Source organism: Rhinolophus sinicus, linkage group LG03 (assembly GCF_036562045.2).
Source record: "Rhinolophus sinicus isolate RSC01 linkage group LG03, ASM3656204v1, whole genome shotgun sequence".
In the NCBI taxonomy this organism is placed as follows: Eukaryota; Metazoa; Chordata; class Mammalia; order Chiroptera; family Rhinolophidae; genus Rhinolophus; species Rhinolophus sinicus.
In genome coordinates, this window is record NC_133753.1 from 53,782,885 (window position 1) to 54,906,368 (window position 1,123,484).

General features: G+C 36.5%; 4 protein-coding genes, 1 long non-coding RNA gene, 1 other non-coding gene and 1 pseudogene across 9 annotated transcripts; 4 read left to right on the plus strand and 3 right to left on the minus strand.

Annotated features, from left to right (window-relative positions):
* The first annotated feature begins 9,949 nt into the window (after positions 1–9,949).
* Positions 9,950–10,894, plus strand: LOC109455485 (cyclin-G1; annotated as a pseudogene).
* Positions 10,895–26,491: 15,597 nt separating this feature from the next.
* Positions 26,492–26,621, minus strand: LOC141570919 (small nucleolar RNA SNORA25). The gene has a single exon (XR_012495361.1). It is a non-coding gene; the product is annotated as a small nucleolar RNA SNORA25 (small nucleolar RNA).
* Positions 26,622–53,074: 26,453 nt separating this feature from the next.
* LOC109455481 (histone H2A-Bbd type 1) lies at positions 53,075–53,431 on the minus strand. Its single transcript, XM_019747065.2, has one exon. The coding sequence runs from the start codon at positions 53,429–53,431 to the stop codon at positions 53,075–53,077; it is 357 nt and encodes a 118-aa protein (XP_019602624.2).
* Positions 53,432–152,458: 99,027 nt separating this feature from the next.
* Positions 152,459–656,810, minus strand: UNC13C (unc-13 homolog C). 3 transcript variants are annotated; one of them, XM_074327725.1, is made up of 33 exons: positions 655,932–656,810; positions 624,797–628,041; positions 522,025–522,047; positions 521,375–521,439; positions 458,708–458,786; positions 456,504–456,575; positions 445,380–445,599; positions 434,174–434,401; positions 433,050–433,191; positions 404,589–404,758; positions 401,718–401,833; positions 399,413–399,576; positions 381,808–381,964; positions 373,308–373,376; positions 370,919–371,008; positions 365,371–365,499; positions 333,198–333,331; positions 310,006–310,091; positions 262,568–262,694; positions 257,744–257,840; positions 256,924–257,067; positions 247,830–247,907; positions 243,368–243,445; positions 242,774–242,803; positions 229,350–229,438; positions 223,392–223,541; positions 218,730–218,853; positions 216,122–216,178; positions 211,312–211,392; positions 198,032–198,179; positions 158,924–159,016; positions 157,289–157,448; positions 152,459–154,236 (listed from the first exon to the last, which is right to left on the minus strand). In XM_074327725.1, exons 2-33 carry the CDS (start codon positions 627,783–627,785, stop codon positions 153,951–153,953), a joined length of 6,675 nt encoding a protein of 2,224 aa, XP_074183826.1. In that variant the 5' UTR covers positions 627,786–628,041; positions 655,932–656,810; the 3' UTR covers positions 152,459–153,950. The 3 variants fall into 3 exon arrangements, with proteins under 3 accessions (XP_074183826.1, XP_074183825.1, XP_074183827.1); XM_074327724.1 differs by having other exon boundaries at positions 655,893–656,810; XM_074327726.1 differs by lacking the exon at positions 242,774–242,803 and having other exon boundaries at positions 655,893–656,809.
* Positions 650,744–761,502, plus strand: LOC109455492 (uncharacterized). Of its 2 annotated transcripts, none has more exons than XR_012494749.1 (6): positions 650,744–650,877; positions 664,820–664,905; positions 732,793–732,892; positions 756,945–757,331; positions 759,749–759,901; positions 761,167–761,502. It is a non-coding gene; the product is annotated as an uncharacterized LOC109455492 (long non-coding RNA). The 2 variants fall into 2 exon arrangements; XR_012494750.1 differs by having other exon boundaries at positions 732,800–732,892.
* A 34,502-nt stretch (positions 761,503–796,004) lies between these two features.
* WDR72 (WD repeat domain 72) lies at positions 796,005–916,747 on the plus strand. Its single transcript, XM_074327727.1, has 16 exons — positions 796,005–796,267; positions 824,384–824,548; positions 831,062–831,168; positions 837,634–837,712; positions 838,840–839,014; positions 839,685–839,761; positions 840,834–840,953; positions 841,918–842,063; positions 842,445–842,541; positions 847,222–847,363; positions 849,158–849,403; positions 851,903–852,123; positions 854,810–855,005; positions 876,377–876,579; positions 913,170–913,987; positions 916,615–916,747. Exons 2-16 carry the CDS (start codon positions 824,396–824,398, stop codon positions 916,730–916,732), a joined length of 2,898 nt encoding a protein of 965 aa, XP_074183828.1. The 5' UTR covers positions 796,005–796,267; positions 824,384–824,395; the 3' UTR covers positions 916,733–916,747.
* An 8,583-nt stretch (positions 916,748–925,330) lies between these two features.
* On the plus strand, positions 925,331–1,001,409 carry LOC141570585 (WD repeat-containing protein 72-like). Its single transcript, XM_074327728.1, has 3 exons — positions 925,331–925,532; positions 993,271–993,375; positions 999,054–1,001,409. Exons 1-3 carry the CDS (start codon positions 925,385–925,387, stop codon positions 999,107–999,109), a joined length of 309 nt encoding a protein of 102 aa, XP_074183829.1. The 5' UTR covers positions 925,331–925,384; the 3' UTR covers positions 999,110–1,001,409.
* Positions 1,001,410–1,123,484: the final 122,075 nt, after the last annotated feature.

Consider the following 1,123,484-nt stretch of genomic DNA (forward strand, 5'->3'; position numbering starts at 1 on the left):
TTCCCAATCAACTATCTTTTGTCAAAAACCAAGTGACCATATGTGGGTGACTCCCTTTCTGGACTCTCTATTCTGTTTCATTGGTGCAAATGTTTTCTGCAACAATCCTATATTGTCTTGATTACTGTAGCTTTGTAGTAAGTTTTGAAATCAGAGAATATTACACTTCAACTTTGTTCTTTTTTAAAAAAAATGTTGTCTTGGGGAAGAATTGATATCTTAACTACGGTATATTTCCCCATTTATCTAGTTCTTCATTAACTTATTTTAATAATATTTTGTAGTTTTCATTGTAGAGGTCTTGCACATATTTTGTTAATATATAGTTAATTGCTATTCTGAATTTCCCCTCCTCTGTTCTTCCTTTTTCATACTATTATAAAAGGTATTTAAAAATTTTTTTCCCTACTCATCACAGCTACCATATAGAAACACAATAGATTTTTGGTTATTGATCTTGAGTCCTGACCTCTTACTAAATTCTTATATTCTAGTATTTTGTTTGCATAGATTCCTTAGTATTTTATATGTATATGATCATGTCATCAGCAAAAACTATAATTTATTTCTTCCTTTCCAATCTGTTTGAGTACCTATCATCTATCACATTTGCTTTGTTACACTGTCTAGACCTCCAACACAATGTTAAATAGATGTAGTGAGTGGATATCATTGTTTTACTCTTAGAAGAAAGTGTCCTGTGTTTTGCCATTAAGTATGACGTTAGCTGTAGATTTTTTTTGTAGATGCCCTTATTAGAATGAAAATTTCATTCTTAGTTTGTTGAACTTTTTTCTATCATGAATGAGTGTTAAATTTTGTCAAATCTTTTCTGCAATGATAAAGAAATTATTTTCTCACTTAAGCTATTAAAACTGTAAATTACATTAATTGGTTTAACATTTGAAAATATAATATTATTAGTATAAAGCCTACCTGGCCATAAATTGTTATGTTTTAACATATTGTTTGATATTATTTGCTAATTTGTTAAGGAATTTTGCATCTATATTCATGAAAGATATAAATATTTTTTCTTGATAATGTGTTTGACTAGTATTGTATTAAGGTAATGATGGCCTCATAAAATGAGGTGTTCTCTCATTCTCAGTACTTTGTAAGAATTTCTTTGGTAGAATTTGCCAGTGAAACCATCTGGCTTTGTGTTGGACATTTTTTTGGTCTGAAGGGAAGGAAGGTTTTTAATTATGAATTCAATTTCTTCAGTAGATATAGGGCAATTCAAGTTTTCAAGTTGTATACATATATAAACACACACTGTATATGTATATATACATATGTATATTTGCTTGTGATGGTCCACAGGTCACTGAGTCTCCATTATTTTTTCAGACTTATTTTTCTCTGTGCCTCCTTTTGGATAATTTCTATGGATATATTTTCAAATTTACTAATATTTTCTTCTTCAGTCTTTAATATGTTGGTATTCTAATCTGGCAAAAGTTCATTTCAAGAATTGTAATTTTCATCTCTAAAAGTTCAGTTTGGGTCCTTTGTGTATCTTCCATTTCTTACCATGTTTGTTTTCCTCTTAATCCTTGATCACCTTTCTTTTACATATACCCACAGTAATTTATACTTCCCTTTCTATAGTATCTAGTACAATTTAATTACTCTATTTAAAAACCTTGTATTTATTCATTGTTAGTTTCATGAGGCGAGTGACCAAGTCTGTCTTGTTCACCAAGATACCCTCAGAATTTAACAGTATCTAGCACAGAGTAAATTCAGAAAATATGAAATCAAATAATTAGTGAATGAATGGCTTTAAAGAAGTCTGATTTTCTGTTCCTCAAATTCTAATCTCACTCACATGGAAACTTTAACTATGGCATAAAGCTGCCAGAAAATCTGAGAAACAAGGACCAGATTCATCTTAATGATTAGAGTGAAAAATTATTTCTTAACAGCTGGGGTAGAAATTGATACTCTTGGGGAAAAGGTTAGCAGAAACAGAGCTACAAGTGGAAGACAAATCTTCTCACTTAGTAAGTAACTGGAATCTAGTGAGAGTGTAGGGAAAAGGAGAAAGACAGAACACAACCAAGAAAGACTTCTGTAGTTTGGAGCTTGAACTACAAAATAGGCCAAGGGACTTTATAAGAACAAAGATGGCTAATACAGATTTTTAAAGATGTTCAGTTCGTTACAATATAAATCCCATTTGTTATTCACACGGAAAATATATGCCTAAGTGATGCATGCATATATTCTGTGTGTGTGTGTGTGTCTGAGAGGAGATATGAATGAAAATTAGTATTAATCAATTGAAGGAATTGAGTTCCATGTCTAGCAAGTGCTCTTGGGAACAGGGATAACGTACATGGGAGAGCAAGACAATTCATAAACTACTTGAGTGATAAATTGGGGCCAGAGACAATAAGAATATAAGCTCTTCCTGCCTTCCTAGGAGTTCTCAGAAATACTGTGAGGTCATAAGACTTTCTACTGATATCAAAGTGGGAGCTTATGCCAATCTTACCTAGATTTTTAAGCGGCCTAGTAACTAAAGGCAACATCTGAGTTATACATAATAGTTATTATTAATTGGGAACTTATGCTACATATCAGGTTAAGTGCTTTATAAATATGTTATGTTTTAATTCTCTTAAAACCCCTATGAGGAAAACACTGTTAAAACCCAGTGTTAGTGATGAACAGATGCAGCTTAGGGTATTGTCACTTATTTGAGACCACACAACTCGATAAGAGGATATTAGTAGGAAATATTCTGGCAGGTCAATCAAAGACAGGCGATTGAAGCAGTAGAGAAAAGAGGGTAAATACAAAACTACAATTCCTTTTTCTGGGGAAAGGCCCACTAATGGGGATGATTTGACAATCCAATTATTTTAATTTTTAAATATATTCATAGAAGAGTCCCAAGGCTGCTATTATTTCATTGCACCTCCTTGCTCCAGATGCAGCTATCTCAGTGAGGCTGATGGTATGGGAGCTAAGAGAACAGATACTGGAGTTAGAATCCTAGATTTGAATCTGACTCTGACACGTATGGGTATGTAAACTTGTCCTGGCTATTTAACTTCTGAGCTTCAGTTTCCTTGTCTCTAATGTAGAGGACACTCATTAATACTGAGATTGGCTCTTATGAAGATTAAATGAAACAATGAGTATAAAGAGCTTAGCACTGAGCCTAGCACATAGTCAGCACTTAATATCTTACAGTTGTTATATCTCCACTATTGTTTTCCTACTTGATTGAGGGATAAAAAAGATTGGTAAGAGAACAATACTTATTCAGGACCTGCAGTGAGTCAGGCATCCTTTTACATAATTTGTGTACACTATTTAATTTTGCATTCACAGAATCCCTGTGCTCTGCTCTCTATAAATGACACTGTGCAGTGGAAAAAACTTGAGGTTAAAGGAGTGGTAAAGCGACTTATCCAAAATGACGTATCAATGTCAGGTTGACTATGAACACAATTTTCAGATGAGAAAACTAAGGCTGATAGAAGTGAAATGCATTTGTATTCATATACTCATTTAACAAAGATGTGTTGAATGTACATTGATGCCAGAAGTTCTCTAACTTCAAAGCTTATCATACCCCGCCATTACATACTAGTTTCTCTAAACTGTGTCCGCATTTGAGTGCAGTAAGTCTGAGCACTTTAGGGAGATTAGTGGAGGCCTGAAAAGGAGTCTATTTGAATGAGATATACACGAAATCTTTATGTCTGAAGGAAGAGGGATTTTTTTTGGGAGACATACTTAAGGGGACAATATGCTATCTGTTCCCAAGTCTAGCTCAGGTTGGATCCCAAGGGTGAGACCACTTCCTGAATGAAGGTACTTCAGCCCCCAGTTGACAAAGCACAACCCAGAGTAGAGGAGATGGACCTACTTGCTATACCCATGTATGGAGCACAGGAAAATTTAGATGGAAAGATCACTAAAGAGAATACCGACTAGCTTTATACCTACTTTAACAGGATTCTCATTTTCCTGGAGAATATTGGCAGCTATGGCATTGATGCTGCATTGCACTTCAGGGTTTTTCGTGGGCATTGAGCTTTAAGAGGAGAGGGGCAAGAACCTGGTGAGATTGCAGGAAATCTTGTTTACCAAGCTACAAGGAGCCAGCTCCAGGCAGCATGCCCAAGTGTGTGAGAGGGTAGCTTGGTTGGTGTAATGACCACTGTGGTCAATGCCCTGATAGCATTTCCACCTCTTCCTAATGGGATTTGGAGAATTATTCTCAGATCTAGCGGTGGGCTTGACTGGCCTAAAAGTATTTTCATCCCTTTTGTCAATGATTCAGTCAGGAAAGGACATGTAACTTAATGAGATGCAAAGAAAAATATGTTGAGGCTTCTGGGAAAGTTGTCTTCTTCAGAGAGCCTGAAGGGAAATTGGTTTTTCTTCCCCCATGTATAAATGAGGAACCGATAGCCCCAACTTGTTACTGACTTATAACTACAAGGAGAACTAGAATTAAGATAAACCTGTGCCTGGCAGTGGAGACAAAGCATATAGGTCCAGGATGATGTAGCTGAAATGGTAGATCAACCAGGTGGAAACTGTTCTACTTCTCCTGTTTTGAAAAAAGTTTTTTTACTTGTGTAAGCTGATTTAAGTTGTCTTTTTATTTCAGCTGAAAGCATCCTGATTTAGATAATTCAATCTGACAAAGATTTTCCAATTTTGTTTTTTGCAATTTAGGTATTAGCCAGCTTGTGGTTAACAAATGGGCCTTGGAATAGGAAAAATAGCTAAAATATTTCTACTAAATTAATAGAAGGGCTATGCTTAAAGATATCTTATTTGAGATGGAAGTAAAAGAGAAAACTATTCTTAGAATTAAGACTGGATGCCGAAGCGATAACAATTAACTTAATGCCTTAATGAATTTTGAGACTTGGTTATTTATGGAAAATGAGGGATAGAATTTGGAGGATTTTAGAAGGATTGTAAATGTTCTAATAGCTACTATTTGAAATGGGAAAGGAATCAGTGAAAGATCAGTGCTGAGAAGCACTGAGAACCCAGCTGAGGATGGAGGTCATAAATTTATAATGGAGATAATCAATTTCTGTATAAAGTTCTCTCCAGCAGGACTGTCCAAGTGAGAAACAGAAGTTGAAGGAGAGTAAAAGGATAGTAGGAGTTCTCCATAGATGGGGATTGGAAGAGCAGGTGTAGTGGAAGGACAAAGGCCAAGAGAATTAAAGTTTCTAAAAAATATGATAAGTATCACTCTTTTTAAGAATAACTAACATTCTTTGGCATTTTAACTTTCAACAAAAATTTGAAAAATGTAATCTCACTTGATTGTAACAATGATATTGTGAGGCAGGTTACTAATTTTAGTTTACTGATGAAGAATTGGAGATTTGGACATCAAATCAATCACTCATTCATTTAACTCATTTTTTAAACTCTTCTTAAAAAAATGTGTCCATTGTATGCCAGATTCTACTTTGGGCACTAAAAATTCAGACATGAGGGACATGGAACAGGCCCTCAAAGTGCTCACTCTTTGCTGGGAATACAGACAATATAGTAAAACAAAAACAAAAACAATATAGAAAAAGCCATGACTGGATTTATGGAAACACAAAAAAGGTCCCCGCACCCATGCTATGGAGGGAGAAAAGTTTTACTGGGGTTGGTAACATGTGAGTGGGATTCCAATGAAGAGTGTGAGTTGGCTAGGTAAAGGAAGGGCCAGGGAAAGGGGATTCAATCAGAGGGAGCAGCAGGTATAAAGTTATGGACTTGTAAGAGAAGGATGCATTCTAGCAACCGTAACAGTTCTGTGACTGGAGAGCACACTGGGAGTTAAGTCTGGAAATGTAGGAAGGATCTGGATCACAGTCATATTGAGGAGTTTAGATATTGTCCTAAAGATACCTGGGTTCCTCTGAAAGAGTTTAACAAGAGTGTTTGGTCGTATTTGGTGGCAGTGCAGAAGATGAAGTGTAGGTATTATATACGAGATAGAGAAATCAGGTATGAGATCATTGTGTCTGGTAAGAAATGAATGAGGTTTAGAAGACAGGAAGACTATGAGAGTCATTAAAAAAGAACTGACTGAATTTCATGGTTAAGTGTAGGTAGTAAGAGAGGGAGGAATGTAGTATGACTTTGGAATTATTCGGTGAAGCATAGTGCTTACAAGTCAGGTTATAGGAGGAACTTAGGGACTGATAATTCTTTGCATGCTCTTTCCATGATACCACATTGATACCTGAAAGGTGTCGTCACGGTGTGGCTCCCCAAAGAAGCAATGCTGATGTAATTAAAAGTGGAGTAAAGAACCAACTTTTGTAAAGTCGAATTTTATAAAGAAAGACATAGTGTTATTAACCCATCTGATCAGGCAAGACCTCAGTCCCTGCAAAGTCGTCTTGAAACTTTTGTGAATTCCTCTCAAAACAGCCTGTCAGCAATAATACTGCGGAGACCTTGTATTCTTGTTTCAGCGTCCTTGTGTCTCTTACCCTCTAATCCATATGAAGGAGTTTCAGTATTGTCTGCGCTGGCACATAAGGACACTAGTGTCTGTCCCCAGGGTGCTTTCTTCTGGTGTCCTTAGAGCCACTGTCTTTTGCAGGTGGTGGAGGTAGGGTCTCAATGAAGATAGTTATGTTCTCTGTCTCACTTTGTCATGTGGCCCCTGAGCAGCAACCCCACTAGTGCCAGTAACTCACATAGTCCCTTCAGCCGCTAGTCCTAAGCCCTTTTCTTCTTGATATGTAAAACCAGTCTCAAGGGCTGGATGGGGAGTGTCTCCCCTTCCTGGACTGTGCTAATTTTCCAAATTAGACAAAAGCCCCAAACAGAGAAACTTTAAGCATATAATAGCATGCAAAGAGGTCCCAGAGGTCTCTAAGTCTCCATTAGTTTTACGAAAACTTGGGTCATGTTTGACTCCCCTGAGACATCCTGCTGTATTTCGTTTTCCTTTTTTATCTCCAATCACTACCCCTTCATGTTTCCATCATTTGTGTCTTCTCCTTTAGAATATACTTTTGTATTGAGAGTTGTTATTACCTGAGGGGACATGCCTTCTCCACGGCAGATTCCCGGGGAAGGGAAGAGCATTCTTTATATTAGTTTCATCCGAATCCTCTGGAAATCACTCTGTAAAGATGTTCTCACTATCTTTTGCCTCTTGGGCATCTGGTATGAAGCCGTAGCTGGTTTTCTAGCATATCTTCTTTCTTCATTTTCTGTAACTTTGCTATATTATTCTCAGTATGTCCAACTCATTTTTAGTCCCTAGAGTATTTGTGCTGTAAGGAACACTGGAGAGAGCTCTCTATCCACCTCTCCTCTCTAGTCCCCGTCCGTGTATAGATAACCGAGTCCCAGATAGGGCTCCTTGGTGTCAGAACCAGGCTGGTTTGGACTTGCCTGATCCCTATTCCCGTGTACTTCCCAGGCGCAAGAATGGGGGAATATGGATCAAACTGATACTCACAATAGCCCGGTGAGTAAGGGACTTGTGAATTCCTATCACACGTGAGAAAATGGAAACTCAGACATCTCCAAGTTCATAAAGTCAATTGTCAGTGGAGCACTTTTGAATCCATCTTCTTTAGAGTGGTTCCCTCTGACTTTATGAAAATTTGAGAAACTGTGATTTTAAATTAAACTCGTAACCTGAGGTCCACATTATCTAAACGTGTTGACAGATATACCACATATAACCACATTTTTTTTTTTTTTTTTAACCAATGTGTTTCCTGAAATCTGGAGATTTTTTTCTTTGAATTTGCTTTAAAAGAAATGAACTGTTAATTTATCAAGCCTCAAAAATGCTATTGGAGAAAAACTTTAATAAAAAATCCGTCAACTTGGCAGGAGGATTTTATTTCTGAAAGCTCACCTGTCTTTGCTGGATGAACTTGGAGGCTAAAGACAGTGAAAATATTTAAAGTTTATCATTTGCATTTTCTCTCTAAAGATGGGAAGTTTTGTCTGATTCGGTCTGGTTATATCTTTTATGATGGGCTGATTGACAAGCCTACTTAAAGTAAGAATTTTTATAGTTTTTCATTTTTGAGGGAAATTAGATCTGTTTTTCAGAGTGTGGGAATGTGTGAACCTTTCCATCATCCTCCCGTGTGGTTAGAAAATCCAACCAGTAGAAGGATGCTGCAAATTTAATCCTTTCAAATGAGAAGGAGAATCTTTGACTTTGTGTAAACACTGGGTTGCAGTAGAACTGACCTCTTCCCTATGCCACTAGCTAGATGGGTGTCCTTGGTTAAACCTGAGGCTCTCGGGGCCTCTGTTTTCTGTTCTCAGAAACTGGATAATCTCTGAGGTCCCTTCCAGCTGTAGGATATTAAGTTCCTTGACTTTCTGTGGTGTCACCTGACTGTAAACTTAGAGTAGAAGGTCTGTCTTGTCTAGTCAGGAACTGCATACTGTTTCCCTGAAAATAAGACCTAGCCGGACCATCAGCTCTAATGCATCTTTTGGAGCAAAAATTATATTATACTAAAATAAGACTGGATCTTATATAATATGATATGATATAATATAACGTAATACCAGGTCTTATATTAATTTTTGCTCCAAAAAACGCATTAGAGCTGATGGTCCGGTTAGGTCTTATTTTCAGGGAAACGTGGTAGTTGCTATAAAGAATAAATAAGATAATGGATATGAAAGCTCTTTGAAAAACAAAAATCATGAATCAAATGATAGGTATATAATTATTATTTAAGTACCCAGGCTATTTTTCATTTTCTTCCTAAGCAGCTAGCTGCTTAAGTAATAGACTCTTTTCTAAGAAGACTTGATATGAGATGTGCTTTTCTTTTCTTTTGGAAAGAAAAGGATTGCAAGGGGTCGTATTCTAAATAAAGTCTCTAAAACTCTGAATTTTTATTTAAAAAATTGATACAGATTACAAAATGCACAGAAATGAGTCCCACCTCCCATCCAGGGGTTCGGTGTGTTCTGTGTGGCAGGATTCAGCTGCTGGGCTTATAGTCTCATTGAACCAGACATATTCTGGGCTTCTGAAAGGAACAAAGAAATAATTGTGTGGGGAGAGAGGCCCAGGGTGTGTGTGAGAAGACAAGTTTTAATCAAATTTACAGTAGAAGGAACTATAGAGTTCATCTGGTCAAAGGTTCATAAAATCAAATGCCTTTGGGGTTAAGTGGGTTACATTAGTGAGTCAAGTGGGGCAGTGAGGGACTATGTTGCACTGATGGGGGCAGCTGCAGCTCACCTCCAACTCACTGATACCATGCTGGGAATGTGGGACCCTGTCAATGGTACTTGAAGAAAGCTGAAAATCTGGAGTTTTGGGGTGAACTCTTTTGATTTCTAAATGTTGGAGAATATGCTTCAAACGAGGACAAAATCTAGTCTGTGGACGACTGATGTTAGGTCTCTGATCTAGACCAAACCCTATCACTTGAAGTAATATTTTTATTCTTTTATCCACTATCTATATATTGAGTACTTATTATGTGTTTAGAAACTTTCCTAGTTCTAGGGATACAAAGATGAGTAGAGCCCAGTTCTGGGGGAGTCATTCATACAAGCGAGCGTAACCATATAATATGGGGGGTACTACAATAGAGGTGTGTCCAAGGTAAAGTAGGAGAGGACACGTGAATATAATCCATTGTATTAAGTGTCCTGTACCTCTCACCACAATTTGGATTAGTTTACTTTTTAAAATGTACCTTTGCTAATACTTATGCCAGAGGTATGAAAATTCAACATGGATCCCTTCGACTCCAAGCAGACCCAGAGGAGGGCAGTGTTGCCTGGTTAGTACTGTGGAGACCTGCACGCAGGACAGCTCTCCTTCCCTGGGCTTCTCCCCTCTTGCCCACGAATTCCTTTGCCTCTCCAATTGGAAATCCTGGGCTGAGGTGAGAGCAGGCTTAGGGACAGTGATTACTGCTGAAGAGCCACATTCGTGATCAAGATGGTAGAGGTACTGACAACAACTGACTCTTAGAAACTGCTATACCAGCTGAATGCCCCATTGGAACAGGAGTGGAAATGTCAGCCAAAGTTCTACGGCTTGAAACTAATTGAATCTGCACATGATAATGGCCTCAGGATGTCTGCAAGGCTAAGGGACTTTGAAGAAAAAGATCGTAGTATAACTCAGTCGGTTCTTTGGCTTTGACATTGAGACATGTTCTATAGGTGTGAATTTTCTTGTTCAAAATGAAGGTACAGTCCAAACACTTTGGGTGTGTTGGACTTAACTATCTCTACTTGGCTATAAATTCTATAGAATAGGAAAGGAACGTCCCACTGGCAACTGACTTGATCCGAATAAGCCAGTATAGGTTCATAGTTTCACACATGATGAGAATGGAAAAGATTGTGTTGAAGAAGGTGTGTTGTCAAGTCAAAGTTATTAGATTGGTGCAAAAGTGATTGCAGCTTAACAGGTTAAAAATAATTGCAAAAACCACAATTCCTTTTGCACCGACCTAATACTATTGCCTTTCAATTTCTGCAACTCTATTCACTTATTAAAGAGAACTTGCCATTTGAAAAGAGGAAGAGCCTTAATTTTGCAAGACTAGAGGCCCAATGTACGGCATGCTGCTGCAGGATCATATTTTGTAAAGCAAAGCCTTCTGTGTTGGCATTGTCTGTCATTGCATTGGAGATCCAAGCACAGAAGTGTGTAGAGTTAACAGAAGGAGCACGATGTGTTTGGAAACATTCCAAGATAAATGCAGCCATTTGACCTGGCAAGAACTCGTATCCAAGTGTTTAACTGAATATTCATCAAACAAGTGTCCCAAACCAGAAGTTGAAAAGGATTGTTTCAGGCCATAATGCACAGCGATTGAAGAATAGTTACTACAAAATAACCCACCTTGCCACCATTCCTGAAACGGTCTCTTAATTGGATTATTACAGCAGCAACAAACTCTTCTATGAAGTCTTTCTCCATGATCCTGAACTATAGTTTCCATAATGTTATCATGGATTTAAGCTTTGAAACCTCAAAACATCACAACTAGATTAGCATTGATGCTCTCAGATTTGGGAATACTGCCTAATTAACATTATGCTATCATGGAATTATGCTTAAATTTGAATTTATCTGTGAGGCATACAAACAAACGGAGAGCATAAATATGAAATGTTAATGACAAGTCTGGGAGGGTAAACAGTGAATCTTCATTTCTGATGTTGATCCAACTTTCGATATTGAGTCAATATATGATTTTTAGGTGGTATTAAAAATGATAACCTACTTTAAATTTTAATTTTAAATTATGAGGTTTACATCAAAACCAACATTACACAAATGCACTTTTAAGGAAAAACAAGGGTCACTTTCTAGGCAATGAGAATGGTTTCTTGGCACCTGTAATGCAAGTCATAGTTAATTCAGAGATGTAGACTTGATTGCTACATGGGATTTACATTTAAATTTGAGAGTATTTTATATAAAGCAAAACTACACACCTAGCAATTTTGGCATATTAAGTTATATTTAATATTTTTACCAGAAAGCAGGTGATATTCATATCCCTGATAAAGTTTTTATACAAAATCTGCTTCAATATAGTTTCATCAAGAAAATTAGTTTTCATTGTATTAGTAGCTCGAAATAAATTAACATCACTCTGAAAACTTGCTGATTTAACGCTCCAGAAGTTTTTACTAAGGACTGCTTTTATAAAACTGCCATTGTTTCTAATTTAGAATTTTGTTTAAAATGAAGAGACTATACTTTCATGAACTGCCCCTAGTATGCCAACAGAAAGTCTCAAGAAAAGTAAATAAGCATCTTTGTAATCATGAGGTGGCTGAGGTAGTGTACAGGATTTTTTATTAAGTCAGTGAATATACGGAGACCTGCAGTGTTAACAGTGCTGTAAACAGTTACTCAGTGCAATGTGTAGACAGAGTCCATCCAGGATGGCTGTACCCAATTCGGCATCCTGTTATGGGTAAATGTGCACTGTAAAATAAACCAAAGAACCCCAGTGTATCTTATACTTTGTAAACCATGTGTTGTAGATAACTTTTCAGTTTTTCCAAAAAGATGACATATTTCAATATTTTGATTACATTGCTATTAATTTTGAGTTGGCAGACGTAATCTAACCAACTACTGTCATGGTTTGGAACTAAGGGACACACATTTCAATAAAATTACTGAAATGCAAAAAAAAAAAAAAAAAAAAAAATACAACAAGGCTACTTTGAAGAAGCACTCCTTAATTTCATCAGGTATGATTATGATTAAATGAAAGATAACTTTCCTTCTGCTTGGAAAAAAATTATTTTATGTATTGAAAAATAATGTAGGTGAGAACCCCAGAGCACCAGTAATCATAAGCTTTGGGAAAGAATTTATCAACTCATAATACATAATTAATGCTTGTGAAATACTTTACATTTTAAAAGGTGCTTTTTAGTTTTTAAATAGCAGCGATGAATAGTCATAATTGAGAAGTATTTGAAAACACTGGTACCTGAGCTGGTGGGTGGTCCCAGCTGAGCTACATATGGATGAACATGTCTACTGTTGTTTCAAGGAATATGCAAGAGAGAATTTTTCTTTTGACTGAATCAGAAAGGGGGAACTGTGTTTCTCAACTTCTGGGGGGATGACCATAGAGGGACTAAAATGATCAACCCCATAAACCTTTTATCTCTTATATCTTTGGTTCATCAGAGAGAGCTAGTCCAAGGAAATCCAGTAGGACTCAAGCCATTTTTCTTCTTTATTGAACAACATTTGACATGTAACATTGTGTAAATTTAAGGTATACATTGCATTGGAGATCCATGTTGATTGGACACATTTATATACTATAATATGATTGCCATTGTGATAATTAACACTTTTATCACATCACATAATTTTTTTTCTAGTGGTTGGAATAATTAAGATGTAGTCCCTTAGCAAGTTTGATGATTGTCATGCAATATTATAATTCATTATACTATGCATTAGATCTTCAAGCTATTTTCTTGAATGGACATTGGCTGGTGGGGCCTGGGCAGTTTGTACAAGTCTATCAGAAAACAAAGCGTGACAGTAGGGTAAAGAGGGCAGATTTTTCCAGTCTCTTCTTGGAATGTTGCATTTTGCAACTTGAGAAGTGATGCTGTTGGGGATGTGGAGTGGACAGCATGTTTGCAGACATTGGCATTCTTTGGGGATAAAGACCATCAGGCAGTGGAAGCCTAAAGTACTGCCATGAAGTGTATTGAGCAAAGGACATCCGTTGTGGGAGAGCGGGAGAGAAAAGTCATGGCAGCTGCTTAAGGGTAAATGTAGTTGTTAGACCAGCCTGTGTATGTCAATCACCCACAGGCACTTCCGAAATACTGGGAGCCAACAAGGGGGATATTTTTAGATTGCAGATACTCTTCATAATCAGATGAGGGCAAGGGTAGGAAATTGGGTTTGTAGTTGTTAGTATCACTTAATTTGTATTCATAATGGTATGTGGGCTAGGGACATTTAGATTACGTTAAATTTCTAGAGTATATTCACTTTTTGTTCACAGCATTGCTATACCAACACGGAGCACAGGAAGTTTTTGTACCTGCTATGAAAGACGACATGATTTCCAGATCCTATACTTTTCCCCTTGGTTCAGAGAGCAGAAACTCCCTACTCCATGTGGTTGTAATTTTTAAATAGCAGCGACGAATAGTTTGACACATCATTTGGAAAATCAGACTATGTGCATAACATGGATGCACTAGGGTGCTATCTTCTTAGGTAAGATTTTAGTATACTCTTCAGAATCACTTGAGAAATTGTCATGGGCCTGTGAACATTTGATAGTGGCAAGTTGGCACCATCTGGATATCACAAGATGCTGTGGGGTGAGTCCAGAATTATGCAGTTATGGTTAATACAGAAACTGTTGACAGGTGGTTGCTTGACAAAGATTTATGAAAGCTAGTAAATGTTGGAACATTTACCTTGTAGGAATAGAAGTTATTTGGCCATTTCTTCCCCCATGGGAAAATGGGGAAATAAGCAAAATATAGATCTCCAGTCTATCTTCAAATATGTCCCTGATTCAGAGGTATCGCATCAGTTGTTCCCCTTGCCTGCATTCTAGTCTGCTGTTCCTATCTCATATTTTTCTTATGTACATTCTTATATGTTTCTTTTCCTTCTTCTGATGGGTATCAGAACATGTCATAAAGGTGGCCCTGAATCTTTCCTGTTTTGCTCACCACTTCACCACTGTATTCCTGTCGTAAGGTGAAACTTTGGCAGGTGGTAGGCACTCAAAAATATTTATTGGAAAGTGAATAATTTTGGTACACTGGCAATATTTTAATAGAAAACTTGGTAAACAAAAGTCATGTTAGGTTATGATTTTTCTTTTTATTTAGAAACACTATTTTGAACTAATTTTAGAAAAGTTATGAAAATTCTATAGAGAATTCCCATAAAACATTAGCCCATCTTCCCCTATTTTAACATCTTACACAAACTTATAGTACAATTATTGAAACCAGTAATATCAATGTAATACCGATACCAGTGTAACATTACTAACTAATCAATCTACATACCTTATTCAAATTGCATCAGTTTTCTTATAATGACCTACATTGGTCCAGGAGCTAATCTGGAATCCCACATTACTTTTAGTTATTAGGTCTCCTTAGTTTACAACCTGTGGCAATTCCTCAGGCTTTTTTTCGTCTTTTTTTGATCTTGATACATTTGACAAGTACTGACTAGTTTTTTAGAGAATGGTCCCCATGATGTCTTGTTATGATTGGATTGAGGTTATATATATTTGGCAAAAATACCACAGAAGTGATGTTGTGATGTTTCACGCATCATTTTAGGGGGTATAAGATGTTGATCAATCCCGTTACTGTGATGCCAACTTTGAGCACTTGGTTAAGGAGACGTGTGCAAGTATCTTGACTGTAGAGTTACTGTTTCTTTCTCTGTAAAAATAGAAGTATGAAAATCCATCATAAGCATGATAATAAGTATCATATAAATGTAAGCTGGGAGTTTCTTTGAGACTGCAAATATACTGTTACTCATCACACTTTTGCCTAATTTAACAGCCATTGGTGGTTCTCACCTCTTTATTACTGTAGTGTTTGCTTAATGGTGATTTTTTCTATCATTCCTTCAACATGCAGTGATCAGAATTCCTCTATAAGGAATTGCTGCACCTTCTCCCCCATTTATTTATCTTTTCAGTTATTTATTTATGTCAGTATGGATTCATGGATATTTATTTTAAGTGGGATATAATCAAATATTATCTTTCTTTTATTGCTCTGATTGTCCCAGATTTTGTCATTCAGAGCTCCTTCACGGTGGCTCCCATTTCCCATCATTGTGGTCCATCAGTTTTTGAGCACTCCCTGACTTTCTGGCTTCACAAGATATTTCAGGATCATTTTGTATTTTGTCAGCCTCAGATCTAGAGTCAATCATTTCCCCAAGGAATCCTGATTCCTTTTTTTGGCAAATGGTGTTTAGAATCCATGATCTTGGCTATAAATTTACTCACTGCTTCTAGGGTTTTCTGCATTCTAGGCCCTGAGGAACCATACATACAATATATGTATGAATAATAACACATGCACATACATACATCCATACTTATTTCTGTATCTAGCTTATTGATCTGTTTTTATTAGTTTCAGGTGTACAAAGCAATGAACTGGTTAGGCATTTACACCCCTCACCAAGTGACAGCCCTTCTCAACCTACTACCCCTCTGACATCATATATAGCTGTTACAATACAATTGGCTATATTTTCTATGCTGTACTCCACATCCTATGACTATATATATATGATATATATATATGATATATATATGATATATATGTGTGCATATATATATATATATATATGAAATTATAGTTGACATTCAATATTATTCTACTATTCCAGTTGACATTCAATATTTTTCCATTTTACTTCAGCTTCAGGTGTATAGTGCAATGGTCAGGCATCTACACAGTCTAGGAAGTGATCATTTGGGGTGCTATTAAATTGATAAACTAATTTAGGGAGAAATGACATCTATGAATGGTGTCATCATTTCTAGTAATAGGTTAATTTCCTTCCATTTGTTCAACTTTGTTTTTGTGTATTTAACAATTATCCTTATATAGGTTTTGTATATCTATTAAGTATGCACATTTACTAAGCATGTAGTCTTTGTCCCTATTGTAAATGGAGTTTCTCTGCTATTATGTCTTCCAGCTTTACTGCCCATGTGTTGTGAAGGCCAAAATGCCTTCCTCTTCTGGAGGTGGTTTTAGATTGCCCACAGGTCCTTTTGCTAGTGTCCTCTTCTGCACTCCCAGCAGTTTTTCTCAACCTGCCCTTGTTTGCCACAAAGTCTCAAGGTGAAGCAAAAGTGGGGCAGGATGATTAGAAATTGTGTCCTAGATTTGGAGATTTTTCTCTTTTCTGTTATTTTGAAGTATCTGCTTGCGTGTCCTTAAATTAAGCTGAGTGTGTGGGCTTCTGTAGATAAAGTTTACTGTTCTTGTTCTGCATTGTTTTATGGAGGAAATACTGAGACACAGGTAGCTAGGTGGTTGTCGTCATCTTTGGCTACCTGGAAATCCTATGTTGAATTTTTAATTTTTGAAAAGTTTGAGTCTCAGTCTTGGCAGGATTGTAGTTTATTTCAGTTTATACTTGTGTTTTCTAAGTGTTTCTTTTCTTGCTTTTCCTCTCCTCTATGTAGGCAGAGTAAAATATAAATAGATTAGAACTTAAGCTTGAAAATTTAGAGGCTGACAGAGGCAAAGAACAAGAATAAGGTCTGAAGAGTTGTAGGAGAATAAGAGGTTTGGAGAAAACTGAGAAGAATATGGAAATATAAGTTCAGAGCAGGAGAAAAAGCTTAAGTGAGATTGATAGGGAAGAGGAGGAAAGCAAGGAGGGAAGAGGGCAAGCTGACTTGCTGTGCCCCTTACCTGTCGTCCTTGGGCCTCAGCATGCAGGGCTGTGTCCCCATCTGGTGTGGGGTTGCCTCACTCCCACTCCCTTCACTCAAAGCCGGGCTCTACCTTCGTGCAGATGAAGTCCTTTTGGATCTTTGCCAATGGACTTTATCCATTTTCATGGAGGGAAAACTGTTTTCCTAACAGATGCTCTGAAAATCCTAGGTATATACTTGTCTGCATCTTTTCATGTGCACTGGTGGCACTTATAGGGTGAGAAGTGCCACCATCTTAGTCCCTAGAATCTCCTCTTCTCTTTTGTTGAACCGTGTGTATTTGAGGCTTTGCTTCAATGGCTACTGGTACTTTACTACCCATTCTTATGCTCTTCACTCTCACCTCGGCATTATTTCATTTGCGTTAACTTGTTAATAATTAATGGGCTCTTATAAATGAACCTAATAAATATCAGTCTCTGTGCTAGCAGTCATGATGAACATAGAAAAGAATTTTGTATAGTTAATACCCTCAGATTTAGTATGAGACAAAGCATAACCATAAAAAATATAGTATAAGGCAGTAAGGACAGAAAAAAGCCTTGACCGTCTTTTCTGTGTTTGTTTTATGCCCAACTTGTGGAAGGGGAGAATGGAGATGGCTTTGGGGAAGATGTATCATCATTCCTATCCCCCTCCCCCCTCCTCCACTTAGTCTTCTTGCTTTAGAAGATTCTCTCCCCGTCTCTAATCTGACCATTGCCCGGCAGTGTCTTTGTTCTTTATCCCAGGTTTCCCTGACCACAGAAACAGGGAAATGGCCTGTCACCATCATTCAAGCCCATTAGTTTCTCACTGAACTCCGTTTGCTCCATCTGGCTGTCTAGAACTATTCTTTCATTCATGCTGGGGGTGGGGATGTTGGAACTGTCAGCCCTGAGCAGGATATTTAACAACTGTTGACCCTTCTGGATGGTGAACCAGTGTATTAGAGACTGAAGGAATCTCGTGAGACAAAAGATATCACCCTTTGCGTCATTTCAAAAAACAGTTTCAGGTAGATTCTCCTAAAGGATGTGACTTGGACCTGAGGCTAAGGTGAGCTCTTGTTCTACATTTTTCACCCCTAAATTTAGACCTTGGGGGCAGTCCTGGGGAAGATTAACCACAACGTGTGAGCTCCAAGCATACTCTTCTAGCCTCATAAATAGAGGTTTGAAGTGTAAGTCTCATTACACTTACAGGACAAGAGAGAAAGTAGACTTGCTATCAAAATGGTAAGACCCAAAAGCACCTTATTTTGTTACCATCCCCTCAACCGACATTGTTCTTTGCAATGTTGGCCTTGATTGGGAAGTAGGCTATAGAAAGGAGGACCCACATAGAAACACAAGGACAGTGGAATATGACTCCCAGCCTAATGGAGCCCACGTTAACCTGTATTTCATGCCTATGCACAGCGCTGCCTCTGTGTGTCTCTGTCAGATAAAACCATGGCTGAAGCTGTACCTGTTAACCTTTCATCCTGGGCTGATATGGAAACTTTCTTTTTATTTTTTGTAACTCAGATAATAGCACTTTTCAATAGTTTACCTGGCAAAAAATTATGGACCAGTCCATGTCTAGCTTAATTAGGAAGCTAGCATGTATGTGTAAATTTTTCTCCCCACACAGTGGTTTAGAATGTTAATGGAATTTCAGAGGGGAAGAAGCAGAAACCACACCCACTTTTAAGATAACATATCTCTGGAGGCATCTCATGGACTTCGATGAAATTGTGTAAAGTTCCATCTGCCTGATCTCATGCCTTATGTCCTATGGAATGAGGGATGAGGGCAAGCAGTCATAATTTCTCATGTTTATGGAGTCATTTCTGGACTACAGTCCTCTCTGCTTCTTAGCCCACAAGTGGGACTTTTAGGTGTCTCACATAAATGTTTATTCTTTCCAACACTATCTCGAATTCTTTCTGAATTTCAGTTTTCTCTGTTTTCATGATTCTCTGGTGTCTTCTTCTCACAACCTCTTCAGTGACCTTAGTCTTCACTTTCTGACTTAATTTCTTCTTTTCTTCATTCTTGAAACTTTTCTTCTTCACACTTGAGCATGGAATCCAGTCTTTAGACCCTTTGAGTACTTTTGGCTTTTGCTAGGTGTTAAAGAGGGATTTCCTCTTCCTTTATAAATTACCTATGATCTCTATTTACCACTACAATGAGCATTAATGTTTTTCCAAAGTCCAGTTCACAAAAGAAATGAATGTTTCTTCAATTAGCACACTCCCTACAGAATATTTACTCTGGTATTCATGTGCTAAAGTGACATTCACCTTCTTATCATAATGCTTTTATTATGAAATGCCCCTGCTTTAACTGAGAACGCTCTTGTCTAACATTTTGAACTTTCTAAGACAATTGGCATAGCCCCTCAATAGACTTTACTTCCTGAAATTTCTTCCTTGTTTGAAGATGCATGTGCTTAGGTCATCTCAGCTTGTGAACTACCACAACCAAGAATATTTTTTCAAACACAAAGTTTTAATTAAAACGAAAAAGAGAAATTCTTCTCAATCTTTTGGAAATCCCTATAGTTTTGATAGGATGTATATCACCAGCAAGCATGCAGTGAACTCCACTTGATGGTGATAATCATGACTCAAAAGAATTGAATGATTCATTCAAAATAAAATAACTACAAACCATTTTCTGTAGATTATCTGGGAAAGCAGTGTTGCCAGAGACTGAGACTCATCCTTAGATCATTTTCCTGGAAAACCTATCATACTCTATTGTTCCAAGGTATTTGTGCAGTGTACAATGCTTTCACCAGAACCTTTGAAATATATAAGGCTTCAAGAGGTTTAAATTAATGTATTGAATGCCTAGGCTATATGAGCACAAATTTCTAGCTCATTTGGGAATAGTTTGAGTGACGGTAAAACATTAAACAGCTTTCAGTGTATGATTAATTCTATCCTTCTATGCAAATAAAGATAATAGAAATGTTCCATAAGATAAATGTGAGGCAAAAGGAATGTGTTTTTACTCCTCAATGAAAAACAGCGATGTTGCATGAGTAGTAATGAAAACAGGTATCTTGAGTTCTAACTCTTGGTGCAAGGATCCTTTATATATTTTATACCAAATAGAGTTTTATAATGTGTTGTGAAAGGTAAAATGGCAGGATGTCTTTTTTCCCATTGGAAGTTTGAAAGGTTTATGGTTCCAGTCCATTAAGCAAAATTAAGTAGGAAGAAAACAGTTTTCTGATGGTATTTTTCAGTAAGATAGTCAGTAAAACAATAGTGTGCATGAGCAAGCAAACAAAAGTTTGTCAATCTAGACTCACCATTTAGATGAGGAACCAAAAAAGGAACCAGAAACAAATAGAAGTACAAACAAAAAACATACAGCCTTTTGAAAGATCTTTGCTGTTATTACTATAACATATAACAGTCAGCAAGACATAGCAGAGAAAACACAGGACCAGTTACAGCTTTCAAATGAATTTGGATAAGTCATCTAACATCTCTGGGAGTATCTCTTCAAGTATTCCCAGTTCACTGCGTTCTCTCTTTTAGGAATTCTGACTAGTTGTAGTCTTTCTCATTCTGTCCGCCATTGTCTCTGATGTTTCTTTCATTCTTTCTATCTCTATCTCTCTGTGCTGCATTCTAGGCAATTTCTTCAGTTGTGTGCACCGCAGAGACAAGTGCTGGCTCATGGATTATTTGTCCATGAGATAAACACAAAAAAAACCAGAGTAAGGAGTTGGAGAGTTTTATGGCCATTGAACATTGTTGTGACATTACTACTGTTATTGTTTTAAATAAAAGTATCAGCCTCCAGTAGTTTGCAAATTTAAAAAGTGCTACTTCACCAGAGTTTGACATACACAGCTGCTTGTACATACATACACATTTGTGTGTATTTTTCCTGAACTGTCATGGTGATTATTGTCTTCAGGAAAAGATTGAGATATTGGATCTTCTTTGTGTTTATATCAGTTATTTTCTCTATTTTTAACTCTTCCTGGTCATTTTTGCTTATTTTTCTCATCTCTCTCGTCCTGTTTTTAATCATGTCTGCTCGGCCTTACGTTGTTTCCAATGTGATAGTCATCTTGATAATGGTTTTTAGTTTTCCCGCCCACATTATTTTCCTTTCTTCTCAAGTTTCTGTCTTTATCACTTATTTCCATAGCTTTTATGCATCTTTTGAGCTATTGTTAAGGTGGCAATTATTTCAATACTTTTAATTCAGTTGCTATGTTTGTTGACTTTTATTTTCTCTGTGGCAATATTTTTGTTATAATTTTTCTTCATTTCGTATTCTTTACTCCCAACATTAAAAAAAAGTTGTGACTTGCTTGTATAGCTCCAGTGAATTCTTTGTCACTTACTACTCATTTTTGAATGAGGTGAATTCTTTCTGCACTATTTGTGGGAGGTTCATGTTAGAAAAGAACCAGAATTATGTTTTAGGCTGGCCACCAGAAGGCTTCTGGTTCACAAAGTTTCTCATAATATACCGTGTGTATGTAAGTCAGTTCTTTTGGCCTTCTCCCTGGTCGTCAACAATTGGAAGCTGTGGGGTCTGGCAGACATTGCACAGACCAGGTCCTTATTAAACTCCAGATATTGTTGGTTTTGCCTTTTGGGTGTGCCACCTACTTGGAGACTTCATGTCTGCCAGCTTTCTCTGATATTGCAGCCTTTGATGTCCTCTCAGCACCTTTTTTTGTACGCTTGTTAGACCTTAGGTCATTTGGTAGCTCTTTCATATATTTTGTTGTTTGAGGGTGACTTACCTAGTTTCATTAAAGATTTCCTTCATTTGTTTCTTGTTAATACTTATTTTTAGGTGAGTTTTGAAAGGAAATTGCCTCTAATTTTGCAGTTAGAATCTGATAGTTTATTTTCTTTTAATGTGATTTTTATGATACATTAGATAAATAGAAAAAGATTCATTTTGTAAAAATTTAGAATACGCCATATTTAAAATTAAAAAAATTTTTTTTTTCAGTTACCATTGACATTCAATATTAGTTTCAGGTGTACAGCATAGTGGTTAGACATTCATATAACTTACAAAGTGGTACTCTGGAAAAGTCTAGTACCCACCTGGCACCACATAGTTATTACAATATTACTGATTGTATTCTCTATGTTGTATTTTACATCCCCATGACTATTTTGTGAATGCCAATTTATACTTCTTAATCCCTTCACCTTTTTCATCCAACCACCAACACCCGCCCACCTGGCAACCATCAGTTTGTACTCTGTATCTATGAGCTTGTTTCTGTTTTGTTTGTTGACTTTGTTTAGATTCCACATACAGAGGGTGCCAAAAAAAATGTATACCCATTTTAAGAAGGGAAAACTGTATTAAAATTGTAATATTCAATATATACCGATACAAAAGATGAGTACAAATCACCTTTGACTTCTGCAATTAGAAGAGGTGCTCAGAGTGGTTACCATCAGTTTCCAGACACTTGTGTTATAGTGAACTACTGCTTGAGCAACGTTGACCAAAGTGTCCACTTGTATATCTTTTTTTGGCATGCCTGGTATAAGTGAAATCATGGTATTTGTCTTTGTCTGACTTATTTTACTTAGCATAATACCTTCTAGGTCCATCCATGTTGTCGCAAATGGTAAGATTTCATTCTTTTTAAGGCTGAGTAATATTCCATTATATATATGTACCACTTCTTCTTTTTCCATTCATCTATTTACTCATGGACACGTAGGTTGCTTCTTGGTTATTGTAAATAATGCTTCAATGAACATAGGAATACATATATCTTTTCTAATTAATCTTTTGTATTTCTTCAGATAAATACCTAAGAGTTGGATTGCTGGGTCATATGGTAGTTCTATTTTTAATTTTTTGAGGAGCCTCCATATTGTTTTCTGTACTGGCTACATGGATTTGCAACCCCACTAACAGTGCATGAGGGTTCCCTTTTTTCCACATCCTCGCCAGCACTAATTGTTGATTTGTTGGTGATAGCCATTGTGATTTTAATTTGCATTTCTTTAATGATTAGTGATGTTGAACATCTTATCATATGTCTATTAGCCATCTGTATGTCCTCTTTGGAGAAATATCTATTCAGGTCATTTGCCCATTTTTTAATTGGATTGTTTGTTTTTTTGGTGTTGTATGTGTTTTTCTTTATTTTTTATAAATTTTGGATATTAATCCCTTATCAAATATATGATTGGCAAATATCTTCTCCTATTCAGTAGGATATCATTTTGTTTTGTTGATGGTTTCCTTTGCTGTACAAAACCGTTTTGGTGTAGCCCCTTTTGTTTATTTTTTTCTTTTGTTTCCCTTGCCTGAGGAGATATATCCAAAAATATATTACTAAGAGCAATATCAAAGAGTTTACTGCCTTGTGTTTTCTTCTGGGAGCTTTATGATTTCAGGTGTTACATTTAAGTCTGTAATTCATTTTGAGTTTATTCTTGTGTAGGGTGAAAGAAAGTGGTTTATTTTTATTTTATTTTTTTTTTTGCATGTGTCTGTCCATTTTTCCCAGCACCATTTATTGAAGAGACTATCTTTATCCCATTGTATTTTTCTCCCCTTTGTCATAGATTAATTGACCATATACGCATGGGTTGATTTCTGGGCACTCTATTTGTTTCATTGATCTATGTGTCTGTTTTTCTGCCAGTATCATATTGTTTTGATTGCTATAGCCTTGTAGTATAGTTTTATATCAGATAGCATGATACTTCCAACTTTGTTCTTCTTTTTCAAGATTCCTTTGGTTATTCAAAATCTTTTGTGGTCCACATAAATTTTAGGATTATTTGTTCTAGTTCTGTGAAAAATGCCATTGGTATTTTGATAGGGAATCCATTGAACATATAGATTGCTTTGGGTAAAATGGACATTTAAACGATGAGCACAGTAAATGTTTTTATTCATTTGTATATTCTTCATTTTCTTTCTTCAGTGTCTTATAATTTTTTGAGTACAGGTCTTTTAATTCCTTGGTTAAATTTATTCCTAAGTTTCTTTGTTTGTTTGTTTGTTTTTTGGATGTAAATGGAATTGTAGTCTTAATTTTTCTTTCTGATAGTTTGTTATTGGTATATAAAAAGGCAACCAATTTCTGAATACTAATTTTGTATCCTGCTACTTTACTGAATTCATTTATCAGTTCTAATAGGTTTTTGGTGGAATCTTTAGGTTTCCCTATAAATAGCATATGCCATCGACAAGTAATGACAGTTTTACTTCTTCCTGTCCAATTTGGATGCCTTTTATTGTTTTTCTTGTTTGATTGATGTGGCTAGGTATTCCAATACTGTGTTGAATGTAAGTGGTGAAAATGGACATCCTTGTCTTGTTTCTGATCTTAAGAAATATGCTTTTTAGCTTTTCACCATTGAGTATGATGTTAGCTGTGGGTACACCAAATTTATTAATACCCCAGTTGTATAACAAAACACACTTATTGGCTCTTTATTGTTATTTTTGATAACTATGTCTAGGTAGGAGCAATTTCTCTATCACCTTTTCTGGGGTACTTCATTTCCTAGTCAACTAGAAGAGTGTGCCATTTACATTAATAAAAGAATTGTATAAGCCAGAGAGATGAAAGCTAAGAAGCAAACAATTTGATTAGCTTGACTTTCTCACCACTATTGTTTTTCAATGTATTGAGTAACAAAGTTCTGTCAGTCTTTTATTAAATATTTTAATATATTTCCTACATCTATCAAAATCCTACTTGTGCTCCAGGCATTATGTTAACTAAGGCCTATGAAAATCATAAAGGAATGACTACTTTTGTTGTTACCTACTTGGCAACTGGCATAATTATGATGACCTGTGAGACTTGTCAGATTAGAAAATATGGGGTGCATAAGGATTCTCTATGACGCATGACAAGTTTCTGTGATACCAGATTTTGATACCACAGAGTTGGATGACTAGGTATTTGACCCTTATATGAATACTGTGTCTCACCAAAAGGCTAGATTCAGATTCCCAGACATTTGTTGGGTGTTTGCTATATACCTGAAGTTTTCACATCAATAACCTTATTTAATCCATATAGTAACTTGCAAGATAAATACTGTTACTCTCATTTTTCAAATAAGAAAAATGAAAGTCAGAGAAGTCGTATGGTTGTCACAGTTACACAGGCCAATTCTTGGCAGGGCTGGGCCTGAACCTAAATTTTTAGACTTCTATTCCATGGCTCCTTCCAGTCTCTCATCCTGCTTCTGGGTGCCTAGTTTCCTGCTATATGACTCTTACACCAAATGTACTCTCTTAGTTCAGTTTCCATTAATTTTACATTAAACTTTAACTTTCTGACTCTCAGCTGTTGTCTGATCCCTAGTGATGTCGGAAACCTCAACAACTTGCTGAAGTTAAGTGATTGAACCTCTTCTGAAGAGGCTATATGGGGTTGGGAAATGACACTTTTCCACTGTTCAATCTTGATGTGCCTGAGGCTGCCTAGATTATTCTTCCATCAGTCCGTTAATATTTTGGGCACTGTGCATGACCAAAGAAAGTTTTGAGGCAGTGAGGACAGTTTAAAGACATAAATGTGAGGCTATCACATTTTGAACAGGTAGCATGCAGGACCAAAAGAATGGCAACTCGACAGAGGGGCAGATGTATAATTATATGATTCTTAATAATAAAGCCCAAGGAAGAAGACTCAGTTGAAGAAAAAAACACACAAGTGATAAAGCTTTTTCTCTTTTTTCCCCCCTCTAGTTTTAGAATCTCAGAGGTGACTTTTAATCGTGCTTATAAGGAAGATAGTCTTTTCATACTTTCTTACTGTTCGTTAGCTTATGTGACTTGATACAAAGGGCTGAAGGACAATGTAGGGGTGTTAAATGTAGTGATAGACCTCTGCTTTTCCTCCAAAATCCTCTAGAGGGCTCACTGCCTCACCATGTTTACCTTTCAGGAGTCATCAGTGTTTGGGGAGCATGTTTGACTATGTGGGGCAGTTGTGGGTACAGACAAGAAAGGCACATTGCGCTGGTGATTACATTGCACTACACCCTCTTCAATTCAGATAGGTCTGTCTGTGCAGAGGAAACCAAATTCTTCTCCCACTGCACTTTGAGTAAGGGCTCTAAGAGCTTGGAGGTTTTTTGTTTGTTTGTTTTTGTTTATTGAGATCTAAGAGTTACTAACAAGGAGATATGTTTATAAACATAAACCCATGACCTTCATATAAGCTCTCCAAGGCAAAAAAAAAAGGAAGTTAAGGAAGAAAACAGAGGGGACTTCAGGAGCTGACCTGACTACACCAAAGTTTTCTAAGCACCCTGGATACCAGGGTCAAGTTTTGTATTGAACCAGACACACTACTTGTTTTATTCTTTGCTTTCCCTCTGTCACAGGAAGCCCTTAACCTAGGATTTTTAAGGCCACTAAGCTGCTTTTAGAATATTCCTTCTATGGGACGAGGGTCATATATATATATATATTATTTTTTTGATTAAACTTTGAGTTACTTATTGACTTTCCATATCACCAGTCATGGATTATTATGAGTGAGCTGTCATGATTATGATTGGCTACGTCTCCTCAGGAACACACAGCACTATTGAGTGACCATGGCATTCTGTGGAGAACTTCAGTCTTAGGTCACTGGTGTTAAGAGCTCCCGGTTTCACATTCCTGCAAGTCCTCTTTGAAATGACTTTCATTTATATTTAATTGAAGCTTGTATATTGCTATTGGTAAAAACCTTGAATTTGTATGCAAGATGCTAATAAAACAGAGGTGACAAAGTGTCCATTTCCTGGCACCCTCAAGTTCTTCAGACTGCTGAGATCACTCTTTCCTGAAAATTTGAGTCCAGTGGCCCAAGTTCCTATTCTACATGTTGTAGGAAATCCAGCTTCCTCCCCAAGATACACAAGGACGTGTAGGGGGTTTGTTTCTCCTGAACACCTTTTGCTCTGGTCTCCTCCATCCAGGGAATCCTTGGTCTCAATATGTTTCTTGTTTCTGTGACTGCTGTTCTCTTTCTGCAACTGTCGTGGTCATGTTGAACATTGTGTCTATTCCTTCATTTCCTGACAATACCACAATAAGGCGATCATGTGTGGCTAACCTTTAATGAAACTTTGGGGAATGGGATCACTGGTGAATGCACAATACCAATTAATGCATAATCAGATAATATGCTATTGTCTGATTAATAGACAACAAGTTAAAATTGAATATTAGATATTGTCCTAAACCTTCATTGATCACTCCTCTCTGAGGAAGGGAGCACTCAGCTATCTTAGGTCCTGAAGCTACACATCATCTTCTATCTCTTTTTCTCTTGAGACCCTCTTCCTCACCTCTTAAGCTGCCAGCACACTACCCTGAGTTGTTGTTATTCTCTTGTTTAGAGATATTTAGGTCTTTACCTCTTTCTCTCTAAACCACATCCCAGGTTTGCTTTTGTGTATTCAAAAATTACTTCAGCTGCTCTGTTTACCCTTATTAATGTAAAACTTGGATATTAAAACTATTCTTTAATATGTCCCAGAGCTCAACCATTCTCAACCAGACAGGGTATATCTGAGGGATTGGTGTGTGTAACTATCACTTATTGAATGTCTCGGCATTTCCATTTAATCTTCTTTTTCATTGTGAAATAAAATATACTAAAAGTACACAAAATTTAAATGCACTCTAATGAAATATTATAATGTAAGCATCTATATAATCTTTATAAAGTAAGCACCTATGTTTCGTGCAGCTACGTCTTGTGTATTTTCTGACTCTAGTATTCCAATATGTGAACATACCACAATTTATTCATTGTATTAATTTGTGTATCATAATTAATAAGGCTGAAGGAATTATTAACATGTTTCCTGGAATACATATACATTAAATTTTGTTTTTGCATATAGTTCAGAGTAAAATTGCTGTTCATCCAATTTAGTCTTCTCAATATCTTTGCAAGGTGGATAGGAAATGAGGAAGATATTGTTAAAATGCAGAATCTGACTCAGTAAGTCTGGAGTGGACCTGAGATTCTGTATTTGTATAACGATCACAGGTGATGCTGATGGTACCTGTCAACAGACCACTCTTCGTGTAGGAAAGATTAACACAATATCATTACATAAATTAAACATAAGTCATCAGTGATACTCATTTTTTGGAATCCATATGTTATGGTTAGCTTTGTGTCAACTTGGCTATCGTACCCAGTTGTTTGGTCAAACACAAGTCTAGATGTTTCTGTGAAGGTATTTGTGGATGTGAGTGACACAATCAGTTAACTGGAGATAAAGCAGGTTACCCTCCATAATGTGGATGGACCACATCCAATCAATTGAAGGCCAGGGGGCAAAGATTGAGGTTTCCTGAAGAAGAAGCAATTCTTCCTTAAGACTGAAATATAAAAATCCTGCCTGAGCTTCCAGTATGTAGATTTTGGAGTCAAGACTACAACATCAACTCTTACCTGAATTTCCAACCTGCAGGCTTGCCTGATCTCATTCTTGCCACCCTTCACAATTGCTTGAGTCAATCCTATAAAATCATTGTCATTGTCTGTCTATCTATCATCTATCTATCTATCTATCTATCTATCTATCTATCTATCTATCTATCTATCATCTAATCTATCTCCTTCTACTGGTTCTGATCTCCTAAAGAACCTGGACTAATGTAACATACAAACACAAAGAAGAACAGTAAAACAAAATGCAGTGGTTGCCTGTGGGGCAAAAGAAAAGAAATGGGAATGTGATGAGAGGAGACAGGAAAATAGAGGCTTTGCATGGGTCAGTGATGAAAATGTACCGTGAACTGGGAGTCATTAAGACAAGCTCTACACCTGGAGGCTTAACAAAAAAGAGGGTCAATAGTGAACATGTCCTCAGAAGCAAAAGGGGATTGGACCTAAAGCACAGGCAGAAGATTGGCTTTAGGTAAAAGGGAGGCTCATCTGCTCTAATAGGAGGGAGAATAGGATAGATGATGCTGCACTTTACTCCCGTGGCTCCCGTTTTTGTAGTTTCTGTAAGATGGATGTCGGAAGCCCATATTGTTTGGAGACCTGAATTGCATAAAGAGGGGTAGAGAGCCTTTGGTGGCCACTGTGCAGTTCTAGATGACATTATAAGCAGGTAATAGCTAACAGAAGGAAAGGAGTCTGGATACAAAAGGCAACTGATGTTCTATTATGACTTGAGGTAAAACACATAAGGAGAATACAAGGCGATGCAGAAGGGGAGGCTACACATTAGTTAATGAAGGAGTGGGGCTTGGAAAGAACCATTATTTAGCTAACTGGTATTTATGCGGTTGTCCTAGAACCAAAACCTCTCTTATTAGGGACAAAGAACATTATAGTAAAGTATTTTTGATGTAAAGGTAAGTATACATGTCAGCTTTCCCCTAATTGAGCTAGGCAGTTTTATCCACATTTTACAGATGAAGAGATTTCCTAGTTTTATAGAGCCAGTGGCAAAACTAGTATTTGACTCTTAGTTCATAATGCCAAGACTTGTTAATGGGTTTGAACTCTTAAGTTCCGCAGACCCAGATTCAAATCTTTGGCCCTGCCCCTTACTAGGAATGTTCTTGAACAATCTGTCTATGCTTTAGTCCCTTTATCTATAACATTGGAATGGAAATAGTTCTTTCCTCATAAAAATTGAGAATTAAATTAATTAACCCAGGTAAACTGCTTTGCTTTGCTTAGCAGAATGCCTAGCACACACAAACTGCTTAATGCGTGTTATTTACTAATACTAGCTGTTAGAAACAGTGATCCCAATATTAGGAGACACAGAAATTCATTTTTCCACGTATGACCCATTGTGTTCTTGCCTATTTTTCTGGTGACTAATGGCAAGCCTTCTTCGTTCAGTGAGACAAGTGACCTATGATAGTTAAGAACAAAGCTCTTGTTTTGAATCCTTCGGTACTTGACCTCTTACAAAATAAAAAGATAAGAATCATTCCATATTTTCTATCCCTCAAGGTTTCAGTTAAAAATATTTCCATCAAGCAAAGCAGTATTACATGATGAATAATGCATTATGCCGTTTTAGAGACAAGAAAGATGCAAAGGACCAAAGGCATATATTTTGCTACTCAAAATAGTTACCTGATATGTAGAAGGAATATCTAATTTTGACCTCAATCTATATTTTTCCTCTGTTATGTTTATGGATACTTTTATCTGAATCAGGCTTTTAACATTATTTTTGTATAATTGCATAAATAGAAATATGTCACCCTCCTCCCTGTTTTTTTTTCTCTGCTAAGTGTATGTATTAAATCATTGAATTCTTGGTCTCCATTGAAGGTGGTTTTCATATGTGTTATGTGTTGAATTGTGCACTTCTTTCCCCAATTCATATGTTGAACTCCCAAGATCTGGTACCAGCAGCAACAGCTGCTGCTTCTTTCAGGTGTGGCCTGCTAGAAAACTTCAGGTTATTTGGTGCTGGGAAAGTGACTGGGCCACTGACATTTCAATATCACCTGACTTCTGAGGACAGAGGACAGAAACAGAGGTAGGCAGGACACGATAACTCAGGTTATTTGCCTTTGTTTTTTCTGTGTTTTTTTTTTTCCCCCCTCTGCTGTGGGAACCCCAGAGTAGGCTGGAAACAAAATGGCCTGGAGTGGCTTGAGAAGTGTTTCTGGAGAGACGCTACTATTAGGTGGTGAAAAAGTAATTGCAGTAAAAATGTGGCCTTATTTGGAGATAGTCTTTTCTCTCTTTATGGTGGTGATAAGTATGTTCATTACATTGACTGTGGTGATGGTATCACAGGTGTATGCATATGTTAAACTCGTCACACTGTATATATTACACATGTGCAGTTTTTATTGTATATTAATTATATCTCAGAACTGTTAAAATAACTGTAAATTTAAAATCAAAACAAAAACATCAGAGCAGAACTTAAGTATCCTATGTGAATTACAGCGAAGTCTTTGCCAGCTCAGTAGTTAGCATGAAGGACTGTCGGGTGTGTTTTAGCCACGGTAAGTCCAGGGCTTGAATTTCTTTTGAACGACTTTTCCTTTGGAAAAACATTAGGCAGGGCTTGATGACATTTCATGAAATTCCTCAGCAATTTACAAAACCAGAGAAGATAGGAATAATCTCTGATGGTGTAAAGAACAGTGTAAGAATTTAAATGCATAATCAATTTCTGGAGAGATACACAGGTACCTGGTAACAGCAGTTCCTCAGGGGACGGTGACTGAAACTTGCAGATGTTGGACCCAGGATATAGTGTCTTTATAGAGACAGTGAATTAAAATGGCATCATTAGGATAGAGTTATCCAATATGGCAGATGTCCTTATAGAAAGGAGAAATTTAGAGACAGATACACATGCAGGGAGAACACCAGGTGAAGATGAAACCAGAGATAAGGGTGATGTGTCTACAAGCCAAGAAATGCCAAGATTTCCAGCAAAGCGCCAGAAGCTAGGGGAGAAGCATGGAACAGATTTCCCCTCACAGCAGTGTTGTGAAGGAATCAACTCTTCTGACACCTTGACCTGGGACTTTTACCGTCTAGAACTGTGAGACAATCAACCAATTTCTGTTGTTTAAGCTCCACCCAATACATGGTACTTTGTTACAGTAGTCCTAACAAACATCCTGTGTGCAGTGATCTGGGAGGTGGCATCTTTAACAGAAGGTTCAGACTTGTTTTTATGTTCCAGCTTTGCCGTACACTAGCTGTGCTACCTTAACTTCAAAAAGTATCTTTCTTACATTGTTATTGGCCTGACCAACAGTCATTCTTCACACCCACTCGTCATCTTCTTTGCTGGCAGAAATTATACTAGAGCCTGAGAATCCTGATACTTGCTTTCTCAGCCTCCTTTACTGTCTGAGGGACATAAGGAAAAGTTAGCTGAGGGAGACTTTCTTTCCTTTTAAAATGAGAAGCATGGGATGAAACAGCTTTCTTCTTCCTTTTTTATTTCTTTGGGGGTCAAAGGACATTTGTATAACGCATGAAATGCTTGAAACTGGCCATCATCTTATCACATGAGGCTAACGGCCAACACACTGAAGATGGCAGGACAGAAAGATGGGAAGCTGACATTGCAGAAACAGTGAACCAACTCTGGACACACCTCGCCCCAGACTTCCTGGCTTTTCCAGGCTCAGTGTTAATTGCCTTGCATGTGTTAACCTTTTGCATCCTCACAACAATCCTAGAGTGAAGGTACCATTATTTTTCCTATTTTAAAATGGAGGAAGCTGAAGCAAAAAGCACTTTAAGCAAATTGCCCTAAATTCTGCATATATGTATTTAACAGTAGAGCAAAGATTTGAAAACCATCATTCTGTCTTCTGAAACGGCACTCTTCACCACCACACCAAAAATGTATAAAGCACTCTCAGTTATGCAGGGCTGAAAGCACCATCATGGACAGCCCCCCTCTAATATGAGAACAAGAGCCCTGCACAGATTTGTTGTGAGGGTTAGTGAGATAATAGGCTAAATGCCTGCTGAAATACCTTGTGCACAGTAGGTGCTCCATAAATATTCTAATTGCTTTCCATCCAGGAAGCAAGTTGTATAGATTGGAGGAACTCCCAATACTCCCCCCCTCCTTTAGAACACTGGGCCCAGTACTGGAGCCTGGCCCTGGGTGGGAATTCCACTTTCAAAAGTGGCTGTTGGAGTATGGAATTGGGACAGCAACAGCTGCTGCTTCTTTCAGGTGTGGCCTGCTAGAAAGCTTCAGGTTATTTGGTGCTGGGAAAGTGACTGGGACACTAACATCTCAATATCACCTGACTTCTGAGGACAGAAGCAGAAGTAGGCGGGACGCGATAACTCAGGGAATTGGCCTTTGATTTTTTTTTTTTTTTTTTCCCCCTCTGCTGTGGGAGCCCCAGAGTAGGCTGGAAACAAAATGGCCTGGAGTGGCTTGAGAAGTGTTTCTGGAGAGACGCTACTATTAGGTGGTGCAAAAGTAATTGCGGTTTAAAAGGCTAAAAATAATTGCAAAAACCGCAATTACTTTTGCACCAACCTAATAATAAAAGGAGCCCGGAGAGGCACGAGGCGCCCTGTTCTTGGATTCTGGAATTCATCCATTAAGAACTACTAATTTTAATGCCACACATGTTGCTGAGATCCACAGTTAGTATGAAAAAGAATGCACAGAGAGGTCTTGACCCTCACACAACTCGGGAAATATGAAACCCTTTCCATGTGCATCATTCTGGTCCCAGTGTGAGCTGGGATGTGGAACAAAGCCAAGTCTTATGAAGACTGAAAGGGACATTACATCCAGTGGCTGTCACTCCTGCATGGTGGGGATCTTGCTCGGAATAAGAAATTCATGTCTTATATACTATATACTGACACCATGGGAATCATTCTGATAAATGTAACTTCGCTCTCTTATGTGCCAAAACTTTCAGGAAGGGATTTGAACCCTTTTTTTTTGTCATCCCATTCATATCACCTCCTAACCAGGAACAACTTTCTCTTCCTGTCATAGACTAGGTTTTGTTTTTGTTTCACTATTACTGTATCCTGGGGAACAGCTGAAACCCATGACTGATAGCAACTTACCTAACCCTATTAGAATGGTTTAAACATTTCCTCGACAAACAAAAGTCTTTTTCTAAGGGATATTAATATAATAGCTACTCAAGTACATATTTAAACATCGACTGTCACAATGCTTTTCTGCTTTTTCAAATAGGATGAGAAAAACCCTAGTTGTTTAGTCTTGGACATTTATGTGAATGGAGGTGATTACCCTTGCGGTAATTCTCTCAGCACTTCCAGGACTATTGATGTAAGTGGCTCTGTATAAAAGGATCACAGATAAATAGGCTTTATGAATTCTAGCAACTTTTCTAACCTTAGTCCTTGATTTATCTTACACATTTAGCCTCTTTTCCTTTTACTATCCGGCCTTTGTTCTGCTGTGAAGCAGAAAACCAGGAAACAATAAGAACAATAATAGCTAGTTGCAATCAAAGAGGTGCCAGTTCTGTGCTAAGCACTTTATCTGCACTATCACACAACAACCCTGAGATAGATGTTCTCATTCTATTTTTTTTTTTTCCCCAGAGGATGAAAGGAAGCCATAGAGAATGAAGTAGCTCCCTCCAAACAAGCTGACACAATGAGTAAGTGGAGAAGTCAGGATTGAAACTCAAAGGTGTCTGACTCTGGAACTCATCATTTTCACTGCTATACTGTACTGCTTAAATTGTGCATGAAGTGAGAGTAACAGTTTTTTGGGGAGGGTTAGGTGGTTTCCTACAAAGTACATTTATTTTAGTCTATGGAATTTGTGACATTTATATTATCCATCCAAAAAGACTGTTAACTCATTTATTGGCTCTAAGGTTTGGGGTATTGGTGTGGGTCGAGGATCAGGGAAGATTTCCTTGAGAATGTGGTACTGTGGTGACTTTGGGACTGATACTTGAGTTTCACTATTGTCATTTATTATACATTCATCCACTAAGCACTTACCATGTGATCAATACTAATAGATGTGAAAGCTTAATAGTGTCAGATGATTTAGTGATTGTCTTTAAGACTTCTTCAACCTCGCTACCCTGTTATAGAATATTCTGTCTTACTCAAGAAAGGTCATATAGGAGAATGAAGATAGGGTATAATCAAGAAGAAGGTTAAGAATGGGAAATAGGGCTACTCAGGACTGGGGATAAAAAGAGATTAAAAGGTTGAGTCACAGAAAATTATGACATTGAAGAGAAAAATTAAAGAAAATGAAAATAAGTGAAAACGTATACCATGTTCATGACACATATACCATATACCATACCATAATATAGTTAAAATGTCCATACTTCCTAAAGCAATATATACATTCAACACAATCCCTATCAAAATCCTAATGGCATTTTTCACAGAACTAGAACAAATAAACCTAAAATGTATATGGAACTATAAAAGACCTCGAATAGCCACAGCAATCCTGAGAAATAAGAACAAAACTGGAGATATCACGCTACCTGATATCAAACTATACTACAAGGCCATAGTAATCAAAACAGCATGGTATTGTTATAAAAATGGATGCATAGATAAATGGAACAGAATGGAAAGCCCAGAAATAAACCTATGCCTATATGGTCACTGAATCTATGACAAGAAAGCAAAAATTTACATTGGGATAAAAACAGTCTATTTAATAAATGGTGCTGTGAAAACTGGACCACCTTCTTATGCCATATATAAGAATAAACTCAAACTGGATTAAAGACTAAATGTAAGACCTGAAACCATAAAACCCTAGAAGAAAATATAGGAAGTAAACTCTCAGACATTACCTGTAGTAATATTTTTACTGATATATCTTCTTGGGCAAGGGAAACAAAAGGAAAATAAACAAATGGGACTACATCAAACTAAAATGTTTTTGCACGGCAGAAGGAAACTATCAACAAAACAAAGACATCCTACTAAATCGAAGAAGATATTTGCCAATGATACATCTGATAAAATTTATTAAAAAACTCATATAACTCAACACCAAAAACCAGACAATCAGATTAAAAAATGGGCAGAGGACCTGAATAGACATTTCTCCAAAGAAGACATACAAATGGCCAATAGACATGAAAAGATGCCCGTCGTCACTAAGCATCAGAGAAATGCAAATAAAAACCACAATGAGATACCACCTCACTCCTGTCAGAATGGCCATCATCAATAAATCAGCAAAAAAACAAGTGTTGACGAGGATATGGAAAAAAGGGAACTCATGTGCTTAACTCTTGTGCTGTAATTTGGTGGGGTTGCAAATTGGTGTAGCCACTGTAGAAAACGTATGAAGGGTCCTCAAAAAATTAAAAATAGAGTTACCTTATGACCCAGCAATTCATCTTTTTGGTATTTATCCAAAGAAATCCAAAACACTAATTTGAAAAAAATATATGCACCCCTATGTTTACTGCAACGCTATTTACAATAGCCAAGATATGGAAACAAGCAAAATGTCTATCAATAGATGATTGGATAAAGAAATTGTGGTACATTTATACAATGGAACATTATTCTGCCATAAAAAGAACGAAATCTTACTATTTGCAACAATATGGATAAACCTAGAGGATATGATACTCACTGAAATAAGTCAGACTGAGAAAGAAAAATACCATATGATTTCACTTATATGTGCAATCTAACGAACAGAATAAACAAAAAAAAAAACCACAGAAATAGACTCATAGATGCAGAGAACAAACTGATGGTTGCTAGGTGGGAGGGGGTTTGGGGATGAGTGAGAAAGTTGAAAGGATTAAGAAGTACAAATTGGTAGTCACAAAATAGTTATGGGGAAGTAAAATACAGTATGGGGACTATAATCAATAATGTTGTAAAAACTATGGTGGAAGATGGGTACTAGTCTTATTGGGGGGATCACTTCATAAATTAAATAAATGTCTAACTATTGTGCTGTACATCTGACACTAATATAAAATAATATTGAATGTCATATATATATATATATATGTATATATATATATATATATATATATATATATATATATTCATTCACAGGATATAAAGTACAGCATAGGGAATATAGTCAATGGTATGATAATAGCTATGTACGGTGTCAGATGAGTAGTAGACTTGGGGTTATCACTTTGTGAGGTATGTAAATGTCTAGTCATTATGGTGTTCTGTACACCTAAACTAATAATAAAAAATCTGTAGCTAAAAAAACTAAAGGTTGAGTAGTAGAAGTAAGGCTTGAGTCAAGAGTTTTGTTTAGAACAAGAGAAGTAAGGCTTGAGTCAAAACTGTTGTTAGGAATCTAGAAAGATGATGGTTGCTTCTAATTAAAATTCAATAAAGAAGAGATCTAAATACTGACTTCATTCATTTATTCTTTTATTCATGGGCCAGATTTGATGTTAGAGATCATGGAATCAGATTCCTTGTTTTTGAAAGGCTCGTTGTTTTTGAAAAAAATGGAGTAAGTCAATTTTTATATAATGCAATAAGCTAAAAGACATATTAGAGGAATGAACATGGATTTGAGAGTAGAATTAGGGAATCAGTCCAGAAATGTTTTGTAAATGAAATTAGACATAAGCTGGGATGTTAAATAGGAGATTGCTGGGCACTGAGGGGGTAGAATAACAGAATCAGATAAATGTTTCTATCTGGTACATGTGGAAATAGTTTGTGTTTGTTCTTTTTACATTTTGTTTGATAATTTGTAGAAATTACTTTTAGTTACAAAAGTAATACAAAACTATTATGTCATTGTAAAAATTTTAACTGAAATAGATAAAATCAGCATTCTCTTTTTACCAACCCCCCCTCCCAGATCCTCTCAATCTCAGTTTTTTCCTCAGCATGAACCACTGCTGTCAGTGTCATCGGTATCTTTTTTATATTTATTTTAAAGCATAGAAAAACAAATATTGTTTTCTACATTAAAATACAAATAGAATCACAACATATGGATTGTTCTGCAATTTACTTTTTTAAACCTCAATTTTATGTCCTAGATCTAATTTTTTTAAATACTGCATATTGTGAGTATGTAGAATGTGGGTACAATAATTTAACCATTCCCCTATGAATGGATATTTATTTTTTTCTTTAGTCATTACAAAGAATACTGAAATAATTTTTTTTGCAAATGTGTGCAAGCATATAGAAAACAGAGTGGCATTTCTGGGTCAAAATGAGTGCACATTTAAAATACTAATAGATATTGACAAACTGCTTTCCAAAATGTTACCTCAACAACAAAAAAAATGAGACTACTTATTTCTCCACATCTTTGCCAGGACTCTATATTATCAATCTGTATTATTAATTTGTTTTTGATAAAGTGATGGACAAAATCAGAATTTTTATGTTAATTTCCCTATGGATTAGTGATATTGAGCATATTTTCACATTTTTATTGGTCATTTGGATTGTTTTGAGTTTCCTGTTCTCATTTTGTTCACATTTTTAATATTTGGTTATTATCTTTATTAATTTGCATGGTTTTAGAAAATATGTACACTCATGGATAGAAATAGTTTATTATCTATGGTGCGAAAGTTTTCTCCCAATCTATCACTTCTTTTAACTTTGTTTATGGTAGATTTTGAAATATTCAATTTTTAATTTTTATGTATAATAGTAAAATACATTGGTATCTTCCATTATGGCTCTTGTATTCTTGGATATGTTTAAGAAATTTTTCTCTTCCCTCACTGATATGACCATCTTCTTCATTGCAACAGTGAGCTGGAAATTAATATGGATAGTTCAACCCATTTTTAAAGCTGTAGAATTGTGATGAATTCCTATTAGCACTTATAAAAATAAAACAGAATGTGAAGAAAAAAGACATAAAGAGACTTTAACAACTGTATATTATCCATCTGTTTCTAAGCACTAATTAAATTTTTTTTAGTGAGTTGAGTTGATGAATCTCAATGTTGATTTGACCTAATTTTAAACACTCGTTGAATAAAAGAGAATTCCAGAGAGATGCTAAAGCATTTAATATTATTTTCAGTATTAGTGGCTGTGAGCTCTGTTCTTTTAGGTGCTAGTATTCAACTGCCTGGCTTTCTGTTTGTATCGATCAGTGACAAAGATAATTTCCAGATTTTCTAGGAGAGGTTTGCTTTCCAACTTCAGGTGTCAATGCTGAATTGGCTCTCAACCCTTACTGAAAGATACTTAGCCACAGGATATAAAGTAAATAACATTTCCCACACCATCCTCTCACTGTGAGTGGGAACAAAACATAACTAGATTCTAGTTAAAGTTTTTAAAAATGAATTCAAAGAATGTGTCCTTTAGGAAAAAGTCCCCATTCTTAGATACATATAAAGCAATTGTAAAATCCTAAAAATATCACTTAGTAGTGGACTTAAAACTGAAGCATGTTGACTTCTTGGAGAGAGAGATCAGTGAGAAATAAGAAGTAATTAGCATAATATAGCATGGGGATGATACAAGAATCTGTCTCTGGCAGAACATCTCAGTAGCCCAAGGCAATACACTGATTGGAAAACTGGGCATTGGTTGGGCAGACATTGGCATGAGGAAGATCCAATATGTAAGTGAGCTCAGCAGTGGTAGAAGTATGTCATGATATTAACATGGATCACCTCCCCTCTGATGAAAGGATCCAAAACTGTATTTGGGGTATGAGGAGCATGTAACAAACCTTCAGTAGGGCGTTGACAAATGGCAGAGTCTTCGAGTTCCAACCAAGTAGGCTGGAGTTCAGGGCTGGACTTTGATCCCATCAGAGGAATTGAAGAGCTAGTTGGAGAATAAAGGCAGAGGATAATTTCTATTAACTGGACTAATATATAGTTTTCAGCTCATTCACTGTTTATTCATTTAGTAAATATTTCCTGAGCATCTACTATATCACAGGCATTGGGAAGAGCAGTGAAAATAAGACAAAAATCTCTGTCTCTGTGGAGCTTGGATTCTACTAGAGGAGGCCATACAATAAATAAGTAAAATATAGTCTGTGTTACATGATGCTGTGGAGCAAAATGGGGATAGGTGCCAGTGTTGCAATTTTAAACAGAGTGGCTTAAGAGTCTTTCTGAGAAAGTAGCACTTGAGCAAGTGTCTGAAGGAAGTAAAGGAGTGAGGCACCCATCCTACCAGGGAAGAGGACTTCAGACAGGCAAATATAAAGGCTTCTGAGGTGAGCGAGTGCTTGGTGTATCAGTGAGGATTCAACCAGAGAAGCAGAACCAGTGTGAGAGAGATTTCCTTATTACAAAGATTTGATTGGCTTATGTGATTATGGGGGTTGGCTAAGCAAGTCCAAAACTGTAGAACAGTTAGGAAGGGAAGAGTGTGAATATGTTGGAAGTCCATGGACATAGGTCCAAAGCTATTGTGCACAGCTGGAATTTCTCTTAAATCCTTCTAACTGATTAAATTGGGCCCACCTGATGATCCGGGATAACTTTCCGTACTTAAAGTCAAATGGTTAGCGGTTTTAATTACACTTGCAAAATCCCTTCACAGCAGCACCTAAATTAGTGTTTGAATAAGTAGAGACTGTAGTCTCATCAAGTTGATACATCACGACGGCCATCACAGCAGGTTCAAAGAACAGCAAGGGGTCAATATGATTAGAGGGATGTGAGCATCTGGAAGGGCCAGAAGATGAATCAGAGGTAATAAGGGAGCCATTGTAAGGACTTTGAAACTTGCTCTGAGAGGGATGGAAACCATTGGAGAGCTGTTGGCAGGGAGAGAGAGGATCTGACTAATATTTTAAAAGGATCACTCTGGCACTGTACAGGGGAATAGACAGAGGAGGGCAACATAATGTAACTAGAGGCGATGTGGTGCTGGGCATCTTCAAGAAATGCTATGCACATATTTAGTGATAATGTGTTGTTTTCACAGCCTCACTGGACCATATCCTAGGCTTAACCAGGAAACATTGTGCATTGACCAGGTTATAAGAACTGTAATAGGCACTAGGGATCCCAAACTGATCAAGACAAAGCAATGTATAGCCTTTTGTTTCTCAAGAGTGGTGCCATTTACAATGAGCTTTCTTATTAGTCAGGCACCAAAGGGACTAAAATGTTAGTGATGTTGAATGCATGGTGTGTGGTGGGGTCCAGGTCTTCCTGTACCCTGTCCCTCCTGTGCAGGCTCCTGAGATACATGGTACAGGGGACACTCCAGCCTAGGCATGGATTTTGTCATCTTGATTTCCTGACTTCTTCATTATCCTTTGGGTTAAGCTGAAACAACCACCACCACCATCACCACAAAAATCCAAAGAAACAAGGACCTGACAAAAAACTAGAATGACATAACGAAGTGTGGTGACATGCCACCTGTTGTTGACCCTTAGCACCATGCCTGCTCCTTTTATGGTCACCTCCCTCAGTGTTGCCTGGGAACTACCTTTGCCAGCGTGGTAAAAAGAGATCCTTGTGTGATGTTTGCAAGACAGGAGGGTGGTGGCTAGTCTTCCTCTCGCTGTGGTGGATGCACACCAGTGAGGGTACCAGCAGTGGTGTGGCCCTGGCTTCCTTGGGCTCCATGACTCACTGTCCGTCTCCAATTTTGGCGCAGCAGGCAATTGTGCTTTAGTTGCAGCTTCTTGCAGTTTCTCAGTTTCTGGATAGAGAGACCTTATCCTCCTAACTTAGTTGCCTTCAGCTCTTCTGAAAATTTACCAATGACTTATTTCACCGTGTTATTAAATCGCGTTCCATTGGAAATATGATAGCCGTCACTGACTCAAAGGTCTTTTCTGCCTCTCCTGCGGCCTGGAGAAGGCGCCAATCTGCAAACTCCTTCCTTCCCTTCCTCAGCTGCCAACGCTGGTTCTTCTACTCTCCAAAGATAAATGGTCTGCAACAGAAGACCACCTCTGTCCAAAATGAAGGAAAGGAAGGGTTGCTAGGAACCTTAGGTGAGGGCAGAAGGTGGTGGGAGAAACGGAGCAAGAGACTTGAGAGTGGAAGAGGAAAGGGAAAATAAAGCCAACCCTTTTAAACTTTGCATTTCTTAAATCCCTTAAACACTTCCTATCCTCAAAGCTTGCGATTTAAAAGTGAGTGGAAGGAAAGAGGAGCGAGTGAGTTGTCTCCTTTATCTATGGCTACACTTTACTTCCTCCTGAACTCTCCCAGACTCAGTGTGTTTTCATCCCTCTTCAGTCTATTCAGTTTTCTTTAGGGGGGATGGTGGGGAAACACACAATATTTCATTTATCCAATATCCTTAGTAACACTTATATATGCGTTAGTTCATATAATTATCTCATATGCTAGGTTTTATTATGTTTTATATTAAATATAAAGAAAACTATTAAAGAAAAATAAAGTTGGGGAAACTTGAGATCTCGCATGGATTCACATAGCTAACAAAAGACAACTTAAGATTTGATCCCAGATACAAGACTCCTAAGTACAGGCTTCTTTCTGTCAAGACAGGGTTGTTTCCCTGGTGGAAAGAAACTTGGATTTGGAAATGGGGCCATGAGTAAATTAGAAGGAGTTCTAGTATATTTTCTTACACTTTATGCCTTAGGAAGAGTAGCATAAACAGTGTTCCTGGGGTGCCCTGCTGAAAGTCCTTTGTCTATAGAATTAAAATAATTGGAAAATTTAAAAAACGAAAATAAAAGATTAAAAACTGTTGTATTTAATTCTGAAACTTGGCTTCAAATTAGCTTACAGGAACCATTATCAATATGGTTTTATGTGTTTACTTAATTCAAGCAATTAAGGCAGCAAAGTAAAATTAATATTGCTTTACACCGTCTTCATTTAGTGATAACGGTTAATGTGCAATTAAATTCCTCCTACTCTTCCTTGCTCGCTAGAATTTTTTGGATTTCAGTAAGTTGTTTATAAATACATTTAACATTGCTTCAAATAATATGCAACTCAGATGTTTACAAAATACAGTCTATTTTGTTTAACTGTACAAAGACTTATTTTGTGGTTGTTCTTTATTTTTTATTTAATTTTATTAGGGAATATTGGGGAACAGTGGGTTTCTCCAGGGCTCATCAGCTCCAAGTCGTTGTCCTTCAATCTAGTTGTGGAGGGCGCAGCTCAGCTCCAAGTCCCGTTGCCATTTTCAATCTTTAGCTGCAGGGGACGCAGCCCACCATCCCATGCGGGAATTGAACCGGCAACCTTGTTGAGAGCTCATGCTCTAACCATCTGAGCCATGAGGCCACCCCTCCAGAAGCTCAACTTCCCCTTGCTCATTGTCTTCAATCTAGTTGTGGAGGGCGCAGCTCACTGGCCCATGTGGGAATCGAACCTGCAACCCTGTTGTTCAGAGCTCGCGCTCTAACCAATTGAGCCATTTGGCGGCCCCAATTTTGTGGCTGTTCTTGATCAGTCTCCTATGTCCACCCTGACCACAGATACAAAAGCAGTTTTGATGTTTGACATGGAAAAGGCTTTAGAGATTGATTTTAATTTCCTTGTTATAGTTATTTCTCAATTTTATTTTTCTTAAAAACAAACCTGAAATCCTTTGAGTATTTATTCTTATTGTATCCTGGGCACTGTTCTAAGGATTTGACCTGGATAAACTCATTCAAACCTCACAGCAATCCTTTGAGGTGGGAGTAGTCATTATTCCCACTTTGCAGATGAGGAAACAGGCACAAAGAGATTAAATGACTTACCTAAGGTCACACATTCAGTACGGAGCAGACCTAGGATTCCCCTCTCAGGCACTTTGACATGAGAGCCTGTGCTTCTAACTGCTGCTCAGAGAGCCTCTATGTTCAGGGCTGTGTTGCCTCAACACTGCCCAGGACGACCTCATGCTTGAATCGAGGTCTCTCATTTTTCCTACTCTTCTGAAAGAATAGGACTTGTGAGTCTCTTAGCTTTCTGTCCTTCTCTTAAAGTTTCCTTACAGAAATTCCACTTGTGCCTTCTTTTCTATTCCTAATTCCTAATTCCTAATTTATTCTCCCTCCCTCCCCCTATAACTCTCTCTATCAGTTTCTTACAGAATTGATGCTTGGGTCTTATACACTATGAATGGAATTCTATTTCGTGAAAAGTCTTAGAGGTAAAGCCTTTGTATTGAAGAACTCAATTATAAGAGACATTCAAAATTAGAGAGCAATTACTGCTGCCATGATTTTTTTATCACTCAGACGTAATGCCAAGAGAACTCTTTCCCTCAAAATACTTAATTTTAAAGTACATATAAACAGCTTTTTATCTAGTTATAAAAATAACATGTGACTGCATGTTATTTTAAAATAACATACGAATATGACTGTATTGTGGAAATTCAGGCAATGCTTAAAAGTATAAAGATTGTTAAAATCACCCCACATTCCTAACCCCCAAAGATAATCACTGTTAGCATCTGCGGATGGAATCACTGGAAGTACTAATGATGACTGACCCAGCAGCCTCCCTTGAATGTGTACTTCCAGTGATAGGGAAACTATATCGCAGGGTAGCCCACACTCTAGGTGAAGAGCTTTAGTAGTTAGAATTCTCTCTTTGGAAGACAGATGGAAATACTTGGCAGGCATGCATCCATTCTTGTTCCCGCATCTTGGCAGACATCACTAATTGATCATGGTGCTTTATCACTGAGCCTCTAGGCAGACACTACCAAGCCTTATCGATGACATTCAAGATAAAACCTCTTTGCCATCCTTGTTCTATGTTGACACTGGGCCATTAATCTGTTTTGAGGACTTTTGTTCAATTTTCTGTTGATATCTAAGGGTTCTGGGAAATTACTTCTAGGGCTACAACGAGCTTTGTATCTTGTTACAGGAATGGAGCGTGACTTGAAGGCTTTTATAGCATCACCTAGATTTTTATCTTTCTTTTCTTTTCTGTCTTTTGATAACATTGAGACCCAACAATTAACAAGACATCTTTGTAAGATGAAAGGCTGTTTCACATTCAGCTGTAACTTATCCAATGCTCACACAGTTTGTGCCTCTATGAGATCTACTGCAGGTCTGTACAGTGCGGGGAAAGCTGGGTCCTGCTCCCAAATTTGACACTGAAGCCTTGTGAATACAGAATTCTGCAATGATAGGTGCCCACTACAATGCAACTGAGTCCCTTGCTAAGGTGAGCAGCTGGTGTGCCCTTTGCTCTGTGTCGTGTTTACTTGAAGAAGTTCTCTTTCTTGCTTATAAAAGAAAAGTTAAAGAACTGACAGCTCCAAGACTGTGGGTATGCCTCCTTGGGGCATATCACCCCAAAAGAGTATTTGCAGAAGTAAGACCAAGGAGGGGTGGAGAAGTTGGTGTCATCTCTGATTTTCTCTTTCTCTCACTCCCCACATCCAACCCAATAACAAATCCAGTTCAATCTGCCTGCGAAATTCATCCTGGTTCTGAGCACTTCTCATCAGCCTCTGATTGCCTCTGTTGATAGCTTGGCTTCTCTACTTGCTAGCTGTGTAAGCTTGGGCAAGTTCTTTAGCCTCTTTCTGCCTTGCTTGTCTCTAAAGCAGAAGTAATAAAGCACTAACCTCACAGGGTTGCATGAGGATTAAATGAGTTTAAGACAAGTACTAAAAAGTAGCTGGTATATAGCGTTATTATTTCTATAACCCTAGTTCAAACTACCATCATTTCTTGCCTTTATTAGTAGCCTTCATTTTCCACTCTTCCCCCCCTCGCCCTGGAGTAGTCACACCTGCCTTGAATATTCTAAGTATTCTCTCACCTCAGGATATTTGCACATGCCATTCTCTCTTCTCAGAATTACTTTCCCCAAATCTTTGCATATTTACTCCCTCACTTTATTCATATTTCTGCTCAAACGTTATCTTTTCAAAGTGGCCTTCCTTGGTCATTGAAACTGAAATAGCCCCTACCTTTCCTTGTTTTATTTTTCTCTATGGCATTTGTCACTACCTGGCATTGCATTGTATTTATTTGTTTTGTTTTTCCCATTGGAATAAGAGCTCTGTGAGAGCAGGGACTTTACCTATTTTGTTCATTGCTGTTATATTGCCTGGATTTCCAGAGCAGACTCTTCAAGTTTATTAGTGACATGATTTTTCATGCTTTTACAAATGTACAGATCATAAAGTATCCGTGTTACAAGGGACCTCAGGGATGAACGAGCTTAATACTCTGGTTTTCAGAAAAGCAACCTGGGGTCCAGAGAGGTGAAATGTCTTTCAGTTCACACAATGACTTGAGCTGAGTTTGGATGAGGATGTAGTTCTCCATAATGTATTGAGGACACTGACTGAGCATCACAAATACCCTGCCTATATGACGTCTCAGCTTCTGTAATCAGCAGCTCAGGGTATGGGCTTGCCCAGAGAGCGTCCTGATCTTTAGTCATCAGTGAGGATTGTGTGAGCATTGCCCAGCTTTACACAACTCCTTAAGTGCCTGCTCTGTCACCTTTCCTGTGGGATTTCTTGAGGCTCACTGGTCCGTATTTTCTGTTTACAGATAAACTCCCGATCAGATGGATCTGACTCATACTTTCCTCTTCAGTTTCTCTATTGCTTTGGTGACACCCCAAATTCCCACTTCCCTATTATTCTGATTCCTGACTAGGCCCAGCCCTTGGAATCTCCCCCCACCTTCATCCAGGACTCTGTTCCTTAGTGCGCTGTTTCTAGCCAACTTATCCCCAAAATGCAGGTAGGACCCAGGCTATCTCCTAAGTGTGCCCAGCACTGTGCTAAATGCTGGTAGAGACCGGAAACTTGATCACAGCTTTTGATCAGTTGCCTAAGGAAAAAAGGCAACATTTTTAGCATGGATTACAAGGTCCTTTTTCATGACTTGGGTCTGTACCTCAAATCAACAAGTCATGGTGTTCCCTGAAAAAAATGACTGTCCCTCCAATTCCAATCACACAGATTACATTCTAGTCTTTCCCGTTTCCATACTTGTTACTTCCTCTTTCAACATTAAGAAACTTAGCTCCTCTTACAAATTCATTTTGTAAAACACTTTTGATTTTGAAATAAAGTTAGATATGCAGGATAGTTGCACAGATAGTAAAGAAGAGAGTTCCTATATACTTCTCACTCAGTTTCCCCTAACGTTATCATCTTGATTAACCACGTTAGGTTTGTCAGAAGTAAAATAAATAAATAAATAAATAAATAAATAAATAAATAAATAAATAAATAAATAAAAATGGGTATGTTAATACTAACTTAGCTCCAGATTTCCTTCATATTTTACTACTTTTCCATTGATGTCCTTTTTTCTGTTCTAAGATCCAATCCAGGATACTGCCTGGCATTTAGCCCTCACTATTTTAAAACTACTGTGCAAATAGTGTTGGTTCTGCAGCCAGAAGGTGAGGTGTGGGCCTGTTTTCTGTGCCCTTTGACATATAAATTCAAATCTGTGGCCTCTCCGAATAAAACTGAGTTTTGATCTCAGTTTGAAGTAGAGATATTTAGAGATGTCAAGACACAGCACAAAGAAGTCAATGTGAAACAGGCACTTTTCTTTTCCACCAGTAATAAAACTTAAAGATCACAATATTTTTTCCGCCACAAGAACATGAACAATGTGAATGGTGGCTTTATTATCACTGAGTGTTTTCTTGGGCACATTTTTGAGTCAATTCATGTTTTAAAATTCCAGGCCCAGAAAAAGTGAGGTTGGCTAAGATTGGCAAAGAGAACTCAGCTCCCAGTAGATTGTGGTCGACCCTTTCCCCTGAAATGAGCCAGGCATAGTGCTGAAGATTTTTATACATATTATCTTAATAGTGTAAAACATGTATAGGTGATACTATCCTCATTTTTGGACACGAGGAAATTTAGCCTTCAAGTATTTAAAGTTTCTCAACATGACATAGCAGGCCAGCATCAGGGAGGAGAAGCGTCAAACCCAGATTTCCTCAATTCCAAAGCTGCGTTCCTTCCCACTGTGTCACTTTGCCACTCCCCACCATGGGGTCTGTGAGAGCCACATGTGTATATGTGAGTTTACTTGGAACTCTCAAAGTCAAATACAAAATTAGGATAGTTATGGCAAGTGTTAACAATTTTTAAATTTGTTCTAAAACCTTCTTAGATCCTTGCATGTGTGAACTTATATGTTAGTGAACCACAATTAGGTGTCACACTTTGAAGAGGTTTTGAGCAGACACTTTGTCCTAAAATATAAACTTTGTTATCTCATGCGTAAGCACAACAGAGAGCCTCTATTTTTATATATTGTAGATGTCTAGAAACTTCTGCTAAAAATTAAATAACAGGCTTAATAGAAAAGGATTTATGTTCCTAGAATACTAAAAATATGAATACCCCTACTGGTATTTTGACTTTTAGACATCATGTTAGAGAATGTGTTACAGCAATTTTGTTTAATATCTTTAAGTTTATTCTCTTTCTTGCCAGTGAGGGCACAAATAATTGCTTAAATCTGTTGAGCCTCCAGTTGAGGATAAAGATACTTGGCTTCCAGTATATAGGAACATACTTCTTTATCCAATTTATATGCTGCCTATTATCTTCAGAAGGATACCTAACCTCTTTGGCCCTAATTTATTCATCAGTAAAATGGGATATAATAATCATACCTACTTGATAGGGTTGCTATGATGATTCGGTACAGAAAATTTGTAAAGCTTCTTTTTTTTTTTTTTTAAATTTTTATTGGGGAATATTGGGGAACAGTGTTTTTTTCCAGGACCCATCAGCTCCAAGTCAAGTCGTTTTCAATCTTGTTGAGGAGGGTGCAGCTCACTGGCTCATGTGGGAATCGAAGCGGCAATGTTGGTGTTATGAGCGCTGCACTCTAACCAACTGAGCCAACCGGCTGCCCCTGTAAAGCTTCTGGAATAGTGTTTGGTGTATAGTAAGCACTACGTAAATCATTTGTTAAACATTTCGATAAGACTAGCGCTCCATTATAGCGACACCAGTGGTAATAACCTTCATCGATTTCTCACTACATGCCATATTCCACCTAAGTACAATGGAGGAAAGTAACTTGTCTCAGTTGTACAAACAGCTCGTGCTACCGTAGAGCTAGGAGTCACATCAAGGCTTGGAATCTGAAGCCTCCTCTCCCTCTTTGTAAAACTGCTACTTTGCTGAAAGATGAAACAATTTAACATGCTTCTTCTACTTTGCTCATCTCTTCCTCAAAATGTTTGTCATGCTACTTTCCTTTCCACCTCTGAGCTCCTTCTCTCGTCTCAGAGATGGTGTATCCCCTTTTCTTTCTACCGTGAACTAGTTTTCATTGTGGATAATCCCCTCTTTGGGGACTCTGCGTTGCTAATTTCTCATTGGATCTCCAGCCAGTGTCTTTTCACCTGCTCCTTCACCATCTTCCCCATGTTTAGTCTCATCCTCACCTCCTGAGTCCAGCATGGCATAGGATTCCTGTTCTAATCCTAGGTCTGCCCCTGGCTGTGTTCATTTAGATACACAGGTTCAAAAGTTCTCAAATCCCCTGCATAGACAGCAAAAGACAACTCCTAGTCTACAATTCATTTATTGTGCAGAATAATTTAACTTATTGTCAAATCTCTCACATCTGAACTCTGCCTAAAGGTGGTGGCCTCATCGTTCATAACCAAGCAGTTGTCTTCCTAACTGGTTGGAACTATAACCATCGTATCATTGACTCTTCTTCCCTTCCTACACATTTTGAGGACACAACGAGAATGACTTAGTGCATCAGGGTGCATATCAGAACATTATTCGATTTATAAGGCTATAAAGAAATGCGTTCTATCTTGTTTAAACTAGCATTTCCTGAATGTATTTGTGCACTGATGCTTTTTTTGGCATTAAATGAATATAGTATTAATTATGGTTATTTAGACAAAAAGAACCAATAGGCAGTGGTGGTGGTGGGGCAGGAGGCAGAGTGCCAGAGGGAGATATTTTAAGGCATTGGCTCCCACAATTGTGGAGGCTGGCAAGTCCAAACTCTACAGGGCAGGCTGGCAGGGGAAGAGCCCCTGCTGCAGTTTGAGTCCAAAGACAGTGTGCTTGGAGAATTCCTTCTTCCTCAGGACAGGTCTGACTTTTTTTATTAAAGTCTTCACCTGATTGGATGAGACCTACCCGCATTATAGAGGATAATCTGCTTTACAAAGTCTACTGATTTAAATGTTAATATCATCTTAAAAAAAAAAACCTTCACAGAAATATCTAGAATGATGTTTGACTAAATATCTGGGTACCATGAGCTAGCCAAATTGATGCATAATATTAACTCAAAACCAATTAACCCAAAACTTAAGCCAAAGCTAATTAAACCCAAACTGGTATTTTATGGACAGCATATTTCAGAAATATAGACCAACAGGCCTTTAATCCTAGGCTAAGTGGATTGGGACTTTATTCTGTAGGTGAAAAAGAGTTGTAAGTTTTGATTAGAGCTGTGACATGTACTTTGGGAAGACTGTTCCCAAAGTGTCTGTATTTAAGATGGACTGGAGAAAGAAGAGACAAGGTAGGAAGAGAAAAATAGGAGTCTATTTAATGATTTAGGCAAGATGTATAATATTGTGGGATAAGTAGGGGAGTGACAGCAGAAGTGGGGAAGGCAGAGTGACTTGCAAAAATATTGGAGGTTGCCACTAAGAGGTTGGATCAAATAACTAGATTTGGAAGCTGGAGAAGGGAAAATTCAGTTAAAATGCTAAGGCTTTAAGCATTGGTAACTGAGACGATAGCAGTGACATTGAAAGAAGCAGGAATATTAGAGGAAGAGCAGACTTCATAGGTGTTGGTGGGCCCTCATAGCTGGATAAATAAAAAACCGTCTGGCTTCTTAATAGATTAATATATGCTTGATAGTTTATAAAGACAATTGAGAGTTGGGATTAATAACATCATGGGAATTCCATGAGAAGAGTACAGCTATGCATATCATTTGATTATTGTGTCAGGCCAAACTGAGTGTGTGTGTGTGTGTGTTTTCTTCCTAGAGTTGAAGAATAGAATAGTAGAAATTGTCCAGAAAACCAAATGCTCTGCTGCTATCAGCTTTGTGCTCAAACGTGATAAATACTGACGAGTGGACATTTACAAAACCAACTCAGGTTCTCAGTTATCAGGTAGGGCTACCTAATTCATCACAGTAAACATTTATGAGTCTGGGAAAATTAGGGTCAAGAGGCTTGTCAGGATTTGATAAAGGAAGCCACTGGCCCATGGTAATAACAGTTCTATTTTTCTTTTCAATTCGTTTCGCCTCCATTTGTTTTCCTTCTTTGTGGCAATGAGTAAATCCCCAAGCTTGGCTTAAACCACTGGCTGCAACACAGATACTATTTTCTACACTGTTTTCTGTTATTTTATTTTTGTAAGGTGTCTTTGACCAATTGAAAACCCTCCTCGCAAGTTTGCACAAAGAAACTCTACCAACCCTGGAGCCCTAAGATGAGGGTGGGAATGTTATTTACATAAGCCTGTTGCTGTCAGTGTGCATGGGTTGAAGGAAGTCAGGAAAACACAAGTTAGAGTTAAAAGAGGGCATCTAGGCTATTCCCCTCATGCCACAGATGAGCAAGCAGAGGTCAGGAGAAGTGAAAAGACAGTGTCTAGGGTAAAGGCGGGGCTTGGAGCGGGAAGCATGTTGTCTGACTTCCAGGCCAAGCATCTTTCACTGTGCCATGATCTAAGTACCTGGCGTTGTGCTAGAACTTAGGGAGGAAGCAACAGATGTCCAGGCATGATATTTGCCCTTAGAAGTATTTGTTTGAATAAAAATAAGTTCTGTAACATAATAAAATGTACTGGCCCTCATAATACTTCACAAATTGGGAAAGTTTTAGGTTCATTTCTGACAGATCATCTCAGTCTGAATTTTTCCAACAGACTTACAAAACATTATGACCATTGGAAAATGCTTTTCTTATTAAATTCCTAGATTAGGGGTAGGGATAGGACTACTATTACTTGTCTAGCAAAAAAACAAATTGCCACATTGTCCTGTACTTTTCCCAGTTTACCACATAAATGCCAGCACATGTTATGACCTCTGTGCTGCCTGGGATATATCCAGAGAAGAATTAGATTAGTTAGTGTATTGACATCCCCTATGAGCTGTGGCATAGTTTTTGACTCTAGGGAGTGTTTACAGTTGTTGACTTCTGTTGACACCTGTTGTTGAGCTGCAGACTTGTCTATAAAATTTCGCCGACAATTCATGGTTCTTGCATCAGGACAATGCACCAGCTCACAGGGCACTGTCTGTGAGGGATATTTTAGCCATTAAACAAATAAGTGTATTGGAAAACCCTCCCAACTCACCTGATCTGCCCCAACCCCCATGACTTCTTTCTTTACCTGAAAATAAAGGAAATATTGAAAGGAAGACATTCTGATGACATTCAGGACATCAAGGGTAATACGACAGCAGCTCTGATGGCCATCCCAGAAAAAGAGTTCCAAAATTGCTTTGAAGGGTAGACTAGGTGCTGGCATTGGTGCATAGCTTCCCAAGGGGTGCACTTTGAAGGTGACTGTCGTGATATTCAGCAATGAGGTATGTAGCACTATTTCTAGGATGAGTTCATGAACTTAATTGTCCAAACTCGTTTGTGTGTGACCTAGCAGAAAGCAAAGCAAATCTCAACCTATTTAGGTGGGGAAAATATACACAAAAAACCCTTTCATTAGTTATGGTTGGGATTTAAAATGGGAATTATTTTCATTGGAAAATATGTTGAAGGATTAAAAATGTATGACAGAGGAGTAATTTTTTTGTAAGAGCCCACTATGCATATATGTGCATGAATAGATTATATAAAATGTAAAAGTGGAAAGATGCTGGATTCTTGGCCAAGTGTAGCAGGGAAGCCAAAGCCAGAATTGATGGGGGAGGGACTAGGTTTGATGTCTCCTGGGAAGGATGAAAAACAAGGTCTTAGAAGCCAAGAACTGATATGTCATGGCACAGATTAACAGGGCAGTGTAGGCTCTGCAACCAGGGTTAGCAAGACCAAGAGCAAGTCTAGGCTGGACAGGTGAATAGGATATGTATGGCTTTCTCTCCATGGTTGAGGACGATTTAAGGTGGGGTATTAACGGTGCCAAGCTGACTGCAATTGTGAGATCCAGAATTGTTGGGTTTGAGTTCTAGCTCTACTATGTATAATTTTTGTGACTTAAATTTATAATAAATTTATAATAAATACAATTCATAGAAAAATATCAATTTCTCTGAAACTCAGTATCCTCATTTTTAAAACGAATATCATGATGCTGTTCTGTGTTGTCAATAGAATTAAACGAGATTATGTAAAGTCCTTTGTGTTTAGCAACAGACTTTATGAATGAAAGTTATATTTCACTTGTTATACAGTAAAGGTGAAAGGCCTTTTTAGGTTATATGTGGCCATTCCATTCCAATAAAACTATTGTAAAATAATTATGAATTTTATATATTTCTATTACAAGGTGAGAAAGTGGCACGAGAGGCTGATTCCTTTTCTAAAGTAACCAGAAACTAGTTTCCAAATTTTGAAGACCCGCACTTCTCTTACCGTTTACTCGCTAAATCAGGACGACATAATGACAATTTTTTTTTTTTTTTTTTTGAGTTTAAACACTTTAATAGCAAGTGCTGACAGTGGCAGGCCTCCCTCACCTATGGGTAATTTGGGGGACTAGATGAAGCTGTTGATGAGGTCTCACCAGGCTCTGGGACTCAGGAGTCACCACTACTTCCTGAATGGGGGCATCCCATCAATCTGAGGGTTGGTGTCATCCTCAAAGATGTGGCTGAGGTGGTTGCTGTCCATTACCGTCTGCACATGTTCTGGGGTGATGAGCGTCTTTCGGTGGTTGTAGGCCTCCTTGCCCGCCAGGTCCAGGATGTTGGCCGTCAGGTACTCCATAACGCCAGCGAGGAAAACAGGTGTGCTCCAGCTCAGGCGCTGGAAATAGCGATCTTCTCTATCTTCTCGCAGGAGGCGGTCCACGCGGCTAACCGGGAACTGCAGCTCGGCTCTTGTGGAGCGGGAGAGGGAGTGCTTCTTAGGCCTATGAGAGTGTTGGCGTCTTCTTTTCCCAGACATTGTGTTTTTGGGTGTTGCCCAGATCGGCCCAGCTGGATTGTCCGGCTCGGCTGGGCCTCTCAAGATACCAGTGCTTATCCCTGCTCACTGTATCCCTGTGGTCCAGCCTCTCATTGGTCAAGGAGATGCCTTTGTGACAGCTCAGACTTTGTGATGTCATTGGTGACCACTCGGCCCTGATCAGAACTGGCCTAGACATGTCTGTGATGTGAACCTGATCTCCCTGCTAACCTATTTGTTTCCTCTATCACATTGTAATAAAACCATATTTGCTTCCATTTGCACATTTAAATATCCCTTTTATTATTAAAATTTTTAACTTAAAAAAAAGTGTATCACTCATATTCTTCCCTCTTTTTTTAAAAAATTAGTTTCAGGTGTATAAAACAACATAATGATTAGACATTTACACCCCTCACAGAGTGATAACCACAGTCTTCTACCCATCTGACATCATATATAACTATTATAATACCATTGACAATATTCCCTATGCTGTACTTCATATCTCGTGACTGTATATATTGTGACTACTAATTTGTGCTTTCTAATCCCTTCATCTTCTCCCGAATCATGCAAGCTCCCTCCCCTCTGGCAACCATCAGTTTTTTTTCTCTGTATCTATGAGTCTATTTCTGTTTTGTTTCCTCCTTTATTCTGTTCTTTAAAACCACATATAAGTGAAATCATATGGTATTTGTCTTTCTCAGTCTGACTTAATTCAGTGAGCATAATATCTTCCAGGTCCATCCATATTGTTGCAAATGGTAAGATTTTACTTTTTCTTTCTTTTTTTTTTAAGGCTCAGTAATACTCTACTGTATATATGTACCACTTGTTTATCCAATTGTCTATTGATGGGCATTTTGGTTGTTTCCATATCTTGGCTGTTGTGAATAGTTCTGTAGTAAGCATAGAGGAGCAGATATCTTTTTGAATTTGTGTTTTGTATTTCTTTGGATAAATACCCAGGAGTGGAATTGCTGGGTCATAAGGTAGTTCTAGTTTTAATTTTTTGAGGAACCTCTATTCTGTCATCCATAGCGGCTGCACCAATTTGCAATCTAATAGTACACGAGTGTTCCCTTTTCTCCACATCCTTACCAACACTTGTTGTTTGTTGATTTATTGATGATGACCATTCTGACAGGAGTGAGGTGGTATCTCATTGTGGTTTTTGTTTGCATTTCTCTGATGCTTAGTGACGTTGAGCATGTTTTCATGTCTCTTGGCCATCTTGGTCCTCTTTGGAGAAATGTCTATTCATGTCCACTGCCCAGTTTTCAACTGGATTCTTTGTTTTTTTTTTTTTTTTTTTTTTTTTTTTTGGTGTTAAGCTGTATGAGTTTTTATAAATTTTGGGTATTAATTAATCCCTTATTAGATGTATCATTGGCAAATATCTTCTCTCATTCAGTAGGATGTTTTTTATTTTGTTGATGATTTCCTTTGCCATGCAACAACATTTTAGTTTGATGTAGTTCCATTTGTTTATTTTTTTCTTTTGTGTCCCTTGCCCAAGGAGCTATATCAGTAAAAATTTTACTCAGAGTAATGTCTGACAGTTTACTTCCTATATTTTCTTCTAGGAGTTTTATGGTTTCAGGCCTTACATTTAAGTCTTTAATCCATTTTGAGTTTATTCTTGTATATGGCATAAGAAGGTGGTTCAATTTTACTTTTTTTTTTTGCATGTATCTGTCCAGTTTTCCCAGCACCATTAATTAAATAGACTATCTTTACCCCAGTGTAAATTCTTGCGTTTTTGTCATAGATTAAATGACCATATAGGCATGGATTTATTTCTGCTCTCTTTATTCTGTTCTATTAATCTCTGTGTCTGTTTTTATGCCAATACCATGCTGTTTTGATTACTATAGACTTGTAGTATAATTTAATATTAGGTAGTGTGATACCTCCAGCTTTGTTCTTCTTTCTCAGGATTGCCGTGGTTATTTGGATCTTTTATGGTTCCATATAAATTTTAGGATTATTTGTTCTAGTTCTGTGAAAAATACCATTGGTATTTTGGTAGGGATTGCATTAAATCTACATATTACTTTAGGTAGTATGGATATTTTATTTATATTAATTCTTCCTATCCATGAGCATGGTATATGTTTCCATTTATTTTTATTTTCTTTAATTTCTCTCTTCAATGTCTTATAATTTTCTGAATGCAGGTCTTTTACTTTTTTGGTTAAATGTATGTCTAAATATTTTATTTTTTTTGATGCAATTGTAAATGGGACTATTTTCTTAATTTCTATTTCTGATAGTTCATTGTTGTATAAAAATGCAACTAGCTTCTGAATATTAATTTTATATTCTGCTAGTTTACTAAATTCATTTATCAGTTCTAATAGTTTTTTTGGTGGAATCTTTTGTGTTCTCTATATATAGTATCATGCCATTGGCAAATAATGACAATTTTATTTCCTCCTTTCCAATTTGGATGTCTTTTATTTCTTTTTCTTGTGTGATTGCTGTGGCTAGAACTTCCAGTTCTATGTTGAAGAAAAGTGGTGAAAGTCGACATCCTTCTCTTGTTCCTGATCTTAAGAGGAATGCTTTGCGTTTTTCCATTGAGTGTGATGTTAGCTGTGGGTTTGTCATATATGGTCTTTATTATATTGAGATATGTTCCCTCTATTCCCACTTTGCTGAGAGTTTTTATCATAACTGGATGCTGGATTTTGTTAAATGCTTTTATTTGCATCTATTGATATGACCATATCATTTTCATTTTTCATTTTTTTATGTGGAGCATCACATTAATTGATTTATGGATATTGAACCAACCTTGCATACCAGGAATGTATCCCACTTAATGATGGTGTATGATCTTTTTAACGCATTACTGAATTTGGTTTGCTAATATTTTGTTGAGGATTTCTGTATCTATGTTCATTAGAGGTATCGGCCTGTAGTTTTCTTTTTTTGTAATGTTTTGCCTGGTTTTGGTTCAGGCTAATGGGGGCCTTGTAAAATGAGCTTGGGAGCCTCCCCCTCTTCTGGAGTTTTTGGACTAGTTCGAGGAGAATAGGTGCTAATTCTTTTTTTTTTAATGTTTAGTAAAATTCACCTGTGAAGCCATCTGGTCCAGGACTTTTGTTTGTTGGGAGCTTGTTGATTATTGATTCAATTTCATTGTTAGTAACCCGTCTGTTCAGATTTTCTGTTTCTTTTGGATTCAGCCTTGGAATATTGTATGTTTCTAAGAATTTATCCATTTCTTCCAGCTTGCCTACTTTGTTGGCATATAGTTGCTCATAGTATTTTCTTAAATTTTTTTTTGTATTTCTGTGGTGTCTCTGATCACTTCTCTTTCATTTCTGATTTTATTTATTTGGGTCTTATTTTCTTATCCACTTATCTACCCTATATATTTTGATTGGAACATTTAATCCACTTACACTTAAAGTGGTTATTGATAGGTACAATAGTTATTGCCATTTTATTATTTGTATTTTTGGTCTTTGTTACTTTGTTTTCTCCTTTCTTCTCTTATAGAAGTCCTTTTAACATTTCCTGTAATACTGGCTTTGTGATAATACATTCCTTTAGCTTATTCTTATCTGGGAAGCTATCACTCCTTCCATTTTAAATGATAGCCTTGCTGGGTAGAGCAGTTATAGGCCCTTGCTTTTTTTTTTTTTTTTTTATCACTGATATTTCCTGCCACTCCTTTCTGGCCTACAAAGTTATCTGTAGAAAAATCAGCTGAAAGTCTTATGGGAGCTCTCTTGTGAGTAACTAGTTGTCTTTCTCTTGTTGCTTTTAGGACTCTCTCTTCGTCTTTAACCTTTTCCACTTTAACTATGATGCGTCAGTGTGGACCTGTTTGGGTTTATTTTGTTTGGGACTCTCTCTGCTTCCTGGGCTTGTATGTCTATTTCTTTTACCAGGTTAGGGAAGTTTTCAGTCATTATTTCTTGAAATAGGTTCTTGATTACTTGCTCCCTGTCTTCTCCTTCTGGTACTCCAATGATGCGAATGTTATGCTTGATGTTGTCCCACAGGTCCCTTAAACTATCTTCATTGTTTTTTATTCTTTTTTCTCTTTGTTATTCCAATTGGGTATATTCTGCTACTTTGTCTTTTAAACTGCTGATTTGATCCTTTGCTTCTTCTAATCTGCTGATGATTCCTTCTAGTGTGTTCTTCATTTTTATTGTATTCTTTATTTCCAATATTTTGTTTTTGTTTCTATGTCCTTCTTTATGCTTGCTATCTCTTTGTTGAAATTCTCACTAACTTCCTTAAACATTCTTACAATCAGTGTTATAAAATGTCTCTGATAGGCTGGTTTCCTCCATTTCATTTATTTCTATTTCTGGATATTTCTCTTGTTCTTTTATTTGGGACATGTTTCTTTGTTTCCTCATTCTTGCTGTTACTCTGTTTGCTTCTATGTATTAGGTAAATCTCCTATGTTTCTCAGTCTTTGCTTGGTGGCCTTATGCAGTATGTGTCCTGTGTCGTCCAATTGTGCAGTCTCTCTTATCTCCTATGTGTGTGTTCCAGGAGTGTTGTGTGTGTTCTCCTGTTGTAGTTGAGGCTTGATTGCAACTGGCACTTCAGTGGGTGGGATTGACTCCCAGGCTAACTAACTGTGAGGCTTGGCTATTCCCACAGTGTATAAGCTGCTCTGTGAGGGCTGACCCCTCAGAGGAGGCTTTGCCCCCATGGGCTTTTTTGTCCATGCTGAGACTCCCCTTTGGGTGTGTTGCTTGTGGGGCTAGCCAGGTAGTGCTCTGAAGCTGGCCTCTGGTGTGTTTTTTCTGGTGTATCTTGGGAGAGGCTCCCATGCAGGCCAATTTCAGCCTTGCCCATTACTGGTCACAGCTACCTGGTAGGAGTCACAAATCTGTATGTGCTTGGCTGCTGCCTGTGCTGGACCTGGAGGCATGTAGGAGTTACTTTGCTGTGAACTGAGGCTGGCTGCCACCAATAGTGGGCCTGAGGCAGTTTAGCAAAAGGCCCAGGGACCCCTAGGCCTGTTGCCACCCTCCAGTTGCCCGTAAGGCCCAGCCATTGAAAGAGGCTCCTTAGGTGCATGTGTGAGGTTGGTTGACCTGGTGTTGAGACTACCCTTGGCGATGAGGCACTAGCTGGGTGAGGTGGAGTTCAAGGGAGTCACAAGATGTGACCAGTTGTTTTCACAAAGTTAATGCACATTCAGTTCTGATGCCAGTGCCCAGCCTGTGACCACTTTGCACAGCACTCCCCAAAACACTGACGCCTGCCACCACTCACCTCGGGGCAATGCCTGGTCTGTGACCACTTCAAGCAATGCCCTTAGAACATTGGAGCCAGCCACCGCCTCAGGCACTCGAACTCCCAAGAACTGCCCCAGAGTGGTTGCGGTGCAGTTTTTGGGTCACTGTCCACCACCAAAATCTCCCCAGGCTGCAGCGGATTGTCTTCTGCTTTAAAAGGCCTCTGTGGCTTGTGGTGGGGCTGGCCACCCAGGTGCCCTGAGTGCCCCTGTTAGTACAGCTATAGGTTGGCAGGGTGGGGTTCCAGGGAGCTAAGGGGTGTAGCTGGTGGTTTCTACAAAGTCAATGCACTCTCAGCTCCCACCGGTCTGGGCCCATGACCACCCCACAGAAAATCCCTGAGAACACCATGGCCCACTGCCATCCATCTCAGGCCTGCAGGTTCTCAAGAGCTGCCCAAGAGACACTGCATTGTAGGCCTTGGGTTACTACCCGCCAGCAAATATTTCTGGGCCACTGCAGGTCCTCCAACAACTTCAAACAGGCTTCTGAGCCTGTGGGGCATCGGGTAGCAGCCCAGTAGTTGTTTCCTGGGCAATGTAGCACAAATTGTGTGGAGGGGTGGAGACTCAAGGCATCACCAAGGCACTATGCATATGCAGATTGCACCAGCCCAACGCAGTCCCAGCCTTGGCCCTTTGGGGAGGGCTTAACACTGAAAAGATGGCATTTTGCTGTAGGCCACACATGTGCCAGGCTCCATACAGGGACAGCAATGGCTCCTGTCCCTCCAACTCCTGTGCTGAAGCCACACAACTCTGTCCTTCCCTGCACATCTCTGGGCCTCCAGAGCTGCCGCTCCTCCACCAGAGACCAGATGAATGCTCAGAAGCAAGTGAGTCTGTGTGCTGGCTCTACAAAAGGGCATCTGGATTTTTGGCTGCCTTCTGCCACGGAAGACAGATCCTCACTGATTTTCACTGCCAGATGGTGTGGGACCTCCTCTTCCTGGCACAGGACCCTGGACTGAGGAGCCTAATATGGGGCTGGTACCCCTCCTTCTTCTACACCACGGAGGTGTCCCTTCCAGCATTCAACCACGTGGGTTTGGGGTCAGCTCGTTTTGCATCTCTGCCCTTCCTACCAGTCTTGATGTGGCTTTTTCTTTATCCTTAGTTATAGGGGTTCTGTCCAGCTAGTCTTCAGTGGATTCTTGAGGCTGATTGTTCTGTAATTTATTTGTAATTTGGCATGGTCCTGGGATGTAGCAAGCGTAGAATTTACCTAATCCACCATGTTGGACCGCTCCTATAATGACAATTTAAAAGTCAGAATTCATGTATTACTTTAGTGCAGAAATAATTATCATACCCCCTAAAACATCAGTAGTAACTATCATCTATGCATTTTTTTATAGACTCATTTGGGAAATGTCATGGTTTATCAGAGACACATAAATCAGTTTGCTAGATTTAATTCAATTTTTAAATGTCACCTGGAGATGAGAAAATAATATTGAGTCAGTTTGTGTGTGTGTGTGTGTGTGTGTGTGTGTGTATGTGTGTGTGTGATTAAATAAAAGCAGGTAGAGAAAGCAACGAAAAGTTGAGAAAAAAATTACTTGAGCTAGGAATAGATATTGCTGGGTATAAGAACTTGCAAACTTTTAAAAAATGTAGGCTTCCCTTTCTTTTTATACACGTAAGCAATGACAGTTTTTAACTACTGTTCTTTTCCATAAATGTTTCCAGTGTTCTGATGTCCTTCTATTGATGTGCAATCTTTCCCTTGCCACATATTGAAATCCTGCTGGATCAGCCAGGATAGGGTAAAATATGCTGCAGTCATCAACAGTTTCCAAGTTTCGGTGGTTTACAACAACAAAGGTTTATCTCTCCAGTGGTATCACAGGGCCATCCATTGTTCTTACCCAGTCAGCAGGAGCCCCTCGGCTGCAGATTGGGTTTGGGGTCTGCACAGGGCCTGGACTTGGCAAACTCAGTCCTGACAGGAAGAAAATGTTGGCAAATGAGGTTAGCAAACATGGGCTGCTAGTGAGAGCAATGAAAATGGGGAGGAAAAATTGCTATCTGTGGCCTTGGGAAATTTTCTCTTAGTGAGTTGATGGCCTTTGGTAGTGGCTTAAGGGAGCAGCAAGAGAGTAAAAGAGAGGCCTCAGTGGACATCACTCTGGTATGTGACAGCTGATAGAGTGGTCTCCATGTGGATATCTGCAGGTGTCCCAACCACAACGGGGAAAGAGCCAAGGCAAGCAGAACACATATTTCCACTTCCCTTCATGGCAAAGCAAGCCACACAGACATTTCTGAATTCAAAAGGGCAGGGATATGTATAATTCTCCCCCAGTGAGGAAAATTGTGAAGAATTATAATTGTGAACAATACTCTGATCTAAACTTGAGGTATTTTCTCAAGTGGCATTGAATTCATGAAATAGTTCCTGGGCCTCAATGAAAGGTTCCTTCTGTAGACACCTGTAGTATTTTCTCCCCCTTTTCATGGCAAATGTCATTTTTCATCTTATAGCTACTTGTGAATGTCTTATATTTCTCCTACTAGGCGGTAGGTGAAATATTGGTGGGTATAGATTATACCTTTTTCATTGACCTATGTCTATTAATAGACATTGTACTTAGTGTTTAATCTTCTTAGTGAACTAATGAGTAGGGGTAAGAAAATAGTCTTTTGTGTTTCTACACATGTATAAGAGAAGGCATCTTAGGTCAGTCACTCTCAGGTGTTCTGAATTGGCTAAGAGGGCAGTTTTAACAAAAATGGAACAAAATCTGTCCCTCACTCCATAAGCTTTTAATTCTAATATATATTAAAATACATATATAATATAGTGATATAACTGACAAATGAAATTGTAATATATTTAAAATATACAAAGTGATAATTTGATGTATGTATACATTGTGAAAGGATTTTCACCATCCAGTTAATTAACACTTTACATAGTTACTTTTCTTGTTACTGTTCTCTTAAAAAATTACAATTATGCAATACAGTGTTATCAACTATAGTCATGCTGTACCTTATATCCTCAGAACTTATACATTTTATAACTGAAAGTTTGTACCCTTACAAACTTCTCCCCATTTCCTCACCACCCAGCCCCTGGCAACCACCATTCTACTGTTTCTATGAGCCCAACTTTTTTTTGTTTGTTTGTTTCTTTTTAAGATTCCATATAAAAGTGATACTATGCAGTATTTGTCTATCTCTGTGTGGCTTATATCATTTAGCATAATGCCCACCAGATTCACCCATGTTATTGCAAATGGCAGGATCTCCTTATTTTTAAACTGAATGATATTTCAGGGTATTTATGTGCCATACTTTATCCATTCATCCATCTACAGACACTTAAGTTGTTTCTGTACCTTGGCTATGGTGAATAATGCTGAAATGAACACGGTAGTACAGAAATCTCTTTGAGTTAGTGATTTCATTACCTTTGGATATATTCCTGGGAGTTGAATTGTTGAATCATATAGTACTTCCATTTTTAATTACTCAAGGAAACTCCATACTGTTTTTCAGTGTCTGTACCAGTTTACATTCCCACAAACAGTATACAAGGGTTCCCTTTTCTCCACATCATTGCCAGCATATGTTATTTCTTGTCTTTTTGATAATAGACAACCTAACAGATGTGAAGTGAAATCTCACTGTGGTTTTGATTTGCATTTCCCTGATGAGTAGTGGTGTTGTGCATCTTTTCAAGTACCTATTGATCATTTGTATGTCATCTTTTGAGCTATGTATGCTCAGTTCCTTTGCCCATTGTTAAATTGGGCTGTTTGTTTTTTTGCCTTTGAGTTGTATGAATGCCTTGTATATTTTTGATATTAACCCCTTATTGGATGTGGTTTGCAAATATTATTATATCTCCCATCCATAAGTTGCCCTTTTATTTTGTTTATGGTTTCCTTTCCTATGCAGAAGCTTTTTAGTTTGATGTAGTTCCACCTGCTTATTTTTGTTTTTTGTTGTCTTTGCTTTTAGTGTGAACTTCAAAAAATCATTGCAAAGACTGTTGTCAAGGAGCTTATCCCCTGTTTTCTTCTAGGAGTGTTATGGTTTCAGATCTTACATTAAAGTCCTCATTCTATTTCAAGTTGATTTTTGTGTGGTGTAAGATAGAGGTCCAATTTTATTCTGTATATGGATATCCAGTTTTCCCATTACCAGTTATTAAAGAGACTGTCCTATCCCCATTGTGTATTTTTTGGTGTCCTTATCAAAAAGTGATTGACCATACAGCACAAATTTATTCCTGGGCTCTCAATTCTGTCCTATAGATCTATGCCTTTTTTTTTTTTTCTGCCAGTGTCACACAGTTTTGATTACTCTAGCTTTGTAATATAGTTTGAAATCAGAAAGTGTGGTGGCTCCAACTTTCCTCTTTTTGCTCAAGATTGCTTTGGCTATTTGGGGTCTTATGTTAGTCCATACAAATTTTAGGATTATTTTTTCTATGTCTGAGAAATGCCATTGGCATTTTGATAGGGATTGCATTGACACTGTAGATTGCTTTGGGTCATGTGGATGTCTTAACAATATTTAGTCTTCCAATCCACGAACACAGGAGTATTTTCATTTATTTGTGCCGTATTCAGTTTCTTTCACCAACACCTAATAGTTTTTTAATGTATAACTCTTTCACCTCCCTGGTTAAATTGATTCCTAAATATTTCATTCTTTTTGATGCTATTGTAAGTGGGATTGTTTTCTTAAACTGTCTTTTAGGTTGTTGTTTGTTGGTGTAGTATGTTGAAGAGAAGTGGTGAAAGTGGGGCACCCTTGTCTTGTTCCTGGTTTCAGATTTTCACCATTGAGTATGAAAGCTATGAGGTACATTCCATCTATGATTGAGAGTTTTTACTATGATGGATGTTGAATTTGGTCAAATGCTTTTTCTGCAGCCATTGAAATGATCATATGACTTTTATCCTTCATTTCGTTAGTATGGGGTATCACATTGATTGATTTGTATATGTTGAACCATCTAGCATCCCAAGAAAAAAATCCCAGTTGATTATGGTGTATGATCTTTTTAATGTGCTATTAAATTTGGTTTGCTAATATTTTGTTGAGAATTTTTGTATGTATTTTCATCAAAGACATTGGCATGCAATTTTCTTTTTGTGTTGTACCCTTTTCTGGCATTGGTATCAGCATAATTCTCGCCTCATAAAATTAGTTTGGAAGTATTCTTTGCACTTCAAGTTTTTGGAAAAGTTTGAGAATTATTGGTATTCATTTTTCTTTAAAGATTTAGTAAAATTCACCAGTGTAGCCATCTAGTCCTGGATTTTTTTTTTTGATGAGGGGTGGTGGTAGTGGTTTTTGATTCCTGATTCAATCTCTTTACTCATAATTGGTTTGTTCAGATTTCATTGATGTTTTCTAGTCTTTATTTCATTTTTTCTGCTCTGATCATTATTTCCTTTCTTCTTCCTAACTTTGGACTTAGTTTGCTCTTTTTCTAGTTCCCTGAGGTATAAAGTTAAATTTTTTATTTGAGGCTTTTTTCCTTAATGTATGTATTCTCACTATAAACTTCCTCTAGAACTGCTTTTGTTGCATCCCATAAATTATCCATATATTGTGTTTCCATTTTCATTTACTTCAATATATTTTTTGACTTCTTGTTTGAATTCTGTTTTCACCCATTGGTCTTTCAGAATCACCTGATATTCTTGCCTCTATATACTAAATGGAAATCAAGGAATGGGTGGAAACATTGCAAATGATGGGTCACTAGGGAGGAGAGAAGACGTGCTGTATTTTATCATGTCTTGTTTGGCTTTAGATTGTGCAAGATATTCAGGGCTGTTTACTTATAGCCAGTTAGGCACTACTCATGGCTACAGCTAACCAAAACAACTGTAAACTCAGGTCTGAACAAATAAGGTTCTCCTTATTTGTTAGTATTTTCATAATTGCTGCTACATTGAGTCCTATTGATTTTTTAAATAGTTGTCTAGAACAGTTTTAGGTTCATGGCAAAATTGAGCAGAATGTACTGAGTTCCCATATATTCTCTTTCCCAGTCTTATTAATCTTTACTCTCAGGCTTCTTCATATATATTTAGTGAATAGATTGGTCCCATAGCAGTTTGGGTTAGTCCTTTACCAGGCTGACCAAGTCCTGAGAAACACAAGGCTTTTGTTAGCAAACATTGCCTGCTCTGCTTGCGAGGCAATAAAGATGAGTAGGCAAAAGCAGAGCCTTGGAGAAATTGCCCGCACCTTAGCAGTAGGTTTCAGGAAGTAGGGATGTGGGAGTGAGAGTGGGCTGGGGAGAAGGCTTAGGTAACTTCAAGAGGATTAGAGGTTTTTGAACATTCAATTCTATAACATTTTTCCACCCCCCAATTATTGTATTGTCTTCATCTTTGCCCTAATTCTTTCTTTGTAGCTAGCTTTCTTACCTTTTCATTTTTCCTCTTGGAAGCCAAAGTCCCTCTTCATTAAATGGATACAAATGTTGAATTTGTCATTTTGAGACTTTCTCTGCTCTTAAACTGCCTGTCTGGGTTCACGCTCCATTGGCAATGGCCAACAACTTCCTCAAATGTCAAGTCTTCTTTGAGACTGGAGGCTATACTTAAATAATACTGTGCATATATCCTTTGAATCAGTATAATAACAAGTATGAAAGCTCATAATAGTTCATTAAAAATGATTTAAAACATGCATCATAGAAAGATACCTTAAATGTATTCTTTCCATAAACCTCTTACCAGTCTATCAATAATACATCCAGGTATTATATATCCATATTTTGAAACAGTGCTTCAAGTTTCTAAGTACAAATAAACATTGGTTTTTAACTTTTCTATATCAGCTCCTTAGGAATCTAAATCCAGCTCACTTAACAGAGAGAGAAGTATTTCATATAGGCTGAAAGCATTTGACATAATTTAAAAAGTAAAACAGTTACAGATTTGACAATATATGTGTATAAAATGTTGAATTTGGGAACAGAAAACAATAGTCAGAAAGCACAGTCAAAATCAGTATCTTTGAATACAAATGTTCAAAATATCTATTGAAAAAAAGAAGTTGCTTCTTTTTCTTGAGGTAAGAAGCTACAAAAGGCCATTCTGGAAGAGTGCACATAGAATTAGTGATCACCTGTCATAGATGGCTAGCTAGTTCAACATATGCTAACTGGGAATGTTTCTTACATTATTAATGATTTTTTTAAAAAAATATTTTTATTGCTATTTACGCTCTCCTTGTGGTGTTGCTTTAGGCTTCAGAATGAAGGTAAGACGTTCTCACTAAATAGAATGTAGAGGTTTGAAGTATAACAAAGCGTTCTTTCTTTTTGTCTGCAGACGTAACTTGTTTTATTGCACTCACAGATGTTGCATTTTTTTACAAATTGAAGGCAAGACCCTCCACCAGCAAAAACATTACAACTCACTTTAGTGTGGTGGTCTGGAACCAAACCTGCAATGTTTCTGAGGTGTGCCTATATTCTCCTCTGGTAAGAAGTTGTATTTGACGCAGGAATAAATACAGATCCGTCTTGGTTACTTGCAAAGAAAATTTTCTTTTTTTAAATATCTTTACTAAATTTATTGGGGTGACGTTTGTTAATAAAATTATATAGATTTCAAGTACACGTTTCTATAATATGAGGTCTGACAATTAAGTTTGCGAACTTGTTGCAACGATGTTGCTAAACTTTTTTGATATCAGAGGGATTATTCATTACGAATTTGTATCAAAAGTTAACCAAGTTTATTATTTGGAAGTACTGAAAAGGCTGCATGAAAAAGTTAGACGACCTGAACTTTTCACCAACAATTCATGGCTCTTGCATCATGACAATGCACCAGCTCACATGGCACTGTCTGTGACAGAGCTTTTAGCCAGTAAACAAATAACTGTATTGGAACACCCTCCCTACTTACCTGATCTGACCCCCAATGACTTCTTTCTTTACCTGAAGATAAAGGAAATATTGAAAGGAAGACATTTTGATGACATTCAGGACATCAAGGGTAATACAACGACAGCTCTGAAAAAGAATTCCAAAATTGCTCTGAAGGGTGGACTAGGCGCTGGCATCAGTGCATAGCTTCCCAAGGGGAGTACTTTGAAGGTGACTGTAATGATATTCAGCAATGAGGTATATAGCAGTTTTTTTAGGATGAGTTCATTAACTAAATTGTCAGACCTCATACATCATCTATATGTTGCATCATGTGTTCACCACCCAGAGTCAGTTCTCCTTCCATCACCATATATTTGACCCCCTTTACCTGTTTCTACCACCCCTTTTATCATTATGAAATGTCCACCTTTGTGTTATCCTTACCAGGTTTTGGTATCAGGGTAATGTTGGCCTCATTACATGAGTTAGGAAGTATTGCCTGTTCTTCAATTATTTGGTAGATTTTGAGGAGGACAAGTATTAAATCATCTTTGAACGTATGGTGGAATTCAGTAGTGAAGATATCTTGTCCTGGACTTGGGCTTTTGGGGAGGTTTTGGATGATTGTTTCAATTTCATTACTATTGATCAGTCTATTTAGATTTTCCAGTTCTTCATTATTCAGTTTAGGAAGGTTATATATTTCTAACAACTAGTCCATTTCTTCTGGGTTATTGAACTTGGTGGCATATAGTCCTTCATAGTATTCTTGTACGATCCTTTGTATTTCTGTGGTATCTGTTATAACTTCTCTTTCATTTCTGATTTTGTTTGTTTGTGTCTTTTCTCTTTAGTGAGTCTAGTCAGGAGTTTGTCAATTTTATTAATCTTTTGAAAGAACCAGATCTTTGTTGCATTAATTTTTTTTCTATTTTTGTTCTCTACTTCATTTAATCCTGCTCTAATTTTTATTATTTCCTTCCTTCTGCTGACTTAAGTTTCGTTTCATTTTTTTCTAGTTCTTTATCATGTAATGTTAGGTTGTTGATTTGGGATTTTTTTCGTCTCTTGAGATAGGCCTGTACTGATATAAATTTCCCTCTTAATACTGCTTTCACAGTATCTCAATACTTTTTATAAGATATATTCTCTTATTTATTTCTATATATCTTTTGATGTCTTGTTTTATTTCTTCTTTGACTCAGTCATTCTTTAGTAGCATGTTGTTTAATCTCCATGTGTTTGTGGTTTTTCCCTGCTTTCTTTTTTTCGTTGATCTCCATTAGAAGGATTGTGGTAGGAGAATATGTTATGATTTTAATCTTCTTAAATTTTCTTTGGCTAGTTTGTGTTCCAAAATATGGTCTATCCTTGAGAATGTTCCATATGCACTAGAAAAAAATGTATAGTTTGGTATCCTAGGGTGAAAGGCTCTGTAAATGTCAATTATGTCCATGTGGTTGAATGTGTAATTTTAAGGCTGATATTTCCTTACTGATTTTCTGTTTGGATGGTGTATCCATAGCTGTCAATGGTGTCTTTAGGTTCCCTACTAAAGCTGTGTTTTTGTCAGTTTCTCTCTTTAGTTCTGTTAGTAGTTGCTTTATATATTTTCATGCTCCCTTATTGGGAGTATATATATTGATATGTGTTATGTCTTCTTATTGTATTGTCTCCTTTATCAATGTCAATCTTTGTCTCTTGTTACCATTTTTATACTGAAGTCTGTTTTGTCAGATATAAGAATGAATGCACCTGCTTTTCTCTGGATGCCATTTGCTTTGAGTTTTGTTTTCCAGCCTTTCACTTTGTATCTATATATTTGTCCTTGCAGCTGAGATGTGTCTCTTGAAGGCAGTGTGTGGCTGGGTTTTGTTTTTTGATTCATTCTGCTACTCTGTGTCTTTTTATTGGTGAGTTCAGTACATGTACATTTTGGGTGATTATTGATATATGAGGATTTCCTATAGCCACTTTATCTTTTGTTTTCTGGTAGCTTGGTGTCTCCATTGTTTCTTTGGCTTTGTGTTTCTGTAGTTATTTTAGTTTGGTGGTATTCTATGACTTTTTTTTTCTCTGTTTCCTCTATGTTATGTGTCTCAGTTCTGGATTTTTTTTTTTTTTTGTAGTGGTTAGCATTAAGTTTATGTAAAGAAAGTTTCATGTATACAGTAGTCCTTTCTCTTCAACATGCTTCTTGTCTCCATTCCCCTTTGCAAATTCAGACCTTTACTCCCTCCCCTTTTATGTTTGTCATGGATTATACCTGTTTATGCTGTGAGTTCATTTCTGAGTTGCAGTAAGAAATTACCTTATTCTATTTTTCATTTTGGTGTTTTTATCTCCTTTACCCTTTATGTTATGTTTAAGTGTATAGTACCCTATTCTGTGTAGGAGTTGTTATTTCCTGCCTCTGTTTGTCTGGTTAGTAATCTTACTCATAGTTTTGTATCCTTTTGTCTTTTTGTTTCAGTTAGAATGGTCACTGTCAGTATTTCCTGTAATGTAGGACTTGTGAAAAATCCCCTCAGCTTCTATATATCTGGGAAGGTCTTTATTCCTCCTTTATATCTAGAGGATAACTTTGCTGGCTATATTATTCGTGGCTGATAATTTCTTCCTTTCAATAGTTTGAATATTTGATTCCACTCCCTCCTGGCTTGTATAGTTTCTGCTGAAATATCTGATGATAATCTACTGGGCTTTCCTTTGTTGGTTACCATCTTCTTTTCCATGGCTGCCTTACAAATTCTTTCTTTGTCATTAATTTTTGACAGTTTTAATATAATGTGTCTTGGAGAGGGCCTGTTAGGATTGAGGTAATTAGGTGTTTGCTTCTTGGATTTGAAGATCCAGTTCATTCCCGAGGTTCGGGTGGTTCTCATTGACTATTTGTTTGAAGAGGCTCTCTGTGTCCTTCTCCTCTCTTCTCCTCTGGTGTGCCCATTATTCTCGCATTACTCTTTCTGATGGAGTCAGATAATTCTTGTAGAGTTCTCTTATTTCTTTTAATGCTCTGTTCTTCCATCTGCATCATTTCCAGATTTCTATCTTCGATATCACTAATTCTTTCCTCCATCTGGTCAGCTCTATTTCCTAAGCTGGCTATTTCATTTTTCATCCCCTTTATTGAGTTCTTCAGTTCCAGAATTTCTATTTGGTTCTTTTTGAAAATTTCAATCTCTTTGGGAAAGTATTTATTTTGTTTGATTTTATTTCTGAGTTTATTAAACTGCCTATCTGAGTTTTCTTGTGTCTCATTGAGTTTTCTCAGAACTGAAATCATGACTTTTCTGTCATTTAAGTCACATATTTCCATGTCTTTAAGTTTATTTTCTGGAGATTTTAAATTTTCTTTCTGAGCTGCTCGTTACCATGGTTATTCATTGTAATTTATGAATTATTTCTCTTCCTGGGCATTTATGGGAATGGATTCTGCAGCAGGTTGATATGAAGAGGTCTTTTTTTTGTTTTTCAGTAGGTAGTGCTGGAGTGTTTTATTAGGTTGGTGCAAAAGTAATTGCAGGTTAAAAGGTTAGAAACAATTGCAAAATCCGCAATTACTTTTGCACAAACAATATTTTATTTTGTTCTATTCTGGCTTCTTGTGGTGGAAGATTTCCTGAGGAGGTGAGCATCTCTTCTGTTGAGACAGGTTAATTAGCATGTTGTTAGGTAGACAGGGAGGTCTCTGGTGGAATAAACAAAAGGCAGCCATATCCTGAAACTTCAGATTCTGAAATAACACCTGTACTCCAGGACAAAATGTAGCAGTGCCTTGAAGTTAATAAATTATCTCATAAAATTCCTTTTGCCCAGACAAACGGAACACATCTGGTAGATAAGAATGGGTTTGTTAATCCCTTTAGGGTGGGCAAACAGGACAAACCTTGTTGCCACGCAGCAATTTAACTGTTTGTTTCTTTCTCCCTGCCCCCAAAGAAAGGAGAGTCTGTAAGATGATCCTTTCAGGGACTTTGCTAAACCTTTGTGTTTGCACCTTATGCCTCCCTGTTTGGTCCCAGAAAGATGACTGGACAATCAATGATGAGTAAGATTCCTCATGGAAGGAACAACTCAAGCCAGGCGCAGTTGCGTGAGGACCAACAGGAGAACCCATGGGGTTCACAGAGGTGGGCACAGCCCCCCACCTTCCTCAGGCTAAGGAAAGCCTCAGCCTCTGTAGCTGCATTCCTTCCCAGAACCTGCAATGGAAGTGATTCAGTGAGGTGCTCTCCATCTATTCATATGCATATAGTTTTGTCCCTTGGGGAAGTTGAGACTTAGGGTCCAGCTGCCTGCAGGCAAGGGTGATTGACTTAAATCGGTTTCATATTATGATGTATAAGATTCACAGATGTTGAGATTGACAAGCTTTATCTCCTTTACTTCCCTACGGAAGTAATAAAAGCTGATGTGAGGCCCGATTAGGGGCTTCCAGTCCTTGAGATTGGGGGTCCCTTGGTCTGCTTAAACTCTTCATGACTACTGTCTTCTCTTAACCCTGTGCCACCCTCTTCACTCCCCACAACTCTTGTTGCGCAGGACGGACAAAACTTGATAGACAAATTCCAGCAGAAGGCACTAGCTCCCCTTCCCCAAACAGGCAAGGGAAGGTATAAAAGTAAGAGCTTTTGCCTCAGTCAGGGAGAATCCCATTTAGGAATCCCCTCCCGTTCGGGAGCTGCAACCCTTTGCTTTTAATAAACTATCCTTTTTGCAATTCCTTGCCTCTCCTTGGTCTATGCATCCATTCTTAGCTTTCGTGACATATGATCTTGGCAGTCATGGAAATATTCCTACATCACTGTGACCAGGTCACCTTGGTCTCAGGGAACCACTCCCAAGGGAGAATGTGGTAGACAATGGGGTTCTGAGCCCCTGAATTCCCAGTGCTGTCCCTGCAGCCAGATGCAGAGCTGTGCATCTCAGCAGCCCTGTGTGCTCCTGCTAGGATCAGCCATGAAAGGGAAGGCCAGGTGGGCTGGGGGGGGGGGGGGGCAGCTGGTGTGTTTGTGGCTTTGTTCACCTCTGAGCCATGGCGACTGTAAGACCACAGATGCCTTGCTGCTATAGCTCCTCCCTTGTCACTGGAATTAGCTGCAGTGTGCATCTGCTGCTCAGGAACTGTGTCTTCAGTTCTTAGGGCTGCAGTTCTTAGTTCTTAGAGATATTCTGCTCTTAAATCGGACACTGCTACAGTTTTTTTCTCTGGGACTCACTGCTAACATTGGGAGGGTGTGGGGGGAGATGGTTATGCTCCATGACTTTGTTTTCTGCCTGGCAGTGGGGGCTGTTAGATCACAGTTTTGGCACTTCTGTATTCAGTCTTTGCCCCAGTTACTGGGTTCAGCTCTATTATATGTGATCATTCAGGCAGCATTGCGGGGGCCACAGAGAATGCACCTGTGGTCTCAATCCTCTCCTCTCCCAGGACCACAGTGAGCTCTGGGCTCAATCCCACGCCCCCGTTTCTGTACTTTTCCCTTCCTGCCTCCCCTGTTCACCTCAATTTGCCCCCCTTCAGTTGTTTCAATGTGTGTATCTCTCAGATGTGTTTGTGTTGTGTAGGAAATCCTTTGTTGAATTATAGCTGTTCAATGTGTTGTAACTTCAAGCGGGGTGATCAAGGGGGACCCCTCATGCTGCCATGTTTCTGACATCACTCTCAGGAAAATTTTCTTATTTCCTCTTCTATAAAACTTTAAAAAGTTGGATAATCCAATCTGATTTGCTATTTTATAAGTTTCCAATTTGTAAAGTCCATAGCCTCTGAAATTCTAATTTCAGTGGAAATTGATGCATCAGTACAGGTAGCCCCAAAGTGTTGAAACTATGCATTTGAGTGTGTGAACATTGGACAGAAAGTTAAGTAGGGGAGTGAAGACCAGGGAGTAGATTCCTTTAGAAGGGGCAAGGAAAATATTATTGAGTGACACTGTGTGCCAAGCACTGTGCCTATGTTTTGCAGGTAATATCTTATTTGCTCTTCATGCAAACTTTTAAAGTTAGTAACCATCATTTCTATCTTGGAGAAGAGAAAGTTGAGGTTGAGTGAGATCAGGGAACATGACCAACATCATGCAGCCAAACAGATCCAAGATTCCGATTCAAATTTTATTTTTATTTTTATTTTTTATTATACCTTGCGTTCTGTGGTGAAGAGCTTCTGAAATGAAACAGAAAAAAGTAGAGGCAGGATGTTGCAGTTTTAGGGTTTGAGGCAAAGTGATTCCAATGTGGGAGGTTAAACGCCTTGGGCTTTTTTGGTTTTAGTCACTGCTGAGTTATTTTTCCTGGGCCAGTCTAAGTCTCAGTCTATGAGTCACTGTCAGCTCTTTGAGAACATACTTTATACCCATCGTTTTACTAGGGTCATAGGAAGACATCACAATGGCCTAGCACTTGGCACCAGATCTCTAGAATTAGAAGGTAACAGTTACGAGGAAAATGGTCTATCAGCTGACTAAATTGTGTGGCATGCACTTGTGTTTCCTCCCGTGTGGGCTGTGGATGCATATGGCATGCACTTGTGTTTCCTCCCGTGTGGGCTGTGGATGCATAGTGTAGGAAAGTATGCAATCTATGTGCCCATAGGATTGTTTATTTCTTGTGGAATGCTGAAAGTACAACTGCTACTATGCAGGATGAGATATTTTGACGTTAAATGGGACTGTAAGGAATCATTAGTGTAGACAGTAATACATTTTGCAGATGAAAAGTACATTAAGGGATCAGAAAGGAAAGAGGACAAAGGAAGCTGGAGTCATGGGGGATTGCTTCATAGTAGAAGTGGAATTTTTATTGGGTCTGGAAGCTTGAGCAGGATGCAACAGAGAGGGAGAAAAAAGACATTTCAGGTGTGTGGAACTACATAAACAGAGGTATACCCTCAACAGTATTCCATATTCAGTTCATTCATAATAATTTCTGTTTTATTCAATCCCAAAAAGAATTGAGGCATATTTAAAAATACCGATTATTACAGCTTAAATAATGTTAAACAGAGAGCTAAATAAACAGTTAAACAGACAGTTAAATGACAGACAGTTAAAAAACAACAACTCTCCAGGAAGGGCTGCCATAGACAGAAAAGTAGGTGAATAACAGAGAAATTGGCCTTCTATTTAGCTCTAATTTCCTGGCAATGAAAGAAAGAATGGGAACATGAGAGTATGCCTGATAAACGGAAGTATACTAATTCTTTAGATGAGATATGATTTTGTGTGCTTGCATTTCAAGAGTTCAAGTTGGGGAAGATAATGATCAAAATGATACATTAGTATAGCAATATTTTGAATGTCATAGACTAGAAACACTATAGGATTGAAATAATACCTGTTTAATCAGTGAAGGATTCTTGGTTAATTGGCCCCATCCATCTAGCAATCTATTAAAAGTCTCGGCATCATTACCTAATCTTTCCTCTCTCTCCCCAAGAACAGGCTTGGCAAATAAGAGTTTGGCAAACAGTAGATCTTACAAATATTGTTATAAAAAACAATACTAAAGCATTTTGTTTCTCTGATATAATGGCTTTGTGATCAGAAAGCAATTTTATAATACTGACTTTGAAATTTCTTTTTTTATGGTCTACCACAAGATCTATACTTGTAAATATTCTATCTGTCCTTATAAAGAATGTGCATTCTCTAATTATTAAATGTGCCAAAAATTAAAAATGCTAACTGTAGTACTTAGATGTTTTATTTACTTTTTAAATATTTGCCTATTTATCACTTACGCAGAAATGTTAACTGTCATACAACGAAGGTAGATTTGTCAGTTTCAACTATAGTTCTGAACTAGGATGGCTTCAGTTTCACTAAAATTTAGACAGGCTCTTTCCTGACTCTAGGTCCCGGATCGCTTTTTTCTTAGAGTATTTACTTTAGAAAACTTATTGTAAATCCTTTCTCTGTCCCTGTGATATATAAATATTTAAAAAGTTTCTTGTCAGTTTTATAATGCAAGGAGTCTTTCTCAAGTACCTGGGGGATGTCCCTTTGAAATACAAACATCAAGGATGATAGTGCCCTGTGTGTGTGTTTGGGGGGGGGGGGTAGGAGCCTAACTTTGGTGGGTGCCTGGCTCCAAGTTGCAAAACTGCTTGAAGATTCCAGAAAAAATTTACCTTTTCTTTGCTAAAGCCAGTTAGCAAATACGGAAGCCCTTACAATCCTCCCACCCCCTTCCTAAAAACCTTCCCACCTATTGGTGCAATAGAATTTGGACTGCGTTTTGGTCTGTGGCCCCCGTTGCAATAATCTTGAATAAAGTCTTCCTTTATTTATTTAATTTTGTGCAGTACAATTTTTTTCTCTTGTGATGTTTGCAATCAACCTAATTGTAGTTCCTTGTGGATTATCTGACTTTTCTCTCTGACACCTTCTTCTCAGGACCACTTTAATTTTTTGAAGGAGACATTTCCCTACTGTGCAGATAATGTAAATTTGGATTGCATATCCTCTTGAGAGAAGGTCTTTGTTTACAAATACTCAGGGGAGAAGGTTATTGTTGCTGTTACTTTCCACTCACAGTGTTAGCATACAAGTTTCCCATTATTGCAGGCAGGTGGATTTGTCCCACCCTTCCTTAATGGTGTGGCCCCTTTAGGGGTCTTGATTGTAGGTGCAGGTCTCAGATTCAGCACATTTCCCCCACATATGCAAACATTTTGCCAAACCCAAGCCTAGTTTCCCGTTTTCTTATAAGCAGTAAATCCCTAGAGCTCTAATTTCCAGCGTCAGTGTTGTTCCAAGATAGCTCTAGCTTCTGAGATCACTTGTTATTATTTCAGCTCCCTGTCTTTCTGTCTTTGCTTTTTTTTTTTTTTTTCACCTTTTGGAAAATTTTCTTTTTCAGGGAATTGGCAATGCATTTAAAGTATATTTGATATAATCTATTTATAGGCAGACCTTGGAGATATTGCAGGTTTGGTTCCATACCACTGCAATAAAGGAAGTATTGCAATAAAGTGAGTCAATCTTTCTGCTGGTGGAGGATCTGGCCTTGAATTTGTAAAAGCTGTAACACCTGTGGGGTGCAATAAAGCAAAGCACAATAAGTGAGGTACGCCTCTATTACCTTGGTACTGAACATAAAATTCCCCAAGTACAAAAAATGGACGTAATGAATGAAAAGTTTGGATTTGATCCAATAGATTATAGGAATCTTGTGAATGATTTTCTATGGGGAATGCAGTATTTTGGACAAGACTGTGGCCTGGAAAGAGGTTTATGAGAGTTTGGGAGTAATAAAAGTTGTAGTGATTAAACTTTGACTAGAAAAGAAAGCATACTGGATGAAGGTGACATGAGGTATTTGATCCCCATATGCCAGGAGAATGCATTGGTGGCATCCTCCCAGAGACAATGGCTTCCATTATAATTTGACATTCAGTACACATATAATGTTTCTAATTCTTTTTCATTATATTAGCAGTAGACTGAAACCCAAAACTGACCCCCATCCCCCTTATTGATGGTTTAGCAGTTGCCAAAAAACAAAGAACACCAGTCCCTTGGGCTGCTTTACTCCATTTCAGGTGCAAACTATTTCTGAGATGTGAAATGGGTCATTTTATGACCCCTCTTCTCCCTTGAGGCATGTTAATGGTAATGGCCTTGCAGTTCCCAAAAAACGTGACACAAGGCTCAGTTACTTAATTGGTAAGTGGTTGACAGCACTGAAGGAATATGTCCTCTTCAGTCTGAGTGCTGCCCCAGAAAATGATCAATAAATAGCATTTTGATATGTCTTACAATCTGTCAAAGCTGAATGATGGAAAAAAGAAACAATTCTAGAGTCTCAAGAATTATAAGGACAGAGGTATGAGGCATATTAATGATGAAAGCAGTTCAAAATTATTTTCTGGTGTGTGTTCATGTGTCAGAAACTTAGACATTTAAAAATCTAATTGGATGGCTATGGAATGAAGATAACAGGTAAGTAGATAAAACAAGTCTAAATTAAGTCTCACATAGGTTCACTTGTTTTTTTTTTTGTAGAAGATTGACAGCAGCAGGTATAAAATATTAGCTCAAAGAGAATACCGCCATGTCTTTCTGGCTGATTGCTTTCTGTGGCTTCATAGAGACACCCAGATTGACATTTTTGACCAGTGTTTGTATTTGGAGATAGTACGAGTTCTTTTGATGTTGGATTGGCCACAGCTTGGAAGTGGCTAGACGTGACTGTGATTAATGCATGACTAAGACTCGTGAGTACATGACAGCTACAAAAATTCTTGGTTATGTAATGAATTGAGTTGGGTGAAGTCTATGAGTTTCCTGCTCCTCAAGTCTATACCAGTGGTGTCTCCAGGATCTCTATGAGGAGAGGGCTTTTGTCCATCAAGAGTAATGGCCATGGTGCGGTTGCAGGAAGGTTGGGAGGTTCGTTCTAAAGTGGCATTTGTTTCACAAGCAGACTGTTTTAATATCTTGCAAATCAATAAAAATTAGGTATTTTTAGTCATGCTTAGTACAGGATTGAGGAAGCCTCAGTGGTCTGTATCAAAAATGTATTATTTTAATTTGGGAGGTCTTAGGGAGATTGATGGAGATAATGAGGGTGTTTACCCCGCAAAATTGCTATTAACATTGCTATTAACACAGATTTAGGCATATCTTTAACATTATGAAACTGGTTTACCCTCACTCTTTTCCATATTTTCTTGCTTTTTTGATGGTGGAATCTTTTGAAATACAGGTTTGGGGGATTAAAGTAATCACGAAGTGATAGGCTAAATGTATCATACTTGGTTTTTAACCATCCAAAGCTCTATATTTTTTCACAGTAATAGATAAATAGGAAAGAATTTCAAGGGATCTTAGAGATCTCCTGGTCCAGCCTCTTCGTGCTGCAATAAACTAACATGCAGAGAAGTGACTGAGTTGGTCTCCGATTAGTTATTGGGGGAGAGACTGCTGAATGCTCCTAATAGGGATTCACTGATTTATAATATGGATTCACTGATTTATATATGGTGACAGAACTGAGAATGATAAACACCTTAGGATATGTGGTCATGTGACTAAGTTATAACCATTAAGCTAAAGTGCTATGTAATATTTCCAAGATGGCATGCCCTTCATCCTCATTTTCTTTTCTGCTGAACTATGGTAAAAGATCAAAGGAATGGCTGGAGCACTAACTTCCATTTTAAAACATGAAGACAAGAATCACAGCTGAGAGTTTAAAGGAGTCTTGATGACAGTGACTGCAGAACTGCCATATTGGCACTAGGGTGCCTAACTCTAGACTTGATCACAAGAGAGAAACACTTCTAACTTGTTTAAACCACTGTTATTTTGGGTTTTCTTTCACATGAAGTTGAACCTACTCTTAAATGGTAATCACTGTCTAGTGATTTTTATCACAGTGCTGTAAAGCTCTAACACAGATTTAATCTGTGAAATTATGAGTCATTTTATAATATACTATATTTTATTCAGTCATTAATTTAATATTTCCTTATCTCTTATTTGATGTCAGGCTCTATGCTCTGTATCAGAAGTGCAGAGATAAACCAAAAAAAAAAAAAAACCCAAAAAACAAAAAACAAAAACATAGCACCTACCTTCAACACGTTTGTGGCTTAGCCAGGGAGGTTGATATGTAAACAAATAACCATGACATAGAGTTACAATAGTTGAAAGTATCTGCAAGTTCTTTGGTGGAATAAAAGAAAAAGTGATAAATTCTGCTTTATAGGTGAGAGGGAAGGTTCACAGAGGAGGAAGTACCTGAGCTGGCCCTTGAACATAGGCAAGAAAGGGGGAGAGGTAAAGTTTTTGTCATAGAAAACTTTTATAAAGACCTGGAGGTATGGCACAGAATGACAGATACGGGGAACTCCAAGTGCTTTGGGGTTGGTAAAAATTAGAGTTATTGAGAAGACAGGAGATTATGCTACAGATAGCCCAGACCATTTTATATCCGGTGAAAATATTTGTCATATCCTACCAGCACTTTACTTTAGTGGTCCATGGAAGAAAAAGGGTATCATCTGTGTCCTGAGCAACATACACTTTCATGACAATTTGTATTTTGGAACATTTGATACTTTTGATTAAATTAAGGAGTTAACATTTACCGAGTACTTACTATATGCTAGAATGATATTATTTATATGCATTATCTTATTTAATGCAGCACTTGCCAGAGGTAAGTATTATTATCACACCTATTTTACAGATGGGGATATTAAAGCTTAGATACAACAACTGATTTGTTCAACATTACATGTTTAACAAGTAATATAGCAGAGATTCAAGTCAGCTCTTTCTCCTTCCAGAGACTAAGCTCTGATGCATTAAGATTTAATCCACTTGTCTTACTGTTCATCTCTCCATCGCTATCATCTCTTTCTAAATCATCACTCTATTTCAGTAAAAGGAGATCATTTATTTGAATATCAGACACATTTAATCTGGATGGTGCTAGTATATTGACGTTATTACAAGGAATTCAAATATTTCAAAAGTAGATGATCATCATTCACATGTTGGTCATTGAAATGGCAATTTAAGACATATTACTAAACAAATTTGGAGATTTATGAAGGCATATCTGTGTGTGTGTGTGTGTGTGTGTGTGTGTGTGTGTGTGTGCTCGTGTTTGTCTATATAGCTATCTAATTACAGAAACCAGGACCTGGAAGCAAACTTAGAAACCAATCTAGTAACTCTCTCAAAGCTTTGGGAAACCAGTGAAGTCTTCTAAGAGTATTTGAATTTCTAAATTTTTGGCTCCTTAATGAATAACACCTGCAGAGAATTTCTGAGTTACAGACATAACTTATTGATGAAGGTAACCAAGAGCCATTTGTAATAGGAGAAAGCATTTGCAGTTATAAATAGTGCAGTCTAATGAAGATGCCAACTGGATGATAATGATTGTTCCAAGGAGTGAAGAGTCACTGCCTATAAAATGATATTTTGGTTTCTTTAGGAAACTTAACTCCTAAACATCTTCATTGGGAAATTGTAATTAGACAGGCTGATTCTGGAAAATGGTAGAATCATTTTGCAGAAGAGTTGGGTCAATGATAAAGAGGCAGACAACTGAAACTATGAATGTTACAGAATCCTAGATCTGACCCTTGTACTTTTTCATTTATAATGTTGGAAAATATGTAACTTTTCATTAAGTACCATTTTATAGTCTTTTCTAGTTATTTTATTGTGACCCTTACAACTCCTACAGGATCATACCTTTCTTGAGGACGTTGTGCTTTTGTTTGTTCTGTTTTGTTTATTATTTTTTGTATTTTCATATGAGAACCAAGCTAAATATTAGTCAAATGTTTTTTAACTTAACTCCAAAAACAAAGTCAAACCTATATACCGTATAGAAAAAGAATTTACTGAAAATGAAATTAAGAGAAAGATGATATTGTTTGATTCTCTATTATCATTTTCATTTATTCATTTCACAAATATGTATTGAGAATCTGGTATATAAAAGGCACTGTGCTAGATCTTGAAGGAGATGCAGATAGCAGCTATGATCTTCTTAGGAAGCAAGAGGTCTAGTAATAGAAATAAGACATGGACATAAAAACAAACAAACAAACAAATAAACAAACAAACTGTAATACAAGATAAAGAGAGGAAAGTGCCACGACAGGGTCTATTTAATAGAATGCTCAGATTGGGTTGTACTAGTTTCAAAATAATGAAGTTAAGATTCTAGCTTTACCACTTATTGTATAAATTAGGAGAATTGGCTTTATCTCCTAGTGATGTGATTCTTCATTGTAAAATGGGGATAATACTTGAATACTGGTTTCTATATTATTGAGTTAAGTGAGAAGTGCTCAGAATAGTGTGTGGCACATAATTCAGCATTCAATATTTGTTTGTTAATTATCATTAACATTGTTATTATTTAACTGTTAGGATTATTTGGAAAGCTGTACCATGAGGCATGTTTACAGAGCTGTTAGTAGTATGGAGAGACTCAGTGATGTATTTGAAGAAAAACGAATAAATGAAAAAGAAAGACAATGGTAAATGTCAAGAAAAAATGTACAAAAATAGAAATTTTATCATAGTATACTAGTTGGGTAAACAGTAAGCAATATTTACACATTTCTGGCAATTATAAAATGGTAAATGATTATATTGGAAAGCTGACAGGAACAGATTTAAGTGAGATAAAATCCTTATATATCATAATAGGAAACCAACAATAATTTAAAAAATTTATCTAGGGAGTATTGAAGGTTGATGCTGTTAGTCAAGTTTGGTGGACTACATATAAATGAAAACAAATTTTTCTCAAATTGTAAAATCTATTTCTAAAAGGAAAAGACTTAGATTATTTCATTTAAAAACTCTGTGTAGATCTACATATCTAATATGAAGTGATTCAATCATTAAGTATTTGCAACAATGTCAATTATTTAATCATTTAAGCAGTATGTTCTCACCTCATCTTTAGAGAAAGACACAAGATTACGGGGGGAGCACAGGTTCTCTTCCTGTCTACAGGATGAACAGAGGGTTTATTGAAATAGAAACGTGAGCTCAGTTGCTATGGTTTTTAAAATTTTATTTGATTTTTTGTGGCAAATGCTGTGGTTCCCTTCTGTGTGGTGAAGGATCAAAATTTCTGTTAAACAGTCAAGTGCTAGTTCCTTATTGTTCTCAGGTGTCAGACATAAATGACTTCAGGGGATAGATTGAGGTAAAAAGTATTAATAGAATTTTATAATGTTGGGTTGCTGAGCTAGCTTAGTGAAGAGGTGGCTTGAGAGTGTTGTATGTTTTAGAAAATATGTTGAATAATTTTGTCCATAAATATTATAGAAACGTAGTAATTATCCAGAACATAAAGAAAGAGTGCCCCTGTTTTCTTCACTTCCCTTTGTTATACATCCAAAAATGCACTCATTTTATGTAGTCAAGAGATAACTCCTAGAATGATTTTGATGTGCTATAATTTGACTTTGAAAGAGCAGTTAACTTTCAAGTATAAGGTTTATGGCTCATTTTTCTCACCTGAAAGAATGTCTCACCCTACTGTACTCCTAAAATCACTGATAAAAATACAGCTGTTCCTTCTGATCTGAGAACATTAGAATTGCACTATAAATGCCATCAATTTTCTTTAAAAATTTCAGAGAATTAATTCATGAGACAAAAGTATTTATGCTATTCATAATAAGTCAAAAATTCAGCCAGTGTCACCCACCACTTGGTGTAATGATTTACAACATTACTACCTGCTGTGAACAGTGGTAGAGGTGGGTACTTTTATTCAACTTATGCCATCTTTCAAGATTCATGGAATCACAAAAAGCAAAGCATTTTAAATTTCTGATATTGACTAATTAATGTTACTATATTTTCCCTACATATATTACTGTTTTATTACTTTTTAACACATTACAGAGTAAGGGGCCCCAAGCACCCTTCCTTAGGTTATATAACAGGGAAGAGTCAGTTGACTGATTAAATCAACTCTTTTTCCCAAAGAACAACAGTATCGTCTTAAGGAATTTGTCATACTGTGTGATGATTTCCTGTTCTTAGGGTTTCCCAAGATTGCCCACCCACTAAAGGTAAGACCACGCCATTATCTTATTTGTGTCTCTAGTACATGATGAATTGCTTGGCATCTGAGAAGCACTTGATACATTTCTGTTGAAAGGATAAAAATATGAACAAATAAATACATTTACGCACTTTAATTCACTCACGAAGCATTTGACCTATATTTGCACTAAGTATATACTGTGTGTACACCATGGGCTCCAGATGCCAGGGATTCAGAAATGACTAATTATGGTCCCTGACTTCTAGATGTTCATAGTCCGTGGTGGAGAAATATAAACAGATAAATGTGGTAAGTGCCTGGACATCGTCACATAAGATGTAGCGTTAAATTGAATCGAAAACACTGAGCTGTGATTTGTAAAGCAGAGAAAAAGAGATCAAAGGAAACAGGGAGAGAAAAGATCTGTGTGAAAAGGGAAGAATTGAGTGTTAGTGCAGAGTAATTGGGAGAGAGAATATTGGCAGAAAATATGTTAGGTAAAGCACTTTTTTTTTTTTGATAGTTAATATTAGTATCTGTGGTCTCCATTCTAAATGAGATGGGAAGATTTTTAGGCTGGTTATCCATGTATGTATGCATATGGAAACATCTCAAATTTTTTGATAAAAATGCCCCAAGTTTGTATATAGTACATTAGAAATACCAAAGTCAAATGACAGCAGTATGAGAGTATTAAAAGAACTTTTATAATTTGGTATAGTTTTGAATACATATCAACAAAATTATGTATTCATTTTGTATTCATTTAATTTCCATTTTAATATCTAAGTCCAAAGTAATAAAAATAATTTTGCCTGAAAGAATTCTTAGCTCTACCAATTAACACCTTAAATTGTGATTAAAAATTTACAAATTACATCTTTCTCCAGGGAGCCTTACATCTGGGGGATATATCCCTTCCATAGACATCTGTTGTCATCTAAACTTACTTCATTTTACTATTCAAACATAACATGTTTTTTTTTAAAACCATAATTCTCAAAAAGAAGAAAAAAACAGGATATGAACAAGTCTATTGACTTTTTATTATGTATTTGAAGTTCCTGAGCTGAAAAGTAAAACAATATAAATATTTGACTAATTCCATAATTAATAATATCAAAGGTTTAGCTTAACATTGCTGTATAAACCTGGAAAAAAACAACTGTTCTTAAGCAGAAGTGACAATGGGAAATTAATTGGAGTAGTTGCCATCAAATTGATAATTGGGGCTAAATGAGTTAACATACATAAAGTATTCAGAGTAGTACCAGACACATAGTAAGTGTTTGATGAATTTTAGTCCCTGTTGTTACATAAGTTGTTTTCAACTTGTTATCACACATTACTTTCATAGAATACAATTTCCTTCATAGTTGATAGATTTTAGATTTACCAGAATATGCACTGAGGAGATAATGTAGGTACAAACTAATTTGTAAATTAAAGTGGTATATAAATAAAATTAATACTTTCAGTGGGGAGAGATGTAGTGTTGTAAAGGCAAATTTTAGCACTGGGAATCAGACAAGTCAGGAAAAGCTGGTTGAATGTTGACAAGTTACTTTTAGCCTTAGTGCCTATTCTCAAAAAAATGGAAAAATTAACATCAAATTCACAAGTAATCTTTAAGAACTGAATGAAATAACATGTAAAATATTTTAAGTTTGCAGTGTTCCAACACAGGAAGGAATTGTTTCCTTTTTTATTCTTATTATTGAGTATCAACGATGTCCTGTGTTTTACTTTTCTATTGTTGTCATAACAAATTACCACACACTTAGTGGCTTCAAACAACAGAAATGTATTATCTTACAGTTCTGAAGTATATTTTATTTTACAGGTGAAGTCTGGTATGGCCTCATGGACTAAAATCAAGATGTCAGCAGGCTGGGTTCATTTCTGGAGGTTCTAGGGGAGACTTCATGTTCTGATCATTTGGGTTGTGGGTGGCTGCTGTAGGACTAAGATCCCACTTCCTTGCTAGGTATCATCCGGAGGCTGTCCCCAGCTTCTAGCAGCCAACCACATTCCTTGGTTCATGGTGCCCTTCCTCCATTTTCAAAAGCCAGAAATGGCAGTTTGAGTTCCTCTCATGCTTTGAATTTCTCTTGCTTTCTCCATATGATTTCACTGATTGCTTCCTCTGCTTTTAATATTCCCGTGATTAGATAGGGCCCACCTAGATAATCCAAAATAATCTCCCTAACTGAAGGTTTGTAACCTTAATCGCATATGCAAAATCCCTTCTGCCATGTAAGGTAACATATTCACAGGTTCCTGGGATTAGGGGCCATTGTTCTGTCTAGTACAACTAGGAATTGTGGTAAGCAATGTGAAAAACAATAACAATGTAACAAAAATAATATTGATATTTAGCAAGCTCTGTGCTAAGTATTCTACATATAAATTTAATAATCAAGACAACCCAGTGAGTAGGTACTAGGATGAGCCTTAGTTTGCAAATGAGGAAACTGAGGTATGAAAGGACAAATCACTTGCTCAAAGTCACCAAACCAGTAAGCTGCGATTTGAACCCAGGTGATCTAGTCTTCGAGATCAAAACTAACATCTCCTCCTCATTGAATTTTTTTTTTTTTTCAAATGGGTGTTGAGGAGATGGGGAAAGCAGTAATGAAGTCTCACACATAAACACGATGTTGTAATTGTGGTAAGTTCTAGGAAGAAGATGTGCACTGTACTAAGGAAGCCTGAAGTTGAGAGATTTGACCCAGCTGGAGACATGCTAGAACACAATGGCTGCCTGAGTTACTCTGACAAATGCATAGGCGTCAACTAGATAAAGTCCGTGGGGGAGAGCATTCCAGGCAGAGGGCTGAGAATCTGCAAAGAGCCTGTGGCAAGAGGGCACTTAGCCAGTAGGGAAAGACTGAAAGAGGGCCATTATGGCTAGATGAGAGGGACTAAAAGGGCATGTAAGACTAAACAAGGCTGGAAAATGAAGGTGGGAACCAGACCACAAAGGGTTTGAAGCTATGTTAAAGGCTTGTGTTTATCCTAAAAGCTCTGGAAAATAGTTTAAGTCCTGAATTACAGGAGCAGATTCATGTTCCAAACAATAATTTAGGCTTTAATAGGGAAAATAGGTTGGAGAAGGCAAGGGTGTTAGCCCAAAACCCCAGGGGAGAGTACTGCAGTGGCACTGAGGCTTGATGTTAGGACCTTGGACTTGAGCGGCCATGAGGGGCCATGGAGATGTATAAGTATTTCAAAGAGATTTGCAGGTGAAATTTAAAAAAATGGGTGATGCACTGAATGTGGTCGGACGATGAGGCAGGAGACACAAAGGCCCCAATGAGTATTTATTTCCTTTTCCTTTCTCATCCTTTTTGGGATTCATTGTAATGTTCTTGGAGTCTTGGAAGTGGTGGTTCTCATTCTGAGCCTCTTGATTCTTCTTCCTTTTCTGGAGCCCCTGATTCTGGAGGTCTGGCGTAAGGCTTGGAATTTGGGGATTAAGAATTTTTTTTTTTTTAATAGACTTTATTTTTTAGAGCAGTTTCAGATTCACAGCAAACTGAGGGGAAGGTACAGAGGTTTCCCATATTCCCTCAACACACACACACAGCCTCCCCCATGGCCAACATCCCCCCCTGGAGAGGGACATTTGTTACAATAGACGAACCTACATTAATACTTCATAACCACCCGAGTCCAAGTTTACGTTACTGTTCACTCTTGTTGTACATCCTTTGGGTTTCGACAAATGTATAATGACACGTACCTGTCATTATAATATCGCACAGAGTAGTTTCACTGCCCTAAAAATCCTCTGTGCTTCACCTCTTCATCTCTCCTCCCCACTAACTCTTGACAACCACTGAACTTTTCACTGTTTCTATAATTCTGCCTTTTCCAGAACATCGTATGGTTGGAATCATATAGTATGTAGTCTTTTTAGATTGGCTTCTTTCACTTAGAAATACGCTTTCAAGTTTCCTCCAGGTTTTGCATGGCTTGATAGCTCATTTCTTTTTAACACTGAATAGTATTCCATCATCTGGGTGTACCACATTTTGTTTATCCATTCACTTACTGAAGGACATCTTGGTTGCTTCTGAGTTTTGGAATTATGAATAAAACTTTTACAAATATCCATATGCAAGTTTTTGTGTAGGTATACGTTTTCAACTCTTTTGGATAAGCACCAACTAGTGTGACTACTGGATCATACGGTAACAGTATGTTTAGTTTTATAAGAAACTGCTAAATGATCTTCCAAAGGAGCTGTACCATTTTGCATTCCCACCAATAATGAATGTTGCTCCATATCCTCTCCAGCATTTGATGTTGACAGAGTTCTGGATTTTGGCCATTCTAATAGGTGTTTGGTGGTCTCTCATTGTTGTTTTTGTTTTTGTTTTCCTGATGGTATATTATGTGGAATATATTTTCATATATTCTTGTAATCTGCATCTCTTTGGTGAGATGTCTGTTAAGGTCTTTGGCCCATTTTTATATCAGGTTGTTTTTCTTATTGTTGAGTTTAGAGTTTTTTGTTTATTTTAGATAACAGTTATTTCTCAGATATTATGCCTTTTGCAAATATTTCCTCCCAGTCTGTGGCTTGTCTTTACATTCTCTTGACAGTGCCTTTTGTGGTCTCTCTTTTTTTTTCTTCTTTTAAATATCTCACTTGAACATTCTTATATCAAACAAGTTTGAGAAACGCTGGTATAGAAATTGTGTGAAGTCAGTGGTTCTTAGAACTTGCTGCTCATTAGAATCACTTGGGGTGTTTTAAAAATATTTATACAACGGCCTTGCCTGGGATAGTTAAATAAGAATGTCTGTGAGTTGGCTCTGGGCATTGGTGTTTTAATAGGTGATTGCTATACTAGTATGTAGCCAGTACTAAACTGTGACTTAAATTACGATTCTAGAGGGCATCTAAAAAATAAACCTGGTTTAATGTAAAAATAGAAGCATATCAGATATATGGTAAAGATAATTTATAACTCCAAGCAGAGATAAATTATTCAAAATGAAATTTACAAAGTAGTAAAGGAGCTGAATTATGCTATATCCACTGGGATGCTTCCAACCTTTTCCAAATGAATGTTTAAAAACGATCTGTGCTTCTTTCAGCAGAAATGATTAACTAGTATATCAAATACTATACACTTGTGTTTTCTTTAAACCAGACAGAAAACAAATACATTATATTTAGAGTACCTCTTTATAAAAGGACACAAATCATTCAAATGAAGGGAAAGGAACTTTGGACACAATCATTGGCGTACTCTGAGATTACCCACGTAAGGCAGAACCATCATTTCTGACTTGTAAATTTTTTATTTTGACTTTTCAAAGGTTATTTTAAAGACACTAAAAACTTGCACTTTGTTATTGCATACTGGTGTCCAATGTTGAGAAAGTTTTACATTAAAGCCAAAGCATAAAAATCTAACAGTATGTATAACTACAAAAATGATTTCTATAATAATTAAATTTAAAAATAATAATGCCAAAGACGTAAGATTATCTTCCCATTCACTAGTGACTTACACAGGACAAGCTAGGTATGTGATGGTTCAAAATACCAATCTGAATTTTAAAGATGAGAAAGTCTAGAGGATCCTTGGCTTTTCACTGCAATCCTTTGCTTCCATACTCCCTTGTTCCCCACCCCCCTTTCCCTCATAAAATGTACCCTATTTTTGTGCAGCTTTTTTTCACCAGCATAATTATTTTGAGACTCATTCATGTTGTTGTGTGTACCATTAGTTCATTTCTTACTGTTGGTGAGTAGCAGTCCATTGTATAGGTACACCACATTTTGTTTATTCACTTCTTGATGGCCATCCAGGGTGATTTTAGTTTTTGGCTATTTCAAATAATGCTGCTATGAAAATTATATATAGGTGTTTAAATGGCCAGATACTGCTTTTCTTTCGGGACCTAGGAGCAGGATGGCTGGTTCATGTATGAGTGTGTATTTGAGTTTTAAGAAACTGCCAAACTGTTTCACAAGGTAGTTATACTATTTCACATTCCAACCAACATTTTGTCCAGTGAATAACCCTTCAAATGCCTAAATCAGAATATTGCAAAATTTGGGTGAGGGAGGGGGACCAGATATAGCACTTTTACTAAATATTCCTCTTTCTAGTATGGTTCCTCACTCTGACATTTACTGCGCCCCAGGTTCTGAGACTCTTGGCCTCAATTTTTCCAGAGAACATGTAAACTATTTTCTGGGGGGTTGAAGAAAGGGGAAATCACTTGTTTGCATGGGGTCAGCAAAAAGACATAGAGTCTGCTTGCTCTTGTACAGACTGTCAGTCAGTTCCTGATTTTCAGAGTCATGCCTCACCATTCCTCTCCTCCCCCACCTCTCCACACACATGCACACCTCAGAGGCACAGACATCTCCAATGCTTGAAATTTTCCAGAATTGTAAAAGATGAGTCAGCATATTTCTCATAGGCATCTTCCTTAACATTCACTTAGGTTACACTTCTCTTTTCTACAAAGTCATCATCACTTCATTCATAACTCTATGTTTACAACGTTTGAGAAAATGACCTAGAACACCCTAAGAAGACATTAGAAGGAAGAAGACAGGGCTGACATTTAGCCAGTGTGCATTGTAATGGCTATCCAACTTAAAATACTAAAATACTTTCATACAGATTAGTTATTAGCTGCACCCCAAGCCCCGTACCCCTTCTGTGGACCTGTGCGTATCTCCTGTGATTTAAAACTGATGAGCTTATGCCTGGCATAGCGGGGGAAGAGGGGGGGCTTCCAGGATGCTGCTCTAGCATTAACCTCTGTCTGTCCTGATTGGTTGGCACATGTTCTGATTGATCTGTATCTTTTTCCTTTATTCAGCATCTGGTTCTGATTGCTCAGTGTCCATAATATACTGTGTTAAATAATTGTAATATTACTCCTGAATGAAGAAACTCTAACCCATATCATCTGAGGAGAAGTTGGAAAAAAAAAGAAGTAGTAGTGTGAAGTAAAGTAGATTCAGAAAGGATATTTTAATTTCAAATCAAGTAGGACTTGTTGACTTGTTTGAGATAAACTATGGATTTAGGTCTAAGACAGGTTTAATCTCAATATAGACATGAATCTTCTAAAAGTTAAATCTTTCCAAATTTCAAATGAGCTGTTTTATTTATTCCCTAATCTTACCAACTATTACATCTAAATTTAATACCTACATGGAATATACATAACATAGACATATGATTTTTAAGTATACCTGTTAGGATAGCTATTAGAAAAAGATGAGTGGTAAATAAGTATTGGCTAGAACATAGAGAAAAGGGAACCCTTGTACACTGTTAGTGGAAATGTAAATTGGTGCAGCCACTATGGAAAACAGTTTGGAAGCTCCTCAAAAAATTAAAATTAGAATTACCATATCTCTCTTCCAGCAATCTCTTTTCTGGGTATCTGTCCAAAGAAAGTGAAATCAGAATCTCAAATACTACCTAAGTGTCTATCCGTGAATGAATGGATAAAGAAATTGTGGTATATATACACAATAAAATGCTATTCAGCCTTTAAACGGGGGCCCCTGTCATGTGTGACAACATGAATGACCCTGGAGACATTATGCTATGTGAAATAAGCCAGACACAGAAAGAAAAATACTGCATATTCTCTCAAATACGTAGAATCTAACGTTGAATACATAGAAGCAGAGAATAGAGCAGTGGATACCAGAGACGGGGAGGTGAGGAAAATGGGGAGTTGTAAATTTTTATTTACATATCTATTATCTATCTGTCTTACATGTGTGAATGAATATATTCATTCTCATTTTTATTTTTTACCTAACCTAGTGTTTTTGAAAACATGAATTTGTCAATCATGGTGTTGGCACTTTGGACTCTTTTTAGATACTACTTACGAGTAATCTCTGTGTTGGAGATAGTTTGTAGCAGAAGTCTGCTCAGAAGAAGGGAGAATTTATCTGGGCCTTCAAGGGTTCATTTACTTTCCCAGCCTACACATCAAACAGGACATGCAACAAACCAAAATTCTATTTTCAGATTTGTAACATAGCACCTCTGGGGTTGTTTTTGGCAGCCTCTGCAAGTATAAGCACAGATTGCAGTGTCATGTAGCAGGCCATTCTAGAAGTCAGTGGTCAGAAAGGGAAACTGTGATGTGATGTAACTGACTACAGAGAAAGCATTGTCAGAGGAGGGGCCTGAGAAGGGAAGTATTTCCCTGTGGGAGGTAACTCAAGGGATGTTCTGAAAGCTGTGTGGTAGGAGCTTGAGAGTCACAGAATGTCAGCAAGCAGATGAGTCGTCTCCTGGGGGTCTTGGGGCACATGACTGTCATGGGGATATGACTTTCCCTTAATACATGTTTTGTCTGGCTGGCATCCCTTATATTAATTGCTTCCTCACTCAATGTATGCATTTATTAAGTTCCTACCAAAAGGGTAGGGACCTATTTTCTTTAGAAGTTCACTGATTCCCAGGGACCAAAACACAACAGTGATTAAAAGGATCATGTTCAAAAGGTAGCTATCGGTTATTTCTTTTCTCAGCTACACATAAAATGTTCACCTATCTTGATTTTTAAATTAATGCTAGAAATAGAGAGCGGGAATCCTCAGCTCATATCTCAGTGTCAGATCCTGAAATTGAAGGTGTTTAACAAAATGATCTATAGGATTCATTTCAGCTTTAAATTTTGATGGGGGCGCTGTGATTTATTTTCCTAAAACAAGCACAAGGTTATCTAATCAAGCATTGGACTACCTGGTCAAAAACGTGCAGTGGCTTTGAATTGACTCAGCTTTTAGCTCGATAATCAAATACCTTGGATTAATTTGTCCCCAGTCTGTTATCTTCAACTTGCCTCCTACGACTCCTCAATACAACTTCTCCACTGACACTGTTGGTTTCTTAATGATGTTACAAATATCACTTGTTGGTTTTCTCCTCTTTTCTTTGCTATATTCTTTCTCCTCCTTCCTGTAACATTTTTGTTTCTTATCCTAATGCTTCTCAACATTCTCATTTCAGGGACACTCAAACCTTTTAGCCCTTTGGGAAGACTTGGGGCTTTGGAGTGAGAGGAATCTCTGATGTTTACTAACTTAGCAACCTTGGACAGGTTACAGTAACACAGGTTACTTCTCTAAGCCTTATGACTCATTTGTAAAATGAGATTTATAAGAGAATTGGGCTCAAAAAGGTTTTGTGAGGCTGTATGGAAAGCGCTTAATCTATTAGTGGTCCACAGAAGTGCAGTGAATGATGCTGAGAGGTGTTAGTTGTTATTGCATATTTAGTCTTGGTCATAATGGGTCTACATTACATTTTAATTTTACATCAGTTTCAAAAATTCTAGTACTTACTCTTCCTATATTAAACTGAATGTGAATATACCCCCAAATGTCTTCCATCTATGTGAGGAAAATAGGCTGATCTTCATGAGAAAGCAAAGTATCCCTGCATCTGATAGCAAGCAGGCTATTTTACGACCTCAATTCTTTTGGCTGTTTGCCTTAGCTGTGCTTTATTTCTCTGAGAGATTTTTAGCCCATTACACTTCCTCTCCACGCCTTTCTGGCTCACAGTAGTAAACTAGCGTACATGTTACAGAAGTGAGCAGGAATAATTATACCATCCTTTTGATCTACCCTGTTTCTCCGAAAATAAGATCTAGCCGGACAATCAGCTCTATTGCTCCAAAAGGCGCATTAGAGCTGATTGTCTGGCTAGGTCTTATTTTCGGTGAAACACGGTACAAGCCTGTGAGTTTGGAGGTATGTCCTGAGGATACATTCAATGGAGAGATGATTGGTAATCAATCCACCTTGCCTTCTTAGATGGCACTGAAATCGTCTCACTCAAATTCACATAACGAGAAGAGAGTATTTCCAGTGAACTGTTGGGCATTATAATTTGGTGACTAGCTATGCAGAAAAATTGTGGAACATTTTAATGAGACCCCCTGCTATTGAATGCACTTTATGAGCACATTGAAATCACCCTGGTTTCTAAAGGTTCCTACAGTTGTTCCTACAGTGAACAAAACTAACACACTTGAGTGGGTCAAATTTCCATTCAATTCCAAGTTTGGGTGGTCTAGTGGCTTATTTTTGGAAATGCCTAAGACATTGACAGGATTGATTCATAGACAGATTATTTTTTGACTTGGTAATTATTATGTCCACTCAAATTATAGGGTTTTTCTTTTTTTTTTTGCTCTGAATTTTGCCAGGACCCCTAGGACGCATTCCCCTCTGTTTTCTCAGTAGAATGGGATAGGCATTTCATAATGGAGATTACAACTGGGCCCGTAGGTGTTCGTGTTGTAGGAATCAGTAAAGTTTCTCAGCGCTCTAGGCCTGTGAGTGCCATTGCAGTGAGATGGAAGCATCCATTCCTTGCCCAGGATTAGCCAAGCCATCCCTCACCGCAGAGCCCGACAGACACTCAGGCGCTCAGCCATTTCTCCAATCTCTCATTCACCAAACATCATTAAACTTCGGGGTATCTGGCACTGCCCCACGTCCCCATAATGCAAGCGTAAACAGAGCATGTTCTCTTCACTTTACTGCAGCAAAAGTGTGACTTATCACAGCGGAAGATGACATTGGAAGCTTTCCAGCATCGAAACAGTGTGATCTTGGGCAAGTCCGAACCTCTCTAATCTTAGCTTCTTCAACTATAAAATAGAGATAATCATACGTAGCCTGATTAACTTGTCTTCGTATGATCAGATAGGCTAATGCATATGGGAATACTTTATAATAGGCAGTACAAATGTAAGATTTTTTTTTTTTTTAATTAACATAGCAAGCTGGTGGTCTGTAAGACAAGTGTTCCTCCTCAAGGATCCAACTTGCTGGAAAACCAGGATGACTTCTATTATGTCATAGGGTTGAATGTGTCTTGTGTCTTTTAAAGCTAGACTCATCCCTCGAACTGTTGTTAAAAAAAAAAAAAGCAAATGGACACAACAGAATTTAGGCCTGTCAAAAAACACTTAATAGAAAAAATACTTCCTTTTGACTCTTTAATACTATTAGTTTAATACTGTTTAGTTTTATTTTCCACAAAATGTAAAATGTTTTTGCATCTTCAGAGCTGTATAACTCCTAAAGTCATCCAATGTGCTCCCTAATTTCACATGCTTTGAATTTTTAAGCTCCTCTGTATTTCTCCATTTATTGCAACTTTGAAATTCATGAATACATAGTAATGCTTTCAGATATCCACTTGTTTCCTGAGTAACTTGTTTTTTTTTTTGTTTTTTTTTATTAGTTTCAGGTGCACAAGACAAAGTAATATTTAGATGTTTATCATTTATATCCCTCACACTGTATGAACCCCCCTCCCCCCATCCACTATCCCTCTGATATCGCACAGAGCCATTACATTTCTACTGTCTCTATTCCCAATGCTGTACTCCGCTTCTTGTAAGTATATACATACATATATGTATATATGTATGTAGATATATATAAAATTATAGTTGGCATTCATTATTGTTCAGCTTCAGGTGTACAGTGCAGTGATCAGGCATCTACATCATCCCTGAGGTGGTCTCCCAAATGGGACAAGTGTCCATTGGATACCCTACAAAATCTTTACAACATTATTGATTACGTTCCCCAAATTAATTTTCAAAACCCTGTGGCCATCTGTGGTTACCGACTGTTTTCTAATCCCCTCACTTTCCCCCTTATCCTCACCCCTCCACCCATCTAGCAACCCTCAGTTGAGTAACTTGTTTTTTTATTGGTAACATATTGAACTAATGTGATTTAAAAACACCCAGCTTGGTAAATTTGAAGGGCATGACTAGATCTGACCCCAGGGGATATTATTATAAATGATTAATAGGATAGAAAAAGAAAATGCTGAAGGAAAGGGTGCTACTATCATGTATTTGGTTATAATTTATTAAACTTATCTTGCCCAGATTAATTACTGAGTGAATGAATTTTAAAATGTCACGTAAGTAATGTGTCAGAATGAACCTGTGAAATTAAAATGTGGCTTACCAATGCCATTCCTCCCGTTATAAATTATTGACGTTGTGACTGCATTAGTGCAGCTGTGTTAATTTCTCTCCATTTAATGTCTGCTTATGGGGATAGATTTACTTATAACATTAATGAACCACAAGGTGGATGGTGAGACTTCGCTATAAGAGTTAATGTGATTTGGAAAAAGCTAATATATTTATGTGAATGCAGTATTATATTTACTTTTCTGTATAATCATCTAGTAGCTAAATGGATCTGAGCCCCTTTGGTTGGTTAGATACTCATACAGAAGAGCAAAAAGTTGGGGCCTGGTCATGGGCTGAGGTTAAACTGGAATGGGTGAAATTATGAGCATGGGCAAAAATAAGTGCGTGGGAATATGTAAGCTGAAACAATCTGAAAGAGTGGAGACACTTTGTCAGTTGGAAAAACTTTAGGGACAGGGCTTCAGCAAGATGCTGCATTTGCAAAGATGAAATCCTGATAGCTACTAGAGTGAGTTGATCTCATGGGTATCCAATCCATGTGTCACATCCACTGAGTAACATTGTATGCATGTATTTAATTCATAAGAATTCAAGTATTTATAGTGATCAAAACAAACAAACTGAACAAGTTTAAAAAAAAAAAAAAGGAAGGAAAAACTTATTTCTGTTGCACAGAGTTTTTCCCTTCATGAGCAGGGTCTCAAGGCTCTTACGCCTGTTGTACTGTCAACACCTTGCTGTGCTGAGTGGACCATTAGTATTTAAAGATGGTATTGTTTTAAAGGGACAATGTGTCCTCTTAAATGAAAGCCAAATGCTTCAGGGAGATTGGTTCAAATGCTGGAATTAAAAACCGCAGTGATCCATTTGTTAAAATGTATCAATTTTTTTGCTCTTCTTTTTGGATTTTCAAAGGTAATATTGATGATCTAGTTTTTGCCTTTTAGACTGATGTTAGAACCTAACCTGGGAGTAAGCTGTGGCTCCTCTGTATTCTAATTAAGAAGAAATAGAGTTGGCCAGGACAGGGTGTCTAAGTAAGTCAGATACCGGACACTGCTGGATATTGCGGGTGTAGACAGTGGGTGCTTCAGGTCAGCGGGTAGCTGATAGAAGGAGCAGTCTGGCAGGTCCAGGGTGGGAAACACGTTTCAGAAATAACAGCAGGTCGGAGAGAGAGCACAGTTACTGGGATTTCAGACTTGAAGCAGATTTCAGAGATGGAGAGAGGAGCAAGCACAGGGAGGAGAAAACAAGAAAGAAGGGCTAGCAAAAGGTATGACCTCCTCATGCCAGTGTAATGGTCACTTGATATTGTTATGTATTGGATGAATTTATGTACCAACTATGTACAATAAATATTTCAGCAGTTTCTTTGTCACGAAACCCTACATTTTCTATTCCATATTTAGATTCTTTTGTCCTATTTGTCTTGGTTCTTTAGCTACCTTAAATATATGACTATCTTGGGAGAATCAAGGATTATTTAAGAAATAATCTTGTGTAGTGCATCTCTTGTTAGAATATAAATACATTTGAGGGGAAGTTTTTCTTTGCTCTCTGAAAGACCTTAAGAAGAGAAAGAAAAAATAGAAAATATTGCAAGGATAAAGAAAAAGTACGGCCTAAGTAAAATAACAAGATTAATTTTTTCTTTTAATCTGGCAGGGGTACATCAGAGTTTCCTTAAAGGGAGGTTATTGTTGCCCATTGTTTACCCAAGGAAGCAGACTCTAAGGAGGAAAGAAGTATGCAGTTTCTTAGGGAGAGGTCTTGGGATCAACACCCAAACGATGGTGGAGGGAAGAGAAGGAAGCAGAGTAGGGCATAGGAGGAAGAGGCTGCCACAGGACTCAGCTCTGAAGCTGGGAGAGCCCCTTCAGAGTTGTTGCTTTTCGGGGAGAGGAGTTGGGCTTTGTGTTGCCATGCTCCCGTTGCTGGGTAGGGGCCAGCTGGGGAAGAGGGCATCTCCTGAAGGAGGTAGGGAGGGTCTCTGGGCAGTGCAGCATCATAATTGTCCATCTCTTGCCCTCAGATCCATTTGTCTCACGTAAAATCTGGGAGCATCTCCTTCAGGATTCTGGTGGGCCTCTTTTTTGGGGAAACTTGTAAGAGAAAAGTTAATGGGAGAAATGGTAACCTCTGTTGCCATAGCTGGGCTCAAGGCCAAATTCCTTTATGATACATTCCAGATCCATTATCCTTGTTTAGTCCCTCTGCTGGTTGAGATGGCTTTTGTGTGGGTGGCCAGACCTTCATCCCTGAGGGGACCCCGCCAGTCCCTGTATACCATACCTTTCTCAGACTATGATTGTGGCAGTTGTGGATTTATCAACAAAATTGGGTGAGGGAGTACTAAGATATGCCAATCACCTGACTGCCCAACATGCTCCTCCCTCCTCCAATTTATAACAGCAGCTATACCTCCTGACAACAAGGTCAATTAGTTACCCTCACCAGGATGGCGAACCTTCCTTTGTTTGTTGTTGGCCCTGGACACTGGATACCCAAAGTACCCAAGTGACAGCCATATCTTACGTCCAATAGGATGTTTGCTCTATCTGCTGGTGGAAGGGGTCACTCTAACTCTGCAGAGCCCAGGGTTTTGGAAATGGGAAGCATCCATTCCCCTGAGTCTGTCACTGGTGGTGATGATAAATGGGGCTGCTATTGTGTCTGTGCCTTGATTCTGAAACGCAGATATTCTTTCTTTGGGGAATAATGCATCACATGATGGTCATTGATTTGGCATACTAGAAGATGGTGCCCCTTGCTGGCAGGATATTGTCTCTAATCTGGGGCCTCTGCAGTGGCGTCAACAGCCCATTCCAACATACTGTTAGGCCAGCAGCTTCTGGGTAGTGAAGTTATTAAGGATCAGTGGATTTCATGGCCATGTGCCCACAGCCTTATGTCCTTTGGTGTAAAGTGAGTTCCTGGGTCTGATGTGAAGATGTGGGGTGCCCTGCTCTGAAAACCCTTAGAGGGTGGTGCTTATTGAGATCCTATTTAGAATGTGTGATGATTCCTGTGAAAATTACGTGTTGTGTCTTCTGGGGTAAAAAGGGTCCTGTATAGCCAGCTGACCCCCAAATGGTCAATTGATCTCCAAGGGATAGTGTTGTATCAGGGCTCATTATTGATCTTTGTCACATTTAACAGTGTCAGTAGCCAGACAATACCTGTTGAGTGAGATTGTATGCTATTTGGTTCATGCATGCCTTCGTTTCTTCCATAGTACCAGAGTGCTTATCTTGAGCACATGGGAATTTTTTATTTTGAAAAGAGAGTTAAAGGCTTAAATTTCTGTTAATTGCATCAAGACATAACCTTGAGCATTTTGAAACACCTTCCTGCCTTAAGAACTCCTGTTCGAAATCCCCATGGGTTGTGCTTCTGTGAAACACCCAGGGACCCTGGTCTGCTCTTATCAGTTGCCTGTTCATATGCCATTTCCATTTTTTTCAAACAAAGAATTTGAACAATTGGGCATCTTATTTTCAAGAAGAATCAAAATCTGATACTAATTCAGAGTCAAATTTATAATCAGCCTGATAATGATTAAATGTTTAGAGATTTTTTTTTCCCACATTACTAGAAATTGATGTCAGTATTATTCAAAGTTTTTGGACACTGCTTTGTGAACACATAATCCAATGGAAGACTGCTGGGAAGAGCTCCTAGGAGCATAAACAATTTAAACCAAATTTGCCACTGTTTATCAAAAGCCCTGTTGATGGATACAATTTCCCAGGGCAAACAATATACTTTATTTGTCCTAAATTTTTCAATCTACTTTGCTCCACAGTAAAATTAGAATTTAAAACACTGTGTCTGCCAATTCAAGGGAGTTAAATTGTGAGTAGAACTTTGGCTTCCCAATTCTAATGCTTTAAAAAATAGCCTGTCAGTTATAAGCTTCAGGCACTTCCTTGAAAATGTCACTCTAATCACTCTGTTGAAAGAGTGCAGTCTTATTACAGGGGAAGAGGATCCTGATTCACTTTGATGTAAAGCAAAATACAGTCAAAGTTGAGTTAGATAAACCCATGAGCCCAAACTAATCAAAATCCTCGACGAATTGATTTTTTTTGTTGTTGTTCCTGGCCACATTCAGATTTCATGAGAAGAGGGCAAAGAGTAAGATATATTAATAGTTCATACTCAAGATTTTATCTCCCTCCAAAAAATCTTCCAGGGATGTGTGAGCCCTTTGAGGATTCAGTCCAATGTTAGCACATTCCATATCTCCATTCCCTGTGAAGGGCTAATGATGTTTATTTAAAATAATGACTTGGAGTTACCGTAGGACCTAAAATGATCAAAGGAAGATTCAGTAATATTCAGGAGACTATTCCTATTTAGGAAAGAAAACTTGCCTATGTACTTTTTAAAAAAAACTGACCAGTGAAGAGTCGAGAGACTGAGTTTTCCAAATTAACTCGCAGTCAAGCAGATCACGCATTTCTCAAGCATTCTACTCACTTATGGTCTTCCTGTGTTTGAATTAACCCTTACCTCACTTGGAGACATTCACGTCCTGAGAAATTTAGGCAGATTTTTCTTAAAACTCCCATTTCGCAGTTTTGGGGCACTTCTGACTTTACTTCTTTATGGTTGACACTTCTTCCCTTTAAAATTTTTGTTGCTACATGGTTGCAAAAAATATTGTTTATTTCTGGAATGTATGATAAAAAAAAATCTAACCATACCAAACATATAAGAATTTTTGTGGCTCTGGGTAGAGAGCGCATATTAGACAATAAACAATCAGTGACCATCTTGCTGGCCCAACCTGATTTCCACCCTATCTCTCGGGCCATCCCTCACCCAGAACTGTCACAGGATGGCCCTCATCCCCACTGAGTGCAGCACCTGGTCTAGAAGGGAGTGACTTTCTCAGGCTAATCAGTTTTATACCCATCCTGGCCTCCTCCTCTCTCGGCCCCATTGGGTTTTAATGAATAATATCTACATCAGATTGAATTTTTATTTCTTATTAGATGATTATTTTAAATTGCCTCCTCATCCCCCATTCCTTGAAGAGTAAATAGCCCTTGATTTCACAGTTCTAAAAATCTTAATTCAGTTCAGATGCCTCTTCCTACAGATAAAACTGAAACTCAGAGAAGGGAAGTGATTTACCAAAAAAATTCAGCTTACTTTAGAAGCAGGGCTAAAGCCAAAACCTTGGACTTCTGCTTCTTAGGCCAGCACGCCTTTCTGTATATGTCAGTTTTTGCTCCATTTGAAACTGGGATGATTGTAATGATAAGGGAGTCACAGGATTGCCTATACACCTTGTACACTTGTTTATTAGAACTAAAAATCTGAATGTATGCTTTCTGCAATATTTAATCATGTAAAAGAAGGAGAAAAAAAAAAGGAGATAATCTGATTTCCTGTTCTTCAAATCATGAAAAAATACCTCCCACATAATCTTTTATTAATATTTGACATATTGTTATTCTTAGAGTATAAAAAAAATTGCCATAATGCAATTGGGCCTGTAGATTCTGCCTGTTTCTCTCTGTTAGTAGATGCTGATACAAAGCAATAGTTGGATACATTGCATTAGGAGAATAACATGTATAAGAATATCACTTGCCAAAAAGTTTAATGATAGTTATTTTTCTCCCTTTTCTTTTTTCTATTCAGTGCAACAGTGGTTTTTGCAGCTGGGTTTATTTTAGTCATAAGGCAATCAGGTGGCATGAGAGTGTTAAAGAATTGCAGGATATTTATATAATTTACAAAGTGACCCCCCTCGTTAGTCTAGTATTCTCCTCGCACTAAAAATTCTTATTACAACATTATTGACAATATTCTCTACGCTGTACTTCACATCCCCATGACTATTTTGTAAGTGTTAATTTGTACTTCTTAATCCCTTCACCTTTTCCACCAACCCCCAACCGTTTTCCCGTTTGGCAACCATCAGTTTGTTCTCTGTATCTATGAGTCTGTTTCTGTTTAGTTAATTTATTTTGTTCTTTAGATTATATAAATGTCTAACCACTATGCTGTAAACCTGGAACTAATATAAAATAATATTGACTGTCAACTGCAATTAAAAAAAAAAAAAAAAACTGCAGGAAACCAAAATCTAGGAGATCAATTTGAAGACCATATTCACTCTGAATAAATAAAACCTTTTAAAATTTCCCAACTTTTAATAAAATTTTGACCCCACAGAAAAGTTGAGTAGCAGTACAATAAGGGTACAATAAGGATACATATACCCTTTACCTGTGTTAAATATTTTTCTGGTATTTTCTCTCCCTCCCTCTCTCCACCTCTCCTTTCCTCCTTCCCTTTGTACACACACACACACACACACACACACACACACACACACACACACACATTTTGGGGGCTGCACTACTTGAAAATAAGTTGCAGACATCACGACACTTCATCCCAAAGTACTTCAGATGTCCTTCCTAAGAACAAGGACGTTCTCCTATATAACTACAAAATAATCACAGAACAGATATTTGCCACTGATAATTAATATTATGTAATGTAGAGTTTAAATTTAAATGTCTCCATTTGTTCCTAAATGTTTTTTATATCAGTCAGGGGTCACACATAGAATTTTCTTGTCATGCTTCTAATCCCTTTAGTCCAAAACATAGCTCACTCCCTGCCTTTTTGTTGTTGTTGTTGTTTTGGTCTTTCAAAATGTTGACATTTTTGGAGAGTCCAGACCAATTGTTTTGTGGAACATTCCTCCAACTGGATTTGTCTAATTGTTTCCTCTGGATTAGATTATAGTTAAAATGTCTTGGCAAAATATTACGTATTTCCTATTACATTACATCAGTAAGTTCATAATGTCAGTTGTCCCAATATTGGTGAAGCTATGTGTAGTCTCTTCATTTTAAATATAGCTTTCCATCTTTGTAATTAATAAAAATCTGATGAGTAATAATTGGAGAGTCTATCAGTATCCATTTTCTATTTTTTTTAGCAATCTTTTAGCCTACAGTTTTAGGATTAATTTCTTGCCTGCATCTTGCATTACATTAGTGGTTGCAAAATGGCGATTATTTAATACAGTCCTTCTTCTAGATCAGAGGTCCACAAATTTTTTTAGTAAAGAGCCAGTTAGTAAACGTTTTAGGCTTTCTGGACCATATATGCTTTCTGTTGCATATGACTTTTTTCTTCTTTTCTTTAAAAATGTGAAAAATATTCCTAGCTCACAGACTGCACAAAAGCAGGATGCAGCAGGATTTAGGCCACAGGCAGTCATTTGCAGACATCTGTTCTAGATTATAAAGAAGAGTCTTCTCCTGTAACATGTGGGAGCGTGCGTGTGTGCGTGTGCATGTGTGTGTGCACGTGTGTGTGTGTGTATCATTGTAGACTCATGGATTTTTAAATTTATTTAGTGTGATATAATTCATTATGATCATTATTTTTTTTTGATTCTCAAACTGTGCTAATTTGTCCAGTAGGAGTAACAGCTCCTGTGATTTTAACAGGTGTCCTATTAGTGTTTGGACGCCTCCTTCCTTGTTTAGGTAATATTTTGTTTTCCCCTACTTAGACTTGAACAATAAAACCACCGCATTTCTTTAAAGAAAGCACTTTCATTTTAGTATGAATGGTATTTAGAAAACCAGCTCTAGGAGCTGTATGTGCTCATTTCTACTAAAGTGTCATCATTTCTGTGTACTTTCAGTAAACAGAGCTAGGAGGTGTGTGTATCTGTACATAACTTTTCATCTTTCCTCATTCCATATTTTTCCTTCTTCCATATTGAAAATTTTGGTTCTCAACACTATCAACATGTTTGCTATATCATAAAGTACATGCAAAATAATTTCAGAATTACTACTACTTCCGGCAATAACAAAACTACTAAGCTAATTTCAAGATTTCTTTATATCTCCTTTTTTCTTATTATATACCTTACTTAAGGTGTATAGAGTACTATGTTATTTGAATTATTTTTCCTGTGGTTATCAAATTAATGTATAGCTAGGTAAAAGTTATTTCTATTTCTTTTTAATTTTAGTGTTTGTTTTACTTCATTTTTTTTAACTTAATTTAATTTTCGATACGAAAACTACATAGCTCAAGATCAAAACAATAAAAATAGTGTATACTCAGAAAAGTCTTACTCTTATCATTATCACTTTCATTTATTTCTCATCTACTCTATAGGTAAATATTTTTGTTACTTTTTATTTTATCATTCTTGTGTTTTTTTTTTGCAAAAATAACTGAAATTCATGCATATGTGTATAAATGCATACATGCCTAGACACATATTTATTTTTATTTTCATTTTCCATGCATAAGAGCATGATATATGCATCTATATATGTGAGTGAGTGTGCTTTTATACCTTTTCCATTTAACACTATATCTTGAAAATAATTCCTATCAGCTTTTAAGGATCTTTCTCTTCTTCTTTGATGACCTGCGTAATTCCCTGTTGTGTTAATACAGCTTAGAACATTAACCCAGTCTTCTGTGAATGGGCATTTAGGATTTTCAGTATTTTGCTACTACAGATGAAAACATGAGTAACTACATGCAAATATTACACAATTGTGGAGCTATATTTTCAGGGTAAAATTTTTAGAAATGGAATCATGGGTTAAGGGTAACAATATAGATTTGTTAAGTTTGCCCTTTCTCCTCCATTGTTGATGCTCCATTTTGAATCTCCACTATGAATGTATGAAATTATCTCTTTTCCATATTCTCGTCTATGGGATGTTTACTGAAAATTTAGTTTCAACAAACTAAATTTACCCAGTTGATGGGTAAAATTTTGATGACATTTTAATTTGCATTTCTCTTGTTATGAGAAAGGTTGAACATTTTTCATTTTAAGAGGCATTAATATATCTTTTGTGACTTTGTTGAAGCTTTTGTGCATTTTCTTCTTCTTTTTTTTGCTCAACTTTTAACAGGTCTTTGTAAAAGTGATTAGCCTTTTGTCTCTGTTGCATATTGCAAATGCTTTCTCACAGGTTTTCTACTTTTTAAAATTTTTGTGGTGATTATAAAGATAGTTATGTTTTAAAAATTGAGATGTAATTGACACATAATATCACATTGGTTTCATGTGTACAATATAATGGTTCTATAATGTATATATTGTGAAGTGATCACCACAATAGGTCTAGTTAACGTCTGACACCATACATAGTTAACAAAAAGTTATTTTTCTGTGATGAGGACTTCTAAGATCTACTCTTAACAACTTTCAAATATACAATACAGTATTATTAACTAAGGTCACCATGCTGTAAATTATATCCCCATGACTTATTTATTCTGTAACTGGAAGTTTGTTGCTTTTGACCTCCTTTATCCTTTCTGCCCAACCCCAGACCCCACATCTGGCAACCGCTAACCAATTTATTCTCTGTATCTATGCACTTGTCTTTTTTTAAAATTTAAATTCCACGTATAAGTGAGATCATATGGTACTTGTCTTTCTCTAACTTATTTCACTTAGCATAATGTCCTCGAGGTACACCCATGTTATCTCGAATGACAAGATTTCATTCTTTTTAATGGCTAAATAAAACAATTTCTTTTCATTCATCCATCAATAGACAATTAGGTTGTTTTTATATCTTGGCTATTGTAACTAATGCTGCCATGAACATGGGGTTGCATATATCTTTTTTAATTAGTATTTTCATTTTCTTCAAACAAATACCCAGAAGTGGAATTGTTAGATCATATGGGAGTTCTATTTTTAATTTTTTTGAGGAATCTCCATGCTGTTTTCCATAGTGGACTCACAGCTTTACATTCCCACCAATAGTGCACAGGTTTCCCTTTTCTCCATATCCTGGCCAACACTTGTTATGTCATCTTTTTGATAATAGCCATTATAACAGGTATGAGGTGCTATCTCATTTTGGTTTTGATTTGCATTTCCCTTATCGCTAGTGAAGCTGAGCATCTTTTCATGTATCTGTTGGCCATTTGTATGTCTTCTTTGGAAAAATGTCTATCAGATCCTCTGTCTACTTTTAATCAGATTATTATTATTTTTACTATTGATTTGTATGAGTTCTTTGTATATTTTGCATATTAACCCCTCATCAGATCTATAATTTGCAAATATTTTCTCCAATTCAGTCTTTGGTTATCAGTATTAATTAGTATTTATTTCTCTTACTGCACATGTTTCTTTATAACTCAAGATATAAAACTTCTGCTCACATTTTCTTATAGTTCTTGTATAATTTCAAAGCTTTTACATTTAGATCTCTGATCAATTTGGTGTTTATTCTTATTTGTGGTATGGATCCACTTTTACCTTTTTGCAAATGGCTATCCAGTTATCCCAATGCCATTTATTAAAAAGTCTAGCTTTTCCTCAGTGATTTGAGAAGGCATTAATGTAATTAAATTTTTATATGTACTAACCATATGTAAGTAGGCCTTTCTATTTTTCTATTCTTCTATTGCTGCCTTCCTTTATTATTTTATGACTTTCTAGTAATTTGGTTTGATTCTTTTCACTTTTTCTTTTCTGTACCTTTTACAGGCTTTCTTCTTTATGGTTGGCTTTAGGTTTGCATAAAATATCATGCAGCTCTAACTGTCTTTTTTAAGTTGATATTAACTTCAATCACATATAAAATCTCTAGACTTTACTTCCTCTCTGTGCGCTCACACTTTTGTGTTCTTGTTGTCAGTGTTTGCTTCTATTTTATATTGTGTATCCATTAACAATTTTTTTATCTCTTAACTTTAAAAAGTAATTTTTTGTCCTCTTGATATTTTTTTCCTTTGGCTTCCATGACCCTGCACATTACTGGTTTTCCTCTTTTCTCTCAAACTGCTTTTCAGCTTCTCTTGCTGGATCATCACTGTACCTTATTGATAAGTTCTCTTTTTTTTTTTCTCTTTAAACTTTCTGCCTACATGACTTCATCTATGTCAATGGCTCTAAATGCCATTTATATCCTGTTCTGATCACTCTCTATTCACTCCACTGGTGAAGGAGGGACTCCAGGCCCTAAAGAGCATGAGACAGCTGAGCACCCAGTATCAGAGTGGTAACAAGCAATAGAGTGGAGTTCTAATCCAAGATTAAACCCGACATACAGTATTACCAATGCTTATTTGATAAACATCTGTGGGCCTTAGTTTCTTCCTCTATAAAATGGAGATAACTGTACCTTTCTCAGTTCTTCTGTGATGAAGATACATATATTATGACAGGTGTAAAGAAGCTGAAAAAAAATGTTAGCAGAGGTAGAAAATACAAGCGGTTACTTTCTTCTCACCACCATCCCCTTTCTCTAGCCCTGCCTCACAAAATGAATAATGGATGCAGGATTTTCTGTTCATGTCACTTCTTTCCTGGTACATTTAATTTTTCATTATGCCCTTAGGGCTAGAGGAAAAGTATTGGACTGAATAATGGTTTGTGATGGTCTCTATTTCTATTGGAAAGTGAGGACATAGTTGAAAGAAACCCTGCTGTGAGTTTTGGAAAATATATTTTCCATGAAATTCAGATATTTGTATAATGAAAAAAACAGTCAGTTGCACTCTACTTCAATTGCTTCTCTATTCACTAAAAAAGAAGAGATTAAGTGGTTGGTCCAGCAATTTAGCTGCCTCTAGCAACAGACACCTCGGTGCCATCAAGACGGTCTTCTTTAGCAAGATGTTTCTTATACAGAATGAACTATTAATGTCATGACAGTTTTCTTGTTTTACAACCCCAGACTGTTGCTGTACTGTTTTGCATAGTCTTGCTTCTGGTAAACTTCAGAGGCTTATAATATGCAACACACCTATAAGTCACCAGATTTTGTAGTGCAAATGATAACTGTAATATTTCAAAAGGTATCATTGTTTCTTTATGTATTTAACAGACTAGAAAATAAAGACAACAGTAGTGCTGATGTCCAAATCCTCACAATGGCCAGATTATAAACTGGATGTGTTTCCAAATTGTTGGTACCACCAGATTTCCTGATTCAGTAGGTTTGGGATGTAGTCCTAGAATTTGTATGTCTTACAAATTCACAGGTCCAGGCCCACATTTTGCCCAGTACTACAGGAGCCTGATAGAGCTCATGTTTTCAGGGAGAGCTCAGCTCAGACATACCATGCTTCCGATACTTACTACTCACTGTGTGACCTTGATTTCTCTATGCCTCCATTTCTTCTTCTGAAAAAGTGGGAATAGCATCACAAGGCTATTGTAAGTGTTACATGGGATAAGGGTCATGGGGTCTGGACTGGTGAGTGTTCTATAGTTTTCAGTGTTTTAAATAATTCTCTTCAATATTGAATTCTCTGTATGTCTGCAAAGTAGATATTTTATGTTGATGATTGACAATACATCTGTAAGATATAGCTACCCAACCAACAGATGGGAAGTCTGACAATGCAATGCAAATTGAGACTGGCTTATTTTCTGAATGCCAGTGAGTGCAATCTGCCTACTGCATTTTTTTTTCCAACCAAAATTTTATTGGCTCCTCCACACTCTGTACAATATTTTGGCTCAAAATGAACTGCGTAAGTGCCTTGGAAGTTATCAGATAGATCAAATTCTTTTCTGTATCTGTGTTGATTATCTTATCAAATGGGGCCTCTCCTCTAGCCTTCACACTGTCATCCATAGACGTGAAAAGGGAATGCCAGGGCTTTAAATATTCTTGCTAAGAACCTCTCCTCCCTTCTCAGCAACACACACTGCCTCCCTACGGCATCCTGCTTAAGGATCCAGGTCTACTCAGATTGTGCTTTTCAGTCTTGTTTCTATCAACAACCTGTTGTAACCCCAACGTTTCTAAGTCATCCCCCATCACCCATATATATATCATTTTAGCAATTTCATTATCCATCATTATCCGTCTCCGCCACCTCCGGTCCTTGACCTCCTCTCCTCCAGTGATCATGTCCCTTATCCTGTCTCAGTCACTCACTTCTATGGTTATAACCTAGATGTTGACATTACCAGTAATCTTCCATAATCTTCATTTTAAACATTATACTCTCCAAACAGCACTCCTCTTTTTCCAGCTAACTCCCTCTAGTGCTCTGACTCTAAGAATTCTTAAACCCTGTGAAGATCTACAACCCAGTGATTTTATTACTTTTACAATATCTCCACACACTACATGTTCTCAGTTCCACTTTCACATAGAGTTCTTGGTCCATCATTACAATTTCTCCCTTGCATATGATTTCACGGCCTCTTTCTAACTACATTGTATGTTTCCAGAAAATTCTCAAATCTGGCTAAATCCAATTCTCTTCCTGCTTCACAGAGCTAAAACAATGTCGACTGCTTTTGTATCTATATACACTGCTTCTGCTCTTGTTATTGGTGAATATCTGTACCTCTGTTGAAGGCTATCTCCTTTGCTTTTACACTAGATCTCACCCCTTTCAAGGAAATGCCTCCAGTAATTGTTCTCTCTCTCTCTCTCATCATCATCATCATCATCATCATCATCATCATCATCATCAATATCCCCCCTGTATTGGTTTATTCAAATGAGCAGTAATATTCTCATTTAAAAATGAAACTTGCTCAACCTCACATTCCTTTCCAGTTCTTGTTCTACTTTTCTGGGCTTCTTTTAGCAAAACTCCTAAAAAAAGTTGCCTCAATATGTAGTCATCTTATTCCCACGCTTGTGTGAACGTACTTTATCAGGCCTTATCTCTACCACTCTACAGAAGTCTGAAATTACTACCTATCTTTCTGAGCCCAATGGCCAATTCCTAGTCTTTGTCTTACCTAATTTACCAGCACTTAATCAATCACTTCATTTCCCTTTAAAATCTTTATTAACTTGGCTTTCTGGAGACCAACCTCTGGTTTTCTTACTTTACTGGCAGTTAATTTTCAGTTTGCTTTTTCTTCATTTCCTAGACCTTTGAATGTAGGAATATTCCAAGGTTCAGTGATCACATCTCTACCATTCTGTTTCCATACTCGCTAACTAGGTGATCTTATCCACTGTAAAGACTACATGCTATCAAAAAGCTGATGAGTTCCAAATTTATATCTCTACCTTTTTGCAGAATGTAGCTTCATACATTTTATGATGTATTCAACATCTTCCTACAGATGTCTAAAAGCTATTAAAATTTATCATGTCTATAAATGAGCCCAGCCACATCATACTTAGTTTCATTCTGCCTTGTCTTTCATATCTCAGTTGATAACATTTTCATCCTTCCACTCTAAGCCCAACACTATGAAATCATCCATCATCCCCACGTCCCCTTTGTCAGCAAAAGCTGTCAGCTCTATCTTCAAAAAAAACATTTAGAATCTGACCACATCTCACCATTATTATGCCAACAACCCAATTCAAGCAGCATGATCTCCTAGCTGGTTTATTGCAATAGCCTCATATCTGGTCACCGGGCTTCTTTCAGCCCGAAACTGTGCAATATATTTTCAATCTGAGTTGTCCTTTAATAACATAAGTCAGATTATGTCGTTTCTCTGCTTAAAATTTCTTGGTGACTTCCTATATTTCAGGGTAAAAGTCCAAGTTTTTGTAATAAACCCTAAGACTCTAAACATAACAGCTGTGTTCTTTCCACTCTTCATTTAGAGCACATGTGTTCTGGCTTCCATATTCCCTGAACAAACCAGATGTGCTCCTATCTCAGGACCTTTGTACTTGCTTTTGCTCTGCCTTGAATGCTGTTGCCCCAGATATTTGCATAACTCACTTTATCATATGTTACTTTATCATCCTGACAATAAGATACCATTCCTCCTTGCATACTTCTTTGAATTCTCTTTACCTTATTTTTCTCCATAGCCTTTGTCACCATCTGATAAAATGTGTTTCGTATTTACCTTTATATTTATTTACTACCTGCCTCTCATAACAAGAATGTAAATTCCATGAGGGCTGGAGTTTGAGTTCACCTCTACATATATCCTCAGTACATTGAGCTGTCCTTGGCACATAGCAGGTGCCTAATACCTGTAGAATGAATTGAACTGAATGGGCAAAAGACATGAATAGATAATTCACAAAAAGAGAAAAGTTGGCCCTTAAGCATATAAAAAGATGGTCAATTTCACTCTTACTAAGAGAAATGCTAACTCTAGGGAGAACTTCTGATGAGAAGCAGCATAGTTGTTTACTCTTAAAGTGTCTCTCTCAAAAAATATTTATTGGTTCCAAGGGAAAAGTAGTGATTATACAGTGGTGAATTGGGCCAACACCTTGACTAGGGGATCGAAAATTAATATCACTACTAAAGGGTAAAGGGACATCCTGCACCTCCAGCTGTAACACCTTGAGAAAGACACAAAATCACCTATGTAGTGTCATACACTGGCCCAAACAATAATTAGGAACTTTCCATTAAACAGGAGGATACTGTATTCTTTTAAAAAGTCAACATTAAAACAACAGCAAAAGTCGTGGAAGTGTTTCAGATTAGTGGAGGTTAACTGATATGTGAAAATTAAATGCGGTACCTGACTGCAGATTGTATCCTGTTTTTGGAGAAGACAAAAATCAGTCAATGGAGAAAATTGGATTTTGGATGGTAAATTACCTTATCAATGTTAAATTTACTGAGGTTGATAACTGTGCTGTGGCCATTTACTATCTCTATTCTTAGAAAATGCATGCTTAACTATTCAGGGGTAAAGGGCCATGATACACATAATTTACCCTCAAGTGGTCCAGAAACAAACAAAAAAATGCATACCCAGAGCACAAATGCACAAATAGTAAAGCAAATGGAGTAAAATGTTATCAATAGGTGAATTTGAGTAAAGGGTATGCAGGAGTTGTTTATTATTTTTGCAACTTTTCTGCAGTTTTAAGTTATTTCTGTATTTGGAATTATTTCTAAATGCAATGTCAAAAACATAAAAATAATGAAATTAATTGAATTAGAAGGATATTATGAAAAAGGACAATTTTGGCCAATATTTTCATTTATTCATCCATCCATTTCCAAACATTTTCTGAGTGCTCACTGGAGGTTAGCATTGAGTTTAGGCAGTGGAGAAAATAAGGAATATGGTCATTGTCCCGTGGGAAATTGCATAGTGAGAGGCAGGTATTAAACAATAACAGTAAGAACTGTATACATCAAATAGGATAATACTATAAGGAACAAGAGCTGGATGTTGTAAGAGTACTCTTGAGTCACTCTTTAGTGATTTAATCTCTTGGTCATATCTGATTGAATGGAGAAGGAAACTAGGTAAATAAATCACTTAGAGTTCATGCTGGTCATTCTTCTTTTGTCTCTCCCCCTATCTCCTCTCCCCTGCAGTTCTGTTCCATCATCCTTCTGGTCTCTATAGAATGTATTGCTGGATTTCTCTTGTCCTCTGGCTTCCAGTTGTGTTTGGAGCATGGAGGACAGAGATTTGGGTATTACATCCCTTGCTCTGTTTCATCCTCATCACTGTGGTTCTCACAGAGGTTGCATCTTTCTTTAACTATAGCTTTGTTGGGAAACCCCATCCCCCCAGGCTCCTTCTCCTTACTCCCTGAAACCTAGGTGATAAAGCCCTCCTCCTGTTGCTAGATCTTGGGTCCCTCATCCTCCCTTATTTGTTCTTTTCATTTGTCCTCCATCTTTTAAACATGTCCTTAATTAAATTCTGCTGAAAAAATAACAGCTGAGTAACCCTTCTGTTTTCTTTTGGGACCTTGATTGATACAGAGACTTCCTCTGTTAATTTGGAATTCACACTAAGATTCATGCATCAATTCCATATTTGATTTCTTAAATAGAAGTTACATGAAAAACTCATGAGAGATGTTGAGTTGTATGCAGTCTATTAATATCTCATATGTATATGATCTTTACCATGTTCGTGGTGCTTTCATATGTACAATTTTATTTGATTCATACAAAAGTGGGTATAGCAGAAATCATTTTCTCCACTTTTTTCAATATGGTGAAACTGAGGTTCAGCATTTTTTATTACTACAGCAGTAACATTACTCTAGGTCGTAATTTTTTGAGTACTAACCAAGTGCTGGGGCATTTTAGTATGGTTAGATGATTTGTGCACAAGCGTGCAGTCATCCAGTGGTGAGACCTGGACGAGTAACAAGGTCTTGTGACAGCCTTGTGTGTTTTCCACTATGCCATTGTGAATTTGGGATTTATACACTTTATATTTGATGATGTGTTAGATCTATTCATTAAAGTATATTCAGATTCATATTTTATGCAATAAGAGTTTTATTCTGAAATCCTATTGGAGAAGCAATAGTTAATTTGTGTTAGACTGGAGAAGGGTATGAAGGGGGAGCTGGAGAGATTGACATCAGAACGGCAAATGTATAGCCGGGAGGATGTTACTCCCTTTGTTGTGCTCAGTCAGGCTGTGAGTAATATGGGATGCCTGACTCTCTGAGGCCCTCAAAACTCCCACCATCCTTACCTACTTTCAGTGCTAACTTCTTTGATCCGGGGAAATAAATGATAGCCTAATTCCTGGGAATAAATACTTATTTTCCAACCTTTCAGAAAAAAAGGCAAAAATATGAACCCTCAGGATGCCTCATGGTATTGGGAGACATAGTCAACCCAATTTATGATAAACAGACAAGGATAATCTAGTAATATCTTATATTTCTATCAGACTTTACCTTATACCCAGTCATTTCATGTTTATAACACTGTTTGATTCTTGCCAGAGTTCTGAGATATAAGTATGAAGGAAATCATTCTTTTTTGTATGGTGAAAATGGGGTGCAGATGTTCTTACTACTACATCAGTAGTAATGCTAATAGCTAATATAAATACTCGTAGCATTTAATGAAATGGAAGGACAAAGCGGGAAGACAGACTGAATTCAGTGACTGGTGATTCTTTAGGAAGCAAGTGGTAGGAAGAGATAATTAACAACTTGTCCCTGTAGGTCAGCAGTCAAATTCTTATTGAATACTTAGGTAGGAAAACACTTTGAGCATGGACCTCCATATTTCAATTTTGAGTGCCAGTTATACAGTTTTTTTTTCAATGTATGTAGAGAATTTCCATCTTCTCTTGTGTCAGTTAGTTACTTGTTCTCACAAAATACCTAGAAGGTGCTATCTTTTTATATTTTTTAACAAGCGAGCCCAGAATCCACTGAAGCTTTTTGAAAGATGTTGAAATCAGAGTATTCTGTTTCCAAATTTTTAAAGTGAGTAGATATAGCATTTTAAAATGCTTAACATACTTAGATTATGCTAGGCATCAAAATGACAGTAGAAAAATTTCCAAATTTAATTTCCCAAATTACACTTGTTGAAGTATGACTTTTAAAAAACACCACTTTTTTTTCACTCATTGTTAAAGTACTTTATCTTAATAGGATAAATGAAATGTGTGTATATTTAAAAAAAAAAACTGCTTGGGAGCACTGATCATAGAAAAGGTTAAGGACTATTCTCTCTGTGAAAGAAGAATGTATGACTCATCTCTAAGCTTTGCAGCTCTTTTAATTGCTTTGCTATGATAAAAATTCTGTGTGTACAAAACTTTAATGCTCTATCTTCACCTCATTATCAGGTATTTTACATATTTTACTGTATTTTAAAATTCTAATTTTTACACTATTAGCCACAGCATGACTTCCTTTAGTACTTTGTGCATTTTTTGGTTCAATTTTTTTTGCTGCAATTGCTTTCCAATGCAGTAAAATAATATGCCATTACCATAGAATAAATGAATAGATGATTAACTGAATGAAATTTAGTTATCTATCTATCTGTCTATCATCTATTATCATTTAAAGATTCTAGTTAAAGTACAACTCTCTCAGTATATCTACTTGTGTTTTTTTCATTAAGCCTTATATCTCTTTAAGTTATAGAATATGTTTATGTTTGAGAATGTGATGTGTGTGGTCTTTCATTTGGTGTTTCACACACACACACACAAAATAGGTCTTGATGTAATTTTGAAACAGAACCTAGAAAATATCACATGGTAAGATGTTAGAAATATCTGCTCTTTCATCCAACCGTGTAACAAATCTCCCATATTTATGTAACTTACTGCTTGTTTTTTCAGAATTTCAGCAATGTATCTCTGAAAGCATTATCTGCTAGAAATGCACGATAGTTGCTATTATATTCATTGTGTTATTTCAGCCATTTTTATTGCTTCAGGTAGATCAAGGGCTGTCCCCCAAGCCATGCCCCTCTTTTGTCTTGCACTGTGACCTGAGAAATCTCAAAAGGAGCTTTTTAACTTTTTAATTACATTTTATGAAATGTATCTTGGATTAAGAATCACGTGTCTTGTAATCTTGTAGAGATTTCTCTGAAGATTCTGGATAATTAATTTTCAGTGTGGTGATGGTACATCATTAGCTACTCTTTCAAGGCACAATGTATACCTAAAACAAGGTTCACTTATAGCAACAGTGGATGTAGGTGTAGATCTACATTGAAAATATTCTTGATAAATCCAAGTTTTCTGAGCCTACTTTTTGTCAGATGTGATTAGAATTGTTGTATTTTTATCTCAAAACTGATAAAGAACTTAGAGAAGGAAAAGTATAGACTGTGCTTTTGTTTGTTGCTCTCTTGTGCTTTCGTTAGTTTCATATCTACACTGAGTGTTCTTTTGCCAGAATTTTTAAAAGTTGTTATTCTCTTTGTGAGGGTTAGTTCAGTCAAATCTACACAATACAAACTGAAAATTCATTTAACGAGATTTGCATTGAATGAAATATATTGCACTATATTGAAAACAAGTTCATGAGTGAGGGTGCCACTCTCCTCTTCTCCGTGTGGGAGGATTTCCCCGCCTACTCTAGAGTGGACAGTGCTGGGAATGTGACAGCTGACACACAGAGGTGGTGTTGATTCCTAAATTAAATGGAATTTAGTTCTGTGTTCATTTTTATACAAGTGTAACTATAACTGTATGTATAATACAAATTCTGATATTTTATCATGCTGCAATGGATCATCTTGCCCTTCTCCTAGGATATGAGATAACCCAATGGTTGTGCCTGGACTAGACAATTTTGTGTGGAAAAGATCAGCAGCAAATGTATTCAGCTCCAATGAGTCTGGTTCTGCATCTTGGGGTTCCTAATACCAGTTAGTTTGGCCTGTCTTTCGTCTCCCTTACTCCTTCCCTCCCTTATGGTAATAAGCATTATTATTTTCTGCTTTTATTGAGATATAATTGACATACAACATCATATAAGTTTAAGGTATACAACATAATGATTTGACATATGTATATATTGTGAAATGATTACCACAGTAATTTTAGTTAACACCCCTCACCTCACATAGTTAACAGTTTTTTCTTGTGATAAGAAATTTGAAGAGCTACTCTCTTATCATCCTTCAAATATACAATACAGCATTGTATTATCACCACCACTCTGTGTACATTAGATCCCAAGAACTTACTTATCTTTCAACTGGAAGTTTGTAACTTTTGACCCCCTTCACCCATTCCGCCCACCCCTCACTCCCTGCCTCTAGCTACTACCAATCTATTCTGTTTCTATGGGTTTGGTGATTTTTTATATTCCATATGTAAGTGAGATCATAGTCTTTTAATCAACTTATGTATTCCTCAAGGCACAAAGTCCTCATAAGACAAATAACTACATACTTTTTACCAGTTATGATTGTTCTCTGAAAGAGGGATGTGTGATTGTGATGTAAGAAATCCCTTGCCCCAAAATCTGTCATTCTTGTTTCAATTTCATAGTAGATTCACTCCACTGCATCAGTAGGAGGCACATGTCCCTCAGTGCATAGGAATTATCCCCCACACAAAACCAAATTTATTTTGCTAACTCTATTCTATTGTGGATATTCATGCATGGATATTTTTCTGTTTTGTTGTTGTTGCCTATGTCAGACCAATTAAGATATAAAAAATGAAGCCACCTATAGCTAATGTAAAAGCATATATTTCCTGCTTGGGTTCACCTTCTCAACATGAGATTGTCTTCTCTCAAAAAATTCTAGTAGCCTCTAGAAAGTGAAGTATCACGGCTATGACTTAACCATGGTGACTTTCATTATTTCCTGGTTTCTTAGATTTAATGATAACTACTACTTCATGACACTGATGTCCTTCAAAGGCACTGCCATTTAAGCCTGGCACTGTTGCTTCTGCTTTCTGCCAGCCAAGGTTGTCTGTGCCCAATGTCCAGAGAGCTGATACCTGAAATGAGGGCACTGGAGCTACATATTCTCTTTGCAAAGGGCACTGCTACTGTTTCCACCTACTGGTACCATCACTGAGGCTGTAGCAGATTGGTGAGGAGAGGGTGTGCCCTATCCATGTCAAGAAGCTTTATATTTCACTGGAGGACTATAGCTGCACTGTATCTGGACTCATGTAGATGATCACAATATATTGATTGAGGAAATAAATGAATCTTATGGCAAGAAATTACACTATAGGTTTTAATAACTCCATGCTTTTATTTGTAGAATTTAATTGGATTTGTTTACCCCCAAGTTCTAAAACTACTTCCCTCCCAAGTAAGCTTCATGAGTGTAGAGATTAATGCCTCTGGCACCAGTACCACCTTATTTCCTTTCACACAGGCATTTTCTCTAATAAAACCCTTACATGTTGAATCCCATTGCTGTATTTTCTTCTTGGAAGATCATGATTAAAAAATGGGCCATAAGAATCTTCTCAGTCTGGTCCACTGCACCTGATCAAATGTGTGTGCTCAGCTTTTATCAGGATGGAATTTTTTCCCTTGAGGCTCCTTGGTCCTCATGTGTATAAACTCCTGAAATGCTTGCTTTCAAATTTCTTCAGACTTGCCTAGACACCCTGCATCCATAGCCCGGGTATGTGCTAGGGCAATACACGTGAAAGTACAAACTTCTATGATTACTAATGAGATAGTGAAAGACAGGTGACAATTTATGTTGAGCTACTGTGACTATAGAGTTGTGAGATACACAAAGCCTTGTGCTGAGTGCTGGATGACACATTAGAATTGAAGGTTTGAGAAATCATGGATTTAAGCTTTTTCATAAACGATGACTAGGAAGGATGATATTTTTTTTGTAACCCTTGGCATTTTCACATTTATTGCTTTGAGTAGACATAGGCCGTTTTGTAAGAAAAAACAGGAAAGACAAATGTTCTTTGTGAGCAGCAACGTGACAAAAAACATTAGTGGCCAAAATGAGAATATATGGGAGAGCCAAGGGCAAAGTTAATATGATGGAAAAATACTGAGTATTCAGGCTCTGAATTTAGAACTGTGTGGGATAGCTTTCTAATTTATATCGATTTCTGGATTGTATCGGCCTATTAGCAGTATCTGCTGATGTCACATAAATTGAATTTTACCAGTGGCAAAATGAAACTTATTTTATTTCAAAATAAAACTGTAGTGTTGTAAATTCCAGTTGAATTAGGTGAGTGAGGAACTTAGTTGAGGATCAGAACAGAAAAACACAATCAACAGAAAATGGGAATTTAGAGAAGGTAAACAAGTAGATTGCAAAAAAATGTCTGTCACTCACTGTCTGAAAATTAATAATTTGGTCACTTAATGAGACTGAAAGATCCAAGATACAGTGCATTTCCCAAATTCCTCAGAATTGCCCAAAATTGGACCAGTGGCTTTCAGTTTTCATGTGTGCTCTGAATGCATAGTCAATGGATGGTGAAAACCTTTGGGCTCTTTGGGAGAGATGGTCAATCTCATAGTAAAGACACTGGGAGGATATCCTCTTTAGGCCCAGGAGTAAAGGACTGAGGTATTTTCTGAGCAGGATTAAACCTATTTGAGAGTGATCTGAAGGAACTGAGTTATACTCTTATTGTAAGAATAAGAGTATGTATGTGTGTTGCCACCATGTAACTAATCACCTCCTAGATCTAGAAGGGTGCTCCTCTAACTAGTAAGCACTCTGTAGTTTCTTTGGGAAACCATAGCATCATGCCATCACTGGTGCATTTTAACAAGCTCTAAGTGAAGTGAAATGTGGGCACATCATAGGACAAGTGGTGGTACCCAGGACCTGAACTCAAAGAACCATGGACCAGAAGCTAAGAACTGAGTCATAAAAGGATATAATAATTTGAGGAGTACTACGCTTTGTCTGTCTGTTTGTTTCCTATTAGCCTATTGGGTTCATCTATTTCCTTTTAGGTAAATCTAGGCTTATATTTTTGCAAAGTCTGAGTGAATGATTTTCATTCAGGCTACCAGGCTGTCTAGAAAACGGATCAAGCAAATAGATATATGACCTTTTTGAAAGACCCATTTATTTCTTAAGACCATAAAAATCTCTTAACAAAAATATTAGCTTGCAAGTGCAAGGACCATGTTTTTGTGTGTTGAGTCTGGTATATATCACTGTGGGCTGTAAGAAATAGAGCAATTGATTATAGATACTGGTAGGTGGAGATTCAAGAGCACAGTTTTCACTCAGGGTCTGCCAGTGATCCAAAATGGAGGGTTGACTTTTTTTTTTTTTTTAGCTAGTAAAAGCTAGAGAGAAAGAAAAGAAAGGAAAGAAGAAGGAAGGAAAAAAGGAAGGAAAGGAAAGGAAAGAGAACCAGACAAAATAAAAATTAAAAGGAAAGAGAGTGGGGGAGGAAAAAAATCATGTATTTCCTCATTTCCCTGCCTAGATATTTTTCATATATCTCAAAAAATTTAATTTGTTATTTACTATCAAGGACAATTTTTAGTCTTTCTCATAACAGGGATCTCTGCTAAGAAGGTTTGTCTATTGAATACACATAATTTATGTGACACTATTTCTATTTCTATTTCTTTTAAGCTTTCTGAAATATTGAATATAGACTGGGGACTATAATTTCTATTCTTAGAGACTCTAGATTCTAACTTCTGTGTTAATTTAGGGAAGTTAATCCTGTTAACTCTGGAACCATAGTGTAGGATATAGCACTGCTGAAGAGTTCTCTGGATCTGACAGAGTAGGCTGTGGGCCATTGGGCATTACCTTACTCTATTGCACTTATGAATTTGCTGATTTGTCTTATGCTAGGACCCTCCTAGTCCCCTTGTGCAAGGAGGTTATCTAAAGCAGTCATTCCTGTTTCTTTCCACCTTTTGATTCCCTGAGAGCCTAAATATACCCTCTCTGGCTCTTAGACATTCTCTTCTTAGCATTTAGCATGGTGAAAGTAGGAATCAAACTATTTACAAATAGATAGCTATATTATTATATTATCTTTTAAGTAATTATTTTTGGTAAGCCATGAAAGGAAAATGGATATTTGACTCTTAAAACGATGTTCTAAAATTTTATAGTCTCTGAAAGACATGACCTCTTCTAATTCATGTAGTCTAACATCGTGTCTATGATGGGATTCAGCATATTGATCATATAGATCAATTTACGCCTGTGTGAGGGGTAAATTGGATGCTACTGCATTGTATCTTAGGTCTCCTAAACTAAGAGGAAAATGGCCTGAAGTAATTTTCTCTGGAAAACCACAAACCCTCTTCACATTTTAAACTTAGTTGATTTTGAAATGAATATTCCTTGACCCTCTTTCCCCCAGTACAAAGTAATATGTTGCATTGAAAAATCATTAGTGCTTACAACTTTCTTTGAGTAAAAGGCTGTGTTATTACCTTATTTTAATATCAAATTGTTTTTCTTGGTGAAATTGAACTTACATGACATTTGAATAAAATATACAAAATTTTGGCTAAAATCCAGATGTTTCCAAATATTTTGATGTTTATCATTTAGGAAAAAAATGTCTGTATGATAAAAATAACTTTTAACCATTTTTAAATAATGTTTCTTTTCCTATAATTATCTGGAAATTCAGAGGGATGCTAATCCAGAGTCTTTTGGTTGCTATAACGATGAAGTTGCAAAAAGAACTAAATGTTCCGACACCAACCCTCTTTGGAATAGTTCGCTCAGCCACCCTTCTTGAGGTCAACACCAAATGTTACATGTTAATCCAATGTGTGATTAATTTCAATTTCATTAATCTTGCCACATGGAGTTCAAGAATAAAGCCAGATGCTGCAGAAATATTGTTTAATGTACGAAGTGAAAAAACTTTCACAGATGAAAAACTTCAGTGAGATTCAGGGGTATATTAGGTGGTGATGGGTCAATGATCATAGTTCTTTATGCAATTTTATTGAAAAAAATGGTAATTCTCAGCGCAAAAATAAAACAAAATAAACGGAAATAGAACTTCGAGCAGGAAAGATAGAAGAAAACAGAGTGGCCTGCTTCTAGACAAAATGAGTGCACCTAAATTCTAGATGCTTGCATATATGTATCACTTATTCATTCATTCCACAGATAGATGTCAGAGTTTAGCCTACCTCCTGGTCACAATATATATTAATTCATGGAGGGAGTAACAAACATTTTATGTGATTTACAAAGAAAATCTCCTTAATCTTATCCAAAGTCACAGTTTAAAGATTCCTGTAGGCTTGGAAATATAGAATTTTAGAATTTCAAAAGATCTTAGCAATGATCTGGCTTGGTCATTTTGAGGGAAGCAGGGGCCAGAAGCCTGATGTGACTCTTTTGATTATGTTGACATGGATCGGGAGCAATTTGGTTCTGACTCTTAGGACAACATCCCTTGTTTCAGTGCTCTACAGGTGCCAGATCAATCACCCCCTTTCTTCAAGTATATGAGAACTACTGTGAACACAAACAATAAATTATAGTTATTATAGCCACCATTTGTTGAATGTCTTCTGTATACTCCCCACTTGACAATATTATTTATACATCTAACAACTTCTGAGCTGGTAGCTCTTCATTTTCTCATTTTGCAGATGAGGAAATCAAAGTTCAGAAAGGCAACAAACTCACATACAAAGTAAGTAGCTGAGCCAAGGTCTGGTCTTACCATTTCTAACAGTCTCAGGAGAAGGAGTTTGGAGGAAGAGGAAATATGAGTCTTTCAATAAATGTGTAAAATATCACCATGGTGAGAATTTACCTAATGGAAGATTTGGTGTGACTGAGGAAACCCCAATATCAGACATAGTGCTGGTTTTTAACAGTTGGTTAAGCCTAAATTTAGGACATAACACTTATTCTGTGTAATTAAATGTATGTAAAAACCAATATATACCTATGTAGCATTAGACTTTTCTGTTTGCCAAAGACAATTTTACTCTTTTTTTGTTTTATCTCTAACGCATTTTTCATTTGTTCATGCATACTGCCCACCCTTTCTGCTATATCACTTAACATATTAATCATCGTTATTTTTAAGTCCTTGTCTGAAAGTTCCAACATCTGATTCATCACTGGGTCTATTGGATTGGTTGCTTTTTCACTTGATAATGGGTGATTTTTACTTTAGCCTTTTTGTGTGTCTCCTACTTTTCCGTTAAATGACAAACCTTGTGTAAAAGAATGGTGGAGACTGAGGTAAATATTTACTTCTGGAAATTGGCCCACCTCTTCTGTCAAAGCATTAGTGTAGAGAGTTGAGTGAATATAGTTTGTAGTTGAGCTGGGTTTGAGTTTTGTTGTGGCAGTTACTTCAAATACTTCCAGCAGGGGACTGTTGCTCACCCTTGGGCATCGACTTGGGGTGCCACCGAGTTTTTCCCAAAGTTCACTTTCCACTTTCATGATTCACCTTGCATATCTGGGCCACAATGGGAGTCTCTCTCCACACTCTTACCCCTCCCTTAGTAGGAGACAACTTTTGCTGCCATCCTTCTCCCAGGCTGCTAGAGACAGTATGATTTCCTAGCCCTCTCCCACGGTGTAAGGCTTTTGTTTCACAGAATGGTTCAGAAAATGAACGTATTTTGTGCCTGTGTACCACCAAAGAGTCTCGTTTGGATCTCCTGCTCTGATCCCAGTCTTCTTGGTGAGCACCTGGTGGAGGCTTATGGAAGAATTTATGAGTGAATGCCGGCACCCCTGTGTCTCTGCTTCCAGGGATTACAAACTGTCACACTAATCCACAGCCAGGCTAAAGAATTAGTTAGTTTGCTGATTTTTTCTTATTCTCTTTCATGGTAGTTGTCTCTTTCTCTTATGTTTTGTCAAAAATGAAACAGTTCTCTGGTGTCCCATCTCTCTTTTGGAACTCAATTCACCTAATTGTTCTGAAACCTCAGCTCTCTGACTGGCTCAAGAAAACTTATGATTTTGTAGATTTTCTAGTTTTTTCTCATTAGAATGAGTATGTCTCTTACAGCTTTCTATTAGTGGCAGGAGAAACCACTGTCACATTCATATTAAAAATAAGTAAGTATAGATATCTATCCACTTACTTATTCTTGGGTCTAGGTATTTATGCAATAAATAGCTGAATGAATAGTCTCAATTTGGGTAATTTTTAGCCCTTAAGCACATTCTGTGTCATTTAAAAAATATGTCAGCGTTGCAATGAGAGTGAGTGTTACGTTTAACATAGAAGCTTGTATATATAGCCAGACAGTACTAGGTGAAAATCATGGTTTTACCACTAATTATCAGGGACCATTTGCAAACTGACTTAACTATTTGGAGCAATAGTTTACTACTTTGTATGTAATCATAAAATGGCATCATTTTCACACTACTGTTGTGAAGATTAGAATATACTTGTTCATTCCTACGTGATCATCTATAGTGTACCAGATACCACTGAAGGTGCTAGGGACACAGGGATGACAAAAGGGAAGCAAACCCTTGCCCTTAAAAAGCTTGCATTCTATTGGGAAGAGACAGATGCTAAATTCAGTTCGTAATAAGTACCTTGAAGAAAAATAAAGCAGGGCTGAGGTGGGAGATGTTTTATATTAGGTAGTCAGCATATCTGAATAGGTGGGACTTTTGACTAGAAATTGAATGACAGACAAGAAAAAATCAGCCTTGTGAAGGTCAGTGAGAATTGGAGAAGACCAGTTTAGGCACAGGAAGCAGCAAGGGTGAAGCCCTGAAGTGGAATGAGCTTAGTGTACTTGAGCAGCAGAAAGCCTGGTTGGCTGCTGCATAGTAAGAGAGAGGGGAGAGTGGACTGGGGTAGCTTGGAAAGAGAGGCGGGCGTGAGATTATGTAGGGCTTGTCAGGCCAGGTTAAAAAAAAAAAAATGTATGTATGCCTGACTTTTATCCTCAAGACTGACAAATACTGGGTATTTAAGACATTTTACTTCCTTTATCCTTATCCGTTGTTACTCATCCCATGGATGAGTCTATTTAGTCTACCCCAAATAAATGACAGGCAAAAAAGCGATGGTGATACACTGCTCTGAAATTGTGAATTTGGATAGATAAATCTAGATTGAGAACAGAGCATTGAATTTAGGAATCTAAGAATTTTGTCCTCCAAATTGATCCTGATATCAATACTCGTCTATGTGCTGGCTGCCAACTAGAATTCTGGGCAAAATTTCAGAATGATCCGAGTTTGTGTCTTGATTCCTTAATTCCCTTAATTACCACTTTCCTTTAAATGGTCTTCTGCTTTATCTGATAGATATCAAATGTTATTCATATCACTTCATGAAAGCTCTCATTCCTAGAGCCAATATGTTAATGAGGAAATGAAATAAAATTAAGAGATGAATAACTAATAGGCTTTTAAACTGCTAAGCCCTAGTTCATGTAAACACACTCCAACAAGGATATTAGCAACAAAAGTTGCTAACAAAAATATGGTTATAACTGATAAATGTGAGAAAGATGTATATTTTTTAAATTTATTTTTTTATTACAGTTTACATACAATATTATATTAATTTTGGGTGTACAACATAGTGATTAGATATTTATATACCTTACAAACTGGTCACCATGATATGTCTAGTGAGAACAGATATGCACATTTTTTGAGTGAAGGTATCTTGCATATTTAGACTTACAAACCTCAGTCTGTATGGTGACTGAAAAGACAATACATTTAGCATTGTAATAAGTAATGTTAATAAGACATGAAATCACCCTATCTACTTTTCCTCCATTCTCTTTAAAATGTCTTTGCATCAAAACAACAAGCAAACACTTTCTTTTTATTTCCGGATAAAAATAGGCACGCCACAGAGAGAGGTCTCAAATCCATTTTCTCATACAATCCTTTTGTTTCCTATTTTAATAGGAAACTTATATTTCAGAATAGAAACTTAGAGCCAAAACTGAAAAGACAACATAGAGGTATCTCGTCCTATTACCATCTTTCAAATCTGCTCCTCTGTAGTACCGCTATGTCTCTCTGGCTCATCGTTGTCTGGACAAACTCCTCTGGTCACTCCAAAGCATCCAGTGTCTCAAGAGGTGGCCCATTGAATCTTGGATTATTTACTTTAAAGTTCTTCACAGAGGTACACAAACATACACCCCAACCTTATAATTCTCTTGTCTGAAAGTATTTATAAACATTGCAGGTTGGATTCTGATAAATTCACTGTTCTCAAAATGCTGGTGTTTTTCCATCTGTTATTTTATCTTCCTCTTGTGGCTAATGTCTCTTAACCTCATGATTTCTTCTCTGGTAACTTGTGCATATTTATTTTTTTCTGCATTTCTATTGCCAACTTGTCAGCATTGTGATTTTTGTTTGGTAGTAGAGCATAACATATTGTTATTACTACTAGTACTATCACCCAGAAAAAAACAAATTCATTCATTTTTTACCTAAATAAATAAGTACATCTTCAGAGTGAGGCATTAATCTAGGCCCTGAAGGTACAACAGTGAATGAAAAATTTTGTAAGCCAGATGTTCTGACACCTGTCCCCATGTGTGCACACATTTACTTTTTATGCCCCAAACTTTACACAGGTCTTCTACACATATCCGTATCATATAAAAGTATAATTCCCTTAGTTTTTAAGAGTGAAATATTCTGGAAATTCTCTAATTTATCAATTTGAATTATTGTTATATCATAAATATCAGGGAGAATAAAGTAAGAACCTCTTCATACATTTTTTATTATTGCTGAAAATTGGTCACTTTTTTCCCCTCCTGTAGTCTCAGTAAATTAATCTTCAATTCTGGTGTCTTCAGAGTCTTAGTGCTTTGGCTTTCCACCTCCTCAGTGTGTTCTACTGAAGGTACTCTCTCCTGTCTCAGAAACTCAAAAATGTGTTTGGATTTGCGTTTTCAAAGCAATTTACTCCAGATGACATTTCTGCTCTGAACTGCCTCTTAATTTCTTTTTCAGTTTCTAAGAACGTTAGAATCAACAGCTATTTTATGAAGGTTGGAAACCTCCTTTGCGATTTCTTTGCATAATCCTTTGCTGTCTCTCTTTCTAAATCCTCAGGCTGCATCCTCATTCAAGTCATCTTTTTTCACTTTCATGTGTTACCTTGTTTTTAACGTGAAAAGTATTTCCTCTTTAGTGAAAAAAATCTCCCTAATAGTCTTTCAAAACCGGCAAGTAGAATGTGGTGAACGATCCACAATTGTTATCATACTCTGCTTTTTAATGCAGAAACTTGGAACTCCTAGGCCCTGGTTTTGCTCAGCCGGCCTTTCTCTAGTTACAGATACACAGTGCACCTTCTGGTCAGGTGAGCCTTGTGTTTCCATAGGACTATAAGGGACCCTGCTGATAGGAGCTGTCACATCTAGTTACAAGGATAAAAGGGGCACAAGGACCACATCGCTTTCTGTCAGCTAGTAGATTCTCTATAAATACAATTCCCTTTCTACTTATTTCCATTTCTTTTTTAATAAAGGACAGAAAATAATCCTTTTTGGCTCCCTCCACCATTGCAAACAGAATGCAATTCAAATAATTTCTGGGTTCTGATCCATGAGTCCTTGATGTCTAGCTTTCTCAAGCTTTAATTTCTTCTTGTGTAAAATGCAAAGATAACTTTCAGGAGACTGAAATAACAAAAATTAGAGAAAGTGTATATAAAAGTTGGTTATAAATACATACACATATTAGAGATAATGTATTTGAAACATCTAACAGAACATCTAGCCCATAGAAAGCATTCATTAAATGATCAGTATTTATTATTGCTGCAAATGAGTGTGTTAGATGTGTTCCAATTATAAAGTAACATTGGTTGCATAATCTCTTATATCTGGTGTCTCAGCTAATTTTTCTCCTCTTCCAGAAGTTTTATTGATTTTTTTTTTAAACTTTTGTTTTTTGTGTTATCCTTTTCATTGGAGATACTAGGATTCAAAAAACCGAAATCGTCAAACCAGATCTTTGCTTTACATTTTCCCTTCCATTTCTCTTTTGATTTCTATTTTTTCTCTTTCCTTTTTTAGGTTTCTAATATTGTACTGTTTTTTTCTCTTAGTTTCCATTTTTAAGTGACCCTGGTCTCTTGCCTTTTATTAACGAGGGTCTGAGAGGATGGGAAGAAGGAACCTGTAATATGAGGTCTCTGCACAACCAGTCCTCAACAATTAACCTGGGTTTTTTGTTTTTTTCCTTATTGTACTGTTTTTCTGTCTCCTTAAGAAATACAAGCCACAAGGCTCTCTTCCCACACTGTGGCTTCCAAATCTTCCTCCTATCGTTGGTCACTTTTGCCTTTTCCCTGATAGAACTCCCTGATTTAGGAAACTTATAACCTACAAGTGTCACTGTTACTGTCTTAAACATAAAATTAGAATCCATACAAGATATTTGCAACTGGGAAATAAAATTGGCAGGCATATCTGTGTTTCAACTGATTCCTATTACAAGATATTTTCTATCTGACCAATTGATCTCCCTAATTCAATGTTTCTGAAAACTGGCCCAACATGAGAATCACCTGGGAAGGTTTTAAATAATACTAAATGCCCAAGACTCCCCACAATTGATTCAGAATTACTGAGGGAAGGGCCCAGGCCTCTGTATTTTTTAAAACCTCCCCACTTGGTTCTAATGTGCAGACAGGGTTGAGAAACATTGCTATAATGTATTACATAGTCTCCAAGTCTACTTTATTTTTAATTCAATCTCAATGGTTCTAGAACCAAAGAAGTAATTTTCCAAATACTGGTTTTTTTTTGGTTGTGTGTGTGTGTGTGTGTGTGTGTGTGTGTGTGTGTATTTCTTCTTTAATAAAAGAGGAAAAAGTGGAGCTGCTCGGAAGTGAGTGTGTGAAGGTCCACCTAACCAGCATCCCTAGTCTGCCTGTCAAACCCATAAGGCCACACTGTTTGAAAACCTTTAGCCCAGAAATAATGCTAAGGGTTAGGAATAGCAGCAGAAGGTGTATAGTAAATACATTACCGGGGCATGTGGACATTTATTCCTTCAATCTTGGGTCAACTGGGCAGGACCTAGACAGCAGTACTTCTTAGCCACTTGGCTAAGAAGTACTGCTGTCTAGGTGCTGTACAAACATTCCTATTTTCTATGTAACTTAGGATGTGAAAAGTATTGGTAAGCACTGGTCTAAGAAATCATTTTCAAGTCAATTTTATCACCATAGACATGGCTACAGATTTCACTGCACAAGCCCTACAGCAATTAATAGTCCAGTGAACAATATTTAGCATCTTTAAAAATGTTTTGCAAGGCTATCCATTTCCTGCTTATGTGTTCTTTTGTTTTGCATGCTTTCCGGTGTTTATCAGTAATACTTTCAGAAAAAGTATGGACTGTAATTAAAAATCTACAACTGGTTATAACAGGTGACACTAAATGAAGAATCATTTTCCATCACTATTTCTCAGGATTTCTCAGTGGGTACTAGCCTTGTTTATATGTATTTTTTTTTTTTTGTAACAGAAACCTTTCTACCCAGAGTGAAATAGATTTTTGCTTCTAGCTGGTCGCCTGCTTGCATGAGATTCCCAGCAGGCATGCACACTCTGGGTCATTGATTCTCATCTCATTTCATACATATAATGAATTGCTGTGGGGTGTAGGTTGGGGGTATGAGTGAATTTCAGCTGTCATCTCTAGGGCAGCTTACCCTAGAATTAGATCTTGCCATTTCAAATGCTATTTGTCTTCATTAATCTTTATTCTTGCTCCAATTGTCCTGTGCAGGTAATGTGACCTGAACAGCTTAATGGTGTCCGTGTGCTGGCAGGCTGGCTAGGACTGAAATACAGACATACCCTCCAGACGCCGTTACCTGTAAATCTAAATAATATTCAATCGATTCTTTTGGTATACTTGTTCATTTAGCTTTTATTATTATCTTTTTGGTAATTTGGTACCAAGATTGCTGTTGTGTTCCTATTTTATTTTTATAGCACAAGAAGCATGACATGCTCTTGAAATCTAAACCAGTCTAAAAATTTCTGTTTAATTCAACAAGTATTTAATTACACCCAACTATCTTCTGGGTAGTTTTTTTACTAGATTAAAAATGCTTTGAGGTAAGGGCGCATGTCCTAATCTCCTTCATACTTCAATTTTAGCACAGTGGGTAATAAACAGGCCCTTGAGTAAAATTTAATGATAAACTAATGATACGAAGAATACAAAAGAATTACATGTTAATTGTACTTAAGGAGTATAAAAATTTCTGCAGAAGAATAATCCCTGGAACAAGCAGCTTTGCATATATTGTCTATTTTAATGTTTTTCACATCATTATGAGGTATTATTATGTTCATTTTTAGATGGATAACAAGGTTTAGAGAGGAGGGAACTTAAATAGGTCACATAATGTATCAGTGGAGATATATTTGTTTAATTTGAAATATAGTTCATACAGAAAGGCAAGATCAGTGTTTGATTCTTTTTATCTTTGTTAGTTTCAGTGTACAAAACAACATAGTGACCAGACAATTATATATCTCACAAAGTGATAATCCCAAGAAGGGCCAACTGACATTGTACATAATTATTATAATATTATTGACTATATTCCCTATGCTGTACTTTATATCCCATTACTATTTTTAAAATTATGGTTGACTTCCAATATTTTATATTAGTTTCAGGTATACAGCATAGTGGTTAGGTATTTATGTAATTTGTGAAGTGATCCGCCCCATAAATCTAATACCCATCTGACACTATACATGTATTAAAATAACATGAGTTTGTTGAAATTTTTCTTTGGGCTTGCTCTATCATTTACTAATAATGTTAAAATCTGTTACTATTCTAGTATTTTCCTTTACTCCTTGTAATTCTGTTTCATTTTGTTTAAGCTGTGTTATTAGGAGAAAACTTTAAAATTATTATGTTTTCCTGGTTTGTTGAAGGGTTTTATTATATGTAATGAATCTTTTGATCACTAAAATGCCTTTGCTTTAAAGCATGTATGAGCTAATATTAATATAGTTTTCTGAGCTTGTTTTCTTAGTATTTGCCTGGTGTGTTTTTATCCACAATTTTATTTTTACCTTTTTATGTAGTTGTATTTTAGGTGTGGCTAGATGACATTTTAAAATCTAGTTTGATAATTACTGTCTTTTAAATGAAAAAATTAAGCCATTTATTTTTATTGAATTTACCAGTACACTTGGATTCTTTCTTGTCAGATGCCGGTGTGTGCTGTCAACTCAGGATCACTTTAACTTAATTTATCAAAAGTAAGAACATTTACAAGATATAAATATAATACCTTTTTTTTTTCTTTTACCATGTAGGTGATATGAATTCATTTAAACTTATTGAGCACTTGCCTTTGGTCGCAATTGTTCTTGGGAGGCTTCCTCTCCTGCACTTAGAGTCTAGGCCAAGTCAGACAATTTCTCTATCCCCCTTTATTGTAGAGTTTCCCTCCTGTTCCCTACTACTGAGTGCATACCTCATTTGGAATTCTGTATTTATGAAAGGGTCTATCAAATGTTGACAAGACCAAAGGTTTTATTTTGCTCTCTGTGTAGCCATGAAAACTCAAGATCCTGTGTTACTGGCAGTATAAAATCTCAGATTAGACTTTCTTCTGAACACTCCACTCACATATTCAATCAGTAAGTTCTTCTTTCCACTGGGATATCTCGCTGGAATATTTGACACTGAATGTTTCTTAAACTGAACATTTGCTCTGACCTTTCACACTGGATCTCCCTTGGTCTTGCCAGTCTCAATCTCAGTCACTAACTCCACCATACATCCAGTTACTGGAGTTGGCAACTGAAAATTAACCTTGCCCTTCTCTGTTTCTATTGCTGCATCCAACCCGTCAGCCAGGTGTATTGATTTACATCCAAGTGTATCTCAAATCGAATTCTCTGCTTCACTCTAGATAAAAATCGCCATCATTTTTTCCATAGACTATTTTAATAGCCACCTGACTGGGCTTCTCTAGAGCCCCTTTAGTCTATCCCCCACACACGGCACACAAAGATCTATTTAAAGAAAATAAATTTGATGTTACTCCTATTTAATGATTTATCGTAATACCAAAAATAAAAACTATATTATTTCCAATGTAGCCCTGTGATATCAGGCTCCTGTATTTTCCTACAAAGTAGATTTTTCCTCCTAAAAATTCCAATAAAACAGATTTTCCCCCAGTGCTGTCTTAAGTGCTCTAGTCCCAGCAGTTCTCATTAGAGAAAAATCCTTCAAACAGCTATGCTAAGAAGCTATATATTCTTTGCCTTTCAGCTTAAATGTCATAGCTCTGACTATCTTATCTAAATTATATCTAGGTCTCTCCATCTGGTCTTGCTATTTATTCTTTTTAATTAAATCCTGATTGTTTTCTTTGTAGTACTTATATTGTGAAGTTATATGTTGTTTGGGGAGTTAGTTTTTTTTTAATTTAAAAATTATTTTAAATGATCTTACCCCTCGTTAGAGTGTTAGAACCTTGAGGTCAGGGATTAGTGTGTTTTGTTCACTCTTATAGTCCCAGTATTACTAGCATATCAAATTCTCAATTTTATCTGCAAATAAAAGGCTTGAGTTATTTAACCCAACTGCCCTTAGGGTTTTGAGGTGCTATACGCAGGGAGAAAATTGTTTTTTTTCCATATAATCCTTACCATGCAGTGGGAATCAGACAATGGCTCCATTCATCTAACCCTGTCTTAGAAAGGAGAAATTCCATTTCTATTTTATAACTTCAGTAATATTCTATTTCTTGTTTCTCAATTGGGTCCCTTTTTCATTTCCATTTAAACCTATATAACTAAGGGTAGAGAGGAAGATCCTGATTTCTACTTTTCTCTAGAGCTTGTCTTCTTTGATGTCCCATGATTTATGACAACTAAATAGATCATGAAGAAATTACTGTGCAGTTATGCCAGGCATCAAAAATCGTAAATTACTTATATTATACATGTCGTATAGGGCATTGTTCTATCTGTGCCTCTGTTAACAGAATTCTGTAATTGGCTCCAGGAAAGGTTGGTTGTCACCATGGAATTCTGTAGCAATTAACAGGTACTAGTGAAAAGTTTTCAGCAAATATATACCCTTTCAACTTTATAATGCTGTGAGGATACAAAATCAAATACCAAATAGAGAATAGGCCAAGGGTCAGTTTCAAAGTTTTTCTGTTTGAGTGCACTCGCATTTTATTTTAATATTTGAATTCTTAATTAATATTTGGACTTTGCAGTAAGAGGCTTTTAAAAATTTTAAATTATTGGTACATTTATAGCTTCTAGAGATGTGACTTCTAAACCTAATATTCTTTTATCCTACTCTGAAATATACATATAAAGTTTTGATAAATTGATTTTTTGTAATACTTTAGAATATAAATTAGGTTATCAATAATTTGTGTTTATATGATGATGTGTCAGTTGCACTTTAGAAACAAGTCAAAATAACGTTATAACTAAGAATTACAGAACAATGTAGGGAATTGTGTTCTAGATTAGAATATAGCAATATATTTCTATAATATTGTATTGAGAAAAATAGCATTGAAATCGGAAAAACCTACATTTGAATTCCATTTCTAATATTTAACACTTAAGTGACTTTGAGATCCCTAAGTGATACGTCATCTCTCCTCCCAGATTTCTAGATACTTTTCTTTTTTCTACTTAAAATGATAAGTACTACTTTTAGTCCAGGACCAACAACTGTTAGAGTCATATGCTTAGCGGTCAATGAACAGGTTTGTATCATTCCTTTTATTGTTTAAATGACTGCAAATACTTCTGCTAATTTGGAGGAATGACTCCCAAATGTATACTGAATATTAGATTCCCATTCATTTCCATAAATTGACTTTTCTTCAGGGGCATGATGAATGGGAACTGGGGTAGAAAACTCAAATGTATTCCACACACAGGAATTTTTGGTAAAATCAACAATGATCTGTTTTTACTTCTCAGAAGTAGCAGAGCATTACGTTTTATAGGTCAGACTATGGTGTGAATTCTAGCTCTGCCATCTGTTGGTTTATTTATTTGTTTAGGATGAATGACTTGATCCAACATGTGGGAAATGGACTCAGAGAGGTTAAATTCTTGTCTGAAGTAACGAAGTCTTTACTGGTAGTGGAGAGAGGACCTAAGCATTCTCCATTCCACTCCATACTTTAGAAAAAGTCACGTGTATACCCTTTATGTGATCTTAAATGTTAACCACAGAATTTCACTGAAGGCATTTCAGGTATTCTGATAGTCCCATCGTGGTGAACTGGCACTGTTTGTTTGTTTATTTATTTATTTAATTTATTGGGGTGACATTGGTTAGTAAAATTATATAGGTTTCTAGTGTACAATTCTATAATGCATCATCTATTAATATACATTGTGTTGTGTGTTCCCACCCAGAATCAGTTCTCCTTCTATCACTGTTGCTGTGAGTCCCCGTTCCTGGGTTATTCCTGATCCCTGTGTTTCTTGGTTGTCAGACCCACAAACAGCCTTGTGGGGTGTCATGGTCTGTATTAGGTATATTTTGCTCAAATATTGGTCTTGATAGAGACTTCGACTATTATGGCCACCTCTAATTGGCATCTGAGAGCTGGCCATAAACATTCTTTTAGGGGATTCTAACCTATTCAGGAAGTTTGTCAGTGGCAGGGATTGTATGCGTGATATGAAGGATATTTTCCTAACAGAGTTTCGGAAGCAATGGAAATCAGTCTGACTTTCTGAGTGTACGTTTGTACATTTCAACCAAAATGTATTTGCCGTTCTCCTCTCCCTGTGCCTCTTGATCTAGTAAGCACTGGATCTGACCTGAACTCTATAGCTTTCTAATGCTCAGTGAGTTCTGGAAAATTACTGGCCTCTACAATATTTCTTTAACATTCAAATATCACATGGGGGTAACATATGATTTTTTAAAAAGAAATGTGTTGCGAGAAACATGTTTTGGCATCACCTCTCCGCACATTATCTGCTGTCCCACTAGCTAAGTGGCTTTCAACTGCTTGGGACATTCCTGGTGAGGAGCCATTGTTCTCAAACTGGCCAAGGAATCCCTCAAAAAGAGACATGCAAAATTCAGTTCTTACTTGTGAGCTCATGCCTCCTACAGAGTTCAGAAATCATGAAAAGTTAATTAAGGCTTTGTCATAAAGAGAGGATGACAATATCCAGTGTTTGGCTGGTGTTACCACCTGCATACACAATTATACTCCCTGTGCATGGCTAATCCAGACCTGTGAGGCTAAGAGACTGGTGCTCTGTCAAATGCTTTGTTTGGTGGACAAATACCAAGGCAGGTAGGAATGGGCATCAGAACCAGACTAACCTGCATTCTAATCCCACAGAGCTCTGCTACTTACTGAATGCTTGACCTTGCTAAATCTCAGAGTCTCAGCTGATGAAGGATGATAATGCTCTTTATTTTATGCATCTGTCATGAAAATGAATAATATAAAGTACCTAAAAGCTTCACAGTTTCTGACACATAGTAAGTACTCTTTAAACAGGAGCAATTACTATTACGGAAAGAAAATAACGCAGTCTTTGAAGATTTCCCAGACTCTTTGTTTCTTGGAGCTTGCAATGTAATCAGAGACATTGTTCCTTCCCAACAAATTGTTGAACAAACTCAAAAAGAGTCTAGAGGCTTTGCTAGAAATAAATGATAGAGATTTATTCAAGGGTCTTAGAGTCCGCAAACTGGAAGCACAGCTAGGTAAAAATCAGGAAGTATTTCAAAAAAGAGAGAAAAGTTAAGAATTCTTGTAGTAAAAAAATACGTTCTAAAGAGTAATCAGTACTGCATTCTTAGACCTAAGATTGGGCCAGGATGGTTATCAGTCGATGCCAGGCAGGCTGGATGATGGATGTCAGGTGGTACAGAAGAGGGGCACCAGGAGGTCTGGTCACGTCTGATAGTCTGGAGAATGTATATTAAGTGGACATACATGTGAGTCCTTCAGGGAATGATCATTTGTCCTGGATACTTGAATCCTTCAGAAGGTAATTAGAGGGTTACCTGGAGGTCCAGATGCATATCTAGGCATTGACATATGACCGGAAATTTGATGTATATACAGACATTGACAAAGGACTGGAAAGTAAAACAAAAAAAACAAAAAAATTAAGTTCCCAGGCTAGTTAGAACAAGAATGGAGTCTTTCCTTACGCCTTCACCTTAACCTTATAGTGTTAAGTTTAGCAGCTTGGTTAAAGTGACTGCATTTTATATATTCCCGATCGCTGCTCCTCAAAATGATGGTCATAACTGTGAAGAAACAATTTTTCAAATTCTAAATATTTTTTTCAAAAATTGCTAAAGTCAATGGGAGTAGTACAATATTTGAAAAGGGGCTACTCTAATATACAGCTGAAGTTGACTCCTGGTGGTCAATTAATACCCTTCCATATTAAAGAAAAGCCAGGGTTGATTAACACCCATCACTGGAAAAACTTAATTTGCAGCAGCTACAAATGCACCACTTCTAATTGTACAATTGCCCAGTGGTTCCCAGAAAGGAACGTTCTTATTAGTAGTCAGAATAGATTAGACCTAATTCTAGACCCATCACTGGTTGGATGATCCTAAAGGATGTGCTGGGACAGACTGCAGACCATATGTGCTGGGTGTGTGCTGGCAGCTGCCTGGAAATTCTTCTCCATTTGGAACATACATAAAGCAATAGTGAAGGTCAAATGCCCACTGACATATTCAATCATGATTTCCCAATGTCCTGAAAAACACCTGGATATAGTAATCCAACTGTTTTTAGGACTTTGGATATCATTTTCTGGCATTTTTTCTGTAGTGAGTCCAGAGTGAACTAATAGGCCCACAGACTAGAGTCAAAGGAAGAGTAAATGTCATGTAGGATTACATTTCAGATCCCTGTGTCAATCAGCCTGGCTTAACAGGACCCTAAGAATAAAGTCAGGCAGGAAAAGTAGGTGTCATTCGTGATAGTGGAAACAATATCTTTTGTTTGTGGCTTCCATTTTAGTGAAAAAGATGTGTCTGTGGAAATGATCTCATTCTGTTCCTTCAAAGCTAGCAATTTCAACAATAAGGGCTGGAAATCGTTGCATAGAAATTAATGGCATACTGTCTTTGCTGAATATTCTCAGTCTGCCTTTCCAACTTTACTTTCCAGCTTTATTTTGCTCTATGTTTTGGGAAGTTGACCTCCATATTGTATGAACAGGGCTCCACTGCCTTTCAGCTCTTGGTTGGAATGGCCAATTGGAGGAATCAAAAGGAGATGGGGAAGATAGAGAGGTTGGAGTGTTTATTCTTTGGTTCACACTGTGTGTCTCTCTGTTTGAGGTCACAGCTCCTGTTGGGTGACCCTTACTTAGAACTGTCAATGGTTTACAGGAACCATTCTGTTTGCTTCCTGTTGTTGCTTACCCCAGGATGCCTCACCATCCTTTGTGATTTCCCTTAACTTGCTCTACCTTTTGTGAATACTCCCTTTATTCAGCAATCTTCAAGCATCCCTTTAGAGTGGGCTGTCTGTTTCCTGCGTGCCATTGTTTCTAAAGGAGCTGAAGATAGAAGAAAGGGTGGCTCAGGATAATCATGAATTTCTAGCAACTGTCACTCAATGTCTGTTAGCAATAAGATAATTTAGTAACCTCAGCCTCTATATATTGCTGACTGTTGGCTCACAGCCTGAGAGGAATCGAGCACTAGAGTACTTGGCAGTGTGGTGCTGTGAGCAAAATAGAATCTTGAGGAAAACAATACATATTTGGGAATTAATACATTTTTAATTAAACCATGGGGCAAAAAAGAAATCATAAAAGAACATGAAAATATTTTGAACTGAATTGAAATGAAAACAAAACAAAATTTACAGTGCTAATATTTTTGCAGGCTGCAGGTTTAATACATAAAAGATCAATTATATAGTCTAGCAAAGAACATTTAGAAAACAAAATTCTAAAAATTATCATTTAAAGTGACATCAGAAAATAAGAAATTATTAGGAAAGTTTTAATAAAATATGTGCTTGAAAACTGAAAACTATAGAACACTGCTGAGAGAAAATAAAGACTTACATAAATGTACATGGATCAGACGATTCAAAGCTATTAAGATGTCAGTTCTCTTAAAAATGCTATACAGATTCACCACAATGTCACTTAGAACACTTGTAGTCTGTCTGTCTCTCTTTTGGTAGAAATTGAGCTGCTTCTAAAATTTACATTGAAAATATAAGGGAAAAAAAGAAAATATAAGGGAATTAGAGTATCCTAAATCATTTTGAAAAAAAAAAGTAGAAGACACATATTACCAATGATTTCAAGGATTTCTATACTTACAGTAATCAAGACAGTGCATTATTGGTATAAGAGTAAACATAGATCAAGGGCACAGTAAAAACAGAGTAGAAAATCCAGAGATAGGTACACATTGTGTGTATGTGTATGTAAATGGAGATTATATATATAGAGAGAGCATATGTGTGTGTATAAATAAAAAAAATTTTTTTAAGTATTTTAATCCTTACACTACACACAAAAATTAATTCAAAATGTATCAAAGACCTAAACATAAAAGTTAAAACTATAAAACTCAAAGAATGCATAAACTAAAAAGGATAAAATCTTCTTGATCTTAGTATAGAAGATCTGTTAGGACACAAAAAGCATGAACCTCAAAAGAAAAAGTTGATAATTGGACTAGATTAAAATTAAAAACTTCTGCTTTTCAAAAAATACTCCTGAGGAAATAAATAGGTATGATACAGAAGACCAGGATAAAATTGTACATATTTGTTTGTGCATGTCTCTATGTGAATATATATATATATATATATATATATACATTATATGTTATATATAATATATATAACATTATAATATATAATATATATATAATATTTTATATAATATATATACACACACACAGAGGGTGCCAAAAAATGTATACACATTTTAAGAAAGGAAAACTGTATTAAAATTGTAATACTCAATATATACTGGTAACAAAAGATGAATACAAGTCACATGTGACTTCTGCAATTACAGGAGGTGCTCAAAGTGGTTACTGTCAGCGTCCAGACACTTCTGATTACAGGGAACTACTGCTTGAGCAACGTTGACCAAAGTGTCCACTTGTATACATTTTTTTGGCACCCCTAGTGTGTGTGTGTGTGTGTGTGTGTGTGTGTGTGTTGGTGTGTGTGATATATATATATAATTTTTTTTCAACCCACTTATAAGATAACCCAATTAAAAATGTGCAAAGATTTGAACAGATTTTTGCATAAGGGAATATGCAAATAGCTAATACATACATGTAAATATGCTCACTATCACTGACCATTAGGGAAATGCAAATTAAATCTTCAGTAAGATATGACTGTAGATCCATTTGAGTGACTGAATTTTAAAAGCTGATAAAAAGTGTTGACAAAGATATGGAGCAATTGGGATTCTCATACATTGTTTTTTAAAATGTCAAATAATACAACCACTTTTGTAAACATTCTGGTAATATTTTATACAATTAAATAAACGTACATTTACCATAAACTCGAGTAATTCCACTTTTAGGGATTTATGCACAAGAAAGAAAACATGTAACTATTAACACACAAATTGGACCCTAATAAGCATAGCAACATGATTTATAGTAGACAAATGTTGGAAACAATTTAAGTATATATCATCAAGGGTAAGGATACATAAGTTCCATTAAATTGAATACTACTCAATAATGTAAATAAGCGAAGCACTGACAGATACATTCAATAAAGTGAATTAATTTCAAAAACATTAAGTTGAATTTATTCTTTCAAGTCAGCACAAAAGATACAAACAGTACATTCCACTTACATAAAATTCTAGAAAAGACAAATTGAATTTATAGTTATAAAGAGCATGTAAATGGTCTTGGTACCAGGGTCAGGAATGGCAGAGTGACGGGAGGGATACAAGGGAACTTTTTGGTGTGATGAAGTGTTTGATATCTTTATTGTGGTGTTGGTTACTTGAGTGTATTTGTCCAAACTCATCAAACTGTACTCTTAAAATGGGTGCATTTTATTGAATGTTAATTATACCTTCGTAAAGTTGACAAAAAGTAAAATTAAGAATATATATAAGTATTTCTACTGTTTGTGTTATGTTACCAATGAATAACAAATGAAACACTAAAATGAATTTATCATGTCCAGAATACAAGCCACACTATGGTTGACAGTACAATTTTTCTTTTCAAATGAAAAATAATTTACCCTTCCAAGAAAAATAAAATCTTCCAGCCATGATGGATTTTGCTAATTAACTGAGTTTACCTTAAAGTTTCATTACAGTATACTGTTTTTCAGGGGGAGGGGAGAACTAAATAGTAAAAAAACAAGGGTGTATTTTCATGATGTAAAGAGATACTGATAACTTTAGATAACTAGGTGGAGTTCTTCCATAAGATTTCTGTGGGTATTACAAACCAGTTATTTAGCATTCTTTTCTCATATCTTCCTGATAACCTGAAATGTTTTGTTTAGCATTTGTGTGTCTTTCCCCTGTAATCCAAGACTTTGTATCTAATCTGTCACTCAAAAGTTGACCTCCTACTAAAGCATATTTTTCTCATGAAATAATTGTTTTTGCATCTATATTTAAAAAATTTTTCTTTGTAAAACTATTCTTTATGTGTTGTATTATAAAAATGTGTGTGTGGGGCTATTATTACAATTAAAAAAATAAGAAAGCATAAATCTAAAAAGTGATACTTTTCACCTTCCTTTTTTCCTTGAGGAAGTAAACACCATTAACAGTTTGCTGTGTACTCTTTTTTATGCTTATAGAAACATAAACACATATATAAGTTGTTTACATAGAAGGCTAATAGGCAGTCATACTTTATGTAGTATTCTACAACTTCTTTATTTAACAGTATAAAGTGGACATCTTTCTAATGCGTGCGCGCGTAATTGTTTCTGCTGGCTGCAGAGTATTTTACAGTGTGCGTGAACCACAATTTATTCAACCATTTGTCCATTAATGAACATTTGGTGTGTTTTACTTTTTTGTTCTTTTCTATTATAAACAATGTTGCTATAAATCTCTCTATATATACTCAAACTTTTGTTTGAGGCGGAAATCAAGACAGAGATCTGAGCATTAATCTGAGAGCCTTCCGCTGTTTGCTCATGGCTTTCAAAAATCTCTGTGCGTAAGGAGACAGAGGTTCTTTTTAAAAATGCTAATTCCTGGGGCTACCCACCTCCCATGATTCTGAGATGCAACCAGTACATTCTACCTTTTCATATGCATTGTTAGTAACTTTAAAACAGATATTTCTGGAATCATACTTTAGGAAACACTGTTCTTAATTATCCTGGGCAAGTTGCATGGTGTTTTTGAGTTTCAGTTTCCTCATTTTCCCACACTAGAGTGTAAAATCCACCAGGGTGAGTAGTTCTTATCTGTTTAGTTCACTCATGTAGAGCCTATAACCATGCCTGGCACAAGCACACAAGTATTTAATAAATTAAAAAATAAATACATGAACAAATAACTGTGAAATGGAACTAATACCTACTGCACAGGATTGCTTTTAGCTTTCAATACAGTAACACATCTGACATTATTGTATACTGTAGGTACTTAGTAAATATGAGCTCTTTATTTCCCCTTGAATTTTCAGTCATGATGGTACACAAAACTCCAGCTGCAGTTCAATGGAGGGTGTTATTTAAAACAGTAATTAGAACAAAAGGAAATAAGTTTGCCATTTCAATGGCACAAACATGATATGCTTTATTTTTTAATGAGAGGGCTATTTAAATCAATCCATACTGTGCCCTTTCTTTACCACAGAATCCATCAAGACGGGAACACTTAACATTAACTTATTTCAATAGCTGTATGAAAGTGTGAAAAATGAGTCATGAAGCACTATAGTAATGCTGCTAGCTATTATAGGTCAAACTCTGAGTGTGTGTTTATAGAATGCAGAAGGATATTTCTGAGGGTAATGGAAGATCTATTTAGGTTTTAGAATTAGCTAGTTAAAATTTAGGGCAAAACGGATTATTCCAGATAAAATATTATAAAATTATTTATCCGGATATTGACTTTATAATTTTTTTTTGTCCAGGTAGTCAAGACTTCCTTACTATTGTTTACCTTGGAAATGTGTTGGTTTAAGAAGTAACAAAGCTTTGTAAAATTTTAGGTTTGCTAGGTTATGACCCAGAACTTTCACTTTTTCATTAATATTAACTTACTATTTATTTGGGCATTTAACTTCATACTTGGGGAGCTTCTATGAAACAGTATAGTCATTCAAGAAGTTGTGAATACAGTTATATTGCTGGAAAAAAATGCTGGAATGCTAAGTCCCCCAAATAGAAAGTTAAGATGTAGCCTTAAGAACTTTAGAGACAAGATATGCAGCATTTCAATACAATATCAATTCGGTGGTATTGTATTGAAAGAGTAAAAGAAAGTCATAAGTTGGTTTTTTTGGGGGGAGGGATGGCAGGAGGTCAAAATAGTATGCTTTATCATAAAAAATAAAAGATAGTACTTTCAAAGTGTCAGCTATTTCTCTTCAAAAATGAGACAAAGGTGACTTATTTTATACATGAACATAATGTTAGGATCATATTTTCACAGCGAGATAAAGTGGAATGTCATGGAACATCTTGACTAGGCAGACTAGTTAATTTAGTCCAGGTAATTGAGGAAGTCTTTTGGGAAGATGACATGCAGGGAGATGTCACCATGACTGATGAAGGATGTAATTTTATAGAGCTGATGTTGGTTAATGTATCAATGTAAGAAAAGAGGTAAGGAGCTGCATTTTTGCCCTAAGGGGATTATACCCCATTGCCATATGTTTCATCTTGGAGGTGAGACTAAAATTGATGCAGAGAGAAGGTAAATAACTTGCCCAAAGTATATAACTGTTAAGAATCACAATTAGCGCGCACACACACATACACACACACACACTCACACAAAATGTAATTGACACAATAAAAAAATAAAATCCTTGAAATTTATGACTCCTATTAGATTTATCAATGAAACTGGCTGCTAAATAATCTTACATTATTTCTTAGGTGGAGAATATTACGTTAGTCAGCTGCATGTGGTTTCCTAGACACCTTTCCCATGGAAGGGCTCATCTGGAGTTGATCTGACACCATAGTTGGTGGTTGCCAGTTCACACAAGTAGGCCTTTCTGGTACATTTTTGGTACCCAGCAGCCCTCACCACATTGCCTCTTCTAAAGCCTGTTGTTATCAGGCTAACTGTCTAGATTTGTAACCTAACTTCTGCATTTACTTTAGACATTGAGTGTTTTGTTCACTGGCAGGGATTGTGACTGGATGAGATTGCAACGTATAGTTTAAAACTCCTATATGAGAAAGCAAGTTTGATTTCTTCCTTGGATATACTGAAATTAATTCTGATACCCATGACGAGCAACACTTTCAATGTTCTTTGTGCAGACAGAATGTCCTCTGGGCTCTGATGCAGCATCTCAGAATGTCCTAACGTTATCTTACTCACCACCACTACAGAATCTGTACATTCAGTTTGACTATGGCTGGACCAGTTTGAGCCAATAGGTGGAAACTTGATCCAGATAAATAGACAGGATTAGGTGATGTTACCAGCTGAGATAGCTCAGAGATGGAACAAAAGCTCAGAGATGGAAGTAAGTATCATATGAGTTATAGGTGGTGGGGATGAAGTGAAGAATGCAAGGAGATCAGCCTTGTTAAAGCAAGCAATACATGTGTGGAAAGTGGACTTACTACTAGGGTGGTGGCAAATTTCTGCCAGTATTAAAGGATTGCCAGAAGGCAAGAATTTTCAACGTGGAGTTGTAGGTAGTGTTTCAGAATGGATTAGTAGTAAAATAAAACATAGAGACCAATGTAGTACTATTATCATTATCACATTCTAGGCTAGAAGCAATGTGAATGTGACCTGAGAAGAAAAAGCAAATTTCTAAGCCATTGTTAATAAAAATAACAAAAATTAGTAGTTCATATATCACAAAACTCATAATCAATATGTAACATGTACCTCATTTCATTCATTGGGTCAGATTTGCACATTGGCGAGATAGTTATTGTTATTTGGTGATTAAAAACCAACATGATAAATAAGCTGTTACTGGAAAAGTGGCAAATGATTGGAGGATGTATTATTATACCTGATGCAGACCACAGACTGGACAGTCTACATGGAACTTCGAAAAGGAAGAAAGGCAAGCACATTTTTCTTCAACCTCCAACTCACTCCTTTACTCCAGCTGGACTTCAGATGCCAGAGACCTCCTTAGCTGTCAGGCTGCTCATCCTGGTGAGAGAATTATCCTGAAGTTCACACAATTTTCCAATTTTCGAAATGTTATTACATTACCAGCCAAATAAATTAGACTTGGCTAAAGAACTATGAAAATAATAAGGTGATAAAACTCTTGAAACATCTGACTCATATTAGAGTTTTATATAACTGGCTGCCAAGTAGTGAGTCTTAGATGTTTCTTAGAGAAAGGACCCTTGTCAGGTCACCTTTGGATACCGTACTTTGACAAGGAAAGTGTGAATATTTGGGGCTTTCTTAGTCCTGTCCTCTCTGCAGCTGAGTCTAAGGGGAGCTTCTGATTTGTTCATTTGATATTTATTTGCTTATACATTCAAGAAGCTTTGAGAACTATTCCAGGCTCAGGATGCAGAAATGAAGGTTTAATAGTGGAAATAGATAAATAAACACGTACGTAGGATAGGAAAGAGGAATCTGTATGTGTGTGGAATGGGGAAGATACCAAGGTTTCCTACAGAAATATGGTTTCTGGACTTAAAGGAAGGCCATTGGGAATTGACCAGGTGAGAGGATGAAGGCAAGAACATTCCAGGCTAAGGACAGTCCTTGCAATCAATTCCTACCTGGACATATTTTTCTGTCAGGTCAGAGAGATGTTTACAATATCGTCAGTACATTTGACAGGCATTTTGTTCCCTGAAAGCTTTATTTTTTCCTTATTCAAAAATAAGTGAGTTGTGGCTCACGGGAAGGCTAACAGTGGCAGAAAACGTCTGAAGAAGACAGCTCCTTGGAACACATAGTGTGACTGGTCATAGGGTGACGCCCTCTAAGACATGGAGGAATTGGTGACTCTGAAATGTCAGTGAGTTCACTAATAATTAGAAAGACTTTCTTAACTTAAAGGTTGAGGAAAAGCATAAAAGTGCCTTCTGTAGATTTCTTAAATCAGCTTGTTTGTATCTATTTCAAAGGAGATAGTGTTTATTTGGTGAGGATGTGTGGGATTCCTCACCCAGCAGGGAAGCAGAAACCCTGAAAGGAAGTTCGCTGTCCAGTGGGAAATGCACATTAATCTGTCTCCGAAACAGTGTCTTCAGAGAGCCATCATAGAGTTCAGGAAAAAATAATCTTTGATAAAAAAGACATCTATCTCAGGACTTTGGGTTCTCTTCCTTCCATATTTCAATGCAGCTTCTCCTCTAAGAAATAATTATATTTGAAAGATTTTTCAGAGCCACATTCTGGCATTAGGAGTCATTAAAAAATAATCAACGAAAAAGGACTTAATATTTCCAATATTAGGAAACGAGTATGTTTTTAATTGTTTAACAAATAATTAATTAGCTTACAAGCTAATCAAGCTAATTAATTAAGCTGTTAATAACTTAAATAGCTGTTACAATTTTGTTAGAATTTTTCCATTTGTTCAACGGTAAAAGACACAATAAAACTTTGACAGCAACTGTCTGCATGATATTAATGAAAGGCCATCTTCAAAGTGTGTGATTTTTTTTCTGAGATGACCTTTAGCAAGTGTCATGCTCTGTTCTCTAGAAGTTGTAGCTCTCATTACATACTTCACACGCCCTCAACATCAAACTTCCCAAGTTATTTGTGCATGTCTCCAATCACAGAATGTTCTTTAAACAATGCTCCTATTCTAACATTTCTATTTTGACATCTCCTTTTAGAGTTGAACGCAAATAGTTTCTTCTATGAATCAACAAATAGAAACTTATTTAAATCTATTCAAACACCTTATAAAATCCTTTATTTAAATGCTGTTCAAAATGTAATGTAGTTTTTTGAAAACAAAGTGGGGAGGGAGACAATATTTATTGAGTGTCTACTTTGTGCCAGGGGCATTATTTGTATTTTCCTAATCAATTCTCAAAACAAACTCATGAAGTAGGTATTGTTCTCTATTTACAAAAGTGGAATTTGAAACAGAGGTAAACAGTTGTCCAAGTTCACACAGTCAGTTAATGTTGAGCAAGGATCTGAGCTCGAGTCTCCATGGTGCCAAAGCTCATCCTCATTCTCTTATTGACAACACATCTGTCAATAGCAGGGAATCCCAAAACTTTAGGGTGCCATGGACTCTCCCACTATGAAGAGAAGTGTTAATATGTATTTATGTTTCAGGAAAACTTAGTGCCTAGCATCTCAAAATTATTAGGGTGGTGCAAATGTAATTGCGGATTTTGCAATTTTTTAACCTTTTAAACCACAATTACATTTTCACCAACCGAATACTAAAATCAAACAACAGCACATCAAACAACAAACAACAAAACAACCCTCGCCTCACATAAATCCTCATTCCTTCTCACAAAGTATGAGATTTGAGATGTTTTGTCCAGACAAAACTTTTGACTGGTTTTAAAATACCAACCCAAAGTGATATAACTTTAAATTGTCTAATTCCAGAAGCAAAACCAATAAAATTATTTAAACAAATAAATAATACTCCCACAGAATGCTCAAAGACAGGAGATATTTGAATCAATTCGTTTTCTCCACAGAATTCATATAATTATTTGGCACTTGGATAACATTTTAGTAACTCAGATCATGTATAATAAGAATTACAAATGCTAAAAATCCTTAAAGAAGTTATGGGCACACAAGAAATGCAGGTGCTCTTGTGGGATGCTTTTTTTTTAAAAAAAAGGATGATAATTAAATATTGTTCTATTAAGCACTTAAACATTTCTGAGTATCTAAGATAGATGTTTTTTATGGCAAGAACACACTGAAGTTAGTAAGAAGGAGAAGGATCAGAACAAAAAAGTAAAAGTCAAAATCAGTATATTCAGACAGGTCAACTCGGTATATTCAGACAGGATTTCAAAATCTCATACACACTATGTGGAAGCTTTACAAGGTTCTTTTATTCCTGAAGATGCACTTTTTATTTCTTTTTTTTTTAAATGTTTATTATCCTGGGAAAAATAATTTTTTTGTGGACTTTTCTGGTCATTCAGTTTTTCTTTTCTTTTTCTTATTTTTGTGTGAAAGCCTTAACCTTTGCAAAGGCCACTACTATCAAGGAATAAGAGATAGTGTCGTTGGTTCAATTAAGACTCCTTATCTACCTGACAGAATTCAACTGTATTTTTCAAGATAAAAAACAAAACAAAAAACTATCTTTAAAAATTACCCATAATACTAGTTGTAGGGAATGAAAAACACAGAAGAGTAAAATAAAGAAAATGTACATAACCCTAGCACTCATTATTAATATTTTAGAATATTCATTTATTATATCTATTTAATAAGTCTGTCTCCACATATTCATCTATATCAGTGTCTACTAGGTGCCAAGTACTGCATAGGATTGTAATAATTGGTGAAATAGATACAATCCATGCTCTCAGAGCATCTAGTGTGTGTTTTGGGAGAGGGCACAGATAAATACTAACCAAATAATCACACAAGTATATAATTGCCTTTTCAATTTAGTGTTATGGAGAAAAATGTATGACACAATGAGATATCATAAGAGGAAATAATTTTATCAGTTAAGTTGCTTGATAAAGAAGATTTGAGACAAGATCTTAAGGCTGAGTAGAAAATAAGATGTAGAGAGGAAGTGTGGAGTAAAGAGAGAAGGGAGGAAAAGAAGTTTCAGGCAAAGGGAGTGATGTATGCCAAGGCTCTGAGGGGGAGTGCAGAAGGTGCATTTGATGAACATAAACATCAGAGAATCTGGAGCATAGAATATGATGTGGAAGAGGTACCAGGGGCAACTATAGTTTTCCTTTTAGGTTGTGTTACTAATTTTGATCTTTATGTAAAGACAACGGGAAACCACTATACTGTTTTAAGCAAAGGACTTGCATCAAGAGATTGGCTTTTTAGAAAGTCATGCAGGTTGCAAAGCTGCAAAGGAGACTGGAGGAGAGGTCAAATGGATTCAGGTAGAAAGGTTTGGAGGTTTGGGTAGTAGTACGTAAGGGCTATGACAGTTGTGTAGACCTGGGTGGTACTTGAGAGAAAGAAAAATGTGGGCAGATTTGAGAGCTACTTAGAAGTCTAAATAAATAGTACCTGGTCATGGACTGGGTTTGGGAGGTGAGGGAGATCACCTTAAGTTGATTCCTAGGTTGTTGGCTGGCCTAACTCCGCAGAAGATAATTACTGTGATAAGAAAGAGTTAAGGTAGTCAGATTTGAAGGGAAGTTCCTGAATCCAGCTTTGGGCAGGCTGAGTTTGCTGCTTCATACTTTCATGCTGAAATATCAGCAAGCACTTGGGTTGAATGTTTAGGGTCCACAGTTGTAGTCTATGATGGTAAAATGTTTTTGGGTGTTCTGGGGCCAGATGGTAATTGAAGCTATAGGTAGGGCTGAATGTGCACTGCTGGGATTTTTCCTCTCCCTCCCCCTCCCCATTAAAGTGATGGTGCTAAAAGAAGATTGTCTAATAAACTTGTAATCAGATGTAATTTGTTTTAAATATTTTAAAATATTTTGTCCAATGCGTACTCTAAAATTTGATTACCTATCGTATAGAGGAAATCGCACGTATCAGTTAGGATTAGGTTGCAGTCTATATAACAATGACTTTAACACACAAGGGATTATTTTTCTTCATGTAAATGGAGTCTAGAAATTGCTGTCTGGGGCAAGTCTACTGAATCCACAGTCATCGGCGTTCTAGGCTTCGAACATGACTTAGGACCTTAAAGTTGCCTCCTGATCTAAGCTGACCGCTACACGTCCAGCCATTATACCCACATTTCTGGAAGCAAGTATAAAGCAGAAGAGAAAGGGCACTGTCCATCTACAGCTACAAGGGAAGCTGAGAAATATCTTTTAACAGGGTACTTTGCCACCTGAAATAATGTCTATTCTTCTCTTAGTGAGAAAGAAGGGGAGAAGGAATATGAGTAGGCAAATAGATCATTAAATCCCTTTGCCACAGAACACGTGGAAATTGGATTTAATTCCAGGACCTGCTGTCAATGGCCTTTGTTACCTTTGAAAACCCCTTTGTGAAGAATAAGTAACATACTGTATGTGAAAATGGTGTTGTGTTAATGTTACGTAATGTTAGCTATTGTTTCCAAAGTGATAAACTCAGTAGGTACTTACAAAGCAGCTCAGTTTTTGTTTTAATTATTAAAAGACTATTTGGATTTCAAAATTATTGCTCTAAAAATAAAAGTTACTCTTTTAAAGGTATAAGTATTACTTTTCCATAACTATACTGAAATGTAATTTTTTGGCTTGCTTTCGTATTTTAATATTACATTCTAGGCATTGTCCTGTGGTTTCACAGAACACTCACAGCCATCAATTTTAGTGCCTATATAAAACAACAAAATCATTATTTGTAAATCTGCTATTTCAGTAAATTGTATGAGTGAACAGAGAGCCCACTTCCCTTTTTCTTTGATTCGTGCATTATTGCATTCTTTTAAAATTCCAGAAAATTATCAAATATTGCTGAAAGTAGGAAAATTTGTCTATTTCCTCATTTTAAAGAAGCAGTTTCTTGTGATGACAGCTATTGTTTCACTCCTTATTTTCTCTAAAATTTTATCTCGTGTATTTGTTACATCTCAGTTTGTAGTATGTAATGGGGTGATAATTTTATTTTATATATCAAAGTGATACGTTTTATTAATGGAATTTCTAATACTTGATCTTTGTATTCGTGGAAGAAATTTACTCTGGTAAATAACTTTCTTACAATGCCATTAATACAGTTTGAAATAATTCACTTACAATTGAAATTTTATTTAAAATTGAGATTAGTCTATTATGGCATGATGGTAATTTTAAGAAATATATATTATTTACCATGTTTCATTCATTATTTAAGCATTTTGCATAATTCATTTAATCCCCTCAGTAACTCCAACACTGGGATATTGCTATTGCCACTTTGCAGATGAGATAGCTGAGACACTATTTCAAGCACAGTGGAAATCAGTGTTAAATTCATAAAGTAAATTGAATTGTTTCCTTCTTTAATACTCTGTAATATTTGAGAAGATATGGGTATGAACTGCTTCTTGAATATTTGCATGAACTCACTAATAAAACCAAATTCCTCCAGAACTTTTAGAGACAAGATTCTTTTATATAATTTCAATGTCATTCATCGTTATAGGTCAATCATCTTTTCTGCATCATCATGTGTCGATGTTCCTTTGGCAGAAATTGGCTACATGTTCAGTAATGCTGGGTTCCTCTGGAGGAACACAGGATGCCTGCTTTTCTCAGTCTCCCTTGTAGTTAGGCCAGTGGAATGCGGATGGATAATGATATCTGCTACTCCCATGACTATGTTAATATGGTCCATATGACTTCTATGATTTTCTTTCTCTTGTCTAGACGGCTGCAAGTGGAGGAAGGATGCTAAAATCACCATTAAAGAAAAGCTGCCCAGGAATCAACCAACCCATGTTGAGTTTGCTGTGAGTAAGACGTAAATCTTTAGTGTTTTGAGCCATTGAGACTTTGCATGGCTTGTTACAGAAACTAACATTATTTACTCTAATATATTTGGTAAATAAAAGTTTGCCAGAAAGTGGAGGTTTTATCCACACTTTTAAATTTGTTAGCTTGGGGTTACGAATGAAAAAGAAATAAGTCTTTGGGTTATTTTTCTTTTTTAAAAATCATACCTTTCTCATTTCCAATTTTCCTTATTATTTTGCCTATGTTTTCATCTTTTCCTTCGCTAAAGGTGAGTTAATTTTATTATTTATTTTATTACCTTGTAGAGTGGGTCCTTCTGTTCCTGTTTTATTAGGTGTTTTAATCATAAATGGATGTTGTATGTTGTCAAATTCTTTTTCTGCATCTATTGATATGATCATATTATATATTTTATCCTTTATTTTGTTAATGTGGTGTATCACATTGACTGATTTGCATATGTTGAATCATCCTTGGGCCTCTGAAATGAACACCACTCGATCGTGATATATTATATATCTAATGTATTGATATATTTGATTTGTTAGTATTTTGCTTAGGAGTTTTGCATATATGTTTATCAGAGGTATTGGCTTGCAATTTTCTTTTTCTGTGTTGTCCTTGCCAGTTTTTGGTATCAGGGTAATCTTGGACTCACAAAATGAGTTAGGAAATATTGCCTCTTCCTCAATTTTCTGGAAAAGTTTGAGAAAGGTAAGTATAAAATCTTCTTTCAATGTTGGGTAGAATTCACTAATGAAGCTATTTGGTCCTGGACTTTTGTTTGTTGGGAGGGTTTTGATGACTTTCAAAATCCTTACTCTTGATTGGTCTACTTAGGTTTTCCAGTTCTTCATGGTTCAGTCTAGGAAGGTTAGATATGTCTAAGAATTTGTCCATTTTTCTAAGTTATTGAATTTGGTGGCCTATAGCCTTTCATAGTATTCTGGTATAATATATCCATTGCTGTCAACAGGTTATTTAGGTCCTCTACTATAATTGTACTTTTGTCAGTTTCTCCCTTTAGTTTTGTGAATAATTGCTTTATATTTTTTTGTGCTCCCAGATTTGGTGCATATATATTGATAAGTGTTACATCTTTTTAAAATGTATCATTATAAAATGTCCATCTTTGTCTCTTGTTGCCATTTTTATTTTGAAATCTATTTTGTGTGACATATGTATGGGTACATCCACTTTTCTCTGGATGACATTTTCTTGGAGTATCATCTTCCATTTCTTACTTTGAGTTCGTGTTTGTCTTGGTAGCTGAGATGAGTCTCCTGAAGGAAGCATATAGTTGGTCTTTTTAATCCATCCCTCTATGTGGTGCCTTTTAATTGGCGACTTCAGTCCATTTACATTTAGGGTGAATATTGATTTATGAGGATTTCGTATAGCTATTTTATTTTCTGTTTTCTGGTTGCTGTATGTCTCCATTGTTTCCTTTCCCTTGTGTTTCTGTCTGCTATTTTAGTTTGGTTGTACTTTATAATGTTTTTCTTCCATTTCCTCTTTTTTATATTATGTGTCTCAATTCTAGATTTGTTTTGTGGTTACCACTATGTTTATACAAAAAATATATGTACAATAGTCCTTTTTTATTCTGGGCATTTGAGGGATTAAAATCTTTAAGTACTGGATGCCTTTAACCATTTAGCAGGTTGATAATGGGAGGTCTTTTTGTGTTTCAGTAGATGATATTATAGTGCAACTTTTTGTTTTCTCATACTTGCACTACTGGGAATTATGGAATCTTTGTGGGCACAGTGTCACCTCAGTTGTGGAAAATGCCCCATATTTCCCAAGGAGGTTGGCATCACCTCTATGACCTGGTCACGTAGGTCTCAGGGCACCACCCCTGTGGTGGAGATCCCAGTACTGCTTCCTTGTAACCAGAAGCCATCAGCTGCATGATGCTGTCTGGTGCCCCAGCTGCCTCTACCAGGTTCTGCCATGATGGGTGAGGGAGGGGTAGATGAGAGGGAGATGGTTCACACATCTATGGTTTTGCTTTTTCCACTGGGTTTAGCTGCAATGAGCACAGGCCACTCTGGCTGGACTGTTGCTTCTGCCCCTTTGTGACCTGCCTCCATTGCTGTTGTGTCTGCTAGAGCAGGTTGGGCTATGGGAGGGTGAGGGGGAAATGGATTCGCACATTTGCAGCTTTTTTTCCCCCCCTGGTGATGGCGGTTACTCGAGGACAACCACCACCCTTTGTACTGCTTCGCTGCCCCTGTCCCCGGGCTCAGCCTCCATATGTACCCATCACTCAGGCTATAATGCTGCCATCTCTGCCCTTCCAGCATGCCCAGTAGGGGTTGTAACCTGACCCTCCACTGCTACCACATCTGCTGGAGCCCTGGCAGGCACCAGTCTGCATCTGAGGCTGCCGTCTCTGACCTCCCACCTCCCCTGCTTTCTCTGATATGCCCATCTTCAGCTGTCTCCCATGGTTCTCTCAGATGTGTTTGTGTGTTCCACAGGGAATCCTTTATTGAACTGCAGTGGTCCAATTTGTAACTTTAGGGGGAGAGAGCAAGAGGTTTTCTCACACTGACATCATTTCTCAACAAGGGTTTATTTCTAAACTCTCAGAAAGAACCAACACTGGAGGACCACAGCCTCCTTAGATCGTAAATTTTTAGCCCTGAAAGTTTGGTAGGGTGGAGGACAGAGGAGAGGACTGTTATGCAGCCAACCAGTTTACACTTGATTTACCAGTGCTGCGTGGGTCTTGCCAATTTCTAAGATGAAGGCCATGATTATCTGGACCCAGGCAAGAGGCCAGTGATCCTGCTAAACATTCTACAATGCATAGGACAGGTCCCCACAACAAAGGATCATCCTGCTACAAATGTAATAACTTCTCTCATCATTTCTCTTTGCCATCCTCATCATTACAATGTGTGCTAGATACAATTGTATCTGAATCATATTTTCTTTTGCTTTTGGCACATATAGTACATGGATGCAACGTATAGATAGAAGTTGTTAATGACGTTTTTGAGGAATTGTTCAAAACATTATGTTGATTCTTAAGTCAATTTTTTGCCCATTTGATGAGTGAGAGGTATTTTGCATTTTTATTGTTTCCATTGAGATCATCTCTAACTATATTTATTGTCATTGGTTTTTCTCTTCTGTGGTTGCTCTTCCTGGTGTGTTTAAGAATTCCGCTAAGTGGTAATGGGGGAATCAGATATCCACCCAAAGATATTTCCTGAGTTCTGTATGCATATGATTGTTTTAAATTATTTGAGTGTAAAGATTAAAGCCACTATATTAGTCTGTTAAAGGGCTATTATAGTTATATTTTTATATAATTTAGAGAAATTAAAAGGAGAAAATAAACCTTGCTTCAAAAATTTTTTTTAAAAGACCAAAAGAAAAACATTAAGCTAGAATTGTCATTTATAAATGTGTCTCATTTAAGGGAAATTCAATATATAAATTATCTTGGAAACCTAGAAAAATATTTATTAGAACAGGTTGTGATAGGGACATCTGATACTTATCTTAAATAATCTTTTATTAGGGTTCCTTTAAATAGGAAATGCTCCAGTCTGGCTTTGAATACTTCATTTTGGCCAAATTTGATTTTCCCGTCTCTTTAAGAACTTCTGATGAGAGGTTCACCTGTAGATGAATAACAAAGCTTTGTCTGTGTGCATCTTATCTAGCAGGAGATAGATCGCCACACACTTTAATGGAAGGTGTAGTTGACAGAGATTGCTGTGAGCCTCAGAGCCATCACTAATTTGGGACTGTAAACACATAAGGCTTTATTCTGGAGGCAACAGAAATACTTATGTCTTGGGAGACACAACAAAGATTGCAGAATTTATAACTATTTCAGAATTAGTACTTGTATTTGATATTAATAGACAATTCACACTACTATTAGATATTTTATACAAAAAGAATAGGTCTAATTAAATAAACACTGCAAAAAATACTTAGCTTAAAATTTTTAAGTGATCAATGTAAACCCATAATGCTATTTATTCAAGTGTATCACACTTTATGACATTAATGTGCTCCTAAAGAGCTCCAGTCGATAGTCTATAAAATTATAAATCTAGAGTGAATCCTTCACTAAAATAATGAAACCTTTTGTAAGGTAGGTTGTTATTTAACAACGTTGCTGGTTTATATGTTGAATGCTGAATTTTCTTATGGGGCTTAACAGTATGCAGAAACATAGTTAGATACATCAGTTCTTCCTTATTTTCAGTGTCATTGTCTTGTAATATGTAGCTATTTCCAGGAACACAATTCTTGGAAACAGTTTTTTCAAATTCTAATGAGATATTAGAACCAAATAATGTAAATATTATTCTATACCAATAACGTAAATATTGTTCTACGCAGTTAAAAAAAAGCCTGGCATTTTTATTCCTAAATAATGAAATGATGTTGCATAAATTAAATAAGGAGGCAGAATATACAATAAAGTGTTGCTTGTTCTCAAGACACATCCGTTTATTAATGCATATGCCAGAGGATCACATTGTACTATGCATTTGGAGAAGTCATTAACAAAGCAATTGCCTAACAATTGAACATGAATTAGTGTATCTCACTGGTCTGTGTTTTCACACCCAGTAACAGAATGGTTCTGAAAGTCATGATAACATTCATTTCTCTTCTTAACATAGACCAGCTTGTTTGCAAAACACAATCACTGTAACTGGTTCTTGTTTCTGCATGTGTTGTTGTCCACTAACAGTTATGACCATAAGTTACAAAGTACTCTTCTACAGCCAAGTAAGTATTTAGATACAGACTCTAAAAAGTCAAACCATAAAAATACAGAAAATGCAAGTATTCATAAACTATGTCGTATTCAAAATTCAGCCTACTTATAGTCTTAATGGTCCTCGCTGTACTAAGTTGTTTTTCTAAGCAATTTCTTCAGACCTTATTTTACATTTTTCACTAAATAGATGAAGACATGACTTTTTGCTACAGTGCAATATAGGGATGCTGCATTCAGTATAAATCGTTGAATATTTTTAAAAAGAAAAAAGCATTTAACTGATTATATAGTGCTAAGTAAATAAGGATATAGTCATAACTGTCAGAGGGAAAACACTAACGGTATAGGTACTTATCACAGGTAATTTTAAGAAAAAACCTTCCACTGTATTTCTAAACCATTAATCCCATAACTTTCTAAAACGTGAAATTTTGTAAAGCCAAGACATAATGCTAGATGGCAAATGCATCAAATTACCGTTTTTACAAATGTGATGTGACCTTGGCAGATTTGAAAAACAAAATTTGTCAGTATATCAAACATTGTTAACAAACTCTATTTAGCATTGCTTTGTATAAGTTTGCTTTAATAGCATTTCTTCACAGTGATATTTCAGAAAGGTTGGAAACTTGTCAGCATAAAATATTTCCCCACCTTTTCTATTTTAATTTGTATGCAAAAATCATCACAATATATCTGCAACTATAAAATTACAAATGCTTTCTAGAAGTGACTGCGTTTCTAGTTATGATAGAAAAGGGCATTTGTAAGACATCGACAATGAGGTAAGTCTAAATAAAACAGAATTTGAGTAACAAATCCCTTCTAAGCCATGGGCAATATAAACTAATTTAACAAAGACAACTAATGGGAAAACTCAATAATTGTTTTTCAGTATGCTTAACTGATGAGAAACTAGTAATGAAATAAAATAAACATTAAAAAAGATATTCTGGGTATTTCAGTTTACATCATCATTTTGGCACTTCATGGAACATTTATTACCCAAAGACCAGAAATGGTACAAAAGTTCAGCAGGTTTTCCACATACTTTGTAGACATTGTACGTGAGTACTGGCAAACACTTAAACGTAGTAAAATAAACATTGCCATGTATTTGCACATGCATGCAGGAGTCAAACAATTATAGTTGATGAATTCTCAAAGGTGGTACCATCAGTATCCTTTTCAAGCACTCTCTTCGGCAGATCTTGTTTCTGATTTAAGTCTTACAAATTCTTTAGCCACATCATCGCTGGTCCTCTGAGAGAGTATTCTAAGGATAGTCAAACCAGTCTCATCCATAGAGACATTTTTCAAAAGAGGATACCACGCCCCATAGCTTCCCTTTTCTGCTATGGTCTGTAGCTGAATTACTGTCATTCCGATAATTCGATCTTCTCGGGCGAAGCAGTAATCCTTAACCGAGAGATGAAGTTCATAGGCCCCTGGGCGGTTTTCATTACCCAGAATGCTGTGTGGATAAAAATATGAATTTTGAACAAAAACTTTATTTCACCTAGGGATCACTATGGTTCTAAATATACTGTTAAAATGTTATACATTGCTCAGAATATTACATTGGCAAATAGAGTATCATTGTATTTTAATTGTGATGCAAGTATTCTTCACATAGATATAACTTGGAACTCTAACTTGAAAACTTCTTCTTTCCCTAGATAGAGATGGAAATCCATCTAAATATGCTTTATTGCCTTGATGTTAAGCTGGAATTAAAATATTATGTTGTACTTATTTATTGGAAGCAGGGTCCCCCCTGATATAGGGGTCACGGGAACTCAGGTAGGGTGATGGATACCTCTTGGAAGAATTTGTGTGCCATTTCAACATCGGTCATTATAACCTCTTTTCTTTACCTCAGACTCCTGGTATGCTATTGTATCTATGGCCTTTTCTCAAGGGAATATATTGCACAGTCTATCATGCACTATTTACAAGATGCTAAATTGGATACAAATCTCCAGAGTAAATTAGTTCCAGCAGAGCCCAATGTTTCAGTGCAATTTCTTCGTGTGGTAACAGTTAGGCTTGCAAGTGTGGGGCTGAGAATGGCCTCTACTAATAACAACCCAAGACAACTTTTCAGTGCACAACTGAACATAATGAAGAAGGCTGAGTGGTGATCTGCTGAGAAAAATTCTCCCCTGTCCTTTTATTTTAATTCCTCAGATATTCTTGACTTTCTAATGAAGGCACATCTAGTCCTCAGCAGTACAAGTTTCCATATTCCTTCATTTTCCAAGTGCCTTTTTCTGATCAAACATTTTGCAGACTCAAACTTTCATTTCTGGGTGACACTGATAACTAAACAGTAGAATTATTTGAGGGATAATGTGAAAGAAAATGGAAGCTGGTAGGTAAGAATAGAAAAGCAAAGTATAATAGGGAGTGAGATCTTCTTGTGAATTAAAATGCATCAAAATGCTGCCTTTCTCCAGAATTGGGTCTTAGTAGCTCACAGTGTTATGTCTGAAATTTTCCATAATTCAAGTATTTCTAGAATCTTTGAGAAGATATTTTGATTGCACCATTTTTTCTTCTTTTTTTTGTGTGTGCAAAATTTGGAGGACTAGATAGGTGGAATCTGGTGAGCTGGTTTGTTAGCAGGCATTAATTAACGTGATTAATCTGTTAGAACCCTTTTATTATATGTGGTAGGATAGTTAAGTTTTAGTGAGTGGTAAGAGTTAAGTATTCAGCGCACAGAGTGCTGAAAGGTCTCTGGGAAATCACGATTGCAAAACAAAAACCCAAACCAATAAGGGACTGTTTTGGTGTGTGTGTAAGCCCCTGAGGTTTGGTTTTGTGTTCCCTTCTCTAGCCCCGGGTCACCTCCTCTAGATTTATGGAATTATTACATCTAAATGCAGATTATTCTCAAGTTACATATTTGATATTTCCTCTTGTTTAATAGGCATCTCTTCTCCTGTCCCTATCCTCCTATCTTAGTAAATCACTATCCACCCAATTGCTACTGCCCCAAACCTAGGGGTGATCCTTCATTTAATTCAGTATCAGATAACTTCCATTTGCCACGACTGCCTCTGCTCTCCATCTTTCTCCTTGCATTTTGCAATAGGATGGTGGCCTGTAAGGAGTACCTCAATAGCGTTTTTCTGTGCCCTGGCTTCCAGGTGGTTTTGGCCAAAAGAGAGCCCCATCGGGAAATCAGAAGTAATGATGAGAATAAGGTCAGAGCCTTTATGTTCCTGGCTCCTTGCCTGTGAGGCTGTTTCTGTCCATGGAAGCCCACTGCTCTCAAGGTGGCTGACTACACATCAAGTTTTTACTTCCCCCATTTTAGTACCAGCTCTTCCTCTCTTTCCTCAGGTGCAATAGGAGCAACGACCTGGCAACTACTAGCTGCAGGTCACATCACTATGCCTTGTAGTCCTGTATTCTATTTTGTGAAAGGTCCTTCTTTAACACTCTAACTTGAATGTTCTTGGGAACCTAACATATACTTTTTCTTTTGTGTTGTGCCTCCAGTCCAGAATCCACTGCTATCTCTCTACTACCATCTGGTCAGTCATGCTTATCTCTTGCCTGGACTACTGCAATAGCCTTTTAACTTACCTTGACATATTTGGTCTTGCTTCCCTATAATTATTTCTCTATGAAAAGAATAAAGATGTAAATCAGATTGTTCATTCCCTCATCTGAAAATCCTTCAAGGCCTCCAATCGAACTTGGAATGAACCTGGTCTCCTGTACCCAGATTGCAAAGCCCTGTACCTTGACCACCTCTCCAAACTAATTTAATCTCTCTTTCCCACTATAGTCTGTTTCTTAAATATGCCAGGCAGGTTCCTGTCTTAGAGTCCTTGTACTAGGAGTTTTGCTTGGCCTGAAATGCTCTCAACTCACTTCCCTGCGTGACTGGTTCTTTATTTTCTCAGGTTTCAATGTAGAAGTCACATGCTCAGAAAGGCTTCCCCAAATACCTAATCTAAATGGCCAACTAATCACTCTATTACATCGTCCTGTTTTAATTCTCTGCAAAATACTATCATATGATGAATTTCTGTTTACTGTGTTTCCCAGAAAATAAGCCCTAGCATGATTTTTCAGGATGATATCCCCTGAACATAAGCCCTAATGCGTCTTTTGGAACAAAAATTAATATAAGACATGGTTTTATTTTTGGGGAAACATGGTATTTGTTTGTGATTTTGTTTGTCATACATTCTTCATCTCTAGAAAGTAACTTCCATGAGAACAGAGACCTCCTATTGTATGTTCCTGGTGCCTGTATTGCCTGATACGTAGTAGATACTGAACAAATGGAAAGGAACTAAACTGAACAGATACTGAGCAAATGGAAAGGAACTAAAAACATAGCCTTCTGCATTTCCCTGGGATGAGTGCTGAACAAGAATACTTATACCTATAGGTTCTGCTTTCCTTAGCAAAGCCCAGAGCCATTCCTACCCCAAATCCCTTAATAAATTTAGCTATACAGTGGTTATCGCCTTATTGAATACATGAGTTGGGTCATGACTTACAACTGAAAAGTTTCATTATACTTGGGTGACCACGTGTTGCTTTTTGTCTTTGTGCCTTGTTTTCTCTTCTTGTCTGCGAGGTTGGGTCCCAGCATACAAACTTCCACAAAGGGGCGGAACATTGCTGTGGTCTGCCAGTTTAGGTTATTGATGGCAATCACTACAAACCAGAAAGGGAAAGGAATGAAAAGTGTTAGCAGACGAACGTGTGGAATCTTAGTTTCTCCCTTGGGGTCTTAGGAAGAATTTTAAAAAAGGATGGAGGAAGCCATAGCTTGCATTTGATTGTGCCCTAACCCCATGGACAAGAAAATATCCTTGAAGAAAAACCATTTACTCTCTGCAAGGCGCACTTGATGGGGCTGTCAGCTCTAAGCTGTGTGGAGAAAAGGTTGCTGTAATTGAAATGTCATTTGTTACTAATGAAAAGTTATCATTCTTCTTGCGTAGGTAAAAATATGATGTTTTTGATATGGTCAGCATGAAATGCTTAGAAAAAATATACAGAGAATAGATTAAAATCTATAGTTTTTCAGAGGAAATGATTACTTTGGTATGTGTGCTTTCAATACTTAATTATTTTATATGTAGAATGAGATCATAATATAAATAACTCTATTTTTAAAATCCATCATGGATATCTTTATATACTCCCCAACTGCAAATATTCTACTATATAGATATTACATCTTATATTTAATCACTTATTGTTAAGTACTATGGTTGTTTCCTAATTTCAGGCAGCATAACTAATTCTTAAATGTACATTCTCATATGTATACCTTTGCTCATTCTTTGACGATAATATCCTTAAGGAAGGGTCTTACAACTAAAATTTCTAATGCAAAATGTTCTTAAAACTTTGGGCATTTGCTATACAATGGCAAAATATGTTTAAAAAACATTGAAGGCCATTGGCACACCCATTTATGTGTATGCATACCAATTCTACACATAAACTATACAGCAGGGTTACTTCCATAATACAAAGATACATTGGGCAATGCAACTTTAAAATATATTAGAAGGTTATGGTTTGGATTAAAGTAACTATTACTTAAAATGACTAAGTCTATAATAGTATAAAAATAGAATATGGTTCAACTGAGCAATTAACCGTTATTAAATTTCACCTTTAAAATGACCCCTGCATTCAGATTGTGCTTTTACAATACCAATAAAGTACACCACTCATTTAAAAGAAATAAAAACTAGTGGCTGGAAATCACATAGAAAAAGAAATAGATGGATTATGTGAATAGGAAGAACATACTGCCTTATCTAAAATTTGATTGACAAGTTTTGAAGCCAATTATGGCACTAATGATCATAGCATCAACCACAGAGAAAATGTTCAAAATATACAGTTGTGAAATGTAATCACCAATGTATTTAAAGCATGCAGATATTTCAAATAATGCAGGGTATATATCTGTGCCATTGATTTTTTTAAAAATAAAACTTCTGGTTTCATAAAGAAATTCTAAGTATGCCCTAAAATCATTTAATATACATATTTTAAAACAGAAATCCAAGAAGAAATTACATTTTAATATCATTGTAGAGGTCAATAGAATATTATTGTAGAGGTCAAGGTCTAATGGGCTGTTTGATCTACCTAGACCTGAAATATACCTTTTACAGTGATTTTATGCTCTCCAGTTCCTGGGGTGGTGGTGATGTCCACATGAACTGATATCTGACCCACTGACTCTTTGGAAGAACGACCTGAAAAGAAGCAGAAGTTTACTGGCCTGAGATTTCAGACTACTTAATAATAGACATCTACATTCTCTGTAATAAGGGACTGTAAAGTGTTCCTTCCGAGAAATGAATCGTTCTCTTCATTAATCTCACATAACAGGTATGGCTAAATGTTCACTAATTAAATTTGCTATGCAGGCTTGAGACTTGGGAATAATCATATTCCGCTCATTGAGCTAAAATATCAGACAGCATAAGACACTGTGTTAGTATTATTATTGTGAAAAGAACTTGCAGTTGCCTGACTAGACACTTAATAAAGCTCTATTTAGTGCTTATGTACCGAGATGTGTCATTGCTGGTCATTCCTTTAAGGCCTTTGCTACACTGTCCCATATCAGTGCACTGGTGACACAAGGATAGCTCCGTAGAGCACCTGCCCTCCTGAAGCCCACGAGACACTAACATAGAAAATATTGCTGCAATATAGTGTGGTAAGTTCTACGACATATGTATAAGGTCTGCTGATGGCATAGTTAATTCTACCCAGGTAAAGTTTAGTCAAGTGTTAAACATGTTGTATTGGAAAGTGCCTGTGATTTGCAGTCAGATAAACTTGAATTCAAATCACAGTTACACCACCACTGCTTCTGTGATCAAAATTTGCTGTATCTTCAAGTCTGTTTTCTCATTTATAAAACAGGGAGAATAACACCAACTTCTTAGTATATACACATCTATGAACATATACATTATTTCACAATTAGAAGCACATGCTTCATTCTTTAATATAGCCTGGAATATCACAAAGTAAATGTTTATGAGCATTTGAGTGAAAATAAATCACTAAGCTGTTTACAAATAATTAAAGCATTTAAAATAATGTTTGGCCTTTATTCCACTAACTGAATATACATAATTTAACCATATTTCAATTGTTTCCAATCCCTTGCTATTATAAACAAATTACAATGAATAATTATTTTTTATATTTACACATTTATCTATAGTACAATTTCTAGAAGTAAAATTTGTCAATTTGGGATTTTAATTTTGCCCCAAAGTGATTTCAATAATTTACACTCTCATATGCAATATCTGAGGTAGCAAGAATCTTATTTTTCTAAAGTAAATGGATAATTACCAAATCTGAAAATAGAAGGTTCTAAGAGACTTCCAATTTCTCACCTCAGAACATCTCAACAGGACCTGCTGAGAACAGCCTGTTCACCACAAGGACCCCTCTCTCTTTACCCCAGCCATTTGATAATAAAAGGATTGAAAAAAGTCATCACTTATTCTTTGCTTCAGGGGAAAAGGAAGAGAGGAAGGGAAGTAAACTCCAGGAGAAATACTCCTAAACCCCAAAAGTGCCAGCAAGATGGCCATTTCATTTTTGAATCGGTTGCCCAGTTAGCAGATCACATGACTTGAGCATGGCCAAGTGGGGGACATCTAGCCACAGAGGGAACGAGGACAACCTCTTTAGATTTGTGGTTGCTAAGAAGTATGGGGGATGGTCCCTGAATGGGTTTGAAACGCCAGAGTTGGGGACAAGGGAGGGAAGATTGACCATCGGCTATGGTCTTGTCAGGGATTGTCAAAGATGGGGCGAAGAGGCAGGCACCTGAGAGGCATGTAGCATGCCAGTGTCAGGTGACGTGCTGCAGGAATACGGCTGGAGCCTTGGAAGCATCCATCAATGCCCCGAGGAGCTATTGGGAAATGAGCCTCTCACCAGCCAGCTCTATCTAGCTTCTACTTCCCCAAAGACAATGAAGTTGAATAGTCCTAACACTATTCAAATAGACAATAACCCCTAAGTAAATAATGACCACTAATGGTCACCATTGAAGTTTAAATAAAGCGTCCTGTCCCTTTCCTCGCTCTTATTTCTTTTCAACACCAGGGAAACTCCCACCAGGACAAAGAAGGAAGGTACACACGAGAGAAACCCACGCCTTCCTCCTCCTGCTCCTAGAGTCATCATGTTACCTGCCTGTAGAACGAGAAGGGAGCTTTGAATCCAATAAGTGATTGAAGCTTTAATGTAAACAGGGCAAGGTCTTAAAACCGGCAAATCACTCGTATGGCATGGACCTGGACTGTGATACCAGTGAGGGAGCCATGGGTGCGTTAGAGAGTGGATTCCTCACTAGGTGACAGTCTCTTTCCTGGTTCTAGTAGCTTCTTCTTCCCCTTGTCACTGTTGTTTAAGGGAGGTTAGTTTACCATTCCTTCTGTCTTTTTTATACCCTGCCCATACTTTTGTATATAGTTTCTTTATTAACACGTTGCGTATGGATCACAAGAATCTTCACGAGGGATTTAAACCCCGCCGTAGGCAACGTGTTAAATCCTTGCCAAATGACCTTAACTTGGGTGTGCCATTTGATTTCTACTGTGGCATTGATTTATTGAGTTAACATCTTCGACTTTCTCATAACTTGAATGGAAATGCTTCGAGTGTTTTTCCAATTCTCTTAAGTTTTGTGGGACAATGAAACAATCTTTGTGGGGCTGGAAGGCAGGGTTTAAAATGTAGACCCTCACTACTTAGCAACTTTTATCATTATAGATTTCACAAAGGAGAAAATGCTTGAGGAGGCTATTGAAGGTGGAATTAGAATTTATCTTTTACACAAAGGAAGCAGAAGACATAGCATGGACACACGTGTGGAGACATAAAACAGAGTGGCATGTCCTGAACACTGCAAGTAGTTCAGTGTAGATGGAACATAGATGAGGGAGTAGCAAGAGGAAATGTTAGAGAAGATGGCAGTACCTTGAATACCATTTAAAAGTCTTTAGACATTATCCTACAGGTACTGAGAAGTCTCTTAAGTTTTGGGCCACGAGTGGCATAGTCAGCTTTACTTGAGAAAGAATTCTTCTCTCATTTGTGAGAGAAGGCTCCCTCTCATCACCCGATTCTCTTCCTCAGAGCTTCATACTTATATCTAATTATACCCTGAATCAAGTCCTAAAGTCCAGCCCTTCACTAGGATGTTTCTGATTACCTTTTACTTTATCTGCGCTGCTGGTCCATGCTGCTATCTTTAGCCTGATTCTTCAAAACTTTCTTCGTGTTCATCAAGACAAACAACATGTGTGAAACATCCTTCATCCATTATCCTATGAAGCCCTGTCCAAATAACTCTACTATAAAATACTTTCATTAAAAAATTCTGTCAACAATCTACAATTATATTCTTGATTTCCTCAATACTGTGACATAGTACAAAAACTCTGGGCAATGGAATCAGACTAGTTTGATTATGAATACGATCTCAGTCACTCATTAACAGATAATTAAAACACCATAAACTTTCATTTTCTTATTTTTATAGCACCTACCTGGGAGCATTGTGGTGAGACTAAAGGAGGTAATTTTTAAAACTGTAGAATATTTTGTACCTTGCTATATACCAGCTGTTATATGTCATATATAACCGCAATCTAGTAAGTGGATCCAAGTTTATTATGATAATAATTCAATTTTTAATAAGAGAATGTTTCAAAGTTATTAAATCCCTTGAAGATTCATGCATAATGCCTGTATGTAAAAATTATGAAAAAAAATCCATGGATGTCATGGTTATCTAGGTCAAAGGCTACAAGGAGACAACTCTAGAATGACTGGAATTCTTCCCAACCTCTTTAGAATTCCTGCTTTCTTAACTGAGACTTTCTGGGTCGAGTAGAATTTTGATGGCAGATGTTTAGAGCTCTCATATGTTTAACAGGGAAAACTCCTCCCCTCTACTATGTAAAACCTTTCATTAAGCACGAATCTTGTGAAATGTGTTTTCTTGAGTAATAAAGGTTTTTTTATTTGTTTCACTATTACTGAAATCATAGTTAATGAGAACGGCCTCTAGCATCTCTGAAAATGCATCCAGGTTGCATATTCGTCTGTGTTGTTTTACTAAGGATCTGAGCCTGCTCAGTGCCTGGCTTTGTGGTTAAAACTTTAATGGGTGTTATATGTATTACTGAGTGCACTAATGTGTTAATGGCTGGTTCCTGCCAGAGTAGACATCAAGAAATGAGGATCAGGCTAGTTATTGATATAACGTATTTGTAAATGAGAAGAGCCTTCCATCAAAGCACTCACCAGGAGGTGTCATTTCTTCATCTGAATTTCTAATCACCAAGGTAATTCAAAGGCTTTAATTGTGTCATTATAGAATTTGAGAGATTTCTATGGTGGAAAATATAAAATTCTAATTAGAAAAATATGCGAGCTTCTGTTTGGTGCCTTTAGTTATGGAAGGAAAATCTTATGCTGTTTTAAAACAAAAAACGGCTAATGTGCCTAAAACCTTTGAAAAGGTGCTCTTTAAGTGCATAGATGTAAGTTTTCCCCTTTCACAAAGTGCTTTTCTGTAGTCTTTCACTTATGTATATTCTGTGTGTTTGTGTCTTCTAAAGAGACATGGACAGTTGCATTAGGGAGAAAAAAACCCATTAAAAATTGTACTTATGTACTCAGCAGTGCTTGAACACTTTTGGGAAATCTCCTGGGTGGAAACATTTACTAGACTTTCAAAACGCTCATTTCTTCTTCTAACACAAAATGTGGAATTTACTGCTCAATCAAGTCAAACATAGTCTTGAGAACTGACTGCTTAATGTGGCACAACCCTAAAAGAATGCAATTAGCAACATAATAGAGGAGAATCAACTGGTTTAAAAGGGTTTATCATTACTGCAATTATTGCTTAATAGTCACGTTATTCATGATTGTTACTTTAGAACTCTAGGTTCCTGATTTCACGGGCATTTAACATAGCATTCATGTTATGCCTTGTTTTGTAGTTAATTATGCAGAGTTTTTCTTCCTAACTACATTTCATAATGGCAGGAAGCCTCTATTAATATTAATAACCCTTATGTCTAATTCATACAATAAACTTGTAATATTCTTTTGATGTATATAAGAAGACCAATTTATATTTAGTCATTGAATATATATGCAAGCAGTCCTCACTTTGCATGGTGTTTACATGACCAGATCCAGTTCTCACAGTTTTGTTCAATAACATCCATCTCCCAACAACACATTCAAATTTCAGTTGTTATGATACATTAGATATGTATCATTGCATAAAGTTAAAACTTTGCTGCTAGTTTTTTAGTCACAAATCACTGTGTAAATAATAGGTATATGTCATCAGCGACCAATTTGATCACTTCTTTCAAAGTCTGTTGGTGATTGGTTACTGTGTATCTGTTCAGTTTATGTACAATAAAGGCCAAAAGGGCCACATTGAGATGGGCAGGAGAGGCAGAGACACACACTCGCCAAAACCTCCACCCCTGGCACAGCCACCCACAATGAGGAGGGATCCAAAAACAAACAAACAAAACTGAGCTTCTTTCCTGAGGAGCAAGGGGTTTGTGCTCCACATCAGTCACCCCAACCCTTGGGACCTGCACGGGAGAGACACTAGTTCCCAAAATGCCTGACTCTGAAAGCCAACAGGGCTTACATCCAGGAGAAGCACAGGGCTGTAAGAAACAGGTATTCTGCTCTTAAAGGGCAGGCTCACCCCACCACCCAGCACAGAAGCAACAGTATGAAAAGAGCCTAAGCCATATGTGAAATAAATTCACTTGCTAACCTCAAAGCTTCTGCCAGAGGGGCAGAAATCTATCGAGACTCTCCAGGGATGTAGGAGCTGGCTGGAGCCACATCTACGTTCTCTTTCTACGTTGCCAGCACGGGCACTGGTGGGTGCCATTTTTGCACTTAACTTGCTAGTGAAGGCAGGCGAGCAGCCCCAAGCCCATGCTTTGCTCCCATGAGCAGCCCCTCCTGAGGCACGAGGTGAGCAGCCTCACCTGGCCATGCCGCTTTCGTGAGCAGCCTGGCCCTACCCACTCTCCTCGCTCCTGCAGCCCCACCAAAGCCAGCATGTATGCACAGCCCACACAAGGAACACCCCTTGAATGACAGGCTGTGGTGCCAGGGTGAATTACATGTCCAGGCCCCACAAGTCTGAAATAGACTATCCGAGAGACAACCAAGAACTAGGGCAATGCTAAGTGACAAGCTTAATCTCCTGCGCAGGGTTACTCCTTCAAACCTGGGTTTGCCTGTACAGAGAAACAATCATAGAAAGTCAAGCAAAATAAGGGAAAAAGACATATGTTCAAACAAACAAAAAAACAAGATTAAACTCCCAGAAAAAAATACATTGTGAATTAGGGATAAGTAACTTATCCAATAAAGAGTAAAAGTAATGGTCATAAAGATGCTCACCAAACTCAGGAGAAGAATGGATGAACACAGTGAGAAATTCAACAAAGAGAAGAGAGGGTCCAAGATGGTGGCAGTAGAGGAGGATGCTGAATTCTGCCCCTCTCAAGAACAAAATCAAATATACTTGTACATACGTAGCAATTATTCCTATGAGACAACTGAGCATCGAATGAAAAGCCTCTGGCAACAAACAGGAGAAAGAGACCAGATAGAGGAGGCTGGGGGTGAGGGGACTCTCGGGGGGCAGGGAAGCCAGGGACTATCATTGCTTTTGTCCCCTTTCACTGTGACAGGGCAGGCAGGAACTCTATCTGTGGGCTTTGGCCTACCTGCTAGATCACTGCACTTTGCCTGGAATCCTTTTTCCTCTGAACAAAGGGAGCAAGCAGGAACAACAGGGCATCACCACCCACCTGGCCTCCTTGGTGCGAGCTGCTTCGGGTTGGTAGGCTAGTGCCCCAGGTGCTGTAAGTACCTGCTCAGCTTCAAGTGAGGGTTGGATAAATAAGGAAGTGGCTTCACTTAAACCCTTTTCCTACTCTTATACCGTATTGTGCTTTCCTCCTGTTCTTTGCTCATTATCTTAATGTTATTAAATATATATTTGAAGGAATCCATGGTAACAATAATGGCTACAGTTTTTGACCACTTATGGGTGCCAGGTATGGGTGCTCAGTGTTTTATGTGTAAGATGAAGGTAATGTGTGCATTTTACAGATGGTGAAACTTGAGACCCAGAAGTTAGTCAAAATCAATAAATGGAACAACCAATATTTGACTTCCGGTCTTCGACTTATAAGATACAGTATATATCATTCTGTAATGCTCATTGAATAGCTTCTCTTCTATTCTACCTGCCCCACCAACCACCTTTTCAACATCAAAGAGGAAAAAGAAAACTCTATCTTAGTATTTTTATTTTTTTATGACATAAAATTTTGCTGAACTAAAAGGCAGAAGAAGATATAAAACTGAAAATTAAAACCATACTACATAGACAGATAGCATCTAGGTATCATAAAATTATGGATAAAATTTATCTTGAATTTGCAATATTTTATATTAAACTGAACAATAATTTATATATTAAACCCCACAGTAATCATTTGAGTATATATTTTAATTGGTTTTGCTTTCTGAGACTCTATTGTTTTGTAGCTCTCTTTGCTTTATCCTTAAATTTTCTACTGATTGAAACATCTTATATTGCTACTTTATATTAGCAAGTTTCCATGGCTATAGCATGCTGAATCCTGTTGCTGAGAAAATAATCACTGATGAAGATTTGAGATAAGTGTCAAATCTTTGAAGTAAGTCACTATGCTAGTTGGGTATCCTTTTAGAATTATTTGGAAAGTTTAGTTATGATGTCTCGAAATATTTTAGGATTGAAAATATAGTTTTTAGAGTTAAAGAGTGTTGGAAGATGCCATTAGAGCATGAGCTTACCCTTTTCCATTCCTTGATCGAAGAACAAAGTTTCTTCTCTGCTTTACCAGGGAAAAAAGAAGAAGAAGAAGAAGAAAAAAAGAATGTTGGAACTTGAACCTATTTGATCCAATCTCTGTTTTAGAGATAATGATGCTGAGACTGAGTCCTGAACAAGTTTGCATAGCTGGGCAGTATCAGTGGCGTGTCTTATTTTCAGTTAAGGTCTCTTTCTACTTACCAACTGGCTTGCCTCTTAAAAGATCTTTTGGAATCCACATGATCGGGCAGCCTATCAATAAATAGTATAACTTGGGAAGTAGGTAGGATGTGGATACGGCCACGCACTGCTGTTGTTTCCTACTTGGAAACTCCTAACTTGGGCAAAAATCAGAAAATCAAACTTTTAATCCTGACTAGTGCCTGAGACCTATTTCTAATGTAATCTATTTCACCTGATCTGTCAGCCTCTCTCTTCCAAAATCTATTCATGCACCACGATTACTAGCAAATACTACTACCTAGGGAAGAAAGAGGAATGAGAAGGATTATGTCCGTATGCCAGTGTGTATTCATACCAGGTAAATCATTATTGGTAGGAAGAGACTAGGGTATGGCGTGCTTTGAAAGATGAGAGTTTCAGGACATGCCTTTTCTTCTTGGTAGTCATTGATATAAACAAATGTATTACATAGTAGTCAAGCTAGTATAGATGAGCGTAGTCAGGCGAGGGTCTAAGCATCCCTAGCTTCAAATGGTTGGATCTATCAGGAACCAAATATTGCTTGGAAGTGGCTAAAGGTAATCCAGTTCATCTGTATTATCTGAACAGATTTTCTTATTTGAGGATGAGTAAACATATACAACTCAATAACTGACTTCTTAAAAAAAAATTCTATAGCACAAGAAGAGTAACAATGTTTCAAAGACTCAGGGGAAAACCTATCACTGCAAATAATGGAGCCACATTAAAACACATAATAAAATCAAGTTTCTTGTAATAAAAAAGTTCTAAATTTCTAAAGAATTCAATTTGTTTCAGAAGAATTAATAAATCACAAACTTATACCATGTATATCCAGGTAAAAAAGGAGGAGGAGGAGAAAGAAGAAGATGAAGAAGAAAGGAGAAAGAGGAGGAAAAAGAAAAGTACCCAAGAAGAAAAGAGAAAGAATTTCAGCTGGCCTGTATTTTCCCTCAACATAAAATTCAGAAAGAAACGGAACAATACCGACAAAGTTATGAGGGACAACCTGTGATCCCAGAATTTTAAATCTAGCCAAGTACTTTCTCATGTGTGAATGGCACAAAAAGTAATTTTCAAAAATTACAGGGCTAAGAAATTACATACAAAGACGTATTTCAGAGAAGACGACTTGGAGACTTATTTAAACCAAAAGAACCTAAGACTAGTGAAGTTGTGCTGCAAAAAGCATGGCAGTGAGGATTGGCACCATCTAAATACGAGAATATATTTTATTGTAACTATCAGGTGGATATAAAGTGGGTACATCTCCCATATTAGATTTGAGTTTCTGATGAGAGGCACAGTCTTAGTTCATTTTACATTCCCAATGTCTATCTCCGCACCTGGCACAATAAACAAACTCTATAAAGAGGCAAAAACAGAAATTTGGATGATGTGTGGGTTGAATAGGAGAGCAGGTGTAAAGAAGGAGGAACTCTAATGAGAAGGTAACTTTGAAAGGTTTGTTCTCTTGGTGCTAATGTGATATTGTGGTAAGTGAATCAGTGTGACATAATGAAATCATGGGCATATTCAATGGAGATTTTCTTTATCAAACTAATATAATAGCTACAGAAGCAACTTCTTTCCATTTACTTAGCTATTTATCTTACTTTAATAAAATTTCAATTTTTTTCTTAGAGGTTTATACATATTTTGCTAAATTTATTTGTAGGTATCTTATTGTGTTACTGCTATTTTAAATGAAATTATTTTTTATTTTCTATTCTAATTGACTGTTAATTGTGCAAAGGAATACCATTCAATTAATAGTCAATTAGACTATTGTAAGGAGCAGTCTTGTTAAAACTTATTAGTTCTAATAGTTTCTGTATAGATTTGCTTATGTTTTTATGTAAATAATTATGTTGTTTACTTATAAGGATTTATTTCTTTTTTAATTCCTTTGTTAGGAGTACAGAAGGAGATGATAACCTAATAATTTTATGTGTGTGTAACCTTGAGATAAAAACTTAACATGGAAAAGTATAAAAAGAGGACCCCAGTAAACTAATTTATACATATAACTACAAAAATTCTAAATGAAATACTGATAAAATGAAAATTTTTGCCATGTAAGAAAAGGTTGGTTTAAACTATCATCCTAATATCACTGAAAAATTATCTCATAAATTCTGAAAAAGCATTTGATAAATTTCGGTGCCCATCCATGAAATAACTCTTAGATAACTCAGATTTTAAAAATGGTTCCTAAATGTGGTAAGGAATATTTCTTTTAAAACAACAACCAATATCATATGCACATTTGAAACTTCCTTTTCAAACTGTGAGCAAAACAAGACTATGCAACATGAGAATACATACAGTGGTCTGAAAATTTATATAAAGGCAATAATTAAAGAAATAGAAAATAGGATGTGGCTCTTGGAAATGGTGACAATTTTTTGCAACGCTATGCTTGTATAAAAAACATAACTGAAAAATTATATGCTTTAACAAGAGCTTTTTAAATTAACTTGATAAGAGATAAAAAGCATAAGAAACAAATAGTTACATGATTTTGAATGACAATGTATCATTCTTAAAGCAGCAAAAAAATATATAGGGTGTGTGTGTGTGTGTGTGTGTGTGTGTGTGTGTGTAGCCTGGAATAAACCTAATTGTAATGTGATAAAACCATGACATTTGAATCAAGCATAAAAGAATAATTAAAAATAAAAGAAAACATATCTTTAAAGTTAAGATAAAATACCTTAAGGGAGTCACTTATTTGCATATTTAGTTATAGATTTATTGCAATTCTAATAAAAATCACAAAGTCTTAAAAAAAATTTGTATAGAATCCAAAGTTTATTTGGAAATATAATTACAATAGAAGCTAAGAACTTATTAAAAGTAACTAAGAACTTATTGAAACATTAAATAAATAGTAATGAAGAACTTAAAAAGAGAGAAAAATATTCTTATAAAATATTAAAGCATTTTGTTAAGCAACAATAATTAAACTGGTCTAATCTTGGACTGTATATGGTCAGACAGGATTGGATAAAAGGTGCAGGAACACAATTCCAATATATTTAAGATATCAATAACAAAGGAATTATTGGTGGGAAAGGGAAGGATTACTCAATTATTGGCTACTATTTGGGGAGAAACTTCAGTAATTCCTTTATGGAATTTTATTGAAAATATAATTCTAAATACAGAATAAGTTTATAGGAACAGGGTTGGTATTTAAAATATTAATTGAAAGTGAAAAATAAGCTTAAATATTGTGTAATTGGGGAATAAATCAATAAATTATGAAATAGCTATGATTGAATATAAGTATGACATATTACAAAGAGTTTATATCATGTAAAGTAGCTATGTTGAAATGCTATATGAAAGGAATTCAAATTGTGTATACAACAAATATAACATGAATATTAAAAATTTAATGATTTCTGTTATTTTTTCATTGTTTATAGTTTTGTATTTCTATTGTTTTCTAATATACGTGTGTTACCTTTATAATAAAAATAAACCTAGTTAAAACAATGTTTAAAAACTTGTGTCAAGAGAGTTAAATTTAATATTTGCTAAACACAAAATTTTTAAAAAAATAGGAAGTTTTTCCAGAATGGATAAAGAAGTTGTGGTATATATACACAGTGCAATACCATTCTGCCATAAGAAAAGATGAAATAGTACTATTTGTGACAACATGGATGGATCTTGAGATTATAATGCTAAGTGAAGTAAGTCAGACAGAAAAAGTAAAGAACTATGTGATTTCACTGATATGTGGCATATAAAACTGAAAACAACAAAAGAATAAGATAAATAAATGAAAAAACTCATAGACACAGAGAATAATTTAGTGGTTACCAGAGAATAAGGGGGGAAAGGGGTGGTAGATGAGGGTAAAGGGGATCAAATACATGGTGATGGAAAGAAAACTGACTCTGGGTGGTGAACACACAATGTGATATATAGATGATGTAATACAGAAGTGTACACCTGAAATCTATGTAACTTTACTAACAATGTCACCTCAATAAACTTTAATTAAAAAAATAGGAATTTTAAATTCCTGATTATAGAGTTTGAAACAATATATTCACATATTTTTGCAGAAGAATTTGATAAAGAGATTATAAATACAGAATCTTTTAGGATTCTTATAAGTCCCTCCAGAGATTAATCAGAAATATTTTAAAAAACTCAAGAAGCCTTTGCATTGACCTTCTGAGTTTTTTAGATGCTATTTTATTTCTCATATTTAATCATCACTTTTCTTGAATGTACCATCCATTACTTGCTCACTTATTTCACATTTAGTTTCCTGTCATCTCATCTTGCTGCATAATTCTACCGGACAGATCAAGCATCTCCAATGATCTCTTTTTTAACCACATATATATTTTTTTCCAGTTCCTTGCTATTTGCTAAGTCCTTGGCCTTGACAGGTTGGCTCCCTCCTTGCTGTCCTTTTCCCTTTGTCTTTTTCACTGTCTCCTTTCTGGTTCACTGTTTACTTCTCTGGTTTATTCCTTCTCTGTCTTCTTTGTAGCCTTCTCTTTCTTCGATCAGCTTTTTGTTATGTGACAACCCCCAATATCAGTCCCTGGATCTCTCCTCTCTCCTTTCTCAATACTCCTTTCCTTGGTTTTACAGTTTCAACTCGCATCTTAACTCTATTCATTTTTAAATCTACATTTCTAGTCCTTACCCTGATCTTCCAATTGGACTCCATTTCTAATTGTCTAGTGGATACCCTTGGTTGATATTTTCCTCTCAGCTTCACCTCATTAAGTCCAAAAATTAACTTATAGTTTTCCCAACCTCCTCCTGTTTTCAACTTCCCTATTTCCAACCTTGATAACACCATTCTGTCTGCTATCCAAGTTCAGAAACATGGAAAACCCGAAGGAACTTTTCCTCTGCTTTGTTTGCTGATCATAACCAATAACTAAATCTTGTCCATTACTCTTTACATAATTTATTTGGTTCCATCTCTACTTCAGCATTCTACTCCCTTAGTTTAGGACCTTACTATATCTAGATATTGATGTTAGATTCCAAGGGGTCCCTTTGCTTTCATACACCTCTATTACATTTTATATAATGTAGCAGGACTAAGTTTCTCAAGGTACAGATTCCATACTGTTACTCTTCTCCTAAAACCAACGGCTCCTATTGCAGTAAGGGAAAAAAATCCAAATTCCCTGAGTAACTCCTGGCTTTAGAAATTATGCCTCCATCAATTATAATCAAATTTATTTCTCTTACATTCAACAATATCCCTTTCACAAGTCTTCCTTCCCTATAGGCAAATACTACACCCTCCTCCAAGCTCTACTGTCTCTCCATGGCTTTCCCAGTCACCTGTTGGTCACTGTCACTTGAAGCTACTTCTGTGTTCTTATTCATACCACCCATTTCAGCACTTAATAATACTCTGCTTCATCATGGGTTCCTGTGTGTTTCCTACCAATCAAACGTTATTGTATTTCGAAGTACACCAAGATTAAAATAGTTACAATATTAAATTAAGAAAAAAACCAATATCCACAATTGGCAAAGCTGGTGGGATAAATGATGTAAGGAAAAGTTAATTGGAAAAAAAGTTTTGGAGTCGCAACATAATCACGAGGCAGTGTACACAGAAGGTAAGAGCTCAGTCTCTAAGCCATGTGGCCTCGATTTGAATTCAGCCTCCACCACATATTATTAATAAATAAGTGACCTTGGGAAGGTACTTAGGCTGTCTGTGCTTCCATTCCCTCCTTTGTAGAACAGTAGTTGAATAATAGTAGTACCTACCTCATTTGAATGATAGCAGTACCTGCCTCATTTGAATAATAATAGTACCTGCCTCATTTGAATATAGTAGTACATACCTCATTTAAATGTTGTAAAGATGAAACGAGTTAGCACCTGTAAGGGACTTCTGAAAGACATTCTGTATGCCAGGTATTTATTTTAATATTATTGTTGTGGTTGTTTATTAAAACTTTAAACTATCTGCCTCCTTTGACCTAACAATTTCTTTCTATGAGTCTGTCATACAAAAATACTTGCTTAAATACAAAAGACATAAATAACTCAAGAAATTAATGGCAACATTTTTTTAATTGTTAAAAATAAGATATATCTACATATACAGAGAGTGCCAAAAAATGTATACATATTTTAAGAAAGGATAAAACTGTATTAAAATTGTAATAATATATACCGATAACAAAAGATGAATGCAAGTCATGTCTGAGTTCTGCAATTACAAGTGGTACTAACAGTGGTTACCATCAGCATAATTTTAATACAGTTTTATCCTCTCTTAAAATGTGTATATGTTGTTTTGTTACCCTCTGCATATAATTAGTAAAACAGTGAGACCATCATCATATATCTTATTATGAAATATGGATCTACATTAAAAGAGTAAAGAAAATTTTAATAAACAGATGTGCATGAAAGAGCAAACAGCCCCGCTGTATGCACATTATCCAGTTTTGGTGGAGGGAGATAGGAAAATATCAGTTTTATGTGGCATCATTGAAGGTCTGGGTGAATAAACTTAAAAGTATACACAGTAGGGATGGAAGCAGCTGAGTACATTAGTTTTTCCATCATACACTTTCATATTATCTGATTTGATTTTAGTGAACATCGGCAACTTATTAATTAAAATGTTTATATACAAAAATAACCAGAAAATTAGAGTAGGAAAATACAGATGAGTTCAGTTCAATGATTTAAAATGCCGTGCTTTCCCTATCTATGAGAATACATATTTGACTGATGTGGCTGTCATTTGACCAGGATGTTATCTACCTCACCAAGCAGAGATCATGAACAAATTACTGAATGCAGCATATGAGCAAGTAATTGAACAGTGTTGAGAGGAAAATTGGTCATGTGAGCTGATGGATGGGTGGAGGCAGCAGTGCCCACAGTGATCTGGTAATAGATACTGGGGTGACAGGGGAACAGAGAACTGATTTCCTTAAATAACCATGCTCATGCAGCAGAATATTCTCAAGAAGCAGCAGTAAAAGCCATTTTAAAAAATTAGCTTATGGACAGCAATGCCAACAGATCCCAGAGATGACCGCCATATCAATATAAGTCCCAGGTTCACAGCATATGGCTGAGACCTCATTTAACACCGAAGACTTCATTGGGGGGCAAAAATCTGAAGAAGTAGAGGCTAATGTAGAAATAGTAAAATGTAACCCTCACCATCACTTTGAGGTGACTGCTCTGCTGGAGGCGGGCATACACGAATGACCTCCTCTGCAGAAAAGGCATCAGGGCTTGGTAATGTATTGCTCTGACCTTTTAATCAAAAACTGGTGTAATGAAAAGTAATTTAGCAAGAACAACAAGATAGAAGGGACTGTTATGGACAGAATGAATACCATTTGTTAGGAGAGAAATAGAAAATAGATGAGCTTCCACTTCTCAGCAGATACAGTGAACATAGAGAACTTACTGTAAGAAACCTTCTGCATTTCCTTTCCTTCTTTCCTTTGTCTTCTTTAGTCTATTTTGCTTATTGATCATTATACAGTAGTGAGTAAGACTTTGAAATCTGGGATATGTAAATATGAAGTTCCTGTATAGGCTTTAAAAAATAAATGCAATAAACATGATTTCTTCATTTTGTTATTAATATATTTAAGCAGCCATTTGGCCAGGTGTTGGGGGGAAATCCCCATGAACTGAATACGTTGCATTCCTTCCTTCAGGACTGCCCTGGGCTGGCACTGAAAGGAGACATGGAATGGAAATATGATCCCACCAGAAACAACGTGGTCTTAAGAGGAATGGCTGACTTTACACGTGAAAGGTCAGAGAGGGGTCTGCCCTCACACAAGTGGCCTCTTATTTTCTGGAATCAAGTTTTAGAACTGGAGAACTGGGGAGTCAGGGGAAGGGGAACACTTTAAGGAGATATCAGTGATCCCTCAAAACTTACACCACCTCTGTCAAAATGAACTGTCTACAAGCAAGTCTGCATCTAAACCTGAAGGTGTTGCCACTGTGACTTTTTTCTGGTGTAAGAATGAATGCAATTTCAGGCTTTTAGTTGTTTTTCTTAATTGAAAAATAATTGTAAATAACCTAGAAGTGTTTGGTGCATGGTGAAGTACAGTTTAGCTCATCTATATGATGGGAAATTATATAATCTTTAAAACCCATACTTTCAGAGATTTTTAAATGACACACAAAGGTGTTACGTTATTTCATGTTGTTAGAAAAAAACCACGCTACATTATGATACACAATATGGATTATACAGCGGCCGGTAATGGTTGACATGGGGACCTGCCAGTCCATTGTAGGAGTAAGAAAAGGCTGACTTTATAAAGAAATGGGCAAGTGTCCAGGGCTCATAAAGCATCAGAGCAGATCAAAGATATGGAAACCTGGGTATCAGGCATTTTTGGCTAGAGGAGATCAAAGGACCTGTGAATAAATGGGAATAAACACTTAGATTTTGGTAACGAAGACGGATGAAGTGCTATATTGAGGAAGGCAGGTAGAGAAAAGTCACGTGAGCTTTTGACAAGGTCTATTTTAACAAAGAAGTTCTCTGTATCTTTACCATCCATGTGTGAAGAGGTTTGGGGTAGAGACAGTTATAGATCTGGACTGGAATATTAGCAACTGAAATGATTTCTATGTACAGCTCAGAATGAGTGCAATACTACAAACAGGGTTCTGGCAGCGATTTAACTGTGGAATGATCACCAGACAATCATCTCTCAATACACAGAATAAGCATGTTCTCCCCAAATTGCCAGTAAAGTGTCAAATAGTTTTCTCATTAAAAATTCAAGACTCTCTGCTTTTAAAAATACATTCACTGTGCTAAAATAAATCACATCTACAGAATGCTGGGAAGATGGCTGAGAGACGGGCAGCCTAATTTTTGGGTCTTCCTAGATCTACACGAAGACATACAGAGCAACTACTTAGTGAACTCTAAAACCCAAGGAAAACATTTCCCATAAAACAGGTGCCAAGGTAGTCCCATGAACTCCTAAATATGAGAATGCAAGAGGCAGCACCAACAGCCACAAGGCTTCTGTGTAATTGGTGTCTGTGTGGAAGAAAACATGGGGACATTTGACAGATCTGAGAACCAGAGAACCCCCAAATTGCCAACAGGTACTCACTGGAAGGCACTGAAGGCCAATTTGAAATAGCAGCTGGGTTCTGGAGGGGATCTACCCAACCAAGAACAGGTAACTGCCTGGGGAGCGGAGTAAGGACTGAAGGGGAAGGGACAGCAAAGTCTCTGTGACCTCTCCACACTAATCCTACCAATGGTTTTGCTGAGGGATGGAACTTGAGTCCAGTCAAGCCTCTGCACCCAGAGGCCGATCTGCAGAAGCACAGAAGGACATGTGGAACCACACTCTCCCTCCTCAGTCAGGAAAATCCAGACTTGGGGAGACTCTATAATAAAGCAACCCATGTTCTTTCAAAGATAAATTGCAAAGAAAAGAAATAGATGGAAGAGGAACTTGCAGGGAATTTCCTCTGCAGGGAATTTAAAGGCATCCCATTTTTTTTTTTAAATGAGCAAATGAAACTGTAGAGTCTAAGGATATACTCTTGGGTATAAAACTATAAAGAGATGCAAGGGAGTGATTACTATAAAAGTCAGGACAGTGGTTACCTTTGGAGGGACAGTGGGGGTGTGTGGCCGGGACAGGACACGTGGAGAAGCTTCTGGGATGACTCGCAAAGTTCTCTTTGCTCACCTTGGAGGGCCTCACCTTTGTTTTATGTGGTTCTCTACATCTATTTATTTTCTAAAGGTGAAAAACAAAACAAAACAAAAAACTTAAAAACAAAATCTACTGATAATCTCCAAATAAAAATATTAAAATACTTTGACTACATGGTGTTAGAATGGCGGTGACCACTTAAAGGATATATACCTGTGTCTCATTTCTATGAAGCTGGTTGGGGGTAGGGAGACTTCCTACTGTTAACTAGCTTTAACCGTTGCTCACTGTCAGCCCAGTGAAGTTAATCTTTTGTTCTCACTGAAAACTAATAATAATTGTGTTCATTACTCTGAGTAGTGCGCTAAAGAGCTATCCTGGTAATTAAGGTGTTTCAGAAATAAAGTTAGCCCCTCTACCTTCAGGCTGCAAAGCTCCATGGAAATCACCTACAGTTTTGCTTCATTTGGATGCTTTCTTGGTCCTCAGAGACCAGTAAGGAGCTAATTTCTTCTCAATAGCTGTTAATTGATGGAGTAAATGTTGCCTGTTGAACCAGCCAAGAAAGGGGCTTATGAGGAGGACACAGACAGAAGTCTGGGGAGCTGGCTGTGACAATCACAGGAGGAGCGAAGCAGGGACCAGTGCAAGTCAATCTCATTCTTCTCAGACAGTGGATGGAGCAGTCACTGCAATAGGCCACAGAGACCAGGCAGTTTCATCCGTATTGTTTCCTTATCGTTGCCTGCTTCCCCTTCTCCCTTTTGGAGGGGACCTGGACTTTAGATAAATGGTAGTAGCCCTAGGATAGCACATGGATTTTTTCCCCATTCTGTCTGTTGTTAAATTTAACAGTGCTGACAAAACTCCTTTAGGGAAGGGTAAAGGGGAATTGAGATAGATGTCTAGACCATTCAACCATGCCTCCCCAAATGAAAGAGCATACTGGTAAAAATCAGGGGAAATCTTGTGCTCTCCGTGATCAGCAAAACTTGAATACTTTTTCCTGCTGACAAAGTCAGTGAAAGTCAGAGTTAGTTTTTATGAGCTGATGTAAATAAGGCAATTGCTACACCACTTTGCCCACCTATTATGTCTTTTTCTTTTCTGCTTGTTGATGACTATCTAAATCCTACCCATCCTTCAACACCAAGCTAGGTCTTACTCCACCTATGTCTTCTCAGCCCATTCTCACCATCAACTAGTCTCTCCCTCCTCTAAACCCATAGCACCATCCTATTAGGCTTATAGGTCTGGCTTGGATTATCAAGTACTTTTGTTTATAGACCATCCCCCCAGGAAGTTATCTTTTCTTTGTTGTTAGAAACCCTATTATACTGCCCTCTAGATTCCCTGTAGTAACATAGCAGAGTTCCTGGCAGATAGGTCATCAAAACATGTTTGTTGCTCAATGTATTTTACTTATCGCCATTTCATGGCATATCACTTGTTCTTTGGAACTGAAGAATTGCTAGGAAGAATGCAGCAGTTCACTCTAATATAACTTAATTCCTTAGACTGTAGGTGACCAGAGAGTAGAGGCTGAAGTATTCCAGCTGTGTCAACAACATATAGAATAGTGTTTGGCCCATGATACACATTTAGCTAACTTCAGTACTACAAATGAATAAATGTTCAATCTATGGAGTTCTCTTAAGGTATAAAATAAGTGAGTTGTTTTTTTTTTCAGAGAGAAAATAATACTTCTCTTATATAAGGAAAAAGTCTGATATGATGAGAAGGATATTCCGTAATTCAGAAATGTTGTTTATCAATAAACACCTGAAAAAAATAAGGCACTGAAAAAGTGAGTTGTACTGAATATTCAGGTGTCAATGATTATTATGCATTCAGCAATTTGAAAGTACTGTATGGACAGATAAACTTAATGGGCCTCCTAGAACCTAATTTCATCTACGTAAATTCATCTTGTTTTCAAGCTCACTGTCTGTTCCAGCCAGTCTGTCCTACTGTCCATGCCCTGTGAGCATAGCCTCACTTCATAAGGTATATAAACGTCTACTCACAATGCTATAACCTGAAGCTAATATAACATTGTATGTCAACTGTAATTGGAAAATTAATTAAAATATGAAGCAAGATACAAGTTAATCTTTTAAATATCTCTAACTTGTACACTTATTGTTCTCTGCAGTTTTACTTGTTGTAGGGGTCAGGGAGAGGCGGGAAAGAGAGACAGAGGGAGACCATATTTTTCTTTAGGTTATAAGTAATATTAAGAAAAGGCCCAGATGTCCCCAGAGGACAGAAACATAGATAAAACAGACTTAACACATTCCTAGAGAAAATCTTTCTAGATGTGGGGAAGAACTTTTCATTGTACAAGTGATTAAACACTGATGTAGGCTATCTAGAGAACACACCTAACAACGGTGTTGACAACGATATACTTTCTGTGACTTTTTAAAACATTTGCTAACTGTAGGAACGATTGTTCACTTGAGGTTCTTCCAGGGCCCTGAATTCATAATGGTCAAATATCATTGGAGAATCTTAGTTTGCAAAACTTGGACAGCCTTACCAAACTTAGACGAAAGGTAAGAATGATTGCAAAGAAATACTGAGGAAATATAAATTACATTTCAGGTGTATAAAAGATACAAAAGCAAAGCAAAAGAAGGGAGAGTCAAATGTAGAGGAAATTGCTCAGTCTTTATCTTTTCCTGACTGTGTCTCTGAAACGGGCGTAAATGCTTGTGTTTAGCAGAACATGTACTGAATGTAGAATATTCAGGAATTTGTGTCCTAGTTACCAGTGATGTGACTGAGTCTTTAACTTTTACAAATATCTATTTTCTTCATTGATAAGATAGTAATGATCATATTTCTCCACATATGTTTTTAGGATGATCAAGTAAGATCATGAAAACAGATATATTTGATAAACTCTAAAATCTGCTATTACTATAAGATCTGATTATTATTATGAGGGGGGTTAAAGCAGGAAGAAGTGGGGTGGTGAGAAGAATAATAGAATAGACTCTTTTGTGTTTTTTGCAATGGCATAATTGTTGATTTTTCATTTGTTAAATATTTATTGAGCATCAGGCACCAAGGAGTACAGAAATAAACAAAACAGGCAAATACCCCTGCCATCATTTTTGAAGAAAAACAGACTCTTCGAATTCATAAGTATGTGTTTAGGTTTAATAAATATTTATAAATGGCATTATGAGTCATCTATACCAAATGGATCTTGTAAATATTTCCCTGAACAAATACATGGGGACAAATTGCACACCAAGTCCTCCTCACAATGCGTATTACCAAATTACAAATTAGAGAAAACTATTTAACTTTTAATTTTGAGTCACAGGTCCTGAAATTGTACCACATAACCTATTTGCTGTGTCTGTATTCTTCCCATTATATCCTCTATCATTATCCTAAAGAGCACTTGGGAAACATTGAGCTATTCTTTACCTGATTGCTTTTAAGTAGAACGACTGAAATAACCATTTTATTTAGCCTAACAGCCTAATGACCTGTGTGTCCTCTCAAAGGCTGGCCTCACTACCATATAGCAAACATCTACTGAGTGCCTGCGTGGTAACAAATGCTTTATGAATGCTTTGATGTGAACTTTAGGAGCTAACTTTATGCTTAAAGCAGTGTCTAATATGGGAGCAGCCAAATCTTTCTAAAAACAGAAGGAAATATTTAGTAAAATTGTAAAATATCAAATCAGCAGACATGGATGCCATTTTTAGAACTTGAATTTTATAGTATTGAACTAAATCAGGATACATTTGCTAAATTCTTTTAGGAAAACTTTAATAAAACTTTCCTAGTGCTGCTTCCTTCAGCTTGATTCAACATAAGAACTCAAATCCACCCAAATCATACATATATGTGCATGGACATGCCTCTGGAGAGCATAAAACTGTAGGACTACATCGAGGACCTGAACAGGTTTTTTACTCTGAATTTTTAAAATCCCAAAGCAATCTCGTAGGATCTTAGAACCAAAAAGGACCTTAGAGGTTAAAATCTTCCACTCAAGAGCCCTTTCTACAACATTCTTGGAAAGTTTTGACTAGTCTTAGCTTGTCTATTTTCTTTTTTTTTTTTTTTAATTTATTTTTAAAATTTATTGGGGTGACAATTGTTAGTAAAATTACATAGATTTCAGGTGTACAATTCTGTATTACATCATCTATAAATCCCATCGTGTGTTCACCACCCAGAGTCAGTTCTCCTTCCATCACCATATATTTGATCCCCCTGACCCTCATCTCTCACCCCCCGACCCCCTTACGCTCAGGTAGCTTGTCTATTTTCTAACATGTAGACATCACTATCTAAAAAGGTATCCCATTCCTTTATTGGATAGTTCCAATAGTTAGTGCTTTTTTCCCTAATATTAAACCAAACTCTGTCTTGCTGGAATACATCTAATACCTCAATTAAAAAAAAATCATTACTGTGCTCTATGAAAGTTAGATGTAATTGGAAAATGGCTTACATTATTGACTGGATGTAATACTGTGTTTCCTCAAAAACAAGACCTACCCCGAAATTAAGCCCAAGTTAAGATCGGCAGACAGACAAATGCATTTAGGACATTATGACGATGTTCAAGAAGAAGATGACATGACTGTAATTGAATAAATGTAGATTGTTGTACATGAAAAAATAAGACATCCCCTGAAAACATACCCTAATGCGTCTTTTGGAGCAAAAATTAATGTAAGACTTGGTCTTATTTTTGGGGAAATATGGTATAACACCCAGTCTTATTTTCGGGGAAATACAGTAGTATTCATATAGAGTCAGAATGAAAATTTATATAACGTATTTGTTTTTTTAACCACTGATATCATTAATGTTAGCACTCTCCTGTGATATCTCTGATGCATTGTATTAATACATTATTCACTAATTAATCTACTCAAATAATATTGAGTTATTACGTGTAAACCCCTTCCATGGAGGGCCTGAAACAGCAGGAACTCTGGCCTCTAGGTGCTGTGGAATGTCTTCTACCAGAGGACCCGGGCTCCTAAAGGAGGAGGGTTTGTCCTCCAGCCGTTATCTCTGAATGAACTTGGGAGGATTCCTCTGGCATACTGCTGCTGCCCTTGATTTTTGCCTTTTTCTTGGTATCCAGTTCTCCTGCCTCATCTGTGCAGTGCCTCACAGATGATCATGCTACTTGTCCCTGGTGACTTGTCTCATTTGGCCTCAAGTCACAGTTGTGTATGCGTTTGTACACATGCATAGCAGAATATAGCTCCTCAGAGTAAGTCTGGGACATAAAGTCATTTGACATACTCTTTACTTAAATTCCAGTTTGTAGGCGGAAAAAAAACCTTCATAAAACTAAACACTAAAATTGGTTGGCCTCCTGTAGTCAGCTTCCTAATGGAGACAAGTTATCTACAATCCACAGGGAAGCATGCTTGGCATGTGATACAGGAAAAATTCTTTTTAATGTAACACTTGGTGTGTCAAATGAATCTATGAATGATTAAATGTTGAGTGACTAAATAAGTGAATTAATGAACGAGGGACTAGGATGCTGGTAAATTATTGTTGATTGAACTTTAACAATCTGTATAACCTAGTTATATCTCTGAATGATATAAATCATCTAGATTTTGGTTCTATACAGTCACCCTCCCAATTCCTTTCTTCCCAAAGATGAGGAGGTAATATTGTTTTCAACTATATTTCCCAAACACTCCCCAAATGCCAGCACAAATATTAGGCAACATATAAACATCTGTTGAATTAATGTCTATAATCCCCCATCTCTGTTACTATTGTATCCACACAAATAAGTTCTATTAGAGTATATTATATCTTCATTTTACTGCTCATATGAGATAACCAATGGTAGGCTGCTGACAATGAATAATGACTATAGACCCAAATTGGTTTTACTCACACATCCATAGCACCACTCTAAATGTTTGGAAAAAAATAGCTTTCTGATAAAAGCTTTGGTTAGTGGGGTGGTTAGTGGAAAATACCCTGTGCTTGTAGTTGGAAGAATTTGGATTTGAACCACTTAATATCTATGTGACTCATAAACCACCGAATCTCACCCTGTAGCCCAGTCTTCTCCATCTGATATTGGGTATAGTCTCGTCTCCCTTATAGGTCACTGAGAGGATCAAGTGGAATACACAGGTGTGCTTTGCACAACGAACATTTGGACCATAATGTTTGTCTAGGATTCACTGACCTTACCATCTAAGTAACTGTAACATGTACTTGCTAACTTCCACATTGGCTTACTTTAAAGGCAAATAAAAGTTTTCCTTTTCCATTACATCTGTCTATTCTTCCACTCTTAAATTTCTTTATAGTGGCTTTCCTGCTTTTCAACACCATTTTCTTTCCCTTTTATAATGATGTAGGACATGTTGCTATGTTATAGTTTTACTCTGTTTAATTTGGTTCTCCATTGGGAGTTATTATTTCTAAGGGGGATGCTCTATCAAGTTACCTTGCCTTTTCAGTTAAAGAGAATTCAAGGTGTTTTAAACCAAGGGAATGAAATGACTTTAATTGGAAAATAAAATGAAATGAGGCATAACTGCATACTACGAGATAGGAATGCAATTTAGAGCTAGAATAGGTATAATGTGTTCTAAATTTATCATAAAAAATTACTTTATAAACATATATGTAGGGTACTAGACTTATTGGGGGGATCACTTCATAAATTACGTATATGTCTAACCACTATGCTATATACCTGACACTAATATAATATTGAATGTCAACTGTAGTTGAAAAATAATAATTAAAAATACAATTTAGTAAAGTACAGCATAGGGAATATAGTCAATAATATTATTATAACAACTATATGTGGTGTCAGATGGGTATTAGACTTATTGGGGTGATCACTTCATAAGTTATACAAATGTCTAATCACTGTGTTATACACCTGAAACTAATATAATATGTCAACTGTAATTGAAAAATACCAAAAAAAAAACAAACAAAAAAAAACATGTAAACAGCCAAAACGTCCACCGAAATTGGCTTTTAAGTCATTTACATAATACTATTCATGAACAAAAGCTAAACTGAAAATAATTAAAAATAACCCCTTTTGTTTGGAATAACAGGTAGGAATCCAGTTTCTGTGTTCTTCTATCATGTGTCAAAAAGCAATGGCATTTCAAATGAAAGCTAAAACATGAGGAGTAACGTGAGGAAAATGTGTAGGCCTGAACGTTAACTTGGCAAGCATGAATGTGCTTCTGTTTTCTTTCATAAAGGTCCTCATTTATTTTAGCATTCAGTTTTTGTTATTTCTGGTGCAGTTCACACGAGAATCTTCCTCTGAGGCTGTGAAACACATGCTTTCATTTGGAAAAGAACACTTTTATTGACTCCATATTTGCTCTCATGCTTTTTGAGTGTTACTTTTATCTAAGGGTCTCCACTTGGAAACACACTGCTAAAACAGACTGCCTGCAGTTACCGTTTGCAGCCAACAAGTTACCCTGAAAGAGCTACTGGTGGCTGCCATTATTGGGAGAGCCTCTGCTAGGGTTCAACAATGGTTCTCAAAGTCTAGCTCATGGACCAGCAGCATCAGTGGCTCATGGTAACCTGTTATAAATGCAAATACTCTGACTCCCCTTCCAGACCTACTGAATCAGAATGTTGAAGCGTGGGGTCCAGCACTCTGTTTTAACAAGCCACTCTTAAATTTCTTTATAGTGGCTTTCTTGCTTTTAGTAGGGTTCCCAGGTGACTCTGATGGGCACTAAAGTTTGAGAACCACAAGTTTACTGCTATGGAAACCCTACATGAGGTGACACATTTAAGTCCACATAAATGGCCAATGTCCTTAGGTCCTTCAGATAGTGCTAAAGGCCATTACCCTATTTAACAATGGGCCAGGCTAATAGCTCAGGGCGGCTTGTAATTCACATTTTTTCCAATTGGTTCTATTCACAAGCACAATGATTTAACCAAAGACTCATGATGAGTTACAAACCTGTCCCTTCTGAAGGGCTCCCATGCAATAGAGACGCTAGTAGCAAAAGTGTTTAAATGGCATTGACCTTCACCTTCTGTTTCTAAGCCACTCCTTTCTTTTGAATGGTGGCTTGCTTCATGACTGTGTTTATACTCCCTCACTGTGCGACCTTTCCCAGAGCTTGCACCCACTCCCCAGGATTCAAACTCACCTCCTGAATGTAGTGTCAGCACTGACTACTTCTTAATTATATCCCATATGCCCAGGGAACACAGCCAGTCACTTCGTTGAACTGCTATTAACACTGACAGAAATAAATAAAACTTAATTTATCATTTGCCTCTAACAGCTCCCCATTTACACTTCCACATTTTGGTCAATGGTACAGTGCACAGACCTACAGGTTACCTGAGTTTGCTACTCATTCTTCGTTGTTTGCTTTTCTCATAATGACCTGTAGATTCTTCCTGCATGATATCTCTCATCTGCATCCCTTCTTGTCTATTCCTGCTATTACTATATTTAACTGTAAATAATTAAAGTGCAAAAAGTGTTTCCCAAAAGGTTTTCCTCCCTTCCTCCCTTCCTATGCAAAAGCAGATGGCATGAGTGCTTTACCTGTTGGGCCTCCTCTCCTGTTGGGCCTCTCACTAACTACAGATCTGTCTCCACACTCCTGGGCCTGACATTCAAAGGTCTCCAAGTTCTGATCACAGCTTACTTCTTTCATCTCCCCTTCATTCATGCTTCCCTACAGAGTATTTACTGTGGTGGTTCTTATACTCAGAGTCACCCAGAGAGCTGGTTAACACACAGATTTCACAGATTTTGGGGCCCTACTCCTGGAGTTTCTAAATCAGTAGGTCTGGGGGCAGAGGCCCAGGATTTTGTGGTTCTAACAAGTTCTCAGGTGTTCATGAACCAAATAAAAGCTTGTGTCTGCTCCCCTCATTCATATATGGAAGCTCTAACTTGCAATGTGACTATATTTGGAGATGGAACCTCTAAGGAAGTCATTAAGTTTAAATGGGGTCAAAAGAGTGGGGTCCGGACCCAACAGGATTAGTGCTTTTATAAGAAGAAACACTAGAGAGGCCTCTACCATGTGAGGACACAACGACATGGCAGCCACTTACAATCCAGAAAGAGGTCTCTCACTAGAAATTGAATTGGCCAGTAGCTCCAGCCTCCAGAACTGTGAGAAAATCAATTTCTGCTGTTGAAGCCACCCAGGCTGTGGTATTGTCATGGTGGTCTGAGCTGACTGACACAGCAGGAGAGCCTGCTGCCTGCTTGCAGCCAGGAAGACACTGAGAAGCACTGCTCTACCCTCCCTCATGGGCCTCTATGTCAGCTTGGCCTCTGTGCCTTCCTGACAGGCCTTCCTCTTCTCCTCCTCTTACCTGAACCTCACACACCCTTCAAAGCCCACCCGAGTCGTTTTCTCTGAAGCCTCCCAACACTCCCGCCCACAGTGATCTCTCCCTCTTCTCCAAGCTTTTAGTACTTCCCTTTAGCCTCATCTAGTATGTAGCATAGGCTACCTTGGGTGATCCTCTTTCCCTTCACATACTTGTTTTAGCTCCTTGGAGCAGAGCATTTTCCCGTGTCTTATACACAGCATAGGGCTTTGTGCATAGCAAGGGTTGAATAAATACATGATTGTTTGGCAAGCATGGCATGTATGGAGAAGTCCATACCAGTAGACACGGCAGGAGTGTATGTGAATCCTTCAGTGTCAGTGTCAGAGGCTCCTCAACCACTCTGAGAGTGTCTGGGTAATGTGGGGGTGCAGCTTACCTCAAGGGGAGCACTTGATTACTAGCTTCCTTGCCTGGAGAGCTGCATCCTAAAAGAGTTCCTCTTTTTCCCCACATTTGTAGACAGTCCATCTAATGATGATGACGAGGATGCAATAAGAATGAACATGTACTGAGAGACTGCTGTGTGCTAGGTGCTTCCTATGTAGGTGTTACCACTGTAGTACTAACAACCAATGTAGGTATCAACAACTGATGGGCTTAGGAATTATGCTAGCCATTTACAGGTGGGGAAATTGAGTTTTCAGTGACTTATCCCAAGGTCACACAGCCATGCAAAGGTCGAGCAGATTCCTGGGCCATGACTGCATGGTTCCCTACTCTCCTGTCTTAACCAACACACTGATTTCTTGCCCCTTCTGCTCCTTAAATAAGCAGAGACCTTTATGCCAGAGGTTTCTACAAGCTTGACTTCCAACCTTTAAAGATTTAGGTTTACCATTTCCATGCCACTTCACACAGTTCTTTTTAAAGAGAAACCAAACACTTAATAACAAGGCTTAACTTCTAGTACTCAGGCATAACTGAAGGAGAAAGAAAACATCCCCTGTCTTTTCTTGGAAGTTAGTTATAAAGGGCATATGGAGGTTGTGAGGCAACAGTCTGCAGTTTTCAATTAATGCCACTGACCCCATTGGTCACAAAACCTGTTCTCAGTGAATAAAACAGATGTTATGGCTCAGTGGCTCCAGAAAAATTGTATTGCATTTGCTTTCTTGACTCAGTGATTTGGAGAATGTTTTTCTGACATCTCAGTTTGTCAGTATTTCCATAAAATTCACAAATAACTGATTCTAGCCTCTGTTTGACTTTCCAATCAGACCTAAAACAAAAATAACTGCAATAACAAAAACAGTGAAGAGCATCATAGTTACTTATGATAAGAAAATATAATTTTGAAACTACCTAGTCTGTCATTGACTTAGCATTTGCTTAATTTTAATCAATGCATTACTTAGGTAAATTTCTTCATAAAATAAGTTTCATAAATTATTAAATTACATATACATATATAGTGTATATATGGGTGTAAATATTGTGTGTGTGTGTGTGTGTGTGTGTGTGTGTGTGTGTGTGTAGTTCCCTCTTCAGACAATCTCCTACCCACAGAGCCATTTTGAGATCCTTTGGATCCTAAGGAGAAAGTTTAATTGGGCTGTTTATTCTAGCCCACAGTTTTAAATCTGAGGCCCTGAAAGACTTCAAAATCTGTCACTTTTAATTAACTATGCCTTGTTATTCAATTAAACTAATTTACTTGCATCGCAAAGTGTGTTCTTCACATTTCTTTTCAAAGGATAATTATGATTCAAAAACAAATACCTGGACATTTTTGAATAATTGGAAAGTGCAGGCAGAAAAAAAAATCCGACCATAATTTCACCACACAGAAGTAAATGTTGCTTTATTTTGGAATCCTATAAAAGAAACGTAGTATCCTAAATCTTTATTAATTTAACAAGATGTATTTCACTAATCCTCGCCTATTGCTCTGCTGGGTTACATCTTGAATCTGCTGACACCTTTCCATCACTATTCCCACTAGCCCAGCCTCTAATTTGTCTGCCGGTTTCTGTCTTATCCCTTCAGTCTTTTTTCCATGCTGCACCCTTGCTCAAATCACTTCAGTGATATCTATTACTCTTGGGTGAAAGGACCGTCTCAAAAGAGCACCCAGAGGCAGTGTGGTATATCAGACCAATAATCCAAAAATCTCTGACAGGCTTTTCATGGTTGTTCTGAGACACAAGTGAGAAAAAGGCATTGGAAGATACCTATAAACTACAGTAAGCTGCCTGTGTGAGCGGTTATTAGTTAGAGCTTTGAATGCAATGGCAACTATCACGTGTTTTTTTGTTTTAGAACCAAAGTGATTCAAGGGTTAGTTTTTTTGTTTTGTTTAATTTTAGAAAAACATATACATTGTTTTCATAATTATTTAAAACACTGTTAGCCTTTAATAGGTAATTAACAGAACACTTTAAGTCAGGAAACAGGGTTCTTTATAGATTTAGATATAGATAGATATGGATATAGATCAATTGATACATATATACATTTATATACATATATATACAAATATATATACAAACACATATATATGTGTGTGTATATATGTGTGTGTATATATATATATATATATATATATATATATATATATATATATATGTATATCACTAATACTGTGCATGGCCTTGGAATGAGATCTGGTTCTCACCCAACTGAGAAATGAAAAAATGCTCCACCCCCACACACAGATTTGTTGGTTTAACATAGATAGTGTTATTAAAAAAATAAAATATTACAACTATCCATGCCAAAAAAATAATGAAGGAATGAAAGTACACCTGCTCTGACCTGGACACATACTAGATTAGTGCACTAAGAATGATAATTTCCCCATTGCATTACACAGAAAACTGCTTACTCTGTGCTCTGAGGACTGAAATTTTACAAAAATTTCACCAGTGACTCCCAGTTGTCTCAACATGACTTCAGATTTCCAGAGAAAATGAGAAGCTGGGCAAGAAAAACTAAGAGAAAGTGGGATCTGGGATTTTGATGCTCTGGCCAGAATGTAATGGAAATATTCCTATGAGTGAAAAGCTAATATACTCTTTTGTGCATTCTGGGCAGCTTGGACATCAAAATATGATATTTTCCCTCACTCCAAAGAGAATTATTCTGATGCTTGACTTGATTATTTGAGGTGTTGATCATTGCTGACCAAAATGAAAGAGTCAGCATGGAAGAAAAACCTAGCAGAGCCATGAAGATTGGCCTTTGTATCAGAGTATCAGTAAAAAACAGATGGAAACTCAAGTAAGGTTTAAGAAAGAGACTGTTTATGAAGGTTGAGGTGGGTACTTAGGGAAAACACAAAGGATAGTTGAGCTGACACCCCTAGTTTGTAAATCATGAAGAACAGAAATAGCTCCTGGGATCCAGAAGGGAAGAATTCTCTAGAGGAGGCAACAATTAGAGGCTTAGAGTCAAAGTTCACTGCCTGAATGGATTATCCCAGTGGGAGACTGGAGAATGAGTACCTGACCTCATTCTTTCCTCCCAAAGAGCTTTGGAAGGCCTTCCAATTGGCTGAACCCAATGGGAAATGGAGTGAGAGAGTCCATCCTTGTCATCCATATAGCCCAGCCTCCTGGGCAGAGAGTAGGGTGGATTAGGAGGGGCAAATGGAAGATGTTCAGCATGGTTTTTCATTACAATTTACCTAGTATCTAGCAAAAAAGCTGGTACGTGGTAAATGCTCCTGAAAATGACTCAAATGACAGGATATATAAAATCTGTCAGTGACCTACGCTGAACAAAGCAGCAGATTAGTGTATTTTTTTCCCGATTCTGTTTGAGTTTCATGTATCAGGTTGACTACCACATCATGATTTCAAGAGTTCGATAAGAGTAATTTTATTCTCCCCATCAAACGTTACATATCCCTTTGTATTTCTCCAGTGGCACTTACAGTCTTCTACCTTGTATGAAAACTATTGAACAGTATCAGCAATAAAACTAAGTGTTTTTTTCCTAAGGGGACACAGGCACAGACAGAGACAGACAGACAGACACACACACTCCCCGCGGCCCTCCCCCCCCCCCCCCCCCGTCTCCTTCTCTCTCACACTCATACACATACACACTTTAGGTGCTTTACAGTCTACAGCACAGGGCTGTGAACATACTTTCAGTAAAGGTTTGTTGAAAAGTTTCGTAATTGCATCAATTCAAATATGAGGATTATGTCAAATCATAGTTTTAATTTTCTGCATTTCATTTTCTAGCATTCATTTGTTCTAAAATTTACTAAGCATCTCCTTGTTATCTAGCGCTGTACTAAGCACTTAGATTTTTAAGGACGAGTAAGTGAGGTCCCTGTCCTCGTAAAGTTCACATTGGGAGAGGAGAGACGTGCAAATTAGCAATCGTGATATGACTCAGTGTGCTACTTCTGCTGGTGGGGAAAAGGGTGGAAAGAGTAAGATTGAGAGGGAAAGCAAAGCAGCAATATCCTACACACAAACACAATAGGCTGGAAGAATGAAATCAAGCCAGGTTAGAAAGGGTTTTCTGAAAGTAGGATGAATTTGCTTACATTTGACTTGGATTCCTACAATGTCAATGCTTTGTTAATATTTAAAAGATGCCCTGGCCACTGAGCATGCCCCATAACTGGGGCCAGGATAATAAGAAACTGGGAAGCAAAGGAAGAAGCCAGAAGTTTGGGGATGGAGTTTGTTATGGACATAGAATAAAAGTATCAACTCAAAAGATGATCTCTTGAACATAAGGGAGATTTAATCATAGTCAAATGAAAAGTAAGAAGGATGAAGTACACCATTTATTCAAAATTAAGGAGAAGAAATCATGGGCTGTAGGAAGTAATGATAATACATTTGGATTTCTTTGCTGATTAAAATAAGTGTGAGCTTGTAGGAAGGGCAGTGTCTCTGCCCCCTATCTACATGACTTTAGCACATTTCTTAATCTATTTGTGACTCAGTTTCTTAACCTGAGAAGTATGGATAATGTTACTGGCCTTGCAGGATTGTAAGGAGGAATAGCACAGCGGTAGACAACTTGCTTGGCTCACAGTATTGTTCAGTGTTACTGTAACCTTATCTAACATTTGCCTTTTCTACTTTGGGAAAGGATTCAATGTATTCAGAACCACAGCACAGCACCACTCCTATTCAAGTTATTTGTGTACAGCTTTTTGATTTTACTGAAGCGCCTCATCCAGCCTTGAATGTCATCAAACTGACTGCAACATTTGAAGAACCAAACCTCATAAGTTCTCCTCCATTTTTCCACTTGTGCCTCTGAGAAATGCTAATCTCTTGTTTTGGAAGGTGGTGCTAGCTAGTTGAATTCTACTGTCCCAGGGATAAGATGGTGGTGAAGATATGGTGAATGGGATTCTGGATCTCGGGTTATTTCTGAAAGGCTTAGCTAAAATGAGAAAACACTTATGACCCTGCTTTCACATCAGTATTCAATTGAAAAACCAAATAAATTTTAATGTTACTTCCTCACATAAACTGAAGACATTCCTCAGCATTGTCTCCCACAGGTAGCAGTTGAAATTGCTGTAGACCTTGGCCCACAAGCTCATTTCTTTATTTTGATGCCAGTTCTTCTGCCAACTACAGATAATTGTTAAATTCTCCAACATTTCTGATAAGAAGAGACCCTGTCCACAGTGAACCATTTCAGAAAAAGGTTTTTATCCTACCTATGAACATATCTTCTATAGTTTGAGGAACATAATTAGAAATAATTAATGCTTTATATATAATTAATGTATGGAAGCATATTCATAGATTCCAAAATGTGAATCTGTAGCTCTCTGATTTCCATTTCAAATGAAAATACATTATACTCCACTTTAGCAGGAAACAGAGTTATTAAAATGACCAAAAGGATTTGATTTAAATTTTAAGAAACTTCAGATAAGCAGGGAGGGACTCAAAGATGTTACTCATAAAAAGTTAAAAAGAGAAGAGATCATAGAAAAAAATTCAATCTCATATATAATAATTTTTATAGTCGTTACATATAATTTTCTTTATGAGCCTGTTGTAACTTAGATGCAAAATATCCTTTTGTGTGTAAAGCTTTTGAGATTTGGGTTCCTCAAGCTATAATAAAATCTCAGATACGGAAACAGAATATGATGCAGGATAGCTCAGCAATTAATCATTCTGTGTCTCATTCCAAATGGCATTATCCATTGGAAAAAAACTCTACTTAATATGTTAAAGTTTTATACATTTTTCACTGTCTAATACTGCATGAAATATTCAAAGAGCTCTTGGTATAATGAAGTAGCTGTTAGAAAAGCTTTTTTATGATAAATATTGTAATCAAGAAGCAGGAAATGAATTTTGTACCGGCTTTAAAAACTGTAAGTAACATATTCTTGAGAAACAATTACAAAAAAGTATAATTTTTCAAGCTAACTACCCAATTTAAACCATTGGGTCAACATTAAAAGGAAGGATATGTGATAATTGTTACCAATATTAACTTAATTTCTACTCATGTTACACAAAACCTACTACGGTATTTCTGTGTATTTTAATGGCATAGGGAAATCTAAGGCATTTTTAACTACATCTATTCATCAAAAATTGGTGGTGATATGGTGAGTTTTGTTTTAAACTCAAAATACATGTTTTTGTCCCCTAATAAAAATATACTGTGGATATGCTTGACATATGGGAATTTTAAAATTAGGACTACAAGCATATACATTCCCGGACAATTTCTTCATTCACAATACCTTTCTCTTTCTATGTCCTCATGATCCAATTTACCCACTGACCCTCTGCCGTCTCTGTCTTCTCAAGCTGAGCTTTCACCTCTTCTAACACGACCTTTGTGACACCGCTTCTCACTTTTTAATCTAGTGTCAGAGCAGGGTGTCTCAACCTCAGCACTACTGTACTTGGAGCCAGGTCATATTTTGTCATAGAGAGCTGTCTTGTGCTTTGTACAATGTTTAGCAGCTTCCCTGATCTCCACCACTAGATACCAGTGACATGACCACCACTCCCAGATGTGACAACCAGAGCTCTTAAGATATTGCCAAATGTTTCAGGATGGACAAAATTACCCCTGCTCGAGAACCACTGTATTAAAGCAATTGGGGTACATAACTTCTTGTTCATCTTTGAATATATGCCTCATTGTATGGGACTTTGTTCAGAGGTGATAGAAAATATTTGTTAAGAGACTGCAGAATAAGGTGGTGTTTTACTACTGCAGTACATTGCTAGAATAATAACTACATTACTCTTATAAACTGAACATATAGTTTCATTTGAGGACTTAAGAATACTTCTATGTCCATTTTGGATTTGTTTATTTTCCAATATTTGGACTAGAAAAAGGACAGAAGATAGTGTTTTTCCACATTGAGAGATCTCATTTGAACCCTGTGGTTCATAAATTTGTAATAGCACTCAATTCCTTGTAATTTCTTTCCTCTCTTTCTTTCTTTCTTTCTTTCTTTCTTTCTTTCTTTCTTTCTTTCTTTCTTTCTTTCTTTCTTTCTTTCTTTCTTTCTTTCTTTCTTTCTTTCTTCCTTCCTCTCTTTCTCTCTCTCTCTCTCTCTCTCTCTCTCTCTCTTTCTCTCTTTCTTTCTAACTGCTAAAGAAAGGTGACATCTAAATCTATTAAAAAAGAGAACAAAGAAGGAAAAAAGCAAGGTGAAAACACGGAGAGAAAGGAGCAAAAAAAAGGGGGGGAGAGGAAGAAAAAATAAATGAGCAAGATACAGCAGGTTTTCCTATACTTATAAACCCATTTATAAAAAAAAAAGCTGAATTCAAATGAAAAATATTTTTAAAGGAAAGTATACCTTTAAATTTGAAGATAGTAAAAAATAATTCAATTAATAGTCATTGTTTTTTTCCCTTTATAGTTAATATTACAGTTAATTTTCCCACACAAATATACAAGGAGAAAAACAGAAAAGAGAAAGATGAAGAAGAAAATTTTAACAAAAGAAGAAAATGAAGGGAAAATTTAATGAGAATAAAAGAAATAAAATATGAATGCTTTAAAAAACACACTTAGATTTCTAATGGATCCCAACATGTAGATCAATTAAATAACAGTTGATTCAATGTAGTTTTAAACAGTGATTTCCGTGTAGAGGATGAGTTAGACATTAAGGGAACAACAACAACAACAAAATTGCTTTGTTTTACTGATGATGAAGTAAATGAAAACATGTAAAATTTTTCCAAATGATGTTTACTTATTTCTAAGTTAAATTTCATTTAGTTTTGTATTCCTGACTTTAGTAATCATGAAAAAAAAAGCCCAAATATTGGATTCATTCAGAGTATTTGGCCTTTATGCTCATTATCAAGAAGATGTACAAACAATGGTTCAGAGAACTGAATCTAGATCAAGACTAGCTGAATTAGAATCTGGCTCCCCTCTTTCTAGCAGTGTGACCTGGATTCAGATTCTTCCAGAAGCAGATCCTGAAGGAAGCATTCAAGAATAAATGGTCTAGTGGGGAAGAGAACGCTGGAAACACTGATAAGGCACTGGGGAGGTGAGAAAAAGAAAAAGAAAGGAAACCAAAAGAGAATGTGGTATCAAGTTAGCCCTCTGAGGGGGTTTCTGGAGTCTGTGAAGAACACGTCAAAGTTGTCGCAACTGAGGAAACTGGCTTTTAGTTTTTTGTTTTTTAATCTGCCAATTTCCTTTCTTTCACTGTTAGAGGGTTGCTCCCTGGGGCATTAACTCTGTGACACCCCAGTTTATCCTGAATGGGGCTCAGTATGCTCCTTGGGCTCCTCCAGCAGAAAGTGGCTGGGGTTTGCAGTATGCAGTACTAGCTTATATTTCAAATTTTGGATTTGAAAGATACAATAACATTAGCATGGTCTTTCTATATTGAATTCACAATATATAAGTTTTTAGATGAACAAATGTTAAACATAATAATTAGAATAAATATTCATTCATGGGTACTTGATACTGTGCTAAGTGCTAAAAATTATTTGCATAACTGCAATAATATTACACTGGAACTGAGAATTCACTTGGTCATTTTGGACTCTTCATGCTACCAGGAAATCAGGTACAATAAGGGGATAATTGATTCTATTACTGTGCTTCCCTGAAAATAAGACGTAGCCGGACAATCAGCGCTAATGCATCTTTTGGAGCAAAAATTAATATAAGACCCGATCTTATTTTACTGTAAGACTGGGTATAATATAATATAATATAATATAATATAATATAATATAATATAATATAATATAATATAATATAATATAATACCGGGTGTTATATTAATTTTTGCTCCAAAAGACACATTACAGTGATTGTCCGGCTAGGTCTTATTTTCGAGGAAACATGGTATAAATTAGCAATGCTCATCTGCAGGGCAGAGTGCCAAAGGAATCCAAAGAGTGGAACCCAAATTCCTCTATTGAAACACATCCAGCAACAAAAGTTCATAGAATAGTATAGCACCTCATATAAATAAAAATCTTGAGAATTCTACTTTTCTGTTTCTCAGTTAAAAAAAACAACAACCCTGGAAGCTCAGGTTCCTTTGAAGCCAAAGAGAACAAGGAATGGATAGGGGTATTTGGAAGTCCTAAGTACAAACTACGACGAGGGTCAGTTATAGAAATGATGACTGTATCATATATATATATATATATATATATATATATTTGGTTGTGTCACACATAATTCTAATATTCAAATACTTTTCATCTTATCTCTTGTTTCCCTCACTATATTATTAAGGATATTGTGTTGTTGGCTAACTTCATTATTCAGTGTCTGGTAATGAATATCGACATGGGATTGTGATGGAATTAGAAGAGAAGGAATGAATATAAACTCAGAAACCCTGCATCCATTAACTGATGAGACTTTGGCTTGCCTCCAACATTTGACTGAACAATGGTCCTGTTTGATTAGGCAGTAGTATTCCTCCCTTTCCCCTTCCCCAGTTTGGAATTATAAACACCTATTTGAGCAGGTGGAGAGGAGAACTGTAGAGAGATGGCAGGTGACAGTGGAGAACCCCACCCCCCCCATTGTCACCAAAGATGTGGAAAGAATGTGTGAGTTTTCTATGGCTCAAGTGGAGCCCACAGGGGGAAGCTGGGCTCCAGGGGACCCCATTCCAAAGGGCCTGACCTCTATGAGTGGATATTCAAGGAGCAAGAAGCTATCGCATATGCTGCAGGAGGCAGTCACTGAGGGGTCCCTGAAGGGAGCTGGAGCAGATTCCATTCACCATGGAGCTAAACAGATAGGAGGGTCTCTAACATTGGGCTCCTCAGAAAGCCAGCATTTTAATGCAGCCATATAGGGGACATTGTAGACGTCTTACTCCTCCTTTACAGTTTCTGCCCCCAAAGTGCTGCAGCAGAGAGGGACATAGAAGCAGGGAGGGAAGGGGGAGCAAAAGGCACATCAAGCTCCATTCACCTCAGGGTCTTGGGCCTAATAATACCTAGCTGGGGACAGTTGGAGGGGGAGGGGATGGCTAGGTAGGTAGGGAAAAGATGAAAATAAGTTTCCACAAAGCATGGTTGAATGTAGCTATTGGAGAAAATACAAAGCCATTTCATATCTATATCCTACCAATTTTAGTTATGCCCCCAAAAATGCATACTCAAAAAAAGCCAGGAAAAAAGGGAGTAAAAAAATGAAAGAAAGACCAAGACTGAAATAAGTTATGTTAAGTCAGTGAGTTATTAGTATTATGGATCTTTTTATTCCTCACACACCCCATATATTTTAATGTTGCCATATATAACACACAATAAAAATTCATGTGCCAAATTCGTAAGCCAAAATTTATACACATACGTAATTTTTTACGATGACATCTATGCTAAAACATGGGCTGTGTGCATACCCACAAATGTAAACCCAGAAAAGCAAAGCAGAAGTTTTATGTACCTATATTCTTTGGGTGTAAAGCTATAGCACTGTTTATATGATGTATTAGAGCTGCATTCATGTTTATAAAATTCAGAAAATCTTGGATTATGGATTCAGGGAGTGAGGTTTTGAATATTTTTGTATCTCTTGATAACCCCTCATTAGCTCAACTCTTTTCTCCCCAGATGTAAGCTGGGATTGTCTATCATATTAAAAAGAGCATTGGTAGCATTTAATTGGGCACTATCAGAAAGCAGCAAGTATTAAAGACAGGCCAAACATTTATATGGCACCTACACTGGCATTACTTTTGATGTAGTTAGAAAAGTTAAATATCCACCAAGAAACACCAAGAAGTCTGTAGCATTTTCATCATGGGGGAAAAAAATCTCTATGCTTTGTTTTCTGAGGATCTGTCATGAGTGAAGTCCATGTCCTCTTATTTATGTTTATGATTTCTGTGGTATGATTTATGATGTTCTAGCGTTTTAGCCTGCATTAGGCTCTTTTTGACTCATGCTGACATTTTCAATAATCTCTCAGAAATGCCAGATATTAAATGAATACAATTACTAAAATATAATAAATCACAAAGCAACCTGAAAGAAAGGTTATTTAACAGTAATATCCTAGAAGCTTATGAGGTGGGACTTCGCCATGTGAAACAGATCTGAGCTTTAAATAAAATATTTATCTTTTGGCCCATTTTAAAGTACAAGTTGGAGACTTGCTCATCTAAAATCAGGATAAAGTAAGATTTCCCTTCTGGAAACCCCAGAGCAGACTTTATATTTGAAATCAGAGTTTTGAAATTATCATTTTAATTTTTTTTTTTTTTTAAGTTACCATGACCAGCAAACACTGAATCTTTTCTACTAAATTGAAGAGAATATCACAGTCATGGATATTCAAAACTAGTTTTTACTAAGTTTTATGAAGTTAGACTTACCAAGAATCAACCATTTAGTATTCAGTATACCCTACTGTTATTGAAATTGTTTGTAAAATTATAATTCACGAGTGCTAAAACATTGGTAATTTTCTTGTAACCTCCACTCTTATTGGTTTAATTTATTATAGTAAATATCATTAATACTATTTATAGTAATTTTTTGTGTTGAATTTTCATTAAGTGTTCAGTTTATTATCACATTCAATGTGTTACTTACTCTGTGAGGTTTGAGTGTCTATGAACTTCTTTATCAAGGCATCAGTAGTCTGGGTATACAGACTGAGAGCATATCTCAGAGACTGAAGATCTGGGCTTTTCTCCAAGAAATTCTTTTTGAGGCCATTTCCTCCAGCATGGAAGTATTGCTAAAAAGAAAAGAAATAATGTAAGCAGAGGCATTTGGAAAGAGGTAGTGGAGGAGGGGTTTTATTGCTGTAATAGTAAAGCTCAAGTGGAATAATACAATATGATCCATGAAAGGTAGGTACCAAGAAACAGTACTGCCACATACCCACTGCTTAGTCATCACCAGCTAATTCAGTTCTCTCAATATCTTTGAAATGATGCTCTACCTCCCCCATTGTTGAGGCTGAAGACTTTTTCTCTCATTAAAACTTTAATGAAGCATATGACATCATGAAGATGCAGTGGTCAGAATGCTTTAAAATGACACTTACAGATAATAATTGTCAACTTGGTTATTGACTTCTATTTCCAGAGCATAAGAAAAGTACTCAGGGTTGCTAAAATTTCATAAGGAAGGTAGCTCTTGGTCACATATTTCCTCATGAGTTTTGATTTTAGGCCAGGTATCTATTAGTCCATCTTCCCCATCCTCTAATCATACAATGGTGCAGATACTGGTCAACCTAAGGATGCAGAGTGGTCCTTAGAAAGTCAACCTCCCCTGAACATTGTGTTTGACAAATGTATTAAAACATAGAGGGTTTTTTGTTTGTTTGTTTGTTGTGTTTTGTTTTTGGCTATTGTCATCCAACAAACGTAAAACACTACAATATTTATAGGTAACATGATAGAGAAGATATATGTTAAATATGCCCTTTCATAATAAATATAGTCATTAAAGGATGTTAGTGTTTTGCATGCTGCAACTATTATGCACGGCATCTCTTTGGAAAGAATATTTAGAGATATGTGATAGAAATAAAACTTTTTTTTCCCTCAACTATTTGTAGCTGGTAATATATTTAATTATTTATAATATTCTCTTGATGTTAGAAAGATGTTTTTCTCTTTCTTTCTCTCTCACAACAATGCTAAACTATGCGTTCGTTGCAACGTGGCTCACTATGATCTATGATCTCACAAAATGACATATTTTGAAAAAGTTCAATAAGTAATTCTGATACATGTTCTTAAATGGATACGTGTATCCCTCTATCCCATTCCTTGAAAAATTCTGAGCTAAAACAATTCAATAAACTAAAAAACCATAATTATATAAATTTTCTTCCTTATTCAAGATGAGGCTTAGAAAAATATTTTGCACATTTGTAGGCATCTGAGCACACTTTTAAATAGTGTAACATAGAGAAGATTCAGGCTGTAGGCCAGAGAAAGTAGGCAATGGGGATACAATTTGAAGACAGACTACTCCAATTATCAATACCATTCCCAAGGAGAAAAAAATTCCATTTCCTTATTCTAGCTGGGTGTACTGTGAAAACATAAGTTGTGGCAAAAGCTATACATGGTTATGAAAAGGAGGCATAGAAAAATGGTAAAAGTCTTTTCTTACTTTTCAAGAGATGACAACGATATAACATTTAAAATTATTCTACATTAAAAATTGATCTTCTTACAAAAATGTCGAAGTATTTTCACAAGTAGAAAGTATTTATTGAGGATTATGAGTCCAGAATTGTTTCAGGTGCTTTAGTGGATGAAAAAAAAAGATAGTTTTTTATTCAGGAAACATGATATTTAAGGTGGAAGATATTAAATGGATGTATTGAGAGGGGAAAATTTAATTTGGCCTGGACATTTCTCCTAGAGGAGTGATGGGGTGCTTTCTGGAGGTATGTTTACAAATGAACCAAGGAGCTATCAGATGAAAGAACTCATCCTAAGATTAAAGAGCAGTGGGATAAACTGAACCAAGAATAGGAAGGATCTCTGGAACGAAACACATTCTCCCTCCCAATGTTTCTCAGACAAGCTGCATCCAGTATTACCAAACCTGAGCGTACGTGCTAGAAGATTGTAATAAAAAGAAGTATAGGGAGAATAACAAGAAGTCGTTAAAATGGTATTTTGCCATCTCTTGGGACTAATGAAAGTTGTCAAGAAAGATTTTGAAAGACTTTGAAATGATTATTGGGTGTTCTCATAAGTATACCCATCTGGGTTATTTTCACTTTTCATTGTCTCTAAGCTATTTAAAACTCTGTAAATTGTAGAAAATGGGTAATAATGTAAATGACGCTTGTCCATAGAAATGCAAATTAATTATTTCTGGTAGGATGGCACTGGTAGAATTATTGTCCTGTGGCTAGATCAGTCTTGCCTCTTTTTGTAAATTTATTTCAGCTTTCCTTATTGCTTATCCTCATGAGTTGTTCTTGGAATTCTCCTTTGAACAAGTTGCAAGAGCTGTTTCTCTCATTAATTGACGAACTAAGTAACATTTTTGGCATGTTTTACAACTGCATGAATGTTACAATTATATCCTCTTTTAAAATTGTCACTTCAATAAACTTTAATTAAAAAAAAAAACCAGAAAAAGAACAAAAAACTGTTAACAGCGTATATAAAGTAGCATGGGTGACAGCATTCATACAGGTGACCATAATTTTTAGTGTTTAATTTGTGAGGACAGGGCCATGGGCCCTGGGCTCGCCCTGACAACATCGTTGTTAGGGTCTGCCTTCCTGCCTGTTCTTTTCCCCTTAACAAATATTTATTACATGTGTATCGTGAGCCAGACCTTGTGCTGGATGACAAAGATATGAAGCTAAAGAGGCCCAGTGGTTGCTCACAAAGCGATTATAATTCAGTAGGAAATGCAACCAAAATGCCAATAAATGACTTCAATAATATGTTGCATGTGTAAGAAAAGTGATTTGAAATACAGATAAGGGGGAGGCAAACAATTCTATTGGGGAAGGGATCAGTAGAGGCTTCCAAAGAGGTGACATCCTTGGTATTGATCAGTTTATCAGCACTGCCATTTTAAATGTCAGCAGCCCTACACTAGATAAGTCACTACAGTGGACTAGAGAAAAAAGACAATTCCACTGGGGAACCAAGAGAAATCCTAGGCGTCTACATAAGAAGAATTGAGGTGCTTATAGTTCTCACAATATATTTCTTTGGTATAGTTTAAACTATACTGTTTTGCTACTATCATTCTATTCTTATCACTAAACTTGTGCTGCTTGGGAGCTTCAAGTTGCCTCTCTCAGAGAGCCTAGTAAAGTTAAGAGATGGATGGCATTGTATTCTTAAAGACTCACAATACTTATGATCATATTAAAGGCTCTGAGATCCTCTCTGATAAAGAAATCTGTTTAACCTTTCACTACACACAGCAGTTCCCCCTTATCAGCAAGGGATGTGGATGTCTGAAACTACAGCTAGTATCAAGCCCTATATGTACTATGTTTTTTCCTATACATACATATCCATTGTAAAGTTTAATTTATAAATTAGGCACAGTCAGGGTTTAACAACAATAGCTAATCATAAAATAGAAAGATGATGACAATATACTGTAATAAAAGTCATGTGAATGTGGCATTATGAAGCAAAATAAAGGTTACTTGAACACAAGCACTGTGATAACAGGACAGTTGATCTGATAATAAAGATCTAAGATACTGAGCGACTAACATTGTGGAGACGCTTTACAAAGGGATGATTCATAGCCTGCAGGAGGGCTGAGCTATCACCATGATACTCAGAATGCTGTCCAATTTAAAATGTATGAATTGTTTACTTCTGAAATTTTCCATTTGATATTTTTGGGCTGTGGTGGACTGCAGGTAACCGAAACCACAGAAAGTAAAACCATGGATAAGGTGGGACCACTGTACCTGGTTCTTAAAATTATTTGTCTAAAGGACACCTATCACACAAGATATCTATTCACACTCTTGGGGGCACAAGTGTTCCATAGAACGTGATTTAGGAAACCCTACAATAGAAGAATGTGATTAGACTTCACATAATTGAGATATTTTTGAGGGTCTAGAAGACTTCATGGAAGAGAGGAATAGAGTTAGGCTATGAAGGCATAAACTATGTATTTGATCTTGAGCCCCTTACAATAATTTTATAGGAAGGCATGTTTTACTATGAAGGCATTAGGTCCTAGGTCTCTGGGACATGAACACTAATCATGAGGAAAGCCTATGTCTCTCCCTAGAGTTTTAGGTTATGACACGGAACTGACTTTTGCTAAAGGCTCTAGCAGGATAGTAAGTGGACAGAAGATTCATAGGGGAAGAAATGATGCCTTTGTCTTTTGGGTGCATTGTATGATAGGAAATGTTGCAAGACAAACCTAGGACAGGAGGTAGCAATGTTAGGAGAGAAAACAAGTTGCAATGTGCCAAGAATGAAAGTCTCCATTGAGTGAACACAGATATAAAACATGCCATGGGCTCCTCACTCAAAGAGCAAAGGAAATGACTTCTATGGTTATGTAAATACAACCTTGATGAAATGCTACTTTATGGAAGTCTTTTGCACTAGGTTCAGAACCTGGGTGACAGCTCCTAATAACATAGGGAAGGGGCACGAGGACTATTTTTACAGAAGGAATTAGGAGGTTGGATTCCAAGCCTACCGCCTACGTGCTCCAAGACACAGAACTCAGGCAGATGTTCATCAATTGCACAGAGCAAACTATCCAAAGACTAGAGATTCCATTATGACCACTCCTGTAGATAAGACCATGACAAATAAAATACAGGTTGTGCTTTACAAGAGTGAAAAACACATCTGCCCCTATTCTTCTTAAGGTAGTTAAAGATAAACTTACCATTGCTCTTCTATCCTCCTTTTCCGCCATATCAGTGAATTTTTCATGGAAGCAAAAAACACTTATAAACCCTAGCCTTCGGGATGGAGGGTGTCTCTCTTCCACTAGCAATTAGAGACCACCACTGTCTATGGGGTGGCCTGTTTTCTTACTTACTCTCTGCTAAATGAATTTACTTTTACTTTAAACTCTATATTAGCTCATGTTTGAATTCTTTCCTCTGTGAAGCCAAGAACCCTCTTTTCCTGTCACACAAAGAACAAGGATTGCTTACGTCACCAGCACAGATAATTAGGAGAAAGGAGGGCATAGTCACTGCATGTGCCTTGTCATTCAGAGACTTTACATTCAGTTTTGACTCTTTGCAAGATCCCCTGAAGTAGCAGGAGAGGAGAATTTGTATTTTGCTGAGGCTTGGGTATGAAGGATATAAATATGGGACTGTGTATAGGAGTGAATGTCTTAGCTATTAAAACCCACTATCCATAGCTCAGTGCAGCTGAGTTGATATTCATTAGTTATAACAAAGTATTTTGTAGGGGAATTATAGCCTGGAGGGGAATTTGTGAATGTGGGGTTTTAAAGCTTTCTGGATGTTTCCCTTATGCATGTGGAAAGTGAATTATTCTTCATTTGTTCTAAACAAAAAAACTATGACTCAGTTTCTTATTGTTGCTCTGCAACCTTCAGCATAATCCCCAAACCTCCAGTTTGAACTGTTCAGATGGTTTACTTAGACTGGTGCATATTAGCGGAAAATAACTGGCAAATAACATGTTGGGAGAGGTCATTTCCTCCTCATACAAGAAAGGAACTTGCAAACAGTTGGAAGACCATGGCGAAGTTGGCTGTTGAGTGCTGTGAAGGATCAGGCTGTCTGCTGGGCGACAGTCTCTCTACCCTCAGCTCTGTCCTGGCTGATATTTTCACCATGAACTTGGACAGTAAAGGCAGAAAGCAGGTTTTTCAAATGTGCAGTTGAGCCAAAGCCTGAAGTTATTACAGTGGATGAGAGAATCAGGCTTCAGAAAGGTCTTGGCAGTCTGGAATGGTGGGTCAACATTTACAGGATCAGATGACACAGAGCACATGAAAAGGCCTGTATTCATGATAAAATGTTTACTGCAACATTCAGAATGGGGGTAACTGGGCTTAACATCAGTACAGTTTTAAAAGCCACAAAGATTTATTTGCTCTCAAGTTCAGTGTGATTGAATAAGTGATGGGGCAGCTATCAAAGCTAATGAAAAATTATCATGCATTAATATAGGCAGATAGGTCAAGACAAAGGGTGTGACAGAGCAACAACATTCTATGCTAGTTAGAACAAATCCGGAATATTAGGGTTATTCCTAATTCATTCCTAGGCTCCCTCATTTGTAAGAAATACAAAAAAGTAGAGGGCATCCAAAGGTAGATGAGTAGAATTTTGTAAGGTCTCAAAGACAGGTTATTTAATAAACAGCTGCAGAAAACTTGGGGCAGCAAGATAGTTTTTTTTCAATATCTGCATGGCTGTCATATAGAAAAAGAAATAGAATTATTTATTCGTAGTTTCAAAGGACGGAAGGAGGACCAATGCATAGCTAACGACACTGTAGATAGCATCTCTCAGTATGAGCCAGAAAATGAAGATGTTGGATTATGTTTCCAATTCTGAGATTTTAGAATTCTCTTCACCTCTTTGACTCTCTGCTCTTTCCTTTAAAACATGCTAGAAAATGTAATTCTTCATCTTTCCGCTGTATGATGTGATTTTGCATAGATTACTTAACACAGCATATCAATTCATTCATTTGTAGAATAGGGACAGAAATATCCATGGTGCCTGACTGTGGTGTGGTAAAGATGAAATTAATTACTCCGTCTGGAACAGATTTGTGAACTGTAAAGTTCTCTCTACTTGTGAGAAAATATACTTAATTGGTAGAATCACTCCCCAAACTCTAGCCCTTTGTTTCCTGAACACTGACCGGCCAGTCTCCAGCAGTTTACTGGAGTTTTATTTCTGTGTTTCTGTCACCATACCTAATTCCAGCGTGGCAATAGGAAAATAACCCTTTTGTCTGAGTTGCCATTTTTCTCAGTGGAGCCACGCTTTCCTGACTGCCTGGCGGAAACCTCTCAATCACCTCGGGCTCCTCTGCTATTCTTGCTCCAACTTCAGTTGCCAAGTTGCAGTGACTCTTCTCTTCTTGTGTCTTCTCCATCGTTCACTTTCTACTCCTAAGGCCACCACCCTGGTGATAGCACTCCTCATCTGTGCATTAAATAAATGTAACTCATCTCTATGACTACATTCTCTAATAACTCAGTCCATTCTGCACATTCTTGTGAAATTTCAATTGCTAAGATGGCACTTTTAGCATGCTATCTATTTTCAAAATCATCAATCGAAAATGTATGGCTCCCGTTTTATAGAATCCCACGAGGGTGCAAAAGGACCTCTGTACTTTCAATCCAAACATTGCCTGTTATTTCATTTTACCCTGTTTTACTTTGAAAAGCTCCAGTGAAGTCCAGTCCAGGGGACAGAATGGTGTAGTCACTCACTCCTAGCGCTCTACTCTCGTGCCTTTCTATGGTGAAATCCTTTCTCTCTGAGTATGTTTAAGTCATGAGTCTCCCTCCAAGAAAAACCTGTCTTTCCTTTCTAGCCCGTGAACTCCCTTCCGTCCCATCAAGGCCACTCCTCCAGCTTTTCCCGACCTCTTGAGTTCACAGTGGGTGCTCACTCCTCTAAATAAATCACTACCACTTTTTATCTGTGCCCCTTCATTACGGTCTGAGTTACCCGGTTCATCACTTACACTGTTGTCTAATAAGTTAACATATATCATTATCTAATTTTCAATGTGTCTTTTCCATCTTTTAATCTACACTAGAAACTCCTTGAGAGAAGGAACAACACTGCTTCCCAGAGGGGAGTCTCAGAAAATACTGAAGTCTCTTAAGGCGGTTTGTGCCCTTTATGGTAAGATGCTGTGAACAGGAAACCAAAGGGCCAGAAAACCTAAGCACGTGACCTACTGTTTGGGGGAAAGGATCAGATTTAATAGCTTCACTGAGAGAGAATAAAGGGTTTATTAAGAAAGGTGAGGAAAACACCTGGTGCAGCAGAGTATGTGGTATTGTGGGTTTAACAGTAGAAAGGGTCTCTTGCAAAGTAAACCCGTTCTCAGAAAACATGGTAGTTTCTTTTATGAAGAGCTTTCTATATGACAGGAACTGTTTTAATTATGTTATATGTGATAACATTTACTTTTCTGACAATAATCCCTTAAATCCTATTTTTATTCCCATAGGAGAGGACAGTAACATGCACACTTGCGTTTTTCTCTCTCTTAAGCACCCACCATCCTTATACTCTAATTGCCAGTGATATAATACCCCACATAGTTTCAAATATTTTATTTACATTTGTATTGATATTCATTTTCTGATATTTGCAAAGGCTTCCACTCTTCACAGTAATATGTTGGCTTCCTAATGTAAAGGTGTCTGGTGAGGGCCACTGTTATAATATCTGAATGCAGGTTGGAAAGAGCTATGTGCGTATGAAGTATCATTTTCTTTATCTTGAAAAACATCCAGAGATGTTTTTCTGTTTCTTATATTCTTCATGAAATTGCCAAAAAAATAAAGCACTTCAGACCTGGTTGTAATTTGTGAGACAAAAAAATAATACTGCTAAAAAAAAAAAAAAAAATCAGAATAAATATTGCCTGCGTGCTTTGCAAGACATTCCTTTTATAATCCCAATTAAAAAACTCTCTAAATTCTTCAGCTCTTCACAGTTATCATATCTTTGAAGATCTTTCCCAATCTATTTTTACCCACTGATGGGAACATGCTAATATTTATTCACGAGTTTGCAGGAGAATTTACTTTTTGGTAACATATATTATTTTGGTGGCAATATCCCAACATCATTTTTCCCCTTACAATACCTGAATCATAATTTTGGTAAATTCAGGCAGATGATTCATTTTGTAAACTTAGATAAAATACTAACCTGTTTTTAACAACTAAGGTTTACTTAAAAATATTTGATAGATATTTAAAAAAATTATTTTCTTTTACAACTGGAGCCCTCTTTTATACATCAGATCAGATTAGGCTACTCCCTCCCTTTTGCCAACAAACTGAAGATCAGATTCTTTACCTTTATGTTTAAGCCTCAGTATTTTTGCTCCAATCCAATGTTCCTCTTTTATTCCCTATAGTGCTCAACCATCATGCTATGTTCCACTACACTAGACGATGAAGTTTTTCGGCTTACCCACACCTTCTCACATTTCACTCATGCTTTCCTCTAGGCCTATAATGGCTTTGCCCTTAGCTTTTCCCCAATTTATCCTCCAAACCCCCAATTTTCTTCTTCAGAAAGCTGTTCACTAGACATCCACAGAGAATTCATCAGCCTTTCTGCACTTCTCAGCACTTTGTCCCCATCTATTTTATTTTATCAACTGTACAATTTTTGTTCCTAAGTCAAGACAAGTCTATCTCCAGCCACCTCTTCACTGCTCACCATATTTTCCCACATAAAATAAATCTTCAAATAATAATTTTTGAAGTACAATACTCCAGACTAGGTAATGTACTGTGTCATTCCCATGAGCAGCTGAATTTTAAACAATGCAAAAACTATACTTAAAATGACTTTTTGAAAAAGAAGATGCTGAGAAGCAGCCAACAAAAATTGCCTCCTGAATAATGAAAGCAGGATGGGGTAGGACCTGACTATCATAAGTGGTGTTATCTAGGATTAAACAAGAAAGAAGTAAGTAAATTCCAAAGCTATATTTGAATGGTATTCATATTTAGTCCAAATACTTTCCTTTTTACCAAGAAACGCAGATTTCAAAAAGGGTCCTGATTTACATGTTTATCACTTTCAAACCTCTGTACTGCCACTGCATGAAATCAAATACATGTGCCGCACACATGGCAGAGTGTCATATTCAGGTCCAAACAACAAGTATTCCAAGGGAATTTGGAAGGGTGGGAAAACATAAAAACAGCCAGCTTTTTTTTCTTTTTCTGGGTATTTTAAACTTTATCATAAAATAACCTGAGGATTGTTCAAGACATAAGAATTTCCTTCAGTCTGGGGATTCATGCTCATGTCAAGAGTACCTGCTGTTGGAAAAATGTCGGTTTCGCTTTGAAAGAAACCCACTTTTCAGGGAATCCCACAGCAGTCCTGAGTCCTCCTAAGATATGGTCTGAGATTCAAAAGCTAAGCTAGGATGCCTTCAAACTAGGGTTGCCCAACTGGCCTCTCTACTCGCTTGCACATACTGATTGAGTTGTCAGCTATCTGCCTCATTCCCAGTGCTACCTGTCGACTCTTATTTTTAAATACTATTGATTTGGCTGAGTTGGCGGGTGAATTTCTGTTACTTGTACCATGTTCTACCCTTCCTATTTATAGTTGAAAATACATGTGACTGGTGTGACAAAATAATCTAATAAAATTTTTATTATTTAAGAGAGTTAATATTTTTATCAAAACTTGCATAGAGGTTCGAGGATTTTTAATTATTTTTAAATAATTAGAAAATAAATAATTGAAATATAGTATTTTAACTTAGAAAGAACTAATCACTCTGAAGAAATAGTATCAATTTCAGCCTGCTATATTTTACCTATAGTTTGTTAACATTTAGTGAAATAATGTGACATAGAAACGAGGACACTGACCTTAGAATTTGGAGTTCTTTCTGAGCTCTGCCAATGACTAGCAGCTCTGTGGCCTTAGACAAACAATTGCAACCCCCTTAGCCTCTGTTTTCTCATCTATAAACTGTAAACAATCATTCTTGACCTATCTAACACCCAGGGTATTTATAAGGTTCAGGTGAGATGATATACATACCTGACAGATGTTTGAAAAAATGAAAAACACTATTTCAGTCTATGTCCTACAAACTCCATAGCATTCTCCTCCTTCTTTTCTCACTCCCAGCTTATTTACTTAAACTTGAGCCAAAGGGAATTTAAGGCTTATTTCTTTGGCAGCCTTTGGGATTTAGTCTGGGTAACGTATGTTGCTTCTAAACATTTTTCTTATGAGGTCTCTGCTTGCTTTCTAGTGTTCCCTTTACTGGGCTCCAGGCAGATACTGGGGTTACAATTATTTTAAGTACCGTGTTTCCCCAAAAATAAGACCTAGCCGGACAATCATCTAACGTGTCTTTTGGAGCAAAGATTAATACAACACGTGGTATTATATTATATTATATTGTATTATATTGTATTGTATTATATTATATTATATTATATTATATTATATTATATTATACCTGATCTTATAGTAAAATAAGGCCTGGTATATTGTATTATATTATACTGTACTTGTACTATATTATATTGTACTATATTGTATTATATTATATTATATTATATTATACCCGGTATTATAGTAAAATAAGACTGGGTCTTATATTAATTTTTGCTCCAAAAGACGCGTTAGAACTGATTGTCCGGGTAGGTCTTATTTTCGGGGAAACACGGTAGTATTTCTCGTTCTCCTGAATTTCTTTGTAGTCAATAGCAGAATTAGTGCTGGATAGTACAGTCACTAGAGGCAAATTTCCGACGCAGAGAAGATAAAGGGAGTCCTAGCTTTGGCTAACTGATGACGAGGCCATTGAAAGCAGGTATCAGGTGAATGCCTTGGCAGATGGGCGGAACACAGGGACAAGAGGGTCTAATAGCAGGCACAGCAGGCCCGGCATGGAGATCTCTGAGAAAGAGGTGGCACCACAGAAGTTGGGGAATAGGGGAGCTGGAGACCTAACTTCAGACTCTGAGGCTCAGGAGGACCAGCGTCAGACTCCAGTCCTGGAAGAACAAGATAACGACCGAGATCCACTGACTGGATCCCGGACATCAGGTAAGTGCTAAAGAGATAGGCAAGTGTCTGGTGGCTGAGGCTGAATTGAAAGATCATCACAGACGACCTGGACAGGAAGATGGGACAGCTGAGTTGTCAAGATGCAGCTCCAGGGGGGTTTTCTTGGGGATCAGGACTGTCTCAGAGCTTGGACAGAACTCGGCCTGCAGGTGGTGGTCAGGTGTCATGACCAAGAAGTAGAGAAATGTTGGGATTGGGGACAGGAGCCAGATCCTTGTATGACAGGAGCTTGATACTTTGTATGCCATTCCCTATTTTCACAGAATACATTTTCCTTTCTCTCGAAGTCATGCACTGACCTAATAAAAGCCATGAAGGGCCAAGTTCAGATTCTAAAAATTTTTACTGTTTTTCCTCTTCATGGTGCACTTCAGAGTTCTTTTTCTACTAGCATTTCCATGTCTATAGCTATTAGTACTGCTGTCACTCCAAAGGTCAGTCATTTCTTATTTATATTTTTGAAAATAATTTTTAAAAAGAACTGGTTTTACATTATTTTCCTGTTATTTCTTTTTCATGTTTTCCATTTTTTTCTTCAAAATTACTTTGCAGAAGTTCCATACTTCCAGACAACACTCTTATTGTATCTTTAGAAACTCCATTTCTGTAATCTCACTGGCCAAATTCACACTCCCCAGTTTCCACGAGGTGTCACAAAACTCGCACCTCACAGATTTCATTTTGCTATTTTTGACACTGAAGAAGCAAAAGATAGCCTCTTATTAAGTGCTGACACTGCAGAACAAAAGCTATGAGATGATAGTTCTGTGAAGGTGGCCCATTGTTATACGGGTCAAACTCTGTTTTAATGAAGGCCATTGTCCTGACTCTTTCTATCCAGTGAGACCGTCCTGTGCTCTGCAAACAGCTCCTGGTAGCTGATGCTTTTTACTATACTGTTCACACATTCTGGAGAATCGGTGAAGCATGGAGACACTGGACGTGGCTTAAATACAGGAGATAATGAATTTTTTCACTCTTTAATAAACTTTCACATATAAACATAAAATTTATGTATGTAATTATGAAAACAAAGAACTTCTAAGTTAAATTTTGACATGTGCCCACGTTTGACCCACACTACACTCATTTTTGGTCGAGCTATGGCTATGAAAAACTGATGCACACAACATAATGCCTTTGGGTTTTCAGCAGAAAATTAAATTATTGCGCTTACTAAGAGAGGGGAGAAGATTGATCTTTTAAAAACCATTTCAACAAGCATAGAACACATAAGAAAGAAATTCTGTTAACTCCAAATCCCCTGAAGCATCTCTCTCACTGGGCTTTGGGGATAGTACATGTCTTTCTTTGAAAACATATGTTACAACACAGGCTTCATGCATGTTTTCTAGAGATAGACAAAGGAGGCAAGTACAAGGGCAGAGCAATATGGATGTAATAAAGAGATAGTATGGACTGAATCTGACACACTCTGAAAACGTACCTATCCAACTGTCTATTGTATCCATGGATAGCACAGCTCTACAGACATGTATCTGGTGTACCGTCCTCTGAGGGCACACCAAGGGTTCTGCATGCATATCCAGGGACACTATCACCTCACCTTGATGGTAGCCAGGACCACCTCCATTACAGTGCACTGTCTGGGCGTCAGGCCCTTGGCATCTTCTCGAATCATGTGCTCCTGGAAAACAGATTTACAATTGCTTATAAAATAACCAGTTCATTTAGTGAACAACTATTTTCAAACCATATCTGTATAATCCCCAGATGCAAAGATTTCCTATTTGAAATATATTCTTCCTATGGACACTATTTAGATGATTATTTTGTCCTATATTTAATAAATATTTATTTTGCCAAAAGAAGAAATGCTAAATCGTTTAGTTAAAGGGAAGTACTTTGATTCATATGTATCTTTCTTTTTTTCTCACAAGTTAATGTTAGAAAAAAAAGCAATCCTGGAAAATGTGTCAAAGCTTTTTCACCTTAATTTCTTGCTTTATGTTCAATAACACTAAAGAAAGTCAATATTAGAAGGGATTTAAGAGGTGAATGTTAACCTCTCTCAATTACTACCGATAAAAACTACTTTCGTGTAATGCCTCTAATTTATTCTTTCTTGGATCCTCTTAATGCTTAGTCATTACTAGGAAAAGCCCCCAAAATTGCCTGAAATTGAGTCTGGATATTTTCAATATTTTAAAATCATTTTTCAATATTTTAGAACTGATGTTAGAATTGATGTCCATGTTTTACAATGGATTTTCCTCATTGTTGACTGTGGCCTGTCTCAACCCATTATTCAAAGCTTATTTATGGAAATGACGGTAGAAACATGAGTACAATAATAAAGAGAATAGAAATTTGTCTAAGAGAAAATTTTAAAATTCCCACCCTCCCAAATTAATACACTCTCCTCAGGGCTAGCATTATTCTAGTCAGTAAGAATCAACAAATATTTATTGAGTGCTCATTATGTGCCAGTCCTGCTGTTCCAGGTGATTGATACACATTGTTCAACAAAGAAAGACTTTTGTCCTCTTGGAACTTAAATTCTAACTTTTCCAGGTGCCTTTGTGTGGACTAGAGGAAAAGCCAATGCGGGCAGACAGTTCTGAGAACACCTGGCTTGATTCATGGTTCAGTGCCTTTGGTCAGTAATCAAAGGTGTCTCTTTTTCTGTGGGGCACAGCTCCACCTCAGCACATATGGCTTGGCAAGTGGAACATGGGCCTTATTTCGACCATAATTCTCAACCTTAGCCAGACACTCTATGCAATGCACAAATTGTACAATCACAACTAGGGGCTCATCCTTCCATTCTAGCCCTTATTCTATTATTTAGTAGATGCCACAACTTCCTGAAGATAATTTCTTACTTCTGTAGACTTTCAGTGCCTCTCTTAGAAAATTATCACCTGCTAGGCACTCAATATATTTTTGGTAATTGAATTGTACTTTCTTCAGCATATTGTAGTGTTCAATATGTTAAATGGAATCATACTCCTTTCAATGTTATTGAAACCATGGTATAATGCTTCATGGATCCATGGTACATACTTCTGCATCTCGCTGCATCTTTCTCTGATATAGGGATTTCAACTCAATCATATGAGTCCATTTAATATTTTTAAACAGGAATATTAAATACCCTTTGAGACTCAAAGAGTAATGGGAAATGTTTGCTGAATTATAAGGAGAAATACTTTAAGGCAAGTAAATACAAATATTTTATAATAAATAAATCTGGCTTCAGTTTTGACTAGCTTTACAATGTGGTCACATTATTTTTTAGTAGATGCTGATAAATAATATATGTGGAGCTGTAGAAAAATATAGCACTTGCTAAAAATAATTTTCTGGAATTTCACAATAGCTCATTCAAATAAGAGGATCTCTGAAAGAGGATAGCAATGTTATTGTCCAATGAGTTACTGCTTGCTTGCAGTAAACTCATAGTCTCAGATGTATTTTTATTAATTGGTTTTGATTTTGAATCACCTGTCCATGAAGATGTATTCATTTTTTTAAAAGAATTTATGACAAATAAATCTTATCCCATTAAATAGTAATAGTTGGTTATACATATATTCATACAATATGAAGTTCCAGAAGTATGAGGTAATAAAAAAATATGTCAAACTGTTGAATAAATACTTGCTTTATGAATCAATCCAAAAATCATAGTTCCCTCACTGTTATATTTTTCTTGATTCTGTGTTCTTTTAGTAGAGTTATTTGTTAATATTTCTATGTAGGATTTCTAAATTTATCCCTTAGTACAATTATTTTAAATCACACTTTTCCAGTGAATCAAATCTCCTTTCAAACAAATATATAAAAAATATAAAGACCCACAGTTTAAAATGAAAGAAACAAACAAAACCCCAAAACATTGGTACTGACCTTCTTATAAAACAAGGGAAAATAGCTTTGTAGTATTTCAAGTTTCTTTATTAGGGCTAGATTTTTAAGTTTTTGCATGTGATCTTAGAGACTTTATTGCTCTGTAATTCAAATAATAACTAAATGGACTAATAATTTAGAAATTAAAAAAAATCAAGTGTCAGTAATAGAAAACTATGATACAGAACAAAGTCTTTTTCCATCACCTATGAATAACAAGCTTCAATTTTCAGTCCTTCAGATTATTTCAGTGTTGGTGAAATAAGACTTTTAGGACATTTTATTCATCATTTGCTCTTAGTATATTACAATTAAAAAAAAAAAAAAACTCATTGAAGACATTTGGGGGCTTCAAAGGGACCTAAACTGTTATGTTTTCTGTGGACTCTGATTTTTCCCATGTGGCATGCATATGCCCTCTGGGGAGCCAGTCTCCATCTCACTCAGAGTTTATAAGATTTCAACAGGGCTGAATGCACTAAGCACACAGGGGTGGGTATATGAGTTAAGCCAAAGTAGCATATGGCACTCCCCAGGCCTGGGAATGGCGGTTGGCTTAGGATTGGTGATAACAGTCTGTTAGAGCTGGTGATGTGCCAGTGGGCTTTACTGGAATTCCTTGCATCAATTCACTAGACAATTTCAAGTTCAAAGATGTTAGTCATAGAGCAGAGACAACCATTTTACAAGCAGGAAGGCAGGTTTGTTACTGCAATACATCAAATAAGGAATGAGCAGAGCTGAAAGATAGTGAGTCTGGGTTCTATAACATCATTTGAGGTCCTAATCAAGCAGTGATGGAAACCAGGGTTATCCCAGGACTATATGGTTTCATGTAGCAATAAATTCTCTCCTGGCTTATGTTAGTATGGCTTTCCATCATCTGAAACTGAAACATTTCTAGCTGATGTAACGATCCATTCAGGAAACTGAAGCTCGGGGAGATGGAGTATGTTTCCTAACATCACACAGATGCTAGAAACATAGCCAGGGCCATTTCTTTTGTAATGAGATACTACGCTGTTTCACTTTCATGGTTTTATATGAGAAACTTCAACACTGTATAAATCCATTTTTCAAAGTAGAAACTAGAAATTTTAGGGACGTAATAAAGAGGGATTAAAGACAGAGATGTGAGACACAAAATGATAGTTTGGCCATGACATCTACCTTCTACCTTCCCTTTGAACTATCAACATCACTGAATACCTGTAAGAAACAATTTTTGATGATGGTTATATATTCTAAATGGATTATTGGCTTTTTTTTTTTTCCCTGAGGAAGGGGATAATGTAAGTGATAAAATAGGATTCTGAAGTTATAGGGCACCTATTTTGTCTCAGTAAGTAATTACGCGGTCAAATGGATTATCCTCTCCTTGTGTTGTACACACAAAACAATCCCAGTGATACCTCACTCTGAGCTGCCAGCAAGTTAGCTCCTTCTGTGAATGCGAGGTGGCATATTCTTTGCAGTTACCATGCAAAGGTAATACATGCATTGTCTCATTTATCTTCACAATAGTCCTATGAACCAAGTGTTGAAATGTTCTGCATCTTACCAATGCAACATCTGAAGGTTAAAAAGGTTAAATACTTTGGCTAGTGTCCTCACATATTTGGAAGCAGCTGAGGTAGAACTGGAACCAAGGTTGTCTGTGTCTGGAACCCATTCCCATGCTACACTATATTCTAATAGGTAGAAATGAAACAAAAACATGTATTTCAACTAGAGGCACAATGTTGGCTGATATGTGGTACATTGAACGAATGAACAGATGAAGGAAATGTAGTCTATAAATACAATGGAATATTACTTGGCCTTTAAAAAGAAAGAAATCCTACCATATGTGATAACATAGATAGACCTGGAGGACATTATAAGTGAAATAAGAAGCCAGTCACAGATGCCAAATATATATTTCAACCGGTTAAGTTCCTATCCTAAAGGGACTGAAACTGGGCTTCCCCGTACAACTGCAAAGTCTTGTGAATGTCAAGCAATAATAAAGGGTGGGATTATGTAGTCAGCAAATTCCCATTTATAATGGAGTTGAATACGATGACAAGTTTAATATCTGCTTTGAGGAGTTTCATTTTCTTACATTAAATTTTTGCCTATAAGACTTCTCTACATTTTACTGGATTTCTATGCAGCATTCCATTTTGCCTTTATTCACCCAAAGCCAGTTTAGTATATGAAAGAAAACATATTCTGTAATTTACTCCCAAGGTAGGAATGCCGAATGCTACAACACAATGCCCAAAATTCCCAGTTGACCTACCAATTGGAAAAATATGAGAAATATGGCAGAAAGTAAAACAGCAAAATTTAGTCCCTAAAGTTTGACGTGACTCATCCTGAAAGCAGACTGTGAGATCACAGACACACATCTTCTTAGCCCTGCATTGCTTCATACTACGACTTGTAGGAGGATGGTTTCTTGCAGAGCTATCGTTAGTTCATAACTCTTTAGAAACAGTACTTTTAAAAATTCTTATTACCTTCAGTTTGGATAATTGTCCAAGATCTTTAGCAGCGATGAAAATCATCTGGGGTCCCTAAAGATACACATTAAAAAAAAAAAAAAAAAAGAGGAAAGACTCAGTCTTAAGATCTTTAGTAATAGTCACAGTAGAAGTGTGTTCAAAAGAGAATTTGTTTTATTTCCGTATTATATTTTTGACTGTTATGCCAGATGCCCTTAATCGGTCTGTCTTACAGATTGGGTCAAAGATATCTAGTATTGCTGGCAATATAACTGTCGTCATAGGCATTCCACTTCTGAAAATTTCAAGTCTGAGTTACTGAATGCGTTGCTGCTAATGTAGTTAGTTTAATGTAGCATAAGGATGAATCAGTTATCTTTATGTTTTATCAGTTTTTTTTTCAGTAGAGGCAACTCCCTTACTTCATTCCTTCCCAAAATAAATCTATGCAAAATTTCAAGATACAGAGCTGAAAAAAGTGGAGCTGTTCCTACCACAATGCTGTGCAAACTACCAGAGACCTGCCCTTTCAACTCCACCGTCAGCTGGAGCTTTTTCTTGGAACTTGAAGGTCCTGGGAAGAGTTTGAAAAACAGCAGAACAAACCATCCAAAGTACTACTAGAATGAAAAACTAGAGGCATGTCTGTTGGTAAATGTGACAGACATTTAAATTTGGCTAAGTTCATTAGTAGTCTAGATTATTTTCACAGTCAGGAAAATCAGCCATTCTGGAGTAAAATTCTCCATTTCTTACTAGAGCTTGTATATTCATTAGGAAATTAAAGACTACAAAGTTCATGAGAACAGCAGCCATGTCTAATTTGTGCCTATATTTTATCCCCAGCACCCAGACAGTGTCTTGTACATAGCAGAAGCTCAAAGAACATTTATTGAATGAATGAGTGATGTAGCTTCATACTTAGAGATCTCAACACTAGAGAAAATTGAGGTGATGGTAAGCTTTCCTAGGGAAAACCTTATATCAAAGCTGAAATGTTGTATATAGCATTTCTGTTATAACATTATGTATTCTTAAAACAAACTCATAGTCTATAAAATTTTACACTAGAAATAGTGTGGCTCAGGGGGAAAACAGTGGGCAGCACAGTCAAAGCTCATGTAATTTTATTACCAAATAACTGTCAAAAACAATAAATGATACTTTGGGAGAGAGCTTAGACAGCTCCCAGGTTGCTTAGTGAGGCTGGTGGCTGCCCCAAGGCATATCAAAAATGCAAAAACAACAACAACAACAACAAACAAACAAAAAACAAACAAACAAACAAAAAGCAAACAAACAAACAACAAAAGAATAGAGTACAATTAAGGGTTGAGAGGATACCTTAAAATGATCCATAGAAGTGAAGATATGAGCACAGGGGAGAGTACCTGACATGTGTGAAAACCATGCAAAGTATATCTTTCTGGCTAGAAGGCCACTGGGCAAGTAGAGCCTTCCCTGCTTTTTAAATTTTTAAAAAAACATAGGGATAAAAGTGCTCCCACCTGTGTAGTAGCGAAGCTGGGTGCTCTCCTTTTCCGAAGTTTATAGCTGTTCTATTATATTCCAGAGCCTCTCACCTAGGACAATTTTCATATACTCCAACCCAACTTCCAGATTTTACTGACATCATTCCCCGTGGACCAATTACATGGTTGCTAACTGGTGTTGCAGAAACAAAATGTGTATGTGTGTGTGTGTTTGTGTATGATATTTGGTTACCCATATATGTAGGCTATAAATGATTATACCACACATTAATGGCATGAAATAAAACTCAAAGTAATTTATATTTTATCACGCACTGCCTGGCAGTAAATCAACAAAAACATGCATCTTTGCATCTTGGAACACTTTAGAAGAAAACATTTTCTATATAATTTCATTGGATAAATGTGGACTAAGTGTGCATGATTAATGGCATCAGTACATATTTTAGTTTAGTTTGGTTTATAATTACGCTTTATTTGCATCACCTGTCTTCTTCATAGAAAAAAATTACTGCGTAACAGGTGCTTTTTAGGATTATTTTTTTCCTTGTTTAGCTCAGGATATGAGAACTGAGATATTTGGCACTGTGTATCCATTTGACCATTGTACAACTTTGTTGTCAACTGATCTTTTTTTTTTTTAAATTTCACCATGTATGGGACAATCATGTGCTTCAAATACACTAAAAGCTGTCTCCTCTATTAACATCCAAGTGGGAAGGGAATAGATGAAAGCAAAATGTAAAGATGAAAACATTCCATACGACAGTGTTGGATTTGTCTTCTTAAATTGTAAGATTTCAGAAAGAAACACAGTAAATCTATTTCCCTGGGAGTGCATAGTAAAATTACATAAAAATATTATGTGTATATACCAGATAACTCTATAAGTTGAACTTTTATGAATTTTTTTCAAGAGATGAAGTTTGACTGTTATTGCCACTATTTTAAAATTGATTTCTATAGGAAAATGCTATTTGAATGATCATTATTAATATATTGTATACCAAACATTTTTTTTTCCAAAATGGACTTAACTAATATTTCATCTGGATTAAAACCATTCATTTAAATAAAAACCAGTGAGATGTATCATTGAAGGTAAAAATCAAACTTTATAAAATACTTACTGTTTGATCTGTTAGAGGAGGGAGAACAACTTGTTTTTCTATTTTGTTAAGAACTAGCTTCCATAGCTCTTTCAAAACTCGCTTCAGAACTGTTTTCTCACAGATTTTTGCTGAGAGACTTAGTCTGAAATAAAATAATACTTATAATCACTTATAAATTTCATATCAAGATATCAACTTATTTTATTGATCAGAAATTCACATTTTTCAATACTGAGATTCAAATACCTAAGTAGGCCTTTATAATTTTCAAATGCTAAATTTCATTTACTGAAAAATAATATAATATCAAAAATCTATTTCACATTATACATTAGATAATTATCTAATTGGTAGAAAATAAATTCAGAGCATTTCTTTCCTCAAACCATTTCTTAAGTTGTCATCAAGGCTCCCAAAGTATGCACATGATTTTTTCATCTACATTCCCAACTTGTATTTACTCCATGCCCATGTTCCTGTTCAGGCCAAACACCAAGGAAACACCTTTTAATCACTACCTGGCACTGAACCAACATCATAGGATGGCGAAAATGCATATAACTTTACTCGACAGCCATAATTTACCAACTTTGTTTTCCAGTTTTATTGAGATGGCACTGGCATAAGTGTAATGTCATTGTGTAAGTTTAAGGTGTACAACATAATGATTTGATACATATGTATATATTGTAAAATGATTACCACAATAAGTTTAGTTAACACCCATCATATCACATAGTTGTAATTTTTTTCCTGTGTTGACAACTTTTAAGATCTACTGTCTTAGCAGTGTTCAAATACACTATGTAGTGTTATGAAGTATAGTTACCATGCTGTACATTATATCCTCAGGATTCATTTATCTTATAACTGTAAGTTTGTACCTTTTGACTACCTTCAGCTATTGCCCCACTTCTCATCCTGACTTCTGACCTCTGGCAACCACCAGAGTTTTTCTCTGTTTCTTCAAGTTCAGTTTTATTTTTCAGATTCCAAATTTACCAAGCTTAACTGGTGTATGGTATCTCTTAAAAATTCTTCTTATGGTGGGATAATGAAGGTGGCATCATCTACCATTTATACAACTTGTGAGTTTAGAAACCTCTTCTGCAGATATTTCTCATACATTACTATGTCCATGTTAGAAGTCAGAAACAGGCTCAGAGAGGTTATGGAGCTTGTTGAAGGAAGTGAAGCTCGGGAGGGCTGAGATTCAAAGTCAGGCTCTCTTCCTCTAAATCCAGTCTGTCATCCAAAGCCCCATGCTATCCTTGATAAATGTGTTTGTATATGAAGGCAGGGCAGCATGTGAAGACATAGTGCTGCATAAATATTTGCTGAAAGTACCATGATATGATACTCAACTCTTTGATACTCCTTTAATAAGAGCTAATCAAACCTGTTTCACAGAGGGCCAAAGGTGAGTCGTATGTCAGGGTATGACTCCCTGTAGTGCTGCTAAGTACTGCGTATACATTTGGACTCAGAAATTATAACCTGGGTTCTGGTTCTGAGAGAGACAGAATTTAAATATTTAAATATACAATAAATATTTAAATAGTTAAATTAATTATTAATATTTAAAGGCATGTGACATGTGAGAGGCAAAGGAAGAGATTTCCAAAATACATCTTCATGTAGAAGTATTTCTCCTAATACTATTCTAACATAGAATACATGAAAATGACCTCCTCTGGATGAATAGGAGAGTTGGGGACCCCTGAGGCATATCTTTGGAATCCATAGCCCCACTAGTTTAGAAACCATTCTTTCAAGGTAGCATTTCTAGCCTACTAGTGGCTTTCACCATCTGGACATAGGGGGAAGCCAGCAGATGTGTCGTAGCAGAACAACAGACCCTATCCTCTGAAATTCCTAGGATGTTTTGAGAAACAACAAATCTGCCAATTTTGCAGCAGACATGTAATTTCCATTTTCAAAATGTCTGAGTTTAAGAATCGCTTTTGATTTTATGGTCAGCTCATGTACTTTGCATGCTAACTAGCCCTGCTTAGACTGGAATTCAATGGAAAGGTATAAAATCATTGACATGTTTGCAGCTCCACATGGGATTTCTGCCAGCTAGAAATAGAGTTTATAGCTTGTTTTTAGAGTGGTGAAGTCTTGGAGAAATGAAACATAAACAAATAGATGACTTACTTAGAGAGGCTGCACAAAGACAAAGAGAGCCTGTACATTTACAACACAATTTCTAAGGGGATTTTCTCAAAGCCACCTTGAAGACTTTCATCCCTCTACTGTTCATTTTAAATAACAACAAAAACTACAACAATAACAAACGGGGCATCTAACAACTGCTTCCTTAATTTAGTCAGTTAATCAACTTGATAATGTAAGCTACAAAGCATATTTTTTGGAACCTGAGCTGTCTAGAGTCTCTGATGACAGAATCAATTAACCAGAAAATTTTCAATGCTGGCCGTAGCGATTTCCTGTGATACAAGTATAGGCGATCAGATTTTCATGAAAACCTATCCAGCTTTTCTCTCTCCTCCTGGAATGCCCATCCTTCATTTCCATGCATTCAAACCCTATCCACCTTTAAAGACCTAACCCAAATGGAATTTCTACTCATAGTGTGAACAGGAGATTATTATGTCATACCTTACTGTTTTTATTTGCAAACCTTTCTTATTTTTTTTCTACCTAAACTGTTGGCTCCTTGAGAATGGAATACCTAATTTTTTAATACCTGATTTTTTAAAACTCCCCCCTAAAAAGTAGCTATATGGCTATGCATTCTGAATTAGCCCTGAAAATTTCTGCAACTCTTCATGCCTCATGTAATAATGCTTTCCAAAAATTTTAAATCTCTTTCACAAATTTTTAAAGCTCATAGATGTTTTTCTATCTTTATACAGTCTCTTTCTACTAAGAATTAAAATAAATTATATATAATTTCCATATATAATTACATAATAAAGAATAATTCTAAGTAACAATTAAAACTGAGTAAAGTAAGAATCTAAATATACTAAAAATAAGGGTCCACCCACATTATGTATTAGCCCAATTTTATAGATGATGAAATGGATTTGAGGTCCCTCAGCTAGTAGTTGACAGTATCAGGATAACTTAAAACTTTCTGTAGGTTCCACAATGTTTGGTTACAGTATTTACAAAAATATATAGTCTTGCTAATGATAAATGACATATCTCCACACTACCGGTTAGAGTTCTAAAAATAGAAGGCATTCCGGTAGGAGCTTTATTTAAGAGAATCAGGATTTTGCTTTGTCCTACTCTGCATTCACCATCATATTCACAACCAACTTGTGGCATGTTTGTGGGATCCAATCCTGTGTTGTCCACAGAAAAGAGCCAGACAGACAGATAAAAATTTCAAGAGGTTGTATAGGAAGTTAGGTGATAAAATCTACATTAAGAAACTAAAGCTATGAAGAAGTCTTTCTCCCTGTCTTCCTTTCTCTTCTTCCTCCTTTATCACCCTCCCTTCCTCTCTTCTTTCGCTACTTTTTTCTTCTATATCCACTTGCCTGCCCACCTCCTGCTAAGCTATCTAATTACCTGATCACTTATCTTCTAGATATTTCCTCATAGAGAACAGCAAATAAGACTTAATTTGTCTAACAAATACTGAAATTAAAGTGATAGGAACATTAGTCTTATTTCCGCAGTAAGATTAAAAGCAAAAGGAAATGGAATGAAAATAGAAGTCATAAATATATAGAAGGGGTTTTCCCTCTTTTTTGTTTCCTTATCTTTAAAGAAAGGTATTGCATCTTTCTTATTTATCTTGTTCCCTTTGGTATTAATTAATTTGCCACAACTATATTCAATGAGGTTACATCTGTAAACCACCAGTTATAACCCTGGTCCCTTAGTAGGCATTCAAAATTATTTTTTGCTTTTATCTTCTTTTAGTTCTGGTTTTAAATATCACTGTTTAAGAAATCGTGTCTCTGGTTGCTTTAGATAATGGTTCCCAATTGTGGACACATTTTAAAACATAGGTGCCTTGACCTGACTCCAAACTTATGAAATTAGAACTTTCATATAATTTATGCAGTGACCCTTGATTAGTCTAGTACCCACTTGGCACTATAAATGCTGTGTTTCCCTGAAAATAAGACCTAATCAGAAAATAAGCCCTAGCATGATTTTTCAGGCTGCTCATAATATAAAATAAGCCCTACCATATTTCTGCGAAAATAAGACCAGGTCTTATATTAATTTTCGCTCCAAAAGATGCATTAGGGCTTATTTTCTGGTTAGGTGTTATTTTTATTTTTGGGGAAAAGCGATAGTTGTTGCAACATTATTCATTATATTTCCTACGCTGTACTTTACATCCCTATGACTATTTTGTAACTACCAATTTATATTTCTTAATCCCTTCACTGTTTTCACCCAGTTTCCCAAAAATATGTTATCTGAGGAGCATGAAATCCTAAAACTCTCCCCCACTCAGAACAGCAACCTCCTTGGTTACCAGTGTTTATTTCCTCTCCACTTTTTCTTGCGTGTACAAAATCATTCCTGCTTTTTTGTTGTCTAGTAATGGACTACAAGTGTTTTGTTTTTACTCAATTCATGCAATTCTGTAGAAGCCTTAAAAAGACTGTCTTACATACAGGAAAACAATTTTTTTGCTTAAGCCCATATCAGTCAAAAGAGAAAACTGGGTAGAAGACTTACGTTTTGTCCAAGAAGTCCATGAGTGGTCTTAATACAATCTCTGCATCCATTGCTGCACTGTTCTTATTAGATGCAGTATTTCCATTTGTTCTCATTTGATTTAGTTCAAAACCCATCTGTTTTATACACTCTTCAATGATAAGCTGGAAACTGAAAATAAGGAATACAAATACTGTAATAAAAGCAAGCATTTATGCCTTCCTTTGCTTGTGCCTTTTTAATTCAACCCCAAAGAGACTGATCTGTTTCAAATGGTGTGAATTCCCTTGCTCATTAGTTTGCAAACTTATTGTTCAGCTGGAAAAGTTCTTATTGCAATGAAAGCTACATGGACCCACATATGTAAAGTAGATAAAAGTAATGCTCTTCCGGTTGAATTAAATTGAGTGAGGGTTCATTCAGCCCTCATCTCTTGCAGTAATAGCTGAAATGTTCTTCTTAGAATTGTTTGAGAAAATGACTGTTTTTGAAAGATACCTGGCATCTGGGTACACCTTCTTCATTTGGCTTCTGGGACTCCACACCCTCTAACTTTACTGGCTGCTCCTTCTCGATTATTTGACCTCTAACCATTGTCAGACTTAGCAAATAAAAATGCAGGATGCCCAGGTAATTTGAATTTCAGATAGTAAGTATTTTTTAGTATAAGTATGCCCCATGCAATATTGGGGACATAGTCACACTAAAATTATCCATTATTTATCTGAAATTCAAATTTAGTGGGGCATATTTTATATTTTATCTGGCAACCCTACATTGTAATCTAGGATCAATCCTTAGACCACTCCATTTCTCTATCAAAAATCACTTTCTTGGCAATCATATCTAGTCTCATGGCTTTCATACCATCAATGTACTGGTGATTCCCAAATATACATCTGTAGACATGACTTCTAATGTAAATTCCAGGCTGTTTTATTAAACTGCCTATGTAACCTTTCCACTTAGAAGTCTAAGTTTCTCTTTTATCCAACATCTAGTCCATCAGCAAATGCTCATAAAGTATCATAAATTTGAGAATCTATTATTACTTCCACAAAGCTACTATAGACCCACCCACCATTATCCTTCATCTGATAACTTATGTAGCATTACTATGTAATAATTTCCTAAATAGCCTTTCTGTTCAACCATCTACAGATACCCTGTTAAAATAGAAACCAGATCATACTCCTCTCTTGCTAAAAATCTTCCAGGGTTTCCAGATCCACTTAGAACAAAACCTAAAATGTATTTTATGGACTTAGTTAAAGCCAAACATAATCTGGAAACCTCCCTGATCTCATTTGTTGAGATTTTCTTCTTGGCTTCGTTGCAGTCTAGCCACAATAGCCTTCCGGTGTCCTTAGAATTCTCTGAGTATGCTCTTATTCCATGGCCACTATTATGGTCCCCCACCCCCCATGGAATTTCTCATGAGTTTCTTGGTCTCTCACTTATTTTGGGTATATGCCACATATCATGCCCTGAAAGTTTTCTTGAACACTTGACATGAAATGACATTTCTATCATTCTCCATTATCTTAAATTTTTTTTTTCTTAATTACATTATTATTTGACACACTACATAGTTTTCATTTATTTGTTTATTGTCTGTTGCTCCAACTACAGTGGATTCCCAAATATACATGACTTCTAATGTAGGGCAGGGACTTTCTTTTTCAGCGCTACGTATCCACAAGATGTCATATCTCAGACAAAGAAGTTGCTCAAGAAATGATTGAAGGTCTCAATGGACACGTTTCATTCCACCCACCCCTATTGCCTCACCACTCTAAGAATTTAAATAAGTCTGTGAAGAGTGATTCTTAGCATTATTACTATGTTTTCATTCTTTATACCCCTATATTAGTTTTGGTGATTCTTACCAAAGCAACAGCAAGTAATAAGAGCTTTAAATAGTGGAGACTTAGCATCACCATTCCTTTATACTGTCGTATTTCCAGCGACAGGATTAATTATAACACATGTGTAGGCAGGAAAAAAAAAGTATTTAGGAGAATGGGATCAATGAAAAAATGAAAACTTGGGAAATGGTCACATTACTAGAATAGTAATGATTAGAAAGAAAGAGTTCATTTTAGTATTGCAATTTAGTCAGACTCATTCCTCTTCTTCCTCTACACACAAAGATTATAGAATTCATATTATTGGAGAAGTATCCAAATGCACCAATTCCTCAAATTTTACATAGACGTTTAGGAATTTTCACTATATAATGCATCTATTATTAATTAAATAGAAAGACTACATTTATTTACCAAGGTATGCATGCATTCTACAAATATTTAATAAATACTTATTATGTGACAATCTCAGTTACAAGGTGCTGAAGATACAGCAATGAACAAGACATAAAATTTCCTGTTTTTGTAGCACATCTGAGACCTTTTATTTTAGAATTTATATTATGGAAATATTTCAGTTAGCCTGTTGTCAAATATTTAATTTTTCCAGTTTTTGGCTTTGCTATCTAATATAGGAAATCTTTGATAAATCTTAAATGGTCTCAACTTGGATATTTTTCTTGCTCTTTATAACAGGTTTATAAATATTGGTCCATAATTTTGAGCATATAGTCAAGGCCTGATTCTACTTCTACCATCATGTTGGTCTGTTTCCATCTTGGCTCCTGACTTTTCCTTGACTTCTTTTACTGCTGACAACATTCTCGTCCCTCTGGACTTGGCATTTGTATTTGGTTCCTTGATCCTTGGATCTCAGCTTGCCCCTACAGATGTGATTCATTTCTTGGTTCTCTGAATATTTATCTAATTCAATGAAGCATCCTCTTTCATGCTCAGAGGTCCAAAAGAATCCAAATGTATGACCAGTTGGCATTTACCTGGCTGGACCTGCCTTTGGACATTTGTCTGGTAGTGGTTGTGGGAGAGGGTGATGGGGATGATAGAGAAGGTAAGAAGCGGGGGTGGTAGTGGTGGTGGGGTCTGTTATTCAGTGAGGGGAGAGTTGGTAGATAGAAAAGGTGGGCAATAGAAAAGAAAGGTAAATAATGTTGGAAATTTTGAACTGGTTGATTTACCACTGGGTTATCAGTGATCCTGTTGAGTGTAGTAATACTCACCTTTGAAGTAACACTTTCTTTCACACTGATTCTCAAATCAGTGTATTGGGTGGAAGATAGACTAAGCAGAAGGTATGATACTCACATTCCAAAAATGTGCAAATATTTTCCTACAACAGACAGATATGGTAAACTCCCACCAAAAGCTGGCTGTGTGTGTGGGATCAGGCATATGGAGGAAGGGTTATCAGTGTTTGAGAGAGAATTCTATCTCCTGTTAGTCCAAGGTGAACCAACCCATATCTGCATTTCATCTAAAAATCTTTCGCCTCTATCCATTTTGGGTAAATTGACCTAAAAAAATCTTTTTATTCTATCCATTTTTTTTTGGTTGAAAATGTATTTTTTAGTCAGCTTGAATTATTACCAGTTAATAATGACAGACTCTGTGAGCACCCAAAAAGCCAAACACAGAAGAATTCCTATGAAATGTTCTTGAATTCTTTGTTTACTTAATCCAGCCAGCCCCTGGTACCAAATAAATCATTAAAAGAAATGTAGTAAATTAAAAAAAAACAACAAAGAAACTTCAAAATATGTGTGTAAGCAGAAGCTTAAGTGGCACAAGTTTTGTAAATTTTAAGAACATCTTTATGATCGCACTGAAGGGATATCACTTCGTCTCAGTTCCTAGGTGGGTGCTCTGTGACCATGTCAGGAACCCAGGAACTTGGGCTTCAGATGTGTGGTTTGGCTCTTCCCTGGCTTTACTGCAAAATCATCTTACTTGCCACATACAGTAGAATTATTGAACTGTGGGTTTTAGTAACACCAGATGAAATGGAGTTTGGACAATTAATTATGCACATAATTTTAAAGCTCTAGACTGCTAATTTAGACTCTAGGAAGGGTAGCTCCAGACAAAATTATCCAGTGTGACTTCACAGCATGATCGCACGATCATTATGGACTTCCCTCCCACCCTGTGGAAGTGATGTAGATCTGATTAGTAGTGTAGGACATGAAACCATAGACACAAGGATCTAAGAATTATTCTTTTTATAAGCATGCCATGTCGGTTATTTATTTTAATAATCCTAGCCCTAATTCAATAAAGTATTAAATTCTTTCCTATGTTTATAGAATAATGAAGAAATAGATACTGGGCAACCAGAGTTTCAATATCTAGGTTAAAATAGCTGGGTTCCTATGAACGAAGCCCATCAAGTGCCCTCCTGGACACCACTCCTTATTTCATAACTGAAGTTTGCTCTGAATTTTTTCAAATCATAAATTACATTTCACCTTTTGTAATCTGAACATTCTCCCCCATCAAACAAAATAAAACAGCACAAAATAAAAAGTATTTGTTCATCAAGATGATTTGGGTACATTACAGAAAGTAATTTGAATATACTTTTTCTATTTACATTCTAGTTTCTATTCTGTTTAGTCATCTTATTTCCCATAAAGTTACAAACACCTCTAGCTATTCCTGACCTTCTTTTATCCCCCTAACTTTGCTATATAATCTTGATTTTTGCTTTCCTCACTGAAGGCCACAGTCTTTCTTTTGGCTAACCACAATTAAACTCACAACTGGAATAAACAGACTTAAACCTAAAATAACTGATTGAGTGACCCATTGCTAAGTGTCACCCCAAGTCAGACCCAATGAGCCCCCATTGTTTGGGACAATGTCTATCCTTCCAACTCCAGGTAAACAAAACCTTCAAATTGCTTATTAAGATCTAGGCCAAGAAAGCCTAGATCATCCAGGTCAGCTAACGACATAAAATAAACGGCAGAGTGACTACCCTAAGCTCAATACAGCAGGCTGTGTCTCCCTCAGAATGTGACCTGTGAAGGTGGGCTCTACAGAGACAATCAGCACACCCTCTGATACCTGAGAGGAGGCCAATGTGGGATTTTTTTTTACTTTGCCTTATTCCTATATTTGAGAAAAAATATGAAGCTTTTGATGTCTTTTTCACTTTATTCTCTCTGATTTATAAGTGGCATAACTATCCATAAATGTTTATTAGGAGGTTATCTTTTCCAAAACACAATAATAAGTAATGAGTGGAAGTCAAAGAGCTAGCTAGCCCTCATCGTAAAAGTAAGTTTTAGTTTCATCTGATAACTGGACACATAGTTTAAAATAGTAAGTCAACATTTAGTGAGCCAATATTTCAACCAAGTTCTGTTTGAAATTAATGAGCCTCTTTAAAGGTGTGTTTGCTTTCCTGTTTATTTTAACATTTGATGATGAGATGATGGCCTTGTACTGTAGGACCGAAATGAAGTTTATATAGGATGAACTCTCTCTCTTTAGAACAATACCATAGGCAAGCAAAGATAATTCAAAAAAATAGAGAATATATGAACGTATCAGTAGTTTCCTATGGAGTAATTGTATTAAGACCCCTAAGCCCTAAAACCTAGAATTCTGATTTTATTCAGTTATGGAGTTGGAATTTAGTAATTCGGAAGTGCAACCACCTTGATAGATATGGCATTAATGCAATTCATACTTCCTATGTATGTAAAGATTTTCTCCCTTCCTTCTTCCCACCCTCTATTCTTTTAACAGTCAATTGCTAAGCTCTAAACACTACAACTGCAATAGGAATGAGATATGGTTTCTGCCCTTAAGAAGCATATAATCAGGTGAGGGAAATAGGCAAGTAAACCAGAACTTAGAGCAGTGTTGTAAGTGCTATCCAACTAATGGATACAGTTCTGGGGAGCACATAGCAAGGCATCACTATAAGATTACAGGGTCATGGAAACTTTCCAGAGGAGATGATACCTAGATTCAGTCTCAAAGTTAAACGGATTTAGCTAGTCATCGGAGAGAAACAGCACTGACGGCATGGTTACTATTAACTGAGACCTATAGCCTTTGGATAATAACTACTTAGGCCACTTACCTTTCACCGTAAGTGACGCTGAGCTCATCCAGAACCCCACTGAGTTTAACTTGAAGTTCTTTTAGAATAGTACTAGCTTCAGGATCTAGCTGCAGAGAGACCATAAACCACATTACTTAGGAGTTCTGAGAAAACATACTTTTCTTTTATAAGCATTTTGCTTGTTATAAGGTAACATCAAATTAAAAAAAACAAAAAACACGTGTAATTTTTTCACTTCCTCTTTTTATCTTTGAAATCAAATGCAAAATTTAGAAAATTCTAAATGAACCAGAAGAGGTTTTATCCGTGAAAAAATTGATCAAAATGCATAGCATGCATACAAATAAGAGCTAGATAGCAAAGCCTTTGTTGACTATAGCAATGGGCTGCAGGGCATAACAACATAAGCTTCAGGACATGGTAACTTCATAACTTAGGAAAACTAACAATACATTAGTGGAATATACATATTGCTTCAAAGTATATTTTCATCTTTAACATCTCTGTAAATGAATAGGCCCCTTAAAATTTTTTTTTAAATTGGTAAAAATCATTTTTTGAGTATTGCATCATGCCTTATTTGAAAGTGTTTTCATATTTTATCAAGAGCTGTAACAGGCTAAACCATTATCCAAGTGCTCCAACGTTTCTCTGGAAGTGATAGGCCTGACTTCCCTCCCTGGGTGTCAATTTGCAACTCAGAGTTTAAAATTCAAAGTAGCCTGTTTTATTTATTTATTTAAAACATTTGTCTTTAAATATTCAAGTATTACTAGCTTAGAACTAAGCAACTGAGTAAATTTGGGGGCAAAAGAAAAAAATAATTAAATCGAGATAACTTTTTAAATGCTGTTTTTATAGCGCAAACTTTAAAAGCCAACTTTTCTTTTTATCTAATTTCAGTTCTTAAAGGAATGTTAATATTACAAAATAAGTTACACTATAAATAAATAAAAACAAACAAATAATCAATCTATTAACGTGGCAGAATATTTTTATAATTAAAATTAAACATCAACACAAACTTACCAGCATTTAGAAAAATTTATCCTGTTCGTTAATTATGATTTTGCAAATAAGTTGTTAAAACAGAATGATTTATAATAGATGTAGTGTATCAAGCTGATAGAAATTCATGTAAATGGAAATCGAGCCTATTCTCTGATATTTAAGCCAATCTTCCTTTGAGTCTTTAGAAATTCACTTTCCTACCATTAGTACCTATAGTTCTTGCACAAGCTAGTCTATTATTGAAAAGAAGCGAATGTAATAAAGCCAACTTTGGGGAGTAGAACAAATTAAAGAAGGGCTCAGTGTAAGCAATGGAACCTAATAATGACACCAAATGCATATAAGACCCAATATCATTTTAAACTCCTGGGAGCCAGCCCAGAACCCAAAAGTAGTATATACTGATCCTGCAATCATCCAAGAGCATTTTCCATTATTAAGAAATTGTTAGGGAGAAGTATTATTTATATACCTCAGCTGCTGGGTAGCTTTAGGTTGTGTTGACGTGACTGAAAACATTGGATTAGAAATAAAAAAATGTATTTGGCATCGGATATGTTATTGGTTATATCAAACCAATGCTTGATGTTAATCATGATTTAAATCCAGTTGACTGCAGGAGTGGTTAGTTTCTGCCCCTCTATCAGAGCCTACGTGCTTCTTCTGAACTCTTTATATCTTTCTTCTGTCTCTATCATCAGACAGGCTCACAGCTCTTACCTACAGACACAGAGGCTGCTATAACAGATATAGACATCTCTAGGAGTCAGAAAATTAGAATATCCTCGAGTCTCATACTTTCTGAGAGTTCCATTCAGCTACAACTAGTTGCAAAGCAGTGATTCAGAAAGAAAATTAGATAATACCTATTTAAAAAGACCTCACACTGATATGCATTTAAGCACAATTATCCTAATAAACCATAACTCTCCAACCTTTAACCAAGAAAACATATGTGGACTGTCCCAATCATAGGTAACCCAATCATAGGTAACCATGCAAGCTGAATGATTTTATTGTATGTTATTGCTATTGTCCTAAAACCAAGTCTAACCTTATTTCACTTGGATGAAAATGCTGGGGAATAGGGAATGAGAGAGAATCCCCTCCATATGGTCTTCTGCAGACTCCCCACTCCTTGGCAAAACATATGGGTGGTAGGTTATAATTCTCCAGCTACATATCTACCACCTCCAGGAAAATGTATGACAGTAGAGTTCTCTTCAGGAAATGAGGTTGCTTGTTATTTAAAAATCTGTATTTTGTTTTCATATTTGTTTAATATACACATTGAGGTAGTTTGTTCATCTGTTAAGATAATGAACTTAAAAATCATACAAAAATGGTTAGATAAGTCAGTTGAATAAAATCATGCTATTTTCCCATAAATTATTTTAGTCTACCTTAAGTATTCTAGGAATGGATTTTTGTTATCAAATAATTGGCTGTTACTTGAAAATCTGAAACTGTCAAGCTATAGCAATTTAAACGTTGGTTGACAATTTTCATTTCTTAATAGAAGGATGAGTCTCTAAGTAGGTTCAGAGAGAATGCTTGTAATTAAGTCAAAAGAAAAAAAAGAAACAGAAAATTTTTAGCTTCAGTTAAATACCAAAGGTGCCAAAAAAATGTATACACATTTTATGAGATGTTATCTATGTATTACTTTTCAAAGTTGAATTGAATTACGTAGCAATGTGTAGTATGACGTTTGTTCAAAAGATGGTCTTAATCAAATTAATGCTAGTGTCATTCATTGTATTACAATTTCAATACAGTTTTTTCCTTTCTTAAAATGTGTACACATTGTTTTTGGCACCCTCTGTATTTGATGTTTATCTAATCTAAATCATTTCATCAAACCATTAAAATCGGAACAGTAATTTTGAGGTCAATATTCAAATTGCAGGTTTTTGCAATAATAATGGGCATAAGAATCACGCTTATCTAATTCCGTGTTTCCCCGGAAATAAGACTGGGTCTTATATTAATTTTTGCTCCAAAAGACGCAGTAGGGCTTATGTTCAGGGGATGCCATCTGGAAAAATCATGCTAGTGCTTATTTTCCGGTTAGGTTTTACTTTGGGGGAAACACGGTTATAAAATAATCTCTTTAGGCAGGAATTTTACCAATTGTTGAGTCCTGCATTTCTTGATATGATCAAATTGAGGACATTTTCCTTACTCCTATAAACTCTCTAAAGGTTTTAAGAAATAATAATTTGGACTTTGAGAGTTCATTGCTTAAATTACCAAAAGCATATATTACAAACTATTGGCGTCTTTGGAAAGATAAAAAGATACCTAAATTTTTTTCACAGTTTTAAATCTTAGCCTAGTTCTGTTAAGTAATATGATATCTAACATCAAAATTAACTTCCACCTTTTTCATTTAATTATTGAATTATTATTAAAAGACAAAAAAGGAAAAAAATTCAAGCATTCAAAAGTCACAGTTAAAACTTCCTAAATTAGACAGCGAAATAGCAGGTGTACCTGAACAACTTAATTGGCTGACAAAAAATAAACAATAAATAGCTCCATGTAACGAGGTATTCAATGAAAATTTAAGAATACTGAATCACATTCTGAGTTTATAGTAAAGCTTGCAAAACACATTTTATCCACATTCTGTGAAAGGTTTGGGAATTCCAAAATCTAGGCTAGCGAAGTGTGGTTCTAATGATCAGAATGAATCTTAGTTATGTACAGGTAGTATCTGAATTTTTACTCCATTGAGATATTTTACACTATTGAGCCGTGGTAATATAAATGACTTATCTGGAAGAGACAGCTAGCAGGCAAGGTATTAGGTTGGTGCAAAAGTAATTGCAGTTTTTGCAATTGTTTTTAACCTTTTAAACCATAATTACTTTTGCACCAACCTAATATTTTATAAGTTCTTTTTTCGTGAGGCTCACTTCTTTTCTTTTAAAGACAATTTACTAATTACCTCCTTTTGCAAATCTTCTCCCAAATGTTGCTCCCCCCAGGCAGTTAGTAGCTTTAGCTTCTGCACTAACTATTCTTTTTACTATAACTGTCTATACAACCTCTCTTCTAATTGTTCTCTCATAAATCTCTGTCTTCCATGGCGGAACTCTGTTTTCGGTTTCTATCGAGGCATCAGCCCCAGTGTCCTGCATGCCTAGGCATTTACCAAATATTTGAGGAAGGAGATTAGGGCAGAAGGAAGCATGAACAGATTTCCTCAAAGAAAATCCTGATATCCAGAGAACTCCTCCTTGGAATGATACTTTGCATTGATTATTAATAGAATACTTTTGCATTTGAAATGTTTCATTCCTTAGCCACCATATATTTTGGAGTTAACAGCTTAGTCCTGATTTCCAATATTTGTCTCATTGCAGGACCATGTCAGATTACATCCTGTTACTTGTTTGGTTCAAAAAATATGGTTACCATACCCACACTGCATGTTTGTTTTCCAGCACAAAGTCTTTCCCTAGGGGAGCTAAAGGGGATTACATTTTATTCCAGCTTCTTATTACAACAGCAACTGTTAAATCAACCAACCATCAATATCTTGCTAGATATAACTAGTGCATTGGAAAGTGGCATTTAAACTCTTTTGATAACTCAATACAAACTCTTGAAAAAATACGACTTTGTATGGCAGAAGTTAAGGATCTTTATTCGTTTTTCACAGTGTTCATTACTATCTGATTTCCTGTCTCTTTTCTGTAGGCTACCAGGCTGCCTTTCCTCGTATTCAGCTCATCAGTGTTAGGGTTCCATTATTTGTTCATCTAAAGAAGCTCCCTGACCCTCATCTTCACAGGATCCAAAATTTGATCATTAGTCTGGTGGTCACACCCTCCTCATGACTTCTGCAGAAAATCCTTTAATAAATGCTCACTGCACCACTATTGCTATGAGAGAGTAAGTCTCATTTCCAAGAAAAAAATGTTATTCAACTTGAGCTCTTGGTTCCTTCTTTTGGATTTTGTTTCAGCAAATATCCTTTTCTATCTTCCATCCCTCCATCATTATTTTTATTACCCCATTCTATAACTGTGCTCAAATAACATTTATGTTAAAATGGAAACTAGAATATTGAAAGAAAAAACCCAATTTATTTGGAACTTTTGTATCTTTTCTACTCTTCAAATTGCTCAAAACATAAGTGTAAAACTTGTTGCCTCCACGTCCTTATCTCTTAAATATCCATTAAGTCTGCGGGGTGAGGTTTCTGCTCTAGATACTCTGTTGAAAGGCTCACACACAGGTCACCCACGATCTGCTAATTATCACATCCAATGATTTTATTTATTCTACTTAGCCTGTATTCATACTGTTGTGGATTCTATTTCTCAAGCTCTTTATGTGCTTGCTTCTCTAGAGACTATCTTCTCCCAGCCCTTATTTTTCTGCCCATGCTTTGTCTATTTCTTTTGTTGACCTCTTTTCCTCTGTTTATCCATAAATATCAATGTCCTTCAGTTTTCCCTTCCCACTCCTTTTCTTTTCACTCTTTATTCTCTTCTTGAGCAATCATACTCATCCCTACCGTGTTTCCCCGAAAATAAGACCCAGCTGGACAATCAGCTCTAATGCGTCTTTTGGAGCAAAAATTAATATAAGACCTCATCTTATTTTACTATAATATAGGACTGGGTCTTAATATAATATATAATATAATATAATATAATATAATATAATATAATATAATATAATATAATATAATATAATACTGGATCTTATATTAATTTTTGCTCCAAACGATGCATTCGAGCTGATTGTCTGGCTAGGTCTTATTTTCGGGGAAACACAGTATGGCATCAACTACCACCTCTATGCTAATGACCCCCCAAATCTATTATCTACACCTTTACCAGGATGCCTGAGCATCATGTCTATATTGCCATGTGCCGACTAACCAAGACTTTGATGACGTCAAGCTCAACATATCAATGAGGGAACTTATTACCTGCCTATCCTTCACTTATTTGTATTCTGATTGTCTCTGATTTGATTGACAGCATACAATTGCTTAAGGCAGAACTGTGAAAGTCATCTTTGACTCCTCTGTCTCTCCTTTCCACATTCACTTTGATACCAGATATGACTGACAATATCTCTGAAATGTTTTCTTCATCTAACCTATCCTCATTTTCTGATGGAGGATTTTCCTCATCCAGATTATACTACAATCATTTCCAAGTTGTGTTCTTGTACCTGTTTTCCCTCTTCTATTCCATCCTAACTGTTCTTAGAGTTGTTTTAATGAAGCTCAAATATGATAACGGTGCCTGCTAACCCTTTCCCTCTCCACTCCCAATGGATTTCAACGAGGGAAGTACTTCCAAAAATTTCTTACAGTCTTGTCTGAGCTCTTGCTATTTGTTTTATTTTGAAAAGATCACTTCTATCCAACCCTTCTCTTTGACCAAAAACTTATTCATCCTAAAATACCTGGCTCAACTTTTTAAAAATATATGATTGAGAAATCAGTGAAAATTCCCTAGTGAATCTAGCAGCAGGTTACGTTCCTCAAAATGCCCTAAATTACTTTGTAGAGCTACAATGTTCAGCATGGATCATGCGGTGTCAGAAATAAAAGAATACATGGTCCTCTCTACTGCAAACAACACGCCCCCGCTCTACCAAAGCTGCCCTGTTTTTTGTTTCTGTTTTTATTCCTTGAGGGGAAACCTTCCCCCAAGAACTTTCAAGATCATTTTCATGGACAGACTATGGAATTTTCCTATGCCATTCAGGTTGAATGAACTGTTATAGTAGAGGTTTCAGTTCTATAAATTCATGCTTCTAACTTCTCGGTTTCAGAAAGTGAAGAACTTCAGTAGCTGTCTCTCATCCTAATTAAAGATAGCATGCAGTAAATCCAACTGTCATTGCATTTCAAATCAACCAAATGCCTTTGAGATATGTTGTTATGTTCTTCAGCTTAGACAGCTAAAAAATTGCCTTATCTTTCATATTTCATTCAATATCTTTTATAATTCATTCAATGTAGTTTTGAGTTAATGAATATATAAGAAATTATGAATTTTTCTATTTCCATTTCTCTGAACTTTAACAAAACATTATCTTCAAACCTCATGTGAGTGACATGACATTGTTTTCTCTTTAACATTTTTTTCTTTCTCACAGAAAACACACACTATCACACTACGGATTGCTAACAAGGTTCTTTTCTGTATAACCACAGGATTTTAGAGCAAAAGTCAACTTCAGAAATCATAGTTCAACTCCCTCTTTTTCATAGGTGGGGAAAACCCAGGCTTAGATAATGTCCCGTGCCACATGACGTATTTTGAGATCACATGAGTATTAAAAAACAGCATTCTAAAAAGCTATATTATTTTAAGAAAATTTCTTCCAAAAATAGTCATTAAAAACATACAAACAAATACGATAACTTGACTGGGAAGGAACTTCGGGCTTATGAACTCCATACATTAGTTGGCTAAGTGAAACTACACAGAGTAGGGATAAGTCAGGAATAGAAGAAACGAGACACAAAATATATGTTCCACTCTGCCAAGTAGGAGAAGAGGGAGGATAGGCTGGGTTGAAGAAGTCAGTTTTACCAGTTTCTGCGTTGATCTGTGGTTTGTTAAGGCAGGTGTAAACAAGCAAAGGGGATAATAAGACAAAATAGGTCTCAGATAGAATATGGCAGTTAAAGTAAAACTATTTCTCTCCCTTCTGGCTGTCGCTTGCATTCTCTCATGCTTTCTTAAGATTCAGAGAGAGATTAGTTTAAAAAGAGACTTTTACTCAGTGCAAGAGTGACCCTCTGAGCTCTCTGGACCCCTCTAGGGATTGGGGTTAACAAGTGGCACCTGCCTGGGTCAGTATTTCATTTTGACATGGGTCGCTCACCCCGATCCCGCAGCCTCCCTTTTCTTAATTTCACAAGCTTAGCAGTTTGCTGAACTTTGTGTGGTAGTAGTGCTAGAGTCTTAATCATATTTATTAAACCACCTCGATGCAATTTGCCCTCCTGGCCCTCATTATTCTCTTAATTTTCTATTAAGTTCAATTTCTTTAATTGCAGAGATGGTTGGGAGGAGAAAGAAACAAGGCAGTATCTGTGTGCTGCCAAAATAAAAGCTTAGCACGTCAAGCATTCTGTGCTTCTGGTTATCTGCTGTCATGAAACCAAATAAACTGTCATTCAGCCAAATGACACCTCACCTTTGAGCTTTATTTACAGAGTAAGAGGATAAGGGTTTGCGTTTATTCTTCGAATTGTTGTGGCATAAGGTACAAGAAGGACAACTTTCATTTGAAGTAGATTTTCAAGTTTAGAAAGTATTGGAGGTTTCCCCCCACAAACCTTCCCTTTTTAATTGTTTTGGCTCCCTGATGAACTTGGAGTTCTCTGAGGGTGGGGTCTTCATCTTAGTAATTATTGTATCTCTGTTACCTAATAAAATGTATAGCTCATAATAGGTGTTCAGTAAATAAATGTATTGAATGGGCTAATAAAGGAGTAAATTCTGTCTCCATGTTCAGTGTACTCTAGCCTGTTTTTCATGAAGTGGTCAACCCAGAGGGGGAAAAATGCTTAAAGCGGTCCAGGCAGGATGGAACATTTGGCTTCTAAATATCTCTTTCAACAGGTGCTAAAGAGATCTCTGTTCTAGCTGTTGTTTTCAAAGATCTTACTCCTTGTAAGATCCTGAGGCCTAAGGTATCTGTTTTTACATTTTTTAAAAATTTCTTATCTCAATTCCTGTCCCCTACAGGAACAATAAATATATACAGGTAACACTAGACACTTCAGTTAAATAGAAAGAACTTTGCAAATTGGTTTAGGAAACATTTTAGAACTAAAAGGAAGACAGAACACAACTAGTTAAAATTGTTTGTTATCTAGTAACATCTAAGACTAATACTTTACTAATTTTACTATGCAATTGTTGAAAAAAGAGATACCAATAGCAGATTGATTCTCATTAATTATCAACGAGTGAAGTATATCTCTAGTTGTGTTAAGGAGAAAAGGTGGGACAGATCAGAAACCTGAACATAAAGCTCAGCCTCTTTACAACTATACCACCTCTTTTAATAAGATTTTATATTATATGTAAGCATAAGTCCAGAATGTCAAAGAAGAAATGTTGGGTATTTGTATATGAGTGCAAATGGGACACGTATAATTTGAGACTCTTATATTATTTAATCCAAATATTTACCTGCGCTATTGCATGCTGTCTCAAGGTCCATTCAAACATACTGAGTCCCATGTGTTCTCAAGATTGAAAACATATTACACAGGTCAGTTAGGACTGGTGCCTGGAAAACACCGAGGGATATTCGGAGCCATTTCCTAATTACCTGGTTGCTGTTCTAAAAGCAAAGAGCAGTGATTCTCAAAATGTGATCCCCTGACCAGTAGCATCAGCATCACTGGGAATTTGTTACAAATGCAAATCATCGGGTCCCAACCCAGACCCATTGAATCAAACATTCTGGGGATGGAATTCTGCAATGTGTGTGTTATGATATGTGCTAAAGTTCAAGCACTACTGACATGCAGTGTTATTTCCTTTAAAGCAGTGATCTTCAATTCCCTATTGCCCAGCAAGTATAAAGTTGAGAGGATAATGCTAAGTAAAATATGACAAAAGTTAATTTCTGTGCTCTCTGGTCAAGGGTTGCCTTGCTGAAGACTGAGTCCATCCGTCTAAAAGATTTTACGATGAATTTCAATCAGCTACATGCATATGCTTTTGGGTAGTCAGATGCTGTATCTAATAGACACATCAAAGTCATCATTAAAAAATGAAAAGTGATAGAGATATACATCTCTGAAATGAAAGAATAATTAAGTTGCTCATTAAAATATATACATTTTTAGGACAGGTGGGGTTATGTTCCAGATTCCTTTGCCTCATTCAGGAAAGGTTACCACAATGAGATGAGCCAAGGGATTCAATCCTTTTTGAGAGATATCAAAAATATCACTATTGTTGTATCTAATTAGTTTGCTTTGTAGTCAGCAGAATGAGAGAATTTAGCTATATAAACAAATCCCCTTATTTCCTCTAAATATCTTAATAATGGCTAACTTCTAGAGTTTGAAATGCTATCAAAAGATTAGCAGGCCTAAGGAAAATTATGGATTCTACCATTCAAGACGATTGTATCAGCACAATATTGTGAAGGAGTAATACATCTTTTGCTTACACAGCACAGTTATAATTCTTCTAAGTCGATTACAAGTTCTATAGCATTTCATAATAAATTATGACTTCCTGAAAAGAAATTAAATTTTGGATTATGTGATTTTCTTTTTATGTACTTGTACAAATTACATTGCAGATCAAGGAAACACAACTAAATCCTTTCCATAAGCTGTAGCAATATGAGTTTATGAAAAAACATGAATGCAGTGTAGGTGTTTATTTGCAATTGATGTGCACTGAAATTATATTCAGGAAATAAGTAAGCTATTAATATAAACCAAAATATATCTGTTTTACTTTTGAGCTATTTGAACTTTTATAGGATAATAATACAATTATTCACCAATGAATGAAAATGATTAGCTGGCATCCTGATAATTATTTTTTTGTTATTGTATTATAAAGGGACAGGTAATACAGTATGGGGATTGTGGTATAAATAATGTAATTTCTACCTCCGGTCAGTCCATACCATGGGTTGGCTATTTTATCCGTTTTAGCATAGTGATTCCCAAAACTGTATGCACATAAAAAAATCACTTGGCATGCTTTTCAATAAACAGGCTCTGGGCCTCATTCCTAAAGGTGACTTTTGCTTCAGGGTTTGTGTGACATTTTTCTTTTTCTTCTTTTTTGAAATTTTCTAGTGTAATCAGAGTTGTTATGCCAAAAGATACTCTTAATTTGTATGCAGGGAAGTGTATTGGAAAATCATTTTATAGGAGAAGAAACTTAGTGGTTTGCTTTTTCCTTTTAATTTTTTTCTAAATGGGGCATTGGAAAAGAACGTGCCCACATGGCTCACAGGGTATTGTTCATGCAATTGTTAACAGCCACTGCTCATGTGACTGCTTTGGGAACCACTGTCAATAGCATCAACCCAACGTTGTCATCCAGTTAGGCAATGCTTCCATCTTGGATTCCATACAAAGAGAGAATTGTTCCACCAACCAAGGTTTTAAACACTCTTTCTGTTTCCAGAGGTAAAAGAGACTGACCCTGCAAAGAAAGAGCAGCTGCCCCAAACAGGGTTGGGTTAAAGCAACTGAGAGCTACAGCATCATGCAACCAGGCCTGCAGATGGCGCATTGTGCAGATAGTATTAGAGGCAAGCAACACTGTTGTTAGAAGCCAACTAACAAACACATGGCATTCAAAACTATTTTGAGCAAGTACACAAGCAATCATTTGCTAATTAGATCTTTGTAGCAAGAGATGCACATCCTAGCACAGATGGTAGGGGACAAGATATAACTCCTAAAAGAAGGATACGATCTATGTTGGAAAGTTTCCCTTTGTAATACCAGTCAATGTTTTATAACCAGTTCCACTGTGAAGAAAAACTAGGAATTGACACTAGTATTACATTTAAAGGCCATGGAATAAGCCCATTTTAAGTGTCATATATACTTTTCATATCAAAAAGATGAATTCTGTCATTCTCAATAGAATCCTTTTCATCTTTATAAAAGCTCTGAGTTAAGAACCCCATTTAGATACTGCCATTTATAGATAACTGGATTGGAAAGGCTCTGCTATTATTTTGAGATTCTGGTGACTTAGAGGTGGCTAAGTGTAGCAACCAGCAACTCTAACATAATTCTGTATTAACAATAAAGCTTATTTTCTGTCTGGGAGGCTGTATGTTACAGTCAGACTTGGGTTCAGGTGTTGTTTCCTCCTGATATTTCATCAACCCCTGTGCAATGCTGACTGGGCCTGCCTGAAGGTTTTTCTCAGCAGCAGATGACAAGAGATGAAAATTGAAAAGGAGAGAAATGTGCATAGAAAGGGTACAAGAGAACATGGAGAAGGGTAAAGAGAGGGAAGGAGGGGAAGAAAAATATTTAAATGTAGGAAAGAAAGGATCTAGGATCCATGCTGTCTCTCTAACAAATTACACTCTTAGAGGCTAAACATTCATTTACTTACTTGAATTTTCCTTTAAAATTTTATGTGTGAGGAGTTTAGCAATTGATATTGCAAGAGTTATAAAGGGAGAAGGCACCAAGCTCAGTATATCTATTTTCATAATTTTCTCTGGTAAGAAGAAGAGTTCTGTGATATAGCCATTGATTTGCAACCACATTTATAATGTGAAACATACACAGTTGAAGCTGGAGATTTATCTGAAATAAGGAATCCATTTTTGATTGGTGAACAAGCTACCTTGCAACTTTTCCGGTTAGTGGATGGCTTGGCCCACACAGTTTCTTTTTAAGTACAAGTATGATTTGACTGGTTAAAATGCAGCTTAGCGATATATCACTCACATTAGAGTTCAACCCCAAAGACTAATAACATAGTAGTAGCGTTAGGACAAATTTCTGGAAATGTGGCATTTTAAATATAATGTCATCCATAAATGATTTGTGGTCCTTAAAATCCACTAAAAGGAGATAGAATTTCCCACAAGAAATCAGTAATTTCTTCACTACTTTTCAAAAACAGTAAGTGGACTTAAAGTCTGAATATAAAACATCAAAGGGAATCTCCACTTATGATCCCCAATTGCTTGTTCTCACCTAATTCAGCGAAAGAACCTTAAAAATGAGATTGATGCTCTCAAACGGTGCAAAACCAGTAAGACACTTTGGGGAATGGAGCTTTATTGTATTCAAACTAGACTGTGGCTGCAGTGGCCGCACAGCTCATGGAAGTACATTTTTGAAGTATTGTACCTACGCACGTGCATCCTCGTACTGCTCATTTGTAGGATGCTAAATAGCAAGTTCATCTTTCAAAAGACTGAGGTGTGAGGATGACGAAAAAGACATCGGGGGAAAATGTATAAATGTCTCCTTCAGGTCAACCTCACATGTGAAGAGGCCCAATCTCAAAAGAAGCACTTTTGGCCTTATAAAAGGGATCTTTGCTCTGAAATCCAACCTAGTTTTACATATGTCTCAGAGTCTTATCACAGTAAGAAATAATGGAAATAAAACCTAAAATAGATATAGCCCCATATGCTAGCCACCTTTGGGATTGTTTTATGGAGGGGGTGATGGTGGGAGAATGCCAGCCGCATGAGCTTCCCTCTCAGCACCATCTCTAGTCCTTAATTCCCGGATGCTCACGTTGGTTTGTGAGAGGAAAGGCTGTGGCAGCAGGAGGAGGCAGGTGCGTAGCTAGTATTGCAATGTTTGCCTAATCCAAACAAGCAAATGAGAATAAGTGGGAAGTGCAATGGTCGTTAGGTTTAGGGGCGAAATCAGCCAGGTAAACGATCAGATGCTAACTATCACAAACCTCATAAAAGAATCTTTCTCCTTCCTTCTTCTGCTCATGGAATTGCAAGTCAAAGACATTGGACAAAGACACGACACATTACAGACACAGCATACAAGACATTTTTGATAGACATTTTTAGATGTGAACAATAAATCACCAACATATCAAAAACCACCAGCGCCACAAGACACATTTCAGAACAAACATTGATATCAAGTTGACATTGAACAATATGGTTAAAAAAAATCTGCAATTTGCGGAACTTTACAGATCATTAGCATATGCATATTTAATTGTGTATATATATGTATATGTATATATATATATATATATACACAATTGTGTATATATATACACATATATACTATACAGTACAAAATACTATTGACCCTCTCTCTCCTCCCATTCACATGCTAAGAGATTTACTAAAGTATTCTGTTGTGGACATAATAATCAACTTAGTTGTTAATGTGGTTTTAGATTATTATCATTTCCTCTGCTTTAGATAAACCATGTAAAATATGATTATAAAATCTTCATTACCAAATAGATATGCTGCTAATGATCTCTAAGTAGGTATTTGGTCATTAGAGACGTTAAAAACATACCCACCTCTTTCCCTCCCATGGATTCAAACATTTTTTCCAACTGGACCCGCAATTGTTGAATATTGTTCATCAATATACAGGGCTTTAAATAAAGCAAACAAAAACAAAAAAGGTGTGAGATCACACAATGCAATATATAGATGATGTATTATAGAAACGTATGCTTGAAACCTATATAATTTTACTAATGACAGTCTCCTCAATAAGTTTAATTTAAAAAGTGTGAGAATCCTTTATACACTAAATTATTTAATGAATTTACCTTACATATAGTAATATATGCAACTATCACTGAAGTCCTTGTATATTTGGCAAATAGAGTAATTTTGCTACTTTAAGATTATGCATTTTAACAGTTAAGAATGGACAGGGAAAAATATACTGACCACTTTGAAGAATCAAATATAGTAATATACTTTGACAATAAACCATGGAAGACTTACTACTAAAGTTTCTTTTATTCTTAACATCATGGCATTTTACACTTAGAAATTAACCAAATTCTGTTTTTAAAGACTTATTATAAGAAAAACAGATTATTTAAAATTTTTATGGTATTTCACTGTTTTAAAAAACCAAAACACCATCTGAACTTTTAAAAATACAAGGAAATTAACAACAACAACAACAACAACAAAGAAAACGTTAAATAAATTCTCCTTGGCTACAGATGAAGTCCACATGTAGGTATTCAACACCCTTCATTATCTGGTTCTTCCCATCTCCATCTACTGCTTTATCGTTGACTCTCAACTCTGTTTATTCCCTCCAAAACACCTGCACTTTCTAGATGCTGTGACTTGGCTTAGCATGTGGCCTCCTCACTTAGCCTCTTTGCCTATTTGAATCATATCCATCATTCAGGTTACAGCCTTCTCTTTTCTAGATTGTATCGTTTTGCCACTCAGTTGACATTTGTTTTGCTTTGCATTTGAATTGCTTTTAACTTTCTCACTAGCTGAACTTAAATGCACTGTCCATGTTACTATGTCTTTTTTCACTTTTTGTCTTTCTCACAGAGTACCACACAGAGCCTTACACTTGCTTACAAAATGTTTATTGACTCATTGCTTCCAAGGAGGCAGAAATATAACAATAGCATAAAGATTCAAGGACTATATGCTAGGACTAGACTTTAGAATAGTAGAAATTAATTTATAATTAGAAAGTAAAATTCAGTATAGTTCTAGAATAATTTTATATTTGTTGCATTCTGATTCTAAAGAGCCAGGAGATCAAGGGAAAGAAAAACAGGAAAGAAAGGAAAATGGGTGTATCTTCTGAGTTGCTGGGAAATAAGCCAATAATGAATCAGAGAGAGGCATGCAAAGGACTGAGGACATCTGAGAGGTATTAGCTCTCATCACTGGTAAAATTTTATTATTGTTTTAACCTCATTACTTTGCAGACTTTCTACTTGATTCTGAAAGTGACCACATCCTTTGATTTATGAAACATTTTTAAACTTGTTTCCTTGATTATAATCACTTAAATATTTTATTTTTTAAACACAAGTATCTATTTGTCTCCCACAGATGCTGTTCAGAAATCTGAAGCACATTCCACAAATGATTCTGATCCCCTGGCATGACTGAGAGCCACTTCACTTAAGCTTAGTCCTTTGCATGGCATGTGTTGTCAGACTTCCAGGGGATTCAGTACCTAGACGTAAAGTCAACAAACTGAGCCAACTGAGCCAACAGAGTTTTTTCCACTAGGGGATAGGTTATTATTTGGAGCTTCTTCTTCTTCTTCTTCTTCTTCTTCTTTTTTTTTTTTTTTTTTTTTCAGAGTGGGGAGGAAACTAAGATCAAAATAAGACGGTGACTCTTAATGAAAAACAGGAAGACTACATGGGAGGAAGATATTATCTCCCTTCTCCCTGTGGGTCTAAGTCAGCTGGGTGGAGTCTTCTTTGCTTATTTCATATTAACATTCAAGCTTATCTTTCTTTTGTACATATAATAGTACTCTAGTACTAGTTTTATAAATAAAAATTCAACTTCCAAGCCTTATTAATATGATCATTTCTGATGGAAAAGAGCCAATAAGAAATAAAATGAACGTGAACGCTTGGGCTCACTTGGCATGGACTGCTACTGACCCCAGGTAAGGCTACATAGAAAAAAGAGATGCAGTCATCCAGAGGGAAATAAAAGTCAATATGAGACTTTCCTCTTGGATAAAGCTTTCCCTGAACTTGAAATGTTCAAATTTCAATTTTATTTAATCAATTTATCAGAACATTGCCGAGCATTGAATTACACAAATCTACCTTAAACCTAATCATGAAAAACAGCTTTTACTTTAAACACCTCTATCGTAAAAGAAAAAAACAACAAACACTCATAGTAAAGAGAACATTAACCTCATTCAGAGTATCATTTGTTGATGAGTTAACTTAGATAAAATAATCTATGCCTGAAGTCAAATCGCAATCTTTTTATTTTATATTTTGGCTTTTCCCCTAAGAGACAATACATTTCATTTGATCTAAATCTGGAACAAAGATAGGAACATAAAATACAATGACTATGAAAGTTCTGTTCAAACTATGGTCATTTCTGCATGACTGAAGTATGTTTCTGAGTTGAAAAAGATTTTTTAAAAAGATTTAAAATCAAGTAATTTTGATTTAGATAGTATTGCTTTGCTATATTTTGGAATGTGGGGAAAATAGATAAAAAACTTCTGATACATTTCCTATTTAAAGTGTCACAGTAGAGAAAAAACGATTTGCCACAGACATTTTATATAACTGTTGTCTTTAATTTTACCTCCCAAGAAAGCAAATGTTATGATCATCTCATAAAAGATGTCTGTCTCTTTAAAAATATCTAACTCAATTTGCAGATGAAATAGGTATATTGGCATACATATACTGTGAAAAGAAAAAATAGTAAGTTTCAATGTTCTTGATATTGAAATAAATCTGTAACAATAATTATGTAGACACAAATGTACAAAAGTACATCTTCAGTTTTTCTCAGCTGAAAGCACAAACTAAGAAGCTAACTGATAGTCTTTCATGGAAAAGAAAAGCTAAAATGATATGTGACATTTGAGTGAGACTCTAAGACTGGTCGAGATATCAGTAATTAGGGAGAAAAGTATCCAGGAAAGGAAAAGTAAGTTCCTCTGCTGTAATATTTGCAAGATTGTTTTATTATGCTTTATAAAAAATTGATTTTTAAATGTATAAAATATACAGAAAAAAACAGAGAATACAATGACACTGATTTATAATTTTTTTCTCAGTTTTTAAAATTAAAAAATACACTCTAGAACATTAACACAAGTGGAAGCCTGCAGGGGCCTTTTAAGTGTCGTTTTCCTTTCGGAATGACAGGAATTGGTCTTTGTAATTCACAGCCACCTTTCAAAATCTTCTAATAAAATCAGAATCTTTTCTGAAATTATCGGGCACTGTTTTGATTTTCAGTATGTTACTTTTCAAATATATTATCCTTTAATTACAAATATGCTACTTCAAAAAACACTCTTTCTTGCCTATTAGAGTACTTGTAATCAATGGCAATTAGAGATATCTGCTGAGATAATGAGAGTTTTAATACAATTCCTGGGCAGCATATTAATTTAAAAGAAAGAAGAATCTTCTGGGACCCTCAAGAACCATTAGGACTGACTTACTTTATGAGCTGTCAGCAAGAGGTCAGTGAGGTGTCAGGGAAAAGACTAGCAGCTTTCTTTAGAATTCTCTTTTAAACTTGCCTGGTATTACTGCTTTTTGAGGAAGGAAATGGTTTTCCTCTTTAAAATAATTTACTGACTTTTTAATACCTTGTTTCAGTGGTTTTTTAAAATTCCTGTAATTTATGAACATATTTCTCTAATATTATATATGGTGAATAAGAAACATTTCACCTTTCACCATAAAATAACATATTATATTTCAAACCACTTTAGTTTACCTTGCTTCTCTTTATACTTTTTATTGATTAAACTGCAATATGGGTTTGGTTTTTATAAAGATTCTCAATCATCTAAAAGAACAAAGGCTGAGTTAATAATTCAGAGTAGAAATTCACCATCATTTCTTACATCAACAATCCTCAATTCATTTGCAAACTGAAAGACCAAATTATACTCATTTTAGTATTGGTACAAAACTAAACCAGTTGGTGTAAACACTAAACAACTTTAAAACTCCCTAGTTCTCGGCTCCAATGTTTTATAATAATGTGGGTTTTCAATTATTTATGTCTTGTTCTTTATTGTCATGGAACACCATAAGTTGCCTGGCATACAGATGCTTTCAACCTTTTTTTGAATTCTGTACTGTCAGCAGTTCATGACTACTAGAGAAGTTTTCAAACAACTTCTTGAGATACCTCTTTTCTATCATCCTATATGAGAACAGAAATAAAATTTCTCTCGCTTATTTATTAGTTGGAAGAAGTGCATCTCAACTGAGGAATACTTGAAGTAGAGACATTTTTACTTACCACGTTTTCCTTATCACAGTATGAACTGAAATCACTTGATAAAATTGCAGCATACTGAAGCAGTACTTTATTGATAGTCTAGGGGAAAAAAAAAGTCAAATGTATCCAAATAAGTACATAGTTTTATATATACACTGCAGAGGTTAATGCTAATCAGGCACTTTCATACTCTTTTTCAACTTTTCATAAGCAGTAATTAAATCTACACCCTTGCCAAAAGAAGGATTTCAATTAAACTATTATATTTAGATGACAATTTGTCATACTTTTGAGTATATTTGGAAGATATTCACATGGATCCATTCCATTTTAATACAATATGCTCCATCACGAAATTCTTTATTTCTAACCTTACTAAATATTCTGAATATATACTATTTTGTGTCAGCTTCCTTGATGCTTGAATACGTATTACCTAATGACCCCTAATGCTCTCTCTCTCTCTTTTTCCTGAATAAATAACACCTTATTTTTCTTTAATCATCTCTCTCGGTTTCTAGTTCCTAACCTTCCACACACTTACACCATATCAAATTTCTTTGTGGTGGTTATTTTCTCAACTTCCTCCAATGTTCCTAACTACCTCATTGCAAGTGAGGTCAGAGCATTCCCATACATGTACTTAACAATGAATATTTCCAATAATTTTCTATAAGGAGGCTTAATCATTAATATCAAAGACCACCTCTTAAAACATAAAACTTCAGCTTTTGTGGTATCACAATATCTCAATACGTTTACCTTCAATTTACTGTTATTTATTCATGCATTATATTTGCTAAACAATCTTACCTAATCTTTTCCCTTCTAGCTCTTTTCATCCTAATTTCACATTTTTCTTTTGCATCTAATAACTATTTCTGAGCCTAAGGCTGCCCTCTGCTTCAATCATGCAAAACAAGTGAAATGAACAAACTTTGTTAGTTACATTTTATTTCAATTACTTAAAAATGTATTGATGAGTTTGTATCCTGCTGCTTTTACTTATATAGCTTTAATTATCCTAAGCTAAATGTGGATGTGGTTTTCTTAGAAGAGAAAAAGCAACAATAACAGGAGATATATGCCATCCCTTTTTATGGAAAAATGACAAAAAAAGCTTTTATTTTTCTTTCTTATATAATGTATTCATCTGAATTTTCTTTATGGCTTAATATCAATTTGGAGAGACACTCCAAGGAGTTAAACAGAAAGCAAGATATTTAATCTACAAACTTGAATTCACCCAATACGACTATGAACTTGTTTTACGGACTTTTAAGGTTATAATGAAAACCTGAAATTAGGGATGACATGCAGAAAGAAAATCAATACTTTGGGGAAGTACAAAGTAAAAGGATAGTATGTGTCACTTAAATAGAAAATCAGCCATGGACTATATAAAATCTTATCAAGCAGCAGACCAATAAATCTAAGAAAACAGATGGCTGATCAGACTGCAGACTGCAGTATCTTTCAAATGCAGCAGTTCACATTTCACTTTAGACAAACGCTGAAAATTACATTGGGACTTACCTAAGGAGTACTAATTCACTCATGCATAGGAATGCTACTCTTAATGTATAGGTTCTAATGACAGTGTAAATTGTAGGAATCATTTCACTAAATTGCAAAAAAACAAAACAAACAAAAGCCTGACTTTAGGAGCTTGTTGCAACTTCTACATTATCACTTGTTCAAGATAAAGTCTGGGCAGGGACCAGACATCCACACATTCAAGGTATCCCCCAGGGTCTAACGCTTGATTCTACTTCATAGGAAAACCCTGCTCCATCGCATTCCTGCTAGAAGACCACTGAGCCTAAGATCTCACACTCGGGAGCCTACAAATGCCAGTGTTTATAGCAAGTTAGCATGGGTGTGGGTAAGGAAAAGTGCTCAGTCATGTCCGATGTGCTCTAAGGCTTGTGCCCATGAGAGTTGTGGGTACACTGGCTGTAATAACATCTATTTCTTTACTAATATACAAAGTATACCTTAATGAAAGTGTACATGTACATTTTAGGAGCAACTTCAATTTCACTGTAATTTATTCAACAAGGCAAATCACGATCAGACATTAGTTCTTTAATTAATACTAGTAAGTAGTTACTTAAGATATGTCTATCTAAGTCACGTCTCCAGCAGCAACGTAAGCATCACCTGGCAACTTGTTGGAAATGCAAATTCTCTGATTTTATCTCCGATGATAGAGTCAGCAATTCTGGGGTTTGGTCTGTGCAATGTATGATTTAAAAAGCCTCTAGGTGATACTGATGCAAGCCGAAGTTTAAGAACCATTGTCCTAACTAATGAACAGTAGGGTGGAGGAAACTCTTTAGAGAGAACTTGTTGATAGAAGGGGTATCTAGCTTGGCCTGGAAGGCAGGACTGCTGAGTGTGTGGACTTAGATCATAACTTTGTCTTTGGGGGACTGTCAGCGTTCAGAAGTGGTGACAACATAAAAAGAGAGACACAACAGATAGCCTAGTGGGGGCTGTTTGCATCATGTTCTATAACAAAACACAGTTTAAATGAAGAGGTAGTCATGCGGTATAGACAGTTCTTTTATGGATGCAGCAAAGGAAGTGAACAGCTCCAGATTAAATAAAATGAAATTTTAATGGGATGCTGGCAGTGAAGGGAGGGCTCCTTCTGTATTTAAAGGATCAGATAGGATGACCAAAATATTTTGCAGCCTCAGTATGCTCTGATTTGACGTACAGCTTCTGGTACAATTGAGTAGGATGGCCATCAATTAATCAAAGTCATTACGATCTCTTGAGCTAATGCCACACTAGTAGGAATAGCCTGTTAATACTACCAGTAGGTTCACCTAGGGTATTACTCTTATAGTCAGTAGGTTAAAAACCCTGGTCCAAAATCCTTCTTTGCAGTCGCATTTTAGGCATGGAACATACAGCATTAGAGCAATGCAGAGAGGACAAGAAGACTGTGCAGTATCTCTTAAGGGACTTTAGAAATGTCACTTCAGTGTTTTCTAACAGTGTATTTTAATGGATTCACCAAAAACAGAACCCTCCCATGGATGCCTAGGTTTGACCCAAAGGGTAAAAATAAATGCTGAGATTCTGCTCTCTGACTTTCCAATTGATTTCTCAAACACCAGAATTCAGAGGTAATATAACTTGGTGCTTAAAAGCATTCCATCCCTACCATTACTAGGTGGGTGCCTTGTTTCAGTTATTTAAACTTTTTGAGCTTGTTTGTAATTTGAAAAGATAGGGAAATAATAGTATCTATGTCACTGAGGCTGTTGTGAAGAGTAAATCAGACAATATATGTAAAATGATTAATATTAGGTGGTGCTGAACGAATTGTCATTATTAGTTTTAGGTTCCCAGAGAACAAGGACTATTGTGCCTCTTTCACCATAGTATCTCCTTTAGCACCTGGCAAACAGCCAGACTCATAGCCAGGAGTCAATTAATATTTATTAAGTTTTAAGTAGTACCGAAGATATCATTACTTCATCTTTCTCTCTTTTTCATTAAAGTACCCACACTTGCCAAGAGCAGCAGTATAGCCATGGAAAATTCACTGCATACACATGTGCCCATGTTACCACTCATCACAGTTCCTGGATGTACTGCTGTGAAATCTGAAGCTTTTGTTTGGGATCTTGTTCAGTCTTATATATGATTTAGTAAAAACAAATAATCTCGTTACGGTCCATTTTAGAATGCTAACTATTCTGAAATGTCTGCAGACATCATTAATATGTCTTCTCTCCAGGGGATGGTTTAAATCAGTGTAAGTCCCAGAAACAGAATATAATTTCAGTATATTTTGATATAAGCGTCATAATCAATCCCAAGAAGGCTAAGGTTTTCAAGATTGATGATCACATCTAATGACATAAAACGAACTCTGAGAGTCTGAAGTTACTGTGAAATAGCTAATTAACCACAAAGTGCCATTTTTATTTTAATGATTTTAAAAATTATTCCCATAAAATATAATTTATTTTTTCAATAAAAGTTATCAATTTCTACTTTCCTAGAAAATGTTTTTAATTGTTTTTTAATTATTTCCTTATGATAATAATGGGGTAGTATTGAATTCCCATGGATTAAAATGTTTTACTTAATTGAAATTACTTTTTGTAATAAAAGCTCACATTTCCTCAGTGACACGTGGAGCCTAATTCTTTTCTTTTTGCTTTAGAGGATGTGTTTCCTGAATGTAAATCTCATACAACCCTCTTTGTGACCTCTACCCCTTTGTGCTTCCCTTGAGTCATTTGATTTCAGCATGGCTAGGTTTAGCTTTACAGCTGGAGAAAGGTCAGAGCTACTAAGAGGAGCAGGATGGACTGGAGCCCGAGGCCTAAAAGTTCCAGTTCAGCTTTCTTCTTTCTCTCTCTCAGTGCTTCCATATCTACACCTTATATAACTTGCCACTATTTTGAGGGTGAATTTTAGTTATTTTTCTAATACCATGTGCAATTATAATATTAGGTTGGTGCAAAAGTAATTGTGGTTTAAAAGGTTAAAAATAACTGCAAAAACCGCAATTACTTTTGCACCAACCTAATAGTATGTTACTAAATATATTAACTCTGCGAGTATTTTACATTCTCATCTGATGTAAAATATACTACAAGTCTTACAGTTCCAAGAATAGCATGTAACATACTTTTTTAAATGCTATCCCTAATGACCCCATTTCATTCTTTTCTTGAAAGTGACCCAATATGCAGCTGTTAGTTTAGAAGGCTTAGAGAACTTTTAGAATGATTCTCCTGCAGAGTAGCTGCAGAGTACACTTTAGTGGGAAATTGAAATCAGCTGCTACCAAGAAAGTCCCCTCTAGGAATTATCCCAATAAATCATTTTAGCAATTATCTTTAAAAGTGGGAGGTTGCTTTAGATATAAAGACTGGAGTTCAATATATTTCATAGCAGATAAATAATGTAATACAGTTTAGGCTGACAGCTTGTCTGCCTAAAAGCCTTCATTAACTCCCCATTATCTGAAAGAAGTTCAGCCATTTTGCTGTTCTTCAAGACTCCTCAATGTGGGTCTAACTTTCCAATAGTAGTTCCATCCGTCCTCTAGGAATCCTATGCTTTCTCTTTCTTGGGACCGCTCAGGCTAGAACCCCTGAGTCATAGCATGGTGGAGGGCGAGGAAGATTCTCTCCTTGACCAAACTCTAGCCAGACTTCTCCAAGCCCTCTTGTCAACTAGGCCTCAACATTGGCCTGTAAAGACTTGAACAAACACTAACATAGTTTCTAACACTCAAAGCCACAACCCTAGCCCCACTTAAAGTGCCTACAAAAACTCAAGGCTGTTAAAAGAATTTATAGTTCATTCCATCCAACACCTGAAGATGGGCCCTTATCTCCCAGACTCTGGGGGAGAGTAGGAGCCTAACTCCACGAGGGAGCAAACCCAGGTGAGTTTCATGAACCAACAGCCTCTTCTTGCTTTTTGTAATTTTTCATTTCTCTGACTCTACTGAGCTCCCACGTGCCCCAATCCGTTCTCCCTCATTCTTCCATTAAAATGTCCCGGGACCTCTGTACAAATCAAAGTTGAGTCCAGTTCACTCTGGGTTATTTACTATCGCAATAGTATATTACTGATTAAAACCTGTTTTCACCATTTTAACTAGTATCTGCCTGTGTTTATCTTTGACAAGTTCTCCCCTACAGGGTCATCCACCCTGTATCTGATGTTGTGTGAACAGGAAGTAAATCTTTGTGTCAAATCACAGCTTTTCTTGATTTACTTGTTACTCAGCATAAACTATCCTACCACAGTTAATAAAGAGGCTGTCTCCTAATCCTTATCCTAATAAACATGCTGTCAGTGAACCAGGTATAAACTCTTCTAAGAGCCAGAGCCAATGACAGTGTCAGGCTCAAGCCTCCTATTCCTTAAGGACCTCAAATTTAGACTTTTTGTGATAATGCAAATGAAGTTATATACCTTTGTGTTTGTGTCTGCAGTTAAAAGCAGTAGCAGGTTAAAGGTATACGTGTTTTAGGGTCTGAATTGTGTCCCCTCAAAATTCATATGTTGCAACCCTAACCCCTAATATCTCAGAATGACTGTATTTGGAGATAGGGTCTTTCAAGAGGATTCAACTAAAATGAGGCCATTCATGTGGGCCCTCATCCAATCTGCCTGGTGTCTTTATAAAAAGAGGAAACTTGGACACATATAGAAACACCAGGGGTGCACATGCACAGAGGAAAGACTACGTGAGGACATGAGGACACAGTAAGAAGGCTGCCATCTGAAGCCTAGAGAAGCCTCTGAAGAAACCAAACATGGTGTCTGTCTGTCTATTTTCTGAGATGCCCCGATTATAGTGTTTCACTGTGTCATAGTTTGGCCCTCCCCTTATGAGTTTTCTGAGGTTAGAGATTATACTTATTTATGACTAATCTCTCAAAGTGGCAAGTAACGTGTGCAAGTGAGGCAATGAGTAAACACTTGAATGAACAGCTGAGACCTCTGCCATCATCCAACCCACAGAGCCAGATTTTTTCTTAGGGCACCCAGACACAAAGATGTGCAGGTCGTTGCCCTGTTACTCTTGATGTTACATCACTACCCAGCTTAAACATCTCCAAATGTTCAATGTTTTCTAAATTGTTCAGAAAATTAAGTATAAACTTCTCAACCGGGAAAGCAGAGTTCTTCAAGACCTGAACCTATCTTTGCTCTCCAACCTTTCCCTCCTTCTCCCAGAGAACATATTTTTGCCAGAAGGTTGTTTCTCCCTGCTCTGCACATGTCAAGCTCAGCTTTACCTCTCCCTTCATTCCTGCTATCCCCATGGCTTGGAATACTTTTCTAACTTCACCTTTTTAGTCTGACTGAGCCCCATTTTCCCATGAAACCTCTGTCTATTGCAGCTGTCATTATTTTCCATTCCAACTTACTGTAGATCCCACAATATGAGACCAAAATGGGTCCCACTTCATGCCATCTTCCAATTAGCTCATGTCATGTGCTCTTATTTTTTTTTTTTCCTTAAGAAGGGCAAAGACTGCATCTACGATTTTTAAAAAATATTCTCATATCAGTTTAGTTTCGGGTGTACAGCATATTGCTTAGACGTTTATATAATTTATGAGGTGATCCCCCAATTAGTCTAGTATCCACCTGGCACTATACATAGTTAGTAAAATATTATTAACTATATTCTCTATGCTATACTTTACATCCCTATGACTCCTTTTGTAACTACCAATTTGTACTTCTTAATCCCTTCACCTTTTTCACCAGCCCCCAACACTGTTCCCATCTGGTAACCATCCGTTTGTACTCTGTATCTATGAGTTTGTTTCTGGTTTGTTTGTTTATTTATTTTGTTCTTTAGATTCTACATATAAGTGAAATCATACAGTATTTGGTTTTCTCTGACTTATTTCATCTAGCATAATACCCTCTAGGTCCATCCATGTGATCACAAATGGTAAGATATCATTCTTTTATATGACCAAGTGTTGTCTATCCATTGTATATATGTATCACACCTTTACCCAATCATCTATTGATGAGCACTTAGGTTGCTTCCATATCTTGGCTTTTGTGAATAATGCTGCAATGAATATAGAGGTGCATATAGCTTTTCAAATTAGTGTTTTGGATTTCTTCTGATAAATACCCAGAAGTGGAATCGCTGGGTCAAAAATATTCTAAGTATCTCTATTTTTAATTTTTTGAGGAATCTCCATACTGTTTTCTATAGTGGCTGCATCAATTTGCAATCCCATGAACAGTGCACAAGGGTTATTCCCTTTTCTCTACATCCTCGTGGACATTTGTTTGTTTATTGATGATGGCCATTCTGGCAGGTGTTCTCATTGTGGTTTCAATTTGTATTTCTGTGATGATTAGTGATGTTGAGCATCTTTTCATATATCTATTGGCCATCTGTATGTCCTCTTTGGAGAAATGTCTATTCATATCCTCTGCCCATTTTTTAATTGTATTACTTGTTTTTTTTTTTTTTTTTGGTGTTAAGTTATGAGTTCTTTATAAATTTTGGATATTAACCCTTTATTGGGTGTATCATTGGCAAATATCTTCTCCCATTTAGTAGGTTGTCTTTTCATTTTGTTGATGGTTCCCTTTGCTGTCCAAAAACCTTTTAGTTTGATGTAGTCCCATTTGTTTATTTTTTCTTTTGTTTCCCTGAGGTGGTATATCAGAAAAAATATTACTAAGAGCAATGTCTGAAAGTGTACTGCCTATGTTTTCTTCTTGGAGTTTTATGGTATCGGTCTTACATTTATGTCTTTAATCCATTTTGAGTTAATTCTTGTGTATGGTGTAATAAGGAGGTCTAGTTTCATTCTTTTATACATATCTGTCCAGTTTTCCCAAAACCACTTTTTAGTGGTTTTTACCCCATTTTATATTCTTGCCTCCTTTATCATAGATTAATTGACCATACAAGTGTGGGCTTATTTCTGGGCTCTCTATTCTGTTGCATTGTGCATCCATTATTTCTTATATTTCCCTTGAAATATTTGGTAAAGTAGTGAGCTCTTTGAGAGCCTTCTTAGACTCTAAGAAGAGGAAGAGGTCTTAAGAGGAATCTCGTTGATCAAGATCAATCTGTCTAGTAAGAAAACCAAATTCATAAAAATCAGGGGACTGCTTAGACTCACACCACAGTTACTGGATGATAGGAAATCAGAACTCAGTTTTCATGACTAAGTCCAATATACTTTTCATTATATTACAATATCTGCTAAAGAATACTTGCAATTTGAATATGAAATGCCAAGGCTTATTTTCAGCTCTTGAGCACTACATTTGAAAAGGAAATAATTTGGCCCATTGTGGTAGTATCTTCAATTACAAATGACTGAGTCAATGTGAAAAACACAGATTTTTTTTTTAAGATGATGAATCCATATATATGAAACAAGAAGTGCATAAAAAAAGTCAGATGACAAACCTAAAACAACCGAACCTATTAATACTAGAATTGGGAATTAAATTGGGATAGTGGTGTCAGAGAAGACATCCTACGAAACAACAGCACTGTTCAGGTTCTGTGCAGGTAAATAATAACATGGGAGAGTCCCGGCAAAGAATGGATTCATTCCATTTGACCTACCTTTGCAAATCTTCTCATTAAGTGAGATAATGCTTCAGGGTTAGGGCATTCCAGTTTTTTAATAATCTCAAAGCTCTGATTCAGCTGAGTAAAGACATCCACCACAGAACAAGAGAAGAGGGCATGATCAGATGTCTGCTGGAACTGAGGAGAGAAAAGGTGAAACCATTCCACAAAGACATTAACAGGACTGTGGAGAAAATCTTTATTATTTCACATAAGCAAATGTATCTCTTATATCATCTACCTTCATTAGGAAGTTCCTTTATTTCCTGGTAATAAAATGCTTATTCATTTTAATATCATTCATCTCCTTTACTGGAAAATGCAGTGGAACTAACATCATGGGGCAGGCTGCTGTTAATTGGTTTCTCCATTGCTGAATGGGGTGACAGGTTCTTTTGGTCTGTCATTCCCCAGAGGTATTGGGATGATTTAGCAAGCGGATTGTGGTTCATGACCTCTGAGTTGCTCCAGAGGCATTGGGAGGGTGTCTGCTCCTAATCTTGGCATCTGGAAAGGTTCCAGGTCAAGGGAGTTTTATACAAGTCTGCTAAACTTGTAGAGTCTAACTAATTCAATAAGCAAAGAAATCTTGGGGCAAAAGGGTGATTGACTTTTTTAAATTTATTTTTTATTTAAGCAATTCTCTAGGGTTCCTATCAGCCCTTTAAAATTGTGTTTTAAGTTTACTTTGGTCATTATAGGATTAAAATGAGCCTTAATTAATAACCATGAGCCTACTAATTCCCATTAGCTTAAAAGAGAGCAGCATGAATGAATCTCGACAACAAGTAATCTTAAAGTAATTTAAACTCACTCCATCTTTTTTGTCTCTTTCCAGTGCTCCATGAAGGAACTCCATTGACACATCTTCATTTTCATCTAGCCACTGCATAACAAAAGGCTCAAACCACCTAAAAAAAATTAATGTTACATACTATAAAAGAGATCATTTGTACATAATTAACAGTGAATACTGCACTTTTCTTATATGAGAGTAATTTAGGACCAACAATCTCTTTTCATTCTTTTTTCCAGTTCTGCTCCACAGAGACCTTTCTTTAGCTTTACCTCATCAAATATATCCCCTTCTCTTTTACCTGCAATCTTTCTTCCTATGCTGCCTCAAATATGCTTAGTTCCCAATTGCCACTCTACAATTTCCTTTATAATTCAAAATCCTGTAAAATGTAAATCTTGTGTGCTGTGTCCTCCTGTCATACCATTGTCCCATTTCTTAGTGCTTTACAGTCCCGCTTCCATCCATACCATTCTGGGGCTCACCTTTGACTTCTTATGATGTATGGTACAATTTCATGTTGGGTTTTGTGAATGGTCTAGGTTTCAAAGTTCTTTCTTCTTCCATAAGGATGAGCAATTGTCTAGCAACATATATTTAGAAAATCATCCTTTCCCCTACTGCCTTCAAATGATGTCTTTGACAAATCAGGTAACAGCATATGTGTGGGTTTGTCTCTGAACTATTTTGTTCCATTGGTCTATTTGTTGAGCACTAATACCACACTCTTTTAATAACTGTATCTTTTCAGTAAGTCTTGATCACTGATAGCACAGTACAGTACTCCAGTTTTTGTTTGTTTGTTTGTTTGTTTTTTAATCTCCTCTTCAAGATTATTTTGGCTATTCCCTTTGCATTTCTATATATATTTTTGAATGGATTTTTGAATTTGCACAAAAATACCTGCTGGAATTTTTATGGGATTGTACTGAATCTGTAAGTTAATGTGGAGAGAACTATTTTTACAATATGTATCTTTTTAGGAACATTGTGTATTTTATTTAGTTCATCTTAAATTTCTCTCAATAATATTTTATACTTGCCAGAATAGAGGGCTTGAACATCTTTCATCACATTTGTTTCTTGTGGTTTTCATGTTACTTAAATGATATGATTCATATAAAATTTTCTAATTGTGGCTTATATAGAAATGTAATGAACACTTATATAGATGTAGTACTACATTCACTTTTTATAAATACTACTTTCATTTTTTAAGCTCTACTAGTTTTCCCATAGTTTCTTAAGGGTTTTCTAGATGCACAATTATGCCCTATATAAATACTGACAGCATCATTATATGCTTTTACAAATATTATGCTTTTCTATCCCTTTCTTGACTTTTTGAACTGCCTAAAACTTCTAGTGTAATGTTAAATAAAAATGATGCTATCAGCTAACATTCTCATTCTTGATCTCAGGGGGAATCTTTCAAAATTTCACCAATATGTTTGTATAGTTTTTTTTATTTTATTTTTGAAGGGTATATTTTATTAGATTAAGATAGTTCCCTTCTATTCCTAAATTGCTAAATAAATTTTTTATAATGAATTGATGTTGTATTTTATCAAATTATTGTTCTGTTTCTAGTGTAATAATCTTCATTCTTTAAATATGGTAAATCACATTTAATTGCTTTTAAAATGTTTAACTAATCTCATATTCCAGGAATAAATTCCCATTGGTCATTTTCATCTTTTTATAAACCACTGGATTCTACTGGCTAATATTTCAATTAAGTTTATTTTTTAAAACTATGTTCAGAGAGAAACTGGCCTGTAAATTATTCTTATTTGTCATGTTCTCCAGGTTTTAATAGTGAGGATATGCTGACCTCAAAAAATGATTTCAGAAGTATTCTTGCCTTCTCTATCACAGTTTGTATAATATTGATGATAGTCTTCTTTAAACAGTTGGAAGAATTCCATTTGAAGCTCTTGGGCCTAGAGTTTTAGTTGTGACATGTTTTTTAATTAAGGATTTAAATTGTAAAATAATTATGGGCTCATTCAGATTTTATCTTTTTTGTTATGTCAAGTAATAAATTATAGTTCAAAAGAAATTTGTACATTCTATCTAACTTTTAAATGATTGGCATAGATATTCCCATTATTATTTATCTTTGTAAGATCTTTAGTGATGTCCTTTCTCGATAATGAATTTGTGACATCTTTTCCCTTCCCCCATTGGCCTTGCTAAAACATTTTGGTTTTATCAGTCTTTTCAAAAAATAACCTGGCTTTGTAACTTCTCCCATTTTATATTTTCTATTTTATTTTTATTCCAGATCAGATTATTTTCTTTCTCCTACTATCTTTGGATTTAATTTGCTTTTAAACAATTTCTGATACTTATATTAATGGTTTTATCCTCCTCTTTCTTTTATCTAGAAGTAGAGCTATAAATTTTCCTCTATTTCCTGTTTTAGCTACAATTCACAATTTTCAATATGTCATATTTTATTATCACTTAGTTCAAAATATTATGAAATTTGCACTGTGAGTTCCTTTGACTCATGAATATTTAGAGTGTTCTGCTTAATTGCCCTCTCTGGTGATTTTCTAATTATCTTCCTGAAGTTGATTTCTGGCTTACATATTTCCACGATAGTTCAAGAACATACACTTTATGTTTCAATCTTTTAAAATTCATTAGATTTGCTTTATGGTCTGGCTGATAGTTTCTTTTGGTAAGTGCATCATGTGCATTTGACAACAATGTGTATTTTGTCATTGTTGAATATAAATTGTAGATAGGTTGTGTGCTTGTATGAACAATATCTATGACAAACTATGGAACCTCTCGGGGATGTAGATATAGATATAAATATAGATATAGATGGATATATAAATATCTCTAAGTATGTTACTCATGTTGTTGAAACTTCTTTGTTCTTACTGACTTTTTTTATCTGATTCATTAATCAACTGCTGAAAAAAGAATAATCTCCAAATAGAATTGTGGATTTATTGATTTTTCCTTTTACACTTGACAATTTTTGATTTATATATTTTGCTGACATGTTATATGGTACATACAAATTTAGAACTGATATCTTTTTGCTGAATTTCTCTTTTAATCATAATAAAATATTTCTATTTCTCAAAATATTTCTTACATTAAATTCTATTTTTTTTGATATTAGTATAGGTCCATAACTTTTCTTTCAATTATTGTTTTCATCCTTTTACTTGACCTTTCTAGACCCTTATGTTTTAGGAGAATAAACTGTAAGCAAGATATTTTGGGGTTTACTGCTTTATCTAGCAGGACAATATTTGTTGACTAGAGTATTAATCCATTTGCATTTAATCATTACACTTAATTTTATGATATATTTCAGTTTAAATCTATCCACTTTCTTACCCCCTCCCCAAATTTCTTACCTTCTCTTTATTATTTTAATTCTCCTTTTTTGCCTTTAAGTATATTTTTTTTACTTTTTTACCCCCATTATAGTACTATTGATGCACAGCATTATATTATACCTTAAGGGGTTGTATTACAAATTATCTCACACATCTATGACATATTAGAGGCTTTTTAAAATGAGTATTTCACACTTTCTAAACAATTCAATGATATTTTAACATATTAACTCCATTTATTGCTCTTCCACCATTTCATGTTATTGTTGTCTTGGTTGTCTTACATCTTAATTTTATGTATATTTTACTCTGCAAAATAAATGGTTTTTATTCTTTAATATATTACCGTAATTTTACTTTGGTCATTTTCCTTCTATCTGAAGCATAGCTTATAGTGTGTATTTTTGGTGAGGGTCTGCTGGAAATGGGTTCTTTCAGCTTCTAAGTTAGGTCAGTGTCTTTATTTAGCTTTCTTTTTTGAAGGACATTTTTGATGCTTGTAGAATTCTAAGTTGAGTTCCTCCCCCCCCAGCACTTGAAAGATATCAGTGTATTGTATTCTGGTTTTAGTCACTTCTATTGAATAGTCAGCCAACAGTAACTGTAGCTCTGATGAAATGTCTTCCCTTCCTTGACCCCGCTACATTTAAAGATTTTCTTCTTTTTGGTTTTAAGTAGTTTTCTATAATGTACCTACAGGTAGTTTTTCTTGCATTTATCTTGCTTAGAATTTATAGAAATTTTTGAATTGCACTTCATGTTTTTCAGCAATTTTATAAAATTCACACCTAGTATCTTTTCATGCATTGCTCTAGTATTATTTTTTTCCCTTCTCATTTTTTGGGGGAGACTCAATTCTTTGTACATTAGACCTTTACAATTTGTCCCACATACGAGTGCCTTGCTCTGTTTTTTTTGCCCCCCTATAACATTTTGCACAGGGCCTGGCATATGCAAGGACACCCTCAATAGGATAATAGAATTCTGGAAAATATCAAACGCTGAGTATTATAAGTCTGATCAAATGTATTTGATAGAGATATGTTTATGAAAATGTTAACTGTTTAATAATGACTTCAATTTTAGAAATATGAATTCTAAGACATTTTCAGTTTTAATTAAGGAAAAAACAAAACTGATTATATAGCTCAGTATACAAGCACCCTCATTTTCCCAATAAAATCTGAGTTTGAGCACTTTTCCAGAAGGTAATCTCATCATGCAAGCCATATTTTATCATGTATGTCTTTTCCTTTAAGTTGACTATCGAAGTGATGCATACTTGGAAAATGCAACACAATTCAATTAAATATGGTTCCCAAAGACATGCACATCATTTAATATTAATTTTATAATAGAAATGTCTGCATTCAAATGAAGACTACATGAAGGGATTTTAGAGCTGTATAATTCAGGTGTAATTTTATGGGACTTTGAATTGAGAATAAACTTGGGGTTGCAAAGCACTACTTACAAGGAGTATTCAGGAACGGCATCCTTGAAGGCAGGAAGTTCTCGCACATATTCATTATAAAACCATTTCACTTTGAAATGCAAATTCATATAATCGGTGCTCTTGCATAATCTCTGCTTTTCATGTTCTATAACAGATAAAATCAAACATTTAATCAAGTTTGGTTTGCCAACAATGCTGCTGTGGTGCAATCTAATTTTATTAGTATGATTCAAAAAGGAAGAAAATAGTGTATTTGATACAACGCAAAGTGAATTTCTAAAGACAGATCTGAAATTTTACAAAATGCAAAAATCATTATAGGTTCTAAGTGGAATAGGTCAGGCAATAAATAATGAGAAATAACTTGAATGTTCTAATGTGCCTTCCTAAAAAAGGTAAGAATTCTGATGCTGTTAACGAATAATAACATATCAAAAGTTTTCTATTTATCTGTAAGTTTTCATATTTTGACTACTTTTAGCCTGATGCAAAGTGGCAGAAAAGATTAAAACTCTAAGCATGACTAATACATGAATCAAACTCAGAGGCCTAATCCCTGATTAATACTAGAAATGTCAATGAGTAGATCACATTTCCATCCTGGATATTTAACACTTAAAAAATTAAGGTAGTGAAAAGGAGAACTATGCTGCTTCCCTGAAAATAAGACCTAGCTGGACAAAAATTAATATAAGACCCGGTATTGTATTATATTGTATTGTGTTGTGTTGTGTTGTTGTGTTGTGTTGTTGTGTTGTATTGTTGTGTTGTGTTGTGTTGTGTTGTGTTGTGTTGTATTGTATTGTATTGTATTGTACCCGGTCATAATAAAATAAGACTGGATCTTAATTAACTTTTGCTCCAAAAGACTCATTAGAGCTGATTGTCTGGGTAGGTCTTATTTTTGGGGAAACACGGTACATCTAACTTCTAAGCCAGATGATTTCTTCTTCACTTTTAAGTTCAGCCAAATATATTTTACACCCTGTGGCTTTTTTGACATTTCTTTAGCAGGATTTCCTAATATGTGACTTTTTTTCTGTATTGCTCAAGAAGTATAGCTTAAAACTGGTATTTTGATCTGGGCCTATAGTACTGGAAAATAAAGACAAATAATAGTATCACTGAATATAGTTATCTCTGCTCCCCCCCCCCCACAACATTAATACATTGGCCAATTGTGACTACAAGCGTAGACACAACCAAATCAAAAATATCCCTACTATACTGAGTTTGAAAGTGCCCTCAGAGAAGCTCTGGTTGAGTCTCTGACTCTCTTTCAAGCCAAGGGCTTTGATTCATGGTAGAAGCATGCTATACTTTATCTTCCAGGCTGAAAATACTAATCGAAGCAATTAGATTGTTATAAATAAAATGAGGACATCCCTGCTTCCCAATACCTGACTATAGAGGGACTTAAATCCAAATGATAAGAGTAAACACAACCCCAAACAGAGCATTTTCAAATTATCTACATAATGATCAGTGCTGGCTCTCCCCCTGCTGCTTTCCCTTATGATATCTAGTGTCCTTCCACACCTTAAGATCATTTATTTGATCAACTCATAGGTTGGAATTTAATGCAATACAACCCTGAATGCCAGACAAGAGAAGACCCCTATCCTAGGTCCCATATAAATAGCTTGTGGGAATCTGCCACTTGGGATCCCACACTTGGTACTGGCATGGAGCAAGTCGGAGCTCTCAACATCTGCTCTTGTGACTAACACCTCATGCACTTTTGATTAACACCTGCTAAGCCCCAGCGAGACAGTTTGGACTAATCTTTGTTCAATATCCTAGAAATAAAAGATGACTGTCCAAATTTGACCAAGGTTTGTGGATTGCCATTGCTGACAAGGTAAACAGATACTGCTTTGGGGTATGGGAAAGACTTTGAGCTATGGAATCAGTTAGGTAAGAAAAAGAGCCAACTAACTCATCAGGTACTTTGTCTAGAAAGCATAAGTACAATAGATTATTGCATAACAAAGTATTATTTTCAAGTATTAACACTCATTTTCTTTGGCTCGAATTCATGCATTTGAAGGCACTCAGGAATCAATGCAGCATTCAGAACAGGTGCACATGCTAGCTGGGAATATTTTGAATATTAAATGACTCATATCACTCTCTAACTTTGTACATGGGTAGTTCTAGATATAATATACATGGAGCCTGACATTGATTCTCTGCTAACTATTAAATGCCAGAATTGTCAATAGTTTTATTTTTTAAATTTAGATAGAGATTTAGCTCATTAAATTTTGCTTTAGTCAGATGACTTACCTAACTGTTAATATAAAATAATGACTTGAATTTTGTCCTCATTTTAATAACTATTTTTTGAATACTTTAGAAGGAAATAGCTTTCTGAAAATTATATATGAACTATATCTGAAAGCACATCGAAGTAATTTAAAATTTTAAGTTTTGTATTTATATTTTATTTCAAATTACATCTTTTTATATTACATTTAAATGTCTATTTTGAATGCAATAACTTTTTAATCCTTTAAATATTAAGAATGTGTGTAAACTGAGATTAGATAGAAAAAAATGTAAGTGGACTTCAGGAAAAAGAAAGGCTGAAAATAGAAAAAAGTTCAAAGATAAGGCATTCTTAAATGTTTTAAAACAGGAAAAAAAATGAAACAGAACAGACATCACGTGCCTTGGGAAAGGTTGTATTATTTGACACCACTGTAAATAGAACACAAAATATTTGAAATATTTTATAACTGCATAGTTAGTAATTTTGCTGAAATAAAGGTGAAAATATATATTTTCTAAAAGAAAAATATAATAATTTGACTTATTTATATCTTTAATTGAAAACCCAAACATTCACTGAAAACAGAACACCCAAATATGCATATTAATAAAATTACGTTACCTTTGATATTTTGCCAACTTTCAGGATGTTAAAAAAATTATACAATTTTTTATCACATTGATGTGAAAGTTAGGTTATTTGAGGTAGGAGCTACAACACATTTTATATATCAGTTTGTTAACTTTGTTTAGAAATTGTAAGTATTTATGTCTATGGCATGTTGTGCTCTTGCCTTTGCAAATGTTAGGGTGAACCTGACTTAATGTGTTACCACTCTCAAGAGTGTTTGCACATTAACAAAATCTGAAGGGAAGGGTAACCCAGTTCCATCAATTACCAGAAATGTTATTGAGTGTGTGTCTTGTGCTAGTTACTATGTGTGAAGTACTGGGGATGTACAAATGAAGGACCTACATGCATAGAGCTTAAGGAAGAAGGGTGACATGTAACAATACCTTTACTACAGTATAGTAAGTGTCATAATTTGATAGGTACAGGAAGAGGTGGATTTAGTCCAACTTTGGAGGAGATGAATTTAGCCCAACTTTGTGCTTTCGGTGAGTGAAAAATTCAGTAGAGAAATGACTTTCTATTAGTGCACAAAAAGGAATTTGAGTCAGAGAACACGTATTATATAAAATAATTTGAGTCAGAGAACATGTATTACATAAATAAAAGACTTCTTACTTATAAGGAATACTATTTAATATACAGAGGCTACCAAAAAACGTATACACATTTTAAGAAAGGAAAAACTATTAAAATTGTAATACTCAATATATACCGATAACGAAAGATGAATACAAGTCATATTTGACTTCTGCAATCACAAAGTGGTTACCATCAGCGTAATTTTAATACGGTTTTTTCCTTTTTTAAAATGTGTATACATTTTTTTGGCACCCTCTGTATATGTGTCTCTGTGAAATTGTATAATGATGTTTCCAGTTAAGACCTTGGGCTTTTTTTCCTCTCCCTACTTAAGTTTTTACATGTTTTAGTAGTGAGTTTGAGTGAACCTTAAATTGATGTCATGCCATAAAAGAAAACAGTTCACCAATTTCTGCCCCTTACAATGAAGTCCCTCTATACTTTGGAAAGCAGGTAAAAGCCACTGTGAGCAGTGTCCCAGTCAGTTGTTCAGGCAAGACCTTAAGTTGATTTTCTTAACCTATTTATACTTCACTTTTCCATAATTGCAGAAATCTTTCCTTCCTCCTTATTTGGGCACTCTGCTCCGAAATTACAGACTCCCCAAACCCTATCTCCAGGGCTCTGCAAGCTCCCTATATTCCCACAGAACCAGGCAAGAAACACTTGTATATGTCTAATGTTTGGTAGTCACACATTAGCCAGTCCACTCCCCCTTATTCTCCACCTCCCAGGTCTCTCCATTGTTGATCGAGATGGGAAAAGGGACAGGAAAGATACCAATTACCTTTTTAAAAGATGAAATCTGGTTTTGCTCCAGTCTAGAGACCATCCATTCTAGTTCCTAAGAATATACCTGATATGATAACTCATCATAAAACTATCAGGGTTTTACCTGTCACTTCATTGAAAAAAAAAAAAAAAAAGGAAGAATTACTAATAGTTTCCTCCTTACAGAATTGCTTTCACATCCATAGCAATTAGTTTCTATGTTTTTAAGTCGCATATCTCTCATGCACTATCAACTAATATTTACTGCTCTCTGTGGACAGAAACAGGAGACCGGTAGCCATCTGTTTTCACATTCTGCCAATTCAATAATGGAATAATTGACACCTTTACATGCATTATGCACTTCAGCTGATACAGCAAGAGATTTTCAGTGTATTGAGTTAGCTGGTGATGTAGGTTTGATCTTAGGGAAAATGAAAACAAAAACGGAAAGGGTGTGTTCTTATAGAATAAGGCCCACCTGTGATGTTTGTCCTTAAGTAGCAAATATGAAATACTAACTGCATTTTGGGCCAAAGTAATGTCATTTCCAGGCTTGCCCTAAAATATCGCTTATGAAAACCTCCCTTTTTTCTCTCATCTACTGGCCACATGCAGAAGATACAGCCGAGGATTCCAAGGAACGAGGGGATCACACAGCTACTAGGAGGTCTGGGTCCTTGAGCCACACCTCAGAGGAGAGTTGCCTAGTCACAAATACAGTAGTCCACCCTTATCCATAGTTTCACTTTCCATGATTTCAGTTATCTGCAGTCCAAAAATATTAAATGGAAAAATTCCAGAAAAAAAATCATAAATTTTAAATTGCTCACAGTTCTGAGTAGCATGATGAAATCTCACACCATCCCACTCCATCCCGCCCAGAATGTGACTCATCACTTTGCCTAGAGTATCCATGCTGTATGTGTACCCCACCTGTTAGTCACTTAGTAGCTGTCTCGCTTATCAGATCAATATCAATGGTAGCCCAGTGCTTGTGTTCAAGTAACCATTATTTTACTTAATAATGGCCCCAAAGTATAAGAGTAGTGATGCTGGCAATTTGGACATGCTGAAGAGAAGCCATAAGTGCTTCCTTTAAGTGAAAAAGTATGTATATTTAGGAAAAAAACATAGTATGTATAGGGTTCAGTACTATTTGGGGTTCCCGGCATCCACTGGGGGTCTTGACACATATTCCCCCAAGATAAGGGGGGACTACTGTACGTACTTTAACATATACAAGTAAGAAACAAAGTGGTACAGTGTTAAATTGTATGGAGTTAGGCTACATGGGGTTATATTTTGTTGTATCGCAAACATGTTTACATATTAAGACCCATTTATTAAACTCTCAACTGCTCTAACACACACACACACACACACACACACACACACACACACACATCAGGCTGTCCCCTTGCTTTGTGGTAGTATATCAGTGTAAGTATCCCTAGCAGACCCCATTGTGAATTAATCCGTCATCACATAGGAAACCAGTTAATCAAACTTGTTAAGTTCATGTTAAGAAAATACTATATAGGCTCCGAGAGAAGAATAATCATAGAAATAAAGTACACAGGCTTTATGGGTAAAACTAATACCGCTTTTTATCTTCCTGCCAGCCTTATTTCACTTGTGGGCTCTCAGCTATACCCTGAGTAGTTATTATTATCACTTAAATGATTCTATAAAAAGTGAGCTGTTATTGTTCCAAAATCCATATGCCTGCTTTTCTCATGTCTTCATATATTCCTCCCATGTGTATAATTATATATTACAAAAAGATATTTCAAATAAACCACAATTACCTCCTAACTACCACCTACCAAATAGCAATGTAAGGGATTAGAATATCAAATTCAAAAATATACCTCAAATTATCTTTAATTCTACCTAAATTATCTTCCGCTTAGTGGTAGAACACACTGACAAAATTACATTTATCTCATATGATGTGAATGACTCCTAGAATTTATTTAGCCTTCAATCATTCTACATTTTTAATTTTGGCAACAAAGATTAACTAGCTCATTACATTTACAAAATAAAACATTTAACTAGTTTTCCTAACAGCAGTATGATAATTTTGTATGAAATTTAATCTTTGAATTTCAATGAAAAATATAAATATTTTACTATCAGAATAAAAATGATTCCTTAAAATTGTATAAAGAAAAAGCTTGGCAATTTAGAAGAATATGTCTATTTTCCTTTAGATGACATTTACCAGCATTTGCTGAAAATATATTTTCTTCTGAAAATTGGTGTTTACACATGGGGTTCTATACATAATGCAGAAATATACAATTATATATTGGTTATAGGATAGGGGTGGTGTACTCTTAACCCATTTTTTGCCAATGGGAAATTGGCTGCCATAAATCATCACACTGTCATTTTCTAGTTCTTAATTTGTGGCATTATTTTATTGCATAAATACTCTGTTTTGTCCTATAGTAGGTAGCATACAATTTTGTAGGACTCTCTTAAACATCCGTCTGAGAGTTTTGACAGCCCGCTCTATCTCTAAGAGGTGGTAATGTGGAAGGTTGGGAAGGAATAGCAAGTAAAAAGCCAGTATTACTGTGTTTCCCCGAAAATAAGACTGGGTCTTATATTAATTTTTGCTCCAAAAGTTCCATTAGGGTTTATGTTCGGGGGATGTCATCCTGAAAAATCATGCAAAGGCTTATTTTCCAGTTAGGTCTTATTTTCGGGGAAACACGGTAGGGGCTCAATGGATATGAGTTTTGGGGAGATAATATGCACTCACAAATCTAAAAGCTTATTACCCAGAACTTTGGGTTCCAAAAATAAATACGCATCAGACTTTTGTAGATAACACACACATATAAACATCAAAGATAACCATAAATTCATGTCAACAATATATATAGATGAGGATCATGGGCTCTTTTTTTATACACTGATAATGCTCAGTCATGTAATTAGAAGTAAAGAAAAAAAAGTATAGAAGTCATGATTTTCCATTGTAGAGCAGCTCTACAAAGGTTTTGTAACAGAAGCACATCTTTAGAGTGAGGAATAGTCTAAAATTCTGGCTGCCAAAGTAAGCTATGTTATTAACAAGGTATAAAGCTTAAATTGATAAAAAAAAATAAAAAAAAAAAATAAATGACTACACATAACATGTTAGCAAAAAGTAGTGTGGATCAATGCGAAGCTTCCAGAATGGCAAATCAGCAAACAAGAGAAAATATGACACACAATAGCACATTACTGTAAGCAACTGTCTTAAGAATTAATGAATATAAAGGAACAAATATCATTCATTTTTGTAGGGTAAGGAAGAAGATATTGAAGTTTCTTTCATGACACATTTCTGATAACTAAGCTTCAGCAAAACACTAGAAGAAAAGCCACGCAAAACTAATAAAATATTGTCTTACTCCATGACCACTGAAACTGATGCTAGAAGCAGTTTTACCCTTGAGAGTTGTAGCTGGCAGTGCTATTTATAACTACAACCAGACTCTCAGCAAAATCTCAGAATGAATCCAGGCTCCCCAGTTTCAGTAAACCAGAATGATGTGGGGTCAGACATACTTCACAGACACACTTTCTGATATATCTGCTTAGAATTCTGGTGTAGATCTACAACTGCCAAACCTAGACCAGTGGGGTAGAGTAAGACCAGATCTTTCCAGTGGAACCAAAGCATCCTGAACCCCTTTCTGTGTCACCGAGAACTTGATCTTTTATTTCTGGATAAAACAATCCATTTGCAAATGAGCTTCGCATTTCAATCATCTTTTTTGACTTCACACTTTTCTTTGCCAAATTATAGTACAACATTAAAATTTCCCCTTTAATCTTCATCTACGACACCAATTCCTACATCAGTGAAGTATTTTGCAGCCAAGCAAAAATGTGGAGCTACTGCCAGAACACCCAGAAGAAAGAATATACCATTCCATGATATGACTTGGAAGAATGCTGCATGACTTATCTAAGCCACAGCTCTTGAAAATCAGGAAGCAGTATGAAGGCAGAACCTTATAATTTGGTGCTGTGAAACTAGAGATGAATAATTATAAGGTAAAAAATGTGATGAAATGGGAAAGAGGGTTAAAAAAGACTGAGATGTACAACAGTCTGGAACACGTTGGTAAAATATTGGCACCCAAAGAAGCTATTAGCATTGACAAGTCATGAAGCAACGGTATTAAAATAAGAAACAAAAACAAGCTTCATTTACATTGCATTTTCACCCAGAGTCCTAGCAATAGATGTACTACAGAGTATTTCCACGAGATTTAGAACTGGGGACTGAAATGAGGATTCCATTCATTTATACAACATATATTTATTGGTTATCTACAATGAACCAGGTATTGTTCTATATTCTGAGAGTGTAGCAAAGAAGAAAGCAGAGTGTTCCTGTCATCTTGGAATTTATATAGAGAGGAGAGACAGACAATAAAAACCACTCAGTTGTAAGTGTTAAACCGCAAAGTAGGAAAAAAATAATGCAGAGTAAGGGAGTAGATGAGCTGAGAATGCTTTTTTCAGTAGGGTTTTCAGGAAAGATCTCTAATGAGGTGACATGAAAGTGGAACTGAAAGAAGTCAGAGAGAAAACCATGCACCATCTCCTGGAAGAGCATTTGAGGAAAATACAGCAAGCGAAGTAGCCCTCAAGCAAAGAGTGTGTTTGACAAGTTCAAAGAGATGCAAGGAGGCCAGTGTGACTGCAGCAGAGACAGTGAGCAAGAGTGGTGAGAGCTGATTTCAGAGAGATGCCAAGGCCGGGTCACACAGAATCTTGTAGCCTATGGTAAGGACCACTCCCCCTAAGAGTTATGGAATAACACTGGAGGATTTTGGTCTAATTTACATTTGTAAAACATCATGTTGGTTGCTGTTTAGAAGCAGGAAGGTATAGAGGAGACTACTGCAGTAAAAGAAACAATAGATGGGGCAGCTTGGACTTGGTCGTCAGAGGGATGACAGGAGGAAGTGATGAGGCAGAGGGTCTAATCTTGGTTCTGTGTCTAACATTACATAACTGTGCCTTTCACCTCTTCCCTTCCCAAGTAAGCTAAGAAGAGACATGATAATAACTTATTAAAATTTTGATTTCTCATACCACCTTTTCTGCTTAGAACCACAGATGGGTAGAGGGATGGATAGATGGATGGATAAAAGAATGTCAAGATTGTATACAGCTCTTTCCCCATGTCTATACCTTTATTTTCCTCATTCTTGCTAAAAATCGAGTGGGTCATCTTTTAGACTGGTAGAGTACCTGTTCAACATTGGTCTTGGTCTAAATGTTTGCTGGTTTATAGCTTCACATGGAGATAAGTCACTGCTGTATGTTAACAGACAAGTCTAATTTTCTGTATTAATAAAAGGCTCTGTTTATGTCAATACATTTGTTATTAAGAACTGTCAATAAAATATAAACATAATTTTCCCATATAATTAGATCATATAAACCACTCTCAAATAATCAATTTCATGTATTTCTCAGAACTATGTAACTTTTATGGCAAAATCATTGCTTGTAGCTTTTTCTTAAAAGACTCAAAACTTTATGTATTTCACTTCTCATAGTTTCTTTTACATTTTTTCATTACTTATTTAAATGTAACCTGTAGTTGAGATTAATTTTTAGTATAAAATTGATTTATATCAATTATTACAACATACAAAAATAAAACATAGGGATTTCTCTTTTTGGTAGATTTTAACTAAGCTATTTTTAGTTGCCATCTGAGTTGCCATCGTTTCTTTATTACTTACAAAGGAAAAAGAAGTAATTGATAAGTCATGAACAAAGGTGAAAAAATGCTTCACTTAATTTATATATTAGTTAGAAGTGATTAAAACATCCTAAAATTTTTATTACTTTTAATTTTATTATTGCTAATGTTTTTTCTCTCTACTTTATTAATAATTTCTTTGGGAATTCTTATTTGTAAAAAGACAATGGCCCTTAAATATGTGAAAAATGCATAATTTCATTCTCATTTAAAGAAAAAAATTTAATGAGATGGTATTTCTCTATCAGATTAAAAAAGTAGAAACTATACTGTTTTGATTTTAAGGGAAAAATTGGCAATGTATGAGTATGTCAAAATTTTAAATGCACAAATCTTTTGGCAATTCCACTTCTAAGAATTCCACTTCTAAATATATTTGCACATATAAACAAAAAGTTTATGTTCAGAGGTATTTTAGCAAAATACTAAAAATTATCTAAGTATTGATATGGAAAGAAATAAGTATGTTTCATATATCCATTCCTTTAAAACAATAAAATTACAACAAAGAATGAGGTAGATCTAAATGTGTTTATGTTGTTAAACAAAACAGTGTTTATGTAGTATGAACCCCAACTTACATTGTTAAGTAAAATAGAAAGGTGCAGTGGCATATAGATAACACATTATCACTTGTGTAAAAAAGACATGTGCATACAACTATGTGTATGCTTGGAACATTTCTGAAAATACACAAGAACCAGGAAACAGTGATTATCTTTGGGGAAGAAGTTTTTCACAGATATTTTTAGGTACTGATGGTTTTAACCATGTACGAAGCCTCACAATTAAGTTCGTGAACTCATCCTAGAAAAAGTCTACATACCTCATTGATGAATATCACTATGGTCACCTTCGAAGTGCTCCCCTTGGGAAACTGTGCACTGATGCCAGCTAGTTCACCCTTCAAAGCAATTTTGGAACTTTTTCTGGAATGGCCATCAGAGCTCTCATGGTATTACCCTTGATGTCCTAAATATCATCAAAATGTTTTCCTTTCAGGGTGTTCCAATACAGTTATTTGTTTACTGGCTAAAAACTCTGGTGCATTGTCATGATACAGGAGCCATGAGTTGTTGGCGAAAAATCAGGTCATCTAACTTTTTCACACAGCCTTTTCAGCACTTCCAAATAGTAAACTTGGTGAACTGTTTGTTCAGTTGGTACAAATTCATAATGAATAATCCCTCTGATATAAAAAAATGTTAGCAACATCGTTGCAACAAGTTCATGAACTTAATTGTCAGACCGTATGCTGCAGTTCAGTAAAATGTTTAGTCAGTAAAACTGAACCTCATCCCTTAAGCAATGGCCAGTGATTGAAAGTACTTCATGTACTAAAGATTTATGAGCACAGAAGTTACACGATGTTAATTACGCTATGTCTAGGGAAATACTTATCAAAATAGTATGAAAGACACAAGATCCTTGGCATATTTCTAGTATCTCAAATTTACCATCAATAGAATTCACACCCGAAAGTTAAAAATACCAGTAAAATATTTTATATCTTTTAATTACATTTAAAACACTACATTTACATAATGAATCTTCTGCTCATATTCATTTATCTAACATTTTCACTGGGTTAGCTAATAAATTTTACTCTTTAGGCGAAAGTCCAAATAGAATCGATATATCCAGGGAACTAAGTAAGCATAGACTTTTATTCTTTTCTCTGACCCTTTCTATGTATTCACACTACATTGTAATGTAATCCAATGTATTATCGATTGTTTATGATGTGTAAACCACTATTCTACATTCTATGGGGACACAAAAGAAGCCTTGCACGTGGTCCCCACATTTAAACAAAAGTATAGAGAAAGACTAATCTACTTTTTGAGTTGAATGGATACACTGGAGAACAAACTGGAGAGAGCAAGGGAGCCAGAACACACAGACTTCAGCCTTGGCTGTATCACTTACTGGCCTTGTCACCTTGGGCAAGCCATTTGGCCCCTGGAAGGCTCAGCTTTTTCTTATGTAAAATGGGATGGTAACTCCTCCTTTAGTTTTCTCGTTTTTTTTGTTTTGTTTTGTTTTTGTGGAAAATCCAGTGATATAACATTATATAACTGTCATCACTGAAATATACTTTATGAATGACAGTAATTATAGTTGTAACAAGAATTACTATGTGAGAAGACCATTACAATAACTTGGCTAAAAAGGATCAAAGGCATGGACTAGATAACAGCAGCAGAAAATGACATTGTTTAGTCCATTCTTTACCTGCATTATTTAGATATAATAAATTTTGTAATATTTTAATTTGCTATAATATAAAAATTACAGAAAAGTTGCAAGAATAGTACAATGAACATTGACGCAGACTTTACTCAGACTCAACAAGGGTTAATATCTTGCTAAATTTGTGTTATTGTTTCTATTTCATATATATAGTATATTTCATACACACACACACACACAGAAATATATATAATTCTTTTTACAAACTATGTTAAGGACATATATCAATTTGTACTTTCTTGAACATTTTTTCAGCATTTAGTATTAAATTTTGTCACGTGCTTTTTCAGCATCTCTGGAGATTAACAAATGCTTTTCCTTCTAGTATCTATTAACATGTTATGTGATACTGGATTTCCTAACGTTAAATTAGCCTAAGTCTTAGTCTGTTTGGGCTGCTATAACAAAATTCCACAGACTGGATGGCTTATAGACAGCGAACATTTATTTCTCACAGTTTTAGAGGCTAGAAAGTCCAAGATATCAGTACCAGCATGGTTCTGTTCTGGTAAAGGGCCTTTCCAGTTTGCAGATTGCTGACTTCTTGTACCCTCACATAGCAGAAAGGGCAAGGGAGTTTTCTAGGGCCTTTTTTTTTAATCAGGGCAATAATTCCATTCTTGTGGGCTCTGCCCTCATGACCTAATCAACTTCCAAATGCCCCAGCTCCCAACACCATCCCATTGGACATTTGGTTTCAATATATGAAATTTGAGGGGACACGAACATTCAGACCATAGCATCGTTCATCCTTGGACTAAATTCTATTTGACCATGAGGAATTATTTTCTTGATATGGCTTTGGATTCTGTCTGCTAATATTTAAATTAATGCTTTTGCATTTAATTATGTCAAATTTGACCCCTAAAAAGATAAAAAGCTTAAATAGGTCAATTTCCACAGAAGAAATAAAGTTGGCATATTGTACTTACCTAAAAAATTATCAATTTCATCTAGATTTTGAAATTATTTGCATATAGTTCTGCACAGTAGTCTCATAACTTTTAAAATTTCTTTTGTTTCTGTGATTATTTTTCAGTTGTCATTTTTTATTTGATATATTTGTTCTTTCTCCCTCTTTTCTTGATCAAATTAGCTGATGGCTGGTTTAATTTGTTCATTTTTTTCAAAACTAGAATTTTGATTTACTTAGTGTCTTTTAATTTTCATTCTCTACCTCATTTATTTCTGTTTTTATCTCTATTATCCTCTTCCTTGTGCATTCTTTTTGTTTGCTGTTTTTATTTCCTAGATCTTTAGGTTGAGAACATAATCCTTTTACTTTCATTTTTACATTTTTATTGATATAAATGTTTAAATCTCTGTATTTTCCTCTGGTCAATGCTTAAAATATAGTATATAAATCTATGTGTTATTTTTATTTTTATTATGATGATGTTTTCAATAATTTGAGTTTTTATTTCTTCTTTCATCCAGGAATAGAGGATCTTTGTTTTAATTTTCAGTTAAGATCTTTTTTATTATTCATTTCGAGTATAGAGCATTTTGATCAGTTTTTTTTTTTTTTTCACATTTTTACATCATGGAATTTACTAATGCTTTCTTTGTGATATAATGAGTGATCATGAATATAAATTGTGTATTTTTCTTTGTCAGAACATATAACACTTATATACTGTTCTTCCTCTTGTCTCTGTCTTTATCATCTTTGTTTTAGTCTTAGCTTTACAATTAAATTAAGTGCTCACCATAATTCATGTAGCTGGAATTTCCTCAGTCATCTCTTAATGTATTAAGCTCTTTTACTAGTAGATTCCTCATGAAGGGCTGGCTCATGGATATAAAATTCTTGGTTCACATTTTCTTCTCATGAGTTTTCAAAATACTGCTTTACTGTGTTGCCCTGATATATTATTTGAAAAGTCTCATGGCACCTAGTTTTTTCTTTTCTTTTTTTTTTTTTTTAACCCTTGTAGAGATGTTCTCTGTGCCTAGAGATCTTTAGGACATTTTTTCTTTTTTTTCTTTTTTACCTTGAAAATCTAATAATTTTACTAGGATCAGTTTCAGAGTTGTCAATTCCAGGTTGATTTTTTTCTAGTATCAAGAGGTCCTTGTTAAAATGTACTCTGGGGGCATTTGTTTGTTTGTTTGTTTGCATAAAGTTTTCCTTTATTACAGTTTTAAATTTACGTTCTATTCCTTAGTTTTGTTTTTTGTTCCTCAGAAACTCCAATTATACATATTAGAAGTTATCACTTAGTACTACTCCATACTTACCTGTAACTTAGCTGGGGACTCATGCTAATGCATTGTTGTATTTTTTTTCTTATTAATTCTTACCCTAAACAAGCTATAATACTGAGATATCTATTTTTATTATGTCAACCTTAGTGTTTATATCAGTGTTTGCACAGAGTAGGAGCTCAAAAAGACTTAGAATAAATGAATTATAATTCATCATTTAAAGGCTAAGGGAATTGGCTAAACAAACTACGAAAATGACAACCTACAGTTAATTATCTTCTGATGTATTCTTGGTGACTGAAAAAATACACACACACACACACACACACACACACACACACACGGTTCCAAAAAAATGTATACACATTTTAAGAAAGGTAAACTGTATTAAAATTGTAATATTCAATATATACTGAAAACAAAAGATGAATACACATCACGTTTGACTTCTGCAATTAAAAGAGGTGCTCAAAGTGGTTATCATCAGTGTCCAGACACTTCTGATTATGGCAAACTACTGCTTGAGCAACAATGACCAAAGTGTCCACTTGTATACATTTTTTGGCACCCCTGGTATATGATAATTTGAAGATGAGTGAAGTCACGAAATAGTACAATTCATTTGAAATCTGGAAATTTACCCGATTGTCTTCACTGTTTCATTAGTTGTCTTCTTTTGGTTCATTTATTGCTTCTTTCAAGCTGAAGTACCATACAGACATATTCCAAAAGCAGATAACAATAGCATCAGTACATATTGAAATTGCATGCTATGAATGCTGCCACCAGATATATGTTATCAATTCAATATACAAAAAAATTCTATTGTATAATATAGCAAATCAGCTTCCATTATCCTTGCAAGTGGACAATAAATGAAAATTTTAGTGAAACGTGTTATTATAGAAGTTCTAAGATACAGAGAAAATAAATACATGAATAACTCTGAAATTATTTTTCCTTTAAAAGCATTCCATTTGTGAATCCTTGATACCTTTTTGTCAGTCAAGAAAATAGCCAATAAAGTTGCATTCCTCTTAGCATTACATTAATTTACTCTCATTTTCCACTGAAAAATCCAACAAATTTATCTGAAGCAGTACTACCTAAAATATGTATGTGGTTGCTATGGAGAACCTAAGCTATTCAAATGAAATTTTGATTAAAAGGCTTTTATCCTTAAGATACATCCTTTTCCGAAAGCCATTGTGGAGTTTTCAAAAATATATTTAAATCACATACAATGAGTTTTCATTCTTTAGAAAATAAACTCAAATGGTTAAATCCAAATAAACAAATACATCAATCTGATGCTTTATCTACAATCAGTTAATAAAAATACATTAATTGTAATGTTTATTTTAAAAAAGGGAACAATTTATTAATACTTCACTAAAATATCAATATAAAAATAATTGGAAAACACTTGCAAGGCAGTTGATAGCTCAGAGGGAATTTTTCTATACTAGGAGGATTTCTTTCATACAGGTAATAAAAAAATGAACAGAAAAAATGGACAAAGGTAATGAATGGGAAAAGAAATACAAATGACTATATAGGAAAAGATAATCAACTATATTTATTATTAGAAAAGGAAAATCCAATCTCAAAATATTTTTTTTTCACCTAGGAGATTGATAAAGGTTAAGCATATTGGTAATACCTGGTGTCAGCAACATATGGAGAAGTAGGCACATTCACATACCATTAATAGGAATCTTTAATGACATAAGCTTATTGAAAATTACTACTAATTTTTGATTCATATTCCTTAGCTCACTGCTTCTTTCTCTTCAGTATCACTCCTGTTATCATTTTTTGTTTTTGTCTTTTTTTGGTGATCTTAATAACGATGTAGACAGCCTATTTGGTGCCCTGATTTTCAGCCTCTGGCATCCACTTCTCTATTGGACTTGTCCTCCCTCCCACAACAGCCATCCCTTTCCATGGGCATACCTCTGATCATGTCATTGTCAACAAGGGTATTCCCTCCAAAATCTCAATTTCAAGAATTCTGCTCTTTGAAAAACATCCTACTCTTTGATACTACCTTATCTCAGTCTCTTGTGTATCCACTGAGACCTACCTGTTTTTTTTTTTTTTTTTTTCCTTTCTGGCTCTACTTCCTTCTTATCTAACCGAGAATCTATGGCTAATGATTGTAACCTCTCTTTTATGTACGAAGACTAACAATGAAGTTTGCAACCTTGTTGCAAAGATGTTGCTAACTTTTATTTTGATATCAGAAGGATTATTCATTATGAATCTGTATCACCTGGACAAACAGTTAACCAAGTTTACTATTTGAAAGTGCTGAAAAGGCTGTGTGAAAAAGTTAAATGATCTGAACTTTTTGCCATCAACTCAGGGCTCTTGTATCACGACAATGCACCAGCTCACACAGCACTGTCTGTGAGGTAGTTTTTAGCTAGTAAGCAAATAACTGTATCGGAACACCCTCCCTACTCACCTGATCTGCCCCCCAATGACTTCTTTCTTTACTCGAAGACAAAGCAAATATTGAAAGGAAGACATTTGGATGACATTCAGGATATCAAGGGTAATATGACAACAGCTCTGATGGCCATTCCAGAAAAAGAGTTCCAAAATTGTTTTGAAGGGTGGACTAGGTGCTGGAATTGGTGCATAGCTTCCCAAGGGGAGTACTTTGAAAGTGACCATAGTGATATTCAGCAATGAGGTGTGTAGCACTTTTTTTTTTTCTTTCTTTAGAAGTTAGAAAGCTTATTTAAGGAGAGAAACACTGGTAGAAGAGTTGCCGGGGGCAGAGGCTAGGGTAGACAGCTGCTGTAGCACTTTTTCTAGGGTGAGTTCATAAACTTAATTGTCAGACCTTGCATATCCTCAACCACTTGACCTCTCTTTGTCTTTGTCATATTCACCTGGCAAATGCCTGCCTGGAATATTCAATTCCTTATCTATTCTGTCCCTCAGCATGACTGGAAGAAATACAACCATGCTCACTGTTGTTACCTAAAACTACAGCCACAAAGCTCAAAAGGGCTCTCAGTATTGACAACGATCTCTACATCTCACTAAGCACTTTCTCTCCTATGCTGAGATTATTATTTCATACCAGTGGTCTTCTCTTTCCACAAACATCCAAAAACCCCTCTCCTCCTCTCATCCTGAGTTGATCACGTAGATTCCACATCTCCCACTACCACAATTACCAATTCGCTTTCTTCTATAGTCATATACTTTGCTTTCCTCCTGCTATTATGGCTTAACTACCTACATTATTATCTAAAGCTAAGTAGTCTACTCGTGTACTGGATAATACCTGATTTCTCCCACTCAAAGACTTGGCTGTTGCAATTATGTACTATCTTTCGTGCCTTATAAATTTTTCTCTGTCCAAATTAATTATTGTCATAACCATAAAAACATATGAAATTTTTCCATTATTAAGTGGATTTATAATCCTGAAATGAAAACCAAAGGGCTTAAATAATTAAACATTATACGTATAAAAACCAAATTAGAGACTAACAGAATTCTTTACTGGGTAATACTGAAGCTAAAAGAAACAACAAACAAAGATAAATTATAATATAAATGCTCACAACAAAAATAATGTAACTTAAGTGGAAAATACTATGAGAAAAATATAGGCATATATTGTTTGAAAAATTAAAAGCTGCATTTTGTACACAATCCATATAGATTTAAAATTAAAACAATATTCATTGAATTGAAAGACTAATGTTTAAAAGGCAGGGATAGAAATTAAAAAATACACAAGAAGTAGTAAAATTAGTCAAAAAAACATAAAAAAAGTTGAATGCATTAGCTATATAAGAAATTCAATGTATAAACAAAAAATGAGGTAGCACTTTATAACTATTACAGCAGCAAACTTCAAATCATTATAATATTCTATTCTGTCAAAGGTATGCTGAAACAAGAATACCCACTCATCATTGGTGACATGCACACTATTGAAAACTTTGGTACATAACTTTGCAGTCCATTTCAAAAAATATACAGTGTTAATCATCTTTGACTCAGTAATTCTACAGATAACTGCCCCAAGGATATAAACAAGACGAAGAAAAGCATAATATAAGAACATTTTCATTGTAGTATTATTTTCAATGTTTTAAAGAATGCTAACAGCCTGATTATCCAAAAAATAGAGGGTTGTTTTAGAAGTTGAAGTTTATAAATTTGGTGGGACATTATGCAACCATGAAGGTGACTCAAACTCAGTATCAATATGCCAAAAATCCAAAAAATGTGAAAAAAATACAGAAAGGTATCTATGCTATTATTACAATTATATAAAATTATGGTTGCACATGTAGCAGGAGAAAGTGAAATGGTATGGTCATGGTTAATTTAAACATTTCTGTTTCAATTAAATAAAAATAAGTTAAATAAATTCAAAATTATCAACAAAGGAACCGGTTTTTATGTACCCAGAAACAGAGAAATTCTGCTTAGATTTTACAGACTTTAATTCAAACTTCAGATTACCTAGGCTAATGAGAAGTGTCACAGGCACTGGGTTGTTACTGCTCTTTCAGGAGTAGTAATATACCTACACGTAAATGGCATTTTCACAAAGGATTAAGTAGCCACTTTACGCTAAGATATTGGACGTAATACTGTTACTAATGGAGTTCCACCGAAGGGTTTTATATTTGGAACAATTCCACGTAGAGGAGAGAGAGAGAGGGATGTTTTTGAGTTTAGACAGATCTTATGCAGCAGGAGAGAGGCAATTTGAGAAGTCCGGCACTTAGGAAGGAATCCATGGAAAAAATGATGTTATCCTCAACTAGTGCAGTAGTGAGTGGGTTGAGAAGAAAGGGAGAATAAAAAAAAAGATACCTAAAAGTGAGAACTGATAGAGCTTTGACTCTGTAAGTGAGGAGTAAGAGGGGAGAACTTAGTCTGATCTGAGGATGTGACTAGAGTTACTAGGCTCAGAGTGAGGCTGTCAAGTACCATAGGGAATGTAGGGAAAAGAACAGTGTTGGAAAAAGGATAATTTCTTGATGTGCTTTTAGGATTCTAGAGGTAGTTCCCCACCATCAACCCTTTATAGAGGTTAATTGCAACTCACAGATGTATAGATCAAAACAGTTCCAAAGGTTGAGAAATTGTACCTAGATAGCAAACCAGAGATCATGTGCCTTTATGGCAAGGGTATAAACATTAAAGTATATTCTATTTAGCATTTTAGAGAAGAAGAATCTGATTATATGAATCCAGGAACTTAGAAAGAGGACCCCTTTTGTTGACTAGAGTAGAGGAGTTAACCACATACAAATCTGTATTTTAAAAATGTGCACGCTTACAATCGATGAGCACAAAGCCTTGGAAATGAGAAATGAATGTTTAAAATGCAACTCTGTTGTACACATGACATTTTCTACTAGAAGGAAAGCAAGAAGATGGCCATCTCTGCATCCTGTGATCCCTTTCCATTGATATTTTAGTAGAAGAGTCAGGGCCATTAGGAGACACACTTTGGGGAATCATTGGAGTTTGGAAGGATTTAGTCATAAACTTTATGCAGCTTAGAATTTACTGTAGGATCATAGCAGCTGGTTGGGTGATTTGGCCTGAGAAACTGACCTGAGCTGGGCCAGTGAAGTAGACATTTTGGTGGGGAGAAGCCATCGACAGGCTTTCCTTAAGAGTAAACTCCATTAAATATTTTGTTAAGGGATTTAACTGGTGATACATTAGAATTTACTTTATGCTATTTCCACTTATAAACACACTCACCCCTGCTAACTAGAGAAATTTATGAGTTTGAAATAGTCAAAGAAAATAAGAGATGTTAGGGCATAAGAGTAATTACTTTTATCATATACTCAAAATGTAGCGATGCCTTGAGCTGCTTTTCAGTATTTTAGGCAAATAACTGTTTTTAATATCATGGGTTTCAAAAGTTGATTTTAATTATTATCCTATAAAATGTTTAACACAAACTATGCTGGACAGATTCTGGAGAAGGGGGTTCATACACCACTGCTGTGTTCTAACCACCTGTGTGACCTTGGAAAATTATTTACTGTTGCTTGTCACCCATGTTCTTGTTTGCAGTAGGACAGAGTTGGACTAACTTACCTCCTTCTTATGTGTCTTAAATTCTAACTGGCAATATTCTCCTCATAAAAGCTTCCCTATTACTGAACTTCACCCACGGTTTGACTTCTGGGAAAATGGCCCAACACTGACAAAATGGAACATATGGAAGCCCAGAAAATAAACAAACTATACTGATCCAGGAAAGGGGAGAGCTGTAATGTGAACAATCCAATCAATCATAGATGAAATTCAGATTTTATGACAAAAACACCAAATGTTTTGAGAATTACAAGTTTTATAAATTTTGGAGCATCTGTTGAGTGAGTTTCTTTGCAGCTTATGTAATAGATGCAACAACAATATTTAGATGCTGTTGAATATGTATGTTGAGCTTGCCAGCTGGAAATTATTTCGTGACTAAAATATCATGAACATAATCAAACAGCTAAAGATGGACATGCATTTCCTCTTTTGGAACTTTCTGGGGACTTGCCAACACAAAAAAATAGTGGAGGCTAAGTGGTAACCAATGAGGACAATTATCCAAGGGGAAGCTAATTTTCCATTGGGGAAGAAACAGGTTTGTTATCAGATGTGTCAAACTGGTGAATGCATATGTGCATAAACCACACACTCTCACTGCAGGCAGCCAATAGAGAAATGTAAATTCTAAATTTCCAAAGCTACTGATGTACAGGGTCAGTGGTGATATTTAAAATCAGTAGTTTAAAAGAAACAATTTTGTTATATATTTATTGGTTTTAAAGGTTTTCATTAAAACAGATCTTCCCATCCATTTTCAACTGGTTAACTCCTGTTTGTCCTTGTGATCTAAGGTCAAAAATCATTTCCTTGGGAATAGAAGGACCATATCTCAACATAGTAAAAGCCATATTCGACAAACCCACAGCTAACATCATACTCAACAGGGAAAAGCTGAAAGCATTCTCCTTAAGATAAGGAACAAGACGAAGATGCCCACTTTCACTACTTCTATTCAACATAGTATGGGACGTCTTAGCCACATCAGTCAAATAAGCAAAATAAATAAAAGGCATCCAAATTGGAAAGGAAGAAGTAAAACTGTCATTATCTGCAGATGACATACTAAGTATAGAAAACTGTAAGGATTCCTCCAAAAAGCTATTAGAACTGATAAGTGAATCAATAGAGTAGGATACAAATATTCAGAAATCAGTTGCATTTTTACACAGCAATAATCAACTGTCAGAAACAGAAATTAGTAAAACAATCCCATTTACAATTGAAGCAAAAAAAAAACAAAAAAAACCTAGTAGTAAATTTAACCAAGGAAGTAAAAGTAAAACACCTGTATTCAGGAAACTATAAGACATTGAAGAAAGAAATTGAAGGAGATACAAATAAATGGAAGCATATATTGTGCTCATGGACAGGAAGAATTAACATCATTAAAATGTCCACACTACCCAAAGCAATCTACAGATTTAATGAAATCCCTATCAAATTACCAATGACTGTGTCTATGAGTTTTTGTTTCTCACTTGTTTGTCTTGTTCTTTTGTTGTTTTTGGTTTATATACCACATATCAGTGAAATCATATGGTTTTCTGCTTTTTCTGTCTGACTTATTTCGCTTAGCATTATATTCTCAAGATCCATCAGTTTAGTGGTTACCAGAGGGTAAGGGGGGTGGGGGATGGTAGATGAGGGTAAAGGGGATCAAGTATATGGTGATGGAAGGAGAACTGACACTGGGTGGTGAACACACAATGGGATTTATAGAGGATGTAATACAGAATTGTATACCTGAAATCTGTGTAACTTTACTAACAATTGTCACCCCAATACACTTTAATTTAAAAAAAAAGAGTCCCCCCAAAAAAATATACCAATGACATTTTTCACAGAACTAAAAGAAATAAAATTAAAATTTATATGGAATGACTAAGCACCCATATAGCCACAGTAATCTTGAGAAAGAAAAGCAAAATTAGAGGTATCATGCTAACTGATATCAAACTATACCAGGTTTGATACACCAGGACTTACAAGGCTATAGTAATCAAAACAGCATGATACTGTAAAAACAAACACACAGATAAATGGAACAGAATAGAGAGCCCAGGAATAATGCCTATAAGGTCATTTAATCTATGAAAAAGGAGGCAAGAATATAGAGTCAGGTAAAACAGTCTCTTCAATAAATGGTGTTGGGAAAACTGGACAGAAACATGCAAAAAAAAAAAAAAAGAAACTGCATTACTTTGCTACACCATATGCAAGAATAAACTCAAAATGTATTGAAGACTTCAATGTAAGATCCCAAACCATAAAACTCCTTAGAAGAAAACATACACAGTAAACTCTCTGGCATTGCTCATATAATATATATATATATATATATATATATATATATATATATATATATATATATAATCTGATTTATTTCCTTGGTCAAGGGAAATAAAAGACAAACTAAACAAATGGGGCTTCATTAAACTACAAAGTTTTTGCACAGCAAAGGAAACCACCAATAAAATGAAAAGACAGCCTACTGAATGGGAGATATTCACAAATGACATATGTGATAAGACGTTAATATCTAAAATTTCTAAAGAACTCATGCATCAAACAACTAAACACCAAAAAAAAACAAACAAAACAAACAAACAAACAAACAAACAAACAAAAACCAAAATCAATCCAATTAAAAAATGGGCAGAGAACCTAAATAGACATTTCTCCAAAGAGGACATACAGATGGGCAATAGATACATGAAGAGATGTGCAATGTCACTAATCATCAGAGAAATGCAAATTAAAACCACAATGAGATATCACCTCACATCTGTCAGGATGGCTATCATCAACAAATCAATAAACAAGTGTTGGCGAGGACATGGAGAAGAGAGAACCCTAGTGCACTGTTGCTGGGATTGCAAATTGGTACAGCCACTATTGAGAACAATTTGGAGGTTCTTCAAAAAATTAAAAATAGAATTACCTTATAACCTAGCAATTCTACTCCTGGGTATTCCAAAGAAATCCAAAATACTAATTCAAAATGATATATACATCCCTATGTTCACTGCAGCACTATTTACAACAGCCAAGAGATGGAAGCAACCCAAATGTCCATCAATAGATGATTGGATAATGAAGATGTGATTATATATATATGGTCTTCAAAATTACAGTCTTCAAAATTACTTCCTCAGTTACAATCAACTCATATTACATAGATTGATGTAATACTCATACACGTATTTTAAGTAGATCTGTTTTATAGAGTGTGGATCTTACAAGAACGGTGAAACAACAAAAATTCATTCCATCAAACTTTAGAGATTAAAATATAAAATGTACTGACAAGTGACACTGCCTATTTGGCACTCTATTAGACATTTTAAGTATTATAGAAAGAGGAGATACATTTTTAGAACTCCTATAAAGACAGAGGAAAAGTATTGCATTTCCAGATAGGGAAAAGAAAATCTTGTGATTCAGAAAAGTAAAATTCGCAAAGGTGGTTGGTCCCCCAATATAGTGACACAACATTCAAGGATATCTGAGGCTTAATTTTAATTATTCCAGGAAATTTGCTCATGTTTTAAAGCTGAACAGAATCAGCTTTGCATATTACTTTTCTTGAGTATATAATTTCACAAAACCAAACATTCACCAAAACAAATTTCCAAATCTGGTACTGTGTTAGCAATAATTATTCTGAATGTTCCTTCCTGAGTTAACAAATTACTTGGTTTGCAAGAGCAGTGAGAAGTAGAAAAATGTTAACGTTACTACTTTGGGTATTACCATCTCCTGTCCAGGTTTTCTCTAAGGAGAATTTGCAACATGATTCAGGATATCTGAAATTTCCCGTGGGAAGACTTGGATCAGTAAGTAGGCAAAATCTGTCCTAACCCACGTACCAACCGTTCCCTTGGTTACGTTAACTACTGAATATAATTGCCAAATTCCAGAAGCTCTCAGTGGAATAAATGAATGAAAGACCTCCATTACCCAGCAGGCTCATTTCATTCTGTTTCTTAAAATTCCTGTGATAGTATTTAGTGTAGTTATCAATCTCATGGGCTCCCTCTTCCATGTAGTGGAAAGAAAATGTGATTTAAATTAGCATGCAAACAGTCTTACTGTTTATTTAGGCAAGATAACTCTTTTAAAAGCCATGGCAGAGGAAATGTGATTTGACAAGTAGTTTAATTTTGGTATAGTTTAATTTCTGTTAATAATATTTAATGCTGATTTACCTCATAAGATTTGGAGAAGCTTGATAGGGTAATGAGTATGAGCAAGTAGCACATTTTTAAAAATGTCTAAACTTGTACATGCAGGGCCAGATTCAATATGAAAGGAGCATACAAAGAATGATAATAATATAACTTTAGGATTTCTTTAAATTTTATCACAATTAATCTAAAAAGATTTGATAGCTGATGCCAATTGGGCTCGGTTATCAAAACCTAACCAAAATATTTAAGACGATATCATAATCTGAACACTGAAAAACTAAATGTAATAATTCTTTATCACCCTAAGTTAAGTGTAATAAGAGTTGATAGATCATAACTTGTAAGAGAAGAGTCTACGTAGTGTTTTTTTTCCTTTTTCACAGAAAAAGTGAATGTGGAATCTGAGACTTCTACTCAACCAACATTTCAACATACTTTTAGAGTAGAGACTGTTTTATGGGTAAATTAAAGCTATGCCTGAGGATGAAATATGCTCCTAAAATTGAAGTGATAGTCAAGCATGCATTTATTCCTATGTTTATAATCTCAAACTACCTTATTATGTTTGGTAAAATAAAAGTGTTTTAGTGACAAGTGTACATCTCAGTATTTTATATGCCTTAAAAGATAAACTACTATAAAAGGTAAAATACCAATACAATTCATTTTTTACTACCTAAATCAAATCTGACATTTTATCCAGAATTGTATTACTCTTTATTTTCTGATACTTCTAAAGTGACTTGATATATTTTTCTTTAGGCAAATAGAAATAAATTGTAGGACTAGCAGACAAAACAGTAATGCTGTCACTACACTGACTTCAAAGTTTCTTTATCAATTTCCCACAGAGATGGATAAAGAGTAAGAATTAATACATGATAAAATCTGAAATGAATGAACTTGGTTAGACTTAATCTAAGGAAAAAACTAATTAAAATTATACATGAATAAATACAAATACCAGTACCTATTTATAATGGAAATTATCTACCAGTATTTGTTCTCTCTTAATGACTTTGGTATAGAGAAATGATGGGAAAATTACTAGTTATAGTTCATGTTAAGTGTAAACATAACTATGTTTCCATATTTACTTACATGGAACCATCTTTAATGGTTCATAAAAAATAACTGATGGTTTGAGAGAAATAATAGACAATGTGTTAGAAGTATAAATCATTGTATTTTTTTAAAGGTAAAGAGATGGAAAATGTGGGAAGTTTATAAAATAATAATGCTATCACTTGTTGCCTTCAGAGATTTCTCCATTCCTTTTTTTATCATAAAAATTAAAAATATTTATATGACATTGCTTCTTATAAATCACTTTTTTAAACAGAATTTTGAGATATAAGTTATATAGCACAAAGTGAATCAACTTAATGTGCACAAGCAGTGGAGGTAATGGGTACAGGGACTGACTCGTAATGGGTGCAAGATTTCTCTTTGCGATGATGAAAATGTTTTAAATTTAGATGATGACAAAGGTTGCACAACCCTGTAAATATGCTAAAGCACTTTGAATGTTAACTTATTTCATGCTTACAAAAGCCTTTAAGAGTCTAAACTTCAGGGAAAGAGGGCATTCATATGCAAGAAACTTTAAGAAATTATACAAGATTTGAGAAATACGGGGCCAAACAAAAGGAAGAAAGTATATGATGGAACAACTGTTAACTGTTACCATTGAGTACCAGGCAAAATTAACAATGAAAGCAGCCCTTGAACACTATTTTCAATCTTTGAAATATATTTAAAAAATCTAATAAAAATCTAGGCTAAACTAAAACAGTATAGGTTATATATAAAGAAGAAAAACACATTCTGGTCTTATGTATATTCCTCTGTTATAAGCTTAAACACCACAAGGCAATAGAGAAGTGGCTATAGAATTCTGAAAGAAAACAAATATGACCCCCAAATTATATACTTAACCAGGCTGTCATTCCAGTGCAAAAAAGAGAGAGATTTTCAGACATGTAGGGGCTTAGAATATACAAACATATACACTTTCTTAAAAAAATGACATGCAGATATATACTAGATAAATAACTAAATCAATAATAGGGATGCAATAAAAAGAAGTCAAGAATAAAGCTATAGTAAACTGCAATGCAATATAACATTTTCATGTAAAAAAAGTTTTGGTTAGTTATAATGTAAAAATTAAAGGTACATGTGGATTTGTGTAATATATCAAATTTGTGAAAAATGTAAGTCCATATATATATTATACTATATGACATATATTACATATATTTTATACATATATTGATACATTCATTTATATAACTTCTGGATAATGAGGCTGGGTGATTTTAATGTTCTTTGTGCTACTTTGTATCTCCCAAATTTCTTGTAATTGCTTTTTTCAATCAGAAAAATAGTATCATACATTTTTAAATAGAGAGACCATTATATCATATCCTCTGGTGTTTAATGTAATGTTAAGCTTCATATATTCTAAAAAAAGAAAAAATGAGTATTTTGGTCATTAATGAAACACATAGATTATTAATTTAGATAGGGTTTTTTGAATATGTCTAATATAGTAGTTTTCAACTTATGTTTTACCATTGAACCCTCCATTCAAATGAAGATTTAAATCATCATCATGGTCATCATCATCATAGCTAATGTTTATTGAGCACGTAATAATAGGTGCCAGGCAATTCTCTAACCACTTTGCTTACAGTATCTTATTTAATCCTCATACGAGTTTGATTTTTCAGATAAAGAAGTTGAGGCATAGAGCGAACTTGACAATTGCTCAATGTCACATGGCTAGTAAATAGTAGAGAAAGTATTGTATTAACTTATCTGACTAAAGCCAATGTTCCTTGTCACGAAGCACTCTGTAGAAGGTACCTTCTAAAAAAAACAAAACAAAACAATTGATTCCCGCTTTTTGATATTCACATCCTTGGGGAATCCCTTTCCCTTGACTGTTGACTGGACCTAATGACTTGCTTTTAATGACTAGAATACAACAAAAATTATGATTTTGTGATTGGGTTATAAGAGACCACACGTTCCACCTGCTAGTAGACTCTCTCTCTATTGATTTCTGGGCTTGCACACTTTAATGAAATCATATACCATGTTGGAGAAGCCTACCTGGCAAGGAACTGAGGAGGCAACGAGCCAACTCCTAGGGAAGAAATGAGGGCATCAGTCTAACAATTTTTGAGAAACTGAATTCTGCAAACAACATCAGAGACCTTGGAAGCAAATCCTTCACCAGTTAAACCTTCGGATGAAATCATTCTTGGATGACACCTTGATTTCAGCCTTGTAAGAGATCCTAAGACAGAGGGCCCAGCTGAGCCATGTCCAGATTACAGACTGCGGTAGGCAAAATATGCCCCCACTAAATGTTCACATCCTAATCCCAAAAGCCTGTGAATATGTTCTGTTACGTGGCAAAGAGAAATTAAGGCTGCTGTTGGAATTCAGTTTGGTAGTAAGCTAACCTTAAGATAGGGAAATATTCTTGGATTTCCAGATAGGCCCAATGGAATCACCAGGGTACTTAAATGTGGAAGACGGAGGCAGAAGAGTCAGTGTCATGGTGATGCGATGTGAGACAGATTTGAATAAATATTGCTGGTTTTAAAAATGAAAGGTGGCAACAAGAAGAAATGTGGGAAGCCTCTAGAGGCTGTAAAAGGCAAGGGAATGGATTCTTCTGCAGCGCCTCTGGAAAGAAAGGCAGCCCTGTCTTCACCTTGATTTAGTTCAGAGAGACTATGTTAGACTTTTGACTTATAGCATTGCCTAAAATAATCAATTTGCATTGTTTGAGCACTACCTTTGGGAATAATTTGTTACACAGCAATAAATATCTGCTAGATACACTGTGACCAACAGAGGAGAAATGAGCTGTCCTGGAGTCTTTCTCCCCTAACACCACACTCACCACCAAAGTAGTCTGTGAAGTTGCAACCTTGTGTTTCATAGAACACAATACAAAGGCAACTGATCCAAACCAACTTCTCAGGATCAGTAAGAGGGACTATAATCATTGAGGAAAAAATAACCAAATAGTCTAGGCTTCATTTGCATTGGGATCTATTGATAACATCTCTCACATCTGGTTGTACCTGTAAGTTTTTCTTTTGACGAGCACAGGATGCTATACTTCTTCAGTCTCATACCTGAGTTGTGATTCTCCTGTGCTTGGGTTTTCCTTGCAAATGTCTTATCACTGGTTGCCTTTCTGCCTCTGCAAAATCTTCCCAGTTTTCACTCTTTTTACTTTTTTGCCTCTGTGTTCCTCTAAGCCTGAGCAGTGGTCGTTGACCATGGTATTATGGCACCCAGCCACCCACATGGTGAGGTGTGAGCTGTGCCACAATGAAGTTTTTGCTCATCACAGTGATGGTACTAAATTTTATAGATAATTTACTTGCTTCTTTTATAAGAATAAATGATATCATAAACCTTCTCACATGCTCTCATCTGTGGGAGTGGTTTCTGTGGGGAGAGAAAGAGCTGGAGTTTCCTGTAGCACATGGCTTTGTGTGTAGCTTGTCAGCCTTGGCTCTAAATTGGACCCATTTTGAAGTCAGGATTAGCATTTTGGAGCATTCCTAAAGAACCCTTCCAATGACAAGTAATGCACAGTACCCTGTAGTTTCTTGGGGAAATGGAGGAGAAGGTTACCAGCACAAAGCACAGCACAGTGTATTCAACTTCCCCATTAGACATCTGTGTTCTCTCTCCAAAGCATCTGCCATGCGCCAAACTGCTCTGTTCTCTCTGGCATCATACTGTCATCAGCTATAACCTCTGTCTTCTTCTTCCACTAAGTTTCTAAAAATTCCCTCTTCTTGCCTCTTAATTCAGCTCTTTTGCCATCTCAAACATTCTGTTGTTATGGGATTGATATGAGTCTGAGGTTTTGCCACCACAGCCATTCACATGTGATTTTCTTAATAGTGTAAAACATATGTGCAAGTTGTCTATTATGCTTGCAAAGCTCTGGTTTAAAGCATAAAGGGGCCTTAGAGGGGGCCTTTTCCTTTCTCCTCAGGTTATAACCAGGTCACATTTGTACATATCATTCATCACCCCCAAGAGAACCAACAGGAGGTAATTCCTTCAGAGCATTCTCTGGGAGTCTCCAAATTAAAAAAAAAAAAAAAAAAAAAGGCAAAAGTATAGTTTCCTGGGCTCCTTACCAGGAGAGAGTTTCTGGAAAGCTGATTTTATACCAATTGCCATCTCCTTCCCAGATTTGTCACCAAACATGTCCTTTGTCACCAAACATTTTCACTGGCTGGGTATCATCAATCTCCAAACAAAGATAGAGATTCTTGACTAAAATATTACCCCCCAAAAAGTCATAGATATTGTATTCTTTGGTCCCATATGTGTATCTGCATGCATTGCTGTACTTGTGATTGATTTGATTTGATATAATTAAATTTACAAGTTCCCCCATTAAAGTCAAGTAGTTTAGATAATGTTCATATACTACTAAATCATTTTGTTTTCTTCAATACCTACCAGGGGCAGCAAGGCAGCAAATAACATTTAAGGCCATGATATTTCAATATTTTTTATTTCCTATTTATAATGAGTTTTCCTAAATGAATTTTAGCAATTAACTTTCAATTTGTTATTTTTCTAAACTTTTTTCCCCAAAAAACTACTAATAAGGAAGAAAAATCTAAACCCAGGTTTGTTTCTTTTTATCTTTTCATTTTTTTCCTCTATATTTTCCCAGGTGAGACATGGCTGAAAGACAAATAGCAGAAAAACGATAGAGGAAAAAATGAAGAGCTCAATATGTACTTTTTATATAAGTGATCATTTACTATGTTACAATATTGACATATACATATACATACTTTGTTTTTGGCAAAATGCTAACTTTATTTTCTTAACTGTACTCTTACGACATTTTTCTCCCGGCACTTATGACCTACTATAGATTTGCATATCAAATGCTCCATTTAAATACCTTGCCCAAGAGATGTGATAGTTAGCCAGGAATATCATAATTAGTCTTAAGAGAAAAAAATTTATGCCTAAATATAACATCCTCATTATAGACATTTAAAAATAAAGAGGTACACAAAAACTGGCCCCAAATTTTGTCAAATTACTAAATATTATTAAGAAAATTATGTATATGCTATTGGTATTGGCAAATTTATAAATATGGAAACATATTTATGTGATCAAAAATATGATGAATGTTTAAATTAGAAAAATTTATCACATTAAAAGACACATTGCCATTAATCCACCTCAAAATACTCCCCTCCCCTTCACTTCAAACATACTTATCCCATCATTCTTGGCACTTTCTGAAGCAGTTTTGGAAGTCCCTTTCATGAGTGTCTTTAGTTGCGCTGTTGTGGCTGCCTCGGTTTCCTGAAAAGATTCAAAATATTTTCCTTTCACGGTCATTTTGACTTTGGGAAAGAGCCAGAAGTCGCATGGTGCCAGATCCCAGATCCGGTGAATAAGGCGGATGAGGACACAACATAATGTTTTTATTTGATAGAAATTGTCATACCAGAAGGGATGTGTGACATAGAGTCTTTCCATTGTGATCACAAAATATGGTGAATGCTGCTGCTGAGTGCCATCTAATGGAAAGGCACGGTTCTTCATTGTGGGAGGTGGCACGTGGAACCTTAGTAATAGTGTGTGTGACAAGTTTCAACTTGTTTGGTGCAGTCAGTCAGGTGTGAGCTATGGTTGAAGAGAAGGTGTGTTTTAAATTGTGCCATAAATCATCTTCCATCATGACAATGCTCCGTGTCACACATCGCTTCTGGTGTAAGGCAATTTCTGTCAAATAAAAACATTACAGTGTGTCCTCATCCACCTTATTCACCGGATCTGGCACTGTGTGACTTCTGGCTCTTCCCCAAAAGTCAAAATGATTCAGGACATTGAGGCAGCCACAGCAGTGCAACTAAAGACACTCACGAAACAGGACTTCCAGAACTGCTTCAGAAAATGGCAAGAAGGATGGAATAAGTGTGTTTGAAGTGAGGGGGATTAGCGGCAATGTGTTTTTACTGTAATAATTTTTTTTATTTAAACATTCACCATATTGTTTGATCACACCTTGTACTTTGTGGGATTTAAGGCTTATGGCACAGTGTATTTTTAAGTGATTCAGATTATTGTTTGACTATCTACCATAGTCTAGGAGTGAAGATTCAACTGTAAAAGAGATTATAAGGTTTCTGACCTCATTAAGCCTATTGTTAAGTTTAAGAGCAGTGTTTTTGAATTGCGGGCCCCAACTCATTAGTGGATCATAAAATCAATTTAGAGTATTATAACCAGAATTTAAATATATATGTAGATGAAAAATAGGATAAGAAACAAAGTTTCAGAGTTTGTCACTTCCATCCTTGTCAAGAATCCATGTTTCATAAAGTTTTAGTTTGGTTTTGTGTCTATCTCTCTATGTGCGTATATTGTGTCATTATAAAAACGTACTTTTTACTTTGAATTGTGACCCACTTTTATAGTGTTATACCATGTTTCCCTGAAAATAAGACCAGGTTTTCCATTAATTTTTGCTCCAAAAGACGCATATAGGGCTTACGTTCAGGGGATGTCATCCTGAAAAATCATGCTAGGGCTTATTTTCCGGTTAGGTCTTATTTTCGGGGAAACATGTAATTAGGTTGGTGCAAAAGCAATTGTAGTTTTTGAATTATTTTTAACCTTTTAAACCGCAGTTACTTTTGTACCATCCTAATAAAAGAAAGGGAAAACATTTGTAAATAAGTGAACAAATAACCAGGCTATATAACATGATAAAGATACAGTAAGAGTATGGTGGGGAGAGGGGGTGGTGGGATTACAGTGAGGGATGGGATTGTCATGGTGGGTTATAAGAAGAGGTGACATGTAAACTGAGATCTGTATGGCGAAGAACCTACTATGCCAAGAGTAGGGAAGAGCTTTATAGGTGGGACAAAGAGCAAGAATAAATGCCTTGGTGTGCAAACAAATTTGGCCCAGTGAGAAACAAGCATGAGGGCAGTGTGGCTAGGGATAAGGGAGAGGTCACTGATCTTCATTCAAATATTCATTAATACCAACACTTACATATCATTTGTTCAATAGGTATTCCCTGAATGCTTGGTCTGTGCCAGGTATGAAAGACTCAATGTAACACACAAAATTAACAAAACAGGCATGACCACTGTCTCGAGTAAATTTTTACTCTATAGTAAGCATAAAATTACACAAATAAATGCATAAGTATAAAATGTAATCAGCGCTATGGATCAAAAGTGTATGTTACAGACATACATGTTAAAAATGAACTTCTAGAATGAAAATCTCCTCACCCAAATCCTATTCCTATCTTGCCTTTTGTATTTCAGAAAAAGATGCTAGCATTTGTGCAGTGTTGAGACATTATTTTTGATCCCTTTATTTCTCTTACTATACCACCACCCCCAGACACACAACACATGTAAATCTATAAGTAAATGCTACCTTTTCTACTTTCAGAACATATCTGGCTCTGTACCTTTCTCTATCTCCACAACCTCCGAATAGTTCTAGCAATAGACCTCTTTGCTGTGATAGCCTCTCAAAGAGTTGGCACATTTCTACTGTTTCTTTCTTTTCATCTATTGTGCTCATAGCAACCAGACTGACCTGCACACATTTAAATTAGATCAAGACTGTCTTTGGCTTATAAAATCTTCAAAAATATTTCCATTTCAATAGACCCAAATCCCCCCCGCCCCCTTTTTTGTTTTGTTTTAATAACCATGGCTGATATTGCAGTGTGCAGTCTGGGCTCTACTTCAACTTCACCTCATTCTCTTTCTTTTTGTGATCATCTTTTTCAAACAAATCAAGTTTTAACAGAAGAGAATTTCTACTCCCATAATGGTGAGCCAAGAACAATGAGACGTCTGTACAGAGCCATGAAGCTAGGCTCATTCACTATTAATCACTTACGTCTACACACCAACCTTCTAGAGCAGTGGTTCTCAAACTTTAGCACAAATTAGATTCATGGGGAGGTCCTGTCAATACAGGGATTGCTGAACCAATTCTCAGATTTTCTGATTCAGTAGGTCAGGGGTGGGGCTGGAGAATTTGCATTTAACACCTTCCCAGGTGATGTTGGTCTAGGGAAAACCAGTTTTCTAGCAAGCAAAAGCTCACAACCTGGGTCTACAATTGGGCTGCAGGGTTTTTATATATGTATCCCTGGAAGGGTATATGCAATTTTTTAATGTATATGGTATGTGCATGTTTCTTTAATAGAGCTTGCATATTTCATCAGATTCTCAAAGAAGGCCTACAAAATTTAATTAAGGTTAAGAGTAGTGACACTCAATTATGGATATATATTAGAACTCGCCGAAGTCCTGGTTCTGCCATTCAATTGCTGTGTGACTTTGTCAACAAACTTAACCTCTCTGTGCCTCAATTTCTTCATCTATAAAATGGGGATAATAGTGGCACCTACCTCATAGACTTGTTATGAGGTTCAAATAAGTTATCATTTGCCTCTCATTTAGAGCAGTACCTAATAAGTGCTAATTAGGTGGTGGTAAATAAGATTAAAAACTTGAGAGTGTTTTTAAAAAGTCTAGGCACTAACCCTGGTGATTCCAATGTACAACAAAGGTTGAAAACCACTGCTGAGCAATGAAGAGAAGGCAAGAGATAGATGAATGTTTTTCTTGAGAGTGTTGGGTTAATTTCCTCTCAGTGAACCAAAATTCCCTTCTAAGAGGTGCTAAGGTAGGAAACTAGAAAGAGCCCAAACATCCTGTGAGTGAATTTATCTTCATAAAATTACAAGAGTTGGTTCACGCTGACCTTCTTCCTTGTTTTAGAGGCTGAGGGAAAGGAGTGGAAAGAAGAAAATTGGTTTTATCCATGTTGATTGCTACTTTTCTTTAAAATCAACACAACCGATAAAAGTCTGTCCTAATATAAAAATATGCTAATATAAAGAAATGGTCAGAGAGGCACAGACTATCTATGCTACAGACAGCCTTCAAGATGATACCAGTGTTCTTTGCCTCTTGGGGTCCACGTCCTCTGGTACTACTCATTATAGCCTACTCTGATCCACTCATTTCTATGAGAGGAACACAGCGTGTTGCTCAGGTCAACATATTTTAATTATTCTATGCTCCCTGCCCCCTGAATAAGCTGAATTGTGTGACCAATAAGATATTGCAGAAGTGACAGAGTGTAACTCTCAGGCTGGGTCATAGAAGACATCGTAGCTTTTGTCCTTTCTCTTGCACTGCTCACCCGAGAAGCTAGGTGCCACACCGAGAGCACAGTCAAGCAGTGTGTGGAGAGGTCCTCTCTGAGAAGAAGTGAGGCCTCCCGCCAACAGCCCATAAGGGCTGGTGAGTGAGCCACCTGGGAAGCAGAGCCCCCAGCCCTTCAAAATTCCAGTAACTGCAGCCTTGGTTGACATGTTAAATGTCACCTCTCAAGAGACTCCAACTCAGAACCTGCGATCCACAAAAATACAACATATTTATTTATGTTTTAATTCATGGAGTTTGGGGATCATTTGTTACACAGCGATAGACAGCTAATGCGCTATAACCCTATATCTTATTATTTTTAGAGACCTGAGGTGACAGTTTCCCTTTTGCTATTTTGGTGCTACTGCGGGTGATCTGCTCCTTTCAGTCTTTCCTAAGCCTTTAAGTCCATCTAAGACATAAAGAAATGATTAGTTAGTAAATTGGCCACGCTCTGTGAGAGAGAGAGAAAGAGAACCAGGAACCAGTATCCTGCATTGTATTTTCCTGAGGCTTCACATCCAGAGAGAAAAAAAAAAATGTCGTAATACTCCTGAGCTGTACTAAGCTCAACAGGTAGAGGCCAGCTATGCTCATGACGACAGGGACCCTGTCATGCAGGATGGCATGCGGGAGTCACGCGGGGCCTCTGCTCCCTCTCCCCACACAGAACGCAGGATGTGGCTAGGCCAAAAAGGAACACCCACGGAGCCATAAGTAGGGGAATCATATCACTATAGTCTCGCTGGTGGCATCTGCCTCTCTGCAATCTGCTCTTACGAGCTCCCATTTTTCTGCTAGCGTAGCCACAGCAGTTATATTAGTGGCCAATGGCTCACTGGTTACAGCTGACGGCCATGCAATCACAGTTGATGGCCATTTACTACCTGAGCCAGCACCCTTCTATGTGAGGCCAAGAGCCTGGAAACTGCTCTTTGGGGCTCTGTCCCCATAGACCCTGACCTGAGTCAACAAAGGATTTAAATTCTAATACAATCTTAAAAGGAAAATGGGAGAAAGCTCAGTATTTCTTAGGCGCACAGATGGCCATGCTGCCTGTCTAAGCCCTTGAATTGTCCGCATCCATTGTTTTTTATTTCAAAACCAAATAAACAACAGAATTATGTGAGGTATAACTAGAATTTGTTGTTAGAGCCAAAGTTTGGGCAAAGAGAAAATGACTATGAAGACTTTTATGTGTTACTTATTATATACTGGCCATGCAACAATTTAAAATATCTGAATAGGTAATGCTCTGTCTCTTGGTTCTAATTAACCAGGTCACTGGGCTTTTGAGAAAATCATTTGTATTTACCCGAGATTTTGCCAAAGTTCATTACTGTGGGAAGACAGCATTAAAAACCATTGAACTTAATTTCAGAACACACATGGGGTGTATTTGACAAATAGATTTGCTTATACTATTAGTGAGACCACATCCATAGTTTAAATTAGCTAGCCCTGTTTTAGCCATGCAATTACTTTTTGAGTTGGAGATTTGGGGACCCAGAGAAAGTGGCTGACCAGTTAATTATGTCCTACTCTCTGTTATGCTCATTTCTATCAAAGGAACACAGTGTATTACTCAAGTCAACATAGTTTAATTAATTTTACTGAAATAGATTATAAGGTGAGTTAGATGGTTAAAGGTTAAGATAAGTAATAGCATTATTTTTCTTTTCTGTTATTTAGAAGCCAAATATTTTAGTCAGCATGTTCTAGATTAATTACACATACAATGTAACCTCTCTGTCTACTCCAGAAATACAAAACAGTTTCAACTTAATTACGGGGCAGGGGGAGGGAACTGACAGAAAGCAGGAAACCTTGAAATGTATTTACTTTAAGTGTGAAAGGGGGTTCTTGTTTCTTACTTAGGTCATTTGAATTATTGCTGATGCTTTCCTACAAAGTAAAGATGAAAGGAGGCAGGGATCCCCTAAATGTCTGAGAAATAACATGTTTACAAGGCGAAAGGCAGTGGGTAATAAGCTTCATTTTAGTTTCCATTTTATTTCCTTTGAGTTTGTGCCCACTGGCCACTTCCAGCTCACTAGTGTATAGCAGGATTTACTTGCAATCCTCACACCTCCAATGTTTAATTTTAATGCTTTTTCTTCCTTATTTTGATCTTATATCCTTTGGAAGAGGATAAACAACATGTCCCAAATACCTTAGGGTATTCAATCTTTGGAAAGCCCTCAGTGTACCCAGAGTTCAAGAGGGTGATAAAGAAGATGTGGGAGGAAGTAAGAAGAAAAAAGCAGAACAAGCAGAGGGAGACAGGGCCGAGATATATCTGTGTACCTTGGTCTTGCCCTGGTTTTCAAGATTTACACTCACTGATATCTATTTCCCCTTTAAATGCCATGGGGGGTTTAACAGAATGCTTTTAGACTTCTGATTATATAGCCCAACAGCTGATTTTTATTAACCAGCCTGTGAAATCAGGTCTATGGCTAAAATTTGGCTCTATCGCAAAAAAGTAGAGTTTCACCATATGTTTTGTGTGCTGTGCTTATTAACATAAAAGTAAAATAAATTGTTACACATTTGAAAGCTTTTGGCTAAGAACTGTATCACAAAGGCTTATCTGATGAAAGGCATCTTGATGAACTGAAACTTATCATGCTGTTGTCCAAATACCAACACAGACAATTAAACGATGAATAATGGACTTCAATATGGAATGTACTGAAAACATAGTTTTCACAATGTGCAATCCCTGGCTTGCATCCAGATAAAAATCATTCTGCATTATATAGTTAACCTACGCGTGTGTTCTCACATACACACCATGCAGTGCACCTTGGATTTTCATTCCACAATTATTTATTGAGCAACTACATATGTCAGGCTTATGTTAAGAACTGAATGTGGTCAACATGGTCCCTTCCTGCAAAGAGCTCATGTCATATAATTGAGAATGCCACCAGTAAGACCATCCATCCTACTTAAAAACAATAAAAACTTTTACTTCATAAAATAAATATAAAACATGCTGAACAATTAAATATAGAAAATATTGTTATGCAAGGTTTTACCAAAATCCCCAGTTAAAGTCACACTGATAAGATCAATAAAACTAGAAAACAGTAAAGCTAGTTCATATCCACCTTCTACGACATTTGGCAACACTGTGGTACGAGAAAGCATTAACTGTTTCAAAATGCACGGAGGCTTGTTCTATTCAAAATAATAAAGATAAAGAACAATGTAAACATTAGAGCAAATTTATATGTTCTTATTGGTATTTGACTCCAAGACAAAAAAAGGAAAATGACTTGACATAAGTGCAGTATGTGTTTCTATTTTTCTTTTGAGTAGGAGATTAAACAAAATAAGCACGTTTTCCATTCTTTGCAATAGAAGTTCCTTTTCCTCTAAGTGCTCAACAGACTTTTCTGCACCTAAGAATTGCATTCCTGCTTGGCTGAGTCATCAACATTTTCCTTGTCACTCTTCTCCCATTAAGTTTCATGCTAATGAACTTGGCCCAGTCCATTCCCTTCCTCCCTTCATTTCCTTGAGAATTATTTTTCAGTTCTCTTCTTCTTTTTCTTTCATTATTATTTTAATTCTTCTTCTCTTGTCCTCTTTACTTGTAATTTTTTAAACAAAAATGATTAACAATTAATTTGCTTCTTTAACTTGTGTTTCTTCCATGATGTTATTCCTTTCCTGGTTTGTTCTTACATGGTTAATGCATCCATACCAGCTCTTCCATTTTAACTTTCATTATAAGGCACATATTTCTGACATACTTAAATGTGTTTCAAAACTCATTGTCTGTTTCAAACAATAATGGAAGTACTATGCTGACTATACATTGTCTAGATGAGTCGTTCTCAAACTTCAGCGTGCATCGGAATCGCCTGGAGGTCGCTTTAGAAAAACAGCTTGTTGGGCCCCAATTGAAATCAGCAGTTTTGGGGTGGGACCCAAGAATTTGCATTTCTAACATCTTCCCAGGTGATACTGATGCTGTGGTCTGGGAACCGCACTTTGAGAACCACTGGCCTAGTGAATCAGGAAAACTTAAGATGTACTAGTAAATACATTTCGTTTTGCCTTTATTTGGGGAGAGTGGGGGAAAATGTAACATATAATTTCTCCAATGAACAGTCTCATTTATGTATATATATATCTATATCTATATATCTATATAGCTATATCTATATATGTATATATAAATATATACATATATACATATATATACACACACACACACACACCTATATGTATACAGAATTCATATTTCAGTTCATGGGTTTATTCATGTGAACTGCCACTGAAAATTTAAATAAATAGAACTTTATTTTTTTGCAGTAATGAGCACTGAGAATTAGTAACCACTGGTTTTGGTTTTGTTTTCATTCTGTTATCCATTGAGCTACACTTGTAATCCTGTGTGAAGATATGTTAATAAAAATTAGTGGGATGTTACAGAAAAGAAGGTGGAGACTGATGAACAACATATGACAGGAAGAGATATTTCACAACTTCCCTTGGAAGCATAGCTTGTACTTCACTGTAAACCTCACATCTATTATGGAAATGCATGAGTGCACACACACACACACACACACACACACACACACACACAGTTTCTGTGGGTAAATGAAAGGTATTTAGGGTTTTGTTTTTCACATCTATAATTATTACTAAACACTTCCTAGAACTGCTACAACCACAACATGTGGTAAAATTAATCATTGGATCTACATACCTAGAAAAATGTTCTCCTTTGTTTGAGTGATTATATTAGGTTTGTGTGATTCTGTTGAATTTTGACTGGAAATTAGAGTTTAGGAATGGAACACATTTCTGTGCTTTTGCCTGTTGGCAGACACAGGCTTATATTCATGTAGGCATTCATTGGTTTATACTATTTTCTATTAAGTCTCAAAGAAAGGGGAGAGAGTAGGGAAATTCATACAAAGATCAGTAAGAGCTTAAAGTACAGTGAGTGATGTATCTGTGAAGTGTGAGACAAGGATAAATGTTATAATAGGAAGTATTATGGGAGAATAGGAAAGAAGTACTTATTTCTTTCTGAGAAACACAGAAAAAACTTAACAGAAGAAGTTTGCACTTTGAAGAAAATATGACTCTGCTAGGAATGGCAAGTAGGGAAAAGCTTGGGTAAGAGTTGGGGGAGCATAATGCACTATAAGTGAGGCAGAAACTTATATAAGGATTTCAGGGAACTTTTAAGTAGTTGGATGTGTATGAGAAGACTATTGAGCACTAAAATCAAGTACAGAAAGAAGAATAGGGTACTGCTCTAGGCTATGTTAAGAAATTCAAACTTCATCCAATGGTCAGGGAGGCATCTACAAAGAAAGAACCTTATTGTTGACAGTAGAAGCAGGAAAGATGATGTATCTGAAAAGGACAGTGATAAGGAGCACAGAAAAGAAAATTATTGAGATTTTTTTCAGATATAGAGCTTATAGTATAGATTTGATAGTTAGATGCTGAGGAGAGAAAGAGGTCAACCATGACTTCCAATTTTGAGCTCAGGCCATTGGATTATGATGCTTTTTCTATAATATCCAGAATGTGGACATGTCTTAAAGTAGTGTTTATCTCTGTGGTATTCTGGTTGTCACTGCCAAAGTACCTAAATCTTAGCAAATAGCATTCGAAACCAGAAACTGACTTGATTATTAGTAATATGAACTATAGTATAGAATTTTCTTCAGGCATAGGACATTATCCATTAGAAGCCAATATTTTCATATTTTAGTGCTGTGTTATTTGAGTTATTCTACAGTTGTCTATTTCTGGATAAGAGTAATATTGATGATTCTCAAAAAGATGGGAGAAAGTCACTTGCCATCACTCCTTGGTCAAGAAACACCAATACCCTTTTTACTCATGGGAGTTTCTGTACCTCTGAGGTCTGGTGGAACAGGGGGAAAATACCAAAAAAGAACCACTACTGTAAGAAAAGGAGGCCAGAGGGATCCTTTACAAAGTACTACCAATCTCTGCCCTACACACAGTCTTTGCAGTATACAGAGGCATTACTTTAAACTCTGTCATTCTAATAAAGTTAAGGTAGATTGAAAGTAGGAAATAGGAGACGAATGAAATCAGTTATTTCTGGGGAAGTTTTATTTATTGTAGAAATTAGTCAGAAGCCAATCTTTTCTACCAAAGAAATGAGAATCAAGATAAACTGATAACCAAGTGATTTGTAAGGCTAGACTTGAAAATTGGGAGAACACTGCTGACAGGTAGACCACAAAGTTGACAAGTGTGAAATAACAGTTTGAGGTAGACAAAGTATGAGGTAGGCCAGAGAGCTGTTAAGTATGAGACTAGTCTAAGTCAGCTAGAGAAATTCATGGGGACAAGTCAGTTCTTTTGGCACAGCCAAGACAGTCAGCAAAATCAGGAGAGATATGACCAGGCCTTTGCATTCTCATTGTCTTTGTGACTACAAGGTCAAAGGCAATGTTCTAAATACACAGGGGGGCCTGAGACTTGTATTTGGGTGAAGGGAAATAGAACGAAATCATACTTCTTTGAGGGAGGCCCTAAAAATAAATGTGAGGAGAGTAAAGAACTTTCTGAAGGTATTTGATATGCAAATATCCAAATTCCTAAGTCAAGAGAAGATAGTGCATGAAAACTAAGGGTAGAGTTAATGGCAACAGTTGTACTTATTAGAGTGATGAGATGATGAAAAATTACAAAGGCGGTCCAAGAATCTTCACCTATCGGTGAGGTCCAACATGATAACTAAGCAGCAGACAACAGATCAGTGATAAAAACAAAGTCCAGAACTAATAAGTTACTTTAAGAACGATGTTAAAACCTTGCTGCTACTAAGTGTGTGATACACCAACCAGCCACCTGGGCATCATCTCAGATTTTGTTAGAAATGAATACAATTAGCCCTCATCCCCAAGGTCTACTCAATCACAATCTAACATGATTGCCAGGCGACTAATGTGTACACTGAAGTTGGAGCAGCACTGATCTGGGAAACTTTACTAATATCACGGGATGATGGCTGTGTTTTGCATATTATAATTAATTCCACCTCTGCCTAAGTTAATTAAGTAAAGCAATAATTTTTAACTAACTTGTTTTCAGTGACTTTTAATTGTTTACCTGTTCAAAGATTTATCTGAGATATTGGGAAATGCCCTCGACACCCTTCTCCAATTCCGCCTACCTCCAAACGTGGATGCAACTTCAATACGTGACTTAAAGCCCAGCCACAGACCCCAATTTAAAAACTAGTGTTTGAAAGAATCCCAGGCACTCTTTTACAGAATTATTGCTCAGAAAGCACCTGAATTCTTGTGGCCCCAATCCACCATCCAGGTGCTACCCTGGGGCCTACCAAGGTTTGCTCTGAATGGAGATTGAAGACACAGACATATGTTACACATCAGCGCCCTGAACAGGAGTGTGCTGATTTAAGAATTTCCAGGCAGTGAAGTTCTACAGATGCCAAGATAAATACACAACTGCAGTCAACTGGAATTCCCACTGAACCATTTCACTTACAGACACCTAGTCATTTTGCTGGTATTATCAACTGTCTCCAAGTTCTTGTTTACTAAATCATAATCCTCTGGATTGCCATATGGCTAGTACTTGTTGAGTGTTTATTATGTGCTAGGAAACTATTCCTCCCTGCCCCAACATCTGTCTGTCTCTTTCTCCTTACAATGTCCCTTGTTTGCTAATCTGGAAACTGACCCTTGAGTAAGTTTAATAAATTGTCCAAAATCATACCTAAACATAAACGAAACCTAGCAGAGCCTGAACTCAAACCTAGATCTAAATGATTGCAAAGCCCATGTTTGTATCTGTCAGGGTAAAGACTCTAGAAGTCTTTAGAATAAATTCTTCAGAAAAATTCTGCAAAACCAACTCTATTTCACTATAAAATGAAACACTTCATACGAGTCTTTTGCTTTTTTATTTCTATAGTCCCTCAAAATAAGTTGGCTCAAATCGATTGAGTCAAGTTGGGGGGAAGTTGTTTTATGTTTTCAATTAGATTATTTCTTCTGTAGCAGCTGATGAGTTCATGAAGCAAAGCAAAGAGCGGCATCAAACACATGCAAGGCCATCAAAGCTAACTGGCTCTTCTCCACTGACCTGGCTTCATCAGAGGCTGCTCACCTGTTGGGCTCAGATACTGTAATCACAACATGAACAATATAGCCCAATTCTATAATAACAACAGTCTTTCTGGGTCAGCAGCCTGGAGCACTACTGCATAGCCAAGTGATTTTATCCATTCGATAAGGCAAATAGGGAGAGTAAGAACCTTAGTGTTAATACACGAAAGAGCCCGCTAACGGAATGCTTTTAAGGTGTGCCCTCTAGTCTGTGAAGTCCTCTTAGTCTTCATTTTCTCTAATAATTATTATTCATGGCACATATTAGAAAGGGTACAGTATGTTTACTGAAGCCGCCTATTAGACTGAAATGCTGAAAGCCAAGGAGAGAGAGTGAACAGATCCACCTGCACTTGTGAACACTCTCCTAGGAGTTTAAACCTTAAATGACCCCTGCAGGAGACTGTTTTGAAACTGACAGAACATCCTTCCTTTACCTAATGACAACACAGGTCCTCACCCATCAGCATAGGGCTGAAGAGTTTGCAAAGTACATTTAAGGTGTCATGTGATCCTCACACCGACCAGGGAACTCGTCCTTTTTTTATTTTACAGAAAACTAAAGTTTGGAGAGGTTATGCATTAATTGCCCAAGGTTGTGCAGCTCATACGAGACAACGTTTTCTGCAATTAGGTTTCCCAGACTCAGATCTCTTGCTGCCTCCCAACCTGTAATCTACAAATGTTTAGTTTAAAATTGGAAAGTAGTCTGACCTTATCTCCAAGGTTCTCTGTATTGGGTTGTCACATTTGCAATTTGATTCAAATAAACAAGCAGATACTGAATTTCTATTAAGGTTCAGTGAATACAAAGATGACAAATACAAAAGAAGAAGATGCATAAACCATAAATTGCAATCCAAGTTACCACCTTATTGTATCCATCATACCTTCCTGAAAATGTGTGTGAATGTACCAGTGTGACAACTATTGAATTGTACATTTTAAGTTGGTGAATTGTATGGTATGTGAACTAAATCTCAATAAAGCTGCTATTAAAAAAGCCAAACAAATTAAAAAAAAAAAAATTCTTGTTAAGGAGGAGACTCTTGTCTCCAAAAAGGTTAATATAATCACAAAATTATTAATTACCATTGACCTTGGACCTGATTTTTGATGATACAGTCTCAGGACTTTGAGATACTGTTATTGCACAAACTTGTTAACCTATAATGAATAAGCATCTGATCAAAGTTACAGGTGCTTTACTTGTAGCATTCCTAATTTCATTGTTGTTTCAAACAAATATTAAATATTTCAGCATTACATTTCTAAACATAAATATTGCAGTTACATAGCTTAGATTAAGGCTTCTTTTTATGGGTAAAGGTAACATAAAACACCCAATAATTACACAAACGTTACTATGTAAGCACAGTTACAGGCCCTGCTCAAACAAGATGTGCACCGATGAGCAGGGCCACCTTGGAATGGTTCCAGATAATCAAGTCCCTCGGAAGTGTGAGCAGGAGTTTCCTTGCCCATTGGTTAGCCCTCTGATCCAATGTGAGCCTTTCAATTTATAGGTGAGAACAATGAGACACAAAGCTGTAGACCTTTTGGAAGTTTCCCAACATCACACAGCAAAAGATCACAGTGGAAGTCTCCTCCACCACTGCCCTTTTCACTACTCCATTGAGTTGGAATTACCTGGTAAAGTCCACATTCAACAAATAGTTACTGAGTAGCTTCTATTTTCTAGGTAACATTCTAGGCAATATAGACATGTTGGTAAAAATCACAGACAAAATTTTACATTGTGGTGAGGAGGAGCGATAAGAAATACACAATTGAACAAGCATAAATACATAAACAAAGAAAAGGTAGTAATTGGTTTTTATGCACAGGATTAAAATAGATTCTTCCTGGGGTGACTTTAGATCCTGAGGAGGTGACATTCAGCTGAACCCGACATGGCTAATTGAGAAAATTGGTGGGAAGAGAAGCCCAGGCAGTAGACCACCTGGTGAAAAGCCGGGAGGCTGGAATACATTTAGTGTGCCGAGGAAAATACCAGAATCCATAATAGCCCTACATGTTTGACTTAAGTACTGCATGAATAGTGGTGTCAATAATTGCTATAGGGAACAGAGGGGAAGAAGTGGGTTTTGAAAGGTGAGATTCAGAATTCTATATTGATCCTATAAAGTTTGATATGCCTAATAGACATTCAAGGAGGGGCGTGTAGGGGATAGGATGAGGGGAGTAAACACTATCTGAAGAAACTTATTTGCCTAGTGGACTGGAGTTTCCTGTTTGACTTAAGAGACTTGTTGAATTCCAAAAAGACAATCGGAACACAGTGGCATTTCATTACAGAATAAGGAGTTTGTATTTCTGAGCAGTTATGGTATAATCTTAAGGATTAGATAAACCTCTGTATTTGTAGGGTGGAAGACCCAGACTTTACCAAAAAAGGAGGTATTATAATCTATTGAATACCCTTTTTTCCCCCAAATTAGAACAGTTCTGTATGTTCCTTCCGAGTCCTCTCACAGCAAGCTTACATTTTAGCAATGCTAACAAATAGTATTACCATGAGCACAAACTCTGAATCGGTCTTACCTTATTCATCGGTTTTTCATACTGCAGTCAAAATGCTTTTTCTGAGTTGCTAATCTGAAAATTATGTCCCTGATGAAATCTCTTTATGGCCTCTTGTGGCTCTTAGAGAGTCATAACCCTCACCACAGGCCACAAGGCCCTGCTTACTGGTCCCTGCGAACTTCTCCCGCCTCACTCCTTGCTACTTCTTGCTCATCGGGCCTGATAAATTCTTTATTCTTGAATTCACACCTTACGCTACTCTAATCGCCAATGCTTTGTCCTCTACAAGGACAAAACAGAGATACTTCTTGCTTATCTCTGCCCCAAACTAACTCCTACTTACACTTCAGATCTTTGTCACGATTAACACTTCCTCAGAGGAGATTCCTTCAGAAAGCCTCCCTTGCCCCGCTGTCTGAATTCTGATTTAGGTGCTTCTTCTCCAGATACCCCATCATCATCAGCCATAAGCAATCCCCACTGCCATTGTCTGCACACATGTACTAGCTATTCTCCACAGTCTTGTCGGGGTCAGGGACCATGGCTGTCTTATCTTGTTCACCGTTGTCCCTTTCACACTGAATGCAGTCAGGGGCATTCGGCATCTAGGGGCTCAATATATGCATTTATTGAATAAGTACAAAGGCAATTTTCTACTAGACTATAAGTTCCTAGAGGACGGAACCCTAGGTTGCTTTATAATTCTGTCTCCATCCTTAAACATAATTTAGTGCTCACAGAATATTTATAGAATTTTAAAATGGAGAGCTCTATTTCCTTTGCTTTAGATTGTATGATTTACATTTTTTGAAAGTGAATTTTTTGGGGAAGAGACTTGCCATTACTGTCCTTGTGCAAGCTCTGGCCATATTTTAACCTGCCTAGCTGTGGATACCATTTCCAAGTCCATGAAGAGAAACATCTGGACTGATACTACTCTTCCACCTTCTCAATATGGTCTGCTTTACTAAAGGAACTGCCATAAAGCAGTCCTGCATCTGAGCATTGTCCTATAAGTAAACTATTCACTTTGATCCTGTGACTTAGACCACTTGATTAAAAATGTCTGCACTTCTTATGGCTTTTAAATACTTTGAGAAATTTATCTTTCTACAGTGTGGAAATAAGTTTGAGAACTAAACTGTTCACAACAATTTTTTTGTGTGTGGTGAGAATACATCCGCCAAGGAATTAATATAGAAAATACACAAAGAACTCATACAACTTAACACCAAAAAAAAGTCTGATTAAAAAAATAGGCAGAGGATCTGAATAGACATTTCTCAAAGGAGGACATACAGATGGCCAGTAGATATATGAAAATATGCTCAAGGTCACTAGTCATCAGGGAAATGCAAATCAAAACCATAAGGATATATCACCTCACACCTGTCAGAATGGCTGTCATCAATAAATCAACAAACAACAAGTGCCAGTGAGGATGTGGAGAAAAGGAAACCCACGCACACTGTTGGTTGGATTGTAAATTGTTGCAACCACTATGGAAATCAGTATTGAAGCGCCTCAAAAAATTAAAAATATAACTACCTTATGAAACAGTCAATGTTTTAATGCATAAATTCCTTACATTTAAAACCAAGAAGGCAAAATCACGATTTAACTAAAACGTGTGTTCTGATAAGACTAGATATTTGTAATTACCTTCTAGTGCATATTTCATATCTTGAGCAAAAAGGGTCCACATAATTTCGGCACTTATTTTTCCCATGTTCAGTTCTTGAGGAAACCTAAAATGAAATATGTACATTAGTGTATCAAAAAGAAGAAAAAACAATTCTTAAATTCCAAAAAACAAATACCTCACTTTAATATATACACAGTAATTATTACATACTTTATAAACACTTTTATTTATGTGATTTCTGTTTCTGAATTTTCCTGGGTAGGGGGAAAAAAGAACAAACTACACACCAGACTGTGGTGATGAAACTATTGAGTGTTGAGAAAATAGGTTCCATTACATTAGTGCCAATGGAATGGTGCCTATAGCTCCCAATGGATTTCTTAGAATGTGTTAGTTTGTGTCTAAAGAGACACTTCAGTTTTATCATACACTCCATCTTCATATGTGTCAGTATTGATGGTACATCAGATGACTGTATATATGTATGTATATATACACACACATACAAAAATTATATATATTAATGAACAAAAATCTATATTACAGAACAAAAATAGCACTCACATTCATTTTTATTTTTGGATCCAAATCAAGAAACGAGTAATCCAAACCTGAATGGGAAGGTGTTACCTAAATAAATAGTACCTCAATATGACCTCAAATAAGAAAAGACCACTGACATTACAAAAAAAACATTCTAGCCCAACTTTTCACCAAAAGCAAGCTGTGTTTCATCAAATATTCCTTACCAACTGCCACCAATTAGTTTATCTAATAATGTTGATTGACATTTTAAAATTTAAATGTACATTTATCAAATAAAGTCAGAACACTTTCTATGATCAAAAAATTAATACAACTTGAATATATACAAAATTAGTTTTCAACATTAAAGTTTCCTCTACTGATATAAAAAAGTCTTAGACAAATAATTTATTTCAGAAGGTTTTATTTGTGAGTAGCTTTGAACATCATATAATTTGTAGTATTTTAATTTTTATGTAATAGATATGCAGTAACAAAGTTATGAGATATGAAAGTGCTTTTAAGCTCATAAAATGAAGAAATTAATTCTTTGAATCAAGAGTAAACAACATATTTATTCATTTTACAGTGCCCAGATACCAAACAAAACAAAACAAACAAAAGGAAACTAAAGAAAAATATCTGTCATAAAAATAGATGAAAATATCTTCAACAAACAATGGCAAATTCAATGCTGCAATATATAAAAAAGGATAATACATCATGAACATGAGAAGTTTATCCCAAAAATGCAATGTTAGTTCAATATTTAAAAATGAATTGATATCATTTAAAAGACATATCAAAAGACTAAAGAGAAAAAACTTTACCATTTCAATAGATGCAGAAAAGGTATTTGACAAACCTCAACATTCATTCATATTTTTTTAAAAAAAATCTGAAAACTAGCAATTAAAAGGAACTTCCTTAACCTTATAAAGAGAATCTCCAAAAACTCTCAGCTAGTATCATACTTAATGGTCTCATACAATATCGGGATCAAGGCAATGATATTTATTTTCACTATTTCTATTAAATATTGTACTGGAGTTTCTAAAGACTGGAAAAAGCAAAGGAAGAAATAAAACTATTTGCAGACAATATGACTGTCTACATAGGAATCTCCAAAAATTACAAAGCTACTGAATAAATTCAGCAATGTCCCAGATACAAGGCCAAAATACAAATTATTGTATTTCTATATACTAGAAATGAATTATTTAAATTGAAATTAAAATAACAGTATCATTTACAATAGCACCAAAAGTTATGAAATACTTAGGTATAAATCTGAGGAAATATGTACAAGATTTTATGAAGAAAATTACAAAGTATTGAACAAACATCAAATAAAACCTGAAAATTGGAGAAATATATTCATGGGTTAGTATACGTACTCAATATGTTAGAATGTCAATTTTTCCCATATTGATTTATAAGTTCAATGCAATCTCAATCAGAATTCCAGCAGAATTTTTTGTAGAAATTGGCAAACTGATTCTAAAATTTATATGGTAAAACAATATAACTAGAAGAGCAAAAATGATGTTTTTTTAAAGTTGAAAGTTCACATTCTTTGTCTTCATAGTCACTATGAAACAATAGTATGAAAACAGTTCACCTTCAAATACAAGGTCAATTAACTTTCAATAAGATGTGATACTAATTCAATGGAGAAAGAATAGTCCATTTAGCAAATTGTGCTAGAGTGATTGGATATCCATGTGCAAAAAAATAAACAAACCTCAAACCATACTTCACAATGTATAGCAAATTACTCAAAGTGGATTACAGACCTAAATACAAAATCTACAATTATAAAACTTCTAAAAGAAAACCTAGTAGAAAATCTTTATGACCTTGCATTAGGTAATGGTTGCTTAGATGTGATGCAAAAAGTGTAAGCCATGAAATAAAAAAAAAATTGATAAACTGGACTTTATGAAAATCAAAATATGCTCTTCAAAAGATACTGTTTAGAAAATAGAAAATAAGCAACAGACTAAGAGAAAGTAATCTGCAAAACACAAATCTGATCAAGGACTTGTATCCAGAATACACAAACTACTCTCAAATCTCAATAAGAAAAAAAAAATAAATGAGCAAATGATTTGAATCACACTTCAGTAAAGAAGATAATTAGATCGAAAATAAGCACATGAAAATATGTTCAACATCATTAATCATTATATACTTTCAAATTAAAATTATAATGTGATACCACTACATGTCTACTAGAACAGCTTAAAAACAAAATGAAACCTGACAATGCGAAAGACTGACAAGGATGCAAGCATTCAGAGGAGTTGGAACTCTGAAATATTGCTACTGAGAATGTAAAATATTACAGTCACGCTGGAAAGCAGTTTGCGAATTTCTTATAAAGTTAAATACACATTTACCAGCAGTCAACTCAGGAATTTATCCAATAGAAATGTAATTTACATTTATACCAAAAGCTGTACATGTTGCTTAATTCTTAATTACCAAAAACCACAATCAATGTCTTTCAGCTGATGAACGAATAAACAAACTGTAGTAGATTCATAAAATGGAATATATTAAGCAACAGAAAGGAATAAACCACCAATACATGTAACAATATGGAAGAGTGGCTGACGAATTACACTAAGTGAAAGAAGTTGGACTCAAAAGCATATCTACCATATGATTCCATTTGTAATACATTCTTGAAAAGGCAAACATATAGGGACATAAAACATATCAGTGGTTGGCAGGAGCTTGGGGTTAGGAGAGTGACTACAAAGAAGCTATGAAGAAACTTTTGGGGTACTATTCTATATATTAATTTTAGTGGTAGTTACATAACTATGTTTTGTAATATATTAATTGTTGCTTTTCCTTATTTCCTACCTTCTACTTTTTTTGAGTTTAATATGTTGCTACTTTTCTACCTTCTTAAGAAAGATTTAGATAATTTTTGGCTTTTCTTCCTTTCTACTATGTGTATTTCAGGTATAAATTTCTTTTAGAAATTGAATTTAGAGGCATCCTAAAGATTAATATGTTCCATTTTCATATTTATCCAATCAAAATATTTCACATTTTTAGTATTGAATTCTTCCAACTATTTGGGGATTTCCTAAGTATCTTTTGGTTGCCATTTTCTGCCTTAATTAAACTAAGGTCAAAGAACATATTCTAAAAAAAGAAAATCAGTCTTTTGAAATTTGTTGAGACTTGCTTTATACCCCAGCGTATAGTTAATTTCGGTAAATTATTTTCCATAGTCTCCTTGAAATTCATTCTGTGTATTTTCTTCTGGACTATCTTCATGCTTACTAATTGTCTCTTCAGTTGTGTTCAAACTATGGTTAAATCCATATATTGGGTTATTAATTCCATTTGTTGTAGTTTTCAGTTCTAGAATTTCCATTTGATTCTTTGAGTAGTTTTGAGCCCACTGCTGAGTTTTTCCATTTTGTAATTTAATTACTTAAATATATTAATTATAGTTATTGTAACATGTCTCTAAATCTGACTTTATTAATCTGTTATACTGCCTTATTTTTGGTCTTATGTGTGAAAAATGTACATTTAATTTGTGTGTTTGGATGATGTTAGTATTCTTTTAAAAATTTATTTATTTATTTATTTATTTATTTATTTATCTTTAAATTAAAGTTTATTGGGGTGATGTATGTTAGTAAATTACATAGATTTCAGGTGTACAATTCTGTAATACATTGTCTATATCTCACATTGTGTGTTTACCACCCAGAGTCAGTTCTCTTTCCATCACCATATATTAGACCCTGTTTACCCTCTTCTAGAGTCCTCCTCCCCCCTTCCCCTTACCCTCTGGTAACCCCTAAACTCTTGTCTATGTCTATGAGTTTTTGTTTTCAGTTGTTTGTCTTGTTCTTTTGTTGTTTTCAGTTTATGTACCACATATCAGTGAAATCAGATGGTTCTCTACTTTTTCTGTCTGACTTAATTTCGCATAGCATTAGATGTTAGTATTCTTTCAGAAAGAATTTATTTTCTTCTTGTCGTTTTAGTGTTTTAAGGTTGGGAGAGATACTCTTAATCCAATTAGGGGCTGAGCTCATTCAAAACAGGTCAATACTATATTCCTACTTATGCCTAGGCTGTACCCCTTCACAGTCACAACTGTATGCTTGGGGTGTTTACCAGGACCCACTACTTTGGTGGGGCCTGGATTCCAATTAATCTCCTGTGCTTGTATTCAGCTTTCTCAGTTTTTCAGCTATTACTTTCTTTCTGGTTTCTCATACGCTCAGACTTTGCCTGTAGGTCAATCAATCAGTGCCTCTAGGGGAAAAAGTTGGAACATATCTAACATGTTTTTCTAGTAAATACATGCATATATTACAAAAACATAAAGAAAACTCATGGGTATAAAATATATCAAATCTATTCTAACAGTTATGTTGGCACAAGGGACATAGGGAATTGGATTCAAGGAGGCATATGTACACATAAGCCTTCAAATTTGCAATGCGTTATTTATTTTAAAAAAATCTAAAATCTTTATAAATTTCTTCAAGAAACATGGGTTACATACAATTAAAAGGAAAATATTACACTAGAAAGTGCAAATTACTGAAAAAATAAGGTTAGGAGTATATGATGTGGAAGAATGTACTGGTGCTGTCATTTACAGAGATTAAGAAAGTAAAAGTCATGTGTACTTCTGAAGGAGGGTAAAGATTAACTGGTGGAAGAGATAAGCTGTATAACCCATTATGGTTGTAATTACTGTACACATACCACATCAACAACCTCACCCCCTCTTTCACACGAGAAAACACCCTCATGGCCATGCACGTCACAAAAAAAAGACTCTCAAAGTGACTACTTCCAAAATATTTTTTTCTTTACTCTATACACGCTTCAATCAGATAACTTCAAAACCGGCAATTGAAAACACAAACTGTTAGTCTAGGGATTTTTTCAGGTGCATAATCAATGTCAAGTTTGATTTCATTCTTGAAAAACTGTGGTTTAACGGTTCTCATCAATGCTATTTTATTTTCGAGATAACATACCTAAATCAAAAGCAAACTACCATTTAAAATAAAATCAGCACGCCAGAAAAAAATACAAAAAGGTAATGGGATAATATCATTTATATAGAAAGAACTGTTATAAATCTATAAAAAAAGATGAACAGTAGAAAAAAGTCTAATGAAATGAACGGGCAGTTGAAAAGAAAAAACACAAAAGCCTAATAACCATAGGAAAAGAGATGCTCAAACTCTCCGGTATTCAAAGAAATTTTGATTAAAATTATAGTGAAATTGTTTACTGAAAAAAATTTCAGCCTAGAAAACATAAAAAAAAAACCCCAAAAAACAAAAAACAAACAAACAAAACAAAACAAAACAAAAAACAAACAAACAAAAAAGGCTTGTTGGAATCAGATTCCCAAAAGTTATCTAATGGCTCTATAGAGGCTTCCGATTCTTCTGCTATTCCAATACCTGTGCTACTCCCATGCCCTTCGCTCCCACAACCCAGTAGTCCCTTTTATGGACTGCATCATTCTGATGTTATATGAAACCACAGAATAATAGGCAACTATTAAAAAGAACAAGGTCGATCTGCTTGTATTACAATGAAAAGATGTCTATCAGTGTAAAGTGAACAAAGCACATTACAGATTAATAGTATGCATAATATGATCCCATATTTTACAAAAAATAAAAATTGTTAATTGCATATCTATGCTTACATGTGTAGAAAGTATTAGCTGAAAAAAATAACACTCAATTACTGAAAATTTATATGGCTTGAGTGAGAGGAGTTTTAGTTTTTTATTTATTTTCTTCACAACAGCAATACATAAACATTACAACTTTTTTTTAACTTCATACAGTCCTATGAAGCCGAATAAGATTATTTTTGTGACCATCAAATTAAAAAAAATAATTTGTCTTTTGAAATAAAATCAATGCTATATGTGTAAGATTTGCTATATATGTAAGAATTTTTTAAAAGATGAATTAACATTCATTTATTTCTCACAAAGACCCCTATTTGTTATTAGTATTCTCATTTTACAAATGAGGAATTGGTGGTCAGGATTTGAGTTTTGAGCTGTTTTTCCAAAGCTCATGATCTTTCCAACAAAGAAGAAAATGTTCAATTCTAAGTATCAAATTTTGATACTTAGGAGAGACATAAAGGTAACTTTGATTACATTTATTTTGGACTCAGGATTAAGAAACGTGTACTAAAACATGAAATAAAATAATGGCAGAAACAGAGTTTATGCTTCCTGACTATATTTTTTTTTTCATTTTTTTTTAATGACAATGAAAAAATGCATTGAAAAGATCTTCACAGCTTATTTTTACCTCTTTTTTGTATTAACCTAAGGATTTTGAACTTAAAATATTTACAGTTCAAAATGTTAGCTTTTTATTATATGCGACAGTCCCTATTAAAATTTAAATCTCAATCTTGACTACTTGCTCTACTTCTATGCAGAAGACAATCTTTGGGATCTGAGATATTTTCTGACAACTGTTTTAGAAGAACTTTTGCTTATAGTGCGTTATGATGTGCTGGTTTCACATTTAGTTGTGCTTCCTGTTGTTACCTATGGAGATAATGAATATTCTATGCTAGAAAAATAGAACTCAAAGCTATTCATTTGCTTAATAGTTACACAGGTTCTTCTGAAGTCTATACTTACACTTTTCTACCTCTCTATAATATTTTTGGTGCATCTGGAAATACTTCTCTGGCTCTTTTTTTTACATCCTTGTATATTCTAGTTTAATAAAAAACATCACTAATTTAACCCTAAATCTAGACAGCAAATTTAGTCATCAACTCTGCCACAATCCACAGCATCTTCTCCTTTCCACTCTCCTATGGATTCTTCCTTTGACAACCCTGTGGAATTTGCCTGTCCCTACCCTATTCCTACTGTCAGATCCCTAATTCCAGTCTTTACCCTCACTTACCTCAAGAATGGCAAAGCATGTTAGTTGATCTATTTGCCTCCATCTCTTCTTCTTCTATTACATCCTCTATACCACCACGTAATTTACCTTTTAAAAACGCAGGCCGCAATATTTCAAGCCACTGCTTTAAGACCATCGATTGTCACATATTCATTAATATAAAAAAGTTGCAACTCATCAATATGACTTTTCTGGCCAGTGATGATCAGACCCCAACTTTAACTTCTATTTCTCCTCTCCAACACTTTCCATGCTGTAGCCACCCAGAGTGCTTCTAATTTCTCAACATGTCTGATGTCCTACGCCTTAAGATCATTTTTCCCTGTCTGGTCTCTCACCCCCTCAATTTTCATTTAATCATAACTGCTCTCTTCCTTCAAGTTACAGATCAAGTATCAGCTCCCTCTAAAGTCCTCTGTTGTACTTGAGGCAGAATTAGCAGTGATTAATTATCTGTGAAGGATAAGGGCAAAGAAAAATAAACAATAACTACAAACTGGATCACAGCTCACTTAATATTAAGAGTCAGTGATAGTATTGGTGCTTTTATATTTTGTAAGTTTCATAATTTTATTATTGACACAAGATTTAACTTATCTAGTATGATTTTATTGACATTGGTGTTATAGTTCAAAACTCATGAAGATAATATTTTTCTTGTTAACCAATTTTGTCTAGAATTAGAAAACAATTTTTCTTCACCTAGCATCTCTTTACTACCAGATATTATGAACAGTTATTCCCATTCTCTGTCTCTCTGTCTCTCTGTCTCTGTCTCTCTATCTCTCTCTCTCAACATGATTTAATCAATTCCAGAAGCCAGGATATAATCTAGAGACAACATCTGCAAAACTAATAGTTTCCAAAACATTTTTTTTACTTCTACCTATCTAATGAAAAGAGGGGAGAAAAAATTCACAACCCTGAGCAGAATACAACAGATAAAAGTAGCAAATCAGTACTTGGAGTGAGAGGAGAGACACCAAGTAGTTCTCAAAACAGATTTTATCAAGTCCTGAGTAAGTACTGGCTAGATTTTGTTTCCAACTTTTAAAAGGCCACAAATAATCAGTCCCATAAGAGAGCTTTTTGCACTGTGTCCAAATTTCCTTTGTAGATTTGCAAATATGTACTGTCACCGTGGCATCAAATTTTTTTTTTTTTTCTGTATTATATACCCAGTACCAAATCATGATTCAAAAGACAAAGTTGTTTTCTTCCAACATTCTCCACAGTGGAATATTTCTGCCTTTTCTTTGGGCTAGCTAAGAAGTCTACACTATCTGCATGTTTGCTGGGGCTTATTTTCTGCAATTTAACACAGTTCTGGCCATTTCCTCGGCATAATCCACAGCAGTACAATGTAATGGTTATACCTCAATGCAATCCAAACGATAGAGATTTGATTTCTCCTCTGCTATTTAACTAATTTACCCAGTGGAGCAGTAAGTAATCTCTTTAAAACTCAATGTCCTCATCTGTCAAATGGGGATAATAATTGTACAATTTGGGACTATTTCTAGGGCTGTGGTAAGGATTAAATGACATTTTACATGTAAATACTTTGTATAGCTGCTGGCATATAGTGAGTACTCAATAAACGCTTGCTGATGACAATAAAATTCAAACTGTAAATGAGACATATAAGAAAATATTATTTAGATTCCATTGATTTCTAATGTGAAAAATTATCACAGAAACTGAATGGAAATTTACATTTCTATTTGCCAGCTTTTAATCTCCAGGAAAAAATAAGTTGCTAATAAAATTAATAGCAATATGCTTAATTGCAAAGGGAAACTTTATGTACTCACAGGAGTAAACTGGTTTCACAAACTTCAGAAATCTCCAGCTACACACTAACAATTTATATGCTAATTTTGCAAATAAATTCCAAACTATGGTACAAGCAGGACTGAAAGAGATCTTAACTTTCCACAACTATTTCCTAACTTGTAGGAATGAATTACTATACATACGTAAATGTTAAAACAAGTACATATATAATGTGTACATTAATTATTCATATTTCATTATTCATATTTTAAAAATAAAGTTGACCCTCATATTGGTCTGAATTTGTAAGGTTTTTCTATACGCAAATTAAATTCTCTAATGTATAGCTCCATCTCTTGATTTTCAATGCAATTGTAACTTAACTTACTGTCATTTATAAAAGGAAGTTTAATGAAATAAATCATCCACTCCAACATGATTTGAACGTCTCCTGTTTTTAATTTGCAGCAATTAATACAGAGCATAAATGTTTGAAACCTTGAATCCTATGAGACACAATAATTTAATAACCCAAGTTATTGTCTTGCAAATCTCTTAGTAAAATAAGAAAAACAATCTACTGTCAAAATTTGATAATACTGACTCATTAGTCGCAACAGATGAAATCGGAATCCATTAAGTGTGAAGTATTATTTTGATATGCAAAGCAATAGTTCTGTTATTGTGTGCTATGTATGCAACTGGAGCTTCATGTCAGAGTCAGAATTCAAGAGACATTTAATTTGCTGCGCTCTTTTCACATTTAAAAAAAATTATCTTTTGTTACTACATTCTGCATTTAAGAATACTTGACATGCGTTAGTGCAATCAACTAACAATACCATGAAGAGAGAGAACAGCCAAAAGAATGAACTTTAAGCAGGGGTGACAAGTAAATTATAAACTAGCCTTTCAAGTTAAAGCTGTATTAAGGGGAGCTAAACATATCATAGCACTGCAGTTAAGGGTGAAAGCCAGCTTAAGCATTTGGAGCATGAACTCATCTAACTGAACATTTCCAGTGCTGATAATTTTTCCTTTCATACTTACGTTCTCCTAAACCAAAAACAAGTGGATCATCAATGCCATTTAAATCCAGTCATTTTTTGTACCCCTTCGTTGTTTTTTTATGTACATTTACAACCTAAGGCATTATTTTAATGAATTAGGATCTTTAAAAGCATTAATTTAAATATGAAAAATAAAATTGGGGATGAATCCAGGTAAATTGTTAAAATCAGCATTTTTGTAAGGTAGTTGAAAATGCTAGCGGGCAGTGGCAAAGGAAGTGGAGATGGCCAGAAATAGCCTAAAAAACTTGGGTAATGTGCCTGGGGAGAATAATAAATGGAATTTACTGAATTCAGACAGCAATTTCTCAAACCACCCCAGTACTTCCAGATTAGACAGTTGGGGAAAGCAAATCCTCATTTTTCACTTTGGGGATGGGGAACTTGAGGCAGTAGAGAGAGATGGGACCTCATATGTGGGGAGTGTCTGAGCACCGTCAGGCACTGGGCTAGGTGCTTTACACGCATTAATTATCTCCTTGAATCCTGGTAATAGTCCTATGTGTTGAGTTTTACTTCCCAAGTTTTTAAATGTAGTAAAGAGTCTGACAGATGTTGCAAAAACTTTGCTAAGGTCTGATGGCTCAGTCTGTCTCACTCAAAAATGTTAGACCACTCACTAAGCCACTCAAGCTACCTTTAGTTTTGCATACCTAGCACACAGTGCTTTTCTTTATTTTCACTTACTACTTATGTACGATGGTCCCCCTTAACCACAGGGGAAATGTTCCAAGACCCCCAGTGGATGCCTGAAACCGCAGATAGTACCCAACGCTATACCTGTACACTATGTTTTTTCCTATATATACACACTTATGATAAAGTTTAATATAAATGAGGCACAGTAAGAGACTAACAATAATAACTAATAATAAAATAGAACAGTTGTAACAGTATACTGCAATAAAAGTCAGGTGAATGGTTTTGGGGCCACTATTAAGTAAAATAAAGATTACTTGAATATAAGCACTGTGATACTGCAACAGCTGAACTGATAACCCATGTGGTTGCTAAGTGACTAATGGGCAGATAGCGTATATAGTATGGAGATGCTGGACAGAGGGATGATTCATGACCCCAGGACGGGCTTGAATGGTGTGAGATTTCATCAAACTACTCAGAACGGTGCTCAATTGAAAATTTATGAATTGTTTATTTCCGGAATTTTTCCATTTATTTTAGGACCACAGTTTACTCAGGTAACTGAAACTATGGAAAGCAAGGAGAGGGCTTCTGTATTCATCTCATTCAAAAATATTAAGGTATTTTTAAAAAATTACTATAACAAAATGAGATTTGTCTTAAAGGAGACAAATTAAAGGGAAAATGAAGATATAAAAATGAGGCTACACATAGAAATGTATGCTGTCAGCTTCTATAGTTACTAAATGTAGGCCTCGATTCTGACATTTCTAGCATCTAACCCATAAAGGAAAACTGACCATTTTTTTGTATCCCAATTGCTCAGGAAGTAATGTTCTTCAAAGCAGTGCTTTCTGAGATAAAAACTTATTTCATGGTTTCTCCTGAGGGTGCCAGTATGCACACACTACATATTAACATTTTTTTCCTACACAAAAAATGAACAAATTGAATACATTTTTTTTCTACTGGTTTATATACAACGGCAACTGGTACCATATGATGTATCTTGTACTTTTCTTGTGAGTAATCATTGTTATAGTTTTATTGTTATGGTTTATCTTAACCAGATCCAGATTAATCATTAAAGCATCAGAAATGTTCCGGTTGGACTGAGGGATTGATGCCCATCCTCTTATTCATGGGATCTTTCCCTTACAATTAACCCAAATGGTTGCTTAGATTCTGACTCTGCCACTTACTAGATGTGTGATCTTGGGGAAGGTACTTAGTCCCACTGGGCTTCAGTTTCATCTACTGCAATTTGGGTATGATAATAGTGCTGATGTCATTAGAATTAAGTATAGGATGAACTTAAATGTTAAGTTATAAAAATGCTTAGCACAGTGCACGACTCCAGTTAATTCCTTACAGTTTCCTATATGGTGGTGATAATATTTATAACACACAGATATCTAGTTATGCCTAAATCATCTGGCAAATACAACAAATCTTGAAAAACCAAGATGAAACTTTTCTTTTCTGCGTGATGTACAATCAGGGAGATAGAAAACTGAAATCTTCAGAAGTGGTTAAATTAGTACAATTCTTAGTAAGCATTGTTATAGTGGTACTCTTGTGCTCTTAGAGAAATATTCTTATTCTTTCCAGATAATATATTGTTTGGGGGATTTGCAGAGGAAAACCTGATCTGTTTTAAAATTTAAAAATGGCTGTAATTAACATGAGAAAAAAAGTTCAAAATGACTTATTTTCTTTTTTATTACTTTTAGTCAGGTAGGTTAGCCTAGATTTTTAGATTTTCTGATTATCCATTCTCCCTACTGTAAACCCTAGCTCTGCAGAACTGATTGCTTGTCAGAAACAAACTGTTTGCATGTATCCTGATAATTTAAATTAAAGCACTCCTTTATACTTCAACAGCAGTCTAGCTGCAACAAGAGTGGAATATGTGTGTTGTGCCATATAATATCATATTGGGATAGTTATGCTACCTTGGTTATAAGGAACACAGACTCAAGTAACTACAAATGATTAAAAGGTAATTTTTGTAAGCATACTGTCTATAACAGAAAAGTAAGACTAACCTACAGTTCCATATTGTACTAGCACCCAAGGAAAGCTGGATTCAGTCTAACAGGTGGAACCATGACCAGTAGAGTCAGGTCTCAAGGAATCATGGGCAAGAATCTCCTTCAGAGTTGAAGGCAGTGTGGGGAGTGCAGTAAGTGACTGCAGATGGGATGGTCACTCAAGAAGTCCACCCATCCTGCGACGTGGCTACTCTCACCATTTCTGTGTTTCCTTCCAAGCATCCTGTCTCTTCTTTCACTGACAGCTGCCTTCTTCTCCTTCTTTACCTGTTTATCTCCTTCCTGGCTTCTATTTCTATATCATTTTGATTTATTCTTCGTTTTGGATTACTAACCACAGCCATCTCCAAACTTGTAAATTTTCACTGTCTATGCTCCATGTTAACTGTCTCATTCTCTGGATTTCTCAGTCTAATTCCAGAGAGCAAATCTAGTTTTTCTCATTAGGTTACCTCAGCAAAGGACCGGGAGGGGAGGAATTAGTGCCCAGAATGATTTGTGAATGTGGCAGGCACATGATCAGCCAGTTTAAGACCTATGTTTAATTCTGTTTATCTCTTTCCCAATTAAATCTTTGTGACTACATTTGTACATAGGCCTGGAGTATAGAGAATATTCAATACCTATTTGCTAAATTTAAATGATAGTGTGGATGAAAAATGTAAAAAAGTAAATGAATCAGGAAAAAAGTATGCAATAAAAATATTTAGGTTAAAAGAATTAAGTATTTGCCCTATCTTTCCTGTATTTTTGCTTTTCATGGTAACCAAGTAAGCAGCCCTAGTTAATGAAAGGACGTTCTTATTTACAGAAAAATTCTAACCAATCAATTTTGAAAGAATAACATTACAATATCACAATTTTGAAGTCCCTAATGGAATAATTTATTCTGAAATTATTATAAATGAAAGCATCAGAGGAGAGATCAATAGAAAACTTGGGGATGGAGGGATCGATCAAGCTGTCAGCACTGATCAATCTTAGCATCACTGCAAGGGAGAACAATCAGACTTAATGTGTGACCCCCTGAGGTGATGGAGTATGAAGTACACAGAATCACCTGTGTTGTACTCTTGGAAAAAGAAAATAAAAGGAACCTGAAAGTTAGCCTCTGGAGCTAATGTTCAACTATTGGGAGTATAGAATATAGAGGAACAAGTTAAGCCTAACAGAGGCAAGCAGAATGATTCAGAAAGCAGAACACTGTAAAGGACAATGAACATGGATGGCTTCTTTAAAAAAAATCAGTGGCATGGGTAAAACAAAAGGGAAGGGAGATGAACTAGAATGAAAGAGACTTGTGACATATAACAACTATATGTAATGTAGTGCACCTTATTTGAATCCTGATTAAAAGAATGTAAATATAAATAAGCATTTAAAAAAAAAGTGACAATTGATTATGGAACAGGGAGTACATGATAGCAAGGCATTAATGGTAATGTCATTAGTTGTGATAATGATATTGAGATATGCAAGAGAATAAATGTCATTTTTAGAGATGAATAGTGAAGTACCTAGGGATAAAATGATAGAATGTTTGATATTTGTTTAAGATAATTCAGCAAAGAAAAAATGAAAGCCTGTGAGAACAAATGAAGAAAATATTTCAAAATCTTGGTAATTGTGGAGTTTGGGTGATGGATATATAGCTATATAGCTTCATTGCATTATCTAATTTTTAATATTATGAACACTTTTGTAACAATTTTTAAATATAAAAACAACTTAGGTGTTACAATTGCATTGACTCTGTTCCCTATGCTGTACTCCACATCCTGTGGCTGTATATACATATATATATACTTATAGTTGACATTCATTATTATTCAGCTTCAGCTTCAGGTGTATACTGCAGTGGTCAGGCATCTACACCATCCGTGAAGTGTCAATTATTATCTCAATAAAACCATTAAAAATGAAAAGATAATAATTTAGGGAAGCCATAGTGCAAGCAAATACATCAATAGCTTTAATACTTTGAATAGCATTAGTTCCCAAACAGAACAGGATATAAATCCCTGATCAAAGTAGCTTAAACTCAATTTCCTCACTGCAGCAAATGAAATATATTGTCTTTTAAAACACGTAATTCAAAAATAATGTTTTTGGTCATCCCATAGCCTTGAGAAAATAAATGCAACATATATCATTTCTACAAATAAAACAGCACATTTTGGAAAATTGGTCTATTTTCTACTTAACACATTGTATCCTCTAATATGTAATCTTAATGCAGAGAGAAAATAAATTGAGTCTTAACTGTATGTATACTTTTAGAGGAAGCTAAAATAAATTACAGACAATAATAAAGTCCATACAGGAACACACAGGAACATAGGATGGAGGAAATATACTTGTGCTTATAGTTTGGTCAGTGTTAGAAAAACAAAGTAATGTTAGAAAAACAAAGTAAAGTAATGTAGAGTCACAATAATTTAAATGAACTGAGACTAATTTTTTCTGAATATTTAAAAAGTAAGATTTCTTACTTTCAATAGTATATAGTGAAACTCCCTTACATTGTACATTTAGTTGATGTCAGTGTAAGGGCCTTTCACTTCTAAATATATGATTTCCTACTGCATAGAATGCATGGAAGTCACACAGACAGACAAATCTCTATTTATTCAAACATAACTCACTATGTACTTCCTTATTTTTTCTTACTATGTACTTTCTTAAATTGATATTTCCTCCGGAATTTATTATCTCAATTAATGGTGCCCCCATAAATATAGCATCTTATCTCTTCCTTTCCCCTTAACATTATTCAGTGCAGTTAATAAAAAAAAAAGAAATTCTTGATTTATCTCTTTAATATTTCTCATATCTGATCCTACCTCTCCATCATCTTATACAAAGTTCTCATATCTTCTCACTGAATTACTGCTGTAACCACTTAACTGTTATTCCACTTAGAAGAGAAGAAAATAAAGAATAGAAATCAATTTATTTTAAAACCAAAAACAATATAGAGATTTAATGAAACCAAAATGTTTTATTTCAAGAGACTAATAAATATCTAGTCAGCTGGATAGGAAAATTAGAGAGAAGATACAAAATAGCAATATTAAGGATGACAGAGGGAAAATGACTTTGGATCTTATAGACATTAAGAGGATAATAAGGGAATGTCATAAGTACTATATGATAGCAAACTTGACCATTTAGATTAAATGCAAATGTTCCTTGAAAGACACAAACTACAAAAGTTCAATAAAAAACAAGTAGGTTTGGGAGGAACCAAGATGATGGCACAAAAACCTCCTGAACTTCCTTCATCCATGGATACACTGAATGTATGACTATACATGGAGAAATTCCCTCTGAGAAAAATCCAGAGACTAGCTGAGTGACTCCTACATATCAGGTGAATGAAAAAATTCCCACATTAAAATAGGTAGGAAATGCCAAGACACAGTTTTGCCATTAACCCCACCCCCAGCACAGTGCCATACAGTTGGAAGGGAATCCCCAACTCCCAGCTTCTCCCTGAAGAGCAAAGGGATTGGACTGCCGACCTAGTACCCCAACTTTTAAGAATCCCACTAGAGGGACGGAATCCTGAAACTCTTAACTCTGAAAGCCAATGGGGCTTCAGTTCATAAGACTCACAGGACCATAGGAAATAAAGCAGCAGTTGTTAATGAGCACTCGAGCATCTCTTGTGCTTAAGCCAGAAAGAATAGGCAAAAATGGTCCTCTCTTAGACTTTCCCTGGAAGGGGTTGGACTGCATATTTTAGAAGCTGCTGCCTGAGGGTCTGGATTCTAATTTAGCAGGCCTTTAGGAATGGCTGAGATCCTTTCAGAGCCCAGGGAAGCCTGTGAGCTCTCCTCCTTATGTTCTCTCCTTAGCTTGCTCCAATAATACAACCAAATTGCTATATTTCCCTGAAAGGAGCTTGTCTAACACCTTTAGTGCTCTAATATTTTTGGCTACCCCTGAGGGACAGGTCCTCAAATTACCTAGCTCTGATAGCTGATGAGGCTTGCATTCACAAGTCCCACAGGAGTACAGAAAACAAATAAACAAACAAAAAACAAAACAAAGAAACAGCAGCTTTTCAATAGGTGCAGGAGCACTTCCTTCTCTCCCCCCCCCCCCCACCTGTGGCTATATACAACTGGGCTTAGTGTAGATGGAGCAGGCAAAAATGCCCATCTTCCAGTTTCTCTCTGAAAGGAACTTAATTTCATACTTTCCCAACTGTTGCCTGAGAGAACAGTTCTAATTAGCCTGCATGTAGGTGCTGACTGCTTCCTCCCCTTTGGAACATTGAGAGGTCCTAGCACACCCTCAGCTATGGGAGCCACTAAGAACAAAGACAGAAGTTTGAACTATCACAAAAGTTTGAGAGACAACCAGGAGCTGGGGTTCGGCTGATTAATGAAACCAATCTGTCAAAACTAGGCCCTTTTATCTAAGGTGCAGAAACCAGCACAGAGAGTCAAGGAAGAAACAAGGGAATGGGTTCCAAACAAAAAAAAAGATAAATCACCAGAAACTGATCTTAATGAAATGGAAATAAATGATTTATCCAATAGAGCGTTCAAAATAATGGTCATAAAAATGCTCACTGAGGTGAGGATAGCGATTCATGAACAAAGTGAGAATTTCAACAAAGAGACAGAAGATATAACAGACAAAGAGAGAATCTTCAGAGCAGCAAGAGAAAAACAACTTATTACATACAAGGAAATCCCCAAAAGACTATCAGTGCATTTTCAGCAGAAACTTTGCAGGCAAGAAGAGAGTGGGGTGATATAGTAAAAATGCTGAAAGGAAAAACATGCCAACCAAGAATACTCTACTTGGCCAAGCTGTTCTTTGGAATTGAAAGAGAAAGAGTTTTCCAGGCAAACAAAAGCTGAAGAAGTTCATCACCTTCTGCACAGCAAAAGAAACCATCGACAAAATAAAGAGGGAACCAACTGAATGGGAGAAGATTTTTGCAAACAGTGCATCCGATAAGGGGCTAATATCCAAAATATACAAGGAACTCATGCAACTCAACAACAAAAAAACAAACAACCCACTTGAAAAATGGGCAGAGGATCTGAAGAGACATTTCTCCAAAGAGGACATACAAATGGCAAATAGACATATGAAAAAATGCTCTACATCAATAATCATCAGAGAAATGCAAATAAAAACCACGATGAGATATCACTTCACCCCAGTTAAAATGGCTATCATCAACAAGACAAATAGTAACAAGTGTTGGAGAGGCTGTGGAGAAAAAGGAACCTCACACACTGTTGGTGGGAATGCAGACTGGTGCAGCCGTTATGGAAGGCAGTGTGGAGATTCCTCAAAAAATTACGAATAGAATTGCCATATGATCCAGCAATCCCTCTCCTGGGTATCTACCCAAAAATCTGAAAACATTTATACATAAAGACATGTGTACTCCAATGTTCATTGCAGCTTTATTTACAGTGGCCAAGACATGGAAACAATCAAAATGTTCTTTGATAGATGAATGGATAAAGAAGTTGTTGTATATATACACAATGGAATACTATTTAGTGGTAAGAAAAGATGAAATAGGACCATGGATGGATCTTGAGATTATAATGCTAAGTGAAATAAGTCAGACAGAAAAAGCAGAGAACCATATGATTTCACTGATATGTGGTATATAAACCAAAAACAACAAAAGAAGAAGACAAACAAATGAGAAACAAAAACATAGACACAGACTATAGTTTAGTGGTTACCAGAGGGTAAGGGGAGGGGGATGATAGATGAGGGTAAGGGGGATCAAATATATGGTGATGGAAGGAGAACTGACTCTGGGTGGTGAACACACAATGGGATTTATAGATGATGTAACACAGAATTGTACACCTGAAATCTATGTAATTTTACTAACAATTGTCACCCCAATAAATTTTAGTTAAAAAAATAAAAAGATGTTCACCACCACTAGACCAATAGTTATGTGGATCAATAATAGATCAATGTAGCAGAGAGTACAGAATTAGACTCTCACACATAGTTAATTGATTTTTGAAAAAATTGCCAAAGTAATCCAATGGGGAAAGGATTTTTCTAACAAGTGGAGTTGAAAAGATAAACATATGACAAAACATCCCAAAGGATCTTAAACTCTGTATCACAGCATGTACAAGAAAATAACTTGAAATGAATCATAGACCTCCATGTAAGATATCTAGAAGAAAACCTTGATGTTCCAAGTTGATTTTGAGTGTTGCAAAGATTTCCTAAATAGGATGTAAAAACCCCAAATTATAAAGAAAAAAATAAATTAATTGTAACTCAATAAGATAAACATCCCAATTAGGAAATGACAAAAAGATTTGAACAGACACTTCATAAACAAATATATATGGATTGCAACAAGAACATAAAAAGATGGGTTACATCAGTATTTAGAAAAGTACAAATTAAAACCACAGAGAGCTACCACTATACACCTATGTGAATGGCTACAACTAAAAGTAAAATCATACTAAGTGTTGGCAATGTGCAACCACTTTGGAAAGTAGTTTGGCAGTTTTAAGAAATATTAAACATGTACCTACCACATGACTGAAGGGAAATGAAACCATGTGTCTATGCAAAAACTTGTAAACAAATATTTATAGCCACTTCATCTGGAAAAAAAATCCAAATGTTGACACTAAGCCTAAACCTGATATTGACACATGAATGGATAGACATTTTGTGATATATTATATAGTAGAATATTACTCAGAAACAAAAGGAAATGAAGTACTAAAACACAAAACCTGGATGAATCTCAAAATATTTGTAATAAGTGAAAGAAGTCAGACAAAAGAATATATATATAATATATGCTTCCTTTACATAAAAGGATAAAAACTGCAAATTAATTTACAGTATCAGAAAGCAGACCAGTGGTTTTCTGGTGTGGGTTACACAGGGTGCATAGGAACTTTTTGGGGTTATGGATATCTTCATTATCTTGACTATGGTAAGGGTTTCATGGCTACAGATAGATGCCAAAACTAATCAAATTGTATACTTTAAACATCTGTAGTTTTTGTTGTAGTCCATTATAAACCTCAATAAATCTGATAAAAAAGGGAGAGAGAGACCCACACCTAAAGATATAAAAATACTGTTTAATAGTTTTCAGTTTCAGCGTAATAGTGAAATTTCTATAAGCATCTAGAAACCCACATAAAAGTAATTTAAAAAATGTAAATAAATATTGCTCAAAAGAAATACTCTAGCACATCATTAATCAATGGAGTGGGAACAGCAAGAACAGATACCAACTACATATACGGATTGACTTTAATTTATTCATTCATTCAACTACTACGTATGCCTGGTTTTATACTAGTGTACAAAATAAAACAAACCCCTCCCCTCATGTTTACATTCTACAATTATTATAAATTGTTATCAAATTTGAATAAGCAAAAGCTTACAATGATTTTTCAAAGTCATGATAACAAATATTTTATTCCATAAATTATTTATATCAATAACCCTAGACTACATTCAAAAAGATAAAAATAAGTCCTATACTGTATTAAAGGAAATAAAACTTGTTTTAGCCTGACATGTCCTTCACAAATTGGCCTGAGCTTTCAGATTTTAGTGTACATAGAACACATGATGGAAGATTTATTAATAATGAAGACTTCTGGGTACATATACTTGTCCCTTCTGGGTACATATAGTTGTTCTTGGATGTTATCTAGACAGAAAGAATGATGAAAAGCTAACTGCCTTCCAGAACAAGAGTTTATTATTTAAAAGGGAATTGAGACCCAATGAAAAAATCACCTGGAAGTAAAGGCTTTGGCTAAATTACAGAACGTTCACATTTTTTAAATTAAGAGAGAAATAAAAACACATTATTTAATATGAAAAAAGAAAAAAGAAGACTTCTGTGCCAACTTCAGATTTTACCTCCATAGATTTAGAATGGAGCTTGGAAACCCAACTAACAGCCCATATAATCCTGACTCCAGGTGTCTGGATTGTCTACTTTGTGAAACGCTGTGCTAACCTCACTGACCAATGGGATTATTAGTGAAGATTAAATGTGATGACACATTGTGCCAATAAAGAAACAGGTGTGAATAAACATCTCATAAATGTAACATTGACCACCAAGACCACACCTCACTCTCCAAATGAGTTCACTTAAAACACTGATTCAATTAAACGAGAAACAAAATGAAATGATCCTTCAGGGTGAGAAATATTTAGAATATCCTCAAAAATCTGGGCAAATATAATAACAAAGATTCCAAACAGAAGGAAGGCATTCAGATTTCCACAGGACTAGGTTTCACAGAAAAAAAGGGACTCCAAACTCTGACATTAAAAACAAAAATAAAAAGCAAAACAAAGACATTTATCTCGTTTCCCTTTGTTATTGCTCAATTTTATACTTAGTAGAATTAGTTTAGTTCAGAATTTAAAATTTATTTTTGCCACCAATACATGTAATTCCTTTATTTCCTTTAATACAGTTACAAAAAAGTCAACCAAAATCTTTACATATCTTTCATGGTATATGATTAAAGAGAATTCTAGGAAACTTTAATTGATTCCATGATTTTATAATGTCTCTTTTTCCAGTCATATCCTGATTTCAAATAGTTGCTAAATGTAAAGAATTTCTTTGATCAAAAATAAAATCCTTTCAAATAACTTTTAATTATCGTTTCTTAGCAGATTTTTAGTTTCATTCAATAGTAATTTATCTAACGGCCTATCTGAATCCAAGGGTACAGCCTTGAAACAAGTTATCGATTTTTCTATCTTTAGGAAATCTACTCTGTCTTTAAGAAAGTTCCAAAGAATAAGTGAGAAGACACATATATGCCACAAAGCTGCCCAGGATGAGCTGAGGACATATCATACATTAAAAGGAAAGATCAAGTCTTGGATCATCAGAAGAGAATAAAAGAGCAAAGTCTCTACAGATCTACAGATGGTCATCAAAAGACACTGGCCATCAGTCAGAAAAGCTGGATATAAGGGAAAAGAGAGAAGAAAGTGAAAAGACAAACCTAATGATGGTTGCATATCAAAGGCAGGACAACTTTTTCCACAATTAGGAGGAATGTGGGGCAGGTGAAAATAGGTGGTTAAGAAGCAGAAAAGGATGAAAATTGCGAGACCGAAATTTATTTCTTCTGTAATTGGAATTTTAATTGGATTCAACGTAGGCAAAAAGTCCCTAACCGTCTTGACCAGTAGTGTCATAGCGAATGAGAAATAATAAAACCGGGGTCTACATAGTAAGTCTGAATCTAGTTCATGTCCTGCTTCATGGTTTGTCTATTTCTGCTATCTGTACTGGTATTACCAATATATCAGGATACTCTCCCCATTAACCAGATTGTAAGTGTGTAGTTTGCAGTCAGCTGTTATTTTGCTTGTATAGCCCACAAGAATGGCATGAAATAAATCCTAAATGTGCAACATTAAAGTTGGACTGGATCTTGAAAATTATCTAGCAATATGTCCTTATTTTACATATGAGGAAACTGAGTCCCTAGGAAATTAGATAATTTGCTGAAGGTCTCATAGCTAGCTAGTGGCATTTTGATAAGTTGATGATTTTAGACTCTTCTAGAGTCTATTCTTCTGCAACAGCTATGAATTTTAATTCATCTGCCTTGTCTACCTGCTCATAACTTGTAAATTCTATGCATGGATGCATAAGCTTAGGTTGAGAAAATGGACTTGTCTATTAAATATTGCATTAAATTTGTTAAATCCAGCATACGCAACTATTTGAAAGCAGTTTTTTTGGACAAATCTTTATTATTAAAAAGTCACAATGAAATATATTTAATACTAGTTCTTTAACATTCTTTTTTAGTTTGACAGGGTGCACTTTTTTTCTTTTGAGACAATGGGATAGTTATGAAAGGAACCAAAGGAAACAGAAAACTTTTCTACATCAAATAAAAATAAATCTTGGGAAATATTTGTCTTCATAGCCAAAGAATCACACTCTATGGGGCTTGAACTGAACATCCGTAATATCACAGAATTGGTATTTACTGAATAAAGTAAAAAAATATTGCTTTCTACTATGACTTGATTTTATAAAAAATTATCTTTGTCATAAGAGCATCATCCATGATTCAAAGATTTTATGTTTTCTTAACTTTAGTTAAATAAAATTCATTCATTTATAAAGCAGTGTACTTACTGATTCAGGACAGGTGTGTAGGCAGTTTTATCCTCATCAATAATAGTGACCATCAGTGTAATAAGTTGGGGCCAAAAATCCAAGTTCTTGGTGGTTGGTCCCTGTTCTTCCCGAGGAATGTCCTGTTTCTTACTCTGCTCACAAGGTCACGTAACATGCAAAAGAAAAGGTTAAATGGTATGACTTTAGTTAGAAGTCACTGTCAAACAGGAGAATCAGAGAAAAGTGTTATGAACAAACTCTTAGATCATGTGAGCTAAAGCCATTAAATTCAGTTTTCCTTTCTTCATTGAATGGGACCCCCTAGGATAAAGTCACATTGACAAGACTTGTTTCTAAGTGCTTTGATTCTTGGGTGAATGTTTCTCTTCCTCTATCACAGTTCAAAAGCTTAGCAATTATTACTGTAGAAATGATTCCTTTAATGTGGCTTCTCCCAAGGAGAGAGACTGAATTATATGCGGACAAAGGTGTGTGTGTTCGCACATGTGTATGTGAAAAATTTATCATGCCTAAATATTTTGTCCAAAGTCATACTGGCAACAAGTGGACAGAACTCAATGCTGCTTGGTTACAAAATCAGTACTATTAAATTCTACATTATATACATGTTACATAAACGGCCTGGAACTCGCTCATTCCACCTATAAACACCTATAGTTAGGTAAAACTTCGCAAGTCTATGTTTCTTCTGTGTGTGTGTGTGTGTGTATGTGTACCTGTTTAAATCATATTTGAATCCTTCTCAATTTACTACACTGAATAAATTCTCCAACTGTTACCCCTAGAAAGAGAGTGTTGTCTGGGATCTAAATTTACATTGCGATGAACAGAGTACAATAACAATCTCGAATGTTTCACATATAAATTCATGCTCAACACATATAATTCTTTTGAACATACTGAGAAGTTATTCCGGTTATTTTGTTTGGTGGGTATTTTTCTTAGAACACTTCTTTCATTTTACTTTTTAAAATTAGGCAAACAGAAAAAGGCAGAGACAATTTTAACTCAAGTATAGAACTAAGTGGGAAGCATACGGCTTCCCTGACTATTTCTGCTATATTATTCACAAGCTTATAGGTTCAGGATATTTGAAAACTTCAATTGTGCCTCATAAAATTCATGGGCTCTTTGATATACATTTAGATTTTATCTGACACAATCAACTGCCATATCCAACTAGCACATCTTATCTGAAAATCAGCCAACCCCTGCTAAATGGTTATGTGCATATCTGCTGACAGTTGTCCAAGACATGTAACCAAATTTGGATGGGTCATCACCTGATTATTCTTCTTCTTAAGCTAAAATAAAAGCCTTATATTGAATCCATTTATAATTAGAGATCTCCACACACAGACTATAATGTACTTTAGGGACATGTAATTTCTCAGGGTGTTTCCAAGCATTGTTGATTGATCTTTATGCTCAAAATGCAACAGAGATTAAAAGTAGAAGGGTAAAATTAAAATAGTCAAAAAATTATTGGCTGGCACAAATTACTTCCAATTTCCAGCGTGCACTATACGCAGCTTTCAAAGGACCTTGAGAATCTTGTATGTCTGGTCCCTGAGAACTGCTTGAAAGTCCTTGTTAGGCTATCCTTTTCAGTTCCTCAGGCATATCAACAGATCTCTAAGAAAAAGGCAGCAATACAAGCTTACAAATACCCAGCTTTGCCTACTTTTAAGTTACATTTTCTATTAAAATGTATTTTGCTTTTGTGAACAGGACTTTATTATTGCCACATTAACATAATCATTCATTACATTAAGATCAACTGATTTCCCTCTCTATGATGTATTTAGAAATCAGAGAACCTGGTGAGTTGTGAAGCTTGTAGATAAAATTAGTTCTGGTGACCACAGGAGACTATAGAGAGTACTGTCATTAATCATCACCATGTGCATAGAGCTAAACTATATGTCTAACTTATTTCAAATAATGTGACTAAATGAAAGGGAATAACTATAGATGATAAGTTTAATATCACAGTCACTCATCATTTTGCAAAGAGTGATATGGAAAGGAGGAGAAACTAAACTACATAGTTGACTGTGCATTAATTCCAAATTCCCTTAGCTGTCACAAATTATATTGCCATTATTCTTTTTCATGACATTAGAAGATTATAGATGGTATCATTTTTTTGCATCAAATTCTGTATGTAGCATCAGAATAAACCAAATGGAATGTTGAATCATTAAGTTTTTATATAGCACACAAGAATTTCACAAATCAGACTTTCCTATCTTACTAGTGCATTTTAAACTGCATGTTTAAAATTATGGGGTGCAATCATGTAGATTAGAATATTTACCTGATTTATTACGAATTAAATTCTTCTAAGTAAGACTTTATTACTATCCTAGAAGTCTACTAGAGCATTTGACCTTGGGGTTGGAGAAATTAGGATAATGGTAGTAGAAATTTTAAAAACTAATAATAAGTACATTGACACAGAGGGTGCCAAAAAAGTGTATACACATTTTAAGAAAGGAAAAAAAAACTGTATTAAAATTGTAATACAATGAATGATGCCAGCATTCATTTGATTAATGCCATCTTTTGAGGGAATGTCACACTACACATTGCTAACATAATTCAATTCAACTTTGAAAAGTAATACATAGGTAACATCTCTTAAAATATGTATTTTTTTGGCACCTGGGTATTTACTGAAACCCTTATAAGTAAATATTTATTATATTAAAATTTGTATTTACATAATACACAAGTATGTCACTGAGTTATAATTATATACCAAAAGTTATATAACAAAAGTACAAGTTTATAAAATTATGATTTAGTAGATCAACTTTATGTTCATCAGTGTTATCATGACTAAAACTTATTTTATTAATAAACTATTGAGGAAAGAAAGTCTGTGAGAGTATAATGGGGAGAGGATTTTTTGAAAGTGGAAAGTTGCCAGGATGTAGGATCAGCTGAAAAAAGCATCCAATCATCATGTTTACAAAGGATACTTCACTACAAAAAGCTTGTACAGACAAGCTGATAAGGCGTACACTATTATTCCATAACTTCAAATAAGAAAATATGAAGCTATTCCATCAAGAAGAGACCAACATATGGAGAGAACTATTATGAGCAAAAACAAAAGTGTTGCAATAATAGGTGATATCTTATTGGTAGTAAGACTTCTGCAATACTTCTAAGATTGCTGAATTTCTGTGACATTCCATGTTGCTGTTCAATGAGCATCTAACTTTGAAACTCTCTTCTAAGGAGTTGGCCAGACAAGGGTTGTGAGGAGGTATTTAACAGAGAAATGCAAAGGTGGGATGTTTAAATGCAAAAGTACATGATAGACACGTACTTGGAGAATTACTAACAATCTGAGACTACAAGCTCTTGATAAAGTATGTTTTTCCAACATTAGATTTACTGGATGTTAGTGAGTTTAGCACACACACACGATTCATGCTTAAACCAATAAAGACAATATTTCCTTAAACAAAGTTAAATAGGTTATTTCCAGACTTCTTTGAGTAATATGTTAATGTGCATTGTAATTCTCTAAAATGATGGTTCTCAAACTGTAGTGTGTATTAGCCTTGCTGGGAAGGCTTGCTAAAACACAGATTGCTAGGCCTACCCCCTGAGTTCCTGACTTAGTAAGGCCTGAGAATATGCATATATAACAGAGTTTCAAGTAATTCTGGCACTGCTGGTTCAGAGACCAGTTTGACAACCATTGCTCTGAGAGCCAACACTGGAATATTAGGTTTTCAAATGTATTTGAACTTGATAAAGCCTCCACCTCTCTCCTATTTTCCATGCTCCATCTTGCAAAATTTTCTACAGAATAAATATGACTTTGGGAAAAAAAGCGCTATAAAGATAGATGCTTTTAAATCCGAAAGTACCTTGTGTGTCATGTTAAGGAATTTGCCTTTAAACCACACTTGATGAGGACCATTAAAAGATTTTAAACATGGGAGTATTTATTTATAATTTTTTAAAAAATGACTTGGCAGTAGCAGTTAAGTTTAATGAAATTCAACTTATGAAAGAGCTAGTAAGTAAAATTGATAGAATTCAATGCCTTGTTGGAAAGAAAGAGAGAGAAAGCAAGTGGCACTATTCAGAAGGTAATTAGGTAGATTGATCTGGAGTTTAAAATGCATTCTAGATTATTTATGTAGATAGAAGAATTCCAAGGTATATGTGGCAGTTGAAATTATGGAGAAATAAGATTATTCCAAGAGAGGGAAGATAACTGATGGCCAGTTGCAAAACCTTAGGGAAAAATTTAAAAAAGAAAAATAGTAAAATTCTAAGCAAAATAAGTCAGACAGAAAAAAGTTGAAAACCATCTGATTTCACTGATATGTGGTATATAAAACTGAAAACAACAAAGGAACTAGACAAACACATGAAGAAACAATAATTCATAGACACAGACAATAGTTTAGTGGTTACCAGAGGGGAAGGGGGAAGGGGGTGGGAGATGAGGGTAAAAAGGATCCAATATATGGTGATGGAAAGAGAACTGACTCTGGGTAGTGAACACACAATATGATATACATATATATGATGTATTACAGAATTGTACACCTGAAACCTATATAACTTTACTAACAATTGCCACCCCAATAAAGTTTAATTTAAAAAAAAAAAGATGAAGCAGAGGCATAGATGGGGGAGTGAGGCCCCTGTCAAATGGGAGAGAATGGGACTGACAGTGGACTGATACACAGGATGATCGGCCTCAAACATAAATGAAGAACATGGTTCCCTCTGAGTCAGGTGATGAAGAGTCTTGCAGATATACATTGTTGATGGTGAGAAAGAACTGCTAGGAGCTTCCATCCCGAGAGAAGAGGAGGAGTAAATAATAAAGGTTTGAAATAACCCCTGCAAGGAATTAGACAAAGGTTTGAGTTGAACCCATGGTGGCACTGCCAGGTAGCTTGGGAGCTCTGTGGAGAGTGGGTCTCTGAACGTATAGTGACACTATTCTGTATCATCATGAGTTCTTTTCAGTACTGGATTAGAAGTCAAGGAAACAGTGTTGGATTTGCTACTGAAGGGCAGGGAATGCAGGAAAGGAGAAAAAGGTTTGAATGTTTGACAAGAATGGTTGAAGTGTTGGGACAAATATTTAATTTGGTCCAGAAGAAGAAAATTGGAAGGGAAGATGGAGGAATAGATCTAGAGGGTGTAGGGACAGCAGATTGTTTGGGCATTTAGGTCATGGGAGTGGGGGACAGGAACAGAGATTAGATGACGGTCTGTAGAGCTGAGGTCTAGAAACGTCAAGGAAATTGATTCCTCGGGTAAGACAATGAAGCCGTGGTAGCTCTGAAAAGAACTTACAGAATCTGTGTGTGTTTAAGTAAGGGGCTGCTATAAATGTGCATAGCGAGATGGTTTTGGTTCAAGGCAAGTAAGTTACAATTAAAGGTTTGGCAACAAAATTTATAGATGCTAGAAATTTGGAAAATCAGGACAGTGTGGATATAAAGACACATAAATGAAAATAGATATGAGCCTGAATATTTAAAAAGAAAAAAAGCTTAAACTATAATGAAAAAGGCTGGCAAGATAAATTAATATTAAACTGTTAACTAGATATCTCTTATATGTTTGCGACTTCCTTTGACTGAGTTGGCTGTATACGTCCTCATATTTCTGAGATTAGGAAGTCTTAGCCTTAGCAGTGCACAGGTTAGAAAAAGGGAAACTCTAGCAATAGTTTTGGAAGCAGATCAGAAAGTTTCAGATGCTCAGGGGAGCTGAGATCCTTGTGAAAAGTGATGTGGATAGTTTATCAGGTAGGAGAAAGAAGACATTTTTACTGCTCTACAGAATCTACAGATTCTACAGAATCAGACAGAATTTCTCCAGGTACCCTTCCCTTATCCCAGGGAAACCAGGTGGAACATTCTTGATGTCAGTGGAACCACCCTCCCTGTTTCTCTCTCCCAGGTACTGCTGCCTTCTGCTTCTCCTAGGTACTGCTGTCTAAGAATACTTCCATAATCTCTAAATGCAACTACAGAGACATCACTTCAGCTCCTTCTGTTCACTCGTCACAACATAACTGTTAGGCGTGAAGACTGAATATACAAACGAACAATGGTCAGAGCAGTCTTTCTAGCAACCAGCCCCGGAAGCCAAACCACAGCCTCTGTAGCAGTCAACCCAGAATGGTCAGGCCACCCGTTTCCTCATATTTTGCCTTCACTGCCAACTCAGGATCAACCAGAGCCAACTATGCTCCCCAAACCCATCACAGAGGATGCCCTTCCAGTCAGCTGACTTCCAGTTGTCCCATGACAACCAGCTCCAATCATATCAGACCTGATGCTTTCCATGATTCTCACTATAAAGCTTTCCCACTTCCCTGCCTGCCTTTGAGTCTCTGCCAAATAAAAGTAATGTTGACGGCCGTTTTTGTTATAGCAAGGTCTGAATAAAGGACCTGTTTGTTCTAATTTGGGTGGTCTTCATGCATTTCCAAACATCAAAGCCAAATATTAAAATCCTCATTTTAGAGATAAAGAAACTGAGCATTATCTTAATTCCTACCCCTCTTCTTAACTATAAACAAACATGTAGACCACTCTGAAAAACTTATAGCCTTTTTTTTTGTTTGTTTATATCCTACATTCCTAGACCTGGTTATGTAGTTTATAGACATGTGACAACCATTACCTCCCATTACTAATACTCAGCTGATTTTTATTTTGACTTATATCTTGAATGGTAGCAAAAGCTTTCAGATAATAAAGTTATCGATGCTTATGTGAAATCCCTACACACTTCCTGAGTTCTTAAGACTGTCACAACTACTCAGCACTTACTTGGCAGTGTGAAAGTTCTAGGCACAGTCAGGGTCTAGTTCTAAACTAATTTCCTTATGTTCCCTCCACTGCTCCCGCCAATTTTAGAGCTTTCTTAATTGACAATCTTTTATCATCAGCATCCTGTTGTCCCAGAAGTTCCTACTAAAGTTACTAATTGATTCTAACTCTTCATGTCACCAGAGTCCCTTCATCTGCTTCTCCTAACTAATGTTGGTTTAATTCCATTCAATTTGGGGCAGTATGGATCATCAGACATGAACATAATAGGAAGAATCAGCTCTTAACTCTTCACAGACTCCCTACTCTGCTTGCACAAACAGGAAACCATCAACTATGGGGTGAATAATGACTTTACTAAAATTCCTTATCTTGCTAATTCTAGAAGGCTAAATTCTTGTTTGACTGATAATCCTTAAGCAAAATGACATGAGGCTCTGAATAAGGTTGAAGGTGTAGACAGGAAGTAAAAAAAAAAAAAAGCAGGATGTAAAAGTATTTCACAGTGGCTTTCACATAGAAGAGGAAGAAAATGAAAGAGGAGAAACGTTGTTAGGACAAATTAACTTAATGTGAGCAATTTAATCACCACACCAGAGAGTTAGTTCTACATCCCCCCACTCTTTGTCAGCTTAGACAAAGGCAGTCAGGCTGAATTCCAGGGTGTTGCATCTGGAGTGGTATCAAGTCGACTCTCCCCAGGCAAGGCAAAGGAGGAAACAATAGAAGTTAAAATCCATGCAGAAGTAAATACAATTTTTTTTTTTGGTCTCCCTTCTCAACTTTTGTGAAGAGTTCTTAGACTCACCCTCCTTTCTTTATTCTTTAATCACACTGCAGTACTGAAAAGGCTACCTACAACACTTCCAGCAATTTATGTATTTTACAGATGAGGAAAATGAGTCTGGCATAGTTTAAAGCGGTCCATTAAGCTCATATAAGGTCATAAAGACCTTGAAATTTTAATGTTCTCAAGAAAACCTCCTTCATTTTACTTCCCCTACCCTAAAGTTAAAAATTACTCAAGATAAATAACAGACAGTAGATTTGGATTTTGTTTGCAAGGCATCAAGAAGAAAATTAAGTTATTAATCATAGGGTTTTTGACCCCTTCCCCTAATTAGAGAGTTGAGAGCCATTGCTAAATGAAAGCATTAGTGTTTTTAATTGATGACCTAAGAAATCTCCTTATATAGCTTAAGACTTCGTATAAATCGGACATCCTTTTTAAGGTGGTGCCAATATTTCCTCTTCTTTTTTTTTTTTTTTGCCTTTGACAAAGTTCAGTCCATCTCTTACTTAGACTATTTGCAAGTTCATTGCCTTTGATTTAGCAACTTCAAAGATATTTTCTACTATTAATCTTTAATGTCACTGTCAAAGATGCCTTATTCACTCACTGAATTCTACTAAAATATAGTAAGTCACTTAAATTTTGGCCATAAATAGGAGAGATTTGGGGAAGTTAGGCTGAATGAGGCAGGTGCCTGGATTCTCTAATGAACTTGATCTTGCTCATACACTTAATTAATAGCCCTTAGTATTCTGGCTATGCCATGAATAAATCTGCATTAATTTTCATTACAGATAAAGTTGTGCTACCTTTGCCTTTTTGGGACAGCTGGGGCAGAGTCCATATTCAATTGCCCTGATTTATTTTGTAATTTGCTATTTAAATCCATAGCAAAGGTGCTTTGGGACAATGTGAATTGCAACTTACAGAGAATCTAAGAGAAATATACTGAGGAGTGAAATTTGAGACTATTTTCAAAGCTGCCAGTGATTAGTGTTTTTCTATGTCTGGTCCATGTTCATCTACCTCAGAATCACCCGGGTCACTTATTACAAGGGGGTGAGGCATGTAGAAAAAGTTAAAGGGGGTCAAATATATAGTGATAGAAAGAGATTTGATTTTGGGTGGTGAACACAGTGCAATATACAGATGATATACTATAGAATTGTACATTTGTAACCTATATAACTGTGTTAACCAATGTCATCACAATTAATTTAATTAAAATAAATTTTAAAAAAAAGAAGTACATTTGATTTTAGTGCCCCTGTTGCAGATCTACTAAATCAGGATGACTGGAGTTATGGCCTGGGAGATTGGATTTACACAGCTCTGTTCTTCTGAAATTTTGGCATTCATAGGAAGAACTTAACTTGTAATTAAGTCAGGTAAAAATAGTCCTCATTTTGTTTAGGAAGAAGAGTGATACAGTTTTTCCTGGATCCCAGTATTAGTCATGGGTTTGCTAAATTTTACATTCTATCCTGATAACTTCTGTTGCACCTTTATATCTGAGAAATTACTGACTACATATAGCTCCTTAATTTTAAGAAAAGGTAGAATAACTTACTGGATATTTATGTGATGCTCCGTCCAGGTGTTGATAGACTGCTTTGGTAGATCCCTTTGTAAATCATTAAGTTTTATATTAACAGTCATTAGAAAATTATTGGTATACTCAAATAGCTTAATATATTGTTGTTAATTGAGAACAAAAAAAAAGCAACTAGTGTTTTGTTTGTTTGTTTGTTTGCTTTTTATATTTATTTATTGGGGTGACAATTGTTAGTAAAATTACATAGATTTCAGATGTACAATTCTGTATTACATCAACTATCAATCCCATTGTGTGTTTGCAACTAGTGGTTTTAAGTAAGAGTAATTATTGAAAACTAAAATTAAAGTGTTAATCGGGTTAGAAAAAAACAAGGAATTTCCATATATCATTAGAATATTTCATTTTTATTCTAGCAAAATGTTTAAAGAATCTTCACTGGATTTTCTCAGGTTTAGTAAGTCTGAGACACCTGGTATTTAAATGGCCAAAACTGCATTTCAAAGTGTTTGGACAGTCTAAGCGGTTTTTAACAGCACTAAATGGTTCCTTGAACTTGAATAGACCATACATGGTTAAGTGATCTATACATAACTATAAATTGTCATAACTCTGAATGTGGACTTTAAATATACAAATTACTTTATAGCATGGTATAATAGAAAAAATAAGTAAAAATTGAGCACAGAATCAGACTTACATTCTGTTCTCAACTTACCATTGACTTGTTCAAATTTGGGGAAATAATTAATTTCTTCAACTTTGGATTCTTAATATTCAAATAGGAATATATATATATATTCCTATGTTTCTAATAATTCTTATAATTAGATAGGTTGTAATCTTCAATAAGTGGCATTTATTACCATATTAACATAAAAGGGGAATGTTCACCTTTAATTATATTTTTGGTATATGCTCTGCCTAATTGACAAGGTTCTTGTTAGAATCCCAAGAGAGATGCATAAGAAAGTTTCTTGGATATAAAACAGACAAATAAAAACGAGTGCTGGAGAGGGTGTGGAGAAAAAGAAACCCTCATACACTGTTCGTGAGAATGCAGATTGGTGCAGCCGCTATGGAAGGCAGTGTGGAAGTTCCTCAGAAAATTAAGAATAGAATTACCATATGACCCAGAAATCCCTCTCCTGGGTATCTACCCAAAAAACCTGACAACATTTATCCATAAAGATATATGTGCTCCAATGTTCACTGAGCTTTATTTACAGTGGTCAAGACATGGAAACAACCAAAGTGTCTTTCAATAGATGATTGGATAAAGAAGATTTGATGTATATATACACAATGGAATACTACTCTGCCATAAGCAAAGATGAAATATTTCCATTTCAGAATTGTACACCTGAAACCTATGTAACTTTATTAACAATTGCCACACCAATAAATTTTAATTAAAAAAGTTACTATTTTAATGGATAAACTAATAGTTTTGGCTTTTGCTGTTAATATAAATTAAACTTCCATTAAAAGGAAAAATGTGATACTCACATGCAGCAGGCATTTATTTTCCATTTAAGATAGCTCATCTTTAAAAGAACTCGTAGTACTTAGACTGAACTCAGGAGTACCATGAGAACTGATTTCAAATACATTTTGGCTGTAGTAGAGATTAAAAGATAAATTGAATTTGTCTTGTGTGGTTAAAGAAATAACACTAGTCCTTGTGAGTAAAATTTTCAAGAGAGAAGATTTTAATACAACATAAGGAAAAACTTTCTAAATATCAGATATCTCCAAATGTTACAAACCTCCAAACATTTAGAGGCATGTAAGAAATCCCTTGCCTATATTGTATCGAAAAATTGACCACGTGCCCTGAGTGTATTTTTTATATGCTTTCTATAATTATATGACTGTAACTAAATTAGTAGAGATAAAAATATAATCCACAAGTTTTGAGCACTTGACAGGATGTTGATTAAAATATATGGTTACTTTTTTTTTTTTTAACAGCTTCACTGAGGTACAGTTGATATGAAAAACTGCATATATTTAATGTAGACAGTTTGATGAGTTTAGACATATGCATACATCCATGATGCCATCACCAAAACAAGGTGATAAATCTATCCATCACCCCCAAAAGTTTCCTTCTGTCCCTTTGCTTTCCCCCTGCACTCCATCCCCCATGGTGAAAACACTTAACATGAGATGTACCCATTAACACATTTTTAAATGCACAACACCATATTGTTAACTGTAAGCACTATGTTGTACAGCAGATAGAAAGAATTTATTCATCTTGTGTAACTGTAACTTCATACCCATTAAACATATGGGTACTGTTTTAAAAGGCTAAAATACATTGTGGATAGCTGTTTACCAAATATGTTTCCCTTTTCCTTGAGAACACAACTAGACTACACAGATAGAGGACTAAAGATGGCTGCAAATTCTTTGATAACACCTTTCATTAAAAGCTATGTCTATTTCCTTCCCTTGACTATGGGTGAATTTGACCAATACAATATGGCAGAAGTGACCTATGTTTCTTTCCAGGCTGAGGTTATACAAAACTGGCAACTCCCAGTTCCTGTCTCTTGGACCATCTGGCCCTAAAATCCAGCCACTAAGCAGATGCCCAAGCAGCCCAAGTAGCCGGGTAGAGAGGTCCATGTGGAGAACAACTGACAGACCTGGTGCAGTTCTCACCAACCAGTCTTCTGGTTTCACCAATAATCTCCTTGAAACCCTTCTAGCTTCAGCCTTCCACCACTCAGTCCTAAATCAATGCTACATGTTTATCACACAGCAATAGATAACCAGAGCTACTGTGTTTCCTAAAGTCTTTTGCGGTTGTGGAAATATGACTGAGTTCTAGCCCATAGAATGTGAGCAGAAGTGTTGTAGCCTATAAGCCTTCCATGTACAATCCTCCATGTTCTTTTCGTCTTCCAGTGTGCTACACAAAACCACAGCCACTTCAGTACCATGTGTGAAACGGTAGAATCACAAGACACAAGGAACTGCTTGGAGGATTAAACAGTTGCTTGTGATGATAATGCCACACCCCTTCAGCTCACCTGATTTCAATGCATTGATGGTGAATAATCACATATATGTTGCCACAGTCCCACATCAAGCACCAGCTGCAACCTCTCTCTGCTTTGCTGCTTGGGGCTTTTTATAAAGTCATAGATGGCCATTCTGTCACACACTGGTTGTGGCCCAGAAATGAGGAGTCAACAGCTCAGCCTCTCTGTTTTAGTTTCCTACGGCTGCCCTAACAAATTACCACAGACTTGGTGGCTTAAAACAAGTTCTTGGTGGCTTTCACAGTTCTAGAGCTGAGAAGTCCAAAATCAAGGTGTTGGCTGTGTTGATTCTTTCTGGAGGCTCTGAGGGAGAGTTTCTTTCAGGCCTCTCTCCTAGCATCTGATGACTGGAGGCAACCTTTGCTGTTCTTTGGTTTGTGTATGTGTAAATCCAATCGGCCTCTATAATCACATGGCCTCCTCTCTCTGGGTGCCTGTGTGTCTTCTTTTCTGTTATAAGAACACCTGCCATTGGATTTAGGGCCAATGCTCATCGCTAGATACTCACCTTAATTACATCTGCAAAAGTCCTTATTACATAGAAAGTCACATGTGAGGTTCTGGGTTGATGTATCTTTTGGAGAGATACCATTTAACCTGCTATTCCCCATCCTCCATTGGGACAATTTAGAGATACATTCTATGGTTTCCCAGCGGGCTACAAAAGGAACAGAGCCTCAGTTGACCGCAGAGATAACCAACTCATCACAGCACCCTTTATTACTTTTCTGTCTTCCTTATATCATCTTCCCTATATACTCAACCTTCTTTCCTGTGATCATGTCTCAAATAAACTACCGACAAGTTTCTCTTTTAGGCTCTGCTTTCAGAGAATCCAAACCATGATAGGAAGAGCCAGTTGAGTATCAAGAACGTCCATTTTTTATAGACTTTACATGAGTGAGAATAAAACTTATCACTGATACTGGAATTAAGTTTATTTGCTTTAGCAGCTGATTTAATCTGTAATGATATATACTTATTGTTTAGAAAATTTAAACTCTCCATAGGCTTTTTCTATGTTTTAGATGTCATCCACATTTTCTTTTTGTTCCTGGTATTAGCTTTTCAATAACTTTTCTCTCCTCAAAGGAACCTTGCAACACTATGAATAACCCTTAAATTTTCTCTTCTTAAGCTTAGTTATTTTAATATATTTCAGGAAAGTGATTTTAGATAATTTATCCTTGAAATTGACATAAATAATTTCTCTCCAATACTTAAGTTCCTACAGGTACACTCATCCACGGAAAGGGAATATAATTTCCTTGAAAGAAAGCAGTTGATAGTGGACACTATGCTGCAGCAATTTGAAGTATACTCAGTTTCTGTTTTCAACAGATTAAAAATCCTCTTAAAGATAGAAATAATAAAGTCTTTCACTCCAAAGAGAAAAGACCCAAGGAAATGAAAGAGTTAGATGGAGGAAATAAAATGCTGTGGTTTACAAAAAACGAAATTTTCCTGCAAAGCAGGCATATTTGTTTTCTATTGCTTTGTAACAATTTACCATAAAGTTCGCATCTTTGAACAACACAAATGTATTGTCTCACGGTTTCCATGGGTCAGGAGTCCAGGCGTGGAATAACTGGGTAATCTACTCAGTGTCCCATAAGGCTGCAGTCAGGTGTTGCTCAGGGCTGGGATCTCATCTGAGGCCCAGGGTCCTCACACAAGCTCATGTGGTTGTTGGCAGAATTAATTTCCTTGTATCTATAGAACTCATGGAAGCTTGATTTTCAAGTCCAGCAGGAAAATCTCCTTGACCTCAGAAAAGGCCTAAGATCCTTCTAAAGGGCTTGCTTGATGAGGTCGAGCCTACCCAGCATAAGATCTCTTTTCGTTACTACAAAGTCAAACTGATTAGGGACCTTAACTATATCTGTAAAATCCATTTGCTTTTAACATGTAACAATCTAAGAGGGGTTAGTTTTGTTTTATATTTATGGTATTTTCCCTATTCTATTGGCTAGAAGCAAGTCACAGCTTTCGCCCTTACTTAAGGACAAATCATTATACCAGAGCATTGAGAGTTACCTTAGAATTCTGCTAACTTCTGCAGGGTAAAAGTCATTTTAATACTTTATTCAGGAGGGAAAGGATATTAAAAACCTCAAGCTTGCCTTCTTAATGGTAGAATAGATATTCTAAATAAACCTCTCAGTTGACACAACTGTGATACTGAATGAAAGGTTGTCATTTGTAAAATATACAAACATTTTGGAAAACAGCTTGGTATTGTATAGTGAAGTCAATTATGCACATATTCTAACTCTGTAACTCTACTTATAGGCATGTATCCTAGAGAAACTACTGCATTTATTCATCAGGAGACACACATAAATGTTCAGAGAAACATCATTTATAATAGCCATACTTCCCCAAATTGGAAATTACCCAACTCTTTGTCATTAGAATGTACAAATTGTGATGCATTTATATAGTGGAATTTCCATTGAGTACTGACAATAAATAGCCAGCTGTATGTTGGGTACAGTGGTGCTCTGCTCAGATTCCCTCTTTAGGGCCTAGCACCAACCCCTGCGCTACTGTTAATATTGGCTACTAAAGGCTTTTAGTTGTGCTTTTCACTGGCACTGGCCTTAGAGGCAAGGATCTGATTCACCCAAGGTTACCCTCTTCCAGGAGGCAGTACCAGTGATGGCTAATGCTGTGAGAGAAAGCTCAGTTGCTTTTCCTCAACTAGGGATAGCTTTCAAGGGCCATCCCAGCTCCGGACCTTCCTGTAGGACTGACTGAAGTCTCAGCTATAGACATATTGCAAGTTAGATTCTCCCTTTGCCTGATCAAGCCCTCCTCACTTCCTTACAGGTTTATCTCTCTAGAGCTGTGCTGTTTATACAGTAGTAGCCCACTAGCTACATGTGGATATTTAAATTTATATTTAAATTAAATTAATTCAAGGACTCAGTACTCATATGTGGCTATGACAACTCTATTAGGCACTGTACATATAAAATGCATTCACCATTCTCTAAAGTTCTACTGGACAGCACTGCTTTGGAGCACTCTTAGGTGGAACTTGTGTATGCAATTCACTTCAGAATCTGTTTTTAGGGAACCCAGGCTAAAAGAAACTTACGCACAGCAGTACGTATGATTCTAAAACACATAATGCTGAGCAGAAAGATCATACCACAGAATAATATAGTCAGTATGATTCCATTTATACGAATTTAAAAACAAGTAAAATTAGATATTAACTAATTTAGAGAAATATTTATATGTATTAAAACTAATGAAATCAAAGGGATCATTAATACAAACTTTATGAAAGTGGTTATTTCTGGGGACCCAGATCCTATCAGGTTACAATTATTCGTAGGTGTTCATTTTATTATTTTTTAAAAAAAACCTAAATGTTCACTGTGTTTTGCTTAGGATATTTTTGAAAATAACAATAATTTAAAAAGTAATGGGGGCTCTTAAGAAGAAGGAGATTGATTCTTTTTTATTATTAGTAGAGAATAGGTATAAATAGGATGGAACCCACTAATATGGCATATTGCTATCGTTAAGGAATCTTTTATTGTAAACAAAGCTATAGTAAAGCCATAGACAAATCCTGAGAATCCAAAAATTACATGTGGAAATAACATTAAGGATATCGAACAGAATTCTAAGGCCTATAATTTCATTACATCACGTTAAGACTTTCTATAATATGTCTTACCCACAATATGCTAGTGGACAAAGAATTGTTGATAAAGCTCAGACCAGTCAAAAAAGTTTTCAAATGGGTTGGGTATGTTTATTCAACTTGGGAACTTAACATAGTGCCATGCTGATGGCACAATGGGAGATGGGTAGTGCGTGTGTTAAATTGGAGCTAAAAGCTGCTAGTCTATACATTTCCTTCAAATGCTTGATCATTATCCTAAATAGGAAAATTAATGATCAGTGAAATTTTTTATTTTAATGAAAACTGATATTTTAATTTTTAAGCTTGTTAGTGGATTTATTTATTTATTTGAATTTTAGATTTCTTATACCTATAAGAAATTTAAATGCTTATACCTTATCCAGATACCAAGGTAAGAGACCCTTACTAGAGACCAGAGGCCAGAAAGCTATAAAGAGTCTAAATTGAAATCTATAAATAAAAAATAAGACAAGCTGTCAGCTTAGAAATCAGAATGATCAACTAGAAAATACCAAATTCTTGTTTTGTCAAATGTAGACTGAAAGTCAAGATACAGGAGGGGGAAATTTGAAAATGAGCACTGCAGAAGAGAATTAGGTACCTGTAGATGTCGTCAGGATACCATATAACTGTCAGGTTGCTCATAAAGAGTTTAAGAGTTGAAAGGAACCTTAAAGGTTTCAAATCTTGTTTTTTTCTAGGCTTAATTATAAGTAAGCAAACTCCATCTGTATGCCTAAATGTCTATATTTCGTTATACGGAATTTTATGTAGTGAACTAAATCGTCTGAGGATAATTCAAGGTTCTAAAATTTACGTCAGACTTTGCAAACACAGTCACTAGGGCCTTGCTTTTCTAAAATTGACTATTTCTCAGGGTTTAACAGTCATGTTCAGTAAACAGATGGGATCGGTTCACTTCTATCACTTACTGAATAGGTATAGTAAGCACTGTATTGGTTTTGTGTTGTTTTAATATGTGTGTAGAGAGAGATGGGAGCAGTTAACGTGGTGCTAAACAAATAATAAGTGTAATGGAAATGCCAGATATTAGCTCATAATCCATCAATGCTTATGGCACAGAAAAACTCAGCAACTGACATTAGGTACAACTAATGTGCTCATAAAAAACAAATGTTGCCTGTTATTTCTTATCACCCTTAACAACACAAGGAGAGAATGTCACCTACACTCACTAAGAATCTCTGAAAAGCAGAGACTCCAATACAACTAACTCTCATTTTTCTTAAAAACAGTAGAAAAGGTTAAGATAGATAGCTAGAAGAGCACAGACAGGTTCTCTTCTCCTTGTGTTCTCTTTATCTTCTCTTTTAGGCATGTGAATTGACTAATCTGAATGCCATTTTTCATTGTCTAGCCACCCATTAGGGAAATAATAAATCAGCAAAATTGTCATAAACAAAGAATTAGAAAAGGGAATCTAAGGATCTTTCAAACTAGGTAGCACATCTGCAAATAACCAAAAGGAAGCTGTGCTTTCTTCCTACCCTATCTTTAATTTTACAGATGATAGCACCCATCCAGAATTTCCTTCTGGATTTATCAATTCATTGGGTAAACATAAAATTTGTGGTGCATTTATAAAATTGCATGGCTCCTTATTAATGCCTGAACCATTACTTACAAGTTTAGTATTGCACAGGGAACAGTAATCTAAATAGTCAATTACCAATTTAGTTGTAAATGTGACTGTTATGCTGGATTGCAATAAACAAGTGAAGAAAGAAAAGGGCTTCAGCAAAGTCAATACTTTTTTGAGGGAGGAAACTCTCCAAATTTACTTTACCCCAAATAATTTCGGTTCAGAACTACCAACATTAAAATGAAACTATAATACCCTCCCATTTAACTGGTAGACACCAGCATTCAACTTTTCTCTGGTTAATAATCATTTAATCCACAAAATCTCTTTCTGTAATTTACGTCTGGAAATAAAAACACAAAGATGTTCAATTTCATCAATTGTGGTGACTACATAAAATTTATTATGTTTTTCTTCATCTGTAGCTCTGGGAGGTCCTTGTAAGGTATATTGAACAAATCATTCTTTCATGGAGGAGATGATTCTAATGGTTCCTCCTTTATTGACAAACTATAGTGAAATGAATCTACAGTTGTTTAATCTACAGTTGTTTAATCTACAGGATAGCAGTGATGCTATCCTGATCCATTCATTCTCTGGATTTTATGAAATAGACTTCTCAGCCTTAATAAAGTAGAAAGGAAAATACTAAAACCACTACTTAAAGTGCCTACTCTGTTTCAGTTACTAAAACAGGAATTTTGTAATCATAATACACTTATGACAATTGCTCATTTAATTACTGACCTAGATCTATTCTGTGTAGCAAAAAGCCAAATATCCCTTGCTAAATGAATTATCTGAATTTAGTGAAAATATGAGGCATGAAGAAGGCACTCATTAAGTAGTTCTTAAGAAAATAAACATAAATTAGGTGTTAGTGTCACCAATGTTAAGGGGCAGGGAGAGGAACTGAAACTTAGAAAAGATAAACACTGATTAGGTCATACTGCTTATCCAGTGTTTAAATCCAATTTTGTCAGAAATGAATGTACAAAGTACCAAGAGTCACTTTACAGAGGAGATATCATTAATTTGATTATATTAAGATGATACGAAAGAAAAGGGATGGGGTAAAAGAAAACATGTCTTGATTCCCAATTTAGCAGAAAGAACATTTCTTAGATCTGTGAACAATGTATTCTATAGGTGACATTGTTCTTGAATAGTCAGTAATGGTGCCCCAGTGCCATCTGTAGCTTATCAGGGATCCAACAATATAAGGCCAAGTGTCAGTGGTGAGAAAATCTTGTTAATAGTCACTGAAATATAGGGCTGGGCCTAGGGTAAGGCAGGTGAGGTGCCTTGACTATAAAATTTAAGGGACAACCCTACACTTGCATAATTCAGGGAGTCTTATCCTAGTGGAACTTGGTCCTCACCCTGGTGTAGTGTTGTAGCACAGTGTCAATTTCAACCATTGCTTCGAGTTCCAGAACTGTGTTTTCCAATGTGGTAGCCACTAGCCAAATGTGGCTAAATCTAAATGAAATTTAAAAAATGTGAAATTTGGTTCCTCAACTTCTCTAGCCATAATAGCTACAACTTGTTGAACCATTTGCCCTTTAGAAAATTGTAAGCATTTATTTTGAATTCATTGATTCTATCAGTATTTCTTGAGCAGATAACATGTGCAAGGCACCGTAGGTAGGCAGCAGAGTGGGAAGAAAGGGATTCTCAGATGTGAATCAAACTCAATCTTCCCTTTAAAGGGCTTGTGGTGTAATAGGTGAGCTAAGAGTTGCAAAAGATAACAATAATAGGAAGTGGGACAAATTCCCAAATGGGAGTTTAAAGAAATTTACTCTTTGACCTATCTAGACATCTTTATAAAAAATGTGGCATTTAAATTGAGCCTTTAGGAATCGGCAGGGCTGGGAAATGTAAATATATTAGCAAGAAAGCTATATATATGTTCAAAACAGCAGCAAAATATGAGCCATATAGAGGAGGAACTGTTTGGTGTTCTCAGAACATAAGATGTGTAGGAGTTGGCAAACTTTCTTATATTTTGTTGGTACCTTCTGTTCTAATAACTTCTAAGAAAAGGTTTTTAATATAAACAAACTTTAATATAAATAGATTTAGATTAATAAGTAATTTTCATGTCATTAACAGCTGATCTTATACATAATTAAATTCCATGAATTGTAAGGTCTCTTAGCTCTTGAGGTTCAATGATACACAGACAGTTTTATTATGAGAAGATAGCAATGTTATCCCAATACTTCCTGATCTAACTGGGTTTTGGGACCAGTGTCCTGCCCTGTTTTATGGGGACATTAGTGCCTTATCATATGCATGTAATCGAGGGCTGTCCAAATATGCTTTACAGACAGGTTAGCCATTTTTTTAGAAAATGGAAGAAAAAGATTATCTATGGATTTTCTGTAAAATATCTGTGAGAGCTCAGGAACACTTCCACAATAAAACACCCTCCGTTTTCAAGATGATGTTTAATAGAAATATCAGAGAAAGATTTCTTCTCATCAATGTCAAACTTGTTTCTTCCAGCAAACTGGAATTGCAATTACTGCCAGTATCCTGGGTCAAAGAGTTAATCATTTTCAGAGAGCCCCGTAGGGAGGCCAAGATTTCCGACACCATGGGGGCACTCAGGGGATTGGATATACACCTTCTCCTCTGTTTCCCCAACGGGAGATTGCACGGTTAAGCTAGGAAAAGAAATGCCTAGGACTCCAGATGTCTAGGTATCTACATGTCTAGAAACTGGCGGGAACTGTAAGCATTGGTCCCTGGGGGTAGGTGGGTATGCTGTAATAAGTTCCTGTTTCCTGGGGTGATTTGAAAAAAAACAACATATATATATGCAGATTAGATCTATAATGTTAGCACACAAACTTTATAGAATCAAAATATCAAAAGCAACAAAAAACTACAGGTACCAGTATGGATGTGTGTGTATGTCAGTGTGCACATGAGTAAAATATACTGAAATGTTTTCAAACAAGAATGTCTTTTATCCCATGGATCTGACTTTGGACTGGAAAATGAATCAGGCAAAATATAAAGCAGGATTAAAATCCACATTTGTAAAGCCGTTAGGGAAATCTGGAAAGGCTAAACATAAGTACCCTAAAGCTGCCAGCTTCTTTGTAACATTTTGCCATGTTATGGAATAAAATCTGTTGCATAGCAGGTGGAAAATGTATCAACACAATTATGTGTAGATGAAACATCAGTAATTAATTCTGGAAAATAGAATAATCATGACAAAGGATGCTTTTAAAATAAAAATAAGGTCTTTGTATCTGAGAGAGAGATGCTTGATTTTAAAGGGAGCCATTAATAAAAATAGAAAATAAAATAACACACATAAGCAATGTCCCAAATTGCTTTTCTTGTATGGAACAACTAAATAAATTTTCCTATGCCACTTTTAAGTAAAGTGCTACAAAGGTTAGAAAAGTTAACTTAATTCTAAATATCTTCAAAATATGGAAATGAAACTGATATAATTTTTTATTTTCTTATAAAAGCCCATGATATTTTTACAACTAAATAACATGGGTAATCCAAGTAGTGAACCTTCAGGGAGACAGAGAGTCACTGAAAAAAGTTCTAACGAATGTTTCTACAATGCTCACAAAGTGAGGCAGCTACTGGGGCCAAGTGATGGGGACACAGTGCAGGCAGGGTGCCTAAGAAATCTGTCACATGAGAACGAACCAAAAAGACTCAGACTCTTCTATTATAAAGACTAAATGTCCCAGGACACAGAGCTAACATATGTAAAACTGTAAATCAACATGGACTTTTATGCTATCCCAAATTCCTAGGTAATACTAAGGGTATCTTGCAAATATGAAAAATACGTTTGGGCAAATAAATCGAAAGGCTACTTTGATGCAGGGCCGTAAATGGGCAGTAACCAGAGACTCGCCTACCCCCAAGGTACTATGAAGATGATGGGAGACTTCCAGTGGATATGATAAGCTTAGCCTCGGAAGGTCACCTGGCCAAAAGGGAAGGGTGCAGAGGGAAGAATCTCAGGGATGTCACTGCATCCAGTGAAATCAAAAACAGAGTGGAGACAGAAAGGACTGAAAGAATCATTACAACTGCCCAGAGCTACGGCTTGTTCTGCAGCTCTGTAGATCTGACAGGGACTTTTTTAATTCCAAGGACGGAGTTTTCTCTGCTGGGCACAGGAAATGCTATCACAATCAGAATGTCAGTGGGGCTGCACCATCTCAGTGGCTAGATTCTTTGCAATTCAGTGAGAACTACTGTTCCAGACACAGTGCTAGAGTCTGCATCAACCTACGGAAATGCAATAGCCTGCCGAGTGGTTATGACCCAGTTGGATTGTTCTTATGTCCAGACAAAAGTCCTTCTAGCATGCTACAATGGGACCCATTCATGGTTTTCTAGCTCACATAACTATCGATCAGTGGGAATCAATCAATAGATAAATGTGTTACAGCACTTTCTAGACACAAATTACACTGAATAAGGTCCATTAAGTCATTTAATGAGGAACACAAATACTAGAATCAGCGCCATATTGCACTTCTGAGGTGAATCTCAGATTTGGTACTTCTATTTTCCCTAAAGGTTTTAGACTTTTTAATTTAGATTCATATGAGTGTGCTCCCTTAAAAAATTACTAAACGAAATTCCTATTGTCCCTAACTAAAAGTACAAACTGTCATCAGCTCAATCAAAATTCAAAAACATCTGCCACTCAAAAAGTGAAAGGAATTGAATTTAAATGTGAACAAAATGGCATTAAGTCCCAGTAGACTCCCTACCCTTAAGAAAAATAAACATTGAATGGGGGCCCTGCCCCAAAACCTAGAACTCAAACAGGGCTTTCATGGAAGCTGATGCCTTTCCATCTCACAGCAGCTCTTGGTATAAATAACTTACAAATCAAAAATATGATTTTTTACCTCCCAAATTGAACTGTTTTCATGCAATTTAATTTTCCTCCTCTTTTCATTTCAGGCCAGTTTTCTGCGTAATGCTTGGGTAGTCACCTTATTCACTTGGGTCCAGAAACATCACGTAATAGAAAACATGTCATAGACTTGTATTTAGTTTTCTTTCATGGATCCTGTTTCATTTTCCTTCATACTGCATCAATTAAGCAAAAAGATCGTTTTCTCATGCTTTTGTTCTCCATTGATGTGTAAAGATCAAGCTAGAGTTTCTAATCAGCATTAGATAACCAGAGTATCAATACTGAGTTGACAACTACTTCAGCCAAAATGAAAGAAACATACATTTTTAATTTGCTTTTACACAATCGTATAATTCTTGCTGTACTTTTTAATATGCTAAAAATAGCTTGTGATTTCCTCTAACTTTGTCTACAAATACCTATAGTTGTCTGAAACGCCCAAATTGAAAGTCATTATTCAAGAGATAAGACTTTAATCTTTCTGTAGGTATTATTCTTACTCAACATACACTGAAGACCTAGGGTGAATTTTTGTAAATAAATTATTTTGGCAAAAACAAGTCAGGTTCCATTACAAAATATAACTCAGCTAGACTACCCAAGTGGCCTTTTAGCTGCTTTTCTTGGCTCCAGTCTCACCTTTGCAAGACCCGTCATTATAAAACACAAATCTGATCATGCCATTACCCAATTCTTAGTGGCTTTACATTTCCTTCCGAACAAATCCAAACTCCTTAACTTGGCTTACAGCACATCTGCTTTCCTCTGCGGCCTTAGCTATTACCAGTGAAAGGAAACTACTTGGAGTCCCTACTACTCTCACTATTGTTAATATCAATAGTGACTAAGCCTTATGATCATCTTGACATTGTTCTTGGTTGGTCACAGTTGTTCCAGCCTTCAGTTCTGAGAGGGATCAAACCCTCATATACCTCTGAGGTTTTGCCTAAGTGGGACCCTCCTTCATTTGTAATACTCTCTTTGGCCTTTTGTCCCTCACCCTGCCCCATTCTTCTTTTTCCTAACATCCCCTCCATGCTTAGCTCTTACTTATCCTTTACACATCTTCTTAGAAGTCACATCTTCCTGAAAGCCTTCCTTGATCCTTCACCACCCGTCCACAGTGCATCACTTGAGCCTCCTATGTGTTCAGAGAACATCCCATCTTTTCTCTCTCAGAGCACTTTCCACACGGTATTGTAATTGCCTTTACTTGTCTGAGTTATGCAGTGAATCAGTGACTTTCAAACATGAGTATGTGAAAGAATCACCTGCAGGGCTTGTTAATACACAGATTGCTGGACACCACCCTTAGAGTTGCTGATTCAGCAGCTCCTGGGGGGCAGGGGGAGCCTCAGATACACATCTATAGAAAGTTCTCAGGTGGTGCTGAAGCTACAGGTCCATGACTATACTTTGTGAACCCTGTGGTAGAAAATGAACTTTGAAAATAAGGCTTTGAGTTATTCACTTTGTCATACGTAGCATCTAGCTTAATGCCTCATATGCAAGAGGAAATACACAAGTACTTATTGCATGGATTGGCAAATGTGGGGGGCTTGAGATCACCCTACACATAGAGATAATGGTGAAGTACAGAAAAATGTATCCTTGGTATTCCCTAGCTCAGTAATTACTGTATATCTGAGTATTTTAGCATCTACCGCTACGACTACTCCATTTGCACATGATCAAATTTTGAACATTGAAATTGATTTAAAAAATAATCTAGATTGTGTACTGATTAAATACAGAATCCCCTCAATCTTCTTTTTTTAAAAAAACTAGAGTCAGACGTCTTTAGGCAACACCACAAATTAGCATAGTCAGGCCTACATGGCTTTTGATGATAATTAAGGAAAGACTAACATTATTTTTAAAAAAAAAAGAGGAAACGTGTTTTGTAAGAAAAGTGTGTTCCAAGAACAAGGGGAATTTATATGTCAACCACAGAATAGTTTACTAAAAAGATGAAAGCATTCATGTTTGTATCTCCCTCATCTGTTTTCTCAGTGATTCTCTCCCTGAGTCACTTTCTCCTCAAGAGTTTACACCTGCAAATTTATCTATTTTTATGATAACTTTTGAGGCTGAAGTATTTTTTTAATATAGGAGCTTGATAAAACCTCTTAATTTCTATTTCATCTTTTAAAACATTTATTAGTGTACAAAACGCTACGAGGAAATATGTAGCACTAAAAATCACCTCCCACCCCCACCCCGCGCCTTTTTTTAGGATTTCAGGTAATGACGATGGAATGGAGGAAAAAAAACCAAAAACATTTCATTTCTAAAGCTGAGCTTGACACCTATTTTCAAATTTAATAATTCATGAAAACAACTTATAAAAGGACTTGTTACATACTGTAAGAGTCTTTTTACAATTTTCCAGTCTGATTTTAGAAAGCAAAGGAAAACAAAGCAAAAATGTTACTGGTTGATTTGATTCTGCACTATAATTCATAGTTAACTTTTATTTCTAAAGTTGCAGTAAACATTACTTTAAAACAATATTTCCATCACACATTACATCAAAATAAATATTTTTAATGAATAAGTATTAACAGTTCCTTGTTCTGGAGAGTCAGCGTGAGAGGCAGGCTTCAGGACTGTCATACATCTAGCAGCCTACAACATTGCTCTCAGGGAACACAGGCCAGAGGACGCCACCTCTGCGCTTTCCTACCTCAATCCAGCTCACCAGTATCTCCCAGAAAGGCGCTTATCCACTGGTGTGGAGCCCTGATTTTCCCCAAGGTCACCCAGGGGACACCTCCAGATCACTGTGTCTGGAGGCCAGTGGGGTTCATGGTTGCAGTCCCACAGGACCTGCATATATATTTAAAAGCTTCTGCCTGAGGGTCTGGCTACCAATTCGCCCGAATCTAGGTGCTGACTGACACTCCCACCTTTGGGACACTGGTAGGTCTTGTCACACCCTTAACCACTATTAAAAATAAAATAGGCTAATAGACAATCACAAAGGTTTGAGAGACAAGAACTCTATAGGTTCGAGGGACAACTTCGCTAGCAAAGTTGAACGTTAAGGTTGATCTACTACATTAGGACCCTCCTTCAAAACATTTGAGCTGAATAGACATTTCTCCAAAGAAGACATACAGATGGCCAATAGCTAAATATCACTAATCATCTTGGAAATGCAAATCAAAACCATAGAGACAAATTACCTGACACCTGTCAGAATGGCTATTATCAAAAAGACAAGAAATAATAAGTCATGACGTGGAAGTGGAAATCCAGGAACACTTGTGCAATACTGGTGGGAATGTAAACTGGTGCAATCTCTATACAAAACAGGATGGACGTTTCTCAAAAAATTAAAAATAGAATTATCATGTGATTCAGTAATTCAACTTCTCGATATTTATCTGAATAAAAAGAAAATACTGACTCAAAAAGATATATGCACCCCTATGTTCATTGCAGCATTATTTACAATAGCCAAGATGTGGGAGCAACCTTAATGCCCACCAATAGATGACTGGATAAAGAAATTGTCGTACATATACACAATGGAATATTACTCAGCCATAAAAAGTAATAAAATCTTATCATTTGTGACCACATGGATGGACCTGGAGGGTATTGTGCTAAGTGAAATAAGTCAGACAGAGAAAGACAAATAGTCATAACATTTAAAGTATAGAATAGGGAATATAATCAATAATATTGTAATAACTAAGTACAGTAGCATGGCTACTTAGATTATTAGGGTGATCATTTTGTAAGATATATAAATGTCTAATCACCATGTTGTACACCTAATCTAATATTGTATATCAACTGTAACTGAAAAATGACTTTAAAAAAAGAAAAATGACTTTAAAAAAGATATTTTTGTAAAATATATTTTTTCCATTAATAAGCAAGTATTTCTTGATTTCTGCTACTGTATGTGAGGCACACTGCTGTGTGCTATAAATTCAATAATAGTAAGACAGAGTTTCTGTTCTCATTAAACTGAATGTTTACAAGTAATAGGGCATTTTAACACACATGAAAAAATAGAGGATACTTTTGACCACATGCTACAAGATGGCAAGTTTATATTATTTCTACAAGAAATGGAAAAGTAGAAGAAAGGAGGGCATTCTCCTGTTCTTTAAGAACACAGACTGGAAGTCAGTTGCACATGTCCCTTCTCAGTACTCACTGCACTATTATTTGTAAAAGTGAAGGACTGGAGTTAATATCTAAATTGTGGTGTAATAATATGATAGGCAGCAGTAAAAAATATCAGTGAATCGTTCCAGATATATCAGCATAGGTTCTCAAAGAGTAATACTGAGCTTTAAAAACTGAAGGTCTACCAGATTCCTACCAAACAATAACATTTAGGCAGTCTGGTTCTGGAGTTAGCACATGTAACTATACCACTGTACTTCCTGTTTATAAAATGCAGCATATGAGAGATTAGTGGAGGTACAGAAAATACCACAAATGGATAATAGACACGTATAATAAATGTATACAAAGATGAACCAGAAAGCTAATATCAAATTCATAATAGAGATTGCCTCAGACGTAAGAGGCAGGTGAATTTGATTTGGGAGGGAAACAAAAAGAATCTAAGACTATATATGTGATTTTCCATAGATGGATGGATGGATGAATGGATGGATGGATGGATGGATGGACAGACAGATACTCAACACTAATATATGACAGGAACTAATGTAGCTTCCGAGGACACCTCAGGGAGCAAATGATAGTTTCTTTAAAATAAAAAACAAACATTTAGACTTGAAAATGTTTTGGCTTATTCTCTCCTGGAAGAACATCTATATGAAAAGAAAATCTGTAATCTTGAAAATCTAAAGGTTGCTGAAGGAACATGGAAACAACCTTAAGATAAATTGGTTGTTCTTAACAGTGATTATTACCAAGCTAGAACACACCTATTTTATTATACAAAAAGAGACCCTCTATTTGTGAGATGAGCAATAAAGACTTTTTAAAACTTCAATTTTAAATACAAAAATTGAATAATTTAATTACATTAAAATTGAGAATTTCTTATAAATGTTCACTGTGGCAAACATAAAGAAAGATGATGGATTGTGAAAAATCTTTGTCATGTAAGCTAACAAAGGACTAAGAAACACCAGAATATTAATCAGAAAAAGACAGAAATTCCATTTTTTTAAAAATAGGCACAAGGTAATAACAGGCAATTTATAAAAGCAGTTATTCAAAAAGCTAATATGTTTATGAGAAGATTCTTAAACTCATTATTACTTAAAGAAATATAATTACAACATTGGGCTAGTTCATCATTTAATCTCTCAGGTGTCTTTATGCAAGAGATCAATCACACATGTCCAGCTTGCCACATTTTAATTCTTAGTTTTGCTAAAATGAAGGACAAACATGAAGCTTGGTGATTCAAGCAAAGTAAATGCTGCACCATGAGTCTGTAACCAGCCTATAGAGACCACATTTCTATCTTGTTCTTCTAACTCTGACTTTTCTGTCAAATCTATTTTCCATTTTTATTCCTAGCACTATTTTTATATGGCTCTTCAAAACCCCTTTGGAGTGAGAAAGTATGCCTCCACATTTAAATAATCAGAATTATAATGTGTCTAGCAACCATGAAATTCTTATTTTTGGTTTGAGGCATGAGATCATCTAGAGAAAACTCAGACAAAGCAGATGTAGCATAAATATTTAAAAAAAAATATGTCCTGATGAAGAAAATGAGACATGAAGAGGCTAAGTAGCTCATCCAAGGCCACAAAACTAATCAGCAGTAGAGCTGGAATTTGAACTCAAGGGTTGTGATCAGAGATCACGTTCTTGACCACAGGCTTGGAAGTGGAATTGTTGAAGGAGACTAAGTAACATAATGCTGCTTTTATAACACTTGTTTTTCATTAATTACTTTATAAACCTTACTCTGTGGCAGGAAATGTTGAACACTGGGGCCACAAAGATGATACTCACTTCCCCTGGGGCGAGATGGATGAAACTGACATTACATTATGTGCCTAATGAATTCAGCATGATAAATGCACTGATGGTGACATATAGGGTCTTATGAGCACTGAGAGCAGGAAGACCTAATTCAGCTTGGAGAGGTCCCAAAGGCTTTCTGAAGAAAAGGTCAGATGGACTAGGGTTAGCCATGAGGGGTTGGGAAGATGAAGCGACTTTCAGCAGCTAAAGACAGTGCCGACAAAGGCATCATGAGGGCAGCGTGCTGACTCAGAGAACATAAGGTAGAAATGAGGCTGAAATAAGAAAAGACAGTCAGAGCTCAGATCTTGGAGGGCTTTTGGATAATGGCAAAGAGTTTCGACTTAATCCCATGAATGAATGGAAATGATAGTGTGATAGGACAGTCATATAAATAAGGGTGTATTTTAAATAGTCAGAGTGGCAGGCTGGAAATGAATTTAAAAAGCTATTAGTCAAAATAAGCCAAGTTGTGCTGTGGTAACAAATAAATCTCCAAATCTCAGTGAGTTAATGCAATAACAGATTGTTTCTTAAATGTCTGGAAATGGCCGGATAGCTCTCCTTCATATGGCAGCTGTGCCATCTAGAATGTATCCTTCCAGGTTACTGCTGAAGCAGGAGAGAGAGCTGGGGAATACTGCAGGATGTTTTTAAGGGTTGGGACTAGATGTGACTTTCATCAAATCATCCCATATCTCATCATCCAGGACACTGTGAGTTGACCTAGTACAAACTGCAAAAGGCTTTAGGTAAGCACTGAGGCTCTATCATGAAATAGAGCACTTCTTTCAGTCTTGTTTATATCAGGCCAAATATACACAAATATTCTTATTGTATTGTTTGAGGAAAAAAAATTATTGTTTATTCATTTATTCAATTAACTCAACAAATGTTTTGAGCACCTACTATGATCCAGACACTGTTATAAGTACCAGGGGTACAGTGTTATTCATGTTACTTTCCTGCGGTCAAACTCTTATTTGGCTCTCCACTCCCTTGATGAGATGTGCAAAGGAAAGAGTAATAGTAAGTGAGGTGGAAGGTGAAATATAGGCCAGATCCTGTGTCTTACTGGCCATTGTAAGGACTTCAAATTTGATTGAAATAAAGGGACATTAGAACATTCTGTGCAAAAGAGTGACATGATCTGACTTATTTTTAAAAGGATCATTCTTGCTTCTCTGTTGAGAACAGACATAAGGTGGTAGGGTGGACGCATTGACCTCTCTTAGGAAGTTATGTAGTAATCCAAGCGAGCGATGATTGTGGTTCAGATCAGGACAGAAGCATAGAGCTGGTGAAAGGTGCTCAGATTTTGGATATGTATTTGAAGATAAATTATTTAACTTTGAAGATACAATCATCAGAATTTGAGGGTGATTCAGATGTCTGGTGTGAGGAATAAAAGGTCTTCACTTGAGCTTCTGGAAAATGGGGTTTCAGTCAACTGATGGGAGATGAGCCTTAATCATTAAAATTGTTCTGAAATGATTTCAGAAGGGCTCTAGGGAGCATTTTCTAAATTATTAAAATCCTTTGGGTGCTTCCTTTACAATTTCAAGTAATAACAATGCTTACGGAAAAGTTTTTTTTCTTAGATTTAAAGCTTAGCTCTAAACATTCCCACAATGACAAGATTTCATATAAAATCTATAGCTCTATCTACCTATAAAGAAAACTAGTTGGATAGTAAATTATGTAACTATCTTTTTTTGAAAGCTAAGTCAGCAAACATTAAGCCTTATTACATTCATTTTTATGTAACTATTTACTTCTTGTCAGAGGCATGTTTGCTTTATGGGAACTGCCCATATTTCTAAATCTCTTATGTAAATAAAAATGGTTGTTATTACTATTAATGATATATTAGGAATATATTAAATAATGTTTGCCACTTTACCTTGGTGATTTGGTTCAACCACTGAGTAGGAGTTAGCAGACCAGGCGCTCATATGCATGGATGTAAAAGATGGTGGTCAATTCATGGTGATAATACACTTTAGGGCCCATGAGAGGGGACCAGTTTGGGTTTGAGTTACAAGGGGTAGGAAATTGAGGCTGGTAATGTCTGGTAAGATTTATTATGAAATTATGTATGGGTAACTTCTACATATACTTATATGTATAATAAAAGCTTTAATTTTATATTTTAAGTAAAATAAAGTAAATGATGTTGAAAATGTAGAAGAAGAATTGAAAACGCTTTGTGGGAGGAAGATAGAGAGTAGAGAATAGACAAAGGGAAGCTGTTAGAAAGGCACCCAATGGCACAGTATAAGTGAGAGCCAATTTAATCACTAGAAATCTCAGCGACCCAAGTTTCTAAACTAGAGCACATCTAGCATGGATGATAAGCCAAAGGTATGAATAATTATGTGGTTATATATTGTTTTGCTTATATAATCACAAACATAGCTTTACTTTTTTTCCCTCCTATTTGGCTATGGAATCAATGACTCCAGAAAGATTTAATACCATAGAAACCTAGCTTGAAACCTAACTTGAAAGAGTCTCACTTGTCTTCACCTGACATATACTTTCTAGAATCTGCCTCCACTCAAGTAACTAGGAAGTTCCATAGGTCATTGCACAGTTTTCAAATCTTTGGAGCAAGTGCATTCTTCAAGGAAGGAGACAGGCAATAGATACTTGTTAAAAAGCTATCTCCAAACCCCAGTTTTATAGAAGTAGTAGCAAATTCTAACATAATATATAAATCATAGCATGCATTAGAAAACTCCAACGCAACACAGAAAGACATATCACACATAGAAAGGGAAGTAATAAGTGAAATCACGTAACCATCAAAGGATTTGTATCCAGAATATATTTTAGAATTTCTACAAATTAATATATAAAATATAAGCAGGCCAAGAGAAAAATCAGCAAAAGATTAATAGGCAGTTCACAGAAGATAAAACTGCAGTGTTCATTGAGTACATGTGAAAAGATGTTCAAACATACTAGTATTAAAATCGTGTCCACCTCTAAAGGAGGAGGAAGGGAGGGGATTGGAATTTGAAAATGCAAAGTGTGATGCCATTTCATATATAACATTTAATGCCTGTAAACAATAAAAAGCAGAGCAAATATTGTTAAATGTTAACATTGGTCATCTAGATGGTAAACACATGCTTGCTTGATTTCCTTTTGAATTTTGAAATATATCTTAATAATAAATTTATATACTGTATATGACAATTTTATGATCCTGTTCTATAAACATTTTTCCATCTGTCACTTTGATGAGGTAAAATGGTAAGGGAGGCAGTATGAATTAGGGGGAGAACATAGGAGCAGGAGTTAGAATCCTAAATCTAGTGCCAAATCTGCCAGTTGACCACTGTGTGACCTTGAGTAAATCACTCAATTCTAAAACTGAATCCTCACCTGAAAAACTTGAACAATAATATCCATCATTACTAAAGTTACTGTAAGGAGTGAATTATTTCATGTACATAAACATTACTTAAAGAGTGAATTATTTCATGTATATAAAAGTTACTTAAGGAGTGACTTAATTCATGTACATAAAAGTTATTGTATGAAGTGAATTATTTCATATATATAAAAGTTACTTAAGGAGTTCCTTATTCCATGTATATAAAAAGTGGTGCTCAAATGTAAAGAAAACATGAACATTCTCAAAGCCTAAAGTTAACATGAAATTAAATAAACATACTTTCCCATTCACTGTCATTCTGAACTTATAGAAACAGACATTAGAAACAGAAAATAGACACACATCTCTCCTTACCGGATCTATTAGCTGGGAATACAGTTCATGGCAATTGTCAAAAATATACTTGTACGTAGAATCCAGGCAAGCTCTGACACAATCTTTCACCACCATGCTGGCCTTTGGTGGGTTTTGCAGCTCTAGAACCTGACAGACAAATTATTTTCTTAAAATAAAAAGTGGAACACTGTAATGCAGTATAAGCAAATCAAACAATATTCAATAAATGCTTTTAGTTGATTTTTCTATGTTTGGAAAAAATGTGATCTTAGAAATGTTTTAAATGTATAAATATCCACTTTAAGTTTCTGATATGACAAATCAGTGAAAATGGTCATAGTTGTAAATATTCAAATAGAAACACTTAAAGTAACCAGTCACAATATCATTCATTCATTCATTCCATTCAATCATTCAACAAATATTTATCACCTATTATATACCAGACAATGTGATACTGCAATGAATAACAGAAACAAAAGTCTCTTTCCTTGTAGAACTAATTCTAATAGATAACAAACAAAATAAATCAGTAACACATATAACATGATGATGCATGTTGAAAAGAAAAATAAAACAGAGAAGTGGGGACAGGAGGGATTTCACTGGACTAGAATTAACACACAGGATAGCAATAGGGGGCGAACTCAGAGAAGAGGATGGGAGCAAGGGGAAGATCATATATATATATATACACTGTAAGAACCTTAGGTTTGAGCTGGTGGGAGAAATTGGACTGTTTGAGCAGAAGAGCAAAGTGACACTATCTTTTTAAAAAGCCTCCCTTATGCTCCCTTAAGGTGGGTTATGGAAAAAGTAAAAAGACCAGTGATAAGAATAGAGCCATAAACCAGTCAAGAGAATACAGTGGTTGGACCTTAGTGGTAAGCTAAGAGTTGTTATAAGAAATTATATTCTAGTTAATTTTGGAAGAAAGAACTAACAAGATTTGCTGACAGATTGTATGATTGGTGTGAGAGAAGAGTCAGGTCCTGAAGGTTTTGGCCGGATTAACTGGTATAATGCTGGTGGCCTCAATTGAAATGGGTAGGCTGTGCTTGGGGGATCAGGAGTTCAGTTTTGGACGGGTTAAGACTGAGAGGACTATTATGCATACAACTGGATTTCAAATAGACATTTCAGCAAGTGAGTCTGGGGTAATGGAGAAACCTGGGCTAGAGATACAAATTTGGAAATTGTTAATTTAGAGAAGAATTTAAAGAAATGAGACTAGGTGAGCATGGTTAGAGAATAGGCCCAAGAAATAAACCCTGGGTTAGTCTAGCCCTATGACATCAGGTAAATGAGAAAAAAACAAAGTAGTGAAGACCAGAAAAAAATCAGCCAATGAGAGAGGAGGAAAACTCTCCAGTCTGAACTGTAGATTAACTGCAATCACACTCAAAATTCCAACAAGAACTAACATCATCTAAACAATTCTGAAAAAGGTGGAGGACTCACATTATTTGATTTGAAGATTTACTATAAGATTACAATAATCAAGGTAATGGTGAACGTATAGACAATTGAACAGTATGGAGAATCCAGAAACAGACCCAAACAAACATGACTAATTGATTATTTTAAAATGATGCAAATGCCATCCAATGGATAAAAGATCATTGTTTCAATAAATGGTGTTGGAACATGCATATGTGAAAAAAAAGAAAGAAAGAAAGAAAGAAAGAAAAAGAAAAAAAAAAAATCCTTGACTCAGTCCTCACAGCTTAAAAAAAAACTCTCAAAATGGAACACTGGACTAAATATAAAAGGTCAAATAAAACTAATAGGAGAAACATAGGAAATTCTTTTTGTGACCTTCCTTTAGCCAGGAGCACAATCCATAGTTAGAAAAATTGATAAAGTAGACTTCATCAAAAATAAAAATATTTGTTGTTCAAAAGATACTGTTAGAGAATGAAAGGCAAAGAACAGACAGGGAGAAAATATTAGCAAATAAAGTATCTGACGAAAGACTTACACCCAGGGTATATGAAGAATTCTTAATACTCAACAATAAGAAAGCAACCTAATGAAAACTGGGCAAAATATTTCAACAGATTGTTCATTAAAGAAACTCAGATGGCTAATCAGACCAAAAAAGGATAATCAACAATATTTATTAACAGAGAAAATTAAGACCACCATAAAATACTTCACTTCTACTAGAATGGCTAAAAATAGTTAAAACCATGGAAAATGCCAAGAGCTTCACCAAAAGATGTAGAACAACTGGAACTGGAATTCTCATGCACCGCTGCTGGGAATGCAAAATTATACAACTGCTTTGAAAAACAATTTGGCATTTCTTGTAAAGTTAAGCATACATTTACCAAATGATCGAGGAACCTCACTCTTAGGTGTTTACCCAAGAAAAGTGAAAACTTATGTTAACTAAAAGTACTAAAAGTACATACATGAATATTTTTAACAATTTTATTTATTATAACTGCAAACTGGAAACAACCCAAATGGCTGTACATGTGTGTATATATATATATATATATAAACAAAGAATACTACTCAGCAATAAAAAATAATTGTTGATACACTGAACAAGATGAATGAATAGCTGAAGTGTTATACTACATAGTATATTATTTCATTTACATGGAATACCTTCTGGAAAAAGTAAAACCATAGGGGACAACAACAGATCAGTGTCTGCTAGGGAATGGGAGAGGGTTTGACTGCAATAAATGAGCAGCAGAAGGGAATTCTGGATGTGTACAGAACTGTGCTATATGTGGATTGTAGTAATGGTTATACAGTTACACGTTTGTCAAAAGCAAGAGATCTGTACAACAATAAAAGTGTATATGACTCTCTGTAATGAGGTGAAAACGATAATGGAAGGAGGAAATTTGTTCAAAACATAATGGGAGAAAAGAAATTGGAAAGAAAATGTAAAGACGGCTATTTTGAGCAGTTTTTATGGTTAAAGGTAAAGATGAATTAGGGTATTAGCTGCAAAAGAAAGTGGAGTCAAGCAACATTTTTAAGGTTGGAAAAGTAATAGCTTGTTTGGTGATGGAGAATATCCATCCAGTAGAGAGGGGAAATTTGATAACTCGGGGGAGTGAAGAGGATTGCTGAAGCAATGCTTTAGTACTGAAGAGAGGATAAAATCAGTTGCACAAGTGGAAAAGATGGCCTTTTCTAGAACGGACAGCTAATCAATAGTAGTAATGAAAAAGAAGGAAGAGTATATGGACACAGATGCAGGTAAGTAGGCAGATGGGTGGGTGGCAGGACCATGGGTCAGAGCTTGAGGAAGCGCTCCAATCTTTGATTCTGTTTTCTCAGTGAAATGGGAAGCAAGGCCATCAGCTAGCACTGAGGGTGGAGGAGGAGTTGCAACCTTGAGGCGATTTTGTTTTCTGAACACTGCAAGGCTGGTGACTGAGGAATGGCCGATAGGCGGCACATGGGCTGAGGCTTCCTCACCTCACTCCCATTCCCCCACCTACTCAGTGACAATGGCAGGCATCATTTGTCAACTTGTAAACTTTCCCACTGAGTCTGGATCTCACTGTCATTTTTGACACACTTCCAGTGGCTGCTGCCAGTTGATCAGAATTGACAAAAGTTCTGTTTATCCCATTCACCCATTTTAACCATGATTTTAAACCAAATGAACTTTAATGAATCTGAATGGTTGTTGATATAGTATGGCTTTGTTTCCTGCCTCTCATATTATAAAATACCATTTTTCAGTGCTTTTAGTGAAAATAATCATGGAAAAAACTGAAAAAAATTTATTTCCTTTTTGTTTTCTGTACAGGAATTTTCTGAATAAACATTATAAAATTCTATCCAATATCAAACATTTTCAGTCCATTATCTGACAAAGTAGTTTTAGGCAAGCTTTACATGAATTGCTTGCTACCCAAATTATGAGTTCACAGGACTTGCTATTAAAGCAGAGGAGATATATCTAAAAAGAACTGCCTGCATATTTTGGTAGCTAATAGTTAAATATATTAATGGATTAAGCTATACTCTTATGTAGTCATTGCTAGAGATGAAAATGGAAGTGGCTACATTTGGGGTAAATTTAAACGTGTCAGCTACTTTCTTGCAATAAAGAAGCCAGCAAGACATCTAAGTGAAAACTGAAATAAGAAATAAACTCCATTTCCATTTAACGGTCTTAGAGATTTTTTTTGTAAGTGCCATGTCCATTTACTAGAGAGATTTGTTTAAGATGGTTTTAATTTAAAGCTAAATTTGAGCCAAATGTATCAGAATATCTTGTGTCTAGGATAATTCTTTTTCAACAACCTTACATTGGTAGATTCATTTAATTCAGACAAAGGCAACATAGCTTAATTGCTGAGACTGAACAGTACTGACTAAGAGAAGGGTAAAGCCTAAAAAGCTTTTGTATGACAAAAGAAACCATCAACAAAATCAAAAGGAAACCTGCTGAACCAGAGAAGATATTTGCAATGGATTTATCTGATAAGGGGTTCAATTCCAAAATATATAAAAACTCATAAGTAAATACCAAAAAATAAACAATCCAATTAAAAAATGGGCAGGGGACCTGAATAGACATTTTCTTAAGGAAGACATACTGATGGCCAACAGGTACATGAAAAGATGCTCAACATCACTAATCATCAGGGAAATGCAAATCAAAACCCCAATGAGATATCACCTCACAGCAGTCATAATGGCTATTGTTAAAAAGACCAAAAAAAAAAAAAAAAAAAGAAACAAGTGTTGGTGAGGATGTGAAGAAAAAGGAACCCTTGTACCCTTGTACATTGTTGGTGGGAATGTAAATTGGTACAGCCACTATAAAAACAGTGTGGTTTTGCAACAAATTAAAAATAGAACTATCATATGACCCAGCAATCCCACTTCTGGATATTTATATGAAGAAAATAAAAACACCAATTTGAAAAGATATATGCACCCGAATATCCATTGCATCATTGTTTACAATAGCCAAGATATGAAAGCAATCTAGGCATCTGCTGATAGATGAATAAAGAAAATGTGAGGCTCACACATAATGGACTATTATTCAATCATAAAAAAGAATGAAATCTTGCCATTTGAAAAAAACATGGATAGAACTAGAGGGTACTATTCTAACCGAACTAAGTCAGACAGAGAAAGACAAATACCATATGATTTCCCTTATGTGTGAAATCTAAAAAACAAACAACCAAACAAAATGAAACAGACTCAGATACAGAGAACTGGTGGTAGCCAGAGGAACAGGAGTGGAGAATGGGTGAAATGAGTAAAGGGGATTAAGGAGTAAACACTTCCAATTATAAAATAAATAAGCCATGGCAAAGTAATGGACAATATAGAAAATATAATTAATAATACTGTGATAAGCGTATGGTGACAGAAAAAACTAGATTTATCATGGTGATCACTTTTTAATGTACATAGTATTGAATCATTATGTTGTACACCTGAAACTAATGTAATATTGTAAGTCAATTATACATCAATACAAAAGAAAGAAACGTAAAACCAGACTTTACTAGAAAATACATGTGTGATGTCACACCAAGACAGTGACAGAAATAAAATAAGTTACCTTCATCCTAAAAAATGTGATACTTGTTAGCAAGTCAACAGTTGACTTCAGGTCTTGCAGTCTTTCAGCGTTGCTGGCAGGAAAGTTTTCCTGGTTAATTAGGAAAGAAAAAATGGGTAAATTATCAGCATTAAGCCTCTGGTGGAAAAATAAACTAAAACCAGCTTTCTGTGAAAGTAAATGAATGTGAACTGTGTAAAAATTTTAAAATATCCTTATAGTATTCTTACAATAGTTTTATTATATAACATTACAGAAAGTAAACAATTTGGAAATATTCTCTTGTTAGTATTTGAAAGCTATACCCTTGCATTTATTCCCATAATGAAATAAAAATATACAAACAATGTTATCAATGCAATATTATTAGGTTATTCATTCTTGTTCATAAAATAATTTTGCTACTAAAAGAGAGGAAGATGGCATATATTTGAAAAATTTTTTTTATAATTTTCTCAAGATGGATAATTTTTCCCAGAAATACTCTGGGAAATTTTACATGTGCTACATTTACTTTTAATCACAAAGAAACTTTAAAAAAAAAAAAAAAAGATTTCATTGAGGAAGGGGACCAGGACTTTATTGGGGAACAGTGTGTACTTCCAGGACTTTTTTCCAAGTCAAGTTGTTGTCCTTTCAATCTTAGTTGTCTCGGAGGGTGCAGCTCAGCTCCAGGTCCAGTTGCCATTGCTAGTTGCAGGGGGTGCAGCCCACCATCCCTTGCAGGACTCAAGGAACTGAATTGGCAACCTTGTGGTTGAGAGCCCACTGGCCCATGTGGGAATCGAACTGGCAGCCTTCAGAGTTAGGAGCATGGAGCTCTAACCTCCTCAGCCACCAGGCTGGCCCCGCAAAGAAACTTTTTAAAGTTAAAAAAATAAGCCTGCATTACATATTCTGTCTGTGAACTACTATGGATTTCAGCAAAAAGTTTCTGTTAGTGAGATCTGGTGAGAAATATCACATAAAAATGCAGATCTTTAGACTTTTGAAGGAAAGGAAAGATATACTTATGAAAATATTTGATTTAAGAAACAATTTTAACATTGATACATTTCTCATATTAACATGATTTCAGGTTAGTTTTTCAAAGGGCTACCAGGAAAATCACAGCTAACTTTTAGATATTCATTAACATGAGTAGGGTTGGGGTATCTAAATGACAGTGAATGAGGTGGATTCAGGTCCCTCTTGCCGCAAAATATGTTTCTCATTTCCTTGCATAGCAGTTCTTATTGCGTAAGTAGGCCACAGCTCCAACATGAAAGGTGAGTTTGACAAATTTGGCATTACTATTTCCAAAAATATGCAATGAAGAGACTAAAAAGTGAATGCAGAAGAAATACATATATGCAGATATGAAAAGATGTTTAGGATAAACTGTTAAATAAGGAATGCAATAGTTACTACTGTAGATTTTTTTTGGAAATAAAATTTGTAACTAATATATCTGGTAACAGATTTTAATAACTAAAATTATGTGTGTATTTACATATATACATGCACGTATATATATGTATATATATATATATATATATATATATGCACATTTTTTTAATTAAAGTTTATTGGGGTGACAACTGTTAGTAAAGTTACATAGATTTCAGGTGTACAATTCTGTAATACATCATCTATATATCACATTGTGTGTTCACCATCCAGAGTCAGTTCTCCTTCCATCACCATATATTTGATCCCCTTTACCCTCATCTACCACCCCCCTCCCCCTTTACCCTCTGGTAACCACTAAACTATTGTCTATGTCTATGAGTTTTTGTTTCTTCATTTGTTTGTCTTGTTCTTTTGTTGTTTTCAGTTTTATATACCACATATCAATGCATATTTTGTGTGTGTGTGTGTGTGTGTGTGTGTCTGTGTGTCTGTGTGTGCATGCGTGCACATGTTTTTGTATGTTTCACCTGGAGGAAAAGTATAGAATTGTTCACGATAAACTCTGGACAGCTTCAGAAAAGCATATTGTACTGATGTAGCATTAAGCAATGTGTCCCCATGGAAATCTCAAAAGCTGGGGCAATATCAGCAGGATATCTTAGAAACAAGGATGAACTTTCAAGATGAAGACTGGGCCACATGTCTATTTCATAGGAGTAAGTTAGAGGAGGGTAACTCAATCAGATGGTTATTAAAAGAATTATAAAAATAAGCTATACACACACAGTATTGTTGCAAGTTTAAGTGTGGAAAGGTACCTTAAGAGGGGACACCTGCTTGCTTACTTAGGGGAACCTTCCAGTGGGACAGGACCCGAGATCCCATAATCAGGATCTTTACTTTTCCATTACATAGCAAATAATTTTTTACAATATGACAAGAAATCATCTGAGTCACATACAACATTTAATCTTTAGGCAAATAATTTTGTACATACCCTATACTTTGACAGGTCAATCCTTAAAGAGTTATGCAACTGGTCCAGCAGTTTTATGAATTTTTCCCTCTGTACAAAGAAAACACAAAATGGGAGAATGGAAATAAATGGTCATTCTAAATGTAGTCCTTACAATAATTCTACGAGTTATTGTTCCCATTTTATAGAAAGGAAGGTTGAAATATATCAATGACTTGTCCAAGATCACAGAGCTGGTATGTGACATAGATTCAGACTCAGGTCTCTGACACCAAATTCATACTCTTTCCAATAAGTCACACTGGTTCTCGGTGGTGAATGAGAAAGTATCTAGAGAATTATGTTCTGTAGCAAGAGTCTAGACAACTGAATTGTCACTGTACTAATTCATAGTCAGGAAGAGAAAATATAACCCACCTCTTTCTACCCCCACACACCACCCCACCTCCCCAGAAATTAATTATAGTTTTTCATACTTCTCCCACCTATGGAAGTGAGAACAACTATTGTTTTTTCAAAAACTATTTCAAAAAGCATTTTCCTTTTGGTAAAAAGTGCAGACTTCATAATCTGAACGGACCAACTGCCTTTAAATTATGTTTATGATTTTGTGCTTAGAAAAGTATAAAATATGAGGCCAAAAATACTGATGCTTCCTTCTGATGCTGTCTCAGTGTTGGAATGACCTCTTCATAGAAGGATTTGAGGATGATAAAAATAAGAAGCTTTGTTAATAAACATAAGGATGGAGTTGTATGGATTAAACAAAGTAGGTAAGGTAAAAACATCAAAGTTACATGTACAAATTTCATAGGTAGACCATTTCACCATTCTGAGTCTCAGATTTCTAATCAAAAATGATAAAATAAAATAGGGGGTAGGAGTAAATGACAGTAAAGATCTCTGCCTACATTAATATTCTGTAAACACTAGCTTGCACTTTGGAAGATAAAGGCGAAAGTGGAAATTTTCCCTAGTTTCACATGCAAGGTGGATTTATGGGGTATACAACGCTTATCCCTCAAAGACACTTATCTTGAAAGTGAGCTGAATATTAACAGGAGTTGATAAATTGTTCCTCAATTGAAATTTCAATTTGCTGAATATACTGCCCTCATCAGGTTTACACATCAGTGAATAAAGTTTGAGTATTGCCTCTGGGTTAGCCCTTATGGAAGCAATAAGGAAGGAGCCTAAGAAATGAACCTTCCCTTCCAAAAGCTTGCCACTTGTTAGGCAGGTAAGACTCTCCAGTAAAGCTACTGGAAAATACAGATGAGTTGAATTCCTTAGATTTTGCTTTCCCATTATCCATCATACCTTACCAGGGGAGCAGGTGACCTATACTGTCCTTTATTCACCTTGTGTCCCTCATCCATGTGGGTCAGTGGCTCGCAATCAAAATAGAAAAGAACAACTATAATCCTTAGTTTATGCCACAGTAAAGTTAATCATTCAATGATTGGAAAAGTCAATGTGTTCATGTCCTATCTCTGACTTCTTTATCTGACCTCTGTGATTGGTACTAATCATCAAGAAAGCTCTCATGACCCTAGTCATGCCCCAAATCAATGGCCCCCTTACAATACGCTGGGTCCCACTGTTCTGGTTGCCCAATATCCATTCATCCAGTCTTCATTACTAATAGATCCTCATGGGTCAAATGTGTCCACTTTGAAATGCCCAACTCCCCAGACCTATTTTCCTCTAGGAATGGCCATGTAGTATGATATAGGCCAACGAGATGTATACAACTTATTGAAGGGGATGGACTCAGCTAGCATATTATCAATGAATTACTATTTGGAAAGATTACAAGAGTGCGCTTGGCAGACAGTATTTGCTGTGTTAGTGTTTGCTACATAATTCTTTTGTCAGGCTTTTTCCATTTGCCCTCTGTGTTTCTCTCCTTTCCTACCTTAAACACAGGCTAGAAACTAGAAGGTAAAACAGCCATCCTGTGGCTATAAGATGAAAAGCTAAACACTGGTAAGGATGTTGGAGCAAGAAGCTAGAAGGGGTTTCCACACTTCACCCTAGAGATGTTTGCCCACCTTTTCAAAAAGTTATAATCCTGAGCAGATACACTGCTCAGGTACATCTGGACTTAGGTTACATGGAAAAAAAATCTTACTTAGTTAAGCTTGTTTAATTGAGTTTCTGCTTCATGCAGCTGAACAGAATTCTGACTGATACAAATCACACATTTGGTCTTGCTACCTAGGTCGTCAGTAACCAGCTGGAAAATTTACATTCAAGGAAAATAGGAAACTGTGGAGAAAACTGCCAGGCTTGTTGTCACACAATCTCAAACAATATCGGCTGATGTGAAATTAAAAAGTGTGCTGCTGATTGAATCTTCATAGAGAGCATTGAAACAGCAGGACAGCTTGGAATTTAATTTTATCTTCCATATTTCTATTTAACGAGAGTGAGACTGCCCTTGCAAGAGCAGAGAAAGCCTACTTACTACCTGCATATTATGATTTGAGGAATAAAAGAATGGGTGATTAAAGAATGTTTCCCCTGAGGGCCACGCTCCAATATCAGAAACTGCCACGTTATTCGGTTCTTTGCCTTGGGTGGACTACATCTGCATGGTATTTGGTAGGGGTCAAATCAACAACAATAATACCAAGTATTATCAGTTATCAAAAATTTAGGTTTAGTTGGTAAGAATGATTCTAGAACAGGTGTCAGCAAACTGTAAAGAGCCAAACAGTAAATATTTTCAGCTCTATCATCTTTGTCACAACTATTAACTCTATTGCATTGTAGCACAATACCTCCTGTAGAGAATACATATACAAATGGGCCTGGTTGTTTTCCAGTAAGATTTTGTTTATGGACATGGAAAGAGGAATTTCATATAATTTTCATGTGCCACAAAATAAGTCTTCTCTTGATTGTTCTTTAACCATTCAAAATGTAAAACTCATTCTTAGCTCATGGGCCATACAAAACCAGATGGTGGGCAGTTTGGGCCCATGGACAGAGGGGAGGGTTGTGAGTAGGGGGAGGCAGTTGCTATGCCCAAGCGCACTCTTAGTAGTCTCCCTAGGATCCTGGAAACTGGAAGGAAAAGCTCTGATAAGGAAGGGGTGTAAAAACCCCTGTACCATCCTCAGCTTCTCTCTTCCATTCCTTTCTTTCTCAGTATCTCACTCCAATAGTGGGGGGTAGATATAACCGGAAGCTAATGATGTGTAAGCTTTGGGGACCCTCACTCGTTTCAGCTTTCTTGGGAGCCTTCTTAGGTTTTCGTAACATTCGCAAGAATAAGATAAAAATTATTCTGACCTGGACTAGCAAGTTGTAAAATCCTTTTCCAGATCATACCAAAAGCAGTCATTAAAGAAGAACAGAAACATTTCAAATAGAAGTAATACATGGGCTATTTTGATAATTTAATTCATGTTAAATATATGAACATACTGGACATATATTTATATTTCTTGCTGATTTGAGATTAATATGGATACCAACAGAGATACCATAAAATTATAAAATGCTATACAAAAATGTTGCCAATCACAAACTAATAAATGTCATTAATTCAAAGAGTATTTAAGGAGTCACTTCATAGGCAAACTTAAAAAACACTTGAGGTGTTATCATTCACTGACCAAGATGGCTTAGCGCTTCCCCTCAGTTTGGCTAAACTTTAGACAGGCTTCTTTATGACTGTAGGTCCTGACCACCCTTTTCTATATTTAGAGCACTTTCTTTAGAAAGATTATTATAAATTCTTTCTCTGCCTCTTTAAAATGTAAACCTTTTTAAAAGTCTCATGCCAGTTTTACAACTGAGAAATGTCTTCCTCAAGTACCTGGGACCCACTCCTTTAAAATGTAATCACCTAAGATATAGCAACCCTATCTCCCAGGCTCTGTGGGAGTGGAGAAGACTGACTCCTATGGGTGCCAATTAGCAAACACAGATGGTCTTAGCACAGAAAAAGACATTGGCAAACTCAATTCAATATGCTTGACACTTTCCATTTATCAACATTCCCCCTGAAATCAACAGGTACTTTTCCTCTAGTTTATTCTAGCCCTTAAAAACTATTTCTTGTTTCAGTGGAAACGAGGTGAGTCTGAGCTCTGGCCTCTTTCTCTTATTGCAATAGCCTTAAATAAAGTCTTCCTGGATTGTTTGATTTTTGTTGAGTGCAATCTTTGCTTTGACATCCCACATGAAAAAAACATAATAAAAAGCTTTCCCAAGTTTAGTGAAAGTCATTAAACGTTGCATTATCGATGAATTATGAAAGTAAAAGAAACGTTTCTAAAGCATCAGTTTTTAATGTTTGATCAACTCTGCTAGATAAAAGTGTATTATCTTTTTAAATAAAAGTTATATTTCAGAATTTTTGTCAGATGAAAAAGCGATCCAGCATCCATAGTCAAAAAATGTAGAAAACACTCTTAGAGGTGAGTCAGGCAGTTAATGAATGAAAATATTGTGTTATTTTGATGGCATTTTTAATGTCTGTGGAGTCTGTTTTATTATAATTCATTGTGATTTATTTTTATTAGAAATGAATACTAATTTTATATCAAATTTCCTATTGACAATTTTCTATTCTTCTTTTCAAAGAAAGTGTCATCATTTTGCATAAGGTTTAGGCAGCTCAAAAACTAGATCCACCTGTGCCCAGAACTAATCATTTGTCAAGTCATAAAGAAACAATCTCTTCCAAAATGTTTTCCACACTCATTCCCTCCTTTGTCACATCACTTCATTTACTCTAAACCATTGTCTACATGCTGCATCACTTTGTCTTGCTAAGGCTAGCACAATAGCCTTCGCATTTCTACCTAGTTCTTCTGTTTCAATAGCAAGAACTGGTTTATTCATTCCTTCTTTCTTCAGTGTGGCTGCCTGTAGTTTTGGGACTAGAAAACTAAATGCCATATTTCTCAAATGCGTCTGCAGATAGGTTTCTGCAATTATCTTAGTGTGTGCCTATTAGATGCATGCGCAACTGCTACTTTTGCAAAGCAGTTGCGAAGGCGATGGAGGCCCACTTCCTGCATCTTGGTTTAGCTCTGCAGCTAAGTAAAGTCCTGGAGACATTTGCTTCTCAGTCTCTGGCCACTAGCTTTGCTATTTGAAAAAGACAGCTGCATTGGCAATAGAAGCAGCCTTCTGATTCTTCGCCATACTGACAGTAAGGAAACTCAGAGCTTCTCTTGCAAATAAGTTTCATTGTGATATTTTAGGAATTATTACAGAAGGATCCTTCTCCAGTCCTTCAGACGATATTGCAAGCTTCTAATTCTCTGTGCCAAACTCCTTTTTAGTTAAGATTGCTAGGAAGTTTCTATTACTACAGCTGAACTCTGTCTGATAAACATTCTCTCTCCCCTCTGTAATGTTTCTTTTACAGAGTGATCTAAATAAAAAATTGTATCAAATTGTACTCTATGCTTTAAGAATGAGGTCCAAACTTCTTAGGGGGCATTAAAGACCCTCAAAAATTAATGTCAATCCAATTATAAAGCTTCCTCTTATACTTCCATTTTTATTGATTGATTTATTTACTTCCATTTTTAATTCTATCTGCCACCCTCGGTAGGCAAGCTATGTTATACAAACTTCTTTGAACTTATTTTGCATCTTAACTTCCCCTTGTCTTTACTCAAATACCTTCCCAGGCCTAAGGTAGTGTTTCTACAACTTCTTGGACTTTGAAAAATATTACTCATCCCTAAAAGTCCTATTCTTTTTGTCAAGCTTCCATGAGCTTCTGAAGAGAATCAATCACTTGCTTTCTTCAGTCTCAAAGCAAATTTATAACTATGAGCTCCTTTGCACTTATCACATTTCAGGAGTGATTTATGGTTATTATTACACATGGTTATGTGACTATCCCATTAGCGTATTAGCCCCAGACAGTAGAGGTCAGTATCTTCTAGTCCCTCTGCTACCTGCCATAATGCCTTATATAAGGTATCACATAAACACACATTGAATGAACAAGTGAACAAAAAAGACCATATGTAATGCCCCCCCAAATGTTTAGTAGTATATTTGATTTTGCCTGCACTGGCTATGTTAAAGAAGGTGTGTATGCTCAAGGAAAAAAAAACAAAAAACTGAGATAGATAAACATCACTTTTATTAATAATGTATTTGCTATTTTTGTCTTAAGTTAACTAAGTCACTAAATGCATTTCCTAAAGACTTTTCTTCAAAGTTGAAACACTGAACTCCATTTCATGGAGTATTCTTCCTTTCCAACTGTTCAATCTCAACTGCTTCACTAACCAATGACCTCCTAATTGCTAAATGCCATGGGCTCATTTATTTCCCATCTGATTTGAACCTTTTGCAAGAGCTAATGACGCTACATCTTCCCCTTTTCTCAAAATAGTTAACCTTGCCTTTCATAATATCACATTTTTATTATCATTTTCATTCAATTTCTTTAACTATTTTCCTCAGCAAACTTTGCTGTCCACTCCTCGCCACACTGAAGGGTTCTGTCCTTTTCACTTTATTCTTGAACATTTTCATCCAAACCATGAATTCAAGCAACACTTGTACACAAAAAAGTATGAATTTGTAACAGTAATGATTTTCTTTTTAAAAATATTTGTTTGACTATCCTCATAGGTAAAAAAGCTTTTTCCATGGTTTATTTTTTGGAGAAAAATGTCTGGGTTACACCTTTAAAAAGGATAAAGAAGGGCCAATACAATAGTGTTTCTAAGTCACAAGTGACAGTATCAGCTTCAGAAGTCAGGTCAATAAGAAATTTAGGCCCAAAGTGGACGTGGGTGACATTATACTTAGATATATTTGACTGTGCAAATAGCACTGTTTTCAATAGGTAGAGAAAAATATGGTTACATCTGCATAATGAGTCACCAATTTATCACGATGGCATTTGAAGATTTCTTTTTGACCTTGTTCTATATATAATAAGTTATTTCATTTACAAAATGAAGTTTGTTATAACCTTGTTGCTGCTGAAACACTGAAAAGTACTGAAATCAGTTTGATTTCTTTTCTTTGGGTCAGCGTGAAGTAAAAGAGTGTGCTACCTCATTTTCCTCCATGTGGCTTTTATAGGGGATATTAATCATATACACACATCCTCTTTCTCAGTGGTAGAAAGTCTCAGTGTTCTATAAAGTTGGCTTATTCAGTACAACGTAGCCAGGCAGAATATTAAAAGCAAAACAATTTCATAACATTGAATGATTTATGTTACAGGTAAAATCCCAAGACAATAAATACTGTTACCAAGATGAGGTTTTTCATGACAAAACTGTTCTGTGATCTAGTATTGGTCATGATGGTATTTTCTTGAGCTGGCTAGGAAATGTTCTTTGGTGCCACATCTTATAAGAGTCAATTTAGCTTGACAAAAGTAGCTGATGGTACACTGTTTATACTGTAGACATGGCAGTAGAGACAAAATCTTTATACCTTAGTTATAGACAGCACTTTCAGCTTTTACAAACTGCCTTAACGTCTTTTACCTCAGTTTATTTTCATCTTGAATTTGAGAAACATGTTAGAGTAATAATTGTTATCTTCACTGAGCAGCTTAAGAAACTGAGGCTTGAGCAACTAAACTAACTTCCTAATTTTGAGTACACATTCAAACCCCTTGACTCCTAATCCAGACAGTGTTTTCTTCTACTAGTATTGATTTTGATATGTCATTAAATAATATTTACTTTTTCCTTTGATTTTCTCCAAAACATCTCACACACCTCACATACATTTTCTTTTAGATGCAAAGGACAGAAAAAGAATAAGCACAGCAGCACATTTTTTCTGTTGTTTCTACTGGCTTTACACTATTTTATTTGCTGGGTTTCATTTTTTTGTACTCTATGATACATATACCCAAATTTGATTTCTAACAACATGATCAATAACAAAAATCTATTCAGTGAACCACTTTGGAAGTTTAGTGGGAAAAGTAACTATGGTGTCATGGAAATCACTTTCCTGCAATGGATCTTAGTTTCCTCTGAGAGAGAGAGAGAGAGAGAGAGAGAGAGAGCGCAAGAGGGATTAAGTAGGTACAGATAGTTCTCTTAGACTCTTCACACACCTACAACTTTTTATTTAGAAGATGTGCTGTTATCCCTCAGCACAAGTAGGAACCAACAGGAAGAGCAAATGGAGTCTAATACTAGGCTCCAGAGAAGTCAACCAAGCTCCCATTTACCAGGAGACAGTGTCTGCAGTGGCGAATCCCAAATTTGCATACATGTAGAATTTCCTATAAAACATCAACGCTCTCACAAAATGTATGTTTCCCCCATTGGAAAAGGTCAATCCAGATATGGAGATTTAATCTAATGAAGATGCCTACTGACTGTTATTTCACTGAATGTTTCCAATGAACTTTTAGTTTTAGCCCAATTATACTGAGATAGTCCCTAAGATATACCTTCGGTAATAAAATTCTAAGAATATCTTGAATCCAACGTCTCTTGAAAATGTAACTCCCAAAAGTTCCTAGGAATTTTAAATTTAAAAAAACAATACTTACTCCAAAGTTGGTAGCAGCAAATCGATCTGAGGCAGAGACCTGCACATTTGTTGAGACTGTTGTATGAGCATAGAATGCATTTATATTCGCCAGCAAGGTGCTCATGACAGCAGGGACACCCGGGCACATGTATTTAGAAGACAGACATGAAAAGTGACTGCAAGACAAAAATATTAAGCGCTTTTAGAACAGAAATTAATTAATTCACCTAACAGCATATCCTCTAACATCAGCAATTAAATAATTCGTCGACTACATCTATGAACAGGAGAGAAAACTGCCATAATTTCTAACTGAAAGAGAAAGCAATTTCAGCCTTTTAAAAATTTCTCACAAATGAGCAGTGGCTTACTTATAATGTGATTTTCCAGAGATGTGTGCATAAACCCTTTCAACTGTGAGAGGGTTGTGTGTACACACCAAAAGTACAATTGTCAGTGGAATCCACCACAGATGGGAGGCAGTAGTATCAGGGAATTCTCCTTCTCTCCAGCAACTATGTCACCCCTTATATCAGTTCCTGAAATGCTGTATTTCAACCAGAATGTTTTTCACACTTGTATTCCCCTCCCAAAGATGAAGCAAAAGGCCCTCTTTGAACTGTGCATTGATTGGACAAGTGAACTTAATATCGGCCTTGAGTCTATTTTGTGTGCTTTTGTCATAAAGGATTATCTTCCATAAGCAGTTCTGTTTTTCAAGAATTCTTCTAACACCAGGATTTAATTAAGCAAACAGATGACTAGTGAGGACAGACTGCATTGTGCCAGCTTTATACTTAAAGACCATTGCTGTTAAATCTTGAATAATAGTATCACATGCAGACATCAGAAGCAATACATGTTCAATTGTGTTATTTCTCTCAAGAAAACCTGTTTTATTTGAACTATCACAAAAGACTTGAAAATTGATAGCCCAGCTTATGATAAAAGTGAAAAGATAAAATACACACAGAGGAAAGAAATTTTCAGTACATAATCTGAATCTGTTTCTCTCATGTCTCGGTAATTTATCTTCCACCTAAGCATCAGTGATTTTGGCACTGCTGACACAAACACAATTTACACACGAGTACATAAATAACTGCCCTGAATAGCACCTTAACAGAAATGGACGATGTTCCTACAAATGCCGGCTTCTCTTAGATCTCAGCCAGGCCACGCTCCTGGCTTGTCATCATACTAGCTAATAAAAGTAGGTTAAAGTCTTAAACATGGATCTTTGAGGATCATAAATAACAATATATGTCGTGAGGGTTACATCATTGGTGCACATTAATTATGGAATTAGATTTATCACTGATTGTTTCTTTTAGGTGAATGTTACATATTTTGACTTTATTGTACATTAAATTAATTATAGTTAATATCGATTAAGAATACCACCAATGATATAAAGATATTAAAAGTAGAAATTATTAAAAAGACATTGAGTTAAATTAAAACAATATTAAAAGTAGGAAAAAGAAATAAAAACCCTAGTACTATGCTACATTTCTTTCTTCCCCCCAACAATTCACAAAGGATTATATTTCTTAGACCCAAGGTAGAGGTCAAGAGTTGCAGAATACGCATGCCTAAGTGTAATGACGTGGGGGATGGCAAAAGGAAAACACACACACCTGGGGGAACAAGAGATATAGAAACATCAACTGTGAAAATAAGCTGCTGAGAATCTCATAGACCACAAGCTCACTGTCCTAAGCATGCATTTTCTTTTGAAAGCGATACAAAAGGTCTCAAGAATGAATAATCTTGTCCTTGGTTTTCCAAAAGAATTGATGCCCTCCTAATGCAGACATGATACTTTGTCTTGACTTCTTGTAGCTGCCACCATGTGATTGTTGGTGCCCGATTAAGGTGACAGCAAAAGCTTAGCAGGTACTTTGAGCAGAAATAATGGAGGAACATATGAATATTCTGCTTCAGGGGCTCATAGTGTGAATTTCATAAGTGAAATAGGAAATTTTATATTGCGGATGATGCAATTATTAAACATCGCTCACTGCTTCAAAGCCATCTGAGGGGTAATGGGTGAGACATGGAAAGACTGGGTAGATCAACAACCAAGCTTTGCCTATTTTACACTTTAAGTTGGTTAAGCCAACATCTTAATGATGAAAATGCCCTATGAAATTGTGCTTTGAGGACCCCAAAGCAATATTTTACAACCAAAATGATAATAAAAATAAGTTAAATATGAAAACTTATGGATATTATAGTCAAAGCCATGTATATTAATGTAATTAATTGTGTTACCTTAGTTTAATGCAATCCTTGCTATGCATTTATCATTCATATTAATATATATTATTCACAAAAATTAGAAAAACAGTGAAAATATATTATTGTTTACACTTTAAACTTTTCTTTAAAAAAATAACTTCAATTTATAGCCAAATAGAATTATAATGCTTTCTCTTATTAGAATTGATTAGAAATAGAATTATAATTTATTCTCACGTTTTCCTACTATTTAACCTTTTATCCATTTTTTTATATTAAAGACATCTGGACAGAGTACTCTCGCTTCAATGACTAAACATATACTGTATCTCTGAGATTATTCATGGTAGGGATGTGGAGTAGATTAAAACATGGTCCTGGTATAAAACATGCAATCCCTAATTGAGAGGCACACACAATAAACTCTAATTTTGTCATAAAAGAAAAAGTGCTATTACAGAGCTGTCTAAAGGTTTAGGTGGGCCATGGATAGAGGAGTGAGTCCTGGAGCTAGAGGGCAAAGGTACAAAGCCTGGACTGAATTCATTAGTGGTGAGCCCACTACAGGAGAAGCCAGACTGAAAAGAGTGAGCCAAGGTCTAGAGGATCAGAGTTTATATAATGGCCATGGAAGAGATGAGCGTTTGGTGTCCCTAGAACTTGGTTCAATAAATATTTTTTGAACTTGTCTGATTGTCAGACACTGTATTAGGCATTGGGTATACAGTAACAAATTCACTCACAGATCAGTGGAGGAATCAGTCACACAAGAAGTAACACAGTTATGAGAAAGTTATAAGAAAGAAAAGCATAACAGAATGCTATGAGACACTAAGTTAGAGTATGTATTATAGCCTGGCATCTTGAAATGAGCCTGGGCTCCAGTTAATGCATAACTAAAATAGCCAAACCAAGCATAGGGCTTGTTATCACTGATAGATACTGAGGAATGAAATACCAGTAGTACAAACAAAGGCACAACAGGTAAAAAATAACACGCACAAAATATTGTGTACAGTGTATCCTAGAAGTTTTAGGTGGAGTCCAAATTTCCAGGAGAATCTTCTAGGCCTAGTATGAGCAGAGCCAAGGCAAAGGGGCATGCAGAAGAGTCTTGTGCAATACGTTAGGCAAGGTGAACCCATTATGTAGGTCAAAAGACTTTTTCAAGCAAAACTCAAAATTTTACAGAGTTAATGTAATAAAAAATTATCTCCAAGAAACTCTAGTTGTTTACATGGAGTAGGAAGTGACATCATGAGAGGTGAATTTAAATAGATTAATTTGGTTGGCAGGAGATTTTAGGAGGATGGGTTAAGGAAGGTGAGACTAGAGAAGAGTCCAATTAGGAGACTGTAAAAGTCGATGACAGATTCTGAGCTAGGGCAGTAGCTACAGAGATCGGGAGGAGGGAATGAATTTGAAAAGTACTGAGAGAGGAAAAAAGGTCAAGACTTGGTGATTGATAAGAAGTGAGAGATAGGAAAGAAAACTGGTTAAGTTCCAAGGTTTTAGTTTGCAAGACTGGGTGAATGGTCATCTGCCAAGTGAACTAGGAACTGAAAAGGAGACAGGAATTGTAAGGTGGAGATTATGATGTGGTTAGTTGAGTTGGAGCTTAAGGTGCTTATAGAGCTTCCATATAGGAATGTCCACCAGGTTATTGGAGCTATGGACTGGACACTTAGATGTGGGGGTCATCAGCATGTAGGACTCAATCAAAATCATGAGAAAGAATAAAATCATCCCAGAGTAATTATGTAGACTGAAAAGAGAAGTGTCAGGGAATGGAACCTGGGAAACAATGTAGAAGGCACTAGAAGGAAGGAGAGTAAATTCTGTGATGGAGACAAAAATAAATAAATAAATAAATAAATAAATAAATAAATAAATAAATAAATAAATAAAGGAAAGCCAGCATGCTGGAATCAGGGAAAGCATGCGAATAAGAGGTTTGAAGAATAAAAGATGATTGGTGCTATTAAATACAGTGAAAGGGTCTTACAAGGACAGAAAATAGACTATTGGATTGGGCATCATTGTGGTCTTAACAAGTTCAATGTTGGGGGGTAACAGGCGTTTGCACTAAGAGGAAACAGGATGGAAAGTGAGGAGGTACTAGGGACGATCAAGTTAAAGCGGGTAAGGCCAGAGTCGGTTGGTCTCCGGCTAAGGACTTTTGACTTTCTCATGTGGACTATATAGAGTTAGTTGAGTTTCTTTTTTCAGAGGGAACTGACATGATAACATGAATTTGGAAAGATGACTCTGAAATGGTGTAAAGGTAGATTTAAATGAGTAGGTATTGGAAGCAAACAAACAGTTGAGGAGATGTAGACGTACAAAATGACACATTTGTCCTGCTTCCAATATGACTAAGCACTTCGTATACCACAGTTTGAAGGAACAAAATACTTTGCACCTTGAAAAAAAAATCTGAAAATTACAGAATTACACTATTTCGATCTCTAAAATATAAAACTTTGCATATTTCTCTGAAAACTGAACTTTCCTAGTAAGACAATTTTCAACTTGATTTTACCTGTTATAGCTAAAAATTTATAATATCCTCTGAAAATATGAAAACCAGGTGCAAAAGCCACTATTTCCACCAAAAACAGTATAAAAACACCATGTAAACTATGTCACCTTAGGAACGTTATGCTTTTGTATTGTTTTGCTGAGATCTTCTGAAGTGTGACTCCCTCCCTGTGTTTGTTGCAACTGAATATTTCTTTCCTTTCTTCCCCAAGGTCACAGAGCAAGTAATGTGATTAAAAATTGGTGTTTAGGTAATGTATATTCAGAACTATCTCTCTTAACCACTAGTGTATACCTTATCTTAATTTATCCTCCTCCCTCTCTCGTCAATGCTGTGTATTACTTGTGCATGTATCTGTTTCTTCCAGAATGGGTTTAGTGCATGCTCAGTAGTCATCTTATCCACTGAGGCTCTAGCATAGTGTTTTCTTGTGCACAGGAGTGGACCAAGCATGTATTAATGAAAGCAATGTGAGCCAAAGATATTACGTATGAGCTCACTTACCTTGAGTGTGACAGTTCATCAAAACATCCAATAGCTTCGCGAACATTTGGTTGAAGTGCATAGCAGTTAACGCAGTATGATGATGACAGCTTTGAAGGTTAATAGTGCTTTGATTATAATCGATATAGTACTGAGAGCAGTATTTAAAAATTTCCAGAGCACTAGGCATGTACTCGTCTTAGAGAACTGACAGAAATATTTTATTTTCTGAATAAAATCTAACAGATGATTTCTGGGGTATACTGGGAAGTAGGTAGCTGTACATGATTCACCTCTCTAAATCTTCCATGGGGGGGTGCAGGGAACAAAGGATGTAAAGTCATACCAGCACTGGCAATCAGGTTTACCAATCAAACATTTTTCAATATCTGGGAGGGACTTAGCCTAACTTTCGGGTGGCTGACTAGATTAAGAGATATTCAGTGATGAGTGTCTAAACTCCTAGTGTATTAACCTGACTAGAGAGGAAATGAGAGGCTATTTCTAGGAAACATACACTGTATTCTCCTATATCAGAGATCTGGGGCCGCGGCTGTTGACTAGCAAGGCTCTCAGTCCCTCCCTGATTCCATTCTAACGACTTCCTGAGCCAGTAAATCTGTCTCTTGTTTCCCACACGTCCTCACTCTATATCCATTAAAGACTCTACAGCTCCTAAGATGGTAATACAGCCTGTACAATAGGGAATGGGCAATGGGAGTTGAAGCCAGTTAGAAGAAAGGACTAGAAGAACACTGGGAACAGTATACCCGATACTTGGGATAATATGTCATCTTTTATGTTCTGCTTCTAGCAAGACAAGAATTACAGATTGTTTATATTATCCAGGAAAAAAAAATCCAGCTCTTAGAGCACCCACCAATAGGAACAGGTGAGTGTCTTTTCCCAGTGTAAAGGAGAGCTGCATTTGAACAGTCATGGCAAAGAGTGAAACATTTTTAGAGGCTTGCCTTCCAGTTTAAAGGCTGCCAGTGAATGCGGACAACACGCAGGTGGGCAACAAATACTGATTCAAAGGAACCCTGTAAGTTGCCAACAAGGAGGACGCATACACACATGCACACGCGTATACACATATGCATACAGCAAAGACAATCAAAAACTTGGTAGAAAATATTCTTAACTAAAATGGTCACAGTGTTATCTCTAGGTGGGGCTACAGACTTTTTATTTAAAAATATATACTCTGTATCATTAATTTACCATTAGCATAGTTTATTTTTCTAATCGGAAAAAATATATACATATGATATATATTTTAAATGTTGTTAATTCAACCTTTGCCCTATTGTTGATTTTACAAATCTCTTTGTAACTTTGAGCGCCAATAGAAAAATAATCCAACTCTTTTTAAATTTGTGTTTAATTAAATTTTTCTTTATGCATATTTTTTCTTTTCTAAAAACAAACTATATAACTAAAGTATATAATGTAAAACTGTGTAACATATATTCTTTAAAGTGTCATTAAACACAATTTTTATGGAAGAAATCAAACAAGTCACCCATAAAAATATTTTTTCAAAATTTATCATAGATCTTACTAATATCTGTTTAATAAGTACAAGCAAAAAAATACTATAAAATCACTATGAAATAGATATCAGTTTGATTTCACTAAATATACCAAAAATTATTTTTAAAGATATTAATGGAATGATCTTGGTTCATAACTTCCTAAGATAAAATGCAGGAATGAGAATGGTGAAGATGTGAACATCAAATCCAGTATTTCACCTAAGGCTACTTTTCTTACCATTCGACTTTTACATCAGTTTCAGTATCAAATTAGCATTACTATGGTGTTTTTCTTGTAAGCTGATTAAAATTGTAAGCAACAAAATTTTTATTATTTGAAAAAAAGACAACAACATATGTAGATCAAAGTTACAAATATGAGCCTCCTAAACTTGGTCAGATATGTTGCATGCATCTCAATATACCTAAAGACTAAAGACACAATGCTTGGGAAATAGTTGTCATCTCTTAGAACTTATATTAAAATGTTCTCCCCAGAACTAGTGACTGGGGAGTTCAACTATCATTTGGAATACCAAGACTAAAAGTTCAAACATTTGATATTATCAAAAAGTCAACAAACAAGTGTTGCTGAGGATGTGGAGAAAATAGAACCCTTATGCACTGTTGGAGGAATTGTAAATTGGTGAAGCCACTATGGAAAACAGTATGGAGGTTCATCAAAAAATTAAAATTAGAACTACTGTATGACCCAGCAATTTCACTTCTGAGTATTTATCTGAAGAAAATGAAAACTCTAATTGAAAAAGATATATGCACCCCTATGTTCATTGCAGCATTATTTATAACAGCCAAAATATGGAAGCAATCTAGGTATACACGGATAGACAAATGGATAAAGAAGATGTGGGACATATAGAAAATGGAATATTACTCAGCCATAAACAATGAAATCTTGCCATTCGGGACAACATGGATGAACCTTGAGGGCATTATACTAACTAAAATAAGTCAAACAAAGACAAACACCATATGATTTCATTAATATGTGGTATCTAAAACTGATGGCTGCCAGATGAGAAGGGGTTGGGGGATAGGTGAAAAAGATGAAAGAGATTAAGAAATACAAATAGCCAGTTATAAAAACCGTCACAGAGATGTAATGCACAGCATAGGGAATATAGTCAATAATATTGTGATAGCTATAGATGGTGCCAGATGGGTACTAGACTTATGGTGATTACTTCAAAAGTTATATAACTGTCTAATCACTATGCTGTACATCTGGAATTAATATGATATTGTGTGTCAACTATAATTAAAAAAATAAAGATATGCATAAAAATTTAAGCATTTGCTATTAATTGAAAATAAACAAAACACTGAAACTCAGAAATAGGATTTACAGGTCACTATGATGAGTATAATCTTTGGTTGGTAAAAATACCTGACTTCTAGAAACTGTGAGTAGGAGCATGGTAAGTTAAAGACAGTATTTTTTGGTACCAAACAAAAGTCTACATTGAACTTGCCTTTTCATGTTCACTTTTAACCCTTAATAAGTAATTAGGTCGTTGGTACAATAAAGGTAGTAGTATGCATCAAAGTACACATTTCTTAGATAATTGAAGGGGGGAAAAGAGAAAAACAAAAGACACATTTCAAAGAGGGAAAGTATTAATCATGGTTAGAGGATACACTTCTTGAAAAGCGAATAAATGGTCAGCATATTACTTTCCTTTTTGTATGTGGGTGGACAATAGAGGGATTCTGGGAGGCAAATATAGAGTTATAGGTACCACGGCATAGAGATGATTCATTCTAATCCTAGTCCTGTTCTGTGACCTTAGAAAAGTAACTTCCTCACTCCTAGATTCAGTTTCTCCATCTGTAAAATGAAGGTCTAATCCTTACAAGCTCTAACATGCCATGCATCTCTGAACACAGATAGCACACTGTGTCCAGTCATGCACATTACTTCTTCCTACTATCAACATTTAATTCTATCGATGCCCATGGTTAGTAAAGATGACCAGAAAGCAGGGGACAAGGGAGTCATCCTAAAGCATCTTTTGCTTTTTGATAGTTTTCAGCTAACAGGCTTCTATGTGGGTCTTCAATTTGGCAAAGTGTCTGTCTGCCCCTGAGTTTGTATGCCCTTCCTTTATGTGAAGTTACTACCAAGGCAAACTTTCTTGTTTCTAACCATCTCCTTGAAAATCACTTCCTTTTAAATGCTGCAGTTCCAATACTACTTAAATTATTCTAAGGGGAAGAAGGGAAACAGAATTAAAATTACAAGTAACAATTTAGAATGGCTGCAGCAAATGACCCCTTCAAAGAGTACACCTTCAAATAAAAAAGGTCAGAAAATGTTACTGTAATTTCTGGAAATGCTTAACATTTCCCTGCAAAGACTTGATTAAAAACAATTAGTTAGTGATGTTAAAATCACTTGACTTTGCTCTTGCGAGAAAATGGGGTTAGTGTCAAACCAATTTAGCAAATAGAATTTCAGTTCCATGGAAAAAGTTGGAGTAACAAAGTCCAAAAAGATGATGCTTAAATTGCCAGTAATGAGATAGTTACTGGCATGTTTCCAGCTGAAGCAACTGCTACAACACTATCAACCATTAATTCTCAGAATAGTACTGGCAAAATATTGGGAAGTCGTGTACCTCAAATTACACATCTGGATTCAACTCACATGCTATTGTTTTGTAAGCATCTTAATGGAGAAAAAAAAATCATCTAACTCACCTGCCTTTTCATGGATAATTGTACCTAATCACACCCATCTTGTGGTTTTCAAGGGATGGAAATGCTTTTGATTCAAAGGATTTAAAAATCAATTATTTTTTCATGAAAATAAGAGCAGGGTGATTGGAAAGAAGCACCAAAGAGACAATGATTCTTAGATCTTCTGAGGGGCTTTCAGAGAAATAGATGAAAGGAAAGATTATCTGTATTCCTGAAATACACTAAAAGGACATTTATCACATTTGTTCCTGGCAATCAGATTAGCATGCATTTCAGTGATAAGGAAATATTTTATCAATTCTTGCCACTAAAGAAAGACTCTAACATTTATGGATCACTTCTTTGGCCAAAAGTATCACAGCTTTTCATAGATACCATGGATTGCTCGAGGTCAATTACGGAGGTTTGTGAGGGCAGTGGAGTCTGACAGGAAAGTAATGAAATGCATAAAGTTTAGAGAAATGATGGAAGTTGAAGAGCAAGTAAGGATGGGATCTTCAAGCTGCCCATTAGCTTTCTCTGACACCTCATCTGTTCCTAGATTTGGTCTTAGTGAGACAGGTTGGTTAGCATGTCGTTAGGGAAACAGGAAGGTCCCTGGTGGAATAAGCAAAAGGCAGCCATATCCTGAAATGCCAGGTTCTGGAATGTCTCCTTCACTCCAAGACAAAGATAAGAGAAGTGCCTTAAGGTTAATAATTATAAGTGGGAACAAAGGAACAGATTTGAGGGATGGGTTCATTAATCCCTTTAGGATCTAATAGATAAGGGTGGATTTGTTAATCCCTTCAGGATGGACAAACAGGACAAACCTGATAGATGAATTACATTAGAAGGCTCTAGCCTCCTTCCCCAAGCAGGCAAGGGAAAGTATAAAAGTAAGAACTTTTGCCTCAGTCACTGGGCACCCCCATTCGGGACCCCCTCCCGCTCGGGAGCTCTGGCCCTTTGCTTTTAATAAACTATCCTCTTTTTAAAACTCTTTGACTTTCCTGCGTCCATGTTTACATTCTTTGGTCTCATCATGAGACACGATCCCGGCACTCACTCACTGAAAAAATCCCCTACATCATTTGGGGACTCACAGAGACATATTCCTACATCACTAGCTTTATGCTTTTATAGCACCTATGCATACTTCCATTATACTGTCTTGTTATTATTTAATTTATTTTCCCTGTTACCTCTAGGTAATGAGCTCACTGGGGAAAAGAGCTATCTTTCATTGATGTAGCTCTGTTGTCCTGTATACTTCCTCTTACTTAGATAAAATCTATCTTCAAAGAAATGGGAGTATTCCTAATAAAAGAGGAAGGTTATGAAGGTACCTGGGGATTTGGTTAAACATGAGGGGACTTTAAACATCAAAACTGATATTTGGTTTATTTTTCTAATCAAATGATGCTTAGGAAAATCCACAAGAATCAAGCAGTTTTGTTCTTTCTCAAACTTGTAATTGTCATTACTACACAGGCAGGACATTTTTATTTCTTTCTTAAGGCTAAGTTCTCCAATATTTTGTTTTAAAAGGTGTCTATGGAATAAATCAGTTACATCTTCTGAAATCTGGGCTCCATGAGAGACTGGACCTTGGCTTCTTGTTCCCTGATGTATCCTCACTGTCTAGAAAACTTCCTGGCACATGACAGGCATTCAATAAATATTTCCAAAAGGAATGAATGATTCAGTTGAGCAGCACTCTCCTTAGAAAGCAGGTTCATGGCTTAAGCAGCTAAAATAGACTAGTGGTTTTAAAGTAACTATATCCCAACAGTTCTGGTTCAAATATGAATTAAGTTAAGATGGCCAGGGCCAAAGTACAGGTTGTTTGTTAAGCATGCCAATGCACAAAGCACTGAACTAATGCTTTTCTCTCGTTTGGTATTACAGAGGCATGACTCAATAGTCTAACATCATCTCAGGTTTGTGAGACACCTTGGGCTTCATTTTACAATAAATGCAAAACTCATTAAATACTCAGTTAAAATATATTTGCTTGACACAAATCACTTCCAGAAGATGATTTAATCCTTAATGCTTGACAATGAAATTCCATGCATATGATAAGGGTGATGTTTGTATAAATAAATGAAATGCATCAAGAACTCTCAAATTCTCATGATGGAAACAGGTTCTATGCCCAACCTCATGATGCTAAATACCGTGTTTCCCCCAAAATAAGACCTAACGAGAAAATGAGGCCTAGCATGATTTTTCAGGATGACATCCCCTGAACATAAGCCCTAGTGTGTCTTTTGGAGCAAAAATTAATATAAGACCCAGTCTTATTTTGGGGGAAACACGATATGTAGAATCACGTGCTCCTTTGAAAAGGGAACATGCTTTCATTCTGTCATAAACTGGAAAAGTGCTTTTATTTTATTTAGATAGATGGCTCTGTTTGCCATTGGAAGACAAATTCTCCAGGTCCTTGATCAATCACTTGTCCAAATATGAAAACTGTTATCCCTTTTCTCCTTCTCATGAATGTTCCAAAACAAAGGACACATTTTTATGCAATAAATGGGGCTAATAAATTTTGCCATCACAGAAGATGCTCTGTGGTAAAAGGAGAGAGCATTTACAGTAAGTAGGAGATACCTTGGAGGACTGGGAAGTTTAGTATTAATGTACGGGTTATTTACCAGCAAAGCAGATTCAGCCTCCTTTTTATGATGAGAAATACACTAGAGGAAAATTTAACAATTTGCAAGCAGCCTCTCTGACTTAATAGACACTTTCCCTTGATTTATTTCTGCTCCAAATCTATCTTCAAAGAAATGGGAGTATTCCTAATAAAAGAGGAAGGTTATGAAGGTACCTGGGGATTTGGCTAAGCATAAGGGGACTTTAAACATCAAAACTGATATTTGATTTATTTTTCTAATCAAATGATGTTTAGGAAAATGCACAAGAATTAAGCAGTTTTGTTCTTTCTCAAACTTGAAAGTGTCATTACTACACAGGCAGGACATTTTTATTTCTTTCTTAAGGCTAAGTTCTCCAATATTTTGTTTTTAAAAATTAAGAGATAATACACCTGAGATAAGCTTGCCGTATCTAGTTATGTGCTGCTGTTGGTTCGTTTTCTTGTTATGGTTTTTGGTCTTCTGAAGCAAGGTTTCAAAACAACAGAAAAATGCTGATTCAATAGGAAACCAGTTTAAATGTAAAGATATGGTTGGTTATTCATCAACTTTTTTTTTTTTTTTGATGAGTAATTCATTGGCCAACAATAGGTTAGGACTCAAGTTACAGTTCAGTTACAAAAGTATCATTTGGAAAATATGGTAAAAAACAGATCTGAAAGTTCAGCACTGAACAAAAGAATGTCAGTACTCTGAAACCTCTCCAAATTATTAGAAATGACCAATCAATATGATATGCTCTAAAACACTTAAATGCAACATAAATGGTAAAACACCTACATCAACTTAATTAAGCTGCTCAGTTCTGCTTTGCTTGCTTTTGACAACTGAAAATGTCTGACATGAAGAGATGTGCCAGGTGAAGTTGAGAATAAATGCAATTCTGCATAACAAATTTTGATTTTGATTCATTCAGTTACAAATATGTATTAAGTTTCTATCAGGCACTCAGAACTTCTTATAAAGCAGTAATACATGATGTGACTTCTCAAGATTTCAATTTGTAAATCTTTGAACAGAATTCAAGTGCCCCTCTAAGTAACTCATTTTATTATCTGTCTTATAAATGATTATACATATAATTATAATCTTATTGTATAAATACAAAATGTATATTTTTATATAAAAACAATTAATTTTCAACAATTAATGATCACCAATGAATAGTAAATGAAGGAATCATATCTATGTTGATGGCAAACATTTTTAAGAGTTATCAGATTATCAAATTGCTCTTAATAATATTTTTTGTGTATGTCTTCTTGGGCAAGGGAAACAAAAGAAGAAATTGAAAAATGGGATAAAACTAAAAAGTTTTTGCACAGTGAGGGAAACCATCAACAAAATGAAAAGACAGCCTACTGAATGGGAGAAGCTATTCGCTAATGATACATCTGATAAGGAGTTAATATCCAAAATGTATAAGGAACTCATACAACTCAACCACAAAAACAAACAATCAAAGTAAAAAATGGGCAGAGGACCTGAATAGATATTTCTCCAAAGAACACATACAAATGGCCAATAGACATATGTAAAGATGCTCAACATCACTAATCATCAGGGAAAAGCAAATTAAAAGGACAAAGAGACAATCATTTTAACAGGTGTGAGGTGCTATCATCAATAAATCGACAAACAATGAGTGTTGCCGAGGATGTGAAGAAAAATAGTACCTTATGAACTGTTGGTGGGATTGTAAATTGGTGCAGCCATTATGGAATACAGTATAGAGGTTTCTCAAAAAGTTAAAAAAACAATTACCATCTGACCCAGCAATTCCACTTCTGGGTATTTATTCAAAGAAACTCAAAACACCAATTCAAAAAGATATATGCACTTCTATGTTTATTGCAGTATTTACAATGGTCAAGATATGGAAGAAACGTGTCTATCGATAGATGAATGCATAAAAATGTGGTACATATATACAATGGACGACTACTCAGCCATGTAAAAGAATGAAATCGTGCCATTTGCAACAACATAGATGGGCCTAAAGGGTATTATGCTAAGTGAAATAAGGCAGAGAAAGACAAATATTATATGATTTCTCTTATATGTGGAATCTAAAGAAGAAAATAAGTGAACAAACAAAATAGAAACAAGCTCATAGATACAGAGAACAAATTGATGGTTGTCAGATGGGAGCGGGTTGGGTAGATGGTTGAAAAAGGGGGAGGGATTAGGAAGTACAAATTGGCAGTTATAAAAATAGTCATGGGGATAAGGTACAGCACAGGGAATATAGTCAATAATAATAACTATGTATCTTGTCAGATGGGTACTAGACTTATTAGCGTAATCACGTCTTAAGTCATATAAATGTCTAATTCTAGTTTGTACACCTAAAACCAATATAATATTTTGTATAACTATAATTGAAATACAAAAGATATTATTTAAAAAATTATAGATTGTCAAAAAAATAGCATTTTTTTTCTGGTGAGATGGTAAAGTTTGTACCATTAAAGCAAAAATTGCAGTGGACAAAGTTAGGAAAGGAAATTTTTATTCAAGGCTGTGCTATAAGAAAGATAAACCAGGACTCAGTCTGAACTCAACTCCACTGAAATGAAAGATGCAGAAGGTTTTAAAACTTGAGGTGTGGAATGGAGCGGAAAATTTTTAAGAGTTGGTGTGGGTAGAATCCTAGTCACCTGTTTGCTAATGGGCCTTACCCAAATTAAAACAAACATGTTCTCTTATCCTCTGGACGGGAGGTAGTATTACACCTTGGAGCAAGGGACCGTTAAGCTTCTATCCTCCCACAGACACTGAGAGACAGGGGCCGACCTTCCTTGATGATTACCTTCAAAACGGATGGCTCGCCCAGGTTTTTGAGAAAGCGAGTCCTGAGTTGTAAAACTGACAGGTGTCTTTTAAAAGGTTTACATCTCAAAAGGTCAGAGAAAGAATTTACAGTCATAAGCTTTTTAAAGTAAATGCTCTAAGAAAAGGAAGGTTAGAGGCCTCTGGATTCTGTGAGGATGAAAGTGAGAAGGAGGTCTGGGGCTTTGAGTTAGAAAGATGCCTGTCTAAAGTTTGGTCAAGGCAAGGGAAATGTTAGGGACATCTTGGCATACTTAATGCTAAAAGAAACATTGATTAAATAAAAATATCAATATCAAACCAAAAGTATAACCACAAGTAGACAGAATCTGCCACATACTGTTGTCATCAAAATGCAATTGTCAATTTATCACACACACAAAAATAAGGCATTCTTTTTCCTGAGGCCTACCTGTCTTGCTTTCACTCTTTAAACCAGCAGTTGACAATCTGGGGTCCAGAGCCAAGCCCAGTCCATAGTTTTTGTTTTTAAAATAAAGTTTTATCAGAACAATGGCCATGCCCGTTTGTTTACTTGATAACTACAGCTGCTTTTGCACTAGGCGTGCAGAGTTGAGCAGTTGTCACAGAGATCACAGGAAACACAGAACTGAAAATATTTATTATCTGGCCCTTTACAGAAAAAAAAAAAAAATTGCCAACCCCCTGCTTTAGACTAATTTGTAGTGTGAGGAGGGAATTTGTCAAAATTGAGTATTATAAATATGATAGGACCAAATTCACCTGCAGGTCATTTGATACCAATAAGTATCCAAAAATACTGTTTTATTGTTGCTGTTTACATAGGTGAAAAGATAAGAGAAAAATATAAGTGATAAAATGAAGGAGAGATGACTCTCCTCTTTTAAACTATCACAATTTTACCATTTTTCTATATTAACGTGATTGTGCTCAGAATATAAAAAACATGAAAATGAAGAAATCCGAATCAGCTCACAGAGATATTTGCAATAAATCTAACGTGATCCTTCCTTTACTGGGATTCTTTCCAGAAGGTATTATTTGTTTTTGTGCTTTCTAAAAATCTCTTTTGTCAGACCACTTTGTTTACTTTAGACTGTCAATAGTTGCATTGAAATTGCACAATTTTTTAGTAGGTATTCTGCTGAATTATTATAGCCATTGACAAGGGATGCAGCAGATGGCAAAGTTACAGACTCCATGTTAGCTACTCAATTACAAATAGGTATCTGTAAAGGAGTGAGCTCCCTGTTGCTGGATGTGAGAAAGCAGAAGGATGAAGCCACTAGTCAGGATGCAATAACAGGGTTTCCTGATTTGGAGGGAGGTTCCATTTGGTGACTTCTAACCTTCTTTTCATGTCTATGAATCTATACATCTTTATTATTTAACAGTAGTGCATTTTGTAAAGTGAAAAAGTACACATACTTCGTCAAAACATTTAAAGAAATTAATTTTTACATATGCTGTTCCAGAATTATGATTGGTGATCAAATGCTATGCACATTAAACTTTGAAGAAGAGCAGTGATTTTGGTGCAATACACATACATCATTGAGATGGTTGAAAATGACTGATTATCTGGGCCAGTATCTATTTGGTTCATTTGAAAATATCATTTGATCATTAATACGAGAGAACTCTCTTCTAATATACTATGTTTCCCTGAAAATAAGCCCCAGTTAAGATCGTCAGCCAGACGGACACATTTAGTACATTATGACAATGTTCCAGAAGATGACATGATTGTATTTGAATAAATATAGATTTTTGTAGATGAAAAAATAAGATATCCCCTGAAAAAATGCCCTAATGTGTCTTTTGGAGCAAAAATTAACATAAGACCTGGTCTTATTTTTGGGGAAATACGGTGTAAGACCCAGCATGTACATTATTGGTTACATATTATACGTGGCATGTATATGAAAAAGTGCACTTAGAATCTTAGATCAGGTTTCAAAAGGTAAACTATAGGCAAACAATCCAATTCTAAATCCTTAAACTCCTCAGTAATGGTTATGTGTTTGTTGAGTCACTTCTGTAGCATTGTATTTACTGTAGTGTTTGGATTCTATGGGTACTCAGTAAATCTTGGTTTTACTGAGTTAGCAGCAATGATATAAATATAGGAAGGAATAATATAGTGTAATGTTAGGGTCAAGAGAATGTAATGGGTCTAGATATGTCCCTGACATTAGTAGGCTTTGTAACTTTGGACAATGCACTTCAATCAAATAGGCATTGGTTCTCAAACTTTAAAGTATGTGAGAATTACTTGTAGGGCTTGTTAAAACACAGATCATTGAGCCCCACCCTCAGAGTTTCTGATTTAGTAGGTCTAGGGTAGGCTGGAGAATTTGCATTCCTAAATTCCCAGGTACTGTTAATGGTGCTAGTCAAGGGACCACACCTTGAGAAAACACTAAGGGCTGGGAAGATAGTGGTAGTGAATTACCAAATCTTTAATACTCTATAGGTAGATGCAAGAGAGGGTAGCCAGCATCAAACTGGCGTATTAAAATACAATTGTCTTTTTAACCAAATTTCATTTGTATTAGAAGGGAGATGGGCACTCTTTCTTTTCCTTCGGATTTCAACAGAGATGTTTGAACACAGATGTTTTATAGTACTTACGTCATTGCTTGATAAATGGATTCAATCCCATAACGCATGGCAAATTCGTCGACTATTTCTTGGGAAGCATCATCAAAGAAAACCTTCCAGGCTTCATCCCCTTTGACCTCTGGGATTTTCACTGCACCATTAGATTTCACTTCAGTCAAGTAATGGAACAGATTCTAAAAGTAAGTGGTTTTCAATTGTTCAGTAATTCCTTAGAATAGGCCGGAAATATTTAACTGTAACTTTCAGTAAATGACACTTGCTTTGTAATTGCATCTAATGTTTCATCAGCATCTATAAGCAATAGGAATAGCTTGGATTTCCATTCTAACTAACCTCATCTTTATGCAAATTTTGACTTTATTTCTGTCTGGTTCTACACAGAATCAATGATTCAAATGTTTCATACATACCAATTCATTTTTGAAGGAAGTGAAAGTTTTTGTATGTAAACATTTGTAAATGCTAGAACATATTTCACACTCATGGGCTCTGAGTCAATGCTAGAGCCCTGGATGAATAACCAGATTTTGGCTATGTTACTACAGATTTTAAGTATGTAAATGATACCAAAGGCTTTGGCTTCAAAACAATGAATTGAGGTTGAAAATGAATGTTTGAGAATTTTGTAATGGAATAACTCACTATGTTCAATTTCTTTTTGCTTCTAATAAGTTTAGAAACTGCTGCATGGATGCAGCCTGGGTCAATGAAGGACACTTTCTTGGATTTCAGTTCTTTTTGGTTCCTGGACCAGCAGAAAAGACTGAAAAGCAAAGCACAATGCCGTGTTTTCCCGAAAATAAGACCTAGCCAGACCATCAGCTCTAATGCGTCTTTTGGAGCAAAAATTAATATAAGACCCAGTATCATATCATATCATATCATATCATATCATATCATATCATATCATATCATATCATATCACATCATATAATATCAAGACCTGGTCTTATAATAATATAATACCGGGATTTATATTAATTTTTGCTCCAAAAGATGCATTAGAGCTGATGGTCTGGCTAGGTCTTATTTTCGGAGAAACATGGTGCTATTTCCCTGAACCCAAATCTCAGTTGCCCACACTGTAAGGCCAGAGTTGGCTCCCCATCCTGCCAGTTCAAGGGATTCCCATTTATTGCTCTGAAAACTTAACCTTTCTTGAAGGAATGATAATACTGGACAGATTGTAGTCAGGAAATTAAGCTTAGGTCCTATATTTAATTACTGTGTAATGTGCAAAAGACCGAAAGACTGTTCCTCATTCCTTCTTTAGTAAAATGGAGTGCAAATAATGAGACATATAAACTTTCATAGATATTAATACATTTAGGAAAAATAATATGCAAAGATTCTCTCAACTGTCTTTTTCTGTGTTAGGTATTTTCTCTTTGAACACAGGGAAAGGTGCATTCCTCAGCTTCGCCTCATATTTTTTGATACATGACGTAAGTGTCACTTGTATCAGAGAAAGGTTCTGGAAACTCCTTTAAGTTCTTCGATGCAAAGTATTCAATGAAAGCTCAAGATCATTTGTCTGTGTGTCTACGCTGAGGCATAGATACACAGACAAAAGGGAATTGGTCATTCTACCCTTTAGATTCAAAATGGGTGGCCTCTACCTCTCTAAGCCAGCCAGGCCCTACTTTTGTGTGGGTATATTCTTTAATACGAGGAGTGGGTAACTACATTCGACACTCTTCATCCCCAGATATGTGTGAAAAGATAGTTAAAATGGAGAAGGCTTCAATGTGCATGAAGGCTTTGTTGTACTCAGAAAATGGAAGAAAATTTACTGTGTATTCCATTGGTTCCCCAAAGCCATTGATACAACATCAATAATTCTATATTTCTAGTTGTAAACAATACTCCTAATTAGATCTTCACTAAAACCTGAACGCTAACTCAGAGTTCTCAAAAACAATCATGATTTGGGTCTTTTCCTACATTATGAAACTACTATATTGTTAATGGTTCCTCAATATTTGCCATGACATTTCTTCAATGAATGCTTTTTAATATTCTTTCCCTCCTTGGAAGAACGATAATTTCATTTGGTCTACTTATTCATTATTGTCTTATTGCCTTGTTTCTTAATATCTGTAGAGGACACCTGCCCTCTCTTCCGGGGGGCAATTCTTAGGCTGTGTGATACCCTGGCTCATTACCACTTTAGTACAGAGTAAGAACCCAGGAACAACTCCACAAACCTAATTCAACTGTATTTGTAAGTCAAATATTTTGTTGTATGATCCATAATCAAGACCAAATTCTAAGTTTTATTATTATTATTATTAATACAATTAAATTTACTTACCTCATGTAAACATGTATATTGTATATGATATGGAGCAACCTTCTCCTCTCCTTTTATTTCCACGTTGATTTTCAATCGAATGGCTCCAGATACAGCTGACTTATCTGTCCGTTTCTCTGAGAAAGCAAAAAGTGGTCTGTCATTTTTGACAATACCATATTTCTCACACAATTTCTCAAAAGCTTGAGAAGAGGCTTACATTGCTAAAAACCTGTTTTTTCTATATCAGGTTTGATTATTATCTAGCCATAATGAGTCTGGTAAATACAATTTGAAATAATGTGCCTATTGTGTCCTTGAGATTGTCAGACCACCTTATAGATACTTCATACAGAAAAGCTTAATCAGAAGACCCTGCCATTCTGATATAAATTTCTGTGTACTTGATTAGTTTATACAATGAAATTAAATTATTTAGGCAATTAAAAGAAATATAACTTAAAGATAAAATTAACCAGGAAAGCATTTTACCTAAAAGGTTCCCCTTTTCTTTCTTTTTGTGCTTGAAAACATGAGTCAAAGCTCTGGCTATAAAAAAAAAGTTATTAATCATTTTCTTTGTTAGTGACTCATAAAGACCTACAGTCTCTGTTTACTCATGAGTGCGGGATTAACTGTTTATTTGAATGGAATTAATATGCAGTTAATTCAGTCAAATAATATGTGTGTGGGCATGCACACAAGTGTCCAAGATAAACTGATCAGTAGCTTTGAGAAATAAAAGCATAGTCACAAAATTCTTAGAGTATGAATGTAAGTAGTGGACCTACATTTGACACTCACATCCCAGAAGAAACATAAAGAGGCAAGCTCACCCATTTCACAAATTTACACAAAGTCAGTGGTAAAGATTTCTTTAACTGACCCTCTATGTATAACTGTATTTTTAGCCATATGTGATAATGTTAAATCATGAAGTCTACTTTCTTCGTATGAAACGTCTGCTGATGTTTTATTGTTAATATTTAATAGTCATTGTGCTATGAAAATTCTTCCCTCAGGACTTCCAGGATCATGAGAGTTTCACTTAATGACGGGGCAAGAGTTGATTCTCAACAAATATTAAAGTTCTGTGCTGGGGCCAAGAGAAATTGCATGCATATCCTAGGAAATTTTGTCACAGATTTCTTTCCAGAGCCCCAGGGCAGCATTACTGGTTCTTTGATTTTAAGTATCATCATCCCAATTGGTTCAGGGGACACAGGTCTGCTTGGATGCCTAGGGCTTCTGGCCAAGTCCTCTGGTGCATGGTGGGATGAATTCTAAGTGATTAGGAAGGAGGAACATTGTACAAAGAATGAAAACATGGTACTCATGTGGGTGGAAACCACTGAAAGATTTTACACACAGCTAAAACCTGTCCTCCATTCCTCCCTTTCTCTCTATTTTGAAAGGTCAAACACCAGCAATGAGGGTACATAAGTACAAACTGTGAGTGAGCAGGCAAAGGCTTCCATGTTGTGTTGCATCCTGTTTTCCTTTCCATAGACTGAAGGGCAGCTTCAGCATGACAGCTGGGTAGCTGGTTTTTCTAACAGCACACTGGCAAACTGAACACTATACCCATGTATGTTTTGTCAAAAAAACAATTAGAAGAATTTCTATTATGAATATTCACTGCCTCAAATGCTAACTTATTATTATAGAAAAAAAGTCTATGTATAGGCAAACTACTTTAATTAAAACACAATTTGTGAGTATGATAGAATTAATGGCCTGAAGTTTATTTACCCTTGCCTAACATCTCTATTTTCACATATAAAGCTATTTAATAGCATAAACAAGATATGGGAAGATGATCATTATAACTGAGGTAAAAGTTGCATGCCAATAATATAGATGCAGCAATTCTCTTTAAGGAAGATTTCTTTAAAATAAAGTGTTTTTTGATAACGAGTTCTTAGTCTAGCTTGAATTTTGTGTTCAGATAAGTTATATGTATCTCCTTCTTTAAATTATTATGTAATTTAGAGTTTCATTAATTCTATGTGACCTTATTCCTTTTACTTTGTCAAATATTACATTACTTGAAGTATGTAGGTTTTTAAAAACCCAAAAGCACTCTTTAATTTGCTAAAATATACTGATATCCTAAATGGAAACTCTTTGTAATCTTCGAACTATGTAAACCCTTCTTTGATTCACAACCAGCCCTTACAAATTTAATTAAAACATTTCAGATGATAAGATTAAGAAAATTTGGATCATATCCTTACAGAAACTGAGGTTATTCATATATTTCCACTATTATTCAATCATCACTGAAGAGCGTAGGTTATGATTCAATTCTAGTAAAAGTCAAATTAAGACTTATATTTATTTAATTTTTGGTTCCATATTCAAATTTCATTTAAAAATCATGCCGATTAAACATATTCTCATAATTAGAGTAAACATACGAGTAAATCCACACATATACTTGGCTTTGACAGCTAAAGCCAAGTTCATATCACTATTTGAAAGCTATCCAAAACACACATTTTCTTTTTTGCCAAAATTCATTAAGGGACTCAAAGGAAATAAGTCAAACAGTATTAAGTCATAGGTTGATTGTTTTCAATACATTTGGCAAAGATTTCTGGATCTACATTTCATGATTTAAAAATTAAGAATGGGATAATATTTTTCTCCTAAAAGACACCCAGTTGATTCTGTGAAAGACTTTTCTCTTGTCATCTCAAATTTACCAATGTCTTTCAATAATGCTGAATTTGAATAAATAATTATTACCTTTAGTTTCCAGTGAAACTAAACTGCTTAAAGTCCTACAGCATTTTCTAGAAAGGCATTCATTATTTTTTATCTATATGGGCATGCAATACGTGCCACAGATATTCTGGTATTTTATTTAACTGCTTTTCAGATAGTCACCTAGGTTGTACCAGACATCCATTTCTCCACTCAGGGTCCTCACTTCCACAATTGTTTGTCCCAGAAAATCATCTGACTCCTTTTTGAAATGTTGCTTTACTCTGGATTTAATGTCATCATCTTCATCCCACACTCTGACTTTGATTCGATCTGTAGAATTATGGCACTCACTGAAAATAAATGTGGATAAGTTAACAACCACTGGCAACTGCTCTAAGTGGCATTTGATGTTAGCAACTTATTTTAAGTCTATCTAATCCAGAAAGGCATAGCATATCACATAAGAAATGAGACTTCCCACTGACCCATTTCATCCATGGGATGTTGCAGGTATCAGGGATATTGAAGAAAAGTTGTGTTAGCTAAATAATGTTAATCAGAGAAAATCATACCTATTCCCCCTCTTTCCTTTAACTGAACTAGATATAAGCAAGTTTGGGTCAGAAAACTTTGGGATATTTTCTCTATGAAATATTTCTTATTCACAACAGTTATCTACAACAACATATTCATGCTAGGAAAATTCTGCACCATAAATATGAAGCCAATTTTACTGCAATGGGTATTGAGAAAGTGGATGTCACATAGCCTATTTGATAAACTAAAATTTCCAGTACACATACACGTATATTGTTAAGTCCAGTAAAATGAGGACAAAATTCTGGTTTTTAGGAGAAGTTGCACATTTTAGTCCATCCCTTATTTTCAGGTTCCCCGCCCTTGTTGAAGCAAACTTCTTAGTATTGCCCACACATATATGGTCTTTCCTGACCCTATGACTTCTGTATATACTCTTCCTTATGCTTTTCTGCCTGCTAACTAATCATTCCTTAAGAATCAACTAATCACCTGCTCTTCATAACTTTTTCTACAGCTTTTTGAGCCAGTTAATTTGATCAACCCTGACCTGCCAATTTACTCTGTACATGTATTCACTTATATACTCTGGTCTTTACCCTGGGGTTAGTGAATGAGTTCTGAGCATCTCTGAGGTTGGATTAAAAATAATAATAATAAAACACGTCCTCTTTAGTTTCCTTCAATTATGAATATAGGCAACACACCACAGCAGTATTATCAGTACCTGTAAGATTTTTGTCACCAATAAAACCACAGATATTTACATATAAAATTACAAGTGCTATGCAACGTGACACATTACTTATAACTACCTTTACCGTACTAAAACTAAATCGACCTAATTTATCTTATTTTCAATTTTATGTATTTTGTTTTATGCATTTGAAAACTACAATTTTGAAAAAGGATTCATAGTCTTCACCAGATTGCCAAATAGGCTCATGGTACGGAATTTACTTAAGAACTCCTGACAATATACTGTCTCTCCATTAATCACTAATGTAGCACACAAAAAATGAGATTTGAGGTGAGGTCTGACATGCCAGTGTGCAAATCATAGCCCCACTATTTCTAAAGGTGGGAGTTTTCAACACAGAGCATTTTGGCAATGTCTGGGACATTTTTGGTTATCACAAACATTGAAAGGCACTACTGGAATTCAGTGGACTAGGTCAGGGATTTAGACACCCTACTTTCTACAGGACTGTCCACATGATTTGAAACGACCCTAAGGCATGGAAGAAGACACAAAACCTCTTGGTAAAAAAACTCAGTTTGGGACTTATCGCTATATGAAAACACCTACTCTTTTGCATGTTTTACTGGACACTGAAATTTCCTGGCAAACCATCAGTATATAAATCACTAATCAAAGTAAAATTTTTTTGTTGTTATTTAGAACCTTACCAAGGGTTGTTTTCTATTTTGAGAAATTACATTACTGATGTCAAAACCATTCAAATTATTTAAATCAAAATATTTGTATCAGTCTTCATTTGAGGTGGTCACATTCATGCTAATTCCATCTAAGCATGTGTTCATTAAGCTATGTATTCTAGGCTAGTTGTGTCTACCCTTACTTATTAAAATACATGTTAGACTACTTTTATTTCTCCTTTATATAATAGGATTATATTGATTTTTGAAATTATATTGATAAAATTTTAAATTTTGTTTCAGAATTTAAAAAATCATAAATTTTATATAAAAAGGTCACTGGGTCTGACAGTGTTGAGAACTACTATTTCTATGACTTAATCTCTATGAATGTTAGTTTCTTTATCTATAAAATGTGGGAAATAGTATCTATCTTATAAGATTTTTATAGAAAATAAGTGAAATAATGTCTTACAGCAGTTAGCACAGCGATAGACACATCATGTTTGATCTATATTAGTCATATTATTATAATGTCATTATTCCATAAGTTCTTTTAGGAGTTAGAGCCTATGTTTGTTAGTATCTCTATCCTTGAAACAGTTTCTAGCATGTATCTGTCATTCAAAAAATATGAATTAAAAAAATCTGCCAAGTTTTGCCAAAATGAAATCCCTTTTACTATATTTGAAGGAAAAATAGCTTTATCATTCTTACAAATATAACAATTATCAAAAAGTCTCCAGTTTTGATAGATATTTTATTGGTAAAATGAGGTGGAAATGGTGGGGAGGGGGAAAGAATTAATCCATGACACCGTATTCATAGAAGCTTACAACACGCACTTTCAACCAAGTAGAGCAGTCAGAATGGATAATAGCACAGCTGTCTCCCACCTACTTGGAATACCAAAGTATTAAAAAAAAAAAAAATACACAGTGAAACCTTTGGCAATTTACCCAAAATTTGTATTAGAAATGACTAAGGTTTTAATTTCTTTGCTATCAAAAAACAGTCTATGTAGAAACAAAAACCCAACTACCAGATCATTTGCCTCATTCTCATCTTAGAAAAAAATAATGAAAGAAAACTTAAGCATATGAGGAAAAATAGTTACCACTGTCATAAACTTAAAACCCAAAACATTATAAAAGCAGAAAGAAGTCCCTTTTTGTCAACTTTTGATAAATCACCAGAGTTCATTTAAGTTCTAGGAGACAGAAATCTAATGTTTTGTCAATGATGTGCCACTGTAAATATGCTTGTGGTTTTGCTGCAGAAAATTTCAATCTCTGCATTTCTCAGTGATTCTATTTTTCATTTTTTAGTTAAGAAAACTTTTCAATTTGGAATAACTTCAGATTTACAGAAAAGTTGCAAATAGAGTACATAATTACTGAATGTCCCACATCCAGCTTCCCCTATTGTTAACATCTTACATTACTATCACAGGTTCTATTTTTTCTTTTTTTTTACACTTGATCTTAGCCAAAAGGCTGAGAAGTGATATTTTTTCTTTTCTTTTTTTTTTTTAAGGCTGACCAGTTCCTCTTTTCTTTATAGTTTCCAAAGAGCTGTTTTTGAGGAATATTAAAAAATAAACAATATTTGCTCTTGTTTTAGGTTTCAACCATCAGGAACTTATATTTTGACCTCTACAGAATAAAGACAGCAGTGGGACTGCTGTTTCAAATATTGGAAATTACACGAGGATTTTGAAATGGGTTCTAAAACCAGAGATTTAGTTTAAGATAGTGTAGTGGAGAGTCATCACGTATGAATGCCTAGCATCTTTGAACACACTCTTTCCATTTTGGCTATATCCCTCATCCTCTCAAGACTGAAGTTAGATAACTCACGTTGCTAGATGCCTTTGTAGCTATGGTTCAGATATTTGACCGGCATGCAAGCAACATCTGAACTCAAACTGAGCAAAATGAGGGATTGGCTATATAAACTGGGGCTTTGCTCTTTTGGCATCAGTGGTGGTGGCAGATTTAGTACTTGATGCAGAGTTTCTGGTATTTAGTCCTGAGGGTTGAAAGTATTGGTCAATAGTGGCAATGGTGTTTTCGCCAAAGAAACCCCGTGATATGACTGGACATTGTTTCTGTAAAGTAGCTTCAGAGGCTGGCACTTTGACTTCTCCAAAATTTCCTGAGTGACCTAAAAGTCTACGAAGTAGAAGTAGTCTTTTTCTGCATAAGCTAACTAGAGTACTAGAATAAACTCTATTATTTGTAACTAAGAATACTAATATTGTAATTTTAAAAGAATTAAGGAAGCTGCAATTACAGAACTTAAAATATGGAATTGACTCAGTGAGATGATATGGGCAGACAGTAAAGATTTAATTACCTCAGGCTGGAAAGCCAATGCATTTTAAAATGCAGTAACGAAACAGCTGGTCAAAATGTTGATTGCCCTACCTTGGAACCCCAACCATATGCCAGCTGAAGTTTTTTTATTAGTGTGAATGGTAGAACTAAAATTCAGAATGTTTGCATGTGCTCATTAAATCTTGCCGCTTTCAAAAATGCACTACAGTAGAGATGCACTCAGTAGAGCTAGACAGTCTGTAAGCAGACACACGAGGGAGCACAGCTATGCTAAAAGAGGCTCACTCTGCTTGTGTCCTGCAATATAAATTGACTGAGAATATCTTAATTTGAAACCTTGCAGGGTTGAGACAAGCCAGCTGCTTCTGAACACAAAAATGTACCCACACATGCAGAGGTTTGTAACTGCAACTTCAAAAGGACATAAAACTGTTGCCCCAGGGCTTTTCAAACATCTTTGACTGACAATGAAGGAGAATTTGATGGTAAAAGTCAGAACAATGGCATTGTAATCTCACCCTGGCATACTATTTTGCAGAGCCTAAAGCAGCAGCCATTAGATTAAGGGAGAGGAATTGGTCAGAACAGAGGAACAAGTAGGAAAGAGTTAAAATTTCTAGGCTTATGAAACCTATCTCCTAAAAGCCTGGTATATTTTCCAGGAAATAGTACTGCCATGTGTGCTTCCAGTTTGGCTGACTACAGCTGTACTTAAAGTAATTTCTGAGTTCTTGAAGCGACAGCAATAGAAAGTGGGGGGTCAAGCAGAGTCTCGTATGAACTAGAAAGACTATATGCCTGGATTTCTCGAGACAGTTCCAATTTATGGTTACTGTATCTGTAATGCCTTTTAATTATTATTAGAGCTCTATTTTATTGACGTTCACTTTACATGGTACCTGCCTAGAGTGTATGTACTGACAAATTATACAAGGAAGAGCTCCCCAGATATTAACCAAGGACTTAGAGGAAAATGGATAAAAGGTATTCACTCCCCCCAAAAAAGTACCAGGGCCTGCCAGATTATCTAGTCAAGTAACTAACTTCCTCTGCTAGGATAGGAAGTCCTGAGAATACCTATCCAGCAGGACTTTATATTTGCTATCTACTAACAATAGTCATATATTTCCCACTTTCCCTCTTACTGAGTGAGACTTTTAAAATAGCTATTATCTTATCTCCTTCTCTCTGTGTAATAATAAATTGGGATTGTTGGAGGAAGAAGACTTGTCTTTAAGTCCAAGCATCATAAAGAAACAAACCTGGAACTGAGAGACTACCCAGAAATCCTGGACTTCAAAGCTAAATGCTGCGACTTGGATATAATTTGGGGATTACTTACCGTGCAAGGCAGAGGATGAAATCATTTAAACACAGAAGTAGAAAGTTTGCATGTAACTACTGAACAGTGAAAGAGGTGGGAGGTGGCAGATACTTTAACTTCGTTCACACAACAACTTTTCAACCTCTCTTTTCTGTTTCCTACTTTTATGCAATATCCCAGCCTCCTTTGCACTTAACATATTTCTGCCAACGAGATATGAACAAAAATCTTCTGGTCCTTTTTCTTCTATTTTCTTCTTCTTTTTTTTTTTACTCTGGAACATGGATGTAGAACAGTCTTCACTAAAGATGTTACAACAGGAAGATAGAATAGCTTTGTTCTTTGATGGGATAACTGAGTTACCATGTTAGCACTCAGATGCTTATACCTGGAGTTTCTGTTGAAGGAGATAAATCTCTGAATGAAATTCTAATTGAGCCAAGTGGGAAAATAATAAAAAACCTACTAAAATAATTTTCTGATAGTACATGAAATGATTTAAAATAAGTTTAATTTATGGACTGTTACTATTTTTTTATTTTTATTACACTTTATTTTGTTCCTTAACTAACATGTGTTTTATAAACCTTGACTTTTATGAAAATAAAAAGGTTTTCATTTCAGATGTGAATACATAGGCTCATGTACTAAACAACATTTGACAGCAAGAAAAATATCTTCAGATACAATAGAAAATGTATCACATACAATAGAGAGAAAAAGTACAGTCCCAGTAAATCTTATTCTACTAGACCATTTCCAGCCTAATTAATTAACTAACCAAGACTCCTATTTAGTCTACCAGTTAGTGAATCTGCCTTTTTTATCATGAGAGAATAGATATTTTATTGTACAAGCTTTTGATAAATAAATACTGTTAGAACCATTTGCTTTGAATATCTCCTTTAATTAATAATAATTCCCTTCTTATAGGGTAGTTCATGTCTAATTTTATGTTTTTTCATTGTTAAGGGAGGACTGGTTTTGTTTCCATGAGAATAAGATATTTTATTCCTTCCCAAATTAAAGGAAAACATTTCCCCCTTCTGGGATCAGGATTAGTGTGTGTGTGTGTGTGTGTGTGTGTGTGTGTGTGTGTGTATTAAGTTTTGTTTTTAATAATTCACAGGTAACATATCTCTGTGGAGCCAATCATTATTTGTCCAATTTTCTTTTGGCAGCCATCCAAATGACTAATTGTCTTACAATTATTTATTCCAACTTTGCATATGGTCTCACTGCATATATTTTTATATTTAGAGTTTTCTGCATATGGTTTAAATACATATCTTCTATGATTAAATAAAACAAAACAAACAAAACCAAAATGCAGAAGTTCTGGTTCAAGATGCCAACATAGGGATATCTGAACTCACCTCTTCTAATGAACACTCTGAGTCTACAACTACATATGGAACAATTTTCTTGGGAAAAACCCTAAATATTGGCTGATCAACAACTACACATCAGGCAAACAAGAGCACCTAAATAAATAAAGCAAATATTAACAGACTTAAAGAGAGACATAGCAATACAATTACAGTAGAGGACTTTAATACCCCACTTATATAAAAGCATAGATTATCTAGACAAAAATAGGAAATATTGTCCTTAAAGACATGTTATGCCAGATAGACATAGCAGATATATACAGACCATTCCATTCAAGAACAACAGAATACACATTCTTCTCATGTGCACATGAAGCATTGTCCAGGACAGATCAAAATATGTGGAGATCAAACAATATTCTCCTAAACAACCACTTGGTCAAAGAGGAAATCAAAGGGAAAATCAAAAATATTTTGAGAAAAACAAAAATGGAAATATAACATACAAAGCATATGGGATGCAGCAAAAGCATTTCTAAGAGGCAAGTTTATAGAGCCTTTCTCAAGAGACAAAAATCTCAAACAACTTAACTTTACACCTGAAGGAAAAATGAATCCTACTGTAAGGAGAAGAAAGCAAATAACAAAAAGTATCAGAGCAGAAATAAATAAAATAGAGACTAAAAAGACAGTAGCAAAGATCAATGAAACTTAGAGCTGGTTCTTTGAAAGAATAAATAAAATTGAAAAAACTTTAGCTAGACTCACTGAGACAAAAAGAGCAGGAGCACAAATAAATAAAATCAGAAATGAAAAAGGAAACCTTACAACTGATACCACATAAATACACAGGACAATATGAGACTATTGAATAATTATGTCCCAGCAAGTTTGTCAACCTAGAAGAAATGGATAAATTCCTAGAAACATACAACCTACTAAGACTGGATAATGAATACATAGGAAATCTGAACAGACTGATTACTAGTAAGGAGATTGAATCAATAATCAAAAACCTCCCAATGAACAAAAGTCCAGGACCAGACAGCTTCACTGGTGAAGTCTACCAAACTTGTCCAAAAAAAAAAAAGAAAGAAAGAAAGAAAGAAAAAAAAAAACAAAAGAAGAGGGAATACACTTTTAAACTCATTTATGAGACAGCATTACCCTGATACCAAAACCACAAGGACATAAAATTATCTGCCGATATGCCCGATGAACAAAGACACAAAATCCTCAACAAAATATTAGCTCACAGAATTCAACAATACATTAAAAGGACAATAAACCATGATCAAATGTGATTTATTCCAGGGATGCAAGGATGGTTCAATATTTGCAAATTAATCAATACGATACACCACATTGGCAAAATGAAAGACAAAAGTCAACAAAATGAAAAGGCATCCTATGGAATGGAACAAAATACTTACAAATCATGTATCTCATGATGAGATAATATATAAATTATATAAAAACCTTATGCAACTCAATAGAAAAAAAAATCCGATTAAAAAGGGGCAGAAGATCTGAATAGACATTTTCCAAAGAAGACATAGAGATGGCTGAAAGGTACCTAAAAAAATGCTGAATGTGACTAATCATCAGGGAACTGCAAATCAAAACCACAATGAGATGTCACCTCACACCTGTTAGAATGGCTATTATAAAAAATACAAAAAAAACCCACAAGTGTTGAAGAGGATGTAGAGAAAAGAAAACCATTGTGCATTGTTGGTGGGATTGTAAATTGGTGCAGCCACTATGGAATAGAGTATGACAGTTCCTCAAAAGATTAAAAATAGAACTACCATATGATTCAAAAATTCCACTTTTGGGCATTTACCTAGAGAAAATGAAAACACTAATTTGAAAAGATATCTGCACTGACATGTTCACTGCAGCATTATTTATATAATAGCCAAGACATGGGAACAACCGAAGTGTCTATTGATGGATGAATGGATAAAGATGTGATATATATATATATATATATATATATATATATATATATATATATATATATATATATATGAATATTATTCAGCTGTCAGAAAAGAACAAAATCTTGCCATGTGTGACAACATGGATAAACCTAGAGGGTATTATGTTAAGTGAAATAAGTCAGACAGAAGAGACAAATACCATGTGATCTCACTTATAAGTGGAATCTAGAAACAAAAACAAAAGAAAGCAACAAACCAAGCTCATAGATACAGAAAAAAGATTGGTGGTTACCAGAGGTGGGGGTTGGGGGACTCAGAGAAATGTGTAAAGGGGGTCAAAAGGCATCAACTTCCAGTTATAAAATAAATGTCATGGGGACATAATGTATATCATGGTTAGTCTAGTTCATAATACTGTACTGTATATTTGAAAGTTGCTAAGAGAGACCTTAAAAGTTCTCATCAAAGAAAAAATTCTAACTATGTATGGTGATAAATGTTAACTAGAATCGCTATTGGTGATTATTTCACTATGTACACAAATTGACTAATTATGTTGAATACCTGAAACTAATACATGTTGTATGTTACTATACTCTAATTATAAAAGTGAAAAAGTAAAACAAACAAACAAACAAAAAACAACAAAAAAAACACAAACAAAAAAAACAAAACAAAGAAAACCAGAAGCAGAAACCGAAACCATCCCTTTAAAGGGAAAATGATCAGGGTGGAAGGAATTTGAAAGGAACAGTAATTGTGAAATGGAATATTAAGACTGAAAACTGAAGTCTGGTTGTAAAAAGAAGATTTAACATTTAAAAAAATTTAAATAATAAACCCCCCAAACCTGTCTTCACCCAAATTATCAGAGTTTAACCCATTCTTAGATGGATTGTTTTAACTAGAGATGCCCGTGGATTCATAAAGTCAAGAAAGCCTGATTTCAATTGCAAAAAAGAAGAACTTGCTCAAATAAGCATCCCCTGACGGGATGCCATTACAAAAGTAGTACATAAGTAAACAGTTGTTCAATAATGAAAACTGCACCAAGAGTCAAGCTAGATCTAATGGAGCAACTGAAATATACTTCACATGGCAATGAAAAAAAGCCAACAGTAAGTGATGTTGCCATAAAAAATTATATTGTTTAAGAATATGTACAATTCTAACTACCTTTTAAGTGTAGCAAATGAGATTCTGTAATATTCTCAATGATATTGTACCAGATTTTGTTAACAGACAAATAAGAGCGATATTAAATCTATTATTGATACATATACATATACACACACATACACACTCATAGATTGAAACAAGCTGTAAGGGTATATATCAAAATGTAGGTGATAGAATTAGTAAAAACTTTGATTTTTTTACACTTTTTCTATTACAATCAACAAAATTGCATTTTAAAATATTTAGTATGGTAAATAATCCCATTTTAACTCAGGCTGGAAAGCAGGGCACTGATTAAGAAAATCATCAACCAGAAACCTGCAAGAGCCTGAGGCAAAGCAGCAGCAGCTTTTCAAAGACTAATTAAATTCTCTAGTTACAGCTTAATTCCTTAAACTCTGACCCACCAAATGGATATATTGTGAGGCACTCAATATTCACATTTCCTCTTAGTAATTTATTATAAATTATGTAACCTATTTCTAGGCTATACTGGTTTCTCATTTGTTATTGAATCAAGATCCCCAACCCTATCTTTGAATTCTATTACAGTAGTGGACAAACTCTAAATTCAAAACCCAGTGACAATGCACAGCAACTTTCCCACCTGCATTTATCAAGGACAATTTAATTATGGAAATTAAGATTAAAAAAAAAGACAGTACCCAACATTTTATTTTTGTTTAAGTTTTCTTGCTTGTTTCTTTGTAGGATTTGGGCATTGGATATTCACTCTACAAATCAATGTCATAGAAGATAATACAAATAAGAACAAAAAGTAAATTATATTATTAGCAGTGCTTTTGAAAAAGGAAAGGAGGTGAGGAGGGATTCATGCACTGGCATTTAGGGATGGCTGAAAAAAGTTCTTCTACTGTAATAAGTGATAGAATCAAAGGGCAGGTATGACCTTGTAAGAAACATCCATTTTGCCACCTTCTAGCCCTACAATTCGATCAGGATACCCTGAATTCTTATGTTCTATTTTTATATCTAATATTTTCTCCCCAGATACTAATATTGAAAAACAAACTTATTTTAACAGCTTTTCGAGAGTTATTATATATTAAAACAGTCTTTATATTAATAATTATGAATTATATTAAAGTAATAAAGGTAAGAAACTGATTTGGTTAGAAAAATACTTTAGTGTCCATTTTGCTGCGAAAGAAGAGACCATTTAGGAAAAGAGATCAGCAAATAGGAAGGTCTGTACAACAATATCGCTTATAGGTGGAATCTGAAAAACCAAACTCATAAAAACAAAGAGTAAAGTGGTAGTTACCAGTGTGGGGGAACAGGAGAGATGTTTAAAGGTATAAACTTGCAACTAGTAGATAAATAAGTCCTGGAGATACAATGCACAATACAGTAGATATAGATGACAATACTGTACCCTGTTTCCCCGAAAATAAGACCTAGACGGACAATCAGCTTGTTTACAAGAGAATTATCACAATTCAAAATAATTATACTCTTCTTTTTTGTTGTTCATTAAATATTACAAATATGCATATTCTAATTAGTGGCATAATTATTTAGCTGAAGTTGGACCATTTGTTTGAAGTTGGAAATACTTTGGATATATGTTTGATATTTATTTAACATTTGAATATGGATATTATCTTTCTAACTCTGACTTTTTTCTTAAGTGGCAATGCATTTTTTTTCTGAACCTTACTTGCCCATGAAATAAAGAGCTGAATGCCAATGATCTCTAAAGCAAAATATAACATAACTATAAAGTGCCTGGAACAGTGTATATTGCTGTTTTGGGATTGTCCTATTCTACCTCTAATATTCCAAGGTCTGTGATTCATGGTATAAGTTATGACTTTTTTCACTTTACTTTCAAAGTCAAGGTGTACTAGGCATGATAGAGAAATAGAACAAGCTTGGGGAAAAACAACAACACCTGCCTGATTGAAATTCCATTTGAACCACTTAAACGAGCAATATGACTTCAGGCAAGTTATGCAACTACACTGAGCCCTCATGCCTAATCTATAAATTAAAATGTCAATAATTATTTTAAAGATGATTAAATATATAAAGCGTTTAGAACTGTGCTGAGCACTGAGTAGGTTTTTAATCACTCCTAACTAACTAATGAAGATAATTACATCATTCAAGCATATATATGTATTTTGCCTTTACCAGCAAAGAACAAGTTGATGCAGATACATAAAATAGGGAAAATTTTTATTAGTCTGATTATCAAAACACAGGAAATTGATTAAATAGCTGATGTATACTGACACAATAAAATCTTATTCAACTATTAAGGGTTTATTTGGGGCTCTATTCTGTTCCCCTGGTCTATATGTCTGTCTCTATGACAGTACCGTACTGTTTTGGTTACTGTAGCTTTATAAAATTTTAAGTGTCCAGTACAGTATTGTTGATTATAGGTACAATATTGTACAGCGTGTCTCAGAATTTATTTCTCCTGCTTAATTGAAACTTTTTACCTTTTGATTAGTAATTCCTTATTTCCCCCTTATATCAATCCCTGGAATCAACCATTCCAGTCTTTGATTCTATGAATTCGATTATTTTAGATACCTCATATAAGTAGAATCATGCAGAATTTGTATTCCTGTGACCGGCTTATTTCACTTAGCATAATGTCCTCAAGATTCATCCATGTTGTTGCATATTGCAAAATTTCGTTCCTTTGTAAGGCTGAATAATATTCCTTTGTATGTATATACAAAATTTTCTTTATTAATTCACCTGTCAATGGACATTTAGGTTGTTTTCACATCTTGGATGTTAATAATGCTGCAATGCACATTGGAGTGCTGTATCTTTTTAAGATTCTGAAATCAAGTACTTTGGATAAATACCCAGAAGGAGGATTAAAGGATCACGTGGTAGTTCTGTTTTCAATTGTTTGAGGAAACCCTATACTGTTTTCCATAGTGGCTGCACCAAATTGCATTCCTACCAACACTGTACAAAGGTGCCAAGATTACACATTGGGAAAAGATGGATGAGAACTGGGGCCATAGAGAGGTTCCCACCCAACAGGAGCTTAAGTCACGGAGCAGACCCAGACATTGTTGTAAGTGCTGACCAAGGCAGAGGAAAAAAGGGAAGAAATACTCTGTCTTCTCCCTTCCTCCCCTTTTTTATTTGACTGAAGTGCTTTCTCATGGCTAATCCTAGTGGGCAAGGAAGTCTGAGGAAGGTAAACTCCAGAGTTCAGTTCTCTGACATACAGAGCACACCAAAGAAATGTCAGGGAATAAATGGAAAAGAAAACAGGCAAACGACCAACACATATGCCCAACTGATGTCAAAAAATTCTGCAGAGGGATACATAAAACTATACACTTAGCTTGGAGTATTTCTTTGGTTCCTTCTCGCGTTCCTTTCAGTATTTCTCTGTCCTTCCCTGAAAGGTCTTAGCGTTTGCATCTTGATAGATAAACTCCTTAATGCCAAAAGCATTTTCCTAGAGTGTATCATCTATCTTCCTTATTTCAGGAAAGGAAACTGACAAATGAAGAATGATAAACATTTCTGCACTAGGTAAACACAATGAGTGATTTAGAAAGAAAATTATGGGTATAAAAATGCTTTGGAAAAATAATAGTGCTTTATAATTATGAACCATCTTATTACTATTGTATGCTCATATAGACATTGTGTATTAGTATATGGATGCTTTAAAGATCTATAAAAATATTGAGTGTTTTTCAGAAAGATGGAGCATTCCTTTACCAATTTCCATCTGTAATGAGCACAGTTCATATTATTACATAGTTGTGTTCAGTGCATTACTTGCCTTAATGAATGTTATTGTCAACATTTTAATGGAAAGATATTGTTTAGTATTAGTATTTACCTTTAAAAATTTGATGCATTTTCTCTTTGTAAGGATCCACTTTAAATTGTTATAAATTTGGCATTGTACATTACATCACGTGGCATCTTGACTTTTTAAACTTAATATATCATGTACATCCTGACACATACACATATACATTACTCTTTTCAATAGTTATATAGTATTCCATTATATGGATGTGTTCTAATTTATTTAATTCATCTCCTATCCAGTAGGAAGTAGATGGACATTTAGGTGGTTTCCAATTGACTGTTTCAGTGCTACACAGAACACGTTGTATGTATATCTTCATGAACTTGTGAAAATATTCGTTTTACAAATTACTAAAAGTGGGTTTTCTAGGTTGAAGGAATATGAATTGATTACATATACATTTGTATACATACATACATGCATATATATACACACACAACTAAAATATCCTGCAGAAAGCGTATATGTGTTTACCCTGTACTTGTTTTTCTATACTTGCATTAATACTGGGTAGTATCACTTTTTAATCTTTGCTAATCATTAACCTACCTTTTCATATTATATTGACTTTTAGGGAGCATATCTATCATACATTAAATGATATTTTATACATATATGTATACATATATACAACACAGTATTTGTGCAATACTTTTATCTTTCCCATACCAGTCCATCTGAAAATAAGAAAAAAAAATGCATGAAAGTGTCCTCATTCCCCACTCTTCTCACATATGAAAGAGACTTATAAAGAGCTTATGCCTATTTCTTGCCAGAGAAAAAGCGTTAAACTAAATAGCTGGAATTTATCCTTGGCAAGATAACAGAATTGTCAGCATTCATTTCTATAGCCACCTAACTTGCTTTCCCATAGATTCTCCCCCTCACCCTTTGGTAGAAAAGAAGACATGCTATTCTCCCAAGAATAACAAGCTGCTATTCTCTCAAGAATCTTTAAAGCAACAATGAAAATGTCAGCAGCAAGTTGCACTTGGAACAGTTGCCTGACCACACTTTACGTGAACACTACACTTGACTCACAAGCAGCAATCACAAAGGTAAATACTATTATCTAACATCCCTTTCATTCCAAATATCAGCAACACAGCTGTGACTAGGCTTGTGGGAAACTTCTGCATTAATCACCAAGGAATTTCTAAAGAATAGGAAAAAAAATGTTAGGGAATCCTACATTCCAATTAACCTTTCCGCTTAAATCAAGCTTCCACCAATTATCTGGAATGCAGCAACTGTACTTAAGAGTTCATAAATAATATAATTGGCTATTCTTCAGCCCTCTATGGACTTCTTTGCTAAATGTTATGGAAAATCCAAAGAGAAGAAACCCAAAAAGAAAAAAAAAACAACACTGCACAAACAAAACAAACCACTTGCCACCACCTGTGGTATTTTGGCATTGGTGCCTATCTGCAAGAGCCATCCTTTATCATCAAATTGCAAACTTAAATGTCTTGAAAACTGAAGTTGAATCTATGCAATTCTAAACACTTAGCCAAACATTTAGATGAAAAGATTAGCCAAACATCTATTTGAATATTTTCAAACTTCCAAAAATTTGTGAAATGAAAATAATGTAATTTGATCATTTAACATTAAACATAGCTTAAATTTAAAAAGCACAGAAAAACCTCCACCATCCCCCACAAGATAAAAAGTTAAGATTGAATAATCAGGTGGAATTTATTTTAATAGCTGATATTACTTTAAGTTAAACCACATAAAATTGCCATTTCTGTAAGTCAATAGCGTCGAATATCAGTAATTTTATATGGCTCAATCTAGTAATAAAGAGTGCTATATAATGAAGTCTTGTTTCTGTCCTAACTGAAAATCTAGTTTGTACTTGGCAAGTTCAAGACATTCTATTAAATAGCCTCTATACCTTTTATGGCATAGACATATGTCATCTAAATCAAAATGATCTTTTCATTAAGTTTATTGGGATGACAATTGTTAGTAAAATTATATAGGTTTCAAGTGTACAATTCTATAATACATCATCCGTATATTGCACTGTGTGTTTACCACCCAGAGTCAGTTCTCCTTCCATCACATATATTTGACCCCCTTTACCCTGTTCTACTACCTCTCCCCCTTACCCTTTGGTAACCACTAAATTGTCTGTGTCTATGAGTTTTTGTTTCTTTGTCTTGTTCCTTTGTTGATTTCAGTTCTATATCCCATATATGAATGAAGTCATATGGTTCTTGACTTTTTCTGTCTGTCTTATTGCATGTGCATTACAAAACAAAATCTACAATATGATATTGTTTATAAAAATGTACACATACATTTACATATATACACACTTATTTTTTTAAACACAGAAGGATATAGACTAAGATGAGATTGAAATGTATCTGTGTATTGTTTTTCCATTATAATCAACTGCGTTTTTCCCCTTTCTACATTAAATATGTATTTTTCATTAAAGAAATGATAAAAGTTTTAATTCCTATTATTAAAAAAGAGATTCTATTAGATAAAACAAACAAAACAAACAAACCTAGAACATTCACAAAACCTAGTCTGATTATTAATCAAGATACGAAGAAATTCGTGGTTGTGGTAGTGTGGGAGGGCAAATAAAATTATTGAATAATTTAACAGTAAAGTTGAGGAAGCCCTGGGGAGCTTCAAGATTTACTAAATTTGATTCAATTATGAAATGGCACTCAAGGGGGTCCAATATACAAGTATGGTGATGGAAGGAGAATTGACTTTGGGTGCTGAACACTCAAGGCAATATATAGATGATGTGTTATAGAATTGTACACCTGAAACCTATGTAATTTGACTAACCAAGTCATCCCAACAAATTTAATAAAAAAGGTCTTAAAGAAATAAAAAAAGAATGGCACTGATCTTAGAGGGGATCACTTGGACACTATCAGGAAATGTTTCTTAAGAAACTCAGCCACTCTTCAGGGAACTTCCCATCCCTTTCTCAACAGACAGTGGATTAATTCTGTCTAGTCAAGGAAATTTAAGGATTTTAAGTTCATGTGAGAATATTATCTTGGAATTTGTCCCTAAAGTGGGGGTCAATCAAAACTTTTGGCTTTTAAGGAGTTTCTTAGGGTTCTAGAAAGATAAGATTCATACTCATCAGAGACAGTAGATTTAAAAAAAGAGTATATAATTTTAAATAAGGGGTGAAAAGAGAGCAGGTTGTCAGCATAAAAGACAGGCACAGTAAAAACTAGGAAAAAAGTCAGAGGTCCAAGGTGAGGGCCAGATGGTCTTAGATGGTAAGAAAGTTAGCCAGGTAGGTAGACTGCTTTCACATAAGAGCTACTCTAAAGTTGTGTGTTGTACTGATCCCCTTTCCATAAATAGAAAGTGTTCTAACGGGACTCTTTCTGATTGTCCATTGCTTACTACCTGTACTTAAAAGATGCCTCGCTCCAGAGTAGTCCCCAACCTCTGAGATCTCCTGGAAAACCAGTGCATAAATGTATTGGCAACTTATTCTCCCCCAATTAACCATTTTCTCCACAACTTGACTCCTGTATTACAAAATATTTTGGGTTTGATCTTTTATTTTCATTTCAATCCTTGTGACTTAATATACAACTGAAAAACACAACTGGATTAGCTCTTTCAATTCCTCCTTCGAAAAAAGGTATAAATAAGCATTGGCTTAAAATTAAATATTTAATTAAGCATGCTTTAAAACATTTTAAATATGGACCTTACATTAGCAGTGTTAAAAGTTAGTCTCTCCTTTTCTGATCGAACCAATACACACACACACACACACACACACACACACACACACTTTGTCAGTAAAGTTTCATAAACTTTAATAAACCTATGATGTCAGAAAGAGGCAAAAAAGACATACTAAATGTCCCTCCAGAGTAAAATAACAAACAAACAAACAAAACCAGGGTGAGTCCTGGTTCTTCTACTTTACTTGTTGTATGAATTCTTTAGCAACAATCTGTTGACCTCCCTGAGCCTTAACTTTCTCCTTTGTAAAATGACAACAACAATGATGACGTCAATGTTTTACAGGGTAGTTGTGAAGTGTAATACAAGTGACAGGGGTTAAGATACAGTAAATAGCTACACAAACATCAGTGCCTATAATTATGATGATACTTGCGATAATTTGGGTTTTAGATTTATCTTCCTAACATTAATATTTCTTCAATAAGGTGCTTACTTACCTATGTAGAACTTCTTTTGCTCAGCTTTTTAATATTATCACTGCTTTAAACAACCTCTATTTAGAGATAAGCAACTATTCTATTGTCAAACCCAGACAAGGTGGCAGCACCAAACATAACTGTGCATTCTCCCCTAATTGCCTAGCTATTGATATTAAACCTCGGCATCAGCTCTACTCCAATTAGAATGAAAGATCTATAAAGGGAATCAGTTGTCTTTCATATTTACCAAGGAGGTTGCCTCATACATAAATATTTGTTGAATGAATCATTTCTCTAAAGACTGGTGGAGCTGGTACTGGGGAAAAAAATTACCCAGGAAGTTGGATTTTACATTTTATGGTTCTGGGTCAATAGAAATCTACAAACTTTCAGTTTGGCTAGGAATAGTACTAGTGTGTTGATCTCCTTTTTCTGCCTTCAAAATGGTTCATCCACACACAGGGTACATCCAAAAGCTAGGAGAATGAACCCAATAGAGATTGATTAGCATTGCAGTGTTTCGGTCTTGAAAATGCTTGACAAATCAAGATGGTTACAGCACCCTTAGTAGATATATTTCACTCAGGGGAAATTGCTTCAATCCACAACCCAAATGATTCACTAGCAGACCACCAGGACTTCCCTATTCTCCCCTCCTCAAACAAAGCACAATTGATGGGGTCCAGATGTTTCAATCACTGCCTGACAAATAACACATAACTTGTATGGTTTGTTTCATAAAGATGAATCAGATTCTCTGGGTAAGAATGCAAAGATGCTTCCTAGCAGCAAATGCTTGAGTTGGGAGACATATGGCCTCAGGACCAAGGCTGTTATGAACCACATGGAAGCTAATGATACAAAAGCTGTTGAGTAGTGATCAGAAATCAGACCAGAGGAGAGAGGGAAGAAGGGAGAGAAGAGGAAGGCAGGAAAGGAGGAGCAGAGTGACAGATCAGAAATGGAGACAGATGGAGAGAGATAGCGAGACAGAGAGAAGGAAAACATAACGGAGAGGCAGGAACAGATAATAATAGAAATAGATGAACAAACAGAGAAAACTAAAGAGGAATAAAAGGGCCAATAATTTCTGCCCTTCAGAGCTCTTGTCGCTTGGCTTTTCTTGGATTCCGGCAAGGGCCTTTTGTGTCCATATAATAAAATTTGTTACATCCTAATTCCTTTTCCATGGATGGGTTTAAATGTGGTAGATTCTCTTTTTTTCCCAGTAAGTGGGATCCCTACCGAATGGTCCTCATTGCCCTAAGGGCTTGGTGTTGTAATCAAACTTGTCCCTAAAGATTTGGGGGATTTTGTATGAATTCTATTTGATCCTCAGTTTAAAACTAAAGTTACATGCTCCTTACATTATCACAATGCTATGTCCAAGGATCTGTCCTGACCTGACATTTTATGGTTTGTTGCTTCTTTTCCTATCACAAAGCTTCTGGTTTTGGTGTGAAGCAGTGATGAAGTAAATGCTATTCTACTGGCACTGCCATATGGATCAGTAATGACTCAGTCTGATTCACTAAGTGAAGGAAGTATTGGTTATGATATCTCCCTATTGCCATCCATATTCACAGTGTAGACAGTGATCAGTTAACAAATTTCCAGTCCCATGAAGTATGACTAAACTCCTTCTTCCTTTAGACAATTGTGGGAACTTCTTGACAAATGACTTCCTGATGCTGATACCACCATTGTAAGCTAGCTCAGACAATGGAGGAAACATTCCCTTCCCACATAGCCCAGGAAAAGCCTGTGTTCATGATCTAGGCAATAAATCAAATCCTTCATTACATTCAGGCTGTCATTTTAAAATATTAATCTGCTTTGCTATGAAGATATTTTAGTTTAATTATAGTATTTAAATAAGCTATCTTCTATAAAGCTTAGTTTATGCTTAATTTATACTCAGCCCTGGGCTGAGCAGCACATGGCAGAGTGGAGAGCCATGGACCTGAGGCATTCTGTGTGCTGTGCATCTGGGCAGCTGTGAATCCAACATGGCTGCCATAGGCTTCAAAGGGCCAAGGCAATTATGACTCTATAAACAACAGTATGAGTTTCTGGTGCTTATGTGTTAAAAGGTGCTTTCATGTACACTGTCTCTTAACAATACCTTTATTGAGTCAAGGTGGGAAATATTTTTTTTTTTTTTTTTTTTCACATTGCCCACTGTGACACTGAGATTCAAATAAGTTAAGGGGTTTCCTGGAGTCAAGAAACATGTTAGGTCCAGAACAGTTCTTGAACTCAGGTTTATAAACTTGTAGGCCAGATTGCTTTTTGGTATAACATGAAGTCCCTCTTCAAATCAATACTTTCCATAGATCTAGTATAGTTCTTTGCCTATAATAGACACTCAGCAAATGTGGGTGGAACTTAACTCATACCCCACCAAGCAAGTGGAGCTGGTTGTCCAGTTAGTTACATAAGTAGAATATTGAGGTACCGCTGTAGTGCCTGTTAAATGCCACTGTAAATAAAAAGGGGCATGTTTGTACTCCTACCACAGGCATTGTGTTGACTAGACTTTCTATTTTTAAAAAATAATCTTTTACTTCAATGCTTAATACCAATTTAAAAAAGATAACCAACACATGTCACTGTTAAGACTTACATCCCCAGCATAAACTTTTGTTTTTATTTCAGAAATTAACAAAAATGAATCACCAAGGATCAACTATAGAGTCCTGTAGAAAACATAGTATCGATAGATACATAAAATGTAAGTCTCGTAACTCAAAATTTCTCACTAAAATGGGCAGACTACACTGCTGATTTCTCTCTAGAACCCACTGGGAGAACACTTCTTCCTGAGGTAATGAATGGTTTATGATAAGCATAAAACATTTCATTAACCGTAGCACAGGAAAATAAAATGTCATAGTTATGAATTGATCAAATATACAACTTACTAGGTAGGATCAAAGAACAAGATAACAGGCACCTTAGATTTATGTAATATTTTATCATTTTAAAAGCACTTTCATATACATTATCTTAATTTATCCTCATGTGATATTTTTAAAATTACATGTTGTTTCCAACGCCTCCTAACCCATATTTCTGTCAGGGCTTAGCTGGTCATACCTGTTCTCTGCAAACACTGTCCAAAGTACCCCATTTTAGAATCGTACATTCATAGCTTTTTGAAGATTAAAATTTCAAACTTCTTTTTAACCCATGGTGAGAGAGGTAAAATTAAAATTGCAATTACTTAGTATTTATCTCTTGAGGGCATCAAACTGCCATTAATGGGGGCACAATTAAGCTTTCAAGCAAAAAAAAAAAAAGAAAAATTACTTCATTTGTATTTTCCTCTTATTCACCAACTTTGTGATCGCCCGCCTTGATCAGGTCAAAAGCACTTTTCCAAGGGAGAATTTGGGTGTGGGAAAAAATATACTTCTTTATTTCTACTTGTATCTTACCTGTGGCTTCACAACAGGTAGCTGCTTTATAGACTTGGCTCTACTATGACCTGTCTGAGCTTCAATTTTCTCATTCGTAAAATGAGTTGGATAAAAAAATCTCTCAGATTGTTCACCCAAGCTGAGTTCTCTATTTCTATTTCAGCAGTACTTTCTTTTTATATCATCGTGTTCACTGACTGGCCTTCTCTCAGCCTCACTACTCAGGTTGGAGCTTTTTTTGAAATGGAGTATTACTGCCAGGTTTGCTTTAAAGTACTGAATCTCAGCACAAAGCATTGGATCATAGTATTAATGCTAATAATACAACAACCATGTTTAATGCTTAACAAGTGACATGAGATCTACAACATTATGTCAACAAATATAACAATCTTGGGAAATATGTAATATTGTCCCAATTTTTCATATTAGAAGAGCTAAAGCCCAGAATTTAAGTAAATTGCCCAAACTGCAAACTAAAACCATGTTATTAATAAGACATAATATTTTCAGAATGTCGGGACATGTTTTTACATTCAGTTTAGAGGGCAGAGCTGTCATGGTACTGGGAAGTATGGATGAGTTCGTTAGTGACATGTATGCATTTTTCGAAATCTGCATATAAATTCACTACGAGCTCACTTCTTCCTGTAAAAGAAAACCCTGACAAAGGGAAATAAGTTTGCAATTCTCATGCCATTTTCATGGTAAAATGAAAACATGCATGGGTAGATTCAATAGGATTACAGGAACCAGCAATATAGATTCTCAATAATAAGAATGGAATCTCAGAGTTCAGGACACTGGTGACAAAAAGAATTATTATTGAAAATGTAGGCATTCATTTTGATATTCGAGAAGAAATATATAGAGAATAATTATGAGTGTAATTTCACTTAAAGTTAATAAATATTTTTTACTAAAGTTAAAAGTATTGCAGAAAAATATGCAAATTATATATATCGTGCACAGTAGGGTGCAATCAAATTTGAATTTCTTGTTCCTTGAAAATCATGTTATTTAAAAAATCGATACATTGTTATTGCTAGGTCGATGATGCCTCCTATCAAAAGGAAAACAGAGGCATAGAGTATAATAAATTATATGGAAATTGCCAGTTGGAATATAGATAACTATACAGTTCAGAGTTCTCTTTTGTGTACTTGCTCTCATGAACCATGAGGTTTTCTAGCCATCTGGTAGAAACAAACACTAATCCTGACCTGAAATGAGCACTGGATACCATCACATCTAGTTCTTTTGGGTGGACCTTGTCTGGGTCTTGCCTCACATACATGCATTTATTTAGCTGATTTCTCAAGGGGGACCTTTTGCAGAATCAAAAAATTAGAATAAGTATCTGTGCTACTGCATTTCTTTGAATGAATGCTTTATTTCACAGTTGGAACTGGCAACCTGTGTGGGACAAATATTTCCAGAAGTTGTATGTATGTTATTTGATATGTCCCATGTTGGCTCTCATGCTATGTTGTTTTTCTTATCAATTAACTTCACATTTCCAGTGTTTCTATTCTAGTCAAGAGGGAGTAATAGGAACTAGAGATTCCTCCCACATGAAAACCAAAAAGTGAACAGAATACATCAAACAATGGTTTTCAATATACTGGAGATCTGCCAATAAATGACAATGATCCCAAGGAGACAAAAGAGTAATAAAGTGAGGCTCATGATTACTTCAGTTTACTGCGTTGAGGGAGTTTCCAGGCCACTGTACAAGGGTGGGAACCCAGATGAAGTCTATTGGACCCTCTGAGTTAAACAGATAGAACTGAAAATCTGAGAAGACCAAGGCAGCTACAGGTCACAGGGCATACTATCAAAAAGCTGAAAAGAAGGAAAACTCCAACAATCTATGGAGGATTCCTTTTGAACAATCAGCTGAGTAAGGATAAGTAAATGCGTGTGATAAAACTACCCAAGGCCAGGTTAAGGGCCACTGAAAGGGATTATATATAACAGTGGTCAGCACTCCCCAAGGCCAGAAATGGTGCTTGTTTCTACTAAGCAGGCTAGATATTCTTATCGTTCATGAGTTAGTAGACAGAGTACACAGAAGCGTCTCTGCTTCAGTACTGAGGAATAAAATGGCTGAAGCTAAGTACTGTTTCATTCCCACTTAACAAAACTCAAAAGCAGGACCCAAAAAACTAAGCTATTTTCATGTAACTTCACCGTGTCCCAGAACAAAGCTCAAGAATACTTACAGGATGACAAAAAGTATCTAGCAACCATCAAGGTAATATTTATAATGTCTGTCATCCAATATAAAATTATCAGACATGTGAAGAAGCAGAAAAATATAACACATAATGTAAAATGTATCAATCAAAACTGACCAAGAATGGACACATATGTTCAAATTGGCAGTCAAGGACTATAAAAACAGTTATAAGTTTTGCACATGTTTAAAAAGTTAAGTAGAGAAAGACAATGTCAAGGGAATGAGAAGACTAGTCAAATATAGGGAGAAAATATTTTCAAAAGGCACATGTGATAAAGGACTGTTACCTAAAATGTTCAAAGAACTCTTAAAACCCAACAATAAGAAAATAACCTGATTAAAAATGGGTCAAAAACCTTAACAGACACCTCACCAAAGAAGATGCACAGATGGCAAATAAGCATGTGAAAAGATGTTCCACATGATATGTCATCAGGAAATACAAATTAAAACAACAATGAGCTACCACTACATGGTTATCAAATGGCCTAAATCCAGAACAATGACAATATCTAATGCTAGAGAGGATATAAAGCGACATGAAATCTCATTCATTTCCGGTAAGAATGCAAAATGGTATAATCACTTTGGATGGCAATTTGAAGTTTCTACAAAACTAAAAATACTCTTACCATATGATTCAGCAATTATGCTTCTTGGCATTTACCCAACGAAGTTGAAAATTTATGTCCACACAAAAACCTGCATATGAATGTTTATAGCAGCTTTATTCATAATTGCCAAAACTTGGAAGCAACCAAGTTGTTCTTCAGCAAGTGAGTGGATAAATAAACTGGTATATCCAGACAATGGGATATTATTCAGTGCTAAAAACAAATGAGTTATCAAGCCATGAAAAGACATGGAGGAACCTTAAATGCGTATTACTAAGTGAAAAAAGCCAGTCTGGAAATGCTACATACTATATGCATCCGACTATAGTTGAACCTTGAACAACATGGGTTTGAAATATGCGGGTCCACTTATATGCATCTTTTCCCAATAAACACAGTGGGGCCCTCTTATTAGTGGGTTTCATATCTGCAGGTTCATCCAATCCTGGATCAAAAACAGTATTTTCACATTTCCAACCACAGTTTCCCAAACACTGATTCCCAACTGTTGATTTAATATGCTGATGTGAAGGGCCAACGTTGGAGTCGAAAGTTACACTCGGACTTTTTATTGTGTTGGTTCAGTGCTCCTAAAACAAGATTGTTCAAGGGTCAACTGTATGACATTCTAGAAAAGGCAAAATTATGGAGACAATAAAACAATCCATGGTTGTCAAGGATTTGAGGAGGGAGAAAGGATGAACAGAGAGAACACAGAGGATTTTTAAGGCACTAAAAATACTCTGTATGATACCACAATAATGACTATATAGCATTATACCTTTGTCCAAACCCAGAGAATGTACAGCACTAAGAGTGAAACATAGTGCAAACTATGGACTTTGGGTGATAATGATGTGTCAATGTAGGTGCATCAATGGTAACACCTGTACCACTCTGGTGGGGGCATGTTGATAACAGGGGAGCCTATGCATGTGTGGGGGTAGGAGGTCTTTGGAACTCACTACGCCTTCCCTTCACTTTTCTGTGAACTTAAAACTTTAAAAAACAAAATCTTAATAAAAATAAAAGTTAAGTGGAGACATGGAAGATGCATAGATCCAATTTGAACTTCCTGAGATAGAAACTAAAATAATGGAGATGAAAAATAGAATTGCTTGGATTAATAGTAGATTCCACATTACAAAAGTAAAGGTAAGTGAATTTAAACACATAGCAATAAAAATAATCAAAAGTAAAACATAGAGAAAGAAGGAGATAGGGAGTGAAGGGCGGTGGGAGTGAAATAGGGAGAAAACAAAAGCCAGACCATCCGTGGGCTGTGGGACAACTTCAAGAGGCCTACTCCTTGTACACATGGAGTCTCCAAAAGGCAGAGGCAGAAAGAACATTTAAAGACATAATGGCCTAAACTTTTCCAAATTTGAAGAAAACCACTGATCTACAGTCTCAAGTAACTCAAAACCAAAGTACCAGTAACACAAAGAAAACTATACCATGTCACATTATGATTAAATTGTGCAAATGAGTAAAACAAAATGCTGAAAAACAAGTGGAGGGGAAAGAAAGACGTGAACAGAGGAACAAAAATGAGGACAACAACAGATTCTTCATTGAAGAAAATGCAAACACAAAAGACAATGGGGAAACATCTTCAAAGTACATTTTTAAAAATGGCGTTCAGCATCATATGATCATTTCACTAGGTGCAGTAAAGGCATTAAGCAAAATACAACATCTATTTCTGATCAAAACTGTCGGCATACTGGGAATAGCAGATGGCTGTCTTAACTGGATAAATGGCATCTGCAATAAACCTACAGCTAATATCATAGTCAATCAAGAATGTTTTCCATCTAAGATTGGGAACAAGGCCAGCATGTCTGCTCTTATCACTTCGATGTGGCATTATACTGGAAGTCTTAGCCAGGACAACAAGGCAATCAAAATGATATTAGACTTTTCTTTTTGTGTGTGTGAAAAATGATAAACTGATTCTAAAATCTATATGGAAATAATTCAAAGTTTCTAAATTTGCTAAAATAACTTTGAAAAAGAGAAAAATTTGGAACTCTAACACTACCTGATTTTGATTTTGTAGAGTAAAGCTATAGTAATCAAGACCATGTGCTACTGGCATACAGGTGATAAATAGCTCAATAGAACAAAATAGATCATTCAAAAATAGATTCACACATATATGTAGAGCTGAATTGTATTCAATGTGAAACAGCAATTTAGTAGAGAAAGGATAGTATTTTCAAATAAGGGTGCAAGAACCATTGGATATCCATCCATATGCAAAATATAATGAATGTAGGTCTATAATTTTAATATAAAACATAAAACTATAAAACTTATACAAATACAAAAATAACAAAAATGGTAAAATACTTGAATACTTAAATAAAAAAAGATAAAGTACAGCACATAAGCACATGAAAAGATGCTTAGAGTCATTAGAGAAATGCAAAATAATGTCACTATAAGGTACCATTACATATGTATTAGAATGGCTAAAATTTAAGACCGGTCTTATCAAGTATTGGAAGGATATATGTGACCTAGAAATCCCATATATTGGTGGTGGAAATGGAAAATGGTATAACCATTTGGAAAGAGTGTCTTAAAAATTAAACATATTCCTAATACATGTTCCAGCTATTCTACTCTTAGGTATTTATTTGAGAAATGTAAACATATGACCATACAGATATGTATACATAAGTGTTCCTAACAGCTTTATTTTAAATAGCTAAAAACTAGAAACAAACTAAATATCAAGAGTTGAATTCATGAACAAACTGTGATATTTTATTACAATGAAGTGCTACCTAGCAAAAAAAAATAAATGAACTATTGTTAAACTGTACAACATGGCTAGATCTCAAAATAACTGCTGAGTGAGTGGAAACACACAAAAGAAGAGTGCATTCTATATGATTTATTTGTATAAAATTCTAGAAAATGTAAAGTAAAAATACTATCTATAATCATAAAGCAGATTAGTGATTGCCTTGGTTTGGGGGGAGTTACAAGAGATGGCTTCAATGGGGCATTCAGAACCTTTTTGGGTAATGGGTATGTTCAGTATCTTGTCTGTTGTGATAGTTTCATGGAGGTATGCATACCTAAAAACTTAAAAAATTATACACTTTAAATATGCAGATTTTATGTTTTGGCAGTTAGTTATACCTTAATAAAGCTATTTTTAAACTTTCAAATTTCCAACTTCTGAGGAACTGGAAAGTCTAAGGGCATTGTCTCTGCACGATCACATGGCAAGAGAAGCTGTCTCTTTTTTAAGAGTCACTTGCTGTCAGGTTTGCCAAGGTCCCTATCCCTCCCCTTTGTTGCCCTCATCCTGTTTCAGTCTTTCACTTGACTGCCTTAGGAATCTGAATTCATGACTATCGATTAACTTCTTGTCTCCTGTTAACAAAGAAATATTAAAATAGTTTCTTCCACTGGTCTGAAGGAAGAAACCACCCAAATTCCTTAACTCATACTATGGTTGTCCTCTGTTACTTGGTCCCAATGATTTTCCAAATCTATTGCTTAATACTCCCTCCTCCATCAGCCCAAATATACAAGAAGCTCTATATTTTTTACACACTATTGCTCACATTTGCAAACAAGCTGTATGTTTTGGGCTTGCTTACTTAGCATGTTAATGAGATCCATGTTTAAACCATTAACAAAGAGAGAAAAATAAAAAAGGACTGCCTTTAAATTCATGCTTAAGGATTTTCGTTTCTACCAAGTGATAATTGGAAGTCGGTTTATGTCTCTGCAGGAAGGAGTCTTGGAAAGAAAAGAACCCTTGACAGCAAAATGATTTCTTGCTGTTGGGTGCAAGGTATAAGAAGTTTAAAAATAAATGACCTTACAGAAAATGAGAAATTGTAAAATCTATGATGAACCATTTCACCAGTATAGATAGGATGGTATAGATGTGATGGGCCAGGTGATACCCAGTCTTTTTATTGCCTTTAGTTCTAAATCCTCAGATGTCAAGATAGTGCTAAATCAAGTCTGTTAATTCTTAGCTATATTGGGCTAACCCAAGATGTAGATCAGGTTGCAATCTTTTATTTTTTTTCTGCAAAGTCACCCAAACCATGTCACCTTTCGTTGTTGTTGTTGTTGTTTGAAATATTCTTTTTACTCACTTGCTTCCAAGGAGAAGAATAAATAAATATTATGAGTATTGAGTTCATAACATTAGTTTGATTCTTTTTGTAATTTGTATACATACTATTAAAATGAGGTAATCATTGCTTGTATATTTTGCATGCCTATTTTAAAATTATACTCAAATATTTTAATATTTGTAATAGTTTCACATTATATACTTACAAGTAAAACTTCTCATCCCATACTGGATTCAAGTTTCCAAAAATGGTTTTAGTCCTTCTTTTGTTCTTTCCAACTTGAACTGTAACATATGGGTCACTCGACCCTGTTTTGTCTTTTGCCTGCAAGCCTTGTGCAGAAACCACTGAAATAACCAAAATAAACATTTTAATATGAAGATCTCCTCAGAAACAAAAAATAATAATGAAGGAAATCTTTTCTATCACTTTGTCCCTGTGTTTGCAGATGTATCTCCATTGCTTTCATTCTCATGTACAATAGGACTTCAGAAAATGTTTAACAAAATAATGAATACACTGAAAATTAAAACCTTCCTTTTGACTAATATGCTTTTGCCTGTAATGAATAGTAGCTATGTACATAAACATATATATATATGCTATATACTCATCTATACATTGCTGTACATGTATAGAGAAATAAGGCTGCACATGCAATATGCAAAAGGTTACCCAATGTAATTTGAAGACCTGTGATTTAAAATTTATTTATTTGTGAGTTTGCTGTCAGTACTAATCAACTCAACCCAGTAAAAGAAGCATCTTTATTTTACCTTGTGAATACAACATAAGTTAAGAGGCTTGGTAAATCTTCACATGATATATATGCTCTTACTGTTAATATTACAAGCAATTCAGAAGTTCAAATTACTAGACATCACTTAACTCAAATTGTCTTGACTCAAGGATCAATTAGATGAAGGATATTGATCCAGGAGTAAGTAAAACAATATTTTCTTATTAAAAAAAAAAAAAGAAAGAAAAAAACTAACTGAAGAGATTATTCAGCGGCAGGCAGCAACAAAGCTAGCCTTGTAAACTGCAGGATACCGATCAGTATATTGTAAAACAGAACCTTCTTCCTCTGGAAGAGCTTTTGATTTAGAACAAGACACAGCTTTTGACTAGAACAAGACACAGACAGAACAAGAAATTATTTCACTTATGTAGTACATGTTTTAGAAATTTGAAGTACAAACTAGACTACTTGTAAATATCGACAAGATTGAAAATTCTACTTGTTTGACCTATCATATTGTTAGCAGTGAGTTCTAAGACACAGAAAAATCTCAATGAGGGATAAAAATGTTAAAGATTTATTTTTACCTGTAATGGTTATTTTTGCTGACCACTTAGATGTCCCATCCAGTACACTCTGTTTGGCCGCCTTTGTGTACTGCACAAAATCTTCCTTAGAAATCTGAAACATTTCTTGAATTACTTCAAACACCTCTGGCCTGTTTTTCTCCCTGATTTTCATTCTTTCTTTCATAGCTGTAATAATGGTCTGAGTCTTGTCTTCGGCACCATGCTTAGAACTCTTTTCTGCTGCTCCTATAATAGAAAAATCAGTGGTGGTGTAAATGTATGGGCAGTTACTTTTTGATGACTTGAGAAGGAGAAAAAGGAGGAGGAATATGAGAATAAATGAATGCTTTCATTCTGAGGAGTCAGAGTAGCTTTTTGGAAAGTATCAGGAGAACAAGTCCTGATGCTGAGATTCAGAACTAACCCTGTGTTGTTGGCAAGTAAATGAACCTCAACAATACCCAGTTTTCTCACTTGTATCACTGGACTAAATCAGAGGTTGTGCAAATATTTGGTTTGAATCTTCAAAAACAAACTTCAAACATAACAAGAAGAACACACACAATCAAATGTGTTATATAGCACACATATTTACTCAATGGATAACCAAATCAAAATTGAGAAATAGATTGGATATGCATGGTGAATGTCATTCAAAAATCAATATTTTAAATACTTGTGTTCATCCAAAGTGTCTAATTATTTTTATCGGTGGCCTTTATCATAATTAAATGATTAAAATTTTCTTATAAAATGTATACCACCAGTATTATAGAGTAAGATTTTACTTGGAATAAAAGTGATTTTGTTGTTTAAAAAGATTTGAAAGCCACTGGGCTAGATTATCTCTAGAGTATCTGACAGGCCACAGCCTTGAACTTTCATTTTATAATACGGCCACAGTTTTGAATAGATTGAATTCTCACTTTCCACTCAAACTTCTTTGGATTTCTAGGACATTGTTTTTTTCTATGACTGACCTCGACTTTCTGGGCATTTTTGTTTATAACCCAAATCCTTCGGGCAGTGAAGGATTTCCAAAAGTCCATTCTCGCACCCCTCACCTTCCACCACTACTGGGCAGATACGCTCGATACTCTCTCTGGCCTTTGGATTGCTCAATATCATACAACATGTAAATAGTGAACCATGATTTTAATTTTCATGGTTCCTTACTGAGTTTGAAGTGAGAAAACAAAAGCCCATGTACCGGTGTCTGCAGGAAGTGCCACTGTTGAAAGCAAACATGTTTTTGAAACAGAAGCAAAAATAGTTTTCCACTATTTTCCAAAATAGTGGAAAAAAACAAAACAAAAACCAAACAACTTGTGTAATAGCTAGTAATTATTCCAATATTCATCCACATGACTGTAAGTTTGCCTAACTTGGATTAATTTTTTCGAAATATATTTCTGAAAATAGACATACTAATATCACATAAAATGTCGAGAGATTAAATGAGATAGTTTATCTGTATAATTCCTATCACAAAGGATAGCCTCAGTAATGATTTTTTTATCTAATTCTGTGAATCTTAAGCCAATTTAAGTATAGAAGCTAAGACCAAAGGAAAAAAGGTCAACTATTAACTTTCCTTTTATAAATCTATATACAATTTGACAGCAGTGCTTAAGTGAAAATCTTTATTTATTTGAAAGTATAACATTTGTTCCTTAAAGTGGAAAAAAAAATTCATAATAATGTGTAATTAGAAGTTAAAAGAGATTAATCTTCTAATGGTAGAAAGAACAGATTCTGCCTTTATCTTTTTTAAAAAAAACTTTTGAGGACAAATCAATTTGCCATTCTAAATGCCCTGGTCACCTGTTAAATTATGCTCTAGAACAGCTACGCATTTGTACATTTTGTACCTTTAAGCAATTAAGCATGCTTGTAATTTATCAATAATGACTTAACTCCATAGTACATAATTCTTGCAAGGCAACATTAGATTAGGCTAGACTAAATACCAGTTGCAACTATTCAACAGGCAGATTTTACTACAAGTATTGGAATATTCATTAAATAGAAAAGACAGTGATGGCTTGAAAAGTTACCTGCAAGATTCAAAACCCCAAATATTTGGTTTGGAAAGGCCATCTTAAGAATGTTCAAAGAGTTAGAAGTGTCCTAAAATTCTGACTCCCTCCAAAATTTCTAAACAACTACTGTTGTGATCATCATTAGTGCTACCGAAGGCTCTAGGAAAGAGTGTTAAAGTCCCCAAGAGTTATTTAATACAAAGTCCCTATGAGTAATATAACAGTGTACTATTGTTATATTGATATTTTGGATTATTTTTTCTAAATTTAGGAAGAGCCATCTGTCAACCACCCACATAATAAGTGCTCATAACCAAATTCAAGGCTGGACTGTCAAGAGGTTTTTCATCCAAAGGAATCAAATCTCTGAACTTAATGTCTGCCTCTTGAATTCTTTTAAAGAATTAATTAGGAAAGCATGACAATCATTTTGAAATCCTTCACCAATGCTCTTGATGTTGGAATAGAAGATTTCTACTTGTACAGACAACAGACCCATAAATTAAAATCATCTATCTTGGAGAGTAGGCTAACAGAGACTTGAGTTTAAGCCTTTTATCTGTTATTTCTATCTTTAAAAATGTAATTTTTTAACAGTTCTTTTACATTTTTGATCTGAAGAAAATGATTCAACTTAGATCTGTTTAGTTCAGAGATACAGAGGCAAATTCATAATTAATTTTTGTCACCAATCTACAAGTACTTACCATTGCCCTATTGGGTATCAAACCCACATATCTCACCCTACTCTTTAAAAATAAAACTGTTTCTTAAATAGTTGTAACTTGAATTTCCAGTGCTTTGGGTTTTTTATTTTTCTTCAGGCCTATTCTGTTTATCTCAAAGTCATCAGAGATAAATTTGCATTTATATGAGTCTTCCCTCAAAATGTCCACTAGAAGTTCTAGTAGCTTCATTTAAATATAGAAATATGTCAACCACAGATCAAAAATAAATGAAATCAAAAGAGATAATGTACAGTGAAAGCATCTTATAAAGTATAATACATTATACAAATGAAATGCATCATTGTTATTTTTAAAAACATTGAATTGACTGATCAGTCAATACAATTATGAACAACAAAACTGCAAGAGAATTCAACTTTAAACAGGGGCAAACTTATCACATATGTTTCTCTTCTCTATAATTTAACGAGGCAGCCAGTTAGAATCCTTACTTTTTTTTAAATTTTCATTTATTACCCAAAACATATAAATGCCATGTGAAATTCATAATTTCACTACCTACATATGGCAATTGACAATTTCAGTATTTCTTCCAAACAATTGTCTACATACACAAAATAACTGCAATATTCTCCCTTGGTCTCAGTCTCTTCTCATTTCTCTCAACAGCAGTTCCAAAACATTTCTACTCTCTTCAAGTCACTACCTGATTCACATTACCCTCCATTCTCAGTGTGTGATCTTAACTCTTTCTTAACAGAAACAGAGGCTTTCTAAATCAGTGGTTCCATTTTCTCCTCTTCCTCACAAATTAAAAAAAGAAGTAAACAACAACAAAGCAAACCTCATTTGGAGCATTAGGAGATTTCTGTGGTGTAAAAATGCTAATGTCAACTTCAAGCAGCTGCCTTGCAAAATTCTTGATCACTTATCAACTATGGACATAACTACCTGAATATACATATATCCTACATGCTAGCCAATAAAGCCAACCTTAATTAACTGTTTTCCAAGAATCTAGCACACTGCTTGGAAAATAGGATACACTCAATACGTAGAGAAGACAAAATATTTCTTAAGGGAACCTAAAATAAAATGATTTGAGCATTTAACTTGGCTCTGGATTTCATTTAATGTGTTAGAAACTTCTTGTACACTCTGACCATAAGGCCATAATCCTGAAAGAAGAGTAAATTCAATGTAAAATGATAAACATGCTGTGGAATGCATCTTATAAAGATACAAAATACACCTGGCCCCTGGCTTCAGATTTCAAATTTTCTGAAAACAAAGGTTGTTTGCCCATCATTAGAAAGCAGGATTTGGTTGGCCCATGTACTTCATACACTTAATAGTCAGCATAAGACAAGGGCATAAGTCCAAATATAAATGGAAGCAATATACCAAGAAAATCACTTTTAAATGAGACAGAAGAGCATAGTAGCTCATGATGCTTTGGATATAGAAGGAAACAATCTTGTGTGTGAATCCTGATTTGCCACTTACTAACCATTTGAAATTCGGCTAGTGACTTTATCTTTGCAAGCCTTAGTTTCTTCATCTGAAAACCAAAAGGAAAAAACAATAATGCCTTCCTTAGCAGGGTCATGGTAAGGAGTAAGTAAATGAGATGTAAGGCGATCATGCATACAGTTTCAAAATTAATAATTGAACAAGCATAGGAATTTCAGAGTGTCAAAAGGGTTGATGATACAAGCATTTATTAAAGAATTTCACATTAACAAGAAATTTAAGGATTTTAAAACAAGCTTCGGGGAGGCTGGTTGGCTCAGTTGGTTAGAGCACAGAGCTCATAACACCAATGTCGCCGGTTCGATTCCCACTTGGGCCAGTGAGCTACACCCTCCACAACTAGGTTGATGACAACTACTTGACGTGGAGCTGATGGGTCCTGGAAAACCACACTGTTCCCCTATATTCTCCAATAAAAATTAAAAACAAACAAACAAAACGAATTTCATGATTAAATGACCTGGGAAGCAGTTCCTTGAAAACTCTATCGTGGACAGTGCCCCACCCAAGATCTTCCATGTGCTAAGTGCTCTATGACTATTGGATAATTGGGAGCCAATGACGTGCTTGAAGAGAAAAAAATAGCGTTCCAAGAAACTAGAAGAAAAAATATTAATGATAATATTAAATATTATTGATATTATAAATCCTACTTATTACTAATAATATTAATAAAGAAATATAATTATTGTTTTGCATTTATAAATCCTCACCTGCATTTGAGGCTCATGAACCCAGAGGAGGTAAGTAGGTGGTTAATATGCACAGAAAGCAGGAAGAGGCTCTGATTCTGAGGCATTTCCCTCTCAAGGAGTCTCTATCTAACATGAAAAACTTGATAGTGTTTCTTTCCTAGTAAAATCATTTAGGTGGGCCTGCTTTCCGTGCCTCTTCCCTTTCCCATGAAACCACATTGTTGGCATTTCCTATCCTTTCCCCTTTAGTTGTTTTACATCCAAGATAATATTAACCGTCTTCTTTTAACATGCCCTAAGTTTTTTCAAGGAACAGACCTGCGACTCCCCCAGTTTTCAAGTCAGCCACCATCTTTTTTCTTATAAAATCAAAGCCACACACCACATTTCTCACTACCAACAAAGGACTGACATTTAACAGAAAGATAATTAGAGGAGCATAGCATCATTTCCCACCCCTGGAGGTGGTCCTTCGACATCAGGGGAAGGTGGGCAAGTAGCCCTCTTTCAAGAAACTGTCACCTCCTCTAAAGTGACTCCACTGTCAGTGAGCCTGGTTCCAAAAACAAACAAAAACCACCACCCCACACTTATACCACCCTACCGTATTCAATTATCCCATTATTTGTAAATGTAAACTTTTAGAATAACTTTAGAAACACATATTAAAAGAAGACAAAATGAGGACTACAGCTCACAATTCTATGTTAAAGCTACTACATCTCAGGAATGCTCTCTGGATGCTCCCTTTCTTGAGATTTCCTGATCATTTCAGGGCCCAAAACTGTAATATCTGTCTCAATTAGGGAAACAAATTGAGAAAAAGTACACAATTTTCAAAATATTATTACTATGTAAGTAAAAAGAAAAAGCAAGGGAGAGATGGAAGGAGGAAAGACCTTTTTGTTCTTCTCACTTTTAGTTACATAGATTTCTCACACCTTCTTCAAAAAATAAACAACAACAAAAAAACCCTAAAATTTAAATACTAGATTTATTTTTATTTCTCTTTTCTTAGATAGCCTCTGACATCCAGGAACTTGGTTGATACAACTGGTTCACAGTGTCATTGAAGGCTGGCCTGAGGCTCACAGTGAGGCCATCTTGTTCTCCTGTGTGACATGAGCAGGGCCACAGGACACCGACCTCACACATGGTCCCTCTATGACTACTGAAGTGAGACAAATAAGGCGACTTCATAATTTTGTCGAAACAGAGACGAAAGCAGGGTCACTGTGCAAACCACCATATACGGGTACCAAACATCCCCTCTCCTAAGTGACCACTGTTTCTTTACTGAGTCACCTGTTACTAGCTTTACTCTAATCTGCCCTCCTTGTAGGTAAGATTTGTTAACGTGCAGAATCACAGAGGTGTTCTCACTTCCAGACAACACCTGATTTAGCTCAAACTTCTGTTTTCTAATACCTCACTGAGATGCCCTGTGGTTCACTCTTGTATGCTCTCCCTTGCAGCAATAGATAATTGCTACAGGTGTGTTCCTGACGGTCCTTCACTGGGTGGCATTGACAAATATTATTAACTCTTTTCACACTTGTGGAAAATGATGCCTAGAGAGGTTTTAAAAAATTCCAGCAATGGCAGGATGAGACACTAGATCTTTCTCAAGTATCTCAGGACTATGATATATAGCTATAGATAGATAGATATAGATATAGATATAGATATAGATATAGATATAGATATAGATATAGATATAGATATAGATATCCATTATCCATTGCTTACGTTATGTTGAATACTTCAATGGCATGACGTAAGGCGTACTCTCCCCTTTCGTTTCGTTCCCTAACAGCAGCCTACACTAGCACCTCTCGAAGAACCCTCTAGAAATCTGTGGTTATCTGAAAGAATGATCTTGAAACAATTCCATGCTATTTCTAATGTAGTTCTCATGCCCTCATAGGTTGCTTAATCAACATTTATTAAGTAGCTCACTGTGCTGAAAGGTGTGCCAAGTTCTGGGGAAATAAAGACTATGGTCTCCACTCTACAGCAGTGGAAACACAAAATCCTGCTTCTAAGCTACGCGAGTATTCATTACATAAGCATATTTTGTGTAATTGCTGTTGAAAGAGTAGAAAGTCAAAAGTTTCCACGATATGTGTGCACCTCTATTCATCTAAGTTTTAGGAAATATGTTTGAGGTGAGGGACAATAGCAATTACTCTCTCTTGAGCTCTAAAAGCCCAGAATACAGCTCTCACCCACAGAAGCTGCTCAATACATACAAATTACTGACTTTGTTAAGATATCGTGGTTGCAAATGTAGTAACAAAGACCAAGAAAGAGAATCAATATCTAGTTTGCAGACAGGAGTGCAGCAGCCAGATTTTCTAACATTATAAATTTGCAATGGCTAAAAGTCAGGACACAAAAGTCAGTGGGGAGCACACAGAACAAGAGAACACACCTCACAAGATGCTGCTTTCCTGAACTTTCAGTGAAATATTTACTGTCCTAATGCAAGCATTTGAAATTTCCAGTTAGGAATTAAAATTAGACAGCATATTTATTCAGTGGGACTAGGATTCCTTTTTTGGAAAGGCATAGGAAGTACAGGCCCGCTGGGTGGGGTATCATGGTATTTGCATATTTTTCCAATTTTGAAGTTGTCTCTTTTCTACTTTGAAAAGATAATAAAGAAAAATATTTTACATATGATCTCTCTTCTACATGTCTCACTCTGCACACATCCTCATTCCAGCCAACATATACTTTTTTTGCTTTTTTACCCTAGTTTAAAAGTGTTACCGTATAATAGTCACAACAAGTTCCTTATTAACATCGTTCAGGGTCACAAACTTCTCTTTCATTAGCTACAATTCTTCCACCATCAAATGCTTTTTCAAAGGAGGAAGGAAGGAAGGAAGGAAGGAAGGAAGGAAGGAAGGAAGGAAGGAAGGAAGGAAGGAAGGAAGGAAGGAAGGAAGGAAAAGAGACCTTTTTAGATAGGACACAAATGAGTTAAAGAAAAGCAGGCAGAATCTGCTACTGCCACTGGCCTGGAATTGAGAGGGGAAGTCAGTTCTCTTTTCTTAAGGATTGATCTTTTTTTCTCCTTTGGTCTCCTCTGTTCCTACTCATCACTCTGCATAGCTGTCAGCCTTGGGCCGGGAAGAGTAAGGTGTAGGAACCACCACCAAGTAAAATCCGATAAAGAGGAGCTGAGATGAGACTGTCTGGGGGAACTTATTTGATGTGTCCATGGGTCTCTGAACCTTCAAAGAAGTACCAAAGCAGTGAATGGGATTTTACAATCACTTGGTTTAATTCCACCTGACTGAAGTGTTTAAGTCACAGATCCAAGACTTGATGGGAATGAGATACCGAATTCTAATCAATTTGAAGTAACTTTAAATACTCTCTTTTCCTGCCTCATTGGTCAGGCCATGAGTAGAGTCTTTTGTTTGTTTGTTTTGTTTTGAGAGAGAGAGAGAGAGAGAGAGAGAGAGAGAGAGAGAATGTGAATTGCAGAAAAGGATTACCAAAATAATAAGTGTCCTAGAAACCTGAAGAAAACTATTATTTCAAGTATTTGAAACACTGTCATATGCAATGGAAGCCAATTTAGTAAATATTTTTTTAAAGGCAAAATTTGACTTAAAAAACAAAAGTTACAGGGGGCAGGACTTGGTTCAAATTTTAATTTATAAGCTAGAATTTTCCAGTGATAAATTCAGCTGTCTAAATTTCCCCTGGAGTTGGTGTTCAAACAGAGATTGAATGACCATTTTGAGAAAAAAACAGAGAAACTTTTTAGGTTTATAGGGGGCTGCATTAGCTGTACCTTCCAACTCAGATTTCTCTTATATTTTACTCTTTCCTTTGCTTTCAATGTTGGCATACATGGAAATATCTCACACAAGGTGTTATTGCAAATTTCTGGCTTAAAGCAAAGAATAAGAGAAATTTCTTAAGGAAATGTCACCGATTCTGTAGGGACGATTTCAAATTGTACTGATAGTTATTGTAGAAAATGGTGAAGTTGAATTCATATCCTTGTAAAACCTTTCTGTTCAGTGCAAGAGAGTATGTATGGGTTTTAGTGAAGAAGTAAGGAGGTGTTATTAAAGAAAATATCCACATCCTAGGGTATATATATATCCACCCTCATTTTTCTGCAATATTTTTTATTCTTCCAATTTATATGTGCATTTTAATAAATAACCTCAATGAAAATTTTGCCTAATTTATTGACCAATATCCAGTAATCCATGGTGTCTTAAGAAATAGAAATATATTACAAAAATGTTCATAAAGATTAATGAATGGGTGGCATCTCCCTTCTCTAAAAGACTGAAAGAAGAATGAACTTATTTCTTAGGTATATTGTGCATCATTTTTTTTAAAGGATTTGAGCCATTTGTTTCTAGATGGCAATATTTTTCCTAAGTGTTTTCTCAAACATCACTGACCTATATGTTTATTTTTTAAGATGTCTATTTTACAATTCATTTTTAAATTAAGTGAACTGAATTTTAGAAGGATTAAGAGATTTTGCAAGTAAGTTGACTGAGTAATATTGAGTTAAGCCCCCTTCCTTTTCAGCAGATATTCCTAAATGTATACTTTTTTATTTTTTAAAGAAATACTACTTTTTCTTTAATGATGCATTCATTACCATTAACAGCCTCAATGTGATCTGACTGTGTAGGGAGAAAACTAATCAGGAAGAGACTATAGAATGTGCATGACTATTACTACAAAAGCCAGTTGTGACAATATTTCTGATTTAATCTTTATTTTGACATTTTCCTCTGTCCCTCCTTGATTTCGGGGAACCCAGGCATCTTAGACTGATGGCATTCATATAAACAATAAACAGAGGGGGCAATCTTTAGATGTGAAAAAAACATTATTTGCAAATGAAAATTCATGTTTAAATATATTTCTTGGGCAATGCTTTCTTAGTTATTTAAGGTTAGCAGACACGACTAAATAAATGAAGCAGCGAGAAGTCCATAATATGTATTATAGAGTGTGATGTTTTGGCATTTCTGTATCTAATATAAAATATCAGTGTAAAGAATTTTTAAAGACAGAATCGTGCGACTTCATGAAAAGGGAAAAAAAAAAAGAAATATGTAATATATAGGTCTTGTTGCCACTAACCATTAGTATAGGGTTTTTCTTTCCTTGATGGTGGTAAAAAGACCTCATTTTCATAACATACTAGTCTTGATACTTTCTTTAGAGATACTTTCATTAAAGATCTTCTCATGAGGTATATACCTGGGAGCAGGGTGTCTAAGATGCTCAGGTTCTGGTTCTTCAGTGAATTTAGCTGTGTGACCTTGGGCAAGTAACTTAACATCTCTGTGCTTCAGTCTCCCTATCTTATAAAATGGGAGTAATACCTATCTCACAGGGTCATTGTGGGGATTAATTAGAAATGCCTGTAAAGCATGTAAGGTTCTTGAAGAAGGCATTATATAAATACAAAACAATATCTTTTAAAGTTGGTTTGTTTAGAAAAAGAATTTTTTTGGGGAACAGAAAATTTAAGATAACTTGTCATACAGGTTGATGTGACATGTACCTATTCAGACGTGTGTAGGGATGGAGAGGCCACTGATATTCATTGAACATCTACTTGTGCCAGACTCTTAGCAGAGACTATTTCATTTAGTATTCCCAATAACCCTCTGGGGTAATCTTAATATTCTTGTTCGTTTGGTGGAGGAAAATAAAACCCTGAGAAGTTACAATGCTTGCCCACAGTCACATATCTGGTAACTTAGATTTGTCTTTAACCTTCAAACACAAGACTTCCTAATTCCAAGGCCTGTGTGGGAGCTGTAGACAAACAAGGCTCCTTCAGGCAGGCACCAACTACACTTGGGAAGGAATTCAAGATGCTGTAAGCGCAGGGGTGTACCTTACATTGCCCCTGTTGAGGAACACGACTTTAGGTATTCCCACTTACCATATCGGGCTATTATGAGATGAAAGTGATAAAACAGACTGGAAGTCACTTGAAAGTTTTCTACCTGATGCGAATGCATCTGCCTTCCAAGTACTCATGCTGAGGAGTCCAATCGTGCTGAGCTCAACACCACAGGGAGGCATAACCCACTATATGACTGGCTGGGCGGGCAGTATGCATTTCTTTGTATAAGTGGTAGGCGGGGAGAAGTAGCATGTCTTGAAAACCAGCAAGAGCTCTAGAGAACTACTCTGAAATCATACAGGATAAAGCAGGCTCTGTCTACCCCCTTGCTCAGCCTAATCAAGTACTCACTCTGCAAACAGTCAGCGCTGAGGAGGTCCTGACACTTCTCGTGGCACTTCACTCCACACTCCAAACACTTCATGCCTTGCCGGGCAATGCCCCACAGGAGCCCTTCACACTCATAGCAGTAGGTGGGTGCCGTAGCTGTCCAGACCTCAAAATTGTGTGGGGTGGTGGAAGACATAGGGTAGATCAATGCCTGCAAGGTCTTCTTGAAGACATGCATTTTCTGTGAAGGAGAGAGAAATTACCAAACAAGCCAGAAGTGATGGACAAGCCATTTTATCACTTTCCCTTGAAAATGCTATTTTGGGTGAGTCCTGTGATTACTGATTTAAGTGATGCCAGTAAGCACAGTAACTCTACTCACTTATTCTTCTCGCAGTGTTCTGGGGCCCAATTCAATTATTAGAACACAAAGAACTCCCTAATCTTCCACATTGGACTGGGCTACACTATTGTGCAAACTTCTTTCATTGCAATATAGAGCTCTAATTACTTGACAATGTCTATGTCCCTGACTTACTGTAAAATCCATGAGGACGGGGATGATAAACATCTTCCTCAAAGCTGCATCAATCCTCAGAGCCTAAGCTAGTCTCTGGCTGGAGATAGGTGCTCAGGAAACATTAACTTAAAAAAAAAATGAATTTATATTACTATCTTTGGTCTAAGTCGGTGCTTGGTAAAATCGTAAAATAGATGAAAAGTATTCTCAATGCTGACCCTACGTGTCTAGAAACATCCTCTCCCATGTTTTATATGCTACCAAGGTCTCTCTCCCGACTCTGTACCCTCTCTGGCACTTCACATCTCCCCAAGCCCCAAACTATGCTTCCTCTATAATTCTTTCTGCAGGGAACTGGTTTCATTGCCTGTCACTTAGGAAGGATCATAGCAACTAATTCACAAGACAGCAACTGTAACCAATAAGGTTAAATGTGGCACTCTCCCATGGTGATTTATATTTTAAAGGGAGATAATTTTTATAGCATGAGGAAAGATTTTCTAATGGCAAACCAATCCACTGAACAAGTAGCTAGGATATCTGAGTTCCCTAGGATAGGCCTGATCAAATAATATTTAAAATGGGTTTCCTTAGTCAGGGACTGTCTTCCATATGTCTCTCCTTAGTGCCTAAACATTGCCTATCACTGTCCCTGGCACATAGTAGAGGTACAACACACTTTTCTCATGAAAGAAATGAATGTTCTGTCACTTAAGAGTCTTGTAATCTACAGAGAGGTTTAAGGTCTCTAAGTTTCATTTTCCTCTTCTGTCCTGCCTATCTAAGGTATTATTTGACAATCAAATTGTATGATGGCAAACATCTTTCATAGACTTCAAAATACTAAATAAATGCTAATAATTGATATTGATAATGGACTTTTCAATCAACAACTGTAGGCCAGTAGAAATAGAGACTTGTTTAGAAGAGGCCTCTAGGGTTCTCATACCCCACCATGCTTTGCGACTTCCTGAGAGAACACTAGAACTCTCTGAAGTTACATTTACAGATAATTTCACACAACTGCCTGATGCATATGAAACATATTTATATAACTCCTGTAAGAGACTAGCTGATAAGCAATGTGAGAAGGGAAGCATTTATATTTTGCGTTAATCATCCTTAAAACTCATTTCAGAATATCTTCCTACAGCATTGAAATGGCCAACTTTCCATTATTTTTAATTCCACAGTATGGTAACAACTTACTTCCCTGTATTATTACACTTTCTTCATTGTATGTTTTCCCAGAATATGTGTGGTAATGGTACAGGGAGATTCCCAGCTAGGGAGTTAAACTTTACTAAAAATACTTCTTAAGTACTTTGAACAACAAGATCCAGCCTTGCTAGTCCATGAGGAGGGTCCGGCCAAAGCTCTTCAAGTGAATCTACAGAGCAGCGGTCTGGTCAAATATGGCAGTAACTCAAGTGGGAGACCCCACGTTAGGGTTTATACAGAGAACAACTAGATTCATCATTTTCCAAAGACAGCTTATGCCAAGTAAATCTCTTGGGTTTGTTTCATAATGAATATATCTTGCAAAGAACTGTTAAGAGTTCTGTTAGAATTAGGAGCATGTATTATTTATCTTTGCTTCCCCTTTACTGCCTAGCAAAGTGGGCATCTTCAGTACCATTAAAATGAATTGAATGATTCTTGGCATAACAGATCTTCCAGGAGCTGTCCATAGTTTCCTGTTCTCGCTGAGCTGAGGGACTAAGGGTGTGTGTGTGTGTGTGTGTGTGTGTGTGTGTGTGTGTGTGTATGTAATATAGTATTGTTGGTTTATTCGGTGATTTTTTTGTTTGTCGTAATAGGGGAAAAATAATAATTCTAACTTAATAGAAGAGTGGGAGGGAGTAGAAGAGAGAAAATACAGAAAAAGTAAGAAATACATATGAATGTAGAAGCAGATTTGAGCAAGGAGTTATTTTTTGAACACAAATTCATATTTTAAGATTAAGTAAATAATTAATACATTTTTCTAATACCTTACGTTCATTGTCTTTTTATTGAATTCAAGTGACATATATGTTAGTCCTCTAAATCTGTAGGCTACAGTAGGAGTAATAAATATAAGGAACACTTGGTAAAAAAATTAAACATGCTGGAAGAAAACAAATAAAAGAGTTCTGAAAAGATAGCTGAGAAGATTTCTTGAAATGTTTGGTTTGATTTGGTTAAGGAGCCATGATCCATTTCATGAAAAGAAAGAGTGACGCTAATTTCAAAAAATAAGAAACATGAAAAATTTACTAGATAGCATGTTGAAACTCAATTGAATGAGGCATTAAAACAAATGCCAATACATAAAAGCTATAATAGCTGGAGAAAAATATTGGATAATTTACTACAGGGTATATATCCCCAGTCTCAAGGAAATGATAATGAGTCTTTTTCATTCCTGATTTTTGTGATACAAGCATGTTGAAAATTACTTTAAAATAAATGGCATATAGATGATGTATTATAGAACTGTACACCTGAAATCTGTGTAACTTTACTAATAATTGTCACCCTAATAAACTTTAATTTAAAAAATAAAATTAATACAAAATTTAATTTAAAAATAAATTAATACAAAATTTAATTTAAAAAATAAAATTAATACAAAAAATGTCTTACTCCTGAAAAGCATAAGATAGAATGATGGTCAGTTTAGAAACTCATTAAATGAATAGCCAAGGGAAACATGTAAAACTACGTCTCATAATAGGGGATTCTTACATCTTGGGGAATACTGCATCTCGGGGGGAAAGAAGATGCAGCAAAATAAGACCAAATCAAACAAGATTATAAGAAGGGCAGAGAGTGAGATTTTTGTGGAATAAGGCATAAAAGATAAGAGGCACTGATTGAAAGACAGAAGAAAAGAAGGGGAAACACTAAAATTAGCCATGGACCTGGGAAATGGAAGTCTGTAACTCACCATTAGGAGTTGCATTAAAGGGAAGGAAACATTGTTTGTTGTTATTGTTGTTGTTTTTAACGTAGTGTTTAGAGACGGCAGAGATCTAAGGAGGTACAACTACTAACAGGATCCTAGCTGAAGTGAAAGGATGGGACTGGGTAGTTACCAAGAGAGGGTCTCTGGCTTAGGTAAACCAGGAACCAAACATATGGAGAGGGTGGTCCCCAAAACAAGTGGGGCTGTAATTACTGAAACTAGGACCCAAGCACAGAGAGGAACCAGCAATTTGGGAGACTTGCTGCTAATCTATTTGAAATGTTTCTAAACTTTTTAAATCTTCGACAACAAACATGTATCATTTTCTAAAATGTAAGTATTTTCTGATTGTAATAAAATGTGTGCTTATTGTAAACATAATTCTAAAGTACAAAAATCACCAAAATTTAAGAAATAAAAAGTTTTGAATTTAATTTTTCAGTTAGGAATGGTCTGATATATATTCTCCCAGTATTTTTGTTTTAATAGACAGAATGGGAGAATTTTGCAATTAGGAAAGAGCCAATAAAGATTTTTTTGGTTTTACTGAAGTGATTTTGCATTACTGAAATAAAAAAGGAGGCATTTTTTATTATGCGTAGATACTGTTTTAATCTGTAGAAAAGAGGTAAGGAAAGCTTTGATTGTAAGCCTTTGTAGCCAAGTACAACCTATAGACTACAAGGGAAGGATGCTCATAGTCTACACAAATAGTTTGTTAAAAACTATTCCAAGAAACTGGAATTTAAGGTGCCTTGACCTACTACATCATATTTGAACAATTAGGACACTGGAAGGAAGTGAATTGCCTCTCCTATATGAGGAAATTAAAATGAGTCTGAGAAATAAAACAATCAGGCTTCCTGCCAAGAGCAATGACTAGTGTTTTTAGACTACCAATATTCCAATCTACCAACTGTTAGTACTTAGAACAGGAACAAAGCTTGTCTGCCTCTATTTGCCATATATCTTTTCTCTTTTCCCCTACTATGTTAACCACTACAAATTAACTTCTGTTTTCCTCTTCAGCCTGTGGGTTTCCCTCATGGAATTATGAAACCCATGCCTTTCCCATACTCGAAAAAAAAAAAAAAAAATCACATTTGGGTAATTCCAAGAAAAAGTATGTTTCTTATTTTGAAGCATTTTTTTGTGCGTGTGTACTTGATGTGAGCTTTTCAGAAATTAAATCTATTTGCTGTCCTGTATCATATTGCTATTTCTGGACAAAGTCATCAGAAATATTTCCAGAGCAAAGATTAGGTACAATGTGACCTTTGAAATTTGTTATAAACATGAAGACAGAATAATGGTAGGATAAGTTCCTGAGTATAGAAACAGACATCATTTCAGGACTAATTTACTCAATCGTTTTTCTGTAACAGAAAATGCAGAAAATAAGTTATATGCCTATCCACAGAAGACGATCAGTAATTTGTTTTTTCACTTGTATTGTCTTATAACAGATACTATCATTGATGTAAGTAAACTGTGGGGTGAGTCCAAATGCTCTCTAGTATGACAAAACCTGATCTGAACACAAATTAGGATAGTTTTGTCATGTACTGTAAGTATCCATTTTTCCCCAAATTCAAACTTTCAATGAGAATGTATATATATGACAATTAATAATGTCACATAAATAATGGGTGTGGTATGAGATGAGTAATTTATTAAATATGAGGCCAAAAAATAATGTGAATTTCTCCACTGGGGAAAACTTTAGTCATTTTAATGTGGAAAGTAATTTGTATTGCTTTGGAGAAAGACAGAGTTCTTAAAAATCTCCTGACAGAAGCCCTGAAAGAGCTGGAAGGAGGCTTAGTATACTGTGAAAAGAAAGGGAAGAGGGTGAGAGATCACATTCTGCTGTTCCAAACAAAGTAATCATGGAGCTATGGACAACTGTGGGGTGAAAGGAGTTAATAATGAAGATAGTAAGTAATATTTACTACATACTTATGTGTCAAAAATGGTTGAAGTGCTTTCTATTTGTTATCTTATTTGATTTCCCCAACAATGCTCTAGAAATACCACTATATTCAGTGCACATATTGAAAAACTGACCTGGCAAGATGGCAGACTAAGTTAATATAGCCCACTAGAGAAGTGTTGGAAAAATATTTTAATATGTAAAAGAGCTGAAAAGAAATTCCCCAGGTACCTGAAAAAGGAAGGGAGGAAGAAAGAAAGAAAGAAGGAAGGAAGGAAGGAAGGAAGGAAGGAAGGAAGGAAGGAAGGAAGGAAGGAAGGAAGGAAAGAAAGAAAGAAAGAAAGAAAGAAAGAAAGAAAGAAAGAAAGAAAGAAAGAAAGAAAGAAAGAAAGAAAGAAAGAAAGAAAGAAAGAAAGAAAGAAAAACATAATGCCAGAATTACAAATGTTGATTCCGTGGGAACCCAAGAGATGTATTTGGGATCCTTTTAAACTCCTTGGGCTGGGAATTTGGAGTTTTCAGATCATTTTCAGACGTAACATTTAGACTTGCTTTCTTTCTAATGTGGGCCTTGAGGGTAGTAACGAGAGCCTAAGCATTTTCAGAGCTGTATGTTTTGTCCCCCCCAGAACAGAATTATTAACCCCCAAATTTGAGAAGTATGTTTATTGAATTAATCTATAAAAAGATAAATTCTCATATTGAATTTTAAAATTAACCTTTGTGAGCTATACATAAAACACATTAAGATTTAAAGAAAGGGCTAGAAAAAGTATCAAGGAAATTTGACTTATCAATCTAGTGTAGCTGTATTAATATCACATAGAATACATTTTAAGAAAAAAACATTTAAGAGAGGATTATTAGTAAAAGTTGAAAGAAACAATTTATCAGGAATATAGAAGTCCCCAAACTAATATATCCAACAGAAAAAGCTCATATGGGATACCTACAAAATTGATTAAGCCATAAAACAATTCTCAATTAAGTACAAAGACTAAATATATTATCCATGTCCTCTGAACACAATACAGTAACAAAAATTAAGCCTGTGTGACTTATCTTTGGAGATTAAAGAGAACACTTTCTAAATAACTAATAAGTCAAAATATTAATCAATGGATCATTTATGAAATAATTATATCTCAACAATGAAAACACTGTTTATAAAACTTGTATGATGCAGCTAAAATGTATTAAGAGGAAAATGAATCGTTTTAAATGCATATGTTAAAAGAAAAAAGAAAATTATGTTAAAATAGACAATTGTGGTAGAAAAGAGACAGAAAACCTTTGAAGGTTGAAAAAGGAATAAAATGAAAGAATACACAAGGAATGGACATATTCTCTTTCTAACACTGAGTCATGGCTACTAGGTGTATACATTATTATTTATTCCCTTCACTTATATTGTAAATATTATCTTGTCTGCATGCAATAGTTAATAACAACAATAAAAAATAAGGAACTATACATTCAACTCAATAAATTATAAAAGCAGCATCAGGATAAATACCAAGAGAATAGAGGATGAATCTAAATAAGACAAAGCAGAAATAAATAAATAAATAAAATAAAAAACAAAGAAATACTATGGAGTCAATAAAACAAATGCCAGAGATATTGCTTGCAGTTCTGATTTTACAAGAGTGAAAAAAATACAAGTAAATGATAAATGATAAAAAGATAGCAGCACAAGTTTTATACATAATTATATAAAAAATTTGATATTAAATTTGAAAATTTAGAAAAAAGGAAAACTTTCTGGAAACATATAGATGATCAAAACTGACTCTAGAGTAAATGTTTAAAGAACATGGATACAACTATTATATTAAATAAATTGATTCAGTCGTCAAATAATTACCCTCCAAAAAATTGAAAGATAGTTTTAGTGGCAAATTTTACCAGTCGTCCAAGGTATAGCAACACTTATTTTATGCAAGCCATCCCAGAGAAATGACAAGAAGTTTAGTTCCCCAACTTATTTTATGAAAGTACTTGATTATTGATGACAAAATTGTCACACAGTAAACCATAAGCCATCTATGAACATAGATGCAGAAATTTTATATAATTAGCAAATGTTGAGAAAAATCAAGGCTAAGAGTGTTTCAATAACTTGCTCAAGTTCTCAGAGCTAGTAAATGGTGGGGTTGGGCCAACATTTATCTCAAGCCAAAGGCTGTGATCTTGAGAAAGACAGAAGCAGGACCAATAGCAAACCGTGTAAACAAGATCATCTTTAAGTTTGGTATCGTTACTGCTGGTTCCCAAGTCAGCACTCCCTGGAATCTGACCCTTAGCTGCAAAAGTGAGAGGGAGGCAGTGAAATTAGCATGTACTCTCCGAATACCTCAACACAAGTACCTGCCCCACTTCTCTGAATGCCACCTGCTCTGCCTGTAAGACATAGCTTTTTTTTTTTAAATTCTTACAAACTGTGAGATAAGTATTATTACTTTCATTTTAAGAATGATGTAAACAAGTCTCAGGGCATCAAAGGATATTGATAAGAAACAAGTTCTCGGAGGTACTAAGAGGTGGCACTGAGATTCTAATTCAGGATCATATGATTTCAACACTTGTCCATGTGGCTTGAAAAGATTTTTGTCCCTGAGCAGGAGTCCAGAGGACTGGATATATATAGGCCTACAACTTCTGGATTCAAACCTGGGTACCAGACAGGTGTTCTGACCTGCTTCCTCCTTCCACGTGATCGCTCTAGTGTCTTGCTGGGAATACAGACCAGGTCTGATCTCCTGATTACTCCCACACCTAGTTTTCCTCACTCCCTTTCATTGGGCCTGAATTCCATCATTGGAAGAAGGACCCACACTCTCCTAGACAAAACAACCCTTACTGAGAATTGACAAATCCTGGAAACATGCCATTAGACCAGCTTTCTAAACATGGTCATCAAGCCAGCTAGAAAAATCAGCTTTCTAGAATCCCTTTTAGGCTTGGTGAATGGGATTCCTCCCTTGACTTGAGTTTCCCATAACGCTCATCTGAGCCTGTCTTAGTTTAAATACTGCTGCCTGCTAGAAGCTTCCATTATGCCCTGTAGCAATAGTGGGTACAAAACATCGTATCTCAGCTCCCCTCCCACTATCTTCCAGTCTCACCACTGCAGAGACTTTTTTAGCCAAATTGTTCATTGCCTTATTTCCAGATTCTGAGACATTGCTTGACACAGAGTAGTCAATTAATATTTGTTTAATTATCGAATGCATTTACTTTGATTGCCCCACTGTTGGGTTCATACCTAGGAAACTCTGAGAGCAAGAATAAATCTGGGCAGTGTGGTTCCAGGCAGGCTACTGCTGTGGTATCTGGATACTAGATTTTTATTCTTTCTTCTGTTATTAAGCCAGATGGATATGTTCAGAAACTGTAATCGTTAAGGGTTTATTAGACTGAGATTCCCAATCAGCTCCAATAGCTCCTCATGGGTGATCTGGGATTGGTGATGGAGGGGGCACCTCATCATGGCAGTGTGCTTCACCTACTACCAACAGAGTCTAATGGACTGCTGACCCACTGTCATCTTGCATAAGACTTTAGAGCCCTTTCCTGCTTCAGAAGAGATGACTGAGTTTTCTACTGTGCACCTCTTTAATTACAATAGAATTACTAACATTTGATATTTCTACAAAGCTGGGCCATTTTCCTTTAAGTAAAGGCAAATATTTCATGCTTTCATATTGAGGATGTGTAGGAAGACTTTCAGCAAAGGGAAGTGGAAATGATTCACTTCAACATTTATGTTAGTTGCCCATGTAACCAGTTAATGTGACAGCTTGTCAAGAGTGACGTTTAATATGCCTATTGTACAGAAGTCATATTTCATTTACTTTTTGAGACATGGGCCCAAGGGAAATGGGCTCTATGAGTTTGAGAGGGAGCTGATGGATACTATTTATTTACCCACCACCCACACAGAAAACTCTTTTGCATAGGCCTTCTGAAATCAAAGGGAAATGACATTAAATTGATGAAAAGTAGATTAACAGTTGATTTAACCATAAAATGAGGGTACACTCCCTGCCAGAGCCTCAGAAAATGTAGTAACATTCCTCTAACTTCTATTGCTCTTCTCTTAGCTTTTCATAGCAATGAGTATTTGTGCTTCAAACCAATTGCCATATTTTAAAATATAAGAAAGGAACAATGGAGGAGCACATCAATAAAAACTCTTGAACTTGATTATTTCTTTGAAAGCAAAAGAATAGATACTTCAAGATTCAGCAAGCAATACAGGGCTTTCTCATACACCAGAGAATGTTTCCCTTCTCTTGAATCCAAACTGTGTTCAAAATATTACACAGCATCTTACAGCTCTGGGAAAGCAGCCATATTCTTTAATCCTGTGGCACAAAGGAAATGCTTTAACTTGCTGTAGCACCCAGATATTCCAATGACTATGTATAGTTTTGCTGATACATGCTGAGATCCAGAAAGTTTGTTGATAAGATCTAGGAAATGTTGGCTATTGGAAGATGACAAGAGCCAGAAGAAGAGAATGAGAAATATAAATGTAAATAATAGTGTCTAAATGTCAAGTGTACAGAAATTTATAACAGGTAATATTTTTGGTGAAAGTTTTATTTTATAAGAATGACAAAGCCACTAAATTTGAGAGAGGTAAAGTATATTAATTTCCATAAAGAAGGGCACAGATAAATTGTCTTGAATAAAAGCCCCCACAGAGTGTCTGCGTGGGATGCAGCTACAGGGCACAACATCCACTGCACATTAGAGCTGACTGAGTTTTAAAAAACCTCTTCTACTCAGGCTAACACCTGACACCAATTAAATCAGAATCAATGGGAGTAAGACCCAGACATGGGTTGTTTTAAAGTTCCCCTAGGTAATGCTGAGGAGCCAAATTTAAGAATCTCTGACCTAGATATTTGCAGCCTACTTGTATCTTCTAATTGGTTTTCATTCAGCAAGAAAATACAAAGCTTCTACCTCACGATGGTGTACGAAACAATAGAAATGAAAATATTTAACAAGAATGACAAACAAAATACAGTACTGCCCTCAGGGATAGCAGTCAAAAAGGAAAGATTTATGCCAAATAATCAAATTAATTGTTATAACAAAAATAATAAAACCAGTAGCTCATCCTTATCATTTCCTATACCCTAGATTCTGCTGGGTGTTAAACATGAATCCACTCTCTTAGTCCTCAGTCTTGTCACCTCAATGCACCGATGAGAGAACCTGGGTTTAGAGAAGTTACGTAAGTTGCCAGATGCAACAAAGATAATTTAGTGGTGCAGATGTCACTTACCCGAAGCAGCCCTCACTCTTAACTATAGTACATTATGGAGGTTGTGAGTAAATGCTAGAAAAGCCCAGCGGAGGAAACTAATATTTCAGCCAGAAGGGAAGAAGGACGTTTGGGAAAGCCTCATCTAGGAGGCAAAATATGAACTATTAAAAATTTAGCAGGATTTTTTTTTTTTTTCAGGGGGAGAAAAAAAGCTACACAGTGTTAGGATGGAGTAGCCTTTCTAACGATGGGAAAGTGCATGTATGTTTGAGCAGCAGAGGATACTTGTATGATAGGGAAGCTGAGGCCCAGAGGAAACTTGTGTAGGGTCAGCCTCCTCCCATGCTCCCACTTATTCCTGGAATACTGGAATGAACAGTGCAAATGAGGGGCTAAAATAGAATGGTTTTCCACTGGACTGCAATGGATGGATAGTTAGTAATTGACTCTGTACCTACCAGTTCCTCATTATCTAGTGATGCCCTAATCACCATAGCCAGGGAGAGTCCAGACTTCCGGGCAGCTAGCGTCTAAAATAAACAGAATTATGGGTTATTGGTACATGAGGTAGTTGCTCAGCTGGATGTAAAAATGTAAGCACACAGACTACTGTTGTTCATGTTTCGTCAACAGGGACCTGCCATTTTCATAGTTGGCCAATTCATCCAGAATGTGCAATCATAGAACATTAAACCCGAAAGAGGCCCCTTAGATCATCAAACCCAACCTCTACATTTTACAGACGACAAAACTGAAGTCCCACAAGGCAGAGTGACCAGCCCATGGTTTCCAGGCTTAAATGGGCTTCTAGAAATTTTTTTTTCCCCCAAGTTGGTCATGATCACATTCCACCATAAAACATGACCATCGGTACAGAGTGAGCTGATGTGTGTAATGGCCCTGAATCACAATGGTGCTAGATGGTTCTTGAGTTGCTCACAGTTCCCTGGAATATTCTTCCATATCTAGACAGCAGGTTTTCTTCCAAGGGCCCATTTTATCAATTGAGAATCATTATACCCAGATTTGTTTTTTTCACTCAGTGCTAATAACTTAGGTGATTTCAAATGAGTCAAGTCCCTGTAGTTTCTCCTGTAAAACAGAACCATTATACTGCTCCCACCTGAAACATAGCAATATAATAAACTTGACAGTGCTATAGAAAACTTTGGAAATCAGAAGTTCTATATAGGAATATTAAATCTGCTCTCCCAGTAGGAGCAAAGGGAAATTATAGTGGAATAATGTATTTGCCCATAAATATATCTCGTTGTAGCTACAAAGCCATGTATCCAGATAAAGTTTAGTACAATCCAAAGTGAGGAAGTCACTCTCACCCATCTCCTCCCTACTGTGCAAACCTATAGATAGCTTATCTCCAAGGGTTTACCCAAGTTGAACTTCCATCCTGACAATTGTCCCTAAAGTTTTGTTTTTATCCTATTTTAGTCTGTATGTGCACCTGTTTACATAAGTTGGTCTGTCTTTCATCATTGAACTAGATGTTAAATTCTTGGAGAACCCAACTTACACTTGTATGTCTCTATTTTTTATTTCCCCATCTTGCCCTCTTTTATCCCATGAATAAATAAGTACAGTGTACCTTTGAAAAGGCTGTCAGATATTAATTAAATAAATTGAAGAGCACTTACCATGGCCTGAAGATTCCCAGTGTCAGAGAAAACAAAGTATAAATAGATATAAGAAAGGTGAGAAAAGAGTATAACGATGTTAAATAAACCTAAACTTTTAAAAAATATTCCACACTATAATGGCAGGACTCTGAGCTAATTGAACAGACATGTCATGTGTTCCAGGATAAGATCTTTCCAGCCAAGATTTCATCTTTTCTAATTTAAACTAAAGTGATGGCTTCTAGATGAAGGTTTTCATAGCAAAATTAAAAATGACTGACATCAAAAAATTGTGGTTTCTGTGGGGGGGAAATATACTTTCATGTCATAAATTATTAAGAATGTGCCTCCAGATAAATGTGAACACCTTGTGGATGATAGAAAACATTATTTTTCATGCTGATGGGCTATTTGTTTTTATAATCTAATACAGACCATTATTAATTCTTTGCATCTCTAGATCTTCCCCAGCATATTTTGTTATAGGGAAGTTTGAATTTTTCAGAGTTATATTCAGGGCTAATAAGGTAATAATGATTTGGGAGCCCTGGTTTTCTCTGATAGTGGAACAGCTTATTTTGGTTAGATTTAATCTTAATATAATGGAATAAAAAGTTGATTAACATGATCTGCTTGTTTTATAAAGTGCTTAAGTCTACTGGGTTACGGTGAAGAAGTTAAAATCAAGCCTTAAACTATAAATTAAACTTGTGGTCATTCATTACACTGAACACATCAAAGCCCAGTTGTAGCAGTTCACTTGGCATGCTGTGTGACTTCCTTTTGTCAATTATAGGGTCATTTTAACTCCAGCTGTAATTTCAACTAATATCAAAAGCTGTCAAAAGGTTAGAGTTATTTTCTCCATCTAATAGATTTTAAAGAAATAATACAACACTTGCTAGAATCTGGTTTCTTATATGTTCTAGTCTATGAAGTTACAGGCCAGGTATTTAAGAACAACATGACATCTAATGAAAACAAAGTTAACGCATGCAATCAAAGAGAAATAAGCAGGAATGACTTACCACATCTCGTACAATAGGTAAAGTTTTTTTCCTGCGGAGATCTGGCATACTGTCAATACCATAAAGTCCCCGCCCAGCCCTGAAAGAGGAAGAAAAGAATGATTTCAATAGGTAACTAACTTCCTAGAAGAAAAATTCCACTATTCCTTGTGAAAAGGCTGTGAAAAAGATGAATGGAGACAAGGGTTTTCAACTGGTTTACAAAGCAGCAAGGATCCAAGACTGTAGGACGGTAGAGTGAGGAGAGACTCCAGCTACCACACATAGTGATCCCTGTCTTCTTAGATGCTTCCCCGCACTGAAACTTTAAAATACATATGGCCTGGTTTGGCCTGTTTAACTGTCAGTGTCGCAGAAAGGATAATCAACATTGTTAGGTATATGGAACTTTGTACCAAATATTTTGGTTTAAGTTGGGTTTACCTGCAATGGTAAAGAAATTACTTTTATTATAAAAATATCATTTTCTGTGTGTGCATGGCATCTTCACAGATTAAACTCCAAAGTGGCATCTTAAGGATCCATAGACACATTTAAAATATTAGTGATTACCCTAATACTAGAATTTCCATGTATCTGAATTTATCCACGGATAAAAGCACAAGATTAAAATAATGTGTTGTACAAGGATCTTCACAGCAACATTTTTTTGTAATAGCAACAAAAGCTAGATAACCTAAACATTCAGCAACGGTATATTGATTAAATGAGTTATAGTATATTATACAATGGAAAGAATGCAGTACTTACAGTAATGAGGTAAATGTATATATGTACATACAAAAAAATACTCATAGCATAAGTGAAAGAAAATAAGTGTGCATGTTCATAAGTTTAGTGTGATCCCATATATATGTGTGTGTGTTTATATAGGCACAGAAAATATCTAGAAAGATATTCATCAAATTGATAACCATGGTTACTTTTGTGGAGTAAAATTGGGTGAGAGAAAAAGAGAAGACTCTTACTATGTTATAAATTTGATAATGTTCTATATTTTTATAAGTATGTGCAATTTTTGTAATTTAAAATATATTAATATTTATGTTTATAAAATATTTTAATATATTGAATTTGATCTTTATTGCATCAAAGTTAGTCTTTTTATACAATCAAAGGTGCTAACATCACAGCTGATAGCTTCTCTTTCTGCTCACCTACACTACAAAACTTTTGTTAACCTCTAGCTTAGAGTCAACCTTTTCACCAGAAACAACACAATTTATAACTGGGTGTTAGCTGAGCAGCTCTGCCATTGGAACAGGCTGCCATAACATTTTATAGTCCAGTTTTTCACTGACACACAGATGCTCTCTTTGCTCTTGCCGCTTAGCTTAATAAAGGGAAAATTTGGTTTCACTGGATTTTTTTTAGTAGCCCTGGTCTTATGTATTTAGTAGCCCTTTGTACTATGTATTAGCTTGGTGATCTTGGACATTTCATTAAATGCACTAAACAACTCATGTAAAATAGTAATAAAAGAAAAATATTAATAAAGATAAAATGGCAATAATCTGTAACCTATACGTTTGAAAATGAGGTTATAATGTGATAAATTTGAAATATTGAAACCATTGCACATTAAGTGAGAAGGATGTCAATGATGAACGAATTATGCTTAAGGTCATGTATTCCAACTAAAAGTTACCTTTAGTTTCGATCATAGAATATGGGAAGGAATAACTGTGGGGCAGAGACTGAGGAAAGAAACAAGACAGGGAAAGGAGAAAAGATAGGAGGGAAGACAGTGTGTGAGAGAGAGTGTGTGTGTGTGTGTGTGTGTGTGTGTGTGTGCGCATGCGTGCGCGCACGCGCACATGTGCATACATGTGCATGCCCCAGGGATAGATGACATTTAAGATCCTACCCACCACTGATTCTATGGGAAGGGAGTTAATAGTTTCCATTATTGCCCAGAATAATGCCAATTGACATTGTCAAGGCCAAGGACTGTTACGGTCACATGATAAAGGTCAAGAACTGGGGTCACAGAAAAGCATTATTGGCAGCTCTTATGAACTGCCAGAAACTGCAGAGTGGACAAGGGGAAAAGAGCAATGAACTTCTGTCTTCTTCAGAAAGTGAACCAACTATTATATGAGTATAACTTCTTGCTTCCCTCCTATACTCTTTCCATATACTTCCCCTCTCCCTGCCAGTCCATGCTTGACTCTCCTATTAAAAATATGGGAAAAGGATTATGTGAGTGGGTTTCTGTTCACAGAAGGTAAGAACAGGAGTTTTCCAGTTTTATTTGCTTTAACCTAAGGCTTTCACTCCAAGCAGTTTCTCCTTTCTATGAACAGAATTCATAATAACATATAACGTGCATTAATAAATGTCTTTCCACTTCATGGCAATTTGAAACATTCGATTGTGATAACAGTTGAGAAGGTGATTTATAAATTGCAAAGTGTTATATAAATGAGATGTATGCTTTCTATCAACAATGATTTATTTATTTTCTTTATATTTTCCTTCTTGTGGAACTTTATTTGTTGAGAGCCCGCCTAACCAGGAAAGATCTGGGAGAGACTAAATAACAAAACATGGTGAAGGCTGAAAATATCGGTAGATAAATAAATCATTGACATTCCAGGCAAGAGGTCAAGTTCATGGATATCAATTCAGATCCAGAAGAATATAGTTAGGCTCAGTGATGAGAAGGTCAGAGGGAGTCACCCACACAGGCAATAGCAGACAAGTCTCTCTGAAGGTGAGATCTGATTCTAGGAAAGCTGTTTGACTTCAGACATTTTTGGTATAGCTGATTGAATTTAGCTATCCCGCAAACTAAGTAAGAATAGCTCATAGTTATGTGATGCTTACAGGAGCCAAATATAATGCCAGCAATTATAGCCAACATTTACGTGTATCATTTCATTTAATTCTAAAAAAAACCTAATACTCCAAATAATCAAAAACATCCCCAAATCCAAATCATTGTATAAGAACAGTCATTTCCTTCATTTTATAAGTGAGGAAATGGAGGAATAGAATAGTTCAGAATCATTCCCAAGGTCATTATCTAAGTCAGAGGTAGCAGTGCCAAGCTCTATGAACCCAAGCTGTATGGTTTACCGTGCCCAATTGTTTACATGTTTGGATCATTACATATTTTCAATAATATGAGCTCAGCCTTACATATAAATCCCATTTTATTTTTAACAAAAGTAAAGTTCAGCAACTCAAGCCTAGAACTATATGGCAGAGCTTAACTTCCATTGCAAGACTGTCTTACCTCAAACCTCATATTGTTGATAACTAAACCTTTTTTGTTAGGAGGAAATAAGTTGATCTAGAGGAAATCATCTGAAAAATTTGATCTGAAAAATTTTCAACTTATTTTTAAAATAGTATTATCTTCAGATCAGAAACTCTTTATCAGTGCGTAAGATAGTCCCAATCCTCCCCAAAAGCCTCCTCTCCAGCTATCCACGTATTCAGTCCTTAGGAAAAGGGAGACTTTTAGACTACAGGCATTACAAATAGCATAAAAATGACAAGAGAGCTACATATCTGAAAAGTCAATGATCACATAAAATTGACAATATGGATGTGATTTTCGAGGCTAAATTAAGTAAGATGTGTTCTAATTCAACATTTGTTCTATTACATAGTCTTAATGTTCTCTATGGTTTTATTTCTTAGTTTTTTGCATAATTATATTAGAAAGAACTTACTAGTTTAATAAAATATGAGACAAAAGTATACTACTATATACCTTGACTCAGGTTCCGTTAATCCTGTTACAGAACAAACACAATACAAATTATCTAGAGGATATATGTGCTGTAACTTTGAAGGTATCTGATATTTAGGTAGAGGAGGTAAAAGCTGATTTTACTAAATACATATTATTATTTTCATCTAAAATTGATCTGATAACCTACTGAATGTATAGGGATTGGAAAAGAACTATGAGGAAGCACCAATAGAGTATCATGTGAAAACTATCAAGCAGATTTTCCAAAGGTAGATCTTTCTGATTATGGAACAAAGGTGTGCTATTTCCACTAGTGGGTGGTTGAGAGTTAATGGGTAATATTCATAGACGAGCTAATTTCCATTAGAAATCAGAAAATTGGTAGACTCTTTTATATCCAAAGGAGTTGTTAAATTAATTGAAGAATACAGCCCTAACAAAACAAATCTTAATGCTTCTATTTATTTCTGTGTTTCCAAGACAATTATTGGGCAGGGTCACATAACTAATCATTTTTAGCATTGTGGAACATTAATGCAATATGAAAGATTAATAATAAATCATTCTAAATTCTTCTCCTGTAATACACTTGCATTCTCTTTGGGACTTTTAAAAACAACTCTTTGTATTTATTTAGTTACTTAATGGTAAACACACAATAATCTACTGTGCTTTTTTTTGCTTAACACTATATATTTTGCATACATTTTAACACTATTTTCCTGATGATCATTATATACTTTACTTAATTATTTACCTTCTGCATATTAGGAAATATTATTAGGATATGTTCTTTTCCTTTTTTCACTTTTCTCTTTTTATTTCTATTATTGTCAACATTGAATGAATATTTGTGTATGTAATTGATAATTCAGTTCCCACATACCTAAAGATTTTCTTAATTCCATATTTCATCACAACTAAGACACTACCTATTTGAAGATGCAGTTATATTGTTACAAAATAAAATCAAATTAATCTCTTGACACCATGCCTTCTTAGCAATTAAAATTTAAATTCTATAATCATTGTAAGGGCCCTCTTAAAATGACTTCATCTACGTATGACATAGATTTCTGTTATGTATCGATCGTATTTTTCTGTACATAAAAAGGAAAATATAAATAAAATAATTATTCCTTAAACTTCTCATTCAGTGTCCAACTTTTCAGAATACCCTTCAGCTAGAATTGTCAAAGTCTGGAACTTTTTCCAAATTATTGTCTTTTATGCCAGCATTGGTGACTTAGCATTATATAAAATAGTGCTCCATTATTGTCCCAAGAAGCAGACAGCTGTGCTGCAGATTTTGATGTTGGTGGGTTGTCAACTTTACCAAAAGCGTCAAAGGAGACAAACAGGACTCCTGTCTTTCCCCCAAATCATCTTATTTTCTCAATTGAAACATTAAGAGATTGCAATTGTCCAGCCATACCACCAGCAGTAACAATCAAATTACAACACTTTCCAAGGATATTTTTTACAAGAATCTTTTTAAGACACCATCAGTTATTAAGATGCATCTGAGTTTGTTATAAAAATCATTGTTGTGAATTGATAAAATATCATATTTTTGGTACCTGTCTCCCTCCTGAACTTTCCCATTTTTAGTGCCCTATTCCAGGCTTTCCTATTTTAGCTAATCTCTTTCCAACTCAGTATCCTTTATTGCTGACAAGATCTACAACAAACTCCTTTACACCCCAGTAAGGTACAATTGTTCCTCTAGTCTCATCTCTTTCAGCTTCTCTCTCTATTTCCTTTTTCCAGCCATCCCAAACTCCTTGTAGACTTTCAGGGTATCATGCTATTGCCCACCTGTCTATTTTTACTCCATTATTCCCTCTGCTGATACTAACCTCTTTGCTGAGTGGCACTGACTAACACCTGCCTACCTCTCAAATGAAACTTGAATGTAACACTCATGGGTCCATAAGGTAGATGTACATACCCCCTCTCTATCTCAACTAGCTGTACTTCTCTGTGACCTCAAAATCAGGGATTCTCAATGGGAGGCGCTGGGCAGTGAGAGGAGCAGGAGAGGGGGGAGTCATGGCTGCTGCCTCAAAGATAGGTTCTCAGCAGTTGTGAGGATTAAAAGGTAAACGTTACTGATAGGAGGATGTCCTACTTTTTTGGTTCAACTGAGGAAGAATAGTGCTTAAGAATAGTTGTTCTAAGTCTTCTGCCATAACTCCGATAAAACTGCATTCTTTTTATTTGTTTACATGGTTGTCCCAACTAAAATATGTTTTCAAAAAATGAGGAAGAATTCTTACTCATCGCTACTTCCCTAGAGCCAACTCTGGCATGTAGCAGGGAAAAATGAAAAGTAGAGGTTTAAGTGTATAGACCTTGACACAAGAGAGATTAGATATTAAACAAACCATGGTCTTGGATTAAAAAGTAAGATCCTTATCTGTAATACCTAGAAAGAGAGACAGAAGCCTGAGGACCCAGGAGAATGTCAAGGACCTCACATTAAAGTGGGTTTGTAGGCACAAACTTAGTCACAGGAAGAAGATAAAAGTCTAGTTGGTAGACCAGTAAATATTTTTTAACCGTTATGAATCTCAGTTCTCTCATATGGAAAATGAAAAATTAACTTCCTTGCAGTGCTGTTTGGAGCACTGATTGCCATAATGTTTGTAAGTAGATTATACATTATTGGTAGCAATTATTTTATTATGAACTTGTTTGGACAGGAACATCTTTTGAAATTGATTGTATGTTGACCCAGAACTGCCCTTGGGTTATTCACATTCCACCAAACTAAGGAATAGATTAGTAACAGAGTCTCTGGCAGACGCGAACTTGTAGGTAGCTACTGTTTTTCCCCAAAAGTAAGACCTAGCTGGACAATCAGCTCTAATGTTCCTTTTGGAGCAAAAATTAATATAAGACCTGCTCTTATTTTATTATAATATAGGACCGGGTCTTACGTAATATAATATACGACCCGGTCTTATATAACACCAGGTCTTATATAATATAACATTATATAAGACCAGGTCTTATATTAATTTTTGCTCCAAAAGATGCATTAGAGCTGCATTGTCTGGCTAGGTCTTATTTTCGGGGAAACAGGGTATCTGCTTAAAGAATTAAAGGAAGAGAAGGGCAGAAAGCCAAAGTTGTAACTGCACCGTATTTTGTATTCCAAGTTCTATTCAGTTTCTCTTCTGCCTCAGCTTTGGTCTTGACGTCTTTCCTCTGCTGATCCCATTTGGTTAGCACCTCAGCCCTGATGATCAAGCATCTTGGCTGAGCTTATGATTCCTTGCCTGATTCTTATTTACAATTCTGGTCCCAGTTATTTTACTTTGTGTCAGAGAAGGGTCTCACATATGCTCCAAGTCTATTTTTCCTGTTAACTATAATCTCTGAAAAACAGTACTTTTACCCTCTGAAATAATTTTTCAAGCCCTGTCACAAAAGAGGCATAAAATTCAAAGCATAAGGCTAATCCTCAGTACTAATCATTCCAGACTCCTCTTTCTCTCAATTAATTACCTCCTGTGATTTCTCAACTGAGGCCGTAAAGTAGGATGCTTATCTTTATTGGAAATGGCATATAGTCCTCTAAACTATCCTTGGTGATATTTTTGGAGGGAACTACATTAGAGACCAACATGCCATCTCTCAAAAATAACCAGTACAGCCATAGTTCCTCTTGCCTTGGCGTGACCACTAGTTCCTTGGTTGAAAATGAGATGAAATAATTGTCTTGAGTTTAGAGTACACGGTTGTGTGAAAAATACACAGAGGGTGCATATATATATATATATATATATATATATATATATATATATATGTACACACACATTTTGAGAAAGGAAAAACACTGTATTAAAACTGTAACACAATGAATGATGCTAGCATTCATTTGATTAACACCATCTTTTGAGCGAATATCATACTACACTTTGCTACCATAACTCAATTCAACTTTGAAAAGTAATACATGGATAACGTCTCTTAAAATTGTGTACTTTTTTTTGGCACACCTAGTATAAAATTACGTTCAGTGGGACAACACTGTTCATGTCTGAGAGGCAAGAATAAAATGAAACCTAAATAGGGTACAGCACATTCCTATGTTGCATCTCATGCTCGTTCTTGGCATGTGTTAATAAAATACTTAATGGGCATGTTGAATTGCCCATCGTTTTTATATGGTTTCCTTTCTGTCTCTGTCTTGCTTCCCCCTCTTACTCTTTCTCTAGTTCATACCGTAAATGTGTACATGGAGCGACTCCACTTAGTAGGCAAGGCTCATGTTTGTTCTGCTGAGCGCCTGGAACACAGTGGGTGTCAAACTAGTTTTTAAGTGTTCTTGATGATTTCCACAAACCTGTCAGCACTTTCAAGCCAAGAAATCCATTTTAGAACCAATGTTTAGAACCAAAATTTCCCCTGCCAATTATTTTTGGATGTCTCCTTTTTACACATCTGTATTTTTGTACTATCACCATTTTCCCAGTTGCAGAAGTTTAAAATCCTAAATAGCCGCTAACTCTAGTTGTAAAACTTAAGCAACCTAAGAAATGACATATTCCAACATTCTTTTATTTTAGGAATGTAGAAGCTGAGCTGTAAGGAACCGAAATGCTTCTCTAAGATACCCAGATCTTTGTCAGCAAGCTAGACACACTCAGGACTCCACTCATCACTGCAGCTTTATTCTTCTTTGCTTCTGATAGCTGAGAAGTGTCAAGCCTTGTCCGTTTTCCTTCTCTCCTCTCTGTCTGTCTCTCTCTCATTCTCATTCATTTGCATATTTCCTTATATTTAGATTACCACGATTTTGTTGTGGATTTTATTGTTATGCCTGGAATTCTTTTCATTGATTTTTCATTTTTCCCCCTTGTATCATTGCTGTTTTTTATTTCACTTATATATTATCCTACATTCATTTCACTTATATATAAGCACACATATATATGCAAGCAAATAGGTTGTTGCTATTATTTCAAACAAACTGTTATCTGTTACAACAATTAAGAATAAGAAAAATGAAAGTATTTATTCTGCCTTTACTAATTTCTTCTTTGATGCTCTTCCTTTCTTTGTATAGATCTGAGTTTCTGACCTACATTATTTTCCTTCTCTCTGAAGAACTTCTTTTAACAAATCCTTTTTTTATTAACCTTTAATAAATTTATTGTTGTGACACTTGATTAGTAAAATTATATAGGTTTCAAGTATACATTTGTATAATACATCATCGGTATATTGCATTGTGAACTGATTCTTGGTGGTGAACACACAATCCATTGACTTTTCTCTATTTTTTCTTTTTTAATTAGTGGTGAACACACAATGTGATATATAGATGATGTATTACAGAACTGTACACCTGAAATCTATGAAACTTTACTAACAATTGTCCCCCGAATAAACAATTCATTGACTTTTTAATTACCAATTTCCTTATCTCCACGTTATCCCATGTTCAGTTCATCTTGAACAAAACTGCTGCATCCATATTCCTATAGGTATGTAGCCAGGAGACTAACATAATAAAAATGATTTTTTAAAACCAGTCTGGCAGTGCTATTCATGATGGACTGGAGGACAAATAAAGGAGAAAGAGAGGTCTACAAAGATTGTTGCAGTAATCCTGGATTCTGTAATGGATTCCTTAATGAGGGTCTTGACTGAGGTGGTTTCACCACTTTCTTCTTCAACCCCTTCATTCCACTTTATGAACACTGGTAGGATTCCCAGTTGAAACTGCTATAATATTTTAAAGAGCAAATGACCCCCTTGTCAAGGAGAGCCTTTGCATTGGACTAAATTACGTTCTCCTTTCCTATTCATTTGACCTCTGAACACTCCATAATGCTCCTTGGCACTTTAAGCAGCTTTTTCTTTCAAACACTTGTTCCTTTGAAACATGGTTGCAGAAGTGCTGACTGCCTCATTATTCATTTGTTAAACCTAATGCCATTTTTAAGTTTTTCAACACATAAAAGGATGTGAAAGATTTACTATCCTGGTAGTAAAGGGGATTTCAAGTTCTATTTCCAGTGATTAAAAATGATTTTCATAGAAAACAACCAAATGGTTCTATGTTGTATTACAATGAGATACAGAAGTGAAAACCTGAAATGTAGCTGTTAAACACTCCCCTGAAGTTTTTCTCAATGTTAGGCTTGAGGGGGCAAAGTCAAGTTTCGGGAATTCACTTCCAACAACTCAATTACAGTGTGTGCCTTTGGGGTTCATTTCCTTAACAGATTGTTTATCAAGTGGACAAAATAGCCTTTTCTAGGGCTTTCAATTCCCATTACCAAAAACTTTTCTTATCCCTCCAATAACATTATCTGCACCTAAATTAACCTTAGACACTATCGCATGCTACAGAACAGAACATAAATGAAAAATACAGCCCAAAAACTTGGTCATAATTAAGCACCTGTTATTGCTTGAGGAAAAAAAATTCCTTTAATTAAAATTCATTCTACATAGGGTCTCAACTTACAGTGTAGTTTGCAACTCCTAAACCATGCTTCTGTGGCTCAAAGCTATATAGTAAATATGAATTTGTGTGAATTAATGTTCACACAAATGGTTTAAAGCTAATTTTCTTAGTAATCACTCTCTGGAAAAAAATCTCAACATCCATTTATACGCAGTTTATAAAGTACAGTTATTTGTAAATTAATGAAAGACCAGCTTCTTAATATGCTTTACTTAAATGCTATTAAATACAATCAAATATTTAATAGCAAAGAAACGATGTTTCTCAAAGCTGAACCTCAGATTCCTTTTAATTATACTGTTCTTTAGTGTATGCTGCATATTTAATCCCCTGAACATTTTTTAACAATCCCTCCTCTATTACTAATGAAACTTAGTAGTAATTGCCGGCAGAGACTAAAGCCATTAGGTGGTTGTCAGACTTTCACAGCCCAAATTCCTCTTGTTCTTAGATAACGTTTCTTGAATCCTTTTTACAGTTTGCCTGCCTCATGTTAACAGAAGCACAAAACAGAACCCAGACTTTAGCTCAGAATAAAGACACATGTAACCCCGTGGTCTGGCTTTGATAGGTACGATACTATCAAGAAAGGCTTTGAGGCCCTCCTCACCATAAAGGAAAAAGAATGAAGAGCAAAGAAAAATGCTCTGTGTAGCTCCGGAAGCACCCCATTCACATACAAGGCAACCGAGCCCGGCCCTGGCTATATGTTATTCCATGATTGTCTCATTGTTTTCAGGGGTAATACAGAATTCTTAGAGTAGAATTAAAATCTAATTTTGTAAAAACAATAAATATCTATCAGGTACAGTTTTAATGAATTGCCAGCCAGGGGGTGTGTGTTGGAGAGATTCCAAATGAACCAAACATTCTGGGAGAGGATGTAATAATATTGTAGTTACAATTATATACTTTTTAAAAATGTTTTTCTGACCACTGATTCCTAGTCTGTTACACTCTCCCTCATTAGCTCTGTCTATGCTCTGATTCCCTGGATGTGTGATTTCAAGTCCTGTAGCTAGTAGACTTCTGGCAACCATGACCTAGAGAACTGTCTCATGCCTCTGAAAGTTTCAAGCATAAGTACCTGCTATGAGCGGCAAGTTAAGAAGTAGCTTCCCTAACCTATCCAGCCGCTGCAGAATCATTCCTCTGCAACCCACAAAGGTACTCAGAGGAGTGACTGCCCAGGGTTATGTAAGTGACCAGAATCTTATGAAGTGAACAAAACTCAACTGCATGATCTTAAATAACTGTTTAATAGCCAAGACCTATTTGACCATACTATCATTGCACTCAATATAGTCCTTTTAGAACACACATTAAACACTGTGCTACAATTATTTGCTCACCTCTCACCAGCCCCCCAACCCCAGATTATGGACTCCTCAAAAATAGAAACTACATAGAATTTGTTTTTCATTTCTAGTATTTAGCATTAGAGTTTACACATATTAGTATTACTAGGTTGGTGAGAATGTAATTGTGGTTTTTGAAATTATTTTTAACCTTTTAACCCGTAATTACTTCTCTTTTTTTTTTTCTTTTTGCTTTGTGGTATTCTAATTTTGTTTTATTTTTTAATTATTAGTTTCTGGTGTACAAAACAATGTAATAGTTAGACATTCATACCCCTCACAAAGTGATAATCCCCCTCCCCCAATCTACTACCCCTCTGACATCATATATAGCTGAAACTGCAATTACTTTTGCACCAACCTAAGAGTTCACATATTACCTAGTAAATAAGGAATAGTAAAATTAATAATTGGAAGAATTCCTTTTAGTTATTTGTAAGGCAAATAAACATACACATTCGAATCTTGAGTAATTACAAATTTAAAAATTGTCGAGGTTTTTTTTGTTTTTGTTTTTTGTTTTTTGGTCTGCCTCAGGATTTAGAACCAGGATTATTATTCTAACACGTATGATTTTCTGAAAATTAAAAGAAAAAAATCAATTCATTATTTCTCTCATCCAAAAGGTTGCCCCTACTGTTCTTAGCATAGAAGCATTTTACTCACTGCAATTGGGGGTTAAATAGAGAATTATGTTTTTTGTTTTTAACGGATATGGCTTTCATTTTCAGGTACAGTTACTGGAACTGAAATGGAGCTTTTAGAAAACCCACACTCAACCAAAAAGTAATTACAGTTATTTAAACAAAGACAAATCCATCTAAGTTTAGCATAATGTATAATCAAGTCTGCTAGCAGATTGTCAAACTACTATTCTAGAAACACTTTTTAAACCCCATATATAAAACAAACAAACAAACAAACAAACATAGATCTAATTAGAATGGAAGGGAGAGGGAGAGAACAAACTATACAGATTTGGGGGAATTGGCCGTGCTGAATGGAGAAGCATAAAGAGGGGAGGCCTTCCTCATTCTGTTCACCTCCTCCTCCGAGCTTGCTTATAATGTGCATAACTAGCAGTCTTCTTTCAATGTGTGTTGCTGTTGGAGCTGTTTTTAAATGACCAAATAGGATTCTCTGGATTTGGGCAAGAATCATCTGGTCAGAGGTGTGTATATATAATTAGTTGAAAACGGGTATGTTTCTGAATACTGTCATCAACACAAAAATGATAGAAACAGCCACCTGAATTTTTTCATTGGGGGCATGCATGCCTGGCATTTGTCCATCATGTGGATCTCTCCTCAGCAGTTTGACACAAGGAGAGCTTAGCTACTTACCTTTCTATGATTATTTCACTATGGGAGATGAAGTAAAGATAATGGCAGAAAGGTGGCAACCTTCTACCACTTGGCAAATTCTGGTCACAAAGTAAACTAGTTCCTGGAATCATACCTCCCTATGCAAAGTAAAACATTTGAGCCAATGACAATTAAGACCCTGTATAAAATAAATGGGTCTTAGGAGTAAAGAAGCCAATGAGAAGTAATCTACTGGCTCTTACCTTATAGTCTGGGGGCACTCTATCAGGGATGAGCAAACTTTTGCCACTGATCATAATAGTGTTATGTAGAGGCTGGGAGCTAAGACTGCATCCTGACCTGAGTTCTGCTCACACGCTAGCAGCTGTCATGCAAACTAATTCCCTTTGATTTTTCTAAAAAAAGAAAAGAAAAAAGCAACCAAGACTAGATCTGTCAAATATACTATATCCCAAGAAGTCCTACTACCATTGCACTCATTACCCATTTCATATCGGAGGAGAAAACTGGGATAAAGAGTGAGAGTTGGGGGAATGGGTAGTCGGTACTATTACTTCCATGTTGTCCAATGCAGCCAGTGGTGCACTGAATCTGGACTCATGGCTCTGGAGAGCAAATTGTGAACATCATTGCCCAGCTTCACATTCAGAGACATCATGTTGATAGCTTAAATTTGGCCATGGTAGAATAACTTAGATCAAGAAAATAAGCACTACTACGAAAAAGGGCCATTTCTATTGGAGAGACAGTTGTAAAACATTTACCAGGATATCCCTAATCAAAAGTGTTGCTAATATCCCCAAAAAGGAATTCCTATAATTTGTCCCTTCACTAACTGAACTACTTTGTTCCCATTCATCTCTGTCTTTGATTGATGTGGGTACTTAGTATCTTTCTACATCACCTTTTGTACAAATATTTGAGTTCTTAATCAGAATCTTCCTCAGAAACTCAATTGAAAGCATAGAGCACACATGGAATTTATAGCAATGACTTCATGATTCTTTGATCAAATTAATTCACTTCAACATCTATTAAGTTCCTGCTTTTTACCTAGACTGCTAATTCCTATGGAGTGTTGGGAGACAATTCTCCATAGGTTTTCTGAGCTTCTGTACACCCTGTGAGTGAAGACACTGCCTGTTGTTCTAGACTAACTTTTCACAGATGTTTGTGCAGTACACATAGAGACGGTGCCCTCCCTCTGGAGTAGAGGACGAATCTGTGTGCTCTCTATATAGAGACCACAGTAAATATAATGTCTCACCCTGGGGCAAAATTTGGCTTGGTTTGCTCTTAAAAGATTGGGGCTCCCTAAGTCCAGAAACTGACACGAATCCACTGTATACCTTGCATCCAACTAGATCTGCCTCCACATTGCTCGCATGTGGCTTAGGAGACCAGAGGAACTAATGCAAACATGGAACTCATTCTAGCTACCAGGAGTAATAAAATCCTGTCTCTCTGACCCAGTAGTCTCATGTATTCTATCAGCACCTATGAAACTGTGGTAGGCTAAATTGTCAACTAGAAAGTAGAGTAAAATATCAGACTCTTCTTAGCTCCTAACATGGAGGATGTATAAACTTGTTAGGGAGATATGTGATGATATATGAATGCATATAATTATAAAGCACTTAACTGTATATAAGCAAATATATATAATGTTACATCAAGTAGTTCAAAAGAGAAAATATTTGTATCATAAATGCTTGAATCTCTCATCATGAAGAAATTTATGATACAGCACTGCATTTTATTACAAACATAAATATTTTATGCCACACAACCCTCTTCATGATCACATTTGTTAATTAATCATCTAATTAGTGGCAAAGCAACTAAAGAACCAAGATAGAAATGGCTTTCAACAAAATCACTTCTTAGAAAAATTAACATTTGTTTTGCCAAAAATTTGTAGTAATTTCTTCTTGCTTAATTTAATAAATGACATTAAACATTTCTTCCTTTTTTAAATTAAATTTATTGGGGTGGCAATTGTTAGCAAAGTTATGTAGGTTTCAGGTGTACAATTCTGCAATACATCATCTATATATCACATTGTGTGTTCACCACCCAGAATCAGTTCTTCCATCACCATATATTTGATCCCTTTTACCTCATCTACCAACCCCTCCCCGCTTACCCTACATTTCTTCAATTTTTTGAACACCAATATATATCAGATAGCCTCTTTATAAGTATTATTTGTAACACTCACAATAACTTTTCAAGTAATAAGTATTATTTCTATTTTATAGAAGAGAAAATTGTGGTTTGGAAAAGCTAAATAATTTGTTCAAAATCAATACAGCTACTAAATAGCAGGAAATTGATTCAAGTAATTACAAAAGTGTCTTACACATACTTTTAATAAAATAAACATACTGATTAACATGTCAGATTCTTCACTCTATCTCTGGATCATTTAGGATAGTTTACAAGTGGAGCATAAAATTGGGGCTCCAGGTTACCCATAGTCTCCTCTCAGATATCAAATTAAGTTAAAAAGGAACTTCAAATGGGACAGCTAGCAATACCTTGTTTTCTCCTCTTTGGGGTTCTAGGACATTTTATCCCACTTTACTTCTAGGTCTACCTTGACACCCTCTCTCCTCAGACATCCAAATCTCCATACAGCTAAACATTCAGAGTGACAGCAGCAGAGGGGGTTGAGGACAAGGGTTGAATACTGGCGTGCGAAATCTCAGGGACACTTGCTATCAGTATAGGAGCCATGACCATGAGGAGAGCAAGGTCAAGGCACTCAAGGTCAAGGGACTTGCATTGTTCATGTCTCTAGAGCCCTAAATCACACAGAGCAAAAATCCTTGTTCTGTTTGGGTTTGACTGTGTAGACAAAAGCTGATAAGCATAAATGTATTGCGGCCAAAATAATATATAAGTGGAAAATCAAAAAGCAATTTTACTTTTTCCTTGAAAACTAAATATAAGGACTCAAAAATACTATAGTTTAGGGCTATTTATTGTACATGATATATAAATTTTTGTTTAAATTCCATCTTTTCAATAAAACTTACTCAATCTTGCACTCTATTGAATACTGTAACCTGTGGACTGCCCCTGCCTACCCTCCAAAATTCACCTCCACTTCAGCACTCCAATTTCCTTTATCCTGCTTTATTTTTTCCCTATATCCACAGTTCTCATGACCATCTTACACATTACATACTCATGTTTATTTTTTATCTGTCACCTTTACTAGAATTCAAGTTCCACAAGGAGCAGGGATCTTTATGTTTTGTTTCCAACTCCCTTGAATAATGCCCGGCACACAGTTGTTCTATAAATAGTGTGGGAATGAAGGAGTAAACAACCTCTAACTTGTCAATAATAATTATTATTTACGACCTTTTACTATGTGTCAAGTACTATTAGAGCTGCCTTACGCAATCAACTTATTTAATCTACACAATAAATCTAGGATGGAACTACACTACTCTTATCCTTATTTCATAGGTTAGCATACTGAAGTAAAGAGATGTTAAGAATCTTGCTCCAAAATTACACAAGTAGAATTCCAGAGCTGAGTTTTGAACCCAGGGAGTATAGAAGGCTGATTTAGAGCCTATCCTCCTCATGACTAATGTTCACAACAGTGACCACAGACATTTCAAGAAAAGACAAATATTATGTTCCGAATATTTTAAAAAGTCAGAGAGCTATGTAGTCCTTTTGATCAGGATACTAAATCAAAATTATTCTAATAAAATATTAATTATATAGGCACATAATGGGCACTTCAGTTATGTGGATAATTAAGTATATGGATTATCTAGTCCCTCAAATACTTGGTTAATTGTAGTGGATATATTTGTTTCCATAAGTTCTTCTTCTTTCCTTTCCCTAATCATTTTCCCTTTCTTGCCTCACTGCTCTCCTTCTTCTTCTCTAATTCTTGATAATCACCACATCATCACCATCATCACCATCACCATTAACAAGGTGTCACTGCTACCTTACATTGGCTGACTGCATTGTATGAGAAAGTTTCCTCACTGATAGGGTACAATTCAAAATTTTAGTCATAACTTTCATTTAAGGCCCAAGTTCTCCTTGTTACTTCAGATACCTCAGGTTTTACTGTCCATTAGGAGTTGGGCTATATCTTAACAACCCAGCACAAGGCTGTGTATTGGGAGTTATAAACATAAGGGAAGTCACCTTACAGACATCTCCCATTCATGAATTGTGTTCTTGCCAGAGAAATTGCATATGTGTGCCAAGGGCCGTTGCCTTGCAGTTTCACCTTGCTGTAATTTTCCACATGTTATTGTTTGACCACATGAGGAATTGAGTCCTCATATTCCCTGTCTCTATTAGAAGCACTGTGAAACTCCAGTTGTTACATTACACTTGCTGACCAGTGCCACAAATGCCTTTACCATGATTTACTGTCTGGTCTAAACAGAATCGTAAGACAGGCATTTCCTTCACTTGATCCTGGTTTACAGCCCAGCTGTGAGGATGACCCACTTTGCCTTACGAAGTACGGAAAAGCAAGAGAGTCCTTAAACACTGTGAGAATTGATTCATGAAGCACGCTCTCATAACTTACCATCAACCACTTAAACGTCTAAACAGAGACAAGTTAACATTTCAATCGTTAATCACTTTCTTTTAGCCATGCTGGGCTACACCGAAGTGCTTCAAGAAGGTAGAGCTGAGTTCAGAATAATTTCAATGGAAAAAAAATCCAAACTTTGCTATTATGAAAAACAACTTCCATTTATGTAAATGTGCACTTAATTTGATTGGAGGATGAGGGGTAGGAAACTTAGGATGGTCAATTAAGCAGGGCAAATAAATAACACAAAGAGAAGGAGAGATACTGTTATAGGACAAAAACAAAACAAAACGAAACAAAACAAAAAACAACAACAGAAAAATCAGCTATAAATATTTTTAGAAAGCCAAGTTTTGAGTTTTTGTGAAGAGCGTAACATCAATAATATCGGTACCTTTAAAAGTTTGACTTTTTACTACAAATACAATCTGTTATACATTAATACTATAGCACTGATTTCATTATATTCTGCTATCTGATTTCATTATAGGTGATAGTAAATGCTTGATCTGAAATTAAATTATACCCTGATCCCTCAAAGTAACTACTTAATAGTTCAGTTGGAGAAATTTGTCTTTAGATATGCCTAGTTTGATCCTAGACCAGTCATAAATTCTCAGAAGCACAGCTGTAATTTCAACTGATTTAATTACTGCCTTGTCATCTCACTGGTGACCCAATTTTGGAGAGATTCTACAATATACTCCCTTTCTGCATTGTTGTACCCTATGATACACTCTGAGAAGAGTACTCAGAAAGGTAAGGGGTCTGCATGCCAAATCTTACCCTAAGTGGTCGTAGGTGAGGAGTCTGGCTCCTGGTTAAAAACCTACGTGTGCTTTTTCAGGCCTGTCCATAGGCAAGTATGAAGGGTCCGTGTGCCGGCCTCAGGGGAGAAAGCTCTCCTCCCCACACTTAGACTTGGTACATGGCCAGGGCATTGCAGTCTCTGGAGGGAGGTGCAGTTGGAGACTCAGGCCCCCTGGCAGGACATGCTCTTTCACATAGTTACAACCCTAGCCCTGTGTCTTCTTTCCCACGTCTCTGTCTGAGGCTTTGCGCAGAGGTCTTTTTTAGGTGCCTCGGGGTCTCCTCATAGGAGTAGGGGGAAACCTTGAAGATTGAAATGATCATATAATTTTTCTCCTTTAATCAGCTAGTATAGATTAGATAATCTGCTGTTAAATCAAACTTACATTTCTGAGATAAACCTTACTCAGTCATAATATATTGTCTTTTTAATCATTGCTAAATGCTATTTAATATTGTATTTAGTAATTTTCTATCTATACACATGAGTGAACATGGCCTGCAATTTTCCTTATTATATTCCTGGTCTGATCTGAGCAGCGGTGTTATGCCAGTTTCATAAAATAAATTGGAGAATATTCCCTCTTTTCTATTATTTGCAAAAATGCACATATAGTGGGTCCTTCTAGAGTCTCACTTGTTGCAGGGATCTCATTACAAAGTCCCCTTTTGGAGATCCAGGGTCATTTTTCCTGTGGCCTACATACTGCTAAAGCTTCAATTCTAGGCTCCTGACATCGGCAGATGCCCCCAGGCAGCTGATTCTATATGCTTGCTGCTCTATGTATTTGTACTCCCGTATCGTGTGAAACTTAGGAGGATTTTCCTTCCTTTCTTGAAAGCTCAGCCATACATTTAAGAGGATGATTTTATGTTTTATTTAGGAGATGAGAGTGAGTCATGCTTTTAGCAGGAAGAAAGATAAGCCCTCTCTCCTATTCCTAAGAGAGCTTTATGACCATGGTGAAACAATCTGCTTGAATGAATACAGAGAGGTATTCCTAGAGTTGGTGAGTTGTGGATGAAACAAAGATGCTTGCAATGACTGTGCGGTTCTATGAGAAAGGAGGAGAGCATGTGCGTTTGCAAGGTGGCAGTAATGGGACAAAAGAAGATGCACCAGTGGTCCAGCAAGCTGTGTAGCTTATTTTAAACTAATTCAGCTTCAGTGTATTATAAAACAACAGGTTAATTCGAACAATTCTAACAAACTGCAAAAAAATGCCTCCTCTGCACAATTTCCTTTAGCTTCACTTTCCTGAAACTGTCTCAGACTCTGCCACGTAAAACAAAATAATATTGGTAAACATCCCTGAAAAGAAAGTGTCAATAGAATGGTAATGGGATTGATCTGCTAAGAGTATGGAAACTGAAGAGCAAGTTGTTGAAGATTTTGAATATTCAGAGGAGGAGTTTGGGTTATGGAGTTTGACTTGCTTTGTACCTGTAAACCTTCATGATATTAATTCTTGTATTGACTGATCCATTTGTGGTACACGAGGGGCTACTTCTCTCTTCCTCCCACTTACTCTACCTCTGTGGTCACAAAGTGCTGAGTTGGCTACTTAATAATATTTACTGAACAAATACAGGACAGATAGGCATCTCCATGGCTCTTTTCCAAACTACTGTCATTTTATGTTGGTTCCATATCAAGGTTACAATAAAATGGAAGCTTGGAATGCTGGTGTTTGCAGTGTTAAATTATCAATTGATTATTCTTCCTACCTACACTTTGTCTCTCAGCCAGGCTTTTACTTAGTAATAGAGAACGTATACCTGCCTCCTTTTGAGGGCATAGGTTTTTGCCTCTTCCTGTAGAACTGTTTATTGAGTGGTTAGCCACTGAGGAAATCTAGACTAAAATATTACCTTCCTGATATGTGTAGTATCAGAGATTTTAGGAAAAACAAAAGAAATCAAATACATGCACACAAAACTCTCTCTTAGCATGAAAGGCCAATTAAACTCAATATTCTATGCAGAAAACGCCAATAAGGAAACGCAGTTTTTCATTACAGGTGACAAATGACATGAAGAGGAACTTATCATTTCCTATTTGTGTGGGTTTTTTTTAAATTTTCCTCTTTATTGATTGTTTTCTTCTTTCACCCTTTTTCTCAAACAGCCACGTCAGTGTTTAATGCTGTTTTTAAAAACACATTTTTTATATTTTTATACCTAATCTCAAGAGCAGAACCCCACTCAGAGGCCCTCAGCGTGCCTGTGAGGATAAACATGATTACGTGGCTGATTTAGGGTTCACTAGGCAGAAAACATTTATTCTCCAACATGTGGGGGTGTTGGAATGTCTTCTGTTCCCAGGCAGTATCCTGCTCCATTTCACCTCCGCACCCTAGACTAGACTCCAGTATAGGGGTAAATGCACCTCATGGCATTTACCCAGAATTCACATTTAAATTTCACAAACTAGCTTTGAAGAAATTTGGATTCAGAAAAGAGTTTTGCATCATTTTGGTTTAATCCACAGAAAAAAAGCAACAATATCAAATTTTTACATATTAGTCAACATAGAAAAGTACCTTAAACCTCACTCAGATATTAATCTAAGAGCTTCAGTTTAAAATTTTTTTCGCTTCTATTTAACACTAAAAAATAGTTTAGTAGTTGCCAGAGGGTAAGGGGGAAGACGGATGGTAGATGAGGGTAGAAGGATCAAATATATGGTGAGGGAAAGAGAACTGACTCTGGGTGGTGAACACACAATGTAATATATAGATGATGTATAACAGAATTGTACCCCTGAAACCTATGCAACTTTACTAACAATTGTCACTCCAATAAACTTTAATTAATAAAAAAAAGAAAAAAAACATTTTGTGATTAAATTATGGATTAATATTGTTCTTTCAACAAAAGCTGGCAAAGAACTTTGAAAAAAAAAGTTAGACAAATGGAAGATGTTATCATCACCATAAGCAATAAATCATGTCTCTGCATAAGGATGAAAATTAGGAGCATGTGTCAGGAAAACAAGAAGTAAGCTTGATAAAGTAGGATGTGGCGAAAGACCTTAAAGGAACTTCAAAATATGATCAGCTATATCCATCACAGCTCGAGTCTAAATCGCTATCCTCTCTAGTCTGGATTATTGCAGAGTCTCCTAACTGGTCTCCACAGAGCTGCCAGAGTGATCCCTACACGCGTGTGCCAGATTCCCTAATTAAAATTGCCTTATTGCTTACCACTGAACCTAGAATAAAGTCCACACCCTGCAAGAAGGTCTACCTGGCCCTCAGAGCTGTAGCCTCTGCCTCTCTCCAAACAGATTCAACCACTCCTCCACTTGGTTATAGTATTTGGACTACACTAGACTTCCTTCTGTTCCCCTACTTGGCTAGGATCGTTCCCACTTTTTTTCCCTTGTTCAAGCCTTTTTCACTCCGGATCTCACTATCAAGGTTTAATTCAAACATTATCTTTAAAAACATTTCAAAAAGCACTCTCTAGCACACTGCCTTGTTTTATTTCCTTCACATCACTTAACTCTATCTAATAATCCCTAGTTTGTTTGTTTATCTCTATATATTAGAAGTTAAGTTCCATGAGAGTGCGATCTTATTTGTCTTGTTTGTGGCAATTGCACGAGAGCCTACAACAGTGCCTGAAGCATTGGAGGAAGTTAATAACTACTCACTGAATGGACAAATTCAAAAATATTCTCCAATAAGCAACAGAGAACCATTGTAGCTTTTGAGTAAGGGAATTATTTGATAAACTGTTTGCAAACACATGGCAGTTGAGTGAAAATATGATTAGATTTGAAAACAGAATGGCTAGCAGAAATCCACGATGAAGTGCATTATTAAACTGAATTTAAATGAAGAGAAACTGCTCAGAGAACTTATACTGTCAGGGTCTTAACCGGAAGCAGATAACTGGGGTTGTAACTGATAGAGAAAAAGTAAAACTCTAATATATATATATATATGTATGTATATATATATATGTGTGTGTGTGTGTGTGTGTGTGTGTGTGTGTGTGTATATATATATATATATATATATATATATATATATAGTCTGTGTATGGGAATTAAGTGAATAAGAAAAATAAATGTATTTTTAAATATTTAATTTGCATTTGTAGAACAAACTCATTTTAAATTCATTAAAAATGAAGGAGACCTAAGTGGAAATGAGAAATCAAGTCCAGATATACATACTTAGGAATCAATGCTTTATAGATAATAGAGAAATCCTCACAGGAAAATGAATTTCCCTTCAAAGAAGGACTTATACTGAAGTAAGGCTAGGTCACTTCTTACTGCCTCAGTTTCTTTTTCATTAAAATGATAATAATAGACAGAAGTAGATTGCCTAGCTCCTCATTAGTTTATTTGCAAAGGATAAAATAGAAATGGGACAGTAGACTGAAGAGCCAGAGGATGTGAGCCCAGGGCTTTTTTGGTAGACAGGATGAGGAAACAGTCACAAGGACGTTTCCTCTTGTCCTACCTACCAAAAGGCTGATGGTGACTCGACAGAGATGGAAGCTTCTAAGATAGAAGTAGATGAGGAAAAGGGAGAAAGGATAAGAAAGCAGTGGGAAGTGATCAGCTTTAGGAAAAAATAAATAAAAAGGGTAAGCCTTTGAAAGAAAGAAGCTATTTCCTCAATGAGGAGGTATTGACATATACTGGGCAATGGTTGGAAGCTTGTGCCTTATATACATACTCAGGATTCTTAGAGAAGGGGGTCATGGAGTGTGGATATCACGACAAACATATGATGTGGTCATTAGTGGTGATGAAAGCAAATTTAGTGCTGATGAAAGCAAAATTCCTGATTCCTGGGAGACATGGGAAAACTGATCAGGACTTTTTTAAAAAAGCAATTGCTCCTAAAAGTCCAAGTCTCTAACTTTTTTCTTATTTGCCACATATTAAATATCACCTCACTTAGTACTTTATAAAGCAGAATTAAAAAACAAGTTTGTGAATACCTGGAGCCCCAGTTGTAATGATCATTAATCTAAGATGATAGATTATTTAGAAAAATAATGGGGGGGGGGCATTGAAAATGTAATGTAATATAGCAGAGTAATTGAGAATATGAGTTTTGAGTTGCTTAAGTTTCTATTTTGAAAATGGAAACAAAACAGCACTTCCTCCTTTCTCCTTTCATATGAAATTAATGAGAGAGAGAGAGAGAGAGAGAGAAGCAAATTTGATAATAGTAGATAAAACCAGGAGATATCTATAATCCAAACCACTGTATATGAGAAAAAGCTGCCAAATACAATGAAGGTCGAATAGGTAGAGGAAGCTGACAAAGTGGTCCTACAGCGACAGCTCAGATTAAACTAACAGAACACAGTGATGAAAACTGGATATGCCACTCGGAACAATAAAGCCAATGATCCTTTCTAACGGTGAAAAAGATGTGCCCTGGACACTGCATGATGGTAATGTAAATCAAGGGAGAATCAAAAAAAGTGGGGATTATTCAGACGTAATAATTTGAAGAATAAAATGTTGTAGAAGAAAGTCTACATTGTGAGCAGTCAGTCTAGCAGCTGCTAATCGCAGTTGTCCAGAGAGAGGAAAAAGCTAAAAGAATTCAGGTATACACAGCCCTGTGTCACCAGGTACACTTGTGAATCATGGAGAAGTTGTTGTTGCCTGGACATTCCTCTACGGGTAGATGGTCCAAGAACTCATCTCTTTTTAAAATAACTGAATAGTAATAATAAAAGAAGACTAACACATGATCAACCCAAAGACACTACAAAAGAAAGGTGAAAAGGAGCAGGAGAAATATAAACAGATGACAAGATAGAATGCTACCAAAGCTTCCTTGAAAAAAAAATGGGAATTTTTATAAGAACACTATTTTGCATTCAAGAAATATAATGGAACAATTGCCTCTGTAAAGCAAGTTTCCACAGGAAGCATACACAAGCTTGGAGGATATATAGTCAGATGGCATGTAGAGGTAAATCATTGGAAGATAGAACTAAAGAAGGAAGCAAAGAAGAAAAAAAAGGCATGAAGAACAAAAACAAAAGGGAACAGACACTGCTGAATACACAGAAAAAGACAATCAGGATAAGATTGAGAAGAGTGAACACCTTAGGGTGAAAATAAATTTAGCATATAAAAAAATTACAAATAAAAAAGTTTAGATGGAGGTCCAACAAATAGGGATCCCATCCATGCATATTCAATGCTCCAAAGGTAAAAAAGTAGAATAGTAACAATAGTAATAATAATAGTAGTAATAATAATGTATTTTAAGATAAAGTAAAATATCCCAGATATAAATGAAGGTTTAAAACATGTTGAAGATACATTATATCCCAGAAAAAAATAAAAAAGAAAAGAAAAAACTCAAAGTGATCGATAGCAAGCTAAATCTCATTAAAATTACTGAAGTAAGTAAGCCAAAATATTAAGTTAACCAATAACGGGGAAAAGGAGTTATGCGTAGATGCCTTCACGGCAACATACAGAATGTAGAGTTGCTTGTAAATTCCTCAAGAAAAGAGAATGTGACCCAATTTTTTTCACCCGTGTTGGGTAATGTGCATTGGTTAATTTAATCTTCATATCATCTTACCTTTTATATGTATTACAGGACTGTAGTTGAAGGAAGGTTAAAATAAAAACAAAAACAAAAAGCTCCACTTCCCGGACTCACTTTCAGATATGGCTATTATTTCGAATTAAGATCCAGCAGTTAATTGCACTTAAGTGAGATTGTGAAGGCAGAAGTTCGGCAGAGTTCATCTTTCTGCCTCTGTAGCAAGCGTGGTAATAGGTTTTTCTGCAACAACATTCCATTTTCTGTTCTCCAGATTTCCAGGTTCAAAGGCAGGTGTGATGATACCAGCAGCAGTGACAGAGTCTTAATTCTGGCTTCGTAAACTTCGAATTGCAGCTATAGGTTTATTATGGATTAAATTCAACATTTGCAGTAGTTACCTCAAAGGTAATCACTGCTGTTGGATGATGTCTGTACTGTTCTGTAAGACATTTCTGAAGGCTACGTAAAATACTTACAGTGGCTTTTGTTTCTTGCATTGAGTTCTGATTAGTGAACCAGTTAAATTATTGCTCAATTATACAGGCAATAAGCAAATATTTTTTTAAATGTTGAGAATTTAGAGAATACAGTTACATAAACCCTTCATGGAAATAGTAATAAGGATGAATTTCTATTAACCAAGAGATGAATGGAGAAACTATGGCAAAAGGAATAGGAAGGAACATTGAATCATTTTAACTGTCATATAGACACAACAACAATAAGTACAAACACTATGATCACAAGAAATAATGTAAATATAAGCTCTGAGGACACAAAATGATGTAACTGACAAAAATTGGGAGGGGATGGGAAACAGAACGTGAGTAACATTTTAACTTTGCTGAACTCATTTTTATAGTCATGGGCGAGGCCAATATTTAAAGCTGTGTACAAGTTCAGAAATATATTTTTTAAAAATATGGGAAGAGAACTGACTCTGGGTGGTGAACACACGATGTGATAGATAGATGATGTATTACAGAACTGTATACCAGAAACTTATGTAACTTTGCTAACAACTGTCACCCCAATAAACTTTAATAAAAAAAGTTTAAATGATAAAATCATATTTGGATGGTAAAGAAGAGAAAATAGAAGGAATAAAACAATGTGGACAAAACTGATTCTATCATTACTTATCATGGGAAATACATCGACAATGTCTCAAAAACTAGAGGACTACTTATAGATTAAAAAGATACACTTTGCAAATTACTAGAGTAATATATAGACAAACTACGAAAGGAAAGAAATCATAGGTTATAAAGAGAGAAATCATAAAATGAAAAAAGAGGATAGAACTAAGCCTGTTATACAATAAAAGTAAATGTAATTTGAATATTATAACATTAGGTCAAAAAAGCACAATTCAACTCTGTGTTATATACAGAAAGATACACATAGAACAAAATTGATAAATGGCATATATAAATAGTCTTTGCAGCATTGTTAGTAATAAAACAAGGAAACCACCCCGATGTCCGTCATGGTTATTATGATACATTATACAATGAAATATTATGTAGATGCTGCAAAATAAGGCAGCTCTATTAGTACGGAAGAACCTCTATGATAAAGTGAAAAAAAAACAAAAACCTGCAGAATAGCATATACGTTTTTTTACCACATTTTTACATGCATGATGACATATGTGAAAATGCTTGTAGTGCATAAAATACCACTAGAAAGATACATTAATAAATGGGTAGCAATGGTTGTGTCAGGAAAAGGAATAGGTGGCCAAAAGTAGGGGATTGAGAGAATTATTTATCCTTATGTACTTTCGCTGCCTTTTTTTTTTTTTTTTTTTTTTTAGAGAGGATGGTTTTACTTTATTTTTTTTAAATGAAAGTTTATTGGGGTGACAATTGTTAGTAAAGTTACATAGGTTTCAGGTGAACAATTCTCTATTATATCATCTATAAATCCCATTGTGTGTTCACCACCCAGAGTCAGTTCTCCTTCCATCACCATATATTTGATCCCCTTTACCCTTATCTACCACCCCTCTCCCCCCTTACCGCTGCCTTTTGAATTTTTGTATATATGTAGTGACTATTTTTTAAACAGTCTTTGTTTTCAAAGCAACACCTTTCAAATTAGTAGGTCTTGGGTTTGAGTGTTGGCTCTGTGAATTACTTGTGCAGCGGTTTATCATAGGACAATGGATGTGTCTTGGTGAGCTTGGGCTGCTGTAACAAAATGTCATAGACTTTTGTTTCTGTTTTTTGTATGGCTTACAAAAAACAGAAATTTGTTTCTCACAGTTCTGGAGGTTGGGAAGTCTAACATCAAAGCACCAGCAGATTTTGCATTCATAGCTATCTTTTTGCTGTAACTTCACCTGGTGAGTGTTCTCTTTGGGGTCTCTTTTATAAGGAAACTTAATCCCATTCGTAAGGGCCTTGGCTCTCATGAATCTAATCCCTTCCCAAAGTCTGCACCTCTAAATACCTTCACCTTGGGGATTAGGTTTCAACACATGAATTTCTCAGGGGACACAAACAGGGTAAATAGTATAAATCAATTCATATAATTACGTATCTCTCTCTGTCTTTCCAGACATCTGTATCTATATCTATATCTATATTCATAACTGTAGTTGTTCCAGCCTCCTGCAGGGACAAGAATACAAGAAATTTGGACCTTATTGACCTTACAATTACCCTATAACCCTAAGTCATAAGGCATTCGTGCACTGGCCATTTTCATAGAATTTTTTAGAATAAGTCTGGTCCTGAAATATTCTCACAAATGCAACAACACTAGCTAAAAAGAAGACCATTTCTCTGAAGTGTTATATCACATTTAGATAAATTTTTATTCCATATTATCTAAGTCAATTCTATTTTTGTAGTAGCATTCTTTCCAAAATGGGATTTTTTTTTTGGGGGGGGGGGGAATGGGTGTCTATTGGCATCAAAGAATAAAGATGCCAGTAAAACAGCTGTGGGTGGCATTGAAAACTTAATCTACACATGGTCTTATAAACTTTGCTGTAATTAATATTGACTCATAACCAGGAAGCTTCTTGAGTTAAATAATTCAACATTTCTCTAAATTGTCTTCCTTTTATTTTCCCAAAATATCTAGAAAACTGCTTCAAATGCCTCCTTCTTTCTGCCACGGTTGAGACAGCCCCACATCCGAATATACTCTTAAAATTTCCTAATAACTTCGGTTGAAATAGTTACTACTTCTGGAGTTCATTTTCCTAATAGTTATAAAAGATTCAGTAAGCATCTGGTGCTACAAAGGTGCTGTTTCCTTGAAAGTGCTATTAAAATAAATTGAATTTTTAAAAATGGTACCATCAAAGAGTTCAGTTTTTAAGAAAAGAAATTCTGAATAGAATAGGAACAGGCAAGCTGAACACCCGTATTCTCCAACTCATTTTTCGCTGTATACTGAGGGAATGTTTATTTTCTGGGTGGGGAGAGAAGACAAATCTTCTGCGTCACTTTTGTACATTGTACCCTGATTCCAGACACGGACTTGCAGGATGAAGAAAAGGAGCTTCTCACAGCCACAGAACACACGACCGGTAGTACAACAGTTAGTGGGATGCCCCTGGCATTTTACTTATATTTCGTTGATGCAGAAATCTCTGTTTCTAGTAGCAATTGCATTTTGGGAATATTATTTATCCCAAACCAACTTTCAAATCACTAACAGTCCTGATCTCTAATGTATTTTTATCAAAATAGTATTATGTAAGCATACGCATTGTTGCTAGAGAATTTGTAAACGATAACAATGGCAAAGTGAGCTTGCATTGCTTCCTGGGAAAGGTCCCTATTTAGAAAAGACAATAAATATTTAAGTGTAAGTGATTTCCCCTCTTTGTGATTATGAATTTTAAATTCCTACTACATGCAACTACATAAAGAGGGTATTTAATAAATAGGGATAACCTAGCAATGAAGTTCAAGTGAGATCGGGTACCTAATCCTGGAGCAGAGTGCTTGGCACATAACAGATGCTTAACAAATGATAATTAACACTATATACATGTAATTGCCACAGGAAAGCAGAGGTATAATTAAGAGCTTAGCCTCTGGAGTCAGGGAACCTGGTTTTGAATCCAATTCACAGTTGTACGTATAAGGATTAAACTAGTATTTGCAAATTGTTCAGTAAATACCACTCAAGAATGAATTAAAATATAGTTTGCTGTATTCCATCATCATTAAGTCTTTTTCATAAAATTATTATATTAAAATTACATATGTGCTCACAATGATAAATAAAAAAATTCCTTCTTATATAATTATTATTTGCCTGTTTCCAGTACATGAGTGAGATAAAATCTCAATAAGTATTTCACTTTTATATACATCATCACAACTAGAAAAGTACTTAAATTTTGGGCTCATCCAAAACAAGGTCAATTTATGCCTTTTTATGCTATTAGAATTAACTTCAATTGTAATGACTTTTTACTTCGTTTAAATGATGTAAGGGGAGGGAGTAAATATGGTGTATTGAGTGCTACTATGTAGTGATTTTCTACTTGGTTTTAATGACGTAACACTAAACATTGTTTTTTGAGTGCTGCTATGTACCAGGCACACTCTGCTAGATGCTGGGGATCCAGTGATAAGTAAAAACACACAGTCTATATCTAGGTGGCCCTCAGTGTCTAGTGGAGAGAGATGACACTGATCGAAATAGTACACTGATAGAGGCATAACTGTGGCTGGCTGCGTGACATAAAAGAGACATACTTGATGCTATGAGAATTTATAGAAGAAAATCATATTGTCACAGAGGTCCACAAAAGCTTTCCTGGAGGAGGTGCTATGGGGATTAGATAGAAGAATAAGAGTTAACTATGCAAAGAAAACGGTAGGCAGACTACTCAGAGCACGGGGTGCGGGTGGGGGTGGGGTGGGGGACGGTATCAGGACAAAGAAGCAGCTGTAGAGAGAGCTAGACACATTTTAAAGACCAAAAACTCAGCGTGACTGGAACATGAAGAACAGGACTGTAGAGTTAGGGAGAAGTGTCAGGTGTTTTTATGGGTAGTTTTGATACTTACTTAAGAGCCATGAAATGTCATTAAAGGATTTTAAGCAGTAGGATGACATATTCACAATTGTATTGTGAAATAGCCCACTCTGGCCATAGTGTGGAAAACATCTTGGCTTTGGGCAAGAATGGATGTAGTCAGGCCACTTAGAATGTGGTGAAGTCCAGGTCAGAGCAGGGGAGTCGTGATGAAGAGAACAGAAAGATTTAGTAGGTACTTAGACATTTAGATATTTTGCTTTAATTTGAAAAATTACTCAGAAATGGATATCTACCCATTCTCCTACATGCTTTACATATATATATAGCATATCAATTTTATAGGTATAAAAATAATGCCAATGCTTTTGGTGTGTGTGCCAGATATCAAGATATTTTGGTGATTAAGGGCAATGTGTATTAAGTAACTTATAGTTAAAGGCCCACTCTTTTTTTCTCAACCACATAATAGAGATTTTCTCCAAAAAACCAAAGGTATTAAGTTGTTCTTATATGGAGATGGTATTAGTTCGTCCTTACTGCCAAACCATAACTATTTTGGGGTGTGGATTTCTTCTAGTATGACATAAAAATAACAAATTATTCACTTTGCAAAGAGTTACATTTTATGACATAAAGTTGAGATAAATTTGTTTTTAGAATTCGAAAACATGCTGTATAATTGAGATGATATGTTAATACAGTCATGCACTGCTCAACGACGGGTAAGTCCTGAGAAATGCATCGATAGGCGATTTCGTTATTGTGTGATACAGCCCACTACACACCTAGGTTATATGGTGTAGCGTATTGCTCTTAGGCTCCAAGCCTGTACAGCATGTTACTGTACAACACAAGATTAAATCAAGCACAAGAGAGAATGATACGATCAAAAGAGAAGGTGTATGAGGTTGCTGTAGGTATAACAGGGCATACTGTTTTACAGTAAACTTCTTTTTTATAAGTAGAAAGTGTATACTCTAAAATAACAGCAAAAAGTATAGTAAATACATAGACCAGTGACCTAGTCATTTATTATCATTATCAAGTATTATGTACTGTACATAGCTGTATGCGCTATACTTTTGTTTGACTGGGAGCTCAGGTTTGTTTGCACCAGCAGCTCCACAAAGACATAAGTAATAAATGCACTGAGCAACGTTAAGCTTCGACATCACTAGGCAAAAGGAATTTTCCAGCTCCATTATAATCTTAGGGGACCACTGTTGTATATACAGTCTGTCACTGACTGAAACATCACTATGCAGTCAGTGCATACTGTATTGCTAGACTTGATTGATTCCACACATTTTATTCTGTGGCTTAAGACATAATTTTTCAAGTGTTAATTATATACCAAACTTTCTTTTATTTTCTCCACTCACTTTGGTGAAAGAAATTTAAACTAGAGAGCAAATTGAGAATGAATCAAACAGAGAAAGAGTAGTAAAAAAAAAAAAAAATCAACATAAGAAAATGACTTGCTTTCTTGTTAACTTTCTTATTAGCATCTGTTACTTCAGAAACTGTAAAACAAGACTAAAAAATCAGACATAACACTTCCAGAGGAGGAGATGCACAGTTTGTATTTCATGGACTATGATGCTGAAAAATCGTCATACTTTTAAATATTTTTATACTTTATAAAAGTTGTGAATCTACTTGCATTTTACCCCGAACTGGTTAAATATTCTTTTCCCAACTAATTCATCTATTCAATATTTAATACATGTCTGATCCTTTGTAAAGACTTCCATTTCTCACTCTAACAAAAGCCAATTTTCCATTCTTTGTACCCCTGCTCAATCTGGGGTGTACCTCTACTCTAGTACTTATCACTGTGTGCAATGATGGGTCTCCAGTAATAAACTGAAATGCATTTTTCATCTCACCATTTCTGGTGCCTATGACACAGACTGGCACCTATGTATTAGGTGCACAATAAATAAACACTCATTGCACAGATGGCTGATTTTTATATAACACAGTTCATCACTCTCATTCTCCAGAATGCAATTTCAAACACCCATATCAGTCAATTTTATAAATAATGTGGGTAATTTTTTTTTATTTTTAATACAAAAATGCAATATACTGACCCTTACAACTATAAACATTCAGGCAAGGCAAATAATAATACTAATTTCCTCAGAAAAATGGCTGAAGAATTATGTATGTATTAAAGAAAATGTTTTTAAATTATCTTTTGTTTTGTGAAGACAAGTTTCTATCTCTTGGTTATACAGATTGTTAATAATAGCCTAGTCAGTATTGGATCCAGTTTGTCTAAATTCCGAAGTATTTTCTCTACTCCCCTGTAATATTTAGTGGTAGCTATTTTCCAAATTTCTATCATCTATATCCGTTATCACTTTTTATTTAATGTTTTACTTTAAATTAACTTACTTTGTAAGTTTAAATAATATATTTATAAAGAAACTACACTGCTATAATAAATGAAAAACTAGTATTTTTATATGTATTAATATTTTATATTTATTGCCACATCTTTATGTTCTTTTCCTTTCTTGCCCTTTATTAGAGTCAATTTTTTTCCCCTGTTCTCCTCTATTAGCTTCTTTGTGTTATGTTATTTTAATATAATGGTTATTCTAGATATTAAATCTGCCTCCTTGCTTATTAAAGTCAACCTCAAATTAGCACTTTTATCACTCCCTGAACAATGAATGAACCATGATAGTTTAACTCCATTTACACCATATTGTGGGCATTTATTTTATGCTACATATGTTATAGACCACACATGGCATTTTATTTACCTTGTGTAGTCAATATTCTTTTATAACTACAAACATATTTTGCTTTCTGGTGGTCTTGAGTCTTTCCTAAGGTTTCATGCTACTATTTGGAATTATTTTCATTCAAGCTGACAAACTTATTTTAGTATTTCTTGCAATAAAGTTATGTTGAATTCTTTCAGTTTTGTTAAAGGATATTCTACTGTTATACAGAATAAAACTTTAGGTTGACTTAAAAAATTAGCACTTAAAGATGTCTTATTTTCTAGCTTCCATAGTTTGTTGAAAAGTCAACTGTAAAACTTATTACTTCTCTTTTTAAGATATCTGACTGCTTTTGAGATTTTATCTTTTTCTTTGGTATTCAATAACTGGACTATAATGTACCTTAGTGAAATTTTCTTTTTATTTATCTTGCTTGGATGCTGTTGAGTTTTTGAACCTGTGATGTGATGTCTTTAATCATGTTTGGAAACTTTGTTATTTTCTCTTTAAATGTTAATTTTCCACCTATTATCTCTCCTGGGATTCCAATTGCACATATATTTGAATTTCTCACTATAGGTCACATTTTTCTTGTAGTTTTCCTTTTTTCTTTAATTATTCATTTCTTTCAGTTTCATTTAGATATTTTCAATGGGCTAATCTTTATGTATATTTCAAATATCTTCCTCATGTCTGTCCACTTGTTAAACCCATCCAATGAGTTCTTAATACTATATATTGTGTTGTGTAACTGTAGTTGCCAACTTATATATTTCAATTCTCTGGTGAAATTCTCCATCTACTCATATATTTAGTGTACATTTTTTTCTATTTTTTAATATATTAATAATAGTTATTTTAAAGTCTGTATCTACTAAACCCAATATTGCATTACTGATCTGCTTATTTTGTTTCCTGTGATTACTGGTCACATTTTCTTGCCTATTCATGTATATAGCAATCTTTTTTTTTTTTTTATTATATGTGCACATTGTGTATCAAGGAAACAAAAGCTCTGGTGGATCTTTTATTTTGTTTTGTTTTTCCTGGACACAATCCCTGTTTCCTTCTGTAAGGGACATAGAATGGGGTGGTAAATCACTTCCACATAATCAAGGATTGAGATGGGTCATTGGCTGGCTTGGTGTGTTAGTAAAAAATTATTTCTGATTCTTTCCTGTCCTTCAGGCATGTCTCAAGCTTTTGCCTCCAAGTATAGTAGATCTCGAAACACCTTACCTTATCTCTAAATGACCATGGAAGAGTCAGTCTTTGTAGGTTTTGAGTTTTGCTGTTTGATCTTCCAGTCTATGCTACCTCCAAATTTAGTAGATGTCTTGAAAAGAAGATAAACTGTGTGAGGCAGACCTGTCCTCAAGTGAAATTTTATTTTGTCAATTCTTCAAACTATGGGAGAACGTCAGACTCCCCTATAAAGTCTCCTAGTTTTCATCACGACCCCAAAATTCAGATAGTGAACCAGGCAGGGGAAAGGCAGGTAGACTTTTGGAGTTTTTAGAGTTTCTAAAATGTGCTTAAGTCCTGCACAGAATGTTTGTTAATTTCACTTTCCCCTTTGTATAAGTAAAGCCTGATCCTTTACTGAGAATTGTAATTACTCTCAAGGAAGAAAACAACAGGTGTCCAACTCTGCACTTGGAAAGGCTTGTCCCTCTAGGCATTTCTGTTCATTTAATCCTCTTTGTTTCACACTCTCTTATTTTAGAACTATGTATTAAACATAGTCTATTGAAGACTCCAGGGGCTACTGTTCTGTATATTTGCTGATGCATTTTGTTTCCAAATTTAGGGATACCTCAAAACTAGCGATTTTAAAAATATCACGAGAAAACCAATTGCTGCTTTAAAGGCCTATCAGGGCTATTTTGACTTAGGTAGGGAAAATCATGGGGAGAAAGGAGCCCATTTTTTCTTACAGGGGGTTTCTAAAACCCACTTCAAACAAAATGAATCCACTTTAAATGGTTTTACATATTTAATTTATATCCAATGGTCCATTTAATACAGGATTCTATTGCTTGAAAACCATGCCTGATGATGCTCAAATACATGGTTTACTGTAATTGAAAAAGACTGTAATTTTTCTGCTTAAAAGAAAAATATCATGGTGGACACTAATGGGAATTATGGAGGAAAGTAGGGTATAGGCTGTTGTTTTTATTTATCAAAACAGTGTGCAAAAAGAAAAATTGCATAGGCAAAAAATTCCAGAGTAATAAATGCCTATATGATCACTGACCACAAACTATTAAAAGAAATGACGAAAGAAAGAAAGAAAGAAAGAAAGAAAGAAAGAAAGAAAGAAAGAAAGAAAGAAAGAAAGATTAATAATACTATCTACATGCAGCGTTTCATATGTTATAATGGAAAATCATTATCTTGGGAATAAAATAACAGATGTCTTACTTTACTAACTCAGGAAGAGGCTGGATACACAGTAATTAAATTTCCTATGAAATATTTTAATAAAAATGGAGATTGTTTACATAATCTTTAATTGTCATACAATCAACTCTATAATATAAAGTTTAAAATATCAATATACCTTGAATATAAAAATATGCTTCTGCATGTCTGAACTTTGCAAGCTGGAAGGGAAGTATTTTCAAAGGAATACTACATTTGTGCCCTCACAGGTTCATGAGATATGTACATTATCTTTAGGTTTTCCTCAAGGAGAAACTTCTGCTGTTGCCACCTCCATGTTATCAAGAAATCTAAAAAAATAGAGGTGTAAGATCCTCTGAATGAACACTGCCCAGGATCTCTGACTAATAAAATTTCAGCAACTCCAAAGAGCTCTGGGGGTGGGTGGGGGGGTGGGCACACTATTTCTAAGATCTATTTAACAATTCACCATGTCTGTTTTTATACACATAATGCTTAAATAAAAACTTGTTTTTGAGTTAATTTATCAGAAAACAGACCCACAGAAGAAAGTACACATTGGAACAAAAGTGGAAAAATGAGGTTCTGCTTGTTTCATTCTGGCTTTCCTATGAATTGGTTTATGGCCTTTCTTTAACCTCTTTAGTGAGGACAAACTGGTGACTCATACCATAAATACAATGTAGTCATATTAACACTTATTCGATTATTTAATATGTGTTTATATTAATGTAGGGAGCTGCATGTAGTCCTTTCTCAGAGTATAAATTGCCTTCGCCCATTTGTGTGGGAGTGTTTATTTAGTCCTGATTTATAAAGAAACTCTTGAGGTATTAGGGAAAACCCAAGGGATTAATGTAGCCATAATCCTAGTCTACACACGTGATGCCTCTGGAACTATTACCATCACCACTGTTTATTTTATTTTATTACTATTGATGATAGGACTAGTAGTAGCAGTATTTTATAGAACAGTATCTGTATAGGATCGTTTTTCTTTAACCGTGTTAACCCTTACACATGTACATGGTGGGATCCTAAAGTATGTGTCCATACTATTAGATATAGTTTAGTTTTTAAGATCGTTCTTCAGAATGCCTTAAAACACTTTGGGTTTTTAGATTTTGGAGCTATAACCAAAGACATGTATTCCTTTGGGATGTTAGGCAACCCAATCACACATCCAGCCTGGTAGTTAAAGATAGTTTAGTAATATCAGTCTCAATGCTGCTGTTTTTCACTTCATAAGGAAAATTACACTCTCTTCACCTTAACTTGATGATTCTTCATTGGTAGCATTTATGCTTCTTTTATAGCACTGTAAGACGTCTTTTATAAACCATTCATCTTTCTGATCCATAGAGCAAGGAGGAAATTATGACTGCATGGTGAACCAAACATTTAATTCTAGATCTGATATCTTAGCCCTCAAATATTAAACCCATATCATATTTCTGTTTTCAATACTATTTGGTGATATTAAATCTATTCTTCAATGTCAAACTTTCATGAAAGATAGCTCTATAGACTTAAATATTTCATTTTTCACTTTCTTGGTCTTACTGTGGATATCATTAGAATGATCATTTTCTCCTTAAGAACTTTTTCATAAAGGGATTAAGTCTTTCAATAATTATTTCAACCTAATCATTTGATATATATTTGTAGAAATATTGTTATGAAAGGTGAATAGGGGTTAAAGGAGATATTATAAAAAGTGATGATAAGTTACACGTCCAAAGTAAGCCAGATCTCAAAACTCAAAAGACTGAGGCAGAAAGCCAGAATAGACAACCAAGTCAAAAATTATATAGTTATTTTAATGGGAGATAATAATTCCAGAATGTTAATTGGAATTGGCTCTTATCTTTCAGAAGCCACCAATTCACAGTGTGATTTAGAGATGCTACTAAAACGTGGGAAACATTTTCTTATACATGATTGGAAACACCCATCATAAAATTTAACAGAGGGGAAAAAAATGACAACTTCGGAAGATTGTGGGTAAAAAAAAAAAATGTTAGACTGATTGTTCCTTCAAGATTCTTTCAGGATGTTCCAATCTGATTTCATGAAGTTGAAATAAAGAAGGATAATTTAAAAACATAAGAAAAGACTAGATATCTACGTGAGTCTAAAGGGCAGAGAGTTTGGGGAGAGGGAAGCGAAAACCTATATATGAAACACATTTTATGCATTAAAATTATGTTCTATCGCAATGCTTCACAAACAAACTATGGTGATGGTCAAGACATAGTTTATTTTTCATTTTTCTATCTATGGTATACCATTGTATGGTCTTATTGCTCATAACTAGTATGCAGCTGACAGCATATGATCCATACCCTATTTAATAAGATGAGTCCACCGATCATGAATTTGAATGTGGGAGCACCAGCAAGTCACTATACCACTTTCTAAATCCTTACTCTCAGCTTCCCTGTACCTAATTATCACCTGTAGTCATAAGCTGTTTAACTTAGAGCCTGGTTCTGTCAAAGCGATACTTTGCTTTCAAATGCTAGCTCATCAACTAAGCTGTCAAAACACCTCCTTTATGTTCTTTAAGCTTATATTATATTTGATGGGATAATAGCTAATAATCTTTGAAATTCTTAAACCCCATCTCTCCATCGGCTTTTCTTTATGTGGAATTTCAAGTTGCCAATGCAATCAAAGTATTACTTTCTTAATACCTAGACCACTGTTTGATACCTTAATGTAGGATTCTCTGCAAAGCGGATGCAGAGCATGGAGCTTAGACTAGAGATCTAAGTGTATCTCAACCTCCCTGGGAAGTCAGAACATAAATATTCGAATCATACCATTATTTGTTGACTTCTGTGGATAGTCAACTTGGGTCTTCTAGTGAATGGAGGTGATAGCATCAGCTGGGTAGGACCTGAGTCCATCAAACCACCAACTTTTATGGAGTAGAAAATGGGGAGAGAGTAGAAGGGAAAGGGAAAAGGGAAGGGTTTTGAACCTTTGCTTCCCCTTTTAGTCTGTTTCTCAGCCAGGGCTGATGAATAGTTTGCTTTTACGTGGTAATTTAGTTTCTGTTGCAGCAAGAAAATACATGGTAGAAAAGAAAATATTTTGGCTCCATTGGAGTAATGAAGGTTAGCCATGCCTGAGAATTGAGGAGCTGAGCAAAGATAAAGCCACAGCTCACTGTGCTTCTCACTACCCCTGGGATCACAATATTAGAAGGACAAGTAGAAGCACGTGAGGTCACCAGGCTTGAGCTCGGTAAAAGGATTTAACAGCAATTGATGAGATCATAATTTAGTCTCATATGTGGTTTTCTCTAAATACATTTAAATTCAAAGTTTGTGAACTCTGGACAATTGGCATCTTTGTGAAACTCAACTCCAGAATACTACCCCTTTCCTCACAGGCTCTATCTGTATTTATACCCAAATTATTTATGGCTAGAAAAGGCAACTTGAGAAGAATATTTTGAACATGAAATGCTGTTGCTTCAGAGGAAATAATGGGTTTTGAATTGTGTGGGTCTGGCACTGATAGTATCATTTTTCTTATGTGCATTGCTGACGCTTTAGTGTTTGGGACAAGTGGGACTTGGGAAAGACTGAGTCATGGGTTAACTGAATGCTGGGGATGTCAAAGGAGCTCACCTTTTCCAAAGAGCAATATCCTGGGCTATGGATCCTGAAGAAGGCACGAAAAATGCATTCAAGCCTCTGAGACTAAGCATCAAGTAACCAAAGCAATGAAAAATATGAAACAAGAAAGCAAAGAAGTTTGAATTTTAATAATTTGGAAAATCCAGTTTCTACAGAGAGAGAAAGTTAGATGATTTGATTTTAATCTCTCTGACAGAATTTAATAGTAAGAGTTTATACTGTTTAAATGTGGAATATTTTTATATTGCTGGACATTTAGTATTTTGCTTAGATTATCATTTAGACCCTAACTGTTATACTCTAGCTAATTAGGTCAGGCAACATAGTTAGGAATTATTGGTATTGGTGAATTTTTGGTCTAGAATACAGATTGGCCATCAAGTTAATTCAATATAGCCCATCTCACTAGTTCAGTTAGCATGTGGTAGAGCCACGGTACTGGGGGTACAGCCTCATAAATGTGAGAGCTGGGCACCCTAACTATAAACTCAGATTTTAGCCCAACAGATTAAGACAAAGAGTGGAAGAATGTTAGGGAGAGGGGAACATTTATTTGTTCATGTGTACCTGTGAGCATGGTCAACGTATTCTAAAGCTCAGAATCTACATTCTAATAACTCTCTAATTCCCTTTTTTGTAGTTTGCTGGAATAATTCAGCTGGGTCCAGCTTCCTGGAACAAGTGGTACAATTCCTTCGGTCTTTCTCTTTGCATTGTCAAAAGTCTGGCAATAGTACAGCCCTAAAATATGTCACATTTGACTTTGAGAAGGAATATAGTGTAGTTAAGAAAGCAGATTCTAGAATCAAACTTCCTAGATTCAATCCTTAACTTTGATTTACAACATGTTAAGTCTGGGCAACTTCTTTAATCTCCCTGTGTCTCATTTTGCTCCTATTTAAATACGGATACTCATAGTACTTCTCTTGTAGGGTTACTGTAAGGGAGAAAACAAATTTCCTGATACATTTAAAGCTCCTAGAAGAGGCCTTCTATAAATGTTAGTCATTGTTGTTATACCCCATGTGGGCATTGAGACCTAAGTAATGTTCCCTAATTGAGCTTTGAACGAAAAGTTCTTCATTGGGGATTATTGGGTACTAGGCAGCTCTTTCAACAATAAAATTTAATTCTTATGTGTTGTTTTAATAGGTAAATAGAGCAGAGAGCAAAGAGGGATGATTGGCAAGGTTAGATTACAACATTTCTACATCCCTGGAAATCATTAACATCTCACCTGCACCCCTCACTTGGCAGAGGAGAGATAATTCACAAGAATGTAACATAAGCAATGACTTTATGTCTAGATCTCAGCATTGTCTAATAAAAATATAACATAATAGCCATATTATATAAACTAATACATATTTTATTTAACCCAATAGATCCAAAATATTATTTCACATGTAATCAATAGAAAAAATTAAGGCATTTTGCATTTTATTACACCAATTATGTGAAATCCAATATGCATTTTGTACTTAAAGCACATCTCAATTAGGACTAGCTACGTTTCAAGCGCTAAATGTATTCATATTTAGCGCTTGAAACGTAGCCAGTCCAAATTGAGATGTGCTAGTCACATTCCTTTGTGGCTAGTGGCCACCATTTTGGATAGTAAGCTCTAGAGTCTAGACCATCCACTTCAGTTTGCACTAATTTTGTGCTTTGCAACCTGTCTTTCAACTATTAACTTAATATTTTATATCCTATGATGTAATAATGTAGATACTCTAAATAGTTTAATAAAGAAAAGTATATCCTCCAACTTTCTGGAATAAATGAGTTCATATTTTGCTTCTGCTACTTACTATCTGAGTAAGTGGGTAGATAATCTCTCTGAGAAGCTCCTTCGGGATGTGGGTGATGACATTTGTATCATAGGACAGATGTGTTAGTGACAGGGTTATACATCCCACAAGCACTCAGGATGTGGTATATACTGAACCCTGTAGATGCCCAGTTGTCTTCTCCGCCATTATGAAAATCTCTATATTTAAATCCTGGTTTTTATCCACCATCCTTGAGTGATGCAGTGAGTTCCAGGGTATATTCGACTTTGACATAGGAAGCTGATACCCTTCCAAACAGTTATTGTTCCCTGCCTTTGTGCATCCACAGCCAGGTAGAATTTAAACTTACGCTACCTCTCACTTTGTCAATGCCATCCATCTCCAATGTATCTAATTAGTCACAAGTCCTCTAAATTTTACCACCAAAATAACTATAAAATCTATCCTCTCCTCTTTATTCTGCTGCTACTTCCTTTTTCAGACCCTTGTTTTTTCATAACTGGTCTCCCTCCCTTCATTCTCACAAGCTAGCAATTCATTTTACACACTACACAAAGATGATTTTCCTAAAAACTAGGTCTACGTTGTCAATTCTAGTAATTCAACTCCCACAGGAATTGTTTAAAGCTTCCTATAAAAAGCCAACGCCCCTTAGCACAGCATGCCCTTCACGGTGTAGATGCCCACAGCTCCACCTGTCTTCGTGCAAGTGCCACCCGACCTTTATTTTCTCCATACTGAAATTCATACAGTTTCCTAGATTCACTGTGCTGCTTTATAACTCATTTCCTTTGACAATGCTGTGTTCCTGGCCTTGAAAGCCTTTTCCCCTCTGTGTGAAAATCCCTATTTAATTTCTCCAGACCTAGCTCAAGAGGTCACACCTACTCCAATAAACTTTAATTTAAAAAAAAAAATCAAATGTGAATTTCTTGATAGTATAGAAGGAGAAAGAAAGACAGTTAAAAATAAGATTGTTTCCTTCTAAACTTTAAGAGGGAGGAAAAAAGGTGAATAAAGATGAAATGCCTTATGTAAATAATAATAAAGATGAAATGCCTTTCAAATTAAAAACAAAAAGAGGTCACACCTTTGTTACTACTTTCTTGATGTAGCCCCTCTTCTCCCTTCTTTCTTTAGTCCACTCTTCCAATAAAGCTCTTATTGATTATTGTAATTATTTGCTTGTGAGTCCATCTCCCCTCTTAGTCTATTAGTTCCTTGAGAGCAAGGTCAAAAAGTAATTATGGAATTAACGTATGGTCCAGGCTTCATTTTGCTATGTTTAATAATTTGAGACTGAGAATCATAGATCATATATACTGTTTATAAAAAGTTGGTATAAGTACAAGTTGGTTTTAATCCTAGTGTTGGGTTTTATTTCTCGATGCTATACTTTGTTATAGTCAAGAATATAATTAAATCACACCTGAACCAAACTAATTGCTGAATTTTGATATGAATTAAAACAACAAAGGTATAAGAATTAAAAGCAAAATTTTCTATGAATAATTTTTCAAAAATAAATAAGAACTGATTATATAAGTGAATAAGCTCACTAGCAGTAAAAATACCCATATTCCTGGAGATGTAATTTGTAAAAACAAATTGTGTTTTATTTCGCAATCATTTGTTTTCCTCTCTTTCATTTATTTTTTAAGTATGATAACCCAAATATCTAAAATAAAGTCAAAGAAATAAAAATAATATTTCTCTATCTTCTATGTAACAACATCACTTTATGTTATGTCTAGAAAATAGGATGAAATACTCATAAGTGTTGCTATATTGCTCTTATTAGTAATTTTGGAATAAATATAGAAGAGAATATCAATAAGTGTCAAGATCCGTATGATATTAAGAACATGAAATCATAGAAACCAATAAGTGATAACATTAATACACACACACACACATGCACACACACATTAACCCAGCCACTTATATAAACTGACTCTTTAAAACACTTTATTCAATGTCACTAAAGCCATGTTTCTCCTTCTAACACATTAACTTGACAGCATGGTAAGATGCTCTTTCTTAAGTAGCAGCAAGAATGAATGCTTATTAGCCTTACTCCATTGCAAGACTTCAGGGTATATCCACTGATTACTTTCATAATTTATCATCTCTAATTGCCACATTATAAAACAAAAAATTCTTTCTAAAACCTTGCTATGGCCCAGGTGACTTCCCTGGTGACTTCTATCAAACATTTAAGGAGGAAATATCCCACTCTAATACAAAGTTTTCAAAAATTCAAGAAAGACAGAACATTTCCTAAGTATTTGATGAAGATGGTATGTCCCTAATAGTAAACCCAACAATGATATTAGTGGGAAAGAAAACTAGGGACCAATTTTCCTCATCTACATAGGCACAAAAAGTTCTTTATATAATATTGTGAATTCCCCTCCATGTACTAACCAGGCCAGACCCTGCTTAGCTTCCGAGATCAGACGAGATCGGGCGCGTTCAGGGTGGTATGGCGTAGACTATGTATAAATTAAAAAATAATAATAATAATATTGTGAATTCAAATTTAATTCACCAATAGATAAAAAGTAGAATACATCATGACCAAGTGGGGTTTATCTTAGAAATAAAAGATTGATGAAACATTTGATAATCAATGTAATTCACCATACAAACAAATTAAAGGGAAAAAACACACACGATAATCTCAATATATGCAGAAAAGGTATTTGACAAAACTCAACACACATTTAATAATTAAAAACACGCACACAAAAACCCCCCTATTCTCTTAGTAGTAAAAGTGCACTTAATAAAGGGCAACTATGAGAAACCTACTGCTAACACAATTAATGGTTGAAAGCCTCCCCTTAAGATAGGGAACAAAGCAAGGGTATACATTTTATCACTTCCACTTAGCATTGTACTGGAGATCCCACTGAGTTAATTAAGAAAAATAAATAGAACTCGTATATGGGAAGGAAATAATAAAACTATATATATAAAGAGAACAGGTTGCATACATACAAAATCCTAAACAAGCTGCAAAAATAAAAACTAATTAGTGATTTTTGGCAAGATTGCAGAATATAAGATCAATATTAGAAAAATAAAGTCCATCTCTAATTCTTAGAAACAAAAAATTGGAAAGTAAAATTTTAAAAATTAAATTTTCAACATTATCCAAAAACATGAAATACTTAGAAATGAGTTTAACAAATATTTACCAATACTGTACACTGTAAACTACAAAATTGAAGTGCAAAAAGAAACTGAAGAAAACCTAAATAAATGGAGTGATAGCCCATGTTCTTGATCAGAACACTTATTTTTAAGATGACAACCAACTATGAATTGATCAAGAGATGTATTATGTTACCAATCATAATTCCAGCTGGCTTTTTTTGGTAGAACTTGTAAAACTTTATTTGGAAATTAAAAATAAATAAATAAATAAAACTTAGAATAGCTTTAAAAATCTTGAAACATAATAAAATTGGAGAAATACACTATGGGTTGTCAAGGCTTACCTTAAAGCTCTAGTAATAATGATAGGATGATATTAGCATAAAGAAATACAAATAAATCAGTGACCAAGATGGAGAATCAAGAAATTGATGCAACCGTATAAGATCAACTTATTCTCAACAAAAGTACCAAGCTAATTCCATGGGGGAAATGCTAGAATTTTCAACAAATGATGTTGGAAAACTATATGTTAATACAGACAAAAGTAAATTTTCTCTCTTTACACATTAAGTATAAATGGATGACAGGTATTAATGTAAAAGTTAAAATTATATAAACTAGACTTGGTCAAAATTAAAACTTGTACAAGAATGTTTATACACGTTTTACTAAAAATAGCCAAAAAAATAACCCAAACCAAAGAAACATTCCAAGTGTGTTTCAGTCAAGGATTGGTAATCTGTACTATAGTCATGTAGTGGAATACTACTCAGCAATAAAAAGGGAATGATACTGACATAATAAACATTATGCTGAGCTAAAGATGCTGGAGTCAAACAGAACTTACTATATTCTCCATTTATATAAAATTCAAGATCAGGTATAAGTAATCATTAGTGATTAAAAGTTGCTCAATGATTGCCCACAGCCTAGAGTTGGGGACTGATCTTAAAGGGACAGGAGGGAAATCTTTTACAATGATGGAAATGTTCTGAATTTTTATTGTGTTACTGGTTATACGTGTGTGTCCATTTGATAAAACTCATGGAATCATACACTTAAAATGTGTTTGTTGTACTGTTTATAATGTATATCCCCATCCTTGTCGTTTCCTATCCTGACCCTTTGGAAAGAGTCCCTTTGTAAACAAACTTCCTCAATTCTCCTATTTTGCAATGTTTTCTGTCTCCTGTTCAGACCCTGACTAAGTGGCTTACACCTTTAGACAGACCTTCTTCAAGCATCCTCTCAGGTTTCTTACATAAGGCTAGGCAGTTTACACATTAGTTATTTGTGAAAGAATGGAGATTCTGGAAAGGAAGTGGCTTTTAAAACAACAACAACAACAACAAAAAATAACTTAGTAAAAATTGACCACCTGTAGTCATTGCAGAACTCTCTATCCGACTACTGTGCCTTTTAAGCACCATCTCTAATCCAACGTCCAAAGGGTTTAAAGGACAGGATACATCACAAATAATATCCTATAAACTGTTCAAATGAGATGGCTATCTCCAAAAAATAAAAAAAATTCTAGGGGGAAAAAGGCAATTAAAAAAACCTTACCTATGTGTTTATTCTGTAAAATGGAGAAATTTAACAGTCTTCCAGCAGCACATATTTGTGGCATTTTTTGAAATCCCACAAAATATATAGATCATATCCTTTTATGTACGTATTTACACTCCCTCCATACTAATCATATTAGTAGATCTTGCCACTTGCTAAATGTGGAACTTGGAATTGATAGTCACCTATGTGCCTATGAGCTAAATGACATTGGTTTTCCCCATTTGTCTTCTCTAACTACCCTGCAGTTCTATGTCTGAAAATTCTATCATCAGTACAGCTCTCTATTCCATTAACATGTTGTATATTTCTCAAATACAAATGCTTCTCAAGTGGAAATCTATTAAATCCTTATCAGACATGAAAGTTATGATAGAGCAAAGGTTTTCTTATTTCTTTCCTTCTAAACATACATAGAGAATGAGGTCTTATCTGAAAAAACCCAGAATATGTTTTGATAACATTTTATTTTTAAAGAAGTGTTTATGGAGTTCCTACTAATAACACATACTGTGCTAGGTGTAGACATATAGTGACTGAGGGGAAAAAAAAAAAGATATCGTCCTTGCTGATGTGAAGTTTACAACCTGTGGGGGAAGAGAATGATATCAGGCGCATAAAGATATAGATTAACAAATAGTGAAATGTTCTGTGAAGCAATGGGTGCAATGAGAGAAAAGGGGGACCTAATATAAACTGTAGAGTCAGGGAAAGCTTTTTAGAAGAGAGGTTCCATAAGCAGAAATCTAAGGTATGGGCCAGAGTTGAAGAGACATGAAAAGTGTGCCAAAGAGCACTCCAGACAATGAAAAGGGCAGGTTTAAAGCCCTAATGCTGTAAAGCGCCATCATCAGATTTGAGGAAACAAAACAGGCCAGAATGGTGGGCACTGCAGTGAGGGAAGGAAAGGGGGTCCGAGAAGAGACTGGAAGGTAGCCTGGACCTTTCAGGTTGTGTTAGGTGTATTGAATTTTGATTCTAAGTTCAATGGGATGCCATTATTTAAAGAGAACACCCTAGGTAACAGCAGGAGTCTGTTGCATAACTATTGGAATCAACAAGATTCCATAAGTATGGTAGTCAGTAATATGAAAAAGACTAAAAAAAATCAACAGGAGAGTATGTTCATTTCCTGTTGCTGCTACAACAAAGCACCACAGATTTAGTGGCCTAAGAAAAGAAGTAGTATTCATTGTTTTGAGGTTTAGCTGAATCTTTTTTCTTAGTCCTTTATCTTAGGTATCTGTACTCTATCTGTGATATTTCCATCTCGCTATCACTCCTGCAGAGTTGAATCTCAATTTTCTATACCAGTCCTAAACTTTCACCCATGATCTAGTCCCTCACTCCTAGCAGTCTACCTAACATTTCTATCTGACTATCCATTTCATATTTTTTTCCAAGCTGAAGATGCTTAAAGCTGAAGTCATGATGTAGTCTCATAAAGTAGTCCCTTTGTTCTCTTTTTGTCAATAATATTCCGAGTCTTCTAATTTCCCTTTTTTCCAGTATATTAATATATTATATACAATTTCCATCTCAACTTCACACAACAGAGATTTAATTGTTTAACTCACTGTTCAAATGCCTTCCCTGCCTCCTCATTGCCTAAAACTGATGTTTCCGTCAAGGAAGGACAAGGTATACAGATGATATGATATGTGAAGGAAGAGGAAGGTACACATGGCTTTTCCCCTGCCTTCACAAGATTCTGGTATTTCCTCTAGGATACCACTCCCATAATAGCAAACCAACATATCCTTTGGGTATGTGTAGGTAGAAAAGCAGGAAAAACAAAAACTCCATGTTTCATAGCTGATGTTCAAGACCCTTCCATATATAGCACTGGCCTACCTTCAAAATTCTCATGTCCCAATAATATACCTCATGAACCTTATTCATCTACCAAAATATGACACTATTCCCATGTTCATGCCTAAAATAGGGGCTAAAATACTAAGAGATCACCTTGGTCAGAGGCCACCTTTTCTTTCATGTTTCTTATATTCCCTTATAATTCACTTGACAATCTTATCCCCTCAACTGTCTTCTCAGCTAAATGCAACAACATACATAGGGGAGAGATGGCCTCATACTTTTGCACCCTCTAATCAAAAATGGCTCATAGGATGAACACTGTTTTGCACAAGGTTCACCCTCACTGAAGGTGTTGCCTTGACTTTGAATGATATTATGTAGTCATCCTCCTGCTAAGTTTTTCCTCCCTTCAAATCCATTGATATTCATGTTGTGTCTGGTTTTTACTGTATTTATTTTGCCTGGCTTAATGGTCTCAATAGAATTTGGATGCTAGAGAAACTCGGGAATTATTATATCAGCATATTTACTAGCTAGTTCAACTGTAGCCTGAACAATAGTGAGAATGAAATAGCTAAAGTATAATAAATAAGACACGTTTCCATTAGTTAGACCTTTAATGGTGTGATGCAGAAAGTATCAAGTTTCTAAGCAGTGGTAAGATCTGTTTTCTGCTTTGACTCCAAGAAGTTGGCCTTTCCTGCCAAACACAGTGAACCAAAACCCTGCCCATCCCTCAACATGAAATGACAGGAATAAAAAGGCTTATCTCAATTGAAATGATAGAGTAAATATATAGCTAATGAAAGCAGAAAACTATACTTTAGTACACACGGAAAGGGAAGTTTGTCAGTATGTGCATGTCTTCACTCAAACATCAAAGGTTTTAGAAAAGGAAGGCAGCCCTGCTAAGGTCTACTTACTGTGGCTACCTTAAAGGGGCAATAAAGCAGATTTCCATTCTACCCAAGTTTCTCCTTGTCACTACCGGTATCAGTTCAGTTCAGAAATGGACTCTGCATTCTGCCTCTTCAGGTTCCTTTCTTCTCTGTTCCTCTGTTTTTCTTGAGATGTGATCTTTGGATTTTCAAAGGGTAAACAATCATTGTCTGATGAGATATGTCAAATAAGGGACTGAAGTAGGCAACGACTTTTCTAAGCTTAAATCCATGCATTTTCTCAGGCAAAGTCCAGAGTAGAGCTGCACAGATAAAAATCCATTGAGTAGTTAATTCTCTGAGATCTTCTAGTGAACTATGCATGCGTTACTACACTGATCTTCTCACAGAAACCCTCTCAGAGGCCAATTGGGGCAGCAAGAGTCCCTTGGATTCCCAACTAGTGGGCAAATAATCCAGGTTTGCTCAATACTTTCCCATGTTTAGCACTGAAAGTCCTTTGCTGTCAAAAACCCCTTAGTCCCAGGAAATCCTATCTGTGGCCACCATGAGCAAAGCCTTTACTTTTTCTGTAATGAATCGTAAAACTATTATTTTTGTGTATGCTAGGTGAAAGGTTGTGAGGCACTAAATGCTCTTGTGAGCTCACTGCTATGATTATCATCTGCATTTTTCAAGAGGTGCATTATGGCTTACAAGTTACATGACTTGCCCAAGCTTACCCAGCTAACCAATGGCAGGGTCAAGACTTGAAACTAGGCCTTCTAGTTCCAAATTGTATGTTTTCACCATTTTATCACATTAATGAGTGTCTTTTGCTCAGAAATGATGTGGGGCTTTTCCTCTCCTTGGGTCCCATTAACCAAATGGAAAACGTGAAGATATTATTTGCCTTTATTTAGTGTTTGATCTCTAATTTGTATCCTTTGAGTTGTTTGCACTCAGTTGACAAGGTAAGGGGGAGGGTGCTTAGAAGTTTTGCTTGGTTCCCAAAGAAATAGCACAAAGTCTCATATATCCTTTTTTTCTCCTTGGAAGTCTTACAATTAGGATATCTGAGTAAAGATAGTGAGAGAGAGAGAGAGAGAGAGAGAGAGAGAGAGAGAGAGAGAGAGACAAAGGGAGACAGAGAAGATTCCTTCCCCCTGATGCTCAGGTCTTACTGCTGAGTCTGAACTGCCACGTCAGGTTCTTTGTTCCCTTAGATAAGACTTCTCACCAGAATCTCACTGTCCTTCCCTGAATTCTGCTGCCCATCACTTTTACTATGTTAACCCAGTCTTCCATCAAATAGGTCTAAGTCTAAACCCAATTGTGAGTGCTGTCAAAATACTCTCTTCAAACTGTATAAATCAATGGAGACAAATATATACACTGGAAAGAGTGTTCAGAGAGCTCATCATGTTGGTCAAATCTGAGTTTCAGCTCTGAACCAGATGGGACACTGGTGCATGCAATCCATGGTTTCATTCACTCCCGCTTTATAGCTTTGGTACTGGCCATACTTGATAAAAAGAAATGCATCTCATCAGTAATCTTGGGGAATCTTCTGAAACATGAGATTCTGTAGTTGTCACTCTGGAAAAACTATTTCAAGTATTGTTTCCTGAAGGCATCTTTATATGTAAAGACTATGTGGCAGATGCTGTCACCTTGTGGGAAAAGATTTATGCTCAGATTATTCTGAGCAACGATGGCTTCTGCCAATCTCATCGTTTGGTTTTTGCCACTCAGGACCTTAGAGTCTAGGCATCAAGATAATGAGCAGGAATTACAGTGATGTTTATCATGGTTGACAGAGTTACATAAAAGTACTCAAAGCAAAAGAGATGTCTGCTATGCCTGAATGCATAGCTTCTGAAGACTAATGTCTTTCTAAAGATTAAGTTTCTTGTACTTTTGGCAGGTGAACCTGCTCTAGTTAATGAAAACTATATATAATATTGTGAATGTAAATTCATAGTTTCTTTCCTCTCATTTTCAACATCCAGAGGTTATTGTTCAGCCATTTTGTTCCCAGAACCCCTGGATCATTTTCACAAGATACATGTATTCAAAGTTATAGATATATTATTCAATATCTTTAGTCAGGTATTCAGAGTTTCACCTTACTTATCTAAACACATTTTCTACTTCTCTCCTTCGTATACTCTGACACATTATTGTCCAACACATTTGCTTGCCCGTGATGCTAAGATGCTATTCAAGTTTTTGTACTGCTTCTTGTTCTGCTTTTCTCTTCAACATCCACATATGAAAAATCTAACCATACTTCAAATCCCAATTAAATGCCATCTCCTCTATAAAATGTATCCTGATAACTCCAGATCAAAACTATCTTCCTTTCTTAAAATGTCAGAGCACTTTATCCACTGCAAAGTAAATCAGTCTTTACCTTGTATTATAGCTGAGGTTACTGGGTAAATACCAAAAAATGAGATTCTGATATTTTCATGGCAATTGCTATTTTTAATTTTTCCAAGTACTGAAAATATATTGTAAGTGAATATACGAAGTAACATTCTGTCTTATTCAAATTATGAGACATATGTAACTTTAAAGAATATTTATTTGTAGGTATACATGATTATGGTAGATCATTAAAAACGGCCTGATTTCACTCCTCTTATATAGAAACAAGGTTTATTTCTATGTCTTTGGAATCTGAACTGGATTTGTAGCTTATTTGGGCCAATAAAATGTAGCAAAAGTAATGGCTGTCAGTTCCAGCCTTGGCTTCAAGTGGCTTTGCATGCTTCCCTTGTTACCTTAGAATCCTGTCACTGCCACATGAACAAGGTAGGTCTGGCCAGTGACTTGATGAGTGACACAGTGCAATCTCCTCTGTTGTCTTGACAACAGCCAGACCCCCACAGACATGTGAGAACGAGCCCCTTTCCAGTTGACCATACATGCATAAATGAAAGCAGACAAGATCAGTGGATTCATTCTTTTCAGTCACTGAGTGTTAGGGTGGTTTGGTACATAGCAACCCCTGACAGTAATTAGAATATGATATAATATTAGGATAGGATGTAATAAAATCTTAAGACTGGAAAAAGCTTTAAAGAATCAAGCATCTGATATTTAAATTTCCTTTGCAACATTTCTTACAAGTGATCACCTAAGTTATTTAAATATCTCTAGAAATGGGCAACTTAGCTTTTACAAAGGCAGCTCTTACTGTTGGAAATTTCTCCACATATTGATAAGTGTACCTACCTATGATTTCTCCAATGGATCCATGTTCTGCTTTCTGGGAAGCTCAGGACAATTTTTTTTTTTTTTTTTCACACTGCATCTTTTAAATATTTGAAGGCCTCAAACATATTTCACCTGAATCTTCTGCCTTATAGATTCAGCATCCCAGTTCTTTGGTGGTTTTTCATATGGTATGATTTCCGGCCCCCTTTCAATCTGTTTGTTTGATCTGTGAGCTTTCTCTTTTGTGGACACCCTGTTCAAGTTTGTTCCCTGAACTGAGCACAGCAACCCTGAGAAGCAGGCAAGCTCTGTAAACTATGGAGCTTTTCATCCCCACTCTCCATGCTGCTCTTCTCTTAACAAACCCTAGGGGTTCTTTCCTTGCAGGTCCACTGCACAAGCACCACAATTTTACTTAATTTGCCACTAGATTCAACGAATACTTTACATTTTTTCACTCATTGACATTAAACTGTTTTACCTCTCCTCTCTAGAGTCTGAGTTTAAGACTTCCATTTATCCCTGATTGTGATAATTAGGGCTGTTTAGAAACATTCCAGTTCTATTCTTCTTTAGACATATGAAAGGACAGCGCTTCAACTCTCCCTTTAAACCTAGTTAGTGCCATGTGATTTTCTTCATCCAATGTAATATGAATGGAACAGAGATATGTCACATCTACATGGAAGTTTTAAGAGGTAGAGCCCATTTGCCACGTCCTAATTTCCCTGCTGTGAAATCATGAAAGCATGTGTGAGACACACCTGTGCCAGCCTGGTTCCCTGAGCAACTATGAAGAACAAAGTACATCCTCCTTCCCTGTATCTATGTGCCCTGAAAATGTAGCATGGGTGAGAAACAAACCTTGACTGATTAATACACTGAGATTTGTTGCTTTGTTACTACACCATAACCTAATTTATTCTGACTGATACACGATTTATACTTCATCTTGCTAGATTCAGATTATTGTGGTAGTATGCTAAGATCTTTTGGAAAGTAATTCCACCATCTAATACTTGGGCAAGAAAATGTGTTGGACAATAATATGTCAGAGTATATGAAGGAGAGGAGTGGGAAATGTGTTTGGACAAGTAAGTTGAAACTCTGAATACCTAACTAAAGATATCAAATAGTATCTATAACTTTGAATACCTGCATCTTGTGAAAATGACTGAGGGGTTCTGGGAACATAGTGGCTGAACAATAACTCTGGATGTTGACAATGAGAGGAAAGAAGCTATGAATTTATATTCACAATATTGTATATAGTTTTCATTAACCAAGATTAATGACGAGATGCATTTCTTTTGATCAAATGGGGGCAGTACCAAAAGCTATAGAGTAGGAGTGAATGAAACCATGGATTACATGCAACAGAGTGTCCTATCATTCTGAATAATTAGCCTTATGTTACCCTCAAAGCCTACAATCAGATCTTTTATAGTTCCATCTAATTCAACTAAAAGTAATCTCTCTGAAGGCAATTTCTGAAGCATTCCATTAAGAGCCTTCCCTGATACAAACCACTCATGAATTATCACACACTGGGCCCAGTTATTCAACCCATTATTAATACATTTAGGTGATATTTTTCTAGGAGAAATTCTGAAAATTCTTAGCAAATACTTTGCTGGAATGTAGGTAGAAATATACCTACAACATTTGATACATAGTTAGAAACCTTATCAGTCCAATACATGATGGAATATTTAGTTTAAAATATAATATATAATTACAAAGAACTGATCCAGAAATAAGCATCATTTATTTGAAAATTACATCCATTTGGCGAAATTCTGAAGGAGTCAAGCCCTGGAATCAGATGGACATAGTTCAAATCTCAGCTCTGACACTTAGTCACTGTTTGACCTTGACTATGGTTGAAGTCTCTAAGCCTCAGTGACCTCATCTGAAGAATGGAACAATTATAACATCTACCTCAAAAAGTCATAACGAGGATTAGAGGAGAATAATGCATAAATAATGCTTAGATGGGGGCCTGTTATATTGTAACCATCCAAAAAGTATTAGTCATTATGTCATTACAATAATCATGAATTTGAGGTATTACCCCTAATTTTAAATGGCATCTAAAATGTTTCTTTATATTTACTCTATAATATTTCATACTGTTCCTAAATGCCTAGGAATACGAAAAACCAATAACTATCTTAATCTGCTAGTCTTCAATTTAGAATTGGTTGTATATAAGAATTATGGTACAGTTTTGACAGCAAGCTGTTTAATACTTAAGAAAGTACTAGGGATTAAGCAAAGCTGTTACTTTAAATAAGAAGTGAGTACAGACATACCCCGGAAATATTGCAGGTTTAGTTCCAGACCACTGCAATAAATTGAATATCACAATAAAGTGAGTATAGCAATAAAACGAGTCCACAATAGAGTTACAATCTTGCTGCTGGTGGAGGGTCTTGCCTTCAATTTGTAAAACATGCAACATCTATGAAGCATAATAAAGCAACATACAGTAAAACAAGGTGTGTTGTAATTACAAGGTTATAGAATGATGCTGTTTTGTTAGCAGTGATCATTTTATTGTTCTATTGCACTACTCTGCCTATAAGAGGAAACCTGTATTATCTACCTCCATGTAATATTGTATCCATTTATTAAAAGGTACTGAAAAACTCACTTGATAAATGCTTTACTGGGAAATACAATGATCATGCTCAGTGCTCCTCTTTTTCTTTTTGAAGATGTTCTGTATATGTTAGACGTACTTAATAGTCATATCAATTACATTTTTGAAATAACCAGCAGGCTTAGGAACCATAATATTCATTACAATTGCCAGCTTATCTAGTGGGGTTATTTTCAATGTGTTTTTTTTTTTTTTTTACTAATAACTGGTAATTTTCTAACAAGTGTTTATTCTGCTCAATGTCACAGATGACATTTTCCATAGTTACTGAACTGGCACTGTTGTGAGACTGACTACTTGAAAACTGTCTTCATAAAGGATGTATCACTGATTTTAATTTCCTCAAACACATAAAGTATCCGGAAGGCATTGGAAGATTAAACTTGATTCTGTGTGGTGTATCGCTAAAGATTCATTGATTTTCTAATAAATTTTAGCCAAGCTAGAGACTGAGAGGCCATGATTAAAAAGCTGCTTTAAAGAACCAAAAACGTATAGTATTATTAAGTGCTCGTTAAGCAAAAGAACACAGAAAAGTCTTTAGAAAAATATACTTCTACACAGCATTTTTTTTTTCTTTTTTTCTCCAACAAATACGCTCTCCTCAGGTTTCTTATCTAAAATTTTTATTTTTCTAAGGCTGTAATGTCCCCAGTAGCTGCTACATTAATTAGGTGGGTCCTTTTGTGGTGCTCAGAGTTAGAAGCAAGTATGACAAGCACTTATTTGAAAGTTGGTTTTGTTTGCTTTTTAAGGTAGACGTTGGAGCAGAGAAAGAAATCCTGAATGGGAGTCATGAGGGGAGGAGGCAGAGGAAGCACCATGTTGATGACCTGAGACTTATGCTGGTGGCCTTTCCTAATTGAGAAAAGCTCTGGCCTCAAGGGCTGGATATATGATAAAATGTCCATCGCTAAAACACTAGTCTTTGGAAAGTGCACCATTTGGCATTCTTTTAAAGTGTGTCTCAAGTACCATGACATGGAGTTAGTGCTCTCAGAAGCTGGGGAAAAAATGAATTCTTGTTGAGTATGATTTGATTAGCAGTTACCTAAAGATAAAAAGATAAAAAAGGTTGGCCCCTTTCTAAGGCGCTATGTTCAGCAATCCCAGCAGGCTCCAGGGCTAGGAACTGGCTAAAGGAAAGTTGCCAGAATTGATGGTGGTTTCCTTCCCTAAAATGAAGACGTTATCTGCATCCTGGGTTGATGTGGACAAGGGGTCAGATGCATCCTCTGCATCTAAAACGCAAACCTATCTTCCTTAAGAATAAAAGTGTGGCCTTTTTGCCATGAGTACAATTTTGGGTTTCCCTTGCCTGCAACCGGGGATAATCCTGAGGTTTCATAACCTTAAGTAATATTAAATAACAGAAGAACAAATGACTTGGTAGACGTTTCTATGGTCAGCCTTCTAAGCACAGAAAATGGTCTCTGTTAGACATCAGCTTTCTTGTGGCTGTGTAAGAACGAAGGAATGTGTTCAGTAATTATTATAAGATGGGGAGTCCTACACAGTATCCCTAGAGTGTCTGTGGGTAATACTCAGATGTCCTTTCTGTGATTACAGTCTACTACTCAGTAAAAAAGACTGTTAAGCTACAATGAGATGGTAAAAAAGATGTCAATCTCTAATTTTATGAAATATAAGCTACTAGTAGCTTGAGCATAACAGCTCTATTTTCTTAATCCTTTGAGGCAGTACTATAAATTCTTTGTTCCTACCCATGTAAGAAAAAATATGCCTACAAGTGATGTATAGTCCATGCCACAGAAACTATGGCATTTATAAGGCTGGTTGAGACTGTAGTAACTGTGGCCTTACTTCCATAGGTAATAGGCCAATGTGTGGCTCACAAGGGGTCTGTGATTGTGGTCTTCATGTCTCATAGGGTCCCACACTGAAGGAGTGAGCTAATCTGATCTCTGTGGCTAATATAAAAATGCACTCTAATGACCCTATGATTTTCTAAATAGAGAGGATATCAAGTGCTTCTTGAGTAATTTCCAAGAAATCCTAGTGAAGCTTTCTTCTGATCCTGAACTAGGGAACTGATTACTGGTGGTAAGCCAAAATTTGTTTGTTTGCTTGTTTTTGCCTCAGGAAGCTAAGAGCTTACCAACCAATTCTTAACACATGGGTTTTAGAAAGCGTGTGTAGCCCTGTTGCTGTCAGCTTTCCTAATCGAGAGGCCCTGTGTCTAGGCCACACCTTGCTATAGAGGCTATAATGTGTCTGCATGGTGGGGAGGCTACTGGCAGAGAGCTGATGGAGGACTAGCAGGCCTGGTGCCATCAGTCTGCGGTAGGGTTGGGTCTTCCCTAGCCTCACATGACATTCTTTTCTAGAGGATATAACTACCAGGTGGCATCACCCTGTCTGACATTGGTTAAGAAATGTCAAGATTTTGGTCATCCTGTGAGGGACTAAGCAAGACAACGCCTTTCCTTACTTTGATAAAAAGCAAGGTGAAAGAGGTGACTCCATCATTACAAAAGGTCTCCTTCCAAAGGAAGTAATGATGGCGATGATTAGAGAAACATCTTTAATACACTGTGAATTTGTATCTAGGGTGTCCTAAAGCACTAAGATCTTCAGATCGGAGAATGAAAGGACAACATTTCTTTCAGAATAATTAGAGTAATATTTTATAGACTTGTTTAATGCAACCTTCAAAAGTTTCCCCAAAGTAGAGAAAAAGAGGATTCACAATCAAAAGCAGTGTCTGCTTCATCAACTGGGGTTAGAGCTAATGTGAGAAAAATCCCTCGATTTTTTTTTTTTCTTGTAAGGGCTTAGTAACACTGAGTTTGGGGGTGCGTTCAGCTGCTTTTAAAACTCACAATACTTCTCATGTGTGTCTTATCCTGAGTCCATGATTGTTTCAAGAATTTTTTTTTCTTAAAGTGCAGTAGACCTGAATCTCCTAGGAAACAATTCTAACCCATTGATCTAAGAGAGTGCCATGCTAAAGCAAGATTAATTTATGAATGAGATCCTCAAATGGGCAAGGCAGTGTCATAAGCTTTATGGAAGGAAACCTAAATGAAAATGACCAATTATTTGCCTTTAAAGAGTTTAAAATCAAGGTGAAGGATACAAATCTTGTTAGATTTATGTAACTTAAATTCATATGTACCACAGGAATGACACAAACAAGTGGGACCATTATAAAAGGTGATAAGACTTCCCTATTGCAAAAAGAAAGAGAACTAGAAATCAAGAAGTATACAAAGTCTGACATTTAAGTTCACAAACTCATCCTAGGAAAAGTGCTACATATCTCATTTTTAATATCACTACCGTCACCTTCGAGGTACTCCCCTTGGGAAGCTATGCACTGATGCCAGAGCCTAGTCTACCCTTCAAAGCAATTTTGGAACTCTTTTTCTGGAATGGCCATTAGAGCTGTCATTTTATTACCCTTGATGTCCAGAATGTCATCAAAATGTCTTCCTTTCAATATTTCTTTTATTTTCAGGTAAAGAAAGATGTCATTGGGGGCCAGATCAGGTGAGTAGGGAGGGTTTTCCAATACAGTTATTTGTTTACTGGCTAAAAACTCCCTCACAGACAGTGCTGTGTGAGCTGGTGCATTGTTCTAATGCAAGAGCCATGAATTGTAAGCAAAAAGTTCAGGTCGTCTAACTTTTTCACGCAGCCTTTTCAGCACTTCCAAATAGTAAACTTGGTTGTTTGTCTAGTTGGTACAAATTCATAATGAATAATCCCTCTGATATCAAAAAAATGTTAGCAACAGCGTTGCAACAAGTTCTTGAACTTCATTGTCAGACATTGTATTCAAAACCATGTAGAAAAATCCATACTTCACATTGCAGAAATGAGGAACTATTAAACACATTTAAACAGAAAAGTACTATGCTTTAAGGAGATTAGTTTTTAACAGTATATATGTTGGATTATGTTTAACAGTATATATGTTAATTTAGAAAAAGAAATGGATGAAGGAAGATCAGTTTGCAATTACCCAGGTAAAAGGTATTGAGGACTAAAACTAGATTGATGGCAAAATGAATAAAGACAAGTAGAAAAAAATATAAGTGTGATGCTATACGATAGTGGATTATGAAAGTAGACCCTGTTTGCATCTGCAAACCTTTATAATTAACAATCCTTAATCCTAATTAATTTTTATCTAAATCTATAATGAACTCCTTGTGTACCAAATCCCCTGGAAGGAAAGGATCTCTTCTATAAAAACAATTAACTCGGAAAAAAATCAAAGAAAAACAAAGGCTTCCATTTTTCTCCAAAGAGTAACCTTTTACTGTGATTGAAGGAAACTACTGTGGGGGCTGTCATTTTCTTAACACTTAGCACACTTATTCAGGAATGAAAGGGTGTTTGCGTAGGATAAACCATTGACCCAAAGGAGGTACTACAGCAGTAGAAACAGCCATTGTCTAGGCTTAGGAGAATCTCTAGCCCTTTCTTTGAGAAATAAGGAAGTCACTTGAGGGGAGAGACAAGAATCTGATTCATGGCCTAGACAGGAAAAAATAAAACTCAAAGTTCTCAGCTTCCAGATTTAAGACTGCTGCTATGAGAAAAAAATGGGTTAAGAGATCCTGGAGAGTAAGAACAACTTTAGGTTCCATGTTAAATGGCTGATTTTAGGCCCTGGCTAAACATGGAGTCCAAGACTAAGAGCAAGGAAGACGGCATGAGGAGAGTATGCAACCTCCTAAACTTTATAGAGAAATATAAAAGCAATGTCAGAACTATGATGGAAATATCAAGAATATATTAATCCAGCTATATCCATATATTGTGTAATCTAACTCATGTCAGGTTTTACAACAACAAGGAAAACCACTATTTCAATAATGTAAGAAAAAAGGAATTGTTCAGAACTTTGGTGATCATTGACCTGTTTACCTTCATCAAATTATCTGTACAAGGCAATAATTGAACAACCTTGGAAATCACAGTTAAATATTACATATGTATACAATTTTTCTTTCAATTGTACCTGTTGAAAATGAGGTCTAAAAAGAACCTTCCCTTTTTTTATTTGGTAATCTCCCAGTGTTTTCCCCTTCAACGGTCTCTCTCCTTTTTTCTCTGCCTCTGTTTTTTCCTCACTTCTGTCAATCACCTCTTTCCTAGCCGGGTTCAACAATCCTGGTAGTGGTTGGAAAGCAGTCACCAGATTCCTGGGGATAAAGAAACAGCTATGGCCTAGTTCTGAACTATGGGCAGGGGATGAAGCTTCTTTCACATAGTTCCATGAGAACAATCCTGCAAGAACTTAAATGACTAGAGAAGAAAGAGAACAAAGATGATGAATATCATTATTCCCAACTATTTGTCTTCTCCCTTATCCCCACCACTGTTTTACAGATTTTCCTGAATTCAGGTGTAGACAAGGCTGGTACCTTGAGACTAGAAAGAAAAAAGAAAGAAAACAACAACAACAACAACTATATATATATATATATATATATATATATATATATATATATATATATATATACAGGCCTCGAAATGCTCATCATGCAACCAATGAAACTCTAACTACAAATGTCCAGGGAATGGTGAACTTACGTCATATGCAATCAAAGTAATGAAGGGAGTATCATTCTAATTTTTAAAAAGTCATTCATATTTGAGAAGTTACTTGTGTGACTTCACTCACTCAAGTAATTTCATCACAGTGACTTATCAGATGCTGGGTAGCCATGGGCATGTATCACTCAGATATCCCTCAGAGAAAATCTTAGAGAAGTGCATCTGGATGACAATCTTCAGCTACCAAACCCCCAGAATACACTGCAGCAGTAACCCCATGGCCACTCTCCTCAACCTGCTCCCAACCAATGATTGAACATGGTGGAGGTAATAGAAATGACCAGTTATGCTCAATCTAGGACTCCTCAAAGAGGCAGCCTTTTTTCTAAGACTCCCCATTGATCTAACTGACACTTTCTTATAGCCTCATTTCAGTCAGTTTAAGGTTTTTCATACCCATTCTTTCCTTCCCTTTTCCTTTCATAGATGTCAGTCCCATATCATGGTCCAAAGGCTCTTCTTGTCTATTTCTGCTGTCTCTTCACTTTATCTCTGAGATATTTCCTCTAAAAAAGTTCTTGTACTTCTCTAATGTCATTTTGGCATGTGTTTCTGGTCTGACTCTGAGCTTACATATATGACAAAAGTCACCAAACTCCTGTAAAACCAGTGAGAGACGTCAATTGTTAAATTTAATGATTTTACGTAAACATGCATCCTTCCAGCCTTCTCCCTCTTCCTTTTTTTCTGTTCATCTTTATTCTCTATGTCTCCCAATTCCTTTTCCAGAGTCTGCCTAAATTTATTGTGACAGATGGAAAAAATAGAATAAAATTTGGCATATCTTTTCCAGGAACATTTACCAAAAATGCACAGAGAGATGAGTAGAAATCAGAGAGCAGCATTGTTAACTTCATTACCTTGTTTCAGTGTGTATAGATTGTTCTTTCCTTGACACTTGAGAAAGGGAAGGAAATGACGTATGTGATTTGGCTCTGAACTGATGAGGGGCATTGAAGGCAGAGGAGTGAAGGATGCAGTAGCATTGTCATGAAGAAGCAATGACTCCCTATTTTGAAAGTCTGCTTGTCTCAGTTTCCCAGGACAATAGAACTTATACCTTTAGAATAATTGTAGTAATACTTCATTTTATATAAAAAAAAATAACTTCAAAATATATATAGGAAAAGTGGAACAAGAAGCAAATCTTTCTGAAAGAGGCTGTGACTGAAGGCTTTACTTAAATGTATCCTTCAAGATTCTTCAAGAGGAGATAAGCATGCAGATAATGGCAAATTGTCTGGATGACTGAAAATTATCACCCTTTTCCCATACCATCATAATTCCAAAATCCCTTGACAAGTCTTTGAAATAGGCAGTTTCTGGAAAAATGAGGTGGAAAAGATCTATTCAAAATGCAGAGATGAACTGTTTTAGCTAGACATTGCATAGCTTGCACTTAACAGAAACATGGATGTAGGTTAACTCTGTTGCTTTGACAATAACACAAGTCCATGTTCAGACATAAGTTAGGAAAGCCAGTTGTTATGAAGTGATGGATGGCATAGGCAATGAGAAGATGCAGGAACTATAAGATCATAAGCTTAGATACACTTCCAAGATGACGACACACAACATTTTTCATTATTAAATTGGAATTCAACTTAATTATTTTCTAAGATAACTTGAAAAAATGAATGGAAAGGTTATCATTTTCTAGAAAACTTAAAGAAAGAGACAGTATGTGTGGTATAGGGGTTAGAGAGTAATCTATTTATTACCTGAACTTCCTATGGATAATCTATGGTGAACTTTTACCATAGCTGGTACTCATGACATTTAAATCATTGCAACATTACAATAGGAATGTAATTCTTCACATATTTGTCTTAAGGACACTGAAGAATTTATAGATATAATAACATCTAACGTTTATTTGGGAAAAACAAAAATGGTATATGTTATTTTCTAGGAGCTTTAAATTTAAAATTTACATGTTTAATTTAAAATAAGTAACATGTGGATATATTTAATGAAAGATTCATTTTTTGAAGAATTAGAGTATTGTAAAACATAACTGAACTATTTATTTGCCTTAAAAAAAAACCACATAACATGTATCTAAATTTTGCTTCTATTTCTGTTGTACACAAATGTGTCAAAATGTCAACACTTGTAAAACCGACCTGTCAATTTGTCTGTCTATACTATGCATAAGCTTTGGTCAACACATTACACTTTCAAAATGTGTTATAGGTTTGCTACAGTATAATTTACAATAATGACACCTAGAAATACTCTTGAAAAATTAATTAATAAAAAATGAATATTACAAGCATATTTTAAAATATTTGTTTCACTTACAAATAAGGAAGTGGTAAGTTTTTCAAGACATGTTGTTATATGGAAAAAGGAAAAGGAAAGGAAAAATGAAACTGCCAGTTCCAGAAGCAATATGGCACAGTAATTAAGATCATATACTCTGGAACTAGACTAACTGGGTTTGAATACTGATTTTGCCACTTACTAGCTGTATGAAGGGAAAGTTATTTTATAAACTATTTTATACATAGGTTTCCTGGTTTGTAAAATCAAGGTCAAAATAGTACTTACCTCATAGGACCATTGTAAGGATCAAATTAGTTATAATACACGAAACAGTTCTAACCGTATCTGCTACAAAGTCAGCAATAAATCAGTGCTTTTTAATTTAAATATAGAATAGCCTAATTGATGTAAAATGCACACACATACACAATACAAAGCTACTATTTTATATTAACAAATATATATATGGAAGCACACAGAAATAGGCCAATGAACATGTACATCAAACTGATACTAACGTGCGACTATGGGCATTAAAGACGATCGTTTGCTTTTTGTTTTAGTATTTGATGGAAAGCATATAATTCATACATTATTTTTGTAATTAAATTTTAAAAACTTTTATCTGTCTATGAATTTTAACGATAAAACAGTAGAGATTACATTCATGAACTTATTGCATAGAAAAATGATCATGCACATATCGTTAAAGGCAAACAAGCAGATCGAAAGATAGTGTTAATTATTAATAGGAACTCGTTTATATAAAATTATGTGTTTGTATTTGTGTATGGAACGATAATGTCAATGCCACTCTGGTTAGGTGATTTCGGCTTCTTTAAATATAGATACATGTACACATAATTCAACATACAAACATCAATACATTCTTTTTTAAAAAACACTGAGCTACTTTACTGTGAAAAAAAGAAAGCAACAGTGAAGCTAGCTTATTATAGCATCATGCAACATCTTGCATTCAAAACACATATGTCCAGAGCACAGCCAAGTACCGCTGATGAAGGAATGAATTAGAAAGTTTATGAATGTACTTACCCACCAAACGCCTGGAGAGCAGAGAATTTGGAAGCATCCAAATCATGGCCACTTACTATTCGAGCCTTAAATGAAAAATGAGAAAAAACAAAAGAAAACAAACAGACTTTTAGCATACCGTAATTGTGTATTGGGGGATTTGGGACATGGGTCAACTGCACTAGACACATAACACCTAGTATGACAGATGCTAAGCAGGGTCAGCTCCAAGTCAAAGCTGTTGTGTTTTTGTGAGTGGAGGTTTTGAAATTAGCCGTCAGCATTTAAACAAAAGCACTGGCAGAGTCCAGGAAAATATATCATATTCAAAATACTATTGGCCCTTAAAACTGGATATGTACAGTGAAGATCATGGATCAGTCATGGAGATCATGATTAGCCAGACATAGGAACAGATGCTGAGTTTGACCGTAGCAGACCCCTAGGTTGGCAAGTATAAGCTAAAGTAAGCGCAGCTGGCAAGGGGTAACCTCTTCGTAAATGCAACATATTGGGGGCACACTTAAAGGACAACCAAAGAATGGAAAGCTGGGAGAACATGCACATTTCACAACTAAAACAGAGGAACCAAAACAGGTCTGATATGTCACAAACAAACATGTACAAAAGACAAGATCCCTCAGGAGGGAAGAAAAAGTATGATTTAAAACCTTTTCATCCACAGAACTGCTATCTGAAAGAGAATCAGGAAAAGAAGGGATAAATGTTAGATGGAGTACTTTTCAAGAAATCATTCAAACATATACATGAACAAAGTGTTACTATGTTACATTACTTAAAATCATAAATGAACAGAATTTCAAGACTGAGCTCCAAGGAAAGAGGGTTAGTTGGTCATAATTTAAAGAGCTGAAAATGTGCCAGAATGCTTGAAAAGTATCAAAGGGTGATTACAGGATTAATGAAAGACAATGTGTCATACAAAGAAAAGAACACAGTTGAACAATCAGAAGTCCTAGTCTCCAGCTGAGGCTCTGCCACATAGTAAGCACACAGGGCAAACTCCCAAATTCTCTAGAGTCTAGACCTAACTGCAATGAGGTCACTAATACTTTGCCTGTTTGCCTCCAAACATTGTTGAGAGGGTCAATTTAGATAAGCACATGTAAAAGTAAACCTCAGATGACCATAGAAAAATGTCTTATTAAGGGATTATTTATTTATGGCCTCTCATATCATAAAACATAAGAGGTACAAGACTAATATATTCCATTTTGCAAATAAGAAAAAACTGATGCCTGAAGGGTTTAAGTGACTTAACATCACAAAGCTAGCACATGGCAGAAGTGGGACACAGATCCAAGGCCCCTGGTCCCCCATACACTGCCCTTTAGATCTACTGATTCATGAGTTGATCAAAACAGAGCGAGGTGGCTGGTGTACAGTTCTTTAGTACAATTTATGACAAAGCACAGGGTCAACATTTCTCAGTCTAAATTGCTCAGGGGTCCAAGTAGATTAACAACCGACTAATTTTTTTTTTATTTTTTTTTTTTTTAACTCAAGTCTAAATCTGCCAGTGTCACCATGGCATGGTCCATTTCCACCTTTCATAGTACTATTGCTCTTAAACTAATTAATTCAGCTTTGCTTATTAGCATAAAGCTGAAGGGACTTCGCTATGAATACAAGTTGGCAGAAAACTAGGGCTGTAGTGACCTTGGGGTTCATGTAGTACAAACCCCTCATTTTTATAGACGCGCTCCAGAGAGATAAAGATTTGTCCTAGGTCACGCAGCTCAATGATGACCTTTACTGATGAAAATCTGAAATGTATTTGTTTTCTTGAATCATTAGTTGTAGATTAATGACCATAACTAAATATTTTTGTGCAATATTTAAGAGATTGTACAACATCTCAGGGTTATATCTTTGAATATAAAACAGGGTAAAGTATAGAAGACCAATCTCATTCATGGCTATAAATATTTTTAAATTCTGAATAAAATATAGAAAATAAAATTCAGTGTTACATCAGAAGAATATATTATATCCATAAAGATTTTATCACAAGCATGATTTAAAATAATGGAATAAATAATTTAATATGATACATCAACTGGTCAGATAATATGTATCTGCATTTCATTAGGTTCCAGAAAGTCATTTGATAAAATTTAAAAACCTATTTTTTTTAAACAGGCAAACTCATTTCAATTCTAAAGTTTAATATGTCCAAAAAAAATCTTACTTTCAGAGTCATCAATTTAAGAATGAAATATTAGAGCATCCCTATTCTTAAAAGCAAAATAAATATATCCACTACCATCAACTTATTTCTGGAAATTCTGACAATATATTAAAACATGAAATAGGAAAAAAACAATGTAAGTGCTAGAAGGCAGGATAAAAAGTTGTTATTATTTTGAGGAATTATAATTTTAAACCCAGAAAACAAAAAAAAATTACTTGGAAAGTATTAGGGTTAATAAAATAGTTATCAAAGTGAACATATATAACCAATGCATAAACAGAATAGCAATAGTAAGTTATTTCCCACATACTAGCAATAACTAGCTTGGAAAACAATGACATGAGATCTGATTTCAAATATTCAATACCTGGCATTGTCTCCCATTCATAACTGGCTTCCATATTAACCATCCCACTAAATAAAGGTAATTCTAAAGAAGCCATCAATTATATTTCAGCTGCTAAATTTGATCATACATTTCAATTTTTTCATTCACTGATTCATTCAATGTTTTATTCATTCATTCATTGAATGCATATTTTTATTAACTAACACAAACCCTTTTTGTTCACTTCTACTTCTTTCTCGTCCACCTGTTATATATTCCCCTTTGAAACCTTTCTAAACTATACATACAATCACATCTCTTCTCTTTTTAAAACCCACCAATGTTACCCAATGCCCACATGAAAGAAAACGAAATCCGCATCCGCTGCAGGCTCATAGCTCATCAATCCTCATTCACATCCTACGTTTGGGCCACAATTAAGTTCCTGCTCTTTCATCTTTAGCCAAGCTCTTTGATACCTGTGTGCCTTTGAATATTCAGTTTTCTTCCCCTAAACAAGTGCTGCCCATATTCATCTAGCTAACTGCCTGTCAGCCTCCAACACTCAGTTGAAGCATCAACCTGCTTCCTGGAAACTTGTCACTTCTCAGGGATTTGTGGCCTTTGTACTTAAACATGACATACTGTGTATCCCTCCTGTCTCAGCCTCAGCCTTTGCCAGTTTCCTTATCTACAATCCTCTTATGCAGATACAAGCTTCTTGAGAAATTTTTAACCTTCTTTTCTTTACTTCTACCTCATTTCTGAAATATAGTAGATGACCAGTAAATGTTTGCTGAACACTGAATGAACAACTTTAAATAAGCTACACTACTTTACGGAAGCATGTATCTAAAAACACGAATAAAAGAAATTTCTTCATCTTCCTGTATAGCGAGGATGAACTGTTTCCCAACAGATTTATAGATTTAACAGTGAAAATTCTAATGGCAACTTGTAATTTGAATTACCCTAATTTCAAGTGTAACCGAATTAATAAGTGAAACATCTATGACTTTTTAATATAAAAATTATGAGGAGAGAGTATATACAAATATTAAAAATCTGTAAAAGCTAAAATATTATGGTCTTGGCAAAATAATAGATTAATACTTGTAAATCAGTGAAACATAAAAATAGCTAATAAACCCTTATACTTAAGAATTCAATAAGAAAAGATACAGTCTCATTAAAAACAAAGAGAAATAGTAGTCAAGTGATACTTAGGCCATAGACTAAGTATCTGTAATATTCATTTGTATTCTCAGTTCACACATATCCCATGAAGTTTTAGATGGATTAAATAATTAAATATAAAAGAAGAGCAAGTAAAAGTAGAAAAGAATATTTATTAACCCTATGGAATTAGAAAAAAGGTTTAAACTTAGAGGTAAAAGAAACCACAAAGTTTGATAAATTTGTTATGTCCTTTTAGTACTTCTGTATAGAAAAACAATCAAAAATAAAATATATTTCCTGAAAAGATACTACTTAATATGTTCAGTATAAAAAAAGAACTTACATGTCTATAAAAAAATGACTCTGACGTCCCAATAAGTAAATGCTCAAGAATGTGACTAGATAATTTACAAATTAGAAGGCAACAATGGTAAATACGCATGAAAAATGATCCAATTCATCAAAACTATGCCTAATCATGACTATAAAATTAGCAAAGATTAGAATAATTATGTTCTGATGACGTTAAAAATAATTCCCAAGGCTGTTGATGATGTCCTGAATCAGACACTGATGTATGGTTGATGACAGTGAAAATTATAATAATTTCAGAAACTTTTAGTGATATCTAACAATAGACTTTGTTTTGATGAGGAAATTCCTTTTTTTGAAATTTCTAGGAATTCTAAGGAAATTATTTTTGTTATGGATTGAATTGTGTCCCCCTAAATTCACATGTGGAGAGCCTAACCCCCAGTACTCAGGATGTAGCCTTCTTTGGAATTAGAGTTGTTGCAGATATAGTTAGATAAGATGAAGTCATACTGGAGTAGGCTTGTCCCCAGTCCAAGGGGACAAACCTTATAAAAAGGAGACGTGCACAGACAAGGAAAACATGATGGAGAGATTGGAGTTAGGCTGTCATAAGCCAAGGAACTACCTACTACGTAGAAGCTAAGAGAGAGGCCTGGCCAGATCCTTCCCTAACACTTTCAGAGGTTGTATGGTCCTGTAGACACACCTTGATCTCAGACTTTTGGCCTCCAGAACGGTGAGATGATAAATTCCTGTTGTTCTAGGTCTTTATTATATCAGCCCTAACAAACTAATATAATTGTAAATACTGAAAAGAAGTCCATGTGTAAAGATCCTTATTATTATTTACAATAAAAAAATTGGAAAAAGATGTATATGATCAAGTATAGAAGTATGGGCTGAAAATTACGTTCTATGAGCTTGATGCAATAATTAAAATAAGTGGATTTAAAAGACTATATAAAATGTAACAAATGTTTATGTTATGTACACACATATGCATGTACTATATACATATATATAACTATATGCGTATATATTAATATATAGCTATATGCCCATATAAAATTTTACCTGTTACATATATATGTAGCCGGTACACACACTCACTCATGATCGCTTTGTTTCCTGATGAATTGCCTTTTATTCTACACACAGTTGTTTTGTTTAGTCAAATTCTGGTTAAACCCCTATAATTACATGCTGAATACTTCCTATAATGCTGCTTCCAATGCTCCTTTTCTTAGAAGTCATACCATCTCACAACAACGTCACTTTGCAGTTCAGTGACTTAATGTTGTTAATATATATAGGACCATGGTACATCTATCTACTTTATAGTGAAACATCCTCTATAAATGGGATTAAAGTGAATTTCTTTGACTGTCTATTTTTAATGTATCAAAATTCCAGAAACGGGCAATTAAATTTTTTTTGAAAACTTAGAAAATATATATTAGGTGAACAACACTATTCAACAATGCTTCAGGGGAACCTAAAAAACTAAAACTCTCAGCTTATAGAAATACACATAATATACGTGCATCTCCTAAGTAATAAGCCCATCAGACATTCTTATGTGAGCATCCCTGAGGAAAAAAAAAATTAATGTGATTTAAAGCAACATGTAACATTCTTAGCCCTCAGTTTTCCTTCATATGAATATATAAGTGAAATAGGTTTGACCTGTATATATCTAAAGCTTCTAGCTCTAAATTCTATGGTTTTGTTTTTGTATGTTTGATTAATTTCTGTATAACAAGAGCTATTTATTCACTAGTTACCTCCAAAAATGAATATTTAAAAGTAACATGTAATGCCTAAATTTGAGATACTTAATTTCACAATTTTTAAGATAAAAGTAAATATTGTGTTTTTTTCTCAATTTTTACCATTATAACACACCTTCTGAAGGAAATTTTAATGGAGGAGATCTAAATTTGTAAACAACAAAAAAAATTAATTCCTATAGTTGTATCTAGCTTAGCAATTTTCTTAAACTTCTTTGCTCTAAAGCCCTTCAATGATAATATAAATCTCCCTCTGGTAATAACATTGCTCACTGTCTGCTTTGGAGATAGCTTTGGCTTATTTATCACTATGTCAAAATATATATATGACTTTAGAGCATATATTGTATGCCTGAAATTTATGATATGGGAGCTGAAAACAGTTCAGACAAAAGACTACTGTTTAGTTGTCATTAACCTTAGAACACCTACTATGTACTAGATATTCTGCAAAGCACTTTATCTGTTCTTTTATTGAAGTCTCTCAACTGTCTTGAGAGGTATCAATATTTGTTAGATGTTATCAGGCAGAGAAAGCACTTTGACATGACTCACATTTCAGTCATAATTCTGAATGCAATGGGGTAGGCACAGAGTGAGAAATTTATGCTAACGTAAGTCATATCTCATGCACTTTCTTGTTAATTTATGGGCTGTGGGGTAACCTAAAAAATTCAGCCACAGTGACAACACAATATAATATGAATTTATGAAAGATATGAACAAAGTGATAATGGAGCACAGAGAAAAGATCTCCTAACTCTGCAAACAGAAAGGATATTGGTTTTGAAAAGAATTCATGGGGAAGATGATTTATGAATGGATGTTTGTCAGATGAATGAAAGCATTGTTGGCACAGTGAAAAGAATTTGTAAAGGCATTGAAGCTTGAAAGAGTATAGAGTATTAGGAATTGGAACATGGGAATGTGATAGTAAAGAATTTTTAAAAATGAAAGGTAGATGAATAGAGTTCATAGCATGACAGTCTTTAAATAACCTATTAAGAAATTTGTTATTTATATTATACTCTAAATGCCACACGCATGGCTTTGGTAGTGTGGCAGGTGCCAAAGCAGTCATGTGAAGCGCCGAGGGTGCCCTAGTAGGCTGGTTGGAGCTGGGGCAAGCACAGGCCAGAGTTTCCTGGGGCACATGGCTGGGGGTGGGACAGCGGGGTGGGGTGGAGGGGTAGGTTGCCCTGGTGGGGTCACCTGGCCAGGTCTAGAGAGGGTGTGGGGTAGAGTGGCCTGGGACATGTGGCTCCTGTGGCACCCTGGCAATCCAGTAGGCTCAGGTTGGACTGAGCCCTTGTAAAAGTGGCCCCGGTTGTGCTGTGGTGGCCTTGCAGGTCAGCTAGAGCACTTGGACTTAGCTTCACTCATGCCATCTAGGAATAGGGGAACATAAACAATAATGCTCACTGGCACCTATGGTCCTGGAGAATTCCTGCAAATTCTGAGAGTTCCCACAGTCCCCAGCTGTTTGGCAAGAGCCTTGGGGTTATTAAATAAATTTCCTCCCTATGTGTGTCTAGGTGCCCTTTAAAACCCTGTTCTGTCGCTGTGTCACAGAGCACCCCAGACTGTGCTCAGTGATATGCCTCCCTACTGCAAATTGTCCCCTCAGGGTAGGGTTCCCATGATTACCCCTTCTCTGTCTCTCTTGCACTTCTATACGTGCTCTCTCTCTTTCATTTGTTGTGCAGAAACAAGTGTCAAATTCAAGATTAAAATTATATTTAAGCATCTTTCTGATCATAAAGGCATGAAACTAGAACTCAGTTATACAAACAAAACTGGAAAAAACACAAACACATGGAGACTAAACAACATGTCACTAAACAACCACTGTGTAAATGAGGAAATCAAAAAGTACCTTGAGACGAATGAAAATGGAAACACAATTTTCCGAAATCTATGGGATGCAACTAAAGCAATTCTCGGGGAAGTTCATAGTGATAAGAAACAAGAAAAATCCCAAATAAACAATCTGATTTTACACCTAAGTTACTAGAAAAAGAAGAATAAATAAAACCAAACATAAGTAGAAGGAATGAAATAATAAAGATCAGAACAGAAATTAAAAAATACTAAAACACACTAGAAAACATCAATGATGTGTCTGATAAGGGATTAGTATCCAAAATATATAAGAAAATCATACAACATAACATTAAAAGTAATTTGATTTAAAAAATGGGAAGAACTGAACAAACATGACTTCAAAGACGAAGATGGCTAACTGATATATGAAAAAAATGTTCAACACCACTAATCATCAGGGAAATGCAAATCAAAACCACAACGAGGTATCATCTCACATCAGTTAGAATGGTTATAAAAAACATAAAGAACAAATGTTGTCAAGGATGTGGAGAAAAGGGAACACTCATGTACTGTTGGTGGGATTATAAACTGGTGCAACCACTATGGAAAACAGTATGGCGATTCCTCAACAAATCACTCATATACATATATACACACATACACTTCATTTTCCACTTATCTATTGATGGACACCTAGGTGGCTTCCATAACTTGGCTACTGAAGATAATGCTGCAATAAATACAGGGGTGCATATCTCTTTGCAAATTCATGTTTTTGTTTTCTTTGAATAAATACACAGAAATTTCATTTCTGGGTCATCTGGTAGTTCTCATTTTACGAGGTCTGACAATTAAGTTCACCAACTTGTTGCTAACCTTTTTTGATAGCAGAGGGATTATTCATTATGAATTTGTACCAACTGGACAAACAGTTAACCAAGTTTACTATTTGGAAGTGCTGAAAAGGCTGCATGAAAAGTTAAAGGACCTGAAATTTTCGCCATCAATTCATGGCTCTTGCATCACGACAATGCACCAGCTCACAGGGCACTATCTGTGAGGGAGTTTTTAGCCAGTAAACAAGTAACTGTATTAGAACACCCTCCCAACTCACCTGGTCTTCTCCCCAATGACTTCTTTCTTTACCCAAAGATAAAGGAAACATTGAAAGGAAGACATTTTGATGACATTCAGGACATCAAGGGTAATATGATGACAGCTCTGATGGTCATTCCAGAAAAAGAGTTCCAAAATTGCTTTGAAGGGTGGACTAGGCATTGATGTCATGAATAGTTTCCCAAGGGGAATAATTTGAAGGTGATTGTAGTGATATTCAGCAAAGAGGTATGTAGCATTTTTTCTAGGATGAGTTCGCAAACTTAGTTGTCCACCTTCATATAGGAGAAAACAATGTGAATGAAAATGTATATATTATTGGAAACCATAAAGTCTAGAAGGAAGTGGCAAAAAACTTTTCAAGTGCTGAAAGAAGAGATCATTAACTCAGGATTCCACATTCAGTGCAAATATATCCTCAGGAATGAAAAGGAAATCAAGATACTATAAGACAAAAGAAAGCTATGAGACTTCAAAACCAGTTGATCTACTCTAAATAAATGGCTAATGAAAATTTTCTAAGCAGAAAGGAAATGACAAAAAAAGGAATCTTCAAAATCCAGAAAGAAGAGAGATCATGTTAAAAACAAAACTATGGGTAAATACAATATACTTTCTTTCTACTTTTGAGGTGTCTATATTATGTTTGATGATTAAAAAAAATTATATTACTATCTAATGTGGTTCTCAATGTATAGAGGAAATGTTTAAGACAATTCTACTCTAAATGTGAGAGAGTAAAGCAACAGAGGGAGATAAGATTTCTGCACTTCACTTCAATTGGTAAAATGTATATATCAGCAGACTTTGATAAATTATATATCTATATATCTATATATCTATATATCTATATATCTATATATCTATATATCTATATATCTATATATCTATATATCTATATATATCTATATATCTATATCTATATCTATATCTATATCTATATATAGTAGGCAGAATAATGGCCCAATCCCAAAATGACCATTTTATAATCCTTTGAACCTGAATATTTTATATAACATGGAAAAGGGGAATTAAATTTGCAGATGAAATTATGTTGTTAATCTGCTGACCTTAATATAGCGATATTATCCAGGGTTATCTGGTGAGTCCAATGTAATCACAAGGGACCTTAAAAGAGGGAGGTAGAAGAGTGAGGTCCAAGTGAGGCAATGTGAAAAAGTTCCACATACTGTTGCTGTTTTAGAAGATGGAGGAAGATAGTCATGAACCCAGAAGTAAGAGTAGCACCTAGAACCTGGAAAAGTCATGAAAACAGATTCTTCCCCAAGCCTCCAGAAGGAAATACATCTGTGCTAATACTTTGACTTTAGCACAATAAAACCAGTATCAGACTTTTCACCTTCAAAATTCTCAGATAAAATTTTTGTGTTGTTTTTGTTTATGGCAACTTTTTAAGTCAGATATCAAAAATATATACATAGTGCAATACCTAGAGGAGTTCCTTTAAAAAACTACATTAAAAGATACAAAACATATCCAAGTAATCTATAGCAATGTATGAAAAAGAAATGAAAACCAGAGAGAACAGAAGACAAAAAACAAAATAGCAGGTTTAGTCCCTAGCATATCTATAGTTACATTACATATAAATGATCTAAATATATCAAATAAAAGACAGAGCTTAAAAGAGTGGATTATAAATCAAGACCCAACTATATGCTGTCTTCAAGGAACTCAATTCAAGTATAATGACATAGGTAGGTTGACAGTAAACAGTTGGAAAAAGATATACCACACAAATATTAATCAAAAGAAAACAGTAGTAGCTATGTTATTAGATAAAGTACACTTCAGAACAAAGAAAACTAACAGAGAGGCACACTGTATAATAACATAAGAGTCAATCCATCAAAAACACATAGTGATTCAAAACGAGTATGCACCAAATACAGTGCAGCATATGTGATGCGAAACTGATATAACTTAAAGAAAAAGTAGGCAAATCCACAATTAGTGTCAAACTTTAACCCCCACCCTATACTGATAAAAGTAATCAAGGAGAATATATCATGTTTTTGGATTAGAATTCTTAAAATAGCAAGATTTCAATTCTCTCAAAACTATATTATATAAATATTTTATACATTATTTATATATGTACATTTAACTCAATTCTTATCAAAATCCCAGGAAGAACTTTCTGTAGCCACAGACAAGTTATCTGTAAAAGCTATACGGAGGGCAAAGGAACTAGAACAGCTAAAATAATTCTGACAAAGAAGAATGGAGGAATTACTCTACCCTAGTTCAAGACTTATTTTATAATTACAGTAACCAAGACTGTGTGGTATCATTGGACAAAATGGTACATTGATTAATTGAACATCATAGAGAACCCAAAAATAGACCCAAACATTTATGGCCAACTGATTTTTTGACAAAGGTGCAAAAGCAATTTAATGAAGAATAGACTTTTCAACAACTGATGCTTGAGCAATTAGATATTTATAAGCAAAAACTACCATCCACAGCCTAAACATCACATCTGATGCAAAAATTATCTTCAAATGAATCAAATTTAAATGTAAAATATAAAATTATAAAAATCTTAGTTAATTTAGGAGAAAATCTTTAGGATATAGAGCTCAGTGAAGAGTTCTTAATTGTGACAAAAAAAGAAAAAAATAATAATTTGGTCTTCATCAAAATTAAAAATTTTGCTCTTGGAAAAACACTCTTAAGAGGATGTAAAGATAAGCTATGAACTGTAATAAATATTTGCAAACCAAATATCCAATAAAGGATATATAATATATACCCTGCAATATATAAAGGATATATAACATATATCCCGCAATATATAAAGAACTCTCAATACTTGCAGTAAACACACACATGACTAGGAAATGGGCAAAAGATGTAGAGATATTTAATGGAAGAGGATATATGGATGACAAACAAGGACATAAAAAGATGATCACTATGACTAGATATTCAGGAAATGCAAATTAGGCCATGATGAAATGTCTCTACACATCTATTAGAATAGCTAAAAAAAAAAAGTGACAATGCCAAGTACTAGAGAGAATGCAGTGAAACTGGGTCTCTCATACATTGTCTGTGCAATGTAAAGTAATATAGTAATTCTTGAAAATAGTTTGGCACTTCTTACAAAACTAATGATAAACTTAGAATACATCCAGCAATTGTACTCCTGGGCTTTTATCTTAGAGAAATGAAACATGTATACACAATGACTTAAAAATGATTATTTGTAACAGCTTTATTTTAAAAACCAAAAGCTGAAAATAAACAAATGGCCCTCAGGTGACTAGTTAAACTGTGATACACCCTTATCATGAAACACTGCTCAGCGATAAAAATAAAGTATTGATTATTCTCAAGGGTGTTATGTTAAGTGGAAAAGCCAATATCCAAAGGTCAGATATTATATAATTCCATTTATATAACATTCTTGAAATCACAAAATTATAAAGGTGGAAAACTGATTAGTGGTTTCTAGGGGTTATGAATGATTAAGGAAGGATGGGGTGGCTGAGAATGACTATAAAAGGTCAGCACAAGGGAAATATCTGTTCTATGAAATAATTCTGTATCTTGAATACAGTGATGGTTATATAATCTACATGTGATAATATGACAGAAACATACATGCACATTGTAACAATGTTCAATTCCTGGTTTTGATGTTATACTCTATATAATTATTGAGAGAAACTGAATGAAGGTGCACATGTGAGCTCTATACTTCTTTTCAATGTCCTGTGAATCTAAGTTTTTCAAATTGATCAGTTTTTAAAAATCAATGACAAAAGAAAAAAAAAATGAGGAACTGGATTTAGTCCAAATTTTAAAGCGCTGCTCTTTGAAAGACATCATAAGAAAATGAAAGGAAAAAGCTACAGATTGATAAAATATATATATATATATATATATGAAAATAATTTACAGCATTCATATATATGTACATACACCTACATACAAATAGATGTACATACATACATTTGTATACACATATCTATGTACATATATATGTATGCAGGTGTATACATATATTTATGAATGTTCCATTTAAAATACTATATACTAAGAATACAAATGATCCAATTTAAAATTGGACAAAACATTTGAACACACACATCATAAAATATATGAATGGACGAAAAGCACGCAAAAACATGCTCAACGTCTTTAATCTTTGGGGAAATAAAATTTAAAACCACAATGTGATATCATGATATATACCACAGAATGGCTAAAATTTGAAAAAATGAAAATAGCAAGTGTTAGTATCTGAAGCAACTCAAACATTCATATACTGCAGGTCAGAATGTAAAATTCTGCAATCCCTTTGGAAAACAAGATAGTTCTTAAAAATTCAAACATACACTTACCATATGACCCAGGTATTCTGCTCCTAAGAAAATGAAAATATATGCCCACACATAGACTTAAACACAAAAATTCATAGCAGCTTTAGTAATTATGGCTAAATACTGAAAATAGCACAAACACTTATCAACAGAAGAATTTATAAATAAATTTTGTTATATCCATAAAATAAGCGATACACTGCTGATACACAGAAGCGTGTGTATGGATCTTAGTAACTTTAAAAGAAGCCAGATGTAAAAACATATACTCTGTATTATTCCATTCCATTGCAGTTCAAGATAGAGTAAAACTATTTCATAGTAACTAAAATCAGATCAGCAGTTGCCTAGTATAGTAGGATGGGAACATTGACTGCAAAGGGCATGAGGAAACTTTTCATAATGATACACATATTCTTTATCTTGATTGTGAAGTGGTTTACGTGGGTGTATACAAATATATCAAACTACATGCTTACAATGGACATACATTATATACATCTCTATACCTCAACGAAGTTGAATTTAAAAGTCCATCAGCACAATTCATAATGTTCAAGAGTTGAAGAAAAAAAGAAAAAAATTGCCTCATTATCTACAGTAAACTGTTTTTAATAAAATTAAACACTCAGTCATAGTTACCAAAATAACCTGAAGAACTGAAACTAAGCAAAACTATTTTTAAAAACTAAGAATAATCAGCAATTTTCTTACTTTGATAAAATGTGTCTATTAAAATCATATAGCACACATAAATGATGAAACTTTAGGTCAGGAAGAAGACACACATGCCTGCTCTGATTTCTACAATTTAACATGGTGTTTCAAAGCACTAGCTATTGCAAGAAGGCAAGAAAAAAAATGGACAAAGGCTGAAAACAACAAATGAACTCATAGTCATTACTTACAGACAACACTACTGGCTACATAAAAGTCCGAAAAAAACCAATAGAAAACTAGGAAAACTATTAAGAATGTTCATTAGGGTCACACTCTATAAGTAAGGACAGCACACAAAATTCAGTAAGTACTGTGCCTATTTTTTTAATGAGAGCCAATTAGGAAACAGATGTCCCCAAATTTCATTCTCAATAGTGTAAGGATTTTATGTCCAGAAGAAAAATTTAACAAGTGTTAAGATCTTCACAAAGAAAATGATAAAAACATTTTTGAAAGAGATAAAAGACATAAATAGAAAACGATAGCATTTTTATGGATAAGAAAACTCAATATCTAGAGACATAGTCTCCTAAAATTAATCTAAAAAAGTAGTGCATTTATTACAGAATACAACAGTAATTTTTTTCATAGGCTTCTACAAATTAAAATTTATGTAAAAAAATGAAGGTCTAAGAGTAGCCAAGACAACACTTTGCAAAGGAAAAAGGAAGACCATTGCCCTAGCAAATATCAAGATTAATTAAAAAGCTATGATAATTAGGACAGTGTATCATCACAGAACAGATAAAAAAATTGGAATAAAACAAAGAGCCCCATAATGCAACACAAATACACACACATACACAGGGACTTATATAAAAGAAATAGCAGTACAAAACCATGAGGAATTAATGAAGTTGCCACAACTAATTTCCAAGTGGAAAAATAAAGATAATTTGATGACTTTCTCAAAACATATGCATGGATGCATTTTTGGTGCATTAAAACCTAAATGTGAACCAACTTTAAATTTAGAAATATAGTATACATGATACACACATATATATAGTGCCATCAGATAAGAAACTTTTAGATATGATACAGAAAGTATAAATCATAAAGGATATGATAAATGTATCACATCAAAAGGTTTTTTTTAAAAATGGAGAAGATATTTACAACACATACAACAAACAGACGATTAACTTGGCATCCATACTAAAAGAACTTCAAGAAAAACAACCCAGTAGAAAAACAGGAAATGCATTCATTTCAACATGCAATTCACTAAGAGGAATTCTGAAGAGGAAACATGAGAAAAGATGCTCAAATTCTTTAGCTGTGAGAATTATGCAAATATAGCAGTGCTATATTATTTCACAACCTCTGAAGTAGGAAAAAAATTAAATATCTGAGATTGCCATGTTGCTATGGATAGAAACTTCCATGAAGTGTTCTTGGTAGTAAAATTTAGAGGACCATTTTAGAGAATAAAATTGCAATTTCTAGTAAGGTTAAATTTTGCTACCGTTTTGCCTGACGATTCTGCTTGTAGGTATTTGACATGAAACTTACACATAGTATCAGATTATACATAGAGAGATGTTTAACACAACATTGTTTGTAATAGCAAAATATATGACACAACATAATTGCCTATTCACAAGGAATGGATAAATTTTGGTATATTGATATGGTGAAACATGTTGAAATGAATTAGACCAATAGGCATCAATGTGAATAGTTTTCAAGAACAGAACATTGAGTTTAAAAAGCAAATGGCAGACTTATCTAGTACGGCATCATTTACATAAAATTTTTGAAATCACAAAGCTCCACTTTTACAGTATTTATGGGTAGTAAAATTATAACAACATAGCCTGGAAGGATAGTCATGAAATGTTTTATAGTTATTGTCCCTAGGAAAGGAAGGGGATGAAATTAGAGAGCCAAATAATCTTTAAGGAAGAGCAATGTCTCCTTTCATGTCTATTTAACACCAGACACAACACTCCTCTCTGCCTCCCATACTTAACCCACACACCCTTAAGTATTCTTTGGCTTTCCATTTTCCCCTCAAAGAATGGTTCCTCTGATGATAGGGACCTCTCCTGTCAACTACCCATAGGGTATAGCAGAGTACAGAGCAAATAACATGCATACACACATTCAGTAATTACTTGTTGAAATTAAGGTACTTTGGAACCAGAGGGCTTTTAGAGATCATATTGCCTAGCGATTTTCAAATTGTGATCTGAGAAGTCCTAGGGTTCCTCAGAGAGACTTCAGAGAGCGAGGAAGGGGTTTGGCAGCTAGGACTCTGCACCCACCCACCACCTCTGATTCAAGAACAGCAGTTCCCATTTTATCTGCTGTATTATTGAAGTACCAAATAAAACTTGATTTACGAAAACAGTTCCTCTCTTAAAGGGAGGATGAAAACCACTAGGTTTAAACATTTTTATTTTTTATAAGAAAATAAAAAGTTAAAGTCATGTTGTAGCAAGGCCACAGGGTTCTTTGTTTAGCTGATTTGCTGTTTACAGAATTCTCTGGCACAATGGGAAGCTGTTAAGGAAGGCTGTGTTGGCGCATTTGGTTCCTAATGTCCATCTTGTCATAGCATATAAGAAGGAGGATGCTCCTTCAAATTCAAGTCAGACGTGAAAGGATAATTACGTTTAATTCACCAACACAGGGATTCTGGTATAAATTCAGGGAAGAAGGAGAACGTAGAATTTGCTCCCTCCAATTCTGCACTGCACATCAGGCCTTGCTCTAACGGTCCAAAGAATGAGTCATTGACTGCTACGGGGATAACTTTTAGATTCCTTCAACCTAGGAATAGCCCTGTAGATAAGCATTATGCATTAAAGAAAGTGCAGTGGTGTGTGGGCTTTGGGAAAGCAATTGTTTACTCTTGTCTGAGGTTGCAGGAGGAAGAACTAAGTCACCAAGTTTCATTCCTTCCTCTATTGGCTTGGTAATCTTTAATGGAAGTCACTCTTGAGGCTAATCAGTATTCTTCAAGGAAATCACTAAAAGGGGGGATAACTATATTAGGCACCAAAGCTTGTGAGGAAGAAAATTCACAAAGAACAACTTTGATCTTTACTCCGGGCTCTGCTTAATGGTCTAGAAAACTAATAATCAGTCATTTTCACAAAAAGATGTCATAAGGCTAGAGCTACAGTGATCAGATAAAATTTAATTATACTTTTTTCCTAATGAGTGGACGACTCTTTTAATCATTTTGAAACCAACTCCCACAAAATGCATTGGTTTATTCCTGTAATATCTTCACCCCAAGTCTTCAAATCACAAAAAGCAATCCCACTTCCCAGGTTATACACTGAAGACACAGAAGTTGATTTTGCTTTCAGATCTAATTTGACCAAACAAGTGAAATAATGACTATATTTTTCTAATCTTTCTGGTATAGAATCTTTGAAAAGTACTGTTTGACTTTTATAGAATTTCCAAGTTAGGAATTATCTATTAATGTTTCTACTTTGAACAGAAGGACCTGTAACCATACTTGAAGATGATATTTAGAACTGCCTTCTTCTTCCCTGCTTGCATCCAAGGAAGATGGTTTATCCAGGAAGCAGAGTGACTTTGATGGGAAAAGGGTAGTCACAGTTTGAACAGATTTTGTAGGCAGAGGGAAATATATCTCATTATTTTTATCCCAATAATTTATCCAACGATACCCCAAATATACCCATAATATCCCCATCTCCACCCTGGCAACTCACAACCCACCTCTAATCCATATGTAGGGATTATTCTGAATGAAAATGAAGCACAAAATTATTTGTATTAGTCAGAAAACAGTTTGTAAAAAGTATGCTTCTGCTGGCAGAAAGTTGCTAGCTATTTTTAGCTTTCAGTTTTGTAAAGCATTAGTTGGAGGCCAAGACAGCCACAGATGAAAATGTGTTTAACCCTAAGTAGAAAACATCAGTCATTGCAGACAGTGCAGAAGATAGGGAATGTGGGTGGGGTGTCCCCGGGGGCAGGTGAACAGTATAGGAACCCTACTCTACGCAAAGGGACTGAAAGCTTGCATCCATATTCCAGGTTCTGACTCTTACTCCGTATATCAGAGTTCCTCCCAGTTGAATGTATAGAAGCAAACCAGCCCAAGATAGAACAGCTACATGGAATCTTTCTCCTCTGAGTTTGCTGAGGAGTGCCTCTGTCTAAAGAGTTGCTTAAATCTGTAGTGAACCCCATAGCAGGCTCCTTCCCTTGTAGTCACTAAATCGACAATGCAGAGAAATTCAACTGACTATATATCTTTACATCTTTTAAATCTACTGCCTAGGGGCTTAGAAAAGGACAAGCTCCTTCCCTTGATCATCATTAACTTACTAAACTTTGTAGGTCAATCTATATGCAACGGGGAAAAAATTAAAGTAAGTTGGTATAATTTGAGACTTGAAATCAAATCTACTACAATACTATGATTATACCAGATAATTTTTTCTTGACCTACATTGTTTGAGATTTTAAATAAAAGTATTATTTAGTAAAATACATGTGTGTTGAAATAACAGAAAAAGTTTCATCAAACCATTGTCTCCCAAAAATTGCTACAGATCCAAAAGGAAAACATTCATTTCTACAAAACAAAAACCAGATAATTCTTGTATTTTGTTAGACACTTGAAAAATTCTCTGAATTTTTTTTCTGTTTTACAATGTGTGGTATCAAAGTCACAGAAACCAGCCTCTTCTTTGCTCATATCAGTTTTCGGTATATTTTAGTATAACGGATTAAAATCTCAATCCTCTCAAGACTCAACTCAAATTTTCTAATGGGAAGTTTCATTTCAAAGGATGCTTCTGCCCTTTTAATGTAATCCTAGAATGAAAATAAAGAGACCTTCAGAGATGATCTAATCTATTCTCATGTTTCCTTAAAAGTAGACAGATCATTCCAAAGTAATAGGAACAATGTAGTTTAATATAAAAGCTTGAGACAAGTCTCCACTTCCAGTAAGTGCTGTATGTCCACTAAATCCCTTTAAACTCATAGCTGAGTTTTCATTCTGTAGGAAAACAGTGCCGTTGAAAGCCAATTCTGCTTCTGTTCTCATCTGGGTTCCAAATTTGGATTAATAGCATAGATCTTAAAGGCTGCCTTATTTTACTGCCTCTCCTGCAGATTGAGCACCTTCAAAAATATGAACCAGGTGGTCACCTTTATAACAGATTCCATATTCTAATCCAGTGCCTGGTACACACAAGTTCTGACAATTAAGCTCAGGAACTCATCCTAGAAAAGTGCTACACAAGTCATTGCTGAACATCATTACGGTCACCTTCGAAGTATTCCTCTTGGGAAACTATGCACTAACACCAGTGCCTGGTCCACCCTTCAAAGCAATTTTGGAACTCTTTATCTGGAATTGCCACAAGAGCTGTCATATTATCCTTGATTTCATGAATGTCATCAAAATGTCTTCCTTTCAATATTTCCTTTATCTTCAGGTAAAGAAAGAAGTCATCGGGGGCCAGAGCAGGTGAGTAGGGAGGGTGTTCCAATACAGTTATTTGATTACTGGCTAAAAACTCCCTCACAGACAGTGCCGTGTGAGCTGGTGCACTGTTGTGATGCAAGAGCCATGTATTGTCAGAGAAGAGTTCAGGTCATCTAACTTTTTCACGCAGCGTTTTCAGCACTTCCAAATAGTAAACTTGGTTAACTGTTTGTCCAGTTGGTACAAATTCATAATGAATAATCCCTCTGATATCAAACAAGATTAGCAACATCAGTGCAACAAGTTTGCAAATTAACTGTCAGACCTCATACTTGTGTATATCAAGCAATGCATGAAAGTACTACAAGTGAGTCGAAAACTACAGTAGGTTATTGGCTTGGAAATATTTTTATTGGTATTTGAATGACTGTTTGAATATAAGTCCTTTATTGTTATAGCGTTTCTCCCCCCACTCCGTACCTAGGTAGCCCTTATCTTTAGTCTTATTCCATTCAATTATTCATATATTAAAAATTCAGATAATGGACCAGGCAAATAGTTGTAATATGAGATTAAGATTTGAACCGAAGAAAACTGTCAAAAATATTAGTCACAATTTTCTTTCCAATTAATTAAAATAGAAGTAATGATATGTTTGCTAAATTTCTGATATTGTTCTACACAAAAACATGTATTTAATTTAACATGATCAGATGATGCCTACTGCAGACTAACCTGTAAAACAAACTAATTTGGAGAATTTATGTTTCCAAGAATGTAAGTTCACTCAAAAAGCATCTTTCATTACACACCATAGGGGAACACATCCGAGCAAAGGTACTCCTGAGCCAACATCCCTCTGTGACAGGCTTAGTCTGAAAATTCCAAAAAGAAGGAAAGTTCTTTTCCTGTGTTGCCTGACTGCTCACTGTCAGCGTTGCACTAGATTCAACTTTCACTACTGCACAACGGCCATTAAACATGGGGCTGACTTAATATTTTGGTCAGTTTAAGCCCGAGTCACACGGTAGGTATCAAAAGTCTTTTCAGAGGAGGAATGGAAGAAAAGACTGACTGGAGAAAGACATTCGGTGGGTAAGATGATATGAAGAGATAGGACATGAAACAGAAAATAAAGGATTAACTTTATTAGAACAAAGAAGGGAAGACTTTTCTGCTGAAAATAAGAATGTAGGATGTGTGTGAACTGATGATTATAAGCTACTTCTTATTCTGAGCAAGTTCATCTCAAGTCGTTCTTTGTAAATTCTCGAATCTGAATCACCTTTTAACAGCAAACTTCAAAATATTTTCATTTGGTGTGATTGTTTAAGGTTTAGAGGAGTTTAGGTGGTCATAGGCATATTTCAAATTCTAGTTTTAATATTTATTCTCTTCAAGAGGACTTAAAGATCAGTAATCATTCATTTTTATAAGACAGGAAATCATCCACTCTGTTAAACCTAAACTCTAGGCTTCCAGTGCTGCCCCACAGATATCATCTCATATTTCCAGAAACATAAGTCTCAGAGGTCTTATAATTATTTCTCATTTCAAATAAGGGCAGATACTTCTGAAATAAAATCATTGTATTACTTAAATCTTTTGAATGAGTATTGATATCTAAGAATATTGCTATCCCAACAAAACAGAATTATTAGAGCTCGTTACAACTACCGTGTTTCCCCGAAAATAAGATCTAACTGGAAAATAAGCCCTAGTATGATTTTTCAGGATGACATCCCCTGAACATAAACTCTAATGTGTCTTTTGGAGCAAACCTTAATATAAGACCCGGTCTTATTTTTTGGGAAACACGGTATAATGTTGAGGATGCCTCTAGCACACATCGCAGTTGCTGCCTTTTTGTTTGTTTGTTTGTTTTGTTTTGTTTTGTGTGTGTGTGTGTGTTGTTGCTGTTGTTTTTTATTTGTTTCAGGTGTACAAAACAAAACAATGTAGTCACTGCCTTTTAAAATTCAAGAGCAAAATATCTACCTAGTGACCTTCTCTACTCGGATGAGCCTCAGTCATCTCAAATTCAGTAAGTTTAAAATAGAACTGATCTATTCCTCTGCCAATCTTCCTCCTGCATTCTCTTTGTTTAAAAAATGGTAATGGCTTCCACCCAGTCATGAAATCAAAAGCCTTAAAATCATCCTAGATTTATTACATTCATCCTCATGTCGAACCAGTGACAGTCTGGTTGAAACCACCTCCTAAATTCTTCTCACATTCACACTCTTCTATCCAGTTCTGTCATGCTATAGTTCAGATTTTCATAATTTCTACAATAGTCAGTATGATTTTCCTGTCTCTGGATTTTCATCTCAAGGTAGTAGAAGTGGTTTTGTCAGTTGTAGCAAGAGGGTGTTTTATTTTTCTATTCTTTCTCACCAAAGGGCTTTAAAATGCAACATGGAACTTGTGTTTAAACTTGATGAATGAGCCAAAAACTTGTGTCTCTTCTCCCTTTTGTGACTTTAGTAAAGTGATAATAAAAGATTAAAATATACAAAAACCTTCAGAATGAAAGAAGCAATAGGAAAGAGCCTAACGTGAGCAGTTACTACGAGATGTAACTTATTCATATCCCAAGAACTCCTGAGAGAAGCCAGACTGTGAAGCACGTGGCAAGGAAGATGGATTGGCAGAAAGGAGACAAAAATAAGAGAATGATTATATGAATACAGCGTTTGGATGCCCAGGTCCTGTTTACCATTAAGCTGTCACCACCTCAAGAAGGAAACCCAAGGTTTGCTCTCATGAAAAATTGAATCTGAGAAGTTATGAACCCAGAAATGCCAGGCAAATGGTGGGAATGAGATAAAACCATCAAAGTTAAATAAATTCCTATATATGAACTCTTGAACTACCAGAGCCCTTGCCGCTCTGCTCCCCCACATGAGCAGACATATGCCTCTCAGTTAAGGGAACTGGAGGCTTCTCCTCTGAACAAAGTGAAGAGCCTCAGACATAAGATACCCAGCAAGTGACATTTGCAACACTTTCAGACACACACACCAGTGAAAATTCAGGCTTATTACTATATTAACCTACAGTGTAGCCCACCAGTTATCAAACCCCACCCAGATGCACAGAGCTTACAGTCATCTTCCCAGCACCTCATTCTTACCTACGAACCAATAGAAAAGAACAATGAAGGAAAAACTGCTGCTATGAAAGATGGACACAAACAAACCAAAAGAGGAACCCAAATGAACCAGTCAATATATGGAAAAGGCAGGAAGCACAACTTAAAAAAAAAGCAACTATAACTTCTTTAGAGAGATGAGAAACTATATTTTATCATTAAATAAGAATAAAGTGCTATAAAATGTAACTGTCAGAGAAAAAAGAACTCATATATATATATGAGTTTATATATATATATATAATCTGATAGCTGAAATAAAACTACCTAATTAAAGGACTGAGGAATTGAGTTCAGAAAATCTCTCAGAAGTCAAAACGGAAAGAAAAGGAAAAAAAAAAGGAAGGAAAATAGAACCGATAAGTTAAAAAAAATTCCAGAGAGAAGAACAAAGAAATTTTGGGGAAAATAAACCAATTCAACATCTTTTTAATAAAAAGTTACTATAGACAAAGACATTTCCAAATGTTTTTGGAAATGTGTGTGTGTGTGGTATAGTGGTGAGCATAGTTGCCTTCCAAACATGAATATGCTTCTCCTCCCAAAAACAGATTAAAAAGTGTCATATAGATGCTTTCTCAGAAAGTTACTGATCTCATTGATAACAAAGAGTCAACCTCCAAAGAGACAGGATCTAGGCAGTATATGTGGACAATGAAAGGAATTCTGAAAATGGTTGCCAACAGAAGTCCAGAATCGCAATGAAGCAGGGACCCAGAACAAGAAGCTCAGGCCAAAGTCTGAGGCTTGAGAATTCTAAGAACAACAACAACAACAAAAAAAAAGACTCCCCACAGTATCTTAAAAGCTCTATGTGTTCAGGAGATAATATTGACAGTTATCTGATAGGTAACATGGCACATGTAGGGGAAAAAAAAGGAGGGTAATAGAAAAGTAAGCAAATAATGGAACAAGGCAATAATTTTAAGGAAAACAAAAGATACTCAAGCAAATATATTGAATAGATGAGTTTGCAGTAAAAACTACGTGTACAGTCGTAATAAAAATAAACAAGAACTATTTCAACAAAAAATGTGAAAATACAGAGCTATGAAAAGGGTGGGTGGAGAAAAAAGATGTCAAAGAGTTTAATACATATGTACTATATAAATCAAGAGATAATTATTGATGAAACACAAGGAATGGCAATATAAACACATTATTTTGACATATGGAAGTAAACTCCAGAATCTAAAATACTTTTTGAGAGGTTGCTGTGAAGTTCTGAGAAAAAGAGAGAGGTAAGACCTACTCTAATTTTATTAAGTGTCTTTTAGATCATTGATTAAAATAACAATAAATATTACTTTATAACGTAATGATAATAAGGGAGGCTTAGTTAAATGATAAACTGTTCAACCCAGCTTCTTGCTTCCCTATTAAGTTTGAAACCGTTGTGAGCAGAAACAATATCTTGCGTGTTTCCTATATAGTTGACTTTCCAGTGCTGCTCATTCCTTTGTGTGGATTTAAATTTCTGTCTGGTATGATTTTTCTGCTTCCTGAAAGACTTCCTTTAATATTTTTTGAAGCATGGGTCTGCTGGCGTCTTTTACCCCCTGGTTTCTTTAAGATTTATTCTTTCACAGAAGTAGAAAAAAACAATCCTCAAGTTTATAAGGAACGACAAAAGACTCCAAATAGCCAAAGCAATCCTGAGAAAGAACAAAGCGGGAGGCATCAACTTCCTGATTTCAAGCTATATTATAAAGCTATAGTAATCAAAAGAGTATGGTACTGTTGTAAAAACACATAGACCAATTAAACAGAATTGAGAGTCCAGAAATAAACCCATGTATATACGGTCAACTAATTTGACAAAGGAGCCAAGAATACTCAATGAATAGTCTCTTCAGTGAATAGTGCTGGGATAATTGGATATTTACAAGTAAAAGAATGAAACTAGGACTCCTATATTACACAATTCACAAGAATTAACTCGAAATGGATTAAAGACTTAAGTGTAACCCCTGAAATCATGAAACTCCTAGAGGAGAACATAGGAAAAAAGCCCTTCGCATGGGTCTTGGCAATGGTTTTTGGGACATGACACCTAAAGCATGAGCAACAAAATGAAACAAAAACAAGTGGGACTACATCCAACTAAAATGCTTCTACACAAGAAAACAATTAACAAAGTGAAAAGACAACCCATGGAATAGGAAACATTATTTGCAAATCCTGTATTTGATAAGGGGTTAATATCCAAAATACATAAAAAAACTCATCCATCCCAATAGCAAAACAAATAAAAAATACCACAATTTAGAAATGGGCCAAGGACCTGAACAGATATTTTGCCTAAGAAGATATACAACCAACCAACAGGTACATGAAAAGGTGCTAACAGCACTAACCATTAGGGAACTACAAATCAAAACCACAGTGAGATATCACCTCACACCTACTAGAATGTCTATCATCAAAAAGACAAGAGATAACAAATGCTGGGTAGGATGTGGGGAAAAAGGAACCCTTGTGGGACTGTACACTGGCACAGTCACTACGGAAAACACCATGGAGCTTCCTCTAAAAAAAAAAATAAAAATAGAGCCACCACATGATCCAGCAATTCCACTTCCGGGAATATATCTGAAAGAAAAGAAAACACTATGTCCAAGAAATATATGCATCCCGATGTCGACAGCAGCATTATTCCCAGGAGCCAAGACATGGAAACAACGTAAGTATCCACTGATGAATGGATGAAGAAAATGTGATAGATATACACACAATGGAATATCATTTAGCCATAAAAAGAAGGAAATCTTGTCATTTGCAAAAACTTGGAAGGAAGTTACTGGGAATTATACTAAGTGAAATAAGTTAGAGAAAGACAAATACCATATGATCTCACTTACATGTGGAATCTAACAAACGCAAACAAAAACACCACCACTCAGTAAAAGAGATGAGATTTACAGTTACCTGAGGCAGGGGAATTGGATGAAGGTGGTCAAAAGGTACACACATCTAGCTATGAGGTAAATAAGTACTAGGATGTATATACACCATGAACACTGCAGTTAACTGTGCTGTATGATGTATAAGAAAGTTGTTAAGAGAGCAAATCCTAAGAGTTCTCATCACAAGAAAGAAACAACTTTTTTTTTTGCTTATTATTTTTGCGTCTACATGAGGTGATGGATGGTAACAAAATTTATTGTGGTTATCATTCCACAATATACGTAAGTCAAATCATTATGTTGTACACCTTAAACTTATACAGTGCTGTATGTTAATTATCTCGATAAAACTGAAAAAAAAATAAAAATTTAAAAAATAACAGGGAAAATGAAATCTTTATAATGTTGAAATATTCTATGCAAGAACGGGAGGCTTAAGCTACATTTTAAAATTGCTTTTCAGTTACTATGGGTAGCATTGAGTTTTTAGGAGTGTGGTAACATGCAAAATGGAGATAATATGTCACATTCTATGCAGAAAAAAAAGACCAATATCTTAAACGTTAATGTAATTTCCACCTGTGATGTTTTAACCTGTAGCCTGATTGACTAATACCTTTAATGGAATTTTATCAATAAGGATGCCTTAGGCAGCCAGGCAATGCCAGGAACACAGGGTTATTTTCTTTCTTGGATCTTCCTCTCAGGGCTCTGCAGGGAGCCAGATCTTTCCCACCTAAACCATAAACTTTCTTGAGAAAGATAAACAACTTCTCGTTTCTTGAAAGGAGAGAAAGGGAGGATGATATAACCAATGGAGTCAATGATATGAGACAAAAACTTTCAGAATAAAGCGGAGGTAAAAAAGAAAGCACGTAAAGGGCTGTAGCCAGGACAGCAAAGCCCTTGTAACAGAATAATCAGGCACTGGTATGTTGCAGAGAATTTACACACACACACACACACACCCACAGAGGACAGAGAATGACAAAAGAATTGATCAAGACACAAAGGTGAGAACACAGACCCAATTCAGCCATCCCAGCTAGAGAATTTAGAGCAAGCCCTTCTGTAAGTGCAGTGTGGTCTTCTAAGCCCAAAACACCTTGATGCATTAGGTTTCTAATTCGTTGTAATCATTTAGAAAATTTTACCCATTGCCGATGCTTGTCATTTTGAGAATATTGCTTACTACAAGTCCCAGTTAAAGAACCTAATAAGGTTATACAAAAATGTAAATCCCGCTGCTCCTACTGCCCGTTAGTCCCTGGCTCAGGGACAGACCCCTGCAGTAAGCGTGTCCACAGCCACTCTATCTGGAAAGAGGAAGGCCACTGGCTTTATGACTGATACTCCCAGGGGAGGGGTTGCCTCCAAGCCTCACCTGCAGGTCAGGCATAGTGAGATTCAGGTGAGGTCATTAGGCCTGATACACAGTCCTGAAGTTGTCTAAAGCCTGGGTCAGGAGACCAGCCACAGAGGCTGACCTCCCTTCTAGATCCAGGTCTGTTCCTAATTTACTCAGTGACCAAAGCAAACCCTTGCTGAGTCTTGTTTCACCTTTCTGATCTGTCAGATGAGAATAATGGCACGTGCCCTACCTACTGGCATTGAATAAAATGAGAAAATAAATGTGAAGACACATTAGAGAGACTTAAAAGTGCTATCTGAGGGATGTTGCAGAGTGGTTCAGTGAACTCTGTGTTCCAGTACTTTCCAGTGTTCTAATTAGGAAGAGAGAACAATTAGGTAGCTTTCAAATATATTTGTCATGGATTAAAACTATATCCACTCACTCAGGGGCTGAGTCACCATTCTAACCACGGCTGTATGTACATTAGATCATTTAAAAAGGGCTGAGAAATCTCTGTTCCACCAGCTGAAAAGACTTCCAAGCCCCCATCACCTGGCAGGCAGATGGCAGAATGAAGCCACCTCACACTGATGGCAGAGAAGTCCGAGATGGAGAAAGAGGTTGAGTCAAAGGGAAAAGTTATTGACACTCTGGAAAAGACTCTGTAGACTCAGAGAAGGAGCATCTGTTATAGTCAACGAGGGAACCAATGTAATGAAAGAAAGCCTCCCATTTACATCTGTCCCTTTCGGTGGAAGTGTATCTGCTCTCCAAGTTCATGCCCATGAATATAACCATCTTTTGAGTAACTCAGTACTTGGAAGTACTTTGTGGTGTAGAGATTTATGAAATGTGTCTCCTACCCCGAAGTCTCAAGTGAAATCACACAGATGAAATAATTAAGCAGTGACCAGGCTGCAGCTGACATCAGGGACTTTGCTCGGACCATTTCTCTTAGACTGACGTTGACCTTAGGTAAACAGGGCCCAGGAGACAATGGCGAGGCTGGAAATTTCATCTTTCAGGACTCAGCCTCCCATTTCAGGGTGCTTTTCCAACCAAGGGGAGGTGCCCTTTTCCTAACCTCTGTCAGTGCTGGAACAGGTCTTAGTCACTTACACTCTAGAGTGTACACTCTGATATGAATACACTTGGGGTCAGGAAACTTTTTCCTTTGCAGTATAATTTCAGCCTTTTAAGTATGGAAGTGAAAGGTCTTATTTGCTCTTAAGACAATTTTAGTCATCAGCAAATGGGATTTTGTTTGTGTGCGTTTATCTCCCACACTTCTGTGGGGAGGCCAGCCCCAGAAGAAACTAAATTTAGTCATTTGGGGCACTTTGAGATCAGTTAGTTATTTGGGGTACTTTTGGGTCATTTGGGGGCCCAAGGGTAGAGAGGAGGGTCTTTCTTCACCCACCGTGGGCTTGCCGCTTTACCTGTTCTCTGTCCAGGAGCTACCAAGACTTCCTCCAGGTGGCTGCTTGCAACAGACAGCTCAGCCTTGGTCCCATCCCTGCGGAGCCCTCTGCTCCTGGCTCCTCCGTGCTCTCCTTGGCTCCCTAACTCATCCCTAGTCTCTGCCTCCTCTTCCCCAATATTCCCCAACGTCCGGAAGCCCATTCTCCTCGTGCTTCTCCCTCCTCAGGCCACCTGTCCTGTTTTGGTTTCTCCACCCACCCACACTACCTTATGTAGGTAACAGTTGTTTCCCATCCATGAAGTTACCCACGTGGGGCTGGCTGGAGTGCCTGAGGCTCTCAGCCTGCTGGCCCTTGGATGCTGAAGTGAAGAGAAGGGGGCTGAATTCTCAGTGGGGGCCACTGAAGGGTCAGGGATATGAGTGAGCAAATTGAAATTTGCCCTGGCGCAGGGGAAAGTGGGGGCCTCGGTCATCCACTAGCATCGGGATGAGGTGTGTGCACACAGATGGGTGGGGGGCCAGGGGTGGGCAAACTGATGGAGGAAGCTGTTGGCAACACAGGCATACTTGATTTTATTGCCCTTCTCTTTATTGTGCTTCACAGGCGTTACATTTTTTGCAAACTGAGGGCAAGATCCTCCACCAGCAAAAAGATTATGACTGGCTTTTTTGTGGCAACACTATTACCTACAGTATCTCCAAGGTATACCTGTAATTGCAGGTCTTAGAATACCTAACAAAGAGAGAAGAAAAACCTAAAGCTTGCTTTGGGCTAGAAAAATACTACCAGTTGTATTGTTCATAATCTTCCCCCAATCACCATGTATTCTGTTAAATACAAAGTATAATAAAATTATCTTGTCAAAAAAATTAGGTTCTTGATTATTTGTGTTGAGCTATTTGCTTATGATGTGACTTGATGCAGTTTCCTTCATGTTTCTTATGCTTTGCCAAGACGGGAAAACTTGTGGCAGGTTTTAAAATTTTTAAATCTCTTGGCTTTTTTATGGAAGAGATAATGAAAATGTGTCCATGACCCTTTGTTGAATTCCTTCAGATGGTGCTTTGTCAATCAGAATTCTCCTCCAACCTAACGCTCAGCAGGTCCAGGGTCTCTCCTCCTGTGTTCTAAGCCATTGCAAGCCCAGAGCTCAAAGTATTGTAGCAGTGATTTATGTACTAATCTTTGCAGGCATCCTGATGGGATTATGGTTTGACAACTATTAATAATATACACCTGACAATAATAATTGGGATAAACAGACATCCGTTTTCCATTACTCGTCTATCCTACGCACGTGCATTGAGTGATGACTTGGTGAAAGGTACTGTGAAATATTTCAGGTATGAGGGCTCAATTTATTAAAGAGTGAAAAATGAGTTAGTGTTTATGCCCATATCTCAATGAGATTGTTCTCAAGTATGTAGAGAGATTTAGAAGTTCCTCCTCTAATTATGCCAATGCACTAGAAAGCTCAGTCCTATTAAATGGTAAAAACAGCAACTACTAATTATTAAACATTTACTCTGCAGCAGGCAGTGCAGGGGGAAGTTTGAATCTATTGTCTCTAATTTTCGTAAAGACCTGGAAGGTATTATCTCCATATCACTAACACAAAAGTCTGACTTCTCCAGATCACATAGCTGGTAAATAGTAAAGACAAGATTCTAAGCCTGTCTTAGGTCACTTAAAATTTTTACATAATATAAATCATACTCCTGCAGCCATTAAAAATTAATCAAGCCATTAGTGTCATTACTTTAACAATTAGTTAAATCGTTTGCAAACCATGTTTCTTTTTGCCACTTAGCAAAGATTTGGGTAAGATATCCTGAAATTAGTTCCTCTCAAAAGGAAGGAAATCCATGTTTTATTATACATCTATGACATAGCAGACAGTAAGCTATGTTATTTCACATTTATTTTCTCATTTATTTCTACCAAAATAAATTGTAAGTTGTATATTATTATCTTCATTTACAAATGGAAAACCCAAGTTCAAGTAAGCGACTCCCCATCAACCAGTTAAGTAAATTGCAAAGTCTGGGTCTGAAGTAGAAGCCAGTGAATATAAAGTCAGTGACTTGACTGTATCCACTATGCGCTATTGAAGCAAAGAAAGAGCCTGAATGATGCTAAGAAGATAATAGTCCTCAAGGTGAAGCTCGCCAGCAAAGGCTCCTGACATCATTGAAGTAAAACAATGTCCTTGCTTTGTCAGTTAATTCTAAAGTGCTGATAGGAGGGGTCATTTTCAGTTACCTGAATTCTCAAACCCATAGCCTGTACCTTAGAGCAATTATTGGCTGTACCACTTACTGGATACATTAAAAACATAAATCCAGTTCCAAAATGGGTCTCCTTTAGAAGACCAAAATCAAACAGTCATAAATATGGGGGGAAAAATAGAGAAAATGAATGAAAAACTTTATTGTACAAAAAGGGCAATATAGAGTTGTGGAAATAATATGACAAACTGTCCATAGAGTTTTTCATCAAATTTGAGCAGATTTTTAAACTTCTATGAAGAACAAAGGGCTGAAAACATCCAACAAAATAATTGAAACTCTAATAAATACATAATAATATATAGATAAAGTAATTAAGGTTGTGGATTTGGTTTAGAAACAAAAAGTCTCCAATAGATCCTGTATCTATCTGTCTATTTATCTATATGTATCTATTTATGTCTGTTGATATATCTACCTACCTACCTATCTTCTAGGTACAAGAGAGAGGTAGCATCATAGATCACTAGGGAAAGAATAGAAGATTGAATAAATTATACTGGGATAACTTTATCTACATATAAAAAAACAAAATTGGATTTCTATCTCGCGTTATTCCTTTTAAAAGCCCAGATAAATTAGAGAACTATATAAAAATTAAAACTCTAAGATTTTTAGAAGAAAATGTAAGAAAAAATGTACCTCAGGGCAGGAAAAATATCTTCATCATAACCAAACACATCTCATAAAGGAAGAAAATGTTAAATTTTACTACAGTAAATGTAAAACTTATTAAAAATCACCCTAAGAGGTTGAAAAAAAAAAGTCACAGACTGTGAAAAGATACAATTAGCCAATTTAAATGACAAGGGATTATAATCCAAAGTATATAAAAAATTCTTACAACTGAGAGATAAAAGGACAAATAGTTTACTAGAAAAAGGACAAAATATATCAATTGACAATTCCATCAGATTGGCAGAAGATAGAAAATTATATAAAAACTTGGCAGGGATATGGCATTACTTATGCATTTTCATATGTTGCCAGTGGGAGTGTAACTGGGTTCAACAACTTCAATATGCAACTTGCCAACATCAAGTTAGTTGAAGATGTGCATTTCCATCATTGGGCAATTAAATACTTCTATATCTTCCTTAGAGGCTCTCTTCTATGGAGACAGGTATAAGACTGTTTATAGCAGCATTATTTTAAATAGAGGAAAAGTATAAAAAATACTTAATATAATTGTAAGAAAAAGTGGTTACTAGAAAGTAGGGGAAATGAATAAACTAGGACTACATGTACCAACATGCACAAAGCTCACAAACATGTATTTCAGTGAAAAAATAAGTAGAAAATCAGTTGCAGAAAAATACATCAGTATTTAAAATTTTTATTTAAGAAAATCTCATTATGCGAAGCATTTTTTTATCATTTATGTTCTGACAATGTAATAAAGTTAGGTCTTTATTATTATTATTATTATTATTATTTCCATTTTATACATAGCAAAATTGAGACAATAAAAAGTTATGAAACTTGTCAGAAGATGCACTAGACATTGTTCAGAAATACATGCATATGTAATAAAAATGAAAATAAAAGTGAAAAAATGATAGGCACTGTGGGGGCAGAGCCCCAGAAAGCAGTTCCAGGCTCTCGGCCTCACATAGACAGGTGCTGGCTCAGGTAGTAAATGGCCAACTGTGATTGCATGGCCATCAGCTGTGGCTAGTTGGCCGTCAGCTGTAACCAGTGAGCCATTGGCTACTAATATAACTGCTGTGGCTACGCTAGAGAGGAGAGGAGAGAGAATGGGGGCTAGCAAGAAGATGGTGGCTGGGCTGGCAAGCATGGATGACGGTTTGCGGACAGTGTGGATCCAGCCTCCAGTAAGAGTATAGTGCCGCCAGAGAGAATATAGTGGTATGACTCCCCTACCTATGGCTCCGTGGGTGTTCCTTTTTGGCCTCACCATATCCTGCGTTCTTATGTGGGGAGCGGGACCAGAGAACCCGCAGGCCGCCTCGCATGACAGGCACCATATACCACCAGAATGGTGGTTACTTATCAGGAGAAGTGAAATAAAGGTGGATAAAGAGAAAGCACTCACACAATTCAATTCTACTTGCAATATTGTATTAAATTGGGTGGTGGGTGTGTGAGTACTCATTACATTATTCTTTTATATCTGAATAATTCTTATGTCCCGATAATTTGTAATTTTTAAAAAAAATAAAGTGCCCTAAATTGGGGGAAATGTAAGAAAAAGAGTGTGAGAGAGGTTTGTCAAATAAAGGGGTATGTTCTTGGGCATGTCCCTGACCTTTTACTTTTTAAACTATAAAAGGAAAATATGCTATTGTGTCTTCAAATAAAATAATTCATTTAAATACACTTTGTAAATTATAAAATTGTTTACACACACCACCAGTTGTAGCTTTTTCTTGGAAAAAATATTATTCACCTGTGTCACAAAATAGAGTGGGCTTCCTGTCTAGCAAGGTAAGATTTCAGCTCTCAAGGACCTGAATATTAGGTGATGAAAGTGGGCTCTACTCAGTCACTGGGTTCACCCTAAGGGAAAGTGTGAGGAGTGTGAGTGTAGATGTGTGTGTAACTACACAAGTTCATGTGTGTGTCTCTGTGTATATGTAATTGTGTTATGAGAGTGTGAACGTGTGTGTGTGTGTGTGTGTGTGTGTGTGAGAGAGAGAGAGAGAGAGAGAGAGAGAGAGAGAGAGAGAGAGAGAGATCAAATAGCCATAATGAATCGTCAGTGATGGGCATAAAACACCACTGCTGAGCGAAACACTGTGGAAAAGTCTTACTCTCTTAGATTGCACCCTGAGAAAATACCAGTCACAGAGGACAGAATCTGCCTTCCTTCATGAACAACAGTATTGATCTGCTAAAGCAATCAACAGGCTTCCAGCAAGAGACAGGTGCTGCATCTGGCCAATGGATCCTTATTGTTCATGTGACAACCGTGCTGTGGCAACCACACAGCAGAGAATGCTGCACCCCAGGAGGACTCATCAGATTTTCTTCTTTTTATTTTTCTGCCATGAAGCAAGAGTTGCCTGGACTTAGTGGCAGGTCTGGAATTCTTGTTCTTGGCACAGGAGGAGAGTACAGGCAAAGAGAGATGCAGAGGAGGAAAGGCAGACGTTTTCTCAACAGTAGAATGGGAGCTCAGATGCCCTTAATTTAAACAGTTAAAAGGACGTGGCATTTTTTTAATACTCCCAACGAGAAAGTAGAAATATTAGATCTATACAGAAGAGGTATGTGTTATAATTGTTACATATTCGTTTTGCTCTTGCACTCCCACAACAGGAGACGAGTTTTCTTCATGGACAGCACGTTCACCGTTGTGCAGACATGCTTCAAAAGTTAAGAGGAAGCTGGCAGCTGAGTAATGGCTCTGTGCATCCTGGGAGGGACGCACAAGAGCAAGTTCTGTAGCAGCAATGATGTTTTCAACTTGAAAACCCTTCAGCCAGAACATGAGGCTCTTAAGGTACTCTGACAGCTTTAAAAGTTAGAAACGGGAATTTTACTAAAAATACTATATAATAATACAAATACTCTCAGTTTAGACTATGCCTCTAGTTCCCAGGGAATTATATTAAAAAGGATCTGGTAAAAGTTTATATGCATGGTACTTTAATGTGGAGGAAAAAATACTGGACTCCAAGCCCTAATACTTTGGTTTCACTTTGTTCATTTCCTTATTTTTATGATTTACAGAAATTTGCTTAACTGAGTCTCAGTTTTCTCATTCATGGTATGAGTATGTTTAAATTCCACCTCTTAGACACCTCACACAGAATTCAATGGGCTTCAAATGAGATAATATATGTCCAAAAACTCTGTAATGAAAAAAAGCACTAAACAACAATAGATGGATTAATAATTTGAGTTGATTCAGTCTACCAGGATTTTTCAATTCTGTTCTTTGGTTCTCTGGGTTACCAGGGGGAGTGTAACAGTGGAGAGGAGAATTAGGAGAATGAGAATGGTATGGACTCCATGGCCTGCCCACACTTGATCTGAAGTAACTCCATTTTTATCTTGTCCATACATTAGAATTATGAATAAGATTGTATTTAGGAAAGAATATAGGTCTTTCTGCTTTAAAAATATAAAGTACAGCCATAAATAGGGGAAGGGGTGGGGGACTGTCACTCAGAGAACAGACCAAAGGGGGGAAAAGTCTCTAATCTAATATAACTCAACATGACAAAAAGAGTAGTAAAAATAATAATAGATTGTAAATCAGGAAATTTGAATTACATCCCGTCCCTGTGCTACCAGCCAAGTATGTGACCTTAAGCAAGTCATTTAACTTGTACAAACCTCTGTTTCCTTACATGAAGGTACTGTGCTCTAGTTACAAAATTATAAAATTCAGTCCTGGAAATATTTGATTTAAGGACTTTCAATATACTTAAAAATTTCTCTTTGAATACTCATTAGCTGCTAATGAAAAGTGCTAGGAGGAAAGGGGAGGAGGTGAGAAAAAGAGGAAAGGGGTGTATGTGTGTGTGTGTGTGTGAGAGAGAGAGAGAGAGAGAGAGAGAGAGAGAGATTTAAATTACTACTAAGTATAGGGCTAAATTCAGAAAGTCTGAAACCTTTTCAATAATTTTGGCAGTGATGCAAACTTTGAAGAGCTAATGGAAAAGCTTCTTACTCCACTTTGATAAACACCGAAGGCCTGCACGCTAATGCTGGCACTGCAGTAGGTACTAGAAACACAAATAGTACACAGTGTAGTCCTACGTATTCTCATATCTAGTGTCCCTTACAAGTGTCATAACTTTCTGTTGTCTCAGTTTCACTTATAAAATGGGAATAATAGTAATACCTACTTTATTAGGTATTGTTAGGTATATCATTATGAGAGCATAAATGATTTAAAATATATAAAAATAACAGTGCTTGACATATAGCAAGATTTTGTTAAATAAAAGTTGTAAAATATTACCTTTGTAATATAATTGGAAATCAGGAAGTGAGATGCCCCCAGCGTTATTCTTCGTGTTCAAGATTACTTTGGCTATTCAGAATCTTTTGGGTTCTATAAGAATTTTAGGATTTGTTTTCCTATTTCTGTGAAAAATGCCATTGGAATTTTGATAGGGGTCGCATTGAATCTGTAGATCACTTTAGGTGGGTATGAACATTTTAACAATATGAATCCTTTTAGTCCATCAATTTGGGACATCTTTACATTTATTTATGTCTTCTTCAATTTCTTTCATCAATGTTTCATAGTTTTCAGTATACAAATCTTTCATTTCCTTGGTTAACTTTATTCCTAAGTCTTTTGTTTATTTTTGATGCTATTGTGAAAGGAATTTCTTTCTTAATTTCTCAGATCGTTTGTTGTTAGTGTATAGAAATGCAACTGATTTTGGATATTGATTTTGTATCCTACAATTTTACTGAATTAATTTATTAGTTCTAACAGGTTTTTGGTGGAGTCTTTAAGGTTTTCTCTATTTAAGATCACGTCACTTACAAACAGACACAATTTTACTTCTTTTTTCCTGAACTGCATGCTTTTTATTTCTAATTGCTCTGGCTAAGACTTCCAGTACTGCAGTGAATAAAAGTGGCAAGAGTGAACAACCTTGTCTTGCTCCTGATCTTAGAGGAGTTCTTTTAGCTTTTCACTGTGGAGTATAATATTAGTTGTGGGCTTGTCATCTATGGCCTTTATTATGTTGAGGTATATTCCTTAATTAAAAAACTATCCAGCAATTCTACTTCTGGACATTTAATCCAAATGGAATTGAAATCAAAATCTCAAAAAGATAACCAAATTCCCATATTCACTGCAGAATTATTTACAATATCAAGATGTGGAAGCCACCTAAATGTCCATCAACAAATGAATGGATAAAGAAATGTGGTATATACATCCAATGGAATATTATTCAGCCTTAAAAGAGAAGGAAACCCTGCCATTTGCAATACCATGGATGGACTGGGGGATTGTTATGCTAAGTGAAGTAAGCCTAACACAGAAAGACAAATACTGTATGTTGGTCAAAGGGCCCAAAGTTTCAGTTATGCAAGATAAATAAATTCTAGAGGTCTACTATACAGCATAGTGCTCATAGCTAACCACACTGAATTGTATACTTAAAATTTCCTAAGAGGTTAGATCTTATGTTAAGTGTTCTTACCACACATGCAAAGTAATAATAAAGGGGGTGGAGAGAGAAATTTGAGAAGTGATGGATACATTTACTCTTTGAATTATATACCTTAAGCATATAGAGCTTTTACATGTCAATCATGCCTCAACAAAGTGGTTTAAATGTGTTTTTTTAAATCAAAAGTTAATTAATTACTTAAAAGAAGAGAACAACGAAAAGGAGTACCCAGTGAGGCAGAAGAAAAGCCAGGTGAATGTGTCAAAGGAGCCAAGAGCAGAGCATGTGTTAATAAGGAAATAGTGGTCAATTATTTAGACTTATACTGAGAAATTGATTAAGATACAGGCTGATATTTGACTGAATGGAGTTGATTATTGACGTTGATGAGACCATTTCAATGGGTGGTGGTCACAGAAACCTGAAAAAAGAGAGTCAAAAGAGAGTAAAAGATGAGGAAGTAGATACAATTAGAGACAAATCTTTCTTTATGTGAAAGGGAGAAAGGAAATTATGTGGTAGTTGAAGGAGTGTAAGAAGAATGTTTTGTTTTGCTTTTAATATGGGGTATATTAAAGCATGTTTCCCTTTTATAGAAATAAAATATTTGAACAAAATCAGAGTAGATGAGTGAAGACTGCAAGTAGAGGGGAAAGAAGGGCTTTTCTCCATCTTAATCAGAAGGGAAATACAGTGATGGAAAAATGATGAGTTTCTTATCTGAATACTTCTCTTTTTCACTGAAGTATTGGAAATTGAGTTTGGAAATTGGCATCATTATGGGATATGCATATTTAAAAAAGAAGATGTGATATGGTCTCTTGGGGATTTAGGAAAGAATTTTAGTAAGAAGGTGAAGCAGAGATGCTAGGAATGGCTTCTTTGCGGTGCACGGCCATGGGTTTCTACTGATACTACTTATCAAGTTTTACTATCTTCTCAAGCGAAGGTCAGTAGTGCCAGTGAGGGTTAGATTGAGCCACAGTACAGATTTTTCCATAGGAGGCATGTGGAAGAAAAGGGGACATTTTATTCTTAGTTGCTACAGCTTCTTACACTTGAATACCCTGGAAAGCTCTGTCACCCAATGTGCAAAGAAGCTGGAGATGGGAAATCTAAATCTGCTGTCACTTATTGTGGTTCTTCTCTGACAAAATTGCCCTTTCCAAGTAAAGAGCTGTGTGAGTGCATCAAGGGGAATCAAATTCTTTGGACATCTTTGGTTAAAGTTAAGAGACTGCTGAGCTATGCTAAGTCTCAAAATAATTAGTCAGGTCAATAAAATGCATAAGATTGTCACAAATTGCAAAGTTACAGAAATGACAATCCATTTTCTAGCCCTGAGTTAAAGAGGCAATTGTGGTCATCCCTAAATCCTCAACTATTTCAAACTCTGTTGACCCACTTTAGCAGGTATTACAGAATAAAAATGGCCTTTAGGAATTCACTGATATTTGATGAAGGTGGAAATCTCTATTAGGAAGATCATTATTTGCAAATTATCTAAAATAAAATATTGAATTTCTTGGTTAAACATGTTTTCTGGTAAGGTGTTTTTAAAAATATGCCTATGGAAAATTTAAATGCTGTGTATCACTTGCCTGCTGTGATATGACTCAGAAAAGTGTAATTCTTTGTGACACATATATCTGTCTTATGCTGGTATGCCATTCTTTTCTTTAAAATCCATTGAAAAACCCATGTAAAGTAAAAACATACTATCTCTATCCTTGGAAAGAACATAGGGGCATGTGTATAAATAAAGATTGGGGATCTGGGGCTGCTGCAGTTCTAGGAAGATGGGAGGAAAGAAAGGAACCTGTAAGAGTCACCAGACCCAGCTATCCTTAGAAGGGTCTCTGGCTGAGACCATCTGCCATGACGTGTTATTGACCTCTGTACTAGTAAAAACTTGTCATTGACCTCTGTATTCTTCTATAACAGTTAGTGCAAATCTAAACCAATACGGCGGAGAACTTTCATAGTCATTTAGCATATTATGAAATGGGATGCTACAGGGGGGTGACTTACTTTTTTCTTAAAATCCCAGTGTCTATACAAATACATGTTATTGCCTTCACAATACTTATTTTGCAAGCAAGTTACTCCAGCAATGATCTCAATGCTCTTTTAATGAATTCCTCTTAGAGATGGTTTATCAGTCATCTAAGAACATTACTCTCATCACTAGATACAATTAATTATTTCAAATCCTTTCTGGACCAAGAGGGATGGAGAGGTGAACAGAGAGATAAACCACTAGATGAGTTACAGATAGACCTGAGACCACAGCTCCCTCTGGGTCTACTCTTAGAATTTGCTATTAAGATATGTGAGTTATTTGAACTTCTGGGCCTCCGAGATATTCTGCCTAGAAAACAATCTGTTTATTCCGGGCCCCAGATTCCTTTACAAGTTAAAGAAAGAATAAATGACAAAGTGTCTGAAGGTCATCAAACTACACAGAATACCAGGCATAGTAACTTAACAGCATCTCAAAATTTTCTTACAAAGAGTTGTCTCAAGTTCCCCATTAAAACAACCCATTTCCTTACACATTGATAAGAATGAGGTAGGTCTGTATCTCCTGTCATAGGAAGACCTCTCAAATATATCGTTAAAGATGTTAAAAAAAAAAAAAAAAAAATTAAACTAACAAATAGTACATGTGGTAAAATAAATCATTTTAAAAGAGAAATGAACAACAGAACAATGATGCATAGTGAGCTCCCTCAGGGAAGAGGCGGTGACTGTCTTAGCCAACTAACTACATGTATAAATACTTAAAGAATGAATGCAATGTTAGACTAGACCTATAACCAAACTACTATGAGGACACAGAAGAGGAAGGGTCCAATTATCTCTGTTTAGGACATTTGGAGAGGGAAAGGCTATACCCTAACTAAACCTTTTTAAATATCTAATTAAAAGATGGCTAAATGATACATGAATTTATTGTTAAGGTAGTGTGAAATAATACAAAATATATGTACATATATTGGTCTCTGCCCCTGGTTCCTGGCACAGAGCTCCTAAAACCCTTGTAATTTCCTAAGTGATAAGCACTCTAGGAACATGTTTTGTTCTACTATTTGGTCTTTGACCCCAGTTTCTGACACAGAGCCCCTAAATCCCATGGAATTTCCTGGGTGATAGGAGCATCCTTTGTTCTAATGAGGTGAGTCTTTGGGGGGCTCCTGGTTAGCCTCAGGATGGTGGCTGGTCACCAGAAAAACAAATCCATAACCAGAAGCTTGAAACTGTCAGCTCTAGGAAGGGGAAATGGGGTCGAAGATTGAGTTAGTGATCTATCGTGCCTAAGTGATGGAGGCCTCCGTAAAAATCCCAATAGTACAGGGTTCAGAGAGCATCTAGGTTGGTGACCACATTGACATGTCAGGAGGGTGGTGTAGCCCTACTCCATGAGGGCAGAAGCTCCTGTGCTCAGGACCCTTCTGGAACTTGCCCTATATGTTTCTTCATCTGGCTGTGTATTCATATCCATTATTAATAAACCAGTAAATGTGTTTACCTGAGTTCTACTAGCCATTCTAGCAAATTACTGAACCCAAAGAGGAGGTTTGGGGAACCCTGGTATAGCCAGTCTGTCAGAAGTACAGGTGACAGCCTGGCATTGTGATTGATGTCTGAAGTGAAGTCAGTCTTCTGGGACTGACCCCTTAACTTATGGGATCTGATGCTAACTCCAGGTAGACAGTGTCCGCACTGAATTGAATTATAGGACACCCAACTGGTGTTGCAGAGAATTGCTTGATGTGTGGAAAAACACCCCAGGTGTAAAGTAAAGTAGTGTGAAAGTAAAGGAGAAACACAGGAGTGTGTTTTTTCCTGTATAGGTAGAGAACTAGATTCAAACATTATAGATAAAATAGGTAAAACATTAAAGATAAAACAGGTCAAAAGTTTTCCCCTCTCAATCTCAATACCCCACCCACCGAGCAAAATAGCCACAATTATCAATGCATCCTATATCTTTCAAGATAGTAAAAAAAGAAGTATTTATATACATTATGTACATAGAAAATTTTCAGGATTTTCTTTTTCTCCTAGCTTAGATCTCTCTTACTGTGTGTTTGATTTTGCCCCTGTCCTGGGAGACTAGAGTGAATGAGGGCGTGGAAGAATATGAGATACACTTGGGGAGGAAGGCAGGAGCCAGACCATGTTAAATTTTAGGCAATGGTAAGGAACAGGTGTTTATTCTACATTGTTGTTAAATGCTGGAAGAAGGAAATTGTCATAATAAGACTATGTCTAAAGAACACTCTGGCAACTGAGTGGAGACTGTGTCAGACTGAGGCTTGATTCATACTGAGGAGGGAATGAGAGTTAAAGAATTAGAGGTAGCAAATATTGACAACTAGAGAAGTTTTGCCATGAAGGGGAGCAGGCAATGGGCACTTTTCCAAAGCAGGCTTCCAAATCCAGCACACTCCCCTCTTATAATTTCCCTAGGAGTAATTGAGACCATTGTTTTTAGTCTCTGACAGGTTGGTTTTTCCCAAATAGAGAAATGACCAGCATCAAATGATGGCAGGACAGACCCTGGGATCACTGACCTCACCCAATCCAACTCTCATCTCTAGATTTATACTTTCTATTCCAGCCAGATTTTAACTTCAGAACTGAAAGTCTCAAGTTATCCCTCTAACATGCCAGTATTTGCTGAAGAATACCAGCTAAGGAGAATCTTCCATCCATCGCCAGAGGAAGCCCTTCTCTTCCTTTCCAAATGAAATATAAACTCTGACTCAGCATTCAAGGCCCCAGTGTATCGTCCTAAGATCTACCCCCAGTGTCACCTTCACTTACCCTCTGTTCCAGTCAAAGAAGATATATGATTTGCCCCTCTGTACTTTTATTTACACTAATCCCTCCACATAAAATGACCAATTCCTCAACTCTACGTGGTCAGGTTCTATGCGTCTTTCAAAACTCAATACAAATCATTTCCTTTCTGAATTTCCAGCCAAGAAAAGAATCTTTCCTTCTCTGAAATCCTACAGAACTATACTATCTCTTAGCATTTTAATTTTATTCTTTGCATTTTGTTTATGCATGCGCTTGTTCAAGCGCCCCTTCAAATCCCTAATTAAATTAAGCCTTTTGAATATGTCTTGTACCTAATATTAGTCAATAAATATTTATCCAACAAACATTAAGTACAGTGGCGACAGAATGTTAAAGTAAGAGACTTCTTACCGCTGTTTCAACTGAGTACTCTAGGCTGTGCTTTTCAGAAGTTACTATGAATACAAATCACCTGGGACCAGGTTAAAATGCACATTACGATTCAGAAGGTCTGGAATAGGATCTGAGATTCAGCATTTTGTACAAGCTCCCCAGTGAGGATGCTGCTGATACTCAGACCACACTTTGAATATCAATTTATTGAACAAGTGCCAACTATTCCCAAGTGGGACCACAAAAGCAGGGAAGGTTGCTGAACACTAGTGATGTGGAACATAAAATGCACCTCTAGCTTGCAAAAAGGTTACAGTGGTCAAGAGTGGGACTTGAAGTTTAGAGTAATTTGCTTAGAATGTTGCATACGGAGGTTTCTGCCCACACATCACACCCCAGCCTATGAGAAAAGAGAGAAGATGGTTGTTTATCTCTCAAACTTTGGGAAAGGTCTAGAATGGGACTAAGATAGAGCTTGATTTATGTCCCCTTGAGTTTAAGAGACGCAATGCCTGAGAAAACTAAAGGAAAAGAGACCGCGGCAATCCATCTGCTGAAATGGACAGTGTTCTTCAGGGCATGGGGTGCTTCATGCCCAGAATTTGTCAGACAAAGGATGTGTGAGTGTTACCTATGGTGCAGCTGCGATACATTGACAAAAGTCATTGTGAGGTTGTCTTAAGTGTTGCTCCAGAGGGCCATCAGAATGTATCTGGATACCTCATCAGAAAGATACTGCAGCTGTTTGGATAGATCCCTCAGAGATGGTAGAGAATTTAAACAAATAGCCAGAAGTCTTGCATTTGGCCCTACCAAGAAAACAAGAGTGAGAAGTCCCCAGTAATGACAGGTTTCTCCAACAACCCAAGAGAAAGTGATTCAGCTTTAAACACTTGCTAAAACAGAGGTAGCCCCATAGGCCTAAACTGAAGGGAAGGGAGAACATTAATAAAACTCTAATAGAACATTTGCTTATTAAATGGGAGTGGGTGTTTCAATCAATGCACTTGAGATAGTTTGGTAAACTAAAATATTCTAAGAACTTCTTGTGTTATCTGAGGATAACATAAAAGTCAGTGACATCTGCCCAAGTTTTCATCTAAGAGAGTGGGAAAGAAAAGTCCCAAAAAGTTTGAAAGGACAGCAGGAGACAAAAATAAAGTTACGTTAAAGTTTCACCCTATGTGTCTAACCTGCTTAAAGACATAATGACACAGTGACTTCAAAGCATGATATAAAAGGCACAAATTTATGAGTTCCAGTTGGCATTAAAACTAAGCCAGTTAAACACTATCTTAACTTGAAAAGTGATGGTGTTAGACTGGGTCTTCCAAGGAGTCACTGTCAAGATGGAATTTATTAGTTGCCTAAAGATTTGTTAGGGAAAATATGGAGGGAGACAGGACGGGCTAGAATTGCGGTCAGAGATGCAGAACTGACCCTGACCCTGGGGGAAGGAGAGAGAAAGGGAAGCTTGGGTAGAAGTGTCTTAGACAGCAGTATACTCTAAGTGAATCTGGCAAAACGTTTCGAGAGACCTTATGTGAAAGTCATTTGTCAGAGGAATCCCATTTCACCTAGCAAGAAGGTCTGTCTGCCTTTGCACATCTGCCCTGCTCAGTCATTGATTGGTATAGCCCACGGGAAGCATGGCCTCAGCGGAAACACAGTAATGAGTTTTGGAGCACAGCAGCTGGTGCTGTAGCTGAATTATGCTCCTCATAGTCAGAGATCCGATCAGTACATTTTCATAACTTCTACAGTGGTTATGCAGATTTTCAACTTATTTACCTATTTATTTTTGCCATACGGACGTTGAACTGAGAAAATAGCATTTTGAAGATGAACCGTGGCTTGCTCATGCTGTCATATTTTCAGAAGGTATTAGGTTGGTGCAAAAGTAATTGTGATTTTTTTTTAATCCTTTTAAACCACAATTACTTTTGCATCAGCCTACTATTATTGAATTACTCTTGGACAATGTATTTATAAGGCTAAATGTGACTACTTCTCTTCATCAGAATTGAAAGGGTGTTATTAATGTGGGCATACACTCAGAGTCAGTCATATCGAGTCCAGAATATATCTAAATTAGAGTAGGAAGAATCTGAATATGGCTTCCCAAAGACCATCGTGGCACCCTCTATAGCATTTGGTAATTATCCACTGAGATGAACAAGATGTTAAAACACAAACTCATTTAAAAATAAAAGATGTTTTCATTAAACAGTTTTTTTCAAGAGATCATAATTAATATTCATCTTGACAGAGGTAATAATCTATGTTTACTATTAGTTTCTAATCATCAAATTATACCTTTATGTAAAAGCAAAGGACAATTTAAGAAATAAGACCCATGCAAAGCAAACACAACTAGTTTAACTATTTAGCCATATCTAGATAAATGGACACAAACATAAAGGACGCTGGGGGAAGTGAAAAATTCAGTACTTTTGTCTATGCAGTACAAATAAATATGTCAACATCCTTGACAGATTCAACTATTTGTTTGGAAACAGCCTTTGATTGTACTGTCAAAATAGCCACATTAACATATTTGCAAAAAAATATTTTACCCATAATTTTTAGCATCTCGTAAACATAGCCTTAGGGATGAATACAAGTTGGAGTACAACTGGTAATCAAGGAGAGATGCCAAATAAGGACAGGACCCTCGGGAACCCAGCATCATTGGGCATGGATGAGTAAAGATGAAAGGGAACTAAAATACTCTAATCTTGGAAGCTAAGGGATCCTTCAAGACCATTTCACCTTTGCCTGAGAGGAAGATATTGTCAGATCTTTATTTTCTAACCAAAAAAAAAAAAAAAAAAAAACTACCCCTACCTTTGTCACAGAAAAACTTGAAATTTAAAAACCATTTTCCATTGAGGTATCCAATGAAGTACAGTTGGCCTTTGAACAACATGGTTTTGAACTGTGCAGGTCCACTTACACATGGGTTTATGCTATCAATAAATACAGTACAGCACTGTAAATGTATTTTGTCTTCCTCATGATTTTCCTAATAACATTTGTGTTTCTCTAGCTTATTTTATTATAAAATACAGTATATAATACATATAATATATAACATATAAAATATGTGTTAATCAACTATCTATGTTATTGGTCAAGTTTCTGGTCAAATATTCCAGGCTATTAGTGGTTAAGTTTGGGGGGAGGCAAAACTTACATGGATTTTTGACTGTATAGGAGGTCAATCCCCTAGCCCCTGTATTGTTCAAGGTCAACTGTAAAATCAAATCCATACTAAAAAGCAGATTGGTGATGCTGTCATAGGCAACCGTGTCCCCTATAATCCCATTACACCTTGTATATACTTCCATTTACAGTGTATTTCCATTTTATATATTATGTATTGTTAGAATATCTGTATCCCCAATAGATTTATAACTATGTTAAAGGTATTAAGCATTTCTTTTCAATTTCTTTACATCACCAGCAACTAGCAGTGTACTTGGTGATTAAGAGGAAGGATTTTTCCAGGTGTAAATCTTGGCTCCAACTGAATGTATTTCCCTGAGCAGGTCAGAAACCTCTTCAAAACACAGTTTAAAAGAGGGATTACAAGACTACCTCACTGCGTTGATGTGAACATAAATGGAATAATGTATGTACTGATTTAGATGTACCAGATGTAGTTCTTACAATATGTTGATAGCTTATCACTACCATTGTTATAGTTTTATTTTTTTTAAATTATACCAGGTCATCTGTAAATATTTGTTAAACGAATGTTTCTGGTGACCCTATCTGCCCAGTAATAGCTCCTAATTTTGAAGGTTCATAACAAAAATAAATCATATGGAATGCCTGACTCCATAACACCATACCCTGTCATCCTTGAATTATTTGTTCAGGTAGCATCTTAAATCAGGCAAATCACAGCCCAGGCCTCAAAGGGTGGCAACATGAGAGGAAGAAATTAAAAAGACATAACAACTCTCTCCCCAGCTCCTCAAAGAGAGATTCCGTGTCCAGACTCTTAAGTCCAAGAGGTACAGTAAATTTTAATCCAATGCAAGCCAATATTGATATCAAAGGACTGATATCTAAGGAAAGAAACATGGTTGGATGCATAATAAGCAAAGCTTGTCAATAAGAGAACACTAAAAATTAAAGAATAAATCTCAACAGGAATATGCTGGCAGCAAAAACCATGCCAAATGGAAAATTTTAAGTCCTGTGCAACAAAAGCTCAATAACGTGCCCGTGATGCCTCCTGAAAAGACTATCAGCTGAAAAACTTTAAGATCCAATAAAGTTTTCATAAGAGAACAAGTTCCAAAATAAATACTCAGACATTGACAGTTTCTCTATATACTAGCAATATCCAGTTAGAAAAGATAATGAAAAATATCTCATTCAAAGGAGTAATGAAAATATACAACCTATAGAAATAAATATATCAATAAATATACAGGAACTATAGTCATAACCTAGAAAACTTTACAGATAGAAAACAATCTTTAAATAAATGTGAAAATACAGAATACTGGGGATGACAGGATTCACCATTTATAAATATAAACATAAATCAACTCTTCCCAAATTAACTGACAAATTTAAAGCAGCTCCAACATACATTTCAATGGATGATTTAGAACCTATGAAAACACTCTAAAATTCATCTGAAAGAATAAATGGGGAAAATAGTCAAGACAAAAAATGGATTGAGGCTCTACGTGGACAAGTGCAGGATGGACGAGAGCTAATTCTAAGCTGAAAATCAGAAGCAGGATCAAACCAGCAGCACAGAGTAAGAGATCAGAGTGAGCCAGAGGAAGCCAGTGAGGAGGGCCATGGTGGCTCCTCGGCAACCAACTCCTGCTGGCCTTTATGGGAGGTGTGTGATTCTTGGGCATTTTAGGTTGGCCTTTAGAGGTTAAAGAAACAAAGTCATGTGGGCACCAACAGCATTCTCACTCTTCTGAACAAAGGCTCCAAATTCTCCTACATGTTCCTCAATCTATAACGATCAGGTCCCTACCAAAATGTGCCAGTTGCATCATGCACTCTCTGTCATGAGGGACAAAACCAAGTTGGTGATTTCCAGAGTTGATGCATCTGCCTAAATCTCAGGCAGTTTTGCCCAGCTATGGGGACTTCCAGCTGACAGCTTCTCCACGTGTTCTGTCATCCACCATCTCTACAGAATATCAACATCCAGGTGGAAAACGGGGGAAGTTAACTCCTGTCCTTCAGATTTTTTCAAACATTTCAGTGTTATATTCGGTAGTGTGCAGAATAAACTTCTTAATGACTGGCTAAATATAACTTAATTGGTTAATAGCATGAACTTGAGCCAGAGAGAGTGGGTTTGAATCCTGACTCTGCCACTTTCTAAATGTGGATGGTGACTTAATTTCTCTAGGTCTATCTTGGGTTAACTGGGGTTACTATCTTGTAAGAATGTTGTGAGGATTATAAGCAAATATAAAGAGCATTTAGAACTATGTTTATTGCATAGTGTTATAAAAGCATTTGTTCTTATTTTTATTTTAAATAAAACATTTACTGTTGGATAGACAAAGTTTCTTGTCCTTTCATCCTTAAGCCTTTTTGTCAACACTTATTTTTCTACAGAAATGGCAGGGTCCTAAGCAACAAATCTTCAAACAAACAAAACACAAAAAACAGTATCTGAAGAAATCCTTTAGAATGGCCTGCAAGGACCCAGGAGAAGGCCCACACAGAATGTATTCTCCCCATGCAATCCCCATGCAAGTGGTTCCATTTTCAGTGAACTGATGCCCTTTGTCCAGCATAACATGATCACTTGACATTTGCAGGCGATACATACCCTCAGAGAAAGGACTTACACCAACATCAGAATTCTCTGGTACATCAGCAAAGGAAACATCCCTGGATGTTTGTGTCAGGGCCAAAGTCTTTCCCAGTAACAGGGGTCAGACAGAGCTCAGCTGTGATTCCTGCGCTCTCATGCATCCCACTCCGAAATGAAACTTGGCATCGGTAGTCCTACGACCTGGTGATGGCCCCACACCCACAGGAGCAAGAAGGAGGTGGGAAGGGGAGACATTTTAATGAAGCAGAGGAGAAGGGTGCAACCAGGCTGCTGAGAATGTTTGAGGGCATGGATGGTGTGGTGAAAGATGGGACCATGATAGCATTGCCAAGCCCAGGAATAAGTTTCTGGAATTTCCAAGGATGTTTTTCTCCCTAGCCCCAAAGCCAGGTGGGTCCATCCCCAATTTTTGTGTTTCACTGCTGTGGAACTAGTTCTTTCCTGTGCTCCCCACAGCACTGCTAGAAGGAAGAGTAAATTACTCAGGACAAAAGCAGAAACTGTTTAAGTCCACATTTATTGTTTGCAATAGGAGTGCTGAGTCAAACTAAACATGACGTTGTCTCCACTCTCTACACACTTAGAAATAAAGATGAAAAGGTAGACTGAGGGCATTCATTCCCTTCTTAACCCATAATCCTAACTCCCATATTGAATTTAACCTTAAAAGAATATTTGGGAGAAAGGGAGTAGCACCCACTGCTAAGAGCTACAGTCCAGGAGCAGGTAAACCTGTTTGTAGCTAAGCTCTGATTTAAACAACACAATATCAACAACAACAATAACAACAGTGTTTTGTGAGAAAAAATTAAAATTCCTGTAAATCAGCACAACCTCCATCCACTTAAAAGCATTTCTTGTTTGGAACAACATCTATTAATAAATGACGTTTTGACCAGTGCTAAGAATGCTACTCTCCCTTCACAGTCAGAAATAACGTGTTCTCCTTCTGCCCACCTTTTCCTAAGTGTGGAAGACTGACTTGCCTCTCGCTGCAGATCAGTGGTACACGGCAAGGATGGGGGAATGGGGGGGGGGGGGATGTGATCCGTGGGGACTGGATCTAAGAATTAGAGCTGTATGTTCACCACCCAGAGTCAGTTCTCCTTCCATCACCAGATATTTGATCCTGTTTACTACCCTCATCTACCAACCCCCACCACCCTTACCCCCTGGTAATCACTAAACTATTGTCTGTGTCTATGAGTTTTTGTTTCTTTGTTTGTCTTGTTCCTTTGTTGTTTTCAGTTGTATATTCCACACACAACGTGATATATAGATGATGTATTACAGAGTTGTACACCTGAAACCTACATAGGTTTGCTGCCCAAAGGACTTTAATAAAAAAAAAAAAAAAGAATTAGGGCAGTGAAAGGAGAGGATCTGAGTCATCGAATAAAGAAAAAGGAGCTTACATCTTTCTCTACATCTATGCCTAATGTGTTTGTTTGTTTGTTTGTTTTTTAAGGACAATTCAGTTGACACACACACTATAGGAACACATTTAAGGCCATTTTAAAATCAACAGATGTGCGTAATATTCTGGATTCCTAAGATACATGGGTATCATTTGTACACATTTCAATAATGTATTTAGAACAGATGGATGCGTTCTTAAACATAGCATGTAATTTTAAGTAAATAAAATTACATTCTTTTCATTTGGTCTACATTTTGACTAGTTTTGTTCTAAACAATATTGGAAATTGTGTCTAAGCTCCTTCCCTCCCAATATCCATGTTAACCAGAATTGATTCGAGTAGTTGGAAATTGTTTGATAATTTCCTCAGTCAGGGAAGTCCCTGGTAGAGATAAAAGCGTTGATCACTAGAGCAAATGAGCTTGAAGAAAATGAAACAGAAAGTTGTTTTCAATTCAGCTTCTTGGGCTAATCTATAATAACTCTCCTTTGTGCATAGACAAGGCTCTGCCTAAAGCAACTGCTGTGTAGGCATCTGTCAGAAGTAACTGAAGCAGTTTTGGCACAGGAAATCCACCTGTGGTGGTGACATTTATCAAACTAATTTAAATCTGTAACCAGCACAGCTGAGGACTTTAGGGAATCTCTGACAATCTCTGTGCACCATTTAGCATATGCTCACTACTGAGAAAAATAGAAATAAAAGTGATCACAAATATTATAAATAAAAATAGAACAAACGGAGGTTAGAATGAGTGGGAAATTCAAGGTTGCATATTACAACTTAATACAAAAGATAACTTTCTCACAACTAGAGCTTTGCAAAAATGCAGAGAGAGACAGACAGAGTGAAACAGTTTTGTGAGTTAATGAGCCCCCCAACATCAATTGTATTCAAGTACAGGTTAGAAATCCATCTTGACTCCTAGCTTCCTTCTAAAAGCATAACACACACAAAGACAAATCATACATCTTCAGAAGTTAGAATCAACGCTATAATATTTCACACAAAACAAAAAAACAAACAAACAAAACCAGACTTTAAGCCTGGTCCACTGTCCAGACTAGAATTTATTAAAATAGTGCTTGAAATGAAAACAAGAGAACTACATCAGAGGAGGTGAATGACACTTGTCTGAATCAAGCACATTCACTCTATGTTGCTAAGAGACAAGAAATAGTTTTTCCAGCGATGAAGCACTGGGGTAGAAAATTAGCAGCACCTATGGTGCATGTGAAGTCAATGGTAACGTCTCCAAGTTATAACAAATAAGACACTTTCCATGGCAGCACACTGCTGAATTTCAAGAGATTTATGACTCCTTTTTTCACCACTCTACCTCCCTTTTATGAACTCTCATTTTAGGCAGATTATAAAACAAACACAACAGCTCAGAAGAGATTTATGTTCTTCCTTTGTTCGGGGACTATCAGACCCATCTAATCTCCTGGCCCTTTGACTAACATTTTATTTTGAGTAGGCTAGCAGCTTTGATTTTGTCATTTTGTTGACAAAGTTTTGGTTATGCCATGTGACCCTTCAGGAGATAGGAAACATCATTTCTGAGAGTCTTAGAAATAGCTCTCTTCAAACAGACTTTTTTGGATGTTTCATACTATCTCCACATCTTTATCCCTGCAGATTCTCTTAAAACATATCATTCCATTTAGAGAGAGAGAGAGAGAGAGAGAGAGAGAGAGAGAGAGAGAGAGAGAGAGAGAGACTAAACAACTCTCCAGTTCTTCAACAATAGTTTCATAATTGTTTTTTATTTTAGTTTGTTTTTAAGTATTTTTAATTGTGCAGACAGAAAAGTACACTGCACAAAATAGAGTTCAAAAATGATCATAGTGTGAATGTGTAACTACCACACAGGTCAGAAAATAGAATGTCGCCAGTACCATTGAAGCTCAACTTGTGCCTCATCCAAATTACTCCCTTCCCACTCCCCCAAAGATAACGACAATTCTGACTTCTATGTTATTCACTTCTTCCTTTTCTTTTTAGTTTTACTATGTGAGCTGGAATATTAAGTCCTATAATTTAGATCATTTTTTGAACTTATATAAATGGAATCATACAGTTTGGCATTATTTTGAGATTGGCTTTTTCCCCCTCAAAATTATGTTTCTGAGATTCATCCAAATTGTTTGTGCAGCTGCTTTTGAGTCATTTTCATTACGGTAGAATGAGTTTTCTCAACCTGGGCACTATTGACATTTTGGGCCAGATAATTCTTTGTTAAGAAGGGTTGTTCTGTACACTGTACGGTATGATCAGCATCCCTGTCCTCTACCCACTAGATGCCAGTAACGGCCTCCATACTTAGTTGTGACAACCAAAAATCTCTTCAGACATTGTCAAATATCCTCTAGAGTTCCAAAATGCCCCTACCTAGAATCACTGCTGGAGACTATCTCACTCTATGACTATACCATAATTTATCCATTCTACTGTTGGTGGACATTGGGTTGTTTCCATTTGAGGTTATTAAAAATAATATTACTCTGAATATTTTTATTCATGTCTATGTATTATATGTTCATATGCAGGTCTGGAGGCAGAATCAAGCTTATATGGTATGGGTCTCTTTAACTTTGATAGTTAAAGCCAAACTTTTTCTGAAGAGGTTGAACATATTGACATTTCTATCAATAGTCCATGAACTTCCACACTTGCTTCATACCATCATCAACATTTGCCAATGGTGATCATTTTCTTTTGTGTTTGACATTTAATAGTATTTTACATTAAATTCAGGTGTACAGCATAATGGTTAGACATTTATATAATTTAAGAAGTGATCCCCTGACGTGTCTAGTACCCATCTGACACCATACATAGTTATTACAATATTATTGACTATATTCCTTATGCTATACCCTACATCCCCAGGATTACTTTGTAAAAACCAATTTGATTCTTAATCCCTTCCCCTTTTCCACCCACCTCCCAACCCTTACTCCATCTGGCAACCATCAAAATGTTCTCTGTATCTATGAATGTTTTTTCTGCTTTGTTTGTTTGTTTGTTTGTTTGTTTGATTCCACATATAAGCAATATCACATTGCATCTGTCTTTGTCTGACATACTCCATTCAGCACAATACCTTCCATGTCCATCCATGCTGCCACAGATGGCAAGAACCCATTCCCTTCCGTGGCTGAGCAATATTCAATTGTATATTTGTACCACCTCCTCCTCCTCTTCATCCATGAATCCATCGAAGAACACCCAGGCTTCCTCCACATTGTGACCATTGTAAACAATGCAGCAATGAACATATGAATTTGGGTTTCTTCAGATAAATACCCAGAAATGGGATTACTGGACCCTTCTTTGTCTGTTGTTATAGGCTTTGTTTTAAAGTCATTTTGTCTGGTTTAAGTATTGCTATCCCAACTTTTTTATCATTTCCATTTTTATGAAATATCTTTTTCCATCACTTTACTTTCAGTCTGTGTGTGTCTTTCAATCTGAAGTGAGTCTCTTATAGGCAGCATATGTAAGGGTCTTCAGCCACCTATCTTTTGATTGGAGCTTTTAATCTATTTATATATAAAGTAATTGTCAATAGGTATGTAGTCACTGCCATTTTATTAATAACTAATTGATCAATTTATATCTTAAAGAAGTCCCTATAGCCTTATTTATAATACTGGTTTGGTGGTGATGAACTCCTTTAGTTTTTTTCTTGTCTGGGAAGCTCTCTTTCTGTCCTTCAGTTCTAGGTGATAGCCTTGCTGGGTAGCATAATCTTGGTAGTAGGTCCTTGCTTCCCTTCACATTGAATATTTCATGACAATCCCTTCTGGCCTGTAAAGTTGCTGTTGAGAAACTAGCTGACAGTCTAATGGGTGCTCCCTTGTAAGGAGTTCCCTTGTAACTGCTTTTCTCTTGCTGCTTTTAAGATTCTCTCTTTGTCTTTAACCTTTGGCATTTTAATTATGATGTGTCTAGGTCTGGGCTTCTTTGGGTTCATCTTGTTTGGAACTCTGTTCTTCCTGTGCTTGTACGAGTGTGTCTATTTCCTTTACCAGGTTAGGGAAGTTTTCTGTCATTATTTCTTCAAACACGTTTTCAATTTCTTACTATCTCTCTTCTCCTCTGGCACCCTATGATATGAATATTGGTATGCTTGATATTGTCCCAGAGGCCTGTTAAACTGGCCTCATTTTTTTTGGGGGGGGGTGGTATTATTTTTTCTGTTCTGACTCAGTGTTTTCTGTGACCTTATCTTCTAAATTTCTGATTCAGTTCTCTGCTTCATCTGATTTACTGTTCATTGCTGCTAATGTATTCATTATTTCAGTTATTGTATTCTTTATTTCTGACTGGTTCTTTTTTATGTTTTCTATCTCCATTTTTATGTTTCTAATCTCTTTGTTGAAGCTCCCCCTAAAATTACTGAACATCCACATAACCAGTATTTTGAATTCTGTGTCTGGTAGATTGCTTGTCTCCATTTTGTTTAGTTCTTTTTCTGGAGCTTTGTTCTGTTCTTTCATCGGGACACGTTTCTTTATCTCCTCATTTTGGCTAACTCCCTGTGTTTGTTTCTATGTATTAGGTAGGACTACTATATATCCCAGTATTAGTAGAGTTGCCTTACGCATTAGGTCTCCTTTTGGGACCAGTGGCACAGTCTCCCTGGTTACCTGAGTTGGTTGCTCCAAGTGTGCCCCTATGTGGGTTGTATGTGCCCTCCTGTTGTAGTGGAACCTTGGTTGTTTGCACATCAATGAGAGGGACTGACCCTTGGGCAGACTGGTTGTGAGGACTGGCTGTGACTACAGTGAAGGAGCTGTGGTGAAGGGGCTGACCCTATGGAGCAGGATTTGTTTTAGCAGAACTCTGGTACCTGCTCAGTTTGTCCTTTGGGTGTGTCATCCTCAGAGGTGGCCAGGTGGTACTCTGGCTTGGTTCAAAGCTGGTCACTGGGTGTGCCAGACGTAGGGCCTCCTAGGAGGGGGCCCCACCCCAGGCCAAGTTCAGCTGCAGCCTGTGTCCTGTCTGGGGCCACCTGGCATTAGGAACAAATCAAACCGCAGATGGTGGCCACCAACCCTGGGCTTGGAGGTACCTGGAGAGGCTAAGCCATGACCTAGTGCTGGCTGTTGCTAGTACTGGACTTGGGGGTGCTCAGCAAGAGGTATGGGACACAGGGAAGCCAGATGGGGACTGCTCTCCCTAGCACTGGAACCCTAGGCTGGGGGTGTGACTGGGGCCCCTAGCTCCTCTGGTGGGACCTCTGCAACTGAGATATCCCTCCCGATTTTTAATGGCATTCCATGTCTCTGCCCCTCCTACCAGTCTCAAGGTAGCTTCTGTATGTCCTCAGCTGTAGGACTTTAGTTTAGCTAGACTTCAGGCAATTTTCAATAATGGTTGTTCTGTAATTAAGTTGTAATTTTGATGTGGTCATGACAGGAGGCAAGCCCAGCATTTACCTAATCCACCCTCTTTCCCGGAAACCACAATCATTTTCATTTTAACTCTCCTGGCATGCAAATGTATTTAATTGGTAGTTTCAATTAGTGTATCACTGATTAATACAATTGAGTACCTTTATTTGTATATTTATTGGTGAATTGACAGACCTTTTTGTGCAATGCCAATTCATATCTTTTGCTCCTTTTTCTATTGAGCTGCCTAATTTTTAGAAATTTATTATATATTGTGAATGTAAGCTCTTTGTCAGTTATATGCTTCATTAGTCTGCTGGGGCTGCCATGCAGAATACCACAAACTGGATGAATTAAGAGACAGAAACTTATTTTCTTATAGTTCTGCACGTTGGAAGTCCCAGATCAAGTTGCTGGCAGGGTTGGTTTCTGGTGAGATCTCTCTTCCTGACTTGCAGACAGATGATTTCTTACTGTGTCTTTCTCTGTGTGTGTGTGTACCCCTAGTGTCTCTTCTTCCTATAAGGACACCAGTCCTACTGAATTAGGTCCCTCCCTTATGACTTTTTAAAAAAAATTTAATTACCTCCTCAAAGGCTCTATCTTCAAATACAGTCACATTGGGAGTGAGGGCTTCAATATATGGATTTGGGGGAAACACAGTTCAATTCATAATGTATGCATAGCAAAATTTTCTGTCACTTTCTGGATTTCTTTTTCACCCTCCTAATGTTATATGATGAATAGAAGGTCTTCATATTAGTGGTAGTCATTCATCAGTCTTTTCTTTGTAATCAGTGCTTCTTTGTATGTTAAATCCTTTCAAAACCAAAAGTCACAAAGATAATTTTCCATATTATTTTTCAGAATTTTGTTGTTTTGCCTTTTACGTTAAGATCTACAGTCTAATAAAATTAATTTCTGTGTACGCTGTGAAAATGGGATTGAGGTTTATTTTTCCCATACAGATATCTAATTTAAGCAGGATTTACTGAACATATCATCCTTTCCCTACTGCTCTGTAGGGCCTACTTTGTTGTTAATCGAGTGTCCATAATACATTGGTCAATTTCTGGGTTCCTCAGACTCACTCATTGTTCCATATTTTTATTCTAGGATTAATACCACTCTGACTTTATTACATATCTTAATATTCAGAAAGCAAACCTTCTCACTTTGTTCTTCATCAAGAATGTCTTGGAAATATTTATCTATTGGAAGTACAAACTAGTGTTCGAAGATGAAATTATCTGATGCCTAGAAATTGCTTTAAAATATATCAGCAAAATAAAAGGGGAAGTAGAGGAGATAAAATTGACAAAGAGTTAAAAAATGTTTGAATGTAGGAAATAAGTACATGGGGAGTCATGTAAGTTTTCTACTTTCATGCATCCTTGAAATTTTTATAAGACAAAATAAAAAATCTTTTCATATCTCAAAAAAATGTATTCAATATTCTTGACCCTTGCATTTAAAGAGAGCTTGTTAACTATAAGCCACTGACTTGTACAATTTGAATAGGCAAATTGTATGTGTGCTTTGTATTTTTTACATATACAACTATATCTCCTATGAATAATAACAAAATTCTATTTTTCTTATGTATTTTCTTTCTTTCTTTCTTGCCTTAATTTAATGGCTAGGATCTTCAAAACACCGTCCACTTGGAGCAGTGATAACAAATGTCCTTCTGTTGTTCCTGTTTTAGGAAAATTTTGAACATTTCACCCATATATGTCACTTGCTGTATCATTTTATAGATACCCTTCATATTAAGGAAGTTAATTTTTTACCAGTTCACTGCAGGTTAATAAAAAATGGATGTTGGTATTTATACAATACTTTAAAAAGTTTTATCTATTGAAGGGATTATATGATTTTTCTCCCTCATTTTGGTAATTTTGAATGTCATCTCTTATTATTTAAATGTTACCAAACCTGTGTCCTTAGAAGAAACTCAACTTCATGATACATTATCTTTATTACATATTATTAGGTTTGGTTTGCTAATATCTGTTTAGAGTACTTGAAGTTATATTCACGAATGCTATTGTTCTTTTTTTTTTTTTTTTCCTGATAATGCCCTTGTTGGGTTTTAGTATCAAAGATGTGCAGTCCTCATAAAATTAACTGGAATGTTTCCTTTTTTTCAAGGAACTAGAAGAATTTTTAAAATTTGGCATTATTTGTTTTTTAAAAAGTTAGGTATAATTTTCCACCGATGCCATCTGACCTGGAGTTTTATTTGTGAGAAGATTTTAAATTACAGATTTAATTGCTTTCATTGTTACTGGACTATTCAGACTACCTATTTCTTATGTGTCAGTTATAATAATTGTATTTCTCTAAGTTTTTTGTCTTATTTCATTTAAATTTTCATGCGTATTGTTGTAAGTTTCATAATATACTACAATGATCTTTTAAATGTCTGAAAAGCTTGTGGTAATACCTCTTTTAATTCCTCGCTTTGGTTATTTTTTTCTCTCTTTTGTACTTGATCAATTTCACCAGGTGTTTAGCAGTTTTATTAGTCTTTTCAAAGACTCAACTCAGATTTGTTAATCCTATTTTTATATTGGTTTTCTTGCTGTTAATTTCTATTTTTATCTTTATTTTCTTCTTTCTTTGTGTGTGTGTGTGTGTTTTTTCAAATATCTTGAAATGAATGCCTATGTCTATGATTTCAACCACTTCTTTTTTTCAACATCCATTAAAGACTATAAACTTTTCTCAAAACCTGGCTTTACGACATTCCATGGTTTTTATATAGCATTTTAAATTATTCAGTTTAAAATATTTGCCAATTTTCATGAAAATTTTTTCTTTGATCCAGGGGTTATTTAAAATAAATTATTTTTGAATGTTTTATCGTGGAAAATTTCAAACATATATAAAACTTGAGATAATAGTTTAATGAATCCACATTGGGCTCATAATCCAGATTCAACAATTATCAACTCATGGGCATTATTTTTTCTTCTTTATCTCCCTTCAACTGCTGCCTCTCAGGACTATTTTGAAAAATGTCATTGGTAAATATTTCATTTGTAAGTAGCTTAAAATATAAGAATTCTTTTAAAAAACATACTGATGATAATTCCTTAATATAACCCAACATTGAGTTGGTTTAAATTTTCCCCATTCTCATAACTTAGATTTTAGAGTTTAATAACCAAATAAGCCATGGTATAACTATTTCACAGTTGATTGATATATCAAAAGTCTATTTCTTAATTTTCAAACTTATGTGGATTTTTAAGGTGTTTTTATTTCTTGTTGAATTTCATGTTGTCTGAGAACATACTCTCATTTTATTTCTTTGGAATTTGATGAGATTTATCCTATATTTATTTAAACTTTGAAAATATCTCATGGGTACTTAAAAAGAATTTGTATGTGTATTTTGCAGTTTGGGGTTGCAGTGATCTAAATATATCCATTAGATCCAGTATGTTGATTGTGTTTTACAAATCTTTAATGTCCTTACTGACATTCTTCCTGCTATTTCTACCGGTTACTGAAAGAGACGTATTCAGCATCTGTCATTCTGACTGTAGTTTTATATGTTTCTTGTATTCCTATCAACTTTTGAGTTGTATATTTTAAAACTAAGTAATTAGGGAAAAATAAATTTAAAATTATTTACCTGGTGAATGGAATTTTTATCATTATGGCGTATCCCCCATTATCTTTAATAATCCTTTTTGTCTGAATGTCTTCTTTTTTGTAATATTAATATAACCAAAATAGCTTTCGATTGACCAGTATTTGTATGCTACTTCTTTTTCATCCTTTTACTTCCAAACTTTCTGAGTCATCGTGTTTTAGGTGTATCTCTTTACATATCTAAAAAATGGCAATGGTAGTAGAGAGTATAAGTTCAGACCCAGGATCCCTGAATTTTGAAAATTTGGTGGAAAATAATCCAGACAGGAAGCTAGGAATTTGTAAAACTAGAAATCAATAGTTTAAATAAAACATTTAATTTAAGAAGAAAAGAAGATGGGCATCCCTCCAGGTTTATTGTTCCTGAGTTATAAAAACAACTGATAAGCCCATAAAATAAAATTGCAAAAAGGGATCTTTGAGAGAATCTAACCCCACCCATCCTGTTACTCTTGAGGAACTTAGACCCAACTGACTAAAAGGAATAGAATAATAGAATAGAAAGAGTACAGAAGCAAAGAAAAAGTTGATGATGAAAGAAATTTACACAGACTTATTTGTTTAGATAGTGATTTCTTATTTAGTAAGTTGGCTTGTAATTATTGTTATTAAATTTAATTAGATATGGAACCAATAAAGCAGCAACTCTGCACCAAGTACTGAATTAGATGTTTTAAGAATGAGTCTTGCTGAAGAAATGCAGTTTGCAAGTAAGAAGATACATGAAAAATGCACCATAAGAAATTTTATTTAATAATCTGTATTAAGAATGCATATTTAGCATTTTCTAAGAAAGATATTCAATGAGAAATAGCTTATTCATGTACTTATGCTGGGCAGTCCTTCCCTTTATTTCCCCCCCTCTTACCTCAAGCTATTTGAAAGTCATGAATATGGGGGGGTGGGAGTGTCAGACTTGATGGTCTTCTCAGAAGAACCCTGGACTTGTTGCCTAAAGACCAAAATCTGAAACCCATTTTAACCACTGACTAGACATGTGACTTTGATAAACCATTCATCTCTCACAATCTGTTTTCTTATCACAAGTATGGGGATAAAACGTCCATTCTACAGATTAGAAAAATATATCAAAATAATTTGTAAAGACCATTACACAAATTGAGTTTTATAATCATTTATCTAAATCACTCTAATAATGTTGAGTTCTACTTTCACGGAAAGAAAGCAGGTAGAAATACGTATTCAGTTACATACATCTCTTTCCTCTTCATCCCTTCTTCATGGCAAATAATCTCACAAAATTTGACCTAAAACAGAACACAGTATGAAGTGAATCGTGTGTGCGCATTTGTGTATGTGTGGGGTGGGCGGTAATGATAAGGAATTCCAATTCCTCATTCCCTTACATTGAAGCAAACTCATCATGAATTAGAAGTAGACACTTTATCTCCATTGCTGTCAGCCTTCCAGGCACCTGGTAGAGAACTGAACTACTTTTATTTCAACCATTCATTAGACGTGGTGCTCTCAGGGAAGGGTAAACATTAAAAAAAAAAAAAAAAAAAAATTGTCTAAATAGTTTCTACATTTACAAATGAAAGAGGAGGAAGCGTTTACAAGGAAATCAAATTAAATGTAAGAATCTAAGTGAGGAAGTAACTTGTGGCCTAGAAATCTAGAAGATTCTGCCTTAAACTAGCTGTGTGACTAAGAAAATTACTAAGCACCCTTATGTATAATATGAAGCCAATTAACAAGATGATTTCTAAGATCCTCTTCAGTTTTCAGCTTAAAAAAATGATTATAATTTGCATATTTATGTATCTAATATTTGGAAATTATTCTCTGCCAATATTATATCTGGAGATAGTAGTAGTTATACAGAGAATGATTTTAACTATGAAACCATGATGAAATGCACACTGATACTTCTTTTAATTGATCTAAATTACCTAAGGGTTATTTGAATAATAAATTGCAGTAGGGTTGGCCAGACTGATATTCCCCAATAGCTGCTCAATATGCACCTCTAATAGTACTAACAACCATCATTTATGGAACGCTCACTAAGTCTGAAATGCTGGGTAAAGTAGTTTATTTATATCCTCTTCCTTAATCCTTGCATTACTCTGTGAGTAGTAGTAAGACATTCACAGATAAGAAATTGAGGCTTGAGCCACTAGTAAACATTGGAGCATAGGTCTGCCCAACTCCAACTACACAATATTGATGATACTAAAAACCTACATCACCAATAAGACACTTTAAGGTGATTGATTCTTAAAGAACTGTGAATAGGAAGAGGCTGTGTGTCTACTATTGTTTAAATTGTTGGCAAGCTCTTAAAGGTTTGGTTAGTAAATTTATTATTCAGTTATATAATTACACCTACAAGAAGTATAATGTTCTTTTATACAGATCAGCCTGAAAGACTTGAAAGTGCACATTACCCAAGAGAAATGAGGATAAAGCTCTCCTGTTAACAGTTTCTAGATAATTCAAATCCCTTTCTCAATTTACATCCACCTACCCCCAGCTCAACTTTCCACTAAAATCACTGCTGTATGAAAAAAGAAAATGTAGTGGCTTGAAAGCAAGGGGAGATAAAAAAGGCCCTGCGTTGTCTATGCAAATCAAGACCCATGTAATAGTGACACAGCCAACTCCCAAACTGTTCAGGTGATATTCATAATTTTCCTCTGTTCATGACCTATTGGCTCCATTTAGTAAGAAACAGGTGTAAAGAACAGCCTCAGCATTTATCAGGGCTTTTTCTAGACACTCTGATGGAGAATTCAGGTTGCCCTAAATTTATGTTTGCCATCAATTTTATCTATAGATAAACAAGACTGCAAAATACGTATAGTGTGGAAAGTAGAGAGTCTCAAAACGGGATCTAACAGGCGTATTTGGGGCTGGAGTTTTGACATGCTTGAAATAACAACTGAAATTGCAGACTGCATTATCTCAGAGCAAATGCACCTCTGCTCTCCACCCTCTGCTTCCACAGATCAATCATACTGTGTTTCCCCGAAAATAAGATCTAACCTGAAAAGAAGCCCTAGCATGATTTTTCAGGATAACATCCCGTGAACATACGCCCTAATGCGTCTTTTGGAGCAAAAATTAATATAAGACCTGGTCTTATTTTCGGGGAAACACGGTAGATGAGCCATAGATCAGGCTCTTCGTTTCCAATCTTGGAATTGAGAACACAGTGGGATATAAAACCTATGGTCAAGTGAGAAGGGAGGAAAGGTGAAGGTTGAATTCTGCAATGGAAAAAGAGGATACCTCAAATTGTAACAGAAGCAAATCCAAGGTCATCTTAGGAAACCAGGTAGAGGCAAGACATGGGAGAAGGGCAATCAAGTCAGAAGCTCGAGAAAATGAGAGCAGCAGGGACTGTGTGACCAAGAACAGGACAGAGCCGGGGCTGGCAAACTTTTTCTGTAATGGGCAAGAGTATCAATAGTTTAGGCTTTGCAAGATATCTGGTCTCTGCTGTAACTATTCAACTCTGCCATTATAACAGCTGTCGAAAACATGAAAATAACTCAGTAAGGCTGTTCTACTAAACTTTATGTATGGACACTACATTTAAATTTAATATAATTTTCACATGTTATAAAGCATTATTCTTCTTTTGATTTTTGTTTTCATCAACTTTAAAATGTAAAAAACATTCGTAGGTCATGAGCCTAACAAAGAGGCAACAGCTCACATTTGGCCTACGGGTGAGTGTTTCCTGTCCTCTGGGTCAGGGTAAGCCATTCAGAAATGACAGTACAGAATGAATGCTCTGTGTGCTTAAAAGTAGACACTTAAGAGGTGGTTGTAGAGAAACAACTCAAGAATAAAATACATGGCATAAACATTTTAAACAACAATACAATAATAGAAAATAATAACAATAACCATTACTTATATAGATCTTATTATGTTCCAAGCATGGCTCTTTACACATATTAAATACTTCATGAAGTAGGAACTATTATTATCCCCATTTTATAGATAAGAATACTGAGCCAATAAACATAAAAGCCTTCAGATAGCCATCCACAAGGCTATTTATGCAATTCTGAAATCCTGAAAGTTTAGAAACAGAAAAAAATTGATTGCAATACCCAATTTGCTCTGAACTGATCTGATAACAAAGTCTGACCTGAATTGACATGTGGTTCAGAAAACTGGAAAAGACAGAATTTCTCCCATTTAGGGTTCACATTCATACATTTCATGGCAGAAATATTTATGTTATTTAGGATGCTGACCCAGACCCTGCGAGACTTGTTCCAAAATAGTAGACATATGAATAGTATTACCTTTCTAAGGTTTAAAAAATTTTGACTCTCCAAACATATCTGGTCTCACAGATATTTGATAATGAATTGCACGCCTATTCATATGCTCTGCTAAAGTATGAATTGATTCTGATGAATGATTATGTGGTCTAGTAAAAAGAAAACTAGATTAATAGTCAGGAGTCTTTGAGTCTAATCCATCCTGTTACTAATTAGTTGGGATCTTAGAAAATTTATTTCACCCTCTTTGGGTCTCATTTTCCTAATATTACCAGGGGTTATAAACTTAAATACACTTCAGCACAGGCAAAATATAAATGGAAGAAGCAAAGCAGCTGTAGCTCCTGGGAGGGCAGAAGCTTCAGAAAACTGGAAAAGACAGAATCTGACTTTTGCTATATGAACATGCATAGCTGGGATCTTCTAAAAAATTATTGTGAGAAAAAACAAAACCCAGATTTTTATATGAATTGACCTACAGTTAAAAAAAGAAACTATGCAGGTCAACAAAACAGGTCTTTAGGCTAAACATGATGTCCATAATGCAATCCTCAGCTGCTGATGGGTTGTTATAATGTTTTATACTACATTCAGACTCTAGTTCCTTTCCCTGGTGGTGTCACCTGCAGCTGAAATGACTTGCCTTTCCCTTAGCCTGGTAACACTTACATCTTCCACTTAGTTTTGGAATGGGTCGCCTTCCATTTTGTTATCCGTTCATATTGTTTTGTTTTTCATCCTTAATTAGATTATAAGATCCTTGAGGGCCCTTGAGGGTGGCGATGTATTCTCTGAATTTCCATAACAAGTGGCACAGGGCCTTGAACACAGCCGGAGCTTAATGAAAACATTTGGATTGATGTACAACAGGCTATAAATAGCTCAGGCTAAATCAGAACACCAAGTCTGAGTTACTTGGGTTCCTCCCTGCAAATGGGAGATGTGATAAAAGGACCTATTAAGGGCTTTGGAATCCAGCAGACCTAAGCCAGAATGCCAGCTCCTTTGCGTCAAGCAACATGACCTTGAGTTACCACATAACTTCCCTGAGAATCAATTTCTTCATTTGTGAATAGGAAGGTTAGCAATACTTAATTCTTTCTGTGGATTAAATGAAATAATGTATAAAGTATGCAGCATATAATAGATGTCAGTACCTGCTAATTCTGTTTCTTGCTTATGTGGCCTAAGAAAGAAAAAAGTTCTTACAGAAGATTGAGAACTACTCCTCTTACGACAATTCATCATCTACAGAAAACCAGGTCCAACAGCTGCTGCGGAATCCCCGGGGGTTAGGCATACTGCAGGGTAACTGGAGACATAATCTAACTCCACAGTGCATCTTGTGTGAGTTTAAATTAGCTACGATTTTTCTGAATTGCCTAGAAAAATCATTATTTTCCCTCAAAGCAACCAAAATACCTCTGCAAATGTGAAGCCTGTGGCAACAGGATATTTTCAGCTTCAAAAAAAAAAAAGTTTCAGTCAAACTTGGTAAAGTAAAAGCCATGTGTGATTTTCAACACATGCATCAAAGAACTGAGTCAAAGATGTGGATCCCAGGGTTCTTTTATGCAGAAAGTACTAAATTTGTAAAATAAATAGTTTCCTTAGGAAACCATGTGCAGCGGTTCAGTATTTGTAGATACACTCGTGGTGTTTTTAATGTCTATCCACACGGGCTGTATGAACAGAAGATTGACAATGACTGCGATAAAATGTCATAGGCTGTTAATCATAGGATCTCAGCAGAGAAAGGGACTTTAATAGCTACCTCCTCCAGCTCTTATCGCTACAACTTACTCAGTGTGGTCCTGGAGCTGCTTAAACACTTTCAACCTGAAAAGGAACTTGCTCTTTCCTGGGATAGATAACCTTTCTCATATTGAGAGGAATAAAACTCAGACAAGATCAGCTTCCTTAGAAAAGCTTTCTATCGTCCCTTAGGTCTCTGCAGATATACAGGTTACTTCAATGTATCAGCATCCATATCTATATGCATAGAAAATATATCCCATTGTGTTCCCGGAATTATTTAAGGTGTGATAGATAATACTGAATAAGTCTAGTGCCTTTTTTTTTACACGCTGTCATCTTGATGGCAAAAACCATGCAATGAACTTTATTTCAGAATTCCTAAAACAGACATAATGTCCTGTGCACAATGACCTCTCAATAAATATTATTCACTAATCATGTAGTTTGTCCTGATTATGGGATCATAAATGTAAAGGGAAAAAAATTGCCTATACTTCAATGACCAGTTCTGAAATTAAATGACTATGACAATGACAGCAATTCATGTATTCATTCATGGTTATGTGCAGCTTATGCTTCGTCATTTTTGAAAAGGAAATTATACATTTAGTATGGTCTGACTGCAATATTTAAAGCAGAAATCCAGTTATATCCTTACAGCAATGAGGTAAAGACAACCCTTTCTCCTTTAGCAGTAAGCAACACACTCTTCTTGGAAAGAGCCAGATAACAAATACTAATATAGGCTTTACTGGCAACTACTCAGCTCTGCCATTGTAGAGTGAAAGCAGCCATAGGAACATGTAAATGAATGGTCATGGCTATGTCCCAAATAAAACTTTATTTACAAAAGCAGGTGGCTGCCTGGATTGAGTGCCCAGGCACAGCATGTTGGAATACTGAAACACCATTGGTTGGGACTGAGGAGAATGGAGTTCTAGCTGTGGTCCTTCCTCTAGCTACCTGTATGATGGCAAGCAACCACTTCACAAATGTGGGCTCTTCATCTTTAAATGGAGCAAATCAGATGATTTTTAACTGAATTGCAGTTTCAAAATCTCTATGAGCCATTTCTCAAAATCTCTCAAACAGTGTGGCTATTGAGTTATCCAGGTTGCATTGCAGCTACATTCAGTACGTTTCCCAATGGTTTGCCCTAAAACTGACCAATGGGGTTCCTGAAGGCCCCCCCACCCCAGAAAATCAGTGACCAATGTAGGTGACAGGAAGGACAGGGATTTCTCCTTCCTTTGGAAAGTGATAGAGACTGACCTTCACAGCTTCTCAATAACCACATTCTAGAGGTACCAGATGTAGCAAGTATAAATTATTTGTTGTTTATCTGAAATTTACATTTAACTGGACATCTGCTATTTCCTCTTGCCACATTATTCCAGTTCTTTATGTGAGAAAGGAGTCAGACGGTAGGCACCTTTACAGTTATATTTTTACATGGCTTGATCTCATTACGCTCACAGAACTCCACCTGTTGGGGAGAGGGAGCATTATCTTTATTCCAATCAGAGAAAAGCTGAGGAACAAGGACTTAGGAATCATCCAAGGTCAGAAGGTTAGTGACAAATAAATCTGAATAACCCCTCGTAACTCCAGACATATACAAACCTTTGATTCACAATGGAATTAACATCTACTTTGCACAATAGGCACTCATAAAGATATACCTATCGAAAGTATAAAACCTCCATTTTCCTTTTGTTTTGTTTTGTCTATGTGGTGCCAACATCTACAGTTATTTCCCAAAACAGTATTCAAACGAGTTATCACTGGGATAAATTTTACCTGTCACAGCATAACTTAGTGACTGAAACAGTGAATTCTCTTTCTCTGGAAGAAGGCAATTTTTTTAATCAATTGAAGAAAGTCAAATATTTAACAATTTTATAACCTGTAACACATTAATTAAATCTAAGAATAGAGACTCCCAAGTTAGGTGTGAAATGTGTTGCACTAAAAGACAACCTAATAGATACGTTTATCTCCCCTGAGATAAAGCAAATAATTAAAAGTCATTTTAAATATGGCATTGATCTAAATATTCAATAATGTTGATATAAAGATCTCCTTGAGGTAAAAGCAATTACTTGAGACAACATCGCTTTCAGGAATACTCAACTACGATTAAGAAAATAGTCATCAAATTGAACTAAACAGGGATATAGAGGAAAATTACTGTCTTAATAATCTTAGAAACTGATTTACCTTCAGAAGTATCAGCAGCATCCAGAACTATAAGCTAAAAGATTGTCAAAACAAACAAATCTTAGATGGAGTGAGTATGGTAACACCTTAAATTAGCATGGCAAAATCTATTCTGCCTAGATTTAAAACAACCAAATGCAAATTTCTATATTTTCTTTCAACATTAATGCCTATACTTCAATGATCAAATTTAGATATTTCTGTGGGAGAAGCTCCACCTTCTGGAATACTGTGCTGGACGAAATTTGGTGGACATCCTGACCCTAACGTGTCTAAGAATTCCTTTTTCCCACTTCTCAATTTGGAGTGCTCAAATATCCCCATTTCTGGTTTCCACTTCTCAGAGGAAAGAAATGGTCTGTTAATTTGGTCACTAACCTCCTGGAAATGGCCGTCAAAAGGTATAGAATGTGTCTTCCTCTCAGCATCACAAATCTCACTACAGTGAGCCTGTTTCCTCAAGTGGGGAATGCTCTGGGGAGACCTTGTGGTCACCTTGGGGTGGGGCTGAGGCTGGATGACGTATGAAATCCTTGGCTCATGGAACATCTCTCTGTATCTATTTAACATAATAAGTATGCAGATAACATCGACTTTGAACATGAACTTCCAAGCCTAGGGAAAAAAACAGTGGGGATAAGATGGGCTGGCTCTAAACAAACATAAGCCCCCACTCTACTAGGAAAGGACTTCAAAAGACTACCTCAGATTCGTTGGAGAAATTAGTCATCAGAGAAGGGATACATTTTATCTAGTGCCTGTTGCATACTAAACTATTGACCATAATAAGAGGAGACAGGAAAAGTCTTAGACCAAACCTTAATAAATCTACAATTTAGATGATCCATGAGCATCTTTTATTAACACCAACCATAATGTGAAAACAGCTATTCCCAGAAGTTGTTCTACGCTTCACTCTGCTTACAGGGTTAAGGGTTTTTGGACTTTTTTTCTATTTTCTCAAGACTAGCTCAGGGATGATGTAGATGCCTGATCACTGCACTGTACACCTGAAGCTGAAGCTGAACAATAATGAATGTCAACTACAATTTTATATATATATGTAAGCTAAAAGATATATATGTAGTTACAAGAAGTGGAGTATAGCATTAGGAATAGAGACAGTGGAAATGTAAGGGCTGTATGCGATGTCAGGGGGTAGTAGATGGGGGGACAGTGGTTATCACTGTGTGAGGGGTATAAATGATAAATATCTAACTATTACGTTGTTTTGTGCACCTAAAACTAATTTAAAAAAATAAATAAATATAAAGAATCTTTCGGAGACAATATGTTTTGCTTTTTTTTTTTAATCTACCAGAATAATCTTTGTTTTAAAAGTGGTGAACTCAATATATTTACACACAGAATAAAGTTAAATTATTTATTTTATCCAAAAAAAAAAAAAAAAAAAAGACTAGCTCATGTAGCATTAAATTCATAAAGAGAGATAAGGTAATTCAGATCTCCAGAACTTTACATGGAACATCCATGCAAATTGATAGTAAAATTTGTGGGTATGATTAATGAATTATTCAAGAGAGAATGATTAAATTTAAACTGGGCCTGCATTTTCCCCTAGCTAGCAGTATAATAACTTAATATTACTTCCCTTATTGGAAGTTAATAAGTCATTCAGTAACAGGTATGGTAGAAGGTAGCTAGATATTCACCACCAACATTTCTTCTTCCTTGGCATGTAGGAAGAGAACATTTCCCAACTGTCACTTGCAATTACATTGGGGCTATAGGACCAGCTCCGGCCAGTGGAATGGCCTGGATCCTCCAAGTTCCTGTGACATCCTTGACTTTCTCCTACTAACTGGAAGTAGAGGACTGCAAAATGGTGACACGCCCCTAAAGAAAGTGCCCAGATGCCTGTTTCCCATTTGGAAGCTAGCCTCCTGAACTATCATGTGAACCAGAAGGAAATCCTTGTTGTATTAAGCCACTGAGATTTTGGAATTGTTTGTTACAACAGTTTACCAGCATTACCCTGACATCCAGGAATATAGACCCAATATTGTCAGACATCTTAGCATGCCTCATCATGGTAAAAATAGTTTCAGATCCAAAAGGGGGCAGTGAGAAATTGGTCAACAGTGAGGGCTGGCAGCAGAGGTCACATAATGCAGGAAAACAAAACACAAGAGTGTAGATGGGGATCTAGGGAAGCTGAGGCTGTTGGCAAATCAAAGGCAGAACTAGCAGAGGTTGACACAGCCGTACAATCTATCCTGGAGCTGGCTCCTTTGTTAGGACTGGGAAGGAAGCTACCAACAGGGAGAAGAGACACTGAGGGTTTTCATGACTGTTCTCGGTGTTTGTGTGTCTGATCCAGGCTAGCAGGTGAGTTTCTGTATAGCCAAACCCACTGACATGTATACTGCAGCCCAGAGCTTGGGAAAAGACACCATCATTTGCATATCTTATTTGGAGGCCTAGATATTAGCTCAGAATTCCAAAGGTGCCATGAAAATGGAATGAATGAATCTTAAACCCAGGCAGGTTTCTAAAATAAAGGTAATACTAATCAGCTAGAAATCCTTGTAGAATGAATCTATTTATTTACATATTTCACTTCTCAAATAGTCTCATTCCTCTCCAATGTTGAGAACTTGCTTCAGTGAAAGCTTTCTCACCTTGGTGATAGTCCACAACGGCAAATTAAAACCTCTAAGGTTTTGGCAAGCACATCCAAAAGATGGAAACTCTTCAATTAAAGCTCACTTCCTGAATGTAAATTACACAGTATCTCTAGTTGCTCCTATGTAACTGCCCTTAACAAGATTTTAGGTGATGGTTCCTGCTGATAGACTGAGAGCAGAGGAGCAAGACGCACAGGAAACGGGGGAGGGAAGTGACGTGATGGATGTGAGTAAATATGTATTAGGAAGATTTCCATTTAATTCTTCTGAATAACTTCTGGTGTGTGTTAGCATTATTGGGAAATCAGTCACATTGCATTTGTTTCACTGCTCCCAGCTGCATGTTGAATGAAGCAGTGCAGACTCAGTATGAATTTGCTCTTTGCTGATCCTAACTAAGGGAAGCAGAGTATAAATTTGACACATAGACAGACCTGCCAGCCTCCTACTGTAACTTCCACAGTGAGAAGAAAACTCATCATGGTCCCCTCTTCTCCTCAGAAGTGAACTTTTGTTGTTGTTGTTTTCAGGCTTCAAGAGTGTTATCATTTCTTTATAATCATTTTAGCAACAAATTGACTACATTTATGTAGAGCCAGTAGGTCTACCCATAGGCAGAAATGATAACAGAAATGAAATCATGGAACGACCATGGAGCCATGGATCTCTGTTTCACCACAAAGTAGCCCTATGACCTAAAGTAGAATCTCAGTAATTCTCTGCCCCTTACCTGTATAGGCTAAGCATCTTTTATGAGAGCAGTTTCACCAAAAGTTAGATATGAAAACTCATATACCTTAATAACCTAAAGGAAGGAGAGGAAACTGGGGCAAGAAGATGGTAAGAAGTTAGACACAGAGAGAAGCAATCAAGTCTTCTCCATCCAGCTCTTTTTACAGTTGGCTCTGGATCAGATCTCAGAAATTCATGGGAGGCAACAAATAATAGTTGTTCTCTCCATGAAACTCCTATGACCCTTTATTTCCCCTAAAATCCCTTATTTCCAGGTTGTAGTATGGTTATTTGTCTGCTGCCCATTTTCCCTCATCCTCCATAACAGCCTCTCCAAGGCAGCCCTTGTTTCTCCCATCTTGGCGTCCCCTGAATTACCGTGGTGGATCTCATTAGCATTTTCCTGCACACACACACACACACACACACACACACACACACACACACACACACTGTGGGGACAGAGCCCCAGAAAGCAGTTTCCAGGCTCTCAGCCTCACATAGAAAGGTGCTGGCTCAGGTAGTAAATGGCCATCAACTGTGATTACGTGGCCATCAGCTGTAACCAGTGATCCACTGGCCACTAATATAACTGCTGTGGCTACGCTAGCAGAAATTGGGGGCTAGCAAGAAAATGGTGGCTGGGCCTGCAAGCGGTGGCGCAGTTGAGGGTTGCGAACAGTGTCTCCAACCCAGCCGCCAGCGAGAATGTAATAGTACGACTCCCCTACCTATGGCTCCGTGGGTGACCTCACCATGTCCTGTGTTCTTATGTGGAGAGCAGGAGCAGAGATCCCGCATGACACCCAGCAGGCCGCCCTGCATCACACACACACACACACACACACACACACACACACACACACACACAAAATGTTGGTGGAACTCAATGGAAGCATAGCATTTCTTCCACACACTTAATATAAAGAGTAGTCATTTTTGAAAGGGCATGTTATTCTCATAGCATTTAGTGGGTACCTAGAATTTATTCATGAGAAACATCCCCTTTAATTTTTTTTCCTCCATGCAATGGCCAGAAAAATACTAGTTTGCTTCCCATGCACTTCCATCTCCTGAATCCAGGAATAAGATGGAGAAATAGGCACGCTGAAAACAACAGCAACAACAAAAGACAACTATTCTTCACTGAGAGCTGATAGTTTTAAAAAGAATCTAAAATAAAAGTGAACACCAGTACAGCAGGTCCTCAAATAACATCATTTTATTCAACATCGTTTTATTATGGCGATGAGAAAAATAAAACTTGAACTCCCCATGTCTCCATTGGTTTTCTCCAGTTTCCTCCCACATCCCAAAGATGTACATACTGTGTTTCTCAGAAAATAAGACCTAGCTGGACAATCAACTCTAATACATCTTTTGGAGCAAAAATTAATATAAGACCCAGCCTTACATAATATAATATATAATATAATACAATATAATATAATATAATACCGGGTTTTATATTAATTTTTGCTCCAAAAGATGCATTAGAGCTGATGGTCTGGCTAGGTCTTATTTTCGGGGAAACATGGTATTAACTTAACTGACATGTCTGAATTGTCCCAGTCTGAGATTGTGTGTGTGTGTGTGTGTGTGTGTGTGTGTGTGTGTGTGTGATGCACCCTGCGATGGATGTGCTTCCTGTGTAGGATGGTTTTTCCTGCCTTGTGCCCTAAGCTTCCAGCTCTGGCCACACACGACCCTGAACTGGAATCAGCAGGTTGGAAAATAATGATCTTATTTTTATTACTATTTCTAAAATGCAAGTATAGCTCACATTTATTTCAATGTTTAATATTAGAAGTGTTTGTGGTCTTTGTTTAGAAGTGTAGGGATGTTTCTGTAATAAGAAATATGGCATAGGAACTTAACACTTCTTTACATCAATTAGTCTATGGCAAAATCGGTTTCATTATATTTGTATATAAGTTGTTCAGCTTAAAGCCACAGTTTCCAAGAACCTATCGATGACGTGAAGTGAGGACTGACTGTATTTGCTTTGAGGTGCCGTCAGGCCCTCTGTCTCCCTCCTGGTGCTCCCTGGTGCTCTGTGCAAGCTCACCCTCCCCATCCTCCACTCCTATTCCCCTTAAGTCCCACACCTCCTGCTTAACCTCATGCATGTCTTGCTTTGGAATTACCCTTTCTTTAAATGAAAACTCTCATTTTCTTTAGATAGCTTAGCCGGGTTATAGTAATAGCTAATTAAGCTAATTCATCTTACATTTATGACTAAACACCTCCCCATATACTCTTTAGCCTACTAAGTGTTTCCCCCAAAATAAGACTGGGTCTTATATTAATTTTTGCTCCAAAAGACGCACCAGGGCTTATGTTCAGTGGATGTCCTCCTGAAAATTCATGCTAGGGCTTATTTTCCAGTTAGGTCTTATTTTCAGGGAAACATGGTAAGACATGTTTTCTGATTAACCCTAATTGGTGAAATTTCAGTCAGTCTGGAGGAGATATTCAGGGATAAGAAGGAATCCTGTGGGGACAGAGCCAGGAGTGCAGTTTCCAGGCTCTTGGCCTCATGTGGAAAGGTGCTGGCTCAGGTAGTAAATGGCCATCAACTGTGAATGGATGGCCATCAGCTGTGGCTAGCTGGCCGTCAGCTGTAACCAGTGAGCCATTGGCCACTAATATAACTTCTGTGGCTACGCTAGCAGAAAATGGGGGCTAGTAAGAAGATGGTGGCTGAGCTAGCAAGCGGCAGCATGTGGATTGCAGATTGCAGAGAAGCGGATTGCTAGCAAGTGAGATTGTTTGGCAGAGACAAGTGGATGGCGGGTTACGGATAGTGTGGCTCCTGCCTCCTGTGTCGCCAACCCAGCCGCCAGCGAGACTATATTTGTATGACTCCCCTACCTATGGCTTCGTGGGTGTTCCCTTTTGGCCTCACCATGTTCTGCTTTCTTATGTGGGGAGCGGAACCAGAGACCCCGCAGGCCACCTGATACCTTGCACGACAAATCCTCTTTCTTACACTAAGGAGAAAACCCAAAACACAGATTTTTTTTTTTTTTTCAATCGATCCCAACACAATTCTCAGGCCTATCCACGACAACAATGAAAGAGCGCCTTTTCTTTCTTCTCACCAACTTCCTGAAATAAGACCAATGAATCCTCCTAATGACAATCTTGTCTCTCAGTGCAAGGGGTTGTGGGAAAACACCTGGGACAGCTAGCCTTACACCAACCTACAGCAGGACCTCTTTCTCACAGTTCCCAGTGTTTGCAGCTATAAATCATTATACAAGTGATTTTTAAAATTTATGGTGGATCAGAATCACCTGAAATTCTTGCATAAACAGACTGGTATGTGCCACCTCCAAAGTTTCTAATTCAGTATGTTTAGTGAGGGTGAACATTTGTATTTCTAACAAGCTCCCTGGTGCTGCTGATGCTGCTGGTCCTGGGACAACATGCTAAGAACCATCGCCTTTCCATATAGAAGGAAAAGAATATGCCAAAAGGAGGGAAGGTATACTCCACAAAGAGGTGTAAAAGAACACAATGTGTTTAGTAACGGTGACAGTTTGTTTTCCCTGGAGATTAAACTTTGTGGGAGATAGGGGAAGGAAAATGGAGTTGAGGGAATTTGGAGCTAGGAGCGAATGACCGTATCAGTTTAGAATGTGGTGCTGTGATTGCCCTCTTAGCAAACGGTGACCTCCAAGTTGTAAGGAGAGTAACACAGAGCATGGGAACTGTTGAAAGATGTGTGCAGTCATCTTGAGTCATTCCCTGTCTTGGCATAAACCAAGAATCAAGTCACTGCTGTCTACTACAGGTGGCCTAAATTCTGAGATGTATTTTTTAAATTTATAAACATCCATGACCCTGATATAACTGACATACCTATGGTAAGAGGGAAGGGTGAAAAGGTCTCTACCTCATGTACTTCCCAGTACCTTCACCTTCCTTCCTTCTTGATTCTTTCTTCCCCTAAGACATTCAGGAATCTTCATCAGCCTGTATTTATACTGAGCAAGGCCACTGTGCATGAAAAATTTTTGTGGAATGAGATTCTTCCCTCTACATTCTCTAGTCCCTATAGTGGGGCACTGATACCCTCTTTTCCTCACTGTCTTGCTCCCCTTGTTGTCTCCCACTTACGCCTGCCTAAGAAGCTTCCTGCACCATTTTGGTAAGAAGGGAAATAAGACTCTAAGATGTGGACGTGTACATAGGGGGTTATATACTTCCTCAGAGGCCTTTAGTCTGGTCTTTGTTCCTCAACCCAGCTTTCCCAGAGAGAGATCTGGTATTAAGGAAATTAGACAGTGGTCCAATTAGTGAAAAAGATTTCTGGTCTAGGGCAAAATGTAGGCAAGTTTCCTAGAGCAAAAAGAAAGTGTTTCTTCTGTTTGTATAACCAAACTGTATTTAGTAGAGTACTGTTTTTGTCTAGCAATCTGGATTCTGAGGGAGCACTGTCTCATATTGGGTTCTCCCAGAATCAGACCCTAAAGTAGTTTAGTTGGGAGACAATTCTAGAAAACAATGTTAGAAGAGTGGGAAAATGAGAAAGAAAAAGGGAGGAAGCTAACACAGAAAAGTTAGCCCCATGGGGAACTGGGGCTCATTTCTGTTGGGAAACTCTAGAAAGCGGTATAGAACACATCTCAGAGTTGCCCGACCTAAGTGCCAGGAAACTGGGGGGTGCATCTACTCAATTCCTCTAGTCATTTGTGAAGGGCTGTTCCCAAGATGTGAATCCCTGACATTTTTGGCTTGTCCTCAGATGGACCATGCATGCTCCTTCAGCCAAAGAAGTCATACAGAGATCTACTGAAGTTAATGGAGGATGTCCAGTGTGTGTTGAGAGAGCACCCACAGCTCTCCTACGGTCATCGTGGGATTTTTCCTCTTCCATAATTCAGTTGTCCTAACATTTCTTGGTGTCAGTTATAAATTGTACCCATTGGAAGTAATACAGATATTTCAGTTTCATGACCTTTTAATTTATATTAGCATCACCTTAATTCTGTTTTATCCATTATTTGATTGACTTTATCAACATTTTCCTAGAAAACGTATGTAGGAATAAATTTTTCATGAAAAATCAAATACTACATATGCCAAGATGTCTTAAAAACCTTGAAATTACTTCTATAAAACAATCAACTCAGAGAAGTATGCTCAACATTTTCCAAATGCATACTGAGTGTAAGGGAAAAAAAAATCAAATACCTACATTTGCATTTTGTCTAGACATGGCTACAGACTAAAATCCCTCAGTTGATCAGCTTGAAGTACCAAATAAAATCTCTGTCAACATAAGAGTATTTACTCACATGTTTTGTAGTAGTACATATCAAAAGAACATTAAAAAAATTGAATCTCAAGAAGTATATTTCCCCAAGGTAAACACTCACCAAAGTATAATTAGTTACTTTGGTATAACTTCACTAGGAAAATGACAGAAAACAGGACAGGGCAAAGTTGGTAAGGACCAACTCCTAAGTTGCTAATTTGGTGTTAAAGGAAATCCAAATGTATAGAAATGTAATTTTTTCTATTTGTATTTTGTTCACGTACTACCAATGAGTTGTTTAACCCAATTTAGAAGTGTGGTGTGAGTACCTGGTTATAACAAATTATATGGTATCACATTTTAATGAATTTAATCAAATCAATTTGCCTTTGTAGACAAATAGTGATTCTTGTAATGTAACATGCAGCATAACCAGGTTCAACACCTAAAATAATGCCTATTTATCTGTAGACCATAAATATAAAATAAGTAAACAAACAAAACAATCTAGCACTCTTGCTGAAACAATGCAGGGCAGGCCATAGTTGGTTCAGATGTTGCAATAGTTGATCCCACTCATTGGGCAGCATACATCTTGATGCTCTTGAGCACTAAAGAAAAATAAAAATCAACTATGCAAAAGTCAATTGAGTTTATGCCTAGCCTTCATCAATAGCCAACAGGATAAAGTAAAAACCAAAAAATAAATATTTTGGTGAAAATGTTATTAGAATTCTCATCTAGATGGCAGGGTATAGGAAAAAAACACATACTTGAGATGAATAATTGATACTATAATATGCCTTTATAATTGAAAATATTTTACTTAGTCCATTGTAGAAGTGGTAGAGAAATTAGAAAGTTACTAAGAAGTGAAGAAACTCTATCAAATTTGGATCACATGTTCATACTTAAATTATAAAGTATAAATGGATGCTGAACATCCAGTTTAATGAGCCTAGCTTCAGGATTCTGCAAAAGTATCAGAACTTTTAAAGTACAAAGTCCTTGATTCATTTAAATCTGTGCACACAATTCTGTTTACACCAAATCATGCAATGAATATTTCAGAGGGTCCAGACCTAAGACAATCATTGTGATAGGAAAATGCAAAGATACACCAGTCACGGTCATTGCCTTCTAGGAGCTTACAGTCTAAGAAGGAGAGATTGACAAGAGCCGCAGAGTGTTTTGGTACTCCATGGAAGTATCTATAGGGCAAGAGGAGGCCCACAGAAGGGAGCCATAAAAGCATAGGTAGGCAGGGAAGCATTATGCCAGTGGAGCTAAATGTTCACTGGTGGGGTGGGGGGGGCGGGTTATCTTTGCATTTATGTGTCAATCAGTCCAAAATTCTTAGCACACAGTTCAGGTTAAGAACGAGAGAATTTTTTATTCAATTGGATTTCTTTTTTTTTTTCTATACCCTTTTATTTGATAGTAACACTTCACTGAGCATCCTATTTCTGTCACTGGATAACTCTAAAATCAAATAAATACTTAAAGAAGACAAAAGCAAACCAAAAAGAAAAAAAATGGGGGTGATGGTGGATAGCAAAGCACAACCTTTAGAATTCCACAAGCAAAATAACCGATAACATGAACGTCAGCATGTAAAGAGTTAAATATTAAAATTTAAGATAGAGTCTAACAAATAGAAAGGCATCCCTTCTTCTTGGATAGTACTTCTCAACACCATAAATATGCCATTCATCATTTATCATTCTATGTATATTGCAATCTACATGAAAATACCAACAAAAATTTTTGAGATTAATGAGCTGGATTTAAAGCTCATATAAAACAACTTAGAAATAGAATAGAAAGCCAGAAAAAGAAACACCACAGAGTACATAGCTATCTGGTCAGCTGCATGCCTTTCCAGATTGTGAAATACATACCAAAACCTCTATAAATGAAAGATTATGACATAGCACATGAACAGAGAGACTAAGCAGTGGGGAAAAAATAGAAAGTCCAAAATAAAAAGCCCAAGTACACATAAAAATTCAGTATATTATATTATAAAGTTGTCAACTCAATCCACTAGGTTAAATATACATGTATATACATTTTAAATACTGTTGGGACACTGGATAGTGATTTGGAAAATGATGAATTGGATCTATTCCTTATACCATACATCAGAATTTACTCCAAATAAATCAAGGATACAAATGAAATCATAAAACTATTAAAAGAAAACATGGGTCCATTCTTTTAGAACTTTGATACAGAAAAAAAAAATATTTGTAACTATGTCTAAACTCCAGATGCAATAAGACTGATAAATGTGACTATATAGTATAAAATTTGGCATGGCAAAAAAAAAAAAAAAATCACAATACGTAAAGAAAAAGGAAAAACTAGGAGAAAATATTTGCAACATATATTACAGGGAAAGTACAAATAATCAGTATAAAATATACTCTTAAAGGTTAAAGGAAAAAGCCATTATAAAAATGGACAAAAGAGTGTGAATGGGCAGTTTACAAAAGCAGATTTACAAATAACTCTAAAATATGTGAAAAGTTGCTTCATTTTATTCATAAGAGAAATGCACATCAATTTTACATTGAAATATGTCATACCTATTAATTGGCAAAAAATATACAAATTTGACAACATGCATTGTCAGTGAGGATCTGACAAATCAGGTATACCTATATGAAAAATCACTGTTTACATTATACCTACAAACTTGAATTTTCAGTGATAATTTCACAATTTATCAATGTTAAGTTCCAGTGTGTTTTTATTTGACAATGTCAAAAATGAAACTTTTAAGGACAAAAAAATTCTGGCAATTATTTGTATCTAGGGCTCCAACACCTGACTCTGTAGTATTGCAATTTCTTATAGTGCCAAGCTCCAAGTCTATCCTGCTAAATTGAGATACAAGACCAAGTTTTGAAAGAGTATCATCTCCATAAATCTTACCAAATAATCCCCTTCACCACTGAGCACTATACTCCAGGACAGACAAGGTTCAATAAGGATGAAGTAACAAAATGTTCCATTGCCCAGAATCACACCCAGCAACAGCCTCCTTCAACACATGACATCAAATTACTCATATGAAGCCAGATGTTTTGTGTGCATATGAGAATTCTTATTCCATAGCTTTTCTCAGAACCTACCTTAAAGTTAAAACTCTTTAGGCACCACTGTCTCAACTATGAGAAAGTTAATCCCTGTGCCAATTAGAAATACCATGGGGGATTTTAGACTGCAGCCCTGAGGAGCAACATGGGGTGCTTGTGAAAATGCTGAAAAAGAGCTCTCCTATGAAAGTTCAAGTCACCATAGCTCCCAGGGCCTGTTCTAGAAAATTGGTCCAACTTCTCCTCTGCTGTTATTTAAATTTCCTCAGAAATAGTAGGCTAACTTGAAAATAAAAGCCAAGTTAGAACTTAGCTTCTAAAATAATACGAAAATGTATTTTAGGGAGATAAAAGAAGGAAAAAGTAAGCCAATAACGATAAAAATAAAATCTAAAATACAGGTAAACACCTCTCTGATTTCTGAATGAGAAAAATATTTTAAACTTAAAAAATAAAGACACAATAAAGGAAAATATTAATATATTACCATATAACACAGACAATTTTTGGATATCAACAATTAAACAGGAAATATTTAATTAGAAAAATATTTTCCCCAAATATAACAGATTAATATCCTTTCTATGTAAACCAATAAGGAAACACTAAAAGAACATAAAATTCTCAAAAGAGAAACTATAAATGCCAAAGATAAAAAGAAATGCTCAAGTTCTTCAAGATGAAACTTCAAAATGCAAATAAGGCTAAAGCAGAGTACCATTTATTTACTTACAATTCAAAAAGATCTCAATATAGTAATATGTAGTGTTTATCATGTACCAGTTACTCATCTAAGTGTTTCAAAGGGGTCAACTTCATGGTGACGGAAGGAGAACTGACTGGTGGTGAACACACAATGTGATATACAGATGATGTATTACAGAATTGTACAGTTGAAACCTATATAATTTTACTGACAATTTTCACCCCCATAAATTTAATTAAAAGTAAAAATAATAAAAATAAGTGCTTTAACTATATTGAACTACTTAATCCACACCACAACCCTATTAAGTAAGCAGTATCATTTTCATCATTCCTGGTTAACAAATGAAGAAAGTAAGGCACAGATGAGTGAAGTAACTTGTCTAGTCATACAACTCATAACTCAGAGAACTGCTATTTAATCCAAGTCACTTTATATCCAGATACATGCTCTTAACCACTATGCTATGCCTCCTAGTCAATGGAAAGCATATGGTGAGTCAGGAATATTCCTTCATTACTTGTTAGAAGTATTTGGAGACAAAAATCTCTGGAAGACAATTTCATATGTATCTGTCAAGAATCTTGACAGTAATTTTTAGCCTTTGTCTCAATACTTTGACTTCCAGAAATCCATTCTAAAGAAACAATATTTAAAAGGAAACATTTATACACAGAGAAGCTCATCACAGCATTATTTACATTCACCAAAAGAAAATAGGAAATAATCTAAATGCCAAACTTTTAAGAATGCTTGAAATAATTACAACTTATAGAGATAATGGAATATTTGACAGCCAATCAAATAACATTTCTTAAGAGTTTTCATGATAATATGAGAATATTTATGATATAATGCTAAGCAAAATGCAGAATGCAAATTTTTATGAATGCTATTATTTGTATTATTTAAAAATACAGAAATTTGTTTATTCAGATAATTAAGCGAAACAAAGTTTCCTGCTCTGATGGAGCTAACTTTTAGAGAAGCAGGCAAACAACATAGTAAGTAAGTGGATTATACAGTGAATTAGAAGGATAACGACAACTGAGAAAAACAAAGGAAGAGCAGGATGATGAGAACTGGGAATTCTGGGCTGGTACATGCAGGTTGCAAAATTACACACAGGCAAGCCTCACTGAGCAAAGACTTAGAGGAGGTGGAGGATTTAGCCATGTGAACACCTGAGAGAACAGCTAGAGCAGAGGTGTAGGAATAGATGCTGTCGGTACGCTACCTGTATTCCAGGGGTGCACCTCTACACATATGGACACAGTTAACTGAAAAGCCCTGTTGCTCACTTCCTGCATGTCCCTATTTTCAGGCCGTGGAATATGCTCAGTCAGTACATGAGACAATCTGGAAATTAATGGCCCTGAAATCAGTACTGGACCAGTGACAGCCAAGGAGCTGATTGGATAAATACCCCCAGAGCCCCTGCCATTGGGTGGGATGACTCAGAGGCATGTTCTACATCATCTCCTAGAGCAGCCAGCGTTTCTCAAACATCAGTCAGGACATAAGAATCACTTGGAATCCTTGTTAAAATGCAGATTCTGATTTAGTAGGTCTGGGGTGGGGCCTGAGAGTCTCATTTTAAGCAACTCCCAGGTGAGGTCAATGCCAGCAGCATTCACAGACCACACCTTAAGGAGCAAGGTCCTAGAGCTGTTCAGTGGGCTTGGGCCACAGCAAGAACATACCCTTTATAGGCTTCCTTCCCATCCTTGACGTTTCTTCTCTCCCACACAGTGTTCACTTGGTATCACCTTTGGAATAAACTAGTTGCATTCACCTGCCTTAGGATCCTCTAAGTAAAGCCTATGCCATGCCCCGAGGTATAGGGACAGACAGAATCCAGTGTGGCTGGGGCAGAGTGATTGAGGGGCTCAGTAGTAGGAAAAGTAAAAGAGTTTGTAGAGGTAACAAAAAAAGATGATATAGGATTACTGTAAGGATTTTGGATAGTAAAGTAAGACGAGGCGCCATTAAAGAGTGTGAATGGGCAGTTTACAAAAACAGATTTACAAATAACTCTAAAATATGTGAAAAGTTGCTTCATTTTATTCATAAGAGAAATGCACATCAATCTTACATTGAAATATGTCATACCTATTGATTGGCAAAAAATATACAAATTTGACAACATGCATTGTCAGTGAGGATGGATGACATGATGACATACTGGCTACTGGTGAGGGTCAAGGGTGGAGGCAGGGAAATCAGGTTTGGGACCACTGCAGTAGCCTAGGGCAGACAGGATAGAGTCTTATGATGGTTGCCAAGAACAAGAGGTAGTAGACATGCGAAGAGAAATTAGATTCTGGGCATCCACGGAACGTAGTGAAGTAAACAGTTGGATCATAGCAGTCTAAAGTTTGGGAAAGAGTTCTATAGTAGGAGATTTTAAGTAGCTGTCACACATGGCATTCAAAATCATTGGACTGAATGAAATCACTCAGAAAGCAAGTGTAAATAGAGAAAAAGAAAGAGTACAAGAGTTGAAACCTGGAACACTTTAACCTTAGGAATAGTGGAAGTCAATGCACTCAAAGTTAACAGTAGCCTGTCTGTGTGGATGGACTTTGGATGGTGGTTATATTTCCTCACTGGCATTACGTTGACTTCAGTGTTATGTCTGTGGAGTCAAAAACCTGAGGGACATACAGTATCTGATGCCATGCCATTTATCTCATTGCAGCTCTGCCAGTTGGGAACAGTATGAAAAGAACACAGAATTTCAACAACACAAATCAGGCAATAAAGTTAAATGAGATTTCAAAAGTACTCCATATGTGTGGGAAATATCTCATGGCATAAAAAGAAAATGTGTTTTGAGCCAGATGGTAAAACATTAAAATGTACTAAGAGAATCAAATAAGTGTAAAACCTAAGCAAGTCATGAAAACAATGACAAACAATCTCAATGGGAGTGGACAGAAATGTCACATAACAGTAGTCTGAACCCAGGAGAGGACAATGTTTTCTATAGGACATGGAGTCTCTGTTGTTATAGCAACTATAAAAAGCAGGCCACTGTAGGTAAGTGACACACAGGGAATCAAATATTGTATGTAGGCCCTGAATTGCCCATTGATTTGTAACCTCAATTGGCCTTCAACAGGGATATTTAGATTTTAGTACAGAGATAATAAATCAAACCCATAATTAGAAAATTGTGTTAAGTTCAGGAAATTGGTTTCTATAAAAAACAGAAACAATTTGTCTATATTTAGTAGTTGAAATACTAGAAATGTTTAAGACAATTTATTTTATTAAGCTACCTTAAACCTCAGAATTTTAAATTTAAACACAATTAATTTTGGAATGACGCTCTTAGTTATTCAAAGAGAATTTAGATAAGTTTCTAAAAAGTGTTGGGATGTTTATGAGTACTTGACATTTACCTTAATTATAAGTTTAATATATTATATTTTAAAGAATTATTTACTCACGTGGGAAAGTTCTGTTTATCAGTCAATCATAGTGCTCAAAAAGAAAACCGACTAATGTATAAATACAGTTTTAGAAGTTTAAAATTTTTTAGCTAACTTCATTTGTAAATGAAATGTAACATTAATTAAGGCCTCTTTGATTTTAAATGATTGTTAAAATTTACTACACCTATAAATAGAATAAGATAAATGAGTTGAACTTAAAAGCATAAGAAAAACTGTCTTTTAAAAATTTATAACTGTAATAAATTGAATATCAATTTTAAAACAGTATATGTAAATAGAATTCTTTTACTCAAAAGCTGTCCTCAGAGACACCAAAAAAATGAGTTACTTTTATACTTCCCACTTTTTGGTGAAAGAATACAGATTCATTTGTATTTGTCACATTTCATTCAATAAGTATATACAACTTTTATTCAGAAAAGGTATCAAATAGGACGTACACACGAAAAAATGAGTTAACCAAAATGCTAAATGTACTTTCCCCAAATACTGTGGTAAGCTTAACTATTTTGTCTTTAACTGCTAAGTGAATAGCATTGGAACACTTATAGAAGAATTCATGTGTAAGTCATACAAAATGGACAATTATTTTTTTTAAAGTAAACACTACATTCAAAAACAGGCCAATCTAATCTCTAGTGTTAGAAGTCAGGTTAGTGGTTACTCTATCAAATAGATATCAGCTACTACATTTGAAATGAATATAGATGCTTGTGTAATTAATAAATCATAAATTCATTTCAATGTATAAATGAATTCAGTTATTTTTTACTGTAAACAATAGGTGCTAAAATAGCAAAATAATTATTGGCATTTGTTTGATTGCTTACCCAATGACAAGCATTATACTAAGGATTTTAGATCTATTTTTATTTCTACACAATGACCCAATGAGGAAAGTATTACTATTACCCCATTTTATAGCTGAGGAAGGCAAGGAACAGAGAGTTGAAACAATTTCTCCAGGGTACATTATGAAGAAACGCAGAGTGAAAAATCTAGGTCTTTCTGACTATAAAGCACTTTTAACCACTTCACCGTGGTGCCTAAAAGTACAACTACTTTTGAAAGGGAAACCTGCAAAATTATGTGAAGGCTTGAAAGGGTAGCTAGTACTCCAAATAGCTGGAAGCAGTGATGTTAAATTTGACGCAGCTATTTCTCTTTCAAGGAGCCTTCAAGGCTTAGGAACACTGTTTCAACTGCAAAGCACAGAGTACACGGAATAGGTTTCCTCTTAATTATACGTTCTTCAGTTTCCCAGACAATATAAAATAAATCGTATTTAGTCTTCATACCAGGCTCAGTTTCTTGGCAGTCTGACCTTCATGTGGGCAGAGTAGCCTGCTTCTGGAAAATAAGTAAAGTAAGGGCAGAAGGTTTATTAGCTTAGTGATTCTCCTTGCTGTATCCAGTGTTCTCTCAACCGAGTCATTGGTGGTTTTTAAAAGTTCAAACAGTCATGGAAATTCACAGGTAAAAGAAGTGTGGAAGTTCTCCATTCTGCTCTGGTCTTCTAACACCTATAATTAGGTTACAATTTAGCAAACTGCTCCAACTCCCTAAAAGGAATGGCAAATTATACCAGATGGAAGAGGAAAGGGAAGAGAATTTCATTTCATCTGTGCTGCTAAGGAGGGATGTAGGACAGGGACGCAGAAGCCTGGCAACCACTGCCTGCACAAGCTCGGGCCCAAGGCTCCATCCTGCCCTACTTACATACATGGCATGAGGTCAGACAATCAAGTTCATGAACTCATCCTAGAAAAAGTGTTACATACCTCATTGATGAATATCACTACAGTCACCTTCAAAGTACTCCCCTTGGGAAGCTATGTACTGAAGCCAGCACCTAGTCCACCCTTCAAAGCAATTTTGGAACTCTTTTCTGAAATGGCCATCAGAGCTGCCGTTGTATTACCCTTGATGTCCTGAATGTCATCAAAATGTCTTTCTTTCAACATTTTTTTTATCTTTAGGTAAAGAACAAGTCATTGGGGGCCAGATCAGGTGAGCAGGGAGGGTGTTACAATAGTTATTTGTTTACTGGCTAGAAACTCCCTCGCAGACAGTACCGTGTGAGCTGGAGCAATGTTGTGATGCAAGAGCCATGAATTGTTGGCGAAATGTTCAGGTCATCTAACTTTTGCAGGCAGTCTTTTCAGCACTTCCAAATAGTGAACTTGGTTAACTGTTCAGTTGGTACAAATTCATAATGAATAATACCTCTGATATCAAAAGAGGTTAGCAACATTGTTGCAACAAATTCGCAAATTTGTCAAACCATATATATAGGGTCATATATATATATATATATATATATATATATATACGTATATACATATACATATACATATATACGTGTATATGTGTGTGTGTGTGTGTGTGTGTATATATATATATATATATATATATATCAGACCCTATATATGGTCTCTCTCTCTCTCCCCCCATATATATACATATATGTGTATATATGTGTGTGTATATATATATACACACACACACACATATATATGGAGAGAAAAAAAATATATATATATATATATATACACACACAAATATATATACATATATACACATATATATATATATACATATTTGGAGATAATATGTATATAATTTAGTATAGCTAAACAGGTTATTACTGCCATATTGAAATGTGATCCCAAAAGAAGCATGTAAAACACTGAAAAAGGATTTTTGAAAGTGCCAAGTAAGAGATCCAGTTCTTAATGCCTTTAGGAAATTCCTAACCTCCCTGGGCCTCAGTTTCTGCCTCGGTAAATTGAAGGGTGTGGACTAGACCAGGATTCCTCCACCCGAGCCGGATAACTCTGTGCTGTGGGTGTCTCCTGGGCACTGTGGCAGGATTAGCAGCATCCCAGTGTCTTTCCTCTAGCACCCAGCAGCAGCCCCACATTATCACAAAGGCCTCTGCAGTTTTAACGTATTAGGATTCTGGGGATAATTGAAAGCTTTGATCAGTGACAGACAACGTCTGATTAGTTTAACAAATCCTAAAATTGTAAGTTTCTTTGGGAACGAATACAAGACTGAAGGTATGTGGGGTGTCCCTGGAAAGGAAAGCGGTTGTGCTCTGGTGGCAAACCCTCAACTTGGCTTGCAAGCCCTTAGCATGACGATAATTCTTTGTCCCAGATGGCCAGCCTACAAAATCGCTGAAGTATTACTACCAGAACCGCCTTTTAAGACAGAAGAATTTATGATCACATCTTCATCTTTTCTATCGCTTTCCGTCAGCCAGAGACTTCATCTAAAAATGCAAACCCTTCTCTCTTTGATTTACCATGTTTCCTCTGTGTGAAACATCTCTGTGAGTAGCTCAGACTTTTGGAGTCTTGTCCTCGACTCTCTCTGCTTCCTGGCATCATGCTCTCATCCATTCTCATTTGTGTCACTGACATCTTGGATGATGAAAACCTTCTCATCACCTGCAGAAATCAGCTTCCACAGGCCCCTCTGAGTGATGGTGTACACAGGCGTTTCCCAGTCAATAAAGCCAGAGCTCAAGTCACCTCTTTAGTGACAAAGGTGCATGTATCCAGCAACCGGCTTTAGATTTAAAGTGGTTGGAATAGGGGCAGTGGAATTGGAAGGGAGCTCCCCATGCAGATGTGTCTCTCAATTGGAGACAGTAAGTTCCTATGTAGTCAGGCAATTAGCAGTATGTTCTGGGTGCGTCTAAGATCTCACTACCATCACTCAGGCATTATGGCTTGTTTGCTGTTATTATGCATGTAATAATACATGCTTATGATTTTAAAAAAGAAAGGAAAAACATAGGGATATATTTCTCACAAATAGGGTCACATATCATGTGCTATTCTGCATCTTGGATTTTTTTCAGCTTACATCGCAAGCATCTACATGTCTCTAACTCTTATAATGACAATAGGGTAATCCACTGTAAACAGTACCCCTTTTTAACAAGTCTCCTTTGACGGATGTTGATGTTGTACACTGTGTTTCATATGACAGTGCTGAGATGAGCAGCCTTACATGTGTATCTGAAGCATCATTCATAAAAGAAATAATGGAAGAAAGGGTATGTTTATTTAAAACTTTGGTTGATATTGTCAAATCTTTCTTGAAAGTGGTTGTACCAATTTGTACTTTTCTGGGGGGTATTTTGAAGAGTTTTGTTCCAGACTTCTGGGACAAAGTAAATTGCAGGTTATGGGAGAAATATAAATTGAATTCCTTCTACCCTGGTTCTTTCATTCTATGGTCTCCTTTCCAATTTTAATATCTTTTATAATACATGCAACAAAGTTGCACTTAACTACAGCAGGATGTTCTATAGTCAGTTTCTAAGGAGGAAAGCCTATGTAGTCAAAAGTACCTTTGGAAACATGTTGAATAGCTCACAAAGTACATAGTGTATAGTTTGGTGTCAACCAATTTGTACATTAATTATGTATTCAAAAGTGATAAATGTGTAGTAATGTGCAATGCAAATCAAGTAAATATATGCAAAGTAGAATTTCACATCACTATGTTCTTAAAGAAATAATTTTTATTTCAAGGATATACTGGCACTATAACAAAACTAAAGAACTTGGAATTACTGAGGTAAATAAATAATTCTATTTCCCATCTAGTATTAATCTAGCTGCCTGAAGAAAACAGAATTAAGGCCAGTGGTTCAAATAAATGTCTTTAAGAAAGGAACACATTATAGAGGTGTGAGCTGGATTAAGGGAACAAAATAGGGATTGTAAGGTCCCCAGAGAGTCGATATAGCGGGATATGGTTACTGTGCCTGGGATTTAAGTACAAAGGGGAGAAAATAGAGTGCTCAGCGCCCAGTGAGAGCTGCTATGGTGGCCGACAGAAGCTGTGAACTTCAGACAGCTGCAGCTACAGGCACTGAGGCAGGGACTGAGAAGAGATACACTGACCTCCTTTCCCTTCTGCCAACTTGACCAGAAGCCAAAGAAAGCAAAGGAGACTAGATGCAGTAAGCAGACGGCAGCCCCCTGGGTCAGAGAGCAAAGCACTGAAGTCCATTAAGGGGCAAAAGCTTTCAATGAATTGATAAGAGGAATCACAGGCACGATCTCTCTCTCTCTCTCTCTCTCTCTCTCTCTCTCTCCCTCTGCCCCCACATTTGATCTGAACTAATTCAATGAGCCTATAACGAGACTCTACTGTATATAACAGGGTTTTACTAGAGAGCTCACTCCTGTTGGGTGCTTTCCTAGCCCACAAAAATAAGCAGTCAAAGGACATATAGGTTGCATGTGCTCAAGAAGGTCAGTGTGAGAGTTTTCAGGAGGTTGGTACTTTCTAAAGGTGCTAGCTCTCTCTTCCATCACTCCATGTGCTGCCATTCGTATATATACATATGTATATGTATGTGTATATGTGTGTGTATGTGTGTGTGTGTGTGTATATATATATATATATATATATATATATATATATATATACACATACATGTAATACCTGTCGTGTAATACCTGGATTTCAGCTTCTCTCATCTGCAAAACATGCAAAACAAGGGAATTGGAATATAGGTTAGGAGTTCTCCAACCTGATTGGTCTTCAGAAACTTAGGGAATCTTATTAACAATACATATTCCCAGGTCCTTCTCCAGGCCTATAGAATTAGAATCCTCAGGAGTGAGACCCCAGAACCTTTGTATTTAAAATTCACCCAGGTACTGATGGCATGCATCCAGGCTTGGGAAAAAACTACTCAAAGATCTGCCAGACCTATTTCAGCCCCAAAATTCAATGGCAATAAGATAAAATTAGAAAATTAATCTAAAGAATGATTCTTCTTATCATTCAATAGAGAACATTAGGAATTAAGACACAGCCAAAGTAATGATGTTTCTCTAATCTCATTCAAAAATGTTTTAACAGTTCCTTTTTTTTGGTTTCCATTTTGGGCATTTTCAGATTCTCATTGTAATATTGGTAAGTAGAAGTGCATTGAGTATTTTACATTTGTGTTTCTTCTTATAAATTAGGTGAGAGGCTCTGAGGCAATTAGTTTTATTATTAATTGCATGAATACCATCATTAAAGGAACAACTATGTTAATACCGTGTAGTAGCATCTTTTGATTGTTAACTCAGAGGCAGTTTTATAACTGGCAACATGAGGAGACCCACTTTCTAGTAAATTCTTCAGCGCAGTTATCTTGTGATCTTGGACAAAACATTTAATCTCCAGGCTCCTGTTTCCCTCAACTGCTAAACGACAGAATTGGCCTGAATGATTTAGAAACGTCCTTATTGCCCAAAAACCTGAGTGTAAGAAATGCCACATTACACATACATGTCTTCCTTTGTTTTCTGCTGTTGCGCTTTAGAGGAGAGAGTCTGGGTTTTCAAAAAGACCAGATACCTTGTCCTAAAGGTTGGGACAAATAAACATCTCTTTAATACTTATTTGCACTTCAAACCTGAGGAATCATTCCCCAATGAAATGGGGAAGCCCAACAGGATGGGCAGAGTTTCTTTGAAGAGTTGGCTTCTAGTCCTACCCACGCATCCCTCAGATTTATTTAGTTTTGCAATCAAAGGAGTTATCCATCTGATTTTATTTACGTTGACATAGAAATGACCTCCTTCCTCGCAAACTACTTTTCTTTCTAAATCATTGCTACTCACACTGAACAATGCCAGAGAAATCAAAGCCACCAACAGAATCAAATTACAGTAATACACGAATATACTCATAACTTAAATAATACTACTCAGCACGAAGCAATTGTTTGACGCTGAACTGCACATTAGATCTATTTCATCCTTCCATAATCTTCCTCAGCTTTTACACCATACAGAGCCATGTCCTTTCCTTAAGAAAAGGAAATCGTTGTATGAGTAATCAATACGCCACTAATTGTTGAAGTTGTGGACAGAATGATGAGTTACCTGAGCAGCTGGCAAGAAGCATCAAGCCCTCATTGAATAATTCAGTGTTATAACAAAAGCAATTTATGACAAAGTTCATCAGTGACCTGCAAAAATTGGTTTTCCTTAATAATTGGTTTTCATAGTAATGTGACCATATTAACATACTTGCTAGTGTACTTGACTGTGATTACGGTTCATTTTATTCAGCCAGATCAAAGGTTTACTGTATTTAATCCTTATTTCTGTAGCGTCTGTAAAAGGAATCAATGAAAACCATGTCCCCAGTGACCTGTAACGGTAGGTCATTATGTATGCATTGTGCATTCACACAGGCATCCACACACACGTGTGCCCCTTCACAAGTGTTTGGACATAAATAATTCTCTGGTTCTTCTTTCTCCATCAGTCCTTCTAACTCCACCTCAAAATGTAGAAACTTCAAATTGTTCAAAAATAATTTTATCCAAGCCCAGCCTTATGTGTGCTCAGCTGCTAAAATGGTGTGATTTCAGGATATCTGGACGAGATCTGCTCTTCAACAACTATATCCCACCTGCTTGCCAACGCCTAAAACGCCTTCATCAGCAGGAAAACCTGTCATTGTATAAGGGAAAAGAAAAAGCATAAAAATGCAAACGTCCCCAGGAGATGCAGCTTATTAACTGAAAATCAATTACAGTAAATATCAGAGTCATTCTACAGAGCGATGTTGGGAAGGGCAGGGGAGGATAAAGCAGAGAACAGGTGGCTACAGGTCACTTAATCAGAAGACACAGCACTGCCAGCCCAGGAGACTGAGGGTAGGAGTGGAGGGCTGGGGGTAAGAACAGGATGATGCAAGCCTCATTCACTTCTACACAATTTTGCCCTCACACTTTTCAACATATACAGAAGTGTTTTTGCTCACTTACTACCATCACTAACAATAATTTCTGACCCAGTTCACCTTACTGTCTGAGCTCATTTCTAAGGCCCCTTAAACCTAGGCATTCTGACAGCAATTAGTTAGGTCTTTTTCTCTACTGCATTCATATTGTTCACAACAGGTTGTATAGTAATTAGGAACAGGGGCAGGTATTAGAACCCTGCTTATGGTGAGTCCGTTAGGTAAGTGACACTAAGCTTTATGGCCTCAGGTTCTGTTATCGCATCTGTAAAATGACTATTAATCATCATGACCTCCGGTCTTAATTTGGGTTCCTCCAAAAGTACAGGCTGGGACAAGGACAGGAGGGTAGGTAGTTTCTTTGGAAGGTAGCCTTGGAAGCAGGAGTGAGGAGCAGGAAGAATAAGGCAGAGAAGGAGAAAAAGCCAAGTGAAGGGTTCATTGCTGAGACTGCTGCTGCAGACAATACTCCTATTGGCAGTCATGACAGCAGGGTTCCAATACCTGCCCCTGTTCCTAATTACTATTTACTCAGCTAGACCTCCAGGGTATGAGGTGTGATCAAATAATACAGTGAATGTTTAAATTAATAATAAAAAAATGTACCACCCTTTGCTTTGAACACACTTATCTCATCGTTCTTGCCACTTTCTGAAGCAGTTCTGGAAGTTCTCTTTCGTGAGTGTCTTTAGTTGCACTGTCGTGGCTGCCTCAATGTTCTGAATCGATTCAAAACGTTTACCTTCATGGTAATTTTGACTTTGGGGAAGAGCCAGAAGTTGCAAGGTGACAGATCCAGTGAATAAGGTGGATGAGGATACACCAGTAATGTTTTTATTTGACAGAAATTGCTGTATACCGGAAACATGTGACATGGAGTGTTGTTATGATGGAGGATGATTTATGGCACACTTTAAAACACTTTCTCTCAATTGGAGCTCACACCTGACTAACTGCACTGAACAAGTTGAAACTTGTCACACACTGTTACTAAGATTCCACGTGCCACCTCCCATATTGAAGATCCCTGCCTTTCCATTGGATGGCACTCGGCAGCAACATTCACTGTATTTTGTGATCACAACAGAAAGGCTCCATGTCATATCTCTTCTGGTATATGGCAATTTCTGTCATATAAAACCATTACAGGGTGTCCTCATCCACCTTATTCACCGGATCTGGCACCTTGAGACTTCTGGCTCTTCCCCAAACTCATAACGACCATGAAGGTAAACGTTTTGAATCAACTCAGGACATCGAGGCAGCCACAACAGCACAACTAAAGACACTCACAAAAGAGGACTTCCAGAACTGCTTCAGAAAGTGAGAAGAATGATGGGCTTAATGTGTTAGAAGCGAGGGGGAGTATTTTGAGAAGGATTAATGGCAATGTGTCTTTTACTGCAGTACAAATTTTTATTTAAACATTCCCCGTATGTTTTGATCACACCTCATACGTTCTCCCAAAGGCTACAGAATTTATGTAACAACTGCTGACCATCCGTGGCTGAAGGTTGCTGGGGGGAATCCCTGAACATAAGATGGACTTCAAGGGAGAAATCTGAAAGAATGCAGGTGTCTGATTGAGGTGGGAGGCTGTCAGTGGAAGAGGACCTGAGTTCACATGCTGTAGCGCACCCCAGCTGCAGCTGCAATCAGAGGAAGGCGCAGGAGGGTCACATGGAGTTACTGAGACATGCGCTGCACCTCTCGAGGGTGCGTGGAGACTTAAATTGAAAAACGTATGCAAAGTATTATCCTGACATCTATTATGTAGTTTGGGTTGAAAAAATGTTAGTTTTTATTTTTAATGTTATGACTTCTTTTTATCGTCTAAGCTTATTAGTAGTAATAACTATCTGTGAATTAAATCATAATAAATAATAAATAGTAATTGTCATTAGTCATCCAGTTATAAATTATCTTGTCTGTGTCTTCCAATTATAACTATGATGTGTATCACAGTACAATATATTTAGGTAAGTGCTAATAAACATTTTTAAAAAATCAACAATTGAATAATGATATTTGGTTATAAGCCACAATGCCTCTCACGATACTTAGCTCAAGAAATAGTTTTGAATTGAACCAGACTGTAACCCTAAGAAGGAAAGAATCCATGTCTTTGCATCTTGTGTTTCCTCCCTTCCCATGGCCCTAATCCTGAGCTCATCACACTTTTAGCAATCAATAAATGTTGATGGACATACCTGGGTCTCTATGTTGAAATTGTCCCAAGGCAAAACACTTAACAAGCCAGAGAGTTCAGACAGTTGCATGTTTTTATGTTCCATGAAAACATCAATAACTGTAGCTATTAATATTGTATGGAACAGCTTATGCCAAGCTGCCTGTGGCCAGAATCTTTCAAGGATTCAAACCACAAAAATAATCACATAATTGGTCAATTCCCAAAATGCATTCTGCATGGTTATTTTAGTTCAGTTAAGAAATATATAGGAAAGTAATTGAAGCATTTGCCTTCTGGCTCATATTTCTCAAAAATAGTTTAAGATCAAAGGAAGAAGTCTGTATGATTTTTAAGTAGGTTGGCTCCCTACATACTGCTTTGGCTGAAAAGCTATCTTATTTTTACTTACTTTATTTTTATCATATAGAGATACTATTATCATTTGCATTTTGTCAGTGAGGAAAACTGAGCCACAGAGAAATTAAACTTGCTTAAGATCATACTTAACTTGTAGGCCAACTCCAGAGCCCGTGCTTTTAACCGCTGTACTTGGCTACCTCATTGCTGGTCACTGGTGGGCACCGGGAGACATGCCCAGGGTACAGGGCACAGTCTTTCACTCCCAGGAGCTTACAGCCTAGTGAGGGAAGCTACAAGCAAGCAGGCATTTTCAATATAATGGACTTAACCACTTATTTGAATCTTGTCCTAAAAGTACTATAAAGGTATTTTTTACATGTTGCAGATATGTGTGAATTTCTAGATGCACAGAGGTGACAAATTGGGGGAGAGAGTGGGGGGAGCAGGGCAAAGAGACAAAAAGACTAGTTAGGAAGTTCTAGCAATAGTTTAGGCAAGAGATGGCAGTTGCTAGAACCATGGTAGAGACAATGGAGATTGAGAGAATTAGGAGGTAAATTTGTCATGGCTTATTAAATAATTGATACAAATTCAAAGTCCTGGGTAGAAGCTTCCAATTAGCTATGTCTAAGTCACGTGCTCAAGCCACGGCTGCTGGGGTGAGAAGGAACTCCCAGCTCCCTTCGGCTTCTGCAGCAGGGCAAAGGGCACTTCTTCCCTCAAAGGGCTCATACACTCAGGAACACCAATAAGAAATGAATTCAGATGCTGGGAAGCCAAAAATAGACCAATGTCCACTACAGTGTGACCTGGAAGGAGCCAGAAAGGATGGTTCTCTGATCTGAGCAAACAGGTGGAGCCATTTATTGGGATAAGAAACCCAGGAGGAGAAACAGGATTAGGAGACAGAGGAAGAAAAGAGTTGAGTGTTAGGCACGATGAGTTTGAGACCTGCAGGATATCCTACCTGATGCAAGTTCTACGATTCATTATGGCAGTCTCTTTTAATGGCTTTCCATGGTTACTAGGAGGGAAAAAAAATCCCCAGGTGATTCAAGAGACTCAGAAAAATATGGCCCCTGAATATTGCACCAGATTTGTCTCGTACTATTCTCTGCCTTGCTTGATGGACTACAGCCATACCAGGCTTCTTTAAGTTTCTCAAATATGTCATGCCACTTTCCACCTTAAGACCCTGGTCCATGCCATTTCCTCTGCCCAGAAGGCTCCTTTCTCACTCTCTTAGCTAATTTAATGTGTTCATTCTTCACAGCTCTAGTCAAATGTCATTTCCTCAGTGAACTATTCTTTAACCTCCACACTGTTATATGCAATCTCAACACTTTGTATTTACTTCTATAGCAGTTTCAATGTTTAAAATAATATATCTGTGTATTTCTTTTAATTTAAATTCATCTCACCCACTTAACAAAGACCAAATAAGATTTGTCACAACTATATCCTAGATGCCCAGCCAGGCAATTAGATATTCACTGAAGAATGAGTGGACTAGGGAGTGAACTAATGACTAAAAGAATAAATGTATATACTAGACTACGTATGGAGTGGTTAGATTTAGCATAAACACTGATTTGGGACCATCAAGGCACAGATGCTAAATGAAGACAGTGGAGCAAATGAAATCACTCAAGAAACAGGGAAAGGATCTGTTATTAACTATCAAGCGTTTCTTAATGTGATCCATGGACCATCCTGCATTGGCAGTAACTGGAGATTAGATCAAGGAATTCATATTTTTAACAAGTAGTCAGTCCCAGGTGATTCTCACGCATTCTACAATCTGAGAACCACTAACTTTGGAAACCAGCAGAGAAACACTCTTGACCCAGCTGCAGAAGTTTGTATTACAGACCAGGTGTCTGAACACTGAGAACAGAGAAGCACCGATGTGCCAAGTAGCTAAGAGCATGCTGTTGTGCCGAGAGCACCAGAGTAGGATTTAGAAGTCCTTGGACTAATACCTGGTCCCCTCACTTGCTGGTTTTACACCCTACATAACTACTGGTAATTGCCCTGAGGGAACTGAGACTTGGGGAGGTTGGCAATTGTCTATCTCATTGATGTTTTATGAGAATTAAGTATACGTAATAGTTAAGTTTTAAAACTATTAAAATGGCTTTTTGTGTTTAGAAAATGCAAAGGGAATGTTGATCATCATGGGAATTTCCTGTTGGTTGTCTTCAGATAGTAAAATGCCACTGTTAATCATTAAGAGAATTCACATTTTCTGCGTGTGTGCATGCCAAAGAGAGCATGTGTGTCTTTAAGCGCAATCACTGAAAACCAGAAATAGAAAACTAAAACCAAGGGCTTTCCACAAGACATCACTAAGTATCAGAAAAAGCATTAAGAAAAGGGGAAGCTTAACCTACATCTCTCTGGGAAATAAGATCCTATTCAATCTGTCATTTCTCGTTGCCATTATTATATACCATCAACAATTTATTTTATCACAAGTTACACAGAAATGACACCTGTATAATCATGTTGCCTGTAAAAATATCATATAAAACGGGAGAGTGGTGTGATAGCTTGAGTGATGGTTTATGATTTTGGAGAATAGCTTGTAATTGTAATTCTGCTGACTACAATTACTGTTGGGTAAAGCAACATTTTGCCACCTCAGGTCTCTGTCTTATAAAGTTGAATATCAATACTTGATTTCTGAAAACTTGAAGCTAGGCTGCAGTGAGTAAGTACATAGCATCTGGGAACAAACTGTCTAATTCTAAATCGTGGTTTTGCCATTTATTGGCTTTTTTCCCTCCCATAGTTAAGTTACTGTGTCTCTATTTCTCATCTATAAAATGTAGGTAATACTAATACCCATCTCACAGCATTATTGTGAGGATTGTTTGACTTAATATGGTGTAAAATATTTAGAATAGTTCTGACACATAATAAAGGACTTAATAAATGTCACCCATTATTCATCTATGTATCTTACGGGGTTCTTAAGAAAGACAGTGTGTGTGTGTGTGTGTGTGTGTGTGTGTGTGTGTGTGTGTGTGTAAATGCTCCATTTTAAAAAAATGCCCACACAAACATCAAGTTTCACACTCCAAGCAGGACTATCCTTTGTAAAGCACTGATCATGGTTGAATTGGGGCAGGAGTGGATGATGATTTGAGGGTAGTGAAGATTGTCGGGAGGAGTTGGGAGAGACACATTTATTCTAAGTAAAGTGACATTGCTCAAGTCTTTGGGACCCTTTGGGGTTGCCAACAGAATCATATCACAGTTGTTTGAATCTGCACAGTAATAGTCATTTTTACCCTCTGAGAGTTTCTTCTCTTATTTGGAAGTAGCTGAGAGCCAGCATGAACCAAGTTTGACAAAGGCGTAGTTGACAAGATTCCGTAACATACTTTCCTTAAGAAAAGAAGAAGGGGGGAGGGGCTGCAGGAGAAGGAGGGGGAGTAGAAAAAGGAGAAGAAATACACCATATACTATAGGTTGAAATAAGCCATAAGGAAGAAGTCCATTAATGCATCTAGTTCTGTCTGGTCTTTTAGGCCACGGAGGCAATGTAAGCTAATACCTTTAGCATAGGAACAGCTCTATTTGGGGTCAGGTTATCCCAGCAAACTGAGACTCAGCACCAAGTCATTCTGCCTGCACTTCAGGCTCAGTCCTTGGACGCCAGTGGAACAATTAGGCTTTTTACCTGTCTTAGAGATTCATTCCTGACCTTGGACCCCAGTTCAGGTAATGAGGTCACCCTCTTGATGACCTATCTAGTATATCAATCCCTCTGGGGTTTGCTTTCCTCCTAACAGGTCCCATTCTGGGGTGTTTACAGCCTTCTCTAACCCATAGCCAGGTAACCAAGGCCTGCCAGCAAAAAGCCTTCCTGAAAGCAACTTCCTGCTCCCCTCAAGCCCCAATGACCTTTGCTCCTGGCTGTTCTCTACCTGCCCAACTGATACCCAGTTAGGCTCTCAGATACCTTAGTAGTCACCTGTGGTCTGAGGTATACGCTCCAGGTGGCAGGGTTTTATCTGCTTCATTGGATTTCCTCTCCTCGCGCATTCCTGAGCTTTTCTTTCCCAAATCCTGAATCACCTCAAGGGAATACCTATTCTAAGTCCTAGCACCTCCCATTCTAACCTAACCAATAAAAATTGATTAGGCCATACTTTGTTGTATCTTGTACCAGAGTTCAGTTTGTTTATCTTATTCCACATAGACATTTCTCAAATGATTCATAATTTCTATAGACTGCATCTCTCTTGTTTGAACTTGCAGGAAGAACATTAAAACATGACATTAGCAAAGCAAACAAATTAAAAATCTATTTATCTGAGATTTTTTATGTAACACCCTCTTGAATCTCTGAAATTTGGAAACTTGTCCTGCAGCCTTTGAGGTAATACTCCGACTATAATCAGGAAATCACCATCTTTCATTGTCAGTTAATATTTCTCTTGGACAATGTGTGACATTTTTAGCTTCCCTACAAAGACAAGTGTTCCAGGTATATAGTTTTGGAGCCAGTAACACTTAAAAATAAACAAATCTTTGAACCCTACAACATTTCATTTTTCATGGCTAGTCTTTGTTTTTCTTGTGAATTTCTTTCCTCCCTTATGTAAAGTGCTTTCATTCCTCAAAACTACTTACTGACACTTCTTCACCCTTACTAAAGCCTTTTAATGTGTCAATTGTCACCCTTTCAGATATTCTAAACTTTCTAAAAAGGTGATACTATCTCTTAGCCCAAACTATTATCACTCACTTTGTGTTAATAGAGAGCTACTTACTACAGCAGCTAACACAAAACTGGATGACCTTGAAAGTACAACTTACAAGCTTAAATGCATGAGCCATGCCCTGTCATGACTACACTTGCCCACACTTCAATGGGATGTCATGGAGAGGGTATCAGACTTTGTATTCTGTCAGCTATACATCAGATTTCATCAATACTCTTAGCTGTGTGAACTTAGACCTGCTTTTGTTTCTCTGAGACTCAGTTGTCTCATTTGTAAAGTAGAGCTAGTATTACCTCTTCCCAAGATTATAGTGAGGGTTAAATATGTACTTAAATTTACTAGACCTGAATGGGATAGGAAAGCATTAAATATGTGTTGATTGCCTTCCCTTTCTCTTAGTTCCATTTCATACCAGAGTATACTTTAAGATCTTTGGCTCTACTTAGAACTAATCTCTTTTACACACCACCATTACCTATCACCCTTCTCAGTGTTCTTTGAGTCTCAGTACTGTCTCCTAGAAGAATTAGCCTTTTGGGCTTTGTATCTAGTAAGAAGTAGAGACACCAGATGTTTCTGCTGCCTCTTGGGACCCTCACAGGTCTCCTTTTTAGATCCCAGTCGTTTTCAAAAACCAAGTTATATTATAGGGAATTCTAGAGTATATAGAGTTAAACAATACTACGCCAAAAGTGTATTGCTATGTACTGCATTTTAATGGAACATTTTATAAATGGGTTGCCTTCCACTATTACCAATACTGCTATACTTGCTTTGAAGAAAGATATAGTAGTAGCAGTAGCAGTGTAGTAGTAGTAGTAGTAATAATACAAACACACCTCAAACTTGCAAAAACAGATAAAATATAGCATGTAGGATGATAGGGATTTATTTGTTGGCAAAATTATACATTGAGTGGTTCCTATAGTAGAATCTCCTGGGACTTTTGAACTAGGTGATTTCTAAAATTTTAAATTTACACACACCTTTCAAGAAATACATGTATGAAGACCCCATCTCTCCTGACCTGGACTCTCTGCAGTGAGACCCAGATACACCCTAAAGTTTGAGAAGCATTTCTTCATAGATTAGGGCCAACAAGGTCCAAACACTTACTTGACATACTTATTTTTCTTAAACATTAAGCCTGAAATTTAAGTAATTCTGAAAAGGTTTTTGGAGATGTGTAGGTAACATAACCATTGAAAGAATAGCTAGCATTCTCACAGAGTGAGATGTGAATCAGAGGAAGTAAAAATCATGTTTTCACTCTCAATTATGTTTTCCCTATTATACTATATTAAAATTTTATAATCAACAATGTTCTTTTAATTGAAAGAAATAAAACTAAAGTCTATTTGGATTCTAAGTGTTCTCCATCTTATATGGAACAAGATAGCCCAGCAACTTAGAGAGAAGGCTAACATTTATTTATCTATTCAACAACTATTTAATGAAGATTTACTCTATACCAGATGGTGGAGCAGGCTCTGGTATTACAATAGCAATAGAATGAAAAATTCACTCATGGACCTTGCAATGTAGCCTAGTAGAGAGCTACAATAATAAAATAATTATACAAAATTTAAAACAGTGCTAGGTGCTATGAGAATAAAGCACTTGAACTGACCTAGAATTCATGAGTTCCTAACTCCTCTAAACTGGAGGAAACCAATTGATTTAGCAATTCCACATCTAGGAATTTATCCTACATACATGGTATCTCAGTAGCTCACAGATAGATAATGGAGTTGCAGTCTTTGTGAGTTTGTAAAAAACTTAACTGTTCAATGATAGGGGACTAAGCCAATAATTTAGGCAATAACTATATAGTAAAAATCTTTGTGTCATTAAAAAAAATAATAGGTAATAAAATGAGACGATCTTTCAAATACTATGTATTGCATGAAAAAAAAAGAGGTGCAGAACAACATGAATACATGACAGGCTAATACCATTTATATTAAAAGAAAATAAAGGAGTGGATATATTTATGCATACAGAGAGTCAAGAACAAATTATCTTTCTCTAAAGAATGGGAGGAGCTATCTATTTCATATTTCACTGAAATTTGTAGGATTTTGTTTTATTGTGTTTGTGTGTGTGTGTGTGTGTGTGTGTGTTATTTACAAGGGCGCATATAATTCATAAATAACACATTCAATTTTGGATACATATCCCTGGGCTTCATCACATGACCATTACAAAATTAAAATGTTTGGTGATAGGATCCGAATAATTTGTAATTTTACACCAACACTATGGGAACAGTGACTGCTGTACTACTAGAGCTGCTAAATGATTCTAACCACCACCCAGGTTGGGAACCAGTGGTCTAACATAATAAAGTACAATCTGAGGAAAAATTTTTACATTCAAGTTCCTTTACTTATCGAGAACCAAAATATTTCCACAAAGCTCTATAACAATTCAGAAAACAAAATGTACATCCTGATAAAAATATTAGTACTTATGCTAATTGTAGATGTCACAGTGTCTTTCAGAATCTACAGAAGTCTGGAAATGACATTGGAAGTCAAAACAAGATTTTTGATCTGCTAGAAAAATTTACTTTAAACTGACTTTAGACTCTAATTCAGGTAAAGAGTGTTCAGACTTCAAATACATCATCCTGCAAGCAGCTATTGTGCAATATTTATTGGGCTCCACAAGTCTTAATTTATAAGATGAACCAAACATTTGAAGAAAAAAAAAGAGAATTAACTATTTCATATCAAAACCTCAGTGCCTTTCATATTACTACTAATTTCTCAAGAAAATCCGTTAGTTGGGATAAGCCTCGTGGCTAACACTGCCCTCCATTTTCAGTCATGTTTTTCCACCTTAGAACATAAATAAAACAACCTTTGAAAAGAATGAGCACATGGCTGCTCTAAATAACCAAAATAACCATCCATTTAATTCTAGATCCATTCCTTACTAGTTGTATGACATTGAGTAAGTTACAAAAGTTTTCAGCAACTCAGTTTCCTCACCTGTAAAATGGGATAATAATAGAATCAAATTCATAGTTGTGGTGTAAGAAGTAAAAGAAGTAAAACAGATAAACTGCTTAGAAAGTGCCTGGTATATAATAGTGCTCAAAAATAAGCTTTTATCTCTAAACATACTTCTGAACTCTCAGAATATAATTTCATAATCTTAGCAATTGAAGTCACTGTTTGGATTCACCTTTGACCTCAAATCTTGTACCTTTTATTTAGTATCATGCTTCCCTTGATTCAGGCATCTATCCAACACATATTAACTCAGTGCCACCTCTGGATGAAGCATTGGTCTAGGCACAGTGTAATTGAAAGGATAAAAAAGACAAGACCTCTCACCTCTAGATTAGAGTGGAGTGGAGAACATGAAAAGTGTGCATAGTCATGACATAAGGTAGAAGCCCATGCCATAAGAGGCAGGTATATGGGGATTCAGAGGAGACAACAGTTAATCCCAGTTAACAGGTGGTACAGGGCTGGAAGTGGGGCTCAAATAGTCACCACCATGCTGTGGGGTTCAGGTCAGCTACACCAAACGTGCCACTCAGCAGTGTCCAGAAACACGGGAAGACTGTGACCTCATGGAGCCTCTGGCTACACACACTCTCAGGTCTCTCCCCACGGGCACGCTGCTCAAGGAGAAGGTTCTCAGAAACACCAGCACCAAATACCCATGTATATAAACATTGGGGTCTTTAAAATTCTTCTTTACCAGGACCCGGAAGACAAAAGTTGAAATGAATAAATCAAATTTATGAGCTTATAATTCCATTAAAGCTTTGTCAGGGGAACAGCATCCCACATTGTTTACAGCAAAAGCTCCACAGTCCTATCTTGCCAGGTTAGTAATGGAGAAAAGCTAGCGCTGCTACCTAGTGGTACCTGGATAGTCATGGAGAGAAAACTATGTTGGCATTTTCCCAAAGCCCAGTAAGCAGATGGCCATGGACACAAAATCTATCCTGACAATTCACACCTCTTTGGGATGCTCTGAGCAAGGAAGGGGACTGACACAAAATGCCCTTTTTTGGCTGCCCTTCCTCCTGAGGCATATTGGTGGCACAGGAGGGGGACAATTGCCTGACTGCTGCCAAAAGGAGAAGAGATGGCCTTTAAAATCCAGGCTACTGCAGCCTCCTGGGTAGTCAATCTGGTGCCTTTCAAGCAACCAGAGAGGCATCTTAAAGATGTGTGTCTGATTTCCTCCGGGATATTTGATACCTACCAGATTCCATTCAAAGCTGGCTAGCAGTATAACAAGCCGAGCTCTAAGATGGTGGAGGGGTGTGAGTCCTCCGTAGCCAGGCCTCGTATGTCGGATAAATGGCACAAGATTGTTTGACCTATTTTAGCAGTTCGTTTGTGTTTTCTAAGGATAAGTGCCAGTGGATAACTGGGTTGTTAGCTAGTTTAAGTGTCATTAGTGTTACCAGTAATAAACCTACTTTGCAGAGGTTTACTAATTTGAGTTTTTTAAAAAGTTGATCAAGATCCATTTTTTTCTGAAACTTATCGTCTTGTCACATTTATAAAATTGCCAAACACGTCAGATACTTTAACCCATTGGCATTAAAACATGCATTTATTATATCACAACAGATGCACTCACACGTACACACACACATGCTTAATCTTAATATGCCTTTGAGCAGACTTCTGTGAATCCACAGTAAATAAAATACAATGTCAAACTGCTGGCCTATATCCTGGGAAACTATCAACTGAGTTTTAGTAAAAAGGATATCTAACTATTAAAAGTTATTCTGAAATAAAATAGATATTATTCCAGTATTAATTATATTTACATGAAATTTTGACTACTTTGCAGTTTCAAATCAGTTTTAAATCTATTTGAGAAGTCTACCCTGATAAAGAAATCACAATCAATTCACCCAAGATCCCCTTGATTTATATTGTTTTTAAAATAAATTACATAGAATGAGCTGTTTTAAGTAGACAGATTTTTAGAGCAGAGCACCATGATTGTTATTTCAATTGTCTTAGGGCCTAAAATAGCTTAACAATAAAGGTATCTAGTTATTCAAAGATTCACAATATCAACCAGAAAATGGCCAGTTTGGAGTATTGTCTGATCACAATTATGTCAAGACAAAGAAGCCATACTCAGTTACTGGCTGAAGAAATTATTATATTACTTCATGATAACAAGTAACACTTGATCACTTAAATATATACCTTTATGAAACATATAGAGTAAATATTTTAATTAAAAGTAACAATGTTATAATCGAGGAAAGCATCAATAATATATAATTCATTAAAATTAAGATTATATCAAACTATCCCAAAGATGAAAAGTGATAAGCATGCAAATAAAATAAATGGTAAGGGATTGAGGGAAGCGCAGAAGAAGTTTGGTTGAGGAATTAAAAGTAAACATATTTTTTTTATTTATATGCACTACTTTTCAAAAGAGTGTGATCTCAAATTGTTCCCCTGGGAAATCAAGTAAAATTGTTAGGTAGGGTACACTTTCATTTCCATAATCATCAAGACACTTCTACTTCATTCTTCAGGAGAATTTCTCTATCGTCTTACTGACTCCTCCTCAAAGAGTGACTTGTGATCACTCAGGCCTGGCCCAGGGCTCCACTGCCCTCCTTCAGCTGCATCAACGGGTAGTGAGGAAGTCTGCAGTCCTCCATGGGACTAGTTAAGGTTGGCCGTGCAGACCCAACTCTTCCTACTGGCAGGCCCCGACGTGTAAATTTGATGAAACAAGAGTGATAAATCTGGGAGTCTATTTTTCTTAATTCTTTAAGATTAACTATACCATTTCTCCCCATTATGTAAACCTAATAGTACCAAAGACTAGGCCCTAGGCTGTTCTTTGATTTCACTCATCCTTTCTTTGATAACTGATGCCACAAAGCTAATTAATATAAAATGGAATTTACGACTAATCCTAGAAGAGAAATCTTAATCCATAGAGTGTAGGGCTTATTTCAGTATGACCTATTTGAAAACACTTTGATTATAAATCATCAAGCCCAATTTTTCAGGAGAGCTGTCTGGGCAAAATAAAATCCTTCTCAGAATAAACATGCAAATTCCTTGCAAATAAATTCTTTCTACCACAAATAAACACAGAACATCCTCTAAATGTTAAAACACAATTAGCTCATAATGTATCATTTAAACATGAGTACCTCCGGCCAGGATCTTCTCTTCTAATTCTGCCATTTGCTTCTTATAGGCTCTCAAAGCTGCTTCTTTGAAAGAGGGACGGATTCTCTTTGGCTTTGTGATTTCCACTGGCTGTTCAGGGATGTTTTGATTTTCATCTTCTTTTATTTCCATGTCAGTTACTGTTTCATTGAAGGGTTCCAACTCCCCTTCAGTAACAACATCATCTACCTGCCCATCGTAACCCTCATCTTGTGGAGTTTCATAAGGTGTTTCATAAGAAGGGTGATCGTATTCTTGCATTGGCTCGTCTGTTTCAGTAATACTAGTCCTATTTTCTAGCTTAGCAAGAACTTGTTCCATCACTTCAACATAATCTGTTTCATTACCCGCCACTGGTTCACTGTAGTCCTCTTCCTCTTCTGCTTTGTAGTAATAAGGCTCTGTGTAAACATCAGAGTCCAGGGTGGTACTTGATTCATTTGCAGTTGATTGGGATAATGTCAGAAATCTCCCCATTAGGGAAGAGCCACTGTCCTCATACCCACTAAGACTTTGTGTGCTTTTGTTCCATACCACTTCCAAGGCCGATTTAGCTCGCTGTAGTGTAGATCCAAATTTTGGGAAGCTGAAAGCCTTATCAGAAAGGTCAATGCTTAATCGACTATGCCACGATTTGGGTGGGGCATCCTCCGAATCATCACTTTGCAATTCAGTCTGACTTCGATACATTGTGGACAACTGGTTTTGATTTTGGTACAAATCATTAGAATTCGCTTCCTGATAAGAATCATATTGGCCAATCCATTGGCCTTGTGGTTCATTATCCAACCCAGGGCATGGAGATGAGTTGTCATCTTGGGTTAGGTCATAGCTCTCAGAGTCATCCTGAAGGTCACTGTGGCACTTTCCCAAGTCTTCTAGTTCTTTATTGTAAACATCTAGTTGTTGATCAGACAGACTGTTTGTGTCATAATCAAAAGCTTCCTGGGTGGATGAATCTAAACCTAAATCAGCTCCTTGCTCTACTTGATTCCATTCCTTCCATGGAGAAAGATCCTCATGTAAAGAGAGCTGAGAATCACTGTAATGGCTTCGGTCTCCAGATGCACATACCATGCCATTACTCATCCCACTATCCACAGTTTCTGTGTTCCCAATTTCACTCTGCCTTTGGACACCCTGAAGAGCCCCATTCAAAAGTAAATCCTGAGGACTGTCATACAAGGTATGTGTGCACTCCTGTTTCCTCTGCCAAAGTTCCCGGTCTGAAGATGACAGAAGGGAGCTTCCATTAGTTCTAGTGAAAAACTGATTTTCTGAAAAATCTTCTGAGTACGATTGACACAGTTTGGAAAAATCTGATTCAGAACGACTAAGTTTCGGAGTAAAAAAATCACTCTGTGAGTGCCAGAGGGGCGTTGCATCTGCATAATGGGTTGTGGTTTGTTTTTCCAGGTCATCCAAGTCTGGCAATTGTGAGGAAATTTTACCATAATCTGATTTATTTGAAATTCTGCTGCTACTAGCAGTTTTATTCTTGGCTCTTGCATTGTGTGATTTTGAACTTGACTTGGAAACATTTCCCTTTGTTGAAAACTCTGACTTGGAAAGTACAGCATAATTGTTTCTGTTGAGATCAGATTCCAGCTCTCTATCACTGTCATCAGGTAACTGCCAATTGTTCTTCTTGATTTTGGGCTCTGGAGTAGATAGCTTTATATCCATGCTTTCATATGTCTGGGAGGATGGTATCCCTCTCTCTTTTCTTTCTCTGATGTCATGAGTAAGAATATCTGTTGAGATTCCGATACCTGATCCTTTGAGTTTATATGATTTTTTTAAGACAGAATCCCTTTGCTGAGGGGTTTCAAAGTACACAAGTATGGGTCGAGGCTTTGCGTTTGGGCAGTCCCTTTGGTGTCCTATCCTCTGAGCAAGTTCAATTTTAATAACATTCGGTGCATCTGAAAAACCCATTTTATCTATTAGAATTTGGTACACCACACTTTCAACATATTCGAATCTTTCTTCGGGAACATTTAAAAATCTCAGGCTTGCCTTGCTACCCATATGACCTAAGTGTTTAATATAATCATGGATGTCCCTGGTTTCCCTCCGAGACTGGACAAACCCCGTACGTAGCTGTTCAATTTCACTCTGTACGACCTCCACACTGCTGGAGATCTCATCGATGGAATGCTTGAGAGCATTGACATGCCCTCGTAGTTCAGAAAGTTCTGTTTCGATCTGACTTATTCCCTGAAGTTCCTTAAAGATCATTTCCATGACATCATGTGTTTGGCTAATACAGCCAGAGGAACTGAATCCTGGCTCCAGGGCATTTGTCTTTGGGTTTCGGGCAGTTCTGTCCAAAGATTTGCTTCTTATTCCCCAGGTTTTCTTCATTGTGCTCAACTCAGAATCTGAGGAGACACAGTCTTGACTCTTTTTCCATTTCCTCAGTTTGCGTAAAGCTCCTAGTTTTAAGCTGTGCAGAGTGCGTTCCCCATCAGAGCTGCCCTCAGAGGGTGCCAGGCTGCTGGAACTCTTTCTATTACGTCTAACTGGCATCATGTGTGTTGGTTGTGCCTGGTTTTCTGTACTACTCCTTAGTTCATTGAGTGATTCTGGGTAGGAACTCTCAATTGAGGATAACTCTTGAAGCAGCTCCTCATCACTGTTGGTTACGTTAATATTTTTTCGTAGGCCGTTGGCAATGGCTACTCGGTAACTGAACGTTGGGGAGAGGGAAAATTCTTTGTTCGCGTCATCTTCTTCAGTGGATAAGTTGCGAGTGGATGAACACTTTGCAAGCTTCTTTACAGTGCTTTTCAAGGTGTTAGAAAGTTTGGGGGTTTTGGTCTGGCCAGCAGTAGGGAAGTCTTGATCGTTTTTCTGCTGACGATTTTCTTTTTTTTTAATTGTATTTCCCAATTTCTTTGTAAACATTCCTTTGCAAAGCTTATATATGTAAGGTACAATCAGGATCTTGAAAAGATTAGCCACCATGGAGAGCAATTAGTGCAAGCTTTTCTACCCCAAAGACATAAAGAAGGTGTCAGGGTGAGGATCTGTAAATCCAAGGCAAGCATCACTGTTCAGATGTTCTGTGAATCACTGAAAATAGTGGGAAGGGCAGCTGTGGCTCTGCCACAGTGTCAATGTTCTGTGAAAACCAGAATCAAAGCTCCATTTATGAAAGACATTCTCTCTTGGAGGAGGGGTTTCATGATCTCTCTCGTTTCCACATGACTTCATGTAGTGTCTAAAAGAAAGCAATGTTAAAATGAGGATCAGAATTCAATTCTAGATTTACCCCTTTCTAACATTTTCCAAAAGTATTCAAGGTACACAATGTGTGCAAAATTACAGGGGTGGGGGCAGGGGAATATCTGAATGTCAACACACAGTTACTTTTAAAACAACTATAAAGCAAATTAGTACCTATACCTATGTTTAAATTATAATTTTATTTCTAAATTAATTATTGGTGGAAACAATTGAAATGGTAATAAAAGATAATGATTATTTAGAAAATGCTGTATAAGACGACAGTCAAATTTAAAAAGCTATATTGACTTCACGATATTATAATTCCCACATTATTGCTTTTCCAAAATTACATTTACTTAGACAAACATAAGCTTTTAAATTAAAATGTATTCCTCCAACCCCAGACATTTAAAAGACATCAAATTAATATTACCCACGTACGTGAGGCCTTTTCTTATTTAAATAATCTTTAACTTTTCTAGGTATTCAATGATTTGGAGTTTCTTAAATAATGATTAAAGTAATCCAAGTAAGAAATATTTAATATGACAAAATAAATACCAATAGGAAATATATCTTGTATAGCCATCAAATTTGTCAATAGAATATCATAAGTTGAAAAGGAAACAGAAGGTTATATCGAATTAGGCATTATAGCAACAAGAAATCGAAAGGAAAATATATTTGAAAATGCATAATACATCCAAGTTTTGAGAGGACATGACTGTAGAGAGCAGATCCATCCTAACCAACTAGTGCAGCCTTGTGGCAGATGGCAGGAAACCCATCCCCAGGGCGAGGACCGGGTTAGACACAGGTACCAAATCACAAAAAGAAATTGTGCCACAAATACAATGTGCCACAAATACAATGTGCCTCCAGAGAATCAAGAATTCGTCAGATATAATTCATTTTATGATTTGGTGGTTTATACGGCAAATGGCCTGACAAGTAAATAATCTTTATGATGGCTAATTTCTTGAATTACAGCAAGAAGAAGGAGGAGGCAGGGGGGTGCAGAAAGATTCCATTAATTTTGCTGGTTCACTAGCAGCGTGCCTTGTATGTGATAGGTATGCATATAAAATCTTGTTAAATTTAACTTACGATTTTATTGTAGAAATATATCACAGAATAATGGTAACAGTCAAAAGCCTTTGCTGACATTGGACTACGTATTTCAGTAGATAAATAATCTATTTGATTCTTTCAAGAATACGTCATAAACTACATATTGTTTTAGGAGCCGGGTGCCTATCAGCTCCCTCCACTTGGAAATCTGCCATTTTCACCTCACTCAGGCTCTGCGGGGACCCGGGGAACACATGCTCTGGCCAGCAGCCAAGCTTCACGAGAGACAGGGTCATACAAGTGAAAAAGGGAAGCAAAAAGATGGAAGAGAGAAAGAGACTGACTAAAGAAGCCCAGGTCTTCTGGGTTTCATAAGCTGTCCGAGTTCAGTTCCTCTTGTCTGAAACAATTTGGTGTTCGTTCACAATTATTCATACAAGCCTGGACTTGTTTTCTACTAATAAAAATGCCAAGGAATTGATTCCCGAATTAAGTTTAAAATATCTTTCTCGTACCCCATGTGACCTTCCTTTGTGGAGAAAAGACTTTGGAAAGATAAGTAGAAGTAGGATAGATAAATTATTTAAAAACCAACTTTGGTAGAATAAACAGTTCTATGTACTAAGCATTCAATCTAAGACCCAGGGTCTCCCAAGCCTAGAAACAAATACCTACTTTTTGTTTAAATGAAAGCAGTGATTTTGTCAATGCTTCTGATATTTTCATGAAATTATATCTAGACTTCCTGACTGCATTACTCATTCAGAACTATTGTTCTAGGCAATGTTTGTTGAAAAAAAATTTGAGCAGGAAAATTTTACCTGACTCGAAGTCCTGCCTCACAAAACACAAACCCAAGGGGATGCACCCACTGTTGCACATACTAATTCACTTGCTCTATATTCCAACCACAGAGAAAAACATATTGTTCACTAAGGCTCCATGCTTTTTAAAACCTCAGTGACTTTTCTGTTCTCTTTACCTAGAATATCAATCTTGGCCAGTCCTCCCTGTCTGTAAATATTGTATTTAAACTAAAATCATCTGTCCTATGAAAACTTTACCAACCACCCAAACTGAGATTTTCTCTCTTTTTGCTACACTCTTCACAACCCAGTTCATAGGCATTCTAATTTCTGTCTCCATCTGCTGGACTATGTCCTCTTTAAGGATAAAAACTATGACCTGTCCAATTTTAAACATCCTGAACCCAGCACACATAATAAACACTCAATAGATGTTTATTAAAGAACTGGTCCAATGGGTACAAAGTTTCAGTTATTCAAGTTGAATAAATCTTAGGGATCTATAGCATATTGTGTATAGTTAATAACACTGTGTTGCATACTTAAAGGTTTTTCGAAGAGGGTAGATCTTATGTTAAGTGTCCATATCACAAAATAATGATAAAGAAAAAAGGAAAGGCAGGAGGAAACTTTTGGAGATGATGGATACGTTCGTGGCATAGACTGTAGTGATGGTCTCACAGATGTATACTCACGTCCAAATTCATTTAAAAAAATAAAAGAAAAGAATTGGCCCACATTTCAGCTATTTACCAAATGTCTTCACCTATGTAGTTGCCCAAATTAAACTATATCCCCGACTTAATCATTTTCATGAATTATTAATCTCGATTAATGTTATCCTATTGATCTGCTTACCCAAGACATATACCCAGGAATCATTCTAGATGAATGACTCCTGAGTACATTCTAGATTGATATCATTCTAGATTCACATGACCCAACCCTATCCACACTTGATGTGAATATATCACCTCATCCCAGGAGTAATGCCTTAGTTTTGAACTGCATAATTTCTCACTGGACTATTATAACTGTATCTTATATGGCTTTTCTAACTCTAATTTGGCCTTCTCTCAACTCCTCCTAAGATTAATATATTCTTAAAAGATATAAATCCTCCTACTCAAAACACTGTCCGTCTTAGCAGACTCACTTCCACAGTCACATCTGCCCCAGCCACGCTGAAGTAGTAACAGTTCCTTGATTATCATATTGTTGCCTCACAAATGTGCCTTTTTTCATGCTTTTCCTTCTGTCCCCATGAATATCCCTAGAATATCTATCTATTTATCTATAGTTTAGGTAAGATTTAAGTCTTTGGGAAGAAGATCTTTGAGAAAGATTAAAATGCTACACTATGTTGTTATGTGAAACCTTAGTAATGATATTTATTATTAACTATGTGCCAAGCACTATGTATGTAATTTTCTAAAATTTACCTCATTTTCATTTCACTCCCATAGTAATTGTGTGAAATGAGTATTATTTTTCCAGATAAAGAAGATGGGGTTTAAAGTTTTTAGGAAACCTGACTTAGATCATGCAGTTACCAGGTAACACAGCTTTGATTCCAGATTTTGACTGCAAGTGTGTAAACCCCAAATTAATATTAGGGTTGAATGGGGAATACAATATATTTTTTGCAGGTTTATCAACAAATTCATCTTGTAAGAGATCTATTTAATATGACTATAAGCCTAGGTCCCCTCGCGGGCTAAAAGAGCTAATGAACTTTTAAACAGTCAGCAATTTATTGTTAAATAATTACCATAATTAAGTCAAAGTATTCCCAAATCAATAAACAATTTTATGTTTCTTATCAAATTCAGGAAAGTAGGTAAACGGGGTATGTAGGTGTTAATTTGCAAGAGAGAGAGAGAGAGAGAGAGAGAGAGAGAGAGAGAGAGAGAGAGAGAGATGACAGGGAGACATGATCTGACATAGTCCGACTCAGTCACCTCCCCAGCCTTGCCCTCTCCACTTAAGCCTGATGCTTGGCTTCCAGTCCTTGACTCTGATCTCCTAGATTGCCACCTTTGGCCTAGGAACCCTATGTGTATCACCTGCATGTCTGACCTACTATTCTGCATCTGCTTAATCCCTGCCCCTAGTCCTATAGGTAACCTCACTTGTCCCGCCCCTTTATTTGCATCAAGTTTGCCCTAAACTCAGGGACTGTGCTAGGATTGTAATTAATCCCCCACCAGAATAGAGCAAGAAAGACTGATTCTCACTACAGCACCGCCTCAGCAGTGAATACCCTGTACTATAGGATTGCTGGTTTACATTTTTTCCCAAAAATACATAAAAGAAACACATAAAAATGGTTCCCCAAATAGCGGTTCAACAGTAAATTCCTGGTGATTTGGAAAGTCCTGACAGAAAGTTCCCATCAGGTGGAGGAAGAGCTGCTGCGGCAGAGAGGGAGCCTACCCAAGTGCACGGAGGTTCCTTGGAGCGAGACGGCCCGTGGACAGCACTGACCAGCACGCTGACCATGCAACTTCATACACACAGCAAAGGAGGACACCAGGGAAGCTGAGGATGGAGGGGAAAGCTAGCCACACCAAGAGCTAGTGAGGAGCCGTAGGGACTGACGAAAGGAAGCCACAGAAGAGTTGAAACCAGGCAGGGGATGAGAAGGTAACCGGATGCTAAAAATCAAGTTTCCAAAAGCCTCTTCTAGAATTTTTGCATTGGATAAATAAAGATTTATACCTGTTTTATATCTATTTTTTCATGTGCAGGTATAAAAGAACTGTATGCATAATATAACTGACAGTCACAGGGGTGACCGTGACGATGAAAATTGCTGGAACACAGTAACATGTAAAATGATGTTCTTGTGAATGATTCACTTTTTTTCCCTTATGATAAGGCAAAAAGAATAAACCAATACATGTTAATGTTTTCCAGCAAAAATGATCAAGCAAGAAAGTGACTAATAGGCTTATCCTAAGCTAGTATACTTAAAAAAATAATAATAAACAAAGAGACCTATTTCTCCAAGAATAAAGGCCAGATAATGTACGTCCTCCTTAATATAGTTAATCAGATATTTTGTGAATTTCTTCATTGAACTATAGCCCATCTGTATTTTCTACTCACTTTTATCATTGCTCTTTGGGTTAGGAATAAACAATGACATCTAGTACTAGTATTTCTATAAACACTTGGGAATCTACAAAGTATTTTGTGTGTATCAAGTCATATACTCTTCATGGTAACCTTGTAAGAGTATTATCTCCATTATGGTTAGACACGGTGAATCTCATAGATGCTAAAGTAGTTGCCTGCATCTCCTGTTCCAAAGCTTCCTTCCTTCACTGTAATAACTTACATTCTCCTTACTTTAGACCTTTAATATTGCAGTAGCTTACTGATCTCCTAAAGTAATATTCTCCATCATTCCAAACCATCCCATGAACTGATTTCCGTCTAATCTTTCTTCCTTAAATGTCATTTTCCTCTTCTTAATCTCCTACTAAAGACTATTTCACATCCTCTACTCTGGGCCACTCATGTTTCCACGGATCCACTAAGCTTATTCTTTTGTGGGTGGTTTCTTTTATACTTGTTCTTTACTCTGCCTGGAATGTCCCCAGCTAATCTGGTCTCAATCTTCAAAGGACAGATAAACACTAATCTTTTCCACAAAAGTTTAAGTCATCTTTTCTTTTACCTACAGTCCTTATAGTCTGAACCACGATATTTAGTCCTTAATTAATCTCTTTAAACTATTTACCAAATAGCTTTGTACATGATTTTCCTTTTTAATATATATTATATACCGAACACTTTCTTGAGTGTTCAGTGTAGCTTTCTATATTAATGTTTGGTAGCAATCTCTGCAGTAGCCACTGTTATTAATCCCCATTATACAGATGAAGAAACTGAAAACCTGAGTAGCTAGCCCAAAGCCACACAGCTCAGAAATGAGGCAGCTAGAATTGCAACCCAAATTAACTGGCTTCAGAGTCCATTACACGAAGTAAATCTATAACAAGAAATTATGAATATTGCTGACAAATTGTACATCGATTAGATGCCCATATATCTAATTAATGAAATCTAAAGAGCTCTACACTTTCAGAGTCTCAATAAAAATGTGTTCACAAAGTATTCTTTATAGATGATTAGGTGCAACTAGCTCACTTTGTTCAATTATTTCTACCTATCCAAAAATTAATTCTGATGCCAAGAGCATATCCTTAAAAGCAACACAATGGGAGAGTAATTAGTGAAAATTTCAGACTAATTTCTAACTGACCGATAAGTAGATGGAAATATCTTCTACCACATTAATTCAATTGCTGGGAAAATGCAAATTGAAAACCAAAATGAGATACTATTTCATACACACAAAAATGACTGCAATGTAAAAAGACTGGCTATACCAAATGCTGAAGAGGGTGTAGAGAAACTGAAACCTTTATATATTACAGAGCACAATGTTAAAGAATATAATCACTTTAGAAAGTTTTTGAGTTTCTTATGAAATTAAACCTACATTTACACTATGACTCAGCAATTACATTTCTAAGTATTTACCCAAGAGAAATTAAGACATATTTTTTCAAACAAAATTGTATGATAATTTCTATGGCAGTTTTATTAATAATAGTCCAAAATTGGGGAAATATCCATCAGGAAAAGAATGAATATAGAAATTAGAGTATATCAAAATAATGGAATACTAACCAGGAATAAAAAAGAATCAACCACTATTACATGTACACCTCAAAAATATTTTGTTGAGCAAATGAAGCCAGACAAAAAAGAATAAGTATTCTATGATTCCATTTATATTAAGTTCAAAGCAAGACTAACCTGTAGTAATAAAAATTTGAAAAGTTGTTGCTTATGAAGGGTGAGCATTGACTTGAAGGTGAAGGAGACATGAGAAAACTTTTGAGGGTGATAGAAGTGCTCTGTATCTTAATTGGGGTAGTAGGTACGTTCAGTTTTTTAAATTCTTCAAATTAAATAAGTCCTATTCCAGTGAAAATAGGTAAATAAAAATATAAACAAAAACATGACATGTACATTGATAATGGAAGTAGCACATGAGAAGCAATTTCATGAAATGGTGGAAACTGGTTTAATTAATTGTATAAAAATTAGGTCTCCTTTTAGTTGCCTCATTTCGTGTCATTTCAGAGCATGCAGCACACAGAAAAAGTAGTTGAACAATGCACTCAAAGACATAAAGTTCTAAACAGAAAGACAACATGGTTGGGCAACAAAGGTTCTTTAGACATTCAGCCTCATCACAAAGACCAGGCTGCAATTCTCATGTCTGCTTGGAAATCCTCTAGTTGACATAGAAAAGCCTCCTTGACTAAGGACAGATTGAAACTATCCAGTCACCCAGTTGGAACAATTTCAGTGAGTCTTCAGAAAAATATTTATTTCAAAGCTGTGCATCTTGAAGATACAAAAATCTCTTCTTTCCAAGGGTCATCTCTCCTGTGCTTTTGATGGACTCATCACCTCTAAGGTAATGCTCCAGCAATTACCTCTTCTCTTGCTCATATCATAAGTCTCTTTCTCTCTACAGGGTCCATCCAAGCTAAGCAATAAGTATGTTAACATCTCATCCAATTATAAAACAAACAAACAAACAAACAACAAACAAACAAAGGATAGCCTCCAGCCTTCCTTCAACAGCATCACCTTCTCAGGCTATTGCACCTTCCACCTAACTCCTCCAAAGCATAGAGGAGACCTGCTGTCTGTACTTTCTCATGAGTCCATCTTCAACTTCTTGCTGTCTGGTTCCAATCCCATAACTCTACTAAAATTTCTCTTTTTGGGGGGCGTGAATAATATTTGTATGAAACCTTAATAATATTTGTATAAAATCCCCAAGATTAAGTAGCCTCTCTGGACATCACTATTTTAACTGGAGTGGTCAAATAATGAAAACGGGGCCAATCAAGTTTTGTCTCTTGGGAATTGGGAGTCAGAACGTGGAAACTCTCAGATTTCTAGGCATTTCAACAAGAAAGCAACATAAAGTTCCAACCTGAACAGTCAACTTTTAAACTTTGTAAAAATTTAGCAGTGAAAACGTATTTTAAGTAAAAGAAAAGAGTGCAGACAGAGGGTCCAATGCAGAAAGGAGAGAACACATGAGCACAGAAGGAGTTTGTTTCTGATTGTTCTCTGGGCCTAGGTCTGGGGCCATTACTAGTTTTGTCTAAGGTATGGTAAGATATCATTTTACATAAGGGTTCTTCTTTAGAAACAAGCCCTAACAGGATCGTTCACTGGTCTGTCTTCCTCTTTCCAAACTTCTTTTATTCCCCTTTCTTCTAACAACCAAATCAATATATTTGCATCTAGCTTCTCTTCTTTGTATTAATTCCTATTTATGTGTTGACCAGTTTGATCTGAATGATCATTATCATCTCAAATACAATATTTCATCTTCATTCTTAAACTATAATGTTCTCTAAGTTTCTCATACAGTACTTATTAACAAACCCAATGTTCTTTTATTTATATGACTGGAACTCCAGTTTCCTCTGATTTCCTCTATTTCTTTCTTCCAAACTTCTAACCAGTTCTAAATCTTATAATCCTTAACTTTACAATTTTTCTCATTCCCTATACCTCCTGTCCATTTCTAGATCTACTATTTTGGTTCAGGCTCTCATCAATAGTCACTTGCGGTCATTATCTTCATTTAGAAAAGAAAATTCATGACAAAAATTAAACATTTTTATGTATTCCTAAAATATTCCAATTATACTATACACATTTAAAAAAAAACATAATTTTACTTAATCTCACCTCAGACTTTTTAACTTGATTACTGATATGACTTCCTAGCTGTTCTTCTCACCTCACTGATTATGTATAACTCTAGATGTGTCTTTGTTCTGTAGTAAAAGCAAGAATTTTAAAGTTTAATGAATGTTGCACAGCGTGGCAACAGACCAAAACTTAGAGGCTTACATAATTAGTATCCTTCCTCCCCTTCCCTTTTGAGTATTAGAGTCAGTGCAATTCTCCTCATACAATGGAACTTGCTCTGATTCTAAATCTTGGGTGAAAGTCAATTACTTATGCTTCAAAGCATGCAAGAAAAATGGGTATGACACTTATAACCAAAATTAAAATTAGTGTCTCACTAAACAGAGCTGCAATTTCATCCTTTTCCTGTTATCACAAGGTGCTTTTAAAGAAATTCCATAAAGAAGTTATTTCAAAATATCTAATAAAAAGACATATTTTAACTTTTTCAGCAAAGGTAGAACATATTCCATATAATGATAGGTAATACATGCCCCTAGTAAAACATTCAAAAATCAAGTAAGTTCTTTAAAACTTTCTTATATTTTTATTATGGTATGCTAAATTATACATGTAAAAGTCTCTTAACTTAAAACTAAATATGCTTAGCATAAGCCAGCTCTTACCTCCAAGAGCATTTTGAAATAAATAATCATAACAGATGCAGCTGGTAATTATCTATGGGAAATCTAGGTGCTGGTGTAATTGAAATAAGAAAATAGAAAGAAATTAAGAAGGCAATACAAATTTTTTGCTTAACTAATAACCACAGAGGTAAACATATACAATGTCTATGTATCCAAATTTAAGTTTTCCAGAGCCCCTTCTCACAAAAGAAGGTAAGTTTTTCTTCCCTCCCACAAATCCACACTAAGATCAAACTCTGGTTATAGTATCTGTTTGTCAGCCCTCCTCTCCCAATGCAGCTCAGACTCTACTTAGGCCTTGAGGAAAGCTCAAAAAAAAGATCCAGAAGAATGCAGTGGGAAATTAGACTGTTTTTAACACCCAAGAACCTCAATCTGTTAATTTTTTAAAAACATTAAAAAATATAATATTTAAAAATAAATTTTAAAAAGTAATCAGTGAGAAAGCCCTCTGAGTATACTTCTGTGCCTCAGGAGGAAGAAGGGCAGAGAAGCAGTACCCCAGAGAGCATACACATTCTGTATACCCTTAATGTTAAAATCAGTGTAATCTGAATTATAATATTTGCATTTCAGCCTCCCATCCAAGTCTACCCTCAGAATCAATGGAAATGTAAGGTGTGGCATAGCTGTGGTGTGCCACACAAATATTGGCTTTAGGACTGTCACTCACTTCTCCAACTGCTGAGAGTGTTTTGTTAATTCCCAAAGACACATAGCTGAGTCACTGTCTGACACTGGCCATGGCCAAAGGGTTATCCCCCTGCCTTGGCACAGCCCAAATTCAGTGACTAATTGATATGGGTGTTCATATGCCTAGCACCCTAACTTAACACAGGGGCCATCTCAGTATCAGAGCTTCCAGTAGGATTGATTGAGGCCTCTGTTGCAAATGCATTGCATTTCACTTCTCCCTCTACCCAATCCAAAAGAAGAGAGAGAGAGAGAGAGAGAGAGAGACTGTTTCATAGTTTGTTTCCCAGGGAACCTGACTTAAGAAAGTTGGTAGGTAACAAGGGAGAACTGAGAAAGTAACTCTAAATTGAGATATTTTATCTGGATCCTCTCTGTTGGACTGGCAATGAGAACCTAATCATTGGTTCTGTGTGGAAAACTGATAGCCTATGCCGATCCATAGCAAAGCAACTGTTAAAATATTCACGAGTAGTGGACTGGAGTGAGAAACCAGTGGAAGGGAATTAATTCATGTATACAATGTCTCATGTTATTTCACAGGCTGAGGAGAGGAAGTGATTAGCACAATGGAATAGAATACCTGTCGCTGGGGCCTCTTGATGTACTGGACAAAAACAATGAAAGGCTAAGAGTGTTAATCACCAATTTACAGCTAAGTGTAAAGACAATGGCAGTTCATGTCATCAGATAAATAAACTTTCAGCTCTTGCAGCAGATCCAGGAATTAATTATGAGAGAGGCAGAGCTCCAGAGAAGGTTTAATTCTCAAGGTTAGATATGCTAAGGTCAGGGCCTTAAATAATAAATAAATAAATAAATAAATAAATAAATAAATAAGGGACTCTACGTCATGAGATGGGGACATCTGGGAGAATTCACTTAAAATTCTTGAAGCTGCGGATTCCCCGAATCGTCTAGACTGTAAAAGTGACCTGCTCCTCCCAGTGAGAGGCTTACTCTACACCCTCACATGAAGACTTCTATTTTTAGAAGTCTCTGACTTGCAAGAAAATCTGTGTACCATCCACTGAGATTGACCACAAATATCCGCATGGACCATCAGAACAGTAACTAGGATAAAGGCAACACAATCCGGCCGAGCAAACGTCAGGTCTGCTAAGGGAGGAAAGAGATTATATGTTAAAGAAACTATATGTTAAAGAAACTATACTCGTATGTTGAAGAAATAGGACCTCGCCAACATATGTGCTCCACTAAGAACTGAGAAAGACTTATAAACTGGATTCTGTAGGTGCTAGATCAATGGGGAGGTATGTAAAGTGAATGTCAACTATAATTTAAAAAAAAATAGTCATGGAGATATAAAGTATAGCATGGGGAATACAGTCAATAATACTATGTACAGTGTCAAATTGGTAATAGACTTCTTGGGGTTATCACTTTGTGAGGTATATAAATGTCTAATCACTATTTTGTTTTGTAAACCTGAAACTAATACATTTTTAAAAAGTTAAATAGGGAAGAATTTATTGCTATGGAAATACTCTCCTATAACACTGAATTTAACACCTGGCAAGAACCATGGGAGTTAATATTAACACAAAGCTATGGTGGTTCTTTGAAACTTGAAAAAAATTTTGGCCTGCACTAAGTAGAAATAATATAGCAAATAGTAGAGAAAAAGATCAAACAGTAGAGAAAGAGATCATAAGTCTCAGAGAAGTGGATGTGCTAGAGTAGATATACTACGTAAAGCCAGAAACTCATCAGCCAAAAACGTTCCATGGGAAGACACATCAGTTACCAATGTGATAAGTAATGGTAAGATCCTCAGTGATATCACTGAGTAGCTCAGGGGTAGCTATCCTTGATAGGCCAGGGATGTTACAGAACTATGCCCTGATAACAATGGCAATGATAGGATCCCCAAAATAACTGAAGTTAGGTAGTAGCATTTAACTATCAGAGACAAGGTGGGTACAATGATCATAATAAGCTACAATGTTGGAGTGGCAGCCATGAGACAACTTAAGAGAGAACTATGGAGATGACTGATGAAATGCAGTTCCTACAGGTTAGATAAATGCACACTACTCAACAGATAATGTTTAATTTATACAAGCAAAAGAAGTCATGGATAGATAATCAGAAGATTGAGGATAACCTCCCCAGTAAGAAGATAGATCTCTTGCCTAGTTTCTGGACCTGAGCCAGTACTCAAATCCAGAGCCCAATGACTGAAGGAAAGAACAGATCTCTATGAGGTTTATACCTTCATCAAAGGAACCTGTTTTGGGACCATGGACTCATCCAGAGCTAATTTTTTTCAGTCTTCAAATGTATAATTGGAATGAACATGTGGTAGTTGGCAGAACCTCCACGTTGATTCCTTGGCCTGATAAGAGCTATCATAGTGGGGAAGACCAAGATAATAAATAAAAACATCAGCACATCCTGGGACTGCAAAGATTAGTACTATTGACATTTTAAGTGATAAAAGGGCAGTCGTCCGTGTTTAATCCATCTCTCTTAGTTCACCAGATTTGCTCCTTCGAAACCTGATAGATCCTAGTGGATGACAGTGGACTACCACAAACTCAACAAAGTGCCGCCCCAATTGCAGTGGGTGTGCAGATGTGGTGTCTTTGCTAAAGCAGTTTAACACAGCCTCAGATACATAGTATGTGACCACTGAACTGGCAAATTTATTTTTTTCTATCCTTATCAGGAAGATGGCTCAGAAGCAGTTCACATTTAGTTGGGCAGACAAGAATATACACAGCCCCAGGGATGTGTTCATTCTTCTACCATACACTGGGTCCTAGACCATCTAAGTGTTCTGAAGAACATTACATTGGTCCCCTACATTGAAGATATCCTGTTAACTGTATCCAGTGAGAAAAAAAAAAAAAAGGGCAAGAAAGTAAACAAAAAGCTGAGGCACATGAGTTCCAGATTAACCCTATGAGGATTCAGAGACCCACATCAGTGCAGTTTTTAGGGGTATTCTAGAAGATATCTCCTTCAAAGTAAAAAAAAAGAAAATTAAATCATTTATTTTCACATCCAAAGTATGGTAGCCCCTTCAAGTTTTGGAAGTAATAAAATCCATAGTTGGAAATACTACTCTGACCTATCTGCTGGTGATAGGAAAGGCTGGCATGGCTTTGATCCTGTAGACAGATATATCTGTGATGATAAAGTCACCTTGGGGAATTTATGGTTAGCCCCACTAGGAGAATCAAATGTTGACCCTGGATTCTGGAGGAAGTTTCTGCCATCTGCAGTAGAGAATTATATACTATTTACAAAAATATTTCCCAGTCTGCAATTGGGTTCAAATATGTACAGAGCACTTGAATATGTGGCATCAGTTGACCATGCTTCCAAAACTACCTATCATGAGCTGAGTTCTGTCCAACTCGCCAAATCATGAGACTGGGTAAATCCAACAGCAATCTGTAAAATGGAAATGGTATATCTGGAATTATGAGACATGGAAAGAATCACGGGGCACTAGTAACCTGCATGAATACGTGTCCTAAAGGTTAGTACTTAGAGCTTTGCACTGTTTTTCAACAGTTGACCCTTGAACAACATGGGTTTGAAATGCATAGGTCCACTTACATGTAGCTAGTTTTCAATAAACACCTGTACTGTTTTCAGTGGTTGGGAGGCTAAGGATGTGGACGGCCAACTGTATGCATTGTTCTATGCCATTTTACATAGGGGACTGGAGCATCCGCACACTTCGGTATCTTTGGGGGTCCTGGAATCAACTCTCCACAAATACCAAAGGACAACTAGGTTTTTGGAGTCAAAAGTTATATGCAGATTTGTGACTGCATGAGGGGTCAGTGCCCCTAACTCTTGCATTGTTCAAGGTCAACTGTTTTATATATCTATATTTGTATCTCTATCCTCATTGGAAGATATCCCTTATCAACAGCTAAGAGCAGGAAAAAAAATCTGAACTTAGCATATGGATGGGTTATCTCAGTATGTGGGTGTCTTAATATGTGACAGTTCATGAAAATGGACTACTGCTACACAGTCCCACTCAATGTGGCACTGAAACCCAGAAACTCCTCCCAAAGGGCAGCATTTGAGATGGGTTACCTGATCATCCACTTTGTGTGGAAAGAGAAATAGCTCACGGTAAGAATATATCGCTTGGCTAATTTCTCAGGAGACTATAAAAAGGAAAATTGGAAGATAAGGGTCAAAGAAAACTAGGGAAGAGGCATGTGGATGGCTAAAGGGAAATAGCTTGAAGTATGAAATTGTTGTGTTGCATGTTGAGGCTCACCAGAGAGCATCCACAGGGAAGTAGCAATAAATAACCAAGGTCCTCATTCGACCAATTGTGGTTGAAGTGGAGACTATGCATGGACTCAAAGCCTGGGCTCCTATTCACCAAGGCTGATCTAGGTAATGCTGCTGAATATCCAACCTGCCAGCAACAGTGACCAATGCTGAGCACTTGATGCAACATCTTTCAAAATCAAGTAGCCACTTGATAGCAATCGATTACATTGAACTTCTACTCTAGAAAGGGCACACAGGGCAGTACTTCACTTTAATGGGAATCAACACATTTTCAGATATAAATTTCACTTTGCCACCCACATAATTTCATCTCAGACCAAGTGGACTACTTCACAGTAGTGGATGCACAGCAGTGGACTCACGACCTCTGGTTCCCAAAGGGGGACGGCTTCTATGAGGACACATAGTCAAAGGACCAGGAAATCTCAAGGCATGATGGCCATCTGGTCACTTAGGCTTATGGCAGGAGGAACCGACTCTGATTATCAGAAGGTAAGGCTGAAATTACACAATAGGACCAAGGAGGAAAATGTTCGTCACCTAGATAAGCCACTGAGGAAACTCTTTATAATCCCCTTCTTGATTTGATGGTAAATGGATAAGAATGGCAAAATGACCAAGGGCTCAGACCTCTTAGTAATGATAACCCAGGTCACCCCGTGAGATAAGCCACCTAAACCTGCAGAGGTTCTAGCCATGGGAGGAATAGCAGGGATGTGATGTGTTGTGGTCTTGAGAGTAGAGTGGTCTTGAGGGCTCTAGTTCATGCCAACAACCTTCTTTCTGTAAGTTTCCCCCAGGAAAAGAGACCAGCACCTATTCCAGATAAAACATATAAAACAAGTGGGTTTGATTGGCATACACGGCAGACTATAATGGAGGCCAGGGTGTAATACCTTCAGGGCCAAGGTCCTCATTCCCCTGAGTCAACCTCTAGGAATGGCCCTCAACTGAAAGTAGTCTCGATGCCTACATTGGCACAGATATCAGTTCACAGCTTTTCCATCCTGTCTCTGAATATGCTCTAGTTTTGACCTTTAGATTATATAACTCCAGATCTGCAAAATATATTATCTTTAGTTTCACATCACACGTAGCAGAGACAGCTGATGGGTAACAAAGAATAATAATAATAGCTGCCGTGTAATATTTGCTTGCTTTGTCCTAGGTACTATATGCTGAATATGTTAAAATGTATCTCATTTAACCATTGCAACAATCCTCTAAAAATTGTATTATACTATTCCTCTTGTAGAGAAAAAGAAACTGTGGCCTAGCACAATTAAGCATCTTGCCTAAGACAACAATTATACAGATGGTGTCAAAAAATGTATACACATTTTAAGAAAGGAAAAAACTATATTAAAATTACACTGGTGGTAACCACTTTGAGCACCTCTTATGATAGCAGAAGTCAAACGTGACTTGGATTCATCTTTTGTTATTGGTATATATTGAGTATTACAATTTTAATAGTTTTTTTTTCCTTTCTTAAAATGTGTATACATTTTTTGGCATCCTCAATGGAAAGTGATAATGTTTACAACTGAATACAGGATATGAAACGCCAAAGCCTTCCCTTTATATCATTATGTTATACAGGTAAACTTCAAAGTAGGAAAAAAATACATACTTATGTCAGGAAGAACACAATTGAATTTAAACTGCCTGATTATCCATTTAAATATATTATTAAATATGCTAAATGTAAATGTTGTAAATATTCTACTGAAAAGGTCCTATATTGATTGGTATATTGTACCCCACTTAAGAAATCTTTCTTGGTGGATCTGTATTAGAAATTGCATCTCCAAGGCAGATTGTCCATCTCGCAGCTATGTTCAAGTATGGAACATAATTCTAAATCAAAGGTTTTCTAACATCTGATGGAGCTCTCGGCCAGTTGGTCTGAGCCTTGGAGCTGAGGGGCACAGAAACGCCTGGCCCTCAAAATACAAATTTTGTGAAGTAAATACATTTTGCTCCCAGCTTGGCCTTCTCTTTGGTCACCTTTTCTGCCCCACTTAATGATTCTTTCCTCTGCCTAAAGTATCCAATCATTCAGGTCTTACCTGGCCTACCACAACTTTCAGGAAAGAATCTGATGACTAAAGATGTTAATAACAGATGCAGCCTAAATTATTTATTTTTCTGGAATAATTAGAATTTTAGAGTAACAATGAAAGCATTAGCATTCTGCAGCAGGGGAGGATTAGGTTGTTTTTGTTTTTGTTTTCTAAACATAAGAACTTCATGACCCTGAAATCTAACCAAATAAACAAAAAGTACTTTGCTACTCCTAACACACCAAGTTTACTTTCCTTTAAACTATTTTTTCAGTCTCCACAGGTTCAAACTTTACTAGCAGTAAGACTATAAATCCACCTGCACAATAAAAAAGAAAGTACAAAGAAAATTTATAATTTTTGTAAGGTAAAATATATAATTTTGTGCGGTAGAAAATACATGGACATTTATCTCTACTGAAAAAAATGTTAATAAATTACAAATTTTTACCATATAACATTTAGGTGTGACTCCAATATGTCCCTTATATACAAATATAACTAAGAGAATGAGACGCAAAACAGGTATGCTTTAATAGAAAGAGGGATAAAAAAAATAGAATGGAGAATTGGGTTAAGGTGAGGAGACAGAGATATTCGTAAGTAGTCATGGCTTATTTACCTTTTGGACAAGCTGATCCCCTTTTATGAGTTCTTCCCCAAGTAAGTAATCTCTACCTCGTTACCCAGAACGATAGTGCTGTTCGTGGTTTTTACAAATTTAGTTATGCATGAATGTAGGCAAGTTCATACTTGAAAAATAGATTAGTAATGGGTTGATACTTGCTTTACAAAGATATTTAGCACAGTTTTCTAGAAAACAAAAAAAGTCAGCTCCCTAGAGAATTTAACATTAATACTAGCTTGCGGATATTTTGGAAACCCACATTTTGTATACATTTATAGACACCTGAATACATAGTCAGAAAGAATAGTCCCTCTGGTTGTATTTGGCTGTGTGTTTGTATTCAACAGTAAAACGAGAAAGGAAGAAAAGAAAGAAAGAAGGAAGGAAGGAAGGAAGGAAGGAAGGAAGGAAGGAAGGAAGGAAGGAAGGAAGGAAGGAAGGAAGGAAGGAAAGGAAGAACAGGTTTTACATGGCATAATAAACAAAATATATAATCCTGTATCTGTCAAAGAAGAAATCTATATATTTAATGGAAAAATAGGTGAAGCATGAGGAATTAGTTTTAATTCAAGGCCATTGCCCTGCCTTGGTCTCTTTAGAAATTATTTTGACTAATAATTGTTTTTTCAATTTTTATCCCTGAATTTCTTACCAGGCTATTATTTCAGGCAGAGATCAAGAAAGCTTGCCTGTTTTTTAACACTTAAGCAGTATTTATCAGAATTTGTTGATACTTTTCCAAGATTATAATTGAGGTTGCATAACTTTACCTTCATTGGTAAATGCAAATTAAGCCAGTGTTCAGGTGAGAAATATCTGATCACAATTGGAAGGGTAGCTATTTATTTAACAAATTCCAAAATATTGAACAATATGCTGACATTAGGGAAACAGCTCAGTTTACTCTGTGATGTTCTGCTCACACCAAACATGGCATTTCTCTGGCTTCTCTCCCTAAGAAGGCTATGAGTCCCTCCTTTGAAAGACAATCCCAGTACCTTCATGGTATTCTACACAGATCGGGTTACTAGGGAAGATGAAGAAGCGAAAGATATATTTGGGAAGAATTAAACTAGTTAGAAATTGGATTTGAATTAAAAAAAAAATTAAATACGTACAGTATGGAGATATCAATATTTTACTCATTCACCCAACAAATATTTATTGAGCACCAGTTATGTATTGTGACCTGCACTGGGGGTCTCAATGGTGAGCGAAACAGCAATAGCCCCTGCCCTGTATAAGATCAGAACAAACAGGGAGATTCATTTAAAAGAGTGATTTCAATAAATGATAGTATTTTCTTTCCAACCATTTCCACCAGTAAGTGACTCCTTGATGTCTACTCCGTGAAATTCAGATCCACCAACAATCCTGCTCCTCACCACATAATCCCTGCTTTAACCCAAGACATCTTTTTACTGCTTTGCTTGAATAGAATATACTTTAATGCCTCCTTGCCAGACTACTAACATTTTTGCTATATGACTCTTATAATTCATTCCTTCCACTTGTAGTTCATATTTAGCCCATGTTCACTACTCCGGCAATCCCACCCCCCCACACACACCAACTTAATTCACTCCTTGTGTAATAATTTGTGTTCATGTTTCTGTCCCCCAATAGATGTAAGAGCTTTTGAAGGCAGGTCCTCTTTTTATCCATTTTCACATTTCTTCTGTAGAGCCTAGCTAAGTACTCAAAGTCATCTTATATATCAGAAAAAGTTTGTTGTTCTCCACTCACACGGACATTGTTATTTCTTTTTGCCCCACAAGCATTTCCTCTGCCTTGAATATTCTTGTTGACCACTCATCATGATCGATGTCATCCCCGTTCCTTCAATATACCGAGGAAAACTCTTTTAAACACTACCTTTTGTTATTAATAATGTCAAACATGGGAAACTGCTGATTGGTATCCCATCAGAACCATTTTAATTCTCCAGGATTTTTTTTCCCCTCTGCAACTGAGATAGGTAAGCATTCTAGTTTTGTTGCACATAGAACAATGGCACAATTCTTGTCCTCAAGGAGTTGACAATCTAGTGAAGAATGGAAGAAAATGCAGGTACAGGTCCTGGGAATTCAGACCAGACCAGCTTGGGGAGAGGAAGGGGCCCCTGGAAAGGCCAGCCTTTTGGCCTCTGCACAGGTAACCACACATTAAAACCACACAGACACATCTTGCATGGCATTGAACTTGCTTTCCTTCTCCTGCAAAGCTGCTCACAGTCCTGTAATTAACCCAGAAAGAATCCCCTAGACTCCAAGTGTTTTATACCTAGTCTAATTCGGACAAAGCAGCAGCTCAAAATGCAGGAGATATATATATATCAGAAAGATGCGGGAGATGTCCCTCAGGGAGCCTAAAGCATACAGCAAGAGAAAATGTAAACACAGTCACCTTGCTGTGCTGGGATTTCTGAAATGTAAATTTTGTTGGCATGTGTCAAATCCAAGCTTGGTTTTCTTCTGTTGTCTGTCACACTCCTGCCCCACCTTCTTCCACAGCTACCTGCTGAGTCCTCAGGATGCTCAGACTCCTGTCAATAGTCATCTAAGCAAAATGTAATTAAGATAAACCTACTAGTATTCAGAAATATGGAAAATATACTGCCTTTCACACATAGAGTTGATGTTCTAGTTCGTCTTCAGTAGGATGCTAGCTTTGAACCACTTTTCTGGGAAAAGAGATGGATTTTGCAAAACAGTAATTGCTTTTCTATTCCTCTTTATGACCAATTGTTTCCCTCTTACAAAATGATGTGCTGGGATCCAGGTATGTGTCTTGGGTCAGCATATTTCCCTCAGTACTAATAATCAATCCGTATAGGAGTTAACTTACTTTCAAAAGGTCATTTCTACTACCTTTCACACCAAATCAATAGAATTCTGATTACCCAGACAGCCATCCCTCATTCCTCATTGCTACCACTGTGTTATTTAACTAAATAGAAAATGCCTATTTCTCCAAAATATCTACTTATCAATTTGAAATAATCAGAAAGTATTAAATAATAACCAACTATGCTAAACATAACTTAACACTTGAAAATGGAAACAATCACTAAAGGGAATCCTTGAGAATCTTCCATGCCATCATAAAGAATGTATTGTTATTGTACAACATTGCAGGTATGACACTTTAACCTAATCTGTAAGTAGCATGATCATGTATAAATATCTATCATATTATTCTTGTTCTAAAGCTACTGCCACACATTAATTTATCACTAATGTTTGAATTTCTGATAAACAGGAGTTCACAGTATCTCTCGATTCAATGTTATATCGCTTGGTTTTATCACTCATTAATATTCACAGATATATGAGAATACAGTTTTTTGTATTAAAATATAGACAGGTATTACTTTTTGGTATATTTTTTATCTGGTATTAAGCAGAACAATAAATCATTTGTCCTCAAGGAGTTTTAGATAACTGAACTAAGAGATTATGTTCACAATAAAAAGTGAGACAATATGTAAATTAACTGAGAAACAATTGAAAAACAGACATCCAGAAATGGTAACTACTATAACAAGTACTTTTTCAGTGCTCTTATATTTTATAACTCTAATTAAATTTGACATTTGAACTTTGTGTCACATCTAGCGGACTTTTAAAATATTCTGCGTTATAAGAAACATCATCTCCATTTTCATGGAAGGAAGCTTTGTATTTCAAACACAGCCATCAGCAGATAACATTTTGTGGGTAGATCCTGAAGGGTAAACAACTGGAGCCAACTATGAGATAAATTAATCAAGGCTTATAGTGTCAAGTGTCTTAAAAGGAAGGTAATATAAAATCTAGAAATTCACAAGGAAAATCTACAAAGCCAAGCTCAAGTTCTCTCTCAGTAGATTATAGAGTTGACCGTATATTGCCCTAACTAGTTAATATTCCCTCCTCTTAACATCATCATTAAGGAATTTAGAAATTTCAAGCTCAACCAAGGAATTTAAGGAATATTTTTGCATTCACCCTTTTCCGGGAAACTGTCCTCCAACATGAAATATAGCAGGTGAAAGCACCTGTCTGTAATCAGCTACACTGCCTCCTATTTCAAAATAAACAGATGCTATAAGAATTCCTTCTAGAAAACTACAAAAGACCACTAGGAATTCCCTGGATTTCTTTCCTCGATTGTGATTATTGCTGATCCACTGGGAGCTAGATGCTATAAAGCAGAAGCCAGGGTGTGAAAACCAATAAGGTGGATACCAGTTGGATGTGTTACAGGACTAAATAGAAGAGAGTTAAACCACAATCTACATTATCAGCTAAAGTTAAAAGGGGAAGATTTAGATCAAAGGAAGTGAGGGAGGATACAGAGCTACTAGTGAGGAAAGTATTATTTGTAGAAACACCAAACTGAAAAAGTTGCCTTTAGTGTGAAAACCCCTGATCAAGAACAGGATGACAAACATGATAGCAAATTGACACAGACCTGTAATGTGGCATAATTCTGACCTAGATGAAGTCAGTCAGGCAGCCCCCCCATTATTAATTGTTCATCTTCCACCCCTCTTGAAACTCCCCTTCTTCTGCCTTTCAGTGGTTTGTTTATCAGCTGCATGGGCACTAGATCCTGATATTTCCCACAGATTCTGAGTGCTTCCTAAAGTCAGAGCCCTGAACAATGAGAAAACATCAGGGTCACCGGTCATACTTAATCTCTCTGCTTTCTCCCAGGACCATTTCACACTGGTATATTCTTCACGAAACCCATATCGACTCTGATATAGAAAATCATTAAAACATGTTACCTCAGAATACTATGAAAACACACTGAAGAATATTAGAATATCAGGGCCCTTGATTTCATCTAAAACAAGGTGTCCAAAGCTATTCCAGTTTGTTCTAAAATGTAGTTGCTGAGGTGATCCCTACCGTAAGTGACAGTAGAGGTTTGAGTTTTTCCTTTTTTCTTTTTGTTATTTCCTATTTTGTGTATCAGTCTCTCTCCTTCCCTTACTAGTCTTTTTTGCTAATAAAATAATATCATAGAATCCAAATTAAACATAAAAGTAAACAAACGTACTGAGCATTCACCTTCTATACACAAGACAGTGAGGAATATAAACATAACTACAATTAATAATAGCCATCACTCTTTGGGCACTTAATCTACATTATTTCATTTAAACCTCATGAAAACTCGGTGAAGCAATGCTTCCTATGGTGTCATTATTTTCGAGTTGAGAAGTTAAGATGAAGAAATATTAAGCAACTTGCCAAAGTTTAAACAGATATTTGACGGGTTTACAGTCTTGCTAGGAATTTTTTAAGTTACTGAAACAATAAAGATTTAAACTATAGGTCAATATCAACGGAGAAATCTCACAAGAAAGTATATAATGTATTAGTAAATTAATTGTACAAATGATTTGGCATTATATAATTGTATAAAATTTCAATATTTGGAAACTATAAGCAATCTGTTTAATAGGGGCAGAGATTGGGTAAGGAATTAGAATGAAGTAAACCCAGGAAGGCAATCTGGGATCTGGCTTACAAGGTGTTTTTTGCCACACTAAGTAGTTTTGGATTTATTTCATATACAATGTGGTGTCCTTGAAAGTTTTTGAGCAGGGAGTGACACGTGGCACGATCAAAACACTTTCAGGACAATGAATCTGGCAGTGGTATGCAGAACAGATGCTCAGAAGACAGGCTCATGACAGATGACACAATTGGAAGATTAGAGCAGAATTCTAGTCACAGTGATAAGAACTGGAACTAAGGTGGTGCCAGTAGAAGGAGGAAAGAAGGCACGGCTGGAAAAGGTGTACAAAAGAGAAAACGAGATTGGGTGAGTCATGAATAGGGTCATGAGAAAGGATAAGACAATGAGGATGACTTGAGATCTGACCCTGAGAGACTGAGAAAATCAGAAAAAGGAGTTGTTTGGGGAAAACTAGAAGAATTTAATCTCTTGACTTTGGTGAGATATGTAATGTCAGTCCCCTCAATGAGAACAGACAGAGTATCAAGAGAACTGCTTCCACTCGAGGCTTAATGGAGGAAAATAATTGATGTATGTATCTGTTGTAATTTGTTGTATTTATCAAGCTTTATATGTCTTATAATTTGCTATTTTAAAAAATATGTTCTTCGTTTACTGTCTAGCCATATTGTAACATTTTATTTGGTATTTAGCACCACCTTCTAATACTATGGATTACTTTCTAAGAAGTAACTAGAATTAAGTTTATATATATAAATATATGAAATTAATCTATATATTTTGCTTCTTACCAACCTTCTTTGAAATTAGGAAGGAAATACAAATTTTCTTAGGTTCGAGAATCTTCCCTACTTAAGTTTGCCCCTTCAGTCATGAGAGAGGCTATAATTTCCTTCTTTCTAGCATGTTCTTATGAGTATGCCCATCCAGAAGGAAAGACAGCTGGAAGGAAAGAGAGTAAATCAATTCAAATTACTAAGTAGAGTACACACATATCCTTTGTTTTTAAAAGCTGTCAATAAAACTGTTCTATGGAATGACTCTTATAAAATGAGTAGCTAATTACCCGAACACCATTTGTTTCTTGTAACAAAATGACAACATTTCAATATCTATCAAAGATGCAGCAAATATTTTATGACTCACAAATACAGTGTTTTATACGAAATATGCAATTAAGATGGAATATGATTAAGCCAACTTATCATTGCCTAGTTGTACAAAAGAAAACAAGTTGACACCTTTTTTTTTTTAAAGTTCTAAAAGGATTGATACTGCTTCTTCAGCTTGTCAGGCAGATTAATGATATTTATAAATCACTAGCCTCGTGAGAAGCAAATCAGAGTCGAGTAATTCTGTATTGACATTTCAAATGGAGTCAACCCTATAGAGTCTACATTATGTAGATTTTATAAAATTTCAGAGTCCGAGAAGTAGAAGGGTTCTCATTAACATCAAGCCAATAGTCTTCTTTTACAGCTAGGAAAACCGACGCTTAGAAAATGACAGCCCAAGTTTACCCAGCCAATTGGGGACTGAGCCAAGTTTTGATTAATTTCATTATTTTCTGCCTGATAGCAAAAGCACTGGACTCTTGTTGGACTGTGTGCATTAATTTTCTATTTTTTATCTCATTGGCCATTTTACCAAATAGTTCTCATTGATAAAAAAAAAAAAAAAAAAAAAAAAAAAGCAGTTGTTTAGGTTTTCTCCACTATGTGCTACTTAACAATGATTTGATTTAAAATACATTGTTCTTCCTGCAGATTTTCTACAATCAGCTCAACAGTGTCCCTTCTCTCAGAATCGTGCCTCTGTGATCGTGCCTAAATCATCAGTTCTTCCAAGTTGTAAAACAGAAATAGTCATCCGTGTCAGACAGCTACTTTTCTTTTTTCGTTCCCTTAGGTTTATTATGCCTGGAAAAGCTACTTCTAGAGTATGTTATTTCAATATATAAAATACATGAAGCAAATATTTTTGTGCAAAACATTTTTGTCTATCAAGAAAATATATTGCATCCATTCTCAAGAACCAGAATGCTCAAAAACAAAGTATGTTTTTACCCTGAACATAGGACTTGGGCCAATGGAGACCGGCTGTTGGGGATAGAGACAGGCTGAAGGTGGAGGTGTAAAAGTCTCACAGAGACAAGAAAATATCTGAGAGGGAAACCCGTATTCTCTGATTACTCTTTTTTAATACTTGAAAAACTCTGAGTACAATTTATAATGTTGAGTGTCTATCTTGCTAACCAGCATGTATTTCCACATAATACTTTCTTAACTTCCTATGTAAGAAAAATAATATGAAACTCCCCTATTAAGATTATAATAATTTCTATGTGCTGAGGCTGAACTATACAATATAACTAGGACGTGCAAGAGACAGGAAACATTTATGCCTCCTGGATCGATCACAGCCATTTTCACAAGAGAAGGAGAAATGAGTCAGTGTGTCTTCATTTCTACTTCTCTGGAGGACTTTTGATCTAGAGGTTAGAATACAACCTGTCTTCCTAAAAGTGCCTTAAAAGACTACAAGTGGAGCTAACAGTGCTGTGACATCCATTATCTCCACAAGGACTGCAGAACCGGGTGCTCTGTCTTCTACATGCTCCAAAGCTACAGACTGAGAGGGCTGTTAATATCCCACCTGCCTTTTTTACGCTGGAAGGGAATTGGAACCTAACCATTCAAGCACAGACAACTCAAGATCCCGAAAGGATCTTTAACAGCAATGACAACAAAAGATGCAAATTTAGCTCCTTAAATTTGCAATTATTATTTGAGTGATATTAATTTAAATGTATTTTATCAAATAAGTTAACATTAGGTTTAAACCATAATAAGTTAGAAAGTGGCTTTCCATTTTTAAAAGTGCATTTTACAAACAAATTTTGCATGCATTTAAAATTTCTAAAATGTCCAGCTGGAAGCAGAAATATCTTTTCTCGGGTGGGAATGTGATACCCATGTTTCAAAAGTTCTGGAGAAAGTCTTTCTGTAGCAAAGGCTATGGGATGGAAAGAATGAATAACAGAAGCTGATAGTATTCAAACTGAAAGACAAAGTACAGGTGGCACAGTGTCTGAGAACTCAGAAGGGCATGTGCCTTGCGTGAGCTGAGATGGTCAACAGAAATGAAAGTGCCTGGAGCACTGGAAAAAGATATTATGTCAGAAGGGTGCTGATATTCAAAATAACAGATTTGCCCTAGATCAGTAGAGACATGAAGTGCATTCCTTTCTCACTGACCCTTACACACACACACAGAGTATAATTTATCTTTGAAATGGGAATTACCACAGTTGTCATCTCTTTTCAATGATCCATAGGTTCTTAAGTGAGTGGTTCTGTGTACCACACGCTTCATTACGTCATGTGTAAATACTAGAAACCATAGAAAGGTGTTAGATGGCCTAGGAAGGGAAATAGTTTACTTTGTTAATAGTAGGCACATGGAAAGTGAATCCTCTAGGATTATCTAACACATTTACCTCATATTTCACCTGGGCATGGATTTATCCAAGCACAAGGTAATGCCAATTTCTGGAAGAAGATTCCAAATCTGTGTGATGGAAGTCTAACAGCAAATGAACCAAATGCTAGGAATAAATCCATACCTGCTTATCCACCTTCAAATCCAAGTCTATAATTCTGTTGAAATTACTTTCTCAGTAGAATCCCACTGTGGTTTGAAAAGGCAACTTTGTATGTGAGAGTTTCAAATATTCTTTCAAATAATATTAGGTCAGTTCATTCATTAGTTTGAAAAATAATCATTTAATGGATTCAGTAAAATTACCGTTGTATCATTGCTATAGTGTTTCATATACAGATATTGTAACACTCCTCAGACAAGATGTCAACACAGAAGACACACAAAATGTTTTCCACACCCTACAAATGAATGTAAACTCAAATCATTCTTCTGGCCCAGGAATTGCTTGTAGTTATTTTTCATATTGTGACATTGTTGTTATTATAGTAATGTGTGGAATTTTGAAACAACTGATGTCCTGATTGTGTTGTATGGCCCACCTCAGTACTCTGGATCGCTGCCATTTGGTAAAATAGATGTTTTAGTTTTAAAAGAGCAGGATGGTGATTTACTTTACAGTATTCACAGATTATAATTTAAACTCTATTGACCTGCATTCTATTGCTTTTTTGGGACTTTTAACATCATAAGAAAGAAGGACCAACAATAATTAAAAGTCAGGGTCCAAGAACATTGGTATTAACTCTTTGTATTAGTGAAACACTTAAAAAAATCTATGAAATATTTTGATACATACAAAGATGTAGCAAACTTTCTCATTCTCTTGTTTCTCCCTTCCTGTAAAACTCATTTAATTTCAGTACCTGTATGTTTAATGTATCGCCAATTTTACCCACTTTTATGAAAATAATGTATTGAAGTGTAAAAGATAGCAAGATTATTTTTAAAGTACTACATTTATTATTAATTCAAAAATGAGACAAATTTTTCTTTTTAGCTTTTAAAGAAATGCAGAGTATTTCTAAAAATTCATTATTATGTGCTACCCACCCACCTTTCTTTTTTCTCTTTAAAAGCCTAATAAGGAAAACTGATTTTAAGCTTTGTCATCTAGCTTAGGTCCTAAAGACAGCCAACATTACTATCGTTCCCATATCTGTCTTTCTCTTTATTATACAAGTACATCGATGATGTAATTGCAGAAGTTAGGGTTCACTCAAGCCGTTGGAGCAACGGGATTTTTTCTTTTTTTTTTTACTGTCTCCTGAGGCACCATAGAACAATTGTAAAAGAACGAAGTACACAATTTAAGCAATTCATCTCTTGAAAGCAAATCTGCAGATCTTCATCTTAAAGGACTGATCAGGAGAGGGAAATGCAGAAGCATTGGGGAAGCTCAATTCGCTCCAGACAGGAGGCTGAGCTGGAAAAACACTTGGGCGACACAATGATAGTGCATGACATCTTGGCTTTAACCCCTTCCTAGAAGCCCTCAACTTTTCTTTTTTGTTTGGCTCTAATGCCGCCCACCCCTCAAATCCCAAGGGACTGGGAATTTTCCTATCCTTTTATCCCAGCTCTGTTTGTCCACAAACAGATATTCCCCTGAAAGTTGAGCGGAAACGAAGCAAGTCATTCATCATTCTGCATTCCGCACGGACTGAAAAGTCCGCGATTCTTAACAGAACCAACCATATTAGAAACACAGGAGAACTGAGCGTTTACAAATGCATCAACTACACTAGGAGAACCCCATGGTCCTGATTCAAAGTGCAAGCAAAAAGAATCAACAAGAAAAGACAGATACAAAAATGACATGCAGAGGAGGCAGCTCATACCAGTAAAAGAGAACATACCTGAGGGATTCTCCTTTAAAAAAAAAAAAATGTACACACCAGCTGGGCTGTTCCTCCCCTCCTTTTGGGGTGTATGTGTATTCCTTTCAGGAATACCACTCGCGATCGTGTTTCTAGTCTCGTTTCCTTTCTGCAGCCCCAAAGAGTTAGAGCAGGAGCGGAGGCTGCGTCCCAGCGATCAGACTCAAGTGCAATCAGGCATGCCTTTGATCTACAACGGTGTCTGTTCTTGTCAATTCTCTCGTGCTCCCTGGGCAGCCTGCAAAGCAATTTTACAACTTAGCTGCTGGCACGAAACTGCCTTTCCCTCTCCTCACTGCCAAATGCCTTCGGCAGCGCGTTTCTCATCCCTATCTCTAAGAAAGCAAAATGGGCTGTCTTCCGTGCGTTGACCAGCGCCAAGGCTCATCAGGGCGAAGAGCAGCGCCGCTGAGTGCGTGCGGGGAACTTCCGATAGCGCGGCCGCGGCTTTGGGGAATGCAGCACTGACGCTGCGACCGCCGGCCTCCTCTGCCCCGAGCACCTCGGCTCCCTCTGCTGCGACCGCTACTGCTGCACAGAGCAGCTCCTCCACGCCGAGCTACAGCCCTTGCTCACAGAAGATGCACCGTGGTCGCTGCCAGGTGTGGCTCTCACCACCGCACTGACAAGTGACTGTGTGGGGCGCAGCCTCACCACCGGGGACAACGCCTGGATGCCGGCAGCTTCCTCAGCCTAATTTTCCCTTTATCACCAAGTGATGACCTAGGGGACGATCCTGTGGCCAGTTCTACTAGCCGCGTTTGCAGCTCCTTGGATAACACGGATACTGTAAAAACATTACTAGTTTACATGTAGTTGGCTATTGTTTGGAAGCATAAAAAGCACACTACACACAGTATAATTCCCAATTCGTCAGAGAGGCAGCTAATAGGACCCTGTATTTAAAGGGAGGAGATGCTGATATCTCATCCGAGGTGGTTTTCTGCTTCTTCTTTTTAATGGGTGGAAAGCCATTTGAAGGTGATTCCTCAAAATTTTGAATTAAAGACACACACAATCCAAATGGAAAATGGTGGAAAACAAAGTGATACAAAGGTTTGGCTTTTCACTTAAGAATAATGTCTTTCCACTTGACGTTAGCATTTTAAAGAGCTGGCTAGGAATTGAATGAGATTACTTTCTTTTTCAGTTTTTCTGAGTAGAGGAAGTGAGGGGAGTAACAGCTCTCACTTTTTGCCAATAAAGCCTTTTCTATCCTCTAAACCTGTTGAAACAAACAAACAAAAAATGTATTGGATCTTAAAATAGAGCTTTAGACAAGCTCAAATCCTGGAGTAATTTGTAGGTTTTAATCTGCATCTGGCCTGCTGACTTACTTCTTCTATTCACTCGTCTTTGCTTGTTAGAACATACGAAGATGTTTCCAAAACTGAGGGACAGTCAAATAGCTGCTGATCTCAAACAGTCTAAGAATATACGTCAATATGTGTGGCATTTTCTGGTACGTTTAAGGATGAATATGCCTTGACCAACTTTAGAATTGACTCTACCTAAATATTTAATAGATAATAGTTGCCAGAAAAATGAACTGTTAAGCCTGATGGAATATTTTTGGCAAAACACATCCCACCTTCTACATGTGACAACCAATAAATAATACCTCTAGGATTAAAAAAAAAAAAAAATTGTCTCCTAATTTAACACAATATATGTGCCAGGTGCTGGTAGCTGAGCCCTCCTGCTCCCAGCTCTCAGCCCCACCTTTAGCCCATAATAGCAGAGCTGCCTCAATCTGCTGCTTAAGTGACTGTTAATGGATTTGAGCAGAGGCTCAAGGTCTAATGAACTTCAACAGCCAGCAAACACTGAGGCAGTGTGATCCCCAGCTTTAGCCTTCACCAAAGTGGCTAGTAGGATAAAGCTCTGCTACCTTCAGCTGTAAGCATTCCACAGTCGCAAGGGAAAACTCATGCGACCTACAAGTAGATGATAGGGCAAAACTTGACTCCGTTATACAGAGAAATTTAGGCTAGTCAATACACTGCTTTGAAGAATGCTCTTGAATGCACGGAGGAAAAAGCACCTTCCTTTTTAGGAGAGCAATACCCAGAGCAAAGTGCTGAAGCTATGCTCAGCTAAGAGCACCCAGCACCCAGAATACTGCAATGGATATAAATTCTTGGTAAATGGGGATAGAATTTCAGTGGTCTAAATGTTTAAACCTATAGAAGGAAATACAGGTAAGGTGATCCTAACCCTGAGTAGTCTCCAGAATATGTACATAGTGCAATGGAAAAAGGAGTGAAAATATTGCTCTAATTCAAATACTCTCATAGAGGAAGTAACAGGGGTAGTGATCACCAGTCTTTGCTTTAAAAAGAAGTAATGTTTCATGACTGCTCCAAGGCAAGTGTGTGAGTTCTGATAAATTTACTGCTCAGCTCTAATCATCAGGATTCTGGTTATATATTTCAAAATGGAAATTGTTTACATCTCTGAAAGTGTCAGGAATCATGTAACTGAGGGACATAGCTGATAAAAAAAATAGGTCACTACTGGAGAGAGTGACAGAGGTTTATGGCTTTATTGATGTGCCGGGGCACCAAAATCCCTAACAGAACTTTCCTGGCTCTTGACAGGCAGTTTTCGCCTGCTGAGTACCCGATCTGAAAAATGTATAATCACGATAATATGAATATAGTAATCAGAGTCTTACACACTCTTGTCAAAAAAACACATTCTATTTCTGCAAAGAGCTTTTAAATTCTTGGATTAGTACCATTAAACAATACAGGATAGGAAATGAACACATGTATATAGACAACACACAGGTACATGCCCCAAAACTTACAGATTGATTGATTAAGACAATAAGGTCATTTCTCCTCTAAATCTTTCGGCACCAATTTTAGGAGAAATAAAACCTCTAGGGTACCATTCACCTCCCATACCACACACTAAAAATTGAGCCAGACCATTTACTTTATTTATGGTTCAGGTGGGAGAATAGCAAATTGTCTGGGTCATTGGTCATTTTTAATTGGTAATAAAGCTTGACTAAATCAAAAGGGTCAAGTAAAAGGGTCTTTCTTGCATAGTTCTGTTACTGCCTGTGCTCTTGATTTTAAGCCTAGAGGAATTCTTGCAAAAGCATAAATTGACCTTGTGTACATCTATTGTACTTACAGCTTTCTCAAAGACCTCACTCTTTATTTCAGGAAACTGGTAACCAATCACTGGACCTCACTATTTTTTTTTTAAAACTGACTAGCATTGGCTCTCTGTATTCATTCAACTGAACTGATGGTGGATTAACTGTCAAGATAATTGAGGGGAAAAAACATGATTACATCTAAAACAGCAAGTTGGTATTTCTGGCTTTGTATAAATGAATAATAAATAGAACAAATATTTGGGAATAAACCATCCAATTCTATTTTGAAAAATTGCAAAATGTTGATTTCATGATAGTAAAGAACACATGAATTTCTCTTAAATTAAAGTTTTTTATTAAATTATGGGTTACTTAAAAAATTGTACCTTCAAGCGGAAGTAACAGTGTATAACTTTGCAGACTAGGTGATACAAAGCACGGTAGCTCTCTCTTTGCCCACTCTCTCGGTTTGCGTACTGTGGGGAAAGTTAGTTGTCCTGTCATGAGGATGCTCAAGTAGCCTAGGAGGAAGCCCACAGGGCAAGGAACTGAGGTCACCTGCCAAGAGTCAGATAGGAACTGAAATTCTGTGCCAATAGTCATGCTCATGAGCCATTTTGGAAGCTGACCTTCTAGGCAAGCTGACCCTTCAAGCTTTGAGATGACTGCGGCCCCAGCTGACATGCTCATTGAAATCACCTGAGCTATTCCTGAATTTCCGACCCACAGAAACAGTGAGATAATAATCGTTCATTAAGTAAACATAAATGAATAACTAAATAAAAATGAAATGGAAAGGAAAAAAAAGAGAAAGAAAGAGAAATGCACCTTTGGAAATTCCAAATGAGGAATTACATTGACTATTTAATACACAGATTTAAGTGCACCTAAGTGTTTTAAGATGTAAAAGTTTTAGGTTCAGAGATTTCTGGTCAAGATGGCAAAGTAGGTATAAACTCTGTTCCCACCCTCTCTCACGACAACATTAAAATTACAACTAAACTACAGAACAACCATCATTGAGGATAGCCTGAAGTGCAGCTGAAACTGAAGCCCTAAACCTAAGGACATATAGAAGAAGCCACCTCAGGACTAGTAAGAGGGGCAAACACGAGGAATGGGCTGGTCTCACACCTGCATGTGACCATTAAAAATCGGGAGGGCTATCTCTACTGCAGAGGTCCCACCTCTGTGAGGGCTTGCAGCTGCACACCAGGCTACCCAGACCAGGGTTGCAGTGCCAGGGAGAGAAGTCCCCACAACTTCTGGCTACAAAACCAGTGGAAATTGTGGTTGAGTGAGACTAGGGTGGCTACAGTCCAAGTGTTCCTCTGAAAGGGCCGGCACATGGACTTACTTGCTGATGGATTCACTTGCTCTGAGCTCTACCACTGGCACAGCAGTTCAAAAGGCACCAGGGACATTTAAGGAGGAATTGAGTTTTCTGGTTTCAGGGGAAGGCCTTGAGGGGCAGCTTTCTCCCAGACACAGGAGTTGGCAGAAGCCATTGTTTCTTTCTTGAGCCCTCCCCTAACTCCCGGTTTGCAGATGCAGGCAGCTGCCATATCTGAGTTTCCATCAACTGGGCTAACACTGTTCATCTGCCCCACTCCAGTAATTCTGAGACCCTGCCCCACCCAACTTTCAAGCACACCCAAGCTGCTTCCAGTGGCTTTTCCATATAAACGGCGTGCCTTGACTCATACTAAGGAGTTTCCTACAATCTCTCAAAGGTTCACAAAACCCAAAGAAGAAGAATCTGGCTTTGGCATGTCTGGTATGTCTGGCTGAGCAGTCTTAGGCCCAACACTAGTCACAGCTGACCTTGGTTCACAGCTTGACCTCTTGAGGCACCTTAAAGCCCAGTGCAAGCAGTGGCCATCTGTGGATACCTTTGTGGCTCATGCCAAGTAGCACTGGGCAGGACACTGGCTATAGCTGAACTTGGCCTTTGGTGAGTCCCCTCCCAGGAAGACCCCAGGGCTGGCATTCCTGGAGGCCAGCTTTGGACACAGCTGGAGCATCTCCCGGCTGCCTCCAGGGATGACACAACCATAAGACAAATGAGTAGGCACCGGAGCCCTGCTAAAGCAAATCCTGCTCTGTAGGGTCAGCACCTGCACCACAGCTCCTCCACTGTAGTCATGGCCAGTCCTCACAACCAATCAACCTGAGGGTCAATTCCTCCCATTAACGTGCAAAGAGCAACCAAGGCTCTACCACAATAGGAAGGCACATACAGCCCACACAAAGAACACACCTGGAGTATCCAGCTATGGTGACCAAAGAGACTATGCCACTGGGCCCCACAGGACATCTACTACATAAGGTCACTATACTAAGACTGGGAGACAGAGCAGCCCTACCTAATACATAGAAAAAAACAGAGGGAGGCAGCCAAAATGGGGAGACAAAGAAACATGTTCCAAATGAAAGAACAGAACAAAGCTCCAGAAAAACAACTAAACGAAAGGAACACAAGCAATCTACCAGACACAGAATTTCAAACACTGGTTATAAGGATACTCACTGATCTCAGGGAGAACTTTAACAAAGAAATAGGAAACATAAAAATGGAGACAGAAAACATATAAAAGAACCATTCATAAATAAAAAATACAATAACTGAAATGAAGAATACATTCGAGGGAATCAACAGTAGTTAGATGAAGCAGAGGCTAAAATCAGCAATTTAGAAGATAAGGCAGTAGAAAACTCCCAATCAGAACAGCAAAAAAGGAGAAAAAAAAATCCAAAAACTGAGGCCCATTTAAGGGGCCACTGGGACAACATCAAGTGTGCCAACATTCACATCATAGGGGTACAAGAAGAAGAAGAGAGAGACCAAGGAATTGAAAACGTATTTGAAGAAATAATGACAGAAAACTTCCCTAACCTTGTGAAGGAAATGGATATTCAAGACCAGGAAGTACAAAGAGTCCCAAACCAGATGAAGACAAACAGGTCCACACCAAGACACATCATAATTAAAATGCCAAAGGTTAAAGACAAAGAGAAAGGGCCGGCCCGGTGGCTCAGGTGGTTAGAGCCCCATGCTCCTAACTCCAAAGGCTGCCGGTTCGATTCCCACATGGGCCAATGGGCTCTCAACCACAAGGTTGCCAGTTCAATTCCTCGAGTCCCGCAAGGGATGGTGGGCTCCGCCCCCTGCAACTAAGATTGAACAGGGCACCATGAGCTGAGCTGCCGCTGAGCTCCTGGATGGCTCAGTTGGTTGGAATGCATCCTCTCAACCACAAGGTTGCCGGTTCGACTTCCGCAAGGGATGGTGGGCTGTGCCCCCTGCAACTAGAAAACGGCAACTGGACCTGGAGCTGAGCTGTGTCCTCCACAACTAAGACTGAAAGGACAACAACTTGAAGCTGAACGGCACCCTCCACAACTAAGATTGAAAGGACAACAACTTGAGTTGGAAAAAAGTCTTGGAAGTACACACTGTTCCCCAATAAAGTCCTGTTCCCCTTCCCCAATAAAATCTTTAAAAAAGAAAGAAAGAAAAAGACAGAAAGAAAATCTTAAAAGCAGCAAGAGAAAAGCAATTAGTTACCTACAAGGGAGCTCCGATAAGAGTGTCAGCTGATTTCTCAACAGAAATGTTGCAGGCCAGAAGGGATTGGCACAAAACATTCAAAGACATTAAAAGCAAGGAACTATAACCAAGATTACTCTACCCAACAAAGCTATTACTTAGAGTTGAAGGACAGATAAAGAGCTTCTATTCAAAAAGAAGCTAAAAGAGTTCATCAACACCAAACCAATATTACAAGGAATGTTAGAGGGACTTCTTTAAGACAGAGAGAGAGAGAGAGAGAGAGAGAGAGAGAGAGAGAGAGAGAGAGAGACAGAGAGAGACAGAGATAGAGAGAGAGAGAGAGAGAGAGAGACAGAGAGACAGACAGAGAGAGAGAGATCAAAAACATGAATAGTAAAATGGAAATAACTTACATACCTATCAACAATTACTTTAAATGTAAATAAGTTAAACGCTGCAATAAAAAGACATAGGGTGGCTCAATGGATAAGAAAACAAGATCCTTACATGTGCTGCCTACAAGAGACTCACTTCGGATCGAAAGACACACACAAACTGAAAGGAAAAGGAAAAAGGTATTTCATGAAAATTGAAAAAAAAAAAAAAAGCTAGGGTAGCAATACTTATACTAGGCAAAAGAGACTTTAAAACAAAGGCCATAACAAGAGACAAAGAAGGACCCAGTCATCTCACTTCTGGGTATTTATCCTAAGAAACTCAAAACTCTACTTAGAGGGATCATGTGCATCCATATGTTCATTGCAGCATTATTTACAATGGCCAAGAAGTGGAGGCAGCCTGGGTGTCCCTGAATGGATGAATGGATAAAGGAGGTCATGCATATATACAATGGAACATTACTCAGCCATAAATAAAGAATGAAATCTTGCCATCTTTAAAAACATGGGTGGATTTAGAGGGTATTGTGCTGAGTGTAGTAAGTCAGACAGAGAAACACAAATGTCATGATTTCACTTATAAGTGGAATATAAAGAAAAAATAAACAAATGAAACAAACTCTTAGATTCAGAGAATATTTTGATGGTTGCCAGACAGGAGGGGTTTGGGAATGGGTGAAGAAGGAGAAGGGATTAAGAACTACAAAATGGTTGTTAAAAAGTAATCTTGGGGATGCAGGGTATAGCATAAGGAATATAGTCAATAATATTGTCATAATGACGTATTACAGTACGTCGCATACTACATCTATCAGGGTAATAGATGGGAGAGCGGTTGGGGGGAGGGTTAAAAAGATGAAGAGATCAAGAAATACAAATTGGTAGTTAGAAAATAGTCATGGGGATATAAAGCATAGGGAATATAGTCAATGATAACTAGGTATAGTGCCAGGTGGGTACCAGACTAGTCAGGGGGATCACTTCTTAAATTATATAAATAGCTAACCACTATGCTACACACCAGAACATAATATAAAATAACATTGAATTGAATGTAAACAGTAATTGAACATTTTTACACCTGAACCCGAAGCTGAACAATAATGAATGTCAATTACAATTTATATATATATATATATATATATATATATATATATATATAACTATATATATATATGTATATATATAACTATATATATATAGTTACAAGAAGTGGAGTACAGCATTAGGAATAGAGACAGTGGAAATGTACTGTCTGTGTGTGATGTTATAGGGATAGTGGATGGGGGAGGGAGGCTGACACTGTGTAAGAGATATAAATGATAAATGTCTAACTATTACATTGTTTTGTGCACCTGAAACTAATTTTTAAAAAAGTTAAAATATAAAAATAAAAATAAATAAAATAAAAGGGGGGAAAAAAGTGAAGGGGAGTAAGAGGTTCAAATTTTCAGGTATAAAACAAATGAGTCTTAAGGATGTAAAGTACAGCATGGGGAATATAGTCAATAATATTGCAATAGTGTGGTACGGTGTCAGATGGTTGTTGGACATATCATGCTGATCACTTCCTTAGGTACATAAATGTTGAATAACTATGATGTACACCTGAAACTAATATAATATTGTATGTTAGCTATATTTTAATTTAAAAAAAAAACTTGGAAAAAAAGAAAGTTTTAGGTTCAACAAATTCAGTAACAAGATGAGAATACTATACTCCCCTCATCAGTGTTGGTAGTTCTCATCTGTGCCCTCTAAGCACTTTTATAAACTGTATTAGTTTACTGTAAAGTATATTAACTATTAATTTACTTATCTGCTTGCCTTTCCCTGCTAGATAGACTGTGATCTCTTGAGGAAGAAGACTATGGTTCATTCTTTTTCATATCACCAACACCCAGCCAAAGGCCAGACTCATGAAAGGTAAGTTGAGTGAGTGAGTGAATGAGTGAGTAACAGTGTGCTTAGTAGAGCACAGAGTTAATGAGGCTAAGGGCATGGGTTGCATCCCTGTGTAGTCAATTAGCATTGTTCTATTTCTTGGTCCAAATAGCACCTTTAGTTCTCGCCAGCTGTCTCATAAATGTATGCCAGAACAAACCTAACTACATATTCCAACAGTGGTTGAGTCAGTAACTCAACAGTAATGTCTAAAGTTTGTTTAACACCCTTATACAGTGTTGTTACATATATTTTCTCATTTGATACTTATCTTTAAAAAACTGCAAGACATTACAGTAGTCTTCTTATGGTCCCCATACTAAAATGTTGAAATGGAGACTCAGAAAGGATGCATGACTTACCTGATTGTACAGAACTTGTAAGTGGTGGAGACTAGATTAGAAATCAGGTATTCCACCGCTACTTCAAAACGAGTTCCATCTCATAGTTAGCTAGTAATAATTAAATATATCAAACTTCTTACCAGATAGCATCGTCATTATGTTCTACTATTACTAACCTGCCCTCCACTCATTGTGGTGAAGTGTTCAGGAATAATTTTTTTTAAATATTAATAATTTTTTAATCAAAGTTTTATAATGCCCAAGAGCCTATCTTTGATTCATAGCTCTGCTTTTCTCCCTCTCCGGTCTTGCACCAGTTCTGTAACCTCCCTGAGTCTCAGTTTCCTGTATTTGTGTGTACTATGTAATTAATACGTGTATTGCTTTTTTCCTTTTCCATGTTTTATGGATTTCCAAATGCAAATTTCAACATAGTTTGACAAAAGCAAAAATTATCCTTTTAATGGTTTATATTTGCTTGCTAAATGTTTTGTGTTCACTAGACATTTTTACATGCTTGGCAATTAAGTTCATATATACATTGAGATATTTTGTTCAATATCTGAAGGAATAAATGTCTCAGATAAAATATTTATGCACACAGTGATAAATAAATGATTCTTGGCTTTTTCTTTCTACCTCAAAAAACAGCAATGATCTTTTTTCCTCTCTTGAGAAGATTAAGGGTGTAATTTTGAATCATATTACTTGCCAGTATTTCAGGAGTTACTCAATATGTGCTGATGGCTCCAAAAGCCGTGTAAATGACCTTAATAGAAGCTCCATGCTGACTGCGTGAGAATCATTATTGATCACAAACTGCCTAGACTCAAACTTTGTGACGATTTACACTTTGTCTAACAGGTTTTTCAAAACTATTTGGTACTAAAGAGATTTTAATTGTGCAACTTCTGGTTATAGCGATGGTTCATGCCTCAGAATAAAAGTCCTTTCCACCTAACTTAACAATGCCTGCAACATATATAAACCATGAAACAAGTCAGAACATATTTTTTGAATTGGTCTAAAATTGCATCAAAAATAGATCCACTTAGAGCATTTTATTTAATATGACTGGGCATCGTATCCTTCCTCTTCATGGCATTTCATGTTCTGCTCAGTTTCCTGGCTGTTGTCTCCAGAGGGCACATCCACACACTCTGGAGAGCCTGAAAGAGTAAAACCAAAACCAAAATCTTGCTTCCTGGTTTGAAGCCCGGGAGAAAGGCCCTCATACAACTATCAGAAGGGTTGACTTTAGGTCATGTGCGAACTACATAAAGTTAATCTTCAGAGACCTTCATTTTCCAGGTCTTTGCCCTTTTTCATTTCTCCTTCATCAACTCTTTGGTTACTTTAGCTATTCTATTGAGAAAAGGCTCTATAAGAAACTAAACCACAATGAGATATCACCTCACCCCAGTCAGAATGGCTATCATCATCAAGACAAATAGTAACAAGTGTTGGAGAGGCTGTGGAGAAAAAGGAACCCTCATACCCTGTTGGTGGGAATGCAGACTGGTGCAGCCGTTATGGAAGGCAGGGTGGAGGTTCCTCAAAAAATTATGAATAGAATTACCATATGACCCAGCAATCCCTCTCCTGGGTATCTACCCAAAAAATCTGAAAACATTTATCCATAAAGACAAGTGTGCTCCAATGTTCATTGCAGCTTTGTTTACGGTGGCCAAGACATGGAAACAACCAAAATATCCTTCGATAGATGAATGGATAAAGAAGTTGTGGTATATATACACAATGGAATACTATTCGGCGGTAAGAAAAGATGATATAGGAACATTTGTGACAACATGGATGGATCTTGAGAGTATGATGCTAAGCGAAATAAGTCAGACAGAAAAAGCAGAGAACCATATGATTTCACTGATATGTGGTATATAAACCAAAAACAACAAAAGAACAAGACAAACAAATGAGAAACAGAAACTCATAGACACAGACAATAGTTTAGCGGTTACCAGAGGGTAAGGGAGTAGGGGGTTGGAGATGAGGGTAAGGGGGATCAAATATATGGTGATGGAAGGAGAACTGACTCTGGGTGGTGAAAACACAATGGGATTTATAGATGATGTAATACAGAATTGTACACCTGAAATCTATGTAATTTTACTAACAATTGTCACCCCAATAAATTTTTTTAAAAAAGAAACTTACTCTATGTTGTACATTAATAAAGTACATCACATGGGAGAAAGAGGAAGTTAAGGCAATGAACCCATGGTCTTTTGAGAATAACTCTGACAGCACTTAAGTTCAGTTGATAATTTTTATTTACGGGGCATTTATAAAATGAGGGGCAATAAGGAGTATCTACCCATTCATGCGTTTGTTGTGAGGATTAAATGTGTGAAAAAATATAAAGAGCTTGACAGAGTGTCAGCCGTTATTGTCATCATCACCATTACCATGTTTTAACAGGTGCTGGAGGAAGAGAAGCTATACCTCTGGAAATGGTGGAGAGGAATAGTATCTGATAGCATCATATAAAAATCAAAAGGGACATAATAAAAGTCTCCTTCATGTAGATAAATTTTTAACCAGTTTCCAACTATATACCTTGAAAGAAGGTAAGTATTTTTTTAAAGAATCCCAGAAAGGTCTTACCCTGCTGAAAAGTATTACCCTTTTACAATACCTGAAATTCTAACAACCAGTGGAGACTTATTTTTTAGATTAATAAATCATCCTATATTAAATTAAAAATAGTGCTACCTGCAAATACTTTCTCCCATTCTGTATGTTGCCTTTTCACTTCACTGATTATTATTTTTTTTATGCTCAAACATTTTTAAGTTTAATATAGTCTCACTAGTCTACTTTTTGCTTTTGTTGCCTGTGCTTTTAGTGTCATACCCAAGAAATCCAACATCTGGAATCCTTTTCCTTGTGTTTTCTTTTAGGAGATTTACAGTTTTTGGTCTCACATTTAGTCCAATTTGAGTTAACGTAATCCATTTTAGTGTAAGGCAAAGGTCCAGCTTCATTCTTTTGCAAGTCGATATCTAGTTTTCTTAACATCATTTGCTGAAGAAACTATTGTTTCTCCATGATGTGGTTTTAGCATTCTTGTCAAAGATCATTTGACCATATGTGTGAGAGCTTATTTCTGAGCCCTCTGTTCTAATGCATTGGTCTATATGTCTTTATCTGTTAAGGGGTTAATATCCAGAGTATATAAAGAATTCCTATAACTCAGTAACTAAAAAACAAACAACTCAATTTAAAAATGGGCAAAGGACTTGAATAGACATTTCATTAAAGAAGATATACAAATAGCTAACATGAAAATATGAAAAATATGAAACATATACAAATGGGAAATATAAAAAATATGTTCCATATCACTACTCATTAGAGAAATGCAAAGCAAAAGTACAATGAGATAGTACATCACAGCCATTAGGGTGGCCATTATCAAACCCTAAACACACACACACAAAAAGTGTTGATAAGGATATGGAGAAATTGTACCTCTTGTGCACTGTTTGTGGAAATGTAAAATGGTACAGGCACTATGGAAAACAGTACGAAGTTTCCTTTCAAAAGTTTCTGCTCAAGGTAGAAGACAGAATGCTGAAACTGCCTCCATCCTGAGATACTTGAGAGGAGGGAGCATCCTGAGATGCCTCATTTTTCTTCTAATTTGCAAACACAAATACTTGTAATGGTCAGGAAGGTCATGTGAATGGTTAAGGATGTTGCATGTGATAAAATTCAGAGAAGTAGGACTGCAGGACACTGCAGAGCACAGACCTCTGTGAAAGGGACAGCTGTTTAATGAGAGGAGGGTCAGATAATAAAATTTGCTTGTTTTTCAAAGTCGGCCAGAAATCTGGAACTTAGTGTAAAAATAAATAAATAAATCTGTAGATTCTTTGCAGTTTCCTGGCCACCAGCTTTTGATTCTTGCTATAAAGCACAAAGAGATTAGAAATTTGGATCCTGTCTTAATTCTAAATTACATTTAAAAAGAGGACTACCTCCTCTTTTCTCATGGAGAGTCCCAAACATAGGACCTTCTGGGGTCCTGGGACTTAGGATTTTTCCTTAGCCGAGAATCTTTCTGGTGATGCTTCTCCTCAGTATCAGTGGCCTCCATGGGCCATTGTCAGTTTATAGGCTTTTATTCCAAATGTTCCTCTCATAGAGTTTCTGTTATACTGAGACCATCTTTCCTTTGCCACCCAATGTCCTGGTTTTATCTGCCTCCCTCACTTTGTTCCCTGGGTTCTTCCTCATCCTGTTAAGTACTTGATATCTTCTGTGTTTCTGCTGTTCTTATTGGAGTCTTAGATCAAGAAAAGCCTTCTAACAACAAAGGCTCCAGCCCCATTCACTAAAGGCAACTGTGAGCTGAATTTTAAAATTCATTTAGAAACCAGTTAGCACAGAAACAATCAGAATCCGCTGGGATTACCCAGAGAAATTAGTTTCTATAGTATGGCAGAATGCAGTCTTTTTTCTCCTCTGATATGCAATGAGTCGGGCCACCTTCCCCTCTGGCCCAGAGCACAAGTATGTTTTTCCCTTTGTGTCTAGACTGATGTCTGCAAAGACAAGAGAACAATCCCACTTTACCATCAGAGACATCCCCATCACGCACAGGGTGCATGTACAAATCCAAAGCCAGATAAGGTTATTGGTTTTTAGCAGTTTCTCAAAGTTAAATATGCAAAATATTTTGAGAAACAGAGGTCACAGAAAAAAAAAAGAAGCTACCCATATAAGAACGAAAACTTTATATGATCCACAAATAATTCTTTTTTCTGAACAACCCATCACCATTGATACTGTTTCATATGATTACTATCTACACAAAGGTATCAAACCAATTTCAACAAACTGGCTTGTACCAAATACAGGTATTTATATTCAAGACAGGCAAATATGTCATTAAAGCAAAAGAAACATTAATATAATTTATGTTTCTCCTCTCCCTCCTGCCTTCACCTTAATCTGCATGATAAAATCAGTCCTAGTTCAAAGACTAGTTCAAAGGAATACCGCTTAAAACTAGACAGAGTGACTATAATAGCAAAACCAAAACTCACAGACAACCAATAAACAAAAACAGTTGACGAGATAGCCTCATCCTGAAATATAAATGGCTTTAAGAGGCCTCGGAGTATCAGCTTTTGTGTGAGAGGAAACGGAAGGTAGCGACAAGGGATGTGAAAGACCTGAGAAGAGAAGAACCCAAACACAGGCACTAACTTGAAAGCACCGCAGGTCATTTGAGAACATCAGCTGCATACTTCAAACTCAGAATGACGGCAAAACTATGTTCTTAGAACTAATTTTGTGGAAAAGTGAGTAATAGCAAAGAAACACATCAAATCTCATACAAAGTTGTTACAAGAAAAAAATATATATACATAGGACGTAGAATAACATCTCTCTAGAAGGCAAAAAATGTGATAGAAAAATAAGCCACAAAACAGATTTGGAAAAGAAGTAATCTAATATTTCAAAAAAGCTTAACAATTTTAAAAGAATAAGATATGAAAGAATAACAAAAATTAGAATTATGAATAATGTTACAGACCTCAAAAAATAGAAATAAAAGCAAACTTGTTTCAGAAATGAAAGAACCCAAAGTTTATAAACACAACTGATATTACCTTAATAGAAATATAAGTAAAAGGAGTAAAATTGTTAAGTAAAAAATATAATATAGTTTTAAAATTCAAGGTAAAATGACAACTAGAAAAGTTAGGCAAAGAAAACCTAACCTACATGTAAAAGGAGAACCTGAAGAAGAAAAAACAAAAAAACAGTAAAAACTTTAATTCTAGGAAAGTTTCCTGAAATTTAAACAAGAACTACAAAAATATTTGAAATGTGTTGTTTTGAGCGGGCATACTGCATGTTTGGGAAAATTAATCCATAAAGGCCAACACCCGCACATATTCTAGCAAATGATTTGGACATCCAGACAAAAAGATCAAGTTACTTATAAGGAAAAATATATAATCAGATTGTTTTCAGACTTTTTGACGTTTTATGCCAGAAAGCAATGGAGTGACAAAATTAAAATACTTAAGGAAACAGTGTAAGCTATAAATTTGATAGTCAGACAAAAAGACATTCCAGGATAAAGAGTGCAAAATGCTTTACACATATAAAAACTCAAGGGATATTATTCTACTGTCTCATCCTGAGGAGTATACTGTAAAAAGACCTTCAGATGACCAAAATGAATGGGAACATGTTCCATTAAAAAACCGGTGGTACTGAGCATCAATTATTAACATCACAAAAAGAGAGACTATCAGATGTGCATTCTTGTGGAAAAATATACACAACCACCTATGAAATAGTTCTACCGAAAAAGATTGAACCTGAACTTAATCAAGCCAGTAGATTCAACTGCTGATTACTGGGAAATATGAATCACAGAATGTGTTAACTATGCCACAGGGATATGATCAACATAATCTAAAATGTAGGAACTCGATAAAACAAGTAACCCTTCAACAATTTCTTAAACAAATACATTTCAAAAGAAAAAAAAAAGAGAATCTATAGATCAAAATGCACTTAAAAGATATAACAAATTTAATGTTTAGATATTATTTGGATTCTGATTAAAATGGAGGAGAAAGGAGGAAGAAGAGGAAGAGGAGGAAGAGAGAAAACCTTTAAGATAATTGGAAATCGTAACATCCAAATGTATATTCAATGACATTAGAGAATCATTGTTAATTTATGAAGCAATGGCATGGAAGGTTGTGTTAAAAAGAGTTCAAATATTTTAAAAATATATGCTGAAATATTTAAGAGTAAAATGATGTAACGTCTGAGATTCGCTTCAAATTAGGTGGAAGAGGCATGGACAGGGGTATAGATGAAAAATTAGTCATGGATTCATAATCATGGAAGCTAGTTGATAGGCACATGGGAATTCATTATAATAATCTGCCTACTTCTTATGTGTTTAAAATTTTACATAATAAAACACAATACGAGTCATCTTATGCCTAATGATTTCACTGTAAAAGAACCAGTTTATTTTGGGCTACATTGCCCCTTGAGTGTAAATGTCCCAAATATTTCTATATCCTTACACATAAAAATTATTTGGGGTTTATTAGCATAATCAGAGAGAAAACATGTAAGATGATTAGCATTACTTTCCTGTACAATTGCATTTTCTTGTTTAAAAGAGGTGCATCTGGGGGCAGAACATAGCCAAAATTATCTCAGCCTTCAGAAGATCAGAAAACATTTCTAAACACTATGAGACATGAGTTTGGAGGGTCCTGATGCAGTATTTAGCAAGCTTCACATAGAAAAATCTTGATGCCAACTATATTATGACAACAGTACTATAAAGGACAAATGCACCTCCATCACTGGGTGTGGAGGGAGTCTTTTCCAAGGTGCCGCCACCCAGAAAGCATGGGAATTCTGTAATCATCTTAGCATGAAATACATGTATATGACTCTGGCTGACAACATGGCTTTAAGCTATGCTACCATCTCCCTCCAGAGACCCTGGCTGCTATCACAGCCTCTGAGGTGCCACAGCGTCATAACTTTGCTGGTTGCTTGTCAAATCTTCACCTGGTGCTGACTCTAGATGAGATGCTATTTCTAAAACACTAGTTGGAGTTTTAGAGAAGTATGGCATTTCATATATCATCTTTAATAATAAAAGTGAAGTCATGGTTTAATGTGGTAGCTTTCTGGCTCACGTAAGTAAGCCGGCCTCTTTTGGTTACATGTGTATTTAAATACCGCAGAAGAATACCTGAACATCACTTTAGAATTTATTTCGCCTGATTGAGATGCATTACGTACCTTCAGAGTGCATAGAAATGTAGAATACTCAGTTATTATTTGAAGACAGACCATTTTCATCTACTTTTCATAGATACCCATAGGAATCATTCTGTACAAATAGCTGTAAAAATATAATATTGGTGTTAAATTCTTAGACTTCAGTAATTCTTAGACTTAAAATACTGTTTCCAGAGTGTTCAGGATTTAGGGAGACGGATCAACCATATTGACTCTTTTCAGCAAGCTGACGAACTTCGCTGCAAAATTGTTAATTTGCTCCCAAACCCTTTTTTATAAAGCAGTGTGATTTAATGGTCCTCTGAATACACAGTTCAGGATGAAGAGGTAGGTAGTCTTTCCCGTGAGAGGTATCAATGCTCATTCCACTCCATAAATGTGTTGGTTCTTTCTGATTTTACTTCCTGCCATTGTAAGCCATTTTTGCTTCCCAAAGCTCACATCTTTTATCTGTCAAGCCTCCAGTCTGTAAAAGAGCAACAGGGAAAGACTATTTCCTTCCAGAACAGATGGGCCTGTTTGTGATTTGCCAAACTCTGAAAGATATGTTCTTCCCTGAATCCTGCCAGAAAGAACTTGGGTGCTAAAATAGATGCAGAAAAACCCTCTATCCTGAGAGAATTGTTTGACTATAAATTATATTCTGGATATAAAACCACCCAGCTTGTTTTATTTCCATTTCCATGTGCAGCACTCAATTCCCCTGACAATGTTTTAGTCATTTCAGGTTTGTGAACCGTGAACTTCAGTCATTGGCTCCATATTCCTGTAGATTCACCACTGCTAACTGAAATACACATCAGACTTCCTTGAGCATCTCATTTGTCCTGTGGTTCTGCAGACTCATCCTATAATAAGCTTTCCCAAATCCAGTCTTAGCAGGGCTTCTCGAATGGGTTTCTATTACTATTTTGGTGTGTCTACTTTTCCCCAGAATCTGTACTTATTGATAATGACATATAATACCAAGATTTTACCCTGTGGCTGGAAGAGCTAAATCCTTTACATGTAGTATCTCATTCAAGTATCTCAACAACACAATGAAGTAAATACCCTTATCACCCTCATTTCACGCGTGAGGAAACTGAAGCTCAGAGAAGTCACATAATTTGCTTCAGGTCACACAGCATCAATGGGTTCAAACTCAGGTCGGCTTGATTTAAGTCAAAGCTTTGTGCATTCTGTTATGCCAGGATCTTTTCTCTCAAACTTAAAGAATTTTTACAACAAATGCTTGGGTATAATTTTGATGAACTAGGAAGACACCAGTTGAGGGTATTCATATAACAGAGGAGGTATAATTTAAAATCTGAAACTTTTTAAAATAAGATCCACAAGATAATTAAGTATATGTGTGCGAGTACACCTAGGGAGCCTGTTTATTCGCCTCTGTGAAAGGGAATGTCTATCTGAGCCTTTCTTGTGGCTAATGTTCGCCCCCTGCTGGCAGATCTAATCTGTGTTTCAAAAGAATTCTCTGAAAACCAGAACCATATTTTCTGTAGGGTTGTTAAAACACAATCTACCTTCTGTCAGTTTAGAATTAGGAGAGCAAAATCAGCTTTATGACCTCCTTAAGCCAATGTGGCAAAATTATGAAATGCAAAGAACTATACAAATATGCTCTATTATTATGTCTTGGCAGGTGAGGATAACTTGCTGCCTTTGATTTCTAGGCTGTCTTTTTGTCATGTACAAAAGATGGTAGATGAACTCTTATTAGTTATTCCCTTCATGTGATTCTGATGAGGGCAGCAGAGGAGAAAAGACTGATGTTTTAACTAAGGGAAGAATTAATTAGAGCAGAAGCTCTCTTCTGATTCCATTTTATGTAAGTATGAAGAAAAAAAATCACTATTAACCTTGGCATTTGTTCCAATGCATTCCTCTCTTCACTTTAATAATGCAGTACTCTTTTTTTTGCAGCCCGTTTCCTGATGAATGCTGCAACACTAATTTGAAACAGTCAGTATCTTATAGTTTTAACTGCTTCTTGAGACAGATACTGTCACTAAGTTTGCTAAACTGTCCATTGGAGCTAAGGAAATTGGTTAGACACATGCTCTGCAAGAAATGGGGGTGGGCTCCAAGGATAAGAAACTCACACTTACACACATACACACACACACATACACGAAAATAAAAAATATCATATCATATACTTAAAAGAAATCATAAATTTGTAACGGGCAGTGAATATATCAACATATTAATTTACTCAATTATCATCAGTATTTTAAAGGGCAATATCTAAAAATAATTAGCAAATTAGTAGCTTTCAGTCTGTGCTTCCTGTTCGATTTTTCATGAAATGATCTATGCATAGATTACTCCTAGAGTCTGATAATATAAGCAGAAGTAAAGAAATAAGGAAATGCATTAAAAATAAGAAAGAGGAATAAATGAAGAGTAGGAGATGGGTTTGTAATTCTTATGCCTTTTTACTTCCCTCAAATTCTTGACACTGCGAGGTTGGTGTGTAGATTCCTCAGGATGATGCATCATACAAAATATAGTTTATCCTGCTACAGTACATATTTTTGTAAGGAGCATTATCTCATATGTTGGTGGTAAATGGGATACTGGTTACAAAGTTTTCAGGAATACCTATTTTGTTACAGCGGTAACATTACCCAAGGATAAAAATGATTTTTTGTGCTAGGCACTTACATACATTAACCAGGCTCCATCACCTGGGATGCTCTGTGACACCAGAGAATTGTCCACTGACTGTGGGCTGCAGCAAAACCTCAGGGATGAAAGAAAGGCTGAGAGGGCAGGAGACGTGGGGCCATCAGAAGGAAGGCAGTCCCTCAAAAGGTAAAATTTGCCCATCTATACATTTTAGGAAAAAAATTAAATTAAAAAAATATACATATATGTTCACACATACACACACTCACACACAAAGAGAAACTTTTGAACTTAGAAAAATAATTTTGTAATGTACCCATCACTAAGGATAATTTTAAATACCTGCATTGTATTCTTTGCTTATTATGTAATATGCAAACCAGGGAGTCTCACTCCTATGTGGAATCAGATGGGAGCGGGGTTGGGGTGAGTGAAAAAAGGGAAGGGATTAAGAAGTACAAACTGGTTGGTACAAAGTCGTCATGGGGATGTGGGATACAGCAAAAGGAATATAGTCAATAATATCGTAATAACTATTTGTAGTGTCAGATATTGGAATGATGGAATGGAGGGGGTTTGGGGGGCAGGGTGAAAAAAGTGAAGGGACTACGAAGTACAAATCGGTTGTTACAAAATTCATGGGGATGTAAAGCAAAGCATACAGAATACAGTCAATGATACAGTAATAACTATGTACAATGCCCGGTGGGTACTAGTCTAGTCAGGGGGATCACTTCTTAAATTATATAAATCTCCAACCATTATGCTGTACACCTGAAATTAATACAAAATAATATTAAATGTCAACTGTAATTGAAAAATTTAAAAAGCTGGGGAAAAAGGTAAGGGGAATAAGAGGTCCAAATTTCCAGGTATCAAACAAGTCATGGTCATGTAATGTACAGCACAGGGAAAAAGTCAATAATATCTCTGGTGATAGCGTGGTACAGTGTCATGTGGCTGCTGGACTTATCATGGAGATCACTTCTTAGGTATATAAATGTTGAATAACTATTGAGTACACTTGAAACTAATATAATATTGTATGTTAGCTATGTGTTAATAAAAATATTTAAAACAAATTATCTAGAGAAGATGTGAGGGTGAGAAGTTGGCTGCTGAAAAGATACCTGTGATATGTAACTTGATGGACAAACGAGATGACAATAGGGTTAGTTAAAATGGATATGAAAGGGATAACTGTTAAAATGACAAAACTAAGCAAGTTATGTTCCACCTTCCAAAAATAATCTACTTCAGGATCCACACTGTATGGTTGGTTAGTTACTAATGAACTAGTAATCTGAATCATTTCCAGATACATCCTTATATCCCATTGTACTGATAACATGTCCATAGGACTCTCAAATAAGAAGCTGTATTTTTGTCACACTTTCTTTGCACATTCCAGTAGATAGCTCTTGGGCTTCTTATTTAGAAAGACTTTCCTTCAATGGTACATCAATGGCCTAAAATGTTTAATCAAACTTCAAACAGAACAAAGTACAAAAAAATATTTCAAAGAATAAGGACACTCTGATTTCATTCCTTTGATCCTATAAAACCCAAGCTATGATTTAGAGGAAAGAAATATAGTGTGGTGGGCTGCGTACTTGTCAGTCAACTATAGTATCCTGTACAATTCTTACAAAACCCTCTAAGGTAGTTGTCACCTCATTACACTGATAAAGAAACTAAGACTTAAGTTATTATCTGATTGAGGTGACTGTGGCAACTGGAGATCTCAGCCCATATCTGATTCTAGTCAGATGCAAATGGTTTTCCAGTAACTGCATGAAATGGGTAAAAATGACACAACTACTAAGAAACAGTACATTACCTTAGTGACTGAAGTTAGCCAGGGTAGGAGGGTTTGATCTCAGTGTTCTAAGTATAAACTATTTTAAAAATGAGAAAAACAGGGAGTTTTAAATGCTGCCTTCTAGCCACTTCACTACATGTATTAAAATGTCATAATTTTTCTCTTCTACAATGCGATCTCTAAAGATTTGCTTCTTCAATTTAATTTTATTACAGTGATACCCAGCTCAGACTTTATAATGACTTCCATGGAAAAATATAAATGGAAATTCACTTTATGGAAAAAAAAAATTGGCTGTAAGATTTATTCTGATCAACATGTATTATCTATATATATATTGAGTTTCCATTTTCATATTGTGGTTTAGACTCTGTTTTCTACAGTGAAACAATACACAAAACACAGGCCATGAAATCTCTGTCAAGTAACACTGTACACAGTCATGCACCAAACTGGGTTAGAAAGCCTTTCTTGAGCCCTGAAACCCAAAGACAGCCCCCTCAGACTTATAGATCTGTGGGGAAGCTACAAAATGTGAACGGAAAATCAGCAGTGAGGGTTAACCGAAGATGACCACCAGTGTGACCATGAGTGAAGGTAAGAAAGAAGACCTCCTCTCCGTACGACGAAGCATCTGTATTAGATAGATGCACTCTACTTTCCCTCAGACTATGAGCTCTGTCTCTGAAAGTAAGGCAGCACAAACCTTCAAGACCAGGTGCAAAGGCAATAAAAGTGAGCACAGGGGTTAATTTCATTCTGGTCTTGGCAGTGGAGGAAACAGGACCAAAGAAGTCTCCACATTAAGCAGTCATTCCGAACCCTGAGGTTGAGTCCGTCTGAAATTTAGAGTGAACTTCTGGAGAGAAAGGACATTGTGATGTGTGTCTAGAGCTGTCCAAGGCTGAGGTGGTTCTGATTCCTGAACACCTAACCCCAATCCTTTAAGCACTGTTATAGCTAGGGTGAAGAAAGGAGACTGAAGGACAAACCCTGTCTAAAATTCCCTGCCTCTCATCAGCTCTCTTTAAGCAGCGGCTCTATAAATTTTCATGCCCCTTTTTATGCCCCTACTGATTTATATGGGAAACATAACTTAGCATTGTTTCACTACCTCTTTAAAAGTGCTCTGAAAATAAGGAACAAGGTCGTCCTCAGTTTTCACCTTCTGCACACACCAAAACAAAGTGGCTAAGCTCATGCTGGGTTCTTTAACTCTCGTTTGCTTCCTGAGAGAGCTGTTTGTTGATACCTCTTTCTTTCCTACCAAACTGTGAGCTCCTAGAGGGCAGGGATGGTGGTGTTTGCTGCTGCCTTCCACACAAGGTTTAGCACCATTCCTGGACTCTCCTGGGAAGTTCAATACATGTGTGCTGACTTGAACCAAATTTTAAATAAGGCCAAATTCCTCTCTTTCCCTTATTCACTTAATATGCTATTATTGAATGTTGAACAATAACCACAGAAAGAAAACAGTGTTTATATCAAACTAGTTAGAATCTGTGGGATATAAAACAAACTGATAAAGTGGGGAGGATTATTTTTTGGTAGTACAATACACATAACATAAAATTAACCGTCAACTTCATTTAGTACATTCACAGTGTTGTATGTTTAAAATTACATTTAAAGTATTTTCAACAAAATAAAGTATTTACAAAGAAACACACCACCACCTTTAAAAACACAAAACACAACTTTGGAGAATATTTTCATGTCTGGAAATTCTCACTTTGCGTGTTAGAATATCAGAGTAAGGATTGACATAATTAATATACATGTAGTCATAGTATATGTTCTTCAACATTTATTTTAGTGATAAAATGCTCCTATGAAGGCAATATCAGAGTATTTTGAGCCTCATGGGTAGTACTCAGAGCTCCTAAACTACTCTGTGAACCTGGAGATGCAGGGCTTCCGTGCCTTACACAAACACACATACACACACGCACACTCTGCAGGGTGACTTCACCAGCCCCATGAACCACCCAGCCAAAAATGCTGCCTTGCCGTTCCATGCTCTCCTCAACGCTGATGATCTCCTCCATTCTACTTCCACCATGCGTTCCCTGCACCATATCATGCCATCGTCATCAGCCAGAATTCCTCCAACCACACAATCACCGTCTGCTTAGTTTCCTCTGGTTTTCTTGTTCAGCTGTTCCCCAAGTAACCGATCTGCAAACTCAATGAGCCATCCATCTCTCTGAGCCCCTAATTTTATCCCCCTACACAAGTTTCTCCTTTGTTTTCCCTTGATAACTTATGCAGTTTATAAGCCAAGACCCATCATACCTTTCCAATACCCTAAACCTCTTCACCCCTATGTTTTGTTTTGTACACAAACATCATCTAAGACAGGTCATAGTGAAGAAAAGGAGTCTGGAGCAAGACGGTGTATGTCTGTTTTAAATGAATGAGCACTTTGAACATCTAGCATAATCCCCACATGTTATAGGCCGTAAATACATATTTGCTATGTGAATACCCCATCCCTTCATATCCTTAAATGGGTGAAATCTTTTTGAAAATGTCCAGCATGAAGAGGCATCAGGATGGCGCAGTTAGGTGGCTGTGGGAATGCCAGACCACCCAGCTGATTATGCATGTATGTAGCATTGGCAGTTTCAGTACCAGCTCCCCTCTCTCTGTGCACTCCACCTGCCCAGTATTCCTGAGCTGCTGCCACCATCCACTACAGTCCACCACATCATGGCTACCCCAGATGTCTGTGGAGAATACTCTGTTGTTAAATGTTTTGGAGATGGGACTTCAACAGTCTTGTCACTTTGAGTATGTTTCAGCCAAATGTAGATTGCTCCAATTACCCACACCATTTTGGCCCGAGCAGTTTCAATTCTTCTCATTTCCTAGTTCCTTTCATTCTAATGAAATAACAGGAATACAGCAACTGAAAAGTCATGTCTCTTACTAACCCTGTCTGTTATATTTTGTATTCCTTAATTCAGCACATTCAATGTTAAAGATTATTTCTAGGTTGCTCTTTTCCCAGTATGACTTTTTTATCAGTTAGATTTGATAGCTATAACTCTTTGGAAAAAAATATAACTTTGATTCCACTGTATAAAAAGAGGTAGAAATCTTCACAGAGCAGTCCAGTATCTATGTCTACACAGAAGATAATTATCTACCATAGATAATTGAAGAAATTATCTAGATAATTCATATTCAAAATATATATTTAACTGAAATTCCTTTGTCTTTAATGGCAGTGATATTTTGGTACTTCTGCAATTTAACATATATATGCCAATTCTCTTCTTATATTTGCCAAAATATCAGAAGTAGAGCCAAGAAGTTGAATTACAGGTGTCCTAACCAGTTCACCTTAGTGTTATAACTGGACTGTGAAAATATACTGATTTTTTTTTTTTTTAAATTAAATTTATTGGGGTGACAATTGTTAATAAAATTACATAGATTTCAGGTGTACAATTCTGTATTACATCATCTATAAATCCCATTGTGTGTTCATCACCCAGAGTCAGTTCTCCTTCCATCACCATATATTCGATCTCCCTTACCCTCATCTCCCACCCCCCACCCCCCGCCCCCCTTACCCTCTGATTTCTTGATCTTTCTGATCTTTAGCATTGATCTTTTGTCTTGACTTTGTTACCACCATAGATCATGAGAGCCTTAAAGAAACAAAATAACAGTATACTGGCACTCCATGTAAAGCTAGAAGCATATCATTTACTTATTATAATTATTTGAGATATAAACATATCTATAGCATTTGTAACTCATATAAAGTTTGTGAGAGTGAAATATCCTATCCCTTAAACCCACATACACCAAACCATTTAGGAGAAATCTTACTATTTTTTATAAGCTTGTCCCAGGAGCCATCTAAATTTATAGTTCTGTAACAGACAAAAGTAACTCATAACTTCCGTTTGAAGCCTATAGTACAAGACAAAACCAGAAAAGCTCACTCTATTGAAAATGAACAGTAACATCTAATTTGGGATTTCACCTTCAACAAAAGAGGCTGTATAATAGCTGGAAGAGCCCTAAGACTTGAAGGTGGAGCTTTGGGGGTCTAAATCCAGGTTGATCAATTTATAACTACGTGTAACCTCACGCAAATTACTTTGGAACTTCCTGGACTTTAGTTTTCTATATTCATTCAATTAACACTTGCTTCTGTTGCAAATATCAGTCACCAAATTTAAAAAATAAACTTAAATTATACCAAACATCTATTATGTGAAATTTCAATGCTAAGCAATAATAATTCAAAGAGAGACACTGTCTCTGCACTCAGAAAGCGCACAGTCTAGTCAGATAAAAAGACAATTAAAACATTGTGTCAATATACCAGGGATGCCAAAAAATGTATATAAGTGGACACTAGTCAACGTTTCTCAAGCAGTAGTTCGCCTTCATCAGAAGTCTCTGGACGCTGATGGTAACCACTTTGAGCACCTCTTGTAATTGCAGAAATCAAACATGACTTGTATTCATCTTTTGTTACCGGTACATATTGAGTATTACACTTTTAATACAGTTTTCCTTTCTTAAAATGTGTATACTTTTTTTGGCACCCTCTGTAGATTTAGACATATGCTATGAGAATACCTATGAGAAAATAGCAGAGAAACACCTGGCCCAGACTGTGGCTGAGGACGTGATAACAGCTTCTGACAGGATGCGTTAACTGAGATGGCATATGTAAAATATAGTAGTCATACTCCTACAACCCATCACCACAAGAAATCCGGGCTCTGTAAACAACGAGTAGGAAATAATGAATGAGAAAAAAAAGGAGAAGATGGTGGATGACCAGGAGAGCTATGCTGCCCTGATGCTCCTTCCAAGTGAAGGTCAGAGCCATGCATCCTTCCCTGGCTGTTGTGTGTCCCTCCATAGTCACAGCACATGTCTGTTCACACCCAATTGCATTTGGCATCTGTCAGCTAGTTAACACAAAGCTCTGGATTCCGCCCTGACATTGTTCCAGGGGATATAAGAGCAAAGAGAGCTTTGTGATGAGGAAACCTATCATTCCTGGATGGCTTAGAGGCAATTTAGCAAAAAAACCAGAAAGCCCTAAGATCTTTTCATATCCCTTTCGATCCTGATTCCACAAGCGAAATTCATGTCGGATGTGTTGGCAAGTATAATCACAGACGCTACGGGACATGTAGATTATATCTAAATGTCTGTTCTGCCTGTCAGTCACTGCCCGCAATTTGTAATGCATCTATTTTTAGAGCAAACTTGTTCAAGTTTTAGCCAAGTCCAAAAAGGAAAATCATTATTTTGCTTGCCTTATAATACTCTTGGGTGTTGCCATAATGTTGCTATTCCAGAAATCCCCCTGGGTCTAAAGATTCCTCAGGGTTGAGTTGGACAGAAGCTGGAGATTCGTTGCTAATGTGCCTTGACTTTTGGGGCCATCCTAAAGGGAAGCCCCAAGAGCACAGCGTCCACCTGTCACCCCGGCCTAGTTCCCTGCCTACTTGTTGTGCTCTTAGAAGGAAAGCCATCAATTTCTCATTTCCCTTGGGATTCAAGAGTGCCTGCTTGCATCAAATTAATGGAGGTTTTCCATATAGGAATAAAAACGGTATCTCTGATCATTTAATCATGTGAATTCTCAAAGTGCATTTCAAAATTCTCTCATCGCATCAAAGTCTGAAGCACAATATAGAAAGAAGCCTAAATGACCCCTTGAGGGCAGCTGTTGTGAGGTGCTAATTCAATAACAATTTGCTCTATTCACTCCACTATTTTACAATGTTTTGAACATAGAAGTGACACATAATTCACATTTTCACTTCACATAAATACAAGGCACTCCAGCAGTTTTATTTCCATTTTGCTTGTTCTTCACCAAACTTCTCTCAAAGAAAACAAAATCAGACATTCTAAAAGATTGTAAAATTTTGCAATTTTTATTATATTAGGTTGGTGCAAAAGTAATTGTGTGTTTTTGCAATTATTTTTAACCTTTTAAACCACAATTACTTTTGCAACAACCTAATATATGTCCTGAATGTTATAAATGTTAAGTCTCTCTGTAAATTTGGAGTAGGAAGGATATAAGCTTTGAGTCCCTGATTTCATTGCAATTTTATAAAGGTATCAATTTGCCTGAGTCATCTTTTATTCCTAGCTCCCAAACAAGTTCTAGCACAATGGATTCCTAACTTGGTTATGCAGTAGAAACTTTTGGGAAGCTCTTAACAACCCTGATACTCAGGTCACAGCCCACCAATTAAATCAGAATGTCTAAATTGGCAGCCAGGCAACAATCAATATTTATAAAAGATCCCACAGTGTTTCAAATAGGCATCAACATTTGGAACCACTGGCCTAATACAAAGCTGGTACTTAAACATTTGATAGTAACTGATAATATAAACTCATTGGTAGGTGGGAGGTATATTGATGAGGAAAGAGAAAATGAATGGCAGAAAAATTCAGAGTTAGAAGCCCTGAGTTCAAGATCTAGCTTATTTATTTCTGCATAACATTGGGTACACCAATCATAATGATATAGGATAGCTAGCATGTCCATAGGTAGACAGGGAGGTCCATGGTGGAATAAACAAAGACACCCACATCCTAAGTTTTAAAATCACTCCCTTGCTCAAGGACATAATGTAACAAGGCCTTGAGGTTAATCATAAAATTCCTTTTGGCCTGACAAACGGAGCAGATCTGATAGATAAGAGTAGGTTACTTTGCTAATTCTTTTAGGCTGGGCAAGCAGAACAAACCTGGTAGACGAATTTCATTAGAAGGTGCCAGTTCCCTTCTTCAAACAAGTTCCCTTCTCCAAAGAGCAACCCTTCCCCAAACAGACAAAGGGTAGGTATAAAAGTAACAGTTTTTGCCTCAGTCATTGGGCACCCCCTCATTCGGGACCCCTTCCGCTCGGGAGCTACAAACTCTTCTCCTGCCTGTAATAAACTATCCTCTTTTAAAAACTTTTTGCTTCTCCCTGGTCTGTGTTTCCATTCTTTGGCTTCACGAGACATGATCCCGGCCCACACTCAGAAACCGCTGGCAGATCCAACATCACCTACATCAATAAATTGTATAAATCTATTGCCTGTTCCATAAAATTGAAATAATAATATTGTCCTAAAAGTAACACCATCATATTAACCACCAATACCACATTCACTTCTTAACCATATTATGAAGCTCCCACTTTGGTTCAGGTATGCACAACTTTAGGGCAATAACCATGCTTCTCCAGGCCATGTGTCCAAGGTCTTCAGAATCCCAACTCTTTAGAAAAGATTCCTCTTTTCTTCTCAGAACAATGACTGCTCACAGAATGGTTCACTGCATTGTTTGCCTTCAGAATATCACTTTAGCTCCCCCACTAGAAGCCTCAGCATTGCCTAGACTCCCACATGGTCCTACAGCGGATGTGTGAACCAAAGAGGCATATCATCTTCTGTAACCTCTATCCTTTGTTCTTCGCAGCCAAAGTTTTCCATTTCCTGAGACGTAGAAGATAAATAGCACCTTGAACCAAGATAAAAATCCTCGTGACCAGCTGGTCTCTAGCTCGGCTGGGACAGAGCCAAAGGAATCACTTGAACTTGCCTCAAGATGGATTTAACTTAAGGGAAAATGTCCTAGTAGTGAAGGTTATGTGCACTTACAAACAATAAAAACAAAGAATGTAATACCCTTTTCAGTGTTACCTGTTAAGTAACTTTTCCCCAGCATTTGGTAGGGAAAGGAGTCTTTGAAAGGTAGTGGTGAAGCACATTGGTTTTGTCGTCAGAAAGAACTAAAGTTTCATCCTGGCTTCACTACTTGCTAGTTTAGCTAAGAAAGTTGCTCAACCTCTCAAAGCCAGCTACCATGTCCTGGTCTGTGGGATTAGGAGACCAAAACATACTTTACAGAGGCGTTGTAAGGAATAGGGTGATCATATCATTTATCACTCAAACCAGAATACTTTTGAGAGTGAAAACAGGTCATAAATAATAAATGGATTAAATTTTGTTTTTGTTGTTGCTGATACTTTTTTAAACCAGGCAAAGGAAAAAGGGAAAAGAGAGAAAATGGCAACTTATTTTTTAAAAAGGAAAAAAAAGGCAAAGAGATCTGCTCTAAGCAAATTACTTGATGTCTCAAAGTCTCAATTACCTGTCTAAAAATACGAATAAAATTGTCTACTTTACATGGAAATCATAAAACATAAATTCATAAATATAAGGTGTGTGCCATATGGTGGTCTCTCAATACTTTATCATCTTTACCCAACTCCTTCTTTGTATTTTAAGGTTAGAAGTTGACATCGTGATGACTTTCAGTTGCCTGACTGGGGTTAATGTGGATTTTTTTCCTCCGATGTGTACTGATAGAATATACTGAAGTAAGAGTATCACAGATGTTTCTATTATAGATACATTGTATAGATACATTTCTGTATTGACATTTATATCTTCTCCCTGCTTATGTTTCTGACATTGAGGATAGTGGTGCCAAAAAAATATATATATATATATATGAAAAGAACAAAAATAGATAGTGGAGATTTTTAAGGTCAAATATAATTTTAGCTAAACCTGAATTTATTATAAGATACCATCTCCTCTCAAAAAGAATAAGTTCTTGAGTATCAGTTCAACCGTCAACATTTTATTGAGTCTTTATTCAATGGCCCTCAGACTTCAGTATACATAATAATCTTTTGAGAGCTATATTTAAAATGCAAATTCCCAAGCCCTCCTAATGAAATCTGATTCAGTACTCTGGAGCAGGGCTCTAGGGATTTGCATTTTTGCAAGCCCTTCAGGTAGCCCTGGTCTGATGCTTTGAGAACACCATCTCTTTGACATCCCAGGTCCTCTGTTTAGGATTCAGGTTAGAGTCCTGCAGTGCTTACTATCTTCCAATCCTGGAATATGTAATCAGATTTTAGTACTATGGTAAATACTAATGTAGGTCTACACAGGGTGCTATGGGGAAATAGAAGAAAAAATGACGAAGTACTCCAGATTTTAATTAGACAAATCTTTGAGGACTCATCTTACACAAATTACTTCACTTAACTTTCAGTTGGCTTTCTTATATCACTCTTAAAATAACAGACATATAAGCCTAACTCAAAACCAAAAGAAACCTGTATGGATTTCCTGGGTTACCTCAATGTATAATTCCTAGTCATGTTAATTTGTCAATCTTCCAACAAGTAGGAAGTGGTCTAGGATTTAGGACATTAACTAAGGATCTGCTATGTAGCCACAGACTTTCTACTCAAATAAGACTAGAATCTCACGTTTTGCAGGCCTGTCGCCATTTCCAAACTGCACCAAGAGTGAGCAATCCAAAATATCCATAACTCCTTCAAAGGTACCAGCCTCTTCACTGCAGACAACCATAAAGTAGTTATTAAATTTAATTGCTTATTCATTTCTCCATACCCCTCATTAGAGCACAAGTCCCTTAAGGAAAGGCACTGTGTCATGCCCTCTGCTATATCCCCAACACCTGGAACAACACCTAGCACAAGATACGAATTGGTAAATTGAAAAGCAGGAAATACCTTTACTGGTTTAATAAAACATAATTTCCAAACTCTTTAAGCACAACATCTCAGGCTCTGAATTCCTGTCTCTAGTTTTATTTCATAGCATTCCCCTGCCTTTCACTTCATATACACTTCATATACACTGCCTTTCACTTTCATATACACTGTATATGGCTTCACTCTTCCCATCTCCTCTACTTGAAAAACTATTTCCTCACCTGACTAATTCCTACACATCCTTCTAGAGTTATTTCAGTCCCATCATCCCACCTCCACCACTTCTTATTTAAATGTAAGAGCTCAGAAAATAAAAGGGCTCTGGCCCTAGATTGCTAGGTTATAATAAATACATTTATGTTGGTCTTTAGTGCCTATGATAGCTCTTTCTTTGGTAAAGGTTTCCAAAGGAGTCCATTCTTCTGAAAGCATTATAATTGTTTTCTGTCTTTAAAATCTCCATGAGAGTCACCTTCAAAAAATAACATTCAGTAAACTGACACATTAAATAATTAAAAATAAAAAGAGTAAACAAACAAGAATTATAATGTTAGAAAGTCTAAATAGTTCCTACCTGGGTAGTGTTTCCGATGGGAAATGTTTTGAAATCAAGATTTTGGATTTGACCTATAACCTAGTCTTTTTGTTACTTTCAGTTCGTGCTCATTTATCTGTAGAATATCTTTACCTAGTTTCACTACAGAATTACATAGCAAATCAATACTGCTGACAAAGTTAAAACTATAGCATACTGTTTATTCAAAAAATACTGTCACTTTCCAAAATTTACATCATAATGTAGTTCTGAAGACAAAGTTATTGTAATACCATATACAAGTTTGTGTTTTGGATGTTTTTCTGCCCATCTGTTCCTTTGTAGTGAAACCTGAAGTTCATCTTCTAAGCTTGTCAATCCTTCACCATCATCATAGAGCAATTCCCAGTCAATAGCGATACCTACCTCATGCAGTCACGATTTCTGCAGTAGACATTCAACAAGAGCCTCTGATGGGTACAAAACATTGTATAAAGGGATGTGGTGATAAGATCAAAAAGAGTTAGATGCTCCTTTCAGGAAATAAAGAGAGCTGCACGGCCATAATAAGACATATGAATAAATATCTCCAACAAGAAGTGGAAAGTAATCAGTGTCATTATGAAGGACTAAGATTTCAGGAAAAGGAGACACTACTTCCAGTTGGGAGAAGATTCAGAAAACATTGTAAAGGAACTGAACTTTGCACTGACCATTGAAGGACGGAGATTGGGTATAAAAAGGAGAAGATGCAAGAAAGGGTATTCTAACAACTGAAGACTGGTTTTGAGCTGAGGGCTGATAAATCAGTGCTCTACTTCATTTGTTCATTCATTCAATTAACTTCAAATGTCTCCTATGGGCCACAAAATACTATGCTTTAAGTATAAAGTGATGAGTAAAAGTGATACAGCCCCTGCCTTAACGGAGCTTAGATTTTAAAATCCTCTATCCATCTCCTCTCATCATTTTCACTTTGAAAGTCTAGGGCAGTGTCCAACCCTGGAACTCAGCAGAACATAAATTGAGGAGTCCAGAGCAGGTCATATAGATTGCTGTTAATTGACGGCACGTAAGTCATCATTGTAGATTTGAGACCAAGTTTGTTATACTTACATTTGAAAAGATAGGGAACAAAAGAGCAAAGATTGACTATTTCATGTGTTTGCTCACATACAAAGTGTTCCAAGCTAGAGACTTCATCACAACTACTAGACTCTGTACTAATGACTTTTAAAAATGAGCCAAACAAATTAAATGATCAAAATAATAAAATAACTAATTCATTTTTTTCTTCTTGGAGCATTAAGAAACCACAACAATTAGGAAGACTGGAGCCATCTTAGGATGACAGACATAAGCTATTTACATTAAATATAAATCTATTAAATGCAAGTCATCTAAATATACCAATTACAAGACAGATATTGACAGAGTGGGTTGAAAAACATGACCCTATTATATGCTGTCTACAAGAAACTCACTTCAAATATAATAATATAGGTACATTGAAAGTAAAAGAATAGACTAAGATAATATGTAAACATTAGTCAAAAGAAGGCAGGAGTGGCTATAATATCAGATAAGACTATAGATTTCAGTACAAAGAAAGTTGTCAGACACTGAGAGACACTGTATAAAGATAAAAAGGGTCAATCCCCCAAGGAAACAAAGCAATACTAAATGAACACATACCAAATACAGATCTGCAAACTACGTTAAGCAAAAACTGATAGAACTAAAAGGAGAAGTAACAAATCCACAATTATAGTTGTAGACTTTAGTCTACCCTCTATAAACAACAGAGAAAATAGACAAAAAAAATAAGCAAGGACATAGAGGAATGCAACAGCAGCATCAACCACCAGACCTAACTGATATTTGTAGAACATCCCCCCATTAACAGTAGAATATACATTTTTTTCAAGAACCCACAGAACTTATACCAAAATTGGCAGATTAGGGTTACAAAGTACCCTCAAAAATTTTAAAACAATTGAAATTATAGTTTATTTTCCATCCACAATGCTATCAAACTAGAAATCAATAACAGAAAGATAACAGAAGAATCTCCAAACATTTGGAGACTAATACTTTTAAATAGTCAATGGATCAAAGAACAAGTCTCAAAAGAAATTTTCAAAGTACACTGAAGTGAACAAAAATAAAATGTAATACATCAAAATTTGTGGGAAACAGCTAAAGCAACAATGAGAGATAAATTTATATCACTAAGTGCATACAATACAAAAGAAGTCACAAATCAATAACCTAAATTTCCACCTCATAAACCTCGTAAAAGAAGAGCAAACTAAGCCCTAAACTAGCAGAAAGATGGAAATAATAGAGATAAGACCAGAAATCAATAAAATTGAAAACAGAAAAACATAGAGAAAATCAATGAAACAAAGTGCTTGTTATTTGGAAATAGCAATAAAATTGACAAATCTCAAGCAAGATTGACAAAGAAAAAAGAGAAGACAAAAGCTACCAATATCAGGAATGAAATAAAATATCACTACCAACTCTACAGGCATCATAAAAAATAATTAAAGTTTACTATGAATGATTTTTCACCATAAATTTGACAACTTTGATGAAATATACCAATTCCTAAAAAAATATAAATTACCACAACTCATCCTACATTACATAAATAATTTTAACAGCCCTATACTCTTAAGGAAATTGAATTCATTAATTAAAAAAACTAACAAAAGAAGTTAATCTCCAGGCCCAGATGGTCTCAATAGAGAATTCTACCATACATTTAAAGAAGAATTAACACCAATTCTACATAATCTCTGCAAGAAATAGAATAAGGGTCACTTCTTACTTCATTTTACAAAGGTAGTAAAACCCAGACAAAGCTAGTAAAAAAAAAAAAAGAGAGAGAGAGAGAGAGAGAGAGAGAGAGAGAGAGAGAGAGAGAGAGAGAGAGAGAGAGAGAGAAAAGAAAAAAGAAAGAAAACTACAGACCAATCTCCCTCAGGAATTTAGATGCAAAAATTGTTAACAAAATAGAAGCAAGTAGAATTCAGCAACATATAAAAAGAATTATACACAATGAATAACTGGTATTTATTTCAGACCTCAAGGCTGGTTTAGTATTTGAAAACCAACCAATGTAATCCACTATGTTAACAGCCTAAGGAGGAAAAAAAAAAAAAACTCATTATCATCTCAATAGATCCAGAAAAAAGCACTTGAAAAAAAAAACTAACCATTCATAGTAAAACCTCAGAAAAATAAAAATAGAGGGGAGCTTTCTTAACCTAATAAAGGCCATCTTCAAAAATCATGGAGCAAACATTATATTTAATTGCGAAAAACTGGATGCTTATGCCCTATAATTGGGAACAAGGCAAGGGTATTTGCTCTTACCACTCCTGTTCAACATAGCACTGGAAGTTTTAACCAATTAATAAGACAAGAAAAGGAATTCAAAAACATACATATTATACAGGAAAAAATAAAACTGTCCCTGTTTACAAATGACATGATTGACTGTGTAGAAAATCTCAAGAAATCTATCCATCCCCCTCCCGCTCCCCCCAAAAAACGTGATACATCCGTACCACAGAATGCTACTTAAGAAAAAAGTATGAATTGTTGATGCAAGCAATGGCCTGGATAAATCTCCAGGCATTTATGCCAAGTGAAATCTCAAAGTTTTACTGATTTAATGATTCCATCTATATAACATTCTTGAAATGACAATTTATAGAAATATAATCTATATGAGTGATCACCAGGGATTAAGAAGTGAATGGAATGGAAAGAAAGTGGGTGTGACCATAAAAGGGCTACATGAAGGATGCTTATGAGAGGAAATTGTTCTGCATCTTAACTGTCTGATTATCAATATCTTGGTTGTGATATTGTAACACAGTTTTTAAGATATTACCATTGGGGAAATTGGGTTTAGGGTACATAAGATTTATCTGTATTATTTCTTACAACTATATGTGAATATATAATTACCTCAAAAGGGAAGCATAATTAAATTATGCACAGACCCTTGAAGGATAACACTATGTCTTTATTGAAAACCAGAGAGACATATGCTTATAGTAAATAGTAAATTGTCAATTCTCTCAAAATTGCTATATGGCTTCAAAGCAATTCCTATAGAAATTTCAACAGTCTTTGTTGTTATTGTTGTTTAGGAGCCTGAGTTACTAATTCTAATGTTATTTGGGAATTACTAAGAGCCAAGAATAGCAAAGACACTTATAAAGGAGAAAAATAAAAATAAAAAATAAAATAAAAATAGAACAAATGGATTTTGTTCTATTAGCTAGCAAAACTTATTACATAATGTTATGATAGGAGAATATGATTTTGGCCTAAGCATGGATAAATTAACCAATTAAGTGGAATTACATGTTCAGAAATATATCCACCAAAAGTTGCTACATGAAGAAGCATCATCGCCAATTAATGTAGAAAGATAAAATGATTCAATAAATTATGTCAGGGCCATTGGCTATTCAAATGGGGGGGGTGGAGATAAATAAAATCAGATCTCTAATACCTACATCAAATCAATTCTAGATGGATTAAAGACTTGTCATGTAGATGACAAACTTTAAATTTAACTATACAATGTAGTCTAATTTGCTTGGGCTCTCAGGGGAAAAGAAGATTTTATACATGCTATACCAAGCAAAAATTCAGGATACTGATTACTTGAAAAGGGATCATGAAGATGGACCAGGGTAAGAATACACAGAGTCAAATGCACTGGTAATGTACTAATTCTTAAATTAGGTGTGTGGTGCATGGGTATTTTTTATTTCTCCCCTTCTTACTTGATTTATACTACATATATTATTTTACGATTTTATGTTGTATAGTTTTTTTGTGGATGTAGAACCAGACATAAAAAAGAAAAACAAGTAAAAGTCTCATTTCCTTGCCATGGAAGAAGTCATTGAATATCCCTTAAACAAATGAACAGAGGAGAATATAGCTAAAGGCTGAGAATTACCCCTCTATGTATTACCATTTCCTGATCTGGAGGGGAAAAAAAAAGTTGTGCCCTCATTGGTAAGCAATTTTCATAATGGGTGGCCCTTCCTCCTCGAATCAGGAACCCTTGAAAAAATTTAAACCAGTGGGTGGGGAGTAAATAAATGTAATTTAAAAGGGGGGATGGGAAATAAGGGAAATTGTGACAATGACCACAACCAACAATGGATGGAGTTGAACTTCCTGGGTGATGTTGAATACTTCCCATCTCTGCATCTCAGTTCCTTCATGTGCAAACTGGAAATGACAATATATACCTCTTAAGACTACTTCCCGGATTGGACATAATTTCAATTTTAAATGTATAACTCTTTAGACATAATTGACCCTCATTGATTGGTAGTTTAGTTTGTTATTATAGAACTTGAATTTATCTTCTGACTTAAGAATAAACTTGTCATAAATGTATTCTCTCATTCCACCAACATTTATCATGCATCTACTATTTCCTGAATTTTTTTTAGGCATGAGGGATACAAAGATTCAAAGATGGAGGAGAGGAAATAGGTGGGGAGGAAAGAGCTCTGTTACAAGAGACTGTCAGATCAAGTGTCAGTAGACAATAATAGGTACAAACAAGTGCAGTGAGGTTGGGCGGAAGTTCTTGCAGAAGGTCTGTATAGAGTATTGTTGGGTAACATCGCAGGAAAGATTTCCATGTTGAGAAGATTTATGAACTGTGCCTTGGGTGTTCAATAAATAGTCACCCAGTAGACAAGTTTCGGAAGAGTGCTTCAAGCTGGGAAAGCAGAGGGAACAAAGACGCAGAGGTGTGTAACAAACATGGTGCAGGCAGGGAACTGCAGTGTGCTGACCGGGTCTATAAAGGTGGCTGGAGAAGCATAGAAGTCAGATCATACAAGACTTATTAAAACCTTGGGAATCATCCAGTAGTTCAGAAGTCCACACAGCAGAACGTATCCACCGCCCATGCTATTGTATCCAGTGTCGGAGTATAGGAAGTAAGAATGTTAGAATGTCTAATTATATTTATTTTCATCTCATGCTTAATTTCTATTTTATATATGTTTTATAATATATTTGTGCAGTAATACATGTTGATATTTTATAAGTGAATAAATATACTTATATTAGGGGTTTAAGTTTTTCCTCTACTGAGGAAGTACATTATCAACAGTTTAGAAAAAACTGCTACTAAAGTACTATGCAGGGCTATAAAGTAATGAGATTTTTGCATTAAAAAGTCCTCATGGCATGGCGAGATGGGGCCCTGGAGAGTATAGATTAGAGGCAGGGTCACCAGGTAGAACGTCATTGTAATTGTCCAGGCTGAGTTGATGAGCATCTAAACTACTGCAGTAGCTTTAAACTGGTGAGAAGGAAGGGACTACTACTGGAGGATTTTATGAAAAAAATATTAACAGGAGTTAGTCACTTATGAGATAGAAGAGATAAGGAGAGGGAAGCATCTAAATGATTCCTGTGTTCCTGGATTGGGTGACTAAAGGGATGGCAGCTCAAACAGGGTGACTGGGACATGGGGATGGAAAAGGCTTTGTGGAAAACACAATGAGCTCCACTTTGAGATATTTAATTGTGAGATTCTTCTGCAACAACCAGATGGACATGTTTAGGATAAAGTTGGATATGTGGATTTTAAAGTTCTGAAAAGAGATCTAGCCCGGTGATGAATATACATGGGGGTTACCAGCTTATAGTCAGAAGCCCACACAAATGACCAAGAATGCCCAGAGAGTAAAAGGAATAAAAAAAGAAGTTCAAGGACAGAAGCAAAGCGGACTCCAATTGCTAAAAGAAAGATATAAGAAGAAAAGACAGAAAAAGAAACTCAGAAGAAAAGAGCTTTGATTGCTAGAAATAGTATGAGCAAAGATGGGCAGCATGGAAGTCCAGTAAAGGACAGATGCATGAAGAAAAGTGATTTGTCTAATTGCCTGGGGTAAACAAAATACCCTTGTTCATCCTTCTGTCAATGTTATCAAGTATCCATTGAATGCCTGCAGTTAGAAACACCTGCATTAATTTTGATACCACAGGATTACGGACACAGACTACAATGTAGAACAGAATATTTGTGAACAATATTCTCAACAGTAAACATTTTTGTCTGTCATGGAACTGTCTGAGGTCAGCATTATTAACTCAGCTGCTAGGATATGATAAATTAAGAGCAACATGAGGTGCAGCTTATGGATAGTTAAAAAACATTGACGCTGATAGTGGTCCAGATGTTAACAAAGGATCAAGTCAATCATCTCCATTTTGGTCAATGACTTCATTCCCACTACATGAATCACTGATGATACTGTAACACTGGGGACCTGGCTCTACTTGTAGCACATATGCTACATGTGGCATTAGGTATACACATAGTTCCTACCAGCAAAATAGGAAATTATTTTAACCAAAATAAAACTCAATGATTCCATCTTCCTAAAAGAAAAGTCCCAGGAGACAAAACTCATATACAAAACCCTTATACAAAACTCATCCAGGTATACATTTTGTTTTATTTGTCTTAACAGTTTGTTTTGAAGCTTAGGCTAGAGACATAAGCCAGAAACTGAGTGCCCTGTAAGCCAATCCCTTACCTTAGGTCACACAGGAAAGCATAAATGATTAGGAACAAAAAATTCAGAGACAATTTACACACACACACACACACACACACACACACACACACACACACTTTGTAACACAAAGGATATGATTAACAATCAAAAGAAGCAAAAACAAACAAAACAGGCCTTCCTGCTTGAGATGGCAAGCTCATCTCACTTTATCAGAAGTCACTGTCATGAAATGGCATTATACAGTTGTCATCTGCTGGTTCTTTCCCTGGGAAACCTCTTGATTAAGTATCTTTTCCAATTAGGCACTTTCGGTTTAGGAAAAACCTAATAGACAATGACTAGACAGGATTTTTCATTTGACATGACAAAGTGCTCCCTATAGAGGTTGACTGTAACTTTATTTGGGTTTAAATCTTACTTTCATTTCCTTGCTGGAGAAATTTTAACACTGAAAAAGTATCTTAAGATCTCAGAACTAAAATGCATGAGGGCAGCAACTATGTCTACATTGTTTATGGATATTTCCCCAACATTGACCTAACATTTAGTTGGCCCGTAGTAATTGCTGAATGAAGAGATTAGAGTGCCATCTTAAATCTGTACGTTATATTGATTCTGTCAGGTAATGAGTATAACATGTGCGTACAGAGGGCAAAGATACAAATAAAATTCGGCAAAGGTTTCTGAGAAGCAATTCTCTGCACTACAGATGGACCGATAGGATTCTTTTTAATGCCAGTATTCTGTCTATTCAGTGCACTACTGTGCTAGAACAAGCCTCAGCAGCCCTCTTCCCAGAAAATCTGTTTAATGATGGGGTTGGTTATCTCCAAAATTGGCCACCAACAGTTTCACCCATCCTTCTAGTCACAGGCTACGCTTCCCATCAAGAGGCAGAGATTTTTTCCCTCCCCTTGAACTTGAACTAGCCTTGTGATTTACTTTCATAAACAGAATGCAATGGCAGGGACATGTGTGAGTTCAGGATGTAGCCATTAAGATCACTGGTAGCACCCACTTTTGTTTTCTTATAGTCAATTGCCATGCTATAAGGAAGTCCATGCTCTCCTCCTGGAGAGATTGGTTATGTGGAGAAACCCTGGAAGGTAAGACACCATGTGGGGAAACAGGCCATATGAAACCCTGAAGGAGAACCGAGGTGGCCCAGCTGATTGTCAGCTTTGAGGCCCAGACCCGTGAGAGAGGCCACCTTGGATGTTTCGGGCCAGCCCAGTAGCCAAATAAACGCAGCCAATTGAGTGACTTACTGGAACAGAAGGACCACCAGTCAACCCACCGAATGGTGAGAAATAATAAATTATTGCTGTTTTAAGCCCCTATGTTTTAGGTGGTTTCTTACACAGTAATAGATAACTAAAACAAATAATATTACTGTCCTCTCCTTCTATGTCACCATTAGTTCCTCATGTTTTACTTTGTGATACTTTTCTCAGAAATTCTACCGTTTCCTTTAGCTATAGTGTTGAAACCAGTTTCTAGAATGAAGAGCTATACTTAGAATATACTGATTTCTAAAACTTTCCAATACCAGATAACATGACTTATTATAATGGAGACAGTCTGTCTCTAAAGTGTTTATAATCAAATTCACTGTACTTGAAATATTCAAACACGTGGTAGGTTTACTCTTAATATTCTGCTGATATTTAAGTTGTCAGTTCAAGAAGAGCAAAGCCCAAATTTAATGTAGTCTATAACCACTGCATGCACCAAAAAAAAAAAAAAAAATCACACAAGTATTAAATTTTTTGTAATTAGATGTGGTTTTTTCCCTTCTTCTGTCATTCTAAATTTCAGTAGGAGATGCTTTAAAATTACTTAGGTAGTTATACTCATCAAAATAGTCTCTTTCAGCATCTTTATATAACGGCATTTCAAAATAATGTGGTACAAAGAGGTAAACTCTCTCAAATCTCCTGGTGAACACTAAGGAGGATCCTTTTCTTCAGTGACTTCTGTTATGATGTAAAAATCTGCATTCCTTTCTTCCAGGCTGAATTTCAGTGCGAGGTCTTCCCAAACAGAACACAAAGGGCAAGACTCACTCCTGAAATTGTTCTTCCACTGATACAAAGAATACTTTCTACATTGAGATTACTTATACAACAGGTGAAATACTAAGTTACACCTCCTAGTACTGTGTGAAAGTAGCAATGCCTCCAGGAAAGCGATAGCCTGCCCCTCGAAAGCTAACTATAAACCACACCATATTATGAATCCCAGCTGCAAGAGCCAACAGTGATAATTTCCCATAACAAAGCTAAAAGTAGATATAATCAAGTGTCCTCACAGGGCAGTCTAAACAGAACCTTCCTTTTGAATAGTCAGATATTCTATGTGCTGAAATGCTCAACATGTAGATATGTTTTATCTTTCTTTTTCATAAACCGTTATTTTTGCAGTTGTCAAATTCTAGTTGAGCAGTTACCTATGCCTGTTTCAACTAATTGCTGGCAGAATACACTGATATGATTTTACTCATTCTATCATTCTTGAACACATCTCAATATCTGGTTCTCCCTAGAATTCTATTCCAAGTCCTCTGCTCTTCTTACATTATGCCAGCAGAGGCAAACTCAAGTATCTACATCTCTGAGCCAGATCAACTCAGTAAGGATCCTTTTTAATTTCCCTGGGCAATTGCATACATAGCCAGAGTTCCAGTTGTGACTCCCAAATCTATATTTCAGACTTAGACTTTTCCTTTGAATTCCAGCTCTATATAACCATCTTCCTTCCGTGCATGGCCACCTGCATATTCCACAGCTGCTTCAAAATCCACATGACTAATTGTATTTCTCCTCCCGTTCCTGGTCCAGTACTTTCTGTCTTGTTCATGGATTCACTACTGTGTTTCCCCAAAAATAAGACCTACCCAGACAATCAGCTCTAATGCATCTTTTGGAGCAAAAATTAATATAAGACCTGGTCTTATTTTACTGTAATATAAGACTGGGTCTAATATAATATAATATAATATAATATAATATAATATAATATAATATAATATACAGGTCATATTAATTTTTGTTCCAAATATGCATTAGAACTGATTGTCCAGCTAGGTCTTCGTTTCGGGGACACACGGTACTTACTATGACACCTGAGATCCGTAACGCCTCTCCCTTATACTCCAGTCAGCCCACAGTAAATACTAGCAATTCTACCTCCAAACACATCCTTTGAACCCATCTGTCCTCTCCCTCTTACCTCATCAAGGCATCATTTCTTGTCTGGACTCTTGCACCTGTACCCCAGTTGGTCTCCCTGACTATATAGCCTTGCCTCCTCCCCAATCCATTCCCTGCACAGTAGCCAGGATGAACTTTCTAAAACATGGAACTAATCCTGAGAGCCAATATAGTGGAGTGGTTCAGAATGTAGACTCTAGAGCCTATGATGAATCCTGGTTCCATTGCTTATGAGCTGTGTCAGTTTGGAAGTGTTACTCAACCTGTCTATGCTTCACTCTCCTCCAAAGTTAACTGGAAATACAAATAATATCTACTTCACCTGATTGTTATGAAGATACAATTAATTAACATTTATAAAGCTCTTAGAACATTGCCTGGTGTATAGAAAGTGCAATATAAGCATTTGTTAAGTAAATGGATGTCACATATCTGCTTAAAATGTTTCTCTAGAAGTAAGTGCTTACTTAGGGGAAGTCACCCTCCATAATCTAATGTGCCACCTGCTTACCTGTCCAGCCTCAGTTTACTCTGTTTATCCCACATAAGAGGAGAGTTTCAGTCATAGCAAACTACTGGTAGATCCCTAATCCTGCCCTGCTATCTCAACCCGTCCTCCATGCTCTTCCCTCTGTAACACCTCTATCCCAAAGGAAGCTTACCAATCCTTCAAGCTTCAAAGGATCAGGTGTCTTCTTCCTCTGAAAGCCCTTCCAGACTCACTCACACCAAACTACTCACTTACTTTTTGTCCTGTCCTGGGATCTAGCAGATATCTCTATTATTCCATTGATCACACTGCCTTGCAATTACATTTTTGTCAAGCCTACTTCCCCTACCAGCTTACTCTTTGAGGTCAGGAACTGTGCTGTGTGTCCTTATATCTTTAATGGATAACATAGTATCTGTTATGGAACATAGGATGCAACAAATGTTTGTATTTATTTATTCTCTATGTTCTCTCCTTTCTCCCTCAATAGTATCATTAGTAATAATATCTTACTGCTTTAATATTCATAAAACATTTTGAAACCACATCATTTTATTTTGATCCATAGAATTATGGATCAAAATATATATATCCCCTCTTTACTAGTGAGAAAACCGAGGTCTCAGAAGTTATGTGGTTTCCCTGGAATCAGACAGCCATTATTCAAATCCAAGGCTTGCAATACCAACTCTTGTTTGTGCATGTGTGTGTTCATTTGTTTATTTCACAGTCACAGACCCTCCCTTCAAGATGACCATTTTGTACTAGTGACATTCTGGAAAATTAATGATACTGCCCCTTCCACCTCTTCCAAAAAATATCTCTGCTTTAATGTTTATAAGATGCATATCTCCTTATCAAAAAAGGCAACTAAACTATTTTGTTTTAATCAATAAGAACAGTATTTTTCCTAGTCAAATGCATTTTTTTTTAACAAATATGTCTTGTAAATTCCCAGATGGGTGTCATTGTAAAATATATTGTGTCCCCACAGCGGTGATATTAAAATACGTGGGTCTTATCCAAGGACACCAAGTCCTTGGAGCCAGATAACAAAGACCGGTCGGTGACGCCGTTTCATATTTTATATACCGAGGCAGGAGTGGTCACAAAAACAAAGCCTCTGATCAGGCGTGGAGATTTTTCATAAGATCTAAACAAGGAAGATCTTTCTTTAAAAAATATTTTTGGAGACACCTGAAGATTAAGCTCAGAGCCAGTGTCATTGGTAAATAATAGTCCTGTGTTTACGTTTTCACTGGGGATTGTTTCTCCTGACACCACAAATTAAATGAGGTAGCCATACTTTCAGAGCCTGCAATTGTACCAGGAGAGCTGTATGTTTAAAATCAAAACAAAAGGCCTAGCCTGCCTTTCCAGGGAGTTTAAGAAAGGTCACAATTTAGGATGCAAAACACTTCTATCCTGCTTGTCTAAGCGGCTTTATACCAACCCTCTAAAATGATTTTTTTAAGTGCATCTTATTTTTTATTCCCTGGTTGCATCTAAAACTTCACATTTTATGTTATATATTTCTTCTTATTATTATTATTTTTACTTTTTATTAAACTTATTGGGGTGACTGTGGTTAGTAAAATGATATAGGTTTCAAGTGTACATTCCTATAATACATCATCTATATATCACATTGTGTGTTCACCACCTAGAATTAGTTTTTCTTCCATTACCATGTATTTGACCCCCTTTACCCTCTTCTACCACCCACCTCTCCCTTTACCCTCTAGTAACCATTTAACTGTTAAAATGACTTATTTTCTCACCTCAGACTTCCTTCCAAATTCATGTATATGGCAAATGCTAATCGCCACAGAGAAAACAAGCATTTCCCTTGGGAAAGAAAGGCTATATTGCCAAACACAGACCCTTCATGGTTTGACATTTTGACAGGCCCCAAACAAAAACGTCTTGTTTTTGTCTCCTCTTTATAGATTTCAGGGTTTAACTTTTTGCAACATGGAAAGATATAATATGATATGTTTTAGTTCATCTATATTTTAGGAAAATTTCTACCCCATGAAAGACTATCTGAAGTAAGAATTTGATGTAATTGCTACACACACTTATCCTTCCATTGAAAAAACTAATAATGCAAACAAATTCCCTTTGTTCTGGGACATTCCCCATGAAACTAAGTGCTACTTTCTCTTTATAAAAATCATTGACTGAAACAATACTCTGCACTGTACACCTGAAGCTGAAGTTTAATAATATTGAATGTCAACTATAATTTAATATACATAGTCACAGGATGTGGAATATAGAATAGGGAATAGTCGATGGAATTGTAACAGCTATATACAATGTTAGAAGGGTAGTAGATTGGGGGAGGGGGTTATCTCTTTGTGAGGGGTATAAATGTCTAACTATTACATTGTTTTGTGCACCTGAAATTAAAAAAAAAAAAAGTGACACAAGGTGCACCACAAAAAACAAACAAATGAAAAAACCAATACTCTGATTCAATATTTGGCCCAGAACAGCAGTGAAAGCACAGTTTTCCATTGATAACTTAACTCCCATCTACTTTGGGATTCTGAGTTATAAGCAGGTTCATAAACACATATAGCCATATACCCTCAATGCATAATTTATAAATATTAGTCCATCTTAAAGGGGAAACATTAATTTTTTAAATCAAGCGTTTATTTACTTGTGCGTAAAGAAGTCAAATTTTGACTGTGATGGTACTCAGATGATTCAGTGTTCAAAAGGCTATGATTTAGCCAAGTAAAACACAGACTTTCTTTAGGATTAGGAAAAGATATCTCTTGCTTTTGAATTTTCTGACTGAAAACCAGTATGTATGGCACATCAAGTCTTCTGAACTTGCAGTGAAAAGCAAAAAATTATTGAGGGTAAACTAATCACAAGATTGTAAACCAATGTTATTGTCTAAATTGTACCAAACTAAAATTACTCTTACTAAAATTACTCTTAACCACAAGTTCTTATAGGTTAAGCAGTAGTTCAGTAAAGAAGGGGAAGGAAGGGTAGTATTTTATCCCTACCATAGTTCACAAACATATAACTACAAATGAATATATCAATTCCCCCTGGGAAGTCTCTTACCAACATAATGCTGAAATAATGTTAATATTATAGAACGAAAAACCTCCAGAACTATGCACAGAATGTCTTAGTAAATGATAACTATGGAAATGCATCTCATGTATTTCACTATTGATAATTGCTTCTGGTAAGTAATGGGCATTTTCATTATTACATCTATACATAGATTGTCAAAATATCAAGGGTAGAAAAGTTCTTACCTATATCATCTTTTTTGCCAAGTTAAAGAAAAGTTAAGTGTTTTATTGAAAAGCACACAGTTAATCACTGAAATTAAAAAGAATACAGCTTAGATTTCCTGATGTCCATTTCAGTTTCTTTCTGTATCACTGCATGTTCTATTGTTGTAAGCCAATAGTTTATAGTTAGAGATGGCTTTTGTAAGATATAAGAGTGATCGTTTGAGGTCAGAGGGTCATGTAAATAAAACTCATAGATGTTATTTATTTCCAGCTTAATGTCAGAAGGAATAAATCCCTGAAGAAGAAAACATAGAGCAGGGGAATAAATTACTAACGTGAAGGACAAGAATGGAGGCAAATATGAAAGACCAACAGTTAGGAGAGCTGGATTTTATTGTGATTCATTCTTGTTAAGTGGTCATGAACAGTGGTTTGCCTCCATTTGTTTCCATTTTATCACCTATAAAATTGAGCCAATACCTTGCTGGGAACCATTTACTTGTATGTTTTTTGGTCTTTGTGTGTGAATGTATATTGCATTTCTAAAAGTATTATACTGATTAAACATCTCCTGGGAACCTTTTTTATATATACCACAATTATTACTCATGCCAATCTCACACATATCATACCACCGTGTTTCCCAAAAAATAAGACCTAGCCAGACAATCAGCTCTAATGCGTCTTTTGGAGCAAAAATTAACATAAGACCCAGTATTATATCATATCATATATCATATCATATCACATCATATCATATCATGTTTTATTAAAGGCCTGGTCTTATATTATAGTAAAATAAGACCGGGTCTTATATTAATTTTTGCTCCAAAAGATGCATTAGAGCTGATGATCCGGTTAGGTCTTATTTTCGGGGAAACACAGTAGTTAGTTCCAGTGTAGAAATGAGCAGACTTATTACAGTTTATGTGACTTACCCAAAGCCACTTATCTAGTAGGTTACAGAGCTTCAATTTTAACACAGTTCTTTTACCCATTGCTTTTTCTGTTAAAAACATCTTTAGATTAAATAACCCTTAAAAGCTGTCTTGTTCTAAAACTGGACTTTTAATACAATAAGAAAAATGAAAATGCTTTAGAAAATCTAAAGAGCCCTGAAAATATGAGGTGGCCATAACACCTTCATTAATCATATCTATCCACCTGTATGGACCCAAAGCTCTACAAATTTCACCCATCACGGTCCACATGCCAAAGTGAGAGGGCAGACATTTTGATTCCTTTATAGCCCAGAGAAGATTAAGTTATGAATAGCCATAATTTGTTCTGACATTTAGAAAGTTGATATCCCACTAAAGAAGTTATTAGATTGGAGAACTCTGAAAATAATGGATGTTTAAATAATTTGAATTCCTTTCATAGCCAATATATAATCTCTTCAGTGCTTTGGCCAACTTTACTGTCAACCAGAATATTTACATCTGCTTTGTTTGGCTCAGAAGTTGTCTTGAAAATGAAATGCCTTTTATGGACGTAAAGTCATAGATGTAAGCTATGTAAATAATATGGTAACTCTCTTTTTATTGAATATAAATGGAATATTATTTCTAATAAGCATATAGAGATCAAGCAACTTTGAAGATTTTTATCAATATTAGAACCCATTTTTACAGTAGCAATGGAAAGTTTGCTGAATAAAAATAATAAAACATTGACTCTATTCTTCCATTCACATCCAGAGTAAATACTCTAGAGCCAATGCCTTCCTAGCACAGAAAACAGAGGATACCTCAATATCCGTTACCCTTCAATTACCCTGGAATGGCTTTCTTATTTCCACAAGACTAGTTCAATGTTCTCCCCATTGCTTAGAAAACAACCTGGCCCCTGTTTTAATTTTTGTTCACCTTTCACAACTAAGCTCAGATGTTATCCTCAGAAAATTACCCTAAGCCTCTTGACTAAGGTCACTTCCCATAGTTAAACCCTCATGGCATATACATATTTTATTGTTATAGCTATTGCTAGAAGTATGATTTATTATTTATTTGTACAATTGTTGGATTAAAGATGACTTCCTCACTAGATTCAAACTCTAAGAGGACAGCGACCATGCCTTTTGCTCACCATTATATCCTCAGGGCCTGAAGAGTGCTTGGAACATGAAAAACACTCATTTTTTTTTTTTTTTTTTTTGGAGAGAGAGAGAATAAATGGTTCTCTCCTGGAGAAGGCTCTATCCACTCGCAATTGCCATGCTTCATATCCTCTTCCAAATTCTATGTCGGGGGTCTATTCATAAAGGGTCTTATACATCAAGGAGCTAATGGTTTTTATAAGAATAAAACAATCCAATTAACAATTATGAATATAATGTAACTTTTTTAACTTGGTGCCAAGAAAAGGGGAAAGGTGTGCACAAAGTAATATGCTGTAGTGTTATCTTAACAATAAGAAGAAAATAACCTTAGTATCCAACAAGATGAAAATGGGAAACCATAATACATCTACTCAGTAGAATGCTATCTATACATCAAAAAGAATAATTATGAAGATTATGTTACAGAAAGGAAAATGCTCAAGTAAATAAAGCTAAGTGAATAAGAACAAAATTCAAAACCATATATTATCTTCTAGTATACAAAGCATATGTTTATATATAAAGATTGATTGGAAAAGAACATAGAAAAGAAAAGCAACTCAATATGGGAATATTATACAATCATATAACCTTATATTGATAATAAGATCATAAGTGTGATAAGAGAATAATGAATAATTTTATTTTGTTGTACTATTATTTGTATCAAGATAATCATCTAAATGTATACATAAATAAATGCTCAGAGGATGACTGACAAATATTTTTCACAAAAACTTTAGATACTTATCTTTAGAATACTACATCATCACATATGTGGCATATTTGCCAATGTAAAGAACAACTGGGTTATGCATTTGAATGAAGATTGAGTAGCAACAGACTCCTAATCTTGTTTTTGGAAATTTTGATTTACAACTACTGGGCATAGGTAGCTAGAATCTAAAATTAACATTGTTCCAACAAAAGATTGTGTCAGCTTCTTGAGATATTACAGCATGCCTCCAATCACATGATGGTATTGGAGATGGACATGTGTTGGCCTGGAATGTAGATGAGCTTAATTGCTTTCTGTTTAGAAATCAGTACCCAAATAACCTCAAGGATCCATCCACGAAGAACCTCTCTCTGATTCCAACCAGGGAGCTAAGTTGTTATCCAACCAGAGAAGTTCTACCCTAAGAGCACTGATTCACTGAGGCATGCATGGTCTCCTAGGAAAACAAGGAGGCCCTTCTGATATTCCTACCAAAAGCTAATGCTTGTTCATGCTGCGCCAGACACATCCCTGAGCATGACAACCCTGCTACTCCATTTCATCCTCACAGCAACTCCACAGGTTCAGCATTACTATTGACCCCCACTTTTTAACAAAAGGAATTGAGGCATCATAATGGTTACATAACTTGCCCAAGGTCACAGCACCAGTAAGTGTCCAAGTCAGGAACTGGACCCAGAGCCCACACATGTAACCACTACCCTTATGCTGCCATGAAAATGTGAGATTTGCAGAACTTTAGAAAAACGAAATGGCAAGTTAGAAAATACCTGTTTCACTTCTATATTATTAAATTCATATGACTTATAGAGCATATTACAGCACTACAGATGATAAGAAACTAAGATTGGAGAGGAAAAGAAATCCCATTGTTCACTTCCCCCTCCTGCAGAGGCACACCCACCGGCTGTGACTGTAAAAAGTCCCTCATGTCCCCATCTTTCTAAAAAGTACTCTAAGGCACTATGCAATGCCCACACAAATTTGCAAACCCATGACTTATACTACCAGATAAATCCATGGTGTGTGATAGAGGCTCTCCGATGACAGCACCTGCACAAAGAAGCATCTGGCTTCAAGATCTTTCTTTATCACCAGCCTTTGTCTTGGAACATAGCCAATTGCTGAGTCCCTGTGGGTCCCAGCAGTCACCAGGCAAGGGGACTGTGCAGTCTCCAGTAGCCCCAGACAGTGTGTAATATCAGCTACAAGGGCTGGGGCAGTCCCGTGCTCAGCACTGACTTGGCTGTCACGCAGGGAACAGACATAAACAAGACTCACTAGTCAGGGATAAAAATATCAGAGTCATGGACGGATGCTGGCTGAGGGAGAGGGAGAATAATTTACAAACTACGAAAGGTTGAAGGTTGAGATGTGATTTTTACTTCTGCCTTAACCAAAAAGATTGTTAACAAACTGTTAACAAGTGTGACTTGTGACAAGAGGGTAAAAAAAGAAGAAATTCTTAGTAAAAATTAAACAGTTGTTGACAATGGGAGGAAGGCAGCTGGGCCTGAGGCCAAATACCTGCTCCTCTCCCTGGAGCTGTAGCTTAGCCTATGAGAGTAGCTCAAACAGGGCTCAATACACCACTGATTTGAGTCCCTCTTGCTTTGGCAACTGAGTGGCTTTCATAAGCAAAAACAAAACAAGTAAGACAAAACAAAACAAAACCCAGTAAGTCAGGGTTGAAAGTGAGTAATCATTCATCATTATTAAAATAGAATTAGAAGCCATTCACATCTTGAGCAAATAAAATTCTGGCAGACTTGTTGGGGGCAGAGGGAAATTTTATTGTAGAAGTACAGTATTCACAGTTTTTGCCGCAGAGCCCCACTTTCCCTTCTGGGTTCTCTTCTTTTGATCCCACTGGTTCCTCCACTCCCAGCCCCCAGGTCTGTCCTATTCTCCTTAAAACATGCTAAATTGAACAATACTGAACAAAAACCCTTTCATTATTTCTTTTCTCTGAGCTAAGACAAACGATTGTGTTTTAAGTTACAAAAAATTTAGGAAGGGCATAAAAGGAAATGGTAACCAAATAATAAAAATAAAATATTATTTCTCAAAAAAAAAAAAAATCCATGAAAGTAGCCAAGAACTGTACATAGCCTCAAATTCTGTTGTCCTAAGCCTAAAAAATTGGTTGCACTTTGTACATTTCTTGCCTGTTCTACTTTTCTATCTTCTAGAGAAAAAATAACTGATTTAAAAATGTATGAGTAAGTATGGATGGGGTATGAAGAGTTTAGTAGGAGAAGATGGATGGAAATCAAGAGGCCCTTTCTAAGTTGTCCCACTTCAGTTCACAGTCTGAATTACCACTGAGTTACATTTCTTTAAGTGTAAAATTTCCCCCATGAGTTTTGAGATGCTCAGTGGCCTAAATCTCCACCAATGTCTAGCCTGTTTTCAAACAAATGACAACTATTTGTTATCTAAGAACATACGCTCATTCATATGAATAAGTTCCCTCCTGGGATCAGTGAGAAAACGGAACCCTCTTTTCACTTTTCTTATTTTTTGTATTTTCTTTATTAAAATCTTTGAGAGTGTCGTACCTTCCCACTTTGCTCTGGTTTCCAAACTTAAAAGCATAGGCAGTTGGGAGGAGGGTGTCTGATACCATGGGACTAGCCATACAGACACTTGTTAAAGGATTCTGGGAGGCTCAATTGGATGAAGTCACTTCTCATATTCAAGAAGTGAGCTCACAAAAGTCACTGCTTGGGCGGCCAGTTTGCCCAGTGGTTAGAGCGCAGCGGTCATAACACCCAGGTCGCTGGTTCGATTCCCACATGGGCCAGTGAGCTGCACCCCCCCACAACTAGATTGGAAACAACAACTTAACCTGGCGCTGAGCTGCGCCCCCACAATGAGATTGAAAAAACAGTGACTTGACATGGAGCTGATGGGTCCTGGAAAAACACACTGTTCCCCAATATTCCCCAATAAAACTTTAAAAATATAAATTAATTAATTTTTTTTTTTAAAGTCACACTTTGTATGTTTACAACCTACATGATAACCAGAAATGATGATGTGGGGATGAGAAAGGATAATATTCTCTCACAAAGCTTTCATATTATATTAATTTAAATATTAAATTCACCAGAACGAGGCTGAGAGATAGAAAGATAGATAGACAGACAGACAGACAGACAGAATAAGGATGACATTCTCATACTGTGTTTAATACCTAATCATGGTCAGATCATCTGATTCTTTTGGGTTTTTTGGCCAAATTTTAACTTTATTCGAAGAACCTATAACATTGTTTCCCTAAGTGTGATCTGTGAACCACCCGCCTCAAAGCCCCACAGTGCCTGCTACAAATGTGGATTGCCTGACAGCAGCCCAGCTGCAGTGCTTCAGAATCTGTGGCGATGGGATGCGTAATGTTTTATAAGCTTCCTGACGATTCTTAAACATGCAGACGTTTGATGGTTCTCACATTGTAAAGTGCATCAGAATCACTTTGAGACGATTTATGAAATGCATATCCTCAGGACCGGGATTCAGTAGCTCTGAATTAGGCTCAACAATCTGAATTTTTTAGAAAAACCGGTAATCATGAAATAGAAGCCCATTTTTCACAACACTGCATAGAGTTTCTAAGTATTCAGCAAGGCAAGCAGTTCTGCTTCCCAACCCTGATTACTGACAGGTCTCAGTTTTCTTTGTCTTGCAAGTTCTGGCCTTTCCCATTCTTTCTCTGGCTCCATCCCCAGTGCTACTTTCACCCCCATCCCACCGCCCTCTACCATCCCTTCTGTTCCAGGTCAGCCTATTCTTTAGATTCAAGTACAGAAGGAAACTGCATCACAGAATGAGGATATTTGAAGGAAAATGCAGCTATAGTAGAGACAACAAAGAGGATTCTCATTGTTCAGGATGTCCTTTTCAGACAGATCATTCTGTCCCACTCTCAACTGACCTGAATACCTTACCACCAGGCCCTACTTTGGTTTATATTCTTAAAGCTAGCACCCTCAGTCCACCCTCCAAGCTCAGGTACAGCTAATGACTTAGGTGGTGCTTGGTGACTGCCCTGGGCTGTCAGGTCTTCTGTTATGATTCCCTGAACTGCAGTGAGTCTGGAGGTCAGACCACCCTGCTGTACTCTTACCCCTTACAATCATCTATGTCCAAATTACAAGTGTTTTTTTTTGAAGCCCTTATTTTATAGTCTTTTTTTTTTATTTCAAAAGTATAAGAAATATAATACTACATAATACTATAACAGAAATTTGGGGATATAGGGAAATTTGGGGAAATAAATTTTTTTAAAAAAAGGTATATTAAAAGTAATCTATTCCCTTTACTCCATTTTACAGATAATGAAACTGAGATAGAGAGAAATCATTCCATCAGTATTTTTTCATTTTTTAAAATGGCCCTGCACGATGTCATCTCTACTTCACATTATCTTTCCTTTCTTATGTGATTCCAAGGTCTAAATATTAACTCCCTATCTCAGATGAAAAATGCATTCTCTCTCTTTTCTTTCACTATCCCACAGACACCAAAGCAGCTCTCAGAGAGGACTTTTGTCATTCAATACTGTCTTATTCACAGTCAGTTGGGCAGCACAGATGATTTCCTGGCTGGCCTAGACTTGAACACAGCCCTTCCACTTCCAGTTCCCCAATAGCAGATCATGCCCGCTTTCCCATGTCTGCTCTCAGGCACAGAACATCGTTGGACAGCAGTGTACCTGGTCTGATCATTGTGAATAGCGTGGCCGCTGATTGGAGTTGTCTCTCTGTGGATTTGACTGAGGGCAATCCTTCAGTCCAGGAAGGGCAAAATTATCTGGTCAGCCTGTGGCCATTCAGTTCCACAGGGAGACACCATCACAATCTTAAATTAACGAAGAGGACTCCGATCAGATTTATCTTTCTCTGGCTGGATTTTCAAATTCCGGAAGCTTAATTAGAATGGAAATTATTTTCTCTTGAGAGATTGTACTCTGAAATATTTCAAATGACATTTGATGGATGTGCTTCTGATTTATTTTGATAGGCTCCATCAAGGAATCCTGAGATGTGGAACAATATGTCTGGGCCCTTTTACTTACACTAGGACATTTTAATGTGTTACATCTGTTGGGGTGAAGGCATCTTGAAATCTGAGTTGATTTGCTGTCATTCAGTCTGCATTAGCTTTACAGTTCCAAACTGGGGACTAATATCTATATATCATCATAACTTATTTTAATTTTTTATGAAGATTTTACTCATTGCGTTAGAGAATACTTTTTAAGCAAACAAATGATAGTACTGGCATTATCTTCTCTTTATTTCTAACAGAATAAAACTTTCAAATTGGCAATGTGATTTCCAGTGGCATCATCCAAAGGTACTTTTATTAGGACCCGTGCCCCAGCATTCCAGCCTTATCACTGTCACCTTTGAAGCATCTACTGCTTCTGATTCCTTTTCCTCTAGCTGTCCTATAATCCATTTTTACACTGTTATTTCCTTCCTTCATACCTTATATTATTATTCCAAAATGAGTTTCAGTTGCCTTCTCTGCTGCTGCTGTTATCAGGATCGGTATCTCACTACACTGCAGCCACTATGCATCCTCGTCCTCCTAAATCCCCTAAAGGCCCCTGACCAATCTCTTCCTGCATTGGCTTCTATAACTATAAATTTCTTGCTTCTGTTGATATTGCCACTGAATTAATCTACCCCTTGGAACACTGTATTCCCTGTGCTTAGCATATAGGAAGTGTGTAATATGAGTTAATTAAATAAATCAGACTTGTTAGTCCCAACTATTTTCTGGTGCCCCATCTGTCATTACAGTTGGTCTCTTCTCTTTCTAATTACTCTTCAGGCTACTATGTTAGATTTCTGCTTCCCCAAACCACTCATGTTAGGTCCTCAAGTTCCACATTCACTAGCTGATAACACTATTCCTTTCTTCAGTGCCCTTTCTACCCATTTCAGTCTTTCTTCTCTTCCATGACTGCCAGTCTTTGGGCACATGTGGCAACTCTTTTGAGGTAGAAATTGGGCTGCAACGTCCTTCAATCTGTCTGTCTGCTGTCTCTAGAACAGTACATCTAGATAGGATTAGGGTCAAGACGTATTAAAGGAACATAGAGGACAGGTAGGATGAGTCCACTGGATTTACACATAGCAGATCACTGGGGAGCTGAGCCAAACTTATTCCAGAGGAGTAATGACTGTGGTGCCCAGGAGAATGTTGGAAGTGGAAAAAGTAAAGGTAGGGAGTTAAGACCATTCTTTCAGAGAAACTTGACTATGGAAGGAAAAAAAAAAAAAGAGAGAAGAAAGAATGCAAGTAGAAAGGGAAATTAGGATGAAGAAAGGGTTTTTTAATAAAACAAGTTCTCATATGGTTATAAGCTATGAGAAAAGAACGATAAGAGAGGAAGATACTGAATGTACGGAAGACAGAGGGATGGCTGAGACAGCATGATCTGAGAGGATATAGAAACAGACGAGAGCTAAAACACAAGTGGAGGTAATAGCCTAAAACAAAAAGGTAATTTCTTTTATTGAGGCAAGTGGAAAGAAATAAGAATGAGTGTGGCTACAGGTAACTTTGTAGCTAAAGGGATAGAAATCCTCAATTTTCACTTTAAATAGGAAGAAAGGTCATCTGCTAAGTCATTGGCAAGAGAGAAAATTTGAGGAGACAATAGAGACATGGAATCAATTACCTTAATTTTTTTTTTTAATAAGAATATCCAAATGTTTTGGATGCAGAACAATATGCACTAAAGTTGCTAGTAGCACAGTAAATTAGCAAAATGTTTTAGAGCATCAACTTGGCGTTAAAAATATTAATATATTTGCATCTAATGGCCTCATTTCTAAGAAAATAATTCAAAATACAGACAGAAGTTTGTGTACAAAGTGTTCATTGCAACATTATTTATTATGGAAGAAAAAAACTGGAAACAGCTTAATTGTCTAAAGATAGAAAAGTGGCTCAATAAATTATGGGAAATCCAAGCAATAAAAATCAATGCAGACATTAAAATAATGCTTACCAATAATTTTTAATTTTATGAAGAATTTCTGTTATGAAAAATAAACCAAATGACTTTTTATGTTAATTAAATGTTCCATATATGAAATATAGAAAGAAAATGTCTATATGTGTACAAGAATTGTTTTTCCATTCTTATAAATACTTTTCAATATTTTACAAGTTTTCTACAGAAGTGTATATCACTTTTGTCATCAGAAAATACATATATATATATTTTTTTAATTGGTAAATTATTAAGACTAGTGTTGGGGAAGAGATAAAAAGGACTATTTGCTAAGTGCAAATGAAAATGAAGCTAAAGTGGGGGAATGAACTGATGATTCCTGGAACTCAGGTAGTTAATGGCATAGGACATTTTTGAGTTAGCATTGCAAAAGTACAAAATAAAGGTTGAAGATTTTGGCCTCAGATAGGCTGAACATTTAAAAATTGGTCATTTAACACAAAAGATATGCATTTCGGATCCTCCTTGAAAAAAACCAGAAGCTCAGTGAACACTGGGCCTGCATTGTTATACAATAATAATCCCCTGGACATGTCCTGTGGCTGCCTTCCTTAGATGAGTTATAAGACTGTAGTTACCCATAATACTCACCACCATACCCTCTTATTTTCCTGACCGTGAGATCAAATGTCAGTAGCCTTTTGTCATCACCCTTGCTTTCTTATATTTTCAGTAAATAAGTGTTTACAATAAATAAATGTTTTTCTGTCACCCTCTCTAGTAAAACTGGAATTAAATAAATGTAACATCTGTGGTACATTGTGCTAAGAGATTGAGATGGCATCTTAATAATTGGATTCAGTCTTCACTTTCAGGGGACTCACTCATAAATAAAATAGGCTAAGAATGTATTACACCAACCTTATGACAATGTAAAAAACAAGACACATGTAGCAGAAAAGAAAAAGCATCGTATGGGCTGGAGTAGTGCTTGGAGGGGCAAGGGAAATTTAATCATGTGCAAATGGGTTATAATTCTTAGTGGGCGGGAAATAGCAATGAGAGACCGGAAAGGGACTTTCTAAAGGACAGGGAAATCAGTCTTGCAGTCCAGGGTTCATTTTGGGGAACAGTGGCTAACATGTTTGTATAAGGAGAGCTGCGTAAGAAAATTAGTATCTTGGAGCTCTGCTCTTTGAGGAAGCTATTGTGAACACACAGAAGAAAGGACATGTGAAGGTACAGCTACCTAAAGCAGCCATCTGCAGGCCAGGAAGAGAGCTCTCACCAGAAACCGACTATGAACCACGCTGGCTCTCTGATCTTGGACTTCCCAGCCTCCAGAATTGTGAGAAAATAACTTTTGGTTGTTTAAGCCACTCAGGCTAAGGTATTTTGTTATGGCAGCCCAAGCAGACTAAGAGAGTGATGTCCTATGTTAGCCAGAACAGAAGTGGGTGCATGTTTAATGTTTTGTCAGGGACCAGAGGTTTCTGTTTCCTTGGATGATTTTGTTTTTGTCTCGTCTGTTGATTTTCTGTTTTCCTAAGGACTCTTTCTTAAATAATCTGCATCTTGCAGCTTTTAGCTGTAATGTGCTGCTATTATACTGGAGCCCTATTGGTAAGGTGTGGGGGAGGGAAAGTTTCTATAGTCTTATGGTTAAATCTTGGTCTTTTTATGGACCTCTGTCCTTAGTCTATGACCTTCACACGTGTTCTTAGCCCTGGGAATATTTCAAAATGGTTACTTTCCCCCTCACTCTCCAGAAGCATGAGAAGATTTTTCTTGCATCTTCGCTATGAGGTTTCAAGTTTATGGCTCTAGTGGATTGTGCTCCAAATCAGCTGACTCTCTTTTCTCATCTGTCGGGTGTGGTTTGCTCTGTCAACTAAATGATCTGATTGGTCCAAGAATAGTCATTTATTTTCAGTTAGTTCAGCATTTTTCTCATTAAGAGTATGGGAGTGATGACTTCCAAGCTTTTTATATGTCAGAGCTAAAACCAGAGCTGTTCATTCACTTTTGATATAGGGCATTGCAGTATCTGAGCTTTACCAAAAAAATTATATTTTTCTCAACACAATTCTTGAAACTTAGAACTTATTTGGGTAAACAAAGATGAGGGAATACAGTGCTTGAAAAGCTTTCAATTTAATAAAGGTGAATAGAATAACTACCAAAGTAACTGTGACAGAAATTAAAATAAGATGAGTGAGATTCCAAAAATGGAATTTTTTTCCAATTCAAACGGGTAGTTCAAGAATGTTTTCATACAAAAAGTGACGTTCAGCTGGAGGGGAGAGGGTGCTATGATGCAATGCTGCCAAGGAGGGATTGAAGAAGTCTGAGGGACAGTAACCCTGAGCTTTAAAACTGTATTTAAGGATCTTGTAGGAGAGAAGGAAAAGGGGTCTTAGGAAAGAGAAGCTTCCAGGATGCTCTTTGGCCTAAAGGGTCATGAATAAAACTAAGAGTGAGTAATCTACTGGGGCTGACATATGCTTATTTAACTACGCTAAAGAATTCCTAATGCTTTATTTATTTTATCTTAGTCATTAATTACTCTGTGTTTCTGGAATCGCTGTGCGACCTAGAAAGCAAGAGTCAACAAATCCACTACATTCCTTTGGGAACAAATACCAATTCAGGAGTCTAGTGCCACATAATATACAATAAGCTAAATAAATTAATAAGTATCTCATTAAAACTTGGAGGAGTAAAATACTAAAATGGGTTTCTTTGAGCAAAGAAAGGTTTATTCCCCATTACTACTAATTTAAGATATGTAAACTATTATTGACTTTCTCTTTATTTATAGGTTATTTTTAATGAGTATTAAATATATTGATAAATACTTTCATAATTCATAAGTAACTTCAATTATTTAACCCTATTTTTCCTATAATTTAGCAAATTCTTAAACACAAAATGGAGGAGTTTAGAATAGTAAACCTCATGACTAGGCCATGGATACTTTTGAAAACAATGTATAAAATATAAAACCCAGTAGGTAAGTATATTATTTCTCCTTTTTGGAAGCTTTAAATTATATAAGTAACATGTCATATAATATATATTTTTTTCTTATCAATAGTCTTATTAATATAGAACAAAGATTATTTTTAAAACATTTCTATTTGGTTACTGGAAAACACATACAGGTCCTTTAAAAGAAAAGGATTAATCCAATTCCCCCTGCTTTTCTTTCTTCAAAACTTTCTCTTTGATGAGGTTGTATCACTAGAATGGAAGCAGAGCAACCTTCACAGACTTGCACACGGTTGGTCGGTACTAAACAAACATTTGATCTGATGAAATCTGTAGCCAGTTTGGACAGGACCAGCCTTAGTAGGGAAGTCCTGGAAGAGTTTGGGGGCAGAAGCCCCTCCCTGCCTGGTCAGCCCCTGAGGGCAGAGGCAGAGAGAACTGGTGGGTGACTAAGAAACAAATAAGGGAACTGTAAAGAACAGAGTGTCCACAAAGAGGAAGTGGAGAGGGGGCTCTGCAGGCTCTGTAGGCTCTGCACCTACAGACCTGAGAGAAATGGCAGCAAATCCCTGCCCCACAGTGGAGTGAGGCGGTCACCTTGTGGCTGATGGGACCACTGCTAAAATTTTATGCAGGATAAAGCATAAAAATTGCTCCTTAAGATCCATTTATTATTATTTTAACCAGTTTGAAAAACATATTGATTCCTGAAATATTTTCAGCTTAACCTTCTTATTTTACAGAAAAGGAAATTCAAGTTTAGAAAGGTCACATGAATTACAAAAAATAAAATAAAATGAATAATCTATGTTCCATTTCATAGAAAGGAATGTCTTTTTAAACAAAGACTAGGAACATACTGGCTGTGTTTGGGGCTCAGGTGTTGCTGAGTCGGGTACAGCTTACCATAGGTGATGAAAGCAGGAAGGGATGGGATAGAGAGAGACAGAGAGACAGAGAGAGAACACAATGGTGAGGAATAGAATCCTTTTTCTTTTCAAGTTCAAGTGTGGAACTATCAGTCCGACAAAGAATTAGTCAGCTACTCTAGCCAGCTGAATTTTTTTCTCTTGGGAGTCAGCACAAAGACAAAAGAGATATTACCTTGGTTGTTCATCAGACCACCAGGTGGAAGAGTCTACTGGGTCTTTGCCAAAGGAGAAAAAGTGTCACCCTCTCATGCTCACCGGGGAACTCTGCAACAAGGAGTACATTGTTCACCAAAAATCTACAGTCACTGAGTAAGGTGTGAACGATGGAAACTATAGGAACCTATAGATTTCTAATTTATTCTCTGTGTAACAGTGTGAATTACCATTCTTTGATAAAGAGATAAAAAATTTCAAAGATTAGTGAAGATCCTTATTAGGATTTCTGAAGCCAAGGTTCCTATCTGACCCTCATAGTGTAAAATTAATGTTGGATAGGATGGCAAGACCTGGGCCCCAGGCCCTTGGAGTATTTGGGGGTAGCCTGGTCATTTACATAAATTCAGTCTCACCTAGATTCAAATTCCAACTCTACCCAGTTGGGCTAGTATGATCTGGAATACGTCATTTAACATCTCTCTAAAATGAGAAAAAATTCCATACTTCATATAATTATTGTGGAGATGGATTGAGATAATACTTGTGAAAATTTCTAACATATTTCTATGCACATAATAAGCACTCAGTGAGCGTTTTTTCCTCCTTTTGCATTCATGCAGTGAAGTGTCCTACCAGCAATATCTTAATGTGAGGCTGTCACATGAGAGTCTTCCAAGTACCTTTAACTCTAAGGAGCTGCCAACAATGTGGGGCAAAGCAGGTAGATGCAACTCGCCTAGGTAACAAGGCAGCAGGTGTCCTTTGGCAGCTTGGAACAAAGCCTGCATCAGACCCCTTCGGACCGTGATACCTTCATGAGACTGAATGTGAAATGCTTAAAAAAGGAATTTGTTTCTTGAGCTGCAGAAGTGGGAAGTAGGGAAGAATGTGGAAAGGTTCAATTGTGTTATGTGAAATACATCAGGGCAGTCGAAGATCTGGGCATTTGTTTTCAGCTGGAGTTTCAATCAGGAAGTTAGTATTTCAGCAAAAAGGAGTTACGGTTTTTGTTTAGCCACTAGAGTGACATGCAAATGTTCCCATTCCCACATCCGGAACACATAATGGGGCAGAATATCAAACACAGAGCCCTAATAGCAGAAAGCCAGGAAGTCCTAGCAACAGACAAGCCCAAAGAGGGAAGCCTAGTGTGTTAATACATAAAGATATTTTAGAGAGCAGATTAATGGAAGTCAGAGTCCCTTAAGCAGTACAACTTGTGATGATGGTTTGTTACCCAAAATCTGAGCTTTAAGCACTTCAGATTGAGGCTGAGAGGGTATCGTGGAAGGAGAATGGGATTTGGACATTCCTGAGTTTTAATCACAGCTCATATGAGTTCTGACAATTAAGTTCGTGAATTCTTCCTAGAAAAAATGCTACACACCTCATTGCTGAATATCTCTATGGTCACCTTCCAAGTACTCCCCTTGGGAAGCTATGCACCAATGCCAGCACCTAGTCCACCCTTCAAAGCAATTTTGGAACTCTTTTTCTGGAATGGCCATCAGCACGGTCATCACATTACCCTTGATGTCCTGAATGTCATCAAAATGTCTTCCTTCCAATATTTCCTTTATCTTCAGGTAAATAAAGAAGTCATTGGGGGCCATATCAGGTGAGTAGGGAGGGTGTTCCAATACAGTTATTTGTTTACTGGCTAAAAACTCCCTCACAGACAGTGCCATGTGAGTGGTACATTGTCGTGATGCAAGAGCCATGAATTGTTGGAGAAAAGTTCAGGTCATCTAACTTTTTCACGCAGCCTTTTCAGCACTTCCAAATAGTAAACTTGGTTAACTGTTTGTCCAGTTGGTACAAATTCATAATGAATAATCACTCTGATATCAAAAAAAGGTTAGCAACATTGTTGCAACAAGTTCGTGAATTCAACTGTCTGACTTCATAAGTACCATTGTACCATGATGCTCTGATTCCCTCAACTGCAAGCTGGTAAAATGTGCCCTTAAAAAACTGTTGAATTGTGCTATTGGGAGCAGAAGCAGAAGCAGCAGTGGTAATAAAAGCCAACCGGAGGAGGAGTCCGAAAGGTCAGTAGAAGCTAAAACCTCCCGAGAAATAATTCCAAGTCAACACCACTCAGAGAATACCAAGACTTGAGGTAGGGAAATCCCACTATGTCGTTATATCCAAATGACAGGATTGAGGCCAAAATAGTAGCCTGGTCAAGATCAGGGGCCAGCTGGAATGGAATGGAGTGGAAGCAAGAGTGAAATAAAAAGGATACTAGGAAATTAGTGAGAAAACTGCTAAATGAAGAACCAGTCTGTCTGGATCACAGCTCTGACACTAGCTGACCACAGGACCTTGACTGGTTCCTTCGTTTCCCTGTATCTTCCCATTTGAAAAATAACAGGATTATGTAGTTGACTTGAACCATCCCTTCCAGCCTTAAGAACTCTGTGAATCTCTTTTATTAAATGCTCTAACAACAGTGATGGTCTTGACAAGCATCATGGACGACTACCCTCAGCTGTCCACAAGACCTGAAGCATTTCATTCATCCACATCGAGGCAACTCAAAAACTTGAAAAAAGGAGACAGAAAATGGAAGAAATCTACCCTCAGACTTTCCTTAGGAATTTTCCCCCAGAATCACGAAAAGAGATAGATACCAATACCCTGAAATATTTTATATGCGTATACAAGTATAATAATGCTTTAAGGAAGTATAAGCTTTCAAAGTCAAAACAAAACCTATTTTGAAAGAAACACCTTACTCTTCAGGTTTATGTACTTCTTAAAGGTAAAACGTAGCCTGGGAATTTTTCCTCTGAGATTTCTGCAACAGCCAAAAACAAATATAACTCCGTTGACAAATAACAGTTCTCTATTACGACTTAACAATGACAACAAAAATCTTCTCATAAAAATTTAATCTTTGGAAAACATATATTCTGCATAAAACAGCAATAATGGAACCAATAGCTATCATTTCTGTCATTTACACATTTAATTGCTTTACCAACAGCTCTATGAAAGGACAGGTGATAAACCCGAAATGGCATTTGGCTCTCTCCTCTTGGGTTGAGAAATTTAAAGTAATTCTTGAATCTGATGCAAAAATAGACTATCATCTATTAAGAGTTATCTTTTGCTTGTGACTCCACCCAAAAATCGGAGACATGTACTCCACTTGTCAGCCCTTGCAGGGCTATGACTGATACCAAGAGGAAATATTTCAAAGCAAAAAGCAATAATATTTGATGTCAGAAGTGAAAAGAAACAAATTGCTCATTTTTGATTCTCCCAAAGGTACAGCCTATGACCCATATCTACCACCAGCTGCCTTCCTCTTTTCTAAGTCTGGTATTCACCTATGATAAGTTAATATATTTTTTTTTAATTTTAAAAAATCAATTGCAGGTTCTCCATTACATCGTTTCCTACAAGACTGGTTTTCTTAGATGCTTTTGCTATATAATTTTTCCAAAATTTTGTGAGTATTTTTTTAAAAATAGGTAATCAGAAGTTGTCTACTAAGAAAAATAGTAATATCAGTGGAGAATAGCATTTTTCTAAAGGCTGTCCAACTATTTAATGCTTAATAACCTCTGTAGAGATTATGCCAATACATAAACTGTTTCTTAGATATATCAGTTGAACAAAGTTTTTGGGAAAAAGTGGGCCAAAATCACCAAATCTATATTCAATGAATGTAAATTATGCCTCAATTAGCTCTATTATCCTATCAAATGGTAGAAACGTGTTGAAATGTGAAAAAAGTGTTAAAACGTCTTTTCCCAAAGGGCCATACAAGCCATCAAGGCTTGCCAATATGAATAATTCTGATTCTCTGTCATGAGACATATGTCAGACATGCTATAAAATAAATTGTACACAGACACACAAATAGAAATAGAAATGAAGACTCTGGATCACTCGGAGTATCGTGAGTAACGAATTACGGTATGATAGCCTTAGATAAATACAAAAACTATTAAAAGCAAAACTACTACAGAAAACATTTCCAGACTTGCAAATCCCAAAGGTAATACTACATTTGTAAATAGAACTGTTCAATAAAAATCAAACAGTTTTGAGATTATGGAAGACTTTGAGTAGTTCATAAATCTAAAACATATTCAATAATGTTAAATGTTTTAATATTTTATAATAGCAATAGCTGACATTGGCAGACTATAAATGTCACCATATTTGATACCTTAAAATGTATTATCCCAATTAATTGTCACACAACCCTCATAGCTAAGTATTATTTATACTCATTTTATAGAGGTAAACTTCCCACAATCATGCACATTCTGGGCATCTTCAAACCAACTATTTCTTCCTGTCTCCTTTGATGCTTGTTTCTGGCCTTTCTGTTCCTTCAGAACTGATCTGTGCTGACTTTTCTATCAAAACTCAAAGACATTGTTGATAACAGAAAGCTAATTATTGTTAAAGTGATCACAGAGGTTAGAGGCTTGATGTACAGTCTTAATAATATTTGTATTTTAACAGGGTCCTTTATGGTTTTACGTAACTAACGTAGATATATCCCATTTATTGGAAGCCATTGAGAGGTGTTTGAGAACATAAGCCCTCTAAATATCCCCAAATAACTAAATGTATTGCCCAGGACTCTGACTTCAAGTGACAAAACTACCTTTCAAACCTCACAATTTCCATGACAAGAAAGAATTGACTAAAGAACTTTCTAAACAGATGGTTAAAAGCTCTGATTGGCAGCTTAAGTCAGATGCCCACTGGATAATAGAAGTGTGACCAGGGCAGAGGAGCAAGATGTTGACAGCCCTTATTCATTCCTTAAAGGGTTCTCTTTCCTTTATTTCTCATTCGTATTAATCTGGCTCAAAGTGACTAAAATGTATGTATGTACAGAGGAGCAAAACTCCTTAAAAATTTACATGAATTTGATTTCAAATGTCTGCAAGTCAGAAGTCATGATCCCAATAGAAGCTGAAGCTTTTTAAGTTTAAGGTATTTAAAATGACAACTTTGACATAAGGATAGGGTACAGTTCCACAGACTTGGACACAGTTTCAACTCTAACATTCCCTAACCATGGAAACTTGAGTAAGCAGCAATCTCTCCGACTGGTATGGCTAATTTGAGACGCAGAAGAAAGATACTTGATAAGTTCTGTGTCTCCCCCTTCACAGAGCCAAACAAACAAAACCAATTAGATTCAAATTTACATACACACACACACACACACACACACACACACACACACACACAAACCTACACGCATGCATCCTCCTACTGCCTTAGAGGAGTTAATACACACAGTCCTTAAAAGATGGGCTTATTCTCTGCTGTGGCTGAGACAGTGCTGGAACTTGACTCAAGCTGTGATGCATTAGACAAGGCCAAAGGTACTTGGGATGATACAGAAAAAAGATTGCTTCTTTCCTGTTCCACTTCCAATTCAGCCTCAAGTTCCTTTTCTCTCTTGACATATTTCTTTATTGCCTTTGAAATTCAGCTCTTACTCACAGCCTCCTTCTTTTATTCATGCACATAAAAACCAAGCCATTGTTATCCTAAAACCCATTTGGGTATTCTCTAAGGGGAATGAGCAGCGATGGTGCTGGGAGGGGGAGTGAACAATTGCCTGCATCTTATTTTGTCTGTTATCTGGTGCAATGTCTTAAGCTAAACAACTCTGTCCAATCCTTCTTTTCCAATGATTTCAGTGAAGGAAGAATGACAAAACAGCTTGCTTTTAAAGCGTGGAAAAAGAGGTCGTGGTTATTCCTCCTAGAAATCTCATTTCAAAGACCAGACTGGGTTATCCTGATTATAGATTAGGAGTCCCCAAGACAGCCCCCAGCTGACCTCACAGAAGCTTCTTGAAGTGAAAGCCCTTTCATGCTGTCACCAAAACGCTGACCCACAGTTGTACTCGGAAAGCACTGCTCACAGTCCTCTCTGAAAACCAAACATTATTGGGCTATTTCTTCAGCCCACCGGGAAACAACTGCAAAGCTGCTGCAGTACGAATGAACTTCTTTGAAATTTAAGTAATTGGTCAGTAAAGTTTATTCCGGATGAATATTGATTTGCCATAAAGTTTCTTTAATCTTTATAATACAGTTTTTCAACCAGCTTTCTAGTTCTCAGATCTGAGTAAAATTACTCTTCATCCGGAGCTCTCATTATGCCATTTGCGGACTCTTTCTGTTCTTGGCTCTGCTCCTGGTCTTCCTGAGTGGCTATACCAAAAACTGAAAAGGATAAGCAAAAAAAAGTGTAGCAGGGAGAACACTGGTAAATCTCTCAGAGGGGATGAATTTTAATTATAGCCTCACTTCCTTAGAGCCATTTAATATTGCAGGGTCACTTTCCCATATCTGTAAAATGGGCACAGTACTTTCCCTGTATATTTCACAGCGTTTTGTAGAGTGCCATGGTTTAAACAAAAATGTCAGTCATCCTTGATAAAATGTGTTTCCTAAAAACAAAGGAAGAAAAATCACACACACACACACACACACACACACACAGTATAAGAAATTTATTTAAAAATTTTATCATATCTGATACATTCAACTATATGGCTTGTGCATCACTTTTTATTAAAAAAGAATCAGAACTTATTTTCAAAAAAGGTCACAGGTATACTTAATAGACCTACAAACACAAAGCTCACTATTTACTGATAGTCTATAAATAACTATTAACATAAAGGCTTTTTCCACACATACATTTAATAAAAACTGAACCCATTTAAAATCATGGAGGAATATTTTCTGCATGAAAAAGTACAGTTTTACTTTTCAATATGTTACTTTTTCAAGATAATCAAAATGTACAAGGCATCTCTTCTTCATAAAGCGAGTTAGGAGGCAGCCCTCTTTTCCAGGGACCCATGGCCAGATGTGACTTACCTGTTCACACACAAAAACTGATTTAAAATGAAAGTCAAAGAGCTCATGACATAATATATAAATGGTCCTAAATGTCATCACTCTTCCAGGAATCAAATGGTTTGTATAAGCACATACATTGCTCCACAGGTTCATTTATCAGCTGCTCCCATGAACAAAACAGCACAAGTCTTTCAGCAATACAACAGGACACATCTATAAAAGTCATTCATTTCCTTAAGTGATTTCAGAACTAAATTGCATTGAAAAATATCGTGATTTCAGGCAGCCAACTCTGCCATTTAAAAAAAAAAAAAAAAAAACCTTCCAAATATCCCTTACTTACTTTTGTAAAGCAGTGTGTAAAAGCACACAGAGCAGTGCACACAAAAGCCACAAGGCTATGGGCGGCCTCCTCAGCAGGGCGGTGCAGTTGGCTGCACAGAAATCCTAGCCAGGTTCTACAGTCATACAGAGAATTAGCAAGTCCTAGTATAGTCCCAAAGAAATCTGACTGAGCGTCACATCACAAAATCAGAACATGGGGGGAAGGGAACAGAAAATCTATGTACCTGACTCTCCATTTCAAAATCTGATCCCTAGAACCTCTCAAAGTTGATCAAGGTAAAAGGAAATGCTGTGCATGAAAATGCTTTGTAAACTGTAGAGTCCTATATAAATGCGAAATATTATTACCAAGTAGATCTAGCATGTCAGAGGACACTGGTTTTGGTTTCAAGTATAGTGAGGAAATGATAATAGTGGGCAGTTCAACAGTTTCTAAGATGACTGCAGATTTTAATTATTCATTTCCAAATGATCTGGTCCCTTATGATTGTGTTCAGTTTGAATATTGAAATTGCAGCAACCAGAACACAAAACAAAACCCCTCAAAACTAACCAAAACAGAAAAACAAGCTTCATGAGTAAACAAATGTGGTGTATTTACAAAGTGGAATCATACTCAGCACCGAAAAAGAAAGCAGTATGATACAAACAACATGGATGAATCTTAAAAATTTTATAACAAAAAAAGCCAGATACAAAAGACCACATACTATATAATGCCATTTTATGATGCTCGAGAACACTCAAAACTTATCTATAGTCGAGTTGTATACAAAATCACCAGAGTTGTGCAGAGGGTGGTACCGACTTGACTGGAGGTAGAGTAAAGAAACTGTCAGCCGAAGGAGATGCCCTGTATCTTTACTGCATATTGTTCACCCAGGTACATACATGTGTTAAAACTCATCCAACTCTACATGTAAGATCTATACAGTTGCCTATACATGTTTTTATCCTCAATGTATTTTTCCTCTCTTTTCTTCTCTCTTCTTGTTTCCTCTCCTCACCTGTCCCCCCTCCTCTCCTCTCTCTCTCTCTCTCTCTCTCTCTCTCTCTCTCTCTCTCTCTCTCTCCCTCTCTCAGTCCCCTCTCTGCAAAGACAGCAGCCTTTCTATTTACCTTCGTCTCTCTCCACTATCTTTCCTAGTCCCTGAGGAAGTAAAGTCCCTTCTCCTTAATTTCTATGAATATTGACCTAAATTTTAAACTGGATTAACCCTAGGCAATCCTCTGAAATTCAGAGCAGAAACTTCCCTGAACTAGATCCTGTTTTCCCTGAGCCTGAGATCCTAAGAGCTTCTGCTCACCCTCGGGGAGAGACTATGGCACTGAAGGGATTGATGAGGCAGGAGACATTGGAGGTAAAGGAGAACAGGAGTCTTTTCTAGCTCTGCTACGAATCACCTGAAATATTTTTGAATGATTCAGCTAATCAAACTGATTAATGATCTTAATATGATTTTTTTTAAACTTGGGCTTTATTATCCCAGAGGGAACTTATCTTGACAGCTTCCTAAATTATCCAGGGAAACCACTTCCAGAATCTCTAGGACTATGTACGTTATCCACCAGGTTAACTTAACTACTGATTGAAATTATTGCACAGAAGTATTTAACAGCCTGAGACCTAAACTCTAGTCAGTGAGCAGTCCTTCAGAAGCCATGGTGTTATGTAACAACCCCCACAGAAGTTGTTGGATCTTAGACCAAAATAAAATCCAAAGATGAAATAAATTGCCTCAATGATTCTTGAACAATATACCATACTTGGACTTTCAGAAACACTATTTACCCTTTAGGTCAAAGAGCCAAGAATTCCATTCATCTATTAATCTAGTCCACTAGACATCAAACAATGAAACAGATGACAATGGTTATCTCTGGGAAGAGGAATCATAGGACGCCTTCCCTACCTTACTCACCTCTATAGTTGTTTGTTGGTTTGTTTTTACAATTAGTATATTGTTTTTATAATCACAAAAAAGACTAAAGATGCAATAAAAAAATACTTCTAGGATGAGAAAGAAATGTATGGGTAATTATAACAGCCTACACCCTTTTGTTGCTCATATTTTATTAAAAACGTAAACCTGGACAGATGTGTCAAAAGATAATGTTATATAATAAAAACCATGCAGAACAATGACAAAAAATCCTGACATTGACAGCAATTTATACTCTTCTTATATGATTTCCAAGACAAGATGCTGTGTGAGCACTATGAGACTTAAGACTTTTATAGAAGAAATCAATCCTTATCTAAATCATTTTCTTAATATTTTAATATTCTACTTATATAACATGGTAGATAAAATGGGGCAGCTGAATTGCTAGGCCTATTCATTATTCCTGCAAAGATCAACATAACACTGAGTGAATACCTTAAGCTTTCATTTTAAAATATAATATTGAAATAAGATTCAATTTTATAAAGGACTCAATTGAGATGGTGCCTCCCTGAAATTCAGCAGAAGTTTTTGTACTTGCGCTTTATGGGTTTTAACTTTCCATCGAATTAGGAAAATAGACTCCAATATACTAATGAGTAAATTTAGCACCATATTATACCAAACGCCTGCACATTAGACTTCAAAATGCAGTATGATCAAAAGCTAAAAACAATCATGAATAATTCAGATCACCTCATATATGTCAGAATAGAAAAAGAAAGATATTTTATTTGGAACAGGAAAGACTATTCAGCATAAAAGGTCATTACATGAGACCAGAGCCAAATAAAAGTATTTTGGAACACATATCCTGTGCTCAGGTATCTGAGACAACTTCTTTAAAAATGTAAAATGATATAACATGATTTAATGTCCCTTCCTCATCACCTCTTGTTACCTCCAAAGATGTAACACTGAGTATCCAAACAACTCTCCATGGACTGCCTGTCATGCCTTTTGTGTGACATACAAAAGATACAAGGTACAACCTGAGGTCTCTAGTGCTTGAGTAAAAATGCTACAACAGAAAAAATTAGAGAACACAGGACAAAAAAAAAAAAGAAAAACAAAAAAGAAAAGAAATAAAAAGGGATTCCTCCTCCTTAATACACCAAAGTATCTAAAAACGGGAGGAAGGAAGAGAGGACAAAAAGAGCAGGCAATATATTACCACCCTGAAGATCTCTGGGGACACAGATGCATCCTATTAAGTGGAAGGGAAAAAGTAAGACTAAAGATTAAAATTTTAGTAGAAGGAATTTTTTAAGAACTAGACTGATCAAAAAGTCATGGAACCTGATGAACTTGTCATTTGATGAGCTTTAGCTTGCTGAAGAGAGTGATTGGAGAAAATAATATGATTTCAGGTATGTTCCCCCAACAAGATTATTTATAGTTATTGTTAATCTAGAGGAACAATGAGAGATAATATTGGAAAGGTAAACTGAGTCTAAATTGTGAGTATCTTGAATTATGAGCACTTGAAATATATCCTGAAAATAAGGGAGAACATTCAAGTTTCGAGAGCAGGTCAGTACAGACCTTCAGGAAGGTTAATTGGGCTGTACTGTGTAAGGTAGATTAAAGATGCAGAGCTTGAGACATGGAGCTTGGAGAGGAAGTTGTTACAATAATTCTGATGACTCATAGTCATGGGGCTTACACCTGAGTGATGGCCATTGAAACGGAATATAAAGGACAGACAGCAATAGTGTTTTACATGCAGAATATAAAGATCTTGACAACCATCTCAATCTAGGGAGTAAGAATAAAGGATAATTAACTTGAAGTTCTTGAATCTAGTTCACGATCACCATGGGCTGCTACTACTACTACTACTACTACTACTACTACTGTTACTCCACACACACACACACACACACCATTTAAGGGAAAGAAAACATGCACGAGTAGTGGTATTTTAAGAGAAAATATGAAGAGATCAATATGGCCTAGAATCATTTCTCCTTTCCAACTCATCAAAAAACTTCCTCACTCCCTATGCCACAACTTTCTCCCAAAGATGCTGCTACTATAACCATTCATTCTCCCTTTCTCTGGGAATGGAGCTGGTCCATTACGGTAGAATTTACAGAATGCTGAGGCAGAGAGGTAAAGAAGACACATGACTCATTGAGAGATGTAGCTGGAAGTCCGGAAACACAAATGCTGAGTCAGATTTCCTGAATCTTAGATCAGAGGTCATTGTAATGCATCACAATAGGTGCTTTCTGTGGGTCCCCTGAGCATTTCTGGCTTCACCCGCACCACATACCCACTGTATGAACATTCCCAACACCGACAGCTGCAGAAACCAGCACCAGGGAATTTTTTCCTGCATAGATATTTTTTGGGGGTAGCTGGTACGTAATTACAAGCTGAATAGTTAGAGCACAGCACTCACCTTCATCATAGTTACTCTCCTAACTTAACTGGTAACAGGCTTGATGTTAGGCTGGTCCATTTAAAGTGCTTGTTTGAATCAAGATGCTAGGTGAGCATGAAGGAAATCAATACTTCTGAGGTCTGAATTCACAATTTCAGACCTGAACCCTGGCCATGGGCTGAGGCCTAGAAAGCCTCATGGACATCTGCTGCTCCCTCCTAATTGCACCCGTTTATTCAGTCATCCAAGATCCACTTATTAAAGGCCTACTTTGTGCCAGGCATGGTGCTGTCAGCTGGAATGCAGCAATAAACAAATCAGATTGGCCCTCAAGGAGTTCATGGCCTTGTCAGGAATACATCAGACAGAAAAGCAGACAGTTATACCTGATATAAGCAAGCAGAGGTTGCTACAAAAGTAATCAGCTGGCGTAGACTTGGAATTCTCAGAGAATGCTTTCCGAAATACAGACACAGGCTGAACCTGAGGGAAAAAGAGGAGTCAGCCAGGAGGGAGCAAGAATTAATGCTTCAAGCACGTGCTAAAATTCCAAGGCAAGAACAAACAAGGCTGAACATGGCAGAGCATGCAAGGTCAAAGAGTATCACTGGAGCCTAGAGAATGGGGGAGGTGGGGTTCGCAGGGGAAGTGGAACAAAAATAAGGAGGCCATTAAGACATTCTAAGAGCCATCTCATAAATGAAGGTCTTTGTAATTGAAGACCTTTGTAAAATAATTTGACAGGGAATTCAAGGGCCACATTACAGCACTCAAATTTATTTGGGGGACAGGTAACTTTGGAGGTTTAATGAGAATAAATTAGAATCAGAGGAGAATATTACTGACAGCTAGGAAACTAATTGGGGAGAATGAAGATGACTTGTGGTAGTGGAACTGGGGAGAAAGGAATAGATTCCAACACTGTTGTCACAGGCCTTGGTCTTAATTATAAGTGAGGAATGAGGGAAGGGATATGTGAGCAAAGGTAAGGTGTGATGATGGTTCAGAGCAGACTATAGTTCTCCCATTTATTAGCTGTGTGGCCTTGGTCAAACTTCTTAAACCTCTCTCCCTTGCTTTAATCATTTGTAAAATGTAAATAAAGACAAGACCCACCTTACAGAGTGCTTATGAAGATTAAATGTGATAATGCACATAAAATGGTCAACAATTACCCGGTACACATTCGAAGCTTGTGCTAATTAGGACATAGGCTCAGGGCTATAACAGATGACTAAGCAAACTATGTTTCCTTAAATAAGATAAAATGGATTTTTCTGGTATAAGCAGTCCATAAAAGACAAGTTGGATGGCCAAGGACCCTTCGATTTTGATGCTATGCCGTCAGTGAGATGATACACTCATCTACATGGCTCAAGACATCTCCATTCCAGCTAGTGGGAAAAAGAAAAGGAAAAGGGGAAAAGGAATGGTATATACAGCTAAAAGGTAGGAGTTTTGTCATAGAAAAGGGGAGAATACATATTCGGGGGACAGTTAGCAACATTCAATGTATCTCAATGTTATGTAAAAATATAAATTAACTGCTTGAAGGAGAGAAGCAAAGTAGGAAAAAAAGCATTTCTGGTGGGTGAGACATGGTGAACTTAAGACATAATATTTCCAATGTTTCATTGAAAGAGGATTTAGACAAAACAGTGTTATATAAAAATAATGAGGAAACCGAAGGATTTGATCTCTGCGTAATATGATATTGCAAAAATTAAAGTATTTAGAACAAAGCTACAGGATTCCACCCCCGAAATATTATGAATAAGCTGTTTTCAAGGAGACGGGAAATACTATATACTAATATTGAAAGAAAAATGAGTAAACCCACAAGGGAGTTTCTATGGATTCTCCTTTTATGAAGCACTACATAACATCATGGAGGTAAATAATAATGGTTTTCCTCTTATGAAATGTATTCAAATGAAAACAAAGTGGGAACGTTTATGCCACTTTATGAACATTTCCTTTTAGGTAGTTCATGAGCTATGTGACGTCTCCTCTGGGACTCACACAGCCTCTAAGCAGGTGGGGCTGGCCACTTGATGATTGCAAAGGTCTTCTGCGCCATGTGGCAGTCCTCTGTAACGGCAGGACCTCTGGTCATCCACTGCCCTAAAACTTCATGCCTTCCAACCCCTGTCTCATCCACTGCAGGGGACTACCAGTTAGCTGTCTCTATTTTTGATCCTTCTTGCTTTTAAATCTGCCCATCGGTAAAGTCTCTAGAGAAAACATCAATTTTTCCACATCCCTGAGTAATGGCATCAAGTTTTTAGCTTCAAATTTTAATTTATTTTCATTTCTCCAGACTATATGGGTTATTTTTAGCTCTTTATGATTTGGCCAAAAGCAAAAATCAACAATTTTAACTGCCTGTGGTTTCACAAGAGGAGATAAATGACTTTCTGTGAACAGGGCACTTTCCCAAGCAAGAATACCCTGTACTTCAGCAGAGATAAGGACCCTACTGGGGCAGTCTGCATGGACTATTAGGTCTCCACGCATCTCTCGTCTGGCCTCTGCAGCACAGTTAACATGAGCTCAGCATTCAGCCTCCAGATCCAGGAAAGAAATCAGGGTTTGATCCTCCCATGGATCATTGTACCTACTTTCTTCCTTTAAATTAGTCCTGTTGTTATAAAGAACCATAGACTACCAGTCCGAATGGCTCCTGGCTGTGGTTTCTTTTTTGTTTGATTGATTGTTTGTTTTTAATCAGTGCAAGCATGTAATACAATTGCTTCTCCAATTGCTAGTGAGGTGGTAGTGCACTAAAATGTCCTCTACTCCTCCCTGCCTCCCGCAAATCTAGTCAGGTGGTCAGTGGAGATTTCTGGGGATGAGAGAGAGCAGTAATTTGGCCATTTTCTATTCAGAAATAGATTAATGTAATAAAGGTTTGTAATATAACCTTGAACAAGGAGGGGAAAAGTGCACCTTAGCAAAATAATGTAAGTGTTATTACAGGAAATAGGATCCAAATCATAGTAATGGGCAGGAAGGAAATCAATCCTCATGGTGGCAAGGTGTGTTTATTCTTAGACACTTTAGGAAAAGCCATCCACTGTCCACAGGACCAGGCTCTCTCCAGATCCCACCCCACCCCTCTCTCAACTACTCAGACCTTTTCCATCTGCAGTTCTTTTTTTTTTTTTTCCCAGAAGAGAAAGCCATTGACATTCCGTGGATGTCTTGAGGCTTTGGAATTAGTAAAAACAACACAACAACAACAACAACAAAAACTAGTTGTAAAGTTATTTTCATTATTTCATAAAGAAGTGAGGGCACTAACAGAGGGACAAACATAAAAAGAGCTTAGGTACAGGGAGCAATTGCATCAAAATCGAGCACTGTTAATGTTTTATCTGATAGTTAAAAATTGTATTTTATTGTAGTTTTCATTTTTGTTCCTATTATTACTACAGATGACCATGTTTTCTCATGTTTATTGTTTACTGTTCACTTCCATTTCTCCTTCTGTAACCGCTCATTTATATCCTTTGTCCTGTAGTCTGATGTTAAATAATAGTAATGAGAGTGGATATCCGTGTCTTTTTTCCTAAATGTATTGGAAATTCCTCTACTGTTTCTCTATGAGTATGATTTCTGCTGTTAATTCCTGATAAAAAAAAGATGTTCCTCAGAAATGGATATTGAACTTCATCAAATGCCTTTTACGGTACCTATCATGTACTTTCCTTAATTACTGATATAGTAAATCAGTTCAATGGATTTCAGAATGCTGGGCCATCCTTACAAATAGAATTGAATGACAGTCAAACAAGTGCCCTTCAAGCTTTTGTGAAAATGAATATTTCTGAAGTCCATCATAAGGTTTGATATCTTTTCATCTAGAGTACTCAGTGTTACCGTATAATAAATAATACAATCTAGGAAGAGGGTATCCTGCAGGTATATCGATATCTATAATTCTCCAAACACTATTGGTTTCTACAGGCCAATCCTTTTCTAGTGAAAAAGAATTTTTTAGCTCTGAAATATTTAAAGATGTAGCCAATGCAAAGAGAATATTGAAAGTTTAGAACTGAAATTCACTTGCTACGGAAACTGCCTGAGGCCTGTATTACCATTAATATTTCTTTGACTGAAAGCCATTATAGTCGAATAATTATGCAATAAGTCTGCACTGCAAATCAATGGAACTCATATTAAATACCTTTCCTTTGAGGGGATTGAAATAAGAATGGGATTGAGAGTCAACAAGGGGGAAAGCATTTGTTGATTTTTCCTGTTTAAAATAACTTTCTTTTCTTCCCCCCTTCTTCTAGGTTCATTAAAGATACTGCAAATAAGTAAAAAGAAAAAAAATGCCTACCTATAATCTCACCATCCCCAGTAATAACAGATATTGCTAATTCAATGTACATATTTCTAATCAGTTTATATAGACATGAGTATTATTTTTAATTGAAATTCTGTTTGAATTAGTGTTTTAGGTTGGATTTCCCTGGAAGAAAACACCTTGATGCACAGATACAAGTAAAAGCAGTTCATTTGAGTGATGATTAGCTCAAAAGCCTTAAGATCTAATAGATTTGCCTTCCTAGGTTTTGAACTTGCTTGGGACCTGTCACCTTGTTCTTTCCAATTTCTCCCTTTTGAAATGGCAATATTTATCTTATGCCTCTCAACCACTGTATCTTGAAAGCATATATCTTGTGTGGTATCACAGGTTCACAGACGGAGAAGAATTTTGCTTAAAGATGAATCATCTTGAATCCTACCGCCATCTGATTTAGATGATATTTAGATGAGACTTTGGACTTTAGACCCTAGAATTGATGCTATAATGAATTAAAGGTTTGGGGACTGTTGGAATAGAATGAGTGTATTTTGCATGAGAGAACATGAACTTAGGTGGGGGGTGGCCAGTGGTGGATGCTATGGACTGAATTGTGCTCCCCCTCCAGATCCATCCATTGAACCCTTAACCTCCAATGTGATGATAATTGGAGATGGGGCCTTTGGGAGATAGTTGGGTTTAGATGAGGTCATGAGGGTGGGGTCTTCATGATGGAATTAGTGCCCTTATAAGAAGAGACACCAGAGGTATCTCATTCTCATTTCCTCTCTCTCTCTCTCTCTCTCTCTCTCTCTCTCTCTCTCTCTCTCTCTCTCTCTCTCCTCTCTCTTTCCTTCCATGTAAGGACACAGCCAGGAGGCAGTCATCTGCAATCCAGGAAGAGAGCTCTATGACAACCTGACAGTGTTGGCACCCTGATCTTCAACTTCCCCGCCTCCAGAACTGTGAGAAATACATTTCTATTGTTTAAGCCACCCAGTCTACAGTCTATGGTATTTTGTTATGGCTGCCTGAGCAGACTAGTCCAGCTGGTTTAATTCTAGGTTTGAGATCCGATTTCTCCTAACCATACACTGGCTGGTGCAGATGTATCAGGTGAGAATTAAGTTGGAGGGACAAGATAGCTGGACTGGTAGACAGACGGGAAGTTAATGTACACAAACTTTAACTCATGCAAAGCAGGAGACAGCACAGAACTAGGCAGATATAGTTCTCCCTTTTAACTCTTCCATAGACTACTCTGAGGTGCCACTCCCCGTTACAATCCTCTGGGAAGTAGTGAATGCCAAGCGAACACGTCCACTGAGCAACCTGCTGGGTCTGTTTCCACCTCACTGTGTTTCACGGCTTTCTTTGTCTCGCTTTTCTTTTTCCTCTATCTCACCGCACACATGTTCACACCTCTTTAGGCAGCAACATTTTATTTAATTATTCCCTCAGGTTCACTTTCTAGAGGACTGAGATAAGAAACACATTTTTTATAAATTTATTTTGATAGAAATAGTCTAATGAACTTACAGAAAACAAAAATAATATATGCAAAAATTACTGAATTGGGTCATTTTATGTTTGAGATGACTATTCAGTTACCATTATCTTTTAGATTGTAAGCAATAAAGTTCCTATTTATAAGCTTTTATAAAAGCATGGTCTGAATAATAAAATATGCTTAATTGGATTCATGGCTTTTAGACAACTATTCCCAAATACCATGAATTGACAAAGTATAAACATGATAGGAGGTCTCAAATATAGAATCCTTGAACAAATTCATTTTAAAATTTATTACCGACATAGATTTATTTTTTTAAAAAACTAAATTGAATGTGTAAATAATAGGAAATAGAGAGAAATAGCTAATGGTATAAATAATAAAATTAAAATTGCAAATGCCCTTATTCTATAATGTGAAGTATCTCCACCTTACAGTGAATGCTGAAATGTGCTGCGAAGATTAATTTTAACAATGATAAATCTGAAGCCCCAAATTTTGATTCAGAAATTTAAATGTACAAGAACTGCATAAAAAGAACCTGCTTTGACAGCAAAGATTAAACCTAGGGATTTTAGCTGATCACAAAATTTACATGAACACCTTTAAGAATCTAACCCAGTCTGACATTGTCTTAATAAGAGCATTTTCTCCAGATGACTCAAAAGAAGTAGTGTATTAGTCTCCGTTTTGAAGACTGTTTTCAGGAATATTGTGTCTAGCTTTCGGAGTCAATGTGAATTGGAACACCACTAAAGTTGTTAACGTATTTAGAAAAAATAAGTCTAAAAGATTAGGAATATGAGAAACAAGTCATATGAAAAGTAAATGGTCAAAACAATTAGGGATATTTAACCTAAAGAAAGAAAGATTAGACAGCATGGAAGGATCTTGAGATTATTATGGTGGGTGAAATAACAGACAGAAAAAGTCAAGAACCGTACGATTTTACTTATATGTGGGATATAAAACTGAAAACAACAAAAGAACAAGACAAACAAATGAAGACACAAAAACTCATAGACACAGACAATAGCTTAGTGGTTACCAGAGGGTAAGGGGGGCGGGGGGTGGCAGATGAGGGTAAAAGGGATCAAATATATGGTGATGGAAGGAGAACTGACTCTGGGTGGTGAACACACAATGTGATATATAGATGATGTAATACAGAACTGTACACCTGAAATCTATGTAATTTTACTAACTACTGTCACCCTAATAAATTTTGATTAAAAGAAGAAGTAGTAGGAGGAGGAGGAGAGAGAGGAAGGAGGAGGGGGAAAGACTCTTGAGGTATTTGACAGCTATCTTCAAACAGTCGAAGGACTAGCATTAGAAAAAGATATAGACTTACAGATTTCAGATAATCCTAAGAGAGCAATTTCTAATGATGATGCTTAAGCTAATGTGGCAATGGCCTCCTCATGACTAGAAGTTTCCAAATAGAGGTTGAATGACCATTTGATTCAAATATTTTATTTTTACTATGTATTGTGGGTGGAATGGTGGGACAATGATCTCTATGGTTCTCTTCAACTCTAAGTTAATTGATGGAAGATCTTCAAAACATCTTTCTTTAATTTTGAAAATTTCAGGTTATAGGAATAACCTGTACAATATTATTGAAAAACACAATATTATGTGACTCTCACCTCAGTAAATTAGTTTTTAAGTAATAAAAAACAGAACAACAACAACAACAAACACACACATCTTCAAAGCCTAAGAAAACTAGACAATTGTATTGTACAATGAAGCAAATGTATTCTTCTTTTAACTGTCATGGGCAACAAAGAAGCATTAATATCTAGGAAGAGAAGATGCACTTGCTGAGATAACTAGCAGACCTGAAATGTGATTCAGGTGGGAAAAAATATGTCTGAGCTTTGTTTTGTTTTGTTTTTATCAAAGCTGGGCTAGCACAGTTGGGGTGGGGATTCCAAGGGCAAAGGATTAACGCAGGGATTTCTCACCGTAAAACAGCACAGAATGACAAAGCCAAACCCTGATAGAAAACTCAAGTCACCAAAACCAAGAGTGGAATCATAAAGATTACGCAATGGAAAGACATCACAAACAGGTATCAGAAATGGGGTGTGGAGTCAAGAATCTGGCCAGAGAGATAAAAACAGCATCTGGGTAACAGCCGAGAGTTTGTTCCCTTGATACCCATTTAGGTGAAGTTTTCTGAACATGAGGTTGGAAGTTCAAAGCATGAACTATGAAAAATAAACATGAGAGAAAAAAAGAGAGGGGATTTGTTTTATAAACTGTTCTTCTCCAAGACTTGTTCTATATGAGATTGTAACCTTTCTTTTCATGGGTGTTCACATATCCTCTCTTTTATGAAAAATTATAATTGCGGATAATTTTATTTATTTTTTGTTGTTGTTTAATGCTTTCACTGGTGATAGGAAACACTAAGAAACCTGGGCCAACCTTTTCATTTGTTTTCCTTTCAATTTCACCAGTCTGTGAAATTTTGAAATAAGGCTCAGAATATCCATTCATGTGTGAAATTTGTTTTTGTGAGGTAATCAAGGTAATATGTTAAGTTTGGACTGAAAAAAAGAGTTTAAAAGAGTCAATTCATCTGGCAAATACAATCAATAACTGTACAAGTTATTTCCTTCATCCCACAACTTTAGTAATGTTTAAATACTCAAATTTTTAAGATAACATCAAAATATTATAAAAAATACATAGTTTTTTTTTTCATTTTGTTTTATATTGTTTTATTGTGGTTATTAACTGCTTTGATGAAGGCATTGTAACTAGCTTTATTGTTCTGTGAATAGCACATGCTCATTTGCAAAATGCAATATGGAAAAAGAAAAAAAGACTAAGTTAGTAATTTTCAATATTTAAATTTAGCCGACTTCAAATATTAAACATCATTGCCTAGGAGAATTTCTAAATGCATACAAGAACTTCTTAATATTTCAATCTCAAATAAAATATGTCTATGGCATAAAATTATAGTTGAAGCATGCAACTGTGACTACGTCCTGCTGAGTATTTATTCCAACCATTATATCAATTCTTTTGAGGATTAAAATAAATCATGAATATGAGCTCTGTGCATATTTACACTTGTAAAATGTAAGAGACAATGTGTTAGCCATTAGGCCACAAGCAAGCATTATTTTTCTGAATCTGTTTCCAAATCTCATTATGAGGAAAAAATGAGACAATGTATGATATTCAACTGTGAGTTATTTTATCATTGAAAATTGTATCAGTCATGTCACAATACTAAAATGAAATCAAGCGTAATTGAATTTGATAATATTTCTAAACAAATGATTCAAAATCTTACAGCATTTTATATTATCTTCAGTTTTCATTGTGTGCAAATGTGCTATAAAACAGTGCCAATTGACAGAATACTAGTTAATATATTGCCTACTCTCATTTCTATCTAACCACCAATATTATAGATGTACATATCAAAACTGAAGAAATTAAAAGTGACATATACCATTCATGTAGAACATAAAAATACCATTTTTTCAAGAGCCCAATTAGAAGACCCAAAATAATGTCTGTCATTTTCTTATACTAACATATTCCAAATTAAGAAAGCAGCATGTTAACTGTAAATCTTAATTTATGAACCGCCTTTGGGAGGAAATAAATTCTGGGTGACTAAACTGTTTTAAAAATAACTTTACATTCATTATTTTAAGTAGTATTGAAGAAAACCTTCACATCTGCTCACCACTGTACTTTCAGCCTAATAAGGCGTCACCTAAAAAGAGCTAGTTTATCATATAACAGCTATATTAAATCATTTCATTTTTTCACACAATTTTTCTCCTAATACACTGCCAGAATCTCAGGAAGAAATGGATATTTTCTCTGCATAATTTTCCCCTAGCAGACTGCCGCTGAGAGCAAAAGTAGGTTAATAATAGATGTTCAGTGCCTCTTAGAGCATTACTGGCGTTAGGCAGCACAGAGCTTGGGGTTAACACAGAAGTCACTTAGGGTCATTCTGCTGAGTAGATCTATAATAATATTTTGCTAGAAATCTCTTCCATGGAGTTTGAAAACTTTAATGTCTTATCTCAGATTTCCTAAAATTCCCGGGAGTTTACATTCCCAAATCTGACTCGGAGCTTCTGTTCCCAATACTAGCTCAGGTCAGGGTAGCCTTTGAATCTCATGCATGCTAATTCTGTTCTGCCAGATGTGGAAACTAACACTCTTCCTTAATTTCTACAAAATTCACTTACTTATTTATTTTTGCATCTAGCAAAGTCTACTAATCATTTGCGATATTAGAAGTATTTACATCACAGAAACACAAAAAACTTAACATTTCGTATTAGGCAGTCTTCTTTTTCAAATACCATCACCTTCCTTATTCTTTTCCCCTTCCCCTTCCCTCTCCTCCTTCTTATTACTAATTCCCAGTGTTTAAAAATCTATAACCTGGCTCCAGCCTCTCACCATGGTATTTTATGCTATATTCTATCATCTTTTCCTCTTCTATGCTATTTCTCTGTCTCCTTTTCCTGTTAAGGGATTAAAATAGAAACAGCTCGTTTTTTTAAAAAAATGTAGATTAATTTCAAATGCCTCTTAACACCATGACAGTATAAAACCAATATCCAAGTAAATCATTTCGGATTCAAAAGTGTTTCCAGTTTAAAGGCTCCCATCTAAAATTCAAAATTACTTGGAATAATAAAACCTTAAGTTACAATGATTCGAATATCTCCTGCTGAATGACCATGAACAAATTCTCTGGAGAGGACTTCGGGCAAGTAGCTCCTACCTAAGAATACACATATCTCAGGGAGTTGGATTCATAAGCCAAGTCACAGCATAGAGTCAGAAATCAAAGTTTATGAGCCCAGGATGTGTTTGGTTTGTGTGTTCATCTGAGTCAAATATTCCTATCTTTCTCTTATATGTTCAACTACTACTTTGTGGGGCAAATCGGTTATTAAAATTGTCCTTTAAAGATCGAGTGAGTTCTCCAGCAATTTACTGAGATATATAACACTCTTTTCTCTATTTCACCATTAGCAACCCAAAATGCAGATAAATTGATTTCCACTTTCAATCATGAAGGAGTACCGGAATCTAAAATTAACCAACTACCGTAAATAACCAGAAAACTAGAAGAAATACAGAAAAAAAATATATATTTTCAAATATTGGACTGCAGTTACTGTAGGGCTATTGTGTCAGAGAGAAATAAAACAAATGAGATAAACCTTATAATTGCTCATACTTTCTACCTTAAGGCAATTTCCATGCAATGACCCGGAAGTGACCGAAAACCACCTAGAGAAGGAGCTCAGATTTCAGTGAAGAAGAGGTGGCTAAAATTTCCAGGAAAGAGTACATGAGAGATAAAAGCTATGCATGGAAAAAGTTCTAGAAATTCATCTTGGGGTCACCTTAAGTCTGTGGCTGAACAGCAATCTGCATAATGTCTGACAGAAGACCTTAAAGTTTTCTGGTTGGCCATGAGGCCAAACTAGAAACAACTTCTAGGGAAAGAACAATTTGCAGAAAGCTGTAAGATGAAAAATTCCCACATCTCACATATAGCCTGGAATCATTCAAGTTCCTAACAGCCAAAGCAAAAGGCCTTAGTGAGCATAAAGTATATTTATTAGAAACTGCATAAAATTCAGGCATTAGAATTGGGGTTGAAGTGTAGACTATCCTATATGCACCCTAAAGAAACTTTAAAACAAGCTTCAGAATGATCGAACTGACACATGAGTTAATCTTACTGTCTCCAGAAAAGTCCAGCACCCTTTACAGGAAAATAGCAAAATCTATGCATTTGATAACACAAAATTTAAAATGCCTATAGGTTTTAAAAATTTACATCATAAGGAAAAATATTTTGTAACTATGTATGGCGATGGATGTTACCTAGACTTATGGTGGTGATCATTTCACAGTATATTCAAATATCAAATCAATCATTACGCTATATACCTGAAACTAATATAATATTATATGTCTATTTGATCATAAATAAATAAATAAATAAATAAATAAATAAATAAATAAAATTTCTAGCATCCAACCCAAAGCAAGTAGATATATGAAGAAACAGGAAAAATGTGGCCAATAACTATGAGAAAAAACAATCAACAGAAACTTACTTAGGCTTGACAGTGATTCTGGAACTAACAGAGAAGGATGTTTAAACAGTTGATTTAAATTTGCTATACATGATCAAGAATGTAAGAGAAAAATGAAATTAATGAAGGGAATGTAAGATAAAAAAGAACAAAATAATGCTTCAAGAGATACCAAAGTAAAATTTCTGAAATAAAAACTTCATAGGATAAGAACAACAGATTAGACAATGCAGAAGTAAAGATCACTGAATGTGAAGACATAATAATAGAACTTTCCAAAATGAAGTACATACAGAAAGAGGGAAAAAGAAAAGGGACTGAAAAAACAAATGACTAGAGTCTCAGTGACATGTGGGAAATTATCAAAAGATTTAATAAATCAGCAACTGAATCTCACAAAAGAGAGAAAGGAGAAGAGGAAAAAATAAATAATAATGATAATAATAATGAGGAGGGGGAGGTGGAGGAAGAGGAAGGGGAGGAAGAGGAAAGAAGAGAAATAATGGCCAAATATTTTCCAAATTTGATGAAAATGATAAACTCACAAATCAAATATGCTCAATAAATCCCAAGTTGAATGAACATAAAGAAAACCACCTGAAGGCTCATTATTATCCAATTGCTAAACGTTAGTGGTAAAGAGAAAAACATTTTAAAGGAGCCAGGAAAAGAAATAAATTATTTCAGTGCAACAAAGAATGGCTGCAGATTTGTATCAGACACAGTGCAATATAAAAGACAATCAAACGGCAATCTTTAAAGAGATTAAATTGGGGGGGGTATTAATCTATAATTCTGTATCCAGCAAAATATCTTTCAAAAATTAAGGCAAGCAGAAAACGAAAACAGACCTGTACTACAAAAAAAAAGTTGAAGGAAGTTCTTCATGCAAAAGGAAAACGATGCTAAGAAGAAACATATCTACAAAAGGGATGCTGAAGGTGATAAATATTTGGGCAAATATAAAAATACATAGATTTTATTCATTATTTAACCTCTTTAAAACATGCAGCACACCTTCATTATTCCCACATGCCACACTATATAGTGCAGGCATGTTCACGCATGTGTGTATGTAGCGTACTGCTTATCCTGTTTGGTCTCTTGCCGTCGTCAGCACGGCTCTCAGTGCTGCTTGATGCCAATGTCTCATAAGTCCCTGGCATGGCATCTTTTAGAAGCTCAAGGGATACCCTTTAGAGAGAGTTGGTGCTTGCTACTAATCAGGGTACACTTTGTGGAACAGAACATATGAATCTTGTGACCCATCATCCAATGGACTATCTGAATTAATTAAAAGTGAAAACATGCAATGAGAAACATATATATGGTGATTCAAAGTAAAAACAATGTACTGTGGAGTGTATAACCTATGTAAATTTAAAATATATGGCAACATTGTTAAAAATAGGGTGGATATTAAAGTATAGTGTTATAAGATTCATAGCTTACATACAAAGTTATATAATATTTTTTGAAGGTAGATGATGGAAATTAAAAGTTTCATATTGTAAATTCTAATCACTAAAAAATAAAATGAGAAAATGTAGGTACTATACCTCTGTACAGTAATAGTAGAGATAAATGTAATCATAAAAAGTACCCATTTCAAAAGAAGGCAGGAAATAAAGGAAAAGGGTACAAAGACCAATGTGGCACATAAAAATAAATAACATGAGAGATTTAATTCTACCTTAAATGTAATCACATTAATTTTAAATGTTTAGAATATACCAACTAAAAGGCATAGGATATCAGATTGGATGCAAAGGCAAGACTCAATTATATGTGATCTAAAAAAAAATTCACCTTAAATATAAAATTATTGATTGAAAGTAATGAATAGTTATATAATGCAAACATTAATTATAAGAAAGCTGGAGTTGCTCTTAATATGAGATAACACAGACTTCATCACAAGAAATAACACAAAGAATAGAGAGAGAAATTCCATAATGTTAGAGGGGTCCATTTGCCAAGAAGAATTAAAATTACTAAATATGTATGTGACCTAGAACATAGTTCCAAAACACATGAAGTAAAAAGCGAAAGAATGACACAAGAAATAGACAAAACAGTAATTATTTTAAAGTCGTAACTATAGTTAGAGATGTCAATACATGGTATTCTATACCAATTGGTAGAACAAGGAAGCAGAGAAACCAGTAGAGATATTTGAGACCTGAAAAACACCAAGGACCAGCTTGGTCTAATTGACAAAGAACATTCTGTCTGGTAACTGCAGGCTATACTTCTTTTTTTCACATTCACATGGAATATTCACCAATATTCACCATATACTGATCAAAAAAAAAAGAAAAAACAAATCTCAATAAAAGGAACAAAATCATACCACTTGCAATTATATTGAGCAATAAAACAGAACATTATTTGGAAATTCCCCTAACACATTTGTAAATAATAAATCACAAGTGAACTTAGAAAATATTTTAAATGAATTAAAATAAAAACCCATCACAATACAATTTGGGGTTATAGCTATTAACTAAAAGCAATAATCTAAGCTTCTACCTGAAGAAGCTAGTAAAAGAAGACCAAATAAAACCCAAGGTAATTAGAAGGAAAAGAAATATATACATAAGAGCAGAAACAGTGAAATAGAAAACAGAAAAATAATAGAGAAAATCCATCCAAAAGATGGTTATAAACCTCTAGCTAGACTGATTAAGAAAAAGGAATGAGAGAGAGAGAAAGAGAGCGAGAACACAAATTACTTATGTGAGGGATGAAATGAGTGGACATCACTTGAGATCCTACAAACATTAAAAGGGTCTTAAATGAATATTATAAAACAACTTTATGACCATTAATATAACAACTTAGATGAAATGTCATGTGCCCATCCTTCACCAATCGCTTTAAGGTTATTGATTGTATTGATTGGCCCACCTTTGCTTACCTGTCTACCTCTGTCATTGGAGGTTTAGATTAACTCAAACAACATGGATTATGAATGCAAGAGAGGTACTGAGTAGGCAAAGAAAACATATGCCCACTCTACCACAATGATCCACGTTTAACCTTACTATTTCATGTTGGGCATTAGTACCATTGGGTAGCCCCTGTCTTTAAGTCCATTTCTTTACATCAAAAGGCTATGTCCTACCTACCTAGGAAAAATGTAGAAAATTAGGCAATGAAATACCTTCCCTAGTTCAAGCTTCATGATCTTTCTAGTGTCCTTTAACATTTTCCACAATTCTTGACACCAATTCATAACTGGTGAAAGTTAAAAACCTTCAAGTCGAGCTCCATCCAAATTCTAGGGTCAATCTTAAATTTGGTTCATGGAAAGTTAAGAAATTTTAAAATGTTTAGCATGAAGCCTCTCTAGCTGATTGTTGTTTTTTGACCTTGGTTCCAAGTGCATCTTCCTTGGACATTGTCTTTGTCCCAGACATCATGGCCCAACACTGTACTGATGTCCCAGTAGGCTCAGCTAATTCCTCTGCCTCATATTTCTAGTACCACTGTTCTCAACCCTTAGCTCTGGTGGGGCCTTACCCTTGGAGACAACACTTCTGAAGCAGCTCCTGTACTCACAGTGACTAAGCCTTGCTCTCCTGCTGAGACATTTTGGGATGTTCCTGACTTTTCCTCACTTTTCCATCCTTTCCCTCAGTATGGATACTGTATGTCACCAAGATGTAACTAAAGGCTGTTACTAAAAGAGCTTAGAATTATTAAATGCTCTACCTTCCTGGAAACTTTATTTCTGAAAATAAATTGGGTTAGGATAGAAGGAATATCAAGTACCTTTTCTGTACAGTACATTCTGTGCAATATTTTTTAATTTGTTATTGTTTAAAACTACCTAAAAATGTCTTAAAGTGAATCATATCACCATATTGATACATGAATGTGCCTGGCTTTGGCTCTGTGAGGAACCTAAAACACTATTTCATTTAATCTTCAGACAACTCTACAAGGTAAATACTACAACTCTCTTTTTATAAGTGTGGAAATTAAGTAACTCATAAATTCATAGATTGATAAAATTCAAAATAAGTTTTTGGCATCACCAATCTCATGAATTCATTACTTATAATGTATTACTTATAATAACTTATTATTATAAAAAACTATTAAATAAAATATAAGCAAACAAACCAAAACAGAGTCCACCATAAGATTTCAATTCTACTTACCAAATGAAGAACATTACTAAATGCTATGGGCTATATGTTTGTATTCCCCCAAAATCGTATGTTGAAATCATAACCTCCAAGGTGATAGTATTAGGAAATGGAGATTTGGGGGGGTGATTAGGTCATGAGGCACAGCCCTCATGAGTGGGATTAGTGCTCTTATAAAAAGAATCCCAGAGAAATCCTTTGCTCTTCTGACCATGTGAGGATGCAATGAAAAGAAGGACACGTATGAACCAGAAAGTTCATCCTCATCAGACACTAAATCTGCTGACACCTTGATCTTGGACTTCCCAGCCTGTGAGAAATAAATTTCTGTTGCTTATAAGCTACCCAGTGTATAGCATTTTGTTATAACAGCTCAAATGGACCAAGAGAACTAATCTCATGGATGCATTAGTTATGTATTCAAACTTCATCACATTAAGCAATATCATGTAAATGTCAAGACCTGATGAAATCATTTCAGTATAAAGATTCTGCCCAATAAAGGAAAAATGATGCTGCTTGAAAGTGTCAATTGGGTCTGCTCCAATTCAAACATGTCTCATTAATAATACCTAAAAGAACTCTATGAATTCAGGACATTGTGGGAAACAAAAAGATTCATGAATAGAACTTCATCACCTTATGGACTGCATCACATACAATTTACTGACAAATTAAACAAATGTATATAGCACACAATCAATAAATACCGTGTTCCCCCCAAAATAAGACCTAACCGGACCATCAGCTCTAATGCTTCTTTTGGAGTAAAAATTAATATAAGACCTGGTGGTATATTATACTATGTTAGATAAGACCCAGTCTTATATTATAGTAAAATAAGACCGGGTCTTATATTGATTTTTGCGCCAAAAGACGCATTTGAGCTGATGGTCCGGTTAGGCTTATTTTCGGGGAAACAGGGTAGTTGAAATTATATTGAGCTTTTCATCCCAGACCAGTGCTTGGCATAGAGTAGGCATTCGATAAATCTCACGAATGATCAAAACCTTGAAGGTATGATGAAGCAGTATGCTGCGGCATTCAAAACCTACTCCATATTAAAAGACATTATTGAAGTCTGTAGGCAAAATGGGAGGGGTGTCACTGTCTTCATTCAGGCTCTGCTACAGTCCCTTCTTCTATGACTCTATCTGTATAGTTGTGTACTTTTAAGCCTATTTGTCTGTTTCAGTTTTCCAAAGTGCTCTAAACTGAACGTTCTGTCATGATTTTTTACAGGACACATTTGGAGAGCTTTCATTGAGATTGCTTAAACGTCAGCCTGTATATCAGGCTTCACGCTTCATCACCTGGATTCACACCTAAATTATTCAAATCAATGTACGATCTTGAGAAATTCGAACCCCAATGTGGTAACAAACTCTAGCAAGTCTTCCATTAGCACAAGGCCATATCCCTAGGATGTCAAGTCCCAGCCCCCTTAGAAGGCCTGCCTGAGAAAGCTCAATGCTACCAAAAGAACTTGCTGTTCGTTCAAGCCAAAGCCTGACTATGGGCTCCTGATCTCCTTTTCCTCCATCTACTTTAGCAAATTTGTAATTGTGTATTTTTTCTCTATCCCTTAAAGCTGAGAGCCATCCTTTTGAAATGTAGTCATTAAGGAAGAGCCCATCTCCAATTCTTTGTGCCAGGGTAAGCGCCTAACTTTGGTAAGTACAAGTTAGCAACCACAGCTGACCTAAATACATTGATCAACCTCCCTCCCAACCAATATCTTCAGTAATTTAAAAGCTTCCCACATTTTGTTTCCACAGAGATGAGCTCAGTTTACACTTAAGTCTCTCCCCTATTGCAGTAACCTGACTAAAATCTGTCTTGCCACTCCAATAAATGTCCAACTCTGTTTCTCCTTGTTCAGGGGTCAAATTTCCTTGTCTCATATATAATCTTCCCTTCTACTTCTAAGAAAGTTTAAATTATTAGCAGTGGTCTTCCCCAGCTTTCTGATTCACAATCAGCATACTTGTACACACTGATACATACTTTTGTCTTCTTTCTTCTGATTTTAGAGGTGCTATCTTTCCTGTTCAAGACCAATACATTTACATATGCTCAGGTATCCATTTATTTTTCTCTCAGCTGGGACCTATCTTTATCATTCCCTCCTTTTTTATATCACACGTCCTTTAAACTGGCTTCTTCTCAGCCTACCAACATACTCAGGGGCTTCCAAAGTGAAAAAAATGTTAAGCTCTCTCTGATCTTATGTTCTACTATTTACATAAGATTTCCCTCCTTGTCTTTTTAGCCATGATTCTTCATGAATTATCTCTACTTTTCAACTCCCATTTTTTAATATCTACCCACTTCTCATTTTACTGAAAGACCTCTCAACAAATCTCATGAACACATGCTCACTAAGTACTAAGAGTTTCCTAAATGCTGATCCCAAGGGAAACTTTTTGCCCTATTTTATTGGGTCTCTGTGTTGTATTTAAATGTGCAAACCTTTAACACATCCCTGCAATGCTTCCTTTACTCCCTTGGCTCTGTGAGACTTTGCCTTCATTTTTATTCTCTTTCATGGACTCTTCTTTCTCTACATGTGTATAATATATTGTCTGTAGATTTCTAACCTTGGTCCTCTTCTCACCTTTTGGTCCCTGCATGAACAATATCACTAGTCTCATGATTTCATTATTTACTGTAAAAAATAAATAAAATACAAGCAAATAAAGGGGGGGGGGAGGTCCACCTTAAAAATGTCAATTAATCTACCAGATAATTAACCAAATTTATTTTTTGGAAATAGGAATATTAAAATGGCAAAAAAAAAATCAACTGACAAACATCTAATGGGCATGTGACATCAAAATCAGATATGGCTGATCTTGCACCATTCTATTTATGAGCAAAATTCTAGTTATTTAGCAAATTTTAATTAAAAGTAACGTGTGTGTGTGCACATGAGTATATTAACGATGCTGGTATTCAGAATTTCTTGAGTTTCAAGTGACAGAAATTCAATTCAAATTGTTTTTTGAGAAGTTAAGGAGTACATATTGCTTGGATCAAGAGGTCAAAGTGTGACATTCTCTCTCTCTCGGCTCAATTTTTCTATGTGTCACATTGATTTTTGGGCTGAATGTCCTCAACTGGTAACAAAGATGTCTATCAACTCATACTTATATATCCTACGAGCTAAGCAATTATATCTAAAAGAGAGTACAGTTCTGTCAATATATTCACAGAAGTTTCAAGAGGGGTTTGCAATAGTGTCGCAAGTCCACCCTAAAGAATCTAGTACGACCAGGGGTGTGCAGAACTCTATCTAGTTTTGAATCATAACCTCCATCAATGGTCTAAGGAGATTGTCAGCCTTATCAGAAAATTATGGATTGAGAAGAGTGAAGAATAGTTTCCCAAGGTAAATCAGGGTGCTGTGTTGCCAGAAAATTCATCTATGATCATACTTCACATCTGAAGACTGATTTTTTTATCTTCTCAACAATAGAAATTATTTAGACTTTATGAATGAGCAAAACAAAATGCAGGGAGATAAATTCAAAGTCACATAGTAAAAAGCAATATTAATTTACAGCTCCCACTTTAAGGGCAATATTCTTTACACTATGCAATGATTTTAATTCTCCTGCTCAGTAAGAATAAGAGACTACATTTTTCCAGAGTGTGAAAGAAAAACACTTTACTGAAAGCTTAAATTTATGCAAATACAAATATATAGTTTTGTGTTCTCACATATTCAGAATATAACAATGGACAACACAATAGAAAGCGGTATTAAGACAGTCATAGAGTCAACCTCTTAATGGACAATTCCACTTTTACCTTGGTGTTAACATATATGAAAATCTTCTCCAAATGGTCCAGAATTTCTTCCAACCCAGCTCATGCCAAAGTCTACAGGTAAGAAGCAGCAATTCTCTGTGCAAAGCTTGATATCATAACATCACCATGGCAACAATATCCCTGAAGAAAGGAGATGCAAATTTTGGATCTGGAAAATTAATCAGTTTCAGTGACAATTTATTTACTATCTCTGGCAAGTAGTGCAAATCCACCTAAGATCCCTGACAATCTTCCGGTGTTTATTTCCATTAACACAGACTAGAGATCTTGTTAAGAAAACAAATTTTTCCCAAACTAAAATCACAAACTTTTTATTCCTAGGGCATTTTGCAGGAAGTACCCATTTATCACATGTAGTATAAACTTTTTTTTTAATTGCATAAAATAGGTAATCTTTCCACATATTGTTTCTCAGCGATCTTATTTTTTGACCTGATGCCTTAAATGTCTATTAGTTGCCATCAGATTTATGCTTAATAAAAATGTCTTGAGAAAGAAGATGACATGAGTAGAGAATAAGAAAATCCACTCAAAATATATTTTAAAGAAGGAAAAATGTGTACTTTTCAGCCTAACCTGTGGCTGTAGCTGTCAAGACCCAATTGAAAGAAACAGAAGTCCATTTTATTGAGATATGGCAGGATGTAGTGGAAAAGGCACAGACTGGAATAAAATAAATTGGTATTTAAATCCTAGCTCCACTGATTGATAGACATAAAATGGGCATGTCTTAACAGCTTTTAATCCCAGTTTCCTCATGTAAAATAGTGATTAAAAATATCCCAGTTTTCTAAGATTATAGAACACATTAAAAATGATGTATGTTTAACTGCTTGGCACACAGTACATGGTCAGAAAAAGACAAATAAAAGCAAATCATTGCTGTTTATGATAACCTCTGTACTTAGTTTTGCAAACACCTGAGCTCCTGAACTTTCACTTCTTGCTCACTTCTGACAACTTTGAGCCTGGACTGACCCTCCCTGGCACTTATGGTTACTACACTGAAATCCTGGCACCTAGAATGATGTTTCTTTGAGCCAGACTATACCCTCTACTCTGCTCGGCTCATAGATTAGTAATTATGTATCTTTCCCACTCACATCTGGTCTTCTTTGTCCTCCCATCCTTGAGGGCTCACACTGACACATCCTCAATGCCTTGATTCAGAGCCAAAATGGGATCCATAATGCTAATTGAAGAATTACAAACACTATAAGACCTGGACATCAAGGTAAAAGGAGTTTGCGTTAACCACTAGCTGCTCACCACCATTTTGAACCCTGTCCTCAGGGTCCACCTCCTATGCCTGATACCTTGGCTTACAGATGCTCCAATCTTGAAAGCCTCCTCTTTTTTCTATGCTCTCTATGTGGCTTTCTAGTTTCACTTGGCTAGAACTAGATCTTAGCTTATAACTTTTAAGAGAATATTTTTAATAACCTCCTTCATAGCAAGCTCTCTATAAATTACTTAGTTTAGCTCATTATCGCTCCATGGTAGATTTGAAATTCTAATGAGATGCTTCTCTGAACTTTAGGTATATAGTAGCTATCCTCAAGCTATTTCTGCATACCTGAATGACAGATTATGCATTCTTCTTCCTCTGAGTATAATTTCACATAGAAACAATTATCTATGCTTAACAACAAAGATAGAAATATCAACTGCTATTTTTTATATAGTGTTGAAAAGAGGGGTCCTATCAAGGATACCCAATTGTGAAGTTGGAGATGCTTCTCTTTCATCCTCTTAAAGTTCATTTGGTTGCAAGTAACAAATTACTGGAAGTATTTGCAGTTTCCATAAACCTAGAGATATGAGTCTTAATGAATGGAAGAGGACAGTAAAAGATAGGACACAAATAATAATCGTGTTAGCAATAACCTGTAAAATGAGAGGCCAGTGATTCTCAAGTTCTAACTTTTCTAAAGTTCTCATATAGAGTTATTAATTAAAAGACATATATATAGCAAAATTTGACTGGCAACATCTTAAAAGTAATATATAAAATTTTCAAACAAAGAAAGTAAAATAAATAAATAAATCCAATGAGGCAATATGGGGTGGGGGGGCGAAGGAAGCAGAGGATAAGAAAGGAACAAATGGAAAGCATCATTTAAGATGTTAGAAATAAGCCCATATACCCACAGCAATCATAATAAATGTAAGTGAACTAAAATAGCAGTTTATAAAACAGAGATTGTCATTGTAGGTACTAAAATTTATATGCTGTTTATAGGCGTCAATGCTAAAACAAAGACACTGAAATGGTGAGAAAAAGGATGAAACGTAGTTAAGCTACATTTTATAAGATAAAATCAGCTTTAAGAATAAGCATTCTTAGTAATAAAAAATGTCACTAGATAGAATAGTGAAGAAGTTCTAAAATTACTTTAGATATGTTATAGAACTGAACAAATAAGTGATGTTTTGGGGAGCCAGTTTTCTCACAGTGGAAGAACGCACAAACACACACACACACACACACACACACACACACCCCACATACACAACAAAAATATACATAAACACATAAACACATGCCTACATAGATATTTTTTAAATCATGGAAAAAGAGAGAAGCACAAATATAAAATAATTAGAATCAAAACAGATCATAGCAGAGATATAATCATATTTTGAAGATAATAAGAAAATATTTTGAATTACTATGCCAATGAATTTGAAAACTTGAACAAATTTATATTTTCCTGTAAAATTACTTATCAAATGTAACTTAATAAGAAATTAAAAACTATACATATCTGAAACCAAAAGTAGTTAAAATTCTACACCCTAATTAACATCAATGCACCTACCATAGGAGCACCTAACTATCTAAAACAAATATTGACTGACACAAAGGCAGAGATTGACAGTAACACAATCATAGCAGGGGACTTTTAACATCCCATTGACACCAACGGACAAATCTCCCAGACAGAAAATCAACAAGGAAACAACAACCTTAAATGACACACTAGACCAGATAGATTTAATTGATATTTTTAGAACATTTCACCCCAAAGCAGCAGAATATACATTCTTTTCAAGTGCACATGGAACATTTTCCAAGATAGACCACATGTTAGGCCATAAAACAAGTCTCAATAGACTTAAGAACACTGTAATCATACCAAGCATCTTCTCTGACCACAATGGTATGAAACTAGAAATCAATTATAAGAAAAAAAAAAATCTGAAAACACATGGAAGCTAAATAACATGCCACTAAATAATAAATGGTTCAACAATGAGATCAAGGAAGAAATCAAAAGATACCTTGAGACAAATGAAAATGAAAACACAATGACCCCAAATCTATCAGACACAGCAAAAGCAGTACTGAGAAGGAAATTCAGTAATTAAGGCCTACTCAAGCAACAAGAAGAATCTCAAACAGTCTAACTTTACACCAAAGGAACTGGAAAAGCAATAGCAAACAAAGCCCAAAATGAGTACAAGGAAGGAAATAAAGATCAGAGGAGAAATAAATGAAATAGAGGATGAAAAACCAATACAAAAGGGCAATTAAACCAAGAGCTGTTTCTTTGAAAAGATCAATAAAATTGACAACCTTTAGCCAGACTTATAATGAAACACAGAAAGAAGACCCAAATAAATAAATTCAGAAATGAAAGAGAAGTGACAACAACAAACTCCACAGAAATACAAAAAAAAAAAAAAAATCAATAAAATACTACAAGCAATTATACACCAATAAATTGGACTACCAGGAAGAAATGGATAAATTCCTAGAAGCATACAATCTTCTTAGGTTGAATGAAGAAGAAACAGAAAATCCGAACAGACCGATTACTACCAATGAAACTGAATCAGTAATCAACAAGCTCCCAACAAACAAAAGTCCTAGGCCAGATGGCTTCATAGGTGAATTTTACCAGACATTCAAAAAGAACTACAACTTATTCTTCTCAAACTATTCCAAAAAATTCAAGAGGAGGAAAGGCCCCAACCTCATTTTATGAGTCCACCATTATCCTGATTCCAAAACCAAACAAAAGCATTACAAAAACATAAAGAAAGAAAACTATAGGCCAATAACCCAAATGAACATAGATGCAAAAGTCATTAACAAAATATTAGCAAACTGAATTCAGTAATACATTAAAAAGATCACACACCACAGTCAAGTGGGATTCATTCCTGGCATGCAAGTTTGGTTCAATAGCTGTAAATTAATTGTGATACACAACATAAACAAACTGAAAAATAAAAATCATATGGTTATATCAAGAGATGCAGAAAAGCATTTGACAAAATCCAGTATCTATTTATGATAAAAAAAAATAAAACTCTCAACAAAGTGGGAATCGAGGGAACATATCTCAACATAATGAAGTCCATATATGACAAACCCATAACTAGGGCCATACACAATGGGGAAAAGCTAAAAACATTCTCCTTAAGATCAGGAATAAGATAAGGATGTCCACTTTCACCACTTCAATTCAACATAGAACTGGAAGTCCTAGCCACATCAATCAGACAAGAAAAAAGAAATAAAAGCCATCCAAATTGGAAAGGAAGAAGTAAAACTGACATTATTTGTAGATGGCATGATACTGTATATGGAGAACCCCAAAAAATCTACCAAAAAACTATTAGAACTGATAAATGAACTTGGTAAAGTAGCAGTATACAAAATTAATATTCAGAAATCAGCTGTATTTTTAACACCAACAACAAATTATCAGAAAGAGAAATTAAGAATACAATCCCATTTAAAATTGTATCAAAAATAAAATACAGTACAGTACAATACAATAATACAATACCTAGGAATGAATTTAACCAAAAAAGTAAGAGGTCTGTACTCAGAAAATTGTAAGACATTGAAAAAAGAAATTAAAGAAGATGCAAATAAATAATACATACCATACTCCTGGATAGAAAGAATTAATATAGTTAAAATGTTCATACTACCAATATATAGCAATATATAGATTCAATGCAATTCCTATCAAAATACTAATGGCAATTTTCACAGAACTAGAACAAATAATCCTAAAATTTATATAGAACAGTAAAAGACTCCAAATAGCCATGGCAATCCTGAACAAGGCTGGAGGTGTCATGCTACCTGATATCAAACTATACTACAAGGCCATAGCAATCAAAACGGCATGTAATTGGCATAAAAGCAGTCACATCGATCAATGGAACAAAATAGAGAGCCCAGAAATAAATCCATACCTATATGATCATTTAATCAATGACAAAGGAAGCAAGACTATAAACTGGGGTAAACACAGTCTATTCAATAAATGGTACTGGGAACTGGACAGATACATGCAAAAAAAGAAAAATAAAGAGAGAGAGAAAGAAAGAGGAAGGAAGGAAGGAAGGAAGGAAGGAAGGAAGGAAGGAAGGAAGGAAGGAAGGAAGGAAGGGAGAATAAAAAGAAAGGAACAAAAAGAAACCAGACCACCTTCTTCTTCCATATACAAGAATAAACTCAAAATGGATTAAAGACTTAAATGAAGGCCTGAAACCATAAAACTCCTAGAAGAAAATATAGGAAGTAAACTCTCAGACATTACCTTTAGTAATATTTTTATTGATATATCTCCTAGGGCAAGGGAAACAAAGGAAAATATAAACAAATGGGACTACATCAAACTAAAAGTTTTTGCACAGCAAAGAAAACCATCAACAAAACAAAAAGACATCCTACTGAATGGGAGAAGATATTTGCCAATGATACATCTGATAGAAGCTTAATATTCAAAATATATAAAGAACTCATATAACTTAACACAACAAAAAACAAACAATCCAATTAAAAAATGGGCAGAGGACCTGAATAGCCATTTCTCCAAAGAGGACATACAGATGGCCAGTAGACATATGTAAAGACGCTCAACATCACTAATAATTAGATAAATGAAAATAAATGCATATCTGTCAGAAAGGCCATCATCAATAAATCAACAAACAACAAGTTTTGGCAAAAATGTGGAGAAAAGGGAACCCTTGTGCACTATTAATGGGATTGCAAATTTGTGTAGTCACTATGGAAAACAGTATGGAGGCTCCTCAAAAAATTAAAAATAAAACTACCTTATGACCCGGAAATTCCACTCCTATGTATTTATCCAAAGAAATATAGAACACTAATTCGAAAAGATATATGCACCCCTATATTTACTGCAGCACTATTTACAATAGCCAAAATATGGAAACAACTGAAATGCACATCAATAGACGATTAGAAAAAGAAATTATGTATACGTATACAATGGAGTATTACTTTGCCGTAAAAAGGACTAAAATCTTACCATTTGCAACAACATGGATGAAATAAGTCAAACTAATGAAGACAGATACCTTGTAATCTAACTTATATGTAGAATCTAAAGAACAGAATAAATGAACAAACAAAACAGAAAAAAGACTCATAGATACAGAGAACAAACTGATGGTTGTTAGATGGGAGAGGGGTCCTGGGTGAGAAAGGTGAAGGGATTAGGAAGTACAAATTGGTAGTTACAAAATAGTTATGGGAATGTGAAGTACACTATGGGGAATAGAGTCAATAATATTGTAAAAACTACCTATGTATAATGTCAGAAGAGTACTAGATTTATCAAAGGAATCTCTTCATAAATTATATAAATGCCTAACCGCTATGCTGTATACCTCAAACTAAAATAAAATAATACTGAATGTCAACTATAATTTTTAAAATATAAGTAGCCACAGGATATAAAGTACAGCATAGGGAATATAGTCAATGGTATTGTAATAATTATGTATGATGTCAGATGGGTAGTAGACTCGTGGTTATCACTTTGTGAGGCGTGTAAATGTCTAATCACTATGTTCTTTTGTACACGTGAAACTAATAATAAAAAAATTTAATTAAAAATAGTTAAAATTCTAACCATTACACTAGTAATTTATACTAATGTGCAAATGTTTTTTACAAACTTTTCTAGAGAACAAAAAAGGAGCAAATCTTCACTAAATTATTTTATGATCAGACAAGAACAGTATGAGAATGAAAAATTATAGGTAATCCCTCTCACAAAATAATGCACATATCCTAAATAAAATGCCAAGACAAATTTTAATATATAAAAACATAGTTCATTATAATCAGTTTGAATGCCTATTAGAGACATTAGGATGGTTTAATATTAGGCAACCAATTAGTGTAATTTTCCACATTAATTTTGAAGAAAAACATATAGCTATCTTAAAGGATGAATTAAAGCATTCAATAAAATTTAACATCTATTTATAGTAAACATTAAGTCTAGAAGGGAATTTACTTAACCTGATAACTACATATCTACAAAAATCTATGGTAAACATCCCAACTAATAATGGAAAAAAAAACAAAAAAACCACACATTTCTTTAAAATCAAGAATGATACAAGTATGCCAATAAATTTGCTGGTTTGAAAAGTAAGCCCTGTAAAAAAATAAGTAAATAGAGGAATGAATAGAATAACATGTGTGATAATTTTATGGAGAAAATTATAAAACTTTTTGAAAGTATTAAAGAAGATAAATAATGGATAAATATATCATGGTTATACATAGGAAGATAATAGTTAAAGATATTAATTTTCTCAAATTGATCCATAAATTTATGTAGTTCCAATCAAACTCTGCCAGTGTGGCAGAGTAAAGAAGATGGGAGACAACAGACGTTTGGGCAAAGAGGAAGATTAAAACAGCCCATCCTGGAGGCATGTGCAAAAGGCATCGTGGGCAGAAAAGAGTTAAAGGCATTTCCTGCTGTCCCAGTCTGCACTGTTTCATTGCAAAGTCACATTCATAGAGTTTTTGTTCTTTTGGGAGACAAGATAAAAAGAAAAAAGAAAAAGAAATGTTAGAGCAAATAGTGTTTTCTGGGGCAATCTCTTGCAGCACTCTCTTCTTGTCCAGAATGATAGGAAAAAGATCAATATCTTCTGTGAGAACACAAGAGCCCCTCTGTGGTTTCATCAAATCCCCTATGATAGGTCTTATTGCAACAGATCTGTCTCTCTCCTTCCTGGCACTTAGCATAACAGCAATTTTGAATTTTTAAAAACATGATTACTTGATTTTCTATAATGCTGGACTATAAAAACCACAAGACCAGAGCTGTGCTTGTTTTTCCTACCTTTGGGTCTTCAGTACCTAACACAATGACTGCCACATGAATATGTCTCAGAGAAGAGCGCATAAATGATAACAGTATTATCAGCTAAATAGCTACATACATTGAGATACACTGTCTTATATAATCTTTACAACAACCCTATTTTACATACAAGATAGCTGAGTCTTTGAGAGCTGGAAAATAGCAGGTTTAAGATTCAAATCCAGGTCTATCTGCTTTGCTGCAGGTACAGTCTTAGCTGTACCATGTTATAATAATATCCATGCTCTTAATGGAAAAGGGGGAGATGGTTGACACAGCAAGTTTGCAGAAATTGCAGGGGATGGAAGCAAGAAACAGAATGAAGAATCATTTTTAGCAAGTCCCTCTGACACCAAATGGAGAAGTGCAGAATTCTTGCCACTGTCTATTCTATAATGACAAATTGGGAATTACTTAAATATCCAAAATAAGAAAACTGTGAAGTCAATTATGGCACACCTGTGTGATGGAATACTATTTAGTCATGAAAATTCATGTTTTATAAGAAAATGGGAAAATGTTCAAGATACTTCATTAGGTAGAAAAGGCAGATTACAAAATAGGCTACCTACTGTATAACTCAGTTTTCTTGTTAAAGTATATTTTTCAATATGTTTTAACAAATGGCACACACACATACACACACACACACACACACACATTTTAGGAGGATATACACCAACATGTTAATAATGGTGTTATAGGTAGTCGAATTATGGATAAGTTTAATTTTCCTATTTTTTTATTTTTCTGTATTTTCTATAATTATCATATGCTACTTTTAAATTGTTACAAAAATAAAATAGAATAAACCAAAATATTAATTGTAGTAATAATGATTTTCTCTGTATTGTAAAGTAATTGTTTTATTTATGTATTAATACTCTGTATTTAAAAATAATTAAAGCAACAAAAAAGATTTGTAAGACTGAAATAAGTCAAATGTCCCTTTCAATACACTTTCACAACACTCAAGTTGCAAATAGAATTACCCTCTGTTTTCTCCCACTCCTCCCTGCTGCCCAAATTGATGTTCTTAGCAACTACTTACAACATACATTCACAGTTGCATTCATTTTAGGATTCCAGTCATTTGTCTAACCTATGGACCCAAAATATGGGCCCTAAAATAAACAAAAAGCCTGCCTCCATAACATTGCTAACATCCCTGAGTTCCTATGTACGTACTCTGTTTAGCTTCACAGCCAATATTTGCCTTTTGGCTGCCCTAGGTCCTGGCTTCATCCCCAGATTAGGTCTTGGCCTCTGTAGGAGTCAAACAACTGCTGAAAACAGAGACTTAGAAGCCAAAAGACCGGCAAAGAAGAGCTTGAAGAATAAGCCGGTTGCTTAGCTAGCCACCAAGTTGGCTCTGGCGGAAGGAGGCAGAACAGAGGCTCCTGTCAACCATCAATGGGATTCCAGGGTGGACCACAGAACATCGCCATAAGCTGCAGGGAGTTCAGAGGTGGGACTGTTCCAAAACTAAACCTTGACGACAACCTCCCTACATTTTTTCTCTTTTGCTGATGTTCCATGAGGATCTTACGTTTTATCTCCTGCTCTCATAGTGCTTTCTCCTTTTCACACCCTTCAAGGGTTACTGTCACTATTAGCAGGTAATCAAATTCCTTTCTGCCTTGTTTACTGTCCCAGTAGAACAGGAGTTAGCCTAGTTCCCCTAAAAGTCTATACCCAGGGTAGTGCCAGCCTGAGAGGTTTATAGGTCCTAATAGGATGCTCCTCAACCCTCCTACAAACTCTATGGAAACCAGAGCTCCTAGGAAGCCCAAGAGATTTGCTAAAATCTGAGGTTTACCTCACATCAGCTTTCCTATGTACATAGATGAAAAGTATTGTGTAACAAAGAACAAAAGAGTGTTAAGTAAATATGTAGATGTGGAGTACTGAGCAATAAAAGACAAGGAAACAGCCAGTCCTGGGAATCAGAGGCAGCAGTTTCAATACAATCCTCCCACAATCCCCATCTCTAAATGCAAGTGGGAGAAAAACCTCTCCCAATGGAATCACTGGGTTAATCTAGCATTTTGTTTCAGAAAGGGTTTCCCCTTCCAGAAATGTCCTCCATTCTCATGTATTATTTTACTATTAATTTAACCTAAGCCAAACATTTAATTTTAATACTGCTCCACCTAGTTTGCTGGGATATTCTATATGTCTATGCATTTAAAAATAAATTCACAAGTAATCCTTGTGGTGTTAGAACCATTTAGTGTCTTGACTGTGATAGCAAATACATGAACCTACAGAGATAAAATGTGTAGACATTAACACACACATGCATACCAATGAGTACAAGTAAAACTGGGGAAATCAGAACATGATCTCTTGACTGTATAAATGTCAATATTTTGGTTGTGATATTATGCAATATTTTTGCAAAAAAAAGAAGTTACTTTTGGGGGAAACTAGGCAAAGTGTACACCATATGTGAACCTGTAATTATCTCAAATAACAAATAATCTTTAAAAATAATAGTGAATAAAGCTGACATCCTGCTAAATAAAACATTGTATCCCCTTTGTTTTTAAAATGTGCTTCATAACTGCCTAGAATTTCAGGTTCAAATTTCATATCCTCTCATTGCTTGGAGTTTTGCAGAGGAGTGTGGCTACCCCAGGATATATCCATGGGTATTTTAAGGCACCCATCCCAGATGCACCCCTCTTTCCTTACCTCTACATGAACTGCGTGAGATATCTCAAATGTACACTGTAGGTGCCCAGTGGAACATACAAGCTCCATCCACACCCCTGCCACTTCTCAAGCAGCCCCTCCTTGGCTATCTTGGGCAGGCTCAGAGCCCTAGATACTCAGAGCTGGTGTGTGGGCGAGCGGGGTTGGGTGGGAGGGGAGAGGCAGGACACTGCACCCTCTGGATGGGAACCTCTCCTTGGTCCTGCTAACTCTTCATACCTTGAGAAGGGGTATAGTCAAAAAAGGGCAGAATAGGGCCTCTCTCATGAAAATCTAAGAGGGTTCCAATCATTATTGCCATTTTATAGATAACAAAATTAAGACTTAAAGAAATTATGCCGCAACAACCAATAACTGATAGTAGCAAGTTTCAAGCCAGATCTGTCAGAGTCCAAAGGCCTACTGGAAACCTGAGGAAAATGCCCAATTTATTGCCTTTAAGAAGTCTACCAAAGGCCTTCTTGTCTCCTCACAGCTGCCGTAATTCTGAGCCAAATGTACAAGTTGCCTTTCTCAGGATTTATGTCATTAATTTAATAGGACAGATTAGCATTGGAACTGAATTCAATTCAACAGGCATTCACTGAGAACCTACGAGACAGTCATTTAGACACTGCTCATTATCTGCAAGACCAGCTCATTAATCTTGATTAATTCAGGTACCAACACTACAACATAAAAAATAGATGCTAAACTTAAATATGTGCATTACACAGTCACCATTATAAAGAGTAATGCTTTAGCAGCCATGCTTGAGACACTTTCATGCATTTTGCTCTATTTTTTTCATTATTTCCAGAAATTTCTCTCTAGTCCTTAAAGAAAAAATTAATTAGATAGAATGATATACAAAACTCACCCTCCTTTCCTCCCCAGGTAGGTAGAGGGAAAAGATATAGACACAGTGGAAGGTAGACAGTGGAAAGAAATGAAAGTGGAAGAGAACAATAGAAAGTTTAAGAGTTAGAAATGCTTTTTTAAATTGTCAACTATAGCCCTCGCAGGGCGTCTCACATGTAAACTTTAAAAACATTCAGACATATCTTTGTTCTTTCTGGTTAGAATGTCCTAGTCTGTTCCTTCAAGTGTCCCCCATGTTTTCTACTGATGGAGTGGTTTGACATGGGGGACTGACTTCACCCTACATTACGCTGAGTGAGCTGAATGATCCATCCTGTCAGCTGGGGGGAAAACTTCTTCTTCACACTCAGTGGGATAATAAGTGGGATCCCCAGAAACAAGAAAGGAGGGTAACTTCTTGCCACAGTGCATCATGGACATTTATCACATATCTCCTTTTTTTTTTTTTTTTTTTAAGGAATGAGCAGTTTCATGTGGGGATCGAACTGGCAACCTTGGTGTTATCAGCACCACAGTCTAATCAACTGAGCTAACTGTCCACCCCCTCACATATCTCTGTTAACACTTATTTGTGGAGAGGAGGCTGTAAGAAGAAAACATAAACTTCCAGGTATGGATTTGGGGATCTTTTCTGGCAAACCAAAAGTGCATTTTTCTGGACTCTCTACTACATTTCATTTAGATAAGACTTTGGAGTCAGAAATTTCCAGGTAAGAAAAGTGTTACTTTAGAACATAGAATTGTAGATTTAGGAAATCCTTCTCAAAGTAATGAATTTAGTCTGCAGAATCCATGAATGTTAAGCTACTTAAAAAATACAAAGCAAAGTCACCTGCAATATTTTTCCTAGTAGAAAGTATGCTGGAAGTGAAGGAAATCAGTCGAAGGCATGAGCTGGACCACAAAGGATAAAATAACTGGAGAAAGCAGTGGGTAACGCTGAGTAAGGGGACCAGAGCAAAGATGAGGAAGCAGGAATGTGGGTGATGAGTAACAGTGAGGCAGAGATGGGTTTTCTAGACTTGACAACTGCTATAGCCAAGAATGTGTCCTGTCTCCACACTGACCTGCTCCCTCCTATTCTCAACACTGCCACAAAAACCACCAATGGCTTCCAATCTACTTAAAACTGAAAGACTTACCATACAACCTCCCTCCCCTCCCCCAAGCCTCTCATAATCTAGTTCTGGCTATTTCTTCAATTACATTTCCTATCATTTTTTCCCCCGAGTTTATTCCACTCATGCACTTCGGTCAGCTTGCTATTCAGCAAATATCTCAAGCATGTTCCCACTTCCACAACTTTGTGCTTACTCTCCCCTCTGTCTGAAATGTTCTTTCCGTAAATAGTCAAACAACTCCCTCCCTCAATTATTCAAATTCCTATTCAAACTTCCTTAACCACCCTACCCAAAATAGCACATACATTCACCTAAATTGCTCTTTCCTCCTATCCTTCTTATACCTTCACAATAAGAGTTAGTAACTTTAGTAACTGATGTCATGTTTGTTTATTGTCTGAACCCCATACTGGCTTTAAAATCCATGAGACAGGGACTTTGTTTAGATGGCCTCTGTGTCCTCAATACCCACAACATACCCAGCATGAGGTGAGCACTCAGAAGCATTTGTAGAATGGAGAAATGTAGTAGATTGAGTGGTTCATATTGGAAATTATGGGAGAGAGAAATGTGGCCAAATAGATAAGACAAAATCATCAAAAGACTTAAAACATAAGATGCATTTAGATATGGAGGCAACGGGTTTTCTGTAGAACAGAATTCAAGCTCCAGGACCTGCATAGTTCCTAGCACACAGTAAACCATTCACAAAATATTTTCATGTTGATCTTATGTTGTTTTTTAAACTAAACAGAGAAATTCCTCTTTTGTCTGTGGAGGAGAGACTGTTTGAAGACATGAGTGCTGCCTGACCCGCAAGCTGGACCCGGGCTAGAAGGGAGATTGCTTCCCGAAAACCCCCCTTGGAGACTGTCTCAATATAACTGATATCTGTTCTAACAAACCAGTACCCATCCCCTGCCTCTCTTTATGTGCTGGCTCCTGGAACAAAGCATTGTTCTCACCTGGTCAAGCGTGTAAAGTAATTTCCTGTACCTGGTTGCATTCATTTACTAGTTCTTACGACTATCCCTTCCTTTACCTTATATAATTCTTTGGTGCCTGCCAAGCAGGGATCCATTTCATCTTGCAGCACCTTGTATATAAGTTTCTCTTAATAAACTCTATTAATTACCAAACTGGAATGGTCAGCCTCTTTCTTAGGTCTTTTCTTGCCTTGCTCTTATGGAGGTAGATTTTTCAGTTCTCTAACCTTTCTCTAGGTCTGCATGTACTAACACTGTCACATAATAAGGCAAGGAATATGCAATCACCCAAATAATAAGATTAAAAGTCCCTCAATACCTCTTCACTTGTATAGAACTTGTGAGCAGCTGTGGACTGAATTGTTCTCCTACAAAAAAATTTGTATGTTGAAGCCCTAACTTCCAATATAACTACATCCGGAGATAAGGTTCTTAGGAAGTAATTAAGGTAAAATGAGGTCATGAGGGTGGAGCCCTAATCTGATAGGAATGTGCTCTCATAAGAAGAGAAAGAGATATCTCTCTGTCTCTCTATCACTCTCTACCATGTGAAGACATAGCAAGAAGGTGGCCATCTGCCATCCAGAAAGAGAACCCCGACCAGAAACCAAATCATCCAGTACCTTGATCTTGGAATTCCCAGCCCCCAAAATGGTGAAAAATAAATTTCTGTTGTTTAAGTTACCTAGCCTGTGGTATTTTGCTACAGTCACTTAAGCTGACTAAGATAGGAGTCTTTTGATAGCTCTGTTCCACAAAATGTTAGAGCTTCTTTCCTACTGAAGGACTCTTCTAGGAACTCTACTCTGAGTGCAACAAACTCTATTCTGGTGATGGGTAGTAAATGGGACTGTTTCCCTTTGAGACACTGATTCTAAGTCACATATCTACCACTGAGACATAGAGCATAAGGTCCCCACTATAAGTGACTTCTGAAAATGCTTGGGGAACGATTTCTAATTTCCCTTAGGACAAGCATCCATCTTTCAGAGCTATATTGTGCTTCCTCAGCTGCTTATACCAATGTTCTAAGACACTCTAGAAAAAGCATTTTAAATGGCTTCCATGATCAAAACAATATTTCTAAGTCACGTGTTATCTGCATTTTTTTACTACAGAAAGTAACAATTTTGTCATAAAAAAGTAATTAAAAATGAATTTTAAAAGAAAAACAGGAAACACATATACACACATTATTATATTACAACAATTTTTAAAAAATACATGAGAAAAAAGCATAATAGCAAATCATCAGCAGTTGTCCTCTTGGATGATGTTAGCTAATGCTTACTGAATACTTTCTGGAGCCAGATGGTTTATCTGAGTGATTCAGTTCATCTCACAGCATCCCTATGGTGTATTACTACCCACATCATCTCTATTTTATGAATAAAGAAACTGACGTACAGGCAAGAAAAGTAACACTTCCAAGGTTATATCGTTAGTTGGTGGCACAGCTAGCTAATCTAATCAATTAGACCCTAAAATCTATATAATGCCAAAGATATGGTATTTTATTCCTTCTACTTCCCCACTTTTTATATGATAAGCATGTTTTACTCTACTTTTACAATGAAAAAAAAATTAGATACTCCATATTTCTTGTTTGTCATGCAGAAAAATAAAATAGTATTAGAGTCAATATACTAAATTTAAGGTGATGTACAAAATATTTCCTAAAATTACAACGTGTTTTATAGAATTCTGACTTGCATGAATACAATTCCATTGTCCATTTCTTGCTGAGACCATTTTTATAGAACAGGCAACTGCATATTTCCTGATGGAATGACCCATACCTTAGACAGATAGCCTGCTGTGACCATATCTGCAATCTGAATCATACTTTTCAAAAGAATTAAACTAGAAAAAGAAAAGTACAGAGGCATGAAGAATGTGATTTGGCAAAGAAATTAATGGTGAAAACATTTTACCTTTTAGAATCATTACTGAATTCTACTTAATTTTTAAAATACTTTTTCTTGGGAAAAGTACATCGTGTAAAAAGTGTGGATTTTGAAATGTTATAATTTTCTGAAAGTGATATTAACCCTTTAAGTAGGAAAAATTAAACAAGATACCATGGTTACATTAAAACTCAATAACTAGAAGCCTTTTTAGAAAAAAATATATATATCTAAAGAGAAAGGAGTGTATCAAAATCTGTGTGATATATATTCTAAGAGACAGTGACTGTAAGTTCCACTTTACATAAGACCCAGTTAGATACAGATCTAAGGAAGGCCATAATTTTGAGTGAGTTCTGGTAATACAACCAAAGCAATATCATACTCTGCTACTGTCCATGAGGCAGTCTGTGTCTCACGTACATGTTTTGTATAATCTTAAGGAGATCAAAGATTTTTAAGTTTGCTCCCAATCGACAATACATCATAAAAAAATACGCATATGTTGGAAACAAGATAGAGGTTTTAAAAATTATTTCTTAAATATTTATTCAGAGTAGAAAAAGATACATCTCATGAATTGTTTTGCTAAAAGATTCCTTATTATTTTAGTTGAATGGCAGTCCCCTGCTTGTTGTCACTCAGCCACTGATCCCTTATTTTACATATCCTCATCGTTCGTTTCTTAGGTTTAAATGAATAGGAATGTTATAGATTCTCATGTAAATAGTATACCTTTTATAAGCACATACTTATAATGACTAATATTTTCTCTTCTTTGTTGCTTTTAATTTCTACGAAGTTGATTATAGTACACTCTTAATCTCATTTTAACTATGGGTATAAAACGAAATGTTCCCAAATTACCTGTTCTGAACTAGAGAACACCAGCTTTGTTCAATTAGGATGGATTTTCCCATCTCAGATGTTGATAGGATGTGCCTGTTTCATCAACTATTCCATCAAATTAATTATATACTAATAGTTTCAATCATGAAACGATATTACAAATGTGACTACATATACTAAGTCTTAAGGGTTCATCTCTCTACCACCCTTACCAAGGCATATCTGAACAACCTACATAATTGAAATTTGGCTACACAAAAAAAAATCCTAAAGTGCACAACAGAAACAGAACTAATACTCTCTTTCGTTTGGGGGTCAAGTAGAGGAGGAAGAGTCTATGAGGAACCAAGAAATGGTAGCCAGTGAAGTAGGAGGAAAAATAGGAGAGAACAGCATTATGAGAGACAAGAGAAAAAAGTTTTTCCAAACATCTGAACAGCACCTTCTATTAGCCCATATCTAAAATTTGCTATATGTAGCAAAAAAAAAGCTTTAAATAAGAAACTACAATAATAATTTTGTATAGAAAAAAAGAGAAAAGATTCGGCCCATTATTAAAAGGACATTTAATCCCTTTACTTATTAATCTGGTATTTATTAACCAGAGGTTAATTTGAGGGCTTGTGAACTGAAACCAAGGAGGAGAAAGATGAGAAAGCTGTTTCCAGATCTCTCAGCACTCCAGGCTCTTGAATAACAAACTTAAAAGAACCTTCATTTTCAAAGCAATAGTCACGTCAGATCATGGCTTGGCCAACAAATGCCAAGTTTAACATTCAGAAACATGAGAAAAAGACTAACTAAAAACACAAGTAGGAAACCAGGACAGAGTGAGAGGAGGATAATGGTCCCTCTCTCTTTACCACCCCCACTCAATTACCATAGACATTTGCATGAAGTAAAAGAGTACATAAGGTAAGGCCAAGTACACATTAAAAATAAGAGGTTTATTTTTTTCTGTTGAAAATAAAGAGATTCCCCTCTCCTTTTTGATTTTCTTTGAGCAGTTTTAGAAAACTATAAATATTATCTACTCTCTTTGAAATGTATATAAATCCCTTTGAAGACTAGATTGGCATTTTGTCAGCTATATGATCTAGGAATGTCTTTCTCCAGGACCTGGAGCCATCTCTTTGAAATGTAAACATCAAGGGAGACAGCACTTCTATCTCAGTTTCTGTGGGAGGGTAGGAGCCTAACCTCCCTGTGCCCCTTGCTCCAAGTTGCAAAACTACCTCCTGTCATAAAGATAATGACAAGTTTGGTTTTCCTCTGGAGAAAGCCGGATAGCACAGGTCGTCACCTCAATTATCAAATAAGGTTAGGATAAACTCTGTGTGACAAAAAGGTGTTGCAAAGACCTCTTACTTGAGGATTAGTGATCGTTTATTTTGAGAGCATGCATGCAATGGCAGTATCTGCTTGGCTATGTAAAAGGGGGAGATACCTTTCTGTCTTTGCAGTCTTAGTTGATTGCCTGCAATGCACATCACACTCTGTTTTAATTCTTATTCAATAATAAAGTATCCCCTTTTCCAACTAACTTTGTGGAGAGGATTTCTGGGTTGGGAGAAAATTTTGTTTTTAAATATATTTCCCCAACAATACTCATTTACCACTTAAATTAACCATCCCCCTTAATTAAAATTAAAAAACAACAACAACAACTAAAACCTTTTCTATTTGTGAAGAGTGTTTCCTACTAAGTGATAAAGGGGGAAAAAGGTGTTATAGAAACTGGATTATGTACAAGGAAATTTTGTGGATTTTTAATGCATTGATTCTGACCAGATAGCTCTCCTTATTCTTTTTCCAAAATAATACATTATGTGACATGGAAAATACATAATGAGATGAATTATATAGTAGAATAAATTGTTTTAAATTAAAGGAAAATTTCAAACACAGCCAATTTTTTATTTGACAAATAAATACGTATTGAGTACCTTCTATGTTCTAGTTGCTGAGTAGGCAAGGGGCTAACCAAAGAGAGTAAGATAGATACTGTTACAAAGGTCAAGCTCAGAGTCAAGCTGGGAAGAGACTACTGCACCTTTAATTTTGTCTAAATAAACAGCAATAACCAAGAATGTCTTAATCCTGGATAAATAATTTATAATTCTAGCTACAGACTTTCCCCCATCATTTCGCTTTCACTTCATATTTTAAGTGTTTATCAAATTATGATGTGAAAGGGGGCCAACACACTAAATTGTGAGTAGGAATTTAAAATGCAAAAAATTCTATGTGTTTAAGTTATGGAGGAGAATACTTTTTAATAAAGTGACAATTTTGGATAAGAGTCAGCAAGGTTTTCTTAAAGGGAAGCATGAACAGAAAATCTAATTCCAAGGCAAGTCAAATTCAACCCTTTGCCCATAAATTATGGTGAAAAATTGGAGGAAACATAACAAATGTAATATCTGGGTCTTCTATTTGTCCTCGAAATGTACTGAGTCAGATTGAATTCTTATTCCAAGCAGGAATAAGAATTAAGGATGGAATTTAATCAAGGATGGAACCATATTTGAAATATGTCTATGTCCTGAGCTAAAGCCATAATTGCTATCTATGGATCACTTGGATTTTTTCATTCTTTGGAACTGTGAAAAGCAGTGTCTGAACTCACCTCATTTCATACCACAGTTGTGCAGCTCTACACATTTAAGTCTTCAGACCTGGTATGAAGGTATGAAGATGATCCAAAATCGATACTTTTTATTATACAATGAAAAAGTCTTCAGACCTGGTTTGAATTTCTCCTCTGACACTTGTGCAACCTTGAGAATTTTAAGTAATATTTCCAAATCTTGTGTTCCTCAATCATGAAATTAGGGTAAAACTTAGTACTATTATGAGAATTCAAAAAAAAAAAAAAAAAAAAACAAACAATGCGTAGAGCATGATGAAATATGTGCAATCTCTGGTATGAAGGAGAGAATCATTAAGTATTAATTTCCTTCCATTAATTTTAAAAATGAATGATTCAGGATAGGCTAGGTAAGCGATTCTCAAACTTTCTGGCCTCATAAATCCTCTATACTCCTAAAAATAATTGAGGACCACAAAGACCTTTTGTTTATATGGGTTATATCCTTCAAATTTTACCATATTAGGAAATAAACTAAGCATTTAAAAACTATTTATTCACATTAAAATTTAATAAATCAAGACATTATAACATTAAAAAACAGTTTTTGAAAATTACCTACATTTTCAAAAATAGTGAAAATCTATGACATTGTTTCACAATTTTGAAAACACCTTAATTTCAGGCTTAATAGAAGACAACTATTAAGTGCAAAAGCAATTGAGGTTAAAAGGTTAAAAATATTTGCAAAAACCGCAATTACTTTTGCACCAACCTAATACATTCTTAATATCTGCTTCTACATCCAATCTATTTTAATATGCTGTTTTGATTGACCTATATAAAGAAAATCTGGCCTTACATAGATATGGAGTTGGAAAAGGGAATAGTATTTTAATAACCATTCATATAATTATGGATATCCTTCTTTGAAACTATCCCAAAGCCCAACAAATAGCAGCTTTTTTTTGTTGTTGTTAGTTGCAATGTGAAATATGAAGCCATATTGTTTAACTTTTCATACTCTATTGTGTTAATATCCACTGGTCTATCTTATACTTTGAACCGATCCTTTACTCATACATGACTTTATAATATCATACATTGGTCATTTGTAAAATATCGGTTCATGAAGGTATGAAGATGATCCAAAATCGATACTTTTTATTATACAATGAAAAACCATATTTGTTATTATAGCCAGTGATCTCATCAGAAAAATATCTAGTTTTTGGAAAGCTGTCAATTCATGCAACAAATACCACAAGGTACTAGTAAAGTTTCATAAACGAAAGAACTATAGAAATGCAATGTATTATTTTTTTGTGCTGAATTCTACTAATGCTAATCCTAGAAATGTCCATTTTAGAATAATAGCAATAAATAAGAAAAGATCCTAATAATATATATTTGCTATATATACTAGCTTATACTTCTTTTTTCAACTTAAGAATACATCTGGAAACACTCCATGTCAGTTTCTAGAGATATACCTTATTTTAATTTTGGGCTGCAAATAACTCCATTTTATGGATGTGCCATAGTTTATTCAATCATTCCCTATGGATGGGCATTAAGGTTATTCCCAGTCTTTTGTGCTTATAAATAATGTTGGAATGAATAGCCATGTGCATATTTTGTTTCAAAGTAATAAAGGTGTACATTCCTAGAAGTAGAATTGCTGAGTCAAAGAATACATAAAATATGTGGTTTTATTAGATATTGACAAGTTCTTTTCAGAAGGGTTCCACCATTGTGCAATTATCATCAGCAATATGAGAGTGTCTGCTTCTCTACAGCATTGCTATCAACGTGCATAGACAAATGTTGTACTTTTTGATAGGTGAATATATGGTGGTGTTGTTTTAATTTTCATTTCTCTTGTTAATATGACGTTGAGCATATTTTATATGTTTAAGAACCATTTGTAAATATTTTTTCTATGAACTCTGTAAACTCTGTACTCATATCTGTTGCCCCTCCTTCCACTGAATATTTTGTCTTTTTTCTTTCTTTCTATTTTTAAAAGTTTATCATATTTTAAGGAACATACACATACATACACATACATAAATATATAATTATTCATTTATCTGTGGCAAATATTTTGTCCTGTATGTCATTTGACTTGGCCTATGATTCTTTTTTGACATGTAAAAAATATTTTGGAAGGACATTTATCTATCTTTTATTTCATCTGGATCTTTAATCATAGAAAATCATTCAGTTATAAAGTTATACAAGAGGTCGTCTTAATTATAAAGTTCAAAGGAATCCACCACAGTTTTCCTCTAATTTATATTTTTTAAACCTTTTTTATACCTTTGATCCATTTGGAGTTTATTTTTGTGCATGATATAGGGTTTGGATGCAATGACTACCAAGAGTTCACAATACCATTTATTTAAAAGTGCATCGTTTCCCCCAGAGATTTGATAGCCAAATGTATTATATAATATACTTCTATGTATATTTTGTTATGTTTTGGGATTTGATATTCACCCCATTAGATTATTATGCACCAGTACCATAATGTTTTAATTATAGAGGCTTTGTAGTGTGTTTTAGTATCTCGTAGGGTTAGGCCTCCTCATTGTTCCTTTAAACAAACAAACAAACAAACAAACAAACAAACAGGACTTTCACAGCTATTCTTGCAAGTTTGTTTTTTTTCATATGAACCTTAGGATGAATTTGCCCTGCTCCAGAAATACTGGCAGTATTTCAGTTGGGCTAGCAGTAAATGTATGTGTTAATTTGGGAGATAATTGACATATACATGTCATTGACACATCCTATCCATGAAGAAGGAATGCCTTTTAATTAGCTGAAGTCTATTGTTGTGTCTTTCAAGACTGCTGTAAAGTTTTCCTCATGTGAGTTTTGTACATTCTTTTTAGGTTTATTCCTACGTATATTGTCATCCTTGTGACTATTCTAAAAAGATTTCTTCCTTCCTTCCTTCCTTCCTTCCTTCCTTCCTTCCTTCCTTCCTTCCTTCCTTCCTTCCTTCCTTCCTTCCTTCCTTCCTTCCTTCCTTCCTTCCTTCCTTCCTTCCTTCCTTCCTTCCTTCCTTTCTTTCATTATTATTTTTTTTAATCTGTTAGGAATAACCTTACTTTGAATATAAAACCCACCAATTACATTTCTCTGTTATAAAATAATTTTACTTCAGCAAAATAATTTTAATTTCCCCCCAGGGAAGATGGATACCGAGAGCTAAGTGGACACAAAATTCTTTTACCATTCTAGAGAAAGCAAAATATACCATCTTTCTACCGTGTACGTGAAGCTCACTTTTCTAAGGGTTTTTTTTAGATAATCTCTGGGCTATATCAACACCTAGTGGCCGACTCTGGTATAATCATTGGTAGAGAAACGTGATCAAGTCTGTTAGAGAATTAGAGACTACATAGTTACCTTTGCACATATTTGAATGTTAGATAATTTTACACATAATAAACTCTTACATAATCTATGGTAAGAAGAACAACAAGACCAATTAATGGATATTAATATAAGAATCATAGCTCTAAACAATAAAAATTTCCTTTTGAAATAAAAATTTATAAATGTTCACCATTTTAGACGTTCTACCATCACAGAATAAATCAACTTACTTTATTAGCTCCCTACCAACTGTATGTAGTTGCCAAATATTTCAGAAAGAAAAGTGAATAGGAACAGCTCTGGTTTTGGAGGCAGACAAACCTGAAGTTATATTCCCGCTCCTTCTGTTTTCTTAAGCAAATTATTTAAGCTTTCTGAATCTCTGTATCACTAATGTTTGGAGGGAAACAGAGGGAACATTTTTTTTCCCATTTCAGGTCTTTAGGAGCACAGAGAAGAGCAATCATAGAAAGGAAGATAAGCACGAGATCAAGAATTCAGGAGAAGGGAACTAGAGGTGATAAAAAAGCAACGCGAGCTACCCAGGAGTCTCTCCCCCATCAAGAATGCTCAGACAGATGGTATTCCTTATGTGCAGGGAACGGGGTACTCCATCAACCTGAAATCTCATAAATCAAAGGACATTTAATAAATATCTAAATCACATAGATACTACAGAAATGTTGGTTCTTTATTCATATTGACTTCCTTTTTCCTAATGAACAAAATTTAATAAACAAAATTAACTGTTTTGTTATTTTTGGTATCATTGACTTGAAAAGCCACAAAAATCATGTAAGACATTAAAATATCAAAGTACAAAGTTTGGAAGATGGTAGAAACACAAACACACATGCACACACCAATTAAAACTTATAATAGATGAATTCTTATAAGAGGTAGAAATTGGAACAGAGTGAAAGAATCCTAATTTTTGACAGTAGAAAATATTGTCAAAAATAACAGAGACTAATGTAAAACACAGATTGTTTTATTTTTGAGATGGCCCAGTATTCTGATTTGATTGCAAAGTTGTCTATAACTAAGGTAAAAATTATTCTGACACTTGTCAAAATGGTAAGGAAGACTTTATTCAGGACTATTACAGTAGCTGTCAAGACTATCACCATAGGGGAGAAAGACTGGGTTCAACTCCAAATAGAGCAAGGACAACTGGACATTCATAGCCAACAAGCAGAGTGAGGGAGTCAGTGAGTGGATAATTACTGAGGGAAACATCAAGGGTAGGGGAATTCTTGCTGAAGACAGGTCAGGGAGCGCCGATACCACGGGTGGGGGATTCTCGCTAAACTGAGTCAGCATGATTCTTTCTAAAGCCAGACTAAAAAGGTCAAGCACAAGTCCTAAGGATGAGGCCTAATTGAAAGGATGGTCCAGAAGAGTCTGATTTAAAGTTTGATTAAGGAGAGTGTTTGTCATAACCCTCTATCAAAAACTGTCACCATGGGCGATATCTGAATGGATGCTATTCGAGAATTAAGAGGACCCTTACCTGACCCAGAAAATGACCATGTATTTTAAGTGTATTTGTGAATAACCATACTTTAACAGAGTACTTTAAAAACTATATCGTAACTAAGCAGTGAGAGAAAAATTCACGTTATATAGAAAAGTGCCTCTCTCACGTAAGCAAGAATGTAGAGAAATATGAAGACCTGAATTTCATATTCAATCCTGCCTGTCTCAGCCCCTACATTAAGACATATCACCAGTTTATATACGCACTAGCAAAAATAACCTAATTATAAAAGGAAGGCTAGCCATTTTGTTTTCTATGGATCTACGATGTCAGGGTGACATCTAGTGGACAGATAGTGCCATATATCTAGCAAGACTAAAAGTTTCTGACTCCCAATTCTTCAAAATTGTGAAAAAATTAAAATTTCAAAAGGAAGTGGTGCTTCACCTGAGCATAAAAACATATGCTTAACCCCATACACAAACTTTTCAGGAGTGATCCTCATAATTGAATGACTGGGTCTAGAGCTCTCACAAACACTGCCCACTTCTAGGAAGAAGCATGGCTGTCAATGAAAAGTATTTGTTAAACAATAGTTTTTAAAGAGGGTATAATCATGACCACCATGCAGATATGAAATGATGCTGTTGCCTACACTTAAGGAACTTTGATAAGACGAGGGTAATACCTAAAACAATTCTTTTGTAATTTCAACATATCCTTTATAATCCCTTTCTTCCTTATTTCCTTCAGTAAGAATTTATGGAGCACCTTCTATTAATATACACGAAACACTTTCTAGGCACTTGGTATTCAATGTGAAAGAAAGACAAGTTCCCTCCTCTCATGGTGTTTTCCTAGTAGTGAGGGAATGTAGACAACTAACAGGTAATAAAAAATGCAAGTCAATATTCCTTTTAACACTTTTACATAACAATTCCTCATTTTTTCCAAAACCCAGGACCTTTACTTTCATGCCACAGAGATTCTCTACCTACAATATATTCCAAAGTAGTATAATATGTATATTCTAGTGGCATTTGATGGTATTCAAATTTTAGCTCCACCTTTTGCTGGCCAGGTTAATTTAAGCAAGTTACTTAACCAAACTGTACCTCAGCTTTCTTTTTTATTAAATGGTTGTAACAGCATCTACCTCATAAAATTGTGGTGAGGGTTAAAGGAATATTTCAATGTATCTTATGACAAGAGTGTCTGATACACAGTGTACAATAAATGCTAACTATTGTCACTAATTGTATTAGTAATAATATTACAGTATTATTATTGCTTATATCCTTGATTTTCATCACCTTTTGGAAATGCTTGAGTCTTGTATTAATAATTTCTCTCTTGATTCAATCTAGAGAACATGTACTATTTATTCATTTATTCAGTGAATATCTATTAGGTGTCTATTATTTGCACAGCCATGGTACTAAGCACTGTGGATCTAAAGGTAAAGAAGATACTGAAACGCAGAAAAATAAAATGCATGATCAGTTCATGAAACCGCCAACAGTGAAATGTGACTAGAGCATAAGGTGCAAGGTGAGAAGGCTTAATGAAAGGTCTATACAGGGCGACTGAAGTCACGTCATGAAAAACATCTTCCAAATCAACATAGAAGATTGAATACTTTTCCAAAGAAAATGGGGAGCCATTGGGATTTTTTAAGCAGAAGAGTGACATAATTTAATTTGTTCCACAAAAAAATCAATCTGGAGAATGGATTGGAACTTGGAGAAAACCAAAAGGCAGGACCCGGGTTAAAAAGCTAGCAGAGTATTCCAGGTGAGAAAAAAGTAGGCAGTGGCATGGGGAGAGAGAGGAAGAGACAACCTTGACAGACATCGACGTATGGAAGGTGGCTGTCTCCAGACCTCACAAGCCTGCGGCCAGCCTGAATCACACCAACTCTTCTATTTTAACCTTGCTAGCTCCAAGCTTCACCTGCTTAAGCAGGACTTTCCTTTCTCTGTACAGTCTCTCCAAAAGTTTTATGGGAGATTATAATGAATTTCTCACACATGCTCATAGAACAATAACAAACACAAAAATGTCAGGGTGTCCAAAGCCGGGTAGGTCAAGCAATGATGTGCAATAGAGCTTGTGCGGTTTTCAGGACACCTCACTGCATTTCATTTTCCCCCAGGGAGCACACATGCTACCAGGATAGCTGAGCTGGCAGGAGTTCAAAGACGAGTCACTACCTGGAACCTTGTACCACTCGAAACCTCAGTCCCTGCTGCTGGGTCAAAATGCAAGATACCATCTCTGCTTCTTTTTGCAGTCTAACTCTCTACAGTCTAACTCTCCATTGGGTTGTCCTTTCCGAACTCAAAATGTGAAGAGTTCAGGCCTTACTTCTGTCAGTGTCCTCAACACTCATGAAAAGTAGGAATCAGAATAGCCAGAGGTCAAGGAGGTAAGGGAAGAAGGAAGGACTAGCTCTACCACCAGCCACATTAGAATCTAGTTATAAACCAGCTGAAATTCCCATTGCACTCCAGATACAGCAACCCAATTAAACGTAGAATGTAAGGGAAAGAGAATAAGCAAGGATGACTCTGAAGTATCCATCTGCCTTACGTATCTGTAAGTTTCCATTCACACACACACACAAAGCCGAAACTTACAGGAGGAGAAGAAGATATTTATGTGAAGATGATGGAGTCAGTTTAGGACACACTTCATGATCTAAGGATCAGCGATCCTCCAACCAGGATGTATATCAAAATCACCTGGGAAACTTTAAAAAATGTATCTGGGAAATGTATTGGGGCCTGGTTATCTCTCTTTTTTAACAAATTCCCTGAGATGATTCAGAAGTCTGGAAAATATCTAAAAAAACCACTGTTAGGTCATGAGACCATAGTGGAAAGCCATTTAGTGTATAATTTGTAGGCTGACTCTGTTTAGGCAAAGCTGCTTGCTGACTTGGTGACATAATTTGGGGTTTCCAGAAGACATTTTTACTTCCAAATATCTATCTCCACATTAATTAGATTTCAATATAAAAAAGCATTCCATTAATTAATTTAAGACTTTTAATCTTTAACGCTCCCTTAAAAGTCACCAAAATAGCAACAGTGATTGTCTCTAGGTGAGGGTGCTTCAGGCAAGATTAGTAGTTGCAAGCACTGGGAAAAAAAAATCTGATTGTTTTAAACATAAAATAGATCTATTTTTAAATATATGAGGAAATTCACAGAACCTTAAGAGGGGGACGGGCATAAAGGGCTGAAGAGGCCAGCTTAGGAAGCCAGGAACAGTGTTTAAAATCACCCCAAACCAGGTAGGTGAAGTCTCCACTGCCCCAGCCATGTCTGAAAACTCCCGCAATGTGATGAATACATCAACGTGCAGATTCAGGAAACTCAGTAATTCCCGCCCTCCATTGAACTGGGCAGTAGGAAGGACAGCTGGCTTCACCAGTGTCCCCTGTGTCACTGATAGGGCTTCCTCAGAAGTCAGAGAGGCTGCACCTCCTACCAGGGTGAATTCTTTCCTGCCCCTGCCTCCCTGTGTCTTCAGATCTCAGTTTGGGGCAGAGCCCCTGTCCTGTGTCCACATCTCAGCCAAAAGGGGATGTCGGAAACCAGCATTCCTCCCTCTACAGTGAAAGAGGTACAGTAGGTAGGCAGCCAAAAAAAAAAAATAATAATAATATTTTAAAATGTTTACAACAGTGAAATTTTAGGTGATGTTTTTATTTTTCTTTATGCTTTTCCATATGTACTATATTTTATAATAAATAGTATTCTATAATCAGAAGAAAATTAAATAAGCTCTTTACGCTAGTGTTTCTTTTTTCAGTTCTTGGAACCAATTCTGTCTGGTATCATTTCCCCCTCTAGTGAATACAGGAGGAAATACACAGGTGGATAAATTGCCTGTTTGTCTTCTGATCTTTCTAGAGAATACTGTTAGAGTTAAATATATTACAATTTTACTTCATACATGAGTAAACTGGGACAGAGAGATAAGACACCTGATACACGAAGGTCACGTATAAGATAACGGGAGAGCCAGCCCTCCAATCAGAATATCTCGACATAGGCTTCTATTTTACCCATTTCAAAGACTATAATGGGCAGCATTATGACAAGATTTGAGGTGCATTCAGAGTCCCTGCATCAAGCCCTTGGTTTCTGAATAGAGACATATAATGAACTATGGCTAAATAGCTCAGCCATTAATCCATTCACTCACTGGCTCTGCGAATTTTGGCAAGTAACTTAACCTCTCTTTACTGCAGTTTTTCTGTTGGAAAATGGAAATAATAATAGCAGTTTCCATAGCAGTTGTTTGTAAAAAATAAATTAGTATTTGCAAAGAACTTAGAACATCCCTAGTACCTAGTAAGCACCAAATCAATGTTTATGGAATAAAATGGGCAAGAAATAGGGCAGAGGTCTCATTTTAAATTGGGCTAAACTTTGCTGAACCTCCAAAAAGAGTTCATTGACTGACTCCTCTGATAATGGTGGAGTAGCTTGGATAGATCAAATTATCCACATCTTAAAGTTTTAAAATTTGAACATAATTATTTAAGAAGAAAACCCATTACAGACACTAGAGAACAATCAAAAACAAGAAGAAACTGGAGGAAAATCTGATCTGGAAAAACAGGAATTGCACCTGGTAAAATTAGGAATTTGTAGTTTCTTCCCTGAGGACAATCCCCAAACTGCATTGCTGCGCAGGGCAGCAGAATGCCAAACCCTTACTGCTCTGAAGCATAAGAGGCCAGAGTTCAGGGTTTGGAGCTCAAACAGAAGAGTTTGGAAAAGAAGAGTCACTTAGGGGATGAGTCCCAACCTGTGGCCTGAAATGTTGGTCAACCATTAAACCAATTGGGAAACCACAGAGGAACTAGTTAAAATGGAGGAAGGAAGGAAGGAAGGAAGGAAGGAAAACAAAAACAAAAAACCAAACAGAGCTGAAAGCTACAGCTCTGAGGGAAACGTCAGCTACTGACTGAAGAGGGGACAGAGTATGTGGCTTTGAGTCCAGTCAGGTTAAATGTTGATTAGAATAAAAGTCACTCTGCCATATATATACTACGTATTATTCATAATATCAGGTATCCAACCAAAACTCAGTAAACATGCAAAGAAACAAATATGTGATCTATACTCAAGAACAAAAGGAGACAGGATAAATCCAAATCAAGATGATCCAAATGATACAATTAGCAGATAAGTTATTTTTTGTTTAAATTAACACATATAAATAAAAGGAAACACTAAACAAAAACGGTTCCTCTTGGCTATAACAGTGTTCCAGACTTCCCCTGTTTTTGCTAACCTGGCTAATTTTGAGGAGTTGCTGGTTACTGGTCAGGTACATTGCAGGATGCCCCCGTTAGGAGTTGTCTGTTTTTATCATGATTGTACAGGAGTTATGTTTATTTTTTAAGTACAGTTTGTATACAATATATTAGTACAATGTAGTGATTTGACATTTATATACCTCACGATGTGGTCACCACACTAAGTCTAGTAGCCATTTGTCACCATGCAAACTTATCACAATATTATGGACTATATCCCTCTATATCTTTTTCACTCATCCCCCACTTCCCTCCATAAGTTTGTTCTGTTTCTATGAGTCTGATTTTTTTTCTTCATTTCTTTTGTTTTGTTTTTAGATTCCACATATAAATGAAATCATATGGTATTTGTCTTTCTCTGTCTGACTTATTTCACTTAGCATAACACCCTCTAGGTGCATCCAGTTTGTTGCGAAGAGCAAGATTTTGGCATTTTTTATGGCTAAGTAATAATCCATTGTATATATGTACCACTTCTTCTTTATTCATTCATCTATCAATAGACACATAGGTTGCATTCATATCTTGGCTATATGTGAAACATGCAAGGTCTGTGTCTAGATTCATTATTTTGCATATAGATGTCCATTTGTCCCAGAACAATTTGTTGAAAAGATTATTCTTTATCTCTTGAATTGTCTTTGCTCCTTTGTCAAAAATCAATTGACCATATTTATATGAGTGCATTTCTTGGCTCTCTATTCCAATCCATTGATCTATTTATTTATTCTTACACCAATACTATACAGAGTCTTGATTATTGTATATTTATATTGCAGTCTTGAAGTTGGATAATGTCAGTCCTCCAATTTTGTTCGTCTTCAGTATTGTGCTGGCTATTCTGGGTCTTTTGCCTTTCAATATAAATTTTAGGATCACTTTGCCAATGTCCATAAAATAACTTGCTAATATTTTTGCTACAATTGAATTGAATCTGTAGATCAAGTTGAGAAAAACAGACACATCTGCAATTTTAACTCTTATTTAAAAACATGGAGTACCTCTCCATTTATGTAGATCTTCTTTGATATCATTCATCAGAGTTTGTAGTTTTCCTCATATAGATCTTACACATATTTTGTTATATTTAGACCAAGTACTTCATTTATTTACTTGGTGCTAATGAAAACAGTATTGTGTTTTTCATTTCAAATTCCACTTTATAAGTGGAATATAGAACAGCAATATTAGCCTTGTGTCCTATGACCTTGCTATAATTATTAGTTCCAGGAGAGTTTTTGTTGTTGTTGTTGTTGATTCTGACTTTTTAGGTAGACAATCATATCATTTGCAAAACAAAACTATTTTATTACTTCCTTTCAATCTGTATAACTTTTCCTTCCTTTTCTTGTGTTATTGCACCAGCTATGACTCCCAGTACAATGTTGAATAGGAGTGGTGGGAGTGGACGTGCTTGGCTTGTTACTAATTTTAGGGGGACAGTATTCAGTTTCTCACCAATAAGCATGATGTTAGCTGTAGGTTTGTTAGATGTTCTTTATCAAATTGAGAAAGTCCCCTCAACCCTAGTTTGAGGTGAGTTTTATCATGAATAAGAAATAAATTTTGTGAAATGCTTCTTCCACACCATTGATATGATTGTAACATTTTTCTTCCTTTACCTGTTGTTGAGGTAGATTGCATTAATTTATGTTTGAATGTTGAACTAGCCTTGCATACCTGGAATAAATCCTACATGGTTATGGTGTTCAATTCTTTTTATACATTGTTAGATTTGATTTGCTAATATTTTGTTGAGGATTTTTACATCTTTGTTTATAAGAGATATTGGTCTGTAATTTTCTTTTTGTAATACCATCGTGTGCTTATTTCTGAAAAAGAATGTAGAGACTTGGTATCATTTCTTCCTTAAATAGAAGGTAGAATTCAATGAATTCAGTGAAACTAACTAGGCCTGGCGTTTATTTTTTTGAGGTTATTAATTTTTGATTCAATTTCTTTAATGTAGGCCTTTTCAGATTTTTTATTTCTCATATTATCTATTCCCTTGTGTGAGTTTTGGTAGCTTGTATTGAAGGAAATCAGAATACGTCACCCCAAAATATGCCTTTTTGACATAAGAATCATTTTGAGCTGAAGGCAATTAAGAAGCAGTAAAGATAGGGAAAACTGTTTCTATGCCCTCTTTTTCTGCCTAAATATAGGATATACATTTTCCTTTATAGAAAATAAATCTAGACTCTTCTCAGCCCAGAGATGGTACCAGAGGAGTCAGTAGACAACATTTACTCCATGAGTTTCATCCCATATATTTACTTTCCCACTGTTTGCCACCCATGGAAGCCTAAAAATCTTTTTTTCTGTCTTGTTGTTACCTCTATAAAAATTATTGTTATTTGGCTAAGATGCTATACAAGCCAGAGTTCCAAACCACCTCTTTGAGTTATTCATCTCTAGTTTTTCCTATGTAAATATGAGGTATACATCAATAAACTTGTTTGTTTTGCCCTTGTTAACTTGTCTTTAGTTACAGAGCCCCAAGTCGATAACCTAAGAGAAGCAGAGGAAAAATTTTTTCCTCTCCTACAGTATCTTTCAAGTCTATTTCATCTAATTTATCAGAATGGGCATTGAGTTGTTCATGCATTCATTTATTATCCATTTAATGTCCATGATATTAGTATTGATACCTTCTCTTTCATTTCTGATATTAGTAATTTGAATCTCATCTCTTTTTTCTTGGTTGTTCTGTCTGGCTCGAGGCTTACCAATTTTATTGTTCTTTTCAAAGTATTAGCTTTTGGTTTTGTTAATTTTCTCTATTAAGCTACTATTTTCCATTTCTTTGACTGCTGCTTTAATTTTTATTATTTCTTTTCTTCTATTTGAATTAGGCTTATATTATTCTTCTTTTTATATGTGGAAGTTTAACGTGATTTTCAATTTATCTTATTTTCAAATATATATGCCTTCAGTGCTATAAATTTCCCTCTACGCACTGCTTTCACTGCATTCCATAAATTTTGGTAAGTTGTATTTTCATTTAGTTTAAAATAGTTTAATATCTCTAACAAACTTTGATTCATGTCTTATTCACTTAGAGGTGTGTTGTTTAATCTACATCTGTATATCTTTGATTTCAGTTTGATTCCACAGTGGTCAAAAAAGCATAACGTCAATGATTTATATTATTTAAAATTTTAAGATGTGTGTTATGGTCTAGAACATGGCCTACTTCTGTGAATGCTCCATGTGAGCTTGAGAACATGTAGAATGCTGTTGGAGGAAGTTTTCTATAAATTTAAATTAGGTGCAGCTGACTGACGGTGCTGTTTTGTTCAACTATATCCTTACTGATTTTCACCTGATGGGTCTATCAATCACTGAAAAGGGAGAGTTGAAGTTTCCCGTCATAGCTACAGCTTTGTCTATATTTCCTTGCAGTTCTATCAGTTTTTGCCTTATATACTTTCATGCTTTATCATTAGATACTAACATGTTAAAGAATTATTCTGTGTTCTTAGTGAACTGATTTATCTTTATGTAATGCCCTCTTTATCTCTAGTCATTTTCCTTGGTTTTAAGTCTGCTTTGTCTAAAATTAACGTAACTACTCTTATCTTTCTTTTGATTAGTGTTCATGGTTTGTCCTTTCACCTCTTTTATTTTTAACCTATCTGTGTCTTTATATTTAGAGTGAGTTTCTTGCAGACAACATATAGTTGCATCTTACGTTTTATTTTACCATGACAATCTGTGTTATTTAATTAGTATATTTAGCGCTTCCACATTTACAGTGATTATTGATATAGTTGAATTAATATGTACTATATTTTTAACTGTTTTCTATTCGTCATACCTGTTCTTTGTTTCATTTTTTAAAAATCTTCTCTTTTTTTCCCTTCTCTGGTTTTTAATTGAGCATTTCATGATTTCATTTACTCTCCTCTTTTATAAAGTCAATTATATTTCTTTTCCCTGTTTTAGTAGTTGCCCTAGAGTTTGAAAAACACATTTGCAGCTAATCTAATTTTACTTTTCAAATAACACTATTCACAGGTAGTGCAGATACCTTTTAGTGGTCCTATGTCCCTGGGCTGTGATCTTCACAAATGTTTATTAGTCTTTTATTTGCTCCCTTTAGGTGAGACAGGAAAGCTAGAGGGTCAAGAGTTGGCTTATTGCCCTACCTCCAAGTAATATGAGGCTCTAATAAAGCATTTTTTCCTTGCTTAAATTAAGAAGGATAGGCCATGGAGTCTGCTCTGGGAGAATTTCACTCTCTGCCCCAAGTGGGATTTACCTCAGATATATACCTTGAAAATCTGGTAGGTTTCTGGAATTAAAACCTCCAAAACTATGGGACCCTCAGCCTGGGCCTCTGGTAGTTTCTCATTCTCAAGATAGTCAACACTTGGACTACAAAATTCCTCATAATCACCACTTAAGTGCTCTTACCCGTTGATGGTTCCAGTGGTTTCGGTTCCATGTCAGCTGATCTCAGATGAGATTCTCTGTATTTCCTGTCTCTCCAAATTTGAGGGTGTCCATTGTCCTATGACCTCAGTTCTCCTATGCATGTAAGAAAAAAACTGATTTCATTCCTAGCTCTTTGTATGTCAGAACTGAAACCCAAAGTCTCTTACATGTCTTTTAATCTATAATTTTTCCCTCACAGTTTTTCTTCCCTCACAATTTGTTGAGGAAAGTGGATTCCCACATTTTAAACTTTGCTGATTGCCTTCTCATGAGACTTTTCACACATCCTTCTGGCTTCCATATTTTCTGGAAAGCTAAAGGCTTGATTAGGTTCAGCCCTGATTTATGGTATGACTATTTTACAGGGGTGTTGTGTAGTTCCATTAGGAGGCATACAATGTCTAATTCTTTCTCTTTGTGTGACATTAAGACTGGGCAGTAGGTTTGCTATTGTCAGCCTGATCCACCATTATAAATCTCCCCATCAGCAATTCACCTAATGGTTTTAATAGCCATTGATGATCATGGCCTAAATCCCATTATTTCATTAGGAGTTCAGTGGTGATATTCTAATTCTACTACTGCTTCAATATTTAGTCACTGAAGTTCTTTTAAAAGGTCTTTCCCAAATTAACCATTTGGCACCCTTAAATACTATTTGTACAAGAAATGCGATTAAAAAATTGCTTGATTGTATCACTCCATTTACTAGTTTTCAGAATAAAGCATTGATTCAATAACATCTTCCAAAGGTGACAAATGAGAGTTTTTGTGTGTATCATTAAGAACTAATGGATTTTAACATATTTGATTTGTCTCAATCCATTATCATTATTATTCTTTTTTTTGTTGCTATTATTATCTCATCTTTGGCAGTGCATCCCCCTTCAAATTGGCTCTAGTGTCCATTTGACATGAACCCAGTTGTCTCTAACAGCTTTCTTGTCTTTCATTATGACAAGATATTTTAGATACATTTTTTGCATTTCCTGGCCCAGAATTCATATGAGCCATTTCTCCAAGGATCCCTACATTCTCCAAGCCCTACACTCTTAATATGAACACCACATACAAGGCAGTTTGAAATATCAGTGATGGCAGATTGAAACTTGCTAATATTTGATACCATTCTGTTGGCTGTCTGCCCTTAATTATACACCAATATAGGATGTTTATCAGAATAACAAATGCCATTACTTGAGATATTTCTGTAAAACAAAGTTAATGTCTCAATTATTTACTTGTTTCTAGTAACATTCTATATAACACAATTCCAGTTAACCACAATAATATTTATCTATCTCTGAAAACTAACTTTGTGTTTGCTATTTCTGGCGACCACTTATTGGATAGTATTATTTATACTTCTGTAATATTAGCTCTCCAGCCTTATTCCAACTTTCACCCTCCATAAATGCACCCCTTTTCTCCCCCAACACATTTAGATCTTATTTTCAATTCAATTCCACCCAAGTACCCAACACCCATTCTAGACAAACTGGTCAATTAATGCATGGAATTCTCAACCTCAGATGACTTCTACTATTTAATAATTTCCTTATCCCATTCATATTCTATTATTTTTCCATGAAAGAGAACATGTGGCCTGCTCTAAGTGTGTACACAGCAATAATTTGTCCCTCTCTCCCACTTCCTGACAATTTTATTCACTCTCTTGAGCAATGCTTTTCAAGCTTTATTCTGCATGGGAATCCCCTGTGGTCTTGTTAAAATGCAATTCTGATTCAGTAAATATGAGGTAGGGGCCAAGATTCTGAATTTCTAACAAGCTCTCAGTGTGCAGATGCTACTGGTCCTAGACCAGACTTTGAGAAGTAAGGCTCTACTCTGCTGGGGTTATATGCTCCTATGAGGAAATATTCCATACACACACCTTTCTCTGGTCATCTCTACTCTTATGCTTGACGATCTTCCTCCCTTACTTTATCTAAAACAAAAGATTGACAACATCAGGTGTGAGCTTGGACAATTGATAACACTACTACTGTTTTGAAAGTGAGAAATCTACTACATCATGTGACACAGATTATTTGGCATTTCTTCTCTTCGAAAAGGAAAGTCTAATTCCCCTTCCATTGAAAATAGACCAGCCTTAGAGACTTGCTTCTAAAGAACTGCAGAGAAAGTGATGTTACTTCCAAGTCTAGGTCATAATGGGATTACAGCTTTGGCTAACCTCTCTTTGGACCATGTACATTTTCTGTTTATTAACTTTATTATTCCTGTGTCCTTTTTTGTAAGCTGTCTCAAATTCTGTTAGAAAATAGAGGAGGTATAAATAAACATTGATTTTCTGTTTCTCAACCATTTTCCTCTGCATTCTCATGTCTCATTTTATTTTTTAATTCTTTTGTGTTGTCTCAGAAAAAATTAATGTCCTATTTCCTTTCCCTTCTCCAGTACGTTTATTCTCTTACCACCTGACTCCTTGTCATCTGATTTTAAATGAGCACAGAGTTCTATCTTGAGCAAACCTTTCATTGAAACCTTTCAATGAAAACTCTTTCATTACTACTGTATTTATTACTTTTTTCATAGTCAATCTTCTGAAGAATGTTTCACTTCTATTTTAATGAGGCCCAAACTGAGTTTTTCACTTGTATAGAGAAATAGAATAGCTTGTCCAAAGTAAACATGCGAGTATGGTTGGTGCTTTAATTCAATTGTGGAAGACCATCAATACCGTGTTTCCCTGAAAATAAGACCTACCCGGAAAATAACCCTAGCATGATTTTTCAGGATGACATCCCCTGAACGTAAGCCCTAATGTGTCTTTTGGAGCAAAAATTAATATAAGACCCGGTCTTATTTTCGGGGAAAGATGGTAGATTTTACTATTGTTACACATAAAAAAAATTCCTTAGTCATCACTCAAAAGCCCTCTTTAATAATTGCATATATCTCCAGTGACACTTTTTGCCCACGTATCCTTTAGCATTTGTGAAAGCACATCTTTTTTCAAAATATTGTTAATTATATTTCTGACATTCACTCAGATAGAAGTTAACACTGTATACGTATTGTTCACCATTTGGTTCAGTACATTATCTTTGCAGAACAAAGCCTGGAGATGACAGAAAAAGTGACATTTTTCATTAATATTTGTGTTGTGTGTACAATGCAATAAATTCTCCCTCTTTGACAGTCTTCATATACTCCGAATTAACGTCTCCTCAGTCTTCACTATGACAACATCTGTCCCCAGCAGTGATGAGCACTAATTAGGAGTATTTGTTGGAGACAGGGGCCTGTCACTGAATGTAGAAGGGAAGATAGGAACTGTTCCAAATTTGCTCCAGGATCAGAAATATGTTTACAACATTGATGGGAATGGATGTGATGAATTTCAGAAGAGTATCAGATTATATGTCCTGCATCTAATAACGAAGGGTGTTTTATGAAGGCCTAATTTTTAGAAGCTGATTACTTATTAAAAATTCTATCTTTGGAATTACCAATTCTCTTCTTAAAACCATTCAATGGTTGCTTCTTTTCCTCAAGATAAACTCCATGGCCTGGCTTATAAGGTCTGTTTTATCCAGTCTCAACTTTGCCTCTTCATTCCTTTGTTTCTCAATGGACAGACAAGCCTGTCTATGTTTCTGCCAAACTAAACTACTTCCTTTTCCACAATTTCAAGACAGTTCCCATGTAACCCAAGCTTTGCAGGTGTTCTTTCTGTCTACATTTTCATCTCCTATTCTTCTTACCCAAACCGTTTCTTACTACCTGCTACCCTTCAATTATCAACAGGATACCAACCTTCTAGAAGGCCTACCTGACTACCCACGTTGCTTTTTCTCTATAATCATATAGATTCCTATCATATCACTATGACCACTGTATTGAATGTGTCTGAGGGGAGGGATCATTTTTTTTTTCTTTTAACATTATATCTCCTGTATCCACAGAACCTAACACAATGCCTGGCACATGATACACACAGTGAATGTTGTATGTTGAATGAGAACCGCACATTCATTCCTTTCAGTGCTTAAAAACAGCACATTTTATACATTTGAAGGTAGGTTTTGGTTTTCTAAAGTAGTCAAGTTATTTAAATTAAGTAGGAAAATAAAGCAAATAATTGAGTTTAATAAAAGCATTTTTCGAGGAATAAATAACTATTCCTCCCCTCACAAAGAAGTTACAATGGCAGAGTAATGAGCCTAATTTTCTTACGTAGTTTTTGAAATGACACTAAAATCACACCCCAATAAGGATTTAGTGTGTGAGAACTAACATCTGGGGGGAAATGAGAACATCACACCTTAAAGAAACTTGTTTGAATAGGACAACTTTCCTTTGCATAAGGAGAAGTTATGTAGAGAAGGGGTTCCAGTGGCAAAAATCCTGGAATGGAGTTCCAAGTCTGGTTCCGGCTCTGGCACTGACCAGGGAAATGACCTTGGGGAAAAGATTCTATCTTGTGTTTCCTTCCCCTAGGCAAAGCAGTGGACTAACAGTACTGCTTATCGGGCACTGCTACACTGTGGGTGTCCAGGGTCCCTGAAACTGAATGCAACCTCAGGCATTGTCACAACTAAAAATGTCCTCAGTGGAGAACTACTAATGATCTTTCCAGTCTTTACTAGTCTGTTATTCTACAAAAGAAGCAGAGGCTTCTTAACTTGATTAGTTTTTTTACAATCATCACTTTTATTTGTTTCCTGGAGAGGTCTTAGGAGGTTCATTCCTTTTCTGAATGTAAATCTTTCTCATAATTTAGGCCCTGCTAGGATATCTGAAATTTCATCAATAGATTTTTAATCTGGATTAAAACACTGATATTTTAGGACTCTTGTGCATGCCCTAGAACCCTGAGGGACTCAAACTAATGTCTTTATCTGTTACCTAGAAAGGAATAGAGGAGAAAGGACTAATCAATAAGAAAAAATAGCCTAAAGTTAGGAAGATCTTGATGAGGATTGGGGAATTAAGATATTTCCCTCTAAGGAAGAGACATAAAGGTAGTAAGTGCAGAGATCGACTAGTGCACCAGCTAACAATATTTTAATCCACTGCTAAGGGATACAGAACACTTCCATTCCTCTTGCCTTTCCTATGTCACAAAATGGAGGATAAATAATAAAAATGAAAATAAAGAGAGAGAGAGAACAATGCTAGGAGAGTACAAAAGGAGCACTAGAACCAAGAGGACGACTGGAGGGAAATTCTTCCTAGACTTTCGAACTATCAGTTCGAAAGGATGTGTCTTAGATTGTAAGACAGAAGTAAGGTCTTATAGACTGTCCATTGCTTTTTCTCCAGCATGTAAAATATGTCTACTAAATATTTGTTGAGTGAATAATAAGAGCCTAAATATTTCTTGATTGTTCTATTTGAATGTACATCAGCACCTTTGGCCTATTACCGTGTTTCCCCGAAAATAAGACCTAGCCAGACAATCAGCTCTAATACATCTTTTGGAGCAAAAATTAATATAAGACCTGGTATTATATTATATTATATTATTATATTACATTATATTGTATAAGACCCAGTCTTATAGTAAAATAAGACAGGGTCTTATATTAATTTTTGCTCCAAAAGAGCTCATTGTCCGGCTAGGTCTTATTTTCGGGGACGGGGAAACACGGTACCTGCTTTGTTTTTACTCAGAAATGTATCATGAACATCTTTTCAAAACTATAAACAAAATTCTGCAACATCACTTTTGCTACACAACTTAATTCATCTCCTAGAGTCAGACAATCACAAACACATTTTTTGCTACAATTTTAAAAAAATGCTTCATTGAGATCAACTTTATGGCTAAAACTTTGTGTAATTCTTAATTATTCCCTCAGGAAAACTTTCTAAAAATTAAATCATTGGGTCAAAAGGCAGATGTAGTTTTAAGACATTTAGTACATATAACTAAATGCCCTCCAAAAACATTTTACCAATGTTCACTCACAACAGCAAACATGAGTGCGTGCCTTCCTACTATCATTCTGTTTTATTTTGTTCCGTTTGATCTGCAAAACAAACAAATTCCCAGCCAGCAAACCATTTTAATGTGCATTTCTTTGACTGTTAGGGGGATTAAGCAAGTTTTTATATATCTACTGAATATTTGTGTTCTGCGTAAAATGTCTGTTTATTCTCTTTGCCCATTTTTAAATCGGGGTATTTGTTTTACTTGTTTATTGGACCTCATTTGTTGATTCGTCAGACATTTATTTAGCACCTATACTATTTTCTGAACACCACGCTCTGCTTTAGGGATACAATTCAGTTTATGATCAAACCAACTTTGACAATCTCGAGGTCCTTCCAGCTTTGGCCCCTAACCCAGTCCCAGGACCAACACCACATTTTAGGTTTTTCATGACAGCAACAGTTTTAGCTACTGCTATGGACTGAATGTTACGTCCCCCTAAAATTCATATATTGAAATCTAATGATCGAATTGGTGGCCTTCGGGAGGTGATTAGGTCGAAAGAGTGGAGCACTCTTGGATGGGATTAGTGTTCTTAGAAAACAGACCCCACAGAACTCCCTAATCCTTACTGCCATCTGAGGTGACAGCTAGAAGGCACAGTTTATGAACCAGAAAGTGGGCTCTCACCTAACCCTGAATTTGCCGGTACCATGATGTTGGACTCCCAGCCTCCAAAACTGTGAGAAATAAATGTTTGCTGGTTATAAGCCACCAGTCTATGGTATCTTTTTATAGGAGCCCAAGTAGACTAAGATGACTATCTATTCCACTTCAGATGTTGACTGCTGCTTTAAATGTCCATCAGTTTATTGTGTCCCTCATTCTGGCGCTGACTGAGCTTAGCAGGGCAGTTCTACTGGTTTTGCTTAGGATTTCTCATAAGGATGCCATCAGATGTTATCTCAGGCTGGAGTCATTTGCAGTCTGAAAGGGGACACTCAGATTCCTTATCTTCTCTCCCTCTTCATGTAGCATCAGGTCTCAGGGCCTCTCCTTTCCACAGGAATGCTCCATGTGATCTCTTCACATGCTCTCTGGAGCAAAGTTGTTGGACGTCTTGCATGGCAGCTCAGGACTCTCCAAAGCACACAAGTGAAAGCTACCAGTCCTTCTTAAGTCTCAGGCCCAAACTGGCAGAGTCACTTCGGCCACTTTTTGTTAGTTAAGCAGTCACAGAACTGGCCCAGATTCAAAAATAAGAGAAATAAACTCTCTCAATGGAGGACTGACAAAGAAAGTGCTGCCATCTTTAATTCATCACAGATCATTGGGTTTTCACATAAGTTGGAAATATTTTTCCAAGTTTGTCATTTGCCTTTTAACTTTGTTTCTAATGGATTTGATATAAAGATGATTTTTAAATTATACATAGTAAACTTTATCAGTATTTTTCTAGATGATTCCAATTTCTGACCCACACACAGAATACTATTCTCAAATGAAAAACAAACAAAAAGATTATCATGGTTTGTGTGGGGTGGGAAAGTGAATGGGTGGATGGAATATGGATGGATTTTCATTTCCTTGTTAATCTTTTTGTGTGTGTTTTTAAAGATAATAAATGTGTATGCTTTTTATGTTTTCATTCTAAAAATAGAAGAAAAAGGAGAAGAGGAGGAGGACGTGAAAAAGTAGAAGAGGTAGAGGAGGAAGAAAAGGTCTTTACCAGACAAACCTTTTAAAATATTTACTAACTCAGGAAATTTTGTAGTTTCATTGTTTTTTTGAACTGCTAAATCTTTAATTCATTTGAGATTTATTTTTATGATCTGAGTGAGGATCTAAACTTAATATTATTTTACAAGTGGTTAACTAGTACTACAAGTTTAGCTATTCACTTTATTATATGACAAATGTATTAAGCACCTACTATGTGCTAAGCACTCTGGTGATCACTGAATATATCATGGTGAAAGAAATTGATTCAGCCACTACCATCATGGAGCTTATAATCCAGTGGGGAGGGGGACAGATAAGTAAATAAATAAATAATCACAATTTTAATATGTGATAAAATAGATAAACAATGGGAATAGAAACTTAGAACCAAACAGGGTATGAGGTGGGAGCAGAGTAGAGTGAAGAACCAGAGAACATGAAAGGATGATTAGTAAATGAGAGTGACAAATGGAAAGTGATCTGTATTATTTCTCAAAATGGAAAATTGAGAACTGAAGGGAGTTTATATTATGCATGAAATGAGCTGGATTCAGTTAAAAGGATTAAGACATGGAAGATAATGCAAAGAAAACAACAGCTTAGGATGACAATTAGGGTTCATCTCAAAATAATATGCAGAATTGTCAAAGGCAATGCTCAATCAAGAGCAAATGATTTCTATGCACCGTCCTTTCTCTATTTATGCATCCTCTCCTTTTATTGTATCAGTTAAAATTATAAGTATGAAAGTTTCTTGCAGAAGCACTATCCAAATGTCAAGCATTGCTGTTGTTATAAATTGGAGTTCAGTCCTAGTTTGTGAATTGATTTTCTCGGATCACATATATATGTTGTACTAGGGTACTAACTATAGACTGTTCTGTTCCTTGACCCTTTCTAGGATGTTAATATAATTAAGTTCTGGGAATTAACCCTGCCTTCATGTCAGAGTGTGCTAAAATCTATGGGACAGTTTTTCTTCTGGAATCTTCCATTTACTGATGATTAAGGACACAATGTTGCAATCATTTATATAGACAGCTGAGCAGAATTCACAAGGAGACTGCAAAACCCAAACTACATCTGGGTCATTCACTCTATAACATTGTCTCAAGTAATTACTGTGCTCTTTCATGAAGCATTTAAATCATGAAAAATAACTAAGTGTGGTCACTGTTGTCATAACAACTTCAAATTGCTTCAATGTCTACCTTTTCTAATATCCAGAAAAAATATGTTTACTTGTCTTTCCTAATTTTGCTTTCAATGTAGGCACTACCAAAACATGAAGAAACATATTTGACCTTGAAATCAAGTGTTAGAAAAAATAACCTGTCTAAACTGTTACTTCTCACCTAAAATATTATATTATAGGGCTGCTCGATGGCACTGCTATAATCAAGAATCTGTCAACATTTTTTAAGTTCCCAGTTTCACAGACTTATAACTTCTTTAAAAGTCACCCAAGGATCTTTAATCTTACTGTCAGTTCAGGAAAGAACACACACACAACACACACACACACACACACACACACACACACAATTGGTTATCTATTCAATTTTCATTTTTGAGTCCAAGTGTTTTTCAAAATATGTGTTTATAAAAAATATTAAGTCCTTGATTTGAGTAACGAGCAAGAAGTCACTAGCATGATCTAAATCTTCATAAAGATGATGTGGAGTGGTCGGAAGACCACTGGCTGAAAGGTTGATATTTTAGACCATCTCTGTCATAACAAAACGCACAACCTATAGGGAATCCCTTAACTTCCTTTCTTCCCCCAGAGGCATAAGACCACAAAGGTTTATTTTTCACTCAAGCTGCACGTATATTTTAGACCAACTAAAAGTTCTATTTTACCTTCAAATACACATACTTGTATACACATAACCACCATGATTTTCAGTGTATGTCAACATAAGCAATTTCATACATTAGCAGGCACAAAAACAACAGCAACAAAGAAGCTCCGCTAAGAGTGACCATAAGGAATTATGCAAAAGGTCCTCATTTCCTTAACTTCTTAAGGCTTCCATTTTCCTACCTAAAATGTCACGTTGACTTGATAATCTTTAAAATTCTATAATTTTAATTGTTCGGCCTTTAGCTGAGTAGCATAAAAATGGAACGTTCCATATTTCCTTCCCCAATCATTGATCAGAAGGACAATTTTTCAGTCTCTACAAGTCTTTGTCATTGTCAGATATTTTCACAATTTCCATATTACACAGTGTTCGTTTAGGGGATTATAATCTAGTGAAAGAATGAATGTGAAATGTCAACAGGAAATGCTAAATTATTATTATACACTTTGGGTTTAAGTTGTAAACGACAGAAACCTACTCTAGAAATGTCAGCACAAAATTAATTTCTTAAAGTATATCGTGAGCACCGCCAAGGACAACTAACCGTTTAGAACTGTTCTGCAGAGGTGTGGATGCCATTGCTATTGGGCGCAGCCAGCAGAACTCATCACTGCTGCGGGACCTGGCTCTTACCATCAGAGCCACCTCTACTCTTCCTTTTATTGCTGAGTAGTATTTCAATGTATGGACGGACATCACACAGTTTGTATATTTGCCAGCTGAAGGACATCTGAATTGTTTCCATAAGTACTTGCATGCAGTATTTTGCATGCACATAAATTTTCACTTATCTTGGGTAAATGCCTGGGAGTAGGTTTGTCAAATCATAAAGCAAGTGTATGTTTAACTTTGGAAGAAACTGAAAAAGCATTTTGCAAAGTGTCTGAATCATTTTCCAATCCCATTAGCAATGCATGAGCATCTCAGATTCTCTTTATCATCACAAGCATTTGTAAATGTCTATTTACTTATTTTTTAATTTTAACTATTTTAATAGTGCTTTAGTGTTATCCCATAGTGACTTAATTTTCATTTCTTTAATAACTGTTGTTGAACATGTTTCATATATTCATTTTCTAGCTGTAATTTTGTGTGTGTGTGTGTGTGTGTGTGAAATGGCCAAATATTTTGGTATTTTAAAAAATTCAGTTGTTAGTTTATTTATTACTGAGCTTGGAAAGTTCATTTTATATTCTGGAGTCTTTCTGTTTCTTTTGTTGAGATGGGGTGGGGTCATTCAGACAGGTAAATAAGCTTAGTAAGTATTTTGTCATGATTGAAACAGAATCTTGGGAGAGCATGAAGAGTAGGTGGGAATAATTGCTGGAGGCTCATAAGAGGCTATAAAGAGGCATCGTCATTAAATCTGGCTTTTGAAGTAAGAGGCAAATTGGTTAAAATGGGTGGGAGGCTGTGATGGACAGAGAAAAGAATTTGCAGGAAGAAGTATCTGTGAGAGATCGAGGAAGCATGGAAGAACATGGTCCATTCTGAAGTTGTAAGAGGTTTAATGCCATAATGTTGGCACTTAATATTTGGGTCATGGCAGAGAACCAGCTTTTTATCTGGTTTAAAGAAAATCATAATTAGTTTTTGTTTGTTTTTTAAGTATGTAACCCCTTTGTCTTTTAAATGTTAAATTTAAATGTATTTGCTTAGCTCAATCTGTATTAATCAATGTATTGCCTTTCTATCACTTGCTACTTATATCTAATGATACATCATTTAACAACTTTGGTCCTCAATGTTCTCATCTGTAAAATGGAGATAGTATCTGCCTATGGCAGTCAGAGTTTTCAGTTGTCTGCAAAAGAAAGCAATACTTGCTGATTTAAGCACAAAAAGATTTATAAAACAAAATTGGATCGCTCTAAGGAAACAGAAAAGTATGTTTGGATGTTATGCAGTCATGACATAGTCCAAAATCATACTGCAGCATTTGGTACCATTGAGGTATCACTGCCACCAGTACTGGGCACAGACACTGCTACCTCTGCTGCTAAATGGTTGAATGCAGCTTCTAAAAGCATTACACTGTTGCCTCTGGAAACCGGATGTGGCTGTGGTACTCTCACCTCCATCACCAGGATATACAGAGGGTGCCAAAAAAATGTATATACATTTTAAGAAAGAAAAAAACTGTATTAAAATTACGCTGATAGTAACTACTTTGAGAACCTCTTTTAATTGCAGAAGTCAAATGTGACTTGTATTCAACTTTGGTTATCGGTATATATTATTACAATTTTATTACAATTTTAATACAGTTTTTTCCTTTCTTAAAATGTGCATACATTTTTTTGGCACACTCTGCATTTTGTCTGAGAATGTGAATCTGATTGGCATAACCTAGAACATGTGTGCATGTTCTGTGTGTGTAACGGAGTAGAAAATAGTAAGCAATAACACTGTTTTTACATGCATTAAAACCATCAAAAGTTATTTTTTATGATTTCACAGATTGACCAAGTTAATTTTTTTAAACATTACTTGTATTCATATTTTTATTATAATATGTCAGAGAATCTATTCTGATTTCAAGTTAAATTGCCACACATCATCCAGGGATATTTATTTTATCTGGTAAAAATCTTTCAGTGCTTAAACTGGAGAGGGCGTTGCACTGGATAACATCTTATCACCAAAGAAACACACTTCAACTATAAATAAAATATTTGTCCTTTCATTCAAATACCTGAAACCTACCATATAGAGATTAACAGAAATCATTGACTTGCTATACCCTTGATGTGGTGAGAGGAAAGGGAGGAGGTGTTTTTGTAATTCAAGGCAGTTTAATGAGAGCACAAAGGTATTCTAGAGACACAAACTAAATATCTTCAGTAGTCAAACAAGTAATATAAATGGTGAAGACTATAGGGCATGGCAAGGCCTGTGATACTCAAATTCAATTTAAAAAATAACAATAATACTAGGCTAGCCAAACAAAATACCTGCAAGTGCCCAATCTGTCTCTCAGCTGCCAGCTTGCTCTTCCTGTTGAGGTCTATAAGGTCTGACTTGCATTTTTTTTTTTTTTTTTTTTAAAGTCTGATTCTGAATTCATTAGTTTTGCAAAAAAAAAAAACAAAAAAAAAACTAATCTATGTATTCCAACTTCTCCATTTTATAGACAGGAATGATGCAAAAAATGGAATTTGGAGGGTCTGTGTCCAGCTTAGTCATAGATAAACAAGTCTTATCAGGAAGTCTTATTTAAATCATCTGGAAAAGGATGATTCCTTGCAGTAAACTATTTCCAGAACACAAATGAGCAGGAAGCCTTCTTTAACTCTTACTGTTTTCCAGCATTACAGGGTTTGGGTCAAGTTCAACACTGTCAAGGATGGCATTGGTATACAGACCAAAAAAACTAATATTATATAACACTTCAACCTAAAAGTTCATTTTTTTCTCCCTTTTTTTTACACTTCGTGGGCCCTAAAAGTGTCGAAGGCCCTGGTCTGAGACTAAGGTTTCCAGGCAGGAAACCCTGGGTTTCCCGCCCATTCTCAAGAATTTTTTTTGCTTTCCTGTTCCCGAATCCCGAGATATAAACTGTTTTCTGTTCTCCACTATGAATCGTTTCCACAAAGTGACGGCCGATACTACCAACCACCTGGGTTCAAGAAGCCAATTTTCCCTATTTCCTGACCAACTTTTCTTGGGATTCAGGAACGGAAAAGCGAAAAAAATTCCTGAGAACCGGCGGGAATTCTCGCCTGGACACCCTAGCGATAAAGAGGAAAAATGTCTAATAAATACATTGTGAGTAGTACGTTTATTTCCCATTGTGGGTATTACTGCGTTCAAGGATCCAATTTTCCCGATTTCCCGACCAACTTTTCTCAGGATTTGGGAATGGGAAAGCGAAAAAAATTCCTGAGAACGGCAGAAATTCCCACCTGGAAATCCTATCTGAGACCCAGAGAGACTGAGGGCTTTTAAGACCACAGAACTAGTCACCGCAGAGTTCATACAAGAGGAACCACATCTAGGACTCTTTCCACATCTGCATCTCTATGAAAACTGCAGACTGTGCTCAAAAGGTAAAATGAAGACTTAGGGATGGGGCAGGGATGGTAATATTAATTTTGAAATAAGATCCTGCAGACTTAGAAGGCAAGGACAGGTGTGAGAAGTTCCTGAAAGAACTGGGGCCTGGAGGCACCTTAACAGTCTGTTACATACATGCATGTTATCACTCAACATTTACTATGTGTTTACTATGTGCTTGAGCTGACAGTCAAGCACGGAAGCCATTGCAACAAGCAATTTCAATAAGTAATGACAAGTGATATGGCAGAGGAAGTGAGGCATCTTGAGAGTGAACCACAGGAGCACGGTAACCTGTCAGGGGGAAATGAGGTTCCAGGTGAGCCAAGAATAGGAACTCACCAGTCACAGAGGATCGCGGAGGTGAGAGGCCTTAATCAGAGGGATTTCACACAGGAAGATCCAATACATGTGAACTTTGACCTCAGAGGACCTAAAACTTGTGCCTGGCCAAATATCCTTAGTATCTGGGAAGTCAGGTATCAGTGAAAAGGGAGTGATTAAAATCTCTCCCCACCTGTTTCTGGGACTCCAGGACTAAGTTGTCCAGAGCGTTTGGAAGGTAAAGTAAACTAACCGAGGAAAAACAAACTGTCCCTCCCATTTTTCGAAACTACCCAGTCTGTTGTGGTCGTTGGCCCACTCATAATAGGTTGGGACTCTGGTTTTCATGTTGAATTTTCCACTCCTTCTGGACATCAGGAATCTCAGTTCCCTGGAGGAGGTGCAGTCTCCAAGGGAACTTCCTCCCATCCCTTATAGAAAGTCTTGGGGCGCCCAGTCCCTGCCAGTGCTGGGGGCTGAATCACTGCCACCTGGCCTACCTTGAATTTCCTCATCTTAACACGAACATTCTTCAACCCTGGAAGGTCAGGGCACCTCGAAGGCTAGGAGCCAGACCTGTTCAGACGCCACCGCCAGGAAGAGAGGGAGGGAGCGGAGGGAACTCAGGAAGGTGAACTGGTCCTTAGGGCGGCAGAGGCTGGAAGGAGCCGGTGAGCGCGGCCAGGCGGAGCCGGAGCTGGGGTGGGAGGGGCGGAGGTCCAGAGAGGGAGCGGGGGTCAGTGAAGGGTTTGGGGCGTGATCCGGGCGTGGTCTGGGCGTGACTCCAGGTCCAGAGGGGCCGCCAGGCCGTCCCGCGGTCCCACTGCCAGGCTACTAGCCCCCGCCGCTCCGCAGCTTCGCGGTTCGGGTGAGGCGGGCGCCCGGTGGGCTCGGCTCAGGCTCCCGGTCTGAGACTTGGGTCTCCGGCTTCCCCCTCGGCCACTCGCTCTCAGAGCGCGCGCGGGAGAGGTGTTTGGATACCGAGGAGCGGGGAAGGAAGGTGAGCGCACGTCCTCTTCTTTTGATGAGTTTTGCACGTGGGAATTTCCTCTTCAAACTGTTGTCCATATGTAACAGCAGTAGTGACCGAAACCACGCATCTGTCAAATTGGTCCTTGCGCGCGCGCGCGCGCGTGTGTGTGTGTGATAGAGGTGGGGGTAGGGACTGGTAAGAGCCCGGTATTCCTACCTGTGGTCCTGGGAGGAGAGAGCCCCGGAGACCTTTAGGGACCCGCCGTTCACTATTAGGAGAGTTTCTTGAGACTCGGAAATCGAACGTCTGTGGAACCAGAATCCATTGAACTAATTCCAAGTTGAGCTTCTGAGCTCGGAAAACCATCTGGTGGACGTGAGCCAGAGCAGGTGTAGCAGCTTGGGGGGCCGTCGCGGGAGGAGGAACCGGCAAAAACTTTCTTGCGGCGTATCTGCGGCTGAGCCAGCAATAAAGAATGCGGCCACAAGACTTGTCACTTGTAAAGTTGGACGAGGGGCAGAAAAATAAAGGTGGGGGGGGGCATGTCTACACTGACGAAAAATCTGGGAAAGGTTTTATCACTAGGAATACTCCCTTTGCAACGGGTGCTTCTTTATTCCGCCTTCACTCATTAGAGCATTTTGTACATTTCTAAGGTTCGAACGAGGATGCGAAGAGAACGTTGCAGTACAGTGACCTTAACTTTTTCTTCCCCTCCCAGTTTTATGCTGAAGGAGTTCAAGGTCACTTATTGGAGATTAGTCACCTGTTGGGACTATTTTTACCTGAAGAAAGTGTTCAGAGTTTATTCCTTTTATCCCCTTTCCTACCGGCCTCCCCTCTCACCACACGCTGCTGTTTATTCTCCACCTGGAGAGAAGAATACAGCCACTTTTGTCATAAAAATACTTGTGGTTAATTTGGTCTTGTGACTTTTGTTCCTTGGCCTTCCTTTAGTTTCTTCAATATTAAAATGCACCACTTGTGTTTTCAGTAAAGAAAGCCAGGAGCTGGAGGAGAAAAGAAACTCCAGGAAGTGGTCTAGTAAAGTGATTGTTACTTTTTTTAAACTGCAGATATTGGGACTCTGTTGAATTCCAATACTTTCACCTCTTTTGGGGGAACATATTTTAAAATTATAATTATTCTGTCAACAAACTATCAACTATTCAGCCTCTTCCTGTGTGAAATCTACCCAAAGGAGTGAATGCCTTAAGAACTCTGAGGTTCTAGTTAACAGAGGCCAAGTGTAATAGAACAGAAGTGTGTTTACGTTATGGAATAACTTTATGGAACCTCGAAAATAATGGTATTAGGAGCATGTCGAGGTTTCAATATTGCTGTATTCAGATGTCTTTGTGGCTTGAAAAGTCACTTATTCTTTCTGTTACTGCTCACGATATGTGGCGTCTCTTAATATTTCTGGCGGTGCATGATAAAGGCCGTATCTCTGGAGCCCTGTTTTGAGTGTATACTTTTCCCAGTCGTTAATAGTTTTAGATTTAGTTCTGCTCTACACTGAATTGGAGGCAGGGAGACGGGGTCGGGATCAGGACTAAAAGATTCTGTGCAAAAAATTGAGTTCTATCTAGTACCAAATTAACTTTGAAGTCCTGACAAGTCCTGAGATTAATTCTGGGGTCCTTGCAAGCCTCTTAACATCTGTGTGCCATTTTTGTCTTTAAGATAAAGAAATTGTCATTGGTCTTAAAGGATATTCAAGTCCCACTGAACTCTTCTATAAAAGGCAGAGTCTTATTTCTAAAGCTGGGTCTCACAGCTCTAGAGGATTATCTCTTCTAGAGTTTTGCTTTCATTTCCAGAGGGTATCCTAACTTTCTGGGCACGGTCCCTGCCCCACCTAAGCAGGCATGAGCATGAGTGGTTAAGAGTGTGAGTTTTGGAGACTGATGGGTCTCTTTCCATTTTCTAGCTCTGATTTTGAACAAACTACATATATTCTCCAAGCCTCATTTTCCTCAAGTTTAGAATACAGATAATAATAATGCCTACCTAGGTCATTATGAAGACCAAATGAAGTGATGCACATGATGTAAGTAGCACAGTGTCTACAACTTAATGGTAGTGTTAAAAACAAAATTCAATTGAGTACATTGGAAGATCTAATTGGCTTTATTAAGAAATTTATGAATGGGGTAGCATCCCATCTAGCAACCAGAAGTGCTTTTAAGAGTTGTACATAATAAAAGGTCTTTATAGGAAGTAGAATAGGGCAAGTGAGTTATTAACACAAAAGCAAGGATGATTTTGGAGCTGTGACATGTTTTTTTGGGGGAAGGGTTTTCATCCTGCAGATTGCTTCTTTCTATGGGGTAAAGGGAATGGAGAGGGCACGCATGACAGATTACCTCATTGTGTTGACCAGAAAATTCCAGACTGGTTAAGGTTATGTTTCTGGGAGTGTTGCAACTGCAATTACATCAGGTATTAAATCTAGGTTTGATATCATGGGCATTTCAGCAAGAGTAACACCATTATGGGTCTGTAGTTTTCTCTTTTGCAGTAGGAATTGTTTTCAACAGTCATCCCTCCTCTTTCTTTAATAACATGAAATTTAACCTGAAGAAATGTAAAGTCCTATGTGTGGGTATTTAAAAAAATATGCAAGTACAGGATGAGGAAGTTGTAATTAGTCAGTCAACCTCATGGTTAATTGATTGTATGTTTTCCCTGAGTCACCAGTGAGTTGTGAGGGCCCAGAAAGCTGATACAATTGTAGGCTGCTTTAGTAGAAATTAGAATGCATTTCTATAGCCAAGGATGTTTTTTCTACATCTGTCTTCTGCTTTTTGTGCAGACCTCAGACTTAACGCAGGAGATGATGATTTACAAACTGATTTGTTTAGGGGAAGAAAGGAGAAGAGAGGCAACTCTCGTCTTATATTTATTCAGAATGAAAACATTCTTTGACTTGCCCCTCAACATTTTTTGACCTCTTGGTATTTGTTAAATTCCCTAAGAGCAGAATGCAAGGGGGGGAAAAAGGACATGTTTCTGCCTTCCAATCACTTATAGTATAGTTCAGGTAATAGACAGTAATAATTATAGCACAGTGATAAGAGCTCTGATAAAGGTAGAAAAGGGAATGATGGGAGTTGAGAAATTCTAAATATCAACCATGAGGAGGCTCAAAGGAGTTAAAATTTAGTTCCAGTTTTGTAGGTTCTGTTACTGGACCAAACAAGGTCCAATTACTCAGTCATTGTCAGCCAAAGGACAACTCTGAGATTTTATGAGATGGAACATACTTTATGGTGAGCCAGCAGGCAAGGACACGTGAGGGGGTGTCAGTTCCCAAAGCAGTGTGTCCCTGAACAAAGGATCGGATTTGTCTTTATTCAGGGAAATCGTGCATTAACGTTGAGGGGAGCTCTGTCATCACATGTATAGGTGGGGACATTCCTGCACATGTGCAGTTAGGAAACAGGCCTGTGCATACATTGAATGTTCAAAAATGGCGGAAAAGCTGTGCCCCTGGGAGGAGATTTTAGCATTATAAAGAGGGTATAATGAGAATAGTTCAAGAGGAGGCCAGTAAAGTCTCCTCCAGGTCTCTTCAGCCAGCTTCCCGCAGTTTGAGCTGGATTAGCGCCTGGTTCTGCAAATCGTCCTGGGCTTATCCCTGAAAAGACTGTTGGAGCATTTGTCAATGTAGGGCATGGCATAGGTATGGAAGAAAGTTTAACTAATTAAGTCTCAGCCCTTCTGTTAAACTCTTAGCAAATTACAGGATATGGTTACACAAACCTTGTAACATCCAAGGTGATCTAATTAGGTGGGTTTACAGGTTAATCTCAGAAAAATTATGAATTCTAAGTTAAAGTCTATACTAGGCTACCAAGACTGTGTGTGTGTGTGTGTGTGTGTGTGTGTGTGTGTGTGTGTGTGTGTGTAGGTATATACCCAGTTTTGTAAGAATTTGACAGGTGGAAATGCTGAGAAAGCGTTTCAGGCCAAGGAGGAAATTTGTGTAAAGGTATTATATAGAGTGAGACAGCATGACAAATGCAAATCGTGGCATACTGTCCCAGTGCTATCCCATCTTTCACTGGAGGCGAACATTAGCAAATTATTTTACCTCTCTGAGATTGTTTTCTCAAACATAAAATAAGGATCGTAGATTATATTACATTATTAAGTACTGATTTAATCATCAAGTCTCTCCTACAAGGTTACCTACCTCAACTTTGTTGGAAGACTGAGTGGCATATAAAACACGGGAGTGTCTGATGCACAGTTGACAATCAACCAGTGTGGTTCCCTCCACCCATCTTATTGTTTTGTTAGAGAAAACACAGCACTACTCTAATCCAGCCTTGAGTAAAGATGGGATTTGTGATTTTTATGCATATTATAAATAGTAGACCAAGAAATGCTGTAACTGTTCTGATTGTTTAGAATAAAGTATAAAGTTATATACACTTTCACAACTGTTACCCCAATTCCCCAACCCTACAGGCTTTCCTTCAACACACTAAGGCTGTGTTGTTAGCCTATGTTTTAGGGCCTGTTTAAGGAGTGTGCCCACACTGACAGTTCTTTGCTGGTAAACGTTAGCATTCCTGCATTTGCGTGATAGGATCGGAGACCATTTGAGGTCCTGCTTCATGCTCCTGTCATTGTTTCAGCCTGAATTATTGAAGTGCATCTTAGAAAACATTTTTGATACTTGGTTAGTTATTTTGGAGTGCCAAAAGGCAAACTGAAAAACTTGAGAGGACTTTGTTATAGGATTTTACCCTCTTGTGATTTTGCTTTGGTATTGTTAGCTCTTAAAATCCTTTTAAATTTGGAAGACTTTGCTTCAAAATTACAACTTGATCACTCATGAGTTATCCCTCTTGTAAATATTTGGGAGGAAAAAAATGTCCTCTACCCTTCTAGGTTCTTCTGGCTAGTCTAATAATCAAATTGACGTGAGACACATTAGCAGGAGAAAATTTACAGTTTAATAACATGTACACTTTCTGTATACATTGGAGAGACCCAGGAACACAGAGTAACTCTTGAAAATGGTGGAAGCTATCACCTTAAATACCACTTTCAGGTAAAGACAAAAGATGATATCAAGGGTGGGGTATGAGTTATGGGAGGTTACCAGGAAGAGCACAGCAAACATGAGTAAGATTGTTTTGCAGATTTAAAGCTAGGTCTTCTCCATTGATAACAGCTTCTAGAGATTTAGATATCTTTCTAGTACAGTGGGGGAAACATTCTTACAAATGGACATTCCTCCTGCAAAGGGTCAGAGGTGGCAAACTCTACTCCTCTTAAAAATTTTGTATGAATTTGCAGAACAATTGAATCTGTAGAGTATTCCCCTTTTAGGCCCTTCTCCCACCTGGATTTCCAAGGAAGACCTCAGGTAGATTAGTAGCAAAGTCCTACAGAGCATGGAAGATTACTACATGCCATAAGAATTTAGACAGCAAAAGAATTTAACTGCTGTAGGTTTCAGTCTTTGTAGGGAAAAGTAGTGGGTTGGGGCCCAGGTAAGGCCTGTTTGCTGTGGAAGGCCCACGATCAACAGGTCCAGATCAGGCCAGGTATTGGCCTTCTCACTAGGCCATGCAGACTGGGCCCTGAGTAAGAAGTTTTTGAGGGACTTGTTCTTTATGGTCATTCACTCAGTAAATACTGCTTTAGTTCATCCATTAATTTGAATATTCCATTAACTGTGCTGTGCATGGGAAATGCTGAGATTGATTCAAAATCCGTAGCGTCAAAAGTGAATAAGAATGTTTTTGAAGAGCTAGTGAAAATTCCAATTCCTGACCCTTATAGCTTAGAGGCTCTGATTTATTACATTCAGCTGGAGGCCCAGGAATCTGCATTTTAATAAGCCTGGTGGTTAAATCTGATACTGATAGACACTTTTTTCTTTTTTAAACAATGTTTTTCCAGACTCTTCGGAGACTAGAGTAATCTCTCCATCTAAGTCTTATCATTGCTGTTCAAGTGTCTAAACAAACCCAAACTCTGCCTATAACCAAGTCCATTTACCTTTCTGTTGTTTTTAATCCATAAAATGGGGACTTGGATTGGATTTCTATGAATTTCCATGATGTTCCTTAATTTTCCCTCCTTTGGATATAACATCCAGATTAGTCTAGAAGAGTATTCTTACAGATTAAGGTCCCTCTTTGAATAAATGGGCTGTTGAGTGAGATCTACCCGAAGTTCTGTGAAATCCTTAGACTCCTTTCAATATCAATACACCCTTTGTCTTTTGCTAAATTATTTAAACACCAAGGCCATTAGACTGAGGTGGCTCTAATGCCTTGGTGGCCTACATAAGCAAACCCAAAATTAAGCTTTTAAATGCCTCAAGGTTATGTCATTGACCTTGTCAATTGAATGGCAAACAATCATAAACAGCCAACTAGGTTTTCAGCTATAGCCAGTCAGTAATTTCCTTATGCTGTTTCTGCCTTTTCTCTATAAAATCTCTCCCTTGTCTCATCCTATAAGTGGAGTGCTCTAACCACTTCCAGTTTGGGGCCTACTGATTCAAATCTATTGCTCAAATATTGCTTGAAATTTGTAATATACCACAGTTTATATTTTAGCTGTTCATTACCACCTTCTTACGTTAAGAAGTTTAATGGATGGATGATTTCAAGAGTATGAACTTGAAAACATTTGTTTTATAAAGACCTGGTCAGAGACTAAGCTGCCTTAATTTTTTTCTTTTTTTTTAAACTGTAGGTATAAATTACCAGCTGAATATTGCAGTAAAGTTCCTTTTGAGAAGCTCGCTCCTATCCCCTCCCCAGACAGGGTTGAGTACAGTCTCCCATGAGTACTCCATATACTTTGTGGGAATCAGGCCTCAGCCTTTCTCATTCTGTGTTGAAGGAGGTTCTATGGTCTGTCAGCATCGTGGACCAGGAACTAACTAGGGCCTTCCTCTCAGTCTTAAGTGGTGACCAGAGTAAGGCACACTGTAGGTGCTTTGTAAATACTTGGTAAGCTAATTAACCACTACTTTCAAAACCTCTGTTAAAAAAAATCATTTATTTTCTGGTACACGTTTTATAATTTTATCCTCTTTTTTAAAAGAGAAAAACTCTGAGCTGATTCTATATGCTTGCTTTACAGAAATACAATGTAATTCAGTTGAAATCACTATTTAGAGATTGAAAATAAAAATAAATTTTAAAAGTATTATAATTTTTTTAACAGAAACAGTGACTGTGATTATTAATACCCCATCATGCCATGTGCGCACACTGACACTTATTTCCCCTCTTCTTGAGGCCCCGAGAGGTGAGCATTTGAAGTATCTTTTTTTATGTACGTTTTGATTTCCTATTGAACAATAAATACAAACAGGAAGAGCATTGTTTTTGTTTTGTTTTCTGGGAGATGACAGAGATAAACTAAGTCAGAGCAACTCTCTTGAATAGTTAATGTTTGTCTCCTGAAGGAGGAGAAAATTATTTTCTGCCCTCCATGTTGATGTGTATAGAACATGTGTTCTGAGTAGCTGCTGTATTCACTGCCTCTTTTTCCAGTTGAAGTGCAACATAAACTATTTTAATTAATATTGTGCCACCAAAAGGGATTGAAATAGCCAATTGAATTCTGCCAAGATAGAGTCTTTTGATGAAAACATATCTTTATTGATTGTGGATGAAGAAAATCATTCTTAAAATGAAATCCAGAGAAAAATCATATCCCTCAGAGAAAATTTCTGAGTGGCAGGCTGAGATTAACATCATAAAATTGAATTTGTGCTGCAAGCCTTTGATGTAATCAGCAGCTGGGAGATGGTGTTGCCCTGGCTGTGCTCCCTCTGATTGTGGTGAATTATTGTGTGGAATGAAATAAGTGTTTCTGGTGTCCCTCCTCCAAGAAATACAAACAAGGCCTTACTAGGTAGTTTCTTGCTAGTTAAATGGCTTGGATCGATTCCAGGCCTTTTGGGCTCACATACACCCGTGAACTATAGGACTTGGGCATTTATTTATGCCCTGGAGACAGAATTTCTTGATCTCACTAGACAGTGACTTCTTTGATCAGTAGAAACCTAGCAGAGCAGAGACAAGAAGAATCCCCCTGACCAGGGGACTTTTTTTTTTTTTTTTTTTTAGAATAAGCAGAGGCCAGCACTTATTAGAAAGTGCTCCATTTACCTGATTTCTGTTGGCCTATAGGTCCAGTCTACCCTTTCCTTGTCACCCTTGGCTACCTCTGTGACATTCACTGTATTGAAATCATCGCTGTATGGAAATCTCACTTTGTACTTTGAATCTTGTTCCATGACAGCAGTGTTACAATGTTTTTTTGTTTGTTTTGTATTAAGTCCTGATGATTTGAAAACACTCTTGCCCATGCATGCACTTCTACACACGTAATGAATAGGTTTTGTAGGTTAAGTAGAGAACCTACTTACACATTTACCCTCAGATTAAAGAGTGATTTGGCACCTTCACCACCACTATGGTTGAACCTCAGTTGTTTTTCTTTTGTTTGGTTTTTAAAGAGAAAGGTGGACTGGTTTGTCTGTAAATGGGAACTGTACACTGTAAATAGGTAGTGGTGTCATTACTGTGTATTCTCACTCTCAAGCTCTTTGAAGATGAGCGTGAGATGGTCCTTTAAGTTGGACAGATTTCGGGTGTAATCCTTGCTAAGGGATTTAGATTCACCAAGCTTCCTTTCTTAATAGCACTAATGGTGGGCGTATAAATTAAATGAGATAATGCATGAGAAAGCCCCCAGCACAACATCTGGAATGCCCGTGATTCTAGTTACCATCCAGTGAAACACTTGTTGAAGTGAATTTCCAACACTGTCTTAAGACTGGGAAAAGGAGGAAAGGACAATTAAGTTAGAAGGTGGGTATGCATTCTGAATAGGATAAGTGGGAGGAGCCAGGACTAGAGAAAATGCTGAAAAGAGGTGAGGTAGGGGAATGTCAAAAGGAGATCGGACTTGCCTTTGCTCATGACAGAAAACCCACACAGATGAGAAGAACGATTGCAAACCTTCTCTGGTGTTTTGAAGTCATGCTAGAATGGGCTGGGAGTCCCAGAAAATATCTTTTTTAAACATTGAATATTCCGGTAAGGCTAAGGTTGCTGTGGATTATGACCTTCAAGGCCTGTCCCTCCTCTTCCACTCTTTCCACACTACAGTGCAATTCTGCCTTCATAAGCCTTCTTGATGTAAATCTACTTTGACCAAGGTCCTGCTAGGATCCTGCAGTGTGAGGGATGGGGGCGCTCCTGACAGAGGTGTCTCTATTTTGTGGATAGTCAGAAACCACTAGAAAAATGGGCATTAGGGTGGCTTATCCAAACAGAACTCTCTGCATAGGTCCATAGCCCTGCCTATGGGAGTGTCTTCCATGTTTATTCTGGGAGGGAAAGAGGATTGTCGTAAGGGCAGTGGACTGACTTCCAATGTCAGCTGGGCTGAAGTTGCGAGAAGGGAAGTAGATGTCAGGGCCAAGGAAAGAGAAATGGCCCATGGAAAAACACAGAATATTTTTAGGAGAGAGAGCGGGTGTAAGGGAATGGCCATCCACAACCATGGGAATGAAGTGAACTTTGCTCTTGTACCTCAGAAATACCCATCCCATCCTACTTTGCATCAGTTATTTACTTATTTATGACTTGACTTATACGTTATGAATTCCTAGAGGTCAGAAACCTGTGTTTTTTCACTTTTCACTTACTAAGACTTTTAATAATAACCTGTTAAATGAATAAATGAAAATAGTCTTCTCACAGGGAGCTTATGTCAATAGAAAGGAGATCTGTTACACAAAAAAAGTAGAGAACAAAATTTATTATATGACCAATTGTGTGTTTCAGACTAAAATTGAAGTATATGCTTCAAGAATTGATAAATGCATTATTAAGCTGTATGTTCTGACTAAAAAGAGACAAAATCTATTGGATGGTGTTTAGGAGGGCTGCTATAACAAAGTATCACAGACTAAGGGGCTTAAGTGATTGAAATTTATTATTTCACAGTTTTAGAGGTGAGGTGTCTGAAATCAAGGTGTCAGCAGCGTCGGCTCCTTCTGAGGGCTGTGAAGAGGAATCTGGCCGACATCTGCCCCTAACTTCTGGTCAATATTTCACGTTCCTTGCCTTGTAGAAGTATCCCCATCTCTGCGTTCGTCTTCACATGGCTCTCTCCCTGTGTGTGTCTTTCTCCACGTATCCCTGTCTGATACGGACACCAGTCATACTGGATTAGGGGCTACCCTAATCCAGTATGACCTCATCTTTGTTTAATTGATTATATCTACAATGGCCCTATTTCCAAATAAGGTCACATTCTGAGGTACTGAGGGTTAGGACTTCAACAAATAAATTTTGAAGTGGGATCAATTCAACCTGTAACAGACGGACAAATGGTAGATTTTGTTCTACTTGTTAATTTGTTACTGACGGAGTGGTATCTTCAGCTCTGCTGCTTAATTCCCTTAATAGGTGGAATCTATTGTAAATTTTGAATAATAAAATGAAGGATTATAAACGACAAGGATTCTACTTACTGTACTACTGTTTACCCAGCAGGATTTACACAGATTTTACGATTAAAAAAGTCTGACAATAATAGCAGCTAACATTTATTGAATGCTTAGTATTTAAAGAATTCTATGAAGTACCCAACTTAACTCATATCAACCCTATTACATTAATATTATTATTTATTTACATTTTATTGATGAGGAATCCAATATGCATAGAGTAGAAGAGTTGACATACCAATCCAGGCTGATTAACTGTAGGGCTTCACCACTTGGTACATAGTTTCTCCTTAGTCTTATTACAGCCTGGTAAATTAGATATTATTCCCATTTCATGGATAAGTAAAATAAAGTTTAAAGTAACAAGGGACTTGCTGGGTCACAAAACCAGCAAGTGTATAAGATTTAATGTTATCTCCTTGAGGAAATCCTTCCCATGTTTGATTTCAAACTCCACTTGAGTTTCCTCCCCAAACATTTTTGCATCTACCTTACATGGCACTGACCACATCTTTGGTGACTCAGGATGTGCCTGTCGCCTTAGACACCAGTGAGTTCCTTGAGGTTTGTGACTGTCATTGTCTTTCTTGTCTATATTCCCGGAACGTGCATAGTCTCTGGCACATAGTAAATACTCAGTAAATATTTGTTAATAAGATGTCTGTAAGTAAAAGCAAAGGGGCCAAGGAAAAGGGAGACTAGTTGAAGATACAAGAAATAAAGGTTAATAAAGGGAGGAGTAACTGAGATGACAGAAGATGCAATTTGGGGTGAAGATAAAAATGTTATTATAGGAGATTAGTATGGATAGGTTAGGAAAATAAGCTAAAAGTAACGAAAAGTTACAAATAGTGAAGTGATAAAAGAAAGCTCACTCATGTCTAATCTAAGTGCTTGATTTTCTTGGTTAATTGGAAGGAGGAATCATCAACTAAGAGTGTTTGAGTGAGAGGAATTTCCAGGGTTGGGGTGAGGTTTTGAAAAGGTAGAGGAAAGGAATTCACTATGGGAATGTATTAGAGACATGTTTCTCAATATGGTTTTAGGTAGTACACAGCAAACGTTTATCGCAAGTAACATAAGTACTTATACAAGTATTTATTTTAATTTGTGTATTGAAAAAGAATCTAACCAGTACATCATACTCTTAGTTTTATGGATATTAATGATTAAAATAATTCTACAGGAAATTCTTATATAACTTAATTTATTTTTAAATAAGTTAATATTTAAAATAAAGTGAATTAATCTAAAGTAATATATTAGGCAAACAGTTTTACAGATTGTACTTAGATATGGCAAAAAAATGACTCAAGATTGGAAATAGGTTTACATAATTGAGATAAAAAAACTTATTTTATCTAATAGCAGGGATACTTAGTTAAAACTAATCATCAAATGATTGAATTGTAAATACTTTGAGGTCTAGAACTGTGTTTTTCTGTTTGTTGGTTTTTTTTGTGTGTGTTCTTGGCAGCTCAACCCATCTTGTTCAATACTTTTGGCTTTCAATAAATATTTGTTGGATTTATTTAAGAATGGACTAGAATAGTGGTATTTTTAATCATGTTAAATACCTTTAAGTATAAAAAACATTTTGTAAAACTCAGGGTTTAATGTAGAATAAACTAAAAGAAAACATTCCACTTCTTAAAGCCTACAACTAAAGTTTTAGACAAATGGATTGGAGATCCATGAAGTTGTTCACCGGTTGAATATAAAGTGAAGGAGCCACCCATAAAGAAATGCATTGTCCTCATATTTCTTTTTCACCCTAATGTTCTCTCTTTGACAATGTCTGTAAATGGAACACACTTGACATTAATTTGGCTGTGTGATTTCAGTTGCACTACACCTAATGAGCAAGGAGGTGAAATATGAAGGTAATACAGTACATTGTGAAAATCTCCGACTCATAAGGCTGGGAAAGCTGAGAACTGTGATGGAAACCTCATCTGCATACTGCTAGGGAGGTGATTCCATGGCTGTTTTGTTTTATACATGTTCCAGATCACAGGGGTTTGGAGTTCAGAGCTTAATTTGCATATCTGTTTAAATTCTTCCCTTGATTTCTGGGTTATTTTACCTACCAGGATATTCCCTAGCTAAAACACATCAGAGATTCTTAAGGATCAGTTACTCATTCAATATTGGCTAAGGGTTAAATCTGAAATAGTCATGCTCCACTGAGTAGACCCGGTGGAATTTTATGTGTAATTCAAATATGCCTTGGGCAATCTTTGACTTTATTAAAACTTTCTTTTTTCTTTTCTTCTTCCTTCTTTTTTTTTTTTTTTTTTTTTGCCTTTTCTAAGGAGTGATCTGATTACAACCTGTTGATAAAATAAGACCTTTGGCTTCAGGCATTTGCAAACATACAGGTTTTTGGGGGACTAGGCTTCCTTGGGCTGAGACCACACCCAGCTGTGCATGGACTCCTGAGGTGCTTGCGTCATATTCCCTTGTGGTTAAAGTAGCTCTCACTGTGACCTACCCAGACACCCAGATACTTTAGCTTACAATTTATTCTCCCTCTTTGCCTGCTCCTAATTTTTTGCCACTTAGACTAGCTAGATCTGTGAAATCTGCCAAACTCTGATTGCTAATCTCTCTATTTGTTTTTTCAACATTACTAAGGTATAATTTACATACAATAAACTGTACCTATTTAAAGTATACAGTTTGATGGATTTTAACCCCCCAGGCTCTTGTAACCTAAGCTCTAAATTTAGAAACAAAACTCTCTCCGGGCTGTAGATGACCAAGTATCTTTTGTGAAGTAAAGAAACGCAAAGTAATTCACTTGTGTCCCTCACAGCATCCAGATTAGAGTTTTGAAGAAAGTAAGTGGGATTTCCACCTGGGAGATGGGATTCAGAGAGATCACAACACTCTAAATAGCAGATCTGAGATTCAAATCCAGATCTGCTTTCATTTCAAAGCTTGTATTGTTAACTGCTACACTATTTTTACTTGCCTCACAGTTGTTACTCTGTTCAGGAAGTTATCGTCATGCATGGTGACTGAGGTCTTCATTGTATTTTTTGGTTGGCCGTCCTCAGTCAAGGTGTTTGAGATTTGTCTGTCTTTTAGCCTAGTGAGGCAGACTCAGTGTCTGGGCGTGTCCCTGAAGAAAGCTGTTTATGACAAGGTAAACAATTCCAATGTCCAGTAGTCACCAGCCACAAAACCACATTTGCATCATACCCATTATTTTGTTAGCCTCTCTTAACTAAGAGAGATAAAAACAAATTGTTACAGGGAAGAAGATGAAGGTGAGAAGGAGGATGGGAACTATAATGGTGTGTTGTCTTTTCTTGCACTTGCCAGGTAGCTTATTTATGGAGAAAGGACTAGGAAGTGTTAGCCTCGTTTTGAAAGGCAATGGAGGCCACATTGGAGCCTGAATGCAGAAGAAGTTTTATTGTTGTTTCGCTTGACTTTTTATTTTATTATTTTATATGCTTTTTTTTTTTTTTTTTTTTTTAAGAACTACCAAAATAACAAAAAAAATTGCTTAGCTGATCACTAAAACTTTCTGGTGAGAAAGTCTGGGTCAACTTTGTCATGGTGCGTAGGGGGAATGTTCTGGATGTTCTGGGTCTCGCTCAGCCAATCTCTTCCTGGGTTACTTTGGACAAATAACCAACTCTCCTGGACCTTCATTCCCTCATATGTAGAAGGAGGAACCGGGTGATAGGGATCTCCAAGTCTCCTTTCGGCTGTCGCCTAGAGTTGCCAGTGGTCCTAGAATGTATATAGGATACCCAGTTCAATTTGGATTTCAGATAAACAATAAGTAAGTTTTTGTAAGATGTCCCATGCACTAGACAATAATTGTGTGAGTGTGTGTATATTCATGTCCTAGCTATTTCTTAGGACATACTTATACTAAGAAAAATATTTGTTCATCGGAAATTCAAATTTAACTGTACATTTTGTATTTTTATTTGCTAAATCTGGTAACAGTTAACAGCTCTCAGCATGATTACATCACCAGGAGGCATATTTCTTAGTTGCAAGTACGGTTTTCTCAATTGTAATTGTTTGTACTCTCTGCAGCTTTAAATGGTTTATGTTCCCAGACAAGTTTTCTTTAATTCAGTGTTTCCCATTCTTTTTCATTAAAACGTAAATATAGAAAATGACTATATTTGTACACATACTGAGGCTTTCAATGTCTCGCCCCCCTGATATCAACTATTCACAATCCAGTATGTGCTATGACATGGGGATGGAAAGCTCTAATTTATTTAATTTATATCATAGTCAACCATCCGTTATAGAAAGGAAGCACAGAAAACACTATTGTTAAAATCCTGTTGTCAATGAACATGAAAATAGTAAATATTCTGCAGATTTACTACAAGAATGGGCTGTTTTAATCTGTAAAGTGAGCTCATCTGATAAAGATCCTTATGTGGAATATCAAGCTGTCACTAGTACCTTAAAAATCAATATTAAAATGAGGAAAATCATAATGATTTCATGGAATATGGCTTTTTCCAGAAAAGGAAAATGTTCACACACTTCTTGTATTTTGAATGACCAAAAAGCATTTAAATAACAATGTACAAGTGACAGTCTGAAACCTCTCTTATTTAGAAACAAAATGTGGGAATTATAAAAAATGAATGTCTGACTTTATTAACCATAAAAGGTAGGGAGTCTAAGCATTATGGCACACGTGCTGTTTTGGTCTTCTTTGACATGTACCTAAATTTCAATCTATATTTAAATATGTTATATATAATGAAATAGCATGTTTAAATTTAATATTATGCCTTTCTTTTATAGTTAAGTATAAATTGAATTTGTCTTTATATAAAATTCAACTGTATCAAAATCTGCCTTGTCATATACACCTTAATATTTACTAGATGTAAAATAATGTTATTAAAATTATTTTTCATTAACTATTATTAAGAAATGACAAAATAATAAATATATATGTATTTTATTATATATATATATGTGTGTGTATATATATATATAAGAAAGGGGTTTTGAAAGACTATTATTGAAGAAGGGGACAAAAATCAAAAGGATATGAAAGTTGATGAAACACCAGCTCTTCTTATAAGTCACAGCATATTCTGATCTGTGTTCCCATAGCACTTACAAATGTCGAGAGTATTGTACTATGTTGTTGCATAGTATTAAAGCCACTGTGGGAAAATTGGTGGGATATATCTATCTATATATATATATATTATATACACACAACTATCATATACATATAATTATATAACTAGTGAGTAATTTATTTACATTGGCATTCCACCTATAGGCTATGAATTTATTGAAGTCCATCTTATCTTGAGAATCTATTGTGATATCTGGGTAAGTTGCAGTCAACAAATTGTGTAGAAATTATTTCAGAGTGGCTTATAAGTACAGTTTGTGCATGTGTGTGTTTACATTATTTCAATAGCTATAGTGATTTTATACATTACAAAATACAATTTCAAAATCTAAAGTGTCATACTTGGCACTATGACTTGGTACTATGACTAGATTCAAATGCGGGAAATTTATTTGACTTTTATAATATAGTCTGTAACTTTATCCCACCTATGGAAGTTTTTTTAATGTCCATTTTTACCCCCAATGGAAGTATTTTCTAAATTGCCTTTAAATAGACCAGATTTAGAAATCATTTAAGGGCTTATAAACATCTATTCATAGTCTTGTTTTAGACCTTCCAAAGTATTGTTCAGACACTCAAATTTAGGATACAACAATTATAAATTGAGGGCTGTGATAATCCCTTTCCAAAGATTGTACAACTCATCTAGACACATAATTACTTACAATGGGACATTATATTTCTGTCTGGTGCATAATTTACTTCTCCACATCAGAGTTTCCCTCTGACTTACAGACTCCACAATACATTGTTTTTTCTTCGAGATTTATTTTTGATTAGAGAGATTTCTGGGAAATTGTATGGGGTCTCAGAAGACGTGGATTTACTCTCCTATTGATAGCAAGACACAAAGTTTCTGGGGTTACTTTTTAAATTTTGCTGCAAAATAGAGAGGGAGGGAGGGAGAGGGAGAGAGAGAGAGACTGAAAAAAAGTGATTTCTGAGATGTATAACCTTTTAATCGGTACAATTCGCCGAGTGTCTCAGAATCTCCAAATTGGAAGTGATTTGAAGAGTTATCTAGACCACATTTCTCATCGTCAGCTTTCTTCTAACTGCAGGGGATTAGATTAATGACCCGCAAGGCCACTTCTTGCCCTACGTCTAGATTGTGGGAAAACTCCCATAATGTAAGTAATATATGCAGGGTATAATGATAGTATAATATGTATGTTATACCCATAGGCTTTTATGTACATTATTGAGTTTATTCCTCATAAGAATACAGAGATGTAGCCAACACAGGTGATGGTCTCCTTATTTTACAACATATTATCTTTATAATCTGGAAATAAAGATCATTAGTGCAATAGCAGTCCTAGAACCATATCCGAATTCCAGATCTGTTTTCACTACATTTACCATTCTGGATTGTTCAGGATGAACTCTGCTTAAGATCTGATTTCTTGTGGTTTTGGTCTTGGTGCTTTTTGTTTTCTAATTTGGATGTGTTAGGAATCCTATGATAATTAAGGGTTTTAATCTATGAAATGCTTTGACTTACTTGATTTTCTAAACTCCAAGTGCCTTGTCTTTTGTTAGGTTCTAAACATTTGCAAATATTTGCATGTGTGGCTGCTTTACTGGCCATGAGTCTTTAGACAATAATGTATACTTCCATTCATTTATTCATTCAGCAAATAGTTATTGAATGCCTGCCTGTCCTAAACCCTTTTCTGGGCCCTGAGAATGTAGCAATGGACACATCAGACAGAAGCCCCTGTCTTTGGAGGAGAAATTAAAATCTAATGAATTTGAAATGAATTTAATAGGAGTAAAAATAAACCAAAAGTATAATGGTGCAGAGGTTTGCTATGGGTAACCATTGCTATGGGTATGGGAGCTAAAATTAAAATAATAGTAATTTACTGAATACCACTCTGTGTTCTACATTACATGTGTGTTCTCATTTCACCCTCACAATACTCTGAGCTAGGTGTTGTTATTATTCCTGTGTTATGAGAAAACTGAAACTCAGAGGGATTAAGTGAGTCACATTTAATTGGAACCCGACTTCAAGTTCATACTCTTAATCAACTCCTTCCCTTTTATAATAGAACACAGAGCTTAAAAATAATAAAGAAAAGAGTTTATTCAACTCATGTTTATTATTTTCCTGTTCAAAGCACTGTCTTTCAGGCACTGTAAGGAATGTGATAATGATTAAGAAATGATTCCCATCTTTCACAAAGGATATAAAAGGAAGAAGCATCAAGATCAGTTTGATTAAAAGAACATTTATTAAACACCCACTATGGGCCGGGCGCTATATCAAGCAAGGCCCAGTCTCTATCTTCTGGGAATTGTATCATTTCATTAGGGAAACATCAGTGCAAGGCAGATAATTTTAAGGGTGGTAACAAGACCAGAATTATACAAAGTGGCCGGTTATTGGATAGACCAAATATTGCAATGATTCCAGTAAGAGAAGTTAATTTTCCAGAGTAATAGGGATATAGAGAACTCACCTCAGGAAGTATTTATCTTCAGGATAATGTTAGTTAGTTAATCATTACAGATATATTAACTCCCTGGCAAATATTCCCCAAATTTGATTCTGCCCCAGTTCTCCGTAACCACCTAGACAAATTGCCTTGACTGTAGTTTCCTAGGGAAAGTTAAAAAGGTGGCAGGTGAGTCCTTGGACGTAAGCCAAGTACGCCTTGCCTGTGGACAAAAATGCCCAGTTTCCTTTGGAGCAGTGTGACTGAGCACTGCTTTTTCTACCACTTCCTTAGTTCTGAGAAGCACAGGTGAGCCAAGCCAGGAGTGGAGGTCAAAATGCAAATTGTTTTTGAATGGTGATTTCTGTTGTAATGCCAGAGGCTATGGTGAAAAGTTAGGAGTGGTGTTTCCTAGTAGCAGAATGTTAAAGCACACCTATGTGGGTCCTTCTCACTACCAGCTTTGTGATCTTCACTTATATCCCGTTTGTCTGATATTCGTGGAATGAGCTGTTCCCCCAAAGCAAATGTTCTTGATCAATAAACCCCATCTATTTAACTCTTTGCCTTAGAAATTGCTAAAACAGCTATTTTCTGATTTTTTGCCTTCTTAAACAGAGTATGTTGGGCTTCTCATCATCTTTTATTCAACCAGTCAGTACCATGATGGGTAGCGGTTGTTCTGGGTTGAACTACCATCGAACCCTCAGAAGTTTGGGAGGTTTGGGCTGATTTTCCCTGACATTAACAGCCCTAAGACTGCCATATTTTTGTGGCTCTAATGACAGGTCTTGTGGGTTTTTTTGTTTTCTTTTTTTTAGTATATGTGCTGCCGAAGCGAGCACGGGTTTTTTGTTTTCTTTTTCTAAGCTGTGACTCACTTTTTCCCAGTGCTTGCTTTAGTTGGGATGTTCCTTTTTTCTTTGCTTCTTGCTCCCTTCCTCTATAATCTGCTGATTTGAATACAAGTGGGCTGTTACATGAGCTGTCATTTCACTTAGCAGAATTTATGTGGTCTGCCCTTTGTGTTTTCATATGTTAAGACTGTACCTGCTTAAAATGAATGGGATTATATCAAACTAAAAGAAACCATCGACAAAATAAAGAGGCAACCAACCGAATGGGAGAAAATTTTTGCAAATAACGCCTTTGATAAAGGGCTAATATCCAAAATATATAAGGAACTCATACAACTCAACAACAACAAAACAAACAATCCAATTGAAAAATGGGCAGAGGACCTGAATACACATTTTTCCAAAGAGGACATAAAAATGGTCAATAGCCATAGGAGAAAATGTTCAAGGTCACTAATTATCAGAGAAATGCAAATAAAACCACAATGAGATATCACCTCACACCAGTTAGAATGGCTATCATCAACAAGACAAAAGTAACAAGTGTTGGAGAGGCCGTGGAGAAAAAGGAACCCTCATACACTGTTGGTGGGAGTGCAGATTGGTGCAGCCACTGTGGAGGGCAGTGTGGAGGTTCCTCAAAAAATTAAGAATAGAATTACCATATAACCCAGCAATCCCTCTCCTGGGTATTTACCCAAAAAATAGGAAAACATTTATCCATAAAGATATATGTGCTCCGATGTTCATTGCAGCTTTATTTATTGTGGCCAAGACATGGAAACAACCAAAGTGTCCTTTGATAGATGATTGGAAGAAGATGTGGTATATATACACAATGGAATACTATTCTGCCATAAGAAAAGGTGAAATAGTACCATTTGTAACAACATGGATGGATCTTGAGATTATTATGCTAAGTGAAATAAGTCAGAGAGAAAAAGTCAAGAACCAAATGACTTCACTGATATGTGGATATAAAACTGAAAACAACAAAAGAACAAGACAAACAAATGAAGAAACAAAAATGCATAGACACAGACAATAGTTTAGTGGTTACCAGAGGGTAAGGGGGGAGGCGGGTGGTAGATGAGGGTAAAGGGGATCAAATATATGGTGATGGAAGGAGAACTGACTCTGGGTGGTAAACACAAAATGTGATGTATAGATGATGTATTACAGAATTGTACACCTGAAATCTATGTAACTTTACTAACAATTGTCACCCCAATAAACTTTAATTAAAAAAAAAAAGATTGTACCTGCTAATTCCCCAAGATTACACCCAATATAAAGGTTTTGTTAAAATGGTAAGTGTGTGTGTGTGTAAAGTTTTACTCCCCCATTTTTAATGGTCACAGGTGTATTTCTGTTTCATATTTCATGTTCATTCAGTCTAGTAATTTATATTTCTATAGAAAGTATTTATATTTCACTTAACCATTACAAATTGTTGACATACAGTTATTTATAATATTTCCATTTAAAATGTTTGGTTACGCTCATTTTCTCTTTATATTATTTTTTTGGAGTCTGTAATTTCTTCTATATCAAACTTGCCATGGATTTACTTATATTATTTGTTGTTTCAAAGAACTCGGTTTTGGTTCTGTAGCTTTAAAAATATATGTTAATGTATGCTCTTGTTTGTTTTGTTTGATTCTGCATTCTTTGGATTTACTCTGCTCTTTTATATAAGATTTTAATTTGGACATTTAGCTCATTATTTTCCATCTAAATATATGCAATGTAAGGCTATGATTTTCTTTCTAATGCAATACCTACATCTGGAAAGTTTTATTATACATAGTTTTCATTGTCTTTTGGTTAATAATAATCTAATCTTCATTATGTTTTCTTGGTAGTCCAAGGAACATTTAGAATGAATATTCTAAATGTTCCTTGGACTACCAAGAAACATATATATATATATATATATGTATATATATGTGTGTGTGTGTGTATATATATATATATATATATATGTATATGTATATGTATATATATATATATATGTATATATATAGTGTCCAAAAAATTGAAGAGATGTTATCTTAAAATGTGTATACTTTTTTTTTTTTTTTTGGTACCCTCTGTATATTTGAGTTTCTAAATATTTAAAGTGGGAACATTTCAAATGTGTGTTTGTGTGCATATGTGTTGGGGGAGATGGATTCAGATTTTTATCTGTTAAGGTCAGATAATGTCTGTATGACAGTAATCCTTTGGGATATGTTGAGAGTTTTCATGGTCTAACATGGTCAGTTTTATAAATGTCATATGCATAATTTAGTAGAATGTTTTAATTTAATACTTATAAATGCAATTATGCATGCAAGTATTTTATATCTTTATATCTTTATCTGCCTGATCTATTTATTACTGATTATGTACAATCTTCCTCTGTAATGGTAAGCTTATCGACTTTTCTTTGTAATTATGCAAGATTGCTTTTTATGTATTTTGAGGCTCTGCTATTGGGTACCTAGAGATTGGGGACTGTTAATCCCTTTCTGGTGAATGATGTACTTAATCATTATACTCATATAAACATTATATTGACCCTTTCCCCCCATTAATGCTTTTACCTTAAAGCCTAGTTGTCCAATATTACATCAGTTTTCTTTTATTACTATCTGCCTGGCAGATCCTGTCCATCCCTTTATTTTTCATCTGATCTGTGTTAATACTGTTGGAATTTTTTGTAAATAGTTATCCTAAGATATATTCTAATTGAGAATCCTTGTCTTTTAACTAGTGAGTTTAATTCATCTATTGTAAATTTTGGTATGTTTGAATATACCATTTGGTTTTGCATTTTCTATTTTCCATACTTTTTTGCTTTAATTATTTTTCTTCTATTGATTAATAACTTTTTTTTCCTTTTTTCTTTTTTTATTTTACCACCCTTCTGTTTGGAAGTTACACACTATTTTTTTTTAATAGTGTCTTGTCATGAGTTCTTACCTTAAGAATATTTAAAGTTAACCAGTATCTCTGCTCTCCTCTCATGCCTGCAAGAACATTAGAATAATTTAACACAGTTTCCACTTTTTCTAGAACTTTAATTTACCTTTTTAACCTCCCAATTAATTATACTCGAAATTATTAATATTATTTTACAGATAAGGCACATTTAGACTTACTTGTATGTTTACTGATTTATTTGCTTATCATTGCATCTTGTATTCCACTTTATTCCTTTTTTTTAATTTAATACATTTTTCATAAAGTACATCCTTTCATAATTATTTCAACACAGTCTGTAAATGTTGTATTCTCTCAGGCCTTCTTTGTTAGAAAATGTCTTTATATTGCCCTCACTTTGAGTGATAGCTAAGTATAAAAACTTAGGTTGGCATTTACCTCTCTTCACCGTTTTGCAGGTAATATTCCAGTAGCTTCTGGCCATTATTTTGCCAGAGAAATCTGCTTTGAGCATACATGCTATTCTTTTTTGAGGTCATTTCATTTCATTTATTTTATGCTTTGCATTTAATATACTATAGCTTCTCTAAGATGTGTTTTGGTGTCCATTATTTCTATTTTAAGCATCCCAATGCTTACTGGATTTTTGAATCTACGTTTTCATATCTTTGAAACATTCTGGAAAATGGTAGACCCATTAATTTTTAATATATTTTTAAAATAATCCCAGACTTATAGATGAGTAATAAGTATAGCACACAGAACTATTTTCATGAAAACTATTTGATAATAAGTTGCCCCATCTTTTAAGAATACTTAGTGCGTATAGAATAAGGATATTCTCCTATATAATCATGATAAACCCTTCAAAATTAGTAAATTAACATTAATATATTACTCCCATTCAATCCTTAGACTTCATTCAAATTTTGCCAGTTATTAAGTCTGTTATAGCAAAAGAAACCAGTCTAGAATTTTGTGTTACATTTAGTGTCATGTCTCTTGACATTAGTTGGAGCAATTTCTTAGTCTTTCTTTGACTTTCATGACCTTTTGACATTTGAAAATCACAAACCAGTTATTTTGTAGAGTCCTTCAATTTGTGTTTGTCATGATGAAATTCAAGTCATGCAGCTTTGGTAGCAATATCACAGAAGTGTTCTTCTCATTGTATCCTATCAGGTGGCCATTAATGTTTTTTTTTTTTTTTTTTTTTTTTTTTTTTTGGTGTTTACTTTCATCATTTGATTAAGGTGATGTCTGCCAGGCTTTTCGTCTGTAAAGTTACTCTTATTTTCACCCTTTGTAATTAGTAATTATCAGTATGAACTCATGATTTCCTGTGTTATTCAAGGAGTTACAATCTATTCCTACATTATTTATTTTGATGTTCAAATTGTCCATAATTTGGCCAGCGGGAGCTTCTATAAGTTGGCTTCTGTGCCCTTTTGCCCTGTTTGGTATGTTCCCCTCACTCTTTCAGTACTTCCTTGCTTTCTGCAACAATATGCTCCTGTATCATTGTGTGTTTCCCCTGCTTGGAGTCTGGAATCAACCAATTTCCCAAGAAACCCTGGTTCCTTTTAGTAGAGAATAACAATAACATTGAGAAGGTGCTAAATGAGTTCATTGCTATTGATGCGTTGCTGCTCCTAGACCCTCAGAAAACAGAGATAAAAAGTGTGTGTGCGCGTGTGTGTGTTTGTGTATTCACATCTCACATCTACATTTATTTCACGCTGACACTCTTGATTCCATTTCAGCGTCACAGAGACCATTCTAGTTTTCTTCCTTTCTTTGTTTCGGACAGTGAGAAACCTGGTTCCCGTTATCCTACTAATATATTAATTATTTGACCAATTACTCTGTAAAACTGCTGCTATGTCCTCTGCATGGATGCCCTCCTCATCATTCTATGGCTTCATCATCCCATGTGGAGCTGTCCACTGCCCCCACGTGGGAACACCATGCTCAACCCTCTGTATTCCTTTTCTGTCTGGTTACACATTTGGGCAGTAGCCCTCCTCACCCCACCAGGACGTTCTGAACGTCCTCCAGTGCTCATGTCTCCCTATCCTCCTGGGCTCTAGCAGTCTTTGCCAGGCAGTTCGTATAAATGGATGTCCCCCTCACTCTGCCCAGCTTCCGAACCTCCTGTGCCAGTACTTCCTTACCCAGCATGAACCCCATCTTCCCCCTGCTTGGGCTCTAGTACTCCACATTGGGTCTCCCTTTCATATGAATACCCTTCTCACCCTGCACAGGCTTTGATCCCCACACCAGGGCCACTTCCTTCAACATCCCCACCCCTCTTAGCCTCATGACACCCCATGTTGAGGCACCTCATTGTGTGAACTCCTCCCTTACCTTGCTCAGGCTCCAACACCCGGTACAAAAGAGCCTTGTGCACACTATCCGTCTTCACACTGCTTGGCCTCTGAAACTCATGCCAGGCTTGCCCCGTGTTTGGACTCCCTCCCCGGGTTCTGGCGCCGTGAACACCCTCCTCATTCTGCTTGAGCTCTCTCCACCTGATGGTTTTATGACTGAATTCCCCAGGAAGGGAAACGGTTCTACTTTTTTCTGAGCTTATTTGAGAAAATTGTTAGGGGTTTTAATTCTATTATCTATACCTCTTAATATCTCTGACTAATCTTAATCTCTTATTTTTTTAATTAACATTTTCTATTTATTTACCACTTCTTGCTGTATTCTGTGTATTTTCTTGAGAATTATATTTAAGTTTGTTACTTCTCCCTTCACTTGAGTCTATTCTGATTTTTCCTCTTAATTTACATTTGTTTTATTTTGATAATTATATTTTATTTCTAGAAGTAGAATTTTTTTCTTTTAAAATACCACCTGTTTATTTTTTTATAGGCTGTCTTTTTTCTTAGAGCTTTAAATGTCTTCTATTGTCTCTTTAATAGTTTATAATAATTTCATGTATGTGTTCTTTTTCAATACGTTTTTAGATTGTTCTCTTATCATTGTTCCTGGGGTATGGATTCCTTTGTTTGCTCATGGTTTATTATCTTTTTCATTGTTTTGTAATTTTTTATTGTGAGCTTATTTGTTGCTGGAGTTGTTTCTATAGAAATTCCGTGCGGTCTTAGTTGTAGAAGTATCTTCTACAATGCTTAAAAAAAAAAACAGCTTTATTAAAGTATAACTAACATGTAACACACACACACACACACACACACACACACACTGAAAATGTGCAGTTTGATAAGTTTTGACATATGTATGCACTAATGAAACCATCACCACAATTAAAATAATGAACTTGTCTACCGTCCTCAAACGTTTCATTCCCCTTTAAAATCTTACTGTTCACAGGCAACCACTGACTTGCTTCTGTTATTATAGATTAACTTGGATTTTCTAGAATTTTAGACAAATGGGATCATACAATATATATTCTATTTAGTTTTTTTCACTTAATATAATTATTTTCAGATTCATCCATGTTGGGTGAACCAACAGTTTATTCCTTTTTACTGCTGTATTGTATCCCATGTGTGGCTATACCACAATTTATTTACCCATTCACTTATTGGTGGACATTTGAGTTGTTTCCAATTTTGGGGTATTACAAATAAAATGGCACACATAAAATGGTAGAATTCTTTGTGTAAACATATGCTCTCTTTTTGCTTGGGTAGGCCTAGGAATGGATTAACTGTGTCATGTTGTAAGCATATGTTTGATTCTTTAAGAAACTGTCAGATTAAAATTATTTTCCATTGTACATTTCCAACAGTAATGTATGAGTTCCAATTGTTCGACATTCTTAACACTTGGCGTGATCCTTTTTTTGTTTGTTTGTTTGAGCTATTCTAAGAGGTGTGTAGTTTTTATAAAAGGCTTTCCAGTGGTATCACTGACCTAGGAACAACTATTTACATGGATTTCTTGACATGAAGATTCTGGCATTACATACAATGATATTTTTCACTCCAATCCTGTTTTGTGCTTTATCTTTGGCTTATTTTTCTTGGGAGATTTGCAAATAAGCTTTCTTATCTTCTTGAATAGTGTCGGAGTTTCTCTAGTTTCATTTCATTGAAAAAGGAAGGGCTTCCTCTCCTTATGTGGGATTAATACTTAAACTCTTAGCCAACAGAGCCGTGTAATGACTCAGCTCCAGTTTCAGATTCCTCTTAGATTTTAACTGCTTGGAATTTCCAAGGCTTATTTGCAAGCATGGTCACAAAGCAATGATTAAAACGAATCTTTAAAAAATATATAAAATGCATTATTTCTCTGTGTCTGCAGCACAAGAGGTCCAAGTTCAGATTACAGTGTTATTGAAACCAGAACTCTTTGGTTAGCTTAGTACTGTGATTAATATGAGGTGGGACAATTAAGTTCACGAACTCATCCTAGAAAAAATGCTACATACCTCATTGCAGAATATCACTATGGTCACCATCAAAGTACTCCCCTTGGGAAGCTATGCACTGATGCCAGTGCCTAGTCCACCCTTTAAAGCAATTTTGGAACTTTTTTTCTGGAAGAGCCATCAGAGCTGTTGTTGTACTACCCTTGATGTCCTGAATGTCATCAAAATGTCTTCCTTTCAATATTTCCTTTATCTTCAGGTAAAGAAAGAAGTCATTGGGGCCAGACCAGGTGAGTAGGGAGGGTGTTCCAATACAGTTATTTGTTTACTGGCTAAAAACTCTCTCACAGACAGTGCCGTGTGAGCTGGTGCATTGTGATGCAAGAGCCATGAATTGTTGGTGAAAAGTTCAGGTCATTTTTGTCTAACTTTTTCATGCAGCCTTTTCAGCACTTCCAACTAGTAAACTTGGTTAACTGTTTGTCCAGTTGGTACAAATTCATAATGAACAATCCCTCTGTTATCAAAAAAAGGTTAGCAACATCGTTGCAACATGTTCACAAACTAAATTGTCAGGCCTCATATGTATGGTCCTGATATTCTGAGTTGCAAAGCTGAGAGTATTTCCTATAGAAATCTTGTTTTCATGGTGCTTGGAGACTGCAGTAAGAATAGTACAGCTATATTACAGATTACATACACTTATATACTGGCCTAAGAATAAGCCATGGGGAACTAGTTACTGAATTCCAAACTGAACTACAAGTAAAATTTTTAAAGTAACCAGTATGTGGGTTAAGAACTGCCCACGAGTATGTTGAATTTGTGTTGATGGTATCAATGCTCGTGTGTGTGTGTGTGTGTGGGGGGGGGGTGTCTGTGTATAATTTAACATATAAATAATATGTACCATAAGTTTTAAAAATTTATATTGGTGCTCACCCTGTTTATGCTTTAGTACTAGAAGTTTTACAGGAGAAAACATTTTTATTTTCTTAACTTTCTCAAGCCAAATGTGGGTAGTAAGCTTGGTATCTTCCTCCTACCTTTTATCTTTGACACTTTTAATGTGATTGAACATTTACTACTAAGTTACAGGACACAATTTATTAATTTATTTTAAGGACTTAAAGCATTATGCATTCCCAAATTATTTGTATTTCTGAAAAGCATGCCTATTTGGGGAAACATTTGACTCAGTGTTTCACAAACTGTAATGCACATATCACTAGGTGATATTTCAGATCATTTTTGGTGGTACACAGGCCCTTGTAACTAACATATGAAGGTAGTAATTTCATGAAAATCATTGCTTAGGAAGATACTAAATACAAAAATGGGTCAAATAAAAATGATTAAAAATAGGATAGATGGAACGTGAATCTGACAGAAATCATGATAGTCATACATCAATCTTTGAAAACTAGGAAACACTGATTTTATGGAAAAGGTTTACATTTTAATAGCAAAGTTGAGATATCTGTTAGCTGAGGTGATATTTCTGAGGAGAGAGAGTCTGCAATGCTGTCTTTCAATGATAGTGTGTATCCAGACAGCCCTTCTCTTCTTGAGAGTCCCTGCTGGGCTGTGGAGAGCTCAGGGTCACACCCAGTCAGAGCTGCGTGTGGCGTGGGCAGTCTGCTCCTGTCCTTCTTTTCATCAGCATCAGTAATCAATGATGGAAGTAAAAGGCGTTCCTCTTTGACAGATTAACACTGGCTCCATGGTCATTTCAATGTCTAATGACTCCCGTCCCTAACTGGTGGGGAAGCTACCCATCCCCATAGCTCTGGGAGAACACCTCATTCACATTTGTATCGTTATAAATCCACTTGGTGATATGATCGGTTCCCTCAAATCTAAGGAGGATGACTGTACATTTCTTCCCTTCTCTGTGTTTGCAGGATTCTCTCACCATGAGGTCCTCCCTGCAGGTGGTGGCACTCTGGGGAAAGAAGGCCCCTTCCCACAGCATCACTGCCATCATGATCACTGATGACCAGCAAACAATTGTGACTGGGAGTCAGGAGGGTCAGCTCTGTCTCTGGAATCTATCACCTGAATTAAAGGTTAGTGGAAACTATTCATATTGGAACAGGCAACGCTCATAAAAATGAGCATAGCTTGCTTCTTCTGTCTACAGTGACGGTGGAAGGTTTGCATGATTGTCAGGCAGATACTTACTAAAGTCATAACTTGGTTTTTCTTCCGGATTTGGAGAAAAGTGAAGTATTATATGGTGGATCAAGATCATATCAGAAAATTCCATTATGAATATTGCTAATCTTAGCGACCAGCTAAGTATGATCACCCTTTAAGCTATGCTGAGTTTTACTATTTCATATCCTGAATTATATGTTTAAGTAACTGAACTACAGACATGTAAGTATAATTCTAAAAATTATGGCTCATTAATCTAAACAAAGGGCACCCTTGAAAACGACTATTAACTAAATGAGTAATATCTTAATTATCTGGGTGTTTCTGTCAGGTGGCCTTCTTGCTATTCTTTTAGTCTCTCCTTGCTTGTGATTTTTACAGATCACATCAAAAAGCTCTAAATCCAATTTGCTATTGTCGCTCTCCTACTTCAGAACCTGACCTCATCTAGGATTTGGCCCATTGATTAGCAATTAATTGTCCCTGTCCCAAGTCATAAACATTTAACATATTGGAATAGATATTTGCTTAGCTCTAGCAGCCTCTAGACCCAATTTGAACATTTAAACTAATGATGTACTTAAAGTATACTGCCCTCATTAAGTAGCCTTTTAAAAATCAAAGACTGTTTTTAGCCTTTAAAGTTTGTCACTTTAAAACCTAAATTAACAATTAATTGTAATTCTATTTTATAGTGTAATTAGTTAACATCTCCCAGCACTGAAGGACTGCCAAGAACTGCAAAGCAGGGCAGCTCAGCTCAATGTTCATGGACATTCCTGAAAGAGGGAACTGGTATTATTGCAACAGTTGAACTTTGAAAATGGTGGTCTTCACATTTATTATCTCTTGTAGTTTAAACTCAGACCCCTAAATGGCTTAAAAGGCCTTGCTACTCTTTTTAATGCTGAAGTGTAACACTTTCTGGCTGGAATAGTCTTCTAATATGTAGGTTGCTATAAACTTAAGAAATTTTGAATCCTAGCCTCTGTATCTTTTTATATATAGTTCTGGTATTTATTTAACATACATTTATTGAGTGGATATTATAAGTAAGGCAGTCTGCTAGGTACCTGAGTTCAAACATGAATGAGAAGACCTGATACTGGCCGCCCAAGAGACTGTAATAGAAGAAAGACAGAGGCTAATGCAGTGCAGTTATGTTATAACACAACGTATTGGAAGGAGAGAGTGGTCTGTACTGCATCTTCCCTGGGAGACATTATGCCTTGCTTTTCTTAGGAGGGAGTCTTTTGCTTGGGATTATAGCAGTGGTTCTTAATAGAGAGTGATTTTATCCCCCAAGAATCATTTGGCAATGTCAGCAGACACTTTTGGTTGTTACACCTGGAGGAAGGAGGATGCTACTGGCATCGAGTGGGTAGAGGCTAGGGATGCTGTAAACATCCTGTAGTGAACAGGACAGCCCCTCACAACAAAGAGTTATCCCATCCAAAATGCCAACGGTGCTGATAGTGAGAAATCCACAGTTGGAGATACAGTGTAGGAATGGAGTGCAATCGGTGGAGGGGGAAGAAACAAGGGGAACCATTGAGATTTAAGTGGGGGACTGGATCAGCTTTGTGTTTAGGAAACTTACTATGAGGACATTGTGAGAAAGTTAGTAACACGAATAAGATATTGATTAGTAGGAATGTGAGATTTTCCACGTGAGAGTTCCCCTTAATATTTCTATGGCTGACCATAGGGCCAGAAAGAATGAACATCTTCTCTTATTTTTCCTGTGAATCTCACCCCTCCATGTCAATGGATCAACTATTAGCAGGGAAAACTCTAGGCTTTTCAAAATCATGGGCATTCTTGAGTTCCCAACAAATCTTCTTGCTATGTGTAAGACAGTCAAGTGAGTGATCCATTGTTGATATTTTAATGCTTAGTAGTTTAATTTGATTTTTATTTGAAAAAATGTATAAATAAAGGCATAGTTTGGGCAGGGGAAGAAGAAAGGAAGCATTGAGAACATGGCAGATTGTAAGAGAGGATGTAATTATGTGGGTGACGAAGTAGCTGTAGGACAACTTGAAGCCAAAGAGCATATCAGGGGGAGGGCAGCAGGAAGGGGAGAAGGAAGTTTCAGGGGTTGGGGTGTAAAGTGCCCAGAAGAACCATTTATTTCCAATTCATATTACATTTGGAAAGCTCGTTTCCCTCTCCAATAGGATTTCGGTAAGAGAATACATCCGGTTTTATGATCTTAAACACTCTCTTGCCACCATGTAAAGTGGAAAGAAAAACAAACCTAAGAACACTTATGTATGCAGTCATTAGACAAGTAACACAGACTTTTTTGTTCGTTTGTTTTTGTTCTAGGTGTAAATCCCTCCCTCAAGTTTCTCAGAGTCTAATGTAGGAGACAGACTTGTTAATAGGAAGTTGTAAAGCAGTAGAGTACGTTCTGTCTCTATTTATATGTGTAATCTATGTATATCATATAAGTGGAATCATACAGTATTTATTCTTTTGCGACTGGCTTATTTCACTTAGAATAATGTCCTTGCAGTTCATCCATGTTGTAGTGTGTGTCAGAATGTCCTACCCTTTTAAGGCTGAGAAATATTCTATTGTATGTCTATACCACATTTTGTTTATTCACCCATGCGTCAACAGACACTTGGGTTGCTTCTACCTTTTGTCTAATGTGCTGCTGTGAATCTGGGGTACAAATATATGTTTGAGTCCCTGCTTTCACTTCTTTGGGGTATATATCCAAAAGTTGAATTTCTACATCATATGGTAGTTCAATTTTAAATTTTTTGAGGGAACTACTAAACTGGTTTACATAGCAGTTATTCCATTTTACTTTGCCACCAGTAATGTGCAAGGGTTCCAATTTCTCCACATCCTCACCAACACTTATTATTTTCTATTTTGTAATAGCCATCTGAATCAGAGTAAAGTGGTATCTCATTGTGGGTCTGAAGGGAAAGGCTTTCTGAGGGTGATGTTTGATCTGAGTTCTAAAGGATGTACAAGATGTGAATAGGAAAAGAAGGTGGGAGGAGACTGCAGACAGAGAATAAATGTGTGTGAAAAACATGAATATTTCACCTTCAGGGAACTGGTAAAAGTAGGTGAGTAGGCCTCGAAGATAGAGGGTAAGCTAGAAGTGAAAGGCACATCTGGAAAAGATGGAGCAGGCCCAATATGGAATCTGACATGCTGAGGAGTTTAGATTGTTTTAAGAGCAAGAGCTAACACTACATGCTAATTAAAAGTGATGTTATTAAGGGATTTGAGGATGTTTCATGCAAAGAGATGATGTAATACTATTTTATTATATTAGGTTGGCGCAAAAGTAATTGCGATTTAAAAGATGAAAAACAGTTGCAAAAACCACAATTACTTTTTCACCAACCTCATATTTATGATTCAGACTTTCACTGGGTATTAATGTGAAGGGCATATTGAAGGGAGGGAGAAATGAGATAAGGGACAGGGATTATGAGTAGCAGACTCCTATAGCTTTTTAGTCAAGTAAGTTTTTGAGCATGAACCAAATCAGTGGTAAGGGGACCGGAGAGGAGAGGAAACCTGGAAAGCTGTTAAGAAGAGAGAACAGAGAGAACTGAGCAACAGTTGGATGTGGGGTAAAGGAGCAGGAACAGTCAAGGATACCTTTCAGATTTTGGGGTTTGGGTGATGGATGGGACTGGTTGGATAATGGTATCAGGGGTATTTGTATAAGGAATAGAGGGGATTAGAGAATAGGGAGGGAAAGAAGGTGATTTAAGTTCTGGACACCTTGGGATATCCACATATTCATCAGAGGACTGGGTACACATCTCAATCTTTACCTGTCCATGGTTGGTGAGATGGCAGGGTGCAGAGAGAGGTTGGAGAATAAGTCTCCCTGTGCTGGGCTTCTCATCACATGCCTAGGTGATGCATGCTGCTTTCAGGCTCAGGGTCGGACTCCCAGAGCCCTCTAGCTTCCCCGGAACTTTGTGAGGTCTACCATTGAGGAGTTCCTCCAAGTCCCATGCTAGGAGCTTCCTCACGTGAGTCTCCTGGTATTGATTGCTGGTATTTATCACACCTTCAAGCATAGATAAAGATGAGGAGAACATCCTCTCAGATATGTTCCCTTAGTATTGGAATGTTCTGTTTTCTTCCTGCTTAACACTCAGAAGGAAACATAACAATGACAAAATGAAGAACATTGATGTTGTATAGAAAGAAAGAGTGGAGATATCTGGGTCAAGTTCTAGCTCTGATATTTACCAACTCTTTGTTATTGGACAAATGATTTATATTCTCTGAACCTCCGTTTCCTCACCTGTGAAATGGTGATTAAACAATGTTCATAGTTGCACACGTACCAGGAATATGGTAGATGCTTTTCAACTTGCGTGTTCTTTTCCCTTTCCCATCTGTGCTACTGGAAATACCTGGGGTGGGGCGGGGGGCAGGGAGCCATACTTCACAGAGGTAGAGTCAATGAATAGCAGTAAATATCTCCTGGATTTATCATAACAATGACAAGGCGTGAATGAAGAATGCTTTTGTTATCCTTCACAGCAGTTCTAAAATATGATAAAATGAGGAAACGATAGTGAATGGTCACAGCTTACTCAACTACATGTGGTGATTTAGTAGCAGAATCAGGACTTCCTGTGAAAGGCAATGGTGTTCCATTCAGATATTTTGTCCATGGTGGATTTTCTCTGGAGGAGGGAATATTTGCAAATTAAGCAATTCATTGCTTAATTTGATCTGCAATATATTGGAAATGGGGTTAAATTCATAGGAGTATGCATTCCCAAATGTGATGATGGGGAAACATATCATGTGTTTCTGAGCTGGAACCTTCTGGATTTCTCAGGGAAAAAGGTAGAGTTAGAACTTGGGTTGTAAGTGATTCTGATCAACCACAAAACTCTCTTTGTAGAACTAGAAATTTAGTCTGATAACAGACTTTTTAAAGAAGTATTTCTGATTATGATAGAAATAAGATGAAGGCAGAGAACAAAGATTTGTCCTCATTGATATGGTTGGGTTATCATCTACATACATCTGTGTTTGCATAGTTCAGAAAAAAACAATATTAATTTATTTGGAAATTAGATTTTTATGACTTATGAGACACATTTTATTAACCACAAGTTTTCTACTTATTTAAATTAAAATTTTAGCCCCTTAATGACAATCCCTTCTCCATTTTAGGGGATCTTGCATGTTTTCTGTTTTATAGTTTGATTTTTATCATGTTTTACAAAATAATGAGGAATAGACTTCTTTCACAAATGAGATAATGGAATGATTAGCCCTTAGCTCCATATTTTTAAATTCCCAGATGGAGAAAAACACTGGCATTTTAAATAATAGATCACTTGCAATTTTATTTTTAAAATAGAAAAGTTAATATAACTATTTCAGAGGCAAGAAGCCAAATAAGGTATTATAAAGGTTACAAAAGATCTTTTCTTTGTGCTTTATAAACTAATTTCTGAATTCTGAAACTTGCATATTAATATTCTATCATTTGAGTCACACTTGTGCATAATAAATGTCAACACTGACTTTTATATTTAAAACCTAGATGTTGTAAAACAGGTCAGGCAGTCTTCTAGGTTTCATGATGGATACAAAACCAAAAACAAACACATACAATTTGTACAACACAATGCCTTTATTTAGAAGTTTATTATTGTGTGGGTTTTGATATGCCATGTTTCCTAAAACTTAAGTTCAGCAAAAACATAATATAATAAGATTTCCTTATCATAGTTGTGAATATACTGGGGGTACCAAAAAAATGTACGAGTATACAAGTAGACACTTTGGTCAACATTGCTCAAGCAGTAGTTTGCCGTAATCAGAAGTGTCTGGAGGCTGATGGTAACCACTTTGAGCACCTCTTGTAATTGCAGAAGTCAAACGTGACTTGTATTCATCTTTTGTTATTGGGGTATATACTGTTTTCCCCCAAAAATAAGACCTAGCTGGACCATCAGCTCTAATCTGTCTTTTGGAGCAAAAATTAATATAAGACCCAGTCTTATATTATATAAGACCTGGTTATATTATATATATTATATTATATTATATTATATTATATCATATCATATCATATCATATCATATCATATCATATCATATCATATATCATATCATATCATATCATATCATATCATATCATATCATATTATAGACCGGTCTTATATTATAATAAAATAAGACCGGGTCTTATATTAATTTTTGCTCCAAAAGATACATTAGAGCTGATGGTCCAGCTAGGTCTTATTTTCGGGAAAACACAGTATTGAATATTACAACTTTAATAGTTTTCCTTTCTTAAAATATGATATACTTTTTTTGGCACCTCTGTATGTGTAATGTCATGTTTATATTTTCAACTGAAAAGTTTATAGCTGTTTAAAAGCTTACTCTCATCATTTACAGATTTCAGCAAAAGAACTTCTATTTGGTCATTTGGCTTCGGTAACGTGTTTGGCAAGAGCAAGAGACTTCTCTAAACAGCCCTATATCGTTAGTGCTGCTGAAAATGGGTAGGTACGGTGTGTGGGACTTTGTATTTGTCTCCATTTCCTCTCCGTTTTTAAAAACTGATGGGATACAGAATTCTAGTATCTCATCTAAGGCCGAAGGAAACCTTAGTGATTAACATGTTCCTTTGACATACAGGAAAATTTAGATCTTGAACTGTTGAGTAATTTGTGTAATGGTCCCAAGGAATATAATTAATACTGACTCCTAATGTTTAAACATCCCAACGTGTGTATCAGGCTGTGTGGCAGACTCACTGTGTAAAGGATACTGGCAAATGCCACCTATCATAGAATTAAAAATGGAAAAGTCTGGGTGCTTGTCTTTTTTCATGTAGTAACACACATTGAGCTTTTAAGGAAACCCATCCAAGCCTTCATAGTTTTGTGAAACAATTTAATAGTTGCAGTCTTCATGTTGTGCGCTTGTCTGAAATTATAAAACAAACAGGAAAGGGAGATAATTCAATTGTAAGTGGAACGGTGGGAGAAAGAAGGGAAAGAAACAGATGGTGATTTGGGTGTTATTTCATAGAAATGAGGTTTGTTCTGATGAAATAGAACTTAGTTGTAGGAAAAAGCCCCACTGATGGAAGAGCTACTAGGAACTAGACTCCACTGATGAGTTATTTGCCAAAGTGTACTCAGGAATGCGGAATCAAGTTAGCATGTATTTGTGCATAAAGGATTGGGTTACTGGTTTAAACAAAAGAACCCCTCTTTTGATTTTAATCTGAGGAAAAATTATATAGCTCTGAATTCTGAGAACCAAAAGAATGAGGAATCAAGTGGCCAACTTGTGGAAACTAAATAGTTTATAATAAAATGGCTAGAGGAACTGATATCAAAGAAGGACCTATTCTCATAGCTTATACCAAAGCCATAATTGTTATACTTAGATTGAGTTTTGAATAAGGCTAAAGTGAAATGTCTTAGTACATTCTTTTTTAACAATGGCCAATAACTTCCATATAATAGGGATGCTACAAAGCCTGTGACACATGCTGAAATATTTATTCCCACTCTAGAGCATTAGGGGGATGGTGAATTTTTTTCTGAGACTACTTGGGGAACTGAGAAAAGTAATAGCTACCATGTTTCCCCGAAAATAAGACTGAGTCTTATATTAAGGTTTGCTCCAAAAGATGCATTAGGGCTTACATTCATGGGATGTCATCCTGAAAAATTATGCTAGGGCTTATTTTCTGGTTAGGTCTTATTTTCGGGGAAACACAGTAAGTGAGAAACAGAGCTGAAAAGTAACTGAGTTCCAGCTTGAATTTTTTGTCCATAGTGGTCAATTTCCAGAAAAAAGTCTAGGGTTATGGACATATTCTTGATGATAGATTAATTCATCTATATGAGCCATATAGTATGATTGTTAAAAAGCCAAGGAGTCTGGTTTGGTCTTCCTTTTCCAGTATGATTTGAATTTTCTAGAACTGTGTTCCCTTTGGTGTCCAAAACTGGGCCAGCACCTATCATATACTTATTTCAGCTACTGTGTACATAACATATTATATAATTCTAATATAACATATTCTAATTTAGTAAATTATTACATTTACTAGGCTTGGCCTATTACCCCCAAACAACAATGATTTTTTTTTTTTTAGTTTTCAGAAGTCCCAGGAAGTGACTATGGGCTTTGCATTTCTGCCTCTAAGGGAATCAAAGGGGGCCCAAAATTACCTCATGACTCAGTTTTTCACTTCTTCCCCAAAGTATTGTGTAGGCATAAATGTGTATGCATACATCCTAAGATGCAGGAATCCCAGTAAACTGTAGGATAAATAAAAGGAAATAAACACTTGGAGACCTGATGATGAAATAACACAATGCTAAAAAAAAAAAAAAAAAGAGTGAGAAAGAGAGAGAGAGAAGATCCTGAAAGTGGTCAGTAAGAAAAAGTATTATTTACAAAAGAATGTTAAATAAACTGAGAGCTGACTTCTCAACAGTAAAATGAAACTACACAGTGGTGAAATATCTTCAAAAGGTTGAGAGAAAATGTCAGTCAACTTAGAATTATATCTTGAGCAAAAAAAAAAAATATCTTAAAAATATGAACAAAAAATAGTAACATTTAAGACATACACTGATAAAACTTATAATCACTGCCAACAGACCCTCTATAAAGAACTAAATTTTAAATTATATGCTTCAGTAAGAACAATGATTTCAGAAGGAAAATCAGATGGAAGAAGGAATATTGAACAAAACGCAGCAAATATTTAAGAAATTTAAATAAACACGGACTATAAGACACTATAATGTTTATGTACACTTCCCATCCCCACCCTCCCCCTACACAATCCTAATGGACAATTGCATATAATAGTATAATGATCAGATTCCATGTATTCTGGTTTTTTAGAGGTAGGTAACTTAATCAAAAGGTGTTGATTCACTTTAGACTTTAAGCTAGATGTGCATGGTAATATTTCCAAGGTAGCTGTTAAAAGAACAGATAAAATAAAATAAAAAAAGAAAAGAAAAGAAATAGAATACATAGTAACTTCTAACTTAAGAAAAGAAAAAAAGAGTTTAATTCAAAGAAGACAAAAATAAATGGGACAATTAGAAAGCACAAAGTAAGATAGTTGAAATAACTGAATAAAACAGCAATCTAAATTATATGAAGGGACTAAACCCTCCAGTTAAATTACAGAGATTGTCAGACAAGACAGAACAAAAAACAACATAAAGACATGGAAAAGTTAAAAGTAAGTGGGTGGGGAAAGATTTATTAGATGAATGCTATCCAAAATAAGGTTGATATAGCTGTATTAATACTTTATGTTAACAAATATATGTAGTTAATAAAACTTTAAGGCAAAAAGTCTTGACACTGATAAAGAGGATCTTTTTTTTTTTTAAAGGTTTTTTTTATGGGGGGAACGGAACAGGACTTTATTGGGGAACAGTGTGTACTTCCAGGACTTTTTTTTTTTTTTCCAAGTCAAGTTGTTGTCCTTTCAGTCTTAGTTGTGGAGGGTGCAGCTCAGCTCCAGGTCCAGTTGCCGTTGCTAATTGCAGGGGGCACAGCCCACCATCCCTTGCGGGAGTCGAACCGGCAACCTTGTGGTTGAGAGGACGCGCTCCAACCAACTGAGCCATCTGGGAGCTCAGCGGCAGCTCAGCTCAAGGTGCCGTGTTCAATTTTAGTTGCAGGGGGTGCTGCCCACCATCCCTTGCGGGACTTGAGGAGTTGAACTAGCAACCTTGTGGTTGAGAGCCCACTGGCCCATGTGGGAATCCAACTGGCAGCCTTCAGAGTTAGGGGCATGGAGCTCTAACCGCCTGAGCCACCGGGCCGGCCCCCTAAAGAGGATCTTTTTACTTATTAATAAAACTTTCAGTCAACAGTAAGAGATAATACTAGAGAGAGAAGCAGTTACTCAGGCTTGTTGGACACAGCTCTTCAAACCTGAGCTTATATCAGATCACCTGCAGAGCTTGTTTAAATGCAAATTTCTGGGCCCCACTCCTGAAGATATGGTTCAGTAGGTCTGGGCTAAGTTTCGAGGATTGCATTTCCAACACATTCCTGGACAATGCTGATGCTACTATTTCAGAGAACATATTTGGAGTAGCAAGTCCCCTACATTTAGGGCAGTGAGGTCAAGAATGACTTGGGAAACTCAATGGTGATGACACCATTCATTGAGAATAGGGTACAAAGGAGGGAGGATGTTTTTTTTTTTTTTTTTATTGTTCCATTAAATTTATTGGGGTGACAATTGTTAGTAAAATTATATAGATTTCAGGTGTACAATTCTGTATTACTTTGAACATGAGACGTGTGCAGTCCTGCAAGTCATCCAGGTGGAGACATCTGATAGTTGCATATGGAAATCTAGAGCTCAGTGAATAGGTCTGGGCTTCCAACATCATATAGATGCTACCTGAAGTCATGGGACTAAATAATTAAGCTAGAGAGTGTGAAATGTAAGAATGCCTAAAGGAGAAATCTAAGGAACGCCAACATTTAAGAAACAGAAGAAGAGGAACCTGAGAATGCCAAAGGAAATCCAAAAGTATAGTGCAAGCAAGAGAAATCAAAGTTTGAAGAATATAATGGATTTCCAATTCAAGATGGCAAATGAAACATTCATGTTTATCTCCTCTCCATGTAGACACTTCATTAAAATTTGAGCAAAGCAATAGCAATGTTATAAGCACACAAATATGAGAGTAGGAATTAGGAATAGGGCTAAGAGAAAATAGTGTTTTTCTTTGTGATGACTGATTGATTTATCCACCAAATGAATTTTTATTGACGTGTTGAGAAGGGGATGTAGAGTTGAATAAGAAAAAAAAGGCCTTTTCTCAAAAGGAACTTTTGGTGGGCATTTAAGTTTTCTAATTTTATAAGTTATAGATATTTGCCTCCGTTTTTTTTTTCATTGAAATAAAAAAAGTTAAGTTTTAAAATTTTGGATATTGTCAAATTTATTTTTTTATAATTAGAAGTTTTTAATCTATGTACAAATGAGGAACAGTACTTAAAAAGAACAATATGCATTTTAATAGCTAATTTTCATGTTTTCTTATTATGTATTATGCATATTGTACAGTTCCAGCTAAAATGTCAATGCTACTTTTGATACAAAACAAATTTGCTTTTTCTTTTTTTCTTAAATAGAATTGATAGGCAAAAAAATGTCTTTTTGTTTTGTGATATTGTATTGTTTTCATATTTAAAATAGAAAATAAGATAAGCAAAAAACAGCGAAAGCATTGGAATTCAAGAGAGTCTAGAAACATTAGTATTACTGGGGGAGCTTTTACTGATACGCAGGCTCCAACCCTGGAAAATGGGACTTAATTAGCCTGGTTTGATGTCTGGATTGAGTCCCAGACATCAGTGTTTTTTAAAAGCTCTCTGACAATTCTAATGTAAAGCAAGAGTTTTGAACCACTAGTTTGGAGATAGACTTACCTAAAAACAGGTTAACTGACCAGGAGCTTTTCAAAACCCCACATGTGAGGGTCCCAACACAGATCAGTGGAATCAGAATCTCTGAGGCTAATTTCTGAAATATTCACAGGTGATTGTTGATGTACTGCTAGAGCTGAGAACCACACTGATACACTCAAATCCCTTATAGAGATAAAATGTTACATTGATGACTGCTTAAAATTCTATTTTTTTTACTTTTGACATATATTTCTTTACCTTTGAGATCATTTTTTGAATTTCTACATTTCTCCCAGTCTTATTTTTCACACACACACACACACACACACACACACTACACATTTTTTCCTGTTATTGAGTTACATGCCTCAGTTATTTTTGGAATAAGGTTGGATATAAACAGATAATTAATTAATATTTTGTTTCTAGAACATGGTTTCTCAGCCTCAGTACTAATAACATTTGGACCACTGGAGGATTCTTTGTTGTGGAGGACCATCCTGTGTGTTATGGGATGTCTAGCACCTCAGCCTTTCTCCACTAGATGTCAGTAGTGTGTTCCTAAATTGTAACAACCCCAAAATATCTTTAAACATTTCAAATGTCCTTGTGGGGGGGTGGGAGGGGGCATCACCCCAGGTTGAGAATCACTAATTTGGAGATTGAGTCCCGGTGTTTGGGTAGAAAAACAAAATAGCTTGCAAATGACCAAATACGTTTAACATTATCAGTCCATATCTTTTGTTTCTTAACAGCAGCTTCTCCCTTAAAGGCAATAAAGCTTTCATTTTTCTTCCAAGGAAAATTTTGCTTGTATGTCAAAGCTCTCAAAATAGAAGAATATTACCAAACAATCCTGAAACAGCCATTCTGGTTTTTGTGGACAGAAATCATAGTGATTTAAACTGTCTTACACTGGATGTATTTTTGTAGCTGTATTTCATAACTGTGTCTATCTCTTTGCCACATACATGTAACCAAGTCAGAGCTTTCAAACGATGAGAATTTTCTAGACATTAAGTGGCAAGGATGATTTCAGGATTTCAGAAGCAAAGAAATAAACGCTATCCGTGATAGACCAAATGTGGCCTCTTGGTGGCACTGTTTATTTTTTAAAACAATGATACCTGAGCTTCGCAAGATGCAGCAGTTGATGCATTATGCTTTTCAGAATATGTAGTTTAAGTTCAGTGAAATAAACCATTTTCAAGAGGATGCAGTTTCCATGGAAAGATTGTTGTACTGACACTCTAACAAGCTGTGATGGCTGTATCCCCACAATTTGTTGTATTTCAGGTTGGCGCTAAGGTAAGTTTTGTAGGCTGGCGACAGGGTGTAATTACCCAAACCAAAAGACATAGGTACAGTATGTCATCCCTGCTAACGACTACAACATTTTCTTGCCCAGTAATCTGTAACAAAAAGCCACATAAACGATCAAGCTGCATTTAAGTGTAGCACTAAAGAAAAACTTGGTGGCACAAAAATTATTCCAGCCAATTGAGTGGAAATGACAGAGAATAATACAAAGTTATCTCTGGTAGGGAGATGTGTATTTGGAATGTCACCAACGGACAGTGCTTGGAGAAGGCCACGCTACCTTACAGGCACACTGCAATCTGTGTAAGTACATTCACTTCCTTCCTATCCGTTCTGGCTCCTACAACTTCAGCACACTGCTGTAAACCCATTTGAAGAAATGTCCTTTGGAGGACGTTCTTTTCTTGAATTTTTTATTTTGTCATTGAAGTAGAATATCGTCCATTTTCATCTGTTATTTTGACTCTTTGCTTCCCCGAAGTTATTGCTCAGCCAATTTTTTTTTTCTGAGTCTTTTATTTCTGTATCTCTCAACATAGATAAATTTGAAAGACAATTTTATATTTTTCCTTAGGCACACTCACAAAATAAGCACAGACATCAACACACAGAGAGATTCTGTTTTAATGGCATGCTGTTATATAAAGCAAAAAAAGGGTTTATTGCTTTGTTTTGTTTTGTTTATTACCTTGTTTCCAATTCCAACCTTTTTTGGGAGGATAGGTTCTTAATTTCTTATTTATGAAAAGAGAGCTAGAGGCATAGCCATAACTTGTATAATCACATTCCAATATTTAAAACTGATTTTGGCTTTTGGTAGATAGACGCCAAGCACATGTATAAGGGAGTTGCATGATTCCAGTGGTGCTGACAGCGTTTTTAATGTTTCACTCATTGCTTTTAGCATGGATGACCTGCATTGCAACATGCACATACTCCTTTCTGGGACCACAGCCCTGCTCAGTGAGAGGTCATCAAGTGCAGAATATATTACTCAATCTTTAATAAAAGTCATTGTCAGAACTTATTTGGCACAAGAATTGCTTCAGGTGCCCTTCAAACACTTTTATTTCTTTTCATCATGTAGCAATGTTGCTAGGAAAAGGAGCCTGGTTTTTGTTGTTGTTCAGTTCTACACAGCACTCCAGAAATAGTACACTTGTAAGCTTTCCATGATTTGGAATAGAGTCCTTCTTCACCAAAGATCCCCTTTCTCTAGAAAAACGATGAAATATCAATGAGACTAAAGCGCAAAATCAACACTTTAGAAGTATGGAATAACTGAACTAAAAGAAATTTTAGTTGCTCTTCATCGTAATACCTTAATTGAATAAAAGATAACACGAAAATCCAGAGAAGTTCCTGCCACAGCCAATATCATGTTAGTTGCAAGTGATAATTAAATTTTTGCTTGAATTCCGTTTGCATAGTATTACCACTGCTCATTCCGGATGACAGGAGAAGGCTGGCTTCTATGCTGTGGGGAATATCAAGACATTCTTATAATTGATGCCAAAACTTTGACTCTTGTTCACACTTTTACATCGTATCAGTCTCCTGATTGGATCAACTGCATGTGCATTGTCCACTCTGTCAGAATTCAAGGTAATAGTTAGATATTATATGAGACTAAGATTGCATATAAAAAATATCAGGTCGGAACCATTTGTTAAATTATTGGGCAAGAGTTTAGAATGAATCTTTATGTTTACCTGTTATTGGGGGTAATTCCCTGAGGCAGATCAAGAAACACTGAGCATACCCAGGCCAGTGGTTCAAGTTATTGGAAATTTAGCGAGACGTTAAGACGGAGTGGAAAGAGGAGAATCTGTCTTTCCAACCCCCAGTTTTGCTTGGTACATTTTAAAAGTGACAAGCAGGTGTTTGTTTGTTGTGGATTAGCAGGAAGCTTGGAACTTTTGTCCTGCTGTACCTTCTAGATGGAGTAATGAATTCAGTTTCTGTAATGACCAACTACACAGGAAAAGGAAGCCTGGGTCCTTACTGATTTCTGAACTAGGAAGTGTAGTGTTGCCAAAATGATGGTTGAAACGCGGTTCTGCCTTTAGTGGTGCTGTCTTATTCCATGGGGGTCACGTTGAAATTTTAAAACAAATTTAAAATGTGAGCTAAAATCTTTGTCTTAAAAAAGCAACTAAACAGAGTATTTCCATCTACATATCCCCGCATAATCCTTGAATGACTATGAAATAATCTTTAAAGCAACCAGTTTTAGCAATGGCCAGTTGATATGCAACCTTTGCTGTTTCTACAGAAGATTCTCTCTTGGTCGTATCAGTAGCTGGTGAACTCAAAGTGTGGGATCTCTCTTCATCTATCAGCAGCATTCAGGTTGGTTTGTGAAACTCTCTTTTTCTCTAGTTTCAAGCATGTTTATTGAATTTTTTTTTTTAAGTTACAGGGATATTACATGCTTACTGTCAGAAGTTAAAATAATATAGAAGGGTATAAATTTTACCTCCATGTACTTCCCCCATCCCTTTTCCTGCTTCCAATGCCAGGGGTGGGCATTGGTAACAGTTAGATTGTGTTCTTTCATCCTTTTCTCCATGTATATATAAATGTCTTTATCTACACGTGCACACACACACTGAGTACATTTTTAATTGAAAATGCAAGTCATAGGAGAATATCTTTCAGTCCCTTACGGTAGAAGACCCCCTTTCTTCTGGGTGTGAGTGGTGGCAGGGAGATAGATCACTATGAACAGCTAGGGGTCATGTACACTGGGGGTCCAGTATATTCATTCAACTGCCTGCTAGCATCAGGCTCCAAGTTGAAGTGATGAACAAGAGAACAGTCATAGTATTTGTTTTGGTGACAAAATTGTTTTGATCGTCCCATGGAGCGCTGGGCTGTCCTTAGGAGTGTCTTCGTGGAAGAAGCCATGAATCGTATTGGCATACTGAGCCTAAGAAACACACACCTGTCATTTTCAGAAACTGAGACTAGAGCATTCTATATATTCTATGCTGGCCACTCTTCTACCTTTTCAAAGCACTTTGTGTGTTTTTCTATTATAGTGATTAAGATACCACAGGGTTTTTAAAAAATTATTTTCTTTCTTTTTTGGGGGGTGGAGGAGGGAGGGTTATATTTCTGCCATGTCTGAAAGTCAGTAACTTATTCTTATCTTTACATTCTCAGCATCCAGCTTCATCCCCCACAGGATGTTTGTTGAATGATTGTATGTAATGAATCCTTGAGTCCAGATGGGTTGCCTGTTCATGCGTTCTTTTGTAAAGTGACTTTTTAGTTCAGAAAACTTAAAAGGAAAACTGGGGTACTTTTCATTTTATAATAATGGTGTGCTCTATTTCAGGAGTTCAGGGGAGCAAATCTTCTGATACAGTCACATAAATTACCTAGAACTAGTACTAAAATGTTTCCATTCATTTTGAAGGAAAAGCAAGATATCTATGAAAAGGAATCCAAATTTCTCGACTCGCTGAACTGCCGAACAGTACGATTTTGCACATATACAGAGAGACTTCTATTGGTGGTATTTTCTAAATGTTGGAAGGTATTATAAAATAACATAATAAATACCAGTGATATATAAATATATTTTTTCTTGTTCAGTGCAACAATTATACGAATATGACTTAAATGTGATACAAACTCTTTATAACGTTATTACCCGAACATGGATGACCTATCTTTTATGAATGACTTTTATTAGTTTTCCATTCCTCAGCTGTTTTGCTTCTCAGGATATTATGTAAGTAGTAGTCTATGCTCATTTTATTAATAACAAACCATATTAATACTGAGCGTTTATCTCTAGATTATTTTCAAAAGTTGGTGCTTCCCTAAATTTTAGAATTAAAAAGAAAACTCATACTTTTCACCTACCTAAATTGATCTCATTTATAGATTTTTTTTTTCTTTTCCTGCTCTGTCACTACATTTGTTTTTAGGGAATATGTATACCTTTCTTGTAAATCTATTCATTGATGTCTCCAAGAAGAAACAAAGAAAGTTACCATCACTTGATAGCATCCTTTTATCTTTTAATGTTTGATATACCTGGCTCAGTTAACAACACAATGTTGTCTTACTTACGTGCTGATGTATTTTAAGTGAAAATGTAAAGTGTATGGTCTAACAAAAGATTTCTGCTGTATAAACCTTTTTTGTGTAATAAATTTTGCAAATGTTAAAGTTGGACGATCTGTATGGAAATGATAAAATTACATAGAGATTTTGGGGATTTTTTGGTCTCTGTGTTTCATGGACACTTTTTGGAATGAGATAGCTAAATAAAGTTTATCCACTGAAACTTACCTTAGGATACATATGAAAAAATAAGTACTAGTAAGATATCTTGATACATGAGTATAGTGTGGCCTATCATTGATACTTCATATATTGTTGCATTAATGCTGTGATCTCAATAGTCTTGATAAGCACAATTTATCTTTCATCTCATTGGCAGATTAGACTGAAAGCTTTTGTTAATGTGCACCATTCATTTTGTGTTTTAGGTTTATGATTACTGTGATTTTTCCCTTCTATGCACTGAAGTCACTAGAAGTGGGCAGTTCTTTGCTGGTGGAGAGGTGCTTGCTGCTCACAGAGTCATCATCTGGACAGAAGATGGTCACAGTTACATCTATCAGCTGCTGAACAGGTGGGCTCAGATGGGCGCAGCATACAAAACATTCAGGTTGAAAATGAACTTTGGGAGGTTTATTATGGAAAAATCCCTGCATGCTGCCCATGATCAAAAACCAGAACAAAACAACTTTGGCACTAGAAGATTTACTCTGGGCTTGGTAGGCTTCCGCCTTTGTATAAAACAGCAGGGGAGGAAGGAATGAGATTAACCATGTATAACTTGTACAGCTGGTGCTGGGTTTTCAAAAAGTCACTTGTAATTATTAACCCAACAATTTCTAACTAGAATTTAGAAACTTGAATGGTACCATCCGGCTTTTGAAAGTGGGAGGGGAAAAAAACGAATAAAGGACCCCAAAGTTGTAAACTTTGCTTTTTATTTTTTGCCACGCAGTGGGCTTTCAAAAAGCATATACCCTGCTGATGGAAGAGTGCTTAAAGAGACCATTTATCCTCATTTACTGTGCTCTACTTCTGTGCAGGAAAATAAGGTAACGCAAGAAAAGAGGGACTACCTCAAAGCTGTTTCACTCTGTGTCTTAGATAAGTGTTGCTTTGTCTGTAACAGAGTCAAGATTGAAAAAAACTGAAGAATCACATCAAGTTGTTAACAAGAAAATCAAATCTAAGTGTTCATAGCTACTGAAGAGAAAACATTGCCTTTAAAAAATCTATTTTTTTCAAGTCGGTTGAACAATACATATTTATTACAGAAAATTATAAATGTTTTAAAAATCAAAGGAATTAAAATTCCTAATTTGCCACCATAAATAGCCACCATAAATATTGCCACCATAAATATTGTAAATATTTCTTATTTTATGTATTTACTTAGTTCAATTGGAAATTTTTCAAATATTTGAAAAGTTTCAAATTAGTATAATCACCACTCTTACATGTACCCTGTACCTAGATTCATCAATTGTCAACATTTTGCCGTATTTATTTTTTATCTCGGTGTGTGTGTGTGTGCGTGTATACACATATATAAAGAGGGTGCCAATAAAATGTATACACTTTTTAAGAAAGGAAAAAATTGTATTAAAATTGTAATACTCAATATATACCAAAAACAAAAGATGATTGCAAGTCATGTTTTGACTTCTGCTATTACAAGAGGTGCTCAAAGTGGTTACCATCAGTGTAATTTTAATACAGCTTTTTCCTTTCTTAAAATGTGTATACATTTTTTGACACCCTCTATACACACACACACACACACTTTTCACTGATCCTTTTGATAGCTGGTTTGATATATTATTAACATTTTGATGTATCTAATTTTTAAACTTTATCAAATGGTTTAAATTTACATCCTATTTTATTTTTTAGTTAACTATATATTGAGATCATTTTCACATGTGTTTATTTCTTCTTCTGAATAAATTTTCTTCTCTAAACAAGTATAATTATGAATCCTGGTAGAGAATTGAGGATATAATTGTGAGCTTTTACTCGACTGAATTATATCTTTGACACTCTATGAAGCCTGGAAATTTAAGCACTTATTTTATTATAGTAATATTAACCAAAGTGTTTTCTTTTAACCTATTGGACTTAGTCAACAGTTAATTATCCAAAAATATATTTCATGGATAATGGAGTTTTGAGCTATTGATGTGTCAACCAGGGAAGCATATTACTTTTTACAGAGTGATGGTTTGCTTAATTAGACATCATGGCTGTTGGAAATCCTATAGTTCAGTGACTGTTCCTTTAACATATCTGTGAGGTTTTGATGCAAAAGCTTGATTAAGAAACTGTCATCCAAAAATGAGAACTCCAGGTACCACTGGGGCCTAGGCAAACTTTAGAATTATGGCATCCAGCAGTATTTCCAAAGTCATTTGTGGGCGTCCATAAAGCTTTGGGTTGCTGTTGATCACAAAAGCAGTAGTGCCGTTTACTCAGAAAGGCATTTTTAGTTACTTTAAAAAGACCTGCCTTTCTTCCTTTTGAGCTCCAGAATGCATTTTTATAAAGCGCAAATTCCCCTGAAAGCTAAATAGGAACTTCTAGTCTACTGTAAATATCAATATATACATTACTATGAGGAAAAAGTATGGCAGTTAAAAATTAACTTAAAAAATACTAATCTTATGAAGTGCTACCTTACATTGTTTCTCAAAATGTGCAGATAAAGATTTCTGGGTCTTCTATCAATAATTGTTATTGAGACAACCACGGTTGTTTTAGTATTTTAAAAGTGGGAAGTGTTCGGAAGCCAGTGAGATATGAATAGGATAGTCTGAAACTGAAAAAAGATGGTGTACTCAGCCTGGATAAAGGGTACTCTTCCGTGCCCTGTATCCAGCCAAGAAATTAAAATCAGACATTATTCTTTTTATTCAAACAGCACCCATATTCACTAAATCACCCATATTCACTAAATATAAGACTTCTTAGTCGCTCTTGCCTTTAGAAGGTAATGAAGGCATTTTGGTGGGGTGGGGAGATGAATTTGATAGTCATAATGAGCTTAGAAAAGAGTGCTGTGTAAATATGTAGTATTGACTGGACTATTTTTTTTTTTTTTATCAATACCATAGAATTAAATTAAGATTTGAGAGTCACATGTTCTCAGAATTACTATTGGTGATGTAGGGAACATAGCTGCTGATGGAGTTGTAGTAGCAAGAATAGGGACTCCGCCTTCCTTCCAGTAGCTTTATGAGAGTCTCCCTGGCTTCACATCACAGCTGATGATCCCTGAGGCTGGTGGCAGGGCACCTGGCTGTTAAGATGGGGAGCTGGGCTTCCCAGGGTCTTAGCTGAGGAGAAGGGCTGCAGCGCTGAGGTGAGAGTAACTGAGATAGAAACAACCTGAGGGTTGCACATAAGAAATTTGAGTGCATGAACTAAGGGTAATGACAATGGTGATAATGATAGGGAACTATTTTTGAGTCCTTACTATTGTCAAACATACACACGGTATGTTTGCATCACTTCCCACCATATCATTTGCATCACTTCCCACCATGATCTCATTTTAAAACTGAGGTTCAGAGAAGTCAGTTCCCAAAATTTGAACCCAGGCAGTTCAGCCCCAGAGTCTGGTAATGGGTCTTTGCAGTGAGTTTCTCAATTATTCTGAAAGTATACAGTAAGAATGGTTAATATTTATTGAGTATGTTCCAAGTGTCTGGAACCATTCTAAGTGCCTTCCTTTTATCAACTGATTAATCCTGACAGCAATCCCACATAGTAGGTGCCTTAGCCTTCTTTCACAGTTAGGGAACATGAGACAGAAAGAAGTTACGTAAATTACCTAAGTCAGGTAATTAGCTCTTTTAATGGAGTTCATACGTGCTAAAACCAGGATTTGAATCCAGGCCATTAGCCCAAGAGAATTCACTCTTAATGACTATTGTGTTACCATTTGGAGGATGGGTACTCCTTGTGATGGGTACTGGGTCCTGTGATGAAAAATCAGAATTCATAGAAGGGGCTGTGAGCAGGTGTGCAGGTGAATTGCAGAAGTAGAGTGGGAAGGAGGATGGAGGTGTTAAGGAGTGGGTGTGAGCAAGTGAGGAATGGCAGTGAGAAGCTGAGGGCAGCAGAGATAACAGCAGCACAGGGGGTCTGGGCATTAGGGACAGCACGCGGAGCTGCGAGAGAGGAGCTGTGTGCCCCCCCCCCCCAACGCCAGTCATCCTCCAGACACTGTGGAGCTTCAATTTTTAGGTTCCCAAAGTTTGAGAGAGTTTGAAAAGCCAACTTAACCAAATTTTATCAATACCATTCCAACATATACAAAAATGATGGCCATGAGAACTCTTAAGACCCCAAATGGCCTTCTGAATCTTAAAACAAAACAAAACAAAACAAAACAAAACAAAAACAAAATAAAACAAGATTTATTCAGAGAACTTGCTTCATTGGAGCTGTTTTCCCTTCCACAATGTTCTCATTTCTTGGGACCATAGAGGATTACACATCTTGGTTGGATGGTCTTGGATTAGTTTCTTATTCTCTTTCTGTCTTAGTTTTCTTATCTCCATAACAAGACTTAACAATATTTATTTACTTTCTAGCTTTGTTGTGAGGATTAAATGTAGCAGTATTTCTGCCCTTAATATTCTCTGAAGATACAGAATAGAATTTTCCCACTAATGTCCCCAAGTCCAGACCTTTAAATATACTTTTGACTAGGAACTGACATTTTCTTAGACTTCTTTAATTCAAACACCAGCACTTGGCTTTCTTTTCAGGGTGCCTTTTATTTGTACATCAAAGGTAGTTTTTATTTTTCTAATTTTATTCCTTTGTGCATAATCTCTATATACAAGTCTGCCCAAAGAACATCTACATTGCACTGAGTAGTAGGGAGACTCTAGACTCACTAGTGAAAGCATGTCTGTCAGAAAACTGATGCCCAACAGTCATATTCTGCCTCAGCAAAATTATAACTCTCTCTCTATAAATATATGACATTTATATAAATTATAAATATGTGATTCATATTTATATTAATATAATAATACAAACATACATTTTTAATAAGTTAATGGATTCACTTTTGTTTTCCTTTGTGAGTACTTGGAAAATTTGGATTCAAGTATGTTAAATCTGAAAAATGGTCAACAGAAAGTGGAAAGCATTTTAATAACACAAAATTACCGTGCAAATATTTGTTGTTGCTATTTTAACTGACAATTGGAACTGAAGAGACCATAAATAAATCAGGTCTTCTTAGTGGACAGTAAAGTATTGTCATCAAGATATGGGCTCTTGAGTCAGAATTACTGGATTCAAAAACCCATTGCCCTCTAAATCACCTTAGATAAATCAAGCCCTTCACTCTCAGTTTATTCATCTGTAAAGATAATGATAGTACCAGCTTCATGGGATGATTGTGAGCATTGTTTAACTGAATACATGTAAAGCTCCTAACAGTATATGTAATACATACACAGAACATGTTCAATAAATGTTAGATATTCTTATTAACTCCCTGAAGTCTAGCTGATGATATCACTTCTTATTTTATAAAATTTTACTTTTCTTGAGTAAGAGATTATAATTACTTGAAATTTTTGAAACAGCAGAAATAAATGGAAACTTTCAATTTAGTTCGTCTATGAAACCTTGTTCCTCCATTGAGAAACAGTGACTGTCATTTTGTGCTTAGATATTTTCCTATATAAACAATAACTTTTTGTTTGGACCAGAGCCTTCCCTTTGTCATGGGCTACATGAATGAAAGGAAAGAGCCTTTTTATAAAGTACTTTTCTCTGGTGAAGTCTCAGGAAGAATTACTTTGTGGCATATCCCTGATGTTCCCATCTCCAAGTTTGATGGTTCCCCTAGAGGTAAGACAATTTCCATTTCTAATCACATATACTACAATTCATGCTGGCAACAACAATATAGAGTAGGCTGACACACCATACTTACGTTTTTCAATTTGTCATGTCCGTGTGCTTTCTCAACCAATTTCTCTATTGGGGTTAGTACAGCTTCTTGGGGCAGCAAGCACAGGGATAAACTTGGGCACTAAATTTTGCAACGTGAATGATTTAATATTTGCTTATTGTAATTTCTCTTAAAATGAAAAACTGAAACCATCAAAGTAAACAGTACTGTGGAGAACCTTCAAACTCCTAAGACTATGTGTTCCACATTGAGGAACCCATCTTACTCTTTTCACCTTATTTCAAAATCAGTGTATCGTCTCTGTGAGTCATTGTCCGGGTGTCTGGACACAGCAGACACAGGGTCCTTAATAGTTGCATTTCTAAGCACACGTTTCCATTAGTTACCATTTTCATTGATATTGTGTACTTTTAGTGTTTCTGTCCCAAATGTTTTCAAAATGATTCATTGAGACCTAGATTAATAAGAAATGGGTCAAGAGATAGACTTAGAGTTTGGTATGGTGTGTGGAAAAGTTTCTTACAAGTCAACTTTAACAGTTAAAAAGTGTATCATGCCCACTACTGAGCCTGCGTCATGGCAGTTCTAGGATTTCTCATGTTTGTTCTACTTCCAGCGGTGGAATAAAATGTGTAGTCAACCTTCTTTATCATTAGAACCGTAGAACTTTATGAAAACTCTCAGAGCTAGTCTAAGGTTTGGGATTGAGATTTACACAGTCACTGTGGCATGTGTACTGCAAGGTTGAAGAGGCCCTTTCATAGAGAGGTAGGTTGGCTTCAACTGGCCATCTTTGCTCCTGGATGCCAAGCCTCTCCCACTTCTGAAACCTGCCTGAGGCCCAGTTCAAATGCTTAGGTGGTCAGCTACCATGTTTCCCTGAAAATGAGACCTAGCCAGCCCATCAGCTCTAATGTCTTTTGGAGCAAAAATTAATGTAAGACCCAGTATTATATTTTATTATGTTATGTTATGTTATGTTATGTTATGTTATGTTATGTTATGTTATGTTATGTTATGTTATACTATACTATACTATACTATACTATACTATACTATACTATACTATACTATACTATATTATATTATATTATAAAGACCTGATCTTATATTACAAGACTTATTTTACTTATAGTAATATATTACAAGACTTTTTTTACTTATAGTAAAATAAGACTGGGTCTTATATTAATTTTTGCTCCAAAAGATGCATTAGAGCTGATGGTCCAGCTAGGTCAGGGAAACATGGTATATAAAATGGTAATCAGTACTCTTGGTAGCCATAGATAGTTGCCTGGGGTTATGGTATGATTTTGAGATATTCCTACTCTTAACAGTTAAAGAATAAATTTCTTCCATTCACCTCACACAACTAAAAGACCCCCAATTTTCCTTCTTAACATTGCTAAGGCAAGTAGAGAACTCGTGAGATTGGTCCACCATTCTATATCACTGTAAGAGTTTCTCAGTTCTTTTCAGTTGACCTAAGTCTAAAATGAATGCACTAATGCACATCTATGCTTCTGAGGATACTTGAAGGACAGAGGATCAATAAAGTTGCACTTTGAGTGAAGACAGTGGATGGCAGGGGAACTTTTCTGCCTATAACCCACTATTAGGATGGCAAAGGAGCCTCTATGTACCCCAACGGATAGTGTCTTGATAATGTTTTCAATATCTGTGATGACTATATAAACCAAATTCTCCCTTTTTGTGTGTTTTCCTTTTAGAGATACCAATAACTACAACCTGGACCCTTCAAGATAATTTTGATAAACATCATATCATGTCACAAAGTATTGTTGACTACTTCTATGGGTTTAAAGATGGAGCTGGAACTGTGGTAATCACTTCATCAGAGTATGTTCCAAGTCTTGATAAACTAGTATGTGGCTGTGAAGATGGGACAATTTTCATTACGCAGGCTCTGAATGCTGCCAAAGCAGGTCTTCTGGAAGGCGGTTCTTTACTAAAAGGTCATTGAATTTTATTCAACCCTATTTATTTATCTAAATTTCAACTTTAAAAAATCTATACTAAGAAGATTGCCAAAGCTTAAAATATTTGCTGGCATTTTCTAATAAAAAATGTGTACATTTTAATTATATATATTATATATATATAATACGTATAGTATATACATATATACTATATATATACCGGGGAGCCAAAAAGTGTATACATATGACTTGTATTCATCTTTTGTTATCAGTATATATTGCGTATCTCAATTTTAATACAGTTTATTTCTTTCTTAAAATATGTATACATTTTTTGTCACCCTCTGTGTATATAGATAGATAGATATAGATGTAGATATAGGTATATGAAACATTAAAACATGCATATATATATATACATGTTTATATGTGTAAATATATATATATATATATTTAATATATATTTTTAAAACCAAACAGAAGGTCATACAGTGAGAAATATGTTTCTCTTTCCTTGATCTTTCTGTTTCCTTCACCAAAGGCAACTGCTAGTAAGTTTCTTTATATCCTTCTCATATTTTTCTATGCATATAAAAGCATATACCAACATAGCAATATATATTCTTTTAATTAGTTTGTATAAATAGAAGCATATTCTACACATATTTACTGAAATGTTCTTAAACACCTCTCAAAATGTTTTAGAGCACGTTCTTTATGAGCCCATTTAAACTGATTAATAATAATTTTAATTTGTAAAAATATTAATTGCGTTTAAGTTTTTCTAGTCTTTGGCACTAAGACAATGCAGAATTAGCTATCTTTGCACATATATGTGGGTATATCTATAGTATCAATTCCCAGAATTATTAGATCAACATTTGTGTATATGTTTAATTTTGAAAATATATCTAAAAATGTTTTTCAACGAACATGCATCAATATACATGTGTATCCACTAACAACCTACGCAAATACCTTCCCCCCGTCCCCAACCTTAGTCAACTTTGTGTGCTATTAAACTTTTAAATATTTGTCAATCTGGAGAAAAAGGTATCTTCCTGTTTTATTTATTTTTTCTTTCTTTGTTAATGAAATATAAATATGTTCTTATGTATCTTTGTGCATTGTAATCCTGAATATTTATTAAATAAATACTGTTGAGCAGTAAGTTGTCTTATGTAAAGGAAGGAAAAGTAGAAGGTGATTGAGACTTGGAGATGTGTAGATGCATTTATATCGCATTTTTTAATCGTACAGATCCTACTTGACTACAAGGTCCTTACCGGTAAAGACCAAATCTCACTTAAGAAAAAAAAGATCTTGTTACATTGTCTGCTATTGTTCTCAGCTTACTTTGGCTACTTAATAAAACTTACTACCTTGGGATTCAGTGACTGAAACAGAGTAGTGAATAACAATGAACGAATGGCTGCTGTTAAAAGTTAGTGAAAAAGCTTAAGACCTTAACATTTTTTACCAAAGCTGATTTGTCTCATCCAGAAAACAAGCAGAAACTTACATTTGACTTGTAGAATCTGAATTAATATTCATCTTGCTTTGCTTACAAGATATAAAGTGAGGATATGCCTGATGGATTAGAAGCAGCTAATGATTCTTTAATGGAAGTAATAATGACTCTTTGGGACTCATTTTTAATTTGAATAAAGAGAGTTTGTGGTCTGTGGTCCTTTCCAATTGTTTTTTAGGTTTAGCTAATGAAGAAGCAGTGTGGAAACTGGGTGTCAATAGCGCTGTGTTCTAGTACAGCTATGGTATGAAATACCCAGTTTCCTACCAAGTGCCAGTACTAAGAAAATTATGGGCATTATCTTATTTATTCTACTTAACAGTCTTGTAGAAGTAAGTGCTATTATTATCCCAGTTTTTTAGATGCAGTACCTGTGGCTTAGAAGGTAAACGCAACTCATCTTTGGTAACACATCTAGTGAGTAACAGACCCAGAAAAAGCCAGATTTGTTTAACAGCAAAGCTATGCTCTTAAAACATCATGCTGTGCTTTTTCATACTTGGATTCAAGTCAGCTTAACCTCTCTGAGCCTCAAATATTTTATCTGTTAAATGAAGAAGTAGAGTTAGGTAACCTCTAATATCTTTGAAAGCAAAAACTGTTCTATGAAACTTTTCTTTTAAACTAGACTTAGTCATGCTAATTTAAAGGACAGAGGTAATGTTCTGAGATTATTTTTGTAGAGGCAAAATGTTCAAATTCATTTACTCTTTTAGAACAGTGTTTGCTATTTTATGCACTGGTATTGGTAACTGGCTGAAATTCTTAAAGAATTAGTAGACTGAAAAACCAGCATCAGTGCTTCATCAAAAGCACGCTCTGGCTGATGAAGAGGCACTTGCCTCTTGAGATGGTCCAAGAGTTGTTTATTGATTTTTTTAGCCAACTGTCTAGCTTTAATTATATGTAGTTTTCTTATATTAAACATTTATAAAATACAATCTCAGGACTATTTCTTGAACACAAATAACTTTTGTTTTATTTGGTGCTTGGTTGTTTTTCAGATTCCCTTCCTCACAAAGTCCTCAAAGGCCATCAACAAAGTGTTATTTCATTACTTTACCCACATGGTCTCTCTTCAAAATTAGACCAAAGTTGGCTGGTGTCTGGGGACCAGGACTCATGTGTCATCTTGTGGAATATCTTTACTGAAGAAATTTTGCATAAATTCTTTTTGGAAGCTGGTCCGGTAACAAGTCTTTTGATGTCACCAGAGAACTTCAGAGTGAGTTAAGATAAAGAGTAAAACATATCACATAAATTTGAAAGTTACATAACATACAACTAGATGATTTTAATGCATTCCTTTCTAATATTTTATATGAATTTTATTATTACAGCTTATACAAGTAATTTGGTTAGAAGGCAATGGTTTTGTCAATTCTTTGCTTTACAAAAGTTAGTAAATTCTCTTTAAGTACTTATATTCTTTTATTTTTCCCCTAGATCTGTCTCTTAATTTTTAATGGAATTATCTTTTCATTTTTAATAAAAGTAATAGACACTTGATGTAAAAACATTTCAAATTTATAGGAATCTACAAATTAGAAATCAACTTGTGCCTTCAACAATTTACTATTATAGTAATACTGATAATAACATTTTCGTTTTCTTAAATAGATTTTTGTTTGTTCTTTCATTTATTTAGCAAGTAACAGCCTTCAACAAATTTATAAGCATCTACCTGTGTTGGGCAAAACCAAATACAGTAGTCCTCGGTTTTCGAACATCTCTGTTGACGAACATTTTGGTTTATGAATGCCATAAACCGGAAGTAAATACTTTGGTTTTCGAACACGACTCAGAAGTCGAATATGTCACACAGCTTCCGCTGAGTGCGAGATCCTGAGGCCTAGCTGTCGGCTGTATTCGAATGTTTCACAGCTCGTGGATTATGTTCGAAAACCGAGGTACCACTGTACTTTCAGGTATAATTTTGTAATGCAATGTGAACTTAAATTCCATAGAGCTGATATATTTGTTAAAATATGAACAACCAACTTTTGAGTTTCCTACATTTGTAAGTTAGTTGATTGGCTTATAAAAATTATTTCGCTGTAATAATATAAAATAATCAGCTCCATCGCAAACTCAGAGAAATCTTACACTATATTTTTGCAGTAAGACATAATAAAAGTCATATTTCAGCAACAAATAATTTAAGAAACATTGAAATAATGTTAAGTGACTTAAAATAAAACCTTACATGTGGTGATTTAGATATGTCTTTTTTCCTGAGGTTCCCCTCTTTTTTCTTTTCTTTCTTTCTTTTTTTTTTTAATATTTTTTTCTCTCAGCTCTAGGACATAAGTCCAAGTCAGTTGCACTCCTGACCCCTTTTACTTCTGCCTCAGTCATAGATAATTTAACTCTAAGGATCAGGACTCATGCAAACCAAGTCAGATAAAAAAGGAGGTTATTGAAACGGCGTAAGAGGCGATGTTCAGACGTCCATTATGAAACCCTACAGCAAGGACCTACTGGAACTTGAACTTAAATACAGAAACCAAGGTCACTCCTCGGGTCTCCCTACCTCAAAAGAGCCTGCTTTTCTGCAATTGCTCCGTTCTCTTCTCCCTATGACTTCTTTTAGCTTTACAATTCAAATGCCTGGAAAAACGATTCTGATTGGCCTAGTGTGGGTCTCTAATGTATGTCTATTTGTGGCGCAAGAATCTGTGTTCACGTGTTGGGTGTATGTTAAGTTGTGTGTATTAAGTTCCCTGAAGCACATTGGGCTGTCCATCCATTCTGAGGATGTGGGTTGAGCAGGTTCTCCAAGAGGTAATATTGAAGAGGCAGTGCCATCTTCCCCATTCTATAAGTCTAGGCTTTCCCCATCTCTCTCACCTGCTGTTTTGTGATTCCTCCCCCTCTCAGGATTTCTGTAGTCTCCTTAAAAAGAATTAGGAAAAATAACACGTTCCCCGATGCCCCACAAAGTGTCAATGATGGGCACTGGGAGATTCTCAGGGGATTACAATTGATGCTTTAAACATAGCAGCTGAAACTCTGGCTAGTTGATGTAGTGAAAGTAGGAGCATCCGTACAGCAAGGTGATGAGAAATGAAACAGAGGAGAGAAGAGCCACTCTGCACTTCTCTCCTTCCCCCGCCCCATCCACCCACCTGCATTCATGGGTGACTATTGCATGGCTCTTATGGTGAGGCACAGAGCGGCCCTATACACACCTCCCAGGTTAGCCTCAGCAGGACCCATCATGGATGGTCTTTGTCCTAACCTTTGCGTTCAAGGTAACCAGATGCTGACTTTTTAAAAAGTAATCTAAGAATCTTTGTCCCATGAGTCTATTTTTGGTCCTTGTGTCTTTGAGACTGTACATTCATTGGGAACTATCTAATGCTTACCTCTTTTAGATTGTGTCTACATTGAGTTTCCTGTTTGGATTAGAATCTGTATAGTTCTGGGAACAGCACCAAATCACATTTTGAGGCTTTAAGTGGAAAATACCAGCTCATGATACTCTTGGGCCTAAGCTTGTGTCTACAAATAGCTTCTTTTTGTGGCAACAAATTAGTTCTGGGGTTTATTTTATTCTGCGTTACTTCCGATGTCTGCCTCGCAGCCTCAATTTGCTGAGTGATAGTCAATCAAGTACTTCGTTTATCTTATAAGTAGATCTGGACTGGAATTCTCCTTTTCACTTGCATCTCTTGACCTTCCTGATAGATTGTTGAGCTTAAAATCTACTCAGTGTTTAAAGCTCCCATGTAGAATGTTATGTGGAGAGGTGCTGTACAAAGCAGAAATGTCATTTTGTAAATGGGGCTTTAACAAAAATTTTATGTTACTAGGGGGAAAATCTGACTTAATTGTGAAGAACGTATTTGACTCTTTACTATTTGCTTACAAAGAATGCTGTTTTGTTTTGTTTTGTTTTGTTTCCATAGCTGAGAAGTAATCAGGTAATTTGCTGTGTGTGCAGTGACCATTCCGTGGCTCTCCTTCACCTTGAGGAGAAGAGGTACCTCTTTTGTGCCCGGAAGCACCTTTTCCCTGTGAGGATGATAAAATGGCACCCAGTTGAGAATTTTTTAATTGTTGGCTGTGCAGATGACTCTGTTTACATCTGGGAGATTGAAACTGGTAAATTGAAATGTTACCCCTTTTCATCCTTTATATATTTATGCATGAAAAGCATTTGGCTGGATGGAGAATTCCAGATAATATGTGGTGATGACCTCACTTGCTTTAACTTTTGGTTGGGCTGGTGTTGAAGGTGTGTGTGGAAAACAAAACACAACATCCCAAGTCAGATCCTGACCCACTGATGACTCGCTGACAGGGCAGAGCACAGGAATGAGCCAGATATTTCTGGAAGCTATAAATAAAAACATAAGTTATCTACTTTAATTATTAATAAGAGAGAAATTTAGTGTCCTACTAGTCTAAAATTATCATTAAATTCTGCCTTCTTCCGCATACTCAGCTCAGCAACATTTTGAGTTAATTCATGATCGGTAATAATGGAATATAATTAATTACAAAACTCCAAAAAAGTTGAGTCAGGGAAACTGAAAACTGAGTGGCTCCACTGAACTTTTGATTTCATAGCGAATGTATGGTTTGGACCTTAATGTTTTTAAGAAAGTGCTGCTATGTAACTTGAGAGTGTCACATTTCAAGCAAATGCTGGAAACACGTCAAATAAGGTGAGGTAATTAATGAATGTAAGTCAGGGGAGTGCACTGGAGAGTACATTTCACTGAAACCATTGCATGATTTTTATTGATTAATCAGTGGGGTTTTTATGTTGGGTGTTATTAACAGACTGGATAGTTTATAATATTATAGTTTAGAACCATACTTCACCCAAATAACTGCTATGTTCTTTACATCTGACTTTCGTGTGTTGATGATGGTGGCTGATGTACTGGTATGTGGCTGGGGCAGCATAACCTGCCTGACATGTGTCCCTTGCTTTGACAGGCTTTTGTGTTCATTTTCCCATTAGATTGTCACAACTTCTATGATAGGAAGAAAAGGCCTTATTCTCCATTTTATTGATACGGAATTTGTAGCTCTGATTTGTCATGCACAAAATCACACAGCTAATAAGTGATGAACCAATATGAGACGCCCCGTTGTTCTTTGCGAGATATACACAAAATTAGGAGACTTTTAGAATTCGTAGGTAATCTATCAACCTGAGTGACAGTTAAGCATAATGGATAAAATAGGCTCTACAACCTCGGCTTGTCTCTGGACCTGCTAAGGAAGAGCTGTATGTAACTTCCTCGTCTGTGCAAATCAGAGTAATAGCACTGCCTTCCTGTTATGATTTAAATGAACTAATACCTATAGTGCTTGATATCTTCTATGTCAATAAAAAGATGTCTATATCGTGTTTCTGTCACTCTTCTGGCAGGAAACTGAATTCAACCCAGGTGGGTCAAATGAAGAAACTTTAATGCAAGGTCTATTTGTAGGTGTGTGGCTAGGAATTAGGGAACAGAAAAGGAATGGATAGTGAGAACCCTGTTACCCAGACACTGGCAGTATCTAGGGCCAAAGTGGCAAAAGGAGAAAACAGTGTTGCTGGAACTCAGAACGAGCAGAAGCTGAGGAGGAGAGGTCACTCCATAAACTCATAGAAGAGAAATAGCTCCCATCAGAGGTGCAGGACTGAGACAAAAGGAGAGTTGGGGGAAATTCTCTTTTCTCTCCTTCTGTACTCGCCTCCATTAGCAGAATTCAGCTGGAAGTCTGAGGAGAAGGATGGTCAGTTCCAGGCAGCAGCCAGGGGCACAGAGCAAGACACAGAAGAGGGGGGAAAGGATGGAGTAGGTTGTGAAGTAGATGATACTCAGCATTGTGGCCATTATGGACACAGTGTACTTCAACTCGGGAGGCTCCTACAGAGGGTTATTTATATTGTTTTCTACAGAAAACTTTGTTTTAGAATGGCTATATCCAATAATATGGACATGTTTGGTGCCAAATTAACTTATAGAATATTATTCCAAACGAGACCGTGAGGCTGTTTATCTCTTGGTTATTTACATCGATAGTTTGTAAACAACCTTAACTCAACCTAAGATGGAGCTTGTGATTGGTGAAAATGATGCTAATAATTATACCAATGCCCTCACATTTGTGATGTGCTGCATCACTTTGTCAAAGCATCCTCCCATTGACGATCTCATTTTGAGCCCCACGGCGCTCTGTGGAGGCGGCTGGCTAGCAGCCTAACTTTCCTCATTCCTTTTAAATAAGTCAGTGTTATTCCTTTTAGTCTTGTGTCTGGGATGAGCTTTGTTTTGGGTTCCCTTTAAACTCTGTAATTCCAATTTTGCTTAAAATTTAATGTTCTACTTTTTCTTTCCCAAGCTGCATTTCAGCTAAGATGCTCCTATCATGTTTATTGTACTTGATTTATATTTTATCCTTCTCCTATAAAGGTGGAAAATTCCAGAATCAGGAAGCTTTGCATTTATAGTTTCATAAAGTTAGGGGGGAAAAATTCCGCTAAGACCAAAACAATTAGACTGAAAATACATCTATGAGGGCACAGAATGTGCTTGTTCACTGCTGCAACTAGCATGTGAATGAATGAATGAATGAACAAAGGAACGATCCCAAATGGTCTTGGGCTTTCGTAGATTGAGTACAAATGAGTTCATTTTAACATTGGCCAATTGAGATGGCTCTTCGATCATGGTTACTCAATTGTAGCTATGTTCTTAGCTTTCTCCTCCAGTCTCCCTGGAGTTTCTGGAGTTCACAGAGCATGTCTCACTCACCTCCTCAGGTATAAGTAAGTCTGTGTATTTTCTACTCCAGCCAATTTTCCCTGGGCTTTTGCCTTTCAGCTTTGCTACAAGGTTCAAACTTAGTTCCATGTGTGAACAGACCTATTCTTTACTCCATTTCTCTAGCACTCTGCCTCCTCTGAATACATGAAGGAGGAATAAATTGACACTAAGGCATTTATCAGATCTTTCAGCACTAGAGCAACTCCAGAGTTCATGGAGAGAAAATAGGAGGTGTCAGTGGGATAAGGATTTGGAGGAAAGGGCCTAGAACTAGGGGGGAAAAAAAAAAAGGCCGAAGAAGAGGCTTGAAGCCAAAAATAATTAGTTCTCAGCTGTGCCAAAAGTCCTCCTTGATGGAAGTTTGGAGGGGTGGGGTGGATGTAGGTCAGTTCCTATCACCTTCCTCCAGGTATGGAGGATGGAATATGATTCCATAAGTTTTTCACAAACACTTTATAACAGCCTACCCCTACTTTATTCATAAATCTCTTTGGTAGAATGTGCAAGTATATTCTAGAGCCATGTACCCCATGCCCATTTTATCTTGAAATCGTAAGAGGCAGTTCTTCCTGTGACAAGTGGGATGGCCGGATGCATACCAGGGCGAGGTTCAGAATCCTAGATGGGCATGTCACTCCGTGGAAAAGGTAAAAAGCAAAGGAGAGGAAGATTCCTGTCACATTGAGGGCCCTCATCTTCTGGCTAAAAATGCAGAGCTGCCAGGGTGGGAGTGATGAGGGCACCTCGTTTTGCTCATTGATTTGCTGCTTGTCCCACGATGTTTGGGCCTGATTAGGAAGGGAAAACATCGGAGATGTCATGTTGATGAATCTTTGAGTTGCCACAATGTGTTTGGCACTGACAACTGTGGGCAGTTTTGTCACCCTCATTGCTGTGAGACACAGAAGGATAATGTAATACTAATTTTTTTTCCCTTAAAATGCACACCAGAAATAAATGCCAACTCTGAGCACATTGTTCGCTTTACAAATTGAATTTAAATAATTTTGAGGACTTTTCTGTTCACGGTAATGGATTTACATAGCAAAAAAAAAAGAAAGAAAGGGGAAAAAACAACTTGTGTAATGAATTTCTTGTGTGTTAATATAACAGTATTGTTATTGAAGGTCTTGTGTTAAGCTTCTGGCCTGTGTTGTGAAATATGCCATATTAAGCAACTGGATTTTTTTTGTGTGTGTGTGGGAAAATGAAATCGTACTTGCTTGAAAATAAAACACTTCTTGATAAGATAGTTCAGGAAAGCGTTTTTGTAAAGGTCTGGATAGTAAATATTTTCATCTTTGTGGGCCATGTGATCTGTGTTGCAACCACTGACCTCTGCCCTTGTAGCATAAGATAAGCCATAGAATGCATAAAGGAGTGGGTGAGGCTGTGTTTCAATAAAACTTTATTTACAAAAGCAGCCCTAGTTAATAGACCCCTAAGAATGATGATAGTTATTTTTAAAGATCATCATTTTCATATACCTAATTCTAAACAGTTCACAATTTTTAATTATACTTCATTGACTCTGTATGGTTATACCCATTTTATGAGGGAGGAAATGGAACATAGAGATTGTTTGAGTCTGAAGGTCCCCAGGCTAGGTGTTGGGCACCTGCACTAAAACGTGTATCTCTTTGTCTTGTTCTGCTGTGTTCTCTGTACCATACAGCAGGAACACCTCTTGGAGACGGAGGTCAGCTTTTTGAGACTGTCAAGCCGGGGATTAGATAAGAAAAGCTCTGAGAAGAAAAGAAATGGCTGCCAGGAAACCTGCTACATGCTCTCCTGAAGGAGAGGATCTCTGGCTATCTCTCAGAGCTTGGCTCTCAATTTACACATAGGTCTAACAGCTCTGGTCATCTGATTTCTCAGATGACAGATTGGAAACAGCAAATTGCAAGCGGGGAGACTGTTAGTGGCAGACATTCTGATAGCAGAAACGACAGCTGATGGGAAAGGGAGAGAGGCAAAACTATGTATCTCTGCTCAAGGCTGTCTTTCCTTTGCTCATGGGAAGATGGTCACCATGAAAAAATGCTGACATTGTTTCCCCTGCTCAGGAAGCTCTTAGATGTGCCTGCACAGGGTATGGGCAGCCTCCAGTCCACTTCCCATGATGCCTGCTGTGGAGCTGGGCTTTCTCTTTCTCAGGCATTTCTGACTCCAGGAGGTATATTTAAGTGTATTGATTATATCCACAGTGGATTCCACACCTAAGGAATCTCAGAAGCAGCTTGGGGCCTGGAGTTCAAAGGGACTGAAATCTTTGGCCAATGAGTAGGTAGAATGCAGGGTGTGTGTGAGGCTATTTTCGTTCATTTTCTTCCTTTTCCTGCTCAGGTAATGTGAGCTGTGTGACAGTGAGCAGGAAGCTTGACTACTCCTATAGCGTGGCCTGAGGACCCAGGCTCTGCTTATGATACAGTTTCTGTGAAAAAACACATTCTGAGTTTTAAAACAACCATCTTATAAACAGGCCATTGGAACTAAGTCTAGGCATATGAAATTGAGGAAATATGGAAGAAGATAATACATTTAGAGTTATTTTCACCACCGGTGTTAAATTTTCTCTTAATTTATTTTTCTTAGTGAAATTAGCAGTTAGCTAGAAAATTATTAAGTAGGCTATGCCATATAAATGAAACATTTGTTCTTCTGTGGTTTTAAAGTACAGTCTTAAAAAGAAAATTAAAAAAATAAAACCATTAAAGATAAGATGAGGTTTTTCAACTAATAGATAATAGGCCATATTTGCTAAAAAATATCCAATGTTCGAACTTCTACTGTAGATCTGAGTTTGCTTTAATTGCTTATGGTGAAGGATATAGATACATGCAGGGCACAGTTTCTCAGAAATATGCCGTCACATTTTCCCCAGTAGAACAGTCGTGTGGTTAAATTCTTACTTTGCCACACCACAATAATCACACAAGGTCACTACATGGGCAAGTAATTTTCTAGTCCACAAGTTTTACTTGGTTGCCTTTTTAAAAAATAGTATCTAGTATATGAAATAAAATTTTAAAAATTCCACTAGTTACCAGCTATACCATGCTGAGGGACAGTTTTGCTTGGTTTTGTCATCAAGGTTACTACTTTGTAAGTAAGGGGTAAAGTTACATTGTGTCAACTGCCTGGTCAGCACAACCAGGGTATGACTTTCATTATATGCATGTGAAAGGTAGGTTTGGGGTATGCAGTATCTTGCAGGTAAGATGCTTGTAGTCTCTCCAGTATATCATTCCCTCAAAGCCACATTATTTGTTGTGGTAGATTACAGATGGAACCCTCTTGGGGGGATTGTTATTACTCAACATGTATTTTTGGTTTGCTGCCTATTTTTTTAGTCTTTCTTCCTTCCTCCTTGGCCCGAGTTATCACTACACCATAATTTGAGATTTTGATTCATGTAGTATTGTGTGTACACGTGTGAGTGCATGCTTGTGTGTACATGTGCGAGTGTATAAACTTTGTCTGCAGTTTAGCTACTACATATTTGCACAATTGTCAAAGTTTTATGTCTTGAGTAGGAATTAGTATCCAGAGGGGTGACAGCCAGGAGCCCTGGCACTCAGACTGCTGGGTTTGAATTCTTGCTGTACCTTTTCCAATCTATATTACCCCAGTCAACTTTGAACTCTTCAAAGACTCTCCATCTCCTAAAGGCATTAGCACTGAATAAACATTAACTTATTTTTATAAAGTCTTCATATATTACCACACCAGTTTATACTTAAAGTTTCACTGGCCCTTGTTTCTTATTTCCTTGTCTCCATTCTAGTGGAGCTCAACAATTATTTCTTGTTCTGATGAAATATGAAGGATACTAGAATTATTACATATGGCCTTCCTCCCTAAGGAACTTTCAGTATAATCAGGGAAAAATTGTACCTTGAAACAGTTTGAAAAAATATGTGATGCCATATAAGAAAGTGGCACGTGGAGTATGCCCAAATGCAGTGATGAGTATTCCGAGCTCTTGGCAGGTGGCTAGGGTGGGGGGATGGGTAAATTAGTGTAGAGGAGACTTCTGTTATGTGTTCTCATTGCCCAGTGTAGGTTCCCTCTTATACTTACAATTTCAGAGTTAATATTTGTCCTTCTTGTTAGCCTAAAAACACTTACGCTGTTCTATCCCCAGAAGCTAGAACAGCACCTGACATGTGCGAAGAAATCAACAAATATTTGACTTTAATTGAAAATGAAAGAAATATTTAGCTTCTGTAAGCATAAGTTTTTCCATATAACTCATTGTTTACTTATAATGTCTCAAACTAGCGTTATTTCCTAGTATTTAGAGACAGCACATTCTGCCACAGTTAATATGTGCACTCTTTGGCAAATCGCAAAGTTGATCAGAGCCTTAGTTTCTTCATGGTAATGATGAGATGCTTAACACAACATTGCAGAAAAGATGTAAGAAGTTACTATATGTGAGAATACAGGCTTTATTTTAATTAAAAATATATGTATATATACATATATACCGCATGGTTGCTCTAATGAAACCAGAGCAACAAAAGAAAAATAGATAATTGAGCCTTCATAAAAATTAAAAACTTGTGCATCAAAGCACGTTACTAAGAATATGAAAAGATAGCCTACAGAATGGGGAAAGTTATTTGCAAATCATATATCTGATAAGGGTTTAATATCCAGAATATATAAAGAATTCTTACAACACAACAAAAAGGCAAACAACCCAATTTTATAAAGGACAAAGGACTTAAAAAGATATTTCTTCAAAGAAGATATGCAAATGGTCACCAAGCTCACGAAGGTTATCAACATCATTAGCCATGAGAGAAATGCAAATTAAAATCACAATGTGATTCCACTTCACATTCACTAGGATGCGTACAATAAAAAAAAAAGAAAAGAAGTTTTGCCTGGGATGCAGAGAAAGAGGAACCCCATTATACTGCCAGTGAGAATTTTATAAAATGGCACAGCCACTGTAGAAAACAGTTTGGCAGTTCCTCAAAAGTTAAACATAGAATTACCATATGAACCACTTCTAGGTATAGATCCAGAGAAATGAAAACATGTCCACTCAGAAACATGTATAGGACTGTTCCTAGTAACATTATTCATAATTGCCCAAGGTGGAAACATTCCAAATGTCCATCAACAGATGAATGGGTAAGCAAATTGTGTATATATAAAATGCAGTATTGTTTCACTCTACCAAAAAATGAAGTACTGTTACATGCTACAATTTGGATGAACCTCAAAAACAGTATGCTAAGTGAAAGAAGCCAGGCACAAAAGATCACATATTGTATGAGTCCATTTATATGAAATATCCAGAATAAGCAAATCCATAGAAATTGAAAACAGACTAGTGGTTGTCAGGAGATGAGGGGAGGGGAGTAGGAGAGTGATTACGTAATGAGTACAAACTGTTCTTCAACTGTGATGAAAAAGTTTTGAAACTCTAGTTGCACAACAGTGTGAATTAATTAAGTGCCACTGAATTGTACACTTTGAAATGGTTCATTGTATCTTATTTCAATTTCACCTCAAAAAGAAAATACAGATAGTATAAAGAAAACATTTTTAAAAAGAAATTTAATCCCAACATTTGTCGATAATCCTTATTAACAGTTGGTGTATTATATGTTCAGCATGTTTTCCTTTTACATATTAATCTACACAAACATGCTTATATTTATTTTTATATTGCAGAAGTCTTTTGTAAGGGTTACCCAATGATTCATTCATCATTTTCATTATTAATGTAACACCCTGGGAGGTGTAATGAGACGTTTAGGAAGCCATTTCCTTTTACTAGCTCCACAATCCCAAGTCCCTTTCTTTAAGGGCTTATGAATCCTAAATGATATTAAGTATTTCTGTCCATTTGAATGTAGGGAACACTTTACAACGGTACTGGCAATACCTGTGACTTTGTCATCATTAGACGTCACAGACATTTTCATATCACATCACAGTTGTCACCAGCATCTCCAAGTGTTATATTTATTACTTCCGTAAACTTTCAGGTACACCTCTAGTTCTCGTTATTTACTATATTAATAAAGAAGCATACAAGTTTGTTTTTAAAACATTTTGATGATTGTATTTCAATATAATCGATATCGTGTATGATCTTATGTATTTTATTAGCAACATTTTGAACCGATACTGTGAAAAAAAGGTTCATTGGTTTCCCCAAACTGCTGAAGGGATTCATGGCATGGAAAAGGTTAAGAACTCCTGTTAGTCTAAAAGATTTTTTAATGTGGTATACATCAAAATTACTCATGGACTTTGCTAACAGTTATCACCCCAATAAACTTTAATTAAAAAAAAAAATTACTCATGGTATATGGTAGGGAAGTATAGGTCAGTATCTGCCTTTTCTTTAATAACAGAGGAAAAATATAGTAATAAAGAGTTTAACCTTATTTTCAACCAAATTAAATCCAACAATTAACATTGCATCACTGAAGGGAGGCATATAAGTCTAACTGTATAATTTTTTTAAATTCAGTATAAAGTCTTGGTAGATACCTTCACATGCATGTGTGTGCACGCGTGTGCGCGCACACACACACACACACGTGAACATATTCTCTCCCCTCCCCTCTCCCCCCACCAGCAGAGTAGTGTTCTATAATTTAATCCAGTGAACATGGACTTCCACTTTGGTGAAACTATATAAATGTTAATTTGATCTCATAATTTTACAAGTTTTTAAAGGTGTGGAAATTCCAAGGATATAGAAAAATTCAAGAAAAAAAGATCTGCATGGAGTAGTTTCTGCTGTGCTCTTTAGAATCCAGGTGTCACATTGAAAGTCTACTGACAAAAGAAGCACAAATAATTTTCTCTTCCCAAATTTGGATTTGTTTCTTTCTCAGTCCTTATTAATTTAAACATTTGAACAATTATTTACATTTTATTACAGAACTATATATGAATGGCTCTATATTGTTTTTAGATACCAGGATTATTTTTAAAATAATACATCATGCGATTAATTTTTATCTGGTAAAGCACAGGTGTGTGTGTGTGTGTGTGTGTGTGTGTGTGTGTGTGTGTGTGTGTGTGTGTTTTAATTATGGTATATTCAACTCCACCTTTTTTTAAATCTGGCATCTTAATATATGCTGTGCATGCTACTGTGGTATCTCTAGGATGTCTTTGGAACATTTTGTATGCTCAGAAACAAATATGAAAATCAGTATAATCTCATTCTAGTAATACAAATAAATATTTTCTGCTCTTAAAACTACTTCCACCAATTAATTTGCACCCTTCTCTGCCCTTATTGTTTGCCTTGTCAGTTGTTATCTTCTTGGGTTTTACTGTAGTAAAGAAAATACTTGACTGTAATGAGTTTTAGCTGATTCCTGCAGTCTGATTACACTTTTGGGTCAAGTGCTGGCTGGATATGTTTGTCACATGTCTGCATTTAGTGTTCTCAGAGGCTTATTCTACAGCAGCAGAAAGAGGCATGTGTCAGGGTGGCTGTTCTGTGGCTCCTCCTTAGCTTGGCCCCTTCTGTGAGCATTTTATACGGACACTTGGAAGGTTAGTGGGTTTCACAGCTGCCATGTTTGGTGAAATAAACCCAAAGGAGCCATCTGCCCCTCCCTATGCTGCCTCCTTTCAATTCCCTAGCAACTTCCCAGTAGCCAGCTGCCACAGAAACGATTGGAAAAGCAAGACTCAGTGGACTGTAATGATTGTTATTCTCTGGGAAAGTAGAGTCTCTGATTTGGCTGAGCGATAAAGGATATTGGATGCCCTTGATTCATCTGAGTATATCAATAATATCCAACTTGTACCATTAACTGACTTGTTAGGATTTGATGGGAAAGGACCTTTGTGTTCTAGGGATGAATCAGGTGAAAACAAATCCAAAGGTCAAAGAATGGTGAGCAGAGAATTTGACTTTGGGAATGTTGTCAGATTGTATCTTGCGTGCTGCGAAAAATGTTGGTTGCTACCGTGTTTCCCCCAAAATAAGACCTAACTGGAAAATAAGCCCTAGCATGATTTTTCAGGATGACATCCCTTGAACATAAGCCCTAATGCATCTTTCAGAGCAAAAATTAAATAAGATTGGTCTTATTTTCGGGGAAACATGGTAATCTCAGCCTTGTCAAAAAGTCCCGGGCATGAATTGGCCCAATATTTTCCCTAGTCCTATTCACAGTCAAGTGCAAGCAGATTTCATTCCACTCTCGGCCCATGTGCTGAGAAGACAAGGGGCTTGCTTCAACTACTTGGAAGGCATTAGGGTACCAGAAGCTCCACTGAGGAACACAGGATGTCGTTTTATAGTTAGTTCATTATTTGAGCAAATCCTAAATTGTTTTCGTAAATTTATGAGGTGGATTGTACTTTATCCTGACAGATCAAAATTGAGAACTTTTATGGGTTGAGATTCTAGGAAAAGAACTAGAATACGAAGATTTGACAATTTACCTTTAATCCATGGTTTACACTGGAGGTTAACTTTCATTAGTTATCACACTTTTTTCTTACTTCCAGAAACGTCAACTAGAAGGCTAATTTGAAAATCTCATTGTTGCATGTTCCCTATTTTATGTCTGTCAGTTAAAAACTATGTATTCTTGTCTTCATTTCTTAACAACTATGATTGTGTTCCCAAGACTGGTCTGTTAGCAAAGCTATCCCTCATCAATGATTTTATAAAAAGAAGTTTTCCTTTTGTTTGATTTAAAAGAATCTTTAGTACATTACAATCTAATCATAGATGACACAGATAAAACAAGCAGCAAGAGGAGGAGTCGAGAATTAGATGACTCACCTTAACCTGCATATATGTAAGGAGAAGTCAAATTCATGACCACATATCCTGTGCTCTACAAGACTGAACATCCTACCAACTCATCAGAGAATATCTCTTTTATTAGCTCTGGCCTCCTAGCTGTCAATTATTTTGAATACAGGTTTTCGTTTTGGTTTCTGTTTTTTCATTTTTTTGTTTTTGTTTGTTTTATTTGTTTGTTTGTTTTTTACCACAATTTAAAATCTAAAAAGCTCTGAAAACAAGGGGTTAAAAAAGTAATTTGTGGTAAAGCAACAAAACCAAACCTTAATTCACATGAGGTTATTTAGTCTACTATGTGTGAATATTTCTTTTTTTTTTTTCTTTTGCTGCAGATATATGACATGTGTGATTACTGTCTGCTATCCCAGGCCCTGCTATAGTTGTTATATGTGCACTATTTCATATCTACAAAATCTGAAAAGTCCTGAATTCTAAAACCCTAACAGTCTAAATGTTTTTGACATGAAATTGTGGGCTTCTATTACCTCTCTCTGTCATTCTCCCCAGAGTAATGGATAGTTTTCTACAAAAACTGTCTACAGTATGCTCTATATCTTTGTTTTCTTGCCTCCCGTTTATTTAACACACTGTAATCTGGCTGTTCTGCTTACACTACTCCAATGGAACTGTACTTCTTAAGGTTACTTCACTGCCAAGTTCAGTTGTCATTCTCTGGGTTACAGGTACTTGACTTGTCTGAAATTACTGTCATCAATGTTGTCTCTCTCCAGTCTTACATGATACTGTCTTCTCCAGATGGTCAGTAGCCACTCTTTCTCAGGTTGTTTTACTTCTGCATGCTCTCTCTCTATTATTCCCTGCATTTATTCTCAGTGTACTTTTTATTTGTGTTTTTCTTGGGCTATCCTATCAATACAGATGGGGTGTGTGTGTGTGTGTGTGTGTGTGTGTGTGTGTGTGTGTGATTGTGTAAAATATAACATCACATTTACCATTTAAACTTTTTAAGTGCATACTTCAGTGGCATTAAGTACATTCACATTGTTGGGCAACCATCACCACCATCCATCTCTGGAGCTTTTTCAGCTTCCCAAAATGAAACTCTGTACCCATTAAACAAGTCTCCATTTCTCCCTTCCCCCAGTCCCTTGCACCCACCATTCTACTTTCTGTCTCTATTAATTTGACTACTCTAGGTACCTCATATAAGTTAAGTCATACAGTATTCATCCTTTTGTGTTTGACTTATTTCACTTAGCATAATGTCCTCAAGGTTCATCTGTATTGTAGCATGTGTCAGAAATTCCTTCTTAAGGCTGAACAATATTCCATTGTATGTATATACCATTTACTTCATTCATTCATCTATTGATTGACTGACTCTTGGGTTGTCTTGACTACTGTGAATGATGCTGCTATGTACATAGACATACAAATATCTCTTTATGACCCTGTTTTCAATTCTTTTGGGTACAAACCCAGAAGTCAACACAGGTTTCTTAACCACATCCTGAGAGGTGAGGTGTGACATACTGTGGGATAGGATAAGCAGCCACCCACACTAGAATTTTTACTTTACAAAGGCCACAGTATGAAGGGAGAGCAGGTCATTTTCTAATTTCAAATTAGGTAGGACCAAGTCTGATGCCAGAAAATCTATCTATTCTACAAGGCTCCTCTCATAACATAAGGTATATGCAACTACATACGAACCACCTAGAGGATGTTGAATTTGATGCTGAACTACGGTGATGGTGGTGAGAGGAACTAGAAATGGCTAAAGAAGAAGAAAAAGGCAATGGTTCTCTAGGGTTAAGAACCCACCAAAGACCCTGGAACCAGTATAGTCAGTCTATGAAAGTTCCCGTCTGTAATTCCAAAGGCCATTACTGTTTCTTAGCCCCAACACTCAACAATATTTAGTGATAAACTTGGATCAATTGAAAGATAAACTATGTGCTACATTTCTTGTAAGCCTCTAGTAAAACATGGAATTCTATAACATAGTTCACAGATATCAAAAACACTTAAAATGAAAATGCTATAGGGCCAGATGGATTGGGACCTTCATCAACTTTTACATGAACTATTGAAAAATTTCCTGTTTACCTTGCTAGTTAAACCCTTTCTTCAGTTCTCTTTTCCATATTGCCAAACATTAGCTACTTTAAACTCAACCCTGAATATGCCACTCCCCATGGCGCAAGGTGGAAATGTAACTGCACTGCAGGGCAATCCTGAGTTTGCTGTCATATTACCCCCTACCACCCTGTCCTAGCTTTGTTATTAAAACACCTTCCCTAACCACCCTCCCAACCACAGCATACACAAATACTCTGAAACGTATTCTTTCTGACCCTCAATTTCTTTGTACCTTGCTACATTGTTTTAAGAATTAAATGTGAAGTACTAAGCAAAATACTTTGCACTTAAAAGTACTCAGTGGTCGCCAATGGCAATTTTGATGATGATGATAGAAGGAAGAGAAAAAAATATGTGTATTTTATTTGTAATCCTTCTGAAATACTTGTGTGTTTTAAAAGGCATTTTTAAATATAGTATATGATTGTTCAATCACCAGCTATTTAGTGAATATCTTCATGGTTCCTACTACTCAGAAAATGAGAGTAGGAGAAGGGGTTATAAAAAAGTATGAACTGTTTAAACAAGCTTTGTATTTATTTGTATGATTTTATGCATTTATGTGTTTAATTTTGTTTGTTTGTTTTTGAGAAGCAGGACTTTATAAAATAGTGAGAGAACAATAAAAGACTTGAGTTCTGAATCTGTGGTCCAGAGCAAAAGTACTGCCACAAGTCCTGATTGTATTAGTTTCCTATTGCTGTGTGAAAAATTACCACAGGTTTCGCAGCGTAAAACAATGCCCACTTATTACCTCACAATTCTGTAAGTCAGAAGTCCGGGGAGACCTCAATTAGGGTCTCACAGGCCAAAATCAAGGGGTCAGCCAACCTGGCTCTTAACTGGAAGCTCTGGAGAAGAATTCACTTCCAGGCTTTCGAAGGCCCTTGGCAGAATTTCATCTTTATGGTTGAAGGTCTGAAGTTCTTGCCGACTGCCCGCCAGCTGTCACTCTTAGCTCCTAGAGGGCACTCTCATCCTTGTAGGTGGCCTCTTTCATCTTCAAAGCCAGGAACTTTGCCTCCTTATGCTTTGAATCTCTCTGACTTTCCATTCTCCATCAGTTGGAGAAAACTCTCCTTTTAAAAGGGCTCACTTAATTAGGCCTGGTCCACCTGAAAGATCTCCCTATTTTAAGGATTAGAAACCTTAATCATATCTGCATTGTCCCTTCTTGCCATAAAATAATCACTAAAGTGTTATCCTATCATATTCACAGGGGAAGGAGTCACATAAAGATGAGGGTCATTGGGGGTTATTTTTAGATCCTGCTATTATATTGGTGCTCAGGTAGGATAGTTTCTGGAGCTCCCATGGGTAAGTGAGTCCATGGAGTGGAGTGAAGAGATGGGAGAAGCCTCTTGGGTCATTGGGTGCAGAAATATGTGAAATTTTCCGAGTGCCACGGGGAAGCCGGAACTGTAGTGAGGGTACACCAAGAGTTGGTGCTTTCAAAACAGAACCTTGACATACCTGCTGGAGCTTTCATCACCCATTCTTTTCCTAAGGGAAACCACTGTGATGTCCCAAGGGGAAACTGATTGCAGTTAAAATGTTTTTGTCCTTCCACCTCTACCATGTCCCCTGAAGTCCCTGCAAAAAAGGTGACTTTCCATATGACTTCACCTCTCATCCAACATCTTATTAAGGAGACTGTACCCCAATTTTTCCTTTTTCGATTATCTTCCTCTTTCCAGGCAAAATTCCTGATCGACTCAGCAAGATATTTACCTAATCAAATTAATTGATACCAGAGTGAATAAAGATAGAGTCAGATCTTTTCAAGGATATTGTATCCCCTAAGAAACCTAACCTTCAACCAAGAGCATCAGAAGAAAAACATTCCATTTTTGAAATGTTTAAAATTTAAAAATAAGCATACCTCGTATAAAAAACCCAAACAATACAGAGTGAATGACATTTTCAATACTTAGAATCGGTACAATTTTAATGTTCTGTATATAAGAGGTAATTATAAGCTTAATTAAAATATATTCTTTACATCATAGTACAAAAACACTTTTCCATAAACATTCACCTATTAAATTGGTTGTAAATTGTATTCCGTTTTAGGGATGTTAAAAATTAAAATTTAGTCATAATAGATTCCATCATGTTAGCACATGTTTAAGAAGAAAGAGTATGTAATAAGTAAATGCCTTATCAGGAAAACCCTAATTTAAAATTAGCGTGTTATTTGTATTCCTTATATATCTCAGCACTTTACGCCTCTATGTATTTTAATCCTTTATTTTCCTTTCACCCCACCTCCACCCCTTTATTCTTTAGACGGGAGGGTTGAGTGTGGCCCAGCTGATAAATTCCACTGTCGCTCTGAATGTGCTGGAGGCAGTGGCAGAGCTGGGGTTAAGGTCACAGTGGTCAGGGACTTTGTAAAAATATGTTCTATATACCCTTAAGGTATAGACGGTTGATGTGAAGCCAATCCTGAGTTTGCTGTCATATTAGGACCTTTATATAGAGCAAAATGAGCCACATCCTCGACAATCTATTTTACAGCTGAATTTATTATAATCAGATGTATTCAGGAATGAAGGCACGTGCCTTTATGCCTAATTTAATATTTTCAGATTCATTCCTTTTCCCCACCCTTCCATTATTTAACAGTTGGCTAAGTTTGATTCCTTCAGGATCTCCTGTCCCTGGTCAGCAACCCCCTCAGTTATACATTTTCTGGAGTAAGATGCAGTAACTGTGAAATGGTTTTGTTAGAAATGGGGCACCAGGTAGATCTCCATACACTTCTGTGAGCCAGGCAATGAACTTCATGTGTAACTGGAGGTAAATGATAAATCTTACGACAGACCCAATGGTCAGACTCCTTGATACATGGAATTTGATTACAGCTTCCAGTCAGCTGTTTTATTGAAACCTGATGTTAGGAATTTGACTACTAAATTTGTTAGTAAGGCCTTTTTTTTTAGACTATTTTGTTTTAGAGTCATTTTGAAATATAACTGTCTTCTTAATCATTGCCAATATCATGGTGAATTTAGTTAAAAAAACGCCTGCCTGATGTAGAAAAAAGACCTAACTCTGTAATGTTCTTGCTGTTAAGTTTGTTCGCGTAAGGACAATTTCTATTCATTACTAATCACATATTAGGAATTATTTACCACACTGATTTTTTTTTCACAATCTCAGAATAAGTAGAATACTTAATTGAAAATGTCTTATTTTTGTGAAACAAATTGTTTAAAATTTGTTGGTTTACAATATATGTGATTTTAGGAGGGTAGGAAGATTTTATGTTTCTGTAGTAATGCAATTTCTAGTGTTCTTCTGAGGAAAAGTGCCATGAGTTATAGTAAGTTAATTACTGTCTCAAATATATTCGTGTATTATTTTTAAGTTAATAAAGTGTTTTCATGCAAAGTGATAAAATATTAATCCATTTGGGTATTGTTTTTGAACCTTAATTTACTCCTAATCCTTTGGAGATGGATTTATCAAGTGACTATGATTTCTTTTTTTAACCACTTCTGTCCCTTTTGGGATAGTAGCAATTACTTTTTCTACACACTTAGGAGACCTAGTTGTTAAGTTGTGGGATGGAATTTGTCTGGCGAGGACTCTCAAATATGTACTTTAAAGCTATGTGTTAACTGAGAGTATGCTATGATAATTTTATTGATTTTGAAAAGATGTTTAGATAGAAGACAGCAAATATTAAATATATGGGCAAATTACAATGGAAATAAAATTAAGGAACCAACTTCTGGCTATTTGGAAGAGAATCAAAGTATAAACTATTGCTACTTTTTCTTCCCTTTTTTCATGCCGATATTCAAATCTATGACACCGTAAGTCATATTTTATCACCTAAGAGTGTTCTCTTTACCATCTGCCTTGCTCTTCTAGCACAGTTGAAGGCAGCATCCATCGTGGTACGAGTCCTGCTTTAGGATAACGTGATATTTCAAAGTCAGATTTCATAACAGGCACATTACAAAGTGATTATTTTTCCTATTTAAAAACAAAAGCACTGTAGGTACCCTATAAATATTGACACTCCCAATGCATTTAAAAATACAGCTGTCTTTTAGCAACAGACTGATTTGCAAGAGCTAATAGTTTAGGATAAAACAAATTATATCAAAACTCATATAGAAAACTAACAGAAAAATGCATGCTATTCACAGGAAAGTATCTTATACAATGAAGAGTTTCCTTGTGATAGATTTTGTGGTGTTTTTTGCAAAACGTTTACTTTGAGGGAGGAAATGGAACTGTCACTTTCAATAATATTTAACTCAGACATGTCTCTACGTCTTTACTTACCATGTTCAGATTGCTCCAAATGAAGAGTGTGAGTTAACTTGATGTAGCACAGTACAAAAGGAAAAAATAAATAAAAAAAGGTCTAATCATCATTGTATTCACATTGGAAAGCAAAAAGTCTCCTGAAATTTGAAGTTAGATTAAGCAATTTTGTAAACCTTCGGTTTCTGACATTTCTTTACTATCAGGAAGCAGTGACTGTTCTGTCTCTTGGGACTAACTGTCCAAAGACAGTTTTATTACAGTTGTAAAGCGCCCCCCCTTGGACCTCCTTGGGGTCATGTCCTCCTCCTAGTTTACTGTTTGTGCTGTTGACTCTTGCAACTATTTAATAATATCCCTGAAGTTATGTAAATTCCATAACTTTAGGGCCATATTTAAAGGAACGTTCTGCATTGCAAGTGAAATATTATGCTGTACTGATCAGGGTCTAAAGAGGAAAGAAAAATGGCCAGTAATTTGAACAGAGAAAATTTAACATAAACAATTACTATCACAATGAATTTGAATATCAGGGATTGGTGAATGAGAACTAAACAATACAGGAATAGCAAATTAAGGAGCAACGGCTCTCCTGGAGCTGAGACAGGCTGCCTGAGGAAGAGCTTCTCCCCAGAACTAAGATTCTCAGCTTGCTGGGGAGGTCACAGCTATAGTCCCTGCATGGTGGATGAGCTGCTGTGGTGGGGGGTATGGTGTGGTAGAACTTGCCAGAAATGTGCCCTTTAGGGTACTGGGGAAGGCTGTGCACAGCAAAATGTCTCCCTGGGGGCACTCTGTTATGAAAGCATCCAAAGAATCTCCCAGGGGAAGCTGTGGTCTGCTAGGTGCTACTGGCTGTCATTGCTGCAGGAGCTGGGGGTGGGGGGCGGGGAGCCAACCACATTGCTGCAATAGAACATATCAGAACTAAGGAGAAAAAACCCTTTCTTCTACTAGGTCTTTCCAGCACCTTTTATCCCTAAAGGTTACCATTACACCAGCTAATAAAAGAAAAATATGTTACAAGCCCATTTCCATTTTTCCATAGCAAGCAGTGAGGGTGGATTTGGAACTAAGAGATAATAAATTAATAACTGACATACATGGGAATCCCTATCTATCCACTCACAGGTTTTTGACTAAGGGCTTTCAAAAGCTGTTGTCTTGAACTTACTAGAAAATCAACTTATTATTTTCAATATGTAATTTACTTGTCTATGGTAAATTTTAAAGAAATTGACTTACTGTAACCAGTCCTTATGTTACATTTTTGCTTTAACCAGTTCTTTGAAACAAAATAATCTATTTTTCAAGTGTGTTATAATTAATCATGATGGAAACTATTGTTTACAAAGCCATGTGTCCAATATTTTGTTGGAATGGGAGATTTTTAGTTTGCTGTGGAAATAGCTTATGTGTTACTTTAAGTATTATAGCAAATTAGTTTTCTGATGTTTCTTGCCTCTGCACTAGCATTACATTCTAAGTAAGCTCCAGGGGGACCAGGTTTGACTGTTCTTGTTTACTGTGTGTTGCCAGCATCCTGCATAGTGAGTGGCACATAACAGGTGCTAAGCTGATTAGTTATCTGTGCATGAATGAAAATGGATCACAACTGCCCAAGACTGTAGGTAAACTATTTTCATCACTGAAAAATATAAGAAATACCAGAACTAGGTATGTTTGTATAAGACATTGGTTATAGAATAATATATATGAATATATAAAATATATAAGACATATATCATATGTGTTAAAGTATAACGCGTTATTTCCCAAGAATTCTCAAAACGTTTAAAAATATCATAGTTTAAAGAGCCACAGAAAACCTGTGATTAGAAAATATCTATGGTGATATCATATTCAAAGAAAGATTCTTTATAAAGGCAATGAGTTTTATCAGAAGTCTCAGTTACACATTCTGGAATGTGGTCATTTTCAAGTAGCAATAACTGTTATCTTTGGTTTGAGAAACTCTTCTTATTGTCATCCTTGAGAGGAAGGATTTCTTTCATGTTGATGCCAACTTCCTTTGTTGAAGACATATCAGTCTTGATGGAAACGGACAGCTTAGCGAAATAATGTTCATTATGTTTTATACATTAAAGATGTTAATTTATACATGTAGGAATGTTGTAATGAAAATAGATCATTATTAAGAGACTAGAGACTAACGTTTTTCCCAATATTTTAGCATAGTATTTGTTACTGATTCTCCAAATCCAACACACCAACGCATGGTAGTTTAGTTGCTGTAAAGGAATGAGAGAAGAGAGGAGGAGAAATGAGGACTGGATAGTCATAATCTTCAAATCTATCTATTAGGTTGGTGCAAAAGTAATTGCAGGTTTTGCAATTATTTTTAAGCTTTTAAACCGCAATTACTTTTGTACTAACCTAATTAATATCTGCCTGTCTAAAGACACAGTGGTGTCGAATCATTATTTCTGTTTTCTTACTAAAATTACTTTAAATTGGTATTTCCTTAATACTATCAGGAAGAATAATCTTTGTCCTTCTTAGCAAGTAGTACAACTACTTCTTTCTCATTAGTAGGCAAAGAACAATATGAAATAAAAATCTGTATTTAGGTTGTATGTCAAGTTAATTTTTCTTAGCTTCTTTACTTAGTAGGATATAGGTTATATATTTAATATGGTATGAATAATGCAAATGAACTCACAACTCATATGAGAAAACGGTCATGATTAGTTCATATTTACTGAGTTCGCACTGGGCATATGGCATTGGTAGTGTTTTCATAAAAACACTAACTCTTTGTGAATTGTTTTCTGATACTTTTGCTCTGTTTTATACTTGTTCCTTTTAACTTTATGTTGAACTTGCCGACACTTTGAAATTCTGAAACTGCAAGAATGGCAGAGAAGAGGGCAAAGGAACTTTTTTCCCCTTCTAATAACATAAGAAATAAAGGCCAAAGGTTTTATCAACTACAATTCCAACAATAACAACAACAACACCCTAAAATGGCCTGCATTCATGAATCTGTGAGAGCCCTTGGGTGAAGAAGATAGTCATACAAATCACCTGTGTTCTTACTTGCCCTATCACTTAAGTTATATATTGCCAATAGAAACCTTTTAAGCCTGGGAACCCAAGCAAAACACTGTGAATTCTCTGTTGTTTGTGATTTGGAACGCTAGGGGACAGCACTAAAATATTCCACAGTTTTTGGTTATTGATCACTTGCATACTGTATAATAAGTAAGAGATTTCTCTGTTAAAGACTTTTGAATGCCCTGGTGACTTCAGTGGATGAAAAAGCACAAAGAGAGATGAGCTTTTGGAGTCCATGATTTCAGCCTTTGTAAGATCATAATTTGAATAATTTAGAGAAAGCTCGCAGGCTGTTGTTTGTTTGCAAGAAGATAGTAAGGCGTGATAAAGAATTGTGATTTTTCTGTTAAAAGTGTTTTGTTCTTTTCATTCTTTGGGGTAAATATTTTGTATCAATTTTTATTTCTAATCTTATTTTCCAGGCACTTTGGAAAGACACGAAACGGGAGAGAGAGCAAGAATTATTCTTAATTGTTGTGATGATTCACAGTTTCTAAAGCCTGAATCTGTATTTTCAGTTGCCTCAGAGACACATAAGCACAAAAGTGTAGAACAGAGATCCTCCATCTCCTACCAGTTTGGGCCAATACCTTGCCCCGGTCTGCAAGTGGAGGCTTCATGTAAGGTAAGTTCAAATCCAGCTGCTGCTTACAAACAACATTATCAGCCCTAACTAAGAAGTTATACGCCTTCATAAATATGTGACAATCAATTATCAGCACAAAAACGAGAACTCAGGTGTGATTGGTCTACCAGACACATCTACCAAGTGATCTTAGGTAAATCAGGGTAACTTTCTGAGTGCTGATTATTCTTGGCATAGCATTCTTTCTGACAAAATAGGTTCTAGCTTCTCAAAACTGAGCCAATGCTATATTAACTCTTTTTTAAAAAAATTTATATTAACTCTTCAATTCTTGATGGTTTTCCATGGAGAAGAGAAAAAAACAAAAAACAAAAAGCCTGTATTCTGTAGTCTGGATCCATTTTTTTTTTTTTTTTTTTTCTTTTTCAGTTGAGAGTATTTGACTTCTTTTTATAATGCAAGTTACAAATAAACCCAAAATGTATCAGAAAAACTGGATCATCATATGGACAATTCTTTAGATACATTCTGCAAGTAACTCTAGGCTCACCAGCTTTTTAGGCTTCCAAGCCTCAGTTAATACACAATGAAGGAGTTTGCATTTATTTTCATAAACCAAGTCAACAAGCTTCACACAAATTTCGATGAGCTTTTTTATTTTTCAGTTCTAAATGTGATATAGTAATTTAATTTGATTTCTTTAAGGGACTCTTCCATCTTTTTGTCATCCACACCTCCATGTTATCTCCTCACTTTGTCATAATTATGTCATTCAGATGCATATATTTACTGTAGTATTTTTTCATGTAAACATTTTCATATTTCTTTTTAATGGCTGCATCATATTGTATATACTGTATATATACCATTTACTGATATGAATTATTTTTATGGCTTAATATTTGGATTGTGTTTTATGTTTCACTTTTCTGAATAACACATCTCTGGACCTAAAGCATTTTTCATATTCAGTCTTATTTAATAGGATATATTTCCAGAAATGGTATTTCTAAGTCAAATTGTAGCTTATTTTAACTTACATATTATTAACATTTTCCATAATTTTAATAATACAAAGACTGTTACAATGCCATTAATAAAGACTTTAAATAAAACTTCATTTCATCTCATGTACATATATAGTTAGAGGCAAAAAGATGTGTCATCTTCAAGAAAGATAGCTACTCAAGCTATGCCTCAAAGTTGCAGGGCTAGGTGGAGGCACCAGCATGTTACCTTCAGCTTTTTAGTGTTAGAGACTTGATTTAGATTTTATCAGCCAGGCCAGGGTTTGTTAACCTTTTGAGAACTGAGTCACACTAACCAAACACCCAAGAAATGAATACATAAACTAGAATGATCATCATTTAATTTACAATGATAAATATAACTGCAATTCTGTTCGTAACTCAGCACATTCTTGCTATAGCAAAGCTACAGGGAGTGTGGGAGAGGAGGGAGGTGGAATTATCTAACGGGGTCCTAGATGGGCATGGAGTCATGGGGTGTTCATTCACTGAGCTCCAAGGGCCTAAGGCAGTCACCCCTTTCAGCCCATTAGGGCTCTGTCTGCCTTGTTCAAGGCTGATATACATTAAAAACTTCCTACATTTTGGATTTCTCTTTTTGATGCTCTATGTAGTCCACCTACTTTTGTTTATACTTTCCTCCTTCGGATGTTGAAACCAGTGATTAGACTACAGCTATGTTTTTGTGTTGTTGTTTTTTTCTTTTCTAGTTTCATCAACTTGTTTTTAGGTTTCCCAAGACTGTTTTTCATGTTCTTAACTTAAAATATGTCATGTCGTATAAGGACAATTATATCAATATGATAAAATTGTGACATTCACAACTGAAGATGAAAGTCTAAGATCTTAGTCTCCTACGGCAGGAAATTGAACCACACTTACGTATTGTAAGGTTGGGATAAATAAAGCCCAGTGAGTGAGCCCAGCTGACTGCCAAGCATTCCCATCATAATGTGGCTTCGTCACTCTCTATTCATAATGGAGTGTGCGTCTTCTAGTGGGGATTATATGCTAGCATAGTTCATGAGAACTTGGAGATGTCTCTTGACTCGTGCATGTCCAATGTCTAGAGTCTGCAGGAGCAAATCTCATTCAAGTGCCTATTTTACTACTTTAATTTCCAGAAGGTAAACTGATTCCTATTTCTTTCAGTTTCTTTAGAGGATCTTAGAGCTATCCTTTAGACAGTGATTAATGATATAAATAGATTTCATTTTCTTTATATAATTTTGTTTCTTTCCTGACTTCAGGAAACAGTAAAATGCTAGGGTCTCGGTTGCCTAATCTTAGGCTGATACCCACTGTATTTCTTAGCTGCTGCCGGTTGCCTTAGAGGACTACAGTTTCCAACTTTCAGCCTCTACAGAGCCAGAGAACCGAATTAGACAGGACTATCACCTCCTTTATTTCCATATGCTGTACTTCTAATATTATTGAGCTTACTGTTAACTAGTGACAGCAAGCTTTCATATTTGTGTGTCTCTTAATTATATCTTCTCCAATTATGCCCTGTATATCTTCATTTCATCCTCAGAGTTAAGCCATTGAGCTCGTTTTATCCTAATCTTTTATTTATAAATTTGGTAAGCATGAGATTTCAAAAGTACTTAGGAATTCTCCATTCTCTTATCGTTAATATTGTACCATACTTCGTGAGTTTTCACCAGGAAAAAAAAACAGTTTTCAAGTAGAGGACCTAAATCATACTCATTTTAGAGGTAGGAAAATAAGCTTGTGAAATTCAGCACTGAGATTACTCTGTTTCAGGATTTTCTTGTTGTGGATTTTATGAGACACAGTGAAAAAGTTTTGAATGGCAGTGTGAACAATTTAAATGGAAGAAAGCATATATGATCTGTGTTGTGAGCTCTTTCTGTTTGGCAGTATTTACAGTTTATTAGAATACTCTATTCACATTTTCTTCTTGCATTTGAAGAGTGCATATGGATTTGGGAAAAGGTTTTAAAGAGAACAACAAATACAATAAAACTTAAAAAAAAAACAAGTTCAATTTGAACTGCTAGAGGAGTTGAATTTGTGCAGCTAGACAAAGAAAAATCTTTGGGGGTAGGAGAGGACCAGGATTTTAAAGGATTTAAAGGAATACAATATTATATTAGTGATGGGAAACTGCTTTTCTCAGATTCTACTGTGGATAAAACAAGATAGAAACTGTTTAAATTGCAGTGGGAGGAAATTAGCTTCAAAGTTGGAAATAAACAACCTTATTAAAATCATTTTTATGTGGCCGAGGTCTTTGTAGCTTCATTTCATTTTAAGGAGAGAAAACCTATTTTGTCTGTTGGCTGGTTGGTTTTAAATTATTTTCCTGCATTTCTTGTCTGTAAAATGATTAAAAGGATAAACCGGATTATTTAACTGCCACAATTTAGACCCATTGTAGTGTCATGGGAATGTCTTTTTAAAACTGATTTTCTATAAAACAGCTCCCCCTAGATGCTTATTTATAGCTGCACTATTTAACATGGTAGCCATTAACCACGTATGGCTATTGAGCAGTTGAAATTTGGCTAGCACTGCATGTTAAAATGATATTTTGAATATATAGGGTTAAGAAAAATACAAAGGGTGCCAAAAGGATGTACGCACATTTTAAGAAAGGGAAAAAAAATGTATTAAAATTGTAATACAATGAATAGACGCTAACATTCATTTGATTAACGCCATCCTTTGAGTGAATGTTATATACTACACATTGCTATGTAATTCAATTCAACTTCGAAAAGTAATACATAGATAACGTCTCTTAAAATGTACGTTTTTTGGGCACCCCAGTGTATTATTAAAATCAGCTTTACCTGCATCTTTCATATTTTTTTAAATATGGCTACTATGCAGTTTAATATTGCATATGTGGTTTGCGTTTTATTTATATTGTGCAATGTTGAACTAGACCAGGGATAAGTAAACTTTTTTGTAAAGGAAATATTTATGTAAATATTTTAGGCATTGCAGGCCAGATTTTGACTGTTGTAATTATTCAGCAGTGCTGTTGGAACATGGAAGCCACCACAGACAGTTCTTAAACAAGTATGGTTGTGTTCCAGTAAAACTTTATTTACAAAAACAGGCAGTGGACCAGGTTTGGTGCTCACTGACCATAGTTTGCCAATTTCTGATTGACATAGTCCTCTCTGGACTTGGAGATCATAAGGTACTAGGAAGAACTAGCAAAAGAGCCAACACCTCCCCTCTCCCTAGATATCTGAATTTTTAATAAAACATATCCCAACTTCTTCAGCACTATGTGGAATGTAATCCAAAAGACCTTGTATCAAGTCTATTCCCTAACAGAATTCATGAAAATCTTATGTTTGTAAATCTGCCCTTTGTAGAAAACAAATGTGCACATTATAGCTCCTAATCCAAGTAAGATTTTTTAATGGAATTTTCTTTAATTAATTCACTTACATGTGCATCTTTATCTAAACATATAAAATGGATTATAAATAAAGGATGCATTTACTTTTATATATTCCAGTTGAGCTTTCTAGAAACATGCTTGTAATTTTTTAACCTTTAGTTGACCTTAGGGTTTGTCTATTTGGTGCCATTTGCTGAAAAATCTTATTAGAGCTTTATCCTGCTACCTAGTGGTGCACCAGTAGAAAACTGGACCACACTACTACTTATTACTTCATTAGCATGAAACGTTAGTCCTTTCATATTTTTTGACACAAAAAGTTAACCAAAATAAAACCAGACTAGTTTCTAAATGGTAAGATTTCAAAATGTCACCTGCAAATTTACATGTATAAATATGAAATAATAATGCATTGCTGCAATATTACATTGTTGCAAATTATCTCCATTTTTATTGAACTATCTATATTTTTATTGTCAAAACTGAATCACTATAGGAAAGAACACACAATATTTATTTGAAAACAATTGTATTATGTAGGGATAAATCTTCAAGACAGAATGAAAATTTTCACTTTCTTGATCAGTAGTGAATGTTTGATATGCTCGTTTTAATGAAATAAACAGCACATAACTGTTTTTTTCTAATATAGAAAATATTTTGCATTGATTTTTTATAATTTTAAAAGAAAAATAGATTTTTATTATTAGACATGCAAGTCCTTCATGAAAATATAGGAATTTCTCTCTGTAAACATTGGAATAACGTTTTTGTTTTAAGTGTTTAGATTTTGTAAATCCCAACTTAAAACTATATTGCCTAAATGATAAAACACTCTTCCTAGTAAGATAGAATAGAGAAATATATTAATTCAATAGTGGAGATATATACAAGGCAATTTGCTTTTTGAACACATGTGAAGTGATGCAAATTTTTGACAGTAGAACCACTTCTCATAAGTATTATATATGTATGTATATTTTATATTTTATAAAAAAGTATATATGTATATTATATACATACATACATATATTTTATATGTATATAATATATATATTAACTATTATAAAGTTAATTAAAATTTTCCATAATACTTAAGACTTTATTTTTATAGCTGCTTTAAGAAGAATGTCCTTTTTCTCACTTTGTGGTATGAGTTTAAACTTTTTTTGGTAAAAAGTTACCTCAATGTTGAGGAAAACTATGAAAAGCATATCATATCTTTGTTTCAAAACTAATTTAGGAGGTCTCAGAGTAACTCTGAAAAGTAGGAAATGCACCATTAAATGACTCCAGCTGTCCCCTCACACACAGAAGCAACTTTGGATTTCCTCACAAGACTTCAAAGCCTTGCTTGTATCTATACATTCGTTGGCCATGCAAACCAGAAGCACAAAGGAAGAATGCTCATATTTCACGGTGCGTGGCTGGTGGAAGTCCTGCATTGTGCTGCACGTGCCGGTGGGGAGTGCCAGGGACAGAAGGACACTGTTCTAACTCGCGTGACAAATGTCGTTAACACCAGATCCATATTAATGTTGTCAAGTTCCCTTGATGTATTTAAACAGATTTTAATTATTTTCAGCGTCCAAAGGCCTGAAATATATAGCCTAATAGTTCTTCAAAGAAAGCTTACTTAATGTGTGAATGTAAAACCTCTCATAAAAATGAAACTTTTACATTGGCCTTAGTCATTGACATAGGTTATTCATCAAGTCAGCAATTTGTGTGGCAAAGTGCCATTTGAATAGTGTATTGTTAGGATACTTATGGTCCACTTGACAAGGGCTCTTGCTGTAAATAGTGCAATTTGACTCCAGCTGTTAAAGAGTGGCTTTGACAGCAGCCAAATAGAATGGAGATGCCTTACTGCACCGCGGAAAAATCAATATTGGTTTCTTGTTCATAGTAACCTGTTCTTTTCTCTTCTGCAGATTTATAAACGACTATCAAGGGTTTATAAGTGGAAGTTTAAATATTATTTTAAATGTAATTCACTTTGAGTTTCAAATGAAGACTTGTGATAAATGGTACAAGTGCGGAGTTTTAGGATATTATTTCCACCCCCTGGTTCATGTTTAGTCACAATTACAGTTCAGTTGTGTTTGGATTCTCCAGCTTCAATAGAAAAGAATTAGTGTTAAACATGGACTCAGAACCGTGTGCCTATTGTATATTGCCAATGCAATTATTCTTCTTTTTGATTTCCTTATCAATTTATCTTCTGTGTCCCTCCCATCTTCTCTGTGTGTGTACCTTTTTGTATAGATGGCAGGGTTCTTTGTAACAGCACCCATAGCAACACCCACAGATGTTGACAACCAGTAATGTCCTCGGTATTGTCCAAGATTTCTCTAAAGCAGACCTTGCTGGTTTTGAAGAGTTTTCTAGCAGTTTTCAGCAATTCAAGGTTGCTATGATACCTGACTGGCAGTAATAAATGTTGAATCTAATAATTACGATAACTACATGCAAGGGATCTTTTTTCATTGCATTTCTCTACTGTTGCTGTCTGTTATGTTTAAGATACAGTGGAAGAAGTCAAATTATATACTCAAGATGAGAAAATAAAAATGTTTCAGGAGTTACCTTGAATCCTGATATTGAATTAAAAAAATTCCCAGGTATAAAAATCTTTTAGCTGACTGTTGATTTCCCAGGATTGCAGATACAATTTATTTAGATCATTTCTAGTTTTAATGGAATTTGATTTTGAATTTTTTATGTTGTTTTCCTGAGATGTCATAAGTTTTCATGTAAGGTGTGCTGAGCAGGATTTGAAAGAGCTGTCATTTGGAACATGGAAAATGCTGAGATAATGTGTACTTTCTCAAATGCCTTTTTCAGTGAAGGCTGTTAAAAGAGCCATCTTCCTATTACTGACCAACTCTGCATTTATTGAATTTGTGGCTAATATGGCAACTGAAAATTCATAAAGCTGAAAATATAATTGTGTGCAAAGACTTTAAGGCTAGTTCAAGGTCAGTGTTATTGTTTTTATGATTGCTGATAGGCAGTTGTGATTTCCACCAGAGAAAGGGTTTGTTCTACTTTGGTTTTAGCTGGCTTCAAAAGTATTATCTCTTCCGTTAATTCTAAAGTAAACCTTTTCACTAAATAAATATTTGTGTTATTTTTTTAGTGCTAGATTTAGCCTAGATTTATCTCAGTTTCATTCTCTAACCCTGCAATATTCATTAACCTTGTAAAAAACATGGGCATATAAGATTATAACTTTCTTCTTGAATTAAACATTCTGATTATACTCATCAATTGACTGGTGGGGTAGGGATTCTAGCATAGAAACATGAATACAAGTTAAACATAAAAGACATTATAATTTTGTATTTAGCTTACTCGAGGGACAGTGTAGCGTAATTTATTAAGCATATTTTTTAAATTTGCTTTCATTTGCATTAATGATTTTATACAGATATTTTAGAAACTATGAATTTTGTAATCATGTCTATCCTATATTACCCACCCATAACCATTTAAGGGCTTTTTTTCCTCCCTCATTTCTTCTCTCCTTTTCTTTCTTTCTTTTTTTTTTTTAATTTATTGGGGTGACAGTTGTTAGTAAAATTACATCGATTTCAGGTGTACAATTCTGTATTAAATCATCTATAAATCCCACTGTGTGTTCACCACCCAGAGTCAGTTCTCCTTCCATCAACATGTATTTGATCCCCCTTACCCTCATCTCCCACCTCCCACCCCCCTTACCGTCTGGTAACCACTAAACTTTCTTTCCTTTTCTACCTGTTTTCTTCTCAGTTGTAAATTGTTTTTGCCTTTTAAAACCTGTGACATTTCCAAGTATGTTCAGACCCAGCTTTTTGTAGGACCCAATGATGGACCTATTCAATATACTGATAAAGGTCTTTGTCTGCTGGGATAGAAATTCACGCCAGTGGACTTAGATGTTCTGTTATTGAGCAACTTGTTGGTTCTGATTAAAAGGTGATGGTAAATGTTACCCCTTTATAGAAACTTGGTTCCCTCGGTAATCAAGTTGTGGTCTCACATCAGTAATATTTTATGTTTATATCTTATTTTTGATGACTACCCCAATGGATGATATTGTCAGGTGTAAAAAAATGAAGTTTGCAGAAATTCAAATGTTGAGTTAACCAAACAGGTTAGTGGATTATCGCAGGAAAGAAAAGAAGGAAAATAAAATCTTTCTTCTTAAAAGCTGATAATCTCACTTATTGACTGAGACTACCATCTAGACCCATTAAAAGGAACCCCAACAGGAACAGTACTTCTGTCCCAATAACTTATGTGAAAACTGGTCCTAGGAGAGCAGCAAATGCAAAAATGTAACAGGAAGCAATTCTCAGGGGGAAAAAAAAAAAGCATTTATTCTCATGAAATATTTTCCCTTTGTTGGTAAAAACAAAATGTATTAAGACATTAGCTTTATTCATTGGAACTACGAGTGTGAACTCATTGGAAAATATATCCAGCTAATATCCCCATGTATTTTTCTGAATTGCATTTTGATAGTGACATCCTGGAGGTACAACGAGTTCTCTGCATGCGCAAGTGGCATTAATACAAATAGTGACACAAATGACATTATTTGTAATTTTCTACGTACTGCAAAGCTCATAGAAACGGATGTTTGAATCCTAAATGAACATGTCCTGGAAATGGCTGTTGTAATCCTAAATTAAAATACCTTACATAAGCTTTTGCTCTAGCTATGATTATTCCTACCAGATGTAAAAAATGGCCATAATAGGCTGCTGTGAGCAGCAGGGACTTCGTACGCACATGTTGAACTCCGTGCACATCCACATAGGACTGAGCATTTTAGTTTTTGTTGTTGTGGTTCTTGTCTTCACATATTGTCCAAGACATGATGGGTTTTTTGGAAGCCATTATTAAAGTTTACAAAATACAACTTTGTTATTTTCTTCCCAGATCCCACTAGAGGTCTGTGGTTATTACAAAAACCTTGGCCTGGTCCATTTACTCTGGTAGCAAACGTGTAGTTTTCCTTTTTGCTCCTTGAACTCAAATATGAATTTGAATGCATAAAGAGTAGTAATGGCGGGGTACAGGTTCACCAGAACCTTTGTTTCTAGTTTTAGCATTGTTAGAACAGTCAGTGGTCAAGTTACCGGTTCTCTCCTTTTCCTTTCTTTACTTAGGAATATTTTGGAGCCCAGTCTTGACTGAATCATATGTAAATTGGTTCTTGTCTCTACTCTCTTAGCCCTAGTGTAACTGAATCCATTGATGGATGGACTCTGTAACCAGGCTCCAACCTGACAAATGTCTCTCACTGCTGGGTTCCCATGTTGTGCTGTCTTCATTTCCCCACTCCATTTTCTTGAACATTCATTGCCAACGAAGCTTGGGATCTAATGTACTAAAACTTGGATGTTTCTGTAGTCCCAGAATTTCAGAATTCCCTGCTTTTGCTGTGATTAGTTGACAGGATTTAACTTTTGCTTGGATCTCTGAATTTCATTTTTTCTGTCTGATCACTAGTATAGTATACCTCTTAGTATACCTCTTCCTTCCAGGTTGCCTCTCTAGGAACAAAATCCTCAATCTCTACTCTCACTGATGACCACTCTGGGTTCTTCTGCCTGATCCCTTCGAGATGATGGTGTTTTAGTTTTCTTTTGCTATGTTAACAAATTACCACCAACATAGAGGCTTAGAACAATACACATTTATTATATCACCATTTCCCTTGTTCCATGAGTCTGGCATGGCCTGGCTGGGTTCTCTGTTCAGGATCTCACATGCCGAAATCCAGGTATGTGCTGGGGTTGCTATATCATCCAAAGCTGAGCATTCTCTTCCAAGCTTATTCAGATTATTGGCAGAAAGCAGTTCCTCATGGTTGTAGGACTGAAGTCCCTGTTTTTTGTTGGCTGTTGACCAGGGGCCACACACTCCTTGCCACATAGTCCCCGTCATCCACAGTGGAGTCCTTCTTGTGTATGAAGTCCCCTAGTACTTTGAATTTCTGACTTGTCCCTCTGCCACCAGCCATTAAAAAACTCTGCTTTTAAAAACTCCATGTGATTAGGTCAGAACAACTCAAATAATCTACTTTAAAGTCATCTGGTTTGGAACCTTAGTTACATCAGCACAATCCCTTCAGGACAGTACCTAGCTTAGTGTTTGGTTGAATAACTGGAAGAAGGTATATTTCATCAGGGTCTTAGAATCTTGGGGCCAATCTTCAAAGTCTGCCTACAGATGAGAAGTCATTCTAACTCAGGGTGGCTGCTATTTTAGGACTATTACCCTCTTGTTCTGGTTCTGGAACATTTAACCTCTGCCTAAATGTTCTGATTATGAGTAGCTATCATGGTACTCATCGTTTCTGAAATTTGAATCAAGGCTCTTGTTTCCTTTTGGGACCTCTTCAGCCTATCTGTTCCTTCGAGGAGTTAGCTTGTGCTCTAGCAGATCTGTCTGTCTTATCTCTCAGGCCAAACCCTGTTTGGCAAAAATCATAGTGTGGCATTGATCATGTGATCACATAGCAGACTATGGAAAGAATAACATGGTCCTGTCTCTTTCTACATGATTATCATGATGCTTAAATTAGAAAATAATTTGACAATTGATATGGTTCTCCCAATCTAAGAAGTTACCTAAATTGAGAACTTTCACAAAATGTGTTATCATACGATTGGCAGTCCAACATTTGTAACTACTGGGGACCTATCTTTTATTCAACTCTGTCACTTATAATTAAAGTCAAGTTGATAGATGGTAACAAATTGTTTGTCTTTAATATCTCTTAAGCATATTTTGTCTTTATGCCTTTTATGTTTAGTTATGCTAATGATCAACTTAACCAATCTTTAGAACATACATTTACCTTAAGCATGACATTTTTTATGTTAACATGGATGTCTGGAATTTGTCATGAGAGTAGCAGAAAACTACTAGCTTTGAGTATATTTCATAAAAATTTTATTTGCCTTTTTATGACAATTCCATTAATCATGACAAATTATGTCACTGAAATATAAATCTAACTTAAAGGATCCACCCTTCTATCTTACTCAAGGAGGCAGTTGGGATCAGATAGAGCAGATTCAGTGAGATGCACCAGGAGTGAGTGCTCAGATAACACACAGACCCTCAATGATGGTTTGCTTCACTGTTCTTGAGGCCCAGTGATGGGGCCACAGCTTGATGGTTTTTGCCTTAAACTAGTATTCTATAATCCATTGATGCTAGGACTAAGCTCGTGTATTCTAAAGCATTATATTATTCTTTATCAGAATTCAGTTTTGTAACAGGAAGTAATTATTAAAATCTGTTTATCTTTTACTAATGGATTAAACTTAAGGATTTGGGCCCTTATTTATCTATCTGGGGAAAAAAAGCGTGTTTAAGTGGTACTTAATTCATAGGCAAATCATAAAGTATAATAGGACTAAACAATATAATCTACAAGATACTCAGTACTTCATTATGTATAAATGATACAGCATATCCCTTAAAACATTTGCCTAATATCTTCTTGATAAATCATTTAATATGATTGCTTCTAATTCCCATTTTCAGGATATGCTGAATTTCATTCAGAGTAAACATGCAGTACCACATTATAATTAAAAGTTTCCTCACTTTAGAAATAAAGCAAGTATAGCCAGTAGTTAATGAGTGATATTTAGGGAAACATTTTAATTCATTTTTGTTATCCTGTGGTGATTTTTCCCCCCAAATTCTAGACACCTTGATGCACAATCAAAACCTAGAAAATGTCCTCTTTAATATTTTAAAATAGTCATAAAGTTCAAATGCTAAATAGTATTATTATTAGGTAAATTTTATCATATCTCCTAAACTGGAACTCTACTCTTTTCTTAGCAATAATCCTTTCTGAGTTTTAGATTTGATTTTGACAGTTGGGGTAAATGTCCTGTAAAGATTATACAGATTCTTCAGCCATATGATTTTCCAATCTGTTGAACTCACATCACAGTTTACGAATTAGTCTTTTTAACTTCTACTGACATGACCTGCATAGGAAGAAAAGAGGCTCAGAAATGGACATTCAATTATTATTAATCTGAGTTGTACTTATCCTCAGAATAAAGTCTAAAATTATGAAGTATACGTGAAAAATATATTGAAAAATATCAACTGTAGATTTGGGACCAGAACCCAGATTTTTAATTCCCAGCTACTTAGTCTGATGAAAGAAACATATAATCCTCTGACTGCTAGTATTCCTCCAGACTGTTTTCTCTCTGATTCTTTACCTTGACGCCTAAACTTCAATGTCACTTCCCCATAAAGTAGCCACCCACCTTCCATTCTCTTTCTCAGTATCATTTTTATTTCATTTTTTATCTTCCACACCCTTCACGACAGTATAAGCTCAAAGGGGCAGTAATCTCCTTTACCAGTTTATCACAGTATCATCTAGCACATGTCTGACACAAGGCAAGCATTCAGAAACATTTGTTGAATAAACGCATGAACTGAATACTACTAAAGTTTAAACATGAAAAATAGATGGTAAGAAAGTGGAGGATACTTCCACTTTCAGGGAAAAAATGAAAATGACTGCCAGAAGAAAAAAAAAAAAACATGTTTGTCATTCAATTGCTTTAAGTCCACTTAGGATTTACATGTGACTTGAGTTTACAGAGGGGAGTGACCTAGCAGAAATAGTCAATAATGGCAAAGAGGCTATTAAAACACAACAGCTACCCCACTGATATTTAGACACCAGTCCCAATCAATTCAAAAGTTTATAAGCTATATCAATATTTAGACTATTCCAAACCAATTCAAAAGTTTATAAGGAAAAAAATGTATTAAACACTGGTGATGAAATTTCGGATGTTTCGCATGGGGGGAGGGGTGATTCACTATAGGCAAGATGGGCACAAGCCGATATAGAGTCACAAAGAAAGATTACAAGGCAGCGTGGTTATATGGTTTCTTAAACCAACAAAGTTTACATTATTGCCCGATTCCCTTGCTCTTAAATCTCAGGCTCCTTTTTCTAGTAATAAAATTATCTAAAATAAGCACTCAAAAAATAGCCTCAGGATTGTATTGTATATCATGGGCCCTTTGCTCCCCTTAAATAATTACTTTACTAAGCCCTCCCCTCAATACAAACACCCTGAAGCCAGCAACAATCTAATCAACAGGTTTGTAATAACTTTTAGAGATATAAGTGTAATAAACATGAAGAGGCCTGACTTATGTTTCATTTCCCAGATGCAAAGTCTTTGCCACAATCCTGCTCCCTCAAGTGGCAAACATCACTTCCTGCTTTCATAGATCATTGGAAAATTGCTGAACTCTCCCTCTCCTCAAAGGTTGGTGAGGAGAGGGCTGATTCCACTTTGTCATGTGTATGACAGCAAATGCTCTTCGGTACCTCCCTATTGTGGGAACACAGGGCGATGGGCTGGATTAGCAGTGGCAGGAGACGCTGAGCCTCGAAGGATTTCCTCTTCCTTGTCGGCTTGCCTCCAGGGAGAAGGTGTCTCAGTAATTGCAGACGAGCCTCGTGCCTGCTCCTCCGTGTAGCTGCCCTGCTGACTCTGCTCTCTGTGCATCTCTGTCTAATCTCATGTACCGGAGATGTTCTCCCCTTCACTTATTCAAATCCCACCAGTACTACAGCATCTGCTAGTAAAACACTTGTAAATTAACTATGGATGACCTGGTTACTTTACACGTATTTATTTGTTTTTGTCTTCTCAAGTAGGCCTTAGGCTCCTTGAAAAGAAAGAACTGCTCTGTCAGCATAGTACATAAGTTTTGTCACATGGGATAGAGAACAGAATATTTATTCAGGAAATATTCATTGAATACCTACTGTGTACCAACCACTTTCCTTGATACTAGAAATTTCAACAAAATCCTGGCGTTCTTGGCACTTCACATTTCTCAGGAGAGGTGATACACCAGAATTTAAAAACAAAACAAAACAAACAAACAAAAAAATAATGCCAGATAGTACAAAACAAAAGGCTCTGTAGGGAATTGATGACAGGTAGTGTGTGTGATAGGCATGCCTGGGGATTTACTTCTAGGCTGAATGGTCAGAGGTCAGAGCAGGTAGCACTTACACTGTCTGAATGGCAAGAAGCAGCCAGCCTCTAGGCAAAGCAAAAAGCCTAAAGTAGGAATATGTTTGATGTAGGCAATGGAGTCGAGAAGGCCAGTATGCCTGGAGAGAAGAGCGTGGGGAGAGAATTAGAAGTCCATGACTGGAGTGAGGGAGGGCACTGTGCGGGGTGTGATAACCCAAAGTACAGAGCTAGAGTTCTAGTTTAAGTACTAAGGGGAGAGTCTCCATGGTGTTAGTCAAAAGGAGTGATGGGATCTGATTTATGTTTTGAAAAGATCACTTTGGTTGCTATGTGGAAGACTGGACTAGAGAAGAGGCATGTGTCAGGAAGAGGAAGCTATTGCATAATTGCAGCGAGAAAAGGAAATTATCAACTGGTGTTGAGTTTTTGAACACCAAATTGGCAAAAGCTGTGATATAATATATGTGCTCTGGTAGACCTAGATCTCAAAGTCCACTAGAACCCCTGTAGATGGTGAGACTGATGCTGTCTGTACACAGAATGTAGGAAATTATGTTAGGTCTAAATCTTAATGGATGAATAAGATTTTCCTTTGGGGAACAGCAGATCCAAAAGCCCAGAATATAATGACAGGTGGTGAGTAAGGGATTGATGAGAAGTTGATATGACTGGAGATAGAATTACAGTGGGAATAATGGAAGACAATTGTGTCCTTTAGTCCTGCTGGAAAATAAAAAGAAGTCTTTGAACCTGGCCTTGGACATCTGAGAGCAACTTATGTTTATAGTGGAAAATCACATAAGTGATACATAAACAACCAATACAACCTTAAGATAGAGTCCTCTATTAAAATATAACTTACCTGAATCAAGGGGATTTAACACCTTAAATTGCATGCTTTATATTTATATTGTGGTTTTGGCTAGGAAAAGAAAGTTTTGTATACACTTAAAATTCCTCTTAATTTAGAATAGGCCAGCATTGGCAGGCTTTTTCTGTAAAGGGCCAGATTGTAAATATTTTTGGCTTTGTGGACTATAGTCTGTGTCACAGCTACTCAACTCTGCCTTTGTAATACCAAAACAGCCATGGATGATACATAAACAAATGAATAATTCTGTGTTCCAGTAATATTTCATTTACAAAAAACAAGTGGTAGGCAATGTTTAGCCTGTTGGCTATGGTTTTCTAACTGCTGCAGTGCGCAATACTGTGATTAGATTCCAATATAATTCAGTGTAATAGGCCACAAGAAGAAGAGTAGAACTTTCCACTGGAAAAAAAAATGTATTTGGTTATTGTCATTCACACATATTCTTGTAATGTCCCATCTTTGCTAAAAGTTGTAACTGTTTTCACTCAGTTTTTGAGCCATGGTTTCTGAAATCTGTTTTGGCTTTTGGGTTATTTTTGTCTTCTTTCACTTCTTCAAGGTAGTCTACAACCTTGATCTTGTTGATCAATTACTACGTAGATATGTGGCAATTTATTGTTGTACGGTCCTTGGAAAGAATTTGTGTCCTCAGTTAGGCTTTTTATTAACTTTATATTAACTTTATATTATACACTTTTTTTTCTTTTTTAGGTGATGGTATTCTCTAAGTATTTATTTCAATTTAATAAATATGTGTTAAATTGAATTGACTAAGATATCTAGTGACAAAGACATATACCAATAGTTATTCTTTATGTAAATACACATAAGAATCATTCCAAACAGAAGAAGCTCATTTTGTTTGTTTGTTTGTTTTCCTTTGATCCTTTTGTCTTCTTAGTGGTAAACCAATTCTGACTAAGTCATTTTTCTTCAACCTACATCCTTTCTGACCTTTGGACCAATTATAAGCTTATTAGTATGATGTTTTGAAAGCATCAGCGTGATACCACTGACTTACATGTCATAGTTGGGAAGCAAAGGTGTTAGGAATGAGTCAAATTAGCATTTCTACAGCACATCTCTTTTAATTAGTTTTCATCTCTAGGGGGTGAGTTCAGAGTAATTTAGCAACACATACTTGTTATCTTAATTGACAATTATATACAGAGAGAGGTACAAAAATTGATGAAAACAGTTGCTATTTAAAGAGAGCATATAGGACAAGTGTGTATCTTGCCACATATAATTTAGCCTTTTAATGAAATTGCTTCTGAATTTGATATTGAGTACTTTTTTCTATTAGTGTCATAAACCAAAGTTGAATTATGAAGTGTTTATTCAAACATTTCCAACAACCTTTTAGAAATGGGGTGGGGGAGCTTTCTGAGTCTCCTAGTAACATCCAAGAGAAAAATAAGGCACATAAGCATGAGAGATCGCATTTTCTTCTATAGTTATTTTGTTGTTGTTGCTTAGGATTTTAGAAAAAAATATAGCTACCATACAGTATTATATTAGTTTCAAGTGTACATCATAGTTATTCAACAGTATCGACCTGGCAATATACATAGTTATTACCATATTATTGATTATATTCTCTATGCTAAAGAAGTGATCACCATAAGTCCAACAACCGTTTGACACCCTACCACACTATCATAATATTATTGATTATATTTCCTATGCTGTACATTATATCCCCAATACTCACTTGTTTTATATCTGGAACTTTGAACCTCTTATTCCCCTTTATTCTCTCCCCTGTTTTTTTCAATTACAGTTGACATTCAATATTATTTTATATTGATTTCAGGTGTACAGCATAATGGTTAGACATTTATATAATTTAAGAAGTGATCCCCCTGACTAGTCTAGTACCCACCTGGCACTATACGTATTTATTACAATATTATTGACTATATTCCTTATGCTATACCCTACATACCCAAGATTACTGTGTGACAACCAATTTGTACTTCTTAATCCCTTCCCCCTTTTCACCCAACCCCAAACCCCCTCCCATCTGAAAATCATCAAAATATTCTCTGTATCTATGAGTTTGTTTCTGTTTCATTTGTTTGTTTATTTACTTCTTTTGATTCCACTTAGAAGTGAAATCATATGACATTTATCTCTTGCTGTCTGACTTACTACACTCAACACACTACCCTCCAAGTCTGTTCACGTTGTCTCAGATAGCAAGATTTCATTCTTTTTTACAGCGGAGTAATATTCCATTGTATATATGCACCACCTCTTCTTTATCCATTCATCCATTCAGGGACACCCAGGTTGCCTTCATATCTTAGCAATTGTAAATAATATTGCAGTGAAAAAATGGATGAGCACATCCCCTCGAAGTAGGGTTTTGGGTTTCTTTGGATAAATACCCAGAAGTGGGATTACTAAATCCTCTTTATCTCTGTTATATAGTCTTTGTTTTAAAATCTATTTTGTCTGATATAAGTATTGCTACCACAACTTTTTTTGTTTGTTTCCATTTTCGTCAAATATGTTTTTTCATCCCTTTACTTTCAGTCTGTGTGTGTATCTTTCAATCTTAAGTGAGTCTCTTGTAGGCAGCATATGTAAAGTTCTTGTTTCTTATCCATTCAGCCTCCCTATCTTTTGATTGGAGCATTTAATATGTAATCCATTTACATTGAAAGTAATTGTTTATAGGTATGTAGTTATTGCCATTTTATTATTATACACATATATAATAATGGTATTATATTATATTATATTATATTATTTTATATTATTTTATATAAGACCCGGTCTTCTATTATATTAAAATAAGACCAGGTCTTATATTAATTTTTGCTCCAAAAGATGCATTAGAGCTGATGGTCTGGCTAGGTCTTATTTTTGGGGAAACACTCTCTCTCTCTATCTCTCTCTCTCTCTATATATATACACACACACACATATATATGTATATATATATGTATATATGTATATATATGTATATGTATATACACACACACACATACACACGCACACAACACACACAAAACGGGGGTGGCCAAAAAATGTATACACTTTGGTCAATGTTGCTCAAGCAATAGTTTGCCGTAATCAGAAGTGTCTGGATGCTGATGGTAACCACTTTGAGCACCTCTTGTAATTAAAGAAGTCAAATGTGACTTAAATTTATCTTTTGTTTTTGTTATCAGTATATATTGAGTATTACAATTTTAATACTGTTTTTTCCTTTCTTAAAATGTGTGTGTGTGTGTGTGTGTGTGTGTATATATATATATATGTGTGTGTGTATGCGTATATATGTGTGTGTGTGTGTGTGTGTGTGTGTGTGTGTGTGTGTGTGTGTTTTGGGCACCCTCTCTGGTATATACAGAGGGATACACATACACACGCGCATGCACGTTTTTTCATCTTAAAGAAGTCCCTCTAAGATTCCTTGTAATACTGGTTTGGTGTGATTTTTTTTTTTTTTTTTTTTTTTGTCTGGGAAGCTCTTTCTCTGTTCTTTGATTCTAAATGGTAGCTTTGCAGGGTAGAGTAAGCTTGGTTGTAGTTCCTTGGTTTTTATCACTTTGAATGTTTCATGTCAGTCTGTTCTGGCCCGCAAGATTTTTGTTGAGAAATCAGCTGATAGTCTTATGGGAGCTCACTTGTAGTAGGTAACTAACTGCTTTTCTTTTGCTGCTTTTAAGATTTTCTCTTTGTCTTTAACCTTTGGCATTTTAATGATGATGTGTTTTGGTGTTGGTCTCTTTGGGTTCATCTTGTTTGGGACTTTCTGCACTTCCTGGGTTTGTATATCTATTTCCTTCACCAAGTTAGGGAAGTCTTTGGTCATTATTTCTTCAAACAGGTTTTCAATCCCTTCCTCTCTTCTCCTTCTGGTACCCCTATAATGCAAATATTGGTATGCTTGATGTTGTGCCAAAGGCCCCTTCAATTGTCCTCATTTATTTTATTTTATTTTTTGGATCCTTGTTTTTCTTTTTGGTGTTCTAATTGTGTGTTTTCTGCTACCGTATCTTCTAAATTGGTGATTTGATTATCTGCTTCATCTAATCTTCTATTGATTTCCTGTAATGTGTTCTTCACTTCTATTATTGTATTCTTTATTTCTGACTGATTCTTTTTTATATTTTCTATCTCCATTTTTATGTTTCCTATCTCTTTGTTGAAGTTCTCCCTGAGATCATTGAGCATCCTTATGACCAGTGTTTGGAACTCTGTGCCTGCTAGATTGCTTGTCTCCATTTTATTTAGTTGTTTTTCTAGAGCTTTGTTCTGTTCTTTTATTTGGGACATGTTTCTTTGTCTTTTCATTTTGGCTGTCTCCCTGCATTTGCTTCTGTGGATTTGGTAGGGCTGCTATGTCTCCCAGTCTTAGTAGAGTGGCCTTATGTAATAGGTGTGCTATGCGCTCAGTGACGTAGTCTTCCTGGTCACCTGAGCCAGACACTCCAAGTGTGTCCCTTGTGTGGGTTGTGTGTTTCCTCCTGTTGTAATTGAGCCTTGGTTGCTGGTTACATGTCAATGGGAGGGAGAGAGATCATATTTTGTATGGTGAAAAGAGTACTGGAATGGGATAGACAATTTGAGTGTTAATTTCAACTTCAATCAGTAGTTTGGTTGATTAAATCATTGGCTGAATGACTTTGAGTTAGTCACCAAGAATCTCATGACTTTAAGTCAGTCACCAGGAATCTCTTGGCTATTGAGATGTCAGAAGAAATATTTTGGTCTTCATCCATTGTTTCTGACACACAGCTCCTAAGACCCTTGGAATTCCTTAAGTGATAAAAGCCATAAAGGTGTCTTTTGTTAGTCATAAAAAGCCTTTTCAACCACTTGGGAGTTTATGCTAATGAGATGGTTTTTGGAAAAGCATTGGATAGCCTCAGGGTGGGGGCTGGTTGCCAGAGTACAGAAGTTTGAGTGATGGTGCTAGAGTGAGGAATAAAGAAGAAACACAGGAGTGTTTTTTCTTCACAGTTATGTGTTTTTCTATCTATTCACCTACCTGTTGATAGCAAATTGCATAATGTCTAGATTAGGATAGGCTAGCAACAAATAATACCCCAAATAAAAATAACCTAAGTGTACTTTTTGCTTACTCCATGCATCAACCTGAGGTCAGAAGGGGGTCTCTGATCTTGATAGTCACAGACACCAACCTAATCAAGTAGAAGCCATGTGCTAGGGAGCGTAGAGAACAGGAAACATTTGGTCAATATGCTAAGGGCTACAGATATTAATTTCTAAGACTGTTATCTACAAAATTCTATGAAATTTTGTGGAAAAGTCTGGTTTCCTTCCAGATTTCTACTTCAAAAAATTCAGAATATCGTAGATGTTATGATCGTGGATGATTTTAATTTTCTTTTTGCTTATCTATATTTTTAGTATTAAGTAAGTAGTATTAGTATTGTTTATTAAAGGCAAAAAAACTAGAACAAAAGCTATTTTTTCCTGTATCTAAGTATCTCATTCAAATGTCCCTTGTTTATTTTACAATTTTCTAAAAAATGCATGAATGTATATAAATATTTTTAGTCTCTTCAGTAATTCAGAATTTGGTGTCTGAGTTAACATTTCATGTTCTGTAATATTATGATTTTAAAATAATGAAACATATATTTTCACATATCCTGACTGATTTATATTTTTTAGTCTTTCTGTGTGTAAAAGTAATTCTACCCCTTCACATTTTGTTTTTGAGATCTGGCCGGATTTATCCAGCATTCTGATGGAGTCCTCACCATAGGTTTCCACCGCAATAGAGTAATCCATTCTATGTTGTCTCTAGGGCTGGTGATGCCCTACATTTTGGAAGAATTTTATTGGCTTCAGTAGAATGTTAAATAAGTTTAATTGTAAAGACCCTTAATTATTCCTAGATTTATTTTTTTTTTAATCTGGGCTTGGGCTGCTATAACAAAATACTATAGACTGGGTAGTTTATACAAAAGAAATGTATTTCTCACAGTTCTGGAGACTGAGAAGTCCAAAATCATGGTGCTAGCTGATTTGATGTTTGGTGAGCCCTCTCTTTCTGGTTGCATGGCTATCTTTTTACTGTATCCCTGCATGGCAGAAAAAGGGATAGCTATTTTTTTCTGTATCTAAGGTGGGTCTCTGGCCTCTTCTTATAAGGGCACTAATCCCATTCATGAGGGCTCCACCCTTATAACATAACTACCTCTCAAAGTTCCCACCTCCAAATACCATCACATTGAGATTAGGGTTTTAACATGAATTTGGGGACAACAGAAAAATTCGGTCCATAGCATCTGGTTATATGGTTTATTTTTCATAATTCCTGTGTGGCCATACCTCACCGTGACTTTTTTTTTTCTCTCTCTTTCTTTCTTTTTTTTTCTTTTTTTTTTTTTTTTGAACTCTCTCAAAGTCTTTCCCTGAAGTTGATTTCTGTCACATCGGTATTTCATTTCATTACCTGAAAAGGAGATTGTGTTGTGCATTTGCTTTTCAGAATTACTTATAATACACTGAAACTTTAAAGCTGTTTTTTTGGTTTATATCACTTTTCAGAAGTTGAGGACACACTTGTGGTTGTGGTTCTTTTAGTTAGGGAGGATATATGTGTCTCAGACAGTTAGTAGACATTTGGTCCTGTCCAAACCGCCTACAGAGACATTTGGTCCAAAAGATCCTCAGCTAGCCCACTGAGGCAAGGATGGTTATTACTGTCAATACATCCACAACACAATTATTGAACCAATTAAACAGTTGTTTTTTTAATGTATTAATCCCATAAACCAAAAGTACAAATGAACATTATGGGCTATTTGAACCCAGGGACGTTTTCTAAGCATGGCTGTTTCTGATAGGACCAAATATCAAGAATCATCTGACATGGACCAATTATGCTCATGGATATTTTTGATAGGACCAAATTTGAAGGACCTTTTGGCATGGATCAAATGTCTCTATGGATGTTTTGGACAGGACAAATATCCTGCAAGGGTCCCTAACCTTTGTCTTTTGTTTGTTAGCCAGTTCCCAATCCAGGGTGACCTGAAACATTCCTTATGACCACTTGGTGATTTTGTTTACCTTCTTATTTCTGTTCCTCTGTTACTTCCTCTATCACTTTTCTTCAAAAGTGGTGAATAGTTTAACTCTAAAGCAGTTATATGTGTTATTTCTTACTTGTCTGCCACCAAATCTGTTTGCCTTACAGAAATTTAGTTGATTACTGAGAGATTATTTTGGAAATACCATAACAGGATACTATTAATAGTTGCATGGACTTTATAAGTACAAAATATTGAAATAAAAAGTTTTAAATGATTTAGTAATATGCTTATGATTGGGATTTTGGTTATTTTGTTTGTTTACTACAATTGGAAGTTTTTAAGAATTGGAACTAAGTATATTGAACTTGAAAGTTAAAAAAAGTATCTCTTTTTTTCAGTCATTTAAGACATAGACTTATAGAGTTATAGATGCGATTTACAGGAAAATAGTCACATTTGAGGAGTGATACAGAAATATAGATTGTTTTTAAAATGGCACACTCATTGCCATCTTCCTTTAAGATAGTGTTGCCACACATCCAGTTTCACTGAGACATTTCTAGACATTACACTGGACATGCCTATGTTCCAATGTAATTATTAAGAGTACACTATTCAACTCTCAAAGTGGCCTGGTTTGGACAAGAAGTTATATGGTTACTTTAAAGGAGTCCAGCCTTTAGTTCAAGTGAAGACAAATATATACATCTTCTACTTTAGGTTAAACAAAATATTTCAAAATACTTTAATAATCATGATAATATACTAATACAAACAGATTAAAAAAGTATAAAGCTGATGCTGAAACATTTTCCTTTCACATCCAGATAAGGTTACGATACCAGAATTTCCTTCAAGCAGATGAATGCCATAGTTTAAGACAAAAATTATATCTAAGGCAAATTAAAATCGTTGTTTTTGCTTCATCCAACACTTAGTTTTTCTGTGTCTAGTATAACTTTCTTGATGCATCATTAATTTAAGAAGAACATGCAACAGTATCATTGCACAGTAATGAAAAGTAAATAAACCCTGCATTTTTAAATGGGCTATTATAATAGTAATCAAAATTTTAAACCCTTAGTTGTGTTTTACAAGATTCTGTTATTCCTCAGACTTAAGAAAACAAAACGTACAATTTAAAAAGAAGCCAGCCATTTTGTTCATTAGCCAGAATCAGAGTATGTACTTAAAACTGGAGATTTTGTAGGATCCACTAACAATATTTTATACTCATAAACCAGTTTGGAGGCTGAAACACAATTTCATTTCTCTTTTTATTCTAAGCTTTATAATGTTGCAGAAAGCGTCCATGTGTTCAGCTGAGATTGCTTCAAATAGTGAATGGTCAGAAAGACTTAGATGATAAAGGTCAAAAGCCACTCTTGACCCTGTGATACTTGCCAAAGCAATTGGAGCATTGGGACTGATATACCGTTAGATACAGTTCACTAAAGCAGGCTCCGCCGTTAATTGGTAATGATAGCAAGAATACACAGTTAAGTTATTGCTGAAAGAAAACAAAAAGTATCCAATATAGTAATTTATTACCAGTCAGTGGGTTTCCCCTGCACTAGGTTGTTTTACCCCTGCAGTGGTGAGAGAAAGCAAAAAGGTACTCTAACACTTAGCTGAAAATGGATGCCCTGCTGATACCAGGGATGCCTGGTGGACCCATGATTGCCGGTGCCATTAGCTTGGTAATGTCATCTCTATTGTAAACTCAGCTCCTCGTGTTCTTCCTGTGTATCAGCTGCAGATTGAAGGCTTTCTCCTTTGTCTTCTATTTGTGCTGCCAATCACGCTGCTTTCCACTGGCCCTTTGGAGGGTGACAGTTTTTATTACCAACAACTATCTTTAGCAACCCTAGGGCTCGATGGGTCTAAAAATGAATGGCTGGCTCTTTCATTTACACTTTGTTGTTTGATTTACACATTGCTGAGATATTTGTTCATTCCTATCATTCCACCAATTCTTTTCTTTATATTTTTATATATGCTTATACAAAAAGATATATGTGCTTTTTGTAACCAGTACATCCCTACCTGCTTATGATTTTCTATACAATTAAATCACTTGTTATATATGATGAGATGTATTTGGTGCAATATGAGCAAAGCCCTTTGTAGATCTTTTTCATTTAGTCAATCAATAAAAAAAAAAAATCCTTTAAAAATAGTTACTGGTTTCTGTCAATGAAGATAAAATTCCCATAGAAAAATATAAATGAGCTCTTTTGAACATCTAGACTTTTTTCCATAAAAATACCTTAAGATAAACTACATAGCACTGAGAAAAGATAGATTAAAGGAAAGAATTTCCTAATTGCAAGCACAGACATGGTAAAATAAATTTTCACTTTTTCAATTGTATATGGGACGTGTGATATGTGTTTTTAGTTTGTATTTCTGTCTGCTTTAAAATAGCCCCACCTTTACAGAATGAGTGAAAATCAGTAAGTATATGGATACTTCTACATTCCTCAAATACTTGCGTTTACCTCAAAGATCACTTTATTTCATAACTGATACTCCATTTTCCAAATCATGATTGAAATGTATTACTGAAATAATAATGTAGAAAACAATATTAACTTAGCATTGATCATTAAATACAACACTTAAACCTGATTTTGTTTTCATAACTGAGGGTCCAGGTGGTATATTAAAAGTTTGTTACTGCATAAATCCTTAATGGATATAGTCTTTCTTACATTTAGTTTGCATATATAAAAATAAATGATGTGTTATTATAACTCTCCATAGAAATGTCTTTTTAATTAAAGTTTAGCTGTTTTAGGTTAGATCATGGAAATTAATAAATTGTTGAAAAGTGTTATTTTCTCTCTTTCTCCACACAAACACACACAAATTTCAGCTTTTAATTTAAGCAATTATCTGGGGTTATTCGCGACTAAACCTAGATCTATGAGGAGCTAGAAAGCTCTAGACCACAGTCAGCCTGTCCTGGAGCCTGAAGTCACCAGGCTCTGTGGACTATATTTGATGACCCCAAAGGCAGTTTGGTGGGATGCATTTCCCAAGCCATCTAGTTTAGACACCATAGTGCTTTGCACTTCAGAACAAGTAGGGACTTCAGCTTTGAGTGCTAGAATGGAGCTTTATCATCTTTTCAATGACAGGTAGAGGAAGGCATCTCAGAAAGAAAAAAATAAAAATTCCTGTTTCTGCACTTTGAGGAATTGTTTGACTAGCTGAATTCAAGTTTTCTACTTAATAAACATCGAAGTGTTATTACATTAATTAATCAATTAGCTGCTGGTATGGACACCAGGCACTCATTATGCCCCACGTCATAAATACTCATAAATCAAAGAATCCTTAAGTCAATATCTAGCTTAACTCTGAGTTGAAATTTTTAGACCAAATAATTTTAAAGTAAAATTATGTGAAAGCTTTTGCCATGGTTAAATGTTTATGTATCATTATATTACTAACCATTTTTTCATGTTTCTTCCTAAATTGTATTTTCTACCCTAGAAACAGCCAGAGGGCAAGGCAGCAGACAAAAAAGGAGCTCTTCCATCAGGAGTGTGAGTCTTGTTAGGAAAATAACTAGTGTCTTAGGGTAAACCAGTGTGGGATTCTCCGTCAGCTAATGGAAATGTGTATTTTAAGGGAGGTAGCAGAGTTCCCAGAATAAGGTGAATCCCAATGGTAAACAGCCTTCAGAGACAAGAAGGTAGATAGGTAAAATAGCATTTAAGTCATGCTTTCCATGAAATTTTTATGTGGTTGTGTATATTAAATCAGTTAAAGTAGATGGCATGTCTTGATATATTTGAGAAGGGAAAATATAAAAGCATTTTCTTTTCCTGGACATCATGTCAGTAATTTGACTTTTCAGGTATGGTTTATGTTGTAATTTAAGGCTTTCCAAAATACAATGTAGCAGTATTGGTTTTCACGTATCACTAATGGATCAAGGCTGAATTTTAGGAAATGCGTGCTTGACAGTAGTACAGGGAGGACCCTGACATTTATAGATAGTAAACAAACCTCTCTCACTCTTCAAACTTCAGCCTTGTGTTAGCCTGCATTATTATGATGCTGTTCTAGACCATATGATTCCTTTCTAGACCATAGAAATAAAATGTGTGTATGTGTATAAATTTATTTCACGTAGAAATGAGATTGTATTATACATGCCGCTTTGTTAAGTCAGAAATATTTGGCGGACATCCTTCTATATCAGCACGTGCACATTATCCCGGTTAGATGTTTAACAAAGCCTCCAATAAATACTACTTTAGTTTTTTCTCTTTCAGAAAATCTTTGATGGGAAAGGTACTTGGGATTATATGGTCATATGCAATCATTAGTAGTTTATGCTGTTAAAAGAAACCTGGTAGTCTTCCATTTACCTGAGGTTACTGCATAAATCAAATTTAAATGACAGGGATTAAAGAGGGGTGGTTACTCACATAAACGGACCTAGGAAACCATTTCAACTTATCCAATGTTAAGAAAAAAGTATGTGCTCGCTTCGGCAGCACATATACTAAGAAAAAGTATGAATCAAATGATTTTTCAATGAAACACAGCAATACTCATACAGATTTAATTTATAATACTATACCATTCCTACTATTATTGAACTTTTTTTTTCCTGACAGTTTTAGCAAATGCCAAAGGTTAAAAAAAGAAATAAAAAGAATGAGAATGGAAAGGATGAAACAAATTACCTTTATTCAAATATAGTAATAGTGAATATTCTATATTAAAAAGTATGAACGGAACAGAAAACCTAATAAGGCAAAAAATGAAGTTAAGCATAGTAGTGCTGAAAACAAAACTCATATACCCATACAAAAAACACTACTTTGAAAATATAACGAATATAAAAATTCCATTGATAATAGCAGTAAAAATAGAATATATAGGGATACCTTTAATAAGAAATATGCAATACTCATATTAAAACACGTTTTTAAAATTACTAAAAGGTATGAAAAATATCTTGATTTAATAACATATTGCAATCCCAGAGGGAAAGCCCAGTATTTTAAAGATGAACATAGTCACAAAATCTATACAATTAATAACAATAGCTTTCAAAATCTTTTTGGTGGGTTTTTGGGAACTTGATGAGTTGACTAGAAAATTTTTCTAGAAAAATAAATGTATAAAACGAGCTAAGAAAAAATAGGAAAAAGAGGAATGATGTGCATGGGGTTTCCTTCTCAGATGTCAGACATCTCTATCTGTCACCTGTCTGTCTATCTCTCTCTCTCTGTGTGTCTCTCTTTCCCTCTCCCTCTCCTCTCCCCAGCCCCCCCATGAGTCCCTCTCCCGATTTACCTATCTGCAGTAGAGTGCAGTAGTGTTTCAAGAACAGACAAATAGATAAATGAAAAAGAAAAAAGAAGAGTCCAGGAAGGAGCATGCATATAAATCATAATTTGCTTATAGGAAAAGATGGTACTTAGAATCCTAGAGAAAGTTGATAAGTGGCTTTTGTATAATTGAGCGTAATTTTTGAAAACAATAATAATATCCCTTCTGTCTACCTTTAACAAAAATAAACTTCAGATGAATAAAAGTTTTAAACATAGGAAAATAGATTAATAGAAGAAAATATACAGTAATATTTTTAGTAATTGGGTTGTGAAGGACCTAACAGTGGTAAAACTTATAAAATAATATATATATATATAGTTTTTGCTATTTGAAATTTTTTTTAATTAAATTGTAAAAACCCCAAATCTATAAAATGTAAATCCTAATGAGACTTGAAAAATATTTGCAATATCTTTATATACAAAAGGTCTTACAAATTGATAAGGAAAAGTTAAAAATAGTGAAATAGGAAATTAGACAAAGATTAATACTAGTCTCAGAAAAATACAAATACTCATTAAGGTTTTCTCAGTAAAAAACATCAATGCAAATTTTCTATTATCAGATTTATAAATTTTAAAAGAAATACTGAACTCCTCAGTGGTATGACAAAATAACTTATATACACTTCCTTTTGGTTGAATTGTGTTTTGAAACAACCTTGCTGAAGCACAGGCTAACAATTTAACCAACAATTTCACCCTGAAATTCTCTTTCAGAGAATTTTTTTAAAGAACCAGGAAAGTGTTCTATGATTTAAAGCATAGATATGTTCAGAGAACAGATAGGAAACAGTGGTTTCCATTTGTAACTGATGGAAAAATGGCTAACTTACAGAACACTTTTGTTCTTTTCCATATTACCCCAGATTCTGCATCAATAAGATGTTGAGGACACATAGTCCAAAGGCAAGGTAATGATATCCAAATATACCAGGACCCAAGAATGGGGGCACCCTAACTGGGTAGAAGCTCTGGGTAGAGGGGAACCCACTGACGGAGGAAATCTGCTAGGGAGCAGGTTGACTTTTGACTGACCCTGTAATTAGGTGCTTAAATGGGCTAGTGTTGTGAGACACTTATTTTTCACTTAAGCGACAGTTTCTTAAGTGAAATTCTCTGGTCACATAGAGGTTAGAGATGGGCTTACGGAAATGTGCAAGGTTAACACACAAGGGCTGAATTCCAAGTTACCATAAACAAAAGCGTACTGAATGATTTTTTTTAGAATGTACTGGATTTTATTTGTTATTCTTCAAAAAGACCTGGAATAACATCTTCAAACGTGATGTGTCAGTATTGAATAGTCACAAGAGGGAGAAAGTGTTTCCACAAGAAAAACTAGTGTTAAATGTGATAAACATGTTAACATATCTTGATTGGTATTAGCACATTACCCTCTAAGTGCAGTCAACGTTTCTAAGGTTGTTTTGAATAAGGCAGTGTAAAGATAGGATGGCTAAAACTTCAGTTAAGGGGACTAGATGTAATATATATGGCCATTTAAGGAGAGAAGCTGATTGCCCCAATCTCTGTGGAAAAAAAAAAGTCACTGTCACTTTACCCAGATATGGACCAAGACTAAAAGGGTACCCCAGGCCTTAGCGAGAAGGACCCTGCAACACCATGACAAGCTTCTACCATGATAAATCCCCAGTGTCTCCACAAAGGGCCTATTTATTGGGTGACTGTACACGGGGGGGAGGCAGAATAACCAAACATTTAGGACTAAAGGACTAAAGGACATAGTTTACCTTGATTCCAGAGACCCAAAACACCATCAGGGCTCACTATTAAAATGGGGCTTACAGGCCATAGGTGAAGCGATGGCTAAAGTCCAGTTCTATTCTGTTTATGTATTTGAGAATTGAAGAATGACTCATGAGTGGGCCTGTGGAAGGAGAAGTGGCTCAAGGTGGGGAAAAAAAGTTTCAATGTAGTTAGTTTGGATATTCATTTTAAATACCTAGGTAGTTAATTTCAAAGGTTTTGTTTTTACTATGCAATCACTTATCGTATTTGTGTTTTGGTATGGTAGATCCGGTTATGATTGACAGATACAAGCATTGTCATTGACAGATACAAGCATTTTCGACTGTTTCTAGAACTGCATGATGACAGTAAAATAGCTTTAACTGGGATGTTGGCTTAGAAAATTTCCACCTTTATTGACAAAAACTTATTTAAAAAAATTGAATAACACGCCACTGCATTTGAGACTTTAAAAAAAGTTTTATGCAGAATAAGTAGCAGTACAGTGTAACTTGAAGCCAGGCCACATAAGTGTTTGCATTGAAGCAATAAAAGAAAAACAGCAAGCAGCCCCAGCAAGAGGTTGAATTGTATTCCCTAAGTTTGTAAATTGGTTGCTCGGAGCTTTGATTTCATTTTCCCTAAGAAATAATAGCAGCAGGGATGCAAAGCGTGCTTGGTTTCTAGGCCAGCTCACTAAAGTTCCTTTAACCCATGGTATTAATGACATACGATACTCGTATGTTACTAATAGCAGCATTTTAAACTCTACAAAGTCACCCTTTACAGTGATTTTGTAAGAAAATATATCCTAAGCTCCCACCCAAGAAGAGGAATTCCAGTGCCTTCCTATCTGCATGAAGGCAGGGCTGTAAACAGCTACGTGAACATTGCCCTGAAGCACCATTAATTTATCATTTTCCTAAGTGTAGGGATCTACCTAGGTTTGCTCCATAATCTGAGCTCTTCTGAGTTGAAAAACAGTCTTATAAACATAGTTGTGTTTCACTAGTTCTTGCCATATAGTTATTCATAGTAGTTTTCTAATTTGCCTCTACTGAATTTTTAATATAATTCCATATTTCCTAATAGTTCCAATAAACTATTTTTCATTCATTCATTTTATTTTTGCTTTTTTTCTTTCATATCTCCTCGGTCATTTTTATGAATGTTGTTCCTTCAATTTTTCTTTGATGATTACTTTTTCAGTCCATTCTATAGCACTTATTTTGTCTGGAGTAAATATACGTCTCAGCTTTTATTTTTCAGCTGTTTGAAAACATTAAACAGTTGTTACCTTTTGTATAAAATTTACAGTATAACCATCAAATAATTTCTGTAACCGTGTTCAATACACAGATAATCACATTTCCTCACCCCCCCATCATCTGTGCCACCCCTTACTTGAAAAATTTCCATTGTCAAATCTTTTGATGTGAATACTTTTCCTTGAATATAGATACATATTCTGTCATTCCTAATCTTTTTTCCCTGCATAAATTCACACTTGCAGTGCATCAACTGTGACTTCTAGTTTTTGTTTATTTAAAGCATAAAAACTGAAAATGTGCAGGTAAGCAGAGTACAGAATTCTTGCATATTTTTATGATTATTTTCCAGTCTGTTACAATGACCTCTCCCATACCTAAATAGCCAGTGGTATTTAGAGTGACTCATCACCATGGGTTTTTTAGATGACTAAACTTTGTTTTCTTAGGGACTGTATTTTACCTCAGTTCCTCAATTTTCACATAACTTATTAAAATATGTATTATAATTAAAGTTACAAGTGCACATGAGAAAAGGAAGTTGAGAGCTGAAAGAGGTGATTTTCCTGAAAAGCAAATATCTTTGTTCCTGTGTTTAGAATGCAGGAAGTAGAAAGTAGTCTACAGGTGGTCAGAGGGATTGGAGACTATCAGTTAACCTGATGAGTTAGCTGTTAAAAGGATGATTATTATTTTTTAACTTAAAAATGATACTAAAATTATTAAAATAATGCAGCATTTTCTATTGCACAAAATTTAGATTACGATTGCCAATGTACACTAATTCTTTAAATGACTACAGAATGAATCGAATGTGTTTTGTTTTGTTTCTAATTGTAGTGCACAAAATGTCACCTTTTACTACTTCATGTTTGAATTTCACAATGAATAATGAAGGCAGAGTCATTTTAGAAAAGTATTTAAAGGATAAGGAACTTTTCCACAGGCTCTCTTACACACTTTCAATTAAAATATTTTTCATTTCCATGGAGGAAAAACAGAGGGTTGCTAGAGGGGCGGTGAGAGGTTTTGGGAACGTACAGAGGGATAGTGGATGGGGGGAGGGGGGTTCACACAGTGTGAGGGATATAAATGATAAACGTCTAAGTTTTGCTTTGTCTTGTGCACCTGAAACTAATTAAAAAAATAAATAAATAAATAAAAATTAAAAAAAAAACTTTAATACAAGATTTAAAGTTAAAAATATATATATATTTTTCATTTGAAGCATCTTAATTTATCCTTCACTTGTTAACTTCAGTTGTTAGCTGGATCTTTATTTGTCAGTGGCATTGAGTGGGACTTGGATAGTCGACATCACTGTCCGGATTCTGTGTAATCCTGCATTTTTAACAGTATTTGCTATCTATTATGCAGTTGAATTGCATGATCTAATAATCAATCAGAACCTGACTAATGAATGGGGCTGGGCCTTTATGTTAGAAAGGGAGCAGGGTTTGAGTACTAATTTTATATGTTATCAGTTCATTAGTGAATATTTTCATGCAGTGATGACTTTTCCTTCCTTACACATCTCAGTGAATATAGTGCTTTATAAAATAAATGCTTAGTTCATGAGGATCCCTTGTATAGCTTGGAAATGACAAATAACAAACATTATTCCAGTCTTTGAAAAATTTAAGTGGAGGATGTCTTCTAAAGAATAATCAGAAAAAATAGATTTGGGAATCCTGACTTGGCTATTTTTGAATAAATTACTTCTCTATCCCTTGTTTTCCCTTAGTTTAAGGAGAGGGGGTCAGCTTAGATAATTTCTAAACTCTTCTTGCCTTAACATAACTAAGTATCTAAAGTATTTTTGCAGCTCTTATCTATATGTTTCATTGCTTAGTGTTTAAATATTTGTACTAGATCTTATTACACAAAGTCACAAAGGTGAGAAGATGAAGGTAGTTTTAGCATTGTTTTACCACATGTATTTTGTGGTCGTGGTAGGTTGGGCAGGTCAAATCCTTTACAACAAACTCAGTGGGGGATCCACTAATTTTCAGAGAGAAGTTTTATCAAAACGTGTTGTTAGTGCATTTCTACCTTCAAAGGCAGGGAGTAAAACCAGCCTTGTTTAACCATTTTCCCTTTGTGAGTCAGAAAAGAGGCATAAGCTGAACATAGTAGGATGAAGGGGAAAAAAATAGACTTAAAAAAATATATAGAGAGATGTTAGACTTACACCTTCAGATGTATTACATTTTTTGCCTCCAAACTTTTGGGCTTTTTTGTTTTTCCTTGTTATATATCTATGGGGTGGTTGAGAAGTTGAATTTTGTGTTGTTTACTTTAGTTTTACTTGTCGTTTATTCTTTGTCCTTGCGGGGAATAGAGGAACAATTTCTGCCCGCTGGCCATCTGGGATTCTACTTGCAGACTTTCTGACTGGTCGCTTTCCCCAAAGGCTGTGTACTCCAGACAAAGAGCTCAGTGCTGAGTGCCTCTTCCTACTTCCCACCTGCTGTTCCTAGCATTCATATGTAGATACAGCAGTACCTTTATACTCCCCAGCCTCACCAAAGTTCAGAGATTGGAATGGAAGATTGTCCTTTCCTGCTACCCTCCCGCTCTGCAGACTGTAAATAACACCACCTCTCTCACCTGGACTTAGAACTTCAGGGAGTAGGAGTAAAAGTGATGTGATACCCTTGAAAAACTAGCACCTTCTCTATCTATGCAAAGCCTGGACGACACATTTTGAGGAATTATCTATCAATCAGAGAACTTTCTGTAAACAACACATGAACCAATAAAATTCATATTTAACCCTCACACTTAAAAAAACGTTTATAATTAAATTTACGGGGGTGACATTGGTTAATAAGATTATATGTCTCAAATATTTGCAGTTACATACATGGAATGAAATACTTTTTGTACTTGATTATTTGTTCTAGACTTTTTTTTTTGTTGTGACCAGATTGATGGATGTTTCTAAAACACTTCTGTTATAATGGTGGTTTAGATATACTTTATCATGGTAAAAGTAATATAATTATATTTTTGCAGAACATCATTCAGTCATGATGTAGCAGGCTACTTTTGTCTGAGGAATATATTGTATATAGGTAACATAAATATAAATAAGGTTAATATTTACTATAGCCTTTGCTAAGCATTACTAAATATTGTGCATACCCAATCTAAAATATGTGAAAACTCAGGAATTGCTGTTATAGGCATTCATTGTCATTCTGTGTTACTTATGTCCAAAACAATGGTAAATACTCCTTTTAAAGTCCTTTGGTGACATGACTTTAACAATATACTATTTTTTAAAAGAGTAAATTTTAATGATAATAGGCTAGAATTATATTTAATCATTTTAGTATATTAAAACATAACAATGGTTTATACTTATAATCTAATAGACTTGTTTCCAAATGGAAAACAACTTTGCTGTATGCCTATGTTAAATAAATTTGGAATAACATTTATGATTTGAAAATACTAGAAAACGTCCAGTTGCTCTTGAGGCTTAAAGTGAATGTATTTAGGGACAGACACAGGATTTTTGTTTACAGCAGTGCAATGAGCCTATTGTAGCTGTGTAGGTTACAAAACAAGAAGATGAGACCCCACCGGGCAATGTGCATATTGCCAGAATCATTGTTAAGATTTTGATTGGCTCAGTAATTGAGGAGGTCTAGACACTATGGCCAGAGAAGATTATAGCTTTGGGGAAGTGGAGATGCATACGAGGGCTACATGCATGGTTTATACATTATTTTGTATGTACTGAACATTATATAATAAAATAATGTAAGAAACCCTTTTTGCTAAATTAGTAGGAACTGAATGGTGTTATTACCTTAATTTCACTTGTTGATTACTACTGGTTGTAAACATTTTTTTCATATTTTAATCTCAACATTATTCTTTGGCAATTGCTAGTGATGCTATTTGCCCATTTTTCAGTCTATATAGTTCTCTTTTTATTTTTGATTTGCAAAAATTATTTATTAATAATTATACTAACCCATATACAATTTTATTGGTAGAAAATTGTGTTTTTAAGTTAATCCTCATTTTGTTTTTTCATCTTTAAAATTTTTAGTGGTTTGTTTTTTAATTTTTTTTTTATGATTATAAAATAAATGCATCATCACTGCCAAAAAAATCCAAAACTAAATTTAAAGAAACCCTAAAGTGTAAATAAAGATTATTTTAACCTCTTCTTCCCAATTAACTGTTAACATTTTGGTGCATGTCCTTCATAAATACAAACACACACACACACACACACACACACACAAGATCTGACAATTAAATTCATGAACTCATCCTAGAAAAAGTGCTACATAAACTTATTGATGAATATCACTATGGTCACTTTCGAAGTACTCCCGTTGGGAAGCTATGCACTGATGCCAGAGCCTAGTCTACCCTTCAAAGCAATTTTAGAGCTCTTTCTCTGGAATGGCCATCAGAGCTGTCATTGTATTACCCTTGATGTCCTGAATGTCATCAAAATCTCTTCCTTTCAATATTTATTTTATCTTCAGGTAAAGAAAGAAGGGGTCAGATCGAGTGAGTAGGGAGGGTGTCCCAATATAGTTGTTTGTTTACTGTCTAAAAACTCCCTCACAGACAGTGCCGTGTGAGCTGGTGCATTGCCATGATGTAAGAGCCATGAATTGTTGGCGAAAAGTACAGGTCGTCTAACTTTTTCACACAGCCTTTTCAGCAGTTCCAAATAGTAAACTTGGTTAACTGTTTGTCCAGTTGGTACAAATTCAGAATGAATAATCCCTCTGATACTGAAAAAAGGTTAGCAACATTGTTGCAACAAGTTTGTGAACTTGTCAGACCTCGAGTGTGTGTACAAACATATATATGCAATACACACACACACACATATATATATATATATACACATTTGTGTGTCTATATATAAATGTGTAAAAGTATATATTCACACACACAGTTTTATTAAAAGGAGATTTTTTTTTTGGCCATATAGAACACATTTTCCCCCATTAAATGTAGTTTTACACCATTTAAAAATATTTAAACGGTAATACATTGTATGCATATGCTAATCACTCACTGAATAAATATTTATGGAGCCCCTTACTAATGATGTATTGCAGCATCATTTTATAGGCATTGGGAACAAAGCAATGTGCAAAACTCTTGCAAAGGTGGAGTTTGAATGCTCTTGGGGAAAATACACAGTAAACAGATAAATGTTCCAGATAAGATAATCATAAGTACTAGGAAGAAAAAAATAAGCAAGGAAGAAGAGAGAGTATGGATTGGCATGAAGGGATGTGGTACTCCAGGAAGGCCTCATAAATGAGCAGGAACATACCTGAAGTATGGGTGCCCACCATACCAATATTTAAGGCAAAATCATTTTAGATAAGAGAAAGAACAAATGTCAAGTCCACAAGGTGAGCCTTTAAAAAAACCAAAGCAATTTGATGTTGGTTAACATTTAGGTTTGGAGTGACCATTCCTCTTAAAGATTTCTAAATTCTTGCAGGTATTCTAACTGTTCTTCTCATTAATGTTCAAACCTACTTTTTCCCTGTTATGTGTCTTCATGGCCATATTGATAGGAAGATGTGAAAGTGAATCTGATGCCATGTTACTCCATAGGCCTAATTTATATATTTTTTAGAGGAAAAATAAAGTTTTAGAAAGGAAAAAAAGTGTTTAAAGTGTATTAGCATATAGACTGTTTAATTTAGTGGGGAATTTTTACAGCTAAGACAAAAATATATTAAAATGACTTGCCTTTAGTTGTACTGCTACTTAATACTTTCTGTTTATGTCATTTTAATATCATGGACCATTAATAAAATCATTTAGAAAATAACTTTGACACATAGGATTTTTGTTTGTTTGTTTGTTTTAATTTTCCTTAGGTGGCTGATGCCAAGTCTTTCTCAGGTCCTTTTAATGTCCTACCTGTGAAGACAAGATGGAGTAACATTGGCTTTCATATCCTTCTATTTGACCTGGAAAACCTTGTTGAACTTCTGCTGCCAACTCCAATCTGTGATAGTGACCATTCCAGTTCGTTCCATGGTAGTGAGATCCTGAGAAGAGCCAGAAGCACAGTAGAGAAGAAAACATTGACGCTGAAAAGAAATAAAACTGCTTGTGGTCCTCTCTCAGCAGAGGCACAAGCTAAGCCTGGTAGTGAAAGCTCAGCCCAAGGAGATAATTCGATAACATTCTTAGAAGAAAATGATGGCATTAAAAGGCAGAAGAAAATGAAGAGCTCCAAAAAGACGCATCCTAAGCCATCAAGAAAATTGGATGCCAACCTCATAATAGATGCAGCTAAATTGCTCCTATCTTGCCTGTTGCCATGGGGAGTGGATAAAGAATTAGATAATCTCTGCATTAAGCATCTCAATATTTTGAAGCTTCAGGGTCCTGTTTCTTTAGGACTTGCTTCAAATGAAGATCAATTCTCATTGATGTTGCCGGGTTGGGATTTATGCGATGCTGAAATCAAAAAAGACTCTTCAAAAGTAAATTTATTTTCCAGAAAAGTTTTGGATTTGTCAAATAAATACACGTCCACTCTTCCAAATCAGCCTGGGATGCCAAGAAGACTGGAAAATAATTGTGATTCTTTGCAAGAGTCAAACACTATAGTTTATTTATTGAGAAGAGTATTTTTAGTTAACAAATTAGTTAACATGCCTGTAGAATTGTCATGTGGAATTGACAGGTAAGACATGCCTAAAAATTTTGACTATTTCTTTTTGGGATGTTAAAAAGTTATCATTATTTGCTATATTCAGCTCTCTAGTCTCCCTCCTCTTCTTCCTTCCTTTCTTCCCTCAGATGAAGAATAAATATGCAACAACTCCTTTAGCTCAAAACACATTTAAGGAAATATTCCTTTTAATTTGGGGGATTGGAGGACAATTGGGCAATAAATCTGTGTTTTACAATTTATTCATTCAAAAAATATCCATTGCTCTCATAATATGTACCAGGAAAAGCAGAGTGCTACATGCTGAATGATTCGATTGATTGATGGATCGATCGATGGATAGTTAAGTACATAGATTCCTACACACCTTGAAATCCATTGTACTTGCTGTGAATTAAGTATGAACAAAGAACATTTAAAGTAAATGCCCATGATGATATATTTTCTACATCATCAGGAAGATGATATATTTTATATATCATCAGGAAAGTAAAAGTTTGAAAATTTCATAGCTCAAATCCCATACTAGAATTGAAGAGACCATCTGTAATTAATTTATAGAAAGTATAGTTTAGTTATAATAGCTATTGTTTTTGAGTGTTTAATATTTACTGGTCACCGTGTAAGCTTTTTACATACATGGTTTCAGTTAACACACACAGCAAAGCTGGGTTACAGAACTATTATTTTGCACATTTTATAGATGAGAATATTGAGGCCTATGGAGAGAAAGTATTAACCCCAAGATTAATTCAGCTCCTTGGAGGCTGGTACAAGGCTGAGCACCAGTCTAATTCCAGAGCCTGATTAATTACTAAGCTTGACTCTTGTTTACCCTCTCCCATTGCTAACATTCAATGTAGTTTTTTCATAGTTGATATTAGAGGATTTAATTCAATTCACCACATGCTTACTCAAGATGTACTTAGCACTAGCCTACAATGGAAATATAAATAAATTTCTCATTTGGATGTGAACTCATTTAAATGATAAAGATAATGCACATGAAATGTGTAGAAAACACTGAAATAAGGTAAAGGAACTAGGACAAACATTTGTAGTACAGGTAAGTATAATGGTCAGTGTAAAGAGAATAATTAGGGTGAGACGAAACCATCAGAAAGCCTTTATAGAAGAGAGAGTGTTTGAACTGCCCGCTACAAGGTGGTAAATGGTCCTTGACATTTCTGTTCTTTGATAATTCAGGTTAACAAATATCTGTGCCAGGCACTGTATGGTAGACAGAGTTTGTGACCTCAGTGAACCTACAGTCTGGTAGCAAGTCCATATGGATCACATAGGATTCAGTACGGTGCTTCCTGCTGTTATAATGCTTCTATGCTTTCTATGCTACCACCAGGTTGTCCGTGTTCTGTTCAGTGGCCCTAATAATGAGAAAACATAGACTGGCACATTTTTGTACTTACTTTTCCTCCATTTTCTTCTGTTTATTTTAAATTTTATTTCATTTTTTAAATTTTAGATAGGATTCTTTGACTTTTCTTTCTATTACTAAGAAAGTTACATAGCACCTAAAATATAGTTTAAAAAATTCAGTCAGCTTGGAGCCTGAAACCCGAGGAATGAATCCTCGTTTTGTGGTTTCACCAGCCATGTGGTTGGCACTAGGCACTTGGCCCTCTGGGCCTGGCTTTCCTTGTTAACAAGATGAGGTGTGTGGGATAGGGGATCACTTTCTTCAAACTCTTAAAAACTTGGGCTGCTAACAAATTATATTTGTTTGCCTAATTATGATCCCACAAGAGCATAAGGGACACCTGCTTGCCAGAGGTGTTCTGAGTCTGTTCCTGATTAGGAAGCACCGGATGTAGAGGATGTGTCTTGTGCCCTTAGGGGAGAGTATGGACTGACCTTCATCGTGCCTTCCATTAAATGGCCTTAAAATCATTCCCACACATTAGTTAATTCTTTACAAAATTCTTAATGAAAACAAATGACTGAATGCAGGTGTCCAAATTCGAGACTGCTTCCCTAAATCAGTCACTTCAGCTTTGAGTTGCTGTTAGAGAATACATGTCCTTTTTCAAGAAACCAAAATGATGTGTATTGGATTTGTCATACCAAATCCTTCCAACAAATTTGGCCATTTCACTAACATTTCACTGTGGTTGTAAAGGCTGAGAAATCCTCGTATGTGCAACAACTGGGCGCATGACGTAACTGAATTTTAAGGGAAGAGCTAACTGCCTCTGAGAACATCATCAGACAGTATCTGGAAGTTGCTGACTGAGTCACGGGATTAGAGTAAAACCTGCTTCCATCAGGTCCTGATGGTACTTGGGGAGAATTCTTTGGCAGATGTCAACATATTAAGATTCAAAAATTGATTGCATTAGGTACAAATTCCAAGACCTAAAGTAGCAAGGCCCTTTCTGCACAAGTGGGTCACAAGATAATTCTGGTAAACCAAGATTCACAATTTAATTGGGATTAGATTTTAGATAGGAGGCAACGTGGGGGAATAGGATTCAGCAAAGAGATTCATGTGGAAGACATTGCTTAAAATAATCTGTGTTCACTTCCCAAATTTGTTAAAATGGTCCTGCACGCATATGTTTATTTGTCAAAATGTTTTTCACACATTTTTACTAATATCCTTTAAATCTTTTTGTCAACAGTTCTTTCAAAATGGAACCTGTACATAACAAGGTGAAAAATCCTGGGAATGATATTTTGCATATCTCAAGCTTCTACAGTTACTTACGAAATGGTAAAGAAGTTACAGATATATTCTGATTTTTTAATTACTTCCATGATATAAAATAACTAGTATTTCTTTAACTGGATAGCACACTACAGTTTAGAATGAGCAGTGTATCTATGTCTGCATTTCACATGGTTATAGTTTTATATTCTGCCAAAATTGAAATATATATGAATTTTTGTATTAAGATAAATAACAAGACATGTACTGTGATGGATTTCATCAATTGATTGTTGAAATGCCTGGAAGTCTGAAACTTTCTGAAAGTCTGAAATATTTGGATATTAAATTAAGGTCATAAATGATTTATGAGGAAGTTTATTGCATCAATATCTTTATCATCAAACAACTGATGTTTATATTAGGGGATTTTAGAGTTAATTCATGTAATGGTCCTTGAAATCTTCTGAGTGACAATCTTGGTGTTTAGATTTTCTTTTGATGCCAAATGGCTAATTCATCCCCCAAACCTGCTTCTTCAAATCGTTGACATATCAGTAAATGGCAACTGTATCTTTCTAGTTGTTAGGGCCAAGAGTTTTGGTGTCATTTTGACTTTCCCTGTCTCTCATGCTCCACATCCAACCTTTCAGTAATCACGTTCATTCTACCTTCAGAATATACCCCAGATTCTGACTGCTTCTTGCCACTACACAGCCGCCCTTCTTGAGCCTTAATCCCCTCTTGCCTGGATGACAATGGAAACCTCCTAACCAGCTCTTTGCTCCTACTTTTGGTTCCTACACTCTATTCCCAAGCAACCAGAGTGATCTATTCAAAACTAAGTCAGAACATCATGCTTCTGCTTCAAAACTTTTCAGTGTCACTCTGAATAAAAGCCGTAGTGCTTAGGATAGCTCACATGTCCCTATGTCACCTGGTTGTTCTACTTATGTCATTGTACACTCTCCCCACACCTTCCAATCTGATCTCATCTCTTTGTACACATTCCCTGCTTTCAACGGTCTAGCTACGTTGGCCTTCTTACTCTAACCCAAATGTGACAGGCAGCTCTTAGGGCCTTTTCACTGGCTCTTTCCTCTGCCTCTTTCCCCAGATTCCACAGAGGACAGCCTGCTGCCCCCCACCTCTACCCTGCATTTTTCAGTTCTTGCTCAAATACCATGTCATCAATGAAGGTATCCTCCCTTCTCCCAGCACACCCCACCCCTTTCCCTGTTTTACTGTTTTCCACAATCCTTTTCACTATCTGACATACTATATATAATTTTCTTCTTTTGCCATCTATCTCCTGCTAGTAAAATGTAAGCTCCATGTTTTGGGTTCTTTTTCTTTCTTTTTTTTCCTCTTTATGACAGTTTTATGCACTGCTATGTTTTCAGTTCCTAGAACAATGCTTGCAAGGAATTAAGCAAACACTTTTGGATTAATGGATAAATAGTGAATAGAACAATGGCTTTGGAAGTAGACAGCTAGGTTCAAAACCCTGTTCTGCCACTCGCTACTTATGTAACTTTGGGCATGTCTTTTACTCTTTTAAAAGTTGTACTTACTACATTTGTAAAATGGGAATAAGATTCCAGACTCGATGTGCATGTTGCCTCCAAAGCTGTGAAGTATATAATCAATACATGGGGATAACCTGAACCAGTACATAGGGGCCCTCTCAGGGCTATTGGAAAGAATCTTTGGGATATTTAAAAGTGGAAGTTTATAGTAGCTTCCAATTACTGAGTGCCTAGTATGTTCAAAGAATTGTGCTAATGATTTTACATATATTGTCTGAATCAATGTATAAATGACCCTGCATAGTAGGAGGAACTACTGTTTTACCCTTTGAAAAACTGGGGCTCAGGGAAGTTAGACGACTTACTCATAGCCATAAGCAGAGGGGTCAGGATTCCAACCCAACTCTAATTCCAAATCCCTTGCTCCTTCCATTATATGAGGCCACGTCTCACATTTATGATTACAAGTAGTGTCTCCCGATGTGGCTTCCAGTCTGGGTTGCCTGCCTTCTCTAGGTAGTAGTCCTTATTGGGGCATTTATCCTCATTTTCATTTTTTATAACACTCAGAACAGGATTAGAATTTAAGGCATAATATAGATGATTTCTTCAGAGACCGACAGAATAGCTAACCAGAGCCAAGGAGGCCCCAGCTTTTCCTCTGACGGCCCCAACCAAAGCAGCCTGAGCAACTACTGTTATTACTTATGAGTCTCCCTGATGTTGAGAATTGGCATTTATAGCATTTAAAATCCAGTTAGGTGCTAAGGAAATGTGGTTTTGTGTTTTAATAATTGGAAGATGAGACGTAAAGGGAAGGAAGACATTCATTTCAAACTAGTCTATAAAGTCAAAGCCTGAAGAATAAAACAATACTCTGAGGTACTCATTCCAAAGGTTTGACAGGAACCAGTACCCACTTTGTCAGCAGGAATAGTGACTAAGTAATATTGGTAAAGCTGGGATGTTTTCTTTTTATCTTTCCCCCTTAAGTTGCAATTAATTCTTTTAATTCACTGATATTGCCAAGAAAAGTCGGCTCTCATTTCTACCACATATTAAAATTTTAACATCACATTAAAGTACACTGTGAAGTACCCCATGATGCCAGTAAGTAGTTACAGTTGAGACCAGTACTTACCTCTTTGATGGTAGAGTCACGAGGTCAACAAAATGAGAGGAAGAAAGGAGAGAGATCAAAAGAAAATGTTCTCTTACCTGCTGAGCTCATGAAGAAATGGAAAACAGGACTTCAAAATTGTAGTGCTCTATCGTACTTACATGTTTTATGCACTGATCTTGGTCATTTCAAATTCATATTATACTTTCCTTTAGGAAAAAATGATATTAATGAGTCAGACATTTCTTATACATTTCTTTCATGTTCTCAGTTTATATTATATCGAATACCTTCTAACATATCTCACTTGACCACTAATGTGATACACACACACACACACACACACACACACAATCTATTAATAAAGTAAATGGTGATTCAATGAAATACATATTGGACTAATACTAATTTAAATATTTAATACCAGGATTTAAAACATATATTAATACATTAATTTAAATAGACAATTATAGTAATTTTCCCTCCAGCACGAGCCCTAATCATCCTTTCTTATCTCATTCCTGGGAGCTGGCACCTAGATAATATATTTTATTCATCAGAAAGCCTTAATTCATTGATTTTTTTTCACTTGGATGATAATATGTACATTTTCAATTAATGAAAAGGCACTTATGAAGTGCTTTTTTGTGTAGGAACCTGCTGGGCACTCTATGGATCAATTTAAATAAAACAAGACCCAGCTCTTTCTTGAAATTTCACACTGAACATTAAGGCAAATAGATAGAAAGGACACACAAGAGGGCAAATTTAAAAGAAACAATACATAACAAAATGAGGCAAATTAAAACATAAGTGCTACACCTATTGATCAGAGTAGTATGGCTGGGTAAGGACAAATCAAAGGAAGTCTTTTATATGATTTCTGTGTGAGAGATGCAATGTACAATTTCAGGAACTATTTGTATAAGGAAGGAATTGTAAAATTTGGTGATCTGTTTTAGGTGAGAATATCAGTCATTGCTTTTTGTTGAAAAAAAAGTACAAAGATAAGTTTAAGGTATAATGATGAATTTGATTTCATTTGAGTATGTACTAGTATAATTGTTAGAAATACATATAAATTAGTTAATGGTTCTCGACACTACTCATGAAAATTATCTGAGGTACTTTTAGAGAGCCGGTTCCCTCAATGCCCGATTTAAGTCTTTCCTCTTTTCAGGTCCTAAAAACTAAATGCGTAGCTTTGTACAGTGCGCAATAAATATCTCTTCATTGATTGGATGAATATTTATTGTGACTTTATTCTTCTTTATGAGCTTAATGAATGTAAAAGTTGTAAGATGAGAATAGCACTAACTCCAATTACAAATGTTATTCTTGGTTACAGGGAAACAAAGAAAGTTAACTTAGAATTGTGCAGTTGACACCATAAAACCAGATGAACACAATTGGAATGGCTATTGAAACTTATTACCATGGCCTACAAGTTTCTACATAATTTGCCCCCAGCCTAACCTCTTCACTCATCATTCTCCTTCCTGTTTGTGATATTAACCACATTGACCTTTTTATTTCCAGAACACACAGCGCTCATTTCTATGTCAGGAACTTACTGTTCTCTTGGGCAGGAATTCTCATTTTTCCACTCATCATTTGGGTCTTTGCTCAAAAGCCAACTCCTTAGAGAGCTCTTCCCTGGTCATTCCATCTAATATTGCTACCGTACCCTCCCCAACCCCATATTTCCTGTCACCATCACATTACCCAGTTTTATTTTCTTTGTTGTGCTTGCTTTTAATGGACATTATACCATTTGCTTTTTTGCTTGCTTATCTTATGTCTTCTCACTGTTATAGAAGCTTGCTGAGAGCAAGGATGTGGTCTCACTCACCCCTCCAACCAATGCCCAGAAAAGCAGTAGTGACAGTAGCCAGTCAATAAATATTTAATGAGTGAATGAATAGTTATGCAAAATGCCTCTGTGATAATGAAATGACCAGCATATTAGCAATCACACTAGAAGAGTCTTATTAGAGGTGAGAATCCCCCCCCCACCCCAGCAGCCAAAGAACTCCTCAATGGGGAAAAAAATCCTTAAGGAAAAGAATTCAAGAGAACAATTATCCTCAATTACTCTAAATAAAAATCTTTCGTAGTTGTTCATATGACCTTCGAAGAAGTTTTAATGTGATTTGAACATGTTTGGACTAATGGATCTTTAAGATTCTGTGATTCTATAACCTTGTACAAAATGCTGGCAGCAGTACAAATATTCCCAGAGCATTTATTACTCACTCTAAGGGAAGTCCAAGCTTCAGTTCTCCGCTCATCTCTGTCACTAACCTGATGAATGCTTCTGGAAGATAGGTTTAACTTGATTATTTATTTCCTTCATGTGTAAAGTGGGAAAATGAGAATTCCTAGGCCCTTCAAGAACAACAGAGAGTTGTGCAAGTATCCATTTAAAGGCTTCATTAACCAATCCTCAAATTCCTAATAATGATCTTCATTTAAGCAGTTAGTCGAATTATGTTTACACGAATCTACTTTTTAATGTGTTCCAGGAACACTATGTAGTAATGGAATGCTACTGTAAAGTAGAGCAAAATCCAACTTTAGAAATTGAAGGGTGTTATCTTGAAGGGAGGGGGTAAAAACGAGTTACTTTTACAGATAAATGAGTTTGTCTGGAGATTGTCTCAGTGGCTTCTCATACATGAAACATGCCCAACATAGAAATAAATACTGGAAAAGCAACAGCGAGGTTTTGGGGTTGCTAATTTTCATGTTTCTGAAGCTGCACTAAAGTTCTTGGGATTTTATAATCTAACACCAGTGGGTGACATATGACATTTAGGCCACCAGGGAGAAATGTTGTTTTTCCAGGAGATGTTGCAAAAACATGAAAGGCCAGTGTGAGCCCGAGTGTTGGGAAAATGCTTTTATACCAGAAAATCTGGACATTGGCACTACGAGCAGGCCGTGGGGGCTCTTAGGAGTTCTCAAAATGTTCTTTGCTATTTTATAGTAGTACTTTGCTCTTTCAAGGTGTTAGTAGAAAATCCTGAAAATGTTTATCTTGCCTATGGCACAATAATAAGCATATGGCCCAGATTTGTGACTGTCTCTTTCTAGCCAATGGATTTGTAAACCTTGTTTTGAATCACTGCATATTCCCACATAAGAGTGTAATACTTTGCATATCTGTATTTTCAGAGAAACTTATTTATATGCATCTGGAAGATAGCTTTATAGCCATAGTGCTTTCAATTCTATCTCATTATTAAAATCACAAAATTATATAACATATTGTCTAAAATTTTTATATTTGGGGGGGTAAATGTTATTCCTACCATCTGCAAAAATTTACTGTATTTGTATACTAGAGAAACTCAAGTAATCATAGTTAGAAATTATCAATAAATTCTACTTTCCACAGTTACATTTTTAAAGTGTACAGAATCTATTTCAATTCCATTAGTATTTATTAGTGCCCACTGTATACCAGATACTGTGATAACGTTATTACCTGCTTATAAGATGTACCATTTCTCTGTGAATTGGAGCCATACTTTACTGATTTCACACTGAACATAAAGTATGTATTTTGAGTCTATTTCCAATGGGTGTGTGCCATTCAGTATTCACTTTTAAGTTTTGTGGCTCTGAGTATCCTACTTATTACAGTTAATGTGTTTTATTCTGTTATTATTGCTTCCTCTTATCTTCAATGATATATTAATTATTCTTATAGTATGCATTTGTAGTGCCAAATATGTCAAAAAGCTGCCAAATTCAACAGTTTAAAAATGTGGTCATGACATATAAATCTAATAATTAGAAATGTCAGATGAAATTGTATAAATCCCTGTATATTTTTAAGAAAGAATATTGATTCAAGTTACTATAGGCTATTACAATAAATCCAGTGGGCTAGAGGACTTTCTCAATCACACTTGTGGTGTTCCTCAGAGGTAATAATGATCCCAGTGTGAAATGGCAGCCATAGTCCCATGTGGGCACATGGCCAAACTGCTCATTCTGAGGGATCGACCATGATCTGGACATACCATGGGTCTGAAGATATCCTCCAATATCCTCCTGATTTATAGTTATAGACAGAAGCAAGTTTCACAAAGGATTCTGGAATTGGACGCTCTCATCCTAGCTTCTCTGTGTCACAGATTTTGTTTTATAAGTGAGGACATGAAGTCCCAGAGTAGTATGTGAATTCGTCCAAGGCTGCATTTGTAGTTACTGTTATAGTTGGTTCAGAAGCTCAGGCCTTCTTATTTGTGACTCAAATGAGCTCTTTTTACCACCTCATCTACATCTTGGAAGCAGTGCTATCAAATAAAACATGACAAAATGAAAATGAAATAAATTCAGTGATAGAAAATTGTTCATGAATAGTTAATATAGTTTGCCCCATCATATGCTATCCATAAATAAATAAGCACGATTGATCTATATTGTGATATAGACTAGTGTATGTTGGTAAACATTATATCTAATAGCTAATGTATCACATCATCATGATAGATATTATTAGGCATGATTTAACAGTATCATGCTATGTAGAACTATAGTTTACGTTCATGGTATGAAATAGCTGACACAGTGTTGAGTATCTCATCACATGATATACAAAAGTAAGCATTATATACCTGTATTGTGACAGGTATATAATATCTATTGTATTAGTAGATATGGTATACAATAGTAAAGTGACTTCATTCATTAGCCTTTTCTCACAACCTAACCAAGCATTTGAGTATGAGCAGGGGAGTGGGCAAGAACAGGAGCCTGATCAGGGATCAGGAAGCTGCTCTGATATTTTTTGGAAGCTTCCTATATTAAAGGTCAAGGCTCCTTCTGGCCCAGTAGTTCAGTAAACATCTGCCATCAGCATCAGCTCTCTGAGAGCCCTTGGTGCCTAAAAGTCTCACATGCCACTCTGACACATAAAAGCAATGAATATTAATATTTAGATTAATACATGTCCTGGTTTTGGAATCAGCCTCTCTACATCACTAGTCTCAGCTGATCTTGTCCCAAAGCCCAAGCTCTGAGACATCCTATAGATAAACTAGGGATAATGCAGAGGGGACAATGGCAATTGTGGAACATGAGTCATCTTGACAAAGGGTGGGCTTTACAGAGGAAAAGGAGCAGGCATTCGAATGTGGCTATATGAAAGATTTAACCGTTAGACATAGAAGGATAATGGGTGGATGTCCCAAGTTCACCTAGATCAGTGGTGCCCTTCCTTTGCTCTCACTGATTCAGCACTTGGCTTTCCTTGAACTTAACTCCTGGATCTTGTCTCATCTCTTTCCAGGAAGAGGTTAAGTAATACTCTCATCACTCGGTAAGGGGCTAGAACCTTGGGAGGGCACATACTACAAAGGACACAGAAGCAAGGTTTGGAAAGTCTGTCCACCAAGTCTGTATGGAATTTGGGATGTCATGTCTCAGGTTCTACATTTAAAAATGAAGATACTAGATTAGATGGCCTATGACAAGCATTCCCTTCCCCGTACACTCAACCATAGGTTCTTGACGAGGTAGGTATGTCACATAATTGGAAGGCACATATTGCAGTCTTTTAAGCTATGTAAAGCCGTAAACACAGACACACAGTTTAGTGAGATTTATTATTAAAGTCTTCTCTTTAAACTTTTGTATTAAACCTAGGTTAAATAATGTGTTTTTAGTTACATAGTGCTTTAGAGCTAGATATTTGAGGAGCTAAACTTGTCTTTAAGAGCAATATGATATATTCAAATTATTTTTCTCTGTCATCTGGTAGAAATGAAAATATCTTAGGAGAAAGAATACAGAACTCCTTTCAACTTTCCTTTTAGACTCTCTTGTGGTTACAAAAGAACAATGTGATGGTTTGGGTGCCATTTCTCAGTATCCATATTTCAGTTATTTCAGATGCTAATTCTAGTGGAATGGAACATTGCAATTTATGTGAAAGCTATTTAAATAAAAATTCCAGCCTTTGGGTTTTGTGCACAAGACCCCAAACATTTGTAATAATTCTAAAAATAATTCATACAAAACCACAAACTTAACAGGTAACTGAAGCAATACAAGCTGTTCTCTTGGCGGAAGTTCAACAGCACATGAAGACCTTGAGAAAGATACCAATCAACAGTCAACCAGAGTCCATGACTGAGAATGGTAACTATGAGATGATACAGATACCGCCAAAGATGGAATGGACCGAGGAGCTAGAGTTACAGTGTGTTACAGACAATTTGCCTCCGCAAAGTAAGTGCAAAATTCATTGGCATGCTCTTTCATCAAAATTGTGGTTTTTTTATTATTTAGAGTGTGTTGAGAATGAGTTCACAATATATCATTTCTGCAAAAAACCAAGCCAAGTGCTCTTCTTCTGACTTATTTTGCTATCAATTTCCTCTTATAATTGTCAAGTTTTTAAAGAACTTCTCAATTCTGTTATATTCAGTATGCTCCAAAACAAAAACTTATACTATTTATAAAAAATGTTTTGAAGTGATTAAAAGTGAAAACAGGATTAACAGCAGTAGCTTAATGGGATATATACATTATAAGGATACCCTGATAACAATGGGCCGTTTGTTTTCATTTGGTGCCTTGATAATAGCCATGTGCCTGTTTTTTTGTGTGTTTTTTTGTTTTGTTTTGTTTTGTTTTTCTCTTTGGGGAATAAGAGACTAGTACAAACTAAAATTAAACTGGTTTATAGTTGGACCACTTGATTTTATAATATATTTTATCATTGTAACTTTACAATGATAATATTTATAGTTTATGGCTATCAAGTGAATCTAAATTTCTGCTGTAAATTGTTAACTAATTTTTCAGCCATTAGTGTGACTTAAAGAATAAACAAATAAAAAACAGTAAAAATAAGTTAAGTACAAATTTGATTTTCAAATTTATTGGTAAGCTTTTGATGAATAAACTGATGTTTAATAAGGTTTAATGTATATTTTTGTCAGGAAAACATATTACAAATGTACATGTTCCTGGTTGTTAAAAAATTGTTAGGTACTCAAAAAGAGATTTTATTTATTTGGGACCCAGAGAAATGTTGCTCTAGTTAAAATGTTAAATCTTAGAAGAGATGTCATTCTTAAAAATGTATTCTATTTATTTCTTTTTATTATTTCTATAAGATTATCCTGATTGGAGGGCACTATGTAGTGAGAGAGGATATAAAGCAGAAAAAGCCTTCTTTAATGAAGGCCAAAAGCAAAATAGAGATCCAGATTTCAAGTTTAGATATTAACTATCTTTTGATTATTGTTGAATGATCCTTTGCCAATGTTAAAAGAAAATTTAGGGTTAGTTTGTGATAAGAATTAGAACACAAACGTGCTAATGCTACTTTATATTTTGGTAGATGAAATTTAGAATATATATTTTTAAAAAAATATAACATATTCACAAAGTGTTAACCATATTTTTTGGGGGGAAAAACTACCTGTAGGACAATATTAACTGCAATAAAATGGGAAACACATAACACACACTGAAGAGGAAAAATTTCAAGCAATATTATGTTGGATGTAACATTGCCTTTCCCCTCTCCCGTTTAGAAAATATTTATTATTATTTTTTAACTATTCAGAGGAACTTAGAAAAATGACAGAGAAAGTTTTAGACCTTTATTTCAGTGGTGTGCTCTGCATTACTTGATGGAATTTTTAAAATAACTAAATGAAAAAAGGTGTTTCATTCATTTTAAATATCCTGATTCAAAAGTTAAGGAGACAGTGTAGGTCCTAGTCACTGGGTGTGATTATTCCTCAAATTTTATAGACAAATTTACTTAGTCCCAGAGTCGTTGCACTATATTATTTACCAAGTATTCTTATGATAAAAGGTTTACGTTGCTTAATTTTATCAGGTTCTTGCTCATTTATCCTCTGTGAGCTCCCCTTCATCCCCTTTTTATTTTAAAAAAATGTTATTCTTAATTTAATTTCTTTTATTCTTTCTTGGTTTCTTGGTTACTTGATGCAGCCTGTTTGTAAATCATTTGGAAAGTAACATGATGGTTTTATTATGCACAGATACTCATAAACTTCTTTATGCCAGGGCATAGTATGTTTGGTTTATTAGCATTATAGTAATATGGCAATAATAGATAAGGACAAAATAATAATAATAATAACAATAATTGTGTTCTTAGTATACTTCAACACTATGCTAAGTACTTTATAAATGTTACCTCACTTTTTCCTTTAATTCGTATGTAATTCCCATGAGACTTCAGTCTCTGATTTCAACATTTGAGTCATTTGTGTATTTTCATGTCCGTGTTCATGGAAATGAAGTTTCACAGCTGAAAAGAACAACTCTGAAAAAGAGAGATTCCTGTGGTGCTCTGTAGGCTTATCCTGAGAAATTGCCTCTGTAATTTTTTAATTTGACTTCCAAATTATATATCTATCTCATATACATTAAAATAAATAGTATTTGACAACCATACCAGCTATCTCGAATACCACCAGTGGTGTATATCTTGCACTTTGAGATTTACTTCCTATTGCTATCCCATTTGTTTAGTGAATAAACTAAGACTTAAAAGAGGTTATGTGCCTTGTCTATAGTCAAAACATTACTAAAAACAGGGCCACCTACTCAGATATTCTCTTAAACACTGTGTTCTTATCCAGTAAACTGCATTTTCCATACTGGCAGCTTGAACGAAATTCGCTCTAAATCAGCTTGATCTGAAAATTGAATAATTTATTGAGTGGTTTTCTTAGATTTTTATTTCTCTCTCATAAATCATACTTTCTATTGCCAAAGAAAATGCAGAGTGTTCAATCATTGCCATTCAGCCTTTATAATAAAGAAAATCGCCAGGTTTCTTGAACTATTTGTACATGAGATGCATCTACAAAGCAATGGAAATCAAGTGAAATGAGAGTTGAAGCATAATGTGTGTTTGAACTTTATAATTTTATGTCTTATTTTTCTTCAGTGTTTTCACTTGTTATATTTCACAGCACGTATTTATTTGAGATCTTAATATTTGCGTATGGTATTTTATGAGAGAGTGGTAGATTTTATCTAAGTTTACATTTTTATAATGATTACATTGCTATCTTCTTTAAATCTCCTTAATAACAAATTGTACAATTAACACTCATATTTGAGACTAAGATTTATTGGTATAAAACCAGCAGTGGTTTCTTTTATTAAAGTACATTTCAAAGTTATTTTGCTTTATTTTTTTTTAATGTTATTGGGATCAGTTTAAACAAGTGCTCTAAATTGTTATATTAAATAAATTGATTTAAATAGAAATGGAAGCTTTGTAGATAAAACTGTCACCTTGGAATTATGGGCGGAATTTAAATTCACGTTCAACTGTGGTTGTGAAGATGATGCATTATCTATGGGTATTGCAAATAATCTTTATTACATGAATCATTTTCAAAGACTTACCTGCAAAATTAAATAATAAAAATGTGCTCTTAGTTGAAATAAAACCATGCCTTTGTAGTAAATCAAGGAAATAAACAGCAGTTCAGTGGAAAAGTTTTGTGGCCCCGGTGGCCATCAGCAGGAGGACTGGCTTGGGACTGGCTGCCTCTGCCTGCTGAATTTCTCAGAAGGAAATCTGTCTCATTGTGGAAAGGCTTTGATACATAGTTAACTACTTCACAAGGAAATTCTTTCTTGACTCTTCAGTTATAATAAATGCATCTTCCACCACCCCTGTGAAGTCTCCAGGCTAAGTGAGAACTCCCCAGAAGTCATTTAGGAAAGGTCTGTGTGATACAAGTGAGCAAGGAGCAGAAAAGTAATGGGGCCACATCATGGAAGGCCTTGGATCTCATAGTCAGGCCTTTGGCTTTTTCTCTGAGATGGGACACCATTTGAGCAGACAAATGGTACATAGTTTAATGGGATCACATTGTCTGAGGTTCAGGAGCCAAGGACAGAAGCAGGGGGACCAGTTGGGAGGCCGTTATGCTAATCCAAATGATAACGACTTGGAACCAATATGGTGGCATGGATGAAGAAAGTGAAATGTAATCAGATTCTGAATGTATTTTGAAGGTATGATGACAGTATTTGCTGATGGATTAGATATAGAGGAGTAAGATAATGAAAATGTATACTTATATTTTTCAAACAAAAAAAATTGATACGTGGAATGATCGTGGTGTGCCGACTTAATTCCGATGTCAGGTAGTGCAGTTTTGCATATTGTATTCCAAATATTCTGAAGGAAGTGTGGAAGACCCATTCCACGGAAAGCTGCCCCTGCTGGGTTCAGTTTAAGTGTTCCTGCTTAGATGACCTACAGATTTTATTTCATAGTATTAACTAAACTAGCCCTTAGTAAATAGGGAAGAGTTTCCTGCCAAGAAACTGTAGATTGAAGACAATACTAGTAATGCAAGCTTAAGTAAATAAGCTGTAAATGGTATTGCCAAATGAGTATTAAGCTTTATCAGGAGATATGTGTGTGCATATGTTTGTGTGTGTGTGTGTGTGTGTTAATGTTTTTCTTTTGAAATTTCTATTGTTGTGTATTCTTTATATACATAATGTTGATATACTAGTAGCATGTATATTATTTACAAGCAAATATGTATGCATTGATGATGCATACTTCAGGGCTTTTCTTTGTTATTTTCTGCAAGAAAGTATCCCAACCACAGCATTTGGGTGGATTGAGCTAAGTAAGCAGATGTGATAAGCTTTTGGTTATGCCGGGTGGTAACTTGATATTCTATATCACACACTCTGCTGTCTCTGAAACTTTAAATAATTCTTTATGCATCGCTCTTCTATATCTCTCCTCCATGCCTCTGCACTGATCCAAGATTTGGGGATACCACAGAGAACTAATTGGAAATCTCCAGTTGAAGACACAAACTAGCATCAAGATAACCATAAAAGTGTGTCAGATGCCACAGCAGAGGCTATAGGAGCATAACAAGAGGCACTTAACTAAGTCTTTGGGGTCAAGAAGCCTTCTTAGAAAAACGATGCCTAATCCATGGTCTGAAAGGTGAATATGATAAAGCCAGACAAAAAGCTGGAGTGGGAGAACGTAGCTGTTTGCTAAGACCACTGAAGCTACCTATGCTGCTCTATTGCTCCCAAGAATCATATAATTAATGAATGAGGAACCTGGACATTAGAAAGAAACCCATGTCTTTAATTTCCTCTCTGGAGAACATGTGGGTCCCCTTTGAATCTCATTACGCCAACACCTTTCTTTCCCAATCCTCAGCCTTCCAGGATAAGGATGATAATTACAATGAAAATAACAACCACTAACGTTGATATGGCTTAGCATGTTCTAATTGCTTTGTATGCCTTAAGTCATTTGATCAGGCAAACAAGTCTATGGGGATAGGTCGTATTGTTATACCCATTTTATTGATGAGAAAACAGATCAAAAGAAGTCATTTGCCTAAGGTCTTATTAGCAACAGAGCCAGGAGTCAAACCCAGGCAGCCTGGCTTCAAAATCTGGGTTCTTCATCCATCAGTATCTGTCATTGCCTCCCAATTAACCACAATTCTCCTTCACTATTTCTTAGTTCAGCAAATATTTACCAAGTGTCCCCTATATGACAGTTGCAGAGATAGATGTTACTCGGGTTGGGGATTACAAAGCAGCAAAAAAAAGACCCCAGATATTTGGCATAATAACAGAGGAAAGATTGCCTTGAAGAAGTTAATCAGCAAATATCAAATAGCTAATTTCTTCTAACCTTGGGTGTAGCGTTATAATCTACTCCACTAAAAATGTACTTAATACTAAAGACTTGTATTTGGAATATAATTTAGATAATTATAAGTTTTAGAGGTTAAAAAATAGAAAGTTTTACTACTGGGAACTGGAAGTACCAACTGGTAAATCCTCGAAATGAAAAAGATTTGGCACATACATTTTAGTTGAAAGGATTAAGGGCTGGCAGTATGGGAGGAAGAGAGGAGGAAATTTGAATTTTCATTTTTATAGATTAATTTGAATCCTGTGATAGACAATCTTACTTAAATATCAAGATTCACATTTTAGATGAAGATGAATTTATATATGATAAGCAAATAAATTATTTAGTACCTAGAATATATTACGTACCTTTCAAAAAACACTGTTGTCATTTGGGTTTAATATATGTCCTGCCTTATTTTTAGCTCCTTATAAAATTGATGGAGAAATTTCATCATTTTCCTTTTTCCCCATATAAATTCTTCTGAACTTCTCCACTGCCTCTGCCCTCTGTGTATCATCTTAAAGATTACATTGCCTTAGAAAGACTGATAGAGTTCACTGCTCTTTTTCCAAAAGTAGTTTCATCTTTCACAGAGATTGAGATTGATGATTTTCATCTTGGCATATGAAGAACTAGAGTATTTCATCGTCTCTTTTCCTTGTGAGCAATCAGAATGCTAACTTAGCCCGACTGCACAGAGACGGTGGCGTCCAGGAATTGAGTTAAATATTTCCTTGGTAACAGTTGTGCAGGCACCACTTTATTGATTATTGTCTGCATACCCATTTAAATTTATTGACAAAGAAAAAGTGATCTAGATTCTGTCGCTGAAATCGATGTGTTTTGTGCTATTGTTCTCCCAAGCTGAGAGTGGCCTCCCAACACTGACCCCTCAAGGACAAGGGTCAGGTCTATTTATCTTTTTTCCTCCCATCACGTAGGGTGGTCCTTCACCTTGTAGCTGGTAATAAGTGTTTATTGAGTAGATGGGTGAATGGATGGACTGGGGGATAGCGTGTACAAAAGACTCAGCTAACTTCTAATTAGTAAAAGAAAGAGGAGACAAGCAAAATCTTTAGCTGACTGCTTTTCTTTAGCAGCCAGATATAATTTGGAATATACACTAAAATTGTGTTTTCTAAGTGTCATCATCCTGGGACCATGTGGTATACACACATCAGGCTCACAAAAGAATTAAAAATAGATACATGAATGAATATAGTCTGTAACCATTTAGAATGCTTCTCCTTCCTAACAGCTGATTATTTGGCTGTTCATTACTCATTTTGTCATGATCTGATTTCAACCTGATATTTTTAGAGAGCCCCGAGCCTACCCTGAAACTTGTCTTCTTGTTCCTCATTCAGCTCCAGCTTCTCCACGGAAGTATTTAAGGAGCTGCTGTGTCAAACACTATTTCCTCAGTACAGTGGTACCTCGGTTTTCGAACGTAACCCACGAGCTCCGAAACGTTCGACAGCTAAGCCTCAGGATCTTGCACTCAGGGGAAGCCGTGTGACATATTCGACTTCTGAGTCGTGTTCGTAAACCAAAGCATTTACTTCCAGTTTACGGCGTTCATAAACCAAAATGTTCGTCAACAGAGATGTTCGAAAACCGAGGTGCTACTGTATTTGGATTCACATCCTGCGTTCTGACTCAGGGTCTCTCTTTGGACTTCTGGCTGATTCCTGGTCACTAGGTAGTAGCCCTTAGGCTGCAAACCTGGAGCCCTCTTTACAACCTGGCTCACCTGGGTCAGCCTTCTCCCTATTGACTGCTTTCCTGGGAGTTTGTGTGATATCAGTTGTTCCTCCATCAAATGTAATTCTATTAGCTAATATCCATCTTCGTTCCTAGTTCTGGATGTAATTTTGGTATGCCTAAACTCCTTGCAGGGTGGGTACTGCCCCATAGGGGAAGGAAACTGCTGTGGGAGGGACATTTGGTTTCCCCAGTCACAGAAAAAAGACAGGAATACAGTCAGTTATGTATTCTCAGCAAACAGCACAGTTTTTGGCACATGGCAAGGCAATTGTTAGAGAAATGGTGGCTGAAAGAAAAATTATCCATTTGTTTCCATGCAGTTGCAATATCCCGTTGCATCAGAATGTCATTCGCCTTGATGGCCGCAGGCTTATTTTCCCATTATAACTCAGCACTGTATCTACCCAATTTACAGCCTTGAAACAATTTGGATAACTTCAAAACAGCTGTTACTAAGTGCTTATTATGTCTAAGGTTCAATGTAAGGTACTAAAATTTTAGATTATATCAATTTCTACACTTCTTGTATATCCTTCAAAAATAGTGTATTATCATCTGTCACACTAATTGTTTGTTTATTTGTCTTTTTTTCCCACCTCTCTGAACTCCTCGAGGGCATAAGTTGGAAGTTATTAATTTTGTGCTTCTAGCAGCTAATGTACCACGTGGCTCATGATGGGTGCTCATTAAAAGCTGCCTGAGTAAGCAGATAAATGATAAATGACAATGACAGGCATGTATCAAAGAAGTCTGGTCTAAGTAAGGCACAATGGAAGAAATGCTAAATAATATGTTAGTCCGCAGGTAGGAAGAGAATGGGAAAGATCATTATAAGGAGGATGGTTTTTTTCTAAAGTGTTCATCCAGAGGCATTTTTTGTAAATGTATGTATTTAGTTTAGGAGCAATTTATCATTCTAGAGAACCACCAGGAAAAAATTAATGCCGACAGATATTTGAAGGCAAAAAAAAAAAAGGTAAAGCACTTATTTTCAACCCCCAAGAATAAGCTACAAGAAATGAAGACCATTCAAAAAAGAATTGTTACTTTTTTTTTTCCTTTTACCTGCTACAGATGAATGTGGGCCCTTTATTTACATCTATGCAGGAACGGCTGTCCTCCAGCCAGGTGGCCCCGCTAACCCCAGGTACTGTAAAAGCACACCTCTTAGCTGACTATACATAAGAGCATGGTGATTGGGAACACAGCTTCTCAGGTTTCTTCTCATCAGGATGGAGTCAGTCTTGAAATTTTAGAAAATTTAAGTGTAGTGGTTCTCAACTGCTCTCAATCCTTGCATCGACTTTAGAGTCAGTATTTGGTAATGCTCCAATTATAATCCTAAAATGAAATGCCTAAGTTATACAACCTATCTGCACACATAATTTAGACACAAATTTTAAAGGAAAAACAAAGAGTAATTTATAATAAAATAATATGTGTCTCAGTAGGAAAAGCTTGGGCATGACTATGCTAAAATATTTAATAGAATGCCGACACATCCCATCACTGAGAAGACGACAGTTACTAACGCAGGTCCCTGCATGTGTGTGGTAGCGCAGGGGTGTCCAAATGGATTTTCTTGGTAAAATTCTGGACAACAGCAGCAGCAAGACATGGCCATTCGCTGATATATAGGGCAGTGGCCTTCCTAGGAAATTCAGGGTACATTAAACACCTTGAAAGATTCTTATATGTAAAATAAAGTTAGGTTCTAGGCTCAGGAAATTACAAACATAGCTTCCACTTCCACCAATGCCCAGTGGACTATTTGGAAATCAATGAAATATCAGGACAGTTATTCACTGTGAAGGGCTGTGCTGAGCATTGCAGGGCATCTGGCAATTCCGGTCCCTGCCCACTAAGTGCCAATACGTGTCTCCACAGTCACTGCGGAAACCAAATGTCCCTCACCACAGCAGTTTCCTTCCCCGATGGGGCAGTGCCCACGTGGCAGAGAGCCACTTCTGTCAGGACAGTAATTCTCTATGTTCCGAGGCCTGTCTTTGTTTCTGTCTCTCTCCCCTTTTAAAAGTACACAGGGAGACGAAACCACATCGTAACCCCAAAGTAACTCATGAAGCTCCTTCCTTAGCTATGTGTTTGCTCCTTCCCTTGCGCTCCACACACAGTTTTTATACTTTGGTCATAGTATCTCCCAGGCTGTGTAGTAAATCATCCAATTGCAGTTCTGTCTCCTCTGTAACAAGAAAAAAGCTCCGTGTCCTATTCTTTCACTTTCATCTTTGTGTCCTCAAAGCCTGGCTCCGGGCCTAACACTGAGTCAGTGTCGCTGGCTGATGGAATGAATGGTGCCTGGTACTGAACTACTCAACATTCCCCAAGGAAGTCATTAAAGAAAGTTCCAAAACTGACAACTGAAGTTAAATCATTATTTTACAATACAGGATAAACACAGTACAACTTAGAATTTAAAAACCAGGTTAAAACTCTTTCCCAATCTGTGAATTGAACAAACTGGAAATGAAAATAATGGATGGATAGTGTTACACAGGTAGGTTCAGTAAATGATTGGGAACATAACCAAAACTTTGGCTTAGTATGTACTAATTTTTGATACATCTTATCCTTCAAGTACAATAGCCTATTTTTTGAGATGATTTTTTGAGATGTTCATAATCCCCTTTGACGTATACAAGGTATTCCCCTTGGTGTCTCTGCACCAGAGTAGGGAATAACCAACCTGATTGATCATCAAGCTGGTAGGTCCAGCCAACCATCCGTCCATCGATTTGCTCTACCTCTTTTGAATATATGTTAGGTGCTCTGTTTCCCAAGCGCTCTACTAGGAATATGAGAAGCATATGATAGAAACTACTTCTACTTTCCAAAAGGTCAAGTCCTTTATACATAATGAGACCACAATGCAGTATGAGATACTAAAGTTCACATTGCTATGGAAACATGGAGAGCCACCAACTGCCTGGGGATGATTTGTAAAGGCTTTACACAGGAGTAGACATTCATATGTGTTTTGGAGAATCATGGTGTGGCAGACTTGGAGAGATGCACTGCTTATGTCCCTCTACAAGAAAGGACTACTGGCCCAGCTGGCTGACAGCTTGGAAGTGTGGCTGGCTGACAGCTTCCAACTTTTGGCATCTGGTTCCATCTCTGCGTTGGAGCAAAGGTCAGACTCTTCTTGGGACAATGACTGAGCAAGGTGGTGGTACAAGGGTCTAGCTATTTCTGGTCAATACAGACCTCTGACAGCCAATTTTGTTCTGGAGTTTTCATTGGGCTGATGGAGACTTTAATCCGTTCTGCATAGTGAACAGAGAGTTCTTTACCCAGTTCTGATTTTGCCCTTACTCTTTCTCAGGCGTTACTCCCAATATACCTTTTGCATTTCTAACTCCATCTTAACACTGGTTTCTGGGAGGACCCAACTGACACCAGTGAGACAAAGCTTGTTGTGAGAAGTGTATTTCCGGCAAAAGTAATGGTAACATGAGGACAGACACAGAGGCATGCAATATCGCCTGGTCAGGAAATGGGGATACATTTAATGTGGGCAGGATATAGGATGCTCCAGTCTAGATCTAGAAGGTGAGATATCTAGAATGTAAATTTTCTGGTATGGGGCTTTTTCCTGAAAGATAAAGGGAGCCAAATAATTTTAAGAGAAGTGAGACATTTCCAGTGCAAAGTGGAGAGTGAGTAAAGCAGGAGATACAGAAAACCTTTTTGTCCAAATTTTGTCAGAATATCTCTCTGTTTAGTATTTTACTTGTAAAGCAGTACTTTTTTTTCTTCTTCATTTTTTTATTGCTAGATTATTGAGATGGAACTTCAGTACTTCATGTCCTACATGGAGAAAGTACATTCACATTACATAGAGGAGAGAAATTTTTCCTCCCTGCTTTTAGACCAAATAACACCCAACGTCCTTCAGAATCATCAGAGTCCAGATCATGTCAGCAATACATTCTGAGTTGGCTGTAGTTCTTGGTGCTAATTTCAAGTATATGTGTCTATTACCTCAATCTCCCACCCTCCTTGAATCAGTTATTAAAATTTTCCCAACTTATACGTTAATTTTTGGTCTGATTTCTCATCTCCTTTGGATGCATTTGTATCATTTACTATTTATTGACAAGTTTGGGTGTTACCATCCATTTTTTTTCTTTGTGTATGTGTGTGTGTGTGTGGATTTATATAGACATTATTGAGCTCCTTTTTTACAAACATCCTTAACTGAAACATTAAGTAAAATCAGGCTTATTAAGTATTTGCTATTAGATATTTTCCAGGAATAGGATCTATTATTGCTCTTTACCACTTAAAAAATCTTGATTTAATGAATAGAATTTTAGCAAAGCAAGGTAACTAAATGTACTTTTCTGTGTGTTTATATTAATATCCAATGAATAATTTCAAAGGTTAAACTTCATGATCCATCTCTTCAAGCCATCTACTTAAGTCTAGCGTCATTACATCACCTGCTTCCCTTATGCCATTGATTTATGTTTCTTTCAAACTGCTGAGATTGGGCAGTATCATTGATTTTTTATATGGCATACCCTGCACTATGAAACCGTGTTTCAGGAGGTAATGGCAAAATACCTGTAACACAGTATAGAATTGCCTGCTCACCTGTGTGCTCCAGTTACATACATACCCATTAACATTGTCTGGGGTTCTCATTATACTGAAAGGGAATGAAAGGTTTTAATCAGTCTCTTTTTCTGTAGTAAAGATGTCAGGAACTCTCTAGGTAATGATAGTACTCAGATACCATATGTGTGTGTGTTTAATATTAAGGAATGCAAAGGAGATTTTAGAATTTTCTTAGGGATCTCAAGGTCTCTACTATAGCTAAAGTCCATTCACAATGTGCCAAGAAGAAATGGCCATTTCAGTGCCCCCAAAATATCTATGTATTTGAACATTATTTTCAGATACTAAAACAATATTAGGTGGACTATTTTTAAATGATCCTTTTCTATTACTTACATCACCCTACTTCTTTCAAAAGGTTTTTGGCATGTGTCTTTTTATTTCTCTTTACAGATATCAATGAAGTGAGACATTGCCTATTGCCTATTTCAATGAGTGGAAAACTATGCATGGTAGACTTAAGTATGCATAGCTTTGCTGTGTTGAGACAACTTGTTGGAAGATGACCTTAGTCTAGAATTGCATGCTCCTATTTGTTCATCTCAGATTCTTTTATGTAAATCACACTATTTCATGGGGCATCAATAGAGGATAGAATTCACAAGACTAATTCCATTTATTTATGAAAATTGATGTGTTTCCCTCTATCTAAATGCAGGCCTTTCCCTAGGAGGATATTGCCATTTTTATGTTTTCAATGGCTCATTTTAAAGGAAATATGTTACACATTAAAAAAAATGAGTTAAACTATTGCTGCTGTAATGGCAATCCACTGTTATGATATTCATATTATAAAAGCCAACTATTAGTCAAAAATATAGTTTGATGAATGTACTATGTTTATAAATTGAAGGTAGTCATTTCATTTATTTTATAGTAAATTTGCTTTAAATATTAGTTTATTATATGTGTTTGCTTATATTACAAACATTTCCAGTAAGCAAACACAAATCATTTTTATATTTAGCATTTAAAATGTATCTTAACTTGACCATTAAATCATCTATTAAATATTCAATTAAAGTGGGTTTTGATCCATTTTTTTAAATTAGTGGTCAGGTATTCAGGGAAACAAGCTTGCAAGATATTTCTAAAACACAATTCACTTCATTTCTTGTTCTGTATGTTTTGTCAGAGAATGCCTTAATGTAACAGAAATCAGATTTGGTGTGTATTTTTACACCAAATCAAATTGTGCAGGCGCCACCCTCAGCTTTCTCCAAAACATTATAAAGGATAAGATTCCACCATGATATAGCTTAAGAAAGCAGTACAGCCCTGGAAGAAGTCCGTACGTGGAAAGTGAAGCTAGAGGAGTTGTTTTACTGGAAAACCACATGTCTTATAAGACCATTACAGAACTGGATTAAAAAAAATAAGTTTACTTAGCTGAGTTCTGTCTCTTTCTGGAACCTGTATGTAAAGCATATATGGTTTTTCTAGTTACTCTGTAGGCATAAATCATAGGTCTAAAAGGTACTGGGGAAAAAATGTAAGAATGAAACTGCAATATAGTAGTGACTAATGGTATAAAGCACTTAGATGCTCCAGTTATAACAACTATATGAAGAGGATGAAGGCATCATAAGTCATTGTATTTATTACAATTGGCAGGTTTCCCTTCCTAGTTTTATTGACTATAGTTTTTACTTTCCCTGTCCTCTCCTTGCCCAATCATCATTTTCCCAAATTCACAAGGCATAATTATAAATTTCAATATTTTTAATGTATTCTTTTAATGTCTAGCAGTAATCCAAAATTATTAATTTTTTTAATCAAATCAGAAATGGAAAACATCAAGTAAACCTTCATAGGCTTTTTCTGGTATAAAGTGCTATTTTAGAACACAGGTTCAAAAATTTTCCATTTCTGATTCCCAAAGGAAAGAGTTTTGTGCTGTTCTCATATACATAGTTGCTTAAATATCAGAAAGTTACTGTAAAATAATTTCTATGTTATGAAGTGGATTCGGTTGTTTTCTCCTTTGTATGGGATCTTCCACACAGCCATAGTTTAGAATTTGCAAAATATTAGAAAAAGTAAAGCCATTCCATCAATAACTTCCATCTCATGTGTAAAGCATAAACATTTCTAAAGATTTTTACCAATGACTAGCTTCCTTTTGTTATTGGTGAAATTATCTAAATTGGTGCTTTAAAACTTTTGTAAACATCTAAATCTTTTGTAAAAGTGAAGTACTCAAATTGTATCTTATTTTAATTTTAATAATTTACATATTGCAAAGTTAAACACTAAGATCAATGAATTACGAGCTTTGAAATTAGACAGAAGGATGACAGTCACATAAACTTTTTATCTCAACATCCATTTCATTTTGGTAGATTGCTTTGGCTAAATTATTGTGAAAAAATACGAGTCATCTGGGTAAGCACAACAGCACTTCAATAGCACTTGTTTGTGTAATTTTACAAGTGGAATGCCTACTACTAACATTAAAAAGTGAAGCTATAAGGGGTTGTTTTACTGGAAAACCACGTGTCTTATAACACCATTACAGAACTGGAGTTAAAAAGTAAGCTTACTTATTTTTTAATAAGTAAACTTACATACCAGCTCTTTAATCAATGATATCTTTATAAATTTAAATATAGGCACAGAGATTAGTCTTGGATCTGCATTGAAATGGTTATTTGTTAGTATAAATCAGTGTGTTTATGGTTTCCAAGTTCATAAAAATTAGTATAAAAATTCTCCTTTTAAAAATCACAGTTCTTTAACAATAACTCAAGTAAATATTTTAAAGAGACAATGTGGATTAGACGATTATGTAATTCCCTGTGACAAATGCTGAGACCCATGGGAATGCAGGTTGGGAACCACTGGACGGTCACGAGGAGAGAGGTTATCTCATTTCTCTGTGCACCTCTGCACCTAGTACAAAATTGTGGCAGTGCAACAAATATTTGCCTAATTACCCTAATTTTATTTTTTTTTCAGTCGTCACTTTTAGTTGTATGTTTTATTTAAAGAAAAAAGGCTCATCTTGTGATTTGAATAGTAGGACTGTTGTCTGACTGCCTTGTTTTAAGACTCAAGTGATAAATCGCACACTGTGTCACCCCAGAATGTGCCCTTAAGTTTCCCAGTGTCTCAGTTTAGTGCCCAGCTGGTGCCAGGCAAGTTGCTGACTTACACAGAGAGAATTCCAGGAAGTTGTCGGAGTGGGCCGTTTTCCAATAATGCTCCCTGGCAGGAATCAGTTCAAGGCTCTCTTACAAATGGCTATTACACTGAGATCATGATGAGATTTCCTAGAAGTACACGCAACGCTTTTCACTAAAATTTTTTATTTGAAATTTTTTGTAAAAACGGAGGTTACCCCCTGCATTCTTAATGCCGCATAAACATTTATCTGTACATTTTAGTGTCCCCTGAAGATATGAAAGTGCTTAGATCTCTTGGTGACATTCTTTATAAAATTAAATATTGTTTTCACCTTGCATCATTTTGTTTTAGATGTTAGGCTTAAATTATACTGGGTTTTTATGTCTTATTTCATGATGGTTGAAGAGCACAGGAGCACTAAATTATTCATTATCTCTATTAATTCTGTCAATCATCAGCAGTCACTGAGAGTTTATGGTGGGCAAATGTTGCAGTAAGTACTCTAGATGCGGGCAGCCATCTTGGGTGATCTCAGATTAGACTGGCCCGTCAGAACCTATGATAGCACCTGCCATTGAGGAATCTAAAGCACATAAAGTTCTTCATGAGAGATGTGATTACCATGTTACACAGGGTGAAATTTGAGTGTAGAAACACATAACAGAGTCCTCAGTTCTATCTTGGACTAAGGACTGATTCCAGCTATTTGGCCCCCATTCCTTGGTCTTTCTGTTATAGGTATTTGGTGTTCACATGATTTTGAATGTCTTTATGGGGGTGGGGATGAACGGGGTTAGAGATTAATATAGTACTTGGCATATGAGTAGTACTCAGAGAAAGGGCCCATATGACCTTTGAGTCAAGATCATTTGGAGGTCATTGAGACTAAGTCCTTTGTTTGTCTGCCTAGGAACCTGAAGCTCAGCGAGGCCCAGTGACTTATGGAAAGTCATACAGCTAGATAAGGAGTGAGACAGTATCCAAACCTAATCCTTTCCAATATTTGTGATTTTTTTTTTCCAAATGGCCTGCTCATCCCCATTTAGTATTTCTTTCTTTTCCTCTGGTTGCTCTTATTGGCCGGTCAAGCTTAATGTTTTCTCCAGTAAGTGGCAGATAAGCCCCATGCAAAATCATATGGAAGCCAGGTTGCATTCCTAGAAGTTCCACTTGATGGTCTTAGCACCTCTAAATCTATATAAAACTTAAATGGAGGGTGCCTTTTTGTCTTTCTCCCCTTCTTGTAGTCTCCCATATTATTCCAGCAAGGATATAAACTAATTCTGGTTAATGTATTATTAGAGTAACCTGTCCTACAGGCAGTTGTCTGCAATGGGTAAAGTGATCCTATGAAAACAAATCTGTTCCCATTAACTCTCCTATCTGAAATTCTTAAGTGGTGCAGTGCCCACCAAGGGTTCTTCTTGAGGTTCAACTAAACATTCACACTCACAAGGTGAGCACACCACACCGGGCACCTGTCTGCTCAGCAGGAAGCACAGCTTGCAGGGCGGCAGCAGGCCTTCCTCATCAGGAGTCCTTGTGGTCGTCCAAGGTCAGCTGTGGAAGTTGTCCTGCTTTATAGCCTTATGTCTCTTGCAACAATTCTATAGGCATGGCTTGCTAGGTCTACTGACAGGGATGCCCAAAGCTATGATACCAGGTTTTTATGGTTCATTTATAGTTCTTTCTAGTCCAGATGCGATTTACTCATGAGGGATTATTTTCACTATCAGCAATGCCACCCTGAGATATAATTGGCATTTTGCCTTCATCAAGTTACCAAAGAAAACTGGCTAGAGTTAACCAAAGTTCTTATGCAGAAAGGGAAAAAGTTTGTTGTTGTCATTTTTATTTCTTTAAGCACACAAGGCTTCCCTTTTTCTCTTTTGATAAAGTAAATATTAGTTAAATAATTCACAAGAGTCAATTTCCACTGGCCGTTGATGCCTCTCTAGTCTCATCTTGCCCACTTGTACCCTCTTTGAAATCTATAATTCAGCCAAACCAAACTCTTTCATTTCCTCCAAAGGACATATTCCTGAATGGCTTTCAACCTTCACATATTCTATTCCATCTTTCATTTATTTCTTTTGAAAGTTTTGAGTGCTTTCCATGAGCCAGGCAATAAGCAAGGCCCTGAAGATACAACAATGAAAAAGACAACCTTATTGAGTCTTCAGCCCCTGCCTAAAAGTCTTTCCCCTCTCCCACCATTGCCTTAGAATTTTACATTCTGTGGGATGCCCTCACTGTCCCAATGAAATAGCTTAGGTGGCCCACCCTGTACTTCTGTCACAATACTAACCGCCCTTGATTGTCATTGCCTGGTTTTTTATCTACCCCCCATGAGACCGTGAACTCTATGTTGGGAAAGGAAGGACTGACTATGTCTAACTCGCTCACCATTGTATCTCCAGTGCCTAGGCCAGTGCCAGGTACCCAGCCGACGCTTGATATATATTTGGTAAACAAATAGGTGGGTGACAATTCTAGGAATTCTAGAATTGCACTATATTTTTTAAACCACAAATAATATATCTCTAAAATTAAAATTGAAAGCCCTGTTATAAGAAGGTATTTTGGGAGCAGATGCCCACCAAAATCTATGATATAAATGGACTTCTCTTTATTTAAAAAATGGTACTTATAAATAAAAAAAGCAAAATAATAACATAGACAATGGAGTAAATAAATTTTAAAATGTTGATTACTCACAATCAAATCATTTGAATAGAAGCGAACTATTATAACTGGGTTATTACCAATTATTTAAAACCTAAAACCAATGTTACTATTAATGGACAGATAATGAGGGAGAGTTAGGAATGGCTTTAAAATCTCAAAAACAAACCTAAGATTCTTATCCTTACTTAATGTTGTTTTTGAAGTTTGGCCTGGTAGCTAAAGAAAAGAAATTGTTTTCCATTAAGATATCATATACAGATGCATCTGTGAAGATAAACATCCTTTCCTGGAACTATTTTTCCTGGAATTTATCACACGAGTTTCAATATAGAGTAGTAACAAGCCAGACAGTAGAATATGCTTCTGACCAGCTTTCTAAAAGGTACAAAAATGCTCCTAAATATGACATTTTTTTTTTATACCACCATCTATAAAATCAAAGAACTTGATATTCAGCCATAGCTCAGAAGCCGTGTCTTTGATGGACTGAGATAATGTGGTCTAAGACATTATTTTGTGATGGTCTGAGAGTGCAGGGATAGAATTTGGAATCGGGTAGGTAAATGGATAGTTAACATGCCCATTTAGGCTTTTTCTCTCAAATATCAAATATCTTAAATGAGCTTTGGAGAGGTGCTGGACCACATTCAATTTGTAATCAAATTCCCTTAATAAGATTTTACACTGCAGAAATTCTTGGTGATTAAAATGAGAACCATAATTTTATGAGTCAGGTACTGAGCAAACTTCTTACATAAGGATAGACAGCACCCTGGAACCCAGCCATGAGTAGCCCGGATGCTTACAAGTAGCATCTTAGTGCTTTGGAAGGAGCAGTGGATGTTTTCATGCTTAGATGCATAGTAGTAATTTCTAAAGATTGCCAGGTCTGAGGGCCCTATAGCGCAGGTTCAAACTGGCCCCCTATATATGTGTTCTGTTTGATTTACACAGTACTTCATGATGATAAATACCAGGGGTGCCAAAAAAAAAAAGTATACACATTTTTAGAGATGTTATCTATGCTCAAGCAGTAGTTTGCATAATCAGAAGTGTCTGGACACTGATGGTAACCACTTTGAGCACCTCTTGTAATTGCGGAAGTCAAACGTGACTTGTATTCATCTTTTGTTAGCGGTATATATTGAGAATTACAATTAATAGAGTGTTTTCCTTTCTTAAAATGTGTATACATGTTCTTGGCACCCTCTGTCCATCAATCAGTCAATCAAACAAACAATAAAACCTTCAGCCAACCTTTAAAAACCAGGCGATATTCTGGATTTCTGGCTTCTCATGAAAAATATAAAGAGAGGCCACAATGAGCTGTCATTTTGGTGCAACAACAGTAGGCTGGAGCTGAGTAGTAGATGGTTATAAGAGACAACCTTTTCAGAGTGGGTGTGTGCTCTTCAGGTGGTCTCAGTAGCACCCAAACCTGCTTTATTCAGTTTTCACTGGGTTCCTAGAGGAACGTGAGTTTTTGACTTGCTCAACATCATGAAGCTTTAGCTTGAAAAATTCTGTGTGTGCATCTTTGTAGGGTTGGAGGAGGAAAGGAAGAGGAAAGGAATTAATATTTAATGAGCACCTAAATTTTACCTAATAAGTAATGAGCACTGCACAAGTTTCTATATATATAAAAAGGAATAAGCACAAGGAATACTTTCAGGTGCATCCTTTGCTTAGGGCAGGGGGAGTGGCTGCCCTGAAACTACCTGCTTATGGAGAGCTTTCAGAGGCCTGGGAGGCACTATACCTTCCTTCTCTTTATCGAATATCTTAAAATTTAATCTCAAAATGTTTATCTCACGGATACCTCAAAGGATCTGGGAAAGATGCCAAACACTGGGCACTCCTTTCAAGAGTAATTACCTTGGGAGATGTGGAGAGATGTGCCCTCATTGACTTGTCTCTAGCTAAACTCTGGTGCTTTGAGGGATAGCGCTTGGTACACAATCTAGAGAAGCTTAGGGACCTGATGAACTAACAATAGCACCATGTCATCAGGGCTATTTTAGGACTCTAATTATAGCACAATTCTCATGGGTGAGTGGAGCAGGTTTTAAGCTGGTGTGGGACCTCTGTGTGAAAAAGGCTTTGTGTGCCATACTTAGGTACTAGGACGTTTTCATGTTTGTCATTTAGAAATTTCTCAGTATGGTAGAGGGGTCAAAAATAGAGACCACAGAAGGGAAACCGTTTGTCTCGGTGGGCTCCAGAGATGTCGTCTTTCAATCCTGTAGAAGGCTGTGAGTCCTACCCTCTGAGATAGCTGAATGAGCTAACTGATTGCAGAAGTTTAACATTAGCAGTTAAATATCTGTGTGTTATGGGTGCTTGATAGTGGCTGTTCAAATGCACAGATTAACCCTAATCCAAGTATGGGCATTCAATACTCAAATCCAAATTTTTATCATTCCCCAATTTTAGTAGCATCGTAAACATCCTGTGTGCTTTGTTCACATCTAATTAATTTTGGTTAACAACTTTGTGAGCTGGGAACTATTATCTCCACTTTACAGATGGGGAAATTGAGTTTAGTCTCTCTCCTAAGATGTATGCCCTGTTTGCATAAAATAAAAAACAATACACAGACTCAGATTGTACCTTTCAAATATAATGTTTTAAGACTTTTAAACCCTAAGTTGATTTTTATTCCTGGTAATAAAGTTGGGTTATTACATTTCAAAACAGGGATGTTTGTGTTAGTAATTAAAACTTTATTTGCAAAACAATCACAGTTTTATTTAGTGACGGAGCATGTAGCCAATAGTATTGATTATCATCTAATACACAAAGTGTCAGCACCGAGATATAAAGCATCTCCTTGGCATATTGTGGAAACTGGCCATGAATCATTCCCTTAAACATCAAAGATTAAGTCCACATTTACACATGAAAGTACATGCTCACTTGGCAGTTTTCAAATACCATTAGTAGTGATTCTCCTGTTAAGTTTGGAACCTGTGATATGTGAGTACTCAACATGTAAAAAAATCTGCTAATTTCCCTGTATTGCTTTTGGAAATGTGTATCAAAACATATGTGTGTGTGTATATATATATACACATATACATATACATACATATATATATATATATATATATATAAATTATATATATACGTATATTTGTATACAAATTTAAATACACACACACACACACACACGGTGCCAAAAAAATGTATACACATTTTAAGAAAGGAAAAGTGTATTAAAATTGTAATACTCAATATATACTGATAACAAAAAATGAATATAAGTCACATTTGACTTCTGCACTTACAAGTGGTACTAGCAGTGGTTAGTATCAGCATAATTTTAACACAGTTTTTTCCTTTCTTAAAATGTGTATACATCTTTTTGGCACCCTGTGTGTATGTGTGTGTGTGTGTGGTATTTATTTTTTAGCAGCCTGTTTAAATGCATTCTAGGACAGCGTCCATTGAAAGTTTTCCTTGCTTTGAAGTGAGGGCTTTGAAGTGATGTGTAAATTGTTTTAATTTCACCCAGCACCACCACCATGAATCCCTATGTAATCCTTCTTCGCTCCCCATATCCACTTTTCCATATCTGAGTACAGAGAAAATGAATATATCCTATGGAAATTCTCTGTTAATTTGTTTTATTGAAGGGGAAGAAAAATGAGGAGAAGAAGGTCTGGGTTTTAAGTCATTTGTTATATAAAACTGCAATATTTTGCATTAGAAATTATATAATGGGAGAAACAGCTTTTCAAGAAAATCACGTCGATACTAAAGCAGTCTCTTTAAGAAAAGTTTTTAATAAAATTAAATGCATTAGAAACAAATTAGAATATCTGGAAGACCCTAAAGCTACATCATTTTTCCCCTCTATTCTGAGATACATATTTCTCCACATTTTATAATTTCTGAAACCTGAGTGGCTCTTATAATTAAGACTACAAGCTTAATTAGAGTGAAGACTTTATCTGTATTATTCAGCCCCTTTCCTGAGTACCTAGGTCAATGCTTGTCAATACTAGGCTGTACATAAATATTTGTTGAATGAATGCATGAATCTAAGTTAAGGACAGTTGCTAGTTGCCCAGAGAATGAGTGTCACTGCCTCTGCATGAACTTAGCCATGTGTAGAAGGCGTCTCTTCATTCAATTTTCACCTTGTTTGAGTTCTTCGCATTCGTATCACTGCTTGTGGCTAAACTTTAAATTGTTTGGATTTTTAATTGTCACATGAAATATCTTCAGAAGGGTTACATTATGGTATAGAAGTGAAACAAATACTGCCTTGTACACAAAAGACTGCCTGTTACACATAAAGGATATGATTAAAGACAATAGAAATGGGTAAACCTTTCACGAGAGATCATCAAATTTTCAAACTGGGGATATCCTTATAACTGTCTCATGCACTATAATGGACTAAGAAGTTTCCAATGGACTTTCAAGAGGATGTTTAATGTTCTGGGATATATCATTCAATTAAAGAAATAAAAACAAATACAAAACTATGACATTAAGAAATGTAAAATGCAAATGAAATAGTTGATGTTAAAATTGATAAAGTTGAAATTACAAGCAAGAGTCATTGGATGAACATCCAATGACATTGTATTGAAAGGCAACAGCCAAAATTGAATCAGAAAAATCCTAGCCTCTGAACACACACAGGATTAGACTCCAACATCATTAGATATTAGAAAAGAAAGGGGTGCGCATTGTGTGAATAAATATATTGTGAATTGATACAAAATGTGCACAATTAATGTGGAATTTTTTCAGCCTAACAACTGTTGAAAAATTGCTTAAAACATTTAGAACTGAATAGTAATTTGGGATGAAGTAAATACATACACACACCAACATGCCCATTTGGGGGGGGTGACATTTGGACAAAATGAGGTACTTAGCAAAAAAGGAATAAAGTTATCTCAGTGGATATTTGAACGTTACAGAAAAAAGATAAACAGTTTTTTAACACAGCATTTGCTACCAGAGTTAGTTGGCACTATTTGGAATCCATGACCATGAGAGAGAGTCTCCTGAATGAGAATTTGCCACCTCTACCTTCTCTCAACCCCAACTCTAAGGGCACTGGTATTCAATATAGCAGCATAATGGTGCTTTTTTTTAGTTGGATTTCCAATTAATAAAAACCCAATCACTGTGGAAAATTCATACTTGTGGTGAATGATAGAAAATGTGGTTCTCTGAAAAGGACAGCCTTCATTGCTGCTAGATGCTGGTGAATGTCAGGAGTGTTTCCAGAAGAGTGATACCTGGAGCACAACATGGATAGTGACGAAAGACCTGGCTTTTTTTTTCCCCCCAGTATCAGTCCAGCACTGGCTGCAGAACAACCCAGCGAGGTATGCAACTCCCGGGCATCTGTAGTCAGGTTGGCTCCTATAATAAGCCCACCTGTTTCCAGAGAAAGGTCAAGAGTTTCTTGCTGCACTGTCCCCATTCTCTCCCACAGGAAAATAATAATAATAATAAATAATAATTTTGATGAAGTCTAGTTTACCAATTTCTTACTTTTATGGGCTGTCCTTTTGGAGTCAAGTCTAATAACTCTTTGCCTAGCCCTAGATCCTGAAAGTTTTCTCCTATTTTTATATTAGTGTTTTGTTTTTGAAATGTAAGTTTTCAATGTGAGAGAAACATATACAAAGAAAGAGAAAGAGGAAGAGTGTGTCCCTAAAAAAGCATGTTGTCCTTGAAGACCAACTTCACTTCTACAGAGTTGTTGAGTGTAAATCACCTTTATACACCTTTCCCTAAAGACCACAAAGACTACCTACTTTAAATGTTCATTGTTTTCATCCTTCACCATTAATGCAAAAATAAATAAATAAACCTAAACAAACAAAAAAGATATAAAATAAAGCAAATTATATTTATCTACTCACATAATGGCTTCCTGGCAGGACATGATGAATGAGAGCATTACTCTTATGAGAGCAAACCTGAGAGCTCCAAGAGGAGGAGCTTAATTAAAAATATAGCAGATATACCTCTTTAAAGATATCCGGGTGGCTCATATCTTGTGGCGCCTACATTCTATATTTGGTATTGCGAATGCCAATAAATGCCTCATATAAGCCAATGCACAGATATTAGATGGAATTTCTGATATATAGACTTCTCATGACTTGAATGGATGGGTTAGAGTGTGACTATTCTATGATGCTATGAATCTTGGCTCTGTATTCAGTACTGTGTTTTAGCCAATAGACACATGCTACAATAGTATTACAGTAGACAACTCTTAGGGTGCCTGTCTGGTTGACATTCCTTTTCCCACAACCTTGTCCAGGACCTTCCAGAAAACCTGGACTTCCATTGCAGAGGTATGAGCTACTGGCCATGGGACCTCGTGACCCCACTCATCTCTAATTAGACCACTAGAGGGTAGACACCTGGGACAAAATGAGATTTTCTGTCCCAGTAATTGGAAGCTGGGAATGTAGAGGCCCAATGCAGTTTCTGTTTAATGTAGATCAGAATGACCACATAATGACAAGAATGGGTTGACTATAGTAATTCAAAGAATAGAAGGCCCATCTGCAGAGAGAGAGAGAGAGAAGAATGATCACCTGTGCAGACAGGAACAGACCATAAGGCCTATAAAAAGGAAAGAAAACCTTGGACTTGTATGTATGTTTCAGTAAACTCCCCAGTACGCTTAAATACTCTGCATTCTTTCAGTTCTCTTAATTAGCCTTAATACAGTTTGGTAAATTGAATATTGTTTTACAACTTAAATATAATTAAAAACTCCCCCCACTCTTGGTGCTAAACTCCAAAAGACAATGGAAATTTGTATGTGCCAACAGTATGTTCGAGTTATCTATGCTTCTAATATCTGTTGTATTGGTAGGCGCTAAGTGCCCAACTCCTGGAAAATAATCAGCCTACGTATGGAGTTGTGTGATATTTGAATGAGATGGTCTATACTCCTGCTAGAGATGATCGGGAGTGCTTTAGAGCAGGAATCAACGAGGAACTTTGAAAACCATAAGGTGGAAGAGTGACTAGAGGAAATAGGAATATTTTGCCTCAACAAATAAAACCTTAGCATGGGAGACATGATTAGTCGCCTCCCTGGTAAAACAGGGGAAGACTTTTGGGATTGTTCCATAGGCCAGAGCCAGGACGCTTGCTAGACATGTAGAGAGATGTATGTACAGTATATAAGGAAGAATATTCAAACTCTCAGGCCTGTTGAATGGTGGAACAAATGGTCTGTCCCATTAGGTAGTAAGCTTCCTGTTATTGTTGTTCAAAAGATGGCAATCAAAAAGTCAGCGTCACTGATTGAGGTTTGAGCTTGGTTAGAAAATCCCTGTGTTTTCACTGCAGAGAAATTGATTTCGCCATTCTGAACTCCTTATGGATCTGTAAAAACAAAGGCTTACGTGCTTAAGAGGAACTGCTCTTTAAAGCTGCTGTTGTTTGTCCCAGGGCCTCAGCACCAAATGATAATAATACTCACAATAATAATAATAAAGCTGCTGCTTTTACACACATACACATATGCATGGTTCCCACATATGTGATTCACATATTAAGTGGTAAAGAATGCTTTTGCATTTGATATAAATAAGCCCACCTGTTTTTTAAAATCAGATATTCGTTGACTAATATTTAGAAATGAAGTAGAGCTTAGTTAAAATAGACTTAGGAGAAAAAAGTGCCTAAAATCAAAGTTTGATTTGGAACATCCTAATTTTGTTGTTGTTTATGGAGACTATGTTGTGTTCAGGATAATGAGCAATTATGTTGACGGTAAAACTTGATAGGATGAAGGGATATTGAATTTTAAATATTTCTAATAAAACTTAGAAATCATTATTTCAGTGTTTTTATCTATTTACAAAATATGAAATCTGGCTTATTAATTAAAATTATTTATTAAAAATTTAGCTATTAATTTACTTAAATAGTAATAGCATATATTAGACACTTGTTTTTTTCAGACTATTTTAATATTTCAATTTTATTTATATATAATTCTCGAGGCTTCTGTTTCTATAAAGACCAGTTTAAAACCATAAAAATGTGCTTATATTTTATATTTCAGTCCAGTCATAAATTTTCAGCTTAGGTATAGTCAGCTCAAACGAGGAATGTGATTTGCTAATATTTGTAATTTACAAGATGGATTTCTATAAACTATGAAACAAGACAATCAGTCCCATCTGTCCAGGCTATGCCACACACTAGATATGCCACAGAGATTGTCCAGCCCCTTTCAGAAAATATACTCCCTTTTAAAAGAGGTCTTTTTTTTTTTTTTTTCCTTAGGAGGGAGTTGGGGAGAGTAGGCAGGTTGGAACTTCTTGAGAGGGAATCCATCAGTTGACTGACAGTGCCTACATATTCTTCCCCCCAAATATATTGTATGAACTGCATATTACCCAATCTAGGCAGTCTCAGAAAATCTATACTCATTTCTCGATTCCAAATGTGAAGGTCCCCCTTAAACCTAGAAGAGTCCTGGAAGGATTTACAGGGAAAATATAACGAGACTGATTTTCTAACACGTGTTAGACACACAGCTCACATAAACCTTCGGGTAGCCCTCCATAGATTTATACGAGGTGGTGCAGGAGAATTCTCCTAGCCATTGAGTGCAGCTCTCCTGCTTCTGAGTTATGTCAGGTACATAGGAATCACTCCCAGACACTCTCCTGAGACTATAGCCATTGCCTTTAAATCCTCAATTTGACACTTTTCTGCATGGTTATCAGAGCTTTAAAGAAATGTATCAGGACTTTCAGCCAGTTTAGGGAAAGTGATTTTCCCCTGGACTATCACCTCCACGAGACAGCACTGGTGGGGATATGTTAGTCACCTATCCTTTCCTTGTGTTTGGGAACATTTCATGCACATTACTTTCATAATATATGAGAGATCTTAGAAATAAGAAAAAAAGAAAATTAATAATTTATTTGTAAAGTAATTCTAAGTGTTTTTCCTTTAGTTTGCTTTTATTTGGCTTTGGAAATAACATTTTCTTCTGGTTTTCTTTCCTCTCTTCTCATTTCTTGATTCATCCTTAGTCTCTTTCATGTTCTTCTCGTATGTGGCCCATTCCTGAAACGTGGCTCCCTGGGTGAGCTCCTCCATTCTGGTGACTTCCCAGCATAGTGGCTGTATGCTGATGATGCCCCCATCGACATCTCCAGACCAGACTGGTCTCCTGTTTCTCAGACAGTAGAGATACCCCCTACTTCACCGCCCACTGGCACCTCAAACTAAAAACCAATTTACCCCGCCCACACCCAACCCTTGCTTTCCAATTGTAAGTCTTCTTGGGTTCCCAATCCTGCAGACAACACTGAATGTTCTTTTTCTTTATGCTCCATAGCCATTCAATTGCCCAATTCTAATTCTGTCGATTCTACTTTGACACATTTCAAATGCATCCTTTTCTCCATCCTTAACAGGATTTTGAAATGGATAAAAGCACTTGCTCTGAACTAATATTTCCCCAGATTTAAAACTTAGTTTTGCCATGTACAACCTGCAAAACATGCACAATTAGTTAACTTATGAGCCTTAGCTGTATTTTGGTTTTGGTTTTATTTAAGTTTTGTCTGAAATCAGAAATAACTATCTCTATGCATCAGTGTTGTTGTACGTAATAAATGAGGTAATGCAGTTTACATGCTCAGCATAGATTCTGTCATATAACATATGATTAATAAAGATCCTTGTCATTCCTCGTAATCCATACCAGGTTATCTCTCGCTGGCTAACTGCTGCATAGCTTTCTACCTGCCCTTCTTGCTTCTTGTCTTACCTACTCCAATCCATCCATTCCATTGCAATGAAAGCATTTCCTTCTAAAATATAAGCCTAACCAGGTCATTCCTCTTGTTAAAACCCTTGATTTACTCCCCCATGTTCTCAAGAAAAAGGTCAAAAGCCTCTTTGGAGAGTAAGGAACCAGTCTTTTCATACCTTGCAAATGGGATTGCAATTTAATACAGCCTCATGGAGAACAATTTGGCAAAATCTACCAACATGTTAAAGGCTAATGCCCCTTAACTCCAAAATTCTATTTCTTGGAATTTAGCATATGTGCACATGTTTGAAATGACTGAGGTACAAGTTTATTATTTACAGTATTGCTTATAAGAGCAAAATATGGGAAATAAGCTAATTGTCCATCAGCAAGTGAATGGTAAAATACATCGTGGTATGTGTATATAATGGATACTATGTGCAGTGTTTACAAAGAATAAGATGTGGTTCAATCTCCGAAGTATATTATGTCAAAAAAGCCAGATGCAGTACTGTCCAGAGTATAACTTATTCTTTAATTTATTGGGACAGTGTGTTAAAAATACATATGAATACATTTGTATATGTGCATTTAGTAGCTATGGAAAGACACACAAGAAACTTGTTTTCCTTCTAGAGAGAAATGGGTAGCTGGGGAGAGGATAGAAGGGAAACTTTTCACTGCATATTCTTTATACATTCTGTTCTATGCACATGTTCAAAAGTAAATCATTAAAAAGAGAAAGAGGTGTCCTTCATGATAGGCTCCCTCTAACTTCTTCAAATGCACTTCCTGTCTTGAGCTCTCGAGTTTCTTCACTGAGCTGCCAGACTTCCCCAAGTGCTCCCTCATGCCCGCTCCCTTGCTGGGAACACTAGTTTGCTCTCATCCCTCCACTGTGCTCAGATTATGCCTGTGAAGTTACTATTTCTTCACCACTTTTTCCCAAAACCTTTTCTGGGATTTTAAGATTGAGTTAAATGTTTTTCCTATATTCCAAAGCACCCGGCACTCTCCTTACACTTCAGAAATTCTCTTGTAGACACATTGACCATAGGCATTAGAACCCTCTGGAGTGCATGTTGAAAAGGTAGGTGTCTGAACCCAGAGCTAGATCCATTGACTCAGAAGCTGGGTTGTTGGACCCCCTAGAATTTACGTTCTTGAGAAGGTCCCGGCTGGTTTTTCTGCACACTAAGCTTTCTATTGTACTGGCCTGTTTTCTTGTCTGTCTCCTTCCACTGGCTGTCAGCAAGACACAAGTTTTTATCATTTTATACACAAAATGAATAAATATATGGGTGTTTAGTAAATGTTGAAGGAATGAAAGTTACCCTCCTGAATAAGACATTGGCTAGACCAGCAAATATTCTTATGTTACCAAATGTGGACACTGATTGTAAGAACAACCAAGTGGCTTACTAAGGCAATACAGAATTCACTGTCTGAATTTACTGGCACAGAAACTGGAGTCAGAGCCAGGCCTCCTATTTCCTGTGCCAGTCTTCGTTTAGGGCTGTTTAGCTGACCTGGAGATAATTTCTTTAAAGTTAAATTTTCAATTTCTGCTCCATTAATCTTGGGAAAGGAAGCCCAAGAAATCATGTCTGCCAGGTGATTTGCATGATATCTTTAGACAGTTCTGAGACATGAGAGCACAGCACCCAACTAGAAATTTTCAATAGGTATATGGAGAGATTTCAACTTTTTTAAATGTAAATATTTAAATTATGCGGAACAGTTGACATTTCAGGTTTATTTTCTTAATAGTATATAACTACTCCCCCATATGAATTTGGCTCCGAAAAACTTAATTACCATATTGGGTAATTCTAGCCATGCCGAGATGATAGTCATTAGACACCTTGTTTAGTAAATTCTGTTGCAGATAAAGGTGCCAGAAATAAATTAATGACTGTTATAACAGCTGGGCTTTCTTGGTTACAAGAAAAATACCTTGACATATTTTTTGACTCTGTGATTGGTCTACATTTCAAGGGTATAAATTAATCTTCCGAAGATCCTAAAGAATATCTTCCCTAGACACTTCACTTATACATCAAGTTGGCCATGTTAGCAATCTAATCACAAACCTGTAATTCAGTGGACAACAATTTCTTATTGGGAACAGCATAGCGGCTTTTACTATCATTTAGGTCAGCCCAAGATTGCTGATGCACCGTATGTTTCAGGCCAGGGATGATGGATGGCAAGCTCAGATGCCCATCCCTAAGTGATTGGAAAGATTGAAGACACACAGTTCACTTAAGCTTGCTTACTATTACATCAAGTAATCAGTGTGATAGGCAAGCCTGTGCTCTTTATGTCACCCAACCAACTTTCTGCAGGAACAGTATTTCACATTAAAAAAAAAAAAATCTTAAGAATTGTGTTCCAGCTGACATTCCTGTGACCAGATCAAACAGCTTCATCTCAGACCTGGGTGTTAATGAACATTTTAAAAATATCTTTGTTACAACAAGCAGATCTTGCTTTTCTTTATTTTACCGCTCAAGTAAAGTACATGTGTCACGGAAGTTATAAGTGTAAGGCACAAATTTGTTTCTTTTAAACTTCACTCAGACCACAAAGAGAAAGAGCCTGTTAAAATAATTTCATGTTTTCTATGCCCGATTTCCAGTTTAATAAATTAGTCTGCTTGTTAACTTTAAATCATAAAGTTGCAAAGATTTGTCTTTGCTAAAACTGATTTATGTAAATACCATCCTCTGAATCTCCTCTGACCAATAGCTAATACAATAATTTGGGTCATCTTCCTAGCTACTATTTCTGTTGTGTGGGAAATTTCTTTCCGAAAATGATGAAGGAAAACCAAGTATATATCTTAAATTGTCAATTTTGCACTAAGAGCATAAATCACTGAGATAAACTCGACAATATTTGCTTGCTTTTATTGTTTCAGACACTATAATTTATAACTTGAAGCAAAACATCTCATGGAATAATTAAATGGATCTTGATATGATTTAAGTAACTTAGGAAACACAAAGCAGAGAAGACCTTAAAATTGTTCATAATTGTTCATTTAGTTTCTAAACAATGTCATAATGTAAGTTTCTTTGACTTTTAGAATAGTTGCATTGCCTGCCATCACACACCTAGTCTAATTTTAGCTTTGTAGACAAAAGAATGTTGAAGTCCATTTACCTCTTGGCAGTGGTTTGCAGCAGGGGATAGGAAATCACTTAGTTGAAGTTTATTTTATTATCAATTCTAACTAGCGTAGTTTACCTATCACCAGTCCTCTGCCCCTTCTTTTCTATTTTTATTTATATATACCCTTTCTATTTACATAAATGATTTGAGGATGCTCATAAAGAAGACAGGTAACATACCGTGTTTCCCCAAAAATAAGACCTAACCGGACAATCAGCTCTAATGCGTCTTTTGGAGCAAAAATTAATATACCAGGTCTTATTTTACTATAATATAAGACTGGGAATATAATATAATATAATATAATATAATATAATATAATATAATATAATATAATATAATATAATATAATATAATATAATATAATATAATATAATATAATATAATACAATACAATACAATACAATACCAGGTCTTATATTAATTTTTGCTCCAAAAGACGCATTAGAGCCGATTGTCCCGCGAGGTCTTGTTTTCTGGGAAACGGGGTAATAAGCTCCATTACAATTAACCCAGCCCCTTGATTCTTAAAGTGCGGACCAGCAGCACCAGCACCCCCTGGAATCGCCTTCAAAATACAAGTTCTTGGCCTCGCCAGACCTGCGGAATCAGCAACCTGTGTTTTAACAAACTCCCCAGTTTATTCTAATTCACACTGCAGTGCAAGGCCCAACTTTTCTTTCTAGAGTCTAAACTAAGAAATAAGTATGTCGTGTGTGTGTGTGTGTGTGTGTGTGTGTGTGTGTGTGTGTGTGCTGGGAAGAGAGGTATCAATTAAGAGAAAACCATTTCACAGATTGAGAAAAGCTGCAAGAATTAAATCCTCCCAAGAGATTGAAGAGTGTAAGCTCCATAGCCAGACACAGGGGATTTTGATTCGTGGGTGTCCTGCTTCTAATAAGCTATCTGACCTTGATCAATTTCGTCAACCTCACCTAGTCTCAGTTTGCTTACATGTAAAATGGGGGAAAAATAACATTGCTTTGAGAGTTAAATGAAAAAATGTATAAGAAAAAGCTTACTATCGTGACCAGCATGAGGTATGTGCATATTTTAACTTATTTGTTGCTGTTAATATAAACTGATAACTAATATTATAATTTACCCCATTTGTGACATCACGGATGGATCTTGAGGACAGTATGCTAAGTGAAATAAAACACACAGAGAAAGACAAACGCTGCATGGTATCACTTATATGTCTAATCTTCAAAAAACAAAAAAAAAACAAAAACAACAAAAAAGTCAAACTGAGAAACAAAGTAGAAAGCTGGTTTACAGGGACTGACTGGGGGGTGGAAGAAATTGGGAGAGGTTTGTAAAAGGTTACAAACTTTCAACAGGAAGATGAATAAGGTCTAAGGAGCTAATGTAAAACATGATAACTATAGTTGCTAACACTGTATTGTATAATTGAAATTTGCTAAGAGAGTAGAACTTAAATGTTGTCACCATAAATGAATAAATAATAATAATAAATGAGGTGATTGATATGTTAATTAGCTAGATGGGGGAATCCTTTCACAATGTATACATATATCAAATCACCAAGATGTATACTTTAAATATCTTTCACTTTTATTTGTCAATTATACCTCAATGAAGCTGCAACTTTAAAATATATTATAATTTACCTTAAAATGATTCATGTTGACTACTTTAGCTTCCTAGTGGCTGCTGTAAAAAGAAACACAACAGATTACATGGCTTTGATTAGAATAGTGGTCCCTATCTCTGGATTCCCATTTGAATCACCCAGGGAGCTTTTACAAAATAGCAGTGTTTGGGCTCTTCTGTCAGAAATTCTGATTTAATGGGTCTATAGTGGAGTGCAGGCATCTCTGTTTTTTAGGAGGTCCTCAGGTTAACCTAAAATGCAGGCAGGATTGAAAACTACTACATTAAAGCAGGGCTTTTCAAACATAACGTGCATATGAATCATCTAGGGAACTTGTTAAAATGCAGAGTTCTTACTTTTGTGGGGTGAGGGCTTAGCTAGTCTAAGAATTCCCCAGGTAACAGGTACTTTGAATAACAAGGAATTCAGGTATTGGGAAATATGCGAGTTCCTAGGGAAAAACAAACCTTTTTGGGTTTTTTGTTTGTTTTTTTTTTTGGTTTGTTTCTTTTTCCTTTTAGTTGTAAGAGAAAATAGAGGCAGAATGCACGAAAGCACGTCCTTGTTTTACGTAGAGGAATTCTCTCATTGCTGACAGCTTTAAACAAAGCAAAACTATGTTTACTTTGATTATATGTTTTATAATTACTTGGCTTTATATTTTTATATTTGGGATACACATTTGGGTTCTGGACAGATTAATAGCTTTCACTATCTTTTCTTTCTCAGGAAATTTTACAATAGAGTACAATTCCTTATTTTCTTTAGAGGGAAGAGATCTAATACTAGGTTTTGGTCACACACTTAGGTTGTAGAAATAAATATATCCTTATCTGAATTAATTTCAGATGAAGTCCTTTTTGTTAAATGTACTATATTATTTTACTCATTTATTAAAGAGAGCATTATAAATGTTCTGAACAGTGCAGTTTATGATACTCATAATCAAATAATAACAACTCTAAAATGTCAATAAAGGAATAGAACTTGAAGATTCATGATGTTCTCATCTCAAACAAAGGACTACGGTAATATCTTTAGAGAGTGAACTCTGTTGGGAGTGATGTGTGAAGAGATAGTGTGGAATAATATATTCTTTTTAAATGATTCTAGAGCAAGTCTCTCTTATTTTTCTTCACTCATTCTTGTTCTCTCTTTTTGAGGACACATAAATACAAATAACTATTGAAGAATACAGAGTGATTATTTTGAGATTAATAAATTTAGTTGAAAAAATCAAGCTAGGAATGAGGATCAGAGCATTTTATTATTTCCTGTTAATAAGTGCCTTAGCAAAACAAATGTCAGTCACTGAAACCTAAAAGCAACTGAAAAATTGATAGTCTTCTCTTAAACAATCCCAAGGGTCCTTGCCCTATCTAAGACATTTTAAAACATAAAATGAAAATAAGAATAAATACAGCATCCTCAATGAGAATAAATAAATAAATAAATGCAATATCTTGATTCTTGAGAAAAAAATCAGCTTGCATATCCGGGTCATGGAGTGAACATCCTTGCTTGTGACCTTTTGAAATTACATGTGAATGAATTAAAAAGCGGGCCGGTCAGCTCAGGAGGCCCACCATAACACTCTTCCTTTACACCACTACGATTAGAAGATTTGCTGGTAAGGACAAGTAGAGAATCCCAGCTTTTAATCAGTACAGTCTTCTGTCCTTTATAGGAAATCTTTTAAAAATATGAGGATAGCAGACCCCCTTATGTTAAACACAATGGCTGGTTGGTCAAGTCAACCGTGTGAATCAGAAAGTAGCAGAATATGGAGCAAGGTGCAACCTCAGTCTGGGCTGTAATAAAGTGGCTGTTCATCTGTGGTCAGAGAGCACCATGAAAGACCTTGAGTTCTTCCATTTTATTTTTCAGAAAGCCATCGGACAGCTTTGCATCATCTAGCTCTATCAATCAAGGACCTCAACCACTGCTCACTGCTGAAAGCTTTCCTGTTTGGCTCTGTTTTTTCACAGACAGCTCAATAACTTGTCTGTGGAGCTGTGATAAATGTGTCATGTACTTCTAAACTGTCTCTTTAACACTGGACTGCATTTCAACTTGTAATGCTTGTGACTAATTGCTTGTATCAAAGGCTTTTTATTTATTTGTAATGATTATCCAATAGGCTTATCATTTATGTTTCTCACTTCTCTTCATGAAGTGGTTTTATTTTAAAGTTGCACACAGCAGACTGTCAACGAACTTCTAAGGTAGCAGCTCTTGCTCAATGAATAAGCTGTCAAGTTAAGAGAACATAATTGGCAAACCCTAGTATATAACGAGAGCAAGTGCAAACTCCTAATGATTTTTCTTCCTCTTTTTGTGATCGCTGCACATCAGCCATAGTTTTAAACACGAACTTTATGGCCACCTACTGTGGCTGTCTGAACGGAAATTTCCTAATAGTTTTGTCCCCTTGTGTAAGGACAGTAGTCAGGATCACAAAACCTTCTTATGTGGGCACAATTGCCAGTTTCCGCTAAAGAGGCTCAGAATAGAGCTATTATGGTAAATGAATAACTTCTCACTTTGAAAGAAGGTGGTTTTTTCAGATCAGGTTGGAGGTCAATGACGGGGCAAGGAAAGGAAGCTCATATTGCAGCTGTCTGCAAATGAGCTTTTCCAACAGATACTGTAATGTAAAATAAGAGTCTATTGGAGAGGCTGATCTTCCCCTAATCTTTAAAAAACATATTTTAAAAAGAAAGGAAAATCTACATTTGAGTTTTCTTTGTACTTTTGAGAAAAAAATCCATACAATTATCATCGTTAAAGATTGTTCAGATTGAGAATGAAAAGTATGTCTGCTTTCTAGCCCATGGTTCAAAGCAAAGGAAAATACTAAGACAGTAGCAGACTCCGTATCTTTCAATCCTAGAAAAAAGTGCTAATTCTCAGGCAGAAAAATACAGTGACGAGTTATAAGTGAATACCCATTTAAGGGTGCTATTGCTTTTGATTACATTTCTGTTGATTAAATGCTTGGTTTGGTTCAGACATTGGTAAACTGAAGAGATAACTGCTTGTCTGCATGTCTGAGATTCTAACTCTCCATGAAAGTGGTTTTAATAAAAAGTCATACACATTTTAAATATGCAAATAGAGTAAGTTAAAAAGTAGAAAGTCCCATTTTTTGAAATGCAAAAAAAAAATAGTTTCATTAAGAGACTTTAATTTTGAAGCCATTTTCTTGCCTCACTGGAAAAGATCCTATCACACAAATGAAATCAAAAGGCAAGTGCCATTTATTGCTGTGAATCAGAATAAGCCAGCCTCACTCATTGGTTGGACTGGAAGAAAGAAGTTGCACATAAAATCAAAAATCATCTACATAAGGTTTTGGAATGCATTACACAGTCCTCTCTTATATATCAACCTAGTGAGTGGACTTTAACTTTTTTGAATTTATAAATTAGGAAATCAATTCAACATTCCATTAAACATACTTTAATGGAATGTTGAATTGCTAAATCATCATTTTGAGGGGTAATCAAATAATCCTTATTCCTCCTTCACTCCAACCCTAAGCCATTTCCCTAAAGATAAAAAATAGAGGATAGTATCTACAGAATAATATTTAATGAAGTTTCAGTTGTCTAATGAAATTTGATATGTAGAATTTAGAGACAGTTTTTAAAGAATTTGTTTTTGGTTTTGTTTTGTTTTTGTTGTTGTTGTTGTTGTTGTTGTTTTAATATCAGAGCTGCCTTATGCTATACTTCTACTTTGGTTTGGCTTGAACAGTTAGTGCCTGCTGGAACAATCCCAAAAAAACTGCTAGGTGATAGGAAGAGGTAATCTGGAAATAAATATGTCATGGATAATGTTTAAAATGTGAACAATTAAGGATATACTATTACAGGATAATTGTTTGCTATCAAGATTGGATAAAACATTAAAATAATATTAGAGTCCATATTCCTATTATGGAAGGAGTAGTAGATTCCAGAGCACATTTATGGCAGAAGTGGAGCCGTGTCAATCAGTGTCCATGGGAAGTCAATGGATTGGGCTCTTGCCCTGAGCGGTACCCCACTATTCCATAGTTCTATTAGGTTGGTGCAAAAGTAATTGCGATTTAAAAGGTTACAAATAATTGCAAAAACTGCAATTACTTTTGCACCAACCTAATACTATTGCTACTATTTTATCATCAACAGGAAGAAGTCATTCCTACCCACTATTCCATATAATCCAAACACAGCAGTAAAGATACTAGAAGTATTTTCTTTCTTCAGATTCATATACAAGGATTATCTATTCAAGCCAGTCTCTGCAAAGGCAATAAACTGCTTCCTCTAATGTTTTCCATTGCCAACATTATGGTTCAGCTCATTTGTTTTCATGACCCACAAAGCAGACAGCAGGATCTCCAGGAGGAATGTATCTGCTGCTTCACTCTCTTCTCTGCTTCTGAGTTTGGCTCTGGCTGGAGACCATTTTCATTGTGGAGGAAGCCCATGAGACTGGTCCCCCTTGAGTGAAAGGCCCATCAACTGGTAGTGGCTCTCACAGTAATATGTTGAGGAGTCTCACTATACATCCGGGCTAAGAAAGACAAGCTGCCATGATCGATTAGTGATCTCTACCATGGGCAAGTGATGGGAGCTCCAGGGGGGAGGAGTCGGGGAGTGACTTGACAATTTTGCAGGTACTGAAGTAGGAAATATACTTGGCACATCTGTAGAAATGTACTTTTATATATGCATGAGGCAGTGTGTTAACTGGACGAAAACTAAGTTTAAATCCCTGAACCATTACATGTGCCTCACCTTGGTTAGCCTCCTTAAGCTTTAGTTTCTTTATCTATACATTAATAATAAGAAATTAATACATGTAAAATATTTTTTGAATTGTAATATCACTGTACACATATTAGGTACCATGTTTCCCCGAAAATAAAACCTAGCTGGACCATCAGCTCTAATGAGTCTTTTGGAGCAAAAATTAATATAAGACCCAGTCTTATTTTGATATAAAACCGGGTCTTTAATATAATATAATGTAATGTAATATAATATAATGTAATGTAATGTAATGTAATGTAATATAATGTAATGTAATGTAATACTGGGTCTTACATTAATTTTTGCTCCAAAACACACATTAGAGCTGATGGTCCGGGTAGGTGTTATTTTTGGGGAAACATGGTACTAACAAATTATCTCAAGGCTAACAAGAACCTTGAAAATTATCTAGTAACATCCCCTTCATTTAAAGGTAAAGAAACTAGCTTCATGATGGTCAATGGCCACTTTCCCAAGTTCACAGGGCTGGACTTGAACTCAGCCCAGATCTCATTACACGAGATCACAAAAGATGCCCTACCGTGTTTCCCCGAAAATAAGACCTAGTCGGACCATCAGCTCTAATGTGTCTTTTGGAGCAAAAATTAATATAAGACCCGGTCTTATATTATATTATGGAAGACCGGGTCTTATAGTAAAATAAGACCAGGTTATATTATATTATATTATATTATATTATATTATATTATATTATATTATATTATAAAGACTGGGTTTTATATTATCTTAAAATAAGACCCGGTCTTATATTAATTTTTGCTCTAAAAGATTCATTAGAGTTGATGGTCTGGCTAGGTCTTATTTTTGGGGAAACACAGTATGAGCTTGCTCTTCTCCATTCCGGACTTAAGGCAGACATTTCTCGTCGATCAAGGCATTGTTTCATGTTGAGTCCAGGTCCAGCATTAGAAATCTTCTCGACATATCCTCCCAAGCAGTTGCTGTACTCTTTTTGGATGTGGCATGTGAGATGAAACTCTTAGCCATTTAATGTCTATGCAACCCCGAAGCTCACCCCACATAAGTTTACGTATAGTGCTCCTTACTTGTGGTGCTCTTTTTATTGTATTAAATGCACAGTCTACTTGTTTCTCCAAGATTATCTGGCATTTTAGAAAAACTTAATAAATGCTGAGCACAACATGGCTCCCTCCACTTAGAAAACAGGAAAGAACTCCCTAGCCTTAGAGAATTAAGTGTAATGACATTATAATTGTTCATTTTGCTCTGATTGTTGTAGCACTGCCTCTTGGCATGTAAGCTCTCTGGATATAGCCTGCTTAACTAAGAGCAATAAAGTAAATTGCCTTTCAAAATGTAGTTTCTTCCTCTGACTGAGACAACCTTGGCAATATTCATTGTTTAATTGTTGAAGTCAGACTCCTACTGTCAATAAACCTTTTATTTTTCTTTTCTTTTTGCACCTATTCAGAGGGAAACTCTTTCATTGTTGCCCTATTAACCTAAATTCTTCATGCAGGTTATTGTAGGTGTGTGTATTGTGTTATATGTGCAATGTATATTATATGATATTAGTGAATAACTTTTCTACATGTACTCAGCATGATTTATACCAGTAATTTACATTTTTGTCAAGACCAGATTTATGCTATGTTTTGAACTAGGAAATTATGGAATATCTGTACTTTTTGTCTGATTTTAGCTGGCTTGATTGGCCTGCTATTGTGAATTGAGTCCAGTCGAAATATTGCATTTTGAATCATCAGAAAGGATTCTCCATGATTTCTCAATGCAATTATATTTATTCTTTGAACTTTTATCAGTCTAGGCAGTTTACTGGGCTGGGTTCACCAGATAATTGCCAGCTCGGTGCCAAGTCAGCCTTCTTCACATGGATGATTTGGGTGATATAGGTGACAGTTGATAAGTCAGTTCTATCCATCCATGTACAGGAACACTGAAGAATGTCACTCTGCTGATTTCCAGACCCTACGAGAATCAGTGCTTCTCGAAACACTTAGGTGAATTCTGTGAACTAACAGATAAGGGGGAAAAAAAGGGACTTCATTGCAACATAATGGAAACTAAAATTAATACTTAGTTCTAAAAATAATACTCTATAGTTTTTTTCTTATGTTGAAAATTTAAATGGTTTCACCATCATAACTCATATCCTCATACTAATGTTAATTTACTCAATTTTTTAAAAAAATTAAATGCTGGTAAAATGTTTTCTCCAAGAGATGGACATTATATTAGCCCCATTTATACATTTGCCTCTTCATTATTCCTCTGTTAAACATTTACAGTGGCAAATAAAGGACAGAATTATTATCTATTTTCTCCACAGAGAAATGATGGAATATATTCTCACCCAAACATTCATCGTCAAAGAAAAGGTGTTTAAAAACTTAGTGTATATTTTGATTTTGAAACAGTGTAGTGTAATAGAAAATATCATACGATAATAATGTAGAAATATGGATTCAAATCTGAATTTACTTTGCCATTTTTCAAAGAAAATTACCTTATTCTCTTTGTTTTCCTGTATTTTGTAAAAGGAAAATTGTAATAGCCTCTTTTTCTGAAGGAGTGCTATGTAAGACTTCAGGTAATGGATGTAAAACTTGCCATCTCTCTTACAAAAGTAATACTATCATGAAGAACTGGGAAACATTTTTTTTTTTTTAATTGCAAAGCATGGATCCAGCAAAATATCAAATAAGTGGTCTGAATGTAAAACAAATAAATCAAACTTCATTTTAATTTACTTGCATTGTGGTGATAGGGTGGAAGAGTGGGGGAAATGAAAGATTAGGTGGTTTGTTGTTAGATTAACAGGCATTTTAAAACTATAAAAAAAAATACCACAAATAAATACCACATTTATTACCTCATTAAGAAAGGAGGGATAAAAGTGAGAAAGAGAGAAATGAGCCAAAAGGGAAAAATTAATATACATCCAAAAAGAGAGAAGGATGAAAATGTTACAAAATGATAGCCCTAAACTTGTGACATTTTAATATATTATAGCTGAAGACCTTTAACTACACCTTGCCTTTTACTAATTATAGGAATAAATCAGGATATTATCTTTAATCTGCCTAGTGCCTAGATGAAATTAAGTCAAAGGCCAGGGGTTTCTCACCCCTGCCCTAGAGTTTTAATGTGGAATTCTTTTCACTGGTCTTCAAAAATCTACTAAACAAAGCCATTTGGACCAGATTTTCTTGCAGTTCTGCCAGATGAAAACAAACTTAATTGTTGTCTTGTTGAACTGTGGTTTCATTTTGCTTTGTTTTTGAGTAAGTGGACTGGATCATTTGCCTCTCCTTTCCCCTCATCCTGACCCAAAATAGTTCATTTAATGTGCAACCTCAGATAAGCTTTGTAGGAGAAAGACGGACTCCAGAAAAGACTTTATTCAAGGATGCACCTGTTACCGGCCGTCATCAACCACTGGATGGCTGGGAATGTAAAAGTACTTCATAAATGCAGAAAGAGAGACCAGTGCATCGTCAGCATATACATGCATATGATTACCTGTTTAGATAAGGGCCAAACAATCCTTATTGAGGGAAAGAAGGCAAATCGAGGCAAAGGGGTTTGGAACAAATGGCATCTGAGGCGGCAGGCTTTGTTCTTATAAGACTTGCTGGTTACCTCTGGTGCTCTTTCTGTCAGGTTTTTTCTTTCTTCGCCGCCCTCCCTGTTCTTCCTTCTGTGTATATGAGTATTTATCTCCCACTGTTTCTGTCCTTTGTCTCTGTCCTGAAGTCTCCATGGGTCTGACCCGCCTCTCTCACCTCCACGGAGGGGGTGAGTGCTCAACTCCAAAATGAGGATACTAATGTCTGCCCTATATTCAGTGGTGTCATGGAGCCAGCTAGCACCAGCTCGGGAGAGCCAATTGTCTTCCCAGCTCTGTGTTCAGTGACATCACTTGGTAGTTTGAAGTTGGTTTTGATGGGAAGATTTGAACTACAAAAATTAGCAAATGGTACAAATTAAGGTTTTTGGTTGTTTTTTGTTTTTGTTTTTTTTAGAGCAGATTGGTAAACATTTACCAGCACACAACTGTGTATGTTCCACATGAATTTGTAGTGAGACTAAAATTTTTAAAAATATGATCTAATGAGACGAAGAAGCTACACAATACCCATCGGTGTCATTTTATTCTTCTCAAGCCTGTAATTCACTTCTCCTATATCACAGTTCAGCTGGAACCTGTCTGTATAGCAGTAGTATTCCATGTTATTAATTAGAATGTGACCTCACTATAAATCTAGGTCAAGTGCTTTTACTTTGGAAAATTTGTGACTTTGTAGAAAAGTTCAATATACACAAGACAAAAGGTTTACACGTAATGCAATGATGCTTATCAAGACCCTGCACACCAAAAGTGTTCAATATGCATTTATTCTGTTGATTCAGAAATATTTATATAGCTTAACACTGCACATCTAGTTATCTTCTCTAAATATGAGGTATGTGTGCTATAAAATAAAGGGTAAAAGTTACAATTTTAGACGTAAGTAAGCTCATTCCCACATTCAGAGAATTCTCAGAAGAGCACCTTGCTGATAACATAAATGAAATACATACAGCAAAAGGAGCTTTTATTTTTTTTGTCATAGCTAAAATAATAAAAGAAATTAGAGTTAGAAGCTCAACCTTGGCCAATGCTTCAGTTTCTACTAAATTTTACAGCTAAGTAGAAGAATTGGGAAGCAGGAAAGGACCCTCCTTAAAAGAATAGAAATACTTTATCATATCTCTTTACCGGACACAACAGCTTTAAAAATCCATTCTCTCTGCTGCTGCATAACACGAAAACACGGCAGCACCTACAACCTGAGTTGAGACAGCTCATTAGCTGAGCTGTCTATGAGCATGTCTGCCATCAGCATCTGGTGAAAGGGGAAACACTGACCCTGCCAGATATGGGTCACAAGGTCAACAGGTCTCATTTATTATTCAAAATTGCTTTCTGACCTTTTATCTGCTAGGTCAAAGGACGTTGTATTCTAGTTGGTTGAATTTTTTAATGATGAAACCACTATCTTGCCAGATAATAAAATTACTTCTCTCTCTACTGGGCAATATGATTTTTCTCCTCCCCTATCTAAACGTGCAACATTCCGAATCATTGGCTGTGGGAAGGTTCTCAAAAGAAAACCATTAGCTTTAATTTGTCTTTTAAAAAAAAGATTTCTAGAGATTTAAGTGATATGCACTGTTGGTAGAGTTGAAGTCGCTTTCTTGGCTGTGATTTGGACCCTCTAGCCCAGGGGTGTCCAAACTGCGGCCCGCGGGCCAACTGCGTCTGCAACCCATTGTTAATTGGCCCGCAGCAAATTCCAAAAATGTATTTAGTTTACTTAAATAAACCAGGTGAGGCAATACGTACTTCACCTCATGTGAGTGGCCCGGCTGTTTGTGTATTTTACCGCATATGGCCCTTGGTGAAAAACATTGAAAAAAGTTTGGACACCCCTGGTCTAGCCCATATTTAGAATTTCATCACTTATACAGGACTTCTGCTCTCCACAGGACTGGGACTAGCCAGGCTGATTCCACCTGAGTTTGGGTAGTCATAGGTTTCCAAAGCAACAGAGGGTGAAATCAAATGGCATTTGATATTTACTGGTCAATATTTGCTTCAGGAAGGAAATATGTAAGAGACAAATGTCTTAACATGTCTTCCAATGCCTAGGATATTTGGGAGCATTCTTCTATATCATACAGGTTTTTCATCCAAGAAAGAGTTTTCTAAACCACTTTGTTATTTTCTCTGTCTCGTCTCATAAAACATAAGGAAAGAGAAGCAGTTAAAAACCCACTCCAGTAGAGAAGAGATTTGAAAATATTCAGACATCTAGTCTATCCTATAAAATTAGCTGTAAACATTTAACAAGCAATATTGCAGAAAATTGAGACTCCTTCAATAGCAGATTTGGCAGCTGTGCAAATAGGCAATGTTTCTAAGGAATGATTTTAGCTTCTGTAGAACAAAAAGTCAGAGGTCACATCGGTCCTGCCCTTGAAGCAGATATATGAGATGTGACCATGTGCTGTGTGACACTGTGTATGATGGATAACTCTGACAAGCTAGTAAACAAATAGTGGAGAATATGTGGCATTCATGAGCCCAGTGAGGCATTACTATACTATACATCTGAAGTTACAACTCTGATCTTGGATATATAGCTTTGTCAACAATATGAAATTACCTGATATTGACTCTGTGTCTTTGAGTATTTATACATAATCATACACACACAGAGACATAGAGATAGATGTAGAAAAATTCACTTGGGGTTAGTCTAAAAATGTTAGGTGACACTTAATGGGGCATTCCAAACAACCATACTCTGTCTTTTCTCGGAACATATTCAGCAGCAGATTGTCCAACGGTCACTTCATTCCTTCCCCACCCTGATCTCACAGGACCATGATACTGAATGGACACCAACTGCCAGTCAGAGTCAGACGCTTCCTGCCGAGCAGATAGCATTTGCAGGAGAGAGAGAGAGAGAGAGAGAGAGAGAGAGAGAGAGAGAGAGAGATTAACTATTCTAAGTTTTCTTCCACATCAGATTTATCTCCCTATATCTGTGTTTACCACCCCTCATTGATGTCTTTCATTAACAGAATCCTCTTCAAGGGAGTTTCAACCACTGGTTCCCTGTTCTCTTTGTCCAGACCATCTAATGTTTGAATTTTAAAATGCTTTTTTTATATGGTAACTCTATAACTCCTAAATGGGATTCTGTTTTGTGTGTGTGTGTGTGTGTGTGTGTGTGTGTGTGTTTTGTTTTTACTTAATTTGTGTATAGCATTATAATTGTGTTTGCACAGGGAAGCAAGTTTATGGTAATAAATGTGTCCAGTTATACTCTGGGGAAGGGAGATATGACTTTCTCCCTTTATCCATCTCCTTATTCTGTACATAGTTGCTTAAGGGCACCAGAGAAGGTGCTAGAAGGAGGAAGGTAAAGATCACATTTTGCTTCTAAACCATTTTTTACACAGCAGTCAAAACGATCTTTTAAAAATGGAAGTCTAATAATGCCACTCCCTGCATAAATTATTTTTATGTTTTCTCATTGCAATTAGGATATAACACAAAACTCTTAACAAGTTCTAGTAGGCTTATGGTTGGACCCTTCTGCTTCTCCGGCTTCAGTCCTTGCCAGGGTTTCCCCATTTTCTGTGCTCTGGGTGCACTGACCTTACTCGAGTCCTGAGACTCGAGTCCTTCTTGCCTCAAAACTTTCACAGACTTTTGCAAGGCATGCATTCACCCTGTCATCTTTCCCATCACGCATTCCTCACCTAATTTCTACTACCCAGCTTTCAGGTCTCACTTTAAAGGTCGCTTCCTTAGAGAACCCTGACCTCCAAGCTTGACGGTGTTCACTCCATTATTCATTCTCATAGCACCCTGCGATTTTCATTCAGATCACTTATTTTCATGTGTAATTAGTAATTATTTATACTTTTGTAATATTTATGCATTTATTTTATGTCTCCCAGTAAGAGTCTAAGCTTCATAAGTGATAGAGATCATGTGTGTTTTGTTTACCACTCCATCTCCAAGACTTGTACTCCAGGACCTGTCCAAAAGTCGGTGCTCAATTAATATACCTTGAATTAATGGTGCTTTAATTCTTTCTTCTTTATTTATAGCACTTCTAGAATGGAGACCTATTTATCAAAGAAGACATTGTGTGTACAGAAAGTTTCTATCCATTTCCCTAACCATTCTCTATGGAGGAAGTCAAAACATATCTTTTTTCTGTGCTGGACCAGGGTAGTGGTTCAAAGAGGCTTTGAACAGGAAGAAAGAGTAAGTTTTATATTTAATTTAATGCTTAATAAGTAGAGGTATGGAGAGAATATTATGTTGTAATCCTAGGCTCAGAGGCTCTGATGAGTTCTCAATTAATATTACAACCGTCATTGTGCTGTGGAAACTTGAGCTCAGTTGGTGGCTTGATGAGTAAACCAGAAATGGTCAAGACCAAGAATCTACAAACTACAGTTTGTGGGACGAAGCCAGCCTGCTGTATGGTTTTGAAAATAAAGTTTTATTGGAACACAACCACCACCCATTAGTTCATGTATTTTCTGCGGCTGCTTTCATGCTACAGCTATAGAGCTGTGTAGTTACAATAGGAACCATATGGCCCACAAGTCTACAATAGTTACTATCTGGCCCTTTAAGAAAAAGTTTGTTAATCCCTGGTCCAGACCTTTGAGAGGGGGTTATGTCTCCTCATGCCTACTTCCTCACTTCCTCAACACTTATCACAGTACTTGCCACCAAGCACTGTTCAATAAATAATGATTGCATTTAATTAAACTTAGATTTTTCCGGTTTAATTGAAATTCTGATTGCGGAGCTTGTATTACTAAGGAGGACACTGGCAGTCCACCCAGGAAGATAACTATGTCTCTTCGTGAATGAAAAGTATCTGCATGAGTGAAAAGGAAAGCAAATCATGACAGTTGGGACGGATAACTCCTGGAACTCCTAGGACCTAAATCTGAGACCTAGGGTTTGAGTACTTGTCTTTAGAAATGATGTTATGGAGTTGGACCTAAGAATATGGCAGAAATCTGGGCAGTAGATCAGGTTCAAGGCTAGAGTGTGTACAGGAGGGATGAGCTGGTCCCAGGATTGGGAGCTCTGTGGTGACCTGTCGTAGGCACAGAAAGAGGGGAAAGAGAACAGAATGATCATGATCGTCAGGTCCTGAAAGGAGGGAATTTTGAAATCTGTTATAACAATAGACTCTTTGCCTTCAAGAAGTTCACATCTAGGTGGAGAAAAAAAGGCATACAGTGAGAAACGTTTTGACGATAAATATGATTTGGCAGAGGCACAGTATGATGGGAAGTCGGGAAGTGGAAAGAGGTACATGGACTCTGGCTGCTTAGAACAAGGTGTCAGTTGCTAACTTTTCTTTCTACAACGTTTTTGTGGAGCAGAAGAAAGAGATATAGGAGGGAACATTTAAGAAGCACCTGCTACACGTGCTCAGTACTGCAGCAGGTGCTTTAAATAGATTATCTAATTTCATCACCGTGGAATAGCTGATGTCAGCAGCTCCCAATGCTGGCTGCTAACCTGGGCTTTACATTCCACCCCCGCCCCCAACTCTGATTTAATTATTGCGAGTTGGGCTCTTCATAGGTACGTTCATAAATTGTCCCAGGTGATTCTAATGTACAGTAGGTTTGCAGCCTCTGGTGTTGATGATAATTTTCTCACCATTGTTTCTGTGCAAATCCCAGTATTTGCTGTGGAGGAGAGAGAGAGAAGCCAGGAGATGAAGGGTATGTCGAGACCTCAAATCAGAATTCAAGTAACCTTAACAGAGTGGTTAGAGCTATCATTCAGCTATTAAATTATAAAAATGATCTTCCTAGGATCTCTCTTAACCTCTTTCTTAATTCATTTAGATCGGAGCAACTAACTGTTCCTGACTCAGTTCCTTTATGGTAAAATAGAAACACAGATAACTCAATCCTTCAGATACTGCTATGTGTAGCAATAAAACACAAACCCATCTTTTAAGTGATCTCTGCTTCCATAGCTCTTCACCCTCATTCATACAAAGCTAGACAAGCCCTTCAAAATGACTCAAACCAAGCGTGGAGTGTTGCTTCGTGATTCTCAGATCCAAGCATGCATCAGCTCACCTGGAAGGCTTGTTAAAACAGAGTCCTGGACCCACACACAGAGTTGTTGATTCAGTAGGTCTGGGGTCTGGCCTGAGGTTTGCATGTCTAACAAGTTCCCAGGTGATGCTGAGCTGCTGATGCAGAGACCACACTTTGAGGACCCGTGATATATTGGGTGCCTAAGAAGTCAGTGGAAGCAATGAAGACGTGGGTGGGCCTCCTTCCCTATGTCATCTTTTCCCACTAACCACCTGACATACATGTTTGTTTCGAGGACTCCTGATTTCTACTTGGGCCATAGATAGAATAAGAGCGCACCCTTCCTGTCCCGCAAGACATGCGGGCTATGCCCTTCGCTACTGGTGGGGCCTGCGTTGCTAGAACTAGCCCAATATGAATACTAACAAGTTCATTGCTTTTGGTAGGAGAGGCATCACATTCAGAGGTGGACACAGCTAGATTATAAAACCAAAGCCTAGGTGACTTTAGGAGCACGTACCTTTATATTGGCTTAATTAACCATTAATGTGCTCTTGTCAAAAATCACCTCTCCTTTCTTTGTCAGTCTATGGCCTCCATGTCTTTAAACAAACAAACAAACAAACAAAAAACAACTCTTCCAATCAGCTTGTGTTTGAAACCAGCCTCTTTTTTATGGCTTTTGCATTGATTGTATGTAGGAGTAGGTCATGTTACTTCAACTACCTTAAGTTTTCATTTCCTCCTTGACAAATGGGGAAACATGGACCTACTTGGCAGGGTTGTTTTAAGGATTAAAGGGCATCATGTATATAAAGAATGTGTGCGTGTGTACGTGTAAGTGTGTGTCTGTGTGTGTGTGTGTGTGTGTGTGTACAACCAAACCTTCTGAAAATTGAAGGTAGTAATTTTTAAAGAATCTGTCTGCTGCATTCTAGCTCTCTTAAGAAACAAGATGATCTGACCTCCCTTGCTGCACATTCCAAAGCACGCTGTCGTCCCCCAGCATGACCTTCCTCACACAAGATTGTAATTCCTTGTTCAATGTCTCTTCCCTATTAAACTGTAAAATCTGTGAGGGCATCAACCTGCCTATCTAAATGTTGAATTAAATAAAAATCCCTAAGAATAGACAACATAATTTTGCTGTTCATATTTAACTGCCACAAATGCTCCGTACCTGTTTATGTGTGTGCTTTATGCTCAGGACACAGCTCTGGGTTCTCTTTCTTTTCTAAGTTTCCCCAGATTCTTTCTAGAGCTTCTTTCCCAGCCTGTCATTCCCAGCCTTCTTTGTGCTAGTATTAAGAAGGTGAACACAAACAAGTAAGCACTATTTGCATTGCTGTTCATGCTCCTCTCTCTCTGTTGACTAAATTCTAAAAATGCCTTCTGTAATCACTTAGGACCACAAGTCCCTTTTAGCAAATGGCTCTCCCATTTTTCAGTGTACAGAACTGTTTTCCTTTTTTTTCAATTTCATAGTCACTAGTAAACTACTAAACAATATGTAATATCTTATAATAAGGCTATACATTTTCCTTCCAAAAAAGCACTGTTTATGATATAGCCAGAAAAATCATTAGTATTCACTACATAGAGTCCTCAGAGCTTACTTTTTCAGCCCCCCCCCAATTCTCATTGCCTTTATAAATTAGTAAATGGAGCTTATCAAAGATTAATGCCTTGCTTTCTTTTTTTGGTGACTAACTCTCTCTTCTCAAAATCACTTTCTTTGAAGTCAGCCGAAATTCTGCATGGAGGAGGCACAACAGGAATTCCAAGCCCAGGGTTAGTGTGATGCAAACTAAATATGCTGCATTTTAGAGTTGCAGTCCTCACAGCAGGCCTGCTCTGCTCACTCCACAGGAGGAAGGCGGCACTGGCCATTTCGCTTCTCTTTGGGGAGTCTCACCTGTGAAGCATACCATCCCACAGGTACATGTATAATGGAAGGAAGGTCAGGAACAGGGTGCAGGGCTCACACATACTACTTTATCTAAAGGAAGGAAGACTAAGGTAAGAGATGATTAGTCCTTAGTCCTATGCTACTATAGGGAGTGAGCAGAGTTGATGAATGCCCCATGGCCAGTTTGATATTTGTCATTTTGCGTTGGATAAGTTGCCTCACATTCACTGTACGTGTAGACTTATACGGCAGGCAAATCCAAGTGGCCAGTTACAAAGAAGTCCTGCAGCTTATCATATCAACCTGGGAAATCAGTGACATTTGTCTTTTTTGTGGCCAACATTCGTTGCTGCCAGGAGAGCACCCCGTTTTCTTCTGCATTTCTACAGAGACAATTCGTTTGTCCTCCCACTTCATAGCCATGGCTGCAGCACCTACCACTGGATCAGCTCCTCTCTCATTAGGACAGTGTGGCCAAGAGGTTGTTGGTGCCTGTAGCTCAGCCAAGCAGGTAATTTTCTGAGGCTCAGAACTTTAAGCTGAGTAAGGCAAGGGCAGAACAGATGGATGACATCCATTCATTCCAGGCATGGCATGTTATAGAGATTAATGCAGTTCTTGCTAGGAAGAAATTTTGGATGTTCCCTGTTCCTGTCTGCCCTGGGCCGGGTTTTTCAGTCTGCCCTTTTACCCTATGGTGAGTATGCTGCTTGTAAATGGTCAGTGTTTAGACCCACTGACACCTGAAACATAGAGATTACGACTGAAATACAGAAATGACCAATGAAATGCAGAGATTGATCACCACTGTGTGCCCAACACCTCTCACAGCCTGGCGCCCAGTCAGCACTCAGCGGTGATGGAATTAGTGACACTGTAATAATAATGTTTCAGCTATTCTGCAATGTTAGAGCACGAAACATGCTAACTCATTTCTAATAGAAATCATTTCTACACATTTTGATGAAAATACTCTGTTGAAATGTTATGTTTAAACACTTTATGTTAATTTTTTGGTCTATTTTCTCATGTGGTAATTACAATTCTTGGGAGACGTGGGAGGGTAGGCTATTGAACACCAAATCATGAGTTCAGATCTACAGTCATGCTCTTTCTCTATAGTGAAATCTCTGTGATGTAACATCTCTGAACTTGTTTTTGGTTTTTTGTTTGCTTTGTTCTGTTTTTTTTTTAATGATCATAGGCCATAGAACTATTTTCAGAAAGTTCAATAATTCAATCAGTTGCTCAAAGCTTTTCCTTACAAGAATAAGGTATATCTGGCATTTATTCAAATCCACTTTTGTACCTTTTAAGGATACTTTAGAGTTTTCCTCATATAAATCTTTGATCTTTCGTATTATTTTTAAAAATTATTATACATACAGCCATATTTTTCAGTATGTCTTCTAATTGCTTTTGTTCGTATTTTTTAAAACTATTGATTTATATACCATGCTATTTTACTAAATTCTTTTTTTTCTTTCTTGAAATGGTTTATCCACAGATTTTTGGGTTTTCAAGATATATAACTGTATCTTCCAATTTCAAAAAGTTGCTTTACTTCTCCCTTCCCAGTTAGTATGTCTCTCATTGTTTTTGTTTGGCTAATTGCATTGATAAATACTTCCAACACAATGTTATATAGTAATTGGAAATAGTGGGCATCCTGTTGTGTTTTTTTTTGTTGTTTGTTTGTTTGTTTAATCTGGTGGGAAAGTCATTGGTGTTTCTATATTAAGTAGGATGCTTGCTTTGGGACTGAAGTATATGTATTTTATCATATCAAAGAAATATCCAACAAGCCTATTTTATTAAGTGTTTTTACATAAATGGATGTTAAATTTTGTCAAATGAGTTGTCTTTCCCTGTTTCTGTTATGGTAATTGTCCATTCGCCCTTTTGATCATTATCAATTTTTTCCATAAAATTATTCCTTTGATCTAGATTTTCAGATTAAATTGTATAAAGTTGAATACTGTTATCTCAAAACTTTTTAAATTTTTCTATTTATAGCTATCCCTCCCTTTCATTTTTGATTTTGTCTATTTGTGAATTTTCCATTACTTTTTAATTAGATTTGCTAGTGGCTTCTTGGTTTTATTGACAATTTTTTTTAAAATGGATTTTGGAGTTCTGTCTTGTTTCTTCTCTTTCACTGTGTTGTTCTAACTCATTATCTTTATTCTTTCCTTTTAGTTTATTTGGGTTTATTTTATTGTTCTTTAGCTACCTTTTTGCATCTGATATTTAATTCATTTTTAATTTTATTAATTAGGTTTTTAATGCTATAAAATGTCCTTTCCTAGATGTAGTAATTGTGCATGAATTTCATGGATTCTGTTATGTTAGACTTTCATTATTGTAATTTTATAAAAGGTCTTCAATTTTGTATTGAATTTCCATTTAGAGCCAAGAGTTATTCAGTATTATGTTTTGAAAGTTTTGAAATTTCTAGGTGGAAAGATGATTTTGCTTTTGCTATTCTTACTAACTTCTAGTTTTATTGCATTGTGATCAAAGAATATTGTCGGTGCTAATTCTATTTCTTAGACTATTGGGGGATTTACTTTGGAGTTTCAAATGTGGCCAGTTTTCATGAATGTTCTATGTGCACTTAAAAACAAGGTATGCTATCTATTACTGGCATTCAGAGTTTGATTATTAGATCTACCTTATTGGTTTGGTTGTGTAAGTTTTCTATATACTTGGCAATATTCTGTCTCCATCAGCTACCTCAGATTGAGACAGATGTGTCAAAGTTATCTATTATTAGTTTTTGTTTCTCTTTCCACTTCCTGTAGTCTGTAGTAGAACCCTTAGAAAAGGTTTATTGGAATCATATTCTATAAATTATTGCATGCCATCAGCTTGCAGCCTTTATAGTTAAAGGTCAGTTTTGCTGGATAGAAAATCTTAGCTCAAATTTTTCTTTCCCTGAAGTTTTAAAACATGTTACTCCTTCATTTTCTGGGGTGAACTGTTGTCATCAAAATCTTATCACAATATGGTTTTCTTTCCCTTATAAGTAACTTAACCTACTTTTTAACTTAACCTACTTCTTATTCTATTTCTATTTTGAAACTCTGTTCATATTTGTAATATTGCTATTGTCAGTAAGTTCACATTAATCAGATGTCATGGAGTATGTGTTGGAAAAGACCAAAAGCAAGGAAGGCACTACTTAATACCTAAATGTACTTGCTAAGATCTTGCCAGTCACCAAGTGTCTGATCCAGTTATTTCAGCTGCCAGAAGAAATCAACCATATAGTGATCTGATCAGTTTTGTGATCTGTATGTATAGGGGCAGGGGAAACAGCAGTAAAAATATCTGGATAAAACTAGATATGTTTTTTTTTTTGCTGTGGCCAGAGTTGGATATAAAACAATCTTATCTTACCAATAAAAACAAAAAGTTTATGATTTATGTTTATGAAATATAAAATTGAACTGAAATAAACAACTTTTTCAACTTTGTGCTTAATTAGAATGGTTGTAAGCAGGCCTTTTTTCATAGTTTAACCTGATGTTCAAGGAAAAGCTTTTATTGCCATTATTTGATATGGTATTTTACGGTGCTGTTTACCCTAGAAATGAGAGAGAAGGAAGGGAAATATCAGTAACAAGCAAGCCACTATTTCTGATTTAGTTTTGTACTTCATCAAATGACCATCTTCCAATAATGTTTCTGTCTTTACTGAGCTGAGCTGGATTAGACTTTCAATTTCAGTACTAGCACTTACTATGTGAATGGAAACCAGTAAAAAGACTGGCAGTCAAGGATGATGCATAGCGATGGTGAAAAATCTGTGCTTAGTTTGCTTGCCTTATGAAAAACCAGTTTTACTTCTTTCTGTATTCAGCATGCTTGATAGGAAAAATAATTAGAGATGACTTTATGCAGGATTTTAATTGGTTATCGATATCATCAAATGAATACAAAGCCACATGCCTCCTTAAACTATTACTTTTTAATGGGCCACTGCCATTATCTTCTAGAGTTCTACAATTTTAGTTAAGTTCAAGATTATATAACTATTTAAAATATTTCTTTTATTATTAGGTCAGAGAACTTGTAAATATTGCTATTTTGTTAGTATACGATGTCTTAATATGAAGGCTGGACATCTTATTGCCATTTACACATTTCTAGGCAAAGACATATACAATAATAGTGATAATGTTGGATTAATTAGGCCTTCAGCTTGCTAGCCACTAGTCTTAGCACTTTTCATGTTTTAACTCATTTAATTGTAACACCAATTCTACACATCTGGTAGAATTATTATTATTAATCATTATGATTGTTACTATTCGGTAGATGTGGAAACTGAGACACAGAACTATTAAGTACCCTGACTACAATTACTCAGCTTGTGAATGAGCCAGGATTTTATTTGAATTAGCTATTTTAATGGTATATGGATAAATTTCGATAATGACAAGCTATTTATCTTTCAGTTATGAAAGCTGTCTTTTTCAGCAGAGTCCTAAAACTGAATAGTGATCTTAAACAGTATCTGTTAAAGGAAACACTTATAAGAAATCAGCCAATTATAAAATAAAAGCAATTCTTTCAACATCTAATCATACAATATCTCTCAATTAAATCATCACTCTTAGAAGTAGAATCCCTGTATTGCCAAGTACAAGCCTTGCCAAATATCCAGACACAATCACGGGCTTTAAGGATTACAAGTCACATAATAAAGGATAATGACCTAAAATTAAGCACACCGATATAGAAAGCTGGGACTGCCACGCTCTGTATAAGTCAGCAATCTATTAGATTTAACGCAAGATTAAGGAGCTGTGTAACCCGCAATTATGCTGCTTTTCATTAAGAAAAAGTATGATGATGGTACTCAGTAAAATTCTCCCTCCTATTTACCCCTGTTTAATTGGATTGGGGACTGCTTAAACATCGTTGAGTTGGAGCTTATAAGAAGATGATCCCAGCTGTTTTTCAAAGCTTAAGGCAGCAGGCAGACATCACGATCATGTCAAGCCTCATGCAGAAGCCTTAATCCTACTTTTTCCCATCAACCAGCGACTGCAGCCCACTGTTTAACCTTCTAAGTACTAAATGTGCTTTGTCACTGTTTGGGTAGATTTGCCACTGAATTGTTATTGTTTAATGCTGTTAGCTTCACTACCATTAAAGGATCCTCTCAATTCCCTCTGTCTTTGAATACTGACTACGTTACGGTTAGGATTCTCAGTATTTTATGCCTTAATTTTAACATAGTGAGTGGTTTGCCCCAGTTCTAAAATGTCAAATAGAGAATAGTGACTTGTCCATTCATCCACCCATTTATTCATTTGACAAATATCAAGCTGTTTTGTGTGTTTCTCAAGTTTTATGATAGATATGGGAGAGCAAGCATTGAGATGGTAACCAACTAGCCCCACAGTCCTGGCCTGTTAGCCAGCTCTTTGGACCTCATTGCTGCAAGTAAATAATTTGGAGTTCTCTTTTACTTGTTTTTTTCTGGCTACATTTATCCAGTCTAAATACCCAGCATCTTAACCTTCGAACTATCAGCTATAGTGTTACCTACATCAACAGTAGCTTCGTATTTAAAGAGTGAAGGTTAAATGGTCAAATGAGCTTTCCCTACAGCTGCACATGCTACTTGGATGGTGATGCACGTTCTTGTCTCTTTTCCTTTGGAGGGTGAGTACTACAGGGAAAGGGGTGTGGCTCCCAGATTTGTCCCCACGGCAGCGAGCAGCCAGCAGAAAAGCAGACACAGTTAACGCTCAGCGGCCCAGTCAGACCAGTCGAGCAAGCGCCCAAGTCCCAGCTGTGCCTCTTGATGTTTTCTGATTGCACCTACTCCTCAATCTGTGAACTGTTTTCTGGACACAGATTCATCAAGCACTGCTGCTCTAAAAACGCACGCAGGCAGGCATCCTAGGATATGCCATTATAAGCTGCTGCCAGGGGATCTTCTAGGAGATAAATGGAATCTGTGTGAAGTAAATTAGTGTGAACCAGTCAATCTGAGTGTCAGCCTTGAGCCACTTCCATGGATAACTAGCTGGCTGACTGGAGGCCAGGGTCTTCTGCCATAGGTGGGTGGGAATCTCTGAGATTTTATTCCACAGAATGGGGGGATGTTGGAGGCTGTTTATTCTTGGAAGAAGGCCAATGTGATCTGTGTTTTAGATTTGTCAGTCTAAAGCTTTTTTGTTTACCTCCCTACTCTGGCTGTACTGAATGAATGCCTCTAAGTTGGACAACTTCTTTCCTGGGGGAAATATGAGAGAAATGCCCTGAAAAGAACTGCGTCCTCCTTGCTGGAGCTACCATTTTGCAGGCTCCCAGTGTGCTGTGCTTGGTCTGAGCCTTCTAAGATCTTTAGGGTTTTAAGATAAAAAAATTATCATCGTTTGGCAAAACGAGTTCAGTCCAAATCTCCTCTCCCTATGTGTTTTTGAGGAATAAATCTGTGTGATCTTTAATTCATGACGAGAGGGAGATTCTATGCAAAGGCTGATGATCACAGTTCCCTGTAGATACCCAGTGTGGCAAATCAAATTTTGGCCATTAGAGGATTGAGGGAAAGCCCCTCAATAGCAATAGAATGAGAAAACCTTCTAAAATAACTTAACTGGTCCAAGGAAAGACTATAGAGGCAAAAAAAAGCACATGAACAAATAGATCTGTAAGACTTATTATTTAATATGATTAAATAGTAAATGTAAATGGTTCTATTATGTAAAAATCATGTTTCCATAATTCAGTATACCTTTAGAGATCATAGTCTGTTCTTACATTAAGATCACAAGAATTCATTTTATCTAGTTAAATTATGACAAATCATCTTTATTTCTTTTTTCCTTTATTGCATTAATAAAAATTTTTATTACCTCCCTCTCTGTAGAATGAAATACCAGTGAGATGATTAAGCATAGAATAAAAATATATAAAAGGGAGTGAGAATAAATTTAGGCCTCATATTTGGGCAAAATTTTTAAGAGCATTCCCACCTCCACCTCCATGAAAGCATTCTGCCTTTAATAAGAAGTAAAAAAAAAAATTAAAAAATCTGTCTTGGAATAAGAATTTGGGCAAAACAGTAATTGTTTAAATATTCAACAAATAAGTGTATTTTCTTTTTCTGGTCTCCTTTCCTAGACTTATGTGTCTGTAAGGTAGCTTTTGCGTACTTTATGTGAAGGTACAAGCATTATGGGGTCCGTGGAGACACATTTTATATATAAGATGTATTTCCGTATATAGTGTGCCTATGGATGTTAGATAGCATGAATCATAGCAAAGATCAAACCAAACGCTTTAAAAATTGAGTGACCCTTTCCTTGAACTAATGAAACAAAAATGGGATGTCCTGTGAGAACAAAATTTGTTTTATGCCTGTACATTGAGCTCAGAGAAATGGAATCCCTAGGGTAAATTTAACTTTATGATTTACGAGGGGAAGGGAAAGAGAGTGAAAATCAGTGAATTTTCCCTTCTGTTGTAGGAGATAGGTATAATATTTTGCAATGTATGACTCTTATTTTATAAAGTCCTTGGATGAGAAGGAAAGTGAGCATTGTACAAATGATGCTTTGGCCTAGAGATTTCTCTCTCAGCATGGTTCACCTAATGTCTACATAATCTCAATCAATACAGAGAAAGTAGACTTCCGCAGCCATCACTGTCCATAAGGAATCTGTCCCATGTGCATGAGACTCATGTTTGTGGAACAAGCATACTATCTATGAATTTCCAACTATTTGAGGTAACTACGGCTGACAGACACTGACGCATTGGGTAAGGCCTATGATTCTTCTAGCCCAGTCTTCTGATGGCAGCACTAGAGCTTTCACTATAGAGAAGCAAAGTTGTCCTCATGAAGTCAGCCTCAAAACTTCAAGATGTGCCTAAAATATTTTTCTTCCTTATTAATGTAGCCCAGTGAAACAGTCAGACATGAGAATGCAAGAATGAGAAAAGAATAACATAAGCCAAATAAAGTGGTAAGAAACACAGAAGAGGGGGAAAAAAATTAATGTCACCCGGTGGTGGTTTGATGAAGACTTCATGGAAAAAGGTGGCATTTGAGCTGAGTCTTGAATAAGAGGGAGGTTTTGGCAAGGAGAGAATTAGAGATTGGGGTGAGAGAGGCTACCTGAGCTGGGCATCTTCTCAAAAAGCACTGATGTGGAAAATAAATGGCATATCTAGGGGACAGTGAGTGGTCTCACCCAGCTATAGTTTATGATGTCAGAGCCTAAGATGGGAGGGTGGCAGCATCCAATGAGAAACCTTTAAATGTGAGCTGACTTTATAATGAAGGGCTTCAAATTGGTGGCTCCAGAATTCTCCATTGCTGACTGAAGAGAGGTGACTGTAGGTTTTCTAAATAGAAGCCACATGATCAGACCATGGTTTTGGGGATATGCTGTGTCTCAGTTTAAAGGATTACTGCAGGGAGAGATGTGTTTTATCAAGATATTAAAATAAAACAGTGACTCCAGTAATGAAAAGCAAGGTGAGAGTATAATCATCTTGAGGGGGTTTAGAGGAACTAAAGGTTAGAAAATGGCAGTCATAGGAGTATATAATTTCTTTGCAATTAAAAAAAAAATTATCGACCACATTCTTCTTTAGATTTATTTCCATACTGGAATCTTGGTCTTCCTAATTTCTGCCTGAGATATTCTGATACTATATAAACTCCCCTCCTCCCTGCTTCCTCCCAGACCTTTGGTTGACCTCTTAAGTTCTATTGTGTCCTGTGTTGGCTACAATCACTGGAGACACATGCAGGGTTCCAGGTGCAGAGACTTCCTGGGCTTACTTGTTGGTTTTCTTGTGGTTGATGTATTGTGTTGACCACCCCCTTCCTAAAGTGCCAGACTTCTGTTAATCATTTGCTTACGTTTTTACATTGGCTCATGTCCTTGAGTCACAGCAAATGATAACTCAGAGCCATGTCCTTGTTACATATATGTTGGATGATGTTTCCTTTAAGTGTTTCCCAGGATTTGCTATCCTGAAATATGTACACAGCATGGATTCCTACTGATTTGAACTTACAGTTGTTTCTATAGTTAATCAAATCAGTTGATGTTTCACAACTCAGGAACCCTTAGTGTTTTCTTGAGCCCTGGAGATTATACCATGGATTCTCCCAAACAACTTGTAAAAATTTGAGGAGTATTTTACAGTAATCTAGTTTTGTAGTGTATTATCTAGAAATATTTGTTTGTATCTTACCTTTTGTTTCCTATTTCTTAGTTCTCTAAGTATGATAATATCTCTTTTGTATTGAACCTAGTTTTCCGAAAGTCTCATTAGGTAAAGGTTGCTGGTTTCCCTTTATCCACATGCATGCTTGCTCTTTAAAATTTTGCTTTCTTTAGGTGGTTCCTCTTATCCTTTATTTATAGATGCCACCAGCTTGTCTAGTCTCCACATGAGATTCTCTATTACTTATCAAGGTCATTTCTACATTTGGGGCAACCATCTTTTAGAGATATTAATACAAATATGAGTCCTGACTGACTGTTATGCAGCGACACAGCTTGAGTAGTTGAGAAGGCATCTTTCGATTATTTATCCTCCAGAAAAATTAATATTTTGTAATGAGTGGCTACGTTATATGCATGACTATCAGAAGCAATCGATGCCAACAGACCTCTATGCTGTCTGTTTCTGGTGTGAGTGCATGTGTGCAGTGGGGGGTGTGAGAGAATGCTCCTTGCTGCGATTACACTGTGAGACAGTGGTAAAGCACATTATCAGCATCCAAGCATGTCTTCCATTCAATTTCAGTAAGTTCTGAAGTATACGAACATGCCATTTTGATGTCATTCAAATAAAAGTAAATGATATTCAGAGTACCCAAGCCTACTGATACAAAATATGGTAACTCAGACCTTTTCTTCCTTGCATCCTTCTTAATGTTGACAAAGAACTAGAAAACGAAGGCACAGTCTAGATAATTTGATTTCCTTATTTTCCATTTCCTATCTAGGAGATAAAAGAGCTGACACTTGACTAACCATCCGAGACAAAGGTTTTCCCCTGAGATAGAGACGGCTATCAGCTGGGAATTTGAGCCTGCCTGCCAACCACTGTCCCCATGCTGAGGGTGTCATCTGAGGCTTGGCCTATGGAAGGGTCGCTGCTCTTACGAATTCCAATGGTAGTGCGATATGACAGTTTCTTCTCCCACTGATTCAAAAGGAAAACATGTTTGGTCTATGTTCTTACAGATAACTATAGACTTTGCTGGGGTCCACATTGCCGTTTGCTATGAATCCGCAGCTTAAGTTTATATATAAATCATGTTTCTCTCTAATCTCAAATGCTAGCTTAATGCTCTTTTGATTGAAGGGCCTCTTTTGTTTTCCTGACCTTCTAAATTTTCAAATGCAAGCTGGGAAGTTTACTATAAACTGCTCTTAGGATTCTCCCTTTAGTGATTGTTCTTCAATTTATCAATACATAGGGATCTATTTGTTTTCTTCTTGGGACTCTGTTCCTGCTTTCAACTTCCTGAACTTCTGAACAGTAAAATTAATGCATTTCTGTATTTACTAGAGGATTTGGTCCTTATGAGAAAAGTCAAATGACTTTTGAAGAAAATCTAAACTGCATGAGGAATGTGAAAGTTAATTTCCATTAGAACTCATCAATCATCTATACTTCCTTTTAGTGACGAAGGAAGGGGTCATTTCAGGTAAGAGTCCCTTTGTCTTGAATAATTATCTCTGTGCTTTAACACTTTTTTTTTTTTTAATTTATTGGGGTGACAATTGTTAGTAAAATTACATAGATTTCAGGTGTACAATTCTGTATTACATCATCTATAAATCCCATTGTGTATTCATCACCCAGAGTCAGTTCTCCTTCCATCACCATATATTCGATCCCCCTTACCCTCATCTACCACCCCCAACCTCCTACCCCCCTTACCCTCTGGCAACCACCAAACCATTGTCTGTGTCTATGAGTTTCTGTTTCTCATTTGTTTGTCTTGTTCTTTTGTTGCTTTTGGTTTATATACCACATATCAGTGAAATCACATGGTTCTCTGCTTTTTCTGTCTGACTTATTTCGCTCAGCATTACACTCTCAAGATCCATCCATGTTGTCACAAATGTTCCTATATCATCTTTTCTTACCGCTGAATAGTATTCCATTGTGTATATATACCACAACTTCTTCATCCATTCATCTATCGAAGGACATTTTGGTTGTTTCCATGTCTTGGCCACCGTAAACAAAGCTGCAATGAACATTGGAGCACACGTGTCTTTATCTCTAAATGTTTTCAGATTTTTTGGGTAGATACCCAGGAGAGGGATTGCTGGGTCATATGGCAATTCTATTCTTAATTTTTTGAGGAACCTCCACTCTGCCTTCCATAATGGCTGCACCAGTCTGCCTTCCCACCAACAGTGTATGAGGGTTCCTTTTTCTCCACAGCCTCTCCAACATTTGTTACTATTTGTCTTGTTGATGATCGTTGATGATGCTTTAACACTTTAACATAGAAAGCTGGGGTTGAGCTTGCTGATTTGACCACTTTATTTCTCACATCTAGAAAATGTCTACCAAATTATAGATAAATATGAAAATGATAATAAATAATATTTTCCTGAGCTATTTCCACTCTGAATTTACTCAGTCATGCTCAGAGGCTAAAGTTGTGGCAATTATTTTGATCTGATAATAATAATTAAAAAATAGGCGCCTGTTCATCTACTTATCACCTGTCTCCCTGGAACATGGCTTGCCAAGGAAATGGCACTCTAAAAGAGCACATAAAGAAATCCAAGCCCACCTCTCATTGGTGACTCTGAGAATTACCCTTTCTGTTTGGGGGGCGGGGGGAATGAAGAAATGCAGCAGAAAGAGGAGAAAGAGTTGCATCATTCCCGTTATTCTCCTTTCCTACTTCCCAACTTACACTCTGTCATACTTTCTCCATCCTACATCTAAGATGTCTGTGTCAGTCTGAGAGTTTAGATAATTTGATTAGAGTTGGTTTTCATTCCAGGCTTGACTAAGACAAATAACTTAATGGGCCGTATCCTTACATATAAAAGAAATAAAAAGAGTTGGTATTCTACTGATTCTCCTTTTAAGAGATTTGACTTGAAGAAAACACAGTTCCATAGGAACACCACACCTCCCCATACCCCTGTCCGTTCATTGGATAAACAATAATTGAGAACTTCTCAGTGCCTGGGACCCTGAAGCCAAGACAGAGCCAGGCCTCAGAGGAGTCCAGTGCACACGCAGCCTAACTGAACCCAGACCATGGCCTTAACTTCCAGGCCAGGGCCTGTCCACTGCAAGTGTGCTTCTTGCAATTATTACCTGGACCCAACTAATTTAGTTTAAAATGATTTGTTTTGTACTGAAGTTCATATTTGCCAAAATGATTGATGAAGAGAGGGATTGTTCGAAGAAATTAATAGCATAAATATGATTCTGAGAAGGGTAATGTATAACATAAAACATTTGGTTTTAAAGATTTTTTTTTTTTTTTTTTTTTTTTGGTACCACTGGTAAACATCTAATGGACAGTTTTCTATGCCGAGGATTTCCCTTGTTTGCTCTCAGGAGTGGGCATCCTGAAGGCTCAGTCCTTTCTTGGTCATCTTTCCACAGGGCTGCTTACCCTGACATGGCAGCTACCCAAGTCTCTCTCCGAAGCTGCCCTGATTTCCTCCTCGGTCCCTCAGTCAGATCGGACATCACCAATGGTAGGACGGTAACAGTCTTACTTACTTCACGAGGGGCCTCAGAAGGCCTCATTATTTATCAGGCTAGTATAGTCACCACTATGCTCTTAGTGTCCTGTTCAATGATATATTGAGTAGGTGGCTGGTGATGGAGTCTGACCTGGCAGAATATTTGAGCCTCGGCGCCAGAAGATGTCAAGGGGGTTGTCCAGTCCGACTGTCTTATTTTATTAATAAAAGTACCTGAGTCCAGGAAAGTGAAATGACATGGTCAAGGTCACACTAGGAGGAGTAGAGGTGGAATTTAAGAACAGATCTTCTGGGTCTTCTTATTTGAGCTTTTCCCAGTACAACGTATTTCTCCCCTGGGAACTCAGAAATTCATCGCTATAGTGAAATTGTTGATGTTTATTTTTGTTTAAATGATTTTGCATTGAGAAATAATACAGATAGGGTCTTCCTCATTATGTAGACTGCCTATTGGCATTGATCACAGATTTTGGGAGGTATTTGGGTTTGAGCTATAAACCCTACGCTTGACCTTAAGATTTCTCCCTTAAACTACAACTGAAATTAATCATTGCTTTTTTAATTCTTAGGACTCCTTGTCACTCAGTCATTTCCTAAGTAGTTCGAGTACCTACCGGCCTTGTACCTCACATTAGGCTAGAAATGTACTTGCTTGTTTATCGGCCTTACTAAAGCAGCCCCTTGGCTCAAACATCCTGGGTAATAGAGGAATTTCTGTATCTGAGAGGAACAAAGCAGTGTTTTAAAAGATTCAGTAAATAATACCTCTTTCTCATTCACGTTTATCTTGCCCCAAATTAGTTGGGTGATCTATCCTTACATCTCCCCTGTAGAAGTTAGCTACAAACAGATTTTTTTTCTTAGACTAGTCAGTCATTTGATCCTGTGAGATATTTATATTTCAAAATATTTAAATACAATGATAACTTTAATTCTATACATCTATTAAGGATACCAAAATAATACTCTTCACAGCACTTTGGAAAATTCATTTCTTTACCAGTTAAAAAATATGTCATCCTTAAAGCAATTCATAATAGAAAATGCCACCCAGAAAATAATGTTCCATGCTCAATTACAACTGAAGAACGGTAACAAAAACATTTAAGTCTAATGTTAGCTCATCTTGCGGAGCTTGTCTATAAAACTATTATTACTTAGTTATAAAGAAACATTAGGTATTTTATTTAATTCTAGGTATCACTACCTGATTTTGTTTTCTAGTTTTCAGTCCATGCTGAAGACAAAGTAAGCCTGAAGTCTGATGCAGGATGGAGCTATTGCTATTCAAATAGAATCAAGAGGTCTTATCACTTGATTATCTCCGAACAGATATTCTTTAAGTAGGGGTAATATGTACATAGTTCTTTAGCTAGATGTGTTTTCCTGCTAAGATGTTTGTCCAGAGAGAACCACTTTGTAAACTGAATTTGGGGTCTGTTCAAAGGACATCCTCTTTGTTTACAAATATGGTGTTATCACTTAAATTCTTTTCACGGATAGCACCTCCCTCTAATTTAAAATATATTGATTTAAAATATATTACAGTCTTTAGTGATCTGTGAGTATTGCATTAGTATTTACTTCTACTTGAATTTAATGTAGTGTTAGGTTTTGTTTTGTTTTCTTGAGCCTCTAGAAAGATTTTTTTAGTTGATTTCACACTGACTCCTTCAGATTGGGAAGAGACCTAAATATCCACCAAGGAAGTAATATTGAGCTCAGGCCTTTGACTTCTTTTCCAATGCTCATTTCACAAATCCGAGTGGTCTTTTAGTCTTTCCTGACCTCTGCCAACTGTACGTTATTTTTATGCCCTTGAATAAGATTTTGGTCTGAGTTTTATCTTCTACTAATGTGGTTTATTCTGTTCAGTTGACCAACTTTTCAAACTGTCATATCTTTTTATTCATGATTTTCCTATCAATAACTCAAATACATCCAAAAAATTTGTACATGTGATAGGTGGGATCTATTTTTAAATCACTTACAAGTTCTTGTATTGAAATCATTATTTGGACAGCAGATTTTACTCACATGGTAAATGATACGGATTTTTAACAAAGGCCCTCTCGATATAGACTACATACTGGCCTAACTTGGAAGGACAAGCTTTTATTCATGGAAGAAGATGGAGATTTTTGTCAGTGGTCATTCTCTTGTTAGTGGTGAGGGGATATTTCTTAGAGTTATTTGCTGCCTAGGCCTAGCCACCTTTAAGAGTTAATAGCACCTTTCTGCAAATGATTTCAAAACGAAGGAGGGAATTTGTAGAGGTTAACCAAAACCAAAATAGAGTCTAGAGAGACATGGAGGAACAAAACCACTGATGACCCTGTCATCATGTTTGTTTGTTTTTTTTACAGAAAATCCTTCCATGGAGTCTTTGTCATATAATAGTCTGGGTTTTCTTGTTAGGTTGTCTTAAATGTGGTTTAAAAACTACTGATTTCATATTGTCTACAATGAAACCATTTGTTTCTTTAGGATCTAGAAGAATTAGACTCGTTAAACACACCATAGTCAAATACATCCATACAAAGTACGTGGACTTCTCCCTCTCTCTAGCTACCAAAGATATTACAAAGATATTTAGAACACTGGCCTTTCAGTTGTCAATATTTTGAGGTGTGTGATGAGTAAATGGAAGAGCCGTACATCCTTCAGTGGTAGAACTGTCAAGAAGAGTTTGTCTTTTCTGTCCCTCACCGCTCCCCTCCCCCCTGAACCGCCCCCACCAATGCAGACTATTTCAGAATCCATTACAGAGGAAATAAACAGTTGATTTTAAGTTAAGGATGAGCCTAGCAACCGTCTGCACTATATTGACGTCAGAAATCTCTCTCTGCCAAGCTCTAAAATGCATCTTCAAAAACTACTGAAAATATCCAAGAACTTTAGTGATGAGCTACAAATGGACTTTGGTATTGATAAATAAAGGTCAATATGTATAGTGAAAGGACAACTTACTGTGATAAATGGGCCCACCATCAGTAAAGATCAAATTATTGACTATGTAGGGCTAGGAAAAACCTGTCTATAGCTAACTTCTACAGGTGAGAAGAATCAGCCACAACAGCAATTCAGGTAAAGCTCAAAGAGACATGCAAGGAGAATTCATTAAAAATACATACAAAAGTAAGCAGCGACATGCTGCTAAAAAATACATTTGTGGCACTAGGCTAATGGATTTCTTTGGCCATGCCGGTGTTCACACCTTTTTCTTTTGCCTTGAATGAACTCCCTTTGGGCTACCCATTTTCCCTCTCAAGATCTAATTCAAATTTCACTTCCTGACTATCCTATTGCATAGGGAATTTTCTCTGCATTTCTAAAAATCATGTCACTCTTAGAATATTCTAATATTCTCCTACTGGTTACTTTTCATTATACTTCAACTAGATCACAAGTTGTATGAGGGCACATTAAAATTGCCTTCACTTTTTTACTCTTCACATGGTCTTGGCACAGTTCTCTCCCCATAATAAGCACTAGATCAATATTTGTTGATTTCATCGTTTGTGAAACGATTCATTAAAGGAGCCTTGGTCACACATCATGTCAGAGTTTAATAATGAAACATCACAGGAAACACCCAAAAGAACAATTGCAAAGATTAGCCTATCAAACAAACAAACAAACAAAAAAAACAAACAAAAAAGTGGAATGGCAGTAAACCTCTCCAATGTCTGTTGTTCCCAAGTGACAGAATGTAGGTGTTTATTTTACAGGATAGGTAATTGGATACTTTATAAACTACCCAGAAAAAAATGGCAAATCTTGTACCATTTCAAATTCAGAAGCTACATTTTAACTAAGCAAAATATCTGAAGAATAGCCCTCTCTACTCTCCTACCCTCACACAAACCACACCCTCCAACATCAGAGGTGGAGACAAAATTAGCTGCCTGACACCCACTCCTATGTTTAATGAAGATAATGCCGCTAAGACTACATCTAACGTGCTGACTTTTTTGAGAGGTTTGGGATGCTAGTTTGGACTGGTAACCACTTTACTGCCTCTAAAAATGGTTGCAGGCATTTACTTTGTTGTTCTAATACGATGTTCTCTTCCTGTTTGAGGCCCCTGTGTCTAGAACAGAATCTTGTTGGAGGAATGAATAAATAAATGGGTGAAAGTTTTAAATTATGAAAGAATAATGTATGGGATGACAAGTGCAATGCATTTGCCCAAATAAACACAGGTGCTACCTCATTGGCTATTAGTAATAGATTTAGTTGGATGATTAATTCCCTATTATAATTACCAATGCAAATATTTCAGAAAATTAACAACATATGGATAAAAAAAAATCATTAAAACAAGCCAAGAGATCTTGACCAATGTAATAATATTTCACAACTTTGATGCATTTAATTATTCCACTGAAACATTTCACAAAAATCTACAGATTCAAACATAATCTGTAAGTATGATCTAAACTGAAGAAAAGTAAAGGCAGCTACCCCAATAACTGCTTAGGCCATACGTGTCATGTCTTTTCTTCCAAGTCACAGACTCTCCCATACCACCATTTTGCAAATAAGCATCCTGTGTCTCAAGTGTGCTTAAGTAAGAGACTGAATGGATCTAGTTGAAAATAGTTCAAAGCACATATTCTCTTGGAGGTACATCTAGCATGGTACCTCTGCTTCATTCATTCATTCATTCATTCATTCATTCATTCATTCATTCATTCATTCTACAAATCCTTCAAGAATACCTTCAATGGCCCAAGGCATACAGATGTAAATAAAACAGACATAGTACCTACTTTCTTTTTTTTTTCCAGAAAATTAAAATGCACGAAATGAAAACTTGGGTGTATTTATTTAAAGTCAAAATGTTATATTTTTCTCTCATATTTTGTTCCCAAACAAAAGGTTTTAAAGATGCAGTGAATTCAAACTCTATACTCACACTTCCACGGAACAGAGAACTGTCTGTTCTGAGAGCACTGGTGAAGAGCTCTTTGGACCAGAATTATGTTACCAGTCTCCTTTACAGCGTGTATATGTGGGCCTCGGGTTCTGATCATTAGTGCTATGCACATTCCACGAAAACGAGTCAAGGAGTGTGGGAGGTGTGAGCTCTCCTAACGCTGATGTGGACCTCCAGCAGCCCTCCTTGTGTAGCTTCTTGAATGTGTGAAGTAACACCGTCTCCAGCCTCTGCATTTGCTTTCTCATCTCCTAATGGAGGTTTAGGAACAACAGCCCAGTCCACTTCCCTGTGCCAACAAACATATTATTTCATGTGTGACATAAATGTATTTATTGTATTTAATGGCTTACAAATAATATGTGTGTTATCAAGACCTGAGGAGACAATGGTGGTGTTTACCACAGCAATTGGTGATAGACAAAATTCCAGTGTAGTCAATGATATCCATATTTATATTGTTTGGCTTTAGACAAGTAAGTGTGACATAATTTAGATTATTGCAGGCTTGCTTTGTTTTGCTATTCACCGAGTTGCATCATGAAGACAATGTCCACTTTTCCTGACAAATGTTTCCTTAAGCAAATGTAATATGGAAATATGTTACTTATGATGATAATGTAGACCAAGTAGTACAACTTGTGGAAAAATGTGGAAACTTGAGTCTGTGTTTTTCTAACGGAACTAGTGGTTGTAACGTGTTTATAGGGAATTTTAGATTCCTGTGCTAGCTTCTGTTTCGGTTCATCATTCCTACTCAGAAAATAATATCTCGTGACGAGTTGTCTGGGGACCTACCATTGAAAACACCAGCCCTCCTTATTATCATTTGCAATGTATTCATTCCATATTTTAGAATTTATTTTTATAGGGCTTTTTTTTTGGCATTTGGTACTATAGTTTTTAATTTGCTAAAAGAGAACCAAAATGCATAAGAAGTGTTCATCAGCTATGACTTGTACGACAAAAGGCACAATTGCACCAGCCTAGTACTGGTCCTTCTAATTGAGTAGTCTGATGTTCTCTCTGTGTCCTATTGCCGTTAATTGACTATACTGTTTTAGATTTATGCATTAAAAATAGGATTTCTGCTTCGAAGTGATCACTTTGTTACTTTGTAGCTTTTAAGCTGATGCCATGAACTTATTTTTCTTCTAAGATAAAGTCTCATCTATAGATTTTTCAACTAATTACATGTCTGCCAATACATACTTAGAGGATACATTTTATTTCAATTTATTGTTTGTGTTTGCATCGTGTGTCCCTGGAAATAGCTGTGGAACTGAAAGGAAATGTTTTAATGGTATTTATTACTACTTTTTCATCACTCTCTTCTCTCTCTCTCTCTCTCTCTTTCTCTCTTTCTCCCTCCACCCCTCCCCCTCACCCCCACTTTCTCTCTCTCTCTTTTTAATAGCTTCAGCCAGTCTGGTCAAGCATGACAGCAACTCAAACTCGGCAAACTTCCAAGACAACGAGGACATGCCTGACAGATGTGTCGTGGAAGAGTCTGAGAGTCCAGGTGAAAGCCATTTAAAAATAGTCAAGTATAAAATGATAAATTTGACACAGCTTTGGGGTCCTTGGAAGGGGGTGGGGGGAGAGGACATTGTAATGCTCTTTTCTCTTAGCAGCTGCACTGTCAAATTAATGGTCACCTCCGGGGGTCACAGTGTGGAGCTGTTATCTTTTCCTCTTTCATCAAGAATTCAGTTGGAGGAAGTACAAAGGCTTTATGACTGAAAAGGGAAGCTGACACTATTAGTTCATTATCATCAATTTTAGGCTAAACTGGTTAATACAGGCAGAGATTGGAAACTGGAGAAATGGCAATATTTTAAATATTTCAAATAATGGGATCAAGCGGAAGTGGAGAGTTAGAGAGAAAAGAGATACAAATTGTCATCATTACAATCGAAATACCTTTCTAAATATAAATAGGACTCTAACTGGGATGAGAGGATTTTAGCATAACAGTAATGGACTAATAGATATTGTCAACTCTTCAGAATAAAATGAAAGAAAAGAAAATAACCTTTCCTCACGCAATAAAATTTACCCACGGTCCAAGTTACTTATGTTTGTATTTCCTTTGTAGAAAGAATAGACAGAAATATACTGGAAGACTATGGCCAGGAACACTTAAGCATGGATATTCGTTTCTGTTTTTCGCTGTATTTTGAAGTATGCCTGATTAAAAGGAAAAAAATCTTGTGAAAGTTGGATGACATTCCGGGATCACTACAAAGCCATAAGGCGCTAAAAGTTACCTGACGATTATGAATGAAAGAGTTAACTGTCTCCCCCCACTGAACATTTTTCTTTCTTATTTTCTCTGGCTGCTGTGTACCCTCTACCCTCTTGCATCTTTGTGTGCTGATCCATGTATCAGATTTTTGATTCATCCTCTCTGTGGCCTGTCAGCTTAGTTAAGAGATTTCCAAATCTTGTAGCCTTCGCTGACAGGGGGCAGCTGCAAACAGTCCCCTGATCCTTCCCTGAGGAGAGCTACTGAGATTTAATTTTCAGTGAAAGGTGCAGCCTGCAATCTATGTCAGGTCCCCTAAGTCATCTCGGAACCCCAATAGGCCCAGTGGCGATGGCATTGCATTTCAGTCCCCTCCACTGCACCAAGATTCCTCAAAAGATGGACTGCTGCTATGTGTCCGTTCTCGGCCACACTTCTGCTTTCCCACCGAACTGAGAAACGGCATCTTTAACAATGACAGAAATTTTTAATCAGCACATTAACCCCAACCCTGCCATAATGTCTAAAAGATAAACGTAGATCAGTCCCACTGTGAAAGGGAGAGGGTAGCGTTCAATTTCTCAAAAAAATTATTTAAAAATTACTTTTCATTTTGACTCAAATTGCCTAATTTTGACTAGGTTTAAGTCAAACTGTCTTAGGAAACAGTTTTAATCTCAACCATTTCATCAGGCTGTTACATCCATGAGTCCAGCTTTTATCTAAGTGTTCATCGTTTTGGCAACAATAGGTCAGCTTTATGCCATTACAAAACTAGAATAGATTTCCATCATCCTTCAATATGAGTGGAATTGTAGAGAGATTCAAATATAACATAGCCTATCTAATTGAAAACATAGGTGCTGATAAAGAATCTTAACTTAAAAAGTGAGTACGATTCTATGCATCGGACATCATTAAACTGGTAATAAAGAATGAATTACTCTGGCTTTTTCCTCTGTCCATTCCTGCATTTTAAGACATCTTGCCTTGTAGGCCCAGAAACCTCTGGAGAGTTCACTACTGGTCTCACTGCCTTCCACTGAGAATTTGTGGCTTGGTTGTCATGGAGACATCGTATTTCTCCAAGAATTGCTCATATTGATCCGTGGCCAGGCGTAAATGGCCAAGTGAGTGTGAGGAATAAAGGGGGCTGGGCAGTCCTATAAAATGACCAGGGCTTGTGGCTTGGAAATAAGCTCATAGCAAACACTTAGGTAAAAAGAAAGAAGCAGTTTTATTTTGTTTCAGGATTTCTTTCTGCACTTTGGGCCATTGTCTTCTTTCACGATGAACTGAAAGAAACTTGTTAGTCACTTGTCATGTCAGATCTTTGGTGCTTGTCCTGACACAGCTGTCAGCCTTCCAGCTCTGTGCAGTTCAGGGACACACAACAAAGAGGCAATGACATGAATTATTTATTGCTTCTTGTGTGGATAAAATTCTGTGATAAGAAATTAAGACACTTCTGACAGAGGCGCTTGTTTAGTAAGAAAGATTTTGATGAGAGAGTGCATTTTTTTTTGAAGTATGAACATTTGAGAGGCAAAATTCTTAAAACTGGAACTGAAGGAAGGTACCTGAAATTGGTGTCATAGAGGGACTTTCTTGAACTGTTAAAATATGACTATCTACTGCTCAATGTCCAAAAATGAACTTAAATATATCAAGTCATTCAAATGTAGGGGCTCTAAAACTACAAACATTACTTTGAGGTTTAGTTACCTCTCGTTACCACGTAAGAGTGGTGTTTCCCTGGAAAGTATGCTTAACTACCTTTGTCAGAAGAAAAAACAAAATCTGGGTTTTTTAAGTCATAAGCTTTGGGAAGATGTCTTCAAACCTATAGAGGTGCCTCAGTAGCTAAGCTTATAATTGTATTAGTGTATTCCTTATTTCTTGTATAGAAGGAAGTGCGTTTAAATCATGAATGTATCATTCTCACCATTTTTACCTGGAATATTATCACTCATTTAAAATTCCTTTTAACATTTTTCATGTACATGCAAAAATCCCCCTTTTACAAAGTTGAATGTGGTCAGTCTTCTAGCTTTAATGGATATTGGCCTTAATATGGTTTTATCTATGCAATTCTAAATGACTAACATGTTTATTACATCATTTTAAATGAATAGACCAGGTATTCGAACAGCATATAGAAAATGAAAACAAAAAATCATTTTTCCATTTGAGCACAGTTCAAGAATATTGTCTCATCTATTCTTTTCAAATAGTCTTTTCTTTGTAAATATTCTAAACATTATTTTACTTAGGCTCGTACTGCTTCATCTTGCTGATACCAACTCATTTGCAGATGCTGAGAGCAAGGGGGAATTGAAGCAAAGAAAATCTGAAATAGCTTTTTTAAATGGCAAAGTTTTTTTAAAAAAACACATTGATATAACATTTTAAAATGTCATTAATAAAACCAAATTTTAGAAGTTATGTAAAACAGACTGACTTCAGTGATTATATTTGAATACAACGGATTTGAACTCAGTCTATGGAGTGTTTATTTTTCCATTGACATCACTGCTCTCCAGTCCTGAACTGATGGGATGACCCATTTGTAAATGGGCTGCAGTGTGCATAGAGGTCACAATTGAGAGGCCTGGTGCAGTGATTGTTCCCCTGGTCTCTAGAGCACTTTACCTTATTCATCGTGCCATTGTGATCTCTTTATTGGTTCAAGTTGTATATACCCAGGTGAGTGCCTGCAGTCCATTAAGGTTGGCAAAGCAACTTTAGACCAGAGCATTCTTGTTACTCTGACACTGCTAGTGAACCTGGAGGCCTTGTTTGATAGGTTAAGGTCTCCCTCAGCTGTGTCTATTCTCTGGAATAATTCATTAGCCAAGAGTTTCGCCTCGCAGGTGAATCCCAGATTGAAGTTTCTGGCTGAGGCTCTCTGAAGGCTACTTGCTTCTTCACTGACGTTTATACTTTCCTGAAACCTGTGGGAATAACTTTGATGTCTAGTAATAGAAGCATTGAGACAACATCATGAACTTGCAGCTCCATTTTTGATATTTTAGGGCCATTAGGCTTTCTTTCTTTGTCTCTTTAAGGTCTGGGTTGCTTCTAAATCTGAAAAATGCTATCACAAAAATAGTGCAGTTTAGTCTTTAGCTGGCTAACTTCTTGTTTACGGTTTCATGCGGTGATTAAAGCTCAATTCCCATTCTCTAGGATATAAAAAAAATGGGTTTCTTGCCCCTCATCTTTTCACTCATGATGATAAAAAATTTAGTGTGATATTCACAATTTTTATCCAAGTATTAATGAGAGACCTTGAGCTTTTAGCACCTTATTGACTTGGAAAATTAAGAATTTTCCTTCCTAGTGCACTACGGCCAGTGCACTGAAATACAGCTCCAGCTGAAAATAGTAGTGACAAGAGAGAACTTGAAAATACCAAAAAAAACAGTATTCAGATAAGCATTTTCACGTCATTCTGAAGTAGTTTATAATCAGTATGCATTCTGCCCTTAATAGAACATTTTAGTGGTTTTTACATAGCACCTTATGTGTGTAGATCTATATACATCATTGTCAATCAATAGTGCATTTGCATGAATCTGATGAGCAAAACTAGATTTCTCACGGTTTCCAGGGGATACTACATTGTGGAAAGCCACAGTGTTTTGTTTTGCTTTTTTTTTTCCTTTTGCTCTTCTGGCTCATGAATCACCAGCAAAAATCAGGTAACAGAAAGTAGGACAGATTCGGGACGGGAGTGTTGGAGATGGCTGCTGATGATGATGCACGAAGCAGAAAAAGTGTGGGATGTGTGAGCCTCCCATCCATCATAGCCTGCGGGAACACTCTTCTTATGGATAGTGCTGAAAAACGCTCTAGAAGTAAGAACAATTTCAGTGGCAAAAACATACCCTGTTTCCCTGAAGATAAGACCTAGCCGAACAGTCAGCTCTAATGCATCTTTTGGAGCAAAAATTAATATAAGACCCAGTATTGTATTATATTATCTTATATTAGACCCGGTTTTATATTATAGTAACATAAGACTTGGTCTTATAGTAAAATAAGACTGGGTCTTATATTAATTTTTGCTCCAAAAGACGCATTAGAGCTGATTGTCCAGCTAGGTCTTATTTTCGGGGAAACAGGGTATAAGCTCTTTCTTCTAGTTGTGTTTAACTACATAAGTGTTTTAAAAATTTTACTCAAAGGGAAAAAAATGTAAGCATCAACCTCATAACTTTTAAAATATGTAAAGTTCTAGGTGACTAATAGATTATTATATATATTGTGTATGTTATACGATATTGAATATTGGTTTAACTAAATCAAATAATCAGCTTTTTGAGTCTTTGCTAGCGAGATTGGGAGTTACTATACATGGTCACATCATTAATATAAATGTGTTTAGAAGTAATTAAGTAAAGCACAATGTTCTCACTAGTTTGATAGTCAAATTAATTTAAAGCAAGTGATATATTTTAGCCTATAGTAACAAGCATCCAAATAGTCTGAGAAATAAATGTTTTTTTGGATTCTATAACTCAAACCATTTTTCAACTAACTTTTAAACATTTGACCCTAAAACTGCAGTTGTGGGTTCTCTAAAAATAATTCAGCTCCTTTAAATTTATAAAAAATTTAATAATTTCAAACCCAGTTCATCTTGTTAAAAATTTTCATCTTTCTTCGCAAAGAAAAATAACCCATATTAATAATGTGTACAATTTACGTGGGCCTGGTTTATAAGACAATATTTTTATTAACATATTTTATTTCAGAATAGAAAAGAAATGTAGAAATGAATAGTTAATTCCTTTTTTCCTTCCTTTCTTCCTCCCTCCCTCCCTTCTTCCCTTCCTTCCTCCCTTCTTTCTTTTCATCGTTCCCTCTCTCCCTTCCTTCTTCCTTCCCTTCTTTCTTGTTCTTTTTTATTTCACCATATAACCCAAAATACTCTGTTTTTTTTCTAGGTAAGCCAGGATATCATTCATGGATAACAAAGATGTGCTTCTGCAAGCTGTGCTAAACTAAATCTCATCTCTAGGAATTGAATTAGGACAGATGAAGAAACCCAAATAATGTCATTTGTTTATCATCGTGTATAAGTTATATTGCTATTGATCAAGATATTAGGTTGTAGATTTCCTAAAACTTTAGCAAGAGCAACTACAAGTATAATTACTGATTGAAAATATCAACTTTCCTAATTTTAGAAAATCATTGTCTAAATCATCCTGTATTCCTGTTTTTTACTTTTCTTTTAATATTTCCAACAAGGAATGCCAGCCCACAGATACAAATTTAACACCATTTTAGATTGTTTCCGTCTTTTCAGTTCCTGAATTATATAATAAGCAATATTAAAACCACATTGCTTTTAGACAATGTAACACACAATGCTTTTAATTTTAATGTTGTTTCAATGTATTTAATCTAAAACTTTACCAAATTTATTTGTTAGGTTAGGACATTTTGTTTTTGTAGATGCTTTAATTCCGATCAATCACCCTGCAGTAAATCTCATCCCTAAGGATGAAATGTTGTCAACAAATAGCCAGTTCCATTTAGTCATCAATTAGCCCAAATAAGTGATACACAATATAACTGGGACCAATCTTGTGCAGTCAAGTTAATTCAGACTTCTAATGACATAGAGGCTAATGTCTTTAGCTAAAGGAAGCTCTTGTTGGCCGTATAAATGTGAACTAGGGAAGGGGACTCCACTTATAGCTCATCACAATTGATCCTTATGAAATATAAACTCTCATAGTTCTTTTCCCAGAAAGAAGCTTGACTAGCAGAAATTCTTAAACTAAAATATGCAAAGTAATATAAATAGGAACAGATATGAAGTGCTCATCTATTAAAACCCTTAGTGATCTGATTTATTTGCTGTGATTTCTATTGTTTAATTCCTAGATTTATAGAAAATTGTCAAAGATTATTTGTGTGCATATGAGTACAAATAGTGCCAAATCCATAGAAAAATGGAATTGAAGTGTTGTGTGATACCTATATCTATCTATCTATCTATCTATCTATCTATCTATCTATCTATCTATCTATCTAATAGGGAAGTTCCAGTCACTTTAATTCAACAAACAGTTTTAGGTCTTGTGCTGGGATGCAGTGGGCAAAGGAGAAAGGGAGATTAGAGAAGAGAACTATAACATTGAAGTAGCATGGGCCTCTACTCTTAAGGAGCTTATAATTAATGATTGATGTAAATGAATATGCCTGAAAATAAACATCATATGATTGTGATTCCTTTAAAGTAGATAAAACTGCCTGTTCTTCTTTCCCCCTCAAATATGATATCATTGCTTGAAATTACTAATTACTTTTGAGTTGTACTTCACAAACAGATAATATGAATAATCATGGAAAATTGTCATCCTTTTAAAATGGACATATATGTTATGGAATAGCCGAAAGCTATTTGGAACAAGTTTCAAAATAAAGGAAGGTAGCAAGCTAGGCAATGGAATACAATTTGTTGCACGCTGTGTACTGACTCTGAAGGCCATTACAAGGACTCCCCAAAACATCTTTAATAATGGCAATATCAGATAAATATATGGCCTTTCAAAGGGGCAATTTTAGTAGTTAAAACTTAATTGGATGTTCAAGTTTTAGTGTTTATTAAAAATAAGCTTTGTTTATATAGTTGTGTCCTATTATTCCCTTTTCAAAGAATAATAAAAATAAGTTTAAACCATTGCCAAATTTAGCATTTCTTTAGGTCTAAGAAATCAATAGTGAATCCTTGATAAATATTTTATTATATCACTACCTATAGGAAATTACAATTGGCAAAACACTGACATTACTAAATGAGATATTTAAGACTTTTTTAGCTAAAATTTAATAATTTGGATGCATGACTAATTAAAATATTTTATCTATATGAATTCTGGAGGCCAACACCATTAACTATCAAAACTCTTAACTCCAAAAACTAAGTTTTAGAGATAGACATTTAAAGGATTTTCACTAAAACACATGCGCAGGTATGATTATAACACAAATCGACTAGTCTGTTTAAAAATGATTTCTTTTTATTGATTTATGTTCAACATGTTTTAGTAATTTCTGTTGTAAGAACTTGAGGTAGTAAGTTGCCACACAGTTAATTGGATCAACCACATAGTGACCCTAACCAGTTGGTACCACAGCTAGAAACTCAAAACTCTCTGCCTCTTGATTGGGTGTTTGTCCTTTTGATGGCTTAGCCTTAAATAACAAGTGGAGGAATTGCATTAGTGAATAAATGTGTTTGTATCCAGCCTTCCTTGTCATTCTAATAAATAATTCATTAAAAAATCATCTTGTGTTCCTTTTCTGGCAATAATCTTGGTGATATTTATGATTATATATTTCCCTCCAAGGAATATCATATTTTCAAATTTGCATGCGAGGATTCTGTTATTCATTGTTTAGTTACACACGAGCTCTAGTGCCAACGACAGAATCTGGAAAGAATGTAGGATTGTGGGCCGAGGCCTCATTGCCATGTGTCCAGGCAGCGTTCCCTTGTGCTTCTCAGAGCCTCATTTCCTTGTCTGTACGTATAGAGAGTTCCCTTACAAGCTTCATGCAACGACACTCCACGAGATCGCTTATGGAAAGCAATCTGAATACTGTAAAGCACTTCAAATATATGGTACCATTTATAGTATTATAAACACACAACTAGAGAGGTGGACTCAGGCCTAAAACATTCTGTTGCTATCTTAGAATGTAAGGTAAAGCTACTTTGAACATTTCACAATTAGAAAAATGATAGGAAGACACTTTGCTAAGGGGGGAGGGGGTTGGGAGATGAGGGTAAGGGGGATCAAATATATGGTGATGGAAGGAGAACTGACTGGGTGGTGAACACACAATCGGATTTATAGATGATGTAATACAGAATTGTACACCTGAAATCTATGTAATTTTACTAACAATTGTCACCCCAATAAACAAAAAAAATTAACATTCTATCTCAAGATGGTAGTATTTTGAGGGTAATTTTTTTTTATTTCCTCTCTTATACATTTCCCTTCAATGTTCTGTATTAAAAACATTTTATAATTATTCAAGTGAACATTTAGAAAAGATAGTGTTTCTCTTCAATCTTTAGAGGGCACATTATAATAATTGAATTTTTGAAAATCAAGTTTTATGCCATGTGTTTAAAATGAAGGCTCAGAATACATTAATCCAATTGATTTTAAAGTCTTATTTTCATAGAATGAACTCATTCATGTAGTTTTAAAATTTTTTGTATTGCATACATTTTGATTATGCAGCTATTTTAAAATAGTGCTATATGCCCTTTGATTCTCCACAAATGTTGTTTTACATGTAAAGTGCCCAAAGGTAAAATATTTCAAAATTAACTGTGACAAGAAAAGTTGCAGAGTTAAATCCTTCTTGAGTAGATATCTTTCTGATGAAGTTACGTGGTTTCATGCACATTGGTTCCCAGACCACTGCCCTGATTCCATCAACAAGGACACTACAGATGGCATGGAGAAGAAAAACGTAAACCAGAAATGAACTAAGTTTCCCGGTAAGACCGTGCCACTGAAAATTCCCATCCAACCTGTGACCCCGGGAAGACAGCATTCATGCGTCCTTTTCTCTCATTGGCAGGGCAGGGATTGGGGAGCGCCCTCAATCCCTCCCTCCTCTCACCCTCCTTCCAAACATCTCAGACCCGATCTTTATTTAAAGTTTTGATATCATGGATTTTTAGCGTTAATCTGATTTTCATACATATTGTATTCAAATATATCTGTGTTGATTACTGAGTTTTTTGCCGTCCCCTAGTCTTAGTCCCTACTTGTTAGGTCTGAGACAAAGTCACCTTTATCCCTGAAAACATGCTGCAGGTAAATAGACTGTGATAATTGCATCATTATGAGCATGATTGTAGTGATACAAATGGTATGAAATAGTTCTTTTAAGACCCTGTGAAAACTAAAGCTATAGACCATTGAAAATGTTTGAAATGGCTACTTCTGGTGTACAGAGGGAATTGTTGAGCACATATGGTTCTTTGTTTTGACATTGTTTCCCCAAATGCCTAGTTTTTCACTGCACAGAACATGTTCACCCATTTTAGGGATCCTTTCTGTCTTCAACACACTACTTAATTGGAAAGGTAGCAGTGATTTTTTTTTCAAGGAGACAAGGTTTTTAATAATTAATATTATATATTTCAGTACAACATTATGCCTAATTCTGCAAAGTGCCAAATGCCTGCAAAATTCCAATATTCATAATACTATGCAATAGCTGTGATGGGTTGGTACATGCTTACAAAACCTATTATTTATTCAGTAAATTATTTTCATTGCTATTATCTATAAAGTCATCAATTGGCTTTTCGATCTTACATGTGTGTTTTCTAGGGAGAAAGTGCTTTCACAGAGGTTCAGTAACTGCATCATGGACTCAGATTCTGATGCCACCTCAGATAAAAGAACAGTCTATGATGTGTTCTTGACATATCACAAGTTGCCTTTAGACTTCTAAAGAGGTTTCCTGTTAATTCTGCAGTGGCAACTACATTTCCTATCAGAATTAACCTGTCTGATGTATATCAAAAAATTCTTACATTTATATTATCTCCATTTGCATCAATTTATAGTTAGAGTGAACAGAAGAAACATGGAAAATGGAAGCCATTTTTCCTTTTGTATTTTAGAGCCTGCGGGGTGGTGGGGGGGAAGAAAGCAGACAACAACAACAAAACCCTGTAGCACAGTGACACTAAGAGCCTTCGGCATCTCCCTGAGACAGTCATAGCCATGGGGTTGGATTAAGTTGCACTTGGGACTGTTTTTAGGATAAGGAAAATTCCCTTGGATCAGCCTCTATGTCAAATAAGCCATGTATTCCCCACCAATCTAAGCAAAACCATTTGGTCCAACGTTTGCAGGAATTTGAGATAGGAAGTGAGGTGAAATTAACACATACTACTAGCATTTCAATTGTCATTGGGATAGTCAAATAAACAAATTGGGAAATTTCTAAAGTATGTTTTCATGGAAAGTATCCTGCAGCTAGCTAATGCCTGACCAGAAAGGTGTTGGGTTTTGTTTGCAGTCTTCCTGCCATGTAGGTGGCAGCAACACTCAAGGCTAGAAATTTTCTTTCACGTTCCCTTAGCTCTAGTCCAAAGCATATTCTTACTAAAAGTCTTTGTGGAAGAGAAAAGGTTTAAAGTGTAGAGACAAATTTCTCCATGTCCTCACATATCTCTAAAGCACTATTTTAAGGTTGGGCTAAAGTGGTTCCCATAATGCGAAAACATTCATCATTTCCCTTAATACAGAAGTCATATTCTGCTCTCGCACATGTAGGTAGTATTAGGCTTCTGTTTCTTTATTTACTAGGATCTTACTTCTTTACCATCTCCTTTCAGGCTAAAGCCTTTCTCTGAAGAAAAAGGAAAAACATAGTTTTATTCCACTACCACCAAAGCTTTTCTGGAAAACAGTAAAAGTCTGTCCCTTTATTCTTTGTAAACATCTAAGAAGCCAAGGTATTTAGTAAATGTTAGAGGTTTTCCTTTAGTCTTCCAAATGAAGCCACTTTTTCTGGTGGCTGCGTTCAAGTTGGTTGTGTGTACAAATCAAATGAAGTCCAAGCAGAGAGGCCCAGGGCACCTGACAGAGAGGCCAGAAGACAAACAGGACAGGCACTCTCAAGCAGAGGGTGTTGAGTCATTTGGTGGATATGGGTCACTGCCTTAGAAAGCTGGTGCCTCGGGACCCAGGCAGGAATGACACCAGGAGGCCCACTTTTATGTAAATAAGTTTGCTCTTCTTAGTACTGGAAGCTGATGAATAAGTGTTTCTTCACCCTGGCATTTTGCTAAGCCTAGGACATATTATAGGAAACAAGCAGCTTTTGTGAAGGAATCTTCAGTGTGTCCTTTTTACTGAGGGTTGGTCCTCATGTCCAAAATACCAGAAGAATATACACAATACCAGGCAAAGGCAAAGAAGCTAACAATGAACTTCCCAGGCTAAGAGGAGGGTCATTGGATGCCTCGGGGTAGGTGAGGACAGGGTTCTATATCAAATACCTTTCGATCTAGTTTTCACTGTTCCTCACTTTTGTCCTTCACATCCTCAATGACTTTCCCCTAATATCTGTGTAGTGTAATGCAACTATTTGGCACTGTAGCAGGCATTGAAGATGGAATCGAAAGTACTGGCATTGTGTCTGGAGCTCTTTCAATTTCTTACCAGCTGTTTTGACATTAGAAGAGTAGTTTCATCTAATACCCTCATTTTTCTCATCTATACATTGGGAATAATAATTCCAATTTCTCAAATACGATATGCATGTACTATTATTATTGACTATAATATTACAAATAATTGAAATGACCACAATCAAAAATACCCGATTAGAATCTGAATTATAGACCACTGCAATGGCTCTCCAGTGCTTGAGCAAGCTTTTTACTCCGATTGGTGACAGCAGTTTGGCATGAACAAGCTAAATAGGTTGATTTAATGAAAGTTTCTTCTTTTAAAATATTTTATGTTAACTGAGTACTCCCAGGATCAAGGGCTAGTTTCAAAGTTTTCAACAGTGTATTTAAAGGTCAAGGCTTTCCCCATCTCAGTGGGTAATAATAAATAGTAAATGGATTTTCTCGTGGGTCCTGAAAGATAGTCCTCAGGAAATGTTTTATGTTTCAGATTGGGCCAAGCTATGGCCCATCTAAGGTTGTACAAAATGACAGGTAGCGTTCCTCTTGATTCTATCAGTCTTCATGTTGTCAGATGACACCAAAAACGGTGTTTCTATAGCTTTAGATGAAGATGGTGAAAGAGACTAAAGCAAAACATCTAAGTCCTTCTAAAGAGGTTGTGTGTAAAGCAGACTGCATATCAAATTCCACCTTTCCACTGAGGATGGTATATATTAGAAATGTTTTCCTATTAGGCAAAAACGTGAAAATGTGTGAACTGAGCAGAAAATCTGAGTCCGGAATGGTTAAAGTGGAGGCTGACGGAGTGTTAGGGGCATCAAACACCTGGACACGGATGCTTATCTTTGTTTTTATTTTAATGAATCTCGGTAAAATGTCTGGTGAGAACTCTGCCTCTGCTTCTGTCCCTTTCTTTCCCCTCTCTCTAAGTGGAAAGAAAGAATATTGTTTAGGAAGGAGGTGGGGGGAGGAGGAGGAAAGGTAGGCAGAAGGAGCCGGGGGAGGAGAAAAAGAAAAAAGGACAATGACAACGACTAAGGATTTTCAACTGAAGTGGCAAATTAACACGTTGGGTATGGATCACGAGAATCTTCACGAGGGATTTAAACCCTGCCGTACGCAACGTGTTAAAGACACATTTATTTGCACTCCCTCCTGAAGTCCCATTGAAATAATGGAATAGAAGACAAACCCAGGAGAAAAATAGAGAGTGGGAAAATGAATAAGAACAGCAAACTTAAAAACTGGAAAGCAAATAAATGCCATCAGGGATAATGCTGGGAAGTGAGCTGATTGGTGTTGCAGAGCTCCTTAAGGCTCAGAAATTGGAGTCACCTGTGACCTCTGAAAGGGGGGGTACAGGTGTGACTGAAATAGGAAAACCGCTTAGAAAGAACAGCTAATATCTTTGATTCCCACCCCATTTCTCTCCCCAGCTGATGTCTGGAGTTTCCCTCCCTAGACAGGTTGAATAGGAGGGATTCTGGACTCAGGACACCAGGACCAGCTGAGGGTGGGGGCATCATCCTGAAAACGAAGGATGGATACAAATCTGCACGCTGATGGCCACACCCCCACCCCAGTTGCTTCTGCTTTGCTCCCCAAATGTTGATAACCATTCTCATTTACCCTGGGCAAGCATGATTCTTTTCTGATAAAACAAACAAACAAAATAGCCTGAGGCCAACAAGCACATGAAAAGATGCTCAATGTCACTGATCATTAGCGACATGCAAATCAAAACCTCAGCGAGTAATCATCCATTAGGATGGAACCTATCAAAACAATCAGAAAAATCACAAGTGTTGGTGAGGATGTCAAGAAATCAGAACACTTGTGCCCTGTTGGTGGGAATGTAAAATAGTGCAGGTGCTACAGAAAATGCAAAATAGAATTACAATCCAGCAATTCCACTTCTGGATATATATACCCAAAAAAATATCTGAAAGCGGGATCTCGAAGAGGTATTTGTACTTTCATGTTCATGGTGGTATTATTCACAATAGCCAAAAGATGAAAGGAACAAAGTGCCTAACAACAGATGAATGGATAAACAAAATGTGGTATTTACATACATGAAAAATTATATAGCCTTAATAAGGAAGAAAATTCTGACACATGCTACAACGTGGATGAAACTTGAAGACATTATGCTAAGTGAAATAAGCAAGTTGCAAAATGACAAATACCACACGATTCAACTTATATGAGGAACCTAAAGTAATCAAATTCATAGAGACAAAAAGTAGAATGGTGGTTACTAGAAAGTGGGGGAGGGGAAGGAACAGGAGGAATAAGGAGTTGTTTAATGGGCATAACGTTTCAGTTTTGCAAGATGAAGAAGTTCTGGAGATAGGCTGCACAGCAATATGAATATACTTAACGCTTGTCAACTCTACATTTAAAAATGGCTAAGATGGTAAATTTTATGTAATGTATTTTATCGTAATTAAAATTTTTTTTTAAAAAAAATATCAGCCTGAGAAAGAAAGATCTAGAGATGCTGACCCCTCAGGCTCCTTCAGTGAAACATCAGGGCCATGTAACCCCATGGAAAAGCCCAGCACGCTAACCTGCCCAGGGACAGTAGGTAGTTTTGTACCTCACTAGTTGGAAAGCCAAAGATCACCAGATATAGGAAGAAAGATTTCAATATGAAAAGACAGAGATCAAAATAAACAAGTATAAGACTACAGCAAATAAAGGCAACATAGGGTGCTACGAGAAAATTCTAAAACATCTATAATTAACATAATCAGATGGACAAGTGAAGAAATTACCTTCAAGAAACAAAAATAGGCTATAAAGAAAAGAACACTCACAAAGTTAAAAATATATGATAGCATTCATTTGTTAAAACAAAACAAACAAACAAAAAAACAGTTTGGAGGATATAATTGAGGAAATCATCCAGAAGTGGGAAACAGGAAAGACAATAAGAAAATTTAAAGATTAATTCAATTAGAGAAGGTCCAGTATGAGAATTCCAGACAGAGTAAACAGGGAAATCAGAGGGAAGAAAATTATGTAAAATAAAATCAAGCAAACTTCCCAGAAATGACGAAAACGAATTCCACATTGAAAGAACCCATAGTGTGCTTATTAAAATTTATGAGGAAGACCTACACCAAGGTACAGTCTAGTGAAAGTTCAGAATAGTAGAGACAAAAGAGATAATCTTAAAAACTTTAGAAAGGTGAGGAAACTTTTGACCAGTGTGAGTGATAGGAAATCAAATGCCATTTGACTTCTCCATTGTGATTAAGGATGACAGAAGAAAACGGGGTGACGACTTAAATATCCTAATGAAAACCATTTCCACTCTGGAATTCTATACTTAGTCAATCTATCTGTTTCACTCTTTCATAAAACTACTGGAGGATATGATCCACCTTCAAAATGGAGGCAACCAAGAAAGAGCGGCACATCCAACATAGGGAAGTGAGAAGATTCCCTAGAGGATGGTGAAGGTAGATTGAACATCTACTGCTATATGCAGGCCTCACACGCAACCAGGCCAGTTGTCCAGGAAGCAGAGGATTCCGGTACGGAGGTCTTCAGGATAGCAATGAAACTGGTAGATTATCTAATAAGTCTGTACTGAGAGGGGTTTCAGAGTTCTATCGCTGGGCTTGGTAATGAATTAGTGACAGCTATTTGTATGACAGGAAATTAAGGACATGGAAAGAGAGAGAGAGGACATGTGATCAAAGTGTACTATGTGGCGCAACTGTGAATAATACAAATAATAATTATTATAAAGTAATACTCTGACAAAAAAGAGAATATAAGTATCAGGAGGATGAGGGAATTATGTGAGGGGAGTAAGAATGGTAAAAAAGAAAGCTAAGCCCTCGTCCCCTATAAGTCAATAGAATATATGTAATATAAAATATATAATTATATACTGCATATAATTACATTGCATTATTGTATATAATTATATACAATATGTAATTATATAATTCTAAAAATATAATTATATATTTTATATATGTAGAGAGAAAGCAGCTAAGGAATCACTAAAATTGAGAACGTCAATTAACCTGAAATAGTAAGTAAATTCTGACTTTACAAATGTTGCTACAGCCAGTGTTGGTATATTAAGTTTATTTACAGAAAGCTTAACTAGAATCTTTGACTATCTCACTTCTGCTTGCCCTGTATGTGGTCATATGTTTGCATCTCTGATGGTTTAGGATCATAGCTTAAGAAATTACCTGGGTCATATGGTTGCTCCAAACTCCACAGTGACACCGCCCATTTAATGCTGTCCTACCAGGGTCGGGCATAATCCCGTCTGTGGAGTAATCCATCAGGCATGGCATCTAGGCAGGGGATTTTTCTGCACATCTGGCCACAGCTGTTAATGATCCTCCTTTGTAATGTGATTAATGAGTGTAATGTGTGATTAATGAGGGTGAGGTAGTGAAACTAAGCAGCTGAAAATGATATTGCGTATGTAGCGATTCATAAGGTGTTCTTGGATAGCATCTAAGAGTATTGGTCAAAAATATTCTAGGCCTGCATAGCTGTCCAGTAGACTCGGAGGCCATCTATGCTTCTTAAAAATTTACCGAATGTTCTTAGAGAAAAGCAAAACAGTATTAAAAAGTGGCCTTAAAATAGCAAACTGCAAATGTGAAATTTCTCTGGCATCTCATAGTTTATCTTTAAAACGTTATGTAAATTTTGCATGTGTATACATTGATGGTTGCTAAATACAATTTTAATAGCTAAAATTTACTGAACATTCCCTGGGTGTGCTGCACCTAATTCTTTATATAGAGTTTCTTATTTACTCTTCAGAGACTTTTTTATGAGATAGCTTCTATGCCTATTTTATAGATAAGGAAACAGAAACACAGAAAGGCTAAGTAATTTGCCAAAGACCATGCAGCTAGTGAGCAATGAAAAAATAATTTAAATGTAACAGTGTAGTTTGTATGCATTCAGGCTCTGCATTCAGACTCTTTTCAATCCTTGAATCTTTTATAATTGCCAGACTTACCTGTGGTTCCCAGTTTTTCATTAGGGGCACAAGAACTACAATTTGAAAAGTATGAATCTAATTTATCGACTGCCATTCATTATGTCAGAAACTAGTGGAATCAACAGCAAGAATGTCACCACTTTTAACAAATATTGATTAGCAAATTATTGATTTGATTAAAAAAGAAACAACAGGTATTGGCATAATCCTCACATTAATACTGTAAATATCTTTGTGTCAATGACATGGAAGTCCTTAGTGGAGGGTCACTTTGGAAGCAGTGGGCTGGGTCTAGGTCTTTTGTTTCATACTCTACCAGCTTCTAAAGCACAGGTTGATGGTATTTATTAAGCATTTACCATGTGTCAATCACTCCAACAGCTCCATGTGTGATATTTGATTTACTCCCAAACACAACTCTTTGAAGCAGGTATTATTTTCATGCCCATTTTACACATGGAAAAATGTATATGGTATATGGGAGGATAAATAATTTGCTTAAGATCACCCAACTAATGAATCGTAAGACCAGGAGTCTTGCAAGCTCAGAGATTTGGACTCAGCAACCTGTGCTTTTAACTACTATCTTATTATGTTGCTGACCACTTTCACCACCTTTGTCCTCATCTGACAATGCAATAGCCAAATTTAATAGTTATTTTCAACCCTCCATTTTTAGATGTCTTTGTCAGTATACGCTTTCCCATATATTCCCATGTGATAGAACTTCCTTGTCATCCAAGCTAACTTGCTGAAACACATCTCAATCTTTCACTCCCTTTAATATAGACCAAACCCCCTTAGTTGGGCTTGTGGAGCTCTTTGTACAGTATCCCTTGCTTTCTATCGTCTTATAATAATAAATTAGTGAGGATTATGTTTGCTGCTATACTAGAATAAAGGCACTATAAGAACTTGAATCAGAAATGAAATCTATAAATTATTGAAACTCCATATACCCTACTGTATTCAGGTAATGATTTGTACATAGTGTGATGGATTTCAAGATGTAAGTGCCCGATATTTAGGTGCCTTTTAGATTAAGAAGCGTGAATTTCAGTCCACAGTCTTATGCATGCCAAAAACTCAATCTTATTTTCTCTATAAATGAACTTAATTTTTATTTTAGATTTTTCCTCCTCATTTTTCCAGGTAGAATGAACTTAATTTCAACCAGTTGAGGCTTCCCACTTTTTCTCTTATGTTGCCTTTAAGTTTTGAGGGCTTAGGTAGATGACCACATAGTTTTTAGTGCAAAGTAGGACAATTTCCAAAGTGAGAATGATTGCTATTTAACAACTATGCCTGAGGCAACCAGCATAATCAGGAATATCCCTGGCAAATGGAGATAAATAATGTCAGTCTAGTAGTAGAGGGGTGTGGGTGTCTAGGGAATATTCATCTGTTGTATTGCTTATATGTTGCTAGCATGTAAGATACTAGATAGACATACCAGATAGATAGATAATGTTACATCCAGATATACAGTGTCCAGAGGGGAAAAAATATTCTGCCTCATTCCTATCTGGTCTTGGGTCATCTCAGCTGCTGCCATTGTCTTTTCTAGCAATAGGCATTTCTGGTCTGGCTCATCTTCAAGTTCTTCCAAACCCTGCTGAGGTGGACAAAAAAAATTGACTCTCCTGCACTTCACTGACGTGGAACATGGCTGTCTCAGGCATTTCTACTCAACCATGTCTGAGTCATGATCATGCTGGGACATTCTGTGGGGTTTGCAATCCTCCTGAACTCCACCCAGAAATCAAGAGAGAGCTCTTCACTGTTCCTGAATTCTGAATTCTATCTCAGGTTTCTATTCTGCACTCCACCCCTAACTAGAAAACAGACTGTGGGTGAGACACAGGATTGCTTTTTAAAAATCCATCTACATCTAAGTTATTTGTCTTCTTCACTTTGCCCAAGTAATCTTTACCTCTTCTGCAATAAGACGGCTTGACTTCTTATCTATTTGTTCAGATTTATTATTTGTGACATAAATATTATACCCTGGTATTATAGGGCTAAAAATTTTAAAATGCAAAAGTCTTATTGAAACTGAAAGGTGTTTTTAGCTCATATGTCTTGCCATCTTTCCCCAAGACATTGAATACTGCTGACAGTAAAGGGGAGGAAGTAAAGAGTATAAGAAACTGCAGAGAGTAATACAACCCAAATCCTTCATAAGCATAACAAGATACCAATTTTTTTAATCTAATGAAGACAAATTAATTCTAAAGTAGAAGAAAAGGCTATGGCAGTTGTGATGGTTAATTTTATACTTGTATGTCGACACGGCTAGGTGATGGTGACCAGTTGTGTGGTCAAACAGCAGTCTATGTGTTGCTGTGAAGACATTTCTCAGACACGTTTAGCATTTCAATCAGGAGACTTTGAGTAAAGCTGACTACCCCCCATAATGCAGATGAGCACCATCTAAGCAGGGGAAGGCCCTAAGAGCGCAGACTGAAGTTTCCTGAAGTAGAAGGAATTATCCTCAAGACTGCAACATAGGAAACCTGCTGTAGTTTGCAGCCTGTTGTCCTTTCCTACAGGTTTCAGGAAAAAAAAAAAAAAAGTAGGTGGCAATACTAAGAAAGTATAAAGAAATAAATGAGCTTAATTTTAATAGTATACTGTATTAACCTTATGTATTGAAAATCTCATTTTAACATATAAGCAATATCAAAATAATTAATGAGATATTTTATATTCCTTTTTTCATACCAAGTCTTCAAAACTCTCTACGGATTTCATACTTATAGCATATCTCAATAGAGACTAGCTACATGGCTAACTAGCTAATGGCTAACACTAGACAGTGCAGATCTAGGCTACAATGTGTTGGACAGAGAAGATACTTCTGCGCACTGTGGTGTACTTACAGATTATTAGAGCATGGACATACCATATATTTGAAGTTGAAGCCTTTGATCTGACTCCCTCATTACAGGACTAGAGAAACTAAAATTCAGAGAAGTCAAATGATTCTCAGGAAGTTATTATTTATCAGAGTGGGCAGAATCAAGAGAGCAATCCAACATTTCCGATTTTCATCCTTAGCCTTTAAATAAAGTCACATAAAAATCATAAAGAACAATATGTTAGACAAAGTATAGTATCAGGACTTCAAGACATCAAACACTCCAACCACATGGACTCAAACCATAACACAGGGAATCCCGTTATCTGACAGGACAAGATTCCCGGGTGGATTGCTCAGAGGCTCAACAGGCTCATCAGAAGTCCCAGTTCTTCTCTTCCTTCTGCTCTGACGTCCTCTGTGTCAGCTTCCCCTCCCAGGATCCCTCAGGGTTGCAAGCAGACTGTGTCAACTCCAGACAAAACCTCTAGCAAGAAGGATGTGCAGAGGGAGAAAGGAGCAGTCTCTTATCTAGGAGGGAGGAAACCTTTTCCACAAGCCTCCAAACAGCAGAATTCCTCTCATCTCAATGTCTAGGACTGGGGACATGCGCATTCCTAAACCAATCACCAACGAGATAAATAGGATTACCAGTTTTCTCCTAGATTAATCATTTGAGAGTAGAAGAAATGTTGGGGGAACCAACCACAAACGTTACCACACCTCTGATTAAAATCAATAACTGAAAACCAATTGTAGTAGAAATATAATAATGTCCATAAGCCCAGAAATCTATAAAGCACTGCCTTTTACTAGCTCCAAACTCCACTTGGGTTTAACAACTAATAATTCAAATATGCATGAAATGACCCGACGGATATCATGTTTATATTCTTGATATCATGTAAAATTTCTTGACTGACATGGCAGAATTAGAAGACAGAAAGCTCTCACTATGTTAAGACAGAGCTTTAACAAGGCTTTATTAAGGGCTTACTATGCAGCAGATACTGGTTTAGTCACTACCACGTACACTATTTCTGATCCTTATGGTCAATCACCCTGTGAAATGACTGCTAATATCATATCAACTTAGCCTGAGTCTCAGAGAAGTTAATAATTTCCTCAAAGTCGCACATCTTTGAGATTATATAGAGCCCATTTCCAAATCCAACTTTTTGACTCTAAGTCCTATTCCTATTCTATTAGTTGACTATTACACTAGTACATTTTGTTAGCTGAGTAGCTTAGGTTAGGAGAAAACACAAGGTATGTTCTCTTCTTTTCTAATCTTAATAAATAAACTTTGTGGAAATGTAACCTGAAGAGGGCCCATAAATAAATCCCAAATGGAGAAGAATTACAGGGGAAACACAGTATAAAGTAGAGGTTGGCAAACTACAGCCCAGCCGCTACCTGCTTTGTAAATAAAGTTTTATTGGAACACAGTCATTTGTTCACATATTGTGTATGTCTGCTTTCTCTCTACAAGGGCAGTGTTGCGTAGTTGCAATAGAAATTCTATGGCCTGCAAAGCTGAAAATATTCACTATCTAGCCCTTCATATAAAGGGAAGCTCTCAGAATTTGAAATCAAGAGACCTGAATTTGAAATCTAGTTCTGACTAGATTTATGGTGATATACTCTCGGGCATTTCATTTAACTTTTCTGGAGAGAGTTTCCTTCTCTGAAAAGTAGAAATCATGTCTGATGAGAAAACGTTTCAGAATTATATAAGCTAATGTATATGATAATTCCTCGTAATTGAAAAGTTGTGGCCAGTGCATGTGAGTATGAAGAGTAGTTTTGTCAAGTCTCAGAGGGCGAGAAAAAGGAAAATCTCATTTCTCTGCTTTACTGAGATTTTCCTAACGCTAGAGTAGAAACCTAAGTGGTAGCCACACTGTAATAAAACAAACAGGGATGTTTAGCTTCCCAAGGTAGCACTATTTGCCCAGCTGAACAACAGCTGATTGTGAAGAGTGCAATGACATTGGGGTAAGGTGATAGGCATATCTCTCTAGTGGCTTCTTATAGGTGTTTGATGAAGAGAAAGGAAGGCAGCACAGCTGGGTAGCACAACTGGCCTCTCCAAAAAACTCAGGGCCAGATGATTGTCCTAAAAGGAGATTTCATAATTAGTTTGAAAACATAAGCACATCACATTATATTGCATCTTCTACCAATAAAATGATATGTGCATGTTTACAATTATTATTGTCGCACTGTCAGAAGATAACAGCACTTATGAGTTTTAAAAGCAAAAATGATTTTTAAAAATTTCTTGTGGGCTTTGTTTATGATGCACTCGTGGAAATTCCTTGACTTTGCTGTTGACCTTGACCACAAAAAAAAAAAAAAAAAAAATAGTTGTCTTGCTATTTTTAAGCCTGTTCAGCAAATATCTTCCTCTCTTCTTCAAGGCCACTCTGGATTATGGAGCAAAAAATAAAAAATAAAAACTATAAAATATGGAGCAAAGTAGAGCAAAAAGGGCCACTTACACTGCTATTCTGACTGCTATTACCAGCAATAACTATCATCTCTAAGCTGTTCAACAGTGAGTCCACACCAATGAAGGGGAACATTTTTCATAAGTGCTGTATAGTAATATCTGACATGAATGTAGCACTTTTCATCTGTAAGAATTCCAAAGTGCCACGTGGAGTATTCTGGGATCACTTCATCTCCTAAAGAAATACAATAGTCTCTGCAGCACAAAGAGGCAACCCTTCCATACATGTAATGTTCCGCAGGCTTGGTGTTCTTTGGGGGAAGTCAAGAGTAAGTATGCTTTACTCTCTTAGCCCCTCCAGAACTTAAGTGACTTTTGCTCTAGTTTCACACACGCAACCCACGGGCCCAAAAGATAAACTCTCCAATTTCTATCTTTCTGCTTTAGTTGGAATGCCGATTCTTGGGAAACTGTCGGGACTTGAAGAAATCTTACTTATCTAAGTGCTGATTTGTTCTGACTGCTTCTTATTTATAAAAGAGTTTGTGGAAAATAATTAAAACACAACAACCGTAGAAATGCCTTTGAAACCTGAACCTTTACTAATACCTAGTTCTGTTACTTTCTAGCTGTAGATTTGGGGTAGTTTTCTTAATTTCCCTCAGCCTCATTTTTAAAAATGGAGATGCTCATACCTACTACAAAATGAGCCTACAAATTTAAAGTGACTATCACAGCAGTCGGGATAGCGCAGGTGCAAAATAAGTTTTTCTTTATGTCCTTGATGTGTGGTCTATAGGAAATAGTCCACGTCCATTGATTAAATCAAGGTGGGGGGTTAGCGAGTGAGGGTTCCATTATTTCTTAATAGAGAAGTTAACTTTTAATGGTAATGCTATGAATTAGGGGTCAGGAAATTGATTTAATAATCTTTGGGTGTGTCAGTTACTTGATGCCTCCAATTAACCCTGTCCACTAAAAGGAAAAAAAATAATATCCCCTACTCTCCTCACTAAAGACCTAGGAGAAATTGAATAGTGTTTGTGATACAGTTCTATTTCCTTGGAAATGGTATCATGTAAAGATAATGCAATATTGTTGACCAAGACCAGATTAGAAAGAAAAAAACATGAATGGGAGAAAAGGATTCAGAAAGGTCATATATTAAACGTTAGATTTTATATATATATATATATATATATATATATATATATATATATATATATAAAATAAAGGTTATATTATATATAATATATATTACATACATATATTATATATAATAAAGGTTATATTAAATATATATAATATATATATATTAAAGGTTATATAGATGAAAAGATGTACAAATGCTATCTTAGAATGACCCCTCATCACTCCCCTACCCCTCATTGTAACTGTTCAGAGTAATGTAGAAAACCAATAGAGGGCAAGCCAGTAGAGGGTTTTACTCGAGTATGTCGTATATGAATTTAGCAAATATTTATTGAGAACCGACTATGTGCAGAGTATGATAATATTTCATTCTTAGATCAAACTAAAAGCTATTCAGTTAAACTAGTATCCCTTGATATCTACTATGGACTAAGCACCATGCTTAGTTTTAGGACTGATGAGCTAGAAAAACGAAAAAACTTCATCTTCCAAGAAAATGGTGCACATACATATATATACTTGTGTAATAGACAACAAGATGCAAAATGTATAACATAATTGTAAAAGGCATGAGGTCTGGACTTGGCTAATTGTTAAAAAAAAAACAAACAGCTTGACCATTTAATAGCTATTTGACTTACTTGAAATTCTATTTTTTCATAATTCATAGATGTTTTAAGCACAAAATAAGTTCAGTAAAGGTGCTTACAAAGGCCTGGCCTACAATCTTCATTCAATGTATATTAACTGTAAAAATGTTTGTCATTATTATTTAGAAATAATTGGAAGTAAAATGTGTTTAGAACAATGATTTTTAACTGGGGATTATTTTGCCCCCCAGGAACCTTTGGTGATATCTGAAGATATTTTGGGTTGTAAAATTTGGGGGTGAGGAGGAAAAGACTACTATCTAGTGGGCAGAGAGAGACCATGGATGTTGTAGAACATCTTGCAGTAAACAGAACAGCCTCCCACAACAAAGAATGATCCAGCCCAAAGTGTCAATAGTTCCAAGGCTAAGAAACCCTAATTTAGAGAAAAGTGTCTATCTAGCTAGCTATTTATCCTTTCCTCCATCTATCTATTAACAAAAACTGGTTTTGAATCACCTAAACGAACTTAATTAGCGTTAGGTTGGTTGAGAATAAAAAGCAAACTACACCTCTAAAGTGAAGTTCACAGAAAATATGAACCCTAGAGAGTGAGAACAGAACACAGAATCCAGCAAAAAATCTCGGTATTGCTGGTGATCAAAAATTGAAGTCCATTATTATTAAGACATTAAACATAGAAACAGGGTATTGCTATTGGAAAGTATATCAATATTAATGATACTTGCTACTCTGTCAATGAAGCGAGAACAGAAGGAGAAAAAAAAAAAAAAAAGCCACCGAAACAGAGACCACTAAGGCCAGTGAAACTCACATGGAGAGTGTCGCGTTTAATACCCAGCCTGAAGATCCTGCTGCTTTACTAAAGAGCAAACGAGAAAACCTGACGTAACATAGAAAGAATTTCTGGTGTAGTGGGTCTTCTGTTCCAGTACATAACTCTTTTGTGATATAGAAGGTGACAAAGAGAAAGAGGTAACAATACAGTCAGTCTCCCATGGGGCAGATGGTAGGTAGAGAGACTGTGAGACAACTGGTAGCCAAATATCTGGTCTTGGGAGGGCAGGAAGCCCCAGGGAAGCCGCCAGGAGCCAAAGGGATCCCAGTGGAGTCTGTCTAACCTGGAAAGAGTGAATGCACAGGGAAGGGACAGGATCAGTGAATAATGCTTTACGTAACTGCAGCACAGAACACTGCAGAAGAGAAAGGGAACCTGGCTAGGATGAGGAGTGTTGGACAAAGGGGAAGTGACCCATCTTAGGAGGATTTGTCGTCAGTAATATGATACATAGGCATTAAGTCAATGTAGAGAGAATTCCGAGTGCACTTAGAATATACACAGAAGAGGAAAGATCATTTCAACCATCTGAGACAGAAGGACGGAGACATTTCTCGAAATATTCCAGCCCACAGGTTTTTTTACCCACTCACTGTGCTTTTGGAAGAGTTGGCAGTCAGACTTAGTAGTTTTGATCATTATTGGTTTTCATAGCACATTCCATAAGAATGTACAAATGCAGAAAATATTGAGCCACTGCTATAAGCTTAAACAGGTTCCAGTATTTAAAATCAGAGTTGGGGGTACTGTGGGATGGGCTACAGTGTTGACGGTGACATAGAGGAGGGCATAGAGAGACAGGTACAAATAATCTATTAAACTGCAAGTTACAGTAAAATAAATATTTTAAGTACAAGTAAGATGCTCTAAATCTTGAGAAGAAAAGTTAAAAACGACTAAAGGAATTGTGGAAAATATCATAAAAGGGATGACATTTGAACTAAACTTGTATCTTCCTATACGATGAAGATATTCTCAAGCAAACCTCATTTTGATTATAGCTTAGCGTATGCACTTTTACAAGTTGATAAGTACAACATAAATGGAGCCTGAATTCACAGTCTGGAACCCAGAGAGAAGAGAATTCAGAAAAGAGAAACACCATCAGTGTAGCGTGAAGGAACGCAAGTTGGACAAATCCAGCAATTATCCTGATCAAATCTACCTTAAGAGAAGAAAATGTCAGCGCAAGGAGTTACTATAGAGATGAGTATGAATGAGCACTCATGAACTTCCTTCATCAGAGAATCCTTTAGCTATCCACTTAGCTCCCAGTTAGAAGAGAGCAAAGAGGCCACTGGCAGGCCTCCTAATAGCAACCCACAGCAAGGGAGGAGATAAAAAAGCTGTACAAAGCATCTGTAGCACTTGTAATCTGGGGCCACTTAATGTAGATGCAAATAAGCTCTTTATGCCTAAAGGTCTTATTTTATTACATAAATTGTGAATTAATTGATGTTTGTAGTAAAGACTCTGAGTTGTTGAGAAAGGCTTAAATATTAGGCAGTAATTTCTATTTAATAGCTAGGGTAATATAAAATATATTTGTCAGGCGGGAGACCCTGCTGGGTCTCTGGTCCCGCTCCCCACATAACGCAGGATATGGTGAGGCCAAAAAGGAACACCCACGGAGCCATAGGTAGGGGAGTCATACCACTACGGTCTCACTGTAGGCTGGGTTCACACTGTCCGCAAACCGCCATCCACGCTTGCCAGCCCAGCCGCCATCTTCTTGCTAGCCCCCATTCTTTCTCTCTCTCTCTGCTAGCATAGCCACAGCAGTTATATTAGTGGCCAATGGCTCAATGGTTACAGCTGACGGCCAACTAGCCACAGCTGATGGCCATGCAATCACAGTTGGCCATTTACTACCTGAGCCAACACCTTTCTATGTGAGGCCGAGAGCCTGGAAACTACTTTCTGGGGCTCTGCCCCCACAATATTTTATTAAAATAGGTAAAAGAGACTCCTGGTTTTTCCAGTTCCACATTTAAGGAGCTTGCAAATTGCCACTTTGTCTTACCAACAAGTCAAAAGCTGAACAAACTGAAAAATCAACAACTCTTCTTGGACCCATGAGAAAGGGGAGGAAACAGGGCAAACCTCTGTCCCTGAGATTGGAGAGAGAGGCGAATACAATCACAGCTAACCAGAGCAGAGACTCAGGGGTGGAAATTGCCAGGGGACTCTGTCCAGTGGTAGAAAAACCTCAACTATAATTGACAAAGTGCTGGAGGCTCAGTGTGGACAAGTCTGAGAGCTAAAAACTCCAAGGGACCCAGTCACAGGAGGGCCCCTAGATTATTGTGAAACTTAGCTTGCCCAGAATCCCCTCATACTTCTGGCAGGTGGAGCGGAAAAGAAACCATTTTGAAATACACCTGGGCATTCTGTTTTCCTTAACAAGGCCTGCCCCCAGGAGAAAGAAATTCCCCAGAGCCTCACCTGCTGGGGTATTGTAAGAGCTTAACTGACATGGGGAAGAGAATCCTTGAAAATTGAAAAACAAAGAAAATAAATACTGAGAAAAACAGAACAGAATATCCAAGGACGATGGGACTACAAAAGGTATAACATGTATGTAATGGGACTACCAGAAGAAGAAGAAGCTGTGAAAACAACAGAAGAAATATTTGAAACAATAATGATTGAGAATTTTCCCAAATTTATATCAGACAACAAACAATAGATCCAGGAAGTTCAGAGAACACCAAGATGGATGAATAGCAAAGAACTACATCTAGGCATATGATTTTCAAATTATAGAAAATCAAAGATAAACAAAAATCCTGAAAGAAGCCAGAAGAAGAAAAAACTCTTACCTATAGAGGAAGAAAGATAAGAAAGATGCAAAAATCCTTAATATTAGCAAATCAAATCCAAAAAAGTATAAAAAGAATTATACACCACAACCAAATGGGACTGGGATTTATCCTCGATCTGCAAGGCTGGTTCCACATTTGAAAATCAACTAATGCAATTCATCACGTCAGTAAATAAAAAAAAAATACATGATCATATCAATAGATGAAGAAAAAGCACTTGAAAAATCCAACAGCCATTCATGACAAAAATCCTCAGTAAACTAGGAATAGAGGGTAACTTTCTCAACTTTATAAAGACTACCTACAAAAAAGCTATAGCTAACATCATACTTAATTGTGAAAACTTGAAGCTTTTCCACTAAGATAAGGTACAAGGCAAGAACACCCCTCTCACCTCTCCTTTTCAACATACTGGAAGTCCCTGCTAATGCAATAAGACACAAAAAGGAAATAAAAGGTGTACAGATTGAGAACGCTGACGTAAAACTGTCTTTGTTTGCAGATGACATGATCGTCTATGTAGAACATCCAAAAAAACTGAAAACAAAGAAAAAAAGTCCTCCTAGGACTAATAAGGAATTAGTTTCAGGATATAAGGTTGATGTACAAAAGTCAATTGCTTTCCTATATATCAGCAAGGAACAAGTGGAGTTTGAAATTAAAAAGTCAATACCATTTACATTAGGACCCCAAAATATGAAATACTTAGGTATAAATCTAACAAAATATGTACAAAATCAATATGAGAAAAACTATAAAACTTTGATGAACAATGTCAAAGAACTGAATAAATGGAAAGAATACTCCATATTCATGGATAGGAAGAGTCAATATTGTCAAGATGTCAGTTCTTCCCAACTTGTCCTATAGAGTCAATGCAATCCCAATCAAAATCCCAGCAAGTTACTTTATGGATATAGACAAACTGATTCTAAAGTTTATATGGAGAGGCAAAAGACTCAAGATAGCCAACACAATATTAAAGGAGAAGAACCAAGCTGGAGGACTGACACTACCAAACTTCAAGACTTACTATGAAGCTACAATAATCAAGACAGTGTGGTACTGGTGGGGGAATGACAAACAGATCAATGGAACAGAATAGAGAGTCCAGAAACAGACCCTTATAAATATAGTCAACTGGTCTTTGCAAAGAAAAAAAAGCAATACAATGAAGCAAAGATAGCTCCCTTAACAAATGATGCTGGAACAACTGGACATCCACATGCAAAAAAATTAATCTAGGCACAGATCTTACACCCTTCACAATATATTAGATCATTTTTAACTTTCAGCTCTGAGCATCCTTCCTCTCTCCCCAATGCTGGTTCTGTATTTCTCAGTCACAGTCCATATCATACTGTTTCTTTTTTTCTCCTTCCCCTGACTTGAGTTCCTGGAGGGCAATCTAGTGCATCTTAGCACCCAGTGTTTGGTGCATAGTAGGCAGTCAGTGTCACTGGGAGGGTGGATGGGCGGAGTAGACAACGAGTCAATTATTAATCTGTCTCTCAGCTCCACACCTACCCTCCTCTACCCTCTTTGTGTCGGTGCCGGGACAGAACGATGCAAACTACATTTCTGCTTTGCCGGGGACTCCATTTCAGGTGTGTCTAATAGATGGTGCCAGAGGGAGACGGCGAGGCTGCTGGGACAATAAAGGACTTGCTCCTGCCTTCCTGTGGTTTCCTGTTCTTGTCAGTGGCACCTCAGCCTCATTTCTTCACCCCGGTAGCTGTCTGTGTCCAATAGCAGCAGCTGAATCATGTTGGCAGTTTTCCCCACACATGAAAAACCAGCCACATAACACCCCTCAAACAGCCCAGCTGAGCAGGGCCCCCTCCTCAAAGACCTGACTGTCACTACAGGGGCCCTTCCGCCAGGCTTCCCAGTTGGAACAGTTGGAACCTCTTCCCTTGGTTTCCTCAACCCAAGGCTTGAAGATGCTGCTTGCAATTGCCACCTCTGAAATACCCTGGAGTTCTCTTTTGCTTTTTCAGTTCTTCAAAACGTAATTAACAAGTCTTTATATTAAATTCACTCTGTTCGAATAGCTAGTGTGGCTTTTGTCTCTTGCCTGGAGCCTGAGTGAAGCTGCAGTGTGCCCCCCCCCCCCCCCAGTATATCCACACGTGTTTCCGGTGTGACCTTGGATGGATTTCTCCTCACTGTTGGCTGCACAAATGAGACCCAGGCTCATCCGTCAGTTGTATCCTACCTCCACTAACTCCTCCATTTATTGAATAAGCCTGTGGTATTTCTGCACAGGTCTCGGTGGAAAGGGGGACCAGCTTTCAGCAGTTTTAAGCACGGCTTTTCCCCTGCTTTCTGTTATTTTGTTCCCCGTCCCATCTCAAAGGACTCACAGCCATTTCGTTGTAATTCAGGCGTCCAAAGTACCCTCTACTCTCTCTCACTTTACCTGCTTCCTCTAGGTGCCCTGTGTTCCACAAAATCTTTACAGCATTTTAAAATTTCCTCTCATATTTAAAAGCATAACAGAGGGACAATAATATTGTCTATCATTTATTAAGCATTTACCATTAACCATACAGGTGAGAGATCCTCCCTTAATCCTCAAAACAATCTTATTTCATAGATGAGGAAGCTGAGACATAGGTACACGGTCATTGGCTCGGGGTCATGGATGAAACCAAGACTCGGCTCCAGGAAGACTGACCTATTTCTTTCTTAATGACCATCAGAGTAATATTAACTGGGAAACATCTCACTTGTGTTTCAAAAGATAATGGGGCTCTGAGGTTTTAATTAGAATTATATTTATTGTATTGTGTATATAAAGTATACATAAGCTCTAGATTTTGAGGGGCATAAATATATAGAATTTTGGAAAGAAAAATTCATCTGTGAGGCTTTTATGCAGCACTGCAAAACCGGAGGTCACGAGTGGGGGAAAGGAGGTACTGTCATAGAAAAAATACATATAACTGCCCATTTCTCTTGGCAGTACCTGGATGATTGCTGGCTCCTTGGCATTAATCACATGTCAGAAATTACCTTCCCCACACCTGACATTCTTACCTTGACAACTTTTGCCTCCTTGCTCATGAGTGATGGGATGATGGTTAGGCTCTATCCATCATGCATTTTGATCAGACTGTCATCCCTGGGTGACTCACATCTCCTGGCTGGGACTGGGCCCCAAAGATGTCAGCCCCAAAGTGATATCTTGTGATGGTTGAGAAGATGGTTCTGGGAGCAGATTGATGGCAGTCAGGGTTTGCTGTATGTCAGCACCAGGTTGCTTGCTGTGACACATGAGCTGTGCACTCATATAAAAGAACAGCATGAAGACGATGCTGGCCTGGGCCTACCTCTAAGCATAAGGATGAGCCTAATTGGGTAGGTGCTCAGCTGTGCTGCATGGAGGGTCAAGGACGGGTCAGAGAAGGACAGAATTCTAAACTAGTAGGAAGGCAGAGTTTCCATGTTGTCTGAACAAATGACTCAGAATACCTATTGCTGCCAACCTTGGAAATGAAAGAAATAGAAGTAAGAGAAGGTTTCTAGGGCTCTGAAAACCAAAGAACCCCAAAGGAGAAGAAAGATTGGGAGAGTGAAATCGTGAAGATCTAAGAGGGCCTCTCCTTTCAGAGGAAATAATCATCTGCAGCTAGCATTATACTCTCTGAGTAATCTCATAATTTAAGGTCAGTAAAATCCTTCTCCAGTGGGGAAGCCCAAAGGCTTTATTTTAAAACAACAACAACAACAACAACAACAACAACAACACATTTTACAGTGTCTCTCATCTTTGATCAACATTAGAGACTGCTGCTTCCCCTCCTCCTGACATGCTCTCCTCAGCATCTATCATTCAATAACCTAGACCCAGCTAAAATTCCTTCTCCAGTCCCAAATCCTTACTGAGCCATTCTTACTCAAATTTATTTTGTACTTTTGGCCTTTATTATATAATTCATAAATTATACTTCCATACTGTACCTTAGTCACTGGGTGCGTTTTATGGAAACATCAGTTTTTATAAACCTGCCATCTGCGCATACAGTTATGTCTGTATCATCTCCCTCCTAGTTGATCAGGAAGCCTTTGAGATTAGGAATTATATTTTATTTATTTGGGGTTCCCTTGTACTTAGCACTAGTGTATGTTCTGGGAATGTGTATTGACTAATGATATTTATGCTTTTGTCCTCTGACACCTAGCACAGGGCGAGGAACCTAGAAGCTAAGTAAGAGCTATTGACAGGTTCAGGTAGGGACTGATGTCTGATTTAGAACTGTGCCAACAAGCCTTCCACGTGACACATTCTGCATCTCTTTCTAGATACACAGATGCCTTTTCTATTCTTGAGGTCACAGGATCCAACAAATTGAAAACATTTCTTAGGCCTCCCTCCACAAACTCTCTGCAGTTGAAATGGTACCTGTTTCAAATGCCACTTACAAAGCCAATGATGATACGAGAGCTTGATCTTCTTGACAGCAGAGAAATGTGTTGGCTTTCCCAGAGTGCTGCATTTACTGCAGTCTTGAGTAAACTTGATTCTTCTTTCCTTTACTACCTCTATTTCAAGCTCTCTCGCTTGGAAAGTAATTTCTTTGGAATATTGCCCAGCTTAACAAGGGACCCCCTCTCCTCTTTTGGCTCCTGATGTTGTCCTTAACCTGTGTGCATAATTTCTCACTCTTCTAAGGCTTATCTTTTGTCCACTCATTCTGTTCACTCCCTCACTCATTTACTCACACATTCATTCATCATTTATTAAATACCAGCTCTTGCCACTGACCCTCCTAGTTTTACTTTATGTGACTTTGGCTTTCTCTGTGACTCAGTTTGCTCGTCCATAAAATAGGGATAATAGCAGTGACCTCCGTATAGGGTTATTGTGAAGATCAAATAGTTTGTGTGTATGTTGTATTGGTTTATGGATGTAGCACATGGTACTTCCTAAGGATTCATTGTTTTTATCTTCAGAGAGAATGGCGCCAAACGCATTGAAAAGGAAATTCTAATCCTCCAGAGAATCATTTTTTTCTCCCTTGAATCTAAAAAGTATGCCAACAATAGATTAGTATTTCCCAAATACAACAATCACACTGCTCTCCCACGAAGCTCTTCCTGCTGCAGAAGGAATAGAGCATTAGGGCGCAGGGCTGGCTCATGTGAAAACCCAGATGCTCAGCATAAACTCGGCTTCCATGGACCACTTGCTCATTTATTGATCTGCTAAACTGCCCATTGTCAGATAATTTACAAGTACCTCTATCTGTGATCATGATTCCCTGCTGGGTTACAGGAATGGAAAATCTGAGCGGCAGAGGGATATAAAGATACAAAATAAAAACATCAAGACAAAAAATGAGTAGACATTGAGCCAGCATTCCCCAAAGTGAGTCCTGACAAAGTTTTGGACTATTATATAAGGAGAGAAGGGTCCATGGTGAAAACATTTGGGAAACCTGACATTTAGCAGGTCAACCTTCCCTACTGCTGCCATCCTATTCCAGGTTTTGAATCACCTCTCCTGGATTTGCTACTATAACCACCTGCCTGGACTTTCTGCACCTCATTTTCTTTCCCCTTCTAGTCCAATCTTTTTATTCTTGCCAGAAGAGTCTCTCTAACACATACATTTGATCACACCACTCCCTTGTTTGAAGCCTATGGTAGTTGGTCATTACTGAAAGCATAGAATCTACATTTCCTGTGGTTTACAAAACTCAGGATCTGGGCCATAAACCATGTTTCCCATCTCCCCTCCAGTGCCCCTCTCCACACCCACCCTGCACTCTGTTCACACCAGAGGTTCGTCTTCCTTGACATCTACGGACACCCATCCCCTTTGTTCACACCATTTCCTCCTAGAGAAACTCATGTAATCCTCACAGCAACACTATGGTACATATCATCATCCCATTTAACAGTCAAATAAGCTGAGGCGAACAGTTGTGAAATAATTTGGCCATAGTGACACAGGTCATAACATAATTGATTTGAACACAGGCAGTCTACTTGTGGAGCCAATGCCTTTAAGCCTTAGGCTTTCCTGCCTCTGGGAAGTTGACAGGTAGAGAAGCTTCTTTCTGTCCAAATGTACACGCTCTTCCTCCACCCAGAAGAATGAATAAAGTATCTTATTACATTTTCTCTCACCAAGTATATACATATAATGTTACACGTACATATACCACACTTAGCGTTTTCAATTGTAATGCTTTTTTAGTTGTTTGCCGCACAGGACTGCGAGATCCTTAGGAACAGAGACCCTTTACAAATATTCTGACATCCATCTCTATCCTAAGAGCCAGAAACAACACCTGTTTCACGTGAGACACTTACATCTTTATGGAGGGGAATTAAAATGACTCTGCTTGAAGGTAATGGGAGGCCATGGTAACAGCTTGGTTATGATTTCTGTCCAACAGTTTCCAGACACACAACTGATAAATGCAAACCCCTTGTCAAAAATGACAGTGTCTGCTAAGCTATGTGCTGCAAGCATAGAGTTTCTAAACTGTAATTGTTGCAGCGGGATTTAAATGGAACTTGAGGAAATTTCAAGAGAGTGCACCTTAGTCGAGAACTCCTTCCCCTGAAATGGCCTTGGAAAACCCAGTTTGGCTTCCTGTCCGAGACTTCCTGGTGACTTCTAACAGATATAGGTGTTTTTGGGATGCAGTGGCTCTTCCACAGCCCTTCCAACATCGGACTCGATCACAAGCCCCTAGATGTGGCTCCCACTCAGAGTTTCATGTCACATGAAGAGCTCTCCCACAGTCCAGAGTGCCTGATTCACCCCACACATTTGACATCTACTGAGAACCTCTTATAGGCTCTGGGCTTAGGCCAAGTATACAAAAGTGGACAAGACACAGCCATTGTCCTAAAAAAGTTCACAGTCTCATAGAAAGCAGGCAAGGAAGTCAGTATCATGGTATGTCACATTGTGGAGCCATGTGACAGATTCCTAGAGAACTCCTGTTCTCTACTAGAGAAGTCTCTAGGTTAGAGAAGTCTCTAACCTTGTGGGGATTAAGGGACATTCAAAGTAGCTTTGCAGGGGAGGTGATGCTTGGGTTGGAACTTTAAGGAAGCAGGAATTAGTCAGAAAAGAGGGAACCTCAATTGCACTGTTATTCTACCCCCATTTATCTCTTGAATGACTCCACAATCATCCCTTTTTTGGTCTTCCAGAATAGCCTCCTAAGTTACCGTTCTTCTCACTTTGTCTCTTGTCTTTCTCTAATTCATTTATCACACAAATGCCAGAGCGATCTTTAAAATAAATATATATATATATTTATTTGTGTTTTTCCAGGACCCATCAGCTCCAAGTCAAGTAGTTGTTTCAATCTAGTTTTGAAGGGTGCAGCTCACACTGACCCATGTGAGGATTGAACTGGCAACCTTGATGTTAAGAGCACTGCACTCTAACAAACTGAGCTACCCTAACCGGCCACCCCCAAAGCAATCTTTTACAAACATAAATTGAGTGCCATGTTACAACTTTACGTAAGTCCAACTGATAACTTCTCATTGGATTTGGAATACAACTCCCTGCAATGAGCTACAAGACCCTGCTGGATCTGACATCTGGCTTGTCCCTTCATCTTCACCTCGCACTGTGTCCTCCACACCATGCTCCAGCTACTCTGGCCTTCATTCAATCCATGGAACCTGAGAAAGTCTTTCCTTTTTAAAACTGACATGTGTTATTTCCTGTGTCTGGAAATCTTGGTGTCGGGTCTACACCGGGCACCTCATCCCCCTCATTCCCTTTTAGCCTCTATGGTAACACTCTGGTTTTGTTTGTTTGTTTTGTTTTGTTTTCCTTTTACAACACCTATCACAATCTCTAGTTATTTTCTTTATGTTTATTTACTTGTTTTTGGCAGAGAGGGGGTGTGCTCCTTGCTATCCGCACTTGACCATAAATGGCATGAAGCCCTGGGTCATATTGTCTTGCTCACCATTTTGGCTCAGCCCTGGGCACTGTGTGTGGCCCCCAGCAGAATTACCCAAATATTTATTGAATGAATAAAGAAAGGCTTGTGGGGCTTGTGGGCACAGTCCACTTAGGAGCTATAATAATTAACTGTGATACATCTGTGGTGATGCATGGATGTGTGGGGTGTCAGGACAGAGACTGAAGAGGCAGGCAAGGGTCAGGTTCTGAAGTAGTTTCTATGCCATTTGGAGTAATGAGAACGTCATCCCCAAATGATGGGAAGCTGCTGAAGAATGGTAACGCAGTGTCTTGACACATAATGAGGTTTTGGCGTTTTGTCCAAGGTCACCCATGTAAGAAAATTTGACCTTGGGAACAAAGAATGCTTAGCAATTGCCCAGTCTCTGTGTACTTCTGCAGGATTTTGAAAGGAAATGCTGCATTCTACCATTAGCCTAAAAACAGCTATTGCATCTTCTTCCTTGCTAATTGCTATATTGTTGCTTTTTGCTTTTTTCCAATAAGGGACAACTTTGGGAGAAAGAGTAAACAGGACAATTTCTGATCTTATTTCTTAAACGGTGCAATACTTTAAGAGAAAGTATGACCACCGTACACCATTCTCTGCCTCCATTCCCACCTGAAACAAGAAAGAATTTATATGTAATCATTTGTCATTTTCACACTCTGACAAACCCTTTCCATATTTTTATTACCCAAACACTGCAAAGTGTACAAAATGCACATGATATAGTGAAGATTTTATGTTGCTTTCCAAATCAACTCTACTGTAAAAGAACCGAGCAGGCTGCCTCCCGGGATGTATTTATACAGGATTGGGATAAAATGCAATATATTCCGGATTCTTTCCCTGTCTAACCCCCAATTATTTGACCAATAGGTAATTTTCATTATTTGTACTTGAAATGTCTTTTTAATTAATTTGTACATGTTTCAGCTTTACTTGGGAAAGCCATCTGATCTGAATATTTTATAGGAAAAGCAACATGTTGAATCTGAATAAAAAGTATTTTTGCTGGACAATATTTATCCAAAAGTAAATTACAAGAGAGTCATACATGACTGACCTGAACGGAGTCCTGTTATATCCTTGAAATGTAACTGGTATAGAGTAATTGAGCAGTACTATCTAAAAACCTGCTTGATTAAACTAAGACCACAAGATAAATTTTCTACCACATTTATATCTAATTCCTGACAATGAATTATATTTTTCCTTTTACTCTTTTACTCCAATGTTTGTTTAAAGAATTCTACTAGTCGTTTTATTTTCTATCAAATTTAAACAGAATTGAATACCAAAGTTTTAAACATAAGTTTTGATTTTTAGTTTTTATTAATTTTTGTATCTGAGATACTTCCAATACCTCGTGCATCCCCCTCAGAATCTAAACGGTCCCAGAAATTACCTATGAATACTTAACTCAACCACCTCCTTCCAAACTCATCCCCAAAGCAGAGAACTTACACTATTTGTTTGGGGACAATTTCTTTTCGGGATATGGATCTGTCCCTTGGGGCAGCACAACACACCTCTGCTCTTAATTGTCTTGTCAGCTCCTCCAGTTGGATGCATGTCAGAGAAATCCCTCTTCTATGCAAAGCTAGAGAAATTCAGGCTCAAAATGCCAGATTCCACCAGAGCCTATTCACATATATTTTATTTGAGCCTAAATGCTTATTTGAGCCTTAGATTTTACAGGAGATTAAATATATGAATCTGTGAGGCCATGCAAAGCTTAGCTTTTAGTGCTATGAAATTCTCAGCGAGATTCAGACATTGCTGCTACAGTAACATGTGACCTCACTGAAGTAGTGCCCGCAAGGTAGGTCAGTCAGTCTTTCCACCAACACTGAGCATGCTCTTCAGTCTGGAAGAGCTGAAAGTCTACATCAGGGTAAGTAGGAGGGATCCAGACTTCACTTTGCACTTTCATTTTTCAAGAGCAAACCTGTTATTGTCAAGTAACTCTGAAATTCCACTTTGAGATGAAACTGAAATTGAGCTCTGAAAACCACAATTGAAAAGCACCAAATTACAGGTGAATTTATGTCTAAATACAAGACTCACTAGCTTTCTGATAATTCCTGATGGGCGAGGAGGGGGAAGTATGTGCACAGAATCCGGGACGACCATGTTCCCTCCCTGCCTTCTCCAGTCATAACTTCATTGACTTGCCCAGCATCAGGGCATTTCGCATCCCACAAACAAAGTGTGTATCTTCTATTGGCGACCTCTATTAACATTATCAACAGGGCAAATATTAATATTGAAACTATCTTCCACACATTTAGCCTAGCTAATAAAATTGAATATTTTCATTATCTAAACAAGATGATGAAATGTTTCATTGAATATGAATGTGTAGAATGAAACTAGAAGGTAGATCACAGATTTCACATCAAAGACAGTACCATATGGCGATGGGAGAAAGACACACTAAGAAGCCCATGGCTGCATTATGAGAAGGAGCCGTTCAATTCCAATAAAGCATTTTGGGAAGCAGGAGATTTTATGTATCTCTTATTATAAAACCCTTTCTTAAGTGGACCCAAATATTTGACTACCTCGGAAATGGCTATTGTTGATATGTTTTTTTTTAGCTCTCATAATCAGAAGATAGAAATTTATCTTAAAATAATGACTGCTTTTAATCCCATGGTAGAGCCAACTGTACGTTAGTCAATTAAGTAGGTCCTGCTAGGAGGTGCGTTCCAGGCTGCAAGGATAGCAAGCAGTAAATGGCTACTAAGGTGTGTGCCATGAGAGAGGCCAGTGTTGGACACTTCCCACTGGCCTCTTCATGCCCACTCTGCACCCTTCTCCATCCTGCTCTGTGCCCTGGGAGGCTGACCCATGTGGACAGCATCAGCAGTCGCCCTCGCCCACTGGCTTCCAGTTGGCTCTGCCAGTGAGAAGTGATATCTACAAGGTGACAGTGGATGGGAGGACAATGGGGATGAGGGAGGCTTCCCACAGCTCCATCCCTGCCAGGTCAGGGTGGGTTGGCTTGGTCTCTCTACCAGAGGCCCAGCTCCACGTAGTGTTTCTTTCCAGACAGTGACCCTCAGTAGATTTTCGGAATTGCTCTTGTCTCTTGTTTCTTCAGGGTAGTAACTGCACCCGGTAGTATTAGACCCTTCTATACAATTTATTTTCCTAAACCCTGTCCATATCTTTGAAAACATTTCCTATATTACACTCAATTCAATTATGAAGTTTGAGTGTGCCATTTCTTTCTTGCCGATAAAAACACCAAAGGGGCTCATGAAAGAGCAGCACAATTCCCTTCTCAGGAATGTGGCAGGGTCACAGTCTCTTTGCACAAACTGTTTTTTTTTGTTGTTGTTGTTATTGTTGTTGTTGTTTTAAAGGTACTTAGATTTTTTTCTGTAGAAGTTTTAGGTTCACAGCAAAATTCAGAGGATGGTACAGAGGTTTCACATATACCCTTCACCCTCACACTTGCGAAACTTCCACCATTATCAATATTCTCCATCAGAGTGGCACTGGGTATTCTATAAAAAGAAACACTGTAATGGCACATATGTGTCATTACACATTTGTCTCAGTCCTTAGAATGTACAGGACTAAGAGTGAACCCTAATGTAGATTATAATCTTTGGGTGATTATATCAATGTAGGTTCATCAGTTGTAGCAAATGTTCCACTCTGGTAGGGATGTTGATAATGGGTTTCCTACACATGTGTGGGAACAGGAGGGATATGGGAAATCTCTATACCTCACCCTCAATTTGCTATGAACCTAAAAGTTCTCTAAAGTAATAATAATAATGTCTTTTTTAAAAAAACTGACAATTCTTCTTAAATTTCAAGAGTTTATAAGAAAATCAAGGACATCTATATTTCTACTGTAGAATAAATTCTTTTTGCCTAAGTGAGGGAAAATAAGAAAAAAACTGAGAATAAACCCAAAATATATCGCAAAACAATAAATTCCTGTTTTCCTACTGGTGGAAGTGTTCAAAAAGCTGGTTTAGTTGGTCTGAAAACAAGAGAGAAAGCTCTGAGCAGGTTGCTTCACCAGGGGTCCTAAGACCCAAGAACATCTGGAGTAAAAGGTATCTGAGATGTTATTTCCTTAAATCCCCTTCTGGTGCTTGAATACCTGCAGTGACAGCTCTGCCAAACATAGCTCAGTACATTTCTAGTACCTGGGAGCTCCTACCTCCCGAAGCAATTCATATCAGTGTGAACTGATCTCATAATTTAGAAAGCTCTTCCTTCCATGGAGTCTTCATCTGCCTGTGGCTCCCACCCACTGACCCCAGTTTGACCCTGGAGGGCAACACAGAGTGAGTCCAATCTGCCTTGCCCCAATGTGAAGACAGCAATCATGCTCTCTCTACATTTTTTCATCCCCAGGCCCAAATCCCTTGGTCCTCGCCTCGTGGTGGAGGCACAATCCTCAGGACACATATGATACTTATTTTATCAATGCCCTGAATTCAAAACTGTATTTGCGAAATGATCAGACAAGCATAGAATGGTCGATCCTGAATCAACCCTTCTACATTCTGAATACTGTATTTCTAGCAAAGCAGCCTCAGAGTACATTCTTTCTCCAACAGCCCATAACACTGTTAAATGCCAGGGGTGGGAAGGCATGGCTCTTAATATGATGAGTTAACAAATCTTGGTTTGGAAGAAGTTTTACAATATACCGAGATATGTAATGCACCCTATCAAGATAGACAAAGGGCTGAAATGATGGTAAAGGCAGTAGCAAATAAGCTATGAAATTTGGAGATTCCTTTGTGAATTCTCATAAACAAAATTCATGGTAAAGGGGACTCACATTTAGCATCCAAAGCACTGTGACAATTTGTCTGTCACCCAGTGCTGGGTCCCCTTTCCCTGGCATATAAGCTGGTTCAGAAAGTCACCAGCCAAGTTCTGAAGTCAGAAGACCCGATCTGATCCCGCTCACTGAGCCCCTGAGGATACAAGTCATCCTCTGGAATTATCCTCCATAAATTGGGGATAATGAACCTTCCTGAGCTGTGATTATGGAACGAGAGAGTGCCAGGGACAATAGCCTGTGAACGCTAAACTCAGTGCAGACAAGTGTGTCATGTGCAAGGGTGAGAGCAGGGACAACTGCAATGGCGCTTTTTCCAAGTGTTGGATCAGAGGGGACGTTCTCTTGTTATCTGGTGATATTTCTGACCATTACCTAGTCCAAGTCCTGAGACACATTTGTTTTTCTCTGTCTTTATATAAAACACTAAAAACTTGATAATGGGGTTCAAATTATTCCATAAAATTATGGGATTTTTTTTCCTTGCCTCCTAAACGACCCATTTACTTGCAAGGAGATTGGTCATTGGTGAAAAGCTAAGCCAGAAAAGAAGGAAAAGTGGTTATACATCTCAATTCTCTCAGCATTGAACAACTACCCCAAACCATCCCAGGGCTAGAAAGACACATTATTCTAACATTCTGGCTATGCTAGCAATTGAGTTTATAACTACCCAGCAAGGCTTTTTTAAAGGCAGTCTTCTTCACGTGAAGGGAAGGTAGTGGGAGGCATCTCCATGATGCGCCTTGAGTGTTACATGCATGCAGGGTGCGCTCGGAGTTCAGCTGGGCACAAGTCTACAAAGCAGGGCTTTCTGGACGACAAAAGGCAGTTGTCTGTACCAAGGAGCGGTTCACTGTCACCTTCTCCACGGCCATCAGAACCAATTTATGAACAATAGGGATATTTTTCCTTCTTTTTTATTTTCCATGGGATATATTCTGAATCTGATATTTTCTATTTAACTGGGTGAAGAGCTCAATGGAATCATACTAACCCCAATTGATATTTGACAGTTTTCGAGTAAAACTGAATCTCGTATGGAGTGTTGAAAACACTCAGAACGATGGCTGAGTGCTGCTTCTAGTCTTAGTAGGGGTGTGGTGTACAAGGTCAAAGACGTTTTCTGCAGTAGTAGTGTCACGATAGCTTAGCAGTACCATGTTACTTAGACCAGGCTTCAATAAGTAAGGTGAACTTATGTTCATTTTCTAGAAAAAAAGAAGTGCTGTATTTGTAGTCCAATTCCTTTTCACACTATCTCATCTGATTCTCTGTACACTTTATAAGATTGCCAGTATAGGAATTACCACCCTCTTCTTACAAATGAGTAATCTGAGTTCCAGAGTATGAGACAGTGGTAAGCTCACATAGAGACTAGAATATAAATAGGTTTTCAAAATTTGGGGGGAGAAATGATTTAAAGAATACACCAATGAATAAAAGAGCAGTCGGCAACAGGCACAGATAGGACGTGAGGCTAGGTTCCCTGACTCTGGGTTCCAAGAGTTTTCCATTACACCAGCATCGTGTAAATGAGAAGCATATGTGAACTGTTTGCAAAAAAAGAATCTCCGCTAAAATTATGTGTAACATCATGTTATAATGGACAGTATGCTTCTGATATTAACTTTCCAACTTTCCTCAGTATAAAATAGGTGAAATCATTTTACATTTTCTTTGGTCATTACGTTTTTCATTACCTGCATATTCCGTGTTCTTTGATTTTGTTACATGCCATTCTGCGCCTCACTTACAGCTTACTCTTGTCATTGGCTTTTCATTGCAAATATAGAGAATTCTCAGTCTTTCCTTCAGCAATTGTGCCTGGTTCAGATTTTAAATTGATTTTTTAGCTATGTCATGCTCTCTCTGCTGGTGTTTCTACCTCTACAATTCATGATTCTTGGTTTTTCTAGTGCTACAATCCCATTTTCCATCTTTGCATTTTGTGATAGGCATTTCTGTATGTGTGCTGCCTTATGGAGTACTGGGGTTGGGGATGGGGCGGCCATACTTGCTTTTTGGGTAGGGGACACTTCAAACAGGTCTTAGAATAAAATAGCCACTACCTTGTACATAAGTCATGGGCATTAACAGGATCCCCCTCTGTCACCCACCCAAACTTTGACAGCAGGCACAGTGGGTGTGTCGTACTTAACCAGCTCCCAACCACAGCCCTCCCAACTACATTAGAGCTACAAAGAATTCCAAAATGTAGCATAAGAAGTAGATCCTTCCCTCAAAAAATTTATTACATACCTGGATTTGAAGACTAATCACACATTACACACACAGAGAGCAATCCAGTACCACACCATGTTGTATTTATCCTAATTTAACAAAGAGTTAAGAAAATGGAGGGAAATCTGTGGGCTGAAGTGATTGGTAAAGGGTTCCTGGAGCCTCTGGAGCAAAGTAAGATCTTCAGGAATAAACTGGATTTATACAGGCACGAAAGTAATAATGGTCATCACGAATAGAAAATTAGCACCGATAAAGAGTGTCTGGGAAACACAGTATGTTCAAGGCCCATTGAGCAGTTTTGCCTACCAAATGACAAATTGAGAATTTGAAAGTAAAATATGAAAGAAAGAAAAAGTCAGGAAAAAAACCATAAAAACAAAAAGGGATAAAAATAGCGAGGAACCATTGTTCCTCTTCCTGGAAAAATGAAGTGACATGAGGCCTAAAGTTAGAAAGTTCCACCTGGAAGCTATACCCATAAAAGTCCTTTAATCTACAGAGGATATAATCCAAACTTGAATAGATAACCATGGACTCCTGACGGTTCATAATCTGGCCTAACCTTTATCATTGCTTTCTTTTCATTCTAGTATTTGAGATACAGATGACTTGGTATCCCAAACATTCCATGAGTGTTAATGACCCTCTGCTTTTACTTCCCCTCCCATCTTCTTTCTTCCTTATATTCTACATATTCTTCATGGCTTCTCTCTAAATTCTACCATCTGTGTATTTATTAGCAGTTATTTATTGAGTATACACTACAATGTACTATGTACCAGGCAGTAGGAATTTTTAAAAGAATAGATATGAATATAGATGTAGCTATCGATGAGAGAGAGTGAGAGAGAGAGAGAGAGAGAGAAGTTTCAGGCTTGGAATTGGCACCTCACTTCCAATGCATTCTATTGGTCAAAGCAAGTCACAAGGTCCTACCAGGGAAATAGGCTTCACCTTTTGATGGAAGGAGTAGCATAAGTGTTTGGGGTTGGGAAGAATTGTTGGTGGCAATCTTTGTAGACACAGCCTATGAGAGCCACTGATAGATCAAGTTAATATGATACAAACTGACCATTGCATTTAGCCACATGGTGGTCATTAGTCACCCCGTCTAAAGTATTTACAGTCAAGCAAAACATGAATGAATGTCAACTGTAACCGAAAAAAAAAAAAAAATAATAATGAAAAACAAAAAAGAAGTGCAAGATAAAACACAGGCACCCCCTGAGAAGGCTTCAGGGAAGCAGTGTCCTCAGGGAAAGCTTAGGTTTCAGTTAGAGCAAGAACAGAAAGGGAAGATTGGGCACCACTCTCAGGCCTGGCCAAGCAAGGCTCCTGTCCTGGGCCAAACAGCAGAGGACTCTGCTTTTATCCTTCACTGCCTGCACTCCAACACGTGGAGCAAGAAGCCCGTGGGCTCATGGACATGTACCCACTCAGAGCTGACACACCTCTTCTAGACCACACGCTAGGTGCCAAGACCCAGAATTTCCTGCCCAAACATCCTCGAGCCCCATTCCGGGTCTGTGTGTGCTCTTCTCCACTCCATCCTCCTCAGGACTGAGCCACCTGCCAGATTCCAAGTGACACAGAGATTCTTCCCAATGCAGGATACAGCCGGGATGGGAGCAGAAGATGGGCTGCTTTAAGGCAGGAGCCGGGAGCTGAGGCCTGCTCCTCCTATGGCACCATAGCAACTCCCCGAAGTCTAAATTTAAATGTGGTCTTTCAGATGGCGATTAAGTTGTATTTTTCAATGCACACACAGATAAAACATGACTTATTTATCAGTCTGTTAGCTTGATTTATAACTTTTAACTACTTAGAGTATGCTACATAGGCCCCTATTTCTGCTCTTGTCAGGGGTACGTGGCCCTGGGCAAAGGTTTGAGAAGATAAAAGATTTGGCTGGTGTCAGAGTCCAGGAACCTTTTTCCTGTGTCTCCAAGCAGAATTAATGACACACTCGTTCGGGCTCTGGTTAAATAGTGATTGTAATCCAACTACTAACATAGCCCTTAATCTATTATGTCATAGTTATACACTTATTATCTTTCCACGGGACTGTGAGTTCTAGGAGGGAGAAACTGCACTCTATGGGCTTAGTTAGCCCTTGGACACAATGTCTGGCACATAATGGTCATTAAAAAAAAAGAAAAAAGTTCATAACGATATAAATTAGATCAGATAAAGTCCAGAAGCATCTACGAGTCCAGACAAGGTGTGTTTCTGTTTTCCAGATGATGCTGAAGAAATAGCACAAATATAAAAACTGAACTCCATATATGCATTTGGTTCTGTCCACCCTTCTTCAGATTTTCTGCTTGGATTGGTACTAGAAATCACTGTTTTGAATTTTAATAGCAGACACAATTTTAAAAAGGAAAACTCTTTGGATGATTTAATGTTGCTTTCCCTGAAGCGTCTGATGCATGGTGCCCTTTCCGTGGGCATCCCTATTGTGGCACTCTTGCAAGTAATTGATGTTGCCATTTCAGATTAAGATGAAATTTTGGATGTCAGCTCTAGACTGCTTCAATGGCTGTGATCAGTTAGCTCTCAGTTTACCAATTTGTGTTCCCCTGAGTTGAACGGTAAAAATCCTTGGTAGTTTACCTGAAAGGCCATTGAAGATGACGTATGGGCCGCAGCACACAATATTTCTTTTCTGTACTTTATCTAGACAAATAAGTGCTTATAACTCTGGATTCAGCAAAGACTGTTTATTCTTCAGAACTGACATCCCATTAAAAAGAAAATAAAGTAAGCATCGGGATTAGTCTCCTAAGCTTCCATCAAGTCTTTTGCCATGAATGTCTGTGTGTTTTCCCCTGTCAGCTCCTGACACCCCAAATGCATTTTTCTATAGAAGATAATGTCATGTTACTCTTTTCTATCCTCCCTGCATTTGCCATTCTTCCCCTAACTCTCTCACACACAAAAATCAAGCCATAGACCTTAAAAATAATAACAAAAGAATACGAAATAAAAGCTCTTGTGTATTAAGAGTAATGAACTCCCCCACTCCCAACACACACACACACACACACACACACACACACACACACTCAAGAACTTTCTACTCATTGCTATTAGGAAGGAGAGACACGGGGCACAGTTATGCCAAGCACAACATTACAGTGACTTTAGGGGACCAAGGAGAGGGAAACGTTGAGAAAAAAACAAAACTCTATTTTACAGTGCTAAGTGAATTTTACTCGGCTGGACAGCTTCTTTCTTAATATCTTTTGTCAACCAAATCAACCTTTCAGTGATCACTTCTAACAAATGAAGTCAGAGAAACAAGAACATGTTTTGGTCAAGTAATTATAAGGCAGTGTGTCTAAGTCTTAGGTTGCAGGAGGAAAGAGAACTTGGAAAACGACATGTTCTGATAGGTGGGTCACCAGCCAGGATCTGGGGGATATGGCTTTTAAGGTCTGGATCTCATCTGGAATGACCTGAAACCTACCTTCTAGTACTTTTGAGATACTATAATGGTAAATGGAAAGTTCTGTTATCCGTCAATCGGAGGTAGGATATTGTGATTTCAACATGAGAAGCCCTTTGGGATTTTGTATTTTGAGGGAGAAATAGGTATCTCTCTCAATCCTCCTTTGGACTCCACACTCTCAGACTCCAAATGAGGTAATGTTATTCCAAAGGGTAATTGTATGTGTCAACTTGGCTGGACTAAGTGATGCCCAGAAAGCCGGTAAAACAATATTTCTGGGTGTACTTGTGAGGACGTTTTCAGAAGATATTAGCATTTAAATCCATGAACTGAGTAAAGCAGATGGCCTTCCCCAAGTGAATGGGCAGGAATAGAACAAAAAGGTGAAGCTGGAGTAAAATTGCCCTCTCTCTGTTTGATCTGGGACATCCATATTCACTGGTTTTCCTGGTTCTCCAGCTTGCAGAAAGCAGATCATGAGACTTCTCAGTCGCCATAATTATGTGAGCCAAATTCTACATAAATGTACACTTACTTTTGTAATATAAGTATAAAAGTACACTTATATTATTATTTATATATGTGCTTCTCTGCAGAATCCTGACTAATATAGTTGCTTATTATCCAGCAGTGATTGGCAGCTGGGAAGCAACTGGTGTTGAGTTCATAAGACAACCAGCCATGGGAATGGGCGGTGCTTACCTAGCTACCTTCAGCCCACACCCCTTCCATTCTCCCTATCATGAAGGAGGTGAGTTATACACACCTTGCACACGTTGCCTTTTTAACATCTTAGACTGAGACCTAGAATTCTAGGACTGGGAGTAACCCTAGTCACCATGTGAGTGATCGATCACCTTCCCTTTTACAAGGAGGCACTAAACTGAATTAGATAATTGTTTTACCCAAACCTTCCTCCTCCACATCTCCTTTCCGGAGTGGGTTCCTTAGAGCAGAAAGTTGTTTCCCAGCACCTGGAAAGCTCTGCCAGGGCTTCTGTCCCCCATGGGACGTCAGGGCAAAGGATGAGCCAGCCCCCATCTCTACCTCCATTGCCTCCTGTGCGGCCTCAGAGCCCCAGTCCAGTGCTGCAGAGACTTCAGGACTTGGCCAGACACCGACGTGAGGGCAACCGTCAAGCAGTGTGGTGCGGTACAGAGAAGGTGGACCCCGGGTTTCAAGGAAAACACATGTAGGGAGCAAGCAGGAATGATTACTAAAGAATTTTAAAAATCTTACTGTTGCCTGGTACTATGGACTGAATTTTGTTCCGCCCAAATTCACATGTTGAAGCTCTAACCCCTGATGTGACTATATTTGAGATAAGGCATTCAGGAGTAATAAAGGTTAAATAAAATTTTAAGGGTGGGTCTTAATCTGGTAAAACCAGTGGCCTTATAAGAAGAGAAAGAAATCACTTAACATAAGATCTAATCTCTTAGCAAATTTGTAAGTATACGATACAGTGTTGTTAACTATAAGCGCAACACTACACAGTAGATTCCTAGGACCCATTCATCTTGCATAACTAAAACTTTGTACACTTTGACTAATGCCTCCCCATTTCCTCCCCCCAACCCTTGGCAACCACCATTTACATTCACTGCTTCTATGAGTTTGTGCATGTGTTCTTATCACACATGCACAAAACAAACAAACAAACAAACAAACAGGGTGGGAGGAAACTTTTGGAGGTGATGAATATGTATATGGCATAGCCTGTAGTGATGGTTTTATGGATGCAATATTTTCTCCAAATTCATTGAGTTGTATACATTAAGTACGTATATGCACAGTCTTTTGTATGTCAGTCATACAAAAGTGGTTCAAAAAAAGAAGAAGGGGGGAGAGAGAGAGAGAGAGAGAGAGAGAGAGAGAGAGAGAGAGAGAGAGAGAGAGAGCTCTCCATGCATATGCACCAAGGTAAGTCTACGTGAGGACATAACAAAAAGGTGGTTGTCTACAAGCAAGGAATCTGGCCATGCTGTCACCCTGGTCTCAGGCTTCCAGCCTCCAGAACTGTGAGAAATAAATGTCTGTTATTTAAGCCCCCCAGTCTATAGTATTTTGTTGTGGTAGCCACAGCTGATCAAGTCATCTGGTCTCTGAAGTCTTGTAATTGCTGACTCCTCATCAGCCCCACTTGCCAAATGCACCACCTTGAAATTCTCCTCTTTCAGCTCTTACAACTAATGTGCTACAATAGTCAGGAGTGACTCTAGACATTTACTAGCTGTGTGACCTTGAGCAACACACTTAACTTCCCTGTGCCTGAATTTTCCCATCTGGAAAAGCAGGTTAATAATAGTACCAACCTCGCAGGGTTGCTGTAAACATTAAATTAGTTCATGAACACTAAGAGCCAATGGCAGATAATAGCAGATTGTCATCCCTGGAATGTAAATCCCACAAGGGCAGGAATGTTCATCTTTTTTGTTCCCTAATGTACTCCAAACATCTGAAAATCTGTCTGGCACATAGTCACACTCAGTAAATATTTCTCGAATGACTGAATAAATAGTCCTCCAATCATCTTTGACCAGCTTTCCAAATCCTCTATAATTTGACCATATTCAAGATTTCCAGTCATATTTTTCCTCTATAACAAGCTCAGGAATGCACAGCCATGACTGAAATTTTCATATTTCATTTTTCTTGTTCTATTTCTTCTACTTGCAATGTCTTGCCAATTTTCAGACTATCCCAGCCTCCTAAGTCCTGTCCATCTTCAAGACCATCTTAAACTACACTCATGTCAGTAAATGTTTATTGGATTTGATAAGCCATCCAAACTTCCAGAAGGTTCCTCAGCTCCCCTCCACATACCCTGTCTCTTACAAAGGTGAATGTGTATCACCCCCACTCCCTGCCATATACACACAGCCACAAACACAAATTTCAAAGGCTCTTTGAGAAACCGGAAGTGGGACTCTCAGGGTTTTACCTTCTCAGACTCTAAGAGCCCTCTCTGCTCTCAAATTGAAACATCCTGAAGCATGGTTTGGGTTCCTTGAGCACCTCCTCACAACTTTTTCAAGGGAGTTCTACCTTACCAGGAGAGAACAGAAATATCTAGACAAGGTTATCATTTATTAGCATTCAGTGCTTCAATTTGGGGGCGGGGGGCAGACTTTTCCAATACTGTCTGAAATAGGAGAGACCTAGAGTGTTGTAAACTTACGACTGATTCTCGCTTCATTGGAGGCAGTACTCACAGCTAAAGAAGCTGCTCCTGACACCTTCCTTCTTTTCTCTGGACTCCGCTGCACAAACAAGCTCATGACTGCCTACCCCCTTGCTAGAATGGTTAGGGCTCTTTCTACTCCCAAAGATATCAGAGACTACATCTGAATCACTGAGGAAGGGACAAGAGGACAAAGAACAGAGACTGTCTGAGAGGTCTGAGTCCTGCAGTAGCTTGGTCTCCCACAGAATTTGGGTGAAGAGGCCTGTTATGAGTTTGATATACTTTCATTTCCTTCTTTCTTCCCTGACTCTTCTGCTACCTACTCCCACTCCTGAGGTCCCCCCCCACCCCATAAAATAAGTTTGTCTGATCAAGTCCTGAACCTGCTTGCACAAACAGAAGTTGGAGGGTAAGCACACCTTGTTCTCCTGGGGGAGACCAGAGGCTCTTTCCTAGAGGCCAGTGTCCCTCAAGGGAAGCAGTGACATCATCTCTGACAGCAATGATCTCAGAGGCTTTCTAGCTCCTCACAGTTGTAAATGGATGTGTTCCAAGGTTAGGCGTCCTACCTGCTGCAGCTACACATGCCTTTTCATCATAGTAAATGGAGGAGTACAGTCTAATGGCATCAAGAGACCCGAGGCTGTGGCTATGAAGTCAGCCCAACCCCCTCTCCAGCCTTGTCTCTCTTTTGTCCTTTAATTTTTGAATTAAATGGTGCATTGGCGAAACTTGATGAGTATCCTAATTAAAGCATCTGAAATAGTTTTTTCTGCCAAAATATGCATACCAACCCTCTGTTAACTCCCAGAGAAAGTGGACATCATGCCAACCTACACTGATTGTACGTATTCCAGTGTACAAAGCACTTTCACTTCTTTTTCTACAGATTATATTCATAATAACCAACCCCATGAGGGAATCATGGAAACTATTATTAGCCTTTTTACAAATAAAGATTCTACGATGGGTTGACTAAGTGATTTTGGTTTGTAAGTTGCAGAACCAAATCCTCTGTTGAATAAATGGAGGTAAGGGGCTGTTGGGAAGGGAGTGGGAAAAGGTAAATAGACCCCACTAGAAGAATTATATCAGACATAAACCAGGATCTGATTTACCTCATAAGTAGCAGAGTGATTTAATTGATATGTAAAGATTTCTGAATGCAATAAACTCTACCAATAAGCTTTGTTGTCTTTCCGTTTACTGATAGGTTGCCTATATTTTTCTTGCCACCATGGACATACCACAGTCAGAGAAATCCAACCTGACCATATTATGTCACGTCATGTCATATCACGTCATCATATCATATCATATTATATCATATCATCATATCATATCATATCATTTTCCTGTGTAAAACCCACCAGTGGTTTTACATTGCTCTTAGGATAAAGTCCAAGCCTTCACAGGACCTTTAATGAGTGCATGATCTTGTCCCTAAAGGTCTGTTGCTGCCTTATCTTACCTCCTGTCCATCCTCACTCTCCAAACCAGCCACACCTCCGTTCCTTCAGTACAACTCCTTCATAACCAAGCTCAAGTGATATTTCCTCACAGTACGTATTCCCTGACCTTCCTGACTAAGCCAAACAACCTTATGTAGGTTTGCATATTCCCATGTGCCTCTCCTTGGAGGGCTTAGTAATTTTATGTTTATTTGTGTGATTAGTTGATTGATGTCTCTTTCATCATTTACGGGGAGAGGTAGAGGTGTCTGGTTTAGCTCACTGTTGTTTCCCCGTACCTACCACCACATCTGGCACACCGTTGACACTCACTAATTAATACCGAATGAGTGAATGAATGAATGAATGAATGAACAAATGAGCAAATGGAGAGTGAAGATGATCTTTAAACTAATTAATCTTCTTTAAAATGTAAGGTTCAATAGAAAGCTATGTCTCTGTTGGTAAGTGTCCCAGAGATGAAATGGACAATGAGTAGAGATGGCCTGTTCCTGTGTTTTGTTGCAAAACTTTGTGAACAAGATTTTAGTCCTCAAGAATTACTAGGGAGATCTTATGTAAAGGCCTCTTCTTTTTCATTTTCATGGGGAATGATCTTCCCACCAGCCCTTTTCCTTCTTCCCGCTCCTCCCTGCACCAAATAAGAGTATCGTCTTTTTAAAATGGCAATTAAATACTAGTTGTGAATAATTCTCTAGCAGGAAGCTCTGAAGGGTCAGAAGCACTGGTCAAGTGCCTACCTGGGTGTGGGACTAGAGTCACTCAGCCTAACGTGGCAGTCGGGCACCTTGGAGGAGCCGAGATGTTATGCCTCTATCTGAGGGAATGACCACCTCCCTCTTCCACCTTTCCAGCTCTTTGTTACGAGCCCCGCGTTGGGCTTGTTTACACTGAGAAACGCTTTTGCAGCGCGACACACACCTGTTCCTGCACATCCTGAGGGTGAGCTGTGGGGTTTCCTGATAAAAGGGTCTATTCACACAGAGCTCAATGAGCCTGACTCAGAAAGAAAAACGAGTAAAAGAAACGTTTTTGGTTTTTTTTTTAAACCAGCTCTGACTGAAGGGAAGTACTTACAGAAGAGAGTTTTAAGGCAAAAGAGGCAAAGCAAAAAAGAGGTAATCATCAGAAACCGTGTTGCACAGAGTTTTCTTTCCTCAAGCAGAAATAAATGTATGGTTTCCTCTCTACCAGACTGCTTCAGAGAGAGGACGGTAGCTCCGCAGACTACACTGCCATTTGTATATGGGTCTCGGAGGCACTAACTCTTGGTGGCGGGAGAGGGACAGGTGGAAAAGAAGACTTGAAATTGGCTAATTTGGGGTGGTTGTTGGTTGACACCAGTATTTGTGTCAGGCGTCAGGAAAGGCTTTAACTCTCCACTTGATCTGTGGATGTGCCTGAGGGGGCCGCAAAGTTTTGAAGGAAACAAACCAATGGAGGATTTGTGTTTCGCTCCATCAGTTTGGACCTAAGAATCTAAGAAGATGCTTGTAGGACTGTCTTCCCTCTTAACAGATTTTTTGCTCTGAATCATCGCGACATGTAAAGCCCTGACACCTAGGATATCCTGAGGGGGAAAGCAAGAGAGAAGGATATAATTGTGCCAATTCATCTGGCCAGGAGACTGAGGGCACAATGTCCTTTGAGCAGAATAAATTGTTATTTGGGGAACTTGTGTTGATCATTTTGGCAGTAGTATCCTGGAGGGACAAATCCAGAGTTGCAGAAAGACATTTGGGTGCCTGGGGCAGGAAGTCAATTAGTTATAAGCACTCCTTTTTTCCATTCATATTTATACAGGGTGAATATCCACTAAAATTCCACTTTAATAGAGTCTGATCTATATTCTGTAGCCCAATTTTAAAAACTTATGATGTTCTTTATTTATTTGTCATGCATGTAAATAAAAACACATAATTACATTTTACCACTTGGCAGTATTAAACATACAGCAAAATGCTGAAATAAAAAATGTACATACACCTGTTCTGTAGAAGCCCGATGTCTCATGATATTCAAGTTCTGGTTCTCTGTGCCTCTCAATTCTTGTTCTCATTTTTCATAAAAATCTTCACTGATTATATTTTTTAAAAAGCTTTTTTTCCCTTTGGTTTTCTTTCTGTAAGGTCATCTGGGCCTTATTTCCAATTACCCTAGCAATGCAACCTTGAATTTCTGGCTGTCATCCACCATCACTGTAGAATTAAATACAGTTCTCAGATTTAAAAGCTAAGAAATTCACAATGTAAACATGTTCAACTCTGAAAACAAAGAAACAAATGCTCTACCAACAAAATCTGCTTTAGAAAAATCTCTCTCTCTCTCTTTTTTGGAAAGTGCTATTTTATTGTTTTAAATCTTTCAGACCACTGCAGCTACACCTTACTCTGCAGCAAACCCACTCCCATTCTGCCCGAGCTCTGGCCCTCACACATGGCCTAGAAGGGAAACACAGCAGCTGTACGCAGGCCATGGACTGAAGGAAGTGTCCAGAAGTAACGGGAGTGTGGAGATTGGGTGCTGGGGCTGTGAGACTCTCCTTTTAGCTATGACCTTCCTTTTCATGCTTTAACACTTGTCTCCCAGCTTACACTTCTCTGCCTCCTCCTTCTTCTAGACCATCTCTCATTAATGGGCTAGAGGATCCAATACAGCGGAAGTAGCTATGGAGGCTCCTCAAAGGCAAAGCACCAGGGGACTGAGGAGGGACAAAGATAAATGAAGTTTCCTCCCCATAGACCCTGAAGAAATGCCACCACTGACAACAAAAAGAATAAAGGTGACAACAGAAAGATGGACTATTTCTTTTTTGTGTTTTAGTACACACCTTTCAATGTAATCAACTGAAGGAAGTAATATTCGTCTCACATTTTCCATTATATTATTGTTTTTTCTATGTTCATTTAGAAAATGTGGTTCCTTCCTGGTTGGCATAACCTGTCTCATGCAATCTCTTTCATCTGTGTTGATACTGACCTTTCACCTAAGATACCTTCCTCCTTGTGTGACTCATTCCACGTGTCATTAGAGCATCTCAGTAGTTAAATTTTTACATGATGAAGAATGCATCATTGGAGAGCAAACATTTTTGAGATTTTTTTGGATCTGTTTTAAAACTGCAGCTTGAATATTATCAGGTTCATATGTTTACACTGTGCTGTGTCCCACGCAACTTGTAAATATTTGATAAATGTTACCTTTTAATTCCTGATAACATTATGAAAGTGTTAAGAAATGTTATGGCCGATAACCTCTTTCTGAGACTAAGATTCACGTCTACCATGTAGAGTTATTGATTGACTAGAGCAAAATGATTTTGTTTTCAGGGAAACGAAGTCTCTCAGAGGCCACATTCAAACTTTCCCTTCATTTAATTGTACGTTTTCCAAGGACAGAGATAAGATTTTTTTTTCTCTTCTGATTCTCAAGCAGGTCAACCCGGGTCTACCAAGACCAAATATTTATGGACATATATGAGTATGCGGTTCCCTGATGACAAATGTGTGATAATATGTCAGAATGAAAGATTTTTGAGACAGTAATGTTGACTGTCTGAGTTGAGCATTTACTTAAGCTGTGTTGCTGGGAGGCAAGTACCTGGCCCTCAATCAAATGAAGCATTTCCTAATGAATGAGGCCACATTCTGAAGTGTAACCCGCAAGATCAGAACATCGAGGTACAAAGGCGTCATCCGGTGCAGAAAGACTGGGTGATTTTGAAGCAAGCCTGAGGATCCGTTTTTCCAAGCCTGTGCTTCACAGTGGATCAACCTATGCTGGTTTACTTTAATGAAGAAAGCATCAAGTAATGAATTGAAATTTATGGGAAAATATCTTTAAAATCTGCATACTATACTACATGATTCCATTTACATAAAGTACAAAGACACAAAAATGTATTTCATGCTCTTGAATACAAGATATTGGTTAAAAGATATTGGTTACCCTGGGGGCAGTGACTAAAAGGACATGAATGGGGAGATTTGGGGGTGCCAGTAAGGTTCTGTTTCTTATTTGTGTACTATTTACATAAGTGTGCCCAGTTTGTTCAGTTCACTGAGCTCTACAGTCATGGTACGTAGACATGTGTACATATACTTGCAAAATTTTTCATTTTCAATGTTCATATATGTTTAATAAAAATTATACACACACATATTAAAGTCTGCACATGTCTTGGTAGCTATTAGTTCTATTCTCCTTCAAAGAAAGATTTTTCTTTCTTTCAAGTTCAAAGGGATCTTTTGAGTAAACATACCTGCATTCTCCTAGAAATTGGCCTGTGCACACTTACACACATTTCTTGAAGGAATTTCTTATTATATTCAACATAGTTTTTGTGTAACTGTTCATATAAGTGAAAACGTATTCTTGCTGCATCACCAAGCTCTGAACTCCCTGAGGCACAGGGCATGTCCTGTTTATACCCTCGGAGCCTGGCGTGTGGTAGGTGATCAATAATTATTGAATCAGATGCAAAAGATCAGGTAGAGCAGGATCCCTGATATTCCCCAACTCTGACCCTCCGTCCCTTCAGTCTCTTTACACTTGATAGTTCATAACACTGAGTACAAAAGGGAGTTAAAGCATAACCACTTTTGTTGAGACTAGGTACACGATCTGCAGGGATCCAGCCTCAAATCAGGAGATATTGCACAAGGGCCAGGAAATAGTCAAGGACAAGAACTAAGCAACTTCATCAGAGTTAGGTAAACAGTAGCTAGCACAATAGCCACACGAAACAGGACAAGCTCAAAGTACAGTGTCATGGCCAGATGTCTCCTTTCACTGGAATGGGCACAGGTGCCCCTTAGAGACCTGCTGTGTCAGAATGATTACAATGAATATTTACCAAGTGATTAATGGCTTATGTGCCTTGTCTTTTTAATCTTACAATAGCTTTGTGGTATAGATAATGTTATTCTCATTTTATAGGTGACAAGACTTAAGCTCAGAAAATTTAGCAATTTTACTTTAGTCATCAAGTAAATGGGAGAATTGTGACTCAAACCTAGGTCCAGCTGAGTCCAAGTCCTGTCCTATAAACTAATGGTGTCACACATTTAAAAAGAAAAAAAAATTGTATCAAACCTCAGAATTATTCTGGCTAAGCTCAGAAATTAAAAAAAAAAAAAGTTAAAAGGTAGTAGTGGCTATTGGAATCTTGTATGTTATTTTTTTATTTCCTGGATAATTTTGCAATTAGAAAGGGGAGTTCAAGAGGCATTGTCCCTGTTTTGTTTTCAAGGTCATTAATGGCTATCCAGGTCCTGTGCTATATGTATCTTATTTTATCCCTCATAGCAACTCTGGGAAGAAGGTACTATTACTATCTCTGTTTAAAAGTGATGTGATTGAGGATCTTCAAAGTTAAGTAACTTTCTCAGGGAAGCTCAGCCAATAAGCAGCACTTCCAGGGTCGGGAACTAAGTGTCTTCCCATCCACAGCCGATGATGTCTAACATGTTTCCTCTCTAGAGGCAGCTCTGGTCAGTGCGTAGCGGCCACCGGAGTTCTATGCTGACATGCACTGTGAGGCCACTGCAAAGCCCCACAGGAAAGAAGAGAGGGCTAGATTAGCCATGCTGCTCATTCTCCACCCCTGTGCTCTAGGGTTCCCTCAACCCACTTCCCTTATGCTCTTGGGGATCCACTAGCACTTAATTATCACAAGCCTTGTTTTGCTTCTCAACCTGCAAGGCACAGATATGAAGAGCACACCCTCCGGAGCCATCTTTGTATTTGCATGCTCCAGAGACACTGCATCTATTCCATAGCCAAGTAGCAGATATAGAGGCTGGTAATGTTTCCACCTAGGCTTTAATTTCATGTAAGGAGATATTTAAACCATGAAAGTAAACATAGACTAAAATTATTCTTAATATATCATCAGTTCCCTTAAAATAAAAAGAAAAAAGACGTCTACACTATTTTGTAAAAATCAAAAGCAGACTAGGACAATGAAAAAGGAATGAGACTGGAGGCAGAACTATCAGGCCCAGGTGCCAACTTGACCCCTCAATGGTTCTGCGCCCCTGGCCTAATCACTCCCATGCCTGAGTTTTGAACTCAGACCTGGGTTTGAATCCCGGCCATGACACTTACAAGTGCTATGACCGTATGCAGTTTGCTGCTATTCCTAAAGCTTTGTTTTCTCATCTTAAAAATGTGACTGACAATCACTCCCTCACTGGGTGATTCTGAAATTCATGGAGATGCTGCCTGTTAAGCGTTTCGCATGGTCCTCGCGACACTGACGTCCTCACTAAATGCGAGCTGTCATCATCATTCCTTTCTGCTCAGTTTCCTCATCTATAAAACAAATCTCTCTACCTCTCACAACATCTATTGACAAGTTCAGGCTTTATAAAAATACATAATTTTATTTATTATATATTGTTTATACCCCAAAGAGTATCCAATCCATTAAGGAAAGAGGATGAAAAAAAAAAAAAAAGAATAAGAGATAACACCATAGATATTTGCACAGCAAATGAGACATAACACACAGATGTGGGAAAAACCTTAGACTATATTAAATAATTAGAACTGAAAAGTTTAGTTAAAATGTGTATCTTGAAGGAAGAAAAAGGCATGCTTTGTCACAGAGCACACGAAAGGGGGTAAGTCTAATTGCACTGGAAAGAATATTATGCTCAGAATCAGAAGACTTGATATCGAGTTCTCACTCTGACACTCCCTAACTTTAACTTTTCTGGAGCTCAGGTTTTCTCCCCCATATAGAATGGGGAAATTAATAACATTGGCATTTCTAATGATGGAGAGGATGAGATTAGATCATGCATGTGAATTGACTTGAAGAGCTGAAAAGTAGTAAACAAATAATTTTTACTTTTAGTTGATGGTACGAGGTAAGGCCAGAATTAGAATGAGGCAAGTGAGCTCCCAAGGTACAAAGGAGACCGTCAGCATGATTCTGAGAGTGTGCCTTGTAGATTGTCTAGTCTGCGCACTTGCCTCTCCTCATCCTGGTTCTGGGGCAAAGAGCCAGCATGCAGGTCTCTCTAAATGGAGTAAAAATTTGAAGATACATAATGAGAGATGAGGGCACAGTGATAAATCCAACGAATAGGCTTATAAAGCACAAAACAATGAGTCTGGACCCAGTGAGACAGTGGCGCAACCTCGTTTTGAAGTAAGGATGTGGTATGTGTCTTCACAGCTTGAGCATGTGATGTAGCAGTTCAAGTGAATTCTGAAACCCATGATAGATCTGTAGAGAAGGGGTCAATATTGCTCAGTTTTGTTACAGATTTGAGAAGAAAATAAAATTATGTGTGACATTGTATGTCAACTATTAGAATTATAAATTAATGAATATCATCCTGCACTTAGAAGAATTAATAATGCATGCCCTCTTACCATAATATATAGGAGAAGAGTGGTGGGGATTGCCAGGTAACTCATGACAGACAAAGAAACACTTGCTATCTGTCATTGGTACAAATGTGCTACTAAAAGGGCAACAGCATTTGCATAAGCTGGTACTTTCAGTACAACAGTCCTTCAAATATATAGCTGCTTGGATGTAAGTTTGGAGCAAACTTAATCTGGAGCCTACAGAGTATAAATGAACTTGAGTGTCTAGATATTTAATGGAAGAGGCCTTAATCCGTTCTGTTGAGGGCTGAGACAGAGGTTATTAGAGTCATGGAGGGACAGGGACTTAGGAACTCATTTTGCCCTGTAATGGAAAAGTTTTATCCGTTGTATCTAAACTTGTCAATTAGTAAAGGCTGCCAGGAGCACCATCAAATGAAGGCTTCTGAGGCCTCAGCCAGGATCAGCAGGAAAGAGCCACAATTGATTAGCCATGTCTGTTACAGCTGTTACATAGATGAGCTGTGGTATACGTGCCAGGTAGAATTCCCTGATCTAGTTCAACCCTTTTATTTTACAGTTAATAAAGCAAAGGTCCTAACAGAGAAAGACAATCAAAACCATACAGAGGGTGAATGAATAAATCAACAATCAAACTCAAGATATCCAATCCAATGCAAGACACATAACATTTAACAAGACACATAACATCTCAAATAACTCACAGAACATTTTTTGTTTATAGCTGAGTTTATCAGTACTTTACATTTTGGTGAATTTTAGAAGATTTACCTTCTCAGAGTAATATTCTTTTTCTTCAGGATATTTTACTCTAGCTTAAAATGCATCTTTTCCAGGTTACACAATAAGAAATGCAGCATAATGGGAGCCTTTGCTGAATATGAAACAGATTCCTAGAAAACAAGGGGGCATTGATTTATTTTTATCGATGTGCTTTTACTAACTGACAGGAAGTGTTCTTTGAACACCTCTCTCCCAGCCATTCCACTCCAATAAGCCACTGAGTTTGATCTTTTCCAACACACAGTCTATTCAGTTGTCTGGAGAGCTGAGAGCTCACCAGCCACAGTGCTAAGTGGGCCAACAGGCACCCAAGGAGGGGCATTTTCCTGATACAGGCATTGCATCCTGACCTGAAGATAACCCACCCATTTTGGGAAGTGGGAATGGGAAGTGGGCTGGGATACGGATATATCAGACAACTCCTGGCCTTGAGACAGGAGAGAAAAAGAGAGAGAGAGAGAGATTTAGCTAGAAATAAACTTGCTGATGAACTATTCACATAACAAGTGTATAAAAAGCATGTATGGGGGAAAGTTATAAAATGAATGGGGAAAACTATCAGCATTTCCACCCCCTTTGAGAACTGATGTTATTTATGTATATGTCATTGAGCATTAGCATTGTCTAGAATCTTCACATCCTGTGCCACTGTCTCTGTGGAAACCAACAGCATAGAGGCATACGGCATCCCGAAGACTGAGTTGGGAGAGCACGGGGGCACTGCTGTCAGCAGCAGAGTACAATGGCCTCCTCTGGGCTAGAATGAGCCCACTGGGTTCTTTAATTCCTAACGTACCACCTAAGCACTGGACAAATGTGATATTAAGGAAATAATTCTACCAGAGATAGAGGTACAAAGATGTTGTTTTAGGCACTGTTTGCAATCTCTAAATGTGAGTGAAACAAAAATGTCCAGTGACAGGGAATTATGTATGTAAATTTTAGAGTATCTATACAGTTCAAGTCTATGCAGTTTTAATGACTTAGACCTATTTGTACACCAAATAAGATATAGACGTAAATTGACACCAAGATACCATTATAGATAGTATTCATAGTATGGCCATAGCTTTGTAAAAATATTTGAACATGTGTAAGTGGGTACAAATAAATCTGGAAAGATCCATACTATGTGTAAACTGGTTAATTGTGAGTGGTGGGACTAAGTGAAATGATCTTTTTACTTGTATGCATATTTCTTTGGTAAAAATGGGTTATGTGCCTAATTTTAAAAAATTCTAATAAAATCTGGAAAGAAGTCTGGTTTTGAATGATGTTCTTGCCCACCAAAAAGAGCTTTCAGGGCTTATGTCTGTCTAGTTTTTATTCGTTTTGTTAAAATATCCAAATCACTACTAACTGGAATAGAAGGGAAAACAAATTTCACTCATAATACCTCCATCTGTCCTAACACTACCATAACATTCCTTTTTTTAAAAAAACTAAATTTATTGGGGTGACAATGGTTAGTAAAATTATATAGATTTTAAGTGTACAATTCTGTAATACATCATCTATATACATGCATTGTGTGTTCATCACCCAACGTTTGCCTGAGCATGCATTTTTTCATAGCTATAATTTCTTATTATTTTTACTTAAACCCATAGTAGATACTTTTCCATATTTATTTAATTATTATTTCTTCCAAAACCAATATTTCTAATAGCCTCAAAATATACTATCAAATGTGTATGCTGTAGTTTATCCTTTTAAATCCTTTATTGCCAGACGTATAGGTTATTTTCAATTCTAAATAATACTTCTATGAACATCTTTGTACAGACGTGTTTACCTTATCTGAGAGATTCCCTTAGCCTAGGTTTTTTTCCCTGGGTTTTTTCCTCTCCTCTTTTTGCTCATTTTTATTCTAAAACAACCAGTTGGTTTTTGTTTGCTTGCAAATGGTTCAATTATTTAAAATATTAAGTTCTGCCCAAGTCTTGTCTGCTGTCTTCTCAGTTATAGTCTTGGCCCGAATTAACACAGTTTTAGCTTCCCATATTCCCATGTGGAGCCAACTTTCCTATCAAGAGGGATAGATGAGGTTGGACCTTCTTTGAAGGCTTCAGTGACATTCTAAGTACAACACTCCTTTGTGCTGGTAGCCCCACAGCAGGGACATCACTGAGAAGTCTGCCTGAAATAAAAATGGCACTTTTATGGCTGTGAATGTGTTTGTCCAAAGAACATTTAATCACTGAAGGTTTTTATCCCTCGCCGGTATAGTAAGCAGCATTTTGTAACTGTAGAGTTCGGCTAATGCACTCTTCTGCCGGGAAGCTTCCCAGGGTGGGGCACAAAAGATGCTAAGTGGCAGGGGGCGATGGGGAGAGGGCCATTAACACTCCAGCAGCGAGGTCAGATTTGATGTTTCCTTTTGTTTGCAGGATCCAAATTAAGAAGCTGCTTCTGTACTTTCCCTGTTGCCTCCCACCTAAACACACTCTTGGGTCATCTCTCTCTGGTCACATCTTTTGACAATTAGCCACCCATTAACAGGAAGATTGAAAAGGAGCCAGAGTGGTTTACACATAAAGTGCTTACTCTTTTCCAGGAAGAACACACATCTCTACAGTTTCATTAATGCCTTGGCTGATTGGTACACAAAATAAAATACTTATACACCAGAACGCACTAGCAAAAGGGAGAAAGTGGGGCACGAAAGAAGAAAATTAAAGAACAAAAATAACTCTTAGATGTTTTTCTTCATCTTCTTTTTTTCTTTTCTTTTGGCAAGCATGCTTTAAGAAAGGGTGGGGAGGGGGTGTTATCTTGCTTCTATCTCTTTCTACCTTTAAAGCCAGTATTACTAGCTATTTTACTGGTACTTTACTATTATTATCTGGGTGATGGCTATGACATGTTGATCATATATGGCAGTGAGAAAATTGATTTCCCTGAACAGAAATGCTTCCAATTTTCCCAGGGCCATAATTTTATGTCCACAACAAAATAAAAGGGTCATTTTCCTTAAGATGAGGGGAATTGAAATCTTTGATAAAAGCTATGGTAAATGTTGTACTTTTGATTGCGGAAACTGCAGTTTTCACAAACATCTGGCTTGTCTGATTTGGGGGTGTAGACTGGGGGCAGGGGAGAGGGATTTGAAGGCAAAGAATTATTGTTAGTTTTCTTTAAAGAGCTCAATTTGCTTTAAGAAATCCCTGTAAGTCCACAGCTTCACTCTCAGTGTCCACATTTCCATTAAAGAGAAGCTACAGGGGTGCTGCTTTGAGCTACCTGCCAACAAGCAATGGGACTCAAAGAAGCCAGTCACACAGATGGGGTTTGCTCAAAGAATGAACACCTGTGCGGCCCGCAATTCAGAGTGAGCCAGTCATAAAATGTATTAATAAGCTCTCCGACGTTGCTCTGCAAGCCAACGACATTTTATCCCAAAGATGATGAAGGGTGGGAGGACTCAGGCCAAGGACAAATTGACATGGCACAGGAATAAGAAAAACAGAGGCTGTTTTCTGCCTGGAGTCCTAATTGCTGCTTTGTTTGGTTAGCAGGCTTTACCCAATCTGATGGCAACTGATTTCCAAGTAGCTGATGGAGCAACATTTACCAACAAATATTTAGAATTAGAGACCTTTGTTTCACCCTGAATCTACACGCAGAGTTAAACTGTAAGCTTCCTAGCCAACTAGTCAAGTGTTTTATTTGACATTTGATTTGCCAACAGGAAAAGAATTTTAGGTAATAGCTATAGCTACGTGAGAGAAAATTTTTAAAATCTCTTGGTTTTAAATGGCAATCTTTTCTGAACTAGAAGTAATCTGTATTCTTAGACATTTTCCATGTAGTCTAAAATAAACAAATAGAGCTTTTCTAATCAGAAAAAATAATTTTTATTATGGGGTTTTCTATAGTTATGAATAATGAATATTCATTTGTTAGAAAGCAAAATTCACAATCCACTATAAATCTAGGAATACATTTTTTCTGGGGGAAAAAACTTAACTGTAACAGTAGTAAAAGTACAAGAAAAATCAAGGCAATCTTTTTCAAAGTACCTCTCATAAGGAACATAGTTTTGATGTCTCTTGGTTTTTTTTCTTCTGGATATTCTTCTAAGTCTATAAAAGTGAAATCTGAAATTCCTACTATTTTCACATTGCTATACTCTGTCTGTGTTTTTATTGTTCCACTGATATTCTCATCAAATCAGATGGGATGAGTTCATGTTGATAAAGAACTTGAAAATGAAATGCAAGCAAAAAGTTTATGTATCTTATTTTCAAAGCTACAGGTTAAAGCTGTGGGGGATGGGCCAAATGCACCCCACCAACTGTTTTAGTATGCCCCTGCCAGGGAAGAATGAATTTTACATTTTTTAATTGTTGAAAAAAATATTTTAAAAACAAATATTTTGTGACATAAAATTCATATAAAATTTAAATTTCAGTGGTGTCCATCAATAAAAATTTATTGGGCTACTGTCGTACACATTCATTTATGCATTGCCCATGACTGCTTTTACACTCCAGTGGCAGAGTTTACAAGTTGCAACAGACCATATGGCCTACAAAGTCTGCAATATTTATTGCTTTGCCCTTCATTTTGTCATAAACTGTATTATGTAGCAAATGTTAAATATATCATAAAATGTATACACTCTTTGTGTATTTCTTTACTTATTAGGGAAACATCTTAGGTGATTATTACAAAGCGCTGTGTGTGTATGAGTTATCATGTAAACATACCAACAAATATTGCTTTCCTATAGATATCAACTTTACTTTTGGATACAGACAAAGCTTATTGATAGGTGTGAAGCCATTAAGAAATCTTCCCTTCCCAACTGACAACTTAGACAAAGTTAGATCTGTACATCTTACATTAGTGGTATAAATCACATCAATGGTAAATCAGTGCTACTGAGAAGTCAGTCTTGAAAAGTGAGTGAGATGTTTTCAAGGGGATCCTTCAAATAATAGAAAGTTTTAGAGCACTTAGAAATGTCTGCACTCAGAAGTTTAAGTACTGACACTTTGCCAGCTAACAGCATTCACACATTTCTATTCAGAGGTGCAGGTAATAAGGGAAGAAACTCACTTCATTTCATGTGATCTATGCTCTTTGAATGTCCGGTCCTTTTCATTGCAGTTCGAATGACAACAATTATAAATGGCTCTGAGGACACTGGCCCAGGTAGTTTGAGTGACAAGCCATTAGTAAGTAATGCTCATTTGAATCCATGGTCCCGCCTCTTTAATGTGAAAAGGTCTCTGCATTTAGAATAGATACAAAGAATTAGAGTAACTTGCCTGCCTCATTAACATGTGGTCTGATTTAGGTAAATCAATTCGGAGGATGTCAGTGCATTTAATCCTTCCCAAGGGTTAGTTGTGGCTTTTTCCAATTTGTTGACCTTACAGCTACACCCAGAAGAGTTTCCTCATCTCCTCCCTTGGATACTAAGCATGTCAGTGCTGAACCAGGAACGTGACTGAGACCCTTTGCACTTATTCTGTCAAACGCAGTGGACAAGTGCATGCTAGAATGCTAAGAGAGGTGCAAGTGTTTGTGCAGAAAATCCATCACAGCACACTGAAAGACACCCACCCTTAGAATGTAGCAGTGCTTCTCTTTGCGAGTGTAGAACCAGCCTCCTTGTGTGAATTGCCCTCTTAAGCACCTGAGACATTGCAGAGCACAGTGATGTCTTTGGGACAGAAAGATTTGCAACTACACTATCATCTGAGAGGCCAAATGGATTTTTCAGGGTCTCTACAATGTCCCGAATTTGGTTCAATGAGTAAGTGATTCGCACAGGTGGCCACATCTCCAAATCAAAATGTTTCAGACTGTCATGCCCATCTATGTGGCCTCGGCCCCCACCGGATGATAAATACATAATGCCTATAATAACAGGTGGGATCCCTCTTGGATCTCCTGCTCCCTTGGCTGACAATGCCCCACCCACTAGCAAAGTGTTTATAAATCATGTTTTCTGTTTTCTCAAATCAATGCTCCATGATATGTTAATAGGTATTCCATGCAGGGGTGGGGGCGGGGTGGGGAGAGAAGACTGCTCCACGGACAAATAAGTTTGGGAAATGCTAGGTTAAATAATGTAAATATTTTTTTCTACTGTATAATAATTTTATTATGTAATTAAAATGGTTCCCTTGGATTTCCTTGATAATCTCCATTCTCTTTGTGGTTGAACAAGAAATCTTCGAATCTGTGTTTTAGAACAGCTGGGAGTATAGTGGTCTATAGAGGTGGTTTCCAGCCACTCTACAGGCAGACTGGGGTTTCAGTCTGACCAAGGAACAAATTGTGAGTTGGTCCCTGGCTTCTCTAATGGTAAATAGGTTTGTTGGTAATGGTGAAGTTGGAGAACTTCAGCAACCACACAGATATCTGTATCATTTGGGCAGCTTGAGCCAGAACGGAATGCATAGCAAGTCCTTGGGTGATTGGGGATGGCTTAAGACAGGATCAGTGATGGGTGGATGGATTGGAACACCATATCCATAAGCCAGTGTGGGTCAAATACAGGTCATGAGAAGAAGCACATTTACTAATATGAACAGACAAAAGGAACCACCTAGCAAACACGCATCAAGACACTTAATTTAGATGTTGAAGTTTAGCTCCAATTAGGATAGATATAAGAAGCCTCAAATTAATGAAGATAATAAAAGGGAGAGAGTGTGTTTATAAACACAAATTTATATGTAGTTAATTTGTTTCTTCAGTAAAAATTCTTGATTGTGTCATTGAGGCATCACAAGTACAAAAGACACGGTCTTCCATCAAGTTTATGAACTGGTTAAAGAGATAACTAAGGAGATATTTGCAGTAGAGTGTGACAAGTGCTAGAATAGATGGAAGTGCAGGTTGTTCCATGGAAAGACAGCCTCCTCTACAATGAGACAAGGAGGCAGGATGGGAAATAAAGGATTTTCGGAAAAAGCAATAGGCTAGCTAAGATCTGAAAGATGCATGGTGCCATCAGATAAGTAAAGATGTGAAACATTAGCAAGTAGAAAAGCTTGGAGTTGACATTGAGAGCAAAATTAGTTTGGAAAACTGAAAGTAGTTCAGGACAACTTTAGTGTGTATAGGGTGGAGGGGAGAAGAGATGGCATGTGGCAGGTACAGCAGATGAAGGAACCAGGGTAAACCACAGCCAGTCTTTAAGGCTATGTTAAGATGAACTTTATTACAAAGGCAATGGGAAACTTTTGAAGGATTTTAAGCAGAGAAGTAACATAATCATAATGTCTTTCAGAGAGATGAAGCTGAACTTGAAAAGAATTGAGTTTGGTGGGTATTAGGAGATCAGTTGGAGAGAGAACAATTAGAGATCAGCAGTAATCCAGCAGAAAGATTATTTAGTGAAGAGATGGTGGGGCCAGAGAGAAAAGGACAGGTTTCAGAGATAGAGGTAAACTTGACAGGAGTTTATAGAGATTGATAAGATGTGGAAATTGGGAGGCAGAGGCAGAATTCAAGACAGCACTTAGGTATCTGTCTTGGGCACATGTGTGGCTGGTACCGCTGTTTACTGAGCCAGGCATCATGAGAGGAAGAACAAGTGTCTCCTTTGTGGGGTGGGGTATGGTGGGGCTGGATAATATATTCTGATTATTTTTGTCTTTAATTTTTTCACTCAGTTGTTTATAGTCTACTTAAATGCAAGATTTCTGAGGTGAAGAAATTCTAAGTGATGAAAAGGACCAGAGTGTGATCTTAGCAATTAATGGCTGGAGTGGAAGTGAAGGTTCCTGGAATATAGGGGATCAAGAAATGGGTTGGCTAGGATTCTTAAGAATTCTCAAATCCCCCAAGATGACAGCAGAGCTTGGCGCAGAGTTCCAATTAAGTGATCCAGGTTTAAAATCTTCAATAAATGAGGGCAAGTTACCATGAGACTAGAAGATGACAGTGACAAGAAGTCAAGAGTGATACGGCCAAATATCGTGGATTTTTACACAAGGGTAAAAGTGTAATATTTGGGAAGCAGTATGTTTTCAGGAGTGAGATACTAGGAATGTATAAAAAATAAAGGCATCTTCTTGAGGACCTTTCAGGGGTATGGGTGTCCTTGGGAAAGAGCGCTTTACAGGTAAACCAGCAGTTAGTGTATGCATTTGGGGGAGAGCCCGAGAATATAGGGGAGTTTGTGTGCAACGTGAGAGAAAGCCTAGAGAACTTAGTGAGATTTGAAAAGGAGAGGATCAGTGGGAGTTTAGATCAAGAGAGAAAGCACAGAGCAGCCTGGGGATGAAAGTCTAGGGGAAAAGGGATGGACAGGAGAGTGCGTCTCAGGCAATGACCAGGATAATCAAGTGATGAAGAATGTTTGATGTAGGGGATTAGTGATTCTTATGGCTGCTGTAACAAATTACCACACATTTTGAGTATTAAAACAACACAAATCTATTACCTTACAGTTCTAGAGGTCAAAAGTCCAAAAATGGGAATTACAGGGTTAAAATCTATGTGTCAGCATGGCTGTATTTCTTCTGGAAGCTCCAGGGGAGAATCTGTTTCTTGCCTTTTCCAGATTCTACAGGCTTGCCCTTCTTCCTTGGCTTGTGTTCCCTTTCTAGCAATATCACTCCGATCTCTGCGTCCATTATCACCTCTCCTCCTCTGACTCTTTTTTCTTCCCCTTTCTCTTATAAAGATAGTTGTGCTTACACTGGGTTCATCCAAATAATCCAGGATTTTTTCCATCTCAAATTGTTAATCACATCTGCAAAGTCCTTTTGCCAAGTAAACGAACATATTCACAGGTTACCGCAAGAGGATGCGGACATCTTTGGGGGAGGGGAGGCTGTTATTCTGCCTCCCACCAGGCCACAAAGTGCCCTGGTAAAGCGAGGAATAGAGCTGGAAATGGCAGAAGAGGCTTAGGTCTCTTAGCAGAGATTAACCAAGACTTAACCAAGCACGACCTGAAATGATTGTGCTTCTGAGAGAGTTCTGACAGAGATCAGGTGGTTAATGAAAGAACCATGTGGATTTTAGATTCCCGTCGCAAATCAGAAATAACAGTGGCCTCCAAAAGTTGTCAGCAGCCACCTGAATTGAGAGAATGAGCATTCAAAGCTACTGGCAGCCACTGGAAGTTTGCATCAATCTCCTTAGGAAAGGTCAAAAATGAGATCCATTTATTCCTTCTTTTAACAAATATTTATTTAGCCTAGCTATGATGGGCTTGGTAGAGGATAAGAATAACAAATAGTTTAAAAATGTACTTAGGCTCGTTGGAGAAACAAGGGAAGGCATGAACAAAAATGGAATCCAATGTGACTGAAAGCCTGTTGCAGGGTCACTGAGCTTATGCTAACAAGTATGTTTTTCTTTTAATCATTCCTTATAGCTTACCAGTCATTAATCCCTATGTTTATTCCTTGGAAAATTCTTGAAAGTACATTCCTTTCTTCTAATTTTGTCTACTACCACATCAAACCACATCCACTTACACTTTGGATCTTAATTTTTCCCAGAAATGGAAAAATCAGGACAAAAATATTTGGGGGACATGATGAGTTAGACTTGGTAAGTGCTGAGCTTAAGAAAATGGCAGGATAAGGGATATAGGACTAAGTTGGACAGGCAGATTTGAGAGTCATCTGTACAGTGATACCGTAGTACTGAAATCTAAGACTGGGTAAATACTCTCAGAGTGAATTTTGGAGACATAAGAGCTGATGATCAAGAACTGAGGTCCTGACCTGAGGAGAAAAAATCAGAGAGGTGGGAGAGAACCAGGAGACAGAAACAGGGGGCCACCCTTTGCTAGGGAAAATTTTGTTACAAAGAGAAGAAATAGAGACTAAAGGCCAAATTACATTCCTTGGCCTTAGCCAGGAGATCATTATAACCTTGAAAAAAATTACTATGTCAGATAATCGAGGCTCACAGGTAACAGAAAACGTTAGATTCTTTGAAGATGGTGGTATTATAGAAACAAACCCTGTGTTAGCCAGTTCAGGCTATCATAACAAAATACCACAGACAAAGTGTCTTATAAACAACAGAAATTTATTTCTCACAGTTCTGAAGGCTATAAGTGCAAGGTTAAGGTGCCACCATGGTCAGATGAGATCCCTCTTATGGTGTCCTCATATGGTGGAAGGGGTAAGGGAATCTGTGGTTTCTCTTTTCAAAGAAAACTAATCTAATTTAGGAAGGTTCCATCCTCATGGCCTGAGCACCTCCCAAATGTCCTGCTTCTTAATACCATCATCTTTGGGAGTTAGGATTTCAACATGACTTTTGGGGGATACAAACATTCAGACCATAGCAACCCCAGTTCACCATGGTCCACATTCTTAAATTAAGTTATTTATGAGATGTAATTACACATGACTTGGAATGGCAAGTGACTGGAAGCCATGGGAGCTTCCTGTTTCAGTAAGAAGCAACTTAGAGGAATTTTCAGCCTGTCTTTCCATCAGTCAGAAAGAATACTTGAAGAGGGCATGTTTCTCCATGATAGAAAAAAAAAAGAAATGGAACTGTCTGGACCCACATCATAGCCTGTTTCCCTGAAAATAAGACCTAGCTGGACAATCAGCTCTAATGCGTCTTTTGGAGCAAAAATTAATATAAGGTCCGGTCTTATTTTACTCTAAGACCCAGTATAATTAATATAATATAATATAATATAATATAATATAATATGATATATTATAATATAATACGAGATCTTATATAATATAATATAAAACCCAGTCATGTGATATGATATGATATGATATGATATGATATGATATACCAGGTCTTATATAACATAAGACTGGGTCTTATATTAATTTTTGCTCCAAAAGACACATTAGAGCTGATTGTCCAGCTTGGTCTTATTTTCGGGGAAACACAGTAGTTTTAGGTTCAGAAAGCAGAAGTGGAAGGATATTTTGGTCATAGTGTTTTTGTTTGTTTGTTGTTGTTGTTTGTTTGTGAAAACCAACAGCATTGTTGACTCGAACATACTGCTGGGCCCCTTACTTAGCAAATTAGTTGGCGGTGTGGTCCTCAGCACTGTGATGGGAAGGGCAGAGCATCATAATGGTGGGACTCATGAGCCTCGTCTTCCTCTGATCAGCTTGACACTTGGATCATCAACTTGACATCTCAGGGTCAGACTGAGTTAAGGTCCTGAACTCATTTGATGTTTCCCAGAATTTCGGTTTACTAAAGAAGATCAGGGCTAAGGAGCTCTTAAAAGAACTTTCTTCATCAAAATTCCCTATCACTTCCTTTACCCTCAGTGAGAGCAGCTGACACACAGGCTGCCATGGAGGACCTGAAGTGCGAGACTGAGGCAGAGGAGAAGAATCACATTAAACAAGAAGCCTAATTTCTACAGACAAGACGTTGAATAAGAGATTGTGGCTCACTGGGTTGAAAGATGCACAGAAGTCCTCAGAAAACATTCTGATACATTAGTAATGATAACCAGGCAACTGGAAAGTGTGGTTCACACAGGATGGCCTGTTCAGGTTGGATGATACCCTTGAATGGACAGACACTTAGGTGTTACCAGGCTACAGAGAGACAACAGGCCTGAGTGAATTGGGCATGAAAATGGCCTATTTCATGTTATAAAATATAAATCCACTCTAGGGCCTATTCCTCCCTACTTGAACATCAGCTGGTCTGTAACAATGTAATGGGGGGCAGAGGAGAAGATTTAACTTTACAAGAGTAAAAGATTCATATAACAGCTGGATCTTAATTTTAGAATTTAAAATGCCTTTTTGATTTCAAAAAAATGCCCTTATATAGCCACTTCTTTTACCCACACTTTGCCGTAATCTCAAGTTTTCTCTGTGGTATCTAGCATGAGAAATGGTACAGCACGGTGGAGAAGCACTTTTGCATGGCCTCAAAACCCAGCTCTTTTTCTTACTAGCTTTAGAACTTTGTCACAAGTTACCCAGATTCTCTGAGTCTGAGTTTATTCATTTGTAAAATGACACAGGTAATAGTGTTTCCTCCTTCAAATTTTGTTGTGACGATTACATGAGATAAGATAGGTAAAGTGTTTAGCACAGGGCCTGGAATACAACAAATGCTCAATAAATAGTTGATATTATTATTTACTTATTAGGCAATAAATAATAAAAGGAAAATTGAAACAGAGAATGAGCCTAAGTTCTAATTCCCAATGAATCTCTTCTAGACTTTTGACTCCTATCTTTTAAATGAGAATAATATCTATACCAACCGATTCCCAGGCTTGTTCTGTGAATGAATACAATAATGAATATTTGTACTTTGTCAAATAAATTTAAGTGTAAGGTTTGGAAAAGAAATAAAGATTTACCACAATAGCTCTATTTCTACTTCCAACGATAAAATGAGGGCAAGTAAACTACAATTAAAAATATGACATTTAGTTGAGACCTTATCTGGCTGTCATCATTTATCCAGTGGAAACATAATGGTTATTTTTCTGTCAGAGATTTTCAAACCGGTTGAATGAGTGTTTTAAATCAGTCTTGGATTTTTTTAAAAAAGCCTTGAAGTTGCATTTCATTTAATTGTCTATTGATAATATAATAAAGTTCAATGGGTATTTTTAAATACCTACTATGCACTCTGCATAATCTAGTAGTTAAAGTTAGATATGGAGAGTTAGAACCCTTGAATTGGACCTGTTGTAATAATTTGCTGTGACATTGACCTTATAATGTATGCGTTTCTGTCAAGTCATCATTAAAAGACTATTATGGCACTTTCTACTATGCAAAGGAACTATAAATTGGTTTGAATGTTAAGCTTTGCTCAGGAAAAAACACTATATAAGCAAAAGCCTCACCATTGTGTCATTCCTGAATTTGGTGCCATGGCTAATAGATGCAAAGTACAAATCACTGAATTATGCATTCGCCAGTACAATTCTGCCCCAGAGCAAGGTACTGCTGGAAGCCAGCCCAGTGTAGGGAAGCAGAAAAAGTGCCTGGTTTTGAAAAACTGATGAGAAGAGGATATGATAAGCGACGACAAGCAGACCCAGAGCAATACACTCTGAGGCTGCGTCCACTAATACATCCCCCGCCATTGGTTAGGAGCCAGTATTTTTACCAAACTGATTGATTAAGAATGTTAAGAAAGGGTCTCACAGGAAATGCACACAGACAAACCACTCCATGGAAAGATGATCTGACCGAAGGCTAGCAATCCATGTGTGGGATAGAGAGTAAGAGAGCATTCAGCTTTGTTTACAAAAGTCACTGCTGTATGAATGGAAGTCCCAACATAACCTCTACACATCACTTTACAGTTTATAAAGGCCTTTCACACACACAATCACATTTAACTCTTTAGTTCAAAGACTCATAGCTTTCTTTATGTGCCTACATTCTGGGCCAGCAGAGGGTACAACCTCTGCTCCACTTTTGTTTTCAGGGTCTCTCTGGTTTTAGTGCATAGCATAAACTCCTATATGAACTGCCAGTTTCCTCACCAGCCTGGACAGTAGACCTCTGGACTCTGGCTGAGGTCACGGCCCTTTGCACTTATTAGCAGGTGGGGTCACAGTATTGGGACACAGGCTATCCTAGGACTGCATTTTGAGCACCTTCAATTTATCCATACATCCCATTTCTCCTGCCCCTTTTCTCATATGTCACAGGGCTATACAATTTGGCTCCCTGAAGTCTTCCGATTACCTGGGTTCAATTGAACCTTTCATAGTGTCAGAATCTGAGAGTTGGAAGAGACCTCAGAAGTCATGCAGTCAAACTTTGTCCCCCGAGTAGAATCCCTTCCACGGCACCGCTGACTACTGATCACTGATTTACAAGGCAGCTTATTCCAGCAGATTGCATTTATTTCCCTGAATGACCTCAATAATACCTTCTAGCCTACCTGCTCTTCTTACAATGTGATTTGGAGGCATCTCCCATTGAGAGTGGAACCTAGAGCTCCACCACTTGAGTCTGGGCAGAGCATGGGACTATCCCAAGCAATAGAATGCAGTACGGTGATGCTCAGTGACTTTCGAGGCCAGCTCCCGAACAGAAGATAGCCTCCAGCTAGTTCACTCTTTAGGATGTTTGTTCTGGGAAAGCCGTGAGGAAGACCAAGCTTACACACAAACAGACCACATGGAAAGGCCCACCTGGAGAGAAACTGAGGCCTCCAGCCAGTATCCAGCATCACAGCCAAACATGTGAGTGAATGACACTTCAGATGATTCCAGCCTTGGAGCCATCCATCGGATGCCGAATGGAGCAGAGATAAGCTTTCCACTCTGTGCTATGTCTCTTTAGTTCACAGGACTTCACCTCAAGAGGACCAGGGCTCTAGAACCTGTAACCAAGGAACCACACTGGAGAAACTGCCTTTTCCTCAGGACCTGATTTAGATGATGAGATCCAGGATTTCAAGATAATGCCTCAGTGGGATGAGACTTTAGGAGCTGGAGGGAGGGCATGAGTATATTTTGAATGTCAGGGGATTTGAACTGTTGGGGCCAGAGGGCAGGTTATGTAGACTGTCTTTTTCTACATCCAACAATATCTCCCATTCCATTTGATCATGTTATGACATCACATTATGTTGAGTCTCCTCCCACAGAGAGGTAAGGTCTATGTTCTCTCTTCCTGAATGTGGGCAAGGACTTGTGATTGCTTCAACCAACAGAGAAAGGCAGAATACCCCTGCACTGGAGACGGGGCCTTGGGTTAGGGTAGAGCCCCATACTGGGACAGCACCCTGCATTGTGATAGTCCTATATGTGGGATAGACCCCTGCCTTGGGGGGCAGGATCCTATATTCAAGTACAGCCCTGAGATGGGGATACAGCTTCATATTAAGAGGCAGAAACAGAGTCCAGTCTGCCCTGTAGCTGGGAGACCATGGGCCAAATGTCTTAGGATCTCACATGCCTCATCTGAAAAACGGATGTGACTTTTTTTTTCACCTAAAAGGAAACAGTCTTGAGATTAGGTTACATCCTGCTCTAGACTTTATGATTATAAATTGCCATTTATTCATCTAAATACTTATTGTGACCTGCCATTCTGATTAAACTTGGGATTTATTTCCAAACTAAAAGTCTCCACTGAAACATGGGGTAGAAAAATAGTAGTAGCCGTAGTACAAAAATCCTTATCACTCAACTTTGTGTTTTCTAAGCCACTCCCTCCCCAACCTCACCTAATCCCTGTTCATATACAGATTTCTAACTGAGGCTATTTCTACATAAGAGTAAATGTGATCCTTGTAGAGCCTACAAAGAACATAGTGTATATGTGTATATTTTCCTTTCAAAATAAAGTACCCGCAAAGTGCAAGACTTACTCTTCTCATGGGCAGTTAGTCCTTCTGCTGCAAAGAAAACATCTTCATTTTCCAGAGTTCTTGCAAATCATATCCTTTGTCAGCAAAGACCTACATTCCCAAGTACAAAGCAGTATTCTCAATAAAGTAAATTTTCAACTGGAGATTTAAAGTGTGATGTCATCTCGCCTAAAATCTCTGGCATAATAGAAAGACAAGACATTGACTAAGCGGTCTGTCAAAAATGAAACAGAAAGTTACCCCTTCTGCTTATAACCTGGTTATCTACAGGGTGAAGCAGAACTACCCAACATTGCAGAATTACTGGGCTGTACAGAAGGTGCTTCTGCTTATATTCCTGAATAAGGCATTTAGAGAAGGATGTGCCTTATCACATTCTGAATTTACTCTCCAAATAAAAGAGATCCCACTTCTGTGGGTTATGTGGTGTTAGATTTACAAAGTGAAAGTGGTGCCCACATTCCAGACCACAAGGGGCTCTTGAGGTTGCCCCTGCCTTCTCCTGACCTGAACCTCCCTCTTCTCCCATTTTTTTGTACCCCCTTAATCTCCTCCTTAAAAATCATACCTTCAATATTTTTTTTTTTTCTAAATTGATCATTTTGATGTCAGGTCAATTTGGAACCAGTTGTTAGTGAATATTATAAATTACCAGTCCCCGATTTGCTTTTGCGGATTTGAAGTTTTGATGCATTAGTTATTTCCACCCAGGAAAATTATAACTCTGAACAACATCAACTTCTAAATCTCCAGATGGAAAACTAGTTTGTTAAGAATATTGCTTTGTGTTCAGAAATGTAGATCCTGTATAGTGACAAGATCAAAACTTATAGCATTATTGGCATTTGCCATCTTTTAAAATACTTTCAAATATTTCTCCTCAACTATTTCCTCCAGAGATGTTTCTTAGAGCTGAAATCAGGCTCATTTTTATCATTCTGTATTTCATAAAAAGGTCAAGGCATAGGCACAGAGGATTGTTTCCCTTTGTCTGAGGTATGTGTATGATATCGGATAATTTCTTAGAGCTTTGCTTCAGAATTGGCAGGTCTGCTTTTTCTTTGTCTCCATCTATTTGTCCTCCCTCTGAAAGGGTCTTTGGACAATGGAGTTAACAACCTGCACATAAAGCAAATGCCTAGATGTTTATATTTGTATGCTCTGTTGTTTACACAAATTTTTCAGTGTTTGTGATTATGAGGGTCCCTCCCTGAGATGTGAGAGGTTGGGGTAGGCTGGTTTACATGCATTCGTCTCTGAGAATACACATGGATGCACATTAGAAGCAGCAAGAGGATTTTCAGGGGAGAGAGTTTCAGGACAGTGTACAGAATCGGAGCCCGGGGGGTCGTGACCTTGCCTATTGATCCAGCCTCTCTAATTTCCACAGCTTGCTGAGGCTTGTTCTTCCAGGCTGCTGGTGTACATTAGAGCAGAAATCCATAACATGGCCATGTTCATCCAAGCACAGGAAGAAACTAAATTAAATGTTAAAAAACAATCTGAGGCTAGAGTTGGAGACAATTCATCATGATCCTAGACGCCAGGCAGGTGGGATGACCAAGGATTCCTCAGCCAATAGACCCCCAAACAGAATATGGAAAGGCCTTGGTGCCTCATTTGTCAGGTACATAGCAGAAAGTCTGAAAATGCACGAAGGTCAGCTCTTTTGGCTGCAACATATTTTTCCTCAAAATGAGATATTACACATCTGAAAAGTGCAACTGAAGTAAATTAGCAGAAAGAATTGGGAGAAATGAATGGAATTTCTTACGAAACGCATATTTGGGGCAGTATCTGGCAAATTCTCAAAGCCAATGACATTTCTGTGCTGGCCTGGCCATTGTCATCGCACTGTATGTGGGGTTGGCTGGTTAGATCTATAAGGCAGGAAGGAGAACGTCTCGCCAGAGTCACGACCTTACTCCTGGGTGACAGAACAATAGCACCTCTGGCCCCACAAAATGAAGTCCGTGTGTTAAGGTAAAGGATGCCGGACACCTTGATATTCTAAAACATCTGGAAGATGCACTTCATTGCTCACTTTTCATCTGGATATTGTGCCTCAAATAGACAGAGCTGAAGACAGCAGAGCTCGCAGCGTATTGGACAAAGCTGAAGTTGCCCTTTTCTGCTTCTTCAGTTGATCTCATTTATATTGGACATGGGCTCATGCCATTTATTTGCCATTTACTTATTGATTAATCTAAAATGTTTAACCTGAAGGAGGCATCACAAATGGCAGGTTGTTCTGCTGGGAGCTGCCTCAAATGCTGGGCTGCATTCCTCAAAAGGCATTAGCCAGGTAAAATCCCATTCTAATGAATAGGACGGCAGCATAGCAGGGCCCTACGTAGGGAAACCGGCCCCAGTTGGGGTGGAGGGAAGAATGCAGCAAAAACAACTTCAAGCTTGACCAAATTGGAATAAATAATAACCACATAGTCTAGTAGAAGATAGGCAGGTAATCCTTGCATATGCAGCATCCAATCCGTTGCAAAGGAAAAATGAATGGTTTTGCAATTGTATTTTAGGCCAAAGAGCTGTTTGTATGCTAATATCTCATTGGGCTGAATCGGGAGATTTTTTTTGAGGGAAGAAGGACAAGGACAGAAGAGGAAGTGGAGAGACAGGTGAACCTCTTAGCAGATGGAGATGGAAATGGAATGGAGCTAAAAGAGGCAGTGGAGGAAACTGAGGCTCTAGGACAGTAAACAACTTGTCCTCAGACATACTGGGCTCAGTGGCAAAGAGCATGGTTTCCTGCAGTGCGGTGGTTCAGGGCATGTGCTCTGCAGTCAAAAGTCTGCATTGTGTCACTTGTCTCTGTCACTTACGGCCTTGATGGACCTTGCTCAAATTAATGTATTTCTCTGTACAGTGGTTTTCTTATCTGTAAATGGGAATAATAACCGTATTCTAACAGTATTGAGAGAATTAAATGAGATAATGTATCTACAAACCTTTTACCAGTGTCTGGCCATGGTAAATTCTCCGTGGATAATGTTAATGTTATTCTGTGCTGTCTTTCCCTTTGGAGGCATCTAACCCTGCATATCTTTTATTTATGTACTCATTTTAAGCAAACAGAGCCATATAGGAAAATGTTCAAATAATAAGTATATGAGCTCTGACAATTATGTCCACGAACTCGTCCTAGAAAAAGTGCTACATACCTTATTGCTGAATATCACTATAGTCACTTTCGAAGTACTCCCCTTTGGAAGGTATGCACCTATACCAGTGCCTAGTCCACCCTTCAAAGCAATTTTGGAACTCTTTTTCTGGAATGGCCATCAGAGCTGTCATCGTATTACCCTTGATGTCCTGAATGTCATCAAAATGTCTTCCTTTCAATATTTCCTTTCTCTTCAGGTTAAGAAAGAAGTCATCAAGGGGTCAGATCAGGTGAGTAGGGACGGTGTTCCAATACAGTTATTTGTTTACTGGCTAAAAACTCCCTCACAGACAGTGTTGTGTGAGCTGGTGCATTGTTGTGATGCAAGAGTCATGAATTGTTGGTGAAAAGTTCAGGTCGTCTGATTTTTTTCACGCAGCCTTTTCAGCACTTCCAGATAGTAAACTCGGTTAACTGTTTGTCCAGTTGGTACAAATTCATAATTAATAATCCCGCTGATATCAAAAAAGGTTAGCAACATCGTTGCAACAAGTTCGCAAACTTAATTGTCCAATCTCACAGTGTGGTGAATTTTCAGAAAGTGAACATGTACCCCTCAGCAGATAAAGAAACAGAACTTTACCAGAATCCCAGAAGTCCATCTCCAGCTCCTCCAGTCATAACTTCTCCCAACAAATGTAACTATTAGTCAAATTTATCTTCCTGTCTATTAGATTGCCTGTTTTAAATTTTATATAAATGCAATCATGCCATATTTATTCTTTCGCATTTGGTTTCTTCTTAGTACTATTTGTGAAATCTATTACTTGTAACAGCAATTTGGTAATTCTCATTGCTGAAATCCTGCATTATATTTCCTTATTATAGCCTCACAAAACTCTGTGTGTTCTAAATATTTGGAAGGAATGTAAGAAGTAATTCATTAAAATTGGATACCAAAGTTGGATACTGTTTAAATTTTTATTTAAATCAGAGATCATTCAAACTTATGAACTAAACGAACTTCATTCTGTCCTTTGCACAGCAAGAGATTTATTAAATGGGGAAAACGTGGGTGTGGCAGCTTGCACCTTACCTTCTCTACAGCTAGCAATGCATGACTGTCATTAATTCACCATCATAGAGCAATTGACGAACTGTTATAATACTCTGAGCTTTGGTATATTTGGGCAAACCAAGGAGAGTTCTTGCATATCTTTTAAGGGTATGCCATCAGCATGAATGGTTGTGAACCAGTGAGCAAGCCTCAAATCCTCATTTTCCAAATGGGAAAAATGAATTCCAGAGGAAATAACTTTCTCCCCCAAGGATCATACAGCAGTGAATAAGAAAGTTAGGGCTGAATGGAAAGAAAGCAAAAAAAATAAACGAGTCAGGATGATTTTTGCTGAGGCAAAGTATAGCTACTGGACAAGAGCACGGCCATCTTGAATCCAGCCTTTCTGCGTCACAGTTATTCTACAAGAGGACCACTCACCTTGTAGCCCAAGCATTCCTTTAGCAGTATAAATTGCCCCAGAGCCTGTTTTTTGCAATTACAGAGCACAGTGGAACATTTCTTTCAGTTAAAAGGCAAATATTCTATACTCTGAACACCGTGACGATCAGTTGCCACTTAAGTATAATTTGAATTTTCAAAAGAAAATTTGGTGTCTGGTCAAACAAAGCAGTATCCTCCTGCCCCATAAAAATGTTATCTGATGACCTCTATGGTGAAATAAGATGTTAGCCTTCCTTTAAGTATATGAAGTTTATTGATGTGGTCAACTTTAACTCAGTAGGTTCAATAAGAGGTGGAAAGTAGTTTGGTAATGTAATTTGAATCACAAAATTCTATCGGATCAGGTACATGAAACCACAGTTGCTGGTCTATTTCACTGAGTCTACTTGATACTATGCTACATAATCTTGTCTTAGAAAATAGAACAAGCCAAATTTTAAAATGAAACTTTCTCCATCTTAATCAAAAGGTGAAGCAGTCTTGCCCTTCTGCCAGTTAAGTAGAATTCAAGACCCCTCCTGTAGAACACAATTTTCCTTGTGGAGAGTTAAGAGAAATGCACAGAGCCCATCAACAATGGGAAAAGGTGTTCTCCCAACCTGGATTCATCAGTGATGTGTCCTCGAATGGGAGAGACTAACTACAAACTAATTTAGCTCCTTTGCTTCTGTTTCTCCACCCTGTCTAATCTGATCAAAATCCTGTCACAAAACCCAAATTAAAAAAGCATATTTTTGTCTGTAGATATACACATTACTGATGTGATACATTGTTTTTTATTTTTCAAATGGAGAAATAGTTCAACTATTTGCACTTGGATGCTTTTAAATCTTTTTACTTTGCATGTTTCCATGTTCATGCTTTCTTTATTTATTCTGCTCTCTTATTCTATAAATTTTTTTTCTCATACAAAATGGCTTTTTTTGATATTGTGTTTCCCCAAAAATAAGACCGGGTCTTATATTAATTTTTGTCCCAAAAGACGCATTAGGGCTTATGTTCAAAGTATGTCATCCTGAAAAAATCATGCTAGGGCTTGTTTTCCAATTAGGTCTTATTTTCGGGGAAACATGGTACATTCTCCCATATTTTTCTATAAATTTAATGTTTCAATGTAATTTCAGGCTTTCAAACTTTCTTATTTTAAAAAAATGTAAACTTTAGGTCCTATCCACTTTGAAAAATACTCTAAAGTGCATTTTGGAACTTTAAGTATAAAACACTTTCTCTTCCTCTGAATGTGTAGTGTGTTAGACTTGTTCATTTCTATTCAAACAAAAAACAAATGAACACAAACAAGATAATGCAAAGAATATATATGCCATTTACATACATTTGATTATTTTTGGAAGTACAGCTAGTTTACAGTCTCTTCCATTAAAGGACATGTCACTAATAAATCCAACTTCTCTGGATTCTGAGAGATCAAGTGGGTCTCCGTGAGGAATGAAGTGACTGCCATAAACACACAGCAATTAATGAGCATTAAAAATAGAGATGGTTTCTTTGGCTATGACCACAAACAAGAACCTAATATACGCTCACCAAGAAAAGGGCTGCTTGTCCTAAAGAGTGTAGCACCCTCTATCCCCTCTTCCCCTTCCCCTTCACACACAATGCCACTCCCTGATTATAATCACAATCAGGAAGACTTACCTTTTGTCATGAAGGAAAGGAAACATCCCCTGGGACCCACCTGAGCATATCTACATGCCATGATTCTGACCCCTTTGAACATTTCCCAATCAAATAGGTTTTTCTGGTTATCATAAGGGCCGATTATCATTAATGTTGAAGAAATCAATGGGACTGGTGTTACTTCAGGCCCCTTAACAACGGAATTGGATCAACCATGCATGAGTCTATAGATAGCTCACTGACTGGCTGTTATTGTGACTGATAAAACCAAGTCAACTGGAAAAGAGCCCTTTCAGACTAGCCTTGTAGACTAACTTGAAGTCTTTACTGTGGAACCATTCAAGATGATTGGCCCTTTGAAGCAGCAACTGGTATAAGCCCAGAGGGATTATGACCAGGACAAGAGGCCCTGGCACAGAGATTCAAGTCAAAGAAAGCTTTAGCTTTTGAAAAAATGCACTTGAAAGCATTCAGTGATTGGCTTACAAGGGCAGAACTAATTAAATCCATGGACATTTTAATACTCTTCTGGTGGGATGATAACCAAGAGGCAGAATGAGGCAGGGATAAGGTACATCAATGAATCAGTTATCAACGCAAGTTACCGGAAGAAATCTTGCTCAGTGCCCAGGTCCAAGCCTTGTCCTACAGCAGAAGCAACTGCTAAGTGCAGCTATAGGATTGTGCTATTTAAGCTGGAACAGGTGAGGCTCACTACCGCTACCATCCCGCAAATGCTGTCAGAATGCCCAGGCAGAACATAGAAAGGGTGACCCCAGAAAAGAGGGCAACATAAACTTGATTATATACAGTATGAATAGTGCTCCATGTATATGCAAGTGCATTTACACGGTGGAAAGTTCATGAACTTAATAGTCTGACCTTAGTGTTCCAATCTTTAAAAAAAAAAAATGCTTTACATATCATTCACAATGATCTTTCTATTATCCTCATTTTACAGATAAGGAAACTGAGGCAGAGAGAAAGATTAACTAACTTGCCCAAGGTCATTTAGCTAGTAAGTTGCTATAGGCCAGATAGTGTAACAGAAGCAAGGATCTCAGTAAGATGGATTTGTGACCAGCAGGGAGGACTTTTGTAAAGAAAGCTTGAACTGAGAGTTTGGAAGAATGAGCAGGAAAGGAAAGGAATTCTACACTGAGGAAATTGTAGTTGTGTCACACAGAGGCGCGAATATATGTGCTGCCTGAGGAGACAGAGGTTGCTGTGACTGGTGGCATGGCAGAAGATGGAGCTAAATGGACATCAAGAAGTTTGAGCCTCATGTTAGAAGCTAAGGGGAGTCACTGAAGCTTTTTAATCAGGAGAGTGATGTGATCAGATTGGTGATTTGGAAAAGTGATTCTGTGTATCTGTAAGAAGAGAGATCAGAGAACGCCAAGAGTGGCAGTAGGGAGACCAACTGCCAGGCAAGAAGCCCTAAGTCTTGAACCAGGGCAGAGGTTATGCAAGTCAAGGGGAGCGCTTGGAGATATTAAAGAGGCAGAATCTACCAGACATGATGATGGATTGGACTAAGGGGGCGATGGAGAGGAAAGGATCTGTGCTATTAATTATGTTTTCTAAGTGTGCTTCTGCTGAAACAAATAAATGTTGTCATCAGTTTATTTGAAATGTGACATTAAAAAAGGACTTTAGTGAAATCACAGGTGAAAATAGATATTGCTCTATGTCTTTCATTCATTCATTTATTTTTTTATTCATTTATTTACTCTTTTCAGATAATTATGAGCACTTACTGTGCATGAAGCACAATGCTGGACATGGCTACACTGTGAATGAATGACACGGATTTGGTCTCTGTCCTCATGGTGATGTTATGGGTCAGAGCCATTTGATGTGACAGGAATATAGATATAAATAAAATAGCTACCTGTGCAATTTCCTGAATGATTCTCTAGGGTGAATCTTATCTAAAACTTTTTTATTTCCTATGCCACAAGTTCAACAAATATGCATTGAGGACCCATGATGCAGCAGGATTTGTGGCAGAGATGAAACCAACATGAATAGACAAGATACTTTTGAACAGTAATAAGTGCTAAGAAGACAGCAAAAGCAATAGCAGTAGCAGGGCAGGAGTAAGGTGATACTCTAGTTTGGGTGATCATCAAAGATGGCCTCACTGAGGAGGTGACAAGCAGAGACCTGAGCAGCAACAACAGGAAGCAGCCAGGCAATATCTGGTGACAGACCGTTCCAGGCAGGAGGTTCAGTAAGTGCCAAGGCCCTGAGTTAGCAATGAACTTGTGAGACAACAAAGGTCAGTATGACTAGACAGCGAGAGTCCATGGCTTACATTGGGGTTCACTCTTGGTGTTGTACATTGGGTGAGTTTGGAAAAACATATAATGATATCTACCCACCATTACAGTATCATATAGAATAGTTCTACTGCCATGAAAATCCCATGTTCTATCTATTCATCCCTCCCTTCCTCCCTCACTTCCCTGAATTCCTGGAACCCACTGAGCCTTTACTGTCTCTATATTTTTTTCACCTTTTCTAGAATGTCATATAGTTGGGCACATACATTATGTAGGCTTTTTAGGTTGGCTTCTTTCACTTAGTAATTCGCATTTAAGTTTCCTTCATGCCTTTTTGTGGCTTGATAGTTCATTTATTTTAAGCGCTGAATAATATTCCACCATCTGGAAGTAACACTTTATTTATCCATCACCTACCAGAGGACATCTTGATTGCTTCCAAGTTTCAGCAATTATGAATAAACCTGCTATAAAAGCCTGTGTGCAGGATTTTGTGTAGACATAAGCTGTCAACTCCTTTGGGTACATACCAAGAAGCATGGTTACTGGATTATATGGTAAAAGCACATTTAATTTTGTAAAAAAACCACCAAAGTGTCTTTCAAAGTGGCTGTATCTTTTTGCATTCCCACCAGCAATAAATGAGAGTTCCTGTTGCTCCACATCCCCGCCAGCATTTAATGCTGTCAGTCTTCCAGATGGGGAACAATTGGAAGATTTTAAGTGTGACATGACCTGATTTATAGTTTTAAAATATCCTTCTGGCTGCTGAATGGAGGAAGCACTATAGGGCAACAAGAGTGGGAACCAGAGAGATCCGTAGCCATAGGCTACTGCCATTATCCAGGAGGAACGGCGATATATCTGACAAGGGTAGTTGCAGTGAAAATGAAGAAATTGCGGCAGACTTGAGATATATTTTGCAGGTGGAATCAACAGGACTTGATGATAAATTAGGTATAACAGGTGAAGACAAAAGGTGAATTCAAGCTTTTGACCTGAGGAGGTGGGTGTATGTATATATGATGGTGCCATTTATGGAGATAATAAGATTCAGGACAGAACAGACTTGGGAGGGAAGGTTAAGAATTCTATTTGGCCATTTTGAAATTTGAAATGTTTGCTGGAAAAATCAATTATGCTGCTCATATTCAAGTCTAGAACTTAGTGGAAATGTCTGAATTAGAGGTACAAATGTGGGGATCACTGGCATATAGATAATATTTAAAGCAGTGAGATAAAGACAGCCATGAAAAATAGTGTGGATGGAAAAAAGAAGAGGGCTGAGGGATTTATAGAAGAAAGAAGGCTTTATGGAAGAAAGCTGTCATACATCCCTTTAGGAATAGGTAGGATTTAACAAAGAGAAAGAAGACTATGACATAGACCCTCTCCTAGAGTAGTACACTCTACTTTAGAAGGCAAATACAGAAGCAAATATTTAAAACCTTGTTCTGTCTTGTAATTATGGTTTTGTTTTCCAAACTTCAGTTACAATAGAATATTTTTAATGGTATGATTTGACCTTGGGAAGATGTCAGAGGTTCACAAACAGCCTCCATCTGAATCTCCAGATGAAATCACGTGAAAGCTGAAGCTAGAGTCCAATGTCTTAATTAAATTATTGTTTTGCTCTTTATCTACTAAATGATGTAAGAAGAGGGGCTGGCCCATGCTCTAGCTGTTCTTGCTGTTCCTTGTCAGGCAGTGAGGGTGAAGGTGGGCCTCAGAGCCCCTTTGACAAAGAGAAAAGGGCTAGAACGATGGAAGAGGTAATAAAAAAGAGTGTCCTTCTGCTGTGAATTTAGGCAGTAGGCATATTAATTTGAGCTCTCATTTTGATCAGGTTTGTTCCAGGCTTCCATTGTAGCTGGTCACACAAATGATCAACCCGTTCCTCTTTTATTGCGGCTAGAGTTAGGCCAATCTACTCACTGTGCCTCCCTTAGGTGGGTGGTTTCTACCTTTGTGCTGTCATTCCTGCAAAGATGCCTATTAAATACCCAAACAGAGAGGTCAATTTGATAGAAAGGCAAGTCTAGAGCTCAATGATGAGTTGCCTCTTCATTCCTGCGTGTGCATCTTCCCAAAATCTCCACCACCACCCTTAAGCCCTGTGATATCTGATCGTCTACAAGACAGGAAGTGTCAGGCTGGCCATCTCTGCGAACCCCTGTGAGCGTCCATGGTCCCAGGGGACTACTTTATTTCTTGGGGATCTAGGTTGACTTCCATCTCAGGATCCTGCTTTACTCTACATTAGAATTGGTCACACTAGGGAATTTTCCACATTAGGAAACAAAAAGAAGTCAGTGTGTGGAGTGTATCTACTCAACAGAGCTCTCCCACATGGCTCTTAGTTCTCTCTCTCTCTCTCTCTCTCTCTCTCTCTCTCTCCCTTCTTCCCTACACTTGCATATCATTTTGTACCTCTTGAACTTCTCACCTAAATGGAATTTGTATTATAGTTACTTTTTCATGTATCTCTCTCCTTGAGGGAAAAAAGTATATTTTACCTATCTTCATAATTTAATGAATAATAATTCATAATAAAGTATATTTACATAGTGCATTATATAGTATCTCCATTTTTTAAAATGTAATAAAGGGAGGCTACATTTAAAGAGAAACTCTAACCTAAAAAATAAAAGCCTTTAAAAAAATACCTTTCGAATGCTAATGATCACTGCAAGACATTTTCACTGATAATAGGTAAAAATACTTTTAAATATTATATTTAAAATTAATATATAAAGTTAAGAACGTTTTCTGGCGCCCCTGGGGTTGTGCCCATGGCTCCAGGAGACTTTGCCCCCCAGTGAAAGGAGCACCATCCAGGAGTGAAGTCAGTGGAGGAACCAGTGCCGACTCCCCGGGGTATAACAGGAGTAGCAAAAACAATAGGAAGCAGTTGGACTTAGTTCAGTGCTTTCTGAACGTCTGCTATCTGTGCATCACCTTACAGTGTTAGCTACACCAACAAACCTTCGTCTTATCATCACCATCATCACCATCAACAGCAGCAGCAGCATCAAAGTAATATTTTTCTTTCAATCTACTTAGTTTTTCTTACTGAAACCAATTTACTTCAAAAGGAAATGACGTATCACAAGTTTATTATTATGCTAGTTATAGCTTTTTAATGTTCATTATAATGCATGTATATTTAAAAGTGTTCCTTATTCTAGTAACATCAGCTCAGACAATTCACTTTGGAAAACCCTGGCTTATTGATAATGGGTTTGATCTTTGCAGTTCAATTTTCATCTCTGCAATTTATTAGTTGGGTGTTCTTGGAAAGTTATTTAACTTCTATAATTCCTAGTTTTTCTTATCTGTGAAATGGGAACACTTAAACCTACATAGAGGATTGTTTGAAAGATAAAGGAAAAGGCCTAAACAGGTGGCCACTGAATCAGTTTTTATGATTCATTCTTATTTAAGTGAGATTGGGAAAGGTGCCTTAGTCTGGGCCAATGGTGGGGAGATGTGGGGGAAGTGACCAGAGATTAATAATCCCTGGGGCCCCATCAGGGGAGGATTTAAAGGGGAATCACCGTACCAGGGTACTTAACATTCCCCAGAACTTGAGTCTAAAGACTTTTAATAGAAGCTACCAGAAAAAAAGGTAGGGGTGGGGAGGATGACTTGATTGAATACATTTGAGAAAAACTGAATTAAGCAAAGATAAACTTATACAGGTCAGACATTTTGAAATCTTTAAGGCTAATGTACAATGAGACTCTTTAAGAAGAGAAATCATTATGTAGCACTTCACAATATTTCTTTTTTAAAGAAACCTTTATGAGACTAGGTTGTAAAAAAAAAGCACTTCAGGAAACAGTGTTCTAGATCAGATTGTCTGGGAGGCTGAGTCAGTCCTCACTTACTGTAGTGGATAGGTTCTTCCACCTTAAGTGAAACAGTGTATAACAAAACCAGTTTTACCAAAGGCTCATTGATATAAACAAGAGTTCACTTCCTACGGCATCTCATCAATGCTATAATGAAATGACCGTGGAACAAAATGACGTCACTTAAGGCCCTGCTGTCTATAATTCACTCTAGTAGTTGAAGAACCTAACGCAGAGCTTGATACATATAACCGATTTTTGTCGAGTGAAATAAGAGAGGAGCAAATGAACGATGTGTGCATGAATGAAAAACTTTATCTATTTCCCAGCTTTGTCAAGGGCAAGAATTCCAGAAAACCCACACAAACGGTAAAAGATTCCCACTGCCTTTTGAGACCAAACTGAGAAGATTCTCCAGTCTCCCAATAAAACTGATTCCCGAATCAGATGACACCTCTTAGAGATTTTCCTAGTGTTATACGCAAACCTAGGTGAGCAGCACAGTTGGGAAACACAGCCCTGAAGGGAAGTCTAGCCTGAATCTGCAGACCCAGGCCCCTAAAGTGCTATGATAATGCGAACAGCAGCTTAGATCGGCCTCATAGCCAGAGAGCAGCTATTAAAAGGATTCCGTCCTGAAAGCACTCACATTGCCAAAGATGAAATCTGGCTTGGACGTCATACACGTGAGTGGCTGCACTACTGGGACAGATTTCTGGTGTTAACAGAAACCTTTTTTAAAAGATAGAAGCAGACAATGGCCACTTTTAATTTTTAGTAAACTTTTTAAAAATGGAAGTTCAACACACATACAAGAATGTTCAGTGCATAAATTCCAAGGCTATAGCTTGGTTAATTTTCATAGTGAAGACACCCACATAACCAGAACTCAGATCAAGAAATAGAATTTTACCAGCACTCCAGAAGCTAACAGCTGTTTTTCAGTGGAAGGGTTTTGTTTGTCTGTTTTATTTTCTTTGATAGAATTTGACCAGCTATTAAAATAATGTTTTGGATTGAGTTTAACCAGATTTTCTTCAAACTTTGAAATGTGTCTCAGGGCAGAAAACACCCAGCACAAGGCAGGACTAGAGGACACGGCCAGCTTAATCAGTAACATAGAAAGTATTGATAATAGTTTCTTAACTTTCTTTATTCTTATAATACTTTTCTATGAAAGGAGGTGTGGGTAGTTGTTTTCAATGTCAGAATTATTTAAGACAGAAAAACGGACCCATGCTATCTGGATTGGTAAAGATTTCACAAATCAGGGACTGTCTTGCCGTCAACCTTCCATCCCCAACTCTGCCACCTAAGGTTTCAATCTAAACAGTTACTTTATAAGCAATATAGAAACATGCTCTCCTTCATCTACATGTCTCATTACAAGTGTGACCCATCTGCAGCCACCTATCCGCCCTGGCCTATCCACCCATCACCTTGGGCCTGCAAGTAGAAAACTTGACAATGGCACTTTCTCCAATGTACTTGTTCCTTCTGCTCAGCAACACGTATCTCTGTGCTGTGAGTCCTTTACACAGTAAGTCTCCTGAAGGCAAGACTATACCTTAGTGGTCTTTGCATCCCAGTGTCAAGCACAGTTCCTGACTCCTGGTAGACACTTGATAACTATCTGTTGAACTGACGGAACTCTCTTGGGTGAGTCCAATCCTGAGGACCCCTATGTACCCACAGTAATTCATTGCACATCTGTCCCTACCACTCTCCCCGCACGCAGCTTCTGAGAGAAGGAATAATTAAGAGATAGTGGGCAAGAGGGGCAGACTGGAGCAAGGTCACTGCAAAGGCTTCGCAGAGCTCCTCCTATAGGGAAAGGCTGAGATGCAAGTCAGTTTGCGACTTGTTTGCAGTAAAATTACAGTTTACACTATTCCTTGGCCTTGAGCCTTGCTCTCCTGCTTCATTGTTGTTTGAAAACATCTTATCAAAAGATAGTTTGGGCCTTATGACCCAGCAATTCTACTCTTAGGTATCTATCCAGAGAAATCCAAGATGCTAATTCGAAAAAATATATGTACCCCTATGTTTATTGCAGCGCTACGTATTTACAATAGCCAAAACTGGGAAACAACCAAAATGCCCACCGATAGACGACTAGATTAAGAAACGGTGGTACGTTTACACAATGGAATATTACTCAGCTATACAGAAGAATGAAATCTTACCACTTGCAACGATATGGATGGACCTAGAGAACATTATGCTAAGTGAAATAAGTCAGATGGAGAAAGACAAATGATCTCACTTATATGTGGAATCTAAAGAACTGAAAAAAATGAGCAAAGTAAACAGGAATAGTCTCAGAGATATAGAAGAAAAACTGACGGTTGCTAGAAGGGAAGGGGTGGGGGTGAGGGAGAAAGGGGAGGGATTAGACAGCACAAATAGGTAACCACAATATTGCCACGGGGATAAAAAAGACAGTTTGGGGAATATAATCAATAATGTTGTAAAGATTTTGTAGGGTGTCAGATGGACACATGTCTTATTAGGGAGACCACTTCATGGTCAGTGTAGATGCCTGACCACTGCGCTATACACCTGAGGCTGAAGCTGAATAATATTGAATGTCAACTATAATTTAATATACATAGTCATGGGATATGAAGTACAGTATAGGGAACAGAGTCAATGGAATTGTAATTGATACATACGATGTCAGAGGGGCAACAGATGGGAGGGTTATCACTTTGTAAGGGGTGAAATGTCTATTGCATTGTTTTGTACATCTGAAACTAAAAAATAAATACATTAAAATTAACTAATTAATTTAAAAAAAAGATAGTTTGGGTTTCCAGATCCAACATCTCTTGGCTCAAAAAAAGAAAGGGAAGAGGTAAAGAAAAAAAGAAAGATTGTGAGACACAAAGCAAGATCATTAGATAACTACCAGGCCACATGACTTTCCCCCACAGTGCTTCTCCCGATCTAACAAAAGTTTCTAAAACCCAAAGGAAAAGTCTCTAAGAACTTCATGATCTGGCTTCGTAGAGAACAAACTCTTTGTTTTCAGCTTCCAGAAGCATGTGACCTCTAAGCAATTGTTAGGAGCTCTGGATTCGAGCCTTAGTTTGGTCATGTCTGAGCTGTGTGATTTTAGACCATTCAGTCTCACTGGTCTTCAGGTTCGTGGATTATAAACGAGAATCTAGACTGCCTGCTCTACCTTCTGCCACGTTCACTAAACACATTTTATGACGTCTTTTAAGAAAACATGCCACATTGGATCATGAGCATTTGATCATGAATACTGGATCAATCCGTCTGATTAGATCCTGAGAAGCAGAGAACAGGTTTGCAGGTAAGGTTAGCTCTGAGCTCCCAGGGCCTAGCACAGCAGATGCTCAATAATTATTTGTGAAACAGAAGCTGAAGAAGAAAGGGACAAGCTATTTAAGAGCTGGGTATCTGTGCAACTCTGCTCTCTCTCAGCCCTTTGCCACCCCCATGCTAATAACTGGAGCTAGCAGAGCACTTTGCATGGACCCTGAAGTGGGTTGAATGTGGTCTCCAAAATGACGCATCAAAGTCCTGACCCTGGTACCTGTGAATATGTGCTTATTTGGAAAGAAAGGTCTTTCCAGATATTACTAAAAATCTCGCAATAAGATTATGCCAATGAACTGGGTGGGCTCGAAATCCAACGACGAGTGTCCTTAGAAAACACAGAAGAGGAGAAGAGCACACAAAGACAGAGGCAGAGACTGGGGTTACGTAGTTACGGCCAAAGCACACCTGCAGCCACAGGAAACAGGAAGAGGCCAGGCAGCTTTCCCTAACAGAGCTCCAGGGGAACAAATCCCTGAAGACACCTTGATTTTTGGACTTCCGTGAGAACATACATTTCCAGAACTTTGAGAGAATCAATGTCCAGAACTGTGAGAGAACACATTTCAATTGTTTTAAGCCACTAAGATTATGGTAATTTGCTACAGTGGCCACAGGAACCCTCAAGGCTCGTTTCTGCCTGTTCTGAGTCCCCACAGCAGCCCCAGGGAGCCAGGGCCTCCAGTGGCCCTGGGGCTTGTCACCAGCAACTGGGGCCCTTGAAAGCTGAGTCTCCCTGTCATGAACACAAGTGATCAAAGTTTCATTTGTTGTTTTTGACCACTGGCCTTGGAGAGAATCAGAAAGCAATGGGGGAATTCAGAGTAATGTGATTTGTCATCCAGGGAAGTGATTAGATGAGAAGTCACCAATTATTGGCTTTCCCAGCAGAGGGAAATGAAAAGCAGTTGTTGGATATCACACAAAAGCCCCCAGAAACTGAGGGGCTCTCATTTGTGAGATACCCGCTTCTGAGAAAGCTTCTGGTGTGAACTTGCTTCTCTGAATATTCCTAGAAAGCTTTGTATGATTTGTAATTTAAATCTGGCAGAGGAAAACTATGTTACATGGATTTGTGTGGCTAGTCTATTGGTTACTATTCAGCATTATCTAAATAGCTCATGAGTGGTTAGTTGAGCCCCTCTAAGCCTCAATTTCCCCATCTGTAAAATGGAGACAGTAATAGTTCCTGTGTCACAAGGTTGGGATAGAAATAAATAAGATAATTTTTATAAATGGTTAGTACAGTCATAAGAACACAGTATTCGACAAGTATATCCAGTATAATTATTAGTATTACTATTATAGTTGTTATCGATGTCAGAAGATAGTGAAGCAAAAGAGCAAAGTGGTGAAAGCAAGCCCAGGCTATGGAGTCAGTCATGGCTTTGAACGCTGGCTCCAGCACGCAGTGTGATACTGAAAAAGATCACTAAGCCTTCATTTGTTTCATCTACAACATGACTATAACAACAGTTATCCATCCAAATCATAGAATTGTTAAGAATCAAAGTGATAGCTAGAAAGCATTTAACATAACACCTGGCAAATGGTCATTCATGTTCCATCTTGTGCTCTCTTAGGGATTAAATTTTATTCATTCACTCATTCAACAAATATTTTCATGAGTGCTTATGCTTTACGCCAGACAAGCACGAGGGGTTAGCAGTAAACAAGATAATCACAATGCCTGCTCTCTGGGAGCTTACCTTCAAGTGGGAGAGGCATTAGCTAATCATGAAATAGATGGGGGCACCTGCATGTATCTGAAAACCATTAGAGACGGAGCTGTGTATTTTGGGTTTTTTTTTTTAAAGAAATGTATTGACATATCTGCTGGAGGGAGAGAGGTAGAGTATATAAACTAAATGAACCTGAATGTGGGTTGAACAATTTGTGTCCTTCCTGCCCTCCAAAAGGGAAGAACATGTAGATTCTTCTAAACTCGAGTGGCAGGGAGAGTGAAAGAGAGATGGGAGTGTGGTGCCAGAGAGACAGCAGACATCGGCTGCCCACTCTGGATCCTTCCCTGATACTCTCCACCTCCTTCATCAGATTCTAAACACAGGAACTATTTGAGAGCCAGTGGACTTTCTTTTGGTGCAAAGCAGTGAAGAGTCAGTTTACATCTTTACATCTAGGCTATGAGAGACTGGGGGCAGGATGCAGAACCTTGACTGCACGTCTTTGTGTGGGAAGAGGACACGACAGGAGTGGATGTGGAATTAGGGGCTGGGCCAAGCTTAACCAGGTCTTCTGGAGGTGAGATGGATCCAAACCAAAGACATGGGTTTCCTACAGGTAACTATTTAAATATAATGGGATCAGTGTGATTGTGCTCAGTGTTACAAAGGCTGCCGGGACTTGGTGGAAGCCTAACGTGATGAGAAATCAAGGAAAAGCCTCATAGGCGGTGATGCTTACATCAGATATAAAGGATGAGACCAGCGAGTTCCAAGGAAGCCTACCTGGCCGCCCACCTAAGGCTCTGGGCACAGAGGCCAGAGAGTGACGTGCTGCGCAAAGGGGAATGTGATAGGGGACGAGACCGGAGACATACGCAGGGGCTGATGATGCACAGACTCGGAGGCCATGGTAAGGAGTTCAGACAAATGACCTCTTAAGGGTGGGACTTCTCAGAGACCTCTAGAGGCCTGGGCTCCTGGGATATTTTACAATGATAAAATGTCAGAATAAGGTTGCGAGAAATATGGGAAACTGCAAATATTTCCGTTTAACAAATTAACACTTTGTGGCCAAAAATTACAATGATATATAAATGTGTGTCTACAAGATAATGAAAGGATTTACTTTTAAAAATTGATTAACAACCATAACTCATAACAGGTTGTGTAGTCTGGAAACAGGACACATGTTTCAAGATGTATTATGAATATTTTTGCTCTATCTTATTATGATGCTATCTCTAAAGCCTCATTTTAAGAAAAGGTCAGAAGTGCATTTGAGGGCCTCGGCCACATGGCCTTCTCATGCAGGCCCTCTACCCTTGCTCTTGTATCTCCAATGGGGCCTCAGTTTAAGGGATCTGAGGACTGAGAGTTTGCAGAAAGAGACATAGTTGCCCAGATTGCCTGTGACGCTGCAGCAGTCACGACCAGGTTGTGGCCAGCCCCTGGCAGACTGCTAGCTCACAGCAGATGCTCACTCAATGTTTGATGAGTGAATAACTGCTCACGAATGACTGGGTAGTAGTAGCACACTTCCTTCCTGTACAAAAGAACCATCCTATGGGACAGGACTGACTTTCCTGTAGCAAAAAAGGTCAGAAAACAAAATGAAACTCAGAAACTGTAAACAGTTTAGATGCCCCAGTCATGTCGTTAAATTGTCAGTTTTTCCAACACTGTTTTCTATTCCTTTGCTGCTATAATTTGAAGTGGAGAATATGGTGGACTTTAAGTACCAACACACAACCAGAGAATTCATTCAGTGTCTGCTTCCGCCAGCCCTGCTAACTTAGGCCTGCGGTCCCAGGCTTCTCACCTTACAGGCAGACCGTAGCTTTGAACGAACATAATGTTACTCAGAGCTGTGTTCTCATTTGCACTGTCTGGGAGAGGAGATGAAAAGATTCCAATATTCAATCCTGGACAATTTATAAAAATATCTCATCTCTGCTCCGAAACTCATGTATAGAAGGTGTATCTTTATTTGACATGCCGTGTGACCTTGAGGAAGTCAGCTAACCTCTCTGGGACTATTAATGAAGTCCAAATTATATAGAATTTACCCATGAGACTGTTGTCAGGCTTCCATGAGAAAAACATTTAGTAAATGGATGATAAATTACATGGTCAGGCTCAAGTTTTCTGGGGACAGAAGCGAATACAACATGGGGGGCCCTCTTTAAGAAAGGGAATTTAAAATTATTAGGTACAAGGTTTTAGACGGCGTCGATGAAAGGGGCAGTCCATGACTCTTAAGCTTCATGGCAATTTCACCTTGGGGAAAATGAAAATCAGATGATCATTGTAAGAATTAGTAGCACAAAGTAGTTGGGTCTTCCTAGAAAGGTGTAGGCTAGAAGGGAGAATTTCCAACCATGCTCCAGTTTCTTAGAGAAAGGAAAGCTTGCATTCCCTGAAGGTCTAAGTGATTTTGTTGCCTGAAGATCCCTTTTTCCTCACGGTGGCCTCAAACCTCAAGCTCTCCCCTATGTGGACAAAGCCAGCAGGAATGTCTCAGGGTGTGATTTAATCTGGCTCAACCCAGTGCAATCCAAGAAGACACTGTGATTTTCACTGTGAGACTGAGGTAGGGGAGAAAGATCTGGAAGGAACATGGGCAGGGTTCCTGCACTCAGAAACTTGCAGCCTGGCTAAGGAGACAACCTTGCACACGTGAAACAAGTAGAGAACATGATGCTATAATGTCACGGCAAACTGGAAGGTTGCCTATCAAGTTCTCACCCTTTTCTTGGACAAGCTCCTATCACTCTGACTTCCCAAACTCATAGACTCTCTGCCTCCACCCAACTCATGTAACACGTAAGGTCAACAGCACTCATTTGACATGGCTTGTATCTTGTCCTGTAACAATTCTTGGGTTATTGTCTTATAATTTAATCGAGTGTGTGTGTGTGCGTGTGTGTGTGTGTGTGTGTGTGTGTGTGGTGGTGGTGGTGATGGTGGTTGTGGTGGTGGTGATGACATCTCCTCAACAAGGTGATCAGCTCTATAAGTATAAAAACTAGGTTATTTTCCTCCATATGCTCCCACAGGCCCTGTTCTGTCCTGTAGATGAGTGAATATGTAGCAAATGTTAAAAAGGACATTCAGACTTGGCTCAGAATGTGCCATGGGCTGTTGGAAAGAGAAAACAGAAGTGCTGGTCAGAGCAATTAGATAGGCTATCAGGGAGGAGGCCAAATTCAATCTTCATGAACTTCATTTCTCAGTTAGTGCGTCCCCCCGCTCCCCCAGCTATGCAGTTCGTCATTACCACTGGCCAGCCTCTTGTACCAGTTGGGACTTCTACAGAGAATCTGAGACAGAGGCAGCAGGATGATTTGCCAACCTGGAAAGGGAGGTTGTTCAATCAGAGAGCGACTACAGGAAAATGGCAGAAGTAGGAATTAAAAGAGAATAGTTGCAACCCCGTTTTAAGCTTCTTGGGAGACTTGAAGATAGGCCAGGGGTCGAGGAGCCGTAACACATGAGGGGGCCTGGCAAAGGCCACTGTGGAGCCTATGGCTGGGACCTTACGGGCACACACCTGTGGGGAGTCACCACAGCACTGGACAGAGATGAAAGGCAAACTGCGTGGCAGCCAAGTGAAGGACCGGTTGCGGGAGAGCAGCGCTCCACTAAAAGTAACTGCAGCCACAGCATCTGCTCGATGAGCGCTGCAGGTGGGAGTACACATGCTGACCCAGCAATCGTTCCTGCTTGCCACGATAATGATTCCACCCCTCCAGGCAGAGCGGTGGCCTGCGATAATCCCTGGACCTGGCTGTGGACCTCCTGCGTACATGCTGAGGTCGGTACCAGGAATGCCCTCAGGGTTCTCACCTTTCAGGCGCACTCTGACACTTCCTGAGACACCTCTTCTCAGCCTCTTCCACCAGCCTGCCCATCTCAGTCTCTGAACCCTGTACCACCAGAGTGCTAGCGGGAAGCACAGCTCCCCTAGCCTCTACCTAAGAATGCAATTTTCTCTCATGGAATGGTGCCCTCTTTGGCCAATGAAGCAATGGAACGAAGAGAGGGCAACCCAGCCAGCCAGTTAGACCAGCTAAATAATGAACCCTGGCAAACACGGCATGATTGACCTTTCTACAAGATGAACCTCCTAGCCTAGCCCAAGATTGTCTGTCTCCTATATTTACACTTAATTCTACACTTCTTGGCATTGTTATCTAAATAGCTCAAGGTGTAGGCACATAGTAGGTACTCACCAAATCTCACTGAACAAATTGGGCGTAGGGTTCCATTAGCCTCTTCCCCATGATAAGACCCCAGAGGTTGGACACATCCCCTGCTGTGGGAAGGATGCAATTTTTCAGCAGGCTGACTTCTTTCTAACTACCACCTTCATAAACTCCACCCCCACAAGGGCAAAGCTGCTCTCTAATGAAATCTCATTTGGTACTAGGTAGGCTATCAGGACATCCGTTAGCAGTAGCTTCTCATTTTGATTGTCTCTTCCAAAGGGACTGCTGGGGACTGCAAGAGAGGACTGTGGACATCCGATAAATGCAGTCTTCAAAGCCACTCATCCATTCTTAATGGACAGCCCGTTAATTTGAGGTCTAGGTCATGAATTTGAATGCTATGCACTGAACACCTCTTCAGCAGGAAAACCTGGTTTTGCCTCAGGGTAAATGGTGATTCATTAATTGTAATTAAATTAGGCTGGTGGCTTAAACTAGATGTGACAAAATGAAAATCCCCATATAAAACCTGAGATGCATATCACTGGCCTTCTGTCAATAACATCTAGTTTTTGTCTAAGTGGATTTAAAGGGAACAAGATGCCTCTTCTTTAAGACAAAAAATAAATTGCTTCAGTTAAATAGGGAAATAAATAACTTCTGAATGTTTCTCTATTTCTTATTCACTCAGGCCCTGGGACAAAAACCACATAGGACTAATAATGAGGGTTTAGAGTCTCCCTGCACTAGTGGGAGGGAACCAAGAGCATTCTCGGTGTAGCCCCTGCTGGGGGACCACGAAGCTGATCTACCCACACTCATCTGGTCTTGGGGTATAATCTGAGTTCTCTTGGAATGACCAATATATCTGTCTTTTGCGACAGTGGGTGTGTGGGCTAATTCCTTGAATAGGAGGTCTGGACTCCTGAGATCTTATGTCATCACATTAAGTAGCTAGTTGTTAACTTTGGGGCTCTCTGTCCTTGAATTTCCTCATCTGTGAAATGAGAGGGTTAGATAAGGTCTCTTTTTTTTACAGAAAAGGAAGTTAAGCAGAAACTCAAACTGAAACCAGTAACATGAAACGTCTCTAGTTGGGTAGGGTGAAGGAGCCTCACCCACAAAGACCCACAGCCCCATCTCCGAGCCCAGAAGAGCCTCAGAGGAACCGGGGTGATGGTGGAGCAAAGCCTGGAACCTGTTCAACTGGCTGTTGTCTCAAGTCTCTTCCAACTCCAAAGCTTGTGAATAGCGTACTTCCCATCATGTCATCGACTGAAATGAATGAAATGAAATGAAATGTGGGTGTTATGCTGTGTTTACTTAGGATGGAATGATAATGTTAATAAAGAATAAATAATTATGTTAATGAGGTCCCGGAACTTCTCTTACATGCTACTCAACCAACCTGAAAATGTTTGGTGTGTCTCAAGCAATAATAAATGCTGCATGCCCAGTGGATAGAAATCAGACTAGACCTTTTAAGAATGGCTCCAGTCTAGGAGTCACCAACTCAAATGCCTTTGGGGACCAGGCATGAAATGTAGATGGATGAAGAGGGCCAGATGGGGACTGTGGCAAACTGGACAGTTCATGCATCACCCCAGGGAGCAGCCACGATTCAGATCCAGGTAACTGTGGCCTTGAGAAATCTGGGATCAGCATAATCAAATCTACGGTCATGAAAAGCCAGATATCCAGATTATCCAATGTAAATAAAGAGTGAAATCATAGTGTATTAGTCAGAGTTTGATCAGAGAAGCAGGACCACTCTGAGCGGGATGAGTACAGGATTTTTAACAGGGATTAAGACTTTACACATGTGTGGGAGGTGGTGAAGAAGCGTACAACATAATGTCTGCAAGGCTACTACCCTTGGTGTCGGGCAGAAGTTACTATAGATCAGATGTGATCACATCAGGGGGGAAATAATCTTAGAAACTGGATGTGAAGTAAGAGAAAGCCAGGGTAGCCTGCAACCCATGACTGTCTACCAGTTCCCATTATCTTGATGAGGCAGGTGATCTGTATGTGCTGTCTGTCACCTTCCTCCATGGACCTGAACTCACATCAGGTCATGGAAGGTGAAAGAGTAATCCCGTGGGAGACAGAGGAGCCGCAGGCCTGGGTGCTGCCTGTGCTAACAAGGTGAGCCAGCACATCAGCACCAACATGCACACGCTGTTCCAGTGCCCGGCCGCTGCCTCAGAGCATGACAAGGCTGCAGCTTAACTTCACCTCCAAAATCTTACATAAATACCTCTTGTGGCCAACCCTAATCCAAAAATCACACAGGAGAGAATTCTGAGAAACACAATTTCAGCTTAGCAAAGCTAACAAAATACAAAGCCACCACAGTCCATGCAACGTGGCTCCCATACACAGCTGTTTAACCACACGTAACTTCCAAAGGACAACAGCAAAATCTTGTTTACACCTAACATGATGCAACTATTCCTCCTCCAATCAAAACATCCTAGTCCTCTCCAGAAAAGGGAATAGAAACTCGTTTTACTCATATATGGCTGATGTCCTTTCTTCCGAGTCACACTCCCTTTTTGATAGCCTGTAATTTACATACTGTGCTATCAGACTAGCTACTAGTAGCACATTTTTTCCAGTTTTATTGAGATACAATTGACATATAACATTGTACTAGTTCTCGATGTCAACATCTATCACCTCACAGAGTTAAAATTTTTTTCTCCTAATGATATGAACACATTTACGTTAGAGAAATGGGAAAAGGGAAGAGAAAATTGGGTAATATATATGCAAATATATTTACATCAAAATATAGAAGACATGTTCATAACTATTACAATCTTTGTTTCTGCAACTTGTCACATGGTTACACTTGGTCTTTAGAAACACCTCCTCCTATTACTCATTCTGTACTTCTTTGCCCTTAGCAAGCACCTTGGCTAGAGGTGTCCCTTGTCTGGTTAGACGACCTACATCTTCATTCCTGTGGAGTCTGGGCCTGTAGCAGTCCTGCCTGTTGTGAGTTATCATAATTTTTCATTGACTTTTAGCACAGAAAAGTCTAGGAGGGGGATTTACAGTATACATTTTTGTTAGCGCACTCAGCTCCTTCCCCTAGGGCTTCCATTCCAGGGGCTCTGCTGTGCAGGGCTTGGTGGGGCTACAACTCTTCACTGTGGTAATTCAATCTGACTTCTGGTCACCAGAACCAGAGTGTTTCCTATTACACAAAGTAAATAGACTGCAATGCATCTAATGCAATGCTCGAGTTACCATGATCAATTAGCCAAAGTCAAAGATATCCTGTGTTCTGCATTTAAAAATAATGTAATGATGAAAACCCTTGCATATGCATCTTTGTGTACTTGTGTAAGTATAGGCTATATTTCTAGACAGGAAGGCATAGAACAGTTTCTTTTAGGGCTTCCTGGTTGCTGATTATTTGCTTATACATTTGTTCATTTGTCTCAATGCTCATTCTTCTAGTTCTATAGGAATTAAAATAATCATCATCACCATTGTGATTTTTAGCGTTTACTATTTGCTAAGATCTTTCCTTACAGTATCTCATTTAATCCTTATAACGAGGCAAGTGTGATGATTGCCATTCCAGAAATGCTTACAGATGAGGAAATGCTCGTAATTCCAGGAGCACATACAGGTGTCGGATCTGTAGCATAAAGAATGTAAGAGATTTGAGCCAGATCTCACAGCTAAGGACTGGCAGAGCCAGAGTTCAAACATTCTCCTTCCCAAAACCATTTTCCCTTACGTTACAGCCCAGAGAAAAGATAAATAACTCACACATCTCTTTTGATAAATTAAAAAATTAGTCTGTGCCCTTGTCATGGGCACAAACCCGATCGAAAACCAGGTGAGCAATGGGAATCTTGAAAGCATGTGGACAAGACAGTGCAGCCAAATGGTCGCCTAAAATTGTTTCAGATGTTCAGAAACTGGAAGGTCTCTGGGAGTAAGGGGGACAGTAACATGACAGACTAGAAAGAATGCACCTTTTGCTATTGGTGTAATTTTGCACGTCAATAATCCTCTGTTTCCTCATCTGTAAAATGGGGAAAACTAAAATCTATTTCACAAAGATGTTGAAAGGAGCCCACCATATTTCTAAGTGCCTAACACACTGTGAAGTGCTGTACTAACTGCCATAATTACTGCCATAGCGCTGCAGCTGGCCAAAAAGCCCAACCTCAATCTGCAGGAATTCACGTGAGCGTAAGTGCAGTGTGTCCTGGTTTGTCCAGGGCAATCCTGGTTTATCTCTCTTGATACAGTGTCCCATTCGGTTTAACACTTTTGGGTTTTCATAAGTAGTCTGGTTGGTATAGTAAGTTATGTGGAAACCAAAGGATCTTTATTGGAGTGACTCACCCATTCAGCAGGTGCAGAAGTAACCTGTTAGCACAGCTTCTACTCCCTGGTACTGCTCTTCTCCTGGAGAGAGCAAAACCAAAGTAAGCCCCGCCAAGAACATGGATTTCAGAAAGTATGCAAGGCCAAGGAAGAATTCCCTGACAGTCTGGCCGAGGTCCCACTGCTACTTAGTAGACCAGACCTGGCATATACCACGCATTTCAAAACAGCAAATGCTTATGTGGTACTAATTACGTTCCAGATGCGGTGGAAAGTGCTTCATATTATCAACACATTTAATCCTCACAACAACCCTCTAAGGCAGGCTATCATCCCCACGGAACAGATGAGAAATTGAGGAACAGAGAGTTAGGTACTTCATCCAAGATCACACAGATAGTATGTGGCAGACATTGGAGTTTTCAGAATCTGTGCTCTGTGCATTCATTCATGCTGCCTCTCACCTACTTGAGTGGAAAGATGCAGAACAACAAAGGCCACTGTGGGCAGCATGTTAGCAGTAGGAACTCTTTCATCTCCCCCGAGGGAAAGCCCAGAGTGTAATTTCAACTTTTGAATAGAGAGCGGCGAGACTTTTCCACAAATGGAGTTGGTACTCTGCAGACTTTTCCACGAATGGACTTGGAACTTTGCAGACTTTTCCACGAATGGACTTGGTACTCTGCAGCAGGTACTCAGTGCACCCATCCATAAGGAGACGCTCAGGTGTCGTGACTGATAAGGATTTGGAGCCAGGGACAGTGCATATGATGATTTGTGAAAATCCTTTCTTTGTACCCTGGCAAAGGTGCGCCAGGCTGAGCTGTGAGTAATTCTAGTCACACTGGTTTGAAGAAAACTTTTGCAACTCACTGCCATTGAGGAGTTAGAGGGCGGAGATGGAGTGAGAGACAGGTGGATGGCCTATTGCTTGGTATCCAGAAGGTCCTTTGAACAGAAATTGAGTAAGATGGGCCATGAAAGAGATGAGAAAGGTAGCCCCGTCCAGTTAAATTTAGATCACTGGGGACGTTTGGGATAGCTGGGTGACAGTGATGTTCAGAGTTGGCCATGTGACATCAGAGAACCTGTGTTGTGCAAGCTCTCTGTTTACTTCCTAGCCCACAGGAGTTTTCTGAGAAACAAGGAGAGAATAGATCCCCGAAGATGTGGAAACTATTTTAAAATGCCCTGGAAATGTAAAGACGCTGGAGGAGACCTTGCAGAAGGAAAAGCATGAAAGAGAAATGTGTCAGAAGAATCGTGTTACAATGGATCAGAAGGAGTGGGAATTGGGCTGGCACCATTGAAATCCAGATTGTAAAGACACGGAACTCTGGCAGCCTTGCTCAGAGCAATGCCTTTGAATGAAGCTGTGGTCACCAAGCCACCTTGGACTACCTCCCAGGTGACACTCACATTCTTCAGGTTGTCAGGCCACACGTCTCAGACAAGTGACCATTAACTCTCCCCATTCACCATCGACTTCTGTTAAAGCTGCCAGGTTGACCTTCCTACCAAGAATCCCCGCTCCCACCCCCAGCTCCATGTCTTCCTTTAGCTTAGAAGGAAGCATTTGCAGACATGCAGGAAGGACTTTTAAAAATAGAGGGACAGAGGTGGACCAAATGAAGCAGTATCTCAGGACAATCACCCTGGATATGAGGAGCCGCAGCAGCGGCGGTCTGGAAGGGGCTGAAGGGCTGGGAATGTGCCGATAGCCAGCTGACCACCCCACACCTGTAAGGTCAGCTGATTGATGGGAAATGGCTGCCCAGCCAAGGACTGTGTGTCATAGTTGCCTGGCATCTAGGTGTGGCTGTGCAATTAATTTTCATGCGTGAAATGTGGTAAGAAGTGATGTGTGTCCCTTTTGGGTCTGAATGGATAAGAAGTAGCTATGCCTTCCCCTTGCTTTGGTCCCCACCTGTCAGGGCCTGGAGAAGTCGCTGAGATCCTAGGAGCAGCAGGAGCCACAAGGGAGAAAGAGCCCGGGTCCCTGAGCGACCATATGAAGTAAAGCCATCTCCAGACAGGGATCTCATTGGAATTTTGCAAAATGTTTTTGTGTTAAACCAGTGAGATCTGAGGATTTGTCGAGGGCAGCCCTAGGCTAATACGGTCACTAACGTATTTAGGAGCTAAACCCTGTAGGCCCCCGTGGAGGTTTCATTTTTGCCTCGGAAACAAATGAGTTCTGAAAACCTAAATTTCAGCATAGCATTGCCCAGCGACACAGAAATGACAGGTGCCTGCACTAAAAAAATTCCCATTTCCTCTGGCCAGTACAGTGTTCATTTCCTGAGAATCTTTTTACCCTTCTCTCCATGCTGCAGAGTGCAAAGGGCAGGGGGGGTCCTCACACAGAAATGCTCCAAAGGAACCTGAACCTTTCTAATCACCAGGGTCCAGCTGGGCTTGACAGTGTATGCTCCTGGGCAGCCTGAATTAATAGCCTGTCCCGCCCTGAGGGAGACATAGGTGAAGGGCATCATATTAAAGCCCTTCCCATTTCACTAGATAAGCTGTTTGGGGCCCCAGCCTTTGGGCTGAGCTCATAAAAAGTGGAACAGACCACCATCAGATTTATCATTTGATTTGGGTAAAAATCGAGCCTGGATGGATGAGTATCAAGAGGCGGAAGGAATACAATGTTATTCCTCTGAGTTAATTTTGATTTTGAAAAATGTCCTTGCTGATGACGATGTCTGAGCACTGTCTTCCTGGTTTCACCTCCAGTTCCTGCGAGGAGTCCAGAAGTGATCGGTCTCCTTCCAACTCCTTCCTGGCACAGGCGTCTGCGGTACATCGCAGAATCTCGAGCCCTGGCCCACAAGGCCAGCTGGGGCTGGCACAGGCTGCCTGTACCCAGGTGAATGGGTGCCCTCTCATCGCAGCTGCCCATGACACCCAGGGGAGAGCAGCTGCCTGCCTTTTCCTTGCTAATTTCTCTTCCATGCTGAGCTACATGGGGGAGAATAATTGCCTTCACTCTGAGCTCTGACATTCCCACATTCAAGCACCTGCTCTCCCACTGTTCTCCCAACAGGAAGACAATTTCTGCCACACTTGGTGTTTCCTTCATAGCAAACCTGCTGATTAGAGAGACACACTTTAGAAGAGACAGTTGGGGGCCTGTGAATGTTGCCAGGGCCGAAGCAGCATTTTGGAAATCTGGTCGGTATTTGTCCCTGATAAAATATGAACTGTGGGGCAATGCCCTAGAATTGCTGGGCAGAGAGTAGGATTCTCTGGAGCTGCTCAGCTTCATGGTACTTTCCTAAAAGGTGCCAGCCCTGTGAGCAGAAACAATTCAAGAAAACCTAAATTCAAATGAAAAGGAAAACCAAGTCACGGTCATTCAATGATACCAGTTGAATTTAGCAGAAACATTCTCCAAGATTTTTAGACTTATTTTATTGCTACTAGAGGGTTGGGGTTGATTGATTCCTTTTAGGATGTGCACTTTCATTTTAGAATATAAGGTGTGATTCTGTGGCAGTTATTAATCTTGGCAGGGTCAGGGGGCCAGTGTAGAGGCATCTCATGGGGGAGGGGAGGGACAATCTAAGACTCTAACACTCCCCTCTTTAGAAGTAAGTCAGCCCCTTAACAAACCATAGACAAGGACAGAGTGAGCTCTTATTGTCTCCTTTTATCACCCCCAAAAGAGCCAACCATTAGGTCTTAAGATTACGAATGTATCCCACTATTTTTTCTTTTTTAGGAGGGCGCAGCTCACAGTGGCCCATGCGGGGATTGAACCAGCAACCTTGGTGTTATCAGCACCACACTCTAACCAACTGAGCTAACCGGCTACCCCAATGTGTCCCAATTTTTAAAAACATTTTATGTCTATATTTCTTAATCATTCAAGTAATAGACTTTCAGTGTAGAAACATTAGAGTAGGAGTTAACAGACTATGATCTGCAGGTCAAATCCAGCCCTCCACCTAGTTTGGTCAATAAAGTTTTATTGGAACAGAGTCATGTTCATTTGTTTCAGATTGTCTGTGACTGCTTTCACACTACTGGTTGAGTGTTGAGTAGAGTTGAATAAACATGCCTGTGTGGCCTAGAAAAGCCTAAAATATTTACTACCTGGACCTTTACAGAAAAGTAAAATAAGTAAAAAGAAAAAGAAAATCCTCATAATCCCATTACCCAGATATAGGTAATATTACCTGTGCCTCCGTTTTATTCCTATGGAAACCAGTGTTTAGAAACAGTGTCTGGTGCAGATGTTAAGACTGACAAACCAAGAGGGTATAAAAGTTTGATTATTTATATAATCAAGGCTTTCTGGGAAAGTGGGAAAAAGCTCTTAAGCTGGTCTGAGAGTGAAGAAGACTGGCTGAGGGTTTCATGACGGGTAAGGGTGGTGCCAAGACAAGCATTCCCAAAGGAGGGCAAGAAGTTATATGGTTTGAGTCTTCCACCAGCACCAAAAGAGGGGACATGGGGATTTCTTAGCTTGCACAGTTGTGAGCAAAGAAGAGAGAGAGGTAAGGCTTACAGGCTGTCCGCAGTCAAACATCAAACGATGGAGTCAGACTCCTGATTATAAGCCCACATTCCCTGTCTCACTTGCTCCTTTTAATCTACCATCATATTCCCTCCCTGGTTCCTGACAGTTTTACATTAAGCTTCCATTCTTTTGGGAAGAACTCAAGGCTCTTCCTACTGCCATCGACTGTGGCCCTGCCTTCTCCCAGGAAGACGGCATCAAGAATGAGGACATTTCCTGGGCCACAAAGAGAAGGAGTGTGGAAAGGAGGAATAAAACTCAGAATCTCTTGAAGCGTTCTCTCTTTTGCTCCTCGTGGCTCCCACACTCTGCCATTTCTGACTTGTCCCTTGAGAGCCTGGTCCCCAAGAAGAGCTGGGCATACCCCCTGTTGGGGCAGCCAGGATGAGTTCTTCTTTAGGCCCTGGGGGAAGGTTCTCTCTTTCCCTCTTCCTTCTCTTCAATTTATTTTTCCTCATTATCTATAGGTACAAAATTAGGATGTAGGCCCAAAGGAAAAATCAAGAAGTTATTCAGCTGGCTGAGGATTTAGGCCTGTCTCTGGCTTATAAGAAAGGAGCCTTACAGACCCCACAGCAGGCCCACGGACACCCACACTGGGGTCTTGATTTAGAGCCTCTCCTTGTAATAAGGGCTCCTTTGCCTGATAGTGTCCAGCTTGCTAGGTCTTCCTTCGGGGACTTGCCAAGGAGCATCTGAGAGTGGATGTGGCGGTCCTGGGATCCCAGCTTTGCTTCAGTGATTCCCTACCCGAGGCAGACTTAACTGATAGCTGGGAATGAATACCACAAATGCTCTGAGGAGGACGAAGAAAGTGAAGTTTGAGTGGGAAGGAAGGGAAAATAAGAATTATCTGCTATGTGCTAGGTGCTTTATATACATTCCCTTTTATGAAAAGATTTTTATTATGGAAATGCTCAAACATACACAAGAGCAGAGAGAATAGTGCAATGAACCCCATATACTCATTATTCAGCTTAAAACAGTGACTATTCAATGTTATCTTACAATCTGTACAACAACCCTGAGAAAGGGGTATTATTCTTCCCCTGTTGTATAGGTTTGGGGACTACAGTTCACTCTCCTCAGCCCACAGCTCTAGTGTATAGCAAACCCTCTAAATCCCACACTCTTTCACTATCATGAGGCCTCCAGGGAGGGCTTTGTGGAAGAGGGAGGACTTAAACTGAGCCAGAAATGTCCACAAAGCAGCAAGAGGCCATCTCCAGAAGGATGGAGAAGATGCGTCCTGCTCCAACGGCAGAGACGAAGCGAGGGATTTGGCGCAGACACTGGCCGCGAGTCTCAGAAAAAAAATGGGCCTCACTTCTGGGATGCTCGAAAGCCTCACTCCACTGCCCCAACCACCATGACAATATTCGACCTTTAGGTGGAAACATGACTGGCATTCTTCAGGCCGCCCCTCCCGGTGGAATGCCTGCTGGCTAAGTGGGGTTAACCCTTCCTTTTAGATGGAAAGACACATTAATATATGCCTTGTTATAAAGTCCCAGAGTGGAGAGCCTTTCTCTGCTTCCTGAGTGGACATGTAAGTGATGTCTCATCACCAGCATAATTTTATTTATTTATTTATTTTGCCACCAGATTGACTACTGTGTAGCCATTTCAGGGGGGGCCTGTGTTTGCCGCTTCCTGCTTTAGTTATTATTGAGTGCTTCCAAATAAGGAACAGAGTCTACAGGAAAGGGAAATGAGTCGTTGAAGCTGCAAGAGGATGCTAGAGGACATCTTCAGCAATTTTAATAATAGCTTTGGAATAGATGCCTGCATGGTCTTGAAATGATGGCAAATAAAACCCTAAAGAGCTTTACTGCCTCAGGGAAGGAACAGTAAAATTGGGGAGGATGGCCATAAAATATATAGAATGAGCAGCTGAATAGCCTACGTTTGTGTAGGCTGTATTAATTCATTAAATAAATCAAACATTAAATAAGCACATGTCTCTTTTTTATTCCAAGATATAGATACCTTACATATTTTTGTGTATAAACTATATTTATTATTTTGGGGAAAAAAATTGGATGTATTTATAATATTACCCTGAATATGTTTGAACTTTGAATACATATATGAAAAATATGTGCAACTAAATATGCTTTTATTTTCTAAATTTTGGGATGAAAGTATGTGTATTGTGACTCCTTGGCTCACATTTAAAACAGAACAAAACAAAACAAAACAAAACAAAATCTCAGATCCAGTTTATCAAAGGCATCCAAAAAGCCCTATTAGTCATCTGCTGGCAGCATTTAAAATTTTTCAGTGCGTTGAACTCAGTTTCTACTGAGAAAATCCACACACAAATCTAGTCAAGTTTGGACACGGGCCTTTTGGAGAAAAGCACGAATGTCATTTCCAGAGAGTGAGAGTGACGTCCACTGCCGTATCTCCAGGAATGTTAGTTGTGCAGATGAAGACGAGTGTCTCTCTAGTGACAGGGCTTGACAGACGAGACACACATGGAAGAGAAGCACAGTAGAAGGAGAAGACAAAGAGGGTCATTGCAGCCTCAACGTTACCTTCCCTTATGGTTTCGACAGAATAGAAACGTGCACTTCCAGCCGTGGTTTATCACTCATCTCTTCACTCCAGTTAGAGAGGAGGTATGTGGATAAAGGACAATGCTTTTTACGGCACGATTTTGATGCTGCTGGGATATTTAGGGATTGTGCATGTCCTTCAGGAGGGCCTTTTCACATGGTCCTCTAAGGACAGAGAAGGAAGGATGACAGGTTGAGCAAAACGATATGAGCCACAATGACACACAGGAGAAAACTTAGCATCAGGCTTATAGGTTTTCTGGTGGGACCGAGAGAGCTGAACAGTCTATACCAGACAGAGAGCCACGTGGGAGCAGCCTGAATGAGTTTCACTGCCGCTACTCCCAAATTGGCAAAAAGCTGCAGTTTGAAAGGGATGGAGTCTCTTCCGCCCTGGCAGTGGGTAAGAGTATCTGGCAACACACAGACTCCCAAGTATTTCCAGGTTGAGGAGTGTGTGTCGCCGTGGTTCGATTACGGCCTCCTTGAAGAAATAATCTCCCAGGTGGCCCCATTTACATGAGCTATTCTTTAGCTATTCTCATGACTCCGATAGCACTGGTGTCATGTCCCTGCCATTTCGGTATTGCTGTGACCTTGCTGTCACATCACAGAAGAGTGGATATTGTGCTAAACACAAAAGGCTAAACTGAAGTAGATATGTGAAGTTAGAATTCAATAATCCTTAGAAAATATACTGCTACTATCCGGTGTTTTACTGTGTAAATGTATGTTTGTACTTTTCATCTCTTCTGGAAATACAGACTCTTTGTTTTTCGGCCTTAGGTATTGAATTTTTAAATATGGGCCAGTGTGGGAAAACTATAGATGTCATAATAAATGTTTAAAAATATTGTCCTACTACAGGTGAAGAATGAGCAAAAGAGAAGATCAAGCAATGCACACACACACACACACACACACACACACACGCACACACACACGGCTAATATTTATACACGATGATGTGCATCTAGCCTTCAGAGCTATCAAAGAAATGTAAATCAAGATAACGATGAAGTACACATTTTTCCTCATCACATTGTCAAACTTAAAAAAGAATAACACCAAGAGTTGGTAGGTGTGGGGGAAAGTAGATACTTTCTCTCTCTGGTGTTATGAGTACAAACTGTATGCTTCTGGAAGATAATTTGGATTTATGTATCAAAATATAAATATACATACTTTTTAACCCAGTGAATTTGCTTTTAAGAATTAACTCTAAGGATGGAATCAGAGAAGTATGTGCAGATACTTTACACAGATGTTCAGAGTTTAGAGACTCAACATAGCACTGTCGAGAATACAAAATTATAGAAACAAGTTAAATGTTTATCACTGGGGATTGCTTAAATATATGACATAAGCCAAACAACGGAATACTATGCAACCAATGTAAAGCTATCTTGCGGAATCGATATGCCATGTATTGTTAAGTTAAAAAGGAAAAGCTGCATGTGACATAGAAGGCACCCGATAACACATTCGCTTCTTTGTGGATGGAAGGATATGCACCAAAACGGGGTAGTCCTAAGTGTCTTATGTGGGTGGAGGGAAAGAGCCTGTGGAGGTTCTCTTTCTCTTTTTTATAGCTTTCTTTATTCTATAGGTTGATTTTCCCACTTGTTTGTTTACTTCTGATTCATTTATTCTCTAAATGAACTGAACAGTGCCGTGTGACAGGTGCTAGACTAGAACATGGAGATACAGCAATGAACTGACTTCTCTGGATACAAATCCCTGGCTTTATAACCCTTGCATTTTATTGCAGGGAGGACAGAGAATAAAGAAGGTAAATACAAACCCAATGGAATGTTAGACAATGTTAGGTGCTGAGGAGAAAAGGGCTCTGCTCGCACAAAACAGGGAAAGGGATGAGGTAGGGAGCTCATCTGTCTGCTTCTGCTCCAGCCCTGGGCCTAGCACAGTGTATGGTCCAGAGAAGGGCTCAATAATACTGGCTGAATGAATTTCAGAAGAGAACTCCAGACCGGGCTCTCTGGCCAGGGTGCCATGGTGAAAACACGCCACAGACTTTCACCCCCGGCTTCTCCTTTCTTGGGCATACAGTAATGATCTATGGTCCTTCAAAACATACATTCTTTTCTCCAGACTCGGTCACATTCAGCTCACCTTACTCCACACCTTTTCTTATTTGATCATGTTCTAGTCTGGCCTCTCTCAGGTGGACGTATGTCCCTTGGAGCACACTTGATTCTTTCTCATCTAGTTATTTCCCACTCATTTTGGTGAATCACCTTTTTGCGTAGCCGCCCTCATTCCTGATATGGCAATGCTTCACAATGTCACACTAGGTACGTACTTTGGGGAAGTATTTTGTTTCTCCACGTAATTGCCACAAATCAAAAACACATCTGGCATTTATAAATGTTTCTCCCTGGATGCCCTTCCTTATTTCTTTCTCTAGTTTGTGTTTCTTTGAATTCTGCTCTTGTTACTTCTCTATGACTTTTTTGTCCCAGGAAAAAGTAGATTATGGAAAGAGGCTGCGGCAAGTTAGAAAGGCAAAAGAAACAGCACATAATGAGCATCGCATATATATATAATTTCAGCTGTTCATAAAAATGTCCTCATGTGCACAGAGATGAATGTCAAGGGCAATTTGGATCCTTAAGCATGACAAAGATATTTAGAATATAGAGGACAAAGAAATAGACACCCAGCAATCATCGTCCACCTGTCTTGACAAATGAAACGGGTGAGGTCTTCCTGAAGGATTCAGTTGCTAAGAGTGGCAGATGAAGAATTAGCACATCTGCAGATTAATATCAGAAATGGTCTTGATAAGCTTAAAGTATTAGGAATGATCAGAGCCTAATGCCTTTTTTAAGTAGATAAGCATGAATGCAGTTTTGAAATTGCATAATAATGACCATTTAAGGATAACCTCATAGGAAGTGGATTGCTTGAACATTTGAACTTGCTGCCAAAACAAAAACAGCAAAGACTTTATCAGATCCTACAGCCACACAATTAAATAGTCTATCAGTGGTTCTGCTTTGCAACATTCGCAATTCCCCCTAATAGACTCGGGAACGTGTGGAATATCTCCCCTAAATTCCCTATAGCTTCATGTTCAAGTCTGTCATTGCTATCTGGTTTTGAACTTCATTTATTCTGAGAAACTGCTTCCTTGTCAGTAAAATGGATGTGATTAGCATTTGCCAACAAACTGGGTCTCAGAAATGATTTGTGAGCCAGGGAGGATTCGTACTAAATTCCCTGAGTTTTCCTGTATAAAAAAGTCTTAAATAGCACATGTGACCAGCTTCTCAATCACATGTGCTATTTAAATTTTTGGCAGAGAAATAAGCTTCCGTGATGAAGACAATAGTCCCTTCCTTCGGTCTCAGAAAAGAATAAAAATATTTATTTTTTCAATGCCCTTTTGTGCATACGTTGTCTTACCTAATCCTCACTACTCTGTAAGAAAACTTACTATTTTTGCAATTTTACAAACACAGTTGAGACTCAGAGACATCAAGTAACTTGCTCAAGTTCACACAGGCAGTAAATGGCAGAATCAGAATTCAAACCCAGATTTCATTGACTCTCCCTGATATGCAAAAGGACAAAATTTCCTCTTTCTAGATTCACTCAAAATGCATGTTCCTTTAGACTGTGTCATCTCCTCATACTCCTGTCCCCACATCATAAGTCAGGTACTTCTATCAGTAAGATATGTGAAGCTTCCAGTTAGTTTGTTAGGTTATTAGCACAGTTCCCAGCCTATCTCAGCACACCTATTTCTCCGTTTTGTCAGGCATTTCTCTATTGCTTATGCCTGAATATCCTGTCTCTTTTATTAGAGTATAAATGGTACAAAGGCAGACACCAAAATTATACTTCAGCATGCATTGATCCTCAGAGAAGCACGCACAGGGAATGAATGGCACAATGTCCCCAATCTTGAGATATTAAGTCTGACTTGGACGCAACATTAAATGCATCTTGTTCTTGTTTATTGAGTTTTCAAGGGACAGACGTTCACTCAAACCAACTCCAAACAAAGGAGGAGACTTAGCCATTTTCAGAGGTTTCACGAGAATCTGAGCAAGGCTGAGCCGCGGTACCTCCCAAAGGGCTAGAGTCAGGGCTGTTCCCAGGACCAGCTTTTTCTCTCTCTTTCTCTCAGCACCTCCTACCTACTTGCTGCTTTCTCTTCTTCTGAGGGTAACCCATCTCATGTTGCACATGCCCAGTCATGGTTGCCTCAGCCATATCCCTGTGAAACCTTTTACCTCTAGGACACACCCCACTACAACTTCTCATTCTAGCTCTCAGTTCAAATGACTGACCCAGGTCATCTTTTCAAGCCAGGACACATAATCCCAGGTCACTGACTAGTTTACGGGCGGGGCCCCTCTGGATTAGAGATGCACCCCTAGTCCAGTCGTCTGTGGTGGGAGAGGGGACACATCTCCTGCTCCAACACCATTCTCTTTCTTTCTAAAAGAAGATATGTGGATAGGTAGACATCACGGACTCTGATTAATGCACATACGTTCACGTTCAGGCCTCCTTCTTCATGAGAAGATGTGCCCTCCCATCTCCTTTCCAAAGAGATGAAGATAGAGAAGATCCCCAGTATGACTTCTAATTGAATTGCAGCCATTCTCACTGAGAAAGCATATGGAGGAAATGGGGTCACTTCATAAAATAATAAACTCATAGGATCTAAATATTAAACTTACAAGTTAAAGAGATTTAGGAAGGACACGTCTGATACATAACCTCAGCTTTCAGCCTTGTGTTCAGAACCACTCACCTGAGCATGTGGGAGGCAATCTGGACTGTTTAGGTTGGTTCAGGCTGGGACTTGAGAAATGCGTCTATCTCCCATAGGTTGAACTCAGTCAAGAAAATGCCTGAAGAAACGAGCAGCAATCCTAGGATTTGGGGTTATTTTAGCAACCGAATTTGATGAACAATGTGCTCATCGATTAACATCTGGGGACTTTTTAAAGAATCTGAATCGGTCCCCCTCGATATTTCAACCATTAACACTTTATCGATATAAGAGTGTAGTGAAAGGGACTTAAAATACATCATTATAACCCAAATGCACGCGCCTCACATCCTTTTCAATATTCACTTTGCAATTCTATTACTGATTGTCTCTGACAGCAGGTGTGGTACAACTTTATGGGCAGTCTTTACATTTTATGAAGCTCTCCATCTGAAATATTAGAGAGCTGGGATTAGTGATTTCATAGACACAAGTTCTATCATTCATAAACCTTTGTGTCTTAAAATTGAAAGCATTATCTTTAAATGTATTCTACAAATCTTTCACGGGAATGGAAGGTCATTTATGAACTGTATGCGAGACGACTGGAAGAAGTATACTTTATGAAATTTTTGGACCATTAACTCTAGATTTTGATTTTTCTTCATTAAAAAGAAAAAAATGATACCTTTGAATGTTTTGAGAGTGTGATGGGAAAATCAGCTACAATGAATTTTCTCTTTGTGGTCACTGAGGTAGGTCACCAATGTACTTGAAGTCTCCCAGCAGACTTTTAAATATTTGAAGCTGAAAATATTTAAGAGTGTACCAAATGAGTAGTCCTTTAATTTTTATTTATATTCTATTTTTTGGTGTGGTTGTGATTATAGCTTCACCAAGATGGGTGATCAGTAATGAATGTGTCCTGTTGGCAGATCCCTCCAGGGCTCTGATTCAATCTTTTGAGTTATGGGATGAGGACAAAATGAACTATTTTTCAAGCTTGTAAATATGTGACAAATGACAGTGCAAGAACTATTGATTCCAATCACAGTGATACAATGTTTCATAGTCAAGACTGACTCTGGCTTTACAAATTACTTGCAAGTTGAACAGTAAACCCATGCACAACACGCTTCAACCTGGATCAATCTTCAAGAATATGTGTGGCAGTATTCAGCTCCAATTTGAATAAATCCACAAAGTGAAGTGGACTATTTTTTTCTATTTTTTTGCATTAAAAGGGTGCTGTTGAGTTTCCCACCAATCTTAAAAAAAAAAAGAAAAAAAGAAAGAGGGAAGCAGAACCGTTATAAAATCCCTAGTGACTCTAGGCATATTTGTCCACTTTTATCTTTATTAGTTAAATAGTTATAATCCAAATATAATTGAGGAATGACTCTCGAGAATATGAATCTTACAGCTACAAACTCCTATGTACTGCCTAATTCAGCACTTACATCTTATTCAAACATATCTGGAGAGTGTGTGTGTGTGTGTGTGTGTGTGTGTGTGTGTGTGTGAATGCCAATTTAATAGGCTAGAATTTGAGACACTGCAGCAGTCATTGTGTCCTGTTTGGGGCAATTGCATCTGATTTTTTTTTTTTTTTTAATCCTTTAACACAACAGACATTTGCATGTGAAGACGGACTCTCTTAAAATCCTCCTCACTTGGATCATGGGCACTGTGTGTGAAGAACACTTTTCCTGAAGGACCACTACATGAACACAGTAAAATACACTTTGGGGGGAGGATGGGAGTCAGTGTTGCAGCAATTATGAAAAGGCAGCGTCTGTACCACCCCCACCCCTGTCCGTTGCGGAGCGCCATTTTAAACTTGCCCTCAGGTTGTCACGGTATATTTTATGCAGGACTGACCTTCACGGAGACTCTGCATGCTGATGTATTATTGACCTTCTTCCCTACTGCTTACTAAAACAGGCCATCTGGGTACCAGGATGGTACAGGGAATATGTCCAACTTTTCAGACCAAATAAAAATAAATTTAAAAAAATGGGGAGGGGTGAGGAGGGAAGGCTCTTAGCTTGTACTGTGGATTTGTTTATTCAGACATAATTGGCGTGGATCTAGCCAAGGCACAGTTTCATTCTTTGTCCAACCCGCTGGCCTCCTAGCACCTCCCCCCTTTGTTCATCTCCATCAAAGTGTGATGAGCCACTAAGCAAGAAAGGAGGGCAGAGACGCCGCACGGCCACCACCAGCCCCTCATTGTGTCATGCTTCTGGGGAGGCTGGAATTAGCCAGGTGTGCGGATGGCCACGGAGCCTCCATAGGCCCCAGCTCAGCCCAGTGGGCCCCGGGGAGGCCCGCTTCTTCCTCCCACCCTCTACTCTGCCCCAAGTCAGTTCTGGGATCTGGAGAGTGGTGAGCCAGCTTACCATTGCTAGAGGTTTGGCCAGCAGCCCTCAGCTCTCACCCAGAATCACGAAGAACCCAGCCTTGCCGCCAAGACAGGCCAGCCACATTTACAGCTTCCCCAGTGAATTTTTTCCTGGGCTGGAATCCATTTTTAGCAGCTTCACTTGGTTGATCAATGGCTTCCTTTCAATGGTGATATTGACTTAGAAAACCAGCTCAGAATGTCAGATTCAGTTCCTAACGAACTGCACTCCAGGACCCAAAGATAATTGTGAGTTCTCCACAGCACAGAATGCTACCAATGGCAAGGGTTGGGGGAGGTGGGGTGGGGGGGGTTCTGCTTGACCTCTTTTCTTTATCATCAAAAAGCTCCCTACACTCTCCTTTTCTGGCGGTTAGTGCTATTTGCTTACGATTTAGTTGAGAAGGATAAAGGTATTTTTTTAAACACGCACATTTTAAATATTTTTACATTAAAAATAGTTTTTGCACAAAATATTCAGCAGTTTGTTTTGCATAGTATAGAAATGCAGTTAGGTGTTAGCCAAGAATAAGCCATCTCCTCCCTGAAGCTTTCTCTCGCCCCTGCGCCCATATACTCCCTTTTCTCTCCTCTGTTCTTCCCCATAATATTCCCCATAATAGAATGTGTTGTTCATCTGTGTCTACCTTTTTGAGAGCATGAAGGGCCGTGTTTTCACCCTCTGTGCTATGTCAGTCCTGTGCTGAGCACACAAAATGAATTCAATACATATTTGCCAAATGAGTGACTAATCATAGCTAGCCTCTGTGTACAGTTTAGAAACGTACCACGCACTTTAGTTTATCATTACAAGCAAAAGAGGTATGTACCACCTTCATCCCATTGTACAGATTAGAAAACTGAGGCCTAGAGAAGTTAACTAGTAACTAGGAAGGTGTGAGTCAGGATTTGTACTCAGACAATCCGACTACAGAGCTGAGTTGTAGCCACACCACCACACAATGATGGATGGATGCTCACCCCTCAGGCCCTTGTATACAAATGAGAAATTTATGGTTACATTTTTGGATAAAGTAGTGATGGAGTTTTACTCTATCATTGGGTATACTAGGTTGTGATAGTTATTCAAAGACTTTGGGGAGACTGAACACAAATGGTAAAATATAATTAGTCTCTATTTGTTCTATTTATTCAGATTTTTTCTTATTTTTTACAGTGGCAGAATCCAAGGGTCATACCACAGATTTATGAGGTACATTAATTTTGTCCTCAGCAAAGTGGACCAATATGTGGTATCCAGACCCACAGAGGCACTGGATATTATTGCTTTAGCATCCAGCCTCTGCAGTAGACAGAACTCCTCTTAGCAACCCTCTTGCTAGCCATGTGACTTTGAACAAACCATGAAACCTCTCTGAGCCTCAGTTTCCTCATCTGTGAAATGGGACATATAAATAGTCTTTCCTCAGAGGGTTGTTGTAAGGAATAAATGAGACAAGACATATGAAACACTTAGCACATTAACTGGCACATGTTTTAGAGCTTGCTCAAAGGTGGGTATCCACATGATCTCAAAACATTTTAATATCTTGGAATTTCTATTTAAATAAAAAATAGCAAGGGTAATGTAGGCAAGAGAATGTACAAAAAATAAAAGAGAAAAAAAAGTCTGTCCAATACCACTGATTTATACTTAAAAATGATAAAAATCGTAAATTTTACGCTATATACCTATATTTTGTCACAATAAAAATATCTGTCCATTATCCTCCATATATGTCATAAGGCAAAAACTAAGTAAATAAATAAATAAATAAATAAATAAATAAAACAAACGAAAAACTGCTATTGCTGTGGAAATTTCTAAACTACATAAAACTATATGTGCTACTTTTTTATTAATGCTAAAATTTAATACTGTTAAAAATTTTAATTAGAATATTTTTGCGTCAAGTAATGATAAATATCTACCCAAAGTTTCACTGGTATTGCTAGGACTTGTTTATATTTTCTTTGCATTGCCAAGAACCTAACAGCCTCTCAAAAAGGTTTTTACAATTATTTCTGTTGTTATATATATATATTTTTTAACAAGTTAATATTCTCAAAGCACTTTTTTTTATCCCATTTCCTTTGTGATTTATCTACGTGGATATTTCCCTCAGTCTGGAACAAAAGATGAATTTGGGGTCGTGCCTTGCTGAGGTTCTATTGGGGCTTGTCTAGAAAAGCCCAGCTTCTTGGGCTCAGAAAAACAAGGGCAGAACTGCCGACTGAGATGCCGGTGCAGGCCAGGGGCTGGCTGGTTCCAACCTACGGCTATGGATCCTTGATTCAGGTACCTGCCTCCTGCTCCTTTAACACACTGACTCATCTCAGAGCGGTATTTGGCATCCTGACATCTCTGAGACCTGCCCTTAAGTCTAACATCAGGCCATGTGGGGGATGCTAGAAAGTCCAAGAGAACTTCCAGTAGCTGAGAAGTTAAGGCTAAGGGGTGGGGGTTGGAAAGTTGTGATAAGAGGGGTGAAGGTGGCCTCATGACATTCTGCCTGTGTCCAAGAAGAGCATTTTCTGTCTTAGACCAGAAAGGGTAGGTTCAGGGTATCCTCGTGACAAGCGCTCAGCAATGCCAGAGGCCTTTGGCAGTGTCGCTTATAGGACCTCGGGTCCCTCATGTTTCCCTTTGCCTTCTTTGTTCTTCTAGCATCAAGTAGACCTGAATAACAGTGACGGCCTCATTTCCAATGTGCACTGTCCTCAGGAAACTTGGGATCAGCATGAGTTGCCACCCATGGTTGGTCAACCTTGAGGAAATCTGAGTCTCGGCCTTTGAGTGCCTCATTAATTGAACACAGAGTGTATGTGGTACGGCGTTGGGGTGAAGGTTGGTCATTACCATCTAGTTATGTAGTATCTCCAACCCTGGCTTGTGAGCAAAACCTCCTGGAGAACTTCTTAAACATCCAGGTGTGGGGTTCCTGCATTAGGCGGCATGTGACAAGTACCAAGTAAGTGGCCACAAAAATGAGGTGTTGAGGAGTTTGGGGAAAAGCAAAGACACTATAGACTTGGTGGCATCGTAAGTTTAGAGTAATAGGGAGGCTTGAAGGACAGAGGGGTTTCAGACACGTAAAGTAAAGGAAGAAGGTACATTCCAGGTAAGTCAAGCATGTGATTCAAGGTAGACATGGAGATGAAAAAGGCCAGGTAGGCTCAGGGGTCATGAGAGGCCAGGGTGGTGCAGAGGTGTAGGATTTTTGAAGAGGTTTCAGGACCTAAAGGTTCAGTGGGCCAGATTACCAGTGTTCTAGAATGCTGGTGCGAGGAGATAGGTGCTGGGGAGCCACAGTTAGCTGATCCATCAAATACTGGGTAAAACTGTTGGGGAATATTTATCTGGAAATCATACACCAGAGAGAATTGAGTAGGGGAGATAGAGGCAAATTTCAGGTAGTGGATGTACCCATATTTAAAAGAGCCTCAGATTCCTTCAGCCCTGACTTTAGCATTTACTTCCAAGCCACCATTCTGGGGTCTGTGCCCATCTATTCCCCACCCTTCATTCACACTGAACATGGGAAAGCCCTTTGTCCTTCAGACTCAAGGTTTCAGGATCATCTTCTCCTCCTTCCTAACTCATGGCGTCCACATCTATCCCTTTGCCATTCACACTGACAACGTCACTGCTTCATTTAATTTTAATAGCGTGCTTGGCATCATGCTAAGAATATTTGTCATCTGCGTGCTGTCATCTCCATCCACGCTGCCAAACCCTTCATTCTGACCCAGGTCATTTCTCTTCTGGTTGATTTCCTCTCTTTTCTTGGGGCGTCTATTTATCAAATATCACTAACATTCCAGCTAATGTATAAACCATACAGAATTAGTGCCAAGCATGGCCTTAAAAGTCACCTAGTCCAACACGCTCAATTTATTAAAGAGAAAACTTGAGTCTCTGAGAGGTAAAGCCACACAGGAAGGTAAATAAACTTCAGCCCAGGTCCTCTGATTCTTGTGGGTGCTCTCACACTGTGCTACTTACTGTATTGTCACCCTGTGTAATTATGGTGTCTGACAATTCCACTAGCCAACTAAGCACAAGACCAGAACCAGCAGACCTAGAAATAAAGAGTTTAAACCCGCTGCTTAATAAACACAAGGAAGGAAAATCTTTTATAACAGGTATACATACCTAGGAGGACACTCACTGACCTCTTTCCGTTAGTGCCTAGAGACACAATCCAAAGAATATGGACACATTAGAGCAGGGGATGGGAAACAACCACTTATGGGCAACCAGCCAGCTGCCTGTTTTTGTAAATAAAGTTTTATTGGAATACGGCCACCCCTGTTTGTTTACACATTGTCTTTGGCCACTCTTGAGCTACTACAGCAGAGCTAAATAGCTGTGACCGAGACTCTGTGACTCATAAATTCTAAAATATTTACTGTCTGGTCTTTTACAGGAAAAGTTTGCTGAACTCTGGATTAGAACATTTTAGTTTTATGCAAAGCTACAGTGAATTCAATCTCCTGGGTGAGGGTTTTCTGGAAAAGCCATCCAAGGTGGTCGCCGGCTGGCCTAGGATACGTGGCCACAGCTAGTTGGGGTTCTTACCTCTACTGCTTTGGGTCCTAGTTTTTGAGCTCCTTGGATGCCAGCCAGTTCAACCCAAGGTTTTTCTACCTTTGCAGGCAGAGGCCCATAGCTGTTATTCCACCCGCCTGCACCTATCACGACCTAGTGGTCTCCAGCAGGCTGATCTGCCTCCTCCACTCTAAAGCCTCCAAGCTGCATCCCATGCACTGTTCATGCTCCTCACTGTGAGCGAACTTCCAGGACACATGCCCAGCCAGGTCATCCTTTCTGAGTAGAACGCTTCTGTGGCCCCACCACCTCTGTTACGGCTGCTCCACCCCAGCTGCACATGAGAATCTTAGCAGGCTTTTCAAAAGCACAGATGTCCAGATCTCACCTGCAAAGGACTAAATCTGAAAAGCATGTATTCTTTTGCATGTCACCTCCCTCGTGACTGCTTCCCTGCATGGCCTGTCTGTAGGGGAATGTCCCAGTGTTCTCTGACCTATTCAATGCTATTACCCTGTTTTATTGTCTTAATAGCATTTATCAAGATTTGCCAGATTAGAGTGTGTTTCCTTCTTTATTTTCTTTCTTTTCACATATGAGCTTTGTGAACGTGTGGACTATGTCAGAGCCACAGTAGTGGCTGCAAACCTGTTTGTCGAACGTGTGTGGGTGGTCTTCCCTCATCTGGCTGCAGTGTCCTCCCTGGCGTATCTGTCCTGCTTCATCCCCTCTTGCCCCCACACCCACGTGCCTCTACACCACCCACTTCAAGTGGCCCGAGTACCTAGTGCCACCTAGGCACTGCCATACACCTTACCCCTGTACCAACTGCCTCCTCTGCCTGGATTGTCCTCTCACTCCTCATCGGCCTGGCGAGCTCATGATTGCTCTTCCACAAGCCACTTTAAAGTCATCTCCTGTCCCCTGACCCAAGTGAGCAGAGGAGATCACTTCTCCTTGCAGGTCTATTACACACTATCCCATTGTTGGCCTGTTAAACACATTCGTTTGTATTCCAGAGCCTAATACTGTACTTGGCAATACAGTGTTTCCCTGAAGATAAGACCTAGCCGGACCATCAGCTCTAATGCGTCTTTTGGAGCAAACATTAATATAAGACCGGGACTTATATTAATGTTTGCTCCAAAAGATGCATTAGAGCTGATGGTCTGGCTAGGTCTTGTTTTTGGGGAAACACGGTTACAGATCGTAAGTAAAGGGTTTTTGAAAAAATTAGTAGATGCACAGATAAAGAAGAAAAGGGAACAAGGAAGGGAGAAAAAGGAGAGTGAGGGGACGAGGAAAGAAGGGAAAGAGGGAGGGAGAGAAAGAAAGAAAATGCAGAATCAATTTCTCCAGGAGTCTGTGGCCCTGTGCTTGTGGTTTAGGGTACATTGCTAAACCAGCCAGCTGTTGTAAAGCTAAGAGGGCAGCCCCAGAGACAGGATCTGTTCAGTGATTTCTTCAGAAAACTCTATTGTTTGTTTCTGCAGTCTTCTTGAAGATGCTGCCAAGAGGAAGAAGGGATGGGTCTTCGTAACCAGAACTTGGGGGATGTTTTAAAACCCCTTTCCTTGGGTGCTTTCTGATCATATACTTGGTGGTGTGGTGAAGGAGAGAGCAGAGAAAAATGCTAGAGGGGGTGGAAGAGCCTCACAATTAACTGGCTGCAAGTGTTTTTATAAATCCTCTGCTCGTCTCCAAGGTATATTCCAGGTTGTCATCTATGGCATTGAATGTTTTAAATGAAAGGTTTTATAACGCCCTTAAAATATCCCTAAGTGACAGGCTAGTACAGGGATATTTTCCTCAGATGGGGAAGCAATGGAAATTGCTTTTCTCCATAATGAAGCATTACCCCCTCTTGCAAAAAGAAATTTTCACTCAGGTTGGGGATGCACACAGAAACAAGACAGACAGCTGTTGAGGAGGTTGCTTGTGCTCTGAAAGGTCTTTTGCATACAGCCATTTCTGATAATATACCTTTAAGAATATTGCTCTCTTATGGATGAGTTTCATTAGTTAAAAGGGTGACATTGCTCCATATTAATGAAATAGAGTTAAGTTCCAATAGATGAACCTGACATAAATATCCAATTCTAACTGATAGAGTTTTTACACTTTCATTGATGATAAAAAATGGCTTCCTGATTAAATGAGAAATCCTAGCTGCTTCTTAGAAGAGTTGGGAGCAAAAGAAACATAAAATAAAGATGTATTGCAGAGGAGAGCAAAGCTATGCAAGTTTCACATTTTTCTTAAATGCACATGACAGGGCTCCAGTGGAAAGCCCTCTGGGAAATAATTTACAATGGGTGAAACTAAGGCTCGGGTAAGTTAATTGAACTTGCCCTGAGTCACTGCAAATTTGTGGCAGGAATGGGATTTGAACCCAGAGCCACTAAGTTATGCTGTTTCTCATCTCTGGGGTGACCACATTGTTGCAAAACTTAATATCAGAAAACCTCGCTGCTAAAGTTGAATTCCACCACTGATTCTGCCGGGCCAGACCCACAGCACTCCATGCAACTAGGCTATAGCCACTTATTTTTACAGCTTATTGTTTTAATGCTATGTTGTTGTTTTTTTTCTTTTTTAATTTAAAGAAAAAACTTGCTATATTGAGTACAGTTAAATCTAATTTAGGCCCCCTTAAATTGAGGATTTGTGACAATTCTTCCTAAAGTGAAGCTGAATGTTACGCTGTTTTTGAAGAAAAGATGAACCCAGTAAATGAATAGCATACATAAAGGACATACCTAACTTACTTAAATATAATCATGGAGTTTTAAGGGTTTGGGCAGGAGATGGTGTGCAGCGAATATGCTAAACGATAGTTAACCATGGTTGTATGCTAAGAGTTTTGCCAGACCAGGAATCAAGGGTTAACATGACGTATTATTGACTGCTCTCTACAACAGGCCTATGCAATGGTCCTGTTTTACTGATAAGAAAACTAAGAAAGAGATTATTTGACTTGTTTAAGGTATCAAGGCAGGAAAGAGAATCCAAACCCAGGTCCGGCTGGCTTCAAAGGCCATGTTCTCATCCTCAGGCTGTATTACAATATTCCTCATCTTCTCGGGGTCCTGGGCATTATAAGGATCTCATGAAAGGTGAGAAGCAGAACACACTCAAAATGATGCATATGGTTTCAAAGACGATTTTCCACTCAAGAATGCCTGTCTTACCGCCTATCTGTAAATCTCTTCTTTGCGCCCCATAAAAGCAGGTCATCCATTTGTCGCCATTGTGTTAGCAGTATATATTTTTTAGATAACTCTATTAGAAAGCAACACATTTTAATTTACAAATAGACTAATTCTGATTTTTCCATTAATTCTTCCTCAGTTGATATTAGTGAAATTTTGTTGCATTAAGATGGAGATGAGTATATCCTTAACACTAATTGATAATTTACACAACAAATTTATTTTGGGCACTATTTCGGTTATTCTGTGAATCGGTCCAATTCAAAGCTGGCCGTTGGCCTATCACTAGGGTGATAGTGACATGTTAAGAGTCCAGACAGAGGCTGCAAACTGGAGGCTGAAATTAGTGTTGCCCGAGGCAAAGGAAAAGTCGGTAATACTGACTGTGTCCTAATTTAAGATTTTGATAGTTTCTTCATCATGAATTTTTTGCTTTAATTTCGATTTTAAAATACTGTGTTAAGATATTATTTATCTGGGTTATTTTTGAATTTTGGGCACACTCCTTTAAATTTTGCAACTGAGATGAATGCCTCATTCTTTTCACCCTGGTCCCAGCCCCGGATGAAGGGCTGGGTGTGGCCAGCCCAGTGTTTTTTTAAATGGGACATTTCCCATGAAAGTCAGTGTTTCTAGCTGGCCTTGTAAAAACAGGAATATCAGGCAACATTGGACTTGCATTTCCACATGGCAAAAAGTGGCTTCATCCGAAAGGAGCTGCCTCCAGTAGGAGGGAAGTGCTGTCCTGTTCTCTGCAGCCGCCACCACATTCTGTCCAGTTCATTACTGACTGGCCCCTGTAGGATATGAGTTGAGCATTCTGGGACAAGACCAAATGAGCAAATGTTATTCTCGAACCTGCTGGAAACCTGTTCTGCCATAACCCATAACATTCCTTCAGGATTGCTGATGTGCCACCCTTATGTTAAATCACAACAAGATCACTGCCAGCAAGATCCTGGGAAAAAACTCCACTGACTAGCACTGAAGCATCACAGATCACAGTGCTGAGTGTGTATTGCACATGCTTTCCATACAGAATAAACTTTCTTTTGCATATCAAGGACTTAAATACTTTACATCATGGCTAAGATATTTTTCAGCACTTACAATGTGTCTAATTCTGTGCTGAGAACTTTACATATATGACTTATTTAATCATCACAAAATCACGAGACATATTAATATTCCCATTTTACAGATGTGGAAACTGAGTTACTAAAAGGTTGAGAAAATTGCCCAAGGATACCTCGGTGGTAAATGGAGGAACCTGAACTCAAATCCTGATGGATGACACCCAAAATTCTATGCTCTTGACCACTCTGCACCCTCTCTCTGTGGTCTGCTCTTATATTTAACAATAGGCACCTGCTAACTAAATTTGCCAATCGCTCTTTGCTATCAATGACTCTAACCAAGCACATGGAATTTGATCCAAGTGCATATAACAGCTGTCTATTTTATTAAGTTGACTTTAAGGGCCTATCTTTCTTGTTTTTGTGCCTTTTTTTCAGAGATTAATTTTTCAAAGGTTAATCACATGACACTTATTTTAATTATGTCTCTCTAGTCACGACAAATGACAGCGTTTGACTTCTTGTTGTCTTCCTTTGTGTTGCGTGAGCAATGAGATTATTAATAAATGCCTTTTTATTATGTAGTCAGGCTGTAGGTGCCCACAGGGCACGGGCTGGCCTCATGTATTTTATTCTGGGTGCAGTGTCAGCAAGGACTTGCGGATTTGCTAATGAGCTAAATCCGGTTAGTGCCACATGCCCCGGACTACCAGAGAGCCTTTAAATACATCATTGCTCTCAGAGACTCAGCTGGGTTCAGTTGGAGAGAGATTAACTTCTCATTCCAATTAGTGAAGAGTCATACTGGTGGAGAGAGCTGCTTATGTAGCCCCAAACCCCCAAAGCCTCTGACTGATGAACTGGTGAACAGTCAACAACAAACCCGGGCTTAGGAAAGGATGGCCTCAAGAAAAGATTTTTAGTTTTATTATCATTATTATTAGTTTTGTGTATACCTTAGAGGCCACCATCTTCTTAATGGGGTGGGCGGTTAGGAGAAGGAGAAGCTGTTTTGTTTCCCATGTGGAAAATACACTGACTTCTATATAGAATGATGGAAAGTTAAAAAGAAAAGGAGTGGGGCATTTAAAATAAACTTAAAATTGGGTATTTATTATCCTTGGCTAGGCTCTTCTACCACAATACACTGGGTTTAAATGCTGTTTTAAATTTTATGTTTTATTTTCTCAGATAATAATACTAGCTAACCATTATTGAGCTCTTCAGGGTCAGGCACCCTTATAATTGCTTTATGTGTATTAATTAATTTAATCCTCACAACCCTTGGACAGACATACATTTATCTTCCAATGTTGTGCTGCTCTAAACAAAATGTGTGAGATAATGTCTCTGTTCATCTTGTTTTTGTCTCTTCTCACATCTTGCTATTCTTGAGTTGAATTAATGTTTTAAGCTATGTATACTGCTATTCTGTATTTTTGTTCAGAGAGTAAATGAAGTTTTGAGTGTGTGTTTTTTTTTTAATGGAATGCTTTTGGGAGTGAAAACCAAACCCAAATCAGGCCTCTACAAAGATGCTGCAGATGTGTGGAAAAATAGGAGAGTTCTACAGACACAGTGAAGCAAGGAAAAAAAAATGTGTTTTTCCTCAAGTATAGTTTCTGATGAGGAAAAGATGTGCAAAATGAAATGTTCAGGCTGGAAATCAAGAGAAGAGTAGAAATACACATCTTCCTTTCATTTAAGATTAAAAATAATTTAGGAAAATAAAATCTAAAACATGCTCAATAGTAAAAAAAAAAAAACTATGCTGTTGAGATTAAAATTATCTCACCATAGTTCTGTAGGAAGAGAAGCACCCTGGCCCATCTAAAGAGAAATGCAGAGGTATTTCTGAATAGAAGAAATCAATGTGCACACCCTAACCACTAGCACATCTAAAAATCAATGAGGTTTAAAAAAAAAGAGAAAAACACTTGTTTTACAAGAGACTGTATTCTCCGTAAACGAAAACCCAAGGAGTTATATTTGGGGGGGGGGTGATAATTTTTTTTTTCAAAACTAATGTCCCACACTTAAAGATCAACTATCATAATCCTTGTTTGTTTTAACACAAGGCAAAGATAAGAAAAAATTCTGAATGTATAAATGCTTTCTGAAGCTACAACTGTACACACACACATACATAAGGGCTTTAAAATGTCCCCCCTCTCTAGAGGCAGCCAAAGGCAAGACTTGCTGGGGAAAGGCTTTGAATGAACATATAAAGTGCCTATAAAAGTGTTTTTTCAAGAGTGTAATTGCTTCCTTCTCCTTAATGTCTACTGGGGAGTCAGAGTGGCTGACACAGGGACATATAGCAGAGCAAACAAAGGATGCACTTGGAAAAATTACAGGAAAATATTTGATGGGTGTGTGTTTGCGTGTGTGTGTGTGTGTGTGTGTGTGTGTGTGTGTGTGTGTTTGGAGTTGGTTTGCATGATGGTTGGAGTGGGAGGGATGCAAGCACCAACCAACCAACAAAAATCCTGAGGGTCCCAGAGTCTCACTTCTTACCCTTACAACAATAGTTACATTTTATGAAAGAATCCTGTTGTTTCCTATATTTCTGAGATGGGAGTTGCTCATCATCTGGGTCCTAAGAAGACCACTTTCTTTTCTCTTCTCTTCTCTCTTTTCTTCTCTTCTCTTCTTTTCTCTTCTCTTCTTTTGTCTTCTCTTCTCTTCTCTTCTCTTCTCTTCTCTTCTCTTTTTTTCTCTTCTCTTTTGTTTTCACTAAAGCAGCCTCAGAAGGATTCATCAAGGAAGAAGTACAAATGACTCCTCTGTAAGAGTTGGCTCCCCCTCCCCTCCCCCTGCCCTGCCCTGGGCCTCCACTTCACGCTGCCCTGTACCACCCTGGGGACTGGACCTTGCTCATCCGTGTGTCCTCCGAATGTAGGATACAGATGCTGCACGGTCAGTAATGCTTTGCTAAATGAAGAAAAATTCTAGTTAACTCCTTAAAATGTGTTTATCGAACCTGGTAAAGAGGAAACTAGAAATGTTTATGATATCCACTGGGCTACGTAATTTTATTTTTTAGATCAGGGTAATTCTTTTCCACTCACAGGTTAAAAAATAATACTGTAAAACATCGTTTTCCTACTAATTAATAAAAATCTAAGATCTGAATATTTTGCCTGAAATGTGTTTAGGAAAAACAAACAAAACACCTAATGCCAAGAGACGTATCTTTGATGTGTTAAAAATGAAGAGCACAGGGCAGTTGATGAAAGCAGATGAGCTTTTAGGTTTTCAGTCTGAGTCCTGAAGCAATGAGATTCAGCTCTAACATTGTGGGGGTGATGGCAACACAGGGTCTGGCCTTGCAGGTCTAGATACTTCAGGCTGGGACCATGATGGGAATAATTGAACTTTGGAACCTGTGGTTTGCCATCTTCAAACTCACATAACACTGATTTGTACCAGAAATTTAATGGACTGATCTATATAATCCAACATCTCTTCGGTATGTGCCAGACATTGGTTACCAGTTGACGAAGACAAGGTCTGTATCTTTCACAGGGCTTGCAGTTTAGTGGGAGACAGGCCTGTAAATACCTCAGGTTGTCAGCGTGTGGTTCCCAGACCAGTAGCATCAACATTACCTGGGAGTCTATTGGAAGCGCAAAGATAGCTCCTACCCGAGTCCGGCTGAGTCAGAAACCCTGGGGTTGGGCGATATGTAGTTTAACAAGCCCTCCACATTATTCTGATGCACATGTTTGAGATTACAAGCAGTGGTTTTCAACACTGGCTGTATATAGGGTCACCTGATGCATACCTCCCGCTGCCAGTTAAACAGAATCTCTGCGCATTAGCACCCTCCTCTTTAATTATTTTTTTGTATACTTGGCTTTAATCATACCATTGTCTTAACTATAAACATGCCAGAGATGCCACTGACAACATTTACAATGTCCAAAGATCTTCCTAAAATTTGTTCCACTCAAGTTTTCTTTGATCCACTTTTTATTTTTAGCTCACAGTCTAATTGAAGGTTTAACTTTATAAGAACTATTCCAAATGCCCAAAAAGTTTCATATGTCTGTAGAGGGGTTTCTTTTGCAACTTACTAATTTTCCCTTTTGAGTTTTATCTCTCTAGCTTGAAGCTTTTTACCCTATTCAGATAACTCCCTCTGAGAAAACAACAACCACAACAACAGTCAGTAGTGGCAACTTACGAGTAAAGATTCCAATATAAAAGGAACATATTAAAAAAGCTGCAAAGGCTAACTACATTTTAAATTTCTTCGCTTTTGGCTGGAATGATGATGATGGCAAGTCAGTGTGGTAAGCCTGGTTATCTTGAATTGACAAAATCTGGAGAGAAGCTCTGCTCACCACAATACCACCACTACCACTTATCATCAGGGAAATGCAAATCAAAACCACAATGAGATAGCATCTCACACCAGTCAAGAAGGCTATTACTAAACAAACCAATGAGACAAGTATTGACAAGGCTGTGAAAAAATTAGAACTATTGCACATTGTTAATGGGAATGCAAAATGGTGAAGCCTGAAAAACGGTATGGGTGTTCCTCAAAATATTAAAAATAGAACTATCAGATGACCCAGTAATCCCACTTCTGGATAGATAGCCAAAAGAATTGAAATCGGGATCTCAAAGAAACATTAGCACTCCTGCATTCATTGCAGCACTATTCACGATAGCCAAAATGTAGAAACAACCTAAAAGTTCATTGACGAATGAATGAATAAAGAAAATGTACATACAATGAAATGCTGTTCGGGCATTTAAATAAAGGAAATTCTTTCTTATGTGGCAACATGGATGAACTTTGAAGACATTATATTAAGTGAAATATTGAATGATTCCACTTACATGAAGTATCTAAAATAGTCAAATTCAGAGAATCAAAGAGTGGAATGGTGGGTGGAAGGGGTGATGTGTGTGGGGTATGGGGAGTTACTAATCAACAGGAATAAAGTTTCAGTCGAGTAAGACGAATAAGCACTAGAGATCTGCTGTCTAACGTTGTACCTACAGTCAACAATATTGCGTATTTAAAATTTTGTTAGAGAGTAGATGTCATGTAAAGTGTTCGTTCCACAATAAGAAAAAAAACTGATTGGCTTTTGTATGTGTATTTGATGAATAATGAAATCTGAAAATGAATAATAAAGCTTGGTAGATGAAAATCTTTCAAAACATGGCATCTATGGAGGAGAAAGTGGTAAACAGTGTCCCTGGTGGTTAAAAAGATTATGAAACACTGCTTGGCATTATCAGTCATGTGGACCTAAGAGGCGATGGTGGTTTTGAGTGTATCATGTGTGTATGGGAGAAGGCAGAAAGTGCTGGTTAAATGTTAAACCAAGAAGACGGAGAAGGCTCTTCCAGCCTGCTCCCCTTACCCTACCAGATGGAGGCTGGGGCTTACACAGACCTGACCAAAGCAGGGTTGCTGAGCTGGGCCATGTCCTGCAGCCTGTTGCCTGAGGTTTTAGGGGGAGGTTCCAAAGCATAGCTATTAGGAGCAGGATCTTATGGGATTTCTAGGTCAGAATAAGGAAGAAAGTGTAAGATCATGTCACAAGTTTATATAGAGCTGAACAAAGAGAGAAGGAGAACCCAGAAACAAAGTCCAACAAGGCAGATAATAAAAGACGTTTAAGCTAACCCTTGGAATAGCAGAGATGACAATTATCTTCGGGAAAAAGGTACAGGGACATTGCAGATCTTGAAGGCAAATTTTTCAGTTTCCTGTGTGAGTTAAGCCTGAATTGGCAAATCAGAAATCTTAACTCAGAAGAGCCCTCATCAATCCAGGAAAGTTAACAAACATAGCCTTGAGCCCCATTTTGAGCAGCGGTGGAAAAACCTGCCAAGGTGCGAGCTTTACCTCTCCATGGACACTATTGCTCACTTGGGATTTCTCTTGAGATGACCAGATTCATTTAGCTTGGATTTGCAATGGCAATAATGACATTAAAAATACCACCCATAAAACAGTTATCATCATCTGATTCATTTTTTGACAGGTGCTTATATTTTGCGGTATTTTGAAAAAATAGCAGTAAAGTTAATGCCTCATTACTTAGAACCTCGAAGGTTAGATCTTCCAACCTAAAATTGAATCACAAAAATACATTTACAGCTAATTCACATATTAGAACAATTACTATCAATCATCATTTTGTGGTTGGAGATTTGAATATACCTCATATACTGACCAAACCCGTCTCTCCAGACACATAATTTTCAGCAAATCTATCACAGTTGCAAAGTCCAGGAAACACAGCTTGGCAACTAGGGGAAAGGAAGAGTCTGACTTATACTGGAGACATTCCCTCAACCACCATGAGAGGGCCAGAATGAGGTGAAGTTTTCAGATCTAAAGATACTCAACTTAATTTCTCTGAACCTCAACTTTTTCATTTGTTAAATCAGAGTATTAATACCTCCCCATGTACCTCACAGGCTTGTTAAAATGTGAAGTAAGAATTGTCATCGTCCTGCACAATGGTGGATAATACATCTTCATCATGGACTCCAAGAAGAAAGTCCTTTAAGATCATTTCTGTATGAAAAAAATATTTGAGAGGTCTGGTGACCAACACACAATGACAGAGGCTGTCAGGTTACAGACAGAAAGCCTGGCATTTTGCATGGTGTGCTGAAAGGAAACATGACTTCCTGTAGAAATCAATATGAATTTCTCATCTAAAGTCTGAGCAAATGCACAAGTAAGTCTATGAAATAAAATATCATGGACAAGACTGTATACAACCATGTAGACC

What these genes read in the sequence shown, in the direction of transcription:
- LOC109455481 (XM_019747065.2), bottom strand. Translation starts at nt 53,431, where the DNA reads ATGTCTGGGAAAAGAAGACGCCAACACTCTCATAGGCCTAAGAAGCAC.
- UNC13C (XM_074327725.1), bottom strand. Translation starts at nt 627,785, where the DNA reads ATGGTGGCTAATCTTTTCAAGATCCTGATTGTACCTTACATATATAAG. An exon ending in TGGGATGAGAAGTTTTACTT is followed by an intron (nt 404,759 to 433,049) that starts GTAAGTATATAA and finishes ATTTATTTTCAG; the next exon opens with TGAGTGCCATAATTCTACAG. An exon ending in GGATGTCTGGTACAACCTAG is followed by an intron (nt 401,834 to 404,588) that starts GTGACTATCTGA and finishes TTGCTTTCTCAG; the next exon opens with AGAAACGGACAGATAAGTCA.
- WDR72 (XM_074327727.1), top strand. Translation starts at nt 824,396, where the DNA reads ATGAGGTCCTCCCTGCAGGTGGTGGCACTCTGGGGAAAGAAGGCCCCT. An exon ending in ATCTATCACCTGAATTAAAG is followed by an intron (nt 824,549 to 831,061) that starts GTTAGTGGAAAC and finishes CATCATTTACAG; the next exon opens with ATTTCAGCAAAAGAACTTCT. An exon ending in TATTTTCTAAATGTTGGAAG is followed by an intron (nt 840,954 to 841,917) that starts GTATTATAAAAT and finishes TTTGTGTTTTAG; the next exon opens with GTTTATGATTACTGTGATTT.
- LOC141570585 (XM_074327728.1), top strand. Translation starts at nt 925,385, where the DNA reads ATGAAGACCTTGAGAAAGATACCAATCAACAGTCAACCAGAGTCCATG. An exon ending in AGACAATTTGCCTCCGCAAA is followed by an intron (nt 925,533 to 993,270) that starts GTAAGTGCAAAA and finishes TCTTTTTAATAG; the next exon opens with CTTCAGCCAGTCTGGTCAAG. An exon ending in GGAAGAGTCTGAGAGTCCAG is followed by an intron (nt 993,376 to 999,053) that starts GTGAAAGCCATT and finishes TTTTTTTTCTAG; the next exon opens with GTAAGCCAGGATATCATTCA.